Genomic DNA, 1,085,048 nt, shown 5'->3' with positions numbered 1-1,085,048 from the left:
GGTGAGTGGCATTTCAAAGGATTAGCAATCATCCCCCAGCAGCCAGCAAGAGGGCTCGATGAATGCTGATCTGTGCAATGTGACATACACCATATGTGTTAAGAGGCTAAGGTTCAAATATGAATCCCAAGCTGAAAGTCACAAGGACAGACACAATGGCAGTGTCAATTTTTTTGACTGAACTGCTTGGCAAGTGGGCAACTCTGTGTAACTCTGTGTCTGTATGGGTCAGGATGGGCTTGCTGCTGCAAGAAACAGCCCTCAAGTCTAAAGGTGAGATCCCACTACAACACACTTTGAGGATTGACAGCATCACTGGAATAATTTTATAAGGCCTTTCAAGATGCTGATTTGAAGGAACAGCACAGTTTATTTAGGAAAATTATGTGTGTGTGTGTGTGTAGTGAGTGACTGTAGTTTTGGTTCTGTGCATCTTTTATTCATAATCTGTGTAGCTCTTTTTTTTGCTCAACCAGATTGAAAGACCTTCAGTAGTAGAGGTGTGTCTTTAGTTATAAATCATCCCAATTCATGGCTTTAAGTATTTATTATGTGCCCTGTCAACCCATCCATCTCATCATGGATTCATTCAGTCACTCACTTAGCAAGTATTTAATGAATGTGTACAAGCCACTCTTTTTGATTCAGAAACTGTGAAGCCAGATGACAGTACTTGCTCCCTCAGTAGCCTGCAGCTTGGTTTGCAGGAGTGCTCTAGGATGAAGAAGCAGGAAAAGGGTGCAGACTTCTGAGCTGGCCAGGAGGAGAGGAAACGGGATTTGGAATAGACTGCTCTTGGATTGTTCAACCAAAATGTTCTGAGACTCATAATCATTCATCATATTTTCTTATGGACTGAGGACACAGCATCACCTCTTCTTTCAGTTCAGTTCAGTTCATTCACTCAGTCGTGTCCGACCCTTTGTGACCCCATGAATCGCAGCACGCCAGGGCTCCCTGTCCATCACCAACTCCCGGGGTTCACCCAAACTCACTTCCATCGAATCGGTGATGCCATCCAGCCATCTCATCCTCGGTCATCCCCTTCTCCTGCCAGGAATGTTTTACCATCACCTCTTCTCTTGAGTATTCCTACTGCGCTAAGGATAAGGAAGTGGTTATCAACTGTGGCTATAAATTAAAGCCACATTAGTTGTTCTAAAATTTAAAAAAATTATTATTTTTATTTATTTGGTTGAGCTAGGTCTTAGTTGCAGCATGTGGGGTCTAGTTCCCTGACCAGTGGTTGAACCCAGGCCCTCTGCTTTGGAAGCTTGGAGTCTTAGCCGTTGGAACACTAGGGAAGTCCCAAAAACCACCTAGAAAACTTTAAAAAATATATTGATGCCCCACCTTATGGCCAATGGTTCTGATTACGTAGGTGGGTTCCAGGCACCAGCATTTTGTAAAAATTCCCTTAGCAATTCTCATATTCAACCTGGGCTGAGAAACTCTAGGGCAATGCCTGGTTTTTAAGGCTCTCATTCACTTCCCCATCTCCTCAGGAGTTCTGCTCAGAACCCCTCTTGCACAGTGGCCTCCTTCCCAGACCCCTCTCTTTCATACAGGCCACAGTTTCCTTCCCCGCCGAGACAGGCGCAGGGACCATGAAGGTCCGCATTCCTGGACAGCAAGCACAGGGCAGCCAGTGTTGTGGGCGCTCCCTGCAGGGTGGGGGCTCAGCACAGGATTTGTTTGGGTTGGGCGGGGAGGAAGAACAGGCTGGGATGGCCATGCCTAGCCTGCATCCACACTAGCGTGTGGACAGCCCCAGTGCCCTCCACTGACAAATGACCCCATGCTGGCCGAGAGCTTGGAGCCTCAGATATGCACGCTCTGCTGGTCAGCAGCCATGCAGCCTTGTTTCCAGTCCTGTACTGTTGTCTGAGTCTCTCCTTATGAGCGAACAATACAGGGGATGGGACAGCGCGCTGGTCTGGATCTGAAGATACATCCAGTCCTGGCCTTCTGTGTGTCCTCTGTGGGCACACCCCTTGTCTTTCGAGTCCTGGGTCCATCCCCCAGGTTCCTACAGCTCGTCAGTGGGGAGCTTGTCTAGACTTGGGCCCCATCTACTCAGAGACAAGGCCACTTGAAAGGGATAAGAGATGTCACAGGCCACCTGTTCTCAGTCACTCATGTGAAGCAGACTTTTGGAGACAGGATATTTTGAGACATTTATTGTCTTTTATTTGTTATTTCTTATCTTTGAGATATGTATGTATCTTGTATTGCCTACAGTGGGTCACAATTGGGGAGATCTTTTGTCTAAGGCCCCAGGTTCAATTTTGTTTTCTCAAATTTTAAAAACAGGTAAATCAAGATGTAACTATTATTTATTTTCTCCTTAATGTGTTTCATTTTTGTATGACACTTAACCCCTCATATCCCTCATCTGTCTTGATTGTGAGGTAGGCATGCCTACCAATGGCAGATACTACTGTCCATCTTTTGCAGTTGAGAAAACTGAGATTAATTGATTGGCTCAAAGTTGTAGAAATAGAGAATAGAGAGGCCAGAACGAAGGCTCATGTGTTCTCATGCATTCTACTTCCTACTCCAGAGCCCTTTTCTAAAAGCATTGCACTGGTCTACCTCCATCTTTTAAAATGGAAATAGTTTTCTTTTTTCCCCCCTGATTATAAAAGTAATAGGTGCCATCAAAAAACACATATGCAAATGTTAATAGCAACATTATTTGTAATAGCTGCTCATGGAAGCCACTCAAATGCCCATTAACCATAGAAGGGAAAATAAACTGTGGGTTAGCCCCCAGCTTGGGTGCTGTGAAGCAAGGAGAATGAAGGGTTGATAGCTGCATGGGAGTGGATCTGCCGTCATATGCTGAGCAATAAAAGCCAGGCACAAAGGGTGCATCCTACAGCACTCCACTGCTAGCAAATTTAAAAAACAGGTATTTTGCATTTTATCAAAAACTACTAATCAGTGCTGGAAGAATTCCGGATGGTGGTGACGGTGTGGGAGGATGGGCAGAGGAGAACGTGGCATCTCTCCAGGCGAGTGCTCCCGTGCTTACGCTCTGGTAGTGAGCTCGGAGTGGTACACTCACAGCCACTACATGCGCACTTGCAGAACCCTACATATATTCTATGTACGTCGCATTTTAATAAGAAGTTGTAAATAGTGACTCATGGTCCTGTAAGAAATGCAGATGACACAGAGGAAGACACATGTTCTTCAACCAATTTTAAGAATAAAACCCAGAGAATGTAAAGGCTTATTCCATAAATACTTTTAAAAATGTATTTAGTTCTGTGTAACAGTTTGTTAGAGAAAAGAAACAGAAAAAAGGAGAAGAAAAGAAGAATTTGATTAGAGGAAAGGCAGGAAAAGAGAGTCTGATGGAGACACAGAGAAATTGGCGAACTGGGAGGTACTCAGTGATGCAAAGTGATACTTGAAGAAGTGCACGCACGGAGGAGACCCATGGAGGTGAAGCCACAGACTTGCTCCTGATTGCTAACCTGGGCTGTGTGTGGGGACCAAGTTATTGCTGCTCTTTGAAAGACAGGGATGCTGAGCTGTCACACGAAGATACCACCTTCCCAGTGACTCTGGATCAGGGCCTGACACTTGGGAGAGTCCTTGTCAACTATGTGTTGACTGGTGAATGAGATGATGCCTGCAAACGCAGGCCTCTCTGCCCATGGCAGGAATGTCATTCTGGGTTTTCTGCTCTTTCCTTAGGGCCCAGGCCACTCTGCCCTGTGTCCTGGCATCCCAGGAATTTCTCCGCCTGCTCTGGGGAGGATTTTTCATGCTAGAAGGCCTGGCAAAATCAGACCACTTTATCAGAGTCCCGTTGCACTGGAGAATGTTCCTGGCTCCTTGACGTTTCCAGTGTGTAACCGATTTTATCGGAGGAATGTTGTTTGGAAAGGAACGGTCCTCTCAGATGGGCAGACAAGAAATGGAAGGTCATTCGAGGACCCACCCCGAGCTGTCGAAGTTGGAACTCAGGGTTGCTGTACATGATGCTTGGGAGCTTGGCCAAGCCGTGAACAAGCCTTCCTCCCTGGAGGAGGTCCCAGCCCATTTGCAGTGCGTTTGCCTTGCCGTGTTTATGTTCTCACCTTGGCCATCCAAGGCAAATGCCTCTGGAGCACCAGCAGGCGGAGAGCAGCCCAGCTTGGCCTGGACAAAACGAAACCATTCCTGACATACCAGAAAAGGACAGTTAGGCATCTTCTGGGGGGTCAAATATAAGGAGATGTGTTTATTCCTTCAGCCTTCTTGTCAAAATCCCAAGGCATTCCACTTCCTGGAACTCTGAACAAAGCCGTGCAGGGGTAGCAAGTGTTCCCTGGGGGCCCGCATCCTCTCCCTTCTGTTACAGCCCTAGTGCTGTCAGGCCTGGCTCAGCAGCTTCTGTCTGCGGGGGTTCTTGATGCACCACTGGCAGAGGAAAGGATGGGGTGGAATGCAGAGATGAGACAGAGACAGGAGAGGAGGAGGGCTCAAGGGAGGGCGGAAGTCTTTGTTCCTGGTGGGAAGGAATCTACCCTGAAATGGGAGAGAGCTGACACGCCCCAGCTCAGGCTAAGGATGCTGGGTGCAGTTCAGCAGAGAGGAGCACCCTGGAAAGAGCTGGGAATGCTGGACACTGTCCACTAAGCTCTGGGAGCCCTGAACAGGGTGGGTCTACTGGTACATTGGTCTCATACTCTACAGCTTTCTAAACTTCTTCATTCTGGTGGGTAGAACTGTGTCTCCAGAAAGAAATGTTCAAACCCTAACCACTGGTACTTGTGAATGTGACATTATTTGAAAAGATCTTTGCAGATGCAATCACGTTAAAATGAGATCAGACTGAATTAGGTTGGGCTGTAAATCCAATGACTGGTGTCCTTATAAGAAGGCCAGGTGAAGATACAGAAGGAAGAAGGCCATGTGGTGACAGAGGCAGAGACTGGAGCGATACGTCTGCAAGCCAAGGAACACCACTGACGGCTGGCAGCCACCAGGAATTAGGAAGTGGCAAGGGAGAATTCTCTCCTGGAACTCTCACAGGGAGCACGGCCCTGCTGGCATCTTGACTCTGGACTTCCAGCCTTCGGGTCTGTGAGAGGATAAACTGTTGTTTTAAGCCACCAAGTTTGTAGGTACTTTGTTTTACAGCAAGCCTAGGAAATGAATGTGTTGATGTTCCCCAAAATTTCAAATTCAGAGGCCCCACCCCTTCAGTCCCCCAACTCTTAACAAATAGCCTTGTATTCGCTATTTTACAAAAAATTTCAAGTCCTCAGAGAGAAACCCAAACCCCATCAACTTTCTCCTCTCTCCCTTCTCCCAAGGCTGGTCCTTCCGCCTGTGCTATGGATTCTCTTTTCCTGCTTCTCAGAAGCCCTATTTTGTCACTCATCTTTTCTCTTTTTTAACCTTCGATTTTTCTCTCTCCCAAGCAGACCCTTTCTATGACCACATTCTCCCACTAAAATCAACAAAAACTCCCGGGCCCCTCCACTGCCCTGTAGTCACTCTCCTAATACACTTTCCCCTTCAAAGCCAAGCTCCTTTTTTTTTTAAAAAAAAAAAAAAGATTTCTTTCTTTCTTTCTTTTGGCTGTGCTGGGTCTTCGTTGCTGCATATGGACTTTTTCTAGTTGCGGCGAGCAGGGCTACTCTTTGTTGTGGTGCGTGGGCTTCCTATTGCGGTGCCTTCTCTTGTTGCGGAGTAGGAGTTCTTGAAGAGTGGCCTTCAGAAGTTGTGGCATATGGACTCTAGAGCGCTGGCTCAGCAGTTGTGGCCCACAGGCTCAGTTATTCCCAGGCATGTGGCATCTTCCCGGACCAGAAATCGAACCCATGTCCCCTGCATTGGCAGGCGAATTCTTAACTACTCGACCACCAGGAAAGCCCAAAGCCAAACTCTTGAAGTTACATCGACCAGCTTGGTCTCACCACTTCCCATCCTTCCTGACTCACCCCACTGTCCCTCCAGCTCCCATGACACCTTTCTTACTATGGTCGCTGGTTACTTCCATGTTGGTAAAACCAGTGGATTTCCAGGTCTTTACCTTACTTGACCTTTCAGCTGAGTTACATGCGGTTAACCATGATCTCCTTCCCTTGCTCCAGTGACACAGCTTTTCCTGGATTTCCTCCCACGTCTCCATGGCTCCTTCCCAGTCTCCTTTCTGGCACAGTCCCTCTCCCCAGCCATTTCATGGTGTGTCCTCCGGGCTCATTTCTCGGCTTCCTTCACTTACTACAGCCCTCTCTAGGTGACCTCACTCCCTGTTACACAGATCTAGACCTCAGACTTGGACCTCTCCTCTCAGGTCCAGGTCTGCAGAGGCACACTTGGCATGGCCACGTGGGCATCTCAAAAGCTCCCAAGTCCAAGACAAACGTAATGGCCTTGACCGCAGTGATCTAGTTCTCATCCTCTGTTCCCCTTCCTTGTGTGACTCCACTAGCCATCCAGTCATGAAAGCAGAAACTCGGGAAATCTTTGACCTCTTTTCCTTGCCCTCTGTATCTATCTGTGTATCTCATGGATTTTACCTCCTGCAGTCTCAAGTCTGTTTTCTTCTCTGAACCCGTTTCTATCATCCTTGTCCAAGAATTTTCATTTCTCACATGAGCTCCAAAAGGTCAGGCATCAGCGCTTGTCTCTTTCTAAATCATTCCCCTGGTCACAGCCGGAATGATACCTTAAAATGACTTCTCTGAATTATTAAGATAGAGCAGAAAATCTTAAAAAGGGGCTGTCAGGATCTGCTCTGAGAGTCTCCAGCCTCACTTCCCTCCATGTTCTTCCTCACTCTCTGTGTTCTAACCAGGTTGGCTTGCTTTGGTCCTTTCCATTTATCTCAGCCCTTCCTGCCTCAGGGTTTTTGCTCCCCACGCCCATTTGCCTGATTAGTAGCCTGCATGTTAATTGCTTCCAGAGCTTCCAGATAGTAGCTCAGTATCATGTTTACAGGGAAACCTCACACCATGTCTCTTCCTCCAGGGCACTTTCCACAGTGACAAGTTTACATTGCTTTCTTTTGATTGCTATCTGTCTCCTCCAAATCTTTAAGCTCTGTGAGGTCTGAGAGACTCACCCAACAGATAGTGTCAGACACAGTGCCAGCACAACATAGCACCCAGCACAGTGCCAGGCACAGAGGAGTCACTTAGTAAATATCTGTTGAATGACTAAATGAGAGAAAGAAGGCACTATGCTGAGTTCAGGACTTCCCAGAAAGCAATTCACAGATGAGGGGTGGAAGGGACAAGCAGATGAGAGGATGAGTAAATACTCCCAGGGTGTAAAAATGTGATGAACCCACAGCAGAGGAGCAGGCCCAGCATCCCACCCCCAGGTGACGCTCAATCCAGGAGTCTGTTGACCGGCTTCTCAGCCCTCAGGGTCTCTAGTCCCCTGATGTTACTGATATGCAGTCACCCTACTGCGACACTATCCTCAGGAACAGGCACACTCTGGGCCGGTTCTGAAGGCAGTGTTATTAAAGGCTCTGGTTAAAATCAGAGAATCATGTGCAGCACTTTAAGTCCAGTGGGCTCCTGATGGCTTCTGGACAGTGATCTCATCATGTCCTCAGATCAACCCCAAGAGGCAGCAAAGGGTAATGATTTTTTTCTCCCCACTCTACAGTTGGGGAGACTGAGGTCAGTGGAGATCACTTTTCTTGGCCAAGGAGTGAGAACAGCTCAGGAACAGAACTTGGAGAGAACCCAAGGCCCTCTCTGCAGGGTCCACCCTCCAGACGATTGGCAGAGGAGTCCACAGGCCGTGCACAGCCTGCCGCAGGAGCCTGCAGGCTTGTTTACTTTGGTGCAGAAGGACATTTCATCACCTCTTGGAACCACAGAATGTTAAAACAGATGGGCCCTGACAGATCATCTGATTCAACACCCTTGTTTTATGAAGGAGGAAACTGAGGCCAGAGATATGAATCTCCTTTCTCCTCCCTTTCCTTTCCCTGCCCTACTGATAGCAAGTGGTGGGGTAGAGACTGCCAGCTGTTTACCCAAATTCCTTCTCCCCTTCTAGCCTGTATGGCTAGACTATATTTTCCAGACTCCTTTGCAGTTTGGTGAGCCATGTGATTATGTTCTCTCTAGTGGGATATAAGAGGAAGTGAAGCCTGGCCTATCCAAACCTCCCATCCTCACATCTTCATGTTCTTTTTCACCTCTGGCTGATTGGGATGTCAATTCCAAGGGCAACTTTGGAAGCTATGCATTAGAGAACGGCAGAGATGCCACAGTGTGGAGCCCGAAACACAAGCTGGGGAGAGCCACCCCCATGACCTGAACATCAGTGCCTCAGTCTGTTAAGTGAACGGGGAGAATAGAATATCTACCACGTAAAGCTGCTGCCTAGCCAAAAGCTAATCCAACTCCTATAGGTAGAGCAGGAAAGCCCCTGCAAAAGCTCTGACTATGTACAGTACTGGAGATGCCAGGCTCACTGCTGATTTCACAGTCAACCACTCTGGAGTGGTCCCACTCCCACCCTTAGAGAGGTTAGGAATGTCTGACTCTTAACCTACTCAGTTCAGGAGTTTGGTCTGAATGGGTTTCCAACCTGTTTAATTCTAGATCTGGAATGGACCTAGGAATGTCATCTGATTTATCTCCTTGGCTCTGGACAGGCCTCTTCTAAGCCATCTGAGATGACCAAAAATCTTGTCTGGATTTTTATATCCCTAGGAAGGAAACACTCCAAATTCCTTAGACACCTGTTTTATACTTCCTTGCTACTGTGTCAGAAGTTTTTTTGTTTTTGTTTTTTTTTTACTGAACACTAAAATAGCAGAGCTGGAGTAGTCTTAGCAATCATCAGGACAATCTTTGTTTCACAGATGAGGAAACAGGCCCAGATCATACAAATAGTGGTGAAGTCAGGACAGAAAGCTAGGCCCCTAAAACCAATATGACTGCTCTCTCCAGGGTTCTCTGCCTCCAGCTCGCTCTTGCTCTTTTCTCTTGTTCTGTCCTGGGAGGAGATGAAATTATGCCGGGATCCATCTTCACTGTGATCAGTCTTTCTAGGTTCTCCTGTGTTTCCCACCCTGCCCCTCACCCACAGTTTAAGCCTTACCCAGCTGACCTGAAATAGGTCCTTCTCCTAGAAAGTGGAGAGAAGATCAGAGATGGTGAATCTGTGCCTAAAGGGGAGGCATGTGTGACAGGTGCATGTTTGGGCCCCAGGCTTTGATGGTGAAGACCTCTCTGAATCCTCTCTGAAGCCCGAGAGTCATTAAGTCCTTGCATGTCACTGGTTCCCCAGCAGGGCAACTGGGCTATGTGGGATGTTCCCCGAGGAAGGAAGGGAATGGCAGTGACCAGAACCTCTGAAACTCAACTGGGCTATGTGGAATGTTCCCCGAGGAAGGAAGGGAATGGCAGTGACCAGAACCTCTGAAACTCAACTGGGCTATGTGGAATGTTCCCCGAGGAAGGAAGGGAATGGCAGTGACCAGAACCTCTGAAACTCATAGTGTCTTGGCTTGTTGGGGTTTGTCTGGCTGCCTCTGGGCAACTGGTTATATCAGAACTCTGGGCAGCCTGTTACTATGAGAGCAGGATCCAGGAAGTTGAACTGGGGCCAGGAGGGCAAACCAAGTTTCCTATAGGAGTGTGATGGAATGACACTTTCTTGGAAAGGCCTGGTAATTCCACGCGAGAGCCCTGGAAAGCTGGGTTTGTTTTGTGGTTCTTTAAAAACAAAATAAAACCAAGTTGTTAACTTCTCACTCCACAGTTTAAGGTGAGCTTGTATATACAGAGCATCCTTTATGTTTTCTACTAAGTGACTCACTTTGACTGAATCACCAGAGAGTGGGTCTGGGTCCATCTGTAGCTGTCCTGGATACCATGATCTGCTCATTACCCTCAAGGTGGGTCATGGGGCTCAGGGACGGCCACTGAGAGGAGCAGAGAATCAGGGTGGAGACAGGCCTGAGAGGGAAGTCCACACTCATAGCTTCCCAAGCATCTGGTGGTCAGACAGGGTCCCCAGTAGAACTGACGAGACTCCCAAGGAGCTCCAGCATTCATTTCAGTTGAGACATTGTCTGGATTATTGCAAATTCAAAATTGTGGGACCAGAATTAATGACGCCACATGGTCATTCACAGATAAATCACTTCATCTCTGGGTCTAGCTTCAGAATCTTGAGCAAAGTATTCTCTTATTTTGAGCCTTTCTTTCTTCACCTAGAAATACAGAGGCTTAGTCTTAAAATTTTACGGACATTTTATCCTTTATTTACCAAGAAAGTCTGTTTGCATGAAACCTTTGACTCTTTCCCCAGAAGGTATCCGTTTAAAATTTAGGGATCCCTGTGCTTTATTCTGTTTAATGCGAGATCTACAGCCCTTTTCAGGATAGAGTTTGCCCTAGGCCTGTCTGAATTCACAGTTTTCTTTTCCCTGCAGCCTGTTTGGGTGTCCTGGCCATGACATTTCTGCAGAACTTTGATGTGAGCCAAAGGCAGTGGTGGGGTGGAGATGGAATCCAGGCTTGAGAGGGCGCGGGGAGCTGGGTAGGATGACTCTCCAGTTGGCTGAAGGGTGAGGTGTTAAGGCTTGGCCACCGCCAACTCAGCCCCAGCCCTGGGGGCCTGGAGGAGACGTGGTGGTGGGTGGTGGGGACACTTCAGATTAATGAGGGTGGGAGCAGGGCCACAGGTTCCACTGCTCTGCATATCAAAGCACTTTGTAGGATCTAGTTAGCGCTAATCACATTACCCATACCTGCTTCTCACCGATTGATGGTGCATTTAAGGAGTTGGGAAATTCTGGTTCCGGATTTGGAAGACTCGGGTTTTCTAAATTTTCTGCACTTGGCAAGGCAATTCTAATTGGGGAAGGGAGGGCGTGTGTGCATGTGTGTGTCTGTGTGTGCGTGTCCGTGTGTGTGCGCGCGCCGAAGGTTGCCCTTTCCGAGGACCTCCCCCCGCGGTCCCAGGCCGGCGCTCGCGGCCCGGCCCCCGCCCCCTTCCTGCCCTCTCCCCGCCCCGGCCGGCCCGGCCGCGCTCGGTCGGTGATGTCAACCCGAGGAGGAGCCGCCCGCCCCGCGACCCGCCCGGGCTAATCAGCATGGAGCGGCGCCGAGGCCGCCTCCGCCGCGCCCGCCCGGCCCCCGGCCTCCCTCCCCCGGCTCCCCACAACTTTTGAGGCGGGGACCGCGCTCGCAGCCTCACTTCGCTCACTTCCCCGGCCCCGCGCGGCACCCGCCGCCCGCGTCCCTCGCACCCGCGGCCGCCCCGCGCCCGCCCCGCGCGCCGGGCATGTGAGCGCGGGCGGGCGCCGCCACCATGGCCTCGCCGCCGCTCCTGCTGCTGCTGCTGCTTCTGCCGCTGCTGCTGCCGCCGCCGGCCGCCCCCGGGACGCGGGGCCAGCCGCCCTCCCCGGCAGGCGCGGGGCCGGCGTGGCCGACCGAGTCCAGCCCGGGGCGCAAGCTGCCGCCGTCGCCCACGCCGCCCCCGGAGCGCCGCGGGCCCGCATCCCCCGGCCACCGCCAGACCGCCCCTGCGCCGGGCGCCGCGAGGCGGCCGGGACCCTCGAGCCGGGCCCCCCAAGGCGGGAGCGCGGGTGAGTGAGAGCGGGGGACGAGCGCCGCGCGAGCCTCGGGCTGGGGGCGTGGGCGCGCCCGGGGCCGCATCCCCTCGCCCTAGGCCCGGGCGACGCTCACCCCCGTGGGGGCTCCGCTTGGCCGGGCGCGCCGGGACTCTGCGGGTGGACCCGGAGGGAGGGCAGCGAGCCAGGAAGAGTGGTTTCCTAGACGCTTTCGCGGGAGGCTGGCCTGGGGGGTGTGACCATCCTGTTGTCCCCCCACCCCCTTGGAAGAAAACTTATCTCCCATGGTGGACCCGGGATCCTGTATACACCCACCTTAAAAATAAAAGGAAAAACCCAAACCTCACAAAAAGCACTTCTCCCACTTCGGAGGTGATAACATCCGGCCAGCCCATTCCCCAATTCCATTTTTTTTTTTTTCCTATGGATGCAGAAATAGGCCTCTTTCGGTACAGAGTCTGACTTTCGAATTTAAATAACTGAGTTTTTAAAAAAGGGTTCTAGCCCTAAGGATATTTGTAAAAGACAAAGGATGTAGTTGGAAACCAAACACTCCACTGGCTCTCTGTAAAGCAGAGAGATCCAGGGACTGTGTGGAGGTAGGGGTTCCAGGGTGAAGCCCTGTACGGCAGACCCCAACGCAGGACTGTCCCCCAGCCTTTCCTCCCTTTTCTTTTCCTGATGAGCTGCGGCTCCATACACAGCCACGGCCGGTCCACTCAGAGAGGGATCTGCCTGCTCTCCTCCAGACCTTTGTATCCAGTTCCTTCTTTGGGTCTGGAAGACATGCTAAGGGCCAAGTGGAATTCCAACCATAGTACCATTGTGACCCCGGGAATGTCACCTCTTTTGATCTCGGTCTCTCCATCTGTGAAATGGAAGTAATGACTCTCGCTCTTCCCAGCCTCTTGGTGATGATGGGACAAAATGAAAGTAAAAATAAGTGGAAAGTGCTTTGAACAAAGCCAGCAATGCAGTGGTATTAAACCACTGCTTTCCCATGAGTGACACAAGGCATCTGTTCTCCTGGGTTACCCAGAGAAGCCAGGTCACTTGGAGCACTAGATATTGTCTTAGAGTTTAGGTGAAGGCTGAAGACAGGTTTCATCTTCCTAGTGGATACTTCATTTAAGTCTCTCATATCACCCAAACTTCCTGGGATAGGAATTAGCTTACTTCATTGTACCTAGGAATGCTTCCTCTAATTAAATAAGCAAAAAGCTTTTAAAAAAATCAAACCCTCAAGTAAAAACTCAATTTCACATTCATTAGTACTCTTATCATTGCAAATGCCTTGCCCTTGTGAACTTCTCCATGACGGGCACAAGACTGAGAAACTGTAAAGGGAAGAGAGAGGGGAAAGAAGCTTCCAGAGACCTGAGAGAGATACTCACCGTGACTCCAACTCTAGGTGACTTACAGTGCACATTGTTTTAAGTTCCACAGAAAGGAATCAAGAACATAAAAGAGAACATTTCCTGGTTTTCGCACACAAGGAAAGTAACCAAGAATACTATGCAGAAATGTATCAGTCCTCTAAATGAAAGTGGAGTACGGGAACTGAAAGCAGCTTTCTATGGCTGGAAGTCAGGCTTTCTTAGCTGTAGGGTCTGGTCTTGTTCATGGATGGGTGGGAGGGATGCTGACTTGTGAGGGATCTGAATGGATGAGACTGGTACAGAAGTCTCCTTCCTTCTCTTGTGGCTGAGAATCCTCACATATCACACAGAGCTCGATGTTGTAAGAGAGGGACAGTGGAGGCAGCTGGCTTAGGGGACTCAGCAGGTGAGAGCTGGAGCTGATCTCCCTTGCTGGTCAGGGACCCCTGCCACCATAGATGATCCATGCTTCCTCACAGGCATGGCGGGTAACTCTGCTAGTCTTGACTTTGCAACCTCTCCAGTTGCAAAGATTCCTTTGGGGAGGTGAGAGCAAAGGAGGTTTCAGGTGCGTGGTGGCTCTAGAGGCACGCACATGAGAGCCACAGAGAGCAGCTAGGCAGGAGCTGGGGGCATCTCAAACTTCTCTGACCTGAGAGGATCTCCCCTGTTCCTCCCACCCCTCCACAGAGACCACCCGAGGAGTGTCTTGGCTTCAGTTGAGCTCAGGCTGGCTCTCAGGTGGAATGTAAGGAAGGTGAGAGTAGAAGAGAGGAAATTGATTACGTGTTGAAAACTAATAGAAGCTACTGATGCAGCTGAGGATTCAGGCAGGACTTGTGCCTCTTCTCTGGTGGTGGCTCAGACAATGTCACTTAGAGGGAAAAAAGAAACAATGAACAAGAAATTTGCATCAAGTGATGTTCAGTGAGTTTGAGTTTCCTAGTAACCTCTGAGATTTTCTTTGGACGTTTTTTGATCGGCCACTGTGTAACACAAGGTACAATCAGTTATTTCCAAGGCAGCCACGTCTCAATGCTGGAAGGGCCTCTGGAGGCCCTGTGGTCCACACAGGATCCCATTTGGACGTCTGCCCTCTCTGCACCCCTGACAGGTGGACAGCCAGTATCTGCACCAGTGCTCTTGTCTTTGGGGAGATGCTTGCTGCTGCTGGTTATGAGCCCTGAGTCTTACAAATAAGGTGCTTCGTTGGATTGTTGGGGAAACTGCCTACAGCTCCTTGTGTTGTGGGGATGTTGGTGGTCAGTGCCTGGTCCTCATGGCCTGGACTTCCAAATACGGTGTCAACAGAGGGACCAGAGATGCCCTTTTCTTCCCCAGGGCCATTTCTAGCCCTGTCCTCTTGGCAGAGTTCAAGGTTCTCACTGTTGAGTGATTGGGCTTGCATTCTGTGGGTTGTTAGCCTGCCTTAGACCACAAGTCCCTGCCCAGCAGCTCTGCCCTGCTTCCCGTTTGTGTGGCCTTTGTTAAACTTTTGCACCCACCTGTCACCCGCAGGCTGTTCAGCTCAATTTGTTGCTGGTGTTTCAGCCAGCGGAGATAGGATGCCAAGTCCTCGAGGTTTCCTTTCCCTTGCTTTTCTTTTCTTTTTTTTTGTTTTTTTTTTAACAACTTGGGGTTTCCAAGCCACAGTTTTAAGCGGAGTGCTTAAGTTCATACACTGACTTTTGCAGTCCGTATGCCAGGCTTTAACTGTGAGATCCGCAAATGAGAGTGGGGGTTGGGGGAGGAGGCTTAAGTCATAATGAAAATCAATGCAGAAGGAAAGAACTTTCCCACCCAAAGGGGAAATGACGCTGAGGAGCTGAGCAGCCAACCCAAGGAATAATAATCGTAGAAAAATGCAGTTCCCTAGAGTAAAGGAAGCACAGTGAGCCCAGCCCCTTCTGGGCTGTTACATAGCTGTCCCCTGAGTGGCTGGAACTTTGCGGGCCAGCTGGTCATTCCGCTTTAGCTGGGGGGAACCCTTACATAGTGCAGTGAAGACCCGAGCTGGGCAGGAGGCAGCCCCCAGGGAAGAGAGAGGGGCTTCCCTTCAGAACCGTCCTGGCTGGGACTGGTGGTGGTGGTGGGGATTCCTGAGCACCCCTATTGCTTTGATGCGGGGTACCCCAAATAGAAGGAGAGGTGTGGGGAAAGGGGCTCACCCTGGCCTGTGTGTGTTTAAAAACCACATCCTTTTAACCTCATGCGTGCAAATGTTAAACTGCTGTTTCCTGCCCCAATGGTGTGGGCAGAGTGAGAATGAAAGGTGTTTGCTGCCCAGCTGGGCAGTTACTGCACCCCTGGTCCTGGAGCGGGGGCCGGGAGGAGCCTGTGCCCTCCCAGTGATTCCCCTCTGCCTTCTGGCAGCCCTGCCCAGCTGGCTGAAAACAGCCTTCTCGGAACTGGTGTGTTGTCTCAGCCACTCAGAAGGAAAGCAAAGCCCCTATGGCAGCTGCAGTTTCTGAGTCCTCAGTGTGTCCTTCAGCAGCTGCCCTCTGCCCCACCCGCTTTTGTGTGAACAGAGGTTTCAGCTGAAGTAAATGTCCCTCCTTTCAAGAATCCTGGGGAAGGAAGCAACAGGAAAGACAGTTTCACTCCCTCTTTGACTTCTAGTCTTTGAGCATCTGTGTGGTGGGAACTTTTGCATTCCTCATCCCATTTAATTCTCAAAATAACCCCCACGAGGGATATTATTGCCCTTTTACAGTTGTGGAAACTGAAGCCTGGTGATGTTAGATAAGACATATAAAGGGAGGAGGAAGAATTTAAATCGATTTGACCAGATCCATTTGCTCTTTCCACAATTATCATGTAGCCTGTTTTCTCATCAGTAAAATGGGGTGAGAGTTGTCTTGATCACCAAGATCCTCTCCAGCATATCATCCTTCTTTCTTGGTCGCTTGCTCTCACCCTTTTTTAGAGAATAGGGACTAGGATTGGGATGAGGAGATGGCAGGGGTAATGGGGACAGCCTGCAGAGTAGAGATTCTAATGAAAGAGAGTGGGACCATGAGCCTTTCTACACGTATGAGATGGTATTTTATATACAGATTGTGCATTACACCCTGCTTATATGCCAGTCCATAGGGTATTGGTGCTAGAGGTAGCTACATTCGATAGCAACCAAACTGAAATGAATTGGTGATGTTCTTAACGGGCTCTCCAGGAACAAGGCTGATACTCTGAGGCCGTGTTATGAATACCCATTCAGTAGGAGGAGACATCAAATGTTACCCCATTCAGAGGCTGTAGAATTGTTTCTTTTTTCACATCTATGCCCTCTTCTACCCACTTACCATACATCTTGCTTAGACCAAAACAAAGATATTTCTGTCCTATCTTCTCCCTCTGCTTTTGTTGGAGTGTGGTATGTGACTGTGTGCGTCACATTTGATGGATCTGTAGATCAGAAAATATGTACAGAGCCCTCTCTCTGTGTGAGGAGCTCCGGCAGGCCATAGGGAGGGTGCGTGCACCTGGGGTACATGCAGGCTTGTTGAAGTGCAAATACCGATGTCTAAAAGGCGAAATGATGGTGCAGGAGTGACTCATGGCTCACGCATCGTCACAGGACAGTCATACTGACCCTTAGGTATGCTGTGGATGAAGACAGCCTGCAACATGCAGAGGCGGAGAGACAGCTGATGCGGGCCGTCCGGGGGGACACGATAGAGAGAAGGAAGGAGTTGCCTGAATATGGATAGACAGATGGGGAGGCTATTGACATCAGCAAAATCCCAAATATTGAAACATTGAAGTTTTTTTTTTTTTTTAATGCAGCTTCTTAACAGCCAAGAAGATGGGAGAGAGGACCTGGGGAGACTAGTTAGACTCTAGTAAAACTGGAGTCATTGAAGACAGGACTAGAAAGGAGGACTGGGTCATGTTGGGAAGGCTTTCAAGGCCTCTTGAAGGCGTCTGTGTTTGTCTCATCCACAGTGAGGAGCCCCCTGAGGGCTTGCGAGGAAGGAGCAGTATTGTTTTCTTGTTGAGTGTTCACACACGCTTGGTGCTGGGGCCCATGGGTGTATCACATACGCGTCTGCCCATACTACAGCCCAGCAGCCATGTCAGAGATACTGGAATGTTGATGGGCAGTATATCGAGAGGCTGGGAGGGAAAGGCTGAGCAGGGCTAGAATGGAGTGAGTGGAAATTGAAAGGGAGCGAAGCAAGAACCCATGCAGGAGAGCCTGGTGACCACCTGGCTGCGGGGATGGTGGAAGCACAGGGAAGAGAGGAGCTGGTTTCCATCAGTTGAAGCGCCTTTGCTGTCAAGACTGTAGCCTGCCCCAGTGGGTGTCTTCCGCGGCCTGAGAATGCAGAACTGAGCTCAGGTGAGTTTAGGGCTGATTGAGCCTGGCGGGTGAGCCTGAGTAGCAGTGAACACCCTGGAAGAAGAGAAAGCCAGCTCTGACCTGATGGAGAGCGTCCAGCGTAGGTGGCGAGAAAGAAGCAGCACCTGGCAAGGGGCCAGGCAGGCCTGAGGGCAGCGTGAGGGCTGGGCAGCTTGGGGCTGGCTGTGGAAGGGCAGGTGATTTGAGTCAGTGCCCCCTGTGGGCATACAAAGCTGTGAAGGAACACGTAAGCTGACTTTAGTTGCTGAGTCTTGTCTTGTCTGTACACTGTTTCAGTTGGAAGGAAAAGGGTGATGGGGAGAATGAGGCCTGAGGGAAGAAGGCAGATGTTGGCCTCCCTGGGCAAAGAGGAAGGTCAGAGACCTGGGGCCCTTGCTTCCCACCCCAAATCATCGTTGACTGCCCCATCCTCCCGAGGCAGGAGCTGGTGATACCGTCCACCTAGTTACATAAAAGAGAAGCTGAGAAGCCACCCTCCATCCTCTTTGTCCTGACCCTCTACGTTTTGGTGTGTGTGTGCAGTGATGGGGGGCAACTCCAGCTGCTTTTGTTTCAGAACTATATCCCCCATCCGCCTTCTTCATCTCTGCTGTTCTTTTGTTTCAGGACTATGTCCCCAATCTGCCTTCTTCATCTCTGCTGTTCTTCTGTTTCAGGACTATGTCCCCGATCTGCCTTCTTCATCTCTGCTGTTCTTCTGTCTCAGGACTATATCCCCGATCCGCCTTCTTCGTCTCTGCTGTTCTTCTGTCCTCCCTGCGTCTGCTCAGGCTCTCCCTCTGCTCTGCGCTCCCAGGAGCCAGTGATTTCCTTAAAATGTACTTCTGGTAACCTCACTTTTGGGCTGAACCCCTCACTCTCAACCCTCCATGGGCTTTCTGTTGTGCTGAGAATGAATTTACACCTCCTGGTAGAACCCAAGATCCGCAGGTCTGACCCCACCAGCTCTCCGGCTTCTTCTCACACCACTCCTGTCCTAACCCTCAGATCACTGTACACAGCCAGCCCCTTCCTGTTCTGGAGACGAGGCGCAGGTGTCTCCAGCTATAATGGTGCCTGCCTTGCAGGCAGAGGGAGCAGCCTGTGCAGAGGCCCCAAGGCCAGAAGGAGCTGCTGCCTGTTTCAGGATGGAGAGACGGGAGGCCACAGTGGCCCGGGGCACATGGGGCCATGGGAGGGCGGTGAGGAGGGCAGACTGTCTTCAAGGCGCCAGGAGGGGTGTTAAGCAGAGGAGTGATGTAGAGAATAGACTGTGGGGAGCCAGTGGCTCTGAGTGTACACTTGTGAGCCCACATGAGCTGCTGCTCCGTGGGAGGAAGTGTAGATTTTGCTTGCATTTGTTCCCTAGTGCCCAGCGTGGGCCCTGGCACAGGGAGCGTCTGCCTGGCCTTAGGCCACCCTCTGCCCCAGTGCTATGGTGGCAGCACCCGCACCGCCGCACGCTCTAGGGCCCCTCTTGTAAGATCTCTTAAGGAGCCGGCAGGCCCCCAGAGGCTGCTCAAGAGGGACACATGCCTTTGAGCTGGATTTCGGTTAGGGGCACTTGAGCGTCATGTTGTCATTCTGCCATGTAAGCATATCTGAGGAAGGCTTAAGGTCAGATGGTGTAGGCAGCAGGTAAGGCTCTCTGTTCTCAGCTCCTGGGGTTGTTGGGGCGGGGGCGCTGGAGAGGGGGCTCTGAGTTCACTGGAGACTCTGAATAAGAGCCACCCCCAATCTCTGGGCAGGGAAGGAGCTGGGCTGCTGGAGGCAAGGAGGTGGATTTGTTAAATTTGACAAGTTTCTGCTTAATGTCTTTGATAAGTTGGGAGATGAAGACCAGGGAGGAAGACGGGTGACGAGAGGAGGGCAGAGGCCGAGGTCAAGCTCTCCAGCTGGCCCTGCGCCATCCCGGGCGTCTGAACAGAGGCTCACACAGGAGGAAGGAGCAGCAAGAATCTGGAGGAGAGACACCCGATTGTAATCTGGTGGGATGTTGTTCTTTGGGTGAGGTCCTGACTGGTGATTACCGAGTGTCAGGCCAGTATTGACAACCACTGTTTCCCGTCTCCAGCTTCAATGTGGGAATGAGTTTTACTTCTCTTCTCTGGGGCCACCACTCCTTCCGGGTGAGACTTTTTCTGGGATCATCGTTTGCCAGGGTGTGGATGAGAGCCTTGCTGGCTTTGCAGTCATGGACCTGGGGAGGTCCTGGCTTGGAGGTCAGACAGACTCAGTCCAAACCCTAACAGGGCCACTGGCCAGCTGTGGGGCCTTGCTGTGTTACTCAGCCTCTCTGTGCCTTCAGTTTCTCATTTGTCGAATGGGCCATTAATAGGCCCCTGCTCGGGGAACAGAGTGTCATAATACCCTAGAGAGCAGATGTGGGTGCCTGGGCAGGAGAGCTCTGTAAGTATTGGCCATGATGACACTCCCTAAACCCAGGCCTGTTCACACCGACTGTTGTACTGGTGGCAAGGCCACCTTCACCTCCAGATTCAAGGCTCCTTCCAAGGACCTCTGTTACCTGATTCTCTCTCACCCTGAACCCCTGCCACTCTCACCTGTGGTCTTCTAGAACTCTCTCTCTCCATCCTTAGCTTCAGATGCAGAGAGGAAAGAGCAAGATTTGAAGTTGGAAAAACTCAGTGCGGCAGTCCTTGCTCATAGTCATCTGAGGAGACCAGGTTAACACACATGAAGCAATTAGGATTCAACAAAAACAGTATGTAAGGTGTACATGACTCCAAAACATTAAGCCTTTGAAAGTCAGTCATAGTTGGGCCTCTGTGGCCCGTGAGTGCTCTTCTTCAGGTCAGAACCTTTGGACGTTACTGACACACGCCTCCAAAGTGTTTGAAGGAGTTGGGGGCCACTTCAGAGCTGGTTTGCAGGGCATAAGCAACTGGCTGCTGGTTTGTTTTATTTTTGCAGTTATACCTTCTCCCAGATCCAAAATGGGTTCAACTTATCTCCATCTCTTATATTAGAATGGGCCTTGAATTTGTGTCTGTTTCTAAAATAATCTAACCCCTTTATCAAGGGATGAAAAATTGCTGTTATCTAGGAAACTCCAGAGAACATTCTGCAGGCTCTGTTGAAAATGAGGGAATTTTAGAGAAGTGCATGAGCAGTGGCAGCACTGTTGGAATAAGTGTGGTCTCGATGGGACCTCCTTGAAGGGGACCCGCCTCTGGGGAGGTGAATTCTTGTGGTTTGCTAGGAATTATTTATAGTATCGTCACGCCTTGCGGTGATAGAGTGCCGCTGTCTCTAGCTGCTGGGAGGGCTGGAAAGACAGATACCAGTGGTCGCTCAAGTGCTCTGACAGGGTCAGAGAACTTCTGCTCTTAACCCCTCACTTTCTAGGTCTTTCTAGGTATGGGGCACTGGGCAGACACCTGATGTCTCTGGGTCTTACTGTCCTTAGATTAAAAATGAAGATAATAATGTCTATTAATGCTTCCCTAACAAGGCTTTTGAGGAGAAGCAAATATAATTATGACTGTGAAAGCATATTTAAATGTAGACATATCAAGTAATGAGTCATAATATAATGAACTGACGGGGACCTTGGGCAGGACTTTTTGTCTCTGAGCCTGTGTCCGTATCTGTAAAACGGAGGTGATAACACCAGTTGTGTCTGCCGCACAGTGTGGTTGTAGGGGGTGAAGTGGATCCATCCTTGTGGATGAGCTTTGTAGATGTGTGTGCTGCGTGTGAGTCAGTCATTGATGCTTCAGGGGAACACATCGGACATTGTTATTACTCTTAAGTGAGGTGGGGCTCCATGGAGAAGGTAGATGTGAAAGGAGAAGGAGAAGGTGGAGAGGAGGTAGAGGGAGGAAGAACATTCTAGAAAATCTCGGTGGCCTTTTTCAAGCCTCTGTCTATCCTCTAAGCTAGAACTGGCTGAATAGCTTCTCCTCGTCTTTGCCTCTCCCACCAAATGGGGTATCCCTCACAGCGCCGCCCTTGGGCTTTTTCCCTCCAACTCAGTGCAGTGAACATTTATCGAGCATCTCTTGTTAGCCACAGTCTCTCACAGGGGACACAGAAAGGGGATCATGTAAGTTACTAATTGTATAAAAAAGTAAAACAGTAGTGTTGAGGGAGAGAGTTGTCTTTGGGAAGGCTTCCTGGAGGTGGCAGTCTCTGGGCTGGGCATGAGAAATGAGTCAGCTTTTGCCAGAAAGCCAAGGGCAAGAGAGCGGGGTATTCTAGGTAGGAGGATGGCAGGAAGGAAGGCTTGGAGAGGAGACAGCAGGGCTTCACCTGTTTTCACTGAGGAGGTGGTTCCCATACAACCCGTCTTCTCTGCAGAAACCCAGTTCCATGCCTTCAGCCAGCAGTCAAACATTCACACATTTATCCTGCTTCACTTCTAACACCTCAGATAGCAGTCATAAACGCAGACATGTCGCCCTTTTGCTCCCCTAGACCTGGCCTCCCTTTGCCTGATAATGGTCCTGTTAATCTCCCCAGTGCACGTTGAAAACCCCCGTCATCTTTGTTTCGCTGCCTTTCCTCACTCACGGGTAATCATTGTGGACTCTTCCCTCCCTTCTTTCCTCCCATCCTCCCTTCCTCCCTTTCTTCCTTCCTCCTCCTGAATTCCATCACTTGTTAATCAGATGGAATTAAGTTCACATAATTCCATTCTGATGGTGGGCGACCCAAGCTGTCGTGGTGTGTCATCCCACATTTGGGCAGTGAAGCTGCAGTGTGGAGCCCGGGTCCCTTGGCGGACGTCCTGGAAGCAGGAGGTCTGCCTCAGCCCTTTCCCGCTTTCCCATTCACAGGTGTCTTTGTTTCGCTTCTTCCTTTTCTAACCTTCAATCTTTATTTCCATCGTTTTAATCAGTCTTTCTTTGGAGTTGGACAGACCTGGGTTGATGTCTAGGGATTCTATTTGCCATGTAACCTTGGCCAGTTTACTTATCTCACTGCGCCTCAGTGTCTTTATCAGAAAAGAGGGATATTAACGGTGCCTACCTCCCAGGGCTGCCAAGAGGATTAGCTGGGATGGTCCCTGTGAAGTGCTGGCACGTGCCTGCTGGAAGCCAGTGTTCCCCTCATCTGGGCTGCCGTAATAATAACCAATAATTACCCTACTCCGGTGGGCGTCTTTTAAAAAAATTCCCCCTGGGTTTATCTCTCCCTCCCTCTGTAAGTTTCTCCCCTTTGTCTTATTTCTCTTTTCAGCCCCATTCCTTTCTTCTCCATTTTACTTTGTTTTTCACTGGCTATGGCAGGTGATTTTTCAAGTATTGGTTTCATTTGAATCGAGTGTCAGGTTTCTCAACCTTAATTTTAAAAGGCTGTTAGTAAACTTTTAATTTATCTCCCAAAATTGGTTTTCCTTTGCCCCTGCCGGCTCCCAGTGGGCCCACGCTGAGCCCCCCACCCTGGTCCCATGAGAGGCAGTGACCACGGCGACCACCTCTTCTCTTCTGCAGTCCAGGCCCCAACGTGGGTCTGATGTGTACATTTTCTAACCCTGTAAACTTTCCGGACAAATGATGCTTCTCTGGTTTCCTCGGAGGCCTGACCACCTCTCGTAGGCCGGTGGAGTGACAGGACTGCAGACTGTGTAAAGGCACCGGCGTCTGGCTCAGTCCGCCCGCCGCCCCGGTAGCGCCCAGGCTTCCTGCCCCCTCCCCGTGCCTCTCCCCCTTCCTCCTCGGAACCAGGATGTTTTCCTTGCCTCTTTATTGTTTCGCTAACCTGGCAGGCCTCCTTTGGTGGAGCCCTGCCACCAGGCTTCCTCTCTGGGTGTGAGCGAATGGCAGAGTGACCACGCGGGAGGCAAGGAGGCCGGCTCCCCACCCCGAACCTTCGCCTCCAGGCACCGCTTGCTTCTGCCTCTTTCTCGAAATGGCATCTTTGCTAAGGAGCCTCCATTTCAGCTCCTCTGTGCATGTTTATTTTTCAGAGGGTAAAGCGGGACAAAGAACACCAAGGCACAAGGTATACAGGCTCCCTGCAGAAAGCCTTTTGTTTACTTATATAATCAATGGGAATCTTCTGACCTTTGTCCTTCTAAAGGTCTTGGTCCCCCCTTAAACCTATAGAATTATTTTTAAAGCAAGGAGCATGAGGTCACACCAAGGTCCTTCATCTTTCATTCCTGCATAGATAGGCAGCCTCTTTCCTTAGCACCCCCCGAGGCCACCTCAGGGGCGATTCCCTCTCTGGAAGCCTGATCCCAGTCCCGGGTGGGCTCCAGGTCAGGCGGACTCCCGGTCAGTCCCGCAGGCCTGCCTTTGTCCCCGGAGGATGGTCAGCTGGACAAAAGCTGACTCTTTCACTGGGAGGGGAGGATAATGTGCCTTGTAAAGTTCATGCTTCTCATGACAGGAGGCCTTTCCAGGGGAATCTTTTAAAAAAATCACATCATCGGATCTTGAGTCCAAACACTTCTCAATGTGTATGGTTTTTCTTGGGGCTGCTCCTTTCAGGGTAAGAACAAGGAAGGAAACGAAACTCCCCGAGAGCCCTGGACAGTCCAGATTGAGAGCTGAGTCTTTTGTTCACACAAACTCATTTGGCTCCTAAACGTCCTCCACCCAGAATCATTACATCCGCAGCAGCATTTCAAAACACTGCCCAGAGTGTCCCAGCTGAGCAGGCGGCTGCCTTGCTGGTGAGATTGCAGCCACCCTCCCCCCACACCCCCAAGGTTCCTGCCTGTCCCAGAGCATCCCGCCACTGGCCATCCGGCCTGAAATCCCCCTCATCTGGAGGATTCCTGGGGTGCAGGCCGTGAGGCCACCAGGGCCCTGCTGTGGAAGGCCTGGGATTGGAGGAGGGGGCAGCAGCTGGGGAGGGAGGGTGGGGTTCTGGTCTTAGCTCAGCACCTTCCAAACTCCCCCAGTACCCGCTCTGCCTCACTGGGCCATCATCTCAGCAGCACCAGAGGGATTTATTTCCATAGTTCAGCTTTCTTGAAGCTCCTTGACGCAAGATTCCAGTGTCTTGTGTGTGGTTGATGCTCAGTAAACATAACGTATTTTTTTTATTGTGAAAAAATATGTCATGTGACTTCCCAGTGGCTCAGTGGTAAAGAATTCACCTGCCAGTGCAGGAGATGCAGGAGACGTGGGTTCGATCCCTAGGCCGGGAAGATCCCCTGGAAGAAGAAATGGCTCCTCACGCCAGCATTCTTGCCTGGAGAATCCCATGGACAGAGGAGCCTGGTGGGCTACAGGCCCTGGGGTTGCAGAGTCGGACACGACTGAGTGACTGAGCACGCACACCATTCGTAGTATAAAATTTACCATTTTAAGTGTGCCATTCATCACATTCACAGTGGTGTACAACCATCACCACCACTCATTCCCAGAACTTTTTCATTTTCTAAACAGAAACTCAAGTATTAACTTCCTATTCCTCCCTCCCTCCAGCCCCTACTAACCTCTATTCTACTTTCTCTCTGTATGACTTTATCTATTCTAGGTACCACAAAGAAGCAGAATTATGTAGCATTTGTCGTTTTGAATTTGGCTCATTTCACTTACGAGAATGTTTTCAGGTTTCACCATGGTGTGACGTGTGTCAGTTCCCATCCCTTGTAAGGCTGAGTAATATACCGTCGCATGTGTGCACCACGTTCGTTTATCCGTCTCCCTGATGACGGGCCCTTGGTCTGCTTCCACATTCTGGCTACTGTGAATAACACTGCTGGGAACATGGGTGTACACGTATCTGGCATCTTGATTCCCTGCTTTCAGCTCTTTTGTATGGATGCCTAGCAGTGGAATTGCTGGGTCGTATAATAATTATATGTCTCCGTTTTTGAGGAATCACCAAACCATTTTCCACAGTAGCTACACCCTTTTATATTCCCTCCAGCAAAGCAACCAAGGATCCCAATGTCTCCATATCCTTGCTAACACTTCTTGTTTTTCATTTTGTTTGGATAATCTCTATCTTATTGAGTGTGAAAGACAACATATTTTTAAAACCTCATAAATGGCACTGACTGAATTGTGGACTTAGAACTCTTACTGCCCCTCTTGGGCCTCAGTCCTGTCATGTGAGGGCCAGAGTAGTTGGTTGCTGGGGTCCCTGAGGACAGAGATCACCTCTGAAGAGGGATGAGGGCACCAAAGACCACGCAGCCGAATTCCCAACTGCCCAGAGCAAATAAAAGCCCTTGGGTGCTAGCTAGTGAAACAAGTCACACACCAGACATTACATAGTTTGGGAAGAGCTGGCTGAGCTGCTCTCTGTCCTGACTGGTGTTCACGTAGGTGCGTTAATTAGGAAAGACTGGAATGAAAGAGCTGGCCTCTCGTCTCTGACACTTGTTGTCTGGCTGATTCTGGGCAAGTGACCCTGATACTGAGCCTCAGCCTTTTCTTCTGTAAAATGGGGTGACAATTCCTATCCTGCTGCACTCAGTGTCAGGCTCTAATAGGATAATTTAGCCCCCTCCCCCAAAGTTATCCCATAAAAAGTACTTTGCAGATTGTAAATGTATGAGATTTCTTGATAACACCTCTGAGAAAGCCTAGTTTCCTTCTCCCTTAAAGTTCTTGTGAACAATATCCTCCTCCTCCTGTGGTTTCCAGCCAGAGGAATTAAAAAGAGAAGGGACTCACAGTCTCTCTCTGATAAAGTCTCGTTTCTTCCCTCCCTGTGTGAGCAATTGAATTTTAGGAAAGTCTTTGAAAATTACAAAGAAACTGCTATCATAGTTTTAAGAAGCCACGTTGGCACATGCAACCATGCAGATAACAGGCACCCAGCTCCGCAGTGCTCTGAAGAGCGTTCCCAGGTTGAGAATCCCAGAAAAGGTGGCAGGAACGGGGAATCCCACAGCTGACTGCGGTCAGGGCTCAGTGTCTTATTGACCTCGCAGAGCCTCTCCCTCGGGAGCTTTAACCCCTAGCCCTCTGACCTTCACCTTCCATCTTCCAAGCAACACTCACCAAAGTCCTGGGAACTTCAGTTGACTCTGGCCTTTTTGCAGCCCTGCTGTCTGTAGCCTCTCTCTGCTGTATCTCTGCACACACTGCCTTCCTGACTCCTGCTTTCAATGTCATCCTGTCCTTCCCTTGTCATCTGTGTCTCTTTCACTGGCTCTTCTCCCACGCAATTCTAGCTCCCCGCTCAATTCAGTCCTTGCCCTGCTCTCCCCTTCACCTGCCGCCCCTTTGCCCTTCCTCCTGGGATAAATTCATCCTCCGTCTCACCACTACCCTTTCTTTATTATCATCCTTTTCATTACTCGTGAAATTCATCTCTTGAGTTAGAAGCTAATTTAGATGTCCTCTTGTTCAGTCTTCCAGCTAATAACACGCAGCTGCTGCCAGGCCAAGTCTGTCCGATTCCAGAGCCCACGTGATAGGCACTGTCTCCCTGCGTTTAGAAGCTGGGAGTGCAGCTGGGCTGAAGGCTACAGTTTGGAGGCTGGTGAGACTTCCTCTGGCCCTGCTCGTTGATTAGTGCCTCGAAGGCCCAGTGTCACCGAATAGGCTGAGGTGTGATGGAAGGAGACCTGCGTTGATTGTTTTCTCTCTGCTGTTGAGCTGTGACCTTGAACAATCCATCTTTACCCCTTAGTCCCCCTCATGTGCCCTGACACCCGCTTGACCAGCTGTCACGTGTGTTGAGTGAGCTAACACAGGTGAAAACACTTAGCGCTGTGGCATGAGATCTGAATCTAAGTGGAGGGAAATGAACATAAAGCACTTGTGCTTCATCTCTGTGCCCCAGAAGCAGAGGGTGTAGCTGGCAACACTTGACTTGGGGCAGCCGCAGCACTTGACTTGGGGGCAGGGGTGGCCGGGCTGCCTGGAGGAAATTGCCTCTGTGGATGACACGGCAGGCTCTCCACACACCCCCACTCTGCTGCTCAGGAGCAGTGCGAGCCAAAAACCCTCAGATCAAGGGGTTGGGGGGCGAGGAGTCGACTCTGTAGCAGCTGCTAATTAGGAAATGCTACTCCCAGGCAGTGCTAGCACCCCTGACGATGCTGGTTCACAAACAGATGTTTCAGAACATTAAGACATTACAGAAGTGGAAGTTGTCAACTTGGAAAAAAATAACACAGGCAAAGCAGTAAAGCTCCCTTGTTAATGTAATCTCCATTCATGGTACAAAGGAAAGTGGTGGCCCGACACCAGGAGCTGAGCACAGAGGGAAGGATGGTAATTTCCAGTTCTAGAGACACCTGGGAAATGGCCGTCTAAACTCTGTTACGAGGCTGGTCGTGTGGCTTAGTTGCCACAGGATGTGAGTGGGGTTTGAGTAATCGCCTCTGGCCCCCCCAGGAAGAGGGATGGATGAGGTGAGGAGTGCCAGCCCCCCTGCGCCTCGGGACACCCCTTCCCACCCAGAGGCTGCGCCCGTGCCTCTGGTGGGGCAAGCCTCTTCTGCTCACTGGCTGGCTGGCCCAGGCTCCGCGGCCTGAGGCATACCTTCTCTGTTTCTCGAGAGCCGATGCCTCTTCTGCACCAAGAAGGGCAGCTTTCCGGATACCTGCCCCTGCATGTGGTGGTTTCCTGTAGGGTCCTGTTCATGTTACCCTGAATCGTTCTCCCACTGAGGTTTTTACACCTGCGCTGAAAAAAGGAGCACACCTCAGGCAAAATTTAGCCACAGGAACCCTAAACAACCCAGGGCTTCTGTAAGGAGTCGTCCTTGGACATCAGTAAATATTTCAGCACTTGACTGATTCCTTTTCCTGAGATAGAGCCTGGAATGGTGCAAAGCACTTAACGGTCACAATCAAGACCTTGAATAGCAGAGAGGGTGGGCTGGGCTCTGCCTGCCCCCACCACGTGCTTAGTGAGTCCCTTTTCTGAGAAATAGTTCATCTGCAATAAAAGGAGTAGAGATACCTCCAGAGTTAAGGGGTGGGGGGGCAGTGGGATACTGTTCTTTGGGAATTCCAGGCCAGGGCCATCAGGGGCTTGTTTTATAAAATTTTATTTTTATTTTTATCAAAATTATGCGTGGTTTAAAGATTGAGTACGTTTTATATGGCTATTATAAAAAACACTGACCACTCCTACCGTTATTATTTTCTGCTTCCTACTTTCAGCCCTTTTAACTGATTTTTTTTAGGAATTATGTCCATACCTCTAAGTAGCATGCTTATGTCCCTGTTTATTGATATTTTTTTTTGGTTTTGGTTTTAGGCTATAGTCATTGATTTCTCTTGGTGGAAATTTTATATCATTCCAAGCTCTACCAGTTTTACTCTTTAGGGTCAGCTTTAAAATGCATTTCGACACAGCTTGAAGTCACCTTTCTCCTACACGACATGATTCACAACATGATTCTGATCATCCCACCTGACTTATGTGTTATGTTTACTCTGTCTTGTCTTCTTAATCCGACAAATGAGAAATTGCTGTTTTATAAATTCAGTGCTTCTTTGGTTTTACGCACATATTTACCATTTGCTTTGCTCATTATTTTTTTCTTGCACCTTATAGCTTTCACCTAAAATTGCTTTTTTTGCTACTTGAAATAAATTCTCTGTCATTTCCTTTAGTGGACGTAGTTGACTAACCCAAATCTGACTGAAAATGTTTCTGTTTTGAAAGATAGTTTCAAGACAGTTTTCAAATATAATTCTGTCGAGTATACAATTCCAGTTTTTTCTCTCTCAGCACATTACAAATATCTGTCCACAGTGGCCTCCATTGTTGCTATTGAGAAGTCAACTGTTAATTTGAATTATCATCTTCCCTAGCTGCTTTGTCATTTTTTCCTCCTGGTTGTTTTTAAGACCTAGTGTTTGTGATTTTTCTGCCCTTTCTCTGTGATATGGGCTTATTTTTTTTTTATTTAGCTTCCTAAGGATTTGTTGGACTCCCTTAGTCTGAAGACATATACTTTTTATCAGTTCTGAAAAATTCTTAGCCATTACCTTTTTGAATATTACTATTCTTCTTTTTTCTCATCTCCCCTCCTGCTGCTGCTAAGTCACTTCAGTCGTGTCCGACTCTGTGCGACCCCACAGACGGCAGCCCACCAGGCTCCCCCGTCCCTGGGATTATCCAGGCAAGAACACTAGAGTGGGTTGCCATTTCCTTCTCCAGTGCATGAAAGGGAAAAGTGAAAGTGAGGTCGCTCAGTCGTGTCCGACTCCTAGCGACCCCATGGACCGCAGCCCACCAGGCTCCTCCGTCCATGGGGTTTGCCAGGCAAGAGTACTGGAGTGGGGTGCCATTGCCTTCTCCCGTTTCCCCTTCTAGAACTCCAGTCAGATATCTGTTGTACTTTCTCACTGTATCTTCTTGTCTCTTCACCTCTTTTTCATATTTTCTGTCTCTTCATGTCTCAGCATTCTCTTGTCATCTGTCTTGTTATTCTTAATTCTCTTTTCAGCTGTATCTAATCTGCTGTTGAGTTTCCTAATTTTAATTATTATTTTTTCATTTCTGGAGTTTCCATGCAGATGTCTTTCAATTTTTAGCCATTATTTATAGTCTTTTTCTCTCATTTTCAATTTTTTCTTATTTATCTTCATGGAGTTTTATATACTTACATTCTTTGTCTGATAATTCCAGTAGTTGAAGTCTTTGCTTGTCTAGTTTGCTGACTTTTGCCCACAAATGCCTTTTTCTTGTTTATTTTGTGATTTTTTTTACTGTGATTTCTTATTCCTTAGGATTTTATCCAATTTTATAAAATAGGATTTTTTCCAATTTTAAATAATAAAATAAAAATAAGGTGAAGGTATGTTCAGCTAAAGATCATTCGCATTTGTTCCTCCCAAGTACTCAGAGACACTGTATATCAGCACCACTTTTTCCTCCCCATTAACAGTGTGTGTGTGTGGTTTGTGATATAATTTACATATTATAAAATTCAGCATTTTAAAGTACAGGCATACCTCTGAGATATTGTGGGTTTAATTCCAGACCACTGCAATAAAGTGAATATCACAGTAAAGCAAGTCACATGAAATTTTTGGTTTTGCAGTGCATTTAAAAGTTATGTCTAAAATATACTGTAGTCTGTTAAGTGTACAATAGCATTATGTCTAAAAAGCACAATGTACATATTTTAGTTAAAAATAATGCTTTCGGTACCAATAGACTTGATTGACACAGGATTACCACAGACTTTGAATTTGTAAAAAAGTGCAATATTTGTGAGTTACGATAAAATGAGGTATGCCTAAATATAATTCAGTGGTTTCTAGTATATCCACAAGGTTCAGGACCACTTTTTAAAACATATCTGTAATAATTTTCTTGGTGTATCGTTGATTTACAATGTCGTTAGTTTCAGGTGTAGAGCAAAGAGATTCAGTTACACAAATATTCATTCTTTATTGGATTATTTTCTCCTATAGGTTATCACAGAATATTGGGTAGAGTCCCCTGTGCTATGCAATATGTTCTTGTTGGTTGCCTATCTTATTTGTACTAGTGATTTATCCCTTCCCACTGTGTTTCCCCTTTGGTAACTGTAAGTTTGCTTCTGATATCTGTAAGACTGTTTCATGAATAAGTTCATTTGTATCATTTTTAAAAATTAGATTCTAGCTATGAGTGATATCATATGATATTTGTCTTTCTCTGACTGCCTTCCTTCACTTGGCATCATAATCTCTGTAGGATCACTTTTAAATATACCCTTGGCTTGAGGTTTAGACCACACAGGTGTTGTATGCGCTGCACACCCACATAAGGGCTAGCTTTATGGTTATCAATTCTTGGATGAGTTATTATTTTTCTTTCACCTGAAACCAAGATTGAGGGGCCAGATTTCTTGCCCTCCTCTTCGGCAGGGCAGGTTTGTTTCTACTTGCCCTATATCCAAGGTATAGCCCTGGTCCCGACTTCATATAGGAGTTTCCTCTCAGGCTCCCTCCTATCTCCTGCATCCCTGTGGCCATCAGGACAGAAGTTGAAGGTCACAAATGATGAGCAGGTGCCCCAGAGCAGCTGCCAGCTTTGGAGTTAGCTCACCTCTCTGAATTCCAGCTCTCGGTTCATTTTTGACCTCACCAGATTTGCTTGCTAACTCAGCAATGCGTTTAGAAGTATTTTTTAAAAAGCATTTTATTCAGCGTTTTTAGTTGTTGTTCGTGGCAGGGTTATTCAGGATACTGCAGGACAATAGTCTACCTTTTAGTTTTGTTTATAGTGTGCATTTTTCCTGCCTTCTGTTTTTAGTCAGCGCTCCAGGGAGACAGCATGGTTCAGTGATAGCCACGTCCTGTATTCATGTGGCCATTCTTTTCCGTTTGAAGACTGGAATTCCTTGAGCTGATTGGATCTTGGGGCACCCATCTCTTGCTCCCTGAAGAAGACGTTGCTGCTTCCAGAAGCTCAGCCATGCTGACCATTGGTCAAGCCTCAGACTCATCTGCAGGCTGTAAATAGAGCTAACTTCATTTCCTTCTCTTTGCTCATGGCTTACCAGTTTTGGAGCAGGGGTTTTTAAGTCCCTTCTGCCTCCTGTCAATCACTTTTTTCTGGCTTCTTTTGAGAATAACTTATCTCATTGTGCCAAGTTGACCAAGAGGGTAGGGAAGGCATTTTCAGATCCTTTCTGTCCTCTTGGGAGGTCAGCTGGCCTTTGCAGCTCAGAGAGGAAGAACAAAGGTTACACGCTGTGTGGGTCACTCACTGCTGTCCATAACCCTAGAGTTCCACGTTGAACTTATGTACTTGGCGGCTGCCCTGGAAACACCACTCCATATCCCATTTCTAGCTGAGTGTGGACCTTGCCTGTCTGGGGCTAGGCCCCAGGGGAGCTCAGATGCCTAGGAAACGCCCTCCTCCTTAGGAAGCTTCTGTTAGTTATCAGTTACAGGAAACAGAATAGGAAGCATGGAAAAAGCAATTCTCAAGGGGGTTGGGGAGGAAATGATTCCCTTAGGAAAGGTCATCAGAATGTCTTTATGGAAGAATTTATAATCAGCACCCCTCCAACTCCAGTCTGTGCATCATTGCTTCAGGTGGGAGTGGGTCAGAGTGGGGCAATATCGAAAACCTCTGCTCTAGAATTGCACTGTCTATATGGCCTCATGTGGCTATTGTGCCCTTGAAGTGTGGCTGGCAAATTACTCTCTGGACTTTAAAGGTTTAATTCCAAAAAAAGAATGTAAAATATCTCAACAGTTTTATGTCAATTACATATTGAAGTATTATTTTGAATATGTTGGAGTAAATAAAATATTTGTTAAAATTGTTTTCACCCATTTCTTTTAAAAATGTGGCTACTATAAGTTTTAAAGATACTTATGTGGCTTGCATTTGTGGCTTACTTTATATACCTCTTAGACAGGGCTGATCTAAAAGATAACTTGCTCCTTTGGGGTGTGTGTGTGATATTTTGAGTTGAACTGTAGGTTCTGCCTGCAACATTTCCTGATCCAATGGTTGGCCATTTTTGTCTGACTCATATAGGTAGAAGTGACTTCATTCATCCCTGCAAAGCTTTCTCAACACCACCCTCAATCCTAAGCAGAAAGAAAAATATCATTCCCAAATGGGAACATAAAAATGGTTTTTTCAAGGAGCCATGTGGTCAGCAATAACTTCAAATTGGTCTCTTTCTATCAATTTTCATCACTTATTCCGTTTATTATAAAATTTAATTCCTATATAATATTGTTGCTTTCTAATTTCTTCCCCTGGATTGCAAGAATAATTACTGTTGGAGAAAAAGAAAGGTGAAATTATTCTCCTTGAGCCCGCTTCTCCATTGATGTATGTGCTTATGTACGTTTCTGAAGGTTTAGTGCTCTTTTCAGAAAGCAATAACTTCTCACTGATCCGTTTTCCTCTTGTTTCAGCTGTTGTAAAAAACCACTGGCTAGAAAGCAACACTGAACCCCAAATAGAAAACGTTACCTTTGATCAGAATCAAGTGGACTTTTCAACAGTGGTCTCCAAAGAGGGCGTCATGGTGCAGACCCCCAGGAAGAGCCATCCTTCTTTGGATGCTCCAGAAAACATCACCTTACAAACTGAAACAGCAGCTGCTAGAGGAATAAATGACTCTCTAAGGAGAACAGATTTCACCATTCCCCGCTATGGGCCTGGAAGAACAACGACTCTGACTTCTCAGAGCAGCACCTTAGGTGAGTTTATGCTAATGACACTATTTCGTGCATGCATGTCCAGTCCTGGGAAACCAAATATCTGATGGTCTCTGCCTTCCCGCATCCTGAGTCACGATGCTCAGCCAAGGGTCCTGGGACAGAGAGGACCACGCTGTTCCTTAGGCTCCACCTGTGGCTCACTGTGGTTAGTTGAGTTGTAAGTATAGACCAGGGGAAGGTGCAGATTTGCTGAGTGGCCTGACCAATCCTGTGGAATCTACATTCCATGGCCATACCAAATCCACACCATATTGGCTGTCCTGACACACTCAGCCGTCTCCTAGGTACCAGGTCTGGTAGACTGCTGGGCTGTGTTGTTTGTGTTGATGTAGCTCAGATGGTTGTTCTTGTTCCAGTCGGCACAGCACAAAAAGTTTTGCCATATTTAGCAAAGGATTTCAATAAGGAGCTCAGGCTGGATGAGCAAGATTTGATTGAAGAAGCGAAGACAAAGAAGGCTAGCACCGACTAGATACCCACTCAGTACTAACATATTTCATCTCTCTGTTCTAACAGCAAGTGATGAGGTCACCTTACTCTCATTCTAGGAATTTGGAAACTGAAGCTAGAGAAATCCATCAGTCCAGTGTGTGCAGGTCAGACAGTTAACAGATTTCAGAGCTGAGATTTGAGCCTAAGCCTGTGTATCTGAGCAAGGTGGGAGGGGTGGCTGAGGAGTGCAATGCCTGGATCATGTGAGCAAAGATACAGAGGAAGGAAGAGAATGTGGCCTCTTTGTGGGTGGGGAGGCCAGCAGCTTCCCTTGGGGAGGACGTAAGTCACACACAGAGAAGAGGAGCACTGGATAGAACAGTCATGTGGGTGGGGTTAGGCACAGTTATCCAACACTTTGAAAACCAGGCAGTTTTGATTTGGTGGGATGGGGAATGCACGGAAGATTTTTGAACAAGGCAGTCACATGATTGAAGTGAATTTGGGCAGGTACATCTGGCAGATGGGTAGACGATGTCTGGGGTGGGAGATGGAGCAGAGGTAAGCTGGAGTCCCAGGGAGCACCCAGGTAGACACAGAAAGCCGGATACCAGGTGCTAATGTATGGCCTGGTGTTAACGTTCGGTCTGGTGGCTTTGGGGATGGCGTGGAAGGAATCAGTGAAGACTCTTCACAAAGGAAAACTGATACACTTTGGTGATGACCTAAAGGAAGAGGCTGAAACCAGCAAAGACGACACCATCCCACCCGAGTGATGGGAGGTCTGGTTGGGGGACTCAGTTCTGTAAAGGGTATATTGGGCAGTATTTTACATTCCATTTGTGAGTGATGGATATAGAGCTTAGAAACTGTGTGTGATGCTGCCTGGTTTTGTTGGTCATTCAGATCATGGAAATTCTGTGTTAAATTTAAGTAAATTCTGGGACCAGCTTTGTGGAATGTGGGTGATGTGTCGTGATCCAAAACCGACCTCTGGTTCCATGTCGTCTGATATTTAGCTTCTTTGTGCTCCTTTGTTGATAATTTTACCGTAAAATGCAGAGCCTTTGTTTGCAAGATCTGAAAACAGCCTTTGTGTGGGTCTGTGGTCTCTGCTTCAGGAGGAAATTTTTCCAAGAATGAACAGTTGCTCCTAATTTCTTCTCGTGTCTGTTTTATAGAGGTCAGAGGTGAGCTCACTCAAAGATAGTTCAGACGTTTGGAAGTCTGCTGGTGGAATTTTAATTGTGTCTGTCTACTTTCAGCCTGGGGAAAGCGTCAACCGCCATCCAGCAGTTCAGGGTCAGAAGCAAGAACTGCCCCTCTTTCCATGGAGAGTGGAACATCCTGGGGTTCCCCGGCGGGGGGACAGGGGCTCCCCGAAGAAGTGACTGTGCACACCCAAATGGCTGCCGCTTCAGTTTTGAGCCAGTCTTCTCTCCCTGCTGTGGAGGGGGGAGAAGAGACCGCACACCCCAGGCAGAGAAATTCCTCAGGACCAGAGCCCTCCTGGCCGCCTCTCTCCAGGACATCGGCTTACTCCCCTCCCTCTGACCATCCCTCATGTGAGTGCTTCTGTCCCAGCTTCACCCTCTGAAGTCATGCAGAATAGAAATAAATAGCCCTGAATGTCCAGCCAGTTACGTACTCACCACAGGGGCTACGGGGAAAGACTTTAAGCACCAGTGCAACGTATTGGGGGTTAAAAGTACAACCTGCACAATTTATCTCAGTGCTGAAGTTCATATTTAAAATGTGTTTTCTTTACTTGTATAAGGAAGAAAATAATAGTTGGTCTGGTAGCTGCTCCAGACCTTTCTCTCCACCAGGCCCTGCTTTTTCCCCTTTCCCCTTTCCCCTACATATACACATACACACACAACCACGGCTGAGCGTGGCAGTATGTGTTCTTGCATTAGAGACCAGTTCCAGGGTGAATAAAATGGTGAACATTGTGCCATTCGATAGAGAGTTATATTTGTATTTCCTTATTATTGCAAAAATGTTTCTTTCAATGGCAAAGATAATACATAGTTATCATTTCAAGAAAACCCATACAGGCAGGTGTTTGCAAGGTTGTAGCGGTGGATCACTGGGCCCTTTGTGTTCCAACCCCTGGTCATCAGTTAAGTCTCCATGTAGGTGTCCCACCTCCACTGAGCCTTTCATCAACCCTCTGAGCCATGCACCAGGTCACACTAGCTTATCCTTATCCATCTTAGCCTTCTACCCAGCTGCACTGTAACCCTGTGAGGACACAGACTGTGTCTGTTACTTCTCTTAGGTCCCTCTGCCCCACAGCGAGGTGCAGTTGATAAGGAAGGGAATGAGCATGTGCCAGATATTACAGGGTTCATCTGGCCACAGGCCAGTGCTGGAAACTTCGCCCACCATTTCTCTTCTATGAGGTTTCATTCTGAGCCTGTGCGTGCTGCTTGTGTTTTCATCTGGATGCCGTAGGGAGCAGGGCCCAGAGGGTTGGAAGAATCCTTGGGAAATGGAGCTTAGATGGCTTCAGACGTTGCCATTTCAGAGGATGTTAGAAATACTTTACAGGACTAGGGGTTCGGGTTTATGTCATCAAAGTGAAAACGGAGACCCCCTCTGGAATACCTTTTGAAGCAACCCATTCCCCTTTCATATACTCTATATAGTTTCCTGCCAACTGGGTATGTATATAATTTATGATTCATATTTTTAGGGGATTGCTTTTAAAATTATTCTTAAACATTGGTTAGATTGGATAAAAGCTGCGATCCTTTCCGGCTTCAAAGTCCTGTGGTTCGGTGGTTTAAGAACCACTTTACGAAATGGTGGAAAGGAAGCATTTTCTAGGAAGCTAAACTTGACTCTGGTCAGGGTCATTTAATATTTATACTTTAAATTCAGCTCACTGCTATGGTATATTTATTGTGGTATATTTGAAAATCAGTCTGTGTTTCCAACTACTGGCCTTGACTGTAGTCATCTGTACTTTCAGAAAAGTGTTTAGCCCTCCAATTCCTTCATCCTTTTAGAACCTCATACTTTTAATTTTTGTAGTGGTCTACCATATCGTTCCTCTTCCTTAAATGCTTCGCTGAGCATTGCTCTTCCTTCTTAGTGAACCAGTTGTTCTGTGCCAGGTAGAGTCCCACCTCCCTCTTAGATACTGGAGGGGACTTTGGGTGCTGTTCAGTTCAGGGAGACCCAGGCATTCAGGATGTGACTGCCAGCCGTCTGGATCTAGCCTGCTAGCCCCATCCTGCTGCAGGGATGTACAGGGGCCATGAACAAGGGCCTGAGCCCATGTGGAGACGAAGCTCTGCTTTATTATTTTGTTTATTTTGTGTTTTGTGCTGGGTCCTCGTTGTAGCGTGTGAGCTTCTCTAGTTGTGGCCCATGGGCTTAGTTGCCCCTCAGCGTGTGGGATCTCTGTACCCTGACCAGGGATTGAACCTGCATCCCCCGTGTTGCAAGGCAGACTCCTAACCACTGGGCTACCAGGGAAGTCCCAAAGCTCTGCTTTATTTTGAGTGCTGGGCTGGTCCCTGCTGGCCTGCTAACCAGAGCTCTAGTGTATCTTCCACCTCCCCTGAAACCTGAATTTTGAGATGTAGATTTCCTGACTGTGGGATCTAGGAGTTCTAGGCATGCAGGCAAGAGTGCTGAGAAAGCCAGCAGGACTTGGCAGACCCAGACTGGGAGTCACCCAACCCAGCTGGCCTCTCCGTGGGGAATCGAAGCCAAGAGGGAGTGTGGCGGGGGAGCGTACTTGGTGACACTTGGCTGCTTTGTCACTAGTGAATGTGACCCTGTGAAAGTCCTGGCACTTGGATCAGTCAGAGGACTGATGCTGCTCACTAGGTGAGCGCTAGGATGGCCAGCCAGTAACATGGCTTGGGGAGGATGGGGGTCCTTATTTGAAACATGAAGGGATTAGAGCAGCTGATCCTGAAGATCCTTCTAGTTCCAGCGTCTGTTATTCCAGACACATCAGCCTTTGTATTCTGTGACTCTTCACTTTTCATTCTGCTGCACACAGATGTACACACAACATAGCCTTTCTGAGGCTTGGGTAGCCAGGAGTTGCCTGCTTCCAAAAATAAATTACACGCTAATAAATATATGCGTTAAATCAAGTATAGGCCTAGACAGCTAACTCAGATTTCAAAAAAAGAGATCGGAAGCCATTTGAAATTATTTTGCTTCCTGCTTTTTTTTTCCTTCTCTACTTTTTATATTTTCTCGAATGACCATGTACTATTTGATAATTAGGGGGAAAAGTAAGCAAAGCAACTAATAGGGAAAAAAGATCTCTTTTAAAGGTGAAAAGAGATATGTGTATGTTGAATTATGTGAGAGTGGCTACAGTTGAGCACTAAATTTAGTGCCGAGCTTCCTGGAAACCAGGGCACAAAGTGAAACTGGGTGGGGTGTGATATATTGTCAGATAAAGTGAGTAATACAATTTCATCCATAGGCTTCAGTGTTTTGGGGGCAGTACCTTCTAAGAGGAATTTTATATAACGAATATTGAGGATCATACTAGAAAATACCTTCAACTGCTGTTTTGTGGAAATTGTGCTAATGTTCTTTAAAAGGTGATGTTTTCTATATATACTCAATAGGAACGGAGGGTGTAGTAATGGATCTCAACTCATGAAAGTGTTTCTGTGGGCAGCTGAGTTGATATGGTCCAGGTAAATTGCTTTGTGGTGATTTCACTTTGTAGAGGAAGAGAATATAAATAACTCAGAAGGTTGTAGGTTTAGCAATACCTTTCCCAAATATCAGCTGCTTCAGCAAGATTTTTGGCAAGTTCTGGATCACAGCCAAGTCAAGGGCAAGCATCGTAATATGTGCCTGAGGCTCCAGTACATCGTGTTGTAATGGGAGAGGGACCCATATTCTTTCCCCAGAAGAGCAGGCGTTCTTTTCACCTCTTATTATAAATATTAGGGAATTTAGCTTGTTTCTGCTCCCAAATGGATGGTCTTCTCATTTTTGAATGGCTGCTTCAAGGGTAGAAAATGAGCAAGGAAGGGCAATTATTAAATAATCAGTAGTGCTGGTCTGCTGATTAGAAACATGGTACATTTCCCCCTAGATGTATTCAGCAGGTGCTCATTTGGTAACATAAGTGGTGATTGTAGGTTAGTTTGACCAAGCTTTTCTCCTTTTATTAAGAAGCACCAACTCTACAGAAGTATCCACACTGCTTAGTAGCTTTACTGTGAGCATTGAATGAGATTATACAAATAAAGTCTTAGGTAGCACAATCTGTGGAGGTGTACGTAAAGTAGTGGCATATTGTTATTAGTTGAAAAGACAGCTTGTAATACTGATGATAATGAAACGGTGAAACAGTGTTCCATGGAGCCTTAGGGTCAGGGAAAACCTAGCCATTTTCCTTTTGTGACTTTCAGTGATTGTGATGTTTACGGGTGTATTTCTGAGGCCATTTGCTTTGCTGGACAGGTATTCAGGCTGAGTCCAATAAAACCGTCACTGTGCGCTGAGTCAATGAAATAATGCAATTTACTGGGAAGAAAAGTGTTTTGAAAGAGCACTCAGCAATCCGATGGGGCTGTAATTGGTGGATATAGATGGTGACGCTAATGAAGTTAGGCCCAAGAAGCTAAGTAGGTGAGTGAGGATTTGGGACATGTCTGTGTTGTGCTTTTTTTTTTTTTTTTTTTAATACTGAACCTTTTTTGTTAGTTTGTAGCAGAGAAAGGTTTATTTCAGGGTTAAGCAAGGAGAATGGATGCTTGTGCTCAAAAACCCCAGGTCCATTTGTTTTTGTTCTTAAGTAACTCCAGTACTTTGGCCACCTCATGCAAAGAGTTGACTCATTGGAAAAGACTCTGATGCTGGGAGGGATTGGGGGCAGGAGGAGAAGGGGACGACTGAGGATGAGATGGCTGGATGGCATCATGGACTCGATGGACGTGAGTCTGAGTGAACTCCGGGAGTTGGTGATGGACAGGGAGGCCTGGCGTGCTGCGATTCATGGGGTCGCAAAGAGTCGGACACGACTGAGCGACTGAACTGAACTGAAGGAATGGCTATAGACTGCAACTATTTTTGTTTCCAGGTCTCTCTATTTGATTTAATTACTAGTTTTACGGATTGCCTGCATCTTCCTTGTCTCCCTGAAGGTCCAGCAACCCCAGCCACAGCCTGTGTTCTAGGTATACCTGGTTCTGTGGTTTTGTACAAAAGTAAAAGGAGCCTTTTTGTTTCCTGTGCTCACTCTCTATGTATATATTTAACTTTTATTTGTGCTTTTGTTACGACTGCGTATTGGACTGGTCTTCAAAGAAACGTTTATAATGAGGACTTTATTTTTTCCTTTCCTGGGTCATAATTAACAATTTAAAGCCTTTCATTTTATAGGTATACAGAGTACCTTTTTTAAAAATTTGGCTTAAAAAGAGAAAAAAAGCACTCTTCCTTCTTGCCTCTGGGTCTTCTTGCCCACTCACCATGCTTCCCTGCAGTTTATTCCTGTTTGGCATGAGGCTTTCAGTGTACCCTTCTGGAGGTCATTTCTCAGGGTGTCCTTTGGAAAGTTCTTTGTGGAAGGGAACCACCAGCAAGCCACTGTACTTCTGTAGAGCAGACTGTCCACTTGGACCAATGGTGTGTTATTCAGTTCTGGAGGCTCTTGACAACTGATCCAGTGTCTGCCATCCATTTCATCAGAAACATTGTTCCCAACCTGGAGTCCTTGGGACCCACTGGAGTACTGTGTGAGCCAGTCTCCAGAGCTTCATGAGGTTAACTCCAGGGATGGAGCCTGTTGCTTTTGGGTGGAATTAAATCAAATCAGTGGGGTAATGATGAGTATCTCCTGCTGATTAGAAGCTCTGTTACTTAATAAATGCAGCTTGGTTAATGGTCTTTCGAAACGTCAGTTTTACAGTGGCCCTGAGGTGGCAAGTGATAAAGAACTGTCGATGGTGGCAAGGCTGGGAATGACTGTTCTAGGCCACCATTGTTCTGACTATGGATGCAAAGCCCAAGGCCCCCTCGCTGGTGACTGGGTCCCCTGTAATGCACCCACTTTTATGCATTTTTAGGTATAGGCTTTAATCTATAATAGCATTTGAACAAAAGGCTTATGTGGCTAAAAGAAAATAAAACACAGACCGTGTCACAGTGGTCTGTCCTATATAATTATAAGGTGGAACTCAAGAACAGAAGTTTTTAGCTTCTTCTATATAGACTGACGCAAGTCGGGTCTAGAGGCTTTCTGCTGTCTTCCTCTTAGCTTGATCTGAGGCTTTAGTTGTGCTCAGCAAAGGACCTCATGCTTCTCCACTTAGCGCTGTGAAAAGAGGGAGAATGAGTGTGTTAGCTGTGTTTATCTTTTAGATCCACATTACATATATTCATCTATCACAATGTAATTAACATCATTTGTATCCAGATACACCCTGGCTAGTCTTAAAGCATATTTTCTTCCGTTCTAGCTTCTGGAAGCATAGAAGATTTAAACAGCTCTACTGCTGTCCACAGCTCCTCGGTGAGTGGGACAAAGAGTGTCCATGTTGCCACCATGTTCCCCAACAGTGTCCGAAGGACGCCCCAGGCTTCAGTCATCAGTCTGCGACCTCTGAATGAGACAGAACATTTCCCCGAGGACTCTGATATTGCCATAACTTCATCATCAGTCCATCCTTCCCCCTCGGAGGCAGACTTGAGAAGAAGCAGTGGAGTATTCGGGAGCCCAGGGGACGGGGCATTCACAGGGCTGTCCACAGAAGGTGCATTTGGTCTTACACCTTCCAACGTCTCAAGGGAATTTTGGCAAAATGATTCTCCAAGTAAGTCTTCAATCTCTATTTGATGTATTATGGACATGTAAAAATTGTTGAATTTTCTCAAGGGGTCACTTCAAGACCATTTATAATCTTTAAAAAAAAAAAGACGACAACTGTGTTCTTGGATAACACTATCTCTTTTATCTGGTAGACCACATTATCACATTTTGATTTTCAGCATGACAGTGTTGTGAAATTAGTCAAACAGGCATCATTCCTCCTGCTTTCTTGTAGATGAGGAAACTGAGGCTCAGCTGGTTTAAGTAGTGAGTGCCTGATCTTTATCTCACTCACCGCAGAGCTGAGACTCCCACCTCCGAGCTCCTGGTGCTGATGTATCTGTGGCTCTGTAGCTTTAACTTCAGACTCAGAGCTGGCCGCTCTTTAAAGCCAGCTTCAGTTATCTTATGTACAGATCATCTTCACAAATAAAATGTGCGGAGTATATAAATATACTCCTCAAGCTCATGGTTTTAGTGAGCCCCATAGTTGATTTTTTTTTTTTTTGCTGTATTTCAGAATTAGAATAATCTTTATTAATAATAGAACTGCCTTAGGAAAATACTGACTAAGCATCATATTTGGGCACATTGTATTTGATGGTGTAGCAGCATACCCACTGGCTCACACTACCCCGTGTTTTAGGGGAAAGAATAAAACACTCAGGCCTGTGACTCTGAGACTTTGCACGTACTGTTTAAAAGCTCTGCTCTTCACCAGTTTTTGGTATTGCTCTCTTATTGACACTGAATAGTTTTGAAATAATTGTTTAGAACATGAAAGCGTACGTCAGGTCACGTGTATAGTAAACACTGTACAAGGTCCTTGCAAAGGGCACCTTCTCTTAGGGAAGACTCGTGTCTTAGCTGTGGAGGGATCTCTCTTACATCCACGTAATGGCCTTTTGTGTCTGACACCTTGCAGCCTCCGGAGGACCCCAGCCGGCCAGTGGCTCTGGTGCAGGGAATGGCAGCCCTGTGTCTCAGACAGAAGCCTCCTCTCGGTCCCTCCCGCCAGTCGGAGGTGGAGAGAGCACCGCTGTCTGGTTTTCCGCCGGCAGCGAGCCCTTCGCAGGTGCGGCAGGAAGCTCCACTTCCCATCCTGAGGTTGGGAAGGCTTCAGTCCTGACCCGCTTCTCAGCCTCCGCCCCGCAGTCTCGAGGAAGCCACTCAGCGCTGTATGAAATGAGCTACTCTGAGCTGGCCACCGAGTCCTTGTCTTCATCCTCCTCAGAAAGTCTGGGCTTCTCGGCACCTCGCGGGGAGCGCTCGAGTGAGTCTCCATCCGCGGAACCGCACCCCCCGAGGAGGGTGGGGGGCTGCCTGAGCTTGATCTTCAGCGATAATGAAATGGTTCTGCAGGCCTCTCAGTATCTCCAGGCCATCCTTCTAGCTGGTTGATACCCATAAACCTGCATATCCCCCAGTTTTTCTGTAATGTCTCCAAGATGCTGCTTGCCGCACACAGCTTGGGGACTTCTCTGCAGTGTCCTTCCAGCCCTTAGAGCTCACCCCACACCCCCACGCTGCCGCCGTCACACAGCTTCTGGAAGGTGAGAGTATCACCTCCTCGTGAGTGGTTGTTCATGCCAGGTCTGGGCTTCCATCAAGAGACATTCTCCTTTCCCCCGTTTAAACAGCCTTATTGTGCTTTATTTCACATTCTGTACAGTTCACCCATTTAAAATGTACAATTCAGTGGTGGTTTTGGTATAGTCACAGAGTTGGGCCACCATCACTACCGTCTGATTCCAGAATGTTTTCATCACCCCAAAGAGAAACTGCTCACTGTTGTCTCTCCCCATTCTCTGCTCTTCTGGGCCTCTGACAGCAGCCATGAGTTTACTTTCTGCCTCTATAGACTTGCCTACTGGAGACGTTGCTTATAAATGGAACCATAGCATGTGTGGCCTTTTGTGTTTTTCATTTAGCATCAGATTTCCAAGGTTCATCCATGCTGTGGCGTGTGTCCAGGCTTCATCCCTTAGTGTTGCCAAATGCTGTTCTGTTGTATGGATGTGCTACGTTTTAATTTGTACTTTTATCAGTTACTGGATATGTGGGTTGTTCCCACCTCTTGGTTATTATGACTAGTACTCTTGTGAACATTCAAGTACATGTTTTTGTGTGCACATATGTTTTCTTGGAATTGCCTTGGAATTGCCAGGTTAGATGGCAGCTCTGTTTCTGACCTTTGAGGAACTACCAAACTGTTTTCCAGAGGGGCTGCACCATTTTGTATTCCCACCAGCAAAGCAGGAGGGTTTTAGTTTCTTAGCACCTTGAACACCATTTGTCGTTGTCGAGCTCTTTTAATTCTAGTGAGCTGACTCATTGGAAAAGACCCTGATACTGGGAAAGATTGAGGGCAGAAGAAGGGGGCAGCAGACGATGAGGTGGTTAGATAACATCACCGACTCGATGGATGTGAATTTGAGGAAACTCCAGGAGATAGTGAAGCATGAGGGCGCCTGGTATGCTGCAGTTCATGGGGTCGCAAAGAGTTGAACATGACTTAGCAGTTGAGCAACAATAACAGCAATTGTAGTGGAGGTTAACTGGCGTCTTAAGTGGTATTGGATTGCAGTTTTCCCAGCTGACTAATGATGGTGAGCATCTTTTCATGTGCTCATTGACCATTTGTATATATTCTTCGGAAACGTCTGTTTAGATCTTTTGACCCTTTTAAAATCGGGTTGTTTATCTTTCTTTAATTGAGTTGTGAGAGTTCTTTATATATTCTGGATACTTGTCCTTCAACAGAAAGATGATTTGCCGTCATTTTCTCTTATTCTATGGGTTGTCTTTTAACTTGCTTGCTGTTATCCCATGAACAGCACGAATCTTTTAATTTTGATGAATTCTAGTCTGTTGCTTTAAGAAAACTTTTCCTTTGATGTTCCTTTTTAAGAATGTTTTTGGAAAATATTTTGAGAACAATTCTCATCAGCCTTATCAAAGTAAATTGCATGTTGATAAACCAAAAATACAGGAACTTATCATTTAAGCTTATAATAGGTTTGAGTTCTTACCTCTCTACCACTAACAGTGGAAGCTCTTTTCCCTGCTATGAGTTCTCTAATTAATGAGTAAAATTAGCATTTATTATTTACTACTGATGTGATATGGAAAAGCATATGCTTTGTTGTAAAGAATACCACATGTGTGGGTGGAGACTATTTGTGCTGTTTTACATCCAGGCATGGAAAACACACTCTTTCTGTCACTTAAACACAAGGCATCCTTTTCTGCCCTGCCCCTGTAGTCTCAGAAGTTTCGCCTTCGCAGGCCTGGAGTTTACATCCCATAGCGTTTCCCTCTTCCATCTCTTCAGTACCTACACTCTGCAGTCAGGGTGCAGTTGGTGTGCGGGGACAATGTGGCTTCAGTGTGAGTGGCACGTGGGGTTCTGAGGCACCAGATGAGGAAGAGCCATGTTCCTGAAACCACCTGCTCTGGGATTGCATGACGCTTGCTCTCTTTTCCCTGGAATCACCCACAGCTCACAGCTCCTGCCGTACAGCTTGCAGGTTTCTTGGGTCATCCCTTCCTCTGGGTTCAGATGCAGCCCCTCTGTTTCAGGGGATGGCTGCCCCCTGTGTTGTCTACCAGCCTGAGAGGGGTGGTCTGCCTGCATCATCACAGGCCTGTCCTCTTTGTCAGGGAAATTGTGGTCAGGTAGCTCCGCTCTCCAGCTTCTCCTGGTGGACTTTGCGTGGGCCTCTCTTAAGTCCCCCCGCGAGGGTCAGATCGCATCTGCGACCAGGTCCTGGCTTTCCTGGCGCCGTCCCAGCTCCCTGTGTGTGCCTGTGCCCCTGCTCATCCCTGCTGGTCAGCTAACACACACCTGTCATGGAGCGAGGGCTTCCCGGGTGACACGAGCGGTAACGAACCCACCTACCTTTGTGGGAGGTGTAAGAGATGTGGATTCCGTCCCTGGGTTGGAAAGAGCCCCTGGAGGAGGGCACTGCAGCCCACGCCAGTATTCTTGCCTGGAGAATCCCTTGGACAGAGGAGCCTGGGGGGCCACAGTCCATGGGGTTGCAAAGAGTTGGGTATGACTAAAGCCACTTAGCACTCGCATAGGAAGTGAGCTGACCTCATACTCAGCTTTACATCCATTTTCCACCAAGGTAGGTCTCTCAAGGACTAAACTGACTTAGGAATTGGGATAAGAATCAGAAAAGAGCCTGTTTTTCGCATTAGATCCAGATTATGAAGCAGTTAGGCCAAGAAGAATTGGTCCTCATTTCCCTCATTTCTGAAAAGAAGGATTTATTTGATAATAATCTAAGATTCTTTAAATTTATAGCATAAAATATATACCGAAGAAAAAAGGAAAAGGATATTTATTCATGTGTCACCTACTCCTATTCAGTCCCACCAAGAAAAAAAAAAAACAAGCTCACCTGTAACCTCTAACCATGATGCCATTTCTCACTGAGAGGCTAGCGTGGAGAGCTACGCTGTAGAATAACAGACACTATAGAATGGCGGGCCCTGTGTCCATCAGCTATCGCTGGTCCCACCTGGAGGTAAAAGCCTTTAGGGTAATACCAGCCTCCCTCCCCGGTCTTGTCAGGTGGAAAGCTCCAGCAGGGTTGTTAGTTTTTTGCCCACTTAGGTCTTCACTGGTGACACGGCTGGTAAAGAATCTGCCTGCAATATGGGAGACTTGGGTTCTATCCCTCGGTTGGGAAGATCCCCTGGAGAAGGGAAAGGCTACCCACTCCAGTATTTTGGCCTGGAGAAATCCACGGACTGTACTGTCCATGGGGTTGCAAAGGGTCGGACATGGCTAAGAGACTTTCACTTTCACTTCCCCACACCACCGCCACCAATTTCCCTGACATAAACACTATTTATTATGTATCACCAAGAAGAAATATTGTATTGATCCTGTTCACTGGAGTAATGGAACTTATCATAAATCCAAGTCACCTGAACAGCAGCGCTGATCTCGCACTGCCTCTGGAGGATTCAGTCACTGCTATGTTAGCAGGAAAGACGCACATGTTGGGTTTTCACCTCGTCAGTTTCAGACAAAGACCCTGAGAAGGCAGAGGACAGTGCTGTGGCTCACACAGCCCCGCTGTACACCGCACTGACCAGCCCTCCCCTTTCCTGTCCTCTTGTAGCCACCGAAGACAGTCCTGAGCTGGGTATTGGTACCAAAGCTGAAGAGGGGGCTTCCTGGGGAGCGCCAGGGGTCCGCACTCACAGCCCGCACACTTTGGCTACGTTCGCTGGAGTTGGGGAGCGCACACTGCGGTCTCTCACCAATGGCAGCACAACTCCCGGGGATGCGGGGCGATCGGCAACAGCTGGAGAAACGGAGAGTGCCACACAGCTGGGAAACACGACGGTGACTGGGGACGCCCGCCTGGTCTCGGGTTCACTGGCGGCCACAAGGACCTTCGGAGGGCGTGGAGGTGATGGGCAGGGTCTCTCTGCATGTTTCCTCAGCGTATCTGTCAATTTGCTTGTGGTGCTAGGCTGGTTTTGGCTTCCCAGGTGGCTCAGATGGTAAAGAATCTGCCTGCAGTGCAGGAGACCTGGGTCGGGAAGATCCCTGGGAGAAGGAAATGGCAACCCACTCCAGTATTCTTGCCTGGGGAATTCCATGGACAGAGGAGCCCAGTGGGCTGTAATCCATGGGGTCATAAAGTGTCAGATATGACTGAGTGACATGTCTGACATGACATTTTCACTTTCACTTTCTAGAATGAGTTTGCTGTCAGCCCAGGTATCTTACCAGCTCCCTGTGGAGAGCACTGTCTGGGTTCTCCCACCTCCCCCACCCCCATCCTCCCCCGTGCTTACCCGAGACATTGGCACTGTTGTGAGCCAGGATGCTTGCAATCAAGGAGCCCAGCCGGGTTGTGGCTGAGGCCGATCTCCTGGGAAAGAAATATCTCATTATACAGAATGGAAAGTTGGGAGGGTTTTCCTTTTTCCATTTAGGCACAACAATTGTTCTATTTGGGGTCTTAAGAGCTTTTCAGATACTCATTTGCTTTTATCAAAAAAAAGGTCTGTGGAAGGAATCTGGACCTGTTCCCTATTGTTTGGGGCCCCACTTCTCTTTTATTACCGTTTCCAGTGCTGCTGCTATGCTCCTCACAGGAGGGCAGGTCATTCAAACCCTGCCTGCCTCCCTGTACAGTCTCTCCAGAGAAAGTGTCTCTCCCCCGGGGGGCAGTTCACGGGCCGGACACTGAAAGTCTGTCTCAGAGTGCAGGTTCGCAGATGCCTGTCTGATGGGCCTAACTGTTTTTTCCCTCAGCAGTCCCTGGGATTAGCTACGATGGAGCGAGCAGCACGGATCCTGATTGCGGGACCTCCAGTGAACACACCAACTACACCTGTGCTTCGTCTCCTTTCACCAAAGGGGAGCGCGCACTGCTCTCCATTACAGACCACAGTTCATCCCTGGATGGAAGGGAGACTTCGACCTCTTCCGTTAAGATCTCAAGCTCTTTGAGTTCAGACTCTTCTCCCTCTTCTCAGGCTCAGACCGAGAGGAGTAACGTCTCATCCCACCAAGAACATGCTCAGCCTTCCCCTGAGGCGCTGGCTCTGCCCACGGCCAACTCTCCGCCTCACACACCCACCCTTAATACGCCAACCACTCTGGTTCCTCCGGACGCCGACGCCAGATCTGTTGGTGACGCATTATCATCTTCTTCCTCGGAGCCGCCCTTGCCCCTGCCCTCAGTGTCGCAGTCCTACCAGTCATTCTCGTCAGCCTTGCCACCTGCTGGGGCCTCCGCTCATCCCCTGCCGTCCAGCCCTGATGCACCCCCTCCTTTGTCCTCCTCGCCTCCCCCCTCGTCACTGCCCCCGACGGCGTCTGCCCCCGCCTCGCTGTCTGACTCACAGAGAGCCCTCCCACCTGCACCTTCTACCCCAGTCCTGCCCAGGGCAAGGGATGCTCCCGCAACTTCAGTTTGGACGCCAGCAGTTGCATCGTCTGTTCCTAGCAGTCAGACAGCAGGCCCTAAGAACCAGAGTAGCCCATACCTCGAGAACATCGTTACAGAATCGAAGCCACCAAGCCTGCAGACTCTGCCCGCGGAGGCCACGGAAGCTATAACAGTGATGTCTACTCTGGGGACCCCTTCACCCCTGGCCTTTACAGACTACTCCACCTCTACAGACACTGAGCAAGCCCTTCCAGGCACGAGCACCGACTTATCCCACACGTCTCCAGCTTCGGTAGCCACCACCCTCGAGACCTCTCATTCTCCCATGGCCAGCCCTAGCCTCCCGTCAAGCACAGCAGCTCTGACGGGTGGCCCCACAACAGGACAGATGGTGGCCGGAGAAACAGTACAGACAGTGGTTCAGCTCTCGCCAACCAGTCCTGAAATTCTTGTGGTCCAAGTCACAACGGCAGGTGCTGTCACCACAGAAGAGAGCCCTGTGGATAGAGATGCTGCCACCAGATTGTTCCCCCTGACCAAAGAGTCGACAACAGGACCTGGCCCTACAGAAGACGACAGCCTGGCTTCATCTTTCCTCAAAACATCTCCTCCCCCCGGAACCACGCCTGTCTCTACAGCTAAGGTGTTAACTCTGCCGACCACCTCCCCTGCGCAGAGCAGCACCCGGTCACCCACAGCACCGTCGTCTCCCGCTGCAGGTAGGACGCAGCTGTGGACGTGCCGAGGATTGCGCGGGGCTCTGGTGTGATCTCAGTGCTTTCTCGAAGCACTTAAAGCAGGAGAGAATGCCCCAGTGGCCATTTTCTCACCCTTTTCTCACCCCTGAGTTACAGAGGGCAGACAGGAGAAGATGCCATTGGCCGTGTTGACACTAGTAATGAGTAGCTTGTAGTGCCCTGTGATTGCACGACCTTTTCAAGCATGCCTTTAACGAGGCCAGAGTGGGGTAGTGAAGTGAGACTGAAGGGTGGGAAACAAGTCAAGAAGCTTTATGTGACCTGTCTGAGACACAGAGTGAGCAAGTGCCTGCGTCCAGATCAGAATCCCAAGCTTCTGGGTTAGTCAGCTGGTGCCCCAGTCACCAGGGAAGCATCTCTTGATCCCCTGAGATTTCCCTAAGACTATGGCGCTGGCTGATAAATGCGGGTGAAGGGACATGTTCAATGAGAGGACGATGAACTGACCTTTCCCATAGTGACTGTGTGACATTGCACTTGAGGTTATGTATCTCTCTATCCATGTAAAAGTTGCTGGGACAAGAGAAATAAAATCATCCACATGATTCTTTGTCACTTAAGGACAGGTAGTAGGGAGTAGGATGCTACCTCCTTTGATATCAGGGCCAAGATTTGCTGGATATTTAGTTTGTCTAGACTCAGGCAAGGAAAACTCTATTGATAAAAAAAAGTGTAATGGAGACTGAAGGAAAGAGGGAAGAAGGGGAGGGCATTGGAGGCAGGTCCGACTAGGCAGCCATCATCCAGCTTGTGGTCCAGCCATAGAGCCCATGCAGCCCGAGAGCCCCGATGCATCAGTGCCCACTTCGTGCCAGTGGCCTGCGTGCCGCTCGGAGATGGAAGCTGGCTGCTGCTTCTGGCGAGTTTGCAGTCCTGCTTCAGGACTCACAGGCTTCGTTTCCAGATGCCAAGTATATTCCAATATTAGATAGAACATAATTCACAAGTGTCCCCTAAAGCCGATTTCAGCCCCTGCAGTGATAACTGTAGACCAGTAGGAGGAGGATTGCTATTGGCTGTTGCTATGTCTTGTGACAGAGCCCGTGGGTGCAGTGTTGGATATATAGGTGCCGTGCACACGTTTAGATATATCCCAAGTAGCCGTGAGGAGCAAGGACACCATCTTCAGGTTTAGCCTATTTGTCTTCAGGGTAATTCTGGAGCTAGAACTCTCTATTTTTGTCTTCTTTTTCTCATTCTACCACTGACTTTTCTCCTTGGAGATGACTTTTCTCCTTCTGTTACGAGTTTGGATTTTTCTCAATGTGTGTCGGAAACCTTTATTAGGCAGCTATGGTATAAATGGAGTGTGACAAGACCAGTTATAGAGACCAAAACAGAGAGTGTGGTCATTGCCCCAGGAGCTGGCAGTCCAAGAGGACAGTGGGGCCTGGGCCTCGCCAGGGCCTGGCGGAGTCAGATGGGCTCATGGTCACACCATGTGAAGAGAGTGCTCACTTGCGGGCTTTTTTCTGAATGACTGCATGGTTATTTGGAGACCCATTTACAGTGTGAGATCTTTGGAAAAGAGAAAACTTGGAGCAGGGAGGATAATTGATCAGGTGTCATTTCCCCCTTAACGTATGTTTTAAATAGGCGTTGCTTCAAGTAGAATTTGTTAAGTATCTCAAGGCAGTCATCATTTCCAGGCTCAGGAATCTGTAAGCAGCATTCGGATTTGAACCAGCTCCTGTATTCAGGGATCCAGCTGTTTGATATGCCTGTGTGTACACAGCCAGTGCCGACATCCAGTCCCCATGCTTCTCTTCTGCTTCTCTTATCCGGGAACCCATTCTATTTCGTAGTATGGCCTTTTCAGGGCAAGTACACAGAAATAAGCAAGAATCAAATATTAGCTGGGAGAATTAAATATTTACCTAGAGCTGCCTTTTTACCTTTGCTGTGTGATTAACTGCTCTATTCTGGAAATGTGTTTTCAGTTAACAGCTGCACCACTCACCCTTGTCTTCATGATGGGAAGTGCATTGTGGATCCCACCACACATCCTGGGTACCGATGTGTGTGCTCACCTTCCTGGCAAGGGGACAACTGCAGTGTGGGTAAGAAGAAAAGTCATCTGCGACGGTCCATAATGTAGTGCCACACTGAGGCAGGCAGTAGACTCCTTTTCCTCCAAAACATAGGGCAGCAAGATTTTTAAATTCATGCCCTGCTTACTTGAGGGTTAACATGCTTATGCATTGTCTGCAGAGTAATATCAGTGACATTGGCAGGCCCCCATGATCCGGCTGCCTTCTGTGGACTCTGCATTCCTGGACCACCCACGGCTTCCTGAAAGCTCCCACAGTTTACTGCTCTGACCTTCGCTGTGCTGGTACTTCAGCCTAGAATCCCCCTACCCACATCTGCTTATTAAAGTCCTTCCAGTCTGTTCAGATGTTATTTGAAACAGTCCTTAATTCTCTCTCCCATCAAAATAACTACCTTCTTTACTTCCTCTGTACTTTCAAATCCTGCCTTACATTCATGTTTGTTTGTACCCCTGGCTGTCCCCACCCTCAGTAGACTGGTAGCCCCTTGAGAGCAAGTGCGGTGCCCACTCGTTCTGGTCTTCTCCACACCCGGTGCCATTTGGCTCTTAGAAGTGCTCCTTATACCAGACTGTGAGTATGCTGCCCGCTGCAGATTCACTGTGGTCCTGTGTTCCCTCTTCCACAGATGTGAACGAATGCCTCTCGAACCCCTGCCCACCCCTAGCCACGTGCAACAATACTCAGGGATCCTTCACCTGCAGATGCCCAGTGGGCTACCAGCTGGAAAAAGGGATATGCAATTTGGGTAAGAGAGTTCGTCTGTCTTGGAATTTTCTCTGCACTACAATGTGTTTTGCAAAATAACATTTATTGTTTTTCCTCCCTAATCAAAATCAATATTTGCCCGAGGTATAAATTGAAGGAATATAGAAGGAGTAGAAGATACTATTATTCCACCACTCAGAGACATAGCACTCTATTTGCAGTCTTTTTTTAGTGTACATTATATTTTTATACAGTTGGAAGTCATATGGTATTTGTACAAACTTTATATCTTAAACATTTTTCATGTTATTAAAAATATTATACAAACTTTGTAGTGACTGCATAAGTATGCCATCATTTATGCAAACACTATTTGCTTAACGTTCTACCCTACAGTTAGGGGAGAAAAAAAAGATCAAAAGGATAGTTCAACCAAAGAGTAAAAAAAAAAAAAGATTAGGGAGAGAAAAAAGAGAATAAAACCCTGATGTCCTACCATATTCGCACATACTTTTCATTTTTAAAAACTATCTTCATGTTCTTGTCCACAGGTAGATACATTTTTACAAAGCTACTGCCAAAATTGTATCATACAATTTGTCACATTTTGACCTTGAATTTAATAGAGTCCATGAAGCTGGTTGGTTTTAGATATAATCTCCATTTTACAGGTTAAAAAGCCAACAACCCAAATGAAAACTAAGGCCCTGACACAGTAGCTGGTGGTGCAGATTCCGTAACTGCTTTGTGAGAGGCCAGGGTTGCAGCCCACTGTTCTTCCATCACACAAGGCTGTGTTTGTCCTAAGAACTCTCTTGCACCCAGGGCGTGTAACCTGTGTTAGAATGCCAAGTTCAGTGAAGAAGAAATTAGAAGTGAGGAATGGGGTTATCTAAGATGGATCAGGGAACTGTCAGGTACAGTGACACAGCTTGGAATCATCTTAAATCTCTTACTGTGGTGTTTAACACAGAAAAAGTTCTTAGTAAATGTTTTTTTGAGAGAACAAATGTCTGTATCCTTTGAAATTGTTATTTGCATGCTTTCTACTGCCCATGAGCTGAGGAGGATCATCAAGACTTTTTAAGAAGGTGGTGTCAAATGACAAAACCAAGACAATTTGGTAATGAGTTTGGTGTCCTTTATTAAAGGGAAAGTAATTCATGGACTGGGGAAGTACAGGGCCTTGCAAACCATGGGAGGAACACTCTTTCGGAGCCATTTTGGGCAAGAGTGAGTTTTACTGAGTGTTAAAGAGCTGCACTCAATATGCCAGCAAATTTGGAAAACTCAGCAGTGGCCACAGGACTGGAAAAGGTCAGTTTTCATTCGAATCCCAAAGAAAGGCAGTGCCAAAGAATGTTCAAACTACTGCACAACTGTACTCATCTCACATGCTAGCAAAGTAATGCTCAAAATTCTCCAAGCCAGGCTTCAACATGACATGAACCATGAACTTCCAGATGTTCAAGCTGGATTTAGAAAAGGCAGAGGAACCAGAGATCAAACTGCCAACATCCATTGGATCATTGAAAAAGCAAGAGAGTTCCAGAAAAGCATCTTCTGCTTTATTGACTATGCCAAAGCCTTTGACTGTCTGGATCACAACAAACTGTGGAAAATTCTGAAAGAGATAGGAATACCAGACCACCTTACCTGCCTCCTGAGAAATCTGTATGCAGGTCAAGAAGTAACAGTTAGAACTGGACATGGAACAGTTTCAAATCGAGAAAGGAGTACATCAAGGCTGTATATTGTCACCCTGCTTATTTAACTTATATGCAGAGTACATCATGGGAAACGCTGGGCTGGATTAAGCACAAGCTGGAATCAAGATTGCCGGGAAAAATATCAATAACCTCAGATATGCAGATGGCACCACCCTTATGGCAGAAAGTGAAGAAGAACTAAAGAGCCTCTTGATGAAGGTGAAAGAGGAGAGTGAAAAAGCTGGCTTAAAGCTCAACATTCAGAAAACGAAGATCATGGCATCTGGTCCCATCACTTCATGGGAAATAGATGGGGAAAAAAATGGAAACAGTGACAGACTTTATTTTCTTGGGCTCTAAAATCACTGCAGATGGTGATTGCAGCCATGAAATTAAAAGATGGCTTACTCCTTGGAAGAAAAGCTATGACCAACCTAGACAACATTAAAAAGCAGAGACATTACTTTGCTGACCAAGGTCCGTCTAGTCAAGGCTATGGTTTTTCCAGTAGTCATGTATGGATGTGAGAGTTGGACCAAAAGAAAGCTGAGTGCCAAAGAATTGATGTTTTTGAACTGTGCTGCTGGAGAAGACTCTTGAGAGTCCCTTGGACTGCAAGGAGATCCAACCAGTCAGTCCTAAAGAAATCAGTCATGGATATTCATTGGAAGGACTGATGCTGAAGCTGAAGCTCCAATACTTTCGCCACCTGATGCGAAGAGCTGACTCATTTGAAAAGACCCTGATGCTGAGAAAGATTGAAGACAGGAGGAGAAGACGATGACAAAGGATGAAATGGCTGGATAGCATTACCTACTCAACGGACATGAGTTTGAGCAAGCTCTGGGAGTTGGTGATGGACAGGGAAGCCTGGCATGCTGCAGTCCATGGGGTTGCAAAGAGTTGGACATGACTGAGCAACTGAACTGAACTGAGTTTTATAGAACATAGAAGCAGCAATGGGGAAACAGGGCGTGATTGTCTGGGGTTGCATGTAAAGTCACTCAGTCGTGTCTGACTCTTTGCGACCCTATGGACTGTAGCCTACTAGGCTCCTCTGTCCATGGGATTTTCCAGGCAGTAGTACTGGAGTGGATTGCCATTTCCTTCTCCAATTATCTGACCTTATTTAGAAAGAAGTATAGAGCCCAGAGTTGGCTTCACTGTTGAGGATGGGCTGACTGATGCACTGAGTTACTAATCAAGGGGAGCATTTTTAGGAACTTGGAAGTTGAACTTGCTGATGTACGCCAGGCAGGTATAGCTCCATCTTGGGGCTAGAAATGTATTTCAACAACTTGTACCCTACTAAAATAAGGGTCGAATTTGAAAATTGTTTAAAATACAGGGATCAAGTCAAAGTGTTATTTTTTAAGGAAAAAAAATCTGAGAATATAAACATCAGTCAAAGTTAAGACATCCTCGTAACCTATTCCATTTAGCTGCACCCTGTAAAAAATAAGTGAGGAGTTTTCCATTTAAGAATGGAGACGGAAATGATTTTGAAACAGTATGGAAAAGTATACTTGCCCAGAGACTCAAATGCCAGGTTTCCAGTTCCAGGGTCAGCATGTACAGCACACTGACTCCCTGAGCCTCAATTTCCTCATCTGTAAAATCAGATTACCACCTGCTCTTCTTCCCACTCGAGGATATTATGAAGATCAAATAAAATAATGTATTTGAGCAAGCTTGGAAAGTGGTAGGATTCTTCAGGTGGGAGGTATCCTGTGACATTAGGTTTCTAATCTCTTGGACCAGGACTGAAAGCAATAAAAGTGATAAACTACGCTGAATACAGAGCAATAATTATGGATCTTTTAAGAATCATTTAGATAATATGTAAATCACCAGCGAAAAAGTTGTCCTAAAGCCAGATGATGTAACTGCAATGGGAAGACGTGACTGTGCCTGGGGGACCCTGTGGAGCCTTATTCATATTCACACGGATGCGGAGGCCATGCGTACTGCACGGATGCAGAAGAGATCTGTACTTGCCGGTCACCATATGTGTGTTTCTGCACAGAGGGTCTGGGTGCAGACCTAGACCTGAGGATAAAGGAGTGGGGAGACTGTTCTGGAAGCCTGTGTGTGGAGTGTCCCACAGGCACCATGGATGAGGAGGAGAGCCGCTTACTGTGTTAACAATCATCTTTCCCTTTTCAAGTCATTTAGCTTCATTGTTCATAAACATCAGAGGAACATGCAAATTAGAGTGTGCTGAAACGCTTTCATTTGGCCAAGAATGTTTTCAAAGAGCTCCCTGCTGCTCAGAAAGAGTCCTAAGCAGCTGGCTTCACTGAACTGTAGAACAAGCAAAAAGATGTTAAATAAGGATTAAGGGCTTTAGACAGTAAGTATAAGATGTTAAATGTTTTCCCTGGCTCATTTGTGGACCTTTTTCTTAATTCAGCAGGCAAGCTTTCTGTGAAAGAGCAGCTTCATGGGTTTCTGTGTTGAGATTTTTTTTTTTTCTTGTCCAGAGGGAGAGATAAGAATTTAATCTAAAGGAAGATAAGAGCCAGATATACGGCAGGCCACCCTAATTTTTGATTGCCTACCCATTTGTAAGTTCCATTCCCCTCAGGCCCAATCAGCACAAATTGATGTTAACTAGAATTTTATTTTAGGAGTGAAATGGACCTTGGAAAATGGGGCTACATCCTTTTGTGTCTGAACCCAGCGGTATCTTGAATATGGGTTGTTTTCATAAACAGCTTATTGTCATGGAGTCTGACAGCTCCCTGGAGTGGGGCCCTGCTGCGGATGTTTGACACCTTTCTCTGCAGCCACTTAGTTGCCCTTAGACTGTCAGATTCCTCAGGGGTCTGCGGGTTTAGTGGGTAGAAGGCCTTGAAAGATGGACTCACGTGATGTTAAATGTTAATTTTGGCCCTTGGGAGCTGGGTGATCCTGGGAAGTAACCCAGCTTCTGGAAGCCTCTTTTATCAATGATAGAACAGACATTTCCTCTGAGCAAGAGGAATAGGGATTGGATAGAGGTGACTAATGAGAAGAGGAAATCAGAGCACACCCTTGAAGTTAGGGCTTGCTAACTAACTTCATAAAAGACCTAGAAAGCAAGAACTTTCCTTCATCCAAACCTTTACAGGGGTTGACAAGTCTTTCCAGCCCCAGGTCTCCCTCTCCTCCTCCTTGGACTGTGTCCTTAGCTCACCTCTCTTCTCTGTCCCAGCTTCACTGAGCGTCCAAGATGTGAGAGCCCATTGGAGAGGTGAGGAAGGGCTCATGCTCACGTAGGCTAAAGGCTCCTTGGAGCCTCTCACCCAAAGGTCTGCTCAGTCTGAGCCTTCAGCTCAACTGAGTAGGTGCTCACTTTGCTAGACGAACCTTGAGGAGAGAGAGGTGGTCTCTGCCCTCCCGGAGAAAGAAATGTTTGGAGAGCATCCTGGGAGGTGGAGGAAAGCTGGGTGCCCTGAGATTTACAGATGCTCACACTTGTGCAGGTTGACCTTGTGAGGTCTAACAGGTTATGTTTTCATTTTCAGTTAGAACCTTCGTGACAGAGTTTAAACTAAAGAAAACATTTTTTAATACCACCGTGGAAGAACGTTCAGACCTCCGTGAAGTTGAAAATGAGATCACCAAAATGGTAAGTGTCCCAAGAGGCATCTCCCTGTTAGTCCTTTGTTTTCTAGAACAGACTTTCTTCAGAGTGGGAACCTCCTGAGGATCACCTGCATCTCCCAGACTGTTCATTTCTATCATACTGGGAAGGCGAATGTCAGGGTAAAATTAAAGGCCTCTCAGAAATAGTAGGGAGGTGTTGAGAACTAGTGATGCTGGTAGGAGCTTTTCTTCTAATGTGTCTTCCTGAACTGCTTTGATCAATGCCTTGGCATTTTTTTCTTTTCCATGTCACACACTTAGGTGACATGCACCAGGAAGAGCTATTGGTAAAGAGGAAAGACCCAGGGAGCCCTGCCGTCCCATCTGCTGTTGACCGGCTATGTGACTTTTTTGTGTGTGTCTCAGAACTTGGGGAGAATGATGCTTTTTTCTCAAGGGAATGACAAAGGTGGAAGTTAATCCCATTATCCAGGGTTGAGAATTCACTGAATGGATTATCTGGGGGCCTTTGATTCTTCTTCTTTCCCTCCTCGCCCCCTTTTTGTCAGGAAAAAAGTAAAAGTGGAGAGGAAGGGAGAAGAGTCAGAAATGAAGCTCAGACAGTATTTTGCTTCTTAGCTGCTACCAGAGTCTAAGAGTTAATGCTCAGAAACTTGAAATTTGCCATTAAAATAAGTTTTAGAGATTGATTTCTGATTTTAATTTTACTTGTTCTTTATGGGTAAGAGTGTGTTAGCCAAAACCTGTAAGATTTTATAAGACCATGAGTTTGATTTGTGTAAAAATTGGATTCCATTTCCCTTTCTGTATGAGCATCTACTCTGTAACAGGCAGTTTACCTCCTGTAAGAGGTATTGCCAACACCTTTACAGATGAAAGCCTGGAGGGCTCTGGAAGTTAACGACATTGCCTGAGATTACACAGAGCAGGTGCAAAGTTAGGAATCAATCCACTAGGCCACTGTCACTTCGTATACCAATTGTGAGTTCAGGAATCTCCAAGAGACAGTTTTGATAATGCACTAGAAGTACTCAGAAATCTCACTGAAAGCTGTTAAATTCAACATTAGGGTTTATTACAGTGGAAAGAGCCAGGTAACAGCCAAGGGAAGAGATGCATGAGGCAGAGTCCAGAAGGGTTTCAAATTCATTCCAGTCATCCTCTCTTTGTGAGGTCACAGACAGGGTTAACTCCTCTCAGCAATGATGTATACAGTATTCATGGAGCATCGCCAGCCAGGCAGACTCACCGAGCCTTGGTGTCTGGAGCCAAAACACAGATAGTTGCCTGTAATCCTGACCTGAGTCTCTAGCCCCTCTGGAGGTCCAGCTGGTACCTTGTAACTCAAAACCTCCAGCATAAATCATACTGTTAGACTATCTGGAGTGGCCAGGGCTTCGAGGTCTATAAAAGCAGGACATTCCAAAGGGTTAGAGATTACCTTCCAGGAGTCAAGGGCTGGACCTCTCTTTGGTTAAGGTCAAATTCTTTACTAAATGGCAGGGTTTTATGTCTACTAACCCTATAGTGAGTGTTCTTGGCACCCCACTGCAGCTGCCTCTTTGCTGGGCTGTAGGTCAATATTTCCTTCTAAGATAGTACAGGGGCTGAGAACCTCCTGCAGAGATATAGTCCTTCCCATTAGATGGTCTTCAGTGACCCATCTGCTTTGCTCAGTTTTACCCAATATCAGCTGGCTTCCCTGGTGGCTCAGTGGTGAAGAATCCACCTGTCAATGCAGGAGATGCAAGAGACACAGATTTGATTGCTGTGCAACCCAGGCATGGCAACCCACTCCAGTATTCTTTCCTGGAAAATCCCACGGACAGAGGAACCTGGTGGGCTGCAGTCCATAGGGTCGCAAAGAGTGGGACATGACTGAAGCAACAGCACACACGCACACACACCCAGTGTCAACATATAATTTATTAGTGATGTGACATCCCCACCCCCAAGAAGTAGTGAAGATGTAGGCTATGACTAGAGAGGACTTAGGCTGTGACTCAAATGGCCTTTCCCAAGATGCTCTTCTGTTCTGAAATGTGCTATTTCTGTTTTTTCCTGGGGAAAAAGAAAGTTTAATCATAATAAGTCATTGCCTTATGAATATAAAGCAATGTTAATACAAAGACAAAAAAGGTTTGATAGCATCCTGTGAAGGATGAGATATGTCTGACACACAGGCTTTGAAGACAGGTAGATTGCATTGGTCAGGATATTGAGACCCTCAGCTGCATGAGAGGAAGCCCCAAGCCCCAGTTCGTGCTATGGGCGGAGTGGGGAAGCAGGCATGGTACATCATGCCCCACAGGGGTTTTCTGCTCTTTCCAAGGGCACAAGGCAAACACAGGGAGTCACTCTTAATTTGCTCTCAACAAAAGGGCTCTTGACCCATGTAATGTAATTTCCCACGGAGAGCCTTTTTGAAGAGGATCTATCTGTGAGTTAGGTCAACTCATTGTAGATTATGAAGGGTCTGTGTAAGGCCTGCCAGACCTGAGGGAGCTGAAAGGAACCCAGCCTTTTCAGGAAGCCTTGTTCACTGTGCAAAGTCCAAATAAACAGTTGCCTCTGAGGTTGTTTGAAACCCTGGAGCAGATCTTAGACGAGATCTGCTCCTTTGAAGAGGTTTTGCATCCAAGGGTGCTATTCTGAGCATCATTTCCTGCCAAGATTTCCCCCCACTGATTTACTATCTGCCTCTCTCCCTTTGTGCTCATGGAACAACAGAATAAGAGCAGAAAGGCATTTAAGAAAGGAACAAAAAAAAAAGGACACCACTCTGTGTGAGGCTGCCTGCTGATAACTCGATGACTGGAAAATGCCTGTTTGATCTTGAAAATAGGAAATTGGTTCTAGGTTCAAGGCTTTTTTGTCTGACTCACAGTTAATGATAAACTTCTTCCTTTCAGTTAAATGTGTGTTTCTCAACATTACCTGGTTATACCCGATCCACAGCTCATGTTTCTAGGTAAGTAGCAGGATTATATGTACTTGTTTGTGGACCAGTCCTATAGAAAGGGGAGGGTATTCTAACAAGTGTGATGGCAACAACACTGGCCCCTGTTTTGCCTGTAATGTAGTTTCTCATGGAGAACCTTTTGGAAGAGGACCTATCTGTGAGTTAGGTCACTTCATTGTAGGGTACGAGGGGTGATCCCAGGCCAAGGTCACGGAACCTTCATGCTCTCCCAGGCCCTCACTGGACAATGGAGAGGACACTCATTTTCCAAAAATTCTGGGACCCACATATCAGTTTAGGACGATTAAAATATGTATACTTTGCCTGTAGGGAGTCCAATGTTGTGGTGATGTCACTGCAAGCCACCTTTTCCCTGGCCTCCAACGTGACACTGTTTGACCTGGCCGACAGGATGCAGAAATGTGTCAACTCCTGCTGGGCCTCTGCTGAGGTCTGCCAGCTCTTGGGGTCTCAGAGGCGGATCTTTAGAGGTAAGAGAGGGGCCCTCTGGGAAGACCCCCCATCCAGTTACGCACAGACCTAGGGTAGAAGTGTAAAGGCCTTCTGGGCGCAGGTCCAAGAAACTTGTCATAGAGCTGGCCTGTCTTTGAAATGGGCATTAACCACAAGGGGTTTGTGTGTGTATATCTTTGTGTGTATGTGCACCGACCCACACATGCACGCACACACACACACGATCCTGTACACACAGCATTGAAGTCTCCCAGTCCTTGGCATGCTTTTTCTGTTTCTCCTCTACAGCCTTGGTATTGGAAGGGATATAGGAGCAGATGTAATGAAGCAGAAATCACTCTTCTTTCCCTTGAAAGGCTCCCTCCCTCTGGGGAGGTAGAATTCACACACAGAATGTACAACACTTGTCAATGGCCCGAAACCTTCATCATGACATGCCATTAGGTAAATAAAGCACGTGCAGTGTCTCCCATCCTCCTGTGTATTTGTTTGCAGATTCTAAATGCGCAGAAACAAGATGAAGATTGGAGGCCAGATAGCTCATGGTGCCGTCCGTGATTTCTCTTTTCTTGTTCTTTATCTGTTTTTGTCAAAAGCTTCTACAGAGCATCTGGTGTGAAACAGATGAATAAAGGGATTAGAAACAAGTTTGGAAGGCATATTTGGGTCTTGGAAGGGAGGTTTTGCCTCTGGGATGGGAAAATTCTGCTGGAATCAAAAGTGCTTCCTCATGCAGGGGGGCCTGCCCCCGCTGCGTCTCGTAAGTGGTCTGAGCTGGGTCTGGTTGGCTCATTTTACTCACACAGGACTGGTGAGAGATGTAGAGTCAGAGTCGGCCTCCCCATCTGGTGCCCAGATGCTCAACTGTAGGTAGCAGGTTTGGTCTCTGTCTGCGAGCAGATCCTGGACCTTCCCGGTGGGCCAGAGCTCTGTAAGAGCTGGTCCTGAAAGCCCTCCTTCTGGACTGTGCTCTGCAGAGCCGGGAGCTCACCTTTTGTTCTGGGATAAATGCTAGAGCTTTGGCCCATTTCAGGGCTAGTTATTCACTTGAAGGAAAAAGAAAAGAGGCCAACATTCTGGAGTTGAAGTTGCTATCATTCAGCTTCACTGGGGAATTAGCTAAAAAGTCCCTGCCCCTTCATACTGTACTCTACCTTTTGAGGCAGGAACTCATTGATTTGGCTTTCTTTTTCTTGCCAGTGATGCAGAGGTCCCGCTTTTTCCTTCCCAGAAAGGGCAAAGGGCACCTTTCAGTTCATAAAACACATATGCTGTGTGTTCTGCATGGTCAACATTATATCAGGTTACTACTTTGTCCTTAGTAAACACGTTTCATGTCTTGCCAATCAAGTGGCCATATATTTGGGTTTGTAAGGCCCTGCCGATGGCTGCCCTGCTCATGCTGTGGGCCTCCTTATGGGAAAGCTCCTCTGTCTTCCCTTGCTTCCTTGCCAAAGTCCCATGCTTTTTATTTTTTAAAGACTTAAAGAAAATTTTAGAGCAGTGTTAGTTTCATAGAAAAATTGAGAGGAAGATATAGAGATTTCCCATATATTCCTGCCCACACAGGGGCTGGTGCCCATTCTTTGACTCTGCTTTGCTAGCCCCTGAGATCAAAGACAGTCGTGCCTCCTGGCTGAACCCGGCCTCCCTTCTCTGTTTTCCCTCCCAGGGCTTCTCCAGGTTTTGCCAGCGTGTGTTTGGTGTCTCACTCACCTCTCTGAGTGCTAGAGAGTTGGGCTGGATGAGCAGAAGTGGTCAGGTTTTGACATCTGGTTGTTCCCAGCATATGAGAGGCCGCCGGCTACTCTGGATGCTGCCTTTGGACGGGCGGGATTTTCCCTTTCAATTCACAAAACATCCACTTCCTTGCCTTTCAAAGAACTGTAGCTCTCATCTCTCCAGAGGCTTCGAGTCCTTGGAAATCCCCCAGAGGAGTGCCCCAGCCATAGATTTACATCAGTGCTCATTGTCTGTTTGGCGGATGTTATGCCCAGGAAGGACCATGGGAATTGTGGGTGCAGAATAATCACATCGCCAGGCTTAAAATGAAAACTGCATTATATGTGGTTCCGTTTGATGGATTGATGACAAAATATTAAGAATCTGGAGGACAGCAACCCCTCTGTCACAAAGGCAAGGCCAGCTTCCCCTGTCTTCGAGGGAATCTGCTTCGATTGACGGCAGAGTTGCTTCAGCAAGGCGAGTGGTATTTGCCCACAGGCGGGCTTTGTGGGCAGGGCAGAGGAAAAACGTGATATTGGCTTCCAGAAAATATCTAATCAGGCCAGGCAGCTCAGACTGGCTGCTGCACAAACTAGTACTGGCCTGGACGGCCTTTTGTGCTGGAGGTATTTCTTTATATTAAGACTTCAAAAAGTTTAGATGAGAGATTGTGGCCTTTTAGTACGCCCTCTGTGCCAGCTTCACAGTTTACTTGGTGAGATTTTCCATTTTTCATTTTTCTCCCTTAAATACAAACCTTTCACAATAAACAAAGGAAATTCTATCACACACACAAATAGGGTTCTGATTTAGCACGCCAGCTTCCACTGATAAAGACAGGAAATTCAGCACTGAGAGCTGAAGCTGTGTCCTAAATTAACCTCCCTGTGAGCAAGCCACCCATAGACCCCCAGCTCTCAGGACTCAGACAAGGGGGCGGATGCCGGGGCCCCTGGGGAGTGTCTGCTGCGGTCACATGAGCCTGCCTGAGGTTGGGAGGGGGGCGCAGTTTTGCCATGTGAAGAGCAGGCACCTGGTTTGGGTTTTTGCATCAGGCGGTGGTGTCCTTAAGGTGGGTGAAGGGAGCCCAAACCTCACTGCCCGGTGTGCACCCGTGGCCCTTCCTCAGCTCTGTCCCCACCCTGGACTTGTTCACACCCACCAAAAACAATGATGTACCTCAGTCTGTAAATGGTGTAAATAAGATACTCTCCACTATCCCTCCATTCATGTTTCTGTTCTGTTGTCTGCAGATCCCAATTATGTGTGTTTTTTTCTTCAGACCTATCTTAGGTGGTAAAAGCACCCTCATTGTGTCCGCTGTGTACAACCTCAGAAAGGTCCTGCTGTTTCATGCCTCGTGAAGGCCTGCTATATACAACCCATTCAACCCGAAAGAGGGGTCACTGTTTACAGCCTCAGAGAGGGCCTGCTGTATACAACCTCTGAGAGGGCCTGCTGTTTACAACCTCACAGAGGGCCTGCTATATACAGCCCAAGCGAGGATTCACTGTGTGCAACCTCAGAGAGGGCCACATGCGCCACAGTGAACGCTTTGTGATGATCATGAAAGAGTTCTTTGTCATCCTTGAAATGAGCATGGCCCACACGCCCAGGGCTGGACAAAGCCAGGTGGATATGCACACGTGGTAGAAGTGAGGCTCTAAAGTGAGGGGGCAGAGCAGGGAAGGGTGAGCGCCCTCTCGGCCCGGTAACCGGTTGTCGAGTGCCGCCCTCAGCATGTGTGTGTCAAGCCTGAGTGTGGACCAGCCCTGCCAGGCACTGGCCACCCAGAGCCGAGCCGGCCCCAGGCGGTGGGGAGGCGGACAGTGATGGAGCCAGACACCCAGGTTACATTCCACTCCTCGAGTCTGCTCGGCAGCAGCGGGCTGAGACAGGTCTTCTTTCCTGAGAGGGCAGGGGGATGCTTTCTGGGTTTGGGCCGGTTCTCCACTGCAGCCCTTGAGTGAGAAGGTGCAGAGGACCCCACCTACTGGGGGCTGTGTTTGCAGGGGACACTGGAGTTGGGGATGCCACCCCATTTCTTCAGGGTTTGCTTTTTCCCTGTGGCACGCTGGGTAAATTTTTAGTAACAGGCTGGGCCAGCCCCGGGGAAGGAGTGGAAGAAGGCAGCGCAGAAGGGCCCCCTGAGAGGAGTGCGCTTCACGCAGGCTCTTTTGGAAACTGTTCTCTGAGCCTCTTGAAATAGCAAGTTCACGCATCTAAATGTTTGACATGGAGGAGGTTTTGTTTTGTTTCACTGTCTTGTTTTTCCATTTCAGCGGGCAGCTTGTGCAAGCGGAAGACTCCAGAATGTGACAAGGAGACCTCCATCTGCACCGATCTGGACGGGGTCGCGCTGTGCCAGTGCAAGTCTGGTTACTTCCAGTTCAACAAGATGGACCACTCCTGCCGAGGTAGCGGCAGGCCTGGGGCCCCGGGGCCCTAGGGGTGGGGGAGGGGCTTCTCTCTGCTCTGGGGGTGACCGTTCTAATCCGGGGGTGACTGGTCCTGGTTGTTTGGCTCCCAGCGGGGTTGAATCTGTTATCTCCTTGGAATAATAGCATTATCTCTGACTGGTGCGCACTAGTCTGGCCAATCAGATTCAAAGGAAAAGAAAAGAGAATGGAATGCCTGGGGTGGCCAGGCCTTTTCTTTTTTTTCCTACTTAGAGGAAGTTAGAAAAATTACTGTTTTAATTCCTAAAGCTTTATTCTATTGTCTGCTAATCTTTTAAAATGGAAATACCAGCATGAAGGCAAGGGTGTGCCCTTTAGCAGTAGCTGGCAGCTCAGGAGACCTGAGTCAGAACCCTCTTCTGCCTGCCCATCCTCTGTCATCTCGGGCAAGGCACTTAGCTTTGCTGAGCCCGAGTTCCCTCTTCTGTGCAATGGGTGCAGTGAGACTTCATCAGATATTCTAGGAATTAAAGAGGCAGTGGTTATGGAGGTACTTTGTAAGCCATCGCATTTGCTCTTGTGTTTTACCCAGCTTATTGTTGAACCAGTGGGTTCTGGTTTTAAAGATTTTATGTCAGAAATCTGATTCTGCTAACCTCTTGGGTGAAGATTAAATTCATCTAGTTTCAGATATCAGCTGTTCAGTGAATACAGTGCATGAATACTGCTTTAAAGTAAAATGAATTAAAATTCAGAGCACTGGATGCCCTGACTTATAAAAGCCTGCTGCCATGCACAGTCGCAGGAACACTGGCAACATAAAGGTGTTGTGTAGCCTTAGGCCTCGCATCACATGAGAACGTGTGTGGCCCAGTTTCCCTGCTCAGTCAACACCTGCCAGCGACAGATGTCCTGGAATCTGAGTGAAAATGGTGTCCTAGGGAAAGGTGACATGCCGCTTATTTCTATCAAGACTTCCTGTTAGAGGAGAGGGTAAAAATACATCTCAGGGCAGTGCTGTATCCTGAGCTTGGACCCTCTGACTTAGGTGCTTTAAAAGTGCACCTTCTCGGCTCTGCATGCAGCCCTGGGCGGGGTTTGGAGAGAGGGGCCCACGCTGGGGCAGCGGGCCTGATGCTGAAACTCATGGCACTGCTCAGCACCCCGTCAGCCTACCACTCTGATGTAGAGATGGGGCTTCCTAGTTCCTTCTTACCTGGTTTCATGCAAAGTGCTCCTGGCCTGTCTTAACTGGGGCACTGAGCCCACCTTGGGCGGGCAGGGGACCTCTGCTGACATCCACGTGTGCTGGGGGCTGTGTGGCCCCTGGGGGGCTGGGGAGTGGTGGCTTCTGTACGCAGGGCCTGTGCAGTTTCAGGTGGTCTCAAGTGTAGCCTTGCCACCTCTGCTTCTGACTAGCCTAAGTCATTTACCTCTCTCTGCAAGTCCACCGTTTCCTAATTGTGTCGCTTACAGACTAGCGTTAGCAATAGCAGAGCTGCTGAAGATTTACCAGACACAGGGACACAGGCACAAGCAACGTTATGTGCATTAAGTAGTGACCCAAGAATCGGAATAAGGAAGCCGTGGTTAGCTTTTGGGCTTACGGCTGAGGCCCTGCTTAGCCTGGTTTCTGCGGCATCCTGTTGGTTAAATTTTCATCCGTGACCATCAGGGCTCCATGAACGGATCCTGGAGCTCCTTGGGCCACAGACCCGTGGCTGGGTTCTGAGGGGTTACAGTGACATCTTCTGGCCATTGGTGCTGGAGCACAGGGATGGTTAAAAGGAGTACTCTTTAAGACACCTCAAATGTGGGTAAATCCCTGGTGTAAACAGGATAAAGGCATGTGGGTGTGTGTTTTCTAAATCTCTACAATTAACAGTTGCATATTAGTAACTGCATATTGCTTTTTGTTGTACACACACACACACACGCTTCCTACTATCTCACATAAAATGTCTTTACCAGACTTTCAAAGCATCATGTAAAATTAAAGCAGGTGTCCTTCTGATAGAGGTCTTGTAGCTTCCTTCCATCGTGCAGACGTCCTGATGAATCCCAACCACCTGTTAGCAAGTCTATTCCTCTGACTAGACTGCAGATACTTGGACAGAGGAGCCTGGCAGGCTACAGTCCATGGGGTCCCAAAGAGTCGAACACTACTAAGTGACTAATACTTCACGTCTAGGCTGATATCTGAAGCCCACAGCGCTGCTCAGCACGCTTCCATGGCATTCTCCAGGCAAGAGTACTGGAGTGAGTAGCCTTTCCCTTCTCCAGGAGTTCTTCCCAACCCAGGGATCAAACCCAGATCTCTTGCATTGCAGACAGATTCATTCCCGTCTGAGCCACCAGGGAAGTGGGTGCCTGTCTGTAGAATATGTTTGTACATTGTGGGGTTCCACAAATGTCTGTTGAAGGAACAGATGGATGATAGGCAGCAAATATGATAGGACAAGGTTGGCAGGTCTTGATTTGGTTTCCTGCAAGGGAGCAAAAAAGCCTAAAGATTCTACCATGTACTGATTTTATTTTAAAAGGCCAGAAGGCCTGAGTTTGTTTATGTTCATATCAATAGGGGGAGTCCACTTTGGGCATATACGAATACTGCCACATTGATTTCATCTTCAGTGCTGTGTGGGTCAGGGTCCCTCTAGGGTATGGAGATGAGGAGCTGGGTCCTCAGGCCCACTGGAGTGCCCTGTGACAAGGCTTCCCTCCCAGAGCCCGAGAGCAGCCCATGGTAGCAGTCGGTCTTTGATGAATGACTGAATGGGCCCATCTGAACTAAGGAAATATCATTATACCAGGAAGCCAGGCCACTTCTGAAGCTATGTGAAAACAGCCCAGCCCATCAGCTCACAGGCAGGACAACACATGGACCTTACATCTGGGTGGATGACAGCCGTGGCGTGGAAAGCTCCTACCCAGCAAATGAGGGTTGGGTGGGTAGAGCTGATATAAAAACATTTCCAGGAAGAAATGTTCAGAATAGAAAGACTAGTGTGACATCAACCTGCCCTGGGGCTGAGATGGGTGGGGATGGGTCACTGGGGCACCTGCAGTCCCTGTGTGGCTGCCCTGCAGTCAGAGCCGAGGGTCACCCAAGGGCAGCTTTCCCTGCTCCCATGACCCAGCTGTAGTGTGGGGACCGCCAGGCATGGCACTTCCACTCCAGGGAGACCGGAGTGCTCTGCATGTTCCTTAGAGAAGGTCCCACCTGAGTAAGGGCTTCCCTGGTGGCTCAGATGGTAAAGAATCTACCTGAAATGCAGAAGGCATAAGAGACTCGGGTTTGATCCCTGGGTGGGGAAGATGTTCTAGAAAAGAGAATGGCTGCCCACTCCAGTATTCCTTCCTGAAGAATTTCTTGGACTGAGGAGCCTGGTGGGCTATAGTCCATGGGGTTGCAAAGAGTCAGACACAACTGAGCAACACACCCGCACCCACACCCACACCTACCCACCCCTACGTGAGGCCTACTCAGAGTCATCAAAGATTTGGGAGCGGGGCCTGGTTCCTCCTTCCGGAAATGGGGTATGATCATACTCTGCTGCTGCTGCTGCTAAGTCACTTCAGTCGTGTCCGTCTCTATGTGACCCCATAGACGGCAGCCCACCAGGCTCCCCGTCCCTGGGATTCTCCAGGCAAGAACACTGGAGTGGGTTGCCATTTCCTTCTCCAGTGCGTGAAAGTGAAGTCGCTCAGTCGTGTCCGACCCTCAGTGACCCCATGGACTGCAGCCTTCCAGGCTCCTCCAACCATGGGATTTTCCAGGCAAGAGTACTGGAGTGGGGTGCCATTGCCTTCTGCGATGATCATACTCTACCTTGTTGCAAATATGATTTGAAGCACCTGATGAAAATTCACTGTAACAAAATGAGATTAATTTAAAAGGTAAATAAGGTTGAAGGAGAAATACAATGACTACTTTGTTGAGGCTAGAAGGAACATGAACATACAAAAAGATATACCCTAAGTTCTCACTTGTTTGGTAAAGATAGGCACTCACTCAAGTTCTAAGCATCTGGGACGCTAAGGCAAAGAGAGAAATGTGATTTTGGGGAAAAAAATAGTAACCATAAAATAAAGAATAGTTCTTTAGGACCATCCCCATTCTTCTAGATCTTGGGACCCAAGAGAAGTTTCTCTGGAAAGTCCGCATGACGAGGTTACTGAGTGGTATTCTGGCAATGTGTTCCATGATAGCCTGTGATAAATACCCTAGGCCATGCCTGGGGCTGCTGCTACTAATAGATTGCCTTTAATAAAGCAAGTGTAGCTCAGGAGAAGTGAATCCAGGGGAGCTGAAACAGTGCAGTGCAGGCTCACAGCGCTCATGATCTGCTGTGAGAGAATTTAGGTTATTTAGAACAGTATTTGCCACACCATTCTGCAAGACTCTAGTGACATGTCAGTAGTCTATGACAAAAAAATAGATGCTAGAATTATTTAGTGTCCAACAGTGAAAAATAGAACAACATCAAGCACGTCTACACGTGTGCGTGCCAAGTCGCTTCAGTCGTGTCCGACTCTTTGCGACCCTGTGGACTGTAGCCCCACCAGGCTCCTCTGTCCGTGGGATTCTCCAGGCAAGAATACTGGAGTGGGTTGCCTTGGGCTTCTCCAGGGGATCTTCCCGATCCAGAAATCGATGTCTGCTGCACTGGCAGGCGGATTCTTTACCACTAGCAGCGCCTGGGAAGCCCACGTAGTTAAATGTTATTATGCACTGATTCTTGAAGGGAAGTCTGTGAGCGATCTCCCAATCTGTGGGGCCTGCAGCCTTTGAGCCATGTGCTGCTGGCACTCAAACGTTGCCATCAGTGTGTGCTGTCTGTCTAGAGATTACTGCTCTGTGCTATGTACCTTTACTTAACTGTGATTCTTGTGTGCAGCGTATATCATACATTAACCATGAGTCAAATTTCTGTCATTCCTTGCACCAGTGAATTTATCTGAGAGGCTATTTTTTATTATCTACTTTCATCCAAGCACACATTACAGCTCGTGATGTTCTATCAGCTTATTGTAGCGCTGAAACTGTTCGGTGATCAGATCAGGGCAGGAACTGCTGACGCAGGGGAATGGCTGGCCCACAGCCTGCAGTGAAGCAGTGGTCTATAAGCCGCAGCACCAGAGGGCTCAAAGCTGTAGTCTCGTGTGGTGTGCTGATTAGGGCTCAGCTAGGTATGCCCAGAATCCACTACACAGACTGCAGGGTGAGCGTTCTCTCAGGACGCTGGCCATGGACCATGGCTTTCTCACTTCCTGAGGGACGGTTGCTAACGGAGCCAGTGGCAGGTTAGAGAAGGCTTGACTTCCATTAAAGACGGTGAGGCATTTACCTTTGTGTTTATGAAAGGAAGTTACTCAGGGACCACAGGGAACTTCCAGAAATAACTGCAAGTGTTAGATAATGATCACAGTTACAGGTAGTGGTTACTGTATGCTGGGTGCTGTGGGAAGGCACTTGCGTGCCTCATTTCCCTTAATCCCCTCCAAGAAACTATAAGAAATTATTATTATCCCTTTTTTTTATAGCTGAGAAGCCAGAATCACTAAGAGGTTAAGTTTTGGGGGTCTTTTTGATGAAATGAAAGATTGAGCTGGCAGCAATATTTAGGCCAGGTTTTAGATAATTCTAAAGTTATTTGTGGGCTTCCCAGGTGGCTCTGTGGTGAAGAATCCACCTGCCAATGCAGGAGACACAGGTTCGATCCCTGGCTCAGGAAGATCCTCTGGATAAGGAAATGGCAACCCACTCCAGTATTATTGCCTGGAAAATCTCATGGACAGAGGAGCCTGGCATACAGTCCATAGGGTTGCAGTCAGACATGACTCAGCAACTAAATAACCTACAACAAAGCTATTTTGTAGCCTTTTGGTTCTAGAATATTCTTGTGAACTTTAGGGTGGCTGGTTTTATTAACCATCAGCTGGGCCAAGATAAGTTAATAGGCACGATCATGGGTTTTCGTTTTCTCTTTCAGCCTGTGAAGATGGATATAGGCTTGAAAATGAAACCTGTATGAGGTAGGCAGCATGTTCATTTATTCTGACGAATTTGTTCCAAACCTTCTTTAGAAGTTATGTAGGTAAATTGCCTCAGTAATTTCTTCTGATATTTGAAACTAATTCTTGTTCTTTTTTATCCTGTCAACTTGCAGTTGCCCATTCGGCCTTGGAGGTCTCAACTGTGGAAACCGTAAGTGTGCAGGCGTCCCGAGTTCCATGTGGGCAGGGCTGTTGACATATGTCCGTCCCCTCCCCTCACCCTCAGGTCACATCTGCTGTCTTCCCAGCTGCCTGGAGAGCAGAGTGCTCACCAGGGCTGAAAGTTTGTAGGGGAGGTAAACATTTATTTATTTACCTAGGTAAATTTCCTAGATGGCTGGACAGAGGAGTATCAGTCAATAAATGAGGCTGGGAGGGAGGGACCACCCCCAGGAGAACAGAAGAGCCTCCTGGGTACTTCTTAGAGGGGCTGGAACTGGAGGAAGACTGGCGGTGACTGGTATGGAGGGAGAAGGAATCCAGGCAGAGGGAACAACCTGAACAAAGGTCTTGGGCCAGCCTGGGCCTGTGATTTTGGGGGACAACGTGTAAGCAGGTGTGGCTGAGGACAGAGAGGAAGGTAGAGAGTGAAGGATTAGGTTGGCAGAGTATGTGAGGATCAAATTCTTGGGGTTTTTGATAGAGCCTGAGAATTTAGACTCTAGTCAGTAGCCTCTGTAGAACTAGCAAGTCTTAGAGCAGGAAGGCATTTTTGATCAAGAAAATCAAGTCAGGAGGCAGTAAGGAGGACAGAGGGCATGGGGCCATTTAGACCAGTGTCGTCAGGGCGGGGGTCATGGCTGGACGCAGACTGCAGAGGCCCCTGATCTTAGCTGCCGTCTGCGCCCCTGGAGTACAGTGGTCGAGGGGCACTGACTGTCCATGTGGCATTTTCACACTCAATTTACTTCTCTGAGAAAAGCAGTTGGGATTCATTTCAGATCACTTTCACTGACATTTTCTTATCCTGAGACCTAAGAAGTTTAAGTGACCTGCAAAACTACTGAAAGAAATTCTAGGATATAGGATGAAGAAGGAATAATAACAGGCAGCATTTTAGGATAGCTTTGTCCCTCATTCTGTAGAATCTGCCAGCAGTCCATAGTCTTAAGTTTACTCTCCCACAAGTAGACATGACTTTATTTAACAAGAGATGCTCCCCTAACCCCATCAGTCATACATTCCAAGTGTTTTTAAAGCTCTCATGGAAGAAACAGGGGAGGAGGGTAAAGACTAGGTAGATCTTCCTTATAGCACGATATCACTGGGGTACTTGGTTTAGTAAGAGTGTGAGTGAGACTCGACGATGCGTGGAGAGATGTAGCCAGCTGGGGCTGAGCCGGGAGCAGGACCCACTTGCCTGTCCTCCTGGGGCTCCTCAGCCCCTCGTAGGATGAGCCAGTACTTCTCACTTGCTTGTAGTCAAACAGCTCCCTGACTAGGTTTCACTAGAAAATGCTTCCTATTCCTCTGTGAGTGGAAGAGCAAAAATGGATCAGTGAAAAACCCTCAAAAGGGTTGAAAGAGAAGGGAGTAGCGCGTTGCTCTTGATGGCAGTTAGTGATTTGCTTTTCAGAGATCATTAAATACCACGTATGTGGAGATGATGTACGCCACATCCACTGACCGTTCTGTGAGTTCTGTGTCTCTGCATGATGTGGGTGGGGTCTTGGAAGCAGCAGGATCTCTCTCTGTTCCTGAGATTTCCTTTTCCTCCCTTTTATCGGAGTCATCACAGTCATTTCCAGCAGAGGGCAGACTCTGGCCTGGATGGCTAGCTCTCTGCCCCCTTTTGTTGGGCCACGCTTTGTTGGGGACTCTGGTTAACTCTGATGGCGTGAATACCACTTTATGACTTTGACATCTGTTTGCATGTCAGTGTCACAAAGCAATTAATAGTCACTGATAATAACCAGCACATGCCATCTCCGATCAGCACCCCCACCTATGCTGATGGCTAATGCCTTGTGAGGTCTGTGACTTGTCACCTGGTGTTTTGTGCCAAATAACAGAGATAACCACCCACCCCTGTCACTTCTGCTGTCGCCACCAAAGACAGTTTAAATGCCTTGTCGGGGGTCGGACTCAGGCTGGACCTTTTGTAGAAAAGAACCACTGCTCTCTGCAGCCTTCTGGGGACACGTGCTCTGCTGCCCAAGCCCTGTGAGATAGGGCACCCTGCTCTGTCCAACCGCGCACGTGGCCCTGTGGCTCCCTCGCACCTGCGTTCCTGGGAATCAGCCAGCTCTACTGTATTCAGGCTTTAGGCACAGCCTCTGACCTGCGTTTCTGCAGCCTATTAGCTTTCTAGTTGCGCCCAGATTTCACGTGTCGCCCCTCATAGAGAGCGTCCTTCAGACTGGAGAGGGCAGAACAAGCTCTCCTCTCACATCGCTTGGTCCCCATGTGCACCCGCGCCGGGCAGGGCAGGGCTGCGCCTGTCTCATCACTGCTGCCCTTTTAGTCTCCTTTCCACGTGAAGGATGTGTTTATACCACAGATCCCAGCAGTTCTGTTTTCTTGTGCCCCTGTCCTGTGGCTCTAGAATTCTTACAGAGTGGTTGGCAGAGTGTCCTCACTTCCCCTTGTCCCCCTCGCAGCCTTTCTCAGGCAGGCACATTTCCTTCTTTGCGTGAATTTTATAGAGGCTCCTTCTTGCAATTTTATTATATCTCTCATGACCACATAGTTTGCTGCACCTGTTTTTCTCTTTTTAAAGTAGGTGAATTTTGTCTTTTCATAACATAAAAAAAAACTTGTACATTAATTTTCCTTCTGTAATCCAAATTAATTAGCAGAGATACAAGGGAAGAAGAAAACTGAAGTCTCATCACCCATTAAACCTCACTGCTAATACCCTGCTGTATATCCCTGTTATGACATGTGGTGGACAGGCCCACCAACAGCACCCAGGACCTTGTTAGAAATGCAGGATTTCAAACCTCTTCACTTTGGACCTACTGAATTAGAATCAGAATTTTAACCAGACTCCTGGATTCAGTTAATAGGCAGATTTGCATACATCTCACAGTTTAAGAAGCAGTATACCAGAGGTTTGTATGTGTGTCTTTTTAACAGAAATTGGATCTCACAGAAGATACTGTTTTGTAACCTGCCTTTGAACTTAGTAAACTGTGCAGTGTTTTCATTGGCATAAATTTATAAGGTGACTTTAGACAGTTCTGTTGAATTCTGCTCTGTATATATCATAATTTACTTAACCATCCCCTCTTATTATCAATTTAAAATCTTTTTTCTTCTTTGTATTGCCATTCTTCTGTTTGGGGTCACTGTCACTTGGTGAGGATAGAACATCGTCAGATAATTTTCCTAGATTACTTTTTTTCTGGCTGCAGACATTTTAATCCATCCCTCCTTATCCATGACACATCCTTTTGTAAGGCACCCTTTCCATTCCAGTGCCCTGCATCTCTCCAGTGGAGACTCCTTCCCTGCCAGGCTCCCTGAGCAGCCAGGAGGATGTGGAGTCTGTTTCCCGCATGTCTTGGTGGTGTCTTCCTCTTCCACTGAAACCAAACATTCAGCTGACAGATCTTTCTGCCTTGTCTTCCCACCTCAACCCACAGCCTGGTGGCAGGTGTATGAAGTCTTCACCTTGTAGTTACATTGGGCGGTGGAGGAGCCTGGTGGGCTGCAGTCCATGGGGTCGCGAAGAGTCGGACACGACTGAGCGACTTCCTTTTCACTTTTCACTTTCATGCATTGGAGAAGGAAATGGCAACCCACTCCAGTGTTCTTGCCTGGAGAATCCCAGGGACGGGGGAGCCTGGTGGGCTACCGTCTATGGGGTCGCACAGAGTCGGACACGACCGAAGCGACTTAGCAGCAGCAGCAATAGCAGCAGAACTCAAACCAGTGGAAACGCTATGTGTCAGCAGGAGTCACTTGTAACACATTGCTCAGAAGGAGGAAGAGATCATTAGTTATCCAGCAGTCAGCTGGAAGTCTCATGCAGCTAACAGCAAACCTCTCACTTGGTGTCAGAACTGAAAGGAAGCAGCCCTAGAAGAGGGGATTGCAACTCTCCCTACTCTTGTGTGTTACGGCCACGCTTACAGTCTGTAGATGCGAGAAAGGGAAATTTCAAAAGGAAAAAAAAAGAACGCTGTGAACAGAGTTCTAAAGGAGAGATGATGTAAGAGGAGTGGAAAGATTTAAACGGCAGAACCCTAACCACACGTCACTAATGAACACAGTGAGAGGCAAGTGGGAGAACTGAATGAATTTTAAAATGAAGCGAATGTGGCCACCTAGAAAGGTCTGTAACGAGGCCTGAGTTTAAAGGAAGGCATATGGGTTGGTACGGTTCTGACATCAATTCCGATGTATTTTTTTCCACATCACTAAGCCAGTTATCTCAGTTCTGACACTGTCTCCACGTGCATCCCACAGCTTAAGGGCTGGGTCCGCTGACTTTCCCACCCCACGCCCCTCCCCAGCAGACCCCAGTCCCGCATCCAGGCTGTCACCTGTGCTTCTGGCCAACTGGCTGTAGATCAGAGGTTCCAGTGGCCTCCTCCCTAGGGCCCATTGATTTGCTGTACTGGCTCACAGAACTCAGGAAAGATTTTACTAGATGCCAGCTTATTAAGAGATGCACGAGACTTCAAGCTTACTGTTGGATGACTAATGATCTCGTCCTTCTCCTGAGCAGTGTGTTATGAGTGACTCCTGCCACACATAGCATTTCCACTAGTTTGAGTTCTGAGCTATTGGCTTCCCTGATAGCTCAGTTGGTAAAAAAGCTGCCTGCAATGCAGGAGACGCCAGTTCGATTCCTGGGTTGGGCAGATCTGCTGGAGAAGCGATAGGCTCCCCACTCGAGTATTCATGGGCTTCCCTTGTGGCTCAGCTGGTAAAGAATCTGCCTGCAGTGTAGGAGACCTGGGTTTAATCCCTGGATTGGGAAGATTCCCCTGGAAAAAGGAAAGGCTACCCACTCCAGTATTCTGGCAAATACTGGAGAATTCCATGGCCAGTCCATGGGGTCGCAAAGAGTCAGACATGACTGAGCGACTTTCACTTTTCTTTTCAGCTTATTATAAAAGGAGAGAATTCCTGAACAGCTGGATGGAAGAGATGCACAGGTCCAAGTTAGGGGAAGGGCCGGGAATGTCGTGCCCTCTCCCAGCCATCCCATCCTCCCCTCATTTCCCAACCTTCACCAATCTGGAGTTCTCTGAACCCTGTCCTTTTGGGGTTTTATGGGAGGCTTCATTACCCAGGCACAGTTGATTAAATCACTGGCCATTGGTGATTGAATTCAGTCTCTAGCCCCTCTTCCTTCCCAGGAGGTTGGCGGTAGGGTCAAAAGTTCTAATGGGCTAATCACAAACTGGTTTCCCTGGCAGCAAACATCCATCCAAGAGTTACCTAAGGGCTATCCAGCTGTCACTAATGTACGAAAAGACGCCATTGCTCTGCAAGCTTAGGAAATTCCTAGAATTTGAGGAGCTATGCCTGGAACAAGGATGGGGAACAGATAAAAATTATTTCTTATAAATCAGTATCACAATTGGCTAAGCTTCTTCTGAGGTAAATAAATGTAGCTAGCTTGAACAATGAAGACGGATTATTGGAAATCATGAAATTCCAGCTTCAGGAGTGGCAAGAATCAGGGAGTTGTGGGGAGTCTCAGCAGAGGAGGTCGGTACCTTCTTTTCAGGGCACATGTTAACATGGAGCCATCTTCATCTCTGTCCTGGCTCTTACTGTGGGTCTGTGCACAAACTCGCCACCTCACAATGGAGAATAGTCAGCAGACAGCTTCGAGTGTGTGTCAGTACCTTGGTCATTTTTAAATAAAAGGTTCTGTCTCCCAAAATGAGATTCCTGGGAAGAACTAATTGATCCAGTTGGGATCTTGTGTTTACTCCCAGACCAAACTTTTGTGGCTTGGGATGGTGTTAAAGTACAAGCATGACTGCCCCACTGAACCCTGCATGTGGAAGGGAGTGGATAGTTCCCAGCAGGGGGTTGGCTAAGCAGACAGTCCTATAGATTCCAAAGAACCATATAAGCAAGGACAAATACGGCTTATAGGAAAGACTAAGGCCCAGAGTGGGTTGGCTTAATGAAAAATGGCAACAGCAATGACAAAAACAGCAACCTATGCCATGAAATTAAAAGACGCTTACTCCTTGAAAGAAAAGTTATGACCAACCTAGACAGCATATTCAAAAGCAGAGACATTACTTTGCTGACTAAGGTCCATCTAGTCAAGGCTATGGTTTTTCCAGTAGTCATGTATGGATGTGAGAGTTGAACTGTGAAGAAGGCTGAGCGCCAAAGAATTGATGCTTTTGAACTGTGGTGTTGGAGAAGACTCTTGAGAGTCCCTTGGACTGCAAGGAGATCCAACCAGTCCATTCTGAAGGAGATCAACCCTGGGATTTCTTTGGAAGGAATGATGCTAAAGCTGAACCTCCAGTACTTTGGCCACCTCATGCGAAGAGTTGACCCATTGGAAAAGACTCTGATGCTGGGAGGGATTGGGGGCAGGAGGAGAAGGGGACGACAGAGTATGAGATGGCTGGATGGCATCACTGACTTGGTGAACGTGAGTCTGAGTGAACTCCGGGAGTTGGTGATGGACAGGGAGGCCTGGTGTGCTGTGATTCATGGGGTCACAAAGAGTCGGACACAACTGAGCGACTGAACTGGACTGAACTGATGATCAAACCACAAGAAGAATAAAGAAATGTCAACAAATGTGGAAGACAAAGGAAAACAAAGAATTCCAGGATCATCATTCTGCAGGATCTCTTCAAAGGAGGAAGGATAGAACAGACCACCCTAAGACAACACCCATGACCTTCACTCTCACCTGAACATTCAGGAAACCTACAGGATTAGTGAACATTATAGTAGGCGTTGATATAAATCCCATGCACTGTAATCATTGTGTGATCTCATCGTAAATCTAAATCAGTCCTTAAACGTGAAAGATCAGTTGCAGTTCCTGAGCTGACTTGACTGCAGGTATGAGAAAAAAGTACTAGAGAAGATTCTTGAGAGTTCCTTGGACAGCAAGGAGATGAAACTAGTCAATCCTAAAGGAAACCAACCCTAAATATTAATTGGAAGGACTGTTGCTGGAGCTGAAGCACCAATATTTTGGCTACCTGATGTGAAAAGCTGACTCAGTAGAAAAGACCCTGATGCTGGGAAGAATTGAAGGCAAAAAGAGAAGAGGGCAGCAAAGGATGAGATGGCTGGATAACGTCACCAACTCAATAGACATGAACTTGAGCAAGCTCTGGGAGATAGTGGGTGGAGGACAGGGAAGCCTGGCGTGCCGCAGTCCTCGGGGTCACAAAGCATTGGACATGACTTAGCGACCGAACAACAGCAACGTGAGAAGAAAGATCTGTGACTACATTATCTACAAGCTTATTACAAGCTTCCAGTGAAATAGCTGCCAGAGAACATCAAATGACTTTTAAAAAATGTATGTGTATGAAGTAAATTATATAGGTACACATACACACATTTAATTTCTGGATTTAGAGAAGGTTGTGTGTGTCTCTATGTATATAGAAAGACATGAATAAAGTTTGGGAGGCAGAAAAACATGAAGAAAGTACCAGTCCATCAGTACCCGAGGTGGCACTGATGTCTGAACATTTTTGTGAGTTCCCTCCCAGACGCTTTCTCTGAGCTCACATGCACAGAGGTCTTCTGGCTTTCAGTCCTGTGTTCTTTCCTCTCCTGCATAATTTAAGCCAGTGCCACCCAAGGTCTGGCCTGCAGGTTGATAGCATTTCCATCCCCCAGAAGCTTACCAGAGATACAACTTCTTGGACCTTGCCCAGACCTGCTGAATCAAATCTCTTGGGGGTGGGGACCAGGCATCTGAGATTTAACATATCCTCATTGGAAAAGACTGATGCTGGGAGGGATTGGGGGCAGTAGGAGAAGGGGACGACAGAGGATGAGATGGCTGGATGGCATCACTGACTCAATGGACGTGAGTTTGAGTGAACTCCGGGAGTTGGTGATGGACAGGGAGGCCTGGCGTGCTGCGATTCATGGGGTTGCAGAGTCGGACACAACTGAGCGACTGAACTGAACTGAACTGGGTGATTCAGATGGACAGGAAAAGTTGGAGAAGCACTGGCCTATAGCATACGGGATAATGTTTCTTAGTAAGTCGATAAGGAGATAACAGTCCAAACTAATGACATATTTATTAATTACACTGTTGTTCCAGGAAAGGACAGATGAAAGGAATAAAGTCTAAACTTAACTGAGGTTTCCTTTCAACAAGTTGGTTCTCAGGAGAGACGGTTCAGCTGATCTCCAGTTGTCAGCACAAAAGCCAGAGGTCTTGTTTCCAGAGCAGGTTTCTAGGGAACCAAAACACTTGGGTTGGCAAGCAAGATGATCTTCATGGGACTAAACTGCTGCACGACTTCCAGCACTGCTGGTAGAAGAGTCTCCTTTACCTTGGGAGGTGGGAGGAACTGGTGTCCCAAGGTCTTCAGAAAGCTGTTTAGATCAGCAAAGGATAGCCTTCTCCAGACTGGATGCTCTTAGAGAGGCCTCACAAACTCCTGAGTGTATAGAATCTGTGTGTTCCCTCACTCATGGTGCTTCTTCATAGGCTCCTATTGATAGCTGTGGGCAGCCGTAGATGTGGGTGATGACATCCTGAAACATGTTTTCACTTTTATAGCAAAACAGTAATTTCTTTTGTTGTTTTGTTTTGGCATGCACATGCCTCGCAGGGTCTTAGTTCCCCGACCAGGGATTGAACTTGGGCCCTGGCAATCAGAGCACAGAGTGCTAACCACTGGACCTCCAGGGAGCTCCCCCAATAGCTTCATTCTTAAAAACAACTTCATTTTTGTCACAATCAAGGGGACCTGAAGTCATATAGAACCACCTCATAACACAGCGCCCCTCAAAGTGGCGGAGGGGGCTGTGAATGGAGACAAGACAGTTACAAGATGGTACAGAAACAATAAGTAAGCACTTAGAATCCTTTACATGAGTAAAGTGAATAGCCTCGTTGTATTTTAGTATTGGTCTGCAGTAGACTCTTTAAAAATAAAAAGGAGAGAGAGAAATTCATGAGAGCCGGTGCCCAGGGGAAAAGACAAAAGAACAAATGAGACTTTATTTTCTTCATTTAAAAATAATGTCCAAAAGCACAAGCCAAAAAAACTGGCCCTTGACCATGGATGGTTTGGGAAGCACTGGTCTCCACTGTCTTTGTCTCTTTTCAGACACCAAGGGGGCTTTTAGGGTGCTTGTTTCAAAGGGGAGCCTGCCACAATCGCAGCCACTTGCAGGGGTCACTTCCAAGACAAATGCGTGCTTGTTTTGCTGGAAGTGAGAAAGCATGGACTTGGTGTGGAGGGATAAGCAGAGCAGGAACTAGACTTGGGTCTCTGCTTGGGAGCAGAGGGTGCCACTCAAGGTGTCTCGAAGCAGGGAAGTAGTGTGCTTAGGTTTGGTTTTTCAATTGAGTGGGCAACCCTGGGCACAGAAAGATGAGTTGGGAGGTGCTTACATTACATTTGTCTGGTCAAGGGTAAGCGGGGGCCTAGGTTGTGTTGGTGGAGATAAAGAGAAGCCGACACATGCATGAGGTTTGTCTTTTGTCCTCACTTTTAAAAAATGAAGCTTGACCACATGTGTCAGGAGGTGAGGGAGAGAATTAACTCATTTCTTGGTTTGACTTTGTTTCCTGGGTATCTTAATACTGATGATTTTTCATAGTAATCAAGGTTTCTGTGCTAGTTATTTCAAGAAAAGACAGGTGAATGGTTGGGGGTCTTTGTATTGCTCTTGTATTTGCTCCTCTCTCACTATCTGCCCATTGTCGCCTCTATGCATTATCCTTTGACTTTACCTAAATACCTAGAGAGCATGGTTTCATCCTAATTTTCTATAGAAAATCCAGTTATTGGCTCTTTTTTTTTCATACTGGACCTTACAGCCTGAAAGCACAATTATAATCATTATTTCCAAAGCAAAAAATAACCTGAATATTTAATAGATTATATTGAAAATATGATTTTCCCAGAAATACACAGGTATGAAATCAATTAATTAAAATTTATATTGTTTATTATACATGATAAGTGCTTGTTTATATGACTGCTAATTTCTGATAATTAAATTCAATGTGTATGTGTGTGTTGAGACTATCCAATTCCTATCCAAGGTTATGCAGTGATGCTTATAAAATTGTGGTTGCCTTCTTTTAATTTTACCAAGTAAGAACCTAAAACTGTATTTAAAAATTTTTATATCACCGTAAATTCAAAAATTTCAAAAAACTCCAAAGAATGGGAAGTAACCAAGAAAATATTATCTTTTTCTCCCAATTACTTTTTAAAAACCAGCTTTACTGGAGGCATAATTTACACATTTAAAAATGCATCTATATTAAGTGAGGGAAAAAAGTAAGAAGGACCAAATTTTAGAAAGTATTAAAACTAAGAAAAAAAACAAGTTTAGGTTTTGAAAAATACATGCATGCATCTCTTATTTTTCTCATCTGACCATGAATTGGTAACAGTGCCATTAGGCTGGTCTTCAGGTAGAATCTGGGAGCCCCTGTTCTAGGAGGGGCTAAGAATGGGGAACTCTTCTCCAAATAGTATGGGGGAGGAAAAGTCATTTTCCCTCTACCCTTCCAGATTCTTGGCTAAGACATCCCTACCCCCATTAAAAGCCAGAGTAACAGGAGAAAAAACTATTTTAATTCTGTGAATACACACGGGGACCCCGCAAAGATGTGAGACTCAAAAGGCAGCCAGATGATTGAGGCTCACATACCCTCCTGAGCTGAAGAAAAGGCCAGGTGTCTAGGGTTTCAAAGGGGAAAGTGCAGTTTGTAGGAAAGTGAGAAGAGGAAATGTTTGGGAAACAAAGGTTGTGTGCCAAGCAGATAAGTCAGGTGAAAAAGTTCTCTCTGATACTAGCTTTCTTCCTGGTACAAGTCTCTTTCTAATGTACATTTCCCTTACAAAAGGGTAACTATTAATACTCAGTTTTTAGACCTTCTCCAATGCTGCAGTTTCTCAAAAATATCAGCTCAAAATAATAAATATACCAAAGAGACATATTTTGGGTTGGCTCATTCCCCTCCCTCTTTGATGGAGAAAATGCAGAACTGGCCCAAGTAGCTTTTGCTGGGGGCCCAGAAAATGAAAAGTGGTCACCAGCTGAGGCATGGGGTAGCTGTGGGCTGGGGAACGGGACCATTTGGGGCATTTCTTTGTTCGTTCTTTGTCTGCTCCCAATCCACTTTTTTCCTTTTTAAACCTGTTTAGCCTATCAGCTTATCACTGTGGTGATCGCGGCTGCAGGAGGTGGGCTTCTACTCATCCTGGGCATCGCACTGATTGTTACCTGTTGCAGGTGAGTGCCAAGGGTCCACAGTCTAATTCTGTTTGCCTGTGCTAAGCCAGGGTCGATTTTTTACCCTTTTAAAAGAATGTGTGGGGTGGCTTACAGTATTAAATCCTATTGTGTGACTGAACCATTAAAAAAAGGGAAAAGGGAAACTCATGATAGATATTGCCACTGGGGAAAGAAAAGGACAGCAAATGGGATTTTCACTAAAAAAAAAAAAAAAAAAGAATATTCAAAAGCACAAGCAACAGAAGAAAAGGGATTGGACTTCATTAAAATTAAAACTTCTTCGCTTCAAAGAACACTATTAAGAAAGTGAAAAAAGACAACATACAGAAGGGGAGAAAGTATTTGCAAATCATATGCCTAATAAAAGACTTGTATCTAGAATATATAAGGAATCCTTACAAGTGGGTAATAAAAAGGTGAAGCCACAGAACACATTTTGGGACTTGGTAGCGTGTAGGTTCTTCTGTCTTGGTGCAGAAAGAATTCAGCAAAGTGACGGATGAAAAGTCCTTTATGAGAATAGGATGCTTTTGAGGTTTACAAGCAGGTGGGCAGGAGGGTGCTGCACTAAGAACTTAGTGGGCCATAGTTCTATAATCAAAGGAAGAATGGGGCAGGGGAGACAGCCATTGTTGAGCAGATGTCAGGGTTCCGTCATCAGCTCCTTCTCCCTGTCATGCGGGAGTCCTGCTTGATCAAGCCAGGACTATCACGGCACTGTTTAAATTAGCAGAAGGGTGGTGACCTCTGCTAAAGACGGTAAACCGTCTCAGGTTTGAGCATAATGTTTTCTTTTCCCTGTAGTTTTGTTTTTAGTGTGCACAGGGGAACACGTCTTGGGAATCATTAACTTACTGACCTTACTGGGCAGGATGTGGGTCTTGTCTTACCATTGTTTTATTGTTTGGGGGCTTGTCTTGGGCTTGTGTGGCGTGGTTTTGTTTCAAAGCAAGGCAGCTTGGTTTTGTGGTTAAGCAAACCTGCTTTCTAGAGTGACCATTAACTTATAGGGGGTCTCCCATACTTTTTTCTTTACTTATGATCCCTCAGTGGGATTAACTATTTAATCACCTATTTTGTTCCTTTGCTCTGTCCCTATCAAAGGTAACTCAGTTGAAATTGGGCAGAGAACTTGAATTGTCATTTCTGTAAAGAAGATATGCAAATACCCAATAAACCTATGGAAGCATGCTCAATGTCTTTAGCAGGGAAATGCAATCAAAGCCGACGGCATCAGATACCACTTCACAAACATTAAGATGGTTACTAAAACAAACAGAAACCAGAAAATAATAAGTGTTGGTGAGAATGTGGGGAAAGTAGAACACTCATACACTGCTGGTGAAAACGTAGAGTGGTGTAGCCACTTTGAAAAAGTCGCAGTTCCTCAGAATGTCAAGCAGAGTTGTCGTTTGACCCAGCATTTCCACTCCTGTATCAAAAGAAATAAAAACAGGTATTCACACAGAAACACGTACATAAGTTTTCATAGTAGAGTTGTTCATGATAGCCAAAAGGTGAAAGTAACCCAGTATCTATCAGCTGATGGATAGATAAACAAAACATGATATATCCATACATTGGGGTGTTATTTGCCATAAAAAGGAATGAAACACTGCGTCACACTATAACATGGATAAACCTTGAAAACAGTATGCTATGTGCATTAAGCCAGTCACGAAAGACCACACCTGTATGATTCCATTCATTTGAATGTCCAGAATAGGCAAATCAAAGGGAGACAAAGTAGACTGGCAGTTGCCCAGGGCTGGATGGGGAAGGGAAGAATTGGGGAGGAATGGGTTAAGAGTGTAGGGTTTATTTCTGGGGTGATGAAATTGTTCTAAAATTGCACAGCTGATGGCTGCATAACCCTGAGTATACCAACAGCCATTGACTTTTACACTTTAAGTGGGAAAATTAAGAAGCAAACGAAGATGAAAGGGGTTGCCTGAATATTTGGCAGTGGAGAAGTGGCAGGCATGTAGATAAGCAGACAGTAGTGAGCTTGGCTCTAGGCTTCCTGGATAGCAGTGGGACTGGGCTTTGAATAGAAAAGGAAGAAAAAGGAGTCAGTTCCTTTCTCTGTGATTATTCAGTTAAAGGAAAACTCAGATCTTTGGTTTAGATGGTAATAAATGGCAGGAATTACCCTGACATGTCTGATGGAGGGGACCTACAAAAGTAGCAAATCATCTTTTTGACCATTGACCCGAAGGGCATTTTAAGATAATCTTTGTCTCTAGGAAGGCTGCAGAGGGCCCACTGCTCCCATCCAGGGACGCAGGCTTCAGTCTTGACCTGGCGTTTACAAAGTTGCCGTCAGAGCATCCAAGAGAAACCGCACGAGTAGAAATAAAGTTCTGGGTATGAGACTAGGAGCTAGAGAGACAGACCTTGAGTTCTGCAGGCCACAGAAGCCGCCTGTCTGCTAAGTGCCCTGTCAGGTAATACAGCCATCTGGGGAAAGAGAGTTTGTGACGGTTGGTCCCTGGGAGAAGGTCGTTGTGAAGCACTGAGGCATTGTTTGAGACCGGATGCTCCACCCCACAGGGAGCAGCACAAAGGCAGATCTGTTCTCAGCTTGTAAAAAGAGACAGCACCTAAGGCCCATGCTGGACATTTTAAGATTCTGAATGATGTGGTGTCTTCCCTAGAAAGTTCATTTACAGCAAAGTGAGGTGCAGGGAGGAAACTTACCAGGTTATCTTACTGTCTGATCTGAGGCCCATTACAGAAGGTGAATAATACATCCTCCAACAGTTTGCAGTCAGAGGACTCTCAATGGTAAGGAACTTGTGCTAGGGTTTCCCTGCCCTGCTGACATGAGGATTTATATGGATATATACATGGGTGGGCATTTCTGCCAACACAACATACTGTTTTCATGGTTTGTGAAGTAGCTGTATTGTAGGAAGGGAGACCCCTTCCAGGGCCTGAGAGTGGGCTCTTGCTAACATGTGCAAATGAACTGTCTGAGGAGACACACGTGCTGATAAAGCAAGGGGTGCTCGGGCAGGGAAGGGCAGGGTAAGGGAGCCCAGGAGAACTGCTTTACCATGTGGCTCGCAGTCTCAGGTTTTATGGGGAGGGGGTTAGTTTCCAGGTTGTCTCTGGCCAATCATTCTGACTCAGTGTCCTTCCTGGTGGTGCACGCATGACTCAACCAAGATGGACTCCAGCAAGGAGGATTCTGGGAGGTCGGTAGGGCATATGGACTGGGGTCTCCTCTCTCCTTTTGGCCTCTCCCAAGTTCTTCCGGTTGGGTAGCTCATTAGTTCTGAGTTCCTTACCAGGACCTCCTGCTGTAAGGTAGCTCACTCAAATGGCTACTATTTTGCCTGGCCAGGCGGCGGTTTCTGTCATTGTTTCCCCTGACAGCTTCATGAAGTGGAAGAGCACTGGCCGAGGAGTTGGGAGGCCTGAATTCTAGTCCCAGCTTTGCTAGAGGCAAACTGTTACCCCAAGATAAGTCATATCCTTCACAAAGCCCCACCCCCAGAGCTCCTGGAGCAGGTTGGGAACCCCTGGACTAAAGAACCATCAAGCCCTTCCAGCTCCAACACCTTGTGAGTTTATGCCTGTTTCCCTGGCCACCCCCACAGTGCAGTGATCTCTGTGCCCCAGTAGTCTAAATCTGTTCCACTGCAGCTGTCTTTGTCCTCTCTCCCCCCAGTAACCTGACCATTTGGGTTGGAAGCTTTTTGCATATTTTGTTTACATCCAGTTGCATTTTTTAGGTAAATACTAAAAATAATAACAACAATAACAACATTTCTCAGTGGGCAATTACAAAAAGAATATAGTGTTATCTTTAGGTCTATTCTTCCTTGTTGAAAAGCTAGATGGTATTTTCACAAATATCATTTCCTCACAGAACTTTTTTCAATTTTTTTTTTAACCATGCAGAAAGAATAAAAATGACATAAGCAAACTTATCTTCAAAAGTGGGGATTTCCAGATGTCCCCATATGCTGAGTACCCCAAGAACCCTCGCTCACAAGAATGGGGCCGAGAAGCTATTGAAATGCATGAGAATGGAAGTACCAAAAACCTCCTCCAGATGACGGACGTGTATTACTCGGTGTGTATTCCCATGCCCAAGTGACCTCCCAGCTGCAACTTCCTTGGAGAATTAAAGGGATTCTGTTTTTCTGTTTGGGGATTTTTCTGTTTGTTTTGGTTTGGTTTTTTGGTCACTATGCACAACTTGCAGGATCTTAGTTTCCAACTTGCAGAATCTTAGTTTCTTGGCCAGGGATTAAATGTGAGCCTTGGTAGTGAAAGCACTGAGTCCTAACCAGCAGGCCACCAGGGAACTTCCAAGGGATTCTGTTTTCTTGTAGTAAAAAGACTCCAGCTTATTAAGGGTAAGAGAGAATGGTGGCCTATACCTTTGACTCATACAATTTAATATTCAATTTACTTACTATCTCTCTGCACAGTATTTATTAGTTTCGACATTGAGATATGACGAGTACTTCTACAGAGCACAGTATGTACTTTATGAGGTTGTACCAATAAACTTCTTGTCACTGAACTTGATTTTAAGTTACAGGACTGGAAGTTAAAAGATAGAGAAAGAACTTAATGGTATTTAGTCTTTGACCCTTTCATTTTTGTCTCTTGTCTGCCATGCTTTATGTCATGCGGTTCAGTAAACTGAGGGACTAGGAAAAAGTGTAAAGAGAATAATTCACTGTCATCCTCAACCAGCACTTGTCAAAAGATTTAGAAGATTCAATAGTTTTTTAATAATTTGCTATGTCTGGCCCTGCACTGGGTCGTTTGGAAAGATGAGAGACCACCTTGAACCCTTGTTTCTTGTGTCCCACATTGAATAACCCATATCATGTTCCCATGCCTGCTCAGTTCTTTTGTGTTACACTGCATCAGCCATAAAGCAAACGCAGGCAGGGATACCTGAACTGGAAAATAAACAGCCATCAGGTGATACAAAGCCGTGCAAAGCCGTTAGAGGTAAAGCAATGAAACCTTGCTTGTGAGGACTTAATCGCTTTAGGCAATCCTGTTAAAAGCACAACCGCTCTGGCTGCTATTAGAGATTAACCTGTGGGTTTAGACTTTGGATGGGAGAGGCGATTCATGCTATGGAAGCTGTAGTTTCAACAGACTGAAAAATTTGAACCTGGTGTAGAAGAAAAACAAGAAGAAATAAGGGGAAAGATAACCGTAGATACGAAGCTCAATCTAGTTCAAATGTTCCTGTTGGTATCTCCACATAGTTTAGTCGCTCAGTTGTGTCCGACTCTTTGTGACCCCATGGACTGTATCCCAGCAGGCTCCTCTGTCCATGGAATTGTCCAGGCAAGAATATCAGAGTGGGTTGCCATTTCCCTTCTCTAGGGGATCTTCCAGACCCAGGGATTGAACCCTGGGTCTCCTGCATTGTGGGCAAATTCTTTACCATCTGAGTCACCAGGGAAGCCCTATTTCCACGTAAGGGCTTTGCTTTCCCCTTGGTTTTTCAGACAAGTTCTTCTCCTCTGATAACTGCAGCTGAAACTAAGCAAGTATCTCTCCTGGGGTGCCCAGACCCTCACACCCTTCTCTAGAGGCTCCTCAGAGCAGTGCCAGGACAGAGCAGCTGATGGGCCTGCAGCATCACAACACCCACCTTTGCTGCGTGTTCCCAGGCCATTAGCTAAAGAGTTGTCTTACAGAGATGCAGTCATGAACTTAAATGAGCCCCGTCTTCATTTCAGACAGTAGGCTGAGCAGTCTGTAGAGGCAGAGGCATTAGGTAGGTAGTCACGACCCACTAAGCTGGGATTTGATCAGAGAGACACCTGAGAATCAGCTTGCCTCCTGCTTTGGGGTCCTAACTCCCTCCGATGGGTGGCCAGACAACCTTGCAAAGGCCAGGCCCCTGTCTCAGCTGGGATGGCAGTGCACCACTAAATGCCATCGAGGGTCTAAAGCCATTGTGCCGGGGCTTCCCTGGTGGCCCAGTGATAAAGAGTCCACCTGCCAGTGCAGGAGACTTGGGTTCAGTCCCTGACCAGGGAGCACCCCACAAGCTGAGAAACAGCTAAGCCTGCAGGCCGCAACTGTTCCGCCTATTGTGCTCTAGAGCCTGGGAGCTGCAGCTCCTGAAGCCCAAGTGCCCCAGAGCCTGTGCTCTTCAATAACATAAGCTGCTGTAATGAGAAGCCTGCACAGCAACGAAGACCCCAGTACAGCCATAAATAAAGAAAGAAAAAAAGTAAAGCCTTTGTGCTCCAGAGAGAAACACCTTTTTGAAAGTCAAAATAGTAATCAGATAATCATTACTTTTGATAATAATCAAGAGAATAATTAACCCAGGTCTGGGTTGCTGGGCTGCTCTTGATTGTATAATGTTTCTAAAACTCTGCCCTTAAAATATGGGCAGAGGATCCCAGGTTCCATAAAGAGACGATCTGGGAGGTCCTGACTTGTAGGTGAGACCTTGCTCTGCTAAGTATCAGTTCAGTTCAGTTCAGTCGCTCAGTCGTGTCTGACTCTTTGCGACCCCATGAATCACAGCATGCCAGGCCTCCCTGTCCATCACCAACTCCCAGAGTTCACTCAAACTCATGTCTGTCGAATCGGTGATGCCATCCAGCCATCTCATCCTCTGGTGTCCCCTTCTTCTCCTGCCCCCGATCCCTCCCAGCATCAGAGTCTTTTCCAATGAGTCAACTCTTCGCATGAGGTGGCCAAAGTACTGGAGTTTCAGCTTCAGCATCAGTCCTTCCAGTGAACACCCAGGCCTGATCTCCTTTAGAATGGACTGGTTGGATCTCCTCGCAGTCCAAGGGACTCTCAAGAGTCTTTTCCAACACCACAGTTCAAAAGCATCAATTCTTTGGCACTCAGCTTTCTTCACAGTCCAACTCTCACATCCATACATGACCACTGGAAAAACCATAAGCCTTGACTAGACGGACCTTTGTTGGCAAAGTAATGTCTCTATTTGAATATGCTATCCAGGTTGGTCATAACTTTCCTTCCAAGGAGTAAGCATCGTTTAATTTCATGGCTGCAATCACCATCTGCAGTGATTTTGGAGCCCCCAAAAATAAAGTCTGACACTGTTTCCACTGTTTCCCCATCTATTTCCCATGAAGTGATGGGACCAGATGCCGTGATATTAGTGTTCTGAATGTTGAGCTTTAAGCCAGATTTTTCACTCATCTCTTTCACTTTCTTCACGAGGCTTTTTAGTTCCTTTTCGCTTTCTGCCTAAGGGTGGTGTCATCTGCATATCTGAAGTTATTGATATTTCTCCCGGCAATCTTGATTCCAGCTTCTGCTGCTTCCTGCCCAGAGTTTCTCATGCTAAGTATAGCTGCCTCCATTTTAAATTCATCAAAATATAGCATTCGTTGTTTCTTTTTTTGTTATCTATTAGATTTAAACCTAAGATTAAATTGACTTTTCTTCTTTCTTCTTTGGCTACCAGCCCTCAAGTGTGAGGAATCCTGAACTTGAACGAAATGGACTCTACCCGGCCTACACTGGACTCCCAGGGTCACGGCACTCTTGCATCTTCCCCGGACAGTATAACCCCTCTTTCATCAGTGACGAGAGCAGGAGGAGAGACTACTTCTAAATGCGGAAGAAAGAGGGGCCCCTTGCTCTGACTGCACCAGGGGAGCACCCCCCAGGGGCTGCTCCCAGGACTAGTGGGGCCATCCCTGAGCAGCCAGCAGAAAGGGGATGGGCATGGGGGGGACGTGAGCACAGTGGAGGGGACAGCTGGAGCCCCTGGAGGTGGAACTGCAGGCTGCTCACCCGGCACCTTCATTGCTACTGTGAATGTGAACACCGGCCAATCCAGTCGAGTCCCCGCGTGACCGCAGCATGGCCACAGCTCTGGAGTGGCTGTTAGTTAGGGCTGATCACTAGGCATCCATGCAGGAACCCAGGTTTTCCTCAGTTTGCACTTTAGTAAATGCAGAAGGAGGGAGGGAGGCCTCCTTTCAGATTCTTTCCAAGACTGCTCTAGAAAGAAGGCCTCTTCCCCTCAGACACTTCCACAGGACTCCATTCGGTGACTCATTTACAGTGGAATGCTCTTTCGTTGTCCCCCTGCCCGGTAGCTGCGTGCTGAACAGTAGACGCTGAAGGACATGCCACTAGTGTTTGGAGTTGCTGCAGGTTAACATGCAGCGTTTTCACACGCTCCTAAGTCTTCTTGTGCAATGTTTTCCAAACAAACCCCTAGATGGAGGAACTGAAACTTGTGAGGCAGAGCACACAGCTCCAGTTTGTTTTCTTCAGTCAAAGGGACACATTTATCTAGGATTATTCCTTTGCGGTTACTTCTCATGTCACCATTCGTGTCTGAATCAGAGCAAAACAAGTTTCATTTGATTCTAGTTCGAGGCATCCAGCCGCCCCACGGTGAGCCCTATGGGCACTGGGCAAGGACCCTGGGGGAAGGTGCTGGCCCTGGGGGCACTGCACGGGGTGTGGGCTCAGACCTCTACCCTTGAGGCCGAGGCTGCTGTGTGTGGAGCAGAAGTCTGAATGCAGGTTGGGTCCAAGCTGGTAGGTACTTCGCCACTAATGGAAAAGCAGCTGAATGTGGTTCAGGAAATGGGCTGAATAGGTGTGTCCATTTTCTGAGATGCCAGTGCTTTGGGAAGCCAGGTATGCGGTTCCCAAGGAAGAAAGGGGAGCTGGGCTGGAACCACACACGGGTCTGCTTACCCACCAGTGCAGCATCTTTGCTAGAAGCCCTGATCTCGTCCACAAACTCAGTGTTGGTTGGTTGCTTCAGCCAACCACTCAAAGCTATTTATTCATTGAAGAAATAACTTATTTTCTCTCAAACAGTAATTTGTAACTCTTTCAACTACTACGGAGTTCCCTCCTGAAACAGGGGTGTAATTCAAGTTAGCATTGGATAACTAAGACTGCTGGCTGTTTAGGGAATGGAGCATCTGCCTGGGGGGAGGAGGCTCCACGCATTTGTATGAGGCTGTGGCGTGGGTCCTGCCAGGGGTGCATATCCAATGCTGCGCCTTTACCTGCTGCTGTGGACCCATGATCTTTGTCATCTTCTTTTGAACATCCTGGTTCAGGATGAAGTGAACACAGAAGTAGAATAACTGTTCCCATCCTAAAGCTTGGAGTGCAGTGATACCCACACTTCTGGAAATGGTGCAGCCTTTGGAGACCATTCTAGCCCAGGCATGGTTGTTCCTTCAGGGTTCTCTAATCTCTTCAGAAGGAATCTGATCCTAGTGTGATCCTCGTCCTAACGGTTTTGAGTGCAAATTCCTGAGTCCCGTGGTTTGCTCAAGTCACCGTCACCCCACTGCAGCCAGGTTACTCTTCAGGTGTGATCATTCATCTCATGAGACACATGGAAAGAACCCTGCTTTTTGTCAGTGGGTGCGAACTTAACTTAGCATCACCTGTTAGAGATCTTGGGTCTTGCGTCTATCTGTGCAACCAGACATGCCTTTCTGTGCCTCGTGGGCTCTCATCTAACTGGAGAGCTCGAGCTCCTAGCCTCAGCTCACCTGAGCCAGCAAGCCGGGCCGCGAGGAGGCTGCTGCTTCTGGGCTCCTGCTGCAGAGCCTTGCCGGCCCCCTGGACCCAGGGCCGCAGTGGGGGCCGTCCCCAGGCATACAAGCCCACCACCTGCAGCTGACATCACAGCTGGCAGGTCATCTCCTGTGCCCAGGTCCAGAAGCTATACTCTTCACCGAATGAAGCCTTCTGTCCCCAGAGTGTTCTGAAGCAGAATCCCAACATCCAGAACAGAGTGTGCTGTGAGTTTCAAAGAGGGTTTCCTGGGAGTGGGTTTTGTGCATGTGAAGTGGATTGAGAGTGTTGTTTTTTCTCTTACTGTGAAAAAGGGAGGCACCCTGCAAGGCTGAGGTCATATCACAAATGCAGTTCCTAGGCGGCTCGCAGGGGTGGGGGCTTAGGGTGCCAGTGCTGGCTGCCCGCCTGCGTGAGGAAGGGAGAGGCCAGCTTCATTCCTGCTTGGGGTTAAAATACTTTGAGAAAGGTCCTCCCTGAGCTGAGAAACAGTTGGTGGGGCAACGGCCCTGGGACTGAGGGGACAGGCTGGATGCACCCCTGGTGACCAGAAGCCCAGGCACAGGTTCAGGTTAGTCAACGCACCTGGAGTGATTCCTGCTCACAGAAATGCCATGGTCCTGTGTGGGGCCCCACTTGAGGAAGCTGCTCATAAGACGCTCAGACCTCAGGAAAGTGTGGGGCTGCATGGAACCCCCGTGTCATGCAGCGTGCCAGAGGGTGGTGACTCTCAGAGCAGGGCAGTGCTCTCTGGGGCCTACCATCATCTGTGGAGTCTGCTGAAGCTCCAGAGGGTCTGAAATCTGGTGTCTTATTTTTTGCGCCATGATCCAGCCTTGCTAAAGATATTTTAGAAAGCCTAAATAGTCCCAATGAGCATCTCACGTGTTCCCACCAGAGCCAGGCTCTGTGCAGAGTACTTGGCTTCACCACACCCTTGTGAGGTGGGCACAAGAGGGCCCATTTCTCGGACATGGGAACCTTCAGAGGGGATTAGTACCTTGGCTTAGGGAGCCAGGACCCATACCCTCTGCCTGGCTCCCTCTTCCCACTGTACCTCTTGCCTCATCTCCCTGGCAGATGCCTCACCATACAGTATCAAAGAGAGCTTGAGAGAATGGGCTTAAAAGTTGTGTTTAATATTGTTAAGCAGTAGCTAAACTAATGTCATAAAGTGCAAAAACAAAATGTTGAAAAGTCCTTTCAGGTCCTTACATGTATTGCTTGGATGCTTGTGGTCATTGTTAATAGTGGCTGGCTCATGCTTATTAGCAAGGAGCATATTGGTACGTGGCTTTGGATGAAGGAAGTGTATGGTGATGACCTGGGTTTTTGACAGATGTGGCCAGACTTAGTCATCCTTCTGAGTGCTGCCTTGCCCTGTTCCTGTGGTGAGGCTGTGTTTCCCACATATTGGAAGCATGTTTTTGTGAATATTATCAGAGTCTGGAACGTATTCAGTTGAATGTCTTAGATGCTGACAAATCTTCCTCCTTTGACAAAAGTTTGTTTTCAGAAGTAGCTAAGTCATTTAGAGCCAAAATTGCTGAGTGGAGAATGTCATCAAGCTGGTTTATCAGCATTTGAGGTCAAGAACTAAGATGTAACTGTTAAGTTCTTGAAGAGGTCGTTCTTAATGTTGGCCCAAATGAGAGGGCAGCATCTTTGCAAAGTTAAGATGGGACGGCTGCCCATGAAAACGTCTTTGAAGGGTGATGTTCATTCAGATATAAAAGTTCCCAGAGTAGACACACCAGGGCCAGTCCTCGCATGTGACGTTTTGGAGCCTCCGTTAAGCCATCCTGCCCACTGTCGGGGCGTCCGGTTCTCTAACTGTGAATGCTGCTGGCAGAAGCGGGAGTGGTGTTCAGGCCAACTGTTCCTGGCTTAGTTTAGTTGAAGGAAAAAAAGTGAAGTGAAATACACCCCAAATTAGGGTTTTGACCCATGGTTCTAAGATACACTGCTTTCAAAACTAGAGCACTTCTTTAGAGAGGAAGAATGCAAAGTCCAGTATCTCAGTATTTTGTGTCTTATTGAACACCACCCGTAATATCAGAGAGTCTTTTCTCTCTGTGGAAAGTGTGAAACTTTTGTGGGGATTAGAAGGGACATTCCATTCCTTCCTTCTTGACAAAGCGTCATTCAGAGGTTCTCGTGTGCATTCTTGGAAACAGATACAGTTTTGTAGAGTTAGCTGTTGAGTATGTACTCTTTTTTCTTTTCTTGAATCCCCAGAGAAAGGAATTGCTTAAACTACTAGAAAGATTAAAGTATTAAATGTCAGTTAATTTGTTGTGCTAAAGTATCTTTAAGCGTGTTATAATCCATCCTATTTGATTTAAAGTGCTCACAGAAAACCCTGTGCAACTCAAGGGGACAATTGAGGTCTAAAAAGAGACATATCTTATACTGGCTCTGAATTCTAGGCGTTGTAAAGAGCACATTTAAAAGAAATTGTATGTTAGGTTCTGGCTTTATCTTTTCTTTTTTCTCTCTTGGATACATAATAGTGCATTTCAGGTGCAGAGTTTTTGGGTAGGAAGGATGGGACTAGACAGGGATGGGATGGAACCAGTCTACCTGGGAAACTAACCCAAGTTTCTATATTATTTTGCCTGTTTCTTAAAAGACCTCTCATCAGGGGTTGCTGTGAGTTTTGTTAATGTTTGTGTTGTTGGGTTTTTGGTTAAATGAAGCCTGTAGCTGGAAAATTAACTTTTTGAGTTTTCACATTGTTCCAAATTTCTCTTTGCAGACCTTTAAACCTTAGCCCCTGGTTGATTGTGTTAAATCCATTATAAGAATGTTATTTAAAGTTGTATTTTAATTACAACCTTCACTAATTATTCAGTACTGTAGCAGCAAAATATTATTTGTAAGAATTTGATTATTTTTATACTTATACCCACTATTAAGTCTGGCGTTCTAGTCAGTAAAATAATGCAATAAAATCAATATCATTTTCACTGTGTTTTTCTGGTGATAACAAACACACCACCTCAGAGTACAACAGGTTCGTTTTCATGAGGGCATCATTTAAACGATGGAGCTACACCATGAACTCTACTGTGGCAGAGCAGGGGCTGAGTCATTTCTGTGTGCTCGGTGCTGTGGGTGAGGAAATATGCTCTTGATGATGGATGGATGGGCAGATGGATTGACCTAAAGGATGAGAAGCCTACTTCAGGCATAACACCTGCTTTTGTTTGCTGTTCTTTCCATGTGTTGGAGAGTTGGTAACCAGTCTTCGGACTCAGAACATTTCCTCCTGAATGCCTCCCGCCGCCGGGTGCCCACTCTGCAGGGTTCAGAGGAGAAGGTAAAGTAAGCATATCTGTGCTCTATGGTGGGGAGACGCTGGAGCTTGAAGATGATGAGATGTGGGCCTCATATTTACATGGCCAATGAGCGTGGCAGCTTGGCTGATTGTTCGTTCGTTAATTACTTATTGAGGGCCTTTCATGACAGGGATGGATGAGCCTTTCAGATGCTTTGTGACAGTAACCTTGGCATTAGGAGACGCCAGTAATAGCAGCTTGGAACATGAAGGTGACCTTTTGGCAGATTAGATCAGGGTTGCAGCCCACCAAACATCCCTAAATGGAATGAGCACACTGCTTTCTGTCCCATCATTTAATCCCCCATGAGACCTTGGCAGAATCTGCTAACTGACCCTGTTCACGTTCCGAGCCAGCTCAGCCAGACTGTAAACATCACGGCATGGCCACACCCGCTCTCCCCTGGGAAGTCCTTAGGTGCTGTCCACCCACATGCTAGCCTGAGTGCTTGTCCTGCCTATACCTCTGACGTGGCCATGTTGAACCTTCACCTCAGGACTTGATTTGCCAGTAAGTAATAATCTAGAAAATATTTTTACACCCTTAGACTTGAATGACTCCAGCAGGGCACGCTCATTTTCCAATTGTTTAGGAAGCAATGAAAGGTAAGGGGCACGATATAGAGATTATATAAGCCAGAGTCCTCCTGCCTTGATATTGATCAGCCAGGACAACTTTTAAACCCTCATAACTGGAAGGTGTTGGCCTGAAGCCATCTGACAAAACAAACATGAACTTCAGGTTAGATACAAGAGAGATGCCAGGAAAAAGAAATGCAGGTAGATATTTATAGACCTCATAAAAACTTACAGCATCACCAGAAGGCCTAGGCTCAACAGGCTGGTGCGAGACCCTCCCTAATAGTTTCCTGGATGTTTTTTTCCAGATGGTGATGTCAGGCCTAAGAGTCTGCTCATCTCTCTGAGCCTGTTACCTGACCTGATTGAGGAAGTGGGGATAATAAGTATTGCCTCTCCCAGAGTTGTGAGGATGAAAAGGGAGAGTTCATATGAAAACACTGTAAACTACAAAGAAACATACACAGATGGGTTCTCTTCAGTAGGGCCATCTTGTTACCAAAAGAAAGACAATTACAAAATTAATGTGTCATTTCAAAGACCTTGGACTTGCCGTCAAAGAGTTCTTGTCATTTCCTCTTCTCTCCTCCAGCCTGCTTCACCTATCATGAAGGGATTAGTGGGCTAAAAAGTATAAGTTCTATACAAGTAGGAACCCAGACTGACCTTTCAACGTGATATGCTCAATGCCTGGCAACTAGCAGATATTCAGTAAAACAAAGAACAAGTGAGTGGGTGGATGAATCATTCAATAGCAGAAGTATATGGAAGTTAAAATTCCTGGAGACCTACCCCTCTAGTAGCTGCAGGTTGATGACTAGCTAATGTTAGGTAAGTATGTAGCCATAACATGTAACTGAACGGGAACTCAACAAAAATCTCTGGTAGTAAACAAGGCCCAAGCAGGCATTTGTGGACTAAACACTAAAGATCTGCTAGAAAGCCCTTCACCTGATGAATTATGAAACAACTGGACAATGAAATATCACTCACCAAATAGAAGGAACCAACTGCCTCAACAGGCAGCACCATGGATGGGTCTCACAAATATCCTGCTGAGTGAAAAGAGCCATCTGTAATTGGCTACCCACTGTATGTGTCCATTTATGTTTTATTCTGGAAAAAGACAAGATCAAAGGGGCTGAAAACAGGTGAGTGGTTCCCTAGAGGTCAGAAGGGGCTTTCTGCTGTTCACCAGATACTTCCAGCTTTCTTCCTTCCAGGCACGTGGTAACTGCACTTTCCCACCCACTTTGAAATACGGCTGTGTGACTGGTTTTGGCCAAAGAAATGTGAAGGGAAGTGAAATGTGTCACTTCTGGGAAAATACTTTAAGAGCTGTGTGTGGTGTTCCTTTCTCTAGCCTCAGCAGTCGTGGAAATACATGTTGAGATGCAGCCACTATTGGCCTGGGACCCTGAGTGACTCAGAGGAACATAGCCTCTTGCTTACTGGGCTTGGACATTAATGAGAATGAAAGGAACACTGGTTACGATGCTTCATGTGAATCCCTTGATTCTTTGTTCAATGCCACGGGACATTTATATCATTACAGTTATTCAACTAAATTTTTTAGGTTTGTTTTATAAAAATTCAAATCAGAAACACTTACTGAGTGGCTCATATTTCCCAAGACTGTCAATTGAGACTTTGTGATATGAGTGAGATTTTGAACCAGAATAACCTAGATTTCTTTCAGAATTTTCCACAGTTTGTGGTGATCCACAAAAAGGCTTTGGCATAGTCAATAAAGCAGAAATAGATGTTTTTCTGGAACTCTCTTGCTTTTTCCATGATCCAGTGGATGTTGGCCATTTGATCTCTGGTTCCTCTGCCTTTTCTAAAACCAGCTTGAACATCTGGAAGTTCATGGTTCATGTATTGCTGAAGCCTGGCTTGGAGAATTTTGAGCATTACTTTACTAGCATGTGAGATGAGTGCAGTTGTGCGGTAGTTTGAACATCCTTTGGCATTGCCTTTCTTTGGGATTGGAATGAAAACTGACCTTTTCCAGTCCTGTGGCCACTGCTGAGTTTTCCAAATTTGCTGGCATATTGAGTGCAGCACTTTCACAGCATCATCTTTGAGGATTTAAAATAGCTCAAGTGGAATTCCATCACCTCCACTAGCTTTGTTTGTAGTGATGCTTCCTAAGGCCCACTTGACTTCACATTCCAGGGTGTCTGGCTCTAGGTGACTGTGTGGATCACAATAAACTGTGGAAAATTCTGAAAGAGATGGGAATACCAGACCACCTGACCTGCCTCTTGAGAAACCTGTATGCAGGTCAGGAAACAACAGTTAGAACTGGACATGGAACAACAGACTGGTTCCAAATAGAAAAAAGAGTATGTCAAGGCTGTACATTGTCACCATGCTTATTTAACTTATATGCCGAGTACATCATGAGAAATGCTGGGCTGGAAGAAGAAAAAGCTGGAATCAAGATTTCTGGGAGAAATATCAATAACCTCAGATATGCAGATGACACCACCCTTATGGCAGAAAGTGAAGAGAAACTAAAAAGCCTCTTGATGAAAGTGAAAGAGGAGAGTCAAAAAGTTGGCTTAAAGCTCAACATTCAGAACACTAAGATCATGGCATCTGGTCCCGTCACTTCATGGGAAATAGATGGGGAAACAGTGGAAACAGTGTCAGACTTTATTTTTTGGGGCTCCAAAATCACTGCAGATGGTGATTGCGGCCATGAAATTAAAAGACGCTTACTCCTTGGAAGGAAAGTTATGACCAACCTAGATAGCATATTCAAATACGGAGACATTACTTTGCCAACAAAGGTCCGTCTAGTGGTTTTCCCAGTGGTCATGTATGGATATGAGAGTTGGACTGTGAAGAAAGCTGAGTGCCAAAGAACTGATGCTTTTGAACTGTGGTGTTGGAGAAGACTCTTGAGAGTCCCTTGGACTGCAAGGAGATCCAACCAGTCCATTCTAAAGGAGATCAGTCCTGGGTGTTCTTTGGAAGGAATGACGTTGAAGCTGAAACTCCAATACTTTGGCCACCTCATGTGAAGAGTTGACTCATTGGAAAAGACTCTGATGCTGGGAGGGATTGGGGGCAGGAGGAGAAGGGGACGCCAGAGGATGAGATGTCTGGATGGCATCACTGACTTGATGGACATGAGTTTGAGTGAACTCCGGGAGTTGGTGATGGACAGGGAGTCCTGGTGTGCTACAATTCATGGGGTCGCAAAGAGTCGGACACGACTGAGCAACTGAACTAAACTGAACCTAGATTTGAAACTCATCACTACTGTTTATTAGCTGTGTGCCCTTGATGGGTTTCCTAACTAATCTGATCCAGAGTTTACTCCTCCATAAATAGCAATAGAGTTCGTTCCTAATTCAGAGGTGTGTTGAGAGATTGAATGGTAGGATATCTCTAAAGTGTATCTCCGTGTTGGGATACATCATTTAGCTCTGACCGTGGGATGAAGCAGGCATTGATTGTGTGTTGTGGGCATCCTTGAAGCAGGTATCTTGTTGTTCAGATGTGCTGTGCGGTGCTAAGTCACTTCAGTCGTGTTCAACTCTTTGTGACACTATGGGCTGTAGCCTGCCAGGTTCCTCTGGTCATGGGGTTCTCCAGGCAAGAATACTGGAGTGGATTGCCATTCCCTTCTCCAGGAAATTTTCCCCACCCAGGGACTGAACCTGAGGTTATGTCTCCTGCATTGGCAGGCCGGTTGTTTACCACCAGTGCCACCTGGGAAACCCTATTGTTCACACAGAACTAGAATATCTATTCCTCCGTCCTTTCCTCCTGCTTACTTCACAGTAGTTAAATTTTATTGTAGGTCCTTATCATAGTGATACTAATACCATCAAGAAGACAAAACTTGTTTGGGGAAATGTGCTATAACTTTAAAATCTGCATAGAACCTGATCTATATTTAGCTCAGTGATAACTAGATTAATTGAGGAACAAGGTTCAGCTTTCCTGACTCTCCACACCCATCACCCTCACCGTGGACTATCTATCTTGTCTCTCACTTCCTTATCAGCTGTCCCCATTTCACATTGAGGTTGATTCCTTTCTAAAGACCAAGGAACTGGGATATAGTCATCCTACCTGGGGAAATAAGGACAGGTTTCACTGGTTCTCATAATATCATAGGGGCTTTCCAGGTGACTCAAGTGGTAAAGAATCCACCTGCCAATGCAGGAGACACGAGTTTGGTCCAGGGTTGTCGGGAAGGTCCCCTGGAGGAGGAAATGGCAACCCAGTCCAGTATTCTTACCTGGAAAATTCCATGGACAGAGGAGCCCAGTGGGCTGCAGTCCATGGGTTGCAAAGAGCCAGACACAACCGAGCAGCTGAATGCACATGCATAGTATCATAGACTGTGAGGCCTGGGAAACTTGTCAGTGAGTTCATCTTGGCAGTGGTTTACAAATCCTGTTCATGGAGGGATGGTGGGTTTTTGTTTTTTCGTTTTTGTTTTTGGGTTTGTTTTTTTTTTTCCATTTTTAAGACCAGATTAATGTTTGGTATGTAAAGGAAGTCGTCTTCAGAAGGGTTAAATCTGACTGATCCCACACTTCTTCACAGTAACATGTGAAACTTGAAGGCATGAAGCAGTATCTACAAGGTTATCCTCTTAATCATGAAAGCAATAGAGATCATCCAAGAAAAGCACTCCATAGTGAAGTCCTGCTCACCAAGTGAGAAACCAACACACTGAATTTGGAAATGGATCAACTACGAGGGATACATACTGGATCTGGTTAGAGAATAAAGACGTGGAATTAAGAAAATGAAAGAATTAAGATTTTGAAATAGAATATAAAGGTTATAGAAAGTAAAAATAATGGAAGTAACAAAAACAGGAGGCATAGGAGAATAAGATGCTCTTTTCCTTATTTTTCATAGCAGACAGATCAAAAAATACTATTTAAAATTAAAGTAGTTTATAAAAATGGCATATCTAATTATGAGTTTTCATGATTTTTTTTTCTTAATCTTGGAGGAGTATCCTTGGAATTAATATTGCTTATGGTAAAGACACATTTTTTTCTAAGTTGAATAATTATTTCATTTTCACTTCAGCTGGTTCTTCTGTTAATTCAAATGAAAAACTAAATGTCTTGTTCCAGTTGAAAAAAGAGTTTCTATGTTATAACATCATGCTTATAAAATTATACCTACTCAACTATCTTTCTCCAGCGATTCTCTCTGCCCCACTATCAGTCTCCGTGCATGGAGAGAGGTGTCTCACATGTTGTCCTCTAAATATTAATGCTGGTTATGGATCAGAGGTACCTTTCCTTTCTTCTTTATACTTTTCCATGTTGCTTGAATTTATCTTAACAAACATGAGTCATTTTAATAAGAACAATAGAATTATTCATTTAAAAAAGAAAGTGAGCGGCTTTCCTGGGAACTCAGTGGTAAAGAATCTACCTGCCAATGCAGGAGACACAGGTTCGATTCCTAATCTGGGAAGATCCCACGTGCCATGGAACAGCTAAGCCTGTGCGCCACAACTATTGAGCCTGCGCTCTGGAGCCCGGAGCCCCTACTGTGGGAGCTTGTGCATCATAGCCACAGCAGTGAGAAGCCAGCGTACTGCAGCTAGAGGGTGGCACTGCTCACCGCATCAGGGAAAAGTCCATGCAGCAACAAAGGCCCAGCGCAGCCAAAAATAAATCATGATTAAAAAAGGGAAATGAGGACAAGAATATGTAACTTTCAGAACCAGCAAAAGAATGTATATGTGTGTGTGTATGTGTCTGGCTCTAGATGTAGATATCCTAACAGCTCCTGGCATCTTGTAGGCACTCAGTAGGTGCCAGGTACAATTATTATTGTTTTCTTGGGAAGAGAAAAACCTTAAATCCTGACTGTAGTAATTTTCAGTGTTAGTTGGGGTTCTCGGTTGCAGGCATGAGCATTCACTCCGTTTGGTTTATTAAAGAAATTTAGGTGTCTCTCAGAATCTCCAGGAGGGCCTTGGAAGAACCATAGCAGACCATCCTGCGGGAGTGAGAACTCCAGCAGAGACAACCCCCAGCCGCCACTCCTCCACCCAGAGCCACAGCTTACACCACCACCCCCTGGTACAGTGCTGGTGCCTTAGGTTTCTGCCTCCATCTGGTGCTGGTACCTTTTATTTCCTCTTCTAAATATAAGTCATGTGAGGAAGCCTCTGATTTATGGTGCTAAGTCCTTAGGCCTGCATCCCAAAGACAAGAAAGGCTATGAAAGCAAGATCTTGGCGTCTATCTTGGAGCAGCAAGACTTGATAGAGGAGATCTGCAAATACAAGCCAAAGAAGGCAATGGCACCCCGCTCCAGTACTCTTGCCTGGAAAATCCCATGGACGGAGGAGCCTGGTGGACTGCAGTCCATGGGGTCGCTAAGAGTTGGACATGACTGAGCGACTTCACGTTCACTTTTCACTTCTCATGCGTTGGAGAAGGAAATGGCAACCCACTCCAGTGTTCTTGCCTGGAGAATCCCAGGGACGGGGGAGCCTGGTGGGCTGCCATCTGTGGGGGTCTCACAAAGTCGGACACGACTGAAGCAACTTAGCAGCAGCAGCAGCAGCAGCAAATACAGGCAGTGGGGATCAAAGGTGCTGAGCAGCCTTAGATGGAGTAAATTCTATCAACCATACATCCCAAGTACCCCTTATGAAGCTTGGTGAGCCAAAGACTAAAAGGATTCCAAGAGCACTTGAAAATTATTGTATATTCCTTACTTGTTCAAAGGTTCTGCTAATTTACTAAAATATATTTATGTACAGTAGCCCCTTCATATCCACAGTTTTCATATCCAGAAATTCAACCAACCATGGATTGAAATTTTATTTTTTATTTCCAGAAAGTTCCAAAGAGCAAAACTTGAATTTGCTGTTCACTGACAAATGTGTGTATGTGTATATGCCTGAGGAGTATGCTATTCACAGCTATTTTCATAGCATTTACATTGTGTTATGCCCAAGGTCCCAATCCCCAGAACTGAGAGAACAAGACATCTACAGCAATGCAAACGCAAAAAGGGAATTTATTGCTAGCTCGAGCCAGGGCCCAAGTTTCATCCAACGCAGTGGAGTGGAACAAGGGCCCCAAGCCCTGAATTACAGCAGTATTTATAGGGTTAAGACAAAGACAGGGAGTTGGCAGGGGCGGATTGGTTGCAAGGGTTCCTTAGCGTCTACTAATTGGCTAGATTTTCACATGCGCAGGCTTTCTCAGGGGGGTTTCATCCTCGTCCTGATAAGCTTGAACCAGGCTACAGGGAGTACACTGATTGGTTGAGTCCTGGCACTGGCAGAGGAGGATCTCAGCTCCTCCTTGGCAAAAACTCAGCCCCTCTGTGAAGGAGACTTAGGCCTACCTTGGCCCCCTGAAGCCTGTCATGGTGCTTGTTTGATCCTAACATTCCCCCCTGTCTTTTTATCCTTGAGAGGAATCTTCCTCTCCATTCTGAGACACTGCCTGATATTGTTGCCTCAGTGCCATTACCTGAACGGTACTGATTTGTTCTTTTACAAAGGTTATTAATTTATTTAAAATACATGGGCCAAAAGTTAGAATGAGTAGGAGTATAATGAGTCGTCCAAGTAGGGTAGAAATTAGTGTTGTTAGCCAAGGAGATTGATGGAACCAGGACTCGAACCACCCCTGCTGGGCTTCCGGTTCTCTCTTTTGCTGTGCTAATCTTTTTCTCACTTTTGCCATGGATTCTCTCTCCACCCCATTGTGGTCGGCATAAAAGCAACATTCTTCTCCCAAGGCCGCACATAATCCGACTTGGTATAGGGAGATCAAGTCTAGGCCCCTTCTGTTTTGCAAAACCATTTCTGACAGTGAAGTTAGGGATTCTTCAAGGTGGCTGATTGACTGTTCTATACCGATAATGTCTTTATCTATTGCCGCTCGTAGGGAAGTGAATCCCTGATTTTGCATAGTCAGGGATGTTATTTTTGTCCCTGCCCCGGCAATCCTGAGACCGAACATGTTCGCTAGCATGACGGTTGTGATAGGCTCTCTCTTAACTCTGCTTTTCCCTAACTGATCTATAGTGTCCTTGGCCCAACAGTCATACATAACTTTTTCAGGGTGATAGAAGATTTGGGGCATTACAGTCACTAATACACAAAACTCTCTATTCAGGTTAAAAACCGATGCATCTAGACACGGAGTCAGCCCGGTATGTGAGCAGACCCACCATCCCCCTGCCGCTGGTATGATCCATTTTACTTGGTCTAGTTCTGTGAGATTGACTGTTCGGGCGAACAAGGGAGTCTTTTCAAGTGGAACTTTACCTAAGCAAAGTCTTCTTCCCCAAACTTTCCTCATAGTGAGACCGACCCTATATTTTTTCCAGTGACATTGGTGTGGACCTGAGCTGATGGACAGGTTGTAAGAAACATCTAAGCCTATTGCTTCATAAAAGGGAGGGTGAAGAGTGTAGCAGAGCCAACAGGATTGAGTTGCTCTGGGGTTAGAATGGTTTAGGACTTTAAAGGCTACTTTAGCTAGTTCCCACAACGGGTCTGACATTTCTAGGTTGGAGGTGGGGGACAAGGGGTCGAGTGTCTCTGCTATATTAGGCTGGTCTCCTGGTCAGGAAACGGAGGGTGTAGGGCTCAGAATTGTAGCCCTCTGAGTCGGATCTGCCTTAAACACCCTTTGTGGGCCCGGATTTTCAATCTGATTGGGGCCCACACTTTGGGTTTGGATAGGTTCTATGATCTGACTCATAATCAGGATTCCCCCAGGTTTTACACTGAACCAATTGGCCTGTAGCTGGAAGCCCCAAGATAATCCAGACACCCAAGACTTTTCCTGCATAGCCAACTTCTGGTTAAATGTTAATTTTACCTGAGCAATCTCATCTTTAGGTATCTCATCTTCTTGATCATAGAATTTATAGAATTTATCTCTTGGCACAGGGCTGAGTGAAGGAGAAGTTGACTAAATCTCGGTTGCTAGTTTTTCATCTCCTTACCCCATCATTTGAAGTCACACAGCTCCATGACCTACAGAAATAATGTTGCATACCACCACACGTTTCCCTGTCACTTTTATGACCAGGACACGCCCCAAAACCTCTAAGTCAGATCAAAGGCACTGACCAAGGGGTGTCCACTGAGTCCTTGAGGTTGAAATATAAGTCCAGCCACCAGGTGTTCGGAGGATGTATCTCAGTGGTTGTATTGAGTACCTCTCACATCAGTCCATTTTGAAGTCTCCAGGTGATTTTGACAGGTTGATGTGGGTCAGTGCTGGCAGTTCTGGGGTCGAGGAGGACAGCCATCATCAGGAGAATCAGAGTGATCCGTCTGAGATCTGCTGTCGGATGAGCTTCAGTTTTAAGGGATTGGAGGGATGCAGTGTTGACTTCCATTTTCTTTGAGCCCTCTCTTGTTCTTTTTTTTTTTTTTTTCCTTTTTTTTTTTCCTCTTGTTCTTCTGGAGTGGCCTGTCGCACATGGTTGCAATGTATCCAGGGTCCAATTCTGTCTACCTCTGTAAAATCTATCTCCCAATGATGTCCTGGCCTTTCCCCCTGATATTTTACACCTGTGTGCTGTCCTTTTCCTGGTCTCATCATCTGACAGGCCTTGCAGGTGCAGGTTGTATCCTGTATGGTTTTCTTTAGGTGGCTGTTTGAGGATTTTCTCTATGGCGTGTGGCGTGTAGACCAGAAGACGCTGTCCATAAGTCAGCTTGTCAGCATCATGGACAAGGAGAGCAGTGGCCGCGATGATACGGTGACAGGGTGGCCATCCCGCAGCTACTGGATCCAGTCGTTTAGAGAGATATGCCACAGGCCGTCTCCATGGTCCCCATTGCTGCGTCAGGCTCCCTTCCCTACTCCCTGCTTTTCATCCACAAACAGTTGAAATGGCTTAGCTGGGTCCGGAAGAGCAAGGGCTGGGGCTTCCAGTAACGCCTGTCGAAGTTTCTGAAATGCCCGCCTCATTGGCTCAGTCCAAGTCCAGTCTCTGTTTTCTCTGCTTCTTTCATATAGAGGTCGGGCCTTTTCAGCAAACCCCATAATCCATACCCTGCAGTACCCAACCGTCCCGAAAAACTCCCTCACCTGCTGGGGAGTTGTTGGCTTGGGGATCCGTAGAATAGTCTCTTTCATAGCCTGAGTCAACCATCTCTGCCCCTGTTTTATTTTATATCCCAAATAAATGACTTCCTGTCTAGCAATTTGGGCCTTCTTCACACTTGCCCAGTACCCCAATGTCCCCAAAGTCTGGAGGAGATCGCCTGTGGCCTTTAGGCATACCTCCTTAGTCGTAGCGGCCAGCATTAGGTCATCTACATACTGCAACAGAACGACTTCGGGGTGGCTGGTTCGATACTCACAGAGATCTTCGCCTAGAGCCTCACTGAACAATGTCGGTGAGTTTTTGAACCCCTGTGGGAGGCGAGTCCAGGTCAGCTGCCCCACAGTTTGGCCGTCCTTGTCAGCCCATTCAAAGGTGAAGATTTCCTGGCTCTGGGGGGCCAAAGGCAAGCTGAAAAAGGCATCTTTCAAGTCTAAAATTGTATACCAGACATAGTCTGGTGGCAAGCTGCTCAGGAGGGTGTATGGGTTAGGGACAGTGGGATGAATGTCACTCACCCGTTTGTTGACTTCACGAAGATCTTGGACTGGTCTAAAGTCTGCTCCCCTGGGCTTTTTCACAGGCAACAGGGGAGTATTCCATGGGGACCGGCACTTTTTGAGAATTCCTGCCTTTAGGAGGTGCTGGATGTGTGGCATAAATCCTTGCCGGGCCTCCTGGCTCATGGGATACTGTTTCACCCTCACAGGAGTAGCATTTGCTTTTAATTCAACAATAATGGGAGGTCTTTGTTTAGCCAGTCCCATTCTTGCTATCTCTGCCCAGGCCAGAGGGTACTTCTGAATCCACTGTTGCATAGCAGGATCCACAGCTGCAGGGGGTTTTGGTGAATATAGTCTGTATTCATTTCTCAGTGCCAGGGATAAAACATGAATTGGTTGTCCAAGCCCGTCTGTGACTGATATTCCCCCAGAGTCAAAGTGAATTTGTGCATTGACTTTGGCCAATAGGTCTCTTCCTAATAAAGGGGCTGGACATTCCGGGATCACCAGAAATGAGTGGGACACCCGTTGGGCTCCCAAGTCCACTTTTCGTTTAGTTTTGTCCCGGTGGCTCCCTGGACCAAGCTAATCTTTTTGGACATCGGCCCAAATTTTTGGTTGAGGACTGAGTATTGGGCTCCCATATCCACCATGAAGCCGACCGGTTTCCCCTCCACATTAATAGCTACCCAGGACTTGGGGAGAGGTGCCGGGCCCTGACCCCCCTAATCACTATCTTCCCCTGCATATAAGACGTGGGTCCCCGAGGAAGAGTCTTCCTTTCTTACAGTCTTTTTTTTCAGATCTCTCTTGGGGCACTCATTTTTTCCAGTGTCCCTGCTCTTTGCAGTAAGCGCATTGATCTCTCTTTAGGGCAGGTCTAGCTGGTTTTTCCTTTCCTCCCGACCAGGTGTCTTTAGTCCTCAGGGCTTTGGGCCCCTTTCTCATCCCCACAAAAAGGATCTGAGCCAGCTCTTTCTGATTTTTCCAGTTTTCTTCAGCCCTATATTCCCTTTCCTCCCATCTAATCCATTTCTCATATTCTATTTTTTCCCGTCTAATCCGTTCCTCCCTCTCCTCAGGGGTCTCTCTGTTATTGAACACTTTCTCAGCTGCCCTCACCAGATCCTGTATTGACAGTTCCCCCAGCCCTTCTATCTTCTGTAACTTTCTCCTGATATCTGGAGCTGGCTGGTTCACGAAAGTTAACAGAACTGCTGCGCGTGACTCATCAGCCTGGGGGTCCATGGGCGTATACTGCCTAAAGGCTTCCATTAACCTCTCTAAGAAGGCTGCTGGGCTCTCGTTTGGCTCCTGTCTTACCAGATTCACCTTAGATAAATTTGTCGGTTTCCTGGTGGCTGCCCGGAGGCCGGCCATTAGAGTCTGGCAGTAGACCCGAAGGTGCTCCCTACCTTCCGCACGCTCAAAGTCCCAGTTCGGCCGCATAGAAGGGAACCCTTTCTCCACTAGGTGGGGCTGCATTCTCGGTCTCCCATCCGCTCCGGGAACGTGTTTCTGCACTTCCGACAGAATTCGCTCCCGTTCCTCTGTGGTGAAAAGCACCTGTAACAGCTGCTGACAATCATCCCAAGTAGGATTGTGAGTAAACAGGATAGTGTCTAAAAGATCAATAAGGCCTTGGGGCTTTTCAGAAAAAGAGGGGTTTTGAGCTTTCCAGTTATATAAGTCGCTGGTAGAGAACAGCCAATATTGATAATTCCATTCTCCGTCAGGATTTGCCGGCCCGACCCGGACAGGAAGCGCTTGAACGGTAGACAAAGGGGCCTCTCGGCTCCCGTAGTCAGACGAGTCTCTGCCCCCTTGGGTCCTTCCGCAAGTTCCCTGGGCTGGCCCCCCTTCCTGCTGCAGAGCTGAGGGTTCTAAGTTCCCCCTTTGTTCTCTGGATGACACCTGAGGTATCTGCGGGAGCAAGGGTGGTGGGATATACGGGGGAAGTGAGATTTCAGTGTCTAAATCAATCAGACTAGGGTATAGGGAAGATTCTTGGAGTATCGGTTTCTTCCGGCTCTCCCGTGCCTCCCGGTTTTCTTCCTTAGAGGTCTCCATGACCAGGACCTGTGGAACAGAAGCACTGGGGGGTTGTGAACAAAGGGTTTCAGCCAGACGGGAGGGTCTTCTGCTAGATTTTCCCAGACCAGGATGTAAGGAGCCTGGTCCAGATGGCCCCGAGGGTCAGGAGCCATTATCTTTTCTTTAACAGCCTGGAAAGTTCCCTCCGGCGGCCAGCCAACCTGAAATGTCGGCCACTCAGATGAGCATAGGGTTTTCAGCTTGCTCTTCTTTACTAGCACGGATAGATTCTGAGCCTTGGACTTAAAATCGGGAAAACGGTCAGTCATTACAGATAGCGGTGTAGAATAACTTTGACCCATGGTGACAACACCCACAATAAATGCACAAACAGCAAGCGCACCGCCGGCACACAAAGACAAGCGACAGACAGTAGACGAACAAATATCGGCCGAAAACACTGAACTAGGTTTATCCTGGGTTGCTGTTGTCCTGTTCCCCAAAGTTACTTTACCAAAGGGCGTCCACTGCCCACCAGACTCAGGATCGGGAGAAACGTTTTCCCCTGTTCCTTTACAGAATGGCTCACAGAACCAGCTGCCTTCCAGCTCGAATGCTGGGCCCCAGACTTATGCTGGCCGGGTGACTCTTTCACCCCCTGACCTGATGCTGGCATCCAGATATACTTCCTCCTAGTGAGGCTTTCCTTATGCCTGGAAGGTGTTGTTCTTCTCAGTCAGGGGATCCCGGACGAGCCCCCAAATGTTATGCCCAAGGTCCCAACCCCCAGAACTGAGAGAACAAGACATCCACAGCAATGCAAACGCAAAAAGGGAATTTATTGCTAGCTCGAGCCAGGGCCCAAGTTTCATCCAATGCAGTGGAGTGGAACAAGGGCCCCAAGCCCTGAATTACAGTAGTATTTATAGGGTTAAGACAAAGACAGGGAGTTGGCAGGGGTGGATTGGTTGCAAGGGTTCCTTAGCATCTACTAATTGGCTAGATTTTCACGTGCGCGGGCTTTCTCAGGGGGTTTTCATCCTCATCCTGATAAGCTTGAACCAGGCTACAGAGAGTACACTGATTGGTCGAGTCCTGGCACTGGCAGAGGAGGATCTCAGCTCCTCCTTGGCAATAACTCAGCCCCTCTGTGAAGGAGACTTAGGCCTACCTTGGCCCCCTGAAGCCTGTCATGGAGCTGTTTGATCCTAACACACTGTATTAGGTATTATAAGTAATCTAGACATGAATTGAAGTATATCAGAGGGGGAAGTTCACTGGTGCTCCAGAGATTTGGACTTGATGCATTTACTGTTAGGGACCTTGGTTCATTCCCTGGTTGGAGTATTAAGATCTCACAAGCCATGCAGTGCAGCCAAAAGAAAAAAAGTTTTTTTAAGTATATGGGAGGGTACTTATAGGTTACATGAAAATACTATTATATAAGAAACTTGAGCATTCTCAGATTTTGGTGTCTGTAGTGGGTAGGGTCTTTAAAACAATTCCCTACAGATACCAAGGGACCACTATAAAATTCCAAAACCTCAGAGAAGGCTCCCCTTATCCAATGTAAACGGTATTATTAGAGACCTCTCAGTTCTTAGCTGAAAAAGAAATAGAGTTTTTTCTTTTTTTTGGTGGGGGGCGAGGGTTGCTTTCTGGAACTCTCTTTTTCAATGATCCAGCGGATGTTGGAAATTTGATCTCTGGTTCCTCTGCCTTTTCTAAAACCAGCTTGAACATCTGGAAGTTCACGGTTCACATATCCCTGAAGCCTGGCTTGGAGAATTTTGAGCATTACTTTACTAGTGTGTAAGATGAGTGCAATTGTGCGGTAGTTTGAGCATTCTTTGGCATTGCCTTTCTTTGGGATTGGAATGAAAACTGACTTTTCCAGTCCTGTGACCACTGCTGAGTTTTCCAAATTTTCTGGCATATTGAGTGCAGCACTTTCACAGCATCACCTTTCAGGATTTGAAATACCTCAACTGGAATTCCATCACCTCCACTAGCTTTATTCGTAGTAATGCTTCCTAAGGCCCACTTGACTTCACATTCCAGGATGTCTGGCTCTTAGATGAGTGATCACACCATCGTGATTATCCGGGTCATGAAGATCTTGTTTGTACAGTTCTTCTGTGTATTCTTGCCACCTCTTCTTAACAGAAAAACATCTATTTCTGCTTTATTGACTATGCCAAAGACTTTGACTATGTGGATTACAATAAACCGTGGAAAATTCTGAAAGAGATGGGAATATCAGACCACCTAACCTGCCTCTTGAGAAACCTGGTCAGGAAACAACAGTTAGAACTGGACATGGAACAACAGACTGGTTCCAAATAGGAAAAGCAGTATGTCAAGGCTGCATATTGTCACCCTGCTTATTTAACTTATATGCAGAGTACATCATGAGAAACGCTGGTCTGGAAGAAACATGATCTGGAATCAAGATTTCTGGGAGAAATATCAATAACCTCAGATATGCAGATGACACCACCGTTATGGCAGAAAGTGAAGAGGAACTAAAAAGCCTCTTGATGAAAGTGAAAGAGGAGAGTGAAAAAGTTGACTTAAAGCTCAACATTCAGAACACTAAGATCATGGCATTTGGTCCCATCACTTGATGGGAAATAGATGGGGAAACAGTGTCAGACTTTATTTTCCTGGGCTCCAGAATCACTGCAGATGGTGATTGCAGCCATGAAATTAAAAGATGCTTACTCCTTGAAAGGAAAGTTATGACCAACCTGGATAGCATATTAAAAAGCACGGACATTACCAACAAAGGTCCGTCTAGTCAAGGCTATGGTTTTTCCAGTAGTCATGTATGACTGTGAGAGTTGAACTGTGAAGAAAGCTGAGCACTGAAGAATTGATGCTTTTGAACTGTGGTGTTGGAGAAGACTCTTGAGAGTCCCTTGGACTGCAAGGAGATCCAACCAGTCCATTCTAAAGGAGATCAGTCCTGGGTGTTCATTGGAAGGACTGATGTTGAAGCTGAAACTCCAATTTTTGGCCATCTGATGCAAAACACTAACTTATTGTAAAAGACCCTGCGTGATGCTGGGAGGGATTGGGGGCAGGAGGAGAAGGGGACGACAGAGGATGAGATGGCTGGATGGCATCACCAGCTTGATGGACATGAGTTTGAGCAAGCTCCGGGAGTTGGTGATGGACAGGGAGGCCTGGCATGCTGCAGTCCTTGGGGTCACAAGGAGTCGGACACGACTTGAGCAACTGAACTGAAAATTAAGCCTTTACCTGTGACTCCTGCCTTTGTGTGCCTTCAATCTGCCCTCAGGAACTATGTCATTTGAAGCCCTGGACCTAAAGGAAGACCTTGAATGACGAAGGTCTATGAATTCAGCTTCTTAGAAATCAGTGGCATTCAGTCTGAGGCAGAGCTATCAACAGTTGGTATTAACCTGGACATAATAAGAAAAAGATATCCAAAGTGAGCCTTAGCCTGAGAAGAAGTTGGGTTCAGGATTTTTGAAGAGGGTGGTTATGGGGGAAGGTAGATATAGAGACCCCTCTCCAAGTGAAGTGCATGTGTCTTTGGGATAAGCATCAGTATTAAAGGTAGAACTAATACAGTCGGAGAAGAGAGATGGTTCAGGACATCAGAGTGGAGACCTTTTGCTTTAATAAATATTAAAGACAAATTAAAACAGTGCTGCTGCTGCTGCTGCTAAGTCGTATCAGTCATGTCCAACTCTGTGCAACCCCATAGACAGCAGCCCACCGGGCTCCCCCATCCCTGGGATTCTCCAGGCAAGAACACTGGAGTGGGTTGCCATTTCCTTCTCCAATGCATGAAAGTGAAAAGTGAAAGTGAAGTCACTCAGTCGTGTCCAACTCTTCACGACCCCATGGACTGCAGCCTACCAGGCTCCTCTGTCCATGGAATTTTGCAGGCAAGAGTACTGGAGTGGGGTGCCATTGCCTTCTCTGAAAACAGTGCTAGAAAACATAAAATATGGAAACCCAGAATCTCAGGTTTGGAAATTATTTTAGCCATTGTTTATTACAACTACTCTTAAGATAACAAAACTTCAATTTGTCTCATCTGAGTGAAGTTGCTCAGTCATGTCCAACTCTTTGTGACCCCATGGACTATAGCCTACCAGGTTCCTCCATCCATGGGATTTTCCAGACAAGAATACTGGAGTGGGTTGCCATTTCCCTCTCCAGGAGATCTTCCCAACCCAGGGATTGAACCCAGGTCTCCCTCATTGTAGGCAGACACTTTACCATCTGAGCCACCAGGGAAGTCCTGTTCATCTGAGTAGATGTCCCAGAAACACGGAGCTCATTTGCTTGGAGGAAGCCCCCTGCATATCTCAATAACTCCAGTTGCTAGAAAGTTCCTCCCTATTTTCAACCCAGTTATTTCATTCTTCTTGGATAAGAATAATTTTGGGAGTGTCAAGGAATTTGGAGGGTGGAGGAACTGGATTTAGGTTAGGGCTGTATAGGAATAGATTTGAGCAGAGCTAAGCAGGAGAGATGAGGGGTTGAGGCTAAGGAGGAGGGTCTGCATGACGGCAGGGTGCACTTAGGTACAGAGAGACACCAGTGACTGGGGACACAGGGTCCTCTGCTCTGGGTGAGACACAACCAACCTCCCAGGAGTTCTTGGAAAAAAATGTGAGGAGAAAGAGGTTCTTGCTCGTCTCTGCAAACTTTTCTCTAGCCATCCTTGCAGATGTGGAGGGGGAGGGTAAAGGTTGACAAGATGGTAAGACAGGGGAGATGACCCTGGCCACTCATGCACACTTCCTGGGATCACATCCTCACTTACTTGCTCTATGACCCTGGACATACTCTTGTTATTTTTTTTTTTTTATTTTTATTGGAGTATAGTTGATTTACAATGTTAGTTTCTGTTATATAGCAAAGTGAATCTGTTATACATATATACATAGTTTTTTTAGAATCTTTTCCCATATAGACCATTATGGAGTATTGAGTAAAGTTTCCTTTGCTGTTTGCTGCTAAGTCACTTCAGTCGTGTCCGACTCTGTGCGACCCCATAGATGGCAGCCCACCAGGCTCCACTGTCCCTGGGATTCTCCAGGCAAGAACACTGGAGTGGGTTGCCATTTCCTTCTCCAATGCATGAAAGTGAAAAGTGAAAGTGAAGTCCCTCAGTCGTGTCTGACCCTCAGCAACCCCATAGACTGAAGCCTACCAGCCTCCTCTGCCCATGGGATTTTCCAGGCAAGCGTACTGGAGTGGGGTGCCATTGCCTTCTCCGTCCTTTACTGTTTAATAGGTCTTAATTAGTTGTCTATTTTATATACATAGTAGTGTGTATATGTCAATCCCAGTTTTCCAGTTTACCCCTAGTTCTCTTTCCCCTTGGTAACCATAAGTTTATTTTCTTCATCTGTAACTCTATTTCTATTTTGTAGATAAGTTCATTTGTACCATTTTTTCCACATGCAAGCGATATATGATATTCATCTTCATCTGACTTACTTCACTCACTATGACAATCTCTAAGTTCATGTTACTGCAAATGGCATTATTTCATTCTTTTTTCTAATTGAGAAATAGCCCATGTATATATGTACCATATGCTCTTTATCCATTCATCTGTTGATGGACATTTAAGTTGCTTCCATGGCCTGGCTGTTATAAACAGTGCTGCAATGAACATTGGGGTGCCTGTATCTTTCAAATTATGGCTTTCTCTGGATATATGCCCAAGAGTAGGGTTGCTGGATCATGTGGTAGTTCTATTTTTAGTTTTTTAAAGAACTTCCATACTATTCGCCATAGTAGCTATACTAATTTACATTCCCACCAACGGTGTAGGAGGATTCCCTTTTCTCCACCCCCTCTCCAGCATCTATTGTTTGTAGATTTTTTTGATGATGGTCATTCTGACCTGTGATAACTTCATTGTAGTTTTGATTTGCATTTCTCTAATAATGAGTGATTATTATTAATAATCTAATAATGGCTGAGCACCAAAGAATTGATGCTTTTGAACTGTGGTATTGGAGAAGGCTCTTGAAAGTCCCTTGGACTGCAAGGAGATCCAACCAGTCCATCCTAAAGGAGATCAGTCCTGGGAGTTCTTTGAAAGGACTGATGCTAAAGCTGAAACTCCAATACTTTGGCCACTTCATGTGAAGAGTTGACTCATTGGAAAAGACCCTGATTCTGGGAGGGATTGTGGGCAGGAGGAGAAGGGGACAACAGAGGATGAGATGGCTGGATGGCATCACTGACTCGATGGACATGAGTCTGAGTGAACTCTGGGAGTTGGTGATAGACAGGGAGGCCTGGTGTGCTGTGATTCATGGGGTCGCAAAAAGTCGGACATGACTGAGCAACTGAACTGAACAATGAGTGATGTTGAGCATCTTTTCATATGCTTTTTGGCCACCGATGTCTTCTTTGGAGAAATGTCTATTTTGATCTTTCACTCATTTTTTGATTGGGTTGTTTGGTTTTTTTTTACATTGAGTTACATGAGCTGTTTGTATATTTTGGAGATTAATCACTTGTCAGTTGCTTCATTTGCAAATATTTCCTCCCAGACAACCCTCCCTGAGATTGTCGTCATTTTGCTTATGGTTTCCTTTGCTATGAAAAGCTTTAAATTAAGTCCCATTTGTTTATTTTTTTTTTTTTAATTTTCATTACTCTAGGAGGTGATTGGGAAAAGATCTTGCTGCAATTTATGTTCTTATTATTTTTTAACTGAAGGATGGTTGATTTATAATGTGTTAGTTTCAGGTCCTGGGCAAGCTGTTTTTAACCATTCTGTGCCTCAGCTCCTCAGGTAAAATCATAATGGAATCTACCCCTTAGAGTTGTCTTAAGGATGAAATGGGTCTTTATCTATAAAACATTTACACCAGTATTTTATGTGTAGTAAGTCTTATATGTTTGCTAAACATAAAACATTTTGGAGTTCAAACTGGAGAACAAATTTATGAAACTATGACTTGGATTTCATGATTTATATAGCTGATTTCATACACTGCCAGGTCACTTTGTTATTACTATATTCCTGACAACCTCCTAAACAGTGAAACTAGTTGAGAATCACATTATAATGAGAGAGGTATTCTAACAAAAGTTGCTAAGAGAGTAAGTTTAAGTTCTCACTGCAAGAAAAATAATTATTTTGTAATTATGTGTGGTGATGGATATTAACTAAATTTGGCATATATCAAATCTTTATATTGTACACCTAAAACAAAGACAGTGTTATTTGTCAATTGTATCTTGGTTGGAAAGAAAACCAGGTCTTCTCCTGTAAAAGAACAAAAGTGTGTGATGGGAACTGAAAAGCCATCTGAAGTGGCTGTTTGGGAAATGACAGGAAGATGATTCAGGACATGGGGTAGCACTGGACAGAGAGGCAGAACAATAAGCTTGTGGTAGTAGCAACCCTGACAATAATTTTTTCTCTAGCAGAACTCAGCAATAGGTATTAGAGCAGAGAAGGGGCCAACAAGTGGACCCAGAATTGAGGTTTGGGCAGGTGGCTCCAGATGAGAGAATATCAGCTGGAGGACTTTAGCAAAAATGCTGTCTGTGGGTCTGGACTTAGAAGAAGGAAGGACTGGGTGAAAATGAAGGGCTGACAACAGTGAACATCTTTAACCCACAAAAATATGTAAAAAATTCATACATTTTTATTAGAACATCATGAATAACCCTCCCCCTGAAACAACAGACAAAAATCATAGACAGGAATGACACATAACCTAACAAATATATGGAGAATGTTCAATCTCATTAGTGGTCAAAGAAATGAGAATTTAAATACTGGGATAGCATTTCTCACCTACCATGGTAGGAATAAAGCCTACTTTTTACTAGTGAAAATATTTTGTGCTCTTGGGTGAAAAGAAAACTACTGGACAGTAAATTAATATAAATCTTTAAGAACATAATTTGGCCAATGATTTCAAGGAGCCTTAAAATTTTTACTCTTAAATTTGTCGTTTTATTCCTCGTAATTTATACCAAGAAAACAATACAATACGAAGACAAAAAGAGGAGAAAGGCACATCCTTCTTGCTCCCTTGCCACCCCTTAGTTCTTGTATCCAAAGAACTAAGCTAGTTAACCTTCAGGAAAAGTGGAACTTTGAGGCCATTAATGTCCCCTGAAGCTCTCTGTCCTTTGATTAATAGGTATCACAATAAAGGAAGTTTTCTCAGCCCACTTCTCTACAGAGGCAGACGGATCAAAGGCCCCCTGACTTCACTGCCATTGATTTCTCCGTTTCTATTAGCCTAAGTTTCTATTATTAGCACTTCAGTTATCACCCGCTGGATTGTGACCTCCCAGGGCAGGGACTTCAGCTTTACTTATCTCTGATTTACAGCCTCCTCTACTCCGTATGGCGAACACTCACACAGTAGACGCCTCATAGATATTTATAAAATTGGCTGTCATTTCAGCCGCTTCCCACTCCATAATGCCCCATTCTCTACCCTCGTCTGTGCATTTGGCTGAAGTTGGTGTCTCTATTCAGTTGATTTATTCGTAGATATCCTCGTGTATGTGCCAACCAGTGTGCATTTCAGGAGTGCTATGTTTATTAAAGGGCTCTTGTGTCATGTACCTTAAAGCAAGGTTCAGAGTCCATGCCTCTCCGGGCCTATCAACAGTAATTGCTTTCCGTAACTATTGCTAACAGAGGGATGTGGTAGTATGTGGGTAAAAAAAGCATGATGGAAAGCCAGCTGACTCACAGAAAGTTACAACTGGAAAGGAGCTCGGGAAATGGTGGTATCACTCATGCTCCACTCTGATTTTACGTATCAGGAAACTGAAGACCAGAGGGAGAAAACTTTCCCAAAGTGGAACAGCCAGGTCTTGGGATAAGGGTCCAAGGTCTAGGCAGCTCATTAAGATTTCCAGGGCACTTGTTGTCTTCAAAAGTATGTGTCAGCAGAGCGTGTGAACTGCAGAAGTGTATGGGGGACAGGGAGGACAGTCACCAGCCATGGTGACTGACAAGGCCGAGCTCCACAGTGGTAGCAGAGCCAGCAGGGATTCTGTGAGGTGCCTAGTTGGAAAGCATGGGTGGGTGAAGGGGCGAGGCCGGACAAATATCTGGATGAAATAAAAACAGTGTGGTAAGGTGAGTTGAGCATGACCTTTAAAACTTGGAATTCAATCTCTGGACTGCCAAATATCCCTTTGTTATGTAACTTCTCTAAGATCCAAGTGTTTGGTCTGTAGAAACTTGCCCACAGACTTGACTTCACAGAATCAAATTAAGAGAGGCAGTGGAGGTAATTTCAGCTCAGCACCAGGAAAGAGCTCTGGAAGATGGTGGTTGGTGCCCTCCTCATCGAGATCAGGTCTCATGGTCCTTCCAGGAGGTTGAAAGCGAGCTCTCGTCCCTCTGTCCATCTTCAGAATGCTTTTGGATATGTCATGCTCCTACCTTGTGAGGGAGGACCTGTCCCCAGTGGGCTGACTGCACTCATGAGCACGGGTTGGCCAACTACAGCCCTAGGCTGAAGTCAGTCAGCTGCCTATTTTGTAGGACCCACAAGTTAAGAGTGATTTTTACATTTTTTTTAAACTGGAAAAAATTAAAAGAAGAACCGTATTTTGTGAAATGTAAAGATTATGTGGAATCCAAATTTCAGTGTCACAGGGTCTTATTGGAACAGAGCCAGCTACATCTGTTTCTATGTTGTCTGTAGCTGCTTACCTCTACAGTTGCAGGGTTGATTACTCAGAAGAGGTTATGGTGACATGACGACACTGATCACTTCACACTGCTACTCAGCACACTAAACACCATAGTGATACAGGTATAACCCAGTAGTATTTCAGACGCCATATGTAGTAATACTATGACATTTTGTGAAATATAATTGATGTACAACCTTATGTTAGTTTCAGGTGTACCTCATAATGATTTGATATTTGCATTCCCCAGTGGCTCTGCAGTAAAGAATCTGCCTGCAATGCAGGATTCACAGAAGATGTGGGTTTGATCCCTGGGTTGGACAGATCCCCTGGAGGAGGGCATGGCAACCCACTTCAATATTCTTGGCTGGAGAATCCCATGCACAGTGGAGCCTGGCAAGCTACAGTCCATGGGGTTGCAAACAGTCAGACACAGCTGAAATGACTTAGCTAAGTCATGGTAAAATGATAACCGTAAGTCTAGCAATCCTTTGTCCTCATACAAAGTTATTAATGCAATGTTATTAACCATATTCCTTATGCTGTATGTTATATCCTTGTGACTTACTTATTTTGTGACTTACTCATTATGTGACTGGAGTTTTGCAACTCTTAATCCCTTTTACTTGTATCCTTCATCTTCCACCCTATTCCTTTCTGTCAGCCACCTATTCAGTCTCTGTATATATGAGTCTCTTTGCATTTTATTTGTGTGATTGCTGTTTTGATTCCATATATAAGTGAGATGATGTGATATTTGTCTTTGTATTGCTAATTTCACTTAGCATAATTTCCTCTAGATCCAGCCACATTGTCACAAATGTCAGCATTTCTTTTTTATGGCTGAATAATAATACACTGTATATACACCCCACATCTTCTTTATCCATATATCAACTGGACACTTAAGTTGCTTCCATATTTTCTCTATTGTAAATAATGCTGCAAACAGCATTGCATTTCCATACCCACTCACCCCTGGGAACTGTTTAGGACTAAAAGTGGCAGGACTTCCTGCTGTCCACCTACAAGCTGGCCTGAGTGCCTTTCCTACCTGAATGTTGGTCATTGCAACAACCAGTGCAAGATTGGTCATCTGAGAATCTTGAACCTCCGTATCAGAACTTGATTTGCCATTAGTAAACATCTAAAAAAATAATTTTAGACCCTTAGACTTAAAGAGCTCCAGCAAGATACACTCGTTGTCCAATTGTTTGAGAAGTAATGAAAGGTAAGGGGCACAATATAGAGATTGCATTAGCCAGAGTCCTCCTGTCTTGGACATTGCTCAGTCAGGACAATTTTAAACCCTCAAAACTGAATGACACGAAGTCACCTGATGCAGCACATATGAACTTTAGATCAGAAAGCTACAAGAGATAGATGCCAAGAGAAAGAAATGCAGGTGGATATTGACTGACCTCATAAAAACTTACAGCATTATCAGCAGGCTCAGGCTCTACCCAGCTGGTACGAGACACTCCCTCATAGTTTCCCGGCAGTTTTTCCCAGGTTGTGATGTCAGGCCTGAGTCTGCTCATCTCCCTGAGCCTCAGTGTCCTGACATGATCAGGGAAGTGGGGATTATTATCCCCACTTATGTTGCCTCCCAGAGTTGTTGTGAGGATGAAAAGGGTGAATTCATATGAAAACACTCTGCCAACTACAAAGAAACATAACACACGTTCTCTTCAGTAGGGCCATCCTGTCACCAAAAGAAAGACAAGCAATTACAGGATTAATGTATCATTTCAAAGCTGACTTGCCATCAGAGCATAGCTGTCATTTCTCCTTCACTCCTCCTCCCACCTGCTCCCCCTATCATAAAGGGATTAATTGGTTAAAAAGTGTAAGCTCTGTAAGGTAGGAATTAGTGCCTGGCACCTAGCAGGCATTCACTAAACAAAGAACTGGTAAGTGGGTGGATGAATCATCCAGTGGAAGAAGTTTATGGGAGTTAAAATTCCTAGAGACCTACCCCCTCTGGTAGCTGCAGGCTGATGACTGGCTGATGATAGAAAAATACATAGCTATGACGTGTAACTGAACAGGAACTCTTAGCAAAGATCTCTTGTAGCAAACAAGGCTCAAGCAGACATTTGTGGACCCAAAAAGTTGAAAGCTCTTCACCTGATGAATTATGGAACAACTATACACTGAAATACCACTCAACAAATAAAAGAAAGATAATAGATATGTATATTAATTCTGTATCCCGAAACTTAGTGAATTTTTTAGTTCTAATAGTTTTTTGATAACATCTTTAAGATTTTCTACGTATTATATTGTCATCTGCAAACAGTGACAGTTTTACTTCTTCCTTCCAAATTGAATTCCTCTTATCTTTCTTGTCTGATTGCTGTGGCTAGAATTTTCACTATTATGTTGAATAAAGATGGCAAAAGTGAGTATCTTTGACTTGTTTCTGATTTAGTGGAAAGGCTTTCAGCTTTTCACCACTGAGTATGATGCTGGCTCTAGGGTGTCATATACAGGATTTATTATGTTGAGGTATGTTCCCTCTATACCCACTTGATTGAGAGTTTTTATCATAAAAGGATGTTGAATTTTGTCAAAAACTTTTTCTGTATCTATTGAGATGATCATATATTATTCTTCAGTTTGTTAATATAGTATAACACATTGATTGATTTAAAGATATTGAACCATCCTTGCCTCCCTGGGAAAATACCACTTAATCATGGTATGTAATTCTTTTAATGTATTATTGAATTGTTTTTGCTAATATTCCAGTGAAGACTTTTGCATTGATGTTCATCAGTGATATTTGCTTGCAATTTTCTTTTTTTGTGTGGTACCTTTGTCTTATTTTATTATCAAGGCAGTGCTAGCCTCGTAGAATATTTGGAAGCATTCCTTCCACTTCAAAAATTTTAGAATAGTTTGAGAGGGATGGGTGTCAATTCTTCTCTAAATATTTCATAGAATTTACCTGTGAAGTCACCTGATATTGGACATTTGTTTGTTGGGCTTTTTAAAAAAATTACTGATTCTATTTTATGACTGGTAATTGATCGGTTCATATTTTCTATTTCTTCCTGTGAGAGTGTACATTTCCAGGAATTTCTCCATTTCTTCTAGGTTGTCACTTTATTGTCATAGAGTGTTCGTAATAAACTTCTGCATTTCTGCAGTGTCAGTTGTAACTTCTTTTTCATATCAAATTTTATTGATTTGGGCCTTTTTTTGCCTCATGAGTCTGTCTAAATGTTTATCAATTTTTGTTTATATTTTCAAAGAACCAGGTCTTCATTTCAATGACCTTTTCTATTGTCTTTATTTCTGTTTGATATTTATTGTTCCTTTCCTTCTATAAAATTTGAGTCTTGTTTTTGCTTTTTCTAGTTACTTTAGATGTAAGGTTAGGTTGCTTGAGATTTTTGCTTGTTTCTTGAGGTAGGCTTGTATCACTATTAACTTCCCCCTTAGAACTGGTTTCTCTGCATTCCACAAATTTTGAATCATTGTGTTTTATTTTAATTTGTCTCCAGATGTTTACTGATTTCCTCATTTCTTCAATGACTTAATCGTTGTTTAATAGCTTCTTTTTAAGCACCATGTGTTTATGTTCTTTTGGAGTTTTTTCTTGTAGTTGATTTCTAATCTCATACTGTTGTGGTTGGAAAAGATGTTTCTTATGATTTCAGTCTTCTTAAATTTACCGGCACTTGTTTTGTAGCCTAGCAAATAACCTATCCTAGAGAATATTCTATATGCACTTGAGAAAAATGTGTTATTCTGTTCCTTTCATTTTGTTTTTGTTGAAGTATAGTTGATTTACAATATTGAGCTAGTTTCTGTTGCACAGCAAAGTGATTCAGTTACATTTTTTTCCTACTATATATATATATATATTCTGTTTCATAGACTTCTCCCTTATGGTTTATTACAGGATATTGAATATAGTTCCTTGTGTTACACGGTGTGTTATACTTGTTGTTTATCTATTTTATGTATAGTAGTTTGCATTTGCTAATCCCAAACTCCCCCACTCCTTTCCCCTTTGGTAACTATAAGTGTGTTTTCTATGTCTGTGGGTCTATTTCATAAGTAAGTTATTCTGTATTATCTTTTATATTTTATAAGTGATATCATATGATATTTGTCTTTCTCTTTCTGACTTAGTTCATGTAATGTGATAATCTCTAGATCCACTTCTGTTGTTGCAAATGGCATTGTGTCGTTCTTTTTTATGACTGACTACTATTCCATTGTGTAGCTATACCACATCTTCTTTTTCCATTCATCTGTGGACGGACAGTTAGGTTGCTTCCATGTCTTGGCAATTGTAAATAGTGCTGCTATGAACATTGGGGTGCACATATCTTTTCGAATTGAGGTTTTACCCATATATATGCCCAGGAATGGGATTCCTGGATCATATGAAACTCTCTTTTTAGTTTTTTGAGGACCCTCCATACTGTTTCCATAGTGGCTGCACAAATTTATATTCTCATCAAAAGTGTAGAAAGGCTCCCTTTTCTCCACACCCTCCCCAACGTTTGTTATTTGTATATTTTTTAATGATGACCAGTTTGACTGATGTGAAGTGGTACCTTATTGTAGTTCTCATTTGCATTTCTCTAATAATTAGCAATGTTGAACATCTTTTCATGTGCCTCTCAGCCTTTTTATTTTCTTGGTGAGCCTGGGCAGAATTTTGTCAATTTTGTTTACCCTTTCAAAGAAACAGCTCTTCATTTTATTGAATTTTTTTCTATTTTTAAGATCTCTATTTTATTTCCTTTCTGATCTTTATTATTTCCTTCCCTCTGCTGACTTTAAGCCTTTTCCAATGAGTCAACTCTTCGCATGAGGTGGCCAAAGTATTGGAGTTTCAGCTTTAGCATCAGTCCTTCCAAAGAAATCCCAGGGCTGATCTCCTTCAGAATGGACTGGTTGGATCTCCTTGCAGTCCAAGGGACTCTCAAGAGTCTTCTCCAACAACATAGTTCAAAAGCATCAATTCTTCGACGCTCAGCCTTCTTCACAGTCCAACTCTCACATCCATACATAACCACAGGAGAAACCATAGCCTTGACTAGATGGACCTTAGTAGGCAAAGTAATATCTCTGCTTTTGAATATGCTCTCTAGGTTGGTCATAACTTTTCTTCCAAGGAGTAAGCATCTTTTAATTTCATGGCTGCATTCACCACCTGCAGTGATTTTGGAGCCCCAAAAAATAAAGTCTGACACTGTTTCCACTGTTTCCCCATCTATTTCCCATGAAGTGATGGGACCAGATGCCATGGTCTTCGTTTTATGAATGTTGAGCTTTAAGCCAACTTATTCACTCTCCCCTTTTACTTTTATCAAGAGGCTTTTTAGTTCCTCTTCACTTTCTGCCATAAGGGTGGTGTCATCTGCATATCTGAGGTTATTGATATTTCTCCCAGCAATTTTGATTCCAGCTTGTGTTTCTTCCAGTCCAGCATTTCTCATGATGTACTCTGCATATAAGTTAAATAAGCAGGGTGACAATATCCAGCCTTGACGTACTCCTTTTCCTATTTGGAACCAGTCTGTTGTTCCATGTCCAGTTCTAACTGTTGCTTCCTGACCTGCATACAGATTTCTCAAGAGGCAGGTCAGGTGGTCTGGTATTCCCATCTCTTTTGGAATTTTCCACAGTTTGTGGTGATCCACACAGTGAAAGGCTTTGGCATAGTCAATAAAACAGAAATAGATGTTTTTCTGGAACTCTCTTGCTTTTTCCATGATCCAGCGGATGTTGGCAATTTGATCTCTGGTTCCTCTGCCTTTCCTAAAACCAGCTTGAACATCAGGAAGTTCACGGTTCACGTATTGCTGAAGCCTGGCTTGGAGAATTTTGAGCATTACTTTCCTAGCGTGTGAGATGAGTGCAATTGTGCGGTAGTTTGAGCATTCTTTGGCATTGCCTTTCTTTGGGATTGGAATGAAAACTGCCCTTTTCCAGTCCTGTGGCCACTGCTGAGTCTTCCAAATTTCTTGGCATATTGAGTGCAGCCTTTTCTCCTATATTGGGTGTACATATGTCAATGAGTTTAATATCCTCTTCTTGTATTGATCCTCATCATTATATAGTATCCTTTACCTTTATTTATAGCTTTTCTTTTAAAGTCTGTTTTATCTAACATGAGTATTACTAATTATTTCTTATCATTTCCATTTGCATGAAATATCTTTTTCCATCCCTTCACTTTCAATCCATGTGTGTCCTTTGCCCTAAAGTGGGTTTCTTGTAGGAAGCTTATTGTAGGCTCTTTTTAAAATATTTAATCTGCCACTCTATTTTTTTGATTGGAGCATTTAGTTTACTGACATTTAAAGTAATTGATATGTATTGATAGATATGTATTTATTGCCACTTTAAATCTTGTTTTCCAGTTGCTTTTATATTTCTTCTTTGTACTTTCTTTTTTCTTTTTTGTTTTTCCTTTTGTAGTTTGATGTTTTTCTATTATGCTATGGTCTCTCCTTTTTGGTTTTGTGAATCTGTTGGCCACCTGACGCAAAGAACTGACTCCTTCAAAAAGACCTTGATGCTGGGAAAGATTGAAGGCAGGAGGCGAAGGGGATGACAGAGGATGCGGTGGTTGGATGGCATCACCAACCTGATGCAAATGAATTTGAGTAAGCTCAAACAGGAGTCCTGGTGTGCTTCCTGTCCATGGAGTCACAAAGAGCTGGACACGACTGAGTGACTGAACTGAACTGAACTATGTGTTTTTTATTGTTTGTTACCTTGTTTTTCAAGTATGTTATGGCATTGCTATATCTATTTGCTTTAGACTGGTAATCATATAGGCTCAAACACATTCTTTTTTAAAACTATATTTTCTTACTCTCCCCCCAACATTTTATGATTTTTATGTCCTCTTTTACATCTTCATGTTTATCCTTTTGCTGTTCATTGTAATTATCATTGCTTTTACAAATTTTTAAAAATCTGTGTACTGGCTAATTTAAATTATCTACTTTCCAATTATGATATTCTCTTTCCTATAGATTCTTGCTTCTCTGTTTAGAAAAGAACTTTCAATATTTTTTTTATTTTAAAAGAATAAACTAAAAGGTTAGTCTTGCTGTACTCTTTTAGTTTTTGGTTATCTGAGAAATTCTTTATCACTACTTCTATTTTAAATGATAATCTTGCTGGGTAGATTAAGTTGCAAGCTTTTCCATTTCAGGACTTCAAATATATCTTGTTACTCCCTTCTGGCTTGCAACGTTTTTAGAGAGCAATCGCTTATGGAGATTTCCTTCTAATTAACTTTGTTTTTCTCTTGTTGCCTTTAGAATCCTCTCCTCATCCTTAACTTTTGCCACTTTAGTTATTATATGTCTTGGTATAGATCTCCTTGGGTTCATCTTGTTGGGGACCTTCTGTTCCTCCTATACCTGGTTATCTGTTTTCTTCTTTAGGTTTGGGAAATTTTCAGCCATAATTTTTAAAAATACATTTTTGACCCCCTTTTCTCTTTCTCCTCCTTTTGGGATCCCTATTGTTCATAGATTGGGATTCTTTATATTCCCATACGTCTCATATATTGCTTTCATTTCATATGTGTGTCTTTGTCCGCTCTTTTGATAGAGTGATTTCCATTATTCTACCTTCCAGCTCACTTATTCACTATTCTGCATTACCCAGTTTGCTATTTACTGCCATTAGCTCGGCATTGTCTCAGCGGGTGATTTTTCCGCTGAGTATGTGAACAGTACATGAACCGAGAACTTCCAGATGTTCAAGCTGAATTTAGAAAAGGCAGAGGAACCAGAGATCAAATTGTCAACATCCGCTGGATCATGGAAAAAGCAAGAGAGTTCCAGAAAAACATCAACTTCTGCTTTATTGACTACGCCAAAACCTTTGACTGTGTGGATCACAACAAACTGTGGAAAATTCTTCAAGAGATGGGAATACCAAACCACCTTACTTGCCTCCTGAGAAATCTGTATGCAGGTCAGGAAGCAACAGTTAGAACTGGACATGGAACAACAGACTGATTCCAAATCGGGAAAGGAGTGCATCAAGGGCTGTATATTGTCACCCTGCTCATTTAACTTTTATGCAGAGTACATCATGGGAAATGCTGGGCTGGATGAAGCACAAGCTGGAATCAAGATTGCTGGGAGAAATGTCAATAACTTCAGATATGCAGATGATACCACCCTTATGGCAGAAAGTGAAGAAAAACTAAAGAGCCTCTTGATGAAAATGAAAGAGGACAGTGAAAAAGCTGGCTTAAAGCTCAACGTTCAGAAAACTAAGATCATGGCATCTGGTTCCATCACTTCATGGCAAATAAATGGAGAAACAATGGAAACAGTGTCAGACTTTATTTTCTTGGGCTCCAAAATCACTGCAGATGGTGACAAAAGCCATGAAATTAAAAGACGCTTGCTCCTTGGAAGAAAAGTTATGACCAACCTGGACAGCATATTAAAAAGCAGAGACATTACTTTGCCAACCAAAGTCCATTTAGTCAAAGCTATGGTTTTTCCAGTGGTCATGTATGGATGTGAGTGTTGGACCATAAACAAAGCTGAGTGCTAAAGAAGTGAGGTGTTTGTTTGTTTGTTTGTTTTTCAGAAGTGAGGTTTTTGAACTGTGGTGTTGGAGAAGACTCTTGAGAGTCCCTTGGACTGCAAGGAGATCCAACCAGTCAATCCTAAAGGCAATTAGTCATGAATATTCATTGGAAGGACTTATGCTGAAGCTGAAACAATACTTTGGCCACCTGATGTGAAGAACTGACTCATTGGAAAAGATCATGATGCTGGGAAAGATTGAAGGCAGGAGGAGAAGGGGATGACAGAGGGTGAGATGGTTGGATGGCATCACTGACTCGATGGACATGAGTTTGAGCAAGCTCTGGGGATTGGTGATGGACAGGGAAGGCTGGCGTGCTGCAGTCCACAGGGTCACAACGAGTCAAACACAACTGAATGAGCGACTAAAGCAAACTGAATTGTCTCCTCTTTATCATTTCTAGTTCCTTTTTACAGTAATCTGCATTTCTGTGGATAGTCTTTCTTAATAACTTCAGTATTTTCACTACTTCTTTTTTTAACTTGGGGTATAGTAGACTGGGGTAACAGGCAAATTTGGCCTTGGAATACAGAATGAAGCAGGACAAAGGCTAATAGAGTTTTACCAACAGAACGCACTGGTCCTAGCAAACACCCTCTTCCAACAATACAAGAGGAGACTCTACACATGGACATCACCAGAAGGTCAACACCAAAATCAGATTGATTATAATCTTTGCAGCCAAAGATGGAGAAGCCCTATACAGTCAGCAAAAACAAGACTAGGAGCTGACTGTGGCTCAGATCATGAACTCCTTATTGCCAAATTCGGACTTAAATTGAAGAAAGTAGGGAAAACCACTAGACCATTCAGGTATGACCTAAATCAAATCCCTTATGATTATACAGTGGAAGTGAGAAATAGATTTAAGGGCCTAGATCTAATAGATAGAGTGCCTGATGAACTATGGATGGAGATTTGTGACATTGTACAGGAAACAGGGATCAAGACCATCCCCAAGAAAAAGAAATGCAAAAGCAAAATGGCTGTCTGGGGAGGCCTTACAAATAGCTGTGAAAAGAAGAGAAGCGAAAAGCAAAGGAGAAAAGGAAAGATAAATTCCTTTGAATGCAGAGTTCCAAAGAATAGCAAGGAGAGATAAGAAAGCCTTCCTCAGCCATCAATGCAAAGAAATAGAGGAAAACAACAGAATGGGAAAGACTAGAGATCTCTTCAAGAAAATTAGAGATACCAAGGGAACATTTCATGCAAAGATGGGCTCCAGAAAGGACAGAAATGGTATGGACCTAACAGAAGCAGAAGATATTAAGAAGAGGTGGCAAGAATACACAGATCTGTACAAAAAAGATCTTCATGACCCAGATAATCACAATGGTGTGATCACTCACCTAGAGCCGGACATCCTGGAATGTGAAGTCAAGTGGGCCTTAGAAAGCATCACTACAAACAAAGCTAGTGGAGGTGATGGCATTCCAGTTGAGCTATTTCAAATCCTGAAAGATGATGCTGTGAAAGTGCTGCACTCAATATGCCAGCAAATTTGGAAAACTCAGCAGTGGCCACAGGACTGGAAAAGATCAGTTTTCATTCCAATCCCAAAGAAAGGCAATGCCAAAGAATGCTCAAACTACTGCACAGTTGCACTCATCTCACATGCTAGGAAAGTAATGCTCAAAATTCTCCAGGCCAGGCTTCAACAGTACATGAACTGTGAACTTACAGATGTTCAAGCTGGTTTTAGGAAAGGCAGAGGAACCAGAGATCAAATTGTCAACATCTACTGGATCAAGGAAAAAGCAAGAGAGTTCCAGAAAAACATCTATTTCTGTTTTATTGACTATGCCAAAGCCTTTCACTGTGTGGATCACCACAAACTGTGGAAAATTCTGAAAGAGATGGGAATACCAGACCACCTGACCTGCCTCTTGAGAAATCTGTATGCAGGTCAGGAAGCAACAGTTAGAACTGGACACGGAACAACAGACTGGTTCCAAATAGGAACAGGAGTACATCAAGACTGTATATTGTCACCCTGCTTATTTAACTTATATGCAGAGTACATCATGAGAAACGCTGGGCTGGACAAGATTGCCGGGAGAAATATCAACAACCTCAGATATGCAGATGACACTACCCTTATGGCAGAAAGTGAAGAGGAACTAAAAAGCCTCTTGAAAGTGAAAGAGGAGAGTGAATAAGTTGGCTTAAAGCTCAACATTCAGAAAACGAAGATCATGGGTTCTGGTCCCATCACTTCATGGCAAATAGATGGGGAGACAGTGCGAACAGTGTCAGACTATTTTTTTGGGCTCCCAAATGACTGCAGATGGTGGCTGCAGCCATGAAATTAAAAGACGCTTACTCCTTGGAAGAAAAGTTATGACCAACCTAGATAGCATATTCAAAAGCAGAGACATTACTTTGCCAACAAAGATCTGTCTAGTCAAGGATATGGTTTTTCCAGTGGTCATGTATGGATGTGAGAGTTGAACTGTGAAGAAAGCTGAGCACTGAAGAATTGATGCTTTTGAACTGTGTTGTTGGAGAAGACTCTTGAGATTCCCTTGGATTGCAAGGAGATCCAACCAGTCCATCTTAAAGGAGATCAGTCCTGGCTGTTCTTTGGAAGGACTGATGCTAAAGCTGAAACTCCAATACTTTGGCCACCTCATAGGAAGAGTTGAGACATGGGAAAAGACTTTGATGCTGGGAGGGATTGGGGGCAGGAGGAGAAGGGGACAACAGAAGATGAGATGGCTGGATGGCATCACCGACTCAATGGACATGAGTTTGAGTGAACTCCGGGAGTTGGTGATGGACAGGGAGGCCTGGCATGCTGCGATTCATGGGGTCGCAAAGAGTTGGACATGACTGAGCTGAACTGATAGTAGACTGGAGAGGTCTGTTTCGTTGCTGTTTCAGGGAAATTCTCCTGATCTTTTCATTGGGAGTGGTTCCTCTGCTTCTTCATTTTACCTATACTTCATTGGCTTTATGAGTTTAGGAGAAACAGTCATCTACTGTGGTCCTGAAGGGTTTTCAATGTGGGAAATTTCCTGTGTGGCATGCATGAGTCTCATGTTTTTGTGTGAGGGCTGTTTTTATTATGGATGCTGCCCGCCACATCTTTCTTCACTGTATGTTGGCCATTATCCCCTTGACAGGGGAGTGTGGTTGCTGTCGTGGTGACCAGAGCCTGCACTGAGTGTTGGATGGACCTCCTCTTTGGTCTGTGGTTGTCACAGCCCTATCAGGGGCAGGATCTGCTCCCCAGTTGTTGGAGTAGACATCCCCCAGATCTGTTTCTGAACTGCAGTGTGCAGTAGGCAGGACTGGAGCACTCCCACTGAGAGATGAGCCACTGAGGATTCCTCTGTAGAAACTACATTCTGGGAAGTGCCCTCCATGGTGTCACCTGTCACCCATTGTGCAGGCTCACAAAATACAGTTTGGGGCACTGCCCTCAGCCCCACTTCAACCATGGAAATTCAGGTAGTTGGCCTGGGTATCCCTTAGGCACTTAGCTCATAAAGCCATTAGCGTGGACCCACTGGTACAGAACCGCTGAGGTCAGGCACCAGGACTTCTGTAGTCATCCATCTGGACCTACCACAGGAGCTATTGAGTTAGCCCAGACCTCAGCCCTACCGCTACATGTTCCCACAGAGCCTTCAGCTGCTATTGCTGGGCCCGACCTACCTACCCACCGGAGCTCCAGTAATCTGATTGGATATCCCCCGGGCACTAAGTTTACAAAGCTGCCAGTGGCACATAAATCTGCAGATCACACAGCTGCTGGGACACAGCTCAGATTTTAGCCCTTGAGAATCAGCTTGGATTTTAGCCCCAGCTACATGTGTGGACAACCTGCCAATGCTTGCATGCTCTCAGAGCTTGTAAAGGTGGAGCTGTACCCACCATAAGAATGAGGCTGCTATGATGGGCCCTGCCTCTCTCTTCAAGTATGCACGTTAACAATGGGGCTTCAATGGCAGACACAAGCTCCTTCCTGTGTACATCCCAGTTGCTGCTTGGACCACATTCCAGCCTTTTCAGGCTGTCTCTGTATAGCCAACCCCAGTGCTCTCCTCAGGTCTGTCCTTTGAAACCCAAGTTTTAGCACCCAGCCCCTACACGCAGTAGCAGATTTATTTCTTGGGCTGGGGGGTGCAGGGAGGTGACCAGGATCCCCTATACTGGTCTCTCGCTGTTCGCCTGCTGTTAAGCTGACTGCTGTGCTCTTCTCTGAGCCTCTGAAGTTCCATTCTGTCCCAGCTGATCTCCCAGTTGTTGAAGGAGGTTTCCAGGACAAAGGAACCTTTCCTCTTTCACAGCTCCCTCCCAGTGTTGCTGGTCTCATCCCCACCCCCCCCCCACCTTTTTTTTCCCTTTATTTCATCCTTTTTGGTTACATGGTGATCTTTCTTGTGATTTTGGTTTCATGAGATCTTCTGCCAGCATTCAGCAGTTATTCTGTGAGAATTGTTCCCACATATAGATGTCTTTTTGATGTATTTGTGGGAGGAGATGAGCTCTACATCTTTCTATTCTACCATCTTGATCCAGCCCCCCTCAACTCTTTCCTATTCTGTTTCTTTTGGATGGAGGTAACTCAACAAAAATGTATAACATCCATCTGGTCTAATGTGCCATTTAAGGCCAGTTTCCTTAACGATTTTCTCTCTGGATGATCTGCCCGTTGATGTCAGTGGGATGTTAGAAGCTCACTATTATTACTGCGCTACTGCCAGTTTTTCCCTTTGGGTTTACTAATATTTGTTGTGTGGATTTTAGGTGCTCTTTTGTTGGGTCATATATGTTTATAATTATTATACCTTATTGGATCAGTCCCTTCGTCTTATGTATTGTCCTTTGTCACTTGTTACAGCCTTTGTTTAAAAGCCTATTTTGACTGACATAAATATTGCTACCAGCTTTATTTTAGCTTCCATTTGCATAGAATACCTTTTCTGTCCCCTCACTTTGTCTGTTTGTCTTTAGATCAGAAGTAAATCTCTTGTAGACAACAAATAAGTGGTTCTTTTTCCCATCCTTTCAACTACTCTGTGTCGTCTGAATGGAGCATTTAGTCTATTTACAGTCAAAGTAATCATTGATGGGTATGTCCTTATTGCCGATTTGTTCATTTTTTCTTTTTATTTTTTTTCATTTCTTCTTTTTATTTTTGTAGTGTTTTGTTCCTTTCTCCTTTTGCTCTTTTCCCTTGTGACTTGATGACTATCTTTAGTGTTATGTTGGGATTTCTTTCTCTTGTGTCTGTGTGTATCTATTATATATTTTTAATTAGCAGTTGCCATAAGGTTATGTATAACAACATATTTTTTTAAGTTGATGATCTCTTAGGTTCAAATACATTCTAACAACCCTGCATTTTCACTCCTCCCCACAACATTGAATAGTTTGGTGTCATATTTAGCATTTTTTTATTTTGCATATCCCTTTACTATGTATTGGTATATAAATGATCTTACTACTTTGTTTCTTAATCTTCCTACTGGCTTTATGAGTGGTTGGTCTACTACCTTTACTCTATGTTTGTCTTTACAATGAGGTTTTTTCCCTTCGTAATTTTCAAATTTCTGGTTGTGGTCTTTTCTACTTAGAGAAGTCCCTTTAACTTTTCCTGCAAAGCCAGCTTAATGGCAATGAACTCTTTTAGGTTTTGCTTATCTGTAAAACTCTGTCTATCCTTCAAATTTGAATAATAACCCTGCCGGGTAGAATATTCTTGGTTATAGGTGTTTTCCTTTTTGTCACTTTAAATATACTGCGCCACTTCCTTCTGGCCTGCAAAGTTTCTGCTGAAAAGTCAAGCTTATTGTCATAGGAGACTTCCCTTACACATAAGTAGTTGCTTTCCTTTTGCTGCTTTTGATATTCTATCTACGTCTTTAATTTTTGCCATTTTAATTATAGTATGTGTTGGTGTAGACCAATTTGGATTCATCTTGTTGAGGACTCTCTCTGCTTGTTAGATCTGAATTTTGTTTTTCCTTTCCCAGGTTAGGGAAGTTTTCAGTTATTATTTCTTCAGAGAAGTTCTCTGTCCCCTTCTGTCTCTTTTCTCCTTCTGGGACCTCTACAATACAAACTTTAGTATGCCTTATGTTGTCTCAGCGGAGAAGGCGATGGCACCCCACTCCAGTACTCTTGCCTGGAAAATCCCATGGACGGAGGGGCCTGGTAAGCCATGGGGTCGCGAAGAGTCGGACTCGACTGGGCAACTTCACTTTCACTTTTCGCTTTCATGCATTGGAGAAGGAAATGGCAACCCACTCCAGTGTTTTTGCCTGGAGATTCCCAGGGACAGGGGTGTCTGATGGGCCGCCGTCTATGGGGTCACACAGAGTCGGACATGACTGAAGCGACTTAGCAGCAGCAGCAGCATGTTGTCCCAGAGATTTCTTAAACATTCCTCATTTTTAAAAGATTTTTGTTTTTCTTTTTGGCTGTGCTATGCATGGGCTTTTCTCTAGTTGCAGCAAGTGGGGGCTGCTGTCTAGTTGCGGTGCACAAGCTTCTCATCGATGTGGCTTCTCTTGTTGCAGAGCAGAGGCTCTAGGGGCTTTTAGTAGTTTAGGCTCCTGGGCTCTAGAGCGTCAGTTCAATAGTTGTGGCACTTGGGCTTAGTTGCCCCTTGGTATGTGGGTCTTCCCAGATCAGGGGTCAAACCCATGTTTCCTGCTTTGACAGGCAGATTCTTTACCACTGAGCCACCAGAGAAGTCCACACTCCTCATTTTTAAAGAATTCTTTTTTGATTTTCACTACTGTCTTCCACTGATCTGTTCCTCTGTAGCATCTAATCTGCTGTTGATTCCTTCTAGTATGTTTTTTATTTCAGTTATTGTATTCTTCAGCTCTTCTCACTGTTCATCCATTATTATCCTGAGTTCACCGAACATCTTTATGATCATTAGATTGAATTCTTTATCAGGTAGATTGCATATCTCCTCTTAACTTAGTTCTTTTACGGAGGTTTTGTCTTGTTTTTTTTTTTTTCTCTCACTTGCAACATATTCCTCTGTCTCCTCCTTTTGCCTAATTCTCTGTGCTTATTTGTGTGTATTAGACTGGTCACTTCTCAGTCTTGGAGAAGTGAGCTTATGTAGGAGACATCCTATGGGGCCCAGCAAGACATTTCCCTCTGATCATTAGAGTTAAGTGCTCTAGGGGTGCCTTATATGTGGGCTCTTCTGCTGTAGAGAGGCCAACTGCTATAGGCACATGGTAGGCAAGCCTGGCCCTTAGCCTGGTTGGCTGCCAGGCCTTGCCTCGTGCAGAGGCTGCTGGCCCATTGGTGAGTGAGACTGATTCCTGGGGCAGCTGACTACAGGGACCAAGGAGTTCCAAGGATGGTTCTGGCCAGCTGATGGGCAGGGCTGGGTCCTGGGGCTGTGTCCTCCACTGGTAAGCAGGTAAAGCTGTGATGCTAGTAAGCTAGAGAGAGGACACCAATATGGCACTCGCCAGCACCAGTGTCCTGGTAGAAGGAGTTCCCCCAAATGGCTTCTGCCAGCATCTGTGTCCCCAGAGCATTTCCCTTTTGCTTTCTGCCTCTCTGGAAGGTACTGTGAGATCAACAAGTGTGTCTGACCCAGGTCCCTTTCAATGTATTGCCTCTGTACTGGGACTTGGAGCGTGTGAGATTTTGTGTGAGACCTTTAAAAGTGGAATTTCTGTCTCTTTGAGCCCTCCAGCTCTCCTAAACATAAGCTCTGCTGGTCTTCAGAGCCAGACATTCTGGGAAATCATCTTCCCAGTGCCAGACGCCTAGGCTGGGGAACCCAGTGCAGGGCTCAGACCCCTTGCTCCTTGGGAAGAATCTTGAACATTGTGTCTATCCTCCTGTTTGTGGGTTGTCTCTCTAGGGGAGTGAATCTTGAGTAGACTGCATCCCTGCCCCTCCTACCTATCTCATGTTGGTTTCTTCTTTATATCTTTAATTACAGAAAATCTTTTCTGCTGGTCTTCAAGTTATTCTAATCAATAGTTGCTTTGCAAATAGTAATTTTGATGTGTCCATGGGAGGAAGTGAGCTCAGGCTTTTCCTACTCCCCTCTATTGGCTACACCTAATAGCAGACTTTGTAGTAGCAATGAGAAATGAGTTCTGTGTCCCATCTCTGGTCCCTAAGGACATGCCAACGCTTCAACATTTTCATTTTAGAATCACCAAAGCATATTCATTATGTCAAAAAAAAAGGAGGGGGAAGAAAAGTTGACTTCAAATGCCATACTTTAAAATCCCAGTATGGATTATTTTGGAGTATGGATTATGGAAATAACAAAATAATTGTTATCAAATTCAATGACAAGGCATTATTTATTATACAGTGACACTATTGGTGGGCTAAAATAACAGATTGTGTGAATTTATCAGACTAAGGATATATTCTAGTATTCCCAACTCACAGGAAAGCAACCATCAGGAAAAATAGAAAATTTTAAATGAATTATCTTATTATGGCAAAATTTCTTTATAAAATTAAATAATGAAAATGAGTCTGCAATCAAAGCAAATTTTCAAGTGACTCATGTGTTAGCCAGGCAAGGAAAACCATTTAGGGATGAGTTAATTAAGTTGTGTTTGATTGTAGCAGCCAGAGAAATGTGCTCAGATGAAAGAAGCTTATTTAAGACTGTTTTAGCACAACAGTTGTTCAGAGAGTTGAGAACATTGGGAACAATGTCATAGTCAATTAATAAGCAAGGCAAATAATTTTGAGTATTTTCTCTTGAATCTTGATGAATTGATGGATGTTACCAATACTACTCAGTTGTGGTTTATTCAAGGAGTCAGTTACGAGTTTGAAATGACCAAATAATTAGCCTCTATGAATAGCTTCTATGGCAAAACCTGCAAGAAATAATATTTTCAAAATGAAATTATACACTTCAAATGGGTGAATTATATGATAGATGAGTTGAATCTCAATAAAGCTGTTTTTTAAAAAAATTTCAAGGTAATTGTGAAAAACCTACTTTTAGTATGAACCGAATAAGGATCTCCTCAGGTATGTTATTATCTTTACGACATTGGACTTTACTCCCATCACCAGTCACATCCACAACTGGGTGGTGTTTTGCTTTGGCTCTGTCTCTTCAGTCTTTCTGGAGTTATTTCTCCAGTGATCTCTAGTAGCATATTGGGCACTTACTGACCTGGGCAGTTCATCTTTCAGTGTCCTATCTTTTTGCCTTTTCATACTGTTCATGGGGTTCTCAAGACAAGAATACTGAAGTGGTTTGCCATTCCCCCTCTGGTGGACCATGTTTTGTCAGAACTCTCCACCATGACCCATCCATCTTGGGTGGCCCTACGAGGCATGGCTCATAGTTTGAATGAGTTAGACAAGGCTGTGGTGCATGTGATCAGATAGGTTAGTTTTCTGTGATTGTGGTTTTCATTTTGTCTGCCCTCTGATGGAGAAGGATAAGAGGCTTATGGAAACCTCCTCATGGGAGAGACTGACTGAGGGGGAAACAGGGTCTTGTTCTGATGAGCAGGGCCAAGCTCAGTGAATCATTAAACCAATTTTTTGTTGATGGGTGGAGCAATAATGGATGCTGTAAAGAACAATATTGCATAGGAACCTGGAATGTTAGGTCCATGAATCAAGGCAAATTGGAAATGGTCAAACAGGAGATGGCAAGAGTGAACGTTGACATTCTAGAAATCAGCAAACTAAAAGGGCCTGGAATAGGTGAATTTAACTCAGATGACCATTACTTCTATGACTGTGGGCAACAATCCCTTAGAAACAATGGAGTAGTCGTCATAGTCAACAAAAGAGTCCGAAGTGCAGTACTTTGATGCAATCTCAAAAACAACAGAATGATCTCTGTTCACTTCCAAGGCAAACCATTTAATATCACATTAATCCAAGTCTATGCCCCAACCACTAATGCTGAAGAAGCTGAAGTTGAACAGTTCTATGAAGACCTACAAGACCTTCTAGAACTAATACCCCCAAAAGTTGTCCTTTTCATTATAGGGGACTGGAATGCAAAAGTAGGAAGTCAAGAAACACCTGGAATAACAGGCAAATTCGGCCTTGGAGTACAGAATGAAGCAGGGCAAAGGCTAATAGAGTTTGCCCAAGAGAATGCACTGATCATAGCAAACACCCTCTTCCAACAACACAAGAGAAGACTCTACACATGGACATCACCAGATGGTCAACACCAAAATCAGATTGATTATATTCTTTGCAGCCAAAGATGGAGAAGCTCTCTACAGTCAGCAAAAACAAGACTGGGAGCTGACTGTGGCTCAGATCATGAACTCTTTATTGCCAAATTCAAACTTAAATTGAGGAAAGTAGGGAAAACCACTAGACCATTCAGGTATGACCTAAATCAAATCCCACATGATTATACAGTGAAAGTGAGAAACAGATTCAAGGATTAAATCTGATAGACAGAGTGCCTGAAGAACTATGGATGGAGGTTTGTGACATTGTACAGGAGACAGGGATCAAGACCATCGCCAAGAAGAAGAAATGCAAAAAGGCAAAATGGCTGTCTGAGGAGGCCTTACAAATAGCTGTGAAAAGAAGAGAAGCAAAAGGCAAAGGAGAAAAGAAAGGATATACCCATTTGAATGCAGAGTTCCAAAGAATAGCAAGGAGAGATAAGAAAGCCTCCCTCAGTGTTCAGTGCAAAGAAATAGAGGAAAACAATAGAATGGGAAAGACTAGAGATCTCTTCAAGAAAATTAGAGATATCAAGGGAACATTTCATGGAAAGATGGGCTCAATAAAGTACAGAAATGGTATGGATCTAACAGAAGCAGAAGACATTAAGAAGAGGTGGCAAGAATACACAGAAGAGCTATACAAAAAAGATCTTCACAACCCAGATAATCATGATGATGTGATCACTCATCTAGAGCTACACATATTGGAATGTGAGTCACGTGGGCCTTAGGAAGCATCACTATGAACAAAGCTAGTGGAGGTGATGGCATTCCAGTTGAGTTATTTCAAATCCTAAAAGATGATGCTGTGAAAGTGCTGCAGTCAATATGCCAACAAATTTGGAAAACTCAGCAGTGGCCACAGAACTGGAAAAGGTCAGTTTTCATTCCAATCCCAAAGAAAAGCAATGCCAAAGAATGCTCAAACTACCACACAATTGCACTCATCTCACATGCTAGTAAAATAATGCTCAAAATTCTCCAGGCCAGGCTTCAACAGTACATGAACTGTGAACTTACAGATGTTCAAGCTGGATTTAGAAAAGGTAGAGGAACCAGAGATCAAATTGCCAACATCTGTTGGATCATCAGAAAAGCAAGAGATTTCCAGAAAAATATCTACTTCTGGTTTATTGACTACACCAAAACTTTTGACTGTGTGGATCAGAACAAACTGTGGAAAATTCTTAAAGAGATAGGAATACCAGATGACCTGACCTGCCTTTTGAGAAATCTGTATGCAGGTCAGGAAGCAACAGTTAGAACTGGGCACAGAACGACAGACTGGTTCCAAATAGGGAAAGGAGTACGTCAAGGCTGCTTATTTAACTTCTATGCAGAGTACATCATGAGAAACGCTGGGCTGGATGAAGCACAGCTCATGCAGCTCAATACCAGAAAACTAAACGACCCAATCAAAAAATGGGTCAAAGAACTAAACAAACATTTCTCAAAAAAAGACATACAGATGGCTAACAAACACATGAAAAGATGCTCAGCATCACTCATTATCAGAGAAATGCAAATCAAAACCACAATGAGGTACCATCTCACACAGGTCAGAATGGCTGCGATCCAAAAGTCTACAAGCAGTAAATGCTGGAGAGGGTGTGGAGAAAAGGGAACCCTCTACACTGTTGGTGGGAATGCAAACTAGTACAGCCACTATGGAGAACAGTGTGGAGATTCCTTATAAAACTGGAAATAGAACTGCCATACGACCCAGCAATCCCACTCCTGGGCATACATACTGAGGAAACCAGAATTGAAAGAGACACATGTACCCCAATGTTCATCACAGCACTGTTTACAATAGCCAGAACATGAAAGCAACCTAGATATCCATCAGCAGACAAATAGATAGGAAAGCTGTGGTACATATACACAATGGAATATTACTCAGCTATTAACAAGAATACATTTGAATCAGTTCTAATGAGGTGGATTAAACTGGAGCCTATTATACAGAGTGAAGTAAGTCAGAAAGAAAAACACCAATACAGTATATTAATACATAGATAAGAAAGATGGTGACGATGACCCTATATGCAAGACAGCAAAAGAGACACAGATGTAAAGAACAGACTTTTGGACTCTGTGGGAGAAGACGAGGGTGGGATGATTTGGGAGAATGGCATTGAAACATGTATATTATCATATGTGAAATAGACTGCAAGTCCAGGTTTGATTCATGAGACAGGTGCTCAGGGCTGGTGCACTGGGATGACCCTGAGAGATGGGATGGGGAGGGAGGGGGGAAGGGGGTTCAGGATGGGGAACACATGTACACCTATGGCTGATTCATGTGAATATATGGCAAAAACCACTACAATATTGTAAAGTAATTAGCCTCCAATTAAAATAAATTAATTAAAAAATTAAAGGCTATGGTTATTCATTATATTATTTATGAGTAAATATTTTGTGGAAAATATTTGAGTATATCATGTGCTATGAAGCCAGTACTGTAACAGTGAACTTCATTCACTGTAAATGGACTTAACCATCATCAGTTCTGTGAATTTTTGTCTAACACAGAAGCTAATATCCTGACTTACTCTGCCATAAAGCAGTTTCATGGATAGCAGTAGTAAAAAGTTTTATTGCAAATTTTTAAGTGCAAGGCTAAGATTAAAATCTTTCTGAGTGAGAAGAACCACTTTCAACAACTATCAAACAAGAATGATTTTTGAAGGTAACTTTGGTAAAGACTTGGTAATGCTTCTTAATGAATTTAACTTACAATAACAAGGTAAAACAGCAAATTTTATACTACAGTTAAGTCATCTTAACAACAATTTAATAGTGTTGTGTAATTTACAAGTGTTGTCAAACTAGTTTCTATATGACCCATGTAGCCAAAATTTAAAATGAGAAGCAAGATCTTCCTATCTGCCCCATTACTGAAAAAGTTTGCAGACCCAGATCCAAGTCATGGTCCTTACTGTGCTTCAGAGTCCTAGCTATAATATACGTATTATAATGGTAAATCTTCTTTATGATTTTGAGTAAATTAGTGTGAAGTAAATTGTGTAGAATAGTGGCACATGGTAAGTGCTTTTAAAGTTTAACTTGTTCTTAATAACTATATTTCTATAGCTCTTCTGAACTATACGGAATTGTGGTCATTACAAAAGATTATCTGTAGGCAGAGGGAGGTCTTTGGTGAATAAAAATTTCCTTTAAAAAACAGTCCTCTTTAAAACTACTGGAGGAATTTCCACCTTGTCCATCCCTTGCTTTTTTATGTTTTGGTAGCAGCTTTAAAATCACTGCAGATGGTGACTGCAGCCATGAAATTAAAAGATGCTTACTCCTTGGAAGAAAAGTTATGACCAACCTAGATAGCATATTCAAAAGCAGAGACATTACTTTGCCAACTAAGGTCCGTCTAGTCAAGGCTCTGGTTTTCCCTGTGGTCATGTATGGATGTGAGAGTTGGACTGTGAAGAAGGCTGAGCACTGAAGAATTGATGCTTTTGAACTGTGGTGTTGGAGAAGACTCTTGAGAGTCCCTTGGACTGCGAGGAGATCCAACCAGTCCATTTTGAAGGAGATCAGCCCTGGGATTTCTTTGGAAGGAATGATGCTAAAGCTGAAACTCCAGTACTTTAGCCACCTCATGCGAAGAGTTGACTCATTGGAAAAGACTCTGATGCTGGGAGGGATTGGGGGCAGGAGGAGAAAGCGACGACAGATGGCTGGATGGCATCACTGACTCGATGGACGTGAGTCTGAGTGAACTCCAGGAGTTTGGTGATGGACAGGGAGGCCTGGTGTGCTGCTATTCATGGGGTTGCAAAGAGTCAGACATGACTGAGCGACTGAACTGAGCAGCTTTATTTAGATATAATTCACATACCAGATAATTCACTGATTTAAATTCAGTGCATCATCACAACCAATTTTAGAACATTTCCATCATCCCAGAAAGAAACCCATGCTTAATCATCATCCCTTAATCCTTTTGCCTATTTTGAACATTTAATATAAATGGAATTATACTGAGCTTCTCTGTTGGCTCAGATGGTAAAGAATCTGCCTGCAGTGCAGGAGACCTGGGTTCGATCTCGGGATTGGGAAGATTCCCTGGAGAAAGGGATGGCTACCCACTCCAGTATTCTTGCCGGGAAAATCCCAGGGACAGAGGAGTTTGGCAGGCAATAGTCCATGGATTTGCAAAGAGTCAGACATGACTGAATGATAACACTTTCACTTTCATATGAGATGAGGTCTTTTGTGACTGGTTTGTTTCAGTTAGCATATTATTTTCAAGTTTTAAGCATATTTATTCCTTTTTATGAAGGAATAATGTTCCATTTATGAATATACCACATTCTGTTAAACCATTCATCAGATGATGGAATTAGGTTGTTTCTATCTTTTGGCTATTGTGAATAATGGATGAACTGTCGTATATAAATTTTTATGTGGACATTTTTTCACCTATCTTAGGAATGTATCTGGAAGTAAAATTGTTGCATGAAATGGGAACTCTGTGTGAAAGGGGACCAGACTTTTGTCCAAAGTGGCTGTACCATTTTACATCCCTGCCAGCAGTATATGAGGATTCCAGTACCCCCATATCCTCACCAACACTTGCAATTATCTGTCTTCTTTATTATAACCGTCTTAGTGATGATAAAGTGATATCTGGCTCACTTTTAATTCTCTGGGATGACGTATTGGGGAAAACTACCCTTCTCACCACTCCACGCTGGGTTCATGAGGGGACAACACCCTGAGGGCCCAGCCCTGCAAGAGCATCAGGATATTCCCACTAAAACTTAAGTTTTTCTCAGAGGAGAAAAGATTCCCAGACATTGTGCTCAACTGGTAATTAGTTTTCAATTCACAGACTCACACATTCATGCCACCCTCAGAGGGGGCATTATTGAAAAATGAGGAAATATTTTTCAAGGGATGGCAAAAGAGTTACAGGGCATATATGCTCAGTTACTTCAGTCATGTCCAACTCTTTGTGACCCTATGGACTGTAGCCTGCCAGGCTCCTCTGTCCATGGGATTCTCCAGGTGAGAATATTGGAGTGGTTGCCATGCCCTCCTCCTCCAGGGGATCTTCCTGACCCAGGGATCGAACCCAAGTCTCTTATGTCTCCTACACTGGCAGGCAGGTTCTTTACCACTAGTGCCACCTGAGAAGCCCAAGTTACAGGGCAGGTGATCACAAAGCATCTTGACTCAGGAGGAGCCAGGACAAGCTCGCTTCCAGAGAGAAGTTCTATGGACATTGCTGCCCAGCCCCACCTTCTACCAGCTGCTCCCCATCTCTGCAATTTCCAGAGACACCAAGGAGCCTTCTGGGGAGAAGGATCAGGGCTGCTGGGAATTAGTTACCATATAGGAAAGAGGAGTCTCCCCGAAGAGGCAGACCCTGCATCACAGCAGGACATCACAGATGAGGCTGGTTTCTGGTCCTGCCTTGTATGGTTACTGCTGCCCAGGGTGGAGAGATTTGCCCCCAGAGGAAGTCTGCCAGTTGGTGGCTGTTTATTGCACGCCTGCATGCACTGGCCTCTGCTGGGTGTTGTGCTTACTGGGTGCACTTTGCAGAAAGTGTTCAGGGTAAGGTTTCCTCTTTATGTGCTCCCACCACCCCCCAAGTGTGTCCTTTAAAGCACTTTCACAGTTACCGCAGAAATGTAAATTTCAGTTCATTTGCTCTGTCCTCTAGAGTCAGAAATAACATCTGACATTTGTAGATTCTCTAAAGTATTTGGTGAATGAGGAAAAAAGCTGAAGTTGACACTGGCTCATTGAACCCAAGCATAGTACCTCACTGTACATATTGTTTTGTAGTTTATTTATGCTTAGTAAATATAGTATTATTGAAAATTTCCTTTGTCCTAGTGACTATGCAGTATTCGTCTCACAAACTCCCCAAATTTGTCTTGATCAGGCTCTAGGTTTTGGAGATTTACATAGTTGAAAATTTGTAAGCACAGGCTGTAGGTGAGCAGGCTTCAGCAGCTGCAGCACATGGACTCAGTTGTTGCTACTCATGGGCTCTAGAACATTCAGGCTTCAGCAGTTGTGGTACATGGGATTGGTTGCTCTTCGGCACATGGGATCTTCCTGGACCAAGGATTGAACCCATGTCTCCCTCATTGGCAGGTGGATTCTTAACCAGGGAAGTCCCATTATTATTTTTGAGCACAAGTCTCACTGCTTCTTAGGATAAATTCTTAGAATGGAATGGAACGTTGCTGGGTGGAACGATAGGTCTGTTGTTAAAGGTCTGCAATGCGTATTGCCAAATTTCCCTTCCCCCAAAGACTGTGTGTGAAACCTATTTCTCACACATATTGTCCTTGGCAAGCATTGTCATTCTCTTCATCTTTTCAGTAAAATAGGCCCACAGAGTATCTCACTGATTCCTGAAGCTATGCAGCCTCTCAGGAGATTGTTCGTGAATGCCTTCCCAAGTTTTATTTAAAATTTGTCATAAAGAAAACTGTTTCCGAGAAAGCCAGATCAAAGATTCCTTCTTGAAAGGGACATTTTATAGGTGACGAAGAAAAACAGCAACCAAAATGAATGTCTGGTGAAAGATCACTGGGAAAGTTGAAGGTCGAGTTTGAGCTTTGAATGTCAGGTTAAATGATATTACATCCTCCCTAGACTGACAGTCAGCTGGGGGGGCAACTTCCCTGGAACAGGTGCTTATCTGAAAATAACTGAGTTATCAGAAAGTAACTCAGAGTTCAGCTCCAATGCAGGCTTGGTTCAGTCCTCTTTTGCTACTTTCATGTGACTTTTGTCATGTTATTGATATTTCATGTTCTTTTTCAGTACATTTACCTGTTTGCTTCCGCCACTACCCTACTTTTAAAGACCATTTTCCTCAACATGCATGCAGTGATGCGTCCTAGCGTTGTGTGGGTTCTTGACAAAACATATATCATCTCTGCTGTTGTCTTCCATAATCTGTCTTCTTGAAATTGACTTATTTTTTTCAAGACCTAAATAACTTTAGTTTTAAAATATACTTTCAGTTCAGTTCAGTTCAGTCGCTCAGTCGTGTCCGATTCTTTGCGGACACGCAAAGTAAATATCCTTTACATTACCTCAAAAAAAATAAAAATAAAAAACTAGTTTCATTTTCCATGAATAGAAAGTCACCATAAAATAAATGCAATTAAAATAAAGTGTGATTGGATTCTGGGTGGGTATCTATGATTGTCAAAGGCTCTTTGAGCAATTCTCTTCCTTGTAATGGGAAACAAGGCAAGAAAGAGATATGCTAGCAACAGATGAGATTTCACAATCCGAATGACTGAAATAAATTTGAAAATGCAGTTACCTCCCCCACTAAGTAAACCAATGTTCTCCAGTACTGTGTCCACAGACGACTTAAAATCATCTGTTTACCATGGGCACGGTGGCTGTCACACCCAAGCACGCATCAGTGTTTCCTGGAGTCTTGTTAAAACACAGATCGCTGATTCATTAAGTCTGGGCTAGCACTCGAAATGTGCATTTTTAAAAAAGGTCCAAGCCATGCTGGTGCTGCAGGTCCAGATCACAGACTCCAAGAAGCACAGGCCTCACTGCATCACCTATCACTTTAGGAAGAACTAGCTGGAAAAGGCCAGCAGGTGCCAACCTACACTCCATTCATTGTGACCATTTTCCTCTCAAAGTGCAACAAGCCCGGGTCCAGCTATAGCATCCACAGAGCACTGCTGTAGTCTCTCTAGAACCACTCACTTCCTCTAGAAGGAAAACTGAATTACAATGTGTGACCAGAGGGGAGATTTCTGGCCTTCATAAAACCTCCCCACAATCAAGGAGCAGAGGAGGAAGTAGGTGAGAAGCCTTCCTTGGGAAAGCCCCTCTCTGTGACTTCTCCCAGAGCTGAATTTCCTGAAGACTGATAATGAAATGGAATTAAAGAGTTCACAAAACTTGACTCTCTCCATGATGCAAAAAAAAATTTTTTGAGAACTGACTAAACTCAGTGAGGTGAGTAGGTAAGTGATTGTGGAATTATACAAGCCAACCTCCTAAAGTTAACGCCTCCCTCTTTTGAAGGCCAAGGTGTTTGAAACTTAGCTCCAGTGATAGAATGCCCATGTGTCAGCAGTGGAACCTTCCTCTGAGCCCTTGACATCAACTGTGTGTGAAAATAGAAAATCTCGAGAGAGCTCAACCATAATACTGCCTCCCAACAATGCAAAGCACATTAACTGGTCCATGTGAAAAATTTACTGAAGTACATGAAATATAGTTGATTTACAATGTTGTGTTAACTTCTGGTGTATTGCAAAGTTATTCAGTTTTATGTGTATTTATATATTTTCCATATTCTTTTCTATTATGGTTTATTATAGGATATTGAATATATTTCCCAGTGCTATACAGCAAAACCTTTTTGTTTATCTAATGTATATACAGTAGTTTATTAATCCCAAGCTCCTAATGTATCCCTTCTCCACCCCTTTCTCCTTTGGTAACCATAAGTTTGTTCTCTCTGTCTGTGAGTCTGTTTCTATTTTGTAAATAAGTTCATTTTAGATTCCACATTTTAGAATTTAGATTCCACATGTATGTGATATCATATTTGTCTTTCTCTGTCTGACTTATTTCACTCAGCACAATAATATCTAGGTTCATCCATGTCGCTGCAAATTACATTATTTCACTTTATGGCTGAGTAATATTCCATTGTCTGTGTATACCACATCTTCTTTATCCATTCATCTGTTGATGGACATCTAGGCTGCTTCCATGTTTTAATTACTATAAATAGTGCTGCTATGAACATTGGAAGTACATGGATCTTTTGGAGTTAGTGTTTTCTCCAGACATATGCCCACCAGTTGGATTAGTTCGGTTATATGGCAATTCTATTTTTGTTTTTTAAGGAACCTCCATATTGTTCTCCATAATGACTAGACCAATTTACATTCCCACCAACAGTGTAGGAAGGAGAACCCTGCTTTTTTTCCACACACTGTCACAGTAGAAGAAATGCTCTCCTTTACTGCTGTATCAAGGCGTCTGTTAATGCCATGTATCATTCACTCCATCAAGGATAGTCACCGCAGTTATTGCTCTTTTCCTTGATTTATTTGACTGGAATAGGTCTTAATTGCGGCACTCAGGATCTTTGTTGCATCCTGTGGATCTTTCACTGGGGGCACATGGACTGTCTAGTTACAGCTCACAGGCTCTGGAGCGGGCAAACTCAGTAGTTGTGGGGAGTGGGCTTTAGTTGCTCCAAAACATATGGGATCTTAGTTCCGTGACCAGGGATTGAACTGGCATCCCCTGCGTTGCAAAGCAGATTCTTAACCATTGGACCACTGGGGAAGTCCCTATTCCTCTGGTCTTGACTATAAAATGTTCCTTTTAATTTTTCATAATAAACATAATAGTGCAACAAATGTATTTGCACACATTTCCCTTCAGTTGAAAATATTTCCTTAGGATACATGCCTAGAAGTGGATTTCTCAGTCAAAAGGTAAGGATATTTTGAAGGCTTTTAATATTTGCTGCTGAATTGCTTTTGGGTATGGACCTAACAGAAGCAGAAGATATTAAGAAGAGGTGGCAAGAATACACAGAAGAACTATACAAAAAAGATCTTCATGACCCAGATAATCATGACCCAGATAATCACTCACCTGGAGCCAGACATCCTGGAATGTGAAGTCAAGTAGGCCTTAGGAAGCATCACTATGAACAAAGCTAGTGGAGGTGATGGAATTCCAGTTGAGCTATTTCAAATCCTAAAAGACGATGCTGTGAAAGTGCTGCACTCAATATGCTAACAAATTTGGAAAACTCAGCAGTGGCCACAGGACTAAAAAAGGTCAGTTTTCATTCCAATCCCAAAGAAAGGCAATGCCAAAGAATGCTCAAACTACCTCACAATTGCACTCATCTCACACGTTAGTAAAGTAATGCTCAAAATTCTCCAAGCCAGGCTTCAACAGTACATGAACTGTGAACTCCCAGATGTTCAAGCTGGATTTAGAAAAGGCAGAGGAACCAGAGATCGAATTACCAACATCTGTTGAATCATCAAAAAACTAAGAGATTTCCAGAAAAATATCTACTTCTGCTTTATTGACTACTCCAAAACTTTTGACTGTGTGGATCACAATAAACTATGGAAAATTCTTAAAGAGATAGGAATACCAGATGACCTGACCTGCCTTTTGAGAAGTCTGTATGCAGGTCAGGAAGCAACAGTTAGAACTGGTCATGAAACAACAGACTGGTTCCAAACAGAGAAAGGAGTACGACAAGGCTGTATATTGTCACCCTGCTTATTTAACTTCTATGCAGAGTACATCATGAGAAATGCTGGACTGGATGAAGCACAAGCTGGAATCAAGATTGCCAGAAGAAATACCAATAACCTGAGATATGCAGATGACACCACCCTTATGGCAGAAAGTGAAGAAAAACTAAAGAGCCTCTTGATGAAACAGTCGGCTTAAAACTCAACACTCAGAAAACGAAGATCATGGCGTCTAGTCTCATCTCTTCATGGCAAATAGATGGGGAAACAGTGGAAACAGTGACAGACTTTATTTTCTTGGGCTCCAAAATCACTGCAGATGGTGACTGCAGCCATGATATTAAAAGATGCTTGCTCCTTGGAAGGAAAGCTATGACAAACCATATTGACAGCATATTAAAAAGCAGAGACATCACTTTGCCAACAAAGGTCCATCTAGTCAAAGCTATGGTTTTTCCAGCAGTCATGTATGGATGTGAGAGTTGGACCATAAAGAAAGCTGAGTGCTAACGAACTGATGCTTTTGAACTGTGGTGTTGAAGAAGACTCTTGAGAGTCCCTTGGACTGCAAGGAGATCCAACCAGTCCATCCTTAAGGAGATCAGTCCTGAATATTCATTGGAAGGACTGATGCTAAAGCTTAAACTCCAATACTTTGGCTACCTGATGCGAAGAACTGACTCACTGAAAAAGACCCTGATGCTGGGAAAGATTGAAGGTGGGAAGAGAAGGGGATGACAGAAGATGAGATGGTTGAATGGCATCACTGACTCGATGGACATGAGTTTGAGTAAACTCTGGGAGTTGGTGATGGGCAGGGAAGCCTGTCGTGCTGCAGTCCGTGGGTTCTCAAAGAGTTGGACACGACTGAGTGACTGAACTGAACTGAATATTGGCTGCTGAATTGCCTTTGGGGGAGGGGGGATGTAGAACTGACCAGCGTGTTAAATTACCTATACCCTCACCAGAAATGATTATTATCAATGTAAATATTTTAAACAGAAGCACGATGTCATTTCATTTCTGTTCTGGTGAGCAGCATGTCTTTAAAATGAGTGTAAAGTTGAGTATTTTTCCCACATTCCTTAACTATTTTATTTTCCCTTTCTGAATAATTTGATTATGTCAGCCAACTTTTGGAAAATAAATTATGGTGAGTCGGAAGACCCAGAACAGAATCTTATTTACTTGCATTCTGTGCTCCCTGCAGCTTCAACAAACTGGATGACATTTGTCCATTCTTTCCTTTAATCCATTAATATTTGCTGAGCACCTGCTGTGTGCCTGTGTTCTGGCTGCTGGAGATGGAGGAGTGAACGAGGCAGGGAGGCTCTTGTGGGCAACAGACACTGGAACCAACAGAGACAAAGTCATTTCATACATGGTGAGAACGTGGAGGAAATGAACTGCAGATGGATAGTCAGGTGGCTGTCTTAGAGGAGACCACAGAGAACCCCCCTGTCATTCACCCATTAAAAAAAAAAAAAGCCATCTCTACGGCTTCCTGTTTTGCACTTAGAATAAGATCTGTACTCCCTGCAGAATCAGGCCACAGTCTGCCTCTCTGACATCACCACCTTCCAATCTCCTGCTAAACGACAGTGCTCCTCAAACACCAAACTTGTTCTCATTGCTCCTTCTGCCTTCAAAGTTCTTCTCCTATGTTTGAATGGCAGCCTCTTTCTTAATATCAAGTCTGAGTTCAGATATCAACTCCCATGAGAAGATTCTGCTTACTGTCCTATATAAAGAAGTACCTTCTAACCCACCAGTCACTATCCTGTTATGTTTTATTTTCTTCATAGCATTTATCTCTCTCTGAAATTAATTGTTTGCTGCCCAGCCCTTTGCCTCTATAAACTCCAGGCACATAGGAACCATTGCCGTCTTGTCCACTGCTTCAGTGATGTGTCTGATAGATACACAGAACTGCCCCAGACATCTGATATCAATCACCTGACTTTATTCCTGTAAAGTATCCATTAGGTGAAAAGTTAATTTCAGTAGATAAGAATGCCAGGATTGGCAATGGTTTTTGTCAAAATGTCACCAGTTAAACACTTGAGTTGGGAATATTGCTTTTCCACAAGGCATTACTCTGGGGATGGTTTACTAAATTAGGAAAATAACTGATCAACTTGATTTATTATCCAAATAGGATATTAATAGTATTAGTGAATCTGACAAGACTGTGTATCAAGGGACTAGAATTAGTGAGAAGTAGTTAAGGGCAGTTAAAATTTCTTGCAACATTTGATCCTGTAGGCAAAAAATTCTGTGGGCCAGTTATTTAATCTTGATAGAGATTTTTGGTTTCTAATGATTCCCCAAAGCCTTGGAGTGTTATGCTGTGGAATCAAAGTAGCTGAAGAGGGGCTCTTGACGAATCAGATTCAAATCCTAAATGTCTTTGACTCAGCACTCTCCTGTTTGCCCTATGTCTGAATATTCAGATATAATTTTAAATTAATGAATGTGTCCTGTCCATCTCTATAGACAATAGATCATTGATAAGGCCTCTGCTGAAGTATAGTTCTGTGGTAACCAAGTAATTACAGGTAAACTTAGCTCTTTTTAGCTGATTCTGTGACATCACCTACATATCACATTGTTTTTATGGGAAAGTGGAGTCTGTGTTTTCGACTTATAGGTAAATAGAAAAAATATAGCTGGTGTGGTGCTAATATCACCGCTTTTCCTTGCCCAGGTTTTGAATCATGTGAGAAATGAGACAGAATATGGCAAATGGAGACAAATCTCACTTGCAGTAGGAGCTTATTTTGGAGATTGTGATTTGGGGGCCTCCTTGTTTAAAATATTTATTTATCTGTGACTGTGCTGAGCCTTGGCTGCATCGGGTGGCCTCTCCCCTGCAGTGCTCGGGCTTCTCTCTAGCTGTGGCCTGCAGGCTCCAGAGCACATGCCTCTGTAGTTTGCAGCGCGTGGGCTCTCTAGTTGAGGCATGTGAACTCAGTAGTTCTGGCCCATGGGCTTAGTTACCCCATAGCATGTGGGATCTCAGTTCCCTGACCAGAGACCAAACCTTGTCCCCTGCATTGCAAGGCAGATTCTTAACCACTGGACCACCAGGTAAGTCCCTGATTTAAGGCTAATACTGAATCCTGACCCTCCCAGTTCCAACAGTCCTGAGTACTCAGGTGCTCTCCCAGAAGGATCAGAGGTTAGTATTCCAGCAGGATCAGAGGTTAGTATTCCCAGTTTATTCTTCTGAGATAAGTCAGTACACCTCACTTGGGGCAGAGTGAATAAAGGCTCTGAGAGGCCAGGAGCATGGCACTTATTGAGCACTTATTCCACATGGAAGGAAATATCAGCAATGAGCAAGAAGCATTTCCCCTCCTGAGAAGGTCTCTGGATTTGTCTCTGTAGTCCTAGAGTGTTGCCGGCTGGTGTGGGTTCAAAAGGGCCTAAGAAAGGATGACTGTGGATTCATGCTTTCAGGACTGCCTGACTTTCTTGTTGCTCATGTTTTGCCAGGGAAGAGTCAGGAAGGCAGGTGCCTAGCAGATCTCCATCTCTTCCTGGTCACACTTTCTTGGGTCCTCAGTAGGGAATTGGAGTAGAAAGCCATGGCAGATACTGACACGGTTGTAGTCGAGTTTCATTAGCAGACATTGGCAGTAGGACTCTGTGTATAGTACTCTCTTGAAGTCTTGAACCCAGGAAAAGGTAGAGCAATGGGCTCTTCCTGTTTACGAAACAGGATTTGAGATGCAGCAGTAAAATTATGTGACTTCAGGCTACTTTCTTAATTATCTTAAAATCCTGGTTAGCCTTTTGTAAAGTGAATGTATTATGTAGAAATGCCCTGTAAAAATGGCGGAAAGGAAGACCATATTTGTGAGACATATATAAAGAACACTGACAACTCAAAAATAAGGAGACAAACCAGTCCACTAAAAATGGACAAATGATTTGAAGCAAATATTTTTAAGAGACATGAGTAGCTAATAAGCACATGATAAAAGGCTCCGTATCATTTGTCATCAGGAAAGGCAAATTAAAACCGAAGTGAGATACCACTACATACCCTTTAGAATGGCTAATATTATAAAAACTGGTAATAAGTATTTACCCAAGAGAAATGAAAGCATATGACCACACAGAAACTTGTGTATAAATACTCATAACATCTTTATTTGTAATAGTCAAAAACTGGAAACAACATAAATGTCCATCAACAGGTGAATAGATAAAACGTGATACGTCCAGCATATCTACACAGTGAAATATTGTTCAGAAGTAGGAAAAAACCAAACTATTAAATATACACAATAATATGGATGAATCTCAAAATAATCAGGCCGAGTCAAAGAAGCCAGATCAAAAAATAAACCCCTCCCAAACCCAATACTTTGGCTCCAATATTTTGGCCAGCTGGTGCGAAGAGCTGACTCATTGGAAAAGACCTTGATGCTGGGAGGGATTGATGGCAAAAGGAGAAGGGGGCAACAGAGGATGAGATGGTTAGATAGCATCAGTGACTCCATGGACTTGAATTTGAGCAAACTCCAGGAGATAGTGAAGGACAGGGGAGCCTGGGGCATGCTGCAGTCCAGGGGGTCACAAAGAGCTGGACACAGCTTAGCGACTGAACAACAGCAACAAACCCCGTAAGTCTGTATGACTCCATTTGTATAAAATTCTAGAAAATACAAATTACTCTGTAGGGACAGAAAGCAGATCAGTGGTTACGTTAGACTGCAGGCATGGGAAAGGTTGAACACAAGAAAACTTTTGGGAATTATAAGAACATTTGATATCTTGGTTATGCTGATGGTTTCATGGATGTGTATACATGTCAAAAGGCTTCCCAGGCGGCTCTAGTGGTAAAGAACCTGGCTGTCAGTGCAGGATATGTAAGAGACATGTTTAATCCCTGGGTCGGAAAGAGCCCCTGCAGGAGGTCATGGCAACCCACCCCAGTGTTCTTGCCTGGAGAAGCCCATGACTACAGGAGCCTGGCAAGGTACAGTCCATAGTGTCGCTAAGAGTTAGACACGACTGAAACAAGTTAGCCTGTACACGCACACATGTCAAAGCTTTAAACATGTTCCATTTACATAAAGTATACCTCAATAAAATTGTAAAAGAAAGCAGAAAGAAGTAGGGAAGGAGGAAGAACTGATACGCAGTAATACGGATGAATTTCACAGTGTGCTGAGGGAGAGAAGCCAGACACTAAAACAGCACATACCTTATGACTCCATTTATATACATTTCCAGAAAAACCAAACTAATCTCCAGTGACAGAAAGCAGGTCTGTACTTGCCTGGGCTAGAGGGTGGAGAAAAGAAGGGACTGCAGAAGGGCAAGAGTAAACTTTTGGATGTGATAGAAACATTCTGTATCTTGATTGTAATAGTGGTTTCACATGAGCATACATCTATCAAAGCTCATTGAGTTTTATACTTTAAATGGATTCATGTATTGAAGTAAATTATATCTACCTCAATAAAGTGAGTTTTAAAAGAATTTTAAAATGCCTTTGTTTAACTCTTGCTTCCAGGAATCATTCAAGCTGAGAATAACACAAAACATATGGGCCTGAGAGGTATCTTTGCTTGGGAGAAATACTTAAATGGGCCTCTCAGCTATGTAAGAGTTAATCCCAAATCCTATTGCTGAATGAAGACTTTGGGGACAACAGGGAACTCACCTGCTGTGTAATAACATAAAAATTTTTGCTTTCACTAAGGTTAGAGTTAACATTCTGGCTAATATTCATGAGGTGTTACTGGCTTCACTCCTCTGCCTGGGGCTAAATTGCAAAGGGAGTTGGGGTCTTGGACTTTTAAAGAGGGAGGATTGGATTAAAAAGACCCTCATCTAGGATTTCCCTGGTGGTTCAGTGGCTAAGACTCTGTGCTTCCAATGCAGGGGGCCCAGGTTCGATCCCTGGTCAGAGAACTAGATCCCACATGCCACAACTGAGTTTGAAACCCACAATTAAAGATCCCACATACCACATCCCATGTGTCCCAACTAAGACCTGACAGCCAAATATATATATATATATATATATGTATGTATGTATGTATATATGTATATATATTTTGAAGAGTTAGCAAAGTTAAAAAAAAGAAAAAAAAAAAAAAGACTCTCATCCAAGAGAGAAACTGGTTCCTGAAATGTGAGAGGTCAGGGGCTAAGGAACAAGAGGCGAGTAGGGGACCTTCGAGGGGGGACGTGGCTTGTGAACAAGCAAGAGTCACGATATCAAGTAATCTGTTTTGAGTTATTCTCTTTCTTTCCCTCCCTGACCTGTCACCCACAGGCTCTCAGTAAAGTTAAATGCTACAACATTATATTAACTGCTTTTGAGAACATTAGTGGCGGACCATGTCCATACAGTGATATGTGGGGAGCCAGGGAAACTTGGAGACATGAAAACACAGTTGTTGGAAGTCATCATCAAAGAGACCCACAGTAGTGATCCACAGCAAAAGGTGATAAAAGCTCAGCAACAAACAGTCTGGGGAAACGCATGAGGACATCTCAGGGATTCTCAGAACTACAGCTGGAGGAAACTGGACTTCCTGCACTCCATCGCAGCACGAGGGGCCCAGACTCTATTACTGGGTGTTTAGAGGAATGGTGACCCCCTAAAATATGATAACTTGGGGATGTTTGGGATAGAAAGACATTAACATTCCCCCCTCCACCCCATAATCTCCCAAGGTCGTTTGGATGGACTGTCCTGAGTTATTTTGGACTATGAGACAGAAAAAATAATCCATAAGGTCTGGTTCACAAAAGCTCGAGAGAGACCTACGTTATGCGACCAAACCCTAACTGGTAATTGCCTCTGTTGGGTTTGACGTCAGTTGATGACTGGACTTTGAACCCGAGAGAGAGTTTAAAAGAAAGATAGCTGGAGGCAAATCATTTCCTTCCTGGATTACCTAGCGAGAACATCCAAAATGAAAGCCTTCACTCACTTCGCTCTTCTTGCCCTCCTTTTTCAAGCCTTAGGTAAGAAACACTTAAATTTTTTTCATTCCTTTAATCATATTTGTTGTCTCTGAGATAGAATCAGCAGGCTTAAGCTACTAGTTTCCACCACCCCATTAGGTGGACTGTGTTGTGGATGAAGTTTCCTAGGGGCTCAAAGGCACAAGGCATTTCAGTCTGTGATGAAGGCAGATAGAACAGTAGTGAAAAGAAATTTCTGGACTAGGATTTGGGGTTCAGAGAGCCTGAGATTTGCCCTTGAAAGTCCTGAGGCCAGACAAGAGCAATTTAGTAGTTCCAAGGGCTCATTGCCCTAGAATGTCCTTCTCTTTAACCCCCAAATGTCATTTCGGTCCTAATACAGAGCGTGAACCTGGTTTAATCCCTGAATGTGGCATCAAGAGTTTTCTGCCCCTTATACTTGGGAATTAGCATTTGCCTCTGGGCAAATCCCTTAATCCTCTGAGTATTGGTGGCAATCCTGTCAAATGCTGATGCTCATATCTGTTCCACAGGCACAGCTGGGCACAGGGAAGCCCTTGATAAGTGAACGTAGCAGCAGGAGCAGGGTAGCAGCAGTCAAAATGGCCAGCTGGTCAACCATTCTCTTGTTCCTGGAAGGACACGTGCCTATGACTGACTGGTTAAACCAGGCCCTCTTCAAGGTGAAGAGCCAGATTCTACCATCCAGGCGTGTCCAGACCCAAGGGGAAATCTGGTAGCATCTTCAGCAGTTTTCTATATTCAAAAGTTTAGGGATAGCTTCCTCACTAAAACTTTTCTTTTAATTATTTCTTTTAAACTGACCATCATTCTCAGAGCTCTTGGAGACAATTGAGGGTTCTAGAAAAATGATTATGGGATCACTGAAAGTTTACTACTTCATGTGTCCAGGGATTCCTAAGAGTGGAAAAAGTGACTTTGATGATTACCATAGCCCTTAGGGCAAAGATCATCTTTATTCATCTTACTCTTTAAAAAGTTTGTGTGTCTAGAATTAAGAATTGGGTACACATCACTAGAAAACATCTTGAAAGAAGTTTGATACATTAAATACCTTAATGGGGGTATTTTTTCATCATTGTTTAAACATACCCCCTTCTCTACCATCCCTCAACTAATATGTCCTGTAATGGAAAATTGGGGTAATTGCCGTGAACTGTAAGGACAAAAAGGAAGCCACTTACAGGTGGTAAACAGCGTCCCCTGGTGGCATTTTCAATTGTCCTCACTGAGAACTATTCTGAGGAATATTAAACTCAGATTGACAGTTCTGCAACTACAGACATAAATTATATTACATCTCATAATAATATGATATGTTGATATTAATATATAATTATATTTCAAATTATATTAATAAATTATAATTAATAACAATTAATACAATAATTGTGGCTTAATAGAAGTGGCTTCCCTGGTGGCTCAGACAGTAAAGTGTCTGCCTGCAATGCGGGAGACTCGGGTTCGATTCCTGGGTCGGGAAGATCCCCTGGAGAAGGAAATGGCAATCCATCCCCTGGAGAAGGAAATGGCAATCCACTCCAAAACTCTTGCCTAGAAAATCCCATGGACAGAGGAGCCTGATAGGCTACAGTCCATGGGGTCGCAAAGAGTCGGACACGACTGAGCGACTTCACTTTCACTTTCATATTTTTCTAACCAGCTGAGCTAACAGGCCAACTGCCATCATCGTACTTTTCAGTAACTTTTTTTTTTTTTTGCCATGATGCACAACTTGTAGGATCTCAGTTCCATGATGAAGAATGGAACCCAGGCCACTGCAGTGAAAGCCCAGAATCGTAATCATTAGGCCACCCACCAGAGAACTCCCCAGTAACAGTTTTCCAGTTTTGTCTGTTCAATTTTGAATTTCATTTATGTCAGTTTTTTTTAAAGAAATAGTCATGTATTTTTATTTTTAATACAGTCCACTGCATTTATTTTTCAGGAAAAAATGGATTAGGTACTAATTAGTATTAAATAATAGCAACTGCCATTATATGTTCAGTGTTTTGTTTTCTGAAACTTGGTATGTTTATTCTTCCAGCCATGAGGCAAGTCAATGCAACCTCAAATGCCTCTTCAACCACAGATGTTAATACTACTACCGTCACAAGTACACCTACTTCAGCCACATCTACTGCAACTCCTACCACCACAAGTCCACCTACCACAGATACTCCAACCCCTCCTGGCACAAGTACACCTACCACCACAAATACTCCAACCCCTCCTGGCACAAGTACACCTACCACCACAAATACTCCAACCCCTCCTGGCACAAGCACACCTACCACCACAAGTACTCCAACCCCTCCTGGCACAAGTACACCTACCACCACAGATACTCCAACCCCTCCTGGCACAAGTACACCTACCACCACAGATACTCCAACCCCTCCTGGCACAAGTACACCTACCACCACAGATACTCCAACCCCTCCTGGCACAAGCACACCTACCACCACAGATACTCCAACCCCTCCTGGCACAAGTACACCTACCACCACAGATACTCCAACCCCTCCTGGCACAAGCACACCTACCACCACAGATACTCCAACCCCTCCTGGCACAAGCACACCTACCACCACAGATACTCCAACCCCTCTTGGCACAAGTACACCTACCACCACAGATACTCCAACCCCTCCTGGCACAAGTACACCTACCACCACAGATACTCCAACCCCTCCTGGCACAAGTACACCTACCACCACAGATACTCCAACCCCTCCTGGCACAAGCACACCTACCACCACAAATACTCCAACCCCTCCTGGCACAAGTACACCTACCACCACAAGTACACCTACCACCACAAATACTCCAACCCCTCCTGGCACAAGCACACCTACCACCACAGATACTCCAACCCCTCCTGGCACAAGTACACCTACCACCACAGATACTCCAACCCCTACTGGCACAAGTACGTCTACCACCACAGATACTCCAACCTCTACTGTCACAAACACATCTACTGCTCCCACAGAGAGTACAACTTCTAACACTGCTACGAGCACACCTACTTCTGCAGGTAAGTATAACTCCTGCTACCGCCTCGAATACGTCTACTCCTACCATACATACTCCAAGTAGGAGCAAGTCCCTCAAGTCTCCTCACTAAGGAGTCACAGTATTGTGAAGGATGGTAAGTATGTGTGTTCTGCCAGAGAAGGGAAGTGTGTGTAAAGAAACCCAAGGTATCCTTGGATATAAAACCCTGGAATTAAAAAGTCTGGGTCACACAGGCTAATACTGATGGCAGAGATGCTAAAAGATTACCTGCAGTTCCATTCTATTCTTTCCTCAAGCTACTTGCCAGATGTGGAAAATTTTTTAAACTTGGACTTTGTGAGAGCTACTTTTGCAGCTTCCCTCTCCCTAGGAGATTTTTAGAAATAGTTTCTTTTCTCTGAGGTCAGGTGCTAATAAGCAATGATGAGATCTCTAGCCCCACTACTAGACCCTCGGTCTACTGAAAAAAGGAGCCAGTTCTATCCTGATTCTTCATCAAATGTTATTGAAAACATGTGACATTACCAGAGTCATGGTCCAAAGGACAGATGTTTAGGGACACTGTCTAAGAGATGAAGGTTGACCTCCGGCCTAAGTTATCGAGACAGGAAACACTTGCTTCTTTTCCCAAAGTTTGATATAGAATAGAAAAAGTTTGGTCAGTAAACTTTACCAGTGAAGGCAAACTAATAAATATTTTCGGTTTTGTGGGCCATAATAAGATCTGTTAAACAACTACCCCACTCAGCCATATTAACTTCAGAGCCACGGACAATATACACATGAACGTGCTGATTGTGTACTGATAAAACTTAGTTTACAAAAACAGAGGAGGACTGGCAAGAATTGGCTTGAGTCATAGTGTTCCAACCCCTGGTCTAAAAGAGTCCTTAAACCTATGTTTAAAGGATCTAGATAAACCCTGTTACTCTCAGTTAGGGAGACTGAGGCTCAGTGAGGGCAGCCACTTGCCCAGGGTCAAAGAGCAAGCTGATGTCTTCCTATACATTCTTCTTTTGGCTTCCTCAGTAATCTTTGGTAGATCTAAGAAATAAATGATTAAGGAAATGGAGCCAGAGGGTGCACTGAAACCTGCTTCCCCATCTTCTTTCAGGTTTGGAACAGCTACACAATCAGCTCTCCTGTAGTCAGGAAAGGGAGCTTTTCTATGCCATTTCTGCTTCCCTAGACCCTCTGTCAGAGTAAGGCAGCCTTCTTGTGTTCTGGCCCTATACTAACCGTGTGGCATGGGCCAAACCAATTCTCTTTTGGCTTCAACATACTCACCTGTAATAAGAGATGATTGAACTAAATAGCCACAAAATCCTTTTCCCACTGTAACATCCTGTGACTTTATTCCTGGCACACAGAAATGCTACCGAGTCTGTCCTTTATGGCCAAGGAGAAAGCCTCACTGGGAGTTATCTGACCAGTATATCCAAAATGGTGCTGCACTCGATTTCTTCCCTAGGCTTATTCCAAATCATCCTTGCAATGTGGTTAAGGCTTTGTTAAGAAGCCATTTACTTTACTTAGAATATTGGTTAACACCCTGTTAGAGAGCTGACCCTTATTGTTGTTTGTGAGATATTGCATGCACTATGCCTCCTATGTCCAGGTAGCCTGTTGGTTTTTTTTTTCTTTTACTCTTAAAAATATTCTTTTTAGATAGAATTTATCTTTTAGAGAAGTTTTAGATTCACAGCAAAATTGGGAGAAATGTAGGGCGATTTCCCATATTTCCCTGCCCCCATACCTGCACCGCCTCCCTTATTATCATTCCTCATCAGAGGGTACATTTGTGACAACTGATGAATCTACACTGACACATCATAATCACCCTGAGTCCAGTTTACTGAGGGTTTACTGTTGTATATTCTGTAGGTTTGGACAAATGTAGAATGATATGTATCCATCATAAAGACTGTTTTCACCTTCCTAACAATCTGCTGTACTCTGCCTATTCACCCCTCTTTCCCTGCTAACCCTTGGCAACTGCTGATCTTTTGTTGCCATAGTTTGCCTTTTTCAGAATGTCATGTTGTTGGAATCATACAGTATGTAGCCTTTTCGGATAGGCTGCTTTCATTTAGTAGTATGCATTTAAGATTCCGCCATGTTGATTTTCAAGGCTTGAACATGAATAAAATTCCATTGTCTGGCGGTACAAGTTTGTTTATTCACTTACCTACTGAAGGACATTTTGATTGCCTCCAAGTTTTGGCAATTATGAATAAAACTGCTCTAAGTATTCATTTGCAGGATTTTGAGTGGAAAAAGGTTGGTAAATACTAAGTGAATACTTAGCATTTATATTGAGTAAATACTAAGGCTTGCACTTGCTGGGTCATATAGTAAAGTTTAGTTTTGTAAGAAACTGCCAACCTGTCTTCTAAAATGGCTATACTTTATATTTATATTCCCACCAGTATGAGAATTCCTCACTAGCACTATTTTATTTTTTAATAAAAGTGAATTAGGCCCATAGTTATGGAAAAATAGCTTAAATGGGGTAAAAGTATATGCTGCTGCTGCTAAGTCACTTCAGTCGTGTCTGACTCTGTGCGACCCCATAGACAGCAGCCCACCAGGCTCCCCCGTCCCTGGGATTCTCTAGGCAAGAACACTGGAGTGGGTTGCCATTTCCTTCTCCAATGCATGAAAGTGAAAAGTGAAAGTGAAGTCTCTCAGTCATGTCCGACTCTTCGTGACCCCATGGACTGTAGCCTACCAGGCCCCTCTGTCCATGGGAGTTTCCAGGCAAGAGTACTGGAGTGGGGCGCCATCGCCCTCTCTGAACCACCAAAGGGGAGAGGGGCAAATTAGGAATATGGGATTAACAGAGTCAAACTACTATGTATAAAAGAGATAAGCAACAAGGATATACTATATAGCACAGGGAATTATAGCTATTATCTTGTAATAACTTCTAATGTAGTATAATCTGCAAAAATACTGAATCACTATACTGTACACTTGAAACTAACATTGTAGATCAACTATATTTCAATAAAGAGACCATGTTATATACATTGTACCTTATATGTAGTTTTATTTTTAAGCAATGATTTCCACCTATGGAACCATAAGAATTTTAAGACAGCTCTGAAGGTTGTCAGTCATTCAACCTATTCTGAAATCAAAGCTCAGAATCGTCTCATTTGACAGAGGGAAATGGCTAGCCAAGATCGCCATTTGGCTAACTGGTGACTTCTCTTCTTGGATCCTGTCAGTTTTCCAAAGATAGGAAAGATGCTGCACACTGTCTGATCTAGGAATCCTCGCCAGTGGTGTAGAAACCATACTCATATTCTTCTCACCATTCATTCAGTCATCCACTCAGAAAGCCAGAAAGTAGAGTGGCCCTTCATCACTTCCTCTTAGAATTTTCACTGAGTTAATCCACGTTGTTCCCTTCCCCTCCCTCATAGGTCTGTGTACCACGTATGCTAACCAGAGTATAAAATCCAGTTTGGGGTGGGGGGTAGTTTTTTGCCTGGTCCTCCCTGTAAGTCAGTCATTCATATCTTCCGAAAAAAATATGGTGCTTTCTCTAAAATGATTTTGGAGCACCCCACCTAGTATTAGAGGAGCGGATATCAATGTTCTGGAGGATCTATGAAATCCAGAGTATTTCCTTACTCCTTGGAATTAGAGCACTGGGATCTCTTTCTGAGCAGACTGTTACTCACCAACCTCTGACCTTTACTATTGACAAGTGCTTGGCTCTAGAATTTTAGCAACAATCTTCCTAGAGACATAAGAAAATATGTGTTTGTTTCTAGCTGTTCTAAGGGTATACCATGGCGTAACACAACCAAGTAATAGAAAGTGCCCAGGAGGGAGACATGAAGATTTAAAAGTATATTTCCAGGTGTAATTTGTTGTCACTTGTGGGTTTTTAATCTCTTTCTACTGTATCTCAGGTCCCAGCACACCTTGCAAAGAGGATTCCTGTAAGGATGGTTCTTTGTGTGTTAATCTGCATGATGATTATTTTTGCCTGTGTTCAGAAGGATATTACTATAAGTCTTCCAAATGCAATAAAGGTGAGTTACAAAGGAGGAACGATGGAAATGTGCATCTCAGGCCTAAAGGGAATAGAAAACTTAACGACAAAAAGAGCTTCTGGAATATTAAAAGGAGAAGAAAATTTGGAGGCGACAAAGGCCAGCCAAGCAGAAAAAAAGTTTCTGTCTTTATCTCAGTGGAACCTAGTGGGAGAGGAAATGGACCAATTCAGATATGTGAACTAGTTCTAGAGGTATGGGAGGGAATGGGTCCCTTCACTTTTTCTGGCTGAGGATCAGTGCCATAGGGTCAAAACGTAAATGATAGGTGTAGAAAGGTAAGTGTGTAAAATGATAGATGTAAGTGTGTAAAATTACAAAGACTGCATAAATACAAAGCAATGCTGTTACATGGGGACACTGATGCAAAATGAGGTGATTTCCTAAAACGACAGAGTCAGACAAGCCAGGAACCTGGTCTCTGACTTTGGCTTAATTTTTTTGTCATAGGATTTGCTTGTACCATAACACCAAATCTTATTTTTGGAGACTTAAGAACTTCTCAGCTCTGGAAATGGACTTTAAGAGCAAATTGACACTATACTTTTTTGGTTAGATCAGCTGGGTGCTATAAAAGTCCAAGGCTGTTTCCTGAGTTATATGTTTTTGTCTGTTTTATGAAAAAGAAATATCCCTTCTTGCCAACTGCACTAGAAATGAATGCATTGTGTTGGCACAAGGATTAGAGATATCCCCAAGGCCAAATGGCTGTTCCTGTTGTTAGCATGAGTAATCTCATTTTGGGGATCCACTCTAAGTGAATGACCCCAAATATAGAAAAGTTTTGTGCACTGAGATGTTTGTGCAATCTTTTTTTCCTTTTGAATAATTAAAAGCATTGAAAACGAAGAATGACTGCATCAGTGAAGGAAAGATGTGTTTCATAGAATATTATATAGCATTTAAGATGATAATTATGACGACTGAGTAATGATTTGGAAAAATGTTTACTATTAATAATAAGTAAAGAAGACTCGTGATATAAACTTGCAATTATAATGATACAAACTAGACACATACACACACACAAAAGAGCTGGGAGAAATATACCAAAATGAGAATAATTGTGATAGGTTAGGTTGGATTTGGGGTAATGTTTTTCATATTTCCAGAATTACTGTAGTATCGTCATATGTTTAGAATTTAAAAATAATCTATGCTTTAAGCAAAATGGACCTTCTTTACACTGAATATCACAGAAAGATTCTGCTTAAATTTCAGGAAAGATATTCCCTGGTACAATTAAGGTCACATGGTCATACACATCTGAATTTGAAAATAAAACTTCTGAGGCGTATCAGAATTTATACATTCAAGTTACTACATTTGTAAGTATTTTCCAAACATCCTTCCTCTATAAATATTCTTTATTCTAACACTGACTTGTATAGACCAGCATTTGGGTGGTACAGGCTGGTCCAGCTATCCCAGTGTTTCAAACAGTGAAATGTACCCTTATTGGTCTGCAAACAGTAGCTGTTCCAAATTCCCAGTGCCACTGCTTCCTGGTTGCCTAGGCTCTTCCTCTAGGACCCGGGGGCCTCCCTGTGATCCCGCAACCAGAGGTAATACCTGGCATGGCCGGGGGCCTTCAAAAGCCACTTCTAGCCATGCCATACTCTTTCTTACAGAGGCTGATTAAGTGGGCAGATACATGTAATGCTGTTTTAAAATAAATTATTTCCATAGAATTGAAGAGAAAAGAGTTGAAAAATTGTATTTTTCCCATTTGCATATATTTGCATACATTTCTAAACTAGTCTGGCTTCTTTAATGTCTGGAAGAGGAACTCCATCTGAATTAATAAACATTACCTCTTTATCCCATTGTCAAAAATGTCAAAATGAACAACAGTTTCATTTCATGTTGACTACTGGGAGTGAGTGTGTCGACATGCAGGAGATGGAGATCTCTATTCTGGAACCACATATGTCAGGAAGGTCTGGAAGGTCTGAGAGAGGGTGTCCAGCCCGTGTTTCTCAAAATTTAGTTTTGAAGGGAAAAATATTAGGTTGGAAATATATCTCAGAGCGCTAGGTGGAGAAAGACTTTAAAAAACGAATGTCTGAATGGGGGCCCAGGAAGCACGGTGGTCGTGAAAATGGACCACGCAGTATGGAATAACAGCATCTAGTGACAGATTAGAAATTATGCAAAGAGGATAAAAACACCCTTTTAAGTCAAAAATCAAAAGATGTCCAAGGTCCTTGGAGTATGGCATGAGAATGAATGTGAGGTTTGTCAGAGTTTTGTGTTTATTAGTTGTGTGTGCTTTTGGCATGACACTTTAACCCTTAATCTTGTCTTCTCAGTGTTCAAATGAAACTTGATTAGATTAGAGGCTCTAAAGTAGAAGCTACCATGCTTTATGGTTTTTGTGCTTTTAAAGAAACCAATAAAGCATTTTGTACAACTTAAAAAAAAATTAACGTTACTCTGTGACAGTGTGTTTGCATTTGAAATTACATAATTATAAAATAGTTTTGTTATTAGGATTGTTAAAACATGAAAAAATCTTATCCAAATGATCTTACAGATAGTCCAGGGAGAGCACGTGCTCGTGACCAAACAGCCGTGCCTGGCACTGCTGTGATAAAAGCTGTGTCTGCTGTATCCCAGGCTTGCCTGAGCCCCTTTGCCTTACCTCTTGTGCATGAGTGGCCTGCTGGCCGTGACTTAGCTTCTTACCCTGGATCTACATTCCAATTTCCTGCTCAGATGATATCTGGCACATTGAGGATAAGCAACACCAGCGTTTCCATTTCTAGGAAATCCTTCAGTTGTCTCCTGTGGCTTTACTGCGCACTGGCCACTGCGGCCACTGCATTTCCCAACATGATTTGGGTATATGAGTGTCCAGAAGCCTTTTCCTGCTACAGATCTAGGCCCCTGGTCTTCAGAGACTAGTTTAGTGACTTGTTCAGTCAGATCTTGATGGTCCCAGAGGTGCCAGGGATGGGATAGAGCACTTTATAATATCCAAGAAACTTTTAATCTGAAAGGGATACACCAGAACTCCTTTGCAACTCCTGGAGATAGGAAAAGAAAGACAGTTTACTTTCTTTATTGTCCTCTTAGCAGACCATGTAGCCGGGGCAGTGCCAGCTCAGGCCCTGAGAAGCCTCTCAGGGTCTATTTTGTCCCCAGCTAGATCCAAGTGGACAGGCTGCATAGGGATTTGAAGTTTCCCTGTTATACTGTACCTGGCATTTTATGTATATTTCTAATTCGCAAAGTAGCCACATGGGGAAGATGGTACTATGGTACTGTTTAGCAGGTGAGGTAGGTAGTCAAGGATCAGGAAGGCTAAGTAAACTGACCGAAGGTCACCCAGCTGATGACTGAGGACGAGGATTTGAACCCAGACCTGCCTGACCCTCAGGGCTGCTGCTTCTCCCCTGCCGGCTCTGTTGTGCAGTGGGGGCCTGGCAGGCCTGTTTGCATAATTCCTGCCCCCATGCCCAGCCTTTTGGCCTTTCAGATCAGTAAGTGTATATCCTCAAGTCCTCGAAGGATGACCTGGAAGAAGGAAAAAAGAAAAGGAAAACCTTTTTCCTATGCCAGATGCTAATTTTACAATCTTTTTTTTTTTGAAATTAAGAAATTTAAATGGCCAATGGTCAACAGTGGAGCTGGATAGAACCTTGGAGGCCATCCAGTGAACTTGATCCTACATAGACTCCCAGTGCTCTGATGGTTTACAGAAATATTAGCTCTTTCTGATATTTAAAAGAATTGAAAGGAATAGAGACATATTCTGGATACAAGGCTGCTCAGCCTTAACTAGAGTATCAAATTTATTTGAATTTGACTAGAATAAGATAAATGTTTTAATATCTCTTAAAATTATACTGGTTGCTATGATCTTTTAAAGTATGGGGGAAAACAATAAAATTCTTGAATTATAAAAAGTTGCACCAACCCAGTTCAACATTCATGTAATAAATATCAAGACTGAGATCCAAAGAGAGGAAGACATGTCCAAGGTTATGATTTCACATTTAATTTCTTCAATCATCAGTCAGCTTGTGTTTATTGAGTGTTTCCTAGAGATGGCCCTATGCTGAGTGCTATGGGATGGGAGTTGGGGATGGGCAGGTATGGTGGTATCATAAGAAGGAGAAAATGAACCCATTCTTGGCATCAATTAACTTACCTTCTAGCTGGGACCTCCAGCCTACCTCCACCTCACCCCTCCCAGAGGTCCCAGCTTCATCTCTGGCCACTTGTTTACAAGTATCTAGAGTTGTCTGCTCTTGGAACACAACTCAGGCCTAATAAGATCTACCAGTGCTGGAGCCCCTTCCAGCTCATAAATCTATGTATCATGTATTCCATCGCATTTTCTACACATTAGAGCCCTAGTCGGTGGGAATTACTGCTGTCTCAAATTTCCCAGTGAGAAAGTGAGGTTCAGAGAAGTTAAATTTTGCAAACGCTGACAAATGGAGAAACTTGACCCTTCTGAGCCGCACTGCTTCCAAGGATTGGTGTGAGCTATTGCTTCCTCTGTCTACTCCCTGGACCCGTGCCACCTACTGAAATGCTTTACAGCCCGTTTCCTTTATGAAGCCCTGTCTTGGGCTCTGAGACTGGAAGAGTGTTTCTTTGAACTTCCATGGAAGATTGTATTATCTCTGGCACTTACCTCTGTCAGCTTCACGGTGTAATCTGAGGTTACATGGTGTAACTTGATCATAGGCTGGGTCCGCCCATCTTGGTAATCTATGTCTCTGGCATAATGCCTTGGGAAGGGAAGCATTTAAGTCTTCCTTGGGTAAACTGATGAGTGTATGAAGTATGCCTATAGGTGAGTCTAACAAAGATGCAAAACTTCACATGACTTTGAAAAGAGAAAACAAGTCAGTCACGCTGTATTTAAGAGTATTGATTTGACTGAGTGCTTCAGGCTTCCATCTTTTTCCTGGGTAGCTCAGACTTATACCAGAATTATCCTATTTTAGAGCAGAAATTACTGAAAGGTGTTAGAGCGCATGTAAAGAATAAATTTGCTGTGTTACATAAGTGAGTTTAGAAATGGGTTTCTATTAAAAATCTAGATATACTATTACTTTTCCCCCTTGCTGTAGTTGTTATTAAATCTGTTCTTCTTCTCCACAGTTTAAAGATGCCTTTAACAATTCTGATTACGGACAGACTATAATTGTTAAAGTAAGGTAAGTTTGCTGTGGACCCACAGAGTACTTTGGAAGCAGACTATGTTCCCTAACTTTTAGTCTCCTCTTGCATTCCCCGTATGGCGCTGAAGTCCTAGGGTGGCCAGTCACAAGTCAAGAAGAGGTGGTCAGTCTGAGGACCACAAAGGGCCCTGACTCAGATGCACATTGACCCTGGCCTGGGTGGGCAGAGTGTAGCCTGGGGATAGCAAGATGTTCCCTGTGATTGGCTACTTAGCAACTTGCTCTCATGGTCCAGGACATCACCTGAATCTGTTTGTTCTGTTTGATCCCTTGGCTACAAACCACCTGGCTATTCCCTGGAATGTGCATCCCAGGGGGCCTGGAGGAGAATGAATGGTTCATGGCCATCTCTTCCTTCAAAGGGGGAAATGAGGCAGACAGGAAGACCCCAGTTACACGACTGGTCACTGAAGGGCCTGTCATGAGGTCTTTCTACAGTAAGAACAGGCATGCAGTGAACGTATCAGCATGTAGTGACCAGGGCTGTGTGCTGTTTGGAAACGCAAAGAGGTAGAGGATTCCTAAGAAATTAGTGATTCCATGTTGGCCTTCTCTGAAGCACACTGATACACAAGTGCTGCAGGCTGAGGAAAGAACGCTCTAAGGTAAACAGAATCGTGCAGAACAAGCAGCTCTAATGTATTTATATTTCTGTGGTTTTATTATCACATCTATCTTCATAAACTTTGTCAAATCCTTTGTGGAAAAAAATGAATGAAGAGAAGCCCCCCTAAAAGTAGTGAGTTTTGATCTTGGCGATGAGCAAGGGGCACGTGTGACTGGTAGCCAGGAGGCAGTCTAATGGGAGGCACGGTACAGGCAGCAGGCAGAGAGGCTGGGCCCCAACACAGTGGCTGGAAGCTGGAGACACAGCAGACAATACTGAAGGCTATACATCACTGAAGGGTGTTCAGCTTGGTTTAGGGGACAACAGGGAGTTCATGCATCGGGATGACTGGATAAAAGCAGGAACAGTGAGGTATGACGGTAGTAGGTAGTAGGCAAACCTCTTCTTGAATCCCAGCCTTGGCACCTTATTGGTGTGTTACTGGGTGCATGTTTTAACCTCTCTGGACTTTTGTTACCTAATCTGTATGTCTGGTTTACTCTGATCAACTTTCCCAGAACCCTGTGGAGAGCAAATGAGACACTGTTGGAAAGCTTCCCTGTGCAAAGTACCTGGCATGTAGTCAGTTTCAACATGTATTAGTTCCCGTCTGTTTGCCTTCCAGAATAGGGGACCCTGCAAGTGTGATGGAGAGCTGGTCCCACGGAGTCATTTGGTGGGGAGTGGTTCCTGAAACTGTGGCACTCCTTCCATTTTTAGGGAGTTACGGAAAGGGACCCAGGGGAGTTTGGTGACAACACCTTACCTGTGAACTCAGTGTCCTAAGAGGAGCAACTCCCCCAGCTTGTGGGCAGTGGCGGGCTGATGGACCTCAGTCTCACTTCAGAGGGCATTTCTTAGGCTCCAGACCAGTGCTCTCTCCTTGGAATCCCCAAGCTCTTTATTTACTGCCTGAATGTTGGAATTGGAAGGATCCCCAGAATTCCTCCTATACTCCAATCTCTCTTTGGACAGAGGAGGACACTCGGGCTGAGGGAAGTTAGGACTGGTCTTGGGCCACAGAAGATGGTGGCTCCCCTGGGTCTAGATCTCTGGGTTCTTAACTTGGAGGCTAGCGCCCTGGCTCTGTATGCTGCTGCTGCTGCTGCTGCTAAATCGCTTCAGTCGTGTCCGACTCTGTGTGACCCCATAGACGGCAGCCCACCAGGCTCCCCTGTCCCTGGGATTCTCCAGGCAAGAACACTGGAGTGGGTTGCCATTTCCTTCTCCAATGCATGAAAGTGAAAAGTAAAAGTGAAGTTGCTCAGTTGTATCTGACTCTTAGTGCCCCCTTGGACTGCAGCCCATCAGGCTCCTCCATCCATGGGAGTTTCCAGGCAAGAGTACTGGAGTGGGTTGCCATTGCCTTCTCCCCTGGTTCTGTATATGAGAACTTTTTGTCACTTGAGTACATGGCCACTCCATCCTTTCCTTGAATTCTTCCATGAGTAATGTCTTGCCTCCTGAACTGTATGCTAGTAGGGTCTTCAGATGATGAATGAATTATGGATGGCATTTCTTTCCTAGCCCTGCTGCAAAATTATACCGTAGATCTCTGGTCATCTTTCAACTACCAGGTACCCCTTTCTCACTGCCTGGTACCTTCCTCTGTTACCTCTGAGTTCTACCATGAACAAATCATGAAACTTTAAGATTCTAAAGCCCACTTTGTTTTTTGGACTCCTTTTTTGAGGTGATCATTCCTAAAAGCAGAATTTGGTTCATGTTTTGGATTTTCTGGATTGTTCCACAGAACCCATATAGCTGCAAACATTATCTAAGTAGGGTTGGCTGTGTTTTCCAACTTCTATATTTATTCAAAAGTCAGAATGGAGTATAGGAAAACAATAGGACTGCAAAAATATATCCTGAGTCTTAAAAACACATGGCCACAAGTCAGAGAGGGAAGACGTGTTTTAAAGTCCTTTTTTTTTTCTCTCTCTCTCAGTGGTTGTATCACTTGATTTTTTTTTTTTTTTTTGATAAATGAAAGAATTAGAACTTGGCACAGCCGATCTCAGGACCCCAAACTGTAGTGCTAATTAGAGAGAGGGAAAGACCCTTATGATGTCTTGCAGCAGGTGATGTGATTTGGTATTACATTCTGATGCTTCCTGGGCTTCCCAAGTGGTGCTAGTGGTAAAGAACCCACCTGGCCAATGGCGGAGGTCTAAAGAGATGCTGTTTCCATCCCTGGGTTGGAAAGATTCCCCTGAAGAAGGGAATGGCAACCCACTCCATAATTCTTGCCTGGAGAATCCCATGGACAGAGGAGCCTGGTGGGCTGTGGTACATAGGGTTGCAAAGAGTTGGACACAACTGAAGCAACTTAGCACGCATGCACGTCTGATGCTTCCCACGGCCCCTCCTTTCTTGGGATCAGTTCTCCTCTGGGTCAGGTGTGCCCAGGCCTAGTCATACACACATACTTTGAAGCTGCCTGCTGGCTTTCTGGGCCCTTTCTGGGAATGATCCAGACTCAAAATGGTTGATTACTGCTCTGAAGGCACAAATCTGAGATTTTACAGCTCATCAGGAGATCTACTCTTGATTTTCTACAGAAAACGGCAGCTTACTGTTTCACATGTCACTGATTCTACTTCTGGTTCGATCCAGGCACCTAGAAATGATGGTCCACAATTTTTCTAAGTGTCTTCCAATAGGGCCTTACTATAGTCCTAGATTTCCTCTGAATGCATATTGAATAGAGATCTCTAAGTCTATAAACGGCCATCTTATAGCAACCCCAGGCCTCCCTCTTTGAGCCTCAACTGTGGATATAAAACAGTGGGTTGGGACTAACTGGGAGATTTGAGAGTCTGGAGGGTCTGAAGACCAATTTGGTGATGCTTTAGTTCAATTCATCAAGTGATGGATTCATTTCATTTTTAGCCCATCCGCTTCAGCAAGATCTGAAATGCGTGCTGGTAACCAGGATGTTGACGTAGCAGTAGTAAACATGTTTACAGAAAGTACAAAGGAAAATGAGACATCCATATCAAATACCATTAGAAAAGCGATTAGTACACACTCAAGAAATTTTTCAGGATATGACCGTAAGTATTAAGTAATTTTATTCAACATTTACCTGAAGACCTGTCTACATTTTCTGTTATAAATAAATAGAAGTAAATGTTTTACTTTCCTTGTGAAGGGGGCCAGAAGAACTGGATAATTGAATCCAAAGACATCTCTGAGTTTTCTTTGAACTTGTCCTTTCTTCCTCCCTCCCTTTCCCCAGTCACTTGACTTCTGCTCACTTATAACCATCCCCTAAGTCATCAAACTGACTAGTTTCTTCCTCTTCTTCAAAGATTCAGTTCAGTTCAGTTCAGTCACTCAGTCGTGTCTGACTCTTTGCGACCCCATGAATCGCAGCACGCCAGGCCTCCCTGTCCATCACCAACTCCGGAGTTCACTCAGACTCACGTCCATCGAGTCAGTGATGCCATCTCATCCTCTGTCGTCCCCTTCTCCTCCTGTCCCCAATCCCTCCCAGCATCAGAGTCTTTTCCAATGAGTCAACTCTTCGCATGAGGTGGCCAAAGTACTGGAGTTTCAGCTTTAGCATCTTCAAAGGTAGCCTTGGCTAAATAGCCTCTGGACTGGGAAAGATGAAGAAAGGAGGAAACAAGAGAGCTCGATACCAAGTTACAGCTTTCCAAATGCTTATAGAAAGTTTTAGTTACATAGTTCCCCTTTAGGCAGATGTACATGCCCATAGGAGAGCTGTAACAGTTCACTTTTGCTGTTTTATAAACACACCAACCAGGCCTGGCCTTTCCATGAGCCCCTGTGACATGGGAAACACACACACTCTTTATTTGCTCATTTTTTATTTTTAACCCTTTGCTCTTTGTAATTGGATTTTTGTTGTCCTTGTTTTGGGTTTTGCTTGTAATAAGCCTGAACTCATTTGGGGCTCTGGACTGTCATACTTCTAATTTTCCACCTTTGGTTTGAGGACTTTCTTTTTATATTTTGTTTATGTCTCTCCTCTGAGAATTTCCTGTGCAAACCATGCCAGTTTCTTTAAATTACCTGGCCTTCTCCCACTTTTGTTTTTTTATAGCTCATTGGGGGTCATTTGCAGCTGCACAGTTAGGATTACATTTTCAAAGCTTCTTACTTTACTTAACTGTTTTCATCTTCCAGAGTCTCATACCATGGAACTACATCTTAGCCTTTCTGAACATTTCAATATTTACTCTCTCCAAGTCATACTCCTGTTTCCGGCTATCACTTGGTCCTTGTCTTCCAAGGAACCAGTCACTTCTACCTGCCAATAAATTTCTCCTTGGGGGTCAGAATTTGGTCCAGAGTAGCAATTCATGTAGTCAGAATAGCTATACCCGCCTGGAAGATGAAAATGTCAGCAAGGCAAGACAAAACCTTACTGTACCCCCTACTTTTGGCTAGATGAGATTTCTATCAAGTGTGAGGAAGTTGAGAGTCCCGATCAGCTTGGGGATGGACCACTCATAATGGTCATCAAATGAAAATATCCAGTGCATTCTTCAAGATAAAGTTAGGGTTCCCTTTGGAGTTCTCTCATTTGGCTCTACTTGAACTGCCTTAGCTCTGAGCCTGGTCAACTTGAAACCATTCAGCTTCAGCTCTAAGAACTGCTCTTTTTGACAACTCCCCTCAGCATCTCTCCACTCTGAGACCAGGCATGTGCTCTGGTACATTATGTATCTGGTACAGATACATTAACAGATTCTCAAATGATGCCAGCTGGAGATGGCCACAGGAGCATGAACTGCCCAGCACGTGGAAGGGAGTGCTCAAAACTTTTAGAGAAAAACACCTTTTGCCGCTCTCTCATTTCAGCTGCAAAGACAGAGTCTGTCTTCTGTGTCAACAGTTGTAAAATCTCTTTCTCTGAGTTTTTACTTAGAGGCATTTTCAAACAGCAGGTGATAAAGGAAGGTTAGTTACAGGGTTGGATGTTTGGAAGAGAGTAACCACATATCTTCTACCTGCTCCTATTCTCTCCCCCAAATCTATTCTCAGATTCATCTTTTTGTCCCTAATGCCTTCCAGTCTGTTTCTAGACTAACATTCTTAAAAGATGATTTTCTCATGGCCATGCTTCTGCTCAGAATCTACAATGGATTCTCAGACTTGTAGGATAAAAGTCAGTGGCCTTAACCTAGCCTTCTAACCCTGCTATACCAATGAATGGACAAAGGGATGATTATTTGTTGAGTCTCCTATAGTAGACACTTGCATTAGCCCCATTTCACAGGTGGAAGACACCTTGAACCCACCAAAAATCAAATGATTGAACAAAAGCCTCCAGACCATCAACTGCAGAGCCAAGAATTCTATTTTCTTCCACCTCACCTCACTGCCTCTCCCCTGCCCAAGTACAGTCCCATCACTCTCAGACAACAATCCTTTCCTTCTTTTCATCCCTTGTTTATTGCACTTAGACTTTGCCTCGGACTATTAAATCTTTCCTCTCTTTCAAGACTTAGCCCAATTTCCACCTTCCCCATGTTATCTTTAGCTCTCTGAGCCCCTGAATTCCCATTGTACTTAAAGTCTGTGCTACAAGTTGCTGGTTGCAACTTTCTATGGGTACAAACATGTAACTCTCCAAAGATGGGGTCTCAAACTTATGCAGCTACTGTGTCCTTTCTGGAACCCAGCAAAGAGCTAGGTGCAAAAGAGAATTTGAATATAATCCTACTGCATGGGATTGAATTAATTTTAATTGAATAATATAAGGAAATATTTACAGAAGAGACCCACTGGGGAGCTGAATTTCAGAATCTTGGATTTTCATTGGTTGAATCCCAAAATGTGTTAAAAGGCAGTGATGACCACAATGGAACGAGGTGTTTTCACAAGTTACCTTATCCATATTGTCTTGCTAAGTATGTCTTTGAATTATTTGTGCCTCTCAGCGCAAGATCGGTGTGATTACTATGGTTGTAAAAAACCGAATGGCCAAAATGACTGTGACAGTGGTTTACTATGTGAGTGCAAAGAGGGGCTGGCGAGACCAAACCCACAGATGCCTATGTGTGTTGGTAAGTGTTCATCTGCTTCAAATGGCTCACCTCTTTCCCCTTTCCTTCTGCATTCTCACAAAGTACACACTTTCCTGCTCAAGCCTCCATGTGCATTTCAGAGTCTGAGGGATGTGAATTTTGGCTTTCATTCTATAGGCCTGGAGGGAGCCTTGGGTAAGAGCTGGTGAGGAGGTCCACGTAGCATTTCACAGCCACTGAGCGCCTAGTTTCACCCAGAAAAAGCAATGTGAAAAATTATATTCTGCGATGTGTCACTTTGGGGTTGAAGAGGCTATTTCTGAAAATCACCCAGAAATCCCTCTCTTTTGAAGCTTCGTGTAATGATACGTGCAACACAGAGCACAAGAGGCAATGCCTAGTGAAAAACGGGAGTGCTGCCTGCGTGTGCCTGCCAGGCTACAAGGAAGATGATCAAAGAACTTGTCAAGCGTAAGAGAAATCACCCCTTTCTCATCTTTTCATAGCTAAGGCTAGGTGAAAAGGACAGAGCTTGTAATGTATGTACGAGTTTAGCTTGGGAAGTTGGTTCACTGGCGGAAGGTTCAGAGCATCACCGCCACCACCATCAATTTTCGAACGTTTATCTGTGTGCTGGGAACTACAGTAGGTAATGCTTCTCAAATAACAACTTCAGGAATGTATTCATTCCCCCATTTTCAAGTGATAAAACTAAAGCTCAGAGAATATGAATGGCAGGTCCCGGCTCACAGGGCAGCAAATAAGTAGCAGAGTGACCATGTGGTCTCACAGCTTGAGGGGTCCCACTAAGTGCTAGGCCTCTGGGACTCATCTTCACCCAAACCGATGAATCCTCCCAGTGCTCTGAAGATGGAGCATTCAGTTGGTAGCAAATGGAACCACACAGGACTGTATGCCCCCTCAATCTTCCCGAGAGCCATGAAAGGTACTTAGCTGGAAGGTCGGGGTGCATAAGGAAGAAAAGAGAAAGAGGAGACAGAACGGGGAGCAGACAATGAAAGAAGGATGCATGGGAGACATGGAGGTTGGGTAGGAACTCTGACCTGCTTTCATAAGGTTCTTTACCACACTTTCCTATTCCTTCTTGTATTTTAGGTGTGCGTTTGGCTACAGTGGAGTCAACTGTGAAGACTGTGAGTACAAAAGTCTTGCTTTGTTGTTAAGCTTCTGAGAAACAGACATTGACCACATTCAAAATTCTGTCCAGTCCCCCAAAGTCTCTGACATAAAGAGAAAGAAAATCTGCCTGGAGTTTGTCTTCTGGGTCAGGCCAGTCCATGCCCACCCTTAGGTCATGGGTAGAGCCTCTCAGCTATGGGAAACAGTAGAACTCAGCCCAAGAGATGGGCTGGAACCCCTGGACTTGTCCCAGGCCAAAGAAGGTTGTCCCAACATTGTATTCATTTCCTGCATTAGATTAAATATTCATTGTCTGCTACTAGAAAGGATAAAGACCAGCATATTCCAAAAATGTTTACGTTCATAGTGGAGCAAAACTAGAAACCAGACATTTAAATACTCAAAGCGTCTTTTTGTTTTACTAGTGTTTTTTAACAATTTTTCCCTCTTTTCCACGTTTGGGATATATTGCTGTAAATTCAGTTGCTTTGTTCCCTCCCATGCCCTACCCTCACCAGACTGGGGCAATGCTAACTCTATTCTATTTAAAATTTTATATAATGAACTAAAGATCAATGACCCAAGGTGAAGGAAATATTTCTGTTAGTTTCCCAGCCAGCCACAAAGTTAGTGGTGAGAAATGCTTTTCTTTTCTGCTGTATTTTATTGTGAACCTGGGTTTGATAGGTCATTTCTTCCTTCTGGGCTTTCAGTGTCTCCATCTATAACATGAGAAGTTTGGATCAGATGACCTTTGAGGCTTTTTTCCAGACTTAATGATCAATGGCCCCATGCATCCTGGTTAGTTAGAGGTGGCATAAAGGGCAGTCATGGAGCAGGAAGATCTAGAGCAGCACTGACCAATCAAAATGCAACATGGACTTCAGACTTAATTTCAGATTTTAAAAATTCTACGTAACATTTTAAAAGTAAAGAGAAATAGGTGAAATTGATTTTCAATGAAATGTTATTTCACTCACTATATGGAAAATAGTATCATTTTAGCAGGCAATCAATGTAAGAATTATTAGAGATATTTCACAATTTTTTTTTCATCCTATGTGTTTGAAATCCACTGGGTACGTTACACTGACATGCCACATCAGGACGACATTTTAAGTGCTCAGGAACTCTAAACAGAGCAGATCTAGAGGAGACTGAGTGGGAATGAACCTCCAGACTCTTCCCTCACCGATCCCATCCAGCCTTTACCTGGCTTCTCTGTTAGTGACAGAGTTAACTGCAACCGAGTTCCCCTAAGTTTATCAGCAAAATCAGCTATGGCGGCAGGCAAAGGCAGCAGAGGTAGGGAGGTAGAGGGGACCTCAGGTGAGATCCCACTCCCTACGAAGCCCAGGAAGGCCTGCCACCACGGCCTCCGTCGTGTTTATGGTCTTCTTTCGTCTGGCAAGTTTGTCTCTCTGAGTTCTGAAGACACAGTTGGGGGAAACAGTGGACATAGGGTTAAAGGAAGTGAGCCACCCACTCATCCTGGCCCTGGAAGTGGGGGTCACAGACCAGAGCCCCATTATGTTCTTGGCCAGAAACCACTGAGAATTCCCATACCTGTGCAGTAGAGGGGTTGGGGGGGGGGGCGGGTCTGCTTGGGGGAAGCTGTTCCTACTCTTCTCTTTTCCCTTTCAGCATTTCAGCTGATCCTCACGATCGTGGGCACCATTGCTGGCGTCCTTATTCTTGGCATGCTGATTGCACTCATCGTCTCAACGAGGTATATGGGACGAAGTGTCCCTTTCTTGGGTCACAGCACCATCAGCACTACACTCTGGTTTCCAAACACACCCAGCCTTTCCCAGGCAACAGAAGGAAAATAAGGCGAGACCTCTCTAATACCGTTGACCTTTTATCATCAGAACTTTCTTCTGATTCTATAAGCTACACATGATTCACTGAAGAAAATAGAACATGTGTAAGAGAGCAGAATGAAAAAATCACCCACAAAACCCACCACCCTGAAACAACCAACATTTTGGCATACATCCTTCTAGGTTTTTGGCTACTGTTTAAAATGAATTTTGTATCTTTTGTGCTTTAAAATTTTTTGTTGAGGTTTGTTTTTGGTTAATACTATAAAGTGACCTCAGTGTTAGTTGCTCAGTAGTGTCTGACTCTGTGACCCCATGGGTTGTTAGCCCACCAGGCTCCTCTGTCCAGGGGAGTGGGTGGCCATTCCCTTCTCCAGGGGATCTTCCCAAGCCTGGGACTGAACCCAGGTCTCCTGCATTGTAGGCAGATTCTTCACCATCTGAGCCACCAGGGAAGCCTATAAAGTGACACAGCAACCATTTTCTGAGGTCATTAAAAACGCTCTGGGTAGTTTGGGTATTTTTGAGCATGAGCCACTCATTCTCCTTGTTTGCCCTACAATAAACCTTTATTTGCTCAAAAAAAAAAAAAAAAAAAAAACAACCGAAAAACCAAAACCAAAACAAAAAATATTTTGTTAGCAATATTTAACTCCATTGATATTGTCAAATATAATTTTCATCAAGTCACCCCTTCCCAGAATCTCTCTGCAAATAGCCTAACATCCCTGGTGGTCAGATGATGAAGAATATGCCTACAATGCAGGAGACCTGGGTTTGATCCCTGGGTTGGGAAGATCCCCTGGAGAAGGTCATGGCAACCCACTCCAGTATTCTTGTTTGGAGAATCCTATGGACAGAGGAGCCTGGTAGGCTACAGTCCATGGGGTCACAGAGTTGAACGTGACGGAGTGACTAACACAAGGACAAGGACACCTCACCTGAGCCTCCTGGGTTTTAAGTAGAAACATTATCTCTGCATGGTGTTTTTTCAGTTTGGTGCCTTAAGTGCCCTTTTTAAAAACTTAAGTAGGGTCCATTCATTCATTCTACATTTAGATAAAGTTCCCTCCATTAACAGGGATGGAATGCTATCATCTATTCCATTCTAGATGTGCCAAGTGAGGAGCCACTCTGATTTAAAAAAATGAAAAGCTACTTTTTAAAAGTAGCATTTGGCTCATAGCTTATATTTTGGCAAATAGGTTTTCTTGCACTGTAATGTGAGAGGACAAATAGTTTTCATTCCTAAAGTATTTTGTTTCTTCTTTTTTTTTTCCCTTTTCACTCCATTTTGTTATTAACTCTTCCCCAGAGACTTGATTGCAAGGATGCCAAGCTGGGAACTGGGAACATGGCCTTCCCTTTCCCAGGGGGAGGGGGCCCAGGACATTCAGCTCCGGAGCAAGGCTGCCTCCTCCACGGAGAACCGGCTCACTGCCATGTCTCCAGGGCCCTCAGGGGCTGCAATAGAGCTGTGTCCTGGAACAGTCTTGGTTCTCAGTTCCCTCTTCCTGCTGCAGAGCCCGGTTTTGCTCTTAGCTCAGCCTTGGATTCATTTCTCCCGAAGCCCTCCAAGAATTAGAATTTCTTGCCCACTCCCAAGGGAAGGGAGCCTCTTCTCAGCCACCTTAGACAGGAGTGTTGTCACAGGGAGGAACTCTGTGGTGGGCTAGGCTGGCTATCAGGGTCAGCAGGCGAGTGGGTCGTCCTTTACAACACCCCAGGCCTGAGAGTCACCCTTGGACCGTGCTGTGGCCTTCACGGATGCCTCTGGCCCTACCACCCACTCTAAGAGAGCAGCACTGTTGGTGACTGTGGGCCAGAAGGAAAGAATGGTCACGATCAGAGTTAGCTGGCAGGGAGGCAAGTGCCTCCCTCGCCTCAAATCCTTCCACTTGGCACTGAATGCTTACATTTGAGGTCCTTGAGGGCTCGCAGCAGATCCTGGGAAACTTCTATTTCTCCTTAAGACCTTTATGCCTGAACTCATCTTCTTCACTGAGGTGCTTCTATAGAATTGACTTTGCTTGAATGAAAAACTGTATTACAAATCATCCTTTTTCTTTAACTTTTACTATCATTTCCATAAGTAATTCAAAGGCACACTGACAAATACTAACATTATTAGCAAAATGTAATATGACAGGCAGAATTACTAATAGATGGTAATGTTGGATCAGGATAATGTTCTGGTTTTGATGTTTACATGGAGCTTATGAGGCGAGTCAGGGAATCTACACTGAATGAAGTACTGAAGTATTACATCAGGTCTGTAGCTTATTCTTAAATGGTTCAGGAATGTTAACAGTTGGGGACTCTGAGTGACAGATGTATGGGAGCTTTGTGTAATTTTTTTTGTAACTTACATGTAAATTTGAAATTATTTAAAAAATTTACATATTGAAAAAAGAATATTAACATTTGCTTCAAGGAACTTGCCACCACTGTCACATCCTAATTTCTGTTACCAATTAACAGGTTAAAGAACAAAGGCAGGGATGTAGAGGAAGAGACCTTGATCGAGAAGGATTCACAAAATCTGAGACTCAAGGAGACTGGCTTTAGCAATCTAGGAGCAGAGGGGAGCATCTTCCCTAAGGTCAGGGTGAACCTGCCCAGAGACAGCGAGTCACAGAACCCCTACACAGGGGCCTACACCCTACCAGACTATTAGGTGAGTATTGTGTGCTTTCTATTTGCCTTTGTTAAGTGAAATGCCCCAGGGCAGACTTGGGACCTGGCTACTATATCAGCAGCAGCCCTGGCTGCCCCGTAGACCTTTTTTATTTTTCATCAGGAAGCTATTATAATTAGCCACCAGTGGGTCCCTAACAGTGACCATCTATGTGACTTTAGACACACCACTTAATTTCTCTCACCATCTATTTCCTCAGCTGTAAAAAGGGAAGCTTAATTCAGATGCCCTTAATGTCTCTTTAAATTATACATTTCTTGGGCTATAACTCCAGTGGTTGTGATAATTCCTAGACTGCTGAAGGCCCTAGGACCCAACCTAGGTCTGGCCTGGGAAGGACTATTGGATGTAAGCATGGTTCTGTTTACATGGGTCCTTTCCAGCCAGCCCACATAAAAGCAAATCTCTCCTCTCCTCCCCACCCAGACCACAAGGCAACCTGGTCAATTTCTAAAGTAACAAGTGAGGCTGGTAATATTCTTTCCCTTGGGAGGACTTTCAAGGTGAATAGCTTGTTATCCTGAGACTTGTATTAGAGAATTGTAGCTGGCATTGCTCAGTGTGACCGAATGAAATACTGAAGGGAGAAAGCCTGTCAGAGGAGACTCCTGCAAGGAGTGACAAGACAGAAGGCAAAGGAGAAGAGGCCGGAGAAGAGGAGGGGGAAACAGAAGAGGCAAGGAGGAAAATGACTTGTTTAAAAGAGGAAGAGTGGGGAGAAAGAGGAAGAAGGAGGGGTGAGGCATCCCAGGAGAGAAGAAAAATAAAGAGGCTGCAGAGAAGGAGGACCTAGGAGGTTGGGGGAAGGGCCGGGAAGGGGGTCACAGCATCCCCGCTTCCCAGATTTGAGCTCAGCTTCTGCGGGTGGCCCGGGTGAGCAGGTCATCCTTTGAGAGTGTTAACGCACTTTGAATATTCTGGGAAAATCTGAATCGTTTCATTTTAAAATCTCATGATTGATTTTCCTTTACTCATGGGCTCTAAGTGTTTCATGTGTGCGTGAAGGGGTGATCTGCACAAAGTGCGCCACGTGGGGCTGGACACAGGGTCCAGTCAGCAGTAGTCGAGAATGGATGTCCCATGGATGCCTGTTGGTCCTACATGAGATGAACCTTCCGTTGAACTCACTTCAAGCCTCCACACTGGTGGAATACTTACTTCAAGTATTGCCTCTGAAGAAAGGCCTTTAGTGGCTGAGTACGCATGGGATTTAGAATCTGACAGACCTGGTTCACAGTCTGGCCCTTCCTGCCGTGAGCTGTGTGATCTCTGACAGGTTATTTGACTTCTCTGGGTTAGTTTACTCCTCTGTGAAATGGACTAAATGAAGTCTACTTCAGAGGATAAAGATCAAATAAGCCAAAGTGCATAAAGAGCTATTTGAATAATATTATTCAAATAATATTTAAAACAATGTTAATCACTTATGAAACTAAATTTTCTTATACATTTCTGTTGGAATACTTTTCTAAGAGTTCCCCTCCCCTCTCTCATTTTGTCTAGAATTTTCTAAGAATTTGGATCCATCTACAGCCCCTCAACCTAACATATAAGCTTTTATTTTGAATGTTCAAAAGACTGATGGAGAAGGGAGCAGCCTTGAAGATCCAGCCTTTGGTACTTCTCTTCCATCCAACATCTAGCCTCTCCGAATGGAAGTTGTGACTATTTACAATGAATACAGTTTGTTTGCTAAGTACCTATGAAATTAAATGCATATAGATACTGTGAGCATTTGCAAGATAGTTGATTTGCTCCAGTCAGGACAGTGGTTAGTTTTTCTTCATGGTGGGGCAACAATAACTATTTCCTATCTAGAAGGAAGTTCCCCAGGATTATTTACTCCCGCAAGAGTCTAGAATAATGTTGCTTGGAGTTGATACACTGCAGATAAGTGGCCTAATTTTGGAAGACTCTTACACACCAGCTATGGAGGTCGCAGGCAATGGGAGGAGATACCATCCTTCAAGGTGCTCAAGTTCATTCTCTGGCAAGTTAAAACAGAGATGGTACTTCTGTTCCTCAAATATAGGGATTTTATTTTCCTGCTGGGAGTTTGTGACCTGGCCTCACACCCAGGGGACAGAAAAAGAGACATGTCTCTTAGTTTTTGAGGAGCAGTTACTGGCAATGCAGGATCTTCTTAATGTCAACTAGAAGGCCTGGACTGGAAATGTCCCTCGAGCCTTGTGATACAGATTCCAGAGGTACTTCACCAAAGCATCAGCCTTCCCTCAGAGGCTCAGCAGCGGCCACCAACATACACACAGCCAAGAATGGGGGCAGTCACCTCGAGCACAGTCTTTCTTTAATGTTAACAGTATCCTTGCTTATGTCTAATGTCCTGTCTCCGTGCAAGTTATTTTATTATTATTATTATTATTTGTCCTTGACTGTTAACTATAAAATATGACAAATAAAGTGTCTTTAATAGATGGTGTCCTTCCTTGTGTTTGGGACTTGGGGTGATGCAAATGGCGGTTACGTTTCACTTTTAATAGCAAACCTGACATGTGGTAAACCGAATTGATTAACATCTGGTCATTAGGCGCAGTTGGATTACCCAAGGTAATTTAAAAATAAACATTTGGCTGCACTGGGTCCTTATTTAGAGAAGTCTGTGGGCTTCTCTTGTGGAACGCAGGCTCTAGAGCACGTGGGCTCAGTAGCTGTGGGGTCCCAGCTTAGTTTCACTGTGGTATGTGGGATTTCAATTCCCCGACCAGTCAAACCTCCATCCCCTGCATTGGAAGGCAGATTCTTCACCACTTAACCACCAGAGAAGTCCCTACCCAAGGTAATTTTTTTTATCATAGAGTAGACATTTCTGGCGTCTTCCCCTGCATATCCCACTACTCTTCCATTATGAAGCAACCAAGCATTTTGAATGGGATTGATCCAACTCCCCGACCCTCAGCTTCAAGTGTAGGCCTTGGTTGGCCCAAGCCTTTCAGTGGAATCCCATGCCCCCTTGCCACAGTGATCGACTTAGTGAGCACATGGCCTAAGTGGATACAATTAGAATAAAGCTTAAATGTTGGTAGGAGACTTGTGGGAGGAGAGAGTTCTGGAGAGTGGGGTTGAGGTATGAGGTCTTGAACTGCTTTGGTTTTGCTGAACTGACACATAGAGGGCAAAACTGAGAGAATCATGGGAAAATGGAGCTGGTACTCTGATCAGACCATACCTGAAGTCTTTAGATTTTACTTTTAGGCCAGTTTGAGTAATTATTTCTCTTTTTGCAGGTGAAAGCAGCCTCATCTATACAGCTTGTGTTTACTCTTGTGTTGTCAAGGCTAACTGGTAAACAGAATATAAGCAACACACTCATGTGCTCTATTAATGCCCACAGTAAAAACATCTGTTATCAATCGGTGAGTTTTGACTGACCACTGTAACTTGTCAAAGTACCATACAATTGCGCTCATTTTACATACTAGCAAGGTAATGCTCAAAATCCTTTAAGCTAGGCTTCAACAGTACATGAACAGAGAACTTCCAGATGTTCAAGCTGGATTTAGAAAAGGCAGAGGAACCAGGGATCAAATTGCCAACATCCTCTGGATCATAGAAAGAGCAAGAGAATTCCAGAAAAACATCTGCTTCATTGACTACACTAAAACCTTTGACTGTGTGGATCACAACAAATTGGGGAAAATTCTTAAAGAGATGGGAATACCAGACCATCTTACCTGCCTCCTGAGAAATCTGTATGCTTGTCAAGAAGCAACAGTTAGAACTGGACATGGAACAACAGACTGGTTCAAAATTGGGAAAGGAGTACATCAAGGCTGTAGATTGTCACCCTGCTTATTTCACTTATATGCAGAATACATTATGCAAAATGCCAGGATGGATGAATCAACAGAGGGAATCAAGGTTGCCGGGAGAATCAAGGTTGCCAGGAGAAATACCAACAACCTCAGATATGCAGATGATACCACCCTAATGGCAGAATGTGAAAAGGAACTAAAGAACCTCTTGATGAAGGTGAAAGAGAAGAGTGAAAAAGCTGGCTTAAAACTCAACATTCAACAAACGAAGATCATGGCATCCGGTCCCATCACGTCATGGCAAACAGATGGGGAAGAAATGAAAACAGTGACAGACTTTATTTTCTTGGGCTCCAAAATTACCGCGGACGGTGATTGCAGCCATGAAACTAAAAGACGCTTTCTTCTTAGAAGGAAAACGATGACAGACCTAGACAGGATATTAGAAAGCAGAGACATCACTTTGCCAACAAAGGTGTGTATAGTCAAAACTATGGTTTTTCCAGTAGTCATGTACAGATGTGAGAGTTGGACCATAAAGAAGGCTGGGCACCAAAGAGTTGATGCTTTTGAACTGTGGTGCTGGAGAAGACTCTTGAGAGTTCCTTGGACAGCAAGGAGATCAAACCAGTCAATTCTGAAGGAAATCAACCCTGAATATTCATTAGAAGCACTGATGCTGAAGCTAAAGCTCCGATACTTTGACCACCCGATGTGAAGAACCAAGTCATTGGATATGACCCTGATGCTGGGAAAGATTGAGGGCAAGAGGAGAAGGGGGCGACAGAGGATGAGATGGTTGGATGTCATCATTGACTCTACGGACATGAGTTTGAGCAGGCTCTGGGAGACAGTGAAGGACAGGGAAGCCTACTGTGCTGCCGTCCCTTGAGTTGCTGAAAATCAGACATGACTTAGTGACTGAACAACTGAAACTTGTCATCACTGACTCTAGTTCTGACGTGCATGTTACCTCCTTTACATTTGAAGATGATTCTGGATTTAGTGCTAAAAGTAGGCTACTTGAACTTCTTCTCAAAGAGTCTCACCTGTCTCATGACCCTCTTCACTACACTATGTCAGTTTCCATCACTTCTCAAAGGTCCTGGGCCATTCAAAACTCTGGGCTTCATGGACCAGAGCACATTCATTCTTGGGAGACTTTCATTGCTATTGTGTGACTATATAAGTGTGTATAATGTTTATGAAAATGGCTCTTGCCTCCGAAGTTGCTTTTGATTCTTATATAATATGCTGTAATTCATGTGCTTCTGCTCACTGGGACTTCTGCAAAGGTCTACTAACTGACTGTCCTGCAACACTAGAGGGCTGTCAGAACGAACTTTCTAAGAGGTGAGTTTGATCATGGCACTTCCTTGGTTAGGGGTCTCAGGGGCTCTGCACTGAGAGACTGAAGCACAGAGGGCCCAGTCAGTCTCCTTGCGGCTCCTTGTTCACTCCTGCTATGGCGCCAACAGCACCAGCTTGGCCGCTCCTGCCCACCCCATGCCTCTCCCCTCCCCAGCAGTGCACTGACACTGGCACACCAGCTTCTCCCTAAACATGCCACCTCCTTCTGCCTCCACTTTTGGCCTATGCTGTATCCTACGCTTGACACACCCCTTTCCTTCAACTGCCTAACATACACCTCCTTCTGTCTAGAACAGCTAAACCACCATCTCCTCTGACCAACTTTCTCTAATCCTCCTCTTCTCTACACAGCCCTCTCAAGCAGAAGTATCCCCTCCCTTGTGTGAGACCTGGAACTCGCTTCTCCAGGAAAGAGGTCCTGCACTAGGTAAGTCTGTGTTTCTTTCTCACCCAGAACAATGCCCTGCATAGAATAGTAAATAGTAAATAGTTATGAAACAGTATAAAGCAGGAGTCTCTCAGTTCAGCCTCGAAGAGTATGCTCATTATCTTGATGGTGGTGAAGGTTGCACGAGTATTTGTTGTCCAGTTGTTCAGTCATGGCCAAAGTACTGGAGCTTCAGCTTCAGTATCAGTCCTTCCAATGAATATTCAGGGTTGATTTCCTTTAGGACTGACTCGTTTGATCTTCCACTCTCAAGAGTCTTCTCCAACACCACAGTTTAAAAGCATCAATTCTTTGGTGCTCAGCCTTCTTTATGGTCCAACTCTCACACCCATACATAGCTACTGAAAAAACCATAGCTTTGGCTGTATGGATACATTGTCTAGGTTTGTCATACCTTTTCTTCCAAGGAGCAAAGCTATGACAAACCTAGACAGTGTATTAAAAAGCAGTCCCACCCATACATGACTATTCATGGGTATCAGTTCAGTTCAGTTCAGTTCAGTTCAGTCGCTCAGTCATGTCCAGCTCTCTGCAACCCCATGAATTGCAGCACGCCAGGCCTCCCTGTCCATCACCAACTCCCAGAGTTCACGCAAACTCACATCCATCAAGTTGGTGATGCCATCCAGCCATCTCATCCTCTGTCGTCCTCTTCTCCTGCCCCCAATCCCTCCCAGCATCAGAGTCTTTTCCAATGAGTCAACTCTTCGCATGAGGTGGCCAAAGTATTAGAGTTTCAGCTTCAGCATCAGTCCTTCCATTGAACACCCAGGACTAATCTCCTTTAGGATGGACTGGTTGGATCTCCTTGCAGCCCAAGGGACTCTCAAGTGTCTTCTCCAACACCACAGTTCAAAATCATCAATTCTTCAGTGCTCATCTTTCTTCACAGTTCAACTCTCACATCCATACATGACCACTGGAAAAACCATAGCCTTGACTAGACAAGCCTTGGTTGGCAAAGTAATGTCTCTGCTTTTCAATGTGCTATCTAGGTTGGTCATAACTTTCCTTCCAAGGAGTAAGTGTCTTTTAATTTCATGGCTGCAATCACCATCTGCAGTGATTTTGGAGCCCCCAAAAATAAAGTCTGACACTGTTTCCACTGTTTCCCCATCTATTTCCCGTGGAGTGATAGGACCAGATTATAGCAAACCTTAAATCATAACCTGTGTATATGAAATTTATTAGACCTCACTAGAGCTGTTTTTAAAAATGGGATGTAGATGCTCATGTGGGAGCCTCTCTGACCCCGAGGAAGGCATCATCTGGTCACAGCCCCGGGACAGCACAGGAGCACACACACGTCATTCTGCTGATTTCTGCTCAGCCTAAAGGCTGAGATGAGCATCAGGCAAAACTAGCTGGGGATGGGCTGCTGCCCCGATAGGAGCAGGTCTTGGCTATACATTCCAGTCACTTGAGAAGATCTAAAAGTCACTGACACCTGGGTCCCACCCAAGAGTGCTTCACTGGTCTAGATAAGGCCTGTGCATCCTGCTTGTTGAAGCTTTGCAGGTGATTCAAATGTGTGGGGGAGTTTGCTCTAGACCAGCAGCTTGGCTCCTTGCAGTCAAAACGCAGATCACATCATTTTCCATTCCTTCTCCAGAGATTCTAGAGATCAGGAGTTTTTTATGAACAAGAAATCTTCAGTGGGCTCTGAGCCTCTTTATGGAGAAGGGACTCAGCCATCCAGGTGGCATCAAGACCAAAACAGCTGGAAATTTAAATCTTTGGGGCAGTTTTACCCCTGAATTAATCGCCACCCTCTTTCCCCCTTCTTATCCCCTGGGCAAATTACATGGCCAGTAGGTGGTGCTGTCTCCTGTGGCTTGCAAAAAACAACTTCGGGTGAGATAGTTCTTTTAAAAGCTGGATTCACGTCAATGGCACCCCACTCCAGTACGCTTGCCTGGCAAATCCCATGGACGGAGGAGCCTGGTAGGCTGCAGTCCATAGGGTCTCGAAGAGTGAGACACGGTTGAGCGACTTCTCTTTCACTTTTCACTTTCATGCATTGGAGAAGGAAATGGCAACCCACTCCAGTGTTCTTGCCTGGAGAATCCCAGGGACGGGGGAGCCTGGTGGGCTGCTGTCTATGGGGTCACACAGAGTCAGACACAACTGAAGTGACTTAGAAGTATGGCAAAACCAATACAGTATTGTAAAGTAAAATTTAAAAAAAATAAATTAAAAAAAAGCCTTGTTTGAAATTGCTCACTTTTAATGCAACAATTCTAAATGATTGCCGCTTGACTTTTTCTTGGTCTCTTCATTCCTTCCTCTTGTGCCAGGTAAACATGAATATTATCAGTTCACTCTTGTTACAATATTTGAGTAATTTTGACTGGATCATTAGAGATCATGCATTGTTTCTAGTGGGATCCCTCCAAACCGAGGGATCAAACCCAGGTCTGTGTGACCTCATGGATTGTAGCCTGCCAGGCTCTTCTGTCCATGAGGATTCTCCAGGCAAGAGTACTGGAGTGGATTGCCATGCCCTCCTGCAGGGGATCTTCTCAACCCAGGGATCAAACCCAGGTCTCCCTCATTGCAGGTAGATTCTTTACCACCTGAGCCACCAAGGAAACTCAAGAATACTGGAGTGGGTAGTCTATCCCTTCTCCAGCGGATCTTCCTGACCCAGGAATTGAACCAGGGTCTCCTGCATTGCAAGTGGATTCTTTACCAGCTGAGCTACCAGGGAAGCCCAGTTGGGTTTAAAATCCCAGGTAATCTGACTCCAGAGTCTACCTTTCTGTCATTAATGCCAAAATATTAACATAGGGGCTTCCCAGGTGGAGCTGGTGGTAAGGAACCTGTCTGCCAATGCAGGAGACTTACAAGACATGGGTTCAATTCCTGGGTCAGCAAGATCCCCTGGAGGAGGAAATGGAAACCCACTCCATTATTCTTGCTGGGAAATTCCATGGACCGAGGAGCCTGGCGGGCTACACTCCAGGGGGTCGCAGAATTGGACACAACTGAAGCAACTCAGCATGCATGCAGTATTAACATATGTAGGCTGTTTCAGTGATTCATACACATAGTATTTGAAACTGAGAGTGTCCTGTATTTACTAGGCCTGGTGCCAGATACAAACCAGACTTCCTGGAGCAATGGGCTAATGGGCCTTTATTATCAAAAATGAAAATTCTATCCTTATGCAATTGTTCAGATTTCAGAAAGTATTCTCTCCATTAAAGTAATTCATCTAAAACCACGTACAAAATGCCTGCTGTGGATTACTGATGACCCCAGGTGTGGCTGTGGCCTCCCACTCTGTTTGGGCACAGGGCCTCCAGTTTCCCTCCAGTGAAAACTCTGTGCACTCTCTCTGCCCAGCTGTGGTATCCTGCCCAGCTGTGGTATCCTGCCCAGCTGTGGTATCCTGCCCAGCTGTGGTTACAGAGGAGTCTTTGAGGCTTCTTTCCTTATGCTGGAAACAATAACCTCTTGATGGGGTCCAAGCCCCCACTGGGTTGACACTGACCACCGCTATCCCCACCCGCCCTAGCACCACCTTTATCAGCCAGGCCTTCTTTGCTCCTGAGCTTCTGGGGAAAACCCCTCTGTCTTGTTTCTCTGGTGTGTAGAAGGTCCTCAACAAAACTCACTGAGTGAAAGAATGGAGCCCCTATTTCAGTGAACTAACATTCTAGAGCAAAGAATATACTGGACTATGGAAGCAAAGAACAGAATTAGGGAAAAACATCAGGAGAAGTCTCTGGATTATAATAGGGTTGATTGTCCAAATGTCTGTTTGAAATGACAATTTTGAGGTATTTGTTTTTTTTTTTTTTAAAAAACCTTAGGCCATAACAGAAAGCCTCTCTTAAACAGCCCTAACTAAGCAGCTTTACCATTTTCTTGAGAATTAACTTTTACAATACCCTCGAAATGGTACATAATTCTCATTCCACAATAGAACATCTATCATTTTAAACTAATGCTTTAAAATTTTCTATTGTTATTATTTTAAGTCTCATGCTTAAAAAAAAAACATAAAAAACCCTTAAAAGGGTCAACACAAATAGACTTTTGGACCGTGGACTGCCTGATAGCCCAGAGGCATCTATTTTTGCTCCTGGGGCTCCTGTGAGCCCTCTCTACTCTCCTCTAAGTGGTGATCCAGGCTCCTTCCTGCTATGGCTCATTTTGAATGTTTCTCAAGGTCACGCCATACTCAAGTGCATCAACATACTGGAAAGGGAAAGAGTGTGAAGGATCATGCAACAGAGATTTTCATGGGTCGGGTCTGGTGTTAATACCTTTCTTTGTAACCACATCACACTGGCTTAGAACCCAGTCAGATAACTACACTCAACACACCAAGGGAGGCAGAGGAACACAGCAGAGCTACACAGGCAAGAAGACCAGGAAATGGGAGCTTTGTGAGCAGCTAGCCTGCCTCTGTTCCTCTCCCTGCCTTTGCCTTACATTTTCTCACCTTTCAGGAGTCTTCATAAATATCGCCATTCCATCCTTAACCTAGAACAATATCTGGCACAAAGTATACACTCAGTAAATATTTGTTAAATTAATGAGTCATTCCAAGAATAATTTTTTATATTTTATTTTATTAAATTATAGTTGATTTACAGTGTTGTGTTAGTTTCTGCTATACGGCAATGTGATTTTCTTTTACAGATTCTTTTCCATTATGGTTTAGTACAGGATATTGAATATAGTTCCCTATGCTCTTCATCTTGTTTTTTATCCCACAAATACATTTTAAGTGCCTACTCTTAATTCTCAGTTAAGGCAGAGAGTCAGTCATGCCATACGCAAAAATTTCAAATTCAACTCATCTGATGAAGCAAGGACCAAGCCCTTTGAGAACATGGAGGAAAACATTCTTACAAACATCAGTTCTGGAAGGCTTGAACTGGGTATGGAAAGATGAGTCGGGTTTATCAGTTGGGAAGATGAAGGATACAGCCTTCTAGGAGAAGAAGCCTGATGTGTGGAGGTGAGAATGTGTTTATGAGGGCCAGTGTCAGGGCCAGGTTATGATGGGTCTTTGTGTTGTTTAATCACCTGTTCCTGGTGTGGTGACCTTTCAGTTACACCAACTATGTTCCCTGCCTGCTTTTCTTGAAGAGAAGGCTGAATGGCAATACCTGCTAAGGCGTTCACTCAAGTCCTTCTTGTGTAGAGACACTTACAATGCCCTCCCTGGTCCCTTTGGAAGGAGGGAGCCCAGCTAGCTCAAGTTATAGCTCATGGGTTTCCTGCTTTGTGTCTGGTTGGCTTTGTCCTTCAGCTGCACTTGGAAAGCATGGTCTGGGAGACACAACTCTCCACAGCTAACTACATTGCAGCCTACTGACCTAAGGGTAGAAGACCCTGTACTTGCTGTTAGTTGTTGTTTGGGGATGAATGTTATTAGGGTCGTTATAAAGTATGGAGCTCCATGCAATGAAGTTTGCTGTGACCCTGGATGGCCACCCTGTATAACATGACTCAGGAGACTAATGGGCCAAAACTGTGGTCCTAAGAAATCACATGGGGACCCAATTTAGGAAGTACAAGGCAGATTCAATAAACATTTACTGAAAGCCCACTGTGTGCCAGGTGTTTTCAGATGTATTTGCTAATTTAACCTGCATGTAAATACTCCCTGAAATGATCACAAATAAGACCAATTATGAGATAACATTGGGCTTCCCTGGTGGCTCAGATGGTAAAGAATCCACCCGCAATGCAGGAGACCTGGGTTTGCTCCCTAGGTTGAGAAGATCCTCTGGAAGAGGGCATGGTAACCCACTCCAGTATTCTGGCCTGGAGAATCCGCATGGACAGAGGAGCCTGGCAAGCTACAGACTATGGAGTTGCAGAGTCAGACGTGACTGAGTGACTAAGCACATGAGATTACATTGCACTTCAGAAAATATTAAGATATATTTCTTTTAAGTACACTCAAATTAAGACTAGGCCACCGTCATAGTGAAGATCAGCGTTCCATTCAAATGAGGCAGCTGTGATAGAATAGAAGGAACTATGGCCCTTGGAGTAAAGAGATCTTGGCTCTATCACTTATCATTACTTCTCCAAAGCCCCAGTGTCCAAATGGGGGAGAATGAGGTATGTTTTACAACACTGATTTGTTCTATAAATACCTAACTGAACTATAAATACTTGACTGGGAGCCATTCTTTGGACCTCTCTGAATGTGGTGACTTTTTGAATTGTGCTTGTCTTTGGGAGGAACCTAGAAACTATTCTCCTGGAATTACTACCAAATATAATGTCTTCTAAGCTGGGGAGGCACCTACATCTGTGCAACCACGCTCTTATCTCCTGCACCCGAGATGAGTGCTATGCTAGACTGAGGGCTGAGTTCCCATGAGATGAATCCTTGATGCTGCCAGGCTGGCTATCTGTTCCCTACATTTTCTTGACTAAAGCCACATGTGGCCTCCAGAAGGCTTGTGAGTCTGAATATTGAGTTGACCCTTGGAGGAACCTCTGGTGGGTACTGCAGGCATTGTGTTTTATTGTATGGTCTCTGAAATGTTGGAGCAGATAGTGACCAATCTCTAGCGAGGCTAGGGAAGAAACTACCAAAGAAGGAACTTGGGTTACATGGCACGAAGAATGTGCTGTGACTGATGACTAAATAACCAGAGTAGACTAGCCAGGGGGCTGGTGGGGGGCTATCCCTTAAAGAGGTGAAGTGGTCCTTTTCAGAGTTCACTCTCAAGATAGGTCCTCACAATCTTCCCATGTAAAGAATGTGTTCAACCAGGTCCTGCATCCTGTTAAAGGGCAGTGGTTTTTCTGCAGGACAATTTTTAGTTGGTAGAACAGGTTATGTAAACCAGAGCCTGCTGCCAAGTGCCAAACACATGTGAGTTCACAAGCAGTAATTATAGAGCCAGCGCTGGCATGGATCAGATCCTTTGCTTTCCAAGTGAGCAAACTGAAGTCCAGGGAGGGGCAGGTGATCACACGGTTGCCCAGCTAGTTGAGGATTGAAACTGAATTCTTACAAGTTCAGATTTATAGTTTTGCTCCACTAGCAATTAAATATGAAGAGCTATAGTCTACCAAAGGGACAGTAGCCCCGTACATGGTCAAAGCTGGGTCCTGGGCTGGAGGCTTCTTGCAGGGCTGCTGGCTCTTGACTTCTGCAGACCTGGTCATTGAGTAGCAGTGCAGCCTCCACTCCCCATCATACCCCTGAACTTGGCCCCCAGAAAGGGGTAGGGGTCAGAAGTCCTACCTTTTAAAAACTGGCTGAATTCCTAGCTCCAGCATTGCCTGAAAGATCACTGATAGAGCTGACAAGGCAAAAGAGAAAGGCAAGATGGAAGTGGGGGATGGCAAGGAAGGGATTGTAGGTGAAAAGGAGGATTAAAAAAGAAAGTGGTCCTCTACTGGCCAAGGCAGAATGCTGGCTGGGCTTCCAAGAGCGTTCCCACGTTCTTGTATTGGTGTATCCCAAGTATTGGTGTTCACTGCCCTCTATCCTATACCCTCATTTTGTCGCACTTCTTCCCAGGCCACATCTGCATGGACCATTACCTGTTCTGTGCCCCTGCCCAATTCCTAACTCACTCCTTTTTTTCTGGCATTTATACTAGAAGTCTCTATATATGACTAATTAAAAAGGAGTGTGTGTGTGTGTGTGTGTGTGTGTGTGTGTGTGTGTGTATTTGTCTTTATTCATTGTAGTTTTAGGTAACTGGAAAAGCATCTGTGCCCTTTAGGTGGTGTGAGATAACTTCTAGGAGAACAGAAACAAATTGTAATGGCTTTGCTAGAGTGGAAAAGGGGTATTTATTGAAAGACTCCAGCAGTCTCGTCTGGGTCTAAGCCCTACAAACAATTTTTTAAAAAAGTTTTCTAAAAAGGAAACAGACATGTCAAAATTCATTGAAAAATATCACAACTTTTCTGTAACTAAACTAATGGATATTGTTTTAAAATATCTCAGTTCATGAAAGCTGGAAAACATACATTCCCTCTGGAATATATAATCTTAAAAATATTTTCAAAACTAACCTTCAAAAAATTGCTCACAGAAAGATATAATAATTCATGAGCATTTTCAGAATTGATAATTCCATGAACAGAGAGGTTGAAAAAACATGACTTATGTATCAAGGGTGTGCTATATTCTCCATAAATAAGTTTAAAATAAGTTCTAAATGGCTTCAGAGAAATTTGATGTTTCTATGCCTTACAACTATATTTGTACATTAAAAGCAACAACAAACAGAAACACCTTAGCTCACTGCTGAAATTTTCCATCGAGACTGTTTTGTTTTCTGTCTCAATATGAAATTCCACCCATCTGAGCCTTGGCATAATGTGTGTCCTTAACCTCAAAATAAACAAATAAAAACTACTGAAATCAACTACATGCCAATTAACATAATAGGCTATTTTCACCAAAATGGAACTTGCTATGCTTCTCATGGCCTGTCATTTGCCCATCTCCTTTGTTCATTTATTACATGGCCGGTGCCTTTAGGTCTGTCCTTGGCAGTCCTGTATGGGTGCCATGGGGAGTGCTTTTGCCTAACCAGGATCATGTCACATAGAAGTAGAAAAATCTATAAAGAACATTTTCTTTTATAAAGGAATATATTTTTAAAATAAAAAGTTAGGGAATTCCATGGTAATCTAGCTGTTAGGATTCCAGCCTTTCACTGCCATGGCCTGGTTCAGTCCCTGGTCAGGAAACTGAGATCCCACAAGCCGTGCAGCATGGACCCCGCCCCCCACCCCAAAATAAAAAACCCAGTTAATTATTAGGTTGATGCAAAGTAATTGCGGTTTTGCATTGTTGAATTTTGCTGTTTGATATTGGAATACATTCTTAAATGTGGTCATGTCATACATCATTTTAATGCACATTTCTTGTGCTTTATTTTTTTGCTAATGCCTTACTTGCTGTTTATATTTATTTTAGACTAGGGAAATAATGTTAGAAAAAAGCAAATTCAAGCAATCTTTTTATTTGAGTTCAAAATGGGCCGTAAAGCTGTGGAGACAATTTGTAATATCAACAACGCATTTGGCCCAGGAACTGCTAATGAACGTACAGTGTAGTAGTGGTTCAAGAAGTTTTGCAGAGGAGACAAAAAGAGCCTTGAAGATGAGGAGGACAGTGGCCGACAGAGGCCGGCCATCAGAAGTTGATAACGACCAACTGAGAGCCATCATCGAAGCTGATCCTCTTAGAAGTACATGAGAAGTTGGCAAAGAACTCAACATTGACCACTCTGAGGTCATTCAGCGTTTGAAGCAAATTGGAAGAGTGAAAAAGCTTGATAAGTGAGTGCCTCATGAACGGACTGCAAATTCAAAAACATTGTTTTGAAGTTTTGTCTTCTCTTATTCTATAGAACAACAATGAACCATTTCTCGACTGGATTGTGACATGCAATGAAAAAGTGGATTTTATACAACAACCTGTGATGACCAGCTCAGGTTGGACCAAGAAGAAGCCAAACTTGCACCCAAAAAAAGGGTCATGGGTCACTGTTTGGTGGTTTGCTGCTGGTCTGATCCACTACAGTTTTCTGAATCCTGGCAAAATCATTATACCTGAGAAGTATGTTTAGCAAACTGATGTGATGCACTGAAAACTGCAACGTCTGCAATGGTCAACAGAATGGACCCAATTCTTCTCTCCCACAATGCCCAACTCCACATCACAATCAGTGCTTCAGAAGTTGAATGAACTGGGCTATGAAGTTTTGCCTTATCTGCTATATTCACCTGACCAGTCGCCAACCAATTACTACTTCTTCAAGCATCCTGACAACTTTTTGCAGGGAAAATGCTTCCACAACCAGCAGGAAGCACACAATACTTTCCAAGAGTCTGTCAAATCCTGAAGCATGGATTTTTATGCTACAGGTATAAACAAACATTTCTCATTGGCAAAAAGTGTGTTGATTGTAATGGTTCCTGTTTTAATTAATAAAGATATGTTTGACCCTAGTTATAATGATTTAACGGAGAAGGCAATGGCACCCCACTCCAGTACTCTTGCCTGGAAAAGCCCATGGATGGGGGAGCCTGGAAGGCTGCAGTCCACGGGGTCGCTGAGGGTCGGACATGACTGAGCGACTTCATTTTCACTTTTCACTTTCATGCATTGGAGAAGGAAATGGCAACCCACTCCAGTGTTCTTGCCTGGAGAATCCCAGGGATGGGGGAGCCTGGTGGGCTGCCGTCTATGGGGTCGCACAGAGTCGGACACGACTGAAGCGACTTAGCAGCAGCAGCATAATGATTTAAAATTCATGGTCTGAAAGCACAATTACCTTTTCACCAACCTAATATTAACATTAAAGAAAATTTTATACATGTTTCATAGTCCTATCAATTGCTGCAAAAGAATTTGATAACATTCTGTCATCAAGGTCATTCATTTCTAGCACTGTGACAAGCCCCAGGCATGACTATTATAAAAGCAGAGTAAATTAAGCATATTTTCTAAAGTAAGGTGAAAACTGTAGGGTTGTTTTTTTTTTCCCCCTTGGACTTCTTGGTATCTATAAATCAGTGAAATATTTTTGACCTGGATTATAGATTGAATTACACAATAGGACAACTCACCCGTGGGAGTGAGTTAGCATGGAAATCTGAATTTCAAAATACAAAATTTTCTTTTTAATTAATTTTATTTTCGACAATGCTGGGTATTCATTGCTGTGAGGGCTTTTCTCTGATTGTGGCGAGCAGGCTTCTCACTGCAGTGGCTTCTCTTGTTGCAGAGCGTGGGCTCACAGGCTCAACAGTTGCGGTGCACAGGCGTGGCGAGCAGGCTTCTCATTGCAGTGGCTTCTCTTGTTGCAGAGCGTGGGCTCACAGGCTCAACAGTTGCGGTGCACAGGCTTAGTTGCTCCGTGGCATGTGGGATTTTCCCAGACCAGAGATCAATTTTGCGTCCTCTGGGTTATCTATGTTCAAACTTTGAAACTCAGACTCAGTCCAAACAGCAGCCTCCTTTGGGTCCAAAAGCTCAGCAATGATCAGAAATGGGATGTTGTGGAGGCAGCCACAAGAACTATTACTATTCCAGTGGCTGTGGGAAGCACGGCCTTGTCTCCGGCCTGAGAGGGACCATCAGTGCATGCTGATTTTGTTCTTCAGAGAAAGTCAAAGCATTTGAAGGGCACTTCCACTCTCCCTGATGTCTCAGATGGTCAAGAATCTGCCCAGGTTCAAGCCCTGGGTCGGGAAGATTCCCTGGAGAAGGAAATGGCAACCCACTCCAGTATTCTTGCCTGGAAAATCCCATGAACAGAAGAGCCTGGCGGGCTACAGTCCACGGGGAGCAAAGAGTCAGACACGACTACGACTGAGAGACTAACACATTGAGCTTTACTTCTCCACTCTAGCTAATAAAAAGAATGAAGGGTGACTGGGCAAGAAAAAGCCACACAACAGAAAACAAAAGCTTGGGAGGAATTAGAAGAGGCACCGACCTCCAAACTAGTTCTGAGATAATGGAACATGGAAGAATGTTGTCATCACTTGGGATTCAGCGGTTTATGGCAGGTCTGGGCAGGTTAGAAACCACCAGGGTGGGACTGGAGGAGGGCAGATTTGGTTGCAGCTCTTTCCAGGTGCAGTCCAGGTAAACAGGGGTGTGTGTTCAGGGACTGAACAGTGAAGGGCCATGCTGGGGTGGGGGAGGTGGTGCACATACCAGACACCACAGGCTATAAACTTAGAGGATGCTTGATAAATGAAAGTTTTTAATTGTACTTATCAAGGCAATACTTACTCAATTTCTGCAACTTTCCTTCCATCTAATCTATCCATCACATCCTTAAAAGACAAATCTTTGAAAATCACCACTCGGCACAGATACCTCTCAGTTCAAACTCTTTTACTGGCTGCCCATTAATTATAATCATCGCCTCTCAAGCTTGGATAAGAGTAGCCCCAAGGTCATTCAGCTGAGGCAGAAAGACCCAAGATAAACCCGGAGAAGCTCCAGCAGCACCAGTTTTACTGGAAAAAGTTTAAGGACAAGCATGACTCTTACATCAGAATAAACACTGGGAACATTTAGAGTACAGTGATATTTACATGCAATTTATGGTTGAAATCCTCTTTCAAGTGGAACTTGGAGCTTGGCTTCTATGCACACTGTACCACAAGAATAAATTGACTTCCTCTGGCATCAGGCCACCACCTTGGTAGAATGTGGGGTGGGAGGGCACAATTAAACTCCAAACTCCCTAATCTGGTTAGTTAGAACTGCTCCCCCTCCCCCTCCCTCCCCAGAGCCATCTGTCCGACTGGTTCCTGACCTGCAAAGGTCATATCACTTTGTTTTTTTTGCTGCTTCTGCTTCTAGTCAAAGGCACTCTGAACTTTTGGACAAGGCATCCAGCTCTGTCGCTTTTGGCACGTTAACCCTTTGCCTCAGTTTTCTCACCTGGTTAACAGCAGAGTTGTGGGAGAGGATTTCAAGAGTTAACAGGGTATTTACATTTCAGCGTCTGGCTAGCCGTGTGCTCTTTCTGCTCTACGTGTTAGGCTGCTCTACTGTTACCTCCTTCTTCGTGAAGACCGCCTCTTCTCTGGCCTACAAACCATTCCGGTCTTAACCCCCTCAACGCGGCACAGCCCAAGCCCACCTGGTCCTTTGCACATGCTGTTAAGAGAAGCTCCCCACCCCATCCCTTACAGTCAATTTTAAGAACCAGCTCAGATATTAAGAATAAGGTGAAAGGCTGAGCATCTGTTTTTAATTTGTTTCTCTTTACGGAAACCGCCAGCGTACCGAGATAGGAAAAACGCATAATAGCGACATATTGACCAATCTCAAATCCGCGTTAAGGGGCAAAACTTGAAAGAGAGGAGAGTGTGTTTCAGGTGTGCCTCCACGCCCCACGTTCCCCATGGAGCGACTCTCCTCACGGTAACACGCGCCGGTGCCTTCGCCTCTCGGGCGAGCGCTGCTTTGGGAAGGAAGACCAGACTGCCGCTGCACGGTTCCCCCCGCCCCCTTAAATTCAGCAATCCCAAGTAATCTCTGCTCTCGGATGGAGCGTGACCTGCCGCCTTCCCGCAGGCCCACGCTGCTAGGAAAGCCCGGCAGACCCCACCCCGGGATATAGACCCCCGCTCCGGCCTCCAGGTGCGCCGGAAGCGACTTCCACCTGGATGCCCTCGGCCTCCCGTTTCGGGCCGGTCCCCGCGAGGGGCGGAGCTCGGCCCGCCCCGCCTCGCCGTCAGCGGACCGTGTGGCAGCCGGGCGGGGGCCGGGAAGGGGAGAGAAGGGGAGGAGTGAGGAGAGGAGGAAAGTGGAGCCCGGCGGGCCGGAGCGAGGAAAGGAAGGGAAGGGGTGGAGGCGACTGGCAAGAGTTTGCCGGCGCGCGGGGGAGCCTCGGCCCGGGACGCGTCGCGGAGCCAGAGTCGCGGCCGCAGCGCGGAGCCTGCTGTCCCGCCTCTGCCCAGACCGCCCGCCGGGGCTGTCCCGAGCGGCGACACCCCGGGCGTCCCGGCCGGCGAGCCGGCGCAGCGGCGGCCCCGGGACTCGGCGGCGAGGGCTGCGGGAGGGATGGTGGCGGCGGGGCGCGGGCCAGAGCAGCCGCCCCCGCCTCCCGTCCGGCCGAGGCCCCCGGCCCTCCGCCCCCGCTCCCCGGCCGCACGCCCCCGCGGAGTCCGCCGCCCGCGCAGCCGCTGAGCCGGGCGCCCCACCATGCCGCGGGCCCCCGCGCTCCTGTTCTCCTGCCTCCTCGGGCTTTGCGCGCTCGTGCCCCGGCTCCCAGGTAAGCCACGCCGCCCGCTGTGCAGAAAGAAACTTCGTGGCGCCCCGAGCCGCCCGCCGGCGTCTTGGAGGGGCAGGGGCCAGGGCAGTTGTTTGAAGGTGGGAGGCGTCCTCGGGGACACCCCCAGGTGGCGAGCCGCCGGGGACGACCGGGTGGGGGGCTTTCAGACTGCGTGCGCCACCCCGCGCGCGGCCCGCCGCAGCCCCGCTGGGCTGTCGTCGGCCCCCGGTCCCCTCCCGGGCGAGGAGGAGCCTTCCTGTGTAAACAGCCCTGCCCGTCTGCTGACCTAGCCCGCGAGCGCCCGGGCCCAGTGCGCGGGGAGGGCCGCAGCCAGCCCCGCGTCGGGATCCGGACTCTGCAACTCCCGGCACAAAGCGGCCCTTGTGGCCGGCCCCGGGCGGCCGGGCTGCTGGGAGGCGCCGGGTGATGCAGCCGGTGCCCTGATCGCGGGGAGCGAGGGATAACTGGAGGCGCGTGACCAGGAGCCAAAGCGTGGGGTTCACGGCTACTCTCGAGGGCTAGACTTTTGCAAGCGTGGATGCCCAGGGTTTCCTGGCGAATCCTAGAGTTTCACCCCGTCTAGGCCAGCCGCCTTTCTTTAAAGATGTAAACATCCCTTCCTCCCCCAAGCACCCGCATACCCGAGGGGAGACCCGCGTCCGAAACCACAGCCCCACCTGGGAACCAAGCCCTACCTGGGATCTCGCGATCTACTTCCTTCTGCCTGGCTTTATGTCGGAGCTTACAAACACCCCGTGCAGCGTACTCCCCCTGATTCTGAAGGATTCTGGAGCAGGGGGTGTGCAGTTGCACTCGCGCGATCCTGCTCTGGGCTGGCGGCTGTGTGAAGACCCTCAGTTACCTGCTTTAAGTTTTCAGAGTTGGAAGACTGCTGAGGAAGGATGCTCTGTTGGCGCTGGGGTTGCCAGGCAGAGCTACCCCCACCCCGTCCCCTCTAAAAGCAGGAAGCTCCAGACTTTCTCTTTTCCGGTAGGAGATAATTGTGTTGAGGTTCTCCGTTCACTTTCAAGCCCCAAATTCGATGGCTGTTCCGAACCATGTGTCTGGCCTAGAGGGAAAGGAGGACGGTCCCCTGCAGAGTTTCATTTACATGAAGGCAGTGAAGGTTGCTGTCTGAGACAGAGGAGAGGTCTAGACAAACAAAAACTTTTTTAGGCGATATTTCAGACTTATTACTGTAACAGGTTTCTTTCATCAGTCCAGAGCTTGGAGTGAATCACTGTTTTCCAAACACCCATCTGGCAACCAGTGCCCATTGCTCATGGGTCCCCAGGGAAGGGCAAAGAGAGGGATATAGCCTGTGTCATACACAGGAATATATTATTGCCAACAGCCCCCTGCTTCACAAGGACTGTCCTTTAATTTGAAATTCTTTTTTATTATTAGGAAAACTTAAAAAAAGTAATTTGTAGTGATAATAGGGTAGTTTTTTGTTTTGAGCAAACGAAAAAATTGGCAATCCTATATAAATTTTACCTTCTCTTTTTGTTTTCTTTTTAAATTATAATCTGTGAAATACAGAAGTTTAGGAACTGCTGAAGGAGATGATTTCTTAGTTTCCTTACAGGTTGACATCCTGGTTCTGATACAAACTTAAATACTTCCAGTTGCAAATAGTTCTTTCAATCCATTATTTTCCATTTGCATTGTGATTTCTGCTTTTCAAATTTCATATTTTTCTTTTTAATGATCTCCATTTTGGGGGTTAGCCCAGGATAGTGAAGTGATTTGCCCACTGTCCTTGTGCATAGGCCTCATAACTTTTTGGTTTAGGGCCCTTTGTCCTGCATGACACAATTTAGGTAGGGAAAAAAGCATTGAGCCCACAGAGTTTTATTTCCAGTGCTGTCTCTTCTTCTGGAATTGTGTTAGAGCTCAGCCATCGCTCCATGGATCAGCAGAGCAATGGGAGAGCAAGCCCATCACTGGCTTCCAGACCTGGCCACCTCCCTCTTAATGCCCTGGAGCTTCTCAAGGTTACCAGCGACTGATACATATCTGTGTGATTTCTCCTAGTTTCCCAGTGTTGCTGAGCCAACTGCAAGCTTTCAAACTGCAAGTTTTCTCTTCCTTCCCTTGTTTTCTCTTTTTCTTGAAGCACTGCAGGTACTTTGTCCAATTTGTGTTCTGCTACTAGGACAGAATTTGACAGAAAAACCTTGATTACCCACTAAGAGAAAAAGGTGACCCGCAGGGGCCTGCCTGCCTGGGTGTCCCTAGATCAGTCTATTGCTTTGCACTCCTTTCATCTGTGTGTTTAATCCAGCAGGAAACAGACTTTTAATTTAAGGGGGCTCACTTCAAATAAGTCCCCAGCAGGCTGACAAACCCCCATCCCAGAGTCCTCTGCTCTCCTTATTAGCAAAGACCTGCAGACAGGACCCGAGGAAGGGTTTCTCTTTGGGGAGGCCCTTGCTGTCTACTAAGGAGGGAGGGGTATGGCATTGACTGGGCTGCAGAACTGGAGTCATGTTTGCCGTCATAGTTTATTAAAAGGGAAAAAAAAAATCAAATGTTCTTTTAGTGAATGCCCTGCACATTAGAATGCTCTAAATCCTAGGAGAGCCCTTTATCCTATTTACTGGACGCCTGTTGGCAGCATTCCCCCACCGCCACGATTTCCGTGGTCCATGATGGGGCTGTTGGAATTTGGCCTTGGGTTTGCAGCTCTCAGGTAACCAGGCAAAGGTTTAGAAATGCAAACTAGGGGGCTTGGTGGGTCGGCTGCTGTTTACCCTAGGTATTTACACTTTAGCGCCATCATCCTTGAATTAGGGGGACTTTTAATAAAGGCGATTGAGGCAAAAGAGGGCAGGGTCTAATTAGCTCTAATTAGTATTCCTCTCCTGCTTGTTCTCCATGCTTATTTAGCTACTGAGGCAACGGAGAATGAATATATCTAAGTAGTTGGCAAAAGGCCCTTTGTGCCTGCCTACCCTGGTAACTACTTTTTCTTCTCCAGCCAGCTCACGGAAATATTCTGAAGTTTTAATGTAATGTGGGGTGATTACCTAGTGCTTAAATGATAATACCCCGTTCACGTGGCAGTGAGCAGCTGGGCTAATGGTGGTGGGGTCACATCGCAGGTATTTTCAATACACCGGGACTGAGGGCTGTGGTGTGTTTCTTCTTTCAAGCTGAGATGAGATTAATGACCTTTATGAATGTAAAGGAACACTTTATAGGCACCCATTTGTTTGTGAGGCTGCTGCTTCTATTGATTGCAGGGTTTGATTCCTGGGCTACATGGTGAAAAGTTTGCTTCCAGGGAAGGCTGTGACACCTTCCCTGTGGTAGATGCTAGTTCCTGCCCCCACCAGTTTTTAAAAAATAGTTGCTTGTCTCTTATAGAGTTATACTCAACTCTTACTCAGAATGATCCTGTTAAAACTCAACTTAGATTGTGTTACTCTGCCTAAAATCCTCCAGTGGCTTCCAGAAGTCTTGCCAGGGTCCTACCAGGCTCTGCATGAATGCCCCCTGACCGCCCCCTCCACCGCCCCCACCTAATGCCTCTCACTACTTCCCCTCATGCACTTCAGTCCCATCACTGTTCTTTGGGCTGGATCACAGGCCTTCCCTCTGCCTGGAATGTTCTCCCTGCCGATCTCTGCACCTCAGGCCTCCAAGGCCTTTTCTCAGTGTGTCCTACTCAGGCAAACTGCAACCTCCTGTCTCACGTTCTTCCTGTCTCCTTGCCTTCCTTGTTATTTCTCCTTAGCACTTACTACCATCTAGTGTACTTGCTTATCTGGTTTATTGTTCATCTTCTCCTCTGAGCATTCAGCCCCCAATCAGGACATAAGCTCCATGAAAGCAGGGAGTTTTGTTGGTTTTATTTGTCATTGTATTCATCTGTGCTTAGAACAGTGTCTGACTAATACTTGTCGAATAAATGGATGGACACAAGTTTTGGTACTCTGTATGCATGTGTGTGTTGGAGGCAGAGTGACCCATCCTCACCTCCTTGCCCCCTTCTACAACTAGCTTTGAGGTCAGAGACTATGCATGTAGCTTGTTAGGAAGAAACAGTTGCGCACGAGAGAGAACTCACTTGAGTCTGTCAAGATTTTTTTGAGTTGGCACCTATGATACAGGTTGTTTTTGTCACCCATGAATTGTTTGCAGGGGGATTCTAAGGCCAGGAAAAGTTGTGACTTGCCCAAGGTCAGGTAGCCAATAAGTGACAGAACAAGCTCTTGGGTCTTTCGTGCCAGGATGTCCTCTCCTTATCACATGACTCCAGCCCAAATGTTCTGTCTTCTGTGAAGCCTTGTCTGTACCCCTTGGGTGGGGCAGAATGGGCCTCTCCTTCCCTCCCTCTCATTGCATGTTCTGTCTTTTAGAGGAGGCTGGAAGTTGGAGGGGATCTGCCTCACCTGCTATAAGGTAAATTGCCTGGCTCTCACAAAACAACAGCAAAAACAACACTTACCTTTAGGTCCCTGATATGGACAGAATGATTGGTACTGGGTTGATTCCTACCCACCTCCCCACTCCCAGCATGATTTCAATGATCTTTAAAAAGAAACACAAAACCCTCAACTTTTTAAATATGTAAAACAGTTTTAGATTTACGGAAAAACTGAGACGTTGATACAGGAGTGCTCATGTGCCCCAATTCCAGCTTTGCCTGTGGTTTGCATCTTGCGTGCACATGGCATATTTGTTACAATTCATGAACCACATCAATATGTTGTTATTAACTAAAGCCATACTTAGATTTTCTTAGTTTAAGTCTGATGTTCTTTTTCTGTTCTAGGAGCCCGTGCAGGACACCGTATTACGTTGAGTTGTCATGTCTCCATAGGCTCCTCTTGGTTGTGACAGTTTTTCTATCTTTTAATGACCTTGACATTTTTGAGGAGGTATTTTGTAGATAGTCCCTCCACTGGGATTTGTCTGTTTTTTTTTTTTTTTTTTTTTAATGATTAGACTGGAGTTATGAAATTTTAGAGGAAGATCATAAGTGGTCAGTTGTCTTTTTAAAAATAAAATTTGAATAGGTAATAGGTTCACATACTTTTTAAAAGCATATCCAGTGTAGGGTGAGAGACTGCCCTTTCGTTCTTGTTGCTGGTTAGTCTGGGACATGACCCCGACCTGCTTCCTTGCTCAGACCATCCCTGTCAGTTTCTTATGGTCCGTAGTATTTTTATATGTTTACTACAAACCTCCCTCCCCCAGTTTTATTGAAAGGCAGCACTAAACACACTGTTCTACACCTTGCCTTTTATGTTAACTTAGTGAAAACTGTCTCAGAGTGAGCGTCATACCAGTATGCAGGGAACAGAGAGCATGCACATTCTTTTTTAAAGCTGCATAGTATCCTGTATATGAACTGATGTTTTTCAGACAGCAAGTCATGTCTATAAAGGTGGTGATGTTGAATGTTCTGCTGATGTCTGGCGTTCAGAAAGGCAGTAAAAATACAAACGAGACAGATCCTTTCTAGGGTGTATTTACACTTTGTGGTCACATCTTTAGACCGATGACTGTTTAATTGCTAGACCCAGCACTGGAAAGACTTTGTCTATCATGTGACGCATGAGTGGCTGTGGTTCAGGGCATGGGGAGAAGCACTCCAGTGCCTTACCATTTTTTCCCCCCAGACAACAATGATGAGATGTTTTTATTTTCTGTTGTCTTGAAAACAATGAGTAAAATGTAATTCAGGATTGTGTTTCTCTCGCTGGCTTCTCAGTTGTATCTTAAAGGTGGTTGCACAGACATCAACGGCAGGGTCTGTTCTTGTCTGTGTGCTTTCCAGGGTGCGTGCACACCCTACTTGCTCACTGTGTGTTTCCCACTATTCCCAGTGAGTAGTGTCCTGTCTCCTCTCTCCCTGCCATTAGGGCTGCGTCATCTTGGGACTCACCTCTATTATCCCATGGAGTGTTTCAGATCAGGAAATTCCAACTGCTGGAGGTGTGCGTCAGTGGGTGCTGTGTGACCTTCGCCACGTCGGGTAGACAGAGGTGTGGAGAGGCTGAATGGAGGGAGACCGGCCAGGAGGCGACCGCAGAAACCTGCGGAGGGCTTGGCTTGGGCTGTGTGGGGCTGAAGGAGGGTGCAGGCAGGAAGGGTTGGATTAGGAGAAACATATCATGCATCTTGAAGGAAGGATCGGCCTGGCCTGGATAAGATTGATCATAGGGAGGGATGAATCATTGAATTTCGGAAGGAGAAAGTATTTTCAGATGATGGTTTGCAGTAAACCCCTGGCTTCAGAGACATTAAGGGCTGCAGGCAATTGACACTGAGCTGGGAGTGGTCACTGTGCAAACAGTAACCAAGAAAAGTTGTGGCCACTGTCTGGGCCTCTAGCACCTATTACTATGACCTAGACACAACACTCTGACATTTGTGAACTGTAGCTGTTAAAGTTTTTATTCATTACTTCCTTCCTTTCAGAGTGCTACTGGTGCCGACTGACTCATCCAGCCAAATCCAAACTCACTGAAATATTAATAGGTGGAGAGAGGGGAGATGCCAGAGGAGTAGCACTGGCGCTGGGGCACATGGCAGCACACGGTCTATGCTTTGGGTTCCCAGAGTCCCTGGCGGGACTGGCATGACTTGTCCCTGGCAGCCGTGAGCTCCCAGGGAGCACAGCCTGGGTCATTCATCTCCGTGTCTCTAGCTTTCCCTAGTCCAGTACCTGGCGTTTAGGACTTGCATAGAGCAGGGTTTCTTGAATTTGAATTTGTCTCAACAGCAACCTAATTTTATTTTTATATTTTAAAATTAATTTTTTATACAGTTTTTAAAGGTTACTTTGCTTTTTGTTATTACAAAATATAGCAACCTGATTTTAGTGGAATCACTGTCAGTGCAGTGAAACTACTATTGCATGTGAATATGTAAGAACTAACAGAAACAACTAAGAATGTAGTATGACAGATATTTTACAGTTGTTCAATATGTTTTCATACCAGATGCCTGTCACATCTGTGGATCCTCTTTCAGGATTTTGTCCAAGGTCTTTTAGGCTAGCAAAGCAGAAGACCAGAGCCCAGTGTGATATGGGTCAGAGAGGAGGAGCCCTAATGCTCTGAACCCGCGATCTCTGATCCAAGGTCCCAGAGCTCAGTGATGAGGCCCTGGTAATTAGAAAGTGGTGTTTGTGAATTAATGTGAGTTGAGGCAGAGACATAATTGAGACATCCAACCTCAAATTCCTTTTGGACTGAGGGCCTGTTGAACATCTCCTTCAGAGGTCCCTGGAACTCACTGGTCACATGATGCGTGTCTGGGTGGCATACAGACCCCATATGGGTACTTGCTTGCTGGTTCCCCTTCTGACCTCTTACCGGAAGACTGGGCTCCTTGTTATTTTTTCCAAGTTATTTTTGTTTTCTCAGGTTTTCAGCTGTAAAATTAGATGGCTTAGTGAGCTGATCCTAAAGCATTTCTAGCTCCAAGGTTCTGCAGTTCCATGATTTTATAGAAATGATTTACAGGGATGATTTTATGCATCCTTTATAGAAGTTATTTTATATGTCAAAGCAAATGACATGCCACAAGAGCCTGGATGTGTATTTGATAAGGTGGAGGAAAACAGGAGAAAAGTCACTTTTATTCTAGGTTTGATTCTGTCCCCTGCGCGGCTAGTGGTTTCTGTCAGATAAGGAGTTTTTTTTTTTTTTTAAGTTGTCGACGTCTATTTATTTTTCTAAGTTTGTTTATTTTTGACTGTGCTGGGTCTTCGTTGCTGCACACAGGCTTTCTCTAGTTACAGCGAGTAGGGACCGCTCTCCGATCGCCATGTGAGGCTTCTCATTGTGGTGGCTTTTCTTGTTGCAGAGCGGGGGCTCTAGGGAGCACGACGCCAGTAGTTGTGGCTCCTGGGCCCAGTCGTCGTTGTGGCTCTCGGGCTTAGTTGCTCCACAGCATGTGGGATCCTCTTGGATCCAACTCACGTCCCCTGCTTTGGCAGGTGGACTCTTAACCACTGGACTGCCAAGGAAGTTCCCATGTCTATTTATTTAATGTCAACTTTAAATATTCTGGGGAATATTTTTTTTTAATTGAAGTATAGTTGATTTACAGTGTTGTGTTCATTCCTGCTGTACAGCAAAGGGATTCACGTAAGGAGATTTAACCCAACAATGAAACTGACCGTTTGAAACTTTTCCTGCAATCATTTCTCTTTTTTAACAGGCTCAGGTACCTATTTGAAAGTCTCCAAGTGAGTGGATTCATTTTAAAGTGAGAAAGGAGGTTGTCAGTGTAAGCAGGTGGACGGCAAGCCCAACTTCCCTGTGGGCTGAATTCAGATAGCTTCCTGGTGAATGTTTGGACCTGCGAAGGGCTCTTCCTCCTGAAATGAGGCCTGCAGGGTGATTGGTCCTGGCTTTGTTTCTCCTGTGAGATGCATTCCGAGTCCAGCGTTGTGCCCAGGAGGTCCCACTGCAGGCCTGGCAGTGACGTTGGGGTCCCCAGCTCTGGTGGTATGAGGTGGGGTCCCAACAGGGTGGCAGTTGTTAGAGATGAAGTGCCCAGGGTTCCATGTCAGGGTCCCTGGCTGGGAAAAGCCATCATTCTCACCCTCCGTGGGCTCCCAAAGTCACCCCTCTTTCTTCCTAGCCCCTCAGCTCCTGCCAGTTCCTCCCACTTTCATTGCCTGGAAGAGGGAATGAGCTGCCATTCTCATGCCACATGGCTTTCCCTCTAGTGCCTCAGTGCAGTGACTCAGTGCAGCCTCCTGCGTCACCCGACTTCTGTAGGTTTCTTTCTGCTAGTGACAAAGAATCAAGGAGTTAAAGTGACCAAATTAGAGAAATGTTACAGTTTTAAGATGTCTTACAACCTGTATTTTTATGTTGTTTGGCGAAGCTGGGAAGAGTCTCAACCTCCCCGTTTTCTCCTCCACACTCTCCTGTTAATCTTATTGCCTCTGTTTTTCCCCTTTATGATCTGAGATCTTCTTCCTAGGGCTGGTGGCCCTGGGTTTTTCTTTTTTGCATTTTTCCAGTGAGCCTCTAGGCAATGAGCAGAAGAGACCAGTGGGTCTGTTAGTGCTGTGAGGACCAAATAAAGTTACATCTGTTTAGAGAGAAACCAGTAAGTATTGCTCTTGGTCAAAAGAAATCTGTCCCAGAAGGAAAAGACTTGGGTGATGATCAATTTCACCAAGGATGCCTTTGCTGTTGGGGGTGGTAGTGGGAGGGGCCTACAGTGGAGAAGGGAGATGGGGGAAGAGGGGGACAATGGATTTGACCTGAATACCACACTTGAGTTTGCTTCAGGAGACCCCTCCACAGATCAATGGGATGGGGACAGAGGGTGGAGGGTAAATAATTTTTACAAAGACTTTTCCTTCTAGTTTTAGTTTCTGATATTTTTTTGAACATCAGGGATAGACTTTGAAGGGGTGGCTTTTTAATTTGGTCAAATACCTTTTTATTATCTCCCCAGATGATATGTATTTTCTTGATCCATTAGTAGATATATTGAATTAATAGATACCCTGTATCTTAAGCTGGCATTGTATTCCTCGGCTACATTCTTCTTTAAGGACTTTGCTGCTGTCTTTGGGTACACTGTGTATTTGGTGTGACAGTACCTAATTTAGGATTTTCTTGTGTCTGAAGAAGATGAATCAGTTCTTTTTTAATTTGCTTTTTGTGCTGTTTATGATACTTTGTCTGGACTGAGCGTAGAGGGGCCTTGTTCTCGATGAGCCAGGGCCTGCTGTGTCAGGAAGAAGGCAGTGGGACTCCTGCGGGCACAGTAGAAGCGACGGGAGCTGCTAACACAAGTGTGCATGCGGTGGGTGCTTCAGAAGCCGTCAGTGTTTAGCTTCTGCCAGTGAGCAGAGGCCTGCGATCAGCACAGGGGCCTGCACCCTGCAGCTTCAGGGAGGCCCCCTGTTAGAGACGGAAGTGACTCCTCCTGCCCATGCAAAAGCCCATTAATGGAGTTTATGGCTGGAAGCTAATGGCTGCATCTTTATCTTTCTTTGAAGGTCTCAACATATGCACTAGTGGAAGTGCCACCTCATGTGAAGAATGCCTGCTAATCCACCCAAAATGTGCCTGGTGCTCCAAAGAGGTGCGTAGGTGGGGGAGGGGAGGAGTGCTCTGAGGGGCGGGGTGGGGGGCGCGGTGGGCTTCACCTCGGCAACCAGGTTGACTGGGAAGAAAAAGCGTGTGCAGGTTCTGTGAGCTGCCTCTTCCTTTCTCCCAGGGCGGAGACAAAACAAAAGCTGCATTTTTATGTTTTAATCCTGTTTTCAGGAAACAAGATCTTCTTTCCCTTTTGTAGGGGAACCAGTTATGATTCTTGTACAGTTTTCTGCTATTTGGTAAAAAGACCTGAGCTTGTGGAGTGAGTCTTTATAACGGTATAAAACATGCCTGGGTGGGTGGCCTGTTGGCGGATGCCGGTCATTGTTCAGTGGCTTATCTGAGGATGAATATTATGAATTGGCCTTTATGGAATGGTTACTTGAGAAGAATGGCTGCTCTTTCTTTAGACCCTGTAGGAAGGGATGTAAGTTTGGGGTGGTGATAGGCATATTGCTCTCGTAAAGCAATACAAACATCAGCGCTTGGTTGGCTAATCAGGAAATATTCAGTTTCCAAACCTACACTTGCCTCTTCCAAGTGACTGTTCTAGAATTTTTTTTTTTCCTAGTAAAGAGTAAGATTACTAAACAAGCTACTTTGAAAGAGGACTCTTTTCAACATGTGAACCCCTCATTGTCTTTGGGGCTTAATGGTACTGTTTTGTTATTAACTTTAAAACCTTTCACAGATTCCTTACGACCTGCACGACAAACCCAAGTTCCATGGCCCCTGCCTGCTTCCCTCCCTCCCTTCATCTCGCTTGCCCTCAACACTTTAGCCCCAGGGGATGACCCAAGCGAGGGTCCCCAGGGAGCCCTGACTGATGAACGCCCTCATGGTTCTCTCTTTGCTGCTTCTCCTGAAGAGCTTCCCAGATTTCCCCTCCTTCCCCTGACCAAGCCCTTGTCTTCAGTTTTCAAGAGATTAGTTCAAGACTCATCTACTCCATGAAGACTTTGATGGTTTCCCCCAGACACATCTGTCTGTCCACCCAACCATGTTTCCATTCATCTATCCATCTATCTGCAATAAGAATGTAAGCTTCTCCCACCAGAAATTTAGGGCAGGGGTTTTATCTGTTTTCTTCACTGTTGAACCTCCCATACCCAGAGTGGTACCTGGCTCATAGTATTAATAGCTGCTCAGTAGGACTGATGAAGGATTTCACTGGTGGCCATTTATTACATGTCTGCATGTACAGGCCACGACCGACCACCTTTCTGTCCTCTGTAGTTGGACCTCCAGCAATAGCCCTTGTAGCCTCTTACTCTGTGCGTTTGTTTTCATGCCTGTTTCCAATTAAATCATTATTTCCTCGAGATACTGTGTCTTCCTCATCTTCAAAATTGGCCAAGAATCTGTCAGGAATTCATATTTGATAAAAGAGGCCAGCTAAAAAGACACCTTGTTTAGAAAACCAAAGTTGAAATCTCAGTTTCACCATAATTTACTGCTTCTTGGTATGTAAAATGAAGATGACAGTTCCCACCCTCCAATACTTTGGAAGTACAAAACAAGATCAATTCATGAGAGGGCTTGTGGATGGAACTGCTAATTAACTGAGCCTCCTGTACCTTATAGACATTTTCTCGTGGAATGTGAGCCATGGTTTCTGGAAGTTGGGCTGGATTGTCAACTTTAGGTTTCTTCCTTTCCCCAAGTCTGATGTCCTGATACTGGTAGTATCTGATGACACCTTTTTATGTTTTTGTTTTTGGCTGAGAAGCACAACATATCTTAGTTCCCCAGCCAGTTCAAGTCTATGTCCCCTGGGTTGGAAGCATGGAGTCAACCACTGGACCACCAGGGAAATCCCGACTAATATCTCCAGGAGCAAATCATTGTCCTGGTCCAAGCTACCCGGTCCCCTCTGTAGCTTACTGGGCTCTGTCTGTGCTTATAGCCTCAGCCTCGGCTAATGAACGTCCTGTGATACCTGCGTGGGAATGCAGCTTCCCACCCCCTTTGGGGGTGAACTTTCTCCAGGGCCTGAGTAGTCTCAAAGCTAAGTTTGGGGCATTCTAGACTGCCTCTTAACAGGGTAAGTGTGACTGAGTGCCATAGTCATGAATCCTGGGACATCATCAAAGAGGTGAGGTTACCTGCAGAGAGCACATGATGTGGAGGGGCTGGTACTGAGTAGGGGGCTGGGTCCCTAGCCAGTGTGTTCTTGTGGATTCCCGGCTGCATTCCACCACAGATTAACCCCCAAACACATTCCACTGAGCTGCTCTGCTTCAGATCCTACAATGGCTTTCTTGTTTACCTGGGGTGGGGGGTGGGGACGCCTTACTCTGCATGTAGCAAACTTGTAACCTAATTCTGTCTCCCAGGTCCCCCTCCCATTATGCTGTTCTCCCCCAGGTGTGGCCTTTGAGTCAGCCAGTGCCCTTACCACCCTTCCCCTGCCCCCATTTCATGCCACTCTGTCTGCCTGGTTCTGCTGCTTGGCTGGCCCTGTTACCCTGGCTCTCCTGTCTTCATCTTTCAACTGTGGCTTCATTTTCTCTGGTAGCTACAGATCTTACCCTCTGGCTCTAAGGTCAGAGTCTCCAGACTCTCCCCTGTCCTAGTTGAGGATGTGGCATGGGGCAGGGAGACTGCCGGTCCTTATCACACGACTCAGCCTCTGTCCCTTGCCCTTCGTCAGAGCCCGGGGCTGTTCTCCGCCAGCTTGAACACTCCCAGTGCTGATTGTGCTGCCCGGCATAAGACACACAACAGACTCTGGCGGCTTATTACCTATTTTTCTGTTTTGTCCTTCACGTTTCTGAAGTAGGCATTTGCCTCTGCTCTAAGAGTGTAAGTTTCACAACCCCGCTAGATGTGAAGGGGCGTGTGCGGGTAAGAATGTGCGCGGGTGCTTTGATGGCAAGGCCTCGGGGCAGCCCACGTGATTTCCACTCACATCTTCTCATCTAAAACCAGTCACAGCACTCAGCCTAAGTGCATAGGGAGCTGGGAGACTTCATGTAGTTGTGTGCCCGGGAAAAAGGGGGAAGGGGCTTTGTGGATCAGCAGCCTGTGCCGGAAGCAGGGAGGCCAGCATACTGGACAGAGGACGGTGTTTGGGGAGAAGTGGGCGGGGCTGAAGCAGCGGTGCTCCCCCAGGACAGAAAGCAGGGTTACAGGAGCTGGAGAGGAGACAGGCAGCCTGGCCGCTGGTGCTGAGGGCTGTGGGGAGAGGGGACAGGCAGGCTGGCCGGTGGTGCTGAGGGCTGTGGGGAGAGGAGACAGGCAGGCTGGCCGCTGGTGCTGAGGGCTGTGGGGAGAGGAGAGGCTGTTGGGGTGTGAAGGTGAGACACCCTCAGGAGATGTGGCTGGGAGTAGTTCAGACTGCCAGGAAACCAGAGGGAGAAGGGCCCAGGCTGCCAAGGCCGCCCTGTGGATGCTGGAAGGAATCCCGCTGGGACAAGAGCAGGGAGGCCTGGGGCACATTGATGGTGGCTGTGGGGGCAGACGTGGGAGAAGGCTGGGGCACCTGGGCTGCGGCGACCAGTCTTTGCCTTGGAGGTGGACATGGATAGAAGGAATGAAGGGGTCAGTAGGACCAGAGGTGGGAATGTGAGGAAGGAGACAGATTAGAGGCTGGGAAACAAGACCAGCTGACTGGATCTTCTGGGAGATTACCCTGCGGGGGAAAGTAGAGCGGAGGGGACATGACCTATATTCTCCTTTAAGCTGGGAAGGAGTGAAAAACATGAGTGTCCGCTCCAGCTCACAATAAAACACAGATCTGTGGGAGAACATCTCTTTGTGGTCGTGAAAGGGAAGCATCTCAGCCCAGTGTACATGCTCCATGAACAGCCATCCAGTGCGTTAAGTGAGCCCAGCAGACCTGGCAGGGACTTGCCCATCTCCCAGCAGCCGGGCCACACGGTGGTGTGCTGACGGTGCACAGATTTTAGTCTGTCGCCACTTACCTTCAGCCTCGCCTGCCCTCCCCCCAGATCCACCAGGGCTGCAACGGAGCCAGGGCCGCAGCCACAGAGGGCCCCAGCTTCCTGCCCCTGCCCAAGTCTCCGTCAGGCCCTCTCCCTGTTCACCACTTTGTATTTGCTTCCCCCTCTCACCAGGATCAAGGCATCTGCCCCCATGGTCCGCACCCTCCCACCCCGCCCTGTTCCTGCTTGGGTTCCTCTTTCCCCAGGTCTGCAGTTTCTCAGCTCTTCACCCTGCTGTTTCAGAAACAAAAACCCATCTTTCCCCCTAAATACCACCCACATCTTTTTTGAGTTTTGGCTTTCCGCAGCAGGCAGTGAGGCACGCAGAGGATGTGATGACCGGCGTCCCGCAGGAGGACAAGCCGAGTGCCCTGGCCGCTGTGCCCAACTGCCGAGAGCCTGCTGAGTGCTGCTCTTGGCTGCAGGAGGGGGTTTTAATTAACAAAATGTATGAGAGTTAAGTACTATTTCGGTGAGCAGTAGACCTCATTATATCCTCTGTGTGACAGGTGACAGAGGCAGTGCAGAGGGCCAGGTTGTAACAATTCTTGAGCACCAGTGTTAGAACAAAGTAAAATCATCTAGGTTTGGTACGCCTGCTTCTTATGTTTTTCTTTCTGATGTTATTACCGTTTAGTGACTAGAAGCCATGAAAGATACTTCGAGTTCCAGTGTGCCTTCTGTTGCTTCTCTTAGTGGGTTGCCTGTCATACAGTTACCTTCCCTGAGCCCTTTGGAGGGTTGGTGACAGTATCTCTGGAGACTGTGTGGACAGATGCTTCCTTCGTGAACTGAAACTTCTTCCACCACGGAGCTGTGGAGCTAGTGGTGAAGAACCCGCCTGCCAGTGCAGGAGACTTAAGAGACACTGGTTCGATCCCTAGGTCGGGAAGATCCCCTGGAGGAAGGCATGGCCCCCCACTCCAGTATTCTTGCCTGGAGAATCCCATGGACAGAAGGGCCTGGCGGGCTGTACAGTCCATGGGGTCACAAAGAGTCGGACATGAACGCAGGCAGCTGAGCCTGAGAAACCATTCTGAAACTAGTTTCCACTTTTCCATGTTGAGATGAAGTCTCATGCCTGTTTTTCTGCATCGAGCGGATAGTTATCCTCCAAGTTTGATAGGTGGCAGAAGAGTTGGGCACCTGGAACAGCAAAGGAAATGCCCAATTTAGGGGGATGAAGTCTGGGGTCACAGAGTTAGTTTCCTGCTCTGGAATTCAGCAGTGACCTTGACCGAGAAGGGAGGCAGATGATGCAAGGAACACTGAGCTTGTGTGCACAGAGCTGAGGCTGGAGAAACTTAAACTCCTCAGGTGAACATAGGCATGAACTTAGGTGTGTGGACCTCTGACTCATCATTTGTAGAAGTGAGGGACTGGACCAGGTGATGCATCTGAGGTCCCTTCTCCCTGGAAATTGCTTTGTTCTGACACCTGGCAGAAGCTCTTGGCACATCAGACTTCAGGATGTCACTCATGTGAGGAGGATTTTTTAACCATGAGTCTTCCTTTCCTTCAAGAGTTTATATAATTTGGGGCATCTGCACTCATTGAATTTGAAGCTTAGGAATGGAGGTATTGAGACATTGTCTTTATAACATTTGTGCCACCTGGAAAGGACATAACTCTTATAATATATGCCCTGGTCTTTGTGATTTTGGTGTCTTCTCTTTTAATGTGCATCTGCTCTTATTCAAAATTAAAATATCTAGTGAGGATCTCAGGGGAAGAGAGCGGAAGCTTGTGGTGGGTTTGTCACTCCCTGCTGGGTCTGCAGTGCTATCTGTCCCTTTCTTGGGCAGCAAGAGCCTGTGCTAGAGATCAGGCATGGCTGTCTTCAGACTCCATGCCAGAGAGAACTTCAGCGATTGTGGGCATCCCTGATAGACTTTAAGAAAGCCACCTTATCCTCAAAGGGTTCTCCAGACCTGCACGCCCGGAGGTGCCTCAGCAGGTGTCACTGAGGCCCTAAAGGTCTGGGATAATGACAGGACTTGATTATATAGATAAAGGTATCTTCAAAGGATGTCAAGCGCATGAGAGAAGCCACTGGGACTGCCCCAAGTAGCAAGAAAACCAAACTCTGAAACAGGAGAAGGTTGACAGAAATGATAGATTTGATGGCCCTGAGGCTAAGTCTGGGTTTGGTATGAGTGTCGTGGTAGGCTGTCCAGTGCTGCCCGTGAAGCTGGAGCTGCTGAGCAGGGGGCACCCCTGTACAGTCCCGTTGCTGACGTGTTTGGCACTTGTAAAGTCATCCTGCACGTGGCAGTTTTTATGTGGTCAGTGGTGGTTCTCATGCTGGCCAACTCCGTGGCAGGAGTTCGTGGTCTTTCCTGCTGGTGCAGCAAACTTCAAGGAAGCCTTGTGCATTGGAGTGAAGGTTTGCCACAACCTTGAACAATGTTATTAAGGAGAAATAAAGCTGTTAACAATGAGGGGAATGAAGAGGGCTTTACTCCTAACAACCTGGAAAATAAAGAAGCCCCGAATAGAGTCAGGAAAGCCAGCTACACAAACAAGGCTATAATGGGCTCTCTGTGGCTGCCTGTCAGCTCTTCAGGTCTGGGAGGTGTGTCCTGGACTTGAAAGTCTCCTGATGAACCCATCAGGGGAGCAGCAGGTGGCTCTGTACCTGTCCTCCCTCGGGGACTGGTAGTGTCTAGCAAAAGCAGCCTTTGAGCAGACTGACTGGGCAGCTTGGATGAAGTTCATTGCTGGTACAGGTGTCCGTGCGTCACAGGATGATCTTGCTGATGTAAATGGCTGAGGCTGTGGATGAGGAATCATGCAGTGGCCTCCCGCTTAGGGTGAAGCAGTTTGACTCTGTGACATTGTCTATTCCAAAACGCAGGCTGCACCAGGCCAAGGGGAGGGGTGTTGGGGTACCCATCGCTCTGGGGAGACCGAAGATGCTTTCCTCGCCAGCCTGGTGGTGGGGATGTGCACTGGTCTGCTCAAGACATGTGCGCTTTGACAACCAGAACTGGGTGGAGGACAACCAGTTCCTCAGGATTCGAGGAGCTGGCAGCAAGGCCCAGTGTGCTGGCAAGAAGTTCAGAAATTCCTTAGCCAAGTAAGCTCTGAGCAGCCCCTGAGCCCTTTCAGCTCTGGACAGCTATTCAGTAATTCAACCTCTGCTTCACACAGCTTAGGACAGCGGATCCATGCCTGTAAGGCCCTTAGGAAGGTACCTCTCCTGTCCCCTACTGCTGTGATTTGTTTGTTTGTTTGTTTTTTTAAACTGCTTCATCAGAATTGCTGTATCAGAGCCCAGCTTGACTGTACAGAACCCAGCTTTGGACTCTTGCAATTTCTAGAATAATCATTTTTCTCAGATTGTTCCGCAAGTGTTTTTGGAGCCATTTATATGTATATTTATTGTGGCATCCCTGAGGTTGTTGACAGGCAAGATCTCTTGTTATGTCAAGAGTTCAATAGACAAAATTTAAAAAAAATTCAGTTATAAACAAACAAAATCACAGAAGCTCAGAACAACACATCTGGTTTTACTTACTTAAAAATACTTCAAAGTCTCCTTGACTTCCTGGACTTGACTCTTGCAGAGGCCCTACTGGGCACCTACTGGCCTTGGGATATTGTCTGAGTGACGGCTATCGGCCACTTGTATCTTTCAAAATTTTTAGTTATGCAACTTTTGACCATATCAGTTGTTTTCTTCTGCTTATCAGGTAGACAGGCACATTTTTTTTAAAGAAGCATTTTGACCATTAAAATAACAGTGCAGCCAAACATTTTACTGTGTGTGTTTACAACTTACACAATGCTTCCGTATCCAGCACCTCAGTTCTTTATTTAATTCTCATAATACTCCGTGAGGCATTTGGGGTGGGGGTGACCATCTTGTCCACTTTTAGGAAATGGAATGTAGAGGGTCCAGGGTCGAGGGGTGATGATGAATCCACAGCCTGAGATGCTCTGGAGCCATCCTGACTGCCCTCTGCCCTCTTCCCCTGTTTCTGTGCCTCCAGGACTTCGGGAGCCTGCGGTCGGTCACTTCCCGGTGCGACTTGAAGGCGAACCTGATCAGGAATGGCTGTGGCGGCGAGTTCGAGAGCCCGGCCAGCAGCACCCAGGTTCTGCGGAGCCTGCCGCTCAGCAGCAAGGGCTCCAGCCCAGCGGGGTCCGATGTCATCCAGCTGACACCGCAGGAGGTCACGGTGACCCTGAGGCCCGGTGAGTGCCCTGGGGTGGGCCAGTTCAGGATGGTGGGAAGAGAAGCCTGGCAGGGGAGGGCGATGGGAGGCATGGCCCAGACCCCGGGAAGGGAGGGCCAAGGCCTTTGGGATAATAAGAGTATCTTTGCTATTTTAAAAGTTGTGGTGAAATATACGGAACATACAATTTGCCATTTTAACCATTTCTAAGTGTGTAGGTCAGCGCTGTTAATTGTACTCCCAGTGTTTCTAACCATCACCACTGTCCATTTCCAGAACTTTTTTCTTATCCCAGACTGAAACTCTGAACCCGTTAAACGCTAATCCCTCACTCCCTCTCCGCCTCCCCCCGCCCCCCAGTCCCTGGCAGCCACCATTCTACTTTCTGTGTGTGTGAATTTGACTGCTCCACATACCTCATACAAGTGGACTCAGATACATTTGTCTGTTTGTGACTGGAGCATTTCACTTACTGTAACATCCTCCAGGTTCACCCATGAGCTAGCATGTGTCAGTTTCCTTCCTTTTCAAGCTGAATAGTCCTCCATTGGCTGTGTAGACACAGCTGTTTATCCATCCATCGGCTCTTGGGTTGTCTCCACGTTTTGATTGTTGTGAATAATGTTCTTATTTTCGATGGGAGGATGCTGGTACATTTACTCCTTAGTCCATGCGAGTTTCTACGGGAACATGCTACCTCCAGGAGAAAGTATTTTTTCCTGTCAGCAAATTTGAATCGGTGGCATTCTGAAGTGACAGACTTGCAGAGTAGAGATATTTTTTTCTTTATGACCTTGGAACCTCTGCCTTGGAGTTCATTGTGGTATAAGGGGACTAACAGTTTTTGCACACATACTATGTGCTAATTACTTGACCTACCCAAAGGTAACAGACATAATTTTACACCTGAGGAGCTGTGTGCTCAAGGGCTCGCAGGCAGAGCAGCGAACCTAGTTCAGTATTGGGTCTATGTGGTTGCACAGCTCATGGTTTCCTGCTCACCACTTTTGACACCTCATATTCTACACGTGAGGTCCCTTGTGATGTCAAGGGAGGATGTGAACATGGCCAAATTAGAAAGTATCACTTGTTGAGAGAAGGCAGCCTTTCCCCCTGAATCCCGTTGACTTTTAGCCTCTTCTCCTTTCTCATTGTCTAGGAAGCCACTCACGATAACCATTTCCAGATGGTTCGTTGAGACTTCGGGGTGGCTGGGGATGTGGGAAGATGAGGGATCTGGTTGGCTGTCTGGGCTTCTGGTTCTGGCTCTGTTCCTAGCTCGGGGCCCTGGGCAAGTGGCCCCACTCCTTAGCATCTCAGGGTCTTTGTCACCTTCATTCCTCACAGCCCTATTCAGAGGCTTAAATGAGACTTTCTGTTTAAATTCACTTTAAGAACTTTAAACTACTGTTTTCAAAGAGTCATGGCCAGAGATGCAGATTTTGGAGACAGCCACACCTCTATTTGGATAGAGATTCTCATATCTCAGAGACAATCGAGCATGGCCCTGCACATCGTAAGCATTCAGTCATGCTTCTTCTAGTTGTCATAAGAAAGGACTCTGAGTCACCGTGCATTTGAGAACTGTCTCATTTCACCTACTGACTTGTCTTGGAAATAAGAAACAAAAGAAGGTGTCCGGGGCCCTGCTGGATGTAGAGCAGTGCGAACTGCTGCACAGCCCAGGGCTTAGGGCTGGGGTTAGCTCAACATACCGTTCTTACAAGTCACCTGACTGGAAGGGACTCTTGGGCCTGCGTTTAGTAAGGTTCCGAGGTGAGAGAGAGAAGGCAGCCCTTACAGAGCTGTGCGGGTGGGTAGAAAAGAGGGAGCCGAGCAGGCAGATGTTCGGTGGTGTCCTCTGGGGAAAGATGAACGCCTCTCCTCACGCTAGTCTTTGATTCAGACTCAAGGTCAAGGGCTCTGACCTAGAAGGGGACGTAGGCATCCTTGTAGATTAGTAAGTTATCAGAGCCCAGCGTATGATAAAAATGGTTATTGACTAACATAAGTGGTGTATTTTCCTTTTTATCTTAAAAACTGTGTAACAGGCACTTCAAGAAAAGCCTTAAAAAAGCATCCACTTTATGTTTTCATTTTTGCTAGGTTTTCTGTCTTTATTCCTGTATTCGTACTGTTCATGTGTTTATGATGTATATATTACTGTGTACCGTTTTCAGTCAGTTTTTGAAAACGAAGACCAAAATTAACACCTCTAAAAGAGTTTGAGGGTCATCATTGAGGGACGTTTTTATTTGGGGAACTCCTCATCTAGAATTACTCTGAGCCTGTGCTGCTCTCCCCAAGAAATATTCTTCATGGGGGTGAGTCCTTATTCTTGAGGGTAGATTTAGTTTAGGGAGAAGCTGGAGGTCACACAAAGCCAAAGATGTCACCGTTTCAATTCCAGTTTTTAAAATGAGAATTAAGGTGTGGCTCTAAGGCAGAAAGACTGTTGTGTGGTTTGACTTATCAATTAGCTTTTGAGACAGCCTCCTAAGAAATGATTTGAATAAGGGGATCCTCCTTGTGCAACGTTCTCATAACGTTCAGTTTATGCACAATGCTTGTTTATGCACGAAACTCAACATACACTCAGTTAAAGAAAGAAAGCAGTCTAATTTGGTATACTTACATCTCTCACTAAAGCATTGTGATTCAGTTTCCAATACTGAAAATAAAAAGACATCATTCTGTGTTGATACAATATCATGATGTGAGGACTGTGTGCAGCTCTGGTCCTACAGAAGGTGCAATAATGGAGAGCCCATGGCAGCCTATAGAGATGAAGATAGAGAATTGGAGAAGAAAATTAGTGAAAAGTGAGGAGGAGACCTGATGAAAATCTGAATTCCTAGAGGTCTAGAACCTCATGAACACGTTTCTTTCTCAAATATAGAAACATGTGATGCCAATGATGCCTCTTAAAATTTTGAAAATTTCAGTATTAATAAAGAGAAATACAGGCAAACCCCAGATATTTATTTGTTTGGGGGATGAGAAGAATAGTATGTTGTAATTAGCAACATTTTCAGTTTACCAAGTGCATACTTATTTCAAGGTAATGCCCCTCTGACTCTGGGGAAGGCATTCAGGTATGCAGCGATTGGTTTCTCCATTGTGTATTTTCAGAAATGCTTTTGTGTCTCCTTTGCCCAGCTCCCCCATACCTCATGATAAGTGTTTGTTGAGTGAAATGTGTAGCACTTTATTAGCTTTATGCCAGACTAGTTAAGGACAAGCTTCAGCACTATATGTGAGGCACTTCACCCAGGCAAGGTTATTATTCCAGAATAAACCTGGAAGAAAAAGAACAATTTTCCCCTTATTTAAGCAGAATTTTTAGAATTTTATTTTGTTTTTAAATTGAGATATAACTCACATACTGTATAACTTACCATTTTAAAGTATGCGATTTAGTGGTTTGTAGTGTATTTGCAAAGTGGTACAGCATCACCACTATGATTCCAGGACATTTTCATCACTACAAAAAGAAAATCCTATAGCCCTTAATACTCCTTATTCTCTCCCTCCCCACCACATGCATTCAGCCCCTGATAACCACTAATCTGGTTTTGATCTCTGGGATTTTGCTTACTTTTCATTTCATTTAAATCAAGTAATATGTGGTCTTTTATGTCTGGCTTCTTTCACTTAAGCAAAATGTTTTCAAGATTCATTGATGCTGTAGCATGTATCAGGACTTCATTCCTTTTTATGGCCAAATAATGTTCCACTGTATATGTATAGATATACCACATTTTAGTTGATGAATATTTGGGGCTGCTTTCACTTTGGGACAATTATGACTAATGCTGCTGTGAACATTTATGTACACATTTTTGTGTGGACATATGTTTTCAATAATCTTGAGTGTATATTTAGGAGTGGAATTGCTGGGTCATATGGTAATCTTGTGTTTAACTTTTTGACGGACTGCCAAACTTTAAGCAAGATTTTGTATAAACACAAGATCATGTTTTCCATTCTGTTTCCAATCCTTGAAACTGTATGTCAGGATAACAATCTTAAAAAACCCTTAATGAAGAACATAAAATCCCTAAGAAAGAACGTAAACTTTAGAATAAAGCATACTGAAATGGTGAAAAGCTAGGGGTGGAGCAATTAGAAAGGGTTTACTTAAGTCTTGATTTGACTCAATCCATTAGCCTCTTAAAAAATGACCTCTGATTGGCAGCTTTAAAGCATTTTTTTTTAGACGTTTTATTTTGAAGTAATTTTAGAGTCACAAGAAGTTGCAAAAATAATGGAGAGTCCCTGTGTACCGTCTCAGCTTTCCCCAAGGATAACTTGTTACATAACTGGAGTGTGTTATCAGAGCCAGGAAACTGACCTGGGATTGTACTGTTAACTGTACAGGACGGGTTGCTTTTGAGATGGGCTTCTTTCCATCCCTGTGTATACTGCCTTTCTCCCCTCTCACATTGTGATGGGAGATGGCACGTGCCTGACTTGGGTATTGCTTCTGCTCCCCAGACTGACAGTGCACACACTTAAAAACACTTGATGATGGGTGGATAGTGCTTTGCTGTGGGCTGAATGTTTGTATCTCTCCAACATTCATATGTTGAAATCCTAACCCTCTAATGTGATAGTATTAAGAAGTGAAATGGGGCCTTTAAGAGACGATTGGGTCATGGGGTAGAACCCTCATGAATGAGATTAGTAGTATAAAAACAAACCCCCAAACCCCAGAGGGTTCTTCTGCTTGGTTCAGCAGGAGGTCTGTAGTCTGAAACCCAGAAGAGGGCTCTCATCAGAACCCAACCACACTGGCCTAGTCTTGGTCTTACACTGTTGTTAACCGTGAGAAATAAATTTATGTTGTTTATAAGCCACTTGGTCCATGGTACTGGTTATAGCAGCTCAAACTAAGATTATTTTCAAGGAAACTAATAATGCTGAACCCTAATTGCTTGGCGTCAGGTACTGTAAAGGTCAATAACGTCTTCTGATGGTTCCATCTGTCAGGAGTCAGAATTCTGAGGAGAGGGAGTAGTGTTTGGTGCCGCACTCAGCCTTGTTCTGGGCCAGGAAGGCAATTCTTCGTTATGGGTCTGGATTTAATTCTGAGTCTTAATTGCCTTTTGCTTCAGTGAGCAGAGAGCTGGGTGATAGTCTTAGAAGTTATGTGCTGGGGCCCTAATTCCCTGTTCAGCTGTAGTCCATTTATAATGTAGCTGATTTTAATGTTTCTTTTCATTTCTAGCACAGAAGTATAATTCTAAGGAATCAACTACTTGCAGTGGGGATGGTGAGAGTGTTTATCTGTTAGATGCTACTTTGTCTAAAATATTTGAGTACAAATCAATCTTAGGAAGACCAAAAGTTGTTGCTAGAATTCTGTATGTTCATTTTCTGGGAATGTTTGTCATCTGGTGTATGTTCCCAGGAAAAATAACTTTTCACTTGTTGTTGGAGGGAAGACAGAAGAAAGCTTTTAAAATACATTTCAGAGGCAATGCTGGTAGATACTTGATTATGGAGGGAGACTGTATACTGAGGAGCCAAGCAGTGGCACGAGTTCTGTGCAGAAACAGCTGAGGCTGGCTGAACTGGAACCTGGAGGAACCAGAGGGCCCCAGGAGATCAGCTTTACTTTGGGGTTTGTTTTATCCTGTTTCTCTGATTCTGCTGCTGGTCCCAAGGCGGGGATTTTGTGGACTGGCCCCAGAGAAGATGGTGACAGCCACACAGGGAGAAGAACCTGTAGGGGTCTTAGGTGCAGAGGGAGGAGGGGGACGTGTGGGCTGGGCTGGTGTCACCAGAGACAGGCACAGACTGAGTGCCCACAGTGGCGGTGAGCCCAGCTCTCAGCCGACTGGACTCACAGGAGGTGGCGACTGGTTTAAAGTCTCAGGTGGTGCCAAACTGGGCGGCTGGATGTATTATTGAGTGTGTCTAAGTGGCTCAGACGGTAAAGTGTCTGCTTGCAGTGTGGGAGACCAGAGTTCGATCACTGGGTTGGGAAGATCCCCTGGAGAAGGAAATGGCTACCCACTCCAGTACTCTTGCCTGAAAAATCCCAGGAACAGAGGTGCCTATTAGGCTCCATTTCATGGGGTCGCAAAGAGCTGGACATGACTGAGTGACTTTACTTTCACTTTCAAGTGTACTTGGTTCCAGAAGTGTACTCAAAGATGGAGAAGGTGCCCCAGACCCTCTCCTAGCAGAGGGTGCCCCTGGCCTGCAGCAGCGGCTTCACCTTCAGTCAGCTAACCCTGGGGGCTCCCTCATCAGGGAGTTGGGGCACTTAGCACCCACGCTGAGAACTGCTCCAGAAGTGTCAGTCCCTCCAAAATCTGCTGTTAATTGAGTCCAAGCTTATATTGCTTGCTGTGTAACAGGCCAGTAAATCAAGAGACAAGTTGTTGGGACAAGGAATAATGACTTTATTCAAGAAGCCAGCAGACCAAGGAGATGGTGGACTAGTATCCCAGGAAGCATCTTCCCTGAGTTAGAATTCAGGCTTCGTCCCTCATGGCTCAGCTGGTGAAGAGTCCGCATGCAATGTGGGAGACCTAGGTTTGATGCCTGGGTTGGGAAGAGCCCCTGGAGAAGGCAAAGGCTATCCGCTCCAGCATTCTGGCCTAGATAATTCCATGGACTGTATAGTCCATGGCGTCGCAAAGAACTGGACACTACTGAGCAACTTTTGTTTTCACCTTTATACTAAAAGGAGAGGAGGCAAAAGCATGGTTCCCAGCAGGCTTCAAAGGAGGTGTTTTAATTTCTTCCTTCCTGCAGCCGTTCACAGGCAAGTCTTGTTGGGATGTTTCTTTCAAGCAGATAAGCAATGGTACCTGGGAGGCAGGGTTCCCTGAGATGGGCCAATATGTGTAATTTAAGTTTATAGACAACATCCCTTTTAATTTGTGACAAAGGTTCTTCCTTGACTACATTGACAGAAATTCCATTATTGTCAAGGACTACTGAGGAGTTTGTAGCATTTAAAATCCAGCATAGATAAGGTAGCCGTAAACCCTTATTTTGAACATTAATGATTTAACCCTTTTTCATACATTCGTCCATTTTTGGAAAACTTGGAGAGAAATTTTTTTTTTTTTTTTTAGCATTTGCAGCCTCCCTTTGGGGAGGTGTGTGTGTGTTTTAGTGATCAGCTTCTCTTAGAATTTACTGGCAATAGATTTCTTACTTCAAAATAGAGAACCTCTTGCATACAGAGAGACCTATGTATCACATCTCATTTCTCTGTTTGCCTTCATGTCTGGAAAATTTGGAGTTAAGTATAATACCGAAGGCTGTTAGCCATTCACACTCAAGTTTTTGGCAGAATGTTCTGTCTCTCTCTTTAGCCCCACAGGAAATTGCTTTAATAATTGACTTTCAGGGGACCTGGGATTGAAGTTTTTCTTGCATAGAAGCATTTGTACAGTGTTTATATATATATATATATATATATATATAGAGAGAGAGAGAGAGAGAGAGAGACTCCTCCACACCCACAGTAATGAACATCTTCCCCATTTTACTGATCTAGAAACTGGGCAGCAAGTTTAAAGAAGCCTGAGGTCTGGAATCCTTGGTGACAAAGTCTGGATTCCAACCTGGCTCTTGCTCTCCAAGGCTGGTGTCTGCTTCCCTCCCGTGGATGCCTCCCAGCCTCCATGAATCCAAGCTGGTTCCCTGTTTCCTGGTCCTAAAGTGCTCATCTGTTAACTGGTCATAATCCCCCAAAGGTGGAAGCAGATTCTGGATTAAAGAAGGTGTAGGTGGGAACTTGGGGGAAGGGCACAGGTCAGAAAAACACAGAAGACCCTGCAAAGAGGTCATAGGCTTGGATGGAGGGGACATGTTCACAGGCCACCGCCCCTCCCCGACTGTGGTGGGGCATCCAGGGATGGGAGGGGCCCTATGCTGAGAGCTGCTCCCTCTGCCTCATGGGAACCAGAGACAGATACTGTAGCAGTCTGGAATTCATTCTGGAAGAAATCGCGAACATTCTTCTGAGTCAGACCCCAATGGTTTTTAAAAATAGACTCATACCACCAGGCAGCCCAAACTACATCAATCTCCAGGTGGCTTGAGCAGCACATGCAAGGACACGTCAGGGGAAGCAGGCTGGGCTCCGCCACTCAGGCTACAGTGGTAATTATAGTAATCACTCTGCATTTGGGCAGGCCTTCACTGCTTACAAGACTCTCCTTTCCACACGAGTGCTTCATAGACTTAATGCTGGGTGCTGTTATTGCCCTTTTACAGTTAAGGAAATGGAGATTTGGGTGGCATCCCTAGTTGAGGGGCAAAGCTGGAATTTGGACTGAAATCTTTAGGTCCTTAGATTCTTCACGGTCTAATTAATGATGTATGCCTCGTCTGGGATGGGAGGAGGGGAGGGAGAACAGACCACTGGGTCACCTATCCTGCAAGTTCAAGAAGGCTTCAACCCACTGGTTGTCAGCTAGAGGTGAAAGATTGGTTAAAATGTCACTGTGGGCAGATGAGGCGTGGACCCTCGTGGGAGCAAAGTCACCTTCGACATTGCACCTCTGAACACAAGAGAGTACATCCACATTTCAAATGTGTGTGGACAGTTACACGCAAAGTGTTCAAAGACATCTCTTGGTGTCTCTGGGAGGCTAATAATCGTGATGGCAGATAGAATCACCTGGTAGGATTTACTTATTGAAATTATGTCTGAACAGTGTGTTTTTAGAGGTTATGAAATTATGAAGAATCATTGTCCTGGCATGCATCCCCCAGTTACTGTGCTGACTTGGGCCTTTCTGCACAGCCTGTGGGGCAAGCTTGCAGAGGCCACGCCTCCCAGACACTGCCTTTTTCTCTTTGTTCTTTTCCTCTGAATCAATTTCTTTTTCCTTTGTCTGTTGACTGTCTTATTATAGAACCAAAAACCGTTTTCTCTCTTGTAGCTGTAGATAAATCTAATAATGTTTCTTTTTTTTTTCCTTTTCTTTTTGATGGTGCTAAAATTTGTAATATTCTCATATTTATACAGATAATTTGATAATGATTTGTGTCTGCAATGTCAAATATGCCCCAGAACTAAATACTATCGTTTGATAAATGGCTAGAGAGGTAGAAATAGGTGACACAATATAAGCGTAAACATTTTTGCCCTTGTGGGGTATTTTAAGTAACCATCTTTGCTTTCCCCCTTTCTCTTGCCTTCTCCTCTCTCTCGCCACCTCAGTTCTTATATCCTTCTTTTGTTAATTTCTTCCCTGTTTTCTGTTTCACACACACCTTTATAGTCTCCTGGCCATACTCCCATCCTGGTCAGTCCTTTTTCTGAAGTTGGTATGTGGTGGGTGGACTACTTTCACCTAGTTTGTGTCCATGGAATTGTCTGGTTCACTATCCACCAATTACCTAAAGTCTTTTTTGCTGAGAAAACAGAACACTGCTAAGGAGACTCATTCTTAAAGAGTTTCCTTAAAAATTGCTGAGCCCTGTGTGTGAAAGGAGTGGCTCCCCTAGTGGCTTAGATGGTAAAGCGTCTGCCTGCAATGCAGGAGACCTGGGTTCAATGCCTGGGTGGGAAAGATCCCCTGGAGAAGGAAATGGCAATTCATTCCAGGACTCTTGCCTGGAAAATCCCATGGGTGGAGGAACCTGGTAGGCTGTGGTCCATGGGGTCGTAAAGACCCCATGTGTGTGAAAGGAGAACCTAGAGCTGCACCCTTAGCACCCGTATTCCATCAGTCACTCTGCTTCCAGGAAAAAAATGTCTTCCAAGAGGCACACGGTCACTAAAGAAAAGTTGCAGGTGGACCAGCTTTGAAAGCAAAACCCATCCCTTCCGCCCCAGCAAACTGGATGACCTACCTCTAACACGCATGGTCTCTTGGTTGGCACAGGTGACAAGACTACGTTCCAGCTGCAGGTTCGACAGGTGGAGGATTATCCCGTGGACTTGTACTACCTGATGGACCTCTCTCTGTCCATGAAGGATGACCTGGAAAACATCCGGAGCCTGGGCACTAAGCTAGCTGAGGAGATGAGGAAGCTCACCAGCAACTTCCGGTTGGGGTTTGGGTCTTTTGTAGACAAGAACATCTCTCCTTTCTCCTACACAGCGCCGAGGTACCAGACCAACCCATGCATTGGGTGAGTGACAGCCGCCCTTCTGTTGGGCATTTAAGGATGGAGAAATGGTTCAGAAGGAAGACTGACCCTAAAGAAAGGCCTAGGGAGGTCGTATCTGGGTGGGGGAGGGAACCTGGCTTAGGTGTTAAATTTGCTGAAGGATGTTCTGGCTCTGTTCTCCCTCTGCTTGGGAAGAAAGAAGTTGTTACAAGGTTGTGTAATGCTACAGTGATGATAGCTCATTTGTTTTCCTGCCTGCCTGACACAGCAGTGTTTTCTACATTAGTAGATTTTAGAGAGTGCTCTCAGGAAGTGATGGACCCCAATAATCGTGAACAGCAGGCAGAATAATTTAAACTTTCCACTTGTTTAGAGTAACTCAGGTGTTTGGAATAAGTGAATTCAAAGTGTGTTCCTGTTGTTTATATAAATAACTATAACTTCCCTTGACAAAACAAAATGAAAACCCTGCCTTTTATAAGTGTGATTTTTTTTTCTAACATAAGTACTTGAATTAGAAAAGATGGGACACATTATTAGAGAATGGCGGTTTCTAACTACTGCAATGAACAAATCTAAAAAATTATGTAGTGACTCAAGCGTGGTGGAAGTTTATTTTCTGAACTCACCTAAGGGCAAATGGGTCTCCTGATCAGTGGATACCTGTCCTCTACGCAGTGACTTGGGGCCCAGGCTCCATTGGTTCATGCGTGGCTTGTAAGGTCATCATGCCTCGAGGATGGCTCCTAGGAGGATACTACGGACCAGAAGAGAGTGGCCTCTGCTCCTACATTTGGTTCTGTAGTACTGGGTTCTACGGTGAGGCCGGGCGCTAGGTTAGCTGTGCACAGCAGAGGAGATAAATGAGTTGATGAATAGGTTTCTGCCCTGGTACATTTGTGTATTGGCGGTGGAGGATCTCTTCCTCCAACTCCCCTAACACAACCTCTGTGAGGTGGGTTTGTTCAGATGGCAAGACTATGTGGTGTGACAGCAGTGAGTGATAGCCTTCAACTTTTTCTTATCTCTTCTCCACATTCAGCTTTGGTTAGGCTTTGGCATATGAGGCCCCTAAACAGTTACTAGATGAGGAATAGGCAAGACTTAAGTTCTTACCAAGTGTCAGGCACCCATTGCATTTCATACCTTATGTGGATTGTCTCATTTAAATTTCCTAGCAATCTTTTGAGGTTTCTAAAGTAGAAGTGAGCTGTAGTTTTAAGATAAGGCAAATGAGGCTTAAAAAGAATAAATAACTTAACCCAAGATTATACAAATAGTAAGGGGCTTCCCTGGTGGCTCAGCCAGTAAAGAATCTTCCTGCAGGGTGGGAGACCCGGCTTCAATCCCTGGGTCAGGAAGATCCCCTGGAGAAGTGAATGGCAACCCACTCCAGTATTCTTGCTGGAGAATCCCATGGACAGAGGAGCCCGGCGGGCTGTAGTCCATGGGGCTGCACAGAGTCGGACGTGACTGAGGGACTGTGAGCGCTGTCTATCCACACTTGGAATATGAATCAAGGTGAACTACTTCCAGAGTCTGTTTCCATTAATGCTTATTTTTACCCCGTCCAAAATACACCGCCACACAGTTGCTTTACTTGCATTTCAGTAATAATACCCATTCCCAAACCACCCAGCCTTCAGGGCACTTGTCTAAAGGTCATGTTATCTGTGCTGCAGTAATAAGCAATCAATCCCCAGATCTCAGTGGCTCAACACAATGAAAGTTTATTTCTTGCTCATACAGAATCTCAGGAGAGCTGCTTTCTGTTGCAGCTCTTCTTCAGGGGGTGACTCAGGGATTCGGGCATCTTGTGATGTCATTTTTGATTCTTTGTCTCCTTGGCTTTCCCTGAAAGGAAGGGGCTGCTCTTAAGCCCCTGAGCCTGTCTGTCCTCTTGGCTCCCGTTCGGCAGCCTCAACAGTTTGCAGGTCTGGTTTGGGTTGGGTTGAGGAGGGGGCAAGGTGATAGTTACGCTGGTGCTGTATGTTCTGAATCCTTCTTCATCCCTCTGTACACTCTTCTAGCTGCTAACGTAGATCTTCTCCAGGAATTGCAGTAACACCGTGGTGGAGAAAACAAGAACAAATTTTAGATACAGATGAGATTCTGAGCGCCTTAACCATGAAGAGGTGCTGCTGCTGCTGCTGCTGCTGCTGCTGAGTCGCTTCAGTTGTGTCCGACTGTGCGACCCCATAGACGGCAGCCCACCAGGCTCCCCCGTCCCTGGGATTCTCCAGGCAAGAACACTGGAGTGGGTTGCCATTTCCTTCTCCAGTGCATGAAAGTGAAAAGTGAAAGAGAAGTCGCTCAGTTGTGACCGACTCTTAGTGACCCCATGGACTGCAGCCTACCAGGCTCCTCCGTCCATGGGATTTTCCAGGCAAGAGTACTGGAGTGGGGTGCCATTGCCTTCTCCACTAAGAGGTGCTAGGTGTCCTCATTTGTGGGGTTTAGCTTCTTCCTGGCCACTGGTGGCTGTGGTGTTATTGTTACTTTGGTTCTCTCCCCAAGTCCTCTGCGCCACATCTTTTTGTTGGAGTTCTGTTATTTGCCAGGAGCAACAGCATCTTAACCAAAAGTTTTTTCAGTTCATCCAGAATGGTGATTCTTTCTGTTGCTTTTTTCTCTGCCCTCTGGTTGGGCCCTGTCTCCGGACAGGCAGGGTGTGTCTGTACTTCGATTCTTCTGGGGACCGTCGGCGAACTGTCAGATACTAGATTGGAAGCTGGCAGAGGATGAAGGGCTGGCCTGGGGCCCTCAGCATTGAGTATTCAAGGTTATTACACTCTCATTCAGAGCTGCTTCTCCAAGCCCTAGAAGGCAGAACCGACTGCAGACAGTAGAAGTTTTGACAGTGAGTACAAGGCACACTGACAGGCTGCTTGGGAGACAGGAAATCTGGTGAAAGAATGGGAGTTTGAAAGAAACATCAGGTCTGAGCTATGCAGATCCCTCCTGCCTAAGCTGGGCAGCACTTGAGAGAGTTGCTCCCTGAATCAGTGAGCAGGCTGAGATAGATCTCCTGTGTCCAGGCAGTGGACTCTGCTGTCGCCTGGGTGTCCTCGGAGATCTCCCACCACCTCTGGGGGAGAACAGAGCAAGAGGATGTAGGCAGGCTGTTTCTGCCCTTGATCCAGCCTGTACATGGGCTTTGTGTGCTTTCCTAAGTGTTAATGACACTGTGAATTAGTTACCAACAGTTAAAAGATTTAACAAAGAATGGCCAGGATTTCTAGGTTTTCTCCAAAAACTAGGAGGTCTGGTAAAGCAGGCTGGTTTCACATGTCATTGGCTGCCACAGTCCCTACCATTCCCTCTTGTCTCCCAGCTGGTCTCATTCACTGGTTCTGTTACTGGGCCCTCTCTAGATTCTTGGATAGCAATGCCATAGAAACAAATGTTGCTCCCATAAGACTCTTAGACAAGCAGAGCTTTTTATTGAACGGGTAGCTTGTGCATAAGAGAGAAGGTGGAAAAGAATGGCAGTTCCCCAAAGACTTTCTGATAAGGGGTTTTAAAGGCAGCGTGAGGGAAGAGGGGCTGTGGTTTGCCTGATGAGCTTGTGCTCAGTTCTTACATTGGTTGGCATCAGGGTGAAGTTTTGAGCATCATCACCCTTCTGGTGTTACAACCCGTCTGTGGTCTGTGTGCCTGCAGTCAGCAGTTTTCAGCTTGGCGGAGGGGGCAGGGGGCCCCTGCTTCCTGCTTCCTGCAAAAACAACTTAGGAATGTGTGTCAAGGTTTTATCTATATCTTTCAGGGAACTGGGAGTTTGGCAGTTCTGCTAGGTGGTGGATTTATGGTTCCGCTTTTGTCTTTTGGAAGTCGTGTACAGACGATCTCATGCACAGAGATGGAGCTCATCTTTTACACCCATGGGTCTTTAGCTGTCTCAGAAGCCCAAGCTTTTAGGCGCTGTTCTTCTGGTGTGTGCAGCCCACTTGCTCAAGGCCTTTTGCTCAGTTCTGTTCCAGAATGGCTGTACTCTTGTCTCCCTGTCTCATCTTGAGTTCTGTGCTTGGCTCTGTAGATGCTGTCTGGGATTCTTGTCTGTTCTTTTCCTTCCACTCACGTGGAAAGAAAATCACAGTGTTCTCCCTCAGTGGTACGTTCTGCTAGGGTTTTTCTCCCTGTGATGGTGGAAGCAGCAATAGTAGCCCCTGGAAAGTTCTGGGAAGATGGGAGTCAGGAGGAACGATCTGACCACCTGTGCAGGACATCTCAGAAGAGAACCAGTTTCTCTTGGGGCTTTCCTAAGGTGTGTCCCTCCTCCTGTTCCAGATGTTTCTGCCAAAGGATCAAAATCCTAGACTTATCTTCTCTCATCTTAGAATGAACCAGAAATGCCAGAACTGAAGTAAGCAGTACTAGGGCTACCATAAGAAGAAAAACCAAAAAATAGTTTAATCATCAGATTAAAGAACTGTTTAATTCTTTAATCAGAGTTGCTGAATTTAATCAGCAGCTCTGGGTATTAGGAATAATGTATTCCTATTCTATTTGGGAAGAGTCACATCATATTCACTGATACAGGATTTGACGGATTAATCCAGCCTGGTATTTCTGGTTCTGAACCTTTTTCTTTTGTTAGAGGTATAGAAGCAGCTCACAGAAACAGGCTATAGAGTGGCTGTTGCCAGAGGCTGGGGAGTTGGGGGTGGGGGCAAGGGGGAGAAGTTGGTCAAAGGGTGCAGACTTCCAGTTATAAGATGAATACATTCTGGAACTTTAATATACAGTGTGGTGGCGGTAGTCAACAATACTGTATTTGAAATATATAATTGTATACTTGAAAGTTGTGAAAGAGTTGTTAAATGTTCTCACTCCCACACACAAAAAGTGGAAGTACATATGTAAAAATCTTTGCAAATGAGATAACACATTTTGTCTTTCATCGTTTATATTTTTTTCCTTAACCCTTTGTATTTCTTCCAAGAGGCGATGGTACTCCTTTACCACCTTGACGGTATTATTTGATTGTCTTCTGGCATGCTCTGTGGCTGATGAGAAGTCTGCTGTCCATCTAATGGTTTTCCTTCTCTCTGGTAACTTTTAATATTTCCCTGTTTTTTCATGTCCTGTACTGATAGGCGCTCCAGTGTGACTAGGTTGGATTTAGTACTTTTATTTGCGTTGTACAGCGCTTGCTCTGCTTGTTTAATTCGAGAATACAGCTCTATTCTTGAAATTTTTCGGACATCTGATTCCCTTCTCTGATTCTCTTCGTTTTCTTTCTAACACTGCTAGGTGTGTGTTGGAGCCTTTCATTCTAAACATCATGTTTCTTAATTTTTCTTCCATAATTTCTCTTTCTTTCCATTAGCTGCATAATAGAAAATTTCTCCCAGTTTACCATTTTGTTCTTCAATTTAAAAAAAAGGCTTTGTTTTATACTGGAGTATAGTTGAGTAACAGTGCTGTGTTTCAGGTGTAGAGAACAGTGCTTCAGGTATATCTGTACATGTATCTGTCCTTTTCCAAATTCTTTTCCCATTTAGGTTATTACATAATATTGAGCAGCATTCCCTGTGCTATACAGTAGGTCCTTGGTTATCTATTTTAAATACAGCAGTGTGTACTTGTCAGTCCCAAACTCCCAGTCTATCTTTCGCCCCCCCTTCCCACTTCCCTGGAACCATAAGCTCCTACTCTTAAGTCTGTGTGAGTCTGTTCTGTTTTGTAAGTAAGTTCTTTCATATGTATTTTTTTTAGATTCCATATGTGCCATGCTGCTGCTGCTGCATATGCAATTTATCTTTCTCTGTCTTACTTCACTTAGTGTGATAATCTCCAGGTCCATCCATGTGGCTGCAAATGGCATTATTCCATCTTTTTAATGGCTGAGTAATATTCCGTTATATATATATATATATATATATATATATATATATATATGCACCGCACATCTGTTGATGGACGTTGGGGGTTGCTTCCATGTCTTGACTATTGCAAACAGTGCTGCAGTGCACACTGGGGTGCCTTCATCCTTTCAAACCGTGTTTTTCTCTGGATTATGCATAGGAGTGGGAATCCTGGGTCATCGGGCATGGCAACCCTCTCCAGTATTCTTGCCTGGAGAATCCCCATAGACAGAAGATCCTGGTGGGCTACAGTTCATGGAGTCGAAAAGAGTGGGATATGACTGAGGGACTCAGCACAGCACAGCACGTAGTATTTCTATTTTTAGTTTCTTAAGGAACCTCCATACCATTCTCCATAGTGGCTGTACCAATTTATATTCCCATCAATAGTGTGGGGAGGGGTTCCCTTTTCTCCACATCCTCTCCAGCATTTATTGTTTGTAGATTTTTTGATGATGGCCATTCTGACTGGTGTGAGGAGGTGATATCTCATTGTAGTTTTGATTTGCATTTCTCTAATAATGAGTGATGTTGAGCATCTTTTCATGTGCTATCTCTTGGCCATCTGTATGTCTTCTTTGGAGAAATGTCTGTTTAGGTCTTCTCTCTCTTTTTTAAAATTTATTGGCTCTGCTGGGTCTTTGTCGCTACTTCGGCTTTTCTCTAGTTGCGGTGAGCCGGGACTACTCTCTAGTTGCAGTGTCCAGGCTTCTTTTGTCTTGGAATGCGGGGTTCAGCAGTTGTGGCCCTTGGGCTTGGTAGTTTTTGCTCCCAGGCTCTAAAGCATGGGGTCAGTAGTTGTGGCATAGAGGCTTAGTTTTTCCGAGGCATGTGGGATCTTCCCAGACCAGGGATTGAACTCGAATCTTCTGCCATTGGCAGGCAGATTCTTTACCACCAAGCCACCAGGGAAGCCCCAAAGTCTTCTCATTTTTTGATTGAACTGTTTGTTGTCTTATATTGAGCCACATGAGCTGTTTGTAAATTTTGAGACTAATCCCTTGTCGGTCACATCATTTGCAAATGTTTTCTCCCAATCTGTGGGCTGACTTTTCATTTTATTTATGGTTTCCTTTGCTGTGCAAAAAAAAAAAAGCTTTTGAGTTTAATTAGGTCCCATTTGTTTATTTTTGTTTTTATTTCCATTAATCTGGGAGACCACTCGAGAAAGATATTGCTGCAGTTTTATGTCAGAGTGTTCTGCCTATGTTTTCCTCTAAGAATTCTATGGTATCTGGTCTCATATTTAGGACTTTAATCCATTTTGCGGTCATGTTTGTGTGTGGAGTTAAAGAATGTCCTAGCTTCATTTTTTTCACATGCACCGTTTATTGAAGAGGGTGTCTTTTCTTCATTGTGTAGTCTTGCCTCTTATGTTGTAGCTTAATTGACCGTAGGCGCATGGGCTCATTTCTGGGCTTTTTATGCTGTTCCATTGATTTATATTTCTGTTTTTTGTGCCAGTGCCTTGTTCTTTAGTTTTTAAATCCATGCACCGAAGTTTCATTTTTGAATTTGAGTGACAATATTTTTTATTTCTTTTTTTCAGACTTTTGTTTTTTTATATTTTTTCATAACCTTCTGATTGTTTTTTCTCCCTAATAATATCCCATTCTAGTCTATGGAATTTATTCCTTCTTCTCCTCAATGTTTTAAATATGTTTGTTTTAAAGTGCTTTAGATCACTTTGCTATCTGTTTCTTGAAGATCCTTCAGTTGGTTGCATTTGCTGACATTCCTTCATGGTGGTTTATTTCTCATAGGGTCAGTAACGCTTTCCTTAGCTCCTCTTCAGAAGAGGTTGTTTTCCATCAGGGGGTCATGTGTCCCAGGTATGCTGACTTTCCTGCAGGGTGGTTTTTTGTTCCCTGCTTCCAGGATCCTCCAAGTCTCACTGTGGGACTAGTTTTCCCATTTTGTTTCTCAGCAGGGGGGTTCCTTCCTTTTAAAAGTAATGAATTCTGACTTGTTCAGGCCTGGAGTTACAATCTTTGTGGGTGATTCATCTCGCCCTGGGCCTGAAGTGCATCTTCCTTGCTTCTTTCCCAAGCCAGGGGCTGGAATTTTTCTGGTTTTGATTTTAGTGACAGGGCAACTCTTCGTGGCCCACAGATGTATGCAGAGAACCCTGTTCCGGTGCTTGACCCTGCGCGGCTGAAGTCCATCATCCCTGATAGAACCTGGCCCCAAGCCCCAGATTCTCTGTCAGATCCCAATGTAACCAACCAGGTGTCTTGGCCTCCTTAAGAAATAGAAATCAATCAGAGGCCAGAGGAGAAATTCAGGCAAAGCTTTATTGAGGTCTCTGCTGCAGCAGGGGCGAGTAAGAACGATCAACAGGTTCTCTTGCTTGCTTGCTTCCCAACGCCCCCACACCGCCCCCCGCCCTGTTGGAGCCGGGAGTGGTGGTGAGCTTGTTCCTTATATGGGGTGAGGGTAGGGGAGTACCCAGGGGTCGGGCTGGAGCGGGGCTTAGGTGGTCTGCCCATCCCTTCAGTGGTATTGTGTGCAAGGGGGCATGTGCAGTACCCTGCTTTTGCTCCTGACCCTCTGCTTTTTTACTCCAGGCTTTTCAAAAGTGGCAGATGGGTTTTTTGGACTCTCGTATCTTTTGTCCAGAATCTGCCGCAGCTGCACATGCACTCGGTCTTGCAGTTTCTTTGTATTTTGTTGCTTGAGGAGAGATGTGTCCAGGTGCAAGCATTTGCAGTACTACAGCAACGGGGGCCAGGCCCCAGCCTGTCTGACAACGTGCCGTGGTGGGGCTGGGGGCGGCAGAGGGCCCCTTTACCGTGAGATCCTGCTCACTGCTTCCCACCTACTTAAGTCCATTCATTTGTGCAGTGCTTTCCTCTCCTTCCTGGCACCTGGGATTTCCCTGCGAAGCTTCCAGTCTTGGCTATCTATTAACATTTTTCAAGATTAGATTTTTACACAGCAGTTCTCTTTGTTTAGAAGAAGAGGGGAGGTCTTTCTCTGTCAGCTCCACGGTCCAGAGTATTATTGTTCTGAAGCATTAGACTGTTTTCTGGATTTGCCTAGATTTAATGTCTTCAAATAGGATTCACTTTTTATACACACATGCACCCCCAGGCTCTTTAAGCATATATATTTCATTCATCTTCCTGGTTCATAATCCTTAATTTAGTAAAGATTTGCTGCTAAGTCACTTCAGTCGTGTCCGACTCTGTGCGACCCCATAGACAGCAGCCCACCAGGCTCCCCTGTCCCTGGGATTCTCCAGGCAAGAACACTGGGGTGGGTTGCCAGTCAGGATAGTTGGTGCTGCTGCTGCTGCTGCTAAGTCGCTTCAGTCGTGTCTGACTCTCTGCAACCCCACAGATGGCAGCCCACCAGGCTCCCCCGTCCCTGGGATTCTCCAGTCAAGAACGCTGGAGTGGGTTGCCATTTCCTTCTCCACTGCATGAAAGTGAAAAGTGAAAGTGAAGTCGCTGAGTCGTGTCCGACCCTCAGCGATCCCACAGACTGCAGCCTACCAGGCTCCTCCGTCCTTGGGATTTTCCAGGCAGGAGTACTGGAGTGGGGTGCCGTTGCCTTCTCCATTAGTAAAGATTTAGTAGGCCCTAAACTGGGGTCCTACAGCACAGACACAGGTTGGGGGGGTGGGCAGGCTTCCTGGCACAAGACCATCGAACACCCAGATCTTCAGGTCCCTCAGTCAGCTCTCCCAGGGGGGAAATAACTAGTCACAGGTGACATTATTTTCCAGTGACTGCAGAGACATTCAGCAGAGCCTGTGTGACAACGCTGTTTTCCTCTCCAAGAGGTGCCTCTGATTTGGTTGCAATAAAGTTCTCTGCAGTGAAGGCTTCTCTCTGGTAAATGCATTCTCTAGTGCCTGATTATTAATAGTAATTCTCCACAGAAGGAAAAGGTGAAAAATGCTGATTTAGCTGAGCTTTTCTGGTTTTCTCATTGAACAGCAGTTGCTGTCCAGTTCTTCCTTCCTCAACCAACCCCATCAGCCATAGCAGTAAATTCCTGTCGTCCCCAGCAGCACAGGGTGAAGTTGCTCCAAGGGCGAGGAAGAGTTTGTGTCCATTTTTTTCCCTCCTGGGTCCCTCTATTAGTCAGATCACCAAAGTGGGACTCACTTCCTGTTTCTCAGCTCACTTCCTATTTCCAGCTGGGAATGCAATTTCCGTGACCTTTCTCTTTATGGCCAGCTGAGAATGGGAATAGAAAGTTTGGACGGCCTGGAGTCATGGGTTATAGGCAAGCTTGATCTGTGCAAGCACAAGGGGTGGGCAGAGATTTAGGTGGAAGGAAGAGGGAGTAAAACACAGGAAAGGCAAACAGGGACAGTCTCTGGTTCTCCTCCTCCGGGAGACACCACAGCCGTTACAGCAGTGGGGTTGACCATCCACAGCTGGCTTACAGCTGGTGGCTGATGGAGCAGGTACTGAAGGGCCTGAGAGGAATGGGGCAGCCTCTTAGAAAGCCCAGGGCTGCCTCTTGTGCAGGAGGGGAGCCTCTCAGACCTGCCCTGGCTGCCCTTCAAGGTGCAATTAGGCAGGAGCTGCTAGGTCCTAAGCCTGCTTCCCTTCCCATGCACATGGTTTGGATTGGGTTATGAAGCCATCCCCTTGTGTCTGTCTGTCAAGTTTGGTTTTCATCTTTGTTCTGAAAGAGAGGCTTCCTTAGCATTGCCACAGCCTGCACAGTCTGTCCAGCTGGCCGCCCAGCTGCCTCACTGCCCATCTTTGCTCTTACTCCCAGCCCTACGGTCTTGTTGGCCGCCCTCAGCCCTTGGACTCGCCTCTCCCGCAGGGCCTTGTATTAACCCTTCCCTCTCCCCCTGTGCCTAGGGAACCTTCTTGGAAGCAGTGTCAGGCCTCTCACCCTATTCTGTTGGCTGTATGTCCAACTGACACTCCAGCAGCTATGGTTGGGATCTAACTTCCTCCAGGAATGGGGCCACTTGGGATCTCTACTGTGGACTGAAGATCAGAACACCCAACAGTCAGGAGAGTTGTTTTGTGATATTGGTCAGTCACTAAGTTGTGTCTGACTCTTTGCAATCCTGGGGACTGAAGCATGCCAGGCTTCCCTGTCCTTCACCATCTCCTGGAATTGGCTCAAACTCATGTCTGTTGAGTCAGTGATGCCATCCAGCCATCTCATCCTCTGTTGCCCCTTTTTCCTTCTGCTCTCTTATCTTTCCCAGCATCAGGGTCCTTTCCCACAAGAGGGCTCTTCCCATCAGGTGGCCAAAGTATTGGAGCTTCAGCATCAGTCCTTCCAATGAATATTCAGGAGAGAGATATGGCATTAGCCTTCTATTGAGATGTGATACTTCCCTCTTTCCAAGTTGCCAAATAGAATGTTCCATTTGAAGATGATTTGCTTCTCAATGATTTCTCTTCGCATGCATCTGGGAGAGCTGATAGTTTATCATTCCAGTATTTATAAATGAATGAGGAAGCAGGAAGAACATTGTCATTCCTATTGCATTTAGAGTTTGCTCATGTGCCAGCGTGTCCTGGTTGTCTCTGAGTGGGTTGACAGGAGAGGTTATGTGATCTTTGATCATGTGATGGCAGCAAAGGGGATGTGAGAAGCTGGTTTTGTAAAGTCACTCTGCCATCCCTTGACACTGCCCGCCTTTGCCAGCCCCACAGAGCCCCCACCCCCTTCCTCAGGCACTGCCGAGGCTATGATGCCCGTGCTCCAGGCCCTTGCCTCTTCAAGGCGCATGTCAGGGCTCCTCCGTGGCGTCTTCGCAGATTACAGAAGCCCATCGTTACCTCTGCTTCTTTTGACCTGTTTGTCCATTTCATGCACTTACAGCCTAGTGTGTGCTGTCTTTCCTGCCGTTTAGGACTTGTGTTTGGGAGGTAGGAAGTGTTATTGCTCTGCTGTCCCCTGTGTGCCTGTCCCAGGGACACACGGTAGGTGGCTGAGTATTCGTTGGTGCCACTCAGGGCACTCAGTAAAGGCACAGAATATGTTGTTGTTTAAGATTTTAAGATAATGAAGGAAACGTGACTCTTGTCCTCTTTCTCTGTAGTTACAAGCTGTTCCCAAACTGTGTCCCCTCCTTTGGGTTCCGCCACCTGCTGCCTCTCACGGACAGAGTGGACAGCTTCAACGAGGAAGTTCGGAAGCAGAGGGTGTCCCGGAACCGCGATGCCCCGGAGGGTGGCTTTGACGCAGTGCTCCAGGCGGCCGTCTGCAAGGTAACCTTCCCTTCTGTCCCGTCCCTGCACGGGAGATCAACGAAGAGGCATCAGTGTGGGTGCTGGCATTGCCTCTGTATTTTGAGCCACCCCAGCCCATGGGCTCCCTTCCGCTGTTGCATCAGAGGGTGAGCTCAGTGGGCCCCTGGGGAAATCTGCAGCCATCAAACCAGCTGGAGTGCAGGGATGACTGGGGGCTGGTGTGTGGCTGTGTCAGGGTGTGGCTGTGTACAGTCGGAAGCGTCTTTGCCAGCAGACAGCTGTTCTGTGTTTCTGCATTCGACTCTTTTGTCTCTTTTTTGGGGGAGTGGGGAGGGAAGGGGTGGAGTCGAGCCATATGCATAGAACCTTGTAGAGCTTTATGACCCAATTTTCGTAAATACTAAAGATTGCTCTCTTGGGGAAATCCAGTGAAAGAAGAAATTGCTTGTCATCTTCGGTTTTGTTTCTGTTTGTTTGTCTTTCTCCTGTTTCTCTGTAATATATGAATCCAGAGGGAGGACACAGACTTAGGTCAGAAAAGAACTCAGGCTTTGAGAGGTTCCAATCTCAGCAAAATATATAACTGGAATGTTGGTAATAATTTATTCTTAAAATAATTTTCTACTGTCAAAACAACCCAATAACATCAACAAAAGATAAAAATAAATGTCACTCTTGAATTTTGCTATCCCAACACATACCTCAGAATTTTTTCCAGAGTGGTCATCACACACTGTGCATAATTGGTAGCACTTTCTTGAACGTTTCAGGGGGCTCAGCAGCAGGGCGGTGGTTGGGACACCCATGTCTGGGGGAGGAGGGCTGGGTAGGGAGGTTAGCATTCAGTCTGGGGAGGCCGCATAACTGATCTCAGGGAGCCTGTTGTCTAGTGCTTCACAGACTCACTTCTCCTCTCAGTCCTTTACAAAATGATAAGAGAGCCATGGTTGTCCTTCCTGAAATATTAATAAAACCCCAAATGGTAGACAGAGGGGGATAAGGGGAAAGGAAAGTGTGAGGAAAGCAGCAGAGCCTTCTCCGTCCTCTGCTAGTCCCACTGGCATTCTGCCCATCCCTGTTCCTTGGGGCCGCCCCGGAGAGGAAGGTCTCAGTGGCCCCTGCCCAGCTGCTGGCCAGAGGTGAATGGTTTGATTCAGAGGCCCCTGATGCTTCATAGCAGCCCAAGAAAGGCAGCCAGGACCCAGCTAGATTCAGCTCTGAATCTTTCAAGTAAGTCACAAAGTAGTTCATGGATTTGCCTCAGGAAGAAAAATTATGACTCCAATTCCATTTTTGACTCTCATTCCGATGCGGACTGTATGCGGTGCTATCTTTAGAGATGTTCTGCCAAATCCACTGCTTGGCAGAAAAAAATAGTGCAGGGAAAACACAGGATCCCTCTCGCCACCCCATCCTGGGAATATTGTGGGTTTTCTTTTTGAGGGGGAAACTCATGTTTAAGGCTAGGGGGAAGAACCCAGTAACAGGCCTGTGCACTGTCCAGTTATATTAATTCTGTTTGATTAGATGACTCAGAATGGCGTGATGGAATGCTGGAGGTTTGGTGGTCTGTGAGAAGCTGTTTGATTTGTTCTTTCCCCACAGTACCTTCCCTTGTTGTCCCAGACGCATGACAATATCCTTCCCTTTGAAAACTCAGTATTTTAAGACTGGAGTGTTGGTGGAGATGCTACAGATTTCTTAGACTCAGTGCCTGCACCTGGTTGTGAATCGTTGGCTAAGAGGCATTTTAGCATGTGTTTCGGTTTCATATCTTTTGGCGTTTTTTTTTATTCCCCACCTTGCCCTTTTGATAAAACAGTGTAGAGGTATGACTGTATTGTGCAAACAAAAGAGAAAAATAACAGAGAAGATTGGAAATAAGTAGACCAAAGTGTTAACAGCAGTTGACTCTAGTGATAGGATTATGTGTGGCTTTCTTTCCTCTGTTTTTTAATTTCATATTTTACTTAAATTTTCACAATAAATGACATGTGATTTTTAAACTTTGTAATGGAATATTTCAAACATGTGAGAGTAGAGAAAATAGTGAAATAAAACCCCATGTACCCATGGTCCCTTCTTGGGCAGTTACCAATCTAGCCAGTCTTGTTTCATTTGTATTCCTAACCACTTTATTTTCATTATTTGAAGTAAATCCTAGATATCATTTGTTTCAGTGATATTTAGATTTTTAATGTTAATTAGATTTCAGTGATAATGAGATTTTTAAAGTTCTTTTAAAAGCCCTAAGCATGCCTTATCTTGTTGACTGTATTTTCTGCCTCCTCCTGATTTGCCCAGATTAAAGGCCCTTACTCTTAATCCTACAAACAGAATGTGACAGCGCCAGCAGGCCTGTGATCTCTGCAGTTGGAGAGAGTCTCCTGAAGGCTGGAGCTGACTGGGCAGCCCCAGTGCTGTCTTCCTCTGACCCCATGCCCTGGAGATGGAGCTGATAACAGGCCTACTCCCTGCCCACAGGGGCGGGTGCTTTGTTCTGATTTCATTCTCACTCTGGCTTCCCTAGGATGGACTGATAGTTACCAACTTGAGAGACTTAGGGGTATGGAATGCTCACATGACTGGTCTTAAATCCCACCCTGACCGCCGGCTTTACATTTCTTGGGAAGCTGCTCTTTGCAAAAAGAAGGAAACAGTCTGTTTCTACTTAGGATTGTATTTAGGTTAAGTAGAATTCTGCTTCTGTGAGTGGACATTCTGAGTTGCCATCTCTCCCTGCTGCAGGTCACATTGTTAGGAGAGGCCATGGACCAGCAGCCACAGCTAAGGAACCCCTCTGTCACCAATGCAGGTGTTTTTCCTGAGGCACTACTGGCCTGGGCTGGAACGAGGGAGTGCCTCTACCCCCAATTTCTTATCTTTACCTAGAGACCTTTAATTAAACTTGTTATACTTGGTCTGAATAATGGTTTCACCTTTTACTGCTTCTGTTGCTCTCCTGGGACTTCCTAGAAGTTGACTGTAAGTTGTTTATTCTGAAATTGAGTAGGTGGAAGTGTGATGAGTGGTTCAGATTGGAGCCATGGCTGCTTTCCTGCTCTCCCCAAATAGGGAGAGCTGGTGCCCTGGGGAAACAAAGGGTGGAGGGGGTGCCCAGGAGCTCAGAGTTATCAGTCTCAGCTTCGCTGTTCTCTGTGACTTTCAAGTCAAAGACGTTCCCTGCAAAGTTATGCCTGGCTGGGTGTGTCCCAGCTATGTGGATTCTGTGGGCTGCTTTCTCCCATCAGACAGAAAAATCAGATCTCTGCAACCCAGCTTATTCCCTTTCGGCCTTACCTTCTAGCCCCCTAACATTTATCCATCTTATCCTTTAGACAGATTTTCTGTTCTAATCTCAGTTACCTAATTTTGCATTATTTATTATTTTTTTAAGCATTGTATGTCTTCTCAGAAATAGGTTGATAAGTATGTCTCAAAGCAAACAAAGTAAGTTTGTGTGTACACAGTCTTGGTGTGGCGTAGGTCCTTTACCCCTTGACTGGTGAGAGCATCTTAATGTAAAATGGGGACCACAGCCCCAGATAGGCTGGAGGGACAGCTTCCTCTGATAAGACTTCCTGCAGGAATGCAGATTCTGTGGGCCTCTGGAAGCAAAATAATGGCTGCCCTTGCCCCACTATCATCTTTGCTCCAGGTGTTTTGTGTACATCAGCTCTGATTCTCACAACAGCCCTGTAGTATATTGGTGGTGTTGGTGCACAGTTTGGGGGCTCAGTGGTAAAGAATCTGCCTGCCAGTGCAGGAGATGCCAGAGGCACGAGTTCAGTCCCGGGGGCAGGAAGATGCCCTGGAGGAGGAAACGCAACCCACTCCAGTATTCTTGCCTGGAGAATCCCCATGGACAGAGGAGCCTGGAGGCTACAGTCCTAGGGTTGCAAAGAGGCAGACACCACTGAGCACGCATGCTGTAGTGCCCAGTTTACAGGTGAGGAAACCGAGTGTCCCGAGGTTCATTATACTGACTGTTGGTAACAGCAGAGCCAGGTTTGCACCAGTTCCTCCTAAAGCCCCAGCCCTGTCTATTTCCTGGTACTGGGCACTTTGGGAAGTATTGATAGTGCCATGCAGAGCAGAGAGGACTTGATTTAGAGTCCTCTTGTCCTGATTCAAGTTGTGTCTCTTCTGCTACTAATGGCTCCATGGTGGTCTGGGTGCTCGGCTGGAGGGGAGGAAGTCCAGGGTGCCCTCCAGCATGCTGTCAGTGCCCCTTTTCACAAAGGACACGTCATAGCCTTGTTTGTGCCCCTTTGCCCAGAGCCCTTGATTCTGCTTTTTGTCTCTCCTGGTTCAGTTTTGAGCCCAGGCCAGGCAGTGGCTGCTGTGGATACAGCAGAGGGTGGAGAATTCCCCAGTCCTGGGGGCAGGCTCAGCTCTGAGAGGTTTTTACTCTGCCCACCCTCCCCTGGAGTTGACTTGGGTTCTTTTGACTGTTGTCTGATTTCTTTTAGACCTGAGACTTGTCATTTTTCCAAGTACGAACTGAGAAATGTAGACAATTGCCTTTCTTTCTGAGTTATCTGTCTCGGCGTGTTTCTGCTAGCAGATCACACTGTGGTTTCTGGGGCCTAGTGCAACCCGCCCTGCTTGCTCTTCCCCTGGTCTTTGTGGAGCCCGGGAAAGTATTGGATTTCTCTGTGGTCCATGGAGGCTGTGGGGCTGTGTGGGCAGGCACACAGGCCCTCTGTCCATGCTCATGAGGTGTTTTTGTCGGAGGTGGTACAGGTTCTCCTTGGCTTTCTGTTTTGCAGATGGTTGTGGTTTAACATGGGGCTTCCCTGGTAGCTCCTCGTTAAAGAATCCACCTGCAATGTGGGAGACCCAGGTTCGATCCCTGGGTTGAGAAGATCTCCTGGAGGAGGGAACAGCAACCCACTCCAGTATTCCTGCATGGAGAATCCTATGGACAGAGGAGCCTAGCGGGCTGCAGTCCATGGGTCTCAAAGGGTAGGGCACGACTGAGCGACTAAGCGTGCATACGTGGTTTAATGTGAACTTCTGAGTCACTCAGCTGTCTTGGTCCCTCGGGTGATATGTCCTTGTTCTGCCTCCTGCCTGCAAGCTGTGCTGTAGGCCTCGCTGTCCTGCTCACAACTGCTGGTTCCACGCGAGGGGTAGGAACGGACAGAGTTACAGCTCAGAGTTATCAGCAGGGCACAGGTGAAGAGTTTGTGTCTCACTTTTTTTAAAGAAATTAATTTCTTAGTTAACGGCGGCTCTGGGTCTCCATCGTTGCACGGCTCTCCTCTGGTTGTGGTGCGCGGGTGCGTCTCTGTAGCTGCGGTGTGTGGCACGCACGCTCATTGCAGCGGCTTCTCTAGCTGTGGAGCACAGGCTGTAGGCGAGTGGGCTTCAGTAGTTGTGGCTCATGGGCTTCGTTGTCCTGCAGCGTGTGGGATGCCCCCAGACCCAGGGATCCCCCCAGGAACCAAACCTGTGTCCCCTGTGTTGGTAGGCAGTTTCTTTACCACTCAGCCACCAGGGAGGCCCATGTCTCAGTTGCCTGCGTAGCTGTCCCTACACCTTGGCTCCCTTGGCTGACGATGGCAGGGAGGACTCAAGCTGGGAAAAACCAGAAGGCCCCTGCAATGAACGAGGCTGTATTTCAATACCTGGCGGGAATGCCAGTGTTTCAGCTGATGGGCTCATTTTTGCTGTATTTGAGGCAAAGGGGGAAAGTGACAAGAGTTTATTCTTGGGCCCTCCTGACACTGCTCTTCCTAGCCTTCATCCTGGCCTCTGCATTCCAGTCACAGTGACCTTCCGTCCATTACTCTGACTCATGGGAGGCCCTTGGCACCTGCTGGTTCCTCTGCTTGGAATACTCCTCCCCTGTATTCTCGCATTTCTTTCAAAAATTAAAAAAAATTAGTAGACTGTATTTTTTTAAGAGCAGTTCTCTGTTCATAGTAAAATTGAACAGGAAGTACACAGAGTTCGCATATACCCTCCTCCCATATGCACCCTCCCCCAGCAGAATGACACATCACTGTCTCACAAGGCCTGTAGCTGACACAAGGGTTTTCTTGGTGGTTCTATGGGTTTGGGCAGATATATATAATGACATGTGTCCCCCAGCGTCATACCATGCAGAGCATTCCAGTGGGTGGGCATCCCTCCCACCTCCACCCATGAACCCTCCTTTAGTGTTTGTTCTCTGCCTACTTGGGACCTCTGCTTGCTTGCCTTATGTCAAGGAAGCCTTCCCGGATCCTCCTGGAGAGGTTGGAGTTGCTGTGCACCAGGCCTTGGTCATGTCAATGACAGTTATTTTTATTTGAGTGATGTCTGCTTCCGCTGTGAGACTGGCAGCTTCCTGAAGGCAGGGAACCATGTCTGTTTTCACACCACCTGGTTCGGCAGCACCAAGCTCATTGCCTGCACACAGCAGTTTCTTCTTGAACGTTTGGCAGACAAGGAGATGCTTTGTCCTCACTGGTTCCTTTATGCTTCTGAAGTTTAGGATGCCCAAGTCTGCCTGGTTCCCAAGTGCTCCATGTCATTCACACATACTTCACATGTCCTCTGAAGCAGAACCAGAAGTACTGTTACTGGACCATACTTTCCAACTTCGGAATGTTTATTGTGTGCCCAGTAAGTGCTCAGTGACAGGTATGGTGAAGAAAATTAAAGATGAGAAAAAGTCGTCATCCTCCAAGATTTGATCTGAGCTTGCAGATCCACTCAAAGGAAATACAACAACCTATTTATAAACATTAAATAGAACTATGTAAAATCATGGACATTTTACTATCAATGAAATTTGATATTTGACTATTGATAGTTTCTCCTACAAAAATTGAAAATGCATATAGTTCAGCCTCATATACTGCAAATGTTGTCTTTAGTTCAGGTTGGACTCACCATAAGAGTCTACATTATACATCTTCTACTGCAAGTTGTTAGGGCTTGGGCTGCAGATGAATGTCTAAATCCTCAGTCATGGTCTGAGATTTCTTTTCCCTGAGGAATGAAATGCAACATTTTCACCTGTAAGTTGAACCACAGACAGATTTTTTAAAAAGATTTTTCATTGCAAAGCATGGATGGAAACAGGAGGAACAAACTACTGACGAGAGCATGTTTACTGTTAAAAAGTGACGGAAATAGGCTTGAATGTCCACATGATTGGGGAAGTGAATCAGGGAGAATCCAGCCTTGTTTTTCCTCATGTGCATCATTGGAATTGAGGCTCCTTGGTCCCCAAGCTCAGCTCTGCTATGGGTTCTGCGCCTTGGCTGGTCAGGTCTGCCTTCTTCTCATCCTCTTTTCCTCCCTCAAATCTATTCTCTCTCTGTGCTTGCCTGAAAGGTTAACACACAGAGTGTTTCAGTTATGACTTTCAAAATTTGTTGGGCACTTACTTGTCTGCAGGATGCCCCATTAGCTGCTGTGAGAGATACACAGTGATGAAGCCACAGCTCCCACCCCTGGGAGCATCTCTCCAGTTGGATGACAGATGCCTATATTGACAGTCTAAAATGCTGGCGGAGTGCACAGACTCTGTCGAAGGTCTGGCTTGGGGGACCCAGTGGTTAACTAAGTGTTCTATCCCTTCAAGGGATCACCTTTGTCTCTTTGCGTCCCTGTGTTGGTTGGCCCTGAGGCTGTGATGCTGATGATGTTATTGATTACCATTGGCTGAGAGCCAGGCTTCTATGCCACGTACTTCATGGGGCTTGTTTTACCTAATCCATTGAAAAGAAAGTGAAAGTGACGTCGCTCAGCCGAATCCGACTCTTTGCGACCCCATGGACTGCAGCCTATCAGACTCCTCCATCCGTGGAATTTTCCAGGCAAGAGAACTGGAGTGGGTTGCCATTTCCTTCTCCAGGGGATCTTCCTGACACAGGGACTGAACCCGTGTCTCCCGCATTGTAAGCAGATGCTTTTATCACCTGAGCCACCAGGGATGCTATATTATATCGTCCCATTTTGATGATCAAAACAAGCCTGGAAAGGTTGAGTAGCATTAGAAGGTCTTACAACTGGAAATGATAGAGCCAGAGATGGAATTGTACCCACTCTGCCAGCTCCAGAGACAGAATTCTTAACCTTGACCTTAGAGAGCCTGCCACTTTTTGGGCCACACAGGAGCAGAGAGGTGGGAGGGGTGTGCTTCCAAAGAGGGCGGGTCCTGGCCTCAGGAAACATTTTGGTTTCCCGTGTGACTCAGTTCACCAGCGAAGAGCCAGGACCAAGTCTGTCCCTGGAGAGACAGCTGCACATGCTGCTGTCCTCTGCAGCGCAGAGCTTCCTGTTTACCAGAAACAGTTATAAGGAGGCTCCAGCAGCCTCTGGGTTTGCCAGGGAAACCTCCAGTACCATGCCAAGGTCCGCGCGCTGCCGGAGCCCAGCCCTTGGAGTGATGCGCATCTTTGCCCTTGGCTTCCCCGTCTGTGAGATGGGAACTTGGCATCCCCTTTTGCACTTATAATTCCCGGCATCTGGGAACCGTGAGTCTGCTGTTTGGCTCTCCCACATAGCACTGTGGAGATACTTTCTCAGATGGTGCGCCCTTCCCAGCAGTGAGGGAGTGTGTGGCTGGTGACTCTTGCATGACAGCTGAGGCCCGTGGCTGTGTCAGCACCTGGCTGGAGGACCCAGGTGTTTGAGTGACCTTTGCTTCTACTCAGATGATAGGCTCATGTTGAGAACAGAGAACCCCATGATTTAAGCTGGTGTTTCTGTCCTTGAAGAAACTGCTAGCTACACGGCATCCTGACCTAAGGCCTCCCCTATATTGAACTGTGTCTACCAGAGAGAGTACTGTGGCCGGGTTCCTAGAGATCGATGTGCCAGACCCTCCCCCACCCTCCCACAGGGCATATCTGAGACTCCCTCTCACACTGGCCATACTCTGATGTGGTCTGTGTGTGAGAAGGTCATTGGGATGTGGGCATCAGGACTCACAGGCTTCCGTGAGCCTGTCAGAAGACCCAGACACTCGCAGTCCCAGCCCCTCCTTCCTCTGCAGCCAGGCTACATCCCAGGACCTGCATGTGCTTCTGGGGCTGTGTTTAAGACAGACATTGATACTGGAGAACAGAGAGGGTGAGTGGGTGGTGCTAGGGTTGGAAACCACACCCCTGAGGAGTGGTTAAAGGTTAGCTAGGAGGAGAGACACGACCGGAAGAAGCGTGTTTCCTGACCTCAGACATCACTACGGAGGAGGGCTATTCAGGGAACATACCTGGGTGGCCACAGAGAAACAGGTTCGTGTTCAAGGCAAGGGAGAATTGTCTAACAAAGACCTCTGTTTGGCATGGAACAGGCTGCCGGATGTGACAGTGGGTCTGTATGGGGACCCCAGGCCCATATGGTTGGGGTGCCAGACAAAAGGTCCCTGTACGGGCCAGAGCATGGTTGAGCCAACCTCTGAGGGTCCTTCCAGCTCCAGGTGCTAGGTATTTCCTCTGAAGTGGCTTTTCTGCCCAGTAACCCAGTGGTGCTTCTGTTCTGTAGTGACCTCTTCTAGCCTGTTTCCTTTGGGCCTCACTGCACCCTTTTAAGCTACATTTGTATTCAGTCACTGTGACTATGAACTCTGCCTGCACACTCGTTTTGTGTGCCAAGCACAGCTAGCCTGAAGCTAATGCCCGGAAAAGCTTTCCGCTCCCGATGGCTTCCCCATGGAGCCACCTTGCCCAGTGGGCAAAAGTCCAGGTGACGTGGGCAGCTGATCAAGGGGACCCAGGGACAGTCTGGAAGTGGACAGGGAGGATGGAAGCCTGTTCTTGGTCCTTTGAGTGACCTTCCTCCTTTGTCAGACCTCGTAGCCCCTTGCTTGTGACTCGTTCCAACCCCAGAAACCAAAGCCTCACAGGCCAGAGCTTCATATCATCAGATAGAGAAACTACACCCTTACTCCCTAGCCCTTATTTCTTCCCCAGTCCAACCCTGGAGCCAGATGTTGGAGGGGAACAAGCCTGCAAGTTTGTCTTCACTCTTGGGAGGATCCAGTTTCTATTTACTTTCTCCAAGGCTGTGAGACCGAGTGTTCCGTCTCCACTCTGCTTCCCCTTTGTATGAACTGCTGCTCCCTCTTCACCATTTCAAGGTCCCAGGTCCCCCCATTCCAGGCCTGGCTGCCCGGGGCTTCCAGTAGCCATCCCGCTGCCGCCCACCCTCCCTCCCCGCTCCTGCAGCTTGTTCTGGGGGATCCAGTACAATGGGGATTTTTCTGCAATCCCCATTAGTTTTCTCAGATCCCAGTGTTTAACAGGTGATTGGGGGCAACATTTTTCAATTAAATTAGCCGCTTAATGCTTCCCATATTTATATGATTAAAAGAAGGTGTTTGTTGGATTCCAAAGCATATTAAATAGTTGGTGGAATAGGGAGTGATGTGATTGAAGACTTCTAGACATTGTGAGGGAGGTTTCTTGTTGCACAGCCCTGATCTTGTTCATGTGTCCACTTACGGCTCATTCCTCACTGAGCACAAAGTGTGTGTCAGGTGCAATGCTCTTTGTTGTTTTGGGCCCCCATAGCCCTTTGTCTCTTCTCTAAGCTCTAGATTGCTGCTGCTTTTTAAGGACAGAGCAGAGTGTTGGTAATTTCTCCACTGAGCTTCCAACTGGTGAAGTCATCTCCAGCCCCAGCACAGAGTAGACTGTTCAGTACCCAGAAAACCAGAGGGTTTGCCTCCTGCGACCTGGACAGAGATTCTGGGCTTGGTGACAGGTACCCCCAACTCATGACTCCTGTCACGTGTGTCTGGAGTCTGTGGATTGCTGCTTTTCACATAGCATGGTCTCCTGTGCACATGTGTGACTCACGTGGAACAGCTGGAGTTAACGTGAGTCACAGAATACTTCCCCCTCGGGTGGCAGGACGCACGCTGGTGGCCGGGAGAGGGGTGGGCCTGGGACCTGGGCTTCTCACACAGCGTGGGCTTAGGAAAAAGAGGGTGACATGCTGCACTGCCCAGAGGCTCTGGCTCAACACAGGTCATGGGACTGGATTATAAGACAGAATGGACAGTTTGGGACTGAACAGGTGCTGTTGGGGGACCAGGATGAAAGAGACACCTCTAAGTTTTCTAGATAAGACATTTGATGGTTCCTTTGTCAGAAATGGGGAAGAAGGTGCCTCAACTTTGGAGAAGTTGAGTTTTAGGTGATGGCAGACACATCTGGCATGTGTTGTAGACCCGGGACTGAAACTCCAGAAGGAGGTCGGTGGCGGGCGGGGGTGGGGGAGGGACGTAATTGTGTGCTGTTCAAGCAGATGTACAGAACTTGGGTTAATCTCCTCAGAGGACAGTGTTACCTTTGACCTCATCCAGTGCCTGGAGAGGAAGTGGAATCTGCAAGCAGCCGGAGGGGAATGGGGCACTGGACAGTGTAATGTCCAGGACACCAAGGGCAGGAGAGCTCGAGGGAGGCCCTGGTTGGCAGCAGAGAGGCGAGAGAACAAGAAGAGAGGATCGCTGTGGGGTTGGCGACGGGACCTCAGCATGGGGTTCTCCACCTTGGCTGCACTGGAGTCTCACCTGGGAGGTGGAGCCTGGTGGCTGGCCTACAGGTCGCAGGAGAGCCGCTGGGCGTTAGCATCATTAGCGTACCTTCAAGTGCAGCCAGGGCAGAGAACCACTGAGGGGAGCAGCTAGAAGCATCTGTGAAAGAGGGAGTGGGGGCATGTGAGGAGACTGGGTTATACAGAATTGGGGAGAGGAAGTGGAGGCAACCTGTCTGCTCATCTTAGAGACAGGGGATGAAAGATGCTGGGTCAAAAGCAGGGTATTTATTTTAAGTGGGTCATGAGCATATTTTTAGGCACAAGGAAGGAAGCAAAGGAAATTGACTAATGGAACAGTGCCCAGAGAGGGTGGAATTTGGGAGCTGCATTTCCTAGGGGAGGGAGAGCACTCCTACCTTTTAGGGCAGTCAGACCAGAAAAGAAACCAGGAGGATGCCCCGTTTATTTATGATGGAGCGACATCCTTGAGCTGTGGAAGCAGACTCTGAGTGCCTGGAGTAAACGAGTCCTGTTGCATCTTCCCTGGATGCTCCTCCTGAGTGCATGGGAGCTGGGAGTTGGGAGGCTAGAACAGAGCTTGTGCGGCTTTGATGCAGACTTGACCAAAGAGAAGGCACGTGAACTGCAGTCTTGGCCAGATACTGGGTTTCTGACTTCTGAGTCCAGTGCATTTCCGTCCCGCCCACCCCTGACATTTTCATCTGAGGGCAGACCTCTATCATGTTGGAGGAGATTGGCTTTTAAAAGTCTTGTTTTTACCCAGAGGCTTGGAGAAAAGTTTAGCTAAACAAATCTTTTTTTTTTTTCCCCTCTTAAAATAGTTTTGTATAAAAAACAGAATATGTTCAATCTAAAAATTTAGAAAATGCAGAGAGCCAAAAGGAGATAAACATCACATCCCTACAATCCAAAACCAAGATTGTGCATTTCTGGATTTCAGTCACAGATTTTCAGCCTCATGGAAATACCAAGGACAGTCACTGTCAGTTCTTCTCTATTTACAGCATGCGGGTACTGAACTGATTGCTCCTTGTGTGTGGATTTTGTTTTAATCCTCTCAGCCCTATTCTATCAATACTATTATTACCTCCATCTTATAGCTGAGAAGCTGGGACTGGGAAAGATAAAGTAACTTGCCCAAGGTCACAAAGACAAGCTGAGGGAAGGTGTGGGCATGAACCAAGATTTGCCGCTCATCCATTCATTGGAGCCCACGCACCCAGCTGCTTCTGCGGACACTGCCACCAGACCAAGGAATACTCATAACTCGTGTTCCCAGCGCGGTACTGACATCGAGTCTGGTCATCTGAACTTCTGTATTTGAATGAATTTCCGAGCAAACTAAGCCTTCTTTTTCAAAAAAGAAAAATATTGTGGTGTGATGGATGTATGGGCTTTGCAGGTGGCTCATCTCCCAGTGCAGAAGACACATGAGATGTGAGTTCGATCTCTGGGTCGGGAAGATCCCCTGGAGGAGGAAATGGCAACCCACTCCCGTGTTCTTGCTTGAAAGATCCCATGGACAGAGGAGCCTGGCAGGCTACAGTCCACGGGCTCAAAAGAGTTGGACACAACTGAACTTGCACACTTAAGTTTATTATATATCCATCGAGTGTCTGCTCAGTCATGTCTGACTCTTTGCAACCTCGTGGACTGTAGTCTGCCAGGCTTCTCTGTCCGTGGGATTTTTCCAGGCAAGAATAATGGAGTGGGTTGCCGTTTTCTCCTCCAGGGGATATTCCTGACCGAGGGGTTGAACTCACGTCTCCTGTGTCTTCTGCATTGGCAGGTGGATTCTTTACCACTGAGCCACCTGGGAAGCCCCTAGTATAATAAATTACATGTATTGAAAGTGTACAATTTGACCAATTTTGGCCTTTATACGTACCCATGAGATATATATGTGTTAAAGTCCAGGTGATGAACACATATCCTCCTCCCCGCGAGTACTTTTGCTCTTTTGTCATTTCTCCCTCCTGCATCTCCTGCCCTCTTTCCCCAGGCCCTCACTACTTTGCTTTCTATCACTACATTTGAGTTTGCATTTGTTAAAATTTTATGAATCCAGGATATACTCTTTCTTATTTTTTTTTTGTCCTGGTTTATTTCAGAACCATTGTTTTGAGATTCATCTATGCTGTTGAGTGTCTCCATTCCTTCCTTTTGTTACAGAGTAGTATTCCACTGTATAGATACACCACAGTTTGTCTATCCACCACTGATGGATATCTGGGTTGTTTTTGATATTTGGTAGTTTTTGCCTATTATAAATGGAGCAGCTATAATGTAAATGTGCTCAAGTCTTTGTGTGGACCTCTAGCCACGCTGGTGTGATCACTCACCTAGAGCCAGACATCCTGGAATGTGAAGTCAAGTGGGCCTTAGGAAGCATCACTACGAATAAAGCTAGTGGAGGTGATGGCATTCCAGTTGAGCTACTTCAAATCCTAAAAGATGATGCTGTGAAAGTACTGCATTCAGCATGCTAGCAAATTTGGAAAACTCAGCAGTGGCCACAGGACTGGAAAAGGTCAGTTTTCATTCCAATCCCAAAGAAAGGCAATGCCAAAGAATGCTTAAACTACCGCACAATTGCACTCATCTCACACCCTAGCAAAGTAATGCTCAAAATTCTCCAAGCCAGTCTTCAACAGTCCATGAACTGTGAACTTGCAGATGTTCAAACTGGATTTAGAAAAGGCAGAGGAACCAGAGATCAAATTGCCAACATCCTCTAGATCATCGAAAAAGCAAGAGAGTTCCAGAAAAACATCTATTTCTGCTTTATTGACTATGCCAAAGCCTTTGACTATGTGGATCACCACAAACTGTGGAAAATTCTGAAAGAGATGGGAATACCAGACCACCTGACCTGCCTCCTGAGCAATCTATATGCAGATCAAGAAGCAACAGTTAGAACTGGACATGGAACAACAGACTGGCTCCAAATAGGGAAAGGAGTACGTCAAGGTTGTATATTGTCACCCTGCTTATTTAACTTATATGCAGAGTACATCATGGGAAATGCTGGGCTGGATGAAGCATAAGCTGAAATCAAGATTGCTGGGAGAAATATTAATAATCTCAGATACACAGATGACACCACCCTTATGGCAGAAAGTGAAGAAGAACTAAAGAGCCTCTTGATGAAAGTGAAAAAGTTGGCTTAAAACTCAACGTTCGGAAAACTAAGATCATGGTATCTCATCCCATCACTTCATGGCAAATAGGTGGGAAAACAATGGAAACAGTGACAGACTTTATTTTGGGGGGCTCCAAAACCACTGCAGATGGTGACTGCAGCCATAAAATTAAAAGATGCTTGCTCCTTGGAAGGAAAGTTATGAGCAACCTAGACAGCATATTGAAAAGCAGAGACATTACTTTGCCCACAAAGTTCTGTCTAGTCAAAGCTATGGTTCTTCCAGCAGTCATGTATGGATGTGAGAGTTAGACTGTAAAGAAAGCTGAGCGCCAAAGAATTGATGCTTTTGAAGTGTGGTGTTGGAGAAGACTCTCGAGAGTCCCTTGGACTGCAAGGAGATCCAACCAGTCCATCCTAAAGGAGATCAGTCCTGAATATTCATTGAAAGGACTGATGCTGAAGCTGAAACTCCAATACTTTTGGCCACCTGATGCGAAGAGCTGGCTCATTTGAAAAGACCCTGGTGCTGGGAAAGATTGAGGGCAGGAGGAGAAGGGGATGACAGAGGATGAGATGGTTGGATGGCATCACCAACTTGATGGACATGAATTTGAGTGAACTCTGGGAGTTGGTGATGGACAGGGAGGCCTGGCGTGCTGCAGTCCATGGGGTTGCAAACAGTCGGACACAACTGAGCAACTGAACTGACACTTCTATTTCTCATGGGTCAGTCCTTTGGACTGAAATGGCTGGGTCATATGGAAGATGTTTAACTTTTTAAGAAACTATCAAACTGTTTTCCAGAGTGCATATATCACTTTACATCCCTATCAGCAGTGTATGCTGGTTACATTTTCTCCCTCAGCATTTGATATGGCCAGGCTTTTTAATATTTAGCCATTAGGTGTGTGGTAGGATATCAGTGGTTTTAATTAATAGAAGGCTTTTAAACTTCCTGGTTTGCAATTCTTCACTGTCCCTGTGGCAACTGTGGAGCCTCAAACATTAAGCAGTAAAAGGAGAATAGATGTAAAAGTTACTACTAGTCTGAGAGTAATAACCATAGATCCTTTTTTAAGTCCATCATATGTACTAAATACTTGTTAACCTAGCATCCACCCTGCAAAATAGGATTATTTTCATTTTACAGATGAAGAAACTGAGGCTTAGAGAGACGACGTGACTGACTTAGTGTCTCAAAAAGCAAAGACTTGAACTCAGCCTTGCCTGTGCCAACACTTTCATACACTGGCCCCCATGCCACACTCCATTGTGTATTATAGTTATTCCCTTAAAAAAAAAAAATCCGCTTTCCCAATACTGCTCTCTGTCCTAAATGTGGATACAAAGCTTAAAGTCCAGGCAGACAGTGGGAAAATTATTTCTATTGTAAATTCTCTTTGGAGTCAGCGCTTGTATAATCTCCCAGCCCCAAAGCCTGGGTGAATGAATAAGCATGTCATTCTCCACAGCCCGACCTCTTGGCCAATTTTGTTAATATCACTTACACAGTAAGAGTCCACTTCAGAGAAGACAGAATTAATATTATTATGCTACACTATTCTTCATTTGTGGAACTATTTCTGTTTCAGATGCAATTTTCCAATTCAACGAACATTTATCTTGGACCCAGCAGTCATTAATTGAGAGCCTGCCATGCGCTTTGAATTACTGCAGTTATCACACACACCCTCCCCTCGCCCTGTGTGACTGGACAGTTCAGCTGTGTGTCTAGAGGCAGATCATCTGAGTGTGACTTCTGGGGTCCTTCCTGGTTCAGTGACCTTGGGTTGGTTTCTTAATGTCTGTGAACACCAGTGTCCTCATCTGCAAGATGAAAATGTTACCTCCTTCATCAAAGTTGCAGTGAGGATGGAATGGAACAGTGGAGGTGATCAATAAACTTTAAGTAGTATTATTCCTTCTTACTAACATGAAAAAATGTAGAGGGTTAAATAATGTGGTCAGATCTACAAAGGTAATTGCTGATGGCAAAAAACTCCCATGCCCACCTTCAAGCTCCCAAGTTTCACATTATTCTGACTGCTTGTTGTCACTCTCCTGTAGGTTTCTACATGCCACTTGAGAAGCTGGTGTGGAAGGAAGGGAGGCAAATCACAGAGCCAACATTCAAGTCTTTTAAAGTAGCACTTGAATATTAAAGATAGTTTGAGGGGAAAATGGGAAGATTACTGCCTCTAATCTCAACCGCAGTGATATTGTGGTGTATTTTGTTTCAATCTCTTCTCTTTTTAATAGAAAGTGATGCTTCTTTCTTATGTGTTTTTTTCAGTTCAGTTCAGTTCAGTTGCCCAGTCATGTCCGACTCTTTGCAACCCCATGACCGCAGCACACCAGGCCTCCCTGTCCATCACCAATTCCCGGAGTCTACCCAAACCCATGTCCATCGAGTTGGTGATGCCATCCAGCCATCTCATCCTCTGTTGTCCCTTTCTCCTCCTGCCCCCAGTCTTTTCCCCAGCATAAGGATCTTTTCCAATGAGTCAGCTCTTCGCATCAGGTGGCCAAAGTATTGGAATTTCAGCTTCAACGTCAGTCCTTCCAGTGAACACCCAGGACTAATCTCCTTTAGGATGGACTGGTTGGGTCTCCATGCAGTCCAAGGGACTCTCAAGAGTCTTCTCCAACACCACACTTCAAAAGCATCAATTCTTCAGCGCTCAGCTTTCTTCACAGTCCAACTCTCACATTCATACATGACCGCTGGAAAAACCATAGCCTTGACTAGATGGGCCTTTGTTGGCAAAGTAATGTCTCTGCTTTTTAATGTGCTGTCTAGGTTGGTCATAACTTCCAAGGAGTAAGCGTCTTTTAATTTCATGGCTGCAGTCACCATCTGCAGTGATTTTGGAGCCCAGAAGAATAAAGTCAGCTACTGTTTCTACTGTTTCCCCATCTATTTCCCATGAAGTGATGGGACCAGATGCCATGATCTTAGTTTTCTGAATGTTGAGCTTTAAGCCAACTTTTTCACTCTCCTCTTTCACTTTCATCAAGAGGCTCTTTAGTACTTCTTCACTTTCTGCCATAAGGGTGGTGTCATCTGCATATCTGAGGTTACTGATAGTTCTCCTGGCAATCTTGATTCCAGCTTGTGCTGCTTCCAGCCCAGCGTTTCTCATGATGTACTCTGCATATAAGTTAAATAAGCAGAGTGACAATATAGAGCCTTGACGTACTCCTTTCCCTATTTGGAACCAGTCTGTTGTTCCATGTCCAGTTCTGTTGCTTCCTGACCTGCATACAGGTTTCACAAGAGGCAGGTCAGGTGGTCTGGTATTCCCATCTCTCTCAGAATTTTCCAGTTTATTGTGATCCACACAGTCAAAGGCTTTGGCATAGTCAATAAAGCAGAAATAGCTGTTTTTCTGGAACTCTCTTGCTTTTTCGATGATCCAGCAGATGTTGCCAGAGAAGGCAATGGCAACCCACTCCAGTACTCTTGCCTGAAAAGTCCCATGGACGGAGGAGCCTGGTAGGCTGTAGTCCATGGGATCACAAAGAGTTGGACACAGCTAAGCGACTTCACTTTCACTTTTCACTTTCATGCATTGGAGAAGAAAATGGCAACCCACCCCAGTGTTCTTGCCTGGAGAATCCCAGGGACGGGGGAGCCTGGTGGGCTGCCATTTTGGGGTCGCATAGAGTCAGACAAGACCAAAGCAACTTAGCAGCAGCAGCGGATGTTGGCAATTTGATCTCTGGTTCCTTTGTCTTTTCTGAAACCAGCTTGAACATCTGGAAGTTCATGGTTCAGGTATTGCTGAAGCCTGGCTTGGAGAATTTTAAGCATCACTTTACTAGCGTGTGAGATGAGTGCGATTGTACAGTAGTTTGCCCATTCTTTGGCATTGCCTTTCTTTGGGATTAGAATGAAAACTGACCTTTTCCAGTTCTGTGGCCACTGCTGAGTTTTCCAAATTTGCTGGCATATTGAGTGCAGCACTTTCACAGCATCATCTTTTGGATTTGAAACAGCTCAAGTGGAATTCCATCACCTCCACTAGCTTTGTTTGTAGTGATGCTTCCTAAGGCCTACTTGACTTCACATTCCAGGATGTCTGGCTTTAGGTGAGTGATCACACCATCGTGATTATTTGGGTTGTGACGATCTTTTGTGTACAGTTCTTCTGTGTATTCTTGCCACCTCTTCTTAATATCTTCTGCTTCTGTTAGGTCCCTACCATTTCTGTTCTTTATCGAGCCCAGCTTTGCATGAAATGTTCCCTTGGTATCTCTAATTTTCTTGAAGAGATCTCTAGTCTTTCCCATTCTGTTTTTTTCCTCTATTTCTTTGCATTGATCACTGAGGAAGGCTTTCTTATCTCTTCTTACTATTCTTTGGAACTCTGCATTGAAATGGGTATATCTTTCCTTTTTCCTTTGCTTTTCGCTTTCCTTCTTTTCACAGCTATTTGTAAGGCCTCCTCAGACAGCCATTTTGCTTTTTAGCATTTCTTTTTCTTGGAGATGGTCTTGATTCCTGTCTCCTGTACAATGTCACGAACCTCTGTCCATAGTTTATCAGGCACTCTGTCTATCAGATCTAGTCCCTTAAATCTATTTCTCACTTCCACTGTATAGTCATAAGGGATTTGACTTAGGTCATACCTGAATGGTCTAGTGGTTTTCTCCACTTTCTTCAATTTCAGTCTGAATCTGGCAATAAGGAGTTCATGATCCAAGCCACAGTCAGCTCCCAGTCTTGTTTTTGCTCACTGTATAGAGCTTCTCCATCTTTGGGTGAAAGGAGTATGATCAGTCTGATTTTGGTGTCGACTGTCTGGTGGTGTCCACATGTAGAGGCCTCTCTTGTGTTGTTGGAAGAGGGTGTTTGCTATGACCAGTGCGTTCTCTTGGCAGAACGCCATTAGCCTTTGCCCTGCTTCATTCTGTACTCCAAGGCCAAATTTAATCACACTCTAATTACAGTACTGTATTCTTTTTCACTGTTTTAAATGTTTACAATTTCATACTTTTTATGAACACAATGTCTAGTGGCAGTGAGGAGAGATCTCAGTTGCCTTAACTGTTCCCGAGTAGTAGGGTCTCCACCTGGTTCCCGTTTTGTCACTATTAGTAAGAATAATGCTATGTGTGTTTCAGAATACTTCTTGCAGAGTCTCCTGAAGGAGAGTCATTGAGTCAAAAGATGTGTACTTCTTCAAGGGTTTTTTCAAGTCAGGTGTATTGAGGGATAATTTACATAGAGTAAAATTCACTCTTTTATATGTATAAAGTCTTAAATAAGACTTTAAGATATAGATGAAGAAATTAAGAATTAGGATATAGATGAAGAAAAAAAATTGATGAAAAAAGAGATGTAGATGATTTCTTTCACCTGGGGAAGTTTTCTGGTGGTGTCTGTTTTTGAGTCCTCTCTTTGCCCTCAGCCTTTGGCCATCACCGATCTGTTTTCTGTCCCTATATATTTGTCTTTCCATGAATGTCTTCTGAATGAAGTTAGGCAGTAAGTTGCCCTTTGAGGGTTTTTTTTAGGCTTTTTCCACTTAAATCTGGAGCTTTGGAGGTTCATCTGAGTTGTGTCCCTGTATCTGCAGTTTGTCCCTTTTTATTGCTGAATAGTATTCCATCTAGAGATGTGTGATGGTATGTCTATGTATTCACCACTTGATGGACCTTTGGATTGTTTCTAAATTTTGGTGATCATGAATAGCTGCTATATAAATATTTGCATAGTAGTGTTTGTGTGAGCAAAAGTTTTCATTTCTCTTGGATAAATACCAAAGAGTGAGATTGCTGAATTGATGGTCAGTGTGTATTTAACTTTATAGGAATATGCCAAACTGTTTTCCAAAGTTGCCAAAACATTTTGTATTTTCACTAGCAATTTATGAGAGGTCTAGTTGTTCCACATTCTTTCTAGCGCTTGCTATGTTCAGGGCTCTTTTTTTTTTGGCATAGCTATCTGGTGGCATCTCATTGTGAATTTAATGTGCACCTCCTTAATGACTAATGTTGAGGATCCTTTTGTGTGCTTGTTTCCATCCATATCTCTTCTTCAGTAAAGTGTCTATTCAAGTTTCTGTTTTTAAAAATTCAGTTGTTTGTGTTGTTACCAACCTACGAGAGTGCTTTGTACATTCTGAGTACAAGTCCTTTATCAGATTTTTATTTTTTGCCAAACATTTTCTTCCAATCACGCCTTGTCATTTCATTTTTCTCAATGGTAACTTTCAAAGAGAAGATGGTTTTAATTTTGGTGAAGTCCAGTTCATCAGATTTTTGTCCTGTGAATCATTTAAGAAGTCTTGCTTATACCAAGATTACAAACCAAGATTATAAAGCTATTTCTCCTTTCTTTCCTTTGGACACATTATAGTTTTAGGTCTGTGATCCTATTTGAGTTCATTTTTGTACATAGTGAGAGGTATGGGTTAAGCTTCATTTTTTTTTCAAATAGATGTCTGATTATTCCATTAAATCGACCGTATGTGTGTGGGTCTATTTCTGGTCTCTGTTGTGTTCCACTGGTCCATGTGTCTTTCCTTTTCTCAGTAGCGCACTGTCTCAATTACTGTAGCCTTGGCCTGATTGAATGAATTCCACAACTTTGTTGTTGTTTTTTCAAAATTGTTTTGAGTTTTCATTGTTGAGTTCCCATATATGCCAGTTATTGGCCCTCCTAACATATTCTCAGTCTTGCCACCAAGGGGACCCACTCCTCTCCACTTCTAATCCCTTAAATTAGATTTGTCACAACTTAGAATTCCATTGCCATAGGGGACTTTCTAGGTTTCTTCCTCGGGGTTTTGAAAATGTGCCCGGCCTCCTCATTGTGCGTTTACTCGGCTTCCTGGTGGCTTAGACGGTTAAGAGTCTGCCTGCAAGGCAGGAGACCCGGGGTCGATCTCCGAGTTGGGAAGATTCCCTAGAGAAAGGAATGGCAACCCGCTCCATTATTCTTGCCTGACCATTATTCCATGGACAGAGGAGATTCTGTCCTCTGTGCCTGGCCTTCTTATTGAGCCTTTGCTAGTGCCTAGGATACCTCCCCATCCCCAGCTTCTGCCTGCCCCCTCATGTCTTCTTCCAGCTTCCTGGAAGGGTCCTGACCTTTAGCTCAGTTCATGTTTCCTCTACCCTGGGAAGACTTTCTCACTTCCTCCCCCAGTTTCTGTTGAGAGTGTATTTACCTTCTTAAGCACACTTATCCTGATGTGTTGAAGTTGTATTTCTGCTTGACTGCAAGCTTTTTGGGGTCCGAAACAGATGATTTCATAGACCCAGTGCCTTCCACGGAGCCTGTGCGAGGTCAGAGGTCAGTAATTGTTTGTTGGCTGAATGTTGAGCATCTGGGAAACCGATTCCCCAGAGGTGGATTCCTTGCTCACAGCTGGTATCCTGGCTTTCAGTCCTCGCTGGCTTCCTTTCAAACCACCTTTTCTTCCTTGTGTTACTCTTTTTGTGGCTTATTTCCATGCTGCTTTTCGAGTGAATAAGAAAATGTCTCAGCTCTTAAAGGCTGTTTTGTCCATCATTTTGGTGATAAGAAAGGATGATACCCTCACCCCCTCATCTGCCATAAGGTGATAACTTTTAACTTGTGAAGTCTATGAATCTGGTCTGTTTCAGTGTCCAGTGTCCGTGTGCAGATAACTCAGCAGAGTTTAAATCCTTCCTGTGTTCATCCTGCTACCCATGTATTTTCTTTCACTACTGGTATGAAAGCACTCCAATCCCAGATTTTATTGCCCTGTATCAGGATCTAGCTGCTCCTAATTGTAATGATTAGGAGTGATTTGTGTAGTGTCAGGGCCACAGAGATTAAAGATTTAAAATAGAGTCCTTCCGTGACAGTATAGCCTGTATTGAGCCATGCTACTGTCTGAAGAGTGGACATATTCCATACAGTGAAGCAGTTAAAGGGAGAAGAAAGGTTATCTGATTGACCTTAATCACAGGAGTGATTCAATTAATGATTGAAGTAGTTTACATCTACCAGAAAGATGGCAGATTTTATCAAATTCTCCAAAGACAGATCCATCTGTTGGTCATTTGGGTGCTCTGTTCTGAGTGATTTGTGTCTTAATTGGGGAACTGAAGTGGTCACTTACCGGTCATCTTAGACCATGGCAGCCAGCCGAGTGTGTTGGAGTGTGGGGAAGTTGGGGTAGGCTAAAGGCTGTTCTGTGGAAGGAATACTAGGGGAGACTCAAAGGGGAGCCCTCCAGGAGGGGTGGCTATTGGGTAGAGAGTGGGAGCAGTGAGGGCAGGGTGGCCTGCAGCAAGGGGTTCCAGGCACAGGTGGGCCCCACGACGGAGATTCACCTCTGCCCCTTGGCTTCCCCCGTCAGCTGGCTCTCTGTGATTCTGCAGTGCTTGTAGAGTGATCCCCAGCTGTGCACGCAGAGGATCACCTGTGATCCGCACCACAACGCCTGGGAAGGGCCAATGCCCCGCCTGATGCCCCAGGGCAGCCAGGAAGCCTTTAAACCCGTCAACTTCTGTCCCTCAGGAGAAGATCGGCTGGCGAAAGGACGCGCTGCACTTGCTGGTGTTCACCACGGACGACGTGCCCCACATCGCGCTGGACGGAAAGCTGGGGGGCCTGGTGCAGCCGCATGACGGCCAGTGTCACCTGAACGAGGCCAACGAGTACACAGCATCCAACCAGATGGTGAGGGCCGGACCCCGGCACCGCCCCGCAACCCTGCCTCGGTCTACGGCCTCACCCAGCCTTGGCCACCTTCCTCCGGACCTCTGCTCACTGACTTCCCCATCCTTTCTTGGGACTGAGTTTCTATTCCATCACCTCCAACTGGGCTTCCAGAAGTCCTGCTCATCATTACCTTAGAGCGTTTCTCAAGGATTTCTGTAGCTGGTTCATCTTTCTGCTGTTGTGCACCCCCACGAGGAATGTTTAGTTGAAGGAAGAGGTGGGTGAGACAGGATAGATGTCAAAGGGAAGAGGCGATTTTACATGAGAGAGGGGACTGTGTTCCTGCAGAGGAAAAATAACTGGGACAGAAGTTGTGAGGCAAGACCAGCAAAGACAAGACTTCTGGGTTTCTAGAAATGTGTTTCCTGAGGCCCTGAGTTCCACCAGTGTTGGGGGCAGGTGGCAGGTGTCCTGTACTGGATGAGAAGCCCCAAGGACTTGCCACTCCCGGTAGTCTGTCACTGTGGTTGTGCAGTTAAATAGAATTTATGCAGGATTTCAAACATACAATAGGCCAGTAAATGAACTTCTACCTACCTGTCACCCAGACCCAACAATTAAGATTTTTTTTCACACTTGCTGTACAAAGTTTGTTTTCTCTTCCCAAATATCCTCTTCCTTCCCAAATGCACTTTCCAGAGTGCATTTGGTAGAATGGCTGACTAGAGAGAAATTCTTTCTAAATCTTGCTGGACTAACCCATTTTCTCCAGTTTTAAGAGGTGGTCAAGAATGATGGAGTCCAGAGAAAGAACTCCTGACTATACTACCTGATAACTGTAGAACCTCACTGATGAGGACTCCTGGACCCATTATCAGCCCTTAAAATCCTTCAGGACTTTGTTAAGCTGCCTTGCAGCATCCTTCAGGGAGCATTCTCCCTCCCTCCCTCCCCTGTACCCCTTCCCACGCCGCAGCCTGACTTGTCCAAATGTCAGCAGCCTTTTCTGCCCATTCTGAGCTGTGAGAGGACTGAGCAGAACCTGTGCAGGACATTGGCAGGCCCAACATTGGGCATGGGAAAAGGAAAGTAGGGCAGGGAGATCAGGAAGAAAGTCTTAGGGGAGAGAGGACAGATAAACAGGTGCTGATGGTAGGATGTGGTCGCTGCCCTTTTGTGGCTTCCCCACTCTGTGCATTCCTGAGGAAGGGATGGAAACACAGACCAAGTGTGGGAGACCTCCACTCATCACTTCTCCATTCTGGGTTGAGAGGGGCAGGGGGAGTGAGTCTGGTTTGGTGGGTGCCAGAGGGTCCTTTCCTGGAGAATGTTCCCTACATAGTTTCTCAGTAAGGAGCTGCCCAGGGGGCTTGGCTGTTAAGGGGCTGCTAGGGGAAGATGCTTATTATTTGCACAGGTGATGAGTTACTGAGTGCACGTTGGAGCCAGGTGCTAGTGTCTCTACTTGCAAGAAATGTTACAGCCTTGACTCTTGCCTTGGCCCTAGGACTATCCATCCCTTGCCTTGCTCGGAGAGAAATTGGCAGAGAACAACATCAACCTCATCTTTGCAGTGACGAAAAACCACTATATGCTCTATAAGGTACACCTGGAAGGGAGCGAGGGAGGCTGGTGGCCTGAATCTGGGGGCCCTGCTGACTCTGAGATGAATGGAAGAATGGAATGTGGGGCCAGGTGAAGTGCGGGGCGGCCGCATGAGGAGTGTTAACGCCCTGCTCTGTGTGGGCAGAGATGCAAAGGAGGGTGGAATACAGTCCTGTCTTGATCTAGTGGAAAATGGTGGTATTGAGGAAGCTCTTAAGCATTCATATAGCAGAGCATACCAAGCGAGTCAAACATATGGTTTCTAATTTGATGATGAGGGAAACAGTCTCAATTCCTGTTTTTCAGATGATGAAATGGAAACACCCAGGAATAGGGAAGGAAGATATCAAAGGAAGACGTGCAGAGAGAAAACTAGGCATACATGTAGACAGGCTGCGTGCAGAGTCTGTGTGCCCTCCCACAGAGTGTGGGAGACCAGTGGGTTAGTCTGGGGCAGGAATTTCCAAAGAAAACAGTAAGTGTCTTGAGAGCACAGAGCAGTCTGTATGAGTCTGTTACAAGACTTGCCCCAGTCATCCCACGGGCCACGCTCTGCTCTCCCCTCATGAATGTGCTTCTCCCCCACAATCACGGGCACATCGCCTTTCACTAGAACTCCCCTGCGAGCTGCTCCCGGAGTGTTCCTGTAAGTTGGGTGTGAAGCCCCGCTCACCCCTGACATCCTTTGAAATGAGAGGTCATGAGAAGTTCATCCCCACCTCTAGAACAGTCAGCCCCAGTCCCCTCTCTCTGCTGCTCTTAAATATCCACCGGAGAACCTTTGTCTGAAGGTGTGTTTCTACTGTACCTGCCTCAGATCATTGATAAAATGCCACTTACATCTTCCTAAGTTCTTATCTTCTTTCAGTCTGAATCAACTTTAGATGAAAACAAGAGAAAGATTTTTTTGGTCTTTGTTTAGTGAAGATAGCAGGATAGGACATGGCCATTTACAGGGATCAGTTTTGGAGAGGTGGTTGCACGGACTATACTCCAGATGCTTCAGGAGGGAAGAGACCCACCTTGGCTTAGGGCAACCTTGCTTAGAACCAAGTACACCTCACTCAGGGAGGAGGCATGTCCAGTCCAAGGCAGGCTGAGGGTGGCGGCTATTTCTAGATGTTTCTGTCACTTTAGTAAGTGACATACACTGGCCTTGGTACCAGTGAAAGAAGAAAGGCAGCCATGTCAAGGCTGCTTGCTTTGCCAAGGACTTCACCCAGAGATACCAGACCTCCTTGGAAGGCACCATTCCCATTCAGTTCCCTGCTAAGAAAAGAGACTGTCTTGGAGACCACTGGCAGAGTTTCCTCTTTCCCTCTCCCTGGACAGTTTGAGGGCATCTTTGAATGGAAACTGGGAATACCTATGTAGTCTAGAAGAGAGGACAAGAACACTGAGAATATATTGATTCTGATGGTGGTGGTGGTTTAGTCACTAAGTCGTGTCCGACTCTTGCAAACCCATGGACTGTAGGCTGCCAGGCTCTTCTGGCAGGGAAGAATGCTGCCAGAGATCAAACCCGCATCTCTTGCATTGCAGGAGGGTTCTTTACCATTGAGCCACCAGGGCTCCCTACATTTACACTAGAGGATGGGATTTCAGAGTGTTTTTCCATGACATGCCAGAGAGGAGGGGTCTCCAGGAAGAAGCCTGATATTGTACTTTAGAAACACAGCTTGTCAGACCCTTTTCACTCAGACCTTGGAGAACCGAGATTCCACAGCTTACTGCAACAGCTCTATTCCCTTGTGCTTACTTGCGGCTTCTCTGAGTTATGGTGCCAGTGAGTGGCAGAAGCAGTGCGGAGGGCCCTGACCATTCTAGCTCAGTAGGGCAGTGTTCACCATTTGACAGTATAGAAAGGCAGAATGGGCTCATTTATTTTCTTTTTTTTTTTCCCTGAAGAATTTTACAGCCCTGATACCTGGAACAACAGTGGAGATTTTACACGGAGACTCCAAAAATATTCTTCAGCTGATTATCAATGCATATAATGTAAGTCACCGATTTCTTCTCCCACCCCCACCCCCACCCTCTCCCCCTGGGGCTCCAGGAGCTGGTGCAGGCTCGGGTTGGAAGGGCGCCATTGTGCTGGGGCGCTTGGTTCCGTGTCTTGCCTCCTGCCTCTTGAGTTTGGCGCCTTCCTCCTCCATTTGGATTCGGGGTAGAGAAGGCGTCCCGCCTATGCCTCGGTCTCCCCTGACCCCTGCCACCTGGACTCACATCGTAAGCGGATCCCAGTGGAGCAGCACATGGCTCAGTCTCTGGCCCTGGGATGTGCTTGGCTTCTCCCTTTGTGGTAACCCTGATCCCCATTAGGGCACCACGCTTGGGTGGTGGGTACAGGTGCTCTTCAGCCATCCAGGTGCCTGGGCCATCCTGCCACCGTGTTCCCTGTGGCAAGAAGTGAGAAGCACACACCCTGCTCGCCTCCCAGCAGGACTGAAATTCCCCAGGCTCCTGGAGCTCCACATTGAGCCACAGACTAAAATGGGTCAGAAGAATCCAAGAAGAGTCCACAACAGTCCTTTTGCCTACATGCTTAGGCTCTAATTAGGTCCTTTTTGAGGGAGCCTGGGGGGCTGTTAAATACTGCGCCACTGTAGCTCTATTAGCCTGACTCTGCTGTAGTAATAAGTACATGCTTAAGGACATGATTTAGTGGGGCGCTGCTGCCTCCCAAGCCAGTCATCTGCGATCCCCAAATCTCTCTCCATCCCACCCCCTTCCCTCCGTTCCTAACTCCCAAAAAGTGCTTGACACAGACCTCCTCTCTGTGAAGCCTCCAGTGCCCACCCAGCCCCTCATGAGGCCTGGTGGTTCCCGAATTGGAATTCAGAGTGCATCTGCCTGTTAAAAACAAAGTTCTACATAGAGTAAATGTAGTTTAGCTGGCTCTATTGTGTAGAATAGACCTGTGGGCTAACCTGGGAATATAATCAACTGCGCTGGCATCACACGGTATTAGGAAAACCATCTTACTTTCCTATGAATGATTTACAAATGCACATTTGGAGCTCTGTCTTTCCAGCTGAATTTGTTTCCTACTCTGGTGGCCTTATTTTGAGTCACAAAATGTTGCTGTGCTAGACCAGGGGCTGTAGGTAATACCTTTGTTACAGAGGACCCGGAGCGTAGGGTGCCAGCCTTCTCCTAGTCTCCTGAAGGTGGTGAGTGGGTGGCAGTAAAGAGTCGGGGCAGGTTTTCCCTCCTCCCTGTACCTCTACCCCAGTTCTGTGCAGCTAAGTGTCCTCTTTCTCATACATACTCTGATCCTCATTCTTGGAACTTCCTGTTGAGAGAAACTGGACTTCCTTCGCCTTTTCTAGCTCACTCCTCTCACACTAACATCCTCTTTTCTGAACTCTGACCTTTAATCTTCATCGTGGCCAGTGGCCAGCACAGAGCCCAGTGAGACTGGGTTTCCAGGTTAGCTACGCTTTGTGGTTTTCAGATTCCTGCAGTGCGTGGAGGTGTAATGTAGTGAGGGAGTCTGAGCAGGGTGTGTGTGAGGGAAGGGCCAGGCCTGCCCCATGTCACCACTGTCCCAAGGGGCCCCCTCACCGTGATACCCCGGGTCTCAAGCTCTGGACACGAACAGCGGGGTTAGAGCGAGAGCCAGAGGCATGCCCTGGACTGACTGTCCCATCCTGCTGGAGTCCTAGGGCTTGAAGACCCCTGGGTTAGCAGGGGGACTGTTGCTGACCAGCTCTCAACCATGCAGTGACCACTGCTTACCTCTTGCCAGGCCAGAGCCTTTGGGGAAGAAATGGCTGAAGGGTGACTGTGTCCTGGACTCCAGCATGGGGTGCAGGTTTCTCCTGGGCTTCTTAGGAGGAGCCATCTCCCAGCATCTCCATCCTCAGTCAGCTCCTGAGTTCTGACATCCTGGGTAGCTGGCAGCCAGAGCTCCAGGGCTCCCCTGGAAGTGTTTGCTGTCCAAGGCCCAGGCCCTCCTGCTCCTCATGGGTCTAATAAAGAAGGGCATCATGACACCCAGTTCTGTAGGACTAGCAGCTGGTGCTCGCCAGAGTTGGAAAAGGCGCTGTGCTCAGTGTTCCGTGTGACTGAGCGGTCTGCACATGCACCACCATGTGAGGGTCCAGTGCAGACCAGGCACACGGGGCCTTGGTAGTGGGTCCCCAGGTGGAACCTCAGAGACGCTGATCTCCCTCTGAGGCACGGTGCAATGACCTGAGCAGGACTCGTGACAGATGAATTCGCCTTCTTTATGGAAACCCAGGGGCCTGGGTGAGGCAGAGGTCTGGAGGGGAGCAGGGAGCCCTCTCTGTGGCTGAGGATTCAGGAACCGGCAGAGAAGAGAAAAGATCTGTTCCAGGCAGGGGCAACATTTGGAACCTGGAGTGAGCCCCCAAGGACCTCTGTGGATCCAGTATTATAGCTGCACCCTGAGTTAGATTGGTGTGTCTGTAAGGAAACATGTTAGGAAACCAGACTCTGTGACACCAGAGTGAGTGTGTGAAACCTGCCCTTTAAAATGGGCATTTTTGGAATACGATCTGAAGCAGCTATTCAAATTCAGTGGAAAACGAAAACAGCTTTCTTGAGAAGTAATTAACAAACTGTAATTTATAATGCACTGTACCGATTTAAAGTGCATGCTTTGATAAGTTTTTGACAGTTGTACACACGTGTAAAATCATCACAGTGAACGTGTCAATCACCCTAAAAAGTTGGGACCCTTGGTCGCTCCTTACTTCTGCTCTTGCCTTCAGTGGAAATTTTAAAGAAATACATTAAATATAGAAATGTGAAACAGCAAGGTGTTCAGAGCAAAGTCTAGCTGGTGGAAGCTGTGTTGGGGGCACGCTGGTGTTCAGTGTTCATTAGCACCTGATTCGTTGGCTGAGGTCCTTTCTGGTAAGGACTGGGCCTCAGCTGCCCACACATCTCCTGGATTTGAGCCTGCACGGGCCCATGTGTATGTGCATACTTTGGCCTGTGGCAGGGGCTCTGGTTATCCTTTCACCTGCTTCTCCACCCGGTCAGGGTCAGGGCATGGCTCTAATTGGACTGCTTGCATTTTCGGCGTCACCTTCCCGCCTCTGCACTTCGTGGTGGATTTCCTGTGAGTCACACAAGGCGTGAGTAAGTGTGGTGTGGACGCCTGCCTCCCCCAGTGCCAGCTCACCATCTGTGGGGACATCCTGAAGGGACTGCAGCGGAGCACGCATAGCGGACGAAGTGGTGTGACTCGAGGCCGGGGAGGGGGCGCAGCATGAAGGCGTGTCTAGTGTAACAGCTCGTAGACTAGAGTCTGTTGTTCTCCGCTTTCATGGTGGGAAGTCTGCACCTCTGGGCTTTGATTGCTACATTTTTTCTCGCTATGCTGGATTCTTCATTGTGAGGGATCCCCGGTGTGGAGCTTTGCTGACAGTGGGTGCTGGTGGGAGGTTCCCTTCCACAGCTCAGAGGTAGGGCACTAGATGCACGCATGTGTGTACACGCAACACCAGCATTGTGTCACACGGACAAAGGGAGGGTTGAGCTCGGGGAGAAATTCTGGGGGGTCCCTGTTCAGGATGAGCAAGAGCAGGGTGTGCTGGACGCCACTAGAGCTGCACATGGAGGGTGACGTCAGAGGCCTCCTCACCGAGCACATGGCTTTCTTTTCGCTGTTGCCATAGTCTGCTCTTCCCACTCCACAGCTGGCCTGCCGTAAAATGATTGCAAATGTCACCTAGCCTGGGTATTTAACGGCCTTTAAACTTCTTGCCATTGTCTACTCGTTCTAGGGTGTGAGGAATAAGGAATCGTATTCAGAGGCAAATTTGGGAGGAGTTCATTGAATTTCAGGAGTGACAAATAACGTTTTCATGCATCACAACTGCATTGGCTGTGGCTTTGGTTTTCTGCTGTATCCTGTACCCCGGCCACTTCTTCCTTCCTTCCTTCATTCAACAAACAGAGGCAGCTTAATGTGTGGCAGGCATCATGCTACCCCCTGGGGATAAAACTGAACAGAACACAGTGCTACCCTCCAGAAACTCATAATCTTTGAGGGGAGACTGACTCAACCAGGATACGACCTAAGCATCCACACTCCCCGAGGTCAGAGCCAGTTTCCAGTTAAGTGTATAACTGCAGAGAGCACTGCAGGGGGACCCAGAAGGCCCGGTTCTGATCCTGCCTTCCCCTGCCAGCTAAGTGGCCTCAGTTCCCACTTCCATAAAATGAGAAGTTTGAAGTGAGTAATCTCCACAGTTCCTACCCTTACTAACATCTTAGAGCGTTTCTCATTCCAGAGACAGCATGAGGATCAAAAATAATACTCACTGGATCTGAACACAAAGCTTAGGGGTGTCATGGCCAGAGCAGGACATAAGATTCCATGTCCATCTGCTACAGTTACCGATGCATTGACTAGGAGTTCAGTCCTCAGTGTCCCCTTCCTCCGCCAGATTCCCCGTTAATTCTTCCAGGCGGTAGCTTCAGCAGATCTTGGTGGCAAGTGCTGATGCTTCCTCCCAATGTCTTGTTTGTGAGCCATGGGGCTTTCGCATTTCGTGAGACTGAGCCTAAGAAATTTAAATAGCTCCAGTCTACCTAGCCCTTTAATGATAAACTGCTTTGCCTCATCCTCACACTTACTCACAATTAAAATGTACAATTTTAATTTACCTCATCTTCCAAAAATTTTCTTCTGCTAAGCCCGAGCTGCCTAGCATAGCTGTTGTTAAAAATATCCATCTTGCCCTCTATCCATCCATGCAATAAAAGTTTATGTTCAGTCCTAGAGAGAAATATGCTATGGTCCTTGGAATTCACAGCTCAGTGGGGAGAACAGATTTGTGAAAAAAACTAACCACATTCAGCAGGGCTTCCCTGGCGGCTCAGCAATAAAGAATCCACCTGCAATGCAGGAGAGGCAGGTTCAATCCCTGGGTTGGGAAGATTCCCTGGAGAAGGAAATGGCAAGCCACTCCAGCATTCTTGCCTGGGAAATCCCATGGACAGAGGAGGCTGACAGGCTATAGTCCATGGGGTTGCAGAGAGTAGGACACGGCTGAGCATCTGAACAACAGCAGATACGTGCAGCGGGAGAGCTGTGTGTGCTGAGTGGCACTCTCGCAGTCCTCTCTGCCAGTGGCACTACCAAGAGAAGAGGAAGTGGATTTAAGAGAGAATATTTTTAGAGTTGTAGAAGCACTTAGACAATTTGTGGCAAAGGGAGAGACTATTTTTTGCAGAGAGTGTTTTCAATAAGCTGTTAATGTGTTGGGAAAACTGCATATTAACTAATGCAGGTTTAACACTACATGCTCAGCAGAATAAAAAAAAAAAAAGATAATCAGCCCTAGGAGAGCAGGAAGCACTTCTGCCTTCCTCTGCCCAAAGTCTTGTTGCCTCGAATGCACCTGAGAAGGGAGGTAGGGGCTGAAGGGCCGTCAGCTGACCTGGGGAGGGAGATCCATGTGTCTCTTGGAATGTGTATGCAACCTGCTATTCTGAGTGTATTTAGTGTATAAAAAATCCTTTTTGTAAGATGTACCTTAACTACAAATTAGTTACTTCATTTGGCCTCTGTCTCCAAAGAGATTTTCAGTGGCGATTTTTTAAACTTGGAGACGTACAGACAATTGCGTAGACTTTTCACAAACTAAATACACCCCGGGTATTGAGCCCCCCCAGGCCAAAATGGAATATTACCATGATTGCCTCCAGAACTCCTGTGTCCGCTTCTGTGACTCTCCCCCAGGGGATAGTATAAAGAAGCGGGACCAGTCTGTATGCTCTGCACATCTGGTTTTCCTTTTGGACTGTGTGATATTTATGAGATTCATCTGTGTGGCAACAGGCAGTCCTGTTTCGTTTGTTCTTGTACTGTATGGTATTCTACATGAGCACACCGTAATTTGGAAAAAAAAATTCTGTTCTATTGATAAGCATTTGGTTGGTTCCAGTTTCTAGCTGTTATAGACAGTATTGCTGTGAACATTGCTGTATGTGTCTCCTGGTCAGTACACATCTCTGTTGGATATGATTCTGATGTGAACTGCTTGTCTAAGGTTGCCCTAAGCATTAGTAGGTACCAGCTGATGTTTTTCTTGAGGGTTGTACCAGTTCACACTCCCACCAGCAGGGTTTCAGAGCCCCAGTCGCCCCAACTCCTTTCCAACATTTGGTGTTTTTAGTCTTTTATCTTTTCTATTCTGATGGATAATTTTAACTTGATTTTGGTTTCATCCATTGTCTTGAGGACATAGTGCACACATAAGATGTTATGTTCTCTCAGAAAGCAGTTGAGAGCTCATGAATGTGGACCTCATCTGGTGGGGGATGGATGTGATGGTGAGCAGTGGAGGGTGGGTTCTGGGAGAGAGTGCCTGCGGAGCTGATGGGAAAGGATGATAAGGAGCTGGTCAGGGGAGGAGAGAGAGGAGCAGTGGAGCAAAGGACCATTACCCCAGGCAAGTGCAAGGCCCATAGGCTAGAGAGCACATGGCAAGATACGAAGAGCTGCATGTCTAAAGCTGAGGGTGGGGATGAGAGATGGCTCTGCAGAGATGAGCAGGGACAGCTCATCACCCTTGGAAGCAGATGAGGTTATCGTGCGGCAGGTGGATCACTAGCACTTCTCTGAGCTCCCAGAGGGAGACCTCAGGCCCAGCCTAGTAAGACGGTGTGTGGGTGTGGAGAGGAGGAAAGGGATGAGGGAGGGGCAGCGAACCTAGCCCACTGGCTCTCGCCTTGGCTTGAGACCCCAGCGTCAGAGGAAGCCCTGTGGGCATCAGAGAACCAGTGTGGAGGGCATCTCAGCTGTAACCTTGACTGAGTGGTTCCGGCTTCTTCTCTCTCTGTTCAGAGCATCCGGTCTAAAGTGGAGCTGTCTGTCTGGGATCAGCCTGAGGATCTTAATCTCTTCTTCACTGCTACCTGCCAGGACGGTGTATCCTACCCTGGTCAGAGGAAGTGCGAGGGCCTGAAGATCGGGGACACGGTAAGTTCTCACCTCCTTACGTGCTTAGGCTTGTTAACATTGGTCATTGTGCTTTGGCTTCTGATAACTTTCGTGACTTATTAGAGGCCTTTGGGAGTCTGTATTCTGTCTTCCAGCTCAGCCTTCTCTGTGCTGTGCCTTCAAGATGCGGGTGGACTTGTTAGAAACTCCAGTCAGTACACAGCCCTCAGTATATTGGCTTCCTCAAGTTCACATGGTACCTTTGGTGCCTTTAACTTGTTATTATTATTACCTTTGTTTGACAGGGATTAAATTGGGTTGGGGGAGTGTAAGTGGAAACCTAAAAGCCCCTGCCTTCCTTCCTCGCCTCCTGGAGCTTGCTCTGTGCCTTGGATAGTCTGATTTTCACTTTCCCCTTCTATACAATATGAAGAAAACCTCTCACCTCTTCTGATCTGATCCGATGGAATGGCTAACTCTCACAATGGAGGGGGCATGGATTGCCCTGTCTGACTTTAAGTGGATATAATCAAACGGTGGGAAGAAATATCGCATATGAAGGTACATTCCAAGCTAAGGACTTGAGGGAGGGAGGAGGACGTACAAGTGATGAGAACAAAGGTGAAACCCTGGCTCAGAGGCAGGCAGAGTGGTGATGGAGAGCCAGCCACACTTCTAGAGATTTCTGCCACCAGAAGCACCAGCCAGACTGTGAGATGCATTCTCTGCTTCGTTGTCACTTTCCTTGCTCAGAAAATGGGAAGGCAGTGAGGGGGAAGTTCTCCTCTGTAATGAAAGGATCTGATTGGAGCCGGAAATATTAGAGGGATCGTAAAGATCCATGACTGTATCTTCTGGGCTTTCATAAGCACTAATGATGGCCAAGGTGGAGATTAGCAGACATACCCTGGACGCCAGGGAAATGGCCCAGAAAGACATGGGTGGGGTCACACAGTTGCTTACCCCGCAGTGTGGTCTTTAGGAGTTGCCTCATGTTCTGTAATTGATTCTGTCCCTCCTTCACCTTCCCAACTGCTCTTCCCCCACTTTACGACCCACAAGCATACATCTCACCCATTCTAAATCTTATAGGGGTGCCTCACCCCAGCAAAGAAGACGGTTCAGAATGTGGTATGAAAGTTGAGAAAGTGAAGGACTCAAATGACCAGACAACAAATCTTTTTCTAACTCAGGTTTTTTTTCCAAGTGTCTTTTTGCTCTTAAAAAAAAAAAAAAAAGGAGAGGGGGAGATTGAGCTAATCAAGTTGTCAGATAATGAATTATTAAAATTTAAAAATGCTTATTTATGGCTTTTAGCTCCGAAGATACTCATAGAATAAGGCGATGTCGCTGTAACAGACTCCTATTCCCATCTTCCTATTGACGTGAATAAATTTTGGAGAGAGTGGTTTAATCTATGCAAATAAAATATAGGAGTAGAATTGATGCTAATCCCTGTCTTATTTAGTAATAAGTCAAATTTTTAATATTCATGGACTATTTGGGTGGGGAAAGCCCCATCTCATTAAAGTTGCACATTGAATAAAATTTTATTTTTTCATACTTGTCATATTTTGTAATATATTTATGTTGTTTTGATCAGTTGCAATGATTAGTCAATCCAGATGGTGTTTTTAAAAACATAAAAGCCTTATAGTCACCGAGTCTAAAGAGGCAATTATGAAATGTAGAAGGAGTCAGAACTAACCAGAAAAAATACTTGTAAGTGGATTCTGTAGATCTGTGGTGCATGGGATGTTTAGTGCAGTGTGTCAGGAAAGCTAAAGAAGGATGTGTGAAAAACACCCAAAGAACCCTTTGCTTGGAGAAATAGGTGCCATGAAACTGAGGAGGCGAGGATGTACAGCACACACCAGATGCCTGGGTTTCAAGATGTCTCTTGACAATTTCTAATGGCATCCTAATGCAAAGACAGGTAACATAGGTTGGCAGTAGCATAGCTGGGCAGACACATAGCTGAGTAAATCTGCTTTCTAGGAGTGTTGATGCCATCAGCTGGAGGAAGGCTTGGCTGAGGTTCCTACTGTCTCCTGTCCATGTTTGCTACTGGCTTGAGATTAACTTGTGGGAGAACTGCTTATCAAAGGTGGGAAGGTCACAAAGCTGGAGAAAGTATATTACTTATAAAGCAGGAAAAGCAAGATTTAAGAACATCTTTCAAAGTGAAGTGGAGTTGAAATCATTGGGATTAGTATCTTGCACTTAGTTCAGAATATTAATAAGATAGAGGGAACTTGGTTTGATAGTAGCTTTTAAGAAAAGGATCTGGTAGATTCTGATTCTCAAAGGCTCCATGTGAATAACTAGCGTTGCTTTTAAAAAAATACAACGCCAGCTGAGGGTGCATTAATGGAACCCCACTGGGTTCCCTGTAAAGTGAAAGTGAAGTCGCTCAGTCGTGTCCGACCCTCAGCAACCCCGTGGACTGCAGCCTTCCAGGCTGCTCCATCCATGGGATTTTCCAGGCAAGAGCACTGGAGTGGGGTGCCATTGCCTGTAAGGAAGGTAGTTATGCACGTTGACAGATGAGCAACACACAGAGTTGTCAGTTCTCCAAGTAAGCAGCCAGTAAGTAGCAGAGCAGAAGTCCAAGGCTCAGACCTTCCGGCTCTGACACCAACACCAGTGCTCATCCCTACCCCCCACCACCTTCCCTTGGCACTCGCTGCCCATCACTGTTCATCACACCTGTCCAGAGGGCTCGCCTCAGAGTATGATCTCAAGGGCCAGCCTCTAGCAAGGGAGTACCTCCCCACGTGCTCTGCACACCCCTGGTGGCTCAGTGCTGCCAGGCACCCTGAGATGTGAGATCACCCACAGACGGGCAGTGGACTTGCGACAGTCTCCTGAGTCCCCTCACTGCTCATAGCATCCTGACCGTGGGGATGGTGACGCGAGCTGCTGTTTCCTGGGGATTTATAATGCACTCCATGCTGTGCTAGGGCTTTGCCACCAGGTCTCTGCTGCTTGGGTCAGGTGGACATTCCTTCTCCATTTTATGTGAGAAAGACTGAGACTCTGGGGTGGGGTTGTGGGGTGGCGCTGAGGGTCTTGCTGGAAGTCTGACTGCTGGTGAGCACGCGCGCTAGGAGACAGCTGCAGCCACTGATGCTGCAGTCCATGTTTTCCCCTTAAACCTTGTGCACTTTGAAAAGTTTCAGAGACGCGAAAGGTGTTATCATCACCACTTTCATGTGGCCACTCTAGTGTACAGATCTTGTTTCTGCTAGGACATCTCAGCAAGATAGGAACATTGTCCAGAAGACAGGACAGGCTTCTAAGCGGCATTTTTTTTCACAAACGTGAACCATCTCAGATGTATTTGGATGGTTTCAGGAGCATCTGAAGCAGAAGAAGGAAGGGTGCTTCTCCCACGCTCTCCACAGCGTTTCTATGCCAGCAGGTGAGCCGGAGCCTCTCTTGGGCTCCAAGGGGCTGTGACCCTGTTGAGACAGCGGCCTGAAGGCAGGCCTCCCATACTGGCCCCGTTTCCTCTCTCTGTCTGAGAGGCTACAGTCATGTGGCCCCTGGCTCTGCCGCCAGGGCTGCTAGGTTTTGTTTTCTGTGGATGGAGACAGGCTGGCACAGAGCAGCGGCCACTCACCCATCATAACTGGACTGAGTGCTGCTGGCCAGGCCACCAGAGGTGAGCTCCTTGAGGGCCCTGGAGGCAGCAGAGGACAGAACCCAGGGCAGAATGGAAAGGTGGGGTCCTGGTTCAGAAGTCACTTCAGATAGCAGAGTATTACACCTAAGCATGGGTCATTCTGAGCGTGGAGTCCACCATGCTGGTGTGGCAGAGAAACTGGAGGCCTCCCCTCAGCCCCCTTTTGGCTCATGGAGCCCCAAGGAAGAAAGGCCCCTCATCACAGGGGCCACTATTGGTTTGGGAGGCCCCATTAGTGGTAAGTCCATGAGGGTATTGCCCTTTTGCAGGTGGGAAGCAGCTGAGGGGAGTGGGCTGGGGGCGGAGGGGAGAGTGGCAGGGACAGAGGCAGGATCGGGCTGACTGGGAGGACGAACCTTCCAATACGGTGTCTGGCTGTTATTCGGCAGGTGTTTTCTGTCCCTTAGCACCACCAGCTGGGAGGGTTGCGGGCAAGTCAGGAAACGGCGAGGAGGTAGGCAGGGGCACAGGGCACAGCGGAGAGGCGCTGGGTCTCAACTGGATGAGAGGGATTAGGGAGCGCAGACGGGCTGTCACTGCCATCAGGTGCGTCTCCGGGCCTGGCCTGTGGATAAGGATGTGGCCCATGGGTTGAGGGGAGCCGTGGGACAGCTGGGTTCAAGCGGCTTCCGTGTGGGTCTCGCCTCTGTAACCAGAATTTCCTGCAGGGGTCGGGGTGGTCAGGCAGCACCATGTGGTTCCTTCCAACCAGAGGCTGTGGTTCCCTGACTGTCCTGTGTCCTCTGGGTAAGGGGTCTGTTCAGAAAAGAAGCAGGTGGTAGGGTTGTTGTTATTCAGTTGCTAAGTTGTGTCCGACTCTTTGCCACCCCATGGACTCCAGCTCACCAGGCTTCCCTGTCCTTCACTGTCTCCCAGAGTTTGCTCAGACTCATGTCCATTGAGTAGATGGTGCTGTCCAACCAATATCATCTTCTGTCGCTGACTTCTCCTCGTGCCCTCTGTCTTTCCCAGCATCGGGGTCTTTTCCAGTGAGACGGCTCTTTGCGTCAGGTGGCCAAAGTATTGGAACTTCAGCATCCGTCTTTCCAATGAAGAATTAGGGAGGTGTAGGGGGTGAGGGACAAAGTTGTCCTCAGAGAAATAATCCTTAAATGAAATCTTGAAGTCCCAAATCTAGTGATTTCCATTTTTTCCTCCCAACACCAACCAAGGCTGACTGAGTGGGCCAGGCTGCTGGAAGTTGGTTTTCTCATGAACTGGGTTTGACACATCAGTATGCAAGTGGCCTGCTGTGCGGCCAGCACTAACGCCTGGTACAAAGGACCCTGTGAGCCCCGTCACAGGCTTCCCACGGCGTTCCCTCTACTGTCCCCTCCCCTGGGGCTCTCCACCTCATGTCCGTGCCCATTGTCTCAGTGAGCTCCTAGTAGCCTTGGCATCTGCACAGCCTGGATTTGGTGGGCCTGCGTGGGGGTTGGGCAGCCCCTGGGAAAGGATGGATCAGGCCAGCAGCCCCAAGGCGGGAACCAGGAGCATCTCAATGAGGTTCAGAGGAAGGGCTGCTGTGCCCGTGACCATCCTCTGGAACCTCAGAGTGGGAAACAGAGAGTCTCCAGAACTGGGGGCCTTCACCATCAGTCCACAGTGGTCGCAGAAAAGGAGCCTCATTCCAGCCACCGGACAGGCTTGCTGGATTCTTTCCTGATCCCTCAGGGAAATGGACTCTGAGGGGAGGGGTGGCAGAACAGATTGACTCTCTGTTCCCAGCGTGCTTTTTATAGCATTTCTGTGCCCAGCAGGACCTGAAACTTGGTGGCTGAAACTGAGCCATTTTCTGGTTATCAGGTGGCCAGTCAGACATTAGGCCGCATGGGCCCTGACAGTGAGGGCCTTGGTTAGACCAGAGCTTGGCTGGGGAGGGCCAGCGGGACCTGCTGAGAAGCCAGGCCTTCCTGCTTCTCCAGCCGGGCAGCCTGTGCAGACAGCAGGTGAGCATTTCTGAATCCTGGGTGGTTGGCTGCCAGCACTCATTGAGGGTCTTCACCTTTCCACTTCCTCCTGGTAAGTCCCAGGAGATTTAATCACCTCTCTTGCTGCTTAATTCCATGATGCAGGCAAGTTTTCCTGGGGGAAGGTTATGCTCACAGATGGACACTACTCACAGTCTTGCAATAATTAAATGACTTGGACTCTTGGTCCAGGCTGTTTGTAACTTTTTTCATTTCTGACCCCCAGCTGCCTTTGCAGGGAGCAGAGCTTTCCATTTACCAAGTCCAGCAAAGTTGTTGCCTTGGGAACCACTAGGCTTCTCTCTGAGCCTCAGAGGGAGAGATGTTCACCTCTACATTCTTGATGCCCTTGGCACCTTGGCCAGGTGCAGCCTCCTTGTCTTTCCATCTGTACTCAGCTTACCCCCAGCCCAAGGCTGGAAGATTTAAAGAAACCTCTGCTCACCACCTGGGAGGGGTCCCCACCTATGGTCCCTGTGTGAGCTGGGCCTTTCCCTCTGAACCCAGCTCTGGACACTGGACACTTGCCTCATTCTCTCCTTCTAGGAGGAGATGTGCCAAGGTGAGCACAGGCCTACCCACCCCCTCCCCAGCTGTGTGAGCATCACTAAGCCCCCTGAGCCCACCAATCAACCCTGCTTTCTGGTAAAAGAGGATGCCTCCTCCTAGGGCATGTAAATGAGATGCTCATGGAAATACCAAGCACGGTGCCTGGTGCGTGTAGTACTCAGCAGCTGGTAACCGTTAGGCAGATTGCAGTATCCTGGGTGGGTCCCCATCTTACTTCCTTGCCTGGAGAGCCCCGCCGCACCTGAGGGCCTTGGAACTTACTCTTGAATTTGCTTTCGTCAGTCGTTCCCTCTGCCCCTCCCACTGCCCACGTGGAAGCGGGGGTGGGCCAGTCTCAACTCGCTGCAGCTGGCTTGGTCCTGCCAGCTTCCTGACCTGGCTCGTGGCCATTGTCCTCAACTCCCTTGTCCGGCAGCGTGTCCTGTGACACCCCTTCCCCAGTGCTGACTCCTGCTGTCTTGTTGCCAGCAGGACCCTCTCCAGGGCCCGGGGCGCTGGCTCTCCTGCTCAATCTCACACATGCCCGCTCCCACCCTGGGGGTCCCTAGGTGTCACAGAATCTGAGGGGAGGCCTTTTAGAGTCAGTAATGATCCCAAAATAAAAGGGATCCATAGAACGTGTAGAAAAAATTATTTTGAGAGTTTTCCGAAAATATACCTAAAGAGTACCCAGTAAAGCAGGTTATTGATGACTTTTTAAAGAAATCAGTTCTTTTCCAACCCAGATAGTAGAATTAACAACAACAGTAGCTAAAAGTGGTTCCTAACTTGTTTTGAGCTTCCAGAATGTTCTGAGGAGCCTTTTGAAAAAGAGAGACATCTGGGCCAGGCAGTGGGTCAGTTTCTGGAGTGGGTCCAGGCCTCTGTCCATTTAAGGGAGAAGGACTCGGGGTGTTGTCTGGTCAGGTGTGCCAGCTACCTGTCTGGAGATTTCTGCAGCGCCATGCGTGGAGGGCAGTGCTAGATGATTCTCACCACACAGCGTGAGAGGGGAAGTGGGGTCATGCTTGACTTCCTGGGAGAATCACAGCGAGCAGTCTTTCCCTTCCTCACATCCCAGCCGTGTGGGCGGCTTACAGGCACCTTTCCTCCCTTGTGATCTGCCATTGAGGTCTACTTTCCTACCTGTTTTCATGGCAACTCATAAGCAGTTCAGGAGCTGGCAACATGCTTTGCATGCTTTGTTTAATAAGAGAAAGTCTGTCCACATGTATCCCTGGTGACTCAGATGATAAAGAATCTGCCTGCAATGCAGGAGACCTGATTTTGATCCCTGGGTTGGAAAGATTCCCTGGAGAAAGGAATGGCTACCCACTCCAGTATTCTTGCCTGGAGAATCCCCGTGGACAGAGGAGCCTGGTGGGCTACAGTCCATGGGGTCACAAAGAGTTGGACATGACTGAGCGACTAACCCTCTCACTTTTTCTTTCACTTCTAAATAAAACCTCAGGGCCATGGGCTGATTGTGAAAGACTCGGTTGTGGGTGCCACTCAGAAACTGGGACAAAGGGAGGCTCAGGTGTGTCTGTGAGGAGATGGCTAAGCTGGAAGGGACCCAGGGGTCCTCCGTCCCTTCTCCAGCAGGGGAGGAGGCACCTCTGTGGAAGAGTAGGCAGCTGTCAGGGCTGCTGGGCCCCAGGGCCCCGCGTGCTCAGGGAGCATGTCTAGCTTGGTGCAGACGAGGTGCCTGGTAAGTTGTTGAATGTTTCGTTGACTTTTAAAAACAGAGATGTTATGGGGAGGGAGGTGGAAGGGGGGTTCATGTTTGGGAACACATGTAAGAATTAAAGATTTTAAAATTAAATTAAAAAAAAATAAAATAAAATGGAGATGGGGAGAGGATAGGATAGAAATGAAAAGAAAGGGGAGAAAGAGAACCATGTAACCTTGAGTGAATCTTTCTACCTTCCTGTGGAAGCCTTTTTCCTCCAGGGTGTGAGGATTCAAAGAGATAACATTAACGAACCAAGCACAATGCCTGTCAGATGCTGGTGCCTGAACACACCCTTACTGGGTAAAGGGAAGGACTTGCTGACTTGGGGCCTCATCCTCCTCGGGTGGCTGGAATGGCCTCCCTGCATGTGGGCAGGGGCCAGATTTGATCCCAGCTCTGCACGGAGGACCTTGGAGGAACTGTGCTAAGGCCCCTGGGTGATGGGGAGGCCAGTACAGGGAGCGGGAGGCCCAGTCGCGCCACGGCCACAACATCCCCTCTCTTTCTCCTGCCCAGGCGTCCTTTGAGGTGTCGGTGGAGGCCCGGAGCTGCCCCGGCAAACACGCGCAGCACACGTTCACCCTGCGGCCTGTGGGCTTCCGGGACAGCCTGGAGGTGGGGGTCACCTACAACTGCAGTTGCGGCTGCAGCGCGGGGCTGGAGCCCGACAGCGCCAGGTGCAGCAGCAACGGGACTTACGTCTGCGGCCTGTGCGAGTGCAACCCCGGCTACCTGGGCACCCGGTGCGAGTGCCAGGAAGGGGAGAGCCAGAGCGGGTACCAGAACCTGTGCCGGGAGGCGGAGGGCAAGCCTCTGTGCAGCGGGCGTGGCCAGTGCAGCTGCAGCCAGTGCTCCTGCTTCGAGAGCGAGTTTGGCAAGATCTACGGGCCCTTCTGCGAGTGTGACGACTTCTCCTGCGCCAGGAACAGAGGTGTCCTCTGCTCAGGTGGGTGCCCCCGCAAGCACCGTTGCTCTGAGCCAAAGCATGCCTTTTACTGAGTGCCGTGGTACTGCTGGGAGCAAGCGAGGGTCAGCCTTATAGGTGGCACCAGCATGTCGAATAGAAAACAAGAGACAGCGCTGCCACGTTGTCTGAGGGACTCTCAGGGCTGGTGGGGTCTGCTGTGCGTCCTTCAGGACTTACCCACACGGCATTCCTGACTTGTAGATGATCAGCCTCTTCTTGATCGCCCTGGGGACAAGGAGCTCTCTGGGGATGGTAGTCATTATTCCTTTATTAGACATCCATTCATCGCCTATGGGCTTCCCTGGTGGCTCAGCTGGTAAAAGAATCTGCCTGCAATGTGGGAGACCTGAGTTCAATCCCTGGGTTGGGAAGATCCCCTGGAGAAGGGAAAAGCTACCCACTCCAGTGTTCTGGCCTGGAGAATTCCATGAGCTATACAGTCCATGAGGTCACAAAGAGTCAGACACGAGTGAGCAACTTTGACTTATCTCCTATGGCTGCTCTAACAAGTTTCCGTAGACTTAGTGGCTTAAAACAACCCAGGTTTATTCCATTCCAGTTCTGGATGTCAAAAGTCTGAAGCGGGTGTTATTTGGCCAAAATCCAGGTGTCGTCAGGGCTGCGTTCCTTCTCGAAGTTCTAAGGGAGAGTCTGTTCCCTGGCCCTCTCCAGCTTCCAGAAACCCATCTGCATTCCTTGGCTTGAAGCACCGTTCTCTGTTTTCACAGCCAGCAATGTAACATCCTCACATCTCTCTCTGACCTCTGTTTTGCGCTGATGCTCTTTGCCTCCCCCTTCTAAGGAGCCTGCGGCTGCATTGGACCCACCAGATAGTCCAGACCAGTCGCCCCATCTCAGGATCCTTGACTTAGTCACATCTGCAGGGTCCTTTCTACCCTGTAAAGTAACACTGATACAAGTTCCAGGGATTAGGCTCTGCATATCTTCGAGGGCTATCCTTCTGCCTCCCACAGGTATGATTTGAAAGTTTTCTTTTATATCAAACAGAAAATTGTTTCTCAGTCACTTCCACCGGTGGGTCACATTTTAGGCTTCCCTTTTCCATATGGCAACCTGCTAAAACATCTGAGAACTTCTTTGTGTTTCTCTGTTCTCTTTTCTTTTTTAATTTTCAAAATATTAAAATTTTTTGTTCTCTTTTCTTAACCCAAACCAGATACCAGGTCTCTTCCTGCTTTGAGGCTCTTGTCATTTTGTTAAGCATGCTTCTCAGAATCAGGGAGGTTATTTGGCATCTGGGTAACAGGGGCTCAGCCCCAGGTTCAACTAACATTTGCTTCCTGTGACCTGAACTTTGCACTTTCATGAACACCTGCTAACAGCACTCACCTTTTCTTTTCTATCAAACAATCACATTGTCCTGTTGAACTTGATTCTAACTTGACTACCAAAAGTTGAAGATTAACATTCGAATGAACTGTAGCCAAGCCAAGATTCTGTTGTGTCACATCTGAGCACTTAGGTTTTGAATCCAAGCATAGGACTTTACGTGGATTACAGTGAAATGGAAGTTCGGCAGCTCCCATTCTGGGAGTGGCCCTCTGGCGAAACACTGTGTCTTTTAACATGTCTCTTAAAGATCAGTCTGTCCAACCCCACGCCACCTGCCGATCGAGGCAGCAGAACAGTTTTGGGCAAGATGATAGTTTCTTCTGCTCCCTCTTCTTCTTTTCTGTGTTCTGTTGCTTCCAGGATCCCTTCTTTGTGAATGGTCTTCCGGTGCCGCAGTGGTGATTTAGAAGGAACATGGAGTGTGGCAGGGAAGATGAAGTGCAAAGATGTGAAGCAAATCAGGTCATAGAAATCATCTGTGCCTGTGGGAGGAGCAACCCCCCTTCTGTCCACAGGAGAAACAAGGGCAGATGGTAGCCCGGGGGAGGATAAGCCAGTGAGGTCTCCAGGGGCAGACCACACTGTGAGACACATACATGGGTGTGGCATGCTCAAAATCGGAGATGTTCTAGAAAGTGCAGGACGTATGGTGTCATGGAGTCAGCTAGCTGATAGGGTCTGGATTTGTTGTGCTGAACAGGGAACAGGGCTCCACTCTCCCCGATGCGTTGGATGGTTCCACTGGATCAGCAGAAAAGTGCTTAGGATCAGGCAGGCCTGGGCCTGAATCTAGCACCAACATGGCCTGCTTGTGTCCCTTTGGGCACAGAACTTTGGTGAGCAGTGAGAGAATGTGTCTAAGCACCTAGCACATTGCCTTGCTGACCACCAGCTCCTCTAAGAAGCAGTGCCACACACTCCTGGGAGCTGTAGCCGTTTCCAGTGTGTGTACGGGGCCACCTTCCCCATGAGTCCCGCGTGGCGGGGTGGACAGACTGCCACCATAAACACTCTAAGATACCTGACTGTGTCTGCAATTGGCTTTCAGCAGTTGTTTTTTTTTTTTTTTTAAACAAATTAGCAAGTATTATCATGGAATGCTGTCCTAAAATGTGCCCGTGGGAGACTCTCTCATGTCCCTGAGTGAGGAAACGGGAGGTTAGAGATGCCTTTGGGCTCCTGCCTGTGTGGTATGTGGAGTCACTAACTCCTCTGGGTTGCTGAGCTGGATGTCTTCTGTTCCCTCATAGGAAAATTTGAAAAATACAGGGGGAGTCGATGGATGTGTGGTCAGTCTGAGCTGTCTGTCTCCTTCTTGGTGACCAGGATTAATTTGGACCATCTGGTGAAGCAGACAAGAAACTTCTTTTACCCTCTGTGTCCTCAGTCAAGAGAATGACTCCAGCTAGCTGGAGGATTATTCTTAGGTCTAGAATATTCTGAAGGGAAAGAAGTTGTTCATTATTCCAACATTCTTACTTTAAGAGGTTTCCCGTCTAAATTTTTTTCTAAATGTGTATGTGTATGCAATTTTGTATCTTGCTTTTTTTTCTTATATCCTAAGAAGCACCTGAAGTTGAATTATTTGAACACAGCAATGATTAGAAGAACATTTGGCTGTCTTTCCACTGCACCTCCAATGAGCCACCTCCACCCGTTCACTTTCTGGCTCAGACGGTAAAGAATCCCCCTGCAATGCAGGAGACTTGGGTTCAATCCCTGGGTCGGGAAGATTCCCTGAAGAAGGAAATGGCAACCCAGTCCAGTATTGTTGCCTGGGAAATCCCACAGACAGAGGAGCCTAGTGGGCTATAGTCTATGCGGTTGCAAGAGTTGGACCTGACTTAGCAACTAAACCACCACCCCTTCACTTTGAAAGCAACAGCTAGTTGAAGCTATCCAAGTCTTCCTGGAGACAGTAGTTTGTGAGGTCAGGAAGTATGGGTGATGTGAGGTCATCCAGGAAGGATGCCCAGCTCCAGGCAGGACCCATTTGCATGCGTGCAACCCTGCCTGCCCGTCCATGTAGCGCCCAGCTCCTCATTGCTTGTCTCACAAGCATTCCAGCTTGTTCAGGAGGCAGCAGTGGTTGGGTGAGGGGTCTACCCCAATTCCTTGTTCCCAAGGTCAGCTTGGGGCTCCTGCTCTGAAATTGAGTCCTTTGGTTTCAAGCTCTCAGATCACTGTTATGTTTGGGGTTTTGTGGGGGAGAAGTCTTATTTCTCAACAGCTGTTCTGGTCTTGAAGATGCTGACTCAGAGACTCACAAGCAGCTGACTTCAGCATTCTCTCAGCCCTTCCCTCTGTAGCCAGGCCTGCGGGGGCCGTGAGGTTGTGATCCACCTTCAGACAGGGCCTGAAGCAGAGCCAGGCCAGAGCCGGCGGGGACGTCCTAGAGAAGTTCTTCCACTTCTCCCTGGTCTTTTCGCCTGTAAGAGGCTTCTGGTCCTCACCCCCAACCAAGACACAGGACCGAGGGTCAGGCAAGAGGTTACAGGTTTGAGATGTGTTACACGTCACAGAGGTTAATAGTGACGGAGACCCACCTAAGGTCTGGAAGCAGTTGAACATCTTGGCTGTTACTTTTGTGACGCACTGTCATGGGAATGTGTGTGGACACAGGGCTGCTGTTTCTCCCTCTGGTTTCTAGAGGCAAAATGACTCAGAGTGCTTCTGTCCACAGACCATTCCTGTGAGTACAGAGAGCCGCGGGGCCATTGTGAGGATTTCTGTTCCTTTGAGTCTTCTTAAGTGTTGACCCTTCAGAATCCCTCTGTTAATAGAACACATGGACATGGTCTATTTAGTTGTTTTCAATGTAATTAAAGGTTATTGTGCAAACTTTGTTATTCTTCGCTGGTTTCTGTACCCAAACAGTGCATTTCCTGGGATTTGAGTTACTCTGCTGTGGTAAGCTGTTGAAATCATCCCAACCCTAGTGCTTTCAGCAATCTCTGTTCTTAAAATGCCTGTGCTGCTTTTGCTCAGTAGTGTCTGACTCTTTGAGACCCCATGGACTGTAGCCCACCAGTCCATAGGATTCTGCAGGCAAGAATACTGGAATGGGTTGCCATGCCCTCCTCCAGGGGATCTTCCCAACCCAGGGATCGAACCTAGGTCTCCCGCCTTGTAGATGGATTCTTTACTGTCTGAGCCACCAGGGAAGCATGCACTGGGATATGTGGAATAATTTACTGAAAGCTTACTTCTTGGGTTTCATATATTGAGAACATTTATATCAAATAGGATATAGAATTTTTAACAGAATGCTTTCATATTTTACTTCATCTAATAGGTTATTTGGCCAAGTAAGGCAAGTAGAGGTCAAGGGGCAATTGCATTATTCTTCCGGACATAAAAAAATGGAGAGTTGCATCATTCTGAGTGGCCAGAGCCAGCATCCAAACAGAAAATCCTGGTCTGGGCTGATGGTTTCCAGAAGGTTTCACAAGGTTGTGTTAAACCTCTTCTATTAAAAGCACCTCTGACATTATGGCCTACTTCTAGGCTTATTGATTCTTGCCAAATGAAATACCTCCCATGGCAACAGTTATCCGGATATGTTTATAAAAATGCTTCTGCCTCTGTTTATACTATTTTCTTTAGAAATATAATTTTCACAGTCAGAGTAAGTATCCTAGTGGCCATCTCTGGAGCTGTGGCCCCAGCTCTACCTTCTGTCACTGCATTGCAATTTCACATTCCATAAATGACTTATAGGATCGTCTAGAATGTGGTTCCATGACAGAGGCCTCCAAAAGTACCTTTTGAATGAACCCAGATTTGACATATTTAATTTCTCAAGAAGAAAGGGGCTCTTGGTGAGATTACTACCACTGCGTGCCTCAGGTGGGAGAGCCTAGAAAATTCTTCACATCTTTTCATGTGTATTAGTCTCTATTCCGTTTCTTGATGGTTACCTGGATGCTTTTTGCAAATACAAGGAGGCAGTATATATGAGTGTGAAAATTCCGTCCATATCTTGCTCAAGTTTATTTGAATAAACAGCAAGGTACCAAAATGTAGGGCTTAGTCGGTCATGTAAGCAAATGATGTACCTTTCAGACTGGCCAGGTGGAGCAGATGAGCTGGACTGCTCAGCTCTGGAGTCATCCAGCATCTTGCAGCCTGAGGCTGGAGAAAGCTCTTTCAGAAACTGTCATGTGATAAGTATCAGATCTTAGTGCAGCTGGAGACACTGAGGCAGTGATCTCTCACTGAGGTTGTTTTGTTTTGGGTAGAGTGCTGCATTCATCTCATTGAGGAGTTCACTGAGCATTCCTCACGTGCCAGGTTTTATACCGGGTGCCAGGGGTACAGAGTTGGAACTGCTCACAGTATTGAATTAATTTTTAAATGTGTGTTGTCACTAGAATTTTCCACTCCTCAGAAATTTTCTGGGTTAGAGGAATGAGGATATGAACCGCTTAAGCTTCTACCTTCACCATCCAGACTTGTGTGAGATGTTGAAAGTTAAGCATGTTGGCAAGCCGTTTGGAGAACCTGCCTTGTTCCATGCTCTGGGCTATTGTTCCAACTCTGGGAATTGAGTTTTCTTACTGCCCTTCTCACTGCTCAGATCCCAGAAATACCTGAAGCAGCAATTTACCAGGGACTGTGAAAACTGGCGTGATCTGAACATTGGGCCTCACCTTACTGCACTTGTCTCTCTGCTTAGAAAGGCAAGTGTGCAGACAGGGAAGCCGGTGATGCGGACTCTGCACATGCTTTTGAACTTCAGGCCTAATCCAAGGTCATGGAATTTGGCTTGTGAAGGAAATAATGAAACTTTAATAACAAAGGAAAAGCCTAAGAAAACCATGAAAATGCCAAAGACAAAATCTTAGTCATGTATAGAATTGGGTGGCATTAACTTTTTGATATTATAGAATAACACATTAGGAAATTTTCCATTTTTAGTTAAGTTGAAAACAATGAGAGACCTCTGGTGACTAAAATAGTTATTCTTAGAGCTACTTTGGTTCTCTTTCTTCAGTGTTGAGCTGTCACTTTTGAGTTTGGTCTTGATTTTGGAAACTGTTACATAACTGATGGTAGGTCTCTGCTGCTCAGTGCTTTGGGTAGGGTGTGGCAGGATTGGATGGAGCCCTGTTTTCCTTTGGGGTAAGCGTTCTTGACTGTCAAACACTGACCTAAGAACTCCACCCAGATCCAAACTCTCCCTGCTGTCTGGAAGTTGCTCTAAGTGAGTTCAACCTCCTGAAATTTTGTGTCTTGTTAATGAAAGGTACTGGGGTCTGTTAGCCTGACTGGCATCAAAGCCATTCGACTGACACTGTGTGGTGAAGGAAAGCACAGTGTTTATTGCAGGTGCCAAGCAAGGAGACTAGGCAGCTCATGCTGGAAAGACCCTTAGCTCCCCAAGGACTTTCAGAGAAGAGTTCTTAAAGGCCACATTTGGGGTGACGGTTGCAGGGAGCCTGATCAGCTCATGAACATTCTTCTGATTAGCTTATGGTGAAGTAGTAGCATGAATTTTTTTTTGAATTTCAACTGGTCTGGGGCCTACCATCATCATGCAGTCAGCTTCCTCTACTTGGTGGGGGCTTTAGTTTCTGCCAAACAACTCAGGGATATGACTCAGGGTGTCAGTAGCCCTTGAGGAGGAGCTAAGGGTCCTTGACTTGGTTTTATACCTAAGCTATTATTTTGCTTTTCTTGACTGCATTTCTTTGTTTCTGCATTTTCTCACTTCTCTGATTAAATTTTCTCTTTGGAACTTGGGGGAGGCCTCGGAGGAGGCTAAAGCTTTTCTACAAACAAGAGTCAGAGGACACGGGCAGGAGGAAGGTCTATCCCTGGAAGGCCCCTCGGACCTGTTGTCTTCTGGACATCTTCCTGAGCCCTTGCCTATTGCCCTCTGACCCAGAGGATGGGACCTCCTATCACCCTAGTCCACAAACCACAGCCCAAAAGTCTTGATCAGGTGACCCATCATCCTTGAGCTAAAGGAATATACTTCTCAGGTTGCTATTTTATGTTGTTTGACATTGCAGTCTTGGCCTTTAGGCAAACATTGTAACAATGCAAGGAGAATCTACTTTAAGACACTTCTAGTATCTTAAGGTATTTTTCCTTGGAAACACACTGAGGCTAGTTTGTATTCTCCATAAGCAAGCATGAAATAGTAGGATTATTTGCATCTCCTGTGTTTCCTGCCACCACCGGACACACACACACAGTGGGTCAGCTGCCTATTACCTGCACTGACTGTTTGCATTGTGGGAAACTGAGGCCCAGAACCTGGACTAAATCACTTTATGATTCTTGGTTAGAGATTCAGACTTGGGGAACCTTGCAAGTAAATAGTTAACCTTGTTTCTACTGAATTTTGCTCATTTTGATTAGCTTGAGACCCTTCCCGAATCTCTCTATTACCAGTTCAGCCCTTCCTGCCACCACTCAAGCATGTAGCCCGCAATTTTCCAAGTCTTCCCTAATAAGTGCGCTTTATTTTGGTCAAAATTTGAGGGAACATTTAGTCTCTGTTTTGTTCCGTGAGTTTTCTCTGGGTTGCATAAGGAGAGCGCACCCCAGGCTGAAGGACACGCGTGGACCAGAAGCAGCCAAGGCGCCTGGTTTTATGACTGTTACTCGAGAGGCACACAGCGTTCCTCTTAGTAGCCAGTGAGTGTCTGGCTGTTGTTATTGATTAGACTGGACCCACTTTCCCTTAAATGAACCTTTGTTAGCCTGTTCTAATTTATAAAATGCTCTTGAGGTAAATGATCTCATTTGGTTGTTTTCCTCTACCGGGAGTTGGAGGTGGCTGTTACTGATCAGTCCTGTGGGGGAGACTGTGGCCGAGAAGATTGGCATGTTGGCCACGCTCCCCACTGGTGGTGGTTGGCCCAGAGCCTTGACCTAAGAAAAGCCCACCTACCCTAACCCTCAGGGGACTCTCTTCTCTGGACAGCTGCTTCCTGCCATCTCGTGGCTTGGCTGGGCTTCTGGCAGCCAGGCTTCAGCGTGGCCCACTCTTGTCACATGCCATACCGACTCTCTCCATTGAGAGTGCTGCTCCAGGCTCTGAACAGTGGCCAACTGAGGATGGAATATGGCACCTGTTCACCAGCCGCAAGAACATGACAGCTTTCCAGGTTGAAAATAGTCACCCTCTCATCCTGTCGCAGTGACCAGAGGAAAGGGGAGGGAATTCATGTCTCCCCAGATGCGGTTGGCATTTCCCCACAAGTGCCTGCCAGGCAGATTGGGCAGATTAAGCCAAACTTGAGAAGTTGATCTGGGGCACCTCTGTTTCTTTTGGCTGCAGGCCTTCTGTTTTTCTTTCTGAGTCAGCATTCTTGGGGGCCTGTGAGGACTCTGGTTCATTGCATTCAGCTGATTACAGACTCCTTTGAAACTGGAAAGGTGAGTTCAGTAAGGAACTTGGGATTTTCCATCTTCTCTCCATGGCCTGAATCTCCCTGTAATTGATAGAGTTGGGTCAGACACCAAGGCCTTTCCTTGGTGCCCTCGTGTGAAATGCAGCAGTAATAAGAGAGACTTGGCAGCTGGGCACCAGCATGGAGAAGTCAAATGCTAGAACCAGAAAGGCAACGATGTCCTTTGAGAGGGTTCTGCTGCCTTTGACAGTGGAGTCTTGACTTTCTAGCCAATGAAAGTGAAAGTTGCTCAGTCATGTCTGACTCTCTGCAACCCTGTGGACTATACAGTCCATGGAGTTCTCCAGGCCAGAATACTGCAGTGGGTAGCCTTTCCCTTCTCCAGGGGATCTTCCTAACCCAGGGATCAAACCCAGGTCCCCCACATTGTGAGCACATTCTTTACCTGCTGAGCCACAAGAGAAGCCCAAAAATACTGGAGTAGGTAGCCTATCCCTTTTCCAGAGGATCTTCCTGACCCAGGAATCAGACCGCGGTCTCCTGCATCACAGGCGGATTCTTTACCAACTGAGCTATCAGGGAAGCCCTTTCTAGCCAGAGCTATCATCTTTAAGTAATCTTGAGGTTTGGAAAAGCTTAGCTTAAAGCAACAGCACCTTGTTGAGCAGTGGTTGCATTTTGCTGCTCATATGCAGAAGGCAGCATGCAGTCCAGATGAGGGCAGAGGCTGAGGGGCTTGTCAGGGCCTCACCTATTGGGAAGCAGCATCAGCTGAGCTCGTCAGGGCTGGTTCATTGACACTGAGCCAAGGACAGAGGAGCAGCCGCTCCCGGGACTGAGGATGCATCATTGTTCACATCTCCCAAGAGCCTTTTGCTGGAGAAATCTGAGCAAGGTGCAGGCACAGTAGTGAGTGCAAAGCCTGTGACTTCTGCTTGACCACGGCCATGTGTTGCCACAGGAAAGAGTTTCTAATTTTTATTTCTCGTGTCGCCCTGAAGTCTCTGTTTTTCTTGGGCATTTGTTGAGAATTTAAAATATGTTAAGAATCATGTTTGAACATCAGTAATTACTCCTTTTCCTTTTCTAATTTCCAGTATCAGATATCTTCTCCAGGGTTTCAGGCTTGCCCTGATGGCGTTCACAGCCTCCAAGAGCCAACAACATGTTTTGAGCATCCACGGTGTACCTGACACCATGCTAGGCATTGGGCAAGCAAAAATGAAACACCATCTTTGATTTTGTATGGGTTTGCAGGCTAATGAGATGCGTCACATGGGGAAACAAATATATCTGTGTAATAAGTGATATATACTATACTCTCCCTGTTAACTAAGTATTCTAGTTGACTTAAGAACATGCTCAGGACTCTTTAAAGAAAAAAAAAGAAAGAGAAACCCTTAACCCCTGACCCCCCTCACTGTGAGCTCCTCTCCTCCATACTCACAGCCGTATTCCTCAGAACATTTGTCTGCACCCACTGACTACACGAACTACCTCCCAGGCAGCCCTCACCTCAGTCCAGTTCGGATTCAGCCCCACGATTCCACCAGAACAGGTCTTCCAGGCCCCATATGGCTGTGTCCTGCTACGTCTAAGGCTTATCAGCCCTTGTCTTGACCTGAATGTTGAATAGCAGCTGACCGCCTTTCAGTGCTGGGATTTTCTGCGGCACGGCTTAGCCATCTGCTCCTCTCGGGCGTTTCGCTGTGCCCACCCTTCAGTCACCCTTGTGTCGCTCGGTTGCTCAGGCCTGCTTCCACGCTCCCTTCAGCTTTGTATGTCCTAAATGCACCTCAGTCTCAGGACGTTTCAGACTGACTCCATGATCTTCCTCCCAGCTGTGGTTCTCTTCTGAGTTTCCTTATCTCCCCCTTTTATTTACCCACCTGTACAAGCCAGAAACCCAGAAATCCTCCTTTTTCCTACCAGCTCCTCAACTCCTGCATTCTTTCTGCTACCGAGTCTTGTCCTCTCCCCTCTTCTGTTTGAAATTCGTCTTCTCACCATCTGGGCTACCACTGCCCTAGTTCGTCTACTCCCCATACTGCAACCAAAGCAGTTGTTTAAAAACAAATATATGCTGCAAATATATAAAAAAACAAATATATACTGCAGCCAAAGTAATTGTTTCAAAACAAAGATACGCTAAAGTTCAGCATGTTTCAGAAGCTTGGAGTGGTTTGGAATGGCCAGAACTTGGGGTGCCTGGGGGCACAGGGGCAGCTGAACAGACTCAAGAGGTAGGCCTCGAACAGCCTGGTATGTCAGGGACAAAAGTTTAAATGTGGAAGCTGTGCTTTCGGTGGTGAGGAGCTGTTGAAGAGCTTTAAGCAAAAGGGTGTCGTGACATAGTTGACAGTTTAGGGAAGTGATGGAGGAGGCCACGTGGACACTGACCTGGGGAAAGGGCAGACCATAGTGTGAGGACTCAACCAGGAGAACGCTGCAGTGTCCCTCTGAGGCACTCAGCCTCCCTCTTGGGAAGGGAGTTTATTGTCCAGCCGTCTGGGGGCTACGGGCTAAATTCACGCTCCTCAGTCTAGCCCTCAGGCCCTCCTTCCTCCTCCTTCCTCCACCTTCTTTCCCTTCCTTCCCTTCTGTCTGTTTCTATACACACTTGCCTGCAGACACGTATGCCTACAAACACACATGCAGACAAACAGACCCATGTCTAGCCCCTGGGTAGCCATTCTCATCCACCTCTCCTTTTCAACTACTTCCCCTCCGGGCTGCCCACTCTCTCTATTCATCCTCACAAAGGAATGCATCCTATGTTTTGCACCCCAAATGCCTTCTGTCCTCTACTATTCCAAAACCTGTAGCTTAGCCTAGAGCCTGTCCCAGTCTCTCTCTGCCCTGACCTGGAATAGCAAGTGTCAGTGGTGGAGGGATGGGAGAGCCCACCTCGTTACCACCCTTACTGTTCACATGGGAAACAGAGGCCAGGAGTGATTTGATGATCAGTGATTAAAAGGGCCAGCCTTGGGCATGGGTCTGTTGCACATTTTTAAGCTATAAAATACCCTGGGTCACCTTGAACATTTATCCTGTGTGTTGTTCTAATTGACGAAGTCACGACTGGGCTGGAGAGGCAGTACATGTAGTGGTTAGAGCTCCAGAGTTAAACAAATGTGGTTCCAAACAGCCCTGACTCCTACTTGCTTTGTGACTTTGGATAAATTACGTGGCTTCTCTAGGCTTCATTTGCCATACTTGCAAAAATTAGGGTAATAATTATACCATCACATAGGGCGATTGGGACTATTAATGGGAACACTCAAGTGCTTAGAAAATGCCTGTCCTATTGCAAGTACCCCCAAAAGTTTCTCTATTAAGAGATTTTAATAACTTGATGTCTCAGTGAGTTAGAAATTTCTTAAAGGCAGCACATGATACACTTCCTGTAGTGCACATTAACAGAGAATTCCCCCAATCCCGTGAGATAGACGAGCCACTGGACCTCTTCTATTGATGAAGAAGCTGGACCGCTGCCAGAGCCAGCAGGTGGCTGGGAGAGGTGGCACAGTAGGTGACTCCGTCCAGAAGAAGCACCCCCAGCTGAGGGGTTCCAGGTTGAGTGGCAGGGTAGGGCCGAGTGGGTCTGAGGAGACTCTCTGTAGAGCTGGCGTCTGGGTTGGTGTGGAGCAAGGAGCGCTGTGCTCTCTTTGGGAGGGGCAGCCCTTAGCTGCCAAGTTCTCCAGTCAGTAACTCATCCTTGGCAAGAGCAGGCTGTGTTTACAGGCTCGGGAAGCGCGTGGTGAGAAGGACACAACCTCTCTCCTGTCCCTGGAGGTTCATTTAGTTTCCGCTGAGGTGTCTGGAGCCAGGCCGAGACGGCTCACGCGGGAACTGAGGAGATGCCCTGTGCATTTCCCTGTTCTCTGATTTTCCAGCAGCAAAAGCCAGTGCATGGAAGGGAACACTGAGACAGTGGGAGGGGCCCTTCCCATGGGGACCAGACTCACAACACGAGAACACTCGGCTGGTATGTAATCCTAACCTGCTCCTGGGCCAGGCGCCAGGGAGAGTGCCTCTCAGGAGGGTTTTCCCCTTCCCAGCCCCGGACACAGACGCGGACCCTTCAGAAGCCTGTGTGTGTGTTTGGCCACATGGAGGGCAGCCCAGATCTGGCTGTGGTTGCATGGAGACTGTGTGAGTGCCAGGATGTCTGTGACCATGCCCTTCTGCTGTTGTGTCCACAGGCTCAGAGAGTGGCTCTGAACACTGGCTGATGCTAAGGAGGGCAGGGCTATGCACTGTCTCTGGCTCAGCAGTGGCTTGGGATCCCCGAGTCACACAGACACCGGGGGACTGGAGGCACACAAAGCTCTGAGTTGCTTTTCCTGCTTTTTTTAAGACGGCTGTTAGAGAGCTCTAGAGGCTGTGCCCTGGGTGTCACCCAGAGGTGTCCACACCGCAGACAAGGCCTGACTTCTGTGGCAGGGAAGTCACCCAGATGAGCAGAGGTTTTCCAGCCCACATCCCTTCCTGTTCTTTTCTCTCCTAACCACTTCCTGTTTACATGCTGCCCGTCCTGGGAAGAGGAGGAGAGAGAGGAGGGGGAGATGACAGACAGAGGGCTGTGGGAGGAGAAGCACTGGGGGCTGGTAGGGGGGCAGAAGGTAGAGTATGTACTTGGTGAGAGAGGGATGCTGCCAGTGGGAGAGGAAGAGACGGGAGTGAGGGGCGCACCCTTCCAGCCCAGGGAGCTGCCCGCAGCCCTCCACTCCTCAGCCCGGAGAGGAAGAGCTGCAAGCTGATCAGCGAACGAAGTGCAGTGCGTTCCCAAGCTGGATGGAAACTATTTTTGGACCTGCTGTGGAGAGAGATGATTTGTACCCAAAGCGTCTGACGTCTGTGGTGACCCTTGTTCCTGGGCTGGGCCAAGATGGGGAGAAGACACCCACTTCTGTTTCTGCTCCATCCCACACTGGCTCGTTCCTTCTTCCAGCCCCAGGGCTCTCACACAAGTTCCCTGAGGTCACCCCAGGCGTCTCTTGGGTCTCTGCAGACTGGGGTCCAGCTGGGAGCTGAGGGCCACATATGCTCTGCCTCAGACGTCCTGCTGAGGCTGGAACCCCGCACCCCCCAACTCACATACACAAAACAGGGCCTCAGGAACCATTGGGTGTCAGCCTCCACAGCAAAGCTCTGGGGTCCAGCGAGCAGTTCCACCAAACCCTGAGTGTTCTCTCTTTGGGCTGGATGTGGATTAAGTCACTTTCTGGGAGCTTCTAACTCTGGAAGTCTGTTTTCTTTTTTTTCTTTCCTTGGCTGTACCATGCAGCTAACCAGATCTTAGTTCCCCAACCAGAGATTGAACCTGGGTCCCGGTGGTGAAAGCACTGAGTCCTACCCAGTGAGCCTCCAAGGAATTTCCTAACCCTGGAAGTCTTTGATCCAAGCTCCCAGAAAGTGTTTCCTCTCCGAACTCTGAGATCATCTGCTCCAAGCTTCCCTTCCCTCACCCTCCCTTTATTATGACAGTGACAACAACGATGAAGCTAGTTAGCATTAATTGAGCACTTTTGTCATTTAGTTGCTAAGTGTGTCTGACACTTTTGTGACCCCCCTGGACTTTAGTCCACCAGGCTCCTGTGTCCATGGGATTTCCCATGCAAGAATACTGGAGTGGGTTTCCATTTCCTTCTCCAGGGGATCTGCCCAATCCAGAGATCGAACCTGAGTCTCTTGCTTGGCAGGCAGAGTCTTTACCACTGACCCACCAGGGAAGCCCATGTGTCAAACACTAAGTGCTTTATACAGGTTAAGTGACTGAACTCATAACAGCAAGCCTACAAGGGAGGCATCTTTATTGGCCCTATTTTATTTTTTTAAAGAGTGTTCTTGATTTTATTTGAAGTTACACTTTATTGAATTTTTATTTTTTGGCTATGCTGCATGGCGTAAATGCAGGATCTCAGTTTCCCAACCAAGGATGGAACCCATTCCCCTGCAGTGGAAGCACGGAGCTTTAACCACCGGACTGTCAGGGAAGCCCCTATTGGCCCTATTTTAAAGTGAAGAAACCAACATGCAGAGGGGTTAAACATCAGTTACTTCTGGCAAATAGCAGAATCAGGAGGCACCCCAGGCTCCCTGACTCCAGAAGCCACATGTCAGCCACCACTCTACCGCCTCAGTTTCTGAACGTTCCCTGTATCCCTGCTCTGTTGCCCATCACCCACGTTCCATGGTGTGTTTACTCCCCTTCACCCTTTGCCTCGTGCAGGAATGTTCACCCCTCCTTTTCCTGGGGACAAGGGGCCTGGCTGTCTCCTGAGTCAGTCACCCCTCGCGCGGCAGATCCTTGCTTTCCACTCCCTTGAACTTCCCCCCTTTGAAGCTGTGTCCTTCCACGGCACAATCCCATACTTCTTCTTACCCCTGTCTTCTGATCACCCGTGCACAGTGCTGTGACCACTGTCCAGAGCACTGATCCGTGCTTGCTCTGCTCCGAGGGCAGTCCTGTGTCAGCTGCTGCAGGAGGGGCTTGATTTGCAGTAGCACCAGTATTTCTGACGACACTCCCATGAGGAAGGCATTGTCCTCATTGACACATAAGGACGTGATCATCAGTCAGGTTTAGGGATTTGCCCAAGGTGACATAGCCAGTGGTGCAGGATATACTTGAACATGGATCACACACTTGAACAAGTATGCACAGCCCCCAGCCCTCCATGCAGCTGATCAGGGTTACCCTGAGCTCCTCCGGCCACAGCCCTCACCCCAAGCTGTTCGGTTTCCCTTCACCACCCTCCCCACGTCCTCCCCACCTCATTCTCTTTCTGCTGTGATCTCTTTAGAGTTTGTTCTTCCTTTGATCCTTCCACTTGCCACCAGATTTTCTCTTCTGTATCTTTCTCTTTAATCAGAAGGATGCTCAAATATCCCCTCTTTAAAATCCCCCAAGCTCCTTCCTCCCCATCTCTTCCTTTCTCTGAACGTCCGGATCCCTTGTGGGAGCTGCCATGCTCTCTGTGGCCACTGCCTCACCACTTTGTCACTGAGCCCCACCCTCACATCCCGCTGCACTGTAGAATTTGCCCTTGTTGGCCTCTGCGGAGCTCTGGTTCTGGCTGGGGCTTCCTCACAGGCCCCCCTCCCTCCTCTCCAGCAGCTCCTTCCTGCCCGCTCCCTCGGCACCCCTGCCTCTGAATAGCCCGTATTCTACTTTATCAAGGGAGGCCGGGGGCTGCGTCTTGGCCCGTGGCCCACACAAGCACCGTTTTGCTGATGGAAAGCTGTTGAATTCTGTACAGCTGAAATTCTGTATAAATAGACACATTTACAACTTCCTGTCCATTTAACTATCAATCATTCCAACAGAGGTACTAATAATAACTTGCACATGTAGCAATTCACAGCTTACAAAGTACTTTCACATGCCCTTCAGTATCCCTATCTGTATGTAATGAAAATATTTTTTACGTCTGCAGAGTATTAAACAGGCATCATGAAATTCAGCACACTCTGCCAAGGTGCTGGGGAAGCGTTATAAATGAGCTCTGTTATGAGGAGTTCTTGCTTTGCCCTCTGGGTGCTGTTAGCCAGCATCGTGTTCCCGTTCCCCGTGCGGCTCTCCTGCTAATAGATGGGTTATTGAGCCTGGGGACGGGACCCAAGTGGCCCTTGTCATTTAATAACACATGTTGCTCCTAGGGCGTTAGGAGAGGCCAAGGGCTGACCAGAGGCTGTGGAAATCTGCACGTGTGGGTCGAGGGAAAGGCAGGTTGAGGCCCAGCTGCAGGATCTGAGATGTCTGGGTTAGGATACAGTGTGACCAGATTTGCATGGTTTGTGACACTCTGTGCAGGTCACGCTTTCTGGAAGCGTGGAAGCTTTAGGCTGAGATGGCACGTGGCAGTGCCTTGTTGCCAGTTCCTCTGGTTGGGAGGCCATCCTTGGAAGACAGTGTTGAGGGTGATTCTGAGGCTAATCCCGGGCTCCCTGGCAGAGACTCCCCTGATTAGACGGTAGGCTCTGCCTTGGGAGTGAAGGAGGGCAAGGTGCGTGCGCCCCTCTCTGTAGCTGCTTTACACTGTCTTGGGAGGCAATGGGCCAACTGACGGACAAACTGGGCCCATCTAGGGAGTCCCTGAGGACAGCCCTTAGGCAGATTCAGCCGTTCCACCAAGTGTGGCTTCTCTCCTAGTGTGACTTGCTGGGACTTTGCGTTGGAACTGGCAAATGTTAGAAGCCAAAGAGCCCCATGGATGAGGACTTTCCAAGGTCCTGTGGCCCCTGTGGCTCCCACCTGCTGCCCCACTAATGGCGCGGCTCTGGGTGTCCTCACTCACAGGCTCTTTGCACAGCATTTCCTTCTCTCCATGTCCTCGCTGCTCAGGTGCTGGGGGGCGGCTTCCAGGGGTGGCTTACGTCTCTGGCCATGAGTCAGGCCCCTAGCCCCGGTGGTGACCACCGACTCCTAGTATCTGCTGCCCGTGATTCCTAACTCTGCTCACACCCCAGATCCAGGAACGCTCGACTGCTTTGACCTGGGGCTGGGTTTTGGAGCTCTCGGGTCCTCTTGGTATCATATGTGCCCGAGGCAGCTGGGTTTACTTGCCAATCAACAGTCATGGGGGAAAGTACGAGCAGCTGGCAACTTCGCTATCTTCTCATTGAGCAGATCTTTTCACATGAGAAGCTCAGTCACAATGGGGAGCAAGTTCTTCTTTCAACACACACATACCCACACTTCACCACAAAAAAATAATATACTACCTCTTCTCCAAACCACTGACAGTTTGGAATAGTTGTCAGGTTACATCTGGTTCATTTTACATTGCTGCCAAATACAGAGTAAGAGAGAAGACACCACTCCTCCAGGTCAAACAAAGCAGTCCCTCTGGCCTGAGTGGTGTCTTTGCTGCGGGTAAATATGGCACCAGTCATGCCTCTTCTGATATTTTTGCTTTATGGGATGCTGTGATGTACAAGCCACTGGAGAGGCCAGAGCTAATGAAAAACCTACCCCTGAAGTGCACTCGCTTTGAGATGCGTTTAAAAGTATATGGATGGACGGAAGGAGGGAGGGATGTGTGATGGAGCAGGTGACACGCTGAGGGTGGGAGAGCTGGAAAATAGGCGGATATTCACACTACAGTCTTTTCATCTTGGCTGCAGGTTTGGAATTTTCATAATAAAATGTTGAGGGGGAAATTACCCTGACAGTGAACCATTTTAATTTAAAACAGGCTCCTGACCAATGTGGTCCCAAGGCCGAGAGTGAGGGAGCTCGCTGTGTGGATTGGACCCATTTCATTTGGGAAGACTTCCCTGTGGAGGGTGGTTTCCTGCCTCCATAGCTGTTCGAGGACTGGTGGGGAGGAGGGGCGTGCAGGCCTCCCTCCCTGGAGTGGCTGTGTGCTCTGTGGCCCCCCACAACCGTAACCCTTGAGCCAGGGGTGCTGCTCTCCCCTGTGGCCCACACAGCGCACGCCAGCCTCCAGGCAGTTAAACTGTACTCAGCAGCCTCCTCCTGGCTGGGCCTGGCTTTCCTCACCTCTCCCAGAGGGCCGCCACGTGCCTCGACACTGCCTGTGAAGTGTGTGTGGTGGGGGGGTGCTGTTGCCCAGTGCTGTGTCTGCCGGGGCTCTGCGTCCCTGGGCTGTGGTCCATGTGTGGGGGTTTGGGGGGGGGCTCGTTGGCTCCAGATGGCCACCCTTGTCTCCCGCAGGTCCCAGGCACTACAGTGAGGACCGGGCAGAGAGGGGGAGGGGGGCAAGAAGGAAGTAGGGGTGAAGCGGCGCTCTGAAGTTAGGTCCTGACCTGAACTGTGGATCACACTCGCTGGGGGGTCTCGCAGAAGGTGCTGAGATCCAGCTCCCAGGATAGCTGACGCAGGAGTGGGAGCAGAGTGCAAGCCCTCCCCCTGCATCTGACACCATCCCCCATCTGTCTGGTCTCCTGCTAGTGTGTCTGTGGATTCTCAGTAAATACAAATCCTTGGGCCTTTCGGTATCAGTCTTAGAAGAATGGCATGAGAAAGGAAAGTGTGCTACAATAGCAGTGTAAGGAAGACTTTTAAAAACCTGCCCTTTATAGCGTTGCTTTCCGCTGTGTTAGCACAGAGAACAGGAGATCCATGAACGGCCAGGCCCCCCTGGAGGCTGGCACTCCCCAGGCGCCTCCCTGCCCAGCAGGTGCACGCATGTGCCTGGCGCACACACAGTCCTCTGAGCCCAGCAGCCCCCCTGCCCTTGATGCCTGCAGAGCTTGGAGGGGAGGTCCGGGCCCTCCTCCCTTGGAGGCTGTGGAACGGACAGGTCCCTCCTGCACGGGGGACCAGGGGGACACTCAGCCGGTTCTCCTCGTGATTAGGGCCTACTCTGTCTCCTGAGAGGCTGTAGATCCTCAAGTTCAGACTGTGGGTCCTTGAGCCATACTCCTGGTTTGGCCACCCTCAAGCTGCTTCGTCCTTCCATGTGTCGTTTTCATCACTTGTGAGCAGGGGATGGTTGTAAGAATTCTGCGAGTTCACGCTGTAAAGCCTGACACGTTTGTAGTGAGTTCAGTGTTAGCTGCTGGCGCCCTTGGCCGCTGCTCCTGAATCGTCCGCTCTGGCCACAGCTCCGGAGTCAGCATCTCACTGAGACTTGGGGACAGTGCCTATGTGCGTTTCCGTTGCGGCTGTGACAGGTTACCACAAATGGGTGACTGAAGACGACTCCAGTGTGTTCTCTTACAGCTCTGGAGGTCAGGGTCTGCCATGGTTCTTCCTGGCTGCAGTGTCAGCACCGGGAGGCCCACACTCCCTGCCAAGGCTCCAGGGAGGGCCCTTCCCTCACCTTTGCCATCTCACAGAGCTGCGCTCCTTGCATTCCTGGCTCCTCGAGGCCGCCGCCTCTGTCTTCAGAGCTGGCAGCACAGCATCTTGCCCCTCCTGGCCGTGGCCACCAGCTTCTGCAGTCAGATCTCCCCTTGCCTTACTCCTACACGGAACGTTGTGATGGCACTTAGGGTCCCAGGGTAATCTGGGAGACTCTCCTCTGTCTCAAAATCCCTCACTTTATCACATTGCAAAGTCTCCTTTGCTGTAGGGGGTCACAGCCACAGGCCCTGGGGCTGTTAGTCCCATTAACTGGGGAGACAGGTAGAAGTTCTCTGGGGCCCTGGGCCTGGGGCACAACTTGGCCAAGTTCTGGACCGACTTGGAGCAGCATCCAGTGCAGGCAGACCACATGCACCGCCTGGGCGCCCTACTGTCACCTCGTGGTGGCACCAGGCCCTCTGTCTGCCCGGTCAGAGTCTGAGGGCACAGCCCGTGCCTCGCTCTGTCGCATCCCCAGGGCCCAGCACGTGGCAGGCGCCAGCTTGGTTGTGTGTTCGTGCGAGGGCACAGCCCGTGCCTCGCTCTGTCGCATCCCCAGGGCCCAGCACGTGGCAGGCGCCAGCTTGGTTGTGTGTCCGTGCAGGCAGGCAGGCACTGATGTGCGGTGTGTGTCCTTTTAGGCCACGGCGAGTGTCACTGCGGAGAATGCAAGTGCCACGCAGGTTACATCGGGGACAACTGTAACTGCTCGACAGACATCAGCACATGCCAGGCCAGGGATGGCCACATCTGCAGCGACCGTGGGCATTGTGTCTGCGGGCAGTGCCAGTGCACAGAGCCAGGCGCCTTTGGGGAGACGTGTGAGAAGTGCCCAACCTGCCCCGATGCCTGCAGCACCAAGAGGTAAAGCCCCCACCCCAGCTTCTCCCCCAGACCATCCTGCCATCTGGCCGGTCAGCCTCCAGGGCCACCAGGCTCTCACTCCCCCTCTCCCACACCTTGCCCATGCAGCCTTGCAGGAGAATGAAACTCTTACTCACATGAACTAGAATAGGGCCTTTGAGGCTCTGGTTCCATGGAGACTTTGTAAAAACAAAACAAAACAACAAAAAGCAAGACTGTTATTCAAGTTTAGAAATTACCAGATTACTAGGTTAGATGGTATTGAATTGATTTTGGTACCAAAATGGCATCTTCTTGAGCCTTTAGTGTGTCACTGAGTATTTCAAAAGGACATTCAGCATGCATGTTTTTTCCAAATTAATTTGACCTTCCCCATTAACATCTCCCAAACAGTGTTTCACAGGCCACCTTCCCTGTATAGAAAATACTGCTTTAAACAAAACATCATCAGAAGGTAAATTGGACAGGAGGGCACCCGACCTAGATAAGGCATGCCAGGAACAAACTGCAGTGGCTTTTGAATTTTCTGCTCCATTTGTACAGATAATGGAGCAAGTCTCCGTGCTGCTGCTGAATGCAGAGACTGTCCAGATACAGGCTCCAGGCCTCCACTGACCCAGCCACAGGGTCATGTTCCCCAGTTGACCTCCTCGCAGCTCTGCCCTCCACATTCTGCTGGAGCACGAATGAGAGGGAATGAAAGAGAGCAGGGAGTTATGGCATCGGGAAAGCAAGAGTGACAGCTTGCCTTGATTTTGCTAGAGAAACAGCTGTGCCATCGTCATCCTTGTGCTGAGGGGCCAGGAGGGAGGGGCGCAGATAATCAGAAACAAGTAATAATACAGACGTTGTTTCCTTTTGGCTGGGAAATGCAACTGTGCAATTTTTTTTGGCAGATATCCCTTCCAAATGCCTGGCCCAGGCTCCTAATGAGAGGAGGTCATGATCCCCGAGTGGCTGGGGCTGCCGGTCAGTCTGAACTCAGAAACGTTCTGGGTGGCAGAGCCCCCGTCTGGACGTTTGCCACAAATAATCCAGGCGTGGGTAATTGAAAGCTGGCCGCAGATGGAGAGACAAGACAGACAGGGCCAGATTTTATTTTGTGTAATTAGAGGGAAGCCAGGCAGAGTAAGGGAAAAGAAACACAAATCCACTGTAGACCTGCTGAGAGTGGAGAAATAGCAGAAATGCAAACGGAAACATCCCCGGGGAGGAGGTTAGGATCCTGGGTCTGGAGCCCAGATAGCTGTGGCCATCTGAGCCTGGACTCTCGGCCATTATCAACATGCAATGCCTGAGGGAGGCTCCCTCCCCCCAGCTCCCACCAGCAGAACCCTTTTGAGTCTGTGCTCGCAGACCTTGGGGCATGTGAGGCTGTTGGGAGGTGGGGATGAAGCTAGGATAATACGCGTGGAACCAATCAATGCAGATAAAACCTGTTTCTTTGCCTTCCTCTGGAGCAGCAAGGCAATAAACGGTTGGCTTAGGTCAGTTAAAAGGCACTTGGGAAGACAGCCTTAGCTTTAAATGTTTAAAGCATTCATTTCTAAGAAGACATGGTTTTTTTTTTTTTTTTTGGTTGTTGTTATCCATTAAGCAACACCAAAGGAGCAAGGAGAGCAAAGAGGTGCCGTCAAGGAACCTCACTATTCCTTCTTGTCTCTGGGCCACACTGACACTGCCTTTTTCACAGCCTTCTTGTAACTTAAAAAAAACAAACAAAATGAAGTCCCTTTGATAGTGCCTCATTCCAGGCTGTTTCTCTGCTCGCTGCTTTGCTGAGAACCACCAGGTTTCCAATGTCTTATGTCCTTTATTTTTTTTCCCTCTGGTACTTCAGAGCAGGCAATCTCCACTTTCTAGAACTAACCAAACACACCCTTCACCTTGGGTGAGTTCATATTCAGCCTCAGCTGATTTCAATTAACAGACTCCCTGAGCAGAGTCTGTCTCAGCAGCTTGTTTGTTTAAAGGCCAGACTTATGGTAATACGTGACTACAATAAATCACAAGTTTCAACCCAGTGCGAGGAGCACATGGGTTAAACTGATTTGCCAGTGTGGATGATGAGGGAATGTTCCCTGGAAGCAGGCCTGTCGTTTCCTGACGACAGGGCCTGCAGGTGGAGGCCTCTGTGGTGAATCCTAGAGGAGACCGGAAGCAGACACCTTTCTTTGCAGCGTGTTAATTGTGGGGAGGGGGAGGGCAGCGGCATTAGTGTGAAGGACCAGAGCTGGAGCCATCCCTTCTTGAGGCCCAGCCCAGTCTCAGTACCCGCCCATTGGGCTCTGGCCTCAGGGGAAATGCAGTTCTGACTTGTTTAACTCCAGAATGTTTCCATGAAGTCATTCCCGGGAGAGAGGAATTTTGTGGCCCATCCTGGGATGGTTGAATTCTTCAAACTATTAGAACCCTAGTAAGAGGGTCATATCTGCTTTCTCTCCACGATCTACTCAGTCGCCCAGTCCTCCTCAATGTTCAGAAAGCAGAGGAAGGACTTGGAGAGGGACTTGATGGAGCGGCGGGGCTCCTGGGTGCCGAACCCTGCTGCCTTTGATTTCTCATTTCCCTCGCCTATGAAATAGAGCGACTTAATAAAACGCTCCCAGCTCCCTTCAGGCCTGGCATCCACTGCACCGTTTTTGCCCTGGAAATGTAGTAACTGGTTCCTCCATCCCAAGGAATTTAAAGATGAAAATGAGAAACCTGATGCATGGCAGTTATATTTCCTGCCTATTTTTGCCAGAGAGCCTTCCGGACACACAGCCCTGTTGGTCCCCATAGGCCTGTGGGGTACGGGCTGCTGTCCCCTGTGTCGCTGAGGCTTTGTAAGCTTCCCCCTCACCCCCGCCACATTCTGGTGCCAGGACACAGCTGCAAGAAGGCAGTGGCCTGCCCCACGTGCTTAACTCTGGAGTCCTCACCCCATTTCCTGGAGAAGCCCCTGTTTGGGGGATCTCTTACCTCCTTGCAGGTCACTGAGCTCCATCACCTCAGAAAGGCCCTTCAAGTTCACCGTCAAATGGCAGTTTTGTTCCAACCCACCTCTCCCTGGAGTTGAGTTCTTGCTACCCCATTTATGGACCCCACAACAGTCCCCCAGAGGGGTTAGGGACCCTCTCTCCCTTCCACAACAATCTCAATGAACCGTTAGAGCTTGGCTGCCATGCCACGTGGGTTCTGTCTGGGAGGGAGAAGGGGGAAGGGCCGAGAGTCTCCAGGACAGTGGTCCTCAACCCTTACCTTTGCTCAATCCCTGGGAGACTAGGCTCCAGCCCTAGAGATGCAGATTCTGTGGGTGTGGCTGGGCCCCGGCCACGGGGGTGTGAGAACCCCTCCTCAAGGCCAGGAATACTTTTTTTTTTTTTTAATCATCAGAAGCTCCTTGTTTGGGGCAGACTCCTCAGGGAGGCATTTGACACACTGGAGAGCAGGTGGATGTTGCTCCTGGTGTCAGAATTTGAAAGGCCTCCAGCCTGCAACTTGACATGGGGACCAGACACGTCTCTAAACTCACCTAGGCTCCTCCAAGGACCTTCAGGCTTCCCTGCATGAGGGCGACAGGGGGAGCAGTAGGGCTAAGCAGCTGAAGATGGGAGAAGTTAAAGCTTCTAGCGCCTGAAGGAGGGCTGGGATCTGCACTCCTGGGGCATGTACTCTGTTACATATGTGGGGCTGATCCACAGCATCTAACACCCATTTATCTCCTCTCTTCCAAAGAGACTGTGTCGAGTGCTTGCTGCTTCACTCAGGGAGCTCAGCTGACAACCAGACCTGCCAAAACCTGTGCAAGGATGAGGTGATCACACGGGTGGACACCATTGGTGAGTATGCCGAGTGGCCTGGGCAGCTGGCCCCCTTTGGATCCTGGCAGGGGACGTAGAGACTCTATCCTGTGGGGATGATCTTCAGGGCTGCCTGGCAGACAAGATGGTAGTTTTAGCCTTGAGTTAGGAAGTAGCCTCAGGTCCTTGGCCAGTCCTTGCTGGCTCCCCAAGAGGACTTGGGGTACCTGGGCTAGAGCACAGGTTCCAGGCTCTCCAGGGTATAAGACCCTCCCTGTTTATCAGTGTCTGTCCTGTCCCTGGGGCCAGTCCCTTCCTAGCCACATCTTCTCCCAGGCTTCCTGAGAAGTTGGTGTATTAATTAGAATAAGTACTGTTAGCTGCCACAACAAACATGCCTTGAACCTCAGTGACTTAACAAAATAGTTGGTTTGTCACTCACTGAAAGTGAAGATGTTCCTGGTTGACAAAGCCTCCATTGGTCCTTCATGAGCCCAGATACCCTCTCAGTTTTGGTTCTACCCTCCCCCAGGTCCTCAGAATCCTTTCCATTGAGTCTACAAATGGGGAGGACAGAGGGAAGGATTGGATGGGAGGTTTACAAGGGCTGGACCGGGAAGGGTACATGTAACTTCCCCCCAGAATTAAGTCACCCGGCCACATTTACTGCAGGAATGGTGGGAAATGCCATCCAGGTGTGCCCAGGAAGCTGGGAAACCACGTTTGGTGACCAGCTAGCCAGTCCCTGCCCCATTTGGCCTTAGCCCAGCACAGCTCTCTTGATGCTGCTGGCATAAGACAAGGCAGAGCTTGCATTCTGTCCAGATGAACCGAGGATAGAATTCCTGCAGGTCTCTGCTCCTTGTTCCTGCCTCCCTGGTCTTGACTGATGCTCCGGCCAAATCATGGCAACCAAGTCATGAATGCCATCAGCGCATAGTCACTGAACACCTACTGTGTGCCAGGGCTTGTACTGAACCTGGGAGCCAATGGGAAGCCCCGCACCCACCCAGTCTGGCTTCTCATGCCAATTTTCCTGCCCTGCTTCTGTCTTGGGACTTGAGGCCTGGCTCGCAGCAAGTTCTGCCTGCAGACCTGGGCCATTGCCTCATGACGGGACACCCACAGAAAGACAGGGCAATGCCTCTTCTGACCCACTAACTCGCTCTGGAGCAAATGTTGCTGTTCACGCACAGCTGTGACCTGAATCAGCTGCTTCACAGAGAAAGTTTCTGTTCGAATTCAGCAGTTATCCTTCCTTCCCCCAGGCTTACACACACACACACACACACACACACACACAGAGCAGCTATCCTTCCTTCCTTCCCCCAGGCTTACACACACACGCACGCATGCACGCACACACACGCTCACACACACACACATACACGCTCACACACACACACTTGCTCACACTCAGCCAGACTGGGCTTACAGTTGGGGTTTGAGAGGAAAAGCCCAGGCCTCCATGTCTGATAACCACTCAAAACTGTCTGGTCCTAGGTAGAGCCTCCTTTGAGCCACAGGCTTACAGAGGGTGGAGCTGGAAGGCGTTCCATGTCACAACATAACCTGGAGTTGTTACTCAGGACCCTTGGGTCATTCCCTTATCACCCGCCTCCCTCTTACTTCACACTCTTCCCGGCTTCCTTCCCCCCAGAAATCAGTCTAACCCCGACCCAGGGAAGCCTTGGACTGTGGATAATGGCTCGGGGGTGGGGGGCGGGGAGGGTGACGCCTTCACCTCAGGTGACAGCCGTGTGGGGACAGCGGGTGTGAGGCAGTGTGAGGAAAGGAGCTGCTTCGCACGGGGAGCGAGGCAAGCAGCGTGCACCATGCTGGGGGCTGGGAGTCTCTCGCTCGTCCCATCCCTCGTGGCCCTCTCTCGTTTCACGTCTCAGGACGGCACTGCCAGCTCTCGGCCTCTGCGGCTGGCTCTCCGGCAGGGGACTCGGGTGTGAGCCCTCACTCGGGCCTCCGCGGGCAGCCAGCCAGCCCCTCCTCTCTCCACTTCCACTGTCCTGTCCCGCCTGGCCATAGTGCGCCCTTCCCTCCCGCATCCCCGCAGTGAGCGCTGCAGAGGCTCCCGCGCGCGGAAGGGAGTCTGCATCCCTGGGCCAGTCTAACTCAGCGCTGGGCCTGCATTCTCGATATGAGAGCCTCCCAGTCAGCCTCTCTGCACCCCTTTTCTTTGGGGGCAGGATTTGGCTCTTCACCCCACCCCTCGGTGGCTCTGAGTTACTCAGAGAGACACTCAGGACATTTCTGCTTGGTTTTCTTCCAGTGAAAGATGACCAGGAGGCTGTGCTTTGTTTCTACAAAACCGCCAAGGATTGTGTGATGATGTTCACCTACTCAGAGCTCCCCAGTGGGAAGTCCAACCTCACGGTCCTCAGGGAGCCAGGTGGGTGAGGCCTGGCCCCGTCTGCTCCCCCAGGGCTCTTGGGTTTCTGAGGTATCACCCATCCTCTTCTCACCATCCTTTCCAAACTCCAGAGAGGGGAGGGACACAGTTCCCTGTGAAGATCAGGATCTGAGGCCTCCTCTACCTGACTGCTGTAGTTCAGAAGAAAGATGATTGTTCATCTAGGGACTGTCGCTGGGCCGGAGCTTGAGGGCTGTGACTGGAGGGAGTGGGAGTTATAGGAGGATGGGGTCCTGCCCTGGGGGAGTGCCTCATCTCAAAGGAAGGGGTACAGGCGTGATGGTAAGCACAAAACCTGCACTAACGACAGTGCGAGCGTGCAAGGCAGGGCCGGACCATCAGGGCTAGAGTCAGGGCGCTCTGGGTGCGCGCACGGCCCTGGCAGGGCTGCCACTTCCTGGAGTGGAGTCCAGGAAGGGCGCAGCGCTGTGCTAACATTCCGACAAGTGCTGTGCCCAGCCACTGAGGACGGCACGCTCTGACCCAGCAGGGACATTTCTGCCTCACGCTCTGGGCCCGGGGACCAGTAGCCCTTTTCCTTGGGATAATTAGGGTTTCTGGTATGACCCCTTTTATTCTTTGGAGGAGGTTGGAGCGAGGGTGAAGGTTCAGAAAAAGATCTGCTCTCTTGAGTTCACAGCATTGCAAACTGCTTCCACGTGAGGCCAGACCACATAACGTGCCTTCCCTAGGCAGAGGCAGAGGGAAAGGCTGTGGTCTCAGCCCAGGATGCACGCCTGAAGAATGAGGCTTTGTTTCCAAGCGCTGTCTTTGTGGTTCTTTGAAAATAAGCACATTTGCTCCAAAGGCTGCACACTAAGGGCTTACAAATGTTGGCTGGCCCCCAGCCCAGCCCTTGTGGAACGGCTTCATGAAACCTGCCGCCTGGTCTACTCCTGAAACCATTTACGTGAAAGTTGAAACGTGGTCCAGCATCCTGCATGGGAGGCGGGGCCGGGCTGGGGTGTGGGTGCTTCAAGTTGGGGGGATGCAGCTGTGCACAGGGTGTGTGGGGAAAAAGTGGAGCAGCCTCTGAGTTCTCTTGGACTTTGCCCTCGATTTGCTGTGTGGCCTTGGGACAGTCATCAGCCTTCTTTGAATCTTTTACTTCATGTGCATTGGAGAAACCCGCCTGCCACCCACACCTCCCAGAAGCCATGTGAGGGTCTTATGAAGCACAGGAAGGCCTTTGGGGAGAGCTGGTGGGCCTGAGGTTGGAGTAGGGGCATAGTGATGCTGGCGGCTTGCTCACCGTGCCCTGGTCTTCCAGAGTGTGGGACCGCTCCCAGCGCCATGACCATCCTCCTGGCTGTGGTCGGCAGCATCCTCCTGACTGGGTTTGCGCTTCTGGTCATCTGGAAGCTGCTCGTCACCATTCACGACCGGAGAGAGTTCGCCAAGTTCCAGAGTGAGCGATCCAGGGCCCGCTACGAAATGGTACGCCAGTGGGAAGCTGGAAGTGGGAAACATGTCAAGCTTAGGGGTCCAGTTGAGTTCAGGCAGAGGCCCCCTAACACCTTTAGCATTCAGAACAAAGAAGCAAAGCCTGAGGGGTGGTGTGTACCCAGTTCAGAACACGCTGCACAGAGCCCCACACCACGCCCAGGTCAGGAGGCTCATGAGCAGAGGTGCTGGGCACAGCCTGAGCAGGGGGAGTCTGGACGGTCTGGACACAGCCCAGGAGGGGACCCCACATACCCCTAGTCTATCGCAGTGTCTGTGTGTGCCTTGCTTCCCCAAGCAGACTGCTCGTCACCCAAGGACAGAACACAGTGAGTGCCCCCTGAAGTCCTAGTTAGTTTCTGTGAAAACTGGAAGGGACTTTAGAGACCATCTGATGGACAAGGTCCCCCGTTTCAGAGATGGAGAGAGGAAGTTCAGGGAAGGGCAGGGCATTCCAGGCCAGGGGGTTGGAGGAGCACGTCTTGCAGCACAAGGCGGGCACCTCCACCTGCACGCTGAGCCCGCTGCCTTCCTGGTGACTGACCCTGGAAGGCCTCCAGCCCTGTGTGTGTTCAAATGAGCGAATGAACTAACACATGTCCTCTTACCCTCCGTGTTCTCTAGGCTTCAAACCCTCTGTACAGAAAGCCCATCTCCACACACACTGTGGATTTCACTTTCAACAAGTTCAACAAATCATACAATGGCACAGTGGACTGACAGCTCCTTCCCCTCAGAGGGCTGGAGGGGTGAGCGGCCAAGCCAGAGACTGACGTGCTCTGGACAGCTGCTCAGCTTGATCACTGCTCCCTGCTCCACCGAGCGCAGAGACCTTCCGGCAAGTCCTGGCCAGGAGCCCGTGCAGGAAGGCGCCCGGCTGTGCCGGCTGGCCACCCCTCCAAGCCTGGCCGCAGTACTCTCGGCTCTCCTCAGCACGTCCAGCTTGTCGTCTCAATGAACTGCTGAGACGCGGGCCGCGTCCTCCTTCCGGGAGGGCTGGGCCTCAGATCTGGCCCCACGAGAAGGCTCTTGGGAATGTCAAGGGTGTGTAAAATCCACAGTCTGGCTTCGCTCGTGTTGATCATGTTTGTATGAAATAAAATGATCGTGCATTTATGTACAGTTCTGATTCCTGAGAATTACCTGCCTGGTGTCTCTGCCTCACATGTGGGTGTTGGTGACGGGATCGAGACGCCAGTTGAAGGCATGTAGTTTGCAGAGGTCAGCTTTCTTCTGCCCATGTTCATCTAGTACTTTTGTAACGAAAAGGAAAGAGATTGTTAGGGATTGAAAGTAAACATTAAAACCGGAAGATTTTGTGTTTGACACTCCTCATGACTCTCCATGACACGCACTTACCTTTCTGAAGTCCCCGGCAGGGACACCACACAAGCCAGTCCGATACTCCAGACCAGGGCTTGTTCTACAGAGCTCCATGCAGTAGTCCATTTGTGGGGGGAGGGGGGCACTCCAGGGAGGGCTGAGCACATGTCTTTGGACATTCCTAACTCAGGTTCAGAACTGTGAAGATCGCCCCTCTGGCTTCTTTCCCATTTCCCAGGTGTTAGGCTGCAAATTGTGCAGATGAAGAAGGGTCAAGCTGTGGCTTCCACATAAAGTGACTTCTTGCACATTATAACAAGTTTCCTATCAGCTGTCCTTCCTGAAGGGCCCTTTAAGGCCTCTCTCTTTCCATATCTGAATCAAATTATCTGACCCTGTCCCCTGTTTATAGATAAGGAAACTGATCGCTGGAGAAGGGATGGGGCTTTCCCACTAATGACAAGCTGGTACAAAGAGCAGGCCTCACAAGAAAAGGTACCTGCTCCTTTTTGCAACGCTTCTTTCACTAATCACTTAGCTGCTGCTGGCATCACTTCAAGGCTGTTGGGCTTTCATTCCAGACTCATCTGTTCTCAGCCTTGGACCAAATTCCCTGTACTTCATTTCGGCAAACGCTAAGACAAATGCCTATTAGTAAACAGCTATATTTGTTACCTGGGGCAAATAGGAACGGATCCTGTGTTTCCTTTGCCTTGTGTAATTAGGAGGAAACCTTGCAACTTGGTGAGACTGCCTTAAATCCTTTTTGGAATAAAGCCAGATGTAGGTAAATATACAAAATAGACACAGGGTGGTTTTGTGACTTTTCCAAACTGAGAAAAATACGATTTCAGAAGAAACGTTGGATTTCTCATTTGACTGTGGGTTTCCTGAAGACACGGTTAACTTGTTCAAAGTCTGATTTTCTACCAGGCGGTTCTGTAAGGGCACAGCGTTCTTGAGCCAGGGACAGAAAGGATGAATTGCTGCAGGCTTCCACCTGATGTGGGAGTTCGGGCTATTTCCTCGGTGACACCAGATGGCTGCTGCTCACAGTGCCCTGCTGCCCCCTGCTGGAGGCTCTGGGGACAGCTGTTCAGAGACCTGACGAGATTCTGACCCATGTGTGATCCCCTTCCTTTCTTTTGGTGATTTGGCCAGGTCCTCACCGCCTCCTTTACCACAGATAATGGAGCAGGAGCTGAGGGTGCTCTGACCTTTGCTCTGCCAAGCTCTCTCAAACTGAGGGCCCATTGTTGCTGGGCTGTGGAAGCACTCAGGTGAGAGTGAGCTGCAAAAGGACCTGCCGCTGTGTGGCCACCGGCGCGCCTGCAAGGACCACATACCTGGTGGCCTCTGGAAAATTACTGTTATCTGTTTGGACAGGTAATTAGTAACGGGTTTGTTGGAAGAGTGAGGGGTGGCTATTTACCTTTGTAATCAATCCTTGTTGACTTAATACAGATTCCAAATGGTACTTTATTCATTTTTAACAAGTTTTCTAATTGCAAAAGTAGTACATGGAAAAAATAAAAAAGAGATCAGAAAGAAAGTAAAAATCTTTTACAATCACAGCACACAGAGGCAACAACTCTTATCCTTTTTGTGGACAACATCTCAGTCTTTTCTCCCGTGCGTGTATGTGTGATTTTAACCAAATCTGAATTATGCCGTCACTTTTCAAGAGGACTGGGGATTCTCATTCCACTTGGTTGACTAGTACTTAATCTTTACAGTAACTAACAGCTGCCTCTCCTGAGGTGATAGTTTTTTAAACTTGCTTAATCAGGTTCAAAGCTGGCGGTGATTATCCTGAAACTCGTGGGATGAATTTCAGGTAACAGCAAACAGGTGGGGAGATCAGCGGGGCGGAGAGACGGTCCTTTTTTCTGTTCACATGACATCTCTTAATTGAATTGCTCCTCCCTCTCTGGAGGGCTCTCTTCGTGTGGGGCTCCTGTTGCTTCTGAGAAGGGCAGCCTGGCGAGCTCAGCTTCCTCGGGCCTTTGTGACTGGCTGGGGTGGGGCAGTGGAGCGGAGGAGGACAGCTGCATGGAGGACACTCAGGAGGAGGTAAGAGCCTCTGAAGCATCCTTTTGGATGTGTGGGGCCTGTTTGGGAGTCTTTCTGGCTGCAGCTGACGGCATGCCTGGATAGGGGGCTCAGAAGGCTTGGTGAGGTCTCTCCTGAGCTGACTTCTGTTTGCACCCAGCTCGGGATCCAGGCTTCCCAGGAAGAACATGGTTCCGTTCTGACCCTCAGAGAAGGATGTAAGGAAGGCAGGACAATGAGGGAGACACTTGAGCAGGGGTGGTGCTGGGAAGGGAGAGCTCGTCTTTCTCAGCCCCCAGGGCTCCTCCCACTGAGCTTGTGGCTTTAGGGGTGGTCACTGCCCAGCCGGCCCCAGCTGACAGCGCCACCTCCGGGACAGGCTGGTGATGTGTCTCAGTGAGACAGATGGTCCTCATGTCCAGTTTGTGTCTCTGGAGTTCAGTGCTGGGACGTTCGAACCCTCCTTTTGTCATATCATGGGAATGTATAATCTAACTTCAGTGTCTGGAATTTTTGCTTTTGGTTGTAATTGGTATCTTGATCGTCAAGAGGCTGGGAACTAAATGCCAGGAAATGGAACCTACCTCCAATTCTTACTGAGATCTCTGTTTTCTCCAATGAACCCCACCCCCTCCATGACCCCCTCAATCCTTGCCTGTCTCCGTTTCCACACACGCTTTCTGATCCTTCCGATGTCCTGCTCTGTAGTGCTTCATTTTAAGTGGCCTTGAATTCTTGTTGCAAACAGGCAAGCTCTAAGCTGTAGGTAACCATAGGGATGTGTGCTGCGGTGACCTCGAAAGGAGTTCTTGGTCATATTGTGTTGGGGACACTTTTGGTGTTCTAGTGAACCTTTATTGGAATAAGGCTAATACATGTGTAAACAGGGGTCATACTAAAAAGACCTGTTTATCAGGGCAGCTGGTTACTATTTACTTCAGAAACCCCTTGGAGTACTCATCAATTACAGCCTCATTGGTTCTACCTGCATCGAATATCAAATGCCTGCAGCGAAAAGCAGCCTCTCTCCACGTGACCCTCACAGCAGTCACACCTGGTGTTCAGGGAGGGTATTTCCCGTCTTCCTAAGGAGCGAGTTGAGACCAGTCACTCTGGGAGAGGGTTGGCACGTGAGACCCCACCTCTAATTTGAAGCCTTCTCCTCTGTGTTCATCTGGGCAAGCAGGGCTGTCAGTTCTTATCTCAGAACTCTGCTGCGTGACCAGAAGGCACACATGTCTCCTGAAATTAAGTGAGTGTGGGTGGAGAGACTATGTCCCTTCCCCTCCCTCTTAGGTCTTTTTCTCCCGTCTCCATCTCATCCGCAATCTCGGGTACATGTGTGTTCACCAAAAATCAAGGTGCTTTTTCTATTTAAAACTTGAGGGAAGATGACAGCTGACACACACTTCATGATTCCTACCGAGTTCAGCACCAAAAGTTCAGCAGTTTAAAGACTTTTCCATGGAGATGACCATAGGTTGGTGCAGACGCTGGTTCAGGGCTCACCTCCCTGCTGGTTCAGCCAGCCCAGTGGGAATAGAATATTTGTATGAGCGGTTGTGTGTGCTGGTTGATATTCCCGTCCTCGCCTGTGTCCATACAACAGTATTTTTAAGAAACCTACAGTGAACAGAACACACCGTCAACTGAGGGTTGTGGGTTGCACCCCATGTGAGGATACCACGTGGGCAGCAGAGCTGGGCAGAGGTCCCAGGAGAGACGGGGAAGCCAGGGCTGCCTGCCTGCCTGCCAAATGTCCCTGAGGGCTTGTTCCTGCTCAAGCCTCAGGGACTATAGGCTTGAGGTGGGAGACATCCCCTGACAGACCCAGAGAAGAAAGCAACAGGGAGGGAGGGAGAGGGGAACGCTCCGGCCCAAAAGGAGACCATGGGCTTGGGGAAGTCAGGGCAGCAGGATGTGGAGGGTGAGAGTGGAAGAGGAAGTTATAAAAGAGGAAGGAGACCAGAGACATGAGGCTGTTTTTCCCTGAGCTAGTCTTTTTTTTGGCTGCGCTGGGCCTTCGTTGGTGTGTGGGCTCTTCTCCGGTTGCGGCGATCGGGGGCGGCTAGCTGTGGCGCACGGGCCTCTCCCTGCAGGGGCCTCTCCTGTTGCTGAGCGCAGACTCGCGGGTGCACAGGCTCAGTAGGTGTGGCTCGTAGGCTCTAGAGCCTGGGCTTAGCAGTGGTGCCCGTGGGCTTCGTTCCTCCGCTGCATGTGGAATCTTCTGGACCGGGGGAAGACCTGCACTGGCAGGTGGATTCTTACCCACCGAATCACCAGGGAAGTCCTCCCTGAGCAAATTCTATGAGGTCATCATTCAAGTGTGCAAAAAGCATTATTTTTAAAAAACTCGTCACCTCTACTTCAAGTGTCTGTTCAAGTGATGGGAGAAAACAAAGCCACTAAGTAAAGAGGGAGTGTCTTGTGAAGCACGGTCGTCCCAGGGTCTCCCGAGCCCCAGCCTGCAGGCTCAGTGCAGCAGCATGACGCTGGAGGCAGGTCCACAGAGCCGTCTGCGCACATGATGCCTGCTAAGAGGTCACTGCCCTCATCAGGACCACGTTCCTGCATGGCGATGGAGAGAGCCTTCAGGTCCACCAGTCCTGTGACTCAGTTAACTTCCAGGCCCTTTTCAGGGAAATGCGGCTTCTCCCTCACATTATCTGGAGCCACAGGCTGCCTCAGGCTCTGCCCCAGCCACACCTGGCCTCCAGGTCCACTGCCTAGCTCCGTGCCGGGGTTTCTGGCATCGCTGCTCTCCTGGGCCCCTCCTGGAAAGCGAGGCCCAGAGCTCCTCTGCTGTCTGCGTGTCGATTTCCCTCCCTCCCTGCCTGGAGTGGGGCGTCTGTGGCACAGCCTCCCCCAGGATCTGACTGTGCCCACCCCTCCACCTTCTGTTCCTCTCCCCAGGTCAGAACACTCCTCCCCACTCCCTTGGTGGGAAGGGGAGAGGCAAACGTTCTTCCAGACCAGTCCTTCTGCCAAGACCTTGAACTTTAAAAGTTAAAAAAATATTCTAATTGTTTTGTTTCTCTTTGTATTTCCATTGTGGCATTACTTTCCTGTGGCTCAGAGGCCAAGTGTGGGCTTGGAAGGGCTGTGGAGAAAACAGACTGTGGAGCAAAAAACAAAATCACTTGATAATTCATACAAGGCCGGATTATGAACTTTAAATGCCCTAAGCCCTAAAAAAGATATGGCACCTCATGTTCTATAATCTAAAATAAAAGCAGTATTTAATAAGACAACAGCTACTATTAAATAAAGAACCCCGAGGAGTCCTGATTTGCACCTCCCCCTTTTTAAAAAAATGCCAGATTCCTTCAAAACACGTGTTTCAGTATCCTTGCTTCCTGGGCCTCTCAGCCTGTGCCTCAGTCAGGCGATGGTGTGCCCCAGCACTGATGGCACATATCATATCCGTCTGCTAAGGGGGGGAGGAAGCAAATGGCAGAGTCCATGGGTGACACACCGACTGATGCTGGTCTCTCTGCTGAAGCACAGTAGGCACGCGAGAGCCAAGCAGCTGTTTGTCTTGGAGCGGTCACTGACAGCAGCCGAAGGTGAAGGCTGAAGGCAGGCAGGAAGCCTGAGTCTTGGTGGAATCAAGTTTTTGTCTTCCTGGTGGCCAGGCTAGATGTGGGGGAGCTGCAGCACACTGTTGACTGTGTTAGTCAGCTATCGCTGCACAACCACCTCCGAGCCCCAAATTCCATGGCGCACAGCATGCGCATTTATTGCATACTCACAGGCGTGCGGACCGCGTGAGGCCCGTGGGCATCAGGCTGTGGAAGGCTGGTATGGGCTCTGCTCCGTTTTTGTTCTCCTGGCGTGTGTGGGCTACTCAGGGATGTTCTTCTCATCGTGGTGGCAGACATGAAGGGGTGGGTGGAGGAAATGCGAGTCTAGGCTCAGAACTGGGACCCTGCCCCCTTCCCCCACATGCCATTGGCCAGAGAAGGTTACACAGCTGAGCCCACCAGTGGGGTGTGGAAATACTCTCCACCTCAAATGGGAGGAACTGATGAGTCATAAGGGAAAGTGCGTGGATTCAGGGGGGAAGGATGGGGATATCAGTAGCGCTGTCCCTTGTCTTGGCACTTACTGTTGAATCTTGGTAGCAGTGAAGCATGTGTCTCTGAGTTGTGACTGATGGTGTTACTGACCAAGGTTGTTTGGCCTCCTTAATCAATAGAAAGTGATCAGAGGCGAGGCAAGAATTTCAGGCAAGGCTTTACTGGGGGCCTCTGCTGTCGCGGAGGGAGCAAGAACAAACAAGTGGGGAGTGAGCTTGTTGCTTATATGGGATGAAGGTAGGGGTGTGTCCAGGGGGTTGGGTCAGAGAGCTGCTGTTCAGTCACTCAGTTGTGTGCGACTTTTTATGACTCCATGGAATGCAGCACACCAGGCTTCCCTATCCTTCACCATCTCCCGGAGTTTACTGAAACTCATGTCCATTGAGTCAGTGATGCCATCCAATCATCTTATCCTCTGCCACCCCCTTTTTCTCCGGCCTTTGATCTTTCCTAGCATCAGTGTCTTTTCCAATGAGTCAGCTCTTTGTATCAGGTGACCAAAGTATTAGAGCTTCAGCATCAGTCCTTCCAGTGAATATTCAGGGTTGATTTCCTTTAGGATTGATTGGTTTGATCTCCTTGCTGTCCAAGGGACTTTCAAGAGTCTTCTCCAGCACCACAGTTAAAAAGCATCAGTTCTTTGGTGTTCAGCCTTCTTTATGGTACAACTCTCACACCCACATATGACTACTGGAAAAACCATACCTTTGACTAGATGGACCTTTGTTGGCAAAGTGATGTCCCTGCTTTTTAATGTGCTGTCTAGGTTTGTCATAGTTTCTCTTCCAAGGAGGAAGCATCTTTTAAGAATACACAGAAAAACTGTACCAAAAAATATCTTAATGACCCAGATAACCACAATGGTGTAGTTACTCACCTAGAGCCAGACATCCTGGAGTGTGAAGCCAAGTGGGCCTTAGGAAGCATTACTATGAACAAAGCTATTGGAGGTGGTGGAATTCCAGCTGAGCTATTTAAAATCTTAAAAGATGATGCTGTGAAAGTGCTGCACTCAATATGCCAGCAAATTTGGAAAACTCAGCAATGGTTTTATAGGACTGGAAAAGATGAGTTTTCATTTCAGTTCCAAAAAAGCCCACCCCTTTGTGGTGGTATGTGGGGCATGCACAGTACCCTGCTTTTGAGCTCCTGCTTTTGCTCCAGGCTCTTCAAAAGTGGAAGTTGGTTTTTTGGAGTCTCTTTGTATCTTTTGTCCATAAATTTTGCCCCAGCTTCACGTTTGTCATGCTTAGTTGTTCAGTCATGTCTGACCCTTTGTGACCCCGTGGACTGTAGCCCACCAGGCTCCTCTGTCCATGGGGATTCTCCAGGCAAGCACACTGGAGTGGGTTGCCATGCCCTCCTCCAGGGGATCTTCCCCACCCAGAGACTGAATCCAGGTCTCCCACATTGCAGGCGGATTCTTTACTGTCTGAGCCACCAGGAAGCACCATGCATGCAGTTGTTTTTAGTCCCATATGGTTTCTTTGTATTTTGTTGCTCAGGGAGAAGTGTGTCCGGGTGCAAGCATTGCGGCCCTGCAGCAAAGGGTCCCAGGCTGTCTCATTCCTGCCTGAGAGACTTCCACACACTTATTCTTAGGGGCTAAGGAGCTGAAGGTCTCTTCTGAAACTTCTGCTGGACAGAGGCTGCAGTCCCTAGCTTGCCCTAGAGGTGTAGAAGTCCCTTACTTAACTGTTCCAGGGACCTCTAGGGAACTGAATCATTTTCTTCTGTAATGGACTGAATTCCTTGAGCCATCATGATCCTTACTTCAAACTACTGGAACCTGAAAGATGCAAACTTAACCAAAAGGTTAAACAAGGGCTAAAAAGAACAACAATAGCCGTTAAAGAGCCTAGAAAGGGAAGGAGCCAGGTGAATTTTGGGCTTCCTTAGCTGTTGACCAGACAAAGCTATTAATAAAATTGTCTGCCAAAATTATGAAGCCACTCTGTCTGAGCATATATTTCCTTAACATTAACTTTCATCTGTCCTGTCCCATTGATCCAAATGCAGCAGGAAGTATTAGTTATTGTGCAAACTCTGCTTTGTTCTGCCAGAAGGCAGTCAAGGGCAGGATGACTGTCAAGAACCACATCATCCAAGGAAACAGGAGAGGTCCCGGGTCCCATTAAGGCTTCAACTAGGAGCCAGCCCACTACGTCATTTTACTTGTCTGTTGTTGGTGCCTGCCTTTTGAATAGGTGTCTCAGGCCTTTCACTGGCTCACAGGTATACTGTTCTTCTGTTGTGATTCAAGGGGTTTCTGGAGGTAAAAGCTTTAGTCTGGACAAATGTGCACAGCTAGATATCCCTTGCGGAGAAGGGCATGGCAACCCACTCCAGTATTCTTGCCTAGAGAACCCCATGGATGAGGGGGCCTGATGGGCTGCTGTCCACGGGATCACACAGAGTCGGCCGTGACTGAAGCGACTTAGCAGCAGCAGCAGCAGCAGATATCCCTTGCAGTTTGACAGCAGTGGGGGTGGTTAAAAGTACTTTATAGAGACCCTTCCACTTTGGCAATAGCTAATCTTCAGGAGACCCCTCTTTCTAGGTTTAAAGAACTTGGTCCCTGGGTTTATTTGTGCAGAAACAGCTCCTTCTCTGTAGTTTAGTGGGAGCTGGAAGTGTTTTGTGGGCATAGTCCTAGACTGCCTTCTGAACTTGTCCTAGATTAATAATATATCTCAGGGCCTGATTCACGTCCTCACCCAGTAGAATGGCAGTAGTAAGACAAGGTCTCAGGCCACTCCTGGGGGTGACATGGACTCTGAGGAGTGCAATAGGAAGCAAGTTGGTCCAGGGTTCAAGTTTCTTGGCAGAGGTTTGCTAAGGTTTTCTTTAAAGTATGGTTCATTTTCTCTATTTTCCCTGAGGACTAGAGATGTCAAGAGGTTTGTGGCTCATAGTCTATCCCTAGGACCGTTGTGAGGCCCCGTGTGATTTTTGCTATAAGAGAAGACCCGCTATCACTCTGGAGGGACTTTGGAAGTCCAAACTGAGGAATTATTATCTTTTAAAAGGGACTTGCCAGGGCTTTCCTGGTGGCTCAGTGGTAAAGAATCCACCTGCCAATGCAGGAGACACAGCTTCAATCCCTGATCTGGGAAGATCCCACGTGCCTTGGAGAAACTAAGCCTGTGTACCACAACTACTGAGCCTGTACTCTAGAGCCACAGCTGCTGAAGCCTGTGCGCCCAGAGCCTGTGCTCTGCAACGAGAAAAGCTGCCACAATGAGAAGGCCGCCCGCCACCACTAGAGTAGTCCTCGCTCTCCACAACTGAAGTCCACGCAGCAACCAAGACCCAGCACAGCCAAAAAGAAATGAATAATTTTTTTTTTAAAGGGACTTACTAACTTCCATAGCTTTTTCAAGTGAGGTGGGGAAGGCTTCAACCTATTCTGTGGAAGTATCAACAAACGCCAGAAGATATCTATGTACGGGTTGTGGGGGCATGTGAATGAAATCTAACTGCCAATTTTCCCCCAGATGTGTCCCTTGGCATTCAATTGCCCTGACTTACAAAGAGCAGATTGGATAGGTCTGCGGGTTATTACAGGCACATGAATCATAGGAAGCATTACTTGTTTTTACTGTTCTTTTAAGCCCCTTCCCTTCTCTTCCCTTAAGCTTTTTGCATCAAGTTCCATAGTGCGTCCCTCCCATAGTGGCTGGCATCATGTAAGCTCTTAGTGAATTTCCATTGTTGAGTTTCAGGGATTAGAACCTTATCCTTCTTTTTATACCAACCTGTGCTTCTCTTCTCATAACCCCATTTTTACCATTTTCTTTTTCCTGTGGGAAATACTAGGGAAGGCCAGGGAGTTCAGGGGGACCAGTCACTAGAGCTATAACTTGTTCAGGTTCCTGCAAATTGCCTGTTTTGCAGTTTGATCACCTTTGCTATTGCCTTGGCTCACAAAAGATCCATCCCTCTGATACATCCCACTGTAGGGTTACAGAAGCTACACTGCTTCTAAAACAGCCAGATCCAAATCTTTGTGTTTCATGGGGGAATTTTTAGCAGTTAACATTCCTCTTTATTTCCAAATGGCAGCATGAATCTGTAACACGTGATAAGAGTCAGTAAAAATATTTAGAGTCAGTAAAAATATTTAGAGTCACATTTAGAGTCAGTAAAAATATTTAATTTCTTATCTTTCCCTAATGGCTAAGTTCCCATTAGTGCAATTAGTTCAGCCTTCTGGGCTGATGTCTAGGTTGCCAGGCCCTTGGCTTCTATGACCTCATCTAGGCTAACTATCACCCCACTCCAGTACTCTTGCCTGGAAAATCCCATGGATGGAGGAGCCTGGTAGGCTGCAGTCCATGGGGTCGCAAAGAGTCGGACACGACTGAGTGACTTCACTTTCACTTTTCACTTTCATGCATTGGAGAAGGAAATGGCAACCCACTCCAGTGTTCTTGCCTGGAGAATCCCAGGGACGGAGGAGCCTGATTGGCTGCAGTCTATGGGGTCACACAGAGTCGGACACGACTGAAGTGACTTAGCAGCAGCAGCAGCAGCAGCAGGCTAACTATGGCATACTCTTGCCTTTTGGGTTCCCATTTCTACAAAACTGCACCCATCATTAAACGATTTGACCTCAAGGCTGTCAGGAGGCTCATCTAGAAGACCAGACCTGCTGGAGTAAGTTTGTTCTAGGGCCTCCATACAGGTCTCCTCTCTCGACTGCTGGAAGCAGAGTTGCTGGGTCAGGATCTTGCACACTTTCAAGGTAATGTTGGGGGTGTCCATCAGGAAGGCCTGATACCTTATTAACCTTCTTCCAGTCAACCAATGATGCTTTGACTTCCAGCCCAGATTGTACCTGATTACGGGTAAGCACATCTGAGTGTTGTCCCAGGGTGAGTGTGGAAGCCTCGTTAACCAACAGGGTCGTGGCTGCTACTACACACAAGCAGCTTGGCCCGCGCAGGGCCACTGAGCCCAGTTGTTTTGGAAAGTAAGGCAGTGGCCACTGTCTGGTCCCAGCTATGGGGCCGGGACCCCTAGTGCTCTCCCTGTCCTATTGTGAGTGTATCGCGTCATGGGCTTGTCCAGATCTGGAAGCCCCAGTGCTGGTGCTCTGCTCAGCTCAGTCTTTAGTCTCAAAGGCCCACTGTGATCTTCATTCCATCACAGTTGTTCATTTCTCCTCCTTTTAAAGCCTCATGCGGGTTTTGCTCTGAGGCCATAATTTAGAATCCAGATAAAACAGCCAGCTTTCCCAAGAAAGCCTCGGAGCTGCCTCTCTGCGGTTGGAGATGGTACTGCACTAATGCTGTTTTTTGATCAATGGCCAGGGCTCGTGCTTCTGGGATCAAAACAAATCCTAAATGTTGAACCCCCTGCTGTGAGATCTGAGCCTTGGTTTGAGAGACTTTCTATTCCCTTTTATACCAGAAAATTTAGGACCTTAAGAGTATTTTGACCTAAATCTTGTTTGGTCTCACTACTTATCAATAAATCTCAATAGATTATAGCAGAGTTCCCTGGCTAATGGATTTCCAGAAACATGGGAACTGTCTTGAAAACCCTCTGGAATCCCTGTCCAGAATATTGGATAGCCTCCAGGGTGTCAGGGTCCCTCCATTCAAAGGCAAAAAGGTATTGAAAGTGAAGTCGCAGGGGAACATAGAAAATGCATCGTTGAGGACCAAAACAGAAGTACTGGGTGCTCCCTGGCACTTGGAGGAGGAGGGTGAATGGGTTTGGCACCTGTGGGTGAATAGGGATGACTGGCTCATTTACTGCTTTAAGTCTTGCACAAACTGATACTCCTGTTAGGCTTGTAAACAGGGAGGATCGAGGTGTCACAAGGGAATTGGCAGGATGGAATGAGTCGGTGTTTTAGGAATTTGCTGAATGGCAGTTGGACTCCCCTCAGGGCCTCAGGCTTCTAAAGGGTATTTTCTGTTCCAGGGGTATTTTTCCCGAGGTCCTGACCTTACTTTTATTAGGGGATCTTATCTTGCCCTTCCAAAGTATCTCAAACTGCAGGGTCTACTTGTTCTCTGACTTCTTGGGGAATATTTTGATGCCCAGTAGGTAGGTCATCGGGGTTACTAATAGATGCGTTCTCAGTTCAGGTGCTTTACCTCCTTGGACTTCACCCTGCCCTAAGAATATACTAGTTCCTAACTTATCTAGCAGACCTCTCCCAAGGAGGGGGACAGGGCGTTCCGGCATATACAAAAAGGCATGAGTAATAAAGGACCCAACTCCTCAGGCAAGGAAGAGATGTGAATCGCCCTCCCTTTGGCTGCCCGCCAACTCCTGTCACAGTACAGTCCATGGATGGAGAGGGGGCTGGCTGGTCAGAACAGAGCAGGCACCTCCAGTGTCTACAGGAAATTCAGTTCTTCTGCCTGCCGCATCGAGGGTGACCTGAAGCTCCCCTGGGATAATGAGGATGGATCGAGTGGAATCTGGAGCTGGCGCCACTTGGGCCCTATCAGTTGGTGTTCGAGAATCTCCCATCCAAGGGATTCACAAGGAACTGGGGCCAGTCAGGGTTGCCCCTCGGGCATCCTGCAGGAGGGCGCTCAGGCCATTCCCCTTCCAGTGGCCCCCTTTCCGACAAAGACGCACAATGGTTCTGGCCCAGGCAGCTCCTTGGTAGTCTGTCCTGCCTACTCAGCCCCCCAGGGTGCTCTCGAGGTGGTGGGTGAATCAGAGCAGCCAGAAACTGTTTCATTAGCCTCTTATCCTTATTGTCCATTAAGTCTTGGTTGTTGCAGACTTTGAAGGCCGCCTCTACCAAGGCTGACAGTGGGGTTTGAGGTCTCATTGAGGCCCCTCAAGCTTCTGTAATTTCCTCTGGATACCTGGAGTAGCTCGGTGGTAAAATGCATGGCCAATAGAGTCCTCCCTTTGGCAGACTCGGGGTCTGTATTGGTGTCTGTCCTGAACGCCTCTTTCACCCAGCTGAGGAAGACTGCCGGGCTTTCACTTTCTTTCTGTGTAACCTCTCAGACCTCATCATAGTTTACAGGCTTCGCCATGTGCCTTTTCATTCTTTCTGATACACAAGTAATGTCTCACCCTAGCCTGTCCTTACACAGTCCTCTGGTCCCAGTGTGAGTCATGTTGTGGGACTGCATCCCCAGCTGCCTGATGAGTTGGGTGGTGTGGATTGGTGGCCAGGAGGCCATCTGTTACCTGGCCTTTGTGAGTATACTCTCCTTTTCATCCCTGGTGCAACAATGGGCCAAAATAACCATGATGTCCTGCCAGGTGAGAGAGAATGCCTGACAAATTCATCCCTAAACTTGTCAGGGTTCTCTGAGAACCTCGCAAACCTCTCCTTACAGATGAACCCAGCTAAGTTTAAGATCTCTCTTTGGGATGTTCTAGGGGCTACTTGAAGCACCCCAAAGTTAACTGCAAGTCAAGAGAATTTCAATTAGATTATAAAAAAAAATTCCACACAGTGGTTTTATTTTTTATTATTTTTTAAAATAGGAACATTTGGCTGTGCCGGTTCTTAGCTGCAGCACACGGGTCTTCAATCTGCATTGCAACACGCAGGATCTTTCGTTGCGGCTGACCAGATTGGCCAGTTTCCTGGCCAGAGATTGAAACTGGGTCCCGGCATTGGGAGTGCAGAATCTTAGCCACTGGACCACCTGGGCAGTCCTTCAGTTAGAATGTGATATTTGGGAAGGCTGTCAAAATTTTTTAAAAGTTTCAAAACACCTGGTCAGGTAGGAACTAGGTTTCTGTGAAACAATACTTATTCATTGAGCTAAGGTGGGGGAAAAAGACAAAAGTAAATACAGATCACATAAAGGCACAGGAACTCAAACAACCTGTTATCAAAAGCAGCATTCCAGGACAGCGCTGTTCTCTTAGGAGAGAAACCACACCCAGTCTTGCATCAGCCTACTCATAATAAATCCATTTTCCTCATTAAATTTAATCCGACCTTTGAAAACTCTGACCACATACAAAATTGTTTTCTCAATGCTCCTCTTCCACAAACCCGCAACTTTCTACAGCCATACTTTGTCCCTTGTTCTTTCCCCATTCAGAACAGCCAGCTCTAGGACAAAATCACCCTTTTCCCTTTCAACAAAATAAATTTGCATTCCTCATACCTTCTGAAAACACACACCCTACTTCCTAAAGCAACCATGAACTGTCCTCTATTAGCATACGTCTCAAGGTGGCTCCAGCATTAGTTTCTCTCACAGGAAGACAAAGTAGGTAAATTTAGAATAGACCCGCTTAGCAGTTAATGTTCCAATATTTTGTCTTATTTGAAATGATCTGGATATTCAGGGAATTCCTGTAGTTTATTTTTAAATTTATCAAAATTTGGACTGTTTTACATGGGTGTTTCCAAGACATAATCATTCCCGTACAGTTTACCAAATCCAACACATGGGACTCTCACCCACAAGTACAGCAGTATATGGAAGGAAATCTGCTGCTTCAGCCCGTTCCCAGCGGACTTTTCTTGGTGGCAGGAACATAGAGGGGAGAATCAGACTTCGAGCCACTACACGATATGAGGTTTAAACCTCTATCACTCTCATAAATCTTTGGTCAAGGAGAGCCCGCTGGACCAAGGTCTACCCGGTGTGAGGCGAGCCTCTCCCACCTCTGCTTGTCACCAGCAAGGGAGCCATTACTGCCGAGAGAGCAGGTCTCACAAGCTGAGGAGCGATGCTGTAGCTGCCGACGGCCTCAGAAGCATGGGACAGAGGGAGGAGGGGACAGAGGGAAGACACAGAAGTAGAGAGATTTCAGGAAAGGGAAAAAGGACAGAGGGACGGGCAAGTGTTGCCTGGATGAGGGCAGGAGGCCAGACTCACCGAGCACGGTGACACTGGAAGAGGAGGTTCAGTTGGTCACTTGTCACCCTTGGAGAAGCTGCGTTCAGTGTTTCCAGAGGTGCCCGGATCCTCTCCCCAGAAGGGGACAAGCCCCACGTTGGGCACCACAAAATATGTTACCAGCTAGGGTTCTTGACCTCCTGAATCCATAGAAATTAATCAGAGGCCAGACGAGAAATTCAGGCAAGGCTTTATTGAGGTCCCTGCTGCAGCAGGGGCAAGGGAGAACAATCAGCAGGTTCTCTTGCTTGCTTGCTTCTGGGTGGAGTGGGGACGGGGGTGAGCTTGTTCCTTATATGGGATGAGGGTAGGCGTGTGTCCAGGGGTTGGGCTGGAGGGCTGGTTTGCCCACCCCTTAGGTGGTATTGTGTGCAGGGGCCATGCGCAGCTCCCTGCTTTTGCTCCTGACCCCCTATTTTTTTGCTCCAGGCTTTTCAAAAGTGGCAGGTGGGCTTTTTGGTCCTTTTGTATCTTTTGTCCAGAATTTGCCCAAGCTGCACATGCGCTCAACCCCATAGTTTCTTTATATTTTGTTGTTTGAGGAGAGATGTGTCTGGGTGCTGATATTGTAGCACTGCAGCAAAGGGTCCCAGGTCTCAGCCCGTCGCAGTGGAAGCAAGGACTAGCTGTGTCTCAGGATGGTATGGAAGTAAAGACTAGCTGTGTCTCAGGATGGTATGGAAGTACCTTTGAACCTTTAGTAAGTTACTTAATGACTGGGATGATGTATATCGGGTTCACTCCGTGTTCAATAAATTGACTCTCTTCAACCCCATGGACTATACAGTCCATAGAATTCTCCAGGCCAGAATACTGCAGTGGGTAGCCTTTCCCTTCTCCAGGGGATCTTCCCAACCCAGGTCTCCCACATTGCAGGTGGATTCTTTACCTTCTGAGTCACCAGGGAAGCCCAGTCGTTTTCCAGTGGGCTTCAATTTTATCTGTGAAATGGGGTGATCAAATTAGATGACCTCTAAAGAGCTCTCAAACTCAAGTTTCCTAAGATTCTGGGATATATATAGTCACTGCATCAGTGGGTGACTGGTCCCAATATTGCCAGATTCCTCCCCTGCCCACCTGTGCACTCCCAGCCTCCCTCAGTGAGCCTTTTCATGAATCAGAGCACTGAGGTGCACCATGAATGCTCACAGCCAGGCTGCCACAACTGGATGGATCACCTGGCTGGGCTCAGGATTCCTGGTTGTGATGGGCCTTTCTCAAGCCCAGTTGATTCCCTCCCTTTGCAAGGGATTATTCCTCTAGATACATATAAAATTTTCCATCCTTGAAATTCAGTCATATTGACAGGATGTGCCCAGGCATATACCTTTGTCCATAACACCCGCCTAGAACTTAGTGGGCCCTTTGCTTCTGCAGATGCCAAGTGTTTTCATAACTGTGGAAACTTTCCTAAATTATAATTACTTCCTGTCCTTACATTGTCTTTTCTTCTTTATATTCATGAATCTGTTCTCTAAGCCTCTCATCTACTCCCTCATTATTTCCATTTCTTTGTCCCTTTGTTTTGAATTTTGGTATATCTTCCACTTGACCTTCCTGCCCAGAGATGTAGTTCTCAATATCATACCATCTTGAAACTTTTCCACCTAATTTTCACATTCAAATCAAGGCAGAAATCTTCATTTCAGCGACCCCCACCCTGCACCAGGGCCCCCCAACACACAGAAATTGTCATCCTCTTCTTGTTATCCTGTAGTGGGTCTGCTTCCTGTGGCAGCCCCCCTTCCCCTGAAGGCCGTATGCTCACTTTCATTCAGAAGCACTTGCTGGGCCTGCTCCAGTTACCGCACTGAGAAGGTGAAATCCCTGCGCTCTTAGAGCTTACACCTATCACAGGTGGTTCTCTTTGCTTTCCTCCCCTGGTTGCTGGATTTCCTCAGGTACTTTCTTTCGTCCCCTTTCACCACCCCCACCCCCCAGCCAGCACTTGACCCTCATGTAGCAGCAGTCCTATCATTGGTAGGAGGCCCACAGACTGCATCTATGGGCCAGCACTGCGGTGACCAGAACGGGCTGTCGGAAACCTCAGCTCCTCTCAAGCAAAGGCCATCCAGATGGTGCTCTGATGCGCGCACACACGAGCATGCATCCTAGGCCTGAGCCTCCCCACTCTTGCTCCTGTGTCCACCCACCTCAAAGGAGACAGTAACCCGTACCTGTCCTCCTCTCTCGCGATCCTGGCAGACTGTGGTGGTGCTTCTGGGCCTTGCCTGCGTGAACCCAGCAGCATTAGGTTCAGAAGGTGAGTGTGAGCTATGTGTCCTCAGGCTGCCATCGGCACCGTCCGGTGCCCGCTTTCCAGAGACTGGTGACGGTCCACATCAGCATGGGTGAGAGTGAGCTGGGTCTGAGCCCTGGGCCTGTGTTGCTCACAAGTGGGTTGTGAAGTGTCTGTACGCCTATAGCTCTAACCTGAGGAGAGGACCAGGGTTCTGAGGCTCCTGCAGCACACACATCCGCTGCCCTTGGCTGTACTGATCACCTGGAGTGGAGGAAGAGGCCAGTACTCATACCGCCCACTCCCATCATTCACAGATGTTGTCCTGGGCGCCCTGTGAGGACTGTCCCCACATTCTTCACTACTGCCAGGTGTTCTCAATACTCCTTGACCACAAAAGGGCTGAACTGTCAAAAATGCCTCGAAAATACTTCTAGGCTGAAGAGCCCCCTCACAGGTCCTGGACAGCCAAATTCTTCTTTGTCTTAGTCAATCTGTGCTTCAAAGTTTTATGATTCCAGAATGTCTACGCTGGGCTTAGTCTTGAGAAACATCAAAATCACCTGATGTATCTGTTACAAATGCAGATTTCCAGGCCTCATCTCCTGTCTGCTAAAACCATCTCTGATGGCGGGGCCCAGGTCGTTCTTTATGCTCCTGAATTCCCTTCATTACCCCTGAGAAGGGCCCTGAGTGAACTTCAGTACCAGAACTGCTTACGGCAGGAGTGGGTTTCTCAGCAGGAGGTGGAGACCCCAAGACCGTCTTATTGCAGAAGAAAAATGTGACGAACCAGGGCGGTGATGCTCTAGTGTGCTCCCTGCACCTGCATTAGCATTGCCAGAGAACATGTTAGAAGTGCAGACTTTCATGTCCTGTCCTAGAACTACCCAGAGTCAGAAACACTGGCGCTGGGCCAGCATCTGGCTGAATGAGATTCTGTGTGATTCTGATGTGTGCTGCAGTGCAAGAATCTCAGCGCATCACTGCAAAGGCCTCTCAGCCTAGAGGTCACCAAGACTTTGAAGACAATTCCTAACTTTCAGCTCCTCCAGAGTAGCCCCGAGGTCACACCTCTTCCATTTCCTTCCAACCTTATTCTGTGACCATTTCCCTTTCCCAGAGGGGACTTCTCTGGAGCTGCAGCACCTCGGCCTGAAGCTGAACTGGACTTTAGGGCAGAGGCGATTAAGATTAGACTCTAAGATAAGCCTTAAATGGGGCCATTTCAAAATGATCATCTGAGCCCACATCCTTCACTCCCCTCTAAGATGCTTCCTGAACAGACCAATTTCTTTGGAGAACAGGGATCATCCAGAAACTGAGAATTTCTAGGAAAAAGTGCAGTTGTGGCCAGAATAAGAGGGCTGCCTAACTGCCGCATGTGTGAGGAAAGGTGGATGTGCTCAGCCCCACCACTGTGGAAACCCAAGGTAGTTGTCACTACCAACTTCAACTCTGTTGCTGGGCTCCTTTCTATTTCTGAATCTGAAGGCTAACATCCCTTTCTAGCAATGCCCTTTGGGACAATCACGTGGGATCTTCTGACAAACTTCCAAGTGAAACCTGAGCCCTCTTGACACTGTTGTCTTTTGAAATAAATGAAAGAGCAGCTGCTCCATTTGTAATAGAGAAGCCATCTCCATGTTGAAATGAAAGCCAGACACAGGCTTCAGGGGCTCATCTCCTGCTTCCCCAGCAGGCCCTCTCCAGTGAGTGAGCGGTAGCAGTGCTGGGAGCTAGCACCATTTAGACACCTGGACTATTACTTTTAGGCAGAATGGCTAAAATTTACATATTATTAGGGTACCACATTAGACAGAATAAAGGGCACAGAAATGTACTGGTTTTAGGCTCTTTATGACATAAAATTTCTGTCTCACGGCAGTTAAAAGAATCAAAAGGTCTGACCTGGAGATGGTGTGGGGCGGGGAGGCGGGGGGCACAGTCCTCAAATGTGACATTCTAACAGAATAGGGTTTGATTGCCTAACCAACATCAGTCTCAGTAAAAGAAATCTTGAACTGATTATAGTGACAGGGCAGTGATCATAAGTCACTAAATATTTCCTGTAGACTGTGGTAACTCCAGTTCCACATAGGACCCGTGGAAAAATCCAAGCAGGATTAAAGGCTGCTTATTGCTTCAAGCCAGTAGCATCTTAGGAGTCCATGTGTCTATCTTCAGGGCCACCCCAAAAGCATATCCAAGGGGCTCAAACAGCAAGTCTACTCAAGTAAGCTTCCCAAGCAGCTTTTCTGTACATCTCGGCTGCTTCCAGATGATTAGCTGATGATATTATGCCCCGGCCCACAATGATGATATCGGAGCCCCGTTTGCTGATGACTTCTTGTGGGCTGTGGTACTGCTGGCCGAGATTATCACCTACAAACACACAGAAGTCTGTTTAATACAGAAAATGAAAAAAACCTGAAACGTCACCTTTCTGAGAAGTATCTAACCTGATTTAAATAGGAATATGCTCTTGTTCACCATGCCCCTTCTACACAGCAACTGAATAAAGGCAGATGAAGAGACTCTTAAACTGGCCAGAGACCTCCACAATGGAAACATGCTCACCAATTCCTTTTTGATGTCTAATTTTAGAGCATTTACACTTTAACAGTATCCAAAAAAAAAAAAATTATTTTGCCCTAAAAGGTTCAATGCTAAATACAATGCAATAAAAATTACCTCACAATTGAAGACTATTTATTTTTTAAGACTATTTAGTATACATTTTAGAATCACGGTGCCACGCTGTTGCAAAAGTCCTCATAAGGCATCTGCCCTGGCCGTCACCACGTGCGTGAAGCTTTCCCTGCAACTCTAACCAAATGCTTAGATTATGTACAGATCCTAATTCTTAATTCCGGCCTTTTTTTTTTAAGAAATTTTTTTCACTGAAGTGTAACTGACACATGATATTAGTTTCAGGTGTACATCATGATTCAGTATTTGGATACATTATACATTATGAATGTACTTGGAAACACTCAGTATTTGGATACATCATCACAGTAAGTCTAGTTAACACCTGTTACCTTATATAACCACAGAATTTTTTTTTCTTGTGGTAAGAACTTTTAAGATTTACAACTTTCAAACAGCAACAAGTTTGGCAAGCTGTACATTACATCCTCATGACTTACTCTGTAACTTCAAGTCTCTACCCTTTGACTCCCTTCATCCATTCCATCCATCCCACCCTACAACTCTGGGAGCAACCAATCTGTTTTGTCTATGAGCTTGTTCTTTTGGTTCTTAGCTTACATATGTAAGGGATCATACACAGTATTCGTCTCTCACTTAGCATAGTACCCTCAAGGGTATCCATCCATTCTGTCACAGCTCCTAAGTTTCTTTTGTAATAGCTGGGCGATACTCCACTGCGTGTATATACTGCATCTTCTCCGTCTGCTCACCCAGCTAAGGGCACTTAGCTGGTTTCCCTGTCTTGGCTGTGGTAACTATTGCTGTGAACATGGGGGTGCAGATATTTCTTCGAGTCGGGGTTTTTGTTTTCTTTGGATAAATACCCAGAAGTGGAGCTGCTGGATCATATGGTCTTTCTATTTTTAATTTTTTGAGGAACCTCCATACTGTTTTCCATAGGAGCTGCACCAATTTACATTCTCACATACAGTGCATGAGAGTTCCCTTTTCTCCACATCCTCACCAACACTTGTTATTTCTTGTGATAGTGGGCATCCTTATTTTGTTTCTGATCATAGAGAAAAAGCTTTGATAGTAGTCATTCTAACAAGTGGGAGGTGGTATCTCATTGTGGTTTTGCTTTGCATTTTCCTGATGATTAGTGATGCTGAGCATCTTTTTATGCATTTTTTGGCCATTTGTATTCTTTTTGAAAACTGTCTATTCAGATCCTTTGCCAATTTAAAAAATATTTACCTATTGTTTATTTTTATTTATTTGGCTGTGCTGGGTCTTGGTTGGGGCATGTGGGATCTTTAGTTGGGACATGTGGGATCTAGTTCCCTGACCAGGGATCAAACCTGGGCCCCCTGCTTTGGGAGTATGCAGTCTTGGCCACTGGACCACCGGGGAAATCCCCTTTGCCAATTTTTTAATCTGATTGTTCTGTCGTTTTTATTGAGCTGTATGAATTCTTTACGTTTGTACACTAACCCCTTATCAGACATATGATTTGGAAATATGTTCTATCATTCAGTAAGTGAAAGTGTTAGTTGCTCAGTCGTATCCAACTCTTTGTGACCCCAAGGACTATAGCCTGCCAGGCTATTCTGTCCAAGGGATTCTCCAGGCAAGAATATGGAATGGATTGCCATTTCCTTCTCCAGAGGATCTTCCCAACCCAGGGATCAAACCCAGGTCTCTTGCACTGCAGGCAAACTCTTAACCATCTGAGCCACCAGGGAACAATCATTCAGTAAGTCGCCTTTCTATTTTGCTGGTTTCCTTTGCCTTGTGGAAGCTTTCAAGTTTGATGAAGTCCCACTTGTTCATTTCTGCTTTTGTTGTTTTGGAGTCAGATTTTTAAAAAATCATTGAGGAGACTGATGTAGCGATGATTACCACATATGTTTTATTCTAGTAACTGTATGGTTCCAGATTTTACACTCATGGCTTTAATCCATTTTGAATTAAGCTTTGTGTATGGTATAAGACAGTGGTCCAGTTTCATTCTTTTGCATGTGGCTAATCAGTCTTCCCAACACCACTTTATTGAAGAGGCTGTCCTATCCCCACTGTATATTCTTGGCTCTTTTCAAAAATTAATTGACCATGTATGTGTGGGTTAATTTCTGGGCTATTTTGTTCCATTGATCTAGGTATCTGTTTTTATGTTTTGTAATATAATTTGAAATCAGGGAGTGTGATGCTTCCAGTTTTATTATTCTTTCTCCAGACTGCTTTGGCTATTTGATGCCTTTTGTGATTCCAAAGAAATTTTAGGACTCTGTTCTATTTCTGTGAAAACTGCTATTGGACTGTTAGTAGGGATTACACTGAATCTGTAGTTTGCTTTGGGTAATTCAGACATCTTTACAAGATTCTTCTAGTATATGAGCATGAAATATCTTTCCATTTCTTTGTGTGCTCATTGTCCTTAAAAAATGATTCTGTCTTATGGTTTTTAGTGTACAGGCCTTTCACCTCCTTGGTTAAATTTACTTGTAGGTATTTTTTCTGATGCAGGTGTAAACAGGATTGTTTTCTTAATTTCTGATTGTTAGTGTATAAAAATACAACAGGTTTTTGACTTTGTATCCTGTAACTTAAGTGAATCTGTGTATTAGTTCTAACAGCTTTTTGAGTCTGCGGGGCTTCTATATATAGTAATATGTCTTCTAAAAATAGTGACAGCTGCACTACTTCCTTTACAATTCAGATACTTTTTGTTATACTTTTTCTTGATTAATTTCTCTTAGTAGGATCTCCAAAACTAACTTGAATAAAAGTGGCAAAAGTGGGCACTGCTGTTGTGTTTTTGATTTTAGAGGAAAACCTTTCACCTTTTTTGGTATGATGTTGGCTGTGGTCTTACTTATGTTAAGTTCTCGCTATAGCCACTTTGTTAAGAGTCTTTCTCATAAATGGATGTTGAATTTTGTCAAATACTTTTCCTGCATCTACTGAGTCTCTATTCTTCCTTCTGTTGTTTTCTTCCACTTGCATACGAGTTTCTTTAGTGGTATGCTTAGATTCCTTTCTCTTCATCTTCTGCTTGTCTGCTACAGGACTGTGCTTTCCATGTGGTTTATTATATATTCTATTTTCAGTTGATAAGTTTGACTACATTCTAAATCTCTACATGTTCATTCCCTCCACAAAGTTTTATGTTTTTCATGCCACATTTTACATCTTTTTGTCTTATATGTTCTTTAGCTATTAATTCTATAGTTGTAATTATTTTCACTACTTTTGACTCAACCTTTTAAGTGGTTGATCCACTGCTGCTGCTAAGTCGCTTCAGTTGTGTCCGACTCTGTGCAACCTCATAGACGGCAGCCCACCAGGCTCCCCCGTCCCTGGGATTCTCCAGGCAAGAACACTGGAGTGGGTTGCCATTTCCTTCTCCAATGCATTAAAGTGAAAAGCGAAAGTGAAGTTGCTCAGTCGTGTCTGACTCTTAGCAACCCCATGGACTGCAGCCTACCAGGCTCCTCTGTCCATGGGATTTTGCAGGCAAGAGTACTGGAGAGGGGTGCGATTGCCTTCTCTGGGTTGATGCACTCACTACCTTGACTATATATTTGCTTTTTCAGTGAAACATTCTTTCCTAAGTTTTCTTGTTACTAATTAGCACCCTTTCTTTTCAGCCTAAAGAAGTCCTTTTAACATTTCTTGTAAAGCCAGTGTAGCTATGCTTGAACTCATTCAGACTTGCTAATCTGGAAAACTCTTCAATTCTGAGTAACTCTGCCAGGGAGAGTTCTTTGTTACAAGCTTTTTTTCCTTCACACTTCTGCTACATTATGCCACTGCTTTCTGATCTGCAAAGTTTCTGCTGAAAAATCTGCTGACAGTCTCATGGTGGGGGTCATGTGTATATAAGAAGTTTTTCTCTTGCTGCTTATAAGATTCTCTCCTTATCTTTAGCTTTTGGTGTTTTTAATTATAATATGTCTTGATGTGGGTCTCTTTGGGCTCATCTCATCTGGAACACTGGGCTTTCTGCGTCTGGATGTCCATTTCCTTCCCTCGAATAGGGAAGTTTTCAGCCATTATTTCATCACGTAAGTTTCTAGCCTTTTCTCTATCTTTTCTTCTTGGGACTCCGATTATGAGAACGTCAGTCTGCCTGACGCGTCCCGTAAGTCTTTTAAGCTATCTTTACTTTTTCCTTGTTTGGTTTCTGTCGTGACTGGGTAAGTTCCACTGCCTTTTCCTCAAGTTCCTTTGCTCCACCTAGTCTCCTACTGAACCACTCTACGGTATTTTCAGTTATGCTACTGTGTTCCTCAGCTCTGTGACTAGGATGTCCCACCTCTATTGAAGAGGAGTTTGGGAAGCATCTTTATGACCATTACTTTGAACTCATCATTAGGTAAATTACTTATCTCCATTTCATTAGGGTTTTTTCCCCTGAGGCTTTTATCGTGTTCTTTCACTTGGAACACATGCCTCTGTTTCTTCATTCTGCTTTTCTCTGGGTTGGTTTCTATGCATTAGATGAAACACTTGTCTCCCCCAGTCTTGAAGGAATAGCCTCATGTAGGAGATGAACCTTGTCATTCAACCCTTCCCTAGGTCCTGGTTGTTTCTTAGATCTTCTGATTGTCAAAGCAGCCTATTATATTTGTAATAGCTCCAGGTAACTGAGGGTGTGCCAAGACTTATCAGCGTCCCAGAGAGAAGGGGGTCCCAGTTAAGCACCTAGATTCATTCTCTGATTGCCACGGCTAGGACCTTCAAATCTATGTTGAATAAAAGTGGCAAGAGTGGACATCCCTGCCTTGTTCCCAACCTTAGAGGAAATGCTTTCAGCTTTTCACCGCTGTGATTTTGTCATACATGGCCTTTAACATGCTGAAGTAGTTCCCTCTATGCCCACTTTCTGGAGAGTCTTCATCATAAAGCTTTTTCTGCATCTATTGAGATGATCATATGGTTTTCATTCTCAGTTTGTTGAGGTGTCACATTACAGATTGATTTGTGGATACTGAAAAACCCTTGCATCCCTGGAATAAATCCCACTTGGTCGTGGTGTATGATCCTTTTAATATATGGTTGGGTTCAGTTTGCTAGTATTTTGTTAAAGATTTTTGTGCCTATATTCATTGGGATTGCTAAGTCACTTCAGTCATGTCCGACTGTGCGACCCCATAGATGGCAGCCCACCAGGCTCCCCCGTCCCTGGGATTCTCCAGGCAAGAACGCTGGAGTGCGTTGCCATTTCCTTCTCCAATGCATGAAAGTGAAGTTGCTCAGTCATACCTGACTCTTAGTGACCCCATGGACTGCAGTCTACCAGACTCCTCCATCCATGGGGTTTTCCAGGCAAGAGTACTAGAGTGGGGTGCCATTGCCTTCTCTGTTCATTGGGATACTGGCCTGTAATTTAATTTTTTGTGGTATCTTTGTCTGATTTTGGTATCGGGTGATTGGCAGCCTCATAGAATGAATTTGGGAGTGTTCCTTCCTCTGCAGTTTTTTTGGAATCATTTCAGAAGGGCAGGTAACTTTTTCTAAATTTGATAGAACTCAACTATGAAGCCAAGCCATCTGGTCATGGATTTTTGTTGGGAGTTTTTTTACTCAGCTTTAATTTTAGTACTTGTGGTTGGTCTTTCATATTTTCAGTTTCTTACTTGTTCAGTCCTGGGAGCTTATATCTTTCTAAAAATTCGTCCATTTCTTCTAGAGTGTCCATTTCATTGGCATATAATTGCTTGTAGTAGTCTCTCATGAGCCTTTGACTTTCTGTGGGGTCTGTAGTAACTTCTATTCTTTTGTATCCATTCAAGCAGTCTGTGTTTTCTGGTTGGAGCATTTAATTCATTTACACTTATACTTTAATTATTGATATGTATGTTCATACTGCCATTTTGTTAATTGGTTTGGATTTGTTTTTGTTCATAGGCCACCTTTTGTTCTCTTGTAATTTGAAGACTATCTTTAGTGTTGTGTTTGGATTCCTTTTCCTTTTGTGTGTATCTACTGTAGATTTTCGGTTTGCCATTAACATGAGGTTTTATATAGCTCTCTCTCTCTCTCTCTCTCTCTCTATATATATATATATATATATATATATATGTATGTGTGTATATATATACACACACACAAAATTGTTTTAAGTTGTTAGTCTCAATTTCAAATGCATTTCTAATATCTTACATTTGCATTCTTCATGACTGCTGGTTTTGATATCAGATTTGTATGTGGATGACTCCCTATCTTTATGGGTGCCTTTATTGGTGAGTTCCCCACTCATAATTTTCTTGTTTCTAGTTGGGGCCTTTTCTTTTCCATCTAGAGAAGTTTCTTTAGCATTTGTTGTAAAGCTGTGTTGATGGTGCTGAATACTGTAAAGCTTTTGATTTCTCTAACGTGAATAAGTGCCTTTCTGTGTAGAGTATTCTTGGTTGTAGGTTTTTAATCTTTCATCATTTAAAACGTATCATGCCACTCCCTTCTGGCCCACAGAATTTCTGCTGAAAAATCAGCTGATAATCTTACGGGGATTCCCTTTTATGCTATTTGTTGCTTTTAATATGTTCTCTTTAGTTTGATTAATGTCTCAGTGTGTTCCTCCTTGGGTTTATCCTGTATGGGACTCTGTGCTTCCTGGACTTGAGTGTCTCCTTTCCCATTTGGGGAAAGTTTTTGGACATTCTCTCTTAAAATGGTTTCTAAGGTTCTCTCTCTTTCTCCCTCTGGGACCATATAATGTGAATGTTGGTGCATTTACTATTGTTCCAAAGGTCTCCTTCATGTTTCTTCCTTCTCGTCCACACAATGATTTCCACTAACTTTTCAGTTTGTTCCATTTGTTCTACTGCCTCATTTATCTGCTACTGATTTCTATGCATTTTCCATCTGTTTGTTCTTAAAAGCTTTTTTTTTGTTCTTTTGGGCTATACCATGCATCGTTAATTCCCCAACCAGGGACCGAACCCATGACCCCTGCACTGGGAGCACAGACTCTAACCCGTTGGGCCCCCCGGGAAGTCTCCTAGCTCCTTATTAAACACGTCTTGCACCAGCTTGTGCCCCCATGCTTTCTGAGGTATTGGATCAGCTTTACTTTGATATCATTACTCTGAATTCTTTTTAAAGTAGATTGCCTATCTTCACTCAGTTGTTGTTCTTAGGTTTTGGTCCTTCATCTGGAATGCATTTCTTAGCCATCTGGTTTTGTCTGATTTTCTGTGTTTGTGGTCTGTTTCCTTCAGACTGCAGGACTGCTGTAGCTCTTGCTTCTGGTGTCCATACCGTGGTGGCTGAGGTTGCTCCAGGGGTCATGCAGATCTTCTCGTGGGAGGGATGGGTGCCTGCCCACTGGTGGGTGGAGCTGGGTCTTATATATGGTGAGCAGGGCTATCTCGAGAAGTATGTTTCCAGGTAGCTGTGAGGTCAGGAGGACTTTAAGCAGCCTGTTTGCTGATGGCTGAGTCTGTCTCTACCCTGCAGGTTGTTTGGCCTGAGGCAACCCAGCACTGGAGCCTACAGGCTGTTGTTGGGGCCAGGCCTTGCCAAAATGGTGACCTCTGGGAGAGCTCACACTGATGAATATTTCCTGCAAACTTGGCCACCAGTTAACTTGCCCCCACAGTGAGCCACAGCCAACCTGCACCTTCTCCTGGGGACCCTCCAAGATCCATGCGTAGGTCGGTCCCAGGCTCTTATAGAGTCATTGCTTTCCTCTGGGTCCAAGTGCATGTGAAACCTTGTGTGTGCCCCCCAAGAGTGGAGTTTGTTTCCCCAGTCCTATGGAGCTGCTGCCCTCAAGCCCACTGACCCCTGCAGTGGAAGCTCAGAATCGAAACCAATGGACCACCAGGGAAGTCCTCCAGCTTTTCACTAGACATTTCTTGTATCAGTTTGTGCCTCTATTCATAGCCAAATACTCTGGGGCTCCTTGTCTAGTGTCAGGAAAAGGAGGCTGGGGAGCCTCACGTGGGGCTCAGAACTCACTCCTATGGGAAACCTCTGCGATGTAATTATTTATTTATCACCCACCTGGCAGGTATGAGATTTAATTAAGGTATAGGCACCCCTCCTACCATCTATTTGTGGCTCCTTCTTTATCTTCAGGTGTAGAATATCTTCTTTGGTAGGTTCATGTCTTTTTGTTGTTGATGGCTGTTCAGCAGTTAGTTGTGACTCTGGTGTTTTTGTGAGAGGTGAGCTTAAGTCCTTCTACTTTACCACTTTGTCTCCACCCCTGGCAAAATCTTTTGAAGTTTGCAAATACACAGTCCTGCAGGACTGCAAGCATTAAGCCCTGCTGGCCCCCAGGTAAGTTCTTTATTAGGTGATGACAGCTGCAGTGAGGCACAAGGAGAGCACAAAGATGGTGTCCAGCAGATTATGCGCTCCTGAAAGCACCCTCTTTAACACAAAGGCTGAGCTCCTGGGTCTGCTGCCTCTTGCTGTGTCCTAGGGGTGGTGGCTATTTAAGAACTCCCTCTCTGTTGATGATAGTTCAGTGAAACCTGCAAGTGTAACCCTCACTGGTCACAAGAATCAGCCCATTCAAATATATCCCTCAATGGAAGCTGTAAAAACCAGAGTCCCAATCAGGGATGTAAGTAAGTTCCTTTTTGGGAGATAACAGTGAGCTGGAATGTGGCAGAGAGACAGCACAATGATTGTGTCCACAGCCTCTTTTCCCTGAGAGGATTTCCACAGGGCCACTAGATATCTGCCCCACAGGCCTCTTTCACACACCCTCTTTGTGGGTGCTATCTGTGCAGTGTTGGGGGGTGCCAAGTACTGTCTCTACAGCTCTTATTATCATGGGACCAAACATAAGATCTCCTGACCTTCAGAGCCCAGTAATCAAGGGGTGTTCCTTGGGCAGCAGCTGCAAATATCAGGGGACATGTAAACACTCCTTCCAGGAGATAATGGTGTTCATCAGCAGTTCAGCAAAGGGATAGCGTGAAGATGATGCCCACTGGTCTCCATCCCTGGAGGGAATGCCCACAAGCTCTTGGAGGTATGTGTTAGATTAGATGCCTACCCCTTAGATCAACTCTTAAATATTAGCAGTGAGCCTTTACTTCAAGTCTGAGGACAGGCTGCCTCTGAGTTGGGCCCTGAGCCAGGTAAGTCTCAGATTACTAGTCTTGTGAGTCTTGTGGACACGAGCCCAATTGGGTTTCAGAGCTAGATGTTTTTGGGGCTCATCTCTCAGGTCCAAGTTTTAAAAAAGTTGGGATGCCTGATGTGTAGTTAAAACCCTTTGCTCCTCAGAAAAAGCTCTGGGTTTTGAGTTCCACTTTGCATCTGCGTCTCCACACCAGGGGTGAGGACCCAATATCAAGATGGTTTTTCTTGTTTGCTTAATGTACAGTGCTCAGACAGCTCTTAGGTTTTATCAAGAGGAAATTTACACAGGTAGTTACAGACTCAGCATGTCTGGGAGGAGGTTGGCTCAAGATTAGCCTACATTGCCATCTTGAACCAGAACCCCATTTTTTCCTTCCTTTTAAATTCTGCTGTTCCAGAAGCCTTCTGATAAGTGGCATATCATTATCTTTCAAATCCAAGATGCTTTAAAAATCCCAGATCCTAACTGTACTATCTACTTGAAAAACTATGGCAGCTTCCAATAAATACTACTAACAAGCCAAGTACTTTATACACATTATCTCATTTAAGCCTTTCAACAGCTCTGAGGTTCAGAGTTATTGTTATCATGGGACCAAACACTGAGGTTCAGTGTTGTTATCCACATTTTACAGATCAAGAAAATGAGACTTAAACAAGGGAAGTGATTTGTCTAAAGATACTGTAAGGGCTAGGAAGCCAAATCCAACCTACTCACGAAATGTTTAGCACAAATATAGAGTTTAAAATAAAAACTGTCAAGTACTTTCTTATTTAGTGGCTAAGTTGTGTCCACCTCTTCCATCACTGGATGGACTGCAGCCCGTCCAGGCTCCTCTGTCCATGGGATTTCCCAGCAAGAATACTGGTGCGGGTGAACATTTCCTTCTCCAGGGGAACCTTCCTGACCTAGGGGTTGAATGTGCTTGGCAGGTGGATGCTTTACCACTCATCCACCTGAGAAGTCCATCAAGTTACTACAGCAACTCTTCAGTCACTCAGTCGTGTCTGACTCTGAGACCACAGGGACTGCAGCACGTGAGGCCTCCCTGTTCATCACCAACTCTTGGAGTTTACTCAAATTCTGTCCATTGAGTCAGTGATGCCATCCAACCATCTCATCCTCTGTCGTCCCCTTCTCCCGCCTTCAATGTTTTCCAATGGTCAGTTCTTTGCATCAGGTGGCCAAAGTATTGGAGTTTTAGCTTCAGCACCAGTCCTTCCAATGAATATTCAGGACTAACTTCCTTTAGGATGGACTGCTTGGATCTCCCTGCAGCAAAGGGACTCTCAAATCCTTTCCAACACCACAGTTCAAAAGCATCAATTCTTCATTGCTCAGCTTTCTTTATGGTCCAACTCTCACATCCATACATGACTACCAGAAAAGCCACAGCTTTGACTAGACAAACCTTTGCTGGCAAAGTAATGTCTCTGCTTTTTAATATACTGTCTCGGTTGGTCATACTTTTCTTCCAAGGAGTAAGCGTCTTTTAATTTCATGGCTGCAGTCACTATTTGGGGGGGGGGGCTCCAAAATTACTGCAGATAAAAGTCTCTCACTGTTTCCCCATCTATTTGCCATGAAGTGATGGGACCAGATGCCATGATCTTAGTTTCCTGAAGGCTGAGCTTTAAGCCAACTTTTTCACTCTCCTCTTGCACTTTCAAGAGGCTTTTTAGTTCCTCTTCACTTTCTGCCATAAGGGTGATGTCATCTGCATATCTGAGGTGATTGATATTTCTCCTGGCAATCTTGATTCCAGCTTGTGTTTCTTCCAGTCCAGCGTTTCTCATGATGTACTCTGCATATAAGTTAAATAAGCAGGGTGACAATATATAGCCTTGACGTATTCCTTTTCCTATTTGGAACCAGTCTGTTGTTCCATGTCCAGTTCTAACTGTTGCTTCCTGACCTGCATACAGATTTCTCAGGAGGCAGGTCAGGTGGTCTGGTATTCCCATCTCTTTCAGAATTTTCCACAGTTTATTGTGATCCACACAGTCAAAGGCTTTGGCATAGTCAATAAAGCAGAAATAGATGTTTTTCTGGAACTCTCTTGCTTTTTCCATGATCCAGCAGATGTTGACAATTTGATCTCTTGTTCCTCTGCCTTTTCTAAATCCAGCTTATACTTTTGGAAGTTCACAGTTCACGTGCTGTTTAAGCCAGGCTTGGAGAATTTTGAGCATCACTTTAGTAGCGTGTGAGATGAGTGCAATTGTGCAGTAGTTTGAGCATTCTTTGGGATTGGAATGAAAACTGCCTTTTTCCAGTCCTGTGGCCACTGCTGTGTTTTCCAAATTTGCTGGCATATTGAGTATAGCACTTTTACAGTATCATCTTTCAGGATTTACAATAGCTCAACTACCGTTTCTGTCCTTTATTGTGCCCATCTTTGTGTGAAATGTTTCCTTGGTATCTCAAATTTTCTTGAAGAGATCTCTAGTCTTTCCCATTTTTTTGTTTTCCTCTATTTCTTTGCATTGATCACTGAGGAAGGCTTTCTCATCTCCCCTCGGTATTCTCTGGGTATTCAAATGGATATATCTTTCCTTTTCGCCTTTCGCTTCTATTGTTTTCCAGCTATTTCCCCAGCAAGATGGTAGGCGCTGGAGTGACTTTGAGGAGATACCCCATGTCCAAGGGCAAAGGAGAAGCCCCAGCAAGATGGTAGGAGGAGCGAAATTGCATTTAGAATCAAACCCCATACCCGCCAGAGATTGCTCAGAGGGCTCAAACATACCTGGTGCACACCAGGACCCAGAGACTGAGACAGAACTGTGTTTGAGTGTCTCTTGAGGAGGTATGGGTCAGCAGTGGACTGCCACATGGGCTGGGTACAGCAGCCTTGGGTATGGCATAAGCCCTCCTGAAGGAGGTCGCCATTAACCCCACCATAGAGCCACCAGAACTTACACAGGACTGGGAAGCAAACTCTTGGCGGGCACAAGCAGAATGTTGTGAGCACCAGGAGGAAGGAGCAGTGACCCCACAAGAGACTGACCCAGACTTGCCCAGAAGTCTCTGGTGGAGGCATGGGTCAGTGGTGGCCTGCTGCACGGTGGGGGGGTGGGGTGGGGGGGCACCAAGTATAGCAGTGCCATGGGACCTTTTGAAGAAGGTTGCCATTATCTTCATTATATCCACCATAATTTGGCCTTGGGTCAAATGACATGGAGGGAACTTGGCCCTGTCCATCAGAACAAGACCCAACTTCCCCCTCAGTCAGTCTCTCCCATCAGGAAGCTTCTGTAAGCCTCTTATCCTTCTCCATCAGAGGGAAGACAGACTGAAAACCACAATCACAGAAAACTAACCAATCTGATCACATGGACCACAGCCTTGTCTAACTCAGTGAAACTATGAGCCATGCCGTGTGGGGCCACCCAAGATGAACGGGTCATAGTGGAGAGTTCTGACAAAATGTGGTCCACTGGAGAAGGGAATGGCAAACCACTTCAGTATTCTTGCCCTGAGAACCCCATGAAGAATATGAACAGGCAAAAAGATGAACTCCCCAGGTCGGTAGGTGCCCAATATGCTACTGGAGATCAGTGGAGAAATAATTCCAGAAAGAGTGAAGAGATGGAGCAAAGCAAAAACACCACCCAGTTGTGGATGTGACTGGTGATGGAAGTAAAGTTCAATGCTGTAAAGAACAATATTGCATAGGAACCTGGAATATTAGGTCCATGAATCAAGACCAACTGGAAGAGGTCAAACAGGAGATGGCAAGAGTGAATGCTGACATTTTACGAATCAGTGAACTAAAATGGACTGGAATGGGCGAATTTAACTCAGATGACCATCATATCTACTACTGTGGTCAAGAATACCTTAGAAGAAATGGGGTAGCCATCATAGTCAACAAAAGAGTCTAAAATGCAGTACGTGGGTGCAATCTCAAAAATGACAGAATAATCTCTGTTCATTTTCAAGGCAAATCATTCAGTATCACAGTAATCCTAGTCTTTGCCCCAACCAGTAATGCTGAAGAAGCTGAAGTTGAATGGTCTTCAAGACCTATAGGACCTTCTAGAACTAAAACCCAAAAAAGATGTCCTTTTCATTATAGGGGACTGCAATGTAAAAGTAGAAAGTCAAGAAGTACCTGGAGTAACAGGCAAATTTGGCCTTGGAGTAGAGAATGAAGCAGGGCAAAAGCTAATAGAGTTCTGCCAACAGAATGCACTGGTCATAGCAAACACCCTCTTCCAACAACACAAGAGAAGACTCTACACATGGCCATCACCAGATGGTCAATACCGAAATCAGACTGACTATATTCTTTGCAGCCAAAGATGGAGAAGGCTCTACAGAATCAGCAAAAACACGACCAGGAGCTGACTGTGGCTCAGATCATGAACTCCTTATTGCCAAACTCACTTAAATTGAAGAAAGTGGGGAAAACCACTAGACCATTCTGGTATAACCTAAATCAAGGCAACTATTATCAAGTCTTAAATAGGTCTTAATAGTCATTCTGCTGAGGCCTACTCTGTAGTATATCAAACCTATGTGAAACTTGAAAACCAGCAGACACCTTCACTATTCTCTAGTCCCAGGGGACCATCTACTTTTTTTTTTTTTTTTTGGTTAACCTGCAATATTTTTTGTTTAAACTACTTAACTGAAAGCAAAACCCCAAAAAGGATGACTTTCATTTTAAGTGTTGTTTATAAAAAATAATTAGTTCTGTCAAGGTTAATAGGTATCCAACAGTTGAAGTATTTCAGGATTTAAAAGCAACTAAGCTTTACCAAATTACAGTCTCATTCATTATGTTCTCAATATTATCATTCCATCCACAGAAACACCAATTCTTGCATCTGCTCCTATATAGTGTATTTATCCATCCTGTCAACACTTGTGTATTTATAGAACATTTATGATGCACAGGGGTACTGTGCTAGAGTATATGCATTCTTCAGAAAGAGATCTCATCCTCAAAGGGTTTCTAGCCTAATAAAAGTATTCCAAATACCCTACATGTACAAAATATATGTACAACAATGTTAAGTTTATAAAAAGTTCAAGTGTATCCACAGTGAAATGACTGAACATATTACAGCCCAACTGTAACTAGGATACACTAAGGGGTTGTAAAAAAGGTAACTCTAGATTACCTTAGGAAACATAACAAGCAGCAAGCACATACACAAGTCACTTCAGTCATGTAAGACTCGTTTCCCTATGGACTGTAGCCGCCAGGCTCCTCTGTCCACGGGATTCTCCAAGCAAGAATACGGGAGTGGGCTGCCATTCCCTTCTCCAGGGGAATCCTCCTGAGCCAGAGATTGAACCCATGTTTCTTATGCTTCCTGATTGGCAGGTGGGTTTTTTACCACCAGCACCACCTGGGAAGCCCCACCTCTGGGTGGAAACATGGGCTGGCATGTACACAAACATTCTCCATACTCTAAGAAGCAGAACTGCTTGCATCTTAAACAGTTTTGCTGAGAACCAGATGTTCACAGTTCCAGTCTTAAGGAAAGAGATAGGAAGTGGAATAAACTCCCATACTTGTGATAAGCAAGGTTTCTCATACAATAACTAATTCAGGAAAAATATTTCCAGATCACCATTTCTTCCCCATTCAAACCAGAGTGATCCAGATGGAAGAAATGTGAAGTTCGCCTCCTCCCACAAATACATCAAAAATTACATCTACACATGGAACAAGTCTCACAGAATACCTACAGAATGCTGGCAGAGGACATCACACTTCTGAAAGGACAAAAAGAATCTCCACATAACCAGGTAGGACCAAAAAAAAAGAAAGGAATCTGGACAGGACCTGCACCCCTTGGAGGGAACCGTGAAAGACCAAAGGCTTCCACACCCTCCTGGTGGGAAGAAGGGGGACTGAAAATATATTTTAAAGTATTTCTGAAAACTTCCCAAACTAAAGAAGGAAACATATCCAGGTACAGGAAGCACAGAGGGTCCCAAACAGAGCTACACCAAGACATAACTGAAATGGCAAACGTTAGCATTTTAAAGGCAGTAAGAGAAAAACAATCAGCTGATTACAGAAACACTGCTGGCCAGAAGGGAGTAGCAAAATATATATTCAAAGTCCTGAAAGAGAAAAATCTATGACCTAGAATACTCTAGCCAACAGCATTATCATTCAGATAAAAGCAGAGATAAAGAATTTCTCAGACAAGCAAAAAAAAGAAGGCAGTAAAACTAAACCTATTATGAAAGAAATACTGCAAGGTCTTCCCTAAATAGAAAAGTTATAGTAAAAGAAAATTAGTCAAAAAGTAAACCACTTAAATAAAGCTGGTATACAGATTAAAAAAAAATCCTGTGTGAAGGTTACAATAACCACAATGAACAGCAAAAGGATAAATATGAAGATGTGAAAGAGGACATCAAAATCATAAAATGAGGGAGGAGATTAAAATGTAGATTTTTTTTCAGAATGTGTTTGAGTCTATGATTACCAGTTTAAAGTAAGTAGATATATGAAGGGGTTAACATACTTGAAAAACAGGGTAAGCACAAGTCAAAATAGATTCACAAAAAGAGCACGAAAGCATAAAATAAAAGGAAATCACCAAACTGCTAAAGAAAAAAGGGGAAAAAGCAAATACAGAAAGCAAGGTTGAAAATGGCAATAAATACACCTATGAATACTGACCTTGCTTCTGTGATGATCGAGAGGGGTGGGAGGGAGTCTTAAGAGGGAAGGGATATATGTATACATATGGCTGATTCACACTGATGTACAGCAGAAACTAACACTGTAAAGAAGTTATACTCCAGTAAAAAAAAAAAAAAAAGTAATTATCCTAAATGTCAATGGGCTAACTGCTCTAATCAAAAGATGCAGAGTGGAAAGCTGGATTAAAAACCAGCATGCAACATGGTGCCTATGAGAGACCCACTTTAGGGCAAAAGACACACAGAGACTGAATAGGAAAAGATATTTCCTGAAAATGGAAATGACAAGAAAGCACAATACCTGTGGCAGACAAAACAAACTCTAAACCAAAGGCTGCAAAGGAAGACAAAGGACACTATATAATGATAAGCACTCCGAGAAGATATTTACTCCTGTCAGCATATATGCATGCACCTAAGAATAGGAGCATCACTACGAACAAAGCTAGTGGAGGTGATGGAACTCCAGCTGAGCTATTTCAAATCCTCAAAGATGATGCTGTGAAAGTGCTGCACTCAATATGCCAGCAAATTTGGAAAACTCAGCAGTGGCCACAGGACTGGAAAAGGTAAATTTTCATTCCAATCCCAAAGAATGCTCCAACTACCGCACAACTGCACTCACCTCACACGCTAGTAAAGTAATGCTCAAAATTCTCCAAGCCAGGCTTCAGCAATATGTGAACCGTGAACTTCCAGATGTTCAAGCTGGTTTTAGAAAAGGCAGAGGAACCAGAGATCAAATTGTCAACATCTGCTGGATCATGGAAACAGCAAGAGAATTCCAGAAAAACATCTATTTCTGCTTTATTGACAACACCAAAGCGTTTGACTGTGTGGATCACAATCAACTGTGGAAAATTCTGAAAGAGATGGGAATACCAGAACACCTGACCTGCCTCCTGAGAAATCTGTATGCAGGTCAGGAAGCAACAGTTAGAACTGGAAGGAAAAGGAGTATGTCAAGGCTGTATAATGTCGCCTTGCTTATTTAATTTATATGCAGAGTACATCATGAGAAACACTGGGCTGGAGGAAGCACAAGCTGGAATCAAGATCGCCAGGAGAAATATCAGTCACCTCAGATATGCAGATGACACCACCCTTATGGCAGAAAGTGAAGAGGAACTGAAGCGCCTCTTGATGAAAGTGAAAGAGGAGAGTGAAAAAGTTGGCTTAAAGCTCAACATTCAGAAAACAAAGATCATGGCATCCGGTCCCATCACTTCATGGCAAATAGATGGAGAAACAGTGGCTGACTTTTTGGAGGGGGGGCTCCAAAATCACTGCAGATGGTGATTGCAGCCACGAAATTAAAAGACGCTTACTCCTTGGAAGGAAAGTTATGACCAAGCTAGATAGCATATTCAAAAGCACACATTACTTTGTCAACAAAGGTCCATCGAGTCAAGGCTATGGTTTTTCCAGTAGTCATGTATGGATGTGAGAGTTGGATTATAAAGAAAGCTGAGCTCCGAAGAACTGATGCTTTTGAACCGTGGTGTTGGAGAAGACTCTTGAGAGTCCCCTGGACTGCAAGGAGATTCAACTCATCCTTCCTAAAGGAGATCAGTCCTGGGTATTCATTGGAAGGAGTGATGTTGAAGCTGAAACTCCAATACTTTGGCCACCTGATGCGAAGAACTGACTCATTTGAAAAGACCCTGATGCTGGGAAAGATTGAGGGTGGGAGGAGAAAGGGACAACAGAAGATGAGATGGTTGGATGGCGTCACTGACTCAATGGACATGAGTTTGGGTAAACTCCGGGAGTCGGTGATGGACAGGGAGGCCTGGTGTGCTGCAGTTCATGGCGTCACAAAGAGTCGGACACGACTGAGCAACTGAACTGAACTGAATATAGGAGCACCTAAATACATAAATACTAACAGGAGACTTTAGCACCAAACTCACAACAATGGACAGATCTTGTAGACAGAAAGTCAGTGAGGCAACAGAGATCCTAAATGATACAATAGGATAGTTAGCCTGAACTGATACTTTCAGAACACTACACATTCTTTTCAAGTGCAACACTCTCTAGGCTTGACCAGATACCAGGGCACACACACAAAAAAAGCCTGAACAAATTTAAATGGTAAAGAGAGTAGAAATTATTTCAAGAATCTTTCTGACTACACAGCATGAAACAAAAATCAACCACAGAAGAAATGAGAATAAAACAATTACATGGACTTTACACACAATCATTCAAAATCTGTGGGATGCTGCAAAAGGGGTTCTTGGAGGGAAGTTCATAGCAATATAAGCCTTCCTCAAAATCTCAAACAGCAGAACCTACTACTTAGAATTAGAAAAAAGAACAAACAAAGCCTCAGCCAGCAGAAGGAAATAATAAAGATCTGAGAGGAAAAATATGAAATGGATTAAAAAACAATAGATAAAATCAGTGAAACCAAGACTTGGTTAAACAAAATTGACAAACCTCTGGCCTGGATTATTAAGAAGGAAAGAGCCCAAAGAAGAAATAAAAAAGGAGAAATAACAACTAATACAGCAGAAATACAAAAACTGTAGGACAATATTATAAACTCTATGCTAACAAATTTGCCAACCTAGAAGAGATGAAAATACACAGCTCTTCAAAACTGAATTAAGAAACAGATAATGTGAACAGGCACTAGAAGTGAAAGAGAATCTGTAATTTAAAAAAAAAAAAAACCTCCCAACAAACAAAACTTAAGGACCATGTGGTTTTACAGGTGAATTCAACCAAACATATAAAGAAAAACTCAACACAGATCGTTCTCAAATTCTTCCAAAAGGCTGAAGAGGAGGGAACACTCAATGTTTTATGAAGCCACCATCCCACTGACACCAAAACCAGACAAGGATACCAGAAAAGAAAACTACAGGTCAATACCTTTGACGAATATAGATGCAAAATTTCTAAACATATTAGCAGACCCAATTCAACAAACATAAAACAGACCATACACCAAGACCAAGTTAGATTCACTTCAGGATCAGAAGGATGGTACAATATACGAAAACAACATAATACACCACATTGACAAAGAAAAGTCACATGATCATCTCAATAGGTGCAGAAAAAGAGCAATGGTGGAAAGCTGAAAGCCTTCCTGCTAAAATCTGGAACAAGACAAGGATGCCAACTCTCATCGCTTCTATTCAACATAGTATTGGAAATCAGACAAGAGAAAGAAAAGGTATCCAAATTGGAAGGGAAGAGGTAAAACTGTCATTTTATGCACATGCACACATGCATGCTAAGTCGCTTCAGTCATGTCTGACACTTTGTGAGCCCGTGGACTGCAGCCACCAGGCTCCTCCGTCCATGAGATTCTCCAGGCAAGAATACTGGACTGGGTTGCCATCCCATCCTCCAGGGGATCTTTCCAACCCAGGGATCGAACCTGAGTCTCTTACATCTCCTGCATTGGGAGGCAGATTCTTTACCACTAGCACCACCTGGGAGAAGGCAATGGCACCCCACGCCAATACTCCTGCCTGGAGAATCCCATGGATGGAGGAGCCTGGTAGGCTGCAGTCCATGGGGTCGCTAGGAGTTGGACACGACTAAGCGACTTCACTTACACTTTTCACTTTCATGCATTGGAGAAGGAAATGGCAACCCACTCCAGTGTTCTTGCCTGGAGAATCCCAGGGACGGGGAGCCTGGTGGGCTGCCGTCTATGGGGTCACAGAGAGTCAGACACGACTGAAGCGACTTAGCAGCAACAGCAGTATACACACATACACACACCTATAACTTAATCACTTTTCTGTACAGCAGAAATTAACACAACATTGTAAATCAACTATATCTCAATAAAAAGCTAACACAAAAAAGCAGCTTTATTGAGTTCCATAGGACATTAACCTAGATCATTCCTTTATTAACTCAAGACTATCAGTGAGAAAGTTCGCAGTTTTTCAGCCACTGCAATTGTATTTCTAAGACTGCTAAAAGTGTTATGTGTTCAGATAAGTTTGGAAGACATGACAGAACCATGCATGTCCACACTGAAAAGTCACAATAAACATTAGCACAACAAAGATTCTGCAAAGTCCTAAACAAATGTCTGATTCTGTTTAGAGGATTCCTCCTTGAGCATAGAACACCTGTTTTTTGGCAGTATATTAAAAATATCAGTTGGGAAACAATTATCAGTTTCTAGGCATACTACAATAAAAAGTAACCTTCTAGATTTTCATCCTAAAATTAGACTGCAAGCTATTTTTGTACATCTAGGTTTTATTTTGCTGACTTGGAAAAAGAAGCATTTTAGAGGAATCATTACCAATCGATAGGCTTACCTCCTGCTTCTAACTGAACTCCTGGAGTCAAGTGAAGAAATTCTGGTTTCATGCTTACTCGGGAGCCAGAAATAAAACCAACCACAAATTCAGAATGTTCTTCAGCCATTTTCACCTGAATGGAATGTAATAAGCAAATGACAAGACAGCAGTTAACCACACCAAATGTAAGAAACTTTGCTATCTTATAAATGTATTTTCTCATGTCATATTAAACTCATATCTAAACAGGTAATCTTAGATATGAATCTACATAACTTGCTCCACTAAGACCCTAAAATAACTCCTCCTATCCCCTTCTCCCATAAGCAAACACTAAAAACACTAAAAATCCTGTACAATTTGCATCGAAAATCTAGTTGCTCCATTATTACCTATTTTAACAATGTTTAGGGACCTACCTACTTCCAAAAAGGATATAAATCATACCCTAGAATACATTTATAATGATATAAAGCTACACTGAAGTCTTACTGCCCATTTGCACAGATATCCAAGGACAGCCACCACATAAAAACAGCTGTGCTATAAAGAGCCAGCTGAAGAAATCTTACCTCCACAGCTTTCCCTATACTTTAACACTGCCTCCACAATTTCTCTTCCATTACCTCACATCTTTAGGAGATTCCCTAGGTCTGCCTAACTTTCTTTTTCCCCCTGCCTAACTTTCTAATTTGGTTCTTCCCTGAGGCCCAGACTGTTTCATTCTTGCTACTAAGTACTACCACCTACCAATAATTAATGTATTGTCCTTGAGCCAGATCCAGAATGCCAAACATTAACACTGACTCATGGACCCTCTGCTAAGACCGCTGGGAAATCACAGACATTCATGGTCAAATCAAGGGTGGGGTTATTTAAAACCTGGCCCTAGGGCCATGTGAGTTTTTCACAGTTCCACAACCTTTGAAATATGAAAAATAAATTCCCATGTAAAAATGAAAATTTTATTAAAACTTCCTACTACTGTAAAAAGTAGTCTTTAAAATATATGCAAATCCATCTCATCTTTCTAGGTGACTATCCAACTATGAAACCTGCCCAGAGGAGAATGTGAAGAGGAGCTTGATGACCGGATGATTCTCCATCTCTTATTTTGTTCTGGTGTGCAAGGGGTGGAGCTGGCTATGGTACATTAGAACATGTATGGTGCTGTAAGAACTTCCCTGGCGCCTCAGTCGGTAAAGAACCCACCTGCAATGTGGGAGACCTGGGTTTGATCCCTGGGTTGGGAAGATCCCCGGGAGAAGGGAATGGCAACCCACTCCCATTCTTGCCTGAGAATCCCCATGAACGTAGGAACCTGGCGGGCTGCAATCCATGGAGCCGCAGAGAGTTGACCATGACTGAGCGACTAAGCACACACGTGAGAATTTTTAATAATGAGGAGTTACTAGACGAAATACCGTGTCTGGACTCTAGTTAAGAGCTCTCCTATAGAACGCCAATCAATATCAAAGACTGAAAAAGACAACCCACTTCGTGGGCTGCTGTCGTGAGAATGTGCATCTTTGTGACTCAGGAAGATTCCAAGAAACTGGAAAAAAGCTCTCCAATTTCAACTCATGGTGAGATGGGAAACTATCTTAAAGGCCAGGTACATACAGACACATATGCTTATTTGACTCAGTATCTGTGTTTCAGTGTTTCTCTTGTAGCACCACTCAAATCTCTTTAGTGTCTGCTGTAAGACATAAAAGGCTATTAACCATCAGTGCATTCTAGCCAACTAGTATCAATGCACTGTCACAGTAACAGCAGCTGATCTGTTGTTTTGGGTAGCAATTCCACAGACCCCAAATGAAGGTGTTTTCTTTCCCTGTAACATCTAGTGTCACAGTCCTGGCCTCTCTTGCCCCAGTCCCTCTCCTCTGTCACTTACTGCTGCCTCAGTGTAGCTCCCAGTAGCCAAGGTGCCAGCAGAGCTCATTTCTGCAATAAGCAGGCATGCCCGGTGCAGCGGCAGGCCGACTTCTCCCAGGCCTTTCACAACTCCTGAGCCGGGCACGACATGAGCATTTACAAGATCTGCCCAGGAAGCTATTTTAAAGACCCCACCTAAGAAAGAGAAAAAAAGATGTTTGTCAATTTTCAAACAAAAACTTTTAACTTTTAACTCAACCAACCATCTACAGTATGGAAATAATCTAGTAACATCTAATGAAACAGTGAAGCACTTCAAGAATTTTAGTAATTATCAGTGGACCTATTTGTGAAAAATGCATCTTTCCATCTGCTTAGCTAGTTGAGAAATAAGGAGAAAAAAATCTTGTAAGCTCTACACTTAGCAAAACTGGTTGTTTTTCTTTGCAGGCTGATGTTTGTGACCACCAGTAAGATTTATGCAACTGGAAAGGGACTCCAGTGAAGACAGGTGTATTGAGGTCAAAGACAGCAAATTGAAATTCCTCTGAAGATGACAGATTTTCACTCTGTAGGGATATCTCAGGAACTTATCATCTCTTAAATCTTCTTCCTGTTCCTTAGGTCTCACTAGCTCTTCAAATTTCAATAAAGCAATTGTATTCATTTTAAAGGCACAATAATAACTCAAGTCGATTTTTGAAAAAACTATATGCAAACTTGTAGAAAGCTTGTATAACTTTTTCAACAGTCAATATCTTAAGCATATGAAGTCATTACAAACAAAGCTATCCTTAAAGAAGTAGCTTAAGAATACGCATGTATTACTTTAAGAAAAAATTCTCTTAAAAGATGCTTATTAAAGAACATAAAATGTCTGTTGTAAGGTTAAGTGAAAACAAAAAAGCATTACATAAATACGACAGAAATTTGCATAGATGAATGGGTAAAAGAAGCATTTTTACTAATGTATGCTCTACTGAGTTCCTATTTAACACTTTTAAAAAAGGATGTGTATCAACAGATCTTTTTCTGCTAAAAATAAATCTTACCACTTTATACTACTTTTTCCTTATTTTCTGTATCTGCAACTTTCCTTCTCCAGAGATTCAGAACTGTGTTTTGTTCTTCCAGGGCCAACACCTGTCATTTTTGCCTGCCTAAAACCCATGTCTCTTTCTTCTGGCATCAGAACAGCCATTTTCTTTAGGAGAATTAACCCTGTACCTCAGGTTTCAATAGTTTATGTAAAGCTAATAGCCTCAGATCACCAGGAGCAAGGTGTATTACCCAAGTGAGTTAATAAACGTATTCTATACCCAGGCCTGAGTGATTGGTTTGGGGCAGGCATGAAGAATGTGCCTACCTGAGAAAGAAGAGAGAAGAAAGCAGAGCGGAGACTTGAGGAGAAAGTAAGCCTGAAAGATATCACTTGAGCTCCTAGATCCAACCACGCTTGACAGGCTGTTCTACTGCTGGACTTTGTCACGCGAGCCAATACATTTCCTTTTGTTCTTCAGCCAGTTTAGGCTGGATTTTGAATCTGGTTGGTTCCTGAATAATGCTTACCTTCATACTGCTTTTTTACTGTGTTTCCTATGTCCGCAAATTTCCGGTCTTCAAATATTAGAAACTCATGGCGTTTTGCCAGAGTGGTTAACTCCTTCATCACATCCAGAGTAAAATCATTCAAAATATCCACATGAGTCTTAAGCAAGCAGATTCTGGGTCCCAAAGCATCTGCTAGCTGCAGCAGCTCTCTGGACTCTGAAATATCAGCAGACAGACACAGATTGGTCTCCTTCTTTTGCATAAGCCTGAGAAGCTTCGATGCAACCGGGTGGATCCCAGGCAGCTCTGCACGTGCACCAAAACTTAGTTCTTTGGGTTCTTTCTTCACAGAAGGGAGAGAACCATTAGGATTGGCTGCCACAAAAACATTCTCCTGAATAAATCTCTTCACTCTCTCCACCATCTCAGCATTGATTTTTTTCTGTTGCTCAAGAATATCCAGCATTTTGGACAATGTACACACCGAGTGGAGACGAATCCCATGGGCCTGCAGCTTGTCCTTGCCTCCCTGCTCTCTGTCCAGCAGTACTATGGCATCAGTGACCTTCAAGCCTTCTTTCTGAAGAACCTCAGCAGTTTCCAAAACACTAGATCCGCTGGTGACAACATCTTCAATGATCAAACAGGTTTCTCCTGGATTAACAGCCCCTTCTATAAGCCGTTTAGTACCTGGAAAGGAAAAAATTATGTTGATTCCATTTTAAAATTATGTATTTCAACCAACTCAAGATGCATCTATAGTATAAATTTGGCATGTATTTATGAAAAGGTGGATAATCTAAATTATACTTTCTGATAATCCACTTTGGAAATATATTTTTAAAATTTCTGATGAATATTCAATGTGTTATGATTTACTATTTTGTTCAATGTCTCTTTCAAAACTGTCAAAGCTACATATACAGAATATTTACAGTAAAACTAGCAAATTATTTAACTCTGTAAAACATCACAGTGTGTTTATGATTAAAATTTCAAATATGGGGTTTCTTTAGGCAAGATCACCTGGACTGGTGAAAGTTATTAAAGAATAGCACAATATCATCAATGAAATCACTCCTTTTTCCATTAACAATTTCTTTATTCAAGATCAGCAAAACAACTGGCCTTTTGAGTATACAAATTGAGGAGGGAAAATATTCAACAACCATTTAGATGAATCACTACATCCTTATGAATTATATAATGTAATGTGACTAAATATACTGGCCCACTTCAATCCCTACTACAGACTATTTTCAGATAACCTACAAATTGTAAATAACTCAGGCTGTAGACTATAAAAACCCGTGTTTTCGGAGAAGCATTTTTGTGTTTTCCACCACCAAATTTGCCTTATTTTGACGCAGAATATATTTAGTGGGTGTTTTGCCCACTTTTAACTTTCCCACACGTACTATCTTTGTCTTTTCCCCTAACTCCTTTTCTTCCTTGAAGAACTGGCAAGTTTAACTTAGACCAGAAAATAAAACTGTATTTATAGGTATATTTTAAAATGAATGATCATATTCTAAGAAGTATTTTTGAAGATACATAATAAGGAAATAGAAATAAGTTTCCTTATGGGAGAAATTCATATAGATAAAACACTGTGCCACTCTATAGCAAAAATATTATTCTAGTTTTTTATAATGTTGAATAAACTAAAACTAGATAAGACTATAACAAATCTCCACAAATACAGCAACTTGCCTCCTAATAACTCATGGGCAATCTTGTTTCAGCTATAATTCCAATCCTACCCTCCCCCCAGTAATTTTTAGAAGCAAATCTCAGACATAATATGATTTCATCATAAAAATTTTTGGAACACATTGGTAAAAAGGACTCATCAAAAAAAGCAACAAAATAGAAATAATACCAAAAATATTAATTCTTAGTGTAATAAAATATGAAGTCAGTCCCAATACTTTTAGACTGATGTAGCTTTACGACTGAGCAACTTCACTTTCTCTTTTCACTTTCCTGCACTGGAGAAGGAAATGGCAACCCACTCCAGTGTTCTTGCCTGGAGAATCCCAGGGACAGGGGAGCCTGATGGGCTGCCGTCTATGGGGTCGCACAGAGTCGGACACGACTGAAGTGACTTAGCAGCAGCTTTAAAACATGTTTGAAATACCCACCTGATAACCTACTGCCATGAACCCATTAAAAAAAAAAAATCTCTATTTAGAATTCCATGTGGTGTTTACATTGGCCCCTCCTTTTTTTTGCCATGCTTCATGGCTTGTGGGATCTTACTTCCCCAACCAGGCCTCCTGCAGTGGAAATGCAGAGTCCTAACCACTGGGCCACCAAGGAACTCCTTTTATTGCTTTAAGGGAATAGTTTTATTCATGTAATTTAAACATAGTACACTGGGAAAGTATGTGCTCTAAAAGCATTCTGCTGATGAGGAAAGTGCTGGTAAAAACGTTGGGTTTCATAAATTTGGTGCACAAAGCACTTTTTTTAAACTGCCTAGTTAACATAAAGCATTTTATCCCCAGACTCTAAAGGAAAGGGAGTTGCTTTATAACAACAGTTAACACACTCCAAGGCCATAACAACTTAAAGGACTTATGAGGAATATTCAAGGTGACTATCAACCTCAGTGCCTAGAAGAACAAATTCTAAAAGTGTCAGGTTACAAATCAACTTAATGCTATACTATTTTTACTTTACCATAATCCTTTGTTTCCTTCCTTCTGATAAGCATTGGAATTTGGTGGGTTGAACAGATAACTGTAGCCAATGGTAGAGCTGTATAAGGTACTCCACACACAGTGTCAAAATTGATCTCTGCATTTTGGGCAGTTTGAAATAAAATTTCTGCAACCTGTTAAAGAAAAAGAACAACATATGAATGATCTATTATTACTATTTTTAAAGCTGTATATAAATCATGTAATTACATGATAGTCAGAACCTAGCAAAGGAAAGTCTCAAACTTGGGGCAGAAAAATATAAATGCCTTGTTAAATTATCCTCTCCACAAATCCCAGTGTACAAAAAAAATATAAAAACACAAGAATTAATCTGCTTGGCTAGACTCAGGGCTGCTTCACGGGCAACATGGTATGTGTCAGGAAAGGCTATGATATTGACCTTGAGACTAAGCATGACACTCAGGCTTCACAGCTGTCCTCAGTAATTCACTATGCTTGAGTATCTAAACCCATCAGTTTTATTTTCCCAACACAAGTTTTCACTTAAGAAGTTTTACAGGAGAAATTAAGAAAACAATCACATCAGGAGTTGTCTGGTGAATGAGCGGCTAAGACTTGGTGCTCCCAACACAGGGGACCCAGGTTCTATTCCTGGTTGGGGAACTAGATCCCACAAAGTGAAAGTGAAGTCGCTCAGTCGTGTCTGACTCTTTGCGACCCCACGGATTGTAGCCTACCAGGCTTCTCCGTCCATGCGATTTTCCAGGCAAGAGTACTGGAGTGGGGTGCCATTGCCTTCTCCAGGGAGATCCCACGTGCCGCAACTAAAGACCCTGCATGCTGTGTCTAAAGATTCCATGGGCTGCAACAAAGGTCACAACTGAGACCCCGTGCAGTCACAAAAATAAATACAGACATTTAAAAAGAAAACTGCATTATGAAGAATAGAACACCTACAAATAAATTTAACCAAGGAAGTGAAAGACTTGCACACTAAAAATATTGATTTAAAAAACCTGAAGGTGGCATAAGTAAATGGAAGAATATTCCAGGCTCACGGACCAGAAGAATTAAAATGTTAAAATGTCCATGCTATCCAAAGCAATACACAAACTCAATACAATTTCTATATAATTATAATGGCACTTTTCACAGAAACGGAACAATCCTAAAATTTGTGCAGAACTACAAAAGACCCAGGATAGCCAAAACAATCTTGAAAAAGAACAAAACTAGAGGCATCATGCTCCTTGATTTCAGACTATATTACAAAGTAATAGTAATCAAAACAATATGGTATTGGCATAAAAACACACACACAGGTCAACAGAATAGAAAGCCCAGAAATGAAGCTATACATGTATGTTCAATTAATACACATTAAAGGAGCCAAGGATATAAAAAGGGAAAAGGACAGTCTCTTCAACAAACAGGTTTGGGGCACACTAGACTACTCCCTTACACCATACCTAAGAATTAACTCAGAATGGATTAATGACTTGAATGTTAAGACATGAAATCATAAAATTCCTAGGAAACAACAAGTGGTAAGTTCCTTGACATCGGTCTTAGCAATGATTTTTTTGGATCTGACACCAAAAGCAAAGGCAACAAAACCAAAAATAAACAAGTGGGAAAGTGGTTCAAGACTGCAGAGTAGAATATCCTGAACTCACCTCCTCTCATTGACACAACGATTCTATAGCTCACTGTGAACAATTCCCTCTAAATGAACCTGAGAGCTAGCAGAACAGCTACATCACAACCAAGGATAAAAAGGCCAATCGAGATAGGTAGAAGAGTTAGACACAGGCCCCTCAAAACTCCATCCCCACTTCAGCAACTCATAAGCAACAGGGAGCTCACAAAAACCGAACTTCCCCGACACCCTACCTGCGAACCTGCACCAGACAGATGAGCACTCAACACACTTGGCTTTGAACACCAACAGAGTTTAGATCCAGGAAAACCAGATGGATGCAGGGAATGGAGATTTGCTCTTAAATGGATTGTGAGCAGACTCACTCACCCTGGGACCCAGCTAAAGGGCAGCAGCTTGAAAAGAGCCCAGATCATATAGGGAGTAAATTCATTTGGTAATCTTGAAAACTCTGCCGGAATGTCACCACTGGAGCCCTCTCCAGGTATGGAAGCACTAGCAGGCATCATTTTTACACACTTGCTAGTGCCTTCCCCACACGCCTCTGCCCAGCACCCCCAGAGGCAGCAGGGGAATGCACCATTTCCCCATGCTTGTACAGCACCATAACAGCAGGTTCCCCATTTCCACCACAGCAGCCACAGCAGTGTGGACACACACCAAAGCCAGCAGGCATATGCAGCCCAAACAGGGGACGCTACTGGAGTGTGTACTCTGGTTGCAAAGGGGGATTTCATTCCTGGGCTCCACAGGTGTGAAACAGTAGAATACACAGTTTGAGAAATAACCAAGAACTACGGCAAGGTTAAGGGGTAACTAAGGTTCATTTCCAACGTGGGGCCACCCCCATCGAGACTGGAAGAAATGACTGTTTCACCTAACACATGGAAACAAACACAGAGTCAAGCAAATTGAGGAAACAGAGACATATGTCCGAAACAACAGAAAAAGATAAAGCTCCAATTCACCTGATAAACAACTTAAAGTAATGGTCATAAAGATGCTCACCAAAATAGGAAAAAGAATAGATGAACTTGAAAAAGAGAAAATGCAAAAATATACCAAAGAAAAATCAAAGAGCTGAAGAATACAATAACTTATCTGAAAAACACACTAAAGGGGTTCAAAAACAGACTAGATAAAGCAGAAAGACTGGTAATCTGGAAGACAGGGCAGTGGAACTCACCCAAACAGGGCAGCAATAAACAAAACACCAGAATTTTAAAAAGCAAGAACAGTCTAGGAGACCAAGGGAATAGTATTGAGAATAATGGCTTCCAGTTTAAGATAGTGGAGGAGGAGGATGTGCACTCATCTCCTGTGAGGACACCCAAATTGTAACTAGCTGTTGAACAATCACTGACAGGACACTGGAACCCACCAAAGAAAGATACCCCGTGTGCAAAGACAAAGAAGAAGCTGCAGTAAGAAATCCCATCCCCGCCAGGTAGGTGATCCACAGACCAGACAACAATATGCTGGAAAGTTATGCCACTGTTATGAAGCTTCCAAACGCCACTTCAGGCTTCCCAGCCTGGGCATCTGACAAAGGGCCTGACATCCCCAGGGAGTCTGGCCTCACAGGCCAGGGGCATTTGATGACAGGACTTCCCCAGGACTAGGGGAAGCATGGACTCCAGTCTTGGAGGGCACGAACAAAACCCTGCATGGGCAAAGACCCAGAAGAGGAGGAGTGATCCCACTGCAGACTGAACCAAACCACCTGACAGCGTTGCAAGGCCTCCTGTGGAGCCAGCAGGGGCTCACCACAGGGACAGGGGCGCCAGTCTGGGAAGGTCCCCCTTGGTGGTCGCCATTAACCGTACGAGCTGAGCTATTTGAAATCCTAAAAGAAGATGCTGTGAAAGTGCTGCACTCAATATGCCAGCAAACTTGGAAAACTCAGCAGTGGCCACAGGACTGGAAAAGGTCAGTTTTCATTCCAGTGCCAAAGAAGGGCAATGACAAAGAATGTTCAAACTACTGCACAACTGCACTCATCTCACACGCTAGTAAAGGAATGCTCAAAATTTTCCAAGCTAGGTTTCAACACTACATGAACCGAGAACTTCTAGATGGTCAAGCCGGATTTAGAAAAGGCAGAGGAACCAGAGATCAAATAGCCAACATCTGCTGGAACACCGAAAAAGCAAGAGAGTTCCAGAAAAACATCTACTTCTTCATTGACTACACTAAAGCCTTTGACCGTGTGGATCATGACAAACTGGGGAAAACTCTCAAAGAGATGGGAATATCTGCCTTCTGCGAAACCTGTATGCAGGTCAAGAAACAACAGTTAGAACTAGACATGGAACAACAGACTGGTTCCAAATTGGAAAAGCAGTACGTCAAGGCTGTATATTGTCACCCTGCTTATTTAACTTACATGCAGAGTACATCATGCGAAATGCCAGGCTGGAGGAAGCACAAGCTGGAATCAAGATTGCTGGGAGAAATATCAATAACCTCAGATACGCAGATGACACCACTCTTATGGCAGAAAGAAAAGAACTAAAGAACCTCTTGATAAAGGTGAAATAAGAGTGTGAAAAAGTTAGCTTAAAATTCAACATTCAAGAAACTAAGGTCATGGCATCTGGTCCCATCACTTCATGGCAAATAGATGGGGAAACAATGGAAACAGTGACAGTTTTAATTTTGTTGGGCTCCAAAATCACTGCAGATGGTGACTGCAGCCATGAAATTAAAAGACGCTTGCTTGTTGGAAGAAAAGCTATGAGCAACCTAGACAGCATATTAAAAAGCAGACGTTACTTTGCTGACAAAGGTCCATATAGTTAAAGCTATGGTTTTTCCAGTAGTCATATATGGATGTAAGAGTTGGACCATACAGAAGGCTGAGCGCTGAAGAATTGATGCTTTTGGACTGTGGTACTGGAGAAGGCTGAGAGTCCCTTGGACTGCAAGGAGATCCAACCAGTCGATCCTAAAGGAGATCAGTCCTGAACATTCACTGGAAGGACTGATGCTGAAGCTCCAATACTCTGGCCACATGATTCAAAGAGCCAACTCATTGGAAAAAAACCCTAATGCTGGGCAAGACTGAAGGCAGGAGGAGAAGGGGATGACAGAGGATGAGATGGTTAGATGGCATCACTGACTCAATGGACATGAGTTTGAGCAAGCTCCAGGAAATGGTGAAGGACAGGGAAGCCTGGTGTGCTGCAGTCCAAGGGGTCGCAAAGAGTAAGACATGATTGAGCAACTACACAGTGATGGGCAGACAGAAGCAGCAAGAAACAGCTCAGTCCCACAGTGGCTAGAGGAAAAAACATATCACGGAGAGTTAATCACGATGAAAAAGTAAAAAGTTATGTCCCAGATGAAGGGACAAGATAAAACCCCAGAAAAACAACTAAATGAAGTGGAGATACGCAGCCTTCCAGAAAAAGAATTCAGAATAATGATAGTGAAGATGATCCAGGATCGCTGGAAAACAGTGGAGAAAATGCAAGAATACCAAAGAACAGACAGATGAAAAATGCACTCGAAGGAATCAGCAGCAGAATAAGGCAGAGGAATGAATAAATGATCTGGAAGACAGAATAATGGAAATCACTGCTGTAGGACAGAATATAGAAAAAAGAAATGAAGACTTTGTAAGAGACCTCCGGGATAACATTAAACAACCAACATTTGCATTATAGGGGTCCTAGAAGGAGAAGAGGGAAAGGACCTGAGAAATATCTGGAGAGACAACAGCTGAAAACTTCCCTAAATTGTGAAAGGAAATAGTCAACCAAGTCCAAGAAGCACAGAATCCCAGGCAGGATAAACCCAGGGAGGAACACTCCAAGACACATAGTAATCAAACTGACAAAAATGAAAGACAAAGAGAAAATATTAAAAGTAATGAGGAAAAAACAGCAAATAACATACAAGGGAACTCCTATCAGGCTATCAGATGATTTTTCAACAGAAACTCTCCAAGCCAGAAAGGAATGTCACAGTACATTTACAGTGATGAAAGGAAGAACCTTCAGCCAAGAACACTCTACCCAGCAAGTCTCTCATTCAGATTTGATGGAGAAACCAAAACCTTTCCAGACAAACAGAAGTTAACAGAATTCAGGACCACCAAACCAGCTTGACAACAAATGTTAAAGGAACTTCTCTAGGCAGCAAACACAAGAGAAGGAAAAGACCTACAGAACATAAACCCAAGATAATTAAGAAAATGGTAATATGATCATACACATCGATTAATTACCTTAAATGTAAATGGATTAAGTGCACCAACCAAAGACATAGACTGGCTGCGCTGATGAAAACAAATGCATGTATGTACTTCCACTTACCACATCACTCGGCCTGACCCCCAAATTGTGTCTAATTATTTTATATTGTTAACTTAATCATGTTCCCGTGTAATTATCTTCTATTTTTGGTCTGGCTATTGATTATGAAAACTGATAAAACTTTTACTATTATGATTATGTAATTATTACTTGCTATGGTTTTTCCTGTGGTCATGTATGGATGTGACAGCTGGACTGTGAAGAAGGCTGAGCGCCAAAGAATTGATGCTTTTGAACTGTGGTGTTGGAGAAGACTCTTGAGAGTCCCTTGGACTGCAAGGAGATCCAACCAGCCCATTCTGAAGGAGATCAGCCCTGGGATTTCTTTGGAAGGAATGATGCTAAAGCTGAAGCTCCAGTACTTTGGGCACCTCATGTGAAGAGTTGACTCACTGGAAAAGACTCTGATGCTGGGAGGGATTGGGGGCAGGAGGAGAAGGGGACAACCAAAGATGAGATGGCTGGATGGCATCACGGACTCGATGGACATGAGTCTGAGTGAACTCCGGGAGATGGTGATGGACAGGGAGGCCTGGCGTGCTGCGATTCATGGGGTTGCAAAGAGTCGGACACAACTGAGCGACTGAACTGAACTGAATACTATTGGATCACGAGTGGTCAACAGAAAAAATAACAGAACTCTATATCACCAAACCTACAATTTAATAGAGAAACCGATAATCACTTTTCAAAATCCAGATGCATATCAGAATTATCTTGAAACTTTTTGAAAAATACAAATGCCCAGGTATTGCTTTTTTTTCTCCAGAGCTCCAGGCATGTTAAAAATAGATCTGTCCCCTTTCCCAGGATATCAGCTCATTCGAGTCTCATCTTTGATAATTAAGAGTAGGTAGGGACTTCCCTGGCAGTCCAGTGGCTAAGACTTCACCTTCCAATGCAAATGGTGCAGGTTCAATTCCTGGTGGGTGAGTTAATAATCCCACCACCAAAAATCCAAAACATAAAACAGAAACAATATTGTAACAAATTCAAGAGACTTTAAAAAATGGTCCAAATAAAGTTAAAAAAAAAAAAAAGAGTAGGTCACTCATCCCTCTCTTAAGGAGGACTTCATGCATGAAAGTGAAACAATTGTCAACGGTTAGGTGATTCTTTTATCTCTTTCTATACACATGGAATTTGCTCACCTGATATTTTAAAATTCTGCTTCAGTCCCACACCCCATTATTCAGAATGCCCATCATACTAAAAAAGCTGAAAGAATTCCAAAGGACATATAACTTTAGGTGGGAAAAAACTGCAACACTTATTTTAATACCAATGATCAGTTTTTAGACATCAAGACCTTCTAACAGATTCTAATTCCAAGGAGTCCCAAGCTCCCTAGAAGTCCTCCTGCCTCCTGTCTTGACTGGTCTTAATTAACATAGTCCTCTCCTACCCAGAGGCTTGGACACACAAGGATTTCCTTTTCTCCCTGCTCTCAGCCCAGGGCCTCTGCCAGGGAGTTTTCACCACTTGTGCCACAAAGGGTGAGCCCAGATGCTTACTGTTTAGAGCTCTTCCTTTGCCCTTCTTGGATGTGACTGAGGAAAAAAAAACTAGGGAGGAGACATCCCAGTGAGTGGATGTTTCTCATTTAGACTGAAAAAAATCTCCAACCCAATAAACAAGCCCTTCACAAACTACCAATCAGAAAAACTGCTAGCCATTGCCAAGCACATAGTAGGCACCTGTTCAATACTGGAAGAAATGAATGAATGAATCTAAAGAAAAAAATACTGAGAACATTCACATTACACACTATATATATAACAACTGTAAATACATATGTACCCAACATAGGAGCACCTCAATATATGACAAGTATTAACCACCATGAAAGAAGAAAACAACAGTTACACAATAATAGTGGGGGACTTTAACCCCCCATTTACATCAATAGAGATGGTCCAGACAGAAAATCAATAAGGAAACACATTGGACCAGACTGATTTAATTGATATTTATAAGAACATCCCATCCAAAATACAAATTCTCAAGTGCACATGGAACATTCTCCAGGATTTATCACATGCTGGACCACAAAGCAAGCCACAGTAAGTTAAAGAAACCTGAAATCATATCAAGCATCTTTTCCCATCACAATACTATGAGATTAGAAACACACTAGACAAAAAAACTGTAAAACACACAAACATGTGGAAGCTAAACAATATGTTACTAAACAACTCACTGAAGAAATCAAAGAATAAATAAACAAAAACACAGACTTCCCTGGTGTTCTGACGGTTAGGAATCTGCCTGCCAGTGCAGGGACATGGGCTGACCCCTGGTCTGGGAAAGTCCCACACGCAGTGGGGCAACGAAACCAGTGGGCTGCACACCTGGGGCCTGGGCTGCACACCTGGGGCCTGGGCTCCACAGGGAAACCGCTGCAACGAGAGGCCCATGCAGCTCGGAGAGCAGCCCCCACTCGCCAAAACTAGAGAAAGCCCATGTACAGCAAGGAAGACGTGGTGCAGCCTAAAAATATACACAGTAAAAAAAAAAAAAGATTCAAAATCCATGGGATGCAGCAAAAGGAGTTCTAAGAGGGGAAGTTATAGCAATACCATCTTACCTCAGGAAACAAGAAAAATCTCAATTAAATGACCTAACTTTACACATAAAGCAAACTAGAGAAAGAAAAACAAACAAAACCCAAAGTTAGTAGAAAGAAATCACAAAGACCAGAGCAGAAATAAATGAAACAGAGATGAAGACAACAGTAGAAAAGACCAATGAAACTAAAAGCGGGTTGTTTGAAAAGGTGAACAAAACTGATACACCTTTAGCCAGATTCATCCAAGAAAAAGGGGAAAGGGCTCAAATCAACAAAATTAGAAAAGAAAAAGAAGTTACAGTGGACACCAAGGAAACACAAAACCACTCCCAAGAAAAAGAAATGCAACAAGACAATGGTTGTCTGAGGAGGCCTTACAAACAGCTGAGAAAAGAAGATGAGTGAAAGGCAAAGGAGAAAAGGGAAGCTATGCCCATCTGAATGCAGACTTCCAAAGAACAGCAAGGAGAGAGAAGAAAGCCTTCTTAAGCGAAAAAAATGAAGATCATGGCGTCTGGTCCCATCACTTCATGGCAAACAGATGGGGAAACAATGGAAACAGTGACAGACTTTCTTTTCTTGGGCTCCAAAGTCACTGTAGTCATGAAATTAAAAGATGCTTGCTCCTTGGAAGAAAAGCTAGGACAAACCTAGACAGTGTATTAAAAAGCAGAGACATCACTTTACTGACAAAGATCCATCTAGTCAAAGCTATGGTTTTTCCAGTAGTCATGTACAGATGTGAGAATTGGAGCATAAAGAAGGCTGAGCGCTGAAGAATTGATGCTTCTGAACTGTGGTGCTGGAAAACTCTTGAGAGTCTCTTGGACTGCAAGGAGATCCAACCAGTCCATCCTAAAGGAAATCAACCTTGAACATTCATTGGAAGGACTGATGTTGAAGCTAAAGCTCCAATACTCTGGCCACCTGATGCAAAGAGCCAACTCACTGGAGGAAACTCTGATGCTGGGAAAGACTGAGGGCAGGAGAAGGGGTGACAGAGGAGAAAATGGCTGGATGGCATTACTGACTCAATGGACAGGAGTCTGAGGAAACTCCAGCAGTTAGTCAAGGGAAACCTGGCATGCTGCAGCCCATGGGGTTGCAAAGACTCGGACATGACTGAGCAACCGAACAACGAACAGCCAAAGTAACCACAAGCACAAAAAGCAATGATGGAAAAATCAGGCTCCCTGACCTCAGACTATACTACGAAACTGCAGTATGACACTGTCACAAAAATATGGATCAATGAAACAGGACACAAAATCCAGAAATAAACACACGCATTTATGGTAAATTAATCTTTGAGAAAGGAGGCAAGACTATATATGTAATGGAGAAAAGACAGTCTCTTCAATAAGTGGTCCTGGGCAAATTGGACAGCTATATGTAAAGCGATGAAATTGGCACACTCTTTAATACCATATACAAATATAAACTCAAAATGTATTAAAGACTTAAATGTAAGACCGGATACTATAAAACTCTTACAGGAAAACATATGCTCAACACTCTGACATACATTGCAGCAGTATCTTTTTCAATCCATTTCCTAAAGTAATGGAAATAAAATAAAAATTAAATAAATCTGACCTGATTAGACTCAGAAGTTTGTGCACAACAAAGGAAATAATAAACAAAATGAGAAGACAACCCACAGAACGGGAGACTATATTTGCAAACCATGAAACTGGCAAGGAATTAATCTCCGAAATTTACAAACACCTCATGCAACTCAGTATCAAAGAAACAAACAACTCAATCAAAATATGGGCAGAAGACCCAAACAGACATTTCTCCCAAGAAGAAATACTTATGGCCAAGAGGTATATAAAAAGATGCTCAACACCGCTAATTATTAGGGAAATGCAAATCAAAACTACAATGAGATATCACCTCACACCAGTCAGAACAGAATGGCTATCATCAAAAAGGTTACAAACAATAAATACTAGAGACGGCTTGGAGAAAGGGAACCCTCCCATGCTTTTGGTGGGAATGGATATTAGTACAGCCACTATAGAAAACTGTATGGACATTCCTTAAAAAACTAAAAATATATATAGCTATGACATTATCCAGCAATCCCACCCTTGAGCATAGCTCCAGAAAAAACCATGGTTCAAAAGAATCCATGCACCCCAATATTCACTGCTGTGTTATTCACAATATCCAAGAAATCGGAGTAACCTAAGTGCCCATCAACAGATAAATGGATAAAGATGGGGTACATATATACACTGGGATATTAGCAATGAAAAAGAATGAAATAACGCCATTTGCAGTAATATGGATGGACCTGGAGATTATACCAAGTGAAGTAAGTTAGACAGAAAAAGACAAATCATATGACAGACCTTATATTCGGAATCTAAAAAAAAATTATACAAATGAACATATTTACAAAACAGACTCACAGACTACAAAACAAACATGATTATCAAAGGGAAAGATGAGGGGAGGGATAAACTGGGAGTCTGGAATATATACACACTGCTATATTTAAAACAGATAAGCAGCAAGAACCTACTGTATAGCACAGGTGACTCTGCTCAATATTCTATAATAACCTCAATAGGAGAGGAATCTGAAAAAGAAGATACATGTGTACATATATAACTGAATCACTTTGCTGTACGCCTGAAACTAACACAACACTGTTAATCAACTATGCTACCCATATAAAATAAAAACATTAAAAAAAAAAGAAAAAATGACTGAAAGTTTTCTTAACTCGGGGATGGAAACAGACAGCCTGAATTAGGAGTGTTTGAAAGAAGATGAACCCAAAAAAACCTGAATGTAATAAAAATGTCAAAAGTTGAAGACAAGGGGAGAATCTTAAAAGTGGCAAGAGAAAAACAACGTCTTATGCAAGAGAACAACCCCCCTACCCCATTAAGACTATCAGCAGATTTCTCAGCAAAAACTTTGCAGGCCAGAAGGAAGTGGCATGATGTATTCAAAGTGCTCAAAGGAAAACACTTCCTACCAAGAATACTCTAGACCAGATGGACTTAATAGAGAACATTCCATCCCAAAGCAATAGAAAACACATCCTTTAAGTGTACCTGAAAGATTCTCAAGGATAGATCATATGTTAGACCACAAAACAATTCTCAAGGAATTTAAGACTGAAATCGTATCAAGTATCTTTCTGACCACAATGGCATGAAACTGGAACTCAGTTACATGAAGAAAACAAGAAAAATCTCAAATATATAAAGATTATACAATATGCTATGGAACTACCAGTGGGTCAATGAAGAAATCAAAGGACATTAAAAAAAAAAAAAAAACCCCTTAAGTCAAATGAAAATTAAAAGGAAACATACAGAAGTCTATAAGATTCAGCAAAAGCAGTTTTAAGAGTAAAGTTTATAATGATACAGGCCCACCTCAAGAAATAAGAAAAATTTCAAATAAACAACCTAACTTTATGCCTAAACAAAGCAGAGAAAGAACAAAAGAAGCCCAAAGTTAGCAGAAAGAAGGAAATAAAGATCACAGTGGAAATAAATGGAGACCAAAAAGACAATTTAAATAAATGAACTAATAGCTGGTTCTTTAAAAAGATAACCAAAATTGATAAACCTTTAGCTAAAGTACCAGGAAAAAAAGAGAACTCAAATCAATACAATCAGAAATGAAAGAGCACACACACCTGATACCAAAGAAATAAAAGGCTCCTAAGAGGTTACTATGAGCAACTATAAATCAACAAATACCCTGGGAAATGGATCAGTTCCTAGAAACACAAGTCTCCAAGACTGAACCATAATTGGAAATAATGAATAAATAGGAGAAATAATAAGGAGAATTAATCAATAATAAACAGACAACTCACAACAAACGAAATTTTAAGACCCTATGCCTTCATTGCTGAATTTTACTATTCAAAAAAGATTTAATTCCTATCCTCCTCCAATTCTTCCAAAACATTAAAAAGATGAGAGAATGTCTCCAAACTCCTTTTACAAGGCCAGCATTACACTGATACCAAAACCAGACAAGGACACATACAGAAAAAATACAGGTCAATATTGATAATGAATTTAGATGTACAAACCGTCAACAAAATATTAGCAAACCAAACTCAATGCATAAAGAAGATAATAAGCTATGATCAAGTGGGATTTATCTCAGGGATACAAGGATGATTCAACACTACTAATCAATGAGATACATCACATTAACAAAATGAAGGATAAAAATCATATGGTCATCTCAAGAGGTACAGAAAAAGCACTTGATAATATTCAACAACCATTGATAAAGACTGAACAATGGGTGGAGATGGAATAATAAAGGCCATATGATAGGCCCACAGCTAGTCATAGTCAACGGTGAAAAGCTGAAAGCTATTTCCTTAGGATCAGAAACATGACAAAGATGAGAATTCTTGCCACTTTTACTCAACATAGTACTGGAAGCTCTAGTCAGAGCAATTAGGCAGGAAAAAAGAAATAAAAGGCATAAATATTGGAAAGGAAGGAGTAACTAAGTGCCGGTGGTGGTTTAGTCACTAAGTTGATTCCGACTCTTGCAATCCCATGGACTGTAGCCTGCCAGGCTCCTCTGTCCATGGGATTCTCCAAACAAGAACACTGGAGTGGGCTGCCATTTCCTTCTCCAAACTAAGTGGATGACATGATTTTATATTTAGAAAACCATAAAGACTTCACAAAAAAATTGTTAGAATAAACGAACACAGTAAAGTTGCAAGGTATAAAATCAATATACAAAAATCTGTTGTGTTTTTACAGACTAACAACAAACTATCAGAGAAATAAAGAAGACAATGCCATATACAACTGCCTCAAAAAGAACAAAGTACCTAAGAATAAATTTAACCAAGGAGGTGAAAGACCTGTACGCTAAAAAGTATAAGACACTAATGAACAAAATTGAACATGACACAAATTAAGATATTCCATGTTTATATTTGGAAGAATTAATATTGTAAAAATGTCCACATTACCCAAAGCAATCTGCAGATTCAATGCACTCCCTATCAAAAATCCAATAGTATTTTTCACAGAAATACAACAAACAATCCTAAAATTTCTTTGAAACCATCAGTTCAGTTCAGTCACTCAGTCATGTCCAACTCTTTGTGACCCCATGAATCACAGCACGCCAGGCCTCTCTGTCCATCACCAACTCCTGGACTCATGTCCATCGAGTTGGTGATGCCATCCAGCCATCTCATCCTCTTCTCCTCCCGCCCCCAATCCCTCCCAGCATCAAGATCTTTTCCAATGAGTCAACTCTTTAGCGTGAGGTAGCCGAAGTATTGGAGTTTCAGCTTCAGCATCAGTCCTTCCAATGAACACCCAGGACTGATCTCCTTTAGGATGGACTGGTTGGATCTCCTTGCAGTCCAAGGGACTCTCAAGAGTCTTCTCCACCACCACAGTTCAAAAGCATCAATTCTTCAGTGCTCAGCTTTCTTCACAGTCCAACTCTCACATCCATACATGACCACTGGAAAAACCATAGCCTTGACCAGACCGACCTTTGTTGGCAAAGTAATGTCTCTGCTTTTGAATATGCTGTCTAGGTTGGTCATAACTTTCCTTCCAAGGAGTAAGCGTCTTTTAATTTCATGGCTGCAATCACCATCTGCAGTGATTTTGGAGCCCCCAAAAATAAAGGCTGACACTGTTTTCACATCCATTTGTCATGAAGTGATGGGACCAGATGCCGTTATCTTAGTTTTCTGAAAGTCGAGCTTTAAGCCAACCTTTTCACTCCCCTTTCACTTTTATCAAGAGGCTTTTTAGTTCCTCTTCACTTTCTGCCACCCAAATAGCCAAAGCAACCTCGAGAAAGAAAAATAAAGGTGGAGACTTCATACTCCTTGATTTAAGCTATATTAATAAAGCTATTGTGGTCAAAACTAATTGGCATAAAAACAAATAAACAGATCAACAGAACAGAATAGAGAGCCTAAAAATAAACCCAAGCACATATTTCAATTAACTTACGAGAAAGGAGCCAAGAATGCACAACGGGAAAGGACAGTCTCTTTAATAACACACTGTTGGTAAAACAGGACAGCAACATGCAAAAGAATGAAACTGGACCACTATAATACACCATACATAAAAATTAACTCAAAATGGATTAAACTTGAATGTAAGACCTGAAAACATAAAACTCCTAGAATAACACACAGCTGGTGTTACTCCCTGACATTACTCTTGGTGACATTTCTTTGGATCTCACTTCAAAGGCAAAGACAACAAAAATAAAATTAAACAAATGGGACTATATCAAACTGAAGAGCTTCCACAGAACAAAGGGAGCCATCAGCAACACCCCCTCCCCCCAAAAAGTACCCTTCTGAACAGCAGAAGATATTTGAAAATTATATTTCTGAAAAGGGATTAGTATCTAAAATAAAGAATTCACAGAGCTCAATAAAAATGATCTGATCAAAAAAATGAGCAGAGGATCTGAATAGACATTTTTTCCAAACAAGACACACAAATAGCCCAGAAGCGTATGAAAAGATGCTCAAAATCACTAATAATCAGGGAAATGCAAATCAAAACCACACTGAGATATCAAATGGCTATTACCAAAAGAGCAAGAAATAATACGTTTTGGTGAAGATGCAAAGGAAATGGAACCCTTCTGCATTTATGGTGGGAATGATAATTGGTGCAGCCACTGTGGAAAGTAATATGGAGGTTCCTCAAAAAGTTAAAACCAGAACTCCCATGTCATCCAGCAAGTCCACTTCTGCATATTTACCTAAGGGAAATGAAAACACTACCTTAAAAAGATGTCTGCACCCCCACGTTCACTGGAGCATTCTTTACAATAGCCAAGATGTGGAAACAACCTAAATTGCAAAACAACCATCAATGAACAAATGGATAAAGAGAATGTGGTATGTACACACACACAGTGGAATATCATTCAGCCAAGACAAAGGTAATACATCGCCATTGGCTCAACATTTAAGGGCATTAAGGGACTTCAAGGGCATGATGCTAAGTGAAATAGATGGAGAAAGGCAAATACCTCATGATCTTATTTATATGTGGAGTCTTATAAACACAAAGATAAATCATAGATATAAAGAACTGATTGGTGGCTGCCAGAGGCAGAGCAGGGGAGAGGCAAAATGGGTGAAGGAATTCAAAAGGTACAAACTTCCAATCATAAAATAAGTAAGTCATGGAAATGTATTATAATATGCAGCATAGTGATCATAGCTCATGATACTGCTTTGCATATTTGGAGGTTGCTGAGAGATCTTTGAAGTTCCCAGCACAAGAAAAAAATCACAGTTATGTTAACTACACTTACTGTGGCAATGATTATGCAATATCTACAGTCATTACATACACCTGAAACAAATGTAATGTTATCTGTCAATTATATCTCAATTTTTAAAAAATTAACAAAAGACTATATACCAAAGTGTTTTTGAAAGTTCTCATAAATACAGAGCCACTAGTTGATAATCTTTCCCCACAAAAATCATCACATTGTAACACTACAATGCATACTCCCACCCAACACCATCTTATTTTAAGAAAAGTGAAGAATTACTAAGTGACCTATATCCGAGGTGTTCAAATTTTTTTGTTCCTGTATTTCTAAAGATTTGAAAAATTTATGAATATTTTTAAGCAGCAAAAAATGTAACTTCTGGAGTACTGAAAAAATCAACATATTATCCTAGAACTGTTACATCATTCTTTTAAGTGAACACAATATGATCCAAATGCCATATTGATTTGATAAGCAACATCTGCTTTAAAAAAAAAAAAGAGAGAGACTTCCCTATTGGTCCAGTGGCTAAGACTCTGCATTCCCAATGTGCGGGAAGCGGGATGGGGGTGGGGTAAGGCAACTAAAGATCCTGGATATCACTATTAAGACTTCAGGGAGCCAGAAACAAAACAAACTACAACATGAAAATGCTTAACTATGAAACCTGGAAAAATTTACACTTTCTTGAACTTATAGTCTCATTTCATTATCTCCAGAGAATTTTATTCCAATGCAATATACATTTATGCTTGAAAAACTTCTACTGATCATTCTATGATACTTCTCCAAAACAAAAATGTATGTAAACTGAAATTTTAAATTGTTTAAATTTTTAAAATTTCCCATGACCGTAAGTCTCTAAATGTTAAAACTTCTATGTTATTACAATTGTTATGATCATAAAATGAATTAAAACATAATCTGCAAATTTGATAGAAGCATAAAACATATTATTTTGAAAATGCATTGCTTAGTGACAGGAATAGTAGTACCTGACCCTGGCAATTAATTTATGTATCTAGTATAACTGACTATTACTACTAGGAAGTCAGAGTTCAGTGCAAGTTCTATTGCGTCTTAGGTGTGCAAATAATAAGAAATCCTATTTACATACATAAGCAGACATGAAAGAGTTCTGTTATAGCCAGAACTCTCAGTGTTTTGAGCTCCTTCTGTGTTAACTATCCAAAATAACACACACATACACACAAACCTCAACATCTAGTATCAAAAAATAATTTTTGGTCATCTGTAAACTGATGACTTCTTCAAAAATAAACCAATTTTTCAAAATAAGATCCCTAATCATTCACTTTCTCAGCACTGATGAGATGCACCATAGCAAGATTCTGGATGGCAAGAACATTCTAACCCACTTCAACTAGTGCTTCAGTCCTTTTTGTAATAACCTCACAGAGTGAGGTTCACAAGGGGTGAACAGAAACCCTTAGTGGTGGAGAAAGCTTTACACATGTCTTCCAGACAGAACTTCTGTGACAATGCCAAGGTTCTACATCTTCACTGTTCAATAAGGTAGCCACTAGTCACATGTGACCAAATTTAAAAATTCCCGGGACTTCCCTGGTGGCCCAGTGGTTAAGAATGCGCCTGCCAATGCACGGGACAGGAGTTCAACGCCTGGTCCGGGAAGATCATACATGCCCCAGAGCAACTAAGCCCATGTGCCACAACTACTGAGGTCAGAGTGCTTAGAGCCTGAGCTCCACAGGAGAATCCGCAGCAGCGAGAAGCCCAGGCACAGAATAGTCCCCGGTGACCACAACTAGAGAAAGACCACGGGCAGCAACGAAGACCTAGCGCAACCAAACAACAACAGCAACCCATAATGGTGAATACTCGCAAGCGGCAAGGAATTTAAACAGCACATTTAGACCCTTCTACTTACACTGTGATCTGCAGCTTTGGTCGGCAGCTTGTGAGGAAAGCACAATCTCCCATCTTCCCTCAGATGTACTCAATCAGTCAATCAGATTACCCATTTAAACAAAATTCCAGGTGATTCATATATACTCAGAGTTTGAGAAGCATTGTGCTAGAAATCTCTTAACTTCTACACAGCTTTTCCCTTTTATTCACCAAAGAACTGCTTCCATGAAATGTCCACCCTCTGGCCTTAGTTCTTGCTCCTGGCCACAAAGTCCAAAATCGAATCCCCTTTTCCTAGCAAGAGCCTTTCCAAGTATTTAAGCAGCTACAAAATTCTTCCCTCACCCACCATTTCCTCCCCGTCCCATTTTCACGAAGTTGAATACGCAGAACTCCTCCAACTACTTCTGTGAGAGCCAAAGCCCCAAACTGGGTTCCCTGACTCGGCTGCAAAGCACGTGTCAAAGCCAAGCGAGTCTACGAGCAGGCTGCCCTCTAGATCCTAAAGAGCCGAACAGTTCCTGGTCTCTGGGTTTCGCAAACCAACTCCCCCAAGCCGAAGCAGGGTCGGCCTTCCTGCTTGGCTCTTTTGATCTCACCCAGAGCCCAACTTCTGTCACCCCACTCCTCCTGGTCCCCATTCACGCCACGAAACCCTCTCCTTTCCTTTCCCCGGTAGGTACCTGACTCAGAATACGCGGTCGAGACACGATGCCCCGCAGATCGATGTACACAGGGGAAGAGAGCCCACTCTTCAGCACGAAGTTCCCAAACTTAAAAGCCTGCACGTCGTACAGACCCGTTACCAAAGACCCCAAAGGGGCATCAGCCGCCGCCATCGTCCCGCTCTTCCAGTTCACTCCAAACTCCAAACCTCGCTTGCCGCGGCGCCCGATGACGCCACCTGAGAAGTCCCGCCTCTTCCGGCCCTTTTTCCGGCGACTGGGCGGGGTAGCTGGCTGCGCGCGGCTCCGGGTCCCAAGTAACGAGGAAGATGAATTTACACTTTGGTATCAAGGTTATCCAGGAGGAATATCATGCCAGCCAGTCTGAAAATCTAAGCATATTTTGTATTCACAAATCAGTTCCTTAGAGGAAATTCCCATTATGGGTAGATGGCAATACTTTAAAGATACCGTTAAAATCGTAAGGCTCATAATTGTTACTCATCAAATTGATTCTGACTCATTTGAAGAACTGGCTTATTGGAAAAGCTGCTGATGCTGGGAAGGATTGAAGGCGGGAGAAGGGGATGACAGAGGATAAGATGGTTGGATGGCATCACCGACTCGATGGACATGAGTTTGAGTAAGATCTGGGAGTTGGTGATGGACAGGGAGGCCTGGCATGCTGCAGTCCATGGGGTTGCAAAGAGTCGGACACGACTGAGCTGAACTGAAATTGATTCTTATTTCTGTTTAATTTTCTTTATGTATGTCTGTGTTTTCTGTGAAGACAAGATGACCAGCCAGCGTGAAGGAGCCCATGCTTTTGACAGTTCTCGTTTCAAATAAATGCAATAAAATCTTGATGAAATAGAAACCAAACTTTAAGATATTTTTATTCTTGTTTGCAAAATAAACTAATCATAATACTTCAATCCCTAATACATATCAACCTAAAGAATAAAATGGCCAGTTACTGTACCAGCAAAATGAGTTTTACTTGGGAATGGCAGAGGAATTGCATTATCAGCATGGAAACTGTGGCAAACCATAAGCAATCCTGGAGAAGAAAGGAGAGGAATGCAACTTTATGAAGATGCCCCAGAAGTTGGGAGGGTTTGCTTTGAAGGAAAGTTCTTTGGAGTAAATCAAGAGTTCAGGTTGGTGACAGCTTCTTATGGGCTGACAGTTTCTTGGTTGCTTTTCATTGGCTGCATTGTTGCTGAGCAAGGGAAAAAACCTTCCATCCCCATGCTAAGGAAGTTAAGTAAACCTCTTCTTACCCAGGGATGTAAAATAAGGTGCACAGGGTGGTATGTGCTTGTGTGTGCGACAGAGCTCCTCCGTCAGGGCTTCCTCCCTCCACTTTAAATAAGATTTTCCTTTACAGTATTAATTTTAACACACACTAGTTAATTGACAATATACTATGAATTAGTTTCATTTGCATTTGGGTGGCACACAGAGGCTCTTTCAAAGCCTCATTACGTCTGCACAGTCTAATCCAGACTCCTGGAGTCCACAATATATTGTGTAAACTTGTGAGATCCATCCCATATGGCTTAACAATTTTCTAACAAAGTTGCCAAATGAAACACCAGAATGAAGTTAACAACACACACTGACACTTATTTGGCATTTTTAGATAGAGAAATGCCTTAGAGTATTTCTTCAGGCTATAAAATTGTTCTTTTCTTTCCAAAATGCTGGGCAAAATGTGTTTTAATAAAAGCGCAATATTTTCATCTTGTCAAAGGCTTTCATATATTTGGAGGAAGAACAAAAAAAAATTACTCTTTTCTTTTACCGGACATTTTAATTCGAAAGAAAACAAAAGACCACCAGAAATAATCTTTAATATAGTATATTTATAGGAATGCATAACTTGAGATGTACATTTTGAAGCTTCATCCATAACTTAGAACATTTACTGTAATGATAATAACAAGACAGCAAGTCATCACTTTACAACATTACACATGAGTGATTTTGACTTACAAATAAAATATTTACAACCTACCTTTACAAAACGACATTGTGTGCATACAAAATGAACAACTGCAGAAAACTTTAAAAATAATGAAACAACCAAAAACCCAGAAGATACACTTAAGGCAGACCAGCAAGACACTGAAATAATTAAGGCTGTGGAATTCTTCTGCACCTTGAAAATATAGAGCTATTTATCAATACTGTGGAGTGATTTTAAATCAATTGTTACAAGCCTGATGGAAGTATGTACTTATATGTATATGTGTAATGGTCCCTATGGGGAAACCTGTCCACTTATGGATAAGGCCTTTTATCTGAATGGCCAGAGAAGCCCACCCCCAGACTCTCAAAAGACTTGGTGGGGAGGAATCACTCAAAACCAAGAGGTGCCAATAAGATTTGCAAACCAACTGTCACATATTCAAATATAAAGAGTCTTCTGACTCCAGGCAAACAATAACCTCAATGATGGTCCCATTATGTTTCAAGCTTTGTTCGTTTGGCTTTGTAGCTTCAAAAGATAGCAAATAAATCCCTAGTGAGTAGACTCTAACTCTACCCATCAGCCCTAATGGTTTTGAATGGCCCTAAATGGTTTTCAACTAGAAAACTGATCCACCTGGGCTGTCTTCAAATGGATAGATTTCTGCATATGAGCAATAACATATACATACATATTATACACTATATACATGTACAGATGTACATATATCCATATTTTCCAACAGTTTGCACTCTGATCACTACTGTTCTCTGACTAGGATCTCGTTCTGAAGAACACGTTTAGTTTTTTCACAGTCTTCACATTTGTCCTGACTACTATTTTGACTTACTCACCTTCCCCATAGAGTAGGCCAAAGTCCGGCAGAAACAAAAGTAAAAGCACCGGGGTCAAAAAAAATCAATCATAGAGATGACATATATGGCTTAAGTTAGTAAGAGAAGATGTATGTTTTGCTACCTTCAAATTCATAACCACAGTCTTTGAGATCATAGTAACAGTCCCCATAATACTCCAAGATGTGGCTTCATTTCTTGACGGAAGTCGGGCATTGATGTAACTCTTACGCTAGCTATTCCTCAGCTAGTAAATTCATTTGCACTCTTCCATTTCTTCAGCCATCCTCACTATCCAAAATAACAGTTAGCTGAATAAGCAGTTAATCTTGTTCATCTGAATAAAAACAGAATCTGACCACAGTTTAGAATCTCCCAGCAAATAGGCTAACAGGAAACACAATAGCCCATGAGTATTGATTTCAATCTTTTCATAAATGTCCCTTAAAGATGAAAATCTGTCTTAGAGTAATTGTTTTTTCCTCTCCTCTAACTTCTACATGTATTGAAAATGAGGAAGAAATGTCTTTCATAGAAAATATGGCCTGTGTTCTACTATTTTTGTATATATTTCTCACATGAATAATATTCTCTATTAAAGATATCTAATGCTATGGACAAATTTCAGCTGTTTTTAACCCTCTAGAATTAATGAAACAAAGAACCTTTTAGTTTTTAGAAAATGTATATTAACATAGTAGTTCCCTTTTCTTAGTAGAGAATGGGTAAATCTTATCTCTTCTAACCCCACCTTGAGTTTAGTTATTCATTTCCAAATGATCCCTAGATTTTAAATAGTTAAGAAAACTGTAATGCTAATAAACCCACTGAAAGCTCACGTACTGTGGTCGCCTAACCCAGACTCCACAGAGATGCTACACGGGAGGGAAATACATAAGCCCCACATTTCTCAAAACTGAACAAGCATGTGGTGAGTTTGCACTTTTTCCCTACTATGAAGACCCTTATGTTTGAAATATTTCCTCCTCTATCAGATTTATGGGACAAAGTTTTACTTAAGATACAGAAATAACCAGCATCTAGTGTATAACACATTTGCCCCTTCGTAGTCTCACAAATCTCAATGTCCATGCTCTTCCACAAGGCAAGAAAAAAGTAACAACTGACTCACCAGCACTAAATCATGGAGACTGTGGAAAAACAAATATGCCACTTCCAGGACATCTAATTATCTTAAAACAGAGAAAAAGATCAAAGTTTTCCCTCCAAAAACTAACAGTTCATTTCTACACCTGTGCATTTAATTTGCCTCTTACTATAGAAATCTGTGAGATTCTAAAGAAATGAGTTGTGATATCAGAAAACATTTTATTCTCATCTCTGTCCTCCCAGTGAGGAAAGTGGCTGTTTGGACTTTTCTCTGTCAATTTTTTTCTAGAGCATATAGCTTGAGAAGAGAGTCGTGGTTGCTTTGGAGGGCATCTTACTCTGTGCTTCTGCCATAAGACATACTCGAGAAAACAGTTTATTGACAAACACTTCATCAGCTCTCCTAACCTTTTTCTGTAAATAAGCTTTTAAATGATTGAAATTATAGGCTAAGATCAAATAACATTCAGACAAAGAGCACCTAGTACTTCCAATTAAAATCAACTTACAGAATTTAATCTCATAAGTTTGTAAATGGTATCTAAAGACATGAATATTGAAATCTTGGAATGTTCAAAGTTACCATCAATAAAATTCTTAGCACTGGCAGTGTGTAGCACTTTTTAAAAAATCAAAGTATTTTCTAGACATCCCAACTAAGGTATTTTCCCCACATTCCTATGAGATTAATTCCTCCCTCCTTCCCCCAACTCCCATTTTCACAATGGGGATATTTGGGGCAGAAAAAAAACAAAGACTTTCTGTAAGAAAGGACGAATCAGGAACAGCTGAAGTTGAAACTCAAGAATTCCTGGGCTCACCCTATGTTCAGATGGTTTCATTTAAAAGATATTTTAAAGAAAAAATGCTGCAATATCAGTCAGTCTAAATACAATGAACTTCTTTATCTCCCATCCTCCCCTCTGAAAGGCACTACTATTTATAAAGACTTGTGAACCACAAAGCGGTGCAGCCAGCTTTTCCTCTGCTTCCTCTGTTCCCCCCAAGAGTGTTTATGGCTGTGAGAGACCTGAAGGACACCTCCAACGTTACAATTTTTTTTCTTAAACATTTTCTCACGTTCAGCTGTACGTGGATATAAATCTGTTTAATTTGAAACCAATGTAAAAGGTGTAGTAAATTACTATGTATACCTTTAAAAACTTATTGTGGGTTGTCCCTGATCTTTTCCTTCTTTCTGCATCCCATCCTTATAAAACAAAAAAAAAACCCCAAAACCCTATATAATGGATATAAGCCAAGCAAGAAACTTGTGACTTTAACCAATATTTATTTTTCCCATTTCAACTGGAAGTTCATTCTTACTGATTCCTAGTTAAGTTTTGATTGCAAAAATTACCATAATTAGAGGGGACTATTTTCTCATCTCTCCCCTCTTCTCTACCACAAAGTAATAAATCTCTCTGCCAAAATAGGTACAAGAAAGTGGTTCCTAATCCTTCATCCCTCACCACAGTTGCCCACAGAGCAACTAGAGTATATTTCCCAGCCCCATCTTCTGGGATTCCTTATTTCCAACTTGCTAAAGAGAATTCCCAAACCAGGAACACAATCAACTTATTCTCATTGGGAAGGACCAGGAGCTTTGAAGATAGGATGTCTCCCTGTTAGCTTTCTTCAGTTATCAAACCATATAAAATATATATCCTTTCTCTTGGGGCCTCTATTAAATTCATTCTATTCTAATGATTGTACTTTGGCTCCAGTTAACAGAATCATGCTTGCCTTCCATTTGGCCCATCCCAGCTCTGATGTGAAAGCTGTTATAACTGCTTTGGCTCTAACACTCTTGCCCTCCCAACAGCACAGTTTCATTAATGCTGTCCTGTGCAGTCTGGACACCATTATCCTTCTCAAGCAAAAACTCAGCTTGTTTCCTACATGGTCATAAAAACTCATAAAGATTCAGCAGGGGGCTTTTTAGTTATCGTCCACAGTGGATGGAACATAACTTGCCAAGCCATACTGTACAGATATTCGTAATCCTCAGTGCCTGTATTTATCCCATGATGAGCCCAAGGGACCAGGCTTTCTTCTTTTATGTTGTGTCTTATAATAAAGACATGTTTACTAAAAGAGTTTTTAGTAAACTTGTTTTAAATTTCAAAATATTGTATCATATAGTATAGTTATAGAACTATGGGTTTAAATGAAGAATATGAAGGGTTAGAGAGCTCTGAGAAAGTAGCCTGCGTGGCCCAGGGCCATTTGAAAACTAGGAAACAAATACAGTCAGAATCAGTTTCCACTTATTTGGTTAATCCTGAAAATACATAAGTGCTATCTAGTCTTATTGCTTGTACTTTTTACTAATTTATTAGTCTATAATCTTAAATGGGATGAGGTGGAACACAGATGAAGAAGTTGACTTTGAAGTCAATGGAAAAGAATGATGAGTATTTTTAATTCTACATTTCCACTGCAGGAATAAGTATTTTATATATTAAAGTTCAGGCTTAGTTTCTGTCATTCTTCTTCATTAAGATAGGTTTATAGTTCTATTTATCCTTCATAAACTCTCTGCTTGCACTTCTGTGCTGCATGATTTTAATTTTTTCAGGCTTTTTATAAGAGAGAAGCAATGCCATTAAACCTGATTTGAGCAAACACTTAAGTTATATTTTTTAAAATAGCATTTGCAAAAGAGTAATTTAAAAAACACATTCTAGGAAACAAAGGATGGCTCATGTACAAAACACAAAAACAAATCTCCCAAAAACCGAGGAAAAAGAAAGAAAGAAAGAGACCATGAAATGCCCAGGTTTAATTTTTTTTTTCCACCAGTGGAAAAAAAGGCAGTTCATAACCATCTTGTGTGGAGAATATATACCAGAAAGCAGTGTCGGCCTCAAAATGCAATTAGTCCTTTTAGTCCAGGGAAATATTAGTGGCTGAGCAGTGATAGATACTGCAATTGCAGTTAAAACTCAATGCTCTGTTAGGATGACGTATCAGATTTTATTCCATGGCTTCAAAAAGAACTTGGGACCAGGCCTTTGAAAGGCCTATATGGCTGCTTCCTTTTGGTAAGCACCCCTTCATTTCTACAAGGGGTTAGAAATAAAGCAGGCTAACTTTCTGAGGACTGCATTCTACAGCTGCAGAAGACATCAGAAAGTGTTGTTACGTTGTTCACAGGAACTGCAGGAAAGGTTTCTGTTTGCACTTTTGCATGAACCTGTTTTATTCGTTACCTATTTCAAATGAAGTGTAGACATAAAAAATAGCCCCACAACTCATGCTGTATTTGGACTTATTCCCTGGCAGGCTTTCCTGCCAGATGAACTCTGAGCTGCCAGTGAATCTGGGGATAGCATTTCATAAACAGAACCTAGGTTAGTCAAATACCTGTGACTGAGAGAAAAATCTTCTCACTCACAGATTGCAAAAGGGTAACATTGCTTTCTCTTAATGCACAGGTTCTGGTAAAAGAGTTCTATATAAGATTTATAAAATGTTCTTAAAAAAACCAAACCTGTCATCTAATTGTGCTTAGTCAAAACAATGTAATGCTTCGGTACATAAATTACTGTCTTAACTGGAGCACTCAAAGTTACTTAAGGTTGATTTCATATATATCTCTATATTATAAAACTCTGAAAGTTGAATGCGATATATTTTTACTGTATGTGTACATGTATCCTATTAAGAAACTATATGTAAGTAATCTAAACCAGTACAGTTGACATACATGACATCTCTGTTAAATAGAACTTCTTGCTTAAAATTTCAGCAAAGGCAGGAACCTTGATACTTTCTTCAGTGATCTTATGTTTTGCCAAGTTAACCACTCATTTTGGAACACAGTTAAAATTTCATAACAGCTATTCCTGTTATCTCTGCCTCTCTTCTGAATACTTTTCGTGACTCTGTACATCTGTATCTCTTCTGAACGACCTTCTAGAAAGTCCCTGGATTTAGGATGATTTCACTGCTGCTCAGACCTTGACAAACCAATGAGGAGGTTTAAGAGGTACATCTCTCAATCCAGAGGACCACATGGAGTGAATGATGGACAGAATTATTTACAGACACATTCAGTCTTGCTTTGGTTCACACTGCACTTCCATGTGAAACCACGAGGGCTGGGAGATGGCTACGTGCCTTGGTTTAGCCGATTGACAATGTAGCTCTTGACGTTGGGAATGGGGCGCACATCATTCTGATGCTTGCGGCGCTCGATGAAGCACGCCAAGCGGGAGGTGTCCAAGGGGATCTTGGAGTAGCTGCCATTGTGGGGCTGCAGCCACGGATGCTGCAGGCAGGTGGCTGCCGTGGGCCGCCTCCGAAAGTCTTCCTGTAGGATCACATTGATGAAATCTCTGGCAGCATTGCTCACACCGCAGAAGTACTCGTGGGGGAAGCTGAAGTCCACCCTGCACACATTGATACACGTCTCCTCCTTGCTCTCATCCAAGAAGGGGGAGACCCCACTCAGCATGACGTATGTCAAAACCCCGATGCTCCAGATGTCGGTGCCCAGGGATACAGGGATGCCCTGGATCACTTCTGGGGCAGCAAACTCGGGGTTCCCCAGCAGGTGGTGGATATGGAAGTGACCTGAGATCTGGACAGCGTCCTCCAAGTCAATGAGCTTCACTCGAGGCACTGGAATCCGTAGGTCAATGAGCAGGTTTTCAGGCTGCGGAGATCCAAGGAGGTGGGGAGGAAAGAAGGCAAGTTCAGCTCTGTTTTGACTACCTGTAGGACTCCAGCCACTCCAACATGGTTCTGCTATTCTTTGATAAAGCCTGTAGTGTGCAGGATGTTCCCTATGCTTCAAACTGAGCTAGACTCTGAGGCTGGATGGTACTTCAGAGAGGTTGGTTGACACGGAAAATCCTGTCTTTTTAACTAGCCCTTCTGCACTGAGAGAGTAAATTATTTATTTGGGGGAACAGGGGCTTCTTTTAGAAAAAGACAGGAACATTTAGTGATTCCTTCTATAAAGTCAGACAAAGTGGTTAAAGCCTACCTACCTTCTCTTAGCCCAGATATTATGTGACTCTGATGTGTTCTCATTAATTCAATAATAACACACAAATTGTGTGACAACCCGTTTTGTGTTTAATATTCATAGGGATTCTAATGCAAGAAAATAAAATAAAATGAGAATTTATATTCCTCAACGGCAATGACTGGCAGGTTGAACTTAACCATTTCTCTGCTAGGGTTGCTATTCCTTATTACCTTTATGTCCAAATGTGCAACTCTGCAGTTATGAAGGTACTGCAGGGCTTCCATGATGTCTCGAATGTAGAAAGCTACTTTTTCTTCCATCAGCTCATCATGATTCATAAGGTAGTCCAAGAGTCGGCCATCGTCCATCCTGAAAAAGGGAAGAAAAGGCAAAGGAAATATGTTTGCAAAGAAAACAAAAGAATAGCACACACAGAAATCTGTAAGATTGCTACTATTTCTCCTATTCCCTATTATAAATGAAAATCAGTGTTGCAAGACATGTGCCTTTTAGAGTCCAAAGTTAGCACAATGTTCAGAACTTATATTAAAAAGATAGACAAATAGATATGGAGGAGATAGAAAGAGATAGAAATAGATGGATAGATAAGAGAGAGATGCATGCTTCAGGGAAAACATCTGTATACTCTTAAGACACATTGTGAATGCCTGCTAAGTCGCCTCAGTTGTGTCCAACTCTGCAATGCTATGGACTGTAGCCCGGCAGACTCTGTGCATTGAAATTGCTCACAAGGAAGTCTGACATGCCTTTAAGAGAGGTTAGATTGCAAAATAGAGAAAGGAAGGAGACAGAGAGAGATCTTGCAACTATCTGAGTAACTGGAATCTGATGGCTTCAAGGAGCCTCCAGAGAAGGCGATGGCACCCAACTCTAGTACTCTTGCCTGGAAAATCCCATGGATGGAGGAGCCTGGTAGGCTGCAGTCCATGAGGTCGCTAGGAGTCAGACATGACTGAAGCGACTTAGCAGCAGCAGCAGCAGCAAGGAGCCTCACATGTGTTTTGCAAATTGCTTTTCCTTTGTCAGCTTTTAGTTGGGGAAGAGTAGCAAGTAGGCAAAATTTGACCTTGACATTCACAATCCCTTCTTGAATCCTACTCCTCCTGGGCAACTATCCAACTTCAAAAACTATGCCTGAGAACCTGGTACGAGGAGCCAGCCAAACCTAGACTTGAATCCTGGTTCTGCTACACACAGGCTGGGGACTTGGAACAAGTCATTTAAACTCTCTGTTTTGCTTTCCTCATCTTTAAAGTGAGAGTAACAACAACAATAAAAATCCCTGTTTCATCTATGAGGACTGTTGATGGATCAAGTGAGACACTGAGGCATTAAAGCATAACTGGTAGCAATAGCAACTGTGCGATGAATGGCAACTATCTTCAGGTACCCTGTGCCCTCTTTAGCAGGGAGTGACCAGATGTCAGGCGGCTGTCCTCTAATGTGCACTGGGCCATTGAGGACCACTGGGAAAGGCCCAGGCAGAGGAGCCTGAGCCAGAATCCGAAGCTACTTTTGAGCACAGCTGACGTCCTCCTGCCAAGTTCCCATTCTCTTCTCTAGCTTGTTCCTTCCCACCAGCTTGTTTTCTTCTCCTGCTTGCTTGACAGGCTCAAAGGCCTAAATCACAGTTGAAAGCTGTAAATGGAGGTGCTTCTCTGAACACAGGTACATGTGGAGCCACACAAAGTACTGGTCTCCAGTATAAATGTCTGTCTTCTCTCCAGGCCCAGGGCCTCATCACACCAATCAGACATTTCTATGAGGGATCCATACTTCCGAAAAGACTGTCCTCTTGGGCCTCTGTAAGATTTCTCTAAACTACAGGGCATGATCTGTGTTCTTAGCTTGGGGAAGGAGTGGGAAAGATGTGATCTTCTTGCTCTTTTCTGGGACCCAGTATGTAGCCCCAAGTACGCAGGGATACATACTGGAATGAGTGGAAGTTTTTGAAGGTCTGAAATGAGAGGAAGTCTGGAATGAGTGGAAGGTTTTGAAAGTAAGATTCTACCCTGCAAGGACTTTCTTGGGGGTAGACTGGGGATGCTATATCAATAGATGAGAGGAGCAACCCCATGTCCAAGGAGCGGCGGCTGTGCAGGCGCAGGAGGGCCAAGAGGAGGCACTCCACGTTCAAGGTCAGGAGGGGCGGCCCTGAGGAGACACCCCTCGTCCAAGGTAAGGAGCAGGGCTGTGCTTTGCCGGAGCAGCCGTGAAGAGATACCCCAGGACCAATGTAATTTGCGAGAGGGCATCAGAGCGCAGACACACTGCAACCATAATCACAGAAAACTAGCCAATCTGATCACACAGACCACAGCCTTGTCTAACTCAATGAAACTAAGCTACACCGTGTGGGGCCACCAAGGACAGGCAGGTCATGGTGGAAAGATCTGACAGAATGTGGTCCACTGGAGAAGGGAATGGCAAACCACTTCAGTATTCTTGCCGTGAGAACCCCATGAACAGTATGAAAAGGAAAAATGATAGGATACTGAAAGAGGAACTCCCCAGGTCGGTAGGTGCCCAATAAGCTACGGGAGATCAGTGGAGAAACAACTCCAGAAAGAATGAAGGGATGGGGCCAAAGCAGAAACAACACCCAATTGTGGATATGATTGATGATAGAAGCAAGGTACGATGCTGTAAAGAGCAATATTGTATAGGAACCTGGAATGTTAGGTCCACAAATCAAGGCAAATTGGAAGTGGTAAAACAGGAGATGGCAAGAGTGACGTCAAAATTCTAGGAATCAGTGAACTAAAATGGACTGGAATGGGTGAATTTAACTCAGATGACCATTATATCTACTACTGAGGGCAGGAATCCCTCAGAAGAAATGGAGTAGCCAGCATGGTCAACAAGACAGTCTGAAATGCAGTACTTGGATGCAATCTCAAAAACGACAGAATGATCTCTGTTCGTTTCCAAAGCAAACCACTCAATATCACAGTAATCCAAGTCTATGCCCCAACCAGTAACACTGAAGAAGCTGAAGTTGAACGGTTCTATGAAGACCTACAAGACCTTTTAGAACTAACACCCAAAAAAGATGTCCTTTGCATTATAGGGGACTGGAATGCAACAGTAGGAAGTCAAGAAACACCTGGAGTAACAGGCAAATTTGGCCTTGGAATACGGAATGAAGCAGGGCAAAGGCTAATAGAGTTTTGCCAAGAGAACGCACTGGTCATAGCAAACACCCTCTTCCAACAACACAAGAGAAGACTCTATACATGGACATCACCAGATGGTCAACACCGAAATCAGATTGATTATATTCTTTGCAGCCAAAGATGGAGAAGCTCTATACAGTCAGCAAAAACAAGACTGGTAGCTAACCGTGGCTTGGATCATGAACTCCTTATTGCCAAATTCAGATTTAAATTGAAGAAAGTAGGGAAAACCACTAGATCATTCAGGTATGACCTAAATCAAATCCCTTATGATTATACAGTGGAAGTGAGAAATAGATTTAAGGGATCTGATAGATAGAGTGCCTGATGAACTATGGAATGAGGTTCATGACATGGTACAAGAGACAGGGATCAAGACCATCCCCAAGAAAAAGAAATGCAAAAAAGCAAACTGGCTGTCTGGGGAGGGCTTACAAATAGCTGTGAAAAGAAGAGAAGCAAAAAGCAAAGGAGAAAAGGAAAGATATAAGCATCTGAATGCAGAGTTCCAAAGAATAGCAAGAAGAGATAAGAAAGCCTTCCTCAGCGATCAAAGAAATAGAGGAAAAAAACAGAATGGAAAAGACTAGAGATCTCTTCAAGAAAATTAGAGATACCAAGGGAACATTTCATGCAAAGATGGGCTCGATAAAAGACAGAAATGGTATGGACCTAACAGAAGCAGAAGATATGAAGAAGAGGTGGCAAGAATACACAGAAGAACTGTACAAAAAAGATCTTCATGATAATCATGATAGTGTGATCACTCATCTAGAGCCAGACATCCTGGAATGTGAAGTCAAGTGGGCTTTAGAAAGCATCACTACGAACAAAGCTAGTGGAGGTGATGGCATTCCGGTTGAGCTATTTCAAATCCTGAAAGATGATGCTGTGAAAGTGCTGCACTCAATATGCCAGCAAATTTGGAAAACTCAGCAGTGGCCACAGGACTGGCAAAGGTCAGTTTTCATTCTAATCCCAAAGAAAGGCAATGCCAAAGAATGCTCAAACTACCGCACAACTGTACTCATCTCACACGCTAGTAGAGTAATACTCAAAATTCTCCAAACCAGGCTTCAGCAGTACGTGAACTATGAACTCCCTGATGTTCGAGCTGTTTTTAGAAAAGGCAGAGGAACCAGAGATCAAATTGCCAACATCTGCTGGATCATGGAAAAAGCAAGAGAGTTCCAGAAAAACATCTATTTCTGCTATATTGACTATGCCAAAGCCTTTGACTGTGTGGATCACAATAAACTGTGGAAAATTCTGTAAGAGATGGGAATACCAGACCACCTGACCTGTCTCTTGAGAAACCTATATGCAGGTCAGGAAGCAACAGAACTGGACATGGAACAACAGACTGGTTCCAAACAGGAAAAGGAGTACGTCAAGGCTGTATATTGTCACCCTGCTTATTTAACTTCTATGCAGAGTACATCATGAGAAATGCTGGGCTGGACGAAGCACAGACTAGAATCAAGATTGCCAGGAGAAATATCAATAACCTCAGATATGTAGATGACACCACCCTTATGGCAGAAAGTGAAGAGGAAGTAAAGAGCCTCTTGATGAAAGTGAAAGAGGAGAGTGAAAAAGTTGGCTTAAAGCTCAACATTCAGAAAACTAAGATCATGGCATCTGGTCCCATCACTTCATGGCAAATAGATGGGGAAACAGTGGAAACAGTGTCAGCCTTTATTTTTCTGGGCTCCAAAATCACTGCAGATGGTGATTGCAGCCATGAAATTAAAAGATGCTTACTCCTTGGAAGGAAAGTTATGACCAACCTAGATAGCATATTCAAAAGCAGAGACATTACTTTGCCAACAAAGGTCGGTCTGGTCAAGGCTATGGCTTTTCCAGTGGTCATGTATGGATGTGAGAGTTGGACTGTGAAGAAAGCTGAGCACCGAATTGATGCTTTTGAACTGTGGTGTTGGAGAAGACTCTTGAGAGTCCCTTGGACTGCAAGGAGATCCAACCAGTCCATTCTAAAGGAGATTAGTCCTGGGTGTTCATTGGATGGACTGATGCTAAAGCTGAAACTCCAGTACTTTGGCCATCTCATGCGAAGAGTTGACTCATTGGAAAAGACTCTGATGCTGGGAGGGATTGGGGACAAGAGAAGGGGACGACAGAGGATGAGATGGCTGGATGTCATTACCGACTCGATGGACATGAGTTTGAGTAAACCCCGGGAGTTGGTGATGGACAGGGAGGCCTGGCGTGCTGCGATTCATGGGGTCGCAAAGAGTCGGACACGACTGAGCGACTGAACTGAACTGAACTGATAGCAGTAGACAGACGCACAAACTCTTCTTTTTCATTTCAATTTCACCCGTCAGTGAGCCCCTTGCCAATAAGCTTTTCCTAGACTCCTGTCCAGCCCAAGAGCCCATAAGAGATAGAAGATGAAAACTGGAGTGAGACAGATGTGGGTTCAAGTCCCAGCTTCTCCATTTCCTAGTTTTAAGGAGCTACTTTTAATGAACTTCCTTATCTCTGATTTTCTGACCTATAAAATGGGAATCACATTTTTATACAATGGAGGGGAGAGTGCATGTTACATACAACATTTTGTAAGCTAGAGGCATTGTATGAAATGTAACTGCCATTTACATTGTGAGCAAGAAAATAAGCCAAACAGCTGGGGACTGCGTTCAAGAGATGATACTGGTACTTACAGTTCCAAAATGAGGATGTAGGAAGTGGGGGACTCATAGGTGTCATGGAGAGTGATGTACTGGGGGTGCTGCAGGTGCTGAAGCAGGGCAGCCTCGTGGGCAGCCTGCTCCTTTTTCTTCATTTTTTTGCTAACAAATTTCACAGCGACATCTTTGCGAGTAGCTTTGTGAATGCACTTCTTTACTATGGAGAACCGGCCTCTGGAAAACAAAAGGGAGAAAGTGTTTTGCCAAGATTCCTCAATCAACTAGGTATCATTTTATTCAAGGATGTGAGAAGTTTTATAAGTGGTTAGACAGTAACATTTTATTATTATAGAAATCTACTTTTTTTTTTGCATTTTTTAACTATAACATTATCATTCAGAATTGTTAACTATAATATTATCTTTCCTTTCTTAGCATTTGAGGGTTCTCCAAGATGCAAAAAACTAAATAATATTTTTAGTCAATGAACATCAACTACAAGTTCAGTTTCCTGAACAGAGTATATTTCTATAAAATACGACAGTGAGAATATGAAAGAAGGAGGAATTCGCTCTACGATAATTTCAAAACATTTTCTAAAGAGGCAATTTTTTTCATCTTATTTTATATTTCTTATCCTTTTGTTACAGAAAATTTCCTATATATACAAAAGTAGAGAGAAGAGTGTAACAGATCTTCTATGTACCCAGCAGCCGGTATCAACAATTGTCAACACTTTGCCAAACTTTCATCTCTTCTTTACCTATCTCCTGCCCATTTTTTTGTTTTGTTTTGTTTTCCTGGAGTGTTTTAAGTGCATGCTATTTCTCACATAAATATTAAGTTTGCATCTCTAGTTTGACAAGGACATTTAAAAATATATCACCACCACTCCATGGAAGGTAGTAAGAAAGTAATACAGAAGGAGAAACTGGTTGGCAATGGAAAGAGAGAGAGGGAATGTTGAAGAGGTGACAAGGCAGCAACATTCAGAATCTGTCCGTGAGGGGCCCTAACCCAAGAGTAGGGGAGTGAGAAGTCCTAGGGCAGTCCACTCATCTAGCGGAAATGAATGCATCAGATATCATGGCCACCACTAAGACTGTCCAGTTGACTCCTTAACCTGGCTCTGTGTTCACTAAGCAACTTCCTGATAATAACTTTTTTCACTATAAATTTTCCCCAAAGAAGAGAAGGCCCTAATTAACAAAGCAAGTATTAGACAAATATTAATTGAATGCCTATTACATGCCAGACATCAATCTTGGCATAGTGAGCAAGTATTTGGCCAAACTGGCAGTTCTGTTTTACATTATCAAGTAATAAGTTGCCATCCTGGGTTTTAACAGCACTCTCTCGTTTGCTTCCTATAGGTCACTCCTTCCAGAGGACTTTAAATGCAGGAAAACAATTGATTGCTGAAGAGAGATCTGGATTGGTGGTTATGTCACAGTATTGCTACCTTAAGTTTTAAAATATATTTTGTGTTTATCAATGTTATGCATCCTTATGGTTTAAAAAGTCATTAGCTTTAGCAAAGTTTGTCATCAAAAGCAGTAATGTCTCATTCTCCATTCATCACCATTTTTCTTCCCACAAAAGCAGTTTAATATATTTTGCTGATTTTTCAGATATTTTCTTCTATGGCACTAAGTATAGTATGTTTTGTATGACTACTTCTTGATTTTTCAATTTTAGTTATTATCTGTTGACATCCCACTATGGAAGATGAGATTTTAGCCTCTTTCCTTCCTTTGTCTCTACTACATAACCACTTTTCCTATTCCCTGTCCTTCCAAGAGAATTATATTATAATCAATATTCAGTTTTTCCATTATTGCAACTATGTGAAGTGCTGGTCACAGTTGAACCTCTAGTAAAATAAGACAATTTTTCATGTTTGTAGTAAAATGCATTCTTTAATAATTTCTGACAAAGAGTGCATGGGAAATAAGTTGTTTGATATTTACATATCTAAAATATGCTTATTCTACACTTATAATTGATTGTTAGGTTGCTGCTGCTGCTGCTAAGTTGCTTCAGTCGTGTCCGACTCTGTGTGACCCCATAAATGGCAGCCCACCATGCTCCGCCGTCCCTGGGATTCTCCAGGCAAGAACACTGGAGTGGGTTGCCATTTTCTTCTCCAAGGCATGGAAGTGAAAAGTGAAAGTGAAGTCACTGAGTTGTGTCCAACTCTCAGTGACCCCATGGACTGCAGCCCACCAGGCTCCTCCGTCCATGGGATTTTCCAGGCAAGAGTACTGGAATGGGGTGGTTAGGTTAGCTGGGTATAATTCTATGTTGAAAAAAATTTGAAGGAATTATTCTGTTGCCTTCTAACTTCTAGTGTGAATGATAATGTTAACTGTTAAGGCCCATAGCATTATTATTCCTAACCCTTTGCATATGATTCTTATAAAAATATTTAATTCTCTTTTCACTGAGATTTCTCTTACTTTCTTTAGCTCAAAGACCTTTTCTATAGTTTTGCTGGCCAGAAATATTGGATTCCATCAGAATTTTAGCCTCTGCATCATCATATACTTCCACACGAATACCCTTGGGGGTAAAGAGTAAAAGAAAGAAGAAAAAGGTGAAAATAGGGATCTCATTGCTCTCTTCCTGTTTTTTGGCCATAAAGATGGGTTTCTCTCAGAGATTTTGCTCTCTGGGCATGCACGACAGTTCCCTGATTTGGTCCACCCTTGGGTCAAAGCTAGGAGATCAAAGAGAGAAAAAAAAACCTCAAATCCCAGAAAACTCACTGCCACTGTCTATGTATTTTTCAGGTATTACCTCCCTCCCCAATCTCCCTGTTCTTAACTTTTCAGGAAGCTCAAATAGTTGCTGTTTGTATTTCATCCAGAGATGCTAGTGTAGTCAGTGAGAGAAAAGGCCACAAGGCGCTTACTCCATCTTGGCCAGCATCATAAATTGGTTCATTCTAACAACTGAGGACTAGGAAGTTGTTTGGAAGCTCTGAGTTTGTGGATGGAGGCTGTCAACTTGACTCTCACTGTATGGTGAACTGCATGGACTGTTCAGTTGGGGGAAACTTCAAAGTCAGTATCTTTAAATCTTTCCTCTTGAGTTGGTCAAATTTTGCAGAGAAAGATCCTCCAACTTTCTGGCAAGAACGTGAAGCCTTGGTTTTCCACCTCTGGAAGCCTGATTGATAAGAGAACAGGGGTCCTCGGTATCTAGCATTTATATATTCTCACAAGGGTCCTGTGTCAGTGATGCCATCCAATCATCTCATCCTCTGTCGTCCCCTTCTCCTCCTGCCTTCAATCTTTCCCAGCATCAGGCTCTTTTCAAATGAGTCAGTTCTTCATATCAGGTGGCCAAAGTATTGGAGTTTCAACTTCAGCATCAGTCCTTCCAATGAATATTCAGGACTGATTTCTTTTAGGATGGACTGGTTTGATCTCCTTGCAGTCCAAGGGACTCTCAAGAGTCCTTTCCAACAGCACAGTTCAAAAGCATCAATTCTTTCATGCTCAGCTTTCTTTATAGTCCAACTCTATAGGCTATACTGCTGCTTTTTTGGATCCTGTAACCAGGTAGCATTCCCAGGGGATAACTCTTCAGCTTCTTTAAGCTGCAATGGTGCCTGTATAGTTTATTTCTGGTAAAGTATGCCATGCTCAAGTGCTCTTTACTTCTGTGAATGAGCTATTGGAGTGAAGATATTTCTTTTTTGTAATAGTTACTGAAGAGCCATTTCTAACAAGATAGCCATATAGACCTAGAATTCTAGGTTTATGTGTGATGGAGAAAGCTGACTCATGTATATGACCCTGGCACAGTGGCACAGATATATTTTGTGTCTCATGTAAGTATCTACATGTCTTATTTCCACTCTGTTAACATAACAGCATTTTAAAGATCTAAAAATATGAAGACTATACTTGGGAGAGAGGAAAATCTTCAGGCTAATGGAGACGAACTTTTTAAAAAATTGATTGCTTTGAACAGATCAGAAAATTGATCTCTCCTTAAGAAATATCAAAACATCCATCTTTCAAGAGAAAAACGTGCCTTAGCCTAAGACTATCAACAGCAAATACAGGCTTCAGGGAGGACTTAACTGGTACATCCACAGGACTGAGCCGGTTTCATTTAGAACCAGATGGGGATTTGTTCTGCTTATTATTGGGGCTCATAGTGTGGTAGTGGTTTAGTCACTAAGTCGTATCTGACTCTTGTGACCCCATGGACTATAGCCCGCTGGGCTCCTCTGTCCATGGGATTTTCCAGGCAAGAATACTGGAGTGGGTTGCCATTTCCTTCTCCAGGGGATCTTCCCAACCCAGGGATTGAACCCACATCTCCTGCATTGCAGGCAGATTCTTTACTGCTGATCCACCATGAAGCCCTGGGGGGTCATATATAGCTTCACAAACTTCAGTATCATGGAGCAAACTAGATTTCAATTACCAAAATTTATTTTTGACAAAAATTGCTGTGATGTGAAACAGCATATATTAGTAAAACAAACACAAGCTTAAAGTCAGGTACCCAGGGTTTGAATCCTGGCTATATACTTACTAGTTGTGGGATCTTGAAAAAGTTACTTAACCTTCTGAGCTTGAGTTTCTTTTATTGGAAATCTACACTTCCCCGGTGGCTCAGACGGTAAAGCGTCTGCCCGCAATGCAGGAGACCCCAGTTCGATTCCTAGGTCGGGAAGCTCCCCTGGAGAAGGAAATGGCAATCCACTCCAGCATACTTGCCTGGAAAATCCCACGGACGGAGGAGCCTGATAGGCTACAGTCCATGGGGTCGCAAAGAGTCGGACACGACTGAGCGACTTTACTTAACTCAAACACTACCTCATGGTGTTGTAAGGATTAGATTAAATAACTTTTGTATAATATCTGCATAGTATCCAGAGGACTGTACTACTCAAGAAGCATCATCATCATTCATTACCATGTAGACTTCCACTGGCTCTCCCTCCTGTTTTTCTGTCTGGCTACCTACATGAAGAAGATCAGGAAGCAGAGCTAAAGCTGGATTTTGATGAAAGGAGCTGTAACAAAAGGCAGCGATTTACACTGTGACGCCTGCCTAGGAAAACGAGAATAACGAACATTTTTGCTCTCTCCACAACCTCTGTCACAACCACTTAGGAAATTTTATGCTTCATTGAGAAATGTCAGTTAGAGATGGAGATGATACCAATGGCCCATTGCTAGTGGGTGCTCTCTTATTTACACATCACAGGAGGGGGGTGACTTGTAAGACCTACTCACATTCTCTCACTTAGACCACCTGGAGACCAATGTATCACAGGCATGAACCCCTTTTTTTCCCTTATCATCAACTATTTTGTGAGACATGTGATACACTATTTTTCACTATTCTGTTAAAAGTCATATTTTTATCCTTTCATTTTTGAGAACACATTTTTCTAACTAAAGGGGAGAGAGAAAAAGAGAGACACTTGAACCCAACAATTAGTGATTATACATTCTTCTAGTCAAGGCTATGATTTTTCCAGTGGTCATGGGTGGATGTGAGAGTTGGACTGTGAAGAAAGCTGAGCACCGAAGAATTGATGCTTTTGAACTGTGGTGTTGGAGAAGACTCTTGAGAGTCCCTTGGACTGCAAGGAGATCCAACCAGTCCACTCTAAAAGAGATTAGTCCTGGGATTTCTTTGGAAGGAATGATGCTAAAGCTGAAACTCCAGTACTTTGGCCACCTCATGCTAAGAGTTGATTCATTGGAAAAGTCTCTGATGCTGGGAGGGATTGCGGGCAGGAGGAGAAGGGGACGACAGAGGATGAGATGGCTGGATGGCATCACTGACTCAATGGATGTGAGTCTGAGTGAACTTTGGGAGTTGGTGATGGACAGGGAGGCCTGGCGTGCTGCAATTCATGGGGTCGCAAAGAGTCGGACACGACTGAGCGACTAAACTGAACTGAACTGAAGGAAGACATGGAACTTCTTATGAAAATTGACCATATACTACTCATAAAGCGAGTCCCAACAAAAATCAGGGAATCAGTATCACATAGACCAAATTCTCTAACCACATGGTAATTAAATTAGAAATCAGTAGTAAGAAGATAATCTTTTAAATGGACAGATTCTTAGAAAAGTTCAATCTTCCAAGACTGAACCAGAAAGATATAGAAATTATGAACAACCCAATTACAAGCAGTGAAATTGAAGCCGTGATTAAAAATCTCCCAAAAAACAAAAGCCGAGGACCAGATGGCTTCACAAGGGAATTCCATCAAACATTTAGAGAATAGCTAATGCCTATCCTTTGAAAACTCAAAAAATTGCAGAGGAAGGAACATTCCCAAACTCATTCGATGAGGCCATCACCCTGATACCAAAACCAGATAAAAACAACACAAAAAAAGAAAACTACAGGCCAATATCACTGATGAACATGGATGCAAAACTCTTCAACAGAATTTTAGCTAACAGAATTCAGCAACACATCAAAAAGCTCATACATCATGACCAAGTTGGGTTTATTCCAGGAATGCAAGGATTCTTTAATATACACAAATCAATCAATGTGATACACCATATTAACAAACTGAAAGATAAAAATCATATGATAATCTCAATAGATGCAGAAAAAGCCTTTGACAAAATTCACCACCCATTTATGACTGTAACTCTTCAAAATATGGGCACAGAAGGAACCTACCTCAACATAGGAAAGGCCATATATGATAAGCCTACAGCAAACATTATTCTCAATGGTCAAAAACTGAAAGCATTCCCCCTAAGATCAGGAACAAGACAAGGGTGTCCACTTTCACCACTATTATTCAATACAGTTGTGGAAGTCCTAGGTAGAGCAATCAGAGAAGAAAAAGAAATAAAAGGAATCCAGATCAGAAAAGAAGAAGTAAAGCTCTCACTGTTTGCAGATGACATGATACTATACATAGAAAACCCTAAAGATAGTATCAGAAAATTACTAGAGCTAATCAGTGAATTTAGCAAAGTTGTAGGATACAAAATCAATACACAGAAATCACTTGCATTTCTATATATTAACAATGAAAATTCAGAAAGAGAAATTAAGGAATCAATCCCATTCACCAGTGGAACAAAAAGAATTAAATATCTAGGAATAAACCTACCTAAGGAGACAAAAGAACTGTACACAGAAAATTATAAGACACTAATGAAAGACATAAACAGACAGAGAGATATTCCATGTTCCTGAGTAGGAAGAATCAATTGTGAAAATGACTATACTACCAAATGCAATCTACAGATTCAATGCTATCCCTATCAAATTACCAATGGCATTTTTCACAGAACTAAAACAAAAAATTTCACAATTCATATGGAAATACAAAAGACCCAGAATAGCCAAAACAGTCTTGAGAAAGAAGAATGGAGCTGGAGGGATCAACCTTCCTGACTTCAGATTATACTACAAAGCTACAGTCATCGAGACAGTATGATACAGGCACAAAAATAGAAATATAGACCCATGGAACAAGAAAGAAAGCCCAGAAATAAACCCATGCACCTATGGGGACCTTATTTTTGACAAAGGAGGCGAGAATATACAATGGGTCAAAGACAGCCTCTTCAATAAACGGTGCTGGGAAAACTGGACAGCTACATGTAAAAGAATGAAATTAGAACACTTCCTAACACCATACACAAAGATAAACTCAAAATGGATTAAAGACCTAAATGTAAGACCAGAAACTATAAAACTCTTAAAGGAAAACATAGGCAGAATACTTGATGACATAAATCAAAGCAAGATCCTCTATGACCCACCTCCTAGATTAATGGAAATAAAAACAAAAGTAAACAAATAGGATGGGATTAAACTTAAAAGCTTTTGCACAGCAAATGAAACTATAAGCAAGGTGAAAAGACATCCTTCAGAATAGGAGAAAATAATAGCAAATGAAACAACTGACAAAGGATTAATTTCCAAAATATACAAGCAGCTCATACAACTCAATGGCCAGAAAAACAAACAACCCAATCAAAAAGTGGGAAAAAGACCTAAACAGACATTTCTCCAAAGAAAACATACAGGTGGCTAACTAACACATGAAAAGATGCTCAACATCATTCAGTATTAGAGAAATGCAAATCAAAACTACAATGAGATATCACCTCACACCTGTCAGAATGGCCCTCATCAAAAAACCCACAAGCAATGCTGGAGATGTAAATTGATACAGCCACTATGGAAGACGGTATGGAGATTCCTTAAAAAACTGGGAATAAAATCACCGTATGACGCAGAAATCCCACTCCTAGGCATATACCCTGAGGAAACCAAAAAGACACATGTATTCCATTGTTCATTGCAGCACTATTTACAATAGCTAGAACATGGAAGCAACCTAGATGTCCATCGACAGATGAATGGATACAGAAGTTGTGGTGCATATACACAGTGGAATATTACTCAGCCATAAAAAGGAACGCATTTGAGTCAGTTCTGATGAGGTGGATGAACCTAGAACCTATTATACAGATTGAAGTGAGTCAGAAAGAGAAAGATAAATATCATATTCTAATATATATATACGGACTCTAGAAGAATGGTCCTGAAGAACTTATTTACAGGGCAGCAGTGGAGAAACAGACATAGAGAATAGACTCATGGACATGGGGAGAGGGGAGGAGAGGGTGAGATGTATGGAGAGAGTAACATGGAAACTTACACTACCATATGAAAAACAGATAGCCAACGGGAATTTGCTGTATGGCTCAGGAAACTCAAACAGGGGCTCTGTATCAACCTAGAGGGGTGGGATGGGGAGGGAGAAGGGAGGGAGCTTCAAAAGGGAGGGGGTCTATGTGTACCTATGGCTGATTCATGTTGAGGTTTGACAGAAAACAGCAAAATTCTGTAAAGCAATTATCCTTCAATAAAAATTTAAAAAAAAGAAAAAAGGTAATTAAAAAAAATCTCACACATTTGGACATTTTAAAAACATTTCTACAGTTGGGTCAAAGAGAAGAATCATAGTTGAAGGATAAAGTACTTAGAGCTGAACAATGAAAATGCCACAGTCAGAACTCTGGATGTAGCTAAACTGTACCCTGAAGAGAAGACTGAGCCTTCAATTCTTATATTAGAAAAGCAGAAAGGCTGAGAACTTCAACTTAAGTTAGAAAAAGCAGCATAGAAAAGACACATAAATAGTCTAGGTTTTTCTTGGTATAGAGAAAACGCACTTAGTGAAAGAAACAAAAGACAAGAAAAAAGTCATGTTCATGATGTGATGTTGTTAAGTGTTCATAAACAAAAGAACAGAAAACTGGGTCATTACCTTCCAATTTCATTCAGCTCAGTATAAGCTGAATCAAAATTTTCCTTCCAAGAAATGGTGGCACCATCAGCAGCAGCGTCTTTGGAAGAGAAAGGATCCATTTATCATACTGAGGAAGTCATACAAGAGGGACGAAAAGGTTAACAGAAAAGCTCCAACATCACCCCCAAAGCAATTCTCATGGCTACATATGGGATCTAACTCAGTGGGAAAATACCACAATTCTCTGAAATGTTATCTAAAAAAAATACTAGCCAAGGGGAAACTGATGTGGCAGTCAGACTCCCCATACTACCTCCATAAATGAAGGGAAAACTTGGAACAATCAGAAGTGTAACTTCTGGATGTTTTCAAATAGAAATCTGGCAGCAAAAATTAAAAGGGAGAAAAAACACACACACACACACACACACACACACACACACACACACACTTTGAAAGGCCTAGAAAAGCCAGTGAGAATCAGGGCTGTAGGAAGGACGCAGCAGAGAGGAAAGGGGAAGAGTTATAAAGCCAAGAAGAAAGGAACATGCAGAGAGCAGGCTGAAAACTGCTCATTCTCACCCCTTTATTCTCTGCATTAACGAGCCTATCTGGTATACTGAATGATTTAGCTTTACCCCAAATATATTAATACACCTGGCATAATCTTTGGCGGCACTACCTTGTTTGATACGTTAACTCCCTGGCAGTGATTTATACACACACGCGCGCACACACACACACACAAGCACGCACTACAACATTTGTGCTGTCTGCTGGGGAGCAAGGCTCGCAACAGGAAGCAAAGCAGAAGCAGTGGGCATCCCAGGTGGGACTCAGGGGGCAGCTGGGAGAAGAGCAGTCCAGCTGCAGCACGTCGCTTTTGACCCTGGCCATCTCAGTCTGCCCACAGCACAGCTGGGCTGAGGCTGGACTTGGCTTACCCACATAGAGTTCTGAGGAAATAAAGAACCAGGACCAAGGTTTCCCAGTGAGTCACAGGCCCCTCGGGAGCAGAGCGGGGCCCAGCTGGCAGTGGGGAGGGCCTGGGGAGCATTTCCGGAGTTAACCGTGGGGGTGGGTGGGGGGCTGCAGCCCGGGGGCCCTACGGGGGCCCTACAGGGTCCACAGCCCCTCTGGAGACTCCGGGATGCCCTTGACCTAAAGACACAAGTTCACTGTCTTTTAATTTCAGTGACTTCCTCTCCTTATCCCACACATTCCATTGTCCTGCACTGCCCCAAACTTCACTATTGGGAGATTTCTTACAAAATGTCCCAGGGACCAAGGTGGCTTGGTGAATTCACGAATAGAGGGGCAAAAAGAGAACCAGGTTTGTAAAATACTCAAATGCAGCTAGTTAAATGCATATCTTAGTCATTCAACGTATCTACATAAAAATGTATCCACCAGGAAAAAAGGCATTCTGGGAGGGCTGGGGGTGGAGAAATGATACTCATTTTAACTCCAACCTTCGAGCAAGTGGCTTTCCTTTCCCTGTTTTAAATTGGTGAGTGGGGCTGTCACTAATTCTGTGAGGCGCACTTAGGCTGGCAGGGGTTCCCAGGGAAGAGGAGGCTTGTGTTTCCATCACCGAATAGGGACAAATAGTACCCACGGGGCTCATGGCTCCTGCCTGCCCCTCTAGGTGCCTGGCAGCACACACCGATGCCCGGGACCAGGACCAGGGCAGACATGGGTGGCAGATCTAACTTGAGCCCCATACTTTACGGAAACACTCTTCATCAGGCCTCTGAAATGCTGCTTGACAGAAGCCGACAAGCAAATCCAGGTCACCTCTAGCTCAATGGCCCAGCAGGCCAGTGGGCTGCCAGGGCCAGTGAGTTTATGACAGTTGGCCAGTTGTCTTGTCTTCACTACCAGGGTGCTGGGTGTGGCTGGGACTCACCGTACTCTGGAAGTCGCACGAATTCTGAGGGCTCGCTGGGAAGGCTGATCCCCCAGGGGTTACTGGCACTGACTCTGAACTGATAAGGACTCCCAGGACTGAGGTCTTCAATGACAAGGTAGGTGTCCAAGGTCGATGCTACTGACTGCTGCCAGGCCTGGGAACCTAGGGTACAATTTTTGAGGAGTGGGAAAGAGAAAAGGCCAGAGGGACATTGTTTCAAAGACCTTCAGCAAACAATGAAAGGAAAAATGACACATTCCATTCAAGGGACAGTTGTGGTCGCTGCCTCGGGCCTTGAAAGCCTGTTGGCTAACTGTGGCAGGTCTGGGTTCAATTTCTTGAGACTGAATACATCATGAGTGGTGTTGAAGCAGCTGGCCTGCAGAGTCTGCTCATTTCCAAATGGGCATGTGAGAGAGTGAAAGCGCACGACGAATTTACAGAGGAACACACACCGCATTTGCAACAAGGCCAGAAAAACACATTGTTCGTTAATAACAAAGTGAGAGAAAACAGGCATTTCAAAATGGAAACAGAATGGAAACGAACATGTACTGAGCACCATGGACATGTAAAATACTGTGGAAGGAGTCCACCCATAATCCGCTCATTCCACGTTGCCACTTAAATCCACAGAAGCCCTGTGAGATCGGGAGCATCCGTCTCACTTGACACATAAAGTAACCGAGGCTCAGAAAGACTAGACAACTTTCCCAAGAGAACTTAGTTCATAAGATGAACTATGTATGACCTGAAGAATGCCAAGGGAAATACAGGCTTGGAGAGACTTGTCTCTCAGCTCAGCAACAATGCCTTTGTGCTGAGCTGAGAGACAGAGTGAAAAGCTAAACAAAGAGGGGGACACATATTTTTATAACTGCAGAGGGTCTCTTTAAGAGAAGAAAGAAGGGTGCAAAGAAGAAGAGCAACAGAGAGCAGAGCAAAGGATTCTGGTTCCAGGTGTAAACCGTTGTTTTCAATTCAGGTGTGTGATTCATCACCTGGTTCAGAGAGTGCTACTAACAATTAGAGCTACCTGGCAGCTTCTCATTTCAATGAATTCTTGATAACATTTGTTCCTAACTACTAAGGGTATGTATGCACTCTTAGTGTGTAAATGTAACCAGGTTAAAAACGGAACAATTTAAAAAGTGATCTCTCAATTTATACTGTGATCTCTTAAGTTTCGTGCGGGGTAAAGATGAGGGGTGGGGTGGGGTGGAGCCTTGCTTTTGCTCTCCTAGTTACTACTCTGGAAGAAAGATCACAGATTAGCAAACTATTAATAGAGAGCTGGGTTCTCATGCCAGCACTGACTCTTACGGACCCCAGCTTCATGCTTCTTAACTTTCTTTAAGCTTTAGCCTCCTCATCTGTAAAATGGGCTTGATTGTCCCTGTCTGCTCAAAGGCAGCTCAAGCCTGGCCTGAGGCCTTGGTGGTGAGTTGGAAGATAAGAGAAGGGACAGCTGATGAAAGGCATGGAAGCAGTGTTATGCCTCCGAAGGACCTCCTTCGGACAGAGAAGATGGGAGAGGAGGCAGGGGAGGCGGCGCACCTTCCTCTCTGTACTCCACGGTGTAACCGGAAATGGTGCAGTTTCCCGTGCTGGATGGGGGCAGCCAGCGGAGGATCACGGAAGTGCAGCTTCTCTCTTGGGCAATGGGGCGGTTAGGGGCCGCTGGAACACCTGCGGGACAGAAATTAGGGGCCAATGCCATTTCTGCAGAACTTGGCATTTATGCCAAGGCTGAAGCTCACCTAGGGCGTGTGACCTAAGCTTTACCTCACATGTTTCCTGTGGCCTTGCGCACCAAGTGGTACAGCTGTCCTAGGCTAAGGGAGGCTTGGGAGACACACCTTGCTGTAGGAATTCTCCCTTGGATCACATGCTGCATACTGGACAGAAAGCTCCGTGAGAGAACTGCTCTGTAGGAGGCATACAGTAGGGCCTGGACAGCTCTTATCAAAGATTCATTCTGTTCCCGTTTGCTGCAGCCTGGTTTCGGAGCTTTCACAATGGCCCTCTTCTTCCCCAGGTCTCAGGGAGCCCTTATAATGTCCAGTTACAATGTTTGACTAACACAAACATAGAAAGCAGAATGGTGGTTGTCAGGGGCTGAGGGCAGTGACGGGGAAGTGGAGATACTTTGTTTCAAGGGTGCAGAGTTTCAGCTTTATAAAATGAGAGTTCTGGAGATGGGTTACACAACAGTGTGCATGTACTTCACACTACTGAACAGCACACTTGAAATTGGTGAAGATGGTGCATTTTATGTGTATTTTACCATAATTAAAAATGAATATTAAAGCACAAGAAATGTTTGACTAACAAAGAAACTGTACCTTGCACTTTAACAGTAGCAGATGTTGACGCAGTACCGTGGTCGTTTGCAGCTATGCAGGTATAGATACCGCTGTCTTGGGGCATCAGATTGCAGATTTTCAGGGTGATTTCCCCAGAATCACTAGGGACATGGAAAAAGGATGTCCTTCAAACACCAGTAATGAGACAATCAGCTAGTAAAGGTACAAGGTGTGCTGAGCTGAGTCCTTTGGACCAAGGTCTAGTCCCTGCTTGTTATCTTCTTACATACCTTCGCTGAGCACCTTGCCCTCTATCTCCCCAATTCCATATAGAGGAAGAAAATTCTCGGCATGCCTATCTCTCAAGTTGGTTGTAAATGAGGGATAGTAAAGGAGTAAAATGAGATAAGAATTAGAACATGGTTTGAAATAAAGTCCTATACAAATACTGATCCCCAATGTTATTACTACCTAAAATATTTGGTCCTAAAATACTTTCAGTCCATAAGCAATTACAAGTGGTACAAAAATTGGAAAGACTAAAGAATGAAAACGTGCAAGTAGTCCACATTCTACATGTGGCACCCTCAAAATAGTTGAGTGACTTAAGGCAAATTCCTTCACTAAATAACTTTCCCAGTAGTTCCAGCCTGGGGTTCAGGACATTAAAGAACTACTCTGAAAAGGTTAAACCCAGAGGTCACAGTCAGTCCCACTTCCTCCTCACTGGTTGTAACATAACGTGGTAATTTTCATGACCCTTGCCACGCACTGACTCTCATCCTAAGCTCCCTGGGTCCACTGATATTTTAGGATCAGGCCATGGAGTCTCTGCTGGGAATATTATTTCACACGCAAAAACATTAAGCTAAAGGATGAAGTGTCTTGATCCTAGCTGTTTCTTCCATAAATGTTTTTTAGCCATCTAGGGCTTGTTACTGCTTGTCCTATGTAAGCAGCATTGTGCAAGAAAGTTCTTAATTAGTAGGGCTTCCCTGGTGACTGAGAAGTAAAGAATCTGCCTGCAATGCAGGAGAACCAGGTTCAACCCCTGAACCAGGAAGATCCCCTGGAGAAGGGAATGGCAACCCATGCCAGTATTCGTGCCTGGAGAATCCCATGGACAGAGGAGCCTGGTAGGCTACACTCCATGGGGTTGCAAAGAGTTGGACACAACTGAGCGCCTAACACTTTCACTTTTGGTTCAACCAAGTTTGATTTTATAGTCTTTGTGTGGAAGCATACTTGTGGCTGGATTTTCTGTTTTCTATTGTACACTTTGGAGTAAGCCAATTTTTTTCCTTCTAAGAAAATTGTTCTTAATGGAGGAACTGAGTATATCACTGTTTCACAGGATCCCAAGGGCCACAAAGGGTCTGTGCTAGAATAGGTTCCAGGGCAGCTCTTCTCTGAGAGACTAAGCAACCTGAACAGGAAATGCATCCCAGACTTAGCTTCTGGGTACTGCCCGAGGTGTGGGGAGGTGCGGTGCTGATGTGGGGCTGCTGCTTACCAGGAGGAGACGGTGTATGTAGCTGAGCTGTTGTCAGTGTCAAGGATGTTCTGGTCTGGACCCTTCCAAGTGATGGTGGGCTTTGGCCGCCCACAGACTTTGCACTGCAGAGTCACTGTGTCCCCAAGCAAGCAGGTCACATCCACTAAGGGCACGAGGAATTCTGGCGCCACTGTGGTCAAATCAACATGACGTAAATTTGCATTATTCAGAAGAAACAGAACAATTATTTTATAACGCAACCCTCTCACTCCCCACCCATGCTGTGTAATGATTCGAATAATCTTCAGCTTAGCAGCGCAGAGTCACTGGTGTCCTGTGAAAAAGTATTTTTAAAGTACCGTGCCATGTTAAGTCGGTTCAGTTGTGTCCAACCCTGTGTGTGGCCCTATGGACCGTAGCCCACCAGGCTCTTCTGTCCATGGGATTCTCCAGGCAAGAATACTGGAATGGGTTTCCATTAATAAATGTTTAGTTTTAGAAAAATTAGGAAATATAGATTTTAAAAAAAGAGAAGACAGTCTGCATGATGTCATCATTCAGAGGTTGCTGTGAACAGTGTGGTATATATCCTTTTAGATTTTATAGAAATATAGCTTTTCTTACAAAACATGGATCTCATTATACACATTGCAAGCTGTGGTCTTTTTTACCCCACTGTTAATCCTAAACATTTTCCTTGTCCGTAAGCACAGGACTACATGACCACTGTTTAAAGATGCTCCCTCAGTGCTGGATTTGCCATAATTTATTTAGCCAGTCCCTGTGTAGTCCATTCTGTCACTTTTTAACTCACCTTCTTGGATGAAATTTGGATTTAAGATCTGAAAAACACAAAGAAACAGAAAGTTGCTTAAATCCTAAGCTACTTAAAGAGAACAGGAGACTCATCATAGTGACCAAAATGAAAGTACAATTTGGGGCGAGACGCCTCGAGCCCAGCACCTGTAGGTTGTGGCCGTGGCACTATGGCCGTGACAACAAGGGCCCCTCATTTACCCTCCCTTCTGCCCTGTTCACACTCCCTCTGGGCAGCTGGGGCCCCAGGCAGGGCTACTGTGACGGCAGAGCTGGCCTCGCTGTCCTCCATCACTTGCTCTTCCTCCCTATTGTATGCACAAAAACCCATTCTCCGCCACCTTGACATTCACTCAAGCATCCTGATGGCACTGATTCTTCCAGCATTGGGAATATTCAAATATAGAGGAACCGACATGTATTAAAGTGGAAGGTGCTGGACAAGAATCCAGTCATTTCCTCCCAGCAGCTAAATGCAGAGTTTGACTGGTTGAGGGGAAAGGAAAGTTCCACTTCTTCATCCTGCCCTCCCAGAACTCCTCCTGTGGCCCAAGTCTCCATAGGCAGCTTGAAAACCACAGAACTGCCCTCCTGGCTGCCTAGGTGAGGAAACGGAGACTTGGGCTGCCCTAGTGACCTGTCTGGTCGTACGGCTGGTTGGTGGAGGCCCTGCTGGTGCCCTTTGTACATACCAAGCTGTCTGCCATGTGACAACATGGAGCTCACAGAAGGGAAAACCTTCCGTCCACTGGCCATTACCTCTTCTTGAGAAGATGATTGCTTTGATTTTTCTCCCATCGTTTGTATGACCTCTAATCCTATAGTCTAGGTCACAAAGCTGGGTGGGGTGAGCAAAACCTGGGCTACAGAGTAGAAGAGGCAGGGGCTCACTTCTTTTGTTTTATGTGATTTTATCCTAGTCATTTAAACTTTAGTACCATTACTTTCCTTCATTATAAACTGGGGATAAATAATACCTAGTACAAAGTGTTACCGTGAAGATTAAATGACACCATGTCTATTGCACAATGCTTGACAAGTATTCAATGACTATTTAAATAAAGATTATCTAATTCTAATCTTCTCCCTTCTGCTAAGAGGCCTATTGTTGCAGTGGCTTATCTCTAATAGTTTATCTTGCAAAATTCTTCTTTACTTCATAATGAAGGCAGGAAGCTTATGTGCCTGGCAAACCGCCCACTGGGGCAGTCACACTTATCTCTCTGATTTACCCAAGTCACAGGTCAACTCGGTTTCTGTGTGGTTTTGCCTTATACAGGCATCCATCAAGCCCTTTGGAAAAAGATATTCCCCCTCTGAGTTCCTCTCTGCAAACCTTTTGCCTGCATCTACCACTCAGGCTTTTCATGAAACAGGCTGCAGGAAACTGCTGTAATGCTTCATCCTGGAGCTGAGTGTCTCAAGATTCTGACCACCACAGGGCTCTCTGCTAGTCTCCAAGGCCGCTCACACCACTGCCCTGCCTGCTTTTAAACCAGTGGTTCTCAGTCCTTGACCCAGGTGGCTTTAAAAACACACAAAAACCCAGTGCCTGGGCCTTATGCTTAGAAATTCTCTTTTACTTGGTTGGGATCAGCAGTTTTAAAACACAGGTGAATCAACATGCAGCCCGTTGAGGAAGGCTGCTAAAAGTTACCCTCAATCCAAGGAAGCCAATCTCGGATAGACCTGTTTCCTGCCCCGGAGGTTCTTCTGGGTGGGGTGGGGGGTGCATGAGGCATATGGTAAAGGGACTGCTCTTCCCACACTTTTGAAACCCCATCTACGTGAGGAGACCCCAGACCATGGTAGGAGAAGTGCGAAGAGTTGCTCCAGTTGACAAGGCAACTAAGCCACCAGTGCCCTCGATGGGCAGCACGGCATCACGTGCAGGGGCGGCTAAGGGAGCCGGAAGTTGATCCGCCTGGCTTAGGTGGAGCGGGAGGATGACATGGAATCAGTCATTTCACAGTCAAGGAAAACTAGGAATATTTCCTAAATGTTAACAGTGGTTTCCCCAGGGTGATGAGATGGTGGGTGGCTGTCCCCCCATTCAAAAAATACTGCTTGCTTCTCTCAGTTCAGTCGCTCAGTCGTGTCCGACTCTTTGTGACCCCATGGACTGCAGCACACAGGATGGTGTAAGATTTTGTGGATACAGAGATACTAAGGCATAGGCTCTGACCTCAGAATTTATAAAACATCGGAACATTGGGTGATTTTTTTTTCTTACATGGGCTTTCCAAATATTCTGCAGTCATTATGTTTCACTTTTATAATAAATTTTTGAAGGAAAAAATGGTTTGGTCAGAGGTATTACACGGTAAGCTCTTAAAAAACAGGAACCATGTTATTCATTTTTGCACCTCAGGCCTCTAGCCCCCAGTGTGCCACGTAATGGGCATTTAATACACGTTGGTTGAATGAATATTTGATCTATGTCACATTTCAGTTCTCCCATGAATTTAGGACTGATTTATACATAAAATCTGGAAACAGGACCAAAAGATCTATAACATAATTACTCCTGTGTATAATCCTAATAATATTTGACTGGAGTCAGCTTTTAAACACAATAGAATGCAAACTTTTTTAAAAAATTTAAAAACAATAAAATCCATGGCCTCTGAGAGAGTAGGGTCTTAGGAATATGGGATGCATAAGGGACTGTAAACTCTAGGAGCAGACAGAGTATGTAGTATCCAGATTCTAAGCCAGACACACTCTCTTGCCTTGAACAACATTCCCAAGCAACTGAAGCCTCAGTTTTATCTGCAAACTGGGGATCATAATGTCCACTTGGAAAGCTGTTTGACTGAAGGGCTCAACCTATCTGATGATGATTTACTGAGCTTACCATTGGTTAAGTGGTGGTGGCCAGCAGGGGAGAGGCAGAATGCCCACTACCCTCCTTGAGCCAACGGTCTAGTGGGAAAGATGGGCTTAAATGACATGCAGTGTCTAGGACGGTGCTGGGCTGATGTCAGTAACCACCCTTCAAGGAACATGAAGCACTGGCCTCTCCCTCCTCCTACCCCAAATCAATCAGAAGGATTTGACTCTAGGGTCAAAAACATTTGGGAATGTTGCCAGCTTTGTTCAATGGCCTGTATTTCCCATTTTGATGGGAATCCACGAGGGAGCAAGACACTGAGTCCACTCCAGGAGTCTCAGAGAGCTCTCAAATGGCAGTTTCCTATGTTACGAACATTTAAGTGGGGTTTCATAAACCTACACTGTGGCAGTGCTTTATAAACATCCCAAACTGCTGCTTAGAGAGTTTACCTTATTCCCCTTTCTTGTCACAACCCCAACTGTGTTAAGTACATTATTAAACACAGCAAGCATTGTTTAAAAAGAAAATCCTCCTAGCTTTGGTGTAGACCTTAGTGGGGACTTTGGAGAGAAAGGCTGCCAGTACAGCTTAACTGTAGGTTCTTTATCTGGAGGCAGCTTGTGGAAGGCACCTCTTTTCATGCCGCTGCCCTTTGGCCGGCCCAGGTGTTGCTGATAATGGTAATACCATCACTGATTTGTTTAGCCTTTCATAGTTGGCACAAATTACTCAGACTCCTTCACTTGCTCCTCCAAAGCCCTGGGAGAAAGTGCTGAGCAGTTACTTATTCCCATTTCCAGAGGAGACAGGGAAGGTAAGTGTAACAGCACGGAGACAGTGATGGGGAAATGGCTCCCAGAGCTTTTTCCACCTCGGCGTTCAATGCAGAGGCAAGGTCTGGGGAAAAGCATCGGGAGACTTTGTCATGAGTGTCAAAGGACTGCCTGCTGACCTTTGCTCCATGTCCCATCTCTACCCAGTTCTCCTCTACAAACTTGTCCAGCAAGAACAAAGAGCCTGAAAAAAGAAAAAAAATCCATCCTAATGTTTTTCTGTGACTCTGGATTATGCCCATAGGGGATTCCTTCCTTCTTGTTGTTTTTTTTTTTGAAGCAAATCAGAGTATTGACTGGAGGAGGGTCATGACAACCTTTCATCCCGTAGCTTCATATTTATCTGAGGTTTCCTATGGACCACAAGGCCCATGTGGGCAAGGGCCATGTTTCATTCACTGTCATTGCCTCAGAGCCTAGCACAATACCTGGCACACAAGCGTTCCATTGCTATTTGTCAAATCAATGAAAAACTGAAATGATAAGGAGGAGAGTTGAGAAAAATGCCTTGCCGTGAACTCGGAGTGTTTTTCTATTTCCATTTATCCGGAACATGGCTTGTTCTGAAATCTCATCAGTCGGTCACGATCTGAGATTTAGCCGACAGTGATCTTCCCCTCTTCTCTGCTCTTCCAGAGGTTGGTCCCTTTGGCTCTGATCATGTGCTGCCGTCTGTCATCACATCTCCCCTGCATGTTAAGAGCCCCACCAGACTTGTGAACCCTTTTGAAGCCATAACCTGTTCATGTATTTTATGTACTCTTTGTCATGTTGCTTGACATAGCAGAACAAGTAGAATTTGTTAAATTAACTGACTCAATGAGTTTAGACTAGAACTTAGGTTTCCTTTCCATTAGACACTACCTTGTCTAATGATCACAGGTGGTGTGGGACAGGACCTGAGGTATCAGACTGGGACTCAAAGGGTTAATTATAAGGTGCACACATTTCTTGAAACCTAATGTTTTCCTTCCTCAGAAACAGTCTGGGAGTCCATGTAAAGTGATGGAGGGGCAGGGGGAGAGATCTGGATTCCAAAATGGAAGCGGAGGGGGAGGGAAGGTGACGTTGTCTATATGAAACGCACGTTCTCTCTCTGAGAGACCAAGCTTCAGGAGGAGGAGGCTGGTATAGACCGTGTGGGAAAGGGCTGGTTAGGAACCCGGTTGTGTATGAACAGCAGAGGGCAGCAGGTGGTAGTGGGTCCTCCTGGAACCACCACAATCCAGTTCATCAGCAACTCAGTTTCTTCCTTCTGGAGAGAATTCCAACTGTTTTCTTGATTTTACTTTAAAACGGGAGGGTAGTGAAGTAACAGAAAAGAATTACAGGTGAAATCAACCAGCAATGAATAATAAGCTGAGCTTTGAGCAAATCTGGAGTTTATTTTTCTTGCCAGTCAGTGTCCAAGGTTCTGACTCCAAGACCTGAGCGTGAGGATGAAATCCCATCTGTCTAGAAGACCAGGTATTAAACGACTCCAGAAGAAAAATACCTCTTTCTTCTAAACCCCTCATCACCTCTCACAAAACACAGTTCAAAACTATACATCGAGAATGTCGACGGAGTTAAAATAGTCAAACAAAACTCAAACCAAAGGTCCTAAACTCAACTCAGAGCTACCTTGAGTGAAACAAAATTCCATTCTCTGCCTCCTCTTTCTCTTAGTGCTTGTGTCAAGCGAGTCTGTGTTCCAACAAGGAGAGAAAGGGATTTTTAGATGATGAATTAAATGGACAGATAACAGAAAAACAATGTCTAAAAGTTGAGGTATGATTTCTGGTTTGGAGGTTTAGCCCTTCATGTTTCCAATCTGGTGAAACCAGACACAATATTCTATTTGTTTAGTACACATTTCTCTAAATATTTAGAAAATATTCCTATTTCTTCTCATTTCTAAGAGGATATAAGCTGAAATTTAAAAAAAACATAAATGCAACACAATCCCAGACAACAGAATTCTCTTTGAACTATCCTTACCTCCCAAATATTTTCATTATCATTTGGTTCTAAGTACTTTTCCTTCAACCATGATTTTTTCCTTTGACCCAATTTTAATAGAAATGTTTTTAAATTTACAAATATATGAAATTAAAAAAAAATTATCTTCTTGTTCCTAGTTTCTACAAGACTGATTCCTTGATTTTCACTGGGATTTGCTTTATGGGTAGTATATGGTTGATTTTCATAAAAAGTCCCATGTGTTCCTGAGAAGAACACATAGGCACTTACTACTGGGTAGACTTATGAGTGTCTATGTGTGGAGCACATTGTTTCACGGGGATTTCTATTCCAAAGTGAAAGTGAAAGTCAAACCAGAAATCATACCTCAGTCTTGTCCGACTTTTTGCGACCCCATGGACCTGTACAGTCCATGGAATTCTCCAGGCCAAAATACTGGAGTGGGTAGTCTTTCCCTTCTCCAGGAGATCTTCCCGACCTAGGAATCGAACCGGGGTCTCCTGCATTGCAGGAGGATTCTTTACCAACCATGAGGGAAGCCTCTTATAGTCCAAATCCCTCTCCTATTCTTCAAGCTTTGCTTTAAGAACATTGTGTTCTCAAAAATAAAAGGGATAAAAATATGACTTACACAGAATAATGAAAGAAGATCTATCCTCTGTCTCACAAAACAGTAGAGGAGAAAGGAACTAAAAGGCGGTTTATGGTGTGCACATACTGGTCTCTGGTGTTCGTGAGGACGGGGCTGGGGTTGCAGTGGTGGTGTTATCATTTCCCTTCTGTAACTCATGTTTCCAACGTGGAATCTATAGTCTTGACTTTGAATATTCAAAATCTCTATGCATGAGTGTCCTGAGGTCTCATCCCTTAATGATTTGACCTTGATCATATTCTGATCCCCCAAACCTCTTTTACTGGGGAAACAACCTCCCAGAGTTTGTGGGCCCGCAATAGGTTACGATGTGCTCTGAGGACAAGGGCCAGAGGAAGGCTGACTTGTGGATTCCCACGCCCCGTGCTTCTTCCCTGAGGTCCCTGAGCTGAACCCACAGTTGCTGTCGTCACTGTTTCCCCTACCAGTCATTCCCTGCCTTTCACTAGCGCTCCTTTCTCTCCCTGTCCTGCCCCTTAGGGTTGGATATTTGCCACCTTCCACTTTAGTCTACTACAACAGCCCTCCAATGGGCCTGCCTGTCCCTACTGTGTCCAGTTAGGTGCCAGTTACTTCCTAAAGCCCAGAATGAATTATCTGGACTCTGCCCAACAACCTTCGACTGCTCCTCACTGTCTGCTGCATCAAGTCCAGGCTTCCTGGCAAATCCCCCGAAGCCTTCAGAATCTGGTTAAAACTCACCTGCCAGGCTGATTTCCTACCACTCTTCCCACATACCTAAACCCCAGGTATCCAGATAGCAGTCTCTTTTCAATATGTGCTAGGCACTCTCAAGCCATTTCTCACCCTTCACACTTCTCCAAGACTCTTTACATCCTATCAGTCCCTCCAACCCAGCCCCTGACACTGTGTGAAGCCAACGACCACGCACACAGGCACCCTGGAGACAGGTCGTGAATGCCCAACTGTGGGACAGTTATCTAACCTCTCTGCTCTCTCACCTGTAAAGCAAAAACAATGGCAACAGTACCTATGTCTTGGTGCTGTTGGAAGGAAAGGACTCAGTATGGAGCCGGATACATAGGAAAGGCGGATAAACAGGAGCTACTAGTATTAGCCCAGCCCTGAGTGGCTGTTAAATATTCACCGAATGAGCCCTTGAATGGCTCTCTGACCCCAGAAGAGCAGATTTCAAAGTTCCCTATATAACAAAGGCATTTAATCGAAGCCACCTCCCTCCAGGTGATAGCGCAGGGAGGGGCCTAATTTACATAGTTTGTTGGCCCTCTATAGTACTCACTGCAATGCCTGTATCAACCAACTTGTGTTAAACTGAATTGACTAGGAAATCATGTTGAGCGGGCCTGTAGGTGGATCTTGACAGCACAGGGTGTGTGCAAGGGAGGTGGTGGCCTCTGCTCCTCTAATAGCTGGCTCTTAGAGCGACTTCTCCTGGGTCAATAGCACCTCATAATCTCATCAGTGTATGACACAAATGAGATGGGCCAGGCTTCCAGATGAGGGTGAGGGTGTGCTGGGTGACTCTTCTGACCTGAAAAAACAATTCAGACGTTTCCGGCTCTTGAAACTAGACCTCTTTCCTGGCATTTATGGCTGGACTCCTGAGTCACTGGGAATGGGTGTGGTGAGGCCAAATAATTACCCCAACTGTCAAGGGATTTAAAAAGTTGTTGAGGAAGAAATTCTTCTCCAGCAAGCGAATGTGCCACAGGGGACGGCCTGAAACTGACCTTCCTTAAGGAACTGAGCCTCACTTGGGGAGCAGACTTCTCTATCACATGCCAAGTCTGTCCTCTCAAAGCACCAGAGTTAAGACCTGCTGTTTCTACCGGTTGTGTGACCGTGATCTTTCTGAACCCGTTTCTTCTAGGAGGGTAAGAAAACTCCATCTTCACCAAACGGTTGGAAGGAGCAGAAAGCATAGTAGATGTGACGATGCTGTGGAAGATCTTGCAGTGAATCCTCTTGGGAGAAAGAAACACTAGCTCCAGCCACCTAAGTGTGCTTCTCCCAGCGGCAGAATAGAAATCAATCTGCATGTAGAGTTAGAGCTAAGCTAGGCAAGAGGAGTCTCGGGGCCCAACCCATCGGATCTATTACAAAGAAAATATTTTGTAAAGATAAAATGAGAGGAATGTGATGCTTCACTTTCTTTTCTCCAAAGAGTTCTTTTCATTAAAAAAAAAAAAAATTCTGTTTATAAAATGCAGAAACAGGCACCAGTGGAAATACACTGGCGATGCCGGGAGGTCAGTCACCCGACCAGGGGTGTAAAAGTTTCCTTGAATCTGTCTGGCCAGGTTATTTTGAAGCTCTGAATCTGGGACAAGGAGCTGAGGCAGCTAAGGCGGGAGCAGCAGGCTAGCTCTTTGAAGACGTGAAAGCCAGGCCTAGGGAATTGTGGGTCTGGGGCGAGAAAGAAAGGTCAATTCTGGCCACTCAAACCCTTCCCAGAGCCGGAAGTAGACGCTCCAGCTGGGGCTCAGGAGGAAATGTACCCAGGCCATTCCTGCCACAGCCCCTGCAGAACAAGTGTCAGGGGCAAAGCACAAACTCTTCTGTTTTCTCTGCTGTTGAGGCCTCATTGTTCTCAGAGTCAGAAGTTCAGGAGAGCAAGGTCTTTTGATATTATACCTTAGACCGGCAGGAGGCTCAAAGGGTTCAACATCTCTTACATAAACACCCGTGCTCCCAGAGCTGTGTGACGTCCCACAGAGAAACCCCCCAGGCTCAGAAAGCCTGGCCCGCCTGAGGCCTTACAGTGGACAGTCCCTAGACTGGAGTCGTCTCCTGGCCTTACAGTGGACAGTCCCTAGACTAGAGTCCAGTCTCCTGGCCTTACAGGGGACAGTCCCTAGACTGGAGTCCAGTCTCCTGGCCTTACAGGGGACAGTCCCTAGACTGGAGTCCAGTCTCCTGGCCTTACAGTGGACAGTCCCTAGACTGGAGTCCAGTCTCCTGGCCTTACAGTGGACAGTCCCTAGACTGGAGTCCAGTCTCCTGGCCTTACAGGGGACAGTCCCTAGACTGGAGTCCAGTCTCCTGGCCTTACAGGGGACAGTCCCTAGACTGGAGTCCAGTCTCCTGGCCTTACAGTGGACAGTCCCTAGACTGGAGTCCAGTCTCCTGGCCTTACAGGGGACAGTCCCTAGACTGGAGTCCAGTCTCCTGGCCTTACAGTGGACAGTCCCTAGACTGGAGTCCAGTCTCCTGGCTCCTGTGCCAGTGCCCTTTCCATATGATCCTGCCTTTGTGTGATTTTTATTTAAGTCCTGCTTCAGCCTTGCAGGGCCGGGATGGGTGGAAAAAATATTCTTCTTTGTTGAGCTGGAAAACTGAATAACAAATTAACAGAGGAAAACGGGTACTGGAAGGCGCGGCTTGTCTGCCAGAATCTGGGTTTTAGATTAAAAACAACCTGAAGGTGGGGGTGGGCAGCTCCAAGAGGGGGGCAGGATAGTGTGGGGGAACAAGGGCCAGGGAAAACCAGAAACAGGCTTCAGGGCACCTGCTCATTTTGTGAACAGGAAGTCACAACTTCCTCTGCCTCAGTTTCCTCTTCTAAAAGTCTTGGAAGGGGCTGCAGAGACGGCGAGTGAAGTGGAGTTATTGTTCAGCAGGTAAAGTTTCAGTTTGGGATGATGAAACAGTTCTGGAAATGAATAATGGTAATGGCCACACAACACTGTGAAAGCACTTAATGCCACTTAAAACAGGTAAATGTGGTAAATTTTATGTATATTTCAGCACAATAAAAAACAAATGAAGGGGATAGTGTTAACTAAAGGTTTCCAAGATTCCATCTACTCTGAAAGTCTATGATTCTTACCCTATTTGGAAATTTCTTTTCAAATTAGCTTCATCTTTCCACATGCTTTCTCTCCCACAGGTTCCCAACCCAGCTCTTACACAGCAAGCACCAATACCCACCCCCTGGAGTTAAATGCCTCATGGTTGGTATTATGACTGCACATAGCCTGTGTTGCAGCTGAGGACAGCCCTGAATGGCTAGCTAAGGGCAGAGATGTGATCTTTTTAGAATCATGACAACCTCTTACTCTGATGGACCGACCATCTCTGTTACAAGTGGCATTGACATTAAAAAATATTAAGATGCATTTAATTAACTGGACTTGACATAAACGCTAGCCTGAAGACTGAGACCCAAGTCTGGGAAGTTGGGTCAGGCCTTCCTACGCCAGCATCCGCTGCATGCAAGCGGCGATGCTGAGGTTGGAGGATGGGTGCCAAAGCCCAAGCATCGAGTCTTCAGACAACTTTTCAAAGGTGGCAGGGATGTGGGAACCCGTGTAGCCTGGGTCCTGGGAGAAATCCAGTACAGCTCAGAAAAACCCAGACTCTTCAAAGGTGGGTGTGTTAGCTGAGAGGGTGGAGGCTGAGCGTCAAGCCTTCAGCCCTGCCTCCCGCCTGGGTGTTAGTGCAGACACTGGGCAGGACAGGGTGAGGAGCTGGCAGAGGGCATGTGGTGCCTAGTCCACCATCACACCTGCCTGCCTTGTCAATAAAAGACAATTGGCAGCCTAAGCTCTACTGGGGAAAATGAATTAACAGTCACTTGTTCCCAAGACAGCCTCATGTTTGATTTTCAGCCTGATTTGACTCTTCTTCCACGTACAGACATTTCTCTCATTTATAATATCCCCCTCACTGCCACTCCCAAAGTGTAATCAGTGCAGGGTAAAGAACGAGACTAAACTAGGGACAGATCTAGTCGTTTTTAGAATGGTCCCCTCTGAGATGTGCTCCTGGATCAGCAGGAGACAAGGGGGCTGTGAGCTGTGAGGGGATCGCAGAGACCCAGAGCCAATTCAGCAGGGGCTGGTGGTGTGGCTTGCAGTCCTGGGAGTGGGAGGGGAGGTTATGCTTGAGAACACTCATAGGCATGTCTCTATAGAGGAAGAAAAAGGATGTACACATCAGAGAAGAATTGCCTCCCTTTACAAAACTGGGTGTTCTCAGAAAGCTTTGAAAATCTGATTCCTAGGATTCAAGGTGCTTTATTTTCCTCTTACTAGCTTTCAGGGATGTGCCTATATGTCTCCCTAAAATTGTATGTTAGGACGTATGCCTGCCATGAGGGCAGCAATCAGCTAATGTGAAAGCAGAGACCCCAGAAAACTGCCCCTTGAAGGAACCCTTCAACCCACTAATTGAGAATGAATAAAGAGTGCTCTGGAAATTATATTCGTGCAGAGGCAGGAGATAAGAGCCTATACATGACTAGGCTTGGAATCAACATGCTGGCATCAGGTCAAAGGTGGGCAGTCAGCAGGGCAGGACTTAGCATTCAGAGATCTAACACTGAGCAGTGCACAGGGTGTGTGGAGTGGGTGTCAGCTTGGGGGGGCTCAGGCCCAGGGGATCTTAGCAGAGGTCATAGGAATTGCAGCTCAGCTCAGCGGGGCACAGGGACACACTCCCAATGAGACCACACCTATTACGGTCATCAGGTGCAAAAGCCTGGGGCCAGACTGGGCCTGGAAATGATGCCCAAAGCTCTCAATTTAACAGCAAGAGTCCTTTATGAGGTGGACAGCCCACATATTTCTCAAACCTGGTCTTTAACATATAGCTCTTTTCAATAGGCACCCCCAAGCCATTTTCTTCTGCAAGGGACATTGCAATAAAGTGCTACCTATACCTATCCCTTGAGAAAATTCTCAACTCATATTGAATAGGTTAACTTTGTATATCTTATTTGTCCTCTGCGTCTGAAAACGCTAACAGTGCCATGATGCCTGCTTTCCCTCAGCACCTGCTTCTGTGCTCAGAGTTAATTTCAACATAGCAACACAGTTTAGAAGAGGCCGATAATTCCGACAAGGATCCATGTGAATGTACGAGGGCTGCAGGCACTTCTACTACAGAAAACTTGATTAACCAGAATATTTGCAGCTTCCAACTCCTTCAAGAGTTCCAGTTCTGCCTCAACTATTACATCTGAAAACTTCATACATGCATCAGCACAATTTTTGGCTTTCTTTATATCAGCATTGACATCCTAACATGTTTCCTTATGCAACCACAGCACCTCCCGGTGCTCAAGCTCATGTGAAGCCTTGGATGAACAAGAACCCAAGAAATGTGTGCAATTCACAAAGCAAGGCTAAGACATGCACACTTGCAAGCTTTTGCTCATCTAAATGCAGAACAGAGTATTAATTACATCAGTCAACCTTCTCAAGGTCACCTGGTCCCACACCTACCTGTGCCCAATTCTTCCTCTAAAGAGCAGAGAAGGAAAGTCATTCTTCTCCCCCTAGTCCACCAGAGCTGAGAAACGTCCCAAATTGCCTTGTAGAACGCAGATACCTGGCTCTCCCCGCTCCCTCCAGGTATCTGCAGATGACATTTTCAGGACATGCCAGCAACACTGAGGTCTGGAGATAGAGGTGCCATGAGGCATATCTCCGAGCTGACAGGGGTGAGCTCCCCAGGAGTTGGTGCTTGTCTTGTGAAATGCAAGGAAAGCAGAGCCAGAAATTTCCCCCACCTTCCTCACTCTCTAAGATACCCCACAGGGGAGCACCAGACTGGCCCACACCTGCCAGATTTAGCTCTGTGGCAACACCTGCAGCCACAGGGGACTGTTTTCTCCAGACAGACCTCTCACTTTCAACCACTAGTCTCTGGCTTGGTTGAATTCAGCTGGCATCTTCCACCACTGACTTATCCCTCTTAGAGTCATGTGGTTTTCCTCGGCTTTTGTGCTGGTTGTCATCATATGGTGGTGGCTTTCTTTGGGATTAGGTCAAATTAGAATAATAAAGGTCCATTTAGTTAAGTGAAAAACATAGGGCTATAAAAAGGAAAAGTTTTTAAAAATACATTCTACATTTTATGCACAGAAGAACTCTCAAACTTTTATCCATTATCAGGGATGTGGGCACAGATTTGGAGGAAAACATTTCAATTTACTGGGAACGACAAAATGGCAGGAAAGCCATTTGCTCCAATTCTCTAGGGTTTGTAAATTTATGATGCTTGTCAGTAGTGAGCCATGTGAAAGTCCTAATTCTATAATCCCAAAGAGTTTCTGGCCTAGAAGGAGTTGAAGTTGATTGGATGTTCTTGCTGGTGAAGATGTTGGTTTATCTTCTACATTCCTGTAACCCTGTGATATGAGAAAGGCCCCTGAGCTGGGTTTCAGCCTCCTTATCTCTAGAAAGGACTCAGCAAGGCCTGTAGGAGGCAGGCTGTTCCCAAGGCTCTTTTCCTTCATGACAGGTGCAGCTACTGCCCAGGAGCCCTGGCGGCTGGAGAAGAGCGGGTTCTGGAGTCGCTGCGATCACTCCTCATTTGCTATCCGCCAGCTATTCACAGTGACCGGGGGCCAGGTCATCCCACAAACCACACCTAATCCCTGATTTTACTGGTGCCTTCAGGGAGGAATTAGTCCCAGAAGAAAAAGAACATAAAGGGGAAAGGAAAAGGGGAAAGGAAAAAGGGAAAAGGGAGCAAGGAGAACTAAAAAAAAAAAAAAGGGTTCTTCTCTTTAATTGAGAACCAGTCACTATTTATAAAGCTATTTTCCATGAAAAAATGTTTTCCAAGTCTCCCATTATGAAGCTGGAGAATTTCTACACAAAGCCAAAATTGTCCAAAGAAGAAAATAATAAGCAAGCATTCAAGGGAACCAGAAGTTTTTAAAAAGGCATCTAGGAAGAGTTTTTTTTTTTTTTTAATTTAAATTAAACTGAATTCAGTTTTGTTTTCTTTTTTATAAGTTGGATGGGACACCCAGAAATGCCCTAATATCACCACGTATCCTTGACTGGCTGGTCACTTGAGCGAGGTCACTGCTACAGAACACACCAAAACAGACAATCATTGTAGTAAAGAGGACGACAATAGCTGCTTCTACCTCCATGCTAGTGTTAGGGTCAAGATCATCACACTCTGACTCCTCGGAACTGTTCGTCTCCTTGACGGGCAGCATGAGGTGGAGGAAGAAAGAGAACACAGTTAGAACACAGGCAGCGTTGGCTAGAGAGCGGGGAGAACTTAAGAGAAGCGTGAACAATGGGAAAGTGGGCAGAGAGAAACCAGGTGCTGTCGAGGTGGGTGCGGGCCACCTGGGGCGGCAGCATGCTCTTTCCAGGGAGAGCCGCTCATCTCCCAGGAAATAGCAATGGAAGCAGCCAAATGAAGCATGAGTGCTGTCTAATTTCAGCTGGTGTCTTCTGTGAGGCTGGACTTCCCAGGCGAGGGTGAGGGAGACAGTGTAATTTCTTTTCCCCAAGAAGGACATTAGAATGGGTGTTGACTGTTCCTATTTTTCTCAGGAAGACTCAGGTAGATAATACACATTATCACAATATTACACATCAGCAATCTAATTTCCATTGTCCAGAGGCAGATCTTTTCTGAGGGCCCAACACAAAGAAAAGAGATCACATCATTTCAAGATGGGGTACACCAAGGATCTGCCGAAGCTTAGAATCAGGGAGTTCATTATCATAGTTGGGTTATTACAGAGCAATAGCTTGGGTTTCATCAACATGCTTCCCTTCTCTGCCCAGGCATAGGCCTGAAGGTGATGTCTGAATTCTGGGGAAAAGAAATGAAATTTTACCAAGGACACAGTAGCCCTTACATTCCAAACCTCAGACTTCAAAGGGTTGGAGGTTTGGAAAACAGCTCTAATCTCTTTACCTTGCATGTATTTTTAAACCCAAGACACTGAATGGGTGACTTTGAGAACTTTACTATGAATCAAGCATCTTGCATTTCTAAGAGAATAAATAATACTGCAGATAATTTTGCTATAAAACATCTGCATAGTATAAGAAGGAAGGTATAAAAGAAAAAAAAAGAGATACTTACTTATTTGAATCGAAGTTGCCAGGAGAAATAAAAAATAAAAAATAAATTGATCTCGCATGCAAAATCCTACTAAACTACTTCCCCTCTGGTCCCCATCCACCCAAGTCTCCTTGTGAGAATGCTGCAGGGTGGGGGTAGATGAGAGGTTGGACATAGTTCCGGAATACCTTACTCACTTTAACAGAGACTTTGTTGCCCAGAATATCCTTGGGTTTACGAGGCCCTGTGGCTTCATTTTTACCCGTGTTCTCCACTTCTGCCCGCTTTCTCATGCGTAGAGTATGCCATGAACATGACTTCCTGTTGTACCAAAAAATGCACCAATCAAAATGGTAGGTCAAGGCAGAGTGAGGCGGTGGGTGGGACTGCCACCCTCTGCTGAGTCAGCAAGTGAGGCACTCCAGTGAAGCCCTGGCTGCGGAGGCCCCAAACCTGCACACCAGCTACTGTGGTAGAGGCTGGCAGTGGATCTTACTTCCAACAGGAAGTGAGTGAGGATGAACTTTTACCCCTCCCAATAGATGTGTGAGGTTGGTTGCAGCATTGGAGGGAAAAATGAGAATGGAGTTATTAATAATTTACTGAGGGACGTTTTTATATCATTGATGAGGGCTTAGAGGACTTAGGAATTCCCTTCCTGAAGGGTATGGTGGATGGGAGGACTGGGGTGGGGAGTCAAACAGGAAATATAAGGGAGGTATAGTCTATAGTGTGTAAGGCACTTTCCCAGGATCAGACACAGAAGCCCAAAAGCATGATAATGAGGTTTCCATCTCATCATTTGTATTTGCGCTGCGGCCAGTCTCAAACACTGTGTAGTACAGACAGAAGTTGTAGGGCACTGACTTAATAGACTGGTGAGTACCACTCATTTATCTGGAGGAGTTAGGATGAAGGGTTGATGTTCTCCACATTATACCATGTCTGTGAATACAGGGCTCTGTCAACCACTGAGAGGTCTTAGAATTTTCCTGCTGGGAGAAGACTCAACATGTGCTCTCAGGAGGTGAGAGTAACAATGCCCTTTCACACTATCCTAACTTCTTTCTTCTCACTAGGGGGTTTGGAGCTATTTCTTCATAGACCTGTAAAGAGAGGCTAGTGCAGAGCTCTTGAGTTCCACATATGCCACACTCAAAGACAAAGACATCAAAAGGCAAGTCACAAACAGCATCGGGGACCTGGGCAAGCATCGTCAGTTTCAGATGTGGTCACAGAGTTTGGATGACATTCTATCGTGTCCGGAGTAAGTGAGGCTGGCTCCTCTCCAGTGTCTCCTTGTTAAGTTTAGGCCTATACAGACAAAGCTCAATTAACAGAGCTTTCATTAAGGGAGACAAGGGAGAGAGAAAGAGACCTATGAGATTTAGGAGGAAGGAGGATGCCCCAAAATACATAGCATCTCCTCCAGAAAACTCCACAAATGTCAGGGATTTTAGGATGTTTGGGGGAAGATGTGCTCAAAATATTCATCACAAACATAGAGGTTTAGCAATCTCCTTTCTGAGCAGGAAAGAGTGATAACAGTCATGTCCTCTTTTTTTTTTTTTTGGAAAGCAGCTCCTACAAAAGGCAAGAAAGAATCTCCTGGCCAGACCTTCTCTTATATCTCCTAAATTGGCAGGCTCCCTGGGATCCCTTGCATACCAGCTGTTCACTCCAACAGTTTCCGAGTGAGAACTGGTCACAGAAACTAACTTTAGGTAATATCACCTTAACTCCAGACTTTAATCCCCTATCTTTACCCCCAAAGCAAAGTCCCTGCTCATTCTGAGAACATCTTGAGTCGGAGGTTCCTGCTGAAAAGACTCCTAGGGCAGCCAGTACAGTGTGTGTGTGCGTGAGCATGGGGGTGCGTTCCTATGTTTATCACAACCCTGAAACTAGAAATGCTGCAAGCAATGTTGAGAAGCAGACACAAAATAGTACAAGAGGCAGAACACACTTAATTTCACTATTCTTTTTCCCAGAAGAAGGTGTCATCATGGTCTGGGGATCTTCCATCTCTTGGCCACAAGCCCAGGGATTGATGTGGAAACAGAGACATTTCAATGACATTTATCCTGTAGGCATCACAACCAGCTTGACACTTGTGGTCACAGCAGCCCTTGGGAGGGTGCAATGAGTGTCCTTCACTGATAAATAGTGACAACCGCTTCCAGTCCATTGCTCTGTTCCACTCCCACTAACCCTTGAGCAAGAATTGCTGATGAGGAATCAAATGAGCAATTGGTAGTTGAATCTGCTCTCTTTTGCCTAGTTTGACACCCTTCCTACCAGTCTTCCCGTGGAAGGTGTGAAATGTGAACGGAAGATGTGAAGGTGAGAAGGGAGAAGTGCTGAGTGCCTGGATATTTAGATCACAACTCATTAGGAGTTAGCTAGTGCTGTAAGTCATTGATTAATAAGAACCTGGATGCTGTGAGGGCCTTTATTTCCAAGGCTTCTGAAACCAAATATCTAAAGAATAAGATGAATGGGGTCGATTGCCCTTTAGGGGTTGCTGCTGATTTCCAGCTGGGCCTATGGTTACCTGGAAAGGCCAGGGTGGGGTCAGCAACCTGTGTCCTGAGCCAAAGAAAGCACCAAGGAGGTACAGCTCTGCTGGCGTTGCCGCTCAAGCATCCTGTGCGAGTTCCTCCCTGGGCACCGGTGACCACTCAGCGTGGAGCGCAGTGGGGGCTGCGAGCCACCCCACCACCTTCTACACTAGCCATTGATTTACATCAGCACCACCAGGTCACCCAGTTGGACAGCATCCGAGCGGCATCATTCCTCATCTCAGAGGTTAGAGGGAACCCACAGGGGCTGTTTAGAAGGGAAGGCTAGGGTTGGATCTCTGGTGGTAAAGGCACTTTTTGTTTAGGAAAAAATTGCCAATGCATTCAACCAACTCTTAAAGAAAAAAAAAAAAGAAGAGGAAGAAGAATAATCATTTGTGCATTTAAAAGTTCCAGAACAGTGCAATGAGGAAAAAGGGTCCACTAGTTTTAACCTCATAAAGACATGCTCATGGTAAAAATTTATTTTACATATTTAAAATAATACATTTAAAATTATTAGTTACATTACAGGTACAATGATGAACATTGTGACTCTCCATTATATTGCACAGCCTGACTTCATCCATATGGGTTTCTTTAAATAGTGCAAAATACTTTATACAGGAATGTGTTTGGAAGAGCCTTCGCAACCAAAATGAGGAAAAGAAATATCTTACAAATGACCATGAACATATATTAAAGTGACAGGGGAGGGGGAAAATTAGAAAAAAAAGTTACAATCTGTACACAGGAATTTCCATAGACGACCAAAAAGTTCCCCCTCTCCTGGGAGAAGCAGCAGGCCTCTGACCTATGCAGGTCTGGCATTTGTGCTAAGGTAATTTTTTGGAGTCAATCAAAAAATAATATATATATATATATATGTGTGTGTGTGTGTGTGTGTGTGTGTGTGTGTGTGTATATATATATATCAGCAACTTAATACAATATAAATAGAAGTCCAGTCCAGTGAATCCTGTGGTGGGTCAAATGGAGCAACAGGAGGCATGCCTTTTGTCACCTAGGGTTTCAGTACGGTTCTTTTCTTAACAAGGGGGTGATGGGGAGAAAAGAAAAAAAAACAAAACAGAAAATTATAAATGAAAAGGAAAGAAAACCACTGCTGTTACCACCACCACCAAAGAAAAAACTGAACAATCCAGCCCCGATGCCCCCTGCTGCACGTGGGTCCAGCACTCAGACCTTGGTTCCGCTGGCGCTGTCATGAATAAGCGGCAGGAACTCCCTAGCATGTGTTTGCATTTTTGTGTTCTTTGTTTTGAAATTTTTTTTAGAGCCACATACTCCTCTCCCGGGGACGCCAACGAGGCACTTACTTGATGCTCCCGTCACTATTTTCTGTGGCTGCCATGGCTTTGGTGAGGGGCGCCAGGATGCTGCCAGGGACCCAGCCCTCAGCGGCGGGGGAGTGGTCGCTGGCGGGCTGGTACACCAGGCACATGTTCTGCTGGTTGACGGCGAGGACCTGGACCACCTCACCTTGGCTCACACAGATTTCATTCTCCTTCAGTGCATAATAATCTTTGATCACGGCCATGGATGAGGCCCCATTGCAGCCTCCCAGGTCACTCTGCGAGGAGACAAAGTGAAAGGGACACAGATACAGGAAGGCTGGTTCACACATGCTTGCTCTGCACCCTTGTGTGGTTAAAAGCCAGTCTTCCTACTAGCAAGGTAAATAGCAGGCAGAAATTATCCTGAGAAATGAAATTATACTCATAAACGGGATCTGAGAATGTATTTTAAGGCAATGTTTCATTAATACTATAATTGAGGGTGTAAAGGTGGAGATACTGCTCAGCCGTAGGGAAAGGACTGAACATGCCTTCCGCGTGGAAATCCCTCGTTAGCACGCACCTTCCTGCCAGCATCCTCCATGGGAGGAAGAGTGTGGCAAAGGTACAGACATATGTAAACACCTGGGCAAAGGTCAGGTCAGTGGTCACAACCTCCCAGTAAAAAGAACACAGGCTCGTTGATACATTTTTTTTTCTTCCTTTTGAAAAAGCACTGGTCTTACTCTACATTCTGACCCTCTTTGAGACAGAAGCAACAGTGAGACATTTGCCCAATTCAAAGGCCAGGCCATGACTTATCCTGACCCAGCCACTGTGGGAACAGAACTCCTCCAGACCCCCAGCTCCACCCCCCGAGCCGGTACTCATTAATATGAAGGATCCTGCCCCCATGACTTTTTCATGTGACTCTGCACTGGGAAGCTACTTCAAGACAGACCTGCAACTTCCATGGATGCCTGGTTGCCTCACAGCATGGTGAGAGCCAGAAATTCTTCAGTAAATTAATATGACTTCAACTTACTCACAAGGGCAAGGGATTTTAAGATGAAATCACTTCCAGGTGATAAAATAGGTCAGTATAGTTACTCTAACACAGAAATGAACTTGGTCATCAATAGTTAAAAAAAAAAATTGGAAATTCCTTGATGCTTTCACTGCTGAGGGTCTGGGTTCAATCCCTGGTTGGGGAACTAAGATCCCACAAGCTGTGCAGTGTGGTTGGAAAAAAAAAATCAGTATCATCTAATAATTTGGGTAAGAAAAATAAAACTATAAGGTAAAAACATATAGGTCAAAAATGTAGACATTCCTATTCACAGACCCATTGAGGAAATGGAGGAAATGGAGGCCTGATGAGATTAAGTAACCCACTGAGGTTCTAATGCAAGACACAAAGTTCTGAGCTGCAGAATTTGGAATGGAAACCAGATAGCCTAACTCCTGATCTAGCACTTTTCCCATTCATTGTCATTTCTACTACTTTGTGGGGTCAACACAGCTGTGTACATTGATGACAATCCTCATGACAATGTTTGAATTGTGGATTATCTGCGATAAATGCCTAATCCGAGGGTAGCTTCCACAGTTACACATCAATGGGCAGCACCCCCTTGCTGCATCAGCCTATGGGTGGTAAAGAGCTGTGGGCTCGCTTCAGGAGCTCATTTTTAGAAAGGGCAATCTCTTCAAGTTGTCAAACCCTAGAGTTGCGACTTTTAGGTGATCCACCTCACAACTCCTCTATTTGCCATACTACCTACAGCGTTTCTGCAGATGGCAACAATAGCCCTTCAACACAGAGTGTCTGAACCTGGGGGAAACTGGCCTTACTCACTCAGTTTTTCAGAGAAGGAAGAGACATAATTGAGACTAGAAGGTATTTAGTGGATTCTTCCTGCTAAAACAATCAGCATAAAAAGATGCTACTTTATGAAGTAAGAACAGAGGTTGTGCCCTCAAGGAGGGTGAGGGTGGAGGTGATGGGCCATCACTTACCTTGCTGGCCTCAAACTTGTCCCCGGCCTGGTGGTAGTCAAACCCTGGACTGCCATTGGAGGTAGATATCTTCAGGGGTGGCAGAGGCGGGTTATGGCTGGAGCCCTTTGGGGGCTTCTCGGAGCCCACGGGGATGGAGGAGTAGGGCCTGGGGCTGGCTTGGGGAACCCGAGCGGGCTGGGGCCTCATCACGGCTGTGCTCCTCTCTTTCCGCTGATACTCAATGGGCGACTGCAGGGCTGCAGGGAAAGAGCAGACTGTTACTCTCAGCTTTGGAAATCCCACGAGGACTTGGAGGCTCATGAGGGGAAGGCTTTGTGAAAGACAGAGTGGGAACTCAGGAGACAGGGGAAAGCTGTCTTGAAGGGAAAGAGATGAACTTTGTTTTCCTGAGGTTAAAATGATAAAGTTCCAGGGTCTGAGTAGTAAAGAGGTATAGCAGGTAAAAACCACACAGGTCAAATTCCCTAACAGTGACTTCAAGGCTGGCCTGATTATGTTGTTTCTATCAGTGTTCACTGTAACAAATATTTAATTGGGTTAATGGCTGAGGCCCAGAGAACTTCCCATGATGAGGATATCTCTATAGTAATAGGTATGTACTTTAACAGGACTCAACACACGGTCCATATTTCCTTTCCATCTGAGGCCTCAGGACGGGAAGGCTGACTCTGAGGTGCCTGCACATGTGTCTGTAAGTAAAAGCCTGGCCCCAGTCCATCATCACGTCCTTTTGTCTTCTGAGTGTGCAAGTGCAGCACGGGCTGCTACCAGACCTCGACCTTTCTCCCTGGAGAACAGTAAATATTTAAGCATTGAGAACTGAGTTCAGTAATAGCTTCATAACTCACTATAATTGGGGAAAAGTTTTCTTGGAACCCGGTATCAATACAAGTCTGGATAAGTGACTATGGTCAAAGAAGTACCGTTCCAAATCTGAAGCAGATAGCAAGACAGCTGTGAAGCAGACAGCAGCAAACGGATTTGATGAAACAACATCTACTCTCATGGAGCTGGGGTTTTACTTTGGTTATATGCAATAATTATGCTGAAGTGTTTGAAAATGGCATATCGTCTTAAATAAGCTCCACAGAAAGACTTCTTCTACCAGCCTCAATCTGCATAACTTAAGTTTTAGGATTAGGAAAGTTGTGCATCTTTGGATTGGATTTGTATCTGGCTGACAGATACAGTGTCTTATACCTGACCCTGTTTTTTTTTTTGTTTTCTGGGGAGTTCATAGACAAATGTACGCCCTACCACTAGCAACTATACTGCAGTTTTGGGGTTAAGAACCTGATTTTAAGTTACACAGCTCTTAGTTCAAGTTCTTATTCTAGCACCTACTGGTTTTCTGACTTGGGACCAGTTTATTTACCTCTCTGAGCTTCCTCTTCCTCATCTGAAAAATACAGTGTGATAACATGTGAAATGCTCAGCACTGTGTCCCACACAGATAAAGGACTCAATATATGGGTGGGAGCCATTATTAGTACTCTGTTATCTACAGTTTCAATTTATTGTCCTACCTTACTGTTCTTTTGTCCTGAATTGATGAACTTAGCAACTTCATTTCCAACTTAGAATCTATTAGAAATTCTTAATTGAATGCAATTTAATGAATGTTTTTTATATTTCACACATTTTTGCTTAACATTACTTTATCCACATAAGCATTAAATCAAAGTTGTATATTCAAAAGCTGTGAACAATATACAGCTTTCATTACTATCCCTCAGGGCTGGGCTGGTGTTTAATTTTAGATTCTTTAGAATTAGAAAGAACCCTAGAGATCACATAGTTTAACCTTTTTTTTTTTTTTTACCTAATTGTTCTACAGTTGGGAGACCAGGGGGATGGCCCAAACTCTCTCTGTAAAATTGCTTTAAAGTCTCATGTTGTTTTAGTTGCTAAGTCATGTCCAACTCTTTGCGACCCCATGGACTGTAGTCTGTCAGGCTCCTCTCTCCATGGAATTCTCCAGGCAAGAATACTGGAGTGAGTTGCCATTTCCTTCTCCAGGGGATCTTCTGACCCAGGGAATTGAACCCATATCTCCTGAACTGCAGGAGAATTCTTTACCACTGAGCCACCTGGGAAGCCTTGAAGTCTCATTTTCTATCTTAAAAAATCAAGGCATTCTACTATATAATCTCATGTTATTTGTTTTAAAATAAATACAATGTGCTAAATCCCTTACATGGTGTACAATTGATACCTGATGATCTCACAGGCTCTCTGGAGTTATCTGGAGATAACAGGGGCTACACAGAGAATGACGCTCTCTATGGGAGGTGTGCTGTGTTTTCCTGCTTCCAAAGCTGCAAAGTAGATGGTTCACAAAAAGAGCCAACCGAGGCCCAGCGACACGTCATGACTTCCCCAAGGTTCATCACCTCTAGTCTCTCCCCACAGTATTCAGTCCGTGCTAGACACCCAGCAATTGCTCTATGTGCATCATTTGAAAGAGACCAGATTCTAGACTAGAAAAAGTGATACGCTGAAGGGTTGGACGCGTGTGTGTAACCATGGGAACACATATGGCCACACAGTACTCCTGTAAGTCTATAGAGAATGTCATTCTCTGTGTAAGTGACTATTGGTTCTGGGAAGCTTCAGGGTATTCCTGAAATTTAGAGTTAGCAATCACCTCTGTTGGGAGCAGAGAGGGATTTGAGCTGATCTGCCAAACTCCCAATTATCTCTAGATAACACTAGAGAACCTCTGAGATCACCAGCCATTAACTGCCAAATGGAAAAATATACATTACTGATAGCTGGCCCCTGAGACAAAGGGAATGTGCTCATTTCAGATTTTGGCCCCAATTATTACCAGCTGGTAATGGTGGCTACAAGGCACTACTTCTGTGCCAAGGCTGTAAGAGATTATCTCTTCTTTTGGAAACATGGCCTTCTTTATCATGCCCTGTCTGCCCACTTGTATATTTGGGTTCAGAAAAATTCTACACAAAGTGTTTCTGAAAACTACAAGGTTGGAATGCATGTAAGTGTGATCAAGGCTCATAACTCACCAAGGAGGCTTAGGGGTGTGAGGTTCCCTGAAAATGGCCTGCCTAGAAGCCAGACCCAGTACCTACCATTTAAGAAGTCGCGCTGTGTTTCTAAGACTTGGTTGATGTCCTGCACCCAGGCCTGCTGGATGTCAGCATTGGCGGCTTGCAGAATGACCCTCTCTGAAGTCTCCCTGTTCAGAAGCGCAAACTTGCAGGGGTCACTGTCCACGTTCTCCTCCAGGACCAAGTAGTTCATCTGGAAGAAACCAAGGGGATCCTTTACATATCTAAGTGGCTTTAAAATATCAACAACATATTACAGTTTCTTCAAGCTTTTATTTCATATGTTTCCAAAGATGTGCCCTGGCTCTAACACCTTAAATACTTCGGCTTCTGCTTTTGAGTGAGCACCACGATCTTGGAGAACCCACACAATCACCTTAGAGACTGGTGCCAAGCTGTCACTTTTTCTCACAATAATCGACCTTCAAGCCTGAAGGCTACATGCCCAAAAGATCTCCAACGTTCTGGATCCTAACTCATGGCAGTGCCTTGTCTTTGGAAAGCAGCTCCCCAGCGTGGCTCTTCCTTGCCCCTCCTCCTCCCCGCCTGGATCCTCACCCTGATGCTCTTTTTGAACATGTAGCCTGGGGTGAGGGATCCCTTCCTGAGCAGCTCACTGAAGATGACGATTTGCTCAAAGAGGAACACACGCCTCTCCTTGGTCCGCGACTGCATGCCAGCATCCAGCTCAATCACGTAGAATGTGTCCTGCTGTAGCAGCTTGCCCTGAGCAGTCAGGGTCCCCTGATGGGAAGAAGGGCTGGAATGAAGTGAGTGAAAGACAGGGAGATGACCCTAGCCGCCCTGGGTAACAGAACCTCCCCCTCTGGGGACATGGACAACAAACTCGACAGCAAAAGCCTCACGTTCTATTAAGAGACTGAATCAGGGCCCACTCAGGGTAGACTGTGGCCACCTTCCTTCTCATAGGGCCCCAGACGGAAGGGAACAATGGCTACAGAACCACGAAGAAGCAGTTTGGGGAAAATGCCAGAAAGAAGATAAAATTATTAGCTAAAAAGATGTTCAGGAATTGTCCTAGCCCTTATTTTTTTTAGTAAAAGGAAAACAGAAAGTAGGTGATGCTGGAGCTGGATCGGTTTTGCTGTCCTTGGAGAAAGTGTGCCACTGAGAGGTATGCCTGCCTGGCCCTTGTGAGAAGACCCGGGGTGCTCTCATAGCCATGGACCTAGAACCAATCTAGGGCCAGGGAAATGATGCAGGCAGGACCACACGCACACGCACACGCACACGCACACGCACACGCACACGCAGAGATGAGTTGGGCCTCTCTCTTCTATTATTTCAGGCTGCTGAAATTCTGAGGCCTCCATCTCCTGCTGCAGACCAGCAGGTACAGCTGAGGTACTATCAACAGGTACCCTTATTTTATAAGCTGGTGGATATTTTTTGGGGGTCCTGGAATCCTTCTTAAAATGTTTCCAGTTGCCAGATCACTTGACACCCAGTCTAGGAGGTAGAGCATATTTGGTTTACCAGTTCTAACCAGATTTTCAGAGATACTGTCACATTTTTCAAGGGAATCTAGCCCAAGCCAGCAAGTCTTCATAGATGCTACTGGAGAGCCTTGCTTTTTCTACCGTTCAGCAACAAGAAGATGCTGCCATCTGAGACAGTGACCAGAACGCTGCCTCTAAACTGTACTCTCAGCTGACAACTTTTGTCCTTTAATGCAAATGTGGGCTATTCTCTGCACATGATGCCTTTTTCCAAACATTACCTAACACACGAGCTATTTTCCTTTCATGTTCCTGAGAAATGCCTGCCCTTTGCTTGGATCATGGGCCTTACTGTCAAGGTCAGCAGCCAAACAGGCTTATCTCTACCCTGGTCCAAAGTTAATATTAAGCCAGTGACCAGCTCTAAAAGCTCTATTAATATTACATAAGAGCCTGACCCAAGAGTTATAGCTCTGCCAACACTGAAGGGGAAGCTAAAGGATGTAAAAGGGAGGGAATCCAAGTGAAGGGGTTAACTTCTCCCTGCCCCAGAGCCATGCACTTCAGAAGGAACGGTCCTTCCCAGTTAGCAGAAGGAATGCAGAGCAGACTCTCTAGGACTTGATCAAAAAAGGAGATGGTGGTGGTTGATTTCAAAAAGAGAATAATTCCACCCTCCTGTATATGTCCTTCTGTGGACACATGACCATGTACAATATGGTTCCTGTGAAGTCTGAGTGGGTCAGAAGGCACATCGGATGCCCCTCCTGTCAGAGTTCAGTTCCTCCAGAGACCAAGAGAAATTCAAGTCAGAGTCTTGCTCAGAAAAACACAGGGAACATGAAGGGTGAAGGGTGAAAGGAATTATTTGGCTTGTTCAGAACACCCTCAGACCTGGCATAATTCCAAGCAAACAAGTGTAAAATGTCGTCTAGTGTGACTTAAGAAACACCGTGTGAAAACTTGAGATGTATTTCTGATGCATGGCCCTTCTTCTCGAATACCTCAGGTCTACTGTGGAGAACAGGAACCTGTGAAAAAAATTAAGAGCAAAAAGGACCCTCCACATAGTTCCCGAGCACAGCAAAGTGATGAGAATCAGACAGGGACAGCAGGATGGGCTGTAAGGGCAGAAAGGACCAAAGAATTTGGCTCAAAACCATCATGAATTGAACTCATTAACCCAAACCTGAATATTACACTTCCTAACCTTACATATATACCAGTTCACCTTATGTCTATTTTATTATAGTTTAGCCAGAAAGAAGAGTCTATTGTTTCCAAAATGAAAAATGCAATGTTACAAGATTACTGGGAAACAGGATTAGAAGATCCAAATCTTTCTCTGAAGGGTTCAACAACAACTATAAGCACCTGTCAATAACTGTGTTAGTTTCAGTTTTATCATATTAGTATTTAAAATAGACTGTCTTTAGTTGGAAGTGGTCAAACAAGAGATGGCAAGAGCGAATGTCGACATTCTAGGAATCAGTGAACTAAAATGGACTGGAATGGGTGAATTTAACTCAGATGACCATTATATCTACTACTGTGGGCAGGAATCCCTCAGAAGAAATGGAGTAGCCATCATGGTCAACAAAAGAGTCCAAAATGCAGTACTTGGATGCAATCTCAAAAACGACAGAATGATCTCTGTTCGTTTCCAAGGCAAACCATTCAATATCACGGTAATCCAAGTCTATGCCCCAACCAGTAACACTGAGGAAGCTGAAGTTGAACAGTTCTATGAAGACCTACAAGACCTTTTAGAACTAACACTCAAAAAAGATGTCCTTTTCATTACAGGGGACTGGAATGCAAAAGTAGGAAGTCAAGAAACACCTGGAGTAACAGGCAAATTTGGCCTTGGAATGCGAAATGAAGCAGGGCAAAGACTAATAGAGTTTTGCCAAGAAAATGCACTAATAGAGTTTTGCCAAGAAAATGCACTGGTCATAGCAAACACCCTCTTCCAACAACACAAGAGAAGACTCTACACATGGACATCACCAGATGGTCAACACCAAAATCAGATTGATTATATTCTTTGCAGCCAAAGATGGAGAAGCTCTATATAGTCAGCAAAAACAAGACTAGAAGCTGACTGTGGCTCAGATCATGAACTCCTTATTACCAAATTCAGACTTAAATTGAAGAAAGTAGGGAGAACTGCTAGACCATTCAGGTATGACCTAAATCAAATCCCTTATGATTATACAGTGGAAGTGAGAAATAGATTTAAGGGACTAGATCTGATAGACAGAGTGCCTGATGAACTATGGAATGAGGTTAGTGACACTGTACAGGAGACAGGGATCAAGATCATCCCCAAGAAAAAGAAATGCAAAAAAGCAAAATGGCTGTCTGGAGAGGCCTTACAAATAGCTGTGAAAAGAAGAGAAGCAAAAAGCAAAGGAGAAAAGGAAAGATATAAGCATCTGAATGCAGAGTTCCAAAGAATAGCAAGAAGAGATAAGAAAGACTTCTTCAGTGATCAATGCAAAGAAATCTAGGAAAACAACAGAATGGGAAAGACTAGAGATCTCTTCAAGAAAATTAGAGATACCAAGGGAACATTTCATGCAAAGATGGGCACAATAAAGGACAGAAATGGGTATGGACCTAACAGAAGCAGAAGATATTAAGAAGAAGTGGCAAGAATACACAGAAGAACTGTACAAAAAAATTCTTCACGACCCAGATAATCACGATGGTGTGATCACTCATCTAGAGCCAGACATCCTGGAATGTGAAGTCAAGTGGGCCTTAGAAAGCATCACTATGAACAAAGCTAGTGGAGGTGATGGCATTCCAGTTGAGCTGTTTCAAATCCTGTAAGATGATGCTGTGAAAGTGCTGCACTCAATATGCCAGCAAATTTGGAAAACTCAGCAGTGGCCACAGGACTGGAAAAGGTCAGTTTTCATTCCAATCCCAAAGAAAGGCAATGCCAAAGAATGCTCAAACTACTGCACAATTGCACTCATCTCACATGCTGTAAAGTAATGCTCAAAATTCTCCAAGCCAGGCTTCAGCAATATGTGAACCGTGAACTCCCTGATGTTCAAGCTGGTTTTAGAAAAGGCAGAGGAACAAGAGATCAAATTGTCAACATCTGCTGGATCATGGAAAAAGCAAGAGAGTTCCAGAAAAACATCTATTTCTGCTTTATTGACTATGCCAAAGCCTTTGACTGTGTGGATCACAATAAACTGTGGAAACTTCTGTAAGAGATGGGAATACCAGACCACCTGACCTGTCTCTTGAGAAACCTATATGCAGGTCAGGAAGCAACAGTTAGAACTGGACATGAAACAACAGACTGGTTCCAAATAGGAAAAGGAGTACGTCAAGGCTGTATATTGTCACCCTGCTTATTTAACTTCTATGCAGAGTACATCATGAGAAACGCTGGACTGGAAGAAACACAAGCTGGAATTAAGATTGCCGGGAGAAATATCAATCACCTCAGATATGCAGATGACACCACCCTTATGGCAGAAAGTGAAGAGGAACTAAAAAGCCTCTTGATGAAAGTGAAAGAGGAGAGTGAACAAGTTGGCTTAAAGCTCAACATTCAGAAAACGAAGATCATGGCATCCAGTCCCATCACTTCATGGGAAATAGATGGGGAAACAGTGGAAACAGTGTCAGACTTTATTTTGTGGGGGCTCCAAAATCACTGTAGATGGTGACTGCAGCCATGAAATTAAAAGACGCTTACTCCTTGGACGGAAAGTTATGACCAACCTAGATAGCATATTCAAAAGCAGAGACATTACTTTGCTGACTAAGGTCCGTCTAGTCAAGGCTATGGTTTTTCCAGTAGCCATGTGTGGATGTGAGAGTTGGATTGTGAAGAAGGCTGAGCGCCGAAGAATTGATGCTTTTGAACTGTGGTGTTGGAGAAGACTCTTGAGAGTCCCTTGGACTGCAAGGAGATCCAACCAGTCCATTCTGAAGGAGATCAACCCTGGGATTTCTTTGGAAGGAATGATGCTAAAGCTGAAGCTGCAGTACTTTGGCCACCTCATGCGAAGAGTTGAGTCATTGGAAAAGACTCTGATGCTGGGAGGGATTGGGGGCAGGAGGAGAAGGGGATGACAGAGGATGAGATGTCTGGATGGCATCACGGACTCGATGGACATGAGTCTGAGTGAACTCCGGGAGTTGGTGATGGACAGGGAGGCCTGGCGTGCTGCGATTCATGGGATCGCAAAGAGTCGGACACCACTGAGCGACTGAACTGAACTGAACTCTGTTTAGTTAACAAGTGAAGTTTGGCTATAAACTAACAGCCACTTATTAAGCTTAAATCAGGAAAGCCAATTTGCTCTTCTGAGATTCATTGTTTTGGGTTGAACTGAATCCCCTCTCCAAGTTGCATGTTAAAGTCTTAACCCCCTGTACGTCAGAATGCAACCTTATTGAAGGACAGAGTCTTTACAAAGGGAAACAAGTTGAAGTGAGGTCATTACAGTGGGCCCTAGTCAAATGATTGATGTGTTTATAAAAAGGGGAAATTTCCACAGAGGTCTGTACAGAAGGAAGATGACCTGAAGACACAGGAAGAATGCCCTCTGAACATGAAGATGGCCAGCCGCAAGCCAAGGTGGGAGGCCTGAACAGGCCCCTTCCTCACAGCGCTCGGAAGAAACCACCCTTGCCGACCCCTTGATCTCAGATTTCCAGCTTCTGGAAATGTGAGATGATGTATTTCTGTTGTTGAAATCTACAGTACTCTGGTTATGACCACCCTAGCACACTAATTCTGGTTATGGAGGCCCTAGCACACTAGCATATTCAATTGAAACCCAAATCCTGGGTACATCCAGCTGTTTCCCCCAAGGCTTGACTCTCTTTGTCAAAGAATAGAAACGTGCACTGTGAGGTTTTAGAGCTTTAAACATCCACTTAACTAAAAAGCCAGCCACTAGGTAGACCTGTTTATTAGAACCAGGGGAAAAAGGGGAAGGGAAAAAAAAAAAAACTGTTCCATTTCTCCCTAGTTCTACTCCCATCACACAGTCCTGCACTCCCTCGCATTCCCAGCATTCCTCAAGTAGGAAAGAAAAGGGAAGGGGTCATTGGCAGGTCCATGGCTATAAAGAATCTTGGGTCTTTCCACCCTCCTTGGAATTCTGACTGCAGCTTGGTTGACCTCCTATGACTGGTCTATTGCTGGAAACCCTAAATAGGTGCACCTTCTAGGCCCGTGAACCAGAGGGGCCCAGGCACAATGGTGTAGACAGCAAGTGAGACAGAGAGGGTGGGCACAAGGCTTCAAAGGGAAGCCTGGGCTCCTGCTGCTCCAAAGAGAGAGGGCTAAGAAGCCTTCTTGAGAGCTCACCTCAAAGCCCTGCAGGCGTCCCAGGTTCATCATGTCATTGCAGCGTTTTGGAACAAGGCACATTAACTCCACTGCTTTCTGTGGGGAAGAAAAGCAGTTGTCATATCCAGGAGCAGCACTGGGGTGGGGGCTCAGGACAATTCCATACTGGAAGACTGAGGCCTCCTGGTGGCTTCTTGATCCTAGGAAAGGACACCGGTCCCTACTGTCCACTTCAGAAGAGAATGGATTTCCTGTTCCAGGTTGCGGGGTGTTGGTCATCCATGCAGAGGCTCCACATGAATCAGTGACCACATGCAGGAAGGAGGCTTCCCAGTCCATCCTTTTTCTACCTTCCCGCTTTTCTTTATCCATTTGCTTTCCTTCTCACATTTTCTTTCTTCTCTTTGTTGCTTTCTGGCTGCCCAAGCAACAGTTTAGCCTTGCTTGTGAAACACTAGAGGTTTTAACCTAAAATAACCTGCCAGAATGGTCTGTAACCACTCTGGCTTAAAATAATCCCCATGGTGACGTTGTCTCAAAGGACTTCACTTAGAGAGTAATCCTCGGGGCCCAGGGAGGGAGTGAAAATGGAATAATTTATATGTCAGCTTCAAACAGTACCTGGATTCATGGATAAAGCTGTACGCTGAAACACTCAATCTCTGCAGGATGTTAGAGAGCTCAAATGCCACCCTTTCCCACCACATGTCACTGGGAGCCACAAAGAGAACATCAGTGGGGCTAAGCTCTGCTCTGGCTCAGGTTTGGATTCTTGTGTTCTTGATAAACCCTCAGTGTGCTCCTCAATGCTTGGCATTCCTCATCCTCCTGGGCAGCTGTCTGCAAGGGGTTCTGCTGTCTGAGTTGGCCTGGATCCTCTATCCTCCAGAGCCAATACTTCTCCTTTAGAGGGAGACATTCAGTACTGTCCCATGAGAACCACCAGCATTACAAGCAGAAAACTCACCTCAATATCTGAACACTCCAAGCCAGCCTTCTCGCTGTATCTCAGGAAGTCCTAGCAAGTAGGGAGGCAGGGAAGGGTGAGGGGAGGGTAAAACCAGTTAGGAAAAGACAGCACTATAAAAAAAACGAAGTATCATAAAAACCAAGATGACACCCAGAAGACTCCTCCCCAACAGAGATGGCAATGCTTTGTAGTAGCTGAGATATGAAGTTACGAGTCACAGTAGACACAGAAAAAACATTCAAAGATTCAAAACTATGCGTAGAGGGGAGGGGCAAAGAGGAGAGAGTGAGTGAATAGGGACAAAAGGGGAATGATGACGAGAAGGAATGGAGACAAGACAGTTAAATATCTCTTCCATTTGCCTTATATTTCTCTAAGACAAGTCAAATTAAACAACTTTAAAAGGTAACAAATGGTCAAATTTTAGGTTTAACTCTTCTGAGGTTTCCAGGGTTTTTTTTTGCGTTTTCTTTCTTGGTGAATTCTTCTCTGATTTTATGCTCTTATAATTTTTTAGTTTTTAAAGGTACCAAGTCAGTCGGTGACTGCAACAACGTAAGAAAGTGATTTGGAAAAAAGAAAATCAAATAACGACCAAATTTAAAGGCAGGAATAACAGGCACGCAATTTACTTGGGGGCAAAGGTGATGCAAATAACCAGCAGGTAAGGTAAAAACCCACACAGGCCTCCCATAGGAAAAGTGTGATGGAGACAGAACCTTGAGCTGACCTGCTCCCTAACTCAGAGCCTGACTAAGACCCTGCTCCGGCCCTGAGCGGAGCTCACAGACCTCTTACCTTGAGGAGCAGTTGATATTTTGTTATTCTCTGAATGGGCTTGATAAGGAAGTCGCTAAGTGTCAGCCTTTGATTTATCTCTTGTTTCACCTCCTGGAACACAAGGGAGCTATATTACCCAAAAAGGAACCAAAGGATTGGGGTGCTCTGGTTATGGGTTCAAAGGAGAGGAAGGCAGGTCTTTGTGTCTGCCAGGAAAGGTTCAGAATCTACAAAGCACACGATGGGTAGAACTGCCTACACAATAGTTCATTTGTTATTAACACATAGCCTGTGAGGGCCCCCCAGGAGGAGGAGGGCCCTCAGCAGTCTCCAGGGCCTGGTGATGAAGACTGGGGGCACAGTGGGCTCCGGGGTCATGGGAGGAGGACCGGAACTTCTGCAGCAGTCTTCCAGTTACAGAGGCGTTCTATCAGCAGGGACTCCAGTCCACTCATTGGGCTGCCTCCGCTCCTCTCCAGCAAAGGGACTCGTGAGAACTTAGCCAAGAAGCTAATTAATGGCTCTGAGGAGGCGGCTCTCTCTGTCCTGAGGGATGCGCAGTGCTGGGTGGGGGTCACCAGCCGATGAATGACGGCTGGTATTCCTGAATGGGTTGATCTTGGCCTGAGTTTCTTGCCCCCACCCTGGTTCAGCCAAAATCGAGCAGCTTACCTCAAAGTAGGCATCGTACTCGGCGACGATGTACTCAGAGCGCGGCTTGTTCTGGCAGTACCACACGTAGACGTGCAGCTTCCGCTCCTGCAAGGGAGGGAAGAGGGAAAGGCGCTCAGGCCCCTGGGCCGCGCCGTCAAGCTGAGAGCGCTAAGCTGGTCTAAGCATGGAGAAGAGGACACAGATCTGGTTCACACCCTGGAGATGCGCCAAGGCGGCTAAACATCAGGGACAGAGGAGTAACCTTAGTGGGCAAGAGCCCATCTTCCAAACTGCCAAGGAAGGGAGGAAAAAACCCAGCAGCTCAGGAAGGGATGAGGAGGAAGAGGAGAGGAGGGAAGGGACTGCAAAATGCATGCACATGAGCCTGGCCGGGGGGGTGGGGGGGGTGGGGGGGGGTGGGGGCGGGGGGAAGGGGTGGGGCGCGGGGCAACACTCACATATTTAATAAAGAGCTGTGCCAATCTGTCTTGCTCCTGGATACATTTTTCCAGTTCACCCAGGAAAACACTAAAGGAGGACGGAGAAGAGAAGAAAGCCACATTCTTCAGAACTGTATTACTTCTCAATGAGGAGATAAATGACAGAAGACTCCCCCCAGACTCTACCCCTAAGGTCAGATGCGGGAGGGTGGGAGCGCTCCCGGTTCCAGGACACCCTGAGCCTCAGGGCGATGCAGCACTTACTCCTTATGCCAGTCATAAATCTGGTGAATATTTCCAAACACGATTTTATCCTTTCCTCGCATGTCCTCGGGGACACCCTTTTCTTCTATTCTCTTCATGAAACCCTGCAGGGTGGAGGCAACGGTGAGTAGAGCATTTCAGAGAATATTTCTGGACCAAGGCCCACCCATAAGCCTGGAGGAAGCCCATCCTCTGTGTGAGGAGAAGCCGTTAAGAGCTTCTGTGGTTTCTTACCACTCAACCAGGACTTCACCCTTATGCAGAGTGACAGACAGAGCTTTCTGAAGTTCTGGGTCCCTTTCTTTGTCTCCAGCCCCCTTAAGAAAGCAGGACAAAGAAGATATAGTTGGCTGTTCCTCTCCTGTCTCCCAATCCAAATTATGTCTTTGAAGGCTTAAAACTAGATATGTCTGACCTAGAAATAAGTCTTAATATGTGAATACTTCAGCTTCTGTAACTGGAGAAGGACATGGCAACCCACTTCAGTATTCTTGCCTGGAGAATCCCATGGACAGAGGAGGCTGGCGAGCTACAGTCCATGTGGTTGCAAAGAGTTGGACATGACTGAGTGACTAAGCACAGCACAGCTTCTGTAAAGTGCTAGCAAATACAATCTCATTTCAGCTTTAAGTTCCGATGTTGTTATCAGCAGCAGTTGTCCCATTCAAAAGATGAGAAAGCCAGCGCATGGGGGATTATGTGACATGTCTAAGTCATGCCACTGATGTGACTGATCCCTGGACCTCAGGCTCCAGACTCCCAAGCCCACCACTCCCAGGCTGGACTGCCTCTGGCAGCTGCTACACCTTTAGCTGTCCCCATCTCACCTTGGAGAGGAGGATAACTTTCCTAAGTTAGAATTCAGGCCCTCTGTATGCCAGGTTAGTCTGTTTATCCAAGGTTCGGGATAGGCAAATGTGTGTGTGTGCGTGTGTGTGTGTGTATTAGTTGCTCACTGTGTCTGACTCTTTGCAACCCCATGGCCTGTATGAACCCCTAAATCAGCAGGCTGCCTAGGACTGGGACTTATAGACCCAGAGCAAGGAAGCAGCAAGTGAGTTAGAGATCAGGCATCCACCTTGTTAGACTTCACATCTTTTCGTTTAAGATGATTAACCACAGGGCTCTAAGCCATCTAAATTATCCATTTACTTTCTTATACCTTCTCATCCATGTGTCTAAATCCCTCTAAGGTAAACCCCTATGGAGAAAGAATTGTTTTATTTACTATCAAGTTGACTCAACTGTGGACCTGCCAGTCTTGCTTTATTGGTGGTTTTTAGTTTGTCTGTCGGCTTGGTAGCAATATGCTCTCCTTAAAAATCTAGGGAAACACAGAAGCCCCGAGGTTTCACTAACAGTGACCTGCTTGACTTGCTGAGTGCTCATGGTGGCTCATAGCCACGAGGAATATATGTGCATATATTACACACACACACACACACACACACACACACACAAATATGGGCTTCCCAGGTGGCGCTACTGATAAAGAACCCACCTGACAATGCAGGAGATGTAAGAGATATGGCTTCAACCCCTGGGTCAGGAAGATCCTCTGGAGGAGGGCATGGCAACCCACTCCAGTAATCCTGCCTAGAGAACCCCGTGGACAGAGGATCCTGGCAGGCTACGGTCCATAGGGCCGCAAAGAGTCGGCCATAACTAAAGTGACTTAGCACACGTGCACACATATATATAACTAGTGTATACGTTGGTTAAATACCAATGCAAAGCTCTGGAGACAATGGCTTGGTTACCTAAAACAAGGTGAAATGGATTCAGGTCTAACCAAGAGGCTGCAACATTTGAGGCCCTACATCCCCCTAAATCTCCTACAGTATTTCAAGGGGAAAAGGTAAAAAAAAAAAAAAACAACAACAACCTTGTGAAAAAAAAAAAATCACATATTGTATTCGATCTACCACCATTTTTAGTTTCATCTCTGTAAACACCCAGGGAGAGTAAAACACCTTGGAGCCCAGGTAGGCTCCAATATCCCCCTGGCTGGGTGACCACAGACAAGTCCTGAGCCAGGTACTCACCTCCACCACAATCCCCAGGTCCTTGACATAGTCTTTCTCTGTCTGTACCAGCTCATTCAGGACAAACCTGAGCAAGAGATTAAGAACAATGAGGGCTCCTCTTCACTGTGAAGCAAGAAATCCTCACATCAAATTTCACAATAAAGTTACTTAGGAGCCTCTACGACAAGACCACCCAAACCCACACTGAGCACTCTGGGGGAGGTGCTGGCTGATGCCCCCTGGATGAGAGGCCCCCACTGGTGAGGAGCTGAGGGCATCCAGGCTGAGAGGGCTTTCCCAGATGGCAGCCATGCCAGAAGAGCAACACTTACAACCTAGCGCTTGTCTTCTTCCTATTGTTTACAATCCCTCCTCCCTCACCTATAACTGAATAACTGTACAACACAAGGCGGAAGGAATAACAGCCACTTGGGCAAAACTGAGTTATGAAAGCTTTGATCAGCATGAGACTTCTTTCCTTCGTGTCAACTCTGTTCTTTGCTTAACCAGAGAGAAAGACATTTGTTTGATAAGCAACCTTTGGGCCTCAGGACACTCATCAAGTGAAGTGTTTGAGATACAGAAGCTACAATTATTCAGATAGGTGTCCATGGTAACCAGCCTGCAAAATCCCCAGTCAAGGCCAGAAAGACTGACTGAAGCCATTCCCTAATCACCATTTTCAGTGTGGCCACGTCCCCAGCCCCAGCAGAGGTGGGATTGAACCACCACAAGGATCTTTACTTTCTTGGTTTCTTTCTTGGTAATGATTTCTTCTTCTTAGAGCATTTACTTTGTGCTTATGAGAGGGTAAGTACCGTAAGCCCTGGTTTATGCAGATGTTGAGACTGTGGCAGTATTGCCGAAGATGACAGTGTGAGAGGCAGAGCTGGGATCTGAACCCAGCTGTACGAGAGTTCATTGTTGCCTGCTGCCTGGCTAAACTATTCAGACTGGCTCTCTGGAGTCCCTGAGGCATCAAACCCAAACATTTCTTTCTGTCCAGACAGTAAAGAGCTGGACATAAAGCAAGTATGGCTGTGCACAGAGACAGGGTAGCTGTATGCGGCCTACTGGATTCTGACTTGTATCCCCCAAGTTTGAAAGAGTTCTGCCTGGAGCCACACAGCTGCATTTTTGGCCTGAGTGGGAGAAGGAATCAAGTTCTGGGACATCAAAGAGGGGCTGCAGCACAAGGGTGGTAGCCGTTCTAAGCCTTGGAAGCAATTCATCTGAAATTTTTGTCCCATACAGCGCAGAGAAGCCACAAATCCCTGGGCCTGGAGCCCCAGGGTGACAGGGAGGAGGCAAGGGAAACACACACTTCTTTATCAGTGTGCCCAGCACTTCCAACCAGCTCCCTCGCTCTGATACACACAATTATGGGTTTCAGGCCACAGGAAGGAACTGGCAAGGCCAAATAAAAGCATTTAAATATACTGGAGCACAGACTGAGTTACTGCTTAGAAGAAAGTGGTAAAAAGAAAAACCACAGGAAAGTTAGAGTGGGAATTTGGGGCTGGAAGGGCTCTCTGGGGAGGAAGTCCGGCTCTCCGCCTCTGGATGGTATTTCTATCCTGCTGACATTGAAGGGTATCCTAGCTTTCCAGCCTCTAAGAAAGGGGATTGGACTAGGCGCTGCTAGTGGACCTAGCATCTCCTCCCTCAAAGAGCTGATGAAACACTTGAAGAGATAAGGACACAAAGAAAGACATCTGAAAGGGACATAAAAGATTTATGCTGCCTGCAATTCAAGGCAGTGTACGATCAACTGCCAAATAAATTGAACTGACAATGAAACAATTTTTTCATGTTCAGTTCTTCTGAGTAAAAGTTATTTATTAATTATTATTATTTATTTATTAATGGACTTCCTTTACAGCTCAGTTGGTAAAGAATCCACCTACAATGCAGGAGACCCCAGTTCGATTCCTGGGTTGGGAAGATCCCCTGGAGAAGGGATAGACTATTCACTCCAGTATTCTTGGGCTTCCCTGGTGGCTCAACTGGTAAAGAATCCGCCTGCAATGCAGGAGACCTGGGTTTGATCCCTGGGTTGGGACGATTCCCTGGAGAAGGGAAAGGCTATCCACTCCAGTATTCTGGCCTGGAGTATTCTCCAGGGCTATACAGTCCATGGGGTTGCAAAGAGTAATACAAAGTAAACGTTATTCTTTGGTCCAACTAACTACTTCCAGATACAGGTAAGATCCACATCTGACCCTCTATCCTTCACAGTAGTAGGGAATGGCTGGTTTTCCACAGAAAATCTCTTAGAGCCTTGGCACAGGCTGTTCCCTGTGCCGAGAATACTTTTCCGCAATGGCTCAACCTCCTGGTCTTTATGCAGAGCACTTCAGTCAGAAGCACTTAAAGCTGCAACATGGCCTCACCCATACTCCTGATCTCCCTTACTATTTTTTATTTTTTTCCCGCTTCTAGCATACTACATGATTTGTTTTAAATTTTATTGTATGATTTCTCACATTAGAACGTGAACTTGCCACGAGAGCATGGGCTTTTCTTTTGTTGTTATTGTTAGTTTTATTCACTGATATATGCCAAGCAGTTGGTACAACAGATATTCAACAAATATCTGTTGAATAAATGAGTGGCTAAAACTTGAAGACAACTACGTCCATTCTTGACTTTTTCCTTCTCCTGGACAAATAACTGTCTGTTTTCATCTTTTTTCCATGGAGCTCCCATTTAACACTTTGAGGTCTTACTGGATTGAGTCTCAGTTCTCTATTTCCCTCAGCCTCCAGCCTCATGTGGGGTTTACAATTAAACACCTACACATCATCTCCTTCATTGTGGCCATAAATTATAGCAGAATAAGGGCAATATACAGCAAAAGGAATGAGTCATTCTAACAGCTGGCTTTTGGGGACAGCACAGGATGTGGAGAGATACAGAGCTGAGCGAGGGAGAGAAGGGGGAAGAAATGAGAGAAATGGGTAAAAGAGGCAACAAACTTTTGCCTCTCGGATTGAAATTAGACAGTGTCATGTCTGGAAGCAAGACTATGACTGGAAGCTTAAATGACTGTTCACAGGCTCTTTACAAGAGTAGAGATAGGCTTTGCCAAGGAGCACCTGTCATCTCAAAGGTCACCACCCTGATATAAGCGTTCATCTTCCTGATGAAAGTTTTGCTTTGGCTTGACAAGACTGGAACATCAGCTTTGACCCTGCCTCATCTATGTAAAAACAACCTGGAAAGCTAAGGAGAATTAGCTTTGTCCAAATCCTAAGAAATTTCCCTTTGGGGATGGTATTTCTTTATCTCTATTCTATTCTTGGAGTTCCCCTGAGCACCATAAAGTTAAGGTGGTAAATACAGAACCAGAGTGCTTACATGCCACCTGCTCATTTCCCCTAGGAGGCGACAGCCCTGCCTGGCCATGATATTTCCTAGGAAATAGTCACAAATGGTCACTTTGCCTATTTCCAGGCAACAGGAGGGACTGCCCTCGTTTATTTTTGCTCATCTTCAGGTCTACGACCAGGCTCAAGGAGTTACGAGTTTGAGGGATTAGGAACAGGAAGGGGCCTTTCCCAACCGCCTGGCCTGTTCTCACTGTGCTCACCATCACTCCCACGTCGGGCTACCTGCAAGACTCATCAGCAGCTCTGCTGCCAACACTCAGTCAAACCCTGAACAAGAAAACTGAAGTTCCAGAGGGACTGTGGCTTTACATGAATGGTGTCGCCATCTTCTTGATCAAACCAAGAAACAGAAGAGTGCCTTCACATCAGGGAGGACAGCCCAAACCTCACACAGCTCCTGGGTTCTTGTGAAATGGACTGCCATGTGAATTGTATTTACCCCGAAACATTCAAATAGCAAAGAGTTTCTCTTGGAACTCAGACCACAGTGAAATAAGTCAGACAGAGAAAGACAAATACTGTATGATATTACTTATGTGTGGAATCTAAAAAAGTTAAACAAACTATGAATATAGCAAAAAGGAAACAGACTCACAGATATACAGAACAAACTGGTTACCAGTGGGGAGAAGGAAGTGGGTAGGGGCAAGATAGGAGCAGAGGAGTAAGAAGTGGAAACTATTTTAGAAACTAGGAGCAAGAAGTATATAATAAACACGCAAGGATATACTGTGCAGCACGGGGAAATATGCCAGTATTTTATAATAACTATAAATGGAATATAACCTGTAAAGTTGTATGAATCACTATGTTGTAAACCTGTAACTTAAGCAATATTGTGCATCAGCTTTAACTCAATTAAAAAAAAATTTTTAAAATAACCAAACAAGAAATAGTACTATATAACAAACGTTTTTTAAATAAACAAAACCTTGGAGAAGTGGTGGAGCTAGACCCTAGCCCGGTAGCCCAACAGCTCCCTTCTCCTATATGTTACTTTCCTACATCTGGGGAAACGTTTCCTCAGATAAAATTCCATCAGACTTTCTACCAAGGATTCTTTGATATGGGGTCATAGAAATGGTCCCAAAGTTTCCTAATCTTTGTTTTCTTTTTACCATCATGTTTTAAATTTCAAACAGACCTTGGTTATAACCACACTTTGTCAGTAATGTTTCAGCTGAAAATCCTTACAATCAGAGCCAAACGTCTCCTTGCTGATCAACGCCACACTGTATAGACCGATGGTCGCCTTTACTTAGAGTGAATGATATCAATGGAAACAGTGCGGGGAGTCCCCAATTCTCCCTAAACTTCCCAGGATCCCTGACCCTTGCCCACTGCAACATGTGCAGCAGGCTGGAGTCTGGGGAAGTACTTACATCCTGCCTCTCAGAGCCTTGGCTTTCTGTTCTTCTTCCAGATTTCTGGGAGGTGTGGGTGGGGTCATGCCTTCATTCAGGCAGCCTGTGGGGTCTTTCAAGCTCCCTCGGTAAGAGCCTCCTTCCAGACTCTGAAAAGAGAAGAATAAACAACCTTAAAGAAGTGTACGTGAGAGAGTAGTCCGGAAGTCCTCACGTTCCCCCAGCCTAGCCACAGCCATCTTGGTAGATCAGTAACCGAGGCTGTCCACCCTGGACCTCAGGGAAGTACCAGGAGGCCAGACTCCCATCTTGCTGGAGCAGGGCACCCAGAGCTGCCGCCTTCTCAGGCAATCAGGATGTGCTTGGCGCCAGGGGCTGCCGATTTCCCAGACAGAATGGACACTGTCACAGTGACTGATCTCTGGGTAAGAGCTCCAGAGGTAAAGCTAATTACTGCAATTCTACAAACAAGCAGCAAGGAAAGAAAGTCAGCTGTAGGACCACCAAGTGCAAGTTAACAAGGGGAGGGTAGTGATGGGAGAATTCACTTGGTAAAATCATGTTTGTTAAATCAGCTACAGTTTTCTTTGAAAAGACTAATGAGATGCAGATAAGAAGAGGTAAACAGATTTAGCGTTTTCTAAAAACATCTTTGCTAAGGTGTTATTTACCAAGGGCTTTCTTTCATTTATTAATCCCTTTAATCTCTTTTAATTAAGGTGCTGCAGGACTGAGAAACAAGTTAAAGAGCTTAATAAATATGTTACTCTAGAAAGAGCTAAGGGTAAAGGATTCTAATCCCAGACCTTCCAGTCCCTGGACAATCTTAAGACAGCTAAAATCATTCCAAATTGATTTCTTCTCAATTTTCAAATTGGGTTTATCCTTTTTTACAGATTTTTAAGGAACAGTCAGAGACAATAGGCGCATAACCCCTTGAAAAATTTTAAATGCTCTGAAACAGTGAGTTTCCCCCACTACCCCCATGGATGGAAATAACCAGGATGCTAAAAAAAAAATGGGGTCAATCTTAACATTTTTATAAGCACTGTAGGAAAAACAGCACAGAATGACATGTCATTTCATTGCGCAAACTGGCAGAAACCGTGTGGATAAACAGTAGGCTGGAGACCAAGGTTATGGTGGGCAACTGTAAAACAAATATGAGAGAGTAATCCAAACTACCCACACAAAACGACAGTCTAGGACAGCCACTCTGTAGGAAAAGGGAAGGCTTTACTTTAGCAGTCTTTGAAAGATCAAGAAGTGCCCCTAAAGGCAGTAGGAACAAAAGACTTTAGAGTCGTCTTAAACAACCTGCACCTGGAGTGTCTATTGTGAACTGGCTTAGCTGCAGTGTTTCAACACCGGCTGAACAGAGGTAGGAAAAGTCCAGGTAAATGAAACAAAAAGTTAATGAGGTGGCATTATATGAGAACAGATCGGGGATATCAGAATTGGAGGCTGAAAAACTTAAAGCTGAGAAGAGATGTCAACCTTTTTTTCCTCTGCTGCTGCTGCTGCTGCTAAGTCACTTCAGTCGTGTCCAACTCTGTGCGACCCCATAGATGGCAGCCCACCAGGCTCCACCATCCCTGGGATTCTCCAGGCAAGAAGACTGGAGTGCGTTGCCATTTCCTTCTCCAATGCATGAAAGTGAAAAGTGAAAGTGAAGTCGCTCAGTCGTGTCCGACTCTTAGCGACCCCATGGACTGCAGCCTACCAGGCTCCTCCGTCCATGGGATTTTCCAGGCAAGAGTACTGGAGTAGGGTGCCATTGCCTTCTCCTCTATTTCACCCTTAAATCAAGAACCCGTGCCAGAGCCTAACATGAATTTGTTATTAACACTAGAACTCAGCATTAAGAGGACAGGCTCTTCAAGCTCGAGAGAGAGAATTTCTTTTAACTTGACATGAAGATGTTTCACAGAACAAGTAACCAACCATGGAAGCTGTCATCCAGGGAAGAAGCCTAGGCTAAATATGTAGAAAGGTCAAGAAAAGTTTAGCTAAATTTGCAGATTCAGGATCTGTAACCAGTGATTAAGGAAATGAGTATCTGGTGCTGAGGCTTGACAAGCCACCAGACAGGCATGTTTTTCAACATGTGACATGTCCTCTGGTGCCATCAGCAGAGACAGGCTCCCCAGGCGGATGAACCCAGCTGATGATTGATCTGATTACGTGCCTTTTACTTCCCCTCCCTTTGCCCACATTGTTTCATTTCAGTCTTTATTCTGTAGCTTGTTGGCTGGCAGGATGCTGGCTGCAAGGCCTGGGAAATATGCTTACATGTCTGCTACAAGGCTCTCCCATGGACCATACATCTTGGCGTGGTCCACTCTCAACTCTTGTACAGAATGAAGGACATCTGAGGAGTCCAAAGTGTTACACAGGGAAATATGTTCTGTCTCTTCGTTCCTGACCAGTTTTATGAGCAAAGAGCCAGGTTATCTCTTGGCAAGGACTCTCAGGCATGGAGTTGAGGGAGGCAGAGGCAGTAAGAGTGGAAGAAGAGAGAAATTTAGGGTTTGGCTAAAATGTGTGCTGTTTCAATCTCTGGGTTGGAAAAATTCCCTGGAGAAGGAAATGGCAACCCACTCCAGTATTCTTGCCTGGAGAATCCCATGGACAGAGGAGCTTGGTGGGCTACAGTCCACGGGGTTGCAAAGAGTCAGACACGACTTAGCAACTAAAACAACAACAACAACATGCTGGGTAATCTGTCTCAAATAATGGCATTGGCTAGAAATACCGTAACTAATTCAAGAGTGAGTCCCTCTGAGGATCTGGCTACCTGTGCTAGAGTTGGGATATGGGGTCCCAGCCAAGGAGCACTATAAGTGATCTTCAATTGTCTGTCTGTGCTGCTCCTTGGGGGACATGGGCAGTGATGGCTGGTTGATGAGCGGTGGACTGTGCAGCAACAGGGGGGACTTCCGCCCTGTCTGGGGCTCAGGACCACAACAGTCTCAACAGATAAAGGAAAAGGGGTGCCAAGGAGGAAGCGACAAATGGCGCAAATGGGTGCTCCTATCGTTGGTGCCAGGTCAGGGAATAGAAATGCAAATACAATTCAAAAAAGTGGATTAAGAATGAAGGAAGACTATTGCCACAATGGAAATGAACACATTTCCTGTCAGCTTGATCTTGGACCACATATCCATAAAATGCCCTTCCCTCTGGACTCCTATAAGCACCCTTTACATACCTTTATTACCGTGTTGTGACTGATTTGTTTATACTTAAGCAAATATTTATTGTGCTTCTACTATGTGCTGAATATTTGCAAAGTGCTGGAGAAATGAAAACAGATAACGTACGGTTCCCTGCCCACCAAAATCTAAGCTACAGTGGGCATTCTTCTAGACAGGAGGGTACCGCGGGGAAGATGAGAAAAAAGAGCAGGCAGCTCTAAAGCGGGGTAGGGAAGGAAGGGAACGGCTCAGTAGAAGAGGCAACGCTTGAACTGAGTAATGAGAAATGGAAAGGGTTTCCCTAGATTCACCACTGGGAGGATGATCCAGGCAGGAGGGGCACAATGAGTAAAGGATCGACCTGAGAAACCGCTGGGGCAGCCTGGGAAGCTGAAAGCCACCTGGCGTAGGGAGGACAGTCTGTAAAGGGGGGAGAAGGGGAACTAGCAAGTAACTATGTGTTATGCAAGTTGGGGGGAGTAGGAGCTAGGGAAAGAAGAAATAGCATGTGAAATGGACAACCCTGGAGAAGGATGCAGAGATCAGATTACAGGAAGTCTTATGTGTAGCAAAAAATCCAAACCACCATGCTGAACACCTGAAATTAATACAAGACTGCAAATCAACTATACTTCAATTTTAAAAAAGAGTACCAACTTCCATGACCAATGAGAGGAGAATTTTATGCAGGGAAGTAACGTGATTGGATTCAGTTTAAGAAAGATTTGTCTTAATACTCCTAAGAGCTCTCCATGACTTGGGAAAATGTATCTGATGTCCGTAAAGGAAAACAGGACTTACGATTTATATACTCTATGATTAACTACATTATTTTTAAAATATCTTGAATTTCAACACTGACTATGTTTAGATGATGATATTATGAGATATAATTGTGCTTAAAATCTTGTCATTTTTCCAATTTTTCTTGAATGAGCATATAATGCTTTTGTTAATCAGAAAAGAACTATCAAAAAATTTTTTAAGAGGGAAAATGAAAGAAAAGTTAAGATTCCCCCCATCAGTCATGCAGAGAAATCAGACTGAAAATAAGGAGGCAATGGTTACAACAGCCTAGGCGGGAGAGGATTTCTGAGCATCAACCCTAGACTGTGAGCTCCATTAAGGAAGGTTCTATGCTGGCAGGATGGGCACAGAGTAGGACTCCAAGAATTTACTGAATGAAACTCTTGGGTAGAGGTCAAAGTTCATCTGATAAAACAACAGACGAGGGTGCTGATCCAGCATCACCCACCACAACCAACCTTTTAGCTGTCCTACCGTTTTATACAAATAAGTATGAAATACCTTGACAAAAAATATTACGATCTTAGTCACTCCCAGGCAAATTGGGGGCAAGGGTAGGGAAGACATTTTAAAGTAGAAAAACTGAAGTCTGGATTTTCCAGGCAAATGACATTACACGTTTGAGACTTCAGATTAAATTTTTTTGGTGGAAATCTAAACTTCTACTTTAACAAGCTCAGGAATCTTTTCCACAGAAGGATGCCAGAGGAACTCAGTTCTTGAAAGCACACATTTTCATAATGGATAGGCTGAGGCCATTATTTCCTCCCATCTGGACTGTTAACTCTACTGTGCCTTTGACAAAGCAAGCTGATTTGTCTACAGGCGAGCAAAGCATACACACAAACGCAGCCTGGCCCTTGCTACGCTCCGTGACCCACAGACTGACCTAGGGAGGTGAATACTATCAAAGCAGAAGAACCAGAGGGCAGAAAGTCTTGCTGAAGCAGATAGGGCCAGTTCTCAGGGTGTCAGGCTACCAGGTAGACCAAACAAGAGCTCAAGCCTGGCCAGCCTCTTCCCTAAAGGTGGAGGATTTTCAGTCAGGGGTCCGCCAGTGCCACCGGGAGCCCAGTGAACTACTGTGACGTGCCACCTGAGGATAGGAGTTCAGCGAGGAGGCTTTCCTTCCTGAGGCCTAGTCCCTGGTGGGTCAGACGGTAAAGCATCTGCCTGCAATGCGGGAGACCCAGGTTCTATCCCTGGGTGGGGAAGATCCCCTGGAGAAGGAAATGGCAACCCGCTCCAGTATTCTTGCCTGGGAAATCCTATGGACGGAGGAGCCTGGTGGGCTGCAGCCCATGGAGTAGCAAACAGTCAGACACAACTGAGTGACTAACACTTCACTCTTCCGTCTAAGGTAGGTGGTAGAATCCTGGGCTATTTACAAACACAGCAGATCCCCACAAAGCCAGAAGCCCTTGCTCCTCAAACTTGAGGCACACTAAGTGGCTTCCCTATGGACTGGAGTGTTAGTCGCTGAGTTGTGTCCGACTCTTTGCAACCCCCTGCCAGGCTCCTCTGTCCATGGGGCTCTCCAGGCAAGAATACTGGAGAGGGTGGCCACGCCCTCCTTCAGCGGATGCTCCCAACCCAGGAATCAAGCCCGAGTCTCCTGCACTGCAGGTGGATTCTTTATTGTCTGAGCCTCCAGGGAAGACCTTCAAACTTGAGGAATAAAACCAAATCACATGGACTGCTAAGCTACTACCGTGCATGCAACATTCACCCAACCACCAATCTACTAACTGACAAATACCATGTCCCTGTGTTCCGGGTGAAGATAAAGTATGACTGACTCCCTTTCCCTGCCCTTCACAATGCAAATAAGGTGGTTAAGAGCTAACATTTGTGGGATGCGCAACTAATCAGTTTACAAAGCACATTCATACCTTACTCAGCCCTCAGTGTAACTCTCTTGAGATTAGATTCAGGTAGACAGAAGCATCACTGTTGATAGGCAAGATAAAAGAGAGCCCTCCAAGTGGACTAAATAACTTGCCCAAAGCTACACAGTAAGTAGCAGAGGCAAGATTAACATCATGTCTTCTGATTCCTTATACACTTAGTATCTCCACAGCCAGTCCCTACGTCTAGGAAAAACTTTATTAAAAATCACACAGAAAAACAAGAGAGTCCTTAGTCCTGGCTTAAAGACCATACCTTAATACAAAACCCAGAAAAAGTATTTGAAACACATGTACACCCGTGGCAGATTCGTGTTGATGTATAGCAAAACCAACACAATATTGTAAAGTAAAAAAATGATAAAATTTTAAAAATTTTATTTGAGCTCCATTTGGGGGGAGGTGTGTGGGCACGCTCTCCTGATAAACAAAATCACTGACTAAAGACCAAATTGGGCAGGTGAGACCTCAGAAGCGTCCATTAATGTCCAGAGGTACTCACCAAAGGAGTTTTCAGGGTTTTATCTGCACCGCAGGTGAGTGGAACCCCTGTCCTAGTTCCCTAATGGCACCTCTCCAGCAGCAGAGATCACAACTTCCGGAGGCTGTAGCCCCAAACAGTCATAGACACGTGACCATAACACACCAAGGGCAGCTTTCAGACTCAGGGACATGAGGGATCTCATGACTTTGGGTGGAGCTTGGGGCCCAATGATTTCTAACTACAGCATCTAGTACCATCTCTTGAACAACTCAAAAGGAACGCAGAAAGAATCTAAGCCGTGGATATGAAAATCCAAGCATGCCGGATGCTCCTGTGATATTTCCAGTTCTGTACATTTGGAAGGACCTGTTAGTTCTTCTTATACTGAATGAATTTCCACTCACAGGTTCTGCCCTCTGGAGCAACCAAGAGTGAGACCAGTTCTTCTTTCCCACAGCAGCACTCAGTTGCTAAAAGACAGCCCTCGTGTGCCTTTTCTCTCCCAACTTCTCCCCATACTTAACCTCCTGCAACTCTCCTTCAAATGACATGGACTGCATGCTATTGGTACTTCCTCCAGGGCCCTTCCACTGAGTTCACGAACATTTTAGAATGCTGCATTCAGAACCTGACGCATGACTCACACACAACTCATGACAGGTGTGGTCTGAAGAGCTCTGAGTACAATGGGGCTATTACACCCCTGGATTTGTACGTTGTACTTTCATTAACCCAGTCTATGACCGCACTGGTTATTTTGGCAACTGACATACTATTGTACTTACAGTCAAATAAAAACTCCAGAACTTTTTTTTTTTTACAGGCTCTAGATCTTATCCTCCTCTACGCTAGACAATTCATGAGCAATAGGCATGCCAGTGTTGGAGGTGAAGATGCAACTCCATATTCTCAAATAGGGCTGAAGAAGCAACCACCTACAGGTGCTCTGTTGCTACCCCATGGTGGGTACATAGGATAGGAAGAAAGAGAAAGTAGAGGAAAGGAGAAAGGATGGAATTTTGGTTAGAAGATTCTGAGAAATCAAGCCACTGCTCTTGCCTTCCTTTCTGTGACATCAGTTCAGTTCAGTTCAGTGACATAGGGTTGGTTTTATATGTTTGGTCAAAGCAATTGCTGTAATTCTGGGTTTACTGCAGGTCCCCAAGAAGTAGCTATTGGTAGAAGAAGTTAAAGTCCTTATTATGGTAAAGTCACCACTGAAAGGCCATTCATTCAACTGCCATTTTTAGACAGTTTGTTATAGGGCTGAACAACTCTAGCATTATCCTACACTTCCCCTCTACTCTGGGATATTTGCTCTAATGGGACTCCTCAATATCTGTGCTCACAGGGAAAACACGTGGCCCATGGACCACACAAACTAGAGGCCTGCAGAGGCTCACGACAGCGGCAGTAGGTGAAGAGGAGCAGTCAGAAAATGGTGATCCAAAGTGTGAAGAATACAGACTTTGGAAACAAGTGTTTACTGATGTAAGTATGAAAGACTAGGATCCACTAACACAAGGAGGAGAAAATAATGTCCCAAATGACTAATAATCTAGTTGTGGAGGTAAGTTGCAAATGAAAAGATGAAGATATTTTAACAAGTAACATAATGGGATTATTAAGAGCTGTCCCAGGGAGCATGTGGTTTACAAAGAAATTGTTCTGGGGCTGCAAGAAGAAACCTGGCCTGGGCTGGCGAAGGAGACCCTTGTGGAGAGATAAGATTTGAGGGGGACCTCGAGGGGCTGCTATACTTTAGATCAGCAAAAATAAGGAGAACATTGCAGAGAAGTCGGGGTGGTATGAACAGAAACTTGTGGGGAGGGAAGCCAAATGCATGTTTAAGGACAGTGAATAAAACAATTTGGTTGGAGCCAAGTTCATTGGCCAGAATAACACATGGATGTTGGAAAGGGAGGTTGAAGAACAGGCCACAGGACATTAGACTATTGGGTAAGTTTGGGCTTCATCTGTGGGCCAGGGATTTCCAAACTTTGATCATATACTTCAGTTAGTGAACGCGATTACAGTCATGCACTCCCAAAACAAGTAACTTATTTATAAGTTATGTTTCTGTACTCCTGTATTACCCTTAAGTACATTAAAAAAAAATACACAAAACCATTTTTTTAGGATGAGTTAAAGAGATTCTAATATTTTCTTCCAGTACCTCAAAAAAACATCCTGTATACCTGGAGGCACCCCCACATTAGAGACCACTGCTATGAGGGGAGAGGGAGGCAGGGAGCCCTCACCAAGCAGGGAGACAATGTTGGGGGCGGGGAGGTGCTGGTGAGGTTGGGGGCAGATGGCGGGAGGAGGATTCAGAAGGCTTCTCTGGGCATGAGGCAGGCGCATGCTCAGGTGGGAGAAGAGAAAATGCAAAAAAAAAGGGGTAAAAGAGAAAAGGCCAAAAAAAGGGATGATTTTTTAAGGAAAAGAAAATTTAATGGTTATTTGGAGAATGAAGAGGGTCTATGGATTAGTGTGGAGAGGAGAGGAAGTGAGGAGTGGTCAGGGAGATGGGCTTTGAGAAGTCAGTGCTGTGCCCATGAGAGCTCTCAACTCCCCTTGGCTCCCTGCCCCCACCACAGCATTGACAGAGATGGCAGGAGAAGGGACAACCCTCAGCAGTTTGATGCTAGCACTAAAAACACCAGCTAATCTTTTTTTTTTTAATTAGTAAGGAACATTAGAAAGAAAAGAAGGTGTTATACGTTAAATTTCAATGGTCCGCTATAAGCTGGGGTATTTGAAAAGGGAGTTACTATAATCAAAATTATATTCAGGCAGCTTTCCCTAGAGAGCATCCATCCTTTTCCAACTGGAGAAGGGCTTAAACAGTGCTGATTGACAGGACTGCTCCACAGAAGTCTGGCAGAAGCACAGACATTTATCCTAATGAGAGCTGTAGGAAAAACCAAATGAACGATGTGAACGGGAGCAAAGGAAAGAAAGATGCTTCAAGTTGTCATCCTGTAGTGATACACTCAAAGGTAAAAACATGGGAGGAGAACAATAGCCCTATTCAAATGAGTTATCCAAAAAGGGGCTCTTTCAGTGGCATTATGCCAAAACCCTGAGCTCAGACTCATAACCCTTCCCTCTAATGGTCTGTTTTGTCTATGAGACAGTCACAAGCTAGACCCGTTTTCAGTGGTGTACATTCATGATGGGATATGCACCGTCTCCCTTAATTTCTTGTGATGAGGTATCCACATACTTTTGCCCACTCTCCTTTATCATCAGCAACCTCCTTTTGTAAGAGTTTGTAAGCTAGAAGACTCTGACATCCCCAAATAAAATTACCCGGTGCTTTCCAAGACCCAATCCATGTTCTGTGTCTCAGGAGCAAAGTTAGTTTCAAGGCTACCCAGACACACACCAGTTACCAGTCGGATGCCACTTCCCTACAGGCCAGTGGACCAGACTTACAGAAGGCTACTTTGTCCTTGATACTTTTCACCTTTCATCAATGTCACAATCCCAAAAGGACCTGTTAATTGCCCAGGCCCATTCTTAAAAAAAGCCAAAACGACTTTGGGGTGCAGTTTTTAAGAAATCATCACTGGCTGGAAACAATCCTACAGGAGGAATGAGGACAGGTGCAAAGGAGAACACAGCAAACAGAAGTCAGGCCTGGGGAGCCACTTGGAGGTGAAACATGCAGAACGGCCTCCAGGACCCCCACTTACCAGCTTGCTTTTGACCAACTGTTCTATTGCACTGACAAGGTCTGCAGCAGTAGGTACTTCGGTGGAAGCCTGCCGGGCTGCTAGCAAAGAGGAGGACTGCAAGACATTGAGCAGCAAGGGAAAAGCAGATTAGCCAGGAATGAGGAATAGCAATTAGGAAGAAACACAGCAAGTACAAAGCTCAGAGCAGGCAAGGGAAGCAAAGCTCTATGTTTAGAGGGAAGAGATGACAGAGGGAGATAGGGGTAGAGCAGGAGTGGGGCAGGCCTGCCGGACCCCTTGTCAGGAGCTCTGGCCAGCAGCGAAGCGGGGGCCAGATGAGGCTCTGTTTAGGCAGGCCTCCAGAGGAGCTGGGGGAGGGTCACTGGGTTCCCGGGAGGCCAACAGGGAAGGGCTGAGCCCACTGACAGCAACAGGGGAGGGGGCGGACAGGACTTTGGTCACTACAGGGCCTCCCACTGCTATTCCAGGAATTGAGGGGTCAATAAACCTAGCCTCAATTGTGTCTAAAGAGAAACTGTCCTTGCTTTGCTGAGATGTAGATCTTTAGTACAGACAGTCACTTTGTTTCAGGCAGAAATGCTAGGGGCAGGGCACTTGGGAGACCAGAAACCGCCTCCCCACTCTCTCTCTCTGTCTCTCATACACACACACCCTCTCTCTCCTCCACAAACACAACTGTTTCTGGTAAGGCCCAGGACTGAAACACGAAAGTAATAAGGGCTTTAGCAGGCCTTGTGCCTCTCATGCTGGAGCAAACACGGACGACCCTGCTCACAGTGAAAGGAGGCTCAAGCCCAGGGCCTTCCTCCTCCCTTCATATCAGCAGTGAGGACTGGTCCATGGGACTGTGTGGTCAACATCCCTGCTCCCCGAGGGACAGTGCTTTTGCTTTTGCTTTCTTCCTTTTCCTACTGGAGGAGAAACTGGGAGGGAACTGGTTAACCTTACAGGCATGTGTAAACTTTAACCCACCCCGCACTTCTAAGCAGAGGGCAATGGTGTTCCCAGGGCCCAGGACAAACGGGCATAACGACTGTGGGAGGAGAAAGCTGAACTTCCCAGCTGGGCTCTGGATTCAAGCTTGTTCCTTAAGTTAGGGGAAGAGTTTCAAACAGGAAGTTTTTTGTTGTCTCATCTAAGACTGACTTGAGGTTTTTGCTTCTGAGATGGGGTAACAATATCAAATGAATGTAATTAAGAGAGCAACCTCTCCTGGAAAGCAGGAAAACAGCTTAAGATTCTTTGGAAATCCAAGTTAGCTACTTCTCAATCTAGTAATCCTACCCCCGGGAACTGATTCCAAGGAAGGAAGTCAAAAGAAAAAATGCTGTATGTACCAAACGATCTGCAGCAGTATTACCAAGAGCAGCAAAAACTGGAAACAACCCAGGATATCCCAAAACAGGCTGGTCAAGCAAACTATGATACGTAAGTGTAATACTCCTCAACTATTAAAATTACAGCTATGAAGGTAAAATTAATAAGACTTTAGGAAATATTAAACACTATTTATATTTAATTCTATAGGTATTAAACATATAAAACACTAAACACATCATATGCCTATTTAGAATTATAAAAATAAAACATACATGCATATGAACAAATAGAAGGAAACAAGGAGAATTAAAGTAACCGCATAATACTAGAATGAATGAACTTTTTAAAACTTCTTTTATACTGATTTAAAACTTATTTTAATAATTCCAATTCCATTTGCTAGAAAATTCTGAAGCTCATCCCACTCCCAAATATTCCAGGAAAACAGAAGTTCAGAAATCAAACAACAGGACTGAGGAGGTTCACTTGTCTTAAAAGGGGCTGATGCCGTCTGCCGTAATCCTGTGTCTGGGGTGAGGCTGCATTCACAGTTAAAGATTATCCAGAAACAACACAACATCCTTTCCCCAAAACAAACTGTGTTTGAGGGATTTCAAGGGGGAGGGTTTGTGACCTTTCCTTGTAAGTTGGCACCTCCATGTGGAGGGCAGTGTGGGATGGTAGATACGTGACCTGAGCACCCTGCTTCCCATACACACTCTCACTGCTACTAGAACCTTTCACAGTAGGCCTCTGGGAACACAGCAGGTTAGTTCTCGTTCCCATCTCAAGGCGAAGGTATTTCTGCCTCTAGGAATCCAGGATGGGCAGCATGCCATGCTTCCTCTCCTTCTCTTTCCAACAGTCCAGGGTCAGAGCATCACCTTAGGAGGGGCTGTAACTGTGTGCTTCTCATGGGTGAGTCACCGAGGGGGGCAGTACTCACACTGCAGTCACTGGCCTGTCCGTGGAAAGTGTCCCTCTAGCTTAGCCCTGAGGAAGAGTGCAAGTAACATCTGGGGACAACTGATCCAAACGCAAAGCAGAGAGAATGCAAATAAGATCTGGGATCTCACCAGGAACTCTGAAGCAACTGTACCTAGTACTTCCTGAATTGTACACTGTGAAGGTCAGCTCCCTGCCCGTGCAACTTGGGCCCACCACCTCTGAGGGGGCTGCTGCGTGTGGGACACAGCACGAGAAAGCCCAGGGAAACCCTGGGGGGACGGCTAACCACCACCAGCAGTACCATAAAACAGCACTGAAGTCACCACCTCCGCCTCCAGTCCTCTAGGACAGAAACGCAGAGAAGAAGCAAGAGAAACGCGATGAAGTGAGAGCACCTCAGGAGGTGAGGAAGGGTGGCGACAGGTCACACTACGAAAGGCGGGACCTGCCTGAGCCCCAGCTCGGTACCGGAAGCAAATCCCGCCTGAGCTCTGCCCCAGAACAGCTGGGATGACCAGCTGTGCTCAGAGACACAGGGACGCACACATTCCCAACACCAGCAAGCCTCTGCATGCCACTGAGACAGCGGGTTTTGCAAACCAAAGAACAGGGGCAACCTGGCATATTGGGTTTGTCCATCTATGACAAAACCTCCCCTTAGCAGCATTTCCATCCCTTACGCTGTTCGCACCAGGCTCGACTGGAAGTTACTTTGATTTGGAGTTTAGAGTTAAGGATGAGGAAAACCATCAACTAAAACATTGGTTGAATAGTTATGTACAACAGAACGATCACAACCTAGAACCGTCTCAGCTTCCTCTTTGAGACAAGTAGTTTCTTTTGGGATCTGCTGTTTCCAACGAGAGAGACATTATCCTTCATCAGCAGGATTTGGTACTAGGCAGATTCTCACTTTGAGAATTCTTGCTTTGAGAATCCACCCCTACACTGCTCAGCATAAAGTTAGTCCCCACAACCCAATACAGACGGGATCCGCATCATCTTGGAATCATGAGGCATAAGAGATAACAAGGGAGGGAGAGCATTACTACCCTCACCACACACACTGAACCAAGTCACATTTCACACATGGCTCTTCCAAGTGGGAAAAAGATCCTACCATTTCGTCCTGCGTGGGGTCGTTGTCAAAGATCTTCATAGGCGGGGGGAGGGGTGTGTGTGACTCTTCATCTGCCTCATCTTCACCCCAACCTTTCTTGCTCTTCTAGAACAAAAGAGCAGCATTAGTCACTGTTCCCTATAGTTAGAGATGTCCGCTGGTTCAGGACTTGGGATTTCTTAAAAAGCAATATATGGTAGCCTCTTCTCTCAACACACTCCTATTTTTCCCTGTGTGGAATGGGCATCCTTGTTTATCTCAAAGGACAGCGAGGACCAAATGGGGGAAAACACACACACACACATGAAAGACATCTACCTTACTGATGAGCCAGGAAAAGAAAGGCTGAGACAGCGGTCAGAGAGAAACCAACATTTTAAGCTTATGAACGACGATTAAACCACAGTCTAAACGTCACCCGGCTCAACTGTCATTCTCAGAGGAAGAAAAGGCAGATAGCATAAAACTATAAAGAGTCTGGTCTCATATCAAGAAGAACTTCTTAGCCATGTCAGTGACTAGACTAGGTTAGTTTGCCAGGTAAGAGAGTTACCTCATTTATATTCTGACCACAGAACCCCAGCTTTGGAAGGGATATAGGAGATCGCTGGCCAGTCCGACCATCGGGTCGACATGGGTCTCTCCGATTGTTACGTGAGGTCATATGCTCTATCAAACCTTTCCAATATGGATGTTCATTTGTTTTCATGAAGGCCCATGTCATTACTAGTTGAGCTTCATTAAAGGCTGAAACCTTGCCTACTGTAAACCTTCACCTGTTAAGTATAATACTCCCCTCTGGAGCAACCAGGAGTTGTCTACTCCCTTTTATATATGGCACTGCTCAACATACTCGAAAACAGTCATAATCTCAAAAGACAGTCCTCTTGTTTTCCAAGTGAAATGATTTCCATCCTTTTATTCTTATTCTAAACAGGCCTAGCAGGAACTTGCCTGGGAGTCCAGTGGCTAAGACTCCATGCTCCCAACGCAGGGGGCCAGCGTTCAGTCCGTGCTCAAGGAAGTAGATCCCACATGCCACAACTAAGTGTCCGTGGGTCACAGCTAAAAATCTTGCCTGCGGCAACTAAGACCCTAAGCAACCAACCAAATATTTTAAGCATAGGTAAATAAAAGTCCTAGCAGGTTTTATGTAGTCTTTAGTAGAGACTGGGGACTTGGTGACCACTGGCTCCCTGTGGGCCTAGACCGCCATCTCCAAAGGGTGGGCGGAGGAGGAAGAGGGATAGACTGGGAGTTTGGGGTTGGCAGATGCAAACTGTTACATTTAGAATGGATAAATGACAAGGTCCTACTGTACAGTGCAGGGAACTGCATTCAAACTAGGTGTCTTGAAAATACCTAGGCCCAAGAAGACCAACTATGGGGAGTTAGAATCCGGCTAGCTCACAAGCCTTGCTGAAGGACACCTCTTGAGGCTCCAGGAATGAGGCACGTCAGAAGCCCCTCCTGACGGAAGGCTCCAAGGCCTCATGTAATTACCTCGTCAGCGCTGTCTCCCTGGGGGGTCGTCTCATCCCCAGGCTTGGGAGACCCCAGGTCGAAGCTCTTCCGACCGTCTCGTACTTTCTTCTGCTTCTTGATGTTTCCATCTGCTTTCCCACTGTTAAGCCGGCGCACGGGACTCGTCAGCCACTTCTTCAGGGTGTTGGTGGACCGCTTGGGCCCCGGGGAGCTGTGGATGGAGTTCAGGGATGGTTGGGCCTGCAGGTTGGCCACCGACTCGGACTTGCCTCCGTTTTCACTTGAGGAATGAGAGTACGCATCTGAGGAGAAAGAACAGATAGGCAGAGCTGTGTCAGGACACTTAAGGTAGGCTGCCAGCCTGGGAATAAGAGCTCGGCTTCAGGAAGCAGGGCACAAGGCAGAACGTCAAGGCCAGTTGCAGATCCTGGTCAAGGAAACACCCTTATTATCACATGGTAGTAGCTAACACTCAATCCACAGGTGCTGTGGATACAGTAGCAGTAAAAGACAAAGACCCTGGCCTTCATGGAAAAAAAATCAAGCCTCTAAGTGAGATTCATCAACTGATACCAATGTCATAAAGCACTGATGAGTATTCTAAAGTTGTATAAGACAGATTTTATTTTCAAACCCCTTATTTAGTTACATACACGGAGGGAGAGAGACAGAGAGAGCGAGAAAGACAAGAGCCAAAGGGCAAGACAGGACACTCAAAATAAAGATAAATGCACAAAGCAGTATATGGTTAATTGCCGAAGGGCTGGCATGGACTCCAGATGATAAAGAAACAGAGTTCAGAGGAGGGTCAGATCAGTGTAGGCAGCAAGACCCGTCTGAAAAGCTTTAATGGAAAAGATGTGTCTGAATAGAAGAGAAGGAATTCCAAAAGGGGGAGATGGCAGGAACAAAAGCACAGAGGCAGGAACATGGAAAAATAAGTCAACACAGCCCTTAAAGAGATCCTTTAAATGAGATACAGATTAACAGAGAAGGAGAAACTGGACAGAAAGACGAGTGACAACATTTACTAATAAACTAGAGGAGTACGAACTTTATTATGAGACTCTACTGGGAAACGGGGTGATAAAAAGGGCTTTTGTTTTTTAATTAACTTGGTAACTGCATGTAACATAGCCCTGGGAAGAAGACTGAATCCAGAAGGCCACACTAGGACACAGCGAGGACAAAAGAAGGAATGCGAGGCATTTCAAAGCAAGACGTGATGGGGCTAGTATCTGGATGGCACATCAAAGGTGAGCTGTCTCTTTTGTGCTGCTGCTTCTCAATGGCAAAAGGTCTTGGGAGAACACCTGACCACTTTCACCTCACCCTTGATGGGCCCTCTTACCCTGGTACCAGTTTACAGGCTGGCATTTAAACAGAGTACTGCTGTGACTTTTCACACCCACTTGTCTCAAAGACCAAATCATCTTTTCCTATAATGACTTTATCTGAGACCCAGACTAGAGGTCTAACCTGGCCTTGGAGGCCCTGCAGCCTACACCTGCCCAATACATTCAATATAAAACCTTAAAGTGAATCAATGCTTTTGCCAATAGAGAGCTGCCTCCAGCTTCTATACTGGTGGATCTCACAGGCACCAAGCTCAGGCTCTTCACCCTGTGGGAACTTCCTTAGCTATGGTCAGAGTTCTGCGCATACTCTGGAAAACAACGGCAGAATATCTGCATGTAGAAGCATTAAAAATTGAGCTCCTAAAGCCCCTTGGTATGAAGGAACACTCAGAGGGTTGCTCAGCTCAGGGACTATGTGGGAATCGACTGGCTTGGTTGACGTCCCTTTAAGGACAAAGTCATAATCTTATCTCAGAGAATTCTGTGTTGGCTGTGGTCTTGGTTGTGTTGACATTATTTCTCAAGTGTTTGGTATGGGTCAAACTCTTGTTCTCAGAAGCCTGGGTGATAAACATCTCAGAAGCACCGGTAGTGGACCTCTTATCTTTCTGTTGATAAGCTGCAGAGGCTTTCCATTCACCATACCCATGTGATACCACAAGGCTCTATTAAATCCAAGCCTTCAAAACTTAGATATCAGCGTATGTTATGTCAGCACAGCTAGAGGCCCAGCTACATTAATTGTGCCTGGTACTACTACGCAGACAGATGACTGAATACATTTTCTGTTCTATGGCAAACCATAGGCTGGCTTTGAGACTGAAGAATGCAAATTTTGACTGACCATTCTTCTTGCCTCTCTGTCATCTGGTTCTGCTTTGGTGCGTTCTGCACAAATTAGTGGCAAGTGGACAGATTACAAAGTACAAATAAAAATCAAGAGTATTCTCACTTTTGTTTCAAGTTTATTCTGTGTAAACAATTAGGGCCATTCAACCACAGCCCACATAAAAGAGAATTCAAGAATTGGAAGCCATCTCTAATTTGTCATTTACAGTTAGGGTCCTGTATTGAGGCACGGCTGCCTCTAAACCACTTTGAATGCAAAAGAATATGGCATCATTTAGTCTAAAATTTATACTTAGTTTATTGCTACTTCAAAGAATAATTGGCATGTGATGCTCATCCTATCTTTGAAAAATGAATGCAATGAGCTGTTTGAGAATTTATTCTAGTATCTTTCCAGGCACAACAGTTAACTGACTGATTTGTAACAACTACAATAGTAATACCGCTATTTCATCAAATCTTCCCAAGCTGAGATAGGTACTATTTAGTAGGACTGTCATTTTAGGAAATACAGTGTTCCAAGAAACCAAGGGTCAGTGCTGGTAAGTGGCAGAGAAACAAAATTTATACCTAGATCTGACTCCACTACACTATTTAATCTTAGTCCAACATCTGTGTTTCTACCATGTATTCTTTTAGCCTCTATATTATAAAAAGGAACATCAAGTTGCTAGTTTATGCAACATTCAGTTCAGTTACTCAGTCGTGTCCGACTCTTTGCGACCCCATGAATCGCAGCACGCCAGGCCTCCCTGTCCATCATCAACTCCCAAAGTTCAATCAGACTCATGTCCATCGAGTCAGTGATGCCATCCAGCCATCTCATCCTCTGTTGTCCCCTTCTCCTCCTGCCCCCAATCCCTCCCAACATCAGAGTCTTTTCCAATGAGTCAACTCTTCGCATGAGGTGGTCAAAGTACTGGAGTTTCAGCTTTAGCATCATTCCTTTCAAAGAAATCCCAGGGCTGATCTCCTTGCAGTCCAAGGGACTCTCAAGAGTCTTCTCCAACACCACAGTTCAAAAGTATCAATTCTTCGGCACTCAGCCTTCTTCACAGTCCAGCTCTTACATCCATACGTGACCACAGGAAAAACCATAGCCTTGACTAGACGGACCTTTGTGGGCAAAGTAATGTCTCTGCTTTTGAATATGCTATCTAGGTTGGTCATAACTTTTCTTCCAAGGAGTAAGCATCTTTTAATTTCATGGCTCCAATCACCATCCGCAGTGATTTTGGAGCCCAAAAAAATAAAGGCTGACACTGTTGCCACTGTTTCCCCATCTATTTCCCATGAAGTGATGGGACTGGATGCCATGATCTTCGTTTTCTGAATGTTGAGCTTTAAGCCAACTTTTTCACTCTCCTCTTTCACTTTCATCAAGAAGCTCTTTAGTTCCTCTTCACTTTCTGCCATAAGGGTGGTATCATCTGCATATCTGAGGTGATTGATATTTCTCCCAGCAATCTTGATTCCAGCTTGTGGTTCTTCCAGTCCAGCGTTTCTCATGATGTACTCTGCATAGAAGTTAAATAAGCAGGGTGACAATATACAGCCTTGACGTATTCCTTTTCCTATTTGGAACCAGTCTGTTGTTCCATGTCCAGTTCTAACTGTTGCTTCCTGACCTAATATAAATACACATTTATATATAATTTATGTGTTACAACATTTCAATGATGAAGACAATCTCAGTCTCACTAATTTTACAGATAAGACAAGGAAAGCTTGTATTTGGGAAATCCATGGTCACAGATCAGTTAGTCATAAAGCTAGGACCAGAATCCAGGCACCTCCACATCTCTCCAGGGTTCTGAGCTAATGCTTCCTCTTTAGCCTTGAGGCATTAAAAACTGCCTCATAAGGTTGGGATTCTGGCTTTAAGTCACTGGGAAGACAGGTAATGTGCAGGTAATAAAGTTCTTTGGTATGTCCATCCTTTCTAGATCAGGAAAAAATAATATTCTGAGGTTGATTTTACTATGAGATATTTTTGAGACAGAGAAAAATATATAGAAAAAAATTAAATGGCAACCCGTTCCAGTACTCTTGCCTGGAGAATCCCATGGAGGGAGGAGCCTGGTAGGCTACAGTCCATGGGGTCGCAAAGAGTGGGACACTACTGAACGACTTCACTTTCACCTACCACCTAGGTAGGTAGACAATTATTTTGTCTAAGTCTAGACAATTTTTTTTGCCATATTTGCTCATTTTTTAAATCTTTCTTTTAATTGAACTATAATTGATTTACAAAGTTATGTTGGTTTTAGGTGTATTAAGCAAAGTGATTTTGTATTTAGCAAAGTGATTCAGTTATACATATGTGTGTGTACATATATATATATTTTTTTTTCAGATTCTCCACTATTATAGGTTATAGTAAGATGCTGAATATAGTTACCTGTGCTATACAGTAAATCCTTCTTGTTTACCTAGTTTATATACAGTAGTGAGTGAAAGTTGCTCAATCGTGTCCAATTCTTTGCGACCCATGGACTGTACACTCCATGGTATTCTCCAGGCCAGAGTGCTGGAGTGGGTAGCCTCTCCCTTTTCCAGCAGAATCTTCCCAATCAGGGATCGAACCCAGGTCTCCTGCACTGCAGGCAGATTCTTTACCAGCTGAGACACAAGGGACGCCCATGTAGCCCATATACAGTATGTGTATATGTTAATCCCAAATTCCCAATTTATCTCCCCCCCCCTTTTCCCTTTGGTAATCATAAACGTGTTTTCTATGTCTGGAGTCTGTTTCTGTTTTGTAAATAAGTTCATTTATACCATTTAAGATTTCATATGTAAGTGGTGAAAGTGAAAGGGAAGTCGCTCAGTTGTGTCCGACTCTTAGCGATCCCATGGACTGTAGCCTATCAGGCTCCTCCGTCCATGGGATTTTCCAGGCAAGAGTGCTGGAGTGGGGTGCCATTTGGTATTTGTCTTTGTCTGACTTACTTCACTTAAAATGATAATCTTGATGTCTATCCATGTTGCTGCAAATGGCATTATATCATTCTTTTTTATGGATTAGTAATATTCCATTCTATGTATAATATGTGTATATATATATATACATACACATACTATATCTTCTTTATTGATTCATCTGTTGATGGACATTTAGGTTGCTCCCATGTCTTAGCTATTAAAAATAGTGCTGCTATAAACATTGGGGAGCAGGTATCTTTTCAAATTAGAGTTTTCCTTGGATATCTGCTTATGAATGAGATCACTGGATCATATGATAATTCTATTTTTAGTTTTTTAAGGACTCTCCATATTGTTCTCCATAGTAGCTGCACCAATGTATATTTCCAACAACAGTGTAGAGGGTTCCTTCTTCTCCACATCTTCTCTAGCACATGTGATTTCTAGAATCTTTGATGATCGCCATTCTGATCAGTGTGAAGTGATACCTCATTGTAGTTTTAATTTGCATTTCTCAAATAATTAGCAATATTGAACACCTCTTCATGTGGCTGGCTGCTGGCCATCTGTATGTCTTTGGAGAAATGTCTATTTAGGTCTTCTGGCCATTTTTTAATTGGGTTGTTTGTTGTTTATTAATATTCAGCTATATGAGCTGTTTGTATATTTTGGAGATTAATCCCTTGTTGGTAGCATTGTTCATAAGTATTTTCTCCCAGTTCATAGTTGTCTTTTCAGTTTATGGTTTCCTATGTTGTGCCAAAGCTTTTAAGTTTAATTAGGTTCCATTTGTTTATTTTTGCTTTTGTTTCTGTTACTCTAGAGTAGAGAGCCAAAAAAAGATATTGCTGTGATTTAAGTCAAAGAGTAGTGTGCACCTACATTTTCCTCTAGGAGTTTTATAGTACTGTATTTGGTCTTATGTTTAGGTCTTTCATTCATTTTGAGTTTCTATTTGTATATAGACAACATTCTAATTTAATTCCCTAGCCACCTCTCTAAGCTGCCCAATTTCTTCCTTAATATCCAAGAGAAGCAGACATGAGGCATGGTCACAGAACACATTCCAAGGCTTCGCCGATGACTAGAGAATTCTTGACACCAACATTCATCTCTTCATGATATTCTGTTCAAGCAGATTAAAAAAGAAAACTCTTTCAGTATAACTGGCATAATTTCCCTGCCTTGATTATATGATTCAAGAATAATCTACTGGTGCCTACTTAATGGATGGCCACAGAGAGATGGCAGCACTGGACAGACATTTGGGCCTCTGTTTCTTCATCCATATAATGGACAGATTAGACACAGTGCATTCGAAGTCTTGCCCTACCACTGCATAGCTCTGTGACTCTGGGCCAATTACTTGATCTCTGTCTATCTCAGTTTTCTCATCAGTAAATGAAGATAACATTAGTATCAATCCTATAGGGTTGTTATTAGGATTAAGGAATAAATATTTGTGAAGCGCTTATAACAAATGTTATACTTCCACTGGGAGTACCATCTAAGTTAAACAAAAAGTAATAAAACCATAACTATCTCCCCTAGTTCCATGTCTGTGCTTCTACTCTGTATCTCCTTCACCACATCTGTATGTTCTTCTAAAGGCTAGACTAGATAACATAAGGCCATTTTTAACCTCAAAGTGCTATGCCTCATGAAAACAAAGAAAAACTTAGGGCTACCAGTTGCTATTCTGTGCTATTCTCCCTCCCCACTTGGAATAACTTACAATCAATGTCTGAAATCTCACTGGAGAATAAGGAGTCGCATCCTTGGGCTACCAGGTCATTGCTGTACAAGTTACTCCCTGGAGATGACACATGCCTCTTTATCTACAGGGTATCCCTCAGAACAGGAGCTTCTGATGGGCTTGATGACCAGGCAAGTGAATGGCTGTGAGTATTAGGGTCTCAGATAATAATATCATGGGGTTGGAATAAACATATCAACATTATTGGTCAAAGCCTTGAGAGAAAGGTTCCATAATTCTAGGTATTCAAGAATCATGTTTCTAAGCACCACAGGAGATGAGAGCTGTCTGCTTGACATAAATATGGAAACTGGAATAAAGCCCATGAGAGTTTATATGCTTGAACACATCCTAGTAAGTCCACTGTCTACGTTGTACATTCCTTTAGTTGGGTAGCCTTTCATTATTAACCAAAATATAAGATATCTGCATACAACAGGGGCAGTGACTGAATATACTAGAAATTTTGTTCATTTATAAATTAAATTTTCTTCCTGAAATGTTTTGCCTCATTTTATTTCACTTTTAATGCTACACCTAAAAAATACAAGCTTCCACTCTTTTTTTGCTCTACTGTAAATTTTGCAAAACTATTCCGCAAGAATACATTGTGTACAAGTCACCAAAGAATGCAAATTTAGGATACAGCTGCATGCACAGATCTGACACCTGCCAGTTTTCTAATCACAGAATACTGGTTCAGCTTTCTTTCCACTGATCTCAAAGTGAGTTGAAAGCGAAGGGCCACAACTCCTAGACAAAAAGAAGGCAGTTCCATTAGTTTTGTGTGTTTAATAGCCCCAAAGACCAGGAATGGTGTCCTTAGAAGGGCTAGGTTGGGACCTCAGGGTACACACATGTACAGATGGCACCCAAGGTTTTGGTAGGTTACGAGTGCCCCAGATGCATAACTCACTAAGCTGGCCCACCATTTTCTACACTGACTTCACGGGGACAACTCAAGAAGGAAAACTCATTTTAATCCAGTCTTCTGCAGTTCAGTGACGGTATTCAATCACATCCCAAAGGCAGATGTGATTCGTAATACATATACACAATATGTAATTCACACACTGTATTATGTAATTGCTAAAAGATTTGGGATCTAGCTGTTCTTTATTAGTCATACCTCATCACCCACCCTCTGGATGGACAATAGGTCTATAAAATTCTTGCTGGTATTCATCATAACATTGTTTTGGAAGGTTTGACTCCAGTAGTTGAAATCACAAGAAATCACAAAGATTTCTACACTCATTAGATATTTACAAAAAAGTCCTTTAAACTCTTGTTATTTTGTTTTGCTTCAGCTCCAATGATACAAGAATAATTGTAAACTCATTCTTATTGCTGTCAATGTCTTGAGTTATATGTAATGTGAATGCATTCAAATACATCTGTCTATAGAGATTATACAGAGAAGGCAATGGCACCCCACTCCAGTATTCTTGCCTGGAAAATCCCATGGACGGAGGAGCCTGGAAGGCTGCAGTCCATGGGGTCGCTGAGGGTCGGACACGACTGAGCAACTTCACTTTCACTTTTCACTTTCAAGCATTGGAGAAGGAAATGACAACCCACTCCAGTGTTCTTGCCTGGAGAATCCCAGGGATGGGGGAGCCTGGTGGGCTGCCGTCTATGGGGTCGCACAGAGTAGGAATGACTGAAGCGACTTAGCAGCAGCAGCATAGAAATTATATATGCCCAAACATTTCTGCTTTCTTTGGCTTCCTATAAATAATTTACTTAATATAAAAATCAGAAGTATCACACCCTTTTTTTTTCACACTGGAAATTGCACATCTAGAGAAGGGTGTATGATGGGAAGCTCAAGGGTGAAATTCTCTGGGTAATAAACCCATAAATTCAATTGTTTATAAGCATGGAGAGCACAAAACCTACCGTATTAGTGTATCCTTCATGATACAACAGAAGGGCCCTGGCAGGTCTTTTAGCAGAATGTTGAGCAAAAATAGTCTCCTGGTTGTACTTTCCAATGAGGTCCTGAGGCAAGACACCACCAGTGCCTGGCATGGGTGACTTCCTTGAAAACCACTTGGTTGCCCATCTTGGTGTCTGGGCCGCTTGGTAGCAGGGGAAAGCTGCTACGGTGACAGCAACAGGACATGTGGGAGTGGGAGAATCAGCCTGGTCCAAAAACTAGGAAACTTGTTGCCCTTGCGATTGCTCCTACCATAGCCTTAGACTAAGGCTGGCAAAAGCCAGGCTCAGGATATTCCCTGCCTCCCTCTTAGCCTGATTCAAGTCCCAAATGCATGGTGCAAACCCTGCTTCCTGCTTATTAAGTCATAGCTTTTACACACTTAGTTCAGGAATTTCTTCTTCAGTAAGTCCCTTGCCAACTTATCATTCTTCACCACTCTACTCAGGCTATTTTTATGCTTTTTAAAATATATTTTTAACATTCAGATCTCTATGATTTATAATATCTATCTTATTTTTCTCATTAAATTAAAAATACAAAATGAAGGTCCACTCTGAGCCTCAAAAGCACATGGCTTTGGGCTCTATGTTTAAAAAAATTTTTTTAAATTTTATATTGGAGTATGGTTGACTGTACTAGCTTCCCAGGGGGCACTAGTGGTAAAGAAGCTGCCTTCCAGTGCAGGGGACATAAGAGACTCGGGTTCGATCCTTGGGCTGGGAAGATCCTCTGGAGAAGGGAATGGCAACCCACTCCAGTATTCTCGCCTGGAGAATCCCACGGACAGAGAAGTCTTGTGGGCCACAGTCCATGGGGTCACAGAGTCAGAAGTGACTTAGCACACGTGATTGACTAACAATATTGAGTTAAGTTTCTGAGCTCTCTCTTATTTACTTTCTTCTTATTGGTCCCCTTCTCTTCCCTGCTGGTCCTATCCTGGGAGTATGTGCACAGAGATCTGAATCACAGGGACAATTCCAAATCCCAGTGGCATCCATATAGGGCAGGAATCCTTTTCATCATCAAAGCCCACTGGGACGTTAGTTCTTCATATCAAGATCTTCTCCAACAGACAAAGCAATCTCCACGAGAGTGAAAAGTCAGCACCCCTGGCTCTAATATAGATGAATTATTTGGAATTCTGTTCTAATTCAGTCCAGATCTCCATTGACTACTGCTGGTTGCTTCAGTGCCCTGTTCCCACACTTTCTACTTTGACTCCTGGCAGGATGCCACTGGATGCAGAGTAAAATAAAATTTCCAACTGCTCATTGTCAGGTTTCCTTGGCCTCAGTTTCACCTGTGTAATCTTCTCTTTGAGCCAGAGGCAGAGGGAGGAGAGACATCAAAGGGCACTGAGTCCATCCCCTCCCCCAACCCAGACAAGCATCTGCTGCTGCTTTATTGACTACACCAAAGCCTTTGACTGTATGGATCACAACAAACTGTGGAAAATTCTTAGAAAGAGACGGGAATACTAGACCACCTTACCTACTTCCTGAGAAATCTGTATGCAGCTCAAGAAGCAACAGTTAGAACTGGATATGGAACCATGGACTGGTTCAAAATTGGGAAAGGAGGACATCAAGGCTGTATATTGTCAACCTGCTTATTTAACTTGTATGCAGAGTACATCATGCAAAATGCCAGGCTGGATGAAGCACAAGCTACAATCAAGATTGCCAGGAGAAATATCAATAACCTCAGATATGCAGATGACACCACCCTTATGGCAAAAAGTAGAGGCACTAAAGAGCCTCTTGATGAAAGTGAAAGAGGAGAGTGAAAAAGCTGGCTAACAATTGAACGTTCAAAAAACTAAGATCATGGCAACTGGTCCTATCACTTCACGGCAAATAGATGAGGAAACAATGGAAACAGTGACAGACTTATATTTTCTTGGGCTCCAAAATCACTGCAGATGGTGACTGCAGCCACAAAATTAAAAGACACTTGCTCCTTGGAAGAAAAGCTATGACAAACCTAGACAGCATATTAAAAAGCAGAGACATTATTTTGCCAACAAAGGTCCATCTAGTCAAAGCTATGGTTTTTCCAGTGGTCATATATGGATGTGAGAGTTGGATCATAAAGAAAAAGCTGAGCACCAAAGAACTGATGCTTTTGAACTGTGGTGTTGGAGAAGACTCTTGAGAGTCCCTTGGACTGCAAGGAGATCAAACTCGTCAATCCTAAAGGAAATTAGTCCTGAATGTTCATTGGAAGGACTGATGCTGAAGCTGCAGCTCCAATACTTTGGCCACCTGATGCAAAGAACTGACTCATTGGAAAAGACCCTGATGCTGGGAAAGACTGAAGGCAGGAGGAGAAGGGGACGACAGAGGATAAGATGGTTGGATGGCACCACCGACTCAACTGGACAAGAGTTTGAGCAAGCTCCAGGAGCTGGTGACAGACAGGGAGGCCTGGTGTACTGCAGTCCATGGAGTCACAAAGAATCGGACATGATTGAGTGACTGAACTGAACTGAAACATGCTACACCATGGCTGTCACAGGCTATCACACTGGCTCATGTGATAAACTATTCCCCCTACTTGGCTCTGGAAGTTAAGGGCGAAGAATTCTGAATCTTGACACATCAGATCAGGCAGAAGTCAGTGAATACACAGCTCTACTTCTCTTCCAAAAGCAAATATTCTAGATATTAGTTTCATGTTATTTTATCTCTGAGATTTGTCCACAGCCTCTGGAGAGGAAGTGCACTTTTTTTTTTTCCTAAACTGTGGAATAGGAAACTCTCCTAAAAGGCTCCTGAATGGTTCAAAACATCACCACCAAAAGAATGTGGTAAAACTTCCCTAAAATGAGACTGAAGAAAGATAAAACCTAAATACAGAATTACTAGTATGAAACCTATTAGTGTCAAACTACATATTAGTCTAAAACCTAAATACAGAATTTTTGTTTAAGTAATGGTTTCTAGTTGTAATAGGGCCACAGGAATCAGCAGATCATTAGGAGCTGAGTTTTCTTCTATAAACATATCATGAGCACAAGGAAGTCTTCTATTACAGCACAAGCACCAGTCAGGTCCCAAGGCTGGGGAAGGTGTCTTCTTCTGGCTTCTTCTCCTCATAGGCCATGCTTCCAAGTGCCAGGCCTGGCGAAGAAGCCAAATTCTCCTGGCATTAAGGGCCACTCCCGAGTCCAGGATGTATCCACACCACTGCTTTCTCCTAAGCCTTCAAAGAGGCTTGCAGGTGGGCTTCCCTGGTGGCTCAGATGGTGACGAATCTGTCTGCAATGCGGAGACCTGGGTTCGATCCCTGGGCTGGGAAGATGCCCTGGAGGAGGGCATGGCAACCCACTCTGGTATTCTTGCCTGGAGAATCTCCATGGACAGAGGAGCCTGGCAGGCTACAGTCCATGGGGTTGCAAAGAGTCGGACACAACTGAGTGACTAAGCACACAGCACACACACAGGTTAAATGTAAGCTCTCAAAAATAGCCTTACCCTATTACCTAACATGGTAACATTTCCCACTTTTCAGAACGTGTGAACATAAACAAGTTCAGCTCCAGTAATACACATAAAGCCTCAAATGACATTATGTAAGTTACTGCATTTAACTGAAGACTCTCAGAGAATGACCAAGACTACCTTTCCGTTTTTCTGTCCTGCAAGCAGACTCTTCATTCACAAAGGTTTCTGCAAGGATATTTCTCTTCCCATTCCTGCTGTCACTGCCCTAATTCAGAGACTTTAAATCCTCTTGTTTTAACTATGTGTTAACAACAACCTCCAAACTGGTCTCTCTGAAGCTGCTCTTTTTCTCTTATCTATTCGATGTCTCTCTACTACGAGAACAATTCTATCACTTTGGTCAAGTCCCCATTTAAAACTTGACTAACAAAGTCTAACTTAGCCTGCCATTTAAGGCACGCCATGGTCAGGCCCGAGCTCACAATTCCAGCTCTCTGAGCTTCCACTCTTTGATAATCCAAGGTTCTCAAACTGTGGTCCCCAGACCAGCAAGATAACCATCATCTGGGTACTTGTTAGAAATGCAAAATCTTGCATCCTGCTCCTGAGGTACCAGATGAGAATTAAGAGGGTGGCTCAGCACTCTTGTGTTCTAAACAAGCCCTGCAAGTAATTGTGATGTATGTTAAGGTTTAGAAACAACTATCATATATGAGCCATCTGCTTTCAGCTAATTATTCAGTTCACTGCATTCCTCTTTGCTCAAACCACTCTGCAGCCTCTCGGCTTGTCTAAAGCCTACCTAGGAGTTCTTAGGTGACTAAGCTCAGCATAATCCTCCTGTTTTTCTGGGAGTATCTCTCATGCCATTCATTTGGCACTGATAAATGCTTGTTTGTGTCCTTTACCTCCCTAACTCTAAGGAATGTCCTTGAGGACAGAGATGTCCTCCATCTTTATATCCCCAGCAGAAGCCCTTTGGTTACAGAGGTGCTCATTAAATAGCTGGTGATGAATAGCTAAGGACAAAGCAAAAGAATTCATTGGAGTCTGATTATTTTCAGACCCAGAGACCTCTACGAAAAGGTTGTTGAGACCTCTAAGACCTCTAAGAAATGTTGTTGAGGTGCTCATCTCTTAAACTTAGCAATTTGACTATCCATGTAGGCTAGTGCTTCCTGTTCCTTATGCTGTTCAAAGTGTCACCCAATCAATTAAAAAGATGGGTTAAAGAAACTACCTGTTTCCTTTCTGCAGGACTTCTAGGAAACTTTAATATGCTAATTAACATGCTCATGTAGATGACTCTTCAAAGGGAATATTTACTAAATTCTATTAATATGTTATAGAAAGCAGGGTTGTTAGCATCAGTCTTGGCTATTATTCCATCTCAGACTGGAATACAAAAGGTAATTTGGATTCCTGAGGATGGTATCCTGAAAACAGGGTTGATAGTCAAACTCAAAACCTCCTATGAACACCAAAGCAAGAGATAAGTTATAGTCCAGACCAGTTATTTTTGGCTATGTGCTATCACATCAGAGTCTACGCAGGAGCCAATGGGAAGCCTGACCTGAATTCAACTTATAATGTGCCCTTCAGTAGTAACCTTAACCAAAGGTAACCATGCCAGGCTTAATTACAGAGGGGGAGGGAACGAGCTAAGCAGGGTGCTGCTGGAACATTAAGACTTCAATTATGTGCTACTTAACTGAAAATGTCACAGTGGAAATTCTCCTAGGGAACCTGAGGCAAGACGAAAGAGGAGGGAACTACGTTATCTGGAGGAAGTAACGGGTGGTCAGTGACTGGGTTTTCAGGGTCCTTTTTTTGGAAACTACATTTTTGTGTGTGGTGGGGAGGGTGCATAGGAAAGAAACTGTTAAGATTAAGGGTTTCCAGGACTTAATACAACTTGAGACCCTATAGTCTTAGCCTGGCCCTGTCTTTCCTGAGGACTTGTGCCAAGTGAGCTTTCCTCTAGGGCCTTGCTACCTGGCTTGGAAAAAAGCAGCAGGCAAATAAGACTGTGTTCGGTCTGGGCCTCTCAACCAAGCCCAGCCTCTCCATATACCTTCTCCCCTCTGTTCTTCATTCAGCAGCGGCCTTATGGTCCTCCCTGGCCTCTCTGGGCCCAAAGCACAGATGTATGCTAAGGGTACACTAAGGGAATGCATCCTCAGGTTGATAAGTTCACAAATATCAACCTGGGGTTGAGTTCACGAGTATGATCCCATTGGTGTCATTTCTTAAAAAAATTATTTAAACATAATTTCAGATTTAGAGAAAAGTGCCAAGATCTTGCACAAAGTATTCTTACACCTCCTTCACCCAGATTTCCCAACTAATAACACTCTACCACTTGCTTTTTCTTTTCTTTCTCTTTCAAAACTGTTGAGAATAAGTTACAAAGAAGATTCCCCTATATCCCTAAATACTTCAGGGCTGTTAGTTCTCAGTCGTGTCTGACTCTTTGGACAGTACCCATGGACTGTACCCCACCAAGCTACTCTGTCCATGGAATTCTCTAGGCAAGAATACTGGAGTGGGTTGCCATGCTCTCCTCCAGGGGACCTTCCCCATCCAGGGATCGAACCCAGGTCTCCTGTATTGCAGGCAGATTCTTTACTGTCTGAGCCACCAGGGAATATTGATACTCTATTTTGCTTAAATGTTGCCAATCATTCCTATAGCACGCTTTATGGGAAAAGGTCTTATCTTTCATGACTTGGACATTTTTTATGAGTATAGGGTAGTTATTTTGTAGAATATTCCCTCAAACGGGGTTTGCTGGATGTTTCCTTAGTGTTAGAGTGAGCATTTTTGCAGGAACAGTCCTGAGTGTGATGCATCCTTATCAGGAGGTGCACAATATCTATTAGATCCAATTCTAGTGATGTTAACTCTGATCTCTTAGTTATGGTGAGATCTGTTCCTGCCATAATTTTCTAATCCATCAGGTTAAACTGCAGATATGCTTAGTCCTGGTGTTTTCAAAGTCTGGTATAAACCAACTATAAATGATATCTGAACATAATTCCTAGGTAAAATACTCAATTCCACTCATGAAACAATTTCCTGACCACAAATGTTGTTGTTGTTGTTCAGTTGCTAAGTCATGTCTGACTCTTTACAACCTGATGGACTGTTGCATGCCAGGCTCCTCTGTCCTCTATTATCTCCCAGAGTTTGCTCAAACTCCTGTTCATTGAGTAAGTAATGCTATCTAACATCTCATCCTCAAGAACCCCATGCCATGTATGATGATGACAAGAGCCCCATGTCATGTATGATAACAAATATGAGAGAATAATTTTCTGTTCCACTGAAAACAGATTGAACAATGTATAATGAAAACAGTGATTTTTGCTAAAGGCTAGAACTAGATTTTGTTAACATTTTGTTAAGTTGTGCTTTACTTGACATGCTATTTAAAATTGATTTTAGCCTTGTGGGTATATAAAACCAGTCAAGCTGAAGTTTCCACATGAAACTCACATTCCTAAATGGGCCCAGGAGTTCCTTCTGCAGCTGCTGCTGCTAAGTTGCTTCAGTCGTGTCCGACTCTGTGCAACCCCATGGACAGCAGCCCACCAGGCTTCTCTGTCCACAGAATTCTCCAGGCAAGAATACTGGAGTGGGTTGCCATTTCCTTCTCCAGGAGTGCCTTCTATAGATCTTGAAATTGGCCCTGAAAATGACATTGGGGGTTTTGTGAAGAGGCAAAAAATTCTGACTAGCTCTGTTGATTATTTACAATATTTTACTAATAAGTACAGAAATATCATCACAACAAGAGCGCTGGTTGCTCTAGTCTTGAGTGTGTGAGCTGACCAGCTGAGAAAGCCAGAGACTAGAGAATGGAAACACGATTCTAAGATCCTGGGAGACAGCAAGCCGTTTCTGTCCTCACAAGTCAGACTTAAAGAGTGTTAACCAGTAGGAGAGATGGCAAGTGAGTGATGAGAGAATGATCACTGAGAACCTTAGCTTGCCCCAGGGGCACAGATAAAGCTAGGTAGGGGCTATGTTGGGAACATACAATGGGGACCCTGGAAGGGTCACTTACTAATTATACCACATAGGTTATTTGCATAACTCGGTCAAGGGACTTTAACAGGCATTCCCTGCCTTTCGGGCAGGTGAGACAAGCTGACACCTTTTCCTCTAGCCACGAGCTGGTTCTTGAGACTTATCAGTAGTATTTCAACTTCCCTTCTATCGTCAAAAACATCCAAAGTGCCCACTGGGCTGCTAGAGAACAGAGTGCTTACTCATACAGGGCAGGGGCCAAAGCTCAGATGAACTTGGGGATTAATAGGAAAGATAAACATGAGAAGAATTCAGATATCGGACAATCAAGAGAGGCATGGAGTGGCAACATGGAGAGTGCAAGTCTGCTAGGGACATTCATATTCATGTTTTAAGAAAGAATCCAAACACTCTGCTGCCAAATAAACACATACCTGGGACCAAAGGCCCAAAGGCTGCTACTCTGCCATGCCCACCCAGTGGTGACAAAGCCATCTCCTCATTACTACAGCTGGAACCCCCAGCTTCTTCTTAATTCTTGATCATTAATGACTGGGGCAGGGTATCATCCAGTGCCCCCGATATCCTGGAGATAGCCTCTGCAGGAAAAATTACAATTGGACTATTTCCCTAAGAATGTCTCTTTGCTAGAAGACTACCTAGATGCTGCCCTACTATGAGGGCTCTTTTATTCCTTAAGAACCCTGGGTCCTGTAGGCTCAATTTATATTTGAAGATAAGGTATTGTTATTCTTTCATTCAACAAATGTCTACTGAGTGCTGTCTATATGCCCTGCACAGTTCTTGATTCTGGACAACACCTGTGAAGAAGACAAAGCCCCTGACCAGAGGATGTTGGCAATTTGATCTCTGGTTCCTCTGCCTTTTCTAAAACCAGCTTGAACATCTGGAAGTTCATGGTTCATGTATTGCTGAAGCCTGGCTTGCAGAATTTTGAGCATTACTTTACTAGCGTGTGAGATGAGTGCAATTGTGTGGTAGTTTGAGCATTCTTTGGCATTGCCTTTCTTTGGGATTGGAATGAAAGCTGACCTTTTCCAGTCCTGTGGCCACTGCTGAGTTTTCCAAATTTGCTGGCATACTCCTATAAGTAGGTTAATAAAGACATATACATGTTAAGTGGAGGAGGAAATGGCAACCCACTCCAGTATTCTTGCCTGGAAAATCCCATGGACGGAGGAACCTGGTAGGCTACAGTCCATGAGGTCACAAAGAGTCGGACATGACTGAGCGACATTTACTTATACATGTTAAGTGTTTAAAGATGCTGTGAAATGGCTCTCCAGAAAGACTGCTGCTGCTGCTGTTAAGTCGCTTCAGTCGTGTCCGACTCTGTGTGACCCTATGGACAGCAGCCCACCAGGCTCCTCTGTCCACGGATTCTCTAGGCAAGAATATTGGAGAGGGTTGCCATTTCCTTCTCCTCAGAAGACTATATCAATTTATATTCCTACCAGTGTATGCCTGTCTATTTCCCCCATTTTTACCATTAATTTTGTTCACCTGAAGGGTTAAAATTTCTTATTTTTATTTGTATTTCTCTGATTTCTACTGTTACCATCTTTTCCAAAAGTTTGCTTTTCTTAGTTCTCCTTTTTACTTTGGCCCATTTTCCTATTGGGTTGTTGCCTTTTTTCTTATTGACTTCTAAGAACTCTTTATACATTCTAGATATTAATCTTTTGTCTAATATGTAGATTGCAAGTATTTTCCCTTAGCCTATTGCTTGCCTTAACTTCCTTTAGAGTGTCTATTAAATTCGCCTGAAATCCATCTGGAATTAATTTTTATGTAGAATGTTATTTGAACACATAATTTACCTTACTATTTAAAAATAAATTTTTTTTTTGGCCATGCTGAGCAGCATGCAAGATCTTAGGTTCTCGACCAGAGCTCAAACCAGTTCTCCATGTAATGGAGTGTGGCGTCTTAACCACTGGGTTGCCAAGGAAGTCCTCTTACCTACTCTAGCATCAGGAAAAATATTTTAAACTTCAAAAGAACCTGTTTTCTATTTATCTCATAAGCTTCCATATTTTATAAATCAAAATCATGGACTTTTTTTTTTAGCAGATAGGACTTTGGGAAAAGATTAAGTAGCAGCCTTACCCCACATCTCACAGCCTGAGCATCTTCATGCCCCGTGCATGCCCCACCCTGTGCAGGCACCCAGCTTGCTAGACTCGTGAGAAGCAGAGCTCAGGTTCTGGCTCTCGGGGCAGTTCCCGTGCTCCTCTGGGTCACATGTCAACAGTAAGGTTCCCCACTGAAGAGACGATGCAGTCCAATCTAAATATCGCAGAAGGCCCAAGTTTATGGACCTAGGAATGCCCATGTGAGGACACTACAGTCACTACTCCAAATCACAATTTCCCCCATGCAACATTCCAATAAAGGTGATTTTATTTATCTGTTTTAAGTTTCAATATATTTAGGTTCAATAAGTAGTTACAATGAATGCATGAACATAATAAGTTGAATACTTAAATTATTTGTGATGGGGATAGTATGAGTCAGCAGGGCACTGAGATGATAAAGAGGGTTAAAGTTGACAAGAAGTAGATTTTCCAGTAAAGCCTCATGAGAGATGCTAGAAGCTGTAGCAAGAATAACATGCTGAGGGGGTGTGTTTAGGGGAGGAGGGAATCCCAGTCATGTGTGATGGAGAGCTAGGGTGGAAGGGTAGGGAGTGGTGGAGGTGGGGCCAACTGCCACTCTGCTCTTGGATGTTCTGACATACCACACGGTCATGGGTGAAGCACAGAGGCTGAAAAACACCTGTGAGTGAATATGCATCTTAATTAAATATATGAACCAAAAACCCTAAGCTACTGAAACTCTGTAACTGGAAGTCAAAACCTGATGCAGCACCTGTAGTCACTGCAGCTCAATGGGGTGGGTCACAAAGAGCCATCTGCACTGTCCCATCCAAACCCCCCCAGTGACTGTGGCCATGGACATGGTAGACAGCTGACTAGGTCAGGGGTCAGGCAGGGCCAGGACAAGAAGCTGCACTTGCCACCCTGTCCCCATCAACCGCAAGAACCACAAGGGCAGGTGGAAAAAGAGTCTAGGGACCTGCTTGACATAAAATCTACCATTTTAACCATGTAAGTGTACAACAATGCTGTGCAACCACCACCATCATCCACCTTTACATTCTGTATGTTCTCTGCTGAGATCTTACAACATGACAAATCCTCTAATCGTTTCATTTCCAGTCTTGTGTAAGGCTTGCAACACTGCCCGTGTATAGGTGCTCTTATGATGCCCATTTGATACCAAGGATGTGTCATAGAGAGGTTAAGTCCTTTCTGGCAGGTTGCAGAGGTGCTAAGTGACAGAGCCAGTATTTAGGGTAGGTATGCAGGACTAAAATCTATACTGTTATGGTTTTGAGCCTCATATGGATGAAGGCCCACACTATAAGTGAGAGAGAAAATGTCTTTTTTTTTTTTTTTTTAGAAAATGTCTTAATGCACCTATTATCTGCACGTACAAAAATGAATCTTAAAATTTCTAGTTCAAATTGCAAGTGAGGAAAATCTGAACTATTTATAACCCCAACGAATGGAAATTGCACAGAACTCATTCTATTTAGTAGGAAAATGTAAGGATCATAAAAATATTTATAGGGCTTTCATAAGCTCATTTGCAAACTACATCTCCCAAACCTATTTTCTACCATTAAGTGCCTCACCTTTCAATTCTACTATCACAGGGTTGTGCAGAAACAACTTCTGTGGTTCAGGACAAGCCACAGAGCCCAACAGTGGCACCAGGAGTGGCTTGCCACAGCCCAGTGGGTGACCCCCATGCTCCCACTCTGGAGGACACACTGTTCAAAGCATAGAGAAAGCCTGAAAAATGGAAAAGCAATCTTGATAAGACTATTTCTTTTTTTGGCCTTAGAGTTTTTGTGTTTGCCACCCGTGCATCTCTTCATTGTTTCAGAAAAGGGATCTCTTAGTAGTAGGATCCCAGTCCAGAGCACACCACCCAGAACCACATGTGTGAGTTGAAGTTGTTCATCTGCCTTCTCCTGGTGATGCTGTGAGAAAGACCTGCTCAAAGATCATTGGGTCCCATCTGAGAGCACGTTTTCCTAGCTTGGTATGATGTATTATTCCAGAGGATGGGACAGGGTTAGGAGGGGGGTGATCCATAGATAGAAATCATGAGATTAAAAAAAAAAAAACAAGAACAACCTTTATTTCCCTCTAACTCTCGTCAAGTTCAAAGTCAAATGAGGCAACTTTTCAGTTCAGTTAAGTTCAGTCACTCAGTCGTGTCCGACTCTTTGCGATCCCATGAATTGCAGCACGTCAGGCTTCCTCGTCCATCACCAACTCCCGGAGTTCACTCAAACTCACGTCCATCGAGTCAGTGATGCCATCTAGCCATCTCATCCTCTATCGTCCCCTTCTCCTCCTGAACCCAATCCCTCCCAGCATCGGACTCTTTTCCAATGAGTCAACTCTTCGCATAAGGTGGCCAGAGTACTGGAGTTTCAGCTTAGCATCATTCCTTCCAAAGAAATCCCAGGGCTGATCTCCTTCAGAATGGACTGGTTGGATCTCCTTGCAGACCAAGGGGCTCTCAAGAGTCTTCTCCAATACCACAGTTCAAAAGCATCAATTCTTCGGCGCTCAGCTTTCTTCACAGTCCAACTCTCACATCCATACATGACCACTGGAAAAACTATAGCCTTGACTAGATGGACCTTAGTTGGCAAAGTAATGTCTCTGGTTTTGAATATGCTGTCTAGGTTGGTCATAACTTTCCTTCCAAGGAGTAAGCGTCTTTTAATTTCATGGCTGCAGTCACCATCTGCAGTGATTTTGGAGTCCAAAAAAATAAAGGCCGACACTGTTGCCACTGTTTCCCCATCTATTTCCCATGAAGTGATGGGGCCAGATGCCATGATCTTCGTTTTCTGAATGTTGAGCTTTAACCCAACTTTTTCACTCTCCTCTTTCACTTTCATCAAGAGGCTTTTTAGCTCCTCTTCACTTTCTGCCATAAGGGTGGTGTCATCTGCATATCTGAGGTGATTGATATTTCTCCCGGCAATCCTGACTCCAGCTTGTTTCTTCCAGTCCAGCATTTCTCATGATGTACTCTGCATATAAGTTAAATAAGTAGGGTGACAATATACAGCCTTGACGTACTCCTTTTCCTATTTGGAACCAGTCTGTTGTTCCATGTCCAGTTCTAACTGCTGCTTCCTGACCTGCATACAGATTTCTCAAGAGGCAGGTCAAGTGGTCTGGTATTCCCATCTCTCTCAGAATTTTCCACAGTTTATTGTGATCCACACAGTCAAAGGCTTTGGCATAGTCAAGAAAGCAGAAATAGATGTTTTTCTGGAACTCTCTTGCTTTTTCCATGATCCAGCGGATGTTGACAATTTGATCTCTGGTTCCTCTGCCTTTTCTAAAATCAGCTTGAACATCAGGGAGTTCACGGTTCACATATTGCTGAAGCCTGGCTTGGAGAATTTTGAGCATTACTTTACTAGCATGTGAGATGAGTGCAATTGTGCAGTAGTTTGAGCATTCTTTGGCATTGCCTTTCTTTGGAATTGGAATGAAAACTGACCTTTTCCAGTCCTGTGGCCACTGCTGAGTTTTCCAAATTTGCTGGCATATTGAGTGCAGCACTTTCACAGCATCATCTTTCAGGATTTGAAATAGCTCAACTGGAATTCCATCACCTCCACTAGCTTTGTTCATAGTGATGCTTTCTAAGGCCCACTTGACTTCACATTCCAGGATGTCTGGCTCTAGATGAGTGATCACACTTTCATGATTATCTGGGTCATGAAGACCTTTTTTGTACAGTTCTTCTGTGTATTCTTGCCACTTCTTCTTAATATCTTCTGCTTCTGTTAGGTCCATACCATTTCTGTCCTTTATTGTGCCCATCTTTGCATGAAATGTTCCCTTGGTATCTCTAATTTTCTTGAAGAGATCTCTAGTCTTTCCCATTCTGTTGTTTTCCTCTATTTCTTTGCATTGATCACTGAGGAAGGCTTTCTTATCTCTTCTTGCTATTCTTTGGAACTCTGCATTCAGATGCTTATATCTTTCCTTTTCTCCTTTGTTTTTCACCTCCCCTCTTTTCACAGCTATTTGTAAGGCCTCCCCAGACAGCCATTTTGCTTTTTTGCATTTCTTTTCCATGGGGATGGTCTTGATCCCTGTATCCTGTACAATGTCACGAACCTCATTCCATAGTTCATCAGGCAGTCTATCTATCAGATCTAGGCCCTTAAATCTATTTCTCACTTCCACTGTTTAATCATAAGGGATTTGATTTAGGTCATACCTGAATGGTCTAGCGGTTTTCCCTATTTTCTTCAATATAAGTCTGAATTTGGTAATAAGGAGTTCATGATCTAAAGCAAAAGAATCTGACAGGCTAGCAGAGGGGAATACTGACTTTCTTTGAGACAGAATCGCATAGTCAGGATACACATTTTCAATATCTATGCCAAGGAACAGCAGAGATGGGTATTCCATTCCAAAAACTGGGTGGGTTGGGACTTCTCTGGTAGTCCAGTGGTTAAGAATCCTTCTTGCAATGTAGAGGATGTGGGTTTGATCCCTGGTCAGGGAACTATGATCCCACATACTGTGGAGTTACTGAGTCCATACACCCCAACGAAGATCCACCGTGCCACAACTAAGACCCAATGCAGTCAAATTAAAAGAGGACACTTGGCTGGGTCCACCCCACAGGGCAGACACAGGCGGGCCTGTAGGCAGCTCTCCTGTGGGGGAGGCGACCCCTGCACAGTCCAGGGCCCCTGGGCAGAGAAAGGCACAGGAAGGAAGAAGGGATGATGGACATTGCAGGAAGAGCTACACTTTCAGTTACTCAAGTTAACAGGGAGCTCTGGAGGTGAAATCTAATGGTCTCACTAGGAGAGGTCTGTGAACCCTATGGAAGAATTCAGGAGTGTCAACACAAGGGAGCAGGAAATTAATCACGGTCAATCATAGGCTGCCCTCCTACCAGGAGAAGGCAGGTGGAACACACAGGGTTCTGGGAGGGCTGTGATGACTAGAAACAGCCTCCCTGAGAGAGTTGATACTATTTTAAGAGACAAACAAGAGTGACTGTGGTTAAAGATAATCACAGTCAGATGTTGGCAAAAGTAGACAAACATTCTAGGCCTCTGCTATTTAGGGTATAACAGTGTGTGCACGTGTGTGTGTACCAGGCAATACTTAGGTTAAGAGCTTTGGCAGCACAGGGTTTACATATGCAAATAAAAGTAATACTCTGCAAGAAAAAGCTGCTTCTGGAACTACAAATCTATCCCATAGTTTCAGAACACAATATGGAACTGTACCAAATTCCAGCACAGTAATAAAAAATATAGAACTTGATACAAGGATCAGAATCAAGCTGGGCGGGCAGCAGGGTGAGTGGGAGACAGAGTGGAACAATGAGAAGAAACCAGGACTCAATTTATTAACCACATGCTCTTGGGAAAATGGTTTCATCTGTCTGAGCCCCAGTCTTCTCAGATGTGAAATGTGTAGGCTGACTCCCCAGAGACCATCAAAGGGGAGCCAGTAGTGGCACCTGGTAAATCATTTCCACAGACACTCCCTGTCATTCCCGGATCCCACCTCTTTCCCCACGCTATTTCCTTTGCCCAGCTACCTGGATGAAGAGCATCTCTCCTGACCCTTCAAGACCCACTCCCCATGTCACCTCTTCACAAGGCCTTCCCTGCACACAGCCTTACTTCTCCAGAAGAGCTGCTGGTGCTGTCCTCTGAGCACGCCCAACAGAGGAGGCAGGGGGACTTGACTTGTCCCTAAACTCACTGCACTTTCTCATTAGACCAAGGGCCTATAGGTCAACAGAGAGGATATCTGCTAGCTGTCTCCCCAGCACCCACTTCTTTCTTTCCCCTTCACAGGAGCACCTCAGAGTTCCCAGCTTTGTGAGTTGAAACCCTGTCCCTGCTCAATCTCCAGCCCCACCCCCCATCTCAGGGGTATGTCCTAAAATAACTGGAATATTTTATTCTCTGGGCCATGGGGATTAAGTCAAGGACGATCACATGCCTGACTCCACATAGACCCAAAGAAAATCAATTTTAGAGACTTTTCACTTCCTCTTTCTCACTGAACACGAAGGTCTGTGAGTTTCATTATTGGCAAAAGTAATCTAAATCTAACCAATATTATATTTATTTAATAACCAGAATGTCAAGTTTCTTTGTTTAAAAGTGATAAATGCGATTTCTGAATACAAGAAGCTCTGACTGGCTGCTGACGACAAAGAGGACATTTCTGAGCCATGAATGGAAGATCAGATATGTACCAGAGCACAGCAGATAACTGCAGTAATTAAAGGAACACATCCAAGATGATCAACTTTGGACATGGATACAGGATAATGGCAGAGACTAAACAAATAAATATAAAGGTGGTTAGAGATAACCTGCTGAGAAAGTGCTTAAGACACACACTGGCCTCCAGGTGTAGGGAGGAGAACTTTATACCTCTTAAGAAAAACTGGCACCCTGAATCAGCCCTAGGACCCACCAGTTCAGCAACTTATTTTGAAAATGGACACTCCCAGGGACCAAAATTGGGCAAAAAGCCATTAATTAGAGGTCTACTAAGTTTCAGGTCTGCTTCCCTGGAAAGCTTTGAAAAATGTTCACTAATCCTCCATCCCACTTAATGGTCCATCTCCAATTACTGCCCTGTAAGACAGAGAAATATCTGATAATGAGAAAGAATATGATTACTCATAAGTTAGCATTTACAGAGTGCATTCTATGCACCAGAAAGCCAAGACTATATTAGGAGATACACTCCCGTAAATACCTGCATTTTCCCAAGTATAAAGATGAAAAAATTAGCATAAAGAAGTAACTAGAATAATGCAGTTTAGTAAATTCTAATGACAGGATGGAAACTCAGTCTGACCCCTCTAACTCACACTTCCCTTAGAGACCTGAGCTCAAAAGAGACTTGCCCTCAAAATCCTTCTTGTTTACTTACAGAAAATGACAGATGAGCACAAGATAGCTAAATGGTCCATGTTCCCTTCTGAGTCAAGTCCCTGTTTGTAAGACTAACTGGACATTGTTACAAAGTACTAGAATCACAGCTCCAGAAGCTTTGTGATCTGGTTCTCCTTGCAAGTACAAGCCCGGGCATTTCGGAAAGACACACTCCATGTAGCCTCTCCAAACCTGCCTCTGTTTGTTAGAGATCAAAGAGAAAAATAAGACTGCCCTATTTGAGTCACAATCTGATACCATTCTGAAAATGTCACATATGTATGTATAAATTTTATGGTGTAGGCTGCTAATCATGACTATAAACACAAATTGGAGGTGTGACTAAATTACAATAAGAAATATTTTACAAACTAAACCAGTTTCAATCCTTTGCATGTGCCAAGCTATTCCAGTATTATGGACAATGTCTCTGTCCTGTCTCTGAGATATGTACACATTGATACATAAAAAGACACAAACCCAACAAAGACACATTCCAGACAACCAAACCAGGGTGGAAATCTATACAATACAATGTGCAGGTTGTATCTCATGAACCCGGGATTGGTGACTTTGGAATAAGAGACAAGAGTGAGCACATAACTGTGGCATAATGTTTGGCAGGAAGCCATGGTAACTGCAAATCCAGGTGAGTTAGTTGCTGATTCTGTGCAATGGGAGGAAACTCCAAGAGGGTGGAGAATTTAGCTGACTTTCTCCAGGGACCTAGCCAAGCCTGGATAAACTCCAATCGTCACTTGGGATGACTATACTTCTCCCTACCCTGAAGTCCTCCTCTTCTCCCCACAAGGCTGCTCTGGCCTTTGGAGGAGGCTTGCACACACCCTTGAGGACAGATCGGCTATTTCGCTCTTACAGCCCGAGCTTGCATATGCTGGCAGAAGGTCACGGTTAAATTTAGACCTGACCACCTCACTGGGAAGGAGCTGGGAAGCTGGCTGTTTGAGGAGATCCACAGACACTCTGGGAGAGGTGGCTGGTTATACTCCAAGTGGAAGCACTATTTGATGGTCAAGACATAAGTTAAATTGGGAAGGGGGTATAATTTTCAAACCAAAGCACAAAGAAACAGGGACTTAAAAATTAAAAAAACTGGAAAAAACTCAAAAGGTTACTGAGGTCTTCTCTGTTTTCACACAGAATCCAAATAAATAAATAGAATTGTCTGGTTTTTTAAACCCTTTTGTGGAATGGGAACTGGAAAGAGTCTCAGAAGCCATTGAGTACAATGTCCTGCATGTTGTTGAGTCAAGTCTACAACACTACTGAAGGCAATCACTCCGACTAAGCTGAAAACTGTCCTCACACATGAGGGGGGTGTATCCCTACAGGAGGTGGCAGCTGTGGATGGTAACGCCCCAGAGCAGAAACTGGAGCCAGGGGCAGGGGTGGAGAAGCCCAGGGTGGGTGGGTAGTGGTGAGTGGGAATTTAGCCCTTTTCTCTGGATCCCAGTTTCAAAGTATGGAGGAATATGACAGCTCCCTAGGACTCAGGTCATGAATTAGAAAGTGAAGACCCCACCAGTGATCCTTTGTGGACACTGTACAGGTTCCCCAGGTGCTTGTGGACCAAAGAATGGCGCATAAGCTCTGGAAGCAAGCCAGTGTCAAGTAGGGGGGCCTCCAAAAACTATCTGGCTTTATGCCTCTTTTCCTTGACTTCCCTGTGTTTTCCCATGATAGTGAGCAAAGCTTTTGCAAAAGACTCTTTTAAATGAAGCTCAGAATGCAAATGATATACACTTAAGGACCAGAAGAATGGTAGTAACAAAGCTTTTGGTACCTATGGCAGTTTCGCCTACAAGTTCCCTATTGCCCCAGTGTAAATTCTACCTCCTTCTCTCTCCCTCCAACAGATACTGTCATAGCATCCATTGAGAACACTTACAAAGATCTGTGTGTGTGAGAGATCTGCTGCCCTCTCTAAACTGTAAACTTACAAGGGCAGCCTATGTCCACTTTGGTCACTGGCTGTGATCTCCAATTATCCTCCAGTTCTGGAGGAGTCAGAGATGACCAGTCCAGGAAACTTTGAGTAAGGTCCCCAGAATACCGTGGCAGCCACAGACCTCCCTGGGTTGTTTGGGAGGGCTTCACGAGACCCTGATTAGACAGGAGCAGGCTACCCAGGCCTGGCTTTGGATCAACCTTGACCTTCCATCAGGCCTAGAAGGTAATAGGAAGGCCCCGTGACATGTCTAAAGAAGGTCCCCAGTATCGCCTGGCATCACCTGGAGACCCCAGGCCAGTGGAACAGATCCTGACTTGGTCAGGATGAGTGGAACCTAACCCTCAGCTCCAGCGTCTGGGAATTCAGCTGTGACTTCACAGTTGTAAAGTTCTCCCAGGATCCCTCTAGACATTTAGAAATACCAGATGCAAGGGGCCACGGCAGGGCAGATCCCAACGGGAGCAAACCTAGAGCAGGTGGCAAGGACATAGTTCCAGGAACCAGAGAGTGACTTCTCATTCACTGGGACCTCTGCCCCACTGAAAGAGCTGGATCTCCCAGAAGACTTGATTCAATGTTTCTACCCTCCCCATCCCCCCCAAACGAAAGAGCAGGACTATTCTACATTTGGGCTTCCCTAGTGGCTCAGACAGTAAAGAATTCGCCTGTAATGCAGGAGATCTGGGTTTGATCCCTGGGTCAGGAAGATGCCTGAAGAAGGGAATGGCAACCCAACTCCAGTATTCGTGCCTAGAGAATTCCATGGACAGAGGAGCCTGGCAGTTCAAGGGGTTGAAAAAGAGTCGGATATGACTGAGCGGCTAACGCTCACTTTTTCATTCTACATTTCACTGTCTTTTCTACACTTGGTCTTAGCCAAAAGGCCGAGAAGCAATTCCACTATCTTTTCTAATAAAAGTATAAGCAGTATGCTACAGACAGAATGATAGTATTTTACTCAGTACCAGCTAAGACTTCAGGCAAGTCCTTTATCGTTTCCAAAGTGTTCTCAAGGATAAAACTGAGATCCTTTGTTCTGTGATGCGGTAACATTCTGGCAATCTGTGACACCATACAAACAAGGTGAGCTATATATACACATTCCCTACACAAATCGGGAGATGGTCCCAGCACCTGTATAACGCTGCACTCTGTCAAGCATTCAGTGACGCTTTGAAAGGACAAAAATGGAATGAAAGATGATGCTCAGAATGAATCAAACCTCGAACGTCATTCAGCTCAACGGCAAAATGAAACTTGCCTGAGTTCAACCAAGAGCTTGCACACACCCACCTAGTTAGGTCTCCTCTGGATTTCAGTCCCAAGTCAGAGCAGCGGGCTCCCCTCGCCGTGCCACACAGCCCCATCCTATCCCTCAGATCCTGAGGACAAGCCAGCCACGCTTCTCATGTCATGCGAGGAGGCAGGACTGGAGTGAAGTCAGTCAGTCGAGGATTAGAGAGTTGGGAGCGGGTAGCACATCGTCCCCCTTCCTGTTCATTGTTCTTTTTAAGACTTTCCCTCATTTTGTTCCCCAAAGGTGGCTAATCTGAGCTCTCTGAGGAGAACTTGCGATTTCAGTCTTGTTTCCTCACAAACTATGTTGGCTCAGAAAGGAAAATGTATAACTGCTTTCCTTGAAGGTTTCAGTGGGGAAGGCCTGTGGGCAGCTTCAAGCATGAGAGAGACTGCTATCCTCCTGGAATTAACGGAGAGGACTGAGGGAATGGGCTGGGATTGGCCCTGGAGTGGGATGAAAGTTTCTAATTGTATATCCTCTCTACTCTGGCACATAAGTGTGTCATGGACTATAAGATGCAGGAAAGCTCCATCCGGGGAAATACAAGGCAAGCCACAAATATGAGCCATGTATTTTATATTACATAAAAAATGAAATTGCATAATTTTACATCATTTAAAATCTTCTAGTAGCCACAGTAAAAAGTAAAAACAAACAGGTACAATTAATTTTCATATATCATATTTAACCCAGTATGTCCAAAACACGATCATTTCAATATGTAATCTATAAAAAGATCACTGAACTATTTTACACTTTGTGAAGTAACTTTTAGATCTGGCATGTAATTTACACTTGAGTACAGCTCCACTTGGACCAGGCTCATTTCAAGTCCTCAATAGCCACATATGGCTGCTGGCTACCGAATTAGCACAGCTTGAGAAGGCGGGTCTAACCTCTCCTCTGTGGTCTACTGCATTAGCTGCTGGCTTTAAGCACACTGTATACGCAGCCCGTTAAAAACCCCTGTAGGGGGCTTCCCTGGTGGTTCAGTGGAGAATCTGCCTGCCAACACAGGAGACAAAGGTTCCATTCCTGATCAGGGAAGATTCCACATGCCATGCGGCAACTACGCCCATGTCCCACCACTGTTGAGCCTGTGCTCTGGAGCCTGGGGACTCCTGGGCCCATGACTGCAGAAGCCCGTGTGCCCAAGAGCCTACGCTCTGCAACAAGAGAAGCCCCTGAGAAGTCCGTGAACCAGAACTAGAGAGAAGCCTGTAACAAAGACCCAGCACAGCCAAAATCAATAAATAAAACAATTTCTAAAAACCTGTAAGGCCCAGAGAGAACCCTAAATCTCCTGATAAGCCCTCTCAGATCCCCAGGCCACTGTGCTCCCATCAGCCTCTGCATCATTATTTTAGTAAGAAACCAGGCAGATCCTTGAAGCATCTTTCCTCTTATTGTCTTCAGCAACTATTTTCCTTGGTTTTTTGGAGGGGTCATTATTTACTGTTTCATACTTATCAAGCACCCCCAAGTTGAACTAAAAGATCCTCAGGGGCATAAAAACATCTTAAATTCTCTGTGGTGGCTAGTCTAATACCTGCCACATGGTACTCAAATATTTGGGGACTAAGCATATAAAATATGCTCAGCTCGATTTCTCATTTGATTAGGGAACTAATGAAATCATTTGAACGTGAAAGCACAGTTCCACAGAGATGTCTATACACTCATTAATGCTAACAATAACCCAACACTCACATACCACTCGCCACGTGCCAGTTTGGGGTGATTAACATATGTCAACCCATCTAAGCCTTGTAAGATCTCCATGACTGGATTTCCTGATCATCACATTTCACTAGATTTCCATCTTTCAGATGAGGAAACCAAGGCAGAGTTTATGTGACTTGCACAAAGTCACATAGGTAAATGGTAGAACTGGGATTCAAATTCATTCTGGCTCCAGGGTCCAAGCTCTTAATCATTATCATATATTGCCTCTCAATCCATTACCATCACAAAGTGTATTTTTTTTTTTACACCATACCTATCAGAACATAGCTTAAGAAACAAAGGCTCTCAGCCAGCATATCCTTATAAAAAAGAATTAAGTTAATTCAGAAAATGTAAACAGAAGTAAACAGGAGAGATGTGAAATTCCTGGTCCCAGAGAATGTTCCTCATAAATCCTCTTTAAACAAAGAACTGCACACTCTTCCCTTCAAAGAGTATAGAACTGGGGGTAACTGGCAACTGAGTCTTGAAATCTGGGATGTCATTTCTTTCCGGACCTCTACTTTACGGGATTTATCCTAAGGAAGTAATTACAGGTTTGTGTCAAGACTTGACTATAAGAATGGTCATTATAATATTGTTGATAACAGCAAAATTAGAAACCACCAAAAATAGGGAGGTTGAAAATAAAAACAAACCACATTTATACGTGATAAAATGAGCATCTAGTGCTATGCTACTAAAACACGTTTCTCAATAAAACAAAAAACCCTGATTTGTGATGTCTGGTGACCCTCTTAGTATCAATACTCCCATTATGGCTGATCTCAAGCTTAACCATCCACTCTCAAAATCCTGAATATTTAACAATCCCAATCTGAACTGAGCTGGCATATCACTGGATGCATTCACAAAAATGTCATGAAAATTGTTTAATATGTTATGTGAAAAAAGTTTATAACACTACTATGTCATATTTCTGGAAAAAATACACACATGGAAAAAAGATAAAAAGGATATATTCAACATGTTAACATGGCTCTAAGTAATGGAATTTTATCATCATTTATCTTTATTTTCAAATGCTTTCCCAAGGCAGAAAGAAGTAAATCAAGACTCTCTTTCCCAATAACAATAATTTTGAAATGACCTATCTCTTTGGAGGCATGTCTCAAAAAGAGAAAGAAAAAAATCTTTGGACCTGCTGGTGAAAACAGCTACACAGTTAGAAGCCTCAGGATTGAGGAGATTCCTAATACCAAGTAGGTAAGAAAAGGCTGAGTGGGTAAAACCTGCAGCTCTAGCCCTGCGTATACTGGTCTCACGGGGGAAGAGGGTAGGTTGTACTCCTTGGAAAGGAAAGGTGCGACGTAGGGAGTGGAGATATGTAAATGCCACAAGAATCTGTCTGAACAATCCGATTCTGGAAAGATCTATTTCTTAACCCGAAGCTCTTCCTCATCCCTTCCCACCAAATTTTAGCCATTGCATTAAATCAGTCCTGACAATTGTGAAGTTCAAGTCTTGTCTATGGCAAAACTCTCTGTAGCTACTAAAAATATACTGGAAATACATCTATTTGGGAAGACATTTCAAAGATTAAGCAAAATCTTGTTTTAAAACAGAATATATAATATGAACCCATTTATTTTAAAAGGGAGCAAACACATAGAAAAGTATATTAAATGGTTAAGTAGTTGTTTCTAGGTAGTTAGGATTATGTTATCAAAGTTTTACTTTTATGGCCTTTTGGTTTGCCTAACTTTTGATTTTTTTCTTAACTAAGCATAGTTACCATTAAGAGTCTGAGGGAAATGATCACAAAAGTGAAGGAGTCTTAAATGGGAAGAAGGATGCCATAACTACCCTTCCTCGCCCCTAGGGGCTAATGGGCTCAGAGAAGATATGCGTGAGTCTTAATGCCAACCCCTCCTTCCATCCCATGCCCCTCAAGTAACAGTGAGTGGGAAGGACACCCCTCCCCACTTCTCAATCCCCAGGAAGCAAAATCCCTAGGAAGCAGGTCACAGATGTCCTTGCTGGAGCTGGGCGAAGGGAGGAGGAAGGTAGGGGAGGGTGGAGAGCAAAGAACAAACCAAAAATATGAAGCCCTCTGGAGAGCTTGTTAAAACACAGACCGCTGGGTTGTAGTCAATGGAATGTGAATCAATAGGGCCAAGAATCTGTATTTCCAATATGTTCTCCAGTGGTAACCACTCTTGGAGGCTCTTCTCCTTTAAGATGAGGAGAGGAGGCGGCACCACACAGGTGTGAGGCTGAGATCCAAAATCTAAACAAAGTGGCGTGTTTGCAATTCTTTTGGAACAGTTAGGCTTGGTTCATTTTTGGATGGGGAAGGGTAATATCCCTTTCTCCCTGGGAGCAATAATGGATATGCTAACAGAGAAAGGGAAGAAACTGGGACTTCCTGATCAGTCCTGAGCCTGCACAGGCAAGGTGCCCTAAGAGACCAAACACAGGCCTACAACTAATCCTGCCCCAAGGAGAGCAGGTTCTTGGATGCAGAGATGTTTTATGAGGTGCTGTTTCAACCACGCAGCAGAAGGGGGTTTCCCTTCCTTTCAATTTGCCAGTTTCCTCATTGCGGTCGCCAGGAAAGTAAGAAAGATATGAAAGGACTTGTTCCGTAATTCTGATCTTTGCTTTTTACCTGGCACAGGTCAATCTGGCAGCCTCTTGGCTGCCTCACGGGTGTTTAACCAGGGCTCCCCTCCTTCCAGAAGCATAACACAGAAGGTTCTGTCAACCTCAAGAGAGGAGCTCCATTAGTCACTGAACAGACCAAGCTACCCATGTCTCCCATCCACAAGGAATATACAAGATACTGGCCAAACCTCAGACAAATGTCTAGAACCTCAAGGGCTGTGGTGAGCAGGTCATGATTTTTACCTAGGCAAAAACAGTCTGAAGAGGACCTGCAAATCTTTGCAAATGAAGGATGTGCAACAAATGCTGGCTGATGGGATCAGAAAAATATTTCACTGGATTGCTAGCCAAAGTCAAGGGGCTGGCAGGACATGACGTCTTTTTACTTAACATAGGTTCTCAGGACCTAAACTTCAATACTGGTGTAATTATGATCCAATTCTTACACACTGTGTTACCCCTCAGAGAAGAATAACTCAAGTATGCTTATGGTATCTTGCCAGTACCTACTCCCAAACGTTCTTTTATGTAACCAGTGATTATAATACTAGAAGTGTCTTGTTTTTTAAAGTTTTATTTGGTTTAATTTTAAAAAGAAGGAAATCCCTATCATACTTATAGATACAGGCTTTCCTTCCCCACAGTGGCAGCTCTACAGCAGTGAGGCATAGTTGACAATGGTTTGAACCCAGACCATGAAATTCCTTAGGAAGGTCTATTTGCAGCATTTTCACCCAGAAGACCCCACATATTTAGCTGGGAGCCCCCTGGGTATGCGTTCTATGTCTAATATTACAATTACAATTACTGTTACCATCAGTAGCTAACCTTTTTAAAGCATTTCATATACCTGGTGGTAAGCTAAGTCCTTTTCACACATTCTGTTAACTTTTCCTCATAACAGCCCAGTGGGGTCAGCACCATTATGATTCCCATCCATTCTCCACCAGTATCCAGTGCAGGGCTGGCAGGCAGTCAGCATGTAAACATGTGTCAAATGAATTAAAACACTGTGTGTTACATAAAAACCAGTGATTAAAAATGGAATGATAGGAATGCATTTCATTGCTTCATTTTCACCCGAAAGCACACACTTCATGGAATAAGACAAGAAAAATGGGGGGAAAGGGACCCTTGGAATTAAATTGAACCAGAGGGAAAAACATGGAAAAATAGTTACTAAGAACAATATGCAGAAACTGTTCTGGGAGAGATAGAGATGCTCAGCCTTCTGTGGTACTGGGATAGAACAGCCGCTCAAAACAGACCAGGCAGGTCTCAGATCCCAATGACTCCAGTCACCCTTCAGGAACCACAGATGATTCCACAGTCAACAACCAAGTTCCAGCCTGGGGTCAGCCTCTACCCTTCTCAGTTGGCTTACCCAACTCTTTGTCCAGAAGAGAAATTGATCGCATGGGTAGGAAGAGAAAAACACAGTTGTGAAAAGAGTGCTGGGAAAGGGCTATAGGTCTGACCTTGCTACTAAATGGCTGAATCGGTTTCTTCTTGTAGGAGAAAAAAAAAAAAAAAAAAAAGATCTATTAAATAATCTCTGAAGTTACTTCTAGTTCTAATGTCCCATGAATAGTTAGCCCCTTCTGTTTGAGAAGCCCTTCTCAGAGTTCAGATCCATGCTCTTTCAAGGGCAGGGAAAATCTGGGATTTGGTCTGAAGGAGAGGGCAGGTCACACAAGCCACTGACACTCACCGAAAAGGAGCAGCATCAAAAGGATGGGGAGTGTTTTTAGGGCAGAAGAGAAGCATCAAGATTCAAGAAGAACTTCACTAAGTAGATACAAAAGCACTACTCCAGAACAAGGCAGGCCTATGACATTGTTTGGACTCAGAAGTGAATCCCTCCTCCCTCACGCACACATTGCATAAAAACACAAGAGTCTGAGCTGTTATCTTTTTATCTCAGGTTCAGTTCTGTCATTCAGTCATGTCTGACTCTTTGCGACCCCATGAACTGCGGCACGCCAGGCTAGGACTTACCAACTTGTGGCACATGGAACTGCTGTGGTGACAGGCCCACAGCATGGTCAGTGATTACTGGACTTACAGTGGTACCAAAGGAAGGGTATTTGGCGTCCATTTTTGATTTCCCGCGCCCCAACCAATTCCATATATTCCTGTTTCTACTAGGCTACATTATGACTGGAAAACAGGAATAATTGATATCCCTATTACTATTAACTAGTTAGAGAATCAAACATTCAGAAAACTAAGATCACGGCAACTGGTCCCATCACTTCATGGCTAATAGTTGGGGAAACAATGGAAAAAGTGAGACTTTATTTTTGGGGGCTCCAAAATCACTGCAGATGGTGACTGCAGCCACGAAATTAAAAGACGCTTGCTCCTTGGAAGAAAAGCTATGACCAACCTAGACAGCATATTAAAAAGCAGAGACATTACTTTAGCAACAAAGGTCCATCTAGTCAAAGCTATGGTTTTTCCAGTAGTAATGTATGGATGTGAGAGTTGGACTATAAAGAAAGCTGAGTGCCGAAGAATTGATGCTTTTGAACTGTGGTATTGGAAAAGACTCTTGAGAGTCCCTTGGACTGCAAGGAGATCCAACCAGTCGATCCTAAAGGAAATCAGTCCCGAATATTCATTGGAAGGACTGAAGCTGAAGCTGAAACTCCAATACTTTGGCCACCTGATGCAAAGAACTGACTCATTGGAAAAGACCATGATATTGGGAAAGACTGAAGGCGGGAGAAGGGGACGACAGAGGATGAGACGGTTGAATGGCATCACCAACGCAATGGACATGAGTCTGAATAGGCTCCAGAAGTTGGTGATGGACAGGGCAGCCTGGCATGCTGCAGTCCATGGGGTCGCAAAGAGTCAGACACGACAGATCAACTGAACTGAACTGAGTCAGAGAATCAGAGATGGGAAGAGAAGCATAAGATCTAGGTTGGGGACAGTATGTATGTTTGGAAATTCTCCCCAGATTAAGGTATATCCCTGGGAGGCAGAGAAAACCAAGAGGTGTATTGGGAAAACATACATGTTAAATGGTCAATTCAATTTTCATAGTGGTAAAGGCACTTCCTGGAACATAAAGAAAGAAAATGGTACGTATTCCTCAATGTCCTAAGGCTTCTCTGTCCTTTGGGAGGTGAATTAAAGTAAACCAAAGTGAAGGTCACTTCTGTTCCTCTCTGAGGTTACCAACACCTTTCTAAAGAAACTTGCTGTCACGGTTTCACACATTAAATTCAGTTTATAAAACGAGCCAGGGAAGGGACATTCAAATCCAGGTTTTGAATAAGGTTCCTCTTCAGTTATTCTGGGAAAAGGTAGGGAGGAGAAAAGAAATTATAGATGAAGATGGCTTGCAAACACCCTGTAAACCCCCATAACCTTTCGCCAGGCCCACCCACCCCTGTGATGAGAGAGCCATGGGAATGCGACCCCAGCAGCTCTCCTGTGAGCTGACTCAGCCTGGGTAGGCCACCACTGCTCCCTCTTTGCACCTCTGAGCCAGTCTCCTGAAGCAGTCACTGTTCACCGCCTAAACGGGGAGCTGGGTCGGCTCATGGGCTTCAGCTGCAAGGACAATGATACAACAGTAAGCAAGTATGAATAAAGGCCAGAGCCCCGTGGAGAAACAGAGGAGGCCAGTAGTCAGGAAACGCTTCCAAGAAGGGACAGTTGTCCATAGACCCAAGGTTAATTACAAGTTGACTAGAAACTTAAAGCCTCTGAAACTGACTGCCACCCACTCAGGTCTAAAATATCTCCAGGCTCTGTGATCTCAGATGTCACAATTTCTGGTCTATAGCATAGGACTTAGCAACCCTCCAGGTGACTTGGAATCCTTTTCATCTCTTGGGAACAAGTTGCTTTTTAAAATCTTAAGATCATTAAAGAACAATCCAGAATGGACCCACTTCTTCAGGTGTAGAGTAAAGTGTAACTAGCCAAAGCAATCCTGAAACTTCCCACAGAGCACGGCATCAATGATTGATCACCCTTCACACAGACACACAGACACACAGACACACAGACACACACACACACACTAGTATTTCATGTTTGGCTATTTTTCACTTCCAAAAAGGCAGTTATAAATGTTATTTGCTCTCCTCCTTCCTTCTCACTCATCTCTATTTCCATTCTGCCAATGATTCTCAGTTTTCCTGCTCTTTAACACTAATTTCAAGGTAGGGAAGGAACATCATCTTTCATCAAACCTTTCTGCCACACTCATACTCAACAGAAACAAAAACTGGAACAGAAGAACACCAGTCAGCTGCCTTCCTCACTTTCCCAAACCCAAAGACAAGCTCTACTAACTGCGTCTATATTTTTCCTAAATATGATTTAAAGGCCACATAGGTACATCACTAAATCCTTAACTCTTACTCTAGTGTTAACAATTACAACCACTTAGGATTCACCAGAGCAAGTCCAGGATAGCTTAGGTTTGTGTCAAAAATAACCAAAACATTCCTCTTGGTTCCTTTTCCCCCAGACTTTAGGAGGTATCCTTTAAATGCAGGACTGGAAGCCAGTCACAATCAGCCAGGGCCCCTTGACTTAGGAACCATAGTATGGGTTCCGACAGCTTCACAGTCATCTTTACAGCCAGAGAAACTGGTTTAACGGAAAAGGGGGGCCAGGCAGGTCCCTGGGTATGCCCTGCCATCAGCCCTGCAGACACTCTCCTGAGTCCTCCTCTGTGTTGCAGCTTGGGCATAGAGTTCTCGGGCTCTGGACAATGCATTCAAGCTCAGTACAAGACCTTATATTTTCAGTCGGCTTCCAGACAGATGTCTATAGGCTGGGTGGGGACTCAGAGCTCTCTCTTCTGTTAGAGCAGATGCAGAAAGCCTCTAGCAGTACCCAACACCTCAGACACTGTCACCCTACCCAGTGACACCAGGAGCTCTTTGAAGGGTGGCTAAGTCACGTCCACCACCATCCTCCTCAGATTTGAGCCCCAGGTTCCCATCTTCACATCTTTTAGATCTAGGAAAGAGTAAGGGGTAAAGTGGGAGAAGGGGAGAGGCACCCACCTTTGTTATCTTCCTTTTCCCTTTTAAGCTGCTTTCACTGCTCAGGACTTTTGCTTCCCTCTGTCTTCAGCTGAGACAGTCTCCTCCACTCAGGCTGCAGCAACACCCCCTTCTCCAAGCCGCAGAGCCTGCAGCCACTGCTTTCCCAGTCCTGCAGGCAGGGGGTGACCCAGCAGGCGCCCCAAGTGAGCTCCCCACCCCCTCCTTACACCACAACACAGAGGGCCAGCCAGGGCAATTCACAGACAAACTGAAGGCTGGAAGAGCCCTGGAGAATTACTCTGTCAGGAAGCTTGGGCTGCCACACATTTGGACTCAAGGAGGCAGCTGCAGGGCCTTTAGATAAGCACCGCCCAAGTTCCCAAATCTTGCCTTTGGACAGGAAATGGACTCCCTAGAAATCCTACTTGGAAACTGTGCACCAGGACAGCAGCCTAGCCTTCATGGAAAACCCACCCACTCAGATTCCCTTTGGCCATTTCCGGCTTCCTCTCCCTTTTAATACCCACTTCTTGCAATTCCCAGCCACGGTTTTATATGGTTCTGAACTAGGCTTGGATTTTTGTGAGGGTCCCTGGCCTCCTAAAATTCTTTCTCCCTCTGAATTTTGATTTTTAGAGTTAGCTACTACACAGTTCTAAGCTGTTTTAATTAAATGCAGAGACTGAGAGAATCTAACACTGAGATTATGAACCTTAATGACTTGGGGAAAGGTCCTTCAGATTTAATTACTTTTTGTGGCCTCATATCTGTTTGCTGCTGCTGCTGCTGCTAAGTCGCTTCAGTCGTGTCCGACTCTGTGCAACACCAGAGATGGCAGCCCACCAGGCGCCCCCATCCCTGGGACTCTCCAGGCAAGAACACTGGAGTGGGTTGCCATTTCCTTCTCCAATGCATGAAGGTGAAAAGTCAAAGTGAAGTCGCTCAGTCGTGCCCGACTCTAGCGACCCCACGGACTGCAGGCCACCAGGCTCCTCCGTCCATGGGATATTCCAGACAAAAGTACTGGAGTGGGGTGCCATTGCCTTTAGGATGGAGAATTTGTCAGAGCTGTGTGTAGGGTGGGCACATAGGATGGTGGTCACTTGGATATAGTTTATTCACCAGTAAGTCTCAGAGAGTTCCATGGGGACCTTATCAGGTTAAGATGAGCATGGAGACTGGGGCATCGCAAACAGGGGTGGAGGCGAGACACCATCAGGTAAAATTTTTAAAAGACCAATGTCAAGTGAGAGCCTATCTTCTCACTTCTACATAGAAACAGACCCTCTGAGCTGAGGTGTTAAAGAGACATGAAATGTGTTAGGAATACCTACTAACTCTGTCTAGGAAGGGCTCCATTCTTTTTCAGGATGGGCTGCACACTGATAACCTTTCTCTGTCATCCTTCTCACTATCTTGTTTTGCAGGCTGATTTTGCGGAAATTAGTTGCTTCCCGCAAGGCTGCTCAACATTAAAATTAGCATAATAATTAAATACAGTCCTAATTGGGTACATAGAGAGTTCTTGGTTAATTAATGAGCCAAGCTCTGGCCCAGAGCTGCAAACCCACGCTAGCCTGCCAAAGCCCAGGCACAGAAAAGCCGGCTCCAGTCCCCAAATAAAGTTGTCGCTTGGCAAAAATAGTTCCTGGTGTAGAGACAAGTGTCAAATACATTCCTATAGCTAAGAGTCATCTGTTAACCCGCGGCTGAGGTCCATATGTAAATGAGAGCAGGAAAGTGTGACTCTGCCACTACGGGGAGCACAGAGCTCTCAGTGCCCTCTCCCCACCCCCCGCATCCGCGCCCCACCCCCCTGCAGACTGGCGCCCAACAACCAAAGACGCTGATAAGTAACTTGAGGTCCCAAACTGGAGCTCCGCATCCAAGTCTGAAGCTCTCTGAGACAGAGCGAGCGAACCGCGTAGTGCCGCAGAAACTGCAAAGAACACAGCTGGGAGCAAACTGTCCATCTGCCGTGCTCCACTCCCCAGCCCCATTTTCGCCCATCCTACATCCCCCCACCCCCGCCCCAATTCAGCCGGTCCAGTCTGCCTAAAAAGAAGGTGCCAATGCCGACGGTCACTCACCTCTGCACGGAAAGCAACAGCAGCACTTCGCAAAGAGCCACCCCAAAGAGGGACCTCGGGTGTACGCGCGGTCGCCGCCCTTCATGCTGCCGGTGGCCCCAGCGCTCCAGCATGGCCCGGGGCACCAGCACCTGTGGGAGCGCAGCCAGCAGGCCACCTCGGCGGGCGCCGCGGCCCCGGAGGCAGCTCGCAACCTCGGCCCTCCTTCCCGGCCGTCCCGCACCGCGCGGCCGCCGCTGCGACTTTCTGGGAGCCGGAGCCACCTTGGGGAGGAGAGGAGGGGCCCGCGGGGAGGGCGGGGCTGGGGGCGGAGTTCCAAAGTCCAGCTGTTTGCCCTAGTCCGGCAGGCAGCGTGGCCCAGAGCCTTATGCAACGCCGCTCTGACCCAGGGCACAGAGCATGCAAGATGAGGGTACACAACCCACAGCACAACACAGGTGCTTTTCCTTCACTGTAACTTCCTCTCCTCAAAGGCCGCCACAGTCAGCTCCGGCTTAAAATACACAACCTGATGAAGCTAGAAAGAAGCAAATTTAGAAGGTTCCAGACTCCATAGTGCTTTTTCTCTAACAGGTTTCCCTATTCCTTCCCCTCAGCCTCCGAACATGGACAGCCCCTTCTGTGCTGAAAATACCTTCACCTATCCTTTTCTTTCCTTCTTTCAAATATTTAAGGTTAAATAATAATAGTGCCTCCCCTTTTTATAGGCTCCCTGGCGGCAATGTTGTTACCTGAAACTGTAAGACCGAAGTTCAAAGCTTTGTCCCCTACTAGCTGTCTGACCTTAGGCAAGTCACTTCACTTTTTTAATCTTCAGTTTCTTCATTTAAAAAATATAGGAGGGAAAAATAATCCCCATATTACAGGGTTGCTAAGAGAATTTTAAAAGACATCCATGAAGTAGCTGTTAAGAGATTTGAGTGCCTACAGAGAAACTGCAGACACCTTACTTGTGGTGGAAGATGTCCATTCATTCCCCTAACCACACCCAGTGGGTCTATCATTCCTTTACTTAAATCTCTAGCTGTTTCCTTTTTTAAGTCTTTTCATATTTCAAGGTCAAGCTCATATCCACCATACTTCCCTGCCCCCCATAAGCCCACATGGACCACACCAACTGGACCTTCCCATGAACCACTGAGTTTACCACTCACTAAATATCTCTCCCATTCCTGTGTCCAGATTTAGGAGAAGGGATTTCCGGAAACATACAGCACTCATATGGTAGCAATAGCCCAATCATCAGATTAAAAAAAAAGGAAGCTTGTGAGAAGAAGCAGAAGCTTGATGAAACAGAAGCTTGATCACGCAATTCCCACCTGGAAGAAAGACAGCCACAGGACAAGACTTTGCCTTCTATTCATTAACTCATCGATCACACCAAAAAACCTTATAAGGTAGAGTCCTCTTTTAAATTGAAAGAAACTGAATGAATGAATGATGATGGGGCTCTGATGATTTAACTCTAAAGAGAGATTCTAAAAATCTTCACCCCATAGGAAGAACAGAACCCAAAGTCAAAATCTACGTTCAAGGTCTACCACTGCCACCTCCCTGATGGCTTCTCCTGGCAAGTTTTTAAATAATAATCTCACTGTTAAGCAGGAAGTGTGCCCCAGGTGCTCCAGATATGAAACACAGAAATGAAAGTTCAAATTGCTCATGCAGCCCAAACCCCAGATTCCTGAACTCAGTGATCATTCTATTGGTCAGGCTCATCTTGACCCTTCAGCCCATCTAAAAATGAACTTTGTTTCCTTGTGATCCACTGCCTGGGTGCTATGATATGAATCAACATTTGGTCTACCCACCCAATACTGGGGCATTCTGATAGGAATTCAAAAGTGATTCAAAATTGCTTGATGAGTAACCTCTCTTACTTTAAACCTTCCTCTGGGCCTTTGCGTTTGAAAACTGAAACTGTTAGTTGCTCAGTTGTGTCTGACTTTGTGCAACCCCATGAACTATAGCCCACCAGGCTCCTCTGTCCATGGAATTCTCCAGGCAAGAATACTGGAGTGGGTTGCCAGCCCTTCTCCAGGAAAATCTTCCCGACTCAGGGATCAAACCTGGGTCTCCTGCATGGCAGGTGGATTCTTTACCAGTGTTCAGGTGACACTGGATTATCTTTCCATCAAAATCTTTTGTAAGAGGCTGATGATGTCATCTTGTAGAAGCTGGCTTGAATTAGATGTCTGAGGAAGACTCCACCCTTGCTTCAGAAATAAAAGTACCAGAAACTAATGGTAAAAAATAAGCTATAAGGGTATATCATACAACACAGAGAATATAGTGAATATTTTATAACAGCTATAAATGGAGTATTTAAAAACTGTTAAATAGCTTTTTAAACTTATCACCACACTGTACACCTGTAACAGAATGTTATACAGTGAAATGAAAGTGTTAGTTGCTCACGTCCAACTCTTTGCGACCCTATGGACTGTAGCCTGCTAGGCTCCTCTATGGAATTCTCCAGGCAAGAATACTAGAGTGGGTTGTCATTCCCTTCTCCAGGGAATCTTCCTAACCCAGGGATCAAACTCTATAAATATACTTCAAAAAGAATCTGAGTACAAGTAGACCCTTAAAGTAGTCTTAGTCTCCATGTAAAAGATTCACTAGGCATGTTTCCACTGGTCCTTATTAACCAGGAATCCACTCACTATCAATTTAAAGGATATTAAAATAAAGCCATTAGGGACACCTTACCCATCTTAAGTTGATATGATCAGCACATTTTGGGCCATTCTGAAGACTGGTTAGGCATCAATAACCCAAGAGTCCCATTGCCATCTTTGTGTGCCTTCCAGAATGAGACCAGTGATGTCTAAAACCCAGCAAGGAAGTCTTGAACACTGCTGAAGACATGGACCAATTTCAGACTGATTCACTGACTCAGCAAACACCTACTGAGTGCCTACTATGTGCCAGGCTCTGTTTAATGCACTGGGTCTACATTCTCAAACAGAAACAATCCCAGTCGTTGTGGAATTAGCTGCTACAACAGACTCAACATGAACATGAAAGAAAAGGGAATCAATGTTAGATATTTGACCAAGTTTTGAGTTTAGGGATTTAAGAAAATAGGTCCCTGAATCCTCTAACCTACATCTAGATGTTTTAAGTGTCCTCAGGACAATTTGGAGGGGATGGTAGGGCAATGGTTTTTAAACACAGATGCTTATTAGAATCATCAGGGAAGTTTTTCTATTAATAAATTCTAGCCCTTAATTTTTTTTTTTAAGGTTCTCACCAGGTGATTTCAGGGTGGAACCAAGTTTAAGAACCACTGATGCCTGGGTCTTCCTCCCCTATCCCTCTCAAGATTCAGATTAATTCACTTTGGGTGAGGCTATATTAGTATTTTTTCAAAGTTCCCCAGGTGTTTTGTAAGATGCAGCATAGTTTGAGAGCCGTTGCTGTAATGTGGTGGTTCTCAAACTTGAGTGCGCATCAGAATTACTTGGAGAGTAAGTTACAGTACAGATTACTGGGCCCCACTCCCAGACTTTCTGATTCAGTAGGATTTCATTTCTGCAAGTTCCAGGATGATGTTCATGTTGCTGGTAGAAGGACCACACATTGAGGACCAGTTCAGTTCAGCTCAGTTCAGTCACTCAGTCGTGTCCGACTCTTTGCGACCCCATGCACTGCAGCACGCCAGGCTTCCCTGAGCTTGCCAACTCCTGGAGCTTGCTCAAACCCATGTCCATCGAGTCGGTGATGCCATCCAACCCTCTCACCCTCTGTCGTCCCCTTCTCCTCCTGCCTTCAATCTTTCCCAGCATCAGGGTCTTTTCCAACGAGTCAGGTGCATCAGGTGGCCAAAGTATTGGAGTTTCAGCTTTAGCATCAGTCCTTCCAATGAATATTCAGGGTTGATTTCCTTTAGGATTGACTGGTTTGATCTCCTTGCAGTCCACGGGACTCTCTAGATAGTGAAATCTTCCCCATCTGTTTGCAATCTACACCCTCTTCTTTTTGTAACAGCACTTTGATTTTTCTTTGAGAAACCAGCTCTCTTCCATTCTTAGACCATGTTTTTGGATGTGGCTGACGCCCTCCCTGTGTCTATGCTCCACTCTAAGGATAGGCCTATGACCTGGGTTTAGCCAGCCAGCCAAGGGGACTGGTTCAGATTTAGCACATGACCCAGTTTCAGCCAATGATCATAAACTAGAGACCATAGCAAGAACTACTGTGAAAGCAGCAATCCCTTCTCAGAAGATTTCTACATCGATAGAATGTTAACCTAAAGCAGCTGGAGGCCATCTTGCCATAAAGCCAACACAGAGGAAAGAGATGAAACGAGAGAGAGGTCAGGGTGTGTGTGTGTGAGAGGTTCGATGACATCACCTAAACACACTTCTTCCTCAAAGTTTTATTTATCCCTGGACCTTATCTGAGCCCCATTCCAAATAAACATCATTTTGCATAAGACAGTGGAATGTCTATAATCTCAAGGTTTTCAAACTCTACCCCACCCACTCCCAAAGTTCAGGCTAAGAACCACTGAGCTATAGCAGTATCTCTGCTGCTGTTGCTGCTGCTGCTAAGTCGCTTCAGCGTGTCCGACTCTGTGTGACCCCATAGACGGCAGCCCACCAGGCTCCTCTGTCCCTGGGATTCTCCAGGCAAGAACACTGGAGTGGGTTGCCATTTCCTTCTCCAGCAGTATCTCTGGAGTGTTCCTAATTTCCAAACAGACGGTTGAGTTTTATTCCTATTTTTGGCAGAATTTGTCTTCAGTGATGCTTCCAAGTCTATCTTGCATGAATTAGGCTATCACCTGTCTGTGTGTCCATTTTACCTCACCTCCATTTCCCACAACAGTGAACCTCAAAGAATTCCTGCTGGTCTCAGCCTGCAGACATACTGGGCCTAGTACCCCACAACGCTGGGCTGGGTACCAGTGACTAGTGACCTCTCGCCCGAAGTTAGCCACAGGCTTGAGAACACGGGACCATGATTTCAGGCATCTGCCCTTTTCACTGACAGGTGTGTCCAATTTTATCCTTTAGACTTATTCTCCTATAGAACAGAGTTTTTTAAAACAACAGCATTTATCCAGGTTTCTTAATGAGAGCTCAGCCTAGAGACGGAAGGAATAGCAACTGTATTATGACCCTACTCCGGTCTAGAGATTCCTGTGAGAACTTTCTTACAGAGAAAAGTACAGTACACACCTTCTACACAACATGCCCAGAGAGGACTGTGGCATGGTTTCCGGTGACTACGGGCAGGCCTGCCTTCCTCAGTCCCACCGCAACCAGTCACTTACCTGCCTTTTCCTCCAGCAGTAAATCTCAGCTCCAGTTTGCACTCTCAGGTTCTGATACCAGATTCGTATCTAGAGTTTTTTTAAAGCTCTGCAGGTGATTTCAGTATGAAGTCAGGGCTAAGGACCATGGGCCTTGGGACTCTGGGATTACTTCCTGCATAGTAGATATAGAGTTTAGGAAGCACCCCAATTCAAATATTTTCACTTGCTCAAACTCTGACAGCTGGTCCTTTGACTCATTCTCCCACCACCTGCTACGCTCTCCAGCTACTAACCACATGCTCCTTAATCCCCATCTTCCTGCGTAGATTTCTGGTCTGTAAACTGCCTAATGGCTGACACCGGAATGGTTCTTAATTTCCCCAAAAGTATCCTGTCCTGGCCTCCGTTTGCGACTGCAGCTTAAAACGCCGAGGTTCTTGCCAAGTACTGATCATTTATTCAACAAAGAGTTTTTTTTTAGTATCTACTATCTGTGACTCACTAAGGTAACCTATATATGGGAATTTATATGGGAATCTTGTATAAGAAACATAAATTGAATATGATGTGTTCCCTGAGCAAAGACAAAGAACAAGGTGAGTTCCAGGAAAGCAGCTGGTTCAGTTTTTGTAGCACAAAAAGGAAACTGATGGAAAACCAAGACTGGACATAAAGTACAGGTTTCATCTTTATGTGAAGAATAATAATTATCAGTGACCAGAAACATTTAAGATTTAAAAAAAGGAGGTGCAATGTGTACATTGTTTCTGTATTTAATTTGAACTCCAAACATGTCTTTCAAATATAATGTCTATGTATATAGAGAAGGCAATGGCACCCCACTCCAGTATTCTTGCCTGGAAAATCCCTTGGACGGGGGAGCCTGGTAGGCTGTAGTCCATGGGGTCCCTAAGAGTTGGACACGACTGAGCGACTTCACTTTCACTTTTCACTTTCATGCATTGGAGAAGGAAATGGCAACCCACTCCAGTGTTCTTGCCTGGAGAATCCCAGGGATGGGGGAGCCTGGTGGGCTGCTGTCTGTGGGGTCGCACAGAGTCGGACACGATTGAAGCAATTTAGCAGCAGCAGCAACCTCAGGTTACATCTGTTATTTTAACAGTAATGTCTACAGAAAAAGCATTATTGCTAGCAGTATGAATAGTAACCTCTTCTAGTTATATCTGTTTAGTGTGATCTAACCACTACACCACTGCTGGCCCCATGGGTGTCTCGATTCACCTAGCAACAGCTTTTAGACTCCAAGGACTAAACCACCATTGAGCTTGTTCTTTCTGTTTTCAACTATGCCATGTAACTGTGTCCCTGTGTCCCTCTCTGCCTATCTAGCTGACACCTGTCTGCCTCCTTCTGGCTCAAAGAGTTAAGCCTGGCTTGCCCTGCCAACACTGCTTTTCAGGAAGGAAGATCACTGATCGTCCTCTGGTTTGAACCAAGCCCCAGGTAAGGGTAGCCAGGTGATGCTGAGAAGGCTGTGGGGTTTCACAAAGGACCGAGGGGTCTCACCAGAGCAGCCAGCGCTCATGCTCTTCTGGGGGACAGTGAGATAAAGCTCCTGGAGGTCCGAGCTCAGGAGGAGACAAGCTGTTTATCAAAGTGAGAGATGACTGCAGCTGGAGCTGCTAAAAACAAACCACGCTAGGTTTTATCTACTTCCAAAAAGGTTCACTTCTATGTAGGTCAAAGTGTTCCCGAAGTAGGGCAGTAAGAAGTGCCCGTCTATCACTTTGACGGAGTTCCAATTTGGGAAGGCTCGCCATTACTAAGTGTCCGCTGTGAGGGATGGTATTTTCATTCTGTCAATGACCACTTCCCTCCCACGGGCAGAAATAGCAGCTGCAGCGGCATGTAGATTCCTGGGTGCGATGAAGAGGTTTCTGATACATTAAATGCAGTGTGGATTTTGCCTTAATGGAACTCAAGTCAGTTTATGGAGGAGTTCATGAATAGGAGGGATGGGAGGGAAGACCCTGCCCATCCTTATATTTCTGAATTTTCAACCATTCCAGATGCATGAGAGGTAAGCGTAGCCCATGTGTCCCAGAGATTTCTCAGGCAGCAGGATTGCAAAGATTTTCTCAGTTAGAACTCCAGGCCTCAGAATATTATTGCCTACCGCATCCTCAGGCCCCCTGATAAAGTTAGCCAGTTTCCCCTGCAGTCCTCAGGGGATGGAGGACACTGAGCCTGCTCTTCACAGATGAACTCTCCCAGGAGTCCCTGACACACGGTCCTTTCTCCTTCCTCCCCTCCCTCCTCTCTTCCTCTCTTCTCTTCATTTCCTTCCTCCCCTTCTTCCTTCCCATAAGTATTTACCGAGACCTTCTTATATGTCAGCTACTGTTCACGCTACCTGAGATAGAGTAAAGAACAAAATAAACAAAACCTATTCACTTGTACAGGGAATCTGGGAACCAGTTGGGGGGGGGGGGGATAAACGATAAACAGTGGTAAACATGCCAGGCAGTGACATAACTGCTACGAGGAAAAGTGAAACAGCAGAGGGGCATGTGTGATGGTAGAGGGTGAGAGTGAGGGGAAGTCTCTCTAACCAGGTGACATTTAAGCAGAGACGTGAAGGAAGTGTGGTGACAAGTCGTCTGGGTATCCGAGGACCTGGGGTGTTCCAAAAGGTGTGGGTGCTGGGCAGGAGAACGCATCACTCAGCTGTGGAAGAGTTCGGTCAGGCAGGCTGGTCAGGAGGTGGTAGGACGTGGTTGGAAGGATATGCCCCTCCCCACAAGGATGTCCACACACCTAATCCTTAGAAACTGCAAATGCAATACCTTACAGAGCAAAAGGGACCCTGCAGACGTGATTAGGGACCTTGGGATGGGGAGCACATACTTGATTATTCAGGCTAGCACAGTGTAATCATGTGAGTCCTTAGGAGCAGAGAACCTTTCCCACGGTGGCCACAGGGAGATGTGACTTTGGAAGAAGGACCAGGGAGATGCCACATCACTTGCTCTCAAGATGGAGGAAGGGACCACAAGCCAAGGAATGCAGGCGGCCTCCAGAAATCTAGAAGCTGGGAAAGGTGAGGAAACAACCTCTTGTCTAGGGCTTCCAGAAGGAAGGCTGTCCTGCCAATTCTTGATTCTAGGCCGGTGACAATCACATTGGACTTCTAACCTGAAGAACTGTGACAGAATAAACATGGTGTTGTTTGAAGCCACTAAGTCTGTGGTGATTTGCTAGAGCAGCAGAAGGGAACTAAGAGGAGGCGAAGTCAGAAAACAGGCTCTGGGGCAGGTTTTGCAGGAGCCTCCCTGCAGCCACACAAGGGGCTCTTGTTATCACTGGAAGTGAGACAGGAGCCATGGACTGTTTTGAGCTGAGCCCAGCCCTCCTCTCTGTCGCCTGGAGCCCAGCAACGGTAATTATCTGCATGCCCACCTGTGTACAAAGGTAGGCACCCACACCCCCTGTAGCATACAGGCCTTGTGGAGAGTAAGGCAAATGGACATAGTATCAGAATCAGTGTTCCTAGCTGGGGCTGGGGGACAATGCTGGGGAAAGCAGGCAGCCTAGTCCTCTCCCAAAGGTAAGGACAAGAAAAGAGGCAGGCTGGTCCGTGAGTGGATGGCCTCTCTGCTCCGGAGGATGGAGAGCTGGTATTAAACATGGCAAGACTTGCAAACTGAAAGATTCCTCATCCATGTTGTAGAGTTTGAGCTCAGACTGCTGGTTCAGTGGTATGGGGGTCCTAGACAAAGGGTGGTTGCTTTCAAAGTTTGACTGGCACAGGGGAAGGCATTGAGGTGATGGGAGAAGGGTCCTCAACACTCTCTCTGGCCAAGCAGTATCAGAGTCCCACTGCTGAAAGCTCCTCGGGCTGAGGGCTGCAAGGCTTGCTCCGCATGGCCAACTTTTATGATCCTCTCGTCTCTGACCTTCCTGTAGAGGTCCGGTGGGCTTTCCCTCAGCCTTTAGACCTCTGTTGCTCCTTCTCTGCCTCCCAAGCTACAATCTGTGCATGTCATTTCTACATTCCCTGTGCTTTTGTGGGGAAAGTGGTTTTAGCTGAGGTAGCTCTAGTAAGAGAAAACTGCATCATCTTCTCTTTGGGAAACATTCTGTTTTTTATTTCTCCTATCATTTATCTCCCATTCCTTCTCAGCAAACACACACAGTGGTAGCCTCTCCTCTCTTGGACTGAATCTGAGGCTCTCATTTTAGCTCTGAGTGCTACCAGCTCTGAGCTGGTTCATGAGGCTCCAAGGAGCGAAGTTGCTATTCACGTCTCACCCTCCTCCCCCTGGGAATAATAAGAGGCATCATTCTCATGTATATTTCACAGATTTACAGTGGGCACCAAGAGGCATGAAAATATGCTGTTGAGACAGGCGTTTGGCATAAGCGAAGTGTCAGCAGGCTGGTTACACAAAGGAGAGGGGCAGGATCTCTGCAGAGGGTCCCCAGAGGTGTCAGTCATTTCCCTGGATAATGCAGCATCTCCTCCTGCGTCACTTCTTCTTGTAGCACCGCCACGCTGGGGTGTACTGAAAGGATGATGTGGCCTGGCCTGACATTTTTCTATTTGAGGCCTCCATTCCAAGCCCTTTGATGTCCTAAATAATATCAGACAATGGTAGCCGGTCCCAGGCACAACATCTCACCCAGAACAAAGTAGGCTTGGGGCAAGTTCTAACTGTCTTTGCTGATCCCTTATCCTTAAAAGAAAAATAAAATAAAAAGGAGGGTAAGGTGTGAACTAGATGGCACCTACATCTCCCTCTTCCTGAGATTGTCCTGAGAGGGCTCCCATTTGGTCAGTAACTATTGAGTCATTTCTGGCCCATCCTAACACAGACAGGAAAGTGAAAGAAGTTCAGTTGAAAGTAAAATAAGGCAGTTTTTACAAAATTAGTCTTTGTTCTTCTCTTCTTTGAATTGGGGAAGGACACATTCATGCCCACCCAACAACACTCAACATCTCAGCATCGCCCTCCATCACGTAGGGTCAGCCCAGCTCTAGGATATGATTCAAATGTTACCTTCAATGACCAGAGTTAATCAGTGAAAGAACAGGGCATTGAGAGGCGCAAGCTAGGAGATAATTTGAATTTTCAGTTCAAATATATCATATATAAACTCTACCCTCTAGGTGGAGGCGAAAGAAAATGAGAAGAGAGGAGTCCACCATTACTTCTTAGGAACTCAGAGTCAGCTGGATCTGCTGTTGGTAGTGCAGAAAGGGCTCAGGGTAGGCCAGGAGTAGAGACTGAGGGCAGGGAGAGGGTGCAGAGTAGAGACAATGTGGGGCCATTGCAAGGCCTGCGGATGGAACTAGAAACAGCACCTTGACCCCGTGAGCAGCCCTGGGGAAGATTCAAGCTGGAGACACCCTAGACGCATCCCTATAGAGGCATCAGAACTGCGACAAAGGACAGGAAAACGAATGTTAGTCGACTGTGTGGTACTCACAGGTCAGAAGTCTGACTCAAGGCAAGTGGGCACTATTGCCCATTTTATAGATTTTAAGTATTTTGTCCAAGATTATCAACTTACCGGTGACTGGGCAAGAATTCAGACCCCCCCCAGATCTTTCACCTCAAGACTCTTATTCCGCACCTCTCATCATGCCATCCATGTCCTTCTACACGTCACTCTAAAACCTTATGCGTAGCAGAGTCACTTATGTTTTATTCTAAGCAATCTATGCACGTAACAGAGAACAACTTCACAGCTTAAAAGCATTTCTACTTAACTTTGCAACCTCTGAGGCTCCCAGCAACTGTGAGAGATGAGGATGTTTATCTGCTTCCCCTACAGTTGCAGAAACCAACATTCAGTGACTTTCTACTCGTTTCCTATTCTGTTCTCTTCCTGATCCATCTGACTCCCTGAGTACCAAGCCCTCCCCAGTTTTCTCAAAGATTTGCAAGTATGCTTCTATGAAAAAGACAGGCTCATTATAACTTATCAGATTGAACCATTTAAAATTTCTGATTTTCAACCAGTTTTGACTACAAATATGGCTATTTCATGAGGTTCAACCTAATAAACTGGACCTCAAAATGAAGGTCCAATATATGCTATGCTTGGCTGGATGAAACACAGGATACTTAGACTGTCATCACTTTAGGTTACTTACGGGACTTGCCTGACGTGGAGAGAGAAAAGAAGATGTTTTTAGAACAGGATGGAATCGTAGAGGTAAATCAGGAAGACATGGATGAAAGGTGATACCAATGCTATTTTAGAACATGTGACAATATGAATAACTGTACAGAATAATAATTAAAAAAAGACCAGCTCATAGAGAGCCTCAGAGTGGAAGGCAGTCACTATGAAGTCCCGAGAGAGACTGGCAGTGGACTCTCCAGCCGGTAGGCAGGAGGAGACTCTAAGTGTCTGGGTTTGACAGCAGAGGAGATGGTAAAGGTGCATTTTCACTTCTGAAGCAGAAAGTGCAGGGAATTTCCACCCCACAGCAAATCTGCTGGACCAGCTGGACCAGCTCAAGGGGGTATCCAGGCCCCAGCAGAGCTGCACCCCATTTAGCCCACTAGCCAAAGTGCTGCTCAGAGCCATTCTGCTCCAGCCAGGCTCTTTCTAGCGGGCAGAGCACGCACAGGACAAGTCTGTCTGCCGCTACTGCCCACAGGGAAGGGAGCCCAGGAGACCAGAGGGAGAGGGAGTGGGAGGCATCATGTGTACAGGGCTTGTGCACTCTCAACCTTCACCCAGCTAGACTGGGTAAATCCAAGGGCACTGAGTCAGAGAGAAGGACAATGAAGTAAAATAGCTCTCTTTAGTACCTCCAGCCTTGGGAGGGGTGGAGCACGGTGGTAAAGAGTGAGACCTTGGGAAATGGACCTGTGTTGAAATCTAGATCCACCACCAGCAAGCTATGGACTTTGGGCAAGTTACCTGATCTAAGACCCAGTTTTCAGTCTGTCAAATGAGGAAAATAGTGAAGCATGAACACAGAATCTGGTGCTAAGTGAGGCTCAGTAAATGCCAGGTACTTTTACAAGCTGATGACACACTTAATACAGGTCAACAGTATCACGACTTGTGTGGCATCTTCAGGCTGTGGTGGTACATCCCTCCAGAGCCCACTGTTCTCCACTGTTCTATACCTTCACACCTTCCCCAGCCTGGGTAAGCTGTTCCCGAGGCCAGCTAAGTGATAAAAGGAGAACTCATCAGGAGACCCCATAAGAGAGGACTCCCTGTAAACAAGCCAGGCCACCACAGGCACCGCCTCTTTCCTCCAGGACATCAGCTCCGGGGCTCACCAGGCCCTGGTTTAGTTTGGCTAAGCAAACAGGCATTTCCCTATAGCTTCTTCAGGTGCTCAGTTGGAGCCAGGGAAAAACTCATACAGGAAAAAGAAAAGGAACACAGGTATCCTACAGAGCTGGGGGGAGAAGAACCTGGACTGTGTTTCTGGACCCTGTGCTTTTTTGAAAGACTGCTTTTAAGTGTACAGTTCAGCGGCAGTAAGTACTTTTCCAATGTTGTATAACCATCACCATCATCTACCTCCAAATTTTTTTGTCTTGCAAAAGTGAACCCCTGTACCTGTTAAACACTAACTCCATAATTCCTCTTCTTTCCGCAGTCCCTGGCAACCACCATTCCACTTTCTGTCTAACCCTAACGCTAGCCCTGCCCCTTCCTCTCTAAGCTCCGCCCCTCCCACCTATGCCCCCGCCCACTAAGAAAAGAAAAGTGATAGTTACCTCACAGAGTGGAATCGTACAGTATTTGTCCTCTTTTGTCTGGCTTATTTCACCTAGCACAATGTCTTCAAAGTTCATCCATACTGTAGCGTGCGTCAGATTTCCTTCTTTTTTAAAGTCTAAATAATATTTCATTGTATGTATATCCCACATTGTGTTTACCCACACATCTACTAATGGACACTTGGGTTGCTTCCATCTTTGCTATGAACATAACTGTACAAACACCTCTTTGAGTCCCTGCTTTCAATTCTCTTTGGGGTATACATCCAGAAGTGGAATTGCTGGACCGTATAGTAATTCTATGTTTAATTTTTTGAGGATTCCCACACTGTTTTTCACGGCACTTCACCCTTTAACTTTCCCACCAGCAGGGTAAAGGTTTCCGATTTTTCCACAGCCTCACAAACACCTGTTATTTTCTATGGTTTGTGAAAAAAACAATAGCTTTCCTGATGAACCACCATGAATTGGTTTCTCATTGCAGTATTGACACGCAGCTCCCTCACGGTCAGTGATGTTGCCCATCTTTTCATGGACTTATGACCATTTGTATACCTTCTTTTTGAGAAATGTCTATACAAGTATTTTGTTCATTTTAAAATCGAATTGGTTCTTTATTGTTGAGTTGTTACATAACTGCATATTAACCTCTACCAATGGACTTTTAAGTCCTTCCTATACCTGACACTCAGGCAGCACCAAACTCCTAAAGCAGTCACTCTGGACCCATTAGAATTACCAAGGAACTTAAAAAACACTTAATGCCCAGGCCCTTGGTGGCTCTGAATTAACTGGTCTGGGATGGGGCATGAAGCATCAGTATTTTTTAGTCTCCTCCAGGTGTTCTAAGATGCCCCAGAACTGAAGCCACCACTGCAAAGTCTTTGTCCCTTGGGAGGTGCTGCCTTCGCCAGTCACTGCTGAGAAAGTCAGGGGGGATTAGGAAGAAGAACGATTAGGTTCACAGGGCCCAACTCCAGGGAGAAGCTCTAGGATGTCAGGGGGGCTGTAACAGGAACGGCAGGCCCCTCTGCTTTGTCACACAGCTCCACCAGCAGTCCTGCCACAGAGATATCAAGAGGAAACAAGCAACCACTGTCTCCTAGGCAGCGTCAGGAAGGAAAGACTGGAGAAAGGCCCTGGAGCCTCTCGGAAGCCCAGCAGGCAGAGTGTGGTACAGAGGTTCAGCGAGGAGGTAGGAGCCCGGGTCTCAAAGCCCTCCCTCCGTGGCTTTGAGAGGTCACCTCGCTTTCCTGTGCCCAAGAGAGCCCCTACAAGAGAGGAGGCTGGCCAGTGCAGTGATTCTCAACCTTTCTGTCCCTTGGATTCACCTGAGGAGGGTTTGAAAAACACTGACGCTCAGGTCTACTCTGGGAATTCCGACACCTCTTGTTCTAGGTGGGGCCTGGATCTTGTCGTTTGATAAAGCGTCCAGGTGGCCCCAGGCAGCCAGAGTTGAGAGCCTTGCTCTAGCAGTTCTCCAAGCTCCCTCCTCAGCGCTGACATCCAGGGCTCTTTTGTCTCCATTTCTGGGGATGGCAGTCGTGCCTGAGTACCCAGGCAGCACTCAGCACACACACGATTTCCTATCCCTTAAGATTTGTAGGAGCACTGGCCTGATGCTCTCTCAAAGGTTAAGAGGACCAGTTGCCTTCCGAGCATTGACAAAGAAATGAATTCTGACCTCTGGTGACACTGGAGGATGCCCTAGCCTATTCCACAACCCCCAGAAGATCATTTCAGCCTCAGTTCCATTGGGCATAACTTGGGAGGTGGAGTGCCCACTGGAGACAAGTCACTTGGAGAGGAGAGAAGGCCAGGTGGCCCACAGGCAGCCTGCTGGATGGGAAAAGGAATAGCTTATCGAATTTCTGCTAAGAGGCTGAGACTCTAGACAGGTCCTAGAGAGAGACAGAAGGGCTTTTCCAAGATGAGGCGTGTGCTTGAGTGTGCATACTTCCAGCTGAGGCCTTGTTAGGGCTGTGAGGATGCTCTGAGAAGAAAGACTTAAACCTAACTGCTGGGAGTCAGGAACCTGGAGGAGGGGGGTGGATCCTGAATCCTCGGGGTGAGAAGCCAGTGAGAGCTCACAGGCTGCCATGTGGAGCCCCGCCTAACTGGCTTATGTTGGGAGAGAGCAAGCAGGCTGCCAACAGGAAGAGCCAAGGAAATGGTGATAGGCACTACGGGTGGTGCTCATAAGAAGGCATGATGGCAGCAGAGTTAGCTGGAAAGTTCTGCGACAGTCTCCTGGCTTTCTTGCCTCTATTTTGCATCCCTCATCCTCAGCTCCCATTTCTCAATTAACTCTCCACTAACTGTATGCCCCCTCTGGACACCTCCACCTCCCCTGGTGGGCCAGGGCAGGGAGGGGATGCAACCAGCCAGGAACCAGGGAAGCCAGGCCTAGGGCAAGAAGCCCAGGTCCTCCCCGGAAGTCAGGTCCTTTCTGATAGGCCACCCCACACTGGGAGATGAGTCACCAGTCAAGTTTCCCTGCAACCGAATGGCTGTCCTGGCTTTGTCTCTGGAGATGGGAGTTTTCAGTCATTTTGCTGAATAATTTGTGGAAGTGATATAATAACTATAACTTCTCCTGGCAACTAACATGTATTGAGAGCCAGGCACTGTTCTAAGTGTTTTGCATATATTACTTCATTTCACCCACACAATTCTAACCGCTTTGTTTGTCCCAGGTTCCCCCATGGTGAGATTTCAAGTAGAACCTGAGATCCCCTGCTTGTCCCTTCCCCAAAACCACCAGATTCTCTAGTGACCACTTCAGAGGACCGAGGGGCCACACCTGCAATCACTGATCCACACAACTTCCCGATACAGAGCAAAGAGGGAAACGCGGGTGACGGCTGCACCGGGGGAGGGGAGCACAGGGTGTGTGTGTGTGTGTGTGTGTCTGTGTGTGTCTGTGTGTGTCTGTGTGTCTGTGTGTGGAATGAGGTGAATTAGCTTTAAGCAGCCATTCTCCAGATGGAAACCACCCCTACCCCCTCCAGGCCCTTGGAAGGACCAGTTCAGTTCAGTTCAGTGGCAGCACCAATAATGCAGCCTGCTATCGCCACCTTGTGGACGAGAGGAGGAAATCAGGTTTAGAAGTGGACCCGATGGAATTCCAGAAATGAAAACATACCACAATTTCATTAGTCAGTAGCATCAACAGCTCTCCGTGGTGACCATTACCCCTGCTTCCCGACAGAATCAGGTCCTTCCCTCCTCCCATTCCATAAATACCTAGCACAGGGTTGCACGGAAACCCTGAGGTAGATGTCTGACCAGTGACAAAAAGAAGCTCAGAGTTAAGAGAACTCTGCTGTTTTCTGGGCCTCAGTGTCCTCAGTGTAAAATGAGTGACTTCCAGGCCCTGACCGCCTCGACTTCTGAAGTCAGAGGCGCTGGTACTTGAGTGTGCGTCGGTGTCCCCAGGGACTTACTAAGATGCAGACGGCGGCCCCGCGCCAGCATTTCTGGCCCAGAAGGTCTGCAGTGGGGTCTGAGAACTTACATTCCTAAAAGTTCTCAGGAGATGAAGATGCTGCCAGTCCAGCGACACCCCTTGCCTGGAGAATCACGGTTTCCAGGGGCTTAGTCTCCCTGGTGTGAGACAGTGAATAAACAAGCAAGTGGGAAGAATACAGAGCTTATACAAAACAGAAGCCAAGGCTCCAGTAATCTGCACATCAGAGGCACATAAATGAGTGTCTCAGACCCTGGCAGGGCTGAGGGGAAGGTCAAACTCAACTGGCTTGTGCTGGGTGTTACCCCCAGGTTTGCTCAGGCTTCTGTGAACCATGAGCACCTGGTGGGGGGTGCCCAGGGAGCTGACAGCAGCTGGGGAGGGGGAGGGGTTAGTGGAGAAGGAATCTAGGTACTGGGCTGTGGGCGGAAGATAACTATTTTGGATGTGTGGCGATACAATGGGGGAGTTAGACGAGATCTGGTGGTTTAGTCGCTAAAAGTCGTGTCTGACTCTTGCCGACTCCATGGACTGTAGCCTGCCAGGCTCCTGGGTCCATGGGATTCTCTAGGCAGGAATTGTTGTTCAGTTGCTCAGTCGTATCCGACTCTTTGCGACCCCATGGACTGCAGCATGCCAGGCTTCCTTGTCCTTCACCATCTCCCCGTGTTTGCTCAAACTCATGTCCACTGAGTCGGTGATACCATCCAGCCATCTCATCCCCTGCCGTACCCTTCTCCTCCTGCCCTCAGTCTTTCCCAGCATCAAGGTCTTTTCCAATGATTCGGCCCTTCACATCAGGTGGCCAAAGTAGTGGAGCTTCCAGGCAAGAATACTGGTTGTCGTTTCCTTCTCCAGGGGATCTTCCCAACCCAGAGATTGAACGTGGGTCTCCTGCATTGCAGGAGCATTGTTTGCCGACTGTGCTACCAGGGATCTTAAGGGTCATCTAAGTCAGCCTTCATTTGTAAGATGAAATGATTCAGAAAGATTAAGTGACTCTTTCCCAAAGTTACATGGTTGTTGTGCTGGACTGGCAGCATCTTCATCTCCTGAGAACTTTTAGGAATGCAAGTTCTCAGACCCCACTGCAGACCTTCTGGGCCAGAAATGCTGGCGCGGGGCCGCCGTCTGCATCTTAGTAAGTGCTCCCAATGCACTCCCTGCACAATGCACTCTCTTCTCTGGGAGAAATCGCACAGGTCAAAACAGGCTCCTGAGACAAGCGAGTGCCATGATGCGCTTCTAACAAGTGGGCCACATCTCCAGCGGCCTCTGGTCCTCATCCCTCCCCCTCCTTTCTCCCTACCTTTCACCAGGGGGAAGAAGCAGTCCATCTCCACGCTGCTTCGGGAGTGGGAGATGCACAGGGTGCTGCTGGGGACCAGGCCCTCCTGGGGGGGGCTCCGCTCCGTGGTTCGGACCAGACACCAGCCTGGCCGCTCGCTCGGCCGCTCTAGCAGCTCCACCGTCTGTCCCACCTGGATGCTCAGCTCGCTGCTGTGGCCTGCGTTGAAGTCCTGGAGCACCACGGTCAACTCACAGCCGCCAGAGAGCTTTTGGGGGTGAGGTGGGGGTGGAGTAAAACACGAGGGCATGGGCGAAGGATAGGTGGGTGGGTGGGGAAGGGGACAAAGGATGCATGAGAACAGAGGAGAGGGGGAAGGGAAATAGCAAGGATGGGATTCAGGGTGGAGGAAAGGGAGAAGATGGGAAGGGAGTCGGGAAGAGGAAAGGAAATCAGGAAAAAGAAAACAGAAAATAAGAAATTAACACAGTGTTATTCAATTACTGTCGTTCACTCTAGCTGGAGTGACAGTCTGGAGCCTACCCAGAACCGGGCTTTGCTCCTAATTCCTTCCTGTAGCGTGGGAGTTAGTTCTTTTCATCATTCCTTTATGAGCTTCCAGCCAACGGTGCCGTCCAACCCCGGCCCAAGTGTGTCCATTTTCTTCTTCCAAGGGCTCCTCTGCCCCACGCCTGGCTGCACTCCTGGTCCTCACACTCTTCTGGCATCATTTTTAACTCACTCACTCTCACTTGATTCTAACTGACTTTGGGAATAATGGAGATGACCTCCCTTCCTTCTCATTCCTGCCACCTTCCTCATCCCCACCCCATGCTGCAGCCATTAGCATAAAATGTAGGCACTAGAGATATAAAAGAGAACAGACCCTCAACTCAATGGCAGACACAGAAGACTGTTCACCTGGAAGGAGACTAGAATCATCTGCTTGCTCAGCCCCTGGGAAGCAGGGGGAAGATGGGCAGAGAAGAACGGGCGCATCTTCCTTAGGAACCAGCCTTAGTGCTCCAGCCTTCTTCCTTCTAGGCCTGCCACCATTCCTGGGGCAGAATCAATAAAACTGGGGAGAGAGACCCTGCGACAGGAACACCCTCTACTAGTTGAACACTGAGACTTATCACTCTCACCGAGAGAAACCATTCGGTATTCATTTGTCTTCTGGAACTCAGCACACAGCCTACCTCTGGGAAGAGCTGCTGCACTTAGGGGTAGGGTAAGAAAGGGGCGAAGGGAAGGAACAGGAGACCCAGGGGCCCAGCTCAGCAGCCTGTTCTCTAAGATTCAGGGGGAAGCTCCCTATTATCTCCAGGGAGCTCACCTTCAGTCTGCACATCTTTGATTTAAGCCTCCAGGGCCTGCACTGTCAGTACCAGCAGCGGTAGCTATGAATTTTACACACATCCAGAGAGGCTTCTGCTGAACGGTAACCACGGCATAGGTAAGCACAGTGAGTAGGGAATCAGCAGTCTCCCCAGCGTCAAAAGCTCAGCATTCAGGACTGTGAGAATTTTCTATTAAAGGAACTTGAATGTTACAGTGGGCTCGAAAAGGTTAACATGACATATCAGACTCATAGCTGCAATATGCATCATTACCAGTCACAAAGCACGGAGTCCACTCTAAACACATTTCCATGGATCGGCATGGTTCTGCCATCAGGGTTAGGTCAAGAAGAGAAAGTGTAGGACAAAAGGTGGGAGGTGGAAAGAGACGAGAAGAAAGAAACATGGTTTTGGTTCATTTTTCCCATGTGACTCTCCTGGTCCCATTAAGTACACAGACCCCACTACCCACTCAGCTGGTGTTATCTTCTCCGAAGTGTCATTTAGAGGAGGATGTGGAATGGAAATACCTCAAGTCTGAAGAGTGCTCTTACAGCGTGTAAGGTACTTTCACATACATTATCCACTCCACAGTCATTTCTTACATCAAGAAATTTAAGCTCAGAAATGTCAAGATCAGTGGTTGGAACAGTGAGTGTGCATGGAAGTCACGTAGGGAGGTTATTGGAAATGCAGATGCCCTAGCTGTTCCCTCCCTTGCACTTGGATTAGAGCCCAGAAATGCATATTTTTAACCAGGAACCTCCAGGCCTCCTCCTGAAACTCAGGATTCTGGAAAGGGGATTCCCTGGTCTACTATTTGAGAAACACTGCTAGGTGGCTTCCCATACTCACCCAGCTGGGCTTGAACCCAGACCTCGACTACAAATCCCTTGCTCCTTAAACCACATGCCACCGGGCAAGTCACACATTTTCAGGCGTGTCTGTGGCTGCAGAGGGTCGGAGGCACATAGGGAGAAGACGCCAGTGGCCTGAGCTCCTGGGTCTCTTAGAGTGCCTGCCCTACATCAGGCCTCTTAAGTTTTTGGATTGAAATTCTTGACCAGTTTGTACTACATATGAATAAATGTATCACTGAAACACAAATTCTATTCTGATATTCTATTTAATTTTTTCCCCTCTCAGTTGCTGGTGGCATCCCACTAGGTCGACTACACTTTCTACTAATGGACCATTTGTAGGATTCTGGGCTAGGTGACCACGACATTTCCTTAACTCCAAGAAGTTCTGTCATTGAGTTTCTATGCCCCTGTGGCGTTCTCCTCTGTGCCACCCTCAGGAACTCAGGTTCTTTCCTGGGGCGAAGGGTGCACAGGGCCTGAGATGTAACCTGCAACCTTTTTAGGGCTGGGTGCCGCCCTCTGAGGACTGTTGAGGGAACGCAGAGGGGGCCTGAAGCTCTGGCTGCAAACAGCTCGGTAGGGCACCAGACATAAGGCCCATTGCCCCTGAGGGCAAGTTACAGCCAGACCCACCCACCAGCAGCGAGAGGACCAGGGTTGGGTAAGAGCTTGGAGCCACGCTGTGCGCTTCTACAATTCAAAACCCAGTTCTGGTAGAGAAGCCTGGAAACACCACGAGGTGGTGCTGTTTGCCTCCTGCAGGCTGACAGTCCAGAAATGAGGGCGGGGAAGACGAGGGAAAGGCCTTTCTGTATCGCTCATGCTCTAGGTCCAGCCAAACGCACTGGAGTCAAACACAGGGTTGATGACCTGGCTCCTCTCACCTCAATGGCTTAGTCAAAGACATTACTACACGGGGTCCCCATCCCCATGGCAACAAGGGAATTCCAAAGAGTGGCAATGGAGGGAATTAGGAGAAACGGATGAGGCAGTGGTGAGCCATGGCTGCCCCCAAAACAACCCCTTGAGCCACGGGGAAATTTTAGGGTGTACAGATTTGGGGTTCACAACTGAGAAACAATGCTTCAGAAAACCCACAGTGGAATTAGTACTGAAAAGTTCTAAGAGCCCCTGTTGATATGGGGAGGGTCAAGGGCAGAGGGACCAAGAGATCTCTGAGGAAGCTTTGCACATTTAAGGTGCTTCCTTGCAATTCTTAAAGTAATTCATTCAGGCTTTGTGCCTTACGCTTTCTGGACTGCGATGCTTCTCACCACCATCTGAACATTTCACTTCAATCATGTCTGAGTCTTTGCAATCCTATGAGCTTTAGCCCTCCAGGCTCCTCTGTCTGTGGGATTTCCCAGGCAAGAATACTGGAGAGGGTGGCCATGCCTTCCTCCAGGGGGTCTTCCCAACCTAGGGATCGAACCCCTGACTCCTCTATCTCCTATACTGCAGGCACATTCTTAACCTCTGAGCCACCTGGGAAAGCCCCTATACAGAGGGCTCACTAACCAATAAGCCCAAATCCCTCACAAATACTAAATTATCAGCTCCATAGAAAAGTTCACGTGTATATATTTCTTTCCAACCAGTTCTGGTGTCTCCTGATTCACAGAGTCCCATGACCATTATTTTCTCTTCCTCCTCCTCCCATTTCCCAAGGACCAGTGGCTGTGTCCCCATCCTCATGGTTTCTTATTGCCTTTGCAGTGAGTGGCACATTTGGGAAGTTCCCACCTCTCTGCCTGAGCTAAATCTCCAGTCCTAGGAACTTACACAGCTTTATCTAACAACCTGTTACAGAAAATGCTGCAAAGAACAATTCCTGTTTTCACTTAACTAGTTTCTTCACAGGCAATTAAGAACTTTTTAAGGTCTTCCTTTGCAAGTCTTTAGATTTTTATTTTATATTTCTCAGCATGTTTGTTTTCTAACTTTCCTTTTAGGCTTGTGGATTATTTTTCCCATCTGGCTTCATTGTCAGAGATGACCCCTTTGTGCTTTCCCAACACAAAGCTGCCACATACAGCCTGTCTTTCAGCTGTTCCCCTGCTTGACTGACTAGCCATGGAGACATGCACGGAGCTGGAAAACCACTGCCCATTTACCCTCCTTGCCTCCACTCTGGGCTTGTCTTTTGGCCTCTTGACTCCTCCCCAAGGAGGGCCATTCACAGCCAAGGCAGCTGTCCAGACACTCTCTCTCTTCCTCAGTATCTGCATCTCCCAGAATCGACTCATTTTAAAGATGACTTTGCTTTTAATGATCAGTTCCTTGAACAACTTCTCCTTCCTGAGCACGCAAGCCTTCCACCTAAGCAGCTCTCATTCTTACATCTCTGATGCGTCTATCTCTCCCCTTGCCCCATCCTCCCATTTCATGGCTCTAGACTTGGATTACTTTAATAATTTCTTCAGCCTCCCGGGCCCTCTTTGCCTCCTTTAACTACCTGTTCTCTCCCACTGCCAGCTGTCTGTCCATGAACACTTATCTGGGCCTCACCCTCTTACACCTGCAGCTTCACTCTGAAGTTGCCCCATGGAGATCTGCCATCAGGCAGCTCACTGACTTTCTCAGCACTTCAGATGTCCTCCTCCCCATTGAGCTGAGCTATGCTTATCATCAAAGAAAATAAAGCTATGATCAGGTTCTTTCTTTAACTAGTTCCCAAGGGTAAAGCAGGCCTTGTGTTCTAGACCCGTTTTACTGATCAAAATGTAAAAACTTGACTTTTTTCTCTCTTAGCAGAGTCCCTGATTTCTCTAAGATGACCATCACTTCCCCGACAGTAGCTTGTTTTTCGTTCATGATGTATGTTTGAGTCTCTTCTACCAGCCTGTTGCTTATTCCCTCTATGAACAACATTCCTATTTGATGGGTGTCCTTAGACCTGTCTCTCATATCACAGAGGTCGCAGGTGATTTGATGGGCACCATGAAGGACTGTCATGTCCTGTCCAAAATTTTGAGGCTGCATTGAAGTTTTACTGCATATTTTTAAACTATCTGAAATGGTTGTATAACTTTCAAACTATCAGTTCAATCCTACTCCAGATTCTAAGACCAGACTTATTCCTGCTAGAAAAAATGTCATGAGTCTTGCCCTGATAGCACAGTCTCAGCATGAAGCTGGGTGTGATGGAGTCTTCTCTGACCTTGCACCCCCGTTTCTGTAATCTCCTATCTTTCTCACTTCACAGTGACCCCCCCCTACTTAGCAGTGTGCCCCCGTCTGGCCTGGGTGTGAGTCTTTGGTGAGGCCTGTTAAACCCCTCTGATGCTAATTACCGTCTGTGTCTGCTCCCATTGCCCCTGAGTCATCAGCTGATTCTTTCGCTTCCTCTCCCAGTCGCTCTCCTTTTCCAGGTCCAGGCTTTCTTGGTGGAGCCTGTTCCCTTGTTGCCCAGTCTCTGGGTGGGCTTCACCCCCCACCCTCTGTGATGCTTCCTAGAGGGCAGAAGGAGCACCTCACCTTCCCCCCGCTCCTCGGTGACAGTACATGCTACTCCACACTGGGGAAGACTTCATAACCCCCCCGGCTCTTGCGCATATTCACCAGAAACCACTGCTTCCATGTAGGTCGTTTTTGCTCGGTTACTATTTGGAGAGTAATGGAACCTCCTTCTTGTATAAACAGTGTGCACTAGATCACCTCTGTGAGCTTCCCCAAGTTACAGAAAAAGAACATGAATATTCCCTGTGGGGTTTCCAGTAATATTCAGAAGTGGAGGACAATACCCCTCCCTTCTGTTGTTATTTCAGAGCCTCAGCTTCTGTGTGCTCTGCTAATCAGATTCTCCCCAGGCAGCACAGACTAGTGGTGAGGCAGGGACTCTGGAGCCCTTTATCAGTTGTGTGACCAGGGACAAGATATTTAACATCGTGGTCTCGGTTTGCTCATCTGTAGAATGGGGATATGTCACAGTACCTACTTTGTAGGTTGTTATAAGATTAACTGAGATAACACTTGTAAGTATTAAATAAGCTAATACTTTTAAATATTTTTAAAGCACTTAGTGCCTTGAGCAGAATTAGCTGAGTGTTTAAAAATGAATGCCAGAGGTATTAATTTATTATTATTTAAATTTGAAGAGAAAGTTAGGAATAGAGAAAAATGGAAAAGAGAAATCAATTTGATGGTGCATTTATCTGGGAATAGACTGTGCCAGATGTATCAATATATAGGCATGTAAATGATTATATAATGATTATGCCATGAATTAATCTGCAAATGAAAACTTTTATTTTTTTTTTTCCTTTTTAAACATCTTAATGGAGTCTTGTCCTAAACCCAGCCGACTAGAAGAGCTGGCCCTTGCTGTCTAGGGAAGGTGATGTGGACACCTTTAAAGGTTTCCCAAGTCAGCACACCAGTTCCCTCAATTAGCCCTGCTTGATCCTCAGAAAGCCTCAGGAACTGGAAGCACCAGGCAACAAGGAGGGCAGGAGTTCAGGTGGGGCTGAAGAGGTAAGATGGGCTGAAAGTCTGTAAAGGAAACAGATCCCTAGTTCCCCCTCTACCCAATGCACACTTTCCTGAAAAATGGAAATTCACTGAATATCTACACACAGAGTAAGGAGATGACCACATCCTTGTCCCTCTTGGCTCCCAGAATCCTGGCAATCAAATACAAACACTTGAGGCTCTTTCATTGGGGAAACCAGAAAGGTGTACAGAAACTGACAGCTGGGAACCCCTCCCCACAAAGCCGTGGTACCCTGCCAGACCACCAACAGGGAATCCTTCCAGTCAATAAGCGCCTTCCTTTTACACAGAATATGTGGTTAGCTTTCTTGGTGCCGCAGGATTCAGCTAAGAATTACCAGACTTTTCAGAAAAGTCTCCCTGACAGAGACCAAACCAGGCAAACACAGAGGACCAGGAAGTCAGAGGGAACAAAATGCAGGCAGGACGAACTTCAACAGCACTATAATGTCCTCAGAGAGATAAGAGGATATTTTATCCATGAAAAAAGAACAGGCTGCTACAGAAAGGAGGAAAGTTACAGGATGAGAAAGCGCCCTTAGAAACTAAAATCATGGTTGAAAAGGGACATTTCGTATATGGGTTGGTCTCCACATTGCAGGCAGATTCTTTACCAGCTGGCCACCAGGGAAGCCATCTGGGTTGGAGATATATTCAAATTTTCCAAAAAGTAGAATAAGAACACCAGCAGAGGAAAATAAGAGAAAAATAAGACAATTAAAGAAGCAATCCAACAAGTTGTAGATAAAGTAGAAAGGAATAAATTGCAAAGAAAAATTCCCAGGACTGAGGGCATGAATTGCCAAATTGATACAGTGTTCTAAGTGCCTGATGTAATTAGTTTTTTGTTTTTTGTGTTTTTTAAAAGACCTACTTTAAAGCACAGCACTGGCACATATCAGTAAAAGGGCATCCTAAAAGCTTTCAGAGAGGAGAAAAAGTCAGGTAAAACTCCAAAAATCAAGAATCATAATGATAGCAGATTTTAACAACACTGAACATAAAAGAAAATGGAACAATTTCTTTAAAATTCTGAGGGAGAATGACGTCCAATCTAGAATTCTATGCCCAAACCATCATTAAGATGAGTGTACACTAAAAACATATTCAGACTTTAAAGACTAAAAAGTTTGCCTCAACAAGCATTCAGTGAGTATTATGATTACCATTTGTTTTTCCCAATTTTCCTTAATTTCTCTTTACTTTCTTTGTTTCTCTTAATGTGATATGCCTTTGACACATAGAAAATAAAATTAATTCCTTCATTCCCTTTATTAAAAAAATTAACTGTCTGAACCCACAAAATGGTTTCTGATTTTAGCAAAGCATTCATCAGAGTCTTATGCGATAAACTTTTAGTTAAAACAATGAAATGTGGACTGAGATGATGCTGGAACTGTTGGGTGGATTTATGGCCTGTTGGAGGTGAAAGGAATCTGGGGGCTCATCTGATCCAATCCTTGCATTTTACAGATGAGAAAAATAACTCCCCAAGAACGAAAGGAACTTAACCAAGGAAAATAGTGTTTGGAAGACAGTAGATACTAAATAAACATTTGTTGCTTGAAAGGATACGTTAGTAAGTAAGCAAATGAGTTAAGTCAGATATTATTCAACCTTCTTTTCTTTTAGATACATAAATAATTAATTGACTCATGACTGCTGGCTCTGGTTGCTCTGCGTGGGTCTTCTCTAGCTGTGGAGAGCAGGGGCTGGTCTCTCTAGATGAGGTGTGCAGGGTCCTCATTGCAGTGCTGTTTTCTTGCTGCAGAGCAAGGCCCTAGGGTGTGCAGGCTTCGGCAGCTGCAGCACACAGGCCTAGCTGCCCCGTGACATGTGGGATCTTCCTGGACCTGGGATCACAGCTATGTCCCCTGCACTGGCAGGTGGATTCCTAACCACTGGACTACAAGGGAAGTCCTATCCAACCCTTTTAACTCACACAGGGAAAAAGTGAGGCTCTCAACCTAGTTGGTAGTTGGGCCAAGACCAGACTCGGGTTTTCAAATTTAGGCTCAATACACTTTTCACCAAACTTTGCTAGATTAATGACGTCATTGCTCTAAAAGAATAACACAAGGCTCTAACTCCACTTTCCCACCGAATGCCTCGATGTATGGAGTGAAGCCAGTGTGGGAGGAGGGCTTCCAGATCCATGCTGCAGAGGCTGCAGAGCTGGGAGAGGCAGCTGGGATGACAGATCACAGGAGCCAGGTGTCTTCGTGGGTTTCTCCCTGGCCTCCTACTCAAGGCTGGATTCTTTAAGAGATATCTGCTGTCTGCTTTATGAAACTGTTCCCTGCTGGTGAAGAGCTGTGGTTTTTAAGAACATTTTCCGTGTTTTTAATTTTCATTCATGGTTCTCAGTCTGCGTTCCAGGGGAGTACAGAGGATTTAATTCTTCCTTTTTTAAAACATTCCTTCTAATGGCTCCAGAACATGTAGTCTCTGATATTTTCTTCATATGCTTCTGGATAAACTTCACTATGTTACTGTCCCTCCTAATAGGGTGGTCCCCATTAGGACTGAACCTGTTTCCTTAGATGGAGTCTTCCAGCACAGACCAAGGCACACACTAACTTCCCAGGAGTGACCGCTATACTTCCACGTGGTTCAAGAGTCTCTTGTTAAGTCAAACTGTTGATGCCTATTAAGCAGAATCTACTGCAAACCCCAATCTGAACTGCAGAGTCTTCTCAAGCCTGCACCTGCCCTTTCTCTACTTGGGGCTCTGAGACTTCCAACTCAGAGAATTTTCTTTTTATCTTCATTAAATGAGGGGTGACCTGTTGACCCCGTGACAGAGGGGCTTGTCTCAGCCCTTGCTGAGAATGTAAGAGACAGCCGGCCAGCTGCTGGCAAGCTGGCGGGTGGGGGGTGAATTACAAATTCACATTCAGAAGTACATTCTCAATGCTTTGACTCAGAAAGCAAACACCCATAGTGACATAGGCCAAAAGAGATGCCAGGAAACATCCTGTTAATTTCTCATTTCGGGGCTGAATAAGATGATAATTCACATCTGAATGGCCCTTTATGGAGTACAAAACTCTTGCACAGACATTATCTGACTCTCACGGATCCCTGATTTTACAGATGAGGAAACTGAGGCGTAACGAGCGGGAATGACAGGCTCAGGGTCACAGAGAGCAAATCACAAAGGCAGGACTCCGAGTCTTAGGAGTGCAGTTATCTCATCCACACTCATTCGCTTACTCTGCAGCCAGCCACTGAGCTGGGCACAGGGCACAGAGCAGCGAGGCAGACGGTTGTGATGACCTGCCCTCAGCAGGCTTACTAGCTGCTGGGGAACACACATCATACGAACACCCAAGTACCACAGGGGAAATGCAAGGTGCCGGTCCAGGGATGAGGAACAATGTCCCTTACTACTGCCCCATGGGTACTTGTCACGTGAGTGTATGCTGCTCGGTTCTTGTCTCATCACAACGATGATTTGGAGCGACGGGCATTAAAGCCCTTGGCACGTCACAGCTCTCAGGTCTTGAACAAACCGTGTCATAGCTCTTAGACAAATCAGTGCTACAGCTCTATTTTATTTAGAAGACAGCAGGAGAATCCATCCTTGAAGAAGAGAAGAGTGGAGGAGGGCGCCAGTGGTTGGTGGGGGCGGGAGCGGGGGTGGGGGCGGCAGAGAGAGAGAGCAAACGCAGGCGAGACTGAGAGGGAGAGAGCGCCTGGCTCCTCCTTTTATATGCCTTCTCCCCCCGCCTCCCCCGCCCCCCAACCGGGCCTGCCCTATGCAAATTGGGCTCAGCCAGGAGTGCTGTTCTGCCTGGAGTCCTCACTCCGTCCTCGGACCTTTCTTTGACCTTCCTTTGTGCTACTTTCGCGGGCTTTTCCCCTCCTTGTCTTTTAGCCACGGCCATCTGGACTCCTTTTCCCTATTCTAACTACCTAACGGTGCCGCCACGATTGTGCCTGCTCTGAATTGTGTCTGTTATTAGCTTCGGCCCCTCCCTGGGCCGGGACAGTGGATAACAACTTCACTCCTGCTTACCCACAAGCCAGGGGGACCCGAGAGCACCTGCCTCTCTCTGATGCCGGCCCACTCAGCTCTGTCACCACTGGGCCATCTCCAGTTGTGCAGATGCCAGCTCTGCAGATGAATGATCTGGAACAAAGGCCCAGCAAAGACAGAGAGCAGCAGCAACAGAAAGGTTCCCAGAGTCTCATCACGGCTTCCCTAAAGGTTGTCGTCTTTGCCGTCAGGGAATCCCTGTTAGATTTCCTCTTACCGCTGGTCCTACCCTCCCCTTTTCAGTGTGAGTTTGGGTCTTGGTCTGTGACCCCACACTGCCTATTTCCCAGGCTCACCCACTACTGGGTGAGTCCTAATGGGACTTTCTGCTTCTATCTGCTGCTGTTGGCTGGTTTTGCTCTGGGACTGACTGCCAACCACGTCTCATGTCTGGATCCTGACACTGTGTCTTCCTCACCACTGCCTCCCAGCCTGGTGACCAAGTATCAGCATGCCCCTGCTGGACACTGCTTACTACCTGCTCCCTACTACCTGTCTGGGATCTGTGATCTAGTTTCATCTTCACTTTTTTAACTTGCATTTTTTCAGAAATTTTATTAACAAAAACTTTTCTTTTTTTTAAAAAAGATATGCCTTGGTCCATTAGGAGTTAATGTGTTCTCTGCTCCTGACTTTCAATTCAGGTCAGTGCTCCATGAACAGAGGAGCAAAAAAAAATGTTAGTCGCTCAGTTGTGTCCGACTCTTTGCAGCTCCATAGACGGCAGCCCACCAGGTTCCTCTGTCCATGGGGGTTCTCCAGGCAAGAATACTGGAGTGGGTAGCCATTCCCTTCTCCAGGGGATCTTCCCAACCCAGGGATTGAACCCAGGTCTCCTACACTGCAGCCAGATTCTTCATTGTCTGAGCCACCAGGGATAACAAAAACTTTCCTTTCTTTTTTTTTTTAAAGATGTGCTTTGGTCCATGAAACGTTAACGTGTTCTCTGTTCCTGACTTTCAATTTAGATCAGGGCTCCAGTAAGAGAGGAGAAAAAGAACAGTGCTAATGGCGCACTGTGGCCGCTAGAGGGAAGCAAAAGCTAGGACTTACGAAAGGCAACAGCCACACTTGGGGTGCTTGGCTAGAAAGGAGACTGGATCCTACCCTGCTTAGGGCACATGTGGGAAATATGAGACAGACGGTTGCATAGTGCCTGGCACACAGTAGGTGCTCAATACATGTTTGCTGGATTAAATTCCTAATTTTAGATATAAGAAAGCACAGACCAGGGAAAGTTACATGACGTGATCACAAAATCAGAGTCAGGGCCCTCTCTTCTTGGCTCTCAGGCCAGTGTGCCTTTCCATCACAAGGTACACCAGTCCCCCTCCCCGTCCTTTTCTGCTCCTTTCTCTCCCAGATCCAGATTTCTCGACCTGTCCAGCCAGATTCCAAAACATCCTTGGACAAAACTGTAGTCATTTGTGCCCCTCTCCTCCCTCCCTTATACCTAATTTGAAACCTGGCCCCATCAGGTCATAGACCCTCTTTGTTGCCTTTTGGACGGCTCCTCGCTAATCCAGGCCTGCACCAGCCGCCTCTGAGTTTCTGTGGGTGTCTCCTCATATCTACTCTTCCATGCTCCAGCATCATCATAAATCTGTTATTTTAGGTACACATCAACTCCACCGTGTCTGTCCCTTCAGATTCTACCAGCCTCATCCTAGCTTCACAGCCCCTGGAATCACCCCATTCGCTTGTTTACCCCGACTTCTACCACGTGTCGAGAGATGTTCTCTGCTTGGCCTCTTCCCAGACAGGTACCGGTCATTTCTGCCTCTGTGACAGTCCCACTGAAAGCTCCCTCTTCCTCTGCAGACCCTGCCTTCCCCACAGCTCTTGATTCCCTGCATCTCACGTCTCCCACATTCTTTGGCAGTCGTCTGCACAATACGCTTCCTGGGACTAATGTGACCTGACCAACGTGTTTGATACTGAAGCAGTCAGAAGGATTTACTCTGTCTCTTGCCTTTTTGGTTAAGTTACTGAATTTGTAGAGTGCCTTCTCAGATTCATCAGTCTTCTCCTGCTCTATGGCGTTGCTTCAACAGTGGGCCTGCCAGGGCTCTGGGTTTGGCAAGAGTGGGCCTGCCAGGGCTCTGTGTTTGGCAAGAGTGGGCCTGCCAGGGCTCTGCGTTTGTCAAGAGTGGGCCTGCCAGGGCTCTGCGTTTGGTAACAATGGGCCTGCCAGGGCTCTGGGTTTGGCAAGAGTGGGCCTGCCAGGGCTCTGCATTTGGTAACAGCCACAATGACTGTGACTGTTGCAGTGTCTCAGCATTTTTTCTCACAACTTTTAGCTTTTTGATTTTTCCTGCTAAGATATGTCAACATCTGTAACTCAGAAACTGTGTTTTGTTGGTAGTGGTGGCAATGGAGTGGCGGGGCAGGGGGTGGGGGAACTAGTAAGACCAAGACTTCCCTGGAGGACAGCATGGTGGTTTGTAGGCTGGATTTTGAACTCAGCAGTCTGAATGTGAATCCAAGTTCTACCTTGGAAATGGAAGATACAAGGTCTGTCTAAGTTCCTCATCAGAAATACTGAGGTACTGAAATGAACAGAGTTGCCATTTTGGTTAAAGATAATGCATGTGAAGCACTTGATATCCAGTTAATGGCTATTATTCTTGTGATTTTTACTACTGTCATTATTATTTGGTGTGATTGGTTGATTTATTGAGTGTAGATGCAACAGTCCCTTTTCTTTAGAGAGAGAAATCATTCATTTTATTTTAAAACTCTTAAGTGCTATACATAGAGAGAGTGCATCTATCAGCTCAATGAATTTTCTCAAACTGAACACATCTGTGTGATCAGCACCCAGACCCCGGAAAAGAACATGGGCAACAGCTCTGAAGCCTTACTCACACTCACTTCCTGGTACCCCCCACAACCTTTTTTTTTTTTTTTTAATTGTGGTGAGAATACTTACTATGAAATCTGTCCTCAACACTTTTTTAAGTGCACAGTGCCCAAAGCTGTACTGTTGGCTACAGGCACAATGGTGTACAGCAGAGCTCTAGAATCCTGAACATTCCCTTCTATGCTGTCCTGCCGCGTGACTCTGAGCAGTGAGGGTTTAACAGAGTCAGAATATTTCAACTTCTTTCTGATAGTCGCAGAAGCTGGGGTCAAATATTAAGGAAGAGTACTAAACTGCAGGTCCGGTTAGAATATCTGGGCTAGACTAAGATTTAATAGCTAATGGCAGAATGTAAAGTCAGGATCATAGACCCTCTAAGAACTGGGGTGAGATGGGAACTCTATTTTCCTTAATATATAAATCAACTATACCAAATATGGGTTGAGAGCAGACATCCATAGTTTCAGAGGAGGCAGAGGAAAAATCAGTTTGGATATCTTTAAAAATTTTGGAATTTTTTCTTCACTGTGCCCCTTTCCTTGTGATTAGGAGTTTAGTAGCTAGAAAGGGCTGGCTTGATCTGAGATACATCCTGGACAGAGTAATCAGGGAAGTGAGGGGCAGACTTGGTGAGGAAGTTGATGGCCCATAGGAGCGCACACCACCTCAGCTAAGAGTTCCTAGTGGCAGCACTCGGCTGGAGAGCAGATTTCTTTATATCCTGAGGAAAAGATGGAAATCGGTGGGGTACTTGGGCAAGTTACGGAAGACTAGGCAGTGTGCCTGTGGGAGGGCCCCTGGGCCCCAAATGTTAGCACACAGGGAGGAGAATGAGCTCTTAAGGGCGGCTGCTCCTTTTCTGGCAAAGTGCAGGAACCAGTGGTCCTCACCCGCTGGGCTTCCAGGAACAGCCTCTGTGTCTCTGTGTGAGGCTCCCACACTTCAGCACAGCTGCTGCTGGCAGCTGCAAGGTGGGTTTTTTTAATCTCAGCATATGAGGTTTTGAGAAAAGAAAGGCTCCCTGCACATCAGGGAAGCTGAAAATTAGAGGAAGAAATTCATGATTCATTCTCTAGGCATAAAGCCACTGTCACATATGCCACAAATGTCACCGGATTTCCCAGGTCTAGTGTGGACCTCAGGCTCACTGGCAAAGGATGGAGAACATAAAAGACTCCAATACACAGAGTTTCACCCTTCATATACCAGAAAGGGAAAATGAATAAGGAAGCCTTGCTGCTACAGTAAGAGTCAGAATTATTGGTCATTATGCAGCAAGTAAAATGTTAGGTAATACAGGAAATGTATATTCTTAAATACAGCCAGACCATCGATAAAGAGTACAGACATTACCTCTGGCCATAAAACTGAAGCAAATCCCCTTTGTGCATGAGAAAATCCTAATCTCTTCACAACATCCTTTAGCACCCACCTCTTCAGCCTTCCTGTCTGCCACAGCAGTCTACAATCCACACGTCCAGCTATGTGGACGGCCAGTCCTGAATACCCATCTGAGGGTATCTGTTCAGCTGTCCCCTCTGCCTGGAACACCTTGCCCCCCAGTTCCCACCTGCCACGTTCTCCTGCTCCTGTATGGTTGAGCTCAATTTCCTTATGTCCTGATTAATTATCGAATTGATTCATTCAACAAAAATGTATACTGAGTGCTTACAATGTGCCAGGTATCGCTTTAGAGACTGTATTCAGCACTAAAAAAAGAAATACTTCTGACCTCATGGAGTTTGCATTCTTGTAGGGGAGGCAGGCAGTAAACAAGATAAACAGGTAAAACAAGCAGCATGTTAGAATGTTAGTGATTAAGTGCTAAAGAGCAAAAGAGAGCAAGGAAAAGGTATGGAGAGTGGTGCGTGGGTGTGTAGGTCTGGTGTGTGGGGTGTGTGGGGAGTCTATGTGAGGGGGTGCAAACCCCTTCTGGCTGCATATCTTCTGCAAGAATGTCCAAAACCCCACCATCTCATAATTGCTTTTTCTTTACATGTTGCCAGTGCATAGTATATGTACCTCAATTATGGTATTTAACATCCTTATATTTTTATATAGGGTCTACTTATACACATGGGTCATGCTCTGCAACTGGAATCCAGATCCCGACAGCTTTGTGTCTTCAGACTCCAGCCCTGGACATATTTTATGCAGTCTCTGTTCACATAGGGTTTCACGAATTAAGAGAGAACTCTGCCCATGAAGTCAGAATCTAATGTACCCTTGCTTCTGTTTTTCCCCCTTCAATGTTCTTTCTCCTAGATCTTTTTCTTTTTATTTTTCTTTCTTGCTTGCAACAGAGGGTTTCTTAATACTTTCCTGAGAAGGTATCATCATCAGTTAATCTCTCCTTCGCTAGTTACTTCTGAATGAGACTAACCGCTCATCAAGTAACAGGGAGGCAGGGGGACTGCTAGGTAGTGGGAGCTGATCTCTTATGGAAACTCATTTGCAGAGAAACTAATAAATTAAAAAAAACCTTCTGTGGTGTTTAAAAAATATGCCCACAAATTCTTTGACATTCCACCCTTCAGTGATTGGTGGAGCTTAATTCCTCCCACCTGAGTGCTAGCTGGACTTAGAGGCTTGCTTCTAGTGAACAGAATATGGTGGAAATGTTGAAGTTGACTACTAAAGCCAGGAAACAAAAAACACAGTAGTTTCCGCCTTGCTCTTTCTTGGATCACTGGCTTTGAGGGAAAGCCAGCCATCATGTCATGAGGACACTGAGAGAGAGGACCATACGGTGAGGCGCTGAGGCCTCTGGCCAACACCCATGTGAGGGAGCTCTCTTGGAAGCAGGTCTTCTAGCCCCAGTCAGACCTTTAGAGACTGCAGCTTTGCTCACATCCTGACTGCAAACGCAGGAGAAACCCTGAGCCTGAACTACCCATTTTGAAGTTACTCTTGGATTCCAGAACTGCAGAAATGCTTAGATAATGAATATTTGTTGTTTTAAGTAGCTAAGCTTTGAGGTAATTTGTTACACAGCAATAGAAATTGAGTGAGTTCTTGTTCTACAACTAACATTGAGAAAGTCAATGAACCTCTCTAAGCTTTAGTTCTTCAACTGTGGATAAAGTAGATTTGGGTCAGAAGATTAAGGGGTGCCAGCCCTCAAATCCTATGTTCTCTGAACGGAACACTCTAGGAATAATGTAGTATATGTCAGTTCAGTTCATTTCAGTTGCTCAGTTGTGTCCGACTCTTTGTGACCTCATGGACTGCAGAACGCCAGGCCTCCCTGTCCATTGCCAACTCCAGGTAGTATATGTCAGCTATGTATAAAATGTATCAATAACAATTTTGATCTCTCTGAGCTATTTCTGCAGATTTAGATAGCAAAGGGATCATCATTTGAACCCAAAGGTGCAATTTATGTTCTGAGAAGTGATATTCATCTTAGAAAGAGATACACACAAAAAATCCCACCAACAGATTTTGGTGCTTAGGAGGGGCCTAGAGAGGTAATATCCTTTACATGTGATGGTGCTTCACAACTGACTACGAGCTGTCATGCATATTTCATTTAATCCTCACAAATCTCCATTTTATAAAGGGGGTTGAGGCTCAGACAGTTTTGGTAACTTGCTCAACATCATGCAGTTATTATGTTCTAGAGTTTGAAACCTGAACCACAAATTCTTTGTTACTAAATTCTACTTTTCCCTTACTCTCAGCTGCCTCCCTGATGAAATGGCAACCCACTCCAGTACTCTTGCCTGGAAAATCCTATGGACGGAGGAGCTTGTTCGGCTATCGTCCAAAGGATCGGGAAGAGTTGGACACGACTGAGCAACTTCACTTCACTTCACTTCATTCTATTAAGCAGATTAAGGACATTCCTAGCATGACACAACACCTTCTACAAGAAACTTCCTGCAGAGAGCTGCTGGTAGGGGTGGTCTTACACAGCAACATCTTCTATCACAAAACTCCATTCTATCCTGCATCCAAGTGATTGGACCAGAGTGGTCATCTGCCCATGGACAGTGAACAGCTGACCAGGAATAAAGGACACGGCCTGGCGTGAAAAGATGAACAGGGCCAACTAGATTCTATCTTTTAAAAAATGTGAGCTAGGAAACGGCAAGAGAATGACACACTTACCTGAGGGCAGTGCTGTAATTATGAGAAGAAAGGTCAGTGGGGTTACAGCGGGCCACAGGCAAGTCAAGGTTATGTGGGAACAGAAAATGGAGTAGGTAGAGGTGATAAGGTGAAGACAGATGTATAGCTCTATCTATCTGTCCATCTGTCTGTCTGTCTGTGTCTATCTGTCTGCTTATCTACCTATCCACCTATCTTTCTATCTGCTTATCTCTTGAGAAAAGAGAGACTGGGACAGAATAAGCCAGACATGAGGAGAGGAACTTGAAATGGAAGCACAAGTGAGGTCCCTATAACCATCTTGGATCTAGGACCGTCCTACAGACCCAGGCCCACAAGGTCTGAATCTACTGTGGCCACTAGGATGCGATTCCTATGAGAGTCCATCTCTCTCATAGATCCCTGGTGATACTAACCCGCTTTGCTGAGTTCTCTTGAGAGAGCTGTTTACCTTACAACTAAACAAATGTAACAAGAGCTGGCATGGCTAATATGAAATTTAATAAACAAAACTGTGTGAGTATAAAATTCCAAAAATCATGAGGGTTTTCTAAATCAAAATATACATACACAAAGAGCTCCATGGACTCTGACAGTTAAATAACAAAACCACTTGTGATACCAAAACCGCTTATATTTCATGATACCCAAGACATAGGACATGAACTCTACTCCTTCACAGGATAACTGTGATTATGAACTAACCAATGGTTTTTCAGTTTTAAGAAACTGCTCCTAACTGTGCAAAAGAGTCCAGAGCAATGCAAAAACCAACTAAGACATCTGTGTGTCCTAAGCTCTGTTGTAGAGGTGTGACTGGCAAACAGGGAAGAGCCTTGTGAAGCTCTAAACGTCACTTGGGATGGACATAAACCAGTACCTCATCAAGGCTGAATTTTATTAATTGGTGTAACTGAGCAGCCTCTGACCACCCAGAATATTGGCCTTTCCAGCATCCAGACTCAGTATAGGGAGTTCTGGACTAAAAATGAAGGATCCTGGATATGACTCTCAGCTCTGTCACCTAGCAGCCATATGGGCTGGACAAGCAACTTCACCTTTCTAAGCCAGTTATCCCATTTCTACAACAAAATGCATGGACTTAATAAAAAATCGTCAAGGTCCATTCCAGGTTTAAAACTGTATGAGTGTGATTCAAAGATTCTCAACAATTCGTGCACAGCTAGCTGCTCACCACACACACATGGTAACCATATTACTGTAGTATGTCTATAAACTCCAAACAAACAAAAAACCAGGACACATGATCTAGCCACAGGACAGATTCTTTAAAATTGGAATTGTTCCATAAACTACTTAGTAGATAGACCTGGGCCCATGGCTCCCCAGTTGGTCCATATTGTTCTTCAAGAGGGGCTTGAATGGGTGACTGAAAATAAAGAGTTCTTTCAAGGGTTCATTTCTTATCTTGCTGCTACTTCTACTGCTGCTAAGTCACTTCAGTCGTGTCCGACTCTGTGCTGGCAGCCTACCAGGCTCTTCTGTCCCTGGGATTCTCCAGGCAAGAACACTGCAGTGGGTTGCCATTTCCTTCTCCAATGCATGAGAGTGAAAAGTGAAAGTGAAGTTGCTCAGTCATGTCTGACTTCGTGCAGCCCACTAGGCTCCTCAGTCCATGAGACTTTCCAAGCAAGAGTACTTGAGTTGGGTGCCATTGCCTTCTCTGCATTTCTTATCTTACTTGCTTTTAAAGTAATTTAAGGTCAAATATATACAAATCTACACATCTTTGACCTCTTGCCCTTTTTCTCCGTTGAGTGAGTGAGTGAGTGAAGGTGCTCAGTTGTGTCTGACTCTTTGCGACCCCCATGGACTGAGGAGCCTGGTAGGCTACAGTCCATGGAATTTTCCAGGCAAAGGCACTGGAGTGGGTTGCCATTTCCTCCTCCAGGGTATCTTCCCGACCCAGGGATTGAACCTGGGTCTCCCTCATTGCAGGCAGACGCTTTACCATCTGAGCCAAAAAGAATCTGGGAAATCTAAGGCTTATCTAGCTTCTTTCTTTCAGTTTTCTTATAAAACACCAGCAGTCACACCCACTTCTTTTTTCAGACCTCACTAACCCCCTGGGCAGAGTATTTACATCTCCTCCAATTCTGCTTTGCACTAAACCCTAAAGCATGCTGCTGGGGGATGCGGTGTACCGGGCTGCAGCTGGTCCAAGCCTCAATGAGATGGATGGGGGCTGGTGGAAAAGTGGTTGAGATGACTACGTCATGCTCATCATTTAGTGGAACAAGGGTCAGTGTTTTAAAGCTTCCTGTATTTCCCCTCTCCACTGGGAGAGGATTTGGAACTTTGTAGGCTATTTCCCTCGGAGGATCAATGCGTTTTAGAAAGATCTATCAGTTCCTAAAAGGCAAAGAAAGCGTAAATGCAGGAGAGCAATCTGCACTGCATTTTAATATCCCTGAAACATGGTAGTAAGTAGATTTGTTCCCTAATCCCCTCTAAGACCATTTGAGGATATTTCCCGAAATCCCCATCTGAGCGCTTCCCTCAGCTCCTCTTCATCCGTGGGCCACAGATCACTCCCCCAGGCTGCCTCTTCCTCTAGGGGTGGCACATGCAGGCTTCTGGGTCTGCACAGATACTCAGGGTGGACTGCCTGGCCCTCCGGACACCAGGTGACGGCACAGCGGAGGTGGCGTGGGAGCGCTGGGCCTCGAGACAGACATCTGGACGGCCATCTCATTCTGTCCCTAAGAGGATGGCGATCTTGGTCCAGCCAGTGGGTCTTGCTGGGTCTATTTACTCATCTCTAAGTGAGCACTGTGTACATGAAACAGAAAAGCATCCCTGAGCTCTACCTCTGGGTTCTGATTCACAGCTTGCCCTTCTCTGAATCTCCGGGTGGAGATGCTAAGGATTCGGAGGTGGCTTCTTGGTCCACTCTGAGCTCTTGGCCATCTGCTGGACACACTCATCTTTGACATTTCAGAGCCTTTCTGAAATTGAGGGGAAAGTCTGTCTCCCTCCTACTCCAGAGAAAACACTGTTTAGTTCCTGTTTAAATTTCTCTTATTAAAAGTTCTTTTATGGAAAATTCTCTTTTCTTGTTTTATTGTTACCATGCCCCAGAATATCCAGCATTGCTTTAAGAATATTCCAAATGTCAGCCAGATTTTCTGCAACAAGAACACATAACTTATTCCTCTGACCACAAATTTTTACCCTTAAAAACTCAACCAAGAGTAGCGAATACCACTCCTGTCTCTGTCGCTTGCTCTGAATGTCTCTCTCTCTCTCTCTCTCTCACACACACACACACACACACACACACACATACACACATTCTCTCTCTCTCCAGCAATTCAAAGTCATCTTCCTTGGATCCTGCATCAAAGGCCCTCACAATCATCCCATTGTGTTTGAAAGAAGGCAGATCTTGAAATGTTAATCCATACAGTTTAAGAAAACGCACCACAGTATACTTGTATTGTCAAAAATCAAAATGTTACTTAACCTAACATGTTTGCCTTTTTGCTCTTGATGTCAAAATCTGAAGACAAACTGACTCTATGGGGACTTTCAAATTGTCAAAACTCCTTGTTCATTTCTTTTTGGATTCTTCATATTATCCTCTCTTAAATCTTTTATATTCTTTTTAAGCTAAAAAACTGCTCATCAACAATAGATAGTCTTGCTCACTATTCACTGAGAAAATAGAGGTCCTAAAAGGTCAACATGTTCAATTTCCTTCTCCTCCTATTCCTCTCCGGCTTAGAGAACCAGTCCAAATCCTTGAGCACGTAATTTAAGGCCTCTCAGATCCAACCCCTCAATCTTTCCAACTCATCTGCTACCAAGACGGACCCTGGGTTCCAAGTCACAGCTATACTTGCTGATTCCTGAACGTATCCAATAACTTCCCATTTCCCTGACTTTTTATTTATGATGTTTTCTCAATATGGGATAGTCCTACCTTCCCCTTCCAAACCACACCCCTCTCATCTTCTGGAAATCCTTTCCTACCTTCAAGCCCAGCTCAAAGGCACCTCATCCACAAAGCTCTCCACAAGCAGCTCCCATCCAAGCCACCACCACTAGCAGTTCCAAAGAATCTCTTCCTTTCTTTTCTAGCAAAATGCTATTGTACCTCTATTATAGCACACCTTTGCCTTGGATACTTGTTTCCATCCCTGTGTCTTTTGTTGGCTTGAAAGTGCCTTAACAGTGGAGCCGATGTGGTTTAAAATTTTTTCTTTTACAGAAACTATTTTAGAACACTGTTGATTTAAATTTGCTGAAGTAGATGGAAAGAGCTGTACCTTGCTTCATCACATTTTTAGAACTTCTACCTCTTTGCTTCCTTCATATGAACTCTCATGTTTAATTTTAAAATCTCACATTCTTTTTAGTGTTTTTAATAAAACAAATTTTTCTGGAAATAGGGAGGATATACATTCTAAATGTTTTTACTGGCTTATGATTTTGGAATTTTCATTGGACCACCATCAATTTTGAGGAAATTCTTCATAATTTTTAAAAGATTAATCAGTTTCAAAATATGTTTAAATATTAAGAGGGAAAAATACAACTAATCTTTACAAGATATGGAAGGACTTAGGAGTCATGAGTCTCAAGGATACTTCTGCTACACAGTAATATTCTTCTGTACAAGATAAGCACAAAATGTGGAAGAGGGAATTAGAGAGGTACAATGGATTGTCACTTGTCACTTTTCTGATAGAGAGAGTATGGCAAAGACTTCTAGGATCCCCCAAAAGTCCATTCTGCCTCTATTTCTTAGTAATAAAGACTCATTTTTTTTTTTGAGGGGGAGGGTGTACATTGCTGCCCAGTAAAAGACTATATTCCTTGGGCTCCCTTGCAACTATAGCAGCCTTATTATCAAGTTTGGCCAAGGAGATGTAAGCCTGAGTGTAAGCTGCAACCAGTCTCCTTAACATGAGAGGGATGGTTCTTCTCTTTTGCCCAATATCCTCCTTGGAACACTGGCCATCTTAAGAGTATGAATTAGATCAAACCCTGCAAATGGTGGAGGAATAAGCTAGAAGGAGACTGGGGACCAAATGAGTTTGTGGCTCCTCTCCAGCAGTCCTAGACTGCTTACACTCAGGTGTCTATTATGTGAGATAAACTTCAACCTTATTTAAGTCAGTCTCCAGGAGCTTTTATATGTAGCTAAATCTTCTAATCCTAAGTATATAGATGACAGGATCTTATAAAGGTAGGAGGGGGAGGTTTAAAAATATATATTTTGGAATCTCCATGTTTTTCTTTTCTGATCAGGAGAGAAAAGCAGGTTGGCTCAAAGAAGCATATCTCTTTGACAAAAGAAGACAGAGAGTGAGGGGAATGCTGCAGAAATAACTAGCAAAGCTCAGCTGACAGCAATGCCTGTGACACGGCTGCTCTGAAACCCGAGGGCCAGAACAGGCCAGAGGAGACTGCAGGGGCAAGTTTCCACAGAGGCTTTACCGCAGCATTCTTAGAAAACCTGAGCACTGAGCAAAAGCAGAGCCCCGCAAATCTCTGCCTTAAAGAAAAGATGAAAAACAAGCTGCAAGTCAGTGCAAGAAGTACAGGGCGACCTAGGGTGATTGACAATGACTGAGGTTTTGTGAGAATATCTGTACATAAAACACGTTCTTTTCAAGTTTGCTTCATTGTATATATCTTAGTTTTCACAAGTTTAAAATTTACAAGAGTATTTACAAGTTTATAGTGTTAAAAATCTTTATATGAAATCCCTCTCCACCTGCCTAATTGACTACACAATCATGTACTGTTTTTCTTTAAGTTGCATTCCTGGGGAGATTCTTTTGATGATTTTTCACTTGTTAAAAGACCCATAGAGTCTGCTTGCAGGAGCTACAAAAATTGCAGGAAAAATGCCAGTGATGGGATAATTAGCCTCTATAGGACTTGCTTTGAATTTCTAAACTTATTAAATAGTGATAAATATCAACCAACTCAGGTTTAACTCAGAAAAGGTAGTCTAGTACTTTTATGACTCATCCGCTTTACTAGCCTTTCTTTGTACTGAAGGAAACCACTTCTTTCCATGTTTCTCCAAGCCCAAAACTTCTAGATTTCTGTCCCCTAAAGTTCACAAAGCCACCAATAAAATCTTGAACCCAAGGTTACTTTTATGTATTGAGTTGGCCAATACATTCATTTGAGTTTTACTGTAAGTTGTTTTGGAAAAATCTGAACAAACTTTTGGTCAACCTAATACTATTATATCTGTTTTTATTAGCAAAATAAGGTTACTGCGTTGCTCCATGATAAAGTGTGGTCATGCAGGCTATGATCCCCTGCCCACCTGTGTGAGTGCAGTCCTGGAAACAGCCTCTCCTATGGATGTCTCAGTCCTCAGAGACTCTTCTGCGTTGCACCTGTAAGTCTCAACATCCCTCCCAGCCTGATTTCATCTGACCGGCCTCATTGTTCATTCCTGCAACTCCATCCGTGGGAGCCATGTCACCATTTATTTCTTCGGGTTGTGTTGCTTCTGCATTTGAACCTCAGAGCAGACCATTCCAGAGGCATGAAAAATACTTCCCCTCATTTACTCTATACAAGTTCATCCTCTCTGGATTGTCCACAGTGACTGGAGGATAACTTCCCTATGGCCGCTTTGGCTGTGAGTGCTGTTTTAGAAATGATACGGTTTATAGGCATAAATTACAAAATGCTAGGGCACTTGCCTTGCGGGCTAGTGATTAAGAATCCGCCTGTCAGTGCAAGAGACACAGGTTAGATCCCTGCTCTGGGAAGATTCCACATGTGGTGGGGCAACTAAATCTGTGTGCCACACCACTGAGCCCATGCTCTGCAACAGAAGCAGCCACCTCAATGAGCAGCCTGTGCGCGGCACCTAGAGGGCAGCCCCACACGCCACAACCAGAGAAAGCCATGCACAGCCACGAAGACCCAGGACAGCCAACAAATAAAAAAGCTAGGGTTTGAATGGAACTTAGAGATTATGTGTTTACATGTTTATTTATCATTTAATACTTTGCTATTTCCCAAGAAGCATCTGAAGAGGCTACATAAAATGTACATACATGAAAATATTTAAAATACAAAGAGACTATCAAAAGCTATATAGAGATGGAGAATTCATAACTCCCTTATTTATATATGGGCCTCCCTTGTGGCTCAGCTGGTAAAGAATCCACCTGCAATGAGGGAGACCTGGGTTTGATCCCTGGATTGGCAAGATCCCTTGGAGAATGGCAAGGCTACCCACTCCAGTATTCTGGCCTAGAGAATTCCAAGGACTATATAGTCCATGGGGTCGCAAACAGTCAGACACAACCAATCGACTTTCACACTATTTATATATAAGGAAACAGAGGCTCAGAGAGATGAAGTGATTTGCAAAGATTACGAAGCTGGGACTAGCAGCTCTTCCTTCATTGGTGACTTTGGTTCCAGGCTGATGGTTTTCCTTTCTGCTCCAAGTTTCATCATCCTGTCTGACTTCTCTCCCTGTGGGCAGTCTCTCTAGCGCCCGGGCCTTGTTTCTCTGACCTCAACTCCCCTGAGCTCCTCTTTTACATCACTCCAGCAGCCCTTCCCCAAGGTCACACCATGGTCACTATTTTTGAATGCTCTGACTCTCAGAATCACTAAAGTACACATCTTCCTTTCTTTAATGGCATTCTACAAATTTTGATATGTCGTATTTTTATTTTCATTCAGTTCAACTAATTTCTCTTTTGGCTTCGAATTTGATCGGTGGGTTATTTAGAAGTGTGTTATTTAGTTCCCAAATACCTGGAAAATGTCCAGAAGGGGCACCAGAGCTCATATTAACATAGGGGAAAGGCCACTTGGGGACACACAAAGAAGGCCAAACCACAAGCTAGGCAAAGGGTCCTCACCAGAAGCAGAATTTGCCCGCACCTTGATCATGGGTTCCAGCCTCCAGAACTGTGAGAATGCGTTGTTTCTGCTGTAGCATCTTGTTACGTTAGCCCAAGCAGACTAGGACGGCTTATTGGCTGTAACTCTCTGCTCTGCTACTTTGGTGGTCATGTTAGGACCCTGACGCACATTTTTAACCGAACACAGTCCACTTTCAAGTGAAATCACAACACTTCTGGATCATATAAGGACCTTACAACGGTCATTCCATTTCCCTCTTCCTGGCCTTTATGCTATTATTGATACAGCGATTATATTTACATGTTATGGGTCACAGACACCTCTGTTACTGCTTTTCTTAAAAGGATTCAGTTATTTCCATTTAAAAAATCCTGGACTCATCTTAATGTGCTTATTCATTAGATATATGAGCTGACTTCCAGATTACTGTAAATGACGGTTTTCCAAATGTTTCACCACTTCACAATGTGGGTTTCCATTTTTCCAGCTTCCAATAATACTCTCTTTCATCTTCAGCTTTCTTCCAAAGCCTATACCACACATTTTCTTTTTTTGTTGCTCTTTTTTTTCTTTAAGAAATTTTTGGTCTGGTAGCACTCCAATTTCAGGTAGACATTTCTGAATTAGCTTGCTGGAGTGATAAATATACTAAACATAATAAGAATTTAAAGAACTAGAGAACTTAAATGATTGCATTTTATCTGATGATAAAATTTCTATACCAGGTGTATCTTTTCCATCTTTATTTTCTATATCATTGCTTTAGGCTTGCATCTCTCTTACGCAGTGTATACCTGAGTTTTGATTCATAAGTTCAATTGGAAAGTAATTGTATTTTAATTAATGTATTAAGTTCATCTGCATTGATAGTGATTAACATTAATATACTTGGGCTTCTTTCTGACTTTTTGTTTATATTTTTCAATTAGCCATGAATTTTCTCTGCTTCTTTTTTCCTTCTATCAGAATGATTAAAATTGCTTGATTCTCTGTGCTTTCCCTTACCAGTATTTAAATTATATATTCTATTTCTTTCCTCCCAGTGGCTGTCTTATACTACCCTTGAAAGAGTACATATTTCTAACAAAGCTTAAGTGAATTCCTACTTCTATCCATTTCTTAAGTCAGAAACGATCTGAGCTTGCTTTATCCTCCCTCAGAATACTTCATTTTGTTGCAAATGTTTATTATTCTTTTTATGCTTATTATTTGTGCTTAACATTAAATTATATTTGTGTGCTTAGTTACTCAGTCATGTCTGACTCTTTTGCAATCCTTTGGACTGTAGGCTGCCAGGCTCCTCCGTCTATGGGATTTTTCAGGCAAGAATAGTGGGGTGGGTTGCCATTTCCTTTTCCAGGAGATCTTCCCCACCCAGGGATTGAACCCAGGTCTCCTGTGTCTCCTGCAACGCAGGTGGATTCTTAACCAACCGAGTCATGGGGGAGACTGAATTTACCGTAGTATTTTAGTGTCTCTTTTACTTTTATTTTCTTTGTGTATATAGTACTCCCTCCTGGGTTCATTTTCCTTTTTGCAAAAGAGTGAGGATTTACGAGTGATAAAATGTCTACGTTATTGTATATTGAAAACATGCTTATCTCACCCTTACTCTTATAGTTTTCCTAGACATAGAATTCTAAGTAGCAAAGATTTTCCATTAGAACATTGATGCTTTTACCCATTGCCCTGTAGTCTCTGTCATGAGAAGCTTGCTATCACACTGAATGTCATTCCTTTTTAGGTAACTACTTTCTCTCTCACAACATTTTTTTCTTTTTTTTGATGTTCTCTACTTTCACTAAAATGTTTCTATATTTCCTGAGATCTGGAAAATTCTTTTACTATATGTTTGAAAAATGTCTTTTGCCATCTTCCCCACTGTATTCCAGAATTATTATTAAAATTACTTGTCATCCCCTCTCTTTTATCCCTCTGGTTGTGCTCTAAGACATTGCTTCACTTCTATTTTTTAAATCAGTAATACTCTCATCAGTGTGCTTTCTTATTCTGTGGTCACTTGTTTCTGTTTCATATACATTATTCTTCCTTTACTTCACTGAGGATTTTTTAACATCCTTGTTTAAAGGCTCTTTCATACTGCTCTTTATCTATCAATTTTTATATTAACCCTGTATTTGCCATTTCTAGTGCTTTTAATTTCTTTGTGCAGATTTGTTTTTCCTTGTGGTATCATTTCCTTCTATCTAAGGGACTCCCTTTAACATTTCCTGTAGTGTAGATCTGCTGGTGAGGAATTTGGAATTTTTTTCCAGCTTTTTTATGTCATGGAAAAAATATTTGGCTTTCATTATTTAGAGTTATTTTTACTGGATATAGAAGTCTTGGTTGAGAGTTTCATTTACTTTCGTTATTCCACTCAGAGGTGCACTGTCTTTTTGCTTATCTTGTCTTCAATGAGAAATACGCTATCATTTTTATCTTTGTTCATCTGCATGTAGCATGTATTGACTGCATTTCAGTTCAGTTCAGTTGCTCAGTCGTGTCTGACTCTTTGCGACCCCATGAGCTGTAGCATGCCAGGCCTCCCTGTCCAACACCAACTCCCGGAGCCCACCCAAACTCATGTACATTGAGTTGGTGATGCCATCCAACCATCTCATCCTCTGTCATTCCCTTCTCCTCCTGCTCTCAATCTTTCCCAGCATCAGGATCTTTTCCAATGAGTCAGCTCTTCGCATCAGGTGGCCAAAGTATTGGAGTTTCAGTTTCAACAGCAGTCCTTCCAATGAACACCCAGGACTGATCTCTTTTAGGATGGACTGGTTGGATCTCCTTGCAGTCCACGGGATTCTCAAGAGTCTTCTCCAACACCACAGTTCAAAAGCATCAATTCTTTGGCTCTCAGCTTTCTTTATAGTCCAACTCTCACATCCATACATGACCACTAGAAAAACCATAGCCTTGACTAGACGGACCTTTGTTGACAAAGTAATGTCTCTGCTTTTTAATATGCTGTCTAGGTTGGTCATAACTTTCCTTCCACGGAATAAGCGTCTTTTAATTTTATGGCTGCAATCACCATCTGGAATGATTTTGGAGCCCAGAAAAATAGTCAGCCACTGTTTCCACTGTTTCCCCATCTACTTGCCATGAAGTGATGGGACTGGATGCCATGATCTTAGTTTTCTGAATGTTGAGCTTTCAGCCAAATTTTTCACTCTCCTCTTTCACTTTGATCAAAAGGTTCTTTAGTTCTTCTTCACTTTCTGCCGTAAGGGTGGTGTCATCTGCATCTCTGAGATTATTGAACTTTCTCCCAGCAATCTTGATTCCAGCTTGTGCTTCATTCAGCTGAGTGTTTCTCATGATGTACTCTGCATAGAAGTTAAATAAGTAGGGTGATAATATATGGCCTTGACGTACTCCTTTTCCTCTTTGGAACCACTCTGTTGTTCCATGTCCAGTTCTAACTGTTGCTTCCTGACCTGCATACAGGTTTCTCAAGAGGCAGGTTAGGTGGTCTGGTATTCCCATCTCTTACAGAAGTTTCCACAGTTTATTGTGATCCACACAGTCAAAGGCTTTGGCATAGTCAATAAAGCAGAAATAGATGTTTTTCTGGAACTCTCTTGCTTTTTCCATGATCCAGTGGATGTTAGCTATTTGATCTCTGGTTCCTCTGCCTTTTCTAAAACCAGCTTGAACATCAGGAAGTTCACGGTTCACGTATTGCTGAAGCCTGGCTTGCAGAATTTTGAGCATTACTTTACTAGCGTGTGAGATGAGTGCAACTGTGCAGTAGTTTGAGCATTCTTTGGCATTGCCTGTCTTTGGGATTGGAATGAAAACTGACCTTTTCCAGTCCTGCGGCCACTGCTGAGTTTTCCAAATTTGCTGGCATATTGAGTGCAGCACTTTCACAGCATCATCTTTCAGGATTTGAAATAGCTCCACTGGAATACCATAGTAATGCTTTCTAAGGCCCACTTGACTTCACATTCCAGGATGTCTGGCTCTAGGTGAGTGATCACACCATCGTGATTATCTGGGTCATGAAGATCTTTTTTGTATAGTTCTTCTGTGTATTCTTGCCACCTCTTCTTAATATCTTCTGCTTCTGTTAGGTCCATACCATTTCTGTCCTTTATCGAGCCCATCTTTGCATGAAATGTTCCCTTGGTATCTCTAACTTTCTTGAAGAGATCTCTAGTCTTTCCCATTCTGTTGTTTTCCTCTATTTCTTTGCATTGATCGCTGAGGAAGTCTTTCTTATCTCTCCTTGCTATTTTTTGGAACTCTGCATTCAAATGGGTATATCTTTCCTTTTCTCCTTTGCTTTTCACTTCCCTTCTTTTTACAGCTATTTGTAAGCCCTCCTCAGACAGCCATTTTGCTTTTTTGCATTTCTTTTTCTTGGGGATGGTCTTGATCACTGCCTCCTGTACAATGTCACGAACCTCCATCCACAGTTCATCAGGCACTCTGTCTATCAGATATAGTCCCTTAAATCTATTTCTCACTTCCACTGTATAGTCATAAGGGATTTGATTTAGGTCATACCTGAATGGTCTAGTGGTTTTCTCCACTTTCTTCAATTTCAGTCTGAATTTGGCAATAAGGAGTTCATGATCTGAGCCCCACTCAGCTCCCGGTCTTGTTTTTGCTCACTGTATAGAGCTTCTCCATCTTTGGCTGCAAAGAATATAATCAATCTGATTTCGGTGTTGACCATCTGGTGATGTCCATGTGTAGAGTCTCCTCTTTTGTTGTTGGAAGAGGGTGTTTGCTATGACCAATGCATTCTCTTGGTAGAACTCTATTAGCCTTGAATAGATGGACCTTTGTTTTTAGGGTTTTCTATTTTATCACTAGTTTTGAGCAATTTAATTGTTATGCCTTGCTTTTGTTTTCTTCTTAGTTATTGTGTGTGGGATTTACTTGGATTCTTGGATCTACCTATTTATAGCCTTTATCAAATTTGAAACCTTTTCAGCCATTATTGGACTTCCCTGGTGGCTCAGATGGTAAAGAATTTGCCTAAAATGTAGGAGACCTGGTTTAATCCCTGGGTTGGGCCAATCCTCTGGATAAGGGAATGGCTACCCACTCCAAGTATTCTTGCCTGGAGAATCCCATGGACAGATAGCCTGGTGGCTATAGTCCATGGGGATGCAAAGAATGATATGACTGAGTGATTAATACTTTCTACTTTCTTTCTCAGCCATTATTGTTTTAAATATTTTTATGTCCCCCTTTCCATTTTGGGAACTCCAATTACATGAATATTAGGATGTTTGAGGTTGTTCCATGGATCAACAATGATGATGCTTCGTACTTCTAAAAAAGTTATTAAATTTTCAATGTTTCCCTTTGTATAGTTTCTATTACGATGCTTTCAAGTATGCTGATATTTTCTCCTGGAATGTCTAATCTACTGTGAATCTTATTCAGGTATTTTTTACTTTAGACATTGTAGTTTTCACCTCTAACAAGTTCAGCATGGGTTTGTCCTTATGTTTCCCATATCTCTCCTTAATTTTTTGAATGTATGAAACACTGAATAATAACTGTTTTTATGTCCATGTCTGCTAATGCCAACATGTGTGTCAGTGCTGGTTAAGTGTCAGTAGATTTTTCTCCCTCATTATGGGTCATATTTTCCTGCTTCTTTGCAGGCCCAGTAATTTTTGATTGGATACCAGGTATTGTGAATTTTACCTTTTTTTGGGTGCTCAACAATTATATTCATATATTCCTATAACTACTCTTGAGCTTTTCCTGGCAGGCAGTTACTCTGAAACAGTCTTATTCTATTAAGATTTGTTAGGCAGAATCAGAACCTAGTTCTTCTAGGGCTTATTCTAAGTACTTAACCTGATGTCCTGAGAATCTGAGGTTTCCTAGTCTGCCTGGTGGGAACAGGCATTACTGTAGGCTCTTTGGGGAACAATGAGTATCCTTCCTCTAATTAATTCAGGTGATTCTTCCCCATCCTGGGGGAGTTTCCATTTATGCATGTGCTGATCAATAATTTGACGAATACTTGCAGGAAACCCTCTGAATATCTCCAGAGTTCTGTGCAGCTTTCTCCTCTCCACAACTCTGTCCTGTGAAATCTAGCTGCCTTGATATCATTGGACTTTCAGCTCCATATTCTCTAGTTAAATTAAGAAGGTGAGACTGAAAGTCCACTGGTTTACCTCTCCCGGCACTGAAACCTGGAAACTCAGAGCAGTAAGCAAGGGTATTCACAGGGCTCACTTTGTTTCCTGTCTCTTGGGGATCACACTGTCCTTTGTTGTCTGATGTCCAATGTCTTGAAAATAGTTTCTTATTTTTTGTCTGGTTTTTGATTGCTTCAAGCTGGGGAGTATATCTGGCCCTTGTTTCTCTATTTTGGTTGCACAGATAAGTCTCACATCCTCTTTCCTGACCACAGCTTACCCTCCTTAGTTATTCTTACTATGACTTTTCCTTAATTCCACTGGGGCCTCTAGCACATGGAGCCCTCTACTGACTCCCATAGAAAAGCTATGACAAAGCTAGACAGCCTACTAAAAAGCAGAGACATTACTTTGCTGACAAAGGTCTATATAGTCAAAGCTGTGGTTTTTCCAGTAGTCATGTATGAATGTGAGAGCTGGACTATACAGAAAGCTGAGTGCTGAAGAATTGATGCATTTGAACTGTGGTGTTGGAGATGACTCTTGAGAGTCCCATGGACTGCAAAGAGATCAAACCACTCAATCCTAAAGGAAATCAACCCTGAATATTCATTGGAAGGACTGGAGCTGAAGTTGAAGCTCCCACACTTTGGCCACCGAATACAAAGAATGACTCACCGGAAAAGACCCTGATGCTGGGAAAGATGTAGGGCAGGAGGAGAAGGGGACGACAGAGGATGAGATGGTTGGATGGCATCACTGACTCAATGGACATGAGCCTGAGCAAGCTCCAGGAGATGGTGAAGGACAGGGAAGCCTGGCATGCTGCAGTCCATGGGGTCAGAAAGAGTCGGACACGACCGAGCAACTGAACAAAGTCTCCCAATCTGTCAAGACTCTCCTTTTATTACTTTCCCTCCTATGCAGCTTGTATTCCACGATCCATTATTTCAGTAATGTTCTTGTCAAGGTCCTCAATTCCCATTTTACCCCTAGGTTCATTTAACCTAGCTAATTACATGGTAGAGGTTCAATATATTTTAAAAAAATAAATGGATAAGTAAATGAGAAATGAAGTATATATGTTAATTTCTGATAAAATCTCTGCCTATATTTCAAAACTAAACATTAAAAAATTACTAATTTTTAATACATCTCTTTTATCAATACAGATAATAATTATGTATAAAATTAGGTTATCCTTTATATACAAATAATATTTTCCCAATTCTACATTACTTAGGATGAACGCTTGTGATTTTCCCTAGTGAAAGTGATAGACCTCTGGGGTAAAACTAAGTCAGTAATATTAAAATAGAATGTTTAAGTATGAATTAAATTGAGAGATAAGTTTCTATTACTCTTCAGCTTTATAGATGTGGAAATTGAGATATTCAGAAGACAAATGATTTGGTTAAAATGTTTTTCAAAGTTCATACAGCTGGTCAATAGCAGAATGAGGAGCAAAATCAACTTTCCTAACTCCAAACCAGGGTTCCTTCTTTCTCATTGCAGTGCTATATTTTCTTGTTCAGGTCTACTTGTTTGCAATACCCTGTGTTTGCAGAAATTTGAATGTGGTTTACAGTAGAGCTTGCTCTGGCTTCCTAGTGAAATCAGCTGCTTAATGATGGAGTAACCATATGATTTCTAGAACAAGGTCATGCAATCTTCTAGCACGGCTTATAATAGGACTAAAGTAGCACATGGGTCTACTAGGTAAAACGTTCTTTGAACCATTAGTCAGTGACTCTGCCAGGGGATTCAATAAGTTCACATTCCTACTATGTAAAACTTACTGTGTAGAGGCTGATGCCAGATACTAATAGAGAACTTGGTGGGTTAGCATATAAATAATGCAATAAATTAAGATATGAAAGGGCTCAAGTTCCTCTATGCCCATCAGGACATTGTGCCCTTAAAAACTGGTTCCCTAAGCCTGGAAAAAGTTTTAAGAACAAGAAGCCTTCCAATCTTCATATTCTGATTAGACATTGACACATTGACTCAATAAATTCAGAGCCTAATAGTCAGGGATGAGGCCTAGTGAAAATTAGGCAGTGGGAATAACAGAAAACAATGACTCAAACATGAATAACAGTATTTCAATGTATATGTTTGAAATTCATAAACACACACATGTACACACACATAATACACATACTTGTTGAGTAGATGCAATATTTGAAATCTGAGTTAGAGACAAAATGTAAATTATATGCAAATATGACTTGAGGTTACTGCTAATGTAGTCATTCTGATGTTCACTAAACATTTTTAGCTTTTTGCCTTCTGGACACATAACTCGTTTGGTTTACTGGCCCCTTTTGGTTTTGTAGGGCCACATGACTAGTCTTGGCCATTGAAGTTGAGTCATTTCCAGGCTGGATCATTTAATTTTGGGTTAAAATCCTTTAAAATTCTCTTTCTGTCTGGGATGGTAATCAGCAACTTTAGAAGATGATACATCAGCTAGGGTCCCTGATTTTCTGTGACAAATAGAGCCCCATGCCAACCCATTATGAATATGTAGTGTTAGCAAGAAATAAATCTTTGCTTTTTTAGCCACCAGTATTTTTAAAGTTGTTTGTTACCAGAGCACAACCTAGCTTGTCCTGACAGATATATCTGCTTTCATTCTTTTCCCTGGATGGGGAAGATACTGTCTTAGGGAGAGATACTAGTAGGAGCTCAGGAATATTGGGAGAGTGGTAAGAAAGATGAAGTTAAGGAAGGGAGGGATATGTAAAGGGGCTATTCTAAGACAAATATAAACATATACACACTAAATGCAATTTGGGAAGACTGCTGGGCTGGAGGAAGCACAAGCTGGAATCAAGATTGCAGGTAGAAATATCAATAACCTCAGATATGCAGATGACACCACCCTTATGGCAGAAAGTGAAGAGGAACTAAAGAGCCTCTTGATGAAAGTAAAAGAGGACTGTGAAAAAGTTGGCTTAAAGCTCAACATTTAGAAAACTAAGATCATGGCATCCAGTCCCATCACTTCATTGCAAATAGATGGGGTAACAGTGGAAACAGTGTCAGACTTTATTTTTCTGGGCTCCAAAATCACTGCAGATGGTGACTACAGCCATGAAATTAAAAGATGCTTATTCCTTGGAAGGAAAGTTATGACCAACCTAGACAGCACATTAAAAAGCAGAGACATTACTTTGTCAACAAAGGTCCATCTAGTCAAGGCTATGGTTTTTCCAGTGGTCATGTATGGATGTGAGAGTTGGACTGTGAAGAAAGCTGAGCACTGAAGAATTGATGCTTTTGAACCATGGTGTTGGAGAAGACTTGAGAATCTCTTGGACTGCAAGGAAACCCAACCAGTCCATCCCAAAGGAGATCAGTCCTGGGTGTTCTTTGGAAGGACTGATGTTGAAGCTGAAACTCCAATACTTTGGCCACCTGATGCGAAGAGCTGACTCACTGGAAAAGATCCTGATGCTGGGAAAGATTGAGGGCAGGAAGAGAAGGGGACGACAGAGGATAAGATGGTTGGATGGCATCACCAACTCAATGGACATGGGTTTGGGTAGATTCTGGGAGTTGGTGATGGACAGGGAGGCCTGGCATGCTGTGGTTCATGGGGTCATAAAGAGTTGGATACAACTGAGTGACTGAACTGGACTGAATTGAACTAGATTTTATTATTGTTGTTGTTACTATTACTACCATGATTATTATTATATTTATTATTATTATTTTTAAACAACCTGAAGATTATGGCCATTACATACTATGACTCATCCTTGGTGTTTGATAAAGAGAGGAAGGAGAAATAATTCTAGCTTTTGGAATCTCTTAGAGTAATGCAATAGCTATGCTTCCTATATAGTGTGAATTTTGTTCTTTGAGTATATTTTTTTCTATCCCAGTTGGACTATACAATTCTTGCAGTTAGGACTATATTTTATTTTCCTTGTGTGTACTTTGGAAACAGTCCTAAAGCTCAATAAAATCAAGCTGAAGGCCAGCTGCACTTGTTATCAGGGAATTGGCATCACATTCCATTGCTGACCATCTCTTGGACTGACTCGAACAGATGCATCAGTTCTCACATTTTCATTTCCTGGAGCTTCAGGAATATGTAATGAGAATCATGAGCATGGTGATAGGACAGGGCAGTGAGGAAAAGTGCATTTGCAATCAACGCTGTCTTTGGAACTGTAGTCCTTTTCACTGGCGACCAACTCAGCGAAGCAAATCAAATGAGACATTTTTCAAATTTCACTTTTCATAGCAACTGTTTCAATTTTTTAGACATGTGTGCTTTTGCGTTTATCCTCCTTTTTATTGCTCCTGGCCCTTGGTGCTTTTCCTTTTGCAATTGTCCCATTTGCCATTCTTAATTAGAAATAATCTACAGAGCCCCCAAAGTCAAATGATATATTTAAAAACTCAGGGTGTATAATACAATAAAAACTGTTGTGGGAAGAGTCGGCATTTATCAGAATCCTTTGCACTGTCAGTGTCTAAACCATACAGTATTTTCCCACACATAGCTGGGCTTCTGCTTGCCTGTTTGATCACGGCCTTGGAGCTTCTTTGCTAACTTTCCAATTGCTGTCCTTGTTTATCAGTTCTTGTCCTTGATCTCAAGTTGTAACTTTGCCTATCACACACAAGCCTGTCTTCTGCTCTTGCATTACCTGGAACTCAAGCAGCAGGCTCCTTGTTTTTGCCAAGAGTGACATTATTCTTCAGAACTCCTTCTTACTCCCCAGTGGTGTAGTGGAAGTATTCACCATCAATACAACCAGTCGGGTTGTATTAAAGATGGAAAATATTTCTGTTTTTCTGCATACTAAAAAAATACGCAATTGGACTAACAGTGCCTACTCTGTGTCTGGCACTAACATAGGCAGTGGGGCTACTGCAGTGAAAAAAGCAGACAAGAATTGCTGCCCTCATGGGACTTATTTTATAACAATGACAAATCCAATTACTAGTAAGATCTGACATGGATCCTATAAAACTGTAGTGGTCCGTTATTCAGCTAATGATCCACAGCTACATGTAAGATACAATGTTTTTACATTCTATAGTTTTAGTCAAAAATTAAATTTTTATCAGGATAGGCCAAAAGATAGTTGACCCATACCAGGTATGATCAGAAGCTCCCTCCTCAGCACACATGTTGGTCCCCACTCTCACCCTGGGATCCTTTAACCCTGATTGATGCCATAGCAGCAACCCAGCAAAATCTAAAAAAATCAATACAGCCAAATATAAAAATTCCACATACTTGGGTTAAAAAGGTCACCATTGCCAGGCAACAGTACCCCTGGACAGAGTAACAAGTAGAATTCTTATTCCACTTCTTATTCCAAATTCTTATTCCATTGTCCCAGAAACTCAAGGGCACATACATCGAGACTCCCTCCTCCCATCGCTGCTATATTTTCCTGTGGCTACCACCATCCATGACCATACCCACCCACAGCGGGCCTGGCTAGATGATCAAGCCACTAGCACCCTTGATGGTCATTGGTAAGGCTGGATACATCATCTATGCTGTGAAAACTCCCTCCCAGGCCAGAAGAGGCTTGCAGAACTGGCAGAAATAGGGTTCATAAGACAGATCCGAGAGCCAGCTGGACATCTCCCCTGAGCCCCTGTGTTGAGATTCTGCTATTCACAAAACCCAACCTAAAGCAGACTGGAGTCAGAGCCTGAGCAGCTCCTCTGAACAGAGGGAGTAAGGGCTGCTGTACCAACAGGTGACCCAACACAAACAGAAGGAAGGTGTGCGAGTGGTATTCCTTGAGCTACTTGGGTCATCAGAACGACAATCTTATCCTTGTCTTCCGACTGCATTTTGGTTTTCTAAACTTGTCTTCCTTTTTGGATTATGTATTTGCAATTTATTTAATGGGCTCACATCCTCACAAAATTCTTTTTACTGGGCTTCAGCACCTTTCCTATGCATATGTATTTGTGCACATGTATTGTTGAATTACAGTCTGCCTTCCTTCTCACGGTGTCTCTAACACTGATCTGATTAACTGAATCCTCTGCACGCCACCTCATCTCCTCCAACCCAACCTGTTTGCTTATACGCTCCACCCTTGTGTTGCAGTGGACATGAACTATTTGTTTCTAAGGAATAGTCATTTTTATAGCACAGCTTGGAGTCTAAAGCTCAGGAAAAACACATTCACATAGTATCTTTCATAAATATGGATATTCTAATCATCCAAGTTTTATGATCCTCATATCTTCAATTTATCATGGTTCACATGTGGAATAACTATGACAGATGTTAGATCCTATGCCACCTCCTTGTTACCAAGCTTTTGGGTTTCTGATGCACATCTCAGTGTGTGCTCAGAGCTACAGAGTTTCTTCCTGACCCCACTCTGCTCTTCCCCAGGCATTCCTTTCCTAATGATACCTATTTTTATGCTGAAGCTAAAATAACTAATTAGCTTTCTTTGAGCATATAGTGAGTACAGATAATTAAAATGGGGAGATGCTCACATGGGTTTATTATCTACATCTAGAATACACTTCAACTTGACTGTTCTATGTGATTTATAAAATGATTCTAATATATGCCATGTATTTGAGTATAGGATTATTTCTAACTCATTTTCATAGCCTGTTCAGTGGCTCTTACAGTGTCTGGTGCAGAGTAAGAGCTTACTGAATAAATGAGTGGTCCCAATGGTGGTATAGGAAGAAAATGTTAGAATATCAGAGTTGAGAGACAGATGAGGACAGTTTTAGAAATGAAGCTTCTAAAACCTTTGTCTCTTGGATGGTCAAAACACATATGGGAGCGGAAGAGAAACAGCTCCTTGTAACTCTTGGGTCCTTGTCTGTGAGATTCAGTGGGAGACCTTACTTTCTCACTGTGAGGAATCAGTGCACAACTGGAGAAAATAACAAAAAGAAAGGCAAGTACTGGAAAACAGGATTTTCTCTTTCATGTCTATGGTTTTCTTGGGTATATTTAAATACCTGGGAATGTGATTCATCAGTCATTGGGTTTAACAAAATCCACCCTCATTTCCCCATATACTTTAGTGTTACAGGAAACTTTCAATTATCACAACTAATGGGATGGAAGCAAAACTACACATAATCAAATACCATTTCTATTGGCCTTTGGAAAGCATTCTGTCTGCCTTACCCCCAGTAGCTTTGCTTTTATGATGATTAGTTCTAGCTTGGGCTAATATTAAAATGAGTTTGCATTTTCTCTGTCCAATACCTGGCAGTAGAAGAGAAATGTGTTTATGGCAGAGGAAACTCATGCAGGGCTTAGAATTTGTCGCAGTTAATCACCCACATGGATAATCTACATGCAGCAAGTGGGATTTTGAACAGACTTAAAGGCAAAGAGCAACTACATGTCCTGGATTTTAATGGCCCAGGGTAGATACCCCAGGGGAAAGCTATAGCTCATGTTATGAAGAGTGTGAGCAGAGAAAGAACACTGAACTAGGAGGGAGGCAACTGGTGTGCTCATCCGTGATGCCCAAGGGAGGCCACATAACCTCTTTGTGTTTCAGTTTCTTTATCTAGAAAATGTAATAAGGACACCTGTACCTGTTTACCTAACAGATTAACTGACAAAAAGGAGTAGTGAATAAAAGAGTTTGTAAAAGTATTAAACGCTAGGAAAACACAAAGTATTGATAGACAAACAGTGAAATACTGTCACCAGCTTTTCACAACCTGTCCTTTGCCCTAACTCCTCAATGCTTGGAGTCTTAGGCTGTGGCTTCTGAAACTTAACCCAATTTCTTAAGGATTCTGCTCTTCCAGGAACAGCTACTTTGACAATGTCCATGGATCCTAATGAATAGTTACATCAGGATTTTAACAGAGATCTTTCAGCTATGAGAATTAATCTTGTTGTTGTTTAATCATTGTATCTGATTCTTTGTGACCCCATGGACTATAGCCCGCCAGACTCCACTATCCATGGGATATTCCAACAGAATACTCGAGTGGGCTGCCATTTCCTTCTCCAATAATACTTAACCTAGTGGCTCTCAAAGTGAGATCCCTGGACCACCTGCAGCAGCAGCATCTAGGGATGCAAATTCTTGGACCCACCCCAGACTGAGTGAATCACAAGCTCTGGGAGTGGAGCCCAGCAATCTGTGTTTCAACAAGTGCTCCAGATGATTCTGGTATACACTCAAGTTTGCGAACCACTGCCTTAACTCATAGGGAAAAAAGGAAACCCAGGAGTTGGGCTCTGAGACATGCTACTGAAAGGCCTTTATTTCTCTGAAGGAGGTAGGATAAGGCTTATGGGACTTTTCAAATCATACTGCACAGCTGTATGTGTGTGTAAGTAAAATGATGGCGGAGAACATAATTTTCTCTGGGAGGTCTGTTTCCCAACCATCCCACCTAAAAATGTATCACCACCTTCCTTAGCACTCCCCACTTGCCTTTCTGGATCTACTTTTCCTTGTAGCATTTACTACCTCTTAATATGCTGTTATTTACTTATTTCAGTTATTGTCTGTCTCCCCCAGCTGGAATGTTCACTCCATAAGGGCAATCTGTTTTGTTCACTTCTGTGTCCCTAGTTCTGAGAACTGCGCATGGTTCCTAGTCAGTACTCTGAATTAACAAGCGAACAAACAACTGCTGACCTTGAGAGAGAAGAAAATACTGGGTCAGATCAAAACACTGAAACACCTGCAAGAACCCTTCTTACAGCACAGGAGCCTTGCCTCTCTCTTCCTGCTTGGGGCTCTGAAATAAGTCTGCAAACAAGGCTTGGGTAACTGCCATCCTCAGGGGTTTAATTCACTATGCTGTTTGATTATCATTACAAAATGTGCTATCTGGTTTTTCCTACGCTGAGGGTAGTGTACTGATTGATCAATGCATTCACAGGGCTGGCTATGGGTGTGCAAGAGACCGGAGTGTGACACAATAGGGAAAAGGCCCTCTAGGAACAGAAATCTACTGAATTCTCATTCTTATGCTGCCCCTAACTTGCTATATTGTCCTAACCAAACTGCTTAGCATTTCTGGGTCTTGTTTCATCTGTGGATCTCAATGATTTCCAAGGTCCCTTTCAATTATATTAATAATTACATACCCATTCAAATATTACTTGATTAATGCCTCTCTCCTCCACTAGCAAGCTCTGTGAGAACAGGGGCTGAGTCTATATTTGCCCACCTAGTTCATAATGCCCAGCACATGGGGGCACTCAAAGATTTGCTGAGTGAGCAAATTCCTGTGGAAACCAAATGGGAATCTCAGCCTCATCATCTTGTGCTCTATACAGCTAAGTTCAAGGTATGTGGATGTAGGTTTCAAAACCCTGGCCTGGAAGAGATTTCCAATCAACAGGAAGAGCAGGATGCTGTGCCTCCCTCCACCAACCCCCAGAGCACACAGAGGTTGCAAAATTCATTAAATGTATTCATGGCAAGGTATATGGGAGAGAGCCCAGACTGGGCACTGGCCATCAGCCCTGCGGTCTGAAGAAGCAAGGGTTTGGGGATCAGAAATCTGAATCACAGATCTGTTATTCTCTAGCTTTATGAGTTTGTACAAATTATTTACTTCTCTCAGCTTCAGCCTTTTTATCTGGAAAATGAAGTACTGCCTGCCTCTCAGGATGGCTCTGAAGATCAGAGGAGTTGATATGTATCAAGTGCTTTCCCAATAATCTGGTGTGAGGAGAGTGCTCAAGTGTATGGAAGCCTCCTTGTCTGGTCCTGCCTTTTCTGCCCCTTACAAGGTTGCTAACAAAGCTTCCTGTTCCAAAAAACTGACCCAAGTTGGTTATGGCTAATGGGAGTGCCCTGGCCAGCCTGGCTTAAGGGGAGATAGTGATCAGAGTCAAAAGTACTTCTCAAAATATTTACCTTTGGAAATACATACTTTCTCCATTTGCTTCTAGTTTGCTTAAGGACATTTTGAGATTTGAACTTGCTCTAACTTGATATCAAAAAGTGCAATTTTGTAAATAAATCTTAACTGATAATCACTTGAATGTACTCTTATCAGCGAACAGGATGAGTTAGAACTTAACTTCTCTATTTGGCTGCCTTTGTCTCTCCTGCTTTGCTCTTGGAGGGAATTATCCTCCTGGTCCTGCCTTGCCCCCTCCACCTTCTCCCACCACATCATCCACTTCAAACGACTATCTTTATCTCTGAAAACGAATTCTGCTGCTAGGCAACCAGAAAACAAAATCCACAGTGGTGGACGTGATTCGCATTGTGACGGCAATTGCAGTGGTGCCACCACCAGGCCAGACGTACACCCATTGCATCTGTCCTCAACAGATCTTTCCAGAAAGCGGGATGGGGTGCATTCTTGGTAGAAAATTAAGGGCCTCAGTACTCAACAGAAAGTATTTATAAATCACTGTATATCAACAGCCTGCTTTAGAATAATTTTATTAGAACACATTCAAGAAAGTGACATATGGAAAAAGACAGCAGCAATTCTTAGTCATGCAAATGCCCGTGTTAAGGTTCTCCATTGGATTTAAATTCAAGTACAAAGACAGTCCTTTCCTGAGCCAGGTGCAATTCCAGAGCATGACACTTTGAGTCGAGAGCATGTTTCCTCTGCAAAGTTCAGAACACTGAACAAGTCCCACCCTCACAATAAGATTGTGAGATACATGGAAGTGTAAACTTTCAGGATTTTAAGGAACCCTTTACCCAAGCCCTCCCCCATAACCCAGCTGGGGGAAGTAAACCCAACTTTGGGACCTCTTATAAATAGATTTAGTCTATTGAAAATAAAGCAGTGGGCCTTAAAAAAAATTAGAAAATGAATATATACATACATATATATATAATGTAATGGAATCACCTTTGCCTTTTGCCTTGGTGTGGGATTTCCATGAAACTGTGTTAGGGGTGGGGGCTCTCAAGTGTTTGGGGAGTTGGAAGACTTTTTTTATTTTTTAACTTTTTATTAAGAAAAACTGCAAACATATACAAAAGGGAGAGAATGATATAATGAACACCCACGTGCCCATCATCTAGTCTCAACAATCATCAACATATGGCCAGTTTGCTTATTTCTTCTCCCACCTCCCACCCACCCCTGCCAACAGGATAATTTGGAAGCCAAGGAAGGCTGGTAGGGTGATCTTCGAACCAGACACCTCAGCAGTGAGTAAGGTTAGGGAGGAGCTAGAAAACAGTGGCAAAACCTGGGTAGGTTGAAGCAGATGGAACATTTGTTGGGAGAAGTAGTTCCTGCCAGTGTTTGGGATCAGTTGGAGTTGACCCTCACCTTCGATAAACCATAACCATAAGAGGTCCCTTTTTCCTTCTCCCTCCCGTTCATGATATAGGGGAGGCAGGCTAGATTAAAATGATGGGTTTTTCCAGATTGGGGCCACTGACAAAAGAAACATTCAACCTGGAGAAAAACTCCAGGAAAACTCTAAAGAGCCCCCCACCAGGGTCGGGGGCCTGATGTTCAGACTGGGAGCTGGGGGAGTGTGTTGGGCCATGGGGCCTCTCACAGGTCCCTACTGCCCCACTCGTTTTAGACTTTGGAGAGAAGCTCGGCAACCTTGAATTGCACCCAGTAGAGAAAGAAGCAAGGGGCCCCGAGGAGTGAGCCCATGGCCCGGGGGGCAGATTTTGCATGGAACATGTTGCCCTCTGAGCAAAGGCTGCACCCCACACCAGCCCTGCCAGAGCAGTCTCAAGAGAGGCGGGTGATGGGAGTCCAGGTGGGAGGTCCCAACGGCGGCACGGCTAACCCGGTGAGCTGCGTGCTAAACGTAAGTGGAGAAAGGATCTCCAGGTCCCAGGTACCACCGAGGAGCAAGGTTGCCATCCTGTTAAGAAAAGGGCCGGGGCTCTGTGATTTGCATATAACTTTGCCAAAATTTTCATGAGATCCTGTAGCCCTTTATAGAAAACAGAGTGAAACCATCAGTGTGACTAGTGTATTTCTAGCGATCCCATGCACACAGTGCAACCTGGCAAATACACAGTCATTATTTTAGAGGAAATGGAGGACGCAGAGTGCTGTGTAGGACAGTGCTTGGTCTGAAGGTTCAGAAGTCAACCAGGTCTAGCATCCAGAGGAGGATCACTGACTGGCCACTTTTAACTGTGAAATACTGCAAGAGCGCAAACCTGCACACTGTTCTTTGCGTTAGTTCCCTGTAGAGCAATCCTGCTGTGACTTTCCAACTTCCCAGACAGACAAGGAGAAGTGGAGCCAGGAATAATATAAATAGAGATACATTAAATAAGAGGTCCAGTGGCAGTGATCATTAGCGTTTATTTCACACCCTTCCTGTTTTTTTGGTTTTGTTTTCTTGTTTCAATTCTTTCAGGGTCCCTGTGCCCTACCAAGTCTTACCATGACATTCAGCTAGAGAAAGAAACTGAGAAAAGGTTACTCATTTGTGCAGCAGATCTTTAGTAGTAACTGACTTAACACTCTTGATTTCAAGTGTTTCCGGGGTCTATAATGTGGTAATCTGGAACTTTTCTAAGGCACAAAGCTGGTTCATGCACACTGCAAGGCCAGCTAAGGGAATGGATTACTGAGTGAGGGAGTGATGGAGCCATGCTAGAGACCCCACATTCCAGTGCGGTTCTACCATCTCTATTGGGCCATTGGAGGCAATGGAATCATCCTTTCTTTAGGAACGATGGTCCCTCAAAGAGAACCAGCTTCTAGTGCTAGGAAGAGTGAAATATTTCAAAAAGCAATGGCTCTTATCCAGGAGAAAAGTTTAAGAGGAATGAAAGAGTCTGACCTCCAATTTGACTGTGGTTCAGCTCACGGTATCAAAGGCTACCTTATGGAAATGAGAAAATCAGTATGAGACACTTTTAGTAAGAACTCCAGCCAGGCGAAAACTGTTCATTAAGGGACAGAAAAAGCCTCAGCATGGAGCGCAAATGGCAGTTACTCTGAACTGTGGAGGTCGGGGGCGCTAAGGATTCAGAAGGGCGATGGGATTCTAAAGAAAGTCCGGGACAGGATGCACGTATTTGTGAAAGGACAAAGTACTGGTTGCCCGCTGAGCTCACCTTTCCCAGGGCAAAAGGGTCTCAAAAAACTTCAGTCATATTTTCTTTTGCATAATGTTGCATTAACGGGCTGAGGGTAGGGACGTGGCATCAACTGTCCCGAGTATCTAGTCCCCCACATGGTAATTCACTGTCAGCACCAGTTTACAGATGTGCTATCACATCTGCAGAACTTACTTTCGTGGCGGAATTTAATAGCTTACGAGTGCTGGATTTGACACTTGGCTCTTTAGACAATGGTTAGAATCCTAAGGGAGGAGAACAGTTTAAAAAAATATCTTTAGTGTCATCATTATTAATAGCTAATTTATTTGTATCATTTTTATTATCACCATTATGAATGTCTAATATTTGTTGCATCTTTACCATGTGCCAGGAAAAGTGCTGAGTATCTGGCATGCATCATTTCATGAAATTTGGAATGGGTAATACCATTACTCCCATTTTGCAGACTGGGGCATTAAGGTCCTGCCCAGGATCATACAACTGGCAAGTGGAGGGGCTGAGATCTGAACTGAGGTTGGTTTGACTCCAAAGTGGTCCTAACTGCTGTGGTAGGTTGCCTTTTGTCAAGGAGAATCCATCTGCTAAATGATATTTGTATGTGTGTATGTTTGTGGATTCCAAAGGTCTTAGAAAGCATCCCTCACATATTTTGAGGATCCATGTTATCCTTGAAGATGTAACTAGAAGTGGTTTGGGTCACTTTAATATGTGTATTTATTAGATTTTGCACAAAAACTTTTATCTCCTTTTAAACCTCAAGATGTCATGGTCTCTGTGTACCTGCAAATCTGATGATGGTTTGTTATGTGAGACATATAAGAAATTCAGGCATGTAGGCAAACTGAACACTTGTTCTCCAAAACTGAGAAAATACATGCACATTTACATAGGAAGTCACTATATTATATGGCCCAGTTGGTGCCTTAAAAGGGTAGTTAACATCCATACATCAACATTAAAAAGCAACGGCCATTTATGATCTCATTGAGATGATTTTCTGAAAATCTAGCCTAGGGCAGAGACTAGTGGGAAAAATTTAAGTGGAAATGTGGTTTAAAAAAATACCATTAAATTTCTTTGAAATGTCAACGATCTCTATTATTTAGACAATAACTCTCAGCTTGGAATTCACAGATATCCCATATCCAATTGCCCTCTACCTTTGGCACTCTGATTCAGCAGGCCAGTTTTTTGAAATGTTTCCTTGGTAATTCTAGGGGTCACTTGGTTTAAGATCATTAGGGCCCAGGACTTTCCCATGTACCAGACAATACATGGTTGGAAAACCTGAGTTGTGCAGCATTTCAACTGCATTTTCACGTCTGCCAGTATACACTGTCCAGAAGCACTTGGGCATTTTCCATGAGGAGCAAGAATCAGTGAGACTCATTTTGATAGGACAGGAGCTTTTATTAACCAGACCTTCCAGAATTCTTTTTTTTTTGGGGGGGGGGTGTATATTGAGATTTCTCCCACCTCCCCCTATTCAGTTATGTGCATGTGCTAAGCTGCTTCAGTTGTGTCTGACTCTTTGTGATGCTATGGACTGTAGCCTGCCAGGCTCCTCTGTCCACGGGATTTAGCAGGCAAGAATACTGGAGTGGGTTGCCACTTTCTCCTCCAGGGGATCTTCCCAACCCAGAGATTGAACCCACGTCTCTTACATCCCCTGTACTGGCAGGCAGCTTCTTTACCACTAGCGCCACCTGGGAAGCCCAGGTATAAACTCCTTCATAGAAGCACTTTACTTATTAATATACTGCAGGCCTCACTCTAATATTAGACACTCATAATATGAGTTTTCTGAGTTATAAAGAGAGGTTCTACAGTCTCTGGGTAGAACATCCAGTGGTATAAAAACAGCCAAAACTGGGGAACATATTTGTTATATTATAGATTCATATCCTTTCTTGTTCTACAAAGAATTTGAGGCAGCTGGTTTTTAAATGCATCAGTTGACTACATGTTCTAGATCCTTCTGTCTGAAGGATCTGGAAGCCACGGAGGCAGGTATGCGCCTGAGTTACTGCTTCTGTGGCAGACGTAATAAACTGTCTTTTCTACATTCCTGGCTCATGTCATGTTCTGTTAGGCACACAGACAGTGAGCAGTTGACGTGTATAACACATGGAACATGGTATGTTCCTGTCTTTTTAATTTTTCCCCCTTGCCCTTGGTATTTTCAATCAGGTGCATTCCATTCAGTTGATCAGGAGGGAGAAATGATAGGACTTAACAGCATCTGGAGAAGGAAATGGCAACCCACTCCCGTATTCTTGCCTGGAGAATCCCAGGGACAGGAGCCTGGTGGGCTCCTGTCTATGTGGTTGCACAGAGTCAGACACTGACGTGACTTAGCAGCAGCAGCAGCAGCAACAGCATCTGGGCCAAAATGTTGCTTTGTGTGTTTCTGCCTGAATCATCCAAATGTTTTGGTTCATGGACTTGGCCAGCAGAAGGCAGTGTACACAGCAGACATGAGAAAGACCTGGGTTCAAATCTCAGCTCTGCCACTTTCTGGATGTGTGACCTTGGGCAGGTTATTTAACTTCTACATTTTCCTCATCTGCAAAAATGAGGACAATGATACTTACCTTGAAGAATTGGGAGGACTGAGTAAGAAATTACATAAAAAATGCCAGGCTCATAGTAGGCGTTCAGGAAGAAAGACACTTGTTACTCTAGGTTGTCCATGTTCTGGACGCTTCCTTATAGTAGCCTTCGTGCTTTCCTTGGCCTGTTCAGTTATAGCAGGGGCTTCTAAGGGAAAGGGCTGTATGACTCTCATTAGATGGGCAGATTTACCCTTGGAGGGCACTTCACTGCTCTGTGTTCCTGTGTTACACACATGGAATGGCAAAGCCCATATTAAATGGTTTAAAAGAGCCTTTCTCCACCTCCAATTTCAAACTAGAGCCCAGATGGGAAATATTCCTTCACCAGAATGGGAAACTGAGATACAGAAGAGTACAAATGTTGAATTGTGCAGACAGAAAGACATCATGAATTATGTTTTCAGTGTAGCTCTTTTTCAAAACTGATTTTTGTGACTTTCTTAGTTTTTTCATGCTTCCTACTCTACTTTTGGCTTCTAGCCGTGTGTGTGTGCTGCTCATACTGACCCCAGGGCTCCTCATCTGGAATTCGGTGAGGAGGTTACTGGCAAGGAGTGGTTAGCCAAGCATCTTGATGAAGAACAAAGAGGCCCCAGGGGTGGTGCAGAGACAGGCTCTGCTGTGTCCCCTCCTGAGTGACAGACTGAAGTCCTCACTTCCAGAACACTATCCCAAAGGAAAGAAATCAGCCTTAGCAAGGAAGAGTCACTCCCTCTGTTTTTCATCTTTCCATTTTTTCTTCTGCATTTGGAGAGAACTGTGAGACTAGGCCAGGTGGGAAGAGCATCCTTGACAATGTTTGTTTCATGTAACTTTTTTGTTCCAAGTTCAGAAAAGTTAGAAACTTTCTCTACTGAAAATTATCAGAAACTTCGCTCTGTCCTTTGAGAGCAGGAGAGGAGGGAGGAGGAGGTAGGGGAGCGAGTGGGAGAGCTGTGTGCTGGCCTGATGATGAACCTGCTGTTAGGAACTTTGCTGCCCATGCAGGGGTGACCCATCCTCCCTGCCCGGGGACCCAGTGTCCCCACACTGATCACTCGGGGAACCCCTCCATCTGGAATCATAGGGGGTTAAAACCAAACTTGAACATGCCTGCCTTTTCTCCATCCCACTGTATATCTCTTCATAAAATCTCTTCATGAACTCCAGCATATATTTCAAGCTTGTCCTCTCACCTTTCCTATACTTTACTGAACAGCTGAGTTTGGGGAAAAGCCCTGATGAACTGACCCACTATTCACCTTCCCTATTTCCCCGCCTGAATTTTCCTCCTCTTCCCTTTCGCTATCCAAGGCTCCTGACCTTCAAAAACCAAACAAAGTTGCCAGTTCCTCAACTAACAACCTTCAGTAACCTTGGCCCATCTGCAAGTCAGCCCAAATTCACTGTCTGGTCACTTCCTCTCACCTTGAGATGTCGAGGGGAAGTTCATCCCTCTGTTACCTGCTAGTCACCTGCTCATCCCTTTGTCTTTGGTTCACACAGAGGTTTGATCCAGAAACCATCTAATAATCGTGACCCTGCCTGTCCTTAAAAATAACATCTACTCTTTTTTTGATTAATAAAAGTAATCTGACTTATCGTGGAGAATTTGGAAAAAGCCACCATCCAGAAATAACCACTACTTACATTTTGGTGTATTTCCTTCATATATACATACAAGCATACATATGTGTATATATAAGTATATGTATATATGCATACAGAAGCACAAACACACACACATATACACACATCCACATTCCTTTTAGTGTTTAACAGAAGAGTTAGTCTTTCATATTTAGAGGGAAAAGGAAGATCCCAGGCAGGTGGAAAAGAAAAATAACCCCAGGCTGCAGCCCAGGTAGGCTCTTCACCTGTGTCAGCTGTGGCAATGAGCTTTTGGAGCACATGGCTTATTGGTTTGTAATGTCACGGCCAGGGGAAATATCCAAGCTATCCCTGCCTCCCAAACAACGTGGGGAATCCTTCTTAGAGAGCAACACAGGAAACATAGAGACACACCAAAATTCATAGATACACACAAACAGAAATTATACATGTAAAAACATATTCAAACAAGTCTTTTCTGAGCCCTCTCCTGTGAATGCCCCCTCTATTTCAATGCATTGCTGATAATACAGTGTATCACATTTACACCTTGTTTTTAATGGGTCTCAGGGTTCAGCGCTGAGATGAAAACTAACCCATGGGAAACAATAGCAAACTGGAAGAAGATGCTTTCTCATACAGTGCTGATGGAAGGGATTCCAGAGAATCATTCTAGGATAATTCTAATCATGATGAAGATGCATTCCAGCAACATTCTTCCTGGGGTCAGAAACATCTTTTAGGACAGAGAGATGTTTAGAGACACAGTGATGCAGTATGTGTTAGACATATACTAATAAAGGTGATTATGATTTGAAGGATCATTATATTTTAGGGAAGATATAATCACACATATCTACCAGAAAATGTGAGAAGAGTAATCTGCAGACAGCAAGGGAGGGGCAGGACCATGGGGAAGGGGGCAGTTTATTAGGATGCTCTAGGTCCTAGAGAATGTTGCTGTGGTTTGGGAGACATGCTTCTTCTCTTGAAGCTCTCAGGGATAAACTTGATATATTACATAAAAGTCTAAAGGCAGGGTGAGAAAAATGCAGCCACTGTGATGATCCAGTGGAATGTTATTTCAGGAGGCGGTCAGAGAATGAAGGAGAGCTGAGATGGCTTAGAGACCAAGCTGTGGATGGGGATCGAGACCAGGAGCAGACCTGGGAGGCGGCATATGAGTTTAGTTTCAGTTCTGTTGAGTAGACTACAGTGAGTCGTTCAAGAGCAGTTACGTCATAGACAATTAAAATTATGGTGCTGGATCCTAGGGTGAAAAGTAAGGGCATCTTTCAATTCACTGTTAAAGTGCAACCGTATGCAAAGTATAATATATATGCTTTGGGTGTTAAAGAATAACAGTTGACTGTGGGAGACGAATATTGGTGGCTCAGAGGTGGTAGCAGGGGATTAATGTGGAGAAATAGTGAGCATTTCCATGAAGGAGGCTTGAGTCAGGCTAGGAGTGAGTGGTGGGTAGGATGTGATTAGAAGTCAGTGGGCATCACGGGAAATGGAAGCAGCAGGAGCAGATCATGACAGGAGTGGAAGCAGCTGACTGCCACTGTTCACTATGCACCAGGTGCCGTAGTCGACAGTAAAGATAGAAGCATCGTTAAAATCGAGCCATGGGCATCAGACAACTCACAGTGTAACATGGGAGAGAGACATACAGGTAACCAATTATTTGGTAAGTGCAATTAGGTTGCAACCTACAAATTGCCAATATGTGATCAACCATTTTGGATCCAATCCACAAAAATGGCAGTTTCACATGATTCAATCTAATCTAAGTGTATTTTAGTGTGTATAACAGATAAGGGTCTCTAAGGATCGTATATAGGGAGGAAAAATTATATAAATGTCTTTGGAGATGGGACTGTAGTTTATTCTAAGTCTATGCTACAGAAGGCTTTTAACAGACAAGTGAGATGCTGAAAGAAATGTTTTAGGAAGATGAATGTGGTATCAGCAGAAAAGATATAATGCAGGGGCAACATCCCAGAAAGCAGTGAGGGGCAGAATTTAGTAGGCTACTTAAAGAATTTAAATAAAGGGTAAGCAGGGCCTGACCAGGGTGATGTGATAGATGTTTTGAGGGAATCATCCTTAGTGACTTGGCTGTGGACCGGCTGGCTATCAGGGGATATTGCCCAAAATGGATCGACAGATATAAACCTGGGTGTCTGGAAAATTCTGCTTCTGCCCCAAACAGGGAAGTCAAGCCAGGTTTGTTGGTTTGAGAGAAAAAAGAAAACTTTCTGATGCCGAGACTGAAGGAAGCTGACATCAACTATAAAGACTAACTGACGGTGTTCACTATGCCACCATTTGGTCTTGTTTGCTTGCTAGTTTCCTGGTTCCACAGGAGAACTGGGAGTTCAGAAGGCTGGGGACCAGGAGAACCGGCAGTTCAGAAGGCTGGGGACCAGGAGAACCGGCAGTTCAGAAGGCTGGGGACCAGGAGAACCGGCAGTTCAGAAGGTTGGGGACTGGCCTGTTTGGTGTCACTGCTGCGTCTCCAGTCTGCAATACTGCCGTGCACATAGTAGGTGTGCAAAAATGTGCTGAGTAAATAGTGACTATGAAACTGTCATTAGCAGTAGGTCACTTCAGAGATATCATCTTGGAATTTGTGTCATGGACATCAGAATGGAAGCAACAAAAAACTATCATTGAAGGTGGGGGAAGATCTAGAGAATGAAAAATCAAGAGGAGTTCCAGTTCAGTGAGCATGAAGCAGCAAAGAGGTGTGAAATGGCAAAAGCAAAGGAGGTGCCTGACAATATGAGGGAGAGAAGACATGTTGAATGTACCAGATGGAAGTGGGCACAACACATGAGACTCAGAACCTGTGGACAGGTTAACCTTACACTCACTCTGAGTTGAGAGAAAGAATGAGAGCATATAGAGCGTTACACATAAAGGTGAAGATGTGAGTAATTTGGTAACCATCATGCCAAAAACAACTCTCATTATTCCTTAGGTGCTCCCAACGAAGTCCAAATTCCTTTGAATGCTGTCCAGTGTCTTCCATGATTTGACCCAACCAATCATTTCAGCCTTGTTTCCCACATCTCATCTCACAAAGTCCACACTTCATCAGGCATATTTACTGTGCACGTCCCAAACGTATCCTATATATTCCTTTCTCCCTTTCCCTGTTCTAAATGTTTGGTCCATTTAGAATGACATTCCTCCCCACGCCCAATACCAGTCCTGCCGAGATAAACTCTACCCACTTGGTAAAGTTTAAGGCTAACCTTTTCTAATCTTCCCAGACTAGGTAAGTTTGGTTTTATTTTTCATTTAAAAATATTTTGCTATTTTATTTTTAAGAAGTTTAATTATTTTTGGCTGTGCAGCACATGGGATCTTAGTTTCCCCATCCAGGATTCGAACCCACGCCTCCTGCATTGGAAGTGTAGTATTTTAACTACTGGACCACCCAGGAAGTCCTCCAATTTTCTTCATAATATCTGTTCTGTATTTCTAGATCTCTTTCTTACCCATAATGCCCAACACATTACCTTGTGTTTATTGGGTCTTCATTCATTGATTTAATAAATAGTGACAGAGTCCCTTCTGTGAATCAGTATTTTGTTGGATTTGGTGATGCAGTAGGGATATAAAACAGATATGTCTCTGTCCCCTTGGACCTAACATCTGGTGGAGGAAGCAACTGAGTAACCAAACAAACGCTGAGACAGTCAATAATGGTGATAGGTTCTAAGAAATGACAATACAGAATACTGTGAGAGATGTGACTCGGGGAGAGGAGTTAGTCAGAGGGTCAGGACGGGCTAAGAAGAGAGAGCAAATGGGGCAGACTGTGGCATGAGAGGACTAAGAATTTTCTAGGCAGAAGGAACAAAGGGCCTGAGATGGCAAGAAACCTGACACATTCCTGGAAGGCCAGGAAGATTACGGGGCAGGAAACAAGAGGAAAAGTGGCTGCAGTGAGGAGAAGAGGGCCGAGGTCCAGGTCATGCAGCCCTCATAGGGCATGCTGAGGATTTTGGTATTCATCCTAAGAGCAAACAGATGCTTTCAAAGGGGTTGAAGGCACAGATGTGAAGAGCTTACACTTCAAGATCACATTGGCCTCAGAATAGAGAAGAGATTAGAGGAACATCAGAGTGAATGCCTGGGCACCAATTAGGAGGCTTCTTTCATAGGCCATGTGTGATAGTACCGTAGTGTGGACTAGAGTGGATTATACAGACCATCAATAAATGCCGAAAGAAGGCAGAAGCAGTCTTTCGGAGTCAATAACTAGGATTGAGAAAAGTTGAGTTTCACCTTTACAAATCTCTCCACTAATGTAAATCACAGTCAACAGCACTTCAGCTCTCCAGACCCCTTGGGAAATGTGCCTTCAGGATAATAAAGTGTTCTCGATGACAAAAGGTAAACAGCAACACCAACTTTTTCTTCCTGTTTAAATCTTTTTATAAATAGCTTTACATCTCTGACTTCTTAAAAAGAAAAATAAACTGAACATAATTTCCCCTTCTGCTGACAATTCCAACAGAGTAATAGTTACGGCATAGGACAAAATATGAAGGATGTCCTAAGACATGCCAGGTTATAGACCTTCAGTAAAAGGACCCAGCGGCTGGAGTGTGGCTTCCTCTGCCAGCTTTTGCTTTCATAGCTTCTCTGCTTCCTCTTCTGCTATCAGTAGCTCAGCTTTTGCGGCTACTAGTGTCTACATATAAGTAACTTTCTCTTATGGGCTAAGTTTCTAGACGAAAATGGTAAGAATTACATATAAAATTAGGATTTGAGAGGATCTCCTCAGAGCATAGATGCTTAGTTTTGCTATGTAAAGATTTCCTACCTGGGTCTTAGATCTGTTTGTCGAACAAGTGAGTTCCAAATCCAATGGAGGTATCATCTGTTTTCCTAATACATTTCATTGCTGTAACTGTATTGCCTGTTACATAATATGTAAAGTGCAACAGATATATTTTAAAATGTCAAAGTCTTTGTTCTTATTCTTTTAGTAAAACAGAGGTAAACTTAGGGATTGACAAAAGCCCACATTATGTATAAAGTTTCCATACTGGTATTCTCCACTATTCTGTGGAGAATAAAAAGATGAACTCTATTTTAAAGGACTAAATGTAAGAAATGTCTCATTATATCACATCATATGAGCCTTTAACTTACAAATGTGTTGCCTTCAAAATGTCAAATTAGATTTAGATGCTTTTTAAGACACAATAGAATGAAAAGACTATCCACAGAGTGAAAGCAGATATTTACAACATGTATAACCAACAAAGGATTAATATCTAGACTATATAAAGAAGGCCCAAAACTACATCAGAAAAAACCAAACAAACAGGCAGCTCCCTAAAAAACTAGGCATCATGCCCCTGCGATGAACAGGGGCATTGCAAAGCAGAAAATCTAAAGGCCCACTAAGATATGGAAAGATCTTCAACTTCATTAATAATTAGGGGACTGCAGATTAAAACCATAAGCAAATATTACTACATACCCATCAGATCTGGCTCTCTCAAGTATACATGATGATGTGGGGCAGCAGAAATTCTCACATATACTTATAGGTAGGAGTGGAAAGCTGGTATCAGCAGTTAATAGTAACGAGCAAGATACATGTACACACTATCGCCTAGCCATTTCTTTCTCTTTTTTCACTTAGCAATTTCATTCCTAGCTTTATACCCTAGAGAAACTCAAGTACATGCCTTATACAAGGATACACATACAAGAGTATTCATAGCAGCATTGTTCATAATGGTCCCAAACATCCCATGTGCAAAATGGATAAATAAGTTGTGGTATATTCATACAACGGAATACTATACAACAATGAAAATGAATGAACAGCTACACATGTCAGAAAGGAGGAATTCCATAAAAATAAGTGTTGAGCAAGAGAGGACACACACACACAGATAATGAGTCTAGCCATATAAAACTTTACAACAGTCACCCTGAAATAATATTCTTTAGGTATACATACAGAGAAGGTACAATAATAAAGAAAATCAGGGCATTATTATTATGAGTGTCAGAAGAATGGTCACCTCTAGGGAAGAGGACAAGACTGTGACCAGAGAGGGGCACACATGGCACTTACAGAAACCTGGCCATGTCTTGCTCTCATGAACTGCATGGTTATTACGTGTATGTCCACTTTATAATTACCTATTCAAATGCTTAGTAATTTTTATGCATTTTTAGTATACCTATTTTACATTAATAAATTTAAGAAAAAGTTTAATGTTGACCAGAAGTATCTGATTAGGAATGCATTTTATCCATAGATAGATAGATAGTGAAGCCGCTCAGTCGTGTCCGGCTCTTTGCAACCCCATGGACAGTAGCCAACCAGGCTCCTCCATCCATGGGATTTTCCAGGCAAGAATACTGGAGTGGATTGCCATTTCCTTCTCCAGGGATCTTCCCGACCCAGGGATTGAACATAGTAACCGCTAATCAGACAAGTCTGTAAGTCTCATTCGGTTAATTATTCTAGAGTTAAAAGTCCAATACTGCACATTTCAATAAAAATAACAGAAAATAAGACAGTTGCAATATTATCAGTTAAACAAAATATATATGAGAGAAATATTAAATAAGGATTATTTTAAAGTATCTAATATCAGATTGGAAAAGATAAAAAATATTGAAGATACATTAGGTGGCAAGACTGGAGAAACTGACACCCATACTCAGCTGGAGAGTATAGATTGGTCCAACTCCTATAGGGGGTGATCTAACAACATCTATCAAAAATTTTAAACACATCTTCTACTTCTAAGAAGTTACGCCAGTAATAAACTCATAACTTACAAGCGTGAAAAACTACATTTGTATAAGTATTACAGCCCTGTTTGTAGTGGTAAAAGACTGGAACATCCCAGGCGCCCATCAATAGAAGACTGGTTAAAAAAATTATGGTCCTCTTAAGTAATGGAATACTGTGTAGCCATAAAAAAGAATGACCCAGCTCTACACATCCTGCTATGAAATTACCCAGATTTGTTACAAGGAAAAAAGTATAAAATAGTACGTATTGTTTGTTTACTTGTTTAGACATTTTTTAAAAAGAATAAATGTGAGCTTTTATATTTTAAAATAATATTCCAAGAAAAACCCCTAAATTTTAAATGTGTATGTATTACTGCTTCAAAAGTTCCTTTAAAAATTTTTGAGTACATCTGCTTAAGGAAAAACAGATTTAGATTATAATGAGGAAGTATAAGAAAGTTTTGGAAAAAATTCTGAGGGAACTTTTTAATAGTTCCCATCAGAACTAACAGGTCATTAAAAAAAAGCCTAATTCCACATCAAAACAAAATACTTCTTTTGATACAGATGTATCAGTTGCATTGCTCTTTTACAATCTGTCCATGATTAGAATAATTATTCTAGAGTTAAAACTGATACAAAAGAGGAGAAATAGAAGGAAGATAAACTTCAAGGTCAAGCTCAAATTTCACTTCTGGTGTAAAAGCCATCCCTGGTTCCTGGGCTGTTGTTCAAAGTGCCTATACTTCTGTTAAAAAAAAAAAATGTAGCATATTGTGTGGTAAGTATATATCTCACCTAACATTCATTGTCCTAGTTTCTCTGATGCTAAGCACAAAAATTGGAACCAAAGAAGTGCTAAGAACAACTGTGTCCTTCCATAAATACAAATAACATGTATATAGCCACTGTACATGGCATCATATATAAGACACTTGTGGGTGTGAACTCAGGAAACTCTGGGACAAGGACAGAGGTTGTTCTTATATATCCTGAATCTCTATGGTAAATGGTCATCAGTGAACACTCAATAAAATTCTGTTGAATAAAATTCAGTGTACCTAAATATTTGTACCATTTTTGTCTCTAGCTAATTTCATGCTTCTCTGTTAACAGATTTTCCTGCTTGATCAGGAGTTAATGGTAGTGCCTACTTCAGTCAGTTCAGTTTAGTTGCTCAGTCGTGTCCGACTCTTTGAGACCCCATGGACTGCAGCAAGCCAGGCTACTTATTTGCCTCCTAAATGCATAACCAATCCAGTGGTTTGGACTTTATATGTCCCCATTAGAAGTACTGTTTTAAATTTAATGTTAGAAAATATATGCCTAAAATAGTTTTCTTTGAGAAGTTTTCAATACATTTTCTTGGGTTCAATAAAGGTGCTTAATATCTTGTGTGTAAAGAGGCATAGGAACGGTGACTTCTTGTTCTGGGGGGTTGCAGGGTGAAGTGGGATGGGGAGATGAGTTAGACTCTGTATTACAGATTTCAGATTCTACAATTTAAAATAAGTTCCTTGAATAAACTCTTCCCCACTTCTCATCCCCTCATATCCTTCCTCATTATCACCGTCTTCACCTGTTATTATAACAGTTTTCCCTTTTTTAAAAAATAACAATTTTCCTTTGATATTCTTGTTTTATGAGATAGAAGTAATGTTTGGGGGCTATGTGACTACTTCCTGATCTCTTCTCTTTGTCTGGAATGTCTACCTGCCAGGAAGGCAACCTTCCCTAACTGAAACTCTACTGACTGCAACTAAGGTGATAGTGGTGGAAATTCTAACATTCTGGTTTGAAGTCATTATGAATCAAGAAGTGAAAAACTGGGGGACTACCTTCAAGAACTCCCATGTTATCTTTTTAAAAGATTTACTGAATTCTTTTAAAATAAAAGCTGCAATAGTGTCAGTCACAGACACACACAAAAAATAGATGTAAGTTGCAGTGCATTCCAAATATCTCCAATTTGAGTATATTTAGGTTCACATCAACACAAAGAGAAAGGTTTAAGCCAGCCACCTAGGTGTTTTGTCTGTTTTGTTCACTGCCATAACCTCTTCGTCTAGAATAGCACCTACCAAACAGTAGGAGCTCAATAAATGCTTGATAAGTTAATCAATGAGATTAACAGATAGCACGCATCAAGGTAATGAGGAAAAGAAAAGGTAGTGAACATTTAACATCCTCTAGTGCTCACCAAGTCAGACCATATGTAAGTGACTAACAGCAGAGTCTTGAATGAAACGTTCTAAATCCCATTCCTGCAACTGAAAGGAAACCAGCTAGCAGAAGACAGGAAAACACAGAGCCCGTTTTTTTCTTCATAAACGTCAGAGTGGAGCACAACCCCTTGCATACGACACAGAGAGCAATGCATATGGGGGCACTCAGTAAACACCCCGTAACCAGCATCAGCAGGGGCCATGCAGATTTAGAACTGCTCTTCTGAACTTTGCTGCTTCAAGGAGAACCAATTAGAGCATTAATGATGATAATAATAATAATGATTGGAGATGAGCATTCTGAACTTAGAAAACTCAGCTCTAATACGGGGAGGCTGAAAACTTGACTATCAACTCTGAACAAGGCAGTGACTACTCCAACACAACCAGGGCCAGATCCGAGTGGCATATGGCAACAGAAGATCAGAAAGACTGATTAGGAGAAGGAAGGGTCTGGTGGAAACTAGGGAGCGGACACATGGAATGGGTCTAGTCTTTACAGGTCTGCACCTTCCAGCACTTCTCTCAATAGGAAGAGCTATCAGGGCAGAAGTAGGCTGCGCCTCTCAGCAGGCATTTGCTATTTGTTGCCCTGGACCAAAGTTCCATCCTTGGGGTTTTTTTCCTAGTGGCAGGCCACCACAGAGGACAGGCAATCTTGTTTCTCTTGACAAGGCTCTGCTTTCTGGCAGTAGGATCATATCTTCTCACCCCAATGCCACAGAAGCGTAGATCTTCCCATGGCCATCCTATGTCCACTATATCCCACTAGTCATGACAGATAGGTGGGCAGTAGCCATGAGCAGTAAGGCAGTGAAGCTAAGCTTCCAGGAAGGTAAAACCCACACAAGCATTTTCAATCTACAGTCAAGATCACAAAAAAGGGTAATATTTATCCACTTATCTACCAAGACTTCCATGTTACGGGAGAAAACATGTCATATTTGACAGCACAGCACAAATAGGGAAACGAAGCTCAGCTAAAGTGCAACCACCACCTCAAAGCCTCGTTCACCCACCCCGTCCACTCTCATCTCACTGCTTTGGCTCTGGACATTCATATCTTGAAATTTCTAAAGTTCACTCTCACCCTTCTCAGGAGAGCTTGCCTCCAGATACCAGAACTCCTACTGTCATCATCCCCTAGTCATCCAGGAGCACACCATTTTAAGAGCAATATTTCCCAAAGCCTGTTTCCCTCTTACCAGTAGCTTTAAGAAGGTAGATTCAGTCATCTTGTTCTGCACTAAAAGAACTTTTTAACTCAGAAGGATAAAGGGCGAATGATATGCCAAGAGGTCTGTGCCAAACAATCGAGTAAAACCCTCGCCCTGAGAGCTGCCACTTCTCTCTGCCTCCAGCCTCCAAGCTGGCCCTGCCCTCGACCTGTGCCATCTCCCAGTCTGGTGTCCCTTCTCCCCAGTGTGTCCGACGAGCAGTGTACTCACTTGAGGCTTGTTTGCCTTGGACTGTTGCCAGCTAATCCACTTGAACATCTTGGCTTGATCTCAGATTTGCGTTCTGCTTCCACCAAACTTTTTACAAATAGAATTTAAGTTTGTGGTGGGTGGCAGCAGGGTTGAACTTGTTCTGAAGACTCACACTCCCACACCGCTTGGAGGCAGGGATCGGCCTCACCACAGTGCTTACTGCCCAAGCTCTCAGAATCTGACAGGGAATTTGCCTACAGTGGCTTGAAGACTCTGGGGCAGAATCGCACTCCCACCAAGGCCACTACATGAGTCACAAGTACTTAGTATCAAACAGTCTGTGGTAGGCATTAACACTTGATAAGTTATCTTTCTCCTTTGCAGTCTGGAAACAACTTAAAGAACCACTTTGTAATTTACTTTGGGCTGCTGTAGATTTGCTGGGACTGGGCAGGGAGGTATAGAGGCAGCTGGAAAAGAAGCCAGTAACAATAGTGTTTGTTTTTGCTACAAAGTTTTAGAAGCTGAACTATCAGTAACTACAAAAGTACTATGCTTTTGATTCCATTTAACAGGCAGGAGAGTGACTTGGGCTTGAATCTGAGGCCTACCATGAACTGGCTTTGTGATACTGCGCAAATCACCTTGTTCCCTTTAAACAGGATGGAAACAGAGGGCAAGAGGATATCTCGGGCTCCATTCTTCCCTGAGTGTCTGTTTTCAAACTCCAGGCTTACCTGGAGTCATATCTGGCCTCTGGCCAGCCCTGTAGCTATTGCACAGAGATCTGACCTACTGACAAACCACCTTTTGCAGTTTCCTTACTTCCGGATCATGTATTTGCACACCACCACCACTGGAAACCAAGAAACTTGCGGGCTCAGTGCTCGGTGATCTGCCCGTGTACTGCAAACTGCTTCTCAGCCATGGTGGGTTATGAAGATTATTTGCTTTCTAGATGATCGGTAACATTTACGAAGTCTAAGTTTAGGTTTCAGATGTATCCACCTCAAAGGAGGAGTACAACTGTAAATCTTTTAAAGGTATTTATTTAAGAGTTAGAAAATGTTCTGTTACTAGATAGGAGGCAACACAAACCTCTCCCTCTAAAGAAACAGTTTAGGGCCCTGAGATAAAGGGCAGAGTAACCGAAGTGGTGAGGACTCTCCTGCAGACCCATTACATTTTTTTCTTTCTAGCTTTTAGCATTGTGCATTTAATAGGCTAGACCTCCAGAAGGTGGGTCACCTGCTCAGGCCCCAGGGCTAAATGTCACACGTTGTCACAATCTCATTCTGGAGACTCAAACTTGGGTGGACCATCTTGATGGTTTTCATTTTTGTTTTGTTTTTTCAGTTCAGTTCAGTTCAGTCGCTCAGTCGTGTCTGACTCTTTGCGATCCCATGAATCGCAGCACACCAGGCCTCCCTGTCCATCACCATCTCCCGGAGTTCACTCAGACTCACGTCCATCGAGTCAGTGATGCCATCCAGCCATCTCATCCTCGGTCGTCCCCTTCTCCTCCTGCCCCCAGTCCCTCCCAGCATCAGAGTCTTTTCCAATGAGTCAACTCTTCGCATGAGGTGGCCAAAGTACTGGAGTTTCAGCTTTAGCATCATTCCTTCCAAAGAAGTCCCAGGGTTGATCTCCTTCAGAATGGACTGGTTGGATCTCCTTGCAGTCCAAGGGACTCTGAAGAGTCTTCTCTAACACCACAGTTGAAAAGCATCATTTCCTCGGCGCTCAGCCTTCACAGTCCAACTCTCACATCCATACATGACCACTGGAAAAACCATAGCTTTGACTAGACGGACCTTAGTCGGCAAAGTAATGTCTCTGCTTTTGAATATGCTATCTAGGTTGGTCATAACTTTTCTTCCAAGCAGTAAGCGTCTTTTAATTTCATGGCTGCAGTCACCATCTGCAGTGATCTTGGAGCCCAAAAAAACAAAGTCTGACACTGTTTCTACTGTTTCCCCATCTATTTCCCATGAAGTGATGGGACCAGATGCCATGATCTTCGTTTTCTGAATGTTGAGCTTTAAGCCAACTTGTTCACTCTCCTCTTTCACCTTCATCTAATGATGATCAATAACTTTATTTTTGTATTTTTATTATTTCATACATTTATTTTTTAAGATCAAGTACTTCCTTATGTATGCATTGAGCTGTCCATTAAATTCTTTTGAATACATTTTTAGTAGACCTGTATTACATTGTCTTATTTAGATATATCTGAAAGAAAATTCAAACAAAACCAACCAACCAACCAACCAAAAAAACATATGAAACAAAAACTCTGGTCTTTCTCCAACTAGAAAATGTACCAGTGGCCTCTCTGTGTCCTCTCAAATACCAATTCTCTCTCTCTTTCTCATATGTTGTAATGTATTTTATAATATCTCTATTAGCTATTGCTTTGGGTTATTTACACTTCTTTATTAACGCAGATAAAGGAGTTTTAAAAAGCATGTCTTCTTTTATAATTTTATTTAATTTAATATAACTAAAAGAGTAGCCACAAAATACAGGTCATTCACCCAAATATATCATAAAATTGTGTATATTATACACACACAAAAAATCTAGGGCTATGGCTCATAACACATTATTCCCTTTATAACAAGTTATATCCTGCTGGTGTATTGCATCATCCTGATTTTTTCAAAAGAATTTGCTAAGTGAAAAATATTACAATGTGTGAACTGATAGGATTTTTATTAGTCTTGACACTGATGAGTCTCTACATTTCCAGATATTTGGTTTTTATCCTTAGTGGCAAAAGCCAGTAATCTGTAGGCCCTTAAAACTCCAGTCACCTATAGTCACCTGGACAGTCTCCTCTGCTTCACACCCTCTTTTGTACAGGTTCTTGGCTAGTCCTTGAAAATCCCAGGAAGCTGAGATCACTGCCCTCACTGTACAGACTTGGAGATGGAGGCATGGAATGACTGAGTGACCCATTCAAGGTCCTGCCACTGTAAGCAATCAGGGACTGAACGCATGCCTGATTCCCCAAGCCATCCTCGTCCTCTGTGCAGCTGATGCCTTCGCAGCCCACTCAGACTCTCTTTCTGCTGGGGCTGCCATGCCCCAGCTCTTTGCATGTTGGCTGCTAACAGCTCACAGCTGCCACAAAGACCAGCCCTCTGCCTCAAGGTAGGGCAGATTTGGGGTGCCATTCACACTCCAGCTCCAGGAGGGATCAGGCTGAGCTGGACTCCAGCTGAGGCCATGTGCACATCTGTCTTAGCTCCTTCTACAGTGGGCCCTGTTTCCTGCCCCTTTCCTTGAAGGGACACCAATAAGTTCCATGTACAGGAATCCCGGTCTCAGACTTGGCTTCTAGGGAACTGGAACCAGTAAGCTCTCCTTCCTCCCAAGAAGCCCTCTATCCAGCCTCATTCTCTGGAGAATTTTTCTACTTAGGAGCCCATTTATTTATTTTTTAAGATATTACTTCATTTTATTTGGCTGGGATCTTTCTTTAGTTGTGGCATGGGAACTCTCAGCTGTGGCATGTGGGAGCTTCTTCCGCAACCAGGGATCGAACCTTGGCCCCCTCCATTTTAAGAGCACAGAATCTTAGTCACTGGGCCACCAGGGAAGTTTCCCTATGAGCCCATTTAAATGGAGAGTCCATTTTTCTCTTCCCCTGTCAACAATAATCCCTGCAAGGAAACTAACTTCTTACATTTAAGGCAAGTTCTTCCAATTGCAGCATTAGTCCACTTTTTCTTACAGGAAAAACCTAGGAGCCTTTTTAAAAATCTCTTGTTAGTAGCAGAAGACTAGAATGCTATCCTTTCTCTTTCTGGTTATTTGCCTTTCCTCCCTATATAGGAAAGCAAGCCAAAGGAGGGCTTGTTTCATTCATTGCTGCCCTCTCAGCGTGGAGATCTGCACCTGCTATGCAGTAGAGCGTGAGCGGAGAACACACCAGAGCATAACAGAGCATAAGTGAAGAGAGATGAAATAGGCCAGTGCACGGGCTGGGCCCTCCCCAATATACCAGCGTGGGGGCTAGACCCTCTCTGACTACAGCCCTTGCACCTAGCGGCCTGGTCTGTGCTCCCAGAGTACATGTGTCAAGATCACCAGGGTCTGATAAACCAGGTGAGGCTCTTTAGTAAAGAAGTTCTTTCCCAGGAGGCTTCTGCAGCCAGGCTGCCCTGCTCCTTGTTAGTGGTATTGTGTTACCACAGTGAGTGACCTTGTAGGAATCCTTTGTCCCCTTAGTCAGGCCCTTGCCATCTCTAAACAGAACATTTCCTCCCAAATAGCAGAACAAAGTTTTGGTCATAACTCATTACACTGCTTTGACAGTTGAGAATTTAAACACTTCTGAGCTGTATTCTGAAATCGCCGGGCTTCTCTAGGCATTTCCCTGTCTCCCTTCAGCACATTGTCATTGTCAGCCCGCCTTGTAACTTAGATCACATTTGCTTGTTTTTGAAATCCCTCATTCAAGTCACAGTCAGCCCCAGGATGTTTCAGCAGTATTCTTCTGTTATAATTTTTGCAGAGAATAGCACTTGCAGCTCAATTCCTGTCTCCAGCCAGCCTGAACATGTCTAGAAATTCACAGCGCTTCCTAGGAGGGGTTTGTAATGTTCAATTCAATAAGCACTTATTGAGCATCTCTGGCATGCCGAGTCTAAACAACATATACATGCATAGAGACTGTCACTGCCCAGCTGGCTACTTCTGTACCATTAGTTGGTAATTATTTGGCAGATACCCATCTTGTTCAATGACAAGACACTTCTTCACTACTACCTTATTACTCAGCCTTGCTTGACTAGAATTCTATGATTCTGGATTTCTCTGAAATATGGTTGCCAGCCTCCATCACCTAATACATGTATAAGCAAAAGGGTCTTGTAGTCATGTCCAGAGTAACATGAGCATATTCTGGACAGAACTGAAAGGGGCTTAGACCCAGAGCTCTATGGACAAAGTAAGGACATCCATTTGCCTTCAGGGAAATGACACTTTTACACAGGACAAGGATAAAGTGGAACCTAATTATGCAGACCCATTTGAGAGCTGAACAAAAACAACTTTGGGGAGAGCTATTCATATCATTTACTGAGGCACCCATGTTAGCTCTGTCAGAATTTAATGCAGAATTAAGAATACTAGAGTGATTCCTCATCAAGGGAGGACATACCACAAGCAATTCCAGCTTCTCTGTTATAGAGGGAATGGGGACATTCCCTTTCCGAAAAAGAAGAGTCAGACAAGGATAGACCCAAGTTTCAAAACCCGAGTGGGAAATGAGGAAGGGCCAGGTGTCGGGCTCTTGCTGGTCTTCTGTTCTCAATCTTGTCTTTATAGTCAGAATGTGGATGAAGTCACAAAAAGTATGTTTCGCCAATAATGCTGGGGAATGCATCTGATACACTGGTCAGAATAATTCTATATTCAAAACATGCTGGAATATGGATGGAATTAAACAAGAGAACATCTAATAGATATTAAATAGTCCAACACTCAGGTTACTAAGTCACCTGCCCAACTAAGAGCGGGCCACAAAAACAGGCAAGGAGATTCCATGAGTCAGCACTGTACATCCTACTATACAGGGTAAAACATCTTAGGGAGGAGGGCAAGCATAGTCGCTCTAGAACAAGAAGCTGAATTTGCATCGGTTAGTTCATACCTAATGTACTATGTCACTCTGGAGGCCCCATTTTATATAGATCATTATATACTAGAGTAAACCCGAGGAAGGCAACCAGGATATGGAAAGATCTGAAAATGTGTTAATACAAAGAACAGCTGGAGAAACTGAGAACTTCTAAAAAAGAAGATTAATAGCAAAGACAAGTCAACTGTCTTTAAATAAAGCTTTAGGGGTTACCACTGGCCAAAGGTGATACAATTTGAGGGTTAAAATGAAATACCTGAGAATAATGGATTATAACCCATTAGATAACAAAATAAGCCAAGAGCCAATGCTAACAGCAAATAGCTACATTTTAGATTCTAAGGCCTAGCAAATGGAAAGTGCAGTAACGTTGTTCTATTTACAGACAAGCAAACTGAAGCTGTGTCCCTTTAGGTCTAATATGGAAAAAACTTTTTGACATTTAATGAACCACGGACCTAGAGGGCAGAACTCTATTCAAGAACTTCCAAAGAGTTTTAATATGCTAAATAATCAAGTACTCTTATTCACAGTATCTGGATTTCTATTTCCTTTCTAATAAAGAGAGAAAGTTAACCTTTACTGAGTGTCTAATAGGTAACAACTAAATATATTTTGCTTAACCTTCCCAAAGACTCGGTGAGATGTGTATTATCTTTGTTTTATAGATTGGGAGATTAAGGTGCAATGACTCATGCAACGTGACACAAAGGGCAAGTGCCAGAGCTGGAATTTGAAACCAGGTGTGTCCAAACTCCTTCCACCCTACCCAACACACAAAGGACACATAAAGTGATTGCAGAGGTGTCTTCGGGTCCCACAGTTCCTGAAGGCCATCCGCCCTGGCCCTTTGATGGTTCTGTTTACCATCTATCCAGCCCACAGCTCTACTATTCTCATTCCTCTGGATTAGAAGAAAAAGACTGGGGCTTTTCTAGAAACTCACCGTTAAAATAACCCTGATCTCTGTGAGGTATCTCTGCCCCATCCCTTCCCCACAGTCACCCTGTCTGCCCTCCTGCTGAATATGACTCAGCCTACCTGAATTAGCCCGTTTTCTCTTTCTCTTCTTCAGAGTCTATTCAGCTGACTCCTTGGAAACCAATGAAGACTAGTTTCCAGGTCTTGTGGTATAGGTAGGGGGAAAATTTAACATTGTTGATAACATCTGTAAATTCAAAGATACCAATAAATAGTTTCTCTCATGAAAGGCAGTGCAGGTCAAGGGGACACATGGCTGTCCCCTTCTCACTGCTTAGTGTTAGAAGAGTAAGAACATTCCAATTATGGTGCGTGGTCACAGACAGGCCTTCCCTTTATTTAACTGTTTCTAAGTGATTTTCCAGGTTTCGTGTTGGAACACAGAATCTCTCTTCATCTTCCAACCTACTGCTCATATTTCCCAAAGGCTGAGAAGGTAATTGGGAATTGACCAGTCCTCCAGCTGATCAAAGCTTTTTGCTTGTAGTAAGGAAACTTCGAGGTTTCTTTAGCATATTTATAAATACGCTATTTGTATGTTTGGCTGCTTTCAGACCGCCTGTTTTAGCTTCTGCTTCATTCTAGAGTTCCCTGCCTGCTCTGTTCATTCCCCAAGTACTTCCTGAGCATCCCTGTGTGCTATGTGCTGAAGGGACAGCCGTGAAACAGACAGACATAACCCCTGCCCTCATCAGGGCTTAAGAGCCTGGCTATAGAGACATACATGAAACGAAAATTACACAAATAAGGATTCACACTCAACAAAGAGTCCACATGTCTCTACAGTATCCAGAACAGAGCTTGGCACGTGGTGGGTGCTTTTTCATGAGTATGTGACTGGGAGTTTTGCGAAATGTGCAGAAGGACCTACTAGCTGAGTTCATCTTAGCACTGGGAGCTCAAAGCTTTGACTTTGAGAGTGAGGGGGAAAATATGACAGTGAATCAGGGAGACATGGGTTCTTGTTTCTGCTTTTCTACTCGATGCTAGGGTTTTCTTAGGTGAGTCACTCAGACTTCCTGGCATCAGTTTCCTCACTTGTGAATAACGTGTAAGTACCCGGGTCCCTCATTAATAAAGGGCTGCTGTCAGAAGTGGTCTGCTAGACCACCCTGCAATCACCCTGCTAGAAGACAAGGAGAGGCTGGAGTGGAGGCTTCCTAAGACAACTGTCTCTGGCGGAGGTGTCTAACGGCCGTGGGGAAGACAAAGTAGCAGCCGGAAGGGAAGCATCCCCCGGACGACCAGCATGGAACTGAGAGGCTGCTACAGCTGAACTTGGGAAACATGAGCTTCACTTACCACCCACTGACTGCTTAAAAAGAAACACTTTCATTCATAGGATACTCTAGGTTATATTTCTAAACAACCAATCAGAGGAGAAAGGAAGTACAGAAATAGTTTTCTTTGTATGTTTAACAAGTAGAAAAATCCAATTTTCCATCTACTCCGATAGTCAAAAATGAAAGCAGGATGTCAAATAGAATTGATTACCCTGCATGTCCTTGAACACTAGTCTAGAGAATGATTTTGCACCATGATCTTCAGAAGTTTCCAGTAAGAAAAAAAAATATGGAAAAATCCTAATAAATGCAGATTATCTTGAAAAAAAAAAAAAAAAGTCCCTAACTTAGAAAACTAAAATGAAGTCAGGACACAGCATGTTGCCTGAGGCTGGAGGACTAAGGCCAAAATACTCAGTCTAGAAACTAGGGTCAACTGACCTTTGAAAACCCCTACCTTTATTAATAAAATCCCTAGTATTCAGAAAAGGATCGTGTCATAGTCTTCTGACCCTGAGGTAAACAGATGAGAGGAGGGTCAGAGACAGAACCTTCCCCTGCTCCTGATGCACAGTCAGACCGCTGAACTCCTCCCGTGGCTTGAACAAGCACTCCGAGTCTCTGCTACATTCTCCTTTCTTTGCCTCCTCATCAGAGCTCCTTTTACTCACTTGCTCCAAAATGTAAGAGAGCAAGTGACCAGGTTTTCTCCTGAGACAACTACATCCCTCCACATTGCTTCAAACATCACTTCCTGGTCCTCTGCCCCTCAGGAACTGAACCCCAGTACTCTGGCCAGAGAAGGGCATCATTTTCACCAGAGCCCCTTCGGACAGGAGGCATCTCTGTGGCCATTTCCAAAGTCACTGGTCTTGGTCTAACTTCAGGATGAGCCAGTCACAGCCACTAAGGTCTCTGGAAACTATCCCAGTCTCAGCTTCCTGAGTTCCAGCCTCCCAGAAAGCACAGCCTAATAAGTGCCACTGGGGCATCTCAGGAGAGGAAACCCAGACTTGCTCTTTACTCTCACCAGTTCTGCTAAGCTTTGATGGCATGAGAGGGCTGGCTGGCCCCTAAATCTTCTGTCCCCTCCGACAAAATCTCCACGCTGTAGCATATCTCCTCCAGCCCTCGAGCTCTTTCCCCTCTGGCCGCCACAAAGGCCACTGGCTACTGAGGTCAGGCTCCACTGTGGGAGACATTCCCCCGTGGGTGGCCCTCTAGGAGTGGTTAAGCCAGTAGGAAGTCTTGGGGAGGAAGGTTGGCTGTAGCGTATCTCCTCCAGCCCTCCAGCTCTTTCCCCTCCGGCCACCACAAGGACCACTGGCTACCGAGGTCAGGCTCCACCGTGGGAGACATTCCTCCATGGGTGGCCCTCCAGGAGTAGTTCAGCCAAGTAGGAAGTCTTGGGGAGGAAGGCTGGGGCACTGGCCTACCTTGTCACTGTCCGCTGTGTTCTGGGAGGTCCTCGAGGCAATGGAGATGGTGTCTGGCTGGCTGCTCCCATCCCCCTGGCTGTCAACATCCTCCACTCCATCCCTGCAGGAAGAAGAGAAAAACAGCAGGGGTGGGGGTGGGGGGGACAACTGTGGGTTTAGAGCACACAAGGATTTCCAGCTGGTCTGGCAGAGCAGAGCCTTAGCACTTTTTAGCAGGGATTTGTCTAAAATTATCCCACTAAAGGAAGCAGTCCCATGTGATTTTCAATGATGTCACTTCTTGAGCTTAGCAAATACATAATCACTATGTTGATAACTGAACACAAAATGACTCTCTATAACTCTTCTGGCCCATGGTACAGAGGGGGCAGCTACTTATTTTCACTAGGAATGGGTCTATAATAGGCAGTAGGAAGAAGCACGTCCTGCTTAGCACCTGCTTAGTGCAGTAGGAAGAAGCACATCCTCTCCAACTGTCTGGGTCATCTGCAACAATCCCAGAGTTCACGGCATTCAAACAGATTTTGTGCATGCTATAACAGGATCGGGGTGGTTTATAGCTGGCTTATAAAGAGAACAGAACTGAGAAGAATTTTTTTGACCTGTGCTTCTCTTGCTCAAGAAAATTGGGTGGGATATTTTTTCCAGGGGAGACGATCCTTGGGAAGGTCCTTATGTTGGACCCTCAACTCCTGCGTCTGGAGGAAGAGTTTATTGCTTTCATTTTGGTGGGTCTTACTGATCGCATGCTTATTTATGATGACTTCTTATTAACACAGAAAGCCAAGGCATCTTCTCAAAGATAAGAGGACAGTCACAGATTCCGCAGCAGCTCTGGAGCCAGCTGTGCTCCTGAGGGTCTGACAGGACAGTCTCCCAAGTGTACTCCTGGCCTTTGGACCCCTTCCTAGGCCCCTGGACCATACAGCTATTTTATTCACATGCTCCCTCAACTCTGCTGCTTTACAACTGGGTCCCGATCCCATACTGAACACAAAGGCTGGGCCAAGGGGGATTAGATGTCTGGCAACTGGTGAAAGCCAAAAGGTCAATGTCAGGAAAAACTGGAGGTGTGGGCCAAGAGTTGGATAAATCAGCACAGGAAATGACAGCACTTCCTATGGGGATCTGTGTGAAAGTCATACCCCTGCTACTACTTTAGAAAAACATGGCCTTAGGGGAAATGAGAACTCAAGCCTGAGAGTGTTACTCCATGGGCAACAGTCACTGAAGCTGTCTCACCAAAGTCTACACAGTTACAGTCTATGGTGTGGGAGTACGTAGACATGTGTGTGTGTGTGTGTGTGCATACATGATGCATATGTACATACACAGAGAGTGCTAATCATAAAAAGCTTCTCCCACTCAGAATGATTCTAAGTCAACTGTCTTCTCACCACCACTTGTGGGCTTGGGAAATGCCAACTTATTTTAATAATATAAGCCACACGTTCGTAGGAAGGAAAATCTGCTGTAAAAAAAATTATGTGATGCATTTCAAAACCAAAAATAAAGGACATTTAGATCATCTGTTATTTTAGATATCTGGAACACTGCTCCCCACCATTTGTAGATAGTTCCGAGCTGGCTGTACTTTCTGCTTCCTACTATTCTGGCCCATTGCAGTACCTTCTGGTCCACTCCAGATGAAGCTAGTTCTGGGGGAGGTGAGGAGCCTAGCCAGGAGGGTAGGTAGTATTCCCCAAGCCAACCCATTCCTCTGTAAACTCTGTCCCCGTATATAGGGAGCCAAGCTAATGAAATAACACAATGCCTGGCTGTTCTTTGCAGAGTCCACCAAGGTTTCTCACTCTCTCGTCACCTGACAATGACCAAGGAAAGGCACGAGGCATTTCCAAGGTATGTCCATCCCATGTTCCAGAAATGCTCAAATTCTCCTGCTAGAGGAGAAAGGGGCTCTTTCCCTGGACAGCCTCGCCTGAATATCCTTTCCCATCAAGGTCCTGGACCTTCAGTTCCTTATAACAGTTTTTCATTCCCTCTTTTTTATTGAAGTAAAGACTTGCTACAGAAGGATCTGTCTCTAGTACTAAACTAATTGTGCCCCTTACCCTGACACAGGTAACTGAAATCAAAATAACCCCTCCCCACCACAGTCATCGGAGAAGGCAATGGCCCCCCACTCTAGTACTCTTGGATGGAAAATCCCATGGATGGAGGAGCCTGGAAGGCTGCAGTCCATGGGGTCGCTGAGGGTCGGACACGACTGAGCGACTTCACTTTCACTTTTCACTTTCATGCATTGGAGAAGGAAATGGCAACCCACTCCAGTGTTCTTGCCTGGAGAATCCCAGGGACGCAGGAGCCTGGTGGGCTGCCGTCTCTGGGGTTGTACAGAGTCAGACACGACTGAAGCGACTTAGCAGCAGCAGCCACAGTCATCACTGTTCTTTCAGCACCTAGAAGGGGCCTTATCCTGGCCGTGCGTGTTCTGGGGCTCCTGCCCCTGGAGGAGTCCCTCTCTACCTCAGCCACACCCTTCTTTCTACCACCTCTCTTGGCGGCTCCCTGGTTTGTGTATGCTAGCTGGTACCAAAGGGTCAACTAAACCTTCTGAATTTATTCCATTCATGAATAGAAGAGGAGAGGACAGCCTGTTATCGCCAACATCCATAACCTCCAGAACTCTGGTTTCAGTTTTTTTTTTTTTCAAGCTTTCCAAAACTGACATGAAGTTTTTCTATGCTTTCTTTTAAAGTGCCCTGCAAAGAGTCATTGAAGGTGACTGTCACAAGGAGACTTGAGAAAGAAATACTTAAGCAGTCACCCACTGGTATAGGGAAAACTGGGATTCAGAAGGACCCAGAGAGATGAAGATATTACAAAAAAAAGTCATCTTCTGCCCAGTCACAATGCTTGCCTCAAATGAAAGAAGGTGAGGGCTTGGCAGGGGTGGGGTGTAGAGTAAGAGCTGCAGTGACGCCATACCCCTGCCATCACAGTCCTTCGGCTGTCTAGCCGGTCCAGAGAGCCCTCCCCTCAGCCACCTCCCTCCCAAAGCCTTCCCCATTCACTTCACTCTAGTGCCCATCACAAGGCCTCTCTCCCTGATGCCTGCAGCGTTTCCTGTCCCTACTGGTGGTCCTGGCTCTTCTTGCTTAATTATCCCATGTGTGAGACATGCCTGTCAGATGGTTCTTGAGGGGATGGACTCCCTTTTATATTCCTGGGGCACCCAACACACTCAGGTGCTCACTGAAGCTCTGCTGAGTATAACTGACAGTGATGGGTGAGGTGCTTAAGAGGTGGTGACTCCTCTTAGGTAGAATTCAGTGTGGTGTCACAGAGAGGGGTGCACCACCCCCACAGAAGCAAAGGTTCACCCCACCCCCACTCCCTGAGGCCTGTGCGGCTGTGCTAGGGGCAGAGACCCTGGTTACCTCTTACTATTGTTCCTCTGTTTGGCTGGTGTTTTGGGGAGCTGAATTGGCTCCTTCAAAGCTCCTTTCAGGTGAATGATCCTTTCTTGAATCACCTCTCGAATGTTCTTGATCCACTCCTGCTTGGTCTCTATGTTGGAGGCCTGGAGTGCCACAGGGAGAGACAGTAAGAACCTCATTCCCCTTCAGTCCACTGAAACAGTTCTCAACCCTTCTCTTGCAGGCTCAATCCCTCATTGGTCAAGGATACCAAATGTTGGAGGGGTTTATTTCTCTGGTTTTATACTTGTGACTTCAATCCCACGGACATGCTTTTCCAACTCCTTGAACAGGGCTCTGACCTCAAGAGTCAAAGCAAACTTCTACAGGGTCATTTTCAAAATATTTAATAACTGTGGAGGCACTGACCAACAGTGATACCTGCCCCTGCTGGACCAAGGATTAACACTTCAGTTACTGGATTCTGGGGAGGTCTGGAGAATATAGGAGGGGCAACAAGGGGGTGTTTGGAGGCAGCAGCCATTTACCAAATGGATACATAGACCTGGATATACTGGTCTAACTTGGATATACTTATATCTAACCTGGGTATAAGTCCAACACCCATATGACTACATAGGCTTGCGGTGATTGAGTCAGTCCCAGGTTTTTAGCCTAGTAAACCTGTTAATTGAAGGCACCGCTATCACTCCATGGATATCCCATTTGTCTTCATGGAAGTCTGCTCAGGTACTTCTTCCTCATGCCGGGCAGCAGCTATGCTGACAATTCAGAGTGAACAAGTGTGAAGCTTGGTCAGGGCTGGCCCATTTCTTCCTTGGTGATGGGCACTTCCCTGAGAAGCACACAACTGACAGGTGCGCCATGTGCAGGATCTGTCCTCCGTTTCACTGGCATGGCCACAAGTGCTGACTCAGCTCCCCGGTTATGTGTACTCTGGGGGGCTGAGGGGACTCCAGAAGGACCCTGCCCAACACTCCTCTCAATCGGCCTCGTTCCCATGCTCGCTCGTATGATTCACTAGAGTTTCCAGAATGTAACGGTCTATATCTCACACACAGTCAGCCGCCACTGAGCAGAATACCTTACATGTGGAAGGTGTTCAGGAAAGAAATGTTGAATGAATGTAGAGCATACAAGGTGACTTTTGCCAAAGGTCAGTTGGCATCCTTGGCTCCTGAAGTGGCCACAAGGGCAGAACATATTTAAGTGGACCCCACTAAAGCCATTCCCTTCCTTCTTCCCTCCATGCTCCAACAAGTGCCTGGACTTACAGACCAGTAGTCTTTGAGGCTTCAGGCTACTTTCATGATAGAATTTGTGTCTAAACACCCATGTGGGGCTGCCCTCTTGAGGGAAGCCCAGAGGCCCCAGCTTTTAGGCATATCCTGCCCACATCCCTCTAAGCCCCCTTTGGTTACCCCCAACCCCGGTCTTGTGCCCAGCAGAGAGCAATACTTACTTTCAGCACTGTTTTATTGTCTGAGGATGGGGTGCGCCCAGACCACAAGGCGAATTTGCAGGGATCACCCTCTACGTGTTCGGTCACACCCAGCTCTGAGGTCTGTAGACAGGAAATGCCTGTGAGAGGCGGGGAAGGGGAGGGCGGTGGGGAGACTTAGGGCTGGGGTGGGAAGGGAAAGGCAACAGAGAGGAGAGGACCGAGGGAGGGGCTCTGTCAATCAAACTTAAACAGACCAGATGTTCTGTTCTTCTACCCAGGATGAAAGGACCTACAGGCACATGCCTGATGAGCAGGTAGCAGGGAGGGTGGGTGAAGAGGGAGGCGCCCAAGCCAACAGGAAGAAGAAAGGTGAACTCTAAGATGCGGAAGTGGGCCGAGGGGGCACTTTCCAACTAGGATGCCTTTCACTTGTCCAGGATGGTGTTGGTGTGGCACCAGGGGAGAGACGAGCAGAGTGTTCAAGATCCCTTCCTGCCCAAGGGAGCTAGCAAATGGGGAGTCTCGTCTGACCCCACCTGCCCCACCTACCAGTAGCTTGTTCTTGTAAACATATTTCGTGTGTCCTGAAGAGTCTTTGATCTCCTTGCTGAAAACCAAGGAGATCTCAAAGAGGAATAGGTGTCGCTCCCGCCCCTTCCGGATCAGCGACTTGGGGTCCCACACTTGAAAGGCATCTTGTAAAATCAGCTCCCCCTGCACGTCCAGGTTCTCGTCGAACCCTGAAAAACACCCGTTTCCAGTCTGTGTCGTTTCTCCACCACATGTGGGCACCTTGCTCTCGTCCCGTCTTGGAGGCAGGCTTCCTGAGAGTGATCCCTCAGCTCCCACAGCACTTTTCTCTCAGGCTGATTCCTGGGGCTCCTGCACACCTCAGAGGACAGCTCTGCACTGGGATCAGACCCCTTTTCTGCCCCAGGTCTCCTCTGCCGAACCAATATCAGGAGAATCTCCTGCAGAGCTTCAGAGCAGTCTCCCCCAGCCCTCTGCCAGCCGGGGACGCCTGCAAAGGCGAACGCCATCTCTCCTTCTCCCTCCACAGCCCCCGCTGTCGCTGACCTGGAGCTCCGAATGGGGCTGACGACACACACCGCCTGCCTGAGTGCCCCCCGACCCCACTCCGTTCATTGTCACTTCATTTCTTACACTCCGTTCCTAGGACTCTTCCCCTTGCTAGCTCCTGTACTACGCGGCGCACAAGCCTTCAACAATTAATATTCGTATCAGTTTAACAGAGGTTCTGGAACTTCATTGTGTATAAGAATCACCTAAAGTGATTATGAAAACACATGTATCTGCCCATTCTTCAATCCCTAAAAGACTGCGATTCAGTAGGAGTTGGGTGGAGCCCATGAATTTGCACTTTTAAACAAGTTCCCAGGTGCTGCTGCTGCTGGTCCATAGAGCATACCTGAAGGGCCTGGATCCAGAATACAGGTCAGGGACAGGCTGGAGGAGAAGGTGCTCAGAGAGGCAGACATGCAGGGGAGGGGCTGGCGAGCAGGTGTGAACAGAAGAGTAGGAGGTGGAGAAGGCGAGACACTAGGAGTAGATTCAGATAGTCAGGGCTCAGTCTGGAGAAGGTAACCATGGCTCCTCTGCACGAAGAGGTGGCCTTCCTGTGTTAAGGGTGGCCAGGATATACTGAAACCAGACCAAGTCTTTGGCAGTGTTGGGGTAAGGGGCAGGGAAGGAAAAGTGGTCTCAAAGAGAGGACTACCCCCACAGGGTTACTATGTGCAACAAAGAAGACTTGCCTGCCTTATTTCACCTGTTTGCCAGCCCAGGTTGGGATGTGGAATATTAACTCATCTAATAGTTTTGACCATGGCTGCTCTGCCCTCATCTGCTGGGTTTTGCGGTGTTGGGAGCACTTTATTGTCTCACTCTGCCAGGTTTCTGGGTCCCTAGAACATGGTTCCAGCGGACTGAAGGAGCTTTGACAAAGTCCCATCAGTTATATCTGGCTGGACTTGACTCCCCTGCTACGAGCGGCTGAGGGTAGTTGCACACTGACAGGCGTGTGCTTAATGCCACTGAACTGCACACCTAAAAATGGTTAAGGTGGTAAACTTCATGTTATTGCATTTTAAAAGAATGAAAAAGAGAGAAGGACAAGGCTAAAGACAGTGTGTATGTGTATGTGCCGGATTTCTGCTTATTACGATGACAAGTGTGAGGCAGATGCTATGCAGATGAACAGGGCTGCTATGGGTCAGGGTTTTCACACCTTTACAGTAAGGATGATGATGGCTTGTCCTACTCTGCCTCTCAGGCAGCAAGCTGTCCACATACCTGATGCGACACAGGCCTGGGGCTACCTGTAGGCAGGTGATAGCTGAGCTGGCCCCTGTGGATCTCCTCTCACACTTCCCCAGGACCTATGGAACAACTTGCCATTTCTCTTCTCTTCCAGCCTGGTGCTGTTTGACTTCACACCACATCCCCCCCATGACGCCAGTTCCACAGCTTTAGGAAAGGAGGCTCCCCGGGAGGCTGAGCGCACAGCTACCTTCCAGCATGCTGACGTGCATGGCGTCGTTGGCTCTCTTTGGGACACTAAGCATCACCTCCAGGCCTTCCTTGAGCTCCCCTTTTCCTTCTTCACAGCAAGTTAAAAGTTCCTGTGAAAGGGTCCAGACACAGTTAGAACAGTTTCCCCCAGCTTCCCCAGCCTCCCACTAGCTAACCCCTCAAGGCAATCATATACCAGTTCCTCAAGGAATTATGTGCTGTGCTTAGTCACTCAGTTCTGTCCAACTCCTTGTGACCCCATGGACTGTAGCCCACCATGCTCCTCTGTCCATGGGGATTCTCCAGGCAAGGATACTAGAGTGGGTTGCCATGCCCTCCTCCAGGGGATCTTCCCAACCCAGGGATTGAACACAGGTCTCCCACATTGCACGCAGATTCTTTACTGTCTGAGCCACCAGGGAAGCTAGCTTCATTGTCCGTAATGGTCCCCTCTGGGAACCCCTCTGGGGTGGAGAGGTTATCACCAAAGAATTCAACCACCATGCTTTTCCCAGACTGAGCTTCCTCAGCTCAATCTAATCCAACTAACTCAACCCAACTCCCAAATGGCTGGCACTAGAAGTGAGCAACTAGGGTATTCTCTATCACTCAACTAACCTGGAGGTCAGGGAATACCCCTGGCAAAAGATACAAACAGAGGTGCAGCACTATGCCATCATAAAGAGGACACACAGCACTCATCCATCAGCATGCCAACTTCCAGCACCACTTTCATTGACACACCTCTGCCACCTGAATGATTTCTTCCACACTGGGAACAACTAGGGATTGTGGAAAGTACAGGTTTATAGCTTTTCAGAGTCCTAAGAGATTTTTAGATGATATGTATTAGAAGTCAGCCCAGGGCCAACAGATAGGATCATGGACTAGTCCCTGGATTGTCAAATGAGGACACTGTGCTCAAGAAGGACATGGGTTTTGCCCAGGTTATAGAACTCACTGGAGGCCATGTAGAGGCTTGAATCCAGATTTCTTGAATCCAAATCCAATACTCCATCCACCAGGCCAACCTGCCTTCCCCCTGTCCTCCTGGACCATGCTCTCTCTTTAACGTCTCCATTGGAGACTAGGTCTTTACCCTTTCCATAAAAGATATATAATATCTGGTTGATGGAGAAAAGATAATTTCCAACTATCTTAGTAACCGTAAAGACCATTCGAAGTGATTTCACTCAAACCAGAGGGATGCTGGCTTTCGCTTTTCCTATCAGGGTTATCATATCTTGCTCACTTTGACACGGGAAAGGAAGACGTTAAGCAACAGATCTACAAACCATACTTTCTCCTTCTGGGGATGAGGAAGGCAGGGAATGGGTGGATGGGTGGGGATGCACTTCCAGGAAAGAAAGAAAGTTGACAAGACCAAACCTTATAAACACATCAATGGCAGACCTCCTGGCAAATTAATGGTGCCTGCTAGCAGGAGGCTCCTTATTTACGGTGTGCTTTCAGTAGGGTCTGTCTGGCCTGCCTATGATTTCTTATGGTAAACAAACCTACAATCAATGGCTCCCTGGAAAGTATCACATAAGTTACATAACTAAGTAAAAAGTGATTACAATTCATGATGAAATGGCTCTCTTCAGGGTAAGTGATAGGATGCAACATACATTATTTAGAAACTGTGCATGCTAATCAAGATCACAGCATATCCTGATGTTGTGAGAAAGGTCTTGGAGCTTTTGGTGGTCCTGGACTTCTGTGTTTTATCTCTGTCTTGGATTATCTGTATCTTTGAAATTATTAGTAAAGTAAGGTATCTGATTAGTGATCATCTGATACGAAAATCCAGGCCTTTGTGTTATCTTCGATACATTCCCGCATGAAGAAGGGAGCTCTGAGTGTCCAAAGAAGAGATACACCGCCTAGAGCAGATGCTTGGGAGGCAGACAAGATCATGTCTCGGCTCTGTCTTTGGTTCCAGTCAGTGTAACAGTGTCATTGTCCAGAAAGTTGCACTTACTTCTGCCAACCTTAAGTTCTCTTCCCTTACCTAATTTTAACCCTCCCAACCTGTTCTCATACATCATCAAAGGCATTTCTAGGCAGAAACATGAGAGAAATAAGAAATATGCTACAGTTTGTAACAGAAAACACCAATTACTTTAACCTCCCAAAGCAATTTGGCATGTCCACCAACCAACCAGCAAAACCAATGCGTTCTCCTCAGATCTCTGCTATAGTTTATAAAACGGAGAAAGCTCCACATTTAATTTAGACTGAAAAGGACAGCTGTAGCAGATTTACACAGACAATATTGAACACTCTGACTTTCACTTTTATGCAACACCTAAAGGGAGGAACTCCAGAGGATACTGATAATTAAATATCAGTTTACTTGGAATAAAGCTGACTTTAATGAGAAAATAAATCCCATATTATTTATTTATAGTAAAAGCTCAGCAAACTATTTTTCTTTTACTCAGCAAGCATTTGGCTACAAGCACATTTGAAAGAGGTCAAAATTATCTTACTAAGTCTTTTCTTCCCCAAATAACTTTAAAACATGTCTACAACAAATTCCCCCTACTTTACTGTCTTCTTTCTCAGTTACCTGCATAGTCCTCTCTTTCTAAAACTGCTAATCACACAGTGAAAGCCCAGAGCCCACCCTTCCATCTGCCTAAAGCAAAACACAGGGCAGCCTATCCATCCTCCACATCTCCCCCTTGCCCAAGGCACAAAATCCATCCTAGGAACTTCAGCCTTGGGGATTAGCAGGGAGGGGTGAAAACCTATATTTCTCTGAGAGCTGGGGCCTAACTGACTGGAGACCCTGGTAGTGTGGATGGGTGAGTCAGTTTTATTTTATTTTTTAAAAAATTCACAACCCCATCAATTCCTGAAAGAGCTTTGGAAATAACTTAAGTTTGAAAACCACACAACACACAGATCTTCTTGCATAATAATAATCATTTAGAAGAGTCATACATCATGTGGGCTAGGAAAGGAGAGGATAATTATATACAGTTGTTATTGTTGCTATTTAGTTGCTAAGTCATCTCTGACTCTTTTGTGACCCCATGGACTGTAGCCCGCCAGGTTCCTCTGTCCTTGGGATTTCCCAGGCAAGAGTAATGGAGTGGGTTGTCATTTCTTCCCCCAGGGGACCTAGGGATCAAACCTGGGTCTCCTACATTGACAGGCAGATTCTTTACCACTGAGCCACCTAGGAAGCCCAACATTACAGTACTTTTCATTTAAATCTATAACCCTGCTCCATCCAACAGCCCATTCATTATGCTTACTCAAATGTTTTGTCAGAATCCAAGATAGAAGATTGTTCCCCACCTCTGGGGTAAGGAGAAACTTCTGTAAGTAACCATCAAACTAGACACTATCTGACAGTCAAAGGCAAAGAAGGACCTCAAGTTCTTGTGATTAAAGAGCAGAGACATTACTTTGCCAAACAAGGTCCATCTAGTCAAAGCTATGGTTTTTCCACTAGCCATGTATGGATGTGTGAGTTGGACTATAAAGAAAGCTGAGCACCAAAGAATTGATGCTTTTGAACTGTGGTGTTGGAGAAGACTCTTGAGAGTCCCTTGGACAGCAAGGAGATCCAACCAGTCCATCCTAAAGGAGATCAGCCCTGGGTGTTCATGGGAAGGACTGATGCTGAAGCTCCAATACTTTGGCCACATGATGCAAAGAACTGACTCATTGGAAAAGACCCTGATGCTGCGAAAGACTGAAGGCAGGAGGAGAAGGGGATGACTGAGGACGAGATAGTTAGATAGCATCACCAACTCAATGGACATGAGTTTGAGTAAACTCCAGGGGTTGGTGATGGACAGGGAGGCCTGGCGTGCTGCAGTCCATGGGGTTGCAAAGAGTCGGACATGACGGAGCGACTGAACTGACTGACTGACTGGCACACCAATTTTTCAGGAAAGAATACCCATGCCCTACTCTGAGATCTTAGGAGAAATTTTCTCAGTCTTTATATAAGAAACTTCAAAAACAGAATGGCATCTTCAAAGTTCTACCTAAATAGCTGTGATGGTCTGCACATAGTTATTTCTGACACTGCTGCTGCTACTGCTGCTGCTAAGTCGTTTCAGTCGTGTCCGACTCTGTGCGACCCCATACATGGCAGCCCACCAGGCTCCGCCACCCCTGGGATTCTCCAGGCAAGAACACTGGAGGGGGTTGCCATTTCCTTCTCCAATGCATGAAAGTGAAAAGTGAAAGTGAAGTCACTGAGCCGTGTCTAACTTTCAGTGACCCCATGGACTGCAGCCTTCCAGGCTCCTCCGTCCATGGGATTCTCCAGGCAAGAGTACTGGAGTGGGGTGCCATTGCCTTCTCCGATTTCTGACACTAGTCCTCAACAAAGGCCAAAGGCATGGATGCCCTGTGGTGATTCTCTAAGTCATTTTCTGCAGGGTTGGCAGACTGCAGTGCCTGGAAGTGAAGTCCTGGAGTTGAGAAAGGTGAAGGTTTGAAGGACGGGGCTGAAAAATAAGGATGATGTAGGACCCGGCCCTAACCCAGAAGGGAGAAGAGGTTGGGGTGTGGCTCACTGCTGTCCCCACTCTTCTCATCACAGAACTACAAATGCCAAGTCAGTAGGACCCCACAGACAGGAAAGGTGGGCGCACTTCAACATGACTGGAATCTAGATTGAAACTAGACGGGTTCTCAGGTTTACTGAGGCAGCTAGGAAATGTGAGGTTCAGCAAGCATCTCATAGGACTGAATTTCATCAGAGTTTCTCTAGAACTATACTACTTACAACATGCTTCTCACTATTCTTTTTTTTTTGCATTTGAGAAGTGACCAGCAATATAGTCAAAGTTAGGGAAAACTCCACCCTTACACATTAAGAGTTAATGCAGATACAGTTTTATAACTGCCTGTGATATCGACTTCCCAGGTTTTCTTTGAGAAATGTCACATTTTCAGACTGCTAGTATATTCTCTGAGAAGAATCAGCTCAAATCACATAGTATTTTATATAATTTGATGATTTGACTCTTAAAGAAAAGGGTTGGGAGAAAAAACATATCTCCTGGTTGGCTCCAGAAGAACCCGTAACACGTAGGAGCCTACAGATACAGAGCTGTCATTGTGTCTTTGTATGTACTTTCAAACTATTTCCTCTTTAAAATCTCCTAGTCTAGACAAACACAGACATTAAGGCAATGATAGGTGCTGCCCATGCTGGCACTGCCCCTAAGACCTTGATCCTGGATCCTACCAAGAAGGGCCACCAGGAGGGATCTGCCCAGAAGGAAAGGATGGGAGAGTTTCTGTGTACCCACCACTGTCTGAGGTGGCAGTCACTAAGAGCTGTGCAGTGGTGGGTGTATATGAAAACAATCACAATCCATCCCTGCTTCCATTTCTCCTCCTTCCCCCAAAATAAGCATGTGGGATTTCATGGGATAGAACATGCAGTCTGGAGCCAGCAATGGCAGCGTGGGCTCATTGCTGAAGTTCCGCTCTAGGCAGAGGAAAGGTCTTCAGGTAGAAGCTTTCCCACGCCTGGGCAAAGCTAGGATTCCCTGGACCTGGTTGGCAGTGTGGTCAGGGTGACATAGAGGGGAGGGGAGGTACCTTCAGGAGCAGCTGGTACTTGGTAATCCTCTGGACAGGCTTAATTAGGTAGGAAGAAATGGAGTTGGCCAGACCATGCCGCTGCTGTATCTCCTACAGGGATAAAAATGGACACTGTTAGACACAGTGGGACATGTGCACGTATGTGTTCTGGGAGGAGGTGAGCAGGGTTAAGGACAGAGGAGAAAAGGAAAAGGTACAAAATGATTAGAAACTATTCTTGGAAGGGGAGAAGATAAAGGGAAAACGTATAAACCAAAACACATAGGAAATAATCATTGTGTCTTTAAATGATAATGAGTGCCTGAGCAGTAGAGAGGATCACACCTAGATTCTGGAAAAAGTGAAAATACAGTTAGATAAGCAAGATGTACATAGGTCATTGATGGCGTAGAGCTAAAAGAATGAATTAGGGTTTGATGGTGAGTTTTTCAAGGGTAAAGTTTCGCAGATCTTATATAGAAGAAAAACATGGTGAAAACAATATTTCAGAAAGACTCATATAAGCCTAATAGCAACACAGAGAGTAGAGATTGGGAAATAGACACAGAGACCAGTCCAGAGATTATTGCAGAAGTCTAAGTGTGTAAAAATAGAATTACCATCAATCCAACAATTCCATTCCTAGGTATATACCCAAGGGAAATCAGAAAATATGTCTACAAAAAATTGCTGCAAAATATTCATAGTAGTATTATTTTATTAAGAGTAGTGAAAAGGTGGGCATAACCCAAATGTCCATCAACTGATGAGTGGAAAAAAAATGTATTATAGTCATACAATAGAGTATATTTTTGGCCATTAAACAGAATGAAATACTGAGACATGCCACAACACAGATGAACCTTGAAAGCTTTATGCTAAGTGAAAGAAGTCAGTCACAAAAGAACACACATCACTCCATTTCTAAATGAAGTGTCCAGAAGAGGAAATCTATAGAGACAGAAAATAGACTGTCAGTTGCTCAGAGCCAGAGGGGTAGGGAGGATAAGGTGGAGGGTGATGGCTAAAGGGTGTGGGGTTGCCGTATGAGGTGATGAAAATGCTCTAAAATTGGCTGTGAGGATGGCTGCACATGTCTGTGAAGGTACTGAAACAAACTGTACCCTTTACATACATCTATATCTACAGGTGTGTAATGCGGGGGCTTGCCATAAACGAAGGTTAGTGAGCACAGAGCATCAGGAGAATTACAAGAAACATTTTAAACCTAGACAAGGTAGGACTTGTTACGGGCCATGAAGGAAGGTGAAGAAAAGGGAATAATAATCATAATAAATCATTCCATTTTCCTCCAGCTATCCCAGAAGGTGGCAATTTTCTCACTCATTTGCCTCTTCCCTAAAGCTATGTGTTTATATCAGGACTTGTTCAAGGAAAATGGGCAAAACAGCTGGCAGCCTGACCCTATTTGGGCAAATGAACATTTTGAGCTTATCTGGGGCTTTGGCAGGAGAGCTCAGGCAATAAGGCACTTGACTGGCTTCCCTCTCTGACAAGATGCCGAGTTCCAGGAAGGCTTCATGTGGAGACTAAGGAAGGGGTGGTGTCCAGTGGCTGGGTCAGCCAACCAAGCTTAGTAATCAACAGGGTACCAGTCATCACAGCCTCACAGCTCCCATGTCTGGTGTAGAAAATGCTGGATCATGTCAATGTGTGGGCCTTTCTGGTACTTGAATTTCCTGTGCTCTCTTTACAATAATGGATAACAGGGCTGTCTTTATTGGGGGTTTGATCTCTGATAGAAGGAGGGCCTAAAGTAAATGGTCTCTAAGTATAGCATTTAGGGAAACTCTTCTGATGGGAGGGAAAAAGCTACAAAGATGATGCTTTCTGGAATGCGTAGGGAACCATCAGGAGAGTTTGCTGCCCTCTCTCCCTACCTCTAGGCCAAGCTCCAGGAACTCCTGCTGGACTGGTTTTCTGTCTTGCATTGGCCTCCCTAACTAATGTACAGGCTCATCAGGCATGATATTGGAAATGGGGATAGGGTGTAAAATTTGGGGTATGTCCAACTATAAATCAAAGCCTAGAAACTGGCTACAAACAGGAATATGAGGAATGTAGGATGAGAGGAAAATGCAGATTGGCACCAGACACTGTAACATGTAAAAAATGAACCAGGCAAACCATGAGTCAACCTCCTGAGGAGCTCACAAAAGGAACAGTATGGCATTTGTAACCTGTCAAAAGGCAGGAGGTTGCAAATGCCAAAAGAGACAAAGCATACTGCACACCAAGAGAAAGGCAAGGATTCCCGTAGGAAGCAACACATGACTGTGACCGTTTAAGGATAGGAAGACTTTGAAGGGTGTCTATGTGTGCCCGTGTGCAGTGTGTGCAAAGGGCTCACAGTCTATCTTAGGCAGTGAGAATAGTGTGAGCAAAGATAAGGAGGCAGATGAGTCTGCAGCCTACTTAGAGCACAGGATATGTATGTTCAGAAAAATGTGAAGTGGAAGACAGGACACAGTGCATTTAAAACTTCAAAAAGACTCTTCTAGATACTATTGATAAAAAAACCCCATAAATATCTTAAGAGAAATGTATTATTAAAGAGACAGAATAGCAGTATAGGGCATCCAAAATGATACCCAATAACTTCTGATACCAAGTCAGAGAAGTACTTTTCTTGAGTTTTTGGTTTAAACAAAACCTCGCAAATTTCACTTTGGGACCATTTCCATAGTAATACTCCATCTTTAAAAATCATGTCTGTTTTTTCTTGTCTGGCTTTCACCCATTCAAGTATTATTCCTTCATTGAGCAACAAGACACTTGTAGAATCACTTCTGTTACAGCAGGTCAGGCTAGAAAGATGCTCAGAGAAGGATTATTTTGTAAACTTGGGTATGGGAACCATATTCGAATGTCTGAGACCCCATGGGACCTGGCACATTATCTTGCCTACAGTAGACATTCAAATATTTAGAGAAGGAATGAGTAGGCAGAAAGTTAGACTGACAGACATTTAAAGTTTTCTGAATTTCAAGTGTTGGTCACTTCTGATAGGACTATCAGAATGGCTATCACCTATCTCTCATTGAACTTCACTTTTTTATTCTCATTTCTTTCCTCCCCCTGTTCTTCCCATGCATCCTACAGTGATTCATTTGATTCTGTTCATGTTATAGCCAATACGTCACTCTCTGGGGACCAGTATCATAAACACATCATTTGCCAACAGGACTGTGTGCTCACCCAAAACCAGAGGCCCTGGCAAGGCACATCAGCTCTGAATCTCCTCTTGGCTTCCACTACAGAACAAGTGCTTGACCCTGGCTGCACATTACTCTCACCTGGAAATGTTTAAAAATCTCAATGCCCAGGCCAAATCCAGGCTGATCATAACACAATCAGGGCTGGGACTGGAACCAGTATTTTTCATAGCTCTAAGGTAATTCCAAGGTACAGTCAAGGTTGAAACAATTGTATTAGAGTAGTTAGTGATTCTCAAACTTGACTGGGCATCAGAGTCACCTGGAGGGCTCCTTAAAACTCAAGATTGTTTCCCTGGGGATTCTGATTCAACAGATCTAGAGCAGTGGCCAAAACAGGCATTTCTAATAAGTTCTCAGGTGATGGCAATGTAGCTGGGCTAAGACCACACTTTGAGAAGTCCTGCATTTGAGGAGCTATATAGGTGGCTCAGATGGTAAAGAGTCTGCCTGCAATGCGGGAGACTTGGGTTCGATCCCCGGGATGGGAAGATCCCGTGGAGAAGGGCATGGCAACCCACTCCAGCATTCTTGTCTGGAGAATCCCATGGAGAGAGACAGGAGGGCTATAGTCCATGGGGTCACACAGAGTTGGACATGACTGAGCAACTAAGCACGCGCACACGCACACACACGCGGGAGAAGTGGAACATCTTGACTGGCACTTGCATCCTAGTGCACCTCTTCTACACGTGAGATTTACAGCTAGCTAGATTTGGCGTTGTGTGCTTAGCTGCTCACTTGTGTCAGACTCTCGGTAACTCCATGATGTTGAGATATGCAGGCAAATGTGCCTTATCTGAAACCACAACACTTGAGATGGGATGAAGTAAAACACAGCATTTTTGTTTTGTTGTTTATGAGTCGTGTCCAACTCTTTTGCAACCCCATGAACTGTAGCCCACCAGGTTCCTCTGTCCATGGGATTTCCCAGGCAAGAATACTGGAAGTGAGTTGCCATTTTCTTCTCTAGGGGATATTCCTGACTCAGGGATCAAACCTGCGCCTTCTGCTTGGCACATGGGTTCTTTACCATTGAGCCACCAGGGAAACCCAGAACAAAAAATAAACAGTGGTTTTGGTTTTTTCCATGTTTTATCCACTAGAGAGAGGACTGGGGGGCCAATAAAGAAAAATGAGGAACAAAGGATAGTTAGAAACCTATAATCTGAAAGTAGAGAAGCATTCCACCTGCTCATCAGTGGCTCAAGAATGGAAATTCACAGCTTACATCAAAGAAGGTGCCTGCATGCTCCAGGATCAGCTGGTTGGAATCAGGCTTGTTTTTACAGTAGGTGACGTACATCTGAAATTTGTCTGCCTAAAAAACAAAGATAATAAGAGATCAGCATCCATTAGTTGCTCCCTTCTGTTGACTGTGCCATCAAGTGCTGTGCAGTTAAACCCTTAGATTGCCTGGCACAGACAATTCTGTGGCAGATGTCCTGGGCTCATTAGGCCTGTGCTACCCTAATAAACTTGGGGATACTTTTTTCTTATCAGCAGGGGAAGAGAGCTCACTGAAAAAGAGTTCATTTCAAAACTAGTCCGTACTAGATAGAATTAGAAAAAATCAGTTTACAAATCATAATATGTCCTGAAGCTGGACAGAATTTATTGAGAGCGTATCCCTCCTCCTTTTAGCGTTACCTATAATTTGCTTCCCATCTTGAAAAATGATAGCATTTGCTTTAAAAATGAAAAGTCAAATGAAAATGAAGTGTAATCTCAGCAGGAGATCTGCTTGTACTCGAAATCTCCCATGGGGGCAGTTTCTAGGGCATGTCAAGCAACTGTGCCACCATCCCACATGTGCCAGAAGCAATGATGGGGGAAAATGAAAGCAGGGTGACCCTTAGGGGGTCCTAAGTGAATCCTAAACAGATTGCTACTTTAAGTCAAGAATCTTATGGCTTGGTGAAAATTCATTTCTTATGTCTTTGACAACTCCGGGGTTAGTGCTTCACAGCCTTTCCACTGGGAAAGTTACGTGTACTTTGACCACCAAGCACTTTTCCCAACTGTGAAGTACTTCCCATCCCAATGCCTGCATAACACTGGGGATGTCCTTTTCTAAAAAAGAAGCCTAACTAAGTGCTAATTATAGCAGGTTTCACTTATGCCAGCACTTACTTTCTCAAGTACTCTATCCATATTAACTCATTTGATCCTTATGAGAACCCTATGTGATGAGTTCTTTTATTATCAACCCACTTAACAGGTATGAAAATAGTGGCATGAGGTTGGTTGCTGTTGTTTAGTCGCTAAGTCATGTTTGACTTTTGTGACCCCAGGCTCCTCTATCCATGGGATTTTCCAGGCAAGAATATTGGAGTAGGTTGCCATTTCTTTTTCTCCAGGGCATCTTCCTGACCCAGAGACTGAACTTGTGTCTCTTGCATTGGCAGGCGGATTCTTTACCACTGAGCCACATGAGAAGTCCACAGTGTAGGTTAGGTCACTTTAAATTCAGAAAGCAGTGGAGCCCAGGCAAGTCGACTTTAGGCTTCTTGGTCATAACTCTTGCTGTTCAATACACGGCAACTCTTTCCACCCTCTACTCCTGCACTATAGTCATACGTTAAGGTGATAAGACTTAAGAAATCACTTTGAGATAATTCTTGGCAAAATGAGCATATTTTATACTAAAGGTTTTCTGAAACCAATTTTATGTACTATTTAGGAGGCATTCATCATCCCTAAGAGATGCTAATAAATCATACTTAAGGTTGACTGTAAGGCAAATCCACAAAATGTATGAAACAAGATGCCAAAAAAAAAAAATCCCTTCACTTAATGGTCAGTTTCATTTTGTCTCTACATTGGCTGTGCAAGGGATCATATACTATTATTAGCAATAATGTGAACTGTGCATGGGCTCATGAATTTAGAGGTGGAAAATGTATTAGCACAAAATAAAATGGCAATCTGAGACTTCCTCAAGAGAGCAGGCCAGGAAGTAAATGTTACAGTTTCAGAAAAAGGAGGCAACTCAGGTCTAGAGTTGCAGGATAAACTGTGATATTAATTATATGTCAGTGGACTATTCAACATCCCAGCTCCTCTGCGATCTTTCCATCTATAAAATATAAAACATAACCACAGCCCTGCCTATTCCATAGGGCTGTTATCAGCGTAAATTCTCTGAATTGTAAAGACATTGGAAAAGTAATTAGCCCATTTTGAGTAGTAGTTCTAATTGGTTAATTGTTGAATACGTAGAACTCCTGGCCCTGGGGAAAGATTTCCATGTTTAGTTGCGCTTACTGTACTAACTAGGTGGGCTTCCCAGGAGATGGTGGTACACATATCAAGAACCTGAACTTGGGATAATGGGGCGTGGAGATACTAACAGAGACTAGTGTTTCCATTTATATAATTAGAACCTGGTACATTCAGCCCATGTACTTGGCCCGTGACAACAGCTCCAAGAAAGAGAATGACTACATATACATCCTGTAGGTCAGAACTGGGATGGACAACCAAGGAGTCTGTTCTCTTATCAAGGAAGAAAATGTAAACAATGGCTTGGTGGATTTCTAAAGTTCTAATCCCCTAATCCTCATCCTGTTAAAAATAACTCATGGATGGAGCTGGAACAGTTCTTCTACCAGGGGTGGTGGTCTTGTTTCAATCTCCTGACATTTCAGTTTTTGAAAGTTTTTTTAAGGTAGATATCAGACATGGGCTCTGGTGCTCCGTGATAGACTGCTTTCTTTCAGATCTACTCATGGATCTTCTCTACAGCCTCTGGTCCTGTGTTAGAACGTCAGTGACACCAAGCATCAGCTCAGGCACTGAACAGTGATGCCATCTGCTATCACCTGTACCCCTGGAAAACATGGGATCGTAGGAGGAGAAGTTCAGTAGGTTACCCAAGTAACAAAGCAGTGTCCCACATCCTCAGGCAGCTGCTCATACTTCTCCAGTTCTTTGAGGAAGATGCTGCAAGGAGGGAGAAAGGCTGAAATCAGACATTTCTGTACTGTTGGACCCCTCCCCACCAAAGGCTCATACTGAGGCCAACCCAATCTCATAAACTCTCCATTATTTACATATGCCTTCTCCACTTTCTAAGTGATATGCAGTAAGGAGCAATTTAAAATATGTTGGAACTAATTTCATTAAATCTTTAATTAATTAATGCTACTTAATTGTTTCCCTTAAAGGTTTACACTTCTCAGGCTGAAAATAATGGAATATGATACTTGTGTTGGGCATTTCAATGCTATGACTCTATTTTTTAATACAAGTAGTCTGAGCATGTTGCAATGTTTGAAAATATATAGATACAGGTATCAAAAGACCAAAATAATACTATCTATGATCCCAGAGGTAAGGTGGAAAAATTCTGAATCCTATACTGACTTCTTTCCAACTTTTCACTTTCTTCTTCTGTCAGTACCCAGTTTGTGCTAAAAACTGAGTTAATGCTTCTGGTTGCTGACACTGTTAGGAAAGAAAATTTAATGGGGAAAATGTCATAATACATTTCAAAGCTGAATTGAATTACTACCGAATTATCTGCCATTGTGAATATCTAAGGCATGGCTCCTTTTTATGTTAATAAATAATAAACAGCTGACTACACCAACTTCAAATTCATATATTAAACAATTGGTTTGAACTCAGAGAATACAAGCTCAAATAAGCCAGAATCATTGGAATGGCATTTTCTTTTTAAAAAATAAGACAAAGAGTTACAAATAATTATGGGGCTGTAGGGAAACATTCTGACAATGATGGAGGATGGTATAATCTCTACAGGTCAATTCGACAATATCTATAAAAGTAAAAAAGTACTTATCTTTGCCTCTGCAATTTTAATTTTGGAAAATGTGCTATAGTTGTAATCACACATATGCAAAATGAAGTATACATACACATATTCACTGTGGCACTCTTCATAATAGCAAAAGGCAGTGTCTAGGTGACAAAGTAAACTATAGCACATCCACAGAACCACAGACTATATGGCTATAGAAATGGCAAAACTTTGTAGGTTTTTCATGGAAGATATCCAGGTCAAGCTGTTAAGTAAAAAAGGCAAGGTGTAGAAGAATGTACCTAATATTTGGCCTTTTGTCTAAGTAGGGGATACATACACTGTTATTTCCAGCTCAAGAAACTAATGGTTAAAGTGTATAATTTTAGTTTTGCAAGATTAATTCTGGAGATCTACTATATAGCATAATATCAATAGCTAAGATTACTGCATCACATACTTAAAACTTGCAAAGAAAATGGATCTTTTGTTAAGTGTTCTTATATAACAACAGAAAACTTTGGGAGGTGATAAATATGTCTATGGCCTTGACGGTGGTGACAGTTTCATGGGTATATAATTATCTTCAAATGCATCAGTGTTTTGCAATATTAAATATGTACAAATTTTTACATCAACCGTACTTCAATAAAGTGGTTAAAAAGAAAGTCTTCCCAAAACAAAAAGACAACCTACTGAATGAGAGAAAACACTTGCAAATGATGTAACCAATACGAGGTTACTATCCAACATATATAAATATCTCATACAACTGCAAATGAAGCAACTGACAAAGGATTAATTCCAAAATGTATAAGCAGCTCATATAGGTCAATACCAGGAAAACTAACAACGCGATCAAACAATGGGCAGAAGATCTAACAGACATTTCTCCAAAGAAGACATAAGGATGGCCAATAGACACATGAAAAGACACTCAACGGCACTCATTATTCAGTTCAGTTCAGTTCATTTCAGTCGTGTCCGACTCTTTGCGACCCCATGAATCGCAGCACACCAGGCCTCCCTGTCCATCACCAACTCCCAGAGTTCACTCAGACTCACGTCCATCGAGTCCGTGATGCCATCCAGCCATCTCATCCTCGGTCGTCCCCTTCTCCTCCTGCCCCCAATCCCTCCCAGCATCAGAGTCTTTTCCAATGAGTCAGGTCTTCGCATCAGGTGGCCAAAGTACTAGAGTTTCAGCTTTAGCATCATTCCTTCCAAAGAAATCTCAGGGCTGATCTCCTTCAGAATGGACTGGTTGGATCTCCCTGCCATCCAAGGGACTCTCAAGAGTCTCCTCCAACACCACAGTTGAAAAGCATCAATTCTTCGGCGCTCAGCCTTCTTCACAGTCCAACTCTCACATCCATACATGACCAAAGGAAAAACCATAGCCTTGACTAGATGGACCTCTGTTGGCAAAGTAATGTCTCTGCTTTTCAATATGCTATCTAGGTTGGTCATAACTTTTCTTCCAAGGAGTAAGTGTCTTTTAATTTCACAGCTGCAGTCACCATCTACAGTGATTTTGGAGCCCCCCAAAATAAAGTCTGACACTGTTTCCACTGTATCCCCATCTATTTCCGATGAAGTGATGGGACGAGATGCCATGATCTTCGATCAAAGGTACACTGAGTTATCACCTCACACCAATCAGAATGACCAAAATACTACAAACAATAAATTCTGGAGAGGATGTGAAGAAAAGAGAACCCTACTGTACTGTTGCTGGGAATGTAAATTGCTACAGCCCCTATGGAGAACATTATGGAGATTTCTTAACAAACTAGGGATAAAACTACCATATCACCCAGCAATCTAACTACTGGGCATAAACACTGAGAAAACCACAGTTCTAAAAGATACATGCACCCCAATGTTCATTGCAGCACTATTTACAATAGCCAGGACATGGAAGCAACCTAGCTGTCCATCGACAGATGAATGGATAAAGAAGTTGTGGTGCATAGACACAATGGAATATTACTTAGCCATAAAAAGGAACAAATTTGAGTCAGTTGTAGTGAAGTGGATAAACCTAGAGCCTGTTACACTGAGTGAAGAAGTCAGAAAGAGAAACAGATATCGTGTATTAATGCATATGAATTGGATCTAGAAAAATAGTATGATGAATCTACTTACAGAGAAGAAATGGAGACGCAGACACAGAGAATGGTCTGGTGGGCACAGTGGGGGAAGGAGAAGGCGGGACAAACTGAGAGGGCAGCATTGACAGATATACACCATTGTGTCTAAAACGGACAGCTAGTGGGAAGCTGCTGTGTAGCACAGAGAGCCCAGCCTGGTGCTCCGGGATGACTGGGAGGGCTGGGATGTGAAGCGGAGGGAGGCTTAAGAGGGAGCAGATATATAATATAATCATGACTGATTTGCACTGATGTATGGCAGAGACCACCACAATATTGTAAAGCATTATCCTCCAATAAACAAACAGACAAACAAAAAACAACGTGGTTTAAAAACGGGCCGAAGACCTGAATGGACTTTTTCTCCCAGGAAGACATACAGATGGCTAACAGGCACATGAAAAGATGTTTCAACATCATTAATCATCAGAGAAATGCAAATTAAAACCACAATGAAGCATCATCTCACACTAGTCAGAATGGCTATCACCAAAAGGAACACAAATAACAAATGTTGGCAAGGATGTGGAGAAAAGGAGCCATCCTACACACACACACGAATTTACTCAGCCATAAAAAGAATGCAATTTTGCCATTTGCAACAACATGGATTTACTAGAAGGCTATTATGATAAGTGAAATAAGTCAGACAGAGAAAAACAAATACCGTATGATATCACTTATATGTGGAGTCTAAAAACTACAACAAACTGGCGAATATAACAAAAAACAAACAGACTGACAGATACAGAGAACAAGATAGTGGTTACCAGTGTGGAGAAAAAAGAGGAGAGGGGCAAGAAAGGGACGGGGGATTAAGAGGCACAAACTACTACACATAAAGAAACAACCTACAAGCATATACTGTACAGTGTGGGGAATACAGCCAATATTTTATAATAATTATAAATGGAGTATAGTCTCTAAAGACTGTGACTCACTATGTTGTACACCTGAAACTTATATCATATTGTACATCAAGTATATCGCAATAAAAAAAAAGAAGAGCAACAGACTTTCACACGTGTGAAATAACACAAAAAGAAGAGCATTCACCGCAGTACTGTTTGAAATAAAACTGGGTTGGAAGCAATGCAAGTATATTTTTAACTCATTACCACAGGAAACCAGATGAAAAAACATGGTGGATAAAGATAAACATGGGTCAAATACTGCCACCAACTGTCACAGGAACTAAAAGGCCTTGGGTTAAAATCCTTGTTTTGTCAGGTTAGGTGGCTCTGGGCAACTTACCATGAATCACAGCACCCATATTAGAGTGACATTGTAATGATTATAAATGAGACAATAAAATTTTTTTAAGTAAATTAAAAGAAATAAATGAAACAGTATAAAATGCAAGAAAGGGATAGAGGTGGGTGGGTCTTCTCAATCTACACTTTTCTATTTAATTTTGATTTAAAAGTTGATTCAAAAATTAAATTAAAAGATATAAAGTAAAAAAAAAAGATATAAGGTAGGTCTGAATTATTCCATTACTTACCTCTACCATTGGAACAAATAAATTTTATTGATTTGACTTATACTACCTGATTTCTCTTGTCTAAGCATTCTGGAAGCATCTTATAATTACAATTGGTTATGGGTTTTATATATATATACACACACACACACACACACACACACACACACACACACACACATACCTGTTATTTGTTTTATCTTTCCAATGACATAGAATGATTTGGTTTTGGTTTAAAGAAATATATATGTGCAATTAAAAAATGTTTGGCAAGCCATATTTGTAAGGCCAAAATGCCAATGATTTATAGAATCATAGATGATATTTTTTGTCCATCTGCCATTGACATTTTCTACTACAAATAAGTATTACTTCAGTAGTAAGTAAAAGTCAGTTGAAAATGTTTGAAGACTCTTAGCAGTATCCATTTAATGATAATCATCTTTCCCCTGAATTCTGGAGTATCCTGATCTGAATCACTGAACAGCAGTGATTATAATGCAATTTGGGCTTACAAAATGCAAATATGCAGTGCTCAAAAATCAATAAAGGATCATATTTATTACTACTTTTAGAAGAACTGCAGGTGACCCACATGTATTTAACATGAATTCTAAACTAGAAATAGAAAAATATATAATGCTGCAAGTGAGGAGCAAATTTTTTACAAGGACAAGAAGAAATCATGGGGGTTTTTTTTGTTGTTGCAAACAGAAGCAATCTGGATCATCACTGCATACATAATATATTAATTCAGTCATCTATTTTTAATATATATAATTTTTATTTCTGGAACTAAATTCTAAAAGACATGTATTGTGTGGCTGTTTTCCATGAGAACACTGAACATAAGGTACAAAATCGTCACAGGTATTTTTTCGGGTGTTGAGATATTCTTTGTGGCTGTTTCTCATATTGGCCTTCAGGATAATCTCAGTGAAGACAGTGGATGGAGATCCAGCTCTGAGCTGTGATGGGCTGAACAGGACCTGGGGGTTAGGGCTGGAATGGCTTGGTGAGTGAGGGAAGAGCTATTCTAGGATAGCGGCTGGTGAAAGGAAATGAACCGCTTTAAAGAAAGGAGGAGTGAGAACAGAAGAGTACTTGGGAAAAAGAGAAAGAGGAGAATCTGGAGCCCCAGGCACCTAGGAGAAACACTCCTGGGTGCAGGAAGCTTCCACTTGCCCACTTTTGGGCTCTCCCTCCAGTCCCCTCACTCTGACCACTATGGTATACAGGTTCTTCTCTATTAAGAGTGACCAAAGAAATGATACAATACCTGGATCATGACATTCCATAGAAGATATAAAACTGTATCCTTGTTTTAGGAGTTGCAAGGACTCTGTGATGACTCAGGGAGAGCTTCCCTCTTTCCTTAACTTATGACCAAAGGTCAGTGACTTGGTCACTTCAGGTTAATTTTAAGTAAAAAATGGTAATTATGCCCACAGAGTTGATAATTGATCTAGATGCTGAAGACAGTAATAGCAATTTTTGGTGACAGCAGCTGCCTATGGGAGGATACTCTAAAAATTCTCAAGAAATGAAAGCACTTTAAAATGAATTAAGTACACAGAATATCATGTCTACAATTAATGCCTTCCTGGAAAATGGTTTTAACAGCAACTGCCACTAGCCCACTCTTCTACTAATCCAAGGCCTTACTTTCCTTTCCTCTGCAAACCAATCTCAAATAAAAGAACCAGAGTTCACATCTGGTCACAGTTGTCAGTAGGGGGTCTTACAAAGTACCACTTTTTTTTCAATTTTAAACAACCTCATGAGGTTGTTGTGAAGATTTAATAAACTCATGTAGGTAAAGAACCCAAACCACTACCTGGCATATCAGTTCAGTTTAGTTCAGTCACTCAGTAGTGTCTGACTCTTCGCGACCCCATGAATTGCAGCACGCCAGGCCTCCCTGTCCATAGGCACTAAATTAGTTTTTCAGGATCAGTGCCTCCCAATTTTAATAAACTCCACTCCTGGAGATTTACTCCCAGGGAGCTCTTCGACCATGCCCCTGGTGAAAATCTATAGTAGACTGTCTTCTCTGAAAACCATATCCTAGGAAAAATCTTGATTGGGGTTATGTAAAAATTGGATTTCAAGATCACATATCATTTAAGCTTGGAAATTCTGGGTTAAACTAGTTTATTTATGAAAGGACTTTTAAAATCCTATAATATGATGAGGTACATTATATCTCTGAGGTAAGTAGAGTGTGCAGTGCTTCCCAAACTTTGTTGCAAGTGGAACACTTTTGGGGAAAGTATCAGACTTTGTCTCAAGGAACACTTAGTGACCCCTACTCCTGCCTGTGCACTGTCCTCTGGGGTTAGGATCTGAGCATCTGTATCATTTAGCAAAACTCCCCAGGTGATTTTAATGCATCCAGTCCATACATACATCAGCTTTTGAAAGCAATTTTTTTGGGCTCCAAAATCACTACAGATGGTGATTGCAGCCATGAAATTAAAAGATGCTTGCTACTTGGAAGAAAAGCTAAAGCTATGACCAACCTACACAGCATATTAAAGAGCAGAGACATTACTTTCCCAAACAAGGTCCGTCTAGTCAAAGCTATGGTTTTTCCAGTAGTCATGTACTGATGTGAGAGTTGGACTATAAAGAAGGCTGAGCACTGAAGAACTGATGCTTTTGAACTGTGGTGTTGGAGAAGACTCTTAAGAGTCCCTTGGACTGCAAGGAGATCCAACCAGCCATCCTAAAGGAAATCAGTCCCGAATATTTACTGGAAGGTGAAGCTGAAACTCCAACACTTTGGCCACCTGATGCAAAGAGCTGACTCATTGGAAAAGACCCTAATGCTGGGAAAGATCAAAGGCGGGAGGAGAAGGCGACGACAGAGGATGAGATGGTTAGATGGCATCACCATCTCTATGGACGTGAGTTTGAGTAAGCTCTGGGAGTTGGTGATGGACAGGGAGGCCTGGCGTACTGCAGTCCATGGAGTCACAAAGAGTCAGACATGACTGAGTGACTAAACTGACTGCCCTTTCCAGTATGCTTCCAGCTGGCAGATCCTACATCCACTCTATATGGTTTAATTTTTAAATAAAAAAGGTAGGAATTAAACAAGCTACTCTGTGATGGGCATATCGATTCATAACTTTGAATAAGTTGTGTACTACCATCTCAAGTAATTGCTGAAGACCAGTAGCAGTATTAAACTCTATTTTGCTTTTTAATTTGAAACTTATGAAGATGACAGGTTATGTACACTTGATCAGTATAATTCTACCTACTTCAAATAGACATTATGAGTTTAAATTAAAGCACAAGAAGTCACAACACTTTCTACAAATGATGGGACATTCCCCCTCAGCTGTTCTATAGCAACATCTTGGTCTTTACCACTCCAATAATTATGTGTAATAAATCATGGGAGAATGAGCAAAGCAAGAAGTTTAAGTGTTTGTGTGAATATCTGGGGTTCTTTCAGAAATGAGTAAAACTTTTAAAGAAATGTCAAGATTCAAATACTGTATGATATCACTTCTTTGCAGAATTAAAAAAATACAACAAACTTATGAATATAACAAAAAAGAAGCACACTCACAGATACAGAGAACAAACTAATGGTTACCAGTGGGGCGAGAGAAGTGGGAGGGGCAACACAGGGGTAGGGGATTAAAGGCCACAACTATGAGGTATAAAATAAAATAAGCTACAAGGATATACTGTATAACACAAGGGACACAGTCAGTATTTTATAATACTTATAAGTGGGGTCTAGCCTGGAAAATTGTGAATCACTCTACTGCACTCCTGTCTTGTACATAGTGGGGCTTCCCTGGTGGCTCAGATGGTGGAGAATCCACCTGCAATGTGGGAGACCTGGGCTCAGTACCTGGGCTGGGAAGATCCCCTGGAGGAGGGCATGGAGACCCACTTCAGTGTTCTTGCCTGGAGAATCCCCATGGACAGAGGAGCATGGTGGGCTACAGTCCATGGAGTCGCAGAGTCGGACATGACTGAGCGACTACGCACGGCACATCGTACCTAACAGTGTACAACAACTACACCTCAGTAAAAAGGAAATGTCAAGATCTAAGCAATGTTACTACTCTGTCAAATTATGATGATGTAATACATTATGCAGTTACTTTATGAGGAAAATGCTTCCCTCCGGCTTTGGATGGGATCCTGGGAAATAAAGCCACTAGCATTACTGACAGAAAAACTTTGTGAGCTTTGTCATTAAGCACCATGAATACAGCACCATTCCAAAGGCACCCTGGGTCATTCTGAAACTGTTATTTTTGCCAAAGGTAAATTTGGTCTGTATCTTACTGCTTCTAAAGAAGTGTGTCCTTCACTGAGGACCTTCATATCAAGGGTACAGCTTGAATTTAAAGGAGAATACATGTGATGGCCTTGTTTGTGCATGCTCTCAGGCATGGGCATATACACTTGTTGGTGAGAAGGGGAATGAAGCAGGGTAACAGTGGTAACAAGAGAAAAGCAGAACAACAAGGAGACATAAACAAATAAAGCTGGAGGCAGGCTGGGGAGAGAGGTATCAGGCTTATTTGCAGGCATCCCAGGACACTGCCCCTTACGCTTTTGCATACAAGAGGAGCTAGAGATCATTTCTAAGGGACCCATTAGTGACCAGATAGACCCAGAGCCCAGCACGGAAGAGGTTCTGGACTGCAGGCCAGGACAGCCGGTTAGCACACTGAGCAGCTGTTAAACTACTGGAGGGTTGTGTGCACTCCAGGGAAGGTGCCAGATGGTTCATAGAAGTCTTTGCTCAGCACAGTTTGATCACCTGGGCTGGGCCATGATAATCACCAGGCTCTGTCTCTTTAATTCACAGCAGAAACTTCTGCTGAGGTTACAGGTGGAGAGGAAAGGTGCACAGGGCTGGACTCTTACTCAGTATACCCCCCACCCTCACCTTAAACCTCAAGCAGCAGCTTACCTCGCTGCAGTACTACCTGTTGAATACATTTTGCTAATATTTCCTAAATTTAACTTTTGTGATTAGATGAATCAAAAAGTACAGCACAAACATAAGTTTAATGTTAAAGTAAAATATAAACAACGAATCTTGCATTTAATGTTATTCATAGGCCATTGACAGACAGGCTGTTTAGTAGCTAGGCATGGAGACCAAGAAGTTAGTGTGTACAACTGAAATGAACATGACTTTGACACACCAAAATGAATGTTTAGCCTTTGTTTTGCTTTGGGTACTCCCCCATATTTATAAAACTAGCACTGGAAAAAAAACAACAACAACAACAAAATCGCAGCTATAATTTTTTAAGGCCCTACTGATAAGTGTGTAAGGCTCATAGTTATCTCTCAGAGTATAAATTTAGCGCCCAAGAAAAAAAGCACTAAGATGTCCCCTTCCTCTCTGCTTGACATTTGAATATTAAGAAAACGACAGTGTGAAAATAGGGAGTTATGAAGACGTGGATTCTTTGGCTGTGTTACTAATCGGTTTGAGCAGGTCACAAACCTTGTAAGTTCCAGTTCCTATGAAACAAGAGAGTAGAATAGAACGAGATTTTCCTGGTGTGGGAAAGCAGCACAGAAAGCAGAGAATACAAACAAGGTGTGTGAGTACAGGAAGGAGGAGAGGCAAAGCAGAGAAAGCAGCTGCAGCCTGGCAGAGGGGCCTTCGGATGAGGCTGTGGCCTGCACACCCCTTTTCCGTCCACTTGGGGGAGCCAGCGCCTCACCTTGTAGCTACAGATCCACCCTCTGCATTTCAAGCGGTTGTAAAATCAATTTAGAGGGTGGAAACCAGCATTAAAGAGGAAGGAGAACAGAACCTAATCCAAAGTATCAGAGTGCATCACACATGGTGAGGGCATTATTTTGCAAGATTTAATTTTCCTATTATATATAATATATAAAGCATGTGCATATCAGGACAGGATATATAATTTTTCCTTGGCTGATGATAATACAAAATGTTTGAAAAATGCTTAACCGACTCTCCTGCCTACCAGAGGAGACAGGGAGGTCTAGCTCTTTCATCCATCTCTCCCCCTCCATCTCCCCCTCCCCCTTTCTATACTGCCTTCCTCTAGTACTGCCCACTCTCCCTCCCTCTCTCCCTTCTTCTCCGCATCTCTTCTTTCCCTTGCTATCCACTGTCCTCACTTCTCCTCTGTCCAGGTGCTCTATCCCACTTTCCCACTCACTCTGTCTCTCCTCCCTTCCTCCATGCTCCTGTCACCACCATCTCTGCCTCACACCCCCTCCACCCACCCCCTTGCCCCTCTTGTGCCTCAGTCTCACAGGAGCCGACGTGACAAGACACAGTCCACCTTGGGGTGTGACGGCTTCACCTTCCCCCACCCTTGACCCAGGATGGAGACTCACTCCCAAACTTCTTCATTTCAGGCTATTATTGTAAGGGTGTGACCTGGATGACATACCTATGGAGGAAACGGGTTGAAGGGTTCCTGAGGTTTGAAGATGCTCATTGGAGCTGGTGAGATATGAACCAAAGCAACCAGACTTGGCAGTGCCAGCCGTGGTCTACGGAGAGGAGAGAGGGACTGCCCCAGCCACCGGAATCTATGCCTAACTGTTCAACGGGGAAATGTCACAAAGTGCGCAAGTCACTGGGCCCTCTCTGGGTCTCAGGGCTCTTATCTGTCAGTGGGGACGATTAGGCTTGATGCTCAGGAAGACCTTCTGACCCCTGACAACAGAGATGTTATAAAAATGGTATTGCCCAGACTCACGTATGACCATATCGCCAAAAACTGAAAGGGAAAAATTAAGTTCAGATTTAACCAAAGGGAATGAGCATTTTGAACAAACTGCTGTCCTTACTGAAGCTGAAAATCAAATACAAGGCAAACTGGAAATGAATGATTTTCCCACATTACAAACTGTAGGCCAGTCAAAGTGGGGAGAGAGCACTAATAAAACCATCACCACTGGGGAGGTCTATCTATGGCATTTGCCTCGGTTCCTGAGTACTCCCAGAATGCTTAACAAAATGCAAAAAATAGACCTAGGTTTTGAGTAGGTGAGTGCCGTGATCTTTGTATTTAGTTCTATAGATACGAGATGCAGTATCAACATAGGGAAAGCAGAGGGTAAAAACCAAGTATCACTCCTTAAACCTCCAATTTGTGTTACTATCACTACTTGTTAACTATTAAATTCTACAGATATGAATTGTTCCTCTTTACAATAATTTTGATACTTGGGAACTTCTCCATTCAATACCTATAGAGACAAAGCTCCTACAGAAAGGTCACACACACACAAAACCAATCTTCATTGTCATTCTTCAAAGTGACATCATTTAAAAGGATCAATATTAACTAGCCAAGTTATTTAACATATGCTCCTTTGGTCTAGATACTAATTTCCCAGTGCCTCAGCTGATACGGTTATGCAGGCAGTGTCCATCTCAGTCCCTCTGCCTCTCAGTCTGTCTCCAGTCTTCCTCCCTCCCAATCTCTTTCCCTCACTCTCTCTAGAGAAGAGGCACAGAACCTGAGCAATGCACTAGAAATCAAAGGAGTCTGTTTCTCTGTCAGATAGCACTTAATTATAAATTTGAAAAGATGCAAGCAACTGGGGTTAAAAAGAACCTTTTGATACGTTTAGGTTAAAAAGTGACCATTTCAGAAAAGTATTTCTGAAGAGCAAACTAGAGTTTGGACAATTGCCTGGTCTTCCCAATAAGAAGTACCCAGGAAACTCTTTCATTTAGACATGCAAATGTTTTGCTTGTCTAGAAGGTTCTGACAGTGGTGAAGAAAAATAATGATTTTCCGTATCTTGAGATTTTCATAAACAAAAGAGTGAATTATGACTTGAATGGCATTAGCCATAAGTCTGCAAATTTTAATTCTATTTTTAGCCCACCCATTCATTCATCCACCCAACAAACACTTAATGTTTACTGTGTGCCAAGTATTGGGGTTATGCAGTGAGAGACATGACCTCTTATGGAGTTCACAATTTCTGCATTTTCAAAGTTGGCTTAATTGCCATTTTTAATATTACTCGTTAGAGATTTTAGAGGGTTATACTTTCTACATTAGTCAAATTTTGTATGACATGGGAAGAAAGCACATACTATGAGTAGCGTAAATAAAGCCTTAAGTCCTCTAGATCCTACTGGGAATTAATAAACAGCTTGATTTTTTTTCATGTTCCCCTAAATTGTGGACTATTTAAAACATATTTTGGTGGATAGCTTTCTAAATGCATTACAAGTTCCTTGCTTTTTCATGCAGGATATGCCAATGATTCATTATTACCTATTACTAATATAATATTACTATGCTGTATCATAATACAGTGGTTCTGTTGGACTCTATATTGGGTTATATTGGGACACAGGAGCATCTGCACCAATGGAGAATAGCTCTTGACCACCTTGATCTTTTGGGTTCTTTTGACTCTTTTTTTGGAAGTTTATCTTTCTTTCCTGTCAGGTACTGATATCAAGCTACTTGCTCAAACTCTTGATTCTTATTTGCTGCTTCTAAATTGCTATGGGCTTGGAAACAATCTAACCAAGAAAGAGAGAGGGCTTCATGGTAGACAAGAAGGAGTTCCTCTGGAAAGAGAAGAACTTTATCTTTGTGATATTTCTTTTGGTTGCTCAGAGGCTGGTTTTTATTTTCTTCTTGTTTCTTATGTTATAAATAGGTAACATTTTTGGGGTAGCTGTGTTCTTAATCACTGAATTTATTCCACTACAAAATGCAATATTCCTATGGCTTAACTTGACTTTTTTATTTTATGGAGTTTTTAGAACTCTATTTTGTAACTGGTAGGTAGACCTTCAGCTACTTCTTAAGTAGATACCAAACTGCTTGCCTTGATTTACTGGACTGATACCTTTAAACCACGGTAAGGCAAGGTTATGCTGGATACTCCGTTGTTATTTAGTTGTTAAATTGTGTCAACTCTTTATGACCCCATGGACCGTAGCCCACCAGGCTTATCTGTCCATGGGATTTCCTAGGCAAGAATACTGGAGTGGGTTGCCATGTCCTTCTCCAGGGGATCTTTCCAAACCAGGGATTGAACCCATGTCTCCTGTATGGGAAGTGGATCCTTTCAACACTGAGCCATCAGGGAAGCCCAGATATTCTGTTACAATTGGTCAATTTTGAAACGAAGAGTCTTTCCCCTTATACACTGATTTGGCAAAAACAAGGCTCACAGGAAGTGCGTATCGTGATCTCTATATTCCCATACCTTGGCAATTTGGTAAGAATATGAGCAAAGTGAGACTTCTGACTAAATCCCAGAGATCATAAATCAGATAAGAAAAGTAACATGACTTACTACTTTCTAGGCTGATATCTTCCCAAATATCTAGGGAGATGGGATAATACTCAGCTGAGCTCAGATGATGGAATGTGGGGTCAGTGGTCAAGAACGGCTTTACTGGGATCTTATTAAATAGACTTGAGGAGAAAATATTGCTGTCACTGGAGATTTCCAGACAAAAAATATAGCGAGCATAAAAATTTGGATTTAAAAAAAGACTAGGAAATTTTATCAAGTACTCCAGAGAGTCAGAAGGTATTTTCACCCTGGAGCTTACTGCTTTCATACTGACAGGGGAGCTATTATGTTTTCTTTAGCTAATGCCATTTGATGACTTTACAGGAGATTAATTATCAGGTGTTGATGAGATCCTTTTAGAGCTCAGCATCCTTTTATATTCAACTATTACTTGCCAGGTGGCTCAGCAAGAATCCGCCTGCAGTGCAGGAGATGCGTGCTTGATCCTTGGGTTGGGAAGGTCCCCTGGAGGAGGAAATGGCAACCCACTCCAGTATTCTTGCCTGGAAAATTCCATGGACAGAAGAGCCTGGTGGGTTATAGTCCATGGAGTTGCAAAGAGTCAGACACCGATGAGCAGCTGAACACACACACTTGACTTTGGTCATTCTTAGCAAAGAATGAGGTCTCATTCTCTAGAGCTGGGCTGTGCCATATAGTAGACACTTGTCACCTATATTTATTAAACAAAGTTGAAAATGCAGTTCTCAATAGCACTAATCACACATCATGTGTTCACTAAGCACACATAACCAGTGGCTATGGTACTGGACATCACAGACACAAAACATTTCCACCCTACTGACGGCTCTATGGCACAGTGCTGTGCTAGAGTCTTGCCTCAAGGGGACTGCCACCCTGGTGTACTGGCAGTTTCACCTCCAGCATGACAACTTCATTGAGTCAAAGCCTTGACTAGCCTGATCCTAGGACTTCCTCCACACTGTATCCTACAACTCTGAACCTCTGCGTTAGCCCTTCTTTGCAACAGGGTCCTGAGAGAGCTCTAGGACTTTTTGTCAACATTATTTCTCAAGGTTCCCTCCATTTGTACATTGGAAACTCAGTTATTTCCATAGCTGGATATGTCATCTTGAGAGGGTAACAGGCAGGAAGGCCAGGGGTCTCCAAACAGAGGAAATAGCCTGCAAGTGTCACATATTCTTATCTCTCTTAAGTGGCAGGAGGAAACAAACTAGCGATATTTTTTCCTTCTCTATACAAATTTAAAAGGAGGTTTCTCTTAAAATTCTGTGTTGCCATAATGACACCTGGTTTCACCTGAAGTTAACCATTGCCTTTTTCTTATGGAACTGTTTATCTGTAGCTATGCTAATGTACTATGCATTTACCCCAAACTCTGTCCTCAAGTCGGTTCCCCCTTCTGGGCTCAGAACCTACTTGATAAACCAGTATGTTATACTCCGATATTGTTCCTCTAATCTATGTAAATGAAACTATTTGTATGGTGATCTGCCCTTCTTCAGGATTCAAGTTAATCATTTTATGGCCCAAGATAAACCATTTGGTGCCAAGATTATCCCAAAATACATCTTATGGGTGAAGGGCCTGGTGCCATTTTAAGTTTTGAGACATTCCTTGCTTTCATTAACAGACTGCTGGTGACTATATAACATCCAGCTGAAGACTAGCAGGGGGGTACTCTTTCTAACCCCCTTCTGATGCCTATGTCAGAAGCTTTCTCTATCTCCTTTATGCTTTAATAAAACTTTGTTACACAAAAGCTCTGAGCGATCAAGCCTCATCTCTGGCCCCAGATTGAATTCTTCTCTGGGGGCCAAGAATCCTGGCGTCGTAATTCAACAATAACCTTTCAATCTAACCAACCAGTGTTCTTCCTGACCCTTTGTTAACGATTGAATATGTTTAGTATGCTATGAAAAAAATGTATAAATCAGATTGGGAGCTGGAAGAAGTGAGTTGTGAAGTTTTAGGGCTCTATGATTCTACTTATTTCAACAAAACATAGAGGGTTGATTGACGTTCTCCCCTATAAACTGTCAAGAAATATATTTCACTAGATAATTTGATTAGGTATCTATCAATCTGTCTATCGTTTTGGTTGAGGGCGGGGATGATGAGGAAGTTAGGGATGAAGGGAATATTTAGGTCAAAAGAAAACATCAGTGGAACTTGAAACCTAAGGCCTGCAAAGTAGGATGGTTAACCTCAGATGAATTCTAATGTCAGGATTACCCAGAGTTTTAATAAAGAGAAGCTACTTTTACTTCCTCAAGCCTGCCTATTATTTTGATTCAGTCTGAGGATACTGGCAGTTAGGTTAGTCAGGATACTGTTGAACATTTGACTTCACCCTCCATTAGGAATTTTGGACCACTGTGGAGAAAGAGGGGTGAGTGAGAAAGAAGTCTGACAGCCATTAACTTAGAGATTTAACAGGCACTACTTTACCAGGAGAGAATTCCCAGTTAACTTGGGTCCACCTGTTGGGAAGCCTTGCTGTTGGGTATTTATGGCCCTAAGTGTCCTCCACTGAAACCCTCCACCACCAACCTACTTGTTATGAAAATCGTAGATCTCCTGGATGTTGCCAAAGATGATGTGCTCCTTATTAAGGATCCCAGGGGGGATCTCCTCCACACCACTGGTCATTTCCCACAGGTAGGTCTGTAAGACAGCAACAGTTCCATCATTGGCAAGCACTGCCATGTGAAATACATACAAAATAAATAGGCCTTAAAAACTTGTGGGGTAAGGGTCAGACTAGGGATGCACGTAGCGCTTAAAAAGTGAGATGGTAAATAAGCAGAATGAAAAGAAAGAAAACCTGAATGTTCTATTATCTTGATCTGCTGTTAAGGAAATTCATCCCAGCAACAGCACAAACTCCATACTTTTATTTATTAAATATGCTCTGAGTTTGACTGTGTGTCAGGGGGGAGATGTCGATTTTCAGACTTAAGTTCATAGACTGTGTCATGGATTTTAGTTTGAATTCATTTTCCTTACATGCTGTCTTTTGCTGGGTCTAGTTCTAATCTGAGAAAAGTTTGTTTTCCAAAGCACTTTTGATTCTCATGCAATTATTACTGATATGGGGAAAGACATCCTCTGGCTGGTTTTTCATTCTTCAAGCTCTGGGGTAAGACAGAGTACTGAGCTCCTCTCCAGTACCAGATTTGGCAAGGACATCATTTTCTAACACAGTTGAGAACTGATGACCACAAGACTTACCTCTAAGCACTCGTGTAAGTCTCTCACATAAGCCTTCTCTGTCTGGAGCAATTCTGCCATAATGAATCTAGAAGGAAACAAGCGGGCTTTTAGTTGGTTAGAGAGATAAGGCATCCCTTCTTTCAAACTTCACTGCCCCCACCCCAAGCATTTATCACATTCTTGAAGGTCCTTTATTTCTACTTTACTAACATAAATCTCTTCCTCTGAGTCCCTCTCACTCTGATCATTTGCTTTGTGTCCCTTCAGTATGCTTGTGCTCAGCAAGTTCCATACTTACTCCCCTCCTTCCTGCCCCAGTTCTACCATGTTGTGATTCTGTGCTGACATTTGTGTACTCCCAGTTGCATGTGTGTACGGGCACAAGCATGTAGCACCACTCACACTCATTCTCACCAACTAGACACCAACTCAGCTTCCTACACTTCTCTTACTGTAGCTCCCAGAATGCTGATTCCTGCTCAGCAGAATTGCTAACTTATACCAAAATGGTTCACAGTGCCACAGGTTAAACCAGGTTTAAAAGTCAGAAAGGTTAGCAAACTGTTTTCTGTAATGAACCAGAGAGTAACTACTTGTGGGTCATTCAGTCTCTGTCACAAGCACTCGGCTTTGTTGTTGGACATGAAAGAAGCCACAGACATATGTTAAAAAGAAATGAGTCTGGCTGTGTTCCAATAAAATTATTTATGAACAGAAAATAATTTCATCTAATTTTTATGTAGCAAAAATATTCTTGTTTTGATAGTTGTCACCGTTTAAAAATGTAGAAAATAATTTTTAGTTTATAGCCTATATAAAACAGGTGGTGGGCCAGGGGTATCCTGTAGGCCATAGTATGCTGACCTCTGGCCTCCAAAGGGACTATTTTACATCGTAAACTACTGTGCCTGAGGCTGAGTGGGTGATCCCAACCACAGCACAAGCTAACAATGCTAAGTGACTGCTTTTCACTCTCCGGAAAAGAGAAGGGTGTGCCACACATTTGCAAGGAGAGGGCTCCTGTCTCCCTGGACTCCTAAACAACACAGTGCACCCGGGCAGACATCAGGCTTAAAGACGTGAGGCTTCACTGTAGTGTACCCACATCTTTCACAAATTTGTATTATAAATGGTCCTTCCTAGCTGGCATGTGCTGTGCAATAATCTCTAATTTAGCACAAAGTACGTTTTTATACATTTATTTCAGATTTTCTATGTCACTGTTTTCATGGTGCTTTATAATGAAAATTCCTATTTATAATGTGTCACAGATAAAAATTTAGAGAAAGATTATCCACAGAGTGTTCCCTGTTGGGAATTTCACAAGAAATGTTAAAATAAGAGGCATCTTCTCCTGGACCTTTATCTTCATGGGGTTTTTTTTTTTTTTTAAAGCAATACATTGTTCTAGCAGTAGCCTTTCCATTAAAGTATAAAAATTCCCTTTTGGAGGAGTTAATAAGCCACACTCTTACTATTCTTGCTCTATTGGTAGATGGAAAGTCCATGAGCTTTGAGGTCAGACAAACAGGAACTGAATCATGACTGCTGTTTCCTAGAGGCAGGTCTTGCTTCTCCAAGCCCCAGACTACTCAATTGTAACACAGCTGATCACACAGGGCTGCGGCAAGGATTAAACAAGCTCATGCAAGCAAAGTTCCTAGAACACTGTAAGTGCTTGGTAAAAAAGGAAAGAAGATCAGAAGAAATGTAATCCCACGTGCGTTGAAAAGCTGTCTTTGATTTTACTGCCTTGGATTCTGGCAAGCTTCTATCTTCTCCTTTTTTCTCCTTCTGCTTCCTGCAGTTTTTCCTGTTTTCCTTCATCATATAGCTCCAGTACCCTCTACCCCATTTTCTTTTCCTTTCCATTCACCTCTACCATCCTCTGGCCATTTGGAGTCCCAGAGAGAGCCCAGCAGGAAGATCTGTCCTCTCTCTCATTTTCCTCCCTGTTATGGGTTGAATTGTGTCTCCCCTGAAACGCACATGTTGTGTCCTAACTCCCGGTGCCTCAGGATGTGGTACTTATTTAGAAACAGAGTCACTGCAGATGCAGTTAGTTAAGACGAGGTCATACTGGCGTAGGCTGGGCTCCCAGTCCAAAATGATTAGTATCCCTAAAAGGGGTGGGGGGGATCTGGACACAGGCCTGTGCTCAGGGAGGATGCCAAGTGCACATGAAGACAGCCATCAATATGGCAGGAGAATGGCCTGGAGCAGAGGCTTCCCTCCCAGCCCGCAGAAGGAACCAACCCAGACAACACTGTACGTTCAGACTTCTCGCCTCCAGAACTGTGAGATGATACACTCCTGTTGTTAAAAGCGTCTCCTTCATCATACTTTGTCACCGCAGCCCAAACAAACCACCATACTCCCAGAGGAAACACAAGCTCTGACTTCAGAGACCACCTTGAATTTCTTCAGCTCCAAGGGACCTGTGGTCCTACTTTATTTTGATAAAATTAACTACAGAAGACTTCTTAATCTTAGCGCACACTTTTTTCCAGCATTGCCTGAAAGGACTCTGTCAGAATGTTCTTCATAAAGTGTGCGCACATCTCTGGCTGAATGTAACTGTGAAACACCGACGTAAAGGAAACAGAGTGGCAAGACTTGGTTTGTAAAGTTGACTTGCTTCATTGTTTCTTCTCTCCAATGCCCTACACTTCTTGGTTAGTGTGAAATGTGGGTGGAAGCATCCCGTCTGTCCATCCCAACCTCTGTAGGTGGTCATGAGGATACATCAGCTAGTCTAAAGTGATGGGCCATGAGGAACCTGCCAGTCAAGCGGAAACTGCCCTCAACCCCTGCCCACACGCACACATAAACATACTCTTTTTTCCTGGCTGATTTCCGCTTCTCTTCATTGACCTCGTGGTTGGCATCCCGGAGCTTGACCTCACGATCTGAAAGGCTTGCTGGGATGATGTCCAGCTCCAGGTCCTTGTTATCCTACACACACACAGATCACAGAGGTCACCTTGGAGATGTTCTGGGAAAGCAACTCAGCAGAGTTAGGGGAGGCAGGGGACAAGAAGAACAGAGAAAGATATAATGGAGAAGGATAAGAAGATGGGGAATCCCACCAGCTGCCACCCACAAGCACTCTTCTTCATAATTCTTCAAAAAAATTCTTCATAATGTTTTTTCAAATAATAAAATATAAAATATTCAAGTCAATTGTTCAGGACTAATATCTACAACAAAGGAAAAGAATGAACACATTTGATAATTAGTGTCATATTTCCCCAAGGACTTTGGCTCTATTTAGATCTACACAGACACACTGCTCCAAGGTTGATTATTAACCATTAAAACAGATGTGAAACAGAAATGCATAAATACAGAAGAAAACTTCCACTTGTCAAGGGAAAGTAATAAAAGTAAATATTTTTATTTAAACAAACAGCTTCTCTGGAAATAGAAAGCTAAATGGTAGAACGATTACTGAATTTTCTAATTGCCCATTCCTGCTTACTTCAACCACTGTCTGGTATTTATATAGGATGAAAATCTCTAGGAAAAAAAGCTTATAGGTTAAAGCCTGGGGGAGATGTTAATTCCCCCAATTTTAGTGGTTTGACCACTTTATTCTCTGTTTCAGAGTGTGAGCCTATTTAAAGATTTAAGAACTAGAAATCCTAGGATTAAATTGCCGCCCTGTATTTAGCTCTTAATTCATAGGTTACTGACCCCTATTATAAAGAAGAGATTAAAAAGTCAGTCTTCTTTGCTTCCTGGCAAAGAGTGTCTCTTTTCAGCTGAAATGTCAAATAGACTTTACACATATTGCCTCCCTTATTCTTAAAAGAGCACTATTATACATACTGAGGACTCTAATCATTTGCTGGTCAACATAATTAGGTGAAGACAGTACTGATGAAGCCAAGATAAGGAGTTTAATCCTCAAAGTCAGCAGTTAACTCTACACATAGAAAAACTCTGTTCTGTAGCCATAGGTCCCACCCCTGGCCAGCCAATTTTACAATATACACAGCACCAATTGTGGGGAGTTGGAAGTTCCAGCAAGATCCAGCCCATCCAGGAGAAAAACCACACAAGGCAAGTGCTCTAGGTGTCAACAGCTCAGAAAGATTCCTCTGCAGTCGCCGCTTCCTTCCACAGTGAGGAGCAGCAGTACTGAGGGAGGGGGAAAGGAAGATGTCCCACCCGGGAACCCCCACACCTACCTCTGTGTTGACTCCTAGGGCTTTCTCCAGGGAGTACCGGTATTTTCCCATCCTCAGGGAGAAGTCTCTGTAATGCTTGTCCACTGTGGTCACCCATTTCCTGATCTCTGTGGCATGAATGTGACCTTTTTCCACAAAGCTATCAGCCAGCTGAATCAGAAGCTTCACCTTCTCCTTTGTTTGCTGCCCCAAAAGATGGTCATAAGTTACTAGTTGACCTTCACTCTCATAACCCATCACTCCATCCTTCTTCACAGCAGCCATAGAGACCCCAGAGCCAGACTGCCTCAATTTGTATCCCAGTTGCTGTCACTTATAGGCAGGAGGTCCTGGGTAAGCTACTGAAACCCTCTGTGCCTCAGTTCCTTCATATGCAAAATAGGGATCATAACAGTTTTTATATCATAACATTGTTATGAGCATTACATGAGTTGACAATGCAGGATGGGTCTGAACACAATGCTCAAAATAAGAGTTCAGTAAGCAATATATGTTAGCCAGTATGATTACTGATTTAAGAATCTCTTATGTTAATATAGTACTTTACTGGTTTACAGAGTATGCTAATGTCACATCAGAGGCTTGTTTGGGTCTTTTTTTTTTTAATGTATGTATTTATTTATTTATTTATTTTTTTGCCATGTCAGGTCGGGTTCTTTGTTTATTTATTTTGGTCTACAAAAAGATGATTTCAAAATTCCGAAGAACAGACTTGAAAGTGAACATATAGACTACAACTTACTTGCAAATTCAAATAAGTCTACGTTTCATTCCTGCTGCTAACTGAAAAATCTTAAATTATGATTGTGAACAATTTTATTTCCCTCAAACCCAGTAGAATTGAAATATGGTTCAAAAATTTAGCTGAAGTGAAAGAGCCTCTTTTAATACTGTTTGTTTTTTTTTTTTTTAGAATAGCAAAGCACCCCTAGAAGGAAGGTGGAGGGAGGCAGTGTAGGTCTTATTGAGTCACATATGAAAAAAGCTGAGGCTCTGAGAGGCTTAGGGCTTGTCCAAGTTCATACAACCTGTAAGTGGTAGAGTGTATTTGCCTCTTGTCTATAGTTTCTAGTTCTCTCCCTTCGTTGCACTGGCTTGAAGAAGGCTTTCTAAACATCAAGTGTGTTGGTACAGCCAGAATCTGAAGAAATCTAACTAGCAGATTTAAGAGTAAACTCTGTCTCCTTCACCACCAGGATCTTATCTTTAGTTTTCTTTAGAGAGAGGATGGATACAAAGCTAGTGTCCATCACGGGGCTAAGTGAGGTAGAGCCATGGCATATATTGGGTTAATTTCATTTCTAACAAGAGTGTGTTCAACACCTACCCTGACCACACCAATGTGTAGAGGGGTGTGGGAACTGACTTGAGGGGTAGACAAGAGAAGAAAAAGAGATACTCATTTCCTCCCAACAGTCTTTATCCCTAGAGGGACAAGACTCACCCAGAGTAGTTAAATAACTCAGGGCATTGTATAACTGAATGTCAAAATGTAAAGTACATATAGTTAACACTGCAGTGATCTTAAAAAAGGGGGAAAAAAAAAAGGTGGGCTGGCAGAGGCAAGACAGGTCTCATGGGGGAGGTGGGGTCTACGTGCGTGGATTCATGTCAATGTATGGCAAAACCAATACAGTATTATAAAGTAAAATAAAGTAAAAATAAAAAGTTAAAAAAAAAAAAAGGCATAGAAATGGAAGGGCTGTCCAAACAAGCAAACACTTGCTCATCTTTTATCCTAAGTTTGAGTTATGAAACTTTAAAGTCTATTAGGAAAGTCTGATAGATTTTAAGAGAAAGGAAGAGTATTTAAATACTATTCTGAAAAATAATCTTTTTTCTTTCAGACAGGGGGAAAGTAGGTCCAAAATTTGGACCATGCTACAATCCAGATAACTGAGGGAAGCAGACAGAAAACCACTGGGGCAACAGCGGAACAGACAGAAGCGCCTTTCACTCCTTATGCCACCACCATCACCCTGGCCTCTCCAGGCTCATCTACAGCCCCTCCCCCCCATGAGAGACTGATCCTCTCCAGAAATGCCAGAGGCGGCTTCTGGTTGGAAGGGCAAGAAGAGAACTTGGCCACCACACGGCCAGGGCTCCCACTCTCTAGCAACTCATTGAACACGTCTGAGCCTCTCCTATCTCAGTGCAGTGGGCTGGTCCCTGGGGCTGGGAGACAAGGGGCCAGAAGAGCGTTAGTGTGAAGGAAATAAGGTGGGTATGAGGACAGGAGAAACACCTCCTTAACCATGGAAAGGCAAACAGCAGCAGCACTGAGAATAAAAGATACCTGGTATTCCAAGAACTTTTAAAAAGCTTTATTTGGCTGCACTGGGTCTTAGCTGCAGCATGTGGGATCTAGTTCCCTGACCAGGGACCAAACCGTGCATTGGAAGCACAGAGTCTTAGCCACTGGACCACCAGGAAAGTTCCCCAAGGACTTACATATCATTGCATTTGGGGTTTTCCCTCTAGAAAACAATTTTTCTTAGTTTTTTTTTTTTTTTTAAACTTTAAACATTAATTTTGTAGCTATAATCAAGAAATCTATCTTGATATAAAAGTCTTGGAAATATATATCTATTCTCTGCTATTGGTACGGAAACTTGTATATGAGATGGGGGTTTATAGCCTACTGGTAACAACAGTCCTACCAGAGCAGCTATAGCAGAGGAAATTATATCCTGAAACATCAAAACTGATTTCAGTGTCAATAAGGAGAATGGCATGTGAGCAAGAGCATTCCAGGTACATGTGGGACCCAGGGAAGCAAACAGACAGTGAAATGAGCAGCACAGAAAGGCCTTCCTCACGTGGCCTCCCCTGTCTGACCACGGCTCTCCGTGGCTCCTAAACGCCAGCCATGTTGAGCTTCGCCCGCCCCTCCTGCAATCAGCGGCTCTTCCTCACCCGTTTTCATCTAAATGTCCCTCGTCCCCTCCCTACAAGCTGAGTGGGGGACTGCCCTTCCCAGTGTTCACACAGTACCACACACACATGCTGCTACTTCAGTGTGTATCATCCTGAGTTATTCATGTGTCTCCTTCATTAGACCATATGTTTCTAAGAGATAAATGTGGTATCTTACTCATTTGTATCAGCAATGTTTAGTAGGTATAGCATAAATGTTGGGAAAATGGATGAGTGGGCAAATACTGTGCTGAGAAGTGAGTAGAGCTAGACCAGCAAGAGTTGAAGGCTTACATGGGGAAGAATGGTTGTTCAGTCAATCAGTCGTGTCCAACTCTTTGTGACTCCGTGGACTGTAGCACCTCAGGCTTCCCTCTCCTTCACCATCTACTGGAGCTTGCTCAAACTCATGTCCACTGAGTCAGTGATGCCACCCAACCATCTTGTCCTCTATCATCCCCTTCTCCTCTCACCTTCAATCTTTCCCAGCATCAGGGTCTTTTCTAATGAGTTGGCTCTTCACATCAGGTGGCCAAAGTGCTTTGATTATATGGACCTTTGCTGGTAAAGTAATGACGCTGCTTTTTCATATGTTGTCTAGGCTTGTCATAGCTTTTCCCCCAAAGAGCAAGCGCCTTTTAATTTCATAGCTGCAGTCACCGTCTACAGTGATTTTGGAGGCCAAGAAAATAGTCTTTCACTGTTTCCATCGTTTCCCCATCTATTTGCCATGAAGTGACAGGACCAGATGCCATGATCTTTGTTTTTTGAATGTCGCGTTTTAAGCAAGCTTTTTCATTGTCTCTTTCACCTTCATCACGAGGCTCTTTAGTTCCTCTTCACTTTCTGCCATAAGGGGGTGGTGTCATCTGCTTATCTGAGGTTATTGATATTTCTCCCGGCAATATTGATTCCAGTTTGTGATTCATCCAGACCAGCATTTTGCATGATGTACTCTGCATAAAAGTTAAATAAGCAGGGTGACAATGTACAGCCTTGATGTACTCCTTTTCCAACTTGGAACCAGTTCATTGTTCCACGTCAGGTTCTAACTGCTGCTTCTTAACCTGTATACAGGTTTCTCAGGAGACATGTAAGGTGGTCTGGTGTTCCCATCTCTTTCAGAATTTTCCACAGTTTACTGTGATCCATTCAGTCAAAGGCTTTAGCATAGTCAATGAAGCAGAAGCAGATGTTTTTCTGGAATTCTCTTGCTTTCTCTATGATCCAGCGGATATTGGCAATTTGATCTCTGGTTCCTCTGCCTTTTCTAAATCCAGTTTGTACATCTGGAAGTTCTTGGTTCATGTACTGTTGAAGCCGAGCTTGGATGATTTTGAGCATGATCTTGCTAGCATGTGAAATGAGTGCAATTGTGTGGTAGTTTGAACATTCTTTGGCATTTGGGAATGGAATGAAAACTGATGAACAGATTTGACTCATGAAACGGACCCAACCATGCCCATGGCCCATCCTGAGAGCAGTCTGAACTAATTTCTAGTAGGTGACTATGGTGGCACCGTGTGACCTGCAGCATGTCTGGCCACTGCTGATGAGATCAGAGGAAAAACCTGTCCCATGAGGGCAGCCCATCAATATGCAGCCAGTGACTTCCAAGGTGTCCTGGTCTAGGAGCTCTTACTGAACAGGGACAGGGGCAACATGCTGGGTGGATTTTCTGGGAACATGGACCATAGAGACAGCATTCTGGGTAGCTTGTTGCAGAGCAGAAGTGAAAGCAGAGAGGAGGAGAGAAGGGAAGCTGAATCACAGTGGTGGTGATGTTAGCCTGTGATGAGCTGACCAGGTAACACGGCTACTGGAACTGACCTTGGTCTCAGGTGACATCCCAATTTTCACCTCCAGAGGTGAGACTATGCTACATGTCTTGTTCTTCCCATCGGGCTGAGTCACTGAGCTCTTCCTGGGCTCCTGGGAAGTCCAGCTACATAGCTTCTGTCTTTATTTCCATATCCTGCCATACAATAATCTTTTCCTCTTTGTAACCTAAGCCAGTTTGAAACTCAAATCTTACCACCAAGAAGAGTAACTTATATAGACTGACAAAGCGGGGGTCAGATTGCAGAGGTGATGGCATGTTAGGTTCAGAAGTAAAGACATGATCCTGTGGACAAAGGGAGACTTTGGGGAATATAATTCACTTGGGATTGGAAATTTGGGACTGACATCTCACTTATCTTGGGGTTCTTATGCCCCCTACTATATGTTTTGCTTTTTCATTTTGAATTCTAATTGTTACCACTGGAAAAGACAGAAGTTAAAAAAAATAAGAGTTCAATTTTTCTTTTTTCTTTCTTTCTCTTCCTTCCTTTGATCAGTTAATATTATACCATTTTCCCTAATCACAGTGCCTTACTCTGAATATAGTTTGTAAAAAACCCCTTTGGTGTCTTTAGCACATTTGACAAGTCTTTAAAATTTAGCCTTCTTGATATATTCTTATAAACCTATTATAAACTTCCAATTGGCCTTTCATTGCTAATCTGCCTTGTACTTATTGCTACATTTTTTGTAGGTATGGAATTATTGAGTTCCCTGTATAGGAAAACAGTTTCTTGAGGTATATCTTCATATTCATTTCATGGGAGACAGAAATTGTCATTAAACATGAAAAACTAAACTTTTCAAAAATGTATGTCACATGTGAGCTGTATTCATTCCTCTTAAGAAAGAAAAATGAAGTTGCTCGGTTGTGTCCAGCTCTTTGTGACCCCATGGACTATAGCCTACCAGATTCCTCAGTCCATGGGATCTTCCAGGCAAGAGTACTGGAGTGGGTTGCCATCTCCTTCTCCAGGGGATCTTCCTAATCCAGGGATTAAACCAGGGTCTCCCAGGTTGTAGGCAGACCCTTTGCCATCTAAGCCACCAGGGAAGGCCCATTCCTCTTAAGAGTTTCAGAAACAGAAATATGCTCATCTTTTATCTGCTGCTTAGATTCTACTTTTCTCATAGAAAGTGCCTGACAGGTTCAGTGTTCCCTTTCCTGGCTATCTGAATTCCAAGACATAATTTAGTTCAACTAAAGCTCCAGTTGCTTTCATTATCACTTAATTCTCTTTGTTAAGAAGAATTTAGCCAAGTTTATCTCATAGCTTCTTTCACTTTCACAGATGAAATTATCAGTTTAAAAAACTACTTTCTCAGCAATTAAGGAATCAATTCCAGTCGCCATTGCAACAAAAAGAATTAAATATCTAGGAATAAACTTACCTAAGGAGATGAAAGAACTGTACACAGAAGATTATAAGACACTAATGAAAGAAATCAAAGATGACATAAACAGATGGAGGGATATTCCATGTTCCTGGATAAAAGAATCAATACTGTGAAAATGACTATACTATCAAATGCAATCTACAGATTCAATGCGATCCCTATCAAATTACCAATGGGATTTGTCACAGAACTAGAACAAAAAATTTCACAATTCATATGGAAACACAAAAGACCCAGAATAGCCAAAGCAGTCTTGAGAAAGAAGAATGGAACTGGAGGAATCAACCTTCCTGACTTCACGTTATGCTACAAAGCTACAGTCATCAAGACAGTATGGTACTGGCACAAAAACAGAAATATAGACCAATGGAACAAGATAGAAAGCCCAGAGATAAACCTATGCACCTATGGGTACCTTATTTTTGACAAAGGAGGCAAGAATATACCATGGGGCAAAGACAGCCTCTTCACTAAATGGTGCTGGGAAAACTGGACCGCTACATGTAAAAGAATGAAATTAGAACACTTGCTAAACACCATACACAAAGATAAACTCAAAATGGATCAAAGACCTAAATGTAAGGCCAGAAACTATAAAACTCTTAGAGGAAAACATAGGTAGAACACTTGATGACATAAATTAAAGCAAGATCCTCTATGACCCACCTCCTAGATTAATGGAAATAAAAACCAAAGTAAATAAGTGGAACCTGATTAAACTTTAAAACTTTTGCACAGCAAAGGAAACTAGAAGCAAGGTGAAAAGACAACTCTCAGAAGGGGAGAAAATAATAGCAAATGAAACAACTGACAAACGATTAATTTCCAAAATGCATAAGCAGCTCAAACAACTCAATACCAGAAAAACAAACAACCCAATCAAAAAGTGGGAAAAAGACCTAAACAGACATTTCTCCAAAGAAGACATACAGATGGCTAACAAACACATGAAAAGATGCTCAACATCGCTCATCATTAGAGAAATGCAAATCAAAACTACAATGAGATATCACCTCACACCTGTCAGAATTGCCCTCATCAAAAAGCTTACAAACAATAAATGCTGGAGAGGGTGTGGAGAAAAGGGAACACTCTTTCACTGTTGTTAGGAATGTAAATTGATACAGCCACTGTGGAAGATGGTAAGGAGATTCCTTAAAAAACTAGGAATAAAAACACCATATGACCCAGCAATTCCACTCCTAGGCATATACCCTGAGGAAACCAAAATTGAAAGAGACACATGTGTCCCACTGTTCACTGCAGCACTATCTACAATAGCTAGGACATGGAAGCAACCTAGATGTCCATCGACAGATAAATGGATAAAGAAGTTGTGGTGTGTGTGTGTGTGTGTATATATATATATATACACATACACACAATGGAGTATTTACTCAGCCATAAAAAGCATTTGAGTTAGTTCTGATGAGGTGGATGAACCTAGAACCTATTATACAGAGTGAAGTGAGTCAGGAAGAGAAAGATAAATACCATATTGTAACACATATATATGGAATCTAGAAAAATGGTACTGAAGAATTTATTTACAGGGCAACAGTGGAGAAACAGACATAGAGACTAGACTTATGGACATGCGGAGAGGGGAGGAGAGGGTGAGATGTATGGAAAGAGTAACATGGAAACTTACATTACCATATGAAAAATAGACATCCAACGGGAATTTGCTGTATGTCTCAGGAAACTCAAACAGGGGCTCTGTATCAACCTAGAGGGGTGGGTTGGGGAGGGAGATGGGAGGGAGATTCAAAAAGGAGGGGATATATGTATACCTACGGCTTGATTCATGTTGAGGTTTGACAGAAAACAGCAAAATTCTCTAAAGCGATTTTATCCTTCAATAAAAAATAAATTAATTTAAAAAGTACTTTCTCAACATCATTACTCATTGAGAAATGTAAATAAAAACCACAATGAAATTCCACTTCATACCCTCTAGCATGGCTATATAAAGAAGACAGATGATAACCAGTGTTGGAGAGGATATGGAGAAGTCAGAACTCATATACACTGCTGGTGGGAATGGCAAATGGTGTTCACACTTTTGGAAACAGTTTGGCATTTCTTCAAAAAGTTAAATATAGAGTCATCATGTGATCCAGACATTCTACTTTCAGGTATATACCTAAGAGAATTGAAAACAAATGTTCACACCAACACCTGTACACAATGTTCACAGCAACATCATTCACAGTAGTCAAAAACTGGAAACAATTCAAATGTCTATCAACTGATGAATGGATAAACAAATGTGGCATATAGCCATACAATGGAGTATTATCCACTCACAAAAATGGAGTTCCAATGAAGACCCGCTGCAATATGGATGAATCTTGAAAATATGTTAAGTAAAAGAAGCCAGATACTAAAGACCACATATTATATGATTTCATGATTCGAAGTTGCATCACAAAGTGTCTGGAACAGGTAGATTCATAGAGATAGAAAGCAGATTAGAGGTTGTCAGGGGTTTAGAGGAGGAAAAGATATGAGTAACTATTGATGGGTATTGGGTTTATTCTGGGAGTGATGAAATATTCTGGAGCTAGATGGTGGCAATCGTTGCACAATCCTGTCAATGTATGAAAAACCACTAAATTGTAAAAAATGGAAAACAAAAGAATCTAAAGAGTTTTGCTATTAGAAAAACTGAGTTCTTCCAGATGTTAAGATGATTAAGCTTTAATTAGCACCATATACCTTAGCCCTTTATAAATTTTAAAATCCACAGCTGGAATATATCACTTGGATTCTTCCAACTGGCTTGACTACAATGGAGCACAACAAGAAAAATTTGTTTTCCTCTTATCCTCACACAAATTGTTTGTCTTATTTTTATTCTCACATTTCTGTATTGCTATATAGAAAGTACCTTTTGATATGCAGTGTTTCTTCTACTTGATCTCTTTCTTTGGAATAGAGTATCTAATTTGACAGACTCAGTATATTCTATTGCTCAGTTCAATCCTGTGGTCCATCATATTTTCTGTCTTGTGATTTAAGGTCAATTTGGTTTCTATTTCAAATTCACTTTATTGGTTATAAACATTAAAACCAAAGATGACTGGTTAAAAGAGGTTTGTTTCTGATAAGTAGGACTAGGGTAGGGCTGGAGGCTATTGCCTTTCATCAGAAGATCCCCAGGTAGATTTGTTAACTTGAGATATTCTCATAACGAATAGTCCTGACAGTTGGAAATGATAGATGGGAGGATGAAATCCCATTAACAGAAATAGTTAAGAGTAAGAACAGAGAGAGAGCCAAAGTAAAAAAATCATATTAAATAGAAATTTGAGGAGGAAGGGTCGTTGATATCTACCCAGACTTTTTTTTCTCTTATGTTCTCAAATATCTGTAGCCTCTCTTCAATGTGTAAGATATAGTTCAGTTCAGTCGCTCAGTCATGTCTGACTCTTTGCGACCGCAAGAACCGCAGCATGCCAGGCCTCCCTGTCCATCACCAACTCCCGGAGTCTACCCAAACCAATGTCCATCGAGTTGGTGACGCCATCCAACCATCTCATCCTCTGTCATCCACTTCTGCTCCTGCCCTCAACCTTCCCCAGCATCAGGGTCTTTTCCAGTGAGTCAGCTCTTCTCATCAGGTGGCCAAAATCAACATTGGAGTTTCAGCTTCAACATCAGACCTTCCAATGAACACCCAGGACTGATCTCCTTTAGGATGGATGGGTTGGATATCCTTGCAGTCCAAGGGACTCTCAAGAGTCTTTTCCAACACCACAGTTCAAAAGCATCAATTCTTCGGCACTCAGCTTTCTTTATAGTCCAACTCTCACATCCATACATGACCACTGGAAAAACCATAGCCTTGACTAGATGGCCCTTTGTTGGCAAAGTAATGTCTCTGCTTTTGAATATGCTATTTAGTTGGTCATAACTTTCCTCCCAAGAAGTAAGCGTCTTTTAATTTCATTGCTGCAATCACCATCTGCAGTGATTTTGGAGCCCAGAAAAATAAAGTCAGCCACTGTTTCCACTGTTTCCCCATCTATCTGCCATGAAGTGATGGGACTGGATGCCATGATCTTAGTTTTCTGAATGTTGAGCTTTAAACCAACTTTTTCACTCTCCTCTTTCACTTTCATCAAAGGGCTCTTTAGTTCCTCTTCACTTTCTGCCATAAGGGTGATGTCATCTGCATATCTGAGGTTACTGATATTTCTCCCGGCAATCTTGATTCCAGCTTGTGTTTCATCCAGCCCAGCATTTCTCATGATGTACTCTGCATATAAGTTAAATAAGCAGGGTGACAATATACAGCCTTGACATATTCCTTTTCCTATTTGGAACCAGTCTGTTGTTCCATGTCCAGTTCTAACTGTTGCTTCCTGACCTGCATACAGATTTCTCAAGAGGCAGGTTAGGTGGTCTGGTATTCCCACCTCTTTCAGAATTTTCCACAGTTTATGGTGATCCACACAGTCAAAGGCTGTGGCATAATCAATGAAGCAGAAATAGATGTTTTTCTGGAACTCTCTTGCTTTTTCCATGATCCAGTGGATGTTCACAATTTGATTTCTGGTTCCTCTGCCTTTTCTAAAACCAGCTTGAACATCAGGAAGTTCATGGTTCACATATTGCTAAAGCCTGGCTTGGAGAATTTTGAGCATTACTTTACTAGCATGTGAGATGAGTGCAATTGTGTGGTAGTTTGAGCATTCTTTGGCATTGCCTTTCTTTGGGATTGGAATGAAAACTGACCTTTTCCAGTCCTGTGACCACTGCTGAGTTTTCCAAATTTGCTGACATATTGAGTGCAGCACTTTCACAGCATCATCTTCCAGGATTTGAAATAGCTGAACTGGAATTCCATCACCTCCACTAGCTTTGTTCATAGTGATGCTTCCTAAGGCCCATTTGACTTCACATTCCAGGATGTCTGGCTCTAGGTAAGTGATTACACCATCGTGATTATCTTGGTTGTGAAGATCTTTTTTGTACAGTTCTTCTGTGTATTCTTGCCACCTCTTCTTAATATCTTCTGCTTCTGTTAAGTCCCTACCATTTCTGTCCTTTATTGAGCCCATCTTTGCGTGAAATATTCCCTTGGTATCTCTAATTTTCTTGAAGAGATCTCTAGTCTTTCCCATTCTATTCTTTTCCTCTATTTCTTTGCACTGATTGCTGAGGAAGGCTTTCTTATCTCTCCTTGCTATTCTTTGGAACTCTGCATTCAGATGCTTATATCTTTCCTTTTCTCCTTTGCTTTTCGCTTCTCTTCTTTTCACAGCTATTTGTAAGGCCTCCTCAGAAGGCCATTTTGCTCTTTTGCATTTCTTTTTCTTGGGGATCGTCTTGATTCCTGTCTCCTGTACAATGTCATGAACCTCCATCCATAGTTCATCAGGCACTCTGTCTATCAGATCTAGTCCCTTAAATCTGTGTCTCATTTCCACTGTATAGTCATAAGGAATTTGATTTGTCATACCTGAATGATCTAGTGGTTTTCTCCACTTTCTTCAATTTCAGTCTGAATTTGGCAATAAGGAGTTCATGATCTGAGCTACAGTCAGCTCCAGGTCTTGTTTTTGCTCACTGTATAGAGCTTCTCCATCTTTGGCTGCAAAGAATATAATCAACCTGATGTCAGTGTTGACCATCTGGTGCCGCGCTCGTGTGCCGTTGCAGCTTCCGCACTCATGCGCCGTCGCAGCCACCATAAGATATAGTTAGGTAAGTGAATAAAGCATTGTTCTTGTCCTTTCAGGTCTTGCAGGCTCATACTGGAGACGACACTGCATACACATTACTGGGAGAACAGGATGGTCCGTGACAGGTGTCTTAAGGGCTGTACAGACAATGGTTGCAGTCCAAGGACGGGCCAGATTGTATCCTGGCAGGTAGGCAGGATCACGGAGGAGGAGGCACTGAAGTGGAATGGCGGCATCTTTTTAAAAAGTACAAACTAGAGGGAAGGGAAGGCTAATCTAAGGAGAAAATTAGTATAGAAAAGATACAGAGGCACGAAAATAAATTATGTATTTCTTGGAGGGTAGGAAAATATATCCATGCAGCTGGAGTGTAAAATTTGCATAAATGGGTAACTGAAGATACAGCTGGGGTGCTAAGGTGACACAGATGTAGATGTTGTTGAGTGTTAGCCTGAAGGCACTGGGGAGTCATAAAAGCTCTCCAGCTGGTTGGTAGTATGACCAAAGTAGTGTTTTAGAGAGGAACACCAATGAAGGACAGGATGGATTGGAAGGAAGGAAAGGCTGAAATCAAAGAACCCAATTAGGGTGACAACAATGTGAGTAGAGAGGAGAAAGATAGGAAGATTGTAAAGGAAGAATAAAATAAATTGACTAAATGTTTCTACTTTTGTGACGGGCAGATCCTGATCATAGGAAGTTCTGGGTATCCGCTGTGATCCATCCTATGTGAACAGGATCACCATGGATCTGGTACTATTCAGACTACTAATGACTCATTGTTGACAGTCTGGAGAAGGGCAGATGGATGCAAAGCGGGTAATTCAAAACCATTTTCATTTGGATTTGAAAAGGGTTCTGGGCATCTGCCACATCCCTAGTGCTGTTTGTCCTAGCTGGTGTTGAAATGAATCTCTTATCTGATTGACAGCTTTTCATATTGAGTGACAAGGCCCAAAAGCTCACAAGTGTGCAGAGGAAAACTCCCCACTATCAAGAGTTCAGGGTGTAGGAGTCACAAAGTGTAAAACTACTTCTGAAATATCTTAGGAATGAGGCTAAGAGTCTAATTTTGTTACAGCAAATTAGAGGGAAGTTTGCCATAGTGTCAGAGGGATCTCTGGGTAAGGTAGGCATCAATATGTTCCTCCCTTGACTCCCACAAAAGCAGCTCTCATCCTGGAAGAGCATCTGCCGTGTCTGGAAGTGATACCAAAGGTGGTCCTCCATGGCAGGGAGCCCAGGGTGAGGGACAAGGAAGCTACAAAGAGGGAACTGAGATAGATTTCCTTCCAACCCAAGGTCCTCAGATCAAATCCTGGCTAGGAAAACATGAAAACAAGATTTCCTTCTATTGTCGCATTTTCCATCTCAGTGTGAATGGGATGTGGGTACATACACCAGCGTGTGTTTTGCTCCCCAGGGACCCCAGCCCAGCTCATTTCCTGGGCAAGGCCAGATGGAAATAGTTAGTTCTGGAATCTGCTTTGTGAAGCCACCCATAGCCACTGGCCCTTCTCAAAAGGTGGACTTCCAAGGCCTTTCAGATTTCAAGAGTATGTGGCTGATTTCATACACACAATGTGCATTTCACATGAATACATTCCTTTGTTGTATTTGGTCTAAAAGAACACAGCAGATTCCAGAACCTGGAGCACAAAGATGAGGTCCATTCAGAAGCACAGCATATAGGAGTTGAGACCCTGTGTACAGAGCTCTACCCAGCAGCTGCATCTCTTTGAATGTTCAGATTTCAAAGGAGATGATTCTACCTACATGTCCCCCCTTGGTGCTATAGTCAAGCTTTTCTGTACAGAGGCTATTCTCCCGCTCACAGTGTGTAAATGGCCAGAATGGGGTGTGCTGGGTGGAAGGGGAGGGCTCCAGGATGCTTCCTACCTTGGCAGGCACCCTGAACTCCCCATATTCTTTCAGCAGTTCCTGAGTCTCCTCTGTGGTCTCCCCGGTGGAGGTATGTGTTGAGAGGTAATATTCACCTGTTTCTTGGATCCAGTCTAGTGCCTGTGGGAGGAAACAACCCACTAAGTTCTCCCAAAAGCCAGCTGTTAGTAGGAAAACATGCCATGCTCTGATGTAAACATTGTGGTTTGGAACAATATGATGGACCCAGGAAACCCTGGCATGATTTAATCAGTATGTAGCTTGGAAGTTGATTTATGAAAGTGGCCTTCTCTGTTATACTTGGAAAAACCCACCAGCAAAGACAGTGTCTTGTCCATTAAATTGGGGACTCTTCTAGACCAGGTCCACTATTATCCATGAGTTAGGGCAATCTGCCCCCAGCATCTCCTCCCAACTCCTGTCACCAAACTCTGAGTAGAGTGCTTGGTGAAGGTTGAATTGCTGTCAGTGCAAGCATTCTTCTTCTCACCCCCATCTCCCATCTCTCTTCTACCTGGTGTGATGACCCTCTTTGGAACTGTCCAAGTCTTGGTCATCTAGGCCTCTGTATGGTCCTTGTCCGAGACAACTCCAGGGAAAGCTCTGAACATACCTGCTTGGCGCTTCGCTCAAACACCACGTATTGCTGACACTGGTCTAACCGCCGCTTCTTCAATGTCCAGAAGTGCAGGACACGGTTCTCCCTCTGTAAGAGCTCACTCAGGATGGCTGCAGGGCAGAGAGCAGGTGCTGGTCTCAGGAAGGCTCTGATCAAATCTGACCAGCCACTCGGGACCCACATCCTAGATGCCAGATAATTGCGCCCTTTGACTCTCCCCATAGGACTAATTCAACACCAGAAGCAAGGGGCCAAAGTTTGGTTCAGAGAGAATTTCCCAGAGGAGAGCAAGATCAGGGAGACTGGGGGAGGGCCTACTGTGAAGTTGCATCAATAAAGTGGGGGAGAGGATGTCCCCAGGGTGACTTAAAAGTGACCCTGATTTTCTTCACACCAAAGCTAGTCCTTGATGATAGGAGACCTTGGGAAGTATTGGTGCTGAAAATAATAACTAATTCAATCAGACCCTTAGAGCCTGTAGAGAGTGAATGGACTTGGGAGGAATCCCAGCCACTCTTGGAGGTTCTAGGGGAGGGCCAGAGGTGAACAGGCATGAGGACTGGGGTAACTGCATGGACAACCACATCACTTGCCACGTACTCTGCCTATACAGAGGGCTGTTCTCTTAGTACTTTAACAGCATAGCCTCACTTTAAAAACCTCTAAATCACAGGCATAGGGAAGTTGTGTTGAAATCATGTCATCATGGAATCGTGTCTCTAAGCCCAAACTCCCCTGGTGGTTGGGACTGATCGTAAGAAAAGCTAAAGCCATTCTCAATCATCTCTAATGATGGTAGGCGTGAGGATGTGCATGAGGCCATGAGCAGAGCAGAGGCTGTGGGAGGCATTTGTCCATGTCAGCTCCCTCCCTCTGCCTACTTCTCCTGTTGTTCCAGAAGCAGCTGGTTACGTGGATAGACTTCCAAAGTGTTTAATAGTATGTTTTAAGCTTGAAGCATCAAATCTATTTTGTACTGCTTGCCTCTGACTTCCCACTAACTACATTAGATACTACAAAGATATACAAGAATGATGCTATGAGAAGTTGACACTTATTCAGTGCTCACTATATGGCAGACACGTATTTTCAGAGTACCTCATTATGCATGGACCATTATCTCCACTTTACAGATGAAGAAACTGAGGTTTAGAGAGGGTAGGCAACTGGCCCAAGGTCATTCTTATGGAAAAGGGTAGAACTTTATGACTTCTTAGCCACCTTGGGCTCCCAGGTTATTGGGACTGTAAAGCACAAGTTATGTTGCAGGGAAAAGCCAATTCTGACTGCATGTTGGAACTGTTTCTTTGACTTGCTTTTTGTTTGTTTTGTTACTATAATCCACAATGGATTATAATAATAATCCATAATCACCCATAATGGTCTGTCTCAGAGAATCCTGCCCCTCTGCCTGACTGTTAAACTAAAGTGCCTTTGCTCAGAATCCTGTCCACTTGTGGATGGCAGAAAGGAAGAAATCAACACATTCCCTGGCTGAGGCTTGCCATTATAGGAGATATTTGCAAGATTAATGGCCCTTATACTTTGTTTCTTCACCTCCCCTCATCTCTGCTCTATAAAAGAACCCAGTATTAATACCCCAATAAGACTGTTATTTTGAGACATTAGTCTGCCATCTTCTAGGTCTACTGGCTCATGGGACAAGCAGAGCAAGCTTGGATTCAGTAACAGGGTGCTCTACACAGAGGGCACAGCCCAAATTGTAGTGCTTGTTGATTTTTGTGAACTTTTAATGCACTATGGAAGTTTAACTCTTGAAGGATAGATAGAATCTGTCTCTTCTCCCTTAGGCTGAGAACTTATATGGGTCCCTATTATTGATTTCTCTCTATATCTATGCTCTTATTATATAGCTTTTTAGTTTCTCCCCCAAAGAGACCAAGTGTACTTCCTCACCTGTGACCTCACACTTGGTCATGTGACTTGTTTTGGCAAATGGGTCGTTGATAGGACTTAAGTAGGGGCTTGGAGTGTGCTTGTGCAATCGACCTTGCCCCTTTGATCTCTGCTATAACCTCCCTAAGAAGTTCTCCTGGGTGACCACTGCCCCTTCAACAAGGTCCCAGAATTAATCCACATGGAGCAGACAAGAACCCAAACTGTAGTGAAGGGGCCAAGCCAGCCAGATCTGCAGTCTCAAGCAGAAGTGCATTGTTGAGCCCAGCCAAGGCAGCTGGTCCCCAGGCAATGCAGTCAATGAACAATAAATGCTTACAGTTGTGGGCCACTGAATTTCAGGGGTTGTTATATAGTAATAATTGCTCCTATAAGAAAAACTTAAAATATGAGGCACTGGCTTTGGGCCCAGGTAGCAGGTAGAAAGGAAATGGATACAGAAGAGGTTATAGGTCTCTGCTCAGGTGAAAGCTACAACTGGGCAAAGACAGTGAGAACCCATGTTACGTTTAGTCTTTTTGTCTCCAAGTTAGAGCTTTGTTCACTGAGGTCCCTCCGTGGTGGCTGAGAGAATCAGCCCAGCTTAGGTGAATGTCCTAATGAGTTTCAGGTTCCATTTTTGCCCCTTGTGTAAGCTTTCCTGAGGGCATACCCTGCTCTGACCCCCACCAAGATGGGGCACATCCTGCTCTCCCTGGGAGGCTGCCACTCTTGGCACACTGGGGCGGAGCTGGGGCGTGCTTGCTCTCAGCAGGTAGCTGGCCTCACTCAAGTCACATTTAGACATCAGAACACAGATCCTGAAAAATCTGCAGGAAGGGAAAGGTGACATAATGCCAGCTACCTACAGGGCCCCTCAGCTGCAAACAGGATAGCACATCTGGAAAAGGAACCCTCTTCCCTCTTCTCTGTAGGGAACTTTGATTCTTAAGTTTTAATTCTTCCTGGTGTCCTCTGATCTCGCCACCTCCCGAGCTCCTTAAGCAGAAGAGAGGCCCTTCCTAAAAGAGGTTCAAGCTTCCCACTGTCCCCTTAGCAGCTTGCCAAGCCTGTATCACTTCCCTCCCTAGCACTGGTCTCCAGGGTTGTATTGCTTTGCTGTGTCAAGATGACATTTGTTAAATTCTTCACCCACTCAAAGGCTAATTTCTGTCAGGTCCAGAGTAAGTGATTCCACCAATAATAATTTAAGCTTAATGTTGGTCAGCAAATGAACAGTTTTAAAGGTTATTGATTTTTATCCACACAACTGTAGACTTTATAGAATTCAGAGAAATACTGAAGATTATCTAGACCAGTACTTATCTAAATTTTACGTGCACAAAAATCACCTGGTTCTGGTGGGATGGAGGAGCTCTTGCCAAAAAGGAGGTTCTGATTCTGTAGGTTTAAGTGGGGCATGAGATAACATTTCTTATAAGCTCCCGAGTGTTGTCAGTGCTACTGGTCTGGGGCCCATATTTTGAGCAGCAAGAATTTACACATCCTTCTTCATTTTTCAATAAGAAAACTGAAGTTTCTAAAGCTTAAGCAGTAAGTAATAAAACTAGGTGGCTCAATGGTAAACAAAACAAAACAAAACAAAAAACGCCCCATCTGCCAATGCAGGTAACTCAGGAGACTTGGGTTTGATTCCTGGGTTGGAAAGATCCCCTGAAATGACAACTCACTTCAGGATTCTTGCCTGGAAAATCCTAGGGACAGAGGAGCTGGTAGGCTACAGTCCATGGGGTTGCAAAGAGTCAGACACGACTGAGCATACAGCACATTGTACATTGCAATAAAACCAGGATTAGAATGCGGTTTTATGAATCTCAGTCCATGTCTCGTTCTCAGGCTGCAAGGTAACTCAGTCTTGTGCCATTCAATATGGTAGCCGTGTTTGGCTATGACACTTAAAGTAATTAATAGTCAGTGGGAGTAACCAGGCACATTTCAACTGCTCAAAAGTCACATGTGACCAGTGGCTACGATACTGCACAGTGTAGATATGTAGAGATTATTTGTTATTTCTCTTAGCATTGTTCTAAACTCTAAGAGAGTCCCTTGGACTGCAAGGAGATCCAACCAGTCCATCCTAAAGGAGATCAGTTCTGACTGTTCATTGGAAGGACTGATGGTGAAGCTGAAACTCCAATACTTTGGCCACCTGATGTGAAGAGCTGACTCATTTGAAAAGATCCTGATGCTGGGAAAGATTGAAGGCAGGAGGAAAAGGTGATCACAGAGGATGAGATGGTTGGATGGCATGACGGACTCAATGGACAAGAGTTTGGGTGAACTCTGGGAGTTGGTGATGGACAGGGAGGCCTGGTGTGCTGCAGTCCATGGGGTCACAAAGAGTCAGACACGACTGAATTGAACTAAACTGAAACTCTAAGATAAAATAAAATATACTTGGGGAAATTTTATAGTCATTTTTCCATTCCAAATTTTGATGCATGATGAATTGCCACTGTCCATACCATCCCACATCACACTTTTTCTTATCTAAGGAGAAGAACCAGGAAATCTGAGGTCACATGAAGACCAGGTACCAAGCTCTGGTCCATGTAGCTGGAATGGCTTCAGGTTGGCAGGGCCCACACTTACCTTTCACTTGCTGTTCGGGTCCTCGGGTGTGGCTGGCAGCACTGGGCATGCTGACATTGTTCCTATGGATGTACTTGAGAAAGACCTCAGCATTCCGCCGTGCCAGGGTGCAGGCCTGAGAGAGACACAGTGTGAAGCCCTACACATAAGTCTTAGTCCAGAGGTGCACATGATCTAAGACACGAGAGAAGGGATGCTGGCGATGAGGCTTCTGGGTCTCTGGGTGAGCAGAGTCCTGGAGGCCAATGGGAGCAACATGGATGTTCCAGTTCTAATGGAAGAGGTTCACTTATTCTTTTAAGTGAAAAACTTAAAAAAGAAAAGCTCCCTGTTCCTCTCCCCTTTCCCTTACAAGCGAAAAAAGAAATCAGCTACTCCTTAACTACTACATGTACTGATTCAGCACGACCACCATCACCTTTCAGGCTGATTTCCCTCTGCCACATATAAGAGTGCCTCGTATATGACTTTGGTGTAAGTCACTTTAACATTAGCTTAATTTAGACTCGAGAAAGCAAATTTAGTAATCAAACCTATTAACCACACATTCCAAATATAAATGGCAATTACCCACGTTTTAGAAACATGTTGGTCTATAAAACCCACCTCCACCTCAATAAGATTAATAAACATCCTATTGCTGGGCACAATATATCATGTAAAAGAGTAAGAGCCATTGTACCATCCCCTTAAGGCTCACAGAGCAGTGGGTGGCAGAGAGGACAGGTTTGTCCCATGCTGCTGCACCGGAAGGAGGCTGGGGCCCAGCACGGGCAGGAGTCATGAGCAAGTCAGGATTAGAATCTAGGTCTAGTGATAGAGCGCTTCTAGTTTCTCTCAAGACCAGAGATTTTCTGAAATTTCTTTACAAAGCAGTATTTTTCCTGTTGGTAGAAGTAATACATGTTAGTCCATTAATTTTCAGTTCACAGCTTTCAAAACTGAATTATCTCTAAACAAAATTGTTAACTTCTAAACTTTTTCATACTTCGCATCTGATTCTACAAATCATATGGTCAAAACTAAGCTTTTTTATATTTAGCATCTGATTCTACAAGTCACGTGGTAAAAAATTATTTTAAATGTTGATTTCACAATAATGGTTTCTGGGAGCTCTGGTAAGATTGTTCATGGTCCTACCACCCTAAGGCCCATGAATTTAACAGCTGGATAGTGGTCCAAAAGCTAAAGAACCCAAAATACATCAACTAATGTATACAGAGAGCTTGATCTTCTGTCCACTTGGCTTGTAATTCCCACAACAACAGAGTTCCTCAACTATGGTTCTGGGCACATATGGAAAACCTCAGAACATTTTTTTTCCTTCTTCAAAGGAAACATTTAATTTTATCAAGAAATACCTTTATACCTCTATTTAAAAACTTTGATATGCTCTACTTAAATTGTTTCATTTTAAACTTTGTTTTATCAGAGGGAAGACTTTTAAAATCATCTTAAGCCCTATATGGAAGAATTTCTATTTAATCTTATTAGTAAGAGCTGATTACTAAGGGTCAAATGCAGGTGCAGATACTAGATAGATGGGAGGAAAGCAGCAGGAGGTCATCTTTAAAAAAGAATAAAAATAAAACTTAAAGAAGTGGTCAAGTAGAGAAAATCCCTAATGAAAGAAAAGCAGTTAATTACAGAATTGTAGAAAATCAGTGGCAACATGTTAGGGTATAAAAATTCTCTAGCATGCTTTCAGAAACCTGAAAGGAAGCAGAACATGAAAGCAAGGAATTTGAGAGTAAATGGAGCCTTTGAAAAAGTTTTCACACTGAAGGCTCTGTCAGAGAGAAGATCAAAGGCAGAAGGAAAGAGGCTTAGGAGGTCTTCCCACACCAGCTGAAAGCTGTTCAGAGCTGTGTTTCCCCCCGGGAAGCTACGTATTTCTGTCTTCATACGCAGAATAAACAGTGTCACATTGGTAATCGGTAATTGTTAGATTGATAAATAAATGTCTAAACATATTTTTTTAAACTCTTGCTCTAAATTTTGTGTCATCCAGTTATAAAAGATGTATTTTATTAGTTTTCTATCTTATATATTTAAATTAAAATATTTTTATAGATAAAACATAACTAAGTGAAAGTATGCATTTTCCTCAGTAAACATCAATGGGATATCAGGATATTTATACACAGCACCAGCAGAAATGGAACATTCTAATTACCTAATTATACAAAAAGCGTTAAGAGAAATAATGTTTGAAGTGTAACTTTTCAACCTTTCAAATGTCCTCTCTACAAATACTTCCCTTTAGATAAGAAACTAGAAAATACAGGGGTATGGGAAGCCCACATGGAGCAGTGAGAGAGAGAGAGAGAGAGAGACAGAGAGACAGAGAGACAGAGAGAAGGGAGGAGGAAGAGGAAGAGGAGGCCGAGACGGGCAGACAGTAGATGAAAAACAAGGCTAAAGTCCCAGAACTGGGATGACGATGTGCTCTAACCTTAAGAAAGGCTTCCTTTTGTTCCAAATGTTTACTGATGAGTGGAATGACGTGGTCGATCTCTGCTGCTGGCCCCAATTTATCTCGTCCACCACACCAGTCCTCATCTCTTCGGTATTCTTGCTCTAAGCTCTCCAGGACACTACAGACCTAATGAATCAAGGATGAAAAGACTCAGTAATTGTTTAAGAAGTGTTTTATAAGGACCATTAGCTTAGAGACCCCTACTGTAAGTGACATTTTTCATTCAAAACCCAATTTGTGGCCTTAGGTGTGCAGTACCCCTGAGATGTCTAAGAAAAAGTCCAGGAGGCAGTGAGAATCCAGTGTCTGGAGCTTGGAAGACAGGTTATAACTGAGGTATGGACTTTGGAATCATTTTCTGACAGCTGATGGTTGAAGGCTACAGGGACTGATGACATCACCTAGGGACAGTGTACACAGCAAGAAAGGAGGAAAGACTAGTAATTTGGGGAGTTTCAAAGTGTTTTTATGTATTAAATTGCTATAATCTTATGATAACCTATGAATTAGGTAGAACAGGAAAAGGAGGTTTGGGGAAGATATTTAGGTTGTCCAGCCATCTGTACTTGTCCTACAGGAAGTAGCCTCAAGTAGAGGTAAAGGAGGAAGTTGCCTATGTTGTGTGGTTTATGCACCATAAGTGAATGTTATCTTTCCCCTCCCTGGGAAAAATATTCCAGCAAAAATGTTTCAAGGTGCTACCATAAGGCAATGACATCTCCAGGCCTGCTACTGCAAAATGTACATTTCCTTCAGAGGAATAACAAATTCGGGTTAACTTAAAAGATAGTTAAGATGGTTTTTCAGTTCTAAAAAGTCTAGGAGCCCATGCTCTAATTGACCGTATAGACAAATTCAGAAGACCAAAAGCATTTCAAACGGGGCTTGGGTGTATCAGTAGGAGACACAACGCAACCTAGTGCCAGGGATTAAGGAAGGATGCAGAAAATAGAAAGCATTTCTATACTTTCCTTCAACAATCTGTGGTTACTTACCTGGCTAGGGCAGCAGGGGAAAGTGGTTCTAACTATCCTTGACCTCCTCTATCTGAGAAAGTCATCTCTTTTGGTAAACGATGTGGCATTGGATAGGATGCTTTCTGAGTTATGAACTGAACTGAAAAATTAGCTGAAAAATGTCCAAAGCAGAACACTCCCATTGCCAACATGCTTCCCATGTCATGAGAAGGCCTATCCCAGAACTCTAGCTAGTTTCTTTAGCACCACACATCTCTCTTGAGGCAAGGCCTCAAAACAAGCAGGAGGCTCACATTTTGAGAGAGAACAGATTATACACATGCAACAACTTTAAGAAAACGAGTGCTTAACACTTGTCCCAAGGTAGTATTAGTTTTAAAACCAATCAATTTGGGAGCTGGAAGAAATGGAAAGATTATCCAGTATAAGTCATTTAATTTAATAGGTGAAGAATCAAAAATCTAGAGAGAGAAGGTGACCTTTGGTAAGGTCGGTTCAGGGTCAAATTTCCTGACTCTTAATCTAGTGTTTTATCCCCTTCAGCATCTTGCTGCTGCTGCTGCTGCTAAGTCGCTTCAGTCGTGTCCGCCTCTGTGCGACCCCATAGACAGCAGCCCACCAGGCTCCCCCCTCCCTGGGATTCTCCAGGCAAGAACACTGGAGTGGGTTGCCATTTCCTTCTCCAATGCATGCAAGTGAAAAGTGAAAGTGAAGTCGCTCAGTCATGTCCGATTCTTCACGACCTCATGGACTGCAGCCTACCAGGCTCCTCTGCCCATGGGATTTTCCAGGCAAGAGTACTGGAGTGGGTTGCCATTACCCTCTCCTCAGCATCTTGAGCCATCTCAAATTTAAAACTATATATGATATTACAAAGGGATTAAGCCTCATTTTTTTCATATGGATAGTCAGTTGTCCAGCACCATGTGTTAAAAAAAAACTTGTTGAATTGCTTTTTCAAGAATCAATTGACTATATATGTGGGTCTACTTCTGGAACCTCTACTCTGTTCCATTCTGTCTGTTCTCACACCAATACCATTTTGTCTTGATCACTACAGCTTTAGAGTCTTAAAGTCAGGTAGTATAAAACCTCCAATGTTCTTTGTCAAGATTGTTTTTGGCTATTCTAGGTTCTTCACATATCTGTCTAAATCTTAGAATTGGCATATCGATTTCTATTTTTAAAAAAGCTTGCTGAGGTGTGACTGGGCTGTGCTTAATTCATAAATCAACTGGAGAAGCTCTTTATTATGTTAATCTGCTGCTCTCACTTCTGAGGGCATGTAAGGCCATCTCTCTGAAATGCTTGAGAGGAGGACTGAGAGAAGGTGTAAACATGAATGCTGGCTGCAGGTCCCACTGACAGACAGTGCCGGGAGCCAGTGTGAGGAATCCCGCCCGTGACAAGGTCATGAGGAAGGAAGCTGACATACGCAAGGCGTGCTCAGACTTCAGGGGCCCCTCTGGAAATTCCTAAGCATGTACCCCAACAAAAATCTGCCGGTTTTTGTGCTCTGCTTTTCCACTCCTCTGACATTCTCTGGAAAAAGTCAATTCAGGGCTTTAGTCTTCTGCATTTGAAAGAGTGTTTCAATCCAAAAACCCCTCTGATGGCTTTCTAGCCTGCCTGCAGGACTCGTACAGCTGCGTGTGTGATTGTTTGAGGCCTCCTGACTGCAGGAGGCACAGTAAGCTTAAAACATCCTAGGAATGTAGGGGCTTCCGAAGAGTCAAAATCTTTAGAATAGGACTGATTAAAAGTTTCATTTGTTGAGCCAATACTTGCTGCTAAATTTTCATATCCTTTATTTTTAGATATAGTTGGTATATAGAAAAACAAGTAGTAGACCTGGTATTAGCAACATTAGATCTTTGAGTTAAGTACCTTCTTTGTTATAACCCACTGCGCCTTTGTTCTATAGAGATGTAACTTTAGCGCTTTAAGGAGATGTAGATTAAAGAAGAACACTTCAGGGGAAACGAAATTAACATTCATTAAGGAAGAGAGCCAAAAAGTGTTAACAAGCCTCTTGGGCAGAAGATAATGTAAATCACCTGAGACCTTTTGTATACAAAATGATACACAGAAAGAATCTGGGTTGCAAACGCTACGTAATTTTGTGTTACCCATTGATCTCCATGTTTTATCAAAAGTATACAAGGCCTTCTGAACAATTAAGGATTGGACCAGTTTCTCGGACTAGTCTCTCGGCCTGGTTTCTTGGGAATCTGGCTCCCCTCGTGTCTCTCTCTCTTCTTCTCTCTCTTTCTCTCCCTCTGCTCTTTACTTTAATTTCAGGCTGAATCTCCACCTGGGGTGCAGAGGCCCGCCAAGTCTACTTACTTGCCCTGGCTGTTAAGACCCGCGCGAAAGGGAGCCTAAGGTGAGGCACCCTTAGATATTCAAGCGGGCGCCGGTGGCCCAACGTAGATGGTGCAAATTCCTTGTCTGGAATTTTATTGGTCTTCTGCGTAACCCAAGCTATTCAGCCCTCTTCCTCCACTTCATCTTCCTACTACACTATTTCTTCCTAATCTAATCTTATATTAATCAATAAATAAGTTTTTCTCACGCCAACGCCGTCCACCCTTCGAATTCCCTAGATCCACCGGGGCTGGACCCCAGCAAGACAGGTTACATCTGCTCTGAGATAGACTTTCCTATGGTCCCTTTAGTCCCATGGTCTGTTTCTCTGATCTATTTCTACCAGGGAGCTATCCTGTCTTAAACCTCTATTTCATGAAAAGAGTCCCATAACAGCACCCAAATCATTTACAAATCCTCTTAACCCTTGTGCATATTACTGTAGAGATATATTAACAATGAGTTTGGAACTTCATGGCCCCGAAGTAGGTATCTCCTGCCTTTTCTTCCACAGCTGCACCATCCTACTGGTTAGGCTCACACTTCTCTAATGACAGAGAGCTGTGTTTCCTGTACGACACTGGGAATCCCATGAATGAAAGAACTGTATGCTTTTCAAGCAGTGCACAGTTCCCTATTGTGGTAGATTAAACTGTGTTCAGTAACTCATCACTCTCTTTTCACAGTCCTCACAGGAGGCATACTTCGCTTATGTTGGCTTGGCCATGTGACTTGTTTTGGCCGAAAGGATGTTACAGCATGTGACGCGGGCAAACTTGAAAGGCACTTGCACAGTAGGTCTTGGGCTCTTGCACCCCTGCCTTTCACCACAAATGTGGCTCAAGTAGCTGCCAGTCAAGAAGGAAGAGGAATACAGGAACAGATCTAGACCCAGCCTGTAGCTTGGAGCCTGGTTTTATTATGCTCAGCCAAGATCAGCTGAATACTAGATACCAAAGCAAAAACAGATGTTTACTGTTTTACACCCCTGGGATTGGGGGTGATTCGTTATACAGCATTATTGTGGCCAGAGCTAACTGGTACATCACTGAAACCTAGCATTCAGCATATGCCCACCCAATTTCTACTTCAACACCTATGTCTAGTGAGTTTGAGAAATTTATAAGAGACAAATCACATGGTCCACTCCTTTAATGGAAATAATTATACGGAATCCAACCACGGTGTTTGCACAAATCATCCTTGTACTCTCAGGCTAGTGCTGAGAGGACTGGCTTCTTGCTAAGGTAGATCCTACAGATTGGCCATGTGTGGCAGAAAACTGCCCTCCGTTGGTCTCAGGCCCGCACAGCGCTCTCCCTTACCTGCTCAGAAGTTTTATAAAAGGCCACTGAGGCATTGACCAGTTTCAGTCGGTCTTCCATCTTGAGCATGAGTTGCTGCCAGTGGAGGGCCACCTTCTCAGCACATTCCCGGATGGCATCTGCATCATAGTGACCAGCCTGGAGCAGCGCCTCAGCTTTCTGCTGAACCTGCAGGGCGCTCTGGTGTGTCTTCTGCAAGGAAGTGGCATGAAAGAGGGACTGGGCACAAGGGGAGGAGAGAGAGGTCCGTGGGAACAACCCAGGCGTGGTATGGGAAGGGGTGGAGTGAGGCGTGAGTGGAAAGATGTAGAAAAGTTAAAGAGCTTTAAATGACTGATTCAAACATGTTGTCATCACTGTTTTAAAAGCATATTCAAAAAATGAATATCAAACATTTTCATTAACTAACTGCTCAGGTCCCTAACTCCTGTCCCTACCCCTTTCTCATTTATTTGCATCACTCTTCGTTTTAAAGACATCTTAGTTTCTGTGCTAGACAAACACAGTTGTGTATAAATCTGATTCCTGATTGACTCAAACATTAATTAAATCTCCTTTTCAAATCTAATCATAAAATTGTTCATCATCAGTTTTCAGAGGAGGCTATTGCTGTAGTCCCACTCTGCAGATCAAATAAACATAGCACATTAAAAAATCCCCATGTAATACAAGTCTCAACCAACAATGCAATCACTTTAAACATGAATGATCATTTTTAAAGGGTTCTGTAGAAGGAAGACATTTGACAGGTTAGTAAAGCAGGAGAGCAGAATCTCACACCATCTCTTAGTTACCAAGGGAACAGAACAGTACAGAAGATAATTCAGTTTAGCATATAATCCCGCATTACTACATTATTTACGTTGCCTTTAGGATAATCTATACTGCAGAAGGTTTGTTTTCTTACTCAGGGTAAGTGTGGTTTGCATCCTCTGAGTTCACTTTAACTGAAGGAGGTGGGGAGAATAGGTTGGAGAACTGGGTGGCAGGGCGACAGTCAAATAAATACAATTTATTAAAACAAAAGACTGATGTGGATGAGCCATATGACTTCAACCAGCTAATATTATCCCAGCTTCAGCTACTGGGATCATTTCAACCCAGTGGTATAGCATGAATTTGGCCTTTGCACTTTCAGGAAAGGATGGCTTAGCTGACAGTGGAGGAGAACAGCTGGAAGCCCAGCGCCTTACTCCTGAATGAGTCCTGCTCTTCTTGGGCTGCAGTGCAGGGACAGGTCCCCAGAGCAAATCCATTCGAGCACTGCCTGTGTGTGAACACAAGCTCCCCTCTTTTCACCTCCGCCTCTCCTTTTACCTTCATCCCAAATTGCAGTCTACACAGCCTATCAACTACCTTCTGGCTGCCCTTTCCCCTCTGCTGACTCTGCCCTTGGCATTAGCTATGTTAGCATGACCTCCTACAGCACCTAGACTCCTTTATTCCCTTACTTTGCCACTGATTTAGCCTTCAGTCCTGATGAGCACATTATCATGTAGCAATCTTCCTAACTGCTACATGAAGTTAGAAAAAATAAACTAACAAGTAGAAATAATCCATTACAAATCTTTGGTTTCTCTCTCTGTTTTACTTATTAGTACCATTTTCTTTTCCTGTCTCCTAAATGTTGAAGTACCCTCAGGTCCATTCTTGGTTTTGGTTCACTTCTGTAGAGTTCTCATCTATTCCCTTGGACACTTAGCTCAGCTCTGACCTCCTTCAAAGACCTTTCTGGATAGCCTGAGACTTACTAAAAACTACCCTCTTCTGAATGCCTATATCACTTGGCTGATTTTCCTTACTTAATGAAACTCTTAAGGCAAGGGCTGTTTTAAAAAATCTCTTTAAAAGCCATTTAGTCATGTGTATTTTCTGTGCTAGGCACTGTACTTATGAATTTTTCTAGTTCTTATGACACTACTATAGGTGGGTATTCTTATTTCCACTTTACAGATTAAGAAACTGAGGCTCAGGCTAATCAAGGTACTTGCCCCAAAACGTACATATAAGGAAGTGATAAAATCAGATTCAGGTTTGACCTATTTCCAAATTTATGTCCTTTCCACCATATCACATCACATCACTTCATATCTAGCAATTAGAATGGTATCGACAGTTTCTCATTTAGAGTAAGGGCTCACCAAGCAGAATTAGTGATTCTGATAATTATCTTGTCTCTCCTCAATATATAAAACCAGCATATAATTGTCATCATAAACCTTTATTGTACCTTTTTCTCAGAGTAGAGGAGTAACTTTAATTTTCTTACCATTTATGCTACGTAACAAATCCTCTTCCTTATTCTGAAACTCATTAATATCTAATAGTCCTGGGAGCCTCTTTTTCCCTTTAATTTCCTAAATGATAAACTCTTATGCATATGACATAATCTCTGCTTCACTAAGCTTGAGTCATTATTTTGCCTTTATTTCTACTATTATCTAATCTTATTAAGTGCTATGTCTTTGAGACATGGATTATCAAGGATGTTCATATTTAGTAGGAGGACATGGAAGAAAACCAAACCAAATCAACTGAATTTATTACCCAGTTTTAAATACTGTCATAGTGCTTATGCTTAGAATGCATAAGAGGATTTCAAATAAAAATGGATTTTTAAAAAGCAGGGTATAAAAACAAGGGTGCCACTATGATGTTCATAGTTCTTGAAGACACATCAGTCACAACATTTGGATACTAACAAATACGAATCTGTAAAGCTGTATTTCTGGAGAGCTATCTACTGCTCTGCATTCTGAATGGCTCTGGGGAAGCTTTTCTGTAACCAAGGATACTTCAGATAAACATTCTGACCTTCTTTAAGGAGACCAAAACCTTCAGACAGATGAGGTCAGTCAAGCTAGGGGCAGCAAACATCTCGGTTTTCGCATGAGAGTTCTAGTCCATGCTGATTTTTCTGGCTTAGTTATTACTAATTCCCACTTTTACTCTTAGAAGAGTCTTAGTTCTAACAATAAATTATATAATTGTCTTACAAAAAGCTATTTTATTTTCCCTTCTAGAGGGCAGGATTCTTTCTTAGGGCCCAAGAAGTCAAATTATGTTCCCTATCACTGTAAGGACTTCCAGTAACTATCAAAATGGGTTAAATAAAATCAGACTAGTTAAATCTCCCATCAAATTACTTAGACCCTACCTGGCATATGTTCCCTCAGTGCAGAACCTGGTCTAAATTGACATATTTAGAGAGAAGTATAATGCCACCTGGAGAAGGAGCATATGTTGAAATTCTGGCTCTGTTCTTGTCATTATTCTAGCCAAGCTGAAGACCCTGCCTACCTTCCATTCCCAAGATCTACCAGAAATCCTATTTGTTTTGTCACATCCTCTTGAGTCCACAGACAAACTCTATAGGGGTTTATATCTCAACATTTATCACAGGAATATTTGATCAAGTTGCATCCATGAAATTAGAGACACAGATGCTTAGTAAGCCTCTATTCTGTAAGGATGCAACATCATCTAATACAAATTTGTGTACACTGCAAAAGCAAGTCAGACAGAATTTAGTTATTTCAGTAACATTACTAACGGATTTACCCACTATTTTCTACTAGCTCATTGAGACGCTCAAGTGTGTCACGACACTTGGTTTTACTACCTTAACATCTAATTAAGGGACTGAAAATTGAATTACCTGACAGGGCAGGTAAACTTCCACATTCAAGATAAATAAGGAGGAGGTATGGCCAAGAGCTGTCCTTTCTTTGCCTAGCATCCCTCACAGGTTCATGTCAAGCCTTGAATGTGATGCCCAACTTTCATTTTCTTCATTGCTGCCTCTCAATGGGGCTTCGACCACTGTGGGCTTAATTTTTTATTGTAATCTCAATCTTGATTTTTCCTTTACAATAAATAGATCCTAACACCCTAATATTTGGGTGTGCCAGTAAAATGCAACATTTCCTACGAAGTTATTAAACATCTTAGAGAAGTATGACATTCATGTTAATGCTACATTTTCACATATAACAAAGCTTGTCGAAAATTAAATGGCTGAAATCCATCAATACTAGTTTAAAAATGGCTAGCAATCAGTTGGACCACTGTGTTAAAGATAAACTTAATGACACAGACAGGTAAGATTTTATCATTGCTGTGTTTCTTTAGTAGAAGATCATACCTTTGCACTTCTTACACATTCAAAAGTGGGTTAAGTTCTATACTGAACCACAAGTGATGCAGGTCTTTGAGGTTTTCTCTCTTTATCTTTTTTCCCATTGGTACTGAACTTATTTTTAGCATAGTTCCCATGTCCCATTTCCTACTCTTTCCCCATACTGTTCTAGAGCAATCAGCTCAAGTCTCTTTGGGAAGGAAATGTTCCAGTACAAAGGATAATTAAAGATATTATTTAAAGCAAGACAAAATTCATATTAGACTATCACAAGTGGAATTTTATTTTAAAATAGCCTTGGTTGGTAAATTTCTGATTTTAGTTTATTCTTTAAATATGACTTCCACCAGCATTATTGAACAACTACTTTCAGTGAAACAAACTATCTAGGGTCGTCTGCTCCTGTGCTCACTGCTCTTATTAAAAGGCAGATTTGACAATGAAATCTAAATGTTACATGTAAATCAAATGTTTAAAAGTGGAATCCTAATTTACTAATGACTCCTACAGTTGTTTATCCTCAATTCTGAGTGAGCTTCAACTGGAATTGACTTCTAACCTTTTAGCTTTATATTTTCACATGATGCACAGATCATAAGGTATTAAAAGATTCAATGCACCAAGGGCCTTGAAGGTTAAAGGTACTAATAAAAAAGATCACATTTGGAGTGTGAATACTTGTCTTCTAATACCAGGCTTCCTTGGGGTGATGAAGCCCTGGATTTGCTTTTCCAATTCCTGGGTGATAAGGAAGCTACCTGGCCCATTTCACAAGCAAGAGTAATGGCTTCACCACATAAAGGAACACCCACATCTTGAGGAATCATCCTGCCTAAGTTGCAGAGCAGAGAAGGGAAGGGAGGACAGTGCAGTCAGATCTGGGTGTTACCTCGATGGCTAGTTGGAACTGCTCATGCTCCCGCTGTAGCTGCTCGGCTTCAGACAAAGAGCTGGCGTTGACCAGGCTGGCATTGAGCATCGACTCCCCATTGCGGATCCATCCCAGGACCTAGGGAGTTGGGACAAGAGCACGGGTGAATGGCCTTCAGTCAGACAGCTGACTATCTCCTACCCACAACGAAGAGAAGATAGGAAGGATCTGGATAAGTAAAGTCTCTCCAAATTTATCTGGAACCCTGTGCCATAAGATATTTATTGTAAGTACCAATCTCATTCCCAGCTTCACATTTTCTTTCCTACCCTTATCACTCTTCAATCCCAGTCTCCTCAGCTACTTAATTTAAATATTATTTTATCTGATTGCACCGTAGGTATAAGTTCCTTCTGGAACACAGTATGGTAGAAATAAATATATTCCATATGTATGGAATATCGGTATATTATCCTTTTCTTTTTTAAGGCCAACAACTGCTTGAAATCTTCTATATCTCAACACACCTATTAGAAACAATTTCTTCATCATCTAGTGAAACCAGACCATTCTGTGGCACTCACGGAAGTCTGCCTTATTTGGTTATTTTGACCTATGTTTCATTTCCCCTCATTAGAATGTAAACTTCTGGAAGACTTGATTAATACATGAACCATATCATAATCTCACCCAATGCCTAGCATAGTGCTTTTCATATGACAGGTATGCAATAACATTTTTGAAAGAGTGAAAATATCCAAGTCACTGTGGAAAATATCCAAGTCACACCTGAAAAGTGGGTCCAACCTCTTATGGTTTGCAAAATAGCCAAGAGTAGACAAGTTTTAGCCTTGATTGGTTAAACAACCCAAAAGGAGGAAAAAGAAAACAAGCAAAATAGTATGAATCACCCATACACTGGATCATTAGAAAATGAAAGAGTATAATAATCGATTAAAGTATTTAGAGGTTATGGCTAGGCTGAGTAAGATTTCTAGGTGATCTTAATTTAGTACTGGGGGAAAGGAAATTCAGCTAGAGAATATTAGAATAGAAGGAGAATCAGCTGATACTATCTAGACAGTCCTAGCTGAAATGGAAATGTGGCAATTACTCAGCTAATAGAGTCTGGTGCAAATAATCAAACTGGAAGTATTAGGCCTTGAAAATCTACCTTGTGTCTGGTCATCAGAAAATTGCCAAATATTTGCTTTATTAAAGAGTCTGAGAGTTTGCTTGGAGAGGAAATAAAAGTTCTTCTGAAATTTCAAGATCAGTAAATACCATCCATCTGTTCCCTCAAGGCAAAGCAGAAGACATCACAATCTGTTTCAGAGTTTTTGAGACTTTTTTTTTCTTCTCTCAACTTCTTCATGTTAAACAATCAGAAAAATACTAATCCTAATCTCCTTTTCCATAATCCTCAGCGGCATTTCTCAAATGTCCTCCTTGGGCAGACAATGACTGATGCCATATTGTGCACGGATAACATTGGGACATAAATCCCATTGAAGCTGGGCTATTTGGATTGAGATGTTAATTCATGGGCTGTCTGGCAGATTGCAGATGAGATGCCAATCTGTAAAGCAATTAGTTGCAGGAAATAACTGTTCAGAGTGTATGTGTGAAATCTCTGATGCCACTGGTGCACTGTAGTTGGCTGACTAGAGGCGCTTATGATGTCTAAAAGCTGGCTGTAAGTTTGGGTACATGCATACACAGATTGCATGCCCAAATGCTTCACTCCTTTGGAAAATGGAGCTCATAATTTATATTTCTGAACTATGTAAGTCCTTCTGCCATGATTCAACACATCTTGCTTGGTTCAAGATTCACTTGAGGGTGTCAAAGAAACATTTTCTCAATGTGCATCACAAATCAACGCTTGTAGGGGGCAATCTGACTCCCTCTGGGCCTCTTCAGTCTTGCTGGAATATGTTTCTCTCTATTTTGAGCCAACTGAAAACATCAGTTATAGCTATAGTTGTGGGATCTCCATCTACCAGATTCTCCATTTAGAAATATGATAGGTTTTAATCTCTGCATCTTACATTAAATCATGCCATATCCTTGATATTCTTGTTCATTTTTATTTCCCAAATGTTGTTTATAAAGGCATTCCAGGACTTTAAATAGGAAATTTGATTTTAGGAAGACAAAAATGCATGGCAGTTTAATCAATGGCTTGGTTCAGGGGTGGGATTGATGCCAATGATTAAACTACAAGCATTTTTACCTTCCTAGAATCAAATCTCCCATGTTGAAGTCCTGGACTCAGTCCTAGAAGCAGAACTGAGACCATGTTGAAAGAACACAAAATCTTAAGTCAAAACACCTGGCTTTGTTTCTACCTGATAAAGCCACTTAACTCCCCTGAGCCACAGCTTTTTCATCTGTAAAGGTACGATATCTTTCCTTCCTGTATCAGGATTGATGTAGCATACTGTTAAAGGCAAAGCCTGATGATGGTGGTGATTTTTAGTTTTGAGACAAACCTAACTATGATTCTTCAATTATACCTCTCACAATGAGAAGAAAAAGAATTTAGGAATACCAACTTATATTCTAGTATTTGCAGAGTTTATTTGTATATTCTTATGACATATAGATACCTTAGCTGTTTTCTTATCATCAGTCTTTGTGCTCTGATCAATAACTCTTGTTGGTATAATTTTCCATAATTTCACCCTTTATCTTTCTGGTTCATAAAATTGGTTATTTATTCTCTGTGAGCATCCAAATGAGAGGAAGGTAGTAGAAGAAATTTTGTAACAAACATGAGAAATATTGGCCCCACTAATCTTGAGCTATTTGACTTTCGAAACATCATTTAATCTCCCCGAGGCTCAGTTTTCTTATCTGTAAAATGGTAAGTCACAAGGTATCGATGAAATGAAATAATTACTGTAAAAGTATTTTGTAAACTATAAGATGTAATTCTCTAAATGCACATTTTACATATCATTCATCTTGGACCATAGTTTACTAATAGGTTAGATGGTCTTTAAAGGTCACTTGGAGCCATAATATTCCATACTTCTTTCAAAATTCAGAGACTGTCCCTATAACCACAGGATAAAAGAGAAACATAGCCCTGCAGAAATGAGGGTTGGGAAGAGTATTGCTGCTTGGGGATTTGGGAGTTAGGTCACCAATTCAGCTCAGTCAGGCTGAGGGGGGACTGAACATAGAGATCTACTGTTTCGTTAGGCCAAGGAAGCTCAGATAACAGAGTTAGGAGAAGAGTGGATTTGGTTAACTGGATCCTGGATCCTGTGCCCATGTAGGTTGGGGAAGTTGCTTGGCTATGACCGTGTTCTCTAGGTCACACTGACAGGAAACCTATGAGGCTCCTGCTACTGCAGATGACTTATCACAAGGCACACTCATTACTGAAATCTAGCCACAGGAAAATCGTCAGCCTCTCAGGTGGTTAAATGGGAGCCTGTTATATTTCTAGTGTTTCTTAGTTTAAAAAATTCACATTTATGAGATTGTATGTGTTTATCTTTCATGGTTTTATAGACTCTGACTGTGTCTTCTTAATTATCTCCATTTTGAAACAAATGGATGATACTTGTCCCTGTGGCTGCCTATCTTTTGGTACTACTCCAACTCCTTTTAATTTTTATGTACAGTGAACAGAATTAAATGGTATTTTCTATATGAATATGAGGAGAAGGTAATATTTTCTCCTTTGTTTTAAATTCCTATCTTGATCATATGCAAATATTGGCCAGTGTTTAGTCCACAGGGATAATTTAAGTCAATGTCTTTAGTAGACAAATTAGTGCAATTTATTTTCCCATAGCTAAGAGCTCCAACATCCCACAAATCCATTTTGGCCTATTTTCTGCTAAATGCATTGCTCTGCAGGAATACATATGGGCATTCATTTAGTTTTATGCCCACTAAATAGGTTTTTCAAATCTCCCTCAATTATCTAATAAATGTAAGGTCATTCTTACTAGAGTAGCAATTTTCCTGGAAAACAACCAAAGCATTCTGTGGGGTCTGGAGAACAATCTGAACAATTTTTTTTTTAGAAGAAAGGGGGTATCTGGGTGGTCTAGGGCCCTGGACCATGGGAATCAGGGGAGTGGTTTCCCTTCAAGACTCAGCATTTCTCTGGAGATGCTGGGGCCATTTATCTTAGATACAAAGTCCTAAGTAATCCCTCAGAAAGCAAATCAGTTGCGTTAATCAGTTTCATTTGTTCTAAATACTTGAAAATTATTTTTAGTCAACATCTGTGATATCATTGCTCCTCAGAGCTCCAGTTTAATATAACTGTGGTCTAATTGCACATAGGTTATGAAGGCCCAATCTAAACCTTTAACCTCTGAGCTATAATGACAGAGACATAACACAGTGTTGTCCTCTCCCTTTCTGTCTCTATTAATGGCATTTCAATTAAGGTGTCCTTTTTTTTTTTTTTTTTGAGAGTACATTCCAAAGAGAAACTCTCAAGCTGGTGTCTAAATTTAGCCCACATGATCAATACTGACATCTAAATTAACTCCCTCTTTCCAAGTGTCAACAGCTTCCCAGTCAATATTTCCTGCTCCACCAACTTCCATCAAACCTCCAAAGCCTTCTCTGAAACTGGATTAGATGACTCCCTAAAGAAAGAGCCCACGTTGACAAGGAGAACAAGTCTGTTTAATGAAGCATAATGGCTTAACGGGACAGCAGTCCCTCGGCACCTGCAAGGGCTGATATCCTTTGCCAAGGCCTTCGTGATTTCCTAAAGGGTGACCTCAGCCATCCAGTACCATTTTGAACTACGATCCCCCATGTGTCATTCTTGCCATGGTGAAGAGAAGAAGGAGTTTTCTCTTTTCAGAATTTTCTCTTCTGGAATTTCAAATTCCAGAAGAACATTTTTTTGCTCTATAATTCATGGAATACTGAATGGGAATGTATGCAATTAATCGAGCCTGGATGATCCATACATAATCTACTTACCCACTTGACAAACTACCTATCATCCTTCAGCTCCCCATCCTGTACAGAATGTATACTTGGAAGGTTAAAAATTCATTTCATTTTCATTTTCACCGCAGTCAGTTCAGTTCAGTTCAGTTGCTCAGTCATGTCTGACTCTTTGAGACCCCATGAATCGCAGCACGCCAGGCCTCCCTGTCCATCACCAACTCCAGGAGTTCACCCAGACTCATGTCCATCAAGTCAGTGATGCCATCCAGCCATCTCATCCTCTGTTGTCCCCTTCTCCTCCTGCCCCCAATCCCTCCCAGCATCAGAGTCTTTTCCAATGAGTCAACTCTTCGCATGAGGTGGCCAAAGTACTGGAGTTTCAGCTTTAGCATCATTCCTTCCAAAGAAATCTCAGGGCTGATCTCCTTCAGAATGGACTGGTTGGATCTCCTTGCAGTCCAAGGGACTCTCAAGAGTCTTCTCCAACACCACAGTTCAAAAGCATCAATTCTTTGGTGCTCAGCTTTCTTCACAGTCCAACTCTCACATCCGTACATGACCACTGGAAAAACCATAGCCTTGACTAGACGGCCCTTTGTTGGCAAAGTAATGTCTCTGCTTTTGAATATGCTATCTAGGTTGGTCATAACTTTTCTTCCAAGGAGTAAGCGTCTTTTAATTTCATGGCTGCAGTCACCATCTACAGTGATTTTGGAGCCCCAAAAAATAAAGTCTGACACTTTTCCACTGTTTCCCCATCTATTTCCCATGAAGTGATGGGACCGGATGCCATGATCTTTGTTTTCTGAATGTTGAGCTTTAAGCCAACTTTTTCACTCTCCTCTTTCTCTTTCATCAAGAGGGTTTTTAGTTCCTCTTCACTTTCTGCCATAAGGGTGGTGTCATCTGCATATCTGAGGTGATTGATATTTCTCCCGGCAATCTTGATTCAAACTTGTGCTTCTTCCAGCCCAGCATTTCTCATGATGTACTCTGCATAGAAGTTAAATAAGCAGGGTGACAATATACAGCCTTGACGTACTCCTTTTCCTATTTGGAACCAGTCTGTTGTTCCATGTCCAGTTCTACCTGTTGCTTCCTGACCTGCATATAGGTTTCTCAAGAGGCAGGTGGTCTGGTGGTCAGGAGGTCATGTGGTCTGGTATTCTCATCTCTTTCAGAATTTTCCACAGTTTATTGTGATCCACACAGTCAAAGGCTTTGACATAGTCAATAAAGCAGAAATAGATGTTTTTCTGGAACTCTCTTGCTTTTTCCATGATCCAGTGGATGTTGGCAATTTGATCTTTGGTTCCTCTGCCTTTTCTAAAACCAGCTTGAACATCTGGAAATTCATTTCATTTCCATTTTCATCGTAGTCAAGAAAAACATAATTAGAGAGTTGGCTCTACTATGAATTCTGTAACAAAAATAAATAAAAAACAAAGAATGCAAACAAAATTATACAATGTTGTTGTCGTTCTGTCACTAAGTCACGTCCACCTCTTTGCGTACCATGCACTGCAGCACCCCAGGCTTCCCTGTCTTTCACTCTCTCCCAGAGTTGGCTCAAATTCATGTCCATTGAGTTGGTGATTCTATCTAACCATCTTATCCTCTGTCACCCGCTTCTACTCTTGCTTTCAATCTTTCCCAGCAACAAGCTCTTTTCCAGTTAGTTGGCTTGATTCAGGTGGCCAAAATATTGGAGCTACAGCTTCAGCATCAGTCCTTCCAATGAATATTCAGGGTTGATTTCCTTTAAGGTTGACTGGTTTGATCTCCATGAAGTCCAAGGGACTCTCTAGAGTCTATTCTAGCACCACAATTCGAAAGCATCAATTGTTCAACACTCAGCCTTCTTTATGGTCCAACTTTCACATCCATTCATGACTACTTAAAAACCATAGCTTTGACTATATGGACCTTTGCTGGCAAAGTGATGTGTCTGCTTTTTAATATGCTGCCTAGGTTTTTCATAACTTTCTTTCCAAGGAGCAAGAGTCTTAATTTCATGGCCACAGTTACCATCCACAGTGATTTTGGAGCCCAAGGAAAGAAAATCTGTCATTATTTCCATTTTTTTCCCTGCTATCTGCCATGAAGTGATGGGACCAGATGTCATGATCTTAGTTTTTTGAATGCTGAATTTTAAGCCAGGTTTTTCACTCTCTTTTTTCACCTTCTTCAAGAGGCTCTTTAGTTTCTCTTCATTTCCTGCCATTAGAGTGGTATCATCTGCATATCTGAAGTTGTTGATATTTCTCTCAGCAATCTTGATTCCAGCTTGTGATTCATCCAGCCCAGCATTTCACATGATGTACTCTGCATATAAGTTAAATAAGCAAGGTGATGATATATGGCCTTGTACTCCTTTCCCAATTTTGAACCAGTCTGTTGTTCCATGTCTGGTTCTAACTGTTGCTTCTTAACTTGCATGCAGGCTTTTCAGGAGACAGGTAAGGTGGTCTGGTACTTCCATCTCAAAAATTCAATTAGGAATAATTTTCCTGTTATCCAGTTTATTGAGATGACCATGAACAAAGAGCAGAGGAGAACTCCCAGGTCTGGATTTCGGAGGCCTGGGCTCGGGTTTCAGCTAAGCAGCCATGAGGCCCTGGGAACACTCATCTTATAGTACCTCAGTTCCTCATTTGTAAAGTAAACATACACCACTGTCTCTCATGGACTTTTTCTTCTAAACTGAGATCACAAATGAGAAAGTACTTCTCATAAGAAAGAAATTACTATCATTGCTGCCAGGAGATTCAGAATTTGAATACTCATCCCTACTCTGAGCCTGCTAGGATTTCTACCATATCACCACAAGTAACATGTCTCTCCAGACAATTAGGTGCAACCCCAGGATAATTAAACTGAAAAAAACCTGGATGGCAGCGCTGTGGCCTGGCTTTGCTTAGGGCTCAGTGACGTCACCGGTGCTCAAGATGAATCTTTAGCACAGAATGTGAGGACTCAGCACTGATTGGAAAGGAAGGGGAGCAGAGAAAGTAATTTTGCACATTATAATAAATAATATATAATAACTATATAAGCATAGGCATTAACAAGGACTACCTTGAATAAAAGGGACCAAGAAAAAATTATAAAATGTATTTTTGTTCCCTGTGCTAAATTGATAGACTTAAATCTAAAAGTGCTAGCAGTTACTGAACATGATATTTTGGGCAGGGCTCTGCCTAGAGGAAGCAGGGGAAATGGGTTGATTGGGAGAGTCTGGAGCAGAAGAAGCAAACACTGAAGTGCTGTGGGGTCTACCCTGCCAGGAAGTCCTCCTGGACATGTGGAAGGTGATGGCGAGTTCTTTCTTCAGTGTGACCTTTGTCTGGTGACCTTGCTAAGCTTCAGTGACTTCCTCTGAAAGGAGAGTAATGTTTGCTTCAGAGAATGGTTGTGAGGATTGATCAAGAGATAGGTATAAAAGGTCTATGACACTCAATAAGTGGAACTATAATTATATTTGGATTTCTTCAGTCCCACTTTGCCTAAATAGGAAGTCATCAATCATTATGCTGAAAATTCCCATTTAGTCTGTTTATAATATAAATATGTAGTATATTTAAAATGTATCATTGGTCATTGTGTGTATGTTCCTCTAAATCCCTAGGAATGGTACAGGAATATCCTTTAGGACAATAGATAGTATCATGTCTCATACAGGTAAGAACTCTTTAAAGTTGGCTTTAATGTGGCGAGAACATTTTATAAAAACCACGAATACACTGAAAAGAATAATGGGAAGTGAATGATGGCTACCACTTATTATCAAGAATATGTCAGGTCCTTACTAGACATATAGGTGCCCCCAAATTAATCAGTCTGGCTCTAAAGCCTGAATATGTCTATTGATAAAGGCTTTGCCTTTCCCATGAACTCTATGCAGGATTGAGGACAGAAAGGAAGAGAATGGATTCAGTGACTGAGGACAACTTGGAAAAGCCCTAAGAAGATGTTCTCCTTAGACTGTTATATGCCAGAGAAATAATGCATTTGTAAGTCTGAGCCACTGGACCATTAGATCTGTTTGTTAGAGTCAATAGACAGCAGACTAGCTTTCAGAAGCTAATACAACCATTCCTTAACTTACCTATTCCTAAGTTCTGATCACACCTGAGGCTCTGTATGCCTTACCCCATACCAGGAGCAGGCCCAGACCAGACTCAGCCACTGGAAAGCCCAGGCTGAAGGTGGAGGGCCAGGCTCACCTGTTTGACCTCGGCCTGGAGGTGCCGCAGCTGGAGGCACTGCTCAAGTCGCTTGTGGGTCTGCTCTGCGTTGAGCTCCAACTCATGCTGTTTCTCATGGAGAAACTCTAATAGCTCTTGTACCTGGGCTGCCAGATCAATGTCTTTTTCACAGATTAACTCAATCCCTGATTAAAACAAAATGTAAACAATTAAAAACCAGGTAGTATGGTAAAGACTACATTTCCTTCAACATGCATATGAAAGCTGGAATTTGGAAAGACGACACCAGTACCCTCCCAACCTCTGCATATCACTCTGTGAAAAGGGATAAATCACCATAACGGGCCTTTGAGATGCTCAAAGCACACCATCTCTATTGGATTAACTGATCCTTTGCCGGGGAACAACTCTTTAACAGATGATCAGCTCCTTACTAACTGGAGTCAAAGAGGTGGTTTACTGGAGTCCATCCCCAGACAAGACCGCATACAGCAGTCCTTACTGGGTGGTTTGCCAACACCCAGAATATTCACAACCAAGCCTTTGGATTACATTGGGAAATACAAAACAAAGCCCAAAAGACGCTGTCTCAGGAACTTCTGCCAAAGGCACACTCTCTTTCAGCTGGTCAGATGCAATTCATGATTAGAAGCTAAATGCATTCTGAAGAGAATAGTTGGCCACCAGTGGTAATTTTATTACTCAACTACTTAGGTTCCCTAAAAAAGCACTCTTAGAAATACCTGCTAGCTCTATTGTTTATCAAAAAAAGGCAAACACGCCTGATAACCATACCCCAGCAATATCACAGGGGTACTGAATACTTGGCCTTCTCAGGTGGTTCAGCAGTAAAGAATCCACTTGCCAATACAAGAGACATGGGTTCAATCCCTGGGTGGGGAAGATCCCCTGGAGAAGGAAATGGCAATCCACTCCAGTATTCTTGCCTGGAGAATCCCATGGCAAGAGGAGCCTGGTGGGCTAGAGTCCATGGGGTCATAAAGAGTCAGACATGACTGAAGCAACTTAGCACACACTGAGTACTTATCCATTTAGAAAAATCATCACACTAAAACTGTGCCCACAGGAGAGTTTGCTCATCCTTCTACTGATTCAAAGCATTAGTAAGCCCCACCAGTCACCAACAAGGGCACCCAAAGTTTATTAATAAACTGCCAACCACCTGACTTTGATGGGAGACGAATCAACACCCATCAGGCAGAAGCTGTGGCTCCACTCCTTGGGTAAAACCCTGGACTCCCTGCCTTATTTTTTTGGAGTACCTCTCCCAGCACACAGGCATGCGCACGCACACACACACTTCCTCTCTTCTCCAAACCAGAGCTCCTATTCACACATTATCACCAATAGGCCTAAAGTAGCCTTTCTCCAACAGATTTCTGCTTCAGCAAGGGTCACTAAAGAACTCTAAGATGGAGCAAAGGCACTGCCTAGTTATCAAGGTCCTTCTGTCCTCTAGTGACTTGACTGTGATTCCTTACTTGCTGTGATAGAGCACACGGAATGTGTGAAGCCTGTCCCAAATCAGAATCCTGATCTTGGCAAGTTACCTAAGCTTTCAGAAACTTCACTTTCTTTACATGTACAATGGGATTTTACATACCCACCTATCTCAGGAGCTGGTTGGGAGGATTCAGTGAAATAATATATAATATATATATAAGTATCTAATATATGATGACAATAAACATGCTTTGCTCCTCAGTCCCACAGCTTTCCTGGTTCCTGACTCAAACTTTCAACTTTCTATCTTCAGACAGTCATGTCTTCTTGGCTCCTATCTCCAACTTCATGCAAGTTGTATTATTTCTTGATTCTTACTGTCCAGCTGTTTCTGATTCAGCCCTGCTCAGATCCTTGGCTTTGGGAAAATCCTAACTCTGGATTGCTTGCCTCCTTCTGATCCCTGACTCCACCTGGCTCCTCAGATTCTTAATTTTGTCCAGATCCTTTCCCTGAGCCCATATCCTGGAATCTATGACCTGGTGCAGTTGTGGTCCTGATACTGACAAACAGAATCCCAACTAACCATGAGGTTCAGGGTGCCAAAGTATAGTTACTTCCATGGAGATCACACTCAGAGGAGCCCCAAAATCTCAGTGTAGGGCCACATTAAAAAAAATTGCCCTTTTGAGACTCCCCCCTCACTCTGACTGACACCATCAGAAATTCATCACTGCCACCACCAACACAGTGGCCTGATGCAGTGGGAGTGTATAAGGAAAATCTATACGTGTGAAGGGAAATTCATTTCTAGAGCCAAAAATAGTGTTTTATATAAGACAATATGGGAGAGTGGGAGATTTTTTTCTGGTGTTACATGTAGTAACTTCAGTATCTTTCCATGTTTATTTTTTCTGTTGGTTTCATAATTCTAAGTCCCAGGTCCGGAAAATCTGTATCTGTGGGAGACAGAGAAGGGAATGGCTTGTTCTTTTGGCAGTCAACTCCCTCCACTTACTATTTTCAATTACCAAGAGGATGTGGTAGAGCATTACTTTGACTGAAATAAAACAAAAAGATAAAGAAAAATTTCTACCTTTGCATTGCTAGGCATCATGGGATGACCCTTGACCTCCACGTTTACTTCCTAAAAATGTAATATAAGATCCACCTGCAGAAGTAGATCCTTGCTTCCAGCCACAATGCAGATTTTTTTTCCATTTCGTTTTCATTCTGCATGCATCTCTAGTGTTTAGTATGCTGGGCTTGGGCTACGTGTCTTTCTATGGGAAGCTCATGGCTCACACCTGCCACATCACATGCAAATGGGCTATCTAAGCTTGGTACCTCATCAAAGGGGCCAGCCACCTGCTTAGAACACCATCCAGAACCTGCCTGCCCTGAGACTCCAGTCCTTCATTTTCATTAATTTCACTTGATTTTTTTAAATGAGATGAACAGGAAATAAAATGGGTGAAGAAAATGCCTATTGCATTTCTACACTCAACAACTCATCACGTGAATGACGTGAATGGAAAGAACATGCAGAGTTACTCCAGCAATACCTAGAAGAACAGAAACTCATGCCTCTTTCCTGGTGCCCACAAACACACTGACATGAGTCCCAGCTAATACCCATCAACTGGTAAGCAGCATCAATCAATAGCAAATAGTATTTTTGTGTATTGACATTACTGCTTTCAATCTAGTCTGAGGCCTAACTGTCTTCCTTAGGGGCTCTCCAGAGATGCAATAAGATGTGTTTGTCTTTTCCATCAAGTAATGAAATATAGTCATACTGAAATAGTTTGCCAGCCTCTCTAGAGAAAGCTGTATTGAAATTTCTTTCTGATGTACCTCCACAATGTCCTGCAAATATCCTTGTGTCAGAACACTTCCACTGAGGTCAGTTCCTTACTAACTTGTCTGTGTCCTCACAGTACTGTAGGTTCCCTGGGGCCAGGACCATTTCTATTTCATGCATCTCAGCTTCTTCAGGACCTAGCACAGTGCTTGACACGTAACACTTCCAAAATAACTGTTTAGTGAACACAGGGGCCTCTTTAAGGAAGAACATGGGTGATCTGAGAGCTCTGGGGACAGAATTAGGTTGGAATGCAGGCTCTGCAACCCATTAACAGTGAGTCTCTGGGTTCCAAATCCCCTCTGAGCCCGCATAAGACGGGAATCTGAACACTGAATCCTCAGGATTGTTATGAGGACTAAGAGAGATAAGGAGGATACAGGGCCTGGCATTTAGTAGGCTCAAAAAACACCCATGTCCCCACTTTTTCCTTTCCCTTGGGGGAAATTATATTCTGTGTTGATTACTGATGGGACTATTGAATGACTTATATAAAATGTAAATAGAAAATCTTACCATCAGATGTTTATGACCTTGTTCAAAGTATATCATTAGAAATGATGATTTGGATGCTACTAGACTAGTGCTCTCAACCTTGGCTCACATAAGACTCATCTGGAGAACTTCAGAAGTCACCATGTCCTGGCCACCGCCCAGAACAACAACATCAAAAATCTCTATGGGTAGGAACCAGGCAACAGGAATTCCCACCTTAAGGTTCCCAGGGTGATTCCAACATGCAATGAAGAATGGGATGCACTGGATAAGATGGAACAATGGTCAGCGATCCAGGAACAGAGACATTCCTTAGGCTACACTCAGTTACCAGAACGTTCAGCATAGCAATTACTTAGGGCTCAAGGCCACAGTTGGTAATAAAATGTTGTTTTGTTTTCCTTTGCTGCCACTTTAATTTCCTCATGGAGAGAGGTGGCTGTGGTCTAGGGTAGAGTTAGGTATTTCTGGCTACGCTGCCCATACTTGTAACATGTTTTTCAACTGTTTGTATGTTCTTTAAATATCTGTGTCTGCCTCAGATAGAGAACATTTTCTTTTCTCTTTTCTCCTCCCCCAACTCCTCTTTCTGTGTCACTACCTCAATTAACACCCAGTTCAGAAATTACAAAGTCCTTTAATCAGGTTTTTAGATTAGTATTTTCAACCTTGGCTATATATTAGAATCACCTGGGAAGTTAAAAAAAATCTGGGCCCACTCCAGACCAATTAAATAAGAATCCCTGAGGAGTGGGATCCAGACACTGGTATTTTTAAGAAGCTCTCCAGGTGATTCCAAAATATGTAGTCAGGCTGAGAACCATTGTTTTACATCAGCTTCTCTTCGCTTCCTCTCAGAGCCACATTCCTTCACCCCAGAGTAGCTTACATTTAGGAAGAACACAGGCCTTTTCTTTCCTTTTACAACATAAGTACAATTATTTGCGGTCCATTATTTTTATGTATATCGGTTTCTCCCAGACTGATGTTCACTTGATTAATTCAGCAAATGTCAATATAGAGAATTTGCTATGAGTGAGACATAACCACTCTGCTGGATGCTGGAAATGTAAAGAGAAGGAAGGAAATGACCCGCCCTCATGCTGCTGGAGAAGCTGCAGGAACACAAATAACCCCAATAGAATTCAGTGTGAGCTACCGTATCAGTACAATGTACAATAGTTATCAAGCTTTACTGAACTCATACCAGGCTCATGTTTCACCCCACTGCATGCTCACAGTGACTTCATATGGTTAGGATTCCTATAATTGCTGTTTTTTAGAGGAAGGTGAGGCTTGGAGAGATTGGGTAACGTGCTCAGGGAACCCATGCAGTGGGAGATATGATGCAGATTCCAACCCAGAAGTCTTTGTCTCTCCTGGCTGTACGATTAACCCCTATGTTCAAAGAGAAGAGTGATCCTCACAACTTACTTTAAGAATTAATTTAAGTGCTGGGACTGGGTTCTTCCCAAGCACAGTAAATTTTAAGCACCATTGCCACACACTCCAAAGAGTTTTCACTTAAAGACCTTGCATAAAGAGAGAACTTGATGCTTTGATTAAACCATGAAAGGAACATATGCACAAGATATACAGCTCTTGTTTTATTTCTAAGGTCACATGTAACAGCTGCATGGTCAGATAACATTAGGGAGACGAGCTGGGGCATAACCAGTGGGGGCAGTGAGGCTAAATCATGGCAAGTGAGAACTGAAGGGAAGTTTAAGAATGAAGGCCCACCTTCCACACTAGACGGAAGAAGAAACTAAGGTCAAAGTCAGACTGCTTGCTGGTGGTGCAGCTGGACCTTGAATTCCGCCAGCGTGTTTGACCCAGCAAGGCTCTTTCCAGAAAAGCCTGCCACTTCCTAAGTTGAGGCCCAATAGATAACCCTAAATAACGTGCAGGTAAAGAAAATGTTCCTATTTTGCCAACTACTTTTAAGGCTAATGTTGATTTAAGCAGAAGCTTTTGCTTTGGTTATGGCTCTTAGCAAATCAGGTGGATTTAGTAGAACCTGGCTGAATGTTACAAAGTTCACACCTAAAAGTAAGTGTAAGGAAATTCCCTACTTCCATTTATTCCTATAAAAACCAAAGCATAAGCCCTTGATTAATTCAGCTTGGAAGGCTACATAGCAACCAAATTCTTCATTTTTCCAATTGTTCTTTTTCTGAGACAGCAGGTTTTTTTTTACCTCTAGTTCAAATATAATTCATTAGACATACAAGGCAAATGCCCAACCCATTTGTTCCCTGAGTCCTGTGTCTCTGAAGTTCTGCCTTCTTCAGCCACCCAGGTTCTTGGCAAGGCCTACTCTGAGTCCACCTTCACCTTCCACTCCCAGTCCCAGCTCCGGTGTTATGCTGCCCTCCCTCCAAGCCAGAGATGAGACAGACACCTCCTCTGCAGGACAGGCACATGGTAGCAGAGGAAGCTTCCCTGAGAGCCCTGGAACCGCTCCCCTGGAGGTCTCGTGGGCTATGCCAGACTGAACAGCTAGCCGAGGAGGAGCAGGAACAGCCGTCCCAGCAGAGAGGGCTGAAGGGGCCAACCAAGGCTCTTTTGACAAAGTTCATTTCTAGAACAGGACATGTGGGGGTGGGCAGCCCATCTGCCTGGGGTGTTTTCACCCACTCAGCCCTCATGGTTAAGGGGACCGCCAAGCACAGTCAGTCTACAGGGACTACTAGCTCCTGGCAGTCCTTCTGTTACCAAGGATAGCTGGCTGTTGGACAGAGGTGCACTTGCCCAGGATCATACCAGCACCTTGCTCCTAAGTGCCGCAAGTCTAAGGCAGATGAGGCTCTCCACCTGCGAGACACATCAGTACTGAGGGATGAAGGGATAAGCGCACCTGCAGAGTTTCTCTGCACAGCCTCCTTCCTAGGTACTGTGTCTGCATTCTCGCATGTTTCCCTATCTTAGCTGGATAGCCGGCTATCTTGAAGATCATGAGGACAAGCTATAGGGTGAAACCTTGAGTCCAGACAAGGTTCTCCATCAGTTTTCCCCTTCCGTAACAAGGCCTTGAAAAGGTACAGCTGTGGCCAAGAATACTGCTTCTCAAACTTTAACGTGCACATAATTTACCTGAAGATAAAATGAGGTTCAGATTCCTAAGTCTGGGATTCTGTTTTCCCAATCAGCTCTTGAGCAATGCTGGTGCTGCTGGCTCAGGGCCCACACTTAGAGCAGGTCCTAGATCAGCAGTCCTAGATCAGCACATCAGAATCACTTGGAGGGCTTACTGTTGGGCCTCATGCCTGAGAGATTATGACTTGGCAGGTTCTGGGGATGGGCACCTGAATTTGCATTTCTAACAAGAACTCAGGTAATGCTGATACTGCTGATCTGGGGACCACAATTGGAAGTTGCTGTTCTAAGGTACACCAGAGATATCGGCTGCTGTGATTCAATCTTCATGATAAAAAGCAGTGATTCTCAGTCCTGGCCGCAAGGTGGCATCATCTGAGAAGGTTTTGCCAAGGCCCAAGTCCCATTCAGAGTTGCTAAATCAGAGTATCTGGGTATTGTCATTTTTAAAATAATCACCAGATATGCCACAAAGTGAATAAGGGCTCCTCCTGGAGCTGTGTGGAGCATGATCTGCACCCTGAAAACAGTGTCTCACAGACAGCTGCAGCCTGTTCACAACACAAATGAACATTCAAGGAAAGATAATGCTGATCAAAGTAAATAGAATTTAGTAGATATCTCTCCTCCTGTTAGGAGTGAAGTTCCTTTGAATGGTGGTATGTCCTCTTTCAGATCATTAAAAGAAGCACAGTACCCTAAAGTCAAGTTTGATTGCTAAGGTCTGTCTGACAAATCTCATGATTCTAAATCAACAGAGACATGGACCAACCATGTTTCAGAGAGTTGATGGCCTGAGCTCCTGCCTGCCTCTTCCTGGAGGACCTGGGGTGGTGGGGGTGAGGAAACCTGGGCTCTGGCAGTCTACTAGTTTTAGGCCCAGACCAATAACTTCTTCCTTCTGGACTAGGGAACCACTATGGCTCTCTCCAGCTCTGAGTTCAAAGGCTCTTCTGGAAAGTGGCAGCTGAAACTTAGAGTCTATGCATTTGTTGGATAAACAACAAATAAATTCTAAATAGAAAAAGAAGTCTAGTCTGAGTAATAGCCATGTGTATTTTGAGAAGTTATAAAATTATATGACCTTGCCATAAATTTTGTCAGTACTTCTTACACTCACACACAGACTAGTGATAAGAAAAATGAGGACTCTGGGAGGGCTTCCCTGGTGGCTCAGTTGGTAAAGAATCTGCCTGCAATGCGGGAGACCTGGGTTTGATCCCCGGGTTGGGAAGATCCCTGGAGAAGGGCACAACAACCTACTCTAGTATTCTTGCCTGGAGAACTCCGTGGACAGAGGAGCCTGGTGGGCTACAGTCCATGGGATTGCAAAGAGCTGGACACGACTGAGTGAGTAACACTGAGAGGCATGGACTGGAGATAAGGAGTCAGCCCTGAGGGTGGATAGGCTAGGAGAGTATGCGCAGGGGGTAGGGGTGGAACAGCAATATCTACACATCTGAATACAAGTCACAAGGATGGCTAATGGCATTTGGAGCCCACCTGGTTTATTTCTCTAGAGCACCATGTTTGTGAATCTGTGCTAATTTCCATCATTGGTTTTTCCCCTCTCTCCCCACAGCACCACGGAGAAGGCAATGGCAACCCACTCCAGTACTCTTGCCTGGAAAATCCCATGGATGGAGGAGCCTGGTAGGCTGCAGTCCATGGGGTAGTGAAGAGTCGGACATGACTGAGCGACTTCCCTTTCACTTTTCACTTTCATGCACTGGGGAAGGAAATGGGAACCCACTCCAGTGTTCTTGCCTAGAAAATCCCAGGTATGGGAGTGCCTGGTGGGCTGCTGTCTATGGGGTCGCACAGAGTCGGACACAACTGAAGCGACTTGGCAGCAGCAGCAGCCGCAGCACCAGAAGAACCTGGTCCTATTCCTGTCTTTATGATAGCTAACTGGGCAACCTCAGACAAACAATTTCAGCTCTCATGCTTCAGTTTCTTTCTTATTTTTTAATGGTACAAAACTCTCTGTTTTTTGTACCTGTGGGAAGAGAATGAATGAGTGGAGTGGAAATGCCCCTTGGAGTTAAGCTGATTGGTGTTCTTGTTTTCATCATCTCCCTGCTGGACGCATAAGCACAGGACAGGTCTCCTACCTGAGGCCTGGACCTCCATGATGTACTGGTGCAGATCCTGGCCCTGCTGGATGACCTCAAAGGTCATGTTGTTCATGGCTAGCTTCCGCTCTGTGTGGCGCTGCAGCCGCTGTTCTGCCAGTGTTAGATCCTCCGTGTTGAAGTCATTCATCTGCCGAAGCAAATCCTCATTCCAAGCGTCGAGCTCTGCTGTCACCTGTAAGGGAACCACCGTCAGTGCAGGCTCACTGGTTCACAAGAGACAGCTATGTAGAAGCTCACTGATTCTGAGCCTTACTAACTCATCTAAGTCAGATCTGACTCTGCTTTGCATCTCTTTCCTGACCCCTAGACTACGTTTAAGCAATGATGCCAGGCACCCATGTATGCGTGACTTTACTAGGGTTCTCCCTGTGTTTCAACGTCTACAACAGCTACTTCGCTGTGCACCTGGAACCAGCTATGGTCCAGTGTAAAATTAAAATGTTAAAAAAATTGTTCTCCCTGTGTTCTAGTGTCTACAGCAGCAGCAAATACTTGAACGATGGATTATGGTTTAAAAAGGTTTTGCATACTCCATCTCACTCCAACTGCAATAACCTGAGACATAGGCAGGGTGGAGATCTCTAGGTCCATCTCACAGAGAAAGCAGCTGGTACTCACTCACACAGATGGAATGGTTTGCCCAGAGTTTACCCTACTCATGAGGGACACGACTGGAGGACATAACTCAGTTTCTCTCCTTCCTGCAAACACTTAGTCCACCATACCGTAACTGTTCTAAAGATCTCACATTGGAGAAGGCATCAAAAATTAAGTACTGAGTCTAACTTCAAGGAACAAACAGAAGGCTGGAGAAGCCCAGGGAATGACCGAAGGTCACATAATTGTTTAGAGCTGGAGTACACCAAACCCCGGGATCCTGATCTGGTCCCTGTGTTCTGGGTACAGGATTCTATCACTCACAAAGGGTGATGCCTGGTAATAGTGACTAAACAAGGTGTAAATATATAGCTTACCACTAGAAATCCAAGAAGAGTACACTCTGTTGAAAGGCACACATGATTCTGATGAAGACTGAAGCATGGAATGAAGGGAAACTGCCCTAATATGGATTTTCTAATCGGTCATTGCTCTACAGTTTCAGTCATGTGATGTGCCCTCATTTACTCTCAAATAAGTGCCTGCACATGGAGACTGAATCCTACACTTCCTTAGGATCACTGCAATCAAACACGCAAGAACAACTCAGAAGTACTTAACTGGATAATAATTCCACATGATATATAAACCAAACAAAACCTTTTCTGAAATGGCCTTCAGATGTGTTATCTCATGAAGTCCCTGGGAAGGCAATGGCACAGGTAGTGTCACTCTCTTTTCTGGGAAGAGGCGATGGAAGCCTCCCCCCAGATCACACGGTGCAGTTTGGTCCAGGCACCCTAAGCACACAGCCCAGAGACCAGCTTAGTGATTTTCATCATGCTGAGAGTCATCTCGGCTGACATGTGGCAAAACCTTCCCAGTTACCAAACACTGCTATCCAGGAACATCAGGAGACAAAGAGAAGGAAAGACCAGTCTGATGCAGCCTGTTCACAATGGGAGATGGTGCTGTACCATGCTGTGCCAGGGCCACACAGACCCAGATGGGAAAGGCAAGCAGTCTCTCATGAGAGGCACAGGATCCTCATTCTCTGTCTAACAGTAAGACTTTCCTCCAGTGAAAGTGCCATTACTCTCTTCGAAGCAGAAATAGGGCAACTAAAACTATTACCTTCACAAGTCAGACAGAGAAAGACAAATATCACATGATATTACTTATATGTGGAATCGTAAAAAGAAAGGTACAAATGAATTTATCTACAAAACAGAAATAGAGCTACAGATGTAGAAAACAAACTCACAGTTACCAGGGGATATGTGGGGGGCAGAATACATTGGAAGACTGAGATTGGCACATACACACTACTCTGTATAAAATAGATAACTAATAAGACCATACTGTATAGCAAAGAGACCTCTACTCAATACTTTGTAATGGCCCACATGGGAAACAAATCTAAAAAAGAATGGATATTTGTATAACTGATTCACTTTGCTGTACATCTGAGCTAATACAACATTGCAAATCAACTATAGTACAATAAATATTTTTTTAAAAAAACCCTTCACTGTTACGGCTTCTGCCCCTACCTCTTTGCAGGTCAACTAAGGGATCCACTGAGTTCAGCCCAAAACCTGGTATTGATTTATTGTGGGGAGTTCTTGGTGATTTGGGAATCAGCAGGCTGGCAGGCACACAGGTTTTTGTTATATCCTATCTTTGAAAAGCACTTCATTCTCTAACTAGAGAAGGAAGTTAAAATGAGAAAAACGAGAGAGAGAACTTATAATTGTGGGCTTCCTTGATGGCTCAGTTGGTAAAGAATTCTGCCTGCAATGCAGGAGACCCATGTTCAATCCCTGGGTGGGGACGATCCCCTGGAGAAGGAAATGGCAACCCACTCCAGTATTCTTGCCTGGAGAATCCCATGGACAGAGGAGCCTGGTAGGCTACAGTCCGTGGGGTTGCAAAGAGTCAGACACGACTTAGCAACTAAACCACCACCAACTTATAATTTATAAGAGATAATTTGTAGAATGAATAGGACTTTGTAGGCTAGGCCTATAAATGTTTTTCCTTCTTGTATTTAAAAAAATTGAAGTAAAATTTGCATACAATAAGACACATAAATATTCAGTTCTATGAGTTTTGACAGTTTTAGATACCAGTGTAACCGTCACCAGAAACAGAATAGAGGACCTTTCCACCACCCTAGGGACTCACCCCTTCCAGTCGGTTCCTGCCCACTGCCTTCAGGTACTACTTGCTGATTTCTATCAGCACAGGTTCTTAGATTCCGCATAAATGAAATCATACAACATGGACTCTCAGGTCTGGCTTCTTGTGGTCAACACACTGTATAGAAGATTCAGCTGTCCTTGCGGCTACTGAGTACTGTTCCATGGTGCAGAGATACCGTGGTTTACCAGTCCTCAAGCTGATGAACTCCTAGGGTGTTTTCAGTATTTCGCTATTATGAATAAGGCTGATGTGAAAGACTTGCACAACTCTTCTGTGGACACAGGATTTCATTTCTCTTGAGAGTCACTTAGGAGTGTGATTATAGGGTCATAGGATAAGTGTATGCTTAACATTCCCAAAAGGAATTTCACATTCCCTGTGAAAGTTCTAGTTGCTCACCATCATTTGGTATTATCAGTCTATTTAATTTTAGCCATGCTAGTGGGTGTGAAGTGATATCTTATGACTTTAGGTTGTATTTTCCTGATGACTCATCATGGTGAGCACATTTTCATGTGCTTATTGACTGCTGGAATCTACTTTTAGAAAGTGTCAAGTTTTTTTTCTCATTTTTCAGAACCTAGGTTATCTTTTGATTATATATTTGTTAGAGTTCTTAATACATGCTGGATATAAGTCATTTATCAGATAATATGTGGGAAAGAGCCCAAACAAAATTTTTAGTCCATTTCCTTGCCTACAAACTTAAGGGAAGTAAGACTAAGACAAGCAGGAAAGAAAGAGTCTTTTTCTTTACATTTCTTTTTCTTAACATTTTAGCTTTTGCTTTGTTTTCATGAAACTGAGTCAATGAAGAAGCTGTTTGCTGCAGGAAGACCCTAGAGAGGTCCCGAGACACGTGTCTGGAGTGGAAAGGCAAGTGCCAAGAGTCCTGATCAGAGCAGAGCAATGATGAGGTGCTTTAGCTGAGAGAATAAGGCTCAGAGGTCTGGTATCTTGAGAATCTGAATTCCAAACCAAATGTGAAATATACCCAGGATTCTATATCTGATGTTTCTATATTCCTTCCTTCCCCTTCTCTACCTACACTACCCAACCCCATTAAGCTGAGGGGCCCACGTCTGAACTGAAGCCTGAAGAAAGAGACTTTCAAGAAGCTACTCAATGCAACAGCCTGACTTCCAAGCTTTGCTCCTTGGGTCTACACATTCTTTACTCTCTCTGTGGCTGACCCTTCCCAACCTCCAAGAACTGAAGCCCAGAGCCTTGAAATCGTCTGATTTATGTATTTCAAATGATGGCTGGGGTTTAATTATTTTCTTTCCTGAGTATTTTCTGTTTCCTCAAGGAATATTCTGTTACTGGCTTCCTCCTCTCCACCTTGTTTCTAGGGCACAAGGCTGGTACAGAGCAGGGGTTCATTTTTTAAGGGAAAAAAATTTGTTTTCAAACCTGAAGCTCACTTTACTGGTAATGAACAAACCTAGCATTCTAGCCCCATCTCATGCTCTCCTGTTATGTGAGCTAGGCATGTGGCCTACTCTCTGGTGTGAGAAGTTGCTCTGCCCTCTCTAGCCACCTTCTCTGGTCCAGTAGCCCTGAGACATCCATGTTCCTCCTCCCAGTCTGCTCAAGTCCTCACCACCCTTCAAAGTCAACTCTGGCATGGAGTCTCATGACAACCCCCAGAACCTGATGTTTTTCTCTGGCTTATCTCATTACACAGGACAAGGGTTAATTTGCTAGTACAGAAACAAAACCATGAAAAGAAAAACCTGTCTGGTGGACTAACCCGGTGATCTAACTCCATTTGGAAAGGAAACCTGGAAGAATTTGTTCTGGGCAGAAACTAGGGCCTGAACCAAATGAGTGAAAGATGGAACATAAGGTACCCACAGGACATTCAGCTTTCCATCAACCTATTTTTCTTTCTCCTTCCACTCAATTAGCTCCATCTCAGCTCCTGGCTCACTCAGTTCCCCTCTTGGCTCCGATGGGCACTCTCTGCCTCACTCTTCTGAATTAATTGAAGTGTTAGGGTATGATGACCTCTTTGAGAGATACATTGGCAGTGTTTTCTGTTCTAACAATTATCTACTCCAGAGTCACAGCCATGAGGGAAATCAGAGAAAAGAGCTAAACAGGAATTTAGATAGGATAAGAGGCAGTGGGAAACAGGAAGGCACTTCAAAAAGAAGCCCAAAGCTTTCCTGCCAGATGAGGTTCACTGAGCCCAGTATTCTGCAGCCCAAAACGGGCTCTAGGGACTTTGTTTAACAGTGGCCTTGGGCTCTGTTCTCAGAAAGCCCTCTTCTTTGGCTCCTCTAATTTTTTGGGTCCTTCCCAGTAGTTATGCGTAGAGGATACTTTCTCCCCTCACCCCCAAGTGTCTTAAAGAAGATACTTTACCCTGAACTGTGTATTCATTATGGGATAAACAGTATTTACCATAGCTTCCCAGGTTGCACTAGTGGTAAAGAACCCACCTGCCAATGCAGGAGATGCCTGAGACAAGGCATCTTTCCCTGGGTGGGAAAGATCCCTTGAAGGAGGGCATGGCAACTCACTCCAGTATTCTTGCCTGGAGAATCCCCATGGACAGAGGAGCCTGGTGGGCTATGGTCCATAGGATTGCAAAGAGTGGGACACGACTGAAGCGACTTACCATGCAGTGTTTAAGCATTTGATTCTCTTTTATTTCATCCTCATAGCAACTCTTCACAGCAACATGAGAAAACCAAGGCACAGAGAAGTCACATCATTTGCCTCAGGGTCTCAGAGCTGGCAGTGGCGGAACTGAGCACTCAACTCCAAGGCCAAGGGATCTTAACCACGGTGTCATATCCATAGAGCTGGTCCCAGAACCAGCGTCAGGGGATACTTTTTAAATTTTTTTCACTTCAGAGAAGTGCCTGTTTAACCTTTCCTCTGTTTTCTTTTCTAAAAAAACCCTCACAAACTCATTGTAACTACAGTTTCTTCACTTCACATGAACCTTTAAAATTAATCATGTGCTTTGAACAGATCAATAAATTGTATGTTTATGGCTTTATATAATGCCAGAAATAACTTATCCTTTCAAAAAACACACAACCTTCCCCTAGTAAGATATTTTTGTTGAAGAGTTTGGTAAATTTTAAAAATTGATTCTGAGTACTTATATACTTAAAAATATAGTTTATGTATTTAAAGTATACGGAGTATTTATACTCAATATAAAGGTCATATTACTCTAACTGGAATTCTTTGTTCCCTCAGAAGCCTTTGGGGCTTCCCTGTGGCTCAGACAGTAATAAATCTGTCTGCAATGCAGGGGACCTGGGTTTGATCCCTGGATTGGGAAGATTCTCTGGAGAAGGGCATGGCAACCCACTCCAGTATTCTAGCCTGGTGGGCTGCAGTCTAGGAGTTGGACAGGACTGAGCAACTAACACTTTCACTTTTATTTTCAGGAGCCTTTGCCATGAACAGGAGAAACATCTGCAATCTGGCCTTGGGGTGTGAACACTGGGACAAAAGTTGTGGTAAAGAGAAGTGTAACCTGCCCTCTGCATGGGCACATTCTCTTTATGGTAAGAGCAAATGCCTGTGTCTCTCACAGCAGTTACATGAACTCTTAGGGATCACCTAATAGAACTGGGTAATAAATTCAGAGAGAATAAGATGGGATGTTTGCTTAAAATGTGGATGCAAATACATATACATATGTGTGTATGTGTGTATATATATATATATCAAATTTATATATATTATTTAGGCAGTTTATTAATAATAACAATACTAACTACAATGTATTACAGTGTTAAGTGCTAGGCACTTGAGTTCTATGTGTTAACTCATTAAATCCTTAATAACTCTATGGACTGGGAATTATTATTCTCATACCTATTTCTCAGATGAGGAAACCAAGGGAGTAACTTGCATAAAATCATATAATTAGTAAAGCTGGTGAGACAGGTTTCAAACCCAGGCCCTGTAACTCATACTGCATACTCAATGACTATACTACACTGCCATTCAGCAAAGAGTGACACTGTGTGTGTGTGTGTGTGTGTGTGTGTGTGTGTGTATCAACACTACATATGTTATGCACATTAAGGTCCAATCCCATTCCAACTAATAATGAGGAGGAAGGGTCTATGGCATTACACTGTGGTAAGATGCTCTGAAATACATGAGCTGTCAATGCAAATGAACATCTTTCTGTTCTATAATGTCATTATTTATATTAAAATGAGAAAACTGAAGGCTAAATATTCTTCACTGAACTACAAGTGCTGGCTGGTAGGAGAAGAGATATTGCAGCTAAATAGAATTTCATTGCTTGGGGAAGGGCTATTTCATCTACAATGGGTATGTATATTTACATGTTCTTTGGGCTGCAAAGAGATCCAATCAGTCAATCCTAAAGGAAATCAGCCCTGAGTATTCATTGGACGGGCTGACGCTGAAGCTGAAGCTCCAATACTTAGACCGCCTGATATGAAGACCCGATTCACTGGAAAAGACCCTGATGTTGGGAAAGACTGAAGGCAAAAGGAGAAGGGGGCCTTAGAGGATGAGACGGTTAGATAGCATCACTGACTCAATGGACATGAATCTGAGCAAAGTCTGGGAGACAGTGAAGGACAGGGGAGCCTGGTGTGCTGCAGTCCATGGGATCGCAGAGTCAGACATGACTTAGCGACTGAACAACAACATATTTACGTGTGAAACTAAACTAAATTATCATAGCCATTTGTTCTTCTTGTAGTCTAGTATTAGGTTCTTTTCTGTTAATCAATTAAAATGATAAGATTAGTGAATTCTAATACAGATTATTTTAAAAATATATCATGGAATTTCACTCTGCTTTAGAAATATATACAATCTGTCCAGAGTTAAAATGTTTATGTATGTAGCTATAAGGAAACCTTTGAGGATACTGAAAGAAGCAGTATGGAAAAGCAGGACTTAGCAATAAAGAAATCCATGCAGCTATTTTTTATGTTTGTGAAAAAAATGTAAGAACATATCATAACACTCTAACTGATGAGTTCCAATGTTTGGTTAACTAATTTCTATTCCAACTGGATAATTTAGGTACTAGAACACAATTTTTATGACCAAGTTCATGTTCTTTTTTTCATCATCATCATGATTAAAATTGAGATCTTTTAAAATCATGACTGATACTGAGGGGATCTCGAGTTTTTATTTTGCCCATATCTTTGCCTCTTAATCAGTTTGAGACTCATAGAAATCTATTGTTTTCAAAAAAAATCTCCCCTCTATTGAAGAGCTCCCATGATATATTGTTCACCCATTCTAGAACTTATCCATACTTGAGGGTCAGAACGGATTTTCTCCCGCAAAGGCTAAACACTCCATGCTGGAGTTTACATTATTTCCTTCTACTGAGTTCCCTGCATCTTTACCAGAAAGGAGAAGTGGGCAGCATTTGAACCTTCATAATGTCACCTGACTTCAGGTCCACAGCCCCTTACCCATCCCATTACAGAATGATCTGAAAGCTTCCATTAGGGATCTTTGATAATTTAACAAAACAGGTGACATTCTAGAATACTAAAGCTATGTAAGTAATCCTTTTATTTTTTTAATGGAAGATGTGAGGGGCAACTGGCAATGATTCTGAAATCAATTTGACAAAAGTCTAGAAGAAACTATCAAATAAATATTTTGCAAGAATTTTGGTTTACTTTATTGTACTTATTCTGTATTTCCTTTGCAAAAGATCTGGAGTACATTTAGAAGAGGCTATAGGGATCCCAAGGAAACCTACAAAGATTGATCCCAAACAAATCTTTTTCTTTTTTTCTTGATATAGTTACTATGTTGGTGGGTTTGAGGCACATTACAACCAGGAGAACAACAAGGCTTTGCAGAGTCTAACACTATCTATGGAGGAAAGGGCTATGAAATTGGACTAGAAGATGCTGTGGTCCTTTAAGAAATGACTGTGCAGGCTGATGGCTCTGTGTCACTGAAGGAAAACGTCCAGTGAAGCACCACAGAGCTCTGCCTCACCTGGCCAATATTTCAAATTGTTGAAACACTGATAGCAATAATAAATTAAATATATTTTGATAGGCTGAAGAACTGCACCAGAAAAAAAAGAATAAAATCTGAGAGGAAAAATACATAAAACTCTTTCATTTAAATTTTTTAAAAAGTCAATGTACTAGAAACATGTACCCAGAAAAAACAGCCAGGGGCTTTTAAGGGAGCAGAAACGTCAACAGGACAGTTTCTATGATGAAGTCATAGAAACGTCTCTTGGGCTGAGCGTATAGAACACCAGTGTCTTGGACACACAGCTCCCCCAGGGTTGCTGGGGCTGGGGGTATAAGCCACTGTGGATAACTAGAGTCCAGCCACCGGGGGCAATGAGGCAACAATGTGGACCCAGGAGGTAGGGAGAACACTGCGGCTATATCCCACAGAAAAGGGCTAACGGAAGAGAAGTAGTTATCGAAGTTTTAGAGTCAGAGGGGACTGCAGAAATAACTTTCACAATCTCAACACTTTCTGGATAAAGGAAACGAGGCCTATGACGAACATTTTCAAATATTTTTAAAGCTTCCAAAAAGAGGGAGCAGATTTTTTCTGTTTCTCCAGAGAGCAGAAGCAAGAGAAAAGGGCAGAAGGAGATCTTGGTTCAACAAAATAATGAGATTCTGAGTTCCCTCCTCTCCTGAACTCTGCTTCTGGGCTCTGCAGATATTCTTGTAGAGGCTGGATGGCATTCTTCAGAGATGCCAAACCCTGGACATCAATTTTTACCTTTCCACCAGGTGTCATCTTACTGGGAAACCTTCCACAGGCAGCCTGAGAAGCTAAGCACTCCTGCCTCAGTGTTCTCATCGATCTGTAAGCCTGTCTGTGTCATAAATTATCACTATGGGATGGTTCTGTTTCTGTGGTTCTTCCCAACCAGCCCCCTGATAGCAGGGACAGTTCCATCCTCAGTGCCCAAAATAATTTCTGGTGCATAGTAGGTGCTCACTAAATGTTTATCAAGTTGAATTTCTGTTAGGTAAAAGATTGACTGAACAATCTCACTCAAGCATAAAACATAAAAGGCCTCCACATACAACCAATCACAGAGTTGATACTACCAGTGAATAACAATCAGCTTTCTCTCCTCTAGGAAGAATTTTCCTCCTTGAAGGCCATTTTTTTCTAGCCTCAGCCTGGCCCCCGCCTATCCCAATATGAACCCCATGGATTTAGAGCTCCTATTCCATTCCTTACTCTGATTAATTGTGCAGATTAATTTTCAGGTATTGAAAAAACTCTGATTGTAATTACAGAGTCAGAAATTTAAAAGAAAGATTATAACTGTGGCCCATTTTTCATAAAGTCCCTTGTATAGGTTTATCTTTCTTGGTGTCATTCCTAGTTCTCTCCAGTATGGGTATATCCCGGGGATGCCCAAGATTGCCCATTGATAACAAATAGAAAAATCCCAAGTATATAAATAAGCATATGTATGTACATATATATTATATGCACACATATTTGATCAAACTACTAAAGAAAAAAAAGGATACACAACATTTCCCTGGACTTTCATAGTATACTGATCTCAGACTCTCACTTGTACCACATGGTAGATGGTGTGTTGGGAGGGCTCCTCAGGGGACACAGGAAGCACCTCAATACAGATGGACTTTCTGGCTCATCTGTTCAGCTGCTTTTAGCATATTTCAAATTAGTGCTCTTTTCATGTGCCCAGCTAAAGGGACTTATCTATTATCTAGTTTTAACTAAACTACCCTTCACAAAAGACATGTGGCTTAACAAGGTTCCTCAAAGAAACTACAGTTTGAAGATAATACTGACCATGAAAGCTCAAGAGAACTCAGAACTCTTCGGCAGCCACGTGACGGGGTAAAGAAACAATGACAATCTAATCAGATCTGTCAAGAAGCCAGAACCAAAAAATAACGGAAAATTATCAAGAATACTATTTGAAATACAGAACTGCAGCTTCAAATGGAAAAGTCAGGCTTCATTCACTCTAAGGGCACAGTGAATTCTGAGGTTATTAGTGGCAGTAGAATACATACATAATTTATAAGCCAATATAGATGCCTATGCGGAGAGCTGAGAGTTCAAAACTAGTTTATTGAGTGTGTATAATCAAAGGAGTTTGGAGACCACTGACCTGCTCCTGTTTCTAAAAATATTTTATTTCTTTCTGATTATTCTAATTAATCGTATAAAAGGTGAAATGCATGGAAGCATCAAAAAGAAGAAATTTTCCATATTCTTACCATCACAAGATAAAGATTATTTGCATTTGGTGAAGTGTCTTTTCTATTACAACTGTTTCTTATAACATATCTTTCACAGAAGGAGGCTGAACTTACAGGGAAAAAACTTACTAGAACATCTGTGTGTCGTTGCTTCTGGTCTCCAGGGATGTGAAGAAGGCGTATCAGGAATGCAGTCTTGGTTTTTTAACCTTTGTCTAATACGTTTGGGATAAGTGTCACTCTCACCTGGGTACCTCAACCCCATCCCAGGTACTCTGGGAGCCATATAATTAAGTAAAAGGAAACTAGTACAGCAACTCATGTGTTATCTTAATTTTAAAATTAATTAGCCCATGCTAGCCATCAGTGACGTGGTTAAGGAGTCTTAACTTAGACTCCCCAGATGTCGGGGGCAGGCCTGCACTGCTCTTCAGTAATCCCTAGGAATTCTGAGTATGCCCATCAAATGCCTTCCTTTAGGGAAGGAAACCATAGCTGTAGGTCCTGCAGTGACAGCCTCTGCCCTGGCTTATATCAGCTCTACACATCTCTCATTACAGAAACCACCCTCAGTTTCACACTCTGAATCTTCTCTAGAAGCTTGCCTTTTACCCCCACACTGAAACACTAGTTGGCATTTGAAATAATCTCATCACCCTCAAATATAACTCTGACAATCTGACTTAAAGCAGAAATTTTCCATAGCTTTGGCAGGATTTTCATTCCTATCTAAGATGAAAAGCAACATTTCCCCAAGTTTTGGGCCACACCTGAAAAGGGGAACCAGACCTCTGCTAAAATCTGGGTGCAGAACCAAATTCTTATTCCCCTCATTTGACTTATTCACTATTTTCATCTCCCTCATGTTATTAGACCCTTTACTGCTTCCTTACTTCAGCTTCGCTGCATACCAAGCTGTCCAAGTTGTCAGGGTGGGAGGGGAAACTTTTATACAACACAAAGGCTGAGAAATGCAAATCTTACAATTTAAATATCAAGCTCTTCTACTGCAACATTTAAATAGGGTCAAATTTTATGCTATTTGATCTATAGTCAACTTTATTTTTTTTTTAAAGCAGCATATTTTTTTCCCCGTAGGCTTTGGATTGGAAATGGATTGTCCCAGAATCACTGCAGGCAAACACATCCTAATGGTGTCCTCAGCTGATGTCAATGGGTTACAGTCCAAGTGTCTAAGTGAAGCTAATTGACCCATTGTGGAACTAAACCAGCAACTCAGACTTCAAAACCACAGCCATCTCACCAAATAAAGCTTAAACACCCAAACCCTTAGGTTATTTCCTTCCCCTTAAGCATTTTTGGATGTGGACTTGGGAATGATAGGAAAGTAAATAAAGAACACAACAGCCAAATTCCCGTACCTGCTAACATAATTCCCTCAGGGATGTATTCACTCTCATTGGGTGAAATGGAGTCAAGGAAGGATGGTGGGAGTGTCTGTGGCCAACACTACTGCAACCAGACATCACCTGTTTATTTCTCACTCTCACTCTTTCTTTTATTACCTTGGTCACCCCACATTCACGCCTTTCCACACACCAATATCTCTAATTTTCCATTGGCATTTTCATTGTTCTTTCAATATATGTTTAAATACCATTTGCAACCTGAAATCACTATGAGTACCAATTCAAAATAGATTAAAAAGTATAAATAAATTCACTTGAAGTTATGGAATGAGTTGGAAGGATAATCAAGATCTAGATTTAAAGACTTATCTCTTCCTTTATTTCAGAAATTGTCCAGAGAGCACCTTTTAGAACATGCATCTTTAAGTAAAAACTTGCAGTGGCTTCTAGGAAGTTAGGGTAGAGGTGAAGGAAAGAAAGGTCAAAAGAGAGTCAGAGATAGGAAGGATTGCTCTAGGGATTGAAGAAGAGGGCACCTGTTGCCAAAACAGCTTTCTGGCCTGTAAGGGGTTGAGAATGACATTGAGACTGGAATATTGGAGCATTCAACATTTGAAAGGTTTCCCTGATGGCTCAGATGGTAAAGAATCTGCCTGAATGTGGGAGACACAAGCTCAATCTCTGTGTCTGGAAGATTTCCTAGAGGAGGGAATGCCAACCCACTCTAGTATTCATGCTTGGAGAATTCCTTGGACAGAGGATCCTCGTGAGCTACAGCCCCATGGGATTGCAAAAAGTTGGACACAACTGCGCGACTAACACTTTAACACGTTCAAAAAAATAATAATTCTCCTTCCCAAACCAGTTCCACAGAAGTTTCCATAGATATTGTTGGGAAGATCAATCCCAGACCCCCAGAAGCCTCAACTTGGAGGAGATGGCAGGAATGCAAAGTAAAGTTTTAATGAATGGTAGACAGAGAATTGGTTTTCCTTCACAACACACCAGCAAGGAGCAAAGAGAAGACATAGTTTTTAACCATTTGCCATCCCTTAAAAGGACAATACCCCACAGGTGTTGAATGTTTTTCACACCTCAGAAACCCTACTGACCTGGCTTTAGTCACTGGCTTAAAGCAGAAAATAATAAAAGGTTGGTATTATGTGGGGCAAACATTATTAGTAGGCATCAAAAGAGGACATAAATATATCAGAACACCAGATTCTGACCTTCCCAGGATGAGCTGAGGCACTGATGAGATGAACCAGCAAATGACCTTTGCACATGCTTAATTTCTTAATAAGCAGAAAGCAAACGAAGGATTGGGTCTTCCTTCCTCTGACTTCCTGGCTGCTGTGTGAGTCCATCCAACCCCTAATCTACAGTCATCAGCTGAGGAGACCACCTAATCTTAATACCTTCCTACTCAAGAAGCTATAGAATTTAGCAAGTCTACTTCAGTCACCAAATGACCAACTCCATGGTCTTCCAGGAACCAAAGTGCCAAGCAAGAGTCCAGTGCAAACCAACAAACCCTTCCCAGTGGACTAATCCCAGAGACTGAGGAGAGGGCCTCTGCTTGGCAGTGGGGTGAAAGGGACTGGAAGGAATCTAACACGGTGAACATGAATTTGGTGATCTCTAAAAATGTATTGTGATACATAATCCCGTCCAGTCCCCTTAGTCTAGCTCTGGGGCAGTACCCTTGGCCAAGAAGCAGCCTGCCCTCCACCTGCCCATACCTCTTCCCCACATCTACCTCAATGGTGTACTGCTCAAAGATGCGCAGCTGTAGGAAGATGTCCAGCTTGATCTTGCGCTCGTGGAACAGCTCCTCCATTTGCACCTGGGCGTCATCCAGCTGCTGCAGCACCGACTCTATGTGGCTGATGGAGCTACTATGGGGCGTCTTGTTGTTGGACACAGCCGAGTCCCTGTGGCACAGTGGGAGAGAGAAAGGAGGGGCTTGCCATATTAAAAGTGACAGTGGAGAGGGAGCTTTCCTTGTCTTAACAAGGGGGATGGGAATCAATAGAGTCACTCAGGCAATAGATGTTTATCAGACTCCTATTGTGAGCCTGGCACAGTCTGCCTAATAGGTGAACCAAAGACACATGTACCCTCTTTGGGGTTCACAGCACTGTAGCTCCGAGATTAGCTGCTGTCCTATTCCTCAGACAGAACTGTGACAGGAATCAAATGAAATAGCACATGCAAAGGGGTTCTGTAAATATCAATTAAATGGAATGCTTCCAAGCATATGCATAGTCTAATATACACATATTTCAACGCTAAGTCACTTCAGTCGTGTCCGACTATGTGCAACCCCATAGACGGCAGCCCACCAGGCTCCCCCGTCCCTGGGATTCTCCAGGCAAGAACACTGGAGTGGGTTGCCATTTCCTTCTCCAAGACATATTTCAATATACACACACAAATACACATATCACGATACATAAAGGTAGACAAATTAAAAGTATATGGAAAAAATTCTTCCTAGTTTTAACTCACGGGATCATGGTTAAAGTAAAATGAGATCACGGCTGCAAAAACTATTCATCCCCTTTATAATTCTATGCCAAAGTCATGGCTGGTGTTATTGAACAGGCTTTAAGCTGTACTTAGGAAAGCTTGAAGCCTGGCTCAAATCCCTGCTCTGACATACATGGGCTGGTGACCTTGGGAAATCTCCTCCCTGAGGCTCAGTTGCCTCCTGTAAAGTGGATTTAATAATCCCCGGCCTGCTCATGGCATGGTTTGCTGTTAAATAAGATGGCATGCATGACCGTACTCTGTGACCAGGAATGTGCTGTATGAATGACTGTTAATTCTGGAAGATGTGTCAGGTTCTTACTGGGCACAGGTCCAGTTGGGGAAAGTAGAATCTAGGGCACAAGAGGCTGAGCAACCAACAAAGGCTTCAGAGATGATAAGCCCTGATTTGAGTGTTAGAAGAAAAGGATGAACCAAGTAGATGGGAAGGGCGGGCTTTCTGAACAGGGAAGGTCCGTACAAAGGCAGTAAGGGGAGATGACACATCACAGAGGGAATAAAGAGATAAACATTGATCTGCTGAGACAAGCGAGGTTGTAACACCCCCAACGAGACCGTTACAACAGAAAAACTGGAATTCAATGTTTAGATTCTATAGGGCCTTGAGTGAGTAAGCTAGAGCCCCTGGACTTGAAAGAAACAGGCATGTTCATTATCTCATGACATCTTGGTTTCTGATACAATCTAAGAAGTCAGAGGGGAAAGTCCTTAGTTTTGAATGCTCTCATCAGCAGCTTTTCTGAAGACCAGGTCCTTTTGGCCTGTGTCTGACTCAGAAGCAATGGTATCTGAGCTCACACTGTTACTGGAGGGAGCACAAGGCCAAGAGCACCCCCCCCCCCCACCTTCTGTCATCTAGAGAACTTACAGTCCCTCTCTTCTCACCTTGGCCTACTTGGGCATGAAAGTTCACCATGCACAGCTTCCCCCAACCATGAAAAGAACTCAGGAGGAGTACTGAGCACTATACATCGTGCATTTGCTGAGAACAGCACTATCGAGAGGAAGTGACTACTATCTCTGATGGCTCCCCTCAGTCTCTCTCTATCACTCAGCTTCCAGGAGGAAAAGGATGATTTCTGGCCCCATTGTACAGCACCTCTGTCACTATCATATACACTAGAATCAAAGACATAATGTAAAAACACCTTAGGTGCTCCAGTGTGCAGAGTCATGAGGCCTGGGGAAGATGTGTGTACTGGTGCGTGGGAGGCATCTTGCCAATGTCTACCAGGGATTGTTCACTTTTTTCTTTGACTGGTCTTGATATCAAGGAAGGAAGCCTAGATGAGTGTCAGACTAGTGGAGGAAGGAACAGTCACCAGTGGTTCTTGTCACATGTCTGTGGCCCTCTCTGAAATCCATAGAACTTAAACTCGTAGGACAGGCATCAGCCATATCATTGTCTCCACCAACACGGAGCAGCCTTCAGCCCTCAGGCATGGTGCTAGGTGGGCAGGGCATCTGCCACAGACTCAGTCCCACAGAGAGGCCAGCCAAGCTTGTGGAAAGCGTTTGGAAAGAAAACACAAAAGCCATTACATAATTCTAGAGTTGACAAGCTCCTAGAGTGAACTCTAAATCACACAGATGAAACAGCTGAGGCCCACAGAGGTTAAGTAACTGCTCATTATTTGGAATTTTCCTCAGAAGCAAATAACAGTGGAGTTTCCTAGGTGGGCAGACGAAACTGTCATGTATTATACATTCATGAAAATAAACCAGGGGAAGAAAGGAAAGAGGCTGTCTTGTTAGTATGCAACAGGAGGACTCAGAACATGGCGTGTGAATGTTCGGAATAGAAATGATCAATCCAACAGAAAAACATGCCACGGCTATCTTAAGGTAAGTTCTTATTGTTTATTTAACTGGACAACTGGTTTGAGGGTGGGGGGTGGGAGGAAGCCCTTTCTAACTGAAGTAATTCCCTCTGGCCTCAGGATTGTCCTGGGTCTTGTTGATGAGATTATTACTATCTGGAGCTGGCAGAGGTCCCAGCACTCAGTGATTTGGGGATAGGAACAAGTCCCCACAGGCAGACATCATTAGTGCCATCAAATCCTATTTACATATCACCTGGGCACATGGCAGGTTACTGAGGGCTTGCTCAAGGCCTCATGACACTTTATCTGAGGAGCTGATGCCCTTGACAGGGACAGGAAACTAGATATTGATGCAAATGGAAAGGAGGCAATGGGCGGTGGTCGGGGGGCGGGGGGGAATTACTAGAAATGAATATAAGGTGTCAGACAGGATTTTCTAAGAGTCATTCTTAGCTATATTTGTTTAGGGCAATAGAGAAGGAGTTTTATTTTCTGGGTACCAAGGAATGGTAGAAAGGTCCTATGTGGGTAAGCGGAGAGCAGAGTAGGACACATCGCACACTCCCTACGTTCGCATGAGGCCAAAGGCAGTCATTTGGGGTCACATATTACTGACTGGAGCACTGGAATTCAGAATTAGCCCAAGACCAGATGCCAAACAACACTATGTTCCATAATGGCTATTTCTTCGCATGATCAAATATGCCATCATTCTTAATGAAGACGCTGTTTATTTTCTATTGAATATTGCTAAATTTTTATTGTATTTATATTACTTATTGATCACATAATTCTTTGAAACATAGAGCTTTTCCACTGACTATTTCATTCTAAATGCAAGTTGGGTATGGTGCAGGCATTTTTATATCTGACAGATGGAGAAACTGAAGCTCACACAAGACCACAAAGCTGGCTGCAGCTGAGCCAAGACCAGGACATGATGACTTATCTCGTGTCTAGTCCAAGGCATTTCCCACTGGAAAGCACCGCCCATGCTGACCTGGCCTCGCTGGGCTCCCCCAGGGAGGGAGGCGCTGACCTGAGTTGCTGGATAAGGTCTTCGCCCTCCTTGATGACATTAAGTGTGGCGTCCAGAGTGGCGGTCTGCTGCTGCTGGAACTGCTTGATCAGTTCCTGGACCGCATCCACAGAATCTGCACAGACATCCTCCAGCATCTCCTTCTGAAGGTCTTCCATCCATGTCCATAGCTGTAGGGGATAGAGAGAGCAGAGTCTACTCAGGGCACATGGGAGTGGAGGGCTGGGGTTAAGGGCAAGAGTGTGGAACTCAGGTCACCCAACCTACTCTCAACTACTCAGTTCAATATCAGACTGTCCTTCTAATCAGCACCCTACGGGTCAGTTTGCATCTCTGTATTTATATTCACTATCCATCTCTGCTAAGTTTACTCCATTAATACAGGCATTCCCTAAGGACAGGAATTACCCTCTGCTTTACTTTCTAGTGGTTCTGGAAAACCGGTCTTAGAGCAGGAAGCTAACTCATTTTTGAGAGAGTGGGAAGAACAGGGAACTGATGATGGACAAATTCTATTTCATCTTTTCATAAAGGAGGACTCTGCACACTTCCTGCAGATAGCTAGAGGCAGATTCCCAGAAATGTATCACGATTTTACAAATATGCAAGAAAGAATGGGATGTTCACTAAGAACCAAGTGAAGATTAATTAAGAAAATATGTGCTAGGCTAAACTATTTTTTTCTTCTCAGGACTTTTTCGTTGGTTAGAAAGTTGACTGCTAAAGAGATATAGCTTATTTTAATTTCAATATAAGACATTTCCCTCATGATATTCAAGATGATGAAATGCAGTCAGGATGATGTTACTGGTCAGATAACTTCAAAAGAGCTAAGTGTAGTGATTTGAATGGAGTAAGTACTGGAAATGATGAGGAGTAGAACTGAATTACTAAATTAATGTCTCAATGGCTCTTCCTCATAGTGAAAACAGGCGGCCTTCCACAGTGCTCCACTTCTAAGTGCTCTCAGTGAGCACTTTCATGAATGGTGGAGGGAAAGACATGTGTGATGTTTGCTTAGAAACAAGGGATCTTCCCCCCGGTTAGCAGAAAAGATAAGCTCATGACTCTACCAGGAGAAAAGCCAGTGGAGAGAAAAAACTGATAGAAGGAGCCAGAAGATGCCGACTGACTGCTGTTCTTCCCATAACCTGTGGGGTCTTTGAGTGTATCATCTTTGCTCATCAGACTTCGTGTGTAACAGAGGCTGAGGAGAGCATAAAATAAAAGTTAACTTACAGTTCTAACATTCTGTAAGTTTTCCATGTCAAAAACATGGGTAAATATCCATCTTAAGAATATTATTTCATCTTGCTGGTTCTCAGTATCGGAAATCATGGTGTGGCCTTTGTAACAAGGGGTTAGAAAAGAGACAATAAAGAGAGACAAAAATAATCTTCAGACTTTTGACAAGTTATTCTTGTCCTTACGAGAGCAAAAGCCTCAAGTGTGACAGAGAGGTTGAGTTCTTAAGACTAAGAAACCCTGGAGGTAACAAATAAAGGGGGGGTGTGTTCTTTTTGGACAGGTAAGAACTTCTCTGAGCTTCAGTTTCCTAATCTACAAAATGGAAAGAAAAAGATTTGACCTGCTCACTTCAAAGATTATGAAAAATAAATTATTTACTTATTATCAATGCTTTAAATAAACAGCATTATTAATAAGCCTATTGCAAATTATTATTCAGTGTTCCTGTCATTTGGCAGTTTGTGTCTGGTTTAGTTCAATTTACTTATTTACGTATTTTTTACAAACAAGCTTTCTGTTGTAAAACACAAGCTTTCTAGACTATTTAAGCTGAGGTACATTTTCCTACAAGTATGAATGTATCTATTTCAAATCAGTATGAAATCAGAAAGTTCAGGATATTGGTCACTATAACTTAAAGTTACTTCAGACTTTCTGGGTGCTGTTTTTCCTGGAGCAAAACCATTTTCCAACTGTGCTGAAGTCCTCGGGTATGAGACAATGGAATCTCTGAAAAATTGCTATATAGAGAGGCAATATAGCATAGCAGTTAAGAACTTCTAAATCAACAAAAATTAAAAAATTAAACAATAAAAGAAGGAAGAAAGAAAGAGAGGGAGAGAGAGAGAAAAAGAAAAAGAAAGGTAAGAAAGAAAGAATCCCCAGTTCTACCACATATTAACTCTACAAGCTCGGGTAAGTAATACCCTCTTTACATCTCAATTCTCCTTGTCAGTAAAATGAGAATAGTAATAATTGTTATCCCTACAGAGTTGTAAAGATTATTAATAAATTGGTATATATGTGTGTTATGTCTTTATGTATACACACACAAACGAGATACGTGTGTATATATATATATATATATATATACATATACACACTCTACATTTATATAAATTTAATATATATAAATATATACATATGATATAATATGCATATCACTTAGAAACAGTACCTGGCATATAGTAAGTGCTAGATATTATTATATTTATGCAAGCCACCTCCAGTTCCCACTAGAAGACGGAGGAAAAATTTGAAGTACTCCATTTTTAAATTGGTAAAAGATCGATACTAGATTTGATCTTTCAATATGCTAACATGAGTTGGGCCCCTCTTTTTTGTTTTTTTGCAACTTTGTCCTGGGATACCTAAGGAAAACCTAGAGATTGAAAAGTCCAGAAATTTCCTTTTTAAAAAAGCAAGAAAAGACAAGACTATGTGAAGAGAGAGAGAGAGATTAAAATCATGGATAGGAAACATGTCACTTAAGAAAATTCTGAAAGAGATGGGAATACCAGACCATCTGACCTGCCTCTTGAGAAACCTATATGCAAGTCAGGAAGCAACAGGTAGAACTGGACATGGAACAACAGACTGGTTCCAAATAGGAAAAGGAGTACGTCAAGGCTGGATATTGTCACCCTGCTTATTTAACTTCTGTGCAGAGTACATCATGAGAAACGCTGGACTGGAAGAAGCACAAGCTGGAATCAAGATTGCCGGGAGAAATATCAGTCACCTCAGATATGCAGAGGACACCACCTTTATGGCAGAGAGTGAAGAGGAACTAAAAAGCCTCTTGATGAAAGTGAAAGCAGAGAGTGAAAAACTTGGCTTAAAGCTCAACATTCAGAAAACGAAGATCATGGCATCTGGTCCCATCACTTCATGGGAAATAGATGGGGAAACAGTGGAAACAGTGTCAGACTTTAATTTTTTGGGCTCCAAAATCACTGCAGATGGTGACTGCAGCCATGAAATTAAAAGATGCTTACTCCTTGGAAGAAAAGTTATGACCAACCTAGATAGCATATTCAAAAGCAGAGACATTACTTTGCCGACTAAGGTCCATCTAGTCAAGGCTATGGTTTTTCCAGTGGTCATGTATGGATGTGAGAGTTGGACTGTGAAGAAAGCTGAGCACTGAAGAATTGATGCTTTTGAAATGTGGTGTTGGAGAAGACTCTTGAGAGTCCCTTGGACTGCAAGGAGATCCAACCAGTCCATTCTGAAGGAGATCAGCCCTGGGATTTCTTTGGAGGGAATGATACTGAAGCTGAAACTCCAGTACTTTGGCCACCTCATGCGAAGAGTTGACTCATTCGAAAAGACTCTGATGCTGGGAGGGATCGGGGGCAGGGAGGAGAAGGGGACGACAGAGGATGAGATGGCTGGATGGCATCACTGACTCGATGGACGTGAGTCTGAGTGAACTCCGGGAGTTGGTGATGGACATGCAGGCCTGGTGTGCTGCGATTCATGGGGTCGCAAAGAGTCGGACACGACTGAGTGACTGAAATGAACTGAACTGAACTGAGTAAAACAAATGTAGTGTGTCCAGATAGAAAAGGCACTGGATGGAGGACTGCTCAGGATGAGGCTGGTATTCCTATTACAAGAATGAGAGAGCTCAGAAGTTTATAGATATCTTAAGGAATTTATTTTATTCAAGATAATTTTGTTCTCAGTACCATTCTTAAGCTATTTTAATGGCTTCATAGCTTGGAGTTTCTTTTTTTTCTCCTCTTCAGTAAAAAACTTGAACACTTCTGGTGTAAGTCTAGGGAAGAAAGTCAGCATTATTCCTTTCTGAGTAAATCCACCATGACTCATGACACTCCCTCCACCTGGTAGCCATGTAGCTAAATTGTAGGGACCAGTCAAAGATCAAACTTGCCAAAGACGAGATGTCAGTGTAATAACAAAAAGACTAGAGAAAGATTAGGTATGTCAGAGGAAACACACCAACCTTGGGAGTCAATATCATTTTAATAAAAATGTGTCCTACTCTTGTATATTCTCTGATTAATGAGTTGAAGTTGATTTTTCACATTCAGTACAGTTCAGTCACTCAGTCGTGTCCGACTCTTTGCGACCCCATGAATCGCAGCATGCCAGGCCTCCCTGTCCATCACCAACTCCCGGAGTTCACTCAGATTCATGTCCATCGAGTCAGTGATGCCATCCAGCCATCTCATCCTCTGTTGTCCCCTTCTCCTCCTCCCCCAATCCCTCCCAGCATCAGAGTCTTTTCCAATGAGTCAACTCTTCGCATGAGGTGGCCAAAGTACTGGAGTTTCAGCTTTAGCATCATTCCTTCCAAAGAACACCCAGGACTGATCTCCTCACATTATCAGGTCATATATTCTACTTTATTATAAAGAAAATCTTGTCTAAGGTAGTTTAAAACCTACCACTAAGGAAAATCAACTAAGAAATCAATGATGTACAACATAGATGCCACTCAGCCCAGTGGTCAGCAGCCTGGTAAGGAAAGGAAAGGAAAGGGCTGGTCTACCTTCAAGAGGATAAAATGTCAAGTAAAATTGCTATGGAATTTGACTCAGAGATAGGGAAGCACCAGAGACAAAGGGTTAGTGATAACATTTCTTCATTTTTCCTTCTGTAAAAACAAAACCAAAACAAAACCCAGAGGGAAAGAAGTTCTTGAATGGAATTGGTATATACTGGGGATAATTCTCGATCTTGCCCTTGTCCTCGCTCTATGATCATGGGAAAACTACTTCAAGTACTTCATACTTAAAGTACATGTGATGAGTGTATGTGTGCAGGGGAGTTCTCCAGAAGCTGAGGTAAAGAAGAGAGTTGTAATAAAAATGCCTCTCTAAGTTGAAAAAAACTGCAGTCACATCTTTGACACCAAGACACTCAAAGTCCAGAGAGTTTAGCAACACTTTGAAGATAATTGTACTACCAAGTTAAGATATTATTTAGTATCTGGAAGGCTTGAGTAGAGAACCACAGGAAATCATGCACAGTCGCCCCCTGGTGTCAGCAAGCTTAAATTGCAGGCTCATAATTCTGAAGAAGCACCTCTGAGGGATAAACTTTAACATCAGCGTGACTAACCTATGAGTAAGGGCCCATATTCCGTTCCTTAGGCTGTAAGTTTCCTACTATCTGAATTTCCTGTAGGTTTCCTTCTGTCTGTGTGTCCATCTGACTTATTCTTGAAGAGCATGCCTAGACTGCTTTGAAAAGAATTCAATCAGAGAGTCACTTCTATTATTAATTTATTCATTATCAGGGAGCCAATGAAACTGAGTCAGAATGATCTTGCAGTTCAAGTTATCACAAGCCATTGCAAGAATGAGGTGAAATCATGGAGTGAGTGAGGCAGCTTAGGAGCAGCCACCACATGTTTCTTCCTGCTGTCCTCCATTTCCATTTCTCTCCGCTAGGATAATCCTCCTAACCCTCTGGTTATCTACAGTCTAAAATGTTAATTAACACTGTGCCTCTACCATCAACCCACCTGCTCCCGAGAAAAAAAACAACTCCTGTTTCAGCCATTTCCAGACCCTCTGTTCTTGATCAAACACACCTGTGCAAGGACCATTATTTCAGGGTTCTGTTCTCTGCTTGGCAATAATTATTTGGGCCCTGCTTCCCAGGTGGGAGCCTGGTGGGCTACCATTCATGGGTTTGCAAAGAGTCAGACACAATTGAACATGCATGCACGTGATATGTACACTTCGGTCTCTTTTTGTGTTCTCCCAGAGAACATATGTAATTATGGCCCCAAATACCTATATCCAAAAGAATGAACTGATTTGAGACTCTGAATTTTGGTAGAGGGGGAGGTAAGGCCGCCTTTCAATGAGCTACATAAAGTTTGCTCTATGAAACCAGTGAGTTCAGGAAGGGCCAGGGCATGGATCCCATTCTGCTTACACAGAGGGGCAGCCTGAGAAAAGGGCAACTGAAAAGGGCAGGAAGGGAGGGGCAGGAAGGAAGAAACTAGGAAGTTTGTAGAAATGATGAAGCTTATGGATGAGAGGTTAAGGAAAGAGGTAATTTTACTCTGTTGCTTTCTCCTGTTGACTGGCTGTACCATTTGCACAATTCTGGTAGCCACTGTACTGATACAACTGATGGACCCCTAGATGCAAAAGGAACACCGATTCCATGGGATGAGTCACCCCTCCCTCATTTTGAAGGCATCATTTTCCTTTGGCATTGACTACCAGTTTTTATCTCTTAAATAAATACCATACCAGCCTAACAACTGACATAGAAGAAGTTGTTTTGTTCTTAAGGCCAATAATCCCGTTTGAAAACGGATTTAGTTTTGGTTCTATAGTGGGCAGATAAAGGAATGTGTGTGTATGTGTGTATCTATGGCGTTTGTGGTATACGTACCTATTTGAGCAGGAAATAGCATGAAAGAAGGATTTCACAGGGTTATAAACAATTGGAAATGGCATTTAATTAAACATTTAACAAAGAGCTGAGGTTGATTATCTTGGACACATTCCTCAGTTAATTTGACTCTCATATTATGACTACAAAAATATCTAAAAACAGTTATTTTGAAAACCCAGCAATTGCAGCATTTCTATGGAAACACAGCAAAGAGAGAGGATTCTGCCTGGACAATCTCTGTGGACCAGATGACACTTGCCACAAATGCCTTTTCTTCCCTGGACAAAGAAAATGAGGACTTGAGTAAATACTTCTCCCTACATTCTCTCTGAGGTTTCCAGACCAGCAAATAGCCAGCTGGCCTCTTGTCCCCAGGCAAAAGGAAGATATTTGAAAGTTCAGCACAATTTCTATTAATAGCTGAGGTTCTGGATGCATAAGAAAGTTCCAAGCACATGTTTGTTACCTCTCTTTATTTTGTAGCTCTTCTCTCAAAGTAGAGATGGAAAGTTTTGTTTTTATAAAATAACATTTATTGGGATTGTTCCTCACTTTCAATTGAAAATATTAAAGAAAACTTATGAAACAAATAAAATATTCAAAGGAAAATTAAATCATTCATAACATTCTTACTTCTTTGTATACTTCCTTCTAGTCTTTATTCTAAGTGTGTGAAAATTGTGGTCATGATGGATATACAGCTTTTTATATATGATACCACAAGCTCTTTCTCATGCCATTAATAATCTTTAACAGTGTGATTTATAACTGTATAATATTTTACTCTATAGATTCATTATGATTTAATGAATCACTTAACATGGAATATTTAGATGGTTTCTAATTATTCAAGGTTATTAATAACAGTGCAATGAAATAATTAGAAGCCTTTAACCCTCCAGATGCCTTTAGTCATGAAGAATTCACAAAGCCGGCAAACAGAATCAAGCAGACTCTTGAATCTGCAGAAGAAACGAGCCTTCTTCATATCTTCCCTCTGTTTCCCCTCTGATCCTAATTAAAGTACATCTTTGGTACAGCTGAGTAGAAAATTATTCTTCCATTCACTCTATTTACTGTAAGAGAGAAAACATCCATAGCAACTCAAAATTCCCTCACGGACTTGTGGACTAGTAAACTTGGCTACTAACCTTGCCATGAGTAAAAATCAGAACTTTGCCGACAGAGTAAAGAGGATGGAGTCAAGAGTTAATTGACCAGGATCAGACATTTGGAGTCAAGAGTTAATTGACCAGGATCAGACAGGATCCACACTTAGCAATGTCTGAGAGGTGGTGTGTCTTGAGAGGCATTAAACAGAATAGGGAAAAAGCAAACCACAGGCATTCCTTCATTAGCCCATTCAAGGATCCTCACTTCTGACTACCCAATAATCAATTTCTGCCTGCTATACAGGCTGTAGAGGAAAGCTCCCACAGGCAACTCAGATTCCCCACCTGCCTTCCTTTGTTTACACTGTCCATAGAGTTCAAATCAAAGAACTGGAATAGATGAATGATGCAATTGAACAGGCTTTCCCCCACCTTTTTATTTTTTCTATTTTCTTTTTTTAGGAAAAGTGACTAGCTTCTCATTGTCAAGTAAGCCTGTTTAATATTTATTCAGCGTCACTAAGTATCAGACCAAGCAGCAGAAATATTAGAATCTATGTTTACACATCTAAACCCACATGTGTACTCTACATATGAGCACCTCCAATTTGACGAGGAAGAGTCAATAATCTCAGTGAGATTCCGGCATCGTTGATGAGGTACACACACAGTGCTCCTATCCTGTCTGGGTGGGAAGCTGGAAGCCCCAGGGAAGAATTTCAAGGAAAAAATGATGCCTCTGAGTTGAGTCCTCAAGTTCTTTACAACCTACTTTAGAGATGATCTAAGGATAAATTTGGGAGGGAGTTTTCTACTAGGAAAAAGTGGGTATTAGAATTGTACGACTCAAATTTGTAATAGTCACCATCATAATTATCACAAAATAATAGAGACTAAGTAATTACTCCAAAGACACACAGCCATGCCCAGTGAAGATCGAGATCTGGAAATCTGGCATCTAAGATCTTGCTGCACCTAACATGTGTGTGTACAACACATATGCATAAGTGTGTACTTACATACACACGTTGTATTCTCCACTCTGTATAAAAGGGACCTCAGACAGACTAGATTGGGGATAGGAGGTAAATGAGAGGAAACGGGCAGATAAAAAGTCCTACAGGATGCCCTCCATGAGGAGCCCCACTATGATAGCCACTCAAAATGATACTTTTCTTTCCCTCCTGGAAAAAGTTAGAATGTATATGATCTGAGAGCTGTAGATCTCTTGAACAGAAAAGGCCTCACAATCACACACCCCTTTGCATCCAGGTAGGACTGCTCCTAATTTCTCTCATATTTTGGGGTCCCAAAGAAAGAGACTATGCTACTTGCCGACAGCCTCAAATAAATACCTGGGTTTAGAAAACTCTTCCAAGTCTGTTTCCTGGTCTTTCTATGAAAGGCCAATGAGAAACAGCAGGGGCTTTGGAGTCAGAAAGATCTGGGTTCAGTCCTTACATTTAGCACATCTTCACTACAAGACCTTGGGCAAATTATTAATTTCTCTGATATACAAAATTAGAATTAAAAATGACAATTCTCATTGCTATTGACTAGACAGAGAAGTAGTTAGGCACATAGTAGGGGAAATCCGTTTTCGTTCCCTCTCCCTTTCTTCACCTGTCCCAGTATCATCCCACTTCCTTTGGTGCCATTTCATATGAATGTGGTTGTATAAACTGAGTGATGCTGGGAAAACAAGTCTCAGGTTCAAACAGGACCAAACTTAGCAAGGTTTGAGAGCTATCTTGGAGAACAGTGGTTGATAACTGAATCCCTGACTATTCTTTTACTCTTTTCATCGAAGAGCTACCCTGCCTCTGTCTTGGGGTTTGGAAAGGTAAAAAGATGAGTAAGGAGAAGGCAGAAGAGCAGAGGAGCAGAGGACACACGAGAGGGAGAGAGGAGAACAGAATGCATGGTAGCAGGTAAGAACACGAGCACAGAATTTAGGAAGACAGGTCAAGACCCTGCTGCACTGAGCAGCTCTGTACCCTCAGACAGGTTCTTTTCTGGGCCTTAGCGTCCTCATTGGAAAATACGTTTAATGAAGTCTGTATCATAAGGTTCTCACGAGGATTACATGAGATGCTGTATGTGTCTAGCAAGTAGTCAATATTCAATTAGAAAAAGATACTACCTAATATACACTGAGTGCTTGCAACAGACCAAATCTTAGGCTGGATGAACCACATATATCACACCAGGCTTAATTACTATTATTAATTATGATTATCGACATCAAATAAAGAAGAAGAGGAGAAAAAAAAATCTTGAATTCACATTAGAATCATAAAGGGCCTTAGGGACATTGAGTCTAAATGCGCAATTTTATAAATGAGGCACCCTAAGGCCAGAGACACTGTGATTAGCACAAACACACAGGGTTTTATAGCAGCAGGCTCTGGACTAGAATCCCACCCTCCTAGCTCCATGTCCAGAAGGCTGGAGGTGCAGCTAGAGAGGCTTCCTGGCAGCCTCAGTTACCTTTCCAGGAGCAGCACACTTCCCTGGAAAGTAACCTGGTCCACACCTCCTTTGGCAGCCTACAGCCCCACAGTCCTCACAAGGAATGTGGCTCTTGCTCATTCATTCTCCTTTCTCCTACCCACAGGCTCGTAATTAAAGGAGAATACACATGCCTTTGGTTTCTGAGACCTTATGAAGAATCAAGTAAGCCACAGCAAGCAGACAACCAGGCAGGAAAACTTGGATTAAAGCTAATCCCCCCCACACCCCCCTTGCTTTACAGACGCTCATCAGAGGGTGGTTGTAGGTCCCATGGAGAAGCAGCAGAGCCAGCTTCACAGGGCTCCCCAGCTCTTCATCTGCCTGGGGAATCTCAGTTTAGAAAACATCTTTTCATGTTTAACTCTGATAGACACTGCAATGATCTGCATTCATTCCCACAAAGAGTCAGAAAAGCTTGTGAAGGAGGAACAACCAGGCTTCTTAAGGCATTTCAAATATCAAAAATCAACTTAATTAAGTAAGGTTAATTTTTCTTCCTGAGCAGCAATCCAACTTTAATTAATACTTCATTAAAATTGGTTCCTGGGGGAATATAAGCATGTATACACCTAATGAGCTCATCTGTCAGCGGTGTTATCACAGAAGGTGTTAAATGTGCCTCCTCGCTGGCCACTTAGACGGCCCGCGCGTTAATCGGAGCCAAAAAGCAGCCTAGGTCTGCAACTCTCCTGCTCTCTGTGGGCTTTGATCCTGCCAACAATGTAACATGATCCATCCTCCCCTCCCCTGTCTCCACTCTGTGAATGATTCAGGGGCCAGATTTAAGCCCAGCCTCCTGCACGGACGGCACCCCGGTTTCCCTCCCTTCACTGGCTTTTGCTCCACAATGAGAAAGGTTAGGACACTCTCACTTTATTAGCACACTGTGGCAGACTTCATTAGATGATTTAATCCTCTGTTTAAAAAAAAATAAAATAAAAACATTGAACAGATTTGCAAACTCTGTATATTCCCTGCTGGTAGCAAAGATGATTTAAGTTCTGCAGGACTCTGATTTCTGATGGGAAACATCAACCAAGAGAAACTGGGTGTTGCGTGGGAAAGGAATCTCTGATCCTCTATTATTGCCTCTTAAGGTGACTATTTCTATACTAGGAATTCCCAAATTTCTCCAGTTGCAGACTGAATGCTCTAACAGGTCCCCCCAAACCATCTGCCTCCCCAGCCCTCTCCTCATTAGAAATAACGAGGAAATTTTGCCCCATATTGGTTGAGACCGCAGTGTAAGTTATCAGGAGCAAGTTGTTAATGTCACCAACCTCAGGAGGCTAGTAACTTCCAGACCACCCAGGACACCAGGAAGACCTCGGGAAGCTAGGAAATCAACCTGACTTTTGCCAGAAAAAAGCAGCCCAGCCCAATGCCCCTCCTTGCTAACTTCCCATACCTCTTTGGTGTGAGTATGGAAGGAGACAGACATGTCCAGCAGAAGCTTCCGCTGCTCCACCCTGCGCACGAAGTCTTGGATGCGCACCTCCAGGTGTCTAGCTGCCTTGTAGATCTCCTCCGGGTCACATTCCCCTGTCTGAGCCAGCTGCTCTGCTGCTTCTAGGAGCTTGTCCGCATTGGTGTATGTATTCTGCCAGCAATGACAGTGAGGAAAAGTCAACTTGCAGTCATGAATGGAGCTTCACGTCTTCCCCCAGCCCACCAGGGCTGCCCAGAGCTGGAGTGCGTGGGCACTGAGCCCAGAGCTCCCTAATCTGGAAGAGCTGAGCGCCCAGCTCACCCACCACCTCCCAGCAAGCCAGCAGCCTGCCTGGCAGCTCAGCACAAGTGGGTACTAGCTCGGTGCCTCCTCTCTCCCTAGGATTTCTCCCAGGTGGGGTGTCCTGGAAAGAAGTGAGCAGACATGCTAGAATCTCCATTCCTCAGCCTCGCCCGGACCCTCTGCCCTTAGGGAGATCCATCACTGCCCTCACCTCTCAGACTATAACTGCCAGAGTTGGAAATACCTCATGCACAAAGATCAGCTGGGTTTCTATATGAGAACACCAGAGAAATAATAACTGGGAAACTTGCATGACTTTTCCCCCAAGTCCCTTGTAACTACTGGTGTTTATCTTTTGGAACAGAGCTATCTCTTTGGAGGGGAAAGGGTCAGAACTCAGGGAACTGACAGAAGGAAGCAGCCACAGCCAGAGTGAGGAGATGCAGGCAATTCCCTGTGTGCCCAGCAAAGGCTTAAATCTTGCAGGAAGGTTGGGGAGGTGTCTGGTGATTTTGTTTATCTTATGCTACTACATGCACGCACACAAGCACACACTCATTCTCTCACACACACTCTCCTCCAAACCGCTATGTTCTCTAGAGCATTTTGAAAAGCAACCAGCTTGTAATTATTGCTCATCAGGATGGAGTCACTGCCTCTGCAATACATCTATGTCACTTAGTACATATATGCCATGGATACGATTTTTTCTGGGTAGGCTTCCTGTAAAAGAGAGTTCCAGACAGACCCTGAATTAGAGCCGGTGGCTCAGATGTACATTATATTTCTCAACACCCTTATAATGACACAAGGCCCAACAAAGTGATGAACAAGTGAACTGGTGATGATATGAAACTGGCAGCAGAAACAGTCAGGATCAAGTGCAAAATGAGTGGAGAAGTGGAACGGATTTTGTAGCAATGATTGTGTGCGGTGCTTTACTTTGCCTGTATCTGAGTGGTCTCCGGTCCCCAGAGAGTTCTTTAGACTCACCTGAAGATCTGGGTATTAAAGGTTGAATTGTGTCTCCTCTAAATTTGCATGTTGAAGCCCTCAGCCCCAGTACCTCAGAATGGGGCCCTTATTTGGAGGCAGAGTAACGGCAGAGGTAATTAATTAAAATCAAGTCATAGTGAAGTAGAAGGATTCCTAATTCAATACGACTGCTGTCTTTACAAACATAACACCATGCAAAGAGACAGACACACACTCAGGGAGAACACTGTGTGGAGCTGAGGGTGGGAATCAAGGGATGTGTCTACCATCCAAGGAATGCCAGAGAGTGCAAACCAGCAAACCACTGGGAAGTAAGAGAGGCACGAAACAGATTCTTCACCATATTCCTCAGGAAAACAATCCTGCTGACACTCTGCTCTTGGATTTCTAGCCTCCAGAGCTGCGAGACAATACTTTTCTGTTGTTTAAGTCACCCAGTGTGGGGCATTCTGCCATGGCAGCTCTAGCACACTACTACAGTGAGGTGGAACTTCCCAGATGCCGTTGAGCCAGCTTCTTGACGGAAGAATGAGCAGGCTTTCGGCAAACACTTGTCATGGCCTCAAGGGATGCCCAGAGAGGCTTCAGTGGCTCCTTAAGGAATGCTGTCTGACAAGCAACTGCCCAAGTCAATCTCCCAAAGCAGGTGAGGTGGAGCTGAGGCTTGGGTGGGGATGAAAAGGAAGAAAAATCCTTTGGCCCTACTTGGGGGATTCATGAAAAACATGATACTTGTGAGAGGAAAGAGTCTTTGCCACTAGGTTAAGTAAGGGGATATTGATTCTGGAAAGCAAATGAAGGAAGCATGAACAGTTCTGATGGAAAAGTGGGAGAGATGGAAAATGACAGGCAGGAGGAGACCTCTGGGGCTGTGGGCCAGGTTAAGGAAGTCTGAATTGTGGAGGGGGCCCACAATTTCTAGTAAATATACCACAAGCTGATGGGAGAGAGTTTTTTCAAGAATTCTTCAAATCTTCCATTTTATTTTTATTTTTATTTTTTTTGGTATATATATATTTTTTTTATTAAATTTTAAAATCTTTAATTCTTACATGTGTTCCCAAACATGAAACCCCCTCCCACCTCCCTCCCCATAACATCTCTGTGGGTGATCCCCATGCACCAGCCCCAAGCATACTGTATCCTGCGTCAGACATAGACTGGCGATTCAATTCTTACATGATAGTATACATGATAGAATGCCATTCTCCCAAATCATCCCGCCCTCTCCCTCTCTCTCTGAGTCCAAAAGTCCGTTATACACAGCTGTGTCTTTTTTCCTGTCTTGCATACAGGGTCGTCATTGCCATCTTCCTAAATTCCATATATATGTGTTAGTATACTGTATTGGTGTTTTTCTTTCTGGCTTACTTCACTCTGTATAATCGGCTCCAGTCTCATCCATCTCATCAGAACTGATTCAAATGAATTCTTTTTAACGGCTGAGTAATACTCCATTGTGTACATGTACCAAAGCTTTCTTATCCATTCATCTGCTGATGGACATCTAGGTTGTTTCCATGTCCTGGCTATTATAAACAGTGCTGCGATGAACATTGGGGTACATGTGTCTCTTTCAATTCTGGTTTCCTCGGTGTGTATACCCAGCAGTGGGATTGCTGGGTCATAAGGTAGTTCTATTTGCAATTTTTTAAGGAATCTCCACACTGTTCTCCATAGTGGCTGTAAACTCAAAATGGATTAAAGATCTAAATGTAAGACCAGAAACTATAAAACTCCTAGAGGAGAACATAGGCAAAACACTCTCAGACATAAATCACAGCAGGATCCTCTATGATCCACCTCCCAGAATTCTGGAAATAAAAGCAAAAATAAACAAATGGGATCTAATTAAAATTAAAAGCTTCTGCACAACAAAGGAAAATATACGCAAGGTGAAAAGACAGCCTTCTGAATGGGAGAAAATAATAGCAAATGAAGCAACTGACAAACAACTAATCTCAAAAATATACAAGCAACTTATGCAGCTCAATTCCAGAAAAATAAATGACCCAATCAAAAAATGGGCCAAAGAACTAAATAGACATTTCTCCAAAGAAGACATACGGATGGCTAACAAACACATGAAAAGATGCTCAACATCACTCATTATCAGAGAAATGCAAATCAAAACCACAATGAGGTACCACTTCACACCAGTCAGAATGGCTGCGATCCAAAAATCTGCAAGCAATAAATGCTGGAGAGGGTGTGGACAAATCTTCCATTTTAAACTTTAGGGAATCTCAAGAAAGCCCAAAGAAACCCCAAAGTTGTGTCTTTGTAGTTTCTAGCTAATAAATAAAAATTTATGGTACAGCCAAAGCAAGCTTGCTTTCCAGTTAAGTTTGGGACCAATAAGAGGTACATAAGAAGTACTCTTGCCTGGAAAATCCCATGGACGGAGAAGCCTGGTAGGCTGCAGTCCATGGGGTCGCTAAGAGTCGGACACGACTGAGCGACTTCCCTTTCACTTTGCACTTCCATGCATTGGAGAAGGACATGGCAACCCACTCCAGTGGTCTTGCCTGGAGAATCCCAGGGATTGGGGAGCCAGCCTGGTGGGCTGCTGTCTATGGGGTCGCACAGAGTCAGACACAACTGAAGTGACTTAGCAACAGCAGCAGCAAGAAACAAAAGTGAAGTGCCTATTGCATGTAAGGTGAACAACTTGTCCTGGTTTGCCCAGGATTTTTCCGGTTTTAGCATTAAAAGTCCTGTGTCCTAAAAAACCTGTCAGTCCTGAGCAAATCAGGATGGCTGATCACCCTAACACAATTCAAGACTATACATGTCTCAGGAGTACAGATAAATATATGATATATGTTGCTTCAAAGGAGAATAAAATCATCCTTAAGGGAAAAAAGTATGACAACACATTAAATGGGACAAGCAACACAAAAATAATTAGGAGCTAATGTTTCTTGACATGATATAGGTGCTAAGAAGAAAATGAGTAAAAACCAAGAATAATAACAGCCAATAATGACTGAATAGTTTTCACATGCCAAGGACCATTCTAAAGGTTCACATGCATACTCATTCATTTAATCTTCACAATGACCCTAGGATGTTGATACAGTCATCAGTCCCACTTTACAGATGAAGAAACTGAGGTAAAAAGTATTTCTGGCTAAGGTCACATGTTTCAAAGGTGGTAGAACCAGGATGAAAATTTTGTTGTCCAGCTTCAGAACTCAAGCTCCAAATCATTACACTACCATATCAGCTGAAGAGGGGCCTTGCACGCCATGTAGAAGTATGACTAGTGTATAGTGTCTAGAAGCATTACACCGCCTCTACTTTGCCAACTAAGGTCCGTCTAGTCAAGGCTATGGTTTTTCCTGTGGTCACGTATGGATGTGAGAGTTGGACTGTGAAGAAGGCAGAGTGCCGAAGAATTGATGCTTTTGAAGTGTGGTGTTGGAGAAGACTCTTGAGAGTCCCCTGGACTGCAAGGAGATCCAACCAGTCCATTCTGAAGGAGGTCAGCCCTGGGATTTCTTTGGAAGGAATGATGCTAAAGCTGAAACTCCAGTACTTTGGCCACCTCATGCAAAGAGTTGACTCATTGGAAAAGACTTTGATGCTGAGAGGGATTGGGGGCAGGAGGCGAAGGGGACAACAGAGGATGAGATGGCTGGATGGCATCACTGACTCGATGGACGTGAGTCTGAGTGAACTCTGGGAGTTGGTGATGGACAGGGAGGCCTGGCGTGCTGCGATTCATGGGGTCGCAGAGAGTCGGACACGACTGAGCTGAACTGAACTGAACTGAACTGATGCAGGGGCAGGCAGAAGCCTGAGGATGGGCAGAGAAGTGGGGGAGTTTCTCATGGGTGGTCTGTCTCTCTTTGCGCTCTGTCAATCTCATAACACAGTTGCTCTCATGCTCAAGTAAAGATGTGCTTCCCTGGGTACCTCCCTCCTGGTCTGTGTACCCCTTAAAGATAGGTCCCATGTGTCACTCACTGTGGGTTCTTCATGCCAGACACCATGGCTGGTAGACAATAGGCACTTACTAGATGTCTACTGAATGAACAAGACTCAGAGCTTGAATGAGCATGTCAAATCTGGGTAAGTTGAGCTAACCTCACTAAAACTGGAGAGTAGAAGGAAATCATATTTATAAGGCCGGGAAAGGCTAGATAATAGATTTTACAGTGAGAGGGACAGGAGAGCCAGTGGACGGGCAAGAGGGTCAGCACTGAAAGCAGGGCTCCCTTCTTTATCTGTTTCCCAGCCCTCCTCCCCATCATGACTAGAAAAAGCTCTAAAATTCAGACCCAGTCATAGCTCTCTTCCACGTAAAACTGTCCAATGGCTTTCTACTGCCTCTGGGGTAAAACACCTCAGGGTGCCACGCAAGACCCTTCTTCAGCTGACACTTGTTTTTTCCCTTCAGCCTCAATTCCCCTAAAACAGCCTATGAAATAAATTGCTTATACTTCTGGAAAATCATAGCACTGGATCTTCCCCTGTGCTTCTTCCTGGGTTGTCCTTCCCCTACTTTTTTTTCCATGACCAACTCTTACTCACCCTGTAAGACCCAGCCCAGGTGTCACTTCCTCCAGCAAGTCCACCCTGAGATCCACTTCCCTCCCAAGGTTGGCTTACATGAGCCCCTCTGAGCTCTCAGAGTGATCTGTGCCAAACCTCTTCTTGGTTCCTGCCATATTCTAATGCCAGTGTTTGCCTTTCTCATCCACTTAGGGGCAGGTAGTCTTTCACTTCTTTCCCTTGGTGCCCCAAGTAAGTGCTCTATAAAATTTTAATGAATGAATTAATAAACTAAAGAATACATCAATCCCCACCAATCCTAATGTTCAATCCTTGGCCTTGGCCCTCATCAACTACTTGGTACAAGACCTTATATGCTAGAATTTATGTTCAATGTTTAATCTCATTTGGTTTATCCTATTTCCTGGCAGAATCGTGAAATAAGAACGTGATTATAGAATATCAATTAAAGTGTTAATGGAGCAATTCACTGATACCTGTCATTGTCCCACTTTGGGACAAGGGTCACAGCTGGCTTCTGCTCACCTTCTGACCAGGCCAACAAGAGTGTCTACCCCAGGGCCAGAAGCCAGCTCACCATGAGTGCAGCTCCTAGGCGCTCTCTGGCTCCTCAGTCTCCTATCCTCTGCCTTGGGCTTGATCCCTTGATGACATTTCCTAACTATGGATGGCTGCATTTCCTGTTCTTCCCTCCCTCCATGCCTGTGTCCACCAGGTAAAAGGTTCTAGATAATTCAGCCCTTATGTTGGTGGGCATAAATCTCATCTTCACCTCATTGTGCTTTGCAGATACTGCTTTCTGTTTTACAGACTGAAGGTGTGTGGCAACCCTGTGTTAAGCAAATCTATCAGCATTGTTTTTCCAACAACATCAGCTCACTTCATGTCTCTATGTCACATTTTGGTAATACTTGCAATATTTTAAATTCTTTCATTATCTTTGTTGATTTTTGATCATTGATCTTTGATGCTACTACTAGGACTTACTTGAAGGCTCAGATGATGGCTAGCATTTTCTAGCAATAAACCATTTTTTAATATCATGGAGGGCATGTATTCATTTACACTGAAGGTCTCTTTATATCTGATCATTTCTACAGCTGTGCATACACAAATAACTCAAACATGAATCCTCCAGAAAGTTAGGTTCATATTTGACTTTAAAAACACATCTCTAAAAGTCCCCGACTGAATCCTCCAGGAATTTAGGTTCATATTTGACTCTATAAACACGTCTCTGACAGTACCATCAACTCCCCAAGTCAACATATCCTTCTGGAATCCTGAGCCCCTACCGTATCACATTTACTTTTCTCGATCACACTGAGCTGATAACAGAAACCAGGGGTGTGTTTTCCCTGCATAATGTACCTATGTCCTAGATTTCAGTTTCCAAGTGTCCTGAAGAAAGCTTCTGATAGAAGCAACAACTAGGCAGGGTGTTACAGAATTAGGTACTGGAACTCAGGTGATCACACATGTCACTATCACAGTGAGGACAGGGGCTGGGACTAACCCAAATCTTCCTGGGACATCCTAAGTCTGTAAGAATCTCCCAAAGTTCAGCCTATAGCTGGGTAAGTCTCTCCTGATGAAGAATACCCAGAGTGCTGTAACTCTCCCGAGGGACAGGATAAAGCTCTAGACTTAAATCAGGAAGCCTATCAGTATGACGCACGAGACTCTCCAGGATGGCCATGGAGATGAGATTTCCACACATGTTGATGATCCTGAGCTGGGAGCAGTGGCTCAGGGCAGGCAGAATGGCCGTGAGGTGGGAGTCCATGATCCCATACAGGTTTAAGTCCAGTTCTTCCAGAGAGCCTGCAACTTTCTCCAGCAGAACTTGGAGGAGCTCAGGACTAAAGCTGGTCAGGATAACACCACTCAGATTCAGGCCCTTTAGCTGATAGATGTTCAGGCACTGGAACAGATGGGTCAGGTCAGATTCTGTAGACAGGCAGTTGGTTATTGAGAGGTTGTCCAAGGTGGGGGGGGGTCTTCAGGCATCTGAGTGTCTGGCTCAGATGGCCTTCCAAGAAAGATGGAGATTCCATTAGGAGATACTGGAGGTACTGCAGCCTGAGGATCTGAGTACATTGTAGAAGATGCTGACTGTCCTGCTCCTCAACAGCAGACACATGAATGGGGCAGAGAAGGAGTTTCTGAACATTGCTCATCTTGCCCAGCTGATCCTCAGCTGGCCAGAGTGGAGAGCTTCTGAGTGAAACTCAAATCCACCTCCTGTACACAGTCCAGCTTCACCAAACTGAGAAGTCTCTTAATATCTTCCATAGACACTGAAATAATCTTTATCTTCTTACAGCATTGGTGTATAGGGCCTTTTCTCTGTCTCACCCACATGAAGAGGTAAATGAGGAATTTACCCAGGCCATTTTCTTGAGACAAAGTTCTCTGACTACCTCCAAGGGAGCCAAGGGATGCTTTGTCCTTGACATGTCCTCAGCCACCGGTGCCATCAGTGAGCTTGAGTCCATCTCTCCAGACTACATCCTCCAGAAGTCCCAGCCAGCATTCTGCAAGTCCAGCACCTGAAATTTGTACCTCCTGGGGTGATCCTTCTGGGCCAGCAGGATATCAAGGCCATCCAGCATTGCTTGTAAGGTTCCTTTGTGAGGCTGCTGCGTCAGGCCCCCCAGAGGCAGGCGGGCAAAGGGCCAGGCTTGCACCATGGCCCTCAGGGTCTCACTGTGTCTGCCAGAGAAGGCAACCATGAATAATGGTGGGTAGAGCTCAGTAAGCAGATACTCCAAAGAGGTGATGGCTGAGGCTTTGTCTCTCATCAGGCTCACGAAGTTCACAAATCTGAGTGGGTTGTGAACACTCATCCTGACTCTTGTCTGAATGGAATCCAGCTCTGATCTGTTTGGTGGGCTGCTCAGATCTCAGACTTGGTGGAGAACACAGGCAGTGACTTCAGAGTGAGAAGCTTCTGCATCTCTTCTTTGATGACTGATACTTTAATAGAACTTTTCTAACCACATCTGCCCTCCTTCCAACCACTAACTTCCAATCAGAAAGCACTCACTGATAAGATTCCACAGTGTCCCTCAGGGTAACCCTGACTGGGTTACTGTCAATCTCCACATGAATTGACTGAGTCAGACCTTCATTAATAAAAGAGAAAGAACAAGGCAGGGGAGGGCGGCGGCGGTGGTGGTGGCATCAAGGACTTATTCCTTGATTTGCCTCACAAAACTGGATTGAGTTTTGCTAATATGGACAGTTGTATCCCTGGATGTGAGAAAGGGAAAGGATTATGGGTTTCTGACATTACACAAAAAGCTAAGTCAAAAACAATGTCTTCAGCATATCATTGTTGGGAGATCTTTGGCAAAATCAAAGTTGTTAAATGTCCCAGAATTAAAACAGCTTCATAAAGGCAGTGATGTTATTTCCAAAGGAAACAAAATAAACTCCTATTTCTTTCAAGTTGTCACTTAGGTGTTACATGAGGAAGATAGCAGATTATGAGTGTATTCAGAGAGTTAAGGGATGTGCAACTGGAGGTGTGGTTGGCCCTCCAGATTCAAGTTCTGACTTCTTTAAAGGACATCTAGTCAAAATCCTAATGAGAATTAAGGGTGGGTGCTGGGCAGTGTGGTGGTGGCCATTCCTAAAGGGACCCTGTGAAGGACTCAAACAGCATCATATATGTTGTTTTTTTGTCTCCTTTTCTCCTGGGAAAGAGGGACATTAAAGACTTTCTTTGGGTGATATTTAGAAATTAAACAGGAGAGGCTAAGAGGAGACAGTTTCATCTTTGAGGGTGTTTCCTCCTAGAATGTTGTGATCAGGACAGCAAATTGACTTGAAAAGACTCAATCTGAGGATGTGAGCAGAGGGACACATGACCAGCTCTGCACAGGTGGACATTTTCATGTCTGGGAGTCAATGATGCTGGTCACTGTGGGCTCTTGGGGAGCTTGGAGCAGGGGGTGAAATAAACATGGATCAGTCCGACCCAACCTTGTTCTCAACATGGCCACTGCTCCCAGTAAACACTGTCTTTTAGGTGCTTCACACCGGGGATGGGCTGAGATGGCAACTGACCCCAGGCCTGTTCTAGGGACATCACCACATGGTCAACACCGAAATCAGATTGATTATATTATTTGCAGCTGAAGACAGAGAAGCTCTATACAGTCAGCAAAAACAAGAACAGGAGCTGACTGTAGCTCAGATCATGAGCCCCTTGTTGCAAAATTTAGACTTAAATTGAAGAAAGTAGGGAAAACCATTAGGCCATTTGGGTATGACCTAAGTCAAATACCTTACGTTTATACAGTGGGAGTGACAAACAGATTCAAGGGATTAGATCTGGTAGACAGAGAGCCTGAAGAACTATGGATGGAGATTCATGACATTGTATAGGAGGCAGTGATCAAGACCATCCCAAAGAAAAAGAAATGCTAACAGGCAAAATGCTTGTCTGAGGAGGCCTTACAAAATTGCTGAGAAAAGGAGAGAAGTGAAAGGCAAAGGAGAAAAAAAGAAAGATATACTCATTCAAATGCAGAGTTCCAAAGAACAATAAGGAGAGATAAGAAAGTCTTTTCAAGTGAACAATGCAAAGAAATAGAGGAAAACAACAGAACAGGAAAGACTAGAGATCTCTTCAGGAAAATTAGAACTACCAAGGGAACATTTCATGTAAAGATGGGTACAATAAAGAACAGAAATGGTATGGACCTAACAGAAGCAGAAGATATTAAGAAGAGGTGGCAAGAATACAAAGAAGAACTATACAAAAAAGATCTTAATGACCCAGATAACCACAATGGTGTGGTCACTCACCTACAACCAGACATCCTGGAGTGTGAAGTCAAATGGGCCTTAGGAAGCATCACTACAAACAAAGCTAGTGGAGGTGATGGAATTCCAGCTGAGCTTTTTCAAATTCTAAAAGATGATGCTGTGAAAGTGCTGCACTCAATATGCCAGCAAATTTGGAAAACTCAATAGTGGCCACAGGACTGGGAAAGGTCAGTTTTCATTCCAATCTCAAAGAAGGGCAATGCCAAAGAATGTCCAAACTACCACACAATTGCACTCATTTCACATGCTAGCAAGGTCATGCTCAAAATTCTCCAAGCTAGGCTTCAACAGTGCATGAACTGAGAACTTCCAGATGTTTCAGCTGGATTCAGAAAAGGCAGAGGAACCAGAGATCAAATTGCCAACATCTGCTGGATCATAGAAAAAGCAAGAGAATTCCAGAAAAACATCTGCTCCATTGACTATGCCAAAGCCTTTGACTGTGTGGATCACAACAAACTGTGGAAAATTCTTCAAGAGATGGGAATACCACACCACCTTACCTGCCTCCTAAGAAACATGTATGCAGGTTAAGAAGCAACAGTTAGAACTGAACATGGAACAACATACTGTTTCAAAATTGGGAAAGGAGTGCATCAAAGCTGTATACTGTCACCCTGTTTATTTAACTTACATACAGAGTACATCATGTGAAATGCCGGGCTGGATGAAGTACAAGCTGGATCCAAGATTGCCAGGAGAAATATCAATAACTTTAGATATGCAGATGACACTACCCTAATGGCAGATAGTGAAGAGGAACTGAAGAGCCTCTTGATGAAGTTCACATAAAGGAGGAGAGTGAAAAAAGCTAGCTTAAAACTCAACATTCAAAAACTAAGATCATGGCATCCGGTCCCATCACTTCATGGCAAATAGATGGGGAAAAAATGGAAACAGTAACAGACTTTATTTTCTTGGGCTCCAAAATCACTGCAGATGGTGACTGCAACCATGAAATTAAAAGGCACTTGCTCCTTGGAAGAAAAGTCTAGATTTGTCTGACAAATCTAGACAGCATATTAAAAAGCAGACACATTACTTTGCCAACAAAGGTCCAAACAGTCAAAGCTATGGTTTGTCCAGTGGTCATGGATGTGAGAGTGGACCATAAAGAAGGGTGAGCATTGAAGAATTGATGCTTCTGAACTATGGTGCTGGAGAAGACTCTCAAGAGTCCCTTGAACTGCAAGGAGATCAAACCAGTCAATCCTAAAAGCAATCAACCCTGAATATTTACTGGAAGGACTGATGCTGAAGCTGAAGCTCCAGTACTTTGTTCACCTGATGCCAAGAGCCGACTCACCGAAAAAGGTCGTGATGCAGGCAAAGATTGAAGGCCGGAGGAGAAGTGGGTGGTAAAGGATGACATGGTTAGATAGCATCACCGACTCAATGGGTATGAATTTGAGCAAACTCCAGGAGACAGTGAAGGACAAGGAAGCCTGGCGTACTGCAGCCCATGGGGTTGCAAAGAGTAGGCCAGGACTGAGTGACTGAACAACAATATTCTAGGGACTCTGGGAGCTGAACCATAATCCCTCACACTGATATTCTCACAAAATTTTAAATTCTTTCATTATCATTATCTTTGTTGATTTCTGACCAGTGATCTTTGATGTTGCTACTATAACTTGCTGAAAGCTCAGATGATGGTTAGTATTTTTTTTAGCATTAAAGCACTTTTTAAAAAAGCATGCTATAGGACACTTAACAGACAAAACTTTTATATGCACTGGGAAACCAAGATTCATGCGGCTCACCTTTTTTTGGTGTTCGGTTTATTGCAGTGGTCTGAAAGTGAACCCACAACAGCTCTGAGGTATGCCTTCCTTCCATCCCCCCCGCTGCAGCCTTGGCTCATGACTTTTTGCCTTTCCTCAGGGAGGAAACAGAGCATTGCAGGATAACTTGTCTCTAAAAACATTGGCATCCTAGCAATATAGCTGTGGTTTTAGCCTCCTTAGGCTGAAGCAGAAGGACGAGAGGTAGGCTTTTTAAAGACAGAGTGTGGAAGAGGCAGTGAATGAAAACACTTCTGGAGTTAAGAGGTGACTTCCTTGACAACATGAAGTTAGCACTTTGGGCCCTGTGCTCTGGGGATGAGGACGGATGAGGATGGATAAGGCCAAAGTTCCTCTTATAATTCAAAAGTGGTAGTGTGGACCAGAGGATGTAACAACCAGGGGGCCAGTATAGAACTCTCCCCTCCTGATGATTATTTTTCCAGGCTTGGAAATGGACATTTACATTATCTCCTAGTGTAGCTAGTTCTAAGTTTAAGGATAAGTAGTGATCCAAAAGTTCCTTTGTAAGACCCTTATTTAGCACTGGGAGTGTATATTCCATGTAAATGGGAGTTAGATTCCCAGGACAAAATAGAGAAAATCAGTTGAGCACATAGCATTTTTTTTTTTTTTTTTTTTGGCTATGCTGCATGGTATGTGGGATTTTAGTTACTTCATCAGGGATTAAATCTGAGCCCCCTGCAGTGGAAGAACAGAGTCTTTGGACCACAAAGGAAGACTCCATAGCATATTTAAAATATAGCACTAGCTTCTCAGGTGGCTCAGTGGTAAAGAATCCACCCGTCCATACAGAAGATTCAGGAGACCCAGATTTGATCCCTGGGTTGGGAAGACCTGCTGGAGGAGGAAATGGCAACCCATTCCAGTATTCTTGCCTGAAAACAAATCCCATGGACAGAGGAACTTGGGGGTTACAGTCCATGGGATCTCAAAGAGGCAGACATGACTGCGTATGCAAGCTCACTGATACAGCACATCAGTATAGTCAAAATGTATAGCTAGGGTGATACAGGAAGTTGCTTTTCAGTTTTCATTCCAGGGTATCAGGCACATATTTCTCCATCATCTATTGGCTCTTGAAAAGGAAGAAGGGATGGACTCTGATGATAGTAAAGCGGTCTTTGGTGGGAAGCAGTAGGATGGAAAGGAGGAAACCACTTGGTACCAGTGATGGGTTAACCCACCACATTACGTCCGCTAGAAGGACATCTGCCTACGTATCCTGAATAAAGGAATAAACAGTAGTTGTCTCCATTAGGACAATCTGTGTGTCCAAACGAGGAGTAACTAATGACTACGCTTAATCAGATGCTCCTTCAATTGAAGACTGTCTATACAAATCTGCTACAAGTCTACTAATTGGGACTGATACCAAAAATAACTATTGCACTTGCCAATACTTCCCAACACAAATAGTGTGGGAGCTGAGAGTATCTCTGGGAACCTAAACACTGGCTTTATCACATTTACATATACAATCATCACCCTGTCCCATTCTCATACACATCTCGACTTGCTGGAAAGCATTTTCCTCTGCACATCTAAAATGTTTCAACACCTCTTCCTATTAACAATAAGTGGTGTATTTTCAGAACTCCACATTTTTAAAGTAAAGTTTTATTTCCTATAGTCTAACTTTTATGTGTTTAAGAACACCTAGACTGAGTAATTCTGAGAAAAGAATAGCAGTTGTTCTTTGACAGGATGTTCTCCTTTACTGATTTTCTCTTTCCTTCTTATCCTCAGTAACCCTCTTCATTTACAGGCTATGCTTTAACCTTGATGTATTTCTTTCAGTTGCAGGCCAGAAGCTGAGTATCTAGGTATTCTCAGGCAAAACAGCAGAAGAGATAACCAGAATTAACTATTAGCATATTACCTATTTAATATAATGATAAAAAGCAATGCTTTGTTTCTGGACCAAAAGCCAGGGTCAATTCTAGAGGCTGCCAATACTGGTTACAAAATATGATCTGTCAGAAAACATCAGGACCAGCTTGTAAGAAAGGACCAACCAGATTCCAGAAAATGCGGCCACCCCAGGGGACTGAGACACAAAGCAAGGAAGGACTTTCTCCTTGACTCTTCCCACCTATGCCTCCGGGGCAGAGAAAGCAGTAGATGGCATAGACTGGGCCAGGCCTGATGCTCAGACTGAACAAAAGAAGATGGTAAATACAGGAAGGGACCTAGAGGCCAGAGGCTGGCCTAGAGCTGCAGGCTGGGGCTAAAAGAAGAGTGAGAAGAGCCCCAGGGAGCTGAGCAATTAGAACATCAAAACCAGGAGAGTGCCATGCAGACACAAAGCTCTGAAGACTGCAGAGGGAAGCATTTAATCCTTTTCCCACTAAGCGAGTCCCAGATGCAGCCAGCTGGCAACTATATTGCTACTGGGAAGCAACCCACCACCCCAGCACTATGGGAATTTGATAACACAGTCTCCACCCTGGCTACCCTTCCCCTCCTTCCTCCTCATCACTGAGCTCAAATGGGCAAATAATGGAGGGGAACATGTAACCACAAAAGAAGAATGAGGACAAAAATGTTTTAGAAGTGAAGACGGCATACCTAAGTGTTCAGATATGAATTTGTGGATTGCCCAGTAGCCTGGCCCTATAGAAGTTCATTCTCATGTGGAATTCTTGAAGCCAAAAAAATAGCGGTTGGTGAGACAGGATTTCCATGGAACAGAGATAAGTAAGGCCACCTGCTGCAGGGTTTGGCAATTCAAGAGACTGGGGAGGCAGGGAGATGTACCCCAAATGCTGTTCTCTCTCAAAAGAGTAACTTTGCACTGTTGCTGTTTTTCCTGTTTTCCATATTCTATGTTTGGCTGTTGGTGGGAGGCAGTGGGTGGGAAGAGGGAGAAGGCAGGCCTTTGGAGAAAGACAGTCGGTTTGAAAATACTGCTGAAAACCTTGGGGCTTGTGGACTTACTTTCTCTTCTGTTTTATCCTGAAAAGGGCAGGCAGAAAAAGATGTGCCTGACCCAGGGAAATGGGGGTCAGGTGAAAGGGAGAATGAGCAGAGGGGCTGGTCCACACTTCTGCTTCTGCCCCAGTGAGCACAGTGCTTCTTGAGCTCTTTCACCCCCATGTAGTCACGTATAGCCCTAAGCGTCCACATTCCAATCTGAAGGGAGCCCACTGCCTATGACCCTCTCTATGAATGGTGTTCCTGCTCATTTTCAACTTCGCAGACCCTGGACCCCTATCTGCCCTGTTCTTATCATAGCTAACCTCCTTGGGTTTCATCCATAGACTCTATGGAACAGGGTCTCTTTAACAGCAGCACTGATAACATTTTGGGTTGGATAATTCTATGTTAGGGGGCTGTTATGGGTTGAGTTCTGTTCCTCCAAAAAGGTATGTTGCAACCCTAATGCCCAGTACCTGAGAATGTGACCTTTTTTTTTTTTTTTAAGAAATAGTGTCAATGCAGGTAGAATTAGTTGAGGTCAGACTGGAGTTGGGTGGGCTGTAACCCACTATGACTTGAGGCCTTATAAAAAGATAAGTTCAGGAACAGACAGACACAGAGAGGGCACTGTGTGATGTGAAGGCCAAGGCTGGAGTGATACAAAGGAACACCAAAGATTGCCAGCAAACACCAGAAGTCCAGAGAGAGGCTGGGAACAGATTCTCCCTTACAGAAGGAACTAACCTACCAGTACCTTGATTTTAGTCTTTGAGCCTCCGGAACTGCGAGACAATACACTCCTGTTGTTTTAAGCCACCCAGTTTGTGGTCCTTTGTTACAGTAGCCCTAGGAAATTAACACCGGGGCTGTTCTCTGTACTGTAGGGTTTAGCTGCATCCCTGCCCTCTACCCACAGGATGACAAAAGCAACGCCTTCCCCAGATGCCAACCCAGAATGTCCTCAGACATTGACAGACATGCCCTGGGTGGGGGTGGGGGATGGGGAAAAATGTCTTCCAGTTGTGAAGTTCTTTTAGATCATAAGACCATCAAGGAAGGCCCAGTGAGGGAGCCCATACAACCTCCTTAGCTTATACTGCTTTTCTGATAGTCCCTCAGATGGCAGAAGCCCTAAGAAATCTAACCCTGTGGTTCTCATAGGACAGGACTGGGCAGTAGATCAAGGAGCCTGGGGGAGAAAAGCAGTGTTCAGGTCTTACCCAGGATTACTCAAATCAGAATGGGAGCTAAGGAGGAGGCGGGGAAGGGGAGTATCCGGCAGCATATGCTTTTACAAACTTAACTTATATGCAGAGTACATCATTCGAAACGCTGAGTTGGATGAACCACAAGCTGGAATCAAGATTGTCAGGAGAAATATCAATAATCTCATGCAGATGACACCACCCTAATGGCAGAAAGTGAAGAGGGACTGAAGAGCCTCTTGATGAAGGTAAAAGAGGAGAGTAAAAAAGCTAGCTTAAAACTCAACATTCAAAAAACAAAGATCATGGCATCTGGTACCATCACTTCATGGCAAATAGACGGGAAAAAATGGAAACAGTAACAGACTTTTTTCTTGGACTCCAAAATCTGCAGACAATGACTGCAGCCATGAAATTAAAAAATGCTTGCTCCTTGGAAGAAAAGCTATGACAAACCTAGACAGCATATTAAAAAGCAGACACATCATTTTGCCAACAAAGGTCTGTATAGTCAAAGCTGTCATGTACAGATGTGAGAGTTGGACCATAAAGAAGGCTGAGCGCTGAAGAATTGATGCTTCTGAACTGTGGTGCTGGAAAAGACTCGTGAGAGTTCCTTGGACTGCAAGGAGATCAAACCAGTCAGTCCTGAAGGAGATCAATCCTAAATATTCATTGGAAGGACTGATGTCAAAGCTGAAGCTCCAATACTTTGGCCACCTGATGGAAAGAGCCGACTCATTGGAAAAGACCCTGATGCTGAGAAAGATTGAGAGCATGAGGAGAAGGGGACAAGAGAGGATGAGATGGTTGGATGGCATCACTGACTCAATGGTCATGAGTTTGAGCAAACTCTAGGAGATAGTAAAGGACAGGGAAGCCTGGTGTGCTGCAGTCCATGGAGTCTCAAAGACTTGAACATGACTGAGCAACTCAACAACAACAAAAGTGTGTTAGTCACTCAGTCATGTCCAACTCTTTTCAACTCCATGGACTGTAGCCCACCAGGCTCTGTCCGTGGAATTCTATAGGCAAGAATACTGGAGTGGGTAGACATTACCTTCTCCAGGGGATCTTCCCGACCCAGGGATCAAACCTAGGTCTCCCACATTGAAGCAGATTCTTTACCATTTGAGCCACCCAGGGAAGCCTGTAAAAGCTTCCTAGGTGACTATACTTGCAGTCTCTATCTAAGGTTAAAACCACTCTCTAAGCGTAGGGCTCACAGCCTGGGCTGAAATTCTAAGGTGACAGAAATCTCATCTTTTGCTCCAAAAGAGCTACAGGTTTTGAATGAATGGTAATATTACTAATGACCAGAAAAACCTGGAGAATTTAGGACTATAATGGATTTCACAGTTTACCTAGTAGTTTAAATATAGTAACTATGGTTTATAAAAGTAAAAAAATAAACATAACCTGAATGTTCAATACTTGGGGGAGGTTACTACACTGTGGGCTTTCCTGGTGACTCAGGCAGTAAAGAATCTGCCTACAAGGCAGGAGACCCAGGTTCAAGCCCTGGGTTGGGAAGATCCCCTGGAGAAGGGAATGGCCACCCACTCTAGTATTCCTGCCTGGAGAATCCCACGGACAGAGGAGTCTGGCTGGACATGACTGAGCGACAACACTTTTAATACACCGCTACGACCAAATGAGGCAGTCCTCACAATTATTCTTTGAAGACTATTTAGTGATCTGAGGAAGTATTCCTGATGTTAGATCAAATGAAGAAGTCAGCATAAATCAAAGTATGGTTCTGGTCCTAACGACCTACCTATCTATTGGAAAAAACTACTACTGATAATGATGGCTGCCAGTTTTGGACCCATCTACAAACATTACTACAGTGTAATATAGTAATGCTATTATATCATGTTACAGATAAGAAATTACTTTGCCAACAAAGGTCCATCTAGTCAAGGCTATGGATTTTCCAGTGGTCATGTATGGATGTGAGAGTTGGACTGTGAAGAAAGCTGAGTGCCGAAGAATTGATGCTTTTGAACTGTGGTGTTGGAGAAGACTCTTGAGAGTCCCTTGGACTGCAAGGAAATCCAACCAGTCCATTCTGAAGGAGATCAGCCCTGGGATTTCTTTGGAAGGAATGATGCTAAAGCTGAAACTCCAGTACTTTGGCCACCTCATGCGAAGAGTTGACTCATTGGAAAAGACGCTGATGCTGGAGGGAATAGGGGCAGGAGGAGAAGGGGACGACAGAGGATGAGATGGCTGGATGGCATCACTGACTCGATGGATGTCTGAGTGAACTCTGGAAGTTGGTGATGGATAGGGAGGCCTGGCGTGCTGCGATTCATGGGGTTGCAAAGAGTTGGACACGATTGAGCAACTGAACTGACTGAGATAAGAAAACTGAGGCTTGGAAAGGTGAAAGAATTTGAAATCTCGAATAAGCTCACATAGCTGCTGAATAGTAGATGTCAAGGTGGAATTCACATTTATTTGACTCTAAGCAAAACATTCTTCACATTTTTCTGTGCTGACTGGAAACTTGCCAGTACATATTAATAGTTTATATATAACTATCTCTAAGCTATATTAGGGATATGTTTTTCCCCACTATTTTCTTGTTTCCAAATGTTCTATGGTAAACATGTGTTAATTTTATAGTCAAAAAAATGGGAAAATCATTCAAAGTAAAAAAAAATTATATGCAGGGCATTCTTTAGAAATTATTCCAAAAAATAAACCAAATTTTATGTTTACATATGTTTGCTTCTTTTTGTCTGTGTAAGAAGAAAAACATACAAGCTAATTGTGATTGCCTTGGGAGGAAGGGATTAGGACGTGGGAATGGAGGGATAATTAGCATTTTTATTTACACATACCTTTACAAGGTTTTGCTTGTTATTGTAACAATTAGGAATCTCCTTCAAACTTTGAAAAATACTAAATAAAAGAAATTTTAAAGGAAGACATGGGGATCTAATATATTTTTGTCAATTGAGTAACATCTAGAAATACAAATAACTTTCATTATAAATGTATTTATTTTAGAGATGGATGCATTTCCTAGTTCTGGGATCCCGAAGACACTAATGCTTGACCAACCAGTGTGACATATTCAATCATACAAAAACACACAATCTCTCTGTAGCCCCAGTCAGTGATTTCACCTTTCTCAGTTTGGATTTTATGACACTGCTCATCATAGCTCAGAAGAAACATGATTTTGATATGACATACATATATGCAAAAAAGATCCAGTCAAAAATAATCACCTGTGAAATCTTGGAAATTATTTCCCCTGGCACAATGCCAGCATCAACTACCCAGGACCCTGAGCTGTCTCCCACAGCAGGAAAAAAATAAGAGACATGTCAAATTTGAAAATACTTAGAAGCGAGGCTGATTCTCAGACAATACTCCCAAGAGCCTCTGTCTGGAATGCTGCTATAGGCTTTGGTTGAAAGCCTTCTCTATCACCATCACATAAATATCAAAGCCCTCATGCCCATGGCATGGAGCTGACAGCAGCACAGAGGGACAGGCAGGGGCCAGTCTCTGGGTACTTATGTGTATGAAACTGACACGGTGATGTGATTGAAATGCTTAGGACCTTTCAAATAAAAGTCAGCAAAATAAAGATGGAGTGATGCAAAGATCAAAGGAGTAATAGAAGAATCGTTTTCTTCAGATTCTTCTAGGAGAATCATTGTCTCTCTCCCTATTTTGCTGATGCACTCTGGGACTGTGGTTTCAGTGGCTTTAGAAGGTCTAGGTCACTTATATCTCACCTTCCCCAGGTGTGGCACTAAGATCATCATCGTCATCCGAGAGAAATATGGATTTTAGCCACAGGACTGCTCCAGGGCCCACAGGAGGTGACACACACTGCTCTCGGGTCTACATTCCCTAACCGAATCAGGTCTCCCTGAATGCAAGCCAGCCCTAGAAGGCTTCTGAAGTGTTGGGAAGGACCCTCAGTAAGGGCAAAGGAAAACCTTGGCCTCTGCAGTGGCCCTGAAGGCCTTTCTACTCAGGACTGAAATTAGTGAACACTGCCATGCATCCTGAGACATCCCCCCCAAAAAGAAGAGATGAATTATGTTCAGAATGATCTTTATATAAAGCATGGAAAGTTTAAACTGTATTTCAGAAAGTTTACCATCAATACAGATGAGCTTTGAAAAGCTTCAGCATGAAGTGGCTAGGATTAAATCTCAGTTCTCTATGAAATGACATAGAACAGTTCATTCTCTAACGATGAGGAGGAAATGAGGCGTGACAGTAGTACAGAGTGATGGTGTGATGCTCGGTGTACACTGGATAACAAATGACTGGGTAAGATGTGTAGGCCTGAAGAAGGTTTCAAAAACAGGCGCATTTTTGAGCCAACTTCAAGAAGTCTAAAATGTGAAGGCTAAGAGGAGGAATCTACCAGGCAAGAGAATGGCTTGGGCAAAGGTCCAGATTGGAGAGTTGGGAGGATACGAGGGCTCTTGGAAAGGACCTGGGGTTTCTCCCTTCAAGCCAGAGTTGGTGACGGAAAGCTTGCTGGGTGTAAGAAGAAGCAGCACTTGGTTCTTCAGGAAGAACAGTCACTCTGTTCAGAGAAGCACAGTGTAGGAGTCAGAGAGCCTAGCTCTAGTCCTCACTGTGGAATAAGTCCAGAAGAGTGGCTCTGTGATATGCAAAAGTGGTAGGGAGTGGGCTGAAGGGGGCAAGAGAGACAGAGGAAGGAGACCGACACAAAGAATGGGGCCACCTGCACTCCCTCCTCAAACAGGACCAGACTCAGAGATTTGCTCTAAGACAGAAGAGACACCATATATCCACCAAGGACCGATTACCACAAATTGTCCCCAAAACCCACGGCCCTCTGAAACCTCAGGATTTCCATTTTCAAAGAGGAAACAACATCTTCTTCTTGTTTCCTTAGGTGATCAATTGAAGACACTCACCCACTGGAGCATTTCCTTGGAGCAGAGATGCTACAGGAGATCAAAGTCTCCCCACATATGGCCTCCAAGGGAAAGGGCAGAAGCCGAATAGCTGGAGATCAGCTATGAGATAGGGAAGGGTCATAAAGTTCAGGATCACATTGCATCATTCACCTCATTATCTGGAGTTCTTGAAAGTTCCTAACTTTCACAGACCAAGCAGTATCTTCCATGACCAGACTACACCCATAATGCTCATCATGAAAACCTTGGCATGATCATGAGTAATGAAGTACAACTCCCCTCCCTCAATACAACAAAGGGGAAATTAGGCAATGAGGATTCTTTATTGCTGAGCCACTGGGGAAGACCAGAGGTTATGTGAACACAGAAGCAATAAATGGGAGAAAGCTGGCTAGGTGGTGAGGTCTGGCAGGGCCTGGATACATTGACATAACCCTAAAAGAGGTAGAGGGAAGGGTCGCTGTAGGCCCCCAGGGCTTTCTGAAAGCTGTGAGCAGAGCTTCCTTGTTCTCTTTGGGCAGAAGGGCATGTAACAGAAGTGGTCGAGGGCTCTATGCACAAAGCACCTTGATGTTTCCATTTCCAAAATCCACCTCTGACCCCGAACTCTCCCTGATCTACACTTACATAAACATCAGAACAAGGCTCATTAAATCACTAGCTTTAGCTTTAGAATGTGGGAAGTTTCCTGGCTAATCCCTGCTACGCATGGGAATCTGGCCCTCAAACAGTGTCAGAAGTCTGGGGCGTAAAGAGTTCACTTAAACTCAGAGGCTGGTCAGCACATTCCCTCTCTTGGGAAATAGCCGGTATGGGGCAGCAGCATCAATCTTTTCTGTATCTTTAGCTCCTTTTTCCTGAGCATGTTCCAGACATGATCTCATCCACTGTCATTATATGCCCCGAGTAATAATGATAATTTACATCTGCTCTGTGCTCTAGACTTAAAGTGTTTTTAAGTACACTATCTCATTTAATACTTACTTCAGCTATGATGGAATAAGCATAATCCCCACTTTGTAGATGTAGAAATGCTATTAGGTGACCTGTACACATAGCCAGCGTGGCTCTGGGCTTCCCAGGTGTCCCAATCCCTGTGCCCTTCCTTCCCACTTGTTGCCTCCCACAAGGAAAAAGGGAGGAAGAATCTGTAACTCTCGTTTTGTTGATGATAAAGTTGTGGCTTTAATTATCAAAGTGGCCTTTATGTGGGGCACAGGATAAGGAAAGAGAGAATCTAGGAAAATAGTGTGTCAAAGTCATCTGGTACCAAGTCATCTGACCACCTGAAGCCATGATGGGATATAATTCCTTGGAATAAACTTCACACTTTCTAACTTTATAAACTTGTAAAACTTTTACCAAAGCCACAGCAGGTGGGTCAGACCCAAGTTTTGCATCCAAATAACCCTCTCTTCTGTAGCTGGTTCCCTACCACCGCCTAAGCAAATGAGACTGACCTTATTAATTCCCAAGACACTAAAGAGTCCATGACTTCCCTAGTAGCACAGATGGTAAAGAGACTGCTTGCAATGCGAGAGACCCTGGAGAAGGAAAGATCCTTGGGTCAGGAAGATCCCCAGGAGAAGGAAATGGGAACCCAATCCAGTATTCTTGTCTGGAAAATCCCATGGATGGAGGCCCCTGGTGGGCCACAGGGCATGGGGTCACAGAGAATCAGACATGGCTGAGCGACCTTCACTTTCACTTCACTTCAAAGAGTCCATAAATTTAGAGTCCAAGAAGGCTCCTGAAGCAGAAGAAAACTGAAACGTGTCTACCATGTGGATTTGGAGTTCCCTTTTTAGCCATATTCACTGCCCCCTTCCCTTGAAGTTATTTTCAAATTCTATGCATGTGATGGACTAAAGTCCACCAGAGATATTTCAATCCAGACTTGGCATTGCTGAGGCTCAGATATATTATACAAAATAGCCCAAAGTGTGAAACACCATGGGGATGTGTAATCACAGCTAAGGTTGCCCATGCTCCTAGAATATAGTAGGACAGCTGAACTAGTCTCAGAAGGTGAAACTGAGTTGCTCAGTTGTGTTTGACTCTTTAGACTCATCTGTCCATGGAATTCTCCAGGCAAGAATACTGGAGTGTGTTCAGTTCAGTTCAGTCACTCAGTCGTGTCCGACTCTTTGCGACCCCATGAATCGCAGCACGCCAGGCCTCCCTGTCCATCACCAACTCCCGGAGTTCACTCAGACTCATGTCTATCAAGTCAGTGATGCCATCCAGCCATCTCATCCTCTGTCGTCCCCTTCTCCTCCTGCCCCCAATTCCTCCCAGCATCAGAGTCTTTCCCAATGAGTCAACTCTTCACACGAAGTGGCCAAAGTACTGGAGTTTCAGCTTCAGCATTAGTCCTTCCAAAGAACACCGCACCCAGGACTGATCTCCTTTAGGATGAACTGGTTGGATCTCCTTGCAGTCCAAGGGACTCTCAAGAGTCTTCTCCAACATCAAAAGCATCAGTTGTTCGGAACTTAGCTTTCTTCACAGTCCAACTCTCACATCCGTACGTACATGACCACTGGAAAAACCATAGCCTTAACTAGACAGACCTTTGTTGGCAAAGTAATGTCTCTGCTTTTCAATATGCTATCTAGGTTGGTCATAACTTTTCTTCCAAGGAGTAAGCATCTTTTAATTTTATGGCTGCAGTCACCATCTGCAGTGATTTCAGAGCCCCCACAAAATAAAGTCTGACACTGTTTCCCCATCTATTTCCCATGAAGTGATGGGACTGGATGCCATGATCTTCGTTTTCTGAATGTTGAGCTTTAAGCCAACTTTTTCACTCTCCTCTTTCTTTCATCAAGAAGCTTTTGAGTTCCTCTTCACTTTCTGCCATAAGGGTGGTGTCATCTGCATATCTGAGGTTATTGATATTTCTCCCAGTGATCTTGATTCCAGCTTGTGCTTCATCCAGCCCAGCGTTTCTCATGATGTACTCTGGATAGAAGTTAAATAAGCAGGGTGACAATATCCAGCCTTGATGTACTCCTTTTCCTATTTGGAACCAGTCTGTTGTTCCATGTCCAGTTGTAACTGTTGCTTCCTGACCTGCATACAGGTTTCTCAAGAGGCAGATCAGGTGGTCTGGTATTCCTATCTCTGGGAATACCTGTGGAAGAATTTTCCACAGTTTATTGTGGTCCACACAGTCAAAGGCTTTGGCATAGTCAATAAAGCAGAAATAGATGTTTTCATGGAACTCTCTTGCTTTTTCCATGATCCAGCAGACGTTGGCAATTTGATCTCTGGTTCCTTTTCTAAAACCAGCTTGAACATCTGGAAGTTCACAGTTCACGTATTGCTGAAGCCTGGCTTGGAGAATTTTAAGCATTACTTTACAAGCATGTGACATGAGTGCAATTGTGCAGTAGTTTGAGCATTCTTTGGCATTGCCTTTCTTTGGGATTGGAATGTAAACTGCCCTTTTCCAGTCCTGTGGCCACTGCTGAGTTTTCCAAATTTGCTGGCATATTGAGTGCAGCACTTTCACAGCATCATCTTTCAGGACTTGAAATAGCTCAACTGGAATTCCATCACCTCCACTAGCTTTGTCCGTAGTGATGCTTTCTAAGGCCTACTTGACCTCACATTCCAGGATGTCTGGCTCTAGGTGAGTGATCACACCATCATGATTATCTTGGTTGTGAAGATGTTTTTTGTATAGTTCTTCTGTGTATTCTTGCCACCTCTTCTTAATATCTTCTGCTTCTGTTAGGTCCCTACCATTTCTGTCCTTTATCGAGCCCATCTTTGCATGAAATGTTCCCTTGGTATCTCTGATTTTCTTGAAGAGATCTCTAGTCTTTCCCATTCTGTTGTTTTCCCTCTATGTCTTTGCATTGATTGCAGAGGAAGGCTTTCTTATCTCTCCTTGCTATTCTTTGGAACTCTGCATTCAGATGCTTATATCTTTCCTTTTCTCCTTTGCTTTTTGCTTCTCTTCTTTTCACAGCTATTTGTAAGGCCTCCCCAGACAGCCATTTTGCTTTTTTGCATTTCTTTTCCATGGGGATGGTCTTGATCCCTGTCTCCTGTACAATGTCACGAACCTCCGTCCATAGTTCATCAGGCACTCTATCTATCAGATCTAGTCCTTTAAATCTATTTCTCACTTCTACTGTATAATCATAAGGGATTTGATTTAGGTCATACCTGTATTCGCCATTCCTTTCTCTAGGGGATCCTTCCAACCCAGGGATTGAACCCGGGTCTCCTGCATTGCAGGCAGATTCTTTACTGTCTGAACCACCAGGAAGCCCATACTAGTCTCTACCGAAACCCAAGAGGCAGTGCCTTGGGCCGGCTGGGCAGCTGTCTTGCATATCCTGAGACTAATAAAGGGACCCTATCCCGATGAGGCTTGGATATCACCTGGTACCACAGGAGGCCACAGGATCTTAGCTCCCTCTGTCCCAAACCTGCTTGCCTATCCATGTGGAATAACCAGATGTAATGCTTTATGCCTGTCAGAACTTGGCAGTGGGCTTTTCTTCCTCCGATTAAAAAATTATTCCAAACATAATTGGTTCATGAAATATCTCCAGTTGCTCAGCAGAAGAGAAAAAAAAACACATATCTATTTGGTGGGCTGTTCTTGTTGGTGATGTAAGTTTAGCTTTCAGTTTTCATAATATTTAGCCTGAAACCCTTTCACCTGAAGCTCTTGGGTGCTGGTTCCTGGCACCCTTGTCCCAGAAGCACTCCACTCACAAGTTCTCAAAAGCCTTTATCCTAGAGCCCAGAAACTCCTGATTTGCCCACCACAGCTGCAGAGGACTCACATCACACAGTTCTTAGGGGTCCTGGAAAGCACTACCACCTAAAACCACACTTGGATCGGAACCAAGTGCTGCATCCTGGATCCTGGCTAGAGCCCTGATTTCAGGAAAGGATCTCCCAAGAGGAGATGGAACAGACAAAAAGGGAAAAAAAAAAAAAAAAGGGTGGGGGGAGGTAGAGAAAAAGGAGAGAGGGAAGAAGGGGGAAGAGGAGAGAGGCTACAACTATTAATGTTTTGAAGAATTCCCCACCCACACACCACCACCACCTCCACCATCACCGTCTCCACCATCACCATCTCCACCATCATCTTAGCCAATTTTAGGGGCTCAGAATGTCCTCACATTCCTCTAATATATGTACATCTACAATGGGGAACTGGAAAGGCTTGGGAGGGCATTTGTAAGTAAGTTGCCATTCTCTGAAGCTTTCTCTTGGAAAATGATTCTGAATGTTTGGCTTAAACCCAGCCCTCTGTTTTCAATGCTTACTGTGCTTCTCTTTACCAACTTATAACGGTACCTACTTTTAATAGCCTATAATTATAGTTACTAGAATCTGGGAAAGAGTAAAAAATCTTAATATAAAAGATTTCATCACCAAAAAAACAAAAACAAAACCACTGTAGATATTTATCCATTACCATGGATATATCTGCTGCTGCTGCTAAGTCACTTCAGTTGTGTCCGACTCTGTGCGACCCCACAGAGGGCAGCCCACCAGGCTCCCCTGTCCCTAGGATTCTCCAGGCAAGAACACTGGAGTGGGCTGCCATTGCCTTCTCCGATGGATATATCATTAAGTGAGAAAAGCTGACAACCAACATACATATATGTATAAATAATGGAAGAATAAATATCTGAAAGAATTAACACCAAAGTATTAGCAACTAAGACAGACAACTGAGTGGGTAAAATAGTTTTGTTCCTTTTTGCTTGTCTGTACTTCTATATTCAAATGGGTATATCTTTCCTTTTACCCTTTGCTTTTCGCTTCCCGTCTTTTCACAGCTATTTGTAAGGCCTCCTCAGAAGGCCGTTTCGCTTTTTTGCATTTCTTTTTTTGGGGGATGGTCTTGATTTCTGTCTCGTGTACAATGTCATGAACCTCCATCCATAGTTCATCAGGCACTCTGTCTATCAGATCTAGTCCCTTAAATCTATTTCTCACTTCCACTGTATAATCATAAGGGATTTGATTTAGGTCATACTGGAATGGTCTAGTGGTTTTCCCCACTGTCTTCAATTTAAGTCTGAATTTGGCGATAAGGAGTCATTGTCTGAGCCACAGTCAGCTCCCAGTCTTGATTTTGCTTACTGTTTAGAGCTTCTCCATCTTTGGCTGCAAAGAATATAATCAATCTGATTTCAGTGTTGACCATCTGGTGATGTCCATGTGTAGAGTCTCCTCTTCTGTTGTTGGAAGAGGGTGTTTGCTATGACCAGTGCATTCTCTTGGCAGAACTCTATTGGCCTTTGCCCTGTTTCATTCTGTACTCCAAGGCCAAATTTGCCTGTTACTCCAGGTGTTTCTTGACTTCCTACTTTTGCATTCCAGTCCCCTATAATGAAAAGGACATCTTTTTTTGGGTGTTAGTTCTAGAAGGTCTTGTAGGTCTTCATAGAACTGTTCAACTTCAGCTTCTTTGGCGTTACTGGTCGGGGCATAGACTTGAATTACCATGATATCGAATGGTTTGCCTTGGAAACGAACAGAGATCATTCAGTCGTTTTTGAGATTGCATCCAAGTACTGCATTTCAGACTCTTTTGATGACTATGATGGCTACCCCATTTCTTCTAAGGGATTCCTGCCCACTGTACCAGATATAATGGTCATCTGAGTTAAATTCACCCATTCCAGTCCATTTTAGTTTGCTGATTCCTAGAATGTCAACGTTCACTCTTGCCATCTCCTGTTTGACCTCTTCCAATTTGCCTTGATTCATGGACCTAACATTCCAGGTTCCTATGCAACATTCCTCTTTACAGCATCGAATTTTGCTTCTATCACCAGTCCCATTCACAACTGCGTGTTGTTTTTGCTTTGGCTCCATCCCTTCATTCTTTCTGGAGTTATTTCTCCACTGATCTCTGTAGCATATTGGGCACCTACTGACCTGGGGAATTCATCTTTCAGTGTCCTATCTTTTTGCATTTTCATGCTATTCATGGGGTTCTCAAGGCAAGAATACTGGAGAGGTTTGCCATTCCCTTCTCCAGTGGACCATATTCTGTCAGAAATCTTCAAGAAAATTAGAGATACCAAGGGAACATTTCATGCAAAGATGGGCTCGATAAAGGACAGAAATGGTAGGGACCTAACAGAAGCAGAAGATATTAAGAAGAGGTGGCAAGAATGCACATAAGAACTATACAGAAAAGATCTTCAAGACCAAGACAATAACAATGGTGTGATCACTCATCTAGAGCCAGACATCCTGGAATGTGAAGTCAAGTGGGCCTTAGAAAGCATCACTACGGACAAAGCTAGTGGAGGTGATGGAATTCCAATTGAGGTCTTTCAAATCCTGAAAGATGATGCTGTGAAAGTGCTGCACTCAATATGCCAGCAAATTTGGAAAACTCAGCAGTGGCCACAGGACTGGAAAAGGGCAGTTTACATTCCAATCCCAAAGAAAGGCAATGCCAAAGAATGCTCAAACTACTGCACAATTGCACTCATCTCACATGCTAGTAAAGTAATGCTTAAAATTCTCCAAGCCAGGCTTCAGCAATACGTGAACTGTGAACTTCCTGATGTTCAAGCTGGTTTTAGAAAAGGCAGAGGAACCAGAGATCAAATTGCCAACATCCGCTGGATCATGGAAAAAGCAAGAGAGTTCCAGAAAAACATCTATTTCTGCTTTATTGACTATGCCAAAGCCTTTGACTGTGTGGATCACAGTAAACTGTGGAAAATTCTGAAAGAGATGGGAATACCAGACCACCTGACATGCCTCTTGAGAAACCTGTATGCAGGTCAGGAAGCAACAGTTAGAACTGGACATGGAACAACAGACTGGTTCCAAATAGGAAAAGGAGTACGTCAAGGCTGTATATTGTCACCCTGCTTATTTAACTTACATGTAGAGTACATCATGAGAAACGCTGGGCTGGATGAAGCACAAGCTGGAATCAAGATTGCCGGGAGAAATATCAATAACCTCAGATATGCAGATGACACCACCTTTATGGCAGAAAGTGAAGAGGAACTAAAAACCCTCTTGATGAAAGAGAAAGAGGAGAGTGAAAAAGTTGGCTTAAAGCTCAACATTCAGAAAACGAAGATCATGGCATCCAGTCCCATCACTTCATGGGAAATAGATGGGGAAACAGTGGAAACAGTGTCAGACTTTATTTTTCTGGGCTCCAAAATCACTGCAGATGGTGATTGCAGCCATGAAATTAAAAGACGCTTACTCCTTGGAAGGAAAGTTATGACCAACCTAGACAGCATATTAAAAAGCAGAGACTTTACTTTGCCAACAAGGTCCGTCTAGTCAAGGCTATGGTTTTTCCAGTGGTCATGTATGGATGTGAGAGTTGGACTGTGGAGAAAGCTGAGCACCCAATAATTGATGCTTTTGAACTGTGATGTTGGAGAAGACTCTTGAGAGTTCCTTGGACTGCAGGGAGATCCAACCAGTCCATCCTAAAGGAGATCAGTCCTGGGTGGGGTGTTCTTTGGAAGGACTGATGTTGAAGCTGAAACTCCAATACTTTGGCCACCTGATGCGAAGAGCTGACTCATTGGAAAAGACCCTGATGCTGGGAAAGATTGAGGGCAGGAGCAGAAAGGGATGACAGAGGATGAGATGGGTGGATGGCATCATTGACTCGATGGACATGGGTTTGGTTGGACTCCTGGAGTTGGTGATGGACAGGGAAGCCTGGTGTGCTGCGGTTCATGGGGTTGCAAAGAGTCAGACACGACTGAGCGACTGAACTGAACTGAACTTCTATATTGAAAATGTGTGGTTTTATAATTAGAAATTAAAAAAAAATAAAATAGAAGCTCTATTGGGAAAAAAAATAAAGTGAGAGTTGAAGAAGCTCAGTTTTTCCCGTTACTCTGAATGTACTGAGCTAGAAGGATGGGTTCTGGTATCAGAATGTCTGGGTTCAAAGCTTGTCCCCAAAACTTGAATGACCATCTCTAGGCCTGATTTTTTCATCTGGAAATCGAAGACAACATTAAAATCTATTGCACAGAATTGCTTCAAGGATGAAATGAGATATTTCTTATAAAGGTATGTATTCAGTAAATGGCCGTTATTTTTATTACTTATTTTTACATGCTTATAGCACAGGTTTAAAATACTCTCAAAATGTTTTTATCCAGGAGAAATATTTTCATTGTATAATTTGCATACATTCCCCCATATGCAAATCCATCACGGTCTCCCTCTCCCTTTCAGCTACAACAATGCTGGCTTCCAGAGGCCTACCCTGTGGGCCTAGTGTCACAGAAATGAAAAAGGTGGAAGAGAAAGGAAGACAGTATGGTTTGAAAACAACTGTTGGAAGACATGGTAATACGTGGCTTGCTTTCAGAATCAATACCGGGCAGATGAGGAAGCTTTTCTCTGGAACAGCTTTCCTGGTTTCCTTTCTAAACCACATCAGCGGTCTCTGAGGTCAGCAACTTGATTCTTCCCACCAGTGTGCTAGTCTCACTGTGCAAGGTAAATATGTTGTCACCTTGTGGAAGTAGTGCCCACACACTTGGGGCCCCTCCAAGGAAGACCACTGAGGCAGAGAACCCTTGAGAAGGGAGAGTGCTCTCTCTTGGTACCCAGACTCTCTCTCCTTCCTTCCCCTTTGCTGAGGCCCCATGTAGGCTCAGATTCAGTCCCATGACAGAAATCAAATGGAAGCACATGTCTTACCAACAGGCTAGTCCTCCATATCGGGTCTCACTGGCAGCTAACCCAGCCTTGCCCTGGTGTTCACATTTGATAATATGGCTTTTACCCCTAGCCCTACCTCACCTGGTTCCCTAGCAACCCGGCTTCTGATTTGCAGCCCAGTAGGCAATGGCACCCCACTCCAGTACTCTTGCCTGGAAAATCCCATGGACAGAGGAGCCTGGTGGGCTGCAGTCCATGGGGTCGCGAAGAGTTGGACATGACTGAGCGACTTCACTTTCACTTTCCACTTTCATGCATTGGAGAAGGAAATGGCAACCCACTCCAGTGTTCTTGCCTTGCCAGGCGAATCCCAGGGATGGGGGAGCCTGGTGGGCTGCCGTTTATGGGGTCGCACAGAGTTGGACATGACTGAAGTGACTTAGCAGCAGCAGCAGCAGCAGCAGCAACTGAAGCCTGCTAGCTGTTAAGAGCTTGCTATCTGTTAAGAGTCGTCTCAATGCAAACTACCAATCTTCCTCCTTAGATCTCTGAATACACTGACTCCCAGAGGCCCAATGCTTGTACCCCCTATCACCCCAAGGCTGAATGTACCATTACTCTATGCCTTTTCCATGGTTTTGACTGGTCATATTGGATGGACTCCTCTTGCATATGCTTAACCTGAGGGCCAAGCTTAGTTCCTGCAGCTGATCTTTCCAGTCAGCACCTGACCTATCTCAAAGGACAAGCCTACTTTTTCCAACATAATTAGGCAGACCAGGCAACACCTGGGGCTTCCCAGATGGTGCCAGTGGTAAAAAATATTCCTGCCAATGCAGGAGATGCCTGAGACAAGGGTTTGATCCCTGGGTCAGGAAGATTCCCTGGAAGAAGGCATGGCAACACACTCTAGCATTCTTGCCTATGGACAGAGAAGCCTGGCAGGCTACATACAGACCATAGGGTCACAGAGTCAGACACAACTGAAGCAACTTAGCACAGCACACACAGAGCACACCAGGCCGAGTCTTGAAAGGTGACAGTATGGTACATGCTAACCCTCCTAGAGGGGAGCGAGGCTTGGAAGTGTCCCATCACCACCACTACCATGATCATCACTGCTGCTGCAGAGGCCACCATTCACCAGGCACCTCCTAGGAACCAAACGCTCTATTAGGCACATTCCATGTGTTATTTCTGACCCTCACATCAGTCTTCAGGGGAAGTATCACTGTCTCCATTTTAGAGATGACACTGAGTCTCAGGAAAATTGATTATCACAGGGTCCAAGGCCAACAAAAGGAAAGAACAGATTGACTGCAAATACTACACTTTTCTTTACTATATTGTAAAAATTACAACTGAGAGGGAGGTCTCAAATAGGCTCGTGGAGCTGTCAAGGGGGATGTGGTCTGAAAACAAAGAGGTTTTGTTAATGATAGCCTGACTTTAGCATAAGGTAAAAAGAAAGAGACAAAATAATATCCTGGACTGGGTCAAGTGTAGCCCACTTTTTGCTAGGAAATGGAAATGAAGACTCAGGACAGATACTGTCCAAGTTAATTGTTAAATAAGCCAAGCTCCAGCAGAGAGCACAGCGAGCTATCACCAACCGTGGGTACATGTGTTTCAGATGAGGCAGGGGAGAGGCAGAGAATAGTGAGAGGCAGTCATAGGATTCCACAGCCCTGGGGTCACACAAAACTTTTAGATAAGATGTCCTAGAGGGTCATGTAGGTGACCCTGAAATCCAAGGGAATTCTTAGACACAAGGCAGGAAAGAGCGGCACTCAGCAGTCCGGTTGGCCACAGGCTAACACGTGGCTGTCTGAGGGGTCACCCAGATCCATACACAGAAAGGACTAGGAACTGGTTCTGGGGTGGAACTGAGCACCCTGCCAGGTCTGATCCCAGAGACATCCAAAGCTTTGTGAATCAAGAGACTCTGCAGCAAAAGGGTTGAGAGCCAGGGGTCTGGAGTCAGACTACTGGGATTTGGATCCCAGTTCCACCACTTACTAGCTCTGCCAACTCGAGCTATTATTTTACTTCTTTGCCTTAGATTCCTTGTCTGTAAATGGGAATGTCAATACCTAACTCATGGGATGTTATGAGAATGAAATGAACAGCGTCTGGCACATAGAAAGTACTCAGTGTTACTGTTATTGTCACTGTTGTTGTTGTTAGCTACTCGGTTGTGTCTGACTCTTTGCGACCCCATGAACTTTAGCCCACCAGCTCCTCTGTCCACGTTATTACCTCTAGCACTGTTGTTATTAGGACCTGCTCAAAAGGGAGAAGGAAGAGGCAGGACTTGATGAGTGCTCAGAGATGAACAGAAACTGGTCAGGGTAGTTAAAGAGCCAGGAAGGATTAAAGAGGAGACTGCATTGAGACTCGGGAGCATGAGCTGTTCAGTTAAAACCCTGAGACAGCAGAAGCATAGAGTGGGGTGGAGAGAGCACAGAAGGGATAAAAAGTAAAACCAGAGAAGTCAGCAGTCAGGTTCTGAAAGGTCTACAGTATCAAGAGCTTGAGGGGCTTTCTTGGAGTCTAGATGGTAAGAATCTCCCTGCCAATGCAGGGGACATGGGTTTGGGAAGACCCCACATGCTGAGGGGCAGCTAAGCCTGTGTGCCGCAACTACTGAATCTGAGTTCTAGAGCCCACACTCTGCAACAAGAGGAGCCACTGCAATGAAAAGCCCACGTGCTGCTACCCGAGAGTAGCCCCTACTTGCCACAACTAGAGAAATTCTGCACAGACAGAAAAGTAAGAGCCAAGCCGTCTTTAAAAAAAAAAAGTCTGAACTTAATCCCGGTGGGAAGACACCTATGAGTACCGTAACAGATGGAGTAACACAATGAGATATGCATTTTAGGAAAACCACTCTGGTAGCAATTTGTGCATGGATTTAAGGAGACCATGACTAGAGTCAGGGAAAACAGGAAAATACTGTAGTAATCCAATCAAGAGACAATGAGACTCTGCTCTAGGGCAGTGGTAAAGAAGATGGAAGAAAAGGGACATTAAAGGTATAGAGTCAGTAGGATTTTGTGAAGGATTCAGGAGTGAGAGTCAGGAACAACTCCCACATCTCTAGCTCAAGCAGCTGGATGGTTGGTGCTGTTCACTCGCACAGGGAACACAGGGGTAACAGTACACCTGGAAGGAGTAGAAGATGCTCAAATAAACTCTGGACACATGAGGTTGGAGAACCGTCTGAAAAACTGAAGTGGAAATGTCCAGACGGCCAGCGGGTTTTCAGACAGGAAGCGCAGGGTGAGACCAGAGACGAGACACGGATCTGGAAGCCATCAGAGCAGGGGGCCAAGTGAGAGTGGGGAAGAGTATAAAATCATGCAGGCAGTGTAAAGGGACAAGAGAAGGTCTGGGGAACAAATCCTGGGGGAAAGGAGAAGAGCCTAAGAAGGACCAGTAAGAAAGTCATGTGGACACCAAGAGATCTAGCTGTCATGGAAGGCTGACGATGAGGGGATTTAAAAAGTGGCTGACAGGCTCAAATGCTTCAGGAAGACCAATTAATATCTAAAAAGTATCCTTTGGATTTAACAAGCAAAAAGAAACGTTCAGGTGGAGACTTTGGTAAGATTAACCTCTATTGGTTAGAGAGAACAGAAGCCCAATGGCAGAGGTCAAAGGGCATCTAGGAGGTAAGGAAGTAAGTGCCCATGCAACTATAAACTGTTCTCTTAAGAACTTGGGCTTTCAAGGGAAGGAGAAATGGGAAGTAGGGTTTCTTTTTATTCATTTGGTTTTTTAAGATGGGAAAAACTTGAGGATAAGGAAAAAAGAGTTGCCTCTAATGTAAAACCTCCCATGATAAGAAGCTCACTTCATCACAAGACATTTCATTCTGGTTTTGGATAGTGTATAAAAAAGTAATTGTGGGTTGGAAATGATACATGAGTTAAGCTAAAATTAGCTTCACAATACCTTTCACCCTATTTCTTCTACAGGAAGATTTCAACTATCAATCCTCCACCCACCCCAACCTTCCATACAAAAATATTTACTCAAAATAGTTGAACATATAATTGAACATATCCAGTTATTTCAATGTCGCCATCTTGGCAGGCTTCCAACAATCACAGCACAGTTTGTCAATATCCTTTTGAAAATATATTTTCTAGAATTAGGCACAATATTCTTATGTGATCTAAATAGTGCATAAAGAAATTCTTATTTCTCTGGTTTAGAGATTATATTTTAATTTGCATCATCATTCAAATGTCTTTAATATTCCCCTTTAAGAGAAATGTCTAAACTCTTTCATCTAAAGGTCAAGGTTCTTGAGAGTCTTTCAAGCTTTTCTAAAATGATCCTCTCTCTATATTGTATTAATAGAATGCTTTGCTCTCATCAACTTATTAATGTTTTATTTACGGTGTCACAATTTACAGGAGATGCCAGGAAATTTGAGGGCTCTCATAACCACTATAGTTTTCCCTGAGCCAGAACTGAAATCATATCAGACATTCCTATATCCTCCATCTAATGGAGGAGACTATGGTCCTCTCGAGTCACAAGCATGGCTTTCTCTTTGCTCTCCTTTAATCTCTACTATTTCTTCATACTGTTTACTACCCTCAGGCTTGTAGATTTCATATAGATAAGAACCTTTCTAATATATCCTTAGCCCTCCTATGAAAAGAGTCTAAACAGAAAACCTTATACAATTGCCATTTTTCACTTATGCTTAATACCCTAAAGTCTCAGGAATATTTACATTTATCTTGTGTTAAAGTCTAAGTGCCTTACTTATTACACATGCCTTTTGTTGATATATGGATAAGAGAGACTACAAATATTGTTTACAATCTGTACTTTTGGTATTTTTTCTAACTTGAGTTGACCTAAGGGCATTTCCTTCAGAAAATGCTTCTTTCTGTGTCACCTGTGGGCCTCACATATCTGGTTTTGGCTTTACTGGGGTAATTTTCTCCTTCAATTTCAAAATTCACCTAAATCCTTCTAGACAGATCAACGAGGTTTCCTGCCAAAGCACATCCTTCTCCATCTTTACAAGATGCACTCTGCCCCTTGCCAGAAGTCCGTCATCTTGGCTTCGCAGGATATCGTCCAAAAGACTTTTTAAAACATCATTTACACAGGAAATCATTTGTTTCTCAGCCTCCCTTCTTTCTCATAGTCACTACCATCATACAGAACAAGAGGCAGAAACACCACTTGTGCTTCTGAATCTCTCAGTGCGCCACCCAGAACTTTAGCCATTAAGAATGGACTCCCAGTTCTTCCGAGTTTGCTGTCTGTTCCACACAGGAAGCAGCAAAAGTGGTGGCGGGGGCGGTGGGCAATTCATAGTCTTGATAAGAAGTTCTTGGCAGGCTCTATATAATATCTTGGATATTGGCTCCAACCTCCTCTCAATTTTCCACATCAAGTCTATAGAACATGACCTTAAAAACCCTTGTTTGGGAATTATCCACTATATAAAATATCTTTCTTCTTCCTGACAGTGGTCACAAGACCCCTCCCATCAGCTCATGCCAGTAACTTCTCCCTAGTGAGGGAAGGAGAAAGAGGAATGTACTGAGTCCACCCCAATGGGAAGAGTGCCAGGCAAGCTCCAAAGGGTAAGACTGTCCCTCATTTCTCTGCTGTTTCACATTCTTCCACTTGCCCACTTCATGACATTAATTTATCAGCATTTTCCTGGCTTTCTCACCATTTTTTCCATCCTGCCTAAGAAGCTTTCATCATCTCTGAGAAACTGGAGTGTGAAAAAGTATCTACTTAATCTCTCCCCGCTCTTCCTTCTGCTTGCATTTGCAGCTGCTATAACTGGTTACCATCTCAGGCGTGACAAGAAAGATGGAACTTAGTCCAAAGGTTACCACTCCACCGCTAGGCAGGCATATTTTTTGGATCATCAGATGAACTCAGGCTTTATCTTGGTTTCACTAGATGTACTCCTTGAAAACCCTTAAAGAGTAAAGGTTATGTCCCCTCTCTTACTGCAGGACTTCTTAGAGGGTTGGAATACACTGGCTGCATGTTTTTTATTAGATTGTGAGTTCCGCAAGACAGAAACTATGCATTTGTTTCATTTTCTATAGGGACCTACACAGAGACTTGATGGGACATGGAGACTGAATTGTCCAATTCTGTGGACTTAGGCTATCCATCTCTAGGAATTATCCTATTCTACTCGCCCTACTACTCTGCTAAGTTAGCTGATTATACTTTGAATATCCTTTAGGGGCAAGGTCATTAGTAGGTCCACTAAAATGTTTCTCTTCCTTTTTTTTTTTTGCCTATTTTTGACCCCAAGACTCAGAATGAGGTTTTTTAAAAATGTATTCAAGGTTGAGGAAAAGCAAGGATCAGCTAGAGAAATAACTAACCAGAGATTACTGAATGAAGTACCTAATTGTGACTGTGTTTTTAATGTTTCTTTAACTCTTTTTTTTGAATGGTCTGTTCTTTCAAAAATGTCACACTAGTGCTTAGCTACTTAAATGTGACTTGTGGCTTTGAGATTTTAAAATTGTTAATTTTTTACTAAACCAGCTTACAGAGAGTCTGGCATTTCAGATAATGAGATCATAAAGCAGACCATTAACAGGGTGGGCACAACTGTTCTCTTAACCACAAGCATTTGAATACTCCTCTACTGAGTTATAGAAAATATCTCAGGACAAAATGGCAGCACCATTGCCCATTCCACCTCCTGAGCAGATATGGATGCATCTGTCCCCTGACAACTATGCTTTTATGGGCAGCAATTCCATTTCTATGCTCCTTTATACTGCCAATGACATTTAACATGCAACACACACACACATACATTATATATATATATATATATATATATATATATATACATACACATACATATATATAATGTGTGTGTGTGTGTATGTATGTAGTAAGTGCTTTTAAAAATCTGATTTACTCTATCGCCTGAGCCATTTGATAAGTTTATGGGCAACCTGAGTCAAGTATCTGTCTGGACCAGAAGGGGTCTCCTGGTTCCCGGCTCTTCTGTTTGAGCATGGACAATATCAGCAGCTTAGACTAGAAAGGCCTGCAGAGACCAGCTGTTGGTGAGCCCCCTGGCCTTGACCCTCCCCATCTGCCTGTCAGGCTGTCGTGACTGAGGCTCCCTTACTCACACAGCTCGGCTTCTACATAGGCTGTTGAAAGAGTGCCATCTGCAGGATGAAGGAGAACGCATAAATACTTAATTCATTTCCTTCAGATGAGTTAAAACGTGTTCAAAGGTAATCAACACAAGATTTAGGTTAAAGTCTAATGACAGATAATGAATTGCTACATTCATTCTTCACAGGTATAATTTCTTTCTATTTATTTTAATGACTGCCTTAAGTATCTTTACCTCAAAGAGTAACAAGCAGTGAGAATCAAAGGTGCATCCACTATCCCACGAGCGGAGAAGTGTGGGTTCAGGGACTTTGTGCTGCCCTAGGCCTGTCCCCATGGGTAGCCATTTCTCCGCTCTTCCCTGCAGAAGGGCATATTTCCAGGCACCGTGACAGATGAGACAGCTCTTTTCCTGCTTTGATTCGACACAGGTTTTAAACTTGAATGCAGAAAATGGGAGCTCAGAATTCCCTTGTCACATCAGCCTTGGGTCAAAAGAATCATAAAATCATGAAGCTGAAAGAGGTTTCTGCACTCAGTCATGACCCTCTGTAGTGCTGCTGACCAGTGGTCCCCAGCCTCTGACTTCATACCATGTGTGATGCCCTTTGTGACTGTCTCATAACCAGCGGCCCATAACAATCAGCACAGGTTTCTAATGCTTTCACTGACTGGCACTGATCTCTAACTCAGAAATTATCTAATTCTGGGTCACATCCACTTCTCTCCTCCCAGTGGCCCTCACCTAGTTGAAAACAGAAGCAAGAAAGACAGAGCCCTTTCCTGCCTGGATCACCTCCTTTCTCATCACTTGAGCAGGATGGTCACACAACACAGGACAAAGCAGAGCTGAGGCAGCTGGCTACTGACCGTCCATCCACCTGCCTTCATCATGGGCAGGGGTGGTTTTCCTATGTGGACTACCAATTCTAGGATGCTAGGCAGCTCCACTGCCCACTCCCTTCCCCAGAATGGGGACAGGGAACAAGACATGAATAAAGATTCATTTCCAGAACATGAGACCCAGCTCTAGAGGCCTATTTACAGGGCAGTGATATGGTGACTGCACCTGCGTGTACGTGTTTCCTCTGTGGCCCACATCCCCTGTGCCCCTTTCTGGAGGAAACACTCCTCCTAAAAGCAGGAGGCTTTTGGAAGGTACGACACTCTCTTCTCTCCTAAAGACACAGTCTAATCAGGAAGCAGAAGCAGGGAGAGGTGGGTTATATCAAGAGATTACTTGCTGGCTGGACAGGGAAAAGTAATGCTTGTGACAGGGGAAGCCTCCCCACTCTTATTTTTCTCTCTGACATGTACTTTACATGAGCAAACTGGCAATGGATTTTACACCCAATTCCTCTACCTCAGTAAGGAGGAACAGCATGGGGTTAGGGTTACCATCCTGTACTGATACCCTTCCCAGCTACCTCTTCCCTGCCTTAGTTTTTCTATTGCAACTGTTCGCAGTTGACAGATATTTATTTACCATTCATCTAGTGATCCAAAACAAGGATCTCCTTGAGTCAGGCAGGAAGGCAGCCCAGAATGCCCCACCAAACACCAAAGCCACAGCCCTGGTCTCCCTCTCCGGGATCCAAACACATACAACCATTCACAGCATCTCACCTGAGCCACCTCTTCGAAGTCATCATGCCTCTTCTGCAGGGCCCGAGCTCGGTGCAGAGACTTCCCGACCCCTGTGTGCTTGCTGAGAAAGGCCTCGCCGTGGTTTTCAATCCAATCTAACACCTAGTCAGAGAAGGAAGACAGAAACAATGACTTCTCGGCAAAAGGAAAGACATGTGACAACGTGTGTGACCGCTAGGCTATCAGAGTCCCATCCCAATTAGAAAGTGGCAGTCCAGGTGGAAATGTTCAATCCATGATAGACACAGGGATTTCATTACTGTCATTGGCAATATAATAATCCCACCCTTAACTAAGTTCAGTTCTTCCTCTTTGATCTCCAGAATATCCTCTCATTACTTGTTCAGTTTTCTCAGCCTTAATAAGCCCATTATTTTAAACAAGCTACATAGACCGCCAGACACAGTTTAACCCTCTCACAACTTTGACTCCAATCACAAAATCAGACACATTTGTAGGAAATTAGGCAGTAATCCCTGGGTCAGAAAGATCCCCCTGGAGTAGGAAATGGTAAGCCACTCCAGTATTCTTGCCTGGAAAATTCCATAGACAAAGGTGCCTGCCAGACTACAGTCCATGGGGTCACAAAAGAGTTAGACATCAATGAACAACTGAGCACACACATAGGCAGTGCCAGGTCAGGGCAGCTCCTTAGCTCTCACTCCACCACAAAAGTGCTCATGGAAGTGGCACTAAGTCATGGGGACCCTGCCTCATTGCTCTCCTGGGACTCCCTCCCTAATTCTGGGGGTAAAGTCCAGAGTAGCCAATCCCCAACTGGAACTGTACCAAAGATAGCCAATCACCAGGACAACTGTGTTCTCTGGCTTCTTTTCATCTTTCTCCTCAATCAGCATCAACCAATCAACCAAATAAAGGTCTTTAGCATCGCTGATGCTCTTGGGTAGCAGTAGAGACTCCATGTTCTCCAGACTTAAGGTCTAGTGGTTGGCCTTAAGACATTTTCCCTGGAGTTGAGGGCAGCTGAAAAAGAGGTGACTGAAGCAGTAGAGGGATGGGTGAGGGAATGCTGAGAAGGTGAGAAAATATGTTGTCCTGAGGGTCACTTGACAGGAGTAGTGGGTGCCCCTTAGTAAAACCCTTGAAATATAGGCAGGATCAAAGCCTGGAGTCCCTTTTGCATTTGTCCACATCAGTTCAGTTCAGTTCAGTCACTCAGTCGTGTCTGCCTCTTTGTGACCCCATGAATCGCAGCATGCCAGGCCTCCGTCACAAAAATGTGGGTCTCCCAGAGAGAAGGGAAGCAGTTCATCTGGGCTCTGAGAAGTTGGCACTCAATAAATCAAATGGCCACAATTAAATCAGAATTGCAGGGCAGACACACCTGTTGCAGATCCTGCCAAGATTCAACTAATTTGACTCTGCTCCTACTACAGTAAACTTCAGCTAAACATTTGATTAATGAGGTACTAGTTTTCCCAGATTTTAGAAGGACTTTTGGGAAAATGATTCAGATGGACTAGGCCTGTTTAAAAGGGTACTTTAATTCTGTTTCTTTTACAGATTGTCCTGTGGTAAGTAGAGAGACCAAATCATTGCCGGATTGCAGGCATGGGAGTTCTGGTTCTACAGAAGCTAGCCTTTGGCTTCACAGCCTCTGACATTTGAGATAAATTAATGTCTGCAATTGTACGAAGTATGGAAACTTTCAATATCATAAAGTCATACCAAGATGGTATTAGAGAAAAGCACATATAAATATAAAAATGAGGTTTAACAAAAGTACATGGTACAAAGCCAAGTCAGGTAATCATCCATGAAAATAAAGGGGAAAAAAGCCTTTTCAAAAATGACTTTATCTAAACATTTAGTGTAAAGAGCTTAAACATTTTAGCAAAAAGAATTTATATATAACACAGGAAACTATATTCAATATCTTGTAATAATCAATAATGGAAATGAATCTGAAAATATATATATATAAAACTGAATCACTTTGCTGTACACCTGACTCTAACACAATATTGTAAATCAACTATACTTCAATCAAAAAGATTTTAAACACTAACAAAAATCTGACAATACTTTTTAATATTCTGGAGGCACATCTGCAGAAAGAAATTGCAATAGTAAGTGAACTGAATTTTTACCTTTTGCAAACACTGAAAGCAGCACTGAAAGGAACTTTAAATATCCCTTTCTCAGAATAAAGAAGAGCCTACTTTTCTTTTGAGTTACTTATGGTGATATTTCAGCAAAAAAAATCAGGAGAGTGCATTTTTACTTGACTTACCACAATTTGATTCCACAGTTCTGTACAGTAAAAGGAATGATGGGTATTAGCATGCAAAGCCAAAGATAAACATTTCTAGTCACAAATTTTCCCATATATTGTGCACCATGGATGGTGCAACTTTATAATTTTTATGCATATTTAAACTTTCATTAATCCCCTTTTGAGAATGAACTGAAGCTTGGAGATAATTTTTATATACAAAAGAGCTGTCTTGTAGCTTTTCACGAGTGCTTGGAATTTATGACGTATTTTTCAGATCATAATTAAAAAAAATTTTTTTTGAGTAGTTAAGTGTGACCTACTTCTCTGGCAGTTTTTTCATGAATCTTATTTTGTTCCTTTTCATTTTCAATCTCTAAAATTTCAATCTATTTCATTTTCAATAAATATTCTAAATAATATTCTAAAGCAAATTGGTTAGAGAGAAATGTTTCAGATGTACTAGTTCACAAACAGTTAGCTTTTATACTCCCTGAGGGTGTTTTCACAACTTTTAAACATTTTCTTTTAAAAGCAGTTTGTTTCCTGTTTCAGTTATTTTGCTTCTTTAAAATGTCAATTCATTTTCCCTTAGTGACACCTAGTTACTTAATTAGCTCAAATTTAACCACTTAAAGTCTATTTCCTATTTAAGGGGCTTTTACTTAGTTTAAACATAACTTTGCTCTGTGATGTTACATTGTCTCCATTTAGTCTAACTTCTTTCATTAGAACTGGAGCTGTGGGGAAAACAGTGTAACCTCACTGAGGATTCAGGGACTGCAGGGAAATCAGTTTAACAAATATAAAAGCAAAAACTTTAGGAAGGGAATAAAATTACTTTAGTAATACATAGAGACTGAAAAAGTACCTGAGGACAGATAAATGTAATCAATGAATCGTTCAAAATGATAATTTCTGACGATTTTGTTTCAGACAGTTCATAAGCTCTCTTGACCTTTGATTTCATGGTCCCCAACTCTGGTGATACAGGGTTCTAACATGTACTGCAGAGCAGAGAAATGTGCTTGTGAGCAGACACCAGCAGTGCCTGGCAATTAGTGACACTGTAAATTAATGTGCAGCATCGGAAGTCTAGTGAGACCCAGAACCTGAACATCACTGGCTGAAGAATAAATTGAGTTTCTAGCCTCACCCTGGACCCTATCAAAGTGTAAGCACCCATCAAAGTACCCCTTATTTGTGCCCCTTTATTTAATTTCTCTCATCTACAAGATCCTACTTAAAACAGTCAATTATCAGGTATAGTTAGGATAGTACAGGATGATAGGTAATGATACTATTGATGGTTTTGAATTGGTATCTAAGTGTTTCCAACAATAGGAGGTTTTCCTTTTATTTTTTGTCTGAAGGAAGGGTCCTCTGGATGCAGAGAAGCATGTGTGGGATATGGCTATTCACATACTCTAATAAATATATATTAGTCTCATGGCGGCCTAGTGTCAGGCCAGAGGACGGCCCAAGGTGCAGGATTAAACAAGGCAGGGCTGGCCCTGACTCTCAGAACTCAGTCTAGGTGGGTAATGAGCACTAGATATGAAACCACACAATTCGTCATTAATTGCAAGGGTGAAAAGTGCCAACAGTCAGGGAAGCTCACTCTGAAGAAATGAGGTTTAGCTGAGACTCAAGAGACAGTAGGACTTAACCAAGTTAGCAGCTGCAAAGATCAGCATGGCTTAAGTAGGCTTTAGTAGGAAATGCGCCCAGAGAAGGCAGGTACCAGATAGAGCTAAGCCTTGGTGGGCTGAGCTCCATTCCAGTGTTTGGCCTAAGAGCCACTGAAGGGCTAAAGGAGGAGGAAGACACCATCAGATCTGATTGAAAAATTATTGCTCTCACTGCTTTGTGGAGAATCGATTGGATGAAGGCAGGAACATGGGTAGGAATCCTGACAAGAGGCAATAGCTCAGATGAGGCCAATGGCAGTGTCTGTGAGGAGGCAGGTTTGAGTAATATTTAGGGGACAGAATGGCTAGGATTTGGTGACTGGGCATGGGGGTGATGAAGAAGCAGGTGGAAGGTTAATCCCTCCAGGAGAAAGGCTTGAAAAACTGGGTGGAAGAGGAACTTGTCACTGGTGCAGAAGCAAGTGAGTCACAAGGGATAGCAGATGACAGATTTTTTCATGCTTTCTTTCAATTTTCATACTCACATTCTGGTTTTGATACATGACACGTGTGTGAATGAATTTGAGTGGGAAGTAGCACCCAATGATAGTTCTCAGTCTGATTCTGGCAAGATGTGCCTTTAATTTTAAAGGAGTAATTTTATATACAAAGGTTTAAAAATAAACTATAAATTATTAATATAGCTGGATCCCAATGATAAAAAAAAATTAGGGATATGAAATCCATCTGAAGAATTATAAATTTAGGCTTATGTTGAATTAACCCTTGCATTCCTGAAGGCATTTCACTGGGGTATAATTTTTGGTAGTGGTGGTGTAGTTGCTAAGTTGCGTCCAACTCTTGCGACCCCATGGACTGTAGCCCACCAGGCTCCTCTGTCCATTGGATTCTCCAGGCAAGAATACTGGAGTGGGTTGCCATTTCCTTCTCCAGGGGATCTTTCCCACCGAGGAATCGAACCCAGGTCTCCTGCATTGCAGGCAGATAATTTACCAACTGAGCTATGAGGGAAGCGTTAACATGACATGTGAAGTCCTCTGTGACCAGCCCCACCCACCCCAAACCCCACCTCCAACGAATTCCTGTCCCACCTCTCAATATCCCCAAAACTGCTTGTTACCTTCTGAGTTTTGTTCTTGCTATTTTCCACTTCACATGAAATGTCTCTGTTTCTCCCTACATCTACTTCCCAGGCTCCTTTGTTTTTATCCTTTAAGCACCATCTCAAAATCTCTAGTTTTGGAAAGTCTTTTCTAACATCCCACTCAGGCTGGGGGTGGTATCACTCTTCTCTGCTCTGTTCAAACTACAATTATTGCCCACAGGCTGGTCTCTTCCACTAGACTCTGACCTCTCTGTGATTCCTGGACATAGCATGGTACTTGGCAGAGGGGTTTGTTAAGACATGCTGAAGTCAACTGAGACTCATCCTCTCAACATATGACTCTGAATGCCTCTAGCTCCATACTCCTTAGATAGGACCTCCCTTTCAGTACCTCTCACAGCCTGCATTCAAAGTTCTCCCTTTGTGTGTATCCTCCCTCTGCACTGTCTCACTCTGCAGGTGGTTCCTGAAGAAGTACAAAGTTTCCACCATTGTATGCTACCCTTTCATCACTTGCTTGCCCCCAGTATCCCCATCAGCCTTGCACACACAGGAGATACTCAATGAATACTTATAGACATGAACTGTCAAGTGCAAGCATGGCAGCCTACAGTCTCGGGGAAAGCTGTGCCAACCCATTCAGCCGGAGGCCTGTTCTTTGCCCATCACTGGGGACAGTAGTCCTGGTCAGCTCAGGACTCCTCACCACAACAGCAGGCAGGTAATCTTGCAAACCACTTGTAAAGTTCTTCTTTTCTCATGCCCCAACTTTCCCCAACTTTTCCACCAGAATTAGTCCTTTCCCAGAACAGCCTTTTCCAAGGGAGACACTCACATCCTGAACTGGATTTAGGAGCCAATCTAACTGCCATTATGTATAATTCCCTAATCACCCCCTTTCTTCCTCATCTAATTGTGTTTATTCCAACCAGTATACAATCAAGACTCTGTTTTTCAGGGGAGGAGACAGTTATTTCTAGCTGCTAAGGAGAACAGAAAAGTCCTTTTGAAGAGAAGTATTATATTTTCTGAACAGTGGGCATGAATGCAACCAAGTTAATGGGAGAAAATCAAAGGTGTAGCTGCTTCCTGTCCTGGGACTCTGATTTTTTTGATTCTTCTAATATGACAGAATCTTAATGTTGGAGAAGAAGATAGCAACCCACTCCAGTATCGTTGCCTGGAAAATTCCATGGATGGAGGAGCCTAGCAGGCTACAGTCCATGCAGTCACAAAAAGTCAGACACAACTGAGCGACTTCACTTTCACTTAACACTGGAGAAGAACTCCAACTTAAAATGCAGGAGGACCCTGCATTTTAAGGCAACTACCTTTGAACAAAGTTTTAAGTTGGTGTCTAAGCTCTGTTTACCTGTGAGTGGTTTAGGTATCTAAAGCATCATTAAAATGTGCACCATAATAAATTAAGGGCATCATAACTTACAGAGGAACCTAGGTTCTTCTCCCTTCTCCCCTGATTCACCATGGTACTCTGACCATTCTCCTGTTTTCATGAATGCATCTAGCTCATTCTGGCCCCAAGGACTGTGTAGGTTCCATTTCACATACTTGGAACCTTTTCTTTTTTTGCTGTTTTATTTATTTATTTTACTTCACAATACTGTATTGGTTTTGCCATACATCAACATGAACCCGCCACAGGTGTACATGAGTTCCCAATCCTGAACCCCTCTCCCACCTCCCTAGGATGCTTGGAACCTTTTCTTAAACACATTCCATGGCTTATTCATTTAGCTCACTGGCTATCACATAGCACCTATGACATATTTGTTTGTTTGCAGTAGTGTTTTTCTCTACTTCCTAAATATAAGCCCCACATGGGCAGGAGCTTTGTTTGGTTTACTGCTAAGTCCTCAAAGAACATCAGCTCAATAAATTAGTGAATTAACCAATCTGATGTGAGAACTTTCTGTGTGATGAAGGGCAAAACCATGAAAGGAAATGAAGATGTTTAGCAAACAGTTGTGAAATCACAATTCCAACTCTCTGATTCCCTCCCTGGCTCTCTCTGATCAATCATCTTATTTGAAATATGTTATTCATTTTGTGTAATAATCTGATCCCTGATAAAATAGGCAAGATGTTTTCCATAAAGTGAAGAACTGCCCCACTCAGCTCCTACCTCCCAGCCCCAGCCCTCAACTCTGTAGAAGCCATTATTCTGAGCTCAGGAAGGAGAGCTGACACGTCATCACGTGTCAACAATACATTTTGTCCTGTTAAAGGCTCCAGTACACATGATGTGTGAGAGTACCCAGGACAGCCCGTCAAATCATTATTTCTGCTTCCTTACACAGCACACTGCATGTTAGTTCTAAAGGGGAATGGCTCATCCTTTGCCAACACCACCCTGCTCCCCATTGGCTGTGACTGGAGAGCATGTGGGCAACACTTGAAATGCCCAATTATCAGCAATTATCAGTTATCAGCAATTCATTTTCTGTCTCATCTTTGGAACAAGTATGGTCAAAATAAATGTCTTGCTATGGCAGGGAAAGCCATCATTTTTCCAAGAGGACTCAGCTGAAACTCATTAGCAGGTGAACAGATTATCTTCCCCTGAGAACCATGGTCCTGTCTCCTGACACATGTGTTCCAGGTGGAGGCCAGCTAGGAGACCAGCAGTCTTCCTCCCCTGCCCCTCCACTCTGGCCAGCCCAACAGGCTGGGGTGACTGGAACTCGTCTTTGTCCTTGGCAGTTCCCTGAGAGCATCTCCTCACCATGGTGCCTTGATTCCTGTTTATGGTATCACCACACTTTTCATCACGAAGGACTGGATCTCTCAAGTCAGAGGCTCTCAAACTTTAGAATGCTTCAGAATCACCTGGGGTTCTTTCTAAAACACAGGCACCATGTTATCCACAGATTCTGAGCTAAATAGTGTGGAAGAGGACCAGATAATCTGTTTTTAACAAGCCCCAACTCTGCCCAGATGATCTTAATGCCAGAGATCTGAAACCCTGGCAAGTCCCCCCCTAAACCGAGTTTTTAACTTCTCTATCCAAAACTGTATTCCTTTTATTATCCCACCCCTGTTCCCCTCAGGATTGAGGAACATCAAAGAAAAGGGGGAACTGAAACAAGTAGGATCTTCGAGGCCCTTTCAGGTACAAAAAGCCTCTCCATGTCCCCAGTTCTTGTTTGGCCTTCCTCAAGTTTCAAAGAGGAGGCTCATGTAGTTAATGGTTAGAACAGAGCCACAGGACTCCTGTTCTTCCTGAAGGGATACGGACAACAATCTGGTGCATATCTTTGAGTTGTTCTGCAGAAACTAAGACCCCCACCCCCATCCAGTGGAGGGTGGTGATTACATGCTGACCACAAGCAGTAGATCCCAGACTGGATGGAAACAGAAGGTTGATAATTAAGAGTCTCGAAGCATCACCCTGTTATCTCACCACCAAACAATCAGAAGAATGTCCATGAATTGATCACATACCCTGTGTGTGTACCCCCAATGTTGCCTTTAAAAACCCTTCCCTGAAAACTATTTAAGGAGCTCAGGTCTTTTGAGCACCAGCTTCCTGTGGTCCTTGCTGGTCACCCTGCAGTAAGTACCGTGCTTTCTTTCCTTCTCTAGGCAGTGTCAGTTCATTGGCTTTGCTCCACGTTGGACAAGTGGACCTGAGCTGGGTTCTTTAACTTGTCCAAGAACCACACTTGGAAAAATACAGTTCCATATTCATACCTGACACTTCCTTTGCTTTCTATAACAAAATGGACAGCAATTTTCAGTGATGCTTTTTCATAAATACTCTCATATCCACCCTTGTTCCCATCACTTCGGTCAATGACTGTGATTCCACCATCTTCCCACTCCGACTCAGTCCTCTGCTGGCACAAAATTACCTCTACCCTTCACTCTGATAACATGTTTTCTCTGGTCAGAATCTTTTCTAGCTCTCCACTAGTTACAAGGTGTGAATCTTTTATCCTTTAGCCTGGTATTCAAAGCTCCAGACACAGCACGTTGAGGTCAAGGACACGCTGAGTACATGTTTATCAGAAATGTCCTTGGATGGTAGCTGCCTTGTTGTTCAGTCACTAAGTCCTGTCTGACACTTTGCAACCCCATGAACTGCATGCAGCATGCCAGGCTTCCCTTCCTTTGATATTTCCCAAAATTTGCTCAAATTCATGCTGAGTCGGTGATGCCATCCAGCCATCTCATCCTCTGTCACCCCCTTCTCCTTCTGCTCTCAATCTGTCCCAGCATCAGGGACTTTTCCAATGAGTCATCTGTGCACATCAGATGACCAAAATACTGGAGCTTCAGCTTCAGCATCAGTCCTCCCAATGAATATTTAGGATTGATTCCCTTTAGGATTGTCTGGTTTGATCTCCTTGCTGTCCAAGGGACTCTGAAGAGTCTTCTCCAGTACCACAATTCAAAAGCATCAGTTCTTCAGCACTCAGCCTTCTCTTGGAGAAGGAAATGGCAATCCACTCCAGTATTCTTGCCTGGAGAATTCCACAGACAGAGGAGCCTGGCAGGCTGCAGTCCATGGAGTCACAGAGAGTCGGACACGACTGAGTGACTAACACACACACACACAGAGCTTTCTTTATGGTCCAACTCTCACACCTGTATATGACTACTGGAAAAACTGTAGCATTGACTATATGGACCTTTGTCCGTAAAGCGATGTCTCTGTTTTTCAATAAGCTGTCTAGGTTTGTCATAGCTTTTCTTCCAAGGAGCAAGCGTCTTAATTTCATGGCTGCAGTTACTGCCCATCCACAGTGATTCTGGAGACCAGGAAAATAAAATCTGCCACTGTTTCCACCTTTTCCCCACATATTTGCCATGAAGTGATAGAACTAGATGTCATGATCTTGGTTTTTTTGAATGTTGTTTAGTCACTTGTTAACAATAAAAGGGTAACTGAGGACATTAAAGATGTTTAAAATTACAGTAGCTCAAGAAAGCCCTGAGGCTCAGTAACTTTTGGGGAGGGACTTCTTCTCACTGCTTCTCTGGACCCACCAGCTTCCCACGCCTGCCAGAGGGAGGGACCCAAATCCTTCCTTGGAAGGTGTTCATCACAGAATGACCACTGTTCAGTCAGAACAGAAAATCAGAGTAAGCACCAAAGGAGAAGACCATGACAGGGAAGGGAACAGAAGGTGGAAAGCAGGGCAGAGAGGAAGCGGGGAGAGGTGTAGAGTGTAAGGGGTACTAAGGGTCCATGAAATTCCAGGCAGGGGGGTCTGAGCACATCAGAGGCAGGCCTCCAAGGCCCACTTCCCAGCCCTGCTAATTCTAGCTAGAGAGTACATGGAGAAGACTGAACATATCCTTTGGTACCAGCCTCCTCCCACAGGGAGAGGGATAGAGTGCCCCTCTAAGATCAGTGACACCAAAGAGTCAGATGAGAAAGCTTCCTCATCCCCACTCCAGTCAGAAAGCAACGCTGACTGGTGGAGCCCTCTGTTTCTCCCCTCTCTACTTCCCCCAGTTCGGCCAAGCCCAAACCTGCTCACTTTCTGGACACCCACCCTGCCCAAAGAATCATCTGTTGTCTACTTGAACATATTTGAATGACTGGATTATCACCATCAAAATTTAATTGAGAGTTTTAATACAGCTACATACTACCATGGGCAAATGGAAATTATTCAAGATACTCAAAACTACCAACAAAGAAAACCACCAACAATGGTGAGGTAATGTAATTATGGTTGTGAAAAATAAGTGCAAATGGGTAGGGCTTGTTTTAGGGGCATTGTGTTAGAGATAAATAACCATAGCAGGCCATTTTATAATGATGGAGCAGGTGGAAAAGAGCGTTTGAGTGTGAGTGTGATTGCCTGTGTGAGTCTTACTGGACAGGCAGTTTGGGAATGAATCTCATCTGTCAGCAGTTATGCAACCTTGGGCAAGTCTCACCCTTTGGGACCAAATAATCTATCTGGGCCCTTTGAGCAATGACATTCCAGCACTAACTTATAAACCCCTCAAGGGCAGGGGCTGTGTCTCTCTGCATTCCCATCATCTAGCATAGTGCCTAGGGCACAGCAGAGAGGCTAAGAGCATGAACTTAGAAATTTGGTGAAAGTGGGTTTAAATCCTTCCTCTGCCACTAGCTATGTGACCTTGTACAAGTTTACTTAACCTTTCTAAGCCTCAATTTCCTTATCAGTAAGATGAAGACCAAACTATTACCTGCTTTATAGTGTTGGAAGATTAAATAAGATAAGTGAAGTGATTAGATATTCAATTGCTCATAAAGATGAATCATGAGCTATGAATAATAAAACATTTATAGACACATTTAATCTCAGGAAAAAAAAATCTCAGGGCTGGAATCTCCTCCCTGACATACCCACCAACTACCACCAGTTGGCATTTCAGATTTTTGAGAATGATTCCTGCTGTGTGTGTTTCCCCATCTACCTGGGACTATGTATGCCATGGGTGAGCATTTTCCTTCTCAGATGCTTTAATCCTTCCTTTTTATAAGAAGAGTTCATTTCTAGACCCATCATCATTCCAGTCATTTTTCCCTAAGCATGCAATTTGTAACCTAAAGTGCTCACCTTTTATTATGCAAAGCTGTTAACTGGATTATACAATGCCCAAACTGGTTTAGTATGATTAAGGGGCTTTAGTCACTATAGCTAGTAAAAGATCGACTATCTGGAGTTTGAAAAAATTACCATCAAATCCTTTTTACACACTGTTTGGCAGACAAGAACTGACACAGTAAAATCTATAGCTTTCCATATGAGGCTTCAGTAAAAACTGAGAAACAGGTGAGATTCCTTTGTAGTACAGAACTACGGATTTTAATATTAATGCATTCATTCAGAATGGAGTCACTGAGCCAGAAAATTCTGTCATCACTGCCCCTCCTTAAGCTCACTTTTGGACCACTTAAAAGCAAAACACATTGTTCTTAAGGGAGGGCACTGGAACCTCAAACAGGTCATGTACCCCCTAGACCACTCCTAACCCTTCCAGCCTGACCTCCTGCTATCACTGCCAAGAGCAGGCATCCAGTTCGATTTCCTCTTCCCTGTCCCCTGGCTATAACTCTTAGCTCTCCGCTTCCTGGCTATCCCCAGGAATACCATCCCCAGATCCTCTGCCTGAGCTCCAAGGACCAGTGCAAATGACATTCCAACCATGGGAAATTTTTCTGCTCTGACTCCACCAGGCCATTGTTGTCTTGCTTCTCTGGCCCTAAACCCAGATAGACACATGCCACTGATACATTCTCAGGTACATATGTCTTCTCTCAGGCCAGGGACCCCCAGCTCCTAGCACAGGGCCTTGCACACAGGTGTTTCAAAACACTTTACCAATTTATTCTTGCACCACAGGCAAGGAGAAGAAGAAAAGGAGGTAGAATAAGACAGCTTACAGAGATACTCATGACAGTTGCTCTGGCTATGAAAAAACAGAATGGAATTTGCATCTATCAGAAAGATCAAGACTAGCTACTCCTTATTCTTCTCAACAAAGTTAGGTCTATCTGGGCTCGGAAGGAACCCATGGTGGAAAGATAAGTTGGCTGATATTGTGAAATGCTCTTTTGGCTACTGCTTAGTAGGGCATGGCAACCCACTCCAGTATTCTTGCCTGGGAAATCCCATGGACAGAGGAGCCTGGCAGGCTACAGTCCATGGGGTTGCAGAGTTGGACACAACTGAGGACCGACACTTTCGCTTTTAGTACTGTTCTACTCTACACTGGAAAACCAATAGCACTGAAAATCATTCCACTAGCAATACTACGGCAGCTGTGCCCTGTCCATGCATTTCTGCATCTTAATGAACCCAAGTTCCAGTCTGATCCTCAGAGACTCATTTTCACTGCCTCCAAGCCCAGAGGGGAAGAGAATGGTAAAAGGACACCTCCTATTGGGACCCAAAGAAGAGCTAGCACAGAGATAATGTATCAGGCCAATTCTGGCTACATAATGTTTAAATGAAATCTTGTTTTCACGGGTGTCTATCTTGATTTCAACCTCTCTGCTTTACCCCACGCTTTGGACAAGGTAATCCTGCTTGGGAAAGACCATCCCCCAGAAATGGCAATGAGATGAGGAGTCAGGCACAAGGAGAGGTTGGCTGGCTCTCCCTCCCCTCTCCACAAGCAGGAGTCCCTGTCTCTTTCTCTTCTGTCTCTGCCCCACCTTTCTCTTTCTCTTTCTCCTCCCAGCCCATGTATGTCTGTTTCTCTAATCTCTGTTTTTAAATCTATCCTTTACTTTCCCATCCCCCTCAGTCCCTGTCTCTCCTCTCTCTCCCTGTTTCAGGGTGGGTGGGTGGGTGGTTGGGTGTGTGTGGGTGTGGGTGTGTGGGTGTGTGTCTTTCCTCTCTCTCTGTTAGGTTGTATGTATCACTCCTATCTCTCTTCTGTTCTCCTTCTCTGTCTGCCAGGCTCCTTTCTCATGTGACTTCTGTAGGATACCTGGACTGGGAGCCAGAAGACTTAGGTTCTGGTCCTGGAACTACCATTAACTAGCTGTGTGGTTATGACCAAGTTGCTTTACATCTCTGGGATTCAATTTCCGACTGGGTGCTCTTCCAGTCCCTAGCAGTTCTGAGATTTTTATCACTGAATGAAATAAAACTCAACAGATTCACGAAGCAGTGGCTATTGTAGAAACAAAGGAATCAGGCTGGGAGTTCCCAACAGTGCAAGCATCAGGGGGCACCCAAGTACTACTCAGAGAAGATGTGACTAAACCCAGGCAATCCTGCTGGAGGGTCTACTACATGCTAGGCAGGCACTGTGCTCGCATCTCATTCAGTCCAAAAAGATAGGTATGTGACGTTTCCTATTTCAGGGGTGAGGAACCTGAAGCACCAGGAGTGAAGTCACTTGCCCAAGGTCCCACAGCCAAGACTTGTCAGAGCAGGATTTATACTCAGGCTGTCTGGCTCCAGAGCCCATGCTTTTTATCCACAGTGCTATACTGCCCCAGCCATTGATGCTCATTCACAAGCGTCCCACTTAGGCTGTAGAGTAAACTTCTTTCAACCTCACATGTACTCAGGAGTCTTGGATCCAGACTATATGGTTAATCAATTCTCTCCTCTTTCAAGACACCAACTCTGACTTCTTGCACCTTGGCCTCTCCCATTAATACTTGATTGCTATGCACCTGCCTCGCATGCTCAGGTAGCATGGAACTTTCTATTTTCAAGTGTGTATCTTTTGTTGCCTTTCTATCTAAGCAAACATCTTGCCAGAACCTAGTGCAATGCTGGGCTCCCTGCCCAGGCCCACACTTGCTGAATAGCTGATGGGCACCAAGATGCTTTATAGCACTAATGTTATGTCCTGAGTCCTCTGCCTGGGGCTGTAAGTAAATACCTGGGACCCTTCAGACTTTCACAATTCCTGCATGCAGACCCCAGCTGCTCACTGGCAACTATTGAATGGGCTGGGAAGGAGGGTTAGATGGTGTTCAAGTCATAGAAGCAGAAACTGGGGTCCTCCAGTGATAATTTCAGCTCAAGTCAGCAAATATAAAAAGAACTCCAGCTTTATGCCAGACAGCTAAGAGTTGTAAGGGGCACAGAGAAGCAGCAGTCATGCCTTCTGCTCTCAAGGAGATACTGGAACAGAAGAGATAGAAAAATGCAAAATTTAAAAAATGATAAATATATAAAACTTCAATAGCACTTTGACTTTGGTGTTAAATTACTTTTTATGTATGTGGATGCATGCATGCATGCCAAGTTGCTTCAGTCATGTCTGACACTCTGCAACCCTATGGAATGTAGCCCACCAGGTTCCTCTGTCCATGGTATTCTCCAGGCAAGAATACTGGAGTGGGTTGCCATGCCCCCTCCTCCAGAGGACCTTCCCGACCCAGGGATCAAACTCAAGCCTTTTACCTTCCCTGCAGTGGCAGGTGGGTTCTTTACCACCAGTGCCACCTGGGAAGTATGTGTGTGCACATATATGTATGTATATATATAATTAAATATAATTATTTAATTGTGGGAGCACAGAGAAAGGAAACTACTTGTCCCAATCTCATTGTGAAAACTAGGACAGGCTCCTGCATGGCTTGGAGTTGGGAGACCAAAATTCGAGTTTGTCACTGGAACCACTGAGTTCATCATGTCCAGTAACCTCTGAAGCACCAGCTCAGACACTGATCAGACGCTGATGATTGCTGGGTGTCTGGAAGCATCTGAGACCCATCACAAATTAGTAGCCCTTGTTTATCACATTCTTCTTTGCATATCTGCCCCAGTGTCAGATATCTGGTGCGAGTGAGTGGGACAATGGCTGAATGACATCATGTCTTCAGAAGTCACATTCACATGTCCAGAAAAGAACAATGGAATTAACCACCCTGGGGGATTCAGTCCTCATGGAAAATCCAAACCCCTTTACTTCACCTCATAATCTTATTGCTTTTGTTGAGTGCCAACAACGTGCTTCACTGACAGAGGTGAGCTGATAGGGTCTGCATTCCAGAAATGCTCGTCTCTAAGAGCATGATGTGGAAGAGTCACCAGCGTAGCTCTGTTATACCTTCCCCCAGCTGCAGTGTAGATGTCAGGGTGGCCACGGAGAAGTCTGATAACCGCTATTTCCAGAGAGTCTGTGTCTAGATGCCGCCCTCCTAATGGGGACGCCTTTCCCCACCCCCCTCAGAGCCCTCCCCTCTGCAGCATCCATCCTACCCCATCCAACAACCATGAAAACAGCAGGAAGGCAATGAGCACACCAAGGAAGCTGCATAGTCCACGGTACAGAAATCTCCAGAAGTCACTCAAAGTTCACCCAAACAGTAACGTCCCCTCTGTGTGCCTCTGGAGGCTGGCACCTCACTCTGTCTCGTTCACAGACCTACCCTGCGGTCTCCTGTGCTCAGAGCTGATACACTGATCTGAACAATTCCAGATGGCAGGAGCAGACAACTAAAGCATTTGCTTCTCCATTCCCAGCAAACCCCACAAGGGAGGGTTTCAGAGCCTGGGCCAGCACCTCAGCAGTTCCCATCTCTCCTGAGACTAAAGTGTCACCTCTGAAGACTCCTCACTGCCCTAGCTGGGGGGCAGGGGCTGCAAAGGAGTTAGGGCAGCCCAAGAATATGGGGCACTTCTGGAGGCCTGTCTACTCCTGGGATTGACTGCATGGTGGTAACCCAACACACAAAGGGTGTCACAGCCCTTGATAGGATGCCCTGCCCTCCCTCCAAACCTATCTCCTTCTCAGGGTACCCAGTGTAAGATCTCCCTAACAACAGCTGTAAGGGGAACCAACACTCCAAAGATACGTCCAGTTAGCTTTTAATTTTCCATGTATATTTTGATATACTTTTTGACTACACTTGGTCAATATCACAGGAGGTGTGGAAGGAGAGTGAAATGCTATTTTATGTGTATAATCCTGAAATTATAAGGTGGCCACAGAAAAAGTTTGAGACCATGAGTGCTCCTACCCTTGCCTCTTGGAGTGAACCAGCAGGGAAATGATACTAAATCTTAACTCTCATCTCTAGTTCCCAACCACCCCCTGCTCCAGCTATTAGTCCTCAGAGAAAAGCTCCCAGGGGTCCCCAAAGATACAGAGAAAGGAAGTATGAGGAGAAAAGAACGGGTCATTTCATCCAAAAGGGTATTTGTGGCAAGGCTATCCTTTTATAGTTAGAAAATAACCATTTCTTTACTATTTGTGGTAAAGAATAAAAGCTACAACTATTATAATAATGCAAGAAACAGATTAAGCCAGAAGTAACCTCTAATTACAGAACACACAATTATCAACAGCCCATCTTTTAAATCTGGTTTCCCAATCAAGCTTGCCAAAGAATCCCCTAAAGGCTCTGTACCCCACCACACCCCAGCTCCAGCTGGCTACCTGCATCCCTGGTTGAGAAGCGAGCTGGCTGGGGGTCCAACCCTGACAATGCTCAGATACCCTCCCTCCCCAGACCTGTCCAGAAAGCTCATGCCTGGGGGACAGCCAAGCTTTCCCCAAATAAAACAAAGTCATGATGGCAAAGAATTGCTACTTCTCAGATTGAGCCTCCCTTCCCAACCCCAGGCCAGGTCTGTAAAGCTGCTTAAGTGAGAAGCATCAGTGAGCAAGTCTGGAAGGTATAGGAGGGGGTGGGGGCTGCTGGGGGCTGGATTGCCCTCTTCTGTCCATGAATCAGGCATCCCCAGGCCTGATGACCCCGGTGAGGGGCTCAGGCATGCCTGCCTGGCCTGTGACAGATGCTGGGATGGGGGAGCAGGGTGCTACCTGCTGGACGTCCTGCTGGAAGACGCAGAGCTGCAGGCGCTGGTGGAGCCGCACCTTGCGGTGCTGCCAGATGCTCTCGAGCCGCCGCTGGTGGTGCAGCACTTCGTGCACCACATCCAGCACCTGGTGCACCGCCTTGGAGTAGTTGGCTGTGGCCGTGAGGGACTCGGAGTTCCCGGGACTCAGGGGCCGCTGCAGCACATCCAGCAGAGCTTTGCCGTCCTGGCTGACCTGTAAGACGAGAAAGGTCAAGTCAAGGGAGAAGGGGGAGGGGGGTGCAGGCACAGAGAGAGGCAAGGCAAGCTGCTGGGGCCCCTGGTTGGAACGGAGATTCCCACTCAGATTCATGACAACCGAGGAGTGTGCCACCAGAGCTGACCAAGTGTTCAGCCTGCAGCCTGGGGAGGTGCTGGTGCTGCAGCCATCATCTTCAAGGCCCTGAATCACTGTCTCTCTTTGAAATTTCAGCTTTTTCAGGGCAAGTACTCTGCCTTGTTTCTCTCTTTCCATGCCTAGAACAGTGCCTGACACTCGGTACTTGATAAATATCTTGACTGACTCTCTAACTAGGTTAGGCAACAGAACTCCACTTTGGAAAAAAAAAAACCTGAATATAAGTTGTCACCATAAACCCCTCTGCCTCTTCCTTTCTCAGCTTCCTCTACCTAGCTCTGAACTTCTAGGTATGTGACTAGAGGCAAGTTACTTAACCTCTTTGGGCCTCAGCTTCCTTGTGTGTGAGGTAGGGATAGTAATGGCACATAGCTCAAAGAGTTGTGGTAAGGATTAAATGAATTAACACAAGCAGAGTACTTAGTTAGAACAGAACCCAGTGTGTAGTACTGGCTACCAAATTCTATCTTTATCATCATCATCATTTCTCTGTCTTGCCTTCTTTATTTCCTTGTCATTTTCTTCCTTTTATATTTATCCTTCTTTCACTCTCCTTTTACTCAACCCCCTTTTTTTATCCTGAAAGTGGTAACATCCCTGTCTTTTCAGAACATGCAGAATAAGGGAGGGGCCCTTAGATTGTAGACACAACATCCATGCTCCTGGGTTCCCCAAAACTCACCAGTGGGGGTGACACTCCCTGTCAATCCTCACCAGATTCCTGGCAATATTTCTAGAAAGTGGTATCATCTGATTGACACTTGTGGCTCTCCAGTGCTTGGCAGAGTATCCAAGGATCATGTGTCTTTCTAATTTAAAACAGTGATGGCTAGGGAATTGATAGGAATTTTAAGACCCCAAATTAATCTGGTTAACAATGAAGTCAAAGTTAACGTAGAGTTAAGACAGTCTTTTCCTTCCAAAAACGTGGCAGAGGAGGTGTGCTCCCACTTCTGGCCTTATGATGATGAATAGGGAGCTATTTGCTGGGCTTGCAGCTTCCCCTCCCCTACCTGCACATCCTGATAATAGCTTGGCTGGGGGTTCAGAAATACAGAGCCTGCAGTTACTCCCCTGTTGATGGAGCCACAGAAGTGCATGGGGGACTGTGGCATGATTAAGAAAGGAGAACACATGATTCAGGTGGAGAACGCAGCTGAGACAGGAGAGCGAGCCTGGATGGAGGAAAATGACCCATTTTGATGACCAACTCTATCCACCCCATTCTACTGTGCTCCCTCCTACAATGTATTGCCAGGAGAGGGAGAGAGAAAGTACCTCATCAATAACAGAGACATGAATAAGATACACATTCTGTGGCCATACCCAGGAGAGCTCTCTTCAGGGAATTCTGAGCAATGCTGCTTTTGGGCACTGTGGTCTGTCCAGGGCTGGGTGGTTCCAGTTGGAGGGCCAAGTCCTGAAATTCAAGTCAACCCAAGTCCCAGTCCTCTGCCTCAGCCCACACGTGCAGGAGGCAGGGCAGTCCACTGCCTTCTAAAGTGGGCTTGAAGGGAGCATCTCCATCCCACAGTGCTAGGGCCCGAGAATTAATTGAGAGAAATGCCGTGTCTCTCTATATATTATAATCAAAGTCCATGAGTGTGTGAGTATAATATTACTCTCATTTATATGCTCTATTTTTGTATTTTATAAAGAGTAAATTTAGAGATTCTTGACCCACAGGCAGAGGCACAGTTCTGTCCTGAGAGAAAGCCTTGGGCTACGTGCATTGGAGCTGGTGAGATCAAATTTGGCTCACTGGTTCTCCTCTCTCTGCCTCTTAAAATGATGAAAACTGTTACCTTTTCAGTACTTACTATTGCCAGGCACTGGGCCAAGTGGATTACACAAATTATTTTTACAACTCTTAAAACTATAGGCAGTTGTTATTACTTTCATTTCACAGAGGAAGAAAATGAGGCTTTGGGTGGTTAAGTAACTTGTTTGAGGTCACATGGGTAAGAGAAGGAACCAGGATTCAAATCTCCATTTTGACTGTGGCAAAAACTCTTATTTTCACTCAGTTGAAATTAGTTAGTTCTTTGACTTCAACAAGCACCAAACTTACTTGGGTTGATATTTATTGAAATGGAGGTTCCAGGTCCTACTTCTTGACAGTCTGATTCAGCCTGGGATGGAGCCCAGGAATCTATACCTTTAACAAGCACCTCAAGTGAGTCTGAGGCAGATGGTCCAGGAACACACTTTGAGAAACAGTGCCTTAGCTGACCTTTCCCCCAAGAAAATCCATGGGCCAGATGTGAAGACCCTTCCCTCTTCTCATCCAGCTTTCCTCATCAGCCAGTCTCTTCACATCCCTCAGCCGCTCCGTCAGCTGCTCCCTCAGAGTTCACATCAGTTAACAAACTTACTGGGCTGGGTGTATTCACACACATGCACCTATATACTTCTTTTCTTTTACTTTAAAAGGAAGTGTTTCCCCCTTAACTTGTACCATGTTCCCAGTCTTCGATTTTCTAGCAGAGGAGCTGTTTAGTTTGACTTTCACTTCCACAGCAGCTTCTCACTCCTACAAACACTTATCTCCACCCCATGGTGAGTTGTCCTCTGGACCCGGCAGTGAGGAAATTAGTACTTACTTGATGAACTGCTTCATAACAGTGGTGACAAGGCCTGTTCACCGCCCAGAAAGCTCCAGAGGAGCACAGCCTTGCTTTCTTACAGTCCTTCCTCTGACAGCCCAGTCTTCACACACAGGGTGAGGTAGGGGCATGTGTGTGTGTGTGCATGCACACATGTACACCAACATGGTACCTGCTGATGACTGCCTTTTTCTGCTTCCTGGGCGGAGACCATCATTCACAGATCAAAGATCTTAAAAGATGTCTCCAAAAGGAGAAAAATGGCCTCTTTTCTTCTTAGTCCAACCCAGGCTATATCACAGCTCATAGGCTGGCGCTCTTGCCACCCACGCCCATACATAGCCAGGACCCGTGGGTGTCCTGCTTGGTTCTCACCTCTGTGTAGGCCTGGGTCACCTGCTCATACAAAGACTGGTGGTGGTGGATCGCCAGCTCCAGGTCCTGCATCTCAGATGGCAGGCCACCTTCACTGCACATCTTGCACCAGGCATCCACTCCCGACAAGAACTGGAAGGAGATGCCAGCTAGGTCAGTGTGGGAGCACTGGGGGCGGGCAGTGACAGGCACGGACAGATACCTTTAAGAAGCATTTGGACCTCTGGAAGCTTTCAGAGACCACTGCAGAAGGTGGAGTTTTTTCTTTAATTCTATAAACACCAACCTCAGGAAAGAAGTCAGACCCAATACCTACTTAGAAAGTGTAGTTTACACAAAGAAAGAGGACTACTATGAAACTGCTGGGGATGGAAGCTGTCTTCATGTTCAGTAGGCTATATCTACTATAAAATACACGTGTGAAACAGCTCACTAAATTATATGTGTACATGAGAGATGTTTATCCTGTGCATGCTCACACATGAGAGTCAACATATAACAAAATGGGATATTTACACATATGTGCTCTACAGTGTGGATATCTAGCTGTGAAGAGGAGTAAAGAACGCCTCATAAAGGCCCATGCGGCACCCCAGGGAACTTGGAGAGACCATTCCGACAGAGGACGGAGATTAACACTCAATAAGATTCCTGTCGTTGGGTCAGAAAACCCAAGGGGCTGGCAGAGGGAGGGGAGATTAAGGACAGACTGCACTGTGTCTCGAGTGACTCCTGGGATGTGATATATAGATATAGATCTTGACAGAAATCAAATTATTTAAAAGTTAAAATTAACAACTGTGGAAGACTATGGGTCTCCATGCACAAAGGGTAAGCTAACTGAAATCACTCAGATTTATGGGGTGGAAAATACACCTCTAAAATGCAGATAATTCTTCACCCAATAGTCTGGAATGATTCTGTCTGTGATTCTTCTTGCCTGAGTGCACAGCTCCATTTAAATTAATTGCCTAAATACCTTTTTATCTCATTGCCTAGAACAGCCCATCTGAGGACAATAAAGAGCTGCCTAAATAAATGCATTGAAAAAATAGCCTTGAATCCACTGCTTGGTGTGTGCACGTGTGTATGTTTTCCAGCTAAAAAGAAGCATGGTTTATGAGTCTCCCTGAAGGACTGGCAATCTTGAGAAATTGCATTAAAAAAATGGATACAAATAAAATTTCTTCTCATCCAAATAATCCAAGTCAGGAAGCAGCAAATAAAAGCTGATTTCTCCAGTTACTCTCAATTCGGGTGTGTGCTTCTACAACTGCTTGAGTCCTCCTCTTGGTATTACGTCAGCTTTCAGTCCTTGGCCAGTTGGCTGTGGCGGCTGATTTTTCATTCTGCATGTTTATATTGCATTAAGCCACCTCCTAACAATTCTGGAAGAGTGCTGCGTATCACCCAGTATCAATCTGCATGTGTTTTCTCATATCTCAGAAGCTGCTTTGCTCCATCAACAACCATTTTACCAGGGAACCCGAAAGTAACTTGACAGTTATATGTCAGTCATGGGGGTAGGACCTCTTCAAGGCCTTTCGGATTTCTTGGTAATAATCTAACCAGAGTCCTATATCAGACCCCACACAATGGTCATCTCAAGGAGAGAAAGAGAGACAGAGAGGGAGGCACTGAATTTCCATTGCCAATCTGGAGAAATCTTGAACAACGTTTGAAGTAATAGGGTTGAAGAGAGAACAGGAGATTAGTTGTGAATATTTGCTACTACCACCATTATCATAAAAAACAGTAATAAAAGGCTAGATTCCTCTCAATGTGTAGGGCTGCTCTTAAAACAGAATTTATAAAACAGAATTTCAGTCTCTGGGAAAGGCTCAGATAGAATCAGACACAGGGTGGAGGAAATATAAACATACCAGGATAGTATGTTGAACATAGAGCCACAGTCGTAATGTTTACCATTTAAGAAACACACTAAGCACCTAATGGTCCATTTCTAATTCTTATAACAGTGCTGTGAGATTTATGATCATCCCCACATTAGAGATGAGCAAACAAGCTCAGAATGTTGAGGTGACTTGCCTAAGAGTTAATGATCAGAACTTACATATGTCTGGCATCAAAACCTAGACTCTTTCAATTATTCCATGCTGACTTCCATATTAGATGGGTAACAGAGGAAGAGATTTAAGGAATGACCTTGTGTCTGACTCTATATTACCTATGAGCTAACCAAATGTCATACAAAGAAAGAAACTTAGAGGTTTTCTTTAATGTTAGACACACTTGATCCCAGACACCTATAGACTGATTTTCACAATGGTGTATTAATAAACTTTTAATAACCAGGATATATATATGTGTGTATACAACGGTATGTTATAAATTTTACTGCTATAAAAGATGTGTAGCACATACATAATTTACAAAGAAACTGTAAATTTAGAAGCATATAGAATGCTTATGATAAATTCCATGTAACAAATTAATTCTCACAGATGCTTCTATTTGTAAATGACAAACTTATATAGTTACAGCACAAAAGCTGGTTGGTATTTCAACTTCCGTTAAGGTATAAGACAAAAGTGAAAAACACCTGGAGACTTATGTCAGAATGTTACTCATTCATCAGTGATTTTAAGTGGCATTTTTGCTGAATGAAATTATATTTTTGAATATCAGAAGAATATTTCCTTAATTTTGTGTTCTATTCACAGTGTAACAGCTCTACACAGGGCACATTTTTACACTAAATCTAAATTTTAAAATATTTATTCTCTCATTTTTTTAAAGATTCTATACAGATCAAGCACTGGTTTGTAACACCTGATGATTTCCATGGTGTAAAACGTCTATCTTGGTCTATTTCAGGCTACCAATGTGGCATCACCAAATGTGGAGCTGGGAGGAGGTGATCAGCAGCACACAATTGTATACTTTTTCCACCATAGGCATAAATATTAGAAATAATCTCAAGAACATAGAAAATAATAAGACCTATTGAAATAATTGAAAATGATGAATTTTGAGTACTAATTACCTTTGTTTTTAATATGATATATTTAAACTTATAGAGTTTGAAGTAATGGCTATGTTTAACAACCAGTTCATTTTCTAAATTTGTGACAGTTTAGCCATTGGCTCTTCCTAAGCTGGTTAGAGTCAGCTCCTACACACCACTGGATCTTAGTTAGGCAGGTCACTTAATCTCTCTGAGCTTCCCTGCTCCTCTTCATAAAATGGGTTAATAATGTCACTGGCCAATGCCAGTAAGTCAATGGCAACAAATAATAATTATTTCTGTCCACTGTATTATTATTATCCACAGCAAATGCTTCATGTAAAATTAGTTTTTCCCTGATAAAACTCAATGATCAGTTTAGTTTCACTCCTTGGTCTATGTTCATGGAATGCAAACTAAGCAGTCAACACACAGCCACCAATAAACTAGTGAGCAGAACGTGAACAGGCTCTGGGTTCCTTCCTGTCTGAATGTGAGCAAAGCCACTAAGAGTTATCAATGTCTCTCTGTACACAGGGGCCATGACTGTGGTAGAACATGGGTTTTCTCACAACTACCCAACAAGGTCTTCAGTGTTTCAAAAAGAGAGGAGGGGCTCTCTACACCGCAGTGTATGTCCCTCCCAGCCTGCCCTGTCTCTGCCCCTCCCCACCAACAGCAGCTGCAGCAGTTCCCCCTGGCCTCACCTGCTCAGCCTTCTGATGGAACACAGCAGACATGGCGAGGATGGTGCTGCGTTCATCCAGGGCAGCTGCGAAACTCTTCCACTCCTGGTCTAGCTGCGTGGAGATCTGCTTGATTTGCTGTGAAGCATAGTGGCCAGCCTCTGAGAGGCGGGAAGCCACAGACATGATGCGGTTGATGTTGACATAGGCATTCTGGGAAGCAAGGGAGAGTGGTGCTTAGTGGGGCAGGCTGAAAGGGCACCCACAGAGCACTCTGGGGTGGGGAAGTACCTAGTGAAGGAGGCTACCCAAATTGAAAAGTTTGAGAGAGGCTCTATCAGCCATATTAGCATACCCATTCTGGGCCCAAAGGAGGCCTTTGTTTACATATTAAAATTTCAGCAGATGGCAAGTACAGAAACTGAGCTTTTCCATTCTGTGGACCAACACAGTTTCTGTGGTTCAGACACTAAAGAATCTGCCTGTAATGCAGAAGACCCAGGTTTGATCCCTGGGTTGGGAAGATCCTCTGAGAAGTGAATGGCTACCTACTCCAGTATTCTTGCCTGGAGAATCCCATGGACAGAGGAGCCTGGCAGGCTACAGTCCATAGGGTTGCAAAGAGTTGGACACGACTGAAGGGACTTAAAGCGTCACATTAATACCCATGAATGCAGTCACTTTACATGGACGACCTTAATAATCCTCACAAGCACCTTATGAGGTCATGCCATGGGGACAACATGGTATTTCCAAGAGTTTCTCACTGGAAGCAATGGCTCAGACTAAAGCAAAAAGCGAGGCGGAATAGGCACCTCTCTCAACTCAGGAGAGGGCTGTACCCAGGGCATTACTACAATAGGGCAGCAATGCCCAGAGAGCAAAGTACACAGGTCACAGGATAACCACACATCTTCCTACCACCAAGTGAAGACTTTACTGTCCCCCGTTCCTACCCCCACCAAGGAAGCAGGTGAATAAATAAAGATAGCATGTGCTGTGCTTAGTCGCTCAGTCGTGTCTGACTTTGCAACCCCATGGACTGTACCCTGCCAAGCTCCTCTGTCTGTGGGGATTCTCCAGGCAAGAATACTGGAGTAGGTTGTCATGCCCTCCTCCAGGAAAGATAGCATATGAAGCCACAATATTCACACTAAAAATAAGACCCATGGAGCCCTTTCTTATCCCTATATGATTTAGGAACATCTCCCCACCTGACCTCAAAAAGGCATCTGTGAGGTTCTCCCGGCCCTGCTGACTCCTCTCACCCTGTGTTTTGTTTACATTTATTCCCACCTTTGATTGCCAACTAAAAATTCATGACCATGTGTGTCATTCCTTATTAGGCCAGCAGAAAACTCTCCGGGAAGAAACAAGACAATAGAAAACCCATAGAAACAAAGACAGTAGTGAGCATGGTTATTTTTAACTGCTATCTCCTATTAATTGTCTGAGGTGTCAAAACAATCAAGCAATATTGTGGCACCTGCAAGGAGCTTTTCTGACTCACACAATGTCTGTCTGAAGAAGGACTAGGGTGGCAGGTTGCTGGCATACCTTTCTTCTTTGTTACAAATCTTCTCATATGATAATAAATATTCTTTGGCAACGGTATTTTCTCTTGGCTCTAATTGCTCAGCAGTAGTTCATTAATAGCGGGTAAGTTTAATGAAGGTTCTTTATTTTCTTTTCCCTCTTCCTTCATGATCCCCATTCATCTTCATTGTCCCTGACCTCAAGCATTCTGTCCCAAATCTGAGACAGGTTTATAAAGTCGCTCTTCATTTAAAAGGTCTCTGTGAAGGTTTAAAGGGTTAAGTGAAGAACTTAAGCACAAATCCATCCTGATGTCTATGCGTAATTTCTTTCTTTAGACTGGCCTGAGACCTTTCTGATGTAGCATGTTTCCTTAATAGAACTAAAATATTATTACCCATTATTATTTGAAATAAATATCCTTCAAAGATTTAGGAATCATTATCGGTCCTGTTTTCTGAGTTAGGACACAGATTCTTCTTAAAATTAAACTCTATTTATAGAACTGACAAGAAAGACCAACTATGAATTAGAAGGAAAGAAATGGGGAAGATGGGCATACACTTAGTTTAATAGTTCTGTCTTCTAAGGATCTGAATTTCCCCCAAATTTCCTGCTGTGGTTTCACCCAAAGCAGACTTTGGGTGAAACAAGGATTTGGGGCAGATTGTTTATATGGGTATGATTCCAGGAATCATACCTCCAGGAGGGCCTAGAGGAGCTATTCCACGTTCAAGGTCAGGAGGGGCGGCGGTGAGGAGATACCCCTTGTCCAAGGTAAGGAGCAGTGGTTGGGCTTTGCGGGAGCAGCCGTGAAGAGATACCCCACATCCAAGGTAAGAGAAACCCAAGTAAGACGGTAGGTGTTGCAAGAGGGCATCAGAGCACAGACACACTGAAACCATACTCACAGAAAACTAGTCAATCTACTCACACTAGGACCACAGCCTTGTCAAACTCAATGAAACTAAGCCATGCCCTTGAGGCCACCCAAGACGGGTGGGTCATGGTGGAGAGGTCTGACACAATGTGGTCCACTAGAGAAGGGAATGGCAAACCACTTCAGTATTCTTGCCTTGAGAACCCCATGAACAGTATCAAAAGGCACAATGATAGGATACTGAAAGAGGAACTCCCCAGGTCAGTAGGTGCCCAATATGCTACTGGAGATCAGTGAAGAAATAACTCCAGAAAGAATGAAGGGATGGAGCCAAAGCAAAAACAATACCCAGCTGTGGATGTGACTGGTGATAGAAGAAAGGTCCAATGCTGTAAAGAGCAATACTGCATAGGAACCTGGAACGTCAGGTTCATGAATCAAGGCAAATTGGAAGTGGTCAAACAAGAGATGGCAAGGGTGAACATCGACATTCTAGGAATCAGTGAACTAAAATGGACTGGGATGGGTGAATTTAACTCAGATGACCATTATATCTACTACTGTGGGCAGGAATCCCAGAGAAGAAATGGAGTAGCCATCATGGTCAACAAAAGAGTTCAAAATGCAGTACTTTGATGCAATCTTAAAAACGACAGAATGATCTCTGTTCATTTCCAAGGCAAACCATTCAATATCACAGCAATCCAAGTCTATGCCTCAACCAGTAACACTCAAGAAGCTGAAGTTGAATAATTCTATGAAGACCTACAAGACCTTTTAGAACTAACATCCAAAAAAGATGTCCTTTTCATTATAGGGGACTGGAATGCAAAAGTAGGAAGTCAAGAAACACCTGGAGTAACAGGCAAATTTGGCCTTGGAGTACAGAATGAAACAGGGCAAAGACTAATAGAGTTTTGCCAAGAAAATGCACTGGTCATAGCAAACACCCTCTTCCAACAACACAAGAGAAGACTCTACACATGGACATCACCAGATGGTCAACACCAAAATCAGATTGATTATATTCTTTCCAGCCAAAGATGGAGAAGCTCTATACAGTCAACAAAAACAAGACTGGGAGCCGACTCAGATCATGAATACCTTATTGCCAAATTCAGACTTAAATTGAAGACAGTGGGGAAAACCACTAGACCATTCAGGTATGACCTAAATCAAATCCCTTAGGATTATACAGTAGAGGTGAGAAATAGATTTAAGGGACTAGATCTGATAGATAGAGTGCCTGATGAACTATGGACGGAGGTTCATGACATGGTACAGGAGACAGGGATCAAGACCATCCCCATGGAAAAGAAATGCAAAAAAAGCAAAATGGCTGTCTGGGGAGGCCTTACAAATAGCTGTGAAAAGAAGAGAAGCAAAAAGCAAAGGAGAAAAGGAAAGATATAAGCATCTGAATGCAGAGTTCCAGAGATAGCAAGAAGAGATAAGAAAGCCTTCCTCAGCGATCAATGCAAAGAAATAGAGGAAAACAACAGAATGGGAAAGACTAGAGATCTCTTCAAGAAAATTAGATACCAAGGGAACATTTCATGCAAAGATGGGCTCGATAAAGGACAGAAATGGTATGGACCTAATAGAAGCAGAAGATATTAAGAAGAGGTGGCAAGAATACACAGAAGAACTGTACAAAAAAGATCTTCACAACCCATATAAACACGATGGTGTGATCACTCACCTAGAGCCAGACATCCTGGAATGTGAAGTCAAGTGGGCCTTAGAAAGCATCACTACGGACAAAGCTAGTGGAGGTGATGGCATTCCAGTTGAGCTATTTCAAATCCTGAAAGATGATGCTGTGAAAGTGCTGCACTCAATATGCCAGCAAATTTGGAAAGCTTAGCAGTGGACACTGGAAAAGGACTGGAAAAGGTCAGTTTTCATTCCAATCCCAAAGAAAGGCAATGCCCAAGAATGCTCAAACTACCACACAATTGCACTCATCTCACATGCTAGTAAAGTAATGCTCAAAATTCTCCAAGCCAGGCTTCAGCAATACGTGAACCATGAACTTCCAGATGTTCAAGCTGATTTTAGAGAAGGCAGAGGAACCAGAGATCAAATTGCCAACATCCGCTGGATCATGGAAAAAGCAAGAGAGTTCCAGAAAAACATCTATTTCTGCTTTATTGACTATGCCAAAGCCTTTGACTGTGTGGATCACAATAAACTGTGGAAATTCTTCAAGAGATGGGAATATCAGACCACCTGATCTGCCTTTTGAGAAAGCTATATGCAGGTCAGGAAGCAACAGTTACAACTGGACATGGAACAACAGACTGGTTCCAAATAGGAAAAGGAGTACATCAAGGCTGTATATTGTCACCCTGCTCATTTAACTTATATGCAGAGTACATCATGAGAAATGCTAGGCTGGAAGAAGCACAAGCTGGAATCAAGATTGCCGGGAGAAATATCAATCACCTCAGATATGCAGATGACACCACCCTTATGGCAGAAAGTGGAGAGGAACTAAAAAGCCTCTTGATGAAAGTGAAAGAAGAGAGTGAAAAAGTTGGCTTAAAGCTCAACATTCAGAAAATGAAGATCATGGCATCTGGTCCCATCACTTCATGGAGAATAGATGGAGAAACAGTGGAAACAGTGTCAGCCTTTTTTTTTTTGGCTCCAAAATCACTGCAGATGGTGACTGCAGCCATGAAATTAAAAGACGCTTACTCCTTGGAAGAAAAGTTATGGCCAACCTAGACAGCATATTCAAAAGCAGAGACATTACTTTGCCAACAAAGGTCTGTCTAGTCAAGGCTATGGTTTTTCCAGTGGTCATGTATGGATGTGAGAGTTGGACTGTGAAGAAAGCTGAGTGCCATAGAATTGATGCTTTTGAACTGTGGTGTTGGAGAAGACTCTTCAGAGTCCCTTGGACGGCAAGGAGATCCAACCAGTCCATTCTGAAGGGGATCAGCCCTGGGTGTTCTTTGGAAGGACTGATGTTAAAGCTGAAACTCCAGTACTTTGGCCACCTGATGTGAAGAGCTGACTCATTGGAAAAGACTCTGATGCTGGGAGGGATTGGGGGGCAGGAGGAGAAGGGGATGACAGAGGATGAGATGGCTGGATGGCATCACTGACTCGATAGACGACGTGAGTCTGAGTGAACTCCGGGAGTTGGTGATGGACAGGGGGGCCTGGCGTGCTGCAATTCATGGGGTCGCAAAGAGTTGGACTTGACTGAGTGACTGAACTGAATTGAACTGATTCCAGGAAGCACAGTGAGGGAGTGGGCAAGTCAGAGGGAAGGGTGGCAAATGAAGACAGGATGTGTTCATTAATGGGTTACTGCTGTGAGCATTTGGGGGTCCTCCTTCCTGAAACCTTTAAGAGACTGTATAGAACATGCTTCCAAACATCGCAAGGGGAGATGAGGGATCTGGAGTATTTATACAGCAAGTACCATCACTCATGGTTGAAGTTCCTCCTGGAGTTACTGCCTGACATTTCCAGTCTGGCCTATACACAAGCCTAGCACACTCCCCAGGCCAGAGAGTGCCATTGGCAGAGAAACGTGGGAAGCTGTCATTGTATATGGGAACCAGATGTCCCTTGGGGCAGACTGAGGCGTATGAGTGGGACATTGACAGAGTCTAATAAAGCTCTCCTTCCAAACTAGGTTCAAGTCCTGCAAACCCTCCCCACCCTCATACATTCATCCAGACCTATCTAGTTTTGTTGGGTTTTCCTCTCCTGGGAAAGACCTCCTTGCCCTCTGGCCAGACAGGAAGCAAGAACAGCAATGAAGAGCAGGGCATGGCCAGTCCACAGGCTCTCTTGTGTGTACCGTGTGAGTGCCTGGCCCTTTGTCGTCACTGCCTGTTTTATGTTCTCTCCCCACAGGGACGGGGAGACATGTTCCTGCTCACTTTCAGGAGGAACTTTCTAGCTATTAGAGATGTCGAACTGTGGCTACCACTGGAGGCTGTTAACACTGTCTCTCATTCAAATGTTTATGGAGAGTGGGCCAGGCTCTGGGTTGGGGGCTGTGGGATATCAAAGAGGAATGAGACAGGATTTCTGTCCTCAGGGGCTCACAGCTGAGACTTAAGAAAAGTCCTCAAATAACTGTAATTTAAAGCAAAATGAAGTAAGTGTTGAGACAGAGGTAGCAGCAACTCACAGTGGGGATGCAGAGAGAAAGGGTCTGAACCACCAGCAAGGATGTTAGGAAGGGGCTTCCTGCACAGAATGGGGTGGTGAAGCTGGCGGTCCTCCAAGGCCCCCTTCAACCCTTAAGCCTGTGATCATAAATGAAAGCTAAAGACAAACAAACAGAAAAGACCATAGCTTGCATTTCACATTCTAGAGACTAGCACAGTAAATGCCTTTTTGTTTCCTTATCAGTGGGCAGGGAAATGTCTTACTTAAGCTAACAAATGATTATGCTTCACACAAGTAGAGGCAGCATTCCTCACAATAGAAGGATAAATATGTTGACTCATGAATTTGCTCATTGTTCTTCTCTATAGCCCCTGTGCAGAACAGCAAAACACTGCAGGCAAATCACGTGGCCCAAGCTCATCATCTTCATCTCCCTGGAGCCTAGAACCTGAGACAAGTAGGCAGACAGATTTTAAACTGGAGTCATAAACCAAATGACCAGAGAGGAATAGAGGAGGTCTCCCATCACTTAAAAGGACAACGTAAGGTTAAGAATCCAAATAAATAGGGTGCTTAGTCATTAGGCACAAATGTCATGGCCTTTGGTCAACCCCTCTGTGTAGTTTTTCTATGTTACTGTTTATGCCTCTGTTAAAGAACATCTGGGACTCACACTTGTCTTGGGGATATGGCCAGCAAGAATGGGTATTTTGACTCTATGGCCTTTCCATTTCCTACCAGCTGCCTCCTCCACTCTCTCTGTCTGCATGGCTCTGCTGTTCTTCCCTGTCAGCCTTCAGTGTCCTTCCAGCTGCAGAACTGACCATCAGTCAAAGGCACCAAAGTTGTTAGGCCAGGAGCCAGGAGTTAGATATGAGTTCTGGTCCAGCCCTGGCACTCACTTAAGATATCATGTGCTTTCTCTGTGCCCCAGCTTCCTCATCTGTACTATGAACTGAAGATCTGACATTCCCTTTCTGAGTAAGCAGTGTTGGTGCTATATAGCCAGGCCTCGAGGTATTCCCTGATTCAAGGAGAGTGTCCAGATTAAAAGTAGAGAGAACCTAAGAGGTCACAGTCTCCTTCTGTCTCATCTCCCAAGAAGAGCAGTGCAGCTCAGCCTCGGCTGCGTGCGTGCCTCAGCCCCTCAGCCCAGCTCTGCTCTCTGCTCTGTCGTGTGAGATCCACGCCTGGAGCTGGGTGACCAAAGAGCAGCCTCTTCACCCAAGCTGAGCTACCAAGACTAACCATATTCTCTGACCAGAAATTTAACAACAGGACTAATAATTCTGGCTGAGTATCCTCTTAAACCCTTATCGCAACACTGCCTTATCAATTTACCCCAGCCCCCACCAAGTGCTGCTATTACTATTATCATTATAAACATATCGCACTGTCCAAGGTTTAAGCACGATCTACCCTGCAGAATGCAACCCACCAGCAGCCTGGCCTGCCGCCTCACTTACCCCCTGCCATCTCCCCTCAGAGGCATTCCTCTGATTGTTTTGGTCACAAACAGAAAAAAATAACTAAATTCAGCAAAATCTTGCTAACTTGAAATTCTCTATATTTACACCTTGCCCCCACTTTTGTTGCCTATAAAATTGTTTTCTCATTTCATTCCTGTAGTCATTAACTGAAGATCAGAGGATGGACGACTAGACTCTTCTCCTGAGGTCTTGTCTCCTGCTGTGATGAACTTAAATCGATGAAACAGAGTCATTCTGCTGAAATTTCTATGTGGCAGAATCTTGATCAAAGTTTTCAGCCCTGCCAAAGGCTCTCACTTTGAACCTGGCCCCTGGCTCCTCTGACTGGCTACAAAACATGCAAAGTTGCTTGCAAGATAATGATAACTGTCCACATAAAAACCCAGCTAAATTTTCTCTTTAAACGTAGTCTCTTATGTGGTATACTCTGAAAGAAATACTGGTTCTTTTAAAAATAGTCATTTGATGCAAGCTATCATTTTGGTAACCCTGGGGTCTGTGTCAGGGGCTGATTATAAGGACATATTGTTTCTGAATTCGTATATTATTTGAATTCCATTCATTTACTCCTAAAATCAGGAGTAAATTTTATATTCCTGTGGTCATAGGTCCCCACCCTGAATTATAAACTCCCTGCTGTGGGCTATATGAGATAACATAAAGCATCCAGTCAGTCTGTGCCTGGCATATAACTGATAACTCAAAGAATATCGTATCTCTTCCCACATCCAAGTGCAGCAGTTTGTGGTTAACTCTCCTCTCCAAATTAAGTGCAACTCAAATCAAAGTATTAGTAAAAAGTAAGACAAAAGAAAAATCTATCAACGATTCCAACTAGAGACAAATATTCCAATAAGAGGCCAGAGTCCCACTGTATTTCACAGAGTTTGCCACAAAGTCCCCTACTATTCCTGAGGAACAGTTCCTTGCACAAGAGCCTGCGAGGGCAAAACTTCGCTCACTGTCTGTCAGGCCACTGCCCTGAAAACCACACTTCCAGTGTTGGCAGAAGCCCTTCCCCTAGGATTCAAGGGTCTGTGGCCCTGAATTATTCATAAGCCTTTCTTTGACTCAGAAAGATTGGAGAAATCAGAATTGGCCAATGACTGATTCTGTGAGCCATGCCCTTTCAACCTTAAGCTGGAAAAATAGAGGTTCTTGTCTTTGGGATAGCTTTCTTAAGGTGTCTCCACTTTGCTGATATGTGTGAGCCACATCCAGAGCGCCCAGAAGTGGGAGTGTCCCATGTTCATACAAGGGGATAGATCCACCTCCTTATCAATGAGCATATTGCAAAAGGTGGCCAAAGCCTCTTCCCCAGCCCAGGCAAGGGAGCCTGTCACTTTGTTGTCCAGAGGCGCATTTCTCATCATCACCTCCAGAATGGCGGAGGGGATTTACTGAACTGTCTCATCTCTGCAAGGAATAGTCCTGGACGCAAGGTTTTCAATTCATTCTGTTCAATGGGACTGCAGCTTTTAAATTATCATAGTGAAAATGGAAGTTGTGAACTGACAGGTCATCACAGAAGGTGAGGCCAACTACCACAGAGGGGCCACTTTCCTGAAAGGGGCTCAGATCTAGACAAGCCCTGCAGATCTTGCCTCTCCAAATCCAAAAGTCCAAGGACGGAGGCCAGGCAAACAACCAGTCAAGAGCCAGGGTACTGGGCAAAATCATTCAGGCCAAATGCAAACCGAATGCTAAATCAGAATGTGAAATACAAAATATATAAACCTCAGCTGATAAAAATGTTATGCAAACCAGAGAAGCACACCCAAGGTTACTGAATGCTATTTTGTACCAGATATGCACGGTGGGTGGGGAGAAACTTTTCTTTAGGGTCTTTTTCTGATCTTATTTCTCCTGTGTATAGAGAAAAAATTTTTTAAGTAATTTTGAGTATATATATATATATATATATACAGTAATTGGGGGAAAATATTCTTAAAGCTATATAGAGGAAATATATATTATTTTATACCCTAGTCCTTTCCCGCCCCAGTGAAGCTAATATTCAAAGCATCAAATGTCCATGAGTGATGGAGCTAAGGGGGAATTTATGTTCAACCTTCTACTTTTATCAAGCTCATTCTTTTTCCTGAGACACAAAGGTTGTGTCTAGTTCAGTATCACTGAACAAAAAGTTCAGTGCTTTTTGATCCCCTCTAAAAATAATGCTGAGGGCTGCAGTGCATTTTTAATTCTAATGCATTTGGTATTTTAAATATTATTTAGTTTTAAAAATTATTTTAATGTATCTTTCCTTTTAATAGATTTGATCAAGTTACATTACATGACAGCTCTAATTATTCAAATGTCCTCACAACTTTTTACTTTGGTAAAGCATTTTTTTGGCAAGTAAAGTATAATTTATTTACAAGCAATAGGCAAGTTTCAGTGACCAAATTATACTTTAAGAAGGAAAAGAATATAAACACACTTTATTTAAAAAATTTTAGAAGCCAAGTTCATAAACAATCTCATTTTATAGTTAGAAAAAAATAATAAGACCCAGACATTTCTTGAATCCACCTAGTAGGTGCTTAAAAATTTGTAAAATCAATTACGTAGTATGTTCAAAGTCACAAAAAGAGAGGCAAATTGGGACTAGATCCAGGTCCTCTAAGTCCTAGTCTGCACAACCCCTTTACTTATACTACCCTTTTCTCTTGCCCTACAGATCATTCAAAGGATTGTTTTTGTTTTTTTCACAATACTCTTAAGAGAGCCACGAGGAGATGTATTTGGAGATCTTCCCAGGCAGCTTTCAGAGACTTCATGAGTAACATTCAGAATTAGTAAGAAAATAGAGATTGTGCCAAGGCAATGGAAAAAGCTGAACATCACCTCCTTTTTCCCAATTAATAATACCATATGTACTGCTTACATCTTTGCAAGTACCAAACCCACTTTGGGTCCTGAAACTGTTAAAGCATCAGCTTATGATTAATTACTTGAACGTTACCATGTAAACCTGCTGATCCCACCTCAGAACATATGGGCATCGGGATAGTTACTTACATCTGGAGTAAGAACTCTCCATGCTTGAAACTCTACTGCAATAGCTATGAGATGTGGTAAGCTGTAAATGAAATCTCTAACTTCTGCCTCCCTCAAGCCACAGGGTGCCCTCTAGGGGGCCTAACAGGGCAGCTGATGGATGACTATCTGGTCAGGTCTGGCCAAACAGTAGGTCAGACCATGTGGAAGCCATCTGTCTCTGTCGGGCAGAGAGAGGAAAGAAGCTGGAAGAGCCCTGGTGCTCAGCAAAGATAACACTGGCCCGTGAATCCCTCGCTCTCTCTCTCGCCTGGCTTGCCGTAGCAATGTTTCCTCCAGCAATTGCTTTACAAACCATTAAACAGCCATGAAAACAAGTGCCTGGCCATATGTCTGAGGGCCAAGGAAGCCCAGGAGCAGATTTAAGTAAAAGAGAAAATCTCTCTCCTCTCTTAGTTTTGAGTGAAACTTCCTTAAAAGGGTGAGTGTCTTTGCATGAGGCATTTTTTGTGAGATTGAAATGGTAGGGAGGGATGGGTATGGCTGGAATCAGATTCAGGGACACCGTAAAGGAAAGAGGCTAGAAACAGAACAGCTCTTTTGAGTTGCTGCTGCTGCTGCTAAGTCACTTCAGTCGTGTCCAACTCTATGCGACCCCATAGACGGCAGCCCACCAGGCTCCCCTGTCCCTGGGATTCTCCAGGCAAGAACACTGGAGTGGGTTGCCATTTCCTTCTCTTTTGAGTTAAGATGTAGTAATTTCAGATTCCTTTAAGGTTGGAATCAGAGACTATGAAACGTCACAGAAACGCCAGTATTTTATACCCCAGGCCTTTCTCCTATATTTTCTCTTGACTATTCAGAGCTTGGTCTGAGACACCATCACAACCTGGGAACTGGTTAGAAATGCAGAATCTCAGGCCCCTTCCCAATCTTCTGAATAAGACCACATTTTAACAAGACTGTCCCAAGTGATACGTATAAACATTAAAGTTTGAGAAGCTCTGTAGACAGGAACTGTGAGGAGCTGTCCTGAACAAAGGGAACTATTTCTTCTGGCATTCCCACCCTAAGAACGATAAGAGCTGAACATGTGCCAAGCATAACATCATGCCAAATGTTGTGCTTAAAATGCATGATCGCATTGCATCCTTACAATGTCTGTGTTTGTCAAAGGTACTATCACTGTTCTCCATTTACGGACGAGGTAGTGAGGTTCTGAGAATAACTTGCCAATGGTCTCACAATTAGGAAGGAAATACAGAGTAACGGTTAGCACCAACTGCCCGTGTTCTTTTCCACTGTGCTGGTTTACTTTACCGTCCACCTGAAAGCAGTTGAGCTGGCCAAAGATGTCCTGAGAGAGAAGAGAAACGATGAAGAGAAACTGCTCCCAAAGATCCAAAAACCTCGAAGTCCAGAAAAATAGGTCTCCTGGAGAGAGAATTCAATAAGAATTTCTACTTCTCTGAAGTCTCCCCACTGGGGCCCTTGACTTGCCCTGGCAATGCCTAGAATAACTCTGCTCCAGAATGGGCATGAGCCTGGCAGGTGGACTTTTCTTATCCTTTTCCTCCTTGGAGGAAAAATCACAACCTGTAAATCTTAGACCAGTCACCTTGGGGAATAGGTCCCTGTCTCTATAGGACCATAGTAAAGCTCAGGATTAAGACAATTCTTTGACCCTCAATATCTTGATTTATCATTGGAGACTAAATCTGCTATCCTATTTGTTTATTCAACCATTCATCCAACAATGCAAGTGGGGAACAAGACAAGCAAAACTCCTGTCCTCGTGGAGCTTACATTTTGGAAGCGTCATTATTACAATAATGTAATATCTATTATATATTACCTATTTCGGTGCTATACAAAATTCAGGTGGGCAAAAGGATAGTGTATGATGGAACTGAGAAGCGCTACTTAAGACAGAGAAGTCAGGGCAAGCTGACCTCTGAAACTGAGGGTAAGACTGGAGCTTAGCCCTGAATGAAGTGAGAGAATGAACAGCCAGAAAGAGGCTCCAGGTAGAGGAAATAGTAGGGGCAAAGACCATGAGACAAGAGTGACCTTGGAGTGTTCAAGAAACAACAAGAAGCCCAGGGCGGCTGGAGCAGATGAGTAGGTGGTAGAGGATGAGACTGGAGGGGTAATGGGGGTCTATGCCACAGAGAGCCTTATAAACCACGGTAAGGGACTTCAGCTTTTATCCTGAGAAGGACAAGAAGACATTAAAGCATTTTGAGCACAGAAGTGACACGATGTGAAGTACCTTACTTTTGGCAGGATCACTAGGGCAGTTATGTCGAAAGTGGATTGTAAGGAATCAAAGGTGGAAGCAGGGAGACCAGATAGGAGCTACCACAATAGTCCAGACAGGTAATGGCTATGGAGGTGGAGCTACTACAATATTCCAGACAGGTAATGGCTATGGAGGTGGTAGGTAACAAGTGGCCAGATTCTGGATATATTTTGAGGGTAGAACCAAAAGGACTTGCTGATGGAAATCCTTTATGCACTTCCTTATATCTGGGCCTCTGGTTGTGTCACAAAATCTGAGCTCTGTTTTTTATTTTTGCACTGCCCTTTTCTCATTTGCCTATTTAATTATTTAATCCAGACCTCTCAGTTCTCAAATATTCTGATTTGTAAACATTTTGCTTGTATGTCCCTGATCCATCTCTGTCCTTCATCTGGTACTCCTGGTCGGCGACCAGCCATGTCCCAGAAAGACATATGCAATGCCGCTCCTGCATACTATTATTATCAATACTTCATATTTGTGTCATGCTAACAGTTTAAGCCCTTTCGTATACATGATCTCATCTGATGTGTGAGGTTTCACAGACCATTTCACGTCTTTCATTTGGCTCCAGGAAACCTCAGAGAAGAAGCATGAGTCAGCTTTGGCTGAATTTCAGACAAGTTAACTCCTTGGCAGCTACAGACCTGGCAGAGACCAGGCACTGGCTGCATGTGAGTACGTCAAAGTGTGTGGGTAAACTGAGCTACAAGGCTCAGGGGGCAAACACCCAGAGGGCAGAGCAAATATCCTGAGAGCAAGGCACATGCTGACAGAGGGCCTCTGAGAGCAGTGGATTGAAGCTAGAAAAGTGAAATCAGGGGTGTTGGGCAGAGAACCAGGAGTGAGGGGGAAGAAGAGGGAAAACTGGGCCCTGGAGGGGTTGAATGATCAGGAGAGAAGGCTGAACCAGGCCAGTGCCAGCCACAAATAAGAAATCTGTGTAGTCAGTCAAGCCCTGCAGGTCAGCTCAGAGAAGCCTTTCAGGAAGGGACCCACGCCAAGTATCTGGGCAGCAGGTGAGGAAAGCCAGCATTGTACACCAGAGCGACACTGAGTAATACAGGGTGGTTCTTTGCCTATGCCAAGGAGCTTCTCTCTGTTTCTGGTTAAAAAGGAGCCAGTCCTCAAAACATGGCTGATTAGTGGGTAAAGGAAAATGGCGCACCTGGAAAGGCTAGAGTAGGGAGCAAAGACAGGAAGTAGACAGATGCTCTTTCTCCCTGGATACCCTTGAACTTGAAGAGAAGTCCCCCAACTCCACAGACTAATTAATTGATAGCTTTAGAGTCTGACCTCAGGGATAGTGTCAGTTGACTTATTTTCTTAGTCCAAAGCATACTTCTTCTCCTTTGGACAATTCTAATGTCAACAATGGTTCCAAAAGCATAGATCACAAATGGATCCTGAGCACATCAGAAAATAAATCTAATCCTTCTCCTGAGTTGGAAGGAAAGGGTAACTCCATTCACAAGGCTGTCTAGTTCAACTGATTAGTTAGAAAAGGTCTGGTTGGAGACACATGTATTATTTTACAAGCACAGGTTTCCTTAGAAGGCCTGCCCTAGGGAATCTCAGTGTTAACAGAAAACACTGGATTATATTCATTCTTGCCAGGGAAGGACACATTTTAATGGCTTTACTTCCATCTTTAGGATTAGAACCTCAGAAACCAAGATGCTTGAGGTCAGGTTGAACTTCAAAGATCATCGAGTCCAATGGTTCCTGAACTTTATTGTGTATCGCATGTGGACCCTTAGGCCTACAGGGTATTTTCTAATTTCCCTTTTTATTTTTTCTTTGATCTATTATATACTAAAGAGAACAGTATTCAATTTCCACATATTTGATAATTCCCCAAATTCCTTCTGTTGCTGATTTTTACTTTCATTCCATGGTAGTCTGAGAACACATTTTATGTCATTGTTATCCTTTCTATTTATGGATATTTGTTTTACGGCTAATATATAGTCTTGTTTTGGACATGTTTCACGTGCTCTTGAGAATATATAGTCTGCTGTTGTTGGATGGAGTGTTTTATAGGTCAATTTGGTTTATTTCTTCACTCAAGTCTACTATTTTATTGATCTTCTGCTTAGTATTCCAATCATTATTAAAATTGGGGTATCAAAGTCTCTATTAATTTCGAATTGTATATCTCCCATCATTTTGGTCAGTTTTTCCCTCATTTATTTTGGTGTTACACATTAGGCACATATGCTTTTAATTGCTGTATCTTCCTGATGGAGTAATTCTTTCATCAAATGTTCTGCTTTTTCCCCAGTAACATTTTTAATTTATTTTAATTGGAGGATAATTGCTTAACAATACTGCATTGGTTTTGCCATACATCAACATGAATCAGCTATAGGTATACATAAGTATACACATGTCCCCTCTCTCTTGAACCTTGCTCCAACCCATCCCACCCCTCAAAGCTGTCACAGAGCACCAGGTTGAGCTCCCTGAATCGTACAGCAAATTCTCACTGGCTATCTATTTTACATATGGTAATGTATATGTTTCCATGCTGCTCTCTCAATTCTTCCCCTCCTCTCCTTCCCCCACTGGGTCCACAAGTCTGTTCTCTATGTTTGTGTCTCCATTGCTGCTCTGCAAATAGGTTCATCGGTATCATCTTTCTAGATTCCATGTAAACGCATTAGTATACATTACTTGTTTTTTTCTTTCTGACTTACTTCACTGTATATAATAGGCTCTGGGTTCATCAATCTCACTCAGTTCAGTTTTCAGTTCAGTCGCTCAGTCATGTCCTACTCTTAGGGACACCACGAACCGCAGCATGCCAGGCCTCCCTGTCCAACACCAACTCCCGGACTCCACCCAAATTCATGTTCATTGAGTCAGTGATGCCATCCAACCATCTCATCCTCTGTCATCCCCTTCTCCTCCTGCCCTCAATCTTTCCCAGCTTCAGGGTCTTTTCCAATGAGTCAGCTCTTCCCATCAGGTGGCCAAAGTATTGGAGTTTCCACTTCAACATCCAACGAACACCCAGGACTGATCTCCTTTAGGATGGACTGGTTGGATCTCCTTGCAGTCCAAGGGACTCTCAAGAGTCTTCTCCAACACCACAGTTCAAAAGCATCAGTTCTTCGGCACTCAGCTTTCTTTATAGTCCAACTCTCATATCCATACATGACTACTGGAAAAATCATAGCCTTGACTAGACGGACCTTTGTTGGCAAAGTAACGTCTCTGTTTTTGAATATGCTATCTAGGTTGGTCATAGCTTTCCTTCTAAGGAGTAAGCGTCTTTTAAATTCATGGCTGCAATCACCATCTGCAGTGATTTTGGAGCCCCCCAAAATAAAGTCTCTCACTGTTTCCCCATCTATTCTCCATGAAGTGATGGGACCAGATGCCACGATCTTAGTTTTCTGAATGTTGAGCTTTAAGCCAACATTTTCACTCTCCTCTTTCATGTTTATCAAGAGGCTCGTTAGTTCTTCTTCACTTTCTGTGATAAGGGTGATGTCATCTGCATATCTGAGGTTATTGATATTTCTCCCGGCAATCTTGATTCCAGCTTGTGCTTCATCCAGCCCAGCTAAAATGCGTTCCTTTTTATAGCTGAGTAATATTCCATTGTATATATGTACCACAGCTTATCTATTTATCTGTCGATGGACATCTAGGTTGCTTCCATGTCCTGGAAACAGCCTAGTTTTTGTTTTGTTTTGAAGTCTATTTAAAAGTCTGGTATTAGTACAGCCACTCTGGGTTTTCTTATGATTGCTGTTTTGTCATTTTTCCCATTCGTTTACTTTCAATATATTATAACCTTGAATCTAAAGCGTTTGTCCTATAAACAGTATATAGTTGGATGTCATTTTTAAAAAATCCATTCTGACAATCCTTGCCTCAGATTAGATCGTTTAGTCCTTTCACAGTTAATGTCATTATGGATACAGTTGGATTTATGTGTGCCATTTACCTGTTTCTATATGTCACAAGTTTGCCTTTATAACCCTGTTCTTTCTAGAGTGCTTTATGTTTTATAATGTATTTTATAATGTAGCACTTTATTATTTTGCTAACTTTTGTTCACTCCATATTTTTTGTTATTTTCTTAGCTGTTGTTCTAGGGCTTCCTATAAATGTCTTAACCCATGAGAATCAGCTTCAGATGTATACTAACTCAATTCCAGTGAGATATTAAAATGGCACTCTTGTGTAGGTTTATTCTCTTTCCCCAGTGTTTTGTGATGTTGTTATTATACATATTACATCTCTCAGTGTTAGAAACCCAACGTTAGATTGTATTACTTTTTATAATTTCACGTCTTTTGAAGCTGAGACAAGAAAGTACAGTAAATATAACTCTATAGTTCTTGTTACATCAACTTCCTTATTTATCATTTCTAGATCTTCCCTTTTACCCCTGTGCCCATCCTTTATGCTGTCACTGGAAAATGTTACATTTCTGTATGTTATATGCTCAGTAGTACATTATACACATATTATTTTATATAATGGACTTTTAAATCAGTGAAGAGAAGAAAGAAGAAAAAATTTGCAGGTATACTGTCTTTTGTAGTTATATAATTACCTTTCCCGGTGCTCTTTGTCTTTTTGTATGGATTCAGATTCCTGTCTGAGTCACCTGCTTTCACTGTAAAGAACTTCCTTTATTTCTCATCAGTTAAGTCTGCTAGCAAAAAATTTCCTCAGTATTTGTTTATGAGGAAGTATCTTTATTTTATTTTCATTTTTGAAAGATATCTTTGCTGAATACAAGATTCTTGGTTGACAGTTTTTTTTTTTTTCTTTAAGCACTTTGAATATATTATTCTATGTCTTTCTGGGCATCATTGTTTCTGGTGAGAAATCATCTATTTTATTGAGATTCCCTTGTGACAATTCATTTTCGCTTGCTGCTTTCAAAACTTTTCTGTCTTTGGCTTTCAGTATTTTCATGATGAATCTGTTTGTGGATCCCTTTCCTTTATCTTACTTGGAGTTCCTTGAACTTCCTGGCTGTGTAGATTGCTTTTCAATATTTGGGAGGATTTCCACCATGATTTTTTTAACTGCAAAATGTTTAATTTTTTAACTTTTTGTTTTATATTATAGTTGATTAAAAATGCTGTGTTAGTTTCAAGTACACAGCAAAGCAATTCAGTTATACATATACATGGATCTATTCTTTTCAAATCCTTTTCCCATTTAAGTTGTTACATAATACTATGCAGACTTCCTTGTGCTATATAATAGGTCCTTGTTGGTTATCCATTTTAAATATACCAGTGTTTTACATGTCAATCCCAAATCCCTTCCCCCAACCCTTTCTCTCTGTTAACTGCAAGTTCATTCTCTAAGTCTGAATCTGTTTCTGTGGCATCACTTGTATCATTTCTTTTTAAATTCCACATATAAGCAATTTATTGTTCAGTCGCTAAGTCATGTCCGACTCTTCGCGAACCCATAAACTGCAGCACATCAGGCTACCTTGTCCTTCACTATTTCCCAGAGTCCACTCACACTCATATCCATTGAGTAGGTGATGCCATCCAACCATCTCATCCTCTGTCTCCCCCTTCTCTTCATGCCCTCAGTCTTTCCCAGTATCAGGGTCTCTTCCAATGAGTCAGTTTCACATCTGGTAGCCAAAGTATTGGAGCTTCAGCTGCAGCATCAGTCCTTCCAATGAATATTCAGGGTTGATTTCTCTTAGGATTTACAGGTTTGATCTCTTTGCTGTTCAAGGGACTCTCTGATTCGAAGGCATCAGTTCTTCGGCAATTTACCTTCTTTACGGTTCAACTCTCACACCGGTAGACAACTACAGGAAAAGCCATAGTTTTGACTATATAGACCTTTGTTTGCAAAGTGATGTCTCTACTTTTTAAAATGCTGTCTAGGTTTGTTACAGTTTTTCTTCCAAGGAACAAGTGTCTTTTAATTTTGTGGCTATAGTCACCATCTGAAGTGATTTTGGAGCCCAAGAAAATAAAATCTGTCACTGTTTCCACTTTCCCTCCTTCTTTTGTCATGAAGTGATAGAACTGGATGCCATGATCTTAGTTTTGTGAATGTTGAGTTTCAAGCCAGCTTTTTCACTCTCCTCTTTCATCCTAAAGAGTCAAGAGACTCTTTAGTTCCTCTTCACTTTCTGCCATTAGAGTGATATCATTTGCATATCTGAGGTTGTTGATATCTCTCCTGGCAATCGTATATAAGCAACATCGTACAATTTTTCTCTTTTCTGCCTCAGTTCACTCACTATGACATTCTCTACATGCATCCATGTTGCTGCAAATGGCATTATTTCATTCTTTTTAATGGCTGAGTAATATTCCATCGTACGTATGCACCACACCTTCTTTTTCCATTCCTCTGTTGATGGACATTTAGGTTGCTCCCATGTCGTGGCTATTGTAAACATTGCTGCAATCAACACTGGAGTATATGAGCCCTTTCATACCATGTTTTTCTCCAGATATATGCCAAGGAGTGGGACTGCAGGATCATATAGTAGCTCCATTTTTTTTTTTAAAGGAACTTCCATCTGTTATTCACAGGGATTCTACCAATTTACATTCCCATCAACAGTGTAGGAGGGTTCTCCTCTCTCCACACACTATCCAGCATTTATTGTTTGTGGATTTTATGATGGTTGCCATTCTGACTGGCGTGAGGTGATATGTCATTGTAGTTTTGATTTGTACTTCTACAAATCAAATAATTAGTGATGTCAAACATTTTTACATGTGCCTCTTGGCCATCTGTATGTCTTCTTTGGAGAAAGGTCTATTTAGATCTTCTGTCCATATTTGATTAGGTTGGTTGTTTTGATATCAAGCCACATGAGTTCTTTGTATTAATAAATTTTAGAGACTAATCCCTTGTTGGTTACATCATTTGCAAATATTTTTTCCCATTCTTTGGTTTGCCTTTTCATTTTGTTTGTGGTTTCCTTTGCTGTGCAAAATCTTTTGAGTTTAACCATGTTCCATTTGTTTATTTTTATTTCCATTAATCTCAGAGATGGAATGAAAAAGATATTGCTGCAGTTTATGTCAGAGAGTGTTCTGCCTATGTTTTCCTCTAAGAGTTTTATAGTGTCCAATCTCACATTCAGATGAGACCTAAATGGAGATTAAACAGTATGTTATCAAACAACCAATGGATCACTGAAGAAGTCAAATAGGAAATCAAAAAATACCTAGAGACAAATGAAAACAAAACACAATGATCCAAAACCTATGGGATACAGTGAAAGCAGTTCTAAGAGGGAAATTTATAGTAACACAATCTTAACTCAGCAAACAAGAAAAATCTCAAATAATCTAACCTTACACCTAAAGTAACTAGAGAAAGAAAGAACAAAGAAAACCCAAAGTTAGTAGAAGGAAAGAAATCATAAAGATCAGGGCAGAAGTAAAATGAAATAGAGACCAAAAAACAATAGCAAAGATTAATGAATCTAAAAGCTGTTTCTTTGAAAAAATAAAATTAATAAACCTTTAGACAAACTCATCAAGAAAGAAAAGGAGTGGCTTCAAATCAATAAAATTAGAAATTAAATAGGAGAAGTTACAATTGACACCACAGTAATATAAAGGATCATAAGAGACTACTATAAACAATTATATGCCAATAAAATAGACAACCTAGAAGAAATGGACAAATTCTTAGAAAAGTACAAACTTCCAAGACTGAACCTTGAGGAAATACAAAATATAAACAGATCAATTACATGTGCTAAAATCAAATTTGTGATTTAAAAAATTCCCAACAGACAAAAGCCCAGGATCAGAAGGCTTCACAGGTGAATTCTCCCAAAGATTTAAAGAAGAGTTAACACCTATCATTCTGAAACTATTCTGAAAAATTGCAGATGAAGGAACATTTACAAACTCACTCTATGAGGTCACTATCACTGTGATACCACAGCCATACAAAGATACTACAAAAAAGAAAATTTCAGGCCACTATCCCTGATGAACATAGACACAAAAATCCTCAACAAAATACTAGCAAGCAGAATCCAACAAAATATGAAAAGGATCAAACACCATGATCAAGTGGGATTTATTCCAGGGAGGCAAGGATTTTTCAAACTCCACAAAGCAATCAGCATGATACAGGCCAATAACAAAATGAAAAATAAAAACCATATGATCATCTCAATAGATGCATAAAAATGTTTTGACAAAATTCAACACCCATTTGATAAAAAAAAAAACTTTCCAGAGAGTGGGCACAGAGTGAACATACCTCAACTTAATAAAGACCATATATGACAAACTTACAGCTAACATCACACTCTACAGTGAATAGATGAAAGCATTTCCTCTAAGATAAGCAACAAGACAAGGGTGTCCACACTTGCCACTGTCATTCAACATAGTTTTGGAAGTTGTAGCTACAGCAATAAGAGGAGAAAAAGAAAAAAGAATCCAAATTGGAAACGAATAAGTTAAACTCTTGCTGTTTGCAGTTGACTGGATACTATACACAGAAAATCCTAAAGATGCTACCAGAAAACTACTAGAACTTATCAACAAATTTGGTAAAGTTATAGGTTACAAAATTAATACATAGAAATTGGTTGCATTTCTATACACTAACAACAAAAGATCAGAAGGAGAAATTCAAGGAACAATCAAATTTACCATTGCATCAAAAAGAATAAGATACCTAGGAATAAATCTACCTAAGGAGACAAAAGACTTGTACTCCAAAACTATAAGACACAGATGAAAAAAATCAAAGATAACATAAACAGATAGATAAACAATGTTCTTGGATTAGAAGAATCAATGTTGTTAAAATGACTATACTACCCAAGGCAAGCAATAGCTTCAACACAACTGCTACCAAATTACCAATGGCATTTCCACAGAACTTGAACAGAAAAAAATCTTAAAATTTATATAACAGAGATACAAAAAAAACCTTGAATGGGAAAAGTAATCTTGGGAAAGAAAAATGGAGCTGAGGAATCAGACTCCCTGATCTCAGACTATACTATAAAGCTATAATAATCAAGACAGTATGGTATTGGCACAAAAAAATAGAGATATAGATCATTGGAACAAGATAGAAACCCCAGAAATTAGTCCATGCATCTATGGTTAATTAGTCTATGACACAGGAGGCAACACTACACTTAAAAAAAACCCCATATTTATAATGGCTACTTTGAATCTTTGTTAAATTTGGTATCTGGTGACTCTCAGAGGTATTTCTGTTTCTTGCTTTTTCCAGCAAGTGCTTTTTATCTGTTTGTCCCCTCACCCACCACTTCCATTCATATATTTGTTTCTTTGCATAACTTATAATTTTTTGTTAGAACCTGGTCATTTTAGATAACATATTGCAGCATCTCTGGGTACTGATTCTTCCACTTCTGGGGCTTGTTATTGTTATTTGTCTACTTATTTGTTTAGTGACTGGCTGGATTATTATTATTATTTAGTGGGAAACTCTGATGTTCCTCATGGGGTACAGCATTGGGTATGCCCACAGTCACCCTGGGATGATACTGGTCTTTGTAGTCATCTCTTTAACTTTCTCTTTCCCTGACCACATCAAGCTGTTAAATTTCACCAATTTCCTGATCACTATTCTATTGTTTCCCATAATGTCCTGGGGGTATCAACTGCTCCACAGATCTATCCAATCAAATCCAAGCTCCTTTGAAGGGATAGTTCCTGAGGCCAGTATTTCAGATTTGTTCTGACCCAAGGAGGTCTTTTTCTCTCTGGCAAACTAACCTGCCTACAGATGAATCCTGTAACTTCAATGACTCTAGCAATCTTCTTAGTTATCTCTCACCATAACTTCCCTAAGGGCATTTTTGAGAGTGCTATTGGCTTGAACTTCTCCACCCTCTGTTGAAAATAAAATCAGTTGCTTTGGGAAAAGATTTGGGGCTCTCTGCTTTATATTTTGCTTCTACTCCAAGGCAGTGCTATGCCCATGATACAGCAGCAGCTCCATGAGTGGGAGCTAGGCAGAAGAAGATGCTCCACCTCTTAGCCACACTCACCTAAAACTTAACTTCAGCATCCGGTAGCTTGGAGCAGGATAGGAATTGTCCTATCTGAGAAGAAAGTTCTTCAATTGGGAACTAGGGAGAAAGGGGATCCTGTGTTCTTGGTTGCCCTAGTCTTGAGAAGAATTTCTATCTCATTGAGGTGGAAATGGAGAGAAAAGAGGGTCCTGGTTCAAATACCACAGATTCACTGTTCTTAGCAAGTTTTAGTAAATTTTCTTGAATAAATGTTTCTTCATTTGTTGTATGCACTTAGGAAAATTTTTAGAGACTTTTTGTTTAAAATATGTCTGCCAACCCGCTGTATAGCACAGGGAACTCTACTCTGTAATGGCCTATGCAGGAGAAGAATCTTAAAAAAAAAACAAAAACTTTCACTAGAGAGTAAGTCTGCATAGCTCCTCATCATTCTATCACACTATCATACTGGAAGTGGACTCTCTTTCAGAACACATAATGCTACATTTTAGGGCGTGACTATTTTATACATATACATATCTACAGAACAACAGTTTGCTAACTTTAATATGTACATAAAATCACCAGTGAAACTTGTAAAAAATGGAGGTTTGGGGGTCTCATCCCTCAGAGATTAGAATTTTCTAGGATTTTCTAGTCTTCCAGGAGTAGAAGCCAAAAAGAAATCTGCACTTTTAGCAAGTGCACTAATGATTCTTTGGGGGAAAAAAATTGCACTAAAAAGACTAAAGCATACCAGCAATCTGTCTCTTCTCTTTTTCAGCAGGTTCTGTGTCTACTAAGAGACTTTGCAGCTATGGCAGGGTCAAACCCTGTCTATTAAACATTACTACAGTGTGCGTGCAAGTGTGTGTGTATTTTCACCAAAACCTAGAAATACTGTCATTATAGGAAGTGCTGCTGTATGTTTGCGGGTAGAAAAGTGCCTGCAGAATCAAAGGTGACAGAAGACCCCAGAGCAAGGCTTCTCAAATTGGGGTCAGGAAACCTGCTCAGAATCTTTCTCTCTCTTGTACCAGGTTTGATTTTTCCTTGGTGTAACTATTTGTAACTTTCCCTCAAAACAAAGAGAGCGCCACAGGCTTTGTTGCAATTGGTCTGATTTGCACACCACCAACTGACAGTTAGTGCCTCTGGTGAGCAAATTAATAGCATTAAAGCAGCTATCAACATGCTGCTGCAGAAATGCTTCCTACTGTCCAGCTATACATGGTTATCACTAACATGAGTCCTCACAGTCATAATCATAGAAAATGAATATCATTTCATATTTTAAAACTCTAGACAGAAACCATTAGCAATTTATTTTTTCCCAAAGAACCAGCTAATTAAAATTGTAAATAACACTGTTATGCTTGTATGTACTTCTGTGAGTGTCTTTTTCATGAGTGACTGGAGCATAGATGGCTACATAATGGTTCTACTGCACATTACAACCCAAACTCTACTTCCATCTGCCCACACTCCCATCAGAGGAGGAGGCCACACTCAGGGCAAGGAGAATTTGTAAGAAAGGCTTTCACAACAGAAGACATATCAGGAAAAAGGAGGGCCCCAGAGAGCTCAGGAAATCTGGCTTTATGAGGCACTATAACAAGCCAGAGAATATTTATCTACTGGGTTTAGTAGGTAGGTTATTATTGTTATTATTGGAGATGAAAAAAGTATAATAGGATTCCCCAGTCGAAACTGCACACACACACAAAAATCTTGCTATAACAAAAAGGCAAAGATCAAGCATTTTTAACCATCTTCTTTCAGAGTTGCTCACGGACCATTCTCAGTGGGGCATTACTCCCACACTCTCCACATGTTAATAACTGATACCCTTTACTAGTACCAATTCATAGATAAAATCTAGGATATTTCTGATTTTTTCCATAATTTGCTGATATGCGATTATTTCTCAATAATGGTCATCTCAGCCGGAGTTGGGTCTTTAACTGGTATATAAAACTAGACATGAAACCAAAACCTAAAAAACACATAAATTATAACTAGATCATTTTGATTTACCAAATGATATACATAGGGCTTCCTTATATTATAAAGAAGAATTGGTACTTCACAGAGTTAATTCATAGGTTTCCCTGGTGGCTTAGATGGTAATAAATCTGCCTGCAATGCAGGAGACATGGGTTCAATCCCTGGATGGGCAAGATCCCCTGGAGGAGGGAATGGCAATCCACGCCAGTATTCTTGCCTGGAGAATCCCATGGACAGAGGAGCCTGATGGACTATAGTCCATAGGGTCACACAGAGTCAGGCACAACTGAAGCAAGTTAGCACAGCATAGCATTTAATTCACAGACCAATAATTACTATCAATTAATGAACAATAAGTCAATACTAATTATTAATTGAAAATGTACCTGACCTCTCCTCATTTAAATGGAGCCTCTTTTGTTATTCTCCATCATAGCAGCCCTATTCTTCCAACACAAGACTTATTGATTTATGATTTTATATTTACTTATGAGATTGTATAATATCATCCATCCCCCCACTGGAACCTCGGTTAGAAAGACCATCTCTCTTTTATTCACCAGTATATGCTCAATGTCCAGCACAACATCCAATCCTTAATTATCTCTGGAATGAATGAAGAAAAGTCATGAGGTTCTTGGGATCTTGAATTGGGGAGGATGATCAATAGGCTTTAGGATTCCCTTGAATCCCCTGAAAATATTAATATCTTTAAAACATTATCTACACATATTTCTCTGCAGAGAAGACTCACAATTTTCATTAGATTTCAAAGGGGCTTGTGACTGCGCAGAAAGGTAAGGGATCACTGGCCTATTTCAGTAGTAAACCCTAAAGCTTATCGATTACCCTCCCCAATTTAAGATCCCAAGAACCTCATGACTTCTTTCTTGACTCATTCCACAAATAATTAAGGATTAGATGTTGTGCTGGATGTTGGGCATATAGTGGTGAACAAGAGAGATGGTCTGTCCCACAGAGGTTCCAGTGGAGACACAGATGACATGATAAGGATTCAGTAGCAAACAACTCACCTGTAGCCTGAAACAAAGCATGCTACATGCACCTTTAGGTGGACAAATGTGTGGCATATGTGTAGGTTCTGTTGCAAGAACCAAAATGTAAATGTCTCAGGGAATTTACAGAACAACCCACATTCCCACTTCCCCTGAGTAACTGATCATTCCTACAGTCACTGGGCTCCATCAGTAGCTGCTTAAGTTCATCTGTTTCTTGGCAACAACATCCATCACTCAGGCCAGAGAAAAGGAGTCTGTAATACCCTTCTTTTACCTGCTTGGGATGATGACATCCATTTGGGGGAAGTTCCTTTTAATAACAAACCTGTAAACCTCCCAGTTAACAAAGGCACTGGTCTCTGTCTATAATGCACTGGTTTGGGCAATTTGATCAAACAGCACTGGGGTTTCCCTTCCCCTGCCTGCAGCTGGAGAGGAAAGCCAGGATAATCAGGCTAAATGGGCCTCTGAGTGCTGGAAGCACTCATGGCAGGGGGACACTTAGAGATGGGCCGGAACATATTAACTGGCTGTTGCATATTAAAATTCCTCTTCTTCTCTCCCAGTTCCAGAAGATGCTTCCTTTCAGTAAAATTCTTCCCTTAGTTTCAATTTTTTTTTTGTCCTGAAAATGGAAACATCAAAGGTAAATTTGTCAGAGGAAAGAGTTTCTGATGTGTCATTAACTCTCAGTTATCCATCTTAACGGAGAAGAGCAGTGGTGCAGATAATTCAAAGCCAAAGGCTCTTTCTATTTAACTTTGTAGTTCACTGTTTTGAGGGGCTTGGTAGCAGACTTACCTCTCTAATTATGTTTGTCTTTGCTTCTTATTAAAATGAGTTTGTCTGCCTTAGGGCCAGGCAGTTGGGTGACATGAAGATTCTGGTACAGAATTTGTAAAATTCACCCGGGGAAATCTACAAGGCACACAGATAATCAAACCTGACTAGATCTGAGTTCACATTCTTAATCACTTGTGATCAATTGCTTTGTTCCTCTGTGACTAAAGCAAACCTGAGATGAGACACAATTATAGAAGACTAGTTGGAAGGGAATGAGTCTTTACATTTAGATGAAGGCAAGACTGCTGTGGCCAAAACTGACAACACAGTCAATATTGATGTTTTCCCTGCCTGGTCCCACAGCCTTCTATTCTGCAGCCCGAAGTACCTTCCCATGCAAATCCCATGCTGTTCATCTGTACCTGATACCCCGCAGTGACTCCCTTTGCTAACCATTAGGGTTATTCACAAGTACCCACTCTCTCTTCCCCAACATCTGGAGGTAAGACCATATATCTCCACACACGAAGTTAGATGTGGCCATGTGACTGGTGTTAGGTAGTAAAATGTGCCACTTCTAGGTGGAAGCTTTCAGAGCTAACATGTGCCTGGAGGCTTGCTTTGTCCAGTGAGGCACTGGCTGCATCTGAGACAGTGGCTGCTCCCTCAGCCTGGATCCCTGAGTGACTGTGATGAGCAGAACCCCCACCAGCCAGTGATGGGTACATGGTAGGAACAAGAAATAAACCCCTATTGCTTTAAATAATTGAGACTGTAAGGTTCTTAGTCACTCAGCATCTCTTGTTTAGTTGCTAAGTCATGTCCAACTCTCTCGCAACACCATGGACTGTAGCCTGCCAGGCTCCTCTGTCCAAGGGATTTCCCAGGCAAGAATACTGGAGTGGACTGCCATTTCCTTCTCAGGGGATCTTCCCCACCCAGGAATCAAACCCGCATCTCCTGCATTGACAGGCAGACTGTTTACCACTGAGCCACCAGGGAAGCCCACACAGCAACTCAATCACAGCACATATCAAACTGTGCCGTGACTGTCTGAGTTATCTCCCTTATCAGACACTGAAAACTTGAGGCCTGAGTTATTTCTTCTTCAATACAGTAAGTCCAGTGTATCACATAATTAAAATAACTCCTTAGAAAATGAAATTGTCTTCCTTCCTGGCCTCTGTGATCCTCTGGGTTTATGTTTTTCTAATACTTGCCCTCCTCCTGTCATCACCAGTTGAAATGATAAGGTGTCTCTGGCATCAGACATATGGGGAATGGCACAGATATTCTTTTGGATCAGCAGTACAAGTAGGAAGAGCTGGCAGAGGGGAGAGAGAGAGATGTTGAGGCATACTTAGGCTGCAGGCATTTCAAATACAAAGGGTTCAAAGAGGCAGACAAGATTTCAAAGTCTTGGGGTGACCACATGGAAAAATAAGTATCCCAAAGTGTTAGTTTTTCAAGGAATCACAGGTATTATCTAGACTAGACTCCTATATCATCAGCATCATTAATACCATAATACCAATACTTACTGATAATGGATGAAGTACTAGGCACATCTCCAGCCACCTTACAATTAATTCATTAAATCCTTCCAACCATCATATAAAGTAGCTATTATTCTGATTTTACAGATGAAGAAATTGAAGCACAGAGAAGTACGTTTCCTATGACTACAGCCAGCAAGTATCCCTCTCTGTTTGAATTCAGCATCTGCTTGAACTCTCCCCATCACGGGGGCTCTAACTTCCAATACAAGCCAACTCCAGAGCCACGTCCTGCCTCCTGCTCCAACTGTGGTCCCCTGGACAGTTCTGCTTCCTAGACCAACAGGAAACAATTCCAGCTCTTCTCTGCAAGGCAGCCCTTCACAGGCTCCTCTTCTCTAGTCCAACAACCCAGTTTACTCACTGGTTTCCAACGTGCCACAGACTGAGGTCCCTCTCCATCAGCTCAGTGACTCACGTGCCAGTCGGTGGAGTCAGTGGAGTAGAAAGGGGCACTCTCCCTTCTAGTACAGCACAGGGCTGATAGCTTCTACAACCGCAGCACATTCCTTTTACCACATGAAGCAGGGTTCAGAGGCAGAAACGGGGCCGTAATCTGCTGCAGGAATAGCCGACTCACTGCATGCTCTGCACACGTCCCCATGCTAGCAAATGGAATGCTAAAAAGGGCTTCATGTTCAGAGCTTCTCCTTCCTACTCAGGTTGGAAGTCCGTTTCCACCCTCTACCCCAACCCCTTTCCCCCTCATCATTCTCTTGCCCCAGGAAAACAGGCCTGCACTCACCATGGAGTTCATGGCAAAGTGATTGTGCTGTGTCTGGAGGTCTAGGGCGTGCTGGTAGCTGACTCCGATCTCTGTATGGCTCTGGAGGAATAACTCCTTGTTGTGGCTTATCCAGTCAAACATCTGGAAGGGGAAAAGAAAACACAGATAATGGTTATGAGTTCAACAGCAAGAAACTGTAAGAGCTACTGGAAGAAAACCAGCCCTTCTGCTGGTGCCCAGTGAGGACCAGACATTGTGCTCAGGGTTGGGGTGCCCCCAGCCTGGCTTCCCAGGAGAGCCCTCCTTAGAAGGAGGCCCCACCATCAGCCTCGATGCTTCCTTACAAACTCTAGAGGAAAAAGAGAAAATGAGTAAGAGGACCAGGGAGAGTTAGCAGAAAGCTGTTTACTATCAGCTTCTTCTTTTAAAAACTTTTAGAAACCTTTACTTCCCCTTTTAAAAACTTTTCAAAATCATCAAAAGAACCCCCCCCCCCACATGCTTTAGGGACAGGACAGGTGGGAGGTTTCATGTACCCCCTCTGCACCAGCAGGAGAGACCCTTGTCGGAAGCCACAGAGCATCCTAATATACTCCCCTCACATTTACACTGCCTGACCACACAGATCGTTGAATTGACTCTGAATGGAATCAACTTTTCATTTGATCCCAGAGCCTCACAATTTCAGGGTTTCTGCTATAAGCCATGAGGAATCAGAAGAGGAGGATTTTAAAGGTAGGGTAAATACTGCCTGGCACAGTGGGCACTGAGCCATTTTCCTCCCCCAGCTCTGTACCTGGTTTTCATTTAGGTTTCTACCTCCTTCCCAGGTGGCCCACTCACTTTTAGGGGAGCTGATCAGAACCTCAGTTCCATGGAAAAGCCTGGTCACTCTAAGGGTTATCGCTTCTCAGGACACCAGATCTAAGCTAATCAGTGTATGACATTTCCTGACTACTGGGATTATCTTAGAAACATGTCCAACTCTTTGTGACCCCATGGACTGTAGCCCGCCAGGTTTCCCTGTCCAAGGAATACTCCAGGCAAGTATACTGTAGTGGGTTGCTGTTCCCTTCTCCAGGGGACCTTCCTGACCCAGGGATTGAACCTAGGTCTCGTTCGTGTATTACAGGCAGATTCTTTACTGTCTGGGCCACCAGTGAAACTGGTAAGAAACAGGAATGTTATTCAATTCAGTATAATAAAACACGAAGGGAAGTTTGCTGGAAGCTTCTGGGAAAACAGAACTGCAGCACTATAGATACAACTTCTCTTCCTCTGATACTGTCATTGTGACCCTGCACCTCAAATTGCTGAACTGTCACAATTCTGGTGGCAGCTTGAGGGAGAAGTCAATGGGCAGAGAAAGGGTGTAGCCAAAATAATGGAAAGAAAAAGGCAGAGTTCTGCTTGGGCCTTGCCTGATCACCACCTTCTCTCTGGACTTCCTTAGTACCTGAGCCAATAAATCCTCTTTATTACTCAAACTGGTTTAAGTTGGATTTTCTGTAATTTTCTGCCTTGAGTAGTCAACTGATATAGCCAGGAAAGATGTTAAACCTTTGGAGAAGAGGACTGCTACACCTGGAACTCACGCTCAGTAGCTTGGGATGAGCTAAAGACTGTGGTTCAGTTGCAGAGAAGAGCAGGAAAGAACTGAGCAGAGATGCAAGCTGAGATGCTGCAAAATTCACACCAGCTCTCCTCGAGGCAGAACTACAGCCTCATTCCATTTTCCTCCTTTAAACAGACAAAGGTGAAGGTGAAGGTGAAGTCGCTCAGTCGTGTCCGACTCTTTGCGACCCTGTGGACTGTAACCTACTAGGCTTCTCCATCCATGGGATTCTCCAGACAAGAATACTGGAGTGGATTGCCATTTCCTTCTCCAGGGGATCTTCCCGACCCAGGGATCGAACCCCGGTCTCCCGCATTGGAGGCAGACGCTTTAACCTCTGAGCCACCAAGGAAGCCAAATTCAGACAAATGAATTTACTTTTTCAGTTTAACCAACATTTATCGGATACTCATTATATGCCCGGCACTGTTCAAGGCAAAAATGATTAATATGTGCTTCTTGAGTTTAAGTGGCTTAAAAGCCATTGTGAAAAACAAACATGGACTCAGATATAATGTTAGTATAACTTGGCATATGACAATTAAGATCACAATTTGAAAAGAAATCTATCAAGATAAAGGTCAAGATGGTGGATCAAGGTAGCACCCACTCTTGGTGGTGTGGAGACAGGAAAGAGCACAGAAGGCTTCCCAGGGTTGGTGACACCTGAGTTGACCTTGACTCAGGTAGGAATTAGCCAGGGGAAGATGAATGAGATAGATGTAAGCTCCACACAAAGGGGAGATCAAAGGGGCAGAACTCTGGCGCAGCCCAGTGTTCTAAGGGCTCTGAAATCACCACATTTGTGCTTCTGGACCTGATGTAAGGAGAATATGTGGCTGAGGAGGTAGATGGAACCGTGAAGAGCTCTGGACACAGGCTTCAGGAAACCTGGTCTATATACTGTGGGCAGCAAGGCGTCAGTGGAGGGTTGTGAGCTGAGCAGTGAAGCTCGATGTGAGCTTTGGAGCAGTGTGGGATGGGAGGCTGGAGGGGAGAGATGGAGCGGTGAAAATGGTTGGGAGGCTGTTACAGTAATCCTGGGGAGCAAGAGTGATAGCCTGGAAACCTGGGTGTGGGGAATGGCAGTGGAGCTTGAGAAGTGGGCAGAGTGAGAGCTTCTAGGAAGGGACTGAGGACTCCCAACTGCTTAGGAAGTGGGGGTGAGGGAGAGAAAGGGAGAATAGTCAGGTATCTGGCATAGCACCCCGGGTCCTTATGAAAGAAGGTGCCATGGCACTACCTCAGGAGGAGGGTGAGAAGCTGGGGTAAGGGAGGAGAGATCGTGATTCCATGTTAGATAACTGAGTTTTAGATGCTTAGGAGAACTTCAAGTGAAGGTGTCCTGTGGGTAGTTAAGAGTTTTGTCTGGAGGTCAGGAGAGAGACATCAAGGCTATGACAACCCACACATAAGCATAAACAAACCACCTTCCCAAGGCAAATGGGCATGCTTTGATTCAGAGAGGATTCTCCCTTCTGAATAACCCAGATCACTCTCTGCTACCTACACAGATAAAGGGCAAGAGTAGCATTCTTCACTTTTGACTGTCCATGGATATCCCAGGCCAGGGGAGCCTGTGGAGGCTGGTTGGTATTGGTGGTGTGCAACACCCTGGGTCTGCCATCCATAGCCAATCCCACACCAGTGGCACATGATTGGTGTTTCTTAAAATTATTATTAAGGACAAGAGGGGAAGAAGACAAGCACCCCTGGAGACTAAAGGAATTTCATTGTGTAATTTTTGTTCTTTAAAATTCTACCTCTCAACCTCATTTTAAAATAATTTCTATCTCTTTTTCTTGTTGATGGAAGAATCAATAAAATTAATGAAAATCTGAAATGCCTGAAGTCCTTAGAACTTGGGATAAACTCACTCCTTATATTTCCTTGGCTATCCTAGTGGCCTGGAAGTGACCTTCCTTGTATTTTCTGCTAAATGACTATTTAGATATGCTAATAAACAGAGAGTTATGTGCTAGCATCAGAATTATTAGATTGCTTGGCGCCAGGTCCCTGCTGGACTACAGAGCAAGGAGAGCTGAGCATGGGCCAATTAGGGGGGAAAAGCAGGGACAACAGCAAGTTAAATGGCAGGTGAGGACAGAAAGTGCTGGAGGAAGTGCACATCTCATTGAGCAGACTTATCACATGATGAGGTCTGGGCCCAAGCCATTTTGCCTCATCTGCCTTCCGTAGTGGAGAACATGAGCAGTCTCTGGGGCTGAACTTTCTGGGGAATGGCAGCTATGCTGGAGGCTAGATGCAGTGCTCCAAAGACGTGACACTCATCTCATGCAGCGAGAAAAACACCTGCTCTAGAGGCCAGATAGTCTACATGATAGCAGGAACCAGGGTTTTCCCAACGTGGCTGTTTTCTCGGGACAGTCTCAAGTCTTCTCTGGGCCTGAATATGCTAATAATATATAACCCTCACCTTTTTGAACCTGGCTGCCTGAAAGGATCATCAGCATTTCTGCTGCATTCAGCGAAACCGGCAGCAGAGAATATGTGTGTGTGCATGTATACTCCCAGGTGGGTGTGCGGTCAAGCAGGATGAGGACAAGACTGGGTCTGGGCCTGGCTCTGTCACTAACTACCCGTGAGACTGTGGGCAAGTCTCTTCATTTCTGTGCTTCTCTTCATTTGCAAGGGATAAGTAGTACCCAGAATGGAAGTAAGCATCCTGGCTTACAATTGGCTCCACTGGGAAACTTACGCAAAGCATTTTTTTCCATTCAAAATAAAAATTAGTCTTATTGAATCTCCTGCATCAGAATACATATTCATTGTTACAAAGTACACTTCTAACTTTTGATTACAAAGAATGTCTGTGAGAAAACTTGCATTGTTTTTGACAGCCAGAGAAAGGCAGCTTCTTAGTCTTAGCCCTGATATCTGTCTGGAGCTTTAGAGTTCGAAATGTCCATTCGCACACATCATCTCACTGCCTCCATCAGGCCCAATTTACAGGTGGCAAACAGGTCAGAGAAGTGAAGCCCACCCAATGGGCTTTTATTCATTTCACCCAAGGCACATTCACTGAGTGTCTGCTGATCCAGGCTCAAGGGATACTGCCCTACCTCCTTGACTACAGGACCTCCTCTGCCCAGGCTCCCCAGAGCAGTTGCCCCTCAAAAGGCAGCCACCAGGGCACTATGAGTCTCCAGCTGTGGTAGGACACTGTCCCTCAAAGGCCATTCACGGCCTAGTACCCAGCCCCCTCCTCTCTGCCTCACCCCTGCCCTTTCAGTGCCTGGAGACAGCTGATCCAAACAACTACACTTCTCTCAATAAATACTTAGTGAATGAAAGTAATGCATGAGCAAGTTGGCCATGGGTTCTGGGTTGCTAATCTCCAGACAAGCTGACCCTTTCTAAATTCCCTTCCAACTAGAACACTATGTTTGATCTGTTTGAACTGGCTTCTCTGGAAGACACTTCAACTAGACACTTGAACAAAACTCTAAAGAAAAAAAAATTAAAGGAAATATCTCCACAGTGGTTTCAAACATTCTGAACTGTTTATTGTTGTTGTTGTTACTGTTATTTATTTTTTTGAGAAGGAGCAAGTGGTAGCTTCCACAAAATGTAAAAAGACAACAAAATTCCTCCAGGAGGAAAGTTCATGTCTAAATAATGAAATTTTATCTCTTTGTTTGGAAACCAACATAGTTTCATCTCATTAAGAAGATGGATGCTACATGTAAGCTACTTGAGTTTTTTTCTTCATATTTTGCTAAGTAATTTTTTATGCTGGCTAAAACTCAGTGAAAATATAAAAATCTAGTTTTTAATATGTAATAAATGATAGAATCTATTTAAATGCAAACTAGAAAACTAAACAGAAACATTTTTATCCTTTTCTTTTAAATATGGGGATAGCTAAAAGATTATTATTGTTCTGTTCTGTTTTTAATAAAGCATAAGCTATTAAGAGAGCAAGGATATTAAATAATAATCCTGGACTTATTTCCTTCATTTGCCACATTTAGCAACAGCATCTGACTTAGAGTTTTAACTTTCAAACCAACTTACCACCTAGTGTTAGAATTTTATGCTATCTGTAATTTAAATTATATAGGTTTTAATTTGCTCATATTCTGGTTTGGATGACTTGATTGAGAGGACAGAAGACAACTAAATGATTTTCTTTTCTAAGTATGCACATTCCAGCATTACCTGTTGTCCCCTGTATCCCGCTTGTATACTGCATTAACCCATCCATGAATGCCTATGCCCTAAAGAATACTAACAGCCTCCTTGTCCGAGAAGCTTGCTACATCTGAAAACTTGCTGTGCAGTCAATTCCACAACAAAATGTTATGTGTGTTATAGTGTAAAGAAGAAGTTTCAATTCAGGAGACTTGGGTTCTACTATCGACCTGCTTTATAAACGTTGACAAGTCCGTTAATGGTCTGAACCTCAGTTTCCTTATCTGTGAAATGGGGATAACAATTTACACTATTTCAACCTTAGTGTAATAGTGAGATTAAAATAAGACAATGAATTTCATGCTTCGGTAATTGCCACATACCAGATAGATTTTTAAATCTATATAGTGAGCATATTCTATTGCACATATTTCCCTAATGTTTGTGTCAGAGCAGAGAACAGATGAAAGGTGTAGATTTAAAATTGCACAATCTTTACCCTACTGCAAAATCACTGTGGGCTCATGGAAATTACACCTGAAGCTCATACACAAACATCCACAGCCCACCCCTGCTGGAGACATGCTCCCAGAACCTCCACAGGGCACTAGACAGACCAAGGACACCTGTGCATCTCCCCACTGCCCCCACCCTGACACACACTCGGGGTGAGAAAGAGAGGGAGAGAGGGAAGGAGAGAGAGAAAGAGAGAACGAACGAAAGAAAGAGCCTTTGCTTACACAGGACTCAAAGCCCTGCATGTTCTCTCAGGGTCATGCCTGAGGGCACTGTCCCCTCCTGGCCTCCCTGCGTAGCCCAAACACTGGAACAGTGATCTAACCCTCTCCTGCCCTCCCCCTTCCCCATCCTCTCTGCCATATCCCAACCCTTCACTATTACAGACTCAATCACTTTGACTCTTAACAGTTTTTCACCCAGGAGAGACTCCTATTAAAATGCATCATTCCTGCAACCCCTCCTAGAATTGGTTTATCCCGGGCACAGAAACAGTTCATTAAGAAAGCAAGGTCCTTTGTGAGCATGACTCAGGGATGGGATCCTAAAATGGGGTGGCAGAGGAGCCCCAGACCAAAAGAGACAGGCCCTAAGGTGGCAGTGGGAGGGAACCAAGGGCAAATTTCCCCACTTTACAACTCTGCTTTCACACAACTCTGCCTGACCCCGGGTATATGTCTTCAGGCAAACAGGGAAACACACAGACCCCATGTGTGTGTTCTGGCCTAGGACCCTTGTTGTCGTTATTCAACAGCCCAGTCTTGTCCAACTCTTTGAGACCCCATAGACTGCAACACACCAGGCCTCCCTGTCCCTCACCATCTCCTGGAGTTTGCCCAAGTTCATGTTCATTGCCTCTTCTCCTTCTGCCCTTGATCTTTCCCAGCATCAGGACTTTTCCAATGAGTTGTCTGTACACATCAGATGACCAAAACACTGGAGCTTCAGCTTCAGCATCAGTCCTTCCAGGGAATATTCAGGATTGATCTTGCTTAAGACTGACTGGTTTGATCTCCTTGCTGTCCAAGGGACTTTCAGGAGTCTTCTCCAGCACCACAGTTCGAAGGCATCAATTCTTTGGCATTTTGCCTTCTTTATAGACCAGCCCTCATAATCATATACGACCACTGGGAAGACCATAGCCTTGACTATACAGACCTTTGTTGGCAGAGTAATGTCTCTTTTCAACACACTGTCTAGGTTTGTCATCGCTTTCCTGCCAAGAAGCAATCTTCTGATTTCATGACTGCAGTCACCATCCACAATGATTTTTGAGCCCAAGAAGAGGAAATATGTCACTATTTCCACCTTTTCCCCTTCTATTTGCCATGAAGTAATGGGGCCAGATGCCATGATCTTACTTTTAATATTCAGTCTTAAGCCAGCTCTTTCACTCTCCTCCTTCACCCTTATTAAGAGGCTCTTTAGTTCCTCTACACTTTCTGCCATCACAGGGGTATCATCTGCTTATCTGAGGTTGTTGATGTTTCTCCCACCCATCTTGATTCTGGCTTGTAACTCATCCAGCCTGCATTTCTCATGATGTGCTCAGCATATAGGTTAAACAAACAGGGTGACAGCACACAGCCCTGTCGTACTCCTTTCTCGATCTTGAACCAATCAGTTGTTCCATAAAGGGTTCTAACTGTTGCTTCTTGACTCACATACAGGTTTCTCAGGGGATAGGTAAGATGGTCTGGTATGCTTTCCGCAGTTTGTCATGATCCACACAGTCAAAGGCTTTAAGTATAGTAGATGAAACAGAGATAGATGTTTTTCTGAAATTCCCTTGCTTTCTCTATAATCCAGCCAAGTGTTGGCAATTTGATCTCTAGTTCCTCTTCCTTTTCTAAACCCAGCTTAGACATCTGGAAGTTCTTGGTTTGCATAATGCTGAAGCCTAGCATGCAAGATTTTAAGCATGACCTTTCTAGCATGGGAGATGAGTGCAATTGTCTGATGGTTAGCACATTCTTTTGGCCACCTCATGCGAAGAGTTGACTCATTGAAAAAGACTTTGATGCTGGGAGGGATTGGGGGCAGGAGGAGAAGGGGACGACAGAGGATGAGATGGCTGGATGGCATCACCAACTCGATGGATGCGAGTCTGAGTGAACTCCGGGAGTTGGTGATGGACAGGGAGGCCTGGCGTGCTGCGATTCATGGGGTCGCAAAGAGTCGGACACGACTGAGTGACTGAACTGAGCTGAACTGAACTGACCCTTCTTGGGAATTGGGATGAGGATTGACCTTTCTCTTGTGGCCACTGCTGGGTCTTCCAGACTTTCTGGCATAATGAATGCAAAATCTTGATGGCATCTACCTTGAGGGACCCTTAAGACCCTTCAATCTTTGTTTTCAATTATCTGCTCATCTAGGATTGAGCTTTCCTGCTTTTACAAAGCAGGATAGAGAAAGAAAAGGTAAAGGACCCCAAGATGTGGACCTAGTTTGTAGCTCCCCAGAATTCCTTACCGAAGGGAGTTTGATACCTCGCCTCTTCTGTATCCTGCAGGCCTGCAGACCATAACGAGCTCAGGGTTCTGGGAGACAGTCTTTCACTAGTGTCTATAGACAGGGAAGTAGTTGGGACTTGTGCCCGACAGACAGTTAATAAATACCTACTGAAGGAGAGAAGGTGTTCTGGGCCCTGTCTGTTCTTCTTTAGGCTTTTGGAATGACAGCAGGCAGAGTTGTATATATGGTACAAGAAAGAAGTCATTTTTATCTGTCACCATAAATCCAGCTCTTCTCAGAGGATGGCTCAGCCTGGTTACCTGGGAGACCCCAGCACTGTAGCCTCAGGAATCAGTCAGGGCACCAAACAATATCACAGGCCAGGCTGTATCTCTGACCTGCAGACATGCTATTGATGCTCTAGCATAGTTCTTACCCACTCTGACCCTCAATTCCCTAATTCCCAGATCTCAGATCTAACATCCTAACATGCTACTCACATCTAGAACTGTCCAGTTTCTCTATAAAACAGACAAATGTCCCTGTTTGCTCCCATTGTGAGCAGGGAGTTAATAAAACCCTTTCCCCTTGCGTATGCTAATCTGACCTTCAGTTAACACCCTAGTTCTGTTTCCTTGGAAACAGATAAAGATAGTATGTGCCAACATGTTACTAAATCATGTTGCCCATGGTTAAAAAAAAAAAAAAAAAAACCACTCCCGACTGGTAAACTGAATCTGGATTGGAAAGACTATCAATGAACTATAAATAACTGGTGGGGATAATGTCCTTTGATCGTCCCCGAAGGGGGTGACTCTTGTAACTGGTGTGTCCACTGCCAGAACCCTGGAAGCTGTGCCAATAGAGTTGCTATAAGAGATACTGGCTCGTGTGAGACATGTGTTGTCGAGCCGTGAGAGCTTCTGCGGCTGCCCACCATGGACCTTGTCTCCTTGCACCTGAGCTGGCCTGCTGCAAGGACTGTACTTGCGAGGAAACCACAGCTCCCACCTTATATTGTCCTGAGTGGATCAGTACCAAAGGTGGCCCATAGCAGTCTTTGAGCCTGAATGCTCAGTGGCGTCTAAGAAGACTCCTTAGTATGTGTGGCATCCATATTGCACAGCCAAATCCTGTGTACAGTCTCTCTTTGTCTTCCCTTTCCCCATGCTCCTTTCTCACTTTCAACTTCTCTCAATAACAGCAGTAATAATGGTAATAACAACAATAATAGCAACTAATATTTGCTAAATGCTCATCCTGGTGGCTCAGTCAGTAAAGAATTGGCTTGCAATGTGGGAGACCTGGGTTCGATCCCTGGGTTGGGAAGATCCCCTGGAGGAGGGCAGGGCAACCCACCCCAGTATTCTTGCCTGGAGAATGTCCCATGGACAGAGGAGCCTGGTGGGCTACATTCCATGGGGTCACAAAGAGTCAGACATGACTAAGTTACTAAGCACAGCACAGCACCTTGTGCCAGGCACAGTTCTAAGCATTATTAACATATAACTCATTTACTCCTCTTAATAACATCCTAATTATCTCTCCAATACTGACCCCAAACATTATCATCTCCATTCTACAAATTGAGAAACTAAGGTACAGAGAGGCTAATTAACTTGCCCAAAGTCACAAAGCTAATAAGTGGCAGAGCCAAGATTCAGACTCAGGAGGCCTAATTCCAGTGTTGATATTCTTAACCCTGTTGCTCTACCTTCCAAAATGCTCAAAGCTTCATTTCTGTCTACCCTTCTCTTTCTCACCAAACTTTCAGAAGTACATTTGGCCCCTTGGCTGCTTTTGTTTTTCCTCCGTCCACTTCCTCTTTAACCTCTTGTAATATTTTCTACCTTTACTGCTTTCCTAAGTCTGCACTCACCATGAAAACTGACTGCCTCTTTCTTTCTGAGGTCTTGACCCTTCCCTTGATCTTGCATCAGAATCCAGTGCCGTCATTTCTGCCATCCTTTCAACGGGCTCTGACCCTCTACCATAGGCAGGCCATCCGGCTGCGGACACGATCAGCTTCCTCCTCCTGCTTTCAGAAGTCTCTATCCGACACTAATTTCTCCCAGGAGAATCAGGGCTTCACAGACTCAGGCTCTCTTGACACACCACATCTAGTCTCAGCATGACAAAAACAATAGAACACTCTAATTTCAAAAGCCCACCAATTCTTCAGTTCTACACTGATTTATCTAAACTTGCCTCCTAATTCTCTGCTGCCCCTTTATGGCTGTCCTTCATGTCCTTCACACCCTCACTGGAACCATCTCAACCCTTAGCCCTCTGTCTTTCATTCATCAGCTTTGTCCATTTGAAAATCCATTCAGGCTCACATTTTCAACAACCCAAATATTATTTCCTGTTTCATATGCCACATCCTGTGCCAAGTACGTTCACAGGCTTTCACGTTTAGTCTTTATGCTGCTGCTGCTGCTGCTAAGTAGCGTCAGTCGTGTCTGACTCTGTGTGACCCCACAGATGGCAGCCCACCAGGCTCCCCTGTCCCTGGGATTCTCCGGGCAAGAACACTGGAGTGGGTTGCCATTTCCTTCTCCAGTGCATGAAAGTGAAAAGTGAAAGTGAAGTCGCTCAGTTGTGTCATAATAATGCAAAAATAAGGTATTGTTAATTTTGTTTTCAACATAGTGAAAACTCAGTACAAAGAGCTGAAGTAAATTGCCCAAGATTACACAGTTTGTAAGTGATGGAGATAAATCCAGAATCTAGTGTCCATCTGAACCTAATTTCCTCTCTTCCAGGGTGCTCTCTAACCTCAACTTCCCTGATAACTGACAAGAAGAAATATGTGGCTTTACACACACTATCTCAAACCTCAAAACAGCCCTATAAGTTAGATATCACCATCACCACCTTTCTCTAGAAGAAACTGTTTGAGAGATCAAATAATTTGGCCAAGGTTGCATAGTCAGGGTGCATATTAAAGTAAAGTCTATATGACTTCAAATTCCATGCTTTTAAACTATTATCCAATTGTCTCCCAAATGCACACATTTTTGGATTATTCCTAGTCACCTGGTGCCCATGAATTCAGTATGAATACCCCCTTGCTGTAGCATCAGCATCTCAAACTACTCCGCCTGCTCTGTGAAAACTCTTACCTTCTCTTAACCCCCCATATCTTCACCCTGCCCCCCTGAAGTCGATTCATTGTCTTTCTTCAAATCATTCTGAAATGTACCCTGCACTTTCCACTGCTACGGATACTCACTGCTCAGCCCCTCCTGCCAAGATTACTGTAATTACTCTCTTACTGGTTTCCCTGACTCTGTTTTCTTCTTTATACCAAGCAATCTGCTCCACCAGGCTCACTGCTCTGATACACTACTTTTACCCTGTCATTCCCTCAGTCAAAAAAAAAAAAAATCCCCTACAGAATTATTGTTGCTATCTATTATCTATAATTCAAAATCTAATCTCCTTATTCTGGCATGCAAGGTACCTCCCACCCCCCCATGCCCAGTTGGTCCATATCTGCCCTTCTCCCTATTCTTTCACTCCACTGTATGTATCAAGCATCCTTTCCTGCCATATTCTATTCAGCACCATGCAAATAAATCACACCATGCTCACTGCCACCCCCATACATGTGTTCACATCTCTCCTTCCATACCCAAATATCCGATTTACTTCCAGCCTTCAAAATGTACTGGAAGTCTCCTTTCCTTGCAATGATTTCTTTGACCAACTGAGCCCATACTGATTTCTCTTTCCTCCAAGTTCACTGCCCAAGTATGTACCATAATTCACAAACCTAACCTTCATTTAGAACTACCTAAAGTGTTTTCTTAAAAAAGTATAGCTTCCTAGGCCCTATCCTTGAGATTCTGATTTAGCAGGAACTCTGCAGGTAAATCTGATGCCCTTGCATTTTTATTTAAACAGTTCATGTAGACATATAGTCTGTTTTTGATGGGGTAGCTAGCAGGGAACTTAACTCTACCATATGTACACTAGTTAAAAGCATTGGTTGACAACCAACATAAACCACTGATCCTTGATGGAAGGGAAACATACAAGTAAGCCCCAGGTCCACCCTGGCTTTCTCCCTGAGGGTATTTTCCAAACTATGAAGCCAAGAAACAGGAGCTGAGCAGAGAGCAGCAGTCTTAATGGCTGTAATACAACAGAGACTAGACTTCGGGGCTGGTAGGGTGTTTGCAATTATGGTGATAGGAAATTAGAGAGGAGGGAGCTAAGAAAACGAGACCTAAAAATGTTCACCAAATTTCCTTTAGGTCCTTGGCCAAATCCTAAGCTGTGCATAGGCAAGGTGAGATTCCAGAAGGTCTAGGAGAGAATAGCTGTGGTATGTGGAAAACTGAAGAGAAACATCAGGGGCTACAGTGCTGAGGAAATGTTATGAGTTCTAAATCAGACAGTGTGAAGAGACTTTGGTGAACTCTGGACACTCAACTGGAACCCCAAGAAGACCAGACTGTAAGAGTAAGAACTGCATCCTAAGAATACGGGCTATATCCTAGAATTAAAGAAAAGATGGAAGTAGATATGTCATAGCAAAGCCTAAACCAAGGCTCAACAGGATCACAATCTGTAGTTTAACTGCATCCCAGAACAAAACTTAACAAAAGTTAGAGGAGGATAACCTAATCAAGAGGCTGTACAATACATCATCTATAACAACCAGTAGATTATTCAACAGATGAAGGAGAGAAAATTGACTAAGAATAAAAGAAATTAAAGTCAACAGAAACAGAACCTGAGATGATTAGGCGATAATTTAGCAGACAGGACTTTCGAAAGAACCATGATTAACATCTTCAACAAAATAGGAGGGAAAGGCACAAAATGAGTTAAAAGGGGAACATAACAACAGAGTCCAGTGTTCTGTTTCTTGTAGCCAAAAGCATGCCGACATAAACAGTCACGTGCTCAGGATGCTTAGCACACTATTTTATTCACTTATTGAGCGCCCACTGTATTCCAGTGGAAATGAGGAAAGATCAAGGTCAGAGTCTAGTGAGGGAGGCAAATATATTTGATAGTCTGTCACTTTTAACTGTGAAAAGTACTATGAAAAGTGTATATGCCCTGGAGAAGGAAATGGCAATCCACTCCAGTATTCTTGCCTGGTAAATCTCATGGACACAGGAGCCTGGCGGGCTACAGTCCATGGGGTTGCAAAGAGCTGAACATGACTTAGCAACTAAACAAGAACAACAAATACATGTCTATATAACTGATTCACTTTGCTGTATACCTGAAACTAATACAACATTGTAAATCAGCTATACTTCAATAAAAATTTAAGAAATAGAAAAAAAAAAAGGCAAAGGTCAAAAGGCAGAAGAAGTAGGTCTTTATTTAGTGGCAGTGAGGAACCACTGAAGGCAACTGATAAGGTTAAATTCACTTCTAACCCTAAATGGGTCTCTGCACTGAAGCCCTCAACACACAGTCATTTTTCTCATTTGCAAAGAAGAGTCCAAGGCAGCCACCATGATCTCACAAAAAATCAACTAACACATTACAGGCTTCTCCATGACCGAGGGGTCTCACCACCACCACCCAGCCCTCTGCCTCCTTCCTTCCCCTTCTTTTTCTTAAAAACCCTTCAACATCTGAGATGAAGAAGATAGATATAAAGAAGGAGATACAGATGCCATAAGAAAGGTGCCTGGCACAGTGCATGACACACAGTAGACGCTGAACACATGCTGGTTCCTTCCCACTTTCTTCCCCTCCTTATCCTGCCAGACAGGATAGGCTGCCAGTCACAGGTAGTTGTTTTCTGACTAAAGAAACCCAGGCTACAACTCTTCACACTCAAATCACACACTGTCCTAGAAAATCAGCACACTCCTATTAGGCCTGAAAAGGTCACTCTCTTCAGACTTGCCCTCCTCATGCTAAGTGAGGTAATGAAAAGTTTCACCAAGTCGATTATTAATATAAATGTTTTCAGAATTTGAATAATGTTTTTATTCTTTGCATTTTATTTCCAGTCTGCTTGCCTGGATGGACTAAATTTCCTGCAGTCCTGGCAATACACACTACCCCACTGTGGGAAGGAACGGTCACCCAGGAGCCAGCAAGTCAAGCAGAGGAGAAACGGGACCAACCAAGCCAGGAGTCAGCTCGGGGAGCCTTGGGATATTGACTCTGAGTGGCCAAATTCCTTCCATCTGAACCACAGATGATGATAAAATATTTTCAGGAACAGCGTGAGGGAATGTTTACTCACTTCCCAAAATGTAAAATTGAAGAGGTCAAACTCAATTTAATTCAAGCTGAGAAAATAGTGCCCGGCTTTATCCCAGAGCTAAATTTAGGCATAAACCGAGTTCTGGCCCTGGCAAGTTAATTTATATGAGCTAATGCTTGTTCCTGGCCTACAAGATATACTCAATAAACGGTAACTATTATTGTTACTGCTAAAATGGAGTGTCTGTTGGATGTTCTCACCCAGTCCTCCCACACATCCTAAAATCAGCTGTGGCAATTACTTCCACATCTGGGGAAAAAATTCCACGTGGACTGAGGAGGAGGTGGCCTCCCCTTCAGGAGTCCCTCTCCGAGAAAGGGGGCAGATGCTATGCTGGAAGGGGTCTGGACTAGGTGGGCTTGATTCTGAGCAGAGGAAGAAAGCTAGCCCTCTCCTCTTCCCTTCTCCCCTCTTCCTACGGCAACAATGAGGCTGAGAGGTGGGAGACCACTAGGGAGCCAGGCTCAGCTACTTGCTGGAGAAGATGCTCTATCATGCTTCCAGCTTCCGACCCCACCTAGCAGAATATACTCCATAGGAACTCAGGAAAGACTTAGGAAGGAAGAGCCCAATCTTCAAAAGCCTCCATTTCCTTAACAACCTCATTCAGAGGACTAAGGTAAATTCTTGTGTTTAGATAATGCCACTGTCCGTAAGAGTAGAGCAGAAATGCACTAAGCAGGTAACTCCTGGTAATGTTTTCAATAACCTTCATCACCACTTCTTTGACTTTTCCAATGCCTTAAGAGAAACCAGCACTTGAAGTAAGTCATTTATCCTTCTTCCAAAGTGCTTTTGGGCTTTCTTTCCACCGCCTTAACACCCTAACATAAAAGTCTTGTGGTTCCCTTAGTTCTCCTTCCTCCTTGACCTCCAGTTAACCACCATGTCCTATTTTCTTTCCCTTAGACTATCTCCAGGGCTTGCCCCTCTCCTTTCCTCTCTCCCTGTCAACTCATCTGCTCACATTTGGATTAGTATAAAAGGACAAGAATTGGTTTCCCTAACTCCAACTCTTTCTCTCCATTGCAAGAGGAAACCTGTTAATTCCAACTTTTAAGCAATAGAATTAGAGTGACATCTCTTGAAACCACTCAGCAGTAGGTGGTGCTCTTGTGCCAACTCAGAGCACTCACAAAAGTTTTGTTCTATCAGGCAGCCTATTGAGGGCCTCTGAGGAACACAGTTATCTCAGACACTGGCCCTGACCTCTGGGAATGTGTAATATCACTGCATTGGGACAGGGCCAGTTTGATGGATAAAGACTCTGGAAAGTTGCCCGGAGGAGAGAAAGACCACTTCCATCAGAGGAGAGTGGGGAAAGTAGCTAGGCCTTCAACTAGGATAGGGTTTCAATAGGCAGATAGGAGGGAGGTTGGTATAAACACAGGTGTGGGAGGTGGGCCTCTACAAAGCACAAAAGAGGTTTTCCTGATGTCGGGGCTGAAGGCCCAAGTCCAGTCTCCTTCTCCATTCTAGGACCTTCTGGTTTGCACCTCCTCGGACACCTTGGGACAAGGGGTATCCCAGGGAAATCTTTTAGGACAGGACACATGCCACTCTCAGGTGAGACAAGTCAGTCCACCCATTTGCATGGAAGAAACCAACATCCCTTTTTTCTCTGTACCAAGAAAGGGCAAGAATGTAGCTTTCCTCCAGTCCCTGGTTGCTCAGGGAGTGGTGTGACTAGATTTCTGACCTCCTGTTGTGACTCCGGGTAATCGACATGGCATGGACACCCCTCCCTCCGCTGCCCTCCCTCTGCCTACAGCCCACACCCCTCCCCATGCTGAGCCTGAGCTGCAGCCACACTGGACGGAACCTACTCTGTGCCTCTGAGGCTGCCATGCCTTTGCTCATGTTCTTCCCTGGCCTGCACCCCAACCCAGGCTGAAGGTTTCCCCTCATGCTGTCCCCACAGCAGTGACAGGCTCTTCGGTCAGCTTTCCCTGTGCAGCAGCTGTTTGCCAGTGCCTCCCCGCTCTAGTGTGGTAATGCCTGACCCCAGTTCATCTTCCAATGGCCCGTTCCCAGTACAGTATCTGGCATTTGTTTAATTGGCTTGTCTTCAGCAACAGTGTTTTAGATCCTGCCAAACTGGGCACACACTTCTAACTTCCTTCCTCTAGCTTCCCCAGACACCAGGGCCCTACCTCACCTCTATGTTTTGCTGCCACATCTCCCCACTGTCTGCTCCAGTACCCATGTTGTGGATGACCCTGTACTCTCTGCCCTTCTTCCCATGCCCTGCAAGAAAGCCCCCCAACCCCCATGCCTCTTCCACCTTTGATGGCCCAGCTCCAACTGGTCTCCATAAACTTACCATCTGCTGAGCACCTACGGGGCTTCTGGCATACTAGATGCTTCAGATACATTTTCTATAATCCATACAACAATCCTAAAGCATGTATTAAAAATCTACATTTTACAGATAAAGAAATTGCTCAGAGAGGGCAAACTGGCCATAGATAGTCAATCAGCTAGCAAGTGGCTAGGCTGCGATTCAAAACTCGTCTCTGGTGATTGTAATGCCAGTGCTCTTTCTAGAAGTCTTGGCTGGGTCTTCTGGTGGCCTATGCACGCTGCCCTCCAGGGGAGGCCTGAGCCACACAGGGAACCACCCAAGGAGGGAAGCAAGACCACAAAACAAGACCACAAAAGGGAAGCGAAACAATCAGTTCTGAGAGAACGAATGCATCCTAGAAGGCTGGCGTAACAGGCTAGAGGAGGTGTGTGGGCACAGAGAAGAGGGTCACCAACAGGAGAGGAAGCAGAAGGGGCGCAGTGGGGAGGACAGAAGGTGAAGGGAAGGGAGCAAAGTGGGTTCCTCAAAGTAAAATGGCTGGGAAGAAATCTTGGGAAACAATTTCTGTTTATATCTCTGATGAGCGTCCTTCTTTCCTAGCTCATCTAAATTGCTGCAGACAGACTCTGAGTAACAACCCAGATTCTGGGAAGTACTGTTCGCATAGTGTCCCTGTTCTCAGTTCTGAAGGGCCATGTGGGGTCCACATGTAATGGGAGGCCACCTATGACACGTATGACAATTCAGGCTACTGCCAGCCCTCGTAAGAGACCTGGGAGGGTGGGGGGAGTCAAGCCTGCCGTGCCCAGTGTTCCTGCCGCTCCTTGCTCCGCTGCTCCTCACACCCACTTCCCACGCAGGCCTGGCCACCTCAGCGGACACTGAGCACACGGTGTCCCGAGCATGAGGCAGAGTGAAGGACGGAGCGGGAGAACGGGTGCTAAGGAGAAGAAAAACAGCTTCAGGAGAAAACATGCACACAGGCATTCTGCAAAACACTGTGACGTGGATTATTTTTGGAATCCAATGTTTCTAATGTTCAAGGGGAGGAAATGAAAACGAGTAAGTAGAGATTCCCAGGACCAACAGGCTGGAAATAATACAGGACGCAGTGTCCTGGGCTGGGTGGGACACAGACACACTTCCTTGCCCTGAGCTGAGCCAGGCAGGGGGAGGGGGCGGGGCAGTGGAACAGCCTCAGCAGGAGGGAGGCAGCAGGAGGGGCATCGGGGACCTTTCTCCGAAGGGAGCAGGAAGTTACAAGCCACCCAGCAAAGACTTCATCTCAAAGGTCATAGTTCTTGGAGGCCTCCCTCCCAACGCCAAGGGCTCAAGCAAATGAATCACAGAAACTTGTCAACATGCTCCCTAGAAGACCAACCAGTGCTTGCCCTCTTACCATAGCAGGGGTAAGGTCACAGGTCAGGTGACCACCAGCCTCCACTCCACCCCAGTCTCTCTAGCCACCTCCTAGGTTACTGGCCTAGGCCCTCTTTCTCCTGCAAGGCAAGGGCAAGATTGGTATTGGGCGGAGGTGGGGGGGTGGTGGTGGTGTGTGTGTATGTGTGTGTGTGTTGAGAAGGGGGAGGAATATTGGGGAGTGTGTGTGTGTGTGTTGGGGAAGGGGAGGAGTATGGGGGGTGTGTGTGTTGTGTGTGTGTTGGGGAGGGGGAAGAGTATTGGGGTTTGTGTGTGTTGTGTGTGTGTGTTGGGGAGGGGGAGGAGTATTGGGGGTGTGTGTGTGTGTTGGGGAGGGGGAAGAGTATTGGGGGTGTGTGTATTGTGTGTGTATGTGTGTTGGGGAGGGGAGGAGTATTGGTGTGTGTGTGTGTGTGTTGGGGAGGGGAGGAGTATTGGGGGTGTGTGTATTGTGTGTGTATGTGTGTTGGGGAGGGGAGGAGTATTGGGGGTGTGTGTGTGTGTTGGGGAGGGGGAAGAGTATTGGGGGTGTGTGTATTGTGTGTGTATGTGTGTTGGGGAGGGGAGGAGTATTGGGTGTGTGTGTATGTGTTGTGTGTGCTGTGTGTGTGCGTGTGTTGGGGAGGGGAGGAGTATTGGGGGTGTGTGTATGTGTTGTGTGTGCTGTGTGTGTGTGTGTGTTGGGGAGGGGAGGAGTATTGGGGGTGTGTGTATGTGTTGTGTGTGCTGTGTGTGTGCGTGTGTTGGGGAGGGGAAGCCCAGCCACAGAACAGAGGGCCCACCTTCCCACTGCCTACCTGACACTATCCCAGGCATACCTCCCACCGTTGCCAAATCTCAACTTTCTCAAGTAAAATGGTGCTCACATTCACACCCCCCACCCTCCCCGACAGACAGGAGGCCAAATGAGGAGCCACCAACTGCGTGACTCTGGGTGGGTCTCTGCTCTGGGTCAAAGTTTTCTATGTAAAAGGAAGGGCTGGACCAGAAAATCTCTAAGGTCAGGGGTGTGAGAACACTTTAAAAACCGACATTCAAAAAAAGATTTCACATCATGACAACAATAGCACTTCAGTCTGACGAATGACACTGTTGGCTCAAGGCGTGTGGGGGTTGGAGAGGCGCCAAGAGAAGAGGCAGTGAGCCAAGCGTGGGGCAGGGAGGGGAGCAGTGTGTTTCTTCCACCCTGGCCCAGTGGTCCTGGTCACCCCAGGCAGAATGAGATTTAGGCTCCTGCTTTGGGCTCTGGGGAGTGAACAGCAGTGTTTGCACCTGAGAGGGAAAGGGCAGGAAACAGCAGTGGGTGCTCTGTCCAGTGACAGGGCATCCTGTGGACGTCCTGAGCTGCTAGTACAGTTAACAGGACATACAAACAGCAAACACAACAAGCACAAAACCCTTAGTGCACTGTCCTGCTGCCCACCGTGATGCTCTTCACCCATCTTCTCAGGGTGACTAACATGAAAGAAACATTATTTTGTTTGCATAGACCTCAGAGAATATAAAAATGCATAGACATTTCTTGGATAAACTGCAGGAAGTTCTGGCTGCAAGCTTGTAAGAGAATATGACAAGTATGCTCTTTGCTCTCATGCATGGCAGGGGCTGACAAGTGTCTCAGGCATAGCTCGTGCATGGGGAGGGGTGGTCACCTGCACCTGAGGAGCCTTGCTTTCCTCTGTGGCTGTTTCAAGGACAGACACTCCTTTTCCAGAGACTTTCCCTTTGGTAGCTCCCCCAACCCTGACTCATCAGATATGATCCCAATTTGACCTGGTGCTTCTCTCTTTTGCTTCACCCAGGGGCACCACACAATGCAGTGATCTTGGGGGGCCCTCATGAACCTTTATCATAATTGCCAACTTCTCTCAAAACTCAGTTCTTAACTTCATCCCATTAGGGACCATTGAAAATTATTTGGAGCAAGTTCATTTGAAAGGTAGCATCGATCACACTCTTTGAGGTCTCAGCAGGTACCTGATGACTAAGAAGTAAACCAGGATTGAAACAGCACAAGAAGGAAGGGAAGCCAAGGGTAAGGGAGCAGTGATTTGGGTGAGGCACAGGGCTGGGGCCTCCACACACATCATCGCATTCAATTTTCCTAACAACCCTGGGGAGCTTTCTTTTTTTAATCGGGAAAAGAACTCAACAAATCATGATTCTATTTGCTGAGAAAAGCTTCTCTTTCTCATTTTCCATCATCAACCAAAATGATACCTCTGAAGAGAGAAAAGTCAACTGTAGATACACAGGGGAGGATGAATAGTAAAAAGGCAAAAATTACTGTAAATTGTTGAGCTGTGAAGGGGCTTAGACACCATGCAGTGTGGCAAGTCTCAAAGGAGAAAGAACGTTAGGACATTTGGGTCGGGGTGAGAGGGGTCTTTACTCAACCACTCTGGGGACTGTGAAACATCCCCTTTACAAGACTACTCTTGACCACCACTCTAACTACCGTGACCACACACATGCCCCGCCCCCCTCTTTATCCCAGTGAAGGACATTTTCACAAACAGAGAGGATTGTACATAGAATAATATCATGTGCAATCAGAAGAAAAAGTCAAAAGACACTGAGCTAGCCCAAATTCTTCATCTCTGTTTTGTTGGGAACATAACTGGGGGTCAGAAGTTAAAGATGTGCCTAAGATCTCCTAAGTGCTAAGTCTCCAGGCCACGTCGAAGCCCCCTCTCACAAGACTCTATTTCATCACAGATATGGCACCCATGAGTGTGAACAGAATTTCACCACACAAGGATGAATATGAAGGAACGAATTTAAAATTAGGTTCTCCAAAGAGAGCTTTCCCACAGGTGGCATGGTAAAGGCAGCCACTGAGGTCAGGATCCTCTAAGCAAACGAGAGGTCCTCATCTGGGCAGGTGCCTTGGTCATGGAGGAGGCAGGCACCTAAATATCCTCCCAAGTGTGGTGATAAATACCTTGTCTTGGGTGTGTCCCACATGAAACAAATACAGCATGCGGTAGAGACTGATAATAAGCACAGTTTTAATGCTGGAAGCCCACTGGATAGCTCTGTTCATTCTTTGGGGGATACTCCCACAGGAAGTGGAAATATATTCCTTCTTTCCGGAATGGCTTTGAACAAGATTAGAGGGCCTCCTGGATAGACATCAGTATAGCCTCCTTTATTCAGAAGCAAAGTAGATAAAGGTTTCTCCATTAATTAAGTCAAGTTATGCCCTGGAGCCCTTCTAAGGGCTTCCCTTTCCCTACAAAGACTGGAAGATCGTAGGGAATCTTCCAGCAGGCATCTGGTACAGCAGCTTTGGTATTTTCTGATAGCTATGATTGGCATCAGCACATATATGGGCAGCAAGAGGTCACAATGGCGGGTGTCAAGATGACAAGGCTGGGCTTCCTATAGTGCCTGGAAGGTAAACTCTTGCATCTCACGGTCTCTCCCAATTCTACCATTCTAAGATGTACCCTAGGCATCCAGGAAAAGTGGGGAGCTAAAGAAGACACTCCACTGAGCTGTACCCACCCTTCTCTTTTCCAAGGAGACATCTACCATGAGTCCGCTCAATGACTCGTAATAAACAAACTGCCCCCTAATGGGGAAGAGGCCTCTCTTCTTGCCAGTAACGGGATGTGATTGCAGGGCAGACCCCTTCATCACACAGGATCCACTGCAGCTAGTGGGGCAAATAGCTGAGAAACAGGGCTGCAAAGAGAGTCGTAATCTGTGCCTGGCTAATGAGGAGTGACTGGACCATGTTCTGTGAACACAGTGGAGGACAGGCCCGTTAGTTACAGACCAGAGGGCACAGGGCCCAGGCAGCGGCGCTCATCTTCCAACAAGATGCATTCTGTGTTACTCGAGTCACCTCTGAATTACCCAGCCCTCCCACCAATTGCTCATTAAGGCTTCCCTGTCATTTCTGAGCTGCAATATTTTCCTTTCCTAAGAACTCCTAAATCACAGAGGCTGTGCCTAGGACAGTGGGGTGTACACAGCAGACACAAGTAGTAATAAATAGGACTTGATGACAACCTGCTGCTGAAAGACAGAAATTCTGGCTCACTCGTCTTTATCCAAGTGCCTTGTTTTGGGCTCATGACAGCTGCTCAGCAGACGTTTATTAAATGAATGGGTGGCCTGCCTTATGAATTATCTGTGAAACAGAGTCCCTCCTCCCTAAATGTTTAATTGGCAGAGAAAATGGCTCCTTCCTGGCCACCCCCGAGATGAGGGATGCATGGGGTCATTGCAGAGGTCAGGGGAAGGTGGTGAGGGGTGGTTTCACTTCTCAAGGCCAGCTGGCAAATGGGAAGTGCTGCCATTATTGAAGGCCTGGGAAACAAGCTGTCACCCACAGGGCGAGAGAGGAGACTGTGCCCACCCCTTTATAAAAATAGAAGCTGGGTGATCACCAGACTCCTCCAATTGCCAAGAGCTTCCCAGATCTGGAATCAGAGGCCTCCAACAAGCCTCCCACCAGAGAGGAGGGTAAGACGTGGCTCACGCAGTAACTATTTCCTCAGGCCCTTGTTTAGATGCGGATCTGCTCACACAGCTCTTACCCAAACCACCATCCTCCTCACCCTCTTTCCAAAACACCAAATAAGTCAAGGGCTGAGGCCCTTAGTTCTGCACAGATATTTTAAATTAATCTTGAAGCAATTTAAAAGGATTATTTTTCTCCCCTGCCCCTCACCCAGCACATTTCTGTGGCAGCTAGGTCAAGCCTGAGCAGCATTTTCACCACTGACTCAATATCAAAATATTCCTGGGTTGCCTTCTCCCCATCAGCCTTTCACTCCCTCCGTTTTTTTTTTTTTTTTTTTAATATTCGTCCTCTCCTCCTCTGTACACACATATACACACACACATACACACATGTGCACAAATATGCAAGCAAATACACTTCTCTTTAAGGTATGAGAATGGATCCTAACAGAGTCCACATACAGAATTCAGGGATCGTAGACTTCAATAGGGAGAAAAATATGCTTTTATTTTTACCCACCTCTAACTAAAATATAGCATTCTCTTCAATTATGAACAAAGGCATCCAACTTCATTAATGTTATCAATACTTGGGCCTCTAGAATCAATAGAAACATACTCATTTTCATATCATATCAGGGTTGTTGCCCTGAAACATCATCTGTGGTCATCACTACTACAAAATTATGGTAGTTATAAGATTTCAAGTCGATCTTGTTGTTTAACACGCTCCTAAAGTACCACCTAAGTTGCTATACTTTAAAAATTTTAGTAACTGTATTTCAATAATTATTTTCCAAGCCCATATGTAATTTTGTACATTTACAAATATTATTCTGAGAAGCAGTCCATAGTCTTCACCAGACCAAAGGGATCCAGAGTGCAGAAAGGTTAAGAGCCCCAGCTTAACCTAATGAACATTAGAAGGTGGGACTGAGATTTTCCCCAGAGTCATCCTGCACCAGGGGACTCAGGGATTAACAGGTAGAGTTCAGTGATAGCATAAGGCAGGCCCCAGGAGTGGCAGGAGAGTAGGGTTATTGGATAAGAGCTTGGGTGGACTTTGGAGACAGACACAATATTGGCTCTGTTCAACTGGCAGTGTGATCTTAGGGAAGTCACTGTACCTCTCTGAGCTTCCATTGCCTCCATATGAGTTAAGAATAATACACCATACAATTCTGTGAGCATGAATTGTGAGGCAGCATTACACTTGGCTGACTGGTTCTAGGCTGACTCCAGGTCAGCCTTCTCTACCTGGGGGCTTCTGCGGTAAGGCACGTTATGCTGTTTTGTTTTGTAAACGGGCACTGTCTGGGCCCTTTTAGGCTTTCCATTTCCTGAACTTGAAGGATGCCGTGAAGTGCCTCAAACTCAAACACATCTAGGCAGACCCAAGTCCCCTACCTCCCTGAAACAGGCACCCAGGCCAGGATGCAAAGCATATCTCCTACCCCAGAGCAGAAAAAATCTCAAGTAAAAATGAAATGCTCCAGACCTTTCCAACACTGGTCACAGAGGCCAACACATGCCTCTGGCTTTACAGAGTAGCTGACTCCTGACCTGCTGTCTCTTCTCACTTGGATATGAGCAGGGGGTTCTGCAGTCCATGTGCTCCAAACCTCAGGCCCAGGCCAGGCTAGGGTCAGACTCGGGATGCCTGGCCACTGGGTCAAGGGTCCTCAGGAAGGCCAGAGGAAACCCTGAAACTCCAAAAGTTGTGCAAGAAACTCCTATCTCTTCCAAACTCTGTCTTAAATGATGTGCAAAAGTTCTGTTGTAGAAAGGGGTCATGTACTCTTTTAAAATTATACATATTGATTTTCATCTGATTATAAATTATAAAAGATTGGAAAGCACAGAAAACTTATACAGAGAGATTAAAATTAATCATAATCCTTGCCCCTGGAAATAAAAAGTATTAATGGTGAATGTTTTTCCAGCTATACTTATACTGGCACACTTATTATATAAACTAGGATCATAATTATATAGTTTTGTATCTTGATTTCATCACTTAAAAATACCTAGAGACATTTTCAGTATAGGCTCTTAAAAGACACAAAACTATTATATCAGGCACTGTCTGTAAGACTCAAGGTTACTGAGAGTCATGGTGTTCCTACTAGTGATATTATGCATTTAAATTTTATTCCCAGAAAATTGATAAGAGAGCCCCTTTCACTCCTCTTAAAAGTATATGCAACAGTCAACTCTCTTCTTTAGCTCAGAGAGCATCTAGAGAAGACACTTTGCATCCTTAGCAAAGAGGCACTATAGGGTATTTTCCGTTTTCACTTTTCTCTTTTTCACTGATAAGGGGAAAGCTTTGAAAATTTACTGCTGGAAAAAATATCATGCTTGAGAAAATGTGCAGCAGTGAGGAAAAACCTCCAGAAATTAAGTGGTATGGCAGGAAGAGAGCCCTGGACTTCAAATGGAAGAGAGCTAGATTCCCATGTCAAGCTACCATTGTAGCCCCAAGATCAAAGAACACCCAACATCACCCACTATGAGGGCCAAAGGACTGTATAGACTAAATGAGACTCTGTATGCAGAAGTGCTTTGTCAACAGTCAACTATACTGCAGGGCAATAATCACTAAGTCGTGTTGCAGCTGGTAAGAGCATTGTTGCTTCTGTTGCTCGGCCAGCTTGACCCATTCGCAGCACGCCCCAAGAGGGGCAGTGTCTAACAGTGCAAAAGTGGGGAGTCTGCAGCCATGCTGCACCTCCTAGGTTGGCCAAGATATTTAGCTTCTCAGTTTCTTCATCTGTAAAATGGGATGATGATGACATACCTACCTCATGGGACTCTTGACAGATTAAAATGCGTTAATTTACACATGGTGCACAGAACAGTACCTGATACATAATAAACACCACACAAGGGGAGCTTTAAAAAGTGGGACTAGCAGAATCTGTGTGTGCCCCGCACCCCAGCCCTACTCAGGCTTGGACGGCACCCTCCTACCTTTTCAGCGTCCTGCTCGAAGAGCCGCAGCTGGAAGCACTGGTCTAGCTTGAGCTTGCGCACATGCCACATCTGGTGCAGGTGCTGCCGGGTGGAGTGCAGCTTGTCCAAGAGGCTGGTGATCTTGGGCACCAAGCTCTGGAAGTCGGCACTGCCCGGGATGCAGTTGCGCCCTGAGAAGCCGTCACTGCAGCGGATGCACTGCAGCAGTCGCTGCCCCTCCCGGTCCAGCTCCTCCACAGGCGCCTTCAGCACCTTCTTCTTCAGCTGTGTGTGTTCATCAATTAGCCGCCTCGAGCCCTCCACGTCCACGGGGAACTCCTTCCGGGCCAGCATCTCCTGCAGGTCTTCAAGGCGTGAGAGCAGGTGCACGGCGCTGTTGAAGAACTCCTCCAGCGAGAGCCGCAGCTCGATCCACTCCTCGTGGTTGTAGTCCAGGGAGCCATCGAACTCCTCCGTCAGCTGGGAGGGGTCCACCAGCTTTGTGAGGCCCTCCACGGACACCATGCTCGTCTGGGATGGGCAGACACAGAGAGGGAGACTCAGTGATGCAGGGGCAAGTCTGGGGAAGACCCCCAGGGGAGCCGTGGGCAGGAAAGAGAAAGTTAAGAGGAAAGGACAAGGTACGTCCAGAAAATGACCAGACCCTGCCTGGAAAAGGGCAAGTGGGAGAATGTGCAGCCTCCTGATCAGATGTCACAATCAGCCAAGGTCAGTAGTTTCAACAGACTAGCTGACTGGCTCAAAAGTCTCTTCACCTGCCACCATTTGCCACTGAAGGAATGACTGTCTTCATGTCCCTACTGTCCTCATTTTCCTCTTCCCAAGTCCACCACAACAGGATGCTAGAAGCTGGGAGAATAGACTGAATCTAGTTCCAGGGGCCTAGTTCTCAATAGCTTTAAAACCCAGGATCCTGTCCTCATGGGTGGATTAAACAGTGAGGGTCAGTTTTGAGCTGCAAGGGTCTCAGAGTTGATCTTCCTGTCTCTGTTCATGAGCAGATGCCCTTCTCTGCTGCAGAGAACAGACAGGGATTGGGGACAGGGAGTCTGGGCCCCCCATTTTCTCTGAGCCCCCTACAAGCTCTTAGAGAGTAGAATGGAGAAGGTTTGCCTCTGGGACACAGAGCAGCAAGTAATGGCACAGGCAACCACCCGAATTTACCAAGAAAGATCTTTTCCTTCCTACAGGATTACCTGATTCTGTTTCCTGGAGGAGAGGCAACTAGAGAATATCTAGATCCAAGGTCCAACCCTACAATTAACAACTGTGCAAACTAGGTAAACCAAGTTTGCAGAGCTTCTGCTCCTTCCACTGTATAAGGGAGATAATAATGGGCTGTGTGTAAAGTGCCTAGGGCATGGAGCCCGCGCATGCTCCGACGCTGTTAGTACTCATCAGGATGACCTCAAGGTTGCATCCTTTCTGAAGCCCTTAAATGCAGTTCATGCCCTTCTGTCTAGCTGATCTTTGAGCATCTCCTCCTCTTCTTCCTTTTCCCTCTATCTCCTTCCAAAGACACAGAAAGGGGCTCTGAAACTGGACTGCTCATCAGAGCACCTTGGCAAGTTTACAAAAACACTGATGCTCAAATCCTTGTCCTGAGAAACCCTCATCTAGTTGGCCTGGACTCGAACTTGGGCATGGGTAGTTTTTAAAGCTCCTAATGTGCAATCTTGGAAAAGTTATGACCAACCTAGATAGCATATTGAAAAGCAGAGACATTACTTTGCCGACTAAGGTCTGTCTAGTCAAGGCTATGGTTTTTCCTGTGGTCATGTATGGATGTGAGAGTTGGACTGTGAAGAAGGCTGAGTGCGGAAGAATTGATGCTTTTGAACTGTGGTGTTGGAGAAGACTCTTGAGAGTCCCTTGGACTGCAAGGAGATCCAACCAGTCCATTCTGAAGGAGATCAGCCCTGGGATTTCTTTGGAAGGAATGATGCTAAAGCTGAAACTCCTGTACTTTGGCCACCTCATGCGAAGAGTTGACTCATTGGAAAAGACTCTGATGCTGGGAGGGATTGAGGGCAGGAGGAGAAGGGGATGACAGAGGATGAGATGGCTGGATGGCATCACTGACTCGATGGACATGAGTTTGCGTGAACTCCGCAAGTTGGTGATGGACAGGGAGGCCTGGCGTGCTGCGATTCATGGGGTCGCAAAGAGTCAGACATGACTGAGCGACTGAACTGAACTGAACTGAATGTGCAACCGGTGACACAACCTCTGCAGATCCAAATCCCTGCTACTCAAAACGCAGCCCTGGAACCAGCAGCACTAGCACCACGTGGGAGCTTGTTAGAAATCCAGGATCTCAGGCTCCATCTAAACCTGCTGTGTCAGAATCTGCATCTAAGGTCCCTAGGGGACTCCATGCATTAAATCCAAGAAGCCTTCTTTTAGAGCACTTCCCCCTTTGAATTTGGCCCCAAGTTTACCACTTCCGGGAAGTCTCCCGTGATTTCATTCCCCAATTTTTCTTTAAGTATCTGCCATTGCACATGCCAGGACTCTTATCTCTTAGCACTTATTGCCTCGCTCTATACTAAGTGTACCTCATCTGCTCTTTGCGAAACACTGCTTTATAAACATTCTTCCAAGTGGGAAGCTCCCAGCTCTCTCTCCTGTTAAAGACCAGCTTGCTCAACTTGGGGTGAAGTGGGTGCAGGGAGATGGAAAATGCTGAGCAGCTATGCTGAAGCACAAGTTTTAAGACTTGTTGGAAAAATTGTTTCCAGTCGTTTCAACTAATAAATTTATAAGCCTGCTGTCACTGCTTCTGTATATAAACAAACCCAAAATACACAAAGCATTTATTTCCCTACAGGACTCCTAGTGCTGGGGAAGATGAGAGTTAACTGTTTTTACACCAAGTCGAATTTCTCATGTTATTTACACAGGGAACTGCCTCTCAGCTGGTCTTGTTGCTGTGCTCAAATTGCAGCCTACTGGGGCCACTCCCCCCTCCGACACACACACAGGTGCTCCCGGCCCCTAGGGCCAAGCCTCTGGAATGGCAAGTTACTGATAGATTAAGGGCAGCTCTGCTTTCCAACACGAACACATACTGTATTCAGGGTTCATCCTCTTGCAGATGAGGGCAAAGTTCCCAGAAAGGGGGAACAGCTTGGATTTGGCTGGAACAAAGATTCCTAAATCATTGATTTAATATGTTGTCATTAAAGGCTCTCAGGGGACTCATATGGCCTCTAGAAAAATCTAGTTAAAAAACAACATGTTTTCTGAGTGTAAAAGTAATACAAAATTCTCAAAAGAAAGTAGAAAACCATGAAAATCAAATCACTCATCCAGCCACCTCAGATAAAGCACTGTTACCATTTTCATGCATTTCTCAGCCTTCCTCTGCATATACTATGCACTTAAAAACCAGTTTTAAATTACACTGCTAATACTGTCTTATAACTTGTTTTTAGAAAACAATATATCATGCATGTTTTCCAATGACACTATTGTTCTAAATATAATTTTAATGGCCTCACAGTACTTGTGTATTAATGTAGCCAAAATTAATGGATATTTAGGATACAAACTATACATATATGTTTGTATATATACATATGTGTGTAAATATGTGATACATATGCATGTATATTACTGCAAAAAACAATGTGATGAATATCCCTGTAGACATTTTTTTGTTTGTTTATAATCATCATTAGTTATTCATCTGTATTTTTTTAATTTTTACATTAAAAACATTTTCCTAGAAGGAGAATTAAAAGATCAGTAGATATAAACTCTTTTTAAGGCATTTGACCTAAATTACAAGGTTGCCTCCAGAAACAATTCCTCTGACTTCCACACACCAGTAGACACAGGACTGCTTAAAGACTCTGTGCCCTTGGGACAATCTCATGAGCCTCTCCTCCCTTCTAAGAATCTCACTGGAAAGGCCATAATGGCCCAGGAATCCTGAATTATCAGCCAGTCCCTGACATGTTGGGGATTTTAAGGTGGTGGAGAAGGGCAGGTGAGAAATGGGTGGGTGGCAGAAACGGGAGGAAACAGGAGTAAGAGAGAGGTCGGCCTCACCTCAAAGATGAATTTGGAGCTGCCAAAGTTGGTCTTCTGTTTCTGCCAGAAGTTGTCGGGTTTGATGATGAGGGCCACATGGATCTCAGCGGGAAAGGCTTCTTGCAGCGTCTTGAGGAGGGGCTTGATGAGGTCCCACTTGGACCCCCGCATGTCGATGATGACGGTGAAGCCACGTTTGCACACGTCCTCGCTGTGGGGAGGTCAGAGGGCAGGCATGGTCACTCTGGGCCACTGCGACTTTGGAGTACACAGTCAAAAAGCATCTGGAAACCTGCATTCCTCTTAATCTGGACCAACCTTCCAACTTCACACCAGGTCTCCTGGCTGTCTTCCAATGTAACTCAAAATGTACTGCCTCAGAAAACCTTTTGTGATTAACCTCATTTGACCAAGGGCATCTGGCTTCTCCCGGCACTTAGCAAATAACTCAGCCTTCCCTGTAGTCAATTGCACTTGTTGGGACATTTATGGTTTCAGCATTCACTATTGTGTTGGAGTTTCTTTCAATTCTTGTCTCCCTCTCTTGCTTCTGGGAGGAATCATCTTTTCTCCATTTGAATGCTGTACAAGCTCTCTAGAGACAGGGCTGCTGCTGCCCTTAGATCTGAAATGGAAAGTCCTTGGCATGAGTGCTATCCTTCCCCAGGCCCACATCAATGGTAGCCACTGGAATACTTTACCACTGAACCGAACCTGGGCCAAAGAATCTTTTTCAAAAAAAGATATCTAGGCTGATTCTATCAATTGATTAGAGATGGTACACAAGGTATTGATAACACCACTGTATTTAAGACGTATTACTTGTAGCTCAAATTGTATGTCAATTTTGACAAATTGTTGGGTCATGCCAATTACTCTTAAATGGCCAAGGGTGGGACTGATTAGAACAGTGGATGTGGTCCCATTGTCTCACACACATCCATTATACGAGTCGGGTATAAAAAGGCACATTTCAGAAGTTAAGAAAGGGGAACTACTCTTGAAATCAACGCAAGATGAAATGACAGTGACCAACTTTGAAAACTGAAAACTAATCAGACTAAATGAATCAAGATGATGCTACAAACTTACTTAAACACTTGGACTTTATAACACCTAATAATTTAAAGAAAAAAGAAAGTCAAAACAGTTATAACATCTCAGTTTGGAAGAAATGTTTTGGTAGTTAGGGGGCTTTTCTTGGTTTATTCAATCTATGTATTTATTTTCTAACTCAAAATAGACTTTGGTTAATTCACGTTTGTATAAATACCGGTGTAGCATTTCCTTAGGGTACTTGTCTTAATTTCCTATAACCCAGACTGTACTTGCTTAAAGCCCTGTACATGTTGCATGCTCCACAGTCGTGTACCACCAGCTACCAATCACTTATTGCTACTGGAGGTAAGGCCACAACTGGAGGATTTCGTCTACAAATGGAAACAAAATTCTGTTTCAGGCTTCACTCTCAAATCTCAACCAGTGATAAACTTGTCAGACTTTTGAAGAGACCACAGCTCTTGCAATTGTGTGAATGTCTCAAGCATAAGGCAGCTTATTGGGCCTTCCAGTTATACAGGAAACTCCCCAGGCAGGACAGACACTCTTTCCATTTCTTCTTGTTGACACAAAGGATTAGACTCAGCAAGCAAGAAGGTTGAGTCCTCCGTTTCTCTGCAAATCCTAAATCCCAAAGGAAAGCAGTTACCTCTTCTCCTACTCTGACATTTACTGAGTCAGTAAGTGGCCAGCGTAATTCTATATTATTGTATGAAAGCAATGTACCTTTTACTTAAATTGCAGAATTTCTTTCCCATTGTAAGAAAACACCTGCTAATCATAGAAAAGTTAAAATATTCAGAGATCTGCATGAGAGACACTAATGATAGGGATGTATAATACTCAACAGGTCTATTTCCTTCCTGCCTTTTTTGTGCATGTAATTTTCATACCCTATAGTGTTCTACCTTTCACTGTAACATAGAATTTTTCTCATGTCTCAGATTTTTTTGAAATGATTACATTTAATGGCTTCCCTGGTGGCTCAGAGGTTAAAGAGTCTGCCTGCAATGCGGGAGACCGGGGTTCGATCCCTGGGTCAGAAAGATCCCCTGGAGAAGGAAATGGCAACCCACTCCAGTATTCTTGCCTGGAGAATACTATGGACGGAGGAGCCTGGTGGGCTACAGTCCATGGGGTTGCAAAGAGTTGGACACGACTGAGCGACTTCACTTCACTTCACTTGTAGCTCAGTCAGTAAAGAATTTTCCTGTAGTATAAGAGACCTGGGTTTGATCCCTGGGTTGGGAAGATCCCCTGGAGAAGGAAATGACAACCCACTCCAGTATCCTTGCCTGGAAAATCTCATGGACACAGGAGACTGGTGGGCTGCAGTCCATGGGGTTGCAAAGAGTCAGGCACGACTGAGTGACTAACAGTTACTTACTTAATGACACATAATCCATCTTATAACTACACCACAGTTTATTTAATCATTCTCATTACAGCTTTACAGAAGGGCACATCAATTTACATGTATACCAGCAAAGCATAAGTGTACCCCCTGCCCCCACTACTGTATCCTCATCAGCACTGATTACTGAATTTTTAAAATCTTTGCCAATTTTCTAAGAAAAATATTGTATTACATTTATATTTGCATTTCTTTGCTTACTGGCTATAGCTTATTGACCTATAAGAATTTCTTCTGTGACTTACCTGATCATTTCTTTTAACTATTTTTCTATTTCAGTTTAATGGCATTTCTTATTGAGCTTAGCTACATTTGCAAGCAGAAGTCACTTGGTCGTATCCGACTCTTTGCAACCCCATGGATTATACAAGCCATGGAATTCTCCAGACAAGAATACTGGAGTGGGTAGCCGTTCCCTTCTCCAGGAGATCTTCCCAACCCAGGAATTGAACTGGGGGTCTCCTGCATTGCAGGCAGATTCTTTATCAGCTGAGCTACCAGGGAAGCCCTAGTCTGACTCACATTTGCTGCATGCCCACTTAGGCCAGGCATTGCACAGTAATTGGGGGTCTTCCCTTCCCTTAGAGATGACTGACTTCCTTGTTTACCAGCTCCTCAGGCCCTGTCGCTGTTACCATAATTATGTGGACATGAGAAAATCCCATCCCTAACAACAAAGAGTCAGTGTTGCCACCAAGAGCTGGAGTTTGACAATCCCAGATCTAAATGTGGTCATCAGTAACAGCTCACACACTGTTAACGAATAAGTTCTGACAACAAAAAGAGAAATCAGGTACTAATACTCTCTAGGAAGTTCTCACTAGCTCAGGAGATGGAGAAAGAGACCCAGAGGTTGAATGCTGAGAGATAACCTAATTGGGCTTTCCTGGTAGCTCAGACTGAAAAGAATCTGCCTGCAATGTGGGAGACCTGGGTTCAATCCCTGGGATGGGAAAATCGCCTGGCAACCCAGTCCAGTATTCTTGCCTGGAGAATCCCATGAACAGAGGAGCCTGGTGGGCTACAGTTTATGGGGTCACAAAGAGTCGGACATGACTGAGCGACTAACACTTTCACTTTCAACCTAACTGGCATCTCTCTGTGAAAATAGCTGATCTACCGAAGTGCTTTCTCTGTGTGATTTGAAGCAAAAAGCATAGCCAGGGGAGGGTAAGGAACTTTTCTTCACATGCTTATTGTGCCACGGACTGTGGTTAGACATTTAACCCAGGGTATTTCATTTCATCCTCACAATGACCTATAAACTTGGCATGTTATCATCACATAAGAGATGATGACACGGAGGCAGAGAATGTGCCTAAGGTTACGTGACTGGTAAGTGCCCAGCACAGAGTCAAAACCAGGACCACTGACTCCAAAGCCCACACTCAGGTTACTATACCACATCACACCTACCAGGGCCACTACGTGTGGTGTTTTGTGACTGGGTGTGGAATGAAGGGTCAGTGATGAGGGGACCAGATTAGGAGACGGGGGAGATTAGGGCAAGGAATCCAAGTGTATGACTTCATTCTACGGTCTTCAAAAATCACAAAAGCACAGAAGCAAAAGATCATGGCAAATTCAGGAAGTTCAAGTAATTCACTTTGGTTTAGGCACAGAGGTAAGAGCGTGGTGAGACAGTGTGGTCTGAGTGCCTCAGAGAGCCCTATTCTAGGCTCTGACCCTCCTTTTCCACCCTCCCCCCAGAGAACAAGGAGACCTGCCACATAAGAGTCCAGGCTGCCTTTTCTAGACCAAATTCCTTGTCCCTGGCATCCTAAAATTTACAGCTCAAAGGGCCCTTAACCTACTTCCTGAGCTCATACGTGCCTCTCTCCTAGGTTCCATCCCCAGGGTGTAAAGAACACTACCAGTGTGAGTACCTTGGCCTGAGGGGCGGCAAAGAGCTGCTATTTTCAAAGATGTGGCTAGAACATGGATGTGTCAGCCAGGTTGTCCACATGCACGTAGGGGGCCCCTCCACAATGGGAGACAGACCTAGGAGGTAGGCAGAGAAGGGAGGCAGAGCATGAACTAAGGCAGAGCTCCCTGCAACTGCCAAGTTCTAGCAAGGAACACAGAGGAGTCCAACAAATATGACTGAAGTTGGCCTCCTAGGTTGCTATGAAAATATTTTTGTCAAGGTAGAAGGGTAGAACACATTTTTTTCTAACAGTTCATTAACTTGCTATATTAATTTTCAATATTTAGAAATGTATGTTTCTAAACATGTAGGTTTCCATTTGTACTCCTGCCCCATTGGCATTGCAATGTTAGAAGCAGGTCTCAAATTCAGAAGCAACTTGTACCACGGCAGGAGTGCTGCATTTATCCCTAAGGGCAGTGAGGAACAGAGCATGATCAGGTGATTTGGGAAGACTACCCCTGCAGGTGTGCTGAGGGACAGTAAATCGGGATCAGCCAGAGTAGGAGAACAAAAGCAGCAGAAGCAGAGACTACCTCCCTAGGACTAAAATGTGTCCTAAATGAAGCCTTCCTTGGGCTACCTGATTTAAAGCTGCAGCTGTCCCCTACCACTCCCTACTTCCCTTCCCTGATTTATGGTCTCCTTAGCACTCATTAACCAATGATTTGGTGGCAAAGACAGTAACGAATTTGCCTGCAGTGAGGGAGATGCGGGTTCAATCCCTGGGTCGGAAAGATCTCCTGGAGAAGGAAATAGCAACTCACTCTAGTATTCTTGTCTGGAGAATTCCATGGAGAGAGGAATCTGGTTACCATCTGGAGTGTGTATTTTACTTATTCATTTTTACTGTCCATTTTCCCCTCAATGGAAAGCAACCTCAATGAGGGAAGGGCTGTTTGTGTTGACTTCACTGCTAGATTCCCTGTGCCTACAGCACCTGGGGCAGGCTAAGACTCAACATATTGAGGAAGGAGGGTAGCAGGTAAGGGTATGATAGAATCTAGAGCCAACACACTTTGGTCAAAATCCTAGCTCCATCATCTACCTGTTGAGGAAACATAGGCAAGTACCTTTAAACCTCTACATCTCAGTTCCTTCACTATAAATTGTGAATAATAGTAACTACATTACAGAGTTATTTTAGAGATTAGGTTTGTTAAGATACATAAAGCACTTATATGGTGCTGGGCACATATTCCTACTATGCAAGTCTAAGCTGCTGGGGGAGACACTGTTGGTGTCCCACCCAGGGCAATTTTGTTGATCTTTGTGCCCAGTCCCCAGCTCCATAAGTGTTGCGGCGATCAGGTTATGCCTGAGACCATCTCAGGAGATTTGCCTTTGACTGATGGGTGCACTTTTCCAAAAGCCAGGTGGCAGTTATACCCCTATCCCAATGGGGCCAGTGCCTCTCTTACACAGAGGTGCCTTTCACTCAAGGCAGGGTATCTCTGAAGCGTGACTTATACTCCAGTGCATTCTCTTTCCCTGGGGGTCTCCACTGCACTTCTCCACTGCTCCTTCCTTCTCTGTACCTCCAACTCCTTTACACATTTTTCCTGGAGAATGCCCTTTAATAGACAATTTCCATCTGAGTCCCGGTCTCAAGAAACAGTCACACATACATCAATTTCATAAATATACAACATTCTGAAGGCAATCTGAGGTATAGTCTTGAGATTAAAAGAGAAATATGAGTTGCAAATTTTGACTTGGGAGTCATACTATGCCTGGCACATAGTAGGTGTTCAATAACATTTGCTAAATGAATAAATCCATGAACATTGGCAGCAGATATGCACAGAAGTGGGTGACATCACCCAGTGAACACAAGTAAGATGAAAAAAGAGCTCCCTGATAGCTCAGTTGGTAAAGAATCTGCCTGCAATGCAGGAGACCCTAGTTAGATTTCTGGGTCGGGAAGATCCGCTGGAGAAGGGATAGGCTACCCTCTCCAGTAATCTTAGGCTGCTGCTGCTAAGTCACTTCAGTCATGTCCGACTCTGTGTGACCCCACAGATGGCAGCCCACCAAGCTCCCCCGCCCCTGGGATTCTCCAGGCAAGAAAACTGGAGTGGGTTGCCATTTCCTTCTCCAGTGTATGAAAGTGAAAAGTGAAAGTGAAGTCGCTCAGTTGTGTCCGACTCTTAGTGACCCCATGGACTGCAGCCTAACAGGCTCCTCCTTCCATGGGATTTTCCAGGCAAGAGTACTGGAATGGGGTGCCATTGCCTTCTCCGATTCTTAGGCTACCCACTCCAGTATTCTTGGGCTTCCCTTGTGGCTCAGCTGGTAAAGAATCTGCCTACAATGCAGAAGACCTGGGTTTGATCCCTGGGTTCGGAAGATTCCTTAGAGAAGGGAAAGGCTATCCACTCCAATATTCTGGAGAATTCCATGGACTGTATAGTATAGTCCATGGGGTCTCAAAGAATTGGACACGACTGAGCAACTTTCACTTTTAAGATGAAAAAGCTTCTGAGTCTAGGATAGAACTGATGTGAATATCAGGTTTAAGAGACAGGAGAAGAAAGTAGCTGAAGAACAAATGCAAAGAGGTTAGATAAAACTGGGAGAGCAGTGAAGTCAAAAAAATCAGGGAAGAGAGGACTTCAAGGAGGAACTACAGCATCAAGTGCTCCAGAGAGGTAGGTCTTAGCTGAGATGAGAACTATTACATTTAGCAGCTACAAGGCCTTAGTTCAGTTGGTCAGGGCAATGTCACTAGGCACTGGGGCAGGAACTGGGTGGGGCAGGAAAGCAGCCTTCCTAACTGGTCTCTGCGATGATGGGAGAAAAGGTCAAGGTCATCAGAGACGGGATTTGGTGCACGTACTCCAGAAACCAACTGAGTTCACACTGCTCTTTGGCTATGCCCAACCCCACAAAGAATACCAGGCCGCCTCTTCCTCAAGCCTGCATGCCCCCAATCCTCCCTTCCTCTCAGTGTGCTCACATGGGGAGAGCTGCAGCAAGACAATTTACACTGGAACATAACTAGCAGGTGGTCATCCTTTTCCCTTTAGGATAGTTACCTTTTCAGTGATACTTCTTAGCCCAAATTTAATTTTCAGGGGAAGAATTTGCATTGTGTATGGTGAGGATGGGAACACAGAAGGTGAAGGTTGGAGCAGTGGGCCTTCAGATCCACTAAGTAGGGGGAAGGAGAGTGAGTGACCCTCCCCATCTCCCATGCCCCCTGCTTTAGAGGTAGAGTGCAGTCACTGCCCTACTCCTTCTGCCCTGCTAATTTCCCATATGGCACTTGAGACCTGGGCCCTGTTGGCCAGCTTCTCATCCTTTGCAATAAATTTCAGTTCCTTCCAACTGAGCTGTGAACTGTTTCATGGACTCTCAGGGGCTCTCAGGCCCAGGACATAATGTATACTGAGTGACGGGATGATTGATCAGATAGTTCTTGTACTCAGTTCTACACCATTTACTCTTTTGTTCTTACGTGTCACTGGGGCTGTTTTCACTCAGCAAGCCCATGCTACCTCAAAACGGCATTTGCTCCACTTTATGCCAATGCTTTTCAACCTTTACTGACTTTCATCATCACCTAGGACCCTTATTTAAAATGATGATTTCGGGAGCTTCCTTTGTGGTCCAGTGATTAGCAGTCTTCCTTGCAATGCAGGGGACATCAATTCAATCCTTGGTCCAGGAAGATTTCACATGCCACAGGGAGCTAAGCCTGTGAACCACAACTACTGAGCACATGTGCCACAATTACTGAAGCCAGACTGCCTAGAGTCTGTGCTCTGAAACGAGAAGCCATTTCAATGAGAAGCCCACGCACCGCAACTGCAGAGTAGCCCCTGCTTGCTGCAACTAGAGGAAGCCCCTGTGCAGCAAGGAGACTCCGTGAAATCAAAATAGAAATAATTTAAAATTTTTAAAAATAATGATTTCAGTGACCCCTTTCAGATACTCTGATGAAAATCAGTCTGGGATGAGCTCCAGGAATCTCCTAGGTGATCCAAGGACAACACCTAGACTCACTTAGGCATGGTTTGTGAGAGTTTAATGATGCGCACTTTGTCTACAATAGATGAGGCCTGGCATTAATAAACAGGTGACAGAATGCAACTCCACAGTCTGAACACTGTTTGCAGGGAGGACAGACAGCTGTGCTACACAGAAGTTAGTCAAAAATGTTAGTGAGTTTCTCTCTTCATAGCCTTATGCTCTCTTGAAGGGAGTCATTTATTGCGAGCCCAGGTTTATATGCCTTCACAATGAGAGACTAGTCATGAAGGGGCTTCATAAATAATACAGTGTCATATTTTTTTTCATTAATTTTTTAATCTAACAAATATTTATTGAGCACTTACTCTGTGGCTGGCCCAGTGCTAGGCACTAGGGATATAAATGCGGATAAGACAGACACATGAAGGTTATATTCTAGGGTGAGAGATGGACACAGTAGCTATATCAATAGCACAAAAGCAAATTTTGATAAGTCTTAACAACTTATCAGGTGGCCAGAACAGGCCACTATGAGGAGCTGACATTTAAACAGTGACCAAAACTATAAGAAGGAGAGAGTTAAGGCAATGTTGTAAAAAGAAAAATGGAGGCAGAGGAAACAGCCTGAGCGAAGGTCCTGAGGTGGAAAAGAGCCTGTGTGCTGGCTGATCCTTCACTATGGGGAGGAAACAGGGGAAGTGAAGTTCATAAGGAAGCTGGAGACCCGCAGCCAGAACTGGCTGTAAATATTGAGGAGCTCCAAACTCTAAGATGGAGAGAAATATAAACTGAGAGCCAAACTTGGAGCAGCTGTTTTTCTTTTTTAAATTAAAGTGGGACAGACACATAGATTGTTAATTATTATTAATCTACATGTATGTTCATGAGAATCTATGTCTGCTAAGTGTTTTATATGCTTTATCTAATTTGCTCCTCACGTGAAACTCAGAAGTAGCTTCTATTATTATCCCACCCTATAGTTAGAGGAACTAAGGCCCAGAGAGGCTGAGTAACTTGCTAAAGTCACTAGGAAAAGGTAAAATCATATTTGAATCTAGTCTGACTGCAGTATCTGTCATGCTACCTTGCCTCAGAGAGAAACAGAACACTTGAACCTGAAGAAACGTTAGTGCTTACCCTGCTGATCCTTCATTTCAGAGCTAAGGGCAGCAAATGCCAGAGGAGGGAAGTGATTTGTTCAGAGCCACACAGCTGGGTGGATGTTTTGTATATTTAGCTTCCCTGGTGGCTCAGGTGATAAAAGCATCTGCTTGCAATGCAGGAGACACTGGTTCAATCCCTGGGTCGGGAAGATCCCCTGGAGAAGGAAATGGCAACCCACTCCAGTTCTCTTGCCTGAAAAATTCCATGGATGGAGGAGTCCTGTAGGCTACAGTCCATGGGGTTGCAAAGAGTCGGACATGAATGAGCAATTTCACTTCACTTTGTATATTTGGACCAGACATCCAGTTGTCAATCTGCCCATTCCATGTCTTCTATTAAGTCACAAGAAATCTGGAACTGAGACATCAAGTAATCTGGTTTGCAGGGCCAGGATATCCTGTTTTGAGCATCAGAGTTCCTTCCCTGGGAGTGAGGACTCTCTTGTTTACAGTTCCACTGAGCTCTGGCAGTAGAGAGATAGCCTGATCCCCTGTGCCCCAGCTTCTGTGGTGCCAACTGAGATTCACCCCATATATATGAGTGCCTGACAGATTCTCACTTGCAACAGCTACTGGAATAAATGTAACAATGACCCATCCTGGTGGCAGGTGGGGGAGCAGAGATCAGCAATGAGTAGCACTCCAGCGGAACAGGTGAGGAGGCAGCAAGAGCTTCTGCTTAGTGTGTGCTGATGGGAGCTGCTCAGGCGCTGTTAATTGTGGGTTACAGGGTGTGTCTGAATCCTAGTGTGGGGACCTGGGAAGGAGCAGAAGTAGATTTCAAATCAGACCTATTCACTGAGTAGTCCAGGGAAGGAGACAAACTGAACACTGGGGCAGAGGGCTGGACTGGTCATTGAGCAGGGAGTGAGGGACAGGAGGGCCGAGTCAGATGGGGGGACTTCCTGTCTCACAGGGCAGCAGGGCCCTACCACACACAGCTCTGGCCCCACAGGAGCAAGCAGGACCCTCAATGCAGGATGATCTGGAGGGATGATGAAGTCTTACCATGGTGCATGGACAGTTCATGGCGAGCAACAGAAACCAGCAAAGTGTGGAAGGAAGAGTAGCCCCAAGAAATCTCCTTCACACTTTCCTTAGAACTACACTCTACCCATGTCTCCCTCACATCATTTCAAGCTGAATTTCTCCATTCAGAATTTAAGCATCAAAGAGGGTCCTTGGAGTTCTGAGAAGAAAACCATGCCCTGACCCATTTGTGTCTGAGTTCTCAAGCCATTCCCGGGTCATGGAGAGCCCGTGGCCATGGGATCCCGATTTTGTTTCGATCCTTTTGTCTATCACACTGATCTGTGTGAACCTGTTTTCTGCTCTTTGGTGCTATTCTAATAGCAGCTTTCTGCTGATTGCCCCAAACCATACCACACCCACTTTCTTAAACAACCAGAAATCAGCAGGTGTTAAAGAGAAGTGTTAAAGACACATTAGCACCTGCTTTAAGCTTTCTAATCGGTATAATCAGAAGTAGTAAAAAGAACATTGGAGGAGGCAGTGCCTTACAGAGCAATGAGCCACTAGAGAGAATATCCTGTAGTGAGTAAGAGATCAGTCACACAGACAGTTCTCAAACTCAACCTGCACAGCATGAAGGTTCCTGTTTGGCTGTATGTGAAAAGAAGAGGAGAAGCTCAGAGAGGTGGGAGGGCTCCCGTGCTTGTCCTATACCTCTTGGCAGACTCACACACAGGTGGCTGTCCACCATCAGCTGCCTTTCATAAGGAGATTCATCTACCACCAAATCCTTCTCAGGATCCATGTTAATCCATCCAGAGGTTTTTTCCTATGTTTGTTTCTTTAAAAAAAAATAATTTATTTGTTGTTAGCTGTCCTCGGTCTTCGTTGCTGCACAGCATCTCTTTCTCTCTAGTCGCTGTGAATAGGGGCTACTCTCTAGCTGGTGTGTGGGCTTCTCACTGCGGTGGCTTCTTTCGGTGCAGAGCACAGGCTCTAGCACGTGCAGACTTCAGTAGCTGGGGCAGTGGGCTCAGTAGGTGCAGCTCCCAGGCTCGAGAGCACGGCCTCAATAGTTGTGGTGCACAGGCTTAGCTGGTCCACAGCACGTGGCATCTTCCCAGATCAGGGATCAAACCTGTGTCTCCTACATTGGCAGGGGGATTCTTTATGTTTTGTTTCTGTATTTTGTTTTGATTTCCTGGAAGACACTCTAGGTCCACTTTTCCAGGGTATGATTATTCCAAACAACTTGTGTCTTTTCTATCCAATTAGTAACACATCTTTTGCCTCTGCACCTCTGATCTGTGATGCCAGGGCTACAGGGCAAAAGCTCAGAGATGATCCTTTATCCTAAAACAAAGTCTCAATCCTTTCTCTGTAAAGTGGGGAGAATGACTAATTGGTCTAGGGTTTCAGCTCAGCAGTGTTTAAAAGATCCCTGCAGATTTGAACATGCAGCCATGGTTAAGTGCCCCTACAACAAACGTTCTAGAGATGTTCTTGCCTGTTTCTGGGTCTAAGAGCTCCCGCTTGCCAGTTCCCCACCCTTGACTACCAGAAACCAAGCCAACTCTTGCCCAACTCAGCATCCCAGGTAGACCTCGGAATGGAGTCCAAGTAAAGAAGGGTTATGTTTTCCACTGCTTTAAAGTTTGCTGCCTAATTCCACCCAAATGAAACTGTTTAAAAAAAAGAAAAGAAAAGAAATAAAACATTTTGATTGCAGCTGTGCCAGAGGCAGAGATGTAGCCAATTCTCTTTTCTATCCGTGGACAGAGTGTGGTGAAGATTCAGGCCCCAAGATTACTTCCACATCCCCAAGTATGGCCATAAAGTTTAGGTCAATGGCCTAAAACACACACCAAGACCTCTGCACCCACAAACTGACTTATTCTCAATGCTGTCTTTAAAAACACTTTCTAAAAATAAAAAAACAAAAAAGCTCAAAAAGAACAAGATTTTCCAGCCTACAGATAGTCAAAGGAGCATACTATAGACTGAAAGGAGCTCCCAAGAAGAGTTCCAGAAATGACCCAGCTAACAGACCAAAGTAAAAGGACGCAGCCTTCCAAAGGAAGTTTCCTGTGGGGGCCAGCCTGGTTAGCTGCATATAAACCTAGAATGTGTTAACCTACCAGATTATTACCTGACAGTCTCACATTCTCTGAAACACAACTTCCATTCACCAAAGAAAAAGACCTGCTTTCTAAGCCAGACTGGTCTAGGGCAGGGCACTTGGAAGGAGCCCCTCTCAGCTAGGAGAAAAGGAGCTGGGAAACTTGGGAGAAGCACCAGAGCCATTGCTCCTAAAAGTTTGAGGCTGGCTGGCTAGAGAGAGCAGGCGGCAGAGGGGCGGGTCCAGGGGGCTGGGATGGAAACTGACATTTCCATTTCCCAACCTCAGCCTCCTGTCCTATTTCCTATTCTGCTTCATAGAGTTGTTCACCCCTCCTTCTAGGGCATTCAGAATATGAAACAGAAGTGAAATGGAAACCAAGGGAAAGAAAAAAGGATGAAAGCCAAAAACAGCAACCTCTCCACAATGCCCTCTCCCGCCCCTCCCTAGACCATCCCCAAGGCCATGCTCCTCCGGCCTTCACCATCTGCGCTTTCCCATAGTCAGGCCAGGTGAAAACTCAGGCATCTTTTTTTTTAACTTAAAAAAATATGCATCATTATAAATTGCTCATACATCTGTGAGTAGTAGGCCAAAGACTGAATCCACATTCCAAAGACTGTAATCTGTCTAATCACGGTGTCTCAGTCACCCCAACTATCAGTCACAGGGAGCTTTTCCAAAGCCAGGAGACAGAGAAGAAAGTTGACCCAGGTGGGGCTGCAGCAATGTGCCATGTTCCGCCCCACCCACAGAACAGGGACTCCTTGCTCACTGCAAACTCTGTTGCCATCACCACTCTTCCTCCTCTCACTGCATCCCCACCTCTCTCACCCTCTCAAGGGGATCCCCTCCTCTCCAGCTGGGCTCTACTTTCCTAGCAGGGCAGGTGGAATCCTCATTAATAAACCACATACTTCCTCCAGGAAATAATCATTGGTTAAAACTGCCTGTGTACGCCTCCTCTCCTCCCTGAGTAACAATCACTTTCTTGAAAGCCCACTGCGATTTCCCTGTACATACAGACAAATGCCCAAATAACCTATCAACACAGACCCCTCAGCTGTCTTTACATTGTCAGGGCCAGGTCCGCTGGACTTTGCCGAGGCAGGAGCTTCACTCGGCACAGAGCAGGTGCCTCTACCTTCTGACACCAGCCAGGGGCTCTGCGATTTCCACGGTGGAAAACCTCGGTAAGGCTCAGGCACAGGAGTAAACCTGGGAGCAGTGAGGCGGGTAGTGGAGACCCAAAGGAGAAAGCCAAGGGAGCGGGACATGTCTGGAATTCAAGCCAACCAGGAAGGGTTCCTGCATGCCTTTTCCCTGACCCACAGCTAGCTTAGAGACTCTGAGAGCTCGTGGGTAAGGGGAAAATTCCTCCACACAAGACCCCAGGGAGGCCCTGACCCCAGTGGCTGTCAGGAGGCAGTTCAAGGTTGTAACCACCGGCCCCAGCAATACCACTGGCCAGCTGGGTGACCCTCAGCATCTCGCCACACTCTCTGGATAGCACTCCACCCTTTGAAAGTGAAGGGGTTGGCCTGGCTGACCTCTGCAATCCCTTCCTACCTCAAATTCCAGGATCCTAACTTCTTCTGAAATTCAGTTCAGATTATACATCCAATAAACTGTCTCTGATGACGTCCACTGAACTGCTATGCTTATTTAACAACTGCCTAGAAAATGTTTAGTTTGTTTTCTCCAGTGGGTCCTAGAATCTCCACCAGACTGCAAGCTTTTCCAAGTGCAAGAACTAGGTCCCCTCTCAGTGTGCAAGTTCAGCCTGAAAAAACCAGAGGATTATTTGACCATCATCTCTTAAATTGTTGTGTATGTAAACTAAACAATTGTTCCATTTATACACAGATTTAAATCTGGACTGACTTGCAGGCGTCCTAATGGAATACTTTATCCCCATCGGGGCTAGGTCAGGGGGAGGAATGGTTCTTGCCTTCCTCCAGGTCCAAAACAGGGAATTTCTTCCTTAGTAAGGAAGTTCTGAAGTCTGAGATTCCTGAAAAGGAAAACTGCCTCCAGTCTAGAAATGAGACGACAGTCTCTTCTGAGACAGGGATGCAGGGTGGAAAGTGTCACAGCACTAGGTTCAAACCTTGCCTAGAGCACCAGGCCAAGAGGAGTTTCCATGCAAAACCTGGCACACAAATTGCTAGCATTGTAAACATGAAATTCCAGCTCAGGACTGCATGAAACAGTCTGAGATAAGAGGGAGGAAAATGTATTGGTTTTAGTTTTTCAATAGTTCTCAAAACCAAAGCTGATCCTTGTTTGACCTAGAATAAGGTAGGGGGCGGGCAGAGGAGGGAGGCCCTGAGAGAAGGTGAAAGAGGAAGCAGGACCATCAGGGTGCACACTTGGATGATGTCAGTAAGTGACTTGGAAAAACATTCGTTTTAGCTGAGTCACGGTGGCTCTGACAAAGTGCTCCTGTCTGGGTTCCGGAAGAAAAAGGGCTGGCTGTCACACTTGCTCGATATAGAAACAGGAATACTTCTTGTTGATGAGACAGCATCCACTCCCGGCTCCCTGGCATGCTCTTCCACACTCTGTCCTCTGATAGAAGGCTCTGCAGCAGAGCCAGTCCACCCACCCAGCCTGGGCCCCTCTGTGGGTACAGCCCCTTACAGAGGAAAGAAGACATTCCAAAGGAGCCCTGGGTCTGACTTCAGTGACTTCATGTCTGGAAAAGAGAGGCTGGCATTGGCTCTGATGGGATGGGGAGGGTGAGACACTGCCCTTTTCTCTTGGGGCTCTCCCAGTCTAAGAGAATTCAGCCAACTTGCAAGGTGCTGCTCTGTAAACGTCCAACAAGACCCACTGACCTGCCCTCAAGCTGTTTTCCATCTATCAGGGAAAAAGCTTTCTGAATAATCACAACTCATGGAAGACAGGGGACCCATCACCACTACCTGATGGGTTTTCTAGTTTCAAAAGTCTTCTTCAAATTTTTTTCAAAGTATTTTGTTCTGCATAGGTGATGCCAGACTTTCAAGAGAGACATTCTTTAAAAGTTGTTTTATCTAAAGCAATCCAAGAAGAGATAAGGTGGAGTAAAACAGGTAAGGGGGAAACTTCCTTCTTATAATAAAAGTCACAGTGACAAACTGGCATAGAAATTTTCCACACTAGTTAAGTATATACACCAGGATTATACTCTTAGCACCAAAAAGCCCTACGTGGTGATGTCTTTCTTGTTCTCATTTCCCATATTTGGAGAAAAAAAATAGAACCTTTAAGGGAAGGTTTGAAAAGACAAATTAAGATGTCAATCTTCAGTGTTTGTGGCTAATGCAAACAGTGAGGGAGACAGTAGAAATATCAAGAGATAAGTATGTCTGGGGCACTGTAACTTCAAGTCTACCTAAGACTGAAGACAAACCAATAGGAGTGATTTTCTTTTTAAAAAAGGATTTTATTTTATAAAAGGAAGAATTGATATAGAGATTCTGCCTGGTAGGCTACAGTCCACGGGATCGCAAAGAGTCGGACACGACTGAGCGACTTCACCTTCACCTTCACATTATTTAAGCGTTTTTACCCAAAATAGCATTATTATAAAATTCTCAGTTTCAACTAGCAATATTCAAGCTAAAGATTTCTACAAACATTATTTAATATTTCAATGTGAAAGTGTAAGTTGCTCAGTCAGGTCCGACTCTTTATGGAATTCTCCAGGCCAGAATACTGGAGTGGGGTAGCCTTTCTCTTCTCCAGGGGATCTTCCCAACCCAGGGATTGAACCCAGGTCTCCTGCACTACAGGCGGATTCTCTGCCAGCTGAGCCACAAGGGAAGCCCAAGAATACTGGAGTGGGTAGCCTATCCCTTCTCTAGCAGATCTCCCCAACTCAGGAATTGAACCAGGGTCTCCCACATTGTAGGCAGATTCTTTACCAATTGAGCTATCAGGGAATTTAATATTAAACTAATTCCATCAACATCACTCATTATTAGAGAAATGCAAATCAAAACCACAATGAGGTACCACTTCACACCAGTCAGAATGTCTGCGATCCAAAAATCTGCAAGCAATAAATGCTGGAGAGGGTGTGGAGAAAAGGGAACCCTCCTACACTGTTGGTGGGAATGCAAACTAGTACAGCCACTTTGGAGAACAGTGTGGAGATTCCTTTAAAAATTGCAAATAGAACTGCCTTATGACCCAGCAATCCCACTGCTGGGCATACACACCAAGGAAACCAGAGTTGAAAGAGACACATGTACCCCAATGTTCATCGCAGCACTGTTTATAATAGCCAGGACATGGAAACAACCTAGATGTCCATCAGCAGATGAATGGATAAGAAAGCTGTGGTACATATACACAATGGAGTATTACTCAGCCATTAAAAAGAATACATTTGAATCAGTTCTGATGAGATGGATGAAACTGGAGCCGATTATACAGAGTGAAGTAAGCCAGAAAGAAAAACACCAATACAGTATCCTAACACATATATATGGAATTTAGAAAGATGGCAATGATGACCCTGTATGCAAGACAGCAAAAAAGACACAGATGTGTATAACGGACTTTTGGACTCAGAGGGAGAGGGAGAGGGTGGGATGATTTGGCAGAATGGCATTGTAACATGTATACTATCATGTAAGAATCAAATCGCCAGTCTATGTCTGACGCAGGATACAGCATGCTTGGGGCTGGTGCACGGTGATGACCCAGAGAGATGTTATGGGGAGGGAGGTGGGGAGGGGGGTTCATGCTTGGGAACGCATGTACACCCGTGGTGGATTCATGTCAATGTATGGCAAAACCAATATAGTATTGTAAAGTAAAATAAAGTAAAAATAAAAATTAAAAAATAAATAAACTAATTCCATAGTTCAGGAAAAATAATTATCATTTAGTGGTTACTTAAGTTTAAATGTTTCAATAAAAATTTAAAAAGTAAAGCCTAGAAAACCTAAGGTCTAAGGAGGAGAGGGCATAATATTTGGAGCCCTTGACAAAATTCACCTGTATCTTCCCTGGAGAAGGAAATGGCAACCCACTCCAGGATTCTCGCCTAGAAAATCCCATGGACAGAGGAGTGGCTACAGTCTATGGGGTGGCAGGGAGTCGCACATGACTTAGCGACTACACCATACAAACCATCTGTCTTCTAGGCAGCTGAGCTAATGTACTCCACCACTTGGTGGCAGCATACCTAAACTGCCAGAGTGTGTAAAGGGTAAAGGGTTAGCAGTTCAGCCGTGTATGACTTTTCACAACCCCATGGAATGTGGCTTGCCAGCCTGCTCTGTCCGTGGAATTCTCCAGGCAAGATTACTGGAGTAGGTTGCCATTTTATACATATATAAGGCTTCCCTAACGGCTCAAATAGTAAAGAATCAGCTTGCAATGCAAGAGATCCAGGTTTGATCCCTGGGTAGGGAAGATCCCCTGGAGAAAGCAATGACTACCTACTAAAGTATTCTTGCCTAGAGAACCCCATGGACAGAGGAGGCTAGCAGGCTACATTCCAAGGGGTCGAAAAGAGTCGGACACGACTGAGAAACTAACAGTTTCACTTTCATACATATATAATAAAGGCAGTCTCAACAAAACTAAAGTGACATAACATGAAGTGTCAGCATCAAGTATATACCTCCCAAACATGCACTCATCTCACATGCTAGCAAAATCATGCTCAAAATTCTCCAAGCTAGGCTTCAACAGTACGTGAACCAAGAACTTCCAGATGTACAAGCTGGATTCAGAAAAGGCAGAGGAACCAGAGACCAAATTGCCAACATCCACTGGATCATAGAAAAAGCAAGAGAATTCCAAAAAAAACCATCTACTTCTGCTTCATTGACTACGCTAAACCTTTCGACTGTGTGTATCACAGCAAACTGTGGAATATTCTTCAAGAGATGGGAATACCAGACCACCTGACCTGCCTCCTGAGAAATATGTATGCAGGTCAAGAAGCAACAATTAGAACTGGACATGGAACAAAGGACTGGTTCCAAATTGGGAAAGGAGTACATCAAGGCTGTATATTGTCATCCTGCTTATTTAACTTTTATGCAGAGTACATCATGTGAAATGCTGGGCTGGATGAAGCACAAGCTAGAGTCAAAATTTCTGGGAGAATATCAATAACCTCAGATATGCAGATGACAACACCCTTATAGTAGAAAGCGAAGAGGAACTAAAAGCCTCTTGAAAGTGAAAGAGGAGAGAGAAAAAGCTGGCTTAAAACTCAACATACAAAAAACTAAGATCAAGGCATCCGGTCCCATCACTTCATAGCAAATAGATGGGGGAATAATGGAAATAGTGATAGACTTTATTTTCTTGGGCTCCAAAACCACTGCAGATGGTGACTGCAGCCATGAAATTAAAAGATGCTTGCTCCTTGGAAGAAAAGCTATGACCAACCTAGACAGCATATTAAAAAGCAGAGACCTTACTTTGCAGATAAAGGCCTGTCTAGTTAAACCTATGGTTTTTCCAGGAGTCATGTATAGATGTGAGAGTTGCACCATAAAGAAAGCTGAGCACTGAAGAATTGATGCTTTTGAACTGTGGTGTTGGGGAAGACTCTTGAGAGTCCCTTGGACTGCAAGGATATCCAACCAGTCCATCCTAAAGGAAATCAGTCCTGAATATTCATTGGAAGGACTGATGCTAAAGCTAAAACTCCAATACTCTGGCCACTTGATGCAAAGAACTGACTCATCAGAAAAGACTTAGAGGCTAGCAAAGATTAAAGGTAGGAGGAGAAGGGGACAACAGAGGATAAGATGGTTGGATGGCATCATCAGGTTGATGGACATGAGTTTGAGCAAGCTCTGGGAGTTGGCGATGGACAGGGAAGCCTGGCGTGCTGCAGTCCATGGGGTCGCAAAGAGTTGGACGCAACTGAGTGACTGAACAGAACTGAAACATACACAACCCCAAATACCAGTGAGGGGCATCTGATAGAACCTAACCAATGACAGGTGAAGAGAGAAATAGAAACATGTTGAAAATATTTACATAATGAGAGAGGGGATATGTATGCTTAGTTGCTGAGTCGTGTCTGACTCTTTGTGACCCCATGGACTGTAGCCTGCCAGGCTACAGAAAGCTGGGTCCCAGAATCTATAGGATTCTCCAGGCAAGAATATTGGAGTGGGTTGCCATTCCCTTCTCCAGGGGATCTTACTGACTCAGGGATCGAACCTGGGTCTCCTGCAATGCATGCAGATTTTTTACCGTCTGAGCCAAAGGGGAGGGAGAAACAACCCCAAATCTGGAACCCACAAAGTGAAAAACATATCCTTCTTCCTCAATGCCAAGCTCTCTCTCTAGTATCCATATTTGGGGAACTCCCTCACAACATTCCAGACAAATGAATTTGAATGAAATGTAAATCATCCTGATTCCCCAGCATGAATTCCTGAAAAACCTGAATACACTGAGATTTATTTCACCTGCAACACAGAAGTTTACCTAATCTAAGTGGAAACAGCAACATTAGCTTCCTAATCAGCCTGCTGTCAGTAAGCCATAGGTCTCTGAATCCTAAGAAAGAGAGCAAATGTCCACAGCTAAGCCTTAGAGAAAAGAAAGTCTTCTTCAGTAATCAATGCAAAGAAATAGAGGAAAACAACAGAATGGGAAAGACTAGAGATCTCTTCAACAAAATTAGAGATACCAAGGGAACATTTCATGCAAAGATGGGCTCAATAAAGGACAGAAATGGTATGGACCTAACAGAAGGAGAAGATATTAAGAAGAGGTGGCAAGAATACACAGAAGAACTGTACAAAAAAGATCTTCACGACCTGGATAATCACGATGGTGTGATCACTCACCTAGAGCCAGGCATCCTGGAATAGGAAGTCAAGTGGGCCTTAGAGAGCATCACTACACACAAAGCTAGTGGAGGTGATAGAATTCCAGTGGAGCTATTTCAAATCCTGAAAGATGATGCTGTGAAAGTGCTGTGCTCAATATGCCAGCAAATTTGGAAAACTCAGCAGTGGCCACAGGACTGGAAAAGGGCAGTTTTCATTCCAATCCCAAAGAAAGGCAATGCCAAAGAATGCTCAAACTACTGCACAATTGCACTTATCTCACACGCTAATAAAGTAATGCTCAAAATTCTCCAAGCCAGGCTTCAGCAATATGTGAACCGTGAACTTCCAGATGTTCAAGCTGGTTTTAGAAAAGGCAGAGGAACCAGAGATCAAATTGCCAACATCTGCTGGATCATGGAAAAAGCAAGAGAGTTCCAGAAAAACATCTCTTTCTGCTTTATGGACTATGCTAAAGCCTTTGACTGTGTGGATCACAATACACTGTGGAAAATTCTGAAAGAGATGGGAACACCAGATCACCTGACCTGCCTCTTGAGAAACCTGTATGCAGGTCAGAAAGCAACAGTTAGAACTGGACATGGAACAACAGACTGGTTCCAAATAGGAAAAGGAGTATGTCAAAGCTGTATATTGTCACCCTGCTTATTTAACTTATATGCAGAGTACATCATAAGAAATGCTGGACTGGAAGAAACACAAGCTGGAATCAAGATTGCCGGGAGAAATATCAATCACCTCAGATATGCAGATGACACTGCCTTTATGGCAGAAAGTGAAGAGGAACTAAAAAGCCTCTTGATGAAAGTGAAAGAGAAGAGTGAAAAAGTTGGCTTAAAGCTCAACATTCAGAAAATGAAGATCATGGCATCTGGTCCCATCACTTCATGGGAAATAGATGGGGAAACAGTGGAAACAGTGTCAGACTTTATTTTTTTGGGCTCCAAAATCACTGCAGATGGTGACTGCAGCCATGAAATTAAAAGACGCTTACTCCTTGGAAGAAAAGTTATGACCAACCTAGACAGCATATTCAAAAGCAGAGACATTTCTTTGCCAACTAAGGTCCGTCTAGTCAAGGCTATGGTTTTTCCAGTAGTCATGTATGGATGTGAGAGTTGGACTGTGAAGAAGGCTGAGTGGTGAAGAATTGATGCTTTTGAACTGTGGTGTTGGAGAAGACTCTTGAGAGTCCCTCGGACTGCAAGGAGATCCAACCAGTCCATTCTGAAGGAGATCAGCCCTGGGATTTCTTTGGAGGTAATGATGCTAAAGCTGAAACCCCAGTACTGTGGCCACATCATGTGAAGAGCTGACTCATTGGAAAAAACTCTGATGCTGGGAGGGATTGGGGGCAGGAGGAGAAGGGGATGACAGAGGATGAGATGGCTGGATGGCATCACTGACTCGATGGACGTGAGTTTGAGTGAACTCCGGGAGTTGGTGATGGACAGGGAGGCATGGTGTGCTGCAATTCATGGGGTCGCAAAGAGTCAGACACGACTGAGCGACTGAACTGAGTTGAACTGAAGCTTTAGAGGATCATTCATCATTGCTGCCCAGAAACAAACTCTAAGGAGACCCAACTTTCTCAGTGGAAGGCAGATAAGGGCCTCAGCTCAGATGAGAGCAGAGGAGATTAACTACTACTTTGTGCCAAGCCAGGAACTCATTGCACAACCAGCCAAGGAGATCAATATACCCAGAGGCAAAACAAAAGATTCACCAAGGGCAAAAACAAGTCATCATAGATTTGTTATCAGATTTGAACTTTAATGTATGGTCCCCCTTTCAACATTCCTATTAGTTTAGGCAAGTTAAAGGAATCCTACCCTGGACGACCCCAAAGGGCAGGCCCTGTGGCCAATTCTTTTATTCTTTCAAATCCAGGGATAGGTTTAAGTGCATAACCCTAAATTAGGCTTCTTGATGATGGTAAAAACAACGTTTTCACAGGGGGTTCTGGTCAGTAAGGAGTGTAAAAACTTAAATTTGGAGAAACAAAATGACTTGGAAGTCTATAGCAAGGCATACCGGAACTATAAATTGGGAAATTTGGAAAGAAACATGGCAATGTGGATCACTGGCCTTAAAAAAAATCCAAAATTGCAACGAATCTATCCCCAAGAAACCATTTAAAATGTAGACAAAGGTTCATACACCAAGAAGTTTACTGAGAGTCATTTATAGCAATGAAGTTTTTAGAAATGACTTGGATATCTAATGATAAGGTTAGTTAGAATATGGTGTATCCAAAGATATACTATTATGCATAAAAGGTTATGAAAATATTCTTAGAGTATAATAGTAAGTGGGATAAAACATGAAGCAACATTAAATAAACAATATGATTCAATTCTGTGTTACAAAATCTCCAATAAAAAGAGGTAGGAAAGAAAAATGTCAATATATTAATTGTTTCTATTTCTAGAGGGTAGAGTTACAATTGACTTAAAATTTTTTTCTATTTTCTGCTTTTATTTTTATAATAAATAAATAATTTTCTAATTTTAAAAGAGGCCAAGACTTTATCACACTATTAGGTGTATATATATATATATATATAAATTCAGTATTTATTACAATGATGATACCCCTAGATGATACTGATGTTATTACTATTACTGTTATTCCTATTAGCTCTCATTCTAACCTTAGCCATTACTGTAACCTTGACTTTAAGGGACTTCCCCTGATAGCTCAGTTGGTAAAGAATCCACCTGCAATGCAGGAGACCCTAGTTCGATTCCTGGGTCAGGAAGATCCGCTGGAGAAGGGAAAGGCCACTCCAGTATTCTGGCCTGGAGAATTCCATGGACTGTATAGTCCATGGGGTCACAAAGAGTCAAACATGACTGAGCGACTTTCATGGGACGGGCCCAATTTAAGGACTTTTCTGTAGCTCAAATGGTAAAGAATCTGCCTGCAACGCAGGAAACCAGGGTTTGATCCCTGGGTTGGGAAGTTCCTCTGGAGAAGGGACTGGCAATCCACTCCAGTATTCTCGCCTGGAGAATTCCATGGACAGAGAAGGCTGGTGGGCCACAGTCTGTGGGATCGCAAAGAGTTGGAGATGACTGAGTGATTAACACACAAAAACTTGACTTTGATAAAGTTGTGCTAGACATAGTGAAGGACAAATAACAAAACAAGGTCCCCACTGCCAAGCAAGAAAAGGGAAAGAAATCGGCCATGGGCCCCCGCTGGGTGCCAAGGCCTTGCTAGGTACCTAACATGTGTTCTCGTGTGATCCCCACTACCTTTATGTCTGTGGACATCTCTGTGCCTATTTTATAGGCGAGGAAATTTGTCAGCTACATGTACATTTCTCCTCCCAGAGGGGAAGGCTCAGGGGTTCATTCTTCCTGGGCTGGAACACTCTGCGCAATTTCCAGGATCAGTATTGGTCCTTGAGGCCACTCCTTCCTCCTCTACTAGTCCATAGTTCCACTCCCAACAAGTCAGTGGCAATGTCCAAAGTCCCTTCTACGGATCACATTGAAGATGCACGTGAAGAAAAAACAACACTCCCCTCTCCATCAGGGGTCCTTTTGTCCAGTGCTGGGTCCTTGATTCATCACCTAAAGGCGTTGAAGCATTTCTGGAATTATGAGAGCTGCTTCTCATGGTTACGTTATGACCACATGGTTTCCGCCTCTGATCATCCAGGTTATTGTTCTCCAGGGAATCACAAGTGCTTGTCTCTGCATTTGAAGCATCACAGTAGGCTCTTCAGGGTTTCCACAAGCCCTCCCTGGGCCCTCTGCCTCAGAATACACCAGCATAGACACATACCTGCCAAGTCTGGCAGTGGCATGGTCAAGAAAGTGAACTAACTTCAGAATGCCTATCGGCTGACTGCTAAGTAATGCCAGAATCATGCTTCTGATATCAGAGCAATGCAAGATCACTCCAGGCAGGTGACTGAGTGAAAGAAACATCTCAGACCCATGGAAACAGGACAGGATGAGCACCCTAGAATACAGTGGAGACCACCCCCACCTTTCCAGTTTATATGTTCAGGGTCCCTACTACAGACTTTTACTCATTTCTTTAAATAGTTGCCAAGGTCTTCAGTGCTTTAATTTTTTCACAGCATCCCTTAGTGTAATTCACACTGAAAAACAGTTGACTGTTTATCCACAGATAGCATAAATGAATAGAACTGTGTGTCTAAAACTGAGCACACAGACATGGGAGAGGAAGTTTGAGGCACCGCCCCCCACCTCCATCACCCTGCACACCCACAGTCACCACGGGTGTCTTGGCCAGCAGAAACCTGAGATTCAGACAATCACCACCTGCATTTCCCACCTGCAACAACCTTCATACTTAGAATCTAAAGAGTATCTTGGACGACACAGGTTTGATGGGACACCACTGCCCACCATAATTACAACCATCCGCCTTTCTTCTCCTTACTACTCTCTCATGCTGTCCTACTCCTTCAGTCCTTAGCCTATCCTTCAGGATCGGCCTCCCTCCTCTCTTCAGATCTGTCCCCTGAACTCTACCACCACCGCCTCCTTCACTCTGGCCTCTGCATTTAGTCAGTGCTCCAAGTCACACAGGCTGTGTGTCAACAGGAAAGATACCTAATCTCTCTGAGCCTGAGTTTCCTCATATGTAAAATGGGAACAAATAATATCCCTCTCAAAATTCTGTGAGAAATAAGTTAATGTATACAGCATACTTATAATAGTGCAATAATGTAGCTTTGAAGACGACAATATTGGCTAGCATTTATTTATTACTTACTAGATCAGTTCTAGAGGTTGGATGCATTAAGTGCGTTTTTTCAACTCCAAATTATATTTTACAATTTATCCATGTTGTCACGATCACAGTAGTTCAGAGAAGCTGCTGTTGTTGCTTAGTTGCTAAGTCACGTCCACCTCTTTGCAACTCCACGGACTGTAGCCCACCAGGCACCAATGTTCATGGAATTTCCCAGGCAAGAATTCTGGAGTGGGTTGCCATTTCCTTGTTCAGGGGATCTTCCCGACCCAGGGACTGAACCCACGTCTCCTGCCGTGCAGGTGGATTATGGTGACTATAGTCATAGAGCTGGATTCCAAAGAAGACAAACTTTTGTGGTTTAGTCACGAAGTCATCAGAAAAGTTAGTCACAAAAAACTACATATGGTATAATATCATTTTATAAAGCTCAAAACCATGCAAAACTAAATAATACATTGCTTACGCAAACATGTGGCAAATTACACCAAAAAAGAAAGACAAGGATAAACACAAAACTCAGGATAATAGTGACTTCTGGAGGAAGGAGGTGGGATTAGGGTAGGGAAAGGCCACAGATAGCTTCAAGAGCAGAGGAGATGTTCCCATTCTGAAGGTGGGGGTGGGCTCTCAGGCGTTCGATTTATTACAATGCTTCATAGCTTACACATACATCTATTCCTTCACATGTAGCAAATACTGCTATGGCTTCCCTCATAGCTCAGTCAGTAAAGAATCTGCCTACAATGCAGGAGACTCAGATTTGATCCCTGGGTTGGGAAGATCCCCTGGAAAAGGAAATGGCAACCCACTCCAATATTCTTGCCGGGAGAATTCCCATAGACCAGGAAGCCTGGTGGGCTACCATCCATGGGGTTGCAAGAGTTGGACATGACTTAGTGACTAAACCACCACCACCATTACTATTATTAGGTTCCTTTAGGAGATAGACTATTAGCTTCTGAGTGCCAAAGTGCTACAGAGGGATTGACAGGTAATTTCTCCACAACACCCTTGTGAGATAGACTTTCTTTTCCCAAATTAAAAATCAGAATATTGCACTCAGAAATATCGAGTCATATGCCCAAGGTCTCACCTTGTGTTAAATGTCTTCCTTTTGCCCCTGTGAGTCCATCCTCCATCCTCTCCTCTCTACCCCAAAGCCCTGGGAGGCTGACCCACATGGAATGCCTCAGTGAGCCCCATGTCACTTGGTTTTGGTTACATTCAGTAACTGACAAACAATGACAGGAGGCCAGAGAATGGGAAGGCTGAAGCAAGAATACTGACTTCCTTTATCCCCCATAATGGAATCACTGTGAGCTGTTGGCAGCTTTCTACTGAAGGCCACAGTTCCTGTCAAGTGGCCCTCTCCTACAGCTATCTCTCTGGGTTCCATGCACCTCTCCTCACCTTGCCCCTTCAGGCCTAGAAGTCATAATGTCTTGCCTACCTGATGTTGCCAGCTCTGGGATAATTTGAAAATTCAAATCTTGCTGCTTTCCCTGTTGCCCACCTGCAGCATTGTAAAGTGTGTCTTCGTTAAACTCTTCTCAGATAACCTGGGTGGAGTGGTCATATGCTTCCTGACTCAGAAGTGGTAGAGCTGGGATCGGAACCCCAGTGCCTTCCATTTATCTGAAGATGTCTCTCTTCCCTTTGCTGTGAAGGTCGGTATGGCTCCAAGGAAGGTGATTACAGGCAATGGCTGTTACTATTGTGATGCTATGTTCCTTAGCAGCAGAGTAGAACACCATTTGCCCTTCAGTGCTTGGACTGTGTACACCTAACAATAGGAACACTTAACTGATATTGTTAAGAAATTTGTATAGAATGTGGTAAGTATAATAGGAATTATGAAGATTTATACATAAGCAATAAAAGGAAGTTAAAAGGGATCTGGAAAAGGATAAGCTTTAGGCAAATGTCTTCATTGGCTCTATTTTCTGAACTTTACAACACTACTCTTTGCAGTCTTCTTTAATTGATGGGGCTTCCCTGGTAGCTCAGCTGGTAAAGAATCTGCCTGCAATGCTAGACACCCTGGTTCGATTCCTGGGTTGAAAAGATCTGCTGGAAAAGGGATAGGCTACCCATTCTAGTATTTGTGCGCTTGCCTGGGGGCTTATCTGGTAAAGAATCTGCCTGGAATGCAGGAAACCTGAGTTTAATCCCAGGGTTGGGATGATCCCCTGGAGAAGGCAACAGCTACCCACTCTCATATTCTGGCCTGGAGAATTCCATGGACTGTGTAGTCCATGGGGTTGCAAAGAGTCAGACACAACTGAGCAACTTTCATTTTCACTTTCACTTTCAGAGCAAAGGGCAATATACCACCGACACATCTCAACAGGCCCTTACAACAGACACATTCAGTGATGACACATTCAGATTCCATAGCTTGGGTTCTCTCGTGCTGAATACAGTGGGAGGAAATCCTTGCAGCTTTCACCTCTTCATCTTTTAACTTTCTGGCTCTCTCTATTTATTTCTATTTTCTGATGACACTGCACAAAGACAGTGCCGGCTATAAGCCCAATGTATCTGTTGCTGAAATTGTAGAACAAGAACAAATTATCAAGCAATAAGCGGAATATTGGCACGTTGGTTTGACTGACATTACAGAATACCCCATCATTATTTCTTGTCATTTTTCCTCACCAGTATGATACCTGTATTCCCTGCTAGAACACTCAGCATCTCAGCAGCATTGCTATTAAGTGGCAGATACATCAAGGTGCTAACAATCAGTGTCCAGAGGAGCCGCAGAAAGCTGATCATGACAAACCAGGATAACAATGAAGAAGAGGAAGAATACAGTGCAATAAAAATAACCTGGGATTTCTTTACTAGATACTTAGAAATTCTACTCCAAGCATATGGTCAGCTCCCAATAATCACAGTGGGTAGACTATCCATACTACAAGTAATGCTCAGGCAACTGCTTACTCTCAGCCTACATTTTGTCTCTCAATTTCTAGGGACACTCATCCACTGCTTGTTTCTGAGTATTTCTTTTCCACTCCTTTCATGTAAGATTACAAGCAGATATCAGGGCAGAAGGACAAAAATGTTAGATAAGTATAGGATGGATGACAGAAAAGATAACACAAGTTTACCAAGTTCCCTAACTGTGCCGTGGCTTATGGTAGGCACTCAATAAATATTTGTTGAATTAAGTGAATGAAGTTATCAGAAAGTTGAATTAGGAGACTTTTAAGGCTTTTCTTCCTACCCTAATTTCATCACTCCTCAAAATAAGATAACAGAAATCTTGGAGAAGCCCCAGGAGATAGATATTCAAACTCATCACGAGCAAAAAAGGGCAGTTGGAAAGGACTCATCTCAGGCTGAGATGGATCCCAAAAGAGTAACTGCTGCTGTCACAGTCACACTCTAGAATCATGTTTAGCCCCATCCAAAATGCAAGGGGACTGGAAAAGAGTTCTCTTAGAATTTAAGATACACACAAGACCTGAAGTGGAATTCCAGGCTTTAAATAATATAGGGGATTTGAGAAAGAGAGTATGTTTGTGGAGTAGTAATACTGTTTTGAGGTTATAGATTTCTATAATGTGTTTTCCCCCAATATCATAGAAACACAGAAGTCAGGGGAGGAAAGTTTCTTAGAAATGATCTAATCCGGCTTCCAACCCACTGCAGAAGTCTTGGACAGGAAGCTCACTTTCTCCAGAGGCAGCAGCAGTAGTGCTGGACAGCTCCCACCTGGGCAGATTGTTTCTCCACTTCAGAGTCAGGATCTCTCTAACTTCTACCCATTGATGCAAAAGAGACCATGCCTGTTCCCGCCTCTTAGGGGCAGCACGGCTCTCCTGATACCTGAAGTCAGGAATCACTTTTCTTCCATTTTCACCTTCACCAGAAAACATCCTCCAACTGCAGAAACACAGTTTGTGGATCCCTTAGTATGCTGCTCTCCTGACAATATTCTAACTGGTCCACATAGCTCCTAAAAAGGAGCTGGCAAAGTTCAGTGTAGCAGACTGAATGCAGTGGCCCAGACAGAACCTGGCCTTCACACATTAGAGTGGGACTTTTTCTTCCCATTCATTTCATACAACCATGCTTCTTCCCAGACTCTCTTGGGTTTTTGTTCCCTTTAGCTGCTGCTGCTAAGTCACTTCCGTGGTGTCCGACTCTGTGTGACCCCATAGACAGCAGCCCACCAGGCTCCCCCGTCCCTGGGATTCTCTAGGCAAGAACACTGGAGTGGGTTGCCATTTCCTTCTCCATTGCATGAAAGTGAAAAGTGAAAGTGAAGTCGCTGAGTCGTGTCCGACCCTCAGCGATCCCACGGACCGCAGCCTAGCAGGCTCCTCTGTCCATGGGATTTTCCAGGCAAGAGTACTGGAGTGGAGTGCCATCGCCTTCTCCTCCCTTTAGCTAGCAGAAACCTTTTCCTTTTAAATTGTTTACAATCTGTTCTGTCTCACCTTTGCTTAACAGGTTAGAAATAAGTTCTTTTAATTGTTCACTTTCTATTTAGAGTATGCAGCAGCTGCATGGATATGATAAACCTACCAGAAAGAAAACCACACCCTTCATATTTATAAAGGGGACACTGTAATAACTCATAAATTATCACAACCCTCTGTTTAATCACCTATTCTATAATATAACAGTGCCCAAAATGGCCATCAAGCTGATTGGTTCCTTAGATTCTGGGATCCTCTTTCATCACTTACTGGTCCTGTTCGCTTGTCTTCTCTTGCTTCATCCCTATGCTACCAGCACAGTTACATACTGTGCTGTCTGTCCTTTATGATCGCTGGTTTGGCACTCAGTAGGGAAATACTTAGGTTTTTCCTAACTTTCTCAAAATGTCTGTTCCTGCTCACCATGAGTCCTAAATCAGCCTGGCTTATAGAGGCTCTAAATATTTGTAAAATAAACAAATGATAAATGCTTGAATAAGTGAGTGTCACCCACAGGTGATTACCCCAGTCTGAAGAGCACATTCCACCTGACAGAAGCCTAGCTTTATAGCCTCCTTGGCCATGACCCAGAATAGTCTATTTCTTCTAGTCAGGGTCACCTGCCTAAATCTAGCTGTTCATTTCTGCAGATTCCTTTCTTTCCAAAGCCAGGGCTAAGCAGAAGAATGGCAAACACTATCTGATGTGCTAAGTGCTTCAGTTTCCTCCCCAGACCTCACTGTCATTGGAATAACCCTGTTCAAGGTTTTGTTTCCAACAGTCATCACGTGTGAACTAGTGGCCAACAGAACTAGGAAGCGATGGGTGGGGATGACTCGTTGGTAAGCTCTTCAGCCTGCCAGGTACACAGACTCCTGGTGAACATAGGCCCCTTGGGAGGGAGGCAGCAGGCATCCCTGAACAATTTTTCCCACTGAAAGTAGCAACAGCATTTTTGCCTCCCACCTGCCAGAACCTGTGAACCTTTTCTGTTCTCAGGAGCCTAGGATGCAATGCTTGGGACTACCCTCAGGGAAGCAAACAGCCTGAGTCTACTATGCTCTTTCAATGACAACCTATTGTTTATACTTTTTCATGACCTTCCTCCCAGCAATTCTTGAGTTTTGTTCCCCTTTACCTAGTAGAAATCTTTTCCTTTTTAATTGCTTCCAATCCTTTTTGCCCCAGCTTTGCTTAACAGTCAGAAATAATAAAATGTTCTTCCAATTCTTTCACTTACTATTTTAAAGAAAAGAAGAGTGTGCATTAGCTTCAGGGATGTGATAAACCTATCAGAAAGAAAAACATACCCTTCAGGATCCCAAATTTCTTCTGACTCTGAAAGAACTAAGAGTCTGTCATTGGTCCCCCTGAAAACTCTTCCTGTAAATTGCTTTAGGAAATGCCTGGTTTTATGCCTGTTAGTAGCATACTTGGCAAAGATGCCTTTAAAACTGCTTAGCCCCTCAATGGCTAAATTGCTAAATTACCTACATCAATCATGGGTTATTTAAACCATCTCCTTGCCTCCAAGACAGATGGGAATATTTCTTCTGAATAAAGACCTCCAGGCGGGCGGGGTGGGGGGGGGGCGGGGGGGTGGCGCGGAACCCTTCTGTTCTATTCTTTATCCAACTCTCTTGTACTCATAGTTTAGAAGCTCTTCTTTGGATATAGCTAAGTCCATTTCATTGGAGCTTAAGACTTCTTACCTTTTTTCTGGTTCTCTGTGGATATCATAAAGAAAAAAAAAAGCCACCATTTGACATCTATTTGTTCACAGCCTTCTGCTCAGAGCTCTTCATTCTGTTCAACATCTTTCCAAGCATTTGATGACTGCCCTTAAATCCCCTTTAGCCACCTGCCCACCACCATCCGCCAATCCTTGTACATGTGTCTCTCCCATAGCTATTTCAAATGCAGTGACTGCCTCAACTGACATCTGTTTCAAGAACTTAATCAGCACGTTCAACAATTATCCAAGGTCTCCCCGCAAAGGCAGAGCTCCTCTGTACAATTTACTGATTCCTCTGTAAAATGCAGAGAGACAAGATGAAAGTTCTAAAAGCCCCAGGCACCACTTCTTATTTGCCACAGCAAACACTTGACAGACTCCAACCCCACTAAATCAGAGAACAGAGTTCTCACTGACCGTGAACAAGGATGGGGAGAGCACTAGGGTAGGAGTCAGGGGGGCTCTGAACCAAGCTCTGCCACTGACCACCACCACCCCGTAAGCAACTCCAATCCCACACAGATGTTGCTTCCAAAGTAAAACACGACATGCATTTGCCTGGATTACTGCTCAGGGGTCTTCTGGCTCTCCCATTCCATGTTCCTCTAACCATGCCAAGGCCTCTCCTCCACCTTCTTAAAAGACAAATTCCGTGTCCCTAGCATGTCTCCCTTGCCACCCTCTGAGCGCAGCACCACCTAGAAACACTCAGAAACCAGTGTTTCTCAATCATTTTTTAAAATCATCATCCTGCCACAAAAAAGGCTTTTTATACTTTTTTCCTTAATCACCAATGAGATTTTAATACCATGAATATATTGTATATATGTTTATGCACTATATATTTAGCTGTGCTTAATACATGAAAGTTTTTGTGTGTGTGCCATACACAAGAACCAATTCGCATCCCCCTTGGAGGCAATATTGCCCCCATTGAAAATGCATGACCTAGATTGAGCTGAAGGCTGCCTCTTGAACAATATAAGTGGAGCTATTTGCCCTAAACTCTAAGAGCTACAAACATATTCAAAAGCCAGAGGTTTTAGAAAAAATCCATTACACAAGCCAGAGTGGAATCGGCCAGAATTTCCATTTCCCCAAGGCAAAGAATAGCTTCCCATCCCTTCCCTCTGAGGCTACACTGTCACCTGTTCCAGGGCCTGTCCTGGTCCTCTAAGCCTGGAACCTTCACCTCTGCCCATGGTTCCAGCATCCAGCTTCCACTTTGTTCATATGAATCCCAGCAGTAACAATGGGAAGGATGGGAATGAGGTGAACAATAGGTACTAACATAACAGAAATAATTAGAATCCATTCCAAGGGCAAAAACAGCCAGGCCTCTGGCAGGGATGGAGGCTCACTCCAGCTTAGTTGCATCAGGCCAGCTTCCCCCTCTCTCCCCTGCAGAACATTCACCTCACCTTGGCACGCTGGCCAGATAGGTCACCAGTTTCCGCAGGTCTTCCTGTCTTATTCTGTCATGATTGCTGCGAGCAGGGAAGGTCAGGATGGGTCCACCTCGCTTATCACGGCCCCCTGCAAAGAAGAAGAGAAGGGTGTTTAAGAAAAACCAGCTAGAAACTGTGCCACAGAGGAAAAAGAATTCTTCTGAGTGCTAGATAAAACAGGCAGAAAGGTGGTGCCCAGAGAAACCTGGTCACTGCCTTGCGCAAGGGCATGGAGTTTAGATTCATAACCTTGGGCAAGTCTTTTGACATCTCTGTTGCCTCATCGGCAAAATGTGGATGAAAATAATGGCGACTACATTACAGGGCTGCTGCAAGACTTGATAAGATGGCACGTGGCGAAGCACTTTGAGAAGTACGTGCTACAAATATGAGATGATAACGAAGGAGGTGATAATTGCTCTTACTGAGAAAACAGCCAGTGAAAGTGCCATGGTCTTTGGAAATTCAACCTCCAGTTTACTTCTCTTTGCAGACCTCAATGAGCAGAGTGCTCAGGGTTAACTGAATACCGTGGTGAGAAGCCCTTAAAGCATCCAGCTGGGACATCACTGCTAGGAGGTTTTTAGATTCAGAGAAGAGACCTAAGTGTGGTCTACACAGCCAAGGATCCACCCCTGCCTGCCTGCCTGCCTAAGTGCCACCTGTCACTCCTGCTGGAGGAGCCCATGAATCTTCATTGGAAATAGGATGCTCAAGGTCTTAATCACTGCAAATGCATATGTACACACTATGATAACAAATGTCTTCTAAACGTCTGGTTTAAAAAAAGTGGGGAGGAGTAACTGCGATGATGATCATTGTTTGCTATCAGGATGCTGGGGTTTTACATGGTTGCTTTTTCTTTCCTCTATTTTCCAAACTTTCTACTCATGATTTATTCTGCGATTAAAAATTTATTCATTAGTAGATGCTATGATTAGGAAGCAGGACCAAGTTTCTCAAGAAGGTTAAATGAGGACAAAGCTAAGGTGCAGTAACTGTGTCCTTACAGGCACTAGCTATTTCACAAAGAAGACTCTGTCGTGATCTCAGGCTGCCACCTGACACCCCCAGAGCAGGTCTACAAAGGGGTCTAGTGCAAGAGAGAGGAAGGGCTGGCGAGGCCACCACCAACACTGGAAAACAAGCTTAAAGGTCAGCACCTTGAAGAAGGGCACTTTCCAAGCCTCCCAGGACCCCACTCAAGTATGAGTTCATGAATATTGTTTCCCTCTGATTGTGGGGTCCAGAAATCACCAGACAGAGGGAGTCTCAACAAACAAAGTCCAACTTATTGCAGGATACTCCTCTGGAAGAAATCAGAAGGCTGCAAGGAGAAAAAGGCCAAACAAGATCATGGCCACTGAGAGATCTGGCCCTGAAGAAAAAAATATTTCACCACCACCATCTACTCCCTGCAGCCCCCACCCAGCCATATTTGTGTACACATACCACAGAGTTGGATCCTGACCCCCAACTCCAAACCTTAAAAACCATAGGCTCTGGGCTCTGAATATGGATGACCAATCTCATTTCATCTACCTTGGAAATGATCTCCATCTCCCAACTGCCTTCACAGGGGGAAAAGGAAGTAAAGGGATCAAGAGGAAAGTTTCCTCAAAGCTAGGAGGCTCTCCCTCACTATCAACCTTTGCCTGCAGTGTTGACCTCACTTGAAAGATTTTCACTCTTGGGTGGTTTTCACTGCAGCTATTGCCTTTCTCACGGTCCTTCCTCTGTGGATGGTTTAAGAGTAGAGCTAAGGGAATATGGGGGGCCAAGGTTGGTGTGATGGCAAAGACTACTTAGGAAGCTTGGAAGGATGTGAGCATTATCCCTCCTAAGCAGAAGCCAGTTCTTCCCTGGGAGTCAAGAGTTTCATAATCTTGGCTCCAAGAAGGTTCCAGATGGTGGTGAGTGGTGGCAGGGGACGTGGGGTGGGGAGGGTGGGGAAGATGACCCAGGGGAGTGGAATCCCTTCCCTCCAGGAAAAATGAATGGATATGGAGTCCAGAGGGGGCAGCAGGACCAAGCCAGGTATTTTTCAGAAGGAAGATGAACTTGCAAGATTGTAGGAAGAAAAGGAGGAACAGGCATAAAGGAAGAGAATCTGTGCTAGAAGGAATGGAGACAAGGGGTGGCTCCAGGCTTCAGGACAGGAACAAGAGGGGGCCCTGCCCTTTTGTCTGTGGTAGACTCAAAGAGGAGGGAAACAACAGACATAAGTTAGAAAGACAAAAAGTTCAGCCTGCCTAGGAGACACTTTCTCTAGGTAAAATAGTGTTGAAGGTCAAAATAGGCTTGAGGAACTGGGAAAAGGAGGATGGACCATCTTTGGAGAGTGTTCCTGGAGAATGGACAGCAGTACTGGGTACGATGTAGGTTTAAGGGTAGGTGCAGGGTATCTGGCTTTAATGAGAGCTCTGTTAAAGGTCTGGCCATGGCGTCCATGCTAGCCTGAGTGAAGGCAGAACAGAGCTCATGCATAGATTAAGTGGGGAGGAATTGGGGAGAAAGGAAAACGGCCTGCTTCTTTGTGAGTTCTCAAAGGAGAGGGAACAGCATATGTTTTATTTACCTGATATCCATACTTCCCCAACTGATAGGGGAACACCAGAAGCGGTCATGGGTAAGAAGCTAAGGCTACAGACAGACATATCAAGGTCAAGGTCTTGAATGTGCATGGCTACAGTAAGGACGTGGAAGACTTCAGTGCCAAGGAGACTGAGGAGCCATGAAGCTGTAGGATTTGACTGATAATTAACATGAGTGCTGAGGTTCCAGAGGGCACTCAGTAGAGATAAAGAATGAGAACCCTTTGCTGAAGTCAAGGTGCATTGTGGAGTGGGCCCCAGACAGTGGAGACAAAAAGAGCAAAGTTTTTAAAAGATGATAGAGATGGTGGCAGGATCTTCAGCAGCACCATCCCCTTACTTATCCAACACCTGCTGTTTGCCAGTTAACTGAGGCTTTGGTGCTGGGAATAGAGGATGGGAATATAGAGGATAAATAGGGAGGGAGTGGTTTGATGTGCTAGAAAAGGCACTGGTCTCCTTCTGCAAAAGCAGGGCAGGACAGGGCTAGGTAGGAGGCAAGTTCAAAGGCAAGGGAAGTTAAGGCTTTGCTGATTGAGGTGGAGGAAGATGGCACTCATATTTTTCAGGGGGAACCAGGCTCCAGTGGGGACAAGTAGATTATGGTAATTTTGGAGGAGGACAAGAAAAACACCTCTAGAGAATCATACCAAAAGTATGGCCCATACAACTGTAGTTCTGCAAGATGCTGATGGATACACAGGGTATTTTTAAGAGAATGTGTTATTTGTATTTAGGGAAATGCTCTTGTGCTTTGAATGGACAGTCTCCAAGAAGGTGGCTACAATAGGCAGCATCACCCAAGTTTACTTGAGAGTAAGCCCTTTGTTCTTTTTTGAGGATCATCTCCTGTACCTGTTGTTCTATGGAACGTGCTTTGAGACATGGGTCCAGAGTATGAGTGGTGGTTGCCACAGCCGTGTGGAGCTCCCCTGAGAACAATGGGCATGGTGTTGATGGCTGATAAGGTGGCAAAGAGGGACATCGGGAGGAGCCAGATGAGGGTGTGAGCATACACAGAGAGCAGGGTGAAAAGGGTCTGCACAGGGAGGCTGGAGAGAAGGGACAACGGGTGCTGAAAGAGGGAGGCAGAAGCACATGAAGGAAGCTGGAGAGAGGGCAGAGGGAGAGCCCATGGCTGAGGACTCAAAGCAGGATGGGGCTGGGCCGGGAAGAGCCCATGGCTGAGGACTCAAAGCAGGATGGGGCAGGGCCGGGACGATGCAGGCTGCCTGAGTGCAGCCGCAGGTTCGGCTGCACACACGTGCACTCGCCCACACACTGGTGGGCCCCACAGGTTCGGCTGCACACACGTGCACTCGCCCACACACTGGTGGGCCCCACAGGTTCGGCTGCACACACGTGCACTCGCCCACACACTGGTGGGCCCCACAGGTTCGGCTGCACACACGTGCACTCGCCCACACACTGGTGGGCCCCACAGGTTCGGCTGCACACACGTGCACTCGCCCACACACTGGTGGGCCCCACAGGTTCGGCTGCACACACGTGCACTCGCCCACACACTGGTGGGCCCCACAGGTTCGGCTGCACACACGTGCACTCGCCCACACACTGGTGGGCCCCACAGGTTCGGCTGCACACACGTGCACTCGCCCACACACTGGTGGGCCCCACAGGTTCGGCTGCACACACGTGCACTCGCCCACACACTGGTGGGCCCCACAGGTTCGGCTGCACACACGTGCACTCTCCCACACACTGGTGGGCCCCACAGGTTCGGCTGCACACACGTGCACTCTCCCACACACTGGTGGGCCCCACAGGTTCGGCTGCACACACGTGCACTCGCCCACACACTGGTGGGCCCCACAGGTTCGGTCACACACACGTGCAATCGCCCACACACTGGTGGGCCCTGGGTTATTCCACATGCATGCTCCCATGGCAGCACAGCTTCCCCTAGCCTTGGCCACACCAGGGCACCAGCAGGGGAGGCGGCTTAACCAGCACTTGGTTTCTCTGCTCAGCACTTCCTGCAGGGCTTCTTCTCAGAGAGACATGGACCCGCTACACTGCATTACTTAATTCTGGGTTTCTTTATTTTTATTTTTGTGTTTGGTCTTCTAAAAGCTTAGGATACAAGCACCTTTTTTGGTTTGTTTTTTTGTTTGGGGTTTTTTTTTTAGCTGCAGCCAGTCATCTCCCTGGCACCCTCAGTGTCCTTAGCAGGCACAGAAGGACAACACTCCCTAAGCCCCAAAGTTCCTGGTACCACTTGCAAATGAATAAGACTTACTCCCACATAGAGAACAGGCTTGTGGTTGCCGGGGGAAAGGGTGGCCCACGTGGACACATGGGCATGAGTTGCCCACTAGTCCCCCTGGTCCCACTCTGGGAAGCAGCTACCTGCCTCTCGTTTGACTGACCATCTTTCTGGCACATTGCTGCTCTGTACACCATGAGGACACCTCCTGACACGTGGAAAGCTCTTTTCTAGGGCTGGCTGGACCCTGCTCCAGGGCTCTAATGGAATTCACATGGGAAAAAGTAAGCCACAATCAATCAAGCTAGGGTCCCAATGCCAGGCTGTAACATGTCTGCATTCATATGCCCTGAACTGCTGTGCAACAGGATGGTGCTCAAAGAGTATGCATTAAAGCCAGGATGGCCTCCAGGAGGAGGCAAAGTGGGAAGCAGAGGAACAGCTCAAAGTTATGGGGAAGGCACTGCAGATAGAGGGAGCATCAGGCATAAGAGAACGGAAGAATGAGCAGGACACCTGGGGAGAGGTAGGACACCTGGTTAACCAGTTCAAGGCATTAAAGAAGAGGAAGAGAAATGCTCTGGCTCCCTGGAGACTGTGGGCCATGTCCTGGGAGCCCAGATGATGGACAGCAGTAGAGGTCAGAGCCCTGGTGCTGCCCAGCAGTCCCAAGACTTCTACACAAGGTCTTCCCAAAATGCTCAGTGAGCACTCAGATCCAAGTCTATGAAGGCTTCAGAGGCTGTCTTCTGTCTCCACCAATACTGAACTAGCTGCCACCTGATCGAGTCAAGGATCCAGCCTGAGCTTCAGCTTCTTCAGTGACAGGGGCTCATTACCTAATAAGATATACCAGTGCCTAATGCTAATGGAGAAGGGCAACTTACCAGCCACTCTCTCTCACAGCAAAAACAGTAGCAAAACACTCTGTTATTATTACCACTACACGCTGTGCTTAGTTGCTCAGTCGTGTCTGACTGTGCGACCCCATAGACTGTAACCTGCAGTAGCCTGCCAGGTCCCTCTGCCCATGGGGAGTCCCCAGGCAAGAATACTGGAGTGGGTTGGCATGCCCTTCTCCAGGGGATCTTCCTAACCTAGGGATCGAACCCAGGTCTCCCACATTGCAGGCGGATTCTTCACCGTCTAAGCCACCAGGGGATCACTACTCCTGCCACTACTCCTGCTAATGATAGAGAATGCACTTGGTGCTTACGAAGGCTTGACTACTCCCATCACGTACTCTGCCTTCACGTCCCATCCGCACACTCGGAGTTATCAGCCTCCCCCCTGGTCGGGTGGGAGACTCCTGCTGCTTGGTTTCTCCTTCCTCAACCCCCCCTCTTTCTCCCTTCTCTCCGTTTTGGCTGTCACCCATCAGCGTGCCCAGCAGTGCCTATGGAGTGAACCCCTGCACTGAAGGACTGCGCTGGCCTTTTCCCTGTGATCCCATTGTCACTCCTTGTAGACGGCCAGAATCATCCGGAAACAAAAGTTCAGTCTATGAAGCTTAAGTACCTGGGTGTATTTTATTTTTTTTTAAATGTGATGCCTGGCTACTCACACTGCCATTCCCCCAGCCCCTGCTAGAGACTCTGAGCCAGGAGGCCTATATTGATGGCCTAGAACTGGCACCCATAGTGCTGCTGGTACACCTCATAGTTCAGTTTCAATTACATCAGCAGTTACCAGACTTTTTCTTAAAGGGTCAGACAGATGGCCTGTGGTCATCTGGTCTCTGATAGAACTACTCAGCTCTGCTATTACAGCAACAAAGCAGCCATTGGCAACACTGGTGGTAGACTGAATGATGGTCCCCAGGCATATCAAGCCCTAGTCTCAGAACCTGTAAATGTTACCTTATTTGGAAAAAGAGTTTCCATAGATAGTGATCGTTAGGGCTCTAGAGATGGGAAGATTATCCTGGGAGGTCTGAGTGGGCCCCCAAGTGAAGTCACAGGTATCCTTACTGTGAGGCAGAAGGGTCTGACACAAACAGAAGGGCAGAAGGCAATACCACCAGGGAGGCAGAGATGGGAGCGACATGGCCACAGGCCAAGGGATGCTGGCAGCCTCCAGAAGCTAAAAGAGGCAAGAGTCAGATTCTCCCCCAGAACCTCTGGAGGGAGCACAGCCCTGCTCACATCTTGATTTCAGTGCAGGAAACTGACTTGGACTTTTGGCCTCCAAAACTGTGAGCGAATACATGTCTATGGTTGTAAGCCACCAAGTCTATGACAAGAGGAAGCTAATACACTACTAAATGAATGCACATGGGCTATGTTCCAATAAAACTTTGTTTGCAAAAAACAAGTGCCTGGCCTGCAGCAAAACACAGGCTATAGATTGTTGATCCCTGAATTAGACATTAAAAGGACTGGGTGCACAAGATATGCTATAGAGAAAAACAAAAAATACATACAAATACTCACTTGAGTTCCCTTTGCTAGAAGAAGAGATGAGGAAGAGCCAGAAAAAAACTTACATTTCTTGTCCTTGAACCACTCAAGAGACGAACCAAAACAAAACCTGTGGGAAGGTGTGAAGGGGATAGACCCTTGCATCCTCAGAGGGGCCTCAGCAGTTCCCACAGGCCTAACAGGCCTGGAAGGGTAGGGCAAGGTGAGGTGGATGTGCGTGGGTGCATGACGGACCTACCTTTGGTTGTGAACGTCCTCCAGAACACCCAGTGGGGACCAGAGTGCTCCTTTCCCTTTCTGCCTGCCTCTGGAGAGAGGAGCAGCTGCTTTGAACATCACCTCCACCCCCACCTCTTTCTCATCTGCACACAAAGAAGTGTGTGCCTGCACACATTCCCAACACACACACACACACACACAAACTTCTCTAGATCTGTAACAGAGGAAACTTGCATAGACACTCACCAGACACGAAGGCCACTTTTTCCTTTAGGATGGGAAGGACATCAGAAGCTTTCAAACCATCATTCCGAAAAGAGCCTGTCAGAGACAAAACAGAAGGAATCAGAGTGAAAGGGGTCAAAAGACTGAATCCCTGGGTTCCCCCTTAGCTTTTCAATCCCCTCATGGGCCAGAAAATAATGCCCTCTCTGGGGCCCACAGCCTAGCCCAAGAGCAGGAGAGGCTCCACAACAGAAAGGACACTTTGACATGATGCCAGTCCACAGGGGTGACCAAGAGTATGCCCCTCTGGGTCCTTTTCAAGAAGAGGACAGTGCAAGTCACCCCCCTAGAATACACACAAAGTACCATGTCCTAGAAGCAAAACTACAGCCCTATTGCTGTGAACTTGAAGATGGGGGCTTTTTGGAAATCGTTTTTATACTTTCAATGCTAGCACAGTGGCTGGTACATAGTGAATATTACACACTAGACACTCAGTGAATACAGGTCAAGTTAACATCAAGATGGACCACAACGTCCTAAATAATTCCTTTGGCTTTTTCCTCTACGTGGCATAGCAACTGTTAGTCTTCATTTTACAGAGGGAAAAAGTGAAAATTCCCAAGTGAGAAGCAAAGCTGAGTGCAGCACCATTTTCCAGCTCTCCTCCCTTCCCTTCAGTGTCACTGCCACCAGTCCACAATGAATGACCGATGAGCGATGTCAGTTCCACGGGAAGCAAATGCACTCCCTTCTTCAGCAACTCACTCTCTGCCTAAATCTCATTTCTCAGGTGGAAAGTCATTTCTGGGGTCCAGCTGAGCTCCTGTTAGGAGGCTGGAGGCAGAGGCCTGGGGCTCACACAGAATAGAAAATAACAGTGTGCCTGGAGAAACAGCAGCCTCAGGAAGCAAAGGACAACCCAGGCTGGTGTGAGATGTGTGGGAAGGGAGGACTCAGCTTACACGTGCACACATACAAACTCCAGGCCATCTCACCGCCCCTTGTCATTTATCCTGAGTACCCCAGAGGACTCTCAGGGAGAGCCAGCCCACACGCAGAGCCCTGCAAGCTGTAAATGGAATTTCTGCTGTGTACCACCTCCAGGAACATGGCACAGAGGGACCCCAGAAGAAAGGCAGCCCTGTGTGGGCTCCGTGGGGCAGAGCTGGAGACCACGGACACCCCTTCAAGTGCCTTTCTCCACTTGGCTTTCCCCCTTGTGCTCCCAACCTGATAATCTACAAAGGGGAGAAACATGCTGAGCAGGATGGTCTTGCTCAAGGCGTCTCAATTCCTCATCACTGACTATTTCAAGCTTCCAAAATTGTTGGGAATTTTGGCAACACCCCAGGACTAAGATCACTGCCTAGAGAAGGGAAATAAGACAGTTGCACACTCAACCAAAGAGGAGAAGCAGGCCCAGAATGCCAGTGTCCATGGTAAGAGGTCATATGCTAGCCAAAGACAAATTTACAAAGGATCTCTGACCCTTCCATCTATTTCTTCATTTTCATTTTTCACTAAATGTAGACAGTGATGCTTTTTGCTCATCAGTTGCTTCTCTTTACAAGCTGACCCAGAGCAGCTGATGCTGAAGTAACCAGCTGCAAGGCTCACTTTGAGAAGACTGTGGGCAATAGAGGAAAAAAAATAACACCATAAAAAGAAAGTTCTAACTATAGAACTTTTTGTACTTTCTATCTTTGTTTCTACTGATCTTTATGCTCTGACTTTATCTTCCAACAAAGGAAAGCTATTAAACCTCACCAGTAGAAAGTAATTAGGATCAACGTGCTGCTGCTGCTGCTGCTAAGTCACTTCAGTCGTGTCCGACTCTGTGCGACCCCATAGACGGCAGCCCACCAGGCTCCCCTGTCCCTGGGATTCTCCAGGCAAGAACACTGGAGTGGGTTGCCATTTCCTTCTTCAATCCATGAAAGTGAAAAGTGAAAGTGAAGTTGCTCAGTCATGTCCGACTCTTCACGACCCCATGGACTGCAGCCTACCAGGCTTCTCCATCCATGGGATTTTCCAGGCAAGAACACTGGAGTGCGTTGCCATTGCCTTCTCCAAGGATCAACAGAAATTATTGTAAAAAATTAAAAATAGATACATAGATAATTTTTCACCATGATGCAATAAGAATAAGCTTCAGTTTCCTGGGCAAGGAAGAGTCCTATTAGACTTTACCAGCTAGACAGAGATCATCTTTAGCACATGAGTTATGTGCATAGAATGATATATCTGCATCAAAAGTTTTATTTTCATATAAAATGTGTCCTTCCAGATTATTTACAAGTTCAAAACCAGCAAGACGCAAGCTAATGAAATATTACTGTATAATAACAATCCACATAACCCTCTTGTCTCCTAAACTCTTGTCCGGTTTTTTTCCACTGTTGTTCCTCTCCTGTTAAAGTGTTCCTCTCCATGTTAAAGTGAAAGTCGCTGTAGCCTTTTCCTTCTCCAAGGGATCTTCTCAACCCAGGGATCAAACCCAGGTCTCCCGCATTGCAGGCAGATTCTTTACCAGCTGAGCCACAAGGGAAGCCCAGTAAAGTATACAAGATGGCTCTAATTTCCATACAGCTCCCGGACACGTAAGGAAGAAAATGCTATAACAGAAGCAAAAGGTTACCCATCCTGCCACCTCCCACCTGTGGAGAGACAGAGAGAGAGAGCTTGGAATTCCATTCTACAGACCCCACTCATCAAGCCCCACCTTCTCCTTCTCCACTCCAGGCTCCAAGGCCTGAGAGAAGAGGAGCAGCTTGTCCAGGCAGCTTGCAGTTATTGCTCCAAGTACATGTCACTATCTTGGGTTGGGCTGGTCTATGATTCCTGGCAGGGGATGGGGGTCCTTTCTCTTCCCAGGCCAGAGTTCCCCCATCCAGTTCAGACCACAGCTGAGCTATCTCCTAGGTTGTGTGTCCAACCATAAGAAAACCTAAAGGGTCCAGGTTTACAAAATCCCTAACTAAAGGATAATCATTTCCAACAGCAACAAGATTTTTCACATTATAAAAGGATGTGATCCAGGGTCTCTTTAAATAAAAGTTGCCTTAGTGGTTTGAATTAGTTTCTTATTTGCCAGAAATTGAATTACAAATAACTTTTCAACAATGTATGCATTATGTAAAGCCAAGTAGAGCTAAACTAATTAGTCTAGCAGCTCAGAAGTTGGTGACCTTGCATAGAAAACCTATTTGCACCGGCTAAAGATCCTGTGTATCAATAACCCCATGGCCCCTGTGAAACCAGTTGTCATACATAATCTGTAAGAAAGGAGAACTTCACTGAACACTAACTCAAACAGAACCAATGAAATAGCAACATGTGTTCACCACTAGGTACATGTCTGCACAGACTCATAGTAAACGTTCAATAAATATTTGATGACAAAATAAATATATGAATGAAATGTTAACCTTTCCTAAAGTGACTTGCACAAGGTCAGTGGCCTCATCTGTCACACCAAATGCTGGTGATCTGAGTAGATGATACCACTCAGCTGTAGTGTTCCGAGACTTTTTAAACCTTTTCCTCATATTTATTGGCCTTTGAGATCCTTAGATTATCAGATCAGTATGCTTTGAAAGAACCCATTTCCTGACATGATTCAGTGCACTTCAGGAAGATAGAACAACTCTTCCTTGGCCTTCCAGTCCATTCTTCCCCAGGAATCAATTTAGAGATTGGAATCCTCATGGCACATCACACCATTTTGCAGACAGCCAAGTTACCAGAATGAGAGACTAGTGACAGGAGAACTTCCGGGGGCACACACTTTGAAGGAGGCAGGCCTGAATGGCAAATTCTCTCTCTGATATAAAGGTATATTTGATGGCACTAATAGACTATAAACCCCAGGCCCCTTGCTACCTCTAAAGAAAGACTGGGAAGAAATAAAAGCCCCTGTGCTCTTGCAGTTACTGCAGGAAAAGAAAGAACCAGGGGGCTCCCTCATGGACCTGAATGCTGTGTTTTATCTTATGGACAAAGACACACTTCGCTGGCGTTCAGTGCCAGCCCCACCCCGTTCATGTCCTGCTGCTGTCAGAATTACAAGCCTGCTGTTCTGTTAATTAGCAACGTTCAAATGCTCTGCATCTATTAGGGAAGTAAAAGTTACCACTGCCATCGGCCCAGGATCTCCAGCATGGGTCTTCTCCAAGCCCCACTCTTGCCTACTCCTCACTCCAAATGGGCTGTGCTCACATTGCTGCTGCCTGCTCCTCTTCACATTTTCCTAGTCGCTGTTCCCATGCAAGAAGATGCCAATCACCCTCATCTGGCTCCCAGCCTCTGTGTGGCTCCCTCAGGCAGGAGCAGGACTGGCCGTCTGTCACAGGCCCTGTCTGCGGTTCTGTAGCTCTGGGGTAGCAGGGAGTCTCTCAGGGGAGCTGGGGCATCATCTAGGCTAGCCTCCTTTAGGAAGCAATCCTGATTTCAACAAGAAACAAATAAGCCAATGTTGAACATTTGGAGGTGAAAGCTGCTCTTTATTTCCTTTTGGTTTGCAGTCACTCCCCCTTAATTTGCACTTAGAAGATACTGTGTTAAGTATTCTAATGTTGCATCAAATGGACCCGAACCCTGTTTAGCTACTGAGACACCAAGTTGCCCAGTGCTCAGGTCTCCGTCTCCTTTCCACTCCAACCCTATGTGTCCAGGATGGAAGGCTTGATCATGGTGGCACTGAAAGACTGACTGATCCACCACACAAAAAAGATTTGGCTTAGAGCTGAGAGTTCCAACAGCTCATCAGGCCAAACCTTAGTTTGGGCACTATTTGAACAATTTCCTATTCCCAGAGTCATTCTTTTATCAATTATTTCTTGAACCCTATTGTGTGGGAGCCTTATGTTAAGCTTTGGGAATACTTTGACAAGTAAGAAATGGATCCTGCTCTCCAGGAGTTTCCAGGCAGAGGTAAGTAGGCATGCAGATAAGACAGTGAGCTGTTATCAGAGACAGGATAACATATGTACAGAATGCAAAGGAGTCCAAAGGAAAGCCTTCTTAAGGATGAGTCCTAACTGCTTGCTACTTAAAGTTACAAGCATCACCTACCAGCTAGAATCTTGCTAGAAATGCAGAATCCCAGGCCCTACCCCAGACCTACAGAATCAGAGCCTGTATTTTAACAAGAAGTTCAGATGAGGAATACACATTATGTTTAGGAAAGTGCTATACTCTAAAGTTTGTCTTTCTATTCCAGAGTTGCCTCAGAAGCAGATAGACAAAAGCATCATTTAGCCCAGTCTAAACAGAACCTCTAAAATCTGATCTAGGGCTTCTGCTCATGACCAACCCCCTACACAGAATTCCAGACATTCAGCCATTACTTTGTGACCCAAAACTCAAATCCAGCTCTGGAATAAAAAGGCTATCCAGGAAGGCTATCCTCCTCCAGGCACTGAGACTGGACCATGTCATATTTTTTGATGGTAGGAACTTTTATGAACAACACTTGTTCAAACTGCTCAGCATTTTGGTAGTTTAAACCACTTTCTCATGGACCAAATGCTTTAATTTCACAACAAATCTTCCTCTACACCAGGCCTCAGAACCCTCTGCCTTCTGGAACTGTTCTCAGTACCACAAACACTGTCACTGATCATATTTACAGGCCAAGATGCCATCTCTGAGACAGCCCTGGAGGACAGAGCATCCAGGCGGCTTATGCCTGTTTACCACACCTGCACTCCCACCCACGGGTACAAAGCCCTGAACACTGGGCAGCACTGGATGAGAAACAGAGGAAGGAGAGGTGCTGTCACTCTAGGGAGCCTCACACCTATGGAGAACACAGGGCTCATCCCAGGCAATTTGCTCCTTAGGAGAGGAGACCCAATTTTTGCCCTCTGAGAGTTTTCTGCCTAATACCTAATGCCTATTTCCTCTGACACCAGAAAGCTACCAGACACAGTACAAAAAGATAACTTAGATTCTGAGATCCTGATAAAGATCCTCCCATCTTGCCTCCAACATGGCTGGCCCACAACCTCTTTAGCCTGATTACTGCTGCCATCACCCACTGAGTTACCCAAACAGAAACTTGGAGGCGTATCCTAGACTCCCCTCCATTGCAAAGATTTGATTCAGTCACTTGATACTGTTGATTCTACCTCTTAAATCTTTCTCTAATGAATCACTCCTTCTGGGCAGTTTGTTTGACCACCCCCATCCAGTTGAGCTGTCCCTGACTATAGCTTGCACTCTGTCACTCCTAAAAGGCATTTCTGTGTTTTCATTCTGATCCCCCATTAACTGCCCCCCATTCCCCAAGGGTGGGGACCATGTTTTACTTGGTGTTCTACCCTAGCACCCAGTACAGTGCCTGTCATGCGAAAGAGGCTAAAGAAACACTGAACTGAAACTGAGCACACACAGGTCCTAAGCAGACAGAGTAAGAGCGGTGAGTTGTCAGGGTGGTTCCCCCAGGAGGTGATCTTTGAACCAGATTTTGAATAAGGGAGAAGCCAAAGAATAATGCTCTGATGGGAAGCAGTACAAGCCAAGACAGAGAGAAAGGGGCCAGCAAGCCATGTGCTACAGATGAAGAGGTTGGTGGCTGAGCAGAACAGCAGGGTCAGAAAGGCACGGTGGTAAAGGGTGGGCTATGTGATCTCGCTCTGAACCTGATCATTCTCAACAGACTGGGCTCCTGAGAAGGCCTCCAGCAAAGATATGGCTTCAAATGCCTACAGAAGCTCCGAGAGCTGGATTGTGCCGCGGTAAGGACCAGAGCTGGTAGAATCTGGCTGGTCCCAAAGGAAGGCCATAGTTCCAGAATAGAGTTGGATCCAGCAGGCACTGATTCCAACCTCCATGTTACCTCCTGTTCTGTCTTCAGGGAGACAGGGTAGGATGGGACATACAGCCCCTGCCGAGGTGGCTGGTGGGATGGGGTGTGGGGCATGCTGGAACTCGGCCTCTTTGTATCTTCTCCCTAGGTTCCAAGATAGGCAGGAGGAATGTTTGCTTGCCAGGTGCCTCCTGGGAGCCTGCCAGGCTGGGAGTTTGGGGAAGACCCCATGAAGATGCAACATGGAACGATTCATAAAGGGAAGAGACTTAAGGACATGGCTCCTCCTGTGTGGGGACTAGTTGGGGGAAAGCTCTTGGCAGAAGATGCTGTCAGTGCAGCTGGGATGAGAGGGAACCCACTGGTGCAAAGAGGTGGTGATCTTTATTCCCCTCACTGTCCTTTCTTTCCTTCCTCTTTTCCTATATTAATTCAAGACAAGGATGAGAGGGGAAAGGGTAAGAGAGATAAAGAGCTGGAAACACACACATACAGATGGAAGTGATGGTCTTGTCTCATCTTTACAGACACTAATGAGCTATTGAGGCAACTGCCTGTGGGAAACTCTTGCAGGGACTATAAATATGTTCCTTGGCACTCTCCTTAAAACACCTGCCACTGAGGCAGGAAGTGTGTGCAGAGCTGAACGGAAGGAACAAATCTGGCCGAGAAAGAGATGGAACAGCTTTGCGCCAACAACAGACACACAGCACAGTGTGAGGATGCATTGCCTCTCCCCAGTCTGGGGACCCACTGCTCCAGTCAGGCTGACCCCCGGCAGTGTCCTTCACCACTGACACTTGCCAATGTCAGACCAGCCAGCGGCATGCTCCCACCCACCCTCCCTCCCCACTGCCACAGAGCAGTGATAGTGTGGCAGGCTCTCACCCCCACAGAACCAGGCTATAGCGCTTCGGAGAGAAGGATATTCACAAGCCTCAGCTCACCTGATCTCAATGCAGAAAGGAAGGGGGGCGGTGGCGGTGCAAAAAACAAAAGGGCCCCTCTCTTAGTAATTACTAAAATTAAGCTTTTCCAAGCAAACTGATGGGGCGTTATGCCAGAAACTGGCAAGGACGGCCAGACTGAGCCGTCTTTACACAAGGGGATGCAACGTCTACCTTCTCTGAACTCTGGCATGCATTTGAGTGTCGCTCCTCACAATGACCACTTTCTGCCCTTCTTCATCGTGAAGTGTGCCTCTTCCCCACAGTACCTTCCCTAACTCCTTCCTGACCCAGGCTGGCCCGGCTTCCCTTCTGTCTGCATCACATGGCAGGCACCCCACTGCAATGAGATCTCCACCCCTGAGCTGAGGTCTTGGTCTAGACTCTTAAGCTCTTGAGGGAAGGAACTGGGTGCTTTTCTCCACATCTCCAGTGCGTGGCACACAGCTGGGGCTTAATGAGTTTGCCCAGGAACTGAATCTTTTTCATCCACAGTGCCTTCTACACAAAAGGTGCTTAGTAGCAGCTGTGCCTCTTTCTCTCCGGGCCCCACTTTGCATCTGCTTCTACCCCATCTCCATCTTTCTCCCTCTCATGCTTCACAGAAACTCTAACTGCGGCCTATTTGACTGTCAACTTCCTAAAGTCAATATTAGATATAAAGCCCTGGCTAATAGGCTACTTCTGAGGAGCAGAAATGTGTAACACTTACCATTACTAAATTAGCTCCTTTAAAGATCACTAATAATTAGCACTTTAAACATACGGGTAACACCTCTCTGAGCCCAGCTAATGAGTAAACCATTTCTGTTTATTCTTCACAAGCTTTAATATTAGCTTGAGTTGAGACCTCAGCTGCAATACACAGGTTCACTCACTCTCCCTCCCTCCCTTTCCAGAAAAGTTGCCATCATTTAATGTACTCTGGATACAAGAAAATGGCCATTACAAAAGAAATTATATTGTTCATCACTTTTTTTTAACAGAGTCTTTTCTAACTGATCACGTTATTTAAAGTGCTCATACCTTACAGATGGGGGTGACGGTGGGAGATTTATTGTCTTTTTGTTACACTGAGCATTACTCTTGGATGGGTCCTCAAAGTAACACAGAACATTAGCCAGAGATGAATATAAATAAGCTGTTGAACATTAGCAGCATATTTGCTTTTATACTATGTTTAGAGAGAGACCTAACAGAAGCAGAAGATATTAAGAAGAGGCGGCAAGAATACACAGAAGAACTATACAAAAAAGAGCTACATGACCTGGATAATCATGATGGTGTGATCACTCATCTAGAGCCAGACATCCCAGAATGTGAAGTCAAGTGGGCCTTAGAAAGCATCACTACGAACAAAGCTAGTGGAGGTGATGGAATTCCAGTTAAGCTATTTCAAATCCTGAGAGATGATGCTGTGAAAGTGCTGCACTCAGTATGCCAGCAAATTTGGAAAACTCAGCAGTGGCCACAGGACTGGAAAAGGTCAGTTTTCATTCCAATCCCAAAGAAAGGCAATGCCAAAGAATGCTCAAACTACTGCACAGTTGCACTCATCTCACATGCTAGTAAAGTAATGCTCAAAATTCTCTAAGCCAGGCTTCAGCAATACGTGAACCATGAACTTCCTGATGTTCAAGCTAGTTTTAGAAAAGGCAGAGGAACCAGATATCAAATTGCCAACATCCGCTGGATAATGGAAAAAGCAAGAAAGTTCCAGAAAAACATCTATTTCTGCTTTATTGACTATGTCAAACCCTTTGACTGTGTGGATCACAATAAACTGTGGAAAATTCTGAGAGAGATGGGAATATCAGACCACCTGACCTGCCTCTTGAGACATCTGTATGCAGGTCAGGAAGCAACAGTTAGAACTGGACATGGAACAACAGACTGGTTCCAAATAGGAAAAGGAGTACGTCAAGCCTGGATATTGTCACCCTGCTTATTTAACTTATATGCAGAGTACATCATGAGAAACATTGGGCTGGAAGAAGCACAAACTGGAATCAGGATTGCTGGGAGAAATATCAATAACCTCAGATATGCAGATGACACCACCCTTATGGCAGAAAGTGAAGAGGAACTAAAAAGCCTCTTGATGAAAGTGAAAGAGTAGAGTGAAAAAGTTGGCTTAAAGCTCAACATTCAGAAAACGAAGATCATGGCATCTGGTCCCATCACTTCATTGGAAATAGACGGAGAAACAGTGGAAACAGTGTCAGACTTTATTTTGGGGGGGCTCCAAAATCACTGCAGATGGTGATTGCAGCCATGAAATTAAAAGACGCTTACTCCTTGGAAGAAAAGTTATGGCCAACCTAGATAGCATATTCAAAAGCAGAGACATTACTTTGCCGACTAAGGTCCATCTAGTCAAGGCTATGGTTTTTCCAGCGGTCATGTATGGATGTGAGTTGGACTGTGAAGAAGGCTGAGCACCGAAGAATTGATGCGTTTGAACTGTGGTGTTGGAGAAGACTCTTGAGAGTCCCTTGGACTGCAAGGAGATCCAACCAGTCCATTCTGAAGGAGATTAGTCCTGGGATTTCTTTGGAAGGAATGATGCTAAAGCTGAAACTCCAGTACTTTGGCCACCTCATGTAAAGAGTTGAGTCATTGGAAAAGACTTTGATGCTGGGAGGGATTGGGGGCAGGAGGAGAAGGGGACGACAGAGGATGAGATGGCTGGATGGCATCACTGACTCGACGGACGTGAGCCTGAATGAACTTCAGGAGTTGGTGATGGACAGGGAGGCCTGGTGTGCTGTGATTCATGGGGTCGCGAAGAGTCGCACACAACTGAGTGACTGAATTGAACTGATACGGGTACTCAGAGGTAGAGGGTGTGTACTGTGGAGGTTTAGACATATAAAAGGTTTACTCCATGGAACCCTCACTCTCAGTGTCTTTCCTTCTTCCCCAGTGTGCATATCAATAACATTTTAATTAATTTTACTTTAATCAGCATATTATGACTTTAGTTAGAAATGAAACTGTTGACTTGAAGAAAAGTCAGCTTAGGCCTCTGTCATTATAGAAGGCATTCAAGCAGGCATCCAAACATGAAATGGCCCATCAGTAGAAGCAATGCCAGAAGGACATATTGGGCACAGACTGGACACAGGTCCACCACAGACATGGAAAACCTGAGGGCCAAAGTAAAAAACAGGTTTGCAAAATTGCAAGTGCAGCCTGATAGGTGAGAAAGGCCATACCCAAAGGTCATATTGTTGAATAAACTTTAGCACATTAAAGCCCCTTCTCCCACTTTAGAGACATGCATGCTGCTGTCCTTGGTCCTGAGTTAGTTGTACAGTTGCTACTCAGAGTGGCTGCTGTCCAGCCTGCCTTAGGATATATGAACCAAATGAGAAAGAGTCAGAGATGATAGAGACATCAAGAGGTATCAGAGAGATAAACAAATAAGAAAAAGTATTCAAGGGCATAGACATGGAGACATTACTGTAGAGAATTGAAAGAGTCATTTTGGGATTGTTTTCAAATAATTGCAGTAATGAAGAAAGGTCTGCATATATCACACGACAGACACACACACACACACCTCCCATGGAAATGAGACAGCATGAACTCATGTCCCCCAATATTATGTGTTGGTTTCTGAATAAACTGACATAGATGGGTTGGTCATGGAAAGACTCTTAGAGTTTTAAGGCATTTTAAAATCTCTCCTTAAGTTATTACCCTAAGCTATTATCTAAACACTGTACAATTCAGCTCAGTACATACTAACTTAGCATCTATATGTGCCAGGTAAAGTCCCAGTCACTATGGGTAAAATGAAAAAAATGTAGAGTTTCTGACCTTAAGGGACTTTCAGTTTAGAGGGAGACTCAGACATGTTAACATGTAATTTTAATATCAGGTAAGAAGCATAATGGTAGAGGTACACACAAGGGACAAGCATTCAGAAAATCCCAAAGGGCTAATATAACTCAAGGTATAAGAAAGTGTCTGAAGAGTGAAGGAGCAGTAACCAGAGAAGAGGCGATAGGTTATGGGTACCTCAGCAAGGTCCAGGACTGGAATGGACAGTAGCGAGTACGGAGGTCTCTCCAGTGGGTTGCAGGGAATAGAAAAGAGTAGCTAAGACATGGTGGCTTCCCTCCTACAACCCAAACCCTCTCCACAGTATCAGAGCGATCAGTTAATGTTTGCCAGAGATAAACAACAAAGTTCCCCTACAGACTTAGCATTATGAGGAGGCAACATAAGTTAGGAAATGACCAGGATCAGGGAGAATCTGACTCATGATGCCTGATATCTCTTTAGAAAGAAGCACAACCATGTCACCAGAGGAGGAAATGGCAGCCCACTCCAGTATTCTTGCCTGGCGAATCCCATGGACAGAGGAGCCTAGTGTGCTGCTCTGTCCATGGGGTCTCAAGAGTCGGACACAACTTAGCAACTAAACTACTAATTACCACTAACCATGTCATGTGTTAAATTGGAAACCAAAGTAATCCAAATATCTCATGAAGCTAGAATTCTTCTCCAGAATATGGAAAACAAGGAGCTTGGGGCAGCGGAGGGTATCTGCAAGGGGTTGCCTTGATAACCTTCAACTCTGCTCACCAGAGGACATACTAAGCTGCACATTCCAGGAGCATCTGGTAGACTGAAAGAGGCTTTTTAACCTTGCATCAAAATGTATATGGTGGGAAAGGCCTTGAAACTCATGAAAATACATGCAATTTATTGAATATATGTCCATACATTTTTATTTTTCTGAGAATTGTGTAATTCCAGTTTTCATGAGATGTTCAAGGGGTCAATGGCTCCCTAAATGGTAGAGAACTACTGGTCTAAAGCAAAGTCAAATGAGCCTACAATCTGTCTTGAGTTCTAATCAGTAAACCCCATCACCCAGCATCTGTCTCACTCATGGCCCACTAACAGGGTTTAGCTGAGACCCAATACAGTTATTGGGCTTCCCTGGTGGCCCAGATGGTAAAGCATCTGTCTGCAATGCAGGAGACCTGGGTTCAATCCCTGGGTTGGGAAGATCCCCTGGAGAAGAAAATGGCAGCCCACACCAGTACTCTTACCTGGAAAATCCCATGGACAGAGGAGCTTGGTAGGCTACAGTCCATGGGATTGCAAAGAGTCGGACATGACTGAGCAACTTCACTTTCACTTCAATACAGTTGTTGGGCTAGAAGAGAAAGTAACTGGAGAAGACAAATGATTTAGATTCCTTAGCTTGGATAAGAGGAATCTGAGGCAGATGGTAGGATGTGAAGGCTGAGTGCCAGATCCTATGTTCCAAAGATAAGCTTCAGAGATGGTTTTCTCTCATTACAGAGTTACTGAAAGCCAGAATGAGTGAGATCAAACACAAAATGAGTTGTGTAGGTGTCTAGGTGGTGCCTTTCCTGGATGCCTTCTTAACTGAAGATTTCCCTGGCTTCTAGCAAAGTGATGACAACTTGACCCAAGACCACTCCTAGACCATGAGGGTTATGGTCAGAATTAGAGCTGACAGAGAGAGTCTGCAAACTTATTTAACATGATCCCCCGGAGGCTGCATCATGGCAAGATGAGGAGGCTCTCAGATGTTCCTAGTAAGGCAGCCACACCAGAACAAGCCTGGCCACTGTTTGCTCATCAAATCATCTTGTACCAGATGGTGAGCTCTCTCAGGCCAGCACATCCTGAGAGGCAGCTCACATCCCTGAGTAAAGCACAGGCTCTGGATTCAGACAGAACTAAGTCTGACTCTCAGCTCCAGCACTTATTAGCTGTGCCCTTGGACAGCTAACTTAACATCTCTGGGCCTGTTTCTTCATCAGAGATTTAAAATACCTACCTTACAGGCTGGGGTGATGATTAAAAGAGAAAATCTATTTGAAGGTACCAGACACATAGCTGATGGTAGGTCACCATGATACTCCTCTCCTTCCTGTTCATCTTGGCCGTCCCAGCATGGGCCCTAATACATAGTAAGTGTTGACAGTGTCAATAAATGAGTTAATGAGTAAGTAAATTCAGAAAACAGCAACTAAAAACGGCCTTTCCACCTTCCCACTACATACCTGTAAGCCAAGCTGCTCATACTTATCTACGTAGTTGCTCTGAATTTTTATCATTTCTTTCCCCTACCTAACATCGGCTATTTGGCAAGCACTCCAACCATTCCTGCTCCCCAAAGCCTGGTCAGATGCAAAAGAAAGTATCCCCAGTAGGAGAGCAGCTGCTGACTGAGTGCTCACCCTCTCCTTCTATGTCCAGAGAGCCATGGTCCTGGGCACCCCTTCCACACCAATCTCTATGTGCTGGACCCTGTCGCTAGCCAGCCTTGCCTTTTCTTCCCTAGCTCCTCTTCCCCACTGCTCTGGGTTCCAGATGAAGGTGTACTAATTCAGATGGCATTTCTGAGAAGTACCCCTACTGAAAACACATCCCAAACGCAAGGCCACCATCTGAGATGAGATGGCCCTGACATCTACCTGTAGGCAGAATCTTCACAGCCCTGTGAGGAGACACAACAGCTTGTGGGGCGAAACAAGAGGCCTGAGGGGAGTCCCTGCTCTGTGGATCTTTTCCCTGGTTGCCCTTGAGTTGTCAAGCCATTGAGTGGAGAAGTCACAGAGGCAGAAAGGGCTAATGAGGTCAGAGAGCTAGGTGTGGAGGCCAGGGGAGTGGCAAATACAAATCCAGGTGAGCTGAATCTTCAGTCCACCTGCTACATAGGATAAATGGCCCCAAGCTGCTAAAATTCTCTGTTCTGGGTGCTCTGAAAGTCTTTTCTCATTTATTCTCCAATACTTACAATTTTTTTTTTTTTGCCAGTAATCTAAGCAGAATACCTCTAAGAGACTGGGAAACCAGATCTTCTTTGCTCTCATCCAGCTTCTTAAAGAAAAGGAACCCTTAACCATGGCCAGGGAGCTGTGAGGCTGCCTTGTCCATGGACAAATGCACACCAATACTCAGAAAAGAGCTTATATGCTAAGTACTAGAATCATATTAAAGTAGGGAGTAATGACATTCGTTATGGCTTCACACTATTGAAAAATCACACAAAACCTAAATGTTGAACCACAGGGGACTGGTAAAACAATCCATGGTCTAACCACTCTATGCAACCATTAAACATGACTGTACAATAATAAATAATGCCACAGGTATTGTCATGGTATAAGGTTAAGTGGGAAAGCCAGATTATAAAATGCATGTACAACCTTATCCTAATTGCATATACACTGGTGAAAGTGAAAGTGAAGTCACTCAGTTGTGTCCAACTCTTTGCGACCCTGTGAACTGTAGCCTACCAGCCTTCTCCGTCCATGGGATTCTACAGGCAAGAATACTGGAGTGGGTTACCATTTCCTTCTCCAAATTGTACAACCTTATCCTAATTGTATATACACTGGTACATGAGTATAAAAACCAGATACACACATGCAGACAGTGGTTATCTCTGGAAAATGGGATTATGACTAATTTAATGGTTCTTAACTGTTTTTCACTGTCCAATGTTTCTTATCTATTCTTGAAATAATTGAGAAGAGCAAGTTCCCTCCTTTGTATATTAATCTTTCATTTACAGGTTCCTTATATAATAATATTCATGCACTTAAAACATTTAATAATTAGATTGTGGTTATGACAGCATCTGCAACCAACATTTTAAATCAAACGTATTTAAAGTTAAGGATGGCTGTTATTCAGCTGTTCACTCTAAGATGTGATTCCATGGCAAATTAAAAAGTGGCTACCATTCATCATAGATAAAGTTGTTCCATGACTGAAAAAATGAACTTCAAAGAAACTATAAAAAGAAATTTAATTTTTCATTAAATGCCATTCAAAGATTGGCCATATATCCAAATAAAGTTTATCTCAGGAAGGCAAGATATTAAAGATTCAAGTAAAATAAAATTCAAATAAAATCAACATGGTTTTAGATTAAAAACTAAACATTCTATCAGTTGAATAAATTTATGTTTTTAACATATGCTTAATTACTTTTATTGTAATAAAGTCAGGCAGACATGCTAGGGCAAGAAGGAATGAATTTCTAAGTACTTATTATGTGCCAAAGGGATTTTCAACTAGGCTTCTATATGGAGGAATAAGTGGATAAAAAGGGCTTCCCAGGTGGCTCAGTGGTAAAGAATACACCTGCCAATGCAGAAGATGTGAGTTTGATCCCTGGGTTGGGAAGATCCCCTGAAGGAAGAAATGGCAACCCACTCCAGTATTCTTGCCTGGAGAATCCCATGGACAGAGGAGCCTGGGGGACTACAGTCCATAGGTCACAGAGTCAGACACAACTGAGCGACTGAGCATGCATGCACATGGATAAAAATAATTAAATATGTTTTTGAAAAAAGATGAATAATGGGTTGGGTTTGCCCTACTAGATATCACAATATATTTCTTAAAAACTACAATTATTAAAAAGTGGCACAGACACAAGAGTTAACATACAAATGAATGGTACCTGATTCATAGACCTAATACAGATCTGACATTTAGAACCTAATATATGATAAGAGAAGAAACTAAAGCAAATTATTCAATAAATGGCACTGGAAAAAGAGACTAATTAGAAAAGAAAAATCAAGTTAATTCTCATAATTCTCACCCTATACACCACAATAAATTTTAGACAGATTAGAAAACCAAATCTTAAAAATGACATATAAAAAAAACACCTTAGAAGAAAACATGGGTGAGTATTTAACTGACTCCTGAATGACAAAGAGCTCTCTAAACATGAAAACACTGAAAAAAATAAAAAAGGAAAATATGATTTTTGTCTATGCAAATTTTAAAAACTATACATCAGAGTATAAACAAAACTCAGAATGCAAATGACAAGCTGGAAAATATATTTGCAACAAAACTGACAAAGGATTAATACTATTCCCACCTGAAAAACAGGCAAAGAATATAAATACACATTTCAAAAAGAGAAACAGCAATAAACAAGAAAAAGTGGTCAACCTAATTAGTAATCAAGGAACTGCAAACTAAACAATGAGATGTTTTAAAATCTGTCAAATTTGCAAAGATTTTGAGAAGGTGGCAATCCTCAGTGCAGGCAAGAATTCCAGACTTGCCTGCTCTGTCCACACCCCTGCCAGTGCAAGTAACCTGGCTGCAACCTTTCCAGAAGGCACCTTGGTAATATGACTCATGGATAATTCTGTATACAATCAATGACCTAGTAATTCAATTCCCCTCTGGATGCCCATCTAAGGAACTAAGAAAAAATGAGGGCAAATACCTGAGGACAAGGGGTTTCAAGCAGCACTCTTAACTATGGTCCCAAACTGCAAACAGCTTAAATGTCCAACAGAAGGGGACTAGTCAGATAAACTTGAGAGAGTTCTAAATGGAATACCAATCAGCCATTAAAATTTTTATTTTTGAGTAATTTACAATTTCATGGAAGAATGGTTATAATACATAAAGTAAAAAATAGGATACTAATGATACATGTACTATACAACACTAAGTTAAATCATATGAAATTGCTGAGGCTCAACTGTTTTTTTTACCTTCAGAAATATCAATTTGGTATGTCCCCAAATATGGCTATATTTCCAGGTTGTGAGGCTTATGATGATATTTCATTTTCTTCTTCATACTGTTCTATAGCTTTCAACATTTCTTCAGTGAACATGTATTATATTAAAATTTTAAGCTGTATATTTATGAGAAGACCATATGAAGAAACATCCAAAACTCAAATCTGTAACAAACCACCTTTTTCCCTCTTGTCTCGATTTTACAGTTCTCTGCCTCCTTGATCTCTTAATATCCATGCTACTCATCTGTGTCTCTCTTTTAATTCATCTGCATGTTCTGTAATTTGTTCTTTGGGGTTAATCCCCAGAAAAAGAAGCAGGGCCCTAGAAAAGGTTTGACCTGTTCTATCAGTCCCCTTTCCTCCAGGAAGACTCCCCAGACCAGGCATGAGTATCAAGAGATTTCTAATGCTCAGAAGTGGTCCCATGCTTTACAGTCAGTGAAGTATCACAGAAGAGGAAAGCAGGCAGCCTCCTCACTGGAAATCCTCCTAACTGTGTCACTGCCAATCCCCGAGAGTTGGGAGTGAGGTTCCTGTCCCTGCTTCACGGTAGGATCACAGAAAAAAGGTAAAAGATCACCCACAGGCTTGGGGAGAGGCCGGCAGCAGCTTCCCTCCAACAGCACGACAGTGAGAATGAGTCCATCACCTGTAGCCTGACGTCTTGCGCTCGCTATTCTTGGCACTTTTGTATGCTAAATGATGAGGACCTTTTCATGACTTGTCCTTTCCCAGAACTTCTTGACTATGCCACTCACAGAGCTCTTAGGCCCCATGGGGTGGCAGAAAGAGCATCAGACTTGGGAGTCAGATGGTCTAGGTTCAACTCAATGTATCAGCTTAGCCACTTTGCCCCTCTAGTGTCTCAGGTGTGAGGACATAACTCTGCTGATTGAACCCTGAACTCTAGGCAGGCACCAGTTTGCAGGGCAAACATCGGACTAGACACTGGTTAACTGTGTGGCTATGCCCCCAATCCCATTCAGGGAACACGGTTCCCAGTGTGGGGGGAGGACTCTGTCAAAATAACCACAGTCACATCCCTGAATTCCTACTCGTGCTAAGACAAGTGGATGAGTGAAACCTGAGAGTCAGGCTCAGTTCTTCATGAAATGCCAGACCTAGTCATGTCCTGCCACCTCTTCCAACCTCTTTCTCTTCCGACAACTGAATGCATCTTTATAACCTCTAGGGGCATAAAGAAATGGATCACCATCCCAGGGCCTTCACATCTTCACCAGTCTCCCAGAGTAAAGCATCACTTTGTCTTACCTCCCTCTCCCATGACCCTCATCCAGAAAGAACTCCTAAACATGCCCAGCAGCTCTACAAACAGGTCCCGGCAGCGGGTTTATCAGAGACAACATTCCTTCTCAGAGCACTGGTCTGTGACAAAACATGCCCTGTCCTAGAGCACCCCATTGGAGGGCCGGAACCAGTGGCATGACGTATCGAGAAAGCCCTTACAGACTGACAGTCCTTCATTTACAAGAAGGGGAAACTGAGATCCAGTGAGAAGAAGGCACTCAGGCCACACAATGAGTGGAGAAACCCAATTCCAGTCAAGCATTCTCTGTTCCATACCACACAGCCTGAAGAGTATCCCCACTATCGATGCTTAATAGTAGAATGCAAGGATGGGTAGGTGACAATTTAGAGCTTTGCTCTTCAACCAGCTACATGAGGCTATTTAAATACCAATTAATTAAACAAAATTAAAAATTCAGTCCCGCAGTCACATTTGATGTAGCTAATGGCTGTCATATTAGAGAACATAGAGAATATTGTCATCGCTGCAGAAAAGTTCTACTGACAGTGCCAATCCTTTAGATGGATAGAAGATGGATAGATATCCCATAAGAAAAAAGGTCCCTGGGGCAAGGTCTACGTCAAGTACTCCCTTGAGATCTACTGAGGAATGCTCTCCATATCCCCTAACCAATGACTCAGTGACTGAAAGAACAGCCCATAATACAGTCAACAAGGGGCTCAGCCAGTACGGACCACGAGTCCAAGAAACACAGATCACCATCCAAGGGAGCATCCTGGGTCTAAGCACAGGAATCTATGGAAGAAACAAGTGGCTTCTGTCTCCTCACCTCTTTTTTCAAAAAGTATGATTATGAATTTTTGAAACTTGATCAAATTTTCCCATAGGTACCAAAGGTCTCAGTAACCACCAAGCCTCACACAGATGCTTCTGAGCCTCAGTCACTTTGGGAGGCAGCTGTGCAGCAGGCAAAAAGAAGCTGAAAGGAGAAGGGAAATCCTCAGGTTCCCTAGTGGGAAAGTCTTCACTAGCCTCTCATTTTCAAGAGGCAGTTTGAAACCCTGCATGTGTGCTTACTTTGTAGTGTTTAATCACCCTCCATCAAGCCAACAAAAAGTTGACTGGTCATATCAGAAATCAGGCTGTCATGCTATAGAGAAAAGTCAACCTGCCCGATAGCTTTGTAAGCCCACAGTCCAACATGTGACAAGGTGAGAAGTCTCTTAAAAGACTGGGTGAATATTCTGTCAAGAAAAAAGCCCCTTTGCAAACAGGCTTGATTTGTTCTGCTCTATTCAAAATTTGGAGTAGAAGCCTGATTATGAACACTTTTGCCAATTAAAAAATTAGTTTTAGAAATTCAGGATGCTCAGCCTCCAGTAATGACATCCTTTAAATAAAAGATTTTACTGGAAAAAAACTGCTTTACAATATCATGCTGGTTTCTGCCCTACATCAACATGAATCAGCCACAGGACCCCTCCCTCCTGAACCTCCCTCCTATCTCCCACCCTATCCCATCCCTCTGTGTTGTCACAGAGCATTGGGCTGAGTTCCTTGGGTCACAAAGAAAATTATTACTACATAAAGTTTCAGTCATTAAAATGAGAGACATCAGCTACTTACAGAGAGCAGAAAAAGACCAGGTCCTCTGGATATTTTTTTCTTTTTTAAAATTGAAGTATAGTTGATTTACCCCTGCATATTTTCAACACCTGAAGGTCCAACTATGCATGAGACAAAGAAAAGATCTACTCTGAATTCTACTGGCTCAGTTAAGGCAATTGATACAGTTAATCTTTAGTCTTAATAAGATCTCAATGAACATTCAGTTTCTTTTCTATAGCCAATGAGAATATTCTTATTAGTTCACACTGTAGCAATTAATAATCTACTTTGCTATTTCAATTTTAAGACATTTTTTCTTATAACAATAGAATTCTCTTTTGCTTTGGAGTGCCCTAGCTCCATTTTTCAGGAGGAAGATTCATCAGTGTTCAACGTCAAAAAAATGTTACTTAGTACCACTGTGCCTCAGTTGTACCATCAGCAGCGTGTAAGTAGCACCACCTCATAAATGTTGTTGTGAAAATGAACTGAGATGATGTGCATGTCTTTTGACTGGTTCTAAAGACTGGTTCCAAAGAGAAAAAGGAGTACATCAAGGCTGTATATTGTCACCCTGCTTATTTAACTTCTATGCAGAGTACATCATGAGAAATGCTGGACTGGAAGAAACACAAGCTGGAATCAAGATTGCTGGGAGAAATATCAATCACCTCAGATATGCAGATGACACCACCCTTATGGCAGAAAGTGAAGAGGAACTAAAAAGCCTCTTGATGAAAGTAAAAGAGGACAGTGAAAAAGTTGGCTTAAAGCTCAACATTCAGAAAACGAAGATCATGGCATCTGGTCCCATCACTCCATGGGAAATAGATGGAGAAACAGTGGAAACAGTGTCAGACTTTATTTTGGGGGGCTCCAAAATCACTGCAGATGGTGACTGCAGCCATGAAATTAAAAGACGCTTACTCCTTGGAAGGAAAGTTATGACCAACATAGACAGCATATTCAAAAGCAGAGACATTACTTTGCCGACTAAGGTCCGTCTAGTCAAGGCTACGGTTTTTCCAGTAGTCATGTATGGATGTGAGAGTTGGACTGTGAAGAAGGCTGAGCGCCGAAAAATTGATGCTTTTGAACTGCGGTGTTGGAGAAGACTCTTGAGAGTCCCTTGGACTGCAAGGAGATCCAACCAGTCCATTCTAAAGGAGATCAGCCCTGGGATTTCTTTGGAAGGGATGATGCTAAAGCTGAAACTCCAGTACTTTGGCCATCTCATGCGAAGTGTTGAGTCATTGGAAAAGACTTTGATGCTGGGAGGGATTGGGGGCAGGAGAAGAAGGGGACGACAGAGGATGAGATGGCTGGATGGCATCACTGACTCAATGAACGCAAGTCTGAGTGAACTCTGGGAGTTGGTGATGGACAGGGAGGCTTGGCGTGCTGCGATGGGGTCACAAAGAGTCGGACACGACTGAGTGGCTGAACTGAACTGAAGGAGTAAACGCTAGGTGCTGGAGTGAATGAATGAAGTGTCTGAACTATGTGACTGATGCGTCAGAGGACTCAGCTATACAAACCTCGAAGCAGACAAACTGCAGAAACGATTCACAATTTAAGACACTGTCATTCATGTACTGTCAGCTCCTAAGATACAATAAGTGGGAGGAAATAAGCTGCCTACAGAAATCATGCCTTGCAAATTCAGGCTACTGCAAAGGTGAGAACATTACAGTTTTCCCATGAGAAAAAATCTTCCCTTCCACTCTAAAGTTTTGTGATTGTGTATTTGTGCAAATGGGAAGAACAGTTAATCTAATAAGTTTCAGCTCTGGAGTTCTAGGATTAAAATCTACCCATCAAAATCTGTATGTAGATTTGGATTTGGAAGTGTTCCCCATTTGACTTGTATCCAGGTATGTATAGAGTAATTGAATCATAATTATGTTATTGTTTCATGCTATAATGGTTCTGACATGGAAGGAAACTGGACTGAGAATCTGACGATCTGAGTTTGCCTGTGGCTTTTTCAAAGTCTCTTCCCCTTTCTGACCTTCATTTTGAACACCAGTAAAATGAACAAGCCAGGCAAGATGACGACTGAGGCCAGTCCTCCCCGAGCTGTCCTGTGCCTAATTCTGTTTGTTGTAGAAGAGATAATGGTGTGCAAGAAGATAGAGAAGCAGGCATCCCAGAGGGGAAGTGAGAACCTAAGGGTGAAAATCATCCTAGGAAAATACCATATTTAATTAATTAAAATGCATCATTAGTTTATATACCACTAAGAAAGAAAAAACTATTGCAACTGCCTGCTAATTTGAGAGATGGCAAAATGTGACAGTAAAGGGGAATCTCATAATGAAACATGGGAAAGTACTTATTACATTACTGGGTACTTATTATACTCTAGGCACTAAGCTAAGTGTTTTAGATATTATCTTTATTTAATTCTAAAACAACCCTATGAGATAGAAATGTATGATCTTATATGAAAGATCAGCATTTTACAGAAGAGATGATTGATGTACAGAGGGTTTACATCATTTGCTTAAGATCCTCCAACTAGTCCATAAGAAAGGTGAGATATGAACCTATAACTATTTCACTCCAAACTCCATCTTTTTAACCTTTTACCCTTTGAACAAGGCTGGAGCATTTGATGCAAAGTGAAACAAGTGTCTGATGGAGACAGGGCTGAAACACTGAAACTGTCAGGATACATTAAAGGAACTTATTAGAGTAAAATACTTAGAACTAGAAGGGACCTTAAAGACAATGTATCACAAGCATATACTTTACAAAGAATCTAACGCCCAGAGAGGGGATATGTCATTTGTGCAAGGTTATATAGCCAGTCCTAGTGGCTTAGACGGTAAACAATCTGTCTACAATGTGGGAGACCTGGATTCAATCCCTGGGTCAGGAAGATCCCTTGGAGAAGGGAATGGCTACCCACTTCAGTACGCTTGCCTGGAGAATTCCATGGACAGAGGAGCCTGGTGGGATTCAGTCCACGGGGTTGGCAAAGAGTCCGACACAACTGAGCAATTATCACTTTCACTTCACATACAGCCAATCAGTGTAAAAGCTAGGATAAAATTTTGCCAGGTAATAAAATCAAGCTTGCCCGTCTATAACTGCCTGAATCTGGCAATTCCCATCTTTTTACATCCTAGGCATTTCCCATTTTTATACGTTGATTTCTTAGTGATTTGCCTGTGATGACATAAGCAAGTTCCTTCCGTGCTCCAGGATGCAATTTATTCAAGACTGAGATACAGAGCATTCTCAAAGCAGTGTGGGGAGGTGGACAGAGCAGGAGTGCAGGGGGTTCTAATCCCCCTAGCTCTGGAAACCCTGCAGGCTTAATTCCTCTGTCTTGTGGATTCATATGTAAAACGAGGCTAATAACACCAATCTCACACAGAGACAATGTCCACAAAGTCCTGATGGTGCATCAATGGCAGATATTTTGGCTAAGATCATTGCAATAGCTTGGGGTTTGTATTATGCCCTCACCTTTCTTGGCGGTCAGTTCTTACGTGGATAATCTGTTGTGCATTTTCCAGTCTGAACTATATCTTCTTTGGCTGGATACAGTGGGAGCAGGATGACAGACTTGACCCTTGCCTTCTCCATTTCCCTTTAAGATACTCACCTTTTCCAAGAAGAAAACCAAAACCCTTCTCTATACTGTTCTCAAGCTTGTCTCCTGCTAGCTTTAATTTTGTTACCTGACTTGACTTTAAATTTTTGTATAAGGCCTTTAAACATCTGGCTCCTCGAAGAAGTCCCTTTCCTTTCATAATTCATGCTGCTCATCTTAAAGTGAAGGCCAATCTCTTTCCAAAGTGTGGGCAGTCCTCAAGATTTCATAGTCATTTGAAGCTCAAGGTCAAAACCACCTACGTTTAAACTTCCAACCATTGGGAATTGAGTGCCAGTACAGGAAAAGCCCCTTCCTACCTTTTCAGGAATCTTTGTTCTTCTAGTTACATATGTGTGAAAAGACAATGTGTGATAATTATGTTGCAGGCTGCCAGGAGCTAGGGCGGACCCTCAAGCTGGGAAGTGGAAACTGCCAAAGAAACTGAGTAGCCAGGATGTGGGCTGACTTAACAGTCCTACTTTCCATTTTAAAGGCACCCAACTAGGGGGAAGCATGTGCCCAGCTCCACAGTCAGCCACTCTATGGAAAGCCCAGCTGGTGAAACCAGCAGGCATAACCAAGGCACCTCCACCTCTGTGGTGATAGACTACCTCACAAAATACATGCTTTGTAAATCAAGCATCACAAGAGCCCAAATTTCAGCTCCCGCTTTTGCAAGTCCTCGTGACTATTCTGTTCTTGCTGCTTTGTGGGACTTGGCAGTAAATGTTTGCTACAAGGATTAAAGGCTACTGGAGACCTGTGTTCAATCCCTGGGTCAGGAAGATCCCCTGGAGAAGGAAATGGCAACCCACTCCAGTATTCTTGGCTGGGAAATCCCATGGACAGGGGAGCCTGGTGGGCTACAGTCCATGGGGTCGCAAAAGAGTCAGACACGACTGAGTGACTAACACACCTAGGGGTGGAAGCCCTAAGTGCCTTTCATACCTGATGTGAAGTCTCACAACTACCCTATGAGATATATATTATTTCTGCATTTTATGGATGAAAACTAAAAGTGAGTGAAATAAAATAATTTACCCAAAGTTATAGGACTAGAGCATAGTGAACTCTATTCAATATTCTGTGAATGAAACCTGTATGAGAAAAGAATCTGAAAATAATAACTGTGTATGTATAACTGAATCACTTTGCTGTACACCTGAAATACAGCATTGTAAATAAACTATACTCCAATAAATTTAAAAAAAAAACTGAAAACATACAAAGTTATAGGGCTAGGAAAGGATGAAATCAGAATTTGAATTCAGGTCTATCCCATTCCAATGACTGTGCACAAAACCTCAAATTATATGGATCTATCTCATCTAGTTCCTGAGCTCTCTGGGTCAAGGCACATTTGAAGCATCTGCAGCCTTAGACACACAGTTTTGATGTATCTGGGTTGAGCCTCCAGTGCCTGAGTTTCTAGAGAGTCAGAAGACAGTCAGACTGCTGAGCCTCTGCCTCGGTTTCCTGCTGAGCACTGCCATTAGTACCCTGTGGCTAGCATTGTGATCCAAAGCTCCACCTGACTGATAAGAGCCTTGCTCTTCTCTTGCCATGCCCCTCAACTGGAGCAGGCCAGAGGGAAATGTCTTAGCCCTGTGCTCCCAAGTCACTGTCTGGGAGCCTGCCAGGAGTGGATAGATTGCCCCACAGGGTAGGACCACACACTCCCTTGACCCCTGAGGGTCTCTCACCACTTGTAGACTCTGGTGACACCTCCTCCCAGGATTGCCCTAATCTCCTTCCCCTACCTTGGATGGTGGATGGTGGTGCTGGCCTGAAAGAAACTTTCTTTTGTGATGCTCCACTGGATCCCATGTATTTCACTGCTCAATTGTGTCCAGCTCTTTGCGACCCCATGGACTATAGCCTGCCAGGATCCTGTGCCCATGGGATTTTCCAGGCAAAAATACTGGAGTGGGTTGCCATTTCCTTAAGCATCACAAAAGAAAGTTTCTTTCAGGCCAGCACCACCATCTACCATCCAAGGTAGGGGAAGGAGATTAGGGCAGTCCTGGGAGGGGTTGTTACCAGAGTCTACAAGTGATGAGAGACCCTCAGGGTCAAGAGGCTAAGCATAAGAAGTCTTCTGCAGTGACCTCGGTTGTCCTAGATCCACGGCGGCAACTATTTCCACCAAGTCCTGTAAGGACAGGCCAGAGACTGGCCAGATGCCCACCAAACCCATTCCCTCCTCTTCTGGAGGACACAGTTCTTATTTTTTCCACTCTCCCTTGCATTTCAGAGCAGTCATGTGACTGAGCTCTAGCCAATGAAATGTGGGCAGAAGTGTTATGTGCCACTTCCAGGACTAGGCCATAAAGTCATCCCACACACGTGTCCTCTACCCTCTCTCCCCTCTTCTGAAGGCTGAAAGCAGAGTTCCACTAGAGGACTCCAAGAAATGGCAGAGTCACTGAAGAGAAATGGAACATCTGGAGTGAACTATGACATGCGCAAGAAATAAGTTTCTATCACACTGCCCCTGATACTTGTAGATTATTTCAGTAGGCAACATATGCTGACCATTAGCAGAGAACGCCAACACTGTTGACATAATTTGGGGTGAAACATGGTGATGGTAAACTATGCAGGCTGAAGAAATTACTTTCTCCATTCCAAAATCTCTGTCTAGTGTTCATGTGTAAGGAGTAGACAGGTCTCATTTAAAAGCAATACGGATATGGCAGTGATGTGGGTACCAAAACTGTGGGAGAACTTCAAAGAGAAGGAGAAAAATAAATATAAAAAAAGAATAATTGAAGGGGACTTAGAACTACTTCAGAGAAGGCAATGGCACCCCACTCCAGTACTCTTGCCTAGAAAATCCCATGGATGGAGGAGCCTGGTAAGCTGCAGTCCATGGGGTTGCGAAGTTGGACACGACTGAGCGACTTCACTTTCACTTTCCACTTTCATGTATTGGAGAAAGAAATGGCAACCCACTCCAGTGTTCTTGCCGGGAGTATCCCATGGATGGAGGAGCCTGGTAGACTGCAGTCCACGGGATCGCTAAGAGTCACACATGACTGAGCGACTTCACTTTCACTTTTCACTTCCATGCATTGGAGAAGGAAATGGCAACCCACTCCAGTGTTCTTGCCTGGAGAATCCCAGGGACGGGGGAGCCTGGTGGGCTGCCGTCTATGGGGTCGCACAGAGTCGGACACGACTGAAGCGACTTAGCAGCAGCAGCAGGAGCAGCAGAACTACTTAGGACTCAGTAGTTAGCTGGGCTCTCTATTCTCCTCTCTGAAAGAGCTGATCCATTCCCATGCCCCTGACAAACACATGTGAAAATATCAGGTAAATTTCAAAGATAGATATTAACACAAAGCACTGTGACTGCTTTTATTCCCAAATCTAAATCCTTGACCGTGCCTCTCACCCAGCCTGGCTCCAGCTTCATGGCCAAGCACCAGCAGGTGTTTCCATCTGGATGCAAAGTTCAAATCTTCCTCTATTCTCAACTTTGTCCCCATCCTATCAGAGAGGGGAATCATCACTTGCTTCACACCTAACATACGCCATATCCATATGTAATAATTATATAATATTACATATACATGATTATAGCAATCACCTAATTAGATTCTCTTATATTCTTTCCTGATATAAATGTCATTATCTCATTTTGCAGATGTGGAAACTGAGATTCATAGAAGTTATAAAACGCTTTGGCCAAGGTCACACAATTGGTAACTAGGAAGAACAATTTTCATTTATGTAAAACCTGTAACTGATGAGAGTGCTTCCTTAAACAGCTAAATACACCTGGTGGTGTGCTACAGTCTTTTGTTCTGGTTCCCAAGAGCCAATGGTAATCATCAGAATTTTTGCCAGCTGGTTGTTAAATAGGTTGGTAGCTTGAAAACTGCCACAGACAGAAGTATTTACACGTTGGAAATAGCTAAATGCTACAATCAGGACTTTCATTCCTCCATCACTAACTACACCTTTCTATTTGGACCAGTTAGGCAGGCAACACTGTTGTTCTGTTGAGATTTCAGGAATAATAATTAGAAGGAAAAAGCCTTATGGAAGATTTTGCAAACAAAAACTTAGCAAAAGTAAAGGCAAACATTACCAAGATACAAAGCAGTAAGGAAGAAGTATGAGTCCCTCAGCATGGCTCAAGCTTCTAACAATTCCATACAAACTCTCCCAGTAAACTGGTAAGAATTAAAAAGAACAATGCCAGTTTAGGAGGAGAAGCAGTTAAACTGTAGGGCAATGTGAAGAAATGCTATGGAAAGAAAGATCATAGAGATTTAGTTTTGAACTAAGGGATGAGGGAGGTATTACAAGCCCCGTGGGGTCACTTCTGAAGTAGGGATTATTAAAAAAAATTTTTTAACCCCCAAATCTGCAGTTAGCACATTAATGCAGCAACACCCATAATCCAAAGCAGAAGATAAAATCACATGATGCATTCCAAAGCCAAAAATAAATAACTGGAATACTTCCTTTGATCAGCTGCATACGGTTTACCTTCTGTAATCAAAGTGTATCTTAATTAGATGAGCATGTGTATATATACAGTATTCAGGGAAAGGAGGTTAGAAGCTTACAAAGTGGTTAGGGGCACTTAGCCCACATTCACTTTTTTTTTTTTTAAGTAAACACTCCCTCTGTGGAAAATAATCCCCATGTGAAAAATTAAAAAATTGGTGTTTTTATTTGTGGCCTAGAGGAGTTATTCCCAAACCTGGCTTATCACCAAATTTGGCTGAAAAAAAATTTAAACGTAGACTTTGGTATCTATATTTAGATTTAGATTCAAGGAATATAAGAAACTCAATATGTGTTTGCCAGAACTAAACTGACTCATAAAAGCATAACACCAAAGCAATAATTTTTGTTAAAGGATTAAAGAATCCTAACAAGAAACCTAAACAAGGTTGACCAACCAACCCCAGTAAAGCCAGGGAGAGAAAAGCACTTAGGGCAGAGGGACTGAAGGGAATTCCAGTTTTTGAAGAGGTTACACCAGATGAAGCTGGACTCTGGGAATGAAGACTAATTGCCACTTATTAGCTATGTTTGGGGAGAAGGCAATAGCACCCCACTCCAGTACTCTTGCCTGGAGAATCCCATGGATGGAGGAGCCTGGTAGACTGCAGTCCATGGGATCGCTAAGAGTCACACATGACTGAGCGACTTCACTTTCACTTTTCACTTCCATGCATTGGAGAAGGAAATGGCAACCCACTCCAGTGTTCTTGCCTGGAGAATCCCAGGGACGGGGGAGCCTGGTGGGCTGCCGTCTATGGGGTCGCACAGAGTCAGACATGACTGAAGCAACTTAGCAGCAGCAGCTATGTATGGAGGGTGAATGACAGTCTCACTGGGCTTCAGAATTCTTATCTATGAGATGAGGAGATTCACGCCAAAACTGAGAAGTGCTTTCCATTCTCCAACTGCCTATCACAGTTTCTGGCACAGAGGAATTCATTATTAGCTATTTCTCTATTATTATTTTCTCCTTTTACCCTGCTTCAGGAACATTCAGTTCAGTTCAGTTGCTCAGTTGTGTCTGAACATTTGCGACCCCATGAATTGCAGCACACCAGGCCTCCCTGTCCATCACCAACTCCCGGAGTTCACTCAAACTCATGTCCATCGAGTCGGTGATACCATCCAGCCCTCTCATCCACTGTCGTCCCCTTCTCCTCCTGCCCCCAATCCCTCCCAGAATCAGAGTCTTTTCCAATGAGTCAACTCTCTGCGTGAGGTGGCCAAAGTACTGGAGTTTCAGCTTTAGCATCATTCCTTCCAAAGAACACTCAGGGCTGATCTCCTTTAGAATGGACTGGTTGGATCTCCTTGCAGTCCAAGGGACTCTCAAGAGTCTTCTCCAACACCACAGTTCAAAAGCATCAATTCTTCAGTGTTCAGCTTTCTTCACAGTCCAACTCTCATATCCATATATGACTATCGGAAAAACCACAGCTTTGACTAGATGGACCTTTGTTGGCAAAGTAATGTCTCTGCTTTTGAATATGCTATCTAGGTTGGTCATAACTTTCCTTCCAAGGAGTAAGCGTCTTTTAATTTCATGGCTGCAATCACCATCTGCAGTGATTTTGGAGCCCCCCAAAATAGAGTCTGACACTGTTTCCCCATCTATTTCCCATGAAGTGATGGGACCAGATGCCATGATCTTCGTTTTCTGAATGTTGAGCTTTAAGCCAACTTTTTCACTCTCCTCTTTCACTTTCATCAAGAGGCTCTTTAGTTCCTCTTTACTTTCTGCCATAAGGGTGGTGTCATCTGCATATCTGAGGTGATTGATATTTCTCCCGGCAATCTTGGTTCCAGCTTGTGCTTCTTCCAGCCCAGCGTTTCTCATGATGTACTCTGCATAGAAGTTAAATAAGCAGGGTGACAGTATCCAGCCTTTACGTACTCCTTTTCCTATTTGGAACCAGTCTGTTGTTCCATGTCCAGTTCTAACTGTTGCTTCCTGGCCTCCATACAGGTTTCTCAAGAGGCAGGTCAGGTGGTCTAGTATTCCCATCTCTTTCAGAATTTTCCACTGTTTATTGTGATCCACACAGTCAAAGGCTTTGGCATAGTCAATAAAGCACTGGGACCATTATCCATTGCCAAAGCTTTAGAAGCTGTTGCCTGGGTGCTTCCAACCTCCCTCTCCTGCAGCACCCTACAGCAGGCTCAGAGTATCTTCTGAAGATGACAGAGAAAGTTCATCACTGCACAGGCCAAAAATCAAGAGAGCCCCTTTCACGTGGCTCTGCTTTCAACTCTGCATGAATCTGAACAAGCTTGCTTCCCTTGGTTTTAGTTTCTAGCCCTGATAAATGGGCACAATAAAAAAGAGCCTGTCCTGGCCAGAAAGCTCTAATGAAGAGCCCAGGAGAATGGGTTACCATTAAGCGCCAGACAGCTCAGGGAGAACAAGACAGTTGTCACTGTCCCTGGGAGCTCTCCCTCCCTCCTGTGTCAGGGAGATGGTTGGTACTCCCAGACTGCTGCACCGAGCTTCTGCTAATTGGAGACTTGATGACAGATGACACCAAGTTTCTGGGAGACAAAATGATCTCTCCAGCCCCAGAGCTCTGCAGTGAGGAGGAGGGAGGATAGGAAGCTTCCCCTGAGTACTGCAACCAAGGTTCCTGAGGGCAGCACATAAAACATTCATGGAACTCGAGCCACCACTAGGACACATCGAGGGTACAGTAAACAAGCAAAGCTAAGAGTGGAGAATGCTTCTTGCCTACCCTGCCAGCTGCCACAACCCAATGGGAACCAGCTGGGGCCAGCCAGGAGCAGCAGGACAGTCATAGTGGACCACAGCAGCTTGAGAGCACCAGAGACTCTGGAAGAGTCTCAAGAATTAAGGGAAGGGTACTTTGTTGCCTACCAGAGAGGAAAACAGGCATGTCTTGAAAAAAAAAAAAAAAGGTGATGATGCAAAATTAGGAGAGAAGGACCCTAGTTTGTACTTGTTGTAAGAGATCATCACCGGAGAGAAGAACAAAGGCCACATGTGGGAGAAGGCAGACTTGGGAAGAGGGAAAGGTTGGATGAGTTTGTAAGAACACAACCTGAATAAAAGTGAAGGAGAGAGACAAAGAGGAGGAGAAAGGTTCCAAAAAACTAGGATACCCAAACTTTATTAAAAGAGTAGGGTGGAGTAGCTGCTACTTATCAACACAGGAAGGAAAATTCTAGATCTTTATGCTGACTTCTTCCTAATTTAAATTTTCAAAGTCACTTCCATGTAAATGAAGTACACCAAACACATGGGATTTCACACTTTCAACTTGAGTTAGCTCTGAAGACACCATATTTTCTCTTCATCCACCCCATCCCCTCATCAAGTGAAGGGAGGTAGGAGGTGGGGAGGGGTGACAGGGTGAGGAGTGACAGAAAATGCCCAGATGGCCCTAGCCTGCTGACTGGGTCATTCTCATTTCCAGCAGCTCCTGCTCATAACTCCAAAGCCCAAGTCTAACTAAAGATGAGGAGATAGCCCAAGTAAAAGCCACTTCTTCCTAAGATGGGAGCCACATCATGGAGTAACTCCCATGGCTACGTTTACGGATCTAATTCATACCAAATTAATTTCAGTTCAGTTGCTCAGTCGTGTCCGACTCTTTGCAATCCATGAATTCCAGCACACCAGGCCTCCCTGCTGCTGCTGCTGCTGCTAAGTCACTTCAGTCATGTCCGACTCTGTGCGACCCCATAGACAGCAGCCCACCAGGCTCTGCCATCCCTGGAATTCTCCAGGCAAGAACACTGGAGTGGTTTGCCATTTCCTTCTCCAATGCATGAAAGTGAAAAGTGAAAGTGAAGTCACTGAGGTGTGTCCAACTCTCAGTGACCCCATGGACTGCAGCCCACCAGGATCAACAACTCCCGGAGTTCACCCAAACTCATATCCATCGAGTTGGTGATGCCATCCAGCCATCTCATCCTCTGTCGTCCCCTTCTCCTGCCCCCAATCCCTCCCAGCATCAGAGTCTTTTCCAATGAGTCAACTCTTCGCATGAGGTGGCCAAAGTACCAGAGTTTCAGCTTTAGCATCACTCCTTCCAAAGAACATCTCCTTCAGAATGGACTGGTTGGATCTCCTTGCAGTCCAAGGGTCTTCTCCAACACCACACTTCAAAAGCATCAATTCTTCGGCACTCAGCTTTCTTCACAGTCCAACTTTCACATCCATACATGACCACTGGAGGAATCATAGCCTTGACTAGATGGACCTTTGTTGGCAAAGTAATGTCTCTGCTTTTGAATGTGCTATCTAGGTTGGTCATAACTTTCCCTCCAAGGAGTAAGCGTCTTTTAATTTCATGGCTGCAATCACCATCTGCAATGATTTTGGAGCCCAGAAAAATAAAGTCTGACACTGTTTCCCCATCTATTTCCCATGAAGTGATGGGACCAGATGCCATGATTTTTGTTTTCTGAATGTTGAGCTTCAAGCCAACTTTTTCACTCTCCTCTTTCACTTTCATCAAGAGGCTCTTTAGTTCCTCTTCACTGTCTGCCATAAAGATGGTGTCATCTGCATATCTGAGGTGATTGATATTTCTCCCAGCAATCTTGGTTCCAGCTTGTGCTTCTTCAAGCCCAGTGTTTCTCATGATGTACTCTGCATAGAAGTTAAATAAGCAGAGTGACAATATACAGCCTTGACATACTCCTTCTTCCTATTTGGAACCAGTCTGTTGTTCCATGTCCAGTTCGAACTGTTGCTTCCTGACCTGCATACAGGTTTCTCAAAAGGCAGGTCAGGTGGTCTAGTATCCCCATCTCTTTCAGAATTTTCCATGGTTTATTGTGATCCACACAGTCAAAGGCTTTGGCATAGTCAAATTAGTTTACGTATCCTTAAAAGGTAAACGTTCTCCAAAAGTAAACATTCCCAAGTCCACCACTTGTTTATGTTTAAAGTTCTCCATCAGATCTGGGGTTCCCAATGGCAGCTCTAGACTTCTCCCTTCCCACCAGGAGCTTTGGGAGAACAGAAACCATACCCATCAAACTGTACAGACCCCAGCAGAGACATACACCAGGACTTCGTGAATACTTTTTGATGAGGATGGCATTTTAAATCCTTGTTATTCCCTAAGGATTCTCCTCCAGGAAGAGAAAAGTTCTGAGAACTAGCAATGCCTGTTAAGAAGGAAAACACACAAGGTTCCAGTCTTCCGTGGGGAGTGCCAAGACCTGGTGTGAGCAGGAGCTCAGCCAGCCGAGTCAAGGAAAGCCACTGTTCTTCCCGCTATGAAGGACGACTTGCAGCATGCAATGTCTCCACCACCCTCTGAGCCTCAATTCGGCTGGGACTCCCCAGACCTCACAATCCTGCATTGGTCAGGATTGTGTTTGAGAGTAACGAAAAACCCTACTTATACAAGTAAGGTGCTTATATGTCTCAAGAAACAAGAAGTCTGGAGCTGGCAATCTGGAGCTGCTTCAACGGTGACTATATTCTTGATCCATCATCTTTGCACATGGCTTTTGTCTCTCAGTCACAAGATGGGTGCAACACCTCCTGGCATCTTGATTCCACTCCAGGAAGGAAGAAGGGTGAAAAGCAAACAGCTTTCTCTTTGGGTGTTTTTATCTTTACTTGAGAAGAGAAGGCCTTCCCATTGACTTGTGCCTACATATCAAAAGAATCATGTCACATGGTCTCCCCTAGTGGCAAAGGAAGCTGGAAATATAAGTATTTCACTCTCCACCCTTCATAATAAACAAAGAAAAGGAAGAAGGTCTTTGGAATAGATGTTAGGTGTACCAGCTGCAGTATTTGTGCCATTCATACAGATTCACAAATCAAAAGGACACTCACACCCTCCTAGAAGGGATGATGTGGGGTGCCTCTTGACTGTCTGTCCTCTCAAATGGGGAAGGTGCGAAAAAATTTACCCAAGGCTCAGAAAAGCCTCTTGGGTTTTCAAATGTGCCCCCTTCCACTGAACATGCTGAGTCACTTTTACGTGTATTCCTCACTACAATTCCCCAGGGCACGGATAACCTATCCCACTTTTAAAGATAAAGAAGGAAAGGCTAATGCCAAGTGTCCATGGCTTACAAGAGGGAGAAACAGATTCTGAACCCAGATTTCTAGTCTCAAATCAGTGCTCTTTACACCATTGGTCATCTTACACTGCATGGCTATTTCTGCTACTGCTGTAATCCCGGCACCCTTCCTGTTTATGACAATCCTTTCCCCTTTTAAAATGGAGATTAATGCAAAAGGAGAAGACAGGTCACAGGGAATCTGGAAAATACCATAAAGGTTGGAAAAGATCAGGAACCTCTCACTCTTGCCAACAGAACGTGCATCTCACTCTCCCAAAACTCACCCAAAAGAGGTTTTAAAACACAAATCCATGAATAGAAGATGTCTTCCAGGGGTCATCTGCTCCATGGCCCTCACTCCACCCACCTCAAACTGCAGAGACAGATCTTGGAGTTCCCTGGCATGTCTGTGACTACCCCCCACTGCAGGTTGCTGCACAGGCTCAGCGTTGCTCAGGCTAGCCACGTACTCCTCCAGCAGAGCACTTCTATCCCTGCATGGCAATTGCCTGGCCACTGTTCTGACTTCCATACAAGACCCTTCACTTCTCAAGAAAAAAGGACTGTGTATAATTCAGTATTGTATCTGCAGCATCTAGCATGATGCCTGGGACATGGTAAGGTCTTAATAAAAAATATTCAAATAAATAATGCAACACATCAATTCTTATTGTAGTATCTGTGTATTTCTTTTTGCCCTCTCCAGAGTGGAAACAGAAAGCAGCTGGTCACTCTGGTGGGAGCTCATATAGACTCCACAGACTCCAGGGATAGTAGAATGCGAGCCATTCAACACAAATTTCTTAGGATGTAAGATCCAAGGAGGCTGAAATCTACAGCACTGGAAATGATGTTTCTGCATTTTGGGGTGGGTTGGGGGTGTGAGAAGGAGAAGGAAATGAGCTCTGAACTTCTAACTCTTGGTGTAGGACTCCTGGTGCAAGAAAAGCAGAGAAGAAGGGAAATGGGAAGAAGCGCAGCCTGGAAGCAACAAGAGTGAATGCCAGACACTACCTGAGCTTCCCATTCAGCTTCGCCACACAGGCAGCCTGGACTTGACTACAAAGTCCCCCTGCCTCTGGCTTCTCAGGCTCTTTTTTAGCTTAAGTCCCTCCTACTGCTTTGCCCTGACCCGTGGCACCCTGCCCCTGACTCTCTCCTAGCACTGATCCATCACACTTCCATAGTCCCTGAGTCTAGCTGAGGCCCCAAGATCCATTCCCGCCCTGCCCACTGCAGCCTGATGGAGGAAGAAGATGCAGAAGCCAAAGGTACCTCTTAAGTAGCAGTTCCTAGCCTCCCTGGAGTCAACGACCCCTTTAAGAATCTGAGAAAAGCCACAGATCTTTGCCCCTGCTACAACTGCACATACGCATACAACCAGAAAATTTTCCTGTGATTATAGGAGCTGAACAGGCTTCCCAGGTGGCTCAGTGGTAAAGAATCCAAGGAGCCTGGTGGGAGTAGCCCACCATAGGCTTGCAAACAGTCAGACATGACTGAGCATGCATGCACATAGGAGCTGGACAGACCTCCAACAAAGCCTACCCATGAACCCAGAATAAGAACTCCTGGTCCAAGGGCAGGCGCAACTTTTGTCTTAGGGCTGTTGCACTCCCTGGGAGAAGCTCTCAATGGCCTGGCCAGGCCACTCCCAGCTTGTCTTTCCCACATGGAAGCTTTTGGAACAGTGAGAACACAAATTGTCTCTTTGATCCCTCCCACCTGAGAATCCTTTGATGAAGAAAACACTAAGAGCTTAGTGTGTGGCAAGCTGTGGGAAGTCAAAGGAGTGACACACATTTTCTGGAAATCCAATCTTCACAATAAACTTGTGGAGCAGATATTCTCCCTTTCAGATGAGGAAATCAGGCTTAAAGAAGTTAAGGAATCAGGTGGTCACACAAACGCACAAGTGGGTTATGGAATACAGAATCAGACCCAGGCTTATCAGGGATCCATGGCTGCTCTTGTGTGCACCATATTCGAGACAGTTCCCAAGCCTAGATTACCTTTGGAAGTAAGCAAAAGAAAGCTCCCCTAGCCACTCAAAATCTAAACCCTCCCTCCATGCCCACAAAAGCCTATAATTCCATAATCAGAAATCTAGCCAAAGAGAGAACTAATGCCTCATGGTTATGAAGCCATTTCTCTGGTTCTATATCAATGTGGTTTTGCTGTTTGGACAGTTCATGGAACTGTCACCTGAGTCGTGAGTGTAAACCAGAAGACAGGGTAGGGAGCACTCCAGTAGTAAATAGGGAAAGCAGCTGAAGGTGGGATGGAGGACATGCTGCTGCTGCTGCTAAGTCGCTTCAGTCGTGTCCGACTTTCTGCGGCCCCACAGACGGCAGCTCACCAGGCTCCCCCATCCCTGGGATTCTCCAGGCGAGAACACTGGAGTGGGTTGCCATTTCCTTCTCCAATGCATGAAAGTGAAAAATGAAAGTGAAGTCGCTCAGTCATGTGTGACTCTTAGCGATCCCATGGACTGCAGCCCACCAGGCTCCTCTGTCCATGGGATTTTCCAGGCAAGAGTACTGGAGTGGGGTGCCATTGCCTTCTCCAGAAGACATGCTAGAGAGCATCTTTGAAGATGCAATGAAGAAAACTAGCTGGCAGATGGAAGGAACATTCCCAGATAAACTGTAAAGCAAGAGAAAATAATAAGACAACACCTGACAAATTCCTTCCTATGAACAACACTGTAGGAGCTTGAGGCCAAAGCAGAGGACAGCCCTACCTTGTTAAGTACCTGTTGGAGGGTTTGGGACTGGAAATGGCCTTTAGAATGGACTATCTTCACATGCTGAGACTAAGCTGGAGATCAAGCCTAACGGAGATCATTCAGGAAAGATATCACCCATAACTGGAAGAGTGTCACAGCTTGGGAGGGATGGGGTGAGGACTAAGTCAGCCTATGATTTGACAGAGTCTGGAATCTAGGAGACAGTGAAAGCAATTTGGGAGCAAATGAGGGGACAGGAAAAGACCTCACTCTGGGTATCTGTTTATAACCAGCACCTAGGGCTTACTTTTCGGAGAAGACAACGGCACCCCACTCCAGTACTCTTGCCTGGAAAATCTCATGGACGGAGGAGCCTGGTAGGCTGCAGTCCGTGGGGTCACTAAGAGTCGGACATGACTGAGGAACTTCACTTTCACTTTTCACTTTCCTGCATTGGAGAAGGAAATGGCAACCCACGCCAGTGTTCTTGCTGGGAGAATCCCAGGGATGGGGGAGCCTGGTGGGCTGCCGTCTATGGGGTTGCACAGAGTCGGACACAACTGAAGCGACTTAGCAGCAGCAGCAGCAGCAGGACTTACTTTTAGAGGCCAGAGGCAAGGGCTTGGTAAGCAAGAGGGCTGGTCTTGACTAAAGCACCTGAAGAAGGTGGGCCCCTTCCCCCAGCATCACGGAAATTCAGGAAATCAAATTAAAAAATTATAACATAGAATGAAAATTAAGAGTTTAACATGCTATAAGTCTGCAGAATACCACATTCTTCAAACATATTAGAACTGATATAAGGCAAAGCTAGTCAACAATACCATTATGTATGTATGTAAAGATTAAACAAGTGTTTATAATTTTTTGTTAAAATAGTCCCAAATGTTCAACAATAAGAGTGCAGTTAAATAAATCACAGCATAATTGTTAGGTATGTAGGGTCTGAAATCAGAATGCTTAAAGTCCTGGCTTTGTCAGTCAAGAATTATGTGCCCTTTTGAAAATTAAGTTCCTTAAGCCTCCATTTCCTCACCTGTAAATGGGTATAATTATAGTAATTGCCTTCTGGTATTATTATTTGGCACAGTGCTTGATATATTCCTAGATAACTATATAGCAAGAAATTTTTCCAGAAAATGTTAGCTGGCAGTTTTGTTGTCATTTTAGAAAGCAGGGAAAACCACTAGGCCATTCAGGTATGACCTAAATCAAATCCCTTGTGATTATACAGTGGAGGTGACGAATAGATTCAAGGGATTAGATCTGGCAGACAGAGTGCCTGAAGAACTGGGCAGAGGTTTGTAACACTGCAGAGGAGGCAGTGACCAAAACCATCCCAAAGAAAAAGAAATGCAAGAAGGCAAAGTGGTTGTCTGAGGAGGCCTTTCAAATAACTGAGGAAAGAAGTGAAAAGCAAGGGAAAAAGGGAAAGATACACCCAATGAATGCAGAATTCCAGAGAATAGCAAGGAGCGATAAGAACATCTTCTTCAAAATAGAACACTAATAAGCCATTAAATGTAATTTATAGAAATATAATATTGAAAGATGTTTACAAATAACTTGTTTGGGGTTTTAAGGAGCAGATTATAAAGCATGCATACTTTATTTTTGTTATTCCTACATATATATAGTTATGCATCCATGTTTTATACATGTATTTTTTTCACTTTAAATATAGTTGATTTACAACATTGTCTTAGTTTCAACGTGTATGTATTTATGTGATTAAAAAGATGAGAAAAAGATTCAGAAAAGACTAGCCAATGAGAAAAAGAAAGGACTTTTGCACTCAGAAATGAAGACAAGAAAGACCAACTTCAATACAGCCAGAAAAAGCTCTAACGGAGTATGCTGCTGAGGAATTTCTTTGATGTGAGCTTATAGAAAATTCCTGGCTGTCACTGCTGCCCCTGTTTTCACCCTGCCCTTCTTTTCACTTGTCCTCAGTCCATGAACCGGGATTTGAATCTCTTCAATCGCAGGAGGGCCGAGAGGAGCTATTCCTTGTTCAAGGTCAGGAGGGCCGGCCGTGAGGAGATAACCCTTGTCCAAGGTAAGGAGCAGCGGCTGGGCTTTGCTGGAGCAGCCGTGAAGAGATACCCCATGTCCAAGGTAAGAGAAACCCAAGTAAGACGGTAGGTGTTGCGAGAGGCATCAGAGGGCAGACACACTGAAACCATAATCACAGAAAACTAGCCAATCTGATCACATGGACCACAGCCTTGTCTGACTCAATCAAACGAAGCCATGCCGTGTGGGGCCACCGAAGACGGATGGGTCATGGTGGAGAGGTCTGACAGAATGTGGTCCACTGGAAAAGGGAATGGCAAACCACTTCAGTATTCTTGCCTTGAGAACCCCATGAACAGTATGAAAAGGCAAAATGATAGGATACTGAAAGAGGAACTCCCCAGGTCAGTAGGTGCCCAATATGCTACTGGAGATCAGTGGAGAAATAACTCCAGAAAGAATGAAGGGATGGAACCAAAACAAAAACAATACCCAGTTGTGGATGTGACTGGTGATAGAAGCAAGGTCCAATGCTGTAAAGAGCAATATTGCATATGAACCTGGAATATCAGTTCAGTTCAGTTCAGTGACTCAGTCGTGTCTGACTCTTTGCGACCCCATGAATCGCAGCACGCCAGGCCTCCCTGTCCATCACCATCTCCCAGAGTTCACTCAGACTTGTGTCCATCGAGTCAGTGATGCCATCAAGCCATCTCATCCTCGGTCGTCCCCTTCTCCTGCTGCCCCCAATCCCTCCCAGCATCAGAGTCTTTTCCAATGAGTCAACTCTTCGCATGAGGTAGCCAAAGTACTGGAGCTTCAGCTTTAGCATCATTCCTTCCAAAGAAATCCCAGGGTTGATCTCCTTCAGAATGGACTGGTTGGATCTCCCTGCAGTCCAACGGACTCTCAAGAGTCTTCTCCAACACCACAGCTCAAAAGCATCAATTCTTCAGCGCTCAGCCTTCTTCACAGTCCAACTTACATCCATACATGACTACTGGAAAAACCATAGTCTTGACTAGACAGACCTTAGTCAGCAAAGTAATGTCTCTGCTTTTGAATATGCTATCTAGGTTGGTCATAACTTTTCTTCCAAGGAGTAAGCATCTTTTAATTTCATAGCTGCAATCACCATCTGCAGTGATTTTGGAGCCCCCCAGAATAAAGTCTGACACTATTTCCACTGTTTCCCCATCTATTTCCCATGGAGTGATGGGACCGGATGCCATGATCTTCATTTTCTGAATGTCAGGTCCATGAATCAAGGCAAATTGGAAGTGGTCAAACAGGGGATGAAAAGAGTGAACATAGACATTCTAGGAATCAGCAAATGAAATGGACTGGAATGGGTGAATTTAACTCAGCTAACTATTATATCTACTACTATGGGCAGGAATCCCTTAGAAGAAATGGAGTAGCCATCATGGTCAACAAAAGAGTCTGAAATGCAGTATTTGGATGCAATCTCAAAAACAACAGAATGATCTCTGTTCATTTCCAAGGCAAACCATTCAATATCACAGTAATCCAAGTCTATGCCCCGACCAGTCATGCTGCAGAAGCTGAAGTTGAACGGTTCTATGAAGACCTACAAGACCTTCTAGAACTAACACCCAAAAAAGATGTCCTTTTCATTATAGGGGACTGGAATGCAAAAGTAGGAAGTCCAAGAAACATCTAGAGTAACAGGCAAATCTGGCCTGGAGTATAGGATGAGCAGGGCAAAGGCTAATAGAGTTTTGCCAAGAGAATGCACTGGTCATAGCAAACACCCTCTTCCAACAACGCAAGAGAAGACTCTACACATGGACATCACCAGATGGTTAACACCGAAATCAGATTGATTATATTCTTTGCAGACAAAGATGGAGAAGCTCAATACAGTCAACAAAAACAAGACCAGGAGCTGACTGTGGCTCAGATCATGAATCCTTATTGCCAAATTCAGACTTAAATTGAAAAAAGTAGCAAAAACCACTAGACCATTCAGGTATGACCTAAATCAAATTCCTTATGATTATACAGTGGAAGTGAGAAATAGATTTAAGGGATTCGATCTGATAGATAGAGTGCCTGATGAACTATGGACAGAGGTTCATGACATTGTACAGGAGACAGGGATCAAGACCATCCCCAAGAAAAAGATATGCAAAAAAGCAAACTGGCTGTATGAGGAGGTGTTACAAATAGCTGTGAAAAGAACAGAGGTGAAAAGCAAAGGAAAAATGGAAACATATAATCATCTGAATGCAGAGTTTGAAAGAATAGCAAGAAGAGATAAGAAAGCCTTCCTTAGCGATCAATGCAAAGAAATAGAGGAAAACAACAGAATGGGAAAGTCGAGAGATCTCTTCAAGAAAATTAGAGATACCAAGGGAACATTTCATGCAAATGTGGGCTCGATAAAGGACAGAAATGGTATGGACCTAACAGAAGCAGAAGATATTAAGAAGAGGTGGCAAGAATACACAGAAGAACTGTACAAAAAAGAGCTTCATGACCAAGATAATCAAGATGGTGTGATCACTCATCTAGAGCCAGACATCCTGGAATGTGAAGTCAAGTGGGCCTTAGAAAGCATCACTACGAACAAAGCTAGTGGAGGTGATGGAATTCCAATTGAGCTATTTCAAATCCTGAAAGTTGATGCTGTGAAACTGCTGCACTCAATATGCCAGCAAATTTGGAAAACTCAGCAGTGACCACAGGACTGGAAAAGGTCAGTTTTCATTCCAATCCCAAAGAAAGGCAAAGCCAAAGAATAGTCAAACTACCACACAATTGCACTCATCTCACATGCTAGCAATGTAATACTCAAAATTCTCCAAGCTAGGCTTCAGCAATACGTTAACTGTGAAATTCCAGATGTTCAAGCTGGATTTAGAAAAGGTAAAGGAACCAGAGATCAAATTGCCAACATCCACTGTATCAAGGAAAAAGCAAGAGAGTTCCAGAAAAACATCTATTTCTGCTTGATTGACTATGCCAAAGCCTTTGACTGTGTGGATCACAATAAACCATGGGATATTCTGAAAGAGATGGGAATACCGGACCACCTGACCTGCCTTTTGAGAAACCTGTATGCAGGCCAGGAAGCAACAGTTACAACTGGACATGGAACAACAGGCTGGTTCCAAATAGGAAAAGGAATATGTCAAGGCTGTATATTGTCACCCTGCTTATTTAACTTATATGCAGAGTACATCACGAGAAATGCTAGGCTGGAGGAAGCACAAGCTGGAATCAAGATTGCCCGGAGAAATATCAATAACCTCAATATGCAGATGACACCACCCTTATGGCAGAAAGTGAAGAGGAACTCAAAAGCCTCTTGATGAAAGTGAAAGAGGAGAGTGAAAAAGTTGGCTTAAAGCTCAACATTCAGAAAACGAAGATCATGGCATCTGGTCCCATCACTTCATGGGAAATAGATGGGGAAACAGTGGAAACAGTGTCAGACTTCATTTTTTGGGGCTCCAAAATCACTGCAGATGGTGACTGCAGCCATGAAATTAAAAGACTTACTCCTTGGAAGGAAAGTTATGACCAACCTAGATAGCATATTCAAAAGCAGAGACATTACTTTGCCGACTAAGGTCCGTCTAGTCAAGGCTATGGTTTTTCCAGTGGTCATGTATGGATGTGAGAGTTGGACTGTGAAGAAATCTGAGCACCAAAGAATTGATGCTTTTGAAGTGTGGTGTTGGAGAAGACTCTTGAGAGTCCCTTGGACTGCAAGGAGATCCAACCAGTCCATTCTGAAGGAGATCACTCCTGGGTGTTCTTTGGAAGGACTAATGCTGAAGCTGAAACTCCAGTACTTTGGCCACCTCATGCGAAGAGTTGACTCATTGGAAAAGATTCTGAATTGTGGGGGATTCGGGGCAGGAGGAGAAGGGGACAACAGAGGATGAGATGGACATTAATTTGAGTGAACTCCGGGAGTTGGTGATGGACAGGGGGGACTGGCATGCTGGAATTTATGGGGTCGCAAAGAGTCGGAGTGAGCGACTGAACTGAATCTCAGAAACAGGAAACAGCGGCCTCCACTATTATCAGTATGACCAATGATAACAGTAATACCTCTCATGGGCGGAGCACTTCACCTTTTCCCCGTGCTTCACACACCCATCCAGTCTTTAAAACAACCTTCACCTGAGCACTGACCAGGAGTAGGACCCCACCAGCAGCTCATCCCAGTCTGAGATGCACAACCTCCCCAAGGCCAGGAATAAATGAGTAAATCAGTGATGCTAGCTCAGGCCACAAAAATCAGGAGAGGACCGTGTACATCATGCAGATGTCACCGAGGGGCAGTTCTGAGGGTTTCTGGCTAAGACTGTTACCAAAACGCAAGTCCCTGTGCCTGCCACACAGTGAGCCAGATAATACCAAAATGTCTAAGTTTGGAACAGAGAAAGATTTACCTTAGGGCCCCACAAGGATTGAGTGGATTATGCCCTAAAACCCCCGAACCCCTTAAAAGTTTCCAGCAAAGCCCTTTTCTAGGAAAGGTGAGGGAAGGGCATGGTTAGTTGTTGCAAACTTCTTGGTATCTGCTCTTGATGTCAGTCATGGCCAGGTAACGATGTTCCTATAAATCTCTACCAAACAAATGTCATTCTGTTTTTACAAGAAAGGACAAGGTCCCAAGGCTCAACTTTCACCCTCCAAGGTCCAGGTCCTGGGTAAGAGGAGACAGATCTCAGCTGGCTGCTCCTTCAAGGCCAGGTCCCCAAACCCTGCCCAGCTGTCACTGCTGAGGGAGTCAGGCGCCCAGGACCCAGTTGGCCCTCAGGCTCCTCATGCAGCCCATATAGTGGGTGCTAGGTCCCAAAGCAGGCTGCCACCACTATTAGGCTGCAAGGCAGGGATGGGAGAGAGGTTCACCACTGCCTCAAAGCCTGGGCCCATGCGCGGCCTTGGCAAGGGCTCTGGAGCTCTGCACAACATAGCCCCCCAGGCTGTTCCCTGCCCACCCTGCCCCTGGCTCACCCACTGGCCTGAGGCCAGGTAAGCTGGGTAGCCCTAGGGAGAAGGCCAGGATTCACCTCTTACCTCATTCTGCCTGATGACCATCATTCCAGAAACAGTTGGCCGAACAGCCCCATTAAGGGTAGATCATTGACAGCTGGTTGCGTGGGGGAGGGGGCCACTGCAGTGCTGACCAATGGCTGAGCAGAACCACTAATGGTCACACATGGACAGTTGGTTGCTTGGGGGAGGGGTCCTTTTCAGTGCTGAATAATGGCTGAGTGACCATGAATGGTCTCATAGTAACCATTGCTTGGTAACAGGGTGAGAGATAACAAGCAGAGGGGGAGCTACGAATAATGAGGAATCACATAATGCAAGAGGAAGGCAATGTGCAACCCTTAGCATGCAGCAGTTGCTGGGCACCATTACGGTGCAGGCCACTATGGTTATAGTTACTGCGAGACCACTACCATGGGATGGTTAGAGTGGCAGCAGTTAGAGGCCCCCTCTCAGTATAAGCAGCCTGAGGAGCCTGAGGGCCAGTAGGGTCCTGGATGCTTGGCTCCTTCCCTGATTATGGATGGGCAGGGCCTGGGGACCTGGCCCAGAGAGAGCCACCAGCTGACATCTGCCTCTTCAGGAGGGCCTGGGTACTGGTGGGAGGACTCAGACTGAGTCCTGGACCCAGGCAGAGCAACCAGCCAGAGCAAGGACGCCCTCCTCTTAGCCAGGGCCTGAACCTTAGAGGGTGAAAGTTGAACCTTGGAAACTTGCCCTTTCTTGTCAGAACAGAGAATAATATTCGTTTGGTGGAGATTTACAGGAACATCGTTACCTGACTGTGCTTTGACCTCAAGAACAAAGGATTTAGCACCAAGAAATCTGCAACAACTAACAACGCCGCTCCCTCACCATTCCTAGAAAAGGTCTTGCTAAAAGCTTTTAGGGAGTTTGGTCTTTTTAAGGCATGATCCACCCATCTTCTTGTGGGGCCTGCAGTAAACCTTTTTCTGTTGCAAACTCCAACATGTTGGTAATGTTTGGCCTCACTGTGTGTCAGGTACATAGACTAGCATTTCAGTAACAAGATCAGTGGAGGCATGGAAAACACTCTACCCCATTTCACATTTATTCCCAGTATTCAGAGTGGGTGGTTGGGGGAAGAATTCCATGCCCTGAGGACAAAGCTGTCAGTGAAAGAAATGTCCCCAGTTCCCTTCCTCTGGGCTCTGGGGAACCCTGACTCCTCCCAATGCAAAAGAGCAATTTTGTTGAGGATCAAAACAATTATATGAGTGCATGAGTGCAGGTGAGTTTGATACAAGGGTCTGAAATTAGGTTTCTGGCAGGTAGGCAGGCTTTTGCAGGCTTCAGCAGCTGTCCTTTTGTGCAGAAGCACGGACAAAGCACCCCATGCTCGCTGCTAAACTTGGCTCCTCATTGTTATCCAAACAATGGAGTCAAGAGGTAGATGAGAGTGGAGGCAAAGAGAGGGGCTCTTGTGGAGCCAATTCCATGCCCAGGAATAAGCATCCAAGGGCAGTGATTCATTGAGGCTTAATATTTTAAGACCTCCTTTTTGGGCAGGTTGGATAAGCCAGGTGGTTCTGTAAGGCCCTTAGGGAGGAGAAAGAAAAGACCGATTCCATCTTCCCATCTTGCCTACACAGGGAGACTCATGAGGAGGTTCTGGAAATGACAACATTCTATTAGGACTCTTAGAAGGTCAGGGTCCACTCGCAAGGAGCTCCCTCTCCATCCTCAACAAAGCACTTCAACGTGTGGTAAGGATCAGTTTGATCCTTACAACAGGAGAATGGACAACCTATCAGTTTATAGCAGGCAGCATCCCAAGGACCACGTCAAATATGAGGTCTTGAGGAAAGTGAGGGACTCTGTGGGGAAGAATGAGGCCCTGTGAGGTCTGGTAAGCAAGGCTTTAGCAGCCTGGCTAAGCTCCAGGAGAGAAGGTAATTAACACAGGGCTGCAGGAAAAGTTCTTTCCACCTTCTGAATGTGTGGATGTGATTTCTTCTAAGTCTTAACCTTCTCACTAATTCTTCCCACATCTCTTCTAGTAGTAATAACCAGTCAACTTTGCAAACAGACTCTAAAGGTATTTGTGGTCCACAGACACTTACCCCAATGTGTAGTATTTGCAACAGCTACATACACATGTTCATGGTCTCATGGTGGTGATTCCCCCAACCTTTCACCTAACCCCCTACCATTGAGACTCACTTCTCTTCCCAACATTCAGGTCTACCAGCTGAGGGTCCTCAAACACATGGCCTTAGAAAACACACTCTCCCTGATATTCAACCCTCTTCCTGTGAAGCCATAGATAAGGGCCATCCAGAAAGAGAAAAGGACCAGGCTGAAATCTGAGAAACAATACTGATCCAGAGGCCCTGGCAGTGCCTAGTGTACAAGCAGCACTGGGCAAAGGCTCGGTGCCCTTTGGGTTCAGCTTCATCAGGAAATACATCTCCCAACTCAACTCAGATACTATTGATAATTTGTCCTGCTCTTGTAGGGCAAACCATTTATGCTTTAGTAACATGGAGATGCAGGTTTAGCAACAGGTGACAGCCAACAGCAGATTATTCACTTCCATGCTCACCTGGAGGTAGTGCTCACCCTGGTGGGAATAAGGTTGTCACTCTTTCTGAATACTGTATTTCATTCTAAGAAATAGGTACTAGTATCATGACCACCAAGAAACTGGGACCTAGGGAGGCGCCTAACTTGCTAATCATCACACAGATAATAGAGATAAGGGAGCCAGGACTAGAATTGGATCTCTCTGAGTCCAGAGCCCCAAATCTGTACCCTCCTTGCCCTGGAACTCCTTCCCTCTCCTCCAGATCTATCTGAATCCTGCCATGTGACTCTATACCAATGGCATCACTAGAAGAGACTTGGGGAGTAGTCCAGCTCATATTGATCTCTCCTCCCTCTGCTCTTTTATTACACTCACAGTCTGAGGTACTCCACCTAGCATCTGATTTTTTTTTCACTCTCCTATTTCTCTGATTGCTTCATATGTGACCTCTTGGCTCCAAATCAGTCCTGCCATGGGCATCGCAAGCACTAGTGAACAGTTAGTTTGAGAGACATAGATTAACACTCTAGTTGGCACCCTCTTTCTGGGGTACAGAATTTCAAAAGTCAGAATTTTTCCTAATTCTACCTTTTTGGCTCCTTTTACAAATTAACAGTTGTATTTATGAAGAATTCTAAAGAAATGGGAAAATGCTTATGATAAAATGTCAAGCTAAAAGAGAAAGGATACAAAAATAAATACACCTGTGTGAGTTCAACTATGTAAAAAATACATTAAAATGCTGGAGAAAATATATTAAAGAAAAAAAGAAAATAAAGACTGGAAGGAAATATACCAAAGGTTAAAGAGGGGTTATCTCTGGTAGGACTATTAAAGATTGCTATTTTTCCATTTAGTTTTCAGTCTCTCTTTTGGAAATGTCAGAAACTGCACTTAAAAGAAATTCCAGAATGAAAGTCAAATTGGATTCTATCTGTAGAGGAATCAGTGAGAGTGAACTTGGTGGTGAAAAAAAGTTAGGAAAAAAAATTCTAAAAATATTTCATTCAGGGTCCAAATAGACAAACAAAAATTGCTCTAGGAACTAAAAATGGAGGAAAATTGACTACCCAAACAACAGAAAAGCTAAGAAGCCAAATAGGATGGCGTCAGAGTCACCCATGGAAACTTCCCATTTCCAGGAGAGGTAAGCCTAACTTCCTTCGCCCAGAAAATGGAGCCATCAGAGAGAGAGGAGAATGATACCCCTATCTCCTATTTTTCTCCACCCTTCAGTTTCCTGCCAGTATCTTCCATTAACCAAATTCAGTTAGGAACCAGATCTCATGGGGCCTGGGAAATACAGTCTGCAGGGGTTGGCAACCTGCAAAACTCAACAGGGCAGGAAAAGTTGGGAATCTGCAGGGAAACTCTCTCAAGACCAGCATGAAGGGGGTTAAATTAGATCAAATATCAAATAAATTCTAGGTCAGGTCAATAAAGAATGAAAGTACACATGTTGACAATTTTCAGGAGCATGTAAGTTTTATACACATACAATTAGTTCAAGGCAAACACATTCTATTTTAACAGCCAACTCTAAATATCAGTATTTCCCAAACTTTCCTGATAGTAAGAGTCCCCTGGAGCCACCCCTGAGGCCTCAACTGTTATGAAATAGAGATAAGCCACCCCCACTGTGCCCTGCCTGAATTCTTGACCCACAAAATCACGAGCATAATAAAATGGCTTTTGTTTCACGCCGTTATGTTTTGGGGTCAGCAACAGATAAAAGGAACACCTTGCCAGGGATTTGAGAGTCTTCAGAAGTGATCTGGTACACCCCAACCTCCTAAGGTGGGACTGTGTTCCAAGTAACTGGCAGATGGATGTCAGTGTTGGTGATGGTGGGAAGGGGACCCATTAGAGTGTTGAAGATAATGATAGCATTCAGACACATAAACACTAGGGGGAAAGTCAGAGGCCCTGGAAGGATTCAGAGGAGAACTACTCCCTGTTTTTTGTTTTTGTTTTTTCCAGCTTTGGGGCTTGCAAACAAATTCTTTTCCTCTCCAAATGCTTTCTGCTCCTCATGTCCTATCTATTCTCCATCCCATCCCTTCATCACCTTCCAACTCTGTTCAAAGTTGCTTCCTAGAGTAAGACATGACCTGGTTCTAGGTTCATTTTCTAAATTTTCTCAATGGCCATGCACAGAAATTGAGGAAAATAATTGTGGGGTAAAATAAGGTAGTTTGGGAAAGTAGTTATGGACTGTAAAGCACTATATAAATAAATATTTCCCTCATATGTTTCTTTTTATACAATCTTGTATGTAAGACTTCTCCAGAGACAAGAACTGGGTGGTCACAGGAAGAAGCATTTCTATTCCCTGCTTCCTGTGCCTCTATCAAAACTCCTGGAATCCCATGCATGCTCTGAGGGTATGTGCTGACATTACATACAATATCAACACTTAAGCAAATATAAGACTTGAAGCCTTATAAATACTTGGATTACCGTCTCAGGACATATTCCACTCCATCTCCATTCCAAGGTAAACCTGTGTGCTCAGTCTTGCCTGGAGCACGTGACATATAGTGAGAAGACCAGAACAGTCTTCAGTTCAGTCGCTCAGTCGTGTCCAACTCTTTGCAACCCCATGGGCTGCAGCACGCCAGGCTTCCCTGTCCATCACCAACTCCCGGAGCTTGCTCAAACTGATGTCCATCAGGTTGGTGATGCCATCCAACCATCTCATCCTAAGTCCCCTTCTCCTCCACCTTCAATCTTTCCCAGCATCAGGGTCTTTTCCAGTGAGTCAGTTCTTCCCATCAGCTGGCCAAAGCATTGGAGCTTCATCTTCAGCATCAGTCCTTCCAATGAATATTCTGGACTGACTTCCTTCAGTCTTGACTGGTCTGATCTCCTTGCAGTCTAAGGGACCCTCAAGAGTCTTCTCCAACACCACAGTCCAAAAGCATCAATTCTTCAGCACTCAGCTTTCTTTATAGTCCAACTCTCACATCCATACATGACCACTGGAAAAACCATCAGTTCAGTTCAGTTCAGTCACTCAGTCGTGTCCGACTCTTTGTGACTCCATGAATTGCAGCACGCCAGGCCTCCCTGTCCATCACCAACTCCTGGAGTTCACTCAGATTCACATCCATGGAGTCAGTGATGCCATCCAGCCATCTCATCCTCTGTCGTCCCCTTCTTCTCCTGCCCCCAATCCCTCCCAGCATCAAAGTCTTTTCCAATGAGTCAACTCTTCGCAAGAGGTGCCCAAAGTACTGGAGTTTCAGCTTTAGCATCATTCCTTCCAAAGAAATCCCAGGGCTGATCTCCTTCAGAATGGACTGGTTGGATCTCCTTGCAGTCCAAGGGACTCTCAAGAGTCTTCTCCAACACCACAGCTCAAAAGCATCAATTCTTCAGCACTCAGCCTTCTTCACAGTCCAACTCTCACATCCATACATGACCACTGGAAAAAACATAGCCTTGACTAGACGGACCTTTGTAGGCAAAGTAATGTCTCTGCTTTTGAATATGCCATTTAGGTTGGTCATAACTTTCCTTCCAAGGAGTAAGCATCTTTTAATTTCATGGCTGCAGTCACCATCTGCAGTGATTTTGGAGCCCAAAAAAATAAAGTCTGACACTGTTTCCACTGTTTCCCCATCTATTTCCCATGAAGTGATGGGACCAGATGCCATGATCTTCGTTTTCTGAATGTTGGGCTTTAAGCCAACTTTTTCACTCTCCTCTTTCACTTTCATCAAGAGGCTTTTGAGTTCTTCTTCACTTTCTGCCATAAGGGTGGTGTCATCTGCATATCTAAGGTTATTGATGTTTCTCCTGGCAATCTTGATTCCAGCTTGTGTTTCTTCCAGTCTAGCTTTGACTAGACGGACCTTTGTTGGCAAAGTGATGTCTCTGCTTCTTAATATGCTGTCTAGGTTGGTCATAGCTTTTCTTCCAAGGAGCAAGCATCTTTTAATTTCATGGCTGCAGTTATCATCTAAAGTGATTTTGGAGCCCCCCCAAATAAAGTCTGTCACTGTTTCCCCGTCTATTTGCCATGACGTGATGGGACCAGGTGCCATGATCTTCGTTTTCTGAATGTCGAGTTTTAAGCCAGCTTTTTCACTCTCCTCTTTCACTGTCATCAAGAGGCTCTTTAGTTCTTTAGGCATTGCACTAGGAGGACAGTCTTAGTGCAATACCTACTCACTGGGAGATCTGAGGTGTCAGGTATTAGACAGTTCTCCATGGTTCCCTGCATTTATGAGCAGAGGCCCTGATAACTTTTGTTTCACACCACCTTTTCCCTCTGAGGCAAAGAGCAGATTTGTTTGCTGGTCAGTGTAATAAAGATATCTCCTTCTGGGACAAAGGCTAGGCAGATTTGCCTTACCTGTTCATGTGCAGCATCTGTCTGGCCCCCTCTGCATGGCTGCTGTGGGTAAGGGGTAGACACACAAACATGCTAAAGCTCATGCTACTGGTTTTGCTATGAGTAACGAAGTCCTTTGTCTCTGACCCAGGCTAACTTGTTAGCTTGCAAACAGGTAATAACTCAGGCCCTTCTGGGTTGGAGTTTTGGCCACTGGGTCCTAGAGTACACACTCCCCCTCCCCTGAACACCTGCTCCAGTTTCTCCCTTTTTTCCTGTCCAAAGCACTTCCTTCTGTCAAATCCTTGATGACAAACCCACTGCCTGTGCTAGCACAAGACAAGAAAAGCTGAAGGTAAATGTAATTAAGGGACTAATTCAAGCACTAGACACCAATTTCTGTCAGAACCAGCCTTGCTGAGGGGATAATGATACTAAGGAAGGCAGCTTTTGCTCTGAAGAAAAATCTGTTCAGAAATTTCGTTTTTCCTGCACAGCTTTTCTCCTCAACAATCCCAGTCCCCTCAGGACTGTTTTCTCACTGTCCTGAAAGTCCACATCCTCCCGTCCACTGTTGCGCTGCAGAATCAGTTTATTTAGACACCTTGCAAAAACTGCAGGTTCCTGTTTCACCCCAGACTTACTGAGTCAGAGTCTTTAGAGGTGAGGTCCTGGAACTTGCATTTGAAACAAGTGCCCAGGTGATTGCTAAGAATGCCAAAATCTGCTTTAAACACTGTGGGCCCAATCCTGGCTTAACATGAAAATACAATGCTCAGGCTCCAGGCCAGAAAATCTCATTAATTTCTCTGGTGTGGGGCCTTGGCATGGTTTTTTTTTTTCCTAATGCTTTCTTAGAAGAGTCCATTTGCAGTCAGGATTCAAAACCCCCAGTCTATTTACCCTAATGGGAAATGCATATATTTAGGAGTTTTCTCTAATATTTTTCTGCTCCAACATCCCACTGCCCTTCAACAAATGTGTTTAGTTCTTCTCCCTTCGAATATAAATCTTAAGACTTTCCTCCAACTGTAACTCTTTAATAAATCACTTACAATAGAAATCTACCCTCACAATGTACAGTTAATTGGCCCATTACCTTTCTTTCACTCCACCTCGGGGCTCCAGTTAATCCATTTATAATTCATGTATCCATTAACCCCCATGAGCTTTGCTAAAGGTATCCTCAGCAACCACTGGGTTTTTCCCGGCTTACGACTCTGCCGTTCAGTCAATTCTCCCTGCCTCCCTCCCTATCCCTTCTCCTCAGCACCCAAATCTTTAGGGGAACAGAAGCCCGGGAAGACACCCTTCATACCCGCAGGTCTGGGAGCATTTGCTAGTAAAGTGGAGTCTGAATGGTTGCTAAAGATCATAGCTTCTCATCCCCCACACACTCCCTGTGTCTGGATGGGTGACCAGGGTGCCACAGAAGCCTCTATTTAGATACTAAATTCAGCAGGTCTGACATAGAAGACCTGCTTTCTTCTCACTGTGCTCTTGAGGGTACCACTTAATAGGAGCGTTACTTAGGTACCTCTAAACATAAGACATTGACTTTTTGTTTTTTGGAAATACTTCCCCTTCCATCAACCATATCAATATATTTATATCATAAATTTCAAATGCTCAGTATTGTGTTTGATTTAAAAAGTTAGTTGTTTTTATTTTTTTATTGGAGGATAACTGCTTTACTGTTTATGGGGTTCTCAAGGCAAGAATGCTGAAGTGGTTTGCCATTCCCTTCTTCAGTGAACCATGTTTTGTCAGAAGTCTGCACCATGACCCATACATCTTGGGTGGCCCTACATGGCATAGCTCATAGTTTCATTGAGTTAGGCAAGGTTGTAGTCCAACTCAACATTCAAAAAACGAAGACCATGGCATCTGGTCCCGTCACTTCATGGCAAATAGATGGGGAAACAATGGAAACAGTGACAGACTACTTTCTTGGGCTCCAAAATCACTGTGGATGTTGACTGCAGCCATGAAATTACAAGACGCTTGCTCCTTGGAAGAAAAGCTATGACAAACCTAAACAGTATATTAAAAAGCAGAAACATTACTTTGCCAACCAAGGTCCATATAATCAAAGCTATGGTTTTTCCACTAGTCATGTACTGATGTGAGAGGTGGACTATAAAAAAGGCTAAACACCGAAGAATTGATGCCTTTGAACTGTGGTGCTGGAGAAGACTCTTGAGAGTTTCTTGGACTGGAAAGAGATCAAACCAGTCAATCCTAAAGGAAATAAGTCCTGAATATTCATTGGAAGGACTGATGCTGAAGCTGAAGCTCCAATATTTTGGAGCTGGTGTGAAGAGCCAACACATTAGAAAAGACCCTGATGCTGGGAAAGACTGAAGGCAGGAGGAGAAGGGGATGACGGAGGATGAGATGGTTCGATGGCATCACCAACTCAATGGACATGAGTTTGAACAAACTCCAGGAGATGGTGAAGGACAGGGAAGCCTGGTGTGCTGTAATCCATGGGGTCACAAAGAGTTAGACACGACTGAGCAACTAAACAACAGTTGCTTTACAATATTGTGTCAGTTTCTGCCATGCAACAACTCAAATCATCTGTAACTATATATATATATATATATATATATACACACACACATATATCTCCCCTCCTTCTTGAACCCCCTCCCCCTACCCCCATGCAACCCCTCTAGGTCATTCCAGAGGGCCAGGCTGGACTCCCTGTGTTATACAGCAGCTTCCTACTAGCTAGCTATTTTACGCATGGTACGTATATAGGCTACTGTCTCAATTCGTCTCACACTCTGCTTCCTCTGCTGTGTCCACAAATCCATTCTCCATGTCTGCATCTTTATTCCTGCCCTGCAAATAGGTTCATCAATATCTATTTTTCTAGATCCATATATATGTGTTAATATATAATACTTGTTTTTCTCTTTCTGACTTACTTCACTGTGTATAACAGGCTCTAGACTCATCCACATCAGTTCAACCAATTCACAGTTTTTCCTTTTATGGCTGAGTAATATGCCACTATATACAAGACATTGACTTCTTTATGGGGAGGAGAGAGAAGATTATTCCAGAGCCTACATTCCACATGAATTAAAGACAGCAAGATCCATGTGCTCCATGTCTGCCCCACTTGCTGTGCTTTGTAGGAAGCTCTCCATACCCCTACCAAGGGGCGCTCTGGACAGCACTGCCAAGTCATCAAGATCATTGATATATTAAATCACTAGACATTTCTGCCAGCATCATTCCCCTCTTCTGCCATACTCCCCTTCCAGAAGAATAACTAGCCCCACACTCTCACCACAGTCACCTCTGTCAAAACTCCCACTGAGTAGGACTCTGATAAACCCAGGCTTGGAGCACTGATAAGATATATGGCCAGGGAAACATCTTATGTTGAAAGAATGAGTCACTTTAATTGTCAAAATGTGGAGTGGGTTGAGCTGGAGGGAGAGATTTTCTAAGGGGAAAGTGAGAAGGTTTTTACTCCTAGGATGAAGTACAAGTTCATTAGCCTCACCCCCTGCCTAATGAAAATATAAACTGGGGGAAGTAATCAGAGATCTTAGTATTTCATTCAGTAAACAAATGGGCACCTATTTGCAACAGGTTCTGATTGGGCACTGTATGGATTTAGTAATGGATGAGATATGTCCTTTTCTACCATAAAAAGCAATCACACATGAAGAAGATACTTGGATAAGAATGGTCAATAAACCACAAAAAAATGTTCAATATCACTAATCATTATGGAAACACAAATCAAAACTACAAAGAGATACCACCTCACACTCATTAGGATGACTACTATTAAAAAAAAAAAAACCGAAAACAGAAAATAATGTTGGCAAGGATATGGAGAAACTGAACCCTTGTGCACTGTTGGTGAGAATGTAAAATGGTGTAGCTGCTGTAGTAAATAGTATGGCAATTTTAAAGACAGAATTACCAGATGGTGCAGCAATTCCACTCCTTGGTATATACCAAAGAAAAAAATAAAAAAACCCACCTAAAAGCAGGTCTTAATGAGATATTGGTACACCTCTGCTCATAACAGCTTTACTGACAGTAGCTAAAATATGGAAGCAACTCTAGTGTCCATTGACAGACGAATGAATAAATAAAACACGGTGTATATATGTACTAGTATATTGTCTGTCCCTAAAAAGAAGAGAACTTCTGACACATGCTACAACAAGGATGAACCGTGAGGACCTTACGCTCAGTGAAATAAGTCAGCCACGAAGAGAAATATGGTACCTTAGACTAGGCAAAATCATTGAGAATGAAGGTAGAATGGTGGTTGCTAGGGGAGGGGACAATGAAGAGTTATCATTTAATGGGTACCTTGATGACACTTTGATTGCAGCCTCATGAGAGGCCATGAGGCAGCAGACCCAGTAAGTTGTGTCTACACTCCTGACCCATAGAAACTGTAAGATGAAAAATGTGTGTTACTGTAAGTCATTAAGTTTCAGAGTAATTTGTTACACAGAAATAGATAACTAACACACTACCTTCAAGTGCTCTCTCTAGCCCCCAAAATGTGCCACCCTGTTTTCGATTTCTGACCAATTAATGTCTTCCAATATCCACATCCGGGCTTCATTTCCTTAGGATAATTTTATATTATATATAATTTTCATCAGATTGATATTTCCTATGGCAGAAGGATGCAGTCACTATAAAGGCATTCCTGGGCTCAGAACAGTCAATGTGGAAACATACAAACTGAGATTGCTAACAGGATTCTCATTCTTGATCTGCACAAGGTCTCTGTACCCTGTGTCTAAAACACGAGGGCACTCACTCCCCCACCTGACTTGGTTTCCCTTTCCTTTCTTCCCCACCAAAGAGATGCTATTCTCCTATATTCCTCAGAGGAATCACTTTCCACTATAAACTGTATTTTCACAGAACATCCTAGGCCTGTCTCTTTTCTTTATTTCCAATTCTCTCCAAACTACCTCAGGAAAAGATCTCCTTCTCCCTCCCTTCTACTTTCTCCTCCCTGCTTTGTTCCATTTTGCGCCAAAAAATAATCCTAATCATGACTGAAGTACAAGATCAGTACCAGGGATTTACACCTGTATCAGGAAAAAGGCAGAACCACACATTTTGAAGTAAATGAGAGCTAACAGCCAAAGCTAACAACTCGAAAGCCCTTGGCAGCACCCCAAACCAACATCCGAGCCTCTACAAAAACTTTAACGCCCACCTCCTCCTCATCTAACTTAACCTGCTTCTGATCATAAGCAGCTTTCCAGGAAAAAATAAATAGGACTCTCCTTTGCTGAGGTCTTTGCTATCCATACAATTAAAACAATGCATTCTCTATTTTTAAAATTGCAAATGCATCATATGTGGCAAGTTGTTTTGTATTTAGCCTGAGAGGTTTATCCATTACACATATATGTGTCTTTTAGAAAACTATAAGGCTAGTTCTGCCATCTGACCTCTCAATGAATTTTGAGACAGAGCCCACTTATAAGTTGGGGTCAGAGAACCTGTATGCAGAGTGTGAATGGTGTTGTTCATTAAGGAAGTGAGGTGAGAGACAGGCGGATGTATAAATACAGGCAAGGGGGTGGAGTAGAGTTGAGAGGAAGGAGACCAGGGAATGAAGTGAGCTCTGTGGGAAAGAGGACCAGGGGAGGGGAGTGGAAGGAAGATGCTATTCTCTGAGTAACTCACGTGTGAGGGACACTTACTAAACTGAATCCTCACTTCCACTCTGTGAGGCAGGGCATCTTCTTCTGTCACTTTTCAGATGAGGAGCCTGGTTCTTAGAACATTTATATGATCTGCTGAAGGTCATGTAGCTCATAAGTGTTGAGGTCAAGATTTCAACTGGGATCTTTTCTAATAGTCAACAAGGTCCTTCTGGTACTTCTCTGTGCATCCACCCACTCCCTTCTTTATCTGGGCTCCTAATGGCCAATGTGGAAGCATCTAAACTTTATCTAGGTGGAAAAAAAGGAGGAGATGGATTGTCCCACTTTTCTTGATGAAAGTTGGGGCAAGGAAATGCTAAAGCATAAGAGGAAAGTAGCAGAGAGAGTCTGTGAACCAGAGCCTCCATTTCCTAAACCATGGGAAACTGTTTGGCTTTTAAGGTAGGAGCTGGAGGACTGGCGGGCTGGGTCTTGACTGCTCAGAAGGAATGGGGAGAGAAGGCCAGGGGACCCCTTCTCAAAGCCACCACAGTCTCCCTGGGCAAGTGAGAAACAGCAGCCCCAGCAGAACAGGGCCAAGGCAAGGAGAGCAGCTGAGAAGAGCCATAGCAATGAAACCAAGAACAGCTAATACCAGTGACCCAGGCACAAACTTGGCCTCGTCTTGATCAAAGTGTATGCATATGATTATGGTTGGGGGAAAACTGAGGGAGGGGAAGCTACAGCTTAATGAAGAAGATACAGCAATATATCCTGGGCATTTGTTTCATTAAAATGTTTGCTCTGAAAGAATTATCTTCCTTTTGCTTGCTTGCTTTGTGCTATTTAAACATCACCCTTTTAATAACAAGGTATGCTGTGGATCCAACAAGAGGGATATAGAAACTGTGTCCAGCTTTTATCTCAGGCAAACATTTGGATGCCACTGCTTGGACCTATACTTCCAGGCAGAGCCCAGGTCTTGCCTTGGGAAAGAGCCCCCCAGGGGATGCAGATGCAAGTGGTCCAAACCCACTTTAGGAAACTGGCTCAGACCGAGTGGCTATGAAAAAGTCCACCTTTGGCGTAGATACACTGATTAGACTGGGGCCGCTCTTTAAGATATAGGGCTTAGGAAACTGAGGGGAAACTGTTGCAGGATAAGAAAAACTGGGCTACTGGCCACTAAAATACAATGACCACCAGCATACTCCACCTGCACTCCTCATCGGCACTTCACAAACACCTTCTCACTGACTCCTTATGACTCTCCCATCCCTAATACTGCTCCCAGTTAACTACCGTTCCTGATATTTTTACTAGACCACAGGCTGAGGTCAAGGTTGCCAGGACACTCGTTGTGTTTAAAATGCTGCAGGGAGAGAATAGAGGGTTTTGTCTGAGTCCACACTTGTCCAAGCAACAGCCTTGTCCTGAACACATGGGAGGTGAGTGGCTTTCCCCTAGGAAGGTCTCCCCTAGGTATCCATCTGCACAGGGCAGAGTGCCCAGACTCCTAGGTCCTGTGGAAGGCAGGGGGAGAGCAGAGGAAGCCAGTTAGCACACCTGCCCCCATGGTGGAGCCCACCCGGGCATCTGTCCACCTCTAACAGCAGAGACCACCTCTGCCTCTTCTCAGGGAAGGTCAGTGATCTTTACTAAGTGCTCTGAGCCCTTGGGATGTGAGGGGCCTCCCTGCCCCAGGAGTCTGACAGGAAATCAATCTGCTGTCTCCTTTGCTTTCTGAATATTATGAATGTCCATCAGGTAGGGGTCTGACTCAGATGATCTCCAAGGTCCCGCCTAACACCAACACTCCATAATTCCTTTTAGCCTTTAGGTCTGAGGATGGCTTTTTAGCCTGAGGCAAGGACAAAACTGACATAAAGTTAGCAAATGCAGTCACCTCCCAAATTGCCTTGAAAACAGAGGAGAGTAGTGGCATGAATAATCCAGAATTAGACCTTCTCTTGCATTGGAAGAAACTGAGACCAGATTGGAGGAACTAGTTAAAGATGAGGTGACATGGCTGACTGCTGAACTTGGGCTGGGGCCAGGACTCCTGACTTTTAGCGCTCACCCCTCTTCATCGCTCAGGTCTGCTACATTTGGCTTGAGAGTGTATGCCCTGACTTTTGGAACCAGCAGCTGCTTCCTGCTCATAGGGATATTTGGTTCCAGCTGAAAATCCCATGGACAGAGGAGCCTGGTTGGCTGCAGTCCATGGGGTCGCAAAGAGTCAGACATGACTGAGCGACTTCCCTTTCACTTTTCACTTTCATGCATTGGAGAAGGAAATGGCAACCCACTCCTGTGTTCTTGCCTGGAGAATCTCAGGGACGGCGGAGCCTGGTGGGCTGCCGTCTATGGGGTCACACAGAGTCGGACACGACTGAAGTGACTTAGCAGCAGCAGCAACATCCCTAAGGGTCAAAATCTTGAGCATACACCAGTCAGATGACGAGGACAGGTGCCATGGCCAGGTTTGAGGGGCAGACAGAAGCCATCCAGGTTTTGCAAGTCACCATAAATGTATCACAATGCAGGTGATTCACATAGAGACTGCTGAGTAATAAAAATGATCACCTCCCCAAATACTATTAAGGGGTTCCCTCAGGATAGATTCCCTGGTAACTCCAATCATCCCACTTAATGTTTTTATAGATGATTCTGATATGATCCTAAGTGAAGTCTCTCCTAGGAGGTGGAGAGCGACTGAACATATTTACTGTTTCAGGAAGACTGACCCAAGTGACCTACCAAGAAGAAAGGCAGGATGAGACAGGTTGTTCAGGAGGCTTTTGAAGCAGCTAGACATGAGGTTAAAAATGGGGATCAGAGGGAAAAAATGGAATGCAGGCAAGAGGTTATAAACAGCTACTGGATCTGAAGACTAAGATGAGGCGGCCATTGGGGAAAAGAAATCAAGAAGAAACTCAAAGCTTTAAGTCCTGAAAAAGAAAAACCATGTATGCTAGGAAAAGAGGCTGAATTTCACTTTGGACATCTTGAAAAGGGTATTCCCATAGAGTTCATACAGAGCAGAGAGAGAGGAGAACCTGAAATCTAAAAGATACGAGCGTGCACATCCATGGTGATCCAGAGAACAGGCCTGGATGCTCAGCAGGGCACACACCATGCCGGGCGCTCAGGGCCTCCAGGTGTGTGTGTCTCACATTCCTAACATTCTGTAAGCATCTTGAAGATGGAGAACTTGGCATCTTGTTTTTCCACATTTATCACCATACCCAGTACAGGGCACACGAAGCACAGAACTGAGAAGTCTCCTCTGGCAGCACACATGGGGCCCCATCAACAGTCTCCCCTGCATGTTAGCCTTCATGTCAACAGAAGTCATGCTGGCCCAGGGCCATAGGGTCCTGCAAGCTGCCCCCTTCTCTTCAGAGGACAACACAAGGTCCCCACACAGACTGACAAGGCAGAAAAGGAAGCCCCTCTCTGGATTAAACCCTGCTGTTATTTTCTCAGTTCTAAAGATGATGGCCAGCTCATAAGACTCGAGTCATTCTCCAAATATCTTTCCTGCCAAGGATTATAACATTGAAATCAGGAAAGGAAAAAGAGCCCTGACCAATGAGGGAAGTCAAGACTCCCCAGGCTCCAGGTCTTGTGAATGAGTCCCTGGCCACAAACCCTTCTACCTGCAGCTGAGGCCACATACACAGGACCCTCCTGGGCCAACACCCACCTCCAGTTCCTGACTACATAGCCTTCCTGCCCCTCCCTGGACCCTGGGGCAAAGGTCCACTAGCCACCATTCCACACATGCCCTGTGATGAGAAGAGCAGTGTTGGGACCTTTTCCCCAAGGCACGTGGTGAGGGCTAAACAGACAAGCTGACAGCTAGATGCAGATACATTCCCCAAACAAACTGGTGCATCCCATCTCTACAGATTTACTGTCACTGAGGAACATATTAGAGATAAGGCCTCCCTCTTTCCCTTTTGTCTGAGGCAGAAGCCAGAAGAGATGATTAGGAGTGGAGAACGCCCAAGAAACATAGCGGCCTGCATTTGCCAGAGGTACCATGAAGCTCCACATCATCAGGGGAGATGGGGGCTCTGACGTGGCTCACCCCAGCCCTTTTGCATGTGATCAGGGAGCAGGAGCTGCCCAAGCTTTGTAACAAAGTCCTGAATTCACATCCAAGACTCTGTCTCCAGAGCACATCTCCAGCATGTCTGTAGGCTGCTCCCTCTCCACCTCTTACTGGAAAGCTCTCTTCTGGCTAGGCTCTGCCAGCTCAGGCCTGGTCAGTCAGGGCTACTCTAGGGGGTTGGGGGTTGGGGGGTTTTGGGGAGCTGGCAGAGACCCAGCACCAAGCCACATGCACCAGGGCCCAAAGGGAACCCTGCACTTGTGCCCTTCTCCAGAGAGAGAGCTGTGATTTCAGACCTCTGGGCACTGTGCCCAACAGCCTGACATCCTAGGAGGGCAGGCGAGGCCCTGCTGGCTCCAAGAAAGGAGCCTGCCATGGAAGTAACTGGTGGAGGGGCTCCATGCAGACAACCCAAATCTGAGGGGAGATAGGCAGCGATGGATGAGCAAGGAAGCCTTGTGCCTAAAAGAGGCAAAGTTCCCACCTCGCTGCTGCAGAAAGTCTGCTGGGACATCAGGGACGTCTAGGCAATGATGAATGGCAGGGCATTCTGTGCTTCACAGTATCAACAACAAGCTTTATATATATTTTCCCCACAGTTCCTGGAGAATCATCATCGCTGCCCAGCTGGGCACTTCTAAGGCTTTGTCCCAGCTTCTCCAGCTGGCCCTGAGATAGGGCCACTGAAAATAACAGCAAACCTTGATTCTTTCCCCAGTTATCACAGGGCCTGGAGGCCAGGGGAAAGACAAAGGAGGTAAAGGAAACTTCAGTACAATGGTTTGTGGACCCTACATCCCCCTCATCTCCTTGCCAAACCTTCAAATCAACCTAAGCACCACTTCATCCACAAAGCGTGCTGCTGCTGCTGCTGCTGCTGCTGCTCCTGCTGCTGCTAAGTCGCTTCAGTCGTGTCCGACTCTGTGAGACCCCATAGACGGCAGCCCATCAGGCTCCCTCGTCCCTGGGATTCTCCAGGCAAGAACACTGGACTGGGTTGCCATTTCCTTCTCCAATGCAGGAAAGTGAAAAGTGAAAGTGAAGTCGCTCAGTCGTAGCCGACTCTTTGCGACCCCATGGACTGCAGCCTACCAGGCTCCTCCGTCCATGGGATTTTCCAGGGAAGAGTACTGGAGTGGGTTGCCATTGTCTTCTCCCCACAAAGTGTAACAGAGGGCTAATGTCTACTCCCAGTTGCGTCTGCCCTTTGCTAACTGCATGCCCTTCCATCTGGTCTGGGACTGCCATGTCCACCATCTAAACAGCAGTTCAGTTCCGCTCACTCAGTCGTGTCCGACTCTTGGCGACCGCATGGACTGCAGCATGCCAGGCTTCTCTGTCCTTCACCATCTCCCAGAGCTTGCTCAAACTCATGTCCATTGAGTCGGTGATGTCACCCACCCATCTCATCCTCTGTTGTCCCCTTCTCCTGTCTGCACTGCAATCTTTCCCAGCATCAAGGTCTTTTCTAATGAGTCTAAAATAGGCCACAACTAAGGCTCTGTCCTCCTACCCTTTCTCTTTTCAAATTTCTTTTTTCTCTTTATCAAATTTACTTTAGCTATTATAAAAGGAATACATGTTAATAACCTTGGAAAGTTATTTCCTTAATCTCACAAAGCCAGATTTCTGGGCTGGCATGGCTGTAAGGGTGGAAGCTGACCATGGTAGCTCTGACCATTCCTATTACGTCTGCTTTCCAATAAATGCTTTCTCTGAGATCAATGATCAGACCCATCAATTAAAAAAACAGTTCAATTAATACAACTTCATGTGACACACAGGTTTTTTGAAATGCGGCTATCGTATCCCAGGAGGTAGACCATTTAAAGTGTGGAATCATCACTTCCTGTAGATAGCACAGGCCCAGCATGCAGGCAACAGTGATGTACAGTGTTGGCAGAGTCAAGAAGAATCACAAAGCTATCACTTACTGTGCACCTACTACATTCTAGGTATTCTGCTAGGCTCTGGGCAAATGTTTTTCTCCTATTCTCAACAAACTTGCAGAACAAATTCAGATCCCAGATAAGGGAAGCTAGGCTAAAAGACTTACCCAACACCTCAGATCTGGAAGCCCTGGAGTCCAGTCTTCTGCATCCAAATCCCACTCTGTTGTCCTAAGCAGAGACCTGATTCCCTGTGGATCATTTCTGGCTCTTCCCTGCAGTACTCAAGTAGAATTTCTTGCCATGGAGAGCAAGAAATTTCTTTCTGGCTTTCTCAGACTTCCTCCTCTAACTTTCTACAAGGGACCGAGAGGAGTTAGGTGGAGCCATTGTGACCTTCCCAGCCCATAGCAATCAAGACAGAATAAAGCAGGAAGATCTTTGGGAACTTAAGACCTCTGGCCATTATGCCAAGGTAAGGTAAAGGAGGATGTTGACGGGACCAACATGATTCAGGAGCTCTGAATGAGGAACTTGAGTTCGTTCTCCCCTTAGAATAGAATCTAATGATTCCTGGAACACCATCACCCTCTGTTGAATAATTTATACCTTATATGAATCACACAAAATAGTCATATTATGGATAAGGAAAATAAGATTCAGAAAGTCAGCTAATCTACTGACAGCCACACAGCCCGTCAGTGCAAAGGTGAGCTGGCTAAACCCAGGTCTGTCCAACTCCAAACTCATGCTTTTCCACCCCACCAAGCTGCTCTCCTTACTAAGCATCTACAACATATGGGGGTAGTGCCAGGTTTAGGGAGCGGATGCTTAGGACACCCATCAGAACCTTTCTCACAACCCCCAGGAAGATGATTTTATTCAGGGACTTTGATGGTAACTGCTCACAGCCATTAAGCCATCTGCCTGAGAATCCAAATTCTAATTTCTTCCACAGGCAACAATTCCTAAGGGAACATGTAGTTCAAACTTCAGGAAGAGTCAGAAAAACATAGTCCTTCTGTGGTAGATTGTTTACAAAGCTGGTCACATTGAGTCCTCCCATCCACGCATGCAGGCTCCTCTGCAATGTGACTGTCTCTCTGTCCATCAAGAGGTGGCATCTATCTCCTTACCCCAAACCTAGACTAGTCTGAGACTTGGTTGAGCCAGCACGTAGCAGAAGAGACACTGTGTGACTTCTGGGTTTTGACTTCATGAGGTCTTGCATCTTCTGGTCTCATCTTCTTGGAACACTTCTGCCATTACGTAAAGAAACTCAGTCCTCTCTTCTGGTGGATGTGAACCCCTCAGATGAACAGAGAAAGACACCTACTGACAGCCAGCACCACTGCCAGACATGAAGCCATCTGAGACCATCCAGCCCCAGTCAAACTGTTGAATGACTGCAGCTACATGACTGACCCCTGCTGATCTCAACCCAAATCGCTGACCCACAAAACTGTAAGCAAATCAGCAATTGTTTTAAGCCACTAAGGTATGGGTAGTTTGTTACACAGCAGTAGGTAACTGACACAACTTTCTTTTTTGCCTCTGGGAACACTTCCCTCACCTACACCTCTCAGCAATACCCACCCACCTATCTAGTGAGGAATCTCTTTTGGTTCTAGGCAACCCCTGCTTAGCCCTTCTCTCAGAAGTTTCTTGCTGATAATCACTTTCATTCGGCACATTTGATGCAGTGTACCCTACAAGGCCAGCACTGTGCTGGCAGACACAGGATATTCAGGATATTTTCCTCAATCAACTCATGGCATTACAGATGTCAGTAACCCAAGCCCCCAAACAGTACCAACATAAATAGAAATGTGGGCTGCACAGCTGAGCTGCCAGGTCACCAGAGTATGGGCCTGTGGTGGGCAGAAGTGTGAATATATGAACAACATCGAGAAAAGTCATTTGGGGTACAATTTCCCAGATCACCTTACAGATTACTCCAGTGCACACATCCATCACTTCTGAGAGCATAAAGGAAGTGGGAACTGAAGAAGACTATAAAGCATATTTCAGGCAAGGCAGCTGACGTGGCTCATGGCCTGAGACTCCACAGGCTCCAAGAAGCCCTGAGACTGGAACCAGGGAGCACATATAGTTTTGACTGCATAAAGAATTGAGCCCAAGGGTTTCACAAGGGCTCATAAAAATGGAAGAGGTTTAGAGACTGCTTTTATTGATGCACAACTCCTCTGTGTGTACTCAAGAAGAAAATGTCTTCTCTCATATATCAAGCTGTTGGTCAGAGTCAACAACTCCCTGCTGCCTTCGGAAGAGTTCCAAACTCTAATCTGACATGCGGGGCTCTCCATGAGCTGTTGCTAAAGTCGGTTCTGGGATTTGATTCCCAGAACTAACACTATTCACCAGCTGCGTGGCCCTGGGCAGGAAACTTCACACCTCTGAGTCTCTGTGTCTTAATCTGAAAAACTGGGATTTTACATGCATAGGTAAAAGGCATGCTATGAACACTAAAATAACATAACAAAGTGCCCAATATTGTCCCTGGCAATGGGTATTGACTAAGTGTACAATTCCTTCCCAAGAATTCAACAGTTTCCATCACAGAGAACAGTTAGTTAGATGCCAGGAAGGAGGTAAGGATTCCTTGGAATAAAGGCTAAAGCTTGATGTGGTTGGTAAGGGACCAGAGTGATGCACTATGTCTCTGTGTAACTGTTTGGTTTTGTTTCTTATTGCTCATCCCAGCTACATCTACACAGTAATCAGGTTTTTTGGCAAGGCTTTGGCAAGGGATCTTTTGAGACAGGCACTCTGAAATGTTCTTGGTTGCACTTTATCCAAGCCAGCTTCCTCCTGCCTTATACCACATACCCAACAGTGGGCAATTGCCTCTTATACTCAGAACACTGGCCCCATGTGAGGACTGTTCTCACTCCTTATCTGGTTTTATGAGTGGAAAAAAAGTGGCTCAGATGGTAAAGAATCTGCCTGCAATGCAGAGACTCAGGTTCAATCCCTGGGTCAAGAAGATCCCCTGGAGAAGGGAACAGCTACCCACTTCAGTATTCTTACCTAGAGAATCTCAAGGACAGAGGAGCCTGGTGGGCTACAGTCCATGGGGTCACAAAGAGTCGGACACAACTCAGTGACTAACACTTTCATTTTCAATTTCCTTAGTTCCACCTCAGCAAGGCACCACTCCCATATCCAGGCAGACTGAGAGTCCCAGAGAGACTCACCCTCAACTCTTCCTCTTCTGAGGAAAGTCAGTCCATTGTTGATCATAACTCCTTCCTGCCTCCCTCACTCAATGCACACTGATATTCTATAGTAAAATGGGAAATGGAACTAAGAGAGATAAATCTTCATCAGAGACCAATCAATACCATTGACTGGGGCAGCTTTTCACTGAACATGAGGCGCCAGGCAGCTATGGAGATCTTCCCCTCCTTCCCCTAAAACTAAATGTACCACCCCTCTACCAGTCCCTAGGATTTCACTGCAGGGTAGTTGTATTGCCCATAAGTATTAACCTCTGCCCAACTAGAGCCTAAGGCTGAGCAAAAGCTACAGCTACTAAAATGTCAACCACTGGCTCAGGACAAAAGAGAAATAGGCTCCTTCATACCTGTGAGCCTTTATCCTGTGGGAGGGCCTCCCTGGCTCAGTATCCCACACACACCTCTACCCTGTCATTCAGACAGCCCATAGAGCACACACACTTAGCGATATGGAGTGGTTCCCAGTCTTCAAGCATCAATTCCCACGCTCCATCAGTCCCATCCAAATCGCAGCACTGACCCCTCATAAGAGAATAGAAATAATTTAAGTGACTCAATGTGCCAAGCCTTCTGGTTGGTCCTTTATACAAGTCATTATCATTCATTTCTACTACATCCCTCTAAGTAAAGCATTATTATTTCCATTTTACATATGAGTAAACTGAGGCTACTAGAACCTAACAACATAGTCCATGCATGCATGCTAAGTTGCTTCAGTCGTGTCCAACTCTTGTGACCTTATGGACTATAGCCTGCCAGGCTCCTCTGTCCATGGGATTCTCCAGGCAAGACTACTGGAGTGGGTTGCCATGCCCTCCTCCAGGGGATCTTCCTGACTCAGGGATCAAACACACATCTCCTACATCTCCTGCACTGGCAGGTGGGTTATTTACCACTAGTGCCACCCGGGACTATCTACATAGGCCATAGATAGGGTTAGAATCAAGGTCCATGTAGCTATAAGCCCACGACTGTCCAACCAGGAGTCAACTTGTAGAGCTGCACTCTCTTGGTATGTGTTCTGAAAACATCTGCCTATGTCTGAGTGTCTACACAGGACAGAGTTTGTGCTTCAGTCACTGGTTTTCAATAGCTTCCAGTACAGTGTCATATTTGAAGATAGGATTGACAATGGTGACAGATGGGGTTGTCTTCCAAGTCATTCCCAGAGTCCTCCCCATCAGACGCCCAGAGACCTAACCCAAACCAGAGGGCATGTAAATGTAGTTGCCAACAGTCATTGAAAATGATGTATTTCTTACAATAGTTAGCATACTATGTTATCATGGCAGGAATTTAGACCATGATGAAAAGACATGAAAAGAAGCAGAGAGATGTGCAGAGAGGGTAGACAGAGTCAGTCACCTTTTCCATGAACTCACTCTTCACTTGGGGAAGAGGGTGGCACCCAAAGCCTCTTCCCAGGGAGCTTCCTCTAGTTTTCAAACCTAGCTGAGCCCCTGACCAGGCACAATTTAGGACCCTCACCACCACTCCAGGAGCTCCCTCAAAGTTGAGGGAAACAACTCTCTCAGCAGAAGCCAGCTCTCCTTGCTCTCCCCTGAACCCTCCCCCCATCCTCTCTAACCCAGGTTCCCAGAGCTTCGACCAAGTAGAGAGCCAGTTGCCAATGGCAACCAAATCCCATTGCTTCAATTCCAACTCCACTTTGATTGGTTTGGAGGGATGGAAGTCAAGGAGGGGCCAGGACCGAGTTGCCTTGTGTCTAATGCATTCACTTAACAATCATCATGCCCTGCACTCATGCAACTCTTCAACTTTTCTAAGGCTTTCCAGTATTATCTCATCATCTCTTAATCTTGCTGCAATCCTTGAGGTGAATAACAATATCCTCAGGCAGACAGGCACTCCTTGCAGTTGCTTTGTTCCTCCCCACCAGGTTTAGCACCTTTGAAGACTAAAAAACTTTCAGCAGAGGAAGAGCAGGAATCTGATCCTCTCAGTACAAAGCCACAGATTCCTTCAGCCCTTGAGGTGGATGGAGTCTTAGCAGCTCTTCAACTAAACATGTCTCATCCTTAGCAGGAAAGTGAAAGTGAAGTCACTCAGTCGTGTCCGACTCTTTGCGACTCCATGGACTGGGATTTTCCAGGCAATAGTACTGGAGTGGATTGCCATTTCCTTCTCCAGGGGATCTTCCCAACCCAGGGATCAAACCCAGGTCTCCCGCATTGTAGACATCCTTAGCAGGGGTGCCCTCCTAATCAGCACCCTCCAATAGAACTTTCTGTGATGTTAGAAATACACATATCTGTTCTGCACTACTGTCCACAGGGGCCACATGGGACTATTGATCACTTCAAATGTAGTAATTTCATGGAGAAGCTGAATTTTTCACTTTATTGTAATTGTAAATAATTTTAATAGCCCCAGGTGCTAGTGGCTACTGTATAAGACAATACTGTCCCAATCAGACCTCCCTCACTGCAATGGTAACTTACTGCCTCCGTTTGCTGCTGTCCCACAGAACAAAAGGTGTTGTGGAATTCGACACTGAGGATACTCAACGTATGTGCCAAAAGAATCACGTGGTGTAAAGGTCAGCTGGATCACTTTTGCCTACAGTTTGGATGTTGAGTGTTTCAATTACAAAATGCTCGCAAATGCCTGCAGACTGAGAAGGCTGGAAACAGGAGCCACGGAAGGGCATTGAGCCCAACCCCTTCAGAAAACAGACTAGCTACCCTTTTCTCCTCAGATCACACCTGACAGATTCATGTTCCCTGGGAAATTCTCTGTTGGTCCAACTTTCTCCCAAAGTTTTGACTACCTTCCCAGTGATTCCCTACCTGTAGGTATCCCAGGGCGAGAACCAAGCTAGGGAGAAATTTCATCTGTCACCTTGCATCGCCTCCTCAAAAACTCCACAAGGGCCACAGGTCAGCAGCATCCCTCAGGAAAAGAGCTGTGGGCGGGCCGGGGCCAGGCTCCTAGTGCAACGTCCTGAGGTTCTCTCTAGCTCCTGCCCATCTCCATCCTCACTCATCAGTCACCTAACTGGAAATCTCCAAATTTAGACGATCAGAAAACCATATTTTCCTCTCAGATTAGCTCAGAGCAGTGATCACAGTTTAAATTTGGGGCTTCTAGGCAAAATTGCTTCCCAGAGGAACCTCATTCCCTTTGTTACTTTCTGAATGGATCTCTAGAGAGAGGGAGTGCCCACTGGTGTACACCCTAGAAATGAAGATGCTGAAGTTGTGGAGAGATGGAATCTAATCTTCTTGTAAGAAGAAAAATATCTGGGGGGAGCCAGATCAAGATGGCAGAATAGTAGGATATGGAGCTCACCTCCTCTCACAATACATCAAAAATACATCTCTGTGTGAAATAATTCTCACAAAATATCTGCTGGCAGAAAATCTCATACAACCAAACCTATAAGACAAATATTTACTTTTCCTGTTTTTAAAACTAGAAATTAAGAAGAATGAATATGTATGACTGTCTAGTGTTTATTAGCATTATTTAGAGATTTCCTGTCACACTGTTGTACCTACAACTCTTCATCCATCCACCATGTATTGAACATGGTTCATATGCTTTCCAGTCACTATGCTGGCCATAGCATTATCTATAGAGGAGACAAAGAATAACCAACCACTCAATATTTATTGAGCCCCTACTAGACAGAGAAGTTCTTATCTTCACAGAACTTATATTCCTGTAATGGAAGGCTTTCAATAATCTGTGTACAAAGTAAAAATATCATTTCAGATAGTGTAAGTCCTAAAAGAACATAAAAGTAGTAGGACTTGGGTATGATGGGTAGAATGGGGGATGTGCAGTTTTAGTTCTAGTGGTCAGGAAAGACCACTTTAAGGAGGTGACATGAGCTAAGGCCTGATCCTTGGGAAGGAAGCAAATGAGAGGGCAAGGGAAGATGCCCCAGGGAGAGGGAAGAACATGCACAAAGGCCCTGAGATGAGAACAAGCTTGGCAGGTTTTAGGAATAGCAGACTGGCTGCAGTGAAGTGAACATGTGGGAAGTAGTAGGAGAAGGGGTCTGAGAAAGAGGCAGGCTCACATTATGGAGCTTCTGCCAGGCCTCCGTAAGAGAAAGGCACTGGGGGTAGGGGGTTTAGGCATGACAGAGACATGATCAGATTTATGAATACTGGAGTGGGTTGCCATTTCCTTTCTTCAGGGGGTCTTCCCGACCCAAGGATCAAACCCACAACTCCCGCCTTGCAGGCAGATTCTTTACCATCTGAGCCATCAAGGAAGCCCCATGAGTAAAATACATTATTATAAAATATAGTACAGGGAGATTGCTGTAAATCATGCCATTACAAAATATTATAGGAACTATGCTAATAAAGAAACCTACACTGCAGGGAAGAAGCAAAAAACCACTAGGCTTCTCAGGATGCTGGCATTCCAGGCCATAACGACAGCTGCCAAGGTGTGGAAGTGTGAGACAACACATGCTTGTTGTCACAAAGACATGGTGGCACACTGGAGGGCACGCAGGCAGTCAGCATGGAGGGCAAGTGGGTGCATGCACGGGAGGTCCTATATACCAGCCTCGGGAATTGATTTTGCATGTCACTGGTTCTTAAATTGGCTCTTAAAAATACTGGTACCCAGCCCCACACTGGACCGATTTCATCAGAACTTCTGAGGTGGGAAGACAGGCACCAGTACATTTAAAAGCTCTCTAGGTAATGCTAGTGCACAGCCAGGGTTGACAGCTAGCACTGTAGGTGATGACTGAGGAGCCTTAAAGGGTTTGAAAGGAGCAGTAACAATTATTTATTTTCCATAACAGATTTGTTTGTCTAAAGATTATATTTTAGAATACAGTATTTTTAAAGTATAATATATTCAGACGATGAAGACAAATTATTAATAATTACCTACATTTGCATTTTAAAGTTTTGAACATTATTGCAAATGGAGTCACGAGTTTCCATTCCTACTGAACTCTGGCTCTTCTGACAGTTTATGAGAAATCTAGAAACATCTAAACAGAAGAAATCATCAGCAGTTCACAGTTGATGGACTTTAGAGCCAGAAGAATTTCCCCTGAGAGCCTCTTTATTTTACAGATTTGGAAAAAAAAAAAAAGAGGCCCGGGAGGTGCTGTGACAAGGCTAAGGTTATCCGGGATTAGCTGCAAAGGTGTAATTGGAACCCAAACTCTCCACCACACCATACTGCTGCTTGTTTATTAGAAAAGCCAGCCCATTGTCTGGACTCTGCATTTTTCACAATACTAAGTATATCTTGAAAGTGCACTTAATTTTATAAGAGAAATATAAGAGAGGAAAAGAACAGAAAATAAAAATCCAAACTAATCAAAGGCAGTTTCGGTCACATAGAACTTTATTTTTCACTTTATCTCCTTGATTTACAACCTTCTGATGCTTTGATATTTTTGATAGGTTTCTACAAACAGAATCTGTTTAAAGGAAGACAGGTTTTCTACAGATCAGTAGTTCTTGTTCAAGGTGCATATTTCAAGATGTAGACCCACATCTTTTTCCAGAAGATGTAAGAGTTTGAAGCGAGTGTCACAGAGGACTGGTCCTCTCCCTGGGCTCCAGGATGCATTTGAAGGACAGAACCCCTGGCTCTATATTAAAATAAAACACCTTAGGATTTTTGAGCCTATACTTGGAAATACCATTCCAACACTGAAGGCTAAAATATGCTGCATATTTTATAGGTGCGCCAGGCAAACGCAGCAGCAGTGCCACCTGCATTTTCACTGCCACCTTTGAGCCCAAGATCCAAGACTCAAGCGACACCAGCGGCCACCCATGTGGTTCTTCTCCAACTCTTGATGAAGTCTTTTACTTTACTTTCATCTGGACAAGTTGGAAGAAGCACACTGACATTTTATTTGCCAGCTGAGTTTATCTGAAACAGAGGTACGGGATGGTTCAGCCAAGGTCACTGTTTAATCTGGATGCAGTGACAGCTATGGAATCTGACTTTGTCCATTTAAGTATGTGAGAAGGACACTCAGAAGACCACAGAAGAGATTGGGTTCAGGCTGGACCATGTGTAGGCTATGAAAGCTTTGACCATCCCCAGCAGGAACAGATCTTGCAACTGAATCAACAGAAACAGTGGCTTGGCCAAGTAAGGCTTGGTCATGCAGACATGGAAGCAAATCCTCAGGAATTAAAAAAAAAAAATCAGTCAAGTGGCCCAGGAGAAGACTGTGTGCAGGGAAGCTCAGAAGGAGGGGCAGAGGCTTAGAAGTTGGCTCAAAACAAGTCTGCAGGTGAAAAACAGGAGGACCAGGGTCAAGACCCACCCAGCTCAGGGGTGGCCACTTCGGATGTTAAAGGGACAAAGCTCATCAGGACAGTCATCAGTATGTTCTTCAGCCGGAAATCCTCTGAAATTATCTCAGGATCTTCCTAGACTAGACCAGGACATTACCACTGTCTGGAATAGAGATAAGGGTTTCCAGAACTGGGTTATCTTTCTAAGCTATGAAACTACAACTTGTAGTCCTTTAAGATCTTCAGATATTACTTTACTAAATAACTTAGATCATTCTTAAACTCCTAAGAGGACATCAATCCTCCACATTATCTAGTTTTTTTTCTACAGCTTCTCAGTGTCTTTTATAAACTTATCCAATTTTTTTTCCAATCCTTGAGTAACGGTCCCCAAATTCAATGTCCTGTGGTAATATCTGTACATCTCTTCTATCTTTCTATCATTTCCTTTTCCTTCTTGTGCACCCTCAACTCGCAAACCTATTTTTCTATGTGTCTTAGAACCTATTTTTCTCCCCTATTTTCTTGAATGCATCCAGCTTATAAAAATCTATAAAGAACACCAACAAAAAATATTTTTTAATGTCAACAGGTTTAGGCTATGGGATGCACACTCTGACGCAGCATCAAATGGGGACATTTTTCTCCCAACTGCTTTTATATCACTTGCAAGGTGATTCTGAAAACACAAAAGATGATTCAAGTGTCCTATGACAGAATCTGAGGTTCCCTCTCTCTGTGCAAATGATCGACCCTCCACTGCAGGAGCTGCTGGCTTGGTGCTTTCATTGCCCATGTGTTCACAGCCTCACCTGAAGAGGTTTGCTAACCTGTCCTCTGAACGTGGGGCTAGTGAGCACCTGAAACCTCTCGCTAAGGTCCACTTTCAGGCATTCAAACCAGCATGCCAGAAGAACCCATGCTCTTTTTCTTTCAATCCTTCTCATCTTCAGACGTCATCTTACTTATGACGTGTTCTGAATACGGCGAGGAGGGCTGTGGGTGGTCCGCATTTGCTCCCCGTGTGGCCCTGGTGAGGACACTGAGGTTTCCCACATGGCGGCAGCAGGGAGCGACTGCAGTGCTAGGAGGAGGGGCCGGCATTTTCTTCATCTTGCACATTCACTTATGAAGAATCTTTTATTCACGTTCACTTATGAAGAATTTTTTATTCACATTCACTTATGAAGAATTTTTTATTCACATTCACTTATGAAGAATTTTTTATGCAGCAGACACATCCCATACATGAGGATATATTCACTTCCTTTAGACACACTTATTTCCTTGGGTGGTTTTGGAGGTCATGCTTCTTTCTTGCCTTTGGAATAACCTGCAGTTAGAAGGGCTTCATGTGCAGAAAGGAAGTTCCATTTTGCTGAGGAGAAAAAGGACAAAAATGCAGTTAGTGCCTCTCTCGTTTCTAGATAATTTTCTGTAACATATAAACTCTGAAAACAGCCTCTTCAGAGGGTGCTAAACAGTATTCCAGCTCTGAAAGCCCCACCTCAGGAGTAAGATAAGGTATTTGACTTTGCCTCTAAGCATGGCTCCATAAGAATTCAAATATAATTTACATACATTATGGAAATACGCCACTGCAGCTAAAACAGACTGTGATGTTTAGTTTAGATAAATTTAAACTCTTACCTCTCGGTGAGGAGACATCTCTCTTTCCTTTGTGAATCTCAAAGTGAAGAGCCTCCAGGAGCTGGTTTCCAACTTCCTGCCAGCTCCTGCACCTTCAGCTGGCTGTGCCCCTGCCTCTCCAGACCGAATGAGGCAGGGTGCTCCTTGCTTTGCAACCTCCAAGGCTCCAGCGAGTGTCTGGGCCACGCAGACTCTAAAGGCCTAGTTAGGAGGACTGGGACTTGGGCTCCAACCTGTGGAGCAAAATTCAGCAACAGGAGACCTACCAGGAAGGCACTGACTTTTCCTATCCCAAGCCCCTCTTAGTACACTGGCTGCCGGCCCTGAAGACAGAAACACATGCGACCATTTCATCTGAGAGCCATACGGGCTCTGTGTGTGACTCAAACCACCTGGCACCATGGGCAGTTATCCACCATACAGTGCTCTGTGTCGTTATCAGAGATGATGTGGAGGAGGCACAAGACAGGTCTGAATACAAAACTTTAAACATTTGATTTTATGCTAAAATGAAACAATTTCTCAATCCAAAAAATGTCCATCTTTCTGAGTTATTTTCTGGGCCTTCAGCCTGTAGGGGTTCCTGAGAAACAGAGAGGCCATTAGGCAGTGCTTGTGGTTCTGATCTTCAGAAGCAGCTCGGGAAAGAAAATTGCTATGAGGCTTTGATGTGGATTCCCACAGGTCTGGAGAATGAATGTTTTGGGAGGTGTGCAAATAGCTCTCACTTTCAGGAGCAAAGTCTGAGCCAGAGTACCCAGGTCCATGATAGTACAGGACATTTTTGGTGAAGTGCGTGAGGCCACATGACACTCACATATTTCTGTGCTGTAGATGCAAACTTGTGTCCACTCAGTGGAAGAAGGTGAGGGTGAGATGATCTGAGAGAACAGCATTGAAATATGTACATTATCACATGTAAAACAGATGACCAATGCAAGTTCAATACACGAAGCAGAGAATCCAAAGCCGGTGCTCTGGCACAACCCAGAGGGACGGGATGTGGAGAGAGGTGGGAGGGGGGTTCAAGACGGGGGGATATATGTATACCTGTGGCCGATTCATGTTGATATATGGCAAAAACCATCACAATATTGTTAAGTAATTATCCAATTAAAATAAAATTTAAATTTAATAAAAAAAAAAACTGTGTCCACCCTAACCTCCTGGAATAAAGAGTACATTGTGAATCAAAGGGAAGTAAGAAAGAGGAAAGCATAGAGCTGGAGAGGGAGCATAACCTTGGGGGCAGAGGTAGAACCGGCGAGATGATCTCAGATCATCTGTTATTAAGCACGGCCTACAGTTCATTTCAATCCCCCTCCCAAGGGAACTTACAGAGCCATCCAAAATAAATAATATATTGTGTTAATTTAGTCCCAGTTGTGGATCACAATAAACTGTGGAAGATTCTGAAAGAGATGGGAATACCAGACCACCTGACCTGTTTCTTGAGAAACCTGTATGCAGGTCAGGAAGCAACAGTTCGAACTGGACATGGAACAACAGACTGGTTCCAGATAGGAAAAGGAGTACGTCAAGGCTGTATATTGTCTCCCAGCTTATTTAACTTATATGCAGAGTACATCATGAGAAACACTGGACTGGAAGAAGCACAAGCTGGAATCAAGATTGCTGGGAGAAATATCAATAACCTCAGATATGCAGATGATACCACCTTTATGGCAGAAAGTGAAGAGGAACTAAAAAGCTTCTTGATGAAAGTGAAAGAGGAGAGTAAAAAAGTTGGCTTAAAGCTCAACATTCAGAAAACGAAGATCATGGCATCTGGTCCCATCACTTCATGGGAAATAGATGGGGAAACAGTGGAAACAGTGTCAGACTTCATTTTGGGGGGCTCCAAAATCACTGCAGATGGTGACTGCAGCCATGAAATTAAAATACACTTACTCCTTGGAAGGAAAGTTATGACCAAACTAGACAGCATATTGAAAAGCAGAGACATCACTTTGCCAACAAAGGTCCGTTTAGTCAAGGCTATGGTTTTCCCAGTAGTCATCTATGGATATGAGAGTTGGACTGTGAAGAAAGCTGAGCACTGAAGAATTGATGCTTTTGAACTGTGGTGTTGGAGAAGACTCTTGAGGGTCCCTTGGACTGCAAAGAGATCCAACCAGTCCATTCTGAAAGAGATCAGCCCTGGGTGTTCTTTGGAGGGAATGATGCTGAAGCTGGAACTCCAGTACTTTGGACACCTCATGCAAAGAGTTGACTCATTGGAAAAGACTTTGATGCTGGGAGGGATTGGGGGCAGGAGGAGAAGGGGACGACAGAGGTTGAGATGGCTGGATGGCATCACTGACTCGATGAACGTGAGTCTGAGTGAACTCCAGGAGATGGTGATGGACAGGGAGGCCTGGCGTGCTGCGATTCATGCGGTCGCAAAGAATCAGACACGACTGAGCAACTGAACTGAACTGAACAGGGCCAAGGGCTTCCCTGGTAGCTCAGTGGTAAATAATGGCCTGCTGAGCAGGAGACTTGGGTTCGATCCCTGGGTGGGAGGATGCCCTAAAGAAGGGAATGGCAGCCTGCTCTAGTATTCTTGCCTGGGAAATCCCAAGGGCAGAGGAGCCTGGTGGGCTACAGTCCATGGGGTCGCAAAATGTTAGACAAGACTTAGCAACTTAATAGCAGCAGCAGCAAACAGGGCTTACCCTTCACAATGGTTGAAATGGTGAGCATTTACCACAAAGTGCAATAATCAGGGTGTCAAATTTACTTGAATATCAGCTTAGTCCAGTATCTGTATTATTTTGTTTTGGGAGAAAATGCTTGTGATTTTTGTTCATGGGAAGATATACATAACATACAATTATAGCCATTTTTAAGTGTACAGCTTAGTGGCATTATATATCCACATTGTTGTACAGCCAACACCTTTCAAATGGCATTAAGTATACTCACATTGTTGTACAGCCATCACCACCATCAACCTCCAGAACTTTTTCATCATCCTCAATTGAAATCTGCATTACTTTTCACACAGTCTATGAGCCACCCCGGAACCTCAAAGGATGAAGCTCTTACCTACTATCCTATGCAGTCCTGGGGAAGACTCTAAGATACAATATTATCTAGCATTTTAAGCTTCACTCATTTGGATCCTGTAAAAGGGAGGAGGCCAAGGTTCTGAGAGGGAAACAGACTTGCTCCAACAAAACACTGACAACAGTGGAACCAGCTCAGCCTCCAGTGCACATCTCATGATACCTCATTACATCTAACGCTGAGAAGGAGGACGTGAGAAGGCCCTGCACTGGTGCCCAAGACTATCCTCCAAGGGCTGACCTATCCCTTGCCCCACCCTCTGCTTTGTGGGATTCTCACTGCTTTGGACAGAGAGCCAGAGTTGCCTGGTAGCCCAGAAAAAGAAGACAGCTCTCTTACACAGCACTCACTGCAAAACCAACTTGGTTGTCGGCACCTTTTTTTCCTTTCCATTTTCATTTCCATGAAAACAAACCCACTTCCCATCCGCTTCTTCACAAAATCGCCATAACATACTCCCTACCACACTTCCCTCAGTGTTCTTCCCAACAGACAGGAATAGAGGAGGTCTCTATTCCTAATCATCAAGATCACTGGTTTAGCCAGATTTCATCTGCATAAAAATAGGAGTGCCCAGGAGATCCTGCCTGGTTAGAGTTCTCCTTCCTGTACCTCGTAGAGGTGCCTCTGCCCATGACTTCCCATCAAGCTCAAGATGCCCCAGTGCTTCTCAGGTCACCTCCATTCAGGAGACCAGGAGCTTTCAAGAGGAGATTTGCCATTGTGTAGTTCTTGGCAAAATTGCATCACAAATGATAAGTACAGACTTCTTACCACAAACAGAACCACACCACCACAACATTGGTCACACACATACACTAGCACCCAAGAATTTGATCCCCTGAATTTGTGACGCATATGCCCCAAGTGCATGTTGAACCCCACTGTATTCCTTTCTTAGGGCTGCCACAACAAATCACCACAAACTGGATGGCTTAACACAACAGAAATTTATGCTCTCAGAGTTCAACCCCAAAGTCCAAAATCAGGGTGGCAATGCCCGAAGGCTCCAGCCTTGGCTCTTCCTGGCTTCTAATGGCTCCTGAGAATGCTTGTCATTTCTGGGCTTGTAGCTCCGCCACTCATCTCTGTTCCTCCTTCACATGGCCCTCTTCTCCATGAATCCTCTGCTCTCCTTACAAGAACACTGAGCATGGGATTTAGGATGCACCCTAATCCAGTACAACCCCATTTTACCTGAACTAATTATCATCTGCAAAAAGTCCTATTTCCAAATAAGATCACATTCTGAGATTCTGAGTAGACATGAATTGTTAGACAGTGCTAATTCAACCCATGATACCCACCTCTAAGATATGTTCAATCCAATGTCTCACTTTGTTTTCTTTGTTTTTGCCTTCTCCGTTTCAATCCTACTTGTGACTGACCACTGCCTTGTTGGAACGTTTCTAAGGCATTCAATCCTCACTACCCTATTCAAATCTCCAGACTGCACTTTAAATGGGTGCAGACCTTACCCGGTCAAGGAGGAGATGATACTAAGTTGCCCACAGAGGGTTCAATACTTCAAATATCTCTCTTCCCCCTTCACGCAAGAAGCTGTGTGCACTCAACTCACATTCAGCATTGCACTGGAGGTTACAGGATTCCTGCCCTCAGGGAACTTAGTGTAGAATAGAAAAATGGACAACTGCATGACCAGATGAGCAAAGCAAGCACAAGAGTGAGGCAGTGAAGGAGGAAGAGGATATAAGCCATGCAGGAGCAAGGCCCCAGAGACAACCTGGGATGAGGCAAGAAGATACAAACAAATCCAGAATTTTCAGATCTCTTCAAGAAACTTAGAGATACCAAGGGAACTTTTCATGCAAAGATGGGCACAATAAAGGACAGAAATGGTATGGACCTAACAGAAGCAGAAGATATTAAGAAGAGGTGGCAAGAATATACAGAAAAACGATACAAAAAAGATCTTAATGACCCAGATAACCATGGTGTGATCACTCACCTAGAGCCAGACATCCTGGAATGTGAAGTCAAGTGGGCCTTAGAAAGCATCACTATGAACAAAGCTAGAGGAGATGATGGAATTCCAGTTGAGCTATTTCAAATCCTAAAAGATGATGCTGTGAAAGTGCTGTACTCAATATGCCAGCAAATTTGGAAAACTCAGCAGTGGCCACAGGACTGGAAAAGGGCAGTTTTCATTCCAATCCCAAAGAAAGGCAATGCCAAAGAATGCTCAAACTACCGCACAATTGCACTCACCTCACACACTGGCAAAGTAATGCTCAAAATTCTCCAAGCTAGGCTTCAACAGTACATGAACTTGTGAACTTCCTGATGTTCAAGCTGGATTTAGAAAAGGCAGAGGAAACAGAGATCAAATTGCCAACATCTGTTGGATCATAGTAAAAGCAAGCAAATTTCAGAAAAACATCTGCTTTATTGACTACGCCAAAGCCTTTGACTGTGGATCACAATAAACTATGGAAAACCCTTCAAGAGATGGGTATACCAGACCACCTGACCTGCCTCCTGAGGAAACTGTATGCAGGTCAAGAAGCAACAGAACAGTCTGTTGTTCCGGACATGGAACAACAGACTGGTTCCAAATTGGGAAAGGAGTGTCAAGGCTGTATATTGTCACCCTGCTTATTTAACTTATATGTAGAGTACATCAAGCAAAATGCCAGGCTGGATGAAGCAGAAGCTGGAATCAAGACTGCAGGGAGAAATATCAACAAGCTCAGATACACAGATGATACATACCACCCTTACGGCAGAAAATGAAGAGAAAATAAAAAGCCTCTTGATGAAAGTGAAAGAGGAAAGGGAAAAAGCTGGCTTAAAACTCAACATTCGAAAAACAAAGATCATAGCATCCAGTCCCATCACTTCATGGCAAATAGATGGGGAAACAATGGAAAGTAACAAACTTTATTTTCTTGTGCTCCAAAATCACTGCAGATGGCGACTGAAGTCACAAAATTAAAAGACGCTTGCCCTTTGGAAGCAAAGCTGTGACCAACCTAGACAGCATATTAAAAAGCAGAGACATCACTTTGCCAACAAAAGTCCCTCTAGTCAAAGCTATGGTTTTTCCAGCAGTCATGTATGGATGTGAGAGTTGGATTATAAAGAAAGCTGAGCACCAAAGAATTGATGCTTTTGAACTGTGGTGTGAGAGAAGACTCTTGAAAGCCCCTTGGACTGCAAGGAGATCAAACCAGTCCATCCTAAAGGAAATCAACCCTGAATATTCATTGGAAGAACTGATGCTGAAGCTGAAGCTCCAATACTTTAGCCACCTGATGTGAAAAACTGACACTGGAAAAGACCCTGATGCTGGGAAAGACTGAAGGCAGGAGGAGGAGGAGACAACAGAGGATAACATGGTTGGATGGCATCACCGATTTGATGGACATGAGTTTGAGCAAGCTCTGGAAGTTGGTGATGGACAGGGAAGCCTGCTGTGCTACAGTCCATGGGCCTGCAAAGAGTTGGACGTGACTGAGCGACTGAACTGAACTCATAATTTTCAGGGGGCTGTAAGCAGATCCCATCTAGATGGATCTAGATGATGGCTCTGCTGCAAAGGGTAGGATCATCAGTGTTTAGGTTGTAAAGGCCACCTGTTTGTATATGTGCACCTGATCCTGCAGGGACTTGAGTCCAGGCCAAGAGGACCCATTAAGTTTTTCTAAGCAGTTGGGATGGTTGACTTCAGGGAAGCCAGATCTAGTTGGGTGTGCATGACAGACTGGGGGGAGTCACGAGCTGGCAAGGAAACACTGGCTGGGAGCCCAGTTAAGAAGACAGGCTCGAGGGCCAGAGCTTCATCCCTCCGCTATCAGTGAAGACCCATTCACAGTCGAACCTTCCATTAGACTCTACAGTCAATACAGCCATCTCAACATGGTGGGGGGTGGGGTGAGCATCCTGGCTGCCCTCCAGCCCTCACTTCCCATTAATGTGATGGGTTACAGAGGGCAGGTCAAGGAAAGTGTTCAATGAATTCCAGGAATGGAGATCCCCTTTGGACAAAATTCCCCAAAGAGGAGCTCAGGAGTACTTTGCAAATCAACACATGAACGCCTCTTATGGACAAGAGACTGTCCTGAGAGGAGAGCGCCACAGTCTCAGTTCAGATCCAGCTTCTTCCCACTGTTACATTTCCCCAGGACTGGCGCTGGCGTCCAGGAGGTAATGAAGCAACCCCCAGCTCAGGCACCGCTTCCCACAAGAGGCAACCAGATGGGTGATTATCATCTCCTCCACGAGACTGGAAACTCCCCACCTCCCATAATGCTCCATCTGGGTCCCTCCGGTCACGAGACATGATGCCCAGGGGAGGCTATAAATACAACCCCACCCCACCCCCACAACCTACCTTCTTTATCCTCTTCATCTGTTCACAAATTCCACTTGGGACCTTGAGGGGCAGAGGGTGGTGGGGAGGTGACATGGATGGAGCAGGAGCAAGCCCAGAATGTGAGGGACAGAACAGTCTCTGAAGTCCTCAAGGCACATCTCTGAGCCTGTCTTCTTGCCTAAGCCTTCCTGGAGAAATGCAGGCAGAAGGGAGCTCAAAGGAGCAGCAGGATGGCTCATCCCTTCGGTTTCCTTTCTCCTTAAGCAAAGTTTTGTGTACCATCACAGGAAGCCTTCACAGGCCCCACAGTCACAGCCACCCTTGCTGGAAACTAGCCTGGAGCAAAAGGCCTCAGGAGAGAGCCTGGGGCAGGCACATCCCCCGAGGAAAAGGGGTGGGTGTGGAATTTCCTGAGTGCAGCTTAGGCAGAGGAGAGAAAAGGCACACTCTCCATGTCCACCTCCATTGGCCTGGAGGCTCAAGCTCCGCTAGTAGACGGGGCACAGGAAAGCAGTACACGAGGAAAAGGACCCTCCTCCAGCTTTTCACTTTTTCAGCAATCGATCTAACTTGAAAGACATAACTTCCACCCCCTTTATTTCTGAAGGGAGATGCAAACGGGTGATCTGTTTGGACTAAAATTAAACTCCCTCTGTGTAACTTCTCAATGGTATTCATTTATTGAATCTGACTCACACTTTTGATGTGGAAAGGTTTTATTAATATAACTACTTGTCCCAGCCCACTCCCACTGGGACTCATGGCTCTTACCCAACGTACATTTTGGGGCTAGTTCTATGTTACCTTAAATTCTACCATGGGTTAATGTTTCATGACAAGCACAATCACAGATTCTATGAGAAATTCCTCGCTGTCTTTGGGTAACAATTATGAAGCAAAATTGGAAATGGGAAGCAGCCTTGTCTACTCAGCCAAAGACTCCCAGATTAGGGGGTCTGGAGGCTCAGGGTCTTATCCTACAACTATCCATGTGATCCAGCCACTGGCTCTTCAGAGTCTTGGGTTCTTCATCTGTAGAATGAGACTGCTGGCCTCAAACAGTTCTCAGTTCTCTTCCAGCTCTGACTTCCTGTGATTGTAAAAGACATTTTAAAATATCTCCAGGGAGAGAAATCTCACAATATTATTTAGTCATGAGAAGATTGGACTAATGATATCTAATATCTCTGAGTTCTGAAAGTCTGTTATTCAATTATATACAATGGTTTTTAAATGTGCGTAGTAAAAAAAAAAGTTTAACAAACAGAACAATCTTCTTTAAATGCCCATTTTAAAAGAACAGAAGTTAAAGAGCCTAAAATAAAATCTCGAGCCATTCTGTGTACACACAGAGAAAAAAAGTGGATGAGATTAAAGCTATATAACATCTGGGGCAGCAAGACTTTGGTGACCAAGACACTTGGCTGACTGAAATAAGACATGACAATTACCAAAGAGATGTTATACCACAGTCCTAACTCCACGTCACCACTACATCTTTTGCCATTAGACTCAAGGGGAACCCAGAATCCCAAGGTATGGACAGCATTATGCAAAAAAGACTAATTCTCTCTTAGCAAGGGCACTGCTCTCTCCCTCACTCCATGGCAGACCCTAGGGCAGAGAACAGCATCTCAAGATACTCAAGAACATGGGTAGGACAACCTGAGCTCCAGCAGGTACCAGTCTGGATATTACTATGAAAAATATGACATCAGGTTGAAGTTACAGTCATCCTGGTTAACAGGCCATAGATGAGCTCAGGTCACAATGGAAGTACAGAGAGGGGGGTACAATACAGTGACAGACGAGTGGCACTCATCACCAAACACTGAGCTAAGTCTGGTTACAGTGGGGAACAGTAACAGGCAAGAGTTTTGGTCAAGTGATCAAGCATCAGTAAGGTTTTGTTAGGCCCTAAGTTTAACCAAAAACTATCACTTAACACAGTCAGAAGTCACCTAAGCCCTCAAGGGCTGGGAATAGATTTTGAGTGCTGGCATACAGAAGATTCTCAACTGTATTTCTTGATCAAATGGAAACTTATGAAGAAGCTACTGCTCCATTGTTTGCTAAGCAATGTTTCCCACTGATGGCAGCTCAGGCTTCTCAGTCACCCAGGACAGGGGAACAGGAGTGAGGAGTAAGCCTAAAGATGCTTGGACCAGGTCCAAGATCCCTCGGAAGTAGAATTCCACTTCATCCACCAGCCTGTGTGGTACTCATGGAAAGGAGCTGTATTATCGGGATGCACTGATGGTCTTACTGTGACCAATATCCTCCATAGTTTGAGTTGGGTTGGGCTTTTGGAAAAGGGGTGCTCACTCACCTGAGGAAACACCCTTCAACAGCACCTGAGACCCTGGTGCCCCAGGATCTTAGAAAACTTGAAAGATTTCTGGTTACTTGAAGTAGTCAGACCCTCCAAAGAGTCATCAAAATAAACAAACAATTAGAGGCTTTGAGTACCTAATGCCTCAGGACAATTGGACAGATGTGATGAACCTCAAGAATAACAACCAGTTAAACCTATTTTGAGTGAAAGTATTCCCTTATTAAGAGAAGAACTGACAGATAAAGTAAGGAACATTGTCAGTTGAATATTGTGAGAAATTGTATTTAACTTGAAAATAAATATTGCATTCCTATCAATTCCATTTCTTATGATGTATCTATCTTCTAACACAGAGGTAAATTAACTAATAAAAATTGATTTTATTAGAATTATTTTATTTGGAGAAGTACATCTAAGTACCGGAGAAGGCAATGCCACCCCACTCCAGTACTCTTCCCTGGAAAATCCCATGGACAAAGGAGCCTAGTAGGCTGCAGCCCATGGGGTCATTAAGAGTAGAACACGTCGTGTTCTTGCCTGGAGAATCCCAGGGACAGGGGAGCCTGGTGGGTTGCCGTCTATGGGGTCGCACAGAGTCGGACATGACTGAAGTGACTTAGCATATCTAAGTACAGTCTGTGAGTCAATGGGTTTTATATCAGGGAACTTTCTAGACCTCTGATCTTGTCCTGGCCTCTCTTAGCCATCCATACCTGTGCCAATACTCTCACTAGCCACTTATCCAATAAAATCAAGCTCAAAGTAGTATCAATTACTTGATGGCACCTCCAAATTTTAATGCATGGAAACAGACCCACAGATATATATGTATCCCCTTATTCTTGACAAAGGTGACACTACAGAGCTGTAGGGAAAGAACACTCTTTTCAACAAAAGACTAAGTCAACTGGATGGTAAAACAGGAAGAGAAAAAAGAATCTTCCCATCATTAGACACAAAAAGCACTTCCTTTTTGTGTAAGCACTTCAACTTTTGTGAAAACACTTCCTTTTACATCTAAATGTGAAAAGTAAAATAATAAAGCTTTTAGTAAAAAAAAAAAAAATTGGGGTAGACAAAGATTTCTTAAACAGGACACAAAGAGCGCTAACAGTAAAAGAAAAAATTTGGTAGGTTAAAATTTGTACTGCATTAAAATACATAACATATTTTATCAACATACACCATAAAAAGCATGAAGAGCCAGGCTATAGACTGGAAGAAGATATTCACAATGCATATATTCCACAAAGAACTCATATCCAGAATATACAAAGAACTCCTACAACTCAAGAAAAAGGAGATCATTCAACAGCAAAGGCTAAGCACAACAAGTGAAGATTCACTTTACAAAAGAGGGCATCCAAATGGCCAGGAAACATATACAAAGGTTTTTGACCTCATTCATCATCAGGGAAACACAAAGTCAAACAAAACACAAAGCCCCAATGTGAGGCACTATCACATACCTATCAGAAGAACTAAAACAGAAAAGACAAATAACACCAAGTATTAGCCAAGATGTTGAGTGACTGCAAGTCTCCTACCTCCTGATGGAGATGTGAATTGTTATAACTGCTTTAGGAAACTATTTGGCAGTACTTACTACAGCTAAACATAATCATCTTCTGGAGCTTAGTAACTACTCTCCCTGGTATATACTCCACAGGACTGGGAACATACAATCTTCAACAGCAGCTTTATTCATCATAGCCCCAAACTGGAAACAACTCATATTCCTTGTACAGTAAAATAAACAATTTTTGGTGCTTATAGAATATTATATCACAATGAAAGTGACATACTTGCTACACACAGCATGAATTAATCTCTCACATGTAATGTTGAACAAAAGAGGACATATACAAAATAGTACATACTTTAAGATTGAATTTATATAAAGTGTCAAAACAGATAAAACTAATCTATGGTGCTAGAAGTTACCCTAGATAGTGCCCTTGAGAGGAGAGACTAGTGAAGGAAAGGGGATACTTAGGGGCCAGTGTTCTGGGTGCTTGTAATGTTCTGATTCTTGATCTGTACCCTGGTTTCTCAGGTATGCTCACTGGGAAAAATTCATTGAGCTGTATGCTTAGGATTTGCACGCTTTTTCTTTTATATTTCAATAAAAAGTTAATATTGAGAAAACACAAACAAAATAAATTTAAGGCATAAAGTCTATGGCGGGGTGGGGGGGACATAAAAATCTGCCTTCCAAATCCAAACCTATTAAATGACAGCAAAATTGACAGCTTCTGTTTATTCTGTTCTCAAATGAAAATTTGACTTTATTTAACATATAGGCCCCACTTTTCAAAAAAATTGGAAACCACCATCTTATTGAACGAACACACATTTGAGGGTTTTCAGTCTTCACTGGAAACTTTTAGGACATCAAAATTGTTAAACTTTGCTTGGTTTACTTTCACTTTTTTTTCCCATGTTAATATTGTTGTTGTTTAGTCGCTAAGTCATGGCCAACTCTTTTGCGACCCCATGGATTGTAAGCCCAGCAGGCAAGAATACTAGAGTGGGTTGCCATTTTCTTCTCCACAGCATCTTCCCAACCCAGAGATTTAACCCATATCTCCTGCTTGGCACACAGATTCTTTACTACTGAGCCACCAGGGAAGCTCTCCATGTTAATACGTGGGTTTTTAAAAATACAATTTCTCTTGGGTAACATTTTCTAATGAAGATTAGCCACCCTAGTATTCATTATAGCCAGCAAGCAAATTAACCTGAGCAGAACACAATCTACCCAATCCGAATTTGGGGAAGGTCAGCCAGTGATCATTGTTCACATCACACATCAAGCAGCTTCACACTCATTGGATAGGGAAGACTGGGAGCAATTATCTCAATAATCCAAGGCAGGAAACACAACCAGGCTATTCAGGAAAAAGAGGGGGCCACAGGGGCCAAAGTTGCTCCAGTGAAACAGAGCCTGGCTAGCCAGAAAGAGCTCATTTTCCATGCGCTGGCTTCCGCCCCTTCTGGAGGAAAGGTTTTCCAGGGGATAGGATCATTCTCTTCCATCCCTTAGACCTATATTTGTACAATGCCTATAGTTTACAAAGTTGCCCAGATACTACTATCATCTGAGTCTTATGCTCATCCTGAAGTAAGATTATTATTACCTCCTTTTTGCTGATGAAAGAACTGAGGCTCAGCAAGCTAAAAAAAAAAAAAAAAAAAAGAAAGTTGCTAAATCATGTCTGACTCTTTACGACCCCATGGACTGTATGTAGCCTACCAGGCTCTTCCATCCATGGGATTTTTCAGGCAAGAGTACTGGAGCGGGTTGCCATAAGGTCCTCCTTAAAGCTGCAGGACTAGAAAGTCACACAGCAAGGACAAGGCACATTCAGGCACAGTGCTGTCTCCACTACCATGAGGTGTCCTGACTTCTCTCCAATCTTGCTTGTGAGAATGAGAACATAATTCCAAGACTTGAAAAAAAAATAAGTCTAGGACTCTTAGATATCAGGCAGCAGGCAAGCTGGAAACTGTGCCCCAGCCCAAGGATGGTGTTCATCCCTTCACGATCATACATCCTAGAGGCACTGGGAAGTGGGGGAGAGGACTGGGGCAATTAGCTGTTGAGTGTAGCAATGGTCTGAATGCCCACTGCAGAAAGATCATCAGCAACGATGAAACATGTTTCCTGAAACATCAGGCAGGCTTTCCTGCAGATGGAACTGACACATGTGGCTTTGAAATACACACCATATAGTTCTGAAATCCACTCATAAACATGGTGAGGTTGATTTCGCTAGAGACGACATGTCCCCAGTACTAAACAGCATAAAGAGCACTGGCTGTGCAGTCCAACAGACCTGGCTTTGAATCCCAACTCTACTTTGTGAAGACACATGTGGTGAACAAGTTACTCTTCTCAGCTTCAGTTTCCTTGGCCATAAGAAAACAATAATATCTGTCCAGAATCACTGTGAATTGATGAAACAATATACGTAAAGTTCCTTTCCCTGCTTCCTACTTTAAAAAGTAAATAGATGGTAATAAGATTAGTTTTCTTTTTGTGAGTTTCTAAAACATTGATATGATAAGTTTGCGTCTTCCTTGGCAGCTAAAATGAAATAAAAACATAAATCATTTAAAATATACCTTATAGGATAATCATATATGAATATATAATCACCTTCTCAGATGGCCTAATTTAAGAACCTTGACCTTTTTTTTCCACCTGGAAGTAATCTGATTAACTCAGTGCCTGCTTCATTTCCTGGAATAGAAATTGCAATAATCTTCTCCTTAATTTCAATAAATGATTAACATGACAAAAACATGTGAGCTGTAGTCAGAATCCAGCTCCTACAATTTCATCTAGAACTGGTGCTACCAAATGCTGCCTGAAAGAAAGATGAGTATCTGATTGGTTAACTCCAAATGTCGTCTTGGGCAAATTCCACAGGTTACCCAAAGAAGCAGAAAGAAAGGGTCTTATATTTGGCTGCCTATGACTTTCCTTTTAAAAAGAAAAAAAAAAAAAATCAAAATCTACAGGTGTTCTTCCACAAGAATGTTTTGCTTTCACCTCAACCCCCATGAGTACCCTCTACCCATAAACTGGTCTGCCTTCTCAACTGTTCTATTTCTGTCCATGCCTGCACATTCTTAAAATCTTAGAAACAAGGAACTGGAAAGATTTCCATTAAAGCCATGTGGCCTAATATTAAAAAAATGCAGGAATCATTTCTTCTGCATCCCTGACAATCTGCTACTAGCAAAATACTTCCAGTGTAGGGGAGTCAGCTACATACTTCTCTGCTGCACCGTTCCCATTCTTGGTCAAATTCTTCTATAAATCCAGCTGGGATGTTTCCCCTTTAGTTCTTCCCCCATTCACTAATCCTAGCTCTGCTCTCACGAACAATGGGGGACATAGATAAATATCACCAGTCCTCCTTATCAGAGGCCCAGCAATATGGAAGGCAGTCATTATCTTTATACATACATTTTCTGCTCTGAATCAAACACTCAGTTCAAATAACACTTGTTGAGGGTCAACTATGTGCCTTATATTGCTTTAGGGGCTAAGGCAGGAGCGCTAAATAACACACGGCACCTATACATAAGACGCTGACACTAGTCCCTAAGAACAATCTGGCTGTGACCTGTGCTGCCAGAGCACCCACCCTCTCCAGGTACACTGTGGCTTGGTGATGCCTCTCTTAAAGCATAGTACTTTGGGGTATTTACCCAAAGGAGTTGAAAAGTTATGTCCACACAAAAACCTGTATACAGATGTTTATAGCAGGTTTATTCTTGATTGCCAAAACTTGGAAGCAACCAAGATGTCCTTCAATAGGTCAATGGATAAACTGTGGTACATCCAGACAATGGAATATTATTATTCAGGGCTAAAAACAAATGAGCTATCAAGCCATGAAAAGACATGGAGGAACCTTAAATGCCCATTACTAAGTGAAAGAAGCCAATTTGAAAGGCTATATACTGTATGGTTCCTACTACATGACATTCTGGCAAAACTATGGAGACAGTAAAAAGGTCAGTGGATGCCGAGGGGGAGGAGGAGGGAGGGATGTACAGGCAGAGCACGTGGGATTTTTAGGGCAGTAAAACTCACTATGTATGTGCCTATAATGGTAGCCACATTATACTTTTGTCTTAACCCATAGAATACACAAGAGGGAACCTTCATGTAAAATGTGGACTTTGGGTGATTATGACATGTCAGTGTGGGTTCATCAATTGTCACAAATGTACCACTCTACTGGGGGATGCTGACAATGGGGGAGGGTAAGCAAGTCTGGGGGCAGGGTGTAAAAGTGGGAAATCTCTGTATCTTCCTCTTAATTTTTCTGTGAACTGAAAATTGCTCTTAAAAAAACAAGTCTTTTTAATGGAGAAGGAAACAGCAATCCACTCCAGTCTTCTTGCCTGGAGAATGCCATAGACAGAGGAGCCTGGCAAGCTATAATACATGGGGTCGCAAAAAGTCAGACACAACTGAGCGACTAACACTTTCACTTTAACAATGGGCACCTAAACCTCTCCAAGCCTCAATCTCTTCATTCTTAAAAAAAAAAAAAGGTCTTTAAAAAAAGTTACTGGAAAATAGATGGGTAGGTCTGTATGGCAAGGTCGATTTCCTGGTTTTGATATGGTACTATAGCTGTGTGAGATGTTGACGGTAGGGGGTGCTGGGTGGAGGGTACAAGGACCTCCCTGTATGTTTCTTTGCAACTTCCTGTGAATCTACAATTATTTCAAAATTAAAAGTTTAAAAATAAATGGGTAGATGGGATGACACTGGCAAAAGCTGCTGATAAGACAGTTCAGAGTCTAATAAAAGGTCCAAACCAGGGTGGGTCCATCTACTGAAATATCTCTGGAAGTGAGCACCAAGGACTGTCAGATCAACATCCACACCCTGCCTCTCACTAGGAGGTAAGGCATCTTTCTGGAATGGCAACCCTGAGCCCTGTGTTCTGAAACTACAGGGCCTTCTCCTCATTCCTATTCTGGAACAACTGGATAGGCAGAGTCTGCGTCCTGTGCTCCGTGTCACCTGGAGGGACCCCGTGAAGAAGGGGAGGGGTCATGAGCCCTCAGGTCCCAGAGTCCAACGTGCTTTAGCAGGCGGGCCCGCCATTCACCAGCTGTGGTGGCCTCTCCCAGACTCCGCAATATAGGGATGGAGACAAGCATGTTATCACACAGGTTGTGAGAGGAGTCAGTGAAAGAATTCACACCAAGCACATATAAAGCTCCAGTAGCTACTAGAAACTCAATAAATGTTCATGGTCTTAGAGCCTCCTGCATGAGTAAGGTCTAGGTTTTCAGGACACACTCTTACTCCCTTTTCAACACCAGACAGAACATGGGTCCTTCCCCACTTGGTACCTTTCAGCTTGCCATGACATCTCAGATTTCCCACTACTCTGCTGCTGCTAAGTCACTTCAGTCGTGTCCGACTCTGTGCGACCCCATAGACGGCAGCCCACCAGGCTCCCCTGTCCCTGGGATTCTCCAAGCAAGAATACTGGAGTGGGTTGCCATTTCCTTCTCCATCCCACTACTCTAACCAGAGCTTAAACCATCTGCAGTAAAGGACCACTTTAGCTTGTCCGGCTCTTTCATTTTTTTTTAATCCAATGTGTCATAGACTGGTACTTTGATAAAATACAATGAAAATGAATTACTTGAGAAAGGCAATTTCAAAAACAAAATATAAGGCCTCGGTCTTTTTTTCTTTAAATTTTTAGATTCAACAGGCAAAATTGCCCTGGCAAATTGCTATAAAAGTTTCTAAATGCTTCCTTTCAATTTCTGTACTTCTCATTACTGACTGATAACAGCTGGCAGAGCTGAGCCATGGCCCGCACTTTGAGTCATGCCTCTCTTGTACCATTTCCTCCAAGTTCCTAATAATCTTACGGTCATAAAATACAACTGGGTAGTTTAAAATCTCTATGTTTTATATTAATATTAATTCTCCCAAGACAGCATATTTTTTCAGTGCCACAGTCACATCCACGGTGCCTAGCATAGGGCAGGTGCCTCATAGGGGCTCAAATCCTTGCTAATACTCCAAGTATTAAACAGGCATATTACTTTTACTTTTTCACAAAGTGCATTTGTGAAAACCTGCCCAATGAACATATCCTATCTTTGTAGCATCCCTATTATTTGCCTGCCTTCCATCTATTTGTGTTTGTCTTTTTCACCACCTGCTTCATCTCCATTTAACTGAAACACACCAGATATAGTTACTGTTTCTCTTCCACTGAGGGATGAGACAGGACAAATCACTGAAAATCCCATTCATCAGAAAAGCTGGCTCTGGTTCACCAGATAAACATTCAAGGAAATGGAGTGCTTATATTAACACACTTCCAGGAGATACTGTTATTCTGTCTACTGCTGGGCCTGTGATAGCTGCTCGATAAACTTTTATGTGAACTAGCCTTGGAGTACTGGCCACATCTCAGGGACTACAACACACATCTCTATCATGGGTAAGGAGACCAAAAGTGGTGATGAGCGCTGTTACACGAAAGAGCCTCAGGCCATGTAGACCAGCGCTTTTCTACCCTGGCCACACAGCAGAATCACCTGCGGAACTTTCCAAAAACATCCTCATGCCTGTCCCACAGACCCGGAGATTTTTTAAGGTAATTATGCTTGGATAAAATGTGGACATCAATATTTTTCCGGTTCCATCACTAATTCCAGTGTGCAGCTAAGATGAAAAACCACTAATTTGGCATACCCTCCCACCCATATTGGTACTTAGCAGGTGTTCCTTAGATGTTTGTTGAGTGGATGAATGACCCATTCAATGAGTGTGGCAAATGTGGAGATGGTCTTCACTCCTGTCTCCTCAGACCCTTCACTATCAGCGTGCATCTCTTCTCAATGTCCAGCCTTAAACTCCAGACAGAAACACCCCATTTCCATCCTCTTCCTGGTGGGAGGAGGGCTTGTTTCTCCCAGGGATTACTGTCCCTAAAAAAGCACTAACTTAGCTCATCCTCACCTTTGTCAAGTAGGAAACTCCAGGACTTTCTAGCATACACACCCAGAAGGCCCCCACAAAGAGCACTGGCCCCACTCACACAGGATGGGAACATGTTATCTCATATATCTTGTGTTTATTTAATGCTCGTTCCCTGGTTGTTTTTCTGGCGGTCCATGGGACCATGATGCTATCTCAGACTCCAGACCCCAGAGGACAGAGGCATGAGAACACTTAGTACCAAGTGACCGATTTGTGAAAGTCTGATAAATGGACACTGTTGTGCTTCTGAGGCAGGGCCAGAAAGCAGGAAATAGGTAGTGTGAGAGGTGAAGAGGGGCGGGGAGTGAGGCAACGTGTGGGCCTGGAGGGGAGATGAGATGCTGGTGCCTGCTGTGGGCAGGCACAGGTGACACATGGATCAGGAAGTGTCTGCAAACCCATCTAAGGGCCAGGGAAGAGCTTCACTGAGTTCTGAGTCCTGTGCTGAGAATGTGTGCCTGCAGCTGCCCTGGCTTCTGACCTCAGGCTGTTCCCTTAGCGCTCCTGCTGCTATTCTTAGCTCAACAGCAGCCCCGCCCCAGCCTCCTCTTCAAACCTCTTTCCATGACCCCAAAGGAGCCACTGAACTTTCAATCTCCCTCTGGACCCTGAACCTCCCTGTCCTTGACTATGGGGACATTTGGAAGGAGATGAACACAGGGTAGCTAAAAGTCAGTTGTGAAATCCAATACATATTTTTTAATGTAGAAAGGAAGAAAACAAAAGAAATACATTAGGTCCTTCCTCTGACCCCCCCACCAAAAGACATTCCCTGGGTCTCCCCTTCCTTGCCCACCCACATATTGATGACATCTCACTACCAGTAATGGGCATTTTCTGCTATGTTTCTATCTCCCCACTAAACAGGGAAAAGGTAACTCACACTATTTGGGCACCCCTGTTCCTTGGAGAAGGCAATGGCAACCCACTCCAGTACTCTTGCCTGGAAAATCCCATGGACAGAGGAGCCTGGTGGGCTGCAGTCCATGGGGTCGCTAAGAGTCGGACACGACTGAGCGACTTCACTTTCCCTTTTCGCTTTCATGCTTTGGAGAGGGCAATGGCAACCGACTTCAGTGTTCTCGCCTGGAGAATCCCAGGGACGGGGGAGCCTGGTGGGCTGCCGTCTATGGGGTCGCACAGAGTCGGACACGACTGAAGCAACTTAGCAGCAGCAGCAGCAGCAGTTTCCTGGCACTCTGCTGGCCTTTCCAGGTAGTGCTAGTGGTAAAGAACCCACCTGCCAATGCAGGAGACATGAGACATTGGTTTGATCCCTGGGTCAGGAAGATTCCCCTGGAGGAGGGCATAGCAACCCACTCCCATATTCTTGCCTGGAGAATCCCATGGACAGAGGAGCCTGGTGGGCTGCAGTCCATAGGGTCGCAAAGAGTCAGACACCACTGAAGCGATTTAGCACACATGCTGGACTCTGATTTTTCTTATACAATTCTTCTAATCCATCAGCTATAGTAAGAGACCCACCAAGGGTCACAGTTTGCAATTGGCACAGCTGGGATTCAAACCTGGTACTTTGTGACTTCAAAACTGACAGAGCATCACCCCCTCCTGAATGCAAGTATCATACTTCTGTCACCAAAAAAATAATCTCCCCTCAGTCCTAATGCAGCTTCTCAAGGCAAGAATCATGAAGCCCCATTAACATTAAACTGGTTCCTCCCACTGGGCTCCATAAATCCTGTGGGCTGACTGAACCATCCACTTCCAGAAAACACAGAGAGGAGAACATATTTGCCATCCACGTGCCAGTGAGAAATGAAGAGATATGTGGCTTCTCTTGTTACATCAGATTTTTAGGAGGCTGAAGAAAGGGAGGAGGGAAGCATCCAGCCAACAGAGGAATCACTGACCACCCCAGGATCCATAATAACATTTCTGGGTCCCAGAAGCACTTCATGACTGTAGGGATTCTGAGAAAGTGATTCATTTATTCACCATCCAGTAGATACTTCCTGAGCACCTACTATGTGCCAAGACTGTACTAGGTGCTGGGAGAAGAGGTGAACAAAGCCATCAGCCTCTGTCCTCCTAAAGCTAGCAGCTATTGGAGGAACAACACTGGGGTTTGGAGACATGTGTGGGGTAACGGCATCTCCTGACACACTACCATAAATTTAGAGCTGAGGCACTTTTAAGGGAGTAGGAGGAGAAGGAGGAGTTGAGGAAACCAAACTCGTTGCTATGCAACCGTGATGATTATTCTTAGCCAGGGCAGGCAGCACAGCGGCACCACACAGGGCGTGGGTGGGGGGAGATCGGAGCGGGGTGGGGGAGGGGGGTGTGGCGGGGAAGCTGAAGGAGTGGGAGTGGGCCGTCTCCAAGGGCACAAACGGACACTGAACAGAATCACACTCGCCAGAGGCAGACAAAATATGGTGGGCACAGCCCCAGAAACCGCAGAGAGGACCTCCTGCCCGGCTATGAAAATCCTTGTTCTTGGGCCTGAAATTAACCTTCTGTTACTATAATCACATCTGTACTGAATACCAAAAAGGGACGAAGAACAGCATAAATGCTGGCATGTTTCTTGCCTGGGGGAACACGCAGTCCACCAGGGCAGTGAGATACATAGGCATAGCAACAGTCCATCAACAAGTATTTATTAAGCTTCTCCTCCGTGCGCATTCTGCACTGCACCGGATGCTGTGGGGGCTGAGGGAGGGCACAGATCGTGTTGGCTGCACAGAGGCCAGCACCATGCTGACCGACACTGCTGGGTCATGGCTCTGAGAGCTAGGCCTGGCTCAGTCCCCATGGGCTCCAGGCAGCCTGGGGCTAGTTGTTAGACGTCTCTGAGCCTCAGTCTCCTGATCTTTAAAACAAGACTTACGCTAAGCAATCCTTCCAGTTCTGACAAGTCTTTGCCATTATAAACACTACAGGATTTCAGGGGAAGCACAACTGAGTATGTAATAAAATACTCAGGAGCTGCGTGGAAGAGGGAAGATTTGAAGGCGGGGTGGAAAGGTGGGAGACTGATGTTTACTGAGAGCCTATTATGTACCTTTCCCTAAGGATGAAGGGTATTCCGAGTTGAAAAAGCCAAGCCTCAGGGAGGTTGAGTAACAGGCTCAAAGCTACATAGCCAGTAAGTAGCAGATCCAAGATTCAAACCCAGACCCACCCGGCTCCACAGCCAGCGCACTTGCCACTGGTCCCCACTGCTTCTCCAAGATGGTAGGCCACGGCTAGCAATGGGGGTGTGGGGAAGCAGCATGGACAAAGGCACTGGCAGCTCGAAAGCCTCCAGGAGTAACAAGGGAAGACTCCTGGGGGCTGTGCAGGGAAGGAGGGTGTGGTGAGCAGAAAGAATGAGAACTGGGCAGTTCTCACTCACAGCATTGTGCTTCGCTGTGCTTAGTCACTCAGTCGTGTCCAACTCTTTGCGACCCCATGGACTGCAGCCTGCCAGACTCCTCTGTCCATGGGGATTCTCTGGGCAAGAATACTGGAGTGGGTTGCCATGCCCTCCTCCAGGGGATCTTCCCAACCCAGGGATAGAACCCAGGTCTCCCACACTGCAGGTGGATTCTTTACTGTCTAAGCCCCAGCATTGTGCTAAATTCGAATAAAAAGAAAGTGGTATATAAAGCAGTCTTTACCCTAAATTGGGACTTCCCTGGTAGCTCAGACAGTGAAGAATCTGCCTGCAATGCAGGAGACTCAGGTTCGATCCCTGGGTCGGGAAGATCCCCTGGAGAAGGAAATGGCAACCCACTCCAGTATTCTTGCCTGGAGAATTCCAAAGACAGAGGAGCCTGGCAGGTTGTATAGAGTCAGACACAACTGAGTAATTAATACTTTCACTTGCACTTTTCATCCTAAATTAATGTGCAACCAAGGAGATAAAATGTGAAAACCAACAATTAGTGAAACACTCCAAAAAGTCCCAAAGAAGGTGTTCAAAAGTACAATATGTCATAGCACAGTGTAAGTGGGGGGACCGCTGCTTCTGACTGGGGTGGCCATAGATCTGTGGAGGAAGGGGAGTGGGTATGAGCCTTAGAGGATTCCACAGGGCACAGTCGGGGGCAGGGGAGAGAGGTAAGGACATCTGGGACAGGAAAACTCTCATCCGGGGGAGAAGAGTGCAGAAATATGCTCTCTCTGCTTAGAAGACAGAGCTGGTGGGAAACAGCTGGATTGGGAGAGACTAGACCACTCCAGTGTTCTTGCCTAGAGAATCCCAGGGACGGGGGAGCCTGGTGGGCTGCCGTCTATGGGGTCGCACAGAGTCGGACCCGACTGAAGTGACTTTGCAGCAGCAGCAGAGCACTTTGGCTGATGGAGTGAAGAGTCTGATCCTGAACTAGGAGGCTGTGAGAATCACTGAGCACACTTGAACAGGGGAAAGACAGGCAACAGAGGAATTGATGTAAAGGCAACCAGCAGCACTTAGACAGCCAGGCTGGGCTGAGGGTCTGAGCAAGGGGGTCACCTTGGGATTGGCAGGGAGGACAATGTCCTCAGTGTTTCAAGACGAATAGGAAAGTCCTGGTGAGTGGGGAGCAGGAGACACTGGGAATCAGAGTCAACCTGAGCTTCAGGAGAGTGATAGGCTCATGTTCAGAATCGGAGAAGCCTAGCACAGAGTCAGACACGACTGAAGTGACTCAGCAGCAGCAGCAGCAAAAAGTAAAATTTGAGGGAAGGATGGCGATGAGGTTGATTAGTTTCATTTTAGACATTCCATCTAAGGTTCCTTTGGGATATCCAAAATCATGAATCATAAACTCAGAGAAAGAAACGCTTAGGCTGGGGGAGGGAAGGTGGGCTCATCCATTGTCCAGGGTGAAGGAGACCACCCCTGCTCCTGACGCCCCCAGGAAAGGCAGGAGGACAGCTGCTCTGTGAGTTAGAACTGTATGTCCTGATAAGAGAAATCACAGGAGAATGGAAACAAAATCTCTGAGCCAACCCATAATTATTCCCACCAATAGAGCTAGTGAGGCTCTCTGTCAGGGTCAGGCCCAGAAGAATGGAATCCACTTCACTCTTCAAGCTGTAATCCCTTCTGGGCTCTTGGGAGAGACCGTCAGCATCTGTCAGGGACAGGGACTACAGAGGACCACACCTGGCATCTCAGTACGGATACAAGGAATAAGATTTTGGAGTCAAGAGTTCTGGGTAAGAATCATGACAGCTCCATCTTAAGTGTGGGCAAGTTCCCAACTTCTGTGAAGAGTATAAAAGACAAGCTTCAAGTACCTGACATAGAGCAGGACATACATACAGGGTCAGTTAAATGTTAGCTCCCTCCAACCCCACCCCAGAGTAGGCCTTTCCGTTACTGATCAGTTCTTATTAATGGAAAAAAACTGAATCAATATCTATTCAGAAGACCTAGTTATACTCTCTGGGATAGCACAAAAAAGTGTTTCCCCTTTCACCTGTCGAATGGTATGTTTCCCCTGAAGCTGGATTTGACACGTCTCGAACTGAATTTCATCCTCAGGATAAGGTCTGACAGATACAGAGCAGAGAGGGGTTATAACTGTTCTGTAAATGCAGCCCAAAGGCCCCAAAATATCATCTCTGCCTGACTGTTAAGGGCATATGAAATGCTACCGTTAGATTTATTTCTTTAGCCTAACTTGCTTCTTTTAAATAACAAATTCTCCCATGGGGAATAACCCACTGAACTGTTGTTGTTTAGTTGCTAAGTCATGTCCAACTCTTTGTGACCCCATAGATTGTATAGCATGCCAGGTTCCCCTGTCCTTAACTATCTCCCAGAGTTTGCTCAAATTCATATCCATTGAGTTGGTGATGCTATCTAGCCATCTCATCCTGTCGTCCCCTTCTCCTTTTGCCTTCAATCTGTCCCAGCATTAGAGTCTTTTCCAATGAGACAGCTCTTCACATTAGGTGGCCAAAGTACTGGAGCTTCAGCTTCAGCATCGGTCCTTCCAATATTGAGGGTTAATTTCTTTTAGGATTGACTGGTTTAATCTCCTTGCTGTCCAAGGGGCTCTCAAGAGTCTTCTCTGGCACCACAATTCAAAAGCATCAATTCTTCAGCACTCAGCCTTCTTTATGGTCCAACTCACATCTATACCTGACTACTGGAAAAACCATGGCTTTGACTATATGGACCTGAGTGAATATTGAGATCGGAGGAATCAGTGGACTAAAATGGATGGGAATGAGTGAATTTAATGCAGATCATCATTATATCTATCCCTGTGGGCAAGAATCCCTTAGAAGAAAAGGAGTAGCCCTCATAGACAACAAGTCTGAAATGCAGTACTTGGATACAATCTCTGACACTGTAGTCAGAGCCAGGAGGCACTTCCAAGTGATGCAGAAGTTCTTTGTCACCCAGCTAGGCTTTCCTTTGCCCACCACTCTCTGAAACTCTTCCTTCAATAATGACCCATGATATCCTATTTTCCAAATTCCAGGGTTCTGCCTCACTCCTCAGCAGATTGGAGGCCAGCATCCACATCTTCCTTGAAACCCACGTGTGAAGACACCCAAGGTATCTCAGAGTTACCACTCTCCCGTCCCATTTCACCTGGCCCAGGGCTCTGCTTTTCTCCTCTGCACCAACCCATCCCCATCAAGGCAGAGAGACCCCTTCCCCATCCTTCAGGTCCCCATCCTGAAGGGTGGTTCCGAAGAGTGGTTCTGAAGAGTCTCTTCCACAGCGGGCCGAGCACACAGCCAGTGCATAATAAATTGCACACAAAGCAGACGGAGCCATCACATTCAGATGCTGGCCGAAGTGTGGCTCAAGAGGATGGTGCCCGAGGACGTGAGCCACAGAAGGAAAGGACTTTGCTGTGTTTCCGAGGGAGTTTCCATTGCTCAGCATATGCAACCTGACCCACAAGCACCCGTTCAGCATGTTTTCTCCAGAGAACAACGTAAAGGGAGTGCCCCAGGGCCCTTTGCCTCCTTGTTGCTCTGGTCTCTGTGTCCAAGGAAACGTTCTCACAAAGGACCACATCTCCATAGAAAAAAGTTCCAGCAATGGAACCCTGAGAGGAGAGCCCTCCTTGGCCAAAAGGGGCTTTTCTCCTCCAGCCAGCTTCCCCAGTCCCCTGCTGCAGGCCTCTAACATCTTCCCAGGCCCCCACCCTTGCCTGAGCTGCACCAACTTTCTTGGGATGCAGTCTTTGTCACCTCACTTCTTCATTATTTGTCCCATGATACACACAAAGATAAACAATATCCAAGATCACCACACTCCCAACCACTAGGCTCCCTCACACCAAGGCCTTTCCTCTTCTCCCAGCAGAAGTGCCATGGAGGGGAAAACCATACTCTCCCTCGACAAGTGTGGAGCTCTCTGAGGACCACAGCCATGACCGAGAGCCACACGTTGTCCCCAGCTGTTCCTCCCTCTGGACCCATTGCTTTTCCTTCAGCTACCAGCAGAATTCTGCCCATAAAGGCCACCCTCAGTTCATGCTGGTGACTCAGAGTACACAGGGAAAAACAAGAGGCCCCAGGATAGACAGGGAGATACAGATATGCAAGGAAAGGTGGAAAGAGAGAAGGCAAGAGAGGGTAGGACTGGAGTGAATCCTTTGTGAGCTCAGCCATTTCTTACACCTTATCTTAGTCACCCTTGTCACCTTTGGCCCTGGTCCTGATTCCCAAGATTCACCCTTTGATCTGCTCCTCTATCTCTGCTCATTGCGTATGAAACACTGAAATTTGTTGGATATTCTGAGCTCCAGAACCCATGAAGAGAGTTGCCAAGGCAACAGAATACTCCTCTTTGGTTATAATTATTCCTGGGTGATACCACTGGTGGAGTTAGAGCTCGATGTCTATCCCACTCCCCCTCCTTAGGCAGGGTCTGGCTGGTTTCAGAGTGGAGGTAGCCATTAATGGCTTTGACAGGGGGATTGGAACGGAAAAGAGTAGGTCCCTCCAAAGACCAGCTAAGATGCTACCTAATGGGCCATCCAGTAGGGAGACAGGATTTTGCAGTGTTGATTAAATGCTCTGCTCCTACTAGCATGGGGTAGGAGGGGGACAGAGAGAAGACTGTCAGAGGGTGGAGTGGCATGAATCGTGGGAGAGGACCACAGTGCCAGGCCATAGCACTCAGGACAGGGGCTTGAGATAATACCAGCCTGCTGGGCCCGGGGGGAGGTGTCTGGGGCCTCATGTTCTGTTTAGGTTTGTTCTGACCTCCCTTGTTCTCCATACTTTCTCCCCAGACCTTCAAAGACACAGACTGCACAGAACACACTTAGGATCAAGTGCCCAGGCCCCAGTGCTATTCAGGGAAGACTGTGCTCAGCAAATATTATTCCATTCAGAGGGCTAGCTCAACCATTTCCTGCGTCCAACCCACATCTGAGCCCCATTTCTAGCCCCTACCCTTCCCTGGATCTCAGTCTTACCATCTCTAAAATGGGAGGGCTTTCCTCTCCTCCTTCCAACCACTAATATTTCTGGAAAAGGTAAAAATAATATGAACGTTTGCCTGTGAGGGCTCCTCGCAGAAACTCTTTAAAGAAGCAGCCAGTACCAGCAGCCCCACCGCCAAGAGGCAGGGGTCCTCAGAGACCCCGGCTCTGTTGTTTTGAGGGAGACAGGGCATAATGGTCCAGAACAAGGTCTCTTACACTCAGCCTCCCTCTTCCTCCATATCTTCACCATCATTCCCCACATGCACCCACTGCCCTCAGACTGAGCTGTTCACACAAGGGGGGCTTCCTCCCCCCACCCTGCTCACACCACGATCACTACACATCTCACATTCACTCCTCCTGCCAGGACCAGCAGACTCACCTCCCCAAAGCCTCCCCAGCCACACAGCCCACAGGACTCTTCTCCCTACTCCTAAGACTTTCCACCTGCACCCGTCATTTGACACATCCCTCTCTTGTGTTTTTATCAGTCTCGTCTTGAAGGCTTCACACAGCCTCTAGAACAGTGCTGTGCACATAGTAGGCACTTAAGTTTGTTTGAGGGTGGATTTTTAAAAATTATTCCTTGTTCAGCAGAACCGGGTGACTCAAGTGTCCAGGTGTCGGAGCATGTCCTTCCGGAGAATGGGAACTCCTCATATACTGCTATACTTCCCAGCACAACTCTCCTCCTCCTCTCCTAAACACACCGTTTCCAGCTGCACAAACTCTCACAGCCGTTCCACCCCACCCACCTTGTCCCCTGCTTGTCCGGATGGCTTGGGACCTCATTCCCCTCTGACCTCACTGAGCCATGTTTCCCTCACTAGGGGCCCCTGAATTCCCTGTGGAGCATAAGCTAGGCCTGTAACTTTAAAGCAACATCACCAGCTTGGTCACAAACACCCTGGGGCAATGCACATCCAGGACTGTCTTTTCCCAGGTCACACCCAGCACCAGGAGTCTGTGTCCAGGCTGGGAATTCCAGGATCTCTTTGCTGCCTTGAACCTCTACCCAGAATTTCTGGGCCTCCAACATCTCTGGGTTTCCTGGCAGGAAACTGGTATTGTCTCTCCCTGTGAGGAGACAAACTCTACCCTCTTCCTGGAGCTTAAGCAGATGTCAGGCCCACCCTACAAGTTCCCGTGGGCTCCCCGAGAGTAGGCTCAGTGTCATGATAAGACAGTGGGCTTTGCTACCAGGCAGCCCAGGGTTCAAATCTTTGGGTGATTTGATAATATACCCAAGTCAGTCAGCATCTACTGATGGGCTGCTCTTGTCCCAAGGGATCAGGTGCTCTCAGAGTATGGTCCTCACACAGGCAGCATGAGTAGGATCTGGGGACTGGTTAGATATGCAATTTTTTCCTGATTTGTGGGCTCAGGAACTGCTCTTTTTAAAATTTTTTATTGGGGCATACTTGATCTACAACATTGGGTTAGTTTCAAGTTTTCAGTAAAGTGAGTGTTATCTATATGTCCATTCTTTTCTAGATTCTTTTCCCATATAGGCCACTACAGAGTACTGAGTAGAGTTCCCTGTGCTGTTCAGTAGGTCCTTATTAGTTGTCCATTTTAAATATAACAGTGTGTATGTGTCAATCCCAATCTTCCTTATCCCTTCCTCCTCACCGCCCCCCATAAACATAAGTTTATTTTCTACATCTGCAACCCTAAGAAATGCAAATTCTTGGGCTCACCCCAGGCCTGCTAGATCAGAAACTCCAGCACCTGTGTTTTAACAAACTCTCCAGCTGATTCCGGTGCACATTCAGATTTGAGGACCACTGAGTCAGGTCTTGCATGCATGACTCTGTGTGACCCCGTGGACTGTAGCCCGCCAGGCTCCTCTGTCCATGGGATTCTCCAGGCAAGAATACTGGAGTGGGTTGCCATGCCCTCCTCCAGGGGATCTTCCTGACCGAGGGATCAAACTTGAGTCTCCTGGGGTTCTTGTATTGCAGGTGGAGTCTTTACCCATGATATACAAAAATGAGAAACCTATAATCTAAACCAGCAGTTCTCAGCCCTAGCCACACATTAAAATCAGCAGGGGAGCTTTTAAAATGACACCAAAGCCCAGCCCCATCCCAGAGTAATTCCATTAGAATTTCTAGGAATGGGTAAATAATCATAACGCAATGTGCTGAGAGCAAAGACTAAACAAGCGTGCGGGCAACTGAGCAGAGAGAAGGCAGTGAGGAGATCAGGGCAGTGGGTTCACTGCCTGTGCCTCTGTTTTCTTATCTGTAACATGGGGATTGCAACATCCACCCTACATGAGAGGATGTACCTAGATGCCTGGTATACAGCAGATGCTACGTGTGGGCATCCATCCCTCTGTTCCCCAGCCCTGGCTCTCATCTGACTCTGAGCTCAGTAGCTGGACTGATGTGTTTAGTATGCCCCACATTAGCTCTTCGCCAAGGACCCCGCCCCGCTGAGGAGAGGCCTCCTGGCTAGCCATAACCTTGGATGAGATTTCTTCGGCAGCCATTTCAACATTCCCAAAGTCTTCGGTCACCATCCTGAAAACAGCCTGAGTCCTTGGGAACCAGTCTATTCCCAGAGAGCTGCTCCGAGCCCAGACCCCAACTCTCACATCCCCAATTCTTTCAAAGACCGGCCCTCTAAAACAGTGGACAAAGACCTCTGGAGTTACACGAGGGACACATACATGGTCCCACACCTGCCCACCCCTACTCAAGCTTTTGCCTGTGGCTCCAGGCAGGTCCACTGGCTCAGGGGAAGCTCTCTCCTATCAGGCAGACCCCCGCTACTGAACCATTCTTATTCCATCTCCCTCCTTGGCAACATTTGAATGCAGGCCTATTGGGGACTTGGCAAAAGTACCAAGCTCATTTCCCCACCCTCCCCACAAGGCATAGGAGTGGGTCTGCTGTCACAGACAGCACCCTGGGCCTCCCCCACAATGCTGCCAACCCCCAGACCCACAGGCAACCCCATGGCTCCCAAACAGCAGAGGGCTGCCCTTGTGGCTGCCTCCTTGGGCTCAGTGCTTATCCCAGCAAATGTAAAAACATTTTTGGCCGCTTGAGAACAAACTTCTCTGTCATTTAAAATTAAAAAAAAACGAATTGCGTCATCACTTCATAGGCAAACCTAGTGTTGTTTTGTTTTTTTTTTTTGAAACTAAAAGTGTGATCACTCAGCTTGCCCAGACTTGGTTTCCTCTCCCCTGGATTTCATCAAATGAAGCTGGGCTGTTTCCTAAAATCAAATTAGCATTCAAATAATAAAGTTTTGTCACCACAAAGAATGTGCTGTGCCGTGCTTAGTCGTTCAGTCATGTCTGACTCTTTGAAACCTCATGGACTATAACCCACCAGGCTCCTTCGTCCGTAGGGATTCTCCAGGCAAGAATACTGAATGGGTTGCCATGCCCTCCTCCAGGGGATCTTCCCAACCCAGGGATTGAACCCAGGTCTCCTGCATTGCAGGTGGATTCTTTACTGTCTGAGCCACCAGGGAAGCCCATGAAGAATAGTTTAAAACAAACAAACAAGAAAAACTCTGCACCACGAGATTGGGAAACAGTCTCCAGAATGCAGACCCCACAGAGTTGAACACAGGTGGCACTCCTGGCCTCAGTTCCCCTGGAGGAGGGGCCTTGAAAGCAGCATCCCCTCAGTAGGCAGTGGTCAGTAAAGCATCAGTCATGCCATTATCTACAAGACATCTAGAAACCAAGCCCCCACCCCAAATAAGGGAGTGGGAGGGGAACACACAAACAAGGAGGGATCTGACTTCAGAGAAAAGGGGCTAGACGACCATTTCTCCAGGAAAAACCAGGCCTATCCTCCTAAGAGGCAGGGGCTGCCAGGAAGAAAACAATGTCTTTGGAAGCCAAAGCCTGGCCTCATTCCCTGCCCTTGACCCACAGAGTCCCCACAGAAGAATTTGGAACATGAGACAAGAAGAGAAATCCCTGCACAAACAGTCTTGGAGGAAGAGGAAAAATAAAGCAGCTACACAGCTTTTCCCCAGCTCTCTGAGTGGTAATACTAGGGCCGGATTCCTTCCCAGACACCACAAAGTCATCCTCTCCGGGCCCCATCACCCCTCCTCCTTCCCCAAGTCCTGCCACGTGCAAAATAAGACCTCAGCCCAGGCTGGCCAGAGGAGAATGAGATATTTTCTCCTTGGCTCTGCATTTTCATTCAGCCTTAAAAAGCCCAGGCTGGGCAAGAAGCCTGCAAGCGTGTCGTGCTGCACCTCAATGCTCCCTCCCTAGGGCTGGCTGAAAATCCCCAAGTTTCTCCTTCTTGCTCTGGCGTTCTCACTGGCTGGGGTGCCAGTCCCTGGGATCTGGAAGCACTAATGGATTGGCCCTTACGATGCTTAGAAAAGTGTGACCCCAAACTGAGCATTAGCAATGCACAGCTCTGTCCACCAAGACAAGCCAAGCTGGGGCTCCGACAGATAGAGGGCGGCTGGAGGGACAGGGAAAAGGTGTGCTTTTGGTGGTATGCTGTCATCGGCACTAATGGTGGAAAGAGATACTGGGTAGCCAAAATGATGGACAGTTGATACTCCAGAATCAGGGGAACTATTTCTTAGGAGACAGCATGTTTTCTCACAGCAGAGTTGCAAAAAATCTACTTGTTTAAAAATGAATTTCCATGTCCTAAATACAAAAGACTAGGAAGAACTGGGAACCACACAAAGAGGAGAAGCCAATTCAAGCTTTAAAACTGACCCTATAATAAACATCCAGAAATAAGCAAGAACTGGCTATATGGGGAAGATGCATAGGAAGTTAAGAGTTGAGAGGGACCTGAGACCACATTTCAGTCAGTTCAGTTCAGTCACTCAGTCGTGTCTGACTCTTTGCTGACCCCATGAATCGCAGGACGCCAGGCCTTCCTGTCCATCACCAACTCCCGGAGTTCACTCAAACTCATGTCCATCGAGTTGGTAATACCATCCAGCCATCTTATCCTCTGTCGTCCCCTTCTCCTCCTGCCCCCAGTCCCTCCCAGCATCAGAGTCTTTTCCAATGAGTCAACTCTTCGCATGAGGTGGCCAAAGTACTGGAGTTTCAGCTTTAGCATCATTCCTTCCAAAGAACACCCAGGGCTGATCTCCTTCAGAATGGACTGGTTGGATCTCCTTGCAGTCCAAGGGACTCTCAAGAGTCTTCTCCAACACCACACTTCAAACGCATCAATTCTTCGGCACTCAGCCTTCTTCACAGTCCAACTCTCACATCCATACATGACCACAGGAAAAACCATAGCCTTGACTAGACGGACCTTAGTCGGCAAAGTAATATCTCTGCTTCTGAATATACTATCTAGGTTGGTCATAACTTTCCTTCCAAGGAGTAAGCGTATTTTAATTTCATGGCTGCAGTCACCATCTGCAGTGATTTTGGAGAGACCACATTTAACCCCTGCTTTACAGATTAGCTGTAAAGGACTTCCCTGGTGGCTTCAAGGGTAAAGCATCTGCCTGCAATGCAGGAGACCCGGGTTCAATCCCTGGGTCGGGAAGATCCCCTGGAGAAGGAAATGGCAACCCACTCCAGTATTCTTGCCTGGAAAATCCCATGGACAGAGGAGCCTGGTAGGCTACAGTCCATGGGGCTACAAAGAGTCAGACATGACTGAGCAACTTCACTTTACAGATTAGAGGGACCTACCTAGAGGTGGTGGCTCTGGAGAAGGAAATGGCAACCCACTCCAGTATTCTTGTCTAGAGAATCCTGTGGACAGAGGGACCTGGTGGGCTGCTGTCCATAGGGCCACATAGAGTTGGACATGACTGAAGTGACTTAGCATGCATGCATGCCTTGGAGAAGGAAATGGCAACTCACTCCAGTATTCTTGCCTGGAGAATCCCATGGATGGAAGAGCCTGGTGGGCTGCCGTCTATGGGGTTGCACAGAGTTGGGCATGACTGAAAGGACTTAGCAGCAGCAGCAGAGGTGGTACCTCAGATGGTAAAGAATCTGCCTGCGATGCAAGAGACCTAGGTTTGAACCCTGGGTTGGGAAGATCCCCTGGAGAAGAGAATGGCAACCCACTCCAGTATTCTTGCCCAGGGAAATCCCATGGACAGCAGAGCCTGGTGGGCTATAGTCCACGGGGTCACAAAGTATCGGATATGACTGGGCAACTAACACAGATTAGAAAGCTAAGGCCTGGGGAAGTGAGTGATTGCCTCATATTACAAGGCCACTGGGCAGAAGAGCCACAGCTAGAGCTGGACGGTCTAAGCAAAGCACTGTTCACTTGGCTACATCGGTCCAAGAGCTTTCCCTTGAAAAGATCCACCATCCCAACCACCTGATACCAGCCAGTGTGTCGCCAGGACCCTGCAAGGCTTTTGGCAGTGGCTGTTTCTGTGATTACCATGTTTCCCTACACACAAGTCACCCTCATGTGCTACTGACTACACTAAATCAACCACCAAAATGATTAATAAATTACTGCCCAATCATTCAAAATCACAGCATGGACTTTGATAGCAGCACCTTATCTGATTCAAACCAGTGTGCTGTACTCAGTCATGTCCAACTCTTTGTGACCCCATGGACTGTAGCCCACCAGGCTCTTCTGTCCATGGAATTTTCCAGACAAGAATACTAGAGTGGGTTTCCATTTCCTACTCCAGAGATCTTCCTCACCTAGGGACTGAATTCAAGTCTCTTGCGTCTCCAGCATTAGCAGCAGATTCTTTACCATTAGCGCCACCTGAGCAGAGCCCGATTCAAACCAGAAGCTGATATCAATTTCATCAAGTTCTTGTATAATAATATTCTCAGTATTTGGGTGGCCCTTTTGAGTTTTTCCAAAATTCTTTGATATCTTATATTTAACATTCTGTTCATCAAACCCCAGGGATTAAAGGTAGAGAAGGGGCTGAGACACTTGTTTCATAGACTTTTCCAATGATTATCCATCAGTAAACAGCTGGTGAGTGAGGCCAAGAGACCACCAAAAGCCTTTTATTCCCAGAGCCAAGCTCTTTCCTGAGCAAGTTGGGAATAGGAATAAGAAGCTAAACTTTACAAGAAGCTTCAGAAGGAAGAGCCACAAGGATATTGTCTGTTAACCTGAAGGCAAACAGAAGATACAGGAGCCTGGGGGCTAACTACTGAGAGTCATACTTCAGTCATACCTCCCTTTTCTTTTTTTTATTAAAGTATTAATTGCACACAGTAAAGTGTAAAATCTTAAGGGAAGATCTAGGTAAATTTTTGCATGTTTATACACTAATGTAGCCATCCAGACATTAGAACATTTACAGCTACCCAGAAGGGCCCCTCATCCCCCTTCCAATTAAGAATAACCAGTGTTCTGACCTCTGTCTCATAGACTAGGTTCTTCTTGTTCTTGAACGTCATATAAATGAGAGAATATAATATGTATTCTTTTATACCTGGCTTCTTTTACTCAACACTCTGCTTGTAAGATTCTTCTATGCTGTTCGTAAGCCAACGGTGTGATTCTTCTCATTGCTGTATAACATTCTGTTGCATCAATATACAAAAATGCATTTACCCATTCTACTGTCGATAGAATCACTTTGGTTGCTTCCAGTTTGGGGCTGTCATGAATAAAGTTTTATGAACAGTCTTATAAACATTTTTATGAATTAAAAAACCCTCTTGTCAGTTGGGAATATCCAGGAGCAGAACTGGAGCATCATGGATGTATACAGAAAGATACTAGTGAAAATTTTTCAAAGTGACTGCATCCATCAGCAAACAGAGTTCCTGGAGCTCCACACTTTGTATTATTGGTAAAGACTCCTTTTTAAAGTATCACTGTGAAACAAGGTACCCCAGTTAGGTTTTTAGATAACCAATTTTAATCTATAAGCAACTTTTCAATTCTCATTTTTAATTCTAACAATTCTACTTCTTGAACAGACTTAACCACCTAACCCTTGCAGCCCACACAGAGGTGGGCAGAGAAATGTCTACTCACATATTCAATATCTAGGAATTTCATTGTCTCTTCCTTCATGGGTAGTCATCTGAAGTATCAGAAGGTCATACACCTTCTAATCACTCTTCTAGGAAATGTTGAAGGTGGCCTAATCAAGAACTTAATTTCCACATAATCGTAAGCCCAGGAGTTCTAGTCTCATTGTGCATGGACATCTTTGCTGCTTTAAGGCTATTTCTATGTCTAGAATACTGAAGGTTGCCCCATAAGTGGGCAAGTGAGTTATTACCATTTCATTTGTTTTCATGCAGCTTGGCAAATGTTACTCAGTTATCAATTAATCAACACACATTTACAAAGCATATATTTTATGTTACTGAGCTAGACATTCTAGAAGCCACAAAGAGAATCAACATTTCTCTTGAGGAGGCAGGGCCCTGGGGTAAATCATGTGGAATGTTGTCATCTACCTTCCTCTTCTCATTTTAATGCAAACTCTTTCATAGATGAAATGGAGTTAAAACAAACATCAGTGATGGCCTTGACCTTGAAGAGAAAAGCATGTCTTAAGAAAATGAAAATGGAAGAGGGGAGAACAGGCCTGCCCATAGGGCCATTGTGATGGGGTTAGCAGGCGTTTGGTTCTATCCAAAATGTCCATAAGACACTTGGTCACATAAGACATCTGGTCCATGTCGAAAGGTCCTTGAAATTTGGCCCTATCTAAATCATCCATGAATATATTTGGTCCATGCCAAATGGTCTTGGACAGGACCAAATATCAAGGACCTTTTGGCATGGACCAAACAAACTGCAATATGATAGAGTAATTGGATGACAGAAGGTGCTGACTAACCTATAGTCTTCTCTTAGAACAAGATCAAATTCTACCTTATCCCGTCCTCTCCTGACATCTGCCCACCACCACCTTTTTTGTCCCCAGCAACTCTAGGTGTCACTGCCCATACCTCACCACTGGGGAATATGTGCTCAAGACAAGATACATTCCCTGACCTTACCAAACATACCAACCTTAAAGAAAATACCTATGGTGACCACCAAATGCAGAGTTGACTCCCAAGAGGAGGCACATACAGGCAACGAGCAGAAGGGCCCTGAGCTGGTCCTCAGCGCAGGTCAGACAAGGCAGAGCAGTGGAGCAATGGTCGTAAGTGCCCTGCCCTCTAGCAGAGCAAGGGCAAGAGCAAGAATAAACACGGAGCCCTTAGAGTCTGTTAACAGACAGGACAAGCTTTCCACACACTACGTCACTATGATGCTGGGGTAGGGTCCGGCTACTGCTCCTGAGTACAGCCTGGCTTCTTCACTCAAACAAAAGCTGCCTGAAAACCATGACTGAGAGTTTTAGGAACTTTCTTAGAAACATCCTCAGATAAGCAGGTGGAGGTGGCTGTGTACAATTTTGCTCATTAGCATGCGACAGCCCTCAATTTCTCAATTCAGAGTTTCTGACTTGGCTCTCTAGACAAATGTAAATGACTGAGAACAACTCCGTGGCTTTTCTGGACTGGAAAGCTGCTTCTGCTCCTATGCAGAGACATAACCAAGCTGATTTGGCAGCTAAAGAAGGGCATGGCAACCCACTCCAGTATTCTTGTTCATGGGAGAATCCCATGAACAGAAGAGTCTGGCGGGTTACAGTGCATAGGGTCGCACAGAGTTGGACATGACTAAAGCAACTTAGCACATAGGCGTGTACGACATGGCAGCAAACACTGAGGAGTGGGGGAGGGGACGGGGAAAAGGCACGGGAGGTCAGAGACATGAGGTGGCTCTAAACCACAGAACCCTTCAGGACCAGGTGAAGAAGGCAGAAACAGCATCTGAGTAAGGGCAGAAGGAAAACCCGGCACCACGTCAAAGCCACCCACACGAAGACATGGCTGTTAGAGCACAACGCTCCCCTCCATCAAGCTCACGTCTTCTCCAGATGTCTTTTTGAGACAATTCACATTTTGGGTTTTTGCTGTTTGCTTTGTGTTATTCCCAGGAATCTGTAGTCTTATTCTATCTTGAGGGACCATTTACTTCTTACCACTTGGTTTAAACTTTCATTTGGTTTTCCTGCTTCCCTACACGGTCAACTCAGAGGGAACACCTCCCCTCTGTCTGGGGCAAAAGTGAAACTACTACTTTTTAAAATTTTATTTTTAATTGTAAGATAATCGCTTTACAATGTTGTGTTGGCTTCTGCCGCACAACAGTGAATCAGCACTAAGCACACAATGTCCCCTTCCTCAAACCCCCCTCCCATCCCCCCACCATCCCCCTCCCCAGGTTGTCACAGCACCAGGTTGAGCTCCCAGTGTTACACAGCAACTTCCCACCCATCGCCTGTTTCACATACGGTAATATATCTGTTTCACCACTGCCCTCTCAGTGCGTGCCACCCTCTCCTTCACTGTGCCCACAAGTCTGTTCTCTATGTCTGCATCTCCATTCCTGCCCTGAAATAGGTTCATCAGTACCGTTTTTCTAGATTCCATGTGTATGCATCAGTATACAATATTTGGAAAACTACCACTTCTGAATGGCCAAACAGTAAAGAGGGATGGGGCTGAGGCCTCCATCCTCAGCCCCAAAGTTTATTTCATCTCAGGCTTCTGTCTTCATCACTGATTGTTATCTAAATAATCTCTGCAGGAAACATATCTTTTTCAGGGACAAATGTCTCTTAATATACAAAAAGTAACAGCCATCAGTTAAACAAACATTAGTTGGTAGCATCTATGTCTCAGCACTCCAGGCTTCCATTTTCTTTGATGGCTGATCTGATTCCACTGATAAATTTGATATAGGAATAATAAACAGCTAGAAAAAGTCAGAGCGTGCACATCAGCAAGTGCTTCTTGGGGGCAAGGAGTTGGCCTTACTCATTCCTGTCTTCCTAACACTTAGCCTAGACAAGCACAAAAGTACTGAATAAATGTTAATTGAGGGAACACATGAATGAAGGAAATAATACAGTAACTTAAAACATACGGTACACATCAAAGGCATAAATTCTAAAGGGACACATAATTACAGAGAAGTTCAGCCTATAAGACTGTGGAGTAATAAAGTAAATGCAGCCTAAGAGAAAGAAAACAAAAATGAAGGAGACACAAGATCAACTGAAAAGTCTAAAGCATTGCCAAATAAACTGTGTGGTAATAATAACTGCTGTCCTCAATTATCTGAAGGATTTCAAGTAAAAATGAAATTATATAGCTCTGAATTACTGAATTCAGAGGGCTGAACTCAGATCAATGTGCCTAAATTAGACAAAGTCAGATTTCAATTACATCAAATAGTTGACTAGCAGTTAGCTCTGTCCAACACTAAAGTGAGTTGTCATGTGGCGTCATTAGAGACTTGTCACCGAACCTATAGATCATCACTGCTCAGACATCGTCCAGAGGCAATTTCTGCCTCAAGTGGAAGTTAGATTCAGTGGACTCTAAGGTCTCATCCATAACTAAGATTCTATGAATCTATAACTCTGTGATCAAAAGTGAATAAAGTCAAACAAAGCCAACTTCCTGGAAGAGGACAGTTTGGAGTCAAATTGGAAAGGAGATAACATGGAATTGGCAAATTAGTCTAGTTGCTTCAGTCAGCATTGGAGTATAGGACCCTGAAACCTTACTAAAGTGGGGAGGATTAGAAAATTAACCCTGTATAATTGTATAAGGGACACTTCGAGGTCCATTGTCTTATTCATAGAACCATCTATTTAAAGTATATTGATCCCTTCCAAAATTGGCAGATAATCCTAATCTGATGAAGTTGAAATGGGGAAATCCTATCAGATATTTAACAAGTTGATGCACAATGGAGAGACCATAGAGCTGGAAATTAAAGGAAGCCAACAAGGCAAGTCTAGTACACAAATCTGTAAGCAATTTGAAACTTGTGAATGGTGGTCTCTGAGTGCCATCACAAAAGTGCCGATCCTGGCAGGCTTGGACTCTTGTCATTATCAAATCAGGGGTCATTATTTTATGAATCTTATACTGTAGCTGAGCCAGACGTACAACAGTACCTTCTTTCATTTTGCTTGGATGATGGCCAAACACAAGTCATTTTACTATGACTTAAAGAGTACTGTGCCCATCTGTTCACAATTGATGGGAATAATTGAGGGGTAGAATGTGCCAGGCACTCTTGGACAATCCTGTAGAAATGGGTCAGGAGCTTTCTTGGCCATCTGCCATGTGACAACACTTCCTTCATCTGTGAACATATGGAGTTGATGAAACCATCACTTGGAGAGCATGGTACAACAGGGCTGGGGCCATTCTATTTCCACAAGAAAATTTACCTAAGTTACAGCAAGGGAATAGCTTTTACATTCTATTACACCTTGAGAAATTCTTGCAAGCATGCATCCTTGCATGGTACCCTCAAGCTAGAAAGGGAAAGTCATGATTGAATGTCGTCCCTGTCCACTGTCTTGAGTTTAAGATAGGGACATAAATCACCGGAAAGACAGGTGGCCAGATGAAGTCCTGAGACCACAAACTTCTGTTGTCCGCCTCCACTAAGCTGGAGCAGTGGTGGGGAACAAGAAGGTGTTCTCAAATATTTGCTCAGGCTTTTGAAATAGTTCAACAGCTGAAGGAGAGAAAATTCACCATTAGTGGCTGAGAAAACAGTTTACAAAACACTGAATTATTTGTAAATGTAATTTTGAGTGAAAAATAAAAAAAGAGAACAGGCTGAAAAATCTTCCTCATGTCTGTCCGATTAAGTTCAGAAACTTTCACTCATGACTTATTTTAAAAAGACAGAAAGAAAGAAAGAAAAGAATTATTAATTTGAGGCAATGAAGTCTCTCCTTATTCTTGGCCAGGAATTCCCCAAAACATGATCCTCTTTAATTCAACTTTTTCTACAGTGAACATCAAGGTAAACCATGGAAGCAGAAGAGATGTCCCTTTAGGGCATCCTAGAGGAGGATCTATGTATACCAGGCACTGTGCTAGGTTGTTCTGGCATAAAACAATATAAACAGTCAAAATCTCCGTCTAGTGGTCCCATCTTCTAATCTATTAATGGAAGCAGTGTTTTTAACCCCTGCATCAAATACAGTATTTCACAGAAAATCTATCACTCTCCACTTTACAAAATAATTATGCTGTGCTATGTGCTAGAGGTGGAGAAGGCAATGGCACCCCTCTCCAGTACTCTTGCTTGGAAAATCCCATGGGTGGAGGAGCCTGGTAGGCTGCAGTCTATGGGATCGCGAAGAGTCAGACACGACTGAGCGACTTCACTTTCACTTTCCACTTTCATACATTGGAGAAGGAAATGGCAACCCACTCCAGTGTTCTTGCCTGGAGAATCCCAGGGACAGTGGAGCCTGGTGGGCTGCCATCTATGGGGTCGCACAGAATCGCACATGACTGAAGTGACAGCAGCAGCAGCAGCATGTGCTAGAGGAGGGAAGGAGTATTAATAGGTGAGCTGTTGAATTCTGGTTATAAGCTGGTAGAGTCAACTTCTTCTCTCCAAACCAAGATGGAGCCTCTAACTCATGAAGCCACCATTGCTCAAGTGGAAACACCTGATTGGTGGAGCCCAGGCCAAATCAACCTGAGGGGCTGATGGCCAAATTGTGTATTATCCAGGTTCTTGACATTACCTCCTCAGTCCTTCCAAGCATTTTCCTGCTTACAGGGGAACCAAGGATGAGGAGTGGAAGAAATTCATTCCAAGGTATTTTGCTGTTTGCGGGCAGTGTGTTGAAAGCATTTCAATATTGTACATTAAAAAGAGTGTTTGCATTTCCTCTGATTTTAATTATTCAGGCCCTTGGTGTCCTTGACTCCCCCCAGTCTCCCTGGCATGCCCAAGAAAAATGAAGAGTGGGCCTAAACAACGATATCTGCCAGCAGTGCCAGGAGCACCACATGCAGCCCTCTGCCCACCATAACCATGGCTTCCTGTCGTTTGCATGGCAGCACAAAGTGACCTGCTCCTGGAACTCTTGCTTACGCACCACACCACCTCTAACCTTGCCCCTTCCTCTTTACAATATTAGCATTTTGAGTCAGGTCATGAATATTTTTTGTTCTCATGATTTGGAACTGTCAGTGTGAAAGAACAAAGCAAGAATCATGTCATCTGACACCCTGGCTTGAAGGCATAGCTCCTCCTTGCTAGCTGGGTCACCTCAGGTAACTCTCTTCACCTGTATAAACTACAATCTCCCCATCTAGAAAAAGGTGATATATGTGAAGGGATTCCCTTTCAGATGGTAAAGAATCCACCTGCAAAGTGCAAAACTCAAGTTCAAATCCCTGAGTAGGGAAGATCCCCTGGAGAAGATAATGGCTACCGACTCAGTATTCTTGCCTGGAGAATTCCATGGACGGAGGAGCCTGGCAGGCTACAGTCCATGGGGTCGCAAAGAGCCGGACACGACTGAGCCACTAACACTCACTTTCACTTTTCAGTCCATGTGAACCTTTTTGGAAATTGTAAAGCAGCCTGTTTCTATTGGGGGTGATGCATAGACCATGTGTCTTCTTTATACTCCAGAGTCTGAACTCCCCCTCTGCAGGCTCTGCACAGATCCGGCTGAAATGCCACTGAATGCCCCTCTTGTTGCTACAGTGCTAACATGGACTCTGTACATTCAGAAGCCATGCACACCGTTATAAAGATGCCTACTGAGAAGGATCTTGAAAGCCCAGCCTGTGTACCCTGAGACAGGAGACAGGAGAGGAGATCTACCCCTCCGAGCCTGCTGAGGGACACAATGGCTATAGCCAGCGGGTGCCAAGACTTCTCCAGCACTGCAGGCCATGCAGGTACATCCAGCCCCATGGCCCAGGAGACAATCCTCAACTCCCAGGAACGTGATCTCCTCTTTAGCACCACCACCTGCAGGACAACCTTCACAGCCACTGCAGCCAAATTCCCTCACCTCACCATTTGGCAAGCTAATAGCCCAGAATTCTCTCACTGGAACTTTCTTTTTTTTTAAGAGCCATAACTAAAATCTCTGATTGTCTAACAAAAATACTCAGGAGACCAAAGGGTGAAAGATGCTGTGTGACCCCCAAAGCCACTAATCGCCCTTCAGTGGTGCACTGCGGTGTCCTGTCTTCTTCCTGAGTGTCTGCTAACAGGTCTGCCCATGATTAGAGGCATTTAGAGTGATACTGACTCACTCTGCATCTTCAATAGCTGATACCAATAAGCAGTTGCTTTGCTTTACAACAAAGAGAATTCAATAGTTAATAGTCTTATAGAGAATTCCAATCCACAGCCTTGTTTAATAGAGATCCAAAGGCATCCCCAAACTGCACAAATGCTTCAAGTAGAATAAATCACTTTCTTGCACTTCACTGTACAACCAGGTATCACGGGCCCCAGATTCAACCCTTCCCTGCTGCTGCTGCTGCTGCTGCTAAGTCGCTTCAGTTGTGTCCGACTCTGTGTGACCCCATAGACAGCAGCCCACCAGGCTCCCCCATCCCTGGGATTCTCCAGGCAAGAACACAGGAGTGGGTTGCCATTTCCTTCTCCAATAATGGTCTGATAAAGGAGGTAAGATGTGGCTGAGTGCTCGTGAATGACTTAGACAATAATTTATAAACACGAAAGAAATCCATATCAGAGTGTTGCAGAGGTAGCAGGGATTTTCCCTGAAAAACTTGAAATGTCCTCCCTGGTGCTACCCAAGTTCTATCATGTGAAAAATATCAAGCTGAACTTCTTCCATGAGACTTTCTCTGATCTCTCCAGCCGGGAAAAAGTTCATTCATTCATTCAATATTTATTTATTGGCTATCTATGTATACCAGGCACTGTTCTAGGTTGTTTTGGCATAAAACAACAGTAAAGTAAAATATAAACAATAAAAATCTCTGTCTAGTGGTTCCATCTTCTGATCTATTAATAGAAGAAGTGTTTATACCCCCTGCATCAAATACGTCTTTCACAGAAAATCTATGTCTCCACTTTACAATATAATTATTTTCCCAAACTCATATTACTCTCCACTTTACAATATAATTATGCTGTGCTATGTGCTAAGTTGCGTCAGTCGTGTCCGACTCTTTGCAACCCCATGGACTATAGCCCACCAGGCTCCTCTGTCCATGGGATTCTCCAGGCAAGAATACTAGAGTGGGTTGCCATGCCTTCTCCAGGGGATCTTCCCAACCCAGGGATCAAGCCCATGTCTCATGTCTCCTGCATTTCCAAGCAGGTTCTTTACCACTAGCACTACCTAGGAAGTCCCATATAATTATGAACATATCCTTTTAAGCAGCATGGGATCAAAAGCACTTCTGATTATTTTTTTGGTGTGGTAAGAGAAGGTGCTGGGGCTTCCCTGGTGGCTCAGCAGTATTAAGAATCTGCCTGCCAAGAAAGAGACTCGAGTTTGATCTCTGGGTCAGGAAGACATCCTGGAGAAGGAAATGGCAACCACTTCAGTATTCTTGGCTGGGATATCCCACACGCAGAGAAGCCTGGTGGGCTACAGTCCATGTGGTGGTAGGTGTCAGACACGACTTAGCAAGTAAACCACCACCACCACCAAGAGAAGGTGCTAAGTAAATATATGTTGAATGAATAGTCAGCTAATCATGTGAAATAAATAAACATGTTTTAATTTTCTTCTAATTAATTTTCTTCAATTAGCCTCCCTAAAGACAAGAACTTCTCTGTTAACATTTCTGTATCTTCTACAGCATCCAACCTGGTACCGAGTACCAGGACTGAGTACATGGCTCGTTCCAAATACATTCTTAGTTGAATTTAGTAATTCTCCTTGCAGTGGGGATTTCTCTTCCATGCCAATTCTGTTAATCATACTGTAGGTTTAGAAAATGGGAAGCCTAAGACCAAGGAAAACAATATAATCAATACTAAGTGACCTACAATCCCCCGACATGCTGACTAAGCTGTCTCTCAAAGCAGAGCACTGTGTCTGTGAGAGGGGAATAAAGTCATCATTCATCCATGAGGACTGACATAAGCCACCTGTGCACTGCAAGAAGAAAACCAGAATGAAATTGGAGCAGCAAGCCTGACTTTGAACAAGACCACCCATGAAACATCCATCATGTGACCTACATAGGGTCTGCCTACCAAAAGACGGTGAACCCAGGAGTCAAGGACACCTCCCCATCAGGCATACAGCTGCAACCAAAATCAGTCCAGAGAGGCCAGATACCCTAGGTATGTACCCTTGCTTGCAGTATTTTGATTCTATCTCTTGAAATCCATGGAACAGCTAGCCTTGTCCTCGTAATCTTTAAGGGATGTCTCAGCTAAAAAAGTCAGTGGTTGGAGCTGACCTCTGTGAAGAGATGAACTGATATCCTTCACTACCCTAGCTGAGATCAGGTGAACTGATGATGCTCTCCCAACCCCCATGGGCATTCGTGAGTCCTGTCACCTAGACCACCAATAAGTATATCATTAGCGCTGGCAGCCTGAGAATGGCATAGGCATCTGTGTGTCACCTATACGAGCTTTAAAGTTCCAAGTTTTGGACATGTTCATAGGATATCACATGATTTACCATCTGAAAATTCAACTCACTTACTTAGAAGGCTATCCTCCCCATTTCCAAAATGAGCAAGTACCCCCAAGACCTTCAAAATTAATATTAAATGACCCCAAATTACTTTCCCCTTTCTATCACAGACAATGCCAGACTTGGCTTCAGCCTTCCCAGATGTGAGCAATCTGATCCCTGCTCACACTGTGTCTGCCTGAAAGTGTTCCTGCCTCCTTCCCCATCCTTTTGATCCAGCAAGGATCCTGAAGCTGCTCTTGGAAGCTAGCAAAGGCATTTAGTCATGCAAAGCAGAGAGTTGACTTCATTTTGCTCAATAAATATTTCATTGAGATTTAGAGAAATAAGAGAAACCTTATTCATGAGACCTATGTTTATCTTAATGATTGACAGCATAATTTGTTCCACTTAAATATTTATTTTACTAACTTCTCAGGTCTGAAAACTTCTACCCATTCACCAGTGAGTGAGTCTTCATATAATCACCTCACAGATGTGAAGGTACATGGTAGAGCCTCATTATCCTCCAAACTGGAAGCACTTCCTTTCCAGCTCCCTCCTTGCACCTGGTTCATGCTTTTGCTGTCTCTGACACAGGCCCCAGAGCCCTCCAGTCCATCTCCATTCCCTGGCTGCTCCTCATCTTGCATTACTCAACCCTATATAGAATCTTAAAGCTTATCTGGCTCAGATACCTCTCCCAGGCACAGTATCCCGAGAAATTGTATAGAACAGGGGTGAGGCATGTGCTGGGCATTATGATATATATGGTCAAAAAGAGACTGGACTTGCAATAAAGACCTCTGAGTTCATGTTCCAGTGTCACAATTTCTGGCAACTTCCCACTTGTATAACAGGGAAATACGTATTGTTGGAAGAATCAAGTGAGATAATGGAGGTGCTTCATAAACTATAAAGAATTATAGCTCCCTCCCAGGGGTGTGACCATTAAATAAGAAGATATTTTTCCAGTGTTTAGGACAAACTTGATATGTAATAAATATTCAAATAAGCTATACCAGACCACCTGACCTGCCTCGTGAGAAATCTGTATGCAGGTCAGGAAGTAACAGTTAGAACTGGACATGGAACAACAAACTGGTTCCAAATAGGAAAAGGAGTATGTCAAGGCTGGATATTGTCACCCTGCTTATTTAACTTATATGCAGAGTACATCATGAGAAACGCTGGACTGGAAGAAACACAAGCTGGAATCAAGATTGCCGGGAGAAATATCAATCACCTCAGATATGCAGATGACACCACCCTTATGGCAGAAAGTGAAGAGGAGCTAAAAAGCCTCTTGATGAAAGTGAAAGAGGAGAGTGAAAAAGTTGGCTTAAAGCTCAACATTCAGAAAACAAAGATCATGGCATCCAGTCCCATCACTTCATGGGTAATAGATGGAGAAACAGTGGAAACAGTGTCAGACTTCATTTTTCTGGGCTCCAAAATCACTGCAGATGGTGACTGCAGCCATGAAATTAAAAGACGCTTACTCCTTGGAAGAAAAGTTATGACCAACCTAGATGGCATATGGCAAAGTAATGGCAGAGACATTACTTTGCCGACTAAGGTCCATCTAGTCAAGGCCATGGTTTTCCCAGTAGTCATGTATGGATGTGAGAGTTGGACTGTGAAGAAAGTTGAGCGCTGAAAAACTGATGCTTTTGAACTGTGGTGTTGGAGAAGACTCTTGAGAGTCCCTTGGACTGCAAGGAGATCCAACCAGTCCATTCTGAAGGAGATCAGCCCTGGGATTTCTTTGGAAGGAATGATGCTAAAGCTGAAACTCCAATACTTTGGCCACCTCATGCGAAGAGTTGACTCATTGGAAAAGACTTCGATGCTGGGAGGGATTGGGGGCAGGAGGAGAAGGGGACGACAGAGGATGAGATGGCTGGATGGCATCACTGACTCGATGGACATGAATCTGAGTGAACTCCGTGAGTTGGTGATGAACAGGGAGGCCTGGCGTGCTGCGATTCATGGGGTCGCAAAGAGTCGGACATGACTGAGCGACTGAACTGAACTGAACTATAAAAATATAGGGCTTCCCAGGTGGCACTAGAGGAAAAGAACCCCCCTACCAATGCAAGAGACCTGAGAGATGCAGGTTCGATCCCTGGGTCAGGAAGATCCCCTTGAGGAGGACACAGGAATGCACTCCAGTATTCTTACCTGGAGAATCCCACGGACAGAAAAGACTGGCAGGCTACAGTCCATGGGGTCACAAAGAATCAGACACGACTGAAGCGACTTCAGTTCAATTCAGTTCAGTTGCTCAGTTGTGTCCGACTCTTTGCAACCCTATGAACTGCAGCACGCCAGGCCTCCCTGTCCATCACCAACTCCCGGAGTTCGCTCAAACACACGTCCATCGAGTCAGTGATGCCATCCAGCCATGTCATCCTCTGTCGTCCCCTTCTCCTCCTGCCCCCAATCCCTTTACACACTATAAAAATGTCTGGGGGGGGGGGCGGAGAATGAGTAGACTTCCAAGGCAACTTGAAACCAAAGAAATTTTACCTTTTGCATTAACTAAATGTCATTTCTAAAATTTTTAAATCCTTGGCACCATGAGAAAGATTTACTATGCCAAAGCAAAATGGGCTTCTAAAAAGTAATTATAAAGGCTTATATGTTAATAATGGCTTTGTACCTTGTATTACTAGAGCTAATTCCATTATCTGAAAAACTAAAAGCTGATGTTCAGTAACCTGGTGAATGCTCCAAAGCACAGCTCCTAAAAGAGCTTTGCCACCACAGCATGTTAAGAATCACTTTTCTAAGAAGCCATCCAAAAATATCTCCCACCATGTCTGAGTCATTCTATTCACTCTAGACACCACCCACCCCACTCCACACACACATACACATAACTTTCATGTTCCTCTACTTCCGGAGCCAAAGAATCTTAAATTAACACCAGAGTGCATTATTTTCCCACTCATAAAAGGATTAGCTGAGTGACATTAGCCCAAAGGAATGAACCATTGGTACCAAGGCACTGCCAGGGTCAAAGAGGTTTTGAGCTGGGAGTACCTACTGAGCTCCCTTCAAATGACATCAATTCTGCCTTCCCTAGAGGTAACTCTTAATAAATGTTTTAGTTATTTAAATATCATATAATTTTCTGATTTTCTTTCCCCCACATGCCCAAGGGGAAAACCCCACTATTTTTCTCTTTCATAAATGAAATTCCCGATAGAGATCCCTTATTCAGGGCAGCAGGTCAACAGCATAGACCCATCCACACACCCAGCCAGTGCCCCCTCCTCTCCCTCAGAGCTGCCGCAGATCAGAATGAAACCTGCAGTGTCTGAAATCTGATCTTGTATCTGCACTTGATCTTCCATCTGTCAGTTTTCCAATTCAGCAGAGGGCTGGGAGCTAAAAGATAGAGCAAGAGAGGTCTCCAGGAGCCCACTTGGCAATGAGCAGACATTAACCAAATGGGAGAGATGTAACCCTCCTTCAAAGAAAGAAGAAGTCCCAAATCATGGCCAAGTACACCGTGGTGGCCAGAGGAGATCCCAAGATGTCACTTAATTGTACAACATCTAATTACCCCCAGCTGTCTAGGCTATGGGTATTCTCATCAGTTTTCAGATGGAGAAGTGGAAAAGAATATGAGGTGTAGAATAAGAAAACTTAGGTGAGAATCCTGACTCATCATTATATGAGCCGGATGACTTGGGCAAGTCACATACTTCTTTGAGCTTCAGTATCCTCATCTGTAAAATAGGGACAATACTATTGTGAGGTTTGAGATAAGCACCTAGGACAGTTCCTGGCAAATTAGGAAGTATTTAATCAATATCCCAAAACACTAAATTACAACACAAATACTATCAACAGGCCATATTCTCTGGACTCCTTTTCCAGTAGAAGGTCTAGATTTCTGTTAACTGTGTATACTATTTTTGCTGGCTCTTGCATGACTAAGAAAAAGCTACTGAGAGACTACCAGCTGGAATGGAAGATATAGTCTCCAACCACAACGGGAGAGAAATTATCTACCAGATAATTTAGCCACAGAGTTCTCCTCATGAATGTAGTGTTGGGGCCAACAATGTCAACAACGCCAGCAGGATATTTTAAAACATCACTATCTCTGGAAGAGAAATCTGCACTATCCCCTTCATTTGGATACAGAAGAGAAGTGTTAAGCCATCAAATTTGCTTCTTTGTAGACCATGTCCTAACTTCAATACTTTGGCTACCTGATGTAAAGAAATGACTCATTGGAAAAGACCCTGATGCTGGGAAAGATTGAAGGCAGGAGGAGAAGGAGATGACAGAAGATGAGATGGTTGGATGACATCGCCAACTCAATGGACATGAGTTTGAGCAAGCTCCGGGAGTTGGTGATGGACAGGGAAGCCTGGCGTGCTGCAGTCCATGGGGTCACAAAGAGTCAGTCAAGACTGAGCAACTGGACTGAACTGAGATCATGTCTTGCTTGGTCAATAGATCTTAGCTTTAAAAATGCATTCTCACCTTTGTTGACAATCCTATCTTCCATACTGAGAAATGTTCCTGGAACCAGGGTCTCTTTCTAGAAACTGATTTAAATTTATGAAGCTGCTTGTATTTATGGTAAAATGAAAGTAAATCTGGCTGAAGCGAAGATCTACATTCCCAAGATGACTGACTGTTCATTTATTAGTTACCTCCCCTAGCTAACACCCGAGTCACAGGCTGCCCCTTGCACAGCCTTCCTCCAGGAACCTGGTTCATTCAGGAGCACTAGGAAGGAGCTGAAAAAGTAGGGGAAACAAACAGCATTAAATCAAGGGACACACCCTCTACAGCCAAGGTCAACACCCAGGAGGGCAGCAGGGCTTGGACAGTGGCAGAAGGACTCCACCCACACAGCACTTTGAACAGAAGTTCTCTTCCAACTGGAGGCAAAGAACCGCTAATCTGACGCACGCTCTAAACAGAGATGTGGGTAAAAATAAAATGAGGACTGCTCCCCTGTGAGAAAGCCAGGAAGAGAACATATTGAAGCAATCATGGCCTGAAGCCCTGCCCAACACAGTGCTACTACCAAGCGACCTCAGTCAGGAACAGGAAAGGGTTGATCAAGTTACTTTCCTTGCTCAAAATCTCTCAATAGCTACCCATAAACTATTGAATAAAATCTGAAATCTCCACAGTGTGGAACAGAAAGCAACCTTTCCAGCTTTCTCTCTCATTATCCCAAATCCCTTACACACATATTCACAATGAGCATACACACTGGACTCCAAGTGAAGACTATCTCTCCAACTCTGAAACTTACCCCCAGCGCCTCTCCTCTCTTGCCCTCCTCATCTCCACAAGTCCAGCTTCTATCCATCCTTCAAGGCCTATCAAGGCCAAGTCCACAGCTGAGATTCTTCTCTCTCTTCGCTGCTCCCATGGCACTTTCCAAATAAACAATCTTTTCCCTTCACTGCAATTTCCATGAAGAAAAAGATAGCTTGCCGTGTTCATTCTCATAATCATATCTTTGCAGATATTCAATACATATTTCTTAATTTAAGAAGTTTCTCAGTGCCAAGATGTTTGTTCTGTAAGTTGAATTTTCTAGTCCTCACCAGACAAGAGAATTCAACTTCCACTGGCTTTGCCTGATTTCCATGGGGTCACAAAGAGTCAGTCATGACTGAGCGACTGGACTGAACTGAGACCATGTCTTGGTCAATAGATCTTAGCTTTAAAAATGCATCCCCATCTTTGTTGACAATCTTGTCTTCCATACTGAGAAATGTTCCTGGAACCAGGGTCTCTTTCTGGAAACTGGTTTAAATTTATTACCTTTTCACGTCAGCCCCCGAAAAGTTTCACAGCACTGTGTCCAGGAGGCCCTTTCACATCTTCCCTGTGCTCCCCGGGTGACCCACCTGCCATGTCCCTCTCTCCTGCTCTGGCTGCCAGCTGCTGCTGGAGGAGGTCTGAGGTGACCTCTCTGAGGAATCCAGGGCTCTCCAGTCCCCAACGCTCCAAAGGCCAAACAGCCTGAGTTCCCTGGAGTTCCCCTGGCCCCTGGCTCTAACCTCCAGTGGAAGCTTAGTCTCCTTCCCCACTCTGTCCAGGAGATCAGCATCATCTCTCCCCAAGCTTCACAGAGAACCCTCCTGAGAGCTGCTCCTCCCATTCTGAGCAGCACACACCCCGCTCCTCAGGGCTCATACCCCAGCCCATGGAATTGGCTAGAGATGGATATCTGGGAAACAGAGTGTGTGGTCTCTCCAAAACCCATCTTCCTCTTCCTCCCATTCAAACCCCTCACACAAACCGGGACCACCGGGCTGCCTGCCTCTCTGACGAAGTGGCCAGGACGTGTCCAAGTGACCAGAGTGTGCACTAAGCTACACCTGTCTCCCCCAATCAGCTGCCTCAGGCCTCGTCCCTCATCCCCCTGAAGGAGAAGCACTGACTACAACCACCTTTCCTACTTAAAGACAAGGAACCCTTCCTCTGACAGACTCTACCTGTCCTGCACCTCCCAGGACGCCCCTGCCTCAGGCCCCTTCCTTTCTTCCTCCAATGGGCCTTCACCACTGCGCACAGGTCCTTCTCTCCAGAAGTGATCGATAAGATTGGATTTCAGCAGATACTGCCCAGGGCCTGAAGCTTTATCAGTGCTGAAGCTTTCTATGCCTGCCAATTAGTGTGTCCATTATTCTGGGCTGGGTCATCCAAACCCTTAATCTACTTAATGGAGAAGGAACTCCAGGGAGGCAGGAAGCACCTTGAGCTGAAAGGCTGAACCTGCAAAGGAAACTACAGAGGGCAAGGAAGTGCCCCTCAGGGGCAGCCCAGCTTGGCCGCCTGGCAAGTCGCCTCAAGGAAAGGAGGCAGGGTCTTCAAAGCAGTCACTGATGGATGACTCCACGCCTAAAGGAAACAACAAGGTGAGGCAGAAGCTTTCCCCCAGGGCCTCAGGCCAAACTTCAAGGCCAGAGGAGGTTGCTCTGCAATTCCATCCCTGATAACAGACCCTACTGCCCTCCCACAGGGCCAGGTACCCAGACTGGCAGCACAGGGTCTCCCTCACCCTTTTAAAACCTGCCCATCAAGCTGCTAGGCCCCAGATCCCTTCCTGACCATTCCACCACCCTTTTCTCACCCAAAAGGTAAACTGTAGGCAATATGGGTTAAGAATTAATAACTAACATCACTTCATCCAAACAGTAACCCTATAAGATAACGACTGATATTGTGAGCATGTTATAAATGAGGAAATGAAGGCCTAGAGCAGCCACGTGACATAGCAAATATTACGCAGAGGTGAGTGGCAGAGTTGAACCACTTTTGGTTCACACTGCACCATTTAGCATACTGCCTTAAAGGCAAGTCCATCAGCAAATTAAGCCTAGCCACTGGGCTTGATGCTGCCAAACTTTATTAAGCTTTAGGTTTTTCTTTGTTTTTTAAAGGAGTCTGGTCGTGCAAATCAGTAGCTTTAACTAGCAGAGTTTAAGGATGGAATAGCATGGCGGTGATATGCTGTTCCGACTTTCACCCCACTTGAAAGCACCGACCCCAAACTCAGCTGTCCTCATCTGCCCATGACCAAAGTATGCACACATTCAAGCTGCTTGACACACCTTTTTTGGGTATCTTCTTTGAGGGTATCTTCTTTGAGGCCCATCGGAGGAAGAAAGGAAGGGCCCTGAGGTAGGGGGGTCCTGGGAGGTGCAGGACAGGTAGAGTGCAGGACAGACAAGAGCTAGCAACCTGGAGCAAGTAATGTACTGATAAAGGGAACTTCTAAGATGCAGTCAAGCCACAGACATGGATTATGGAAAAGAGAGGAAGGGAGATAGATTCTGAACCTGCAAGAGGCACTGGGTCAGGAACTGGACCTCCTCTCCTCAAGTGGAAACTACAGAGGGGCCAGACAGGGCAGGGCAGAGGGGCAAATATCCCTCCTTCTGGGTCCTCTTGTCCCAAAGAGAGGACATGGAGTCCATCTGATCTTCCAAAGGCAGGGAGCAAGGGGCCTGCCAGAAATGCTGTCTTTGGAGGCCTCAGACGTCACTTCTGTGCTCCAACCCTGCTCCTAGGGAATGAGGGCAGGTGTATTAGAGCAAGGACAGCCTTCTAGGGAAGTGACGCTCCCAGAAGCCCTGCTGGGGAAGTGACGCCTGTGTCCCCAAGGTCTGTGAGTATTCTCAGATCTTAATATGGTCCTTCTTCTGCAAGCTGCACCCCATTTCTGCCAGAAACACCTGGATGGACCCAGCTCACCCAGTGGAACCATATAACATGCATTCGATTTTATGCAGTATGAATTTATAAAGGTAATTTGTAGTGTGATTAAATTTTGTGAATGAATTTCCTATGAGGCCATTCTTTCTACCATAGAATTTTGGTTTTGAATACTTTGATTAAACAAAATTATTCTATTGTGATAGCAGGCTATATAAAATTTTTACAGTTTTTAGGTTCCAAAGTGGGTTTTCAAGGAACATGTCCTCAACATTTCTGAATCCTTTCCATTAGGGTGTGGCTTTACATTTTTCTGCAATCACTCCGAGCATGTAGTTCCCCAAATAGGCAAGAAACATGGCTACACTTAATCTTTTTCTCTAGTTGAGATAGATATAGTTGTTTTCCTGCTCAGTAGCCACCTACCCGCTTCTTCCTGGCTTAGAGGACCCAGACTTCATTCAGGAATCAAGTATCAGTGTGCTTCCTGGGAAGTAGACACACTTGCAGCCCCACAGGGTAAATGCTACTTCTGTTACACTAATCGTGGAACTGGCATCCGCTTTCTGGCCACTTGTTTGGGAATACACGCATGAAAAACAGTCTCTTTCAGTTGCTGTGCATTGCTCACGAGACATATGAAACGGTGGCAGCCATCCTGGGGCAATAAGGAAGAGGACAGTGCAGACAAACACAGTCCTGGGACCTTCATTTCTTGTGATGGCTGGTTGGGCAATTAGGACCAATCCTCCCACTGAAGAACGTCTCTGGGGTTTTCTCTTAACTTTCTTAAAAGCATTAAAGAGCTAAGTAACTAGACCAAAGCCTTGAAGAAAGTAAGAATCCAAAGAAGTTGCCTTAAAACACAAAGCTACTTTTTGCCCTGAAAGTATCTGGCAACCTGTAAGAAACAGTGGCAAAAGGAAGCTGTGCTTTTGGCAGCCAGGAAGAGAAAACGGAACAGAAATCAAAGTTCAGAGCCAACCCAGTGAAGGAACTCTGACATATAATACCCTACTAAGCTGGGTTTCCTCCAGAGGGTTTCGCTCTCAAGGTAAAGTCAGTCTAGAAGAAACAAGCCAGCTCTTATGAAAACTTGAAACACAGCTGCCTGTAATCTGGGTCCAAGGAACCTTGAGCATTCAACTTGGGTTAAGGTAGAGCTGGACTAGTGGTACCCCTTGGAGTCCAGCAAAAGAAAACGATCGCTGCAAGAGGAAGTCACCATTCTAGGCTTCAAATTATTCTCATAAAATCTTTTTCAAAAATAATGACCAGGAAACAACCGAAGAGAACACAAGGAAAAAGATACTTTGAGTAAGAATCATCAGAAACAGCAGACTACAGAAACAGACCCACAAAGACTTCAGATATTGGAATTATAAAACAGAGACTATGAAGCAAATATATCTATTGCAGTCAAAGAAATAAAGGACAAGCTTAAAAGATTTTTTTGAATTAAACTAAAAGCTTTTTTTAAGTGATTTGGAAGAGCATTAAGTAAGAATTCTAGCATTAAAAAATCTTAACACTTGAAATTAAGTCAATGAACAAGTTTCATTGCAGATTAGATACAGCTGAATAGAGAATCAAACTAGAAGATAAATATCATATGACACTTCTTATATGTGGAATCTAAAAAAAAGTTATACCAATGAACTTATTTACAAAACAGAAACAGACTCACAGACATAGAAAACAAACTTATGGTTACCAAAGGGGAAGGATGGGGGGAGAGACAAATTAGGAGTTTGGAATTAAAATATACACACTACTGTCTATGGAGTAGATAACCAACAAGGACTTCCTGCACAGGGAACTATACTCAGTATCTTACAATAAACTATAACGGAACAGAATCACTTTGCTGTGCACCTGAAACTAACATATCATTGTAAACCAACTGTATTTCAATAAAATTTATTTAAGAAAAAAGAAAAAATTAACTGGAATAGAAACATCTAGGATGTATTATGCAAATATAAAATTGTGAAAATATAGAATGATAAGAAATATAGAAGACACAGTGAGAAATTTCAACTTCAATCACTTTCAAAATGAATTCAAGGGATTTCCATTTTAATCAACTATATCCCAAAAGTAAAGGGGGGGGGGGGAGGTGGATGCAGAGAATTTTCCAAAACTGATAAGTTGCAACCTACAGACATCAAAACTCTAATGAACCCAAGTAAACTAAATAAGCGAGAATCTGGTTATGATATTGAGCCTCTGACTTAATGGTCCAACTTATGAACTTCTTGTTAAGCACTAAAAGAGGTAGGAAAATAGGAGAATCATTTATGTCATTTTGAGTTTAGGCTGAGTTATCTGCAGCCACATCCTAAATGATATTCATAGTGAGAATGAAGTATCCACCATTTTAAAATGCCTGTTATGTGGCATGCACAACATATATATTTCAATTTTTCATAATTCCCCACAAAGCCTTATAAGGTAATACATATTAGTTAATAAGGCTTGGTATACAGAAAAAATAGATGATTTCTTGCTCATATTATATCTTCAAAATGGTTCAGCTGAGGGCTATGTTCATAGTCATTCAGGGTCCCATGCTGATGGAGGCTTTAAAATCCAACAGAGATCCTGTAATTGATGAACAGTGGGAGAATAAAGTAAATCATATTTTATTTTTAAAGCTTCCATATGGAAATGAAACACCTAATTCTGCTTACAATGCACTGGCCAAAGTAACTCACACAGCCAAAGATGTAGAAAAGTGGAATCTTACTGTGTGCCTGGAAGGTCGTAGAGCTGGAAATATTTAGTGATGACCTATTATGACAACCACAGAGAGACATGACCCTAATTCTTCAAATGAGGAAGCTGAGGCCCGGAGAGGTATTTAACACATGTTAGATGAATGGAGAATGTACTCACATTAATATGTCTTCTAAGGTAATATTATGAACATGACTATTTGCCCTTTGGTGATGGAGGTCGTGAGAAGACAAATGGAGCTGTGGTGTGATCTATAAGGAGACAAGCAAAGTACCAGTTGGGTCTCATTATGCTCTGTCCCAGAATCACCACTGTCAGGGGCAAAGCATGGGTCCAAGGCCACCAGGGGGCAAACACCCTAGTCCTTCCTTTGGTCCTTGTGCTAACCAGAGCCTTTCCTACATGAATAAGATGGGACAAAAATTGGCCAGAGAGTTTGTATACATGAACCAATGGTTCCCACTATCTTACATATTCCATGTGGTTAAGAGGGAAAAAACAATCCCACACAATTGAATCAGCCATGCCAAGTTTCTTAACTTTGATCTATGTAGATTCAGAAAGCTGGCCGAGGCAAAGGAGATGCAGACAGAGTGTTCTCAACCCATCATGTTCAAACACAGGAGAAGGGGCCACCTTGTTCTCTTAGATCCTCAAGACCTTCCTATGAGGTGGATTTTCCAACCTGTAATGTGCACGATATTCCCCACCCCCTCACATGCCTATTGATGATACAGGCACCACCTCCTCCCAGGACCCACGCCTACTGGCAGGCTCCCTTGGCTACCATGCGTGTCTGCCTCTGCCAGCCCTGTCCAGCCTACTGTGACACAGCAGTATCTGCCTGAGAGTCTCTCCCTGTGGCAGGGAAGGACCTGTGGGGTTCTTATTTATTTATGTGTTGGTTTACTCCATCCCAGGGATGAGGCAGCGGTTAAGGAAGGGGAGGGAGGAACAGGGTGGGGGTGGGGGTGGGGGTGGGGTGGGGAGAGGGCAAGGGGGTAAAGCCCAGAAAAGAAGCTGTGGTGAGCTAGAGATTGGCGGAAGAAATGTCTTTATAATTTCAACTGCTTTTGAACCACACTGTCTCTAGCTGAGCCCCCTGGGGTGAAAGGTCCGTGTATTACTGCGAATAGGAGTCTGTAACCTTAATTATGCCTCAAAGCATTTGCCTGTGTTCTTCCTGAAACTTCCAGAAGGAAAAAAAAATGTGGTTTCCATTACAGTGTCACTGAGGGACTTGTACTGGGGTTGGGATCATTAAAATAAAAACACTGATGAGTAAGCCATGGCATTTTTTCCTCCAAGACTTACGTCCTTCCTCCACCCCTAGTCCTGTACTTTATTTTGAGGCAAGCTTAAAATAGTCTATAAAATATGGAGCTCATTATATCCCATCTAGCAGATTTCATTTGGCTTGAATGTAGATTAAAAGCCCCATGCCAGTTCTTCCTCCTAGCCTGAGTTTATAGAGAAGACACTCCTCTGCTTTTGCTCAGGGCTGAGTTCTTTAGAGTGTGATTCTGCAATAGATCAGGAGAGCCAGGAGGTGCCACTTCCAACTCCACTCAACTTATTTTTCATGACAATAACAAGGGAGGATAGAGAAAAAAATAAAATTCTGCTTTTGGGGCTTTTTAGAACTTTTCCTAGAGCCTTGAAAAGCTTAATTCAAACTAGGCGCCCTTCAAACCCATGAATTCCTCCAGTCTTCCACATAACAATGACTATCAGGGCTGCTGAGCGCATTAAAAGGGGCAGAACTGAACTGAAACTGCAGGGGAATATAATGAAAAGGGGCCTCAACTAGGAGTTTTTGCATCCTTGCTTCAAAGGTAGGCTCAGCCAACAACTAACTATAGCTTTAAGAAGTGAAATCATCTCTTTGGGCTCAGTTTCCTCATCTCTAAAATGAGAGGCCTCTTCCAATTCTGTCTCTTTTTTTCTTTTGCTGAGGGTACAATTATGGAGGCAAAAGGATGAGAAATGAAAACTTCCTCTTACCACTGATCTTACTTGACCCAATACCATCTCTTGAACTAGTAAATTCCCTTTCTATCTGATAAAGCCCCAGTCTTCTCTGATTATACCTTCCCTCTGAATCACTAGAAAATGCCCTGCATTTTCCCTTACCCTGAATACCCTTTTCCCTTGCTCTATCTACATCCTTAAAAATCCAAATACAAGGACAGTGCTTAATAGTAAGTACATGCTGAGGGCTTGATTTATCAGTTTCTAACACAGTTCTTGCACAGGCATCATCTTCTCCCCAAGGGTCTCCCCCCAGGGTGCAGTATAGGGTTTTGTCTCTGAGGAGGGAGAAGGACTCAATCAACTCTTGATGGCAGCGGAAGGCTCCACTCATTAGCAGTCTGCTCTGAGCTACCCAGTGGCTGAGTACCAAGGTGACAGTCCTACCCACCCCCCTACTCTCTAGTTGTGGGTCCCTCTGAGTCTCCTCAGCCACCTCACCTATGCAATGAGAATAACACCCCCTACACACAGCCCTGCTAGCAGCTTGAATGAAACAGGTGAGCCTACGCAAAGTCGTGAACTACCTACCTCTTCAGTCACAGCCCATAACATTGCCTACTCTTTTGCTAAGCATATCAAGGCCATCCGAACTGCATTTCCTCATTTCTCCTTTTTCCTACTTAAAAATAGCTCTCTAAGCACCCCCTTCTTCCTTCCTTTCAGCAGAGGAAGCATTCTCCCTCCTCCAGTCTTCCACTTTCCATCTGCACTCTTCAGTCAACCCAATCCTACCTCCTCCAGGTCGCTGCTGCACTTTACAGTACTTATCACAAGCTCTTTTCAATTCAGCTGTTGCTTGGCTCATGGATCATCTGCCTCACTCATTAGAATGTAAACTGCATGAAGATTTCATGCCTTATTCATGCTGTATCCCCAGCAAATAGCTCGGTGCCTGGAACACTGTCAGTGCTCGATGAATATTTCTTGAATGGATTAATTGATCCATTTCTGTTCATCATTTTCAAACTTCTGTCATCACTGGCTCCCACCCCCAGCCTCAAACACATTCAAGCCTCCCTTCTTTAACAAAACCATTGCTTGACCCTAATGTCCCATCAACCACCATTCTATTTTTACCTTGCATTTTCTGACATATTTCTCAAACAAACAATATGTGCTTGCTGCTGTCTCATCTTCACCACCTCCTCCCACTGCAATCTGGTTTCTCTTCAAGGCTGCTGAAACAATGCTATGAGTCGTCACCAATGCCTTCCATCCCCAAACTCCTCACACTGCCCCACTTCCCCACAGATGGGGACCCCTAACTGTCCCTTCTTCTCTACCCTCAAGAATATATTGTATCCTGGCTTCTTCCTATCCCTTTGACACTGTCTCCCCATGTCCACACTTTTCAAAACCAATCTATGCCAGTCACCTTTTCCCCTATACTGTCTTTCCTGAGCTAGTATCAATTTCACTATCATTTTGGGGCAAATGACTCAAAATCATGCATCTCCTATCCTAACTCTCTAGAAAACAGACATACTTCCATTGAATGAAGGAAATGGGCCTTTTGTTATGCTATGTTATCCTTCTGTGTATTCTCAGCACCTGGTATACTGCCTGGTACATGAAAATTGTTCATTTCATTTTTAAAAAATGAAATGCTCTTGCTCTGCTATTAACTGTCTTTAACCTGATATGGAAACAAGAATCTTCACAGAATGATCCCAACCTACCTTTTCAAACTGAACTCTTACCACACAGATGTTCCAGGCAATCTGTACTCTCCAACTTCCATCCTTGTGATTAAGTACTACTAAAGCTTAAGTCAGTTCTCTCCTCTTTAATGTACCTGCCATTGTATTATTTACCATGGTATTTGTTAGTGTGTATCTCCCCTGCTAAATCCTAAAGCTTCATGAAGACAAGAACACTATCTTCTTCAGCATTGTATTTCTAGGCTCTTGAATACTGCTGCTGCTGCTGCTAAGTCGCTTCAGTTGTGTCCGACTCTGTGCGACCCCATAGACGGCAGCCCACCAGGCTCCCCCGTCCCTGGGATTCTCCAGGCAAGAACACTGGAGTGGGTTGCCATTTCCTTCTTCAATGCATGAAAGTGAAAAGTGAAAGTAAAGTCTCTCAGTCGTGTCTGACTCCTCACGACCCCATGGATGGCAGCCTACCAGGCTCCTCAGTCCATGGGATTTTCCAGGCAAGAGTACTGGAGTGGGGTGCCATTGCCTTCTCCTTGAATAGGCTCTTGAATAGGGCACAACATATAGTAGGTGCTCAGAAGATACTTGCTGAAGCAGTAATACTGCCTCTTTCCTTCAGAACCAACTACTTCCCCCCCTTGTGAGTGCATAGCACTTGTTCAGTAACTCAACATGAAATACCTTGTGGGATCACACAGATATATTCCAGGCATTGTGGATGCATTATCTACAGGTAATACAGGGATTCTCCAGTATTCTTGCCTGGAGAATTCCATGAACAGAGGGGCCTGGCAGGCTACAGTTCATGGGATTGTGAGAGTTGGACACAACTTAGCACTATCTTTTTATTACAGGCATTATCCACATAGAACCGTGGAACATTAAAGCTGGAAGGGATCCTTTTCATAAGATCCATCACTTGATAGAAGGGCCAACAGGGACTCAGAGAGATTACCACTAGTTCTAGATCTTTCAGGAATTTGAACTTTTAAGTTCCTGAGGGCAAGAATCCTACCTCCTACTCCTAAACACTCCCTGCTATACCTGGGGCTTAGTAGGTAGTATTACTACTGCCACTAATATTAACAATACTATTTATTGTTTTGACAGTTTCTTTGGTAACAAAGCACCCTCCATCCACAAGGTGAAGAGCAGACCCATCACCTACACTGGGAATCCACAGCTGGCTGTATGATCATCCAGGGACACAGTTGTCCCACTTCTCCTCAGTTATCATTGAAAATGCCACAACAGAAGAACAAGAACTGGGAGGCCATGTGGGTGCTTAGTCGCTCAGTTGTGTCTGACTCTGCGACCCAATAAGACTGTAGCCCGCCAGCCTCCTCTGTCCATGGAATTTTCCTGGCAAGAATACTGGAATGGGTTGCCGTTTTCTCCTCCAGGGGATCTTTCCAACCCAGGAATCATGCCCACGTCTCTTGCACTTCCTGCACTGGCAGGTGGGTTCTTTACCACTGTGCCACCTGGGAAGCCCCGTGCCACAGCCAGAAAGTGCTATTTTACTGTTCTCACATCGCAGTCACCTCCTCCTCACCGGGTAGAAACACCACACCAGGACCTCACAGCACAGCTATCAGTGTCCTCCCCCTAGGACTTGGCCTAGATATATCTTGTCCAGTGATCTCACACCACAGAAAAAACATCCCTGTGATACACTCTGCTCTCTACTGACAGGGGAAATGGGCACCCCAGTTTAACACGTTTGCCAGAGAGAGAGACAGATGGGGTCCCCCCACTTGTACAAGAACAGGTAGAGGAGAGAACTCATCCCAGGTGAGAGCTGGGGGTCCTGGATCTTGATTCTTCTCTTAGCATGTCTGTGACTAGAGCAGAGTCTTCTAACTTTATAAGCTGATTTCCTACTTGTGAAAGTGGAACTAAATTAACTGCTCTCAGAGAGACACAGTAAGAACAAGGGGGATAAGATCCTGGAACTGTCAAGTCACTACAGTTCTCCACCTGCAACCAACACTTCCATGACAATCGCCTCTGAGTTCCCTGGAGAGTTCGGATACTCTGTTAGCCTCTTTACTTGGGTTTCATGATAAGATACAGTGTTAAAGAGTCCACCTGCCAATGCAGGAGATGCAGGTTCGATCTCTGGGTCAAGAAGATTCCCTGGAGTAGGAAATGGAAACCGACTCCAGTATTCTTTCCTGGAAAATTTCATGGACAGAGGAGCCTGGTGGGCTCCAGTCCATGGGGTCGCAAAGAGTCAGACACGACTGTGCGAGCACACTTGCATGACAGGATACCACTTTGAACTCGGTGTCCAGGTGAGAATACTAAGGGATGGGGAGACAAGGACCTGCCCTTGGGGACACTCTACTCACAAGGGAAGAGACAGACCTCCAGAAGCAACTAAGCTCCTAAAAACCATAGAAGTCTGGGAGTACAGCATGTCTTACTGAGCACTTATTCATACCAGGCCCTGGCCACACATATTAATTCCTTCAAGGCTCACAACCAGCCCACCAGGTGTGTCCTTCTACCACCCACAGGAGTACATCGTGAATCACAGAATACTGGCCTTGCACCTAAATGCCCATGTGTCTTAGAACAGAACCAGTATGATTAACTGGGGGAACATTTTCTGGAGGACAAGGGGGCTAATGTGGTTTGGAAGGGGAAGGATGTAGATTAACTGTGAGACAGGGAAGCTTCAGGTATTTCAAGTGGAAGCACTTGAATCATGAAGGGAAAATATGAAGGTTGCTGGGGTGTGGGGCAATGGGGAATTGTGCTGAGACAGTGTTTCAGGGGGTGCTGAAATCAAATTTTTGCTGAATAGGTCCCTTTAAGAAAGTGGTTTTGTGCCAGAAGCCAACTGAATAAGAGATATTTATTAGTGACTTAAAAACTAAGTTAAAGTAACTTCTTTGTGTAGTGTATGAATATTCAACTTCAGGGGGAAGCTGATTACAACCTAACCTCCTCTAATTAGAAAATTCCCAGCAAAGAAAAACCAGCCTACTTGCTTTTCATATACAAGCTGTGATTTCCTTTTCCCCACCAGCCATAGAAAGGAAAGAACAAGTCATAAAGGTTGGCACAAAGAAGCTACATACCATGCTGGGCACATATACTCAACAGGACAAGCCAAACCAAGGTGGGTCTCCAGCATTCAAGGCAGGCTAGGAACAGGCTAAGCAAGACAACTTATGGTTACCAGGGAGGAAGGGTGGGAGGCAGGGATAGATTGGGAGTTTGGCATTGACACTTACACACTGCTATATTTAAAATAGATAATCAATAAGGACCTGCTGTATAGCATAGGGAACTCTATTGAATCCTCTGTAATAACCTAAATGGGAAAAGAATTTGAAAAAGAATAGATACTTATATACGTATAAGTGAACCACTCTGCTGTATACCTGAAGCTAACACATTGTTAATCAACTATGCTTCAATTTAAAATAAAAACTACAAACAAGAAAAGTTTAAAAATTTTTTAAAAAGGTTTAGTCAGTGATAGAAAATGACTGTAGTTTAAATTTCTGAAGAAACTTGCATGAATTATATCCAAAGGATTACGTTCTTTTAATGTTGTTCCTTAGTGCCTTCCTTTGTTTATCACTCCCATATAGTGACTGATCTCCTCATTTATTTTGCTGAAAAGTCCATTTTACCTATATTCTCCGGCATCCATGTGAAAGCCCGACAATGAGCAGTTATCAACTGTGGCTGTCATTAGAATCACCGGCAGAGCTCCTTGAAGATGCTGGTGTCCATCCCCCTTCCCAAGGACTCTCATTTAGCTGGCTGGGGCGGTGGCGGGAGTTCAGGGGGTGGGAAGGGAGGAGATAGACGCCATGCTTTCTAAGAGCTCCCAGATGATTCCAGCATATATCCAGGAATGAGAACCAGCTGATTTCTGGCCCAGAATCCAAAGCACTTTGTGGTAGCTACAGGAATGTACATGAAGCACCAAGAAGAAATTGGCGGCCTAAAGCTTATGATGTAAATTCAACCTCTCACTTAAGTTTTCCACACACCAGTCATTTCTGTTCTTCTGTCATCATTTCACCATATCCACATACCTCCTATAGTTATTTCCTTGATATCATTTTAAATCAACTCCATCTCTTAAATTTGTTTTTAAAAGAAACTCATAGACTGGGGATAATGGCAAAGCAACATAAAAAGGCAGGAGCAAGAGAAAACAAAAGCTCTTGAAAGGAAAAAACACCCAGAAATGAGGGAAGGGCTTCCCTGGTGGCTCAGCTGGTAAAGAATCCGCCTGCAATGCGGGAGACCTGGGTCTGATCCCTGGGTCAGGAAGATCCCTGGAGGACAGCACAGCAACCCACTCCAGTATTCTTGCCTGGAGAATCCCATGGACAGAGAAGCCTGGCAGGCTACAGTCCACGGGGTCACAGAGAATTGGACATGACTAAGCACAGAAGGGCGGGTCCAGGGCAGGAGACCCAGGATCCATGGGGTCAAGTTGGTCCAGGCACAGCAGTGAGAAGGGATGAAGTCTTGGCTCTGGTTAGAGAATAACAGAGAATGCCACGGAATAGGGTTACAGGTGGCCGGGGATTGTGCCTTTAAAGGAGCTCTAGGGACAGAGAGAGGACTGAGGGAACACAGGGGCTAGAGGAGGCAGATATCTGGGGCAGAGAGGAAGGCAGGGCAGAGTGTGAGGCCTAGGGAAAGCTGGTGGGAAGGTAAAAGGGAGACTAGGGGCAGGAATGAGGGGAGATCTGAGAGACGGATGGGGATAAGGAAGGCCTTGCTGGATAGGGTCAGAGCAGGGGCTAGAAAGCACAGCAGAAGCAGACAATGGACTAAACAGGGTGTCCTCCAGACACTGCCAAGCAGTGACCAGCAAGAAAGCACGCAGGGACGCCTGTAAACTGCCTGCAATCATCCCACGAGCTACCAGAGGTGGTCGCTCCCACACATGGAGAAACACTGCCTAATGCGCTATGAATAAAGAGCAGCTGCCTTTTCACTCTTCCCCTTTTATGACCAAAAAAATTTTTTTAACTAAATGTAAACAAAGAAATGTAAACCCCCATCTCACTTGTCAGGTCCCCATGGTTACACTAACACTCAACACCAAAATGCAATGTTACTTCTCTTATACGCACACTCATGTTTTAGATCTGTATGGACACCCTTCTTTTGATGGACAGATCCCACCATACAAACCATCTCCGTAGTCACCATCTGAAAGCACAGAACATGATTGACAGAGTTGACAAGTGTCCAGTAACAAACACTGTAAAAACAGCGTCTGATATTAATGAAAGAAATCGTCAAAATCATCATGTCTGAGCAACCTGGCAGTTCATTCTCTTATAAATCCTCACATATAGTCAAGTCCTAGAAAACAACCCCTTTTATTTTCTTAAATCCTTACCCTTCATGAACAATGATGAGGGAGATAAAAGATTCATTTGCAATCACCAAGTATATGCATTGCCATTTCTTGGTAAAGTTTATTTCCGCTCCGTGATGGGTTCCAGTACTTTTCTCCCTTTTCCTAGGTGTGTCAAATCACAGATTCATTTATCCCCCAGTCACAGCCAAGAGAATGACTCAGGCTGGCACACAGCTTGTCGATTATTTCATTTTCCTGGGCTAAACTTATCATTTCCCACTTCTTCTTATTGCTTACTTATTCCCTCTTCACTTTCTTGAGGTCTGTTACTTTCAAAATGATATGAGGCATGACAATGATAAGGGTGAAACAACAAAATCCTAAAAAAAAAAAATGATGAAGGGAGCTAAATTCAGTTACACTAAAGACAGATCCCAGGGAAGTCTGTTCACTGCCCAGAAGGACAGGTTCATCATTCATCCATTCATTCAACAAATATTTATTGAGCATTTCCCATGAGCCAGCTCAGCCTAGCACACCATATTAAAGCATGCTGCAGTCTACACAAAGTTAGCTAACATTAGTTACTAGAGGAAAGTTGCTACATCTTAAAATCCTGCTTGAACATGGCTTCAGGCATCACACATGTACATGTATAATACTGTGATACTCATTAACTAGAACTGGGCAACATAATCAACAGTCACCACCCCCCAAACCTGGAAATAAGTTGCCCTCCACAGTCAGAAGCTGCTCACGTTAAAGAAAACCCTAGAGATACTGTTTATGAAAGACCATAAACTTTCCAAATATAGCCATACATGGTGATGAAACATTCATGGAAGAACACATCTGGAAAACAATGTTTTGGGGAGAGTTTAATTAGTTAATTCATAAATTTACTAACCTGACATTTCTAACAATGCCTGACACTTTTACATGCACTAACACAATAAATCTCCCCCAAATTCTATAATTATTATTAACATCTACCATTTTTCAAATTAGTAAACCTAGGGTCAGTTTGAGGGTAAATCATTTAATCAAGGGCACTTAGAAAGTAATGAAGCCAAAACTTGAACCCAAGTTTGCAACTCATGGATTCAAGCACTTTCTAAAAAATAAAACCAAATTATTATTAATGTAGCTTGTATATTAACATCTAGCTTTTTATAATTAGCATCATGTTAGCTTGAATCTTGTTTTAATTTCCATAAGTATAAATTATCTCTAAGCCTCTAACAACTCTTAATTGGACTTTTCTCAACTCCTGGTTATTAGATACCACATGTTCCTGTCTTTCCTAAGACGTCTGTAAGACAGTGAGAATCAACAGCATTGGTAAAGAAAACTAACACTCAAGGGGCACTTTTCTTCATGCCAGGCATGGAATAAGTATTTCACTTGTAGCTTTCCCTACAGCAACCCTCTGAGTTGGTGCTGCTGCTGTCATTACCATTTTCTTTCACAGTGAAGGAGGCACAGAGAGGTTAAGGAACTTGCCTAAGGCCACATGGATAAGGATGATTCCCACCTGTGGCCTCTCCTTCCCTGGTCTCTGATCTTCACCAGTAACAAGTTCTGGCTCTCTTCCTAACATTCTCATCTCATCTCAAGTCTGGCTCCCACTGGCCTGTTCTCAGTGCTAGTGAGAAGCTGCTTTTCAGATGTGCTGGTTTGGCTTCCTCCATCTTTGATTTCTCCCCAATAAGAGCCCTGGTTCACCTGCTGTGTGCAGCTCTCTGCTCCCCCCTGGTACTGACCTCCTGGCACACCTAAGACAATCCCCAGTACAGACGACCACACCCTGGGCTGGGCAGCAGAGCCTCCCCTAGGCCACTTTTTCCACCAGGGTTTCATCTCAGTCTTCCCAAAAATCTCTTAAAGGAGCCAACACTTTTAAAAATAACACTCAACACTGTTAAAAAAAATAAATAAATTACTCAACCAAGTTAACAGTGGCTCTTCCTTACAACAGAATGTCTGGATTTGCATCACATTACCAGGAGATTTTTATCACATGAATATTTGATGGTAAAATGTATTAAGGTCAGATTAACCTGAGGAATAGAATAAAACGGACTTTCCCTTCTGTTTCCACTAACTGCAAATTCTGTATGGCTCACCGATAACCCACAAAGGCAGCTGTCCTCCAGACAGGTGCCAGAGCTCCACGATGCTGAGGGGCCTCATAAGGAGGAAATGAACACTTACAAAGCACCTACTATGCACCAGACATTATGTCATGTGTTTTATAGGTATGAATGAACTAAGAATTCTGCAACAACCCCAGCATATAAGTCTCACCACGCCCATTTTACAGATGGGAAAACAAGCTCATAACGGTCTCATAAATCAGCCTAAGGTCACAGAGCTGGTGGTGGCAGAGCTGAGACGTGAGCCTGCATCTGTTTGCCCCCAGCTTCTTGCTCAGGGTTCCACCTAGAGTCCTGCAAGATGGAGCTTGCCTTTGACTACAGTACTGAGTTTGCTGATCAACCCAACAAGAAATGAGGTCCCAATATACACATGCTTCCCAAATGGCCCTGGGCTCCTGATTCCCAGCTGGGTCACAAATGTCCCCAGAAAAACAGCTGCTTTTTTTTTTTACTTTCTATGGGCTGGCTACTCATCTGTTTCATCCCCTCTTCTGTCTCCTTGCTCTCTGCTCCCTCCTCTACTGTGTCTTCCTGTGTGTGTGTGTGTCTGTTTCTGTGTCAGAAAGCTGTGTGTATATGCATGCCTTCTGCTTCTGTCTCTTACACACACACACACACATGCATGCACACACATTCTCACATCCATTCTCTCCCCCCCCCACCCCCCCCCCCCCCCGGAATACCTCGATCCAGCAGCCGGAGCAAGCGGAGATACCAAAGATACCACTGTTCCCAGAAGCGGTCCGTCATCCCCCCCTGAACTCATCCTTCACAGCCAGTCCCCTCAGCAGAGCCTCGTCCCACCACCGCCAACTTGAGGAGGCCGGAATTTCTTGACGCTGGGCTTGCGCGCAGCCTGCTCGAAGCAAATGCCTGCCTGCGAAGACAGCCACCAGTCCTCCCACACAGAGGCTGACTGTGCCGGGAGCCTGTTTCACAGCAACAAAGGAACAAGTGCGGAACACTGCCGCCTGGTGCAGACCAAGCCTGCAGGGGCCCAAAGGGAGGTCAAGAGACGCAGGGGCGGGCACCAGGGAGCACCTTCACAAAGAAGGGAGCGGAGAAGTGGTCTTGGGAATGAAACCGCACAGTCAAGGTCGTATCTTAGATGTCATTCCAGGATCTCCTGCCATCCTGGCTTCTCCTGCCTCCCATGCCAAAGGCCAGCGGCTCTCCTAACAGGAGACAGGGATAGGAAGCCAGGAACTCAGCCATCCTGGACTCTGAGGCCAGCCTACAAGAGCCAGAGCCTCACTGCCTTATTCCATGGAAACCACAGGCACCCCAGGCCCAAGGCTGCTGGACCCATGTGGCCAGAAAAAGGCCACAGACTCCATCTCCCTTGGTGGATCCTCTGTTAGAGTAGAGAGAGCACGGACTCCAGAGTCACATGGATATGGGTTCAAATCCTGCTACCACTTAACGGTTGCCTGGCCTTGATCACTTTACTCCAACCCAGCTTCCTCGCCTGGGAACTAGAGAGAACAGTATTTGCTTCACTGAGCTGTTATGAGGTTCCCAAGAAAGGAAGGACCTAAAGTTTCTGGTCCAGCACGTGGTGAATGGTGGTGCTCAAGGGCTCCTTTCCCCTTCTGCTCCAAGCCCTCTTTCTCTAGCCAGATCCTCAGCTCCCACAGCCCTTACATCCCATGCTTTCCCACCTCTGTGCACTGGCTCCTGGTCTTCCTGTCCAGAGCACGGCCATCCTATGGCCAAGTATTCACTGCGGCCAAGTCTTCCTGGTTTTACCAACACGTAGCTCAAATGCCACAGAGTCAGGCAGCCTTCCCTGGTCCTCCTTCCCATCTCCACTGCATTCCACTCCCTCCTTTGTACAAGACTCTGCTTCCTGACTCAGCCAAAAACTCCATGAAGACAGGATCTGCTCTGTGATCATCACTGAACCTTGAAGAGTCTTGAACTTTGCAAGTGCCTAAGTATTTACTAATTGAATGAGTGAAGAAGCAAATGTCTGTGCACCCCACATGGTTTTGTTTTTTAAGTTAGGAAAAGGAGTGGACTACAAGGGCCTCACTCCCTGAGCACCACCTAAAGCCTGTGGAAGGATGACAGGGCACCCTGGCCTTGAGGCTGTGCTCCCAGGTGACCAGAAGTCCTATTTGCATAAGTGAAATCAAGAGGACCCCAGGTCCAGAACAACTTTGGACTCCAAGCCTAAAAACTACCCAGCAGCCATGTGCGCATTCATCACTGCTTTCGCCCAGCCCAGGCCACGCCGGCAACGTCTTCTCACTGTTCCAGTAGAAATGCTGGCCTCCCAGGCCTCCTGGTCTCCATCTGGAAGCCGGCAGGAGCAGGCCTCCTCAGCGTCAGCTCTTCCTGGAGGCTCAGGCTTCCAAGATGACACAGGCTGCAGATTCTGACAGAATTCAGACTGAGGAGGAGGCCTGGCCTAGGGCAGGAGCTAGGAGGGAGAGGGAGAAGGCGAGCAGAGCCACGGTCTCCTCCACGCTGGCCCTGCCCCTGCTCCACCACGGCATCGTGGCTCCTTCAGGAAGGGCAGCACTGGGACCGAGCACACCCCTCCACCCAGAAGCTACCTCGCCGGCTCTCCTAGAGCTATTTTACTATTACCTTAAATGGACAAGACTCCAGTCTGTAGTTAACACAAGAATGCACACCCCTCCTCCTCTCTCTCCAGAGAGAAGTGCACTGACCCTTAGCCTCCCCCTCCTTCATGAATAACAGGCTTCATCATTCAGGTGTGGCCGGTACTTTTCATGCTCACAAAGAACTTTCACATCCATCCTCTCCCTTGGGCCTCTGAGCCACCCTGTGAGGTCTGTAGGATGGGACTCACTTTACCCAGTCTACATAAGGGAAAACCCACATGCCAAGAGGTTAAATAACTGACTTATGGCCAAATACCTAGTCGGTGGCTGGGCTGAAGAAGTGTGTGCCATCTGTCTCTCCCAAGGTGTTTCTGTGGCTCTGGATTGTTCTCTGGGGAAGTGTGATGTCTTTCATAGAGAAGTGGAGGCCCTCGCAGTAGGGCAGGACCCTCGGGCAGTGCTGACAGGCCACAAGCACAGGCTCAGCGGAGGGCCTGCATGTGGCCTCTTACCGAATGACAGCCTTTCGTTTTTTTCTTTGGCTCCGGGCTTCTGGCTGCCGAGGAAGGGCAGTCTCCAAATAAGAATGCCAAAAATGGCTCTGTATACCCTACTGGGGAGAGATCCGAGATGGGAGGCCTGCACACGTGGCTCCCACCTGGGTCTGAGGAGACCCAGAGATAGGCTTTGAAAAGAGCACCTGCTATGAGGCAGAAAGTCCCAGTGACCGTGTGGGAGCTGTGCTAACTAGAATACTCTGACCGGGCTAATGCTACTCTTCCATGTCCCATTCTTGGGCCTGGAGAAGGCAGCTGGCCCTGTTCCCCTCCTTCCAGTAATCAAGTGCCAATCATTCCACACAGCTTCGTTTTCAAAGACAGAAAGGGAATAAAGATGTTAACAACATGGGTGCAAGCACTGCCCCCACAAACTGTAAACATAAGAACGTAAGCGTCCCCTGTGGGGTCAGGCCCAGGATGAACCCATTCAGCCAGCAATTTCACTAAACATTGGCTTCAGCCCATCATGCTGGGCTCCCGGGAGCTCCTCGGTCCACCACTGCTCATTTCTCCAGCTCCCACAGAGCCTCATAAGCCTGCTTTCAATGCAGCCCATCCAGAAGAATAATACAGTGTTCCAAGAGGCTGTCAGAGTTGCCGTTTCGCTGCAGTGCAATTAGAATGGACGGGATATTGGCCAGGAAGGGGCCTTATTAGGTCTTGCTGTTGTTGTCACTTTGTCTTAGACAATACTCCTGCAGTGGCTCCTTCTTCCATCACGGTCAGAGCAAGCACGGTCATTCCTGTTGGCCAGGTTCCTGCAGCCCACCTGGCTGTTGCTAGGGGGACCCATTCTCAGAGGCAAGGAGCATCTCCAGGCCAGCAACAACCCGTCCATCCCAGAGGGCTGATGCCTGTCTGGATGATCACCAGAACATGGATGTGTTCCCTTCTCTTCCCTGTTCCTTCTTCCTACGTGGCACTGTTCTTTCTCCCGCTCTCTACCCGCCCCAACATGGAAACACTGTGTTCCCAATCAGATAACGCCAGCACAAGTGTATGGAGCAGAAGGCAAGCAGCACTGAGGGAGGGGAGAAGCAGTCACGTCCCAAAGCTTTCCCACTCATCTCCTGGGACGATGACCACTGTTCCCACAGAGGCACTGGCTGGCTTGTTGGACACACGGGGCTAGCTCACCAGGGAAGGTGGCAGTGTTGCTAGTCTGCATAGCAGAGCGAAGACTATCTCTGCCCGAGGAAGTGTGCTCCACCAGGCTGCCATTTTGCCCTGCAAGCTGTACTTCAGTTGCAACATGTATCACACACTCCAGCAGACACCATCCTCAGCCACCTCCCACACCACTTCTGTCCCCTTGGCGATGAGCACCCAAGTGGAGAAGTGAAGCCCTGTGACAACACATTCTCAGCAATGCCATCCATGGATGGGACGGACACTGGCCCATCTCTCCTGTGAGAGCCAGGTGTCCCCAAGTGAACAGGTTTCCTAGGTCCACACCTGAGGCCAGCACCTAAGACAGGTTATCACCTGTCATGCTGAAATTCAAGCCCACTTCTCCCAAGAGGCCTTTTCCAGCTAACCTCGTTCATTCTCTATCTCTGAGGTTCTCAAAGTTTAATGGGCAGCAGAATCACCTTAGAGGGTTGGTTATCCAGGCAGGTAACTCGGTCTCACTCCCCAAGGCCTGCATTTTTAACCAGCTCCCCAGATGAGTCTGAAACAGGGATCTGTCTGCTTCATCCCTGCTCTCCTCTCTTACTTCACTGAGCTATTCTAGTTGAATTCTAGACTGTACCCTGTTTCCCCACACACCCTCAGAGTGCAGTTAGAAGAATCTCCTGGAAGGTAAGGGGCCTTCAAAGCCCAGTAGAGGGTCCCAGACTGCAGAGTTGAGGAGCTGCCAGCCAGAAGGCTGAGAATCAGGCTCCTCTCTCCACAGGCTCCAGAGAGCATTCATCTGTACAATGGCTTTAAATGTCACCTCAAATATCAGGCTGGGTGGCAGGAGCGAAAGGCGGAAGCTCATTAGCCTGCCTTGGCCTGCTTTTGTGTGGCTTTCATCCGTGTTCACCTCCGACCTCCTCTGGGATCATTAACACTCCCTCGACTGGGGGAGCCTGAGCTCTTGGAAACGTCACACAGCCCTTCCCCACACTGGGCTCTACACCAAATCGCTAAGTCAGGGAAATGCAGTCCCTCCTGGACACCTCCCCAGAGCACTTATTCTTCCCTCACCAATCGCCAGAACCCCGTGTGGCCCCGACTCTCCTTCCACAGCATGCCACCCCAACACTGCCACCCTGGCCCCAAAAACCAAGCCGTGCCCTCATGCCTTTTCAAAGCTCACCCATCCTGGGCCTGTGAAAAGTATTACGATAAATAATCTCAGCCCCTCTAAGGTCTGCACAAGGAGAGCTTAATATTCAGACCCTCCGGGAATATTTACATTTTGGCAAAAGATAATGCCCTAGATCAAAGGAAAGAAAACAAAGAACAAAAACAAACCAAGCTTATAAATAGAACAGACTGATGGTTTGCCAGAGGTGGGCAATGGAGAGTGGGTCAAGTGGGTCAAAAGGTACAAACATCCAGTTATAGAAAAATAAACAAGTCATGGGGATGCAATGTACAGCATGGTGAAACTATAGTTAATAACACTGTACTGTATATGTGAAAGTTGCTGAGAAAGGAGATCTTAAAAGTTCTCATCTAAGGAAAAATATCTAACTATGTGTGGTGATAGATGCTAACTAGAATTACTGTGGTGATCATTTCACAGCATATACAAATCATTATGTTGCACACCTGAAACTAATATAATGTACTGTTGTATGTCAACTATATATCAACTTTTTAAAAAGGGAATTGGGAAAAAATAGTATATTTCTACCATCACGGGGAATGCTAACTTCTTTTTTTTTTTTTTGAGGATGTGTGTGTGTGTGTGTGTGTGTGTGTGTGTGTGTGTGTGTATATATATATATATATGGGCTTCTCTGATCGCTCAGTTGGTAAAGAATCTGCCTGCAATGCAGGAGACCCTGGTTCGATTCCTGGGTCAGGAAGATCCTGCTGGAGAAGGGATAGGCTACCCACTCCAGTACTCTTGGGCTTCTCTTGTGGCTCAGCAGGTAAAGAATCTGCCTGCAATGCGGGAGACTTGGGTTCAATGGATGGGTTGGGAAGATCCCCTGGAGAAGGGAAAGGCTTCCCATTCTAGTACTCTAGCCTGGAGAATTCCAGGGACTGTATAGCCCATGGGATTGCAAAGAGTTGGTATACATATATATATACATAAAGTCAAAAAGCTTAGTTTGTGCAAATTATGATCCAGAATGACATATATATTTATTCAATATTTTTTTTTAAAAAAGGAAGGGGAGTGGAAGTCCAGGCCTTGGATAAGCAGCAGGGGTGGGGTGTGTTGGGGACAAGGAGGAGGGTCCATGACTCTTCCCTAGCTCCATGGGCACGTGCCTATTGGGTGACCTGGTGAAGGCAACTCAAGGAAGCCGGTGCCTCCTTTGCCTCCCTCATTCATCCCGTAATCCCCCACTTCCTACCCAGAAAGAACATAGTTGACTGCCGTCTCCAAACCTCTAATTTAGAAAGTAGTTCTTCTTGAGGGAAAAAGTAAAACAATAAATAGAGTGGACACCTCAGAACCTGATCCCAGCAGCCCAGAAACCCAAGAGTTTATTATTGCCTCCTCTGTTTCCTTCACACCCGGCAGGGGTGCCTCCCTATTCCCTCTACTAACAGCAGCTGCTTCACCCATCAATCGAGGTGGTGTGACTCAGTGACCCAAGGGTCTTAGGTCTGGAGGCCTTTTGCCCCCCTGACATTTGGTTTCTCTTAACTCTTCCTCCCGCTTCTCAATTGCCACAGTTTACTGACTTGGAAAAACTCACAGATGTCAGTCACCACAGATGAAACCGCATGCCTCACTCAGCCTGTGGAGAGCCCTTGGTGTGGAGAATTGTCTCCCTTCTCTCTCTGTCCCACGCCTTCTCCATCTCCACCGAGAGCTATTCCAAATAGACTCCTCAGCATATCTTCCCAGGAAAGTCAGGCACCAGATGACAACTGTGGTTGATGATTTTGAATATGAAGTTCAACGGGGTCAAAAAGAGCCTACTGTATCATCAAAGAAATACTAAATTCTGACTAGCATATATCTAGAACTAAACATTTTTAAATATAATTGTTGGGTTTTTATTTTTTGGAAAATGTATAGTTTGTGTTTGTTCCATAATGTAAACCACTATTGCATCAGAATATTTGACTCACTGGAATGCCCTGACACTCACCCCAAGACACACACACACACACACAGAAGCACACTAGGCAATTTGAATTCTCTCTTCCTTGACTCTTATTTTTAAAAAGAAAAGAATCAATTGCCATGATCACTTTACTTTTCACGAAATAAATTCTGCTTATGGATCTTAAAAATAAGCAATTTCCATAAATTCTAGAACTAATCCCTGTATGATCTGTTTATTCAGTTAATATAAAGCCTGCTAAGGTTAGGAATTTCCACAGTTAATTGTGATCCACACGGTCAAAGGCTTTGGCATAGTCAATAAAGCAGAAATAGATGTTTTTCTGGAACTCTCTTGCTTTTTCCATGATCCAGCAGATGTTGGCAATTTGATCTCTGGTTCCTCTGCCTTTCCTAAAACCAGCTTGAACATCAGGGAGTTCATGGTTCACGTATTGCTGAAGCCTGGCTTGGAGAATTTTGAGCATTACTTTACTAGCATGTGAGATGAATGCAATTGTGTGGTAGTTTGAGCATTCTTTTGCATTGCTTTTCTTTGGAATTGGAATGAAAACTGACCTTTTCCAGTCCTGTGGCCACTGCTGAGTTTTCCAAATTTGCTGGCATACTGAGTGCAGCGCTTTCACAGCATCATCTTTCAGGATTTGAAATAGCTCCACTGGAATTCCATCACCTCCACTAGCTTTGTTCTTAGTGATGTTTTCTAAGGCCCACTTGACTTCACTTTCCAAGATATCTGGCTCTAGATTAGTGATCACATCATCATGATTATCTGGGTCGTGAAGATCTTTTTTGTACAGTTCTTCCGTGTATTCTTGCCACCTCTTCTTAATATCTTCTGCTTCTGTTAGGTCCATACCATTTCTGTCCTTTATCGAGCCCATCTTTGCATGAAATGTTCCCTTGGTATCTCTAATTTTGTTGAAGAGATCTCTAGTCTTTCCCATTCTGTTGTTTTCCTCTATTTCTTTGCATTGATCGCTGAAGAAGGCTTTCTTATCTCTTCTTGCTATTCTTTGGAACTCTGCATTCAGATGCTCATATCTTTCCTTTTCTCCTTTGCTTTATTGACTATGCCAAAGCCTTTGCCTGTGTGGATCACAATAAACTGTGGAAAATTCTGAAAGAGATGGGAATACCAGACCACCTAACCTGTCTCTTGAGAAATCTGTATGCAGGTCAGGAAGCAACAGTTAGAACTGGACATGGAACAACAAACTGGTTCCAAATAGGAAAAGGAGTACGTCAAGGCTGTATATTGTCACCCTGCTTATTTAACTTATATGCAGAGTACATCATGAGAAACGTTGGACTGGAAGAAACACAAGCGGGAATCAAGATTGCAGGGAGAAATATCAATAACCTCAGATATACAGATGACACCACCCTGATGGCAGAAAGTGAAGAGGAACTAAAAAGCCTCTTGATGAAAGTGAAAGAGGAGAGTGAAAAATTTGGCTTAAAGCTCAACATTCAGAAAACAAAGATCATGGCATCCGGTCCCATCACTTCATGGGAAATAGATGGGGAAACAGTGGAAACAGTGTCAGACTTTATTTTGGGGGGCTCCAAAATCACTGCAGATGGTGACTGCAGCCATGAAATTAAAAGACACTTACTCCTTGGAAGAAAAGTTATGACCAACCTAGATAGCATATTCAAAAGCAGAGACATTACTTTGCCCACTAAGGTCCGTCTAGTCAAGGCTATGGTTTTTCCTGCAGTCATGTATGGATGTGAGAGTTGGACTGTGAAGAAGGCTGAACGCCGAAGAATTGATGCTTTTGAAGTGTGGTGTTGGAGAAGACTCTTGAGAGTCCCTTGGACTGCAAGGAGATCCAACCAGTCCATTCTGAAGGAGATCAGCCCTGGGATTTCTTTGGAAGGAATGATGCTAAAGCTGAAACTCCAGTACTTTGGCCACCTCATGTGAAGAGTTGACTCATTGGAAAAGACTCTGATGCTGGGAGGGATTGGGGGCAGGAGGAGAAGGGGATGACAGAGGATGAGATGGCTGGATGGCATCACTGACTCGATGGACATGAGTCTGAGTGAACTCCATGAGTTGGTGATGAACAGGGAGGCCTGGCGTGCTGCGATTCATGGGGTCGCAAAGAGTCGGACATGACTGAGCGAGTGAACTAACTGACGAACTAAGGTTAGGAAAGGGCCTGAGCTGAATCAGACCGACTGAGTTCAAATCACAAGTCTTTTTCTGACTGACTAGTAACTTGAGGCAAATCACTTCACTTCCCTAAATCTCAGTTTCTTCATCTTTGGATGAAGATAAGGCTGACCTTACAAAATCTGAACAACCTGCATGAGGGAAAAACAAAATAACATGTATGAAATATTAAGTACTGTAACTAACACAGCAGGTGCATTCTCCTACAACAGACAACAAGCTCGTGCCAGTTGAACTTAGCAATCCATGGGATCCAAATGGACAAACACACCAGTTTATTAAAAAAAGACAATGTCAGTTTTGCCTCTGAGGATAGCTGTAAGCCAAGTGGACCTTGTGAAGTGCTGAGTTAGGGACAAGTCAGGACTCCATATCCCGCAGCTCTCCACCTGCCCTTCAGGTAGAGGCAGATTCCTACATCTTACTTGCCCAAATGCCCCAACTCATTTGGCTTCTTCCCTCTGCCCTAACACAGGTTGCAAAGATCCAAGAGAGAGTCAATAAGAAAAAATCCTTTGACTATGTCCACATGAAATATGTGGATGACTCTCAGTACTGAGGAGACGGAAAACTTTTTGGAGTTCCCTGATATAGTTTCCATGTAGTAAATGCCAATGATTTGGCTTCCCTAAAAGTCCATCAAGCCTGACCTCACAGCATGCATATGAGAAAGCCTAGTTAAAGATATCCATGTAAAAAAAAAACAACTACTATAAAACTCCAAGAAGAAAAACGGACAGTCTTAGGGTAGAAAGTTTTTCCTAGGCAAGACACAAAGCTCAGCTCACATATATGCATTCTTTAATCTCTGAAGGAAGATACAAGTCACCTAAGGAGACCAGGGGATGGAGAACAGTATTGAAAGGAATACTTCTCACTGAATATCTATTTAAACCTTTTGAATTTTGACCCTTGAACTGTACCTAACTTTTTAAAGAACATTTTAAGATAATGGAGTCAAGAATAAATGTAACTGTTCTTAGAGTCTGGCTTCCATGCTGAGAGAAGACAAAGCCACATGGAAAGACCACATGAAGGAGAACCAAGGACCCAGGCTGAGAAGCCCAGCTCATCTCAGCCCCACCCATGCCAGCTGCCATCCACGTGAGTGAGGTCACTTTTGAGCTTCCTGCCTTTCCAGCACCATGACAGACACCACGTAAAGCAGAACTGCCTACTCGAGCCTCACGATCAGGGAAATGGTAAATTGTTGGTGTAAGTCACTAAGACTGAGGGTGGTTTGTCACAGTGTAAAGATAAATGAAGGTGGGAGTCATTGGTGATTGGAGACAAAGCCACAAGACTGGCTGAGATCACAAGGAAGTATTGAAAAGGACTGTACCTTTAATTTCATCTTGAAGACAAAAGCATGTCTAGTCTCAGGATCATACCTATCTGTCCACCTATCTTAGAATTTGAATTCTGAAGGCAGAATTGTTACAGGGATGTCTAATTAATTGCTTGCTTGAATTAAAAAAAAAAACACAGATTTTCTCTACAGGAAGTAAATATATCTGATTTGGCTACTTGTTTTGACAATGAGAGATACCTTTTCCAATTCACTAAATATGCAGCTCCAAGATTTTTAAGAAAACATATTTAAAGCCTGTTTATAAATCTACAATGTGCTAGAAAATATTTTATTTGCAACCACTTAAACTTATGGTTTTAAAAAAATGTTTAATGTCAACTTAGATGTATCAGGGGAGTATATGGTTTTTAATATTCTTTTAGGGCATACATAAACAGAAAAAGTCTAAAGCCCACTGAGGTATATATCTTAATACTCGGCAATTGTTAAAAACGATAGTTTTCCACAAATAGATATGAAAAGATCTTCTAAACATACTGTTGGGCTAAAAATGCAAGGTATAGAACAATGCAGTTAGTGTTTACTCACTTTCAATAAGAAAATGGTATAGTAAGTACAGATTCAGATTTGCCTATATTTTCAGAAAGAAGCACTGGAAGGATTCATAAGAAATAACACTGATAGTTACCTATGGAAGGAGTGGATTGGGTAGATAGGCATAAGGTCATATTTGATACTGTATTGATTTTTGAGCAATATGAATGTATTATATTCACAGATTTTTTAAGTCTTCAGGAGGAAAAAGGAATATATAAAATTATAAAAACATGAACAACATTAAAAGATAATCTAGGAGACAAATATATGCTTCATTGCAACAAAACATTACATAAAAGATTAAGATCTCAAATTTACAAAGAGCTCCCAAAAAAAACAGAAAGAAAAAGGTAAACCACCCAGTATAAAATGAGTCAAGAACATGAACAGGAAATTTACAGAAGAAGAAACACAAATGATAGATAAAAAGTAAAAAGATGCTAACTTCTACTAATGATCAGAGAAATGCAAATTAAAGCATAACAGCCGGCCATATTTCACCTATCGGATTGGAAAATGTATATACATAACATGGCAGAAGAGTATATTGATATAATGCTTTTAGAAATTAATTTGGCAGTACCTATCAATATTCATAAAGTGCACAACCTTCAATTCCAGCAATTCTACTTACAAAACTCTCACAATTACCAAAATGCTTCAGTATATTCTGTAAAAACTAGCAAGAAAGAATCGGAGATAACCTAGAAATCCAACAACAAGGAACTGGTAAAATAAACCGATATAATTATTGATACAATCTGCATTAGGCTTTGAAACCACTATAAAGGACACGGAGTTTTACATATAGTGACAATTTAAGGATGTCCATGAGATATTGTATATGTGAGAGAATAAATTTGCAAGATAATTTGAAATAATTTGTACTAGTCCATTTTTTGTGAGAAAAGATAGACTATAAATACACACATAGACACTATGAGTATGCATTTCAATGTGCATAGAAAAGGAGTTCTGGTAGGAGATTTACCAAACTGTTAACAGTGATTATCCCTAGGAGATGGGAGTAAGTGGTTAGAGAATTATATTTTATGCAATTTTATATCCTTATAATTTTTTTACCATAAGCATTCATTACTTTGGTAATTTTGAAAGCATTTAGGCTGACTGAAGTAGCAGCTGGGCTTTTTATGAAAAATGAGAGCTCCCTCAGGGCCAGGACAGCAAGTTCCTTCTCCACTTCTCACTCACAGGGTCTTGAATGTGAGATGATCCACAGAGAACCCACAGGCCACTGGAACCAAGTCCCTGGACTCATGCACCCATCCCCTGACCGGCAAAGGCAGCTCATCCCACACTTGGCACCACTCCTTGCTCACCACAGGGATGGGCTAGGTGCTTTGTGACCTCAGCGAGCACTCAGCACAACCCACCTCTTCTCAGCCCACTCACTCATCAGCCCCTTAGACCACTTGTGGGACTTTAGTCAGAGATGGCAACTATGTTTCATATCAAGTTCCAGCTCTGCTGCTGCTGCTGCTAACTCACTTCAGTCGTGTCCGACTGTGCGACCCCACAGACGGCAGCCCTCCAGGCTCCCCTATCTCTGGGATTCTCCAGGCAAGAACACTGAAGTGGGTTGCCATTTCCTTGTCCAATGCATGAAAGTGGAAAGTGAAAAGTGAAAGGGAAGTCGCTCAGTCATGTCCAACTCTTAGCAACCCCATGGACTGCAGCCTACCAAGTTCCTCCCGTGGGATTTGCCAGGCAAGAGTACTAGAGTGGGTTGCCATTGCCTTCTCCAGCTCTAGTCAGAGGCAGTAATTGTCCAGAGCTTGTGTTAAACAGTTACTATCTTCCCCTTGTATCAATACATATCTTTAAGACTATGTAGTTAAAAAAAAAAAAAAAAAAACACTGAGGCCACAGACAGGATGAATGTGGAAAGAGTGGCACTGCCAATTAGTGGCGCTGCCAAGATGAGGCTGGAAGGGCCGTGGCAGGCAGACTGGCAAGTCGGCCATCCTTGCCCTTGAACGGTGGGCTCTGACTCACCGACACGGATACTCTCAAACCCACTGTCTCTACTGGGAGTGTTGTCACTCACACGGTGAGGACTGAAGAGGGGCTGAGGGTGAAGGGAGGTGACAGCTGATTGTGGCTGTCATAAGCGCTGCGTCCATCAGAAGACAGAGTGGAAGCAAGGAGAGCCTGAGGAAGGGGAAGGAGTCACTAAAAGACAGAGATGTGACCCAAACAGCTGCAGATAGAAGGCTCCAAACATCCAGGTACAGTGCCAGCCCAGAGACTGGGTCCCATCTGTCAGGTCTTACCGAGTTCCTTGACCCGAGGACACGCAACTGTGTCCACATAAGAAGATGCCTTCACAATTGTGAACAGTTCAAGTGCCCTGTTTCTTGGGAATTCACTGATCTTCTCTATCCCCACAACCAAAACCAGAAAAACCCAAAGCCAAAAAAATCTCAGAACTTCACGTGTTGTAACTAAAAACACTCAATAAACAAAGCCAGTCTTTGGGCTCCCTCCGGGAGTAATTGTCTAAGAATGCTTCTTTGCTTTTCAGCTGGTGAGAGAGAGACAGACGTGCTAAGGCTGTAAGGAGCTCATCTTGAAAGCATTAATTTTTCCAAGCACCAACGTGCAGTTCCTGTGCTTTTCCTGAGCAAGTGGCAGCAGGCTGTGAGGAGGCTGCAAGGACACCTCTCTGAGCAGGGTCTGCCTGAGCGAGTTTGGAGGAAGGGTCACAACCTGCCACAGGGAGGGGCTGCATAAGGCCTGTGGGGCACTCAGGCTTTGGGGTGGATCACTCAATTCCAAAACGGGAAGGAAGCAAGCAGAAGCAATACCTCTACCTCTTTTCAGGCCCATTCTCTAGGGGCCCGGTAGTGACCAATTGAAATCTTCTTCTTCCTCACCCATCCCTCACCACCTGTAGCCCTGACAATCACATCCAGTGGCCAAGCATGGGGAGAGGGTATCCAGCTTGTGGGTAGAGGTCTTTATACCAGTTCTCCTTCTTCTCTCCCCGTCTCCCTCATTAGGGATGGAAGTCTACCGTGGAGGCTGCAATCTGGTCACACACGGTTTATTCTTTGTTGGCCCAGGTCCATTCTCCCTAGGAAGCTGAGGACCCTCTGCTCTTCAGTCTGTTCACAGAGGACAAGACACAATGAACCATCTACAGCAGCAAAGGGAAGTCTCATTGTCTGCCTGATGGAGGCAGATGTGACAATTAGGATGTACCGGAAGTCCTGACCATCTTCACTAGATATTCTCCAAGCAGACTGCTATCACAGGGGCTTGTCCATATCCAGCAGCATGCCTGGATTCCCAGTGGGGATCAGTGACCAACCCCTCCCAAGCTTAAATGCTGTATCACCATCAAGACTACATATGCCAGTCTACCACTGACTAGCTGTGCGAGGTTGCTCAAGGTACTGCACCTCCAGTACCTCTGTTTTCTTATCAGTAGAATGAGGATGATAATAGCATTTAAATAAGTTAACAAATACAAAAGAATTAAAGGAGTACCTGGCACACAGTGAGTACTATATACATGTTCATGATTAATATTATCATTCTTATGAACTTCCAGCTTTCGCACTCCATCTCGGATAGCTATTTCAGGCCATTGCACGTGCTCTTCCCAAGCTTTGGAATGCTGTCTCCTACCTGTCATTATCTAAGCTATCTGTGCCAACTCTCTAGTCTCTAGAAGGCCTTCCCTGCCCCATCCAGCTGAGCTGGGTACCCTGTTCTTCCTCAGTGTCAATATTAAATCCATTTTATATCATACTGTACTTCCAGTTGTCTATGTCTCCTCAACCAGGTCCTGTTCACTTCTGTATCCCTTAGTGCCTGTCACAGAGAAGGCAATTGATAAACATGTGTTCAGTGAATGAATGAATGAGGAATAGAAAAAGGAAAGCTTTCGTTTATTCAACAAGCATTAAATAGGTGCCTACTCTATGTTCTATCCTGGACTATGCCTGGAAATACAGGAAGAAGCAGGATACCCGAGGGGCTCCCCAAGAACTCACAGTATGGAAAGCAGAATTTCTACCTTCCAGCTGTAACTCAAGAGAAAAGAGGGGGTATGTGCAGCCCTGCCCAAGGCAGGTGATCACTAGGTCCCAGAGGGAAGAAGTGGTTCTTGGAGGGAAATACGGTTTGCCCAGAGTGGATCTGTTTAACTTGAAGCAGACAATGGAAGCCCTGAACATAAGATTCTATTTATTTTCCCTGTATTGGAAGGATAAATGTAGCTTTGCAAGACCTATGAAAAACAAACGGTAGATTCTTCCTTATGAGGGTGGTTTATTTACCCAGGTACTATTCATCAACGTCTTCCTAGAGCAACACGGTCATATCATTGCGTCCATGCTGTCTGCAGACTACCTTTACCAGACTGTAAACTCCTGTGGGCAGAGCCCATAGTTGGTGCCTTTTTGCATCTCACCCCACTCCCACCTGCCATTAGCAGCTAGTGCCGGCACAGCACCATGTCCAGGGTAAAGGAACGCTGCAGCGTGCACATGAGGAACAGCTCGCTCATTTCATATCATTTCTTCCCTTCTGCACTTCTCACTATGTGTTTACCTTTGTTTTGTTTATCAGCTTAAGGGACAAGAAAAAAGAAACATCAAGAGTAAAAGGAGTGTTTGTTGTTCCTTCTGTTTTTCTCTTCTGAAGCAGAACTGACACCACCACTATCCCATCCTGCAAATAAAGATGGCTGCGGGATTTTGGAGATCTACCTGGCTGTAACTCTACCAGAAGCCTCTGACAGCTCAGGCCCACTGACGAAGAAAAGGAAATAGAATTTCCACTTATAGTAAGAAAAAGTCAAAGCAACTTTTTCCTTGGAGATTACATCATAGATATTTGAGGTTATGTTTTTCCATACTGGATGCCCTAAAAATGAGCTTCTTTTCCTGAATGAAAAGTCAAAGCCTGGCTACCACCAAAAGGGCGACAGAGCTCCCAAACCCCAGCCTGGGGAACAGAGAGCCTCCAAGGACCACCACCCTGTGGTTGCAGCGATGTGACCACACATCTGTCCCGGAGGATTTTCAGAGTTGCAATGCCTTCATCACTCGCTCCAGGACTCTGGTCCCACCATCCCTCTTATCTTGAGGATTGTCTGTGGGCATATAAACACAAATTTCCAAGCCAGGTAAAAGTGAGCTGGAAATTACCTGCCTCATCATTTCCATCATTCTTACAAATAAGGCAGATTAAGCTAAAAAGGTCTGTAACTCAGACAAGGTCCTTCTACAAGAACTGAACAGAGAAAACATGTGTCCATGGTTGTGCATCATGTCCATGCACCTACACCTGTGGATGTGTCCACGTGATTATATCTCTGTATATCTCTGAACAATACTGGAAATATAACCCGAGGCACTGAGCTGATCACTAAGGCTGCTATGTCTCTGCCACCAGACACAGTCTCCCTGGAGGACCAAAACTGGTTTGAGAACATATATGGAAGAAGGGTAATTTGATAACAGATAGTTTGTTTTCCTAATATCTTTGAGATGGAAAGTACTCTTCCAGAGGTACACACAAACACTGCTCATTAAAGTGTTTCCCGCATATACTTTAAATAACTCTCATCTTGAGCAATGCGTATCATCTTCATTTCCCTCCATGACAGGCCTGTGAGGGTGGGTGGGCAGGAGAACAGCATAAAGTATGTGCCTGGATCTCTGCTAAACCTTCGGCAAATGTCCTCCACAGTAGTCTTATAGATAAGATGGTGAAAAATGAACAGGATAAGAGTAGAGTTGGGTGGGATTACTGCAGACAAATTGCAGAACCCAAAGAGTGTTTATTAGGACGATACAGTGAGCTTTGGGTAGGATACAGGTCTCTGGTGGTAGCCACAAAGCTCTTTCCTTGACTGCTGCATTTTGACTTAAAAAGAAAATAGTTTCTAAGATGACAAGATGAAAGATATGCCTGATGGTATGGACAGATGACATAAAACTGGTATAGTGAGGTTAATACTGTAAGAGATGACCAAAATCAATAAGTAAATTTATCTCACTAGATTTGAACACTAGGGAATTAACAAGGGCAAGCTTTACGCATGAGATCTACATTTTAAAATTAAAAAAATGTACCTATTACTCAGCTCAGCAATTCCAATCTTTTGTATCTACCCTAGAGAAATAATTCCCCATGTGCATGCTTGTTCATGAATGTTCACTGCAGCACTGTTTATAATGGTAAAAAATTAAAAAAAGAAACAATAGAAGAATTGCTAAGCCAACTATGGAATATCCACAATGAGAAATACTATCTGGAAGATTTTCAAGACATGTCATTGCATGAAAAAAAAAAAGTTGCAAAATGATATAAAAGCCCTATATGTTAACCTCAGACATATATACACAAAGAGATAATTTCCACAGATAGATAGACATATATGTAAATACATGGAAAGGAGGGAAAGTCCCTGATATCTGCTACCAGGATCTACCTCCAGGGAGAAATTAAGTTGGTATGAAGTAAAAAGGGGCTTTGACTTTACTTGTAACATCCGAAATTGAGAATGTATTGTGTTAAACTATGTGACTTAGCTTTCATTTTACAGTCAAGTCTTGCTTTTAGCTTTTAAAAAAAAAAAAGCTCAAAAATATGGGGAAGGACACAAATTCTTGGGTTTTCCATTACCACAAATGTAAGAGGGGTCAGCACTGTCAGACTGCAGAAAGTTAATTCACACTATCCAGAATGCATCTGAAGCCTAGTGCCCAGGCAGCCTGCAAGGACCAGGGATCACTTAGCTGATCAAGTCTGCAGTGCTGTGCTGGATCGAAGCCTGGCAGCACAATTAGGCAGGGACACTGACAAAGTAGAAAGCAGCTAAAGGAAAGAAATGCCTACAGAGAGCCTGAAAAGCATGACTTCACAATAAAGACTGAAGGAACTACAACTGTTTAACCTCAAAACAAGATCATGGGGAGACAGACAGGCTGCTTCCAATATTTGAAGGGTTATAATGCAGATGACAAAGCAAACTTATTTGGGGTTTTTCCAGAGGTAAAAACTAGGATAAATAAAAACAGGTAATTCTACCTATGAAACATGAATAAAAAGAAGAAACACTCTGATAGAATGAATGGCAACAGAACAGTCTGTCAAGCAAGATCATGAGCTTCCTGTTATTGGAGGCATTCAAGTAAGAGAGTCTATGTGAAAAGATACTGGATTTCATTAGAAGCAAAACTACGTGATCTATAAGATCCCTAACAACTCTAATATTTTACGACTCTATATTTTGGCTGCAGAATCAGTTTTCAATCAATGTGTATCCCCCCCAATCAACTTCAAATCCCACAGGTGGTGTATTCTGCCACCAGGTGGCAGTAGATGCCTTGGGCTCTGGGTCCTAAATGTTAGCTGCGGTGAAAAAGCAGTTTTATGATATGTTTTTAAATAAAAATTTAAAAAGAACAGATGCAAGCATGAAGTCCCAATGTAGCCCACTTTAAAGGAACATGTAAGTGTAATTTATAATTTTTCTGATTATTCTATCACAATGATTCTTAATCACCTGCTTTCCTCTTGTACATTTCCTTTGTACAGGGTCTACAAAGAGAGCCTTATCTTCTTATGTGGTCTCCTCTCTCTGGTGTCAGGTTTCCTCACTTGCACACAGTTCCAGATCTCTGCGTCTCCTCAATGCAAAAATCCCTGCTTCCTTTGCAGCTGCAGACTGTGTCTACTACTACAGTCTTTCTTCCCTACCCAAGCAGAAGACCCAACACGAGGGTCAGAGAAACACCCCAGCCATTTCCTGCTTCTAGCTTTCCTGCCTCTGTATCCACACAATTGAAGCCACAAAACAAGCAAGCAACAAACTAAAACAGAATAGACCGAGTTGCTGAATCCCCACACCCTGACAGCGTGAGAGTATGTGATTATCTTTTCCCAATTAGAAGAGAATCATCTCCCACCCAGCTCTTAAAGAAAGAAGAAACTCTGTTCTCCAACACAGCTGTCAGCTTGGGTGTTGCTTAAAATTTGAATACAATCAACAACCCTTGTCCCAGTCCCTAGCAACCTAAAATGATAACATTGCCTTGGTTACAAATCACTTCAGAAAACCTGGTTCTCAAAAAGTTATCTCTGTAAGAGCTTGTGAGTGAATGAAAACAAAGCAAGGTTTTCTTAAAACCGAGACTTAGAGCCGCTTTATCACAATAAACCATGTACCTGAGTCAAGGTGTTAGTCATCCTCCTGCATCTCAGGTGAAACGCCTCTTCTTCCAGGAAGCCCTCAGGAGACTAGGGCTGTGTTGGCTGCCCCCTGCTGTGTGCACCAGTAGCATCCTGTGCCTGCCTTGTCACAGCCCTGGCCTCACCCTGTCACTGTCCTAACCACACTCACTTCAGTGCCCTCTGCACTGGCCCATCTCCTGGTTACACGGCAGGATTCAGGAAGACCCAGACTATATCTGTGTCTTTTACAACTGAATCCCCTGAACACAGTAGGACTCAATAAATATTCATGAAACTATCATAAATACATACATTATCAATTAATTAACAGATGTGGAGCCAAAGTGTAGGCAGCTGCTCCACTGAGGATATTATTTATCCATTTCACAAACATTTCCTGAGCATCTCTCGTGCTGCTGTGGTACAGGATGTGTCAAATGCAGGTTCTGCCCTCAAAGAGCATGCAATGGGGGAAGGAAGTCAATGACACAAATACCTACACTGTGAAGTAGACACACAGTAAAATCAAAACAGGATGGATATTAGAGAGTGAGAAAACAAGCAAGGCACTGGGGCCACCGAGCAGTTCAAAGTGGCTGGAGCTAAGGCTGTTGGACGGGTAATGCTGGAACCAGAGTCTGGAGCCCCTTGAATAAAAATTTCAATTAAATAATCAATATGTGGCAGGGTAAGAGCTTTATATTCATGGTTTCCTTTATTTCTTGAAACAGTACTATGTAAAGCCATCCTATTACAGAGAAGGAAAAGGCTCAGAGGAGTCAAGAAAACTGCCTAACACGACACAGCCAGTAAGTGTCAGAGCTGGGGTCCACACCTAGGCCAGGCTAATGACTCCAACAACAAGGCCGTAGGGCTTTGGAGACCGAGGTGCCAAGTTAAGGAGTTGTTACTTTACCCTTGGGATGCAGAGCCACTTTGAGTAGGAACATGCCCCAAAGACTGAAGATTTATCAGACAGTAATGGAGAATGGGTTAGGAGCAGTCAGGCTTGAAGCCTACTGCAATGGTCCCAACACTATATCACGAAACTCCTGAACAGGGAAAGCAGCAACAAGACTGGAAAGGTGGTCCCAAGCTGAGGAATCCAGGAAGAGTGGGGACAGTCTAGTATAATCCCAAGGTATAAACCTGAGTGATGGAGGGCAAGGCTTCAAAAGTGGCATATGCCTGTTTCTCTAGTGCCTCTGCATGTGTGCACGTGTGCCTGGGGGAAAGAAAAGGACAGACTGCAGCCATGGACACAGCTCCAAAACAGGGGGCAGCCTGAATACCCAGCCCCACACCTTTCTATGCACTGCGGCTACCTGCAGAATTCCCGGAACTGTGAATTCCCGGAGCCATCCCCCACACTTGGAGCACCTGAGCTCCAGTGACTCACAAAAGCAATAATGTGGCATGTGGCATCCAAAGTGTCTCCCCAGGTCTGGTCTCCTCCAACCAGCCTGCCCCAACATAGAGAATGCCTGGCCCCAAATCAGCACCAAGAAGCAGAGGAGTGCTAGAGAGACTTACACACCCCAGGCAGTAATCCTGGCTCCCTGTAATCTTGGGCCAAAAGCTTAACCTCCCTGGATCTGTTTCCTCATCTATAAGATAAGCAGTTTGGATCACAATCAGACATTGCACACTGGAGGCCCACAGCCTGAACTCATCCTGCTAATGGACTTTGTTTGACTAACACAAAGTCTTTTAGTTGAATTAGTTTCAGCATTTTAAAACAAGGCTGTTTCACAAAGAAAATTCATATTTAAGTCCTCTCTGAAACAAGATCTGGCAACAAGGAGCTCACATTCCCACATGGCATCAGTCAGCTGGAGCTGAGCGGCTGCAGCTCCCCTGAGATGAGGGACCCCTCTCCAGTCTGCCACAGTCACCGTCACTCCCTAACTGCTCCCTGACAGTCTCCACTCACCATCTACAACAGGCCTGCTTCAAAAATCTCAGGTTAATGATCTGGCTCCTTGGGGCACTTGAGTTCACGATTCCTAAGAAGATGATGATCTAAAACACCATCGTTGTGAGGCTTAGGAACTGGGGCAATAAACAGGAGCACAGAGAAGTTGGCAGCGAACTCCCCACAATGGCGGATACAGGTCTCTAAGAGAGGCAGGGGCTTGCTGCAGCTGAAGAAGGTTTATTAAAACGCGTGTCAGACCTGCCTGCCATACCCACCACCCCCAACCAGGAGGAACTCACAGATGACATCAGCTTTGGACATAGTCAGAGAAACCCCATCATGAAGCAGTTTACTTCCCCAGTCTCTCTAATTTAACAATTAGCTTAACAACCCTGGTCAGGCACTTGCTGCTGGAGCATAGAAGAGATCCTGACCAGCAGCAACTTCAGCCTAGAATCTTCTCAAGGTCCTTTCCCGCACTGCCCTTGCTTCAGCTGGGTTGGCCTCTCAGCTCACACAAACAGACATTCTCAATATTTTCAGAGGTTCCACCTCCTCCTTGAGGCTCCCACTTGAGCTCCTTAGAAATTCTCCCCTGTGTCCAAAATCAATTTCTCCTACTGCAATTTTAGCTCCTTCTCTGTTAGTCTGTCCTGCAGAGATCCTGGCCTCATCATTGGAAGCATGCAGGCAAGAATGCTTTAGCCAATCACTTCTTTGGCTCTTCAGGAGCTGGAGTGTGGAAGGGAAGTCTGAAGACAGTCCATGCTGCAGGAGAGAGGGTACAGTCCCAAGGCTGGAAGCTTTGGTACACCCTGGGCACAGATCCTGACTCAGAGAATGAGTCTCAGGAACTGGGCTTGCCCTGACCTGGGCAGCATGCTCAGTTCTCCATCTGCACTGCCAAAGGGCCTCTCAGTACAATGCACAGTGCCTCCCTTGCCCAGCTCACCCTGCTCCTGCCTCCAAGGCCTTTCTCAAGTGGTACCTTAAACCCCAAATGCCAGAGAGAGATGCACACACATTGGCAAGGGGAGACTCAAGAGGGGAGCTTATAAAGTCACAAGTCCACAGATACCTGCAGGATATTTTGAAAATACAGTATTAGAATTCCCAGGATAGAAGGGGTGAGACTGGGGACCACAATAGCAGACCTCAAAGAGGAAAGCATCACTGTGTGACTAGGGAGAAATTTCAAAGAGGCCACGGAAGGAGAAAAGGCCAGGAACTAAATGACCCAGGAGCTTAAATCAAGCCAAAAATAAAACTGAGGAATGCCAATGTCAAAGCTAATCACAGAGATTATTCTGTTTCACCAAAGAGACACAATGAGATGAAGAATCGGGGGACCTGTTGGTGATGCTCCTGGTACAAGAAGTATCCTCAAGAAAGGAAGTTCATCCCAACTTGCCCTCCTCCATTGCCAGGGATGAGGTCAGGGTTGAAAATGCAGTTAAGTGCTCAGGAACCTGACTGACAAACGAGGTATAAATAAATCACCAGGACCATATGGCATCCACCTGGCAGTCCTGAAGGAATTCAAGGGTGAAATTGTAGAGCTGCTAACCAAAATGTGTAACCTCTTATTTCAAAGTCACTTGTGCCCTAGAACTGCCAGAGTACTCGTGTAGCCTCCATTCATAAGAAAAGACCCAGGGAGAATTCTCATTTTTCAAACCAGGAAAGCCAGCAAAACATATGTGAACAGGACTACTAAGCGTGTAAGCAAGCATGACCTATCGGAGGAAAAAAACAGAACAGTTCTGATAACAGCAAAGCATGTTTATAAGACTTTTTAGAGTAAACATTAATGTGAATTAAAGAGAATCTGTGGGTGTAACTTACATAAATTTCCAAGAAATTATTAGCAAGGGATTATAGTAAAAACACTTATTTTAACTGAATAATGATGCGACAGGGAAACACTTTTTCAGTATGCTCACTTAGACCAGAAACAAGTAAAAAAATAAAAAATTGACCATATTCAAATTAAGAAATAAAAAAGTGGAGTTCTTAAAGCCTGAACAGTAGACCTGGTCTTATATAATATTCTTATAAATAATCTGTTGGAGGCTTCAGAGAGCTACTCCACAGGTCTACACTCTTCCAGGCAAGAAAAAGAACTGCTGATCCAAAGAAATGATAGGAAGGTCTTTTCGGGTTCTAAGAGTTGATGTGAGAGAGAAGGCTGAGTTTCAGTGTGATGGGATCTATCTGCCCCGTGACAATTCCTTAGTCTCCTCTCCTTTGATAAGATGAATTCTGGACTCCATTCTCTGAACCTTATGGATATGGGCCCCCAAACCTGCATATGCTTGAAAAATAGGAACAGATGCAGACTTAACTCACAGAAAATGATTCTGAATAGACTAACAGAGAGACTGTTCACCACATCTGGTTAAACTCTGGCCAGTCAGGTTCACCACGGGCTGGCCCTTCTTCCCTCACCTGCAGTTCTTTTATACATAGAACTTGAAACTCATAAACCAAAGGCAGACATCCATAGAAAAACCATTCTGAAGCTACGAACCAAATATTCTAAAACAAACAAGAGTAGGACTGGATTGACCTACTCCCTCGAATTAATTTCTGTTAATACATCTTAGGTCGGGCTTACAGCTGGGAGCTAACCAGAGAAATGCAAACCTGGGTGGGCTCAGCATCTCTTCCTTGTGATCCACACCTGCCTATCGCACTTCTCCGACTGCTTATAACATGAGTGCCTGCCACATAGTCAGAGGCTGTGTACCACTTTCTCAGCACCACCTCTGCTTATCCAAGTCCACTCATTCCTTCAAAACGAGAAGCAAAACAACCCACCATTAGCATCATGGGAATTTAAAACTTACTCTTTCATTTTGGGGCTTGAAGTCAGTGTTTTGTTGGAGAAGGCAGGGGGAAAAAATGAGTTCTAGATTGTGTCACCTGCTAAAACTTGTTCTTATGTAATATAGTGGCTACACACATAGGTTCAAATGCTGGCGCTGCTAGTCACTAGGTGAGTAAACACAGAGCCCAACACCCTCACTTGTTAAATGGACGGCAAAAAACATTTGCCTACTTCAAAGGGCAGTTCTGGGGATCATTTTAGGTCATGTTTAGAGCTTGGTACAGTAGCTGGTGCATAATAAACACTCAACAAAATTCAGCTGGTACTAACAAAGTCTCCTTTCCTCTAGATCTAACAAAGTAATTCCTTTCTTGATTTTCTCCTCAAATCTAACTGTAGCTTTTAAGACTTTTTCAAGAGGTAACTGATTATAGCTGCCCCTGATCTACAGCCCTCCAGGGCTCAGCTGTCCCTTCACCATCTTCTTGCGCAGTACTTGCTTAGACCTGTCTGTGTGTCGTTTCATTAACTGTGAAGTCCTTTCTGTGTGCCAGTGTCACCATTGCCTGTTCTTGGGTACAGTCTGCATGCAAACTGGCAGCAAGCCTAGCTTTACCAGTAATCGGCCACTAACTGCTTCCAAGAGAGTCAACATATGAAACTGTTTTTGATGAATCTGTCGAGGTAAAGGGGGTGCACTGTGACACTAGACTCTGTCATCACTTTGAGAGCAGATCTATTGTTGGTGACGTCTCACTGACCAAGCTCACAATGCTGATGCGTAAGCCAGAAGCTCCATTTACAGGATACCAAAAGCAACAGCAAAATACAGCTGTTACAGGACCCCGAGAGCGCAGGTCAGCATGGTCGGCGGAGGCTGATGGACTGGGGAAACCAAACCATCACCCAAATGTTGCTTAGAGGGCATATAAAAGCAAGGCTAGAAGAGTCCGCAGAATAATTCATGGCCCACGGGCAGCGGACCACAATGGGCTGGTGTATATACCCCAAGATTTGAGCTAGACCTTCCAGAGAACCAAAGCTCCCTTGTTTGCAGTCAGAGGCTGAATGGGTACTACCAGCTTCTGCCTCTTTAATAACCTGCCCTTCAGAAGTGCCTCAGCTGACCAGCAACTTCTGTACACAGTCTTTCCCCAGGCTGCACTCAGTACAATTAATTAGGCTTTGGATTATGAAATTACAGTCACATTTCAGCCCAGCATCCCTGAGATTACTCCCAGCTCATACTAATGGAGTCTTTTCTCTTTCACACGTTTGCAGAACATCTCCTGGTTCACAGCTGTAGAGGATGGATCACATCCATGTAGGATGGATGGATGGACGGACCTAATTTAACCCTCAGAGGAAGCTTCACTTCTATTATTTCCAGGTTCCTAGGAGACTTCACTGTTATCTCCATGGAATCTCTATGGGCCAAAACTCCTCCAGGCCAGAATCCTCCTCTTTTATTTGATTTCATGGTTCTTTAGTGAGTAGAACAAGAATTCATTATCAGTAGGCACCTCATCAATGGCATTGATTGACCTGTTAAGTGATGCTGTAGATATTTGCTTTCATTAACAGGAAGAGACCACTTTTCAAGCACTGGTGAGAGAGAGCAGATTTAGGAAGCAGATTGGAACAGAACAAGACCAGGAAGAGGGTACACTGAGCTGCTGTCTGTACAAGGACTTGAAGAAGGAGGTATAACATGTCCCAGTTGTATTTAGAAAACTGATACCAACTACTTAGAAAGAAACAGCTCGTCTTCCATCAGATTATCCTGGCCAACATCCTCTTTTCCTTCCCTGGTGTCTTGACAGCCCGTGGAAGAACATTCAGCTTTAGTTCTCAGAAGAAAGAAACTTGGAGCCTGGGATATAAATATGTCTTATTCTACAAATCACTGACTTCTTATGCTGGGCAAGATCATCAAGAGGTCTTTGAAGAATCCATCTGGTTCAAGGACTGGTGTGCCAGCAGGAAATTCTAATAGAGGAGACGCCTTGCCAGTTGAGGGATTCCTGCCTTCCTACATGGTTGTGGCATGGACATCTGCTCTCTTCTTCTTGGTTTGAGTTGCAAGGCAATGTCGATGAAAACAGTCCATGTTTGAAGCCAGGCAACCTTGGGTGAGACCCTGGTTTTGACAATTTCTGACAAATCACTCAACCTCTCTGAGCCTGTTCTTTCAAAGTACAGGATATACGCTACCTTTCAGAGTTTGGGGAGGTATGTGCCTATTCAATGGTTGTCTTAGGATGGGGGCATTTTGGCTAGCTTGGCACTTGCAAAGACATCACCATTACAGAAGTCACCACCAAGTAACACCTGACTGGCTCAGAGCACTAGCATCCAAGCACACCTAAACAGGTGGGACCCCCTTGCCCCCACACCCCCCAACCAGGTACAAAGATGCCTCCCTCCCCTTCCTGGTCATCCTTCACATGGACATGCTGCCTTCCAGAGTCCAGAGTTCTAACCATGAATAGAAACCCTTCAGTGACAGATATCAGCATATAGCACACAAAGGTAGTGTGGAGAGAGCAAGACAGAGTGGAAAACAACCCTAATTAAGACAATTTCAATCACATGATTACATATGTAGAAAGTGAAAGTGAAGTCGCTCAGTTGTGTCCAACTCTTCGCGATCCCATGGATTGCAGCCTACCATGCGATTCTCCAGGCAAGAATACTGGAGTGGGTTGCCATTTCCTTCTCCAGGAGATCTTCCTGACCCAGGGATCAAACCCAGGTCCCCCGCATTGCAGGCAGATGCTTTAACCTCTGAGCCACCAGAGAAGCCCATATATGTAGAAGGGACCCTAATAATCATTCAGTACAACCCTCTCATTTTACAGGTGGGACACCCGAGACCTTGAAAGGATAAGGGACAGATCCATATCAATGATAGATCAATATCTAAGTCAACAATAGATCAGTCCTAGAACCAAGACCTCATGACAGGGTTAAGGGCTCTATTCACTATCCTGCACTGCATTGCACAGACCCACAGAAGCTGACACACAAGGCAAGGTGCCAGAAGAAGAGAATGTCAAACTTGCTTATTTAGCTTCTACTGCATAAACAACACTGGGATAGGCACTAAGACTTTCAAAAAAGTTCTCAGCTGTCCTCCAGGAGCTTAACATCTGTCAAGCTGGGGAGAAAACCCCTGATGTGTGCAATAGCAATAACGAAAGAAGGTTTGTGATGACAGGTCCTGGAATGTGTTCAAGGAGATCAGAGATGGGAACAGAGTGATGTCACAGAAGATTTCTTCCCCACCTGGAGTGGAACAATGCTGGAGCCTTACAAAATGGATGGACAATGAATAGACCACTGCTAGGATGGAAAGAACCCTCAAGCAAAGGTTCCAACAGAAGCAGAGTCTTGGAGTCTAGCCTGACTATGGTGTGTTTTCAAGCCAGTAAAGACAGAGCCTCTGGCAACTTCTCCAAGAACCTGGAAACTATTACCTGGCTGCTTCCTTACCATCTCTTACTATCTCTTAGCACAGAGCATGGAGCTTGATGCTCAGAGCACAGACCCTTGAGGATTTCAAACTTCTCAGAAATCACTGTAGCACTGAGGTCTCTCTCACACAGACAAACACACACACCTGCACACAGGCAGGCATGCACTGGGATGGCGATGGAGTCGGCTGCTCAGATTTCTCTCTTCCTACACAGCCCATGACCCACTCTCATCTGGGTTCCACCTGGCTCTGACCACTCCATCACTGAAGTGGCCTTCATCTCTGCTCCCCACAAAGGCTTGTCTAGGAATCCTCGGTGCTGCCCACAGGACTGCGGTGTGTGTGTTGCTACTGCCGCTCCAGTCTCTTCCTTTGCTCCACACAGGCTGTCTTTCAGAGCAGTCTCCATCTGTGAGCTTTTGAGAGGATGTCCCCAGAAAATCTGGGACAGGTCCAGCTACCTGTACTAACCTCCTCCTAACACCGCCTTCCTTTCACTTTGTTTTCCTTAATTTTCCCTCTACCATTCTTTCATCACCTCTTTACTTTATCTTGTTGTAGGGCATAATTTTTCTAAGCTGCTATAACTCCTTTTTCAAGCAAAGTGGTATCTAAACGTGCGTCTGCTGGTCCAGCCCATTTGCACAGCAGCCTGACAAGAGAAGCTCTCCAGTCTCTTCTCCAGCAAAACCTTGGCATCACCATCACAGATCCTCCAAATCCATCCTTCCAGGCCTAAACTGATGTCACCTTTCCTGCAAACCATTCCCTAGCATCTCCTGGTAAAGCTCACCTCCTTCCTCTGAGCTCAACCACATGTGGGATCAACCTCTTTATAAAACTTACCCTATTCCACCTTGTAATCCATTCTAAACACGGGTAAAATAGGAACAACAATAATAATTTTTTAAAGAAAATCAGCTCTATGATGTCATTCCCTCACTCAAAAATACTCAGTGGCTCCCCGCAATGAAGGAATCCCTCACTTTACCGCCAGCATACCTCTAGTTTAATTCCCTATTTTCACCCTACATACCTGCTGATTCAAACTGCCTACTATTCCTTGAGTACACCCTGTTCTTTGCTACAAGTAAGAGAGGAGCAGGAGGTTCTGTGTACTTCTCTCCAGCCCTGTCCCTGGGCTGCACGACTGATACAGGAACATACACATAGACTCAGTTTGGGGAGATTCCCAGTCTCTTAGACGGTCTTTCTAACTTTGTTCCTCGGTATTTCTTTCTCCTCTTCCTTCTCCTGGGTCTCTATGAATTTATTTTCTTCCAGGGTAGTACAAGAGAAAGAACACAGACTATGGAAGTAGGCATACAGACTGTTTTTTGGCTTGAATCCGAGCTCTGCCACTTAACAGCTGTGTGATTTTAGGCAAGTCCCTAGCTTCTCTGAGTCTCTGTTTCCTTACCTTTAAAATGGGAACCACAAAGGTTATTTATTTACTTTTTCATATTCTTTCCCATTATGGTTAATTACAAAGTACTATCAGTCTCCAGTCTCAGCACAGGCACTACTTGGGACTGAGGTCTTTTTCACATCACAAATTGCATTGCTTCCTCGTACATCGAGTAGAAAACACCACATTTTCCCTTCCTCAGGCCACCAGGCAGAGAAAGCTCCTCCCCAGCCCTTACCAACTCCTCTAAGCGCCATGTTTTATTCTTATTGTAGAAATAAGATTCAAATACCTCTGTCAATAAGCATTATTCAACTGTTGGGTGGGCGGCCGGGTCGGGGGAAAGGTCTGTATCAATACATATGTAAAGTCCACCAGGCTCTCTATCATCTCCAGATGCTGCAGGGCAGAGGGTGGAGTTCTGATGTTCAAATGCAAAATGAACTGGTACTTGTGATGGAAGTAGCCAGGGAATGGGGCTTACTCTAGCTGCCTCATGTCTGTGTCTCTGGATGTCAAGTGTGCTTGGTAGGAACAGGGGACAGTACTAGATGGACTCTAACAGCTAAACCTCACTCTATAGCACAGGCAGCAAAAGAGCCTTCCAGGGACTCACAGTGCAGTTTGGGGCTGTCATTGGTGTGACCGAGCCAACTAAGCTTTCTGATTTTCATCCTAATTTCACAGAGTGATCTGGATACTTCAGAGTTCTGACCTGGCATGATGTCATTAGGCTGCCACCTTTGGAAAGGCAGGTTACACCAGGTGAGGCTGACCAAGGCCCACGCAAGTGCCCTTGAGTTCCACAGATAGAGATAAGTGATTTCCTTCCTGAAGAAAGACCGTGCTCCTTGCCCGACTTCTAGTTGATCCCAGAGTGAGATCTGGTTGAGTTATCCAAACTTTGTCATCCTGCCCCCTTGGTGCAGGGACTGTCAGAACAGTGGCCTACCCAGGTTTAAAGGAGGCCACTGCTTATGAAGGGGAAGCCATGCTTTCTCCATGCAACACTAGCAGGGCCCTGTCATAATCAGACTCGTCGCTCGCCTCCTCAAGGCCACGGTCAAGCCGCTGAGCTAGCAGAGCAGGTCCAGAGAAGACACCCACGAGACATGAAGCGACCACAGTGCGTTGTAAGGAGACCGTGGGAGGGGCCTCCTGACTGTCTTCACGTGTCATCATCAGCTGGAGACAGAGATCCAATCTGCACTTTCCCGGTGGCAGCAGTAAAGAATCCGCCTGCCAGCGCAGGAGACGCAGGTACCATCTCTGGGTCAGAGAGCCCTGGAGAAGGAAACGGCAACCCACCCTAGTACTCTTGCTTGGGAAATCCCATGGACAGAGGAACCTGGCAGGCTATAGTCCATGGGGTCATAAAGAATCAGACACAACTTAGTGACTAAACACCACTACCACAATGACCCAGTTTATCTATGAAGTTGGGCAATCAGGGGTAATTTCAGTGAAGAAACATTCAACTGAGGGCCCTCTTGCTCTTTTTACCTTTGGAAATTACAGACATGACCTCAGATCCTTTTTTTTTTTTAATCTCCAAAGCCTAGATGCTAAGGTACAAAATATAAACATTGCCTAAATCTACGGAGGGTGTAATGTGTATTTGCTCTGCTATTTAAGAATGTTCAGTTATACTCTACAGGGAACAAGAGAAACAAACAACTGAAGATAGATAAAATTAAGCACAAACGATAAAGAAGCAAGGAGCTCATGAGGCATGTTAGCCATGGATAAAATAAGAGCATGCACATGTTGAGGAGAAGCTAGGAAGAAGGAAAGGATCAACCAGACACCTAACGTTCATGCTGGACACCGACTGCTCTTTTGTGACACCCATCCAGGTCCCCTAAGTCCTCTGCCCACACAAGATCCAGAGCTGTTACCAGAACTGCTCTAGTCAGGCTTACCACCCCAGCGCTTCTCAAAAAAATGTATGCGTTGGCCACAGGCCAACTGTGCTGTCCCCTCTCATTCACCTCTCAGTTCTGGTTTCCATAACCACATCATCAGTGGGAAACGGTGACCTGGCAGAGACAGACAGGACCTCTGACCCTGTACACCACAGAAGCCAGGGATGTGGTCTTTACACCCACTTCTACCCTAACCTAAGTGTATAAACTCATCCCATATCTTTGGCTGAGTTTTCAGTTCCATGACCTCAGGACAGTGTGTGCCAACTATGTGTACAGAGGTCACCATTACATCAAGGTTATTTCCTACTGCAAGAGGGCCTGTTGGGGGTGACCTTGAAGAGTCAAGGTCAGGGAACGTAGAAAGAGAGGAAAGGGGCTAATTTCAGGTCTGAGGTCAGAGTAGAATTAGGTACTTGAGGATAGATCATTTTACTGAGTGCCAGGATATAAATGTCCTCTTTCTGGTTCTGCCACTAAGAAGCTGTGGACAAATCACTTTGCCTCTCAGAAACCTAGGTTTTCACCTGTCTGGAATGAGGCAGTTAGGCTGCCATTGTTGTTCAGTCACTAAGTTGCATCTCTTTGTGACCCAGTGAAATGCAGCACGCCAGGCTTCCCTGTCCTTCACCAACTCCCAGAGTTTGCATAAACTCATGTCCATTGAGTCAGTGATGCTATCCAGCCATCTCATCCTCTGTCGTCTCCTTCTCCTCCTGCCTTTAATCTTTCCCAGCTTCAGGGTCTTTGCCAATGAGTTGGTTCTTCGTATCATCAGGTGTCTAAAGTATTGGAGTTTCAGCGTCAGCATCAGTTCTTCCAATGAATATTCAGGGGTGATTTCCTTCAAGATTGACTGGGCTGATCTCCTTGCTGTCCAAGGGACTCTCAAGAGTCTTCTCCAGCACCACAGTTAGAAAGCATCAATTCTTTGGTGCTTAGCCTTCTTTATGTTCCAGCTCTCACATCTGTACATGACTACTGGAAAAACAATAGCTTTGACTAGACGGATCTTTGTTGGCAAAGTGATATCTTTGCTTTTTAATATGCTGTCTTGGTTTGTCATAGCTTTTCTTCCAAGGAGCGAGCATCTTTTAATTTCATGGCTGCAGTCACTGTCCACAGAGATTTTGGAGTTAGACTAAATTATCTCTAATATCCCTTCTGGAGCTCCCATTTCGGTATTTAAAGTCTGCTTCCAGCCTGCACAGCACAGCTAAAGTGCATCCTTAGAAACACTAAGGATGTGTTTGCATAAAGTTCCTGGTGCTTACACAGTAGAGGACAAGAGATCACCTGGCTCCTCTGCATACTAGCAATGAGGAAGTAACCAAGAGTGAGGTTGGAAAAATAGTCTTTTCCTTGAAGTCTCATATTCTCCTAGTGGGTCAGATGAAGATGTCTAGATCCACCCTCCCCCACTCTGTACCCTGTTCCAGGTCAGCCTCCCTGGTTCTCCAGCCAGCTCTGGGCCTGGGAGGCTGACCTGAGTGTACCACATCAAGGCTCTCTCACTCTCCTTCATCCTGCTGAGTTCAGCCACTGGAAAGCCCCTAACAGAAGACGAAGAGAAGCACAGAGAGTGTGGCCTGGATATTTGCTACCTCTCCACAGCTTCTCGTGAGGTTCTGATGGGCTGCCTGTGTTCCTTAACTGAAAGTCCCAGCTCCTTTCCAGGTGGCCCTCATCACAAACTCTGTCCCCAAGTTCCGGTACCACTTCTTCCTCATTCTGTTAGGTCTAGGGACGCTAAGCTCATCACTAGTGCCTGCCGACACTTACGTAAAGAGCCCCTTCGCTTCCTCAAGTGACCCACCAAGGCTGGGCCATCTGTTTCCTGCTGGATTCCTGACTGGTGTTCCTAATGAACCCATTTTCTCTCTAGCTCCATCTTTGAATGACTGATTCACCCTGAAAATCTCTGCACTATGCAACACACATTCCAGACTTGCTCTGGCACAGCTGAATTCCCAGACAGGGGCTGAGGCGCCTCTTTTCTCTGTAGCCCTCGACAAGCCTACCTGCAGACTTCCTGTTCCACTTGGAAAAACATATCACAGTGACTAAAAGAACCTCACTTCTGTGCATGAATGAGCAGCACAATCAGCTCACTGTCCACTGAGCTCTTCCACCCAACTTGGTGACTCAACATCTCTCCCTGGAGATGGTCTTGTTGCCCCTCATGTCAGTGTTTTCCTATTTATAAGCCTCTCCCTGACAACACCCAGCCCACCCTGCCAGAGAAAACAGTGTCATCAGGGCTGCCGGATCCCCATCAGACCCAGCTCCAACTCTGCCCCCCTGGACTCACCACAAACTGAAGGCGACCCAAACTGAATGCTTTTGTCTGGCCTCTAGAGATTTTTTTTTTTTTCTAATTTCAGCTATATTGACGTATAACTGACATACAAAATTGTAAGATATTTAAAGTGTACATCATGGTGATTTGTTACACACATACATGGTGAAAGGAGTCCCCCCATCTAGTGGACATACCCATCACTTCACATATTTATCTGTTTTTATGAGAACATTTAAGTTCTACTCTCTTAGCAAATTTCAATTATATAATACAGCATTGTTAACAACATGCACCATGACATACATTGATCCTCAGACTTTATTCACTGTACAGCTGAATCTATACCAAGATCTCCCTATTTCCTCCAGCCCCTGGTAACCGCTTTCTACTCTTTATTTCTATGAGTTTAACTTTTTTTGTTGTTTTTCAGATTCCACATATAAGCAACACCACACAGTACCTGTCTTTCTCTCGTTGACGGATTTCACTTAGCCCAATGCCCTCAAGGTGTATTCATGCTGTCACAAGGGGTGGGTTTCCCTTTGGCCTCCGGAGAACTTATGTTCTTTCTCAGTTCCAGTCTAAGCTGAACATCTCTACTTCTTGAAATGGTCTCTTGTTAATAACGATAGTAATAATGATGAAACAGTGATTGAGCACTTGTGGACCAGACAGCAGTCCAAGCACTTTGTGTGTTACACATTCAGTCTCTACAGCCCTATGCAGCAGGTGCCTTTATCATCCCACCCCATTTTATGGAAGAAAAGATGGCATAGAGGTCAAGCCACATGCTGAAGCTCAGGCCCCTGAAGTCTGGCACCAGAGCCTTTACACTTTTTCTTAATGTTTTCTTATGAAACGCTTTAATCATCTCAGAGAATAGAAAAAATAGTAGAACTCATCCCAATATACTCACAACCTAAATTTACCAATTATTAACTTGTTGCCGTATTTGCCTTATAGTTTTTACACAATTATCTCAAAGTGATTTGCAGCATCATAACATTTCATCTATAAATACAATATAGATTTTCTCATCCACAATACCACTAATCACATGTAACAAAATTAACAGTAATTCCTTAATATTATCTAATAACCAAGTTTAGATATATTCAAATTTCCCCAACTATCCTCACAAAATACAGAACTCTTCACGAGTTCGCCTGTTGGCCTCACATATGGCCAGTCAGATCTCATCTGAATTATTCCAATTTTAGTTCACATGCCGCACCCACCCCCACCGCCAATATGCTATCTGCTCCTTGCTGTACTTTTCCTTCTTATATAGTCTTTTTAAATGAAAAATCTCTCACTCTAGTTCTCCTTCTACTCAGTCTTTATATAAATCTAGTGCAAACCAGTCTTTCCTGGTGGAAAAGACCAATCTCCCCAATTTAGCTGCAGCTGCACTGCAGCCACGGCTGTGTAAGAGCAGACAGCACGCACAGGACTCAGCATTGTTTACGTCACTGTGGGCAACTCAAGGAAAAGGATTAAGGTGGGGAGGTTCCTGAAGAGATGGTTGGGGGTCTCTCTGGGAGCAATATTCTTGCCAAGAGGAAGGAAACTGGCAAGTTTTGCTCCAGGTCTTTGCCTCTGTCACTCTTGTCCTGAAAACAATGTGTGTGCAGCTCAAGTGGCGTCAGGTGGAAAGAGGAGGCCCAGCTGGGTCACTCCAGGCACCGATGGCCACTTCTGAGCGTCTAGATGCCAACCAGAGGCAGTCCTGATAACATACACCTGTTCTCCTCCTCAGGGCCCAGCCAATCAGCTCCTAATCAGATGCCCTCTCTGGGCCCCTCTCAAAAACCTTTAGGTCTTCTCCCACCCAAGGTGGGCAGTGTGGAGGGAGGGTTGACAAGGATAACGGGTCACCATTACTGTTTCTTTTTGTCCTACTTCCAACCTCTCTGATGAAGGATAAAGATGAGAAAGAGCGAAGCAGAAGAGTTCAGAGAAGAGGGCATCAGCAAAGTCTGCCCTCAAGCTACTCAGGAGCCGAAGTCCTTAACTCAGCTTTAAACACCAAAATGTATATCCTGCCTGTAAAGGGCTGCTGGGGGAATCACAGCTTTTTTCACATACCGATATTTTTTTAAAAGTCTCTTGCTATCTCTCAGCAGTTTAAACTCCTTCTTGTCCTTTAAGGCTTAATCAAAATCAGCCCCTGAGTTTGACATCCTCATCTATGCCTCCTTAGCATCCTGTGATGACCTGACTGCAGGACGTATCATGATGAGCTGTAATTATCTGTTTCCTTGGTTGTCTCCTCTGCTAGACTTCAAGCTCCTGAGGCTAAAACCATGTCTTGTTCATCTCTGTACCCTCAATCCTTAACACAAAGCCTGTCACATATCAGTCATTTAGTAAATGTTGGTCAAATGAATTCTAGCACTTCTCCCCAAACCACATTCTGTGTATTGCTAACAGCACGAGAGTGTTTTTCTTTATTTTTCTTTACTTAAAAAAAAACTCCCAGTTGCATCTCAGTAGCTCACCTGATAATCAAAGTGACTGGAAAACACCACGCATCCTGAAAACTGAGTCTGTGCTTATAGAGAAGTGAGCCTGCCCCTTCTCAGTGTTCTGTATGCCAATTCTTTTATACCATGACTCCTGAAGGCTTGGCCCAGCTTTTTTCGATCCCTGCTACACCAAAGTCAGTGCTTTACATATGGTACACCCTCAAGAAACGCTTGTTGAAATAACCTGATGGTGTCCATGACTCAAGCTCCCTAGAGAAGTTGACCATCTGCCAAATATAGCTACAGTGTGTTTGAATTATGTTAAATAGTCAACAAAGTTCAGGCAAGGAAGAAAATTGCCAATCCCTCCTGGAAGTGAGCAGAGAGAGGACTTTCTTGCTTTCAAAATGTCCAAACATCTTATTCTAAATACTGACATCTGTTTGCCTCCAGCTTGCTGCTCCCAATGTTTGCCAACTGGCGGAGAATATCTGTGTTTTTACCAACCATCTTCCCCCATCGCATCACTTCCTTCAGGAGCTGGCAGTTTCACAGGCACCAGGGTGAAGCACTATGTGGGCACCAAGGGCAGATATTCACCCCCAACATGGAGGTGATACAACTGCCTCTGCACCCTGGACAAACCCGCTATCAAAGCGTCCCAGTGGCTCGTCCCTCTAGGAAGGCACCGGCCATGCCATCACCCCAACACAGTCCCCGCTGCCCTCCCCTCCTCTGCTTCTCTTGCCATTGCCCTCTTAAATCATGTATCATCTGGCTGCCAATGACACCTTTAAAGACATTAAACTCTCATTCCAAATACATGAGTCCTCCTAGAGGCAGACTGACCGGCCTCCAATATTTGGCGACCACTTCCACGCTCTTCCTCCCCTTGAGCTCTCCTGGCTCTCTTTCTGCCTCTCCCACTCTCCGCGGCTGTCACGTGCTCCTCAGTCCCTCCCACTGTCTAAATCTGAGCTGTCTTGAAGTCATCCGTTTAGTTCTCTCCTTGCACAGCCAGGGACTCCAACTCCTGGGAAGGCTCCCTACCTTGTGCAGAAACACCTCCTCACGCTGAAATGCATGGAAGCCTTTCTCCGTCACATCCCTCAGAATCCCAGTCCTGCATCAGGCACTCCCAAATGCAAAGCTCAACCCTCTTTCTACACCTTTAGCCCCACACATCCAATGTGTTCCAGACAACTGCTTTCTAACCACCTACTGTCTCCACACCTTCGACATCACCACTCTCCTAACAGGCACCCTTTCCAAACATCCTCCTTTCTTCCACTGTGCCTCCATTTTCCTAAGGCACCAAGGAAGTATACAATGTCAAAAAAAAAAAAGAGAGAGAGAGAAAATAATGAGAAGCAGTAGAGATTTATCCTTAGGAAGCAATAGGGGAGTATTAGCACCTACACTGGACACAGAGGTTAAAGATATGGATTTCTAGGATCCACTCCCAGATTCCACTTCAGAAAGTCTGGGCTGGGGCCCAGGAATCTGCATTTTTTTTAAATTTTTTTTGTGTGTGTGTGGTTTTTTTTTTTTGGCTGCACTGGGTCTTATTGTGCATGGGCTTTCTAGAGCTTGGGCTTCAACAATGTCCCCAAGTGATTCTGATACAAATAATCATAAGTCACATTCTGGAAAAAAAAAACTAGGTCTCAGCAGCTGGGTACAGGATAAAGATGACAGGGCTAAAAATGTGTAAATGCCCAAAGGTGACTTTAAATAGAAGCAATAAACTGTTACAAGGCTCTGTTGCATAGGGATTTCTACTAAAACCATAGAACCGGGATACACTGCAGAAATTATCCGGTCTCACCCTTCCATTTAACAAAGAAAAACTGAAGCTCAGAGGCGGTTAATTACCTACCCAAGGCCACACAAGTCTAAGGCAGAATGCTTAACATGACAAAGGCTGTCTTTTCTCCACAGAAGTAAACAAAATAAATATGCCCATGCATGCAAACACACACAAGCTTAAAATGGTACTCTCCAAATTTTAACCTGCAAATGAATTACATGAGGCTTTTTTTACTATGCAGAGTCTGATTCAGCAACTTGGGGCAGCAGGAGGGGCAGGGAGGTGGGGGCAGTGGGTAGGGGGCGGGTAGTTTGAGACCCTGTATTTCTAACCCCAGGTGATGCTCATGCTGCTGGTTCACAATCCCTCCTTTGAGTAGCAAGGTCTTAGAAAGTGAAATAATGAAATAACTGCCCTTCTGTTCTAAATAAATGGTCTATTTCTCTACAGTGAGCACTTGTGCCACAGAAAGCTGAGCACCTCTGATTTCCTAGGCCACACTGTGTGAAGGGAATGCACTTTGCTACATCACTGTTTCCGGATCCAGGCCACTAATCACCCGTTGACAGCCAGCAGGGGTGGAACTCAGACCAAAGCGGGACTCATGAGCCTCCAACTGCAGCCCTGTTACCAAACCATCCATGGTGAAAAATGTGATGAGATGACAAAAAAATTTTCAAGGACTTTAAAAGATTTAGCTGTGCACTTTTCTTGAAATAATAGTGAGAAAATTAGGAGATTATTTCATTTTGAAGAAAACTTCCCAATTAAAAATAAATGTCCTTGTCTGGAAATACATGTAGAACCAAACAAATGGTTTTGTCTGAATCAGGAAATAAAGATGCATTTGGACACCATTACTATGAACAAAACTGTATAACACCCAGAAGAATGGCCTCCCAGCTCAGAGGTGCTAGGTGCTCCTAGCACCACAATGTCTGACCTCACATCTGGGCTCCACCACTTACATGCTACAGGATGCTGAGCAAGTCATTTAAGCTCAGTTTCCTCATCTGTAAAATGGGAATACGATGAGCATTTCATGAATTCCTACAGGAAAGTAGGGAAGAAAGGACAAGAAATCGCTTAGCATGATGCCTCAGACATGATGAGCATTTAGTACAAACTGGCCATAAATATTTCCAGAGGCGTGAGCACAGCCAAGGAACCACCATTTAGTGAATTCCTCAACCACCGAGGAATTCAGCTTCATCAGTCACAAGGCAGAACTGTCTACTATACCTGCCTCCCCCAGGCTTAGAGGCCTTCTCTGGAGAAAGAGACACACACAGAACTTACTGGCTCAGTCTTTTCCATTGATCTTGGGACATCCCAAGTGCAGGCAGCGTGCCCTGTGACAGGGGCAAGTGTCATCAGTGGCTGTGTCTGGGTACCCATTACCCATGTAGGAATCCTACCATCGGCAAAGCCACCTTGGGGGTATGTAGTCACACGGGGTCCTACACTGAGAAGGCCCTGTGCTTGGGATTTAATGTTCTGTGGTCACTGTTTCAAATTCTTAATAATTCAATCTTAGAATATGTGTTTTGTAAGGGAAAGCTGATGGGAAAAGGGAGAACTCGCCAGGGGGCTGAGGCCCAGGCTTACACACAGTCTACTTTAAGCCACCTTCCAGAGCTGGGTTCTCAGGGTCCCATTCCCCCACCCTCTAGGGCTCCAGGTCTTGTCTGGCCGCACCATCCCTGTCCCATGGCAGAAACCTGGACACGAATAGGCTTGAGGGGTGAGGGTCAGGCACAGCCCCCCGCCAACATCTCAAGGCAGAACATGGCAGCCATTCCTCCCCTGAACTGGCCACACCACAGCAAGCTCAGAGGGTGACTGGAGGGAGCAAGCCTCTCTCCTAGCTGCAGTCCAGGTAGCCAGCATGCCCCTGTGCTTTCACTACCCTTGATGGTGGCCCATCCGCTCTGGGTTGAAGGAGTGGGCCCATGGGAAGGGGAGATGCCTGGCTCAACTTCTCTGCCCCTGGCCAAGGGTCAGTCCCGCAGCTGGCAGAAGGGGGATCCCAGCAGCCCAGAGGCCACATGCACCAAGTTACAGGGGAAGGGGCCCGGCACCAGTAAGGGTCTGCATGGCCCCCTGAGTATCCTGTGCTAAGGGAGCACATCATTAAATAGAAATTTAAAACATCATGACAGGAGAAAAAGGCTTTATATTTTAACAACTACAATAGCACTTTTTCCATTTTTGAACAAGAGACTTGGAACTTTCATTTTGCACCTTGCCTTGCAAATTATGTACCTGGTCCTGACCATCCGCCTCCAGCCGCACCCCGACTCACCTACTTGGTGCTATTTTCACCTCACCCTCAGCTCACACTGAGGGAGCAAGACCCAGCCCTTCTTGTGAAAGGAATCCCTGATAGGATAGGTACCAATCCGCCTCAAAGAATGGTCAGCAGCGCTAATGGAGAATGGCAAAGAAGAGTCCCTGAGAATCGAGGCCACCTAGAAGCAAAGGAATTCACAGGAGATGATGTCTGGCAACCTAGAGAATGACAACGAGGTTGAGGAGATAAAAGGATTAACATCAGCCCCAGAAAAGATTTCCCAACATTTATACCATCATCCCCACGGCTCCCAAACTGTATATCCAAGATACCTTGGGGCACCATAGCAAATTCATAGGGGCTCCATGGGATATTTACTTTTTTGAAGGAAATACATCACTGCTTGACACCCGTCAGATACCACATGAGCTACCAGCACAAGACTGTTCTCAATTACAGCGTTAAGTTACACTTCATTCCTTTTGATAACATCGTATCTTTGCAAAACTAGATGTGGGGCAGTTGCTATGAAAAAATCAAGCGCAGTACAAAAATAAATACAGAACAGGAAATGAAGAAAGTAATATCCAAACTGATTCCAAGTTCTGAGTTGTGCAGTGCCCAAAAGGGACATCCATCTCAGTAATGAGTAACCATGGCTATTTAAGAATGCAATAAAAAAATACTTTCCTTTCCATTTATGTGTATTACTTTTTCAAATGGCTACTACATTGTTAGGACACAAATACTTATTAAGTTTTTTGGACCTAAATATTTAATAAACAGATCTATGAAGTCCTTGCTTGGCCTAGGGGTGCCATGAAAAAATTAGTGAGGTGTTACAGAAGCATGAGCCAAGAAAGTCTGGGAGCCTCTGCACTATACAGCTCCTTGCTTTCACATAGTGAAAGTCTCTGAGAGGAGAGGACAAGGGTGAGGATTATGAGGTGCACATACGCAGTGAAACCAGAGCTAGACTCAGCCAGGTATACACCAACCACTGACCCAGGGACATTTCTCTCGTTAGGTTTGAAGAGGCTACTCCCAACGTTCAAAAACATTGTTTAATATTTATTTATTTATTGGCCATGCTGCACAGCATGTGGGATCTTAGTTCCATGACCAGTGATTGAATCTGAGCCCCCTGCAGTGGAAGCACAGTCAACCACTGGACCACCAAGGAATTCCCCCAAAGTTCAAAATTAAATGTGGATGCTAAAAAAATAAAGTCTAGACCCTTTCATCTTTAGCTTGGAGGATGGATAGTCCAATGTGGAAAAGGTTGAAGGAGATGTTAAATCCACAGGTGAAGGATGCAAAGACAGATACCAGAGGAAAGCTCATTGATTTAATTGGGCTGGATCAATTCCAGTAAGAAATCCCAGAGAAACCCAACTGCAAGTCAAGGTTACGAAGCCTGCAGTGCTGAGCCAGGCCACAGATAAGGCTGAAGCTCTCTGGCACCACAGGGAGATGGGTAACTTCAAAACATTCAAGCTTGAGAGGGAAGGAAAAAAAAAAAAAATAACTGAGAGAAGAGTCTGGATCAAAAAGCAATCAAGGACTTCTATATGGGCAGAATAAAAGCTTCAAGATAAATGGGACTCTTCAGGTCACAACCTGTTTTATTTGTGGCCAGAAAGAATATCCGGCCCACCTATCGAAATGAGTTAACCTCACCCAAGACTTCAGGAACACAAAGATGTGGCAGCAGCCAAAGAGACAGAAGACAGGTAGCTCTGCTACCATGAAATGAAGGGGGAATTTACATACAGAAGACCCTCCAGGGCTAAAGGATACTATTCTGTGGGGAATCTGGATGCCTTGTGTCTCACTTTCTTAATACTGTCAGATGGCTTGAATCACATAACCCCAGGCTTAAGGAATAAGCCTGGGCACCAGCAGGCTCATTGAATAGAGAGGACATTTGTGAGCCTCACAAACAGCAGAACCTCCTAGGCTGACCTGATGCAGAGAGAGGTATGGGGATGGGAACTGCTGACATCAGAAGTATGTCCCAGCCAAGTGTTCTCAGTGGGCCCCTCCTGCTTGAGAGCTGGTGCCTGCACATCCAGGGGCCAGGCCCAGAGCCAGGTGAGTCCTCAATCAGTGAGGACCGCTACGGTGAGGACGCGCATATGCTCTCCTCTGTCCGGCTGGCCCTTCAGCTCCTGCAGGTGCCCTGGAGACCGGTGGGTCTTTCCCTATTCTCCTTGACTGACCTTATTCCATTTCACCTTCTTGGCTGTTACCTACCTCCCTTGTCCCCGGCCCTTTGCTGTCCTTGGGGGTGCCTTCCAACCTGACCACCCTCTCTCGTCAGTCTATAAACTTTGAGAATTTCTTGACCTTTAAATCTTAGTTGTTATTTCCCAGTTTCTCATCCTCAGCCCAGTTTCCAGAATAGCCATACCATCTGAAGACAGAGGGGCAGAATAGGGAGTGCAATGGGGGCAGCTCTAAGAAAAAGAACGGGATACAGAGCTTCCCCGGTGGCTCAGCTGGTAAAGAACCACCTGCCTATGCAAGAGAGGCAAGAGACGTGAATTCAGTCTCTGAGTCGGGAAGATCTTCTGGAGGAGGAAATGGTAACCTGCTCCAGTATTCTTGCCTGGAAAATTCCACGGACAGAGGAACCTGGCGGGCTACAGTCCATTGGGTCCCAAAGTGTTGGACACGACTGATCATGCACACACTCATGGTCCTGGAGGCTCGATCTCCAGAGCAAGAAGCACTCTGAGGAGGACCCTCCCAGCCAGCTCTTCACCAAGCCACATGTGATAAAGGATAAATCAGTGGAAGTTATAGAGTTCCCTCTACTAGGGAGGGAAAGGATCTGGCAGGGCCAGCCAAGACACAACTCTCTGGGGAAGAAGTTTGCCAAATATTTAATTTAAAGAAGTTGGAGGCTCTGAAAAAATTCAAAAAACTTTTTTCTTTCAAAAATCCTCTTTACACACTAGGAGAGGAAACAAATCATGTTTTAAAAGTAGTTGTTATATATAGATTATTGGTATCCCAAAATTGTTGACTGCACTTTCTTGGGAGTGTATCAGTATTTGGCAGGTCTCATAAAAGTATGAGCTAAGGATACTATAACTGGCTCAGAATTTATCATGTACAGTTCACCCAGAGATTGGCAAGATTGGGAGTTTGTCATTGCTAAATGTCTAATGGCTGGGGACAGATATCAGCCAATGACAATTTATTCTGAATCTTTTGTGTCACATGTGAAAAAGGGATTTTCTCCCTACTCCACCCTCCCAAGGCAATCTTTAAAGGACTGGCATTTTCTTAGAGCTAAGATAAGCAGAGGAGAAACCTCTGTTAAAGAACATTCTCAAACAGACCTTAAAGACTTTCAAAATGACAATCATCCATTTCAGCACCTTCAGTCTCCAGTGAAGAAACTCAAGCCCAGAAAGGTGAGTGTCCTGCCCAAGATCACAGTGCAGGCCAGCACAGAGCTGAGAGCAGCACGCAGCTCTCCCAACCCCAAACAGGGACACGCCTCTCTGCACAGTGCAGCCATCACTGTGCCATAAGCCAGCCAGCACGCTTGTGAAGATTCCTGCTGACACCCAACGCTAGGCCAACTTCCGCTGAGCCACAGTTTGGGGGAGTCCTCCTACCCAGCCCCCCTCCAAAAAAAAAGATGTGTGTGTCTGCTCAGTCATATCCGACTCTTTGTGACCCCATGGACTCTAGCCCACCAGGCTCCTCTGTTCACGGAATTTTCCAGGAAAGAATACTGGAGCTGGTTGCTATTTCCTACTTCAGGAGATCTTCCCAACCCAGGGTCTGAATCTGCAACTCTTGTACCTCCTGTATTGGCAGGCAGATTCTTTACCAGCTGTGCCACCTGGGAAGCCAGATAATCATATATAGTTTCATTTCAAGGACTGAGCAGTGCCTGGAAAGTGTAGCCTCAACCACACAACACTCATGACATGCAAGGCACGGGGCTGCAGAAGGTTAAAAGACCCTGAAGTAGAGGATGAAAAACAGAGGGTTAAAAGTCCTGACATTTAAAGAGATAAATTGCCTCCTTTGTTCTTAACCTCCACAAAGGCTCTCCAGGAATTCACAAGGCTCTCCCATTTAAGCTGATGTATGGGGAGATCAAACTGAATTCAACAACCCAGAAATGGAAAAGTCCCAGAGAACAAAGCCTCAGTAGTGCATACGTTTAGGGTCCAGGAAGGGATGAATAGTGTGTGTACCTGGATGCAGAACCATTTAAGTGTAGAACTGAAAATTCTTAGTGTGGGGAAAAAAGTGACACTCACCGGAGTGCTTGACCGAGTCCTAAAAGGATTGGCCTTCCGCTCTACCAAGAGAGGTTGAGAGTAGGATTTGATGCTGCCACCCCAGCAGTCAGATCCTGCCAAAGCGAGAGTTCGAGGACCCATGACACCTAAGGTTACAGATGATCTCACACTTGGCTATGGGTCTGTCAGAGAGGACCTTAGCTGGGAATCTGCCTTGGTCTTTGTCAAGAGGACAATTTAAACCTAAGGAGAAACCACAAACATGTTTCTTCAATACCTACTGTGGTGTTAGATGGAATAGTTAGGGAGGTCTGAAAATTATGCATAACAAGCTAAATTAAGTCTTCTAAAAAAACTAGGTAGAACTAAACAAACTAGGTAGAACAGCTGAATGGCTGTAAGAGCTTAGTAACTGAGCCAAAGCAAAGAGAATAACTTAGATGATCTCCTCTTGGATTCAAGAGACATACTGAGCGGCATCAGGACAAGGGCAGAGAAAGGTTTTAGCTAACAGCAGCAGACTTTGGTGAACACTGCACCCTTCAGTAGCCCAGTGGTCCTGGCTCAAAAATCAGACATTACAGTCACATTCTATGAGAATTTTTGTTTTTTTTTAGTCACTCAGTCATGTCTGACTCTTTTGCAACCCCATGGACTGTAGCCCACCAGGCTCCTCTGTCCATGGGATTCCCCAGGCAAGAATACTGGAGTGGGTTGCCATCTTCTTCTCCAGGGGATCTTCCTAACCCAAGGACTGAACCCACCTCTCCTGTACTGCAGACAGATTCTTTACCACTGAGCCACCTTGGAAGCCCATTCAACGAGAATTATAGAGCACTCAATTGTATAACCATGTCTGGAGTGCGCCTCTGCTAGAAGTGAGGCACTATGGAGTCTGTCAGGAACTGCTAAAACTCATTTCTATTACCAATTTATATAAAAGCTTTTGGCAAATAAAATTCACATCCTACCACCCGCCCCCAAAAGTAACTGTAATACCAAATAATATAGAAATTTAGCACTTTTACCCTTTGGGATGAGGAATTCATTAGCCTTCTTCTTAAAGTTCCAAAGGTCCTGAGGTTAATGGTTAACTGAATGAGCTAAGATATTTGCCATAACCCCACTAATTAAAGAGCTACATTCAACTAGACTATAGACAGTAGACTCCTAGAGAACTTTGGCTAGACCTACTGATGATCATAACCCACAAGGTTTATCTTAAAGTTAGTAAGTGCTAAGCAGGACATCCAGAATTCCACATTATAGGAAAAGAATACACGTCTATTCTTAGGGAGACTTTATCACATACTCACAAAGCTCATACTGACAAGAAACTAATTAGTTCATCGGTGGACAGTACATTCTAAACCAGCCTGCTGTTCACAGGTCAGTAAATCAATGGTTCCAACTGTGGGAAAGATAATCTGAAAGTCCCTGGTCTGGTGTCTGGACTCAGTCAGGCACAGTGTGGAAGGCCAGCTCTCTGGCACCATGAATCTAGGGGCCACATGTTAGGAAAGTCCTGAGGGGTATGTTCTGAGAGTTCTCCAAAGCCTGCAGGGAAGGACCAGGACTGGGGCAGAAAAGAAAACCATCCCAGAGGTCTCTGATGCTTGCACACACTCAGGCAGAGAATGATAGCACATTCTCCATTTGCTTCCAGAGGCTTCTGCAACCTTTTAAATAAAGCAGTAACAGGAAGATGGGGCATAGAAGAGGAAATGCTACCATGGCTGATGCTGAAAAGACTCAAGCCTCTCATAGGCAACCATCTATACCTAATCTCGTTTTCTGGTTGCCTAGGAACAGTCGCAAAGCATGCTGGGAAGGGTAGCTTAAGCATCCAGGTGCAGGCTCTGTGGGTTCCCTAGACCAATTCTTGACCCAAACCCAACTTTATTCATCTATCTGAGCTTGCATTTGGCTAGAGGCCTGGGGACTTCCCCGTTTTGCACATGGCAGACACTCTCCCTAGGAAGGAAAAAAATTAATTTGACACAAGCAATCAATCCCACTGGAATGTTTGCACACACTGAGCCAAGCAGAAATGGATCCTAAAGGGAGTACTTCTGGGAGGTGATGGGAATTTTAATGCTGAAAAATGATACTGTGTCAAGAACCAAGTATGACAGAGGAAGCACACACATTTGTCTCCAAAGCATGAGTAACACACACACACACGCACATGGCACATATATACACAGAGGCAAGTACACGCACCATCCTTATGGGGAAAGGTATCTGGGTGTATGATTGTACAGGCTTCCATCACTCTGTTTATTTTTTGTATTCAAAATGTTTTAAGAGATTGAAGAATACAGCAGTGTTAAACCCCTTTAAAGTAGAAAGCTAGAGAAGCTTGTGAAATGTTCCTGTGATTCCAGTGTGATTCCTGAGGTGGCAGGCTTGGTGAAAGCACTCACCACCTCTAATTCCCCATGATCCCACAAAACCCTCTGCCTTTGCCAGGAACTCCCTCCCTACCCTGTCAACTCTGGATAATGAGAGCATCTTCCAAATGCATTCAAGCATCTCCTACTCTATGACCACCACCAGCACCACATCTGTCAAAATAGGCTTCGCCATGCTCTTGTTTATGTCCCTGAATTCCGCTAGTGTAGTCATATCATATACTTGGGATGTTTCAATGTACTTAAAAAAAAAACTCTAATGTTTCCCTCTATCAAAATGTGAGTTATCTGAAGGTCTAAAGAATGTGAGGGAAAGAAGATGGAGTTCTGGGAAGAAGGAAAGGTAGAAGAAAGCCAAAACAGTAGTTCAATTACCCAGTGCCTCCTCTTGAGATGATGTGGTTGGGCTGGGTTTGCAGATGCCCTAGGGAAATGAAAACTTTGGATTGCTTTCGCCATCTTCTCTAGGTGACTCAAAGGAAAAGTTCAAGGACATGAGCTGGCAGGAATACCATTAAGTCAGTCCTCCTTGTGCCTTGAGAGAGCTAGCAGAACATCTCTGAGGGATCCCTGGTAAGGGCATTCTCGAGGGTGCTCATACACATCCCTAATGACAGACTTGGGGTCCACAGGAACAGACTGAGAAGTGTGGGCTTTTCAACACAGACCCAGAAGTCCCAGAAACAGGGCTCCTCTTTCAAAAGGTTCTAAGGACCAAAACAGTTTTCAGTTACTGCTGACCATCAGTTGATTCTCAGGGGAATTAGAGCCCTTGATCACCAAGTAAGGATGCGGGGTCACCTGTGAGCTCTGGCATCAGGGGTCTGACCATGCAGTCTAGAGATGCTCAGACAAAAGGCCTCAGAAGGATGGAAAGCCTTCAGGGAACCAGGGTATAAAGGTCCTGAGACTACTTACCTCCTGGTTTCCATCCCTGCTGGCTTTACTATGGTCTAATTAGCTCAGAATGTTAAACATGGAAGATGCTTTTGAGACCACCTCACCCATCTCCCACATTGGTCTCAGAAAGGGAAAGGAATTTACCACACTCATCAATCACAATGCTGGGCTCTAGATGCCCAGCTTATCACTCTTTCCACTTAAACCTAAACACCTGACACCACCATTTGCCTATTTTGTTAGTTTTTCCTGAACTGTCTTGTTTGCCATTCTCCCAGTTTCTGCCACCTTTACCGGGAATAGAGTTCTCATTCACCCTGATCAAATGAGAAATAATGCTCATAGCTACTAGGGCTACTCAAGGCCTAGAGGCCTGGAGCCAAGAACAGTACATGAAACACTGAGGTCTTCCTGTGTTAAAAGAAGCAGAAGAGTTTTGGTTAAAGAAAACACCAATAAACAACTCCACGGCAAAAGACTCAGAGCAACAGTCCCAATCTGGACTTCATTTTTCTACCTATTTATGATGTATCTCAATTAATCTTATTTCTATAGAATACACATTCATGAAAACCTAGGGTGATGTTAAAGGAATTAGCTTTATTTGGAAAAAGCAAAACTGACTGCAACTTGTCATTTTAGGAGGCTGAAAAGACTCAGAAAGCAGATCCTAGCAAGGTAAGACGGAATCCAGACCCATTAGAGGCCCCTAATTCAAATGTTAGTCATACACACCAGACAGAAATGCAGGCATCAGCAGAGCAGCTCTGTGAGTAATCCATCACCACCCATCACCCTCCTAAAGCTGGGAACCCCTTGAAGATAGAGACTGTGCGATACTCCCCTCTGGACCACAGCGCATGGGATGTAAGAAGTGCTCACTAACTGCTTGCTGGGAGAATCGACAATGCCTTGTTCACATGCTTATGTGCACACGCACACACATGTGTGTAGACAGAATCACAATGAAGACAGTCTTAGAATCAAGCCCCATTTCTAAACCTTTTTTCCCAAAAACTATTATTTTAACTAGGGTAACACTGTTCAAAATACAATGTATTTTTCTCTTTTGCATGTCCTTATGTATATTTAACCTCCTCCTTACTCTATCAGAAGCATCTACTTGCCTCAGGGAAGTTCAGGACAGTTGTAGCAGCAGGCAAAGAGAAAGCGTTCATGTTTAGTTGTTGACATCCTGGGTAGGACTTTTTTTAGTGTTCAGCTTGAATTCTTGACACATTCTCGTGGGGATCAACACATCAAGATCCAAAATGGGTGGACCTGACCATGGAGATCACTTTAAAACAGAGGTAAATAGTACTCAAGATGTCACATTAGGGAGATCCTTGCTACAAGAGAAGGAGAAGAAGCCCTTTTCCTCAAGTATCAGGAGAATGTGGCAAAAATCCAGTCTAGCTGATCAGACACCAGGGTCTCAGCCTCCTCCCATATGCCACCTCAAGGCCCAACCAGAGTTTGGGGTGAAGGAGGCAGCTTTAGAATATAACACCTCGACAGGTGTGAAGGCACCTGATAACCCTCAGGCCACTCCTGAAGTGGCTGCAGGCCTCTAGGATAACAGCTGTCATTCAGTCCCGTACCCTGATCCACATGGTGTGATGGGAAGAAACAGCACTGGCCTAGTGGGTATATAGATAGACAAGCCAGGCACAGAGGTTCTGACTTTTCACAGCTGGCACTGAGTGAGCTGGGGAGCTGCATATTTCTTCATTCCCTGATGATGGAACTCAGACATGCTCAGAGAGCCAGTGACCTGAGCAGGCAGAGCCCTGGGGTTGGGACTAGGAGGCTGCCATGCACAGGGACGTTGACCCCACAGACAAACAGTCAGGACATGATTGCTACTGCTTGCTATCAGACAATATCCCAGCAAGAAAACACAAGGACAGGGATCAGATCAGACCAGTCCCGCCCTCATAAGGCAAAGACCAGGGGAATCCAACCATCATACCAGGACTCCAAGTAGCCCTCTCCCCTACCCCCACCACTATCACCACAAGTTCACAGGGGCACCTCTACAGACCCAGATCAAGAGAAGTGGGAGAACAGGAGAAAAACCAAGTGAATGGGAAATTTACCTGTAAGAAACAGCCATCTAAAAACACATGACATACTACAAACTAGCCACGTTGAGGCGGAGGGAGATCAGCTCCACATTAGAAAATTTTTGAAGCTACATTTCCTTTGCACATTGGGGTGATAAGGAATGTGCAACTGAGCTGCAGTGTCACCCATCAGAGAAAAACCCAGTCATTCTGGGCAGTTAGATGAGCCACTCTTCCACTCACACACATGTCTCTTTTCCAAAAGCAAATGGAACACATCATGAAACGTTTCACTCCAGCCCTGGTGCAGCCAATTCCCTACCAGACATGAAAAAATGTACAGTCCTCAAAGGAGGTACAGCTGTCACTGCCATCCAAGTCCCCTGGCTCTGCTTTCAACCACACTCAAAACCAAGGGAGACCCCAGAAAAAGGCAGCAGAAAAAAATCTCTTTTCATTGACTCAGCAGTTTCATTTGTCCAGAGTATTTTCCTTCTATTATCTCGCTTTATCTCATATTGCTCCTATGATGTATGGCAGGGCAAGCATGTTTACCTCTCTCTTCAGATGAGGAAAGACAGGTCCCATCTGTAAAAACAGACATTTTAACTGGCTTGGCGAAGTCACAGAGATAATTAGTTGTGGGTAGAATTGGAAACCGAGGTCTCCTGAATCACATCCTTGGATTCTTCTAGCCAAACACAAACTATGGCTTTTGCACACACAACCTAAAGCACTTCCATACCTGTGGTATTGGAATTAACTTTCACTCAAACCCACAAAACACATGTGGCTTTTTTTGGCTAATTGTGACTGCAAATCTGGCTCCTAAGTCACTTAAAGGCATACAGCAGAAGAAGCCAAGAATGGCCTCTACCGTTTATTTAAATGTCATTAATAAAAGCGTCAGTGAACACTGCACAGAAAGTTAGCCTCCAGAGAACAGGACTGGCTGCTCTCCCTCCTTCCTGACAATAAAAGCAGACGAAGCATCCTGATCCTGTGGTTGTCCTGCCGTCACCTCTGAAAGAGATTAAATAATGGGTGATGCTCTTGCTACTCTTTGGACCAAATAATGCTCCAGAACAAACACTCGTCCTCAGAAAAGCTGGGTTATAAATGTCCACTATTAAGAGGACGGCTAAATAAAATGTGGCACATCCACACAACAGAATGCGACACAATTCTTCAAACAAATGGGGGAGAACACATGCACTGACATGGAAAATGTCCACAATCACAAAGTGATACAAACAAACTGCAGAATAAAGGCGACAGCATAATTCTCTTTTTTTGTCAAAATATGAAAGAAAGCTATGCATTTGTGATAAATACATACTTACATATGTGACAGGTTCCTATGTCAGTCAAATTTATCTTAACACCAGGGGAAAGAAGGGAGAAAGAGCATTCACTTTTAAACATCCTGAAACCATCCTGTCCTTTCATTTTAACTATTTCTTACAACAGCATCAATGCCTTTCCTCCTCCAGACAAGGGACACATCCTCTGTCTTCTTTCATTACCCCATATAAAGAGTAGTAGCTTATGAATGTCTCACTTTGCTCAACAGATACATGTATACTGATATATCATACATTGAAACTAATTGGGGGAAATGGCTTCATTTAGGAAAAAGTCTAAATGTCTAAATAAATGCTCTATGAAAGTATATCGGAAACCAAATCTCTTTAAACAAAACCTTGTTTACCACCTACTTAAATTACCTTTTAACTTATAGACAATAAACACATATGAGATGAATCAACGAATGAGTGAAATTCCCTTTCTGATTGACTTCCAATGAGCCATTTTTCCCTGTATCAGTCTTCTCCTAACCCCAAAAGACTATAAACTCTTCAGGGACAAGGACCATTTGTTACTCACCTTTAGTAACTCCTTTAGTACCTGGCATAATAATGGGCACATCGTAGACATTCAGTCAATATTGTTTAGTTGATCCATTTGAATGTTTGAACTTCCCTATGTGGATATGAAATTAAAAGATGCTTGCTCCTTGGAAGAAAAGCTATGATCAACTTAGACAGCATTTTAAAAAGCAGAGATGCTACTTTGCTGACAAAGGTCCATACAGTCAAAGCTACGGTTTTTCCAGTAGTCATGTATGGATGTGAGTTGGACCATAAAGAAGGCTGAGCTTTTGAACTGTGGTGTTGGAGAAGACTCTTGAGAATCCCTTGGACTGCAAGGAGATCAAACCAGTCAATCCTAAAGGAAATCAACCCTGAATGTTCATTGGAAAGACTGATATTGAAGCTCCAATACTTTGGCTACCTGATGCAAAGAGCTGCCTCACTAGAAAAGACCCTGATGCTGGGAAATATTGAGGGCAGGAGGAGAAGGGGACAACAGAGGATGAGATGGTTGGATGGCATCACCAAGTCAATGGATATGAATTTGAGCAAGCTCCAGGAGATGGTGAAGGACAGGGAAGCCTGGGGTGCTGCAGTCCATGGAGTCGCAAAGAGTCGGACATGACTGAGCAACTGAACAACTACAACAATGTGTATTTTTGCAAAAGAAGGGTACTTCATTAGTTTTCCAGTGCCTACGGGATATTTGTAATCAAGCAATAAAAGATCCCCTCTAATTAATCCAGAATAAACAACAAGTGTTCGCTATATTTTACAGTAAATATTGATTTCATAGGTCTTTTTGTTTAAGGTAGAATTGCTTGTCTACACAAAACAGATTCATTTCCTTAGCACAATGTTTCATTATAAAACTCCCAAATGACCTGCACACCAATAAATAGCTCTTATAAAAAGAAAAAAATTCAAGCCAACAAATACTAATCAAGCAAGTATATGCAAGGCACTATGTTAATGGTGAGAAGAAGACAGACAAGTCCAAAGCAAAAGGTAGAGCCTACTTGGGGAAACCAGACATGACCGTTTTCCAAGGTGGGGCTTCCAAAACGTCTCAGAGTCATCGATGTTGAGTAAAGTTCTGGAAAGAAACTAATGTCCAAACAAGTCTAGTGTACAGCTCACCTCCCCTTGGACATCTCATCCAAGTCACCAAATAAGGACTCAAGAATCCCCTATTTTCACCTCTACTCTAGGGCTCCAGGGCTGACCGAGATGCTGAAGTCTGCACACCTAGCTCATTCTGAATTCAACTGGACAGATCATTCTTTAAAGCAATTCTCACCCATTCTCCAGAGAATGGATCCAATCCATCTCCTCTCTTTACGGGATCTCAGCACCCCACAGTCCTTCAGATGATCTTGGATCCCATTCACAGAGAACAATGAAGTCAGTCTTCTTAACAGCTTAATAAGGATTTTACCATCTGACCTATACATCTGACCTGAAAACCTCCTGGTCTTTTCCCACAGCCACAGAGGAAGAGGTGTCCCTCCATCCCGGAGATAACCTCTTTGCCTGGGAACCTCATCCTTCCCAACTTCTGAAGAAGGTAGTGCCCACTCTGATACCCTATCCACACACATACCACTTTCTATCACCTTCAGTGTCTACCACTATTTCCTCCCGTGATTTTTTTCTCAAACACTCAAAGATTTTTCTCTCTCTTTAGAGCAAACAAACAAAACTTCACTGGACCTGATAACTTTTTAAAAAATTTATTGAAGTACAATTTGCATGCATAAAATTCCATATATAAGTCTACAAATCACTGAAAGCTCACAAACAGATCACACCATACCTATGACCAAGAAACAAGACAACCAGTACTCCCAAAATGCCCCTTCAGTTACCACTGATTATTTTCCTTACTTTTATTAGCAAACCTCTTCAACAATGGTCTATCTTCATTTTTACCATCTCTTCAGCTATTTCAGAATAAGCATCCTCTCTTCCATGAATTCTCCCCACACCCAGGCAGATGAGGCTGTTGATCCTTCCTCTCTGTTCTCAATGTACAGCATACAATCCTTTGTTTATGTGTCAGGCAACTCCACCAGACAGTCACCCTCCATGTCAGAAAGATGATTTCTAACTTGCTGGTATGGCCTCAGCCTGGCACTTAATTAGGTTCATAGCTGGTGTTTGACACTTGAATATGAATGAATGCAAGAATGAATGAAAAGATCCACTCACTGTAATCTAGTGTTTGCTGAAACTGATCAGTCTCTGTCCAGTTCTCATCAAAAGTAATCATGATATTTAGCTGTCAAATGCAATGGCTAGGATCATGAAGAATGACTAGAAAATTATACCGTTCCAATCACTGCTTAAGCATTCTCTTTATATCCAAATATTTGAGCCCATTATGTGCCAATGGCCAGGGGTACAGAGACAACATCTTGCACCCACCCTACAAAGGAAAGCTGTGACATCATTCCCAATGGCACTCTGTCTTTCCATGGCCATAGACCCAACATGGAGTCCTGCCAATCTTTCCCCTTAACTGCTCCTGAAGATACTCCCCCCTCTTCCCACAATCTCCTTTCCAGGAGAGTAACAAGTCAGAGACAGGATCCCCCAGGAGCCCCAGACCCCTCCCCCTAGCCCCCTTTTGTCACATCCAATTAACCATCTGCCATTCTCCTGGGTCTCTCTCTAGGCCCACTGTCCAGCTGCCAACCGAACACTGTGCTTCCCCACCCCCATACCCCATAGATGCCCATTGTCCCTGGGCTGCAGGGTAAGAGTAGAGCCACATTCCCAGTCCCTGCCTGCCATGCCCTGGAATAACTAACTGCAAGCTTAAAAATCACATCCCTACATATGTGGAAAGAAGGAAGGAAAGGAGAGAGGGAGGGAAGGGGAGAAGGAGAAGGGAAAGGAGGGAGGAAAGATGGGGAGGGTATCACAGGGGAGGGGAGTGGAGAGGAGGAAGCTACTGAAGCATAATTTGGAAATTCTAACCAGTAATATGATATTATATGCAATATAGTCTTACTAGTAATATATATAGTCATATTCTATTATATATAGTGATGTTCTATTACCAGAAGTATGATCCCATTTCTATTACTAATTACAATATGAATATAACTATCACAGTCTATAGCTATGAAATCAAGTGATCCTGATAGGTAAGGTTTGTTTATTTTTTTACCCATTTTACACAGAAGGAAACTGAATCTCAGGAAGGCTGTACTTTGTACGAGACACACAGTAAGTTCCTGTTCTAAGACTCTGATTCTGAAACTGAGCCACACCTACGGAAATTTCCACCTCCTCCTACTCCAGGGAATAGAAACCCAGTCCCCCAGAGCCCACCTTTTGGTAATAGGATCCATACGATCCCGTGGATTCCTACTCCGTCCCCTAGAGGGCCACATAACATGCCTCTCTAGACGACGGTTCTTGGGTCTGCCCCCGAAATGAGAGCTGAAGGGAGGGCTTTGGGGCCAAAGGAATGGGTGTGCTCACTGGCATCGTTCTCTGGTTTGAAGCATTCCTCTTCATGGAGAATGGGCAAGAGGCTCCTCCATGACCCCTGTCTGCTTCCTCTTTGTTTGAGAGCCTGAGAAGGCAATGGCGACCCACTCCAGTACTCTTGCCTGGAAAATCCCAAGGACGGAGGAGCCTGGTAGGCAGCAGTCCATGGGGTCGCTGAGTCGGACACGACTGAGCAACTTCACTTTCACTTTCCACTTTCATGCACTGGAGAAGGAAATGGCAACCCACTCCAGTATTCTTGCCTGGAGAATCCCAGGAACAGGGGAGCCTGGTGGGCTGCCGTCTATGGGGTCACGCAGAGTCGGACACGACTGAAGTGACTCAGCAGCAGAGGCATTAAGGAAACGGAAAATTCAGAACAGGTCAGTCCCTGACAGAGCACCCGATGGCCAGGCATAAGCCCTCCTCAGGAAGCTGCCCCAATAACTTCTTGCCTGAATCCTCCTCCTCTGTCCTCCCCTCATTCATCCTCCACCGCCTCGCCCCCACCCCCCAGCTCCCCCGACAACTTGCCTTTCTGACTCACACTCTGTAGGAAGTGATTCTACAGACCCCTCTAGAGCCTGGAGCAGATCCCACCTCAACCTGCAGAAGAAAGCCACAAGTACTTCTAAAAGGATTGCTATTTTGGGACCTCCCTTTCTAACTTCTCTGCCCAAGGAACCTTTTAGAGCCATGCCAACCCAGCCCACCCACTTCGCAGCTGCCCTCAGCTTGTACTATCCACCCCAAGCACAGGACCATAAGCCCCTGATTCCCCAAGCCAGGCGATGCTCTCTCTGTTGGGGGTTACTGGCCAAGCACAGGTGCCCTCATCTGAGCTGCTGGCCAGCTGGCTATTTTACTGAGGTCCTTCCCCCAGTCTCCTCCTCTGGCCCGAGGCTCACCCCCAGCTACCTTGGAGATCCACCCCAACGTGCTCATCCAGGATCTTCCTTCAACTGCTCCTCTTTTCCAAATAGTCATTCCCTTCCCCAAGCCTGCCTTCTCCCTCCTCTCCACTCCTAGGTATTTACAGATCTTCTCTACCTAAAAAAAGCCTCCCCTCAACTCTGCTACCCATCTCCAACTACTTTTATTATTTTTAACCTTCCCTTCACAGCCAAACTTTTCCAAAGAGTCATCTATATGCACTCCCACCACTTCCTCCCCATCCACTCAACTCCCTATTCCCCTTGAAATTTGAATTCCACCTCCCATACACAAGTGAATGTTATTTCAAAGGTTACCAGTGATCTCCCAGTTTCCAGAACCCAGAAGGTTTGTTCGTCCCCCTCTCCCTCAGCCTCTCTGCAGCACTAGATCCTGTCGATGGCCGGACTGTTTCCAAGCCCTGCTCTTTCCTGGTTCTCTTCCAGCCCTTCACTCGGGTCTACAGCTCGGTCCTTGGCCCTCTGCCCTTAAGTCTGTATACGCTTTTCATTTATTATCTCATCTATTCTGATAGCTCCAGCCACAACTTCTTACTGATATCTCCCAAATCTATATTTCCGTTTCTGGCCTCCCTCCAAAGCTCCAGACTCCCTCTGCTATCCGCCTACTGAATCAACACCTCCCTAAGCTATTTCACTGACACCTGAAAAGCAACATGTCCTAAAGAAAGTTCCCAAATCCTCCCTCTCCTCTGCCTCCCCACAGCTGCTCCTCCTCTTCCTGAACTCCTAATTTTCATTTAGGGTACTTCCATCCTCCCCGTTACCCAACTAAGCTTTGAAGTCATCTTTGAGACCTGCCTCTTCCTTAACACCTCTACATCCAAGTTACCAAGTGCTATAGACATTACCTCCATGAGTTTCCTCATAGCCACCCCTGCCTCCCCATTTCAACTCTGCCATCTCAAGTTCAGACCCTCCTAACCTTTCACAGTGGTCTCCCAATCCAGCTCTGGCTACCAGTTCCTCCCCTGTTGCAACTGACCCTCTGCGGGGCAGCCAGATTTATCTTCCTGATGACATCAGCTCCCCAGTCAGAAACTTGCCGTGCTCCTGAAAGCAAACTGAAGAAAGACCATACTCTTTGGCCTGTCATTCAAAGCCTGTGGTTATCTAAGAGTCCAGTAGACGTTTAATAAATGAAGCAATCAACCAACTTGGTCCCCATCCCCTTCTGACTTTGCTCTCCCATTGATCCTCCACCTGAATCCTCTGAGTCATATAAATGGACCACTGACTGTCCCCAAATATGCCATGGATGGTTGCACCTTTTTTTAACACTGTTCGAACACTGTCTTCCCCATCTAAAGTCTACCCATCCTTCAAGTCCCAAGAAGTAACTACTTCCTTGAGGACACAGTTCATTTGCCACTTTTCACTTGTTTATCCCTCATATCTGTGTTTTCTAGCTAATATCCAGCTGTCTTCTAATAAAGCCATGGGACAGAAGGGGAGGAGAGGAAGCTAATTCTCCAACAGTTTCTTCTTTACTTCTTTGTAATAATTCCTCTGTCCTCCCAGCTAATTCTCTCTGTTCCCTCACTCAACAGCAGATGCCATTTCAAGCAGCTCTATTGATCCAACAGCCCTATGGCTGTCAATCATTTCCTAGTTATTCTGCTGCCAGTCATTCACACTCAAAGGAGTGGCAGGAGGAGTCTGAACAGCATGCAGACAGAGCAGGAGCAGGAACAGACTGATTCACTGCACCCACCTGAGGCTCAGCGGAAGCAAGACCCCCTTTCTTGCTGGGCTTCTCTAGATGGTATGGGGCCATGTGGCCCAGGGCCTGGGGGACTAGCATTTTTATACTTTGGTGGAGGAGAAGTACCCTGATTTGTTTTAACGAGGGTGCCCCATCAAGTTCCCATGGGAAACCAAACTGAGAAGGATTGGAAAAGGTCCTGTGGAGGCCAAATTTAATAAAAGAATACTTGCCAGAAGAGGTACTTAGGGTAATAGAATGTTCGATTTGGAAAGAACTATCTACATAAATTTGGAGAGAATTGTACAACTTATAAAGACCTTTCACATACAGTGTCTTATTTGAGTCTTTCAACAACCCTATAAGGGAACTGGAGTGGGGGCAGGCATCATCCTCAGCTTACACTCTAGGTGTTACTTGCTCACCCAAGTCATCCAGATAAGTACAGAGCAATGGGGAGGGTTCACCTCCTTCTCTCTTACCTGACCTTCTCAGCCTCTTTCACAGGCTTTTTCTCTCTTTCCCATCCCTTAAATTCAAGTGCTCCCTGAGGGGGATATTATAATTATATCCATTTTCCTTCCTGCTCTATATTCTTTCTTGCAATGATTTTATACACTCCCAGAGCACAGCACATGGCTACACTAGGCACTCGATAAATATTTGTCAAACAAATGACTAAATGAATGAAAGAAAACGAGCCAAGGCCCAGACTCTAGCCTTTTGATTCCACCCAGGCTCCTGCACACCACTGTGATGCCTCTCCAGCACCCCCTTCACTTCATGTCAAAAGCCCTGCGTGGTCCCCCTTCAGGAGAGTCCCTCAGCCTCTGTGCCATCACATTCACTTAATAATGACAACAACAGCTAAGGACAGCTAGGATTTCTTGTGTTCCTAATGTGGGTCAGAAACCACCAGATGTTATTTACATGTTTTTCCTATTTAATTCTCTCAACCTGTGAAATAAGCATTCTTGTTCCCATTTTGCAGAAGACTGAGGATGACATAGATTATATAATTTATTCAATATTCCACCCCTGATTAGCACTGAGCCTATCTGATCCAAAACCCATGATCATCCAGCTTCCTGGCCTTAGCACCACTGACATTTGGAAGCTGGAGAATTTTTTATTGTCCTGTGCAATATAAGATGTTCAGCAGTATTCTAGACTTTTACCCAAAAATTCCAGTTGCCACCCCCTCCCTGAGTTATGGCAACCAAAAAATGTCTCCAGACACAGCCAAATATTTCTTGGAGGACAAAACTGCCTCCATTTGAGAACCACTAAACTCCAGGAGTTGGTGATGGACAGGGAGGCCTGGCGTGCTGCGATTCATGGGGTTGCAAAGAGTCAGACGTGACTGAGCGACTGAACTGAACTGAACTGAAACTAAACCCTACTGCCTACCTCCAAAAGTGAACTACCAAGCTCCAGAACCAGAAAGAACTGGAAAAGTAAAAGCGTTCATTCTTCAACAGCTAAAAAGGACCTCTAGTTCACCTATTCTGGTGTTTTACTGACAATGACAGTTGGGAAGATTTTTTTCACTTCTCAACTAATTTCTTTCTGCAGCTTCCGTTTATTCCAACACTTCTTCCGTTCCCCAAGGGATTAGCAAATACAACTGGATAGAATGTACCAATAATTGAGTTATTGATGATTGCTGGCACAACGATAAAGCAAAGCCTCCCAAATCTTATGGACGTGTGCATAGATGTTATATGTCGTAAAATATATTAATGCAGAAATAACCAATACAAATGCAATATTAAAAATATTAATAACATTCCCTTTTCAGAGCAACAAAGTCCTCTCAATACTCCATCAGAAGTTCTTGAGAAATGGCATGATCAAAAGCCCAAATCATGATGGGTGGAAGTGAAGGAGAATCAAGAAGGAATGGCAGATATTAAATTAAGCATCATGTTTACATTCTGCAGCAAACACAACATCAAAAAGAGATGTTTTTCTTTGCTGCAGAAGAGCACTCAGAAGCTAAGAGACTCCACCCCTTTCAGGTGCCTGACTATGCACGGACACGATGGTATTTACCCAAAAAACTGCACACCAACATAGGGTGTTATTCCAAAATGTCCCTTGTCTATGATCTGGCCCTGACAATGTCCAGTTTTCTAGGTGGCATGGGGTTTTTATTTGAGAGAAAAATTGGAATAGTAGTCAGTGAACACTAATATATCACCACCTTAGATTCAGCAACTGCTTATATTTTGCTGTGTTTGCTTTATCTGTCAGAGGGAGATGGCTTGTTTTGGTTTGGTTTTGGTGACTCAAACTTTTTAAAAGATCTTTTAAAGAACAAATCACTTAATTATGTGAAAAGGCTAAAAACAATATAATACCTCTGATGAAGTGAGAAAATGAGTATAGACAAGTGAGTGTTGTAGGAATTCCAGGGGGAGAGTTGCTCTTGTGGGCTGTGAAAGCTTCCAGAAGAATGCGGTGCTCAAGTTTTGAAGAAAGAGTCGCATTTGTAGAGTAGGGGTGAGGAAACATGAGTCAAACTGCCCTGGGACAGTGAGAAGAGCTGCCTGGCTAAAGCTGAGGTATGAAAGACAAACTTGACCCTAAAGACAGTCGAGGGTCACTGTAGGTTCATAAACCAGGTGTGGAGAGTACTGCAACCTACTTTAGGAAGTGCAATCTGTGTGCAGATGCCAATTTGGAGTGGAGGTGAGAGAGCCAATTCCAACAGCCAAGAATAAAGGCTTCTGAAAGAGTCCATGGCATCATAATGGGTCTCCTGGCATAGAGCAGAAGCCCTGAGAATGAAGAGCATGGGCTCACTATGAAAGACGATTCAACAGAGATAGTTAGAAGAGAGACTCCTCAGAGACAATACCAAGGTGTTAAATATCGACCCTAGGAAAGGGAAAATGCCAGTAATAGGAATAAGGAAAACAAGAGGAGAAGCTAGTTTAGGGACTTGGAAAGAGAGAGTTGAGTGTGAGGCTGACCAAAGTCCAAGTAATAGCAAACCACTAAAAATGTCTTGACTCACAAGACCAAAGCTCAGCAGAAATATATAAGATATTTCCACATCGATTTCATTAAATTTATCCTCTGATTTTTTTTTTTCCTTTGAGCCTTAAAGAAAGAGGTTTCTCCTCAGTTCACCAAAGCCAAGATTTTACTTTTACTAGGGAACCTCCTCTGTCTCACTTCTTCAGATATCTAACTCAGTCAATCTAGCATCTTCAGTTCTTCCTGCCCAGAAGCTCCCTCCCTTCCACATCTAACGCTGTTCTGACTCTCCAACAACAACAACAAAAAAAAAATGAACTCTTTTTCTTAATGCTAATATCCTGTCTAACTAGCACCCAAATTCTTTTTGCTTTTACCAGTAAACTCCTATCCACCCCAAATGCCTACCCGGAATGCCTCTTCTAATACTGTGCTCCCAAGAGCTCACAGTGGCCTTCTTTTCTATCACATCCAGTGACACTTACCTGGCATTCCTCTTGTTCAACCTGTCTGCAGCCTGTCATCACATCAGAACCCACGCTGACTCCCTGGGGTCTCTAGGATCAAGTCTCCTTTGCTGCCACTTTCTAAACAAGGGTTTCTCCCCCAAATTCTAACTTTAGCCCTCTCCTCTTCCTTCCACCCCCTCCCTCTGAGAGCTGATGCATTCACAAGCCTCAGCTGCAGCAAGCCTTGATGCAGAAGGCTTCCAAGACCAGCCCTACTCTCCTGCCTGTGCCCCTGTCTGGAGTCCCATTTCTCCCACAAACCGATTCCACCTGTATGCTCCTCAATCAATTCGAATTTTCCACATCCAAAGCAAACAGCATTATCTGCCCTGCAAAACCCAGCTCCTGTCCTCAACCAGAGTGCATCAATCAAGACAATGTTGGTCCTCTATGCTTTCAACCCAGTTACTCCCATTTTCTTGTGGGCTTAATTTTCTTTCCCTCCTATAACAAGTTGGTCAATAAATTCCCATATTTATGCCTTTGACAATGCCTTTCTCTCCGAGTGGTCCCTGAGTCCTCATTCTTTCTGCCACTAACCCAGCCAAGCCCCTCTCCCTCAGTTCTGGGTCACTTTTGCATTTGGATTGTTTCTCTCTCTTATCAACTCCATCTATCATGTTACCCCCCAGATAAACCTTTCCAAATATCAGTTTCTTCAGGATGTACCCTTGATCAAGAACCTAAAATGACTCCCTACCAATCTTGAATCAAATCCAATCTCCTCTCGGGCTTCCAAGACTCTCCCTATCTGGTCTTGTCCTACTTAACAAACTCTGTTTCCCATTCCTCCCTACCCTACACTTTCTGCTCCATCTTCCCAGCATCCTCAATGCCAATGCCTCAACCTCCCTGAGATTTTGTCCATGATTCTCCTCCTACCCTCCATCTCTCCTTCATAGGCTACCCTCAGTCCCTCTCCTCTGTAGTTCTGCCACCTTTTTATCTTAGAGCACCATAATGTTCAGCAGTTAATTAATCTCTAATTGAGCAGTAATTGTCAATCTTCTTTTAAAAGCTCTTGGAGGAGAGAGACCACGTTGAACGTTTCTATCCCACAGCACCCTGGACAGCAGAAGGTTCCTTAGTAGGAGCTGAAAAGTCCTTGTTGGTTTTCTGTTCCCAATTCTGAGTTACTATATTTCCCCTCCTCTGCCTCATAACCATGATCAATAAAATTATTGTGACACACTTTCCCAGGCTTGGATCAAAGAGTTCCCAGAAAGACAGTATAGAATACACCAGAAAGACAATACAGAGTACACCAGTCTGTAAGACTGGGGTGTCGTTGTGGGGTGTGTGTGCTTCTCTCTGTGTGTCTATCTATCCATGTACATGTATGGATATAGGATTTAGAAAATGTAGCTTAATCCATGATCAAAAAAACTTAAGTACCAAAATAACCAGAAGAGGACAAGGAACCAAAATGACAGAATTAGTTGAAACATGCCTAATTAGAGGCAGAGTATGCCAGAGTTTTGACAAAGCAATTGCCAGTCTGGTCTTTGTATGAGCAAAATTTTCCACCAGAAAGCAAGGGGTAACCCTGGCCCCAGGGACTTTGAAAATGTGTTTGAAGCTTTCTCAGTGGTTCGACTAAATAAATTTATAATCTGTCCAACCTACCAGGTGTAGAGCACTATATTCCATAAAGATTGGGGGATCAGAAAGGAGACAGTTAAGAAATATGGTCTTTTACAGGTTTAAGAATCCCCAGGCTAGAGACTGGAAGGGAGTAAGATCAGAAAGCAGAGCACAGAGGGCCACTCAGGTGGATGGTGGTCCTAGACCCTACCACAGATGGCCTGCCTCCCCTCTTACAACTTGTTACACATTGTCAGTCATTTCCAGCCTTATCTGTTGTAGATTTCACCCTTCTCCGATTTGAAGAGCGCATCAAACCTAGCCCCCACCCCCACCATAAGGCAAGAAGGAAGAAGAATACCCCCAGCAGGATTCCACAGGAGACAGTCCCCAGTCAGTTATTTACTCTGTGATTTTAGCCAGAGCTAGACAATGTAAGCCCCATGTTGTATTTTGAAAGGCCCTGGGAAAAGTAACACATTGGACCATTATAGGTCATTAACACCATTAACACTGTGTGAATTCATTTGTCAGAAATTAGCAAGCCTCCAGAAACTTGAGATCTGCTCCAAGTGCCTGGGAGGAGAACCGACAGGAACTAGTGTTTGGATGGTAGAAAATGGGAAGGAGGAATGGATGCCAAAAGATAAAAGTAGGTCCAGAAAGGGAAGGTAGGAAAGCTCATACTTCAGGAGTTTTCCCCGGAACTAAGGAAAGGCAGACTTAGTTGAGATGAGAGACAGGAGTGGGGCCAGGTGGGGGAGTCAGGGAAGACGTCCTGGTGAATGTTTCCAGATAGGACTTAACCCCCAGAACCTCTCTCCTAGACTATAATCTAAGGTTATAAACTCAGATCAGGCACGTTTTTAGAATTCGTGCCTTGGTTCCTGGGCAGTGCATATGTGAGTGTAAGGGGTGGGGGGGGGGGGGGGGCGCGCCAGGCGGCAGTGTATATTAGAAACCACGACTGGGTAAAAGGAACAAGGAGACAAGGCTGAGCCCTGAGAAGCAGGGTAGGAAAACAGGGGCTCCTGTTTTCTCCAGGCTCTGGCATCAGCTCCTGTCCTCCACCTCTTTACTCTTCAGACCAATTAGAAAATGAACATATGGGTCGACCAACTCTTGACTTCTAAAGCCACAAGTCTCCCCATCAAAGCACCCCACCCCTTCCCCTCAGATGACCTCCAGGGCAGGGCAATGAGGTTAGGAAACAGATGGGTGTGCAGGGAGCCTCCAGAGCTAACCTGTTCCCTGACCCCACCAGTTCACACGCTTTAACCCAATTTACAGAAACAGGGGGTCCCCATAACTTACTGGACTCTTTGGGACAAAGATTCCCGACAAAATGGTTCCAGATATGGAAGATGGGGAGCTCTACCTACTGAGTTGGTGGAAGCCACAGGTAAAGAGGAGATGGAGAAACCCTGGTTGTCAGAGAAACAGGGCCACAGGTGGTGGGAGAGGAGAGTGGTCGGCATCTGCTCTGGGAAAAGGGCTGTGCAGACAAGGAACCTGCGACTCAGACCCAGGACTGGGTGGCGGCGGGGGCAAAGAACAACCGTGAAAGCAGGTCTGGCGGGGGAGCTCTACATACCACAGGCAGGCAAAGACTCAGTGGGTGTGTATGAGGGGGACGCTCACTCACACGTCCAGAATGAGTGATTTTTATGAAAAGCTCCTGCGTTCCCATCACTGAAGAAGAGGAGGACAAGGACGAGGTCCTAGGCGCCCACCGCCTTCCCAGCCGAGTCCGCCTCTTAAGTCTGAGACGCCCGGCTCCTCACACGCATCAGGCTCCGCGGTCCACCGTCCGCCCCGCTCCTGACTGTCAGGCTGCAGCCTGCGCGACTCCCGGTCCCTCTTTGCCTATCAGGGCCCGGGGCCCCTGGCCCGGAGCAGGGGTGCGGGCGCGGGGCGGCCAGAGCCAGGCTGACAGGCGCTAGGGGGAGGGGGAGCCGAGGGAGGGGCGGGGGGCGCCGGGAGCGAGAGCGGCGCGCTGCAAAGTGATCCAACCTCGCCCCATCCCCGCGCTCGGGGAGAAGGCGGCCCACCGGGACCGCCTCCCGCCTCCCCACACAGACTCCCGCAAGTGGGGTGAACGCCGAGGGGCGCCAAGCTCCCAGCCCCCACCCCTCTCCAAAAACGCAACCAGCACTGCCATAACAACAAGAATCTCGGCAACTCCGGCCCGGACGACGAGGGGGGACAGCACCCCCCAACACGCCCGCCCCAGCAACAGTCTCGCTCCCCAAACTTGTCCGAGAAGCCGCGTCCGGGGCAGCAGCCCCCCACCCGCCCCACCCCCCCAAGCTCCCCAGCTGCCCAGCTTACCTGTCCGGAAAAAGGCGTCCACGTCCGAGTCGGCGGCTCCTCCTTCCTCCGCTGCCCCCTCCGGGGGGTTCATGACTGGGGGAGGGCGTCCACGGGCAGCCGGGGGGCGGCCAAGCCCGGGGCCGAGCGCTGCTCTGTGGGCGTTGGGCGCTGGGCTGCGGACACCGGGCTTCGAGGGCGGCCGGCCGGGGCGGCTGGGCTGGGGCAGAGGACGCCGAGGCTCCCTCAGGCGGAGGCGCACGGCGGGCTGGGGGCGCCTGCCGCGGGCTCCCCCATGGTCCCCCTTCCCCGGGGGGCGCTGGCCGCCTGCGGTCTGCCCGGGCCGGGGTCCGAGCTGCTTGGGCGCCCGCTCTCCCTCAGCAGCGGCAGCTGGCTCTCCTTCTCGCCCGTCTGCCTGTCTCTATTGTTCAGCCCTGCTCGGCTCTCCTCTTTATTTTTCCTCCTCCCTCCCACCCTCCCTGTCTCTCTACCTCCTCCCTCCCTCGCTCTATCGCCCGCACGCTCTCAGCCTCCCTCCCTCGCTCGCTCTCTGGCTCCCCCTCTGGCTCCCTCAGCCGCCGCCGCCTCGCAGCTCCTCCCCCGGCTCCCGCTCCTCAGTCGCGGCCAACAATGCCCCGGGCAGCGCCGAGCTCAACTGAAGCTTCGGCCCGGGCCGGGGCTCGCCGCGGGCCCCCGGCGGCGCGGACGCCTCCCTCCCCCCGCCTCCCCGCGCCGGCCTCTCCAAGGAGCCAAGCCCGGGCCCCGAGCTATTGTTCGCGGCTGTGCTAGGCCGGCTTCCTGAGCCCCGCAGGAAAAGCCCCGGCGAAGGAGGCTGCCGGGGAGGGGGCGGGGCCGCCGGGCGAGTCCTGGGCCGCCGGGCGCACGCCGGGCTTGCCGAGGGGGCTCGGACGCCTGAGCCCCGCGTGCTCAGCCTCGCCCCTAGCGCTGTTCCTACTCCCGCCCGGCGGCGGCCGCCTCCTCCACCCCACCCCGTTCTCAGGTGTATGAGCCGCGACCCCCCTCAAGCTGCCTGTCCCCCAAGATGGGCTGATCTGTCTCTAGAGGCTGGACTTTTCCCCGCTCCTTCTCGACAAGCTCCCTTCTGTCTCCTTGACCTCCTGAGCCTTTCGCATTTTCCTCACCAACTCTCCTTAGTTCCTCTGGTTTTTTGTGTGTTTTTTTAAAGCTTTTCTCTTCCTTCCCCCCCTTTTCAGCGCCCCTGTAAACACCTCTGCCTGTCTCGGTGACTCTTTGTCCCGTTCATTTCTCTCGCGATGTGCCCCTGCCTATCTTTCCCTCCGTGACCCTCTTCTGTCTCCCATTTGTCTCTGTCCTGCCTCGGTACTTGGCCAGTGTCTCAACGCTCCTCTTGGACAGCTGTCAAACTCCCTAATCCCCGGGGCCTTCTCTGTTTTGTTCTTCTCCCTTGTGTGAATGGAGAGATCCAGTTGGCCAGGAGAAAGGAGGTGTTACAGCAAGCTGAATTTCAATTAAAGTGGGGAGAGGGACAGGAGAGGAATGGGGAAGACCTCAAAAAAGAAAACAGATGCTGTATGGGGTAATTAATGCAGTGATTGTATTGTGCCAATTGGTTTTTAAGCAATAATTAAACAATAATTAGCCAGTATTCTGTTTATAGTCCTAGTGACTGCAAAGCTTACAAAACAGAGGCTCTTTAGACCTGAGTACTTAATGTGGTGTGTTGGAGGCTGTTGTTGCTACCTCATCCAGACAGATGGAGAGGCTGTGGCCTGACCTAATGTGTTAAAAACACACCTAATAGAAAAATCAGATAGTGTAGTGTAAAGCTGATGGACTGCTACCCACCAGCCAGAATCTCCCAGATCTGTCATCACTGGTAACCTCCTTGGTTCCATCTCTCTCCAGGTAAAGCACCTGGAACCTCTCCAGATCTACAACCAGCTAACTCTTAACAGCAAATAGATTTAAATGCGTTTTAGTGAACCCTTTCTGGTTCCCTGTACTCCTTATTTTCCTTACTGAATGTCACAATTATTTTTCACCCACTGAAAAAAATAAGTACAGTTGCCTGTCTTCAATTGGGTGGAGAAGGAAATGGCAGCCCACTCCAGTGTTCTTGCCTAGAGAATCCCAGGGATGGGGGAGCCTGTTGGGCTGCCATCTATGGGGTCGCACAGAGTCAGACACGACTGAAGTGACTTAGCAGCACAATGCTGGGTACATCTATCAGGCCCCATTTCTTAAAAATTATTAATAGAGACTCTGACATCACAAATTCATTGCCATGAGATCTAATTCATCTGGTCCAAATAGCTTGAACTGCCTTAAAGCAACCAGATGCCCCTTTACTTACCACCTTCCCTGACAATGAAAGTACTTCTCCTTTGTCTTTTCTAAGTTTTGCCTTCCCTTTTACCCTAAGCTGACACTCTGGCCTGCACTCCTACACATACACATGCCGGCAGAGCTGCTATGAACTGGCACCATTGTGCAGACAGAGAACCAGAGGCCTGGCAAGAGCACTGCATGTGTGCTAAGTCACTTCAGTCGAGTCCAACTCTCTGTGACCCTATGGACTGCAGCCTGCAAGGCTCCTCTGTCCATGGGATTTTCCTGGCAAGAATACCTGAGTGGGTTGCCATGCCCTCCTCCAGGGGATCTTCCCAACCCAGGAATTGAAGCTGTGTATCTTATGTCCCCTGCATTGGCAGGTGGGTTCTTTACCACTAGCACCACCTGGGAAGCCAGGCAAGAGCGTTAGCTCATCCCAAATTCAGAGGAAACATGTTTAGAGAAAAGTTCATATCAAATTTTCAATAAATGTGGACCAGAATGGGGGAAAAACTTTTGAAATGACACATTTTTTTTAAAGGAAATTTGGCAGTTTCTATTAAGGTTTTAAATGTTCATGGCTATATTAATATCAGACAAAGATTTCCTAGCAAAAGCTGTTACTAGGGGTAAAAAGGGACATTTCAGTTAATCAACTGCACACACAATCCTAAAATTTTTTGCATCTAAGAAAATTTCAAAATATACGAAGCAAAACTGATAAGACAAAACAAAGAGAAACAGACAAATTCAAAATTATAGTCAGAGATTTTAACCTCTATCTCGCTCAATAACTGATAAGGAAATAGATCATCAATAAGGATATGGAAGACTTGATCAATGCTGTCAACCAACATTCTATAAACTGACATTTATAGAATACTCCACTCAATAACAGCAAATATACATTTTTCTTCAAGTACACAGGTATCAAGTACACAAGATAAACTCTATGCTAAGCCATAAAACAAGTTTTGAAAAATGTAAGAAGATTAACATCATGCAAATTATACCTCAGTTGTTTTTTTAAAAAAAGCATGCAATATTCTCTGAACACAATGAATTAAGCTAAAAATTAATAACAAATATATGAAAAAAACCACATATATGAAAACTAAATAAATACTTCTAAATAACCCATGATCAACTAAGAACTCAGTGGAAATAGTAGAAAGCATTTTTAACTGAATAAAGATGAAAAAGCATCATATAAAAATCTATGAAACAGAGCTAAAACAGTACACAGAGGGAAATTTGTAGTACTAAAATTCCTATTTTGTTAAGTCTCAAATCATTGATCTCCTGTTCTGCCTTAAGAGCAAAAGAAATCCAAAGCAGAAGAATAGAAAGTTTAAAAGATTAGAGCATTAAAAAATTAAATATATAACAGAAAAACCAGGAGAAAAATCAGTGAAACTAAAAGAAAATTCTTTGAGAGTATCAATAAAATTGATAAATGTCTAGCCAGACTGCAATAAGGAAACAGATAAGACTCAAATTAGTATTAGCAGAAACAAGAGAAGTGATATCACTATAGATTATAGATAGGTAAAAAGAACAATAAGGGAATATTATGCACAATTTTATGCCAACAAATTTGACAACTTAAAATGGACAAATTCCTTGGAAGACATGGACGAAATTTCACTTATGAATAAGTAGATAACTTAAATAGTCTTATATCAAAGAAATTAAATTTGTAGCTTAAAAGCATCTCACAAAGAAAACTCAAGACCCATATAGCTTGAATGTTGAATTCTATGAAACATTTAAGTAAGAAATAATACCAATTCTATACACACTTCTCCAGAAAAATTTGAAAAAAAAGAGACTATTTCCCAACCAATTCTATCAGACCAGCATTACTGTGATGCCAAAATCAAACAAGGACCATATAAGAGAAAAAGAAAACTATAGTTTGCTATCCTGCATGAACATTGATGCAAAATTCTTAATAAAATTTTAGCAAGTCAAATAAAAAACGTTAGCAAATATATAAAAAGAATAATACAACAGGACCAAGTGGGTCAGTTTATACCAAGGAAGCAAGATTTATTTAATATTTGAAAATCTATTAATGTAATTTACCACATGTTATGGATTGAATTGTGTTCCCCCACCAAAAAAATATATATATGTTGAAGTGAGAGTGGATGCCTAATCTGAGGTATCTGTGAATGCGACCTTATTTTGAAATAAATTCCTTGTAGATGTAATCAATTTGGATAAGGTCATTAAGGGGGATTCTTACCCATTATGACTGGTATCCCTATAAGAAGAGAAAACCTATGTGAGGACAGGGAAAACACCATGTGACAACGGAGGCAGAGACTGGAATGATGCAGCCCTGAGCCAAGGAGCACCGAGGGCTGACAGCAGCCACCAGAAGGCGGGCAGAGGCAAGAAGGGCTCAGGATTCCACCCAGAATCTCAGAGAGAGCATGGCCCTGCTGGCACCTTGATTTCAGACTTCTGGCCTCCAAAAGTGGGACCAAAAAAAAACTTCTGTTCTTTTAAGCTACCCAAAGTTTGGTACTTTGTTATGGCAGCCCTAGAAAATTCATATACTGTATCTAAAAAGAAAAGTCATATGATAATTTGAATAGATACAGGAAAGGCATTTGACAGAAAACAACATCTATTTCTGATCAAAACTCTCAGCAAACTAGGAATTGAAAGAATTTCCTCAACTTAAATAAATGGCATCTACAAAAAAACTGCAGTAACATTATACTAAATGGCACAAGACTAAATGCTTCCTCCAAAGATCAGAACAAAATAAGCAAGAATATCCACTCTCACTCCTATTCAACATTGTACTGAATGTTCTAACCAGTACAGAAAGTAAGAAAAAGAAATTAAAGGCATGCAAATTGAAGAGGTAAACCTGTCTTTATTCATAGACAACATAATTGCCTATTTAGAAAATCCATGAAATTCATCAAAATGCCACTAGAACTAATAATGTGTTTAGCAAGATTCCAGGATGTAAGACCAATATTTAAAAATAAATTGTTTTTGTATATACTAGCAATGAGGGTTGTGAACAGAAGTTTAAAAGCATCATTATTTATATTAGCTTGGAAAAATATGAATTTATGAAGGCTAAATCTGATAAAAAGATATGTAAGACCCATGCGGTGTAAACTACAATATATTCTGAAAGAAACCAAAGAAGAGTTAAGTAACAGGAGAGATATACTGTGTCATGATCAGAAGACTCAAAATGCTTAAGACATCAATTTTCTCCAGATTGATCAGCAGATTCGATGCAACCCCAATCAAGTTTCCGGAAGGTTTTTTTGTAGATATTGACAAGCCAATTCAACGTGAAGAAACTAAAAAATCCAAAACAACTAAGAAAAAGAGGGAAAAAATTGGAGGACTTATACTACCCAGTTTCAAGACATTATGAAGTTACAGTAATTAAGACAATGAAGCACTGGTGTAAAGACAGACAAATAGATCAATGGAATAGAGTACAGAAACAGACCCACACATGTACTGTCGATTGCTTTATAACAAAGATCGAGGGGAATCCAGTGTAAAAAGGATAGTCTTTACAAATGGTGCTTGAAAAACTGAAAATATGTTAGTTTTCTATGACTGCTATAACCAATTGCCACAAACTTAGTGGCTTAAAACAATACAAATTCTATTATCTTACAGTTTTGGAAGTCAAAAGTCTAATATGGGTCTCACTGTGCTAAAATCAAAGTGTTAGGGGGATTGTGTTCTTCCTGGAGGCTCTGGGAAAGAATCTGCCTCCTTGCTTTTTTCAGCTTCCAGAAGCCAGCTGTATTTTTGGCTTTTGTCCTCCTTCATCTTCAGATCCACCTGTGGGCCTTTCACATTGCCATCTCTCTGGTTCTCTCTTTAGCCTCCCCCTTGCACTTGTAAGGGCCCTTGTGATTATACTGGGCCCTCTCAGAATAATCTAAGATAATCTCCCTACTTTAAGGTTGCTCCCTACTTTTAGAAACCACAATTCCAACTGAAACCTTAACTCCCATGTAATTTGCTATGTAATATAACATAATCACAGGTTCTGAGCCTGGGAGGTAGACATCACTGGGGAAGTGCCTTATTCTATCACAATATCCATATACCAAAAAAAAAAAAAAAAAAAAAAGATAATTTGGATCAATATTTCAAACTATATACAAAAACTAACTCAAGACGGATCATAGACATTAAAGTGTACCTAAAACTATAAAATTTCTAGTAGACATTGAAGAAAATCTTTGTGATTTTGGTAGTCAAAGTTTTCTTAGCTATGATGCCAAAAGCATAATCCTTAAAGGAAAAAAATGATAAACTTGACATCATCAAAATTAAGAGGTTCTACTCTTCAAAAGACATTGTTAAGAAAATGAAAATACAAGCCATCAGGAGAAAATCTTTGAGTCATATATCTGATGAAGGGCTATATCCAGATTATGTAAAGAATTCTCAAACTCTCCAAACAAAATAAGCAACCCAATGTTGAAAAAATGGGCAGATTTGAATAAACACTCACCTTAGCAGATATATGGATAGCAAATAAGCACTTGAGAAGATATTCAACATCTTTAGTTATCAGGGAAATTAAAATCACAATGAGACACTACAATCTATGAGAATATCTAAACTAAAAAGATGTTCATATCAAGTGTTGCTAAAGATATGAACTAACTGGAACTCCCCTTCACTTCTGGTGGGACTGTTAAATGGTACAACCACTCTAGAAAACAGTTTAGCAGTTCCTTAAATAAACATGCCCCTGTGATATGGCCCAGTTATTCATGGTATTTACACAAGAGAAATAAAAGCATATATCTATGCAAAGACTTGTACACAAATGTTCGTAGTGCTTTATATCTATAATAGCCAAAAACAGAATGCAATCCTAAAATTCATTGTGAGGAGATAAATGAATTGCAGTATGTTTATAATACATAATACTACTCAGTGATAAAAAAAAGAATGGATTTATCCAATAATGCATGGATAAAATGAAACATAAAGCATGGATAAAATAATTATGCTGAATAATGTCAAACTGAAAAGAGCCCATACTAAATAT

The 1,085,048-nt window shown here is 44.6% G+C and overlaps 5 protein-coding genes and 1 non-coding gene across 13 annotated transcripts; 4 read left to right on the top strand and 2 right to left on the bottom strand.

The window, feature by feature from the left end:
- The first annotated feature begins 11,298 nt into the window (after nt 1–11,298).
- Nucleotides 11,299–94,824, top strand: HEG1 (heart development protein with EGF like domains 1). The gene is made up of 17 exons (XM_068968502.1): nt 11,299–11,575; nt 33,057–33,344; nt 35,063–35,362; nt 41,258–41,611; nt 42,533–42,880; nt 47,897–49,252; nt 51,232–51,351; nt 51,971–52,090; nt 57,269–57,372; nt 60,263–60,321; nt 60,643–60,803; nt 64,794–64,928; nt 70,907–70,949; nt 71,084–71,121; nt 82,280–82,367; nt 86,280–86,454; nt 89,818–94,824. Exons 1-17 carry the CDS (start codon nt 11,299–11,301, stop codon nt 89,965–89,967), a joined length of 4,116 nt encoding a protein of 1,371 aa, XP_068824603.1. The 3' UTR covers nt 89,968–94,824.
- A 58,235-nt stretch (nt 94,825–153,059) lies between these two features.
- On the top strand, nt 153,060–153,132 carry TRNAG-UCC (transfer RNA glycine (anticodon UCC)). The gene has a single exon. It is a non-coding gene; the product is annotated as a tRNA-Gly (tRNA).
- A 6,207-nt stretch (nt 153,133–159,339) lies between these two features.
- Nucleotides 159,340–181,027, top strand: MUC13 (mucin 13, cell surface associated). Its single transcript, XM_068968494.1, has 12 exons — nt 159,340–159,364; nt 159,575–159,595; nt 161,124–161,249; nt 162,492–162,598; nt 166,392–166,447; nt 169,971–170,134; nt 172,994–173,119; nt 173,434–173,551; nt 174,197–174,234; nt 175,865–175,949; nt 178,525–178,720; nt 180,245–181,027. Exons 1-11 carry the CDS (start codon nt 159,340–159,342, stop codon nt 178,718–178,720), a joined length of 1,062 nt encoding a protein of 353 aa, XP_068824595.1. The 3' UTR covers nt 180,245–181,027.
- A 16,993-nt stretch (nt 181,028–198,020) lies between these two features.
- Nucleotides 198,021–310,377, top strand: ITGB5 (integrin subunit beta 5). Its single transcript, XM_068989098.1, has 15 exons — nt 198,021–198,090; nt 208,082–208,167; nt 216,124–216,328; nt 226,173–226,422; nt 238,300–238,468; nt 261,601–261,762; nt 263,252–263,347; nt 265,258–265,347; nt 272,180–272,314; nt 280,734–281,163; nt 301,365–301,587; nt 305,308–305,411; nt 307,657–307,776; nt 309,068–309,234; nt 309,865–310,377. The coding sequence occupies exons 1-15, from the start codon at nt 198,021–198,023 to the stop codon at nt 309,958–309,960; spliced, it is 2,403 nt and encodes an 800-aa protein (XP_068845199.1). The 3' UTR covers nt 309,961–310,377.
- A 19,275-nt stretch (nt 310,378–329,652) lies between these two features.
- Nucleotides 329,653–375,209, bottom strand: UMPS (uridine monophosphate synthetase). The gene is made up of 6 exons (XM_068975154.1): nt 375,023–375,209; nt 356,625–356,778; nt 353,958–354,629; nt 352,408–352,583; nt 350,526–350,640; nt 329,653–330,170 (listed from the first exon to the last, which is right to left on the bottom strand). The coding sequence occupies exons 1-6, from the start codon at nt 375,176–375,178 to the stop codon at nt 330,001–330,003; spliced, it is 1,443 nt and encodes a 480-aa protein (XP_068831255.1). The 5' UTR covers nt 375,179–375,209; the 3' UTR covers nt 329,653–330,000.
- A 7,851-nt stretch (nt 375,210–383,060) lies between these two features.
- On the bottom strand, nt 383,061–1,077,764 carry KALRN (kalirin RhoGEF kinase). 8 transcript variants are annotated; one of them, XM_068966221.1, is made up of 60 exons: nt 1,077,692–1,077,764; nt 872,322–872,396; nt 864,589–864,703; nt 831,823–832,015; nt 827,764–828,276; nt 801,616–801,738; nt 772,191–772,382; nt 768,516–768,647; nt 765,142–765,372; nt 747,882–748,004; nt 707,910–708,101; nt 696,201–696,409; nt 692,584–692,758; nt 678,407–678,602; nt 669,389–669,555; nt 660,243–660,362; nt 655,216–655,434; nt 650,523–650,672; nt 648,068–648,182; nt 643,553–643,668; nt 642,937–643,059; nt 629,189–629,371; nt 627,832–627,950; nt 625,014–625,080; nt 624,337–624,446; nt 607,954–608,023; nt 605,310–605,399; nt 600,861–600,953; nt 595,276–595,387; nt 593,295–593,485; nt 592,764–592,865; nt 591,302–591,444; nt 587,898–588,000; nt 519,156–519,402; nt 461,304–461,587; nt 459,801–459,902; nt 456,410–456,505; nt 446,332–446,462; nt 441,576–441,642; nt 439,531–439,634; nt 439,285–439,354; nt 438,845–438,931; nt 438,191–438,283; nt 437,390–437,440; nt 436,441–436,518; nt 430,189–430,374; nt 429,652–429,823; nt 426,554–426,792; nt 424,577–424,830; nt 420,873–420,996; nt 419,735–419,794; nt 405,583–405,610; nt 404,787–404,958; nt 403,313–403,434; nt 402,525–402,656; nt 400,965–401,129; nt 399,074–399,152; nt 389,809–390,009; nt 384,155–384,293; nt 383,061–383,606 (listed from the first exon to the last, which is right to left on the bottom strand). In XM_068966221.1, the coding sequence occupies exons 1-60, from the start codon at nt 1,077,762–1,077,764 to the stop codon at nt 383,061–383,063; spliced, it is 8,964 nt and encodes a 2,987-aa protein (XP_068822322.1). The 8 variants fall into 8 exon arrangements, with proteins under 8 accessions (XP_068822322.1, XP_068822393.1, XP_068822756.1 ...); XM_068966292.1 differs by lacking the exon at nt 1,077,692–1,077,764 and adding an exon at nt 1,013,166–1,013,232 and having other exon boundaries at nt 459,801–459,905; XM_068966363.1 differs by lacking the exons at nt 383,061–383,606; nt 384,155–384,293; nt 389,809–390,009; ... (22 more) ...; nt 461,304–461,587; nt 519,156–519,402 and adding an exon at nt 562,611–562,673.
- Nucleotides 1,077,765–1,085,048: the final 7,284 nt, after the last annotated feature.

Source organism: Capricornis sumatraensis, chromosome 1 (genome assembly GCF_032405125.1).
Source record: "Capricornis sumatraensis isolate serow.1 chromosome 1, serow.2, whole genome shotgun sequence".
NCBI classification, from domain to species: Eukaryota; Metazoa; Chordata; class Mammalia; order Artiodactyla; family Bovidae; genus Capricornis; species Capricornis sumatraensis.
The sequence above is the reverse complement of the archived record's forward strand: the minus strand, read 5'-3'. Positions and strand labels throughout refer to the sequence as shown.

Bases quoted from the DNA above. Each gene is read 5' to 3' on its own strand.
- HEG1 (XM_068968502.1), top strand. From the start codon at position 11,299: ATGGCCTCGCCGCCGCTCCTGCTGCTGCTGCTGCTTCTGCCGCTGCTG. The intron at 11,576-33,056 runs GTGAGTGAGAGC...CTCTTGTTTCAG, and splicing joins CCCCCAAGGCGGGAGCGCGG to CTGTTGTAAAAAACCACTGG. The intron at 60,804-64,793 runs GTAAGAGAGGGG...TTTCCATTTCAG, and splicing joins TCAGAGGCGGATCTTTAGAG to CGGGCAGCTTGTGCAAGCGG.
- MUC13 (XM_068968494.1), top strand. From the start codon at position 159,340: ATGAATAAAATTCCATTGTCTGGCG. The intron at 159,596-161,123 runs AAATGGCTATAC...TCTACTGTATCT, and splicing joins AACTGCCAACCTGTCTTCTA to CAGGTCCCAGCACACCTTGC. The intron at 161,250-162,491 runs GTGAGTTACAAA...CTTAAATTTCAG, and splicing joins GTCTTCCAAATGCAATAAAG to GAAAGATATTCCCTGGTACA.
- ITGB5 (XM_068989098.1), top strand. From the start codon at position 198,021: ATGCCGCGGGCCCCCGCGCTCCTGTTCTCCTGCCTCCTCGGGCTTTGC. The intron at 305,412-307,656 runs GTGAGTATGCCG...GTTTTCTTCCAG, and splicing joins CACACGGGTGGACACCATTG to TGAAAGATGACCAGGAGGCT. The intron at 309,235-309,864 runs GTACGCCAGTGG...CGTGTTCTCTAG, and splicing joins CCAGGGCCCGCTACGAAATG to GCTTCAAACCCTCTGTACAG.
- UMPS (XM_068975154.1), bottom strand. From the start codon at position 375,178: ATGGCGGCGGCTGATGCCCCTTTGGGGTCTTTGGTAACGGGTCTGTAC. The intron at 356,779-375,022 runs GTACCTACCGGG...TTTCTTTAACAG, and splicing joins GACCGCGTATTCTGAGTCAG to GTTGCAGAAATTTTATTTCA. The intron at 354,630-356,624 runs GTAAAGTAAAAA...TTTCCTTTCCAG, and splicing joins GAAGGAAACAAAGGATTATG to GTACTAAACGGCTTATAGAA.
- KALRN (XM_068966221.1), bottom strand. From the start codon at position 1,077,764: ATGAACCCCCCGGAGGGGGCAGCGGAGGAAGGAGGAGCCGCCGACTCG. The intron at 655,435-660,242 runs GTAACACCCAGA...CCTTGTGCCCAG, and splicing joins AGTTCCAACTAGCCATCGAG to TCCCTCTTTCATGCCACTTC. The intron at 419,795-420,872 runs GTGAGTAAGGTA...CTGCCCGTCAAG, and splicing joins GCAACAAAGTCTCTGTTAAA to GAGACGAACAGTTCCGAGGA.